General features: G+C 40.7%; 9 protein-coding genes, 1 long non-coding RNA gene, 1 other non-coding gene and 1 pseudogene across 26 annotated transcripts; 6 read left to right on the top strand and 6 right to left on the bottom strand.

Annotated features, from left to right (window-relative positions):
• Window positions 1-30,692: 30,692 nt before the first annotated feature.
• Window positions 30,693-140,001, bottom strand: TSGA10 (testis specific 10). 9 transcript variants are annotated; one of them, XM_036873724.1, is made up of 21 exons: window positions 139,564-139,597; window positions 131,004-131,023; window positions 127,675-127,803; window positions 117,875-118,090; window positions 110,209-110,274; window positions 109,025-109,192; window positions 108,292-108,447; window positions 102,355-102,525; window positions 102,188-102,265; window positions 101,093-101,244; window positions 74,775-74,890; window positions 71,930-72,084; window positions 67,910-67,965; window positions 66,621-66,789; window positions 63,076-63,186; window positions 59,319-59,504; window positions 51,319-51,528; window positions 38,832-39,034; window positions 36,961-37,065; window positions 36,634-36,783; window positions 30,693-31,301 (listed from the first exon to the last, which is right to left on the bottom strand). In XM_036873724.1, the coding sequence occupies exons 6-21, from the start codon at window positions 109,073-109,075 to the stop codon at window positions 31,277-31,279; spliced, it is 2,094 nt and encodes a 697-aa protein (XP_036729619.1). In that variant the 5' UTR covers window positions 109,076-109,192; window positions 110,209-110,274; window positions 117,875-118,090; window positions 127,675-127,803; window positions 131,004-131,023; window positions 139,564-139,597; the 3' UTR covers window positions 30,693-31,276. The 9 variants fall into 9 exon arrangements, 8 of the variants coding, with proteins under 8 accessions (XP_036729619.1, XP_036729615.1, XP_036729612.1 ...); XM_036873720.1 differs by lacking the exons at window positions 131,004-131,023; window positions 139,564-139,597 and adding an exon at window positions 139,824-139,948; XM_036873717.1 differs by lacking the exon at window positions 131,004-131,023 and having other exon boundaries at window positions 139,564-139,631.
• Window positions 132,975-133,586, top strand: LOC118906259 (annotated as a pseudogene).
• C13H2orf15 (chromosome 13 C2orf15 homolog) lies at window positions 139,851-157,208 on the top strand. Of its 2 annotated transcripts, none has more exons than XM_036873725.1 (3): window positions 139,851-139,972; window positions 140,992-141,110; window positions 155,873-157,208. In XM_036873725.1, the coding sequence occupies exon 3, from the start codon at window positions 155,943-155,945 to the stop codon at window positions 156,216-156,218; it is 276 nt and encodes a 91-aa protein (XP_036729620.1). In that variant the 5' UTR covers window positions 139,851-139,972; window positions 140,992-141,110; window positions 155,873-155,942; the 3' UTR covers window positions 156,219-157,208. The 2 variants fall into 2 exon arrangements, with proteins under 2 accessions (XP_036729620.1, XP_036729621.1); XM_036873726.1 differs by lacking the exon at window positions 139,851-139,972 and adding an exon at window positions 140,256-140,559.
• A 4,070-nt stretch (window positions 157,209-161,278) lies between these two features.
• On the top strand, window positions 161,279-172,214 carry LIPT1 (lipoyltransferase 1). Of its 2 annotated transcripts, XM_036874024.1 has the most exons (3): window positions 161,286-161,379; window positions 166,586-167,664; window positions 171,611-172,214. In XM_036874024.1, exons 2-3 carry the CDS (start codon window positions 166,587-166,589, stop codon window positions 171,637-171,639), a joined length of 1,107 nt encoding a protein of 368 aa, XP_036729919.1. In that variant the 5' UTR covers window positions 161,286-161,379; window position 166,586; the 3' UTR covers window positions 171,640-172,214. The 2 variants fall into 2 exon arrangements, with proteins under 2 accessions (XP_036729917.1, XP_036729919.1); XM_036874022.1 differs by lacking the exon at window positions 171,611-172,214 and having other exon boundaries at window positions 161,279-161,379; window positions 166,586-167,769.
• A 1,866-nt stretch (window positions 172,215-174,080) lies between these two features.
• Window positions 174,081-184,825, bottom strand: MITD1 (microtubule interacting and trafficking domain containing 1). Its single transcript, XM_036874025.1, has 7 exons — window positions 184,631-184,825; window positions 178,117-178,218; window positions 176,349-176,485; window positions 176,179-176,265; window positions 175,226-175,341; window positions 174,413-174,473; window positions 174,081-174,311 (listed from the first exon to the last, which is right to left on the bottom strand). Exons 1-7 carry the CDS (start codon window positions 184,779-184,781, stop codon window positions 174,216-174,218), a joined length of 750 nt encoding a protein of 249 aa, XP_036729920.1. The 5' UTR covers window positions 184,782-184,825; the 3' UTR covers window positions 174,081-174,215.
• An 83-nt stretch (window positions 184,826-184,908) lies between these two features.
• On the top strand, window positions 184,909-201,782 carry MRPL30 (mitochondrial ribosomal protein L30). Of its 2 annotated transcripts, none has more exons than XM_036874027.1 (6): window positions 184,909-185,038; window positions 189,694-189,771; window positions 191,196-191,276; window positions 201,025-201,171; window positions 201,404-201,477; window positions 201,556-201,782. In XM_036874027.1, the coding sequence occupies exons 2-6, from the start codon at window positions 189,721-189,723 to the stop codon at window positions 201,686-201,688; spliced, it is 486 nt and encodes a 161-aa protein (XP_036729922.1). In that variant the 5' UTR covers window positions 184,909-185,038; window positions 189,694-189,720; the 3' UTR covers window positions 201,689-201,782. The 2 variants fall into 2 exon arrangements, with proteins under 2 accessions (XP_036729922.1, XP_036729921.1); XM_036874026.1 differs by lacking the exon at window positions 184,909-185,038 and adding an exon at window positions 185,101-185,333.
• A 72,720-nt stretch (window positions 201,783-274,502) lies between these two features.
• On the bottom strand, window positions 274,503-285,687 carry TXNDC9 (thioredoxin domain containing 9). Of its 4 annotated transcripts, none has more exons than XM_036872656.1 (5): window positions 285,531-285,687; window positions 282,488-282,706; window positions 280,594-280,712; window positions 277,656-277,910; window positions 274,503-275,315 (listed from the first exon to the last, which is right to left on the bottom strand). In XM_036872656.1, the coding sequence occupies exons 2-5, from the start codon at window positions 282,674-282,676 to the stop codon at window positions 275,198-275,200; spliced, it is 681 nt and encodes a 226-aa protein (XP_036728551.1). In that variant the 5' UTR covers window positions 282,677-282,706; window positions 285,531-285,687; the 3' UTR covers window positions 274,503-275,197. The 4 variants fall into 4 exon arrangements, with proteins under 4 accessions (XP_036728551.1, XP_036728552.1, XP_036728553.1 ...); XM_036872657.1 differs by having other exon boundaries at window positions 274,721-275,315; window positions 285,549-285,679; XM_036872658.1 differs by lacking the exon at window positions 285,531-285,687 and adding an exon at window positions 285,258-285,403 and having other exon boundaries at window positions 274,721-275,315.
• A 913-nt stretch (window positions 285,688-286,600) lies between these two features.
• Window positions 286,601-358,187, top strand: EIF5B (eukaryotic translation initiation factor 5B). 2 transcript variants are annotated; one of them, XM_036872654.1, is made up of 24 exons: window positions 286,601-286,875; window positions 309,445-309,570; window positions 309,674-309,758; window positions 310,430-311,102; window positions 312,855-313,072; window positions 313,481-313,631; window positions 319,783-319,878; window positions 320,372-320,461; window positions 322,047-322,121; window positions 326,546-326,832; window positions 336,449-336,556; window positions 336,734-336,844; window positions 339,241-339,308; window positions 339,872-340,013; window positions 349,491-349,622; window positions 350,036-350,218; window positions 350,362-350,523; window positions 351,032-351,163; window positions 352,223-352,354; window positions 352,462-352,538; window positions 352,660-352,824; window positions 354,262-354,400; window positions 356,128-356,289; window positions 356,666-358,187. In XM_036872654.1, exons 1-24 carry the CDS (start codon window positions 286,841-286,843, stop codon window positions 356,771-356,773), a joined length of 3,657 nt encoding a protein of 1,218 aa, XP_036728549.1. In that variant the 5' UTR covers window positions 286,601-286,840; the 3' UTR covers window positions 356,774-358,187. The 2 variants fall into 2 exon arrangements, with proteins under 2 accessions (XP_036728549.1, XP_036728550.1); XM_036872655.1 differs by having other exon boundaries at window positions 286,602-286,875; window positions 326,549-326,832.
• A 195-nt stretch (window positions 358,188-358,382) lies between these two features.
• On the bottom strand, window positions 358,383-439,578 carry REV1 (REV1 DNA directed polymerase). Its single transcript, XM_036872653.1, is given in 25 exon segments — window positions 358,383-358,794; window positions 359,172-359,274; window positions 359,554-359,710; window positions 359,817-360,037; window positions 360,683-360,803; window positions 361,490-361,723; window positions 362,894-363,099; window positions 363,331-363,496; window positions 364,624-364,726; window positions 369,325-369,497; window positions 369,770-369,990; window positions 375,335-375,454; window positions 377,658-377,812; window positions 380,280-380,408; window positions 385,323-385,431; window positions 389,868-389,984; window positions 391,452-391,559; window positions 393,707-394,410; window positions 397,152-397,304; window positions 403,927-404,095; window positions 416,109-416,211; window positions 416,213-416,236; window positions 417,567-417,627; window positions 430,806-430,894; window positions 439,515-439,578. Coding segments are annotated over 23 exon segments (3,759 nt in total). The 5' UTR covers window positions 417,618-417,627; window positions 430,806-430,894; window positions 439,515-439,578; the 3' UTR covers window positions 358,383-358,682.
• TRNAE-UUC lies at window positions 363,754-363,826 on the bottom strand. The gene has a single exon. It is a non-coding gene; the product is annotated as a tRNA-Glu (tRNA).
• A 40,430-nt stretch (window positions 439,579-480,008) lies between the features above and the next one.
• AFF3 (AF4/FMR2 family member 3) lies at window positions 480,009-1,039,985 on the bottom strand. Its single transcript, XM_036873523.1, is given in 25 exon segments — window positions 480,009-483,444; window positions 486,381-486,604; window positions 486,744-486,793; window positions 488,912-489,005; window positions 491,064-491,135; window positions 495,979-496,115; window positions 498,660-498,723; window positions 509,804-509,928; window positions 512,663-512,864; window positions 516,214-516,338; window positions 521,236-522,324; window positions 529,067-529,253; window positions 579,896-579,936; window positions 605,573-605,624; window positions 661,414-661,465; window positions 673,945-673,981; window positions 682,309-682,340; window positions 682,343-682,388; window positions 773,184-773,231; window positions 944,721-945,106; window positions 945,236-945,548; window positions 946,574-946,694; window positions 948,982-949,068; window positions 1,039,666-1,039,788; window positions 1,039,941-1,039,985. Coding segments are annotated over 24 exon segments (3,759 nt in total). The 5' UTR covers window positions 1,039,719-1,039,788; window positions 1,039,941-1,039,985; the 3' UTR covers window positions 480,009-483,322.
• Window positions 623,130-643,417, top strand: LOC118906154. Its single transcript, XR_005022430.1, has 5 exons — window positions 623,130-623,192; window positions 635,129-635,135; window positions 635,395-635,403; window positions 639,234-639,238; window positions 643,406-643,417. It is a non-coding gene; the product is annotated as an uncharacterized LOC118906154 (long non-coding RNA).
• Window positions 1,039,986-1,101,448: the final 61,463 nt, after the last annotated feature.

Genomic DNA, 1,101,448 nt, shown 5'->3' with positions numbered 1-1,101,448 from the left:
GCTTTTTTCAGAACCCTCAGACTAAACTGAACAACTACAAACAAAGCTACACTCCCTTCTCTCCTCTCCCACCTTGAGCCTCTGTTCCTTGCTCTTCAAAATCACATTTATTTTTTGTTGTAACTAAATATTTATTGACTTCATAAATTCCCTTTCTAACTAAGGATTTCATTGGTTTTCAGAGTATCTTAAACCTCTGGCTTTATTTGTGTGTGCCGTGGGGGGCTTTTGAAGTTCCTGGAGGTTCTGAGGGGACAGAAACCAAAGTTCCTGGTGATTAGTTAAGGCTGAGAAAGAACATGGTGTCAACACCCAGAATAGAAAGTGGTGAGGAACTTTGTGAATAGGTTAGGAAAATGGGAAGTTACCCGCTTCTGGTAGAGCAAACACCTTCATGCTTTAAAAGTGTTGAAAGGAAGAATGTCCCTTCCCCACACCCAGTCCCCAGGGCTCCTTCACATGGCCTTCGAGGGAGCTCTTTCCCTCCATAATGCCTCTTGGACCAAACCTTGAAGCCAGGTTGAGAAATGGCTAAAGTGTCAGTAAAGTTTTGCCAAAGGTTCCAAGGAAATAGTCCCCATGTGGAGTTTCTGGAAGCCTGCACAGACAACCATAAAGCTATGAGCATAGGATTGGTTTTTGTTTTTGTTTGTTTTTTCTGGAACTCCAGAAAATCTCTCATCTATCCCTGATCACCTCCTTCCAGGGAAGGAGAACCTCACCGACAAGGCAAAAGGAAAAGTCTGTGCTACCTCTAAATACATTGCACCTCATCAGGGAACACATTTTTATCAAACTGCAGGTGCTGTTCTAAGCCATTTACAATTCATTGCTCATTTAAACCATTCAGTCCCCAGGAGAGCCCTGAGCTAAGACCTGCTATTATCCCATTTTACAAATAAGGCACTGCCATTGTCTCCCTGTTGTGGAGGAATGAGGCGCCCAAGGTCAGGCAGGAAGGAAGTGGCAGAGCCAGGGATTGAACCCACAGTCTGCGCTCTCGGCACTGAACAGGCTGCCTTTCTACAAGTGGCATCTAACGCTGCAAACTGAAAACACCTGTTAGCTTAAAAAGGGAAGGAACCGCGGCCCGCGCCTCCCCCCTCTGAGTCGGGGGAGGGTCCCGCCAGGCCGGCGTCCGGCGCGGGGCCGCGCGTGTGCGTGAAAAAAAAAAAAAAAAAAAGGGAAGGAGAATCACCCTTGCCCACTCAGGAAGAGGCAGCCTCTGGGATCTCAGAAAATTTAAGTCTAGTCTCCTCTCTCCTGAATCATCATTTAGTCAGACCAGAGGGCTGTCACTGATGGGTTGAAGAGGGGTTCGCCAAAGGTACCAGGCTCACTAGCCCAGGTTGGTACCCAGGAGACCCTTCTGCAGGACAGGCCTTCATCCCAGGCTTCTGCTCTTGGGTCTTCATAAGACACTCAGCCTGCCTGTCCTCCCTTGGGTTCCCAAAATACAGACCCCCATCAGGCACAGGTATCCCTACCTGGGCAGAGGATTTCAGCCAAGGACCAGCCAGGAACCAACTAGGAAAAAAAGATGTCAACCTTCTCATGACAGCAGGCCCGTTGCCCAGGTGAGCCTTAGTGACAGAGGTGGAATTGAGCCGCCTCACTGTCATAGAGGTCCTCCTTCCTTGCCTGTTGTTTACATGGCATCATCTGCCACCACACACCCAGGCAGGTCCATTTTTGTCCACACAATCAAGCAGCTGTGTGCATGTGTGCACTTTTGCTCTAACTAGTGATTAACTATTTTCAAGACCATCACAAGAGTCACGAAGCTCTGCATGGAGATCACACCTTTATTTCAGTGGTTCTGAATGTTTTCTCATAAATCTTCACAATCTTAATTTTTTTGTAAAAATAGATGTTGATTGAAAGACTGGACTTATGTCAGAACAACTTCAGGGCATTCTGTTTTCCTTGATGGAATGTTTTTTCCTAAGTTACATACTATTTATCCTTTTGGGCCAGTTTATTGATCTGTAGGAAGGTATTTCAGGTTTAGTGAGGTAGGGATATTCAGTAATCTGGCTTAGTGTTGGCTTCGGCTGGGAGGTCACAGTTCTGCTAGAAAGTATCATGGTTAATAAGTTTCATAAAATCTTAGGGTTTCAGGGTGGGCTAAATCTGGTAGTGTTTTTGTTGTTGATTGCAGGATTTGGTTTGGTTTTTGTTTTCTGAGGTATAACTGACCTAAAGGACACACATCTCTGTGTTCAGCTTGAATTTTCGGTTACATATCATTTCTCTCATGCAACCATCATCCACATCAAGATCTAGAACATTCTTAGCATCCCAGGAAGCTTTCTTGTGCCTTTTTGTAGTCAGTGCACACACCCAAGCTAACCACTATTCCACACTATTACCATAGATTAGTGATCTGTGTTGTTAAGGCTCATGAATAGGCATATGTAGACTGATACAGTATGTCTTCTTTTGTATCTGACTTCTGTTATTCAACACAGTGTCTGTGAGATTTATCCATGTTCTGTGTATCAGGTCATTCCTTTTGTATTGCTGTGTAGTATTCCACTGCATGGATATACCGCAACTTACCCCTTCTACTCCTTAGGCATTTGGATTCTTTCCAAGTTTGGGATATTATAATACATCTGCTATGAACATTTTCATATATGTTTTTTGGTGGGCATAAGCACTCAATTTTGCTGGTTATTATCCAAGAGTGGAATCCTGGGTCATAGGACATATATACGTAAGTTTAACTTTAGTACTTACTACCAAATACCATCTCTCTACTGCATTGTTTTCCTTTGAAAGTATGATACAAAATTCTTTGACAAATATCTGTGTCCATAGTTTGTCTGCATTCATAATTATATCTTTAGGAGAGATGCAGAGAGGAGTTCCTGAGTCAATGGCTGTGAATGAGTCAGAAGCTCTATTGAGTCACAGGGTATGAAGGCTTCTTAGGTTGTAAGGCCCTAATGACACAATTGGATAATACTTTCATTCATCTCTGGGCAGCTTCTTCTCCCATTCCTCACAGCAACTAGCCCTTACTGCTCTCATGCACCACGTGTTCTCAGTCCCCATCACACTCTTCCAAACAGATGGTCTGCTTCCTTTTTTCATAGAAAATTAAAGTTACTGGGCATGGAAATAAGTCGGCTAAGCAGCTGACCTTAAAATAGGGAGATTTTCCTGGATTATCTGGGTGGGCCCAGTGTAATCACAAGGGTGCTTAAAAGGGAAGAGGGAAGCAGCTGAAGACCAGAGACGGCATGAGATGGCATGAGATGGACTCAGCTCAATAGTGCTGACTATGAAGGTGGAGGGAGGGGCCACAAGCCACGGAAGGTGGGCAGATTCTAGAAGCTCGAAAAGGCAAGGAAATGGATTCTCCCCTCAAGGATCCAGAAGGGACATAATCCTTCCAACACCTTGATTTTTAGCTTAATGAGACATATAGCAGACTTCTGCCCTCCAGACCTGTGAGATCATTAAACTGTGTTGTTTAAACCACTAAGTTTGTGGTAATCTGTTACTGCAACAATAGGAAACGAATACGGAATTTATTTTAGAATTCCCTTGACTTATAGCTGGAAAGTCTATTTCTCCATGCCCACTCACTGGCACAGTCTATAGCAGAGACCCCATTAGACATGCCTTGGCTCAATCCTAGCTGAATAAGCTTAATATTTTAAATGGAGGTTATCATTCAAAGTAGGATTCAGACTCTTAACTAAGGCTCTCCCAGGCACTTTTTTTTTTTTTTTTTTTTTGGGCAAATGCCAGACACTGACAGTCTGAAATTTTGGAGCCTTGGGCAGCCATTTAAATACCCTTCAGCAATTTATAGACATTTCAGGAACATCCACAACAGTATCTTCTGATAACTCAAAAATGCTTTCAGTTTTATTTTAACCTGCCCCAATTTTATAAGATTTATTTTTAATTATTCCCTCTTTTTAAAAAAAGTGCATTCTCTTGTTACACCATCTAAAAATCATAGTTTTGTTCGTTTTCTTATCAGTAGTAATGTTATTTCCATAAAATCCTGCGCTTTCATACTTAACCCTTCCTCTAACCTAACAAGAATTTCTTATCCAAAATATCAGCTTCCTGACTGGGGATGAATCTGGAAGATTATTTTGGAGCAATACCCGTAACAATGCTGATTTTGTGTTTATAGGGAATAATATTTTCAGTAAGAGAAATGAGTATTTTAATTACACTTATAAGTCTAAACCTCTACTTTTCTTTTCTTTTGGTTTTATACCAGTGAGATAAAACAAGCATGGATCTGATTTATGGGCTGGCCCACATAGCTCCTTTTGCAAATGTGGCTTTAAACCAGCTAATCTTTTGAAAGTCTTTACACTGACTAATTTAGAAGCAAGGAGAACGAATGTGGGAGTATAAATGCAAGGCACTGAATAAGAGTGATCAGCTCTGCCAATGAACACACTGCTGTGTTTCTGAGTACCCAATGCAGTTCACGACTTTCATTTAGATGAAGCTTCCTGGGGCTTGTCTTGCCTTCCCAGCACAATGTGCTACGTGACTGGAATTCCAGTTTGGAAGGTGAGATCTGTCCAGGATCTTAAAGATCAGAGTCTTCAACCTCATGTTATGGGGGACTAGAGAGTGACTAGCCCAAGGTTACATGCTGTTGGCTGAGCTTTGCTAAAGGCAGGTGTGTTACAGCACCTGCTCACCTCTCACTGATTCTGTAGTCTCTCCAGTCTCTGAAAATCACCAGAAGATTCTGATGGAAAACTTATCTTCTTAGTAGAACAAATGAGCAACACTCCTATTCACTTGATAGGAGTGCAGCATCTTATTCATTTGATAGATTGTAAATAACAATACACTATAAATAAACAAACAGTAAAAAAGGAAATGTAGGGTTTTTTTAATCACAGAAAGGTTTCCTTATTGACACTGTTTGGGCAGCTCCTTATTTTTTGCCTGAGTTATGAACAAAAACATGTTCATAAGGCAGTTTGGTACCCGAAGCATACACCCTCTTCTGCTAACTGCTGGAGCAGCTCTTCCATGGCTCTGTCAGTGAAATGACATGACATTCAGGTGAAAGAATGAAGAGAATGTTTCAGTAGCAAATGGTAACACTAAAAATAGTGTTTGGAGTGAAAGTAGGATGAGGAATAATTTCTTCATTGTTTCCATGGAAAAGTAGGAAAGTGGGAATGATGTATGGCCTTTTGAGGCCTTAGGTAGATCTGGAGATGTACCCTTCAAAGAAATGGGAGGGCCTCTGCTGCCATGATAACTCTCTGAACAGCTGTTGCGCATTTCACTTTCATCTCTACGATCTCTTCCCATTCTAAATGTCTGTGAGTCTGATTTATTTCATGTATATATGAAAATTTTTATTGACTGTATTTTTATATCTAGTTGCCTATTGTTTGATCCGTGTTGCTTCTACAGAAAATGGCATAAGGGGTGCTGAAGTGCTGACCCATGCGAAGCTGTGACGTAGGTGAAGCTTGTTTTTTGTGCACTTCGAGTCCTCTTCCAGCTCAGAGACCTATCCTGCAGATGCCCCAGGCCTGCCTTCTGCAGACAAGGCCCAGTTTTACCCCACCCCCTTCAAAGGTGCCCCTTCTATAAACCTCAGCTGATAAACCAACATGCTCATAAACTAATCCCTTCAAAGATGTCAGTGGCAAGTATTGCTTACTGTTTTCCTGCCTCTATCACCATTTCACAGGGGTATGTGTAATTCTACAAAAATTCTCAATGAAATGCTAGCAAAATTAATCCAGCAACATATCAAAAGGATTACATACCATGACTAAGTGGGATTTACCCAGAAATGCAAGGTTGTGGTTGAACTTACAAAAATTGATCAATGCGATAAACCATATTAATGGAATAAAGGACAAATACCACATGAGCATCTCAGTAGAAAAAAAAGCATTTGACAAAATTCAGGACTTTTTCTTGATAAAAACACTTAACTAGGAATGGAAGGGAACTTTCTCAACCGGATAAAGGGCATCTGTAACAAACCTAAAGCTAACATCATACGACACGATTAAAGACTAAATGCTTTCCCCTTAAAATCAGGAACAAAAGTATCTATTCTTACCACTTCTACTCAACATTGTACTAGAAGTACTAGCCAGGGCAATTGGCAAATAAAAGAAATAAAAGACATCCAGATTTGAAAGGAAGAATAAAACAATCTCTGTTTGCAGATGACATGATCCTGTAGATAGAAAATCCTAAGGGATTCACTAAAAATTACTGTAACTAAAAAAAAATTCAGGAAATGTTGAACTATACAAGATCGATATACAAAAATCAATTGTATTTCTATACACTAGCAACAAACAATCTGAAATGACATTAAGAAAACAATTCATTTACAATAGCATCAAAAGTAATAAAATACATTGAAATAAATTTAACAAAAGAAGCATAGACTTGTACACTGAAAACTGAAAAACATCACTGGAAGAAATTAAGACCTAAGTAAATGGAGAGATAGCCCATGATCATGGATCAGAAGACTTAGTATCTTTAACATGGCAATACTCTCCAAATTGAGTTACAAATTTAATGCAGTGCCTATCAGAAACCCAGCTTGCTTTTTTTGCAGCAGCAGCAGGACAAGCTGATCCTAAAATTCATATGGAAATACAAGCAACCCAGGGCAGCCAAAACAATCTTGAAAAAGATGGAGGACTCACACTTCCCAGTTTCAAAAGTTACTGCAAAGCTACAGAAATCAAGACAGTGTGGTACTGGCAATGGACAGACATATATATTAAGGGAACAGAACTGATGATAGTACAGAAATAAATGCTCATACTTATGGTTAATTTATTTTTGACAACAACGCTGAGATGATTCAGTGGGAAAGAATTGTCTTTTCAAAAAATGTTGCTAAACAACTGGATATTCATATGCCAAAGAATGGATTTAGATCCTTTCCTTATGTCATACACAATAATTAACTCACATGAATGATAGACATAATGTAAGACTAAAACTATAAAACTCTTAGCAGAAAACACAGGGGTAAATCTTTGTGACCTTGGTTTTGGGATTGATTTCTTATATATGATACCTGAAGGCACAAGTGATAAAAGAAAAGTTGGAATTCATCAAAATTATAAACTTGAATGTTTCAGAGTACACCATCAAGAAAGTAAAAAGTGATAAATGTTACACTTTTAAGTAACTTTTACTTAAAAGTAAAATATGTAAAAATCTTTAAAAATATATTTTATTCTTTGTACCATATTGTACAGAAACCACTGTAGCAGATATGTTTTAATAGAACTGTATGAATGAATATAAAGTATGCTCCTTTAGTTCCTGGATACAAAAGGTTACATCAATATTGCATAAAAGGATTTTCTGGAAGTGTTGGCAGCTAAACAGCTAGACCACTGAATTTTGCTTCCAAAACTACCTCTTCATATCAGAATTTCATAGCATATCATAGATGTCACTAGACCTCTGTTCAGCAAACTGACATTAGAATCCCAATAAGTTAAAGAAAAGGAAAATAGAAAGGCAACCAAAATATTTGCAAATTATATATTTGGGAAATGCAAATCAAAGCCACTAGACACGCACAAGAATGTGTATAATAAAAAATCCCTAAATATTTGGTAATTAAGAAATATAATTAAAATAATCTGTGGGTCAAAGTGGAATCACAATGGAAATTAGAAAATATTTTTAACCAGTCATGAATGAAAATATGACATATCAAAACTTGTGAGATACACCTAAATACTTTGCCTTAGTGGAAAAGTATTACTTGTTCAAAACACATATGTTAGAAAAGAAGAAAGACTGAAAACCCAATTTGAGCATCCATCCTCAAGAATCTAGGCAAAATAGCAGCAAATTATACCCAAAATGGAAAATAGAAAAAAAGAGAAGAAATTAGTGACATAGAAAACAAAATGCACAGTAGAAAGGATCTACAAAGCCAGAAATTGAAAAGATTAATAAAATTGATATATTCCCAGTGAGACTGACTTTGAAAAAAATGAGAGAAAGAAGGCAAAAATAGTCAACATCAGGAATGAAAAAGGGGGTATGTAGATCCTGTTTCATGAAAGAGATAATTGCAGGATTTTATGAACAATATTATGTCTAAAAATTTGTTTAAGTTAAATGGACAAATTCCTAAAAAAAAGAATTCAAATAACTAAAACTGACTTAAGAAGAATGATATCTGCTGCCTGCTAATGCAGGGAACACGGGTTCAAGTCCTGGTCTGGGAAGATCCCACATGCCGCGGAGCAACTGGGCCCGTGAGCCACAATTACTGAGCCTGCGCGTCTGGAGCCTGTGCTCCGCAACAAGAGAGGCCACGATAACGAGAGGCCCGCGCACCGCGATGAAGAGTGGCCCCCACTTGCCGCAACTAGAGAAAGCCCTCGCACAGAAACGAAGACCCAACACAGCCATAAGTAAATAAATAAATAAATAACAAAAGTGATTGTTTAAAAAAAAGAAGAATGATATCTGAATAGTCCTATTACTATTAAAGAAGATGAATTTGTAATTGAAAACCTTCCCACAATGGAAACTACAGGCCCAGGGGCTTCACCAGTGTAATTCTACTAAACATTTAAGGAAGAAATCATTTCACTCTTATACTGCTCTTCCAGAAAATACAAAGTTCCTAATTTATTCTTTGAGGCTGACTTAATCTTAACACCAAAACCTGATAAGGCCATTATGAGGATGAAATTTTACACAACTCAATTTCATTCAGTTTTATTTTATCAAATAAAATATTAGCAAATCAAATCTAGCTGTATATAAAAAGGTTCCATGTGAAACCCAAGTTGACTTTATTCCAGGAGTACAAGGTTAAATTAATATTTGAAAATCAGTCAACATAATAAAGGAGAAAGTAATATGATAATCAAAATAGATGCAGAAAAACATTTGATAATGTTCAACGTCCATTCAAGGATTAAATCTCTCAAATTAGGAACTGCAGTTAACTTTGGTAATCTGATAAATAGTATCTTTGAAAAAAAAAGGACACTAACCCATAGCAAGTATCATACTTAACGGTGAAATGCTGAAAACTTTCCCTTTGTGATTATAAAGAAGACAAAAATATCCATTAACACCACTTCTGTTCAGCTTCATATAGGTGGTCTTAGCCAGTGCACTAAATCAAGAAAAAATTAGAAGTATAGGTATTGTGACAATAAAAATGTGTTTTTTCCACAAATGATATGATTGAATATGTAGGGTCCTAAAGAATTTACCACTAAATTATTAGAAGGAACAAGTGACTTATAGCAAGGTTGCTAAATACAGTACAAGGTCAAAATACAAAATTCAAATAAGTTTTATATGTCAGCAAGAATTTTAAAATGATACATATTGATGTATAAAAGCATCAAAAAATTCAAATACCTAGTGACAAATATTTTAAAATTAGTGTATCAACACCTTCACACAGAAAACTATGAAATATTACTGAGAAAAATTAAATAAATAGAAGAATATATGTTCATGGACAAGATGACTCAGTATTAGAAAGATGTCAGTTCTCCCCAAATGTATCCATAATTTGATGTAAATTGTATGTTAGAAATTATAACAAGTGTTATATGGAACTCCACTAAATGATTTTTAAATTATATGGAAATACAAAAGAAAAAGAGTCAAGATACTTTTGAAGAACAATAACATGATAGGATCTGCTAGAGTGGATAGCAAGACTTTATTGTAAAGATACAGTAATTAAAACAATGAGGTATTTGTCAGATAGAAAAATAGACCCATGAAATAGTATAGAGAGCCCAAAAACAAAGACACACATATTTTGGCACTTAATAGGACAAAGTAGTCATGCAAATCCATGGGGAAAAGATAGTCTTTTCATGTGTTTGTTGGCAATCTGTATATCTTCTTTGGAGAAATGTCTAGTTAGGTCTTCTGCCCATTTTTGGATTGGGTTTTTTGGTTTTTTTGATATTGAGCTGCATGAGCTGCTTGTAAGTTTTGAAGATTAATCCTTTGTCTGTTGCTTCATTGGCAAATATTTTCTCCCATTCTGAGGAATGCTCAACATCACTAATCATTAGAGAAATGTAAATCAAAACTACAATGAGGTATGACCTCACACCAGTCAGAATGGCCATCATCAGAAAAATCTATAAACAATAAATGCTGGAGAGGGTGTGGAGAAAAGGGAACAATCTTGCACTGTTGGTGGGAATGTAAATTGATACAGCCAGTATGGAGAACAGTATGGAGGTTCCTTAAAAAACTAAAAATAGAACTACCATGTGACCCAGCAATCCCACTACTGGGCATATACCCTGAGAAAACCATAGTTCAAAAAGAGTCATGTACCACATTGTTCATTGCAGTTCTATTTACAATAGCCAGGACATAGAAGCAACCTAAGTGTCCATTGACAGACGAATGGATAAAGAAGATGTGGCACATATATACAATGGAATATTACTCAGCCATAATAAGAAATGAAATTGAGTTATTTGTAGAGAGGTGGATGGACCTAGAGTCTGTCATACAGAGTGAAGTCAGAAAGAGAAAAACAAATACCGTATGCTAACACATATATATAGAATCTAAAAAAAAAAAAAAAAAAAAAAAAAGGTTTTGAAGAACCTAGGGGCAGGACAGGAATAAAGACGCAGATGTAGAGAATGGACTTGAGGACACAGGGAGGGGGAAGGGTAAGCTGGGACGAAGTGAGAGAGTGGCATGGACATATATACACTACCAAATGTAAAACAGATAGCTAGTGGGAAGCAGCTGCATAGCACAGGGAGATCAGCTCAGTGCTTTGTGACCACCTAGAGGGGTGAGATAGGGAGGGTGGGAGGGAGACACAATTGGGAGGAGATATGGGGATATACGTATATGTATAGCTGATTCACTTTGTTATACAGCAGAAACTAACACACCATTGTAAAGCAATTATACTCCAATAAAGGTCTTAAAAAAAAAGTCTTTTCAACACATAGTGCTGAGTTAATTGGAAATCTATATGAAATTTTAAAAATCTCAACACTTTCAATTCTACACAAAAATCAATTCCAGATGGACTGTTGTAAAATTAACAAGAAAATAATGTTTATAGATGAAAATATGAGACACCATTGCAAACTTCAGGTAGGAAAAATTTTCTTAAATAGGACAGAAAAAAATGCACATCCATAGAGGAAATTATTGATAAATTGGACGTTATTTTATTTTTTTATATTTATATTTTTCTTTTTTTTTTGGCTGCGTCAGGTCTTAGTTGCGGCGTGGGGTCTTCGTTGTGGCATGTGGGCTTCTCTCTAGTTGTGGTGCGTGGGCTTCAGAGCGTGTGGGCTCTGTAGTTTGCAGCATGTGGGCTCTCTCCTTGGGGTGTGCGAGCTCAGTAGTTGTGGCGCACAGGCTTATTTGCCCTGCGGCATGTGGGATCTTAGTTCCCCCACCAGGGATCAAACCTGCGTCCCCTGCATTGGAAGACGGATTCTTTACCACTGGACCACCAGGGAAGTCCCAAATTGGACATTATTAGAATTAAGAAATTGTTTATTAAAAGACACCATTAAGTGAGTGAAAAATCAAGCCTTAGTGGAAGGTTATTTGCGACACATATATGGGCTTGTATCAGAATATATAAAAAACTATAAATTAATAAGATAGAAAACCCAACAGAAAAGTAAGTAAAAGACTTGAATAGGAACATCACAAATATGTATACCATTGGGAAATAAGCATCTGAAAAGGTGTTCAACCATATTAGTCACTAGGGAAATGTAAATCACAGCCACAGTGAGACACCATTTTACACCCACCACCTGGTGGGTGTGTAAATTAGTGCAATTACCTTGGAAAACAGTTTGGCATTATTTACTAAGGTTAACATATTCATACTCTTTAACCCAGTAATTCCACTTCTAGATGTATCACATGTGCACCAAGAGACATGCACATAACTCTTCACAGCAGCATCATTCTTTTTTTTTAAGTTTTTTTTTCTAAATAAATTTATGTATTTATTTATTTTTGGCTGTGTTGGGTCTTCATTGCTGCATGCAGGCTTTCTCTAGTTGCAGCGAGCAGGGGATACTCTTCGTTGCGGTGCACGGGCTTATTGCGGTGGCTTCTCTTGTTGCGGAGCAGGGACTCTAGGAGTGCAGGCTTCAGGAGTTGTGGCACGTGGGCTCAGTAGTTGTGGCTCGCGGGCTCTAGAGCGCAGGCTCAGTAGTCGTGCTGCACGGGCTTAGTTGCTCCCCAGCCTGTGGGATCTTCCTGGACCAGGGCTCGAACCTATGTCCCCTACATTGGCAGGTGGATTCTTAACCACTGCGTCACCAGGGAAGCCCAGCAGCATCATTCCTTTTATTTATTTTTTAAATTTATTTATTTTATTTATTTATTTTTGGCTGCATTGGGTCTTCGTTGCTGTGCGTGGGCTTTCTCTAGTTGTAGTGAGTGGGGGCTCCTCTTTGTTGCATTGCGCGGGCTTCTCATTGTGGTGGCTTCTCTTGTTGCGGAGCATGGGCTCTAGGCACACGGGCTTCAGTAGTTGTGGTGCATGGGCTTCAGTAGTTGTGGCTCGTGGGCTCTAGAGCGCAGGCTCAGTAGCTGTGGTGCACGGGCTTAGTTGTTCCATGGCATGTGGGATCTTCCCGGACCAGGGCTCGAACCTGTGTCCCCTGCATTGGCAGGCAGATTCTTAACTGCTACGCCACCAGGGAAGTCCCAGCAGCATCATTCTTAACAGCCCAAATAATAAATAAATAGTGTCATATTTGTAAAATGGAATAATATACAACAATGAAAATGAAAAAACCCTGAAATTATTATTACATTTAGCAACATGGGTAAATTTCAGAAACAAAATATTGAGTGAAAAAAAAGGAAATAACAATACAAACCCTAGGATTCCACTTATAAAAAGTCTCCAAATAGGCAAAACTGAACTATTTGTCTTAGAAATCAGGACTCTGGTTATTTGGCAAGACAGGAAGAGTGACTGGGACGGGGTACCAGGGAAACTGCTGAGATGCTGGCGATGCCCTGGATCTTGACCCCGCCAGACAGTGGTTTTATGGGTATTTGTGATAATTCATTGTACTTTTCTAGGTGGTTACACTTTACCACCAAAAATGCACTCTATGAAGTACTGCTAAGATTTTATTTTTTTATTATTAGATTTTTCTAATAATGAAATACAGAAAATTGGGATCAAATACTTCTTCCCTTATCCCTATAGGTGACACTTTCTAGCCTTTCTCAGTGTATCTGGCATATCAGAATATCAGGTTTATGATCCTATAAGATCATGGTCACAAAGACATTGTTTGCCAGAAAAGAAAAAGTCCTACTTCTCATTGTAGAATCCAGAGATGTCTGCTCTATTTTACCCCAGAGAGCTCTGAAACAATGAACAACAGAGCACAAAGAGAGTAGCACAGAGAAACACACAGAGGGACAACAGTCTACCCTGTCTGGTTCTGATGATCTGTGGAAACTCCTCAAATGGACGATTCCTATTATTCTTTCTCATCAGAATTAACCTGTGTAAATCTGCCATTCCCTGCTATAAATGGAGATACTGTTCTATTGCTTCAGGTATGAATTAACCACTTGCCCCAGTGAAGGTGTTTATTTCAAAACCTTTAAAGGCTAACCTACTGCCAGATGGGAGCTTAGTGAAACCTGAAGTCATTTATCTTTGATCTACTTGCAGAAAATCCTTGTCTCTGAACAATTCAAACTTCACAAGTGAGTGAGGTTTGTAGGTAAGCAGAGGGCTTTGAAAGATGCTACAATGGGGGCTGCAATAATCAAATGTAGATCGGTTATGGTCAAAGGGACTTGTTTCATCATGGATTAACTTGATTATTGAATTTTACAACTCTGGGCTGCTAAGGAAGAGATCTTGAATTGTTTCCCACCTGTGACCATCTTCTTCAGATCTGCCTTTAACTCGCTTCTGCAAAGACCCACTGTCTGCTTTTTTCTGAGGAAATTATTATTATAAATAACTACATAAATGTATGAAAGCTATGTTTTGTTTAGCTAGAAATTTTTAGAAGGTGGAGAGAAGTGGGCCATGTTTCAAAAATGTAAATGCAGTTGAAGAGAATCCCTCAGCCGAGCAGAGTCTTCACCAGCCATTTGGCTGCAGTGAGGGAAACATATTAAGGCTGCCTGCACTGGAGCGCAGTTCCAGCGAGTTCTTGGAGCTACAGGGAAGTACTGAGGCAAACCTTTCATCCTGTTGAATATAAAAAGTAGGTTTCACTCATTTGTTCATTCAGCAAATACTTATTGAACATCTACTATATCAAAGTCACTGGTACTTGAGTGTGAATTGGCGAAAAATGCTGCAACAGTACAATGAAAGAAAAATAGGAAGAACTATATGAAAGTAAATATCAAATTAAGGTTACACTTAAATACAGATAAAAACACTTTCCTCTGAAAACAAGATGACTATGAGGCATATTCCTGATTCTCTCCATCACTCTCATTAGTAGTAAGCCAAACCATAGGTCTATTTGTCTAGAGGCTGTTATCCTGAAGGACAGACATGCACAGATGGAGTTAATTAGCTGCCCTTGAGCTAGGCTTACTTCCAATTGCCTTGACTTTGATGGAAACATCATTAAAGAAACTGATCCTTTAATAGCAATCCCTGAGATTCCATAGCCTGTTAAGAAAACTGAGGAAGCAGAAGAGATTTCTGTCATATCAAGGAGTCTGAAGTCTTCTCTTTCAGAATATTGCAGAATGGCCTCTCTATTATATCAGATGCTATAGCCTAAGAGATGATGCAAATGCATTAATAATTACTATAATGTCTGTTTCCTACTGAGATAAAACTGGTTTAAGTCCAGCTCAACAAAACACATATAAAGAGGCAGCAAGCAGAAGACAGATTTTTTCCCCTTAAACCTAAAACAGGACACTGTACTTGTCTTAATAGATAACAGCTCATGTTACCATACATGTAATTAACATTACCTCCAAAAGCAAAATAAACATAAGATAATAATTCTTCATTTCCTGAGGGACAAAATGGGATATTTTCTATATTTTATCTTCTCTTGTTTGTTGAGCCTTTATGAAATTTGGTCTTCATTTTACTAAATGTGTAAGTGTAAGATGCAAAATTTCCTGGAAGTACAGCAAGAAGAAATTTAGAACACAGAAAGCTTTTGCACAGCCAAGGAAACCATTAACAAAATGAAAAGGCAACCTACCAAATGGGAGAAAATATTTGCAGATCATATCTCTGATACGGGGTTAGTGTGCAAAATACATAAAGAACTCATACAACTCAATAGCAAAAACAAAAAATTGGATTAAAAAATGGGCAGAAGATTTGAATAGATATTTTTCCAAAGAAGACATACAGATGATGAACAAGTACATGAAAAGATACTTAACATCACTAATCATCAGGGAAATGCAAATCAAAACCACAATGAGACCACCTCATACCTGTTAGAATGGCTATTATCAAAAAGACAAGCGATAACAAGTGTTGGAGAGGGTGTGGACAAAAGGGAAGGAATGTGCGCTGCTGGTGGGAATGTAAATTGGTGCAGCTACTATGGAAAACAATATGGAGGTTCCTCAAAAAATTAAGAATAGAAGTACCATATGATCCAGCAATTCTACTTCTGGGTATTTATCCAAAGAAAATGAAATGAAAATGAACCCCCATGTTCATTTCAGCAATATTTACAGTAGCCAAGATATGGAAACAACCTAACTGTCCACTGATGGATGAATGGATAAAGATGTTGTGGCATGTATATACAATGGGATATTATTTAGCAATAAAAAAGAAGGAAATCTTGCCATTTTCAACAGTATGGATAGGTCTTGAGTGTATTATGTTAAGTGAAATAAGTCAGACAGAGAAAGACTGATACTGTATGATCTCACTAAAACAAAACAAAAACAAAAGAATGAGCTCATAGATACAGAGAACAGATTGGTGGTTGCCAGAGGCAGTGGGCTGGGGAGGAAGTAGGCAAAATAAATGAAGGGGGTCAAAGAGTACAAACTTCTAGTTGTAAAATAAATAAGTCATGGGGATGTAATGTACAGCATGGTGACTATAGTTAATAACACTGTATTGCATATTTGAAAATTGCTAAGAGTAAATCTTTAAAGTTCTCATCATAAGAAATTAGGTCTGGTGATGGATGTTAACTAGACTTACCGTGTTAATCATTTCACAATGTAGACAAATATTGAATCAGTATATTGTATACCTGAAACTAATATAACATTATATGTCAATTATACCTAAATTTTTTTAAAAAGGGAAGTGGGTTTCCCCCAACATTAAATCATAGACTTGTAGAAAGAGAAGGGGCTCAGAAAGGACACCAGGAGCATGTTTCCCAGCTGAAAAGCTGACCTTTCTCATAAGGAGAGCTTCCCTGTGCATCGGGGCCTCTAAAATTTCTCTCCTTGGCTTCATTGGCTCCTTGTTTGACTCTCTCTGCCACATCTCTGCCCACCTTAACTGAAAGTAATAAAGGTGAGCTCTCCAACCACAGTCCAAAGAAAGGAACTCTTATTATCCATGAATCTGGGTGCCCATCAAGTGCATGTTCTTTTCGAAGACCTAATCCTTTTCACTCCTCATCAATAGACTAAACTCACCATCATTTCATTCCTCTATTTTTATTAGTAGATACAGCAAAATATCCTTTTTTTAAAAAAGAGGAAATAAAAGAAAAATCTCCTTTGAAATACTCTGAAAGTTTATCGTTAAAAATAGAACTCCCATAAGATCCAGTGATTCTACTTCTGGGAATATATCCAAATGAAAACATTAACTCAAAAAGATCTGCACCATGTTCATAGCAGCATTATTTACAAAAGTCAAGACATGGAAACAACCTATGTGTCCATTAACGGATGAATGGATAAAGAAGTGTGGTACGTATGTACAATGGAATAACATTCAAACATAAAAAAAAATGAGCAAATTCTACCATTTTCGACAACATGGGTGGACCTTGAAGGTATTGTGCTAAGTGAAATGAGTCAGCCAGAGAAAGACAAATACTGAATGATCTCACTTATATGTGGAATATAAAAAACACCAAAACAAAAAACCCCAACCCCCCCCAACAAATTTACAGAAAAATTGATCAGATTTGTGGTTACCAGCGGTAAGGGTTAGGGGAGGGGGAATTGAAGAAAGGTAATCAAAAGGTATAAACTTCTAGTTATAAGATAAATAAACACTAAGGATGTAATGTACAACATGATGACTGTAGTTAACACTTCCACGTGATATATAGGAAAATTGCTAAGATAGTACATCTTAAGAGTTCTCCTCACAGGGAGATATTTTTTTTCTTTTTATTGTACCTATCTGAGATGAGGGATGTTAACTAAACCTATTTTGGTAATCGTTTCACAATATACGTAAATCAAACCATCATGCTGTACAACTTAAACTTATACAGTGATACATGTCAATTACTTCTCAATAAAACTGGAAAAAAAACTGGAATAAATTTATCAAAAGAGGTGCACTGAAAACCGCAAAACATTGTCAAAAGAAATTAAAGAATCCATATCACATATTCATGGATCAGAAGATTTAATATTGTTAAGATGGCCATACTCCCCAAAGTGACCTATAGATTCAATGCACTTCCTATCAAAACCAGGTACTCTCTTTTGCAGAGGTTGAGAAGCTGATCCTAAAATTCATATGGAAATAAAAGCAACTTAAAGTAACTAAAGCTATCTTGAAAAAGAAGAACTAAGTTGTAGGACTCACACTTCCTGGTTTCAGAATTGACTACAAAGTTACATTAATTGTGACAGGGTGGTACCAGCATAAAGAGAGACATATAGGTCAATAGAACAGAATTGAGAGTCCAAAAATAAACCTTCACATTTATGGTTAATTTATTTTCATCAGGATGCAAAGGGAATTTGATGGGGGAAAGAATGGTCTTTATAACAAATGTTGCCCAGACAACTGGATATCCACAAGCAAAAGAATGAACCCAAACCCCTTCCTCACACTGTACATAAAAGTGACTCAAACTGAATCATAGAATTAAACTTAAGAGCTAAAGCTATAAAACTCTTAGAAAAAAACATAGGAATCAATATTCATGACCTTGAGTTAGGCAACGTTTTCTTAGATACAACACCAAAAAGTACACCTAACAAAAGGAAACAATACATAAATTGGACTTGATCAATTAAAAACTAGTACTACAAGTGATACCATCAAGAGATTGAAAAGACAGCCTACAGAATGGAAGAAATATTTACAAACCATACATCTGATAAGGGTCTAATATCTAGAATAAAGAAAACTTACAACAATAATAAAAAGATAACACAATTAATAAATGGGAAGTGGATATGAATAGACACTTCTCCAAAGGAGACAGACAAATGGCAAATAAACACATGAAAAGATATTCAGTATCAGTAGCCCTTAGGGAAATGTAAGTCAAAACAATACCATTTCACAACCACTAGGATGGCTATTTTAAAAAAAAAGGCTGATAATAACAAGTGTTGGTGAGGATGTGGAGAAATTGAAACACTCATACATTGCTGATGGGAATGTAAAATTGTGCAGCTGCTTGGAAAACAGATTGGTAATTCCTTAATTACTATATGACCTAGAAAGTTCTCTCCTAGGTACCTACCCGTGAGGTTAGAAAACACATATCCACACAAAGACTTGTACATGAATGTTCATTGTATTATCATAATAGCCAAAAGGTGGAAACAATCAAAGTGTTCATTAATTCATGAATGGATAAATAAGATACAGTATATTCATGCAATGGAACATAATTCGGCAATAAAAATTAAAGAAGCACCAATACCTGCTATAACATAGAAAGCCCTTGAAAATATGCTATGTGAAAGAAGCCAGTCACAAAAGACCACATGTTTGTATGGTTCCTTTTATGTGAAATGTCTGGAACAGGCAAATCATAGAAGTGGAAAAATGTTTAGTGGTTGCCTAGGGCAGGGGGTTGAGTGTGTGGAGGAGAATGGGGGATGAATGATTGCTAATGGGAATGCTGTTTCTTTTTGGGTGACAAAAATGTTCTAAAATTAGATTGTGATGACGGTGACACAACTCTGTGAATATACTGAAAACCATCGAATTATATACTTTAAATAGGTGAATTGTATGGCATGTAAATGATATCTCAATAAAGCTATTAAAAGGAAGGATAAAGGGAGGGAGGGAGCAAGGGAAGAAGGGAGGGGGGATGGAGGAACTAGAGCTTTGACTCAAAGGAAATGTTTTGAGGGACTGGAACAAAATGTGTGTATTCTCAGCACCAGAAAACACCACAAACAAATAGATCCTCATGTGTACAAATAAAGGAAAGGACATTAAGTAAATGAAGATAATTAAATAGATTGTATAGAGGGTGTGCATTCTAGTTTATGTCTCTAGCACATTAGAACAATGTAGGTTGTTTTGGAAAATTAGTTTTGGCATACTGATCAATCTTACCTTGTTCAAAATCTAGAGATCTGATACTGCACCTGTGAATCATCCTAGCATTTATTAAGCACCCACTTACATTTTCAGCATGGTTAGAGATGGAAAAACCTAAAAACTGGATCCTAGTATTGTATTTGATGAAACAAAGCAAAAACACATGAAGTGGGAACCTAGCTAAATACACTTTAACCCATTCAACATATATTTAAAGACCACCTGTGATGTACAAAGGACTGTTTTGAGTAGGAGAAGGCTGGGGATAAAGATAAAAGTGGGTGAAACTATGTTCCCTTCCCTCAAAATATTCAAAGTCTATTATAAAACATCCTCTCAAATAGGTGTAATACAAGGCATTATGTGATACAGGCCTAAAAAAGGTAAACATTTTAAGGGGAGGTCAGAGAAGGGCAAACTAATTTAGGGCTGATGGGATTAGAGAAGACTTCAAAAGCCTTCTAGCTGTTGATCTGTTTCTCACCTTCTCTCTTAAAACAAAACAAAAACTTAATATTTATGCATTCTGTTTTAATTTTAATCAAAATTATAAAAGATTCAGATAGTTCCACAAGGTTATTAAGACAAAAGTCTCCAGCCAGCCTTATTTCCACCTGTGCATTTTCCCCTCCCAGAGGCCACCAGTTTTACCTCTTTTAGCTGATTGTTTTGGTATCCCTTTCTCTAAATAACAAACTTGTATCACTATTTCTTGACTTTTCAGTTTTAGGCATTAGCTATTGACTTACCACTACAAAAGAAGAGAATTTAGCTTTATTTCTTTCCAAGGCCTTCATGACCCATTGCTTCTTTCCCATTCCTTCATTCTCTCATTAATTCATTTTGTTTAGATTTATATTCAGTGTTTACATTATTATGTCTGCGAAGTACTATTTGCAATTGAGCCATCTGGTAAACCATGATTTATCTTTCCCTTCCTAAACTGCTTTTCATTTTCCCTATCTTGTTTTTCATTCGTTTGATCTCCTATCTCTTACCTGCTAAGGACTAACAAATCTCTTTCCCCAGGCAAGTTTTCTCTCTTGATACTGAAACCTATAGATTTCTTTATTAATTCAACAAATCATCAACTGACCACCTACCGTACATCTGGCATTGTACTGAAACTAAGCACTTTAGATATATTATCTCAGTTAAACCACATGATTCTATTTTGAGTTAGGTACTATTATAAATATACCTTTTACAGAGAAGGAAAATAAAAAGTTAGCACTTTAGAAAGTGCTAACTTGCCCAAGTACATAGCTATGTAGAAACATGATGTAAAGTCAAGCAGTGGGACTTAAGAACCTATGATCATAACCACCTATACTTTACACTCTTTCAGTAAATATATATCAACTGGAAGCCACCATGAGTCTGGCACGGTCTGTACCATGATAAATAAATCAGACTATTCTTGCCTTCATGGAGCTCACAGTCTAGCAGGTATGACACACAAACAAGATGATACAATAAGAATGCAATGGATACACCAATAAAGATGTTTAAAAAAAAAGAATGCAGTGGAGGACATGGGATAAGTGAAATTAATAGTGAATAGAAGAATACATAGAAATTAGCAAGAAATAAAAAGACTTTCATTTTTAGAAATAAATATTGAGCACACATCAGTGCCAGGCACCGTGCTAGGTGCTGCCGACACAATGTTAAAACAAACAAGAATTTTCCAGGCTGGGAGACGAATAGGAGAGAGGAAAAGGAGTGAGCCAGGCAGAGGAAACAGCATGTGCAAGGGCCAAGAGATAAAAGAGCATAAACTGTTCAAGGTACTGAAAGCAATTCGGAATAACTATAATATATAATTGTAAGGTGGGGGGTGAGGTATGAAGTTGAAGAGATAAAAAAAAAAACAAATCAGAGAGGTCTGTAAAGGCAATGTTGAAGAGCTTGGACTTTAATGACAAATTTGGTACTCACAGCGTGCATGTGCGGAGAGAGAGAAGTAAGCATATTTGTGTTTTAAAACTCTTTCTTGATTACAGTGTGGAGAATGGATTAGATGGAAGTATGAAAGCATACCTGTTTTTTGTTGTTGAGTTGTAAAAATTCTATATATATTCTGGATATGACATCCTTATCAGATATATGATTTGCAAATATTTTCTCAAATTACTTGGATTGCTTTTCACTTTCTTGATACTGTCCTTTGATGTACAAGGTTTCTTAATTCTGATGAAGCCCAATTTATCTATTTTTGTTGTTTGTCATTTAGCAATATTTAAGAAACTTTGTGAAATACAAGGTCATGAAGGTTTGTGTCTATGTTTCCTTCAAAGAGTTCTGTAGCTTTAGCACTTAAACCTAAGTATATGATCCGTATTGAGTTGATTTTTGCATGTGGTGTGTGGCAGGATCCAACTTCATCCTTTTGCATGTGGTCATCCAGTTGTCCCAGCACCACTTTTTTGCTTTTTTTTTAAAATTTATTTATTTTCTTTACATTTTATTTTTGGCTGCATTGGGTCTTCATTGCTGTGCGTGGGCACTCTAGTTGCGGCGAGCGGGGGCTACTCTTTGTTGTGGTGCGTGGGCTTCTCATTGTGGTGGCTTCTCTTGTTGCCGAGCACAGGCCCTAGGTGCACGGGCTTCAGTAGTTGTGGCATGTGGGCTCTAGAGCGCAGGCTCAGTAGTTGTGGTGCACAGGCTTAGTTGCTCCACGGCCTGTGGGATCTTCCTGGACCAGGGCTCTAACCCATGTCCCCTGCATTGGCAGGGGGATTCTTAACCACTGTGCCACCAGGGAAGCCCCCAGCACCACTTGTTGAAGAGACTGTTCTTTCCCCATTGAATGGTCTTGGAACCCCTGTCAAAAATCAATTGACCATAGATGTATGGGTTTATTTCTGCACTAACAGAATAAACCAATTCTATTCTATTGATCCTTATGTCTGTCTGTATGCCAGTACTACACTATTTTGATTACTGCAGCTTTGCAGTAAGATTTGAAATTGGGAAACATGAATCCTCTAACTTTGTTCTTCTGATTCAAGACTGCTTGGGCTATTCTGGGTCCCTGCAATTCCATAAGAATTTTAGGACTGGCTTTTCCATTTCTGCAAAAAATAAATAAATAAATAAATAAATAAATAAATAAATAATAAATAATAATAATAAACTCCATTGGGGTTTTGATAAGGACTGTATTTAATCACAAGACGGTTTGGGAGAATATTTCTTCTTAAGAATATTAAGCCTTCCAATCCATGAATGCAGGATGTCTTTCCACTTATTTAGGTCTTTAATTTTTTCAGCAATATTGCATAGTAGGAAGTGATATTTAAGTTGACAGAATGTGTGGAGTGAGAAGGGAAGGGAGTGACCTGGTGTGGCATCTGGGCTCGGGGTTCAGGTGTCTGACATAGTGGCTGGTGTGGGACTCCATGGTGGGAAACCAGGGCAGAGACTACAAGGAGGAAACATTGTTGAATTGAGTTCAGACATATCCAGACTCAGTGCCTATGAGATATTTAACTCAGAGGGTTAATAATCCTCTTTTAAAACACGCTTACTTCAGCAAGAGTGGATGTTTTGTACTAAACATGACTTTTTAAAACTGAGAGTTCTTTTTCAGGAGATTTCTTTGTCATCAAAGAAAGAATATGTTTGGTATAGTTTTTGCATTGTGTATTTTATTGCATTTTTTGTATTGTGTCTTTACTATATCAATAGGCTATTACACATTTACCTCAAGCAATTAGAATCTCATTTAAAACAATAAATGCGATGGGCCCCTGGCCTGAGGAGCAGGGGTGGGAGCTTTGAGACTAGGGTGGTGCAAAAGCCGTGTGGTTAACAGGCTCTTGGTGCTCCAGCCAGGCATCAGGGCTGTGCCTCTGAGGTGGGAGAGCCAACTTCAGGACATTGGTCCACAAGAGACCTCCCAGCTCCACGTAATATCAAACGGTGAAAATCTCCCAGAGATCTCCATCTAAACGCTAAGACCCAGCTCCACTCAACGACCAGTAAGCTCCAGTCCTGGACACCCTATGCCAAACAACTAGCAAGACAGGAACACAACCCCACCCATTAGCAGAGAGCCTGCCTCAAATCATAATAAGGCCACAGACACCCCAAAACACACCACCAGATGGGGACCTGCCCACCAGAAAGACAAGATCCAGCCTCATCCACCAGAACACAAGCACTAGTCCCCTCCACCAGGAAGCCTACACAACCCACTGAACCAACCTTAGCCACTGGGGCAGACACCAAAAACAATGGGAACTACGAACCTGCAGCCTGTGAAAAGGAGACCCCAAACACAGTAAGTTAAGCAAAACGAGAAGACAGAGAAACACACAGCAGATGAAGGAGCAAGGTAAAAACCCACCAGACCTAACAAATGAAGAAGAAATAGGCAGTCTACCTGAAAAAGAATTCAGAATAATGATAGTAAAGATGATCCAAAATCTTGGAAATAGAATGGAGAAAACACAAGAAACATTTAACAAGGACCTAGGAGAACTAAAGAGCAAACAAACAATGATGAACAACACAATAAATGAAATTAAAAATTCTCTAGAAGGAATCAATAGCAGAATAACTGAGGCAGAAGAACGGATAAGTGACCTGGAAGATAAAATAGTGGAAATAACTACTGCAGAGCAGAATAAAGAAAAAAAAAATGAAAAGAATTGAGGACAGTCTCAGAGACCTCTGGAACAACATTAAATGCACCAACATTTGAATTATAGGGGTCCCAGAAGAAGAAGAGAAAAAGAAAGGGTCTGAGAAAATATTTGAAGAGACTATAGTTGAAAACTTCCTTAATATGGAAAAGGCAATAGTTAATCAAGTCCAGAAGCACAGAGTCCGATACAGGATAAATCCAAGGAGAAACACGCCAAGACACATATTAATCAAACTATCAAAAGCTAAATACAAAGAAAAAATATTAAAAGCAGCAAGGGAGAAACAACAAATAACATACAAGGGAATCCCCATAAGGTTAATAGCTGATCTTTCAGCAGAAACTCTGCAAGCCAGAAGGGAGTGGCAGGACATATTTAAAGTGATGAAAGGGAAAAACCTACAACCAAGATTATTCTACCCAGCAAGGATCTCATTCAGATTCGACGGACAAATTAAAACCTTTACAGACAAGCAAAAGCTAAGAGAATTCAGCACCACCAAACCAGCTTCACAACAAATGCTAGAGGAACTTCTCTAGGCAGGAAACACAAGAGAAGAAAAAGACCTACGATAACAAACCCAAAACAATTAAGAAAATGGTCATAGGAACATACATATCGATAACTACCTTAAATGTAAATGGATTAAATGCTCCAACCAAAAGACACAGACTGGCTGAATGGATACAAAAACAAGACCCGTATATATGCTGTCTACAAGAGACCCACTGCAGACCTAGGGACACATACAGACTGAAAGTGAGGGGATGGAAAAAGATATTCCATGCAAATGGAAATCAAAAGAAAGCTGGAGTAGCAATTCTCATATCAGACAAAATAGACTTTAAAACAAAGACAATTACAAGAGACAAAGAAGGACACTACATAATGATGAAAGGATCAATCCAAGAAGAATATATAACAATTGTAAATATTTATGCACCCAACATAGGAGCACCTCAATACATAAGGCAAATACTAACAGCCATAAAAGGGGAAATCAACAGTAACACAATCATAGTAGGGGACTTTAACACCCCACTTTCACCAATGGACAGATCATCCAAAATGAAAATAAATAAGGAAACACAAGCTTTAAATGATACATTAAACAAGATGGACTTAATTGATATTTATAGGACATTCCATCCAAAAACAACAGAATACAATTTCTTATCAAGTGCTCATGGAACATTCTCCAGGATAGATCACATCTTGAGTCACAAATAAAGCCTTGGTAAATTTAAGAAAATTGAAATCATTTCAAGTACCTTTTCCGACCACAATGCTATGAGACTAGATATCAATTACAGGAAAAAATCTGTAAAAAATACAAACACATGGAGGCTAAACAATACACTACTTAATAACCAAGAGATCACTGAAGAAATCAAAAAATACCTAGAAACAAATGACAATGAAAACACGACGACCCAAAACCTATGGGATGCAGCAAAAGCAGTTCTAAGAGGGAAGTTGATAGCAAAACAATCCTACCTTAAGAAACAAGAAACATCTCAAAAAAACAACCTAACCTTAAACCTAAAGCAATTAGAGAAAGAAGAACAAAAAAAACCCAAAGTTAGCAGAAGGAAAGAAATCATAAACATCAGATCAGAAATGAAAAGAAATGAAGGAAACAATAGCAAAGATCAATAAAACTAAAAGCTGGTTCGTTGAGAAGATAAACAAAATTGATAAACCATTAGCCAGATTCATCAAGAAAAAAAGGGAGAAGACTCAAATAAATAGAATTAGAAATGAAAAAGGAGAAGTAACAACTGATATTGCAGAAATACAAAGGATCGGGAGAGATTACTACAAGCAACTATATGCCAATAAAATGGACAACCTGGAAGAAATGGACAAATTCTTAGAAATGCACAACCTTCTGAGAATGAACCAGGAAGAAATAGAAAATATGAACAGACCAATCACAAGCACTGAAATTGAAACTGTGATTAAAAATCTTCCAACAAACAAAAGCCCAGGACCAGATGGCTTCACAGGCTTATTCTATCAAACATTTAGAGAAGAGCTAACACCTATCCTTCTCAAACTCTTCCAAAATATAGCAGAGGGAGGAACACTCCCAAACTCATTCTACGAGGCCACCATCACCCTGATACCAAAACCAGACAAAGATGTCACAAAGAAAGAAAACTACAGGCCAATATCACTGATGAACATAGATGCAAAAATCTTCAACAAAATACTGGCAAACAGAATCCAACAGCACATTAAAAGGATCATACACCATGATCAAGTGGGGTTTATCCCAGGAATGAAAGGATTCTTCAATATATGCAAATCAATCAATGTGATACACCATATTAACAAATTGAAGGATAAAAACCATATGATCACCTCAATAGATGCAGAGAAAGCTTTTGACAAAATTCAACACCCATTTATGATAAAAACCCTCCAGAAAGTAGGCATAGAGGGAACTTACCTCAACATAATAAAGGCCATATATGACAAACCCACAGCCAACATCGTCCTCAATGGTGAAAAACTGAAACCATTTCCACTAAGATCAGGAACAAGACAAGGTTGCCCACTCTCACCACTATTATTCAACATAGATTTGGAAGTTTTAGCCACAGCAATCAGAGAAGAAAAAGAAATAAAAGGAATCCAAATTGGAAAAGAAGAAGTAAAACTGTCACTGTTTGCAGATGACATGATACTATACATAGAGAATCCTAAAGATGCTACCGGAAAACTACTAGAGCTAATCAATGAATTTGGTAAAGTAGCAGGATACAAAATTAATGCACAGAAATCTCTTGCATTCCTATATACTAATGATGAAAAATCTGCAAGTGAAATTAAGAAAATACTCACATTTACCACTGCAACAAAAAGAATAAAGTATCTAGGAATAAACCTACCTAAGGAGACAAAAGACCTGTATGCAGAAAACTATAAGACACTGATGAAAGAAATTAAAGATGATACAAATAGATGGAGAGATATACCATGTTCTTGGATTGGAAGAATCAGCATTGTGAAAATGACTATACTACCCAAAGCAATCTACAGATTCAATGCAATCCCTATCAAACTACCACTGGCATTTTTCACAGAACAACAACAAAAAAATCTCACAATTTGTATGGAAACACAAAAGACCCCGAATAGCCAAAGCAATCTTGAGAAAGAAAAACGGAGCTGGAGGAATCAGGCTCCCTGACTTCAGACTATACTACAAAGCTACAGTAATCAAGACAGTATGGTACTGGCACAAAAACAGAAATATAGATCAATGGAACAGGATAGAAAGCCCAGAGATAAACCCACGCACATATGGTCATCTTATCTTTGATAAAGGAGGTAAGAATATACAGTGGAGAAAAGACAGCCTCTTCAATAAGTGGTGCTGGGAAAACTGGACAGGTACATGTAAAAGAATGTAATTAGAACACTTCCTTACACCATACACAAAAATAAACTCAAAATGGATTAAAGACCTAAATGTAATGCCAGACACTATTAAACTCTTAGATGAAAACATAGGCAGAACACTCCATGACATAAATCACAGCAAGATCCTTTTTGACCCACCTCCTAGACAAATGGAAATAAAAACAAAAATAAACAAAAGCGACCTAATGAAACTTAAAAGCTTTTGCATAGCAAAGGAAACCATAAACAAGATGTGAAGACAACCCTCAGAATGGGAGAAAATATTTGCAAATGAAGCAACTGACAAAGGATTAATCTCCAAAATATACAAGCAGCTCATGCAGCTCAGTATCAAAAAAACAAACAACCCAATCAAAAATGGGCAGAAGACCTAAATAGACATTTCTCCAAAGAAGATATACAGACTGACAACAAACACATTAAAGAATGCTCAACATCATTAATCATTAGAGAAATGCAAATCAAAACTACAATGAGATATCATCTCACACCAGTCAGGATGGCCATCATCAAAAAATCTACAAACAATAAATGCTGGAGAGGGTGTGGAGAAAAGGGAACCATCTTGCACTGTTGGTGGGAATGTAAATTGATACAGCCACTGTGGAGAACAGTATGGAGGTTCCTTAAAAAACTAAAAATAGAGCTACCATACGACCCAGCAATCCCACTACTGGGCATATACCCTGAGAAAACCATAATTCAAAAAGAGTCATGTACCACAATGTTCATTGCAGCTCTATTTACAATAGCCAGGACATGGACGCAACCTAAGTGTCCATCAATAGGTGAATGGATAAAGAAGATGGGGCACATATATACAATGGAATATTACTCAGCCATAAAAAGAAATGAAAATGAGTTATTTGTAGTGAGGTGGATGGACCTAGAGTCTGTCATACAGAGTGAAGTAAGTCAGAAAGAGAAAAACAAATACCGTATGCTAACACATATATATGGAATCTAAGAAAAAAAAAAATGGTCATGAAGAACCTAGGGGGAAGACGGGAATAAAGACGCAGAACTACTAAAGAATGGACTTGAGGATATGGGGAGGGGGAAGGGTAAGCTGGGAGAAAGTGAGAGAGTGGCATGGACATATATACACTACCAAATGTAAAATAGATAGCTAGTGGGAAGCAGCCGCATAGCACACGGAGATCAGCTTGGTGCTTTGTGACCACCTAGAGGGGTAGGATAGGGAGGGTGGGAGGGAGGGAGATGCAAGAGGGAAGAGATATGGGGATATATGTATATGTATAACTGATTCACTTTGTTATAAAGCAGAAACTAACAAAAAAATAAAATTAAATTAAATTAAACAATAAATGCTCTTAAATATTACCATAAGGCTTCCCTGGTGGCACAGTGGTTAAGAATCCACCTTCCAATGCAGGGGACACAGGTTCGAGCCCTGGTCCAGGAAGATCCCACATGCCATGGAGCAACTAAGTCCGTGCACCACAACTACTGAGCCTGCGCTCTAGAGCTCCTGAGCCACAACTACTGAGCCTGTGTGCCACAACTACTGAAGCCCACATGCCTAGAGCCTGTGCTCCACAACAAGAGAAGCCACCGTAATGAGAAGCCCACGCACCACAACAAAGAGTAGCCCCCACTTGCCGCAGCTAGAGAAAGCCCACGCGCAGCAACGAAGACCCAATGCAGCCAAATTAATTAAATTAATTAAGTAAAAAATATATTACCATAAGAAATAATCTTTTCTTTGAATTTTAGCATAGAATACACTTAAGGGTTCTCTACCTTTGGATAATGTTGGCCCCTTTATACTTACCATATAATTTTCCTTTTAAGTATTCTGCGATTAATGGCACAAGTCAAGTACAGTATACTTTTAATCAAGTATGGAAATATTTTCTGACATACTTCATTCCTATTTCTGTCACACCCCTCTCCCTCATACTGCCCTCTCCACTTACAATATCACAGAGAGTCATACAGAGTGAAATAAGTCAGAAAGAGAAAAACAAATATTGTATATTAATGTATATATGTGGAATCTAGAGAATTGGCATAGATGACCTTATTTGCAAAGCAGAAATAGAGACACAGAGGTAGAGAACAAATGTATGGATACCAAGGGGGAAAGGGATGGGATGGGAGGAACTGGGAGATTGGGATTGACACATATGCACTATTGATACTATGTATAAAATAGACAATTGAGGGGAACATACTGTACAGCACAGGGAACTCTACTTAATGCACTGTGGTGTCCTAAATGGGAAGGAAATCCAAAAGGGAGGGGATATATGTATAATGTATGGCTGATTCATTTTGCTGTGCAGTAGAAGCTAACACAACATTGTAAAGCAACTATACTCCAATAAAAATTAGTTAAAAAAAACCCCAATATATGTTAAGTGCACACAACAGGTGACACTCAGCTCCTTATCAGCTCTTCTAGGAGGTGGAGAGACTAAAATAAATATTGTGATGCTTTGGTACCTAGCAGAGGTTAATTTTGCATATCTACTGGTATATTATTTAATACCAGCAAGAAAAACTTTTTGTGTATTATTCTGTAACATGTTTATTAAAAGATAACATCTTATTTTTAATTATTCAATTTTTAAAACCAATCTGTAATGACTGTCCTGAACTAGCTGTGTAAACCTCAAGGTTTTTAAAAATCAAAGTAAAGTGAATATAGAGCATAAATTTATGGTGAAAAACATTAGAGTGCTAATGCATAAACAAGACCTAAATCAGGGCACTATCCTACATTACTGTAGTCATAATGAATAGTGACTCTATAAAATGAGACACTGTCTGCATCATATGAATATTATCAATGACAGGGCTTTTTAAAAATTATTAAAATGGCAAGAGTACAAATAGCTTTTACCAGTAGTGTTCAGACTGTAATATCAACATTAAATCAAAGTCTATGGACAGAAAAGTTAAGAGATTTAGGAGAATTTAGGGGAAATGAGGAAACATCACTGAACTTGGTACTCTACATTATAGACAGCTGCCACAGGCAAAAAATAAATAAATAAAATGGCAATTAAGTTGATTGCAGTATTTTAATATTTTAAAGAAAAACATATTAAAAATACAGATTTTTTTAAAATTTTTACATTCTTGACAGATATAGCATTACCTACCTTTCTAAAAATAGTAGGAGTAAACAACTGCAGAAAATGTATGTTAATTAGTGGTACAACACTATGTATTTAAAAACCCTGACACGCTCGTACTATCTACTGCTTTGAAGTCAGATTATGGCCTAGAGTTAATGTCATGTTGGTTCCAAAATGGAATATGGGGTCCCAGGCCAGTATTGGTAAACTGTGCCTATTGTGGCACAACTTGTCCAGCCATGAAAGCATAAGTCACAAAGAAAAAATCAGTTTTGTAAAAACACTTTTCCCTCTTTTTATAATCTTCTTTATTTACTCTGGATAGTTAACATAACAGTGTTCAATAGTGAAGTAAGCAGATTTTATACTCACTATTACTGTATGGATAGAAAGAGCCATATGCATTTTTGTTTTTTATAAGTCATCTCAGATCACTGCGATATGGCACATGAAAAGAGAGATTCAGAGGCGCAACGTTAATAAATTCATTTAACATTGTCAAGCATTCAAAAGATAAATGCAATCATATAGCAAAAAAAAAAAAATCAGTTTGAAACTCTGACCTCTCCCAAGGATATGAAGAATCTTTTCACGTGTCAGAAATCTCTATAGCAAAGATTCCTATAAGAGAGAAAAAAATTATGTAGATTAATATTTTCAACTCAATGATTTCATGATGAATTAAAAAAATGTGTTCTAATATTACTTTGGTAAGACTTAGGATTTCTCCCTCAGCTTCTGTGAAAGAAAACAGATACAATGTATTTTTTCACTCAGTTTCACAAGCTGTGATACATCCATATCATGGAATACTATGGATTCAACAATAAAAAAGAATGAACTATTGACACACACAACTTGGATGGATCTCATGGGCACTTTGCTAAGAGAGAAAAACCAGTCTCAAAAACTGACATCCCATGTGTGATTCCATGTATACAACATTCTCAAAAGGACAGAATTATAGAGCTGGAGAAGAAATTAGTGTTTGCTCAGGGATAGGGAAGAGAACGAGAGGCCTGTGATTATAAAAGGGTATCATGAAGGAATGAGCTCCTCGGGGCTGATGGAACAATTCAGAACATTGACTGTGGTGGCGTCATATGTTCTCTGTGTAAAAAAACTGCGCACACACACAAGTGCGTTGTAAAAACTAGTGAAAACTGAATAAGGCCCATCGACTGGTTAATTATGCCAGTGTCAGTTTCCTGGTTTGTAAGATATTGCCATTGGGGAAGCTGGGGGAAGGATATGTGGGACTATCTGTACTATTTTTGCAACTACCTGTGAGACTGCTGTAATCATTTCAAAATAAAAAAAAGTAAAACAAAGCAAAACAAAACTGTGTTACAGTCACACAATGGAGTATTACTCAGCAGTTAAAAGGAATATCCAACAATATCTGATACATGCAACAAGCCGGATAAATCTCAAATATGTAGTGCTGAGTGAAAGTCAGCCACTACAGACTGCATACCACATGATTCCATTTATATGACAACCTGAAAAGGCAACACTATAGGAACAGGAAACAGATCAGTGGTTGGGGGAAAGTAAATTAAGTACACTGACTGTTGTCTGGATAATAGGTGGCAGCCAAAGGATACCATTTAAAACTAACAGCAAAAACTTAAAATTTAAAAAATAGGGTACTTTAAGGGTACTATTAAAAGTATTAATAGAAAGGTAACCATTATAATAAAACACAAAACTTCAATATCAAAAGAAATGTTCACAAGCAAAGAAGAATAACCAAATAGAGTAAATATCACATAGTAAACATGGTTATCACAACATAAGATGATATGACCGAGTTGAGGCCAAATTTAACAGTTATATCAATAATATGAAGGAGCTTAACTCACCTGTTTTAAAAAAATTTCAAAATGATTCATAAAGCAAAACTCAAATCCATACTATATAAAAGCAAGATACTTAAAATACAGTGATTCAAAAAAGTTAAAAATAAAGTGATGGGGCTTCCCGGGTGGCGCAGTGGTTGAGAGTCTGCCTGCCAATGCAGGGGACATGGGTTCGAGCCCTGGTCTGGGAGGATCCCACATGCCGCGGAGCGGCTGGGCCCGTGAGCCACAACTACTGAGCCTGCGCATCTGGAGCCTGTGCTCCGCAGCCAGAGAGGCCGCGATAGTGAGAGGCCCACACACCGCGATGAGGAGTGGCCCCCGCTTGCCGCAACTAGAGAAAGCCCTCGCACAGCAACGAAGACCCAACACAGCAAAAATAAATTAAAAAAAAATTAAAAAAAAAATTAAAAAAAAAAAAATAAAGTGATGGACAAAGATCTACCAGGCAAATGGAGACAATAAGGAAACAGGAGTTGTAACTCTAATACAAGACAAAGTAGGCATCAAGTCCTTCCTCCTTCCAAAAAAATTAAACGCATCAGAAAATAACACTTCATAAAAGCCACATTCACAATAAAGATATGACAGTTCAGAATATCTATGCCACAAATAAAACAGCAAACCACCTATATAAAACAAAATTTATAGGAGACATAAGAAAAAATAAAAACATACTAATAATAGATTTTAAAGCACCATTCTTAGTAAAACAAGTGAACAAAAATTAAACGACATTATAAAAGAACTAAATAAAATTAAAAAGGCAAATCTTTTAGATATATTACACTATACTCTGATAAGAAAGAATATATCTTCTCAAGTGCACATGAACTGTTCACAAAAATTGATCATGCAGTAAAGTACAAAGAAAACATCAGTAGTGTCCATAAAATAGAAATATTATAGACAATAGTCTCTGATCACAATGCAATAACATTAGGAATTAAAAATGAAACCAAAACAAACAAACAAAAAAGCTCTTCTCATTGAAAATTAAAAGATTTTCTATCAAATAACTCTTGGGTAAAAGTGAGAATACAAACAGAAATTACAGAATTTCTGAAAAATAATGATCACAAAAACACTATATATCAGAATCTATGGGATATATTTAAAGCAGTGATCACAGCAAAATTCATAGCTCTGAATATCTACATCAATAAAAGTGAAAGAATGGTAATAAATGCATTAAATTTCTAACTCAAAACTCTAGGGAAAAAAACCCAACAAAGTAAATGAAAAAGCACAAGGAAGGAAATAATATAAATAAAAACAGAAATTAATAAGAAAGACAAACAGATTAAATCAATAAATCAAAATGCTGGTTCTTTGAAGCAATGAACAAAGTAAACAAACCATAGGCTAAGGTAATCAACAAAAAAAGGGAGAAACATACATATACAAATGAGAAATGACAATAGGATATAACTATTGATACAGAAGAAATTTTTAAATTTATAAGATATTGCATTGGTTACTTCTGTGCAAATAAGTTTGAAAACCTAGATAACTGAAAACCTAGATAACTTTTAGACAAATAGAGATAGAAAGCTTAAAAAGACCAATTTCCAAAGAAGCAATAGAGGAGTTCCCTGGTGGCACAGTGGTTAAGAATCTGCCTGCCAATGCAGGGGACACGGGTTCAAGCCCTGGTCTGGAAAGATCCCACATGCAGTGGAGCAACTAAGCCTGTGCACCACAACTACTGAGCCTGCGCTCTAGAGCCCGCAAGCCACAACTACTGAGCCCGTGTGCCACAACTAGTGAAGCCCACACACCTAGTGCACATGATCTGCAACAAGAGAAGCCACAGCAATGAGAAGCCTGCGCACTGCAACGAAGTAGCCCCTTCTCACCGCAACTAGAGAAAGCCCGCGTGCAGCAATGAAGACCCAACGCAGCCAAAAATAAATAAATTAATTAATAAATTAAAAAAAAAGAAGTCGTGTCAAGGCTTTAAAAAAAAAAAGAAGCAATAGAAAAAGTTATTAAGGAAGTACACCCCACAAAAAAAAAGAACCAAGGCTACGTGGTTTGACAGGTAAACTCACCCAAATCTTTAGAGATCAAATAATCCCCAACTATATAAATTGTTTCAAAGCAAGGTAAACAAAAAATTCTCAAATTCTTTTTTTGAAACAAATATAACATTGATATCTAAACCTGATAGACATAGCACAGAGAGAAAATTACAGAGCAATATCACTTACGAATATTGATACACCACAGATCTAAAGTAAATGAAATAGTAGTGAACACCAAGAAAATAATACACTATGACCAAGTAGGGGCTATGCCAGAAATTCAAAGATGGTTCAATACTTGAAAATCTATTAATATAATTCACATATTAATAGTTCTAAAGAGAAAAACCATATCTTCATAGATGATAAAAAGGCCCTTGACAAAAACATCCTTTCCTAATAAAAAGTCTTGAAAAAATAGTAATGAGTAGTATTTCCTTAATATCATAAAACATATAAACCTCAATCCTAAAGCCAGTATCTTACTTAATGGGCAAACCCCATTGGCATTCTCACCACAGGTCAGAATTAAAACAAGAATGTCCACTTTTGCCACAGCTATTTATCATTATTCTGATGATACTGGCAAATGCAATCAACTAGAGAATACAATTCAAGAGATACATACAGGAAAAGAAGAAATAAAATTATCTCTTTTTGCAGATGACATGATAGTATATCTGGAAACCCCTAAAGAATCAATGACAAAACTTACTGAAACAGTAAAAGAGTTTAGCAAGGTAATGTGATAGAAAATTAACATGCAAAAATAGCATCTTTTGAAGATACAATGAATGGAGGAAACCCCGTTTACAATAGCAACAAAAAATAATAAAATCTTTAGGAATGAACTTAACAAGAAATGTTCAAAACCTATATAAAGAAAAAAACTACAAGCCATTCCTGAAAGACACAAAGCAAATTTAAACAAATGGAAAGACATCTCTTCTTCTTAGGATATCTCAACATAATCAACAAAAATGAAAAATGAAAGCAAATTGAAACAAATGAATCTAATGTATTTCAAATGTATACCATAAACACAGTGAAAGGGGGAAAAAAAGAATTACTTCAAGTAAGTTATGAACACAGTATTTGACTATATGCCTTCAAGACTTGGGAAAGGTAATGTATGGGGATAGAAAGGAAGAATTGCAAACAGATTCTGAACTTTTTTTACTGTAGTAACAGTAAACAGCCTGTTTACTGTAGTAACATAGATGAAGACATTTTGAAAGTATTTTAGATGCATTCTGGGGTTGAGCAAATGAATACCTGTGTTGCTGTGTTGCTGTTGTTGAGCAAATGTGCTGATGTTAAACCAGGGCTCTCACTGGAGAAGAAAGGATGTACAAATACAGAACGGAGGGAGGCAAGGGAGAAACCTGTGAGGATGGTTCAAACTGGAGGTATTAGTTATTGTAAAAAAAAAAAAAAAATGTCTGTTGGGGGCGGTGGGGAGAGGGCGAGAGAGAGAGAGAGGGAGGAACAAGTGCAAGAGTGTGAGTGCATGAGACAGCACGTGTTGTCTCATAAATACAGAAAAAGCAAATGTGGTAAAATTTTAATAATAGTGAGTATGGGTAAAAGGTTGCACAGATGTTCTTTGTATTATTTTATTTTTGTTAACTTCTTGTAAGTTGGAAATTATTTCTAAATAAAAATGTTTTTACGAAATTTGTGGCATACAGGAATATATCTAAAATATTTTCCTCTGAAAAATTAGCCTATTATTTTCCTGAAGTATATGTATTTTATGGTGCTGTAATAATTAGCCAATATTTTGTTAATGAAAGTATATGAAAAAACTGTATGTTGTAGAAGTAAAAAGAAAATCAGATTTTAAAAATATAATTTATGTAGACATTAGATAAAATAGACCTTTCTTTAACATATTTATATAAAACTAATTATCAAAATATTTTTATGTCTACATATCTAATTATGTAATGATGTTTAAATAGCACTATTAATGGTAGACTGTTAGGGAGTTTTCTTACCCCCTCAGATATTCAGTTTTTATTGCTATATGGTTCCCGAAGAATGGATCCTTAAACCACTTACTCTTCTAATGATCGATCCAGGCCTCGGTCAGGAGATCGACGGTGAGCACGTTCTGGTGAGTGACATTTTGCATTTGGCTTTATTGTGGAACTCAAATGATAAGCATTACTTGAGTAATTCTGGCGGCGAAGTTCTTGCACAGCTCTTTCCCTAAAGCAAAACAGTGAGACTTTTACTAAACTTTATATCCAGCGACATTATTAACACTGTCGTAGAACTATAGTTCAAATCATGCTTTAAAATCTAAGCATCATGAAATAACCAAAATCTGTGGTTATCCAAGGAACAGTGCTTTCCAGGCTGAACGTGGTATAGAGACACACTTACCTTTCAAAGCGCTCTGTCCCTAGTTGTCTCTTGGTAATGTCTAAATCAGCTTCCAACTGCGTTACGACGTTCCTGAACTGGGCCACGTCTCTACTCTGGATGGCCCTGTGTAAAAGAATGTGAGTGACAGTTAATTACAGGTAAAATATGGCTAGGACTCCTAGAGTACAAGAAACCATGTTGGCAATGGTTTCTCAGCTGGATCCAAGCAAAATTGTCATTTTCATAGATGTATTACTGCATCTAAAATATGTCAGCTTTAGATGCAGTAAATGTGCAAAGTAGCCTACTAAAAGCCTAAGCTGTCCCAGCCCCATTCAATTAGTTAAACCTTTTCTGTCTCAGTTTCCCTATGTTTAGAGGGGTAATATTATCTGTTATCTACCTATATTACTTATTTACTGCAGATCATTTTTACAAGTGTACTTTAAGGTATTAGGTGCGTATTCCAGTGCATATAATACTGGAATTCACTAGCACCATGATGAATGTGTGTGTATATATGTACATTTAATTGACCAAATGCCTTATATATACTTGTAATGAAATTTGATATATCTACTGTTAAAAACAAAACCTCTTCAATTTAACAGGATCTTCCTTAGGGCTAAACACTGCCTCAAAAACCCTGTGATAAGGCACACTACCATGAGGCAGATGACACAGGTGAATGCTGCTTGCACAGAACATTCTATCCTCTCTGCTGGCTTTCAGGACTGCATTACAGACTGCTGGAGTCTAAACTTTAGAGACTAAGAACACTCAACTTTATCAAGCTTACCTGATACTACTCACCAGCCAGTCTAAAACAGAATGTACCCCTTAAGGTGGGAGTGTCGGCACACTTCACTGAGGCAATTTCCACCTACGGCTTGAGGAAATGATCCTGCAGAACTGGTTGAAGGTACCCCAAAAGCCCAGCTGCAGTGATTGAAAAGAATGACTCAATCACAGCTGCCACAACCTAAAATCAGTTTCTGAAGGAAACGGGCCCTGGCTTTGCAGCCTTTGCTCAGTCGGGGGCTCCTACAAGTGGCTGATTTCTGAGACCGTGATTCCTGTCCTTCCCCACGTCCCCTGCTCAGATGGGAGGGCAGAGTTGAGGCTGGATGAAAAAGTGTTATAGGTGGGACAGATAAGAACAGAAGCTAAGGGTCCCCATGAAGTCTTGTGAGAGGTGAGTTTAATAATAAAATATTAAGTTTAATAATAAAATATTAAGTTTAATAATAAAATATTTTAATAATAAAATATTAGTTTAATATTTTAATAATAAAATATTCACTATGTTTAATAATAAAATATTCACTATGCAGGCAGGCATTTCCACCTAATCCTCCAGTCTTGTAAATAAGGTGCTAATGGTATTAGGGATTCTTGAAATTAAAAAAAGTCAAAATCAATGCTCTGGGGGAAGTCTTCAGCATTCTGTAAATGCAGTAGTTCTTCCAGATAACCAGTATACACTTACAGGTACATAGGTACATAGGGAAATATCATGTGGCAAATGGAAAGACTCGGTAGCACTACCAGGTGGGTCCATAAATAGAAAAATTCTTCTGGTTTCAGAAGTGCTTAATTTCTTCTAATCTGGTTATTTCCTAAAGGCAATATGTTAAATCAATAGGTGTTCATTTATACCCAAACAATCAACAAAGATGGTTAAACTTAAATTTAGATAAATTTAGATAAACATATAATAGAAATAAGTACTAAATCTTAGACAAATCACAATACTTGGGGTCCTCAGTTTAATTAATAGCAAATTATGGCACTAAATTGTCTAAATGCCAGCTTTAAAATTCTATTAATCTATAAAGTACCAAAAATTTAGAAATATGACTTTGTTATCATATTGTTAACCAACTCACATTTTGTTTTCTGCCAAACAAAGGTGTTCTTTAAGAAGCTGAATTTCAGATTCTTTTTCTTGAAGTGCTATCTGAGACTGATATTCTTTGTCTCGATTGGCCACCAGCAAAGCTTCTAGATTCTGCATGGAGATTCTCTCATTTGTCATCTGACTCCTGAGGAGTTCTATTTCAGAACGAGCAGAATCCAACTCATTCTCCATCTGTACAATAATAGGAAGATACCTGTACTTATTCCTATTCGTTCACTTAACTGATGTATTATCAGAGACTCATAAAATGTCTGTATTATGTTATAAACTGACAACCACTTTTAATTTCTTGATTAGAAATTGTGTCCTCCTTCTTACCAGATATGCACACACACTGAGTATCACTTTCCCCAACTCTCTGATAATATCAGAAAGTTCATTAATTTAAGTAAAGAGTTATTAATCTCAAACTTCAAACAATTTCCATTTGCAGCTTTGATATTTCTTAATTTATTTCTGCAAGACTGACATAGTAGTATCTGTAACTACTGCTTTGTCCTGAGTTGGGTGAATTATAAACACCTAACTTCCTGATGGAATGTCATCGCGCTCCATAGTTAAGAAAGATAAGGAGTAATTGCACATTCCCTCTCTTGCATGATCCTGTGGAAAACTTCACTTTTTGAAGGTTATCTTGAGCCTAAAATACGTTCTGTAAGCCAAATGTTTCTTCAAAAGGAGGAAAACCAGACATCATTATTTAGAAAAAAATGATTCCTTATCTCATAAGATACATTATAATAATTTATATATGCATTTAAAAAGTTCAATGTAAAAAGATAAAACCCTAAGAAAAAAAAGCTAAATAAAAATGAAATTATTAGGAAAGGGCCGGGCAGGTAGGGGAAGAACTTTTTAGACTAGATACAATTAAAAAATGATGTCTGACTGTAGAAAAAACAAACATATTTATACTCATTATAAATAAACAAAATTTACGAGGAAAAAAAACAGATGAGAATAAACTCAGTAAATAGTTAATATCTTATTAATGTAAGGAAGATGAACAAACTGATGAGAAATATGAACTAATGATGTGAACAGAAAATGTACAAAATACAGCTAATTAGTAAACATATAGAATAACTTACCCTTACTAATAATCAAAGAAATAGAAATTAAATCAAGACGGTATTTCTAGTCCAGGATTTCTTAACTTTGGCACTACTGATCTTTTGGGTTGGACACTTATTTGGTGTAGGGAGCTGCCCTATGCATTACAGGATGTCTAGCAGCATCCCTGGCCTCTACTTACCAGGGACCCATGGCATCCCCCCACCCTGGTTGTGACAGTCAAAAATGTCTATAGACATTGCTAAGTGTTTCCTGGGGAGCAAAATCTCTTTCAGGTGAACCAATGTTGTAGTTTATCAAACTGGCAAATTTCTTAGTTTTTGTGTTGATTAACATTAAAATGGGCAATGGCAATCTCATATACCTTGCTGGCAGGAATCTAAAGTGGAGCATCACTTTTTTGGTAACAGCTTTATTGGAATATAATTCACATACCATAAAACTTGCCCATTTAAATTGTACAAGTCAATGGTTTTTAGTATATTAACAGAGTTGTATGATCATACCACAATCTCACAATCTATTGTGAGAACTTTTTCATCATCCCAAAATGAAACCCAGCACACATCAGCAGTCATTCCCCCACCCCTACCCCAGCACTAGCCCTAGACAATCCCTAATCTATTTTCTGTCTCTATGATCTGCTTTATTTTGAACATTTCATATAAATGGAATCATACAATGTGTGTGTGGTCTTATGGGATTGCCTTCCTTCACTTAGTGTAATGTTTTCAAGAGTCATCCATGTTTTAGCAGGTATCAGTACTTCATTACTTCTATTGCCAAATAATATTCCCTTGCATAGATGTAGGAATATGAGTTATTTACACTTTTTGGCTATTATAAATAATGCTGCTAAGAACATTTGTATATGAGTTTTTACATGGACCTATGTTTTCATTCTCCTTTGATAAATAGCAGTGGGATTTCTGGACTTTATGGTAATCCTATTTTTTCACATTTTGAGGAACTGCCAAGATGTTTTCCAAAGAGGCCTATTTTACATTCCCACCAGCAATGTATGAAGGTTCCAAGTTTTCTACATCTTTGCCAACATTTGCTATTGTCTTTTTTAAATTATAGCCATCCTAGTGGTTATGAAATGGTATAGTTTTGTTTTGCATTTCTCTGATTGTTAATGATGTTGAGCATCTTTTCATGTGCTTTTTGCCCATTTATGTAGTGTCTATAGAGAAATGTCTATTGAATCCTTTCCCCATTTTTTGAGTTGGGTTATTGCTAAGTTGCAAGAGTCCTTTATATACTCTGGATACAAATCTCTTATTAGATATACGATTTGCAAATGTTTTCCCCATTCTGTGCATTGTCTTTTACTTTGTTGATATCATTTGCAGCACAAAAGTTTTTTATTTTGATGAAGTCCTTCTAATCTATTTTTTCTTCTGCTGTACTTGTGATGTGACTCTAAAAAAGCATTACCTAACCCAAGGTCACAAAGATTTATTTGTATGTTCTCTTCTTAAGAGTTTCATAATTTTAACTCTTACATATAGGCCTATAAAACATTTGAAGTTAATTTTTGTATATGGTATGTGATAGGAATCCAACTTCATTCTTTTCCATATAGATGTTCAGTTGTCCCAGTAGCATTTGTTGAAAAGACTATTCTTCCCCCATTAAATTGTATTGCTACCAATTTTTCAGACATCATTTCACTACAAATGTAAGAGTTTATTTCTGGACTCTCAATTCTGTTCCACTGACCTATATAACTTTCCTTATGCTAGTACTACACTGTCTTGATTACTATAGACAGTTTTGAAATTGGGAAGTGCTCTGATTTTGTTCTTTTTCAAGATTGTTTTGGCTATTCTGGGTCACTTGCGCTTCCATATTAATTTTATGTCATCTTGTCAGTTTCAATGAGGAAGCCAGCTGGGATTCTAATAGGCATTGTATTGAATCTGTAGACCAATTTGGGGTAGTACTGCCATTTTAACAGTGTTAAGTCTTCTGATCCATGGATGTGGGATGTCTTTCCTTTTATTTGGGTCTTTCATTTCTCTCTCTCTCTCTCTCTCTCTTTCTCTCCCTCTAGCTATCTCTCTCCAAACTGGAAATAACAGATGTCCTTCAAAGGATGAATGATTAAACAAACTGTGTTACAGGAATGAACCACTAATATATGCAACAACCTGGATGAATCTTCAGAGAATTATGCTGAGTGAAAAAATCCAATCCCAAAAGGTTACATATCGTATGATTCTATCTATATAACATTCTTGAAGTGACAAAATTTACAAGTGGAGAAGAGATTAGCTGTTTGTTTCCAGGGGTTAAGGAGAGGTTGTGGATAGGAGGGGAGTAGATATAGCGCTAAAAAAGGGCAACATGATGGGTCCTGTAATAGAAATGTTCCATATCTTGCCTGAAACAATGTCAAAAGCCTGGTTGAGATATTATACTATGGTTTTGCAAGATGTTACCATTGGGGGAGGCCAGGTAAAGGAGACACAACATTTCTTTGTATAGTTTCTTATAATTGCATGTGAATCTACAATTATCTCAAAATCAAAAGTTTAGCTTAGAAAAATTATTTGTCTGTCCCTTATATGCATAGTACAGCTGAAGAAATACAAAGATAAATAAGACAGTTCTTACACTTGAAATACAGCTTATTATGGGGATAAACATATATACATAAATAACTAAATTCTAAGGCAAAAAAATTTATGTCAGGAGTATTTAAAAATACTATGAGAATTAGCCTGATGACTTCACACCCATCAGGATAGTTATTAGCAAAAGAGAGAGAGAGGTGGGGGGAGGGAAGGAGACAGGGAGGTGGGTAGAGAGAGAGAGAGAAAGAAAGAAAGAAAAGAAAGAAAGAAAGAGAGAGAGAGAGAGAAAGAAGGAAAGAAAGAAAGAGAGAAAGAAAGAAAGAGAGAGAGAAAGAAAGAGAAAGAGAGAAAGAAAGGCTGAAAAACAACAAGTGTTGGCAAGGATGTAGAGAAACTGGAACACTTGTGCGATGTCAGTGGGAATGTAAAATGGTACAGCTGCTTTGGAAAACAGTATGGAGGTTCCTCAAAAAATTAAAAAGAGAATTACCATATGATTACCATATGATCCAGAAATCCAATTTCTGGGTAGAGACCCAAAGAAAATGAAAGCAGCATCTTGAAGAGAGATTTATACACCCATGTTTATAGCAGCATTATTCACAATAGCTAAAACATGGAAGCAACCCAAGTGTCCACAAACTGACAAATAAATAAGCAAATTGTGGTATATTCACACAATGGAATATTGTTCAGCCTTAAAAAGGAAAGAGAGGGTGGAGTCAAGATGGCAGTGTGGGAAGATGTGGAGTTAGCTTCTCCCCACAACTAGGGCGCCTGCTGGCCGCTGGTGGGGGACTCTGACGCCCAAAGAGATGAGACGAAACCCAAAGTGAACCAGTAGGATGTAGGGGGACTGAGGGGGGAGGAGAAGTGGAGGCCAGACAGGATCTGCACCCCCTAAGGCCGGGGAGATCAGGAGAGGCAGGTGGGAGGGACTCTCCCAGAAGAGAGGGAGAGGAGCGGAGGGCCATCGCCTGGCCCACTAGGGCCAGGGAGCCTGCTGAGCTCCCAAGCCAGTTACCCCTATCCAAAGCCCAATCCAGGCCACATGCGTCCTTGAGGGCATAGCAGGGAGGCAGGAGAGATCAGGAGATGCAGGTGGGAGGGGCCATCCAAGAGGAGCGGGAGAGGAGTGGAGGACGATTGCCCTGCCCACTCGGGCCCGGGGAGCCTGCTGAGCTCCCAGGCCGGTCCCCTGCCCTCCAAGGCCACCCACCCCTCATTGGTCCTGGGGGCATAGGAGGGAGGCCGGGGAGATCAGGAGAGGCAAGTGGGAGGGGTTCTCCCAGACCAGAGGAGCAGGAGAGGAGATTAGGGCGTTTTCCCCACCCACTCAAGCCCAGGAAGCCTGCTGGGCTCCCAGGTGAGGTTCACTGCCTTCTAAGACCAGGGGTGGGGGGGCATGCCTGGGCCCCTTCTGTTCCTAGAGCCTAAGCCCCACCCCCCCCACAACTCCCAGGGTCTTTTCCAGCCGTGTGGGTCCTAAGCATAGGCCCCGCCCACTGCCCAAACCTCGCCCTTGCTTAGGTCCTGCCCTCCACAGCCAAGGTCTCCCCCCCCCCCTTTTTTTAATCTTTTCCCTCCTCTTTTTTACTATTGGGGTACTGATGTACCTTCTGGTTGTTGATTCATCTATATTTTTATTTTTATATTCTTTCTAACATATCTGTTAGTTTCCTAGTCTAATTTTATTTTTTACTTTGTTATTGTTCTTTTTTTTTTTTTTTTTTTTTGCCGCCCCATGTGGCTTGAGGGATCTTGTTCACGAGCCCAGGGTAAGGCTGAAGCTCCTGTGGTGAGAGCTTCAAGTCTGAACCACTGGACTAACAGAGAACCTAAGACCGCAGGGAATATTCATCAGAATGAGGTCTCACAGAGTTCCTCATCTCAGCACCAAGACCCAGCCTACAAACCCCAGTGTTGGAAGCCTCAGGCCAAATAACCAGTAAGACAGGAACACAATCCCACTCATAAAAAAAAAAAAAAAATGAGACGGCAAAAAAATATGTCACAAATGAAGCAGCAAGGTAAAAACCTACAAGACCAAATAAATGAAGAGGAAATAGACAATCTACCTGAAAAAGAATTCAGAGTAATGATAGTAAAGATGATCCAGAATCTCAGAAGTAGAATGGATGCACGGATTGAGAAAATACAAGAAATGTTTAACAAAGATCTAGAAGAACTAAAGAACAAACAAACAGAGATGAACAACACAATAAGTGAAATGAAAAATACACTAGAAGGAATCAATAAAAGAATAACTAAGGCAGAAGAACGAATAAGTGAGCTGGATGACAAAATGGTGGAAATCACTGCAGAGGAGCAGAATAAAGAAAAAAGAATGAAAAGAATTGAGGACAGTCTCAGAGACCTCTGTGACAACACTAAACACACCAACATTTGAATTATAGGGGTCCCAGAAGAAGAAGACAAAAAGAAAGGGTCTGAGAAAATATTTGAAGAGATTATAGTCGAAAACTTCCCTAACATGGGAAAGGAAATAGTCACCAAAGTCCAGGAAGCACAGAGAGTCCCCTACAGGATAAACCCTAGGAAAAACACACCAAGACACATATTAATCAAACTAACAAAAATTAAATTCAAAGAAAAAATACTAAAAGCAGCAAGAGAAAAACAAAAAATAACATGCAAAGGAATCCCCATAAGGTTATCAGCTGATTTTTCAGCGGAAATTCTGCAGGCCAGAAGGGAGTGGCAGGATATAGTTAAAGTGATGAAAGAGAAAAACCTACAACCAAGATTACTCTACCCAGCAAGGATCTCATTCAGATTTGATGGAGAAGTCAAAAGCTTTTCAGACAAGCAAAAGCTAAGAGAATTCAGCACCACCAAACCAGCTTTAAAACGAATGCTAAAGAAACTTCTCTAGGCGGGAAACACAAGAGAAGAAAAAAACCCACAAAAACAAACCCCAAACAATTAAGAAAATGGTAATAGGAACATACATATCGATGATAACTTTGAATGTAAATGGATTAAATGCCCCAACTAAAAGACACAGACTGGCTGAATGGATACAAAAACAAGACCCATATATATGCCATCTACAAGAGACCCACTTCAAACCTAGGGACACATACAGACTGAAAGTGAGGGGATGGAAAAAGATATTCCATGCAAATGGAAATCAAAAGAAAGCTGGAGTAGCAATACTCATAGCAGATAAAGTAGACTTTAAAATAAGGACTGTTACAAGAGATAAGGAGGGGCACTACATAATGATCAAAGGATCAATCCAAGAAGAAGATATAACAAATATAAATGTTTATGCACCCAACAGAGGAGCACCTCAATACATAAGGCAAATGCAAACAACCATGAAAGGAGAAATCGACAGTAACACAGTAATAGTAGGAGACGTTAACACCCCATTTACACCCATGGACAGATCACCCAAAATGAAAATAAATAAGGAAATACAAGCTTTAAATAACACAATAGCCCAGATAGATCTAACTGATATTTATAGAACATTCCACCCCAAAGTGGCAGAATACACTTTCTTCTCAAGTGCACATGGAACATTCTCCAGGATAGATCACATCTTGAGTCACAAATCAAGCCTCGGAAAATTAAAGAAAATTGAAATTGTATCAAGCATCTTTTTCTGACCACAATGCTATGAGATTGGAAATCAATTACAGGAAAAAATCTGTAAAAAAACACAAATACATGAGGCTAAACAGTGCACTACTAAATAACCAAGAGATCACTGAAGAAATCGAAGAAGAAATAAAAAAATACCTAGAAACAAATGAGAATGCAAACATGACGACCCAAAACCTATGGGACGCAGCAAAAGCAGTTCTAAAAGGGAAGTTTATAGCAATTCAATCTCACCTCAAGAAACAAGAAAAATCTCAAATAAACAATCTAACCTTACACTTGAAACAACTAGAGAAAAAAGAACAAAGGGGCTTCCCCGGTGGCGCAGTGGTTGAGAGTCTGCCTGCTAGTACAGGAGACACGGGTTCGAGCCCTGGTCTGGGAAGATCCCACATGCCGCGGAGCAACTAGGCCCGTGAGCCACAACTACTGAGCCTGCGCGTCTGGAGCCTGTGCTCCGCAACAAGAGAGGCCACGACAGTGAGAGGCCCGCGCACCGCGATGAAGAGTGGCCCCCACATGCCACAACTAGAGAAAGCCCTCGCACAGAAATGAAGACCCAACACAGCCATAAATAAATAAATTTAAAAATAAAAAATAAGAAAATAAAGGCAGGAAAAAAAAAATTAAAAAAAAAAGAACAAAGAAAACCCAAAGTCAGTGGAAGGAAAGAAATCATAAAGATCAGAGCAGAAATAAATGAAATAGAAATGCAGAAAACAATAGCAAAGATCAATAAAACTAAAAGCTGGTTCTTTGAGAAGATAAACAAAATTGATAAACCCTTAGCCAGACTCATCAAGAAAAAAAGGGTGAGGATGCAAATAGATAAAATTAGAAATGAAAGAGGAGAAATCACAGCTGACACTGCAGAAGTACAAAGGATTATAAGAGACTACTACAAACAACTATATGCCAATAAAATGGACAACCATGAAGAAATGGACAAACTCTTGGAAAGGTACAATTTTCCAAGACTGAACCAGGAAGAACTAGAAAACAAAAACAGACCTATCACAAGTAATGAAATTGAAACCGTAATTAAAAATCTTCCAACAAATAAAAGTCCAGGACCAGATGGCTTCACAGGCAAATTCTATCAAACATTTAGAGAAGAGCTAACACCCATCCTTCTCAAACTCTTCCAAAAAATTGCAGAGGGAGAAACACTCCCAAATTCATTCTATGAAGCCACCATCACCCTGATACCAAAACCAGAAAAAGATATCACAAAAAAAGAAAATTATAGACCAATATCACTGATGAACATAGATGCAAAAATCTTGAACAAAACACTAGCAAACAAAATCCAACAGCACATTAAAAGGATCATATACCATGATCAAGTGGGATTTATCCCAGGGATGCAAGGATTCTTCAATATATGCAAATCAATCAATGTGATATACCACAATAACAAATTAAGGAATAAAAACCATATGATCATCTCAATAGATGCAGAAAAAGCTTTTGACAAAATTCAACACCCATTTATGATAAAAACTCTCCAGAAAATGGGCATAGAGGGAACATACCTCAACATAATAAAGGCCATATATGACAAACACACAGCAAGAATCATATTCAATGGTGAAAAACTGAAAGCATTTCCACTAAGATCAGGAAAAAGACAAGGATGTCCACTCTCACCACTCTTATTCAACATAGTTTTGGAAGTCCTAGCTACAGCAATCAGAGAAGAAAAAGAAATAAAAGGAATACAAATTGGAAAAGAAGAAGTAAAACTGTCACTGTTTGCCGATAACATGATACTATACATAGAAAATCCTAAAGATGCCACCAGAAAACTACTAGAAGTAATCAATGTATTTGGTAAGGTTGCAGGATACAAAATTAAGGCACAGAAATCTCTGGCATTCCTATACACCAACAATGAAAAATCAGAAAGAGAAATGAAGGAAACACTCCCATTTACCATTGCAACAAAAAGAATAAAATACCTAGGAGTAAACCTGCCTAAGGAGGCGAAAGACTTGTACTCAGAAAACTGTAAAACACTGATGAAGGCAATCAAAGATAACATAAACAGATGGAGAAATCTACCATGTTCTTGGATTGGAAGAATCAATATTGTGAAAATGACTACACTACCCAAAGCAATCTACAGATTCAATGCAATCCCTATCAAACTACCAATGGCATTCTTCACAGAATTAGAACAAAAAATTTTACAATTCATATGGAAACACAAAAGACCCTGAATAGCCAAAGCAATCTTGAGAAAGAAAAACGGAGTTGGAAGAATCAGGCTCCCCAACTTCAAACTATACCACAAAGCTACAGTAATCAAGACAGTATGGTACTGGCACAAAAACAGAAATATAGATCAATGGAACAGGATAGAATGCCCAGAGATAAACCCATGCACATATGGTCACCTAATTTACGACAAAGGAGGCAAGAACATACAATGGAGAAAAGACAGCCTCTTCAATAAGTGGTGCTGGGAAAACTGGACAGCTACATGTAAAAGAATGAAATTAGAACACTACCTAACACCATACACAAAACTAAACTCCAAATGGATTAAAGACTTAAATGTAAGACCAGACACTATAAAACTCTTAGAGGAAAACATAGGAAAAACACTCTTTGACATAAACCACAGCAAGATCTTTTTTACCCCACCTCCTAGAGTAACAGAAATAAAAACAAAAATAAACAAATGGGACTTAATTAAACTTAAAAGCTTTTGCACAGCAAAGGAAACCGTAAACAAGACAAAAAGACAACCCTCAGAATGGGAGAAAATATTTGCAAATGAAACAACTGACAAAGGATTAATCTCCAAAATATACAAATAGCTCATGGAGCTCAATATCAAAAAAACAAATAATCCAGTTAAAAAGTGGGTGGAAGACCTAAATAGACATTTCACCAAGGGAAACATACAGATGGCCAAGAGGCACATGAAAAGATGCTCAACATCACTAATTATTAGAGAAATGCAAATCAAAACTACAATGAGGTATCTCCTCACACAGGTCAGAATGACCATTATCAAAAAATCTAGAAACAATAAATGCTGGAAAGGTTGTGGTGAAAAGGGAACCCTCCTGCACTGTTGGTGGAAATGCAAACTGATACAACCACTATGGAGAACAATATGGAGGTTCCTTAAGAAACTAAAAATAGAACTACCATACGACCCAGCAATACCACTACTGGGCACATACCCTGAGAAAACCATAATTCAAAAAGAGACATGTACCACAATGTTCATTGCAGCACTATTTACAATAGCCAGGACATGGAAGCAACCTAAATGTCCATCGACAGATGAATGGATAAAGAAGATGTGACACATATATACAATGGAATATTACTCAGCCATAAAAAGAAATGAAAATGAGTTATTTGTAGTGAGGTGGATGGACCTAGAGTCTGTCATACAGAGTGAAGTAAGTCAGAAAGAGAAAAATGAATACCGTACGTTAACGCATCTATATGCAATCTAAAAAAATAAAATAAAATGGTACTGATGAACCTAGTTGCAGTGCAGGAAAAAAGAGGCAGACATAGAGAATGGACTTCAGGACATGGGGTGGGAGGGCAAAGCTGGGGCGAAGTGAGAGTAGCATCGACATATATACACTACTGAATGTAAAGCAGTTGGCTGGTGGGAAGCAGCAGCATAGCATAGGGAGATCGGCTCGGTGCTTTGCGATGACCTAGAAGGTTGGGATAGGGAGGATGGGAAGGAGGCTCAAGAGGGAGGGTATATGGGGACATGTGTATGCATATGGGTGATTTGCTTTGCTGTGCAACAGCAACTAACACAGTATTGTGAAGCAATTGTACTCCAATAAAGATCTATTTAAAAAAAAAAGGAAAGAAATTCTGCAATATGCTAGAACATAGATGAACCTTAAGGACATTATGCTAAGTGAAATAAGTCAGCCTCCCAAAGACAAATACGTATGATTCCAATTATGTGAGGTACTTAGGGTAGTCAGAATCATCAAGACAGAAAATATAATGGTGGTTGCCAGGGGCTGCAGGGAGGAGAGAATGGGGAGTTATCGTTTAATAGGTATAGAGTTTCAGATTTATAAGATGAAAGGAGTATGGACATGGACGGTGGTGATGGCTGCAAAACAATGTGAAAACCACTGAACTTTAAAATGGTTAAGATGGTAAAGGTTATATGTATTTTAACACAATAAGAGAAAAAATACTTAAAGACTAGTAAGTAAGCAACAAAACCTGTAGTAAAACATCCTTAAAAGATTAAAAAATAAATATAAATCATTATCAATTTTATATTTAGTTCTGCTAAGCGTAGTAATTTTAAAGCTTAAAGAAGGTTACTAATCCTTTTGATTATGGTGTGTTGGTGTATGTGTATCAACATATAACCAAAATGTGTTGATATTTCAATTATACTACGCAACTGGGATACATATCCCTTCAGGATTCAGGCTCCATCTATTTTTCCAGATGCATCTCAGCCACCTGGCCATTGCAAATGACTTACTACTCACTCAAGAGTTTACTTATAACTTCAGACCATTGCCTAAGCGGTTGTTCCCTCTGAATGGGATGCCTCATCACTTCTGAGTTCAGTAGTGTGCCCTTGTGAACTCCTCTCTGACACCCATAGGCCAAAAAGGAACTCCCTCTCTGAAAATTTGAGTATTTCTTACTAGTCTAATATTCACCCCAAATAATTTGTATGTCAATACCAGGAAGCCCTTGAGGGCAGGGGACTGTATCTTTTGAACATTATATTCACAGTGGCAAGCACAATGTCAGGCACATGGTAGATACAATCAAGTGAATTACAGTTTAAAAGAACTCAGCCAAATAGTAAATTTTGCTTAAAAGAATATCATTAAAGTTATTATTTTGCTAGATAAACCTCAGACTCATGGTTCTTTGCTGATTGATATGTCAATGTGTTTTATAATTCTTTTGGCTAAAAGTAAATGCAAATTACACACTCAAAGGAAGAGCTTCTGTTATGGTCTTGAATTGTTTGGAACACAGCATAAATTAATTTCTTGGACTTTAAAAATAAAATCTAAAGTTGAAAGACATGGCTTGATGTAATATTTTATTAAAAAATAGTTCATTTTTTGAAAATGGTGGTAATTTTATAGTAATAGTAATATTAAAAGAACCATTTAAAAACGTAATACATACCATTTCTATTTCTTGATCTTTAGCAACCAGCTGTCGATTAAGAAGTTCTTTGCTTGAGTCAAGTTTAATGCAAAGTTCCCTTGTGGAAGACAAATCTGCAAGGGCAGACACTTTTTCAAACTGAACCTTCTGAAGCTCCTCTTCCATCTTTACAACAGACTTATGTAAAGTAGCAATCTGGGACTTGTAAGACCGTTCTGCATTTAAGTGCTGCAAGGACAAAATTATTATATATATGTATTTTTTTAACTTGAAAAAAACCTACAGCATGGAAAACAAAGTGGGGCAAATATTTTAATGATAGTACTTTTAGATTATAAGGAACTTTAGATGATATAGGTGGCAATAGTATGCACAAAACATTCCGGGAAAGATAAATTTGGGCTTCAAATTTCTATATATAAAATCCAGGAGTAAAGTGGTCAACTGGTCGTTCTTTTTTTTTTTTTTAATAAATAAATTTATTTATTTATTTATTTATTTATTTTTGGCTGCATTGGGCCTTTGTTGCTGCGCGCGGGCTTTCTCTAGTTGCAGCGAGAGGGGGCTATTCTTCATTGCAGTGCGTGGGTTTCTCACTGCAGTGGCTTCTCTTGTTGCGGAGCACGGGCTCTAGGCACATGGGTTTCAGTAGTTGCAGCACGCCGGCTCAGTAGTTGTGGCGCACGGGCTTAGTTGCTCCGCGGCATGTGGGATCTTCCAGGACCAGGGATTGAACCTGTGTCCCCTGCATTGGCAGGCAGATTCTTAACCACTATGCCACCAGGGACGTCCCTGGTCATTCTTTTTAATGTATTTAGAAAACAATTTAAAAGTCTCATCCCCAAAGTTAGTTGAGATATACACGTTTGGCCTGTAGTTCTGTCTATATTTGCCACAGTTTCAATTATTCTATGGTATAAATTTATTATTGTTAAAGACAAAACATTATCTACCATTTCATTCACAATACCCATTTTCTAATTCTTGAATGGCATGCTGATATGGATCATAATATCATAAAATGAGAGCTGATAACTCTCTAGCACTTACTAATACCTCTGAGGGAAAAAGACTCCGGGCAAGTATAAATCAAGAACACATCCACATTATGGAAAATAAGAGCATGTCTTTAAAACTGTAATATGAGAGTCAAGTTATATAAATGCTTTCAAATGTTCAAGATAATTCCACACACCCCCCTTTACTTTCAGAAAAATGTCTTATGTAAGTGCACTGCCACCTACAGAGAAGTATTTGCTATTATGTGAGACTAACAGAACTGAAAGACAAATAAAGAAATGTTTCTGCTTTTACAAGCGTTTTTACAAGTACAATGCACAAAAAATTGCTCCTGGAATAAGTTATTTGGCCACAATTCACTCCTACCTTTCTGCCTCCCTTCCTTCCTCACTCACTCAATTTCTCACTCATTCTTCAAACAACCTTCTATCCATCCATCCACCCACCCGCCCATCCATTCCATACTTATTGAGTATATTCTATGTTCCAGTCAATGTGCCTAGATGCATATCCAATGGTAAGCAAAATGGTCTCTGCTCTCATGAAGTTTACAGACTATGGGGGAATCATGCATTAATAAAATAATCATACAGATGAATATGTAAATATATATTAAGCAAATATTTCTAGAGAAAAAAGTGTAGAACACAGGAAAGTGACCTAGACTGATGGGATCGGGGAAATCAGGAAAGGCTTCTCTAAGTAAATGACACTTGAACTGAGATCTGAAAAGTGAGTAGATATACAGTGTGTTGGGGAGGGTGGCTTTTCAAGTCAGAGGATGCTAAGTGCAAAGCAAGAGCAGAAAGAAGGCTAGTATGGCTACAGCTCAGAGACTACAGGGAAGAGTGATAGGAGGTGCAGTTGAAAAGGTATACAATTTACAAAATAGAGCCTAGTAAGCCATGTAAAATTTAGGTCTTTATTACAATTGACAGATCTTACAGAGTAGGTTATGTGATCGGTTTTGTGTTTTGAGAAGAATGTTTTGGACGTTTCAGGTTCTAGTAAAATAGCTGATTAAGCTAAGAGGAAAATCTTCTGGATAAAACAGAATAAAAAATTATTTTTGCAGTTCATACTTGAACTTGCAGGTAAGAAAGAGAAATTCTCACATGCCAAAACACAGAGAAAACAAAACCAGAGCACGGAGCAAATGAGCAGGTCTGAAGCTAAGAGTTGGGGATTGGAAGACCCAGTAATGGCGAATGGCTTAACACACTCAAGTAAGACTAGGAGACAAGAATTTAGGACTAATGGAGAGTTGGAATTGAGATCTCCACATAATCTGGGACCCTTGAAAGGAGGCTCCAGGAAAAAAAAATCCACCCAACCTCACAGAGAGACAACCAAAAGTTTATCTTGACCTAGTCTCTGGATAGAGAAAAAAAAATGTCTTCTGTAAGAAACTGAAAACTTTGGTCTGGCTTCACCCAATTTTGGAGTCTGACTTTACCCTAACATACCCAATTCTAAACTTTAACATAATGTTTGTTCCATGCCTATGATAACTCAGAGTCCTTTTGTAGAAGCAGATGCACCTCCCTGACCATTCATAGTGAAGCACAACATTTTCTGGCTGGGTTGTGGAGGTCTTGAGAGCTACTCTCTATCACAAAACGATCCTCTAGTCTCCATTCCTGGCAGATTTAGGACGTAATAGTTCCCATGAAATCCTTTCTCCCACATGTTCCACTTGCGTTTTTACAATAACTCCTGCTTTCTTGAACTAGCTGGAGTAGATCTCTTTTCCTTACATTTGAACAAGTTTTAATATATAAATGCATTTACTCAGACATGTGAACACATATTAAATGTCTTCAAAAATGTTTTCCTTTTAGAAAAAGAGAAAAATGTATCCTTAGGAAATCCCAAATTTCAGTAACATATATTCTGCTAAGTATATTTTGCCAAAGTTCTGCAGAGAACTGGATTTTTAGAATTGGGTTGAGCATGTTTTATACCAAACTCTTGGCCCTGATCACTATTGCCCTTAATATCACCTAAAGTCAACCCTCCTGGATTTGATCACAAGGTTTTAGGATCAAGGATAGCAATATTGTCATATTACAATGACAAAAACAAACAACACTGATATTGAAACAAGCATACCAATTATTTATAAGGGTCTTTGAGCAAGAGTTATTTACAGTGATTAAAGCAGATGATTTTTAATGTATTCATGACAAAAAAAGAAGCAACAATGAATGAAGAATTCTGTAAACATATGGGTAGATACAAATAAGGATTGCCTGAAAGAATAAGAACAATAGTAATGATTTATTTTTAAGAATATAAAAACAAGGTGGAACTAAAATAGTACACAACAGTATCATAAAAGATTGGTGTGTGTGTGTGTGTGAAAGAGAAAATAAGAGAGAGGGCACAAGATCTAGTAAGCAGTAGTTTTGTGCTCAGTATTCAAATTTTCTCAATACCATATATTATTGTTTAGGAGGAAGGTTGGAGATACTAACAACAGACTTTGTTAAGTATGCATATTACAATTTTAACTGCTAAAAGAATAGATTGAGAACATATAACTTCCAAACCAATCAGCAGTGGGGTAGGAAGTGTGTAAAGAAAACAAACACATAAAAGACGTGTAAAAAAAGGAGGTTCTTCAGAAATGAGGGTGAAATAAATACTTTTTAAAACAAACAATATGTGAGAGAATTCAATGCCAACATACTAGAAGAAACTTTTTTTTCCCCCTCAGTTGAAAATAACTTAGCTCTTACCACTTTATTTTATTTTACTTACTTTTTGTTAAATTTTTTGTTACTTTATTTAGAAGAAATGTTTAAAGGAAATTCTTCTAGCAAAAAGAAAATTATAGTAGATGAAAACTTGGATCTCCCCAAAGGAATGAAGAGCATGAGAAACAGTAAATATGTGGGTGAATAAAAAAGTCTTTCATTCACCTTATATTTGAATTTCTTTAAAGATAACTATTTAAAGTTAAAATAATAATGTACTATGGGGTTTACAATATATGTAGAAGAAAAATGGAGGAACAGCAGGATAAAGAATGGAAGGGGGAAGTAAAGGGGTACTAAGAAGTAATCTATTATTTGAAGGTAGACTGTGACAATTAAAAGATACATGGCCTATACTCCAGAATTATCAGCAGAAAAAAATAATGATGTACAGCTTATAAGGTCATAATAGAGATAGAATGGAATACTAAAAAAAAATACTCAAAAGAAGGCAGAAAAAGAGTAAAAAGGAAACAAAAAAATAAATGGGACAAATAGAAAACAATAACATGGTAGATTTACACACAACTATATTAATAATTCCATTAAATATAAATGGTCCAAAGACAACTAAAAGACAGATGTAAGACAGGATAAAAAAGCAAGATCCAACCATATGCTGTCTAAAGGAATACTATTTTAAACATAAAGACATAGAAAGATTAAAAACAAAAGCATGGAAAAAGATATACCATACAAACAATAATTAAAAGAAGTCTGAAGTGGCTATATTAATACCTTACAAAGTATACTACAGAATGAGAAGCATTACAATGGATAAAGAGATGAATTCATTAAGAAGTAATATAACACAGATTCAAATACATGAAGTGACATGACAGAACTGAAAGAAAAAATATACAAATGCACAAATATATTTGGAGATTTCAACACTCTTCTCTCAATAGTTGGTAGAACAAATAAACAGAAACTCAGTAATGATAGGAATTGAAAAACACTATTGATGAAATTGACCCAATAGACATTTATAGAACATTTTACCCAACAACAAAATAACACACGTTATTTTCAAGTGTACGTGGAAAACCCAGAAAGATGACCATATGCTAGCCATACAGTCTCAATAAATGTAAAAGACTGAAAAATCAGTAACTAGAAAGGTATTTTTTTTTAAATCTCCAAATACTGAAAATTAAACAATACCGCAAAATAACATAAGGGTAATCAGAAAATTATTTTGACATAAAATAAAATGAAAACATATCAACTGTGTAGAATAAGGTTCCATTTCTGGCATGGTAATGGGAGCAGCTCCATAGAACCAGTGAAAGTAGTGAAAACTATAAAAAAGCAACCTTAAATGGTCTTTAAATAGTCTCTGGAAATGGTCTTAAGAACATACATTAAATGAAGAAACACTTTTAAGAAAACCAACTAAAACTGGGAGGGAACAGGAAAAGTCCGTGGCATCTGAAGTATGACCCTCTCTCCCCCTACCCAGCTCAGCATGATGGAAATTCCACTCCAGGTGGGTGCAGCTAAAAACAATGCTCCCTCTCCCCTCAGTACTCAGTCAAGAACTATAGTGTATTCCCAGGAGAGGCAGGCTATCAGCAGTTCTCATGCCACTCCAAAAGCTACTTATTTCACAGGCCAAGTTTCTGGCAACAATGTCTGGGAGATGGGGGCTCCCTTCTTCTGCCCAGCCTCTCCACATGGGATGGAGGTTCTATCTTGTTTGTGGCATACTGAGAACACTGTGGCTCTGACTCTCCTTGACACAGGTTATTCATAAGGAAGAGGTTCCATACCTGGAGAGGCATGCTGAGAAGGCCAGAGGCTACAGCCATATACCCACCATCCCCTCCAAGTGCCCAGATCCTAAAGCGGACACGTCACTCATAGAGAACTGCACCACTGTCCCCACACCAGCTTTAGAGCCAGGGCTCAGAGATTTTGCCCAGGGAGAGAGAGAGGCCTTAAAGCAGGAAGCTCCTAAATTCTTCCAAAGGAACTTTACTTCATTTACAACTGACCATAGGAAAATTCAAGTCTAAGGCACTCTCAAGAACAATGGAAGGTATGGCGAAACTACTTCAAGGCTATGTTGAAAAGAAATTTTAAAAAGAATGGTAAACTCTTAAGAGATACAAGCTCGACCATAGGTCAGCTAGTTTACCAGCGAAAATTAGGGGAAGAGACTGCTAAGAAGAATGTTCTCGGGTTCAGAAAAAACTCAAACATTGACCTCAAAAGCTATCCCTGTAAAACAACCCAAATTTAACTGAATCAGTCTATGAAGCAATTTGTGCTTGAGGGCACTGTTGAAAACAATAAAGCAAATAGCCAGAAATTAGTTGGGCTTAACAGCTGAGTGGAGTAAAGGAAAAGAGTCAAAAAAGGCCCTGCCAAAACCACTGTCATTGCAGGGTAACTGTGGACGCATTCAAGGCTGCACCTCTGAGGAGAAACATCAGAGGCTTCACACTTCAAGGGGAAAGGGGAGAAAGAAATTTCACTAAATAATCCAGCCAGTCTCTAATCATATAAACAAGCAGCCTTCCAGTTTCTGTTCCAACATGCAAAGAGCTTAGAGATCATCACTCCCATGCTCACAGTACGAAAAAAGCAGAAAATATGACAATAAACAACTCTTCTTTGATCTATCAGAGAACTGAAGACATAAAACGAATCACTGCACCCAAAATATAGAGAAAGGTAAATACAGAGAATTGCAGCTTACCAGGAGGAGAAACTGCCGTTGGAGCTAGCAACCGGTAGCAACACTTAAAGGGTAATTGACCACCTGCTAGAGACTGAGCATGAACTAGCTTGAGAGATACATCCTCCTGGGCTCCCAGCCTGAGGAGAATCCCACATTTTTATTAGTTCCGAGCAACTTCAGGCAAGTTATTAGAACCCCTGGAGCCCACTGGGTTTTCAGGATTAACATCCGAGAAAAATCCCCTCATGCTTCTAGCAGGGTGAGGGGAAAAGTAACCATTTTGAATAATCCCACAGAATTCTGTCCTTCTTGACAAAGGTCTGCCCCCAAAGGAGATAATTTTGTGACAGCACAACCAACATGGTTGTAACAGAGCCTAACCAATGTGGAGGGATGGTAGTACCTAACGCAGATTCTCTCAAGCCTTTCTACCTCATCTAAGGGAGAAAAAAACTGAGAAACACTTGTGAAGGTCACATCCCAGGGGCACAGGCCCACTAAAAGACTAAGACCTAATCGTAGGATAACAGAACATGTCTCCTCCACCTACACTTCACTACCACATCAACAGGGCTCCTGTATAATAATAGGAGGTCACAGTTGAAAGAACTACAAGGTTCAGACTCTATTTAAGGAGTCTCCAAGTGAACCCAAAGACAACAGAGGAGACAAAGAAGGACACCAGAAGGAATTTTAGCCTCTCTGACATGCACGGCTACAGTAAACAGTAATCATAGCCTAACTCATAGACAGATAAACACAAAACTTCACAGTAAAGGCCTATTTACCTCAGTAACTTTTACCAAATGCTGTTGTTGCAGCATTTTATTATAGAAAAAGTGAAGACAGTTAAATGTCCTTTAGTATGGGAATGAATTTTAAAAATAAAGTATTTTATTCAATGACTATAGAAGCAACTGTTTAGATGTACACTATATGTATTAAAATAGATACATTTCAAAATTATAATATTGAGCAAAAAAGGCAAATTGCAAATAGATACCTACAGTATATTATCACTTAAAAAAACTTAAAGCACACAAAACATTATACATCATTTGTGGGTGATAGATATGTAGAAAAAGTACAAACATATGAAAAAGAGTTATACAACTGACATGAAAGTTCTACATACCAACCATTAGGGAGGGAGGAGAAGAAAGGATGAGGAGTTGTATCTGCAATGTTTTGTTTCTTTAAATAAAGAGAGACTTTATTTAAATAATAAATATATTCTTTATAAATATGGCAAAATGTTAGCATCCTTCAACGTTGGAGATGGGCATATGTGGGTCTTTTATATTACTTTTGGGGAGGGCACCGTTTTCTCATGCTTGAAATAGTTTCTAATTTTTGAAAATGCTAAAGATTATTCTAGTTGTAGAGTAGGTAAGAGATCAGAGAACCAGAGCGAAGAACAGTTAACAGACTACAATTCACAGTATATTTAAATAACTTAAGTGTTCGTTTATACACTTAATTTACGGAAAGCCAAACAAAACTCTTTTAAATATGATACAGGATGTACTACAAGCATATTTTACCAAACTTACCTGCTCGACCTCTCTATTGAGGGCATCTACTTTTTCTTTTAATCTGTTACCCTCTGCCTCAGCAGTGATAAGTTCTAATTTGAGGGTATTGTTATCTGCCTCTGCTTGACGGGCCTTATTTTCCCAGTTTTCAGCATCTTCATTGGCTTTTCGGAGTTGGTCCATCATTTGCCGGTTCTCAGATTCCTAAAAAGCAAATCTTAGGTATTACTTTAGGAGAGTAAAATGTTAAACATGTGATGCAAATTAAACATTATTTGCCAGGTCACTGGGAATTTACTTGCAACGATGACCAACGGTACCATAATCTCAAGGACTCCTATCTCTACTCTCAGTTTAGAAAATTGGTCATCCTGTAATTAACAAAAGGGAATGGGACCAGGATCTGCCCTGGCTCCTGAGTCACACTCACTCATCTAGTAAAGTTTCCACTCTTATCTTCAAGACCTCAATGAATATGTTCTTATATTTGCTTTTGTTCAAACAAAATCCTCATTGCCTCCATATAGCTTCTTACTGACTACTTGCTGGTCTGGTTTCTGAGCTTCTGCCTTGACCTGACCTTTTGTATCTGTGTATTCCCTTGTTCCTGACTGCTCTTCTGGGTTGTACTACGGCTACAGAGCTTCTGCCTGCTTGCATATCTTAAGCGTCAGCTTCTGATAATTCTCCTGGTTTGGCGTGTTTCCTATCCGGTTCCTGCCTCTCATTCATAACCCCAGCCTTAATTTCCTCGATCATGGACTGTTCTGTGATTCACTTTTGCTCACTGTTCTAATAACTTGCCTGAAGTTGCTCAGAAGTAAAATATGAAACCTATGCCAATAAACACTACTCATAAATATACATTCATGTATATACTGGGCATACAATATAGAACCACTGTTAGAATCTATCATGATAAAGTTCTATCATGATGGACTGACTAAAGTAGGATCTTATTTCTAAAGGAAAACAATCAGCTCCTCAAATAATATATTACACTGAGTAATAATTATGAAGCTACTTTTAAAAAATTATTTTAGTAGTATGGTTTGGCCAACTCATTCTAAAAAATCATTTATAATTTTGGTAATTAATTAAAAAGGCACTAGATCTCTTTCTCTCCTACCTGTTAATAAACAGTTCAGAAACACTGGAATAAGCAACATCTAATTGTATAAGGCAAATTATAATAAACAACATCTAATTGTATAAAGCTTTCAAATCAGATTTTTCTCATAAATATGATTAATCATGAGACTGGTTGAAATTCAGTTAATATTGCCACCTTGTGGTCTGGCTGTACCTTGACCAATATGAAGGATCTTTGCCAAGTCTATTGATTAACAAGTTAACATACTAAACTACTGTATTGGCTTTTAAGATTCAGATATTCCAAATGTGCCAGTAGGAATCTGATGTGTGTTTTCTATTATTGCACTAAAAATAACAGTTGTGTACAGAGTATGTACTTGGGAGTTACATGATATAATATACATAAACTGAATTTTACCCACGTTAATTTTTACCCTCTTTAACTTTCTGTAGCACTTATTGTGTGTGTCATTCTCTTAAAATTGCCTTATAGCTTTATGTAGTTAGCTGTGGATGTACCATCTCCCCAATAACCCCTCAGATTCCTCGAAGATAGGAACCATTTTTATGTTGAATTCAGTTTTCTTAGGAATCATTTTTATATTAAATTTGGCTTTGTGACTAGGTAATATATGGTTCCAAGTTTAAGCAGCGAAAAAGACTGCATTAAAACGTCTCTCTGCCCTCTAACCACTTAGTGCCCTCCCTCCCAGCAGCCAGCAACCACAGTTTACCCTTTTTTGTACCTGCCCAAAGCAGCCAGAGCAGTGTGGGGTGCAAGATGGGCAACATTATAAAGAAAGTGAAACTGATCTTTGGTATTCTCCAGTTCTCTCTTTGCAGATCTCTTTCCCTCTTTCTGGTGCTTCCCCACCAGTTCCCTCTGGTTGACCACTGGGCTCTTTAAACCCCTCCACCAGGGCAAAGGCAAAGCTGCTGCCTCAGCTGGAATCCTTTGCACTTCCTGTCTGAATCATGGATACAGCCTCTCCTAACTGCTCTTCCCTCTCCTTTGTTACCCTTCTGATTTATTCTTTTCCCAACATTTCCCGAACAATCTTTCTAAAAGGCAATTCTTCAAATAACTTCTGTGTGTATGCTGTGATGAAAGCTTCCTAAAAATACAGTTTACCACCCACCTTCACATTCCACTCTAGCTACAGGACCTACTTTCCCCCCCCCTACTTGTTGTCCCCACTGCCAGGGGTGCCATTCTGTTTCCTCGCAGTTTTTCAACTCTCTCACCTCAGCGCCCAGCATACTGCACACTGAATGGATGGGTGATGAATAAAGTACTCGACAATCCTTAATGGACCTCCCTACCAAAATGGACCCGTGATCCTTTCTCTCAGGGGAGTGCCTGGATCCACCCGGCTATGTTGTGAAACCGAGTCTCAAAAAAGAACTCACATGAGGATGCTAAAAGCTGAGAGGAGTTTGATGTGTGATGTTTGAAAATACAATTCCAGAATCTAAAAGCCCCATTCCCTAATGGTGGAATTTCAGGTAATGCGACAGGCTAGGGAGAAAAAGGGACGTGTCTAACATTGACTGAAAGCTTACTACGTTAAATGTTGTTCAGATAGTCTTTTATTTATATTCTGCCTTATTCCAGAAAAGACTTAGATGGCTCACTGTGCTAGGCTATCTTACTCACTTGGGTGTTCTTCCCAATTACCGATGGGACACTGAAACTGAGGGAGGTTGAGTGGCCTATAGAAGTCCACGGCATTAGTAAGAGGAAGAGTCAGACCTATCTGACTCCAAAGCTTCTGTCCATTTATGACATTACATTGCTAGCACCTTCAACTCAAGAAGGGTAGGAAATCACCTGCTTTGGCAACATGAGGCTGCTGCCTTACTGCCTGAAAACAAGGGTTGCAATTCACGAGTCCTTAGAATCTCTCATCTCTCAAAGTCCTGAATGGTCTTATGTACACCATAAATAAATGCTCAAGATATGTTTATGGACTGAAATTACATGATATGTTAAATACAAGGAGGAAAACTGTTTGGGGGGAGGAATTCGTATTAATGGTTTGATTGTTATGTAAGTAGGTAACACCACACTTATTACAGTAGTCAATCCAACACTATTTTATATAATAGCTTATCAAATGGACATACCCAACATCCTTGGTCTAGCTGTCTGTTTATTCCAGGGTTGTCACACATGTGCCCAAATTATCGGGAATCATCTGATATCAGACATGCCAGTCGACGTGCGCCTAGTCGACTGGTTACTAACAGAGAAATGGAGAAGAGAGCCATCTGCCCTCTGGTTCTGAGAAACAGGTGGCTCCACAACAGAGTGATCAATTCTGATCTGCTACACAATCAGGTGGAGCCTCTTTTGTCAAAGGTTTGTAACTGTAAACTACCATTTCCAAATATAAGTGAGCCCAACTTGATTCTGGCCCCTTGTTCTTCATCCAATTAGGAGGATTCTGCTTATCTAAAATGGCTAAGTGGCAAATAAAAGGGGTGTATCCTTGAGTTACCTTTCTGGACATTGGTGACATTCTAAATATATAGTTAACACGTAATTGTCAACATTAAAATAGGCTATGCCTTAAAGAAATGCACTTGATTCAGCTGTCCCTATGAGTACAATCAATCAACAGCTTTAGTGAAAACTCAAGTATCTCGAGCCAAGGTGAAAATATATATATATACATACTTCGGACTTTAATACATTCTTCAGTTTATTAACCTCCAAATTAGTGTCTTGAACCTTCTGTTTAATGTCACTAAGCTCATTATGAGTATCATTCAGTTTTTTAGACAGTGCCTATGAGAAAAAGACAGTTAGATCTGACTACAAAAAATTAAAAATTGCTCTATGTCAAAACCACAATAAAAATTTTTTAAAATATTTACAGTAAATATGATAAATAAAAATTAATATACCTAATATATAAAGCTCATATAAAGACAGTGAGAAAACACAAGAGTCTAAACAGTAAATGGGCAAAGAACCCAAACACAATTCACAAAAAGGAAGCATAAGTGGATAATACTTGAAAAAAGTTAAAATTTACTAGTAATCAACAATATGGTAAGGAATGGGCGTTTCCATGTATTATTAGAGTAAATGTAAATTTGAGAAAAGCAAATCTGTGGTCTGCTACCTGGTGATGACATAAGACACATTTTTAAAAGCTCATAAAAACAAGAAAGACAAATATGTTACTTTTTGTTAAAGGTGGGAGATGGATGCTTGGGTATTCACAATACCCATGTCCACTTAGAAGGTTTTTTAATTTAAAAAAGAAACCTCATAAGCGTCTGATTCAATTTGAAACTAAATCTATAAAATTTAATGAAAAAGAATGTTTATTAAGGCATTATTTGCTATGTGACAATATTTATTCACATTAGGTGAATGATGCAGTAAATAATAGTATCTACATAGTGGTAAAACCACACAGAATACTATGCATTCATGAGAAATGTTTGGAATAATTTTTAATAACAGAGAAAAATGTTAATGTATATTTGAAAAAAATCAGGACAAAACACTAAAAACAACTCAATTTGTTTAAAATCGTGGTATTGAGGAAGAAATTTTTTTTAAGGTTTCTGCTTTCCAAATCTTTTATGATACGGGTTTTTTCTTTTTTTTAACATCTTTATTGGAGTACAATTGCTTTACAATGGTGTGTTAGTTTCTGCTGTATAACAAAGTGAATCAGCTATACGTATACATATATCCCCATATCCCCTCCCTTTTGCATCTCCCTACCACCCTCCCAATCCCACCCTTCTAGGTGGTCACAAAGCACCGAGCTGATCTCCCTGTGCTATGTGGGTGCTTCCCACTAGCTATCTATTTTACATTTGGTAGTGCATATATGTCAATGCTACTCTCTCACTTCGTCCCAGCTTACCCTTCCCCCTCCCTGTGTCCTCAAGTCCATTCTCTACGTCTGCGTCTTTATTCCTGTCCTGCCCCTAGGTTCTGCAGAACCTTTTTTTTTTTAGATTCCATATATATGTGTTAGCATATGGTATTTGTTTTTCTCTTTCTGACTTACTTCACTCTGTATGACAGACTCTAGGTCCATCCACCTCATTACAAATAACTCAATTTTGTTTCTTTTTATGGCTGAGTAATATTCCATTGTATATATGTGCCACATCTTTTTTATCCATTCATCTGTCGATGGACACTGAGGTTGCTTCCATGTCCTGGCTATTGTAAGTAGAGCTGCAATGAACATTGTGGTACAGGACTCTTTTTGAATTATGGTTTTCTCAGGGTATGTGCCCAGTAGTGGGATTGCTGGGTCGTATGGTAGTTCTATTTTTGGTTTTTTAAGGAACCTCCATGCTGTTCTCCATAGTGGCTGTATCAATTTGCATTCCCACCAACAGTGCAAGAGGGTTCCCTTTACTCCACACCCTCTCCAGCATTTATTGTTTGTAGATTTTTTGATGATGGCCATTCTGACCGGTGTGAGGTGATGCCTCATTGTAGTTTTGATTTGCATTTCTCTAATGATTAGTGATGTTGAGCATCCTTTCATGTGTTTGTTGGCAATATGATATGAGTTTTTTAACAACCTGCAGTCCTCTGTAGGAGTTTTTTAACAACCTGCAGTCCTCTGTAGGAGTTTTTTAACAACCTGCAGTCCTCTGTAGATCCCTACAGAGGGATCCATCTTCTACTCTTGGGCCCTCTGACCCAAACAAAGGAAAAAACTATTCTTGAACATTTGTATATTGTTATGATACTAATTTTCTTCTGATTATAAAAGATGTTTATGAAGGTATAACAAACAACTATGATGTTATAGTAAGCTAATAACTGTTAAAAAATATTTATCTAGTGATTATGCTAGACACTCTACATTCTTGTTAGGCATATTCTCATCTACTCTCCATTTTTACAGTTGATAAACTGAGAGAAGTTAAATGATAGGATCACACAGCCAGGCAGGGGACTTGAACTCAGTGGGTCTTAAACACTCCACTCTATTGTCTTCTCATGTAGAACAAAGCATGATATAAAGTGCCATGTGGTTTTATCCCAGCTACATTAAAAAGTTCATGTAAAAGACAGTATAAAAATTTTTTAAGTACATTGAAAATCAGTAAAAAATACATTAACAGTGGGTAACTCTGGGTGGTAAATATGAGAGTTTTTAATCTAATTTTCATAAATATAACTTATATTTACCTTTAGCCTATTTGCTTTAGCTATAAATAGAGCACTATAGTAGATCCTATAAATTCACATCTCTTGTTTTTATTGCTATTAACTTTTAAAGGATAAACTTTCGTTTAAAATAGTTTAGACTTATAGAAGAGTTATTAAAATAGTATAGAGAGTGCCCATATACCCTACACTTAGCTTCCTCTATTATTAACATCTTATATTAGTATGGTAAATTTGTCACAATTCATGAACCAATATTGATACATTATTAACTAAAGTCCATATTTTATTCAGATTTCTTCCATTTTTACATAATGTCCCTTTTCTGTTCCAGGATCCCATTATTCATTAATTTTTGAACACAGTACTTTCACACCTCAGGCAACTTTTTAATAACTAACCAAGTTTTGCAACTTTATATCTGATTATATAAATTAAAATATTTAACAGTTAAAAAAATACAGACTTTTATGATGCAAACTGAACACATTGAGAGTGATAGCAAAGCAAGGGAAATTATGTGGACCAAAAATTTTACAGGGGAAAGAAAGTTTCCAAGTAGAATTTTTTAATGTTAAAATTAAAAGTGATATTGGTAATGAGAGCTCTGGATAAAGCTGAACTGTACTGGCTTAGAGAGGAAGTAATTAAAAGAGAAATTTTCCTAAAAAGAATCACAGTGCTAAGGAGGACCAAATAATGTATCACGGTCTGTATACTCATATTCAAACAGAATAACAGTCCATCAAATAAATCTACACTTTTCTTAAAAATTTCGGAAGGTTATCTTCATTTGTTGGTTTATTCAAATATTTATTCTTCACTAAGGAAGTACTTCCTAAGGTTTAATACAAATCTATTATACTCCCGTTCCCTCTTTTCTCTGATATTTAATACTATATGTCTGAAAATTTCATTTAGAAATTATGTGGCATATTCTGTGTAATAAAGGTAAAAAATGGCTAGTTCCAAAGCCTGAGCTTTTCTACAAAATGAAATGAGGGCTATGCCTCAGAAGAAATACCTATTTTTCTTGGAGAAAAAGATTGTAGGAACAAGTATACCTGGTTTTCTTGTTTAGCTTTAGAAAACTTTTCTTGGAGATTGTCATTCTCATGAGCCAAGATATCCCTTTCCCTGGCAATTTGAGACAGTTCATCATTTGTTTCATCCAATTGCCGACGCATTCTGGAAATGTCTTGTTCACACATAATTAGGGCTTCAGTAGACTGTCTATTCCACAAATCAAATAGTACATAAGAAGAGACATTTTACCGGAACAGAATAACAAATTTTCACAAGACAGAAGATAGACAGTTAGCATGAAAACATTTGAAGAAGTTTTAAATACATTTAAATTTGTAGGAATAAACACTGCAGAGATAGTGCACTGAAGTTCCTCTGTGTTGCCAACATTTCACTATAAAAAAGGATGCCAAATATACACGGTAGTCAGTGATTTGTTAAGCATTTCAAAACTTCTGATGTTCAAGTATAAGAAAGCCTTCATCCTACCTCTAGCTGCTATGGCTTAGTCTCCTCTACAGGCTCCTCTTCCTCTGCCCGCTTAAAAATGAATGGTTCTCCGAGCTTAACCCTTAGCCTCCTGATTCTTCTCACGCTACCCCTTCTCTCAGACAATTCCTATTCATATCCGTGGCTCCCAACCCTGTCTACACCCAGACGACTCTGAAATGATCACCCCAGCCTCAGCCTCTCCCTTACACTCTAGACCCTTATATTTAACTGCTTACTACACATACTTATAAGGACATCGCAAAGGCGTCAAAGAAAAATCTTTTCTCACGTAGGTTCATGTCCAGTATTCATCCCCAGCCAGAAACCTGGCATTTTTCTAGATTTTCTCCTTTACAAACACCACTCTCCTGTCCTCCAAACTCCCAACCCCAATTTATCATCACCTCTGCAGCCTAGCTGATCTTTCCGGCATAAAAATCTCAAAATTCTTTAATGATTTCTCATTGCCCACAGACTCATTTGTCTGTAACACAGGCCTCTGCCTGCCTACCTAGTCTCTCCTCCATTTCTCCCCTTACACTTTGGGTTCCAACACACTCACCTACTTGTCATTCAAGAGGCTCTTGGACATGATCTGTGGTTCTTTGGGGCTTTGTTATTCTTTCTACCTTGAATGCTTTCTCTTTCTTTTCCTTGGCAAACAGCGTATCCTCCCTTTACTTCCCTAAACAGACTTAGGCCTCCTTTTAACATTAGAGAGTTATCATCTTACATATAACACTAAGCTCCTTGTTTCTTACTATCTTTGTACAATACCTAACATAGTACTTTGCCCCCAATAAGTGCTCACATTTTTGTTGAATAAGTGACTTACCTTGATGCCTGTTCCATCTCAGCAATGATATTCTTCATGCCTGAAATGGTCTTTTCCTTGAAAAGTAATATAAGTATTAAAGAAAAAATTATCTTAAACTGTTATTTCTGTTAAAACTGAATAAACTAAAAGAATTTCCCCTCCCTTTTGGATTTCCATTTGGTTTTAAACATTTATGTTCTATTTTTCTTTGCTACACTTTAAAACTAAAGCCTAATATATCAGTGTGAGTATATGTACTGGATAAAAACAATAGATTATCTCATTTAAGCAAAGACTATACTTAGGTATATGATATTAGATCATTATATCAAATACCGTTAAAAGATGTTTTGTGCAGTTATCCAGCAACACAAGAACCCCTTAAGCACCCTGTTTTTGGAAGAAAACCAATGGTTTGGCATTGTAGTGTTCTATACTGGGAATAGGACTGATTTACTTCCTCAATTCTTCATGTTATAAAACCCAGGAAAGTGAATCATGTAAAACTGAATTTAGTTATTAAGAATAACTTCGACCAAGTATAATATATATATGTCATCAACATCATCTTCAAAAAGCTTTTCCAATGGAATTACTTATAAAAGTATATGATTAATTTTAGGTGTGAGTTAATAAGGAGGTAAGCATTAGGCCTAGAGCAAAGGTATAAAAAAATAAATTGCTATTCTTCCTTTTCAAGGGTATGGTGAGGAAGTAGAATTAATGGAGTCAATCAAGACTGAAATGAGGGGGAATATCTTAATGCCATCAATACCATTACCACACCTCCTCCTTTAAAAACTCGCTGATCCTGAACTAGTTACAGATACTTTACATAGGTTCTTAGCACTAACATTAGTCCTAAAAAAGTAGGAAAATTATTCTTTCACTAAATACCTAGATTTCACTTTGCCCTTTAAATTTTCAAATCCTTAGTAACCAAGTAGCAAGATGAAAAACTAAATCTGTATTTCCCAACTAGTGCTGTTCCTTTCATCAGAGAGACAGGTGTGTGTGTGAGTGTGTGTGTGTGTGTGTGTGTGTGTGTGTGTGTGTGATCTTCCTTTATTCACGTGCTCCTCTCTAGGGTATTTTTAGCTCTGGTTTTCCATTCTGCTTTCTGGTAGAATGGTACAGATTCCACATCTGGCAGTAATGGGTATCGAAGTATGGTTAAAATATCCATTAGCAAAACTGTTAAATCCCTTTAAGAAGCACAAGCCAATGGAAGAAAAACTCAAAGAGAAAATACCACTTAAAATGGAACATTTACACATGCTTTTGAAATATAACTTAATACACTTCTAAATAAATTCTGAAAAGCTAATTGAACTTCTAGTGTTTCCGACAGAAGTTCCTTGGTTAAAATTTAAACATGGTTTATAAGCCTAAAAAGGACTTTCCTTTATCAATAGAAATTCATCTTGAAAGACTCTCTAAGAACACTGTGAAGTATCCAGGGCAACAAAATTACTGTATAGAATCCAAAAATATATCCTCTTAGCCTATTTTTCTCTTAATATGACCCAAATAGTACTATTTCTTAAATTGTTGAAATTTATGCCATCATTTTCAATTTGATATTCCTTGTACAACCTCAATACGTTTGTCCAACCAGTGACATAGATTCAAGTTAATTGTTAAAAATTCAACTTGGACAGGATGGTCATAAATCTACTCAGAAAAAAGAAACAAACTAAAATTTTACACAAATAATTCTGGCTTTTATGATTCAAAAATCTGTGAACTGGCTATTTTCTAACTTTAGTTGGTAGCAAGTAGTAGAACATCTTTTAAAACTATGATTACCAGTAAAAATTCACCTTATTCACTATAATATAGACTTTTCCATAGTAATTTATTTCTGTAATCTCCAGATTAAACTATAAAACTACTGCTTTTCACTGAAAGGCATGATAAATTCAGCTCTGAAATATCACTCTAGAGAATATTTCCTCTTTTGAATGTCTAACACTGTTTTAAAAAGTTATTTTCCCTTCATAAGATGGATGCGTTTACATTCATAATCCTATACAAAACTCTTAATTTTGAAATGGACTTGCAACTCAATATTCTTTATGAAGGAAAAGATAATATTGGTACAGTTAGTAGAATGGAAGAAATGTGAAATACAAGATATAACAGAGGGTACAGATATTCAGAAAGAATTGAGTAATTTGTTTCTAAATATTAATGCTTTTAAAGAAAATCATGTTTAACTATTCAAAAAGTGGTTTGAATATAATGAGAAACAAAATCCCACCCCCCAAAATACCATAAAATTTCAAAAATATTAAAAGGTATTAACTATAAAGTAATGAGTCAGACTTTTCAACAAGTTAAAAGCCAAAATTTACTACCTCACGTATTTTGATAACTTCAGTTGTGCTCATGATTCCCAAATCTATTAACTTCAATTTTCTCTCCAAACCTTAAAATCCAAGAGCCTATGAATATTTCACTACATGTCCCAAAGGCATGTCAATAATCTTCCTCTCTAAGCTTGTTCTGTGTCCTGTGTTTCCTACTTCACGCATAGGAACTATTCATATGGTTCCTAAGTCAGAAAGCACATCTTGTCAGTCTTACTTCCTATATAGAGTTGTCTATTTCTCTCATGGATACTGCCACTCTCCTAATACAGTTCTTATCATTTTACTCCTAACTAGGGTCCTTGTCACTATTCTCATTTCCCTATAATCCACCTTTTATGTAGATTAACAAGGGCTAGGATAATGTTTTAAAGATCTAATTGTAACATTTCATTTTCATTATTTCAATGTTCCTCTATATCCATGATGATGGAACCTAAACTCAACATCATGTGTAGTTCTGATTTCTTGCTTATCTATCCCATCTCATCTTTTACCACCGCCCCCCCTTCATCCCCCCATACTCAACTCTTTGCACTCTATTCTCTGGACATATTAAACTATCAAGAAATCTCATGAAATTCTCTTATGAAAGCCACTGGGCTTTCATATAATCTGCTCTACTTGTTTGGATCACCCTTTCTCTAAAAGGTGTTCTACATGTCTGTATCACTCTTTCTCTCACTGTCCCCTTTCTCTAAATCTTTTCTTGGCTAATTCCTAGTCATCTTTCAGGGCAGTGCAGGCACCATCACTGTGTGGAAGGCTTCCTAGATCTTCTCCCTCCCCTAATCCAACCCCCAGGCTGAATCAGGTATGTTTCTGACAAACTTCACTCATACATTGTGCATACGTCATTATGGTACTTAGCACATTCTATCATAACAGCCTCTTTCTTTATCTTTCTCCGAATTATACCATAGGCCTTTGGAAGGTATGCCCACTCAACCTCAGTTTCTAACATAATTCCTGTTACATGTCAATAAATGTTTGTTGAATGGATGGATGGATGGATAAATGAATGAATTAGTTCCCTTGGAGAGGGGAAAGACCTTATGCCAGTGATGCTGCCTTTGCTTAAGACATCTGTGGAAAACAGTTTAGGAATTGCCTTCAGAATCAGTTTATGAGCTAGAAAAGGGGGTCAATATTTCCCTGCCTTTTTGAGAACACCTTTTTGTTGTTGTTGTTGTTGTTTGAACAACAGAAATGTGGGATGAAGCTTATCATCTAACTTTATTCACCAGTTCCATGTGATCCACTCTCAAGGCTAAGGATGATGTAACAACATGCCCCCAGTTCTGAACACAATTACAAAGGTGGTTTTAATGAAATATACATATTGCCTCCCAAGGTGGCTACCTGAAAACATAAGTTCTGCTGTGCTTTTAAAAAGAAATCAGTCTCACTGCTTTTTTTTTATTATGCTTTACATTTTGATATTTGAATTATTGTTAGTGAATGTTGATCATAAATTGATGACAGAAAAACCTATTTAAAAATATTAGCTAGTGAATTTGAACACATATTTCCTAAGACTATCTTGAAATATTTCAAAATCAGATTTTAAAGTTTTAGCTCTCTAGGAAAAAATTGAGAAAATCCTATTATTTTATTCAGATTCAAGTTCAAACATTTCTTTTAAACCACGGTTGTCAGAACATACTTTCATTGCCAAACTCTCTCCAAGAGATGCAATATTCTCAGATTTTTTATCCAAACATGCTTGCAGGCATTCCTTTTCTTTAGCCAGATCATTGAGGGTTGCACCAAGAATGCTGATTTCTTCTCGCTGGGCAATACTTTGTCTTGTAAAATTATCTAAATGTGTAATCATAAAGGCATTGTTTTAATCAAGATAAATTTTTTTCCAGTTCAAGCAGAGTGAAATACTTTTCAAAGTTAATTCTCCTATATTATATTCAATGACTAAATATAAAGTACTGTATCCCAAATAAATAATGGCTTTTGTTGTTAGTGATTAAAAATGAAGGTTAATCATGAAATTCTAAATGACATAAATGTAAAAGCACAATTAACACATTTGAATTAGAACAGCAAAGGATATATGTGGAATCTAGAAAAATGGTACAGATGAACCGGTTTGCAAGGAAGAAATAGAGACACAGATGTAAAGAACAAACATATGGACACCCATGGGGGAAAGAGGTGCGGGGGGAGGTGGTGGGATGAAGCGGGAGATTGGGATTGACATATACACACTAATATGTATAAAATAGATAACTAATAAGAATCTGCTGTATAAAAAAATAAATTAAATAAATTAAAAAAACATAACGGAAAAGAATATGATAAAGAATGTATATATATATGTATAACTGAATCACTTTGCTGTACAGCAGAAATTAACACAACATTGGAAATCAACTATACTTCAATAAAGTATATTTTTTAAAAAAAGAACAGCAAAGGAAAGTTCCTTATAACAAGTTCTCAAAGTAGAATGTGTGGTGGGGTAGGGGAGGGTGTGTGGATGAAGCACGTGGACTATCAATTTTCCCCCCTCTAATTTCACCTCCCTCTAGCTTAGAATCACTGTTGGATGTCAGCTGGTAACTAACAGATCTTAATAAAATATCCAATTAAGTCATCTTCAGAGTCAAATATCTTCTAGTATTTTGGTTTTTCTAAAGTAGTGTTATAAAAATTCCTAGAAAAAAAATCATCCCAGGAAGTCTGATTTGATTTGTAAGAACGCTGGCAAGCCAATGTCACTGTTGAAGGACTGAAAGATGGTGTAGAATAGTGGTTTCTAAATTGTGGTTTCTCAACCAGCACCATTGGCAGCACCTGGGAACTTGTAAGAAATACAAATTCTTAGGTCCCATCCTAGACCTACTGAATTAGAAATTCTGAGTGGGCAGACCAATTTATGTTTTAACAAGCACCCCTCCCAAGTGATTCTAATGCACAATAAAGTTTGAGAACCACTTTAGGAAATTGGTAAGGATACAAAAGCCCTGGCCGTATCCTACTTCGAGGAGCCTAGCTCAGTGAGCTTTAGCTCTCCAGGTAAAGACTGAAGTTTGAGAACCACTGGTCTAGAGCTCTACCAAGGAAGCTCTGTGTGACTAGACCTCTAAGTAAATGCCCGCCAAGGGCCACCCAGTGCAGCACTAAGAGACGTAATCCCATATGCCAAGAGGGTGATTTATATAATACATCACATCCCTTTTCCAGGCAAACCACATGTTTTGGATGTTCTGGTATCTGAGTTCATTCCCATTGGCATAAAATAAACTCTAAAACAGCTAGTATCTCCTAGCTTAAAAAAATCCTCAACCCCACATCCCACTTAAGCTACCACCCCATTTTTCTACTACTCTTAATAGCCAAACTTCTTAAGACTTCTATTCTCTCCTGTCTCTACCTCCTCACTTCCCAATCATTCATCAACCTACTCGATCTTCCACATCTAACACTATAATTCAAACTTTCTGGGGGGTCAGTGCTACCAAAACCTCCAATGTGCCAATCCAATCAATGTTTTTTCATTCTCATCTTATTTTGCTTCTTGAAAGTATCTGACAATTGATCATATCCACCTTTTAAAAACATGTTGCTCTCTTGCTTCCCAAAATGACACTCACTTCTGGGTTTCCTTCCTATGTCTTTGGCTTCTTCTTACTCAGTCCTGGAACCTCTTCTCCTCATTCTCTATATTTCCCCTAGGTGATTTCATGGTTTTAAAACATCATTTATATGCTGATGTGTCCCAAATGTATATCTTTAGCTTAAATTTCTCATCTGAGATACAAACTTATCTATTTACCTGCTTACCCTACATTTTACTTGAACTTAAAATATCCAGAAATGAGTTTTTCAATCTTCCCCTTTTATATTTTCTTTTAATACTTCCTGTCTCAATAAAAAGCACCTCCACCCACCTAACTGCTTATGTCAGATATTTTTGAACTGCATAATAGCAAATCTTAAAAATATTTATTCAGTTTTAAGATGGGCTCTTTTATAGTCCTGACAAAAATTTTACTTTAAAGTTATAAGAAGATTAAGTTATGACCATATTTTCATAAAGATCACTGGTAAGAAACAATAATAGGAGACTTTATAAAAATAATTTTCTCTATAAACGCAAGTGATACTATAGATATAGCCAAATATATGTACACTTTCCACCAAAAATAGTATATATGTAATATATTTCATTACAACAGCTATGGGCATGACATATACTACAAAAACTTATAAATTCAAAATTGATCATCATAAATTTACAAAGTATTGCTGCTTTGTTTAGCTATTTCTTCATTGAAAAATATGAAGCTATGTCTAAGTATTTATGGTCCTAAATTTAAGTAAAAATTTGTATTATCAAAGAAAAATATATTTTCCCATGATTTCTGACTAAAAAACTTTAATTTAAGGGCATATTTCTAAGTTTATCTATGTTATAACTGAAGAGAAGAAAACTGTTTTTTAAACCAGACTTTTAAAGAAAAGTAACATCAGGAAAAAAAAAAAAAACTCACCAAGTTTTTCATCCAAGCACATAATTTTCTCCTGAGTAAGCTGTAGCTCATATTTTTTCTTAGCAAGGTGTCGTTGAGTATCAGAAAGATCTTTTTCTGTGTTTTCATATAAAAGTCTGTAAACATTTTAATAATAAAACTAATTCTGAAATTTTGTTTTATCAACTTTTTATTGTATTTAAACCTAAAAACTTTTAAGAATACTAACGTACATTTTTTCCTTCTTAGTATTTTCATTATAAAAACACATTATAGGAGGTTTGAAATATAAAGGATAAAAAGGGATCCTCAATCCACCACTCCAACATAAGCAACTATTAGCATTTTGGTGTTCATCAGTTTATATTTTTTTGGCTACACATATTTTAAAGTTACCATATTCTAAATTCAAAACTGAATCCTGATTTTTTTTCCACCTACACTTAATCTTTAATATTTTTTAATCTTATTATTCAGCCCTCCAAATTATCATTTTCTGGCTGAAAAATCTTATATGAGCAGTAACCATTTAGTTAAGTACTCCCCTAATATTAGACATTTAGGTTCATTTCAGGTTTTCACTATTATAAATAAATCTGTAATGAATAGCATTTCACTGAGTCCACAAACATTTATTAAGTGTCTAGGATGTACCAGGCACTAGGTGTTGAGGAAGCTATAGAGAACTAGGTGGGCAGTGGCCCTGGTCTCATGGAGTTCACAGTCAATAAACAAATATTAATAAGTAAACAGACTATAATTTCTGGAAATATGGAAGCTAGAAAATCTGAAAGTCCTCTCACCACAAAACACTTACACAAACTAAATATGATGTAAGAAGCATCCTTTTAAATGTATAGCAAAACTTAGAAGGATTTGTAAGGGAAGTCCCCTGGAGCCAAATCAGAGCAATAAGACAATGAACTGATGTTATGTTGGATACAGTTGGGGTTTGCCTGTCTCTGTGGCCTAGAGTCTTGCCTTTTAACTCAGAAACAGAAGATGAGGCCACAGAGATGGCTGCAACACAAGTATTAGAACTAAGGTCCGGGAATTCCCTGGTGGTCCAGTGGTTAGGACTATGTGTTCTCACTGCTGAGGGCCCAGGTTTGATCCCTGGTTGGGGAATTAAGATCCCACAAGCCATGTGTCATGGCCAAAAAAGAAAAAAAAAAAAAAAGAAGAATTAAGATCCTCTACCATAAGGCCACTAAGGGCTACACTATTTTTTTTTTTCATATTATTTTACACGCTTGAAGACTTCATTTTTTTTAAAGAGCTCCTGACTTATTTATTTATTTACTTTATTATTATTTTTGGCTGTGTTGGGTCTTTGTTTCTATGCAAGGGCTTTCTCTAGTTGTGGCAAGTGGGGGCCACTCTTCATCGCGGTGCGCGGGCCTCTCACTGTTACGGCCTCTCTTGTTGTGGAGCATGGGCTCCAGACATGCAGGCTCAGTAGTTGTGGCTCATGGGCCTAGTTGCTCCGTGGCATGTGGGATCTTCCCAGACCAGGGCTCGAACCCGTGTCCCCTGCATTAGCAGGCAGATTCTCAACCACTGCACCACCAGGGAAGCCCATGGGCTACACTATTACTGGAGAGGACAGACTAGAAGAAATCAGCTTGCCAAACATTGCTAGGGCCAGGGTAATAAAAATAACTAAAAGTCTTCATTGGGAATTCTCAATCTCAAGATAAGAAATCAAAATAAAATCTGGTTCCAGGATGGTCATATAATCTAGAACACTCAGTGGAAATAAAAGTTCTCTGGAGGGACATGCCCTCAACTCAGGCACAAACTAAACCTCAGACAAAGGTCTGTTGAAAATGAGCTCACAATTCAATCTTAAAAACACATTAAGAAACAACCCAAACTTAGTGGGAGTCAAAAGACACACAAACTAAATTAAATCCCAAAGAACTTCAGATTATAGCATTATTAAATAGCAATTTAAAAATAGTTTTAAATACTAAGACATAACATGAGTAATAGAATACACAATGAAAAGAAAAAAGAACAAGCAGATTTTTAAAAGAACCAAAGAGAACTGCAGGAAATTAAACTAAAGTCACTGAAATAAAACTTTTAGAAGGACAACATCAAATGACAAGTTTAAGAACAAAATAGACACAGCTAAAGAGACAATTAGTAAGATAGAAAGAAAAATTTAAAAAAGCCAGATCAGAGGAAATTACCTATAATAGAGCACAGAAAAAAAGACAGAAAAAATACAAAAGAAAGTTTAAGAGACATAAAGAATAGAATGAGAGGATTAACCAACATGGCGGAGTAGAAGGACGTGCTCTCACTCCCTCTTGCGAGAGTACCAGAATCACAACTGGCTGCTGGACAATCATTGACAGGAAGACCCTGGACTTCACCAAGGAGGATAACCCACGTCCGAGGACAGAGGAGAAGCCACAGTGAGACGGTAGGAGGGGCGCAATCAGAGTAAAATCAAATCCCATAACTGCTGGGTGGGTGACTCACAGACTGGCGAACACTTATACCACAGAAGTCCACCCACTGGAGTGAAGGTTCTGAGCCCCACGACAGGCTTCCCAACCTGGGGGTCCGGCAACGGGAGGAGGAATTCCTAGAGAATCAGACTTTGAAGCCTAGTGGGAATTGATTGCAGGACTTCGACAGGACTGGGGGAAACAGAGACCCCACTCTTGGAGGGCACACACAAAGTAGTGTGCACATCGGGACCAAGGGGAAGGAGCAGTGACCCTGGGGGAGACTGAACCAGACCTACCTGCTGGTGTTGGGGGGTCTCCTGCAGAGGCGGGGGGTGGCTCTGTTTCACCATGGGGACAAGGACACTGGCAGCGGAGGTTCTGGGAAGTGCTCCTTGGCGTGAGCCCTCCCAGAGTCTGCCATTAACCCCACCAAAGAGCCCAGGTAGGCTCCAGTGTTGGGTTGCCTCAGGCCAAACAACCAACAGGGAGGGAACCCAGCCCCACCCATCAACAGTCAAGTGGATTAAAGTTTTACTGAGCTCTGACCGCCACAGCAACAGTCAGCTCTACCCACCACCAGAGCCTCCCATCAAGCCTCTTAGATAGCCTCAACCACCAGAGGGCAGACAGCAGAAGCAAGAAAAACTACAATCCTGCAGCCTGTGGACCAAAAACCACAGTTACAGAAAGATAGACAAGATGAAAAGGCAGAGGGCTATGTACCAGATGAAGGAACAAGAAAAAAACCCAGAAAAACAACTAAATGAAGTGGAGATAGGCAACCTTCCAGAAAAAGAATTCAGAATAATGATAGTGAAGATGTTCCAGGACCTCGGAATAAGAATGGAGGCAAAGATTGAGAAGATGCAAGAAGTGATTAACAAAGACCTAGAAGAATTAAAGAACAAACAAACAGAGATGACCAATACAATAACTGAAATGAAAACTACACTAGAAGGAATCAATAGCAGAATAACTGAGGCAGAAGAACGGATAAGTGACCTGGAAGACAGAATGGTGGAATTCACTGCTGAGGAACAGAATAAAGAAAAAAGAATGAAAAGAAATGAAGACAGCCTAAGAGACCTCTGGGAAAACATTAAACGCAACAACATTCGCATTATAGGGGTCCCAGAAGGAGAAGAGAGAGAGAAAGGACCAGAGAAAATATTTGAAGAGATTATAGTCGAAAACTTCTCTAACATGGGAAAGGAAATAGCCACCCAAGTCCAGGAAGTGCAGAGAGTCCCATACAGGATAAACCCAAGGAGAAACACGCCAAGACACATAGTAATCAAAGTGGCAAAAATTAAAGACAAAGAAAAATTATTGAAAGCAGCAAGGGAAAAATGACAAATAACATACAAGGGAACTCCCATAAGGTTAACAGCTGATTTCTCAGCAGAAACTCTGCAAGCCAGAAGGGAGTGGCATGATATACTTAAAGTGATGAAAGGGAAGAACCTACAACCAAGATTACTCTACCTGGCAAGGATCTCATTTAGATTTGATGGAGAAATCAAAAGCTTTAGAGACAAGCAAAAGCTAAGAGAATTCAGCACCACCAAACCAGCTCTACAACAAATGCTAAAGGAACTTCTCTAAGTGGGAAACACAAGAGAAGAAAAGGACCTACAAAAACAAACCCAAAACAATTAAGAAAATGGTCATAGGAACATACATATCGATAATTACCTTAAACGTGAATGGATTAAATGCCCCAACCAAAAGACATAGACTGGCTGAATGGATACAAAAACAAGACCCATATATATGCTGTCTACAAGAGACCCACTTTAGACCTAGGGACACATACAGACTGAAAGTGAGGGGATGGAAAAAGATATTCCATGCAAATGGAAATCACAAGAAAGCTGGAGTAGCTATACTCATATCAGATAAAATAGACTTTAAAATAAAGAATGTTACAAGAGACAAGGAAGGACACTACATAATGATCAAGGGATCAATCCAAGAAGAAGATATAACAATTATAAATATATATGCACCCAACATAGGAGCACCTCAATACATAAGGCAACTGCTAACAGCTATAAAAGAGGAAATTGACAGTAACACAATCATAGTGGGGGACTTTAACACCTCACTTACACCAATGGACACATCATCCAAAATGAAAATTAATAAGGAAACACAAGCTTTAAATGACACACTAGACCAGATAGATTTAATTGATATATATATAGGACATTCCATCCAAAAACAGCAGATTACACGTTCTTCTCAAGTGAGCACGGAACATTCTCCAGGATAGATCACATCTTGGGTCACAAATCAAGCCTCAGTAAATTTAAGAAAATTGAAATCATATCAAGCATCTTTTCTGACCACAACGCTATGAGATTAGAAATGAATTACAGGGAAAAAAACGTAAAAAAGACAAACACATGGAGGCTAAACAATACGTTACTAAATAACCAAGAGATCACTGAAGAAATCAAAGAGGAAATAAAAAAATACCTAGAGACAAATGACAATGAAAACACGATGAACCAAAACCTATGGGATGCAGCAAAAGCAGTTCTAAGAGGGAAGTTTATAGCTATACAAGCCTACCTAAAGAAACAAGAAAAATCTCAAATAAACAATCTAACCTTACACCTAAAGAAACTAGAGAAAGAAGAACAAACAAAACCAAAAGTTAGCAGAAGGAAAGAAATCATAAAGATCAGAGCAGAAATAAATGAAATAGAAACAAAGAAAACAATAGCAAAGATCAATAAAACTAAAAGTTGGTTCTTTGAGAAGATAAACAAAATTGATAAGCCATTAGCCAGACTCATCAAGAAAAATAGGGAGAGGACTCAAATCAATAAAATCAGAAATGAAAAAGGAGAAGTTACAACAGACACCGCAGAAATACAAAGCATCCTAAGAGACTACTACAAGCAACTTTATGCCAATAAAATGGACAACCTGGAAGAAATGGACAAATTTTTAGAAAGGTATAACCTTCCAAGACTGAACCAGGAAGAAACAGAAAATATGAACAGACCAATCACAAGCAATGAAATTGAAACTGTGATTAAAAATCTTCCAACAAACAAAAGTCCAGGACCAGATGGCTTCACAGGTGAATTCTATCAAACATTTAGAGAAGAGCTAACACCCATCCTTCTCAAACTCTTCCAAAAAATTGCAGAGGAAGCAACACTCCCAAACTCGTTCTATGAGGCCACCATCACCCTGATACCAAAACCAGACAAAGACACTACAAAAAAAGAAAATTACAGACCAATATCACTGATGAATATAGATGCAAAAATCCTCAACAAAATACTACCAAACAGAATCCAACAACACATTAAAAGGATCATACACCACGATCAAGTGGGATTTATCCCAGGGATGCAAGGATTCTTCAATATACGCAAATCAATCAATGTGATACACCATATTAACAAATTGAAGAATAAAAACCATATGATCATCTCAATAGATGCAGAAAAAGCTTTTGACAAAATTTGACACCGACTTATGATAAAAACTCTCCAGAAAGTGGGCATAGAGGGAACCTACCTCAACATAATAAAGGCCATATATGACAAACCCACAGCAAACATCATTCTCAATGGTGAAACACTGAAAGCATTTCCTCTAAGATCAGGAACGAGACAAGGATGTCCACTCTCACCACTATTATTCAACATAGTTCTGGAAGTCCTAGCCACGGCAATCAGAGAAGAAAAAGAAATAAAAGGAATACAAATTGGAAAAGAAGAAGTAAAACTGTCACTGTTTGCGGATGACATGATACTATACATAGAGAATCCTAAAACTGCCACCAGAAAACTGCTAGAGCTAATTAATGAATATGGTAAAGTTGCAGGATACAAAATGAATGCACAGAAATCTCTTGCATTCCTATACACTAATGATGAAAAATCTGAAAGAGAAATTATGGAAACACTCCCATTTACCATTGCAACAAAAAGAATAAAATACCTAGGAATAAACCTACCTAGGGAGACAAAAGACCTGTATGCAGAAAACTATAAGACACTGATGAAAGAAATTAAAGATGATACCAACAGATGGAGAGATATACCATGTTCTTGGACTGGAAGAATCAACATTGTGAAAATGAGTATACTACCCAAAGCAATCTACAGATTCAATGCAATCCCTATCAAATTACCAATGGCATTTTTTACGGAGCTAGAACAAATCATCTTAAAATTTGTATGGAGACACAAAAGACCCCGAATAGCCAAAGCAGTCTTGAGGGAAAAAAATGGAGCTGGAGGAATCAGACTCCCTGACTTCAGACTATACTACAAAGCTACAGTAATCAAGACAATATGGTACTGGCACAAAAACAGAAACATAGATCAATGGAACAAGATAGAAAGCCCAGAGATTAACCCATGCACCTATGGTCAACTAATCTATGACAAAGGAGGCAAAGATATACAATGGAGAAAAGACAGTCTCTTCAATAAGTGGTGCTGGGAAAACTGGACAGCTACATGTACAAGAATGAAATTAGAATACTCCCTAACACCATACACAAAAATAAACTCAAAATGGATTAGAGACCTAAATATAAGACTGGACACTATAAAACTCTTAGAGGAAAACATAGGAAGAACACTCTTTGACATAAATCACAGCAAGATCTTTTTTGATCCACCTCCTAGAGTAATGGAAATAAAAACAAAAATAAACAAATGGGACCTAATGAAATTTCAAAGCTTTTGCACAGCAAAGGAAACCATAAACAAGACGAAAAGACAACCCTCGGAATGGGAGAAAATATTTGCAAACGAATCAACAGACAAAGGATTAATCTCCAAAATATATAAACAGCTCATTCAGCTCAATATTAAAGAAACAAACACCCCAATCCAAAAATGGGCAGAAAACCTAAATAGACATTTCTCCAAAGAAGACATACAGATGGCCACGAAGCACATGAAAAGATGCTCAACATCACTAATTATTAGAGAAATGCAAATCAAAACTACAATGAGGTATCACCTCACTCCTGTTAGAATGGGCATCATCAGAAAATCTACAAACAACAAATGCTGGAGAGGGTGTGGAGAAAAGGGAACCCTCTTGCACTGTTGGTGGGAATGTAAATTGATACAGCCACTATGGAGAACAATATGGAGGTTCCTTAAAAAACTAAAAATAGAATTACCATATGACCCAGCAATCCCACTACTGGGCATATACCCAGAGAAAACCGTAATTCAAAAAGACACATGCACCCCAATGTTCATTGCAGCACTATTTACAATAGCCAGGTCATGGAAGCAACCTAAATGCCCATCAACAGACGAATGGATAAAGAAGTTGTGGTACGTATATACAATGGAATATTACTCAGCCATAAAAAGGAACGAAATTGAGTCATTTGTTGAGAAGTGGATGGATCTAGAGACTGTCATACAGAGTGAAGTAAGTCAGAAAGAGAAAAACAAATATCGTATATTAATGCATGTATGTGGAACCTAGAAAAATGGTACAGATGAGCCGGTTTGCAGGGCAGAAGTTGAGACACAGATGTAGAGAATGGACATATGGACACCAAGGGGGGAAAACTGCGGTGGGGTGGGGATGGTGGTGTGCTGAATTGGGGGATTGGGATTGACATGTATACACTGATGTGTATAAAATTGATGCCTAATAAGAACCTGCAGTATAAAAAAACAAACAAACAAAACAACTAATACTAAACTTTCATTGGGTTATTTGTATGGAAATATGTTAATATAAATGTTTCAGACATTACATGAAATTTCTAAAAATCTTATATTTGTATTTGTATGGAAATATGTATGGAAATATGTTAATATAAATGTTTCAGACATTACATGAAATTTGTAAAAATCTTATATTTGTATTTGTATGGAAATATGTATGGAAATATGTTAATATAAATGTTTCAGACATTACATGAAATTTCTAAAAATCTTATATGTTCTGGTATAATGTTATAAGTAATAATCCTAGTTATTACTTTAAAATATATATCTCAGAAATAACTAATTTTCTTGTCAACTGAATTATTATGAACTTTCATCAAAAAAAAAAAAAGAATCGAATGAGAAGGTCCAATATTCACCTAATAAAAATTCCACAAGAGAATAAACATAATATTCAAAAAAACAATGGCTCATATAATACATGAAATCTTAAACTAAAGAAACATCAATGAAAAACATAAACAGCAACTTTGAGGGAATGTAAATCATGGGTAGAGCCAAAAAAAAATCTGTATCTATTAAGAAAATTATAAATGGAGGAGGGTAAAAGTATTTAAAGGGACACAAGATTTCTACATTTAAACTGATAAAATGTGACACCAGTAGGCTGTGTTGAGTTATGTGTGTATAATGTAATACCTAGAGCAACCAATGAAAACATCTACATAGAGATAATCAAAAGTATTAAAGATAGATCCAAATGGAATTCTTAAAAATGTTCAAGTAACCCACAGAAAGGTAGGAAAAAGAAAACAGAGATAAGAAAAACAAAGGGAAGAAACAAACAAAAAAACAAATAAAACAGGAGACTTGAGCCCTAACATATAATAATTACAGTAAATACATAAGGTCTACCTTATTTATGTTAGCTAAACACTAGAAACAATCAAAATGTCCCTCAATAGATGAATGGTTAAACTGTGGTACATCCATACCATGGAATACAATGATAAAAGTACATAAAACTATACATACACATTGAACTAGTGACAATTTCTGCTTTTCATATTGTACTATAGTTATATAAAATGTAATAGCTGGGAGAAACTGGGTGAAGAAATCTCTCTGTATTTTTGCAACTTCCTTCCACCCTACATTATTTTAAATTTAAGAAGTAAAACAAATTCTCAAATCCAAGCTGCACAACTAAACTAAATAAATAAAAATCTCAGGGTGGGAATTAGGAATCACTATTTTTTTTAAAGTTCCTTATTTGATTCCAATATGCAGCCAAGGTTGTTAAGGAATGCCTCCTACTGCTGCTTCACCCAGGGGAGCAAAAGGTGAAAAACTGACAAAGCAGATGTTATGTAAGACAAAATGTTATTGCAATTTTATGGTGTCTCTCCCATCTTAGGACTCTTCCATCCCCCATAGTGTGAACTCAATGAGGCTGTTCCCCCCAAAGCACTGTATGACATAAGAACTTGTATCTCGATGGAAAAATGTGCTCACAGACCAAAATGACAAGACATTTGAAAAGACAAGTCATTTCAAAAGAAACAAAATATACTGATTACAGAATCCAGCAATACCAGATATATTAGAAGAAATAGATCAAAAATTTTTAATTAGACTAATAAACATATTAAAAGAAAGAGAAAGATATCAGCAATATGAAAAAAGAACCAAGGGGAAAAACAGATGTGACAAGTATGAGAAATGTAGTAGATGAAATTAAAAGAAAAAAAAAAAGATGGTGTAAAGAGCAGAATGAATATAGCTGATCAATGAGTTAGCAAACTGAAAGACCAAATTGAGGATATTTCTCAGAATGAAGTATAAAAGGACAAATAAATTGAAAACATGAGATGAAAAGTTAGAAGACTTACCAAACCTGACTTTAAGACTTACTATAGTAACCATAATAGAGAGCCCAGAAATAGGCTCACATTTATTCAGTCAATTAATTTTCAACGAAAAGCAATACAATGGGGAAAAGAAACAATTGGTATTGGAACAAGTGAATTGCCATGTGGGGAAAAAAATGAATCTTGACCACTACATCACACCACATACAAAAGACATAATATAAAAGCTAAAACTATCAATATAATGCTTTTGAGAGAAATCACAAACATATACATAAAAAGTTTTAACCAATTTTAGTAAATCAAATCCAAGAATATAGAAAAACTATAATACATCATGTCCAAGTGGAGTTAACTCAGGAATGCAAGGTTGGTTTACAATCTAAAATTATTTAATGTTATTCACCATATTAACACCCTAAAAAAAAAGAGAAAAAAGCCATATGACCAGATTAATAGATGCAAAATAGACATTTGACAAAATTCAATATCTACTCTTCATATGAACTCTCAGCAAATTAGGAATAGAACTTTTTCAATCTGATAATAGGCACCTACAAAGAGCCTTCAGCAAACATCACAATGGTGAACGGTTGAATGCTTTCCTACTAAGATTAAGAATAAAACAAGGATGACTGTTCTCATCCTTCTATTCAACATTATACTAGAGGTTCTAGCCAGAGAAATAAGGCAAGAAAAAGAAACAGGCATTCAGACTGGAAAAGAAGAAGCAAAACTCTCTATTCACAGACGACATGATAATCTATGTAGAAAACCCTACTGAATCTACCAAAAAAAAACTATCTTAACAAGTGAGTTTTAGCAAGATTGCAAAATACAAGAGCAGTACACAAAAATCAATTTTGTTTCTTACACAGGTATACCTCATTTTATTGCATTTTGCTTTACTGCACTTTGCAGATATTGCATTTTTTTTTTTTTTTACAAACTGAAGGTTTGTGCCAACCCTGCGTCATACAAATCTATTAACACCATTTTTCTAACAGTGTTTGCTCACTTCATGTCTCTGTGTCACATCTTGGTAATTTTCAAAATATTTCAAACCCTCCACCAGCAAAAAGATTGACTTGCTAAAGGCTCAAATGATAGTTAGCATTTTTTTAGCAATAAAGTCTTTTTATTTTATTTATTTATTTATTTTTGGCTGCGTTGGGTCTTCGTTGCTGTGCACGGGCTTTCTCTAGTTGCGGCGAGTGGGGGCTACTCTTTGTTGCAATGCATGGGCTTCTCATTGCAGTGGCTTCTCTTGTTGCGGAGCACGGGCTCTAGGCACACGGGCTTCAGTAGTTGCAGCACGCGGCTCAGTAGTTGTGGCTCACAGGCTCTAGAACGCAGGCTCAGTAGTTGTGGCGCATGGGCTTAGGTGCTCCACGGCATGTGGGCTCTTCCCGGACCAGGGCTTGAACCCATGTCCCCTGCATTGGCAGGCAGATTCTTAACCACTGTGCCACCAGGGAGGTCCAATAAAGTCTTTTTAAATTGAGGTGTGTACATTGCTTTTTAGACATAATGCTATTGCACACTTAAGAGACTACAGTACAGTGTAAACATAACTTTTATATGTACTAAGAAGCCAAACAATTTGTGTGACTTGCTTTATTGTGATATTTGTTTTATTGCAGTGGTCTGGAACAGAACATGCAATATTTCCAAGGTCTGCTTGTACTAGCAAAGAAACAATAGGAAACTGAAATTTAAAAAGCATTTATAGGGCTTCCCTGGTGGCGCAGTGGTTGAGAATCTGCCTGCCAATGCAGGGGACACGGATTCGAGCCCTGGCCTGGGAAGATCCCACATGCCGCAGAGCAACTAGGTTCGTGAGCCACAATTACTGAGCCTGCGCGTCTGGAGCCTGTGCTCTGCAACAAGAGAGGCCGCGATAGTGAGAGGCCCGTACACTGCAATGAAGAGTGGCCCCCGCTCGCCGCAACTAGAGAAAGCCCTCGCACAGAAATGAAGACCCAACACAGCTAAAAATAAAATAATTTATAAAAAAAAAAAAAGCATTTATAATAGCATAAAGAATGTGAAATACTTAGGTATAAATATGACAAAGGGTGTACAAGATTTGTACAGTGAAAAAATATAAAACACGAGAGAAATTTTAAAAGATCTAAATAAATGGAGAGAGATTTTCTGTTTATGGATCAAAGGCTCAATATTGTTCATAGTTAATTTTCCAAAATTGATCTGTAAATTCCACATAATTCTAAGCAAAATCCCAGTAATAATTTGTGTATGTTGACAAGATGATCCTAAAATTTATATGAAAATGTGAAGGACCTAGGACAGCCAAAACAACTTTGAAAACGAACTAAGTTGGAGGACTTAACAGTACTTGATTTCAAGACTAATTATGCAGCTTCAATTATCAAGACAGTGATACTAGCATAAAGATGGAAAAATGGATCGATGGAATAGAGTCCAGAAACAGACTCACATATATGGTCAACCAATTTTTTCACTAAGATACCAAGGCAATTCAGTGGGTGAATGGATAATCTTAACAAATAACCAATGGATACCCATATACAAAAAACAAACAAAAAAACTACCTCTACTTTTATCTCATACTTTACACAAAAATTAATTCAAAAAGGATTACAGACCTTACATTTATGTAAGAGCTAGAACTATAAAACTGTTAGAAGCAAATACAGTAAAAATTTTTAGTGACCTTAGGTTTGGCAAAGATTTCTTAAATAGAACACAAAAAGCATGATATAAATGAAAAATAATTTCAATTGTGCTTCATCAAAATTTAAAGTCTTTGGTCATCAAAAGACACTGATAACAAAATAAAAAGGCAAGCTCTATACTGGGGCAAGATATTTGCAAAACATGTATGTGACAAAAAATTTGTATCTAGACCCTATAAAGGACTTTTATAAGTTAATGATAAAGAGATAAACAAACCAATAAAAAATGGGCAAATACTTGAACAGATATTTCACTAAAGAAGATATATGAATGGCAAATAAGTAAATGAACAGATAATATCACTGATCATTAGGGAAAAGCAAATTAAAACTACACTAAGATACTACACATCCACTAGTATAACTAAAGTAAAAAGACAGATGATATCAAGTGTTGATCAGGATATAAAGCAACTGGCACTCTCATGCACGGCTGGTGGGAATATAAAATGGTAAAACAATTTTGGAAAACAGTTTGGCTGCTCTGGAAGCTATCAGGGGAACCACCACTGTGTCCTTGGGTTATAGGATCAGGGCAGCAAGGATTTACAGTGGTACTTATCTGGCTTTTGGTGGAGAGCTGCCCTTGACAATGGAGACCAACATTCTGTGCACTATACCTGACTGTTACAAGATCCTACCTGATAACCCTCATTCAGTATGCATCTGGGGAAAAAAAGCACCAACGCCTGCAGAATGGCATAGTAAATCAACAGTAATAAAATATTTTAAAATATAGTTAAATTCTACTGTAGTCCAAGAAGAATCCCTTCAAATGCCCTGACGGATTATTTTCTTAGGTTTCTTCTTGTAAAACACTTTTAAAATGCATGCTAATCATACTGCTCAATATCAAAAAAACAAACAACACAATCAAAAAATGGGAAGAAGATCTAAATAGACACTTCTCCAAAGACATACAGATGGCCAACAGGAACATTAAAAGATGCTCAACATCGCTAATTATTAAAGAAATGCAAATCAAAACTACAATGAGGTATCACCTCACACCAGTCAGAATGGCCATCATCAAAAAGTCTACAAATAATTAATGCTGGAGAGGGTGTGGAGAAAGAGGAACCCTCCTACACTGTTGGTGGGAATGTAAATTGGTATAGCCACTATGGAAAACAGCATGGAGGTTCCTTAAAAAACTAAAAATAGAGCTACAGTATGATACTGAAATCCTACTCCTGGACATATACCTGGAAAAAACCATACTTTGAAAAGATACATGTACCCCAATGATCACTGGCACACTCTTTACAATAGCCAAGACATGGAAGCAACCTAATTGTCCATCGACAGATGAATGGATAAAGAAGATGTGGTACATATATACAATGGAATATTACTCAGCCATAAAAAAGAATGAAATAATGCCATTTGCAGCAACATAGATGGACCCAGAGATCAGCATATTAAGTGAAGTAAGCCAGACAAAGACAAATATCATATGATGTCGCTTGTATGTGGAATCTAAAAAAAATGATACAAACGAACTTATTTACAAAACAGAAAGAGATTCACAGACATAGAAAACAAACTTATGGTTACCAAAGGGGAAAGAGGAGTGGGAGAAAGGATAAATTAGGAGGTTGGGATTAACATATACACGCTACTATGTATAAAATAGATAACCAACAAGGATGTACTGTATAGCACAGGGTACTATACTCAATATTTTGTAATAACCTATAAGGGAAAAGAATCTGAAAAGGAATATATATATGTATATGTATATAACTGAATCACTGTGCTTTACACCTGAAACTAACACAATACTGTAAATCAACTCCATTAAAAAATTCTTTAGGGGCTTCCCTGTTGGCGCAGTGGGTGAGAATCTGCCTGCCAATGCAGGGGACACGGGTTCGAGCCCTGGTCTGGGAAGATCCCACATGCCGCGGAGCAACTAGGCCCGCGAGCCACAACTACTGAGCCTGCGCGTCTGGAGCCTGTGCTCCACAATGGGAGAGGCCGTGACACTGAGAGGCCTGCACACCGCGATGAAGAGTGGCCCCCACCTGCCACAACTAGAGAAAGCCCTTGCACAGAAATGAAGACCCAACACAGCCAAAAATAAATATAATAATAATTTTTTTAAAAAAAACTGTTTATAAGTGTAGTAAAAATGTGTTTATTAAAAAAAAAAAAAAGATATGTTTAGGAGTTGCTTTTACCAAAGCCCAAAGGGGCTTTGGTTAAGCTATCTAACATGGTTTTTATCAAACGCCTATTTCGGGGCTTAAAACCAACCCTCTGTGCAGCCTTAGTAGGAGGTGTTAAAAATCAGGGTTCTGTCATGGGGTGCGATTCCCCTGATTTCTCTGTATGGTCTTATTCTCAAAACAAATTACTATTTGGTTCTCAAGTTGCACTCTCCATTAGAGCTCAGATGTATACACTTTTGTCCATTTCTAAGGGAGACACTCATTCAGAGACACTCAAAATAATGCTTTTACAGATAGTTGGTTATAATCAAGTAGACTCTCCAGAGAAACTCAAACCAGTGAAATAGAAAACTCTACAGATGACAGCACTGATAAACCAAGCTGTAATGTATGGTGATAGTTTTTTATAGTTTCCACTCAGCATTTTAACAAATAATATTACAAGCAACAGTTTGATTAGCAGAGGTTGAAATTCATGCTTTGTTACCTCAGAATGACTCTTAAGACTTAAAATTCAAGATGAGAAATCTGCACTTATTATAAACCTCACTGCACAGAACAGAATGCTTCCTTCACAAAATGACATAATCAGAACCAAATCATAGATTTTTAAAGCAATTTTGGAAAATGTCTTGTCAGGTGATTTGTCTGGCCAGAAATCAGATAGTGAAGGTTCTCAGTATGACATTAATATGGGATCTGACATACAGTTGCCATCTCCAGCTCAGAGTCCTAGAATAGATTTCGGTTGTTTCCAAATTTGGGCAATTATGGCTAAAGCTGCTATAAACACTGCATGTAGGTTTTTGTGTGGACATACATTTTCAACTCCTTTGGATAAATACCAACAAGCATGATTGCTGGATTATATGATAAGAGTATGTTTAGTTTTGTATGAAACTGCCAAGCAAAGTGACTGTACCATTTTGAATTCCCACCAGCAATGAATAAGAATTCCTGTTGAGGGCTTCCCTGGTGGCGCAGTGGTTGAGAATCTGCCTGCTAATGCAGGGGACACGGGTTCGAGCCCTGGTCTGGGAAGATCCCACATGCCGCAGGGCGACTAGGCCCGTGAGCCACAACTACTGAGCCTGCGCGTCTGGAGCCTGTGCTCCGCAACGGGAGAAGCCGCGATAGTGAGAGGCCCGCGCACCGCGATGAAGAGTGGCCCCCGCTCGCCGCAACTAGAGGAAGCCCTCGCACAGAAACGAAGACCCAACACAGCCATAAATAAATAAATAAATAAATAAATAAAATTTAAAGAATTCCTGTTGACCCACATCCTCACCAGCATTTGTTGTGTTTCCGATTTTAGCCATTCTAATAGATATGTATTGGTATCTCATTGTTGTTTTTAATTTGCATTTCCAGATGACATATGATGTGGCACATCTTTTTATATGCTTATTTGCCATCTGTATAACTTCTTTGGTGAGATGTCTGTAAAGGTCTTTGGCCCATTTTTTAAGTGGGTTATTTCTTATTGTTGAGTTTTTTAAAAGTTCTTTGTATATTTTAGAAAACCTATCTATCTATCTATCTATTCTTAAGGTACAGTTGATGTACAATATTATATAAGTTTCATGTGTATAACATAGTGATTCACAATTTTTAAAGGTTATATGCCATTTATAGTCTGATTTATTTCACTCAGCATAATACCCTCCACGTCCATCCATGTTGTTACAAAGGGCAAAATGGCAAAATTTCATACATTGTATATTCATATTCATGAATATATATATGTATATATTCCCATACATATATATATACACACACACATATATATACCACATCTTCTTTATCTATTCACCTGTTGATGGACACTTAGGTTTTCTCCATATCTTGGCAACTGTAAATAATGATTCTATGAACACTGGGCTGCATGTATCTTTTCAAATTAGTATTTTCATTTTCTTCAGATAAATACCCGGGAGTGGAATTGCTGGGTCATATGGTAGTTCTATTTTTATCAATAGTTTTTTGAGAAGCCTCTATACTGTTTTCCATAGTGGCTGCATCAATTTCCATTTCCAGTGCACGAGGGTTCCCTTTTCTCCACATCCTCCCCAACATTTGTTATTTGTGGTCTTTTGGATGATGACCATTCTGACAGGTATGAGCTGATATCTCATTGTGGTTTTAATTTGCATTTCTCTGATGATTAGTGATGTTGAGCATCTTTTCATGTGCCTGTTAGCCATCTATATGTCTTCTTTGGGAAAATGTCTATTCAGTTCTTCTGACCATTTTTAAATTGAGTTGTCTTTTTAAAATTGAGTTGTGGATAGCAGTTCTTTATCAGAGGTGTCTTTTGCAAATACTTTCTTCCAGTCTCTGGCTTATCTTCTCATCTACTTGACATTGTGTTGTGTGGAGTAGAAGTCTTTAATTTTAATGAAGTACAGTTTATCAATTATTTATTTCATGGATTGTGCTTAAGGGTTGTATCTAAAAAGTAATCACCATACCCAAGGTCATCTACATTTTCTCCTATGTTATCTTCTAGAGGTTTCATAGTTTTGCATTTTACATTTAGGCTTATGATTCATTTTGTGTTAATATGAAAGGTGTAATGTCTCTGTCTAGATTCTTTGTTTTTGTGTGTGTGGGTGGGGTTTTGTTTGTTTCAGGGTTTTTTTTTTTTTTTTTTGGTTTTTTGGTTTTGTTTTGTTTTTTTGCACGTGGATGTCCAGTTTTTCCAGTACCATTTGTTGAAAAGACTGTCTTTGCTCTATTGTATTGCCTTTGCCTTTATCAAAGATCACTTGACTATATTTATCTGGATCTATTTCTGGGCTCTCTATTCTGTTCCATTGGTCTGTCTGTTCTTTTGCCAATACCACACTGTCTTGATTACTGTAGCCTTATAGTAAGTCTTAAGTCAGGTAGTGTCAGTACTCCAATTGTGTTTCTTCAGTATCTTTTAATTCTTTACCTCTCCATATAAACTGTAGAATCCATTTGTTAATATACACAAAATAATTTGCTGCAATTTTGATCAGAATTGCACTGAATCTGTAGACCAAGCTGGGAAGAGCTGACATCTTGACAATATTGAGTTTTCCTTTCCATGAACATGGAATATCTCTTCATTTATTTAGTTCTTCTTTGATTTCATTCACCAGTTTTGTAGTTTTCCTCATATAAATTTTACACAAAGTTTATTAGATTTAACTTAAGTATTTCTTTTGGAGGGGGTGCTCACATAAATGTGTTTTTAATTTCAAATTCCACTTCTTCATTGCTAGTAAATAGGGAAGCAACTGACTTTGTATATTAACCTTGTATCCTGCAACCTTGTTATAAATGTTTATTAGTTCCAGATTTTTTTGTTGATTCTTTTGGATTTTCTAGGATATCATGTCATCTAGATTAGATTTTAATATTGAAATCTTTTTAGCTTCAAATATCCAAATTCAACCAAACCAGTTTTGGAATCACTGGACATGGAGACCCAAACTAACTTTTTATTAACAGATAGCTCTATCGATCATTCAACTCCATGGGATATTCTAACTTCTTGGGCCTAGAGATGTTTGATGCACAAATGCAGACACAGAGACCTTTTTTTTTTAATGATATGCTTCTAGGAAATATTCTGAAAACACTCCAGCTTTTTAGAAGTGTTGATTTATCTGACATAGAAATCCAAACAGAAGAACTTCTACTACTAAAATATACCTGTTTAGAAAGAAAAGTTCATGTAAGCAGTATAGAAACACAGAAAATGAGTATTGGTTTTGAAACCTGGGGATTTTTTTTTTTTTCACCAGCAATGAAACATAAACAGCAATAGATACATTTCTTTCTGGCTGGTTCAGCCTGAACACTATGGAACCTCAGTTTAGAGTTACAGAAACCTAAGCATGTGCTGAACTGTGCTCAGGACTTAACTTCTAATGAGTGGAGTTCACATGTAGGATAAACTTAAAATTTTTCTCATGAACTGACAAAATGGATAACAGAGACAATGGTATTTTAACTATGCATAGGTTCATTATAATTCTTTGCCTTTTATACACATACATATGAAATCTATGATAAATGTGAGTGCGTTATAAAGACATTAACCTATTAAAATACACGGACAGCTGACTTCTCAGCAGAAATAATTTAAGTCAGAAGACAGTAGGATATCATCAAAGTGTTAAAATAAAAATAATTCCCAAACTGTAGAATTCTCTACCTAGCAAAAATATCCTTCAGTACAGTAAGGTTGCAACAGAGGTAGCGAGAAACACTCAGCTTTTGGATACATTTTGAAGACAAAATCAACTGGATTGGATATGGGTAAATGAAAGAGAAATCATGGATCACTTCAAGGTTTCAGTATGAATGGAGTTTCCATTGACTGAGATGAGAAGACTGAAAGAGCGGGTTTGTGTGCGTCAGAGGGCGAAGGGTGGAGAAACTCAGGTTTGGAAATGTTAATTTTGAGAGGCCTATTAGACATCCTAGTGAAGATGACAAGAAGGTGGTTGGACATTCAAGTTTACAGTTCAAGAGAGAAGTCCAGGCTACAGATATACATTTGAGAGTCAAGAGTAAATACATGGGGGCTTCCCTGGTGGCGCAGTGGTTGAGAATCTGCCTGCCAATGCAGGAGACACGGGTTCGAGCCCTGGTCTGGGAAGATCCCACATGCCGCGGAGCAACTAGGCCTGTGAGCCACAATTACTGAGCCTGCGCGTCTGGAGCCTGTGCTCTGCAACAAGAGAGGCCGCGATAGTGAGAGGCCCGCGCACCGCGATGAAGAGTGGCCCCCGCTCGCCGCAACTAGAGAAAGCCCTCGCACAGAAACGAAGACCCAACACAGCCAAAATAAATAAATAAATAAAAATTTAAAAAAAAAAAAAAAAAAAAAGAGTAAATACATGAAAGTGAATGAGATCACCTAGGGATGAGTATAGATATAAAAAAGAAGTAGTCTAAGGACTGAACTCAGGGACACTTCCAACATTTGGAGGTAAGGAGATGAGGAAGAACTATCAGGAAAGACTGAATAGGACAGCCAAAGAGATAAAAAGAAAATCAAATGAGCATGGTATCTCAGAAGCCAAATGAACAAAGTGTTTAAAGGAGCAGAGAAAGAGAACGTAAGTAATCAACTTTGTCAAATGTTGCCGACAGGTCAAATAAAATGAAGACTGATAACTGACCACTGGATTGAGCAACATGAAAGTAAATATTACCTTGAAAAGAAGTTTTGATAGGATGGTGAGGGAGAAAGGCAGATTATAGTAGGTTCAAGAGAAAACAAGAAGTGAGACATCGGAGCCAGAAGTTCAGGCAACTCTTTCAGTGAAATTCCTGTAAATGAGACACAAGATTTAGTACAAATATAGGACATCTGAATAACGTGATTACAAATCTGATTACAAAGGGACAAATACAAAAACAATGCACCAACTATTTCAGAATTTATAATTTCTCAAGTATACACAGATCATTACCAAAAACTGACCATAAAAGTAGAGAACAACAAATTTCAGAAATTTTAAATCTAACAGTATGTTAACAAAACAATGTAATTAAGCAAGAAATCAATCATAAAGGGAAAATTCATTATGTTTTTTGGATATTTAAAATCACATTTATAAATAACCAATGGATCAAATAAAAAGTCATAATGGAAATTAGAAAATATTTTATAAAGAAAGAAGTACATAACAAAACTTGTAGCTTACATTAAAAGACGTATTTTGAGGAGAATTTATGGCCTTAAATGTTTATATGAGAAAAAAGACTTAAAAGTAATAAATGTAAGCATCCATCTTAAGAAATTAAAAAATAGAAAATAAATTTAAAGAAAATAGAAGAAAGGAAATAATAAAGAACAGAAGTTAATTAACTAATAAGACAAACAATAGGGAAATTGGTCCTTTGAAAAGACTAATAACAGACTAGAAAAAGAGCAAATCACTACTGATTCTGTGGACAGTAAAATGTTGATAGAATATTGTATACAACATTATTCTAAAAATGTTTTAAAATTTAGGGAAAATGGACCAATGCCACAAAAATATATATATTGAAAAGCATAAGAAGAAATTTCTGATTGTCCTTTTCCATTAAACAAATAAAAGCTTCCCTCAAAGAAAAATTGAGACCTAATTGGCTTCACTGGGAAGTAATAAATTATTCCAGATAATGAAAGAAGACAAAATGAATTGGAAAGATTTTTATAAAGTTTATATTACCTTGATACCAAAATCTGATTTAAAAAACCCCAAGACTGGCAAATAATTAGCCAATCTCATTTATAAAAATAGAGTTAAAAAATATTTTAAACAAAGTATTAGTTAACTGAGACCAGAAATTTATAAAAAGTATAATATACCCTGACCAATTTGATGAAGCACATCCATTCCTGAAAAAACACTCTCAGTAATCCACAAATAGAAGGAAACCTCTTCATTCTGATAGAAAACATCTGGGAAAAACATGTAGCTAACATCATACTAACTACTGAGAGTCAGAATGCTTCCCCTAATATGTGGAACAAGACAAGGATGTCCACTTCACCGATTCCATTCAACAAATCACTGGATGTTCTAGCCAGTGCAATGAGTCAAGAAAAATAAAGGGGGAAAAAAGCATGCAGATTGAACAAGTAAAAAGGTCTTTATTTGCAGATGATCTAATTATCTATGCAGAAAATTGAATGGAATCTATAAAAAGGCTACTAGAACTAAAAGGTATATTTAGCACGGTTGTAGAATACTGGATAAACAAATAAAAATAAATTGCAGGACTTTTGGCTTTAGCCCTGACATGTAAAGAGCTTAGGAGCCATCATTCCCACTGTTATAGGGGAAATAAAAAGAAAGATGAATAAGCTGAGAATCAAAGACTTTTCATGGACGTATCAGAGTAGTGAGTTGCAAGACAAATCACCACCCCAAAAACTGAAAAGTATGGCAAATTAGGAGACTTACAACTGAGATCTGCTTATCTAAAGCAGAAGTCACTGGAATTATAATTGGTTAAGAACATTTAAACAATAAACACCTCATCAAAGACATACAGATGGCAAATAGCAATATGAAAAGATGTTCCACATTACTTGTCATTAGAGAACTGCAAATTAAAACAATGAGATATCACTACACACTTATAATGGCTAAAATACAAAAATCTGACAATACCAAATGCCAACAAGGATGTGGAGCAACAGAAAGTCTCCTTCACTGCTGATGGGAATGCAAAATTTTACAGTCACTTTGGAAGAGAATTTGGCAGTTTCTTACAAAGCTAAATAAGTTTTTCTATATATGATTCAGCAATTGTGCTCCTAGGTATTTCCTGAACTGATCTGAAAACTTCTGTCCACACAAAAACCTGCACATGAAAGTTTATAGCAGCTTTATTCACAACTGCCAAAAACTGGAAGCAACTGAGATGACCTTCAATAGGTGCATGGGTAAACACAATGTGGTACATACATATGATAGAATATTATTCAATGGGAAGAAATGAGGTATCAAGGTATGAAAAGACATGGATGAACCTTAAATGCACATTACTAAGTGAAAGAAGCCAGTCTGAAAAGGCTATGTGCTGTATGATTTCAATTATATGACATTCTGGATAAGGCAAACATTACCTCAGCCAAGTGACCAAAGTCAAAATCAACAGTAATGAATCATATCAATAAGATGTACTCATGACACCCTGGGTATCTGTGTATACTAAAATGGCACTTTAATTCTGTGATCTTTCTCTCAAAAACATTACCCAACCTAATCATGAGAAAACCATCAGACAAACCCCAACTGAGAGATACTCTACAAAATACCTGATCAGTACTCCTCAAAACTGTCAAGGTCATCAAAAACAAGGAAAGTCTGAGACTGCCAAGAGAAGCCTAAGGAGACATGACAACTAAATGTAATGTGGTATCCTGGATGGGATCCTGGAACAGAAAAAGGACATTAGGGAAAAACTAAGGAAATCTGAATAAATTACAGACTTTAGTTAATTATAGTGTATCAATGTTGAGTCATTAATTTTAACAAATGTACCATACTAAGGTAAGATGTTATTAACAGAGGAAATTGGGTGTGAGGTATGTAGGAACTTTTCACTATCTTCACAATTTTTCTGTAAATCTAAAACTGTTATATAATACAAAGTTTATTTTTTAAAAACAATCGTATTGCTATTTTCGTATACAAGCAATAAACAATCAGAAAGTAAAATTCTAAAATTCCACTTACAACAGAATCAAAAAATGGAAAATACTTAGGGATAAATCTTACAAAAGAAATGAGAGATCTATATGTATAAAACATTGCAGAGGGAAATTAAAGACCTAAATAAAGAAATGGAAAGTGTTCATGAGTGGGAGTTTTTCCCCAATTCCAATCAAATCCCCAAGCAGGCTTTTGTGTTTATACTATGAAGCTAATTCTAAAATTAAAATAAAATGCAAAGGAACCAGAACAGCCAAAATAACTTTGAGAAAGAACAAAGTTGGAGGACTAACATTACCTAATTTGAGGATTTAAAAAAAAAAAAGACATCAGGAATGTTGTATTGGCATCAAGATATATATAGATCCACCAAACAAAATAGATGATCAAGAAACAGACTTACACATATATGGACAACTGACTTACTACAAAGGTACAAAACAATTCAGTGTAGACAAGTAAGGGAAGTTTTTCAACAAATGGTGCTGGAACAATTGGATATCCATATGCAAAAAAACTGAATTTTGAGCTACACCTTGTATTATATACAAAAATTAACTTGCATAGATTTAAATTTAAGAACTGAAACTATAAAACTGCTAGAAGAAAACACAGGAGAAAAATCTCATCTTAGGCTTGACAACAATTTCTTTAAAAGAACACAAAAGTTGGATATAAATTTTTAAAAATCAGTAAGTTTTACTTAATCAAAAATCAAAAACATTTCCTCTTTAAAAGACACTTAAGAAAATAAAAAGGCAGGCCATAGACTGGGAAAAAAATATTTGCCAAACATATATGTACCTAACAAAGGACTTTCATCTAGAATATAGAGAGGATTTTTATGACTTAATACTATAAAAAACTCAATAAAAGTGTGCAAAAGTTTGGAACAGACACTGAAGAAGATATATGTATGGCACATAAGGACATGAACAGATGCTCAAAATTACTAGTTATTAGAGAAGGCAAATCAAAACCATAATACATACCTATTAGGATGGCTAAAACTATAAAGATACTGCATACCAAGTGTTGGTGAGGATATGTAACAACTGGCACTCATACACTGCTGGTGCAAATGTAAAATAAAATAATACAACCACTCTGGAAAACAGTTTAATGGTTTCTTCAAAAGTTAAACATATATCCATCATAAGACTCAGTCTTAGGTATTTACCCAAGAGAAATAAAAGCATATGTCCATACAAAGACCCATATAAGAATACTCATAGCAGTTTTATTTGTTATAGTCCTAAACTGGAAGCAACTGAAATATTTACGTGGTATATTCATACAATGGAATACTACTCAGCAATAAAAAGGAATAAGCTATTGATTATATGTGACAACATGGATAAATCTCAGAATAATGATGCTGAGTGAAAGTAGCCCAACAAAAGAATATATACTGTATGATTTCACTTATATAACATTTTAGAAAATCCAAACAAATCTCTATGACAGAAGCCAAATCAGTGGTTGCCTGGGGAGGGCAGGGTAGGGGAGAGGTTAGAGGAGTATGAGAAGACTTTGTGGAGTGATGGATAGGGCCACTATCTTGAGGGTGGTGATGGTTTTACAGGTACATACACATGTCAAAACTTACCACACTGAACACTTTAAATATGTGTAGTTTACTGTACATATATCAATTAAACTTGAATAATACTGTTAAAAGAAAACAACTGTACACAAAAAACCTCTAAAGTATTGTACATTTATCTGTTAGAATATTTTAATAAACCACGATAATGCTTTCAAAGAATTTCTAATGACATGTGTAAATGCTTATGGTATACAATTAAGTGAAATTGGCCAAATATATAACTTAATATAGGATGATATCAATTACATAGAAAGCTTTTATACACACAGACAGATCTATTTCTGGTTAGAAAAATGATCTATATTAATAATAGTTTTCCCTGGGTTATGGAATCATGGATGATTTAAATTTCCTGTATGCTTTTCTCTATTTTCCAAAGTTTTCTTTGTTGTCCTTCTTATTTTATTATTATTTTTACTTTACCTGAGTTTGCAATATCCTTTTAAGCAGGAAAGTAAAAAATAAATGAAGGGAAAAAATTTAAGTGACTCTCTGTCCTGACAAGTGATTCCAATATATGTACCACAGACCCGTGAAAGACCAAAGAGGGGATTCTGGGAATTCACATGTGAACCAAGTATTATCTGTAGATTTAATAATATACTTCATACTCATATGAACTATTATATTTCATATGTTCATAGATGCACTGAAATTCAACCTTACTGAATCTGTAGAATGTCTATTTCTCACATAAATAGATACTACAAGTAAAACACTAACATGGAGGTCTTCAAAAACTTATTCCCCTACGTCATTGCCTGTAGGTTGCTTCAATTGGAATATCTTCTGCTACCTTTCTGCAATATGTAGAAAGTGCTAAGCACAGTACATGGCATTCAGTTAATAGAAGTTCTATTACATGTTCCTATTTCTCTCCTATGGCTTTTATTACATGCTAAACTACCCCTTTCCTAAGCTACTATCAAACCGGTGCTTTGTGCTTTCTTATATCGTTCAGATCCCAGAACATAACTAAAGTTATAAGGTAAATTAAACAGTGAGGGCTTCCCTGGTGGTGCAGTGGTTAGGAATCCACCTGCCAATGCAAGGGACATGGGTTCGAGCCCTGGTCTGGGAAGATCCCACATGCCGCAGAGCAACTAAGCCTGTGCCCCACGACTACTGAGCCCATGCGCCACAACTACTGAAGCCCGCACGCCCTAGAGCCCATGCTCCACGACAAGAGAAGCCACCGCAATGAGAAGCCCACGCACCGCAACGAAGAGTAGCTCCCGCTCACTGCAACTAGAGAAAGCCTGCGTGCAGCAACGAAGACCCAATGCAGCCAAAAATAAATAAATAAAATAAAAACCAAAAATAAATTAAACAGTGAAATACCAAAGTCAGATATGCTCTTTACACAGAAGGGCTTTGTAAAAGCTACTTCAGCTAAACATTGAGGCTTTCTGCAAATATAAGATTAGTTAAGTGTGGCATTCCCAGTCTGAGACTGACCTTCAAGAAACCACTTAATGTCTGCTAAGGTGTCTACGACTGCTTCATAATAATCCTCTCAGAAAATAAAGTCAACAAATAACTTAATTATCACTATAAAATACACTACAAAAAGCAGAGCTATTATTTATAGTTAAACTATTAGTTGTTTAATGGTAATTGAGTTTACCTCAAAGAATTATTCTCTGCTTTTTGTCTGCCAAGTTCACTTTCAGTATCCATTGCCTTTCTTGCTAGTGATTTCATTTCTTTTTCCACAGTGGTTATGGTTTCCTTCATCAAAGTCATATTTGACATTTGCTCCATACGTTCATCATCGAGCTATACAAGCAGAATGACAAAGTTACTGCCATCACTAAAAACGTTTCAGTAATCTTCCTAAAGAGACATCCTCTCTTTGTACAAACCGGTATATAAGATTCACACAATGAGATGATCAGATTAGACTTGAACGGTGCAGGAGGCTGTATGGACAAGGCGACCGTGGAACAGGAACTCAGACAAGCCACTGCACAGCTTTTCCATAAAGACTATCACAGTATACGCATCTATATTTTCAGTCTGGTTCAGCTGGACTATAGCACACACAGCTTATTTGCAAAAGGATTTCTTATTTGTTGCTCAGCATTAACAAATTACATATATAAAGTGGGATTATGACAAATAATGTTTTTCTCCTGTCTCCTGCTTTTTAAAAAACTCATTATAACAACATAAAACAGATGAATTCAGAAATATAATCAATTAAATTTGGTTAACAGAAAGTTGAATTCCCTTAATTCTGTTCATATAGTCAAAACATTTCAAATATATATTCATAGCATCTCAAATCCTTGATTAGTAAAAAGGTGATGCTTCACAGTTAAATTCAGTTTAAATACATTTCATTAATTGCTATTTTATTATAATTTTCTCTACCCTAGCTACTCTTTAGGTAGAATAAGCCAGTTTTTCTATCCCTGGCAATGTTATCGTTAATGGAACAGGGAGATGAAAAAGTTGCTAAAATCCCTTAGAATGCATCCCTAATGGTTTTTTTAAAAGAACACACTTTGCAACCTAGCACAAAAAAGGACTTAACTCACATTTTTTAGAAGGAAATAAATAATGAAAAAGTGACTATTTACACCATACATACTACTATAAATATCTTAGGATTACAAACACTATCATAAAAAACCAACTTCTCTGAACACAGAAAAAGGGGAAAAGGGGAAACCACTGAGAGTTTATAGCCGAAAGTGGAAAAGTGCTTTTTCTTTACGTTATGAACTGTACACTCCAGCTCCTCTATCCTTTGTTCCAAGTGAGCCTTCTCATTAAACGCTGTCTCTTGGGCAATCTGTTTAAAAAACAAAAACAAAACAGAGCGCTTTCAATGTCACTGCATTGTGTCTCACAAATGCTCGTATAGATAAAATTCTTTCAAACCTTTAGCCTTTCCCTTAGACTATCTCGTTCTGTGGTCATTCTTCGTAAATCAGTGAAGGCCACATCTCTCTCAGTCTCCACCCGCCGGAGGATGGCATGTGCTGTTGTTGATTTAGGAGATTTACAGCTTTTCATCATTTCTCGTCGAAGTCGGGCAATTTCTTCCTGTGCCTATTATTTAAATACACAGATAGACTTTTATTTAACAAGCTTTAGAACAGAAATAAATACAGCTATCTTATATCCAGCCAGTTAAAATGCAAATCTATATTAATATGCATATGGCAGGATAATGGTATAATTCTTTAATGAGTTTACACAAATAAATGCAAATGATGCCCCCATATGTAAGTGAATGTCTACAAATAGAAGCTTGGTTTACAATATCTTTGCCAAAAATTAAAAAAAAATTAATTTGGAAGCAGTCAATGAAAGAGACAGTGTTTCACTAAGAAATATATATGGTACTCCATCCATTTTTTTTTTTTAGACTTTTTTTTTTTAACATCTTTATTGGAGTATAATTGCTTTACAATGTTGTGTCAGTTTCTGCTGTATAACAAAGTGAATCAGCTATATGTATACATATATCCCCATATCCCCTCCCTCTTGCGTCTCCCTCCCACCCTCCCTATCCCACCCTTCTAGGTGGTCACAAAGCACCAAGCTGATCTCCCTGTGCTATGCGGCTGCTTCCCACTAGCTATCTATTTTACATTTTAGTGTATATATGTCCATGCCACTCTCTCACTTCATCCCAGCTTACCCTTCTGCCTCCCCATGTCCTCAAGTCCATTCTCTATGTCTGCATCTTTATTCTTGTCCTGCCCCTAGGTTCTTCAGAACCATTTTTTTTTTAGATTCCATATATATGTGTTAGCGTACGGTATTTGTTTTTCTCTTTCTAACTTACTTCACTCTGTATGACAGACTCTAGGTCCATCCACCTCACTACAAATAACTCAATTTCATTTCTTTCTATGGCTGAGTAACATTCCATTGTATATATGTGCCACGTCTTCTTTATCCATTCACCTGTCAATGGACACTTAAGATTGCTTCCATGTCCTGGCTATCGTAAATAGTGCTGCAATGAACCATGCCTCTTTTTGAATTATGGTTTTCTCAGTAGTGGGATTGCTGGGTCATATGGTAGTTCTACTTTTAGTTTTTTAAGGAACCTCCATACTGTTCTCCATAGTGGCTATATCAATTTACATTCCCACCAACAGTGCAAGAGGGTTTCCTTTTCTCCACACCCTCTCCAGCATTTATTGTTTGTACATTTTTTGATGATGGCCATTCTGACTGGTGTGAGGAGATACCTCATTGTAGTTTTGATTTGCATTTCTCAAATGATTAGTGATGTTGAGCATCCTTTCATGTGTTTGTTGGCAATCTGTATATCTTCTTTGGAGAAATGTCTATTTAGGTCTTCTGCCCATTTTTGGATTGGGTTGTTTGTTTTTTTTTGATATTGAGCTGCATGAGTTGCTTGTATATTTTGGAGATTAATCCTTTGTCAGCTGCTTCGTTTGCAAATATTCTCTCCCATTCTGAGAGTTGTCTTTTCGTCTTGTTTATGGTTTCCTTTGCTGTGCAAAACCTTCATTAGGTGCCATTTGCTTACTTTTATTTTATTTCCATTTCTCTAGGATGTGGGTCAAAAAGGATCTTGCTGTGATTTATGTCATAGAGTGTTCTGCCTATGTTTTCCTCTAAGAGTATTATAATGTCTCGAGTTACATTTAGGCCTTTAATCCATTTTGAGTTTATTTTTGTGTACAGTTTCAGGAATTGTTCTAATTTCATTCTTTTACATGTAGCTGTCCAGTTTTCCCAGCACCACTTATTGAAGAGGCAGTCTTTTCTCCACTGTATAGTCTTGTCTCCTTTATCAAAGATAAGGTGACCATATGTGCATGGGTTTATCTCTGGGCTTTCTATCCTGTTCCATTGATCTATATTTCTGTTTTGTGCCAGTACCATACTGTCTTGATTACTGTAGCTTTGTAGTATAGTCTGAAGTCTGGGAGCCTGATTCCTCCAGCTCCGTTTTTCTTTCTCAAGATTGCTTTAGCTATTGTCTTTTGTGTTTCCATACAAATTGTGAAATTTTTTGTTCTAGTTCTGTGAAAAATGCCATTGGTAGTTTGATAGGGATTGCACCAAATCTGTAGATTGCTTTGGGTAGTACAGTCATTTTCACAATGCTGATTCTTCCAATCCAAGAACATGGTATATCTCTCCATCTATTTGTATCATCTTTAATTTCTTTCATTAGTGTCTTATAGTTTTCTGCATACAGGTCTTTTGTCTCCTTAGGTAGGTTTATTCCTAGGTATTTTATCTTTTTGTTGCAATGGTAAATGGGAGTGTTTCCTTAATTTCTCTTTCAGATTTTTCATCTTTAATTTCTTTCATTAGTGTCTTATAGTTTTCTGCATACAGGTCTTTTGTCTCCTTAGGTAGGTTTATTCCTAGGTATTTTATCTTTTTGTTGCAATGGTAAATGGGAGTGTTTCCTTAATTTCTCTTTCAGATTTTTCATCATTAGTGTATAGGAATGCAAGAGATTTCTGTGTATTAATTGTGTATCCTGCTACTTTACCAAATTCATTGATTAGCTCTAGTAGTTTTCTGGTAGCATCTTTAGGATTCTCTACGTTTAGTATCATGTCATCTGCAAACAGTGACAGTTTTACTTCTTCTTTTCCAATTTGGATTCCTTTTATTTCTTTTTCTTCTCTGACTGCCGTGGCTAAAACTTCCAAAACTATGTTGAAAAATAGTGGTGGGGGTGGGCAACCTTGTCTTGTTCCTGATCTGAGAGGAAATGGTTTCAGTTTTTCACCACTGAGAACGATGTTGGCTGTGGGTTTACTCCATCCATTTTGTGATAAATTTGAATTCAGCACAATTCAGGTAGAATACTGGTTTAAAAAATATCATAGTGTTCCAGTCTTTCTGTCCAAAATGCATATGCCATTTCCATGTCCTGGCTACTTTTACCCTGACAGAAAGGCCCATCAATCCTTACTGACAACCCAACAAACTCTTTACACACTTGTTCAACAACCATCCTCAGGTTCCAAATCTATTCCATATCTACAGATGATTTCATATCCTACTTTTTGAATCCTACTTTTGTTTCACAACCTACTTTTTTTTTGAATACCACCCTCTCCACTGGCTCTTTCTCTGCTTCTTCAACCATGCACATGACTCCCATATCTTGAAAAACTGTCACTAAATCCTGCTGCCCCATTTACCATCAAATGTCTCTTTTTCCTTTGACAGGCTTTTTTTTTTTTTAAGTGCCATGGATTGTACATCTTGCTTGTTCCTTACCTCCCACTCTCTCTCCCCAATCTAACCTGGCTCCCACACCCACCACTCTGCAGAATTTAATGTAATGACCTCACCAAATCTAATGGCCTCTTCTCAGTTCCTGTTCTTGATATTTCGGCAACACTTGCCATTGCCTTCAACACTCTCCTTGAGATTCCTTCCTTCCTTGGGCGTATAACACTGTTCTGCCTTAGATTCCTGTCTTCTTTATCTCTTTCAAAGGTTCCTCTACCAATTGAATAAAACTTCCCAAGATTCCATCTTGACTTCTCTGTTCCTCTATTTATAGCTTTCTCATTCAGAAACTTCATCCATTCTGAAGGCTCAAAACAAATGACTTCTCAATCTACATACTCAGCTCTTGCCTCTCTCCCCACTCCAGTCCCACATTTCTTACTGCCTGATGGCAGTTACTACCTGATGTACCACCATCATCTTACTCTATCTCTCTGAAACCAAACACATCTTTTCCCTCAAATCACTGATGACTTTCCTGTTTCTTTTTCTATTACCACAATTCTTCAGTCATTCAAAACAGAACTTCAGTGATCTCCATTTGTCCCTCCTTTGTGCTAAAATCAAATCTTGTTAAGTCTTCCTTTTCAGTGTCTTTTGCATCTGTCCCTATATTTATTTCCACTGATAGCACCCTAGATTAGTCCCTTAATGCTTCATGCATGGACTACTGTTAACAGCCTTCTAAAGAGTCCATGGGGACTTCCCTGGTGGTGCAGTGGTTAAGAATCCGCCTGCCAATGCAGGCGACACGGGTTTGAGCCCTGGTCCGGGAAGATCCCACATGCCGCAGAGCAACTAAGCCCGTGGACCACAACTACTGAGCCTGCATGCCACAAGTACTGAAGCCCGCGTGCCTAGAGCCCGTGCTCAGCAACAAGAGAAGCCACAGCAATGAGAAGCCTGCACACTGCAATGAAGAGTAGCTCCTGCTCACCGCAACTAGAGAAAACCCATGCTCAGCAACAAAGACCCAATGCAGCCAAAAATATAAACAAATAAATTAATTAATTAAAAAAAAAAAGAGTCTATGGTTTCGGAAACCCCTCCTCCAATTCTCCTGAAGGAGAAATTGTTATATAAGATGATAACATAGAAAGATTACATAGAGATAATAAAGAATTGTTACCAGATTAAAATTGTAAAAATGTAGCTTTTATCATATTTCTTCCACTTTAAAAAAAAAACAAACAGAATGTCCATTGCTTATAAGAAAGCAAAGTATAAACCTCCTATAGGGCCCACTGAACAGCTTCTACCATGTAGTCTAGAAATTGGCAAACTATATATAGTTCACAGGCCAAATCCAGCCTGCTTCCTATTTTTGTAACTCTGTAAGCTGAAAATGTTTTTTATATTTTTAAATGGTTAAAAAAAATCAAAACAAGATGAATATTTCACAACAGGTAAAAAGAATATGAAACTCAAATTTCAGTGTTCATAAATAAATTATACTGGAACACAGCCAAACTCATTCATTTGTATATTATCTATAGCTGCTTTCACACTACAACAATAGAGTTGAATAGCTGTGTCAGAAGTCACATGGCCTGCAAAGCCCAAGCTATTTCTTATCTGGGCCTTTACAGAAAATGTTTTCAGACTCCTGCTCTAGTCTAGTCTACCTCTCAAGCCCTTACTCCACTGACATATACTTTTATTCTAGTCATAAACTGATCCATTTATGTACTGACTTTCCCACCTTTATCCTTTGCTTCATACCATTCCTTTAGTCTGGAATGTTCTTTCTTACCCCTTTCAAGATAAAAGAAACCCCATTCATCCTTCAGGACTCAAACTCCACATCGTCTAGCAAAGATCTTGATAACCATAACTAAAAGTACTCACCTCTTTTATTTCTTACAATATCTTCTAGACTACTTACGCTAAAGTAACAAAAAGTAAATACAAGACAATATATTTTATCTCCCCAACTAGATTGCAAACATAGAAAACAGTGTCTGGCTTATTTTTTCTATCTTTTAGAGTAGCAAGCCCAGAACCCTGCACTTAGTAGCTGTAATTCTTAATAAAATTTGATATTTTAAAAATAAATTATATTGGTGATATATGGGGTTTATTATTTGTTGAGTCAAGAAGCCATTTGATTAATAAGGGTTATATAATCTTAAGCTAAAAATAGAGATAAACTACAAACTGATTTTACTCTCTAAATTAAATTATACGGCAATTCCTAAAGTGATTGACGGTACATCAAAGTGATGTGTTTGTATTTTTTCACCCCCAAGTCCAAATTTTTTACCTTGAACTCACCACACCCTATCATTTAACACTTTCCCCATTTCTTATTCCAAAAATCAGACTATTTCTATGCATGTATATGAGCTTTTTCGGATATGGGGATAACGTGTGTGTGTGTGTGTGTGTGTGTGTGTACACATACACAAATTCATCACATTTCATTAAGAATATCATAAGAACAAAGGCAATTCCCAAATGTTAGATTAATTTGATTGACAGATTTAAGCATTCTCATAGAACTTAAAGAATTACCTATCTCTAGAATTGAATGTTAGTATTTACGTATTTTGTTCACTTATAAATGTTTACCTGCTCATACAGAAGAAAGGTCTTGTCTCTCTCAGATGTGAGAACCTTGACATTACCCTGAATTTCTGCCAAATGACGCTCATATTTTTCCAGCATGCATTTGAGTTCTTCACGGTCTCTTGTTGTCTTCAAAAGCTCTACATCACAGTTTGTACCCTACAATTATTACATAAGAAATCTGAATAAACAACAAGGTCCTTCTGTAGAGCACAGGGAACTATATTCAATATCCTGTGATAAACCAAAATGGAAAAGAATATGAAAAAGAATATACATATGTATAACTGAGTCACTTTGCTATACAGCAGAAATTAAACAGAACATTGTAAATCAACTATACTTCAATAAAATTTTTTAAAAAAGAAATCTGAAATTATTCTTTGACATGTGTTACTGATAGAAAGGTGCTACTGATGGGAGCGCACGATCTCTAGTTAAGCAAATATGACAATATAATGAAATGATGAAAAAAGTTTAAAAATCGCCTCTCTTTTAAACAACTTCATCCCAAATTGCTCCACATTTGTATGATTACCCCCAACCACTACTAATGCTGGGGATAAAGGCCAATTTCAATGGTCCACTGTGCAATCAAAGAGAGCTCTGTCTCTCATCCTCCTTGGTACACCAATTCATGCCAAATTAAAAGGAATTATTTCCAGATTAGATAAATCAAAGAATAAAAGTCACTGAGCAACAAACTCCAAAATATTTACAAGTTTCCAAAACCTACCCGGGAAGATGGAGAAGGGCGTCTTGGGCTTTTAGATCTACTTCTGATCATCTTTCTCAAATTTTGAGCTTCTCTCTTGTAGTATTCTCTGTCTGCTTCTAAAGTTTTGACAAAGGAATCAAGTCTGGAAGGAGATTTATTTTGTGCTTTTTCAGTCTCTAAAATTATCTTGCCAAGGAGGAAAAAATTAGGCCATTATTTCAAGCTAAACTATAGCATCATTTTCTAAATGAAAGCAAACAGGATCCTTAAAATAATAAATTTGGTATTTTGAAAATAATTCAAAAAATAATAATTCATCAATACTTTTTCAAAAGCAGTTAGATACCTTTCTTTTCCAGCATTTCTGAATGTAATGTATTTTTATTTCACTGAAAATGTCCCTACATTTACTCAATAACTTTGACGAAAAAATAGTAAAGAAATTTCAGAGAGGCCAGAATTGTTTCTTGTATCAGATCTAGTAACAAGTCCTAGAAATGGAATTAATTTGCTTAGAGAAACCTGTGTGCTACTATTAAAGCATCTGTTCATAGCATTCAAGTTTTGTTCAATAATCGTTCAATGAATGAATAAATTAAATGAATGCTGGATATTCTATATTTGTATACACTTTCAAGTGCATTTCCATTCACTTTAATATATTTAGAAACATTTGTTTTACAACACTTATTTTACCAATACTTTATTGGGAAAAAAGTACAGATATTTTAGAGAGGATGTTTCAAATATTTTAAACGATAACACTAAAATGTCTAATCAGAGCAATTTTCATTTCACATTGTTAAAGAGAACATATTACTCAGAACTAAGTAACATTTGACTTAAAAATATTTATTATTAAGAGGAATATATGTGTACACAAATACATCTTACATTTTGAGAATTAAATTACTCACAGCCGTCATTTTAATCAAGTAACAGCTAAGAGCATTAATAAAACCAACCAAAAGTTCTCTCCAGCTCTAGGAAAGAAAGGAGTAATGATGAAATAGAGCAAGAATAGCATCGCTCTTATGGATGGGAGTACCCCTGAGCAACAGGCAGAGTGCTGATTTTAGAAAACAAACATATTTTTATTGTTCACAAAATGCATGAGAGCCAAAACATATGAACAGTTTTTGCTGTCCTACTAACAGAATAAAAATGATTCCTTAATATATATTTATGAAAAATGTACTTACAGATCTGAGCCTTTTTATTGTATCTTCCAATACTATTATATTATTTTGCTGGCAAATGAGTTCAATCTGAAAAACAAGCCAGAAAAAATTGTTATTTAGGTGTAAAATGTTTAAACTGATTTCACTAGAAAGAGAGCATCAAAAACAGAAGCCGCTTAAAAATAAAAACATGCAGACAGTGAATACTTTATGAAAGAAAAGATAATCCACTCTGATGTTTACCTACTTTTGATGGTAAAAGAACCTAGAATGAAATGAAGCAGTTCCTTTAAATTATCTAATGTTTTGTATAAAATACTGATTGATTTTGTCAAATTACTCCTCATAAACTGGAACAAACTGTTAATACTAATTATAACTCTGAAGATGATAATAGGGAAGAGTCAAAAGAATGACTAGAATAAGTTTTCCCAAGTCACCATAGTCAGAAGTGATTGCTCTTTCCTCTGAATTCTTTTAATAGTTTAGTTCAATCCAACCCACAAAATACTTTTTGTATCAGTTTTATAACATTGTCTTAAAAGTCTTACAGTATAGCCACCTGCAATCATATATCTAGTCTGTGAATAGATTGTATGTTCCTGGAGGACAGTGACTATGTTTTCATGTAAAGCTGTAAATCTCTTTGTTAAAAGTTGGCATATTGGGGCTTCCCTGGTGGCGCAGTGGTTGAGAATCTGCCTGCTAATGCAGGGGACACGGGTTTGAGCCCTGGTCTGGGAAGATCCCACATGCCGCGGAGCAACTAGGCCCGTGAGCCACAATTACTGAGCCTGCGCGTCTGGAGCCTGTGCTCCGCAACAAGAGAGGCCGAGATAGTGAGAGGCCCGCGCACCGCAATGAAGAGTGGCCCCCGCTCGCCGCAACTGGAGAAAGCCCTCGCACAGAAACGAAGACCCAACACAGCCATAAATAAATAAATAAATAAAAGAACGTGAATTTCTAAAAAAAAAAAAAAAAAAAAGTTGGCATATTAGTTTAATGGATTTATTTCCCAATTCGTAAACCACCCCCTTGTTATTCTAATCAAAAATGTCTCCTGTTATATTTTAAATTTGAATTTTCTGCAATTACTGCTTCTCATTTGTTCTTTAGACCAAAGTTCTAAGATTTCTCTGGCAGTTATATTTTAGTTTATGAAATACTAAGGGGTGTTTGGTATGGAATATAACTTACATACAGTTTGGATAAGGTTATATATAGTTTTGGATAAGTTAGATAATTTTTCAATGCTTTAATGTGTACTACTATGTAGACACTAAAAAAAAAAAGGATCTATACTGAATTATGTGCAAAGATGTCCATATATATTAAGTATAAAAACTCACACTGCCGAAAATTTTATCTAGTACGACACATTCTTGTAAAAAATAAATTTATACACACATATTCTAGATACAGATGGAACATAACCAATAAGTAAATTGAGCAAGATAGATTATGTCTAGGTATAGCAAGGTGTGATTACAGTACATATTATTTTCTTCATTATACTCTTCTATTTAAAAAAATATGTATTACTTTTATAATGATGAAAAAATTAATGCTTATTCCACTCGGAAAAACAAACTTATAACTGGCCCAAATGAAAAGATGCCAGCCCAGTGTTTTCATTTATTTGACAATTGTTTAACGAGGGTCTACTATGTGTCTGACATTGTGTTATATGCTGGCTATAGCAGTGAATAAAACAGACAGAAACCTCTACCCTCATGGAGCTTACATTCTCGTTGAAAAGAGAAAAATAAAAGATAATAGGTAAAGTATATATCAGACAGTCATTGTGTCATTCAAAAATATATAATGAGCACTCACATCTGTTCTATACTTAAGATTTTTAAAAAGGGAATAAAATAGACAAAGATCCTTGCCTTTGGACACCTTACATTCCAGCTGGATAGACAACAAAAAATATACCTAACGAATAAATTACATACTACATTAGAAAAAAAAGAGCAATATCCTTAAGAATATTGGGAGTGTTTATGAAGGAATAGGCTGGAATTTTAAAGGGGGTGATCAGGGAAGTCCTCACTGAGGGAGTCAACTATGTAAAAATTCGGGAGAAGAATATTCCAGGCAGAACATTCAGCTATAGCAAAAGGCAAAAGATTGTCTGCTAAATTCCAAGGAATAGTAAGGAGGTCAGTGTGGCTCCAGCAGAGGGAAGGAGGAGGAAAGTAGTAGGAAAGTGCTAGAGAAAAATGAATCAGGGAGAGAGAGAGGGAATAAGCATGCGTGGTTGGGGGCATAGGTCAGAAACCGATACAGGTTTTATGCCTTGTCTTCCTCATGGTAGGTTCTGAAGCATTTTTGACCGAATCACATACAAAGTAACAGTAATGACAAGAGCTACCACAGATCCAGTCCAATAATGGTCCCATGTTAATTAAAAATATGAACTGTATAAAGAAACTAGTAATGGTAAAATTGCAATTCTGTTTCTTCATATTTCACAAACTTGTGTTCAGTAATCTGGGAAACACTGCATTAAGTCATGAATGATCACAACTCAAGAAGAAAAGATCAAAGAAGGCTTACGGTTGTGGGAGCTTTAAAATATGTCCCAAAATTCTGATACTCTTTCCTTCAAAAGATGGAGCTTAATTTCTCTCCCCCTTAAGTGTGGTCTATACTTAGTGACTCACTTCTAAAGAACAGGATGTGGTGGAAGTGACAGTATGTAACTCTTGAGACTGGATCATAACAGGCACTGGAAATTCTTCCTTGTTGTCTCTTTTGGATCATTGGCTCCAATGGGAAGCCAGCTGCCATAAAGAATATATCAAGGGACTTCCCTGGTGGCACAGTGGTTAAGAATCCGCCTGCCAATGCAGGGGACACAGGTTTGAGCCCTCGTCTGGCTCAAACTAAGCAACTAAGCCCGTGCGCCACAACTACTGAGCCTGCGTTCTACAGCCTGCGAGCCACAACTACTGAGCCCACGTGCCACAACTACTGAAGCCCGTGCACTACAACTACTGAGCCTGCACTCTAGAGCCCACGAGCTACAACTACTGAGCCTGCGTTCTACAGCCTGCGAGCCACAACTACTGAGCCCGCATGCCACAACTACTGAAGCCCACGTGCCTAGAGCCCGTGCTCCACAAGAGAAACCACCTCAATGAGAAGCCCATGCACCGCAATGAAGAGTAGCCCCCACTCACCACAACTAGAGAAAGCCCACGCGCAGCAATGAAGACCCAACGCAAACAAAAGTAAATAAATAAATAAATAAATAAATAAACTTATATTTTAAAAAAAAAGAATATATCAAACAACCTAGGGAGAGGTTCACATGTCAAGGAACTAAGCTTCCTGTCAAAAGCCAAGAGTCATCTGAATAAGTCATCTTAAAAGCAAATCCTCCAGTACCAATCAAGCCATGACTGCAGCCTGGCCATCACCTTGATTACAATTTCCTGAGAAACCATGAACTAGAACTACTTAGCTAAGCTGCACTTAAAACTGTGAGATATAAGTGTTTGTTGTCTGAAGTCATTAAGATTTAGGGGTAACTTGTTACATAGTGATAGATAATACAATAGTAAATGCTCAAAACATTTTCATGGAATGAATGATGGAAGAAGTTACTCAGTGGACTTTAAAAACATGACTAAAAGTAAACTCTTCTGAGTAAATAAATTTAATACTATCTCAATTCTAGACAAACAGTAGTTTTAGCCTCAGACTCTACCTCCACATATCTAAAGAATCATCTCAAATAGTACAGGGACCCAAACATTCTCAGCTCTCAAATTAGAAATTCTCTTGTTTCAAGTCTCATCTCACAAATCAGACAAGGAATCTCTCCCCAGTGACTGGATGCCTAAACCGTACATCCAATGACTTCATGATGACAACAACACGCGCTGGTATTCACATTCCCAGCACCTTTCATGCATCTTTCCAATCCCCATTCTACCTGGAACATTCCCTTATTGAGGTTGGTGTTTTCATTTCAGGGCATCTTACCAACACAAAGGACCTATTTCCATTTTGCCCTCTCTTTATTAACTTTCCAATGTTTTCCCTGCATCAGCAATGTTATCTCTACCCTAAGACTACAGTCCACCTCTTCCACAAATAGCTTTCCAATTCTCGAATACACCAAACATTCCACATCATACATATATGGATATCTATTTCCTAGAAACACTCTTTTCTGAGCTAGGCAGAATTTCCAACTATGAATTTAATATTTTCAGTTTTAGGTAAATCCTAGCTCTTTTATTTTAGATGTTCTGCATTCCTGAAATTCTTCCTTTTGATAGCAGAGGATTCACCCTCAAAGAGTACTCGCTCTCTCTCTAGAACACAGACCCTAACAACCCTTTAAAATTGATGACTTCTAAACCAGGCATTCTCTTTATGGGAATTTGGCCAACTAGGCTTCCCACAGTCTGGGAAGGAGTGCTGGTAATTTTAAATTTGAAGAAGAAAACAAGAAAGACATAATAAAACATCAATCCAGTGTTTTTTGACAATTTTTATAATTAAGGCTGAACTCAATTTACCATTAAACTGTGAATGAACGATAACTATTATTAAAAAAGAAACAATACAAACAAAAAAGTTTGTTGAGAATGTTTAAAATAGTTGTTACTTTTAAATATCCTTCAAACACTTTGGTAGCAACTATTACAAGATAAATAATTTGCAAGTTAAAAACAAATCATTCTTATCTACTCTCTCAAATAGTTCTCCTAAGGACCTCCTCCAGGCAACATCGTTCAAGAAGATTGTGCCCTTCTATTAAAGTAATAAACTTCAGGTATTTAAATATTCCATTATTCAGTATTTTCACTAATACAGACTTATCCTTTACACACTCTAAATAAGTGAGGCTACTGCATGTAAACAAATACCATCCTAGTGTTCATTAACTAGGCTCTTAGATTTCAAATTACTGTAACAAATAATGCCTTCAATAACACTTATGTTTACAGCCTGATCATTTATTTAATTAAGTGCTTTATCATATGCTACCAAGAGTACCATATGCTTTATTATATGCTACCAAGAGTATATTAAAAGGATGTGTATGAAATAACATGTAACAACAATTAGCTTTGGGAAACTACCGTCTTATAGACACAATTTACTAATTTGGTGATTAATAAAATCAAGATGAATAAGCACATGTTATCACTTAAAAATTCAACAGGTTGTTTTCTGGCTTTCAGATATACCACGTGTCTTGCCTGTAAGCCATTAGACAACAATGAGAAATCAAACTGTCTTCATGTTATAGTACTGTTTAAATTCCTAGTTTCTAAAGGTCATGGTAGGGTACTAAAATTTAATCAAGAAATAAAATGTTTATCAAAATATCATAAAGCTATAGTTATTAAAATAATATGGTAGTGGCATAGAAGATGGCAAATGAATCAATGAAACCAAATCGTCCAGAAACATATCCATGCACATATAAGAATTCAGTAGCTGTTAAAATGGCACTTTATATCGGTGACTGAAGAAAGGACTATTCAACCATACCTCATACTAGAACAAAAAGAAATTCCAGGATTAAAACTTTAAATATACATATTAAGAAGTCTTAAAAGAAAATTGTAGAAAATATTCTTGTAGTTCTTGAGGTGAGAAGGCCTTCCTAAACAAGGATCAAAACTAGGTGGAGATAGAGGGTTTTTAGGGCAGTGAAATTACTCTGTTTGATACTATAATGGTAGATACACGTCATTTTACATTTGTTCAAATCCATAGCAGGTACACCACCAAGAGTGAACCCTAAAGTAAACTATGGACTCTGGGTGATCATGATATGTCAATTCTTTATTTTTTTTAATAAATTTATTTATCTATTTATTTTTGGCTGCATTGGGTCTTCGTTGCTATGCACGGGCTTTCTCTAGTTGCGGCGAGTGGGGGCTACTCTTCGTTGTGGTGTGCGGGCTTCTCATTGTGGTGGCTTCTCTTTTTGTGGAGCACGGGCTCTAGGCACACAGGCTTCAGTAGTTGTGGCACATGGGCTCAGCAGTTGTAGCTTTCAGGCTCCAGAGTGCAGGCCCAGTAGCTGTGGCGCACGGGCTTAGTTGCTCCATGACATGTGGGATCTTCCCAGACCAGGGCTCGAACCCGTGTCCCCTGCATTGGCAGGCAGATTCTTAACCACTGTGCCACTGGAGAAGTCCCAATATGTCAATTTTTTTCTTTTTTTTTTTAAAGGTTTTTTTATTGATTGATTGATTGCTATGTTGGGTCTTTGTTTCTGCACTAGGGCTTTCTCTAGTTGCGGCAAGCGGGGGCCACTCTTCATCACAGTGCACGGGCCTCTCACTATCATGGCCTCTCTTGTTGTGGAGCACAGGCTCCAGACGTGCAGGCTCAGTAGTTGTGGCTCACAGGCCTAGTTGCTCCGCGGCATGTGGGATCTTCCCAGACCAGGGCTCAAACCCGTGTCCCCTGCATTAGCAGGCAGATTCTCAACCACTGCGCCACCAGGGAAGCCCCAATGTCAATTCTTTATCATAAAATGTAACAAATGTACCACTTTGGTGGGGGATTGCGGATAATGGGGGAGACTAGGCATGTGTGGGGGCAGGGAGTATATGGGAAATCTCTGTTACCTTCTGCTTCACATTGTTATGAACCTAAAACTGCTCTAAAATAATAAAGTCTATTCAAATATATCTTTTTAAATTTTTATTTATTTTATTTATTTTGGCTGCATTGGGTCTTTGTTGCTGCGCACGGGCTTTCTCTAGTCGTGGTGAGCAGGGGCTACTCTTGGTTGCGGTGCGTGGGTTTCTCATTGCGGTGGCTTCTCTTGTTGCAGAGCACGGGCTCTAGGCCTGAGGGCTTCAGTAGTTGTGGCACGCGGGCTCAGTAGTTGTGGCTCGCGGGCTCTAGAGCGCAGGATCAGTAGTTGTGGTGCATGGGATTAGTTGCTCCACGGCATGTGGGATCTTCCCGGACCAGGGATCGAACCTGTGTCCCCTGCACTGGCAGGCAGATTCTTAACCACTGCGCCACCAGGGAAGTCTCATTCAAATGTTTTAAAAAGGGGTGGGACCTCAAAAAAATAAAAGATCAAAACTCAGAATTCAGTAAAGATTGACAAATTTGACTACACAGAAATTTAAAATCTTCGGTTAAAAAAAAACACCTTTTTTTAAAGTGTGAAATAAATTGTGTATGTGTGAAAACAGAAAAGAAGAATGGAAATATATATATATATATATATATACTCGTTGGTAGATACCTCTGCAGCGGAAAAAAGGATTAGGGAGAAAGAGAAATGTTCTATATACAGAACATTCCCATTGCTTTGAGTTTTTACTATGACTACATATTACTTAGGAAAATTTTTGAGTAAAAATTTTTAAAAGAAATAAAATGTGAGACACAAAACAATTTAATCCTTAGAATAGACATTTAATTACAATGTCAAATCTAAAAAACTTTCAAATGATGTAAATGAGAATGCCACTTTTTCCACTGTATTAATAACTACGTGATGTTTAAAGTAGAATTAAAATCCTGATCAGTAGTTGGATGTTACCTAGACTTGCTGTGGTGATCATTTCACAATACATACAAATATTGAATCATTATGTTGTACACCTGAAACTAATATAATGTTATTTGTCAATTATACCTCAATTAAAAAAAAAAAAAACCTGATCAGTGATAAATCTAATACCTTTGCTTCTTCAAGTTCCTTGTCGGCAGTATCCACCACAAACTTTTTCTCTTTTTCTAGTTGCTCTGCTAGTTGGTCAATTTTAATCAATTCTTGACAAAGATGCTCATTGTGGCTGGTTAAATCCTCTACTTGACTGCTTACCACCTCCTTACTATCCAAGAGTTTCCTAACATATTCTTCCAAGCCATGATTTGTCTGTTTGAGATCTTCAATCTGTTATAAGTAGAAAGAAAATAATCACATTAAATTATTTCCTTAGCTTCCCTCTGAGGAGAAAAACTAGGTGACTGGAGTCAGGAAGGGAGGCTTGCTTCCCTGGCAAGGAGACTTAACTATATATCTTTTTTTACTTTCTGAATTTTGTACCATGTGACTGTATTACCTATCTGAAAAAAAATATACTAAGTGAAAATTTAAAGGTTTATAGCTATAATTCTCAAAACAATTTACAGCTTAATAACAAAAAAACCCCACTTAGTGTTGATATTTAACAAAACTATTAGAAAAATTGCCAAATATTTATATCTGCAGAAAAGAAACCAGTCTTGAAATTATTTAATTTTAATAATATCATCAATTAGGCATTCTTTAGAATTAAGTTTCTAACTACTGTCATCAAAATATGTTAACTCTTTAGAGAAGTCCTTTTGAACATATCGGTAACTTACTTGACTAAGCTAAACACCAAATCAATCAAGTATTTGCTGACTAATGTGAAGGACCACAGCTTTCTTTCCCAGCCCACTAATCAAACCATCAATGGATGAAGAAAAGGTCCTTTTCTATCACGAAGGTATCCAAATGCCTTTAAAGGAAAAAAAATATGTTAGACCCATTGAATAATGATAATATGTCAAGAACTATGTTAAATTCAAAAGATACAAAGATAGGTTAGCTATCTGCCTCAGAGAATGTATTGTTTACTTGTGAAAATACATATACAGTATGTTAAGTGCCGTAAGAGAAATATCTGAGATAAAGGGGTGGCACAAAGTCCTTTTCCACAGGATCTGTCTCTCACTGTATATTTAACAAATATTTATCGAGCACCTACTATATTCAAGGCACTGTGTGTGCAAGACGTGAAAAGACAGAAGGAAAAAACAGTCTTGGTCTTTAAAGAGCATCTAAAATTGCTAAATCCCTTATGTAACATTATTCTTAGTTCTAACATTATTTTTGCTGTAACCTTGCCCTTTTCAAGTAACTAGAGAGAGCTCTTTCCAAACCATCAAAATCAACAAAGTTTTCTTTAAAAATATAAACTTTATTATTTGTCACTGTATAAGGAAATATCCTAAAGGTCATGAATTATATATAACTAACTACACCACAATGACAAAAGGTCATGAATTATATATAACTAACTATACCACAATGACATTTATTATACTCAAGAAGCACAATAAAAGCCATTATTTTAATCCAACTCTCACTTTGGTATTTTGTAAGGCACACTAACTTGTGAGATTTACAGGAAAAGAGTTTAAATTGTCAAAACCAGGAGACAAAAAAAAACTTGAAGAATTTTTTAAAAAGCAAAAAGGCAAACTGTAAATGCACTTATTTCTTTAGTTGAGCCTTTTATCACAACCAGGCTGAATTTCAGCAATACCTCTTACTCTCTTCTTTTTTGGCATTCTCCCAACTACAGCTAAAAATTCTTTGAAAATGCAAATTTGAAGTAATTCCTGTAGCCTTATGGTGCTTCATTACACTGAGAATAAGATGAACAAATACCATTCGTGGTCCCAGGCCTACTGCCCTGTCCAAGCCCTCTCCACCATCTCCAATACACACCTAAGCTCTAGACATGCTGTAAGAAACAATCTTGCTAAACTCATTTTATTTACTCTGTTAGGGAATTTATTGAAAATGTTATATACTATATCACAGAACCCTCTCTATAAGAATCCTCAGGGAAAACTTCGCTCAGGTCTCAATTTCAGGAAAACATGTGCTTCTTTTGTACACCTGGTTTGTTTTTATTCTTTGGACCGTGAATTACTTAACTACAATTTCCTTGTTGCTTTTGCCTCTAGTAATTTTAAAGCAATCTGCAGCTCACCTCTAGCAACTAGTACAGAAACCGTGCAATGATTTCCTGTTTGCTCTTCTTACCCATGCTTCCACTAAGTTTCTTTACTTTCCCGCACTCTTATTACCTATTTTCATTACTAGCATTTTTTTTTTTAACTATAGGGATAAACAAACTTCAATTTATCTATCTTTTTGTCTTTGTTCATGGCTTCAACAGTGCCACGTCTCTGAGCAACAAGAACATGCTAAAAATGTTTCCTAACCTTCCACTGCCCCAGGAGAGGTTACATGCTTTTCCTCTCTGGGCTCCCATACAGCTTCTTATATATTTTTATCTTAGTATTTTATAAGATGTGTTATAATCATTTGTTTCCCTGTCCCTTCCACTAAGTTCTAAGCGACTTTAAAGGGATCATGTCTCTAATTTCTGTATCAACATACCTCTCATTTCTGTATCATTTATTATATATCTAGCACATGATGCTCAATTATTAAATGAATAAAATAAATACATTATAAATAAATAAATGAACACTTCCCTCACCTTGACATCAAGCCCCACTTTTACTTAATTCCAAGACACAAGTACTTTAGAAGAGGAGGTTACAAAGGATGTGGGCTTTGGACTGAGGCAGACAGGTTTAAATCCTGCTGCAGTTCCTCACCAGTCACTTAACCTCTGACAATTTACCATATTTTCTTGATCCTAAGAGATGCATTTGACTTCAGAAAAAAATAAATGGAAGCTTCTTGAGTTTCATCTGTTAAATGGAGAGAACACCTACAATTTTCAGGGTGTAGTTAGAGAGATATAAAAGTTCAAGTAAAATTTTTGGCAGATAATAGGTACTCAAAAAGTAGCTTTTATTAAAAAAAAACTTTTTATTTTGAAATAACTAAAGGTTCACAGGAAGTTGCAAACGTAGTACAGAGGTTCATGTGCCTTTAACCCGGTTTCCCCAAACAGTTACATCTTAAATAATTACAGTAAAATATCAAACCCAGAGATTTGACATTGGTACAACGTGTGCCTATTGTTCTATACCATTTTATCACGTGTAAATTGCTGTAACTACCACCTCAGTAAGACACAGAACTATTCCATCACCACAAAGATCACCCTCCCGTTACTCCTGTATAGTCACAGCCTTCCCTCCCCACCCTTAACTCTTAGCAACCACTGATCTCAATAATAATTTTGTCATTTTGAGAATGTTACATAAATAGAATCATGTGATAGAGATCACAGTATGTTATCTTTTGACAGTGGCTTTTTCACTCAGCACAGTGCCCCTGACATCTAAGTTGTTATGTGGATCAACAGTTCATTCCTTCTTATTGCTGAATAATATTTCATGGTATGGATTACCACGGTTTGTTTAATAATTCACCAATTAAGGGAAGTTTCAGATGTTTCCAGTTTGGGGCTATTACAAATAAAGCTGCTATGAACAACTGTATAACTGTATACAGGTTTTTGAGTGGACATAGTTTTCATTTCTCTGGAATAAATTCCCAAGAGTGCAATTGCTGGGTTGTATGGTAAATGTATGTTTAGTTTTTTAAGAACTAAACTATTTTCCAGAGTAGCTGTACCATTCCCCATCCCCACCAGGAATGTATGAGTGATCCAGTTTCTCCTCATCCTTGCCAGCATTTGGTATCATGACTATTTTTTTATTTTAACTGTTCTTAACGGTGTGCATTGTTATCTCATCATGGTCTTAATTTGTATTTCCCTGATGTTTAGAAAAGATGATCATCTTTTTATCTGTCAACAATACATCCTTCTGTGAAATATGTCTTTATATCCTTTGTTCATTTTCTAATTGGATTGTTTGCTTTTTACTGTTGAGTTGTGAGAGTTCTCCACATGTTCTAGATACGATTCCTTTGACAGAAACAGGGATTGTAGCTTATCTTTTCATCCTATTAACAGGGTCTTTCACAAAGCAAAAGACTTAAATCTTGATGAAATCCAAATTATCAATTTTTTCTTTTATGAATCACACTTTTGCTGTCATGTCTAAGAACTCTTCACCAAGCCCAAGGTCCTGAAGATTTGTTCCTATGTTACCTTTTAAAAGTTTCATAGTTTTATGTTTTACATTTAAATCTATGATCTATTCTGAGTTAATTTTTGTATAAGGTGTGAGGTTTAGGTCTAAGCTCATTTTTGTTCCTAAAAGATATCCAATTGCTCCAGCACATTTTGTTGAAAAGACTACCCTTCTTCATCAGATTGCATTTGCACCTCTGTCAAAAATCATTTGGCTGTATTCGTGTAAGGCTATTTCTGGATTCTCTATTCTGTATCACTGATCTATGTCTGTCCCTCTAGCAATACCATACAGTCGTGATTACTGTAGCTATATATTAAGTTTTTAAATCAAGGAGAATGACTCTTTCCACTTTGGTCTTTTTCAAAATTGTTCTTTGCTGGGATTTTGATGGGAATCGCATTAAACTTGGATACAGATTTGGAGAGAATTGATATCTTACTATGTTGAGGCTTCCAATCCCTGAATATTTGTCTAGATCTTCTTAGATTTCTCTTATTAGCATTTTGTAGTTTTCAGAATGTGAGTTCATACTTATTTTGTTAGATTTACATCTAAGGATTCCATTTTCTATTTGAGTGATTGTAAATGGTATGTAATTTTTAATTTAGATTTCCACAGGTTAATTGATAATATACAAAAACACAGGGCTTCCCTGGTGGTGCAGTGGTTAAGAATCTGCCTGCCAATGCAGGGGACACAGGTTTGAGCCCTGATCCGGGAAGATCCCACATGCCGCGGAGCAACTAAGCCCGTGTGCCACAACTACTGAGCCTGCGCTGCAGAGCCCCCGAGCCACAACTCCTGAAGCCCAGGCACCTAGAGCCCGTGCTCTGCAACAAGAGAAGCCACTGCAATGAGAAGCCCATGCACCGCAACGAAGAATAGCCCCCGCTTACCACAACTAGAGAAAGCCCGTGCACAGCAACAAAGACCCAACTCAGCCAAAAAATAAATAAATAAAATACATTAAAAAAAAAATACAGTATTTTTGTGTTGTATTCTGACCTTTTGAACTCATTTATTAGTTCTAGCTTTTACACTGTAGACTTTATGAGATTTTCCAGGAAGAAGATCATGTCATCTATAAACGGGATAGTTTTATTTCTTCATTTGGGTCTGAATGCCTTTCAACCTAGCTATATCATTATATTTGAAGTGAATTTCTTATAGACAGCATAAAGCTAGGTCATGTTTTTTTTTTTTTTTTGGTCATGTTTTTTTTAATCCACTCTGCCAATTTCTATCTTCTAATTGGTGGATTTATACATATATTTACATATAATTACATATAATTATAATTACATATATTTAATGTATTTACTTTTATGTTAAGATTCAAGTCTGATTTTCTGTTGTTTTCTCTGTTTTTTTCTTTTAATTTTTCTTTCTGTTTTGTTTTACCCACTTTCCTCTGGGTTACTTGAACATTTTTTAGAATTCCAGTTTGAGGTATCCATAGCAATTTTGAGTATATCTCTTTGTACAGATTTTTAGTGGTTGCTCTAGGTGTTTCATTACATGTTCATAAGTTATCACAGCCTACATTTTACCAGTTCAAGTGAAATGCAGAGACTTTACCTCCCTTTACGTCCCTCTACCCTCCTTTATTAATAAAATAATTCTTAAATATTTCCTCTACATGCACTGAGAACTACATTCGACAAACATAATTTAGAAAAGTAGAAAAGGAAATTCAATCACGTTTACCCATATTTTTGCTCTATATGTTGTTCTTCCTTCCTATTTTTCCAAGACTACTCCTTTTATCACTTTCTTCCTTGTTAGAGAAATTCCTTTAGATATTCTTTTAGGGTAGCTCTGCTGGCAACAAATTCTCAGTTTTCTTCATCTGAGAATATCTTAATTTTCCCTTCATACTTTTCTAAATACAGAATATGCACTGGGTTGACAGTTCTTTTCTTCCAACACTTGAAAAATGTTGTGCCACTTCCTTCTGACCTCCACGTTTTCAGACCTGCTGTCATTTGAATTGGTGCACCCCTATAAATAATGAATTGTTTCTCTCGTTTCTTTCAGGATTTTTTTTTGTCTTTAGTTTTCAGTTTGAATATGAAGTGTCTCAGTGTAGATTTCTTTGGGAGACTCCTGGTAGGTTTTCACTCACCTTCTTTCATTTGTATATGTCTTTTGCCAAATTTGGGGACTATTTAGCCATTATTTCTTTGAATATATTTTCAGCCCCACCCTCTCTTACCTCTCTTTCTGGGACTCCAACGATCCAAATGTAGATCTTTTGTTATACGCCCACCTGTCCCTGAGCTTCTGTTCACATATTTTCAATCTATTTTCTCTCTATTGTTCAGATTAGGTAATTTCTTTATTTCGACCTTCATGTTCACTGATTCATTCTTTTCTCCTCCTCTCCATGTTTTTGTTTGAGAACACTGAGTTTTTAATTTCAGTTACTGTATTTTTTTAAACTTTTTTATTGTGGTAAAATAGAACATCATAAAATTTACCACTCTAACCATTTTTAAATGTAAAATTCAATGGCATTAAGTACATTCACAACATTGTGCAACCATCCCATATCCATTTCCAGAACTTTTTCATCATCACAAACTGAAACTCTGTACCTATTAAATAATTATCTATGAATTTGCCTACCTCATATAAGTGGAATCATACAATATTTGTCCTTCTGTGCCTGACTTATTTCAATTACCACACTGTTTTCAGGGCTCTTCCATCTTGTAGTCTCCTTTCAGAATTAAGGTTGAATAATGTTCCATTGTTTGTAAATACCCCATTTTGTTTATCCATTCATCTGTCAATGGAATCTGAGTTGTTTCCACCTCTTGGCTATCATAAATAATGCTGTTATGAACACTGGTGTACAAGTATCTGTTTGAGTCCCTGCTTTTAATCTTTGGGGGATATTCCTAGGAGTGGAATAGCTGGATCACATGGTAATTCTATACTTAACTTTTTGAAGAATTGCCAAACTTTTTTTGTACTATGCTTAAACCATTTTACATTAGCAATGTACAAGAGCTCCAGATTCTCCACATCCTCACCGACACTTGTTATTTTCTGCTTTTTGATAATAGTGGTCCTAATTGGTGTGAAGTGATATCTCATTGTGGTTTTGATTTGCATTTCCTTAATGAATGGTGATGTTGAGCATCTTTTCATGTTTATTGGCCATCTGTATATCTTCTCTGGAGAAACATCTATTCAAGTCTTTTGCCCATTTTTGAATTGCGCTGTTTTGGGTTTTTTTGTTGTTGAGTTATAGGAGCTCTTTATATATTCTGGATATTAATCCCTTACTAGATACATAATTTGGAAGTATTTTCTCCCATGTATTTTTTTAATAGACCTTACTTTTTTTTAGAGCAGTTTTAGGTTTACAGAAAAATTGACTAGTAAGTACAGAGAGTTCCCACTTAGCCCTTCTCCCCTCTCCAACTCACCTCAGTTTCCCCTTATTTACATCTTGTTTTAGTGTGGTACATTGGTTACAATTGATGAACCAACATTATACATTATTATTAACTAAAATCCAGAGTTTAATTAGGGTTCACTCTTTGGGTTGTTGATTCTGAGGGTTTTTACAAATGTACAGTGACATGTATCCATCATTACTGTATACAGGATAGTTTCACTGCCCTAAAAATCCCCTGTGCTCCATTCACCCCTTCCTCCCTCCAAATCCCTGGCAACCAGTGATCTTCTAATGTCTCTATGTTTTGTCTTTCCCAGAAGGTCATATAGTTGGAATCACAGAGTATGTAACCTTTTCAGATTGGCTTTTTTCACCTCACAATATCCTTTCAAGGTTCCTTCATGTCTTTTTATGGCTTGATAGCTCATGTCTTTTTATCAGTGAATAATATTCTATTATGTACCACAGTTTGTTTATCTTTTCACCTACTGAAGAACAGCTTGTTTGCTACCAAAATTCCACTTGCCTCTACTTTATCTTTTATTTCGAACAGCTTGTTTGCTACCAAAATTCCACTTGGCTGTACTTTATATCTTTTATTTCTTTGATAAGATTTTCTGTTTGTTTCAAGCATGCTCAAAATTACTTGTTGAAGCATTTATATGATGGCTAATTTAAAATCCTTGTCAGATAATCGTCATATCTGATTCATCTCTGTGCTGGCATCTCTTGATTGTCTTTTCTCATAGAGGTTGAGATCTTCCTGATTTTTGGGATGAGGAGTGTTTGTTTGTTTTTCTTTTTATTGAGACCTCATAGTCTTGAGACACTGACTCTTACCTTTCAGTAGGCTTCCTGTGACACCGCTCCAGCAAGAAAAGGGGGACACTGCCTTGTTACTGTTGGATGGGAGTAAAAGTCCAATTTCTCCACTAGGCTTCCTTTGACACCTGGGAAGGGTGGGGCTCCTTGTTACTGCTAGGCAGGGATGGAAATTCAGGCTCCCCACCAGGCCTCTGCTGATACCACCAGAGCTGGAAAAATGAAGGCTCCTTATTACCGCTCCCACGTATCCTCCACTGCCACTGTGGGTGGGTGGACTTGTTACTGTTGGAGGGTGGTAAAGGTTCTGACTCTGCATTAGGCCTCTTCTGATATCATCCCAGCAAAGAGGAAATGGGGCACCTCTTACTACCAGGTGGCAGTGGACTCCTTGGCTCCCCATGTGGTCTCCACTGACAATATGGGGTTGGGGACTTCTTTACTTCCTGAATGACACAAAAGTCTTGGTTCCCCACTCAGTCTTCTTCTTTGATACCACCCTGGCGGGATGGGGGCCTTGTGGGGCAGGGTGGGGGGATGAGGCAAGGATGGGGTTCCTTGTTATAGCATGAGAAGGGTGGACGTCTGGGCTCTTAGCCTTTGCTGGCAGGAATGGAGCTAGCTTTTTTCCCTGGTGTCTGCTTAAAGTGGGCAGTTCTTGTCTAAGAGTAATCTGCCTTGCTAGATTGCCCATTTCCTAGTCCTTCAGCTAGAAAGGGATGGCTTTTCTGAGACCTTTATAAATCTGCACCCACTGCTTCTGGTTGCCAGTTTTTCCAGTACTCTGCCTGGGATATATGGAACAAAAAGAAAAACCAGGAACTCCCTAATATGTCCTAACATTCATTATGTGCTGAGATCTCTAGCCAGTCTTCCTTCTTCCCACCTTTCAGACAGAGTGTTCTTATGCTTGTTTTATACATAATAGTCAGGGTTTTTAGCTGTACTTAGTGGGAAGAGTAAGGAACAGTAAGTCTACTCCATTTTCCCAGAAGAGGAAGTTTCTTTTAATAGCCTTTATTAATAGCTATACCACAAGTCAGACACCAGGAGAACAGAAACAATAACGAACTTGGGAGTTCAGAGAACTGGATTCAAATTCTAGCTAACTTGGGAGTTCAGAGAAATCCTAGCTCTGTCACTCATTAGTCAAATATAATTCTTTAGCCTCTTGGAACTTTGGCTTCCACATCGGTAAAATGGAAATAACAACACAATTTCACAAAGTTGGGGTGATTAAGTAAGATTATGTACTTGAAAGCATCTGATACAACACCTGGCATATAGTTTGCACTCACTAACTCTGAATCTATGTGTTTCAAAATGGTTAAGATAAAAATAGAATGATTTTAGACCCATACAATTTAAATGAGCACTGAATTGGTATTTATTCTCTATCTTATTTTAATATAGGCCCCATCCCAAATTAATTTAGGGAAATATGCAGAGAAATTAAATGTAACCTGTAACTTCAGTGAAGAAATGAATTTGTCTTGATTTCTCACTTCTTGTTCTAGCTGGAGAATATTCTGGTATTTTTCAGCTTCAGAAACTGGAGCCCCTAGACCAAAATCATGTTCTTTGGTGGTAACCTAGTGGAAGGAATGGGAATAATATAGAGACAGTCAGGTTTAAAACAGCCTTGTGATTTCCCACAACAATCATAATTTTGAAAATTAACAACATTCAATTAAAAAATTGTTTTTAACCTGTTCCACCAGCTAAAAGGACTTCATCAACATTTACTTTCTTAAAACTTTATATTATAAAACTTCTTCTGTGTGTTTTCCAAATATGAAACTATAGTATTGAACATGCTTTTCAAAAAAGACATACTCCACCCTATCTAAGGGAATATGGGTCAGCTGCAAATTAAGTGGTCTACTTCCAGGGCTATGATGTTCACTAGCTACCTGTTTATTGTTATTTTTGTATATTAACAAAAAGGTTTGCTACCCATATCACAAAGGGCTAATTTCCCTAATATGTAAATAATTCCTATAATTAAAAAAAGGAAAAGAAATACCCTAATATAAAAATTGGCCAAGAATATGGATATTTCACAGAAATGACTTTTAAATAGATTTAAAGGTATTCAATCTCACCATTTAGAGGAATACAAATTAAAACAACACTGGGATACCATTTTTTAACCATCACATTGGCAAAATCATAAAGTTGGATATATAAATTAGCATTCTGTGGCAGTGTAAATTGACACAGTATTTATGGAGAACAACTGGGTAAAATCTAGCAACATTACAAATGCACATAGCTTCTGTACAAATAATTCCATTTCTCAGAATTTTTCTACATACATATTTGCACACGTGCAAAATAACAGTGTTAAAAGATTTCTCACTTCAGCATACTATACATACTACTCTGCACTGTGCTTTTTTTACTTGACTATGTATCTTAGAAACTGTATAATTTAAGGAAATAATTTGTTCTTTCTCTGAATCAAGGCTGCCATTATGTTAAGGGAGAATTTGCTACAAGCAAAGCAACACAGATGCTATGCTCCAAAATCTAGTGCCTGGGAAATTACAGGCTCAGGATTCCCCAGTCACTGACCTTGTGTTAATGCCCTGTAAAACCCAGCCTTTAGCAGTCTGACAGGTTTATTTCCCTTTTTCCCTTTCCCTAAACAAGACACAAATCTGCTTTTTCTGTTCTCCAGTCCAGCAGTTCCTGCCTCTCCTGGAACTTCAGCATTAGATCTCACAAAGCATTTCTAACTATGAATCATTTTAGGCCTTTATGGGTTAGGCTGAAATCCTAACTACCATTTCTTACATAGTTTCTGTTGAAAAATGTGTTCCTAGTTATAAACATGTGACTAAGTATAACTGAATCAAATGACTCCTCACTATAGCAGTACTTTTCAAATTTTAGTAAACATACGAATCATTTGGGAATCTTGTTAAAATGAGATAATTACTCACAGTAGGTCTGAAATACTGCATTTCTAAAAAGCTGCTCAGCGATCCCTATTTGGCTAGCACACAGACTACACCTTGAATAGCAAGGACCTAAACTCTAAACCTGCCTAGCACACAGAGTTCTTCATAATTTGGTCCCTTCCTACTTCTTCAAATTTATCTCCTACTTGACACCTCCAAGAACCCCTCTATTAAAGGCAAATTATTCTATACCTTCTTTATACATACATTCAGAAACATACTCTCTTTTGTTCATGAGCTTTGCCCTCACTCTTTTCTCCACTGAAGTAAAGACACTTCTAAGGCTCAGCTTGAATTCCATATTCTCTAGGAGGTTTTCTCTCTCTTCTCCATTGAATGGTGATCACCTCTTCATTGAGACATCCAAATATCTTGGTAATAGAACAATTTATGTAGCTATTTACTTTTTCTGGATATGTCTTCCTCACACAGTTACTAGAATCTTAACAAATAATATCCTAGAGCTCTCTGTATTCCCACCAATCTGCACAGAGTTCTTTGGATAACAGGAAAGTGTCAATACAAATTTGTAGAGGTTGATAATGAAGCAATGTACTAAAGCAGATAAAATGGAACCTTCCCTCTTCTTTTTGGTAAAATGAACAGTCAAGTTTACTATCAGTCTAGTCTAGAAATTAAAAGTATAAAGAGACCAAGAGTCTACCTGACAATTGTGAGCCATCATATTAGAGCTGCACTAGCTTTGGAGGCAGTAAAAAGGGAGAGAAATCAGTCTATCTGAAATGCCCATGCCTGGCATGCCAGGTTCTCCACCTCAGGCCCCTGAATATCTTCCACCTTCCAGTGATCTCTAGATGGAACTTTGAATGGAACTTGTGTTCCTGTACAGATCTCAGAGAACGCAAGTAAAGTACTTTGTAAGCAGCAAATTGTCATCATAAAGACCCAAGCTAGAATCACAATCATTCTCAATGGGGAAGCAACACAGCATAGTGGTTAAGAGCATGTTCTCTAGCCTCGACTGCTTCGGTTCATAATGCCTGTTCTGCCCCTTCTTAGCTGCATGACCACAGCCAAGTTACTTCTCTGGCCATGGCTTCCTCATCTCTAAAATAGGGATGATAACAGTACTTGCCTCATAGAGTTGTTGCGAGGATTAAATGAGTTATTATATGTAAAGCACTTAGAACAGTGCCTGGCAATAAATAATAACTGCTATATATATTATTATTATTTACAATTACTATTATTACTAATTCCTCTCACTGACTCAACTTATTTAATTGGCCGTCATGTCCTACTGATCTTTTCACTAAAATCTCTCTCAAACACATTTCTTCCATCGCTACTATCACTGTTTCAGTTCATACTATCAGACTGTAACATTTATTCACTTACCAAACAAATTTATAAACAGCTAGGGTAAGGATGAACCAATATTAGATGTGGGGGCTAGAAAGATGGAAAACAAATAAAAACTTACAATTTCAAGGGGCTTCCCTGGTGGCGCAGTGGTTAAGAATCCGCCTGCCAATGCAGGAGACACGGGTTCGAGCCCTGGTCCAGGAAGATCCCACATGCTGCGGAGCAACTAAGCCCGTGCGCCACAACTACTAAGCCTGCACTCTAGAGCCCGCGAGCCACAACTACTGAGCCCGTGTGCCACAACTACTGAAGCCCGCGCACTTAGAGCCCATGTTCCCAACAAGAGAAGCCACCACAACAAGAAGCCTGCGCACCGCAATGAAGAGTAGCCTCCGCTCGCCGCAACCAGAGAAAAGCCCGCGTGCAGCAACAAAGACCTGATGCAGCCAAAATAAAATAAATAAAATAAAATAAAAATAAAACAAAAACAGAAAACTTACAATTTCAAGCCTCAATGAATCTAGGGAAGTCCAAAACAAATCAGAAATTACAGTACAGTATGATTAGTGCCACATACATGTATGCTAAGGGAATAAAGGACTACAAAAAAGTATTTCTGACTTCTACTTCCGCCCCAAAGACTTAGCATATATTTTCCATGTTCCCTCTGAACTATGAACATATCCCTACTGGAGCATTTAACACATTATATTGTTTATTGGATGTCCATAGCCATCACAACTTCAACATGTTAAAACAGACCTCAATTTCCCCACCTGCACTTCTGCTCTCAACCCTGCCTCCACCATGTTCCTTCCCAGTCTTTCCATGTCAAATGGCACTGTCATTTGTGCAGTGATCAAGGTCAAAAACCAAGGCGTTGTCTTTGTTTCCTCTTTCCCTGAACCTCATCAAATCCATCAAAAAGCCCTTTGGATATACCTCCAAAATATATCCCCAATCCATCCACTTCTGTACACTTTTATTATCACCTACTTGGTTCAAGTCACCATCATCTCCCACGTGGATCACTGCAATTGTCTCCTAACTGGGCTTTTTGATTCTACTGTTGCTCCCTGCAACCTGTTTTCCAAACTGAAATCAGAACAATCATCTTAAAATAATGAGGTCCTGCTCAAAACACTTCAATGGCTTCCCACTGCAATCAGAATAAAAGTCAAACTTTTTTTTGGCTTTAATTTCTAGCCTACAAAGGTAGCTCACATTTTTTTTTTCTTTTTTCCTTTAACATCTTTATTGGAGTATAATTGCTTTACAGTGTTGTGTTAGTTTCTGCTGTATAACAAAGTGAATCAGCTATATGCATATGTATATCCTCATATCCCCTCCCTCTTGCGTCTCCCTCCCATCCTCCTTATCCCACCCCTCTAGGTGGTCGCAAAACACCGAGCTGATCTCCCTGTGCTATGCAGCTGCTTCCCATTAGCTACCTAATTTTACATTTGGTAGTGTATATATGTCAATGTTACTCTCTCACTTCATCCCAGCCTACCCTTCCCCCTCCCCATGTCCTCAAGTCCATTCTCTACATCTGTGTCTTTATTCCTGTCCTGCCCCTAGGTTCATCAGAACCATTTTATTTTATTTTTTTTAGACTCCATATATATGTGTTAGCATATGGTATCTGTTTTTCTCTTTCTGACTTACTTCACTCTGTATGACAGTCTCTAGGCCCATACACCTTACTACAAATAACTCAATTTCGTTTCTTTTTATGGCTGAGTAATATTCCACTGTATATATGTGCCACATCTTCTTTATCCATTCATCTGTCGATGGACACTTGGGTTGCTTCCATGTCCTGGCTATTGTAAGTAGTACTGTAATGAATGTTGTGGTACATGACTCTTTTTGAATTATGGTTTTCTCAGGGTATATGCCCAGTAGTGGGATTGTTGGGTCGTATGGTAGTTCTATTTTTAGTTTTCTAAGGAACCTCCATACTGTTCTCCATAGTGGCTGTATCAATTTAGATTCCCACCAACAGTGCAAGACGGTGGTTCCCTTTTCTCCACACCCTTTCCAGCATTTATTGTTTGTAGATTGTTTGATGATGGCCATTCTGACCAGTGTGAGGTGATACATCATTGTAGTTTTGATTTGCGTTTCTCAAATGATTAGTGATGTTGAGCATCCTTTCATGTGTTTGTTGGCAATCTGTATGTCTTCTTTGGAGAAATGTCTATTTAGGTCTTCTGCCCATTTTTGGATTGGGTTGTTTGTTTTTTTGATATTGCACTGCTTGTATATTTTGGAGATTAATCCTTTGTCAGCTGCTTCATTTGCAAATATTTTCTCCCATTCTGAGGGTTGTCTTCTCGTCTTGTTTTTGTTTTCCTTTGCTGTGCAAAAGCTTTTAGGCTTCATTAGGTCCCATTTGTTTATTTTTGTTTTTATTTCCATTTCTCGAGGAGGTGGGTCAAAAAGGGTCTTGGAGGCAGCTGCCGAAGATGGCGGAGGGGCAGGTCCTGGTTCTCGATGGCTGAGGCCATCTCCTGAGCCACCTGGTGGCCATCATGGCCAAGCAGGTGCTTCTGGGTCAAAAGGTGGTGGTTGTGCGCTGTGAGGGCATCAACATTTCTGGCAATTTCTATAGAAACAAGTTGAAGTACCTGGCATTCCTCTGCAAGCGGATGAACACCAACCCCTCCTGCAGCCCCTACCACTTCTGAGCCCCCAGCCACATCTTCTGGCAGACAGTGCAAGTCATACTGCCCCATAAGACCAAGCAAGGCCAGGCCGCTCTGGACAGCCTCAAGGTGTTTGATGGGATCCTGCCACCCTATGACAAGAAAAAGCAGATGGTGGTTCCTACCGCCCTCAAGGTTGTGCGTCTGAAGCCTATGCGGAAGTTTGCCTACCTAGGGTGCCTGGCTCATCAGGTTGGCTGGAAGTACCAGGCAGTAACAGCCACCCTGGAGGAGAAGAGAAAGGAGAAGGCCAAGATCCACTACTGGAAAAAGCAGCAGCTCACGAGGCTATGGAAGCAGGCTGAAAAGAACACAGAGAAGAAAACTGACAAATTCACAGAGGTCCTCAAAACCCACGGATTCTTAGTCTGAGCCCAATAAAATTGACTGTTTATTCTTAATTAAAAAAGAAAAAAAGAAAAGAAAATGGATCTTGCTGTGATTTATGTCATAGAGTGTTCTTCTTATGTTTTCCTCTAAGAGTTTTATACTGTCCAGTCTTACATTTATGTCTCTAATCCATTTTGAGTTTATCTTTGCCTATGGTGTTAGGGAGTGTTCTAATTTCATTCTTGTACATGTAGCTGTCCAGTTTTCCCAGCACCACTTATTGAAGAGACTGTCTTTTCTCCATTGTATATCCTTGCCTCCTTTGTCATAGATTAGTTGACCATAGGTGCAGGGGTTTATCTCTGGGCTTTCTATCCTGTTCCATTGATCTATATTTCTGTTTTTGTGCCAGTACCATATTGTCTTGATTACTGTAGCTTTGTAGTACAGTCTGAAGTCAGGGAGTTTGATTCCTCCAGCTCCGTTTTTTTCCCTCAAGACTGCCTGGGCTATTCGGGGTCTTTTGTGTCTCCATACAAATTTAAAAATTTTTTGTTTTAGTTCCATAAAAAATGCCATTGGTAATTTGATAGGGATTGCATTGAATCTGTAGATTAGTTTGGGTAGTATAGTCATTTTCACAATGTTGATTCTTCCAATCCAAAAACATGATATATCTCTCCATCTGTGTGTACCATCTTTAATTTCTTTCATCAGTGTCTTATAGCTTTCTGCATACAGGTCTTTTGTCTCCTTAGGTAGGTTTATTCCTAGGTATTTTATCTTTTTGTTGCAATGGTAAATGGGAGTGTTTCCTTATTTTCTCTTTCAGATTTTGCATCATTAGTGTATAGGAATGCAAGAGATTTCTGTGCATTAATTTTGTATCCTGCTACTTTACCAAATTCATTGATTAGCTCTAGTAGTTTTCTGGTAGCATCTTTAGGATTCTCTACGTATAGTATCATGTCATTTGCAAACAGTGACAGCTTTACTTCTTCTTTTCCAATTTGGATTCCATTTATTTCTTTTTCTTCTCTGATTGCTGTGGCCAAAACTTCCAAAACTATGTTGAATAACAGTGGTGAGAGTGGGCAACCTTGTCTTGTTCCTGATCTTAGAGGAAATGCTTTCAGTTTTTCACCATTGAGAATGATGTTGACTGTGGGTTTGTCATATATGGCCTTATTATATGTTGAGATAGGTTCCCTCTATGCCTACTTTCTGCAGAGTTTTTATCATAAATCGGTGTTGAATTTTGTCAAAAGCTTTTTCTGCATCTACTGAGATTATCATATGGTTTATTTTTTATTTATTTTATTTTTTTAATGATATTCTTGTCTGCTTACATTCTTTTTATTTATGTATGTATGTATGTATGTATGGCTGTGTTGGGTCTTCGTTTCTGTGCGAGGGCTTTCTCCAGCCGCGGCAAGCGGGGGCCACTCTTCATCGCGGTGCGCGGGCCTCTCACCATCACGGTCTCTCGGTGACAAGCACAGGCTCCAGACGCGCAGGCTCAGTAATCGTGGCTCACGGGCCGAGCTGCTCCGCGGCATGTGGGATCCTCCCAGACCAGGGCTCGAACCCGCGTCCCCTGCATTGGCAGGCAGACTCTCAACCACTGCGCCACCAGGGAAGCCCTATCATATGGTTTTTATCCTTCAATTTGTTAATATGGTGTATCACATTGAATGATTTGCATATACTGAAGAATCCTTGCATTCCTGGGATAAACCCCACTTGATCATGGTGTATGATACTTTTAATGTGCTGTTGGATTCTGTTTGCTAGTATTTTGTTGTGAATTTTTCCATCTATGTTCATCAGAGATATTGGCCTGTAGTTTTCTTTTTTTGGGACATCTTTGCCTGGCTTTGGTATCAGGGTGATGGTAGTCTTGTAGAATGAGTTTGGGAGTGTTCCTCTCTCTGCTATATTTTGGAAGAGTTTGAGAAGGATAGGTGTTAGCTCTTCTCTAAATGTTTGATAGAATTCACCTGTGAAGCCCACCTCCTGGGCTTTTGTTTGTTGGAAGATTTTTAATCACAGTTTCAATTTCAGTGCTTGGGATTGGTCTGTTCATATTTTCTATTTCTTCCTGGTTCAGTCTTGGAAGGTTGTGCTTTTCTAAGAATTTGTCCATTTCTTCCAGGTTGTCTGTTTTATTGGCATATAGTTGCTTGTAGCAATCTCTCATGATCCTTTGTATTTCTGTAGTGTCAGTTGTTACTTCTTTTTCATTTGTAATTCTGTTGATTTGAGTCTTCTCCCTTTTTTTCTTGATGAGTCTGGCTAATGGTTTATCAATTTTGTTTATCTTCTCAAAGAACCAGCTTTTATTGATCTTTGCTATTGTTTCCTTCATTTCTTTTTCATTTATTTCTGACCTGATCTTTATGATTTCTTTCCTTCTGTTAACTTTGGGGGTTTTTTTCTTCTTCTTTCTCTAATTGCTCAGGTGTAATGTTAGGTTGTTTATTTGAGATGTTTCTTGTTTCTTGAGGTAGGATTTTATTGCTATAAACTTCCCTGTTAGAACTGCTTTTGCTGCATCGCATAGGTTTTGGGTTGTTGTGTTTTCATTGTCATTTGTTTCTAGGTACTTTTTTGATTTCCTCTTTGGTTTCTGCAGTGATCTCTTGGTTATTTAGTAGTGTATTGTTTAGCCTCCATGCGTTTGTATTTTTTACAGTTTTTTTCCTGTAATTGATATGTAGTCTCATAGCATTGTGGTCAGAAGAGATACTTGATACGATTTCAATTTTCTTAAAAAAGTCAAACTTTTTAAGGTCCTACATGATTTGGGCCCTGCCTTCACTTCCCTAAATAGACCTACTACTCTATTCTTTTTTCACCCACCAGCTTTATTGGTTTTCTTTCTGTTCCTGTACTGTGCCAATCTCATTCCACTTTGAGGCCTCCTCCCTTGCTTTCCCTCTGTCAGGAACATTCTCACCCCTAAGTCCTTGACGTGAATGGCTCCTTCTTACCCTCGGCAATTTGGCTGAAATATCAGAGGGTCCTCCCCAACCTCTTACCTAAAGTAGCCTCTCTCCTACTCACTCACCCATTAGGTTATGGCACTTAACCCTATTTGAAATCACATCACTTATTTCTTCATTTGTTTATTGTTTGTCACCCCCTACCAAAGGTAAGCTCCAAGTGATCTAGGCTCTTATCCAGTCACTGTTATATCCCTAATGCCTAGAAGAGTGCCCAGCACAAAGTTGGTACTCAATAAAACATTTCCCAAATAATGAATTTTGATGATTCAAACAAGGTAGTTTCAATGGTAGGAGGACTAACAAATGAATGAGTAGCAAAGAAAAAGAAAATGTAGATTTCTTTTACAGAGCATGATTGTGAGAAGAAAGGTAGAACAAAATTTGGGAAAAGACCAGGGTTGTTGAAGGGCCAACAGAAGAGGAGAAAAACTTGCTTCTTAATTTCCTCTATATCAAGGACCCCTTTCAGAATTAAGCAAAAGCCCTAGGTCGTTACCCCAGGAAAAAGCAAACACATACAAAACTTTACAAACAATTCCAGGGGGTTCAAGAACTCCCCAAAGTTCTTGTACTCCAGGTTAAGAATTCTTACAGTATAAACACAATGACAATTCCTAAGACATGCGTTAATGTTAACTAAAGGACAAAGGCCAATAAGCTATTAAGAGGAAACCCAGGTAAAGGGTACGCACTGTCCTTTGAGACAAGACAGAAAAAAGCAAGGTCAGGTGACGATTTAGATGAGAAGGGGTAGAAATCTGAAGAAGTTCCTGCCTGGCAGAATTTTAATTTCTCAGTGAAACAGCAGTTAAGATCACATGCTAAAAAGTATCATCAGTGTTGAGCAAAATATAATATGTGCTCAACAAACGTCTATTGAATATTTTGATAGAATAATTGAAAATACTGGAGTATCTTATATAGGATTCTGAAATCTGGTTCCACAAAAGGTCAACTTGTTTTCTTTTTAGAAAATTGTCTCCAAAAGTTTAGACTGAAAGACACTTTGAAGTAGGAAGGAATAGCTTCACTAACAGAAGGATGTAGAAAACCACATAAAATTTTATGAATAATTTTGAGGTGGGTTCTGTATTTAGAAAAAATAAGTGAATAAATGTTTTGGGAATTCACTTCAAACAAAACAGTAAGGTCACTTGTTTAACCTTTCTTAAAAAGAAATAATCTCTCCAGTCATTCCATCCAAACCCAAGCTCCTCACTTCTCTTCACTCCAGACTGTACTGTGAAGAAATAACTTGCCCTTTTTAAGGAGCATAAAACAATGGCCTTAGGAGAAGAATCATTTATCACTTCCTCTTGGAAACATAAGAAGGGGGTCAAAGAGTTGTTGTCAAGAGGCTTTTCAGAACCAAAGGAATTTAATATAGACTGACATAAATAGCATAACTAAGACAAATAGAACTACCTTACTAACCAGCACACTTCAAGAGATTATATGGGGTGTGTGTACAAGAAAATTCACAGCAGTGTTCCTCATATTTACCAAAAACCATAGAAACCCTAGTGTCCACCAACAGTAGGTAAATTGTGGTATACTCTTACAATGGAACAACAAACAACTAACTACAAGCAATAAAAAGGATCAATCTTAAAGACAATGTTGAGTAACGAAGCAAAATACAAAGGAAAACTTAGTACAATCCCATCTACATAAAGTTCAAAAACAAGCCAAACTAGAAAGTGCACGGTCACATACAAAGATGGTGAAACTACAAGGAAAAGCAAGGAAGTGTCTATCAGAGAAGTCATGAAAGGGGACAAGGAGGAGCGTGTGATGGGAAAAGGGAATGAATAACAACACCTGCTCTAACTGCCTCTGTATGTGGAGTACTTTTAAAAGCAAATGATCCTAAAACAAACTGAAAAAGAAGCACCTGAAAAAGAAGACAGAGAGGCCAGAGAACGTCTACATCTGCTGGGCCATAAGCAGTGATTTTTTTCAGAAGGTAAACAAGATTTATTTTGGGAGCTGCCATTAAATAATGCTAAAGTGTATACTGTTTAAAATAAATATATCATTAATGTACCTTCCTAGTTATTACCCACTAATTAAGACTAAATGGCTTAGTTCAGTCATTAATTAACATACAAACAAAAATCACTTTTATCCTGGAGGCAGATGTGAATAATGTAACACTTTCCTTTCATAGTTATAACTAACGTATTTTCTTCTAGTTGCAACCCGATTATTCTATTTATTTCCTTACAGTTTGGAAAAAAAAAAAAGTGTGCTTGTAATTCTGAAAACCACTAGAGGAAATGTAAAACAACGAATATCGTGAGATACAATCGCCTGAAGTGGAAAAAGGAAAACAAACAGAGACCCTGTGTCATCTATGCAACGTTTCCTGAAATCGCTATCCTTGACTTTATTTAAAGAAAAAAAAAAAGTGTATTCCTATGCGTGTTTAGGTATCAGCTCCCTGATCGCCGCAGAGTTATTCAATTTAAACCTCAAGTACTTTTTCAAAGGAAAGCCAGCGTACCCTGCCTTTCTGGTGTATAATTTCTACTGTAATTATATGAGATTTTCATGCAATTGCCTACGTAATCTCGGCCCTTCACCTCGCAAAGTCTATAAAGTGGCTTAGAAGTGAGAGGCTGGGAGTGAGGAAGAGCCAGGTTAAACTCCCAAATCTCTAGCTTCCAAATTCCTCAGCTCCACTCCAGAGCGTTTCTAAACAGAACAGTCCCTGCAACGACCAAGCGGAGAGCCACGGTAGGAAGCAAAGCGGTCACCATAGGAACTGGGCTCAACCCTAAGCTCCCGAGAAACAACAACAGGGGCAAAGTTTGCTCCTGGCGGGCTTCCCTGGACCGCAACTCTGCCCGCTACCGCCCCTCAGAGCGGCTCCAGCAGCTAATACCCACCTTACGGGTCGCCCTCAGCCCCCAACACCCGCCACACCCGCCCCCTGCAGCTGCCCTCTCAGAGGCCTTCTGGCCCAGGAGATGTTTTTACCCGAACACGGCGCATCCCCGCGCTTCTACCTGGGGCTGCGGGTCCCTCCCCGGGCTTCTCGGCCCGCCGTCCTCTCCGGAGCTCATCCTGGCGACTGCCAGGACTCCGCCTCCGCCAGGGATCCAGGTCCCTCGAGGTCTCCATCCTCCGCCCCTTTCCTCTCCCTTCCCATCCCAAATCGACCTGGCCCCGCCCCGGGGCTCGGAGGGAGGCGGGACCCGGCGGGGAGGAGGCGGGGGCGGTTAGCGCCGGCCTGCGCCGCCGTCGGCCCCGCCCTCACGCTCTGTACCTGAGGGGGCTCGTCCTCCACCTCCCCGGCGCCTTCACTCCGCTTCCGTACAGCGCGCCCCAAGTCCCTGTGCGCACGCGTACCTGGCACGACCCTCCCTCTCGCGGGGACTACACGCCGCGCGCGCGCACCCACGCACGTAGCGACGCGTAAGTCATCCTGTCCGCCTTACAGGGCGCTTGAGGATAAGGCCTCTTCCTGGTCTATCCGCGCCGCGCAGGCGCACGCCCACGCAGCGTCTAGACCCCCCCCCGAGCGTCCCGTCTCCTAGTAACCAGCCGCTATCCCCTTTTCCAAGACTTTTTCCTTATTCCCTGGGGGCGACGACCGCACCTGAGTGGAATGCGCATGCGCATGGCTCTATTCCCGCCGGCTGCCTTCAGTTAGCTCTGGGACACCTGCTGCTTTGCTGCTGCTTTTTTGTGCTATTTTCCCCAGAGATCGGGTACCATTCTGGACCCGCGTTCAGTGAATTCGTTACTCCGCAGAGTTGCTCTTGGGCGCTGGGAGGGTGGTGCGCTCTCGGTCCGCAGTCAGGGGCCTGTTTGCGGGGAGCCTCCCGGGTCGGGTGCTGCTGCTTGCAGCCTCGGGGGAGAGACCGGCCTGTTGGGGTGAGCGCCCGCAGCCTGCAGTCTGGGGAGCCTGCGGACCCCGAGCCCTGTCCGCCCGGCACCATCCAGTCTGGGTTGAATCTGGGAGTGACAGAACTAATGGCGACAGAGCAGGTTCCTGACCGGTATGCCTTCTCCACAAGCCAGGCCTTCTCCAAGTCCCCTTTGAAGAAAAACTGATTATGGTTAACAAAAAAAAGAAATATCACTTGATATTTAATATTGTACAGATTCTGCTCCTGTTTAATACCGTTTAAACTTGTCCTCTCAATTAGGAGCCTTCAGTCTGGGAACACTCATTTAACTTAACCAGGTGTAATATTATTTTTGGCCATCCAACTATGTTAATATTGACCACATTACCTAAAAATGAAGAAATGAACTTTTTAGGGAAAAAGAATGAGAATTGCATTATTCTGCCAAATTTTTGGAGCTCAGCTGGAAAGGAAATATTGTCTTTTTAACATTTCTTAATGTTTAACATGTTCCACTTTCTTAAGTAACCCAAGGGCTTCTGAACTCTAATGGTGGCTTTATCCCCCTGTCTTTTCCTACAGATGAAATAGATAAACTAGGTTTTCATAGCTGTTCTCTGATGATCTTGGTATAGTATTCACCTGTGTATTTCAAAAGTAATCTCACATTTGAAGAGACTAACAGTTCCTGTTTTTACCAGGTGAGTACTCATTTTTCTCCCACAATGTATTTTTCCAATCTCTGCTGATTTTTTTATGCCAGTACATTTTATTTGTTATTTGTGCCAGTACATATTCTCATATTTTGTAGCAATATTTTCAGATATCATATACTTTGTAAGTATAGCTAGATACTAAAAAATTAAATCGTGTCCCTGTTATTTTAGATAAAGAAGTCAGAGGTCCCAAGAGATACATTTCCTGTGAAATATAATTATACCTAACTGATAAAATAAGTTACAAAGAAGCATGAGCTCTCAAAGACCATCCTGAAAAGTTGTTTTAGGGAAAACAAAGTGTAATCTCATTTCCTCTTAAAATACTAAGATTATTTTGAATAAAATGTTCTCATGATCTAGCATTATTGAAAAGAAATGGGGAAAAATGTACAAAACTCTTAAGATGGAGTTGAAGGCTTGTGGGGAGAAGGGGATTGTTAATATAGGAGGTAGGAAAGTACTTCCTTTAGGGAAAAAATTAGAAGAGTTTAAGCATTTATGTACGCCACCTAGATGTTACTAAACAGTCTTTGGAAAGAATGTAGCGAAAAGATCATTTTAAAGCCAGACCAGGGCGTGAAGAGTTTCCTTTCTTTTCCTATCAAGGACTGTTGACTTCCTCCTTCAGCCCAAGAAAGTGAAAATTTTCTTCCCTCTGTGGAAACCCAAAGAGTGCTGAGTGCCCCATCCTGCCCCACCTAATCCTTTTATAGCACCTGAGCTCTCTCCCTTGTAATAGATACTCCTGTGCAAGTCTAAGATCGGGTTTCTCCATCATTTCACAAGCTTCGCTACGAAAACCTCTCGCCTTTTTTCTTCCTCGGTACCTCCCTGGTCCCCTTAAAAAAAAATTATACACATGTTAAGCTGCTTTTTGCTGTTCTGCAGCTAACTGATGCTCTGTTCATTTTTTTTTTTAATTGGATAGTTTGTATTGATATATCTTAAAGCTCACTGTTCTTTCCTTTGGCAGTGTTACTCCCATCCACGATATTTTTCATGTCTGATTTGTATTTTTCATCTCTGGATTCCAGTTTGATTTTTTTTTTAATGTCTTTCATTTCTCACTTCATCATGCCCATGCTTTGGGAAATATGGAATATATTTAAAATAGCTGTTGTATACTAATTCTATCATCTGTCTCATTCTTGGCATTGTTTCTATTAACCGATTTTTTTTCCTCCTGGTTATGCATCACATTCTTCTGCTTGTTTTCATGCCTGGTGAGTTTTTATTGGCTGCCAGACGTTGCAGATTTGACATTGTTGGGTGCTGGAGGTTTTGGTTTTGGTTTTTCTTTAAATATATTTAGGCTTTGTTCTGAGATGCAGTAAGTTTACTTGGAAACAGTTTGATCCTTTAGAGCTGCCCTGTTGAAAATAGTAACCACTAGCTACATGTGGCTATTTGACTTTGTATTAATAAAATTAAATAAAATTTAAAATTTAGTTCCTCATTTGTATTCTGTATATTTCAAATTCCAACATCCAGCTTGCATCGGTCATTCAGTAGTAGAATTCTCGCCTGCCAACATCCACACGTGGCTAGTGGCTACTATATTAGACAGTCCATATAGGATATTTCCATCATTGCAAAAAGTCCTGTTGGACAGACCTGCTTTAGAAGCTTGCTTTTAAGCTTTGTTAGGTCCAAAATAGTCTTTATTTAGGGCTAATTTGACCCCATTACGGAGGCAATACCTTTCTGAGGAGTCTATTCAATGTCCAGTATATTAAGAGTTCTTTCTACTCTGACTGGTGAGAACTCTATTCTTGGCCCTGCGTAGGCTCTAAGTACTATTCTGCCTTCTCCTTTTTGCTGTTTTTTTCCCCAGGGCTCAATAGTTTTTTTACATACATACACTGATCAGTTATTCAGCCAAAGAATTGTGGGGAATCTTCTGCAGATCTCTGGAGCTCGCTCTCTCACTGCACCTTTCTCCTCTCTCCACAAATTCTAGCCATCTTGGCCTCTGCAAACTCTGAAGTCTGTCTTCTCAGTTCACTGAAGTGACCAGACTCAATTTTAGGGTTCCTAAAGCCTAAAATTTCCAGGCACTGAGCATTCATAGGACTTAACCTTATCTCCTTTCTCTTAGGGATCACTCTCCTGTACTACCTATTGTCCAGTATCTAAAAACCATTGTTTCATGTGTTTTGTCTGTTTTTAAGATGTTTAAGGCATGAGGATAAATCTGGTCCATGTTACTCCATCCTGGACAGAAGCAGAAGTCAGTTAGCTCCACTAATCATCCCCATCAGAAGTGGTTTGCAATTCAGAAATTGCTTCAGGCTGAGGGAACTGTCAGTGCCTGGGCCCTGAAGCAGAAGAGGGCCCTGAAGCATGTGCTGGAGGAACAGCAATGAGGTCATGGGGCGGGGGCAGAGTGGAGAGGAGAAGAGTTTGGGATGACAGAATGTTACTGGTGTATCTGTTTCCTATTGCTGCTGTAACAGTTTGGCACAAATGTGGTAGCTTTAAGCAACACCAATTTATTATCTTACAGTCCTGGAGGTTAGAATCCAAAATGGATCTCACTGGGCTAATAGTGAGATGTCAGCAGGGCTGCATTCCTTCTGGAGGTTCTAGGGGAGCATCTGTTTTCTTGCCTTTCCAGCTGCTACAGGCTGCCTGCTTTGCTTATTAGCTTGTGGTCCCCTTCTATCTTCAAAGCCAGCAATGGCCAGTCATCACTCTAACAGTGACATTCCTGTCTGTCCCTCACTTTTTCTTCTTTTTTCTTTTTTTGCTGCACTGAGCGGCTTCTGAGATCTTAGTTCCCCAACCAGGGATCGAACCCAGGCCCTTGGCAGTGAGAGTGCCAAGTCCTAACCACTGAACTGCCAGGGAATTCCCCTCCCCCTCACTTACAAAGACCCTTGTGATTATATTCGTAGCCACCAATTAGCCCAGGGTTATCTCCCCACCTCAAGGTAGGTTGATTGGCAACCTTAATTCCCCCTTGCCATGTAACAGAACATTCACAGGTTGTGGGGATTTGGATGTGGACTTCTTTGGGGACCATTCTTCTGCCTACCACAGCTGGAGACTTGTTAGGTAGAGAATTTGGCTTTACTCTGTGATGGGAAGTAACTAGAGCGTGTTGAGCAGGGGATGGATGTGATCTGGCTTATGTTTTAAAAGGCTCATTCCAGATACAGTTAGAAGAACAAACAGTGGGGAGGCATAGGCAAGGGTAGAAACAGGATTCATTGAAGGATTGGATGTGGAATGTGAGGTAGGAATTAAAAATTACTCCATCAGCAATGCACAAGGTTTCCTGCATTCTACTAAATACTCGGTGCTACCCACCTTTCTGCCATTCTGATGGTAGCAAACTTGCATTTCTCTGATTTCTAATAAGTTTGAACATCGCTTTATGCACACATTATCTTTTGAGGATTCTCCAATCTGTGAATTATGTCTCTGTATCCTTTGCCCATTTTTCTAATGGGTTTCCTTTTTCCTTGTTAATTCATAGTTGTTCTAGTTATATTTTAGCTATAAATCCCTTGTCAGCTTGGACAGCACATCTTCCAGTCCTTTCTCCATCTTCTGAACTTTGTTTACAGTTTCTTTTTCTTTTTTTTTGTATTTTATTTTATTTATTTTTTTATCCAGCAGGTTCTTATTAGTCATCAATTTTATACGCATCAGTGTATACATGTCAATCCCAATCGCCCAATTCATCACACCACCACCGCCACCCCCCCTGCCACTTTCCCCCTTGGTAACCATACATTTGTTCTCTACATCTGTGTCTCAATTTCTGCCCTGCAAACCGGTTCACCTGTACCATTTTTCTAGGTTCCACATATATGCGTTAATATACGATATTTGTTTTTCTCTTTCTGACTTACTTCACTCTGTATGACAGTCTCTAGATCCATCCACATCTCTACAAATGACCCAATTTCGTTCCTTTTTATGGCCGAATAATATTCCATTGTGTATATGTACCACATCTTCTTTATCCATTCATCTGTCGATGGGCATTTAGGTTGCTTCCATGACCTCGCTATTGTAAATAGTGCTGCAGTGAACATTGGGGTGCATGTGTCTTTTTGAATTATGGTTTTCTCTGGGTATATGCCCAGTAGTGGGATTGCTGGATCATATGGTAATTCTATTTTTAGTTTTTTAAGGAACCTCCATACTGTTCTCCATAGTGGCTGTATCGATTTACGTTCCCACCAACAGTGCAAGAGGGTTCCCTTTTCTCCACACCCTCTCCAGCTTTTGTTGTTTGTAGATTTTCTGATGATGGCCATTCTGACTGGTGTGAGGTGATACCTCATTGTAGTTTTGATTTGCATTTCTCTAATAATTAGTGATGTTGAGCAGCTTTTCATGTGCTTCTTGGCCATCTGTATGTCCTCTTTGGAGAAATGTCTATTTAGGTCTTCTGCCCATTTTTGGATTGGGTTGTTTGTTTTTTTAATATTGAGCTGAATGAGCTGTTTATATATTTTGGAGATTAATGCTTTGTCAGCTGCTTCATTTGCAAATATTTTCTCCCATTCTGAGGGTTGTCTTCTCGTCTTGTTTTTGTTTTCCTTTGCTGTGCAAAAGCTTTTAGGCTTCATTAGGTCCCATTTGTTTATTTGTGTTTCTATTTCCATTACTCTAGGAGGTGGATCAAAAAAGATCTTGCTGTGATTTATGTCAAAGAGTGTTCTTCTTATATTTTCCTCTAAGAGTTTTATACTGTCCAGTCTTACATTTACGTCTCTAATCCATTTTGAGTTTATCTTTGCCTATGGTGTTAGGGAGTGTTCTAATTTCATTCTTGTACATGTAGCTGTCCAGTTTTCCCAGCACCACTTATTGAAGAGACTGTCTTTTCTCCATTGTATATCCTTGCCTCCTTTGTCATAGATTAGTTGACCATAGGTGCAGGGGTTTATCTCTGGGCTTTCTATCCTGTTCCATTGATCTATATTTCTGTTTTTGTGCCAGTACTATATTGTCTTGATTACTGTAGCTTTGTAGTACAGTCTGAAGTCAGGGAGTTTGATTCCTCCAGCTCCGTTTTTTTCCCTCAAGACTGCTTGGGCTATTCAGGGTCTTTTGTGTCTCCATACAAATTAAAAAATTTTTTGTTTTAGTTCCATAAAAAATGCCATTGGTAATTTGATAGGGATTGCATTGAATCTGTAGATTAGTTTGGGTAGTATAGTCATTTTCACAATATTGATTCTTCCAATCCAAGAACATGGTATCTCTCTCCATCTGTTGGTATCATCTTTAATTTCTTTCATCAGTGTCTTATAGTTTTCTGCATACAGGTCTTTTGTCTCCTTAGGTAGGTTTATTCCTAGGTATTTTATTCTTTTTGTTGCAGTGGTAAATGGGAGTGTTTCCTTAATTTCTCTTTCAGATTTTTCATCATTAGTGTATAGGAATCCAAGAGATTTCTGTGCATTAATTTTGTATCCTGCAACTTTACCAAATTCATTGATTAGCTCTAGTAGCATCTGTAGGATTCTCTATGTATAGTATCATGTCATCTGCAAACAGTGACAGTTTTACTTCTTCTTTTCCAATTTGTATTCCTCTTATTTCTTTTTCTTCTCTGATTGCCATGGCTAGGACTTCCAGAACTATGTTGAATCATAGTGGCGAGAGTGGACATCCTTGTCTTGTTTCTGATCTTAGAGGAAATGCTTTCAGTTTTTCACCATTGAGAATGATGTTTGCTCTGGGTTTGTTGTATATGGCATTTATTATGTTGAGGTACGTTCCCTCTATGCCCACTTCATGGAGAGTTTTTATCATAAATGGGTGTTGAATTTTGTCAAAAGCTTTTTCTGCATCTATTGAGATGATCATATGGTTTTTATTCTTCAATTTGTTAATATGGTGTATCACATTGATTGATTTGCATATATTGAAGAATCCTTGCATCCCTGGGATAAATACCACTTGATCATGGTGTATGATCCTTTTAATGCGTTGTTGGATTCTGTTTGCTAGTATTTTGTTGAGGATTTTTGCATCTATATTCATCAGTGATATTCGTCTGTAATTTTCTTTTTTTGTAGTTTCTTTGTCTGGTTTTGGTATCAGGGTGATGGTGGCCTCATAGAATGAATTTGGGAATGTTCCTTCCTCCGCAATTTTTGGAAGAGTTTGAGAAGGATAGGTGTTAGCTCTTCTCTAAATGTTTGATAGAATTCACCTCTGAAGCCATCTGGTCCTGGACTTTTGTTTGTTGGAAGATTTTTAATCACAGTTTCAATTTCATTACTTGTGATTGGTCTGTTCATATTTTCTACTTCTTCCTGGTTCAGTCTTGGAAGGTTATACCTTGCTAAGAATTTGTCCATTTCTTCCAGGTTGTCCATTTTATTGGCATAGAGTTGCTTGTAGTAGTCTCTTAGGATGCTTTGTATTTTTGCAGTGTCTGTTGTAACTTCTCCTTTTTCGTTTCTAATTTTATTGATTTGAGTCCTCTCCCTGTTTTTCTTGAGGAGTCTGGCTAATGTTTTATCAATTTTGTTTATCTTTTCAAAGAACCAGCTTTTAGTTTTATTGATCTTTGCTATTGTTTTCTTTGTTTCTATTTCATTTCTTTCTGCTCTGACCTTTATGATTTCTTTCCTTCTGCTAACTTTGGGTTTTATTTGTTGTTCTTTCTCTAGTTGCTTTAGGTGTAAGGTTAGATTGTTTATTTGAGATTTTTCTAGTTTCTTGAGGTAGGCTTGTATAGCTATAAACTTCCCTCTTAGAACTGCTTTTGCTGCATCCCATAGGTTTTGGTTCATCGTGTTTTCATTGTCATTTGTCTCTAGGTATTTTTTGATTTCCTCTTTGATTTCTTCAGTGATCTCTTGATTATTTAGTAACGTATTGTTTAGCCTCCATGTGTTTGTGTTTTTTACTTTTTTTTCATTGTAATTCATTTCTAATCTCATAACGTTGTGGTCAGAAAAGATGCTTGATATGATTTCAATTTTCTTAAATTTACTGAGGCTTGATTTGTGACCAAAGATGTGATCTATCCTAGAGAATGTTCCATGCGCACTTGAGAAGAAAGTGTAATCTGTTGTTTTTGGATGGAATGTCCTATAAATATCAACTAAATCTATCTGGTCTATTGTGTCATTTAAAGCTTCTGTTTCCTTATTTATTTTCATTTTAGATGATCTGTCCATTGGTGTATGTGTGGTGTTAAAGTCCCCCACTATTATTGTGTTACTGTCGATTTCCTCTTTTATAGCTGTTAGCAGTTGCCTTATGTATTGAGGTGCTCCTGTGTTGGGTGCATATATATTTATAATTGTTATATCTTCTTCTTGGGTTGATCCCTTGATCATTATGTAGTGTCCTTCCTTGTCTCTTGGAACATTCTTTATTTTAAAGTCTATTTTATCTGCTATGAGTATTGCTACTCCAGCTTTCTTTTGATTTCCATTTGCATGGAATATCTGTTTCCATCCCCTCACTTTCAGTCTGTATGTGTCCCTAGGTCTGAAGTGGGTCTCTTGTAGGCAGCATATATATGGGTCTTGTTTTTGTATCCATTCAGCGAGCCTGTGTCTTTTGGTTGGAGCACTTAATGCATTCATATTTAAGGTAATTATCGATATGTATGTTCCTATGACCATTTTCTTAATTGTTTTGGGTTTGTTTTTGTAGGTCCTTTTCTTCTCTTGTGTTTCCCACTTAGAGAAGTTCCTTTAGCATTTGTTGTAGAGCTGGTTTGGTGGTGCTGAATTCTCTTAGCTTTTGCTTGTCTGTAAAGCTTTGATTTCTCCATCGAATCTGAATGAGATCCTTGCCAGGTAGAGTAATCTTGGTTGTAGGTTCTTCCCTTACATCACTTTAAGTATATCATGCCACTCCCTTGTGGCTTGTAGAGTTTCTGCTGAGAAATCACCTGTTAACCTTATGGGAGTTCCCTTGTATGTTATTTGTCGTTTTTCCCTCGCTGGTTTCAATAATTTTTCTTTGTCTTTAATTTTTGCCACTTTGATTACTATGTGTCTTGGCGTGTTTCTCCTTGGGTTTATCCTGTATGGGACTCTCTGCGCTTCCTGGACTTAGGTGGCTATTTCCTTTCCCATGTTAGGGAAGTTTTCGACTATAATCTCTTCAAATATTTTCTCTGGTCCTTTCTCTCTCTCTTCTCCTTCTGGGACCCCTATAATGCGAATGTTGTTGCATTTAGTGTTTTCCCAGAGGTCTCTTAGGCTGTCTTCATTTCTTTTCATTCTTTTTTCTTTATTCTGTTCCGCAGCAGTGAATTCCACCATTCTGTCTTCCAGGTCACTTATCAGTTCTGCCTCAGTTATTCTGCTATTGATTCCTTCTAGTGTAGTTTTCATTTCAGTTATTGTATTGTTCATCTCTGTTTGTTTGTTCTTTAATTTTTCTAGGTCTTTGTTAAACATTTCTTGCATCTTCTTGATCTTTGCCTCCATTCTTTTTCCGAGGTCCTGGATCATCTTCACTATCATTATTCTGAATTCTTTTTCTGGAAGGTTGCCTATCTCCACTTCATTTAGTTGTTTTTCTGGGGTTTTATCTTGTTCCTTCATCTGGTACATAGCCCTCTGCCTTTTCATCTTGTCTCTCTTTCTGTAAAGGTGGTTTTTGTTCCACAGCCTGCAGGATTGTAGTTCTTCTTGCTTCTGCTGTCTGCCCTCTGGTGGATGAGGCTGTCGAAGCGGCTTGTGTAAGTTTCCTGATGGGAGGGACTGGTGGTGGGTAGAGCTGACTGTTGCTCTGGTGGGCAGAGCTCAGTAAAACTTTAATACACTTGACTGCTGATGGGTGGGGCTGGGTTCCCTCCCTGTTGGTTGTTTGGCCTGAGGCAACCCAACACTGGAGCCTACCTGAGCTCTTTGGTGGGGCTAATGACAGACTCTGGAAGGGCTCACGCCAAGGAGTACTTCCCAGAACTTCTGCTGCCAGTGTCCTTGTCCTCCCGGTGGGACACGGCCACCTCCCGCCTCTTCAGGAGACCCTCCAACACTAGCAGGTAGGTCTGGTTCAGTCTCCCCTGGGGTCACTGCTCCTTCCCCTGGGTCCTGATGTGCACACTACTTTGTGTGTGCCCTCCAAGAGTGGAGTCTCTGTTTCCCCCAGTCCTGTCAAAGTCCTGCAATCAAATCCCGCTAGTCTTCAAAGTCTGATTCTCTAGGAATTCCTCCTCCCGTTGCCGGACCCCCAGGTTGGGAAGCGTGACGTGGGGCTCAGAACCTTCACTCCAGTGGGTGGACTTCTGTGGTATAAGTGTTCTCCAGTTTGTGAGTCACCCACCCAGCAGTTATGGGATTTGATTTTATTGTGATTGTGCCCCTTCTACCATCTCAGTGTGGCTTCTCCTTTGTCTTTGGATGTGGGGTATCTTTTTTGGTGAGTTCCAGTGTCTTCCTGCCAATGATTGTTCAGCAGTTAGTTGTGATTCTGGTGTTCTCGCAAGAGGGAGTGAGAGCACGTCCTTCTACTCCGCCATCTTGGTTCAGGGCCTCCTGTTTACAGTTTCTTTATTGAACAGAAGTTCTTAATTGTGAGTGGTCAGATCCATATGTTTTCTTACTTAGTGTTTAAACTTTCTAGTTCTTATTCAAGAAATCCTTCTCCACCCTATGGTGACAAATACATTGTCTTACATTTTAAAAACTGCATTTATGGTTCTACTATTCACATTTAGGTCTTTACTTCATTAGGAGTCCACTTTGGTATATGAGGTAGGGATCCTGCTTTGTTTTTGTCCACATAGTGAGCCAGCATTCACAGTACTATCATACTAAACTTAGTTTCTTCTATCCCCTTTGCTGTATGATGCCACCTTTATCATATGTGAAGCTCCTGCACATACCTATGCTGGAGCTCTGTCATGTTTTATTAGTCATTTATTTGTTCCTGCACCTGTACTACACTGTTTTTGTTACTTTGACTTTGTAGCATATCTTAAAATCTGGTAAGGCAAGTCTCTGTGCTTTTTGTGTGTGTATGTCCAAATTTATTTAGCTCTTTATAGATCTTTATTCTTCCATATGCATACAAGATTTCTTTTGAATGGCAACCGAAATACTAGGTCAAAGAGGCCCCCAATAGACTTCTTCTCCCTTCCTGTCCTCAAGATCCCAGAGAAGTTAAGGTGAGACTCAGAGGGCCAAATCTAACCTATTGCATTTCATTCCTTCTCAGTCCCTCTGTTAGAGTGAAGTTTAATGTGCCAGTTGGTAACTATATACATAACCATTATTTTACCCTCTGTCAATTTCAAATGTGGTATGTTTTATAGTTTTGTTAGTATTTTCTTTTTAATTTTTTTTTTAATTTGGTTGCACCAGGTCTTAGTTGATGCAGGCAGGCTCCTTAGTTGTGGCACATGGGCTCCTTAGTTGTGGCATGTGAACTGTTAGTTGTGGCATGCACGTGGGATCTAGTTCCCTGACCAGGGATCAAACCCGGGCCCCCTGCATTGGGAGCGTGGAGTCTTAACCATTGCACCACCAGGGAAGTCCCTTTAATTTTTTTTTAACTTTGTATTTTGAAAAAGTTTTAAACATATAGAAGTTTAGCAAAAATAATACACTGAACAATTTTTTATCCTTTCCCACCTAGAGTCATTAATGTTTTGCATATGTTACTTTCTCTCTGTATCTATCTCTTGCTAGATAATTTGAAAGCAAGTTGTAGATATGATCCTTTACCCCTATGTCAGCATGTTATCTCCTGAGACCAAGGACATTCACTAATATAACCACAATACAATTATCCCAATCAGGGGATTTAACAGTGATGCAACATTACTATCTAATAAACCATCCACATTCAAATTGTCCAGTTGTCCAAGAAGTGGCCTTTGTAGTACATTTCCTCCACGTTCCAGCCCACCCTACCTCCCAATTCAGAATCATTGACTACATTTGGAAATCATGTCTCTTTAGTATCCTTTAATCTGGAGCAGTTCCTCAACTTCTCTTTGTCTTTCATACATTGACATTTTTGAGTACAGGTTATTTATTTTATATAATGTCTCTCAATTTGGGTTTATCTGATTGTTTCCTCATGATTAGATTCAACTTATGCATTTTTGAGAGGAGTGTTTCCCTTTTAAGTAATCAAAGAGGAGGAACCAAAGAACAGAATAAACTCACTTTTACTCATTTGAAGGTAGTATTGGATATTCACTTGATGAGAAAAAAATTCATCTTCAATTTCCAAATCTAAGAAACAGGTATTTGTTATACTAACAATATTTGAGTAACTACTATGTTTAGGATACTACAGTAGACCCTGGACTCTGTTCTGTTACAGATTAAACACTGATATTCAATCACGAATATGGATAAACAAGGTTTCAAGATGATATCTTTAGAAATCTTCTGTCAGTAAATGATTAGGGCTTGATGGGGATGGAATTGTAAACTCATAAAAGATAACTCCAGTACCTAAATATTAAAGAAATACATTCTAAAAGGTGGGTAAGTGCTTTCATTCACAGCTGTGGAGTGGGTTCCAGATCTCAAGTTGCTGCTAGAGCTTCTTCAGTAGATCACTGTTCTCTAACAAGCTCTGGTCCCTTCTGCCATCCTGGTCAACTCTGCTTACCAAATTCCTGACCATCTTTCAAAGCCCAACCCTGACATAGGCTCCCTCCTTTCACAACCTTTCCAAGCCCCTCCCTCCATGTTGCATGCTCATCTCTCTAAGCAGATTGGGCATTGGTAATAAAAAGTACTGTATCTTTATTGGACATCTTTTTTTTTTCTTTAGTTTTTTGTATTGTGGTAAAATACATGTAACATAAAATGTAGCATCTTTGCCATTCTTAGGTGTATAGTTCAGTGTATTAAATATATTCACAATGTTGTGCTGTCATCACCACCATTTATCTCCAGAACTCTTTTCATCTTGTGAAACTGAAAGTCTATACCCCTTAAACAACAGCTCCCCATGGCAACCACCATTCTACTTTCTGTCTCTATGATTTTGACTTCTAGGTACCTCATGTAAGTAAAGTCATACAGTATTTGTCTTTATGAGTTATTTCACTTAGCATAATGTGCTCAAGGTTCATCACGTTGTAGCATATTGCAGAATTTCCTCCTTTTTAATGCTGAATATTTCATCATATTTATATACCACATTTTGCTTATCTATGATCCATCGAGGGACACTTGAGTTGCTTCCACATTTTAGCTATTGTGAATAATAGCTTATGTTATTTATACATGGGTGTACAAATATGTCTTCAAGACCCAGAAGTTGGTTTGCTGGATCGTATGGTAATTCTATTTTTAATTATTTGAGGAACTGCCACACTGTTTTCCACAGCAGCTGTACTATTGAACATTCCCACCAATAGTGCATAAAGGTTTGAATTTCGGGCTTCCCTGGTGGTGCAGTGGTTAAGAATCCGCCTGCTAATGCAGGGGACACGGGTTCGAGCCCTGGTCTGGGAAGATCCCACATGCCATGGAGCAAGTAAGCCCGTGCACCACAACTACTGAGGCTGTGCTCTAGAGCCCATGAGCCACAACTACTGAAGCCCACGTGCCACAACTACTTAAGGCTGCGTGCCTAGAGCCCATGCTCTGCAACAAGAGAAGCCACCACAATGAGAAGCCCGTGCACCGCAACAAAGAGTAGCCCCCACTCGCCGCAACTAGAGAAAGCCCGCGTGCAGCAACAAAGACCCAATGCAGCCAAAAATAATTAATTAATTAATTAATTAAAAAAAGGTTTGAATTTCTCCACATCCTCAACAACACTTGTTATTTTCTGTTTTGTTTTTTTTTAAATAGTAGCTATCCTAATGGTTGTGAGGCCGTATCTAATTGGTAGCTGTGATCTGAATTTCCCTAATTATTAGTGATGGTGAGCATTTTTTTCATGTAATTGTTGGCCATTCATATATCTTCTCTGGAGAAATGGCTGTTCAAGTCCTTTGCCAAATTTTGAATTGGATTATTTTGTTGTTGTTGAGTTTCAGTTCTCTGTATATTCTGGGTATTAGTCCCTTATCATATATATGGTTTGCAAATATTTTCTCCTTCTGTGGGTTGCCTTTATACTCTCAAGTGTCTATTAATGCACAAAATTTATATATTCTCATAAGTTCCAACTTGTCTATTTTTTCTTTTGTTGCCTCTGCCTTTGGTGGCGTATTCAAATCATTGCAAATCCATCAGGAAGCTTTTGCCTTATGTTTTCTTTTAAGAGTTAGAGCTTTAGGTCTTACATTTAGGTCTTTGATCCATCTTGCATTAGTTTTTGTATATGGTATTAGGTAAGGGTCCAACTTCATTTTTCTGCATGTGGATATCCAGTTTTCCCAGCACATTTTGTTGAAAAGGCTGCCCTTTCCCCCACTGAATGGTCTGAGCAGTCATAGGTCTATTCAGATTTTCATTTCTTATTGACTTAGTCTTGGTAGGTTTTGTGTTTCTAGGAATTTGTCCATTCAGCTAGGATATCCAATTTGTTGGCATACAGTTGTTCATAGCGCTCTCTTATAATACTTTTTATTTCTGTAGAGTCAGTAGTAATGTCCCCTTTCATTTCTGATTTAGTAATTTGAGTTTTCATAGTCCATCGAGGTAAAGTTTGTCAATTTTGTTGCTCTTTTCAAAAACTACTTTTGGTTTAATTGATTATACGTTATTGTTTTTCTGTTCTCTACTCCATTTATCTCTGCTCTAGTCTTTATTGTTTCCTTCCTTCTGCTAGTAATGGGTTTAGTTTCTTCTTCTTTTTCTAGTTCATTAAGCTGTAAAGTTTGTTGATTTGAGATCTTTCTTGTTTTTTTAATGCAAGTATTTATAACTATAAATTCCCCCCTTAGTACGGATTTTGCTTCATCCCATAAGTTTGATATGTTGTGTTTTTGTTTATCTTCATCTCTAAGTATTTTTTAAAATTTCCCTTGTGATTTCTTTGATCCATTGGTTGTTTAAGAGTATACTGTTTAATTTCCACAAATACGTGAATTTTCCTGTTTTACTTCTGTTGTTGATTTCTGACTTCATCCCATTGTGGTCAGAGAAGATACTTTGTATGATATCCATACTTTGTATGATATCCATCTTTTTAAATCTACTGAGACTTAATTTGTGGCCTAACATATGGTCTGTCCTGGAAAATGTCCCCTTGAGAAGAATATGTATCCTGTTGTTGTTGGGTGGAGTGTTCTATATGTGTTTGTTAGCTCTAGTCAGTTTATTGTGTTGTTTAAATCCTTTTTTTCCTTACTTGTGTCCTGTCTGGTTGTTCTCTCCATTATTGAGAGTTGAGTTTTGAAATCTCCAACTATTATTGTAGAACTGTCTATTTCTCCCTTCATTTCTGTCAGTTTTTCCTTCATTATTTTGATAGTGTATTATTAGGTGTGTAAATGTTTACAGTTGTTTGGGCAGCTTTTTTTTTTTTCAGAACACCTAGCAGAGTGTTTGGCCTTCAGTAATTATTTCTTTAATCCATTAATAATAAATTAAAAGTTTTTGATAATAAGAATGATAGACAGGACTAAGTAGAGAAGTTCTATTATTTTCTGCCAGGTGATGAAACGTAACATCTGGTAAATTCGTTTTAAAAAAAAGACTTCCGGAGAATCTGTAGAACCTGCAAACCCTTCCACAAAGAAAATGTAAACACTGAGAGGTGGAAGGCGATTTTACTTCATATTTTTGGCATCATCACCATGAAATTTCATTAAAACAAACATTGCCATGAAGTTAGTTGAAATTCCCACTGTATTCACTTGTAACAATTTTTTCCCCAAGCAATCAAGTTGAAGAAACATCTCCACTACTTAAAGAGGGACCTGCAAACTATTTTTATTTAGCTGTCCCAATGGGATTTTCTGTTAGTAAATCTGCTACTCAGGTATCTGCTCTGCGTATGGATTCAAAAGTGGATGATCACTTAATGCAAGGGACTGAGAAAAGCAAACTGGAACCAGTGACTCAGTTATTTCAAAACACCAAGAAAATAAGATTAGAAGACACAAACCAAGAAAACTTTACAAGGAGCAAAGATACTGGCACAGGATCTCTTTCGGAGAAAGCCTTGGGTTCAGTGGTGTATGTTAAAGAAAGTGATGGAATAGAAATGATAGACGTGGAATGAAGTTATTTGTGTATGTTACCAAAGAAACCAAAAATTGCTTTTGACTAAGACGGCCTGTTGAATGAGAACTTAACCTTATTACGAAAACCTAACAAAATGAACGAAGACGATTGCTTATTTTTCACTATTTATGAATCACTGTAGATTGCACTTTTTGATGATACATATTCAGAAAAGTTGCTTTAGAGAGAAGAAGCTTTCCAAAATTCAAAGAAGATTTCTCTGGTATTACATTCTGTCCTTGTCAAAAAATCAGAGTTTTTGTGTAACAGTATTTAAATGGCACCAAAACATTTTAATTATAATGTATTTCTCTAACAAATGATCAAAAACCCAAACACTGCCCAAACAATTTGACATCAGTATTTCACATGATTTCTGGTGTACTGATTTTGTATGTTGAAATTCCAGTTAGCGATTTTGCTTTAGAATACTTTATCTTCTTGCATTTTTGCATGTCTGTTCGGTTAAAGATCAGTGGCAGCTAAACTCAAAGACCAGTAAATTACGTACCTTGAGAAGCATTTCACATTTCAAATCATCTTTTTAAAACTTTTTTTTCACTCACGTGGAATTCATTTCAGAGTTCACAAAATAGTTTTTTCTAAGTGTAATAATTTATCTTGCAGATGTTACCATTTTATACCACCAATATTTAAGAAAACAATCTAGTTGTTAAAAACAATTCTTGTTTTGTATATATCAGTTTGCAATTCTTATTAAAACATCTAGTAGTTTGAAACAGCAGTATTGTCCCAAGTAATGTAAGCTGAAGTTAAAAACCATTTGTGTCTGGACATATAGTGACTTATAAATATTTCTATTATGTATGTTTTGAACATTTTCCTGTACTTTAATATTTACTGGTGATCTCTAATGCTCAACTGAGTAATCTCCTTAATATTCATAAAGGAAAAAGGCATATTCAAAGAGGAAAAGGCATCTTCTCTTAGGAGAAGAAATATTTTGTAAATCAGAAAAAAAGCCAAACAGATGTCATGTATTTGTAGAGTTAAAAAAAGAAAAAACAACATTGAATGGGATGTAAGCCACTAAGATAATGCTCTTTATCATTTATAGAACATAATTCTTTGGGAGAGAAAAAATACACAAATCATTCATTTGTTCACCTAGCCTGGTACTGTGCTTGGTGCTCAGGATACAGTGGTGAATAAATTACCACTACCTTCATAGTGCTTACTGTCTGTCTACCAGGGAAGGTAGAACATCAGACAGTAATTATGTAAGATACAAATTGTGATGTGCCATGAAGAAAAAGTTAAATTTCAGAGAGACAGAAGAGGAGACATAACACATAAACTTGACTTTTAATTGTGGGAACTAGGAAGGCTTCTCTGAAGACGTGACATGTATAGCTTTTGCAGGGACATGGTTGTCCAAGTGAGGTGATGGTGATGGTTGAGGTATATCGAGAAGGGGACAGAGTCCAGGTGAAGTTTGGCAGGACAGACTGATGGTCTTAAAGTGGGAAATGAGGAAAAAGAAAGGGTTTCTAGTAAAAAAAAAAAAAAACAGAAACAAAAAAGCTAGATGCATGGAGGTTCCCTGGGGGAAAGAGCTCGGGAGCATGGGTTTTGGGCGTACCTGTTTCTAAGGCAGACAGTTCTATGTATGGAATGAAAAAATACAAATTTTGAAGTTGTATACAGAAATGGTATCTAAAGCTAGGGGAGTGAAAGAGGTTGCTTATGGTGAATGTATAGTGTGAGATAAAGCAACTACAACATTTAGGAGCTGGTCAGCGCAGGGGGAGCTGGCTAAGGGGACTGAAGAGTTGGCAGAGTTGGTGGAAAACCAAGACAGGATAATGTCAAGATTGCCCACAAAAGTCTTTAAGGTGGAGGCAGTCAACTGAAAGGGTAGATGAGGACTTGAAAGGTCCACTGGATCTAGCAACATGAATGGCATTAGTGACCTTAGCAAAAACACTTTTTTCTTTAATAGGGACTTGGCTCAAATATTTACAGACTGGTTTTTCACCTCCATGAATGTCCAACAGGACATTTGATAGTGTGTTGGACGCTGAATTTGGGATGTCCTTCATTGTATGTGATGCCCCATGCATTGCAGGATGTCAAATGTCGTAGCACAATCCAGTCATTGAGATGATAACAAATGCAAACATTAATTACTCTGTTTGAGAACTATTGCTGCTAAGACATCAGAGAATTGGAATCCCCAAATCCAAGCCAAGCCATAGTTTTAGCAGCACACCTGGGAATGGAAATACACAAAGACTTCCTGCAAGGGGTGGAATGGAAAAAGTTTAATCAGGACAACAGCCTCACTTAGGTGTTTATTTGTTTTATGGAAGAATTCTACAAGCAGAATCCTAAAGTGAACATTCTTCAGAGTTCTACTATTGTTTCTGATGAGAAACTTTCCATATAAAAATAATATAGTTCAGGAGAAATAAGGATGTTAGGAGACCTTAGATTCAACATACCTATAAAATAAGACCTATAATACATGCATTGGTATTGCATCTAATGGTGTTGTCATTGATGCCACTAATAATAGTTATCATTTACTGAGCTGGTGTGTAACTGGCTTAGTAGAGATTCCCTAGAAGCTGCTTGAGACAAGGACCCAGAGGCACATGATTTTTGAGAGTGTGCTCTTTAAGGTAAGCCTGTAAGGGAGTCAGGGAAACAGAAGGAATCAACGAAGAATGAGCACTCAGATAAATTCATGGCCTGACCCACAGGGTGCTCTGGAGGGATCATACTGCAGAGTTGTCCCACTGTCCCACTTTGAGGCAGGGGGTGGGACTATTGTAGCCCTAGGCCAGTCAGGCATTGGTTGCCACCTCCAAGCCAAAGTGGGGAGGCTGGTGGGCAGGGAGGCAGGGTGAATCACTCTGGTGTGCCTGTGCCTGCTAGCTCCTTCATTCACACCAGCTGGAGAATGGATGATGAATTAAGGGTAAAGGGGACCTGGGTGGGGTGCTCACAGTCTTTATTACAATGTCAGACACCTAACATATATTATTTTCCTTTTATTTTGAAACAATCTCAAATTTACAGCAAAGTTGCAAGCATGGTACAAAGGCCTTTCCCTCTCCTCCCAACCATTTGAGAGTAAGTAGCTGACCTAATTCTCCATCATCCCTGAATACTTTTTTAATGATTTAAAGAATTTTATTATTTTTTAGATAAATTTTTAAAATTGAGATATAACATTATATTAGTTCCAGGTGTGCAACATAATGATTTCATATATATTGCAAAATGATCACTGTAAGAAGTTAACATCTATCAACACATAGTTATTTTTTTTCCTTGTGATGAGAACTTTTAAGATATATTCACTTAGCAACTTTCAAGTATACAGTACAGTATTTTTATAGTCACCATGCTGTACATTTACATCTCCAGAGCTTACTTATCTTATAACTGGAAGTTTGTACATTTTGATCATCTTCACCCATTTTGCTCACCCTGCCAAAAGCACTTTTGATGGAATAACAGGACAGAATCCATGTTGGAGTAGGTTGGAAAATGAATGGGAAGTGAGGAAGTGGATACTGGATGTGTAGTAACTCCACAAAGAAGCTCAACTCTGAAGGGGAGTAGACAGGATGAGAGATGGAAGATGAGATGGAGGTCGTGTTTGAGTGTCAGCAGAAGGATCCAGTGGAGAAGCTGAAGAAGTAGGAGAGGGGTTAAGGATAACCACAGGATGGAAGTCTAGGAGCAGGGAGGACGGATCCATTCTTGAAAAACACTTCGGTAGGAAATTAGGGGGGGGGGGAAATTGTACCACCTCAGATTCCAGAGAAATGGAATTTAGAAAGATGTAATATAAGCAAAGAGCAACAGAATTGCGTGGCTCTTTTTAATGATAACTTGGAAAACTCCTACTGGGACTAACTCTGCACAGAATCCATTCCCACCTGCATAATCCAAGAAAGACTAATTACTCAGAGTGACTTCAATCAAGAGGGTAATAGTAAATAAATAAGGAGCCACTGTGTCTTTATTGTAGCTTTATATGGAGCCCGGGTCATGGTATCGGCATCACCAAATTGTGAACACTGGATGCTTCTTACTCCAAGATGCAAGTCTTGATGGTTTCTATTCTAAGCCAAAGGAGAGATTGATTTCTGTCGAAGACTGAAAAAGATGACCACAAATTCTTTGGGCTCCTCTCATCAAGAGGTGGGGTCCATTTCTCCACCCCTTGACTCTGGGCTGCCTTTGCTGGTGCTTTGGACAACAGAATGTGGCCAAAGTGCTCCTTCCAAGGCTAGCCCTGAACGGAGGTGCCCCAGCAGCCAGCCAGAACCATCCGCCAAGGGCGTGAATAAGGCCGTCCTGGACCTCCCCGCTCAGCCAACCTGTGCTGAATGAAGGAAGCCACGTGAGCAAGACTTGACCATATAAATGTTAGAATAAATCGTTGTGTTAAGCCACTGGCGTTTGAGGCAGTTTGTTACGCAGCTATAGTTACCTGGAACTTTGCCTGCCGGGGGAATTTCCCATCTGGCTAAGCCACAAGGATTTTCTTGCCAGCTGCACCGAGGGACACCCCAAGTGGTAACGTTCATTGCCCTCGGTGTGTTGGTTCTCCGACCCACTCCTTCCTACCTGTTACCATCTCTGTATTGGGAATACCAGCGTTTATTCCTTTAAGTGCCATTTATCTTTTAAAACCGATTTTAGTTTCGTCCCCTTCCAAGTGGAGTTGCCTGCCCTTTGGACTATCAGACGTGCAAAAGCCCCGCGCAATGCCTGGATGTTCAGTAAAGAACATCCGACCCGACTGCTCTGGGTACCAGGCGGGCTCCCCTCCAGACTGACTCAACCCCGCTCCTACTTGTTCCCCGCTAACGCTCTGGGCTGTCACGCGGGGAACCTCCATCTGCCCTGGGGCTCTAGGACTTTCGATACTATTGATACTATTATTCGAACGTGGGCGGCGTCCCTGCCTCTTCTCTGGTTCGGCGCCGGCTCGGCCGGTCGGAAGGACCCTCCGGAACCCCCCGGCCCCGCCCCCACGCAGTGTTTCCGGTGCCCCGCCCCCCGCGGGCCGGGGCGGCGGGCGGGGCGGCAGCGTGCGCAGCCGGACGGGCTTCTGGGTCGCACGCGTCCTTCCCCCGCGGGACCGCGCGTGACTTGGCCGCGACCGGAAGCCTCAGGTGCGTGAAACCGGAGGCGGGGCAGGGCGGGGCGGGGCGGGGCCGGGCGGGGCGGGGCAGGCGGCGTGGGCCCCGAGGACAGGCAGCTGGCGGGGACCTGAGACCCTGGGGCAGGGCGCATGGCTGGCGCTGCAGGCCCTGAAGTGTCCGGTCAGAGCTTGGGAAGACCTAGCTCCACGGTTAAGAACGGATTATCCGCAACACAGGAGGGTCAAAAAATTAGACATGTTGGGTGCCAGCCCTGTGCGCGCCCACCGAGAACCAAAAAGGCGAAGTCAAACAGGCACACGGCCGTCCTGAGACTGGATAAGTTATGTACCAAGAGGTGGCAAGATGGCAAGATAAAACTTGGGGAGGATTTTTTTTTTAATTAATTAATTAATTAATTAATGGCTGTGTTGGGTCTTCGTCCCCGCTCAAGGGCCCTTTCTAGTTGCGGCAAGCGGGGGCCACTCCTCATCGCGGTGCGCGGGCCTCTCACTATCGCGGCCTCTCTTGTTGCGGAGCACTGGCTCCAGACGCGCAGGCTCAGTAATTGTGGCTCACGGGCCCAGTCGCTCCGCGGCGTGTGGGATCCTCCCAGACCAGGGCTCGAACCCGTGTCCCCTGCATTGGCAGGCAGACTCTCAACCACTGCGCCACCAGGGAAGCCCCGGGGAGGATTTTTTGAAGGAGCTGGGCCTGCCTAGGAGGGTAGGTGGGATCCTGTTATTTTTTGCTTTCTGTTCGATGATGGAGAAGCAGGTTTGGTAAATTCAAAGTGGTGGTAGCTAAGTGTCCCCCCCCAGAACATGGAAATATGATCGTCCTATGATTAAAAAACGATAAAAAATAATAATTAAAAGGTAAGAGTAGAGATATGCTAAGTTAAAGAGACAAAATTTTATCAGGCCTTCAGGACTTGTCAGTATCCTGACAACTAAAAAAAGACTGTACATCATGCAGCTGGAGGTCTGATCTGTTTTTGAAGCATGGAGTAAAAGAGAGGTGCGCCTGACGGGATGAATCCAGGCCTCCTCTGGGAGAGACAGGGTGTCCTGGCGTTAACAGTGGGATCTCTCCAGAGCCCAGGAGCTGAGAGGTGATTTCCTCAAGGCTCATTCCACCAGACATTGAAGTCGTATAACTCCATCCTTTTGTCCGGATTCTGTATTCACCAAGCAAACTTATGATAAGAGAGGGAGTAGTTGGACAGGCCGATCTGAATATCCGGTTGATAGCCTATAGTTCTCTTTGTAAATTAATAAATTGGCATTCAGATTTTCTCAGACATCCCTGTGTTCCCACTTTTTCTCACTCTTTGTGTGATTCTTTCTTGTCCTACGAGGCTCAGTGGAAATGTTACATCCTCACAGGGTCCTATTTGTTTATGTGTTCAGGTGCCTAGAACAGTTTCTGGCACGTAGTAGGCGCTCAGCCTAACTCCCTCGACTTTCAGTCTTTTCTTTTTTTTTTTTTTAATTGGAGTATAGTTGCTTTACAGTGTTGTGTTAGTCTATGCTGTGCAGAAAAGTGAATCAGCTATACGTATACATATATCCCCTCTTTTTTGGATTCCCTTCCCATTTAGGTCACCAAAGAGCATTGAGTAGAGTTCCCTGTGCTATACAGTCGGTTCTCATTAGTTATCTGTTTTATACATAGTAGTGTATATATGTCAGTCCCAATCTGTCCCACCCCCCCCTTTCCCCCTTGGTGTCCATACGTTTGTTCTCTACATCTCCGTTGCTATTTCTGCTTTGCAAATAAGGTCATCTGTACCATTTTTCTAGATTCCACATATATATGTTAATATACGATATTTGTTTTTCTCTTTCTGACTTACTCAGTCTGCTTTTCTGGTCACTTTTTTGATGAAGCCTAGCCTGACAACCCTATATGAAATTGCAGCCTGGGGACTTCCCTGGCAGTTCAGTGGTTAAGGCTTGGTGCTTCCACTGCAGGGGGCATGGGTTCGATTCCTGGTAGGGGAACAAAGATCCCGCATGCCTTGTGGCCAAAATAAATGAATGAATAAATAAATAAATAATAAATTAAATTAAATTAAATAGCAGCCTGGTTCCTCTCACATACACGTTTCCTATGTTCCCTTTCCTTTTTCATATGGTCCTCATCACCTTCCTTGATTTGGTTCACTGATGAATCCCAAGTGCCAAGAACAATGCCTGTCGTGTAGTAGATGCAAAATCTCTTGAATTAATATCTTTGCTGTGTTTCGCTCACACCGTATCCACAATGCCTGGATGAATACAGATATTTTTAGCACTATTAATACATTAATTGGATCAATTCTGGAGCCCTTAGTTAACATCTGTTCAGCTCTGTGCCATTGGCTGCTGGTAGCCAAAGACTCTTAAGTTCAATGCAGTCAAAATGGACCAGTTATCTTCACCCCATATCCCCTCTTCTTATGAAATCTGTCCTAGGAAATGTCACCTCTTTCCACCCATTTCCCAGGCCAGAAGTCAGGGTATGCATAAAATTAATAAAAGACCTAACATCCTGTGTACTTTCTATGTGCCAGGCACTCTTATACGCACTTTACATGTATTAGTTCATTTAATCCTGATATGAGACCCATCGTTACCCACATATTACAGATAAGGGATCTGCGGCACAGAAAAGTCAACTAATCTGCCTTAGCTGGGAAGAGACAGAGTTGGGATTTGAATGCTGCCTCGTAATCATTATACCATAAAGGACATGACCCTTGACTTCTTTCTCTCACCCTCACTGAACCAATTACCAAGTATCAGGATTTTCCCTGCTTAAATCTCTAGGCGATGTCTCTGAAGTATAAATCTGTAAAACTCTTCAGCACCTCCTCATCACCCTCAGGGTGAAGTTCAAGTATTTAACATGGATTTTTTTTTTTTTTTGGCCCGAGGCTTGTGGGATCTTAGTTCCCGGACCAGGGATCAAACCTGTGCCCCCTGCAGTGAAAGCACAGAGTCCTAACCACTAGACCGCCAGGGAAGTCCCTAACGTGGATTTTAAGTCTCTTCGTAATCTGATCTCTACTTCTGCCTCCTTATCTCTTGCAGCTCCCCATTCCTGCACTCTTAAATACCAGCCAATTGAATTAAATTCTTCGAATTCTTTGAATGGGTCTTCTTTTCCTCCAAGCTATTGTACTTTGTTGGAATACTTTTCCTTACCCCTTCTATGTCTCAACTTCAATGTCACTTCCAATGATAAGAGGGTTAAATGGCCTTCTAATGTACTTACCCTGTCATAGCACTTATGACACCCTATTTTAATTATCACCTTCCTTGCTTTTTAGTGTCTCCCACTAGATAGTGAGTTCCTTGAAGGCAAGGACCAGTCTGTGACCTTAATGTCCTCATGTCCATCCCTTCTCAGTGTCTGCTACCCTCGTTCAGGCCCTTGTTATCTCTAGCTGGGACAATTGCATGGGTCGGTGAAGCCGTCTCCCTGCCCCTAGTCTATCTGTTTTTAATCCATGCTCAACACTGCCAGCAGAAGCAGTTTTGTATAATGGCTGACTTAACACTTTCCTACTTAAAACACCTCACTAGATCCAGCTGCTTTTAGAAAAAGGCCAAATGCTTTAGAATTACATGAATCTGTCTCCTCCCCTTCTTTATTCTACCTTGTGCCTAGTAGGCACTCCATAAACATTTGTTCAATGAAGGAGGGACTATATCAAATTTGGTCAAACAGAACCAAGAACAAAGAGTTTAACCAAAGAAACGGCATCTGGCTGCAGAGGCTTCCTAGGACAGCACAGCCAAAGATTTCAGTGGAGCTGGAAGACTGGTAGTGGATCTTCTTTGAGGAGGGAGTCCCCAAGACATGCCTTACTGTTGGAGGACTCTCTGTCTTTGCGTTTGCCTGGAACATGCTACTCCCATCAACGTGGTAAAAACCATCAGATTTCGAGACTCGGTTCAAGTATCCCTTCCTCTGTTACACCTCTCCTGACCTTTCTAGATAGAAAGAGTGTAAATTGGTTCAGCTTTTCTGTAGCATAATTTATCAAGATATATCAAGAGTGATGAAAATATGAAGACTTGTTACCCTAGGAATTGTGCATCTAGGATGTAACTACAAAAGAATGTGGCCTAGTTCTGGGCTTTAATAACCCAGTCCTTGCCAGGTCTTTAACCTAAAGGAAAATTATGACCATTCTAAGAAACGAAATTGGAATAGAATGGTTTCTTTACAACCATAACTAGTCAAAATACTTCATATTACAGCTAGTATTTTCAGCCTTTTCATCAGCACTGCTAACACAAATAATGTGTAAAGTGTCAAAACATAATAAAATTGTTCCTAGCCTTTCTATTTAACCTTGCTACTCTGACCACCTCTCCCCTGACTTCAGGGGGTCCATCCTAATTTAATATTGATCTAAATAAAACAGTTAGGCTGCCAGTAAATATGTATCTGAAAGTTAAATAGGAATTATTTTTAAAGTACTACAAGGACATAATTAAAGCTTTCCAGACAGATGTTCATGAATACATTGTTGATAACATAGAAAAACTAGAGACAATCTAAACTTACAAACTAAGAGATTGGTTGAGTAAACGGTGGTGTATCTGACAGTGGAAGGTAACACGACATTAAAACTGATGTAAAAATAGGTTTAACATTGAATGAAATAAAGAGTATGGTGGGGAAATGGCCCACTTTTGGTGGGGCCAAAAGTGTGTGTGTGTATTTTACACATGCACATAAAAGAGTATGGTGGGGAAATGGCCCACTTTTGGTGGGGAAAAGTGTGTGTGTGTATTTTACACATGCACATAAAAAAATGGGTACACACTAAAGTGTTAATTGGGATTATCTCCAGGTGGTCATGTTATAGTTTCTTTTATTTTGTTCTTTTTGCTTGTCTATATTTTCTCATTTTTCTCAAATAATGTGTATTACCTGTGAATTCAAAATAATTTGTTTGTCTTTGAGATATATAATGTATTTTCAGCTTTATTATTTGAAAAATCTGTGCCCTTATTCCATTTCAACTAAAACAATTTGAGGTTTGTATCATTTATTTCCTTTGAGTACTCTGTTGTACAGTTTTTGCTGAAGACTAATGATAAGGCTAAAAGGCAAGAAAAGCAACCAAACTGGATACTTAAATAAGTTTGGATTAAATAACCAAGAACTGATAGCTACAAAATAGAATTTAATTTTCTTTTTCTCAATCATTAATTTGTTTGTCTTCCATTTTTAAAAGCATGCTGATCCCATTTTCAATGAAGAATTGCTTCCAGTTACTTTGTAACCTCAAGGTCCCAGCAGCTGGTTTTAAAGACACAGTTAAAAGTGGGCTCATTTTACAGTCAGTTTCCAATGATGTTTACCAAAACCTGGCTGTAGAAGACTGGATCCATGACCATATGAATCTAGAAGCCAAGCCGGTTCTTTTCTTTTGGAGGAATTCTCCCTCTGTTGTAATTGGTCGGCATCAGAACCCTTGGCAGGAATGTAACCTGAATCTGATGAGAGAAGAAGGTGTAAAACTAGCTCGGAGGAGAAGTGGAGGAGGAACAGTCTACCATGATATGGGTAACATCAACTTGACTTTTTTTACAACCAAAAAAAAGTACGATAGGATGGAAAATCTAAAATTAGTTGTTAAAGCTCTGAAGGCTGTCCAGCCGCAGCTGGATGTGCGGGCTACCAAAAGGTTCGACCTTTTACTTGATGGACAGTTTAAAATCTCAGGAACAGCTTCCAAGATTGGCAAGGCTGCTGCTTATCACCACTGCACTTTGCTATGCAGTACCGATGGGACCTTCTTGTCATCTTTGCTGAAGAGCCCTTACCAAGGGATCAGGAGCACCGCCACTGCGAGCACACCTGCCTTAGTAAAAAATCTTATGGAAAAAGATCCCACTCTGACCTGTGAAGCAGTGATAAATGCTATTGCCACAGAGTATGCTACATCTCATCAAATCGATAATCACATTCACCTAATAAACCCAACGGACGAGACACTGTTTCCTGGAATAAACAGCATAGCCAAAGAACTACAGACCTGGGAATGGATATATGGCAAAACTCCAAAGTTCAGTGTAAACACTTCCTTCAGTGTGTTATATGAACATTCACACTTGGAAGTTAAAGTATTCATAGACATAAAGAATGGAAGAATTGAAATCTGTAATATTGAAGCACCTGACCATTGGTTGCCGCTAGAAATACGTGACAAGTTAAATTCAGGTTTTATTGGTAGTAAATTTTGCCCAATTGAAACGACTATGCTTACAAGTATATTACATAGAACATGTCCAGAAGATGACGAACTACACAGTAAATGGAATATGCTCTGTGAAAAAATTAAGGGAATAATGTGATTCCAAGTAAATTTCTTAACATTGACAGTTTCAATGAGAAAATTAAAATGTTTACAGTACATTGTATGTCTCTTAAAATAAGAAAGACCTCGTCTCCTTCAGTAACTTCTCCCTATTTGAAATTGTCTATCACCTACCCTAGTCCATACTTCCCATTGACCTCTAAGATACTCTCTCTCTATCTTTATTGATTTTAATACCTGGCTGCATTTGTATTTCACTTCCTTCCTCTGTTACCGTCTTGGGGTTGTATACCATATTGGACACTCTGACCTCAGAGTTAGTTCTCTTTCTTACCGCTAGGGAATATAACCCCAGCTTCTTGCCACCTCTGAAACCTTAAACTCTAAAATTCTCCCATTTTCGTTGTTTCCTTATCCTTCCATCCTCTCCCATTAAACCCAGCTTATTGCACTTTTCTAAGCCAATAACTTTTCCTCAAGTCTCTTGCTTCAACTCCATTTCTTACCAGCATTCTCATTTGTTTCTCTTGACCTATCATAGCCACCCTTTTTTTTTTTTTCCAACAATTGATTTCCACTCCTATACCCAGATGGCAGGCAATGCTAGAAAAAAATTCACATAATCTATAGTTTTCAACTTGTATTTCTTTGTTCTGTTGGTGCCAGATTCAACTCACCTGTTGACTCCCCCTCATTCTTCAGAGGCCTTATTCGTAAATGTTCCCACTCTTCCTAAGCTCAGAATTCCATTACTCTTAATCTGGTCACAAACCTTGATTTATAATTTGAGAGTGGAGGCTTTCAGAAATGAGCTCCTTCAGTGCCCCCGTGTTCTCTACTTCAACTTTTCTCATTTCATTCAATCTCGAAGAATTGGCTTGAGAATTGGCTTGTGGCTTTTTCCTCTCCAGCCTGTTTGTCTGTGCTTTGTATTGTACTATCAGTTATTTATCTCCTTTATCTTGCCTAAGTCCCTCTCGACTTTTACTGGATCTTTAGCCTTAGTGAATAGACATGCTCATGTCTCCCCTTTCCCGAAGACTCCTGCTCAAGGCTTTACTCTGTTTATCTCCATCACTTCATTGCCAAACTTCTTCAAAGGGTACCACCACTGCCAACCATTTCCTGTCTCTACAGTTCACTCACATACTCCTCTTATTTCTACAGTAGTTCCTACATGTTTATTGAGTGCCTACTCTGTGCCAGGTACTTTGCTAGTTGTTGGATGTTCATGGTGAGTGAAAGTGACATGGTCACTGAGCTTAAGAACTGACAGTTTAGTGGTTTCAAACTTTTTAAAAACTGGAGTAAAAAATGTATTTTATATTGTGCACCAGCACACACATATATTGCCTATACCTAACAAGTTTCACAATACGATGCTTATCCTTTACTACTTATCTGATATTTTATATTCAATTTTATTTCTTATAAAAATTGACTTTATGACCCATTAATAGGTCAAGACTTGAGTTTTTTAAAACTAGGGAAAGAAATCAGTAAATGCTTACAAGATGAGAAAAGTATGAAAGAAAAGTCCAGGCAGTTAGACAATACGGGCTCCCTAGCTAGAGCGATCAGGGACCTGACGTTGAAGCTGAGCCCTGAGGAATGAGAAGTGGAGCAGGGAGGAGAATAATCCGGATTTACCGGTTATCTATTGCTACATAACAAACCACTCTAAAACTTGGTGGCTTAAAACAACAACAGTCATTTATTCAGTCCAAGATCAAGGTGACAGCAGGTTTGGTTTCTTCTTTTTTAAAAAAAATTATTATTTTTTAATTTGGCCACACCTGGCAGCTTGTGGGATCCTAGCTCCCTGACCAGGAATTGAACCCGGGCCCCAACAGTGAAAGCGCCAAGTCCTAACCACTGGACCGACGGAATTCCCAGGTTTGATTTCTTCTGAGGGCTGTCTCCTTGGCTTACAGGTGGCACCTTCTTGCTGTACCCTCACATAGTCTTTCCTCTGTGTGCGTATCTGTGTCCAGATGTCCATTTCTTATAAGGACACCAGTCATATTGGATTAGGGCCACCCTAAAGACATCATTTTAACTTATTTCTTTGAAGACCTTATTTCCAAACATGGTTACATTCTATGGTACCAGGGGCTGGGATTTCAACGTGTGAATTTCTTAGGGGGGTTGGGGGGGGGCTGCGGTTTGCATAATTCAACCCATAACAGGGGTTTCAGGACTCAGAGACCTTCAGACATCTTCACGTGAAACAACGTAACACAGTGTTTGGCTATCACATTAATTTCCGTCCTCTTAGGAGATCTTCTCCTTTCATGTATCTCAGTGGATCCAGATCCCATCCTTTTTTTTGAGGGGTTGTGGGGAGCAGGAGTGGACACACAGGGTTTTGCTGCAGCTGGTTATCTCAAAATGAGAGTAGAGTAAGGGAAGGGGATTTTTCAAGTTGCTCCTGGGACAAACACAGGTGCCAGGCTAGCTGTTCTTCATTTGAGGCAGGTTTAATGGGCAGGCCCCATGGTTCTTTGCAGTATTAAATACCAAGTAAACACAATTTTGAAGGGGTTGTTCATGGGCCCGTTTTTAAGCATTACATTTGTCACAACAACTGAAAATTATTTTCTAAGAAAGGTATAAAAATCCTGATATGATGTGTTTGGTGCAATAAAGCAGCCATGATTTTCTGATACCCTTTGTTTCTCGAGAGAGAGGATGACATCAGGTGAAGGCTGTTAAGGGCTTCAGGTTCCAAAAGGGAAATCTGATGAGCATTCCTGGAACACATGGATTAAAGGCATGTTTTGCAGGTAGATTCTGCAGAACTTTCTGTATGTCTGCATATGAGGATGAAGGGGAGGGAGGAATCAAGAATGACTCCTAGATTGCTTACTTAAGCAACGGGATGGATGGGGGTACACGGGAGCAGCGGGGGAGTGTGTATCCAAAGTTCAGTTGGGGCCTGTTATGTTTGAAATGCTTGTGTGTTTCTGAGATGCCAGGTGAAATGCCAAATAGGCAGCTGAATATGTGAGATTAGAATTCCAAGGAGAAGTCTTGGCTTAATAGGAGTCGACAGCATATAAATAGTATCGTATATCATGAAAATGGATAATTGTGGACTTTTGTAATTCATCTAAAGTTTAAAGTGTTTAGCATCCAAGTCCCCTATGTTTGGGGAATCCTCCAACTTACAAATCTTGGTGGGAGGTGGAGCCCACCTTTGGAGGAGGCCATCAAGAGGCTGTGACCGCCAGTTGCCCTTCAAACTGGACCCAGGCAATCAGAGGCTCCTAACCTCCTCCCCTGTCCTTGGAATGTATGTTCTGCCCACTGTTCCTGTACCAGGAGCCCACCGGGTCTGGCTTAACTCAAGCTTTCCCCTGTTGCCATGCAAAGCAGGCTGCCACCGTAAGGGCATTAGAGAAGCTGAGTACCATTTATGGATACCCTTGTCCAATAGACAGTGACTGGACAGTCACATTTTAAAGGTCATGATGTGCAAGTGTAAAACAAAGAATGTTGCCCACCATCCAGCTCTACAAGGATCAAGTCATTAGCCACTGCAGTCGCTGACTGACGGTGCACCCTGAAAGGGATTCAGGACGAAAAACAGGATGAGAACATATATGCTTTGGAAAAACGGGCCCCTTAGATAGTTAGATATATCTCAGGAAGATTTTTAGAGAACCCAGATTCTTGCATCTTCTCATACATAGAAAAAGCACTAACATCATTAACTAATATATCTGTTCCTCATGACCACTAACCTTTTACTGAGATGTATACTTGACTGCACGGTTTCCCTGACCAAAATCACATATACAGTGGCTTCTTCCCCTGTGTTTTGGGGAGCAGTCCCCTCTGGGCTACCAAGAGGCTGTTTCCCAGGCTATAGTCCTCACTAAGTTTTCCGAATAAAACTGAAACTAACAACTCTTATGTTGTACCTTTTTCTTTCAGTCAACATAAGATTGGGTGAAGGAACATGACACTGATGGAGGTTCTGTCTCTCCTACAAGCCACAACCAGCAGAGTTGGTAGAAAGGAAGAATGAAACATTAAAGCAGCAGATTGAATTACTAACAGGTAAAACCACCTTGGCCAGATGCACTGAAGTACTATCCCAGGCTTTAAGACATTTGAGTGATCAACCAGTAGAGCCTGCTGCCCCACAGGCCAGATGGGAGACCCTTGCTTAGACACACGATACCCACAGTAAGGTATGGAAATTGCAGGAGACAGCCATTTCCCTCTCACTGTGGATCTACATGCTATGCTGCTGAGAACACCAAGCCCCATCACACCTGGGAAGGGAGTTTGCAATGGGATTTGTAAAGGGATGTCCCACCAAGATGGGTGAGTTACTTTGCATCCCTGTATGAGGAGGAATGACTCATTCTCCACTGGGATGCTGATGTCCTGCTGCAAACCAGACCCATCCAGGTACTATACCTAGAACAGAACACACACCTTTGAAAAAGGGGAGAAGGTGGGAGTCCTGGTCTGGCAGATCCTGCCCCGTCCATCTCCTCACACCTGATAGTGCTTCCTCCCCCAGCAAACACGGAAGGTACACACAACTAGGTCAAGTTCCTAAAGCTGCAGCCACATTAACATCTAATTATCAGGCCACAAGTGTAATTCTTTTTCATTTATTTATTAATTATTTTTTTCCACAAGTGTAATTCTTATTGGGGAAGACCTCCCCATACAAGTTCCTACTAAAAAAAAGGTTACTACCTAGTACCTAGTTTAGGAGAACTCCAATATTTAAAAGGTAGGGTGGAGGAGAGAAGCAAAGTGTGTTACATGGAAGTTGAGATTCAAGAAGGGAGTGGCCAGGGACTTCCCTGGTGGTGCAGTGGTTAAGAATCCGCCTGCCAATGCAGGGGGACATGGGTTCGAGCCCTGGTCCGGGAAGATCCCACATGCCGCGGAGCAACTAAGCCTGTGTGTGCACCACAACTACTGAGCCTGCACTCTAGAGCCCGCGAGCCACAACTACTGAAGCCCATGTGCCTAGAGCCCGCGCTCCGCAACAAGAGAAGCCACCGCAATGAGAAGCCCGCTCGCCGCAACGAAGAGTAGCCCCCGCTCGCCATAACTAGAGAAAGCCCGTGTGCAGCAACGAAGACCCAATGCAGCCAAAAATAAATAAAATACAATATAAATAAATTTTAAAATGCTGTGAATGCAGAACACAATGATAAAAAAATTTACAAAAAAAAAAAAAAAAAAGAAGAAGGAAGTGGCCAGTTGGGTCTAATACTCCTGAAACAAGTAACATGAGGGTTAAAAAGTGTCCATTGGATATGGTGGTATGGAGGTCACTGCTGACCTTGATAAGAGCAATTTCAGTGGAGTGACTGGGTAGCCAGATAGAAGTGAATTGAAGTGTGAATAGGTGGTGAGGAAAGGGGAAAAAACTGTATAGAGAACTCAAAGAAATTTGTTCATGAAGAACAAAGAAACAGGGTGTATCTGGATGGGAATGTATGTACCGCAGGAACAACCCAGTAGAGAGAGATTGCTCAAAGGACCAAATCCTTGGTCAGGTTAAACCTACTGAAAATGTGGCAATCTTCCTTGTATGTTAGGACTATTAACCCTTTTCCTATATGTTGTAAATTTGATCTCATATGTTTTTAACTTTTTTATGGTTCCCTTTATTCAAGTTTTAAATATTTACATGATCATTTGCTCTTTACTTTCCTTGATAATTCCTGGGTTTTGTGTTATGCTTAGTACATTCAGTGGAGTTAAAAAAAAAAAAAGTGTTTGGATATTTCATTTCATTAGCTCTTTAACCCATTTAGAATAATTTCTCTATGTGGCATAAGGTAGAGATCTAATGTTACCTCTTGCAAACTTTTATTGGCTAGTCTACTTGTTTCCCACTAATTTGAAAGACCTTTATTATCTATTATGTGCCCATACACACATCCACTTTCTCTCAGGTGTGTTTCTGGATTCCTTATTCTGTCCCAGTGACTTATTTGTCCATTCTTATGCCCAAACATTAAAATATATATATATATATATATATATATATATATATATATATATATATAAATATATAGGTAAATGTAAATAGGTAAATGTCTGCTAAAGACACTTAATTGTAACAAAATTATCAGTGGTTATTTTTTTCTGGTTGTTAGACCCACAAGCCCATCTGTCTCTTAAGAGTACTCTAATTCATGATTTTTCTTCCTGGACTCTACATTCCCAGGGGCAAGATTAAAGCATCCAATTCATCTTCTTAATAGGTGCTCATTACGTGTTGATTCACTCTCCAACAGGCAAATAAGAGAAAATCTGGTAAAATGTTTAAATTAACCATATGACTTGAAACACTATAACTCTACTGAGTAATGTATTTATAAAAATACTTAGGATTGGTCACACAACTGAACAATGAATCTATAAATTAGTAGAAATGTAAAAGTTTATTGTTAAATTCATATGTTATAGGAATGATCTGTCCAGAGGTAAAAAAAAAAAAAAAAAAAATCCAATATTCATTTAAAATAGAAATATATAATATAAATTAGGCTACTACCCATCATATTTTTTTTGTGTGCTTATTATGAAAAATGTCCACTGTTGTTTCATGACATGGTCTTAAATCAAAATCACAATATCCAAGGGAAAAACGACTCTAAGAAGAGAAGAAAAGAATTTTTTTTAACAAAAAGGACCAAAGCCATTTTATTAAAATAAAAAGAGTGCTACACAGTCACTCATAAGACGATATCCTACCTGTGGTTTCTTAAAATAATCAAGTCCCCTTCCGATCTTAATCATCCATCCATTGTTGAACCTATTGAAATTAGTATATAGTATTACATTCCAGACACTTAAGTCAGACAATGACCAAAGCTATAATGTATTAAGTGTCAGCTAAATTTCCCCCTAACAAATAAAATCACTTCTTCCAGTGGCAAGGGTTGAACTAAACCTGGGTTTACCTATGGGCTGTGTCTACAGTGAAACAAAACATCCATTAGCTGATAAAGAGTTTAACAATTCAATTAAACTTTCCTCCTGAATTTCACCTTGCTGATAAAGCTTCCCTGTTCTGCTAACAAGTGGCTTCCAAGTGTACTCAGGCAGACTGTGGTGATGTTTCAGGGGTTCCCCTGCCTAGAGGTGGGGGACATAGGCAGGCGGAGCCCTGGCAGGCATGACACAACGTCCTGTCATGCCTACTAGAATATTTAAAAGACCATGAGAAGTAAAACCACATTAAATAAATATTAGTATCACTAGAAAAGGAAATTATCCCAATGCCATAACACTGTGTATAGCTGAATGACAGAAAAGTACTTCCTCTTCTCACATGACACAGAACACGTAAATTTTATTCCATTAGGAAATAGGAAACTCACATACAGGACAAAATAAGCCAGATTTTTTTTTTTCTTCAAAAGTGAAAAGATATGAAAATTGAGCTTTATTTAAATCTTTAGTATTTAAATTGAATATTGTATGTAATTATATATAACTTATTATGAGAAATAAAAATAAGTATTTTTCAACTGCATAAAAATTAAAATATTACTATACACTAACCTAATTTCCCGGTCGTGTATCAAAGAAGAGTATTCTAATTCCAACTGCACTCCATGATTCCTGAGTGACTCTCTTATTTCTTCCAGGCCACTACTTTGCTGTTCTTTCCCACTGCCCTGTTAATAGGAAAAATACAATTTTTTGCCTCAGTTATTAATATTTTAAATTATTCCTAAGCTATGCAATGTGTATCATAGGTGAATTAAAATGGAAAGATTCTATACTAGTTTCACTGTCCATTATTGCAAACAAGCAACCGAAGAAGATGAAGTAGTTTAAGAGCAACTGTTTTTATCAAAATAATTGTTTTTTTCTCTAACGTGAACATAACACAACTCTGTCCTATCTCCTAAAATGTATTTTATTACATTAGCATTCTGTGGCTTGGCAAATCTGTAAATATTTTTTATAATTTCTAGAGATGCATGTTTTTTCATAGTAAATTTCTCAGCATGGCACAGGACTCGTTTACTAATAAATCCAGATATCTTTAGTTTTTTTGTAAAAGGAAGTGAAAGTGAATAAACCTATATTCACTTAAAGAATAAATACAATGTATTTTAATGGTGCTGTTTCGTTATTCAGATGGGGCTTCCTTCTTCTCAAATTAATCCTAGAAATATGAATTCTTTAGAAGCATTCCTATTTAAATCAAAATCAAGAGGACAGAAATTGTCAATAATGCAGACAGTGTGATTGCCTCATAGAATATCCAAGAAACTGAGAAACTACTTGAACAAGAGAGTTTAGCAAAGTGGCCAAATACAAGATATGACATACTGAAATCAACAGCATTTTTCCCAAGGTGTTTTATGCCTGTTGTTAGAGAATAAGTTCATTCCCAGTGAAACAGCTCTAGCTGAAGCATGAGGTCCAGGTTTGCCTCGAACTATACCCTGCAACTGAGTAAAGTTCATTACGTTAAGAGAGAGTAAATGCCTTCAGATACCTACTTCATCCAGAGAGGTGAGGAGATGAATAGTTTTTACTTTACATTGTCCCTTAACCAGCATCTCACAAAATCGAAGGAAGTTATACAGCTGAAAGACATTAGGAGGGGTTATTACTAACTCGTACATTTAAAACAATAATGTTTCATCGTATGGGAGTACATTTCACCTACCTGATGAGTGTGTCTAATGTAAGGATCTTCTATCCAAACTTCCGTAACTGTTTCATTCAGGTATTCTTGAAAAAGTGACTCATAACTGAAACCTGTTGCGTTCTCTTCTATTTTAATTTGCTTGTGATATTTTCCAGCTATAAAACACAAGCTTCAATAATAAAACCAGGGACTACTTCCTTTCTTTTTATACATACTATATTTACATGCAGTAATAAATCAGCATCAGATACAAGTTAATTTTTTTTTAACTCGTGCACTCAGCAAACATTTTCAAATGCCTACTCCATGCCAGGCACATTGCAAGATGCTACACATACAAAGGTAAATAAGGCAAAGCATTCCATGTGGGACTTTTTTGCCTTCATGGAAGCCGGGCAAGTGGGAAAGTCCAGAGATTTCTTGGAACCGGTTCTTGAACTAAATCCTATAGACCAGGCAGTTTATTCAAGAGGGAACCATATGTATAAAGATACCTAATATTCCTGTCACCATGAGAAGAACCACAAGCTATGATTCAGTGGCCATCTGGTCCTTCTCTTCAGATTTAAGTCTTTTTATGTCTTGCAGCTGAATAGCTGAAGTATTAAATATATAAATGCAATATAATATGGAGTCTAGGAGTCTTTCTTAGAACTTGTAGAGACTGTGTTAAGCAGAAATTTATAGTACTTCTTAATAACCCAAGCCAAAGCCTAGAATGCCACAGTGTCAGCAGGGTAGTTCCATTGTTTTTGTTTATTCAAAATGGCTCATTATTGAATAAGTTATCGAAGACCTTTACAGTTTTTTTAAAATATGACCCTTAATGGTAGTTCCTAATTTATATGGTGGTTGCACTTTTAAACCTTGTTGGAAAACCAGTAGTTTGGATTCTGTTCCTAATATTTCCAGAGATAGAATGTTACCAACTGTGCATCGGTTTTCAAGCCAAGCTAGCCACACAGGTTAATTTAACCCACAGTATTCAAACCACAATGCTGATGGTACTATATTTCATCCAAGTTTTAGAGGGAAATTGCATTGTAGATTTCAACTGGGGGTGAAGGAAACAATTTTATTCCCACTCAACAGAGGACCTCAGTGGGGGTAGTCAGGGTGTGCGCTAGTACAGAACACCAGGAAGAGGTGGGGAGAGGCCTGGAGTAAAGAGCGGCTGAGGGCCGGGGGCACTGGGTTTTCTGAGGGCAGCAGTTCCACTGACTGTAGAAAGCAGCAGCCGTGCACTTCCAGGTGGCAATGGCCATTGCCATTGTATGTTTGTAAACTGGATCCTCATGAGTAGAGAACCAATTATAAATAGGGAACCATACCTCCTGCATCTCTAATCATTAGGAATACCTAACTCCTGAAATGTTTTGACTCACAACGAAAATCTCAAAGAAGTCCCAGGAGTTTCTTGAGCTACTTTAATATTTCGGTCATTTTATAAAGGGAAATACAAATAAAATACAGGATTTATATTCAGTATTCCTCTGCAGTATTATTTAAACTGGAGTCTACACATAAGCTTCACGGGGATCTATGAACTCCTTAAAATGGCATGCAAAGTTCTGCAGTACGTCGAGCTGTCCTCAGATTCTCAGGAGGGTATCTGACCCCCACCTTCCCCCAACCAGGGAAGAAAAAGGTTAGGAACAGCTCGTGTACAGATGAATGGAAATGCAGAGTAGACCTGCAAGCTCCAAAGGGCACAGCCAGAAACACTGGGTGAAATGGGCTTTATCACAATAGCACGTACACACACTCTCCAAAACAGCCTCTTTACCTTCTTTTTCTTGATCCAAGTATTTCTTTATGTTTTCTGCTCTATCCATGTAGTCAGAAATTCTTTTTCTGAGATTAGACTTCCTTGTTACATCTTTGGTGCCTACAAATTTAAAAAATACACTTTCAACTTTCAAAACAGGCTTCCTATTTGGTACAAGCAGTATTTCCCATTTCCCAAGTTTTCCACGATTTCCTGTCCTTTGGCATGGTCTGTCTTGGTCCTAAAATGCACAAATAATAGGCCCAAATTTAGCTTGATCATGTAGGGCCTTCATTTTTTTCACTAAGCATTTGAAGCAGCTTTATTTAGGAGTGGGGACTCAGACACCATGTCTCACTGCTGAGACTTCAAATCTGGTGAGGAAACAAAGGTGGCTTATTACATGTCACTGAGTCTGAGCACTATTTTGTCCTAATTACCCATAAGTTTGAAATCTAAGCATAATCAAAAGATAGCAGGGCTTCCCTGGTGGTGCAGTGGTTGAGAATCTGCCTGCTAATGCAGGGGACGCAGGTTCGAGCCCTGGTCTGGGAAGATCCCACATGCCGTGGAGCAACTAGGCCCGTGAGCCACAACTACTGAGCCTGCGCGTCTGGAGCTTGTGCTCCGCAACAAGAGAGGCCACGACAGTGAGAGGCCCGCGCACCGCGATGAAGAGTGGCCCCCACTTGCCGCAACTAGAGAAAGCCCTCGCACAGAAACGAAGACCCAACACAGCCAAAATTAAATAAATAAATAAATAAAAATAAAGGAATTCCTTTAAAAAAAAAAAAGATACCAAACAATATCTATCTTTCTTCCACAAAACCAGCTTCTATTCCAGACTTCCCCTTTATGGTTTATGCTGAATCATTTTCCCAGCCACCCCAAAAATGGAAGGTATTTTTTGAATATATGTTATCAATAAAGTCTTACTCCAAGCCCCACCCCCAATCAGTCACCAAATCAATTCCTGGCTCCTTCCTTCCTCCCTTTTAATATTGCTTTTATTTTCTATTATAATTTCATTTTTAAACTCTGAGTTTTAAAACATTTTGTTTTGAATTAACTATATATTTATGGAAAAGCTACAAAAATGGCACAGAATCCCTTCACCCAGATGCCCCTAGTATTAACATATCACACAACCATGGTACAATTATCAGAGTAAGTAACTTAACATTGACACGACACTATTAGCTCATATACAAACCTAAAGAAAGTTAGTGGAAAAGTTCGTTTTCTGGTCCAGGATCCCACATACCATGTAGTTGTAATGTCTCTTTAGCCTCCTACGATCTGTAACAGTTCCTTTAAGTGTGTCTCTGCCTTTTATGACCTTGACATTTAGGAAGAGTACGTGGTCAGTTATTTTGTAGAATGTCTCTCATTTTGGGCTGTTGTGTTTTCTCATGGTTAGACAGACTGAGGTTATGCATTTTTTTAGCAAGAAAATCACAGAATTGTTGCGCCCTTCTCAGTAGGTACACGATGTTGATGTGTCTTATTCCTGGTGACGCTGACTTTGATCACTTGGTTAAGGTGGAGTTCACAGATTTCTCCACTGGAAAAATCACTATTTTCTCTTTTGTATGGAATCGCTACCTTGTGGGAAGATATCCTGTCTCTCTCCACTCTTCATCCGCTAATTTTAGCATCCGTTGATGGTCTTTGCCTGCAACAATTATTACTGCAGTGTTTGCCAAATGGTGATTTTCTATTTCCATCATTCCTCTTTAATTTATTAATTGGAATTCCACTGTAAGGAAGAGCTGTCTCTTCTCTCCCATCTACTTACTTATTCAACTATGGATTTATATCAATATGGACTCATGGATATATCTTTTATTCTATGGGTTGTAATCCAATACTATCAATATTTTCTTGCTCATATTTTATCAGTGTTGGCTTTAAGAGTTCCATCATGTTGGCTCCTTTGTCCTTTTGACATAACCCCTCATTTTTTGAGCACTTCCTTACTTTTTGGTGCAAAATGTTTCATTTTCCCTGCCCCAGCCCTGGAATCAACCATTTCTCCAAGGAGCCCTGGTTCCTTTTATTGGAGAATGGTATCAAGAAATCATATTCTGGGAGCTAACTGTGCTCACTGCTACTCAGGGAGTCTTATCACTACCTCTAGACCCTTTCCGTCAATGCAGGTAGAAAGTACGTGGAGGTTTACTAACACACACATACAACTCTATTTCTATGTCTGCCCATCTGTATCTATATCAAAAACCATGAATTCATGCTGATAACTTTGATCCCACAGGGTTCATTCTAGCCTTCCTCCTTTCCTTACCTGTACCTTCTTTTATTATCCACAATATATTTACTGGCTTGTTCAAGCCTAGTATAGACATAAAATAGTTTCAGAATTCCTAACCCATACCGTTGTGAGAAAATAATTTACCAATTAAAATAATACAATGTTTGTACACTGTTCACTTTGTCTTTAACTTTACAGAATACAGCCAAAATACTATTTTCCAAAGATGCTTAGGTTACCTATTTCTTTCGTTCTCCCTTATGTATAACAACTGAATAACTTAGAGAAGTTATTCACTCCCTCCTCATCCTGCTACCCCACTCCCATTTCCCCCTTCTTTCCACCTCTTTCCCACCCACCGCATATGAATTAATTTCATTAGTTTCTGGTTTTATCCTTCCTGTGTTTCTTTTGAACAAATGAGTAGACACATGAAAATCTTCTTATATCTTTGTTTTTACATGCAGGTTACCATACTATAGCTACTCTTTGTCCTTTGCAGTTTTCACTAAACAATATATCCTGGGAATCACTCCGTATCACTTCACAAAGATCTTGCTCAACCCTCTTTACAGCAGTATAGTACTCCATTGTTTGGCTGTACCATGGTTTATGCAACCACTCTCCTACCCAGGGCATTTAAGTTGTTTCCAACACTTTGTTGATATCCATATAATTACTGAAATCTTTCCCTTTCAAGTTTTTCTACTGCCAAAATTAATATCATTTAGACCCCTACTTTCTCATGCCTATACTACAGTAGCATAAGAAAATCCTAATATACCCATATGTCATCCATAAATCTCTTGTGGGGAATCCTGTTTTTTTGTCCTAAGGTGATATGAGAACTCATACTCTTCCAGTACGTTGATATATGTTCCTCTAAACTCAAAAACTTTGAACTTTTTGTCAGGATTCAGCATTTTACAGACTCTTTACAAAGAGGCAGTATGAAAAGTGGTTAACAGTAAAGCATCTGGAGTCAGGCTGTTCTAGTTCAAAACTTGCTTTGTCACTTTTGGCTATGTGACCTTGGCCAGTTATTCAACCTCTCTGCATGTTCATCTGTAGCACAGAGAGAGTAACAGTACCTTAGAGAGTTGTGGAGATGATTAATTATGAAAGAGACTTGCATGTAGGAAATACTCAATAAATGTTGTCAATATGATTATCATCTACATAATTTTTTCCATACACCTCCCCCTCAGCTTCCTTTAGAACATTTTATCTAACATCTCTTTTCTTAAGCTCTACTGTTACTTTGCTCCTGCCTATAAATATACTCTATTTTCCCTGTCCTCTACAAATATAGTACTCCTTTCTTAATCATCATCCTTGATCAGAGTTTGACACTATAGACCCATTCTTCAAACATGCCTTGGTTTTCCAGGCTTGAAATCATACAGCCATCTTCAATTCCCATTCCAACAGCTAATCACGTGCCAGTGCCAGTCATTCAATGTCCAAACTGTCCCCTCCCTTTCCTAATACTGGTGTCGCCCTCCTGGTTCATTCAGGCCCTTATCACCTCTCATCTTGACTTCTGCAGGAGCTCCTTGATTGGTCTGCTTGACTTCAGTCTCTTCAGGTTAATGTCTCTCCTACGCTCTTGCCATATTCACTCGTTTATTCAAGAAATATTCACTGAGAACTTACCACATGCCAGGCATTGTTCTAAGCACTGGAGACATAGCAGTTAATAAAACAAACACAGTCCTCCCCTATCATTCAAATGAGAGGAAAGACAACAATAAAAATAAATTGGTAGGACTTCCCTGGTGGCGCAGTGGTTAAGAATCCGCCTGCCATGCAGGGGACATGGGTTCAATACCTGGCCCGGGAAGATCCCACATGCCACGGAGCAACTAAGCCCATGCGGCACAACTACCGAGCCTGCGCTCTAGAGCCCGCGAGTCACAACTACTGAGCCCGCGAGCCACAACTACTGAAGCCCACGCGCCTAGAGCCCGTGCTCCACAACAAGAGAAGCCACCACAATGAGAAGCCCGCGCGCTGTAACAAAGAGTAGCCCATTCGTCGCAACTAGAGAAAGCCCACGCGCAGTAACGAAGACCCAACGCAGCCAAATAAATAAATAAATAAATAAGCAATGGGAAATTCACAATAGTCAAAAGGTAGAAGCAATCTAAGTGTTCACTGACAGATGAATGGATTTTAAATAAATAAATAAATAAATTGGTAAAACACGTATGTTAGATTGTGGTAAGTGCTATTAAATAAAATAAAGCAAGGAAGAAGGATAAGGGAGTCCCGCGATGGCGGTTGTAATTTTACACTGGGGGTCAGAGAATGGCCTCACAAATAAGGTGATATTTGTGTAAAGACCTGGAAGAGGAGCGGGAGTAGGTCATGCAAATATTTGGGAGAAAAGCATATTCCTAAGAGAGCCGAGCCCTGAAATGCAACTTTAATTACGTCACTCCTTTGTAAAAACTTTAAATGGTTTCTCTTTGTCAATGGAATGAGTTAAAATCTCCCGGCAGTCAAGGCCATCCGCAGTGTGCTCCAAGCCCCAGTCTACCCTTAATCTTTACTTCTCACTCTTTCTCTACAGACCTATGCCAAAGCGAACTGAACCACTTATTTGGTAAAACAGCACAGACAGAATTGGAACACTTTCAGCTGAATTTCTGGAATTCTACTCATCCCTCCAAAACCCCTATCAAAAGCCACCCACCTTTCCATCCCCCAATGACTGTTAACTGTTTAAATCCGCATTGCACTTGTCCATAGGGCTCCTGGCACTTCTTCCCTGCATTAGAGTTATTTGCATTTACATCTTAACCGGCAAGATCATGTCACTGTCTCTGTAAGCCCCACAGGATCAGGGGAGCACACAGGAGCAGAACTCCTGTGATACCGCTGCTTCAGAGTCGGACAATGTACACCATCTCTCTTTCTGAGAGTCAGTATAGTACAGTCTTTAAAGCCTTGGGTTTCAACTGTGACTCTACCAATTGTGGCAGAACTGGAAAGCGAACTTTATTTTTTATGCTGTAAAATGAGGATAACATCACCTCCTACTTCATAAGGCAATTGTAAGAATGAATTGAGATCATGCTTTTAACGTGCTCTGCACACTGCCTGGCACTCAGCACTTACAAATGATGTTACTCTCATTATCATCACCATCATCACCGTCATCATCATCATCATCATATGGTCCCTACCCAAGGCAGAGTTTTACCATTCTGAGAAAAGTGCTGAACATTGAAAAGCAGCCTCTACTATCTCAAAGCTTCTGAAACAAATCGGAAACACTCAGGCTAAAAAGCACAGAGGGGAGATCTGAGGCCAGACTAAGAGCCCCAGGGGCTGGGGAGCAGGGGCTGGTCTTAAGTCAATTTAATACATAATTACTAGGTGTTTACTACCTGCCAGGGATTGTACTGGGTGTTAAGGGTTATCTGTGTACCTCTCAACATTGAATAACCATGTAACAGAAAGTCTTAACTGTTTCCTCTCACAGTCCTATACATTTCTCACACCGAATTTCAGTATACCCGTTTCTCATTAAAAAAAAATCGTTTTTTAAAACTTTTAATGAAGGGACTTCCCTGGCGGTCCAGTGGTTAAGACTCCGCGCTTCCAATACAGGGAGCGCGGGTTCGATCCCTGGTCCGGGAACTAAGATCCCACATGCTGCGGGTCACGGCCAAAAAAGAAAAAAAAAATTTTTTTTAATGAAAATGTTTAATGAGAAAAGTAAGGAAAAGAGTGTAATGAACACCCTTATTACCCACCACCTAGAGTTAAAAATTGTTAGCATTCTGCCATATTTGCTTCAACGTTCTTTTAAAGTAAAATCAGATTCAGACATCATGACAATTCTTCCCCAAACACTTCTTCAGGCTTTATCTCTAAAATTAAGAACAGATTTCGAAAAATACCATACTGCCTAACAAAGTTAATTTTAATGCTACCCAATCCATATTCAACCTTTCCAACTTGATCCCAAAATGTCTTTTACAGTTCATTCAAACCCAAGTCCTTTCAAGGCTTATCTATTACATTTGGTTATGTCTCTTAAAATTCTAGGATAGTAACCCCTCTTTTATTGACGACATCAATCTACTAAAGATATAAAAGAAATCAGTCCACCTGTCCTGTCGACTACCCTACGTTCTGTATTTTAAGGCTTTCTCGCTGTGCACAGTAAGCGTTTTAACTTTCACTCCCGCCCAGACACAGCAGATTGCAGCTCCTTTTCCTCTAATCCTCCCTCCGCGGCTCACTGCTCACCTTTCAGAACCTGCAGGAGCAGATCAATCCCCTCCTGGTAACACACCAGAGCCTGCGGGTACCGGGACTCTGACTCTAGTTCCAACGCCCGCTTTATCACAGTGACTGCAGCTGTGCTTCCAGAGTCCTGGCCCAGGAGTGACCCCGCCATAGTGCCGGAAACTCACTTCCGCCCCAACCTCCCCCTAGGCTGGCGGGTATGCAGCGCTCCCGGGAGCGGTCACGTGGCTCCAATGCGCCTGCGCTCTCTTTTTATGGTGCCTGAGTGGGAGGGACTCGGCCGGAACTAAAATGCCAGGGTGTGTGCACTGTGACGGCCGGGTTTGAGTGTGGCACTCTGGGTCCTTTCTCTGCTCCGGTTCCCCCGAGTGGTGAGCTTCAGGCTGAAAGGCATTTAGGAAATTGCCGGTGAGTGGGGAATGAGTGGCCGAAAGTAGTGCATTTTTGCCAGGAGTACATATATCTGGGAACCCTATGCAGATGCGGATTGATTTTCTCCATTCGATTCTGTGTTTACGGGTCACAGTAACCTGAATGGGCCTGCGTCCAGGTACTGTCCCTTGGGCTCCCGAAAAGCCACTGGCCGGCTGGATCCCATTTCCCAGTTTGTGGAATCCCGGGACGCGGCATGTGGAGCCCCGCCTCTTGGAGCTTGAGGGCAGAGCCGCCTCGGCTGGGCAGTCTGGCGGGAAAGGAAATTCAAGTATGTTTTAGCATTTTCTGTGCTTCTGCTTTATGCATAACTTCGGCTTTCCACTGGGGTCAGCCTAACTTGAATTGTTGATGGAGATACAAAATTGCCTAATTTAAAAATTGCCGCATTTTAGAACGTAAATCTTCTGAAGTTGGCAGTTAAAATATTTACCGTTTTACTAAAAGCCGTGATTTTGCAACCGCGTTTTGATCGCCACCTACCCAGAGCTGCTTGTTCCGCGGTTTTTTGTTTAGTTTTGTTTATTCCAAGAGGCACTTCGGACGCCTGCCTAGAAGGCATTAGGAGTTCAAAGAGATATTTCTTGCCTTCAGAGATGTCGATTTATTGAAAGGGAAATCCTATGTTCTGCATTTTCAGTAGTGCCCCCCCCATTTACCATTATGTCTCTTTAGAAAATGAATTAGTTTTTTATAAAGAACAGTTACACGCATGGTCATTGTAAAAGAGCAACAACAAACCTATCAGACATTACGGGGGTGTGGGACGTCGGGGAGAGGCGGAAATAGCCCTGGTAGCCAACCCTCCTCTCCCTGGGTATGCTAACGTTTCTGTGATAGCCTTCCAGAGTTTTTCTCTGTTTACACACACATTCACAGACACTTTTTTTTTTAATTAATGGAAATGGGATCGTACTTCTCATATGGTGCATTTATTTTCCTGCTTTTGTGTCTTTGCAAGAGAAAATTGTACAGTGAAAGACAGTATAATTGCTTCAAGGTCCAAGAGTTATGTGCCTAATTATTAAGAATAACCTTTATTGAAACTTACAACTTTTGACTGTCACACATTCTGAAGTATGTAAATGACACTTCATTGATTCAGCAAAAATTAATTGAGTGGCTTTTACATGGCAGTGCTGCTTTAGGTAGATGCTTGGGATACATCTGTGAATAGACAGAGCAAACCTAAAACAAAAGAAAATTTTAAAATCTTTGCTTGTGGAACTAACATGCTGTTGGGTGGGAACAGACAATAAACCACAAACCTAACAAAAAATTAAATTATGTTAGAAGACGTTAAATGCTATGGAAAGAAAATCAAGGAGAGTAAGAGAGATTGGGAGTGCTGACAATTGTAGTGTGCGTCAAAATGTTAAATAATGGAATCAGGGTAGAACTCATTGAGAACATGAGATTTAGGCCAGAAATTGAAGGACGTAAGGGAGTTAACTATGTGGATATCAGGGGCATTCCAGGAGAGGGAACAGCCAGGCAAGGGAGTATGCCTGCCTGGCAAGCTCCAGGACCTGCAACGGGGCCAGTGTGTGTAGCAATTGAGCAAGAGTATGGAGGTGAAGTCCTCAAGGCGGGGCTTTAGGACTGGCTGTTGCTCTGATTGAAATGGAGAGGCATTGGAGCTTTTTAGTCTTGTAATAAGTAAACTTTTAATTTTGGAGTAACTAGATTTATGGAAACGTTATGAAAATAGTATGGAGTTCCTACATACCCCCACACCAGTTTCCCCTTTTACTGACATCTTACATTAGTATGGTACATTCGTTGTAATTGATGAGCCAGTATTGATACGTTATCAACTAAAGGTCATACTTCATTCAGATTTTCTTAGTTTTTACCTGATGTCCTTTTACTGTTTCAGAATCCCATCCAAGATACCACATTATGTTTAGTTGTCAAATGCTCCTCTTGACTATGACACTTTGACTATGACTTGCCTTGGTTTTGATGACTTTGACAGTTTCGAGGCAGTCAGGTATTTGAGGAGGTACTGGTCAAGTATTTTGTACAATGTCCTTCAATTGGAGTTTGTCTGATGTTTTTCTGTTAGAGAAGTGTTAGGGGTTTTTGGAAGGAAGACATAGAGGTGAAGTGCCATTCTCATTCCATCATATCAAGGATACATGCTATCAACTTTACTTTTATCACAATTGATGTTAATCTTGATCACCTCGATGACATAGTGCTTGTTAAGTTCCTCTAATGTAACTGTATTTTCCCACCTTTCTATACTATACTCTGGTACCAAGTGTTTAAGCGTAGCCCATGCCTCAGGGTTGATAGCTTTACTCCACCTCTTTGAGAGGGGAGTATCTACATAAATTATTTGAAATTCTTCTGTAAGGGAGATTTGTTTCTTCTCTCTCATTAATTAATTTATTCATCTGTTTATATCAGTATGGACTCATGGTTAGTTTATGTTTTGGATTATAAGCCAATACTTTGTTACTTATTTTGTTGCTCATATTATTTCATCTGTAGCCACTGGGAGCTCTTTCAGTTGGCTTCTGGTCCCTTTGACATACCCCCATCATTTTGATTTTTTGAGTAGTTCCTTTCTAGCACTAGGTGCTCCAGACTCATCATTATATATTCCCTGCTACAGCCCTATAATCAGCCATTTCTCCAAGGAGTCCTAGTTCTTTTTTTTAGAGAATGCTATTAGAAACTAAGATCTGGGCACTGGGCATGCACATCGCTACTGGGATGCCATTGCCTTTAGGTCCTCTCAGCTAACAGAGCTAACCCATGTGTGTATATGTATCTAGAATTATTTCTATATCCATCATATCTATATTAAGCTAAACATGAGTTCCAACACTAATCCTCTGTCATTGGATCACATGGATCACTGTAACCTTCCTCTCTGACTTGTGTGTAACCTCCTACTCTGATAATGAGAAACCTGGCTCATTGGAAGGTTTTGAGCAGAGGAGTTGACATTATCTGATTTCGGACTTAATGAGATGATTGCTGCTGTGGAGAAAAGACCTTGGGGAAGTTAGAATTGAAGCAGGAAGGCCAGTTAGGAGGCTCCTGTTGAAATCTAAATGATAAGAGAAAGATTTAACAAAGAGTGAAGCTAAATAAGTTGGGTTAGTACATAACGCTTGACTTGGGAGGAATGAGTATGGTAGAGAAAATAATTTAGCATTGTCTATTTGATTGGAGGGACGGAGGATTAAGCATCTCTTCTAAAGAAGCCTTGATACAAAGGATCTAAACAACCAGCCAAGCAAACTGGATGATTTGAACTAGAAATTGCTCTGCTGTATTGTAATGTTTGAGGTCTGAAGTCCGAATGGCAGTATGAAATTCTGATGTACTTCTGAATTCTGAGTTGAGTGGACCATGGATCTAACCCATTAACTGATTCAGACATTCATCAACAAACACTGGGTGCCTACTGTCCATCAGATGGTGTGCCAGATGCTGAGAGTAGAAGATGAACAAGACAAAATTCTTGCTTTCAGGGCACTAAGGATATAGTAGTTAACTCTTCGAAAACTGATACGTAATTAGTTTTGAGAGACTGGTTCGGTTGCTGAGACTTTTTCTGAAGTCAGGCCCTTCTAATGGGACATCTTGCATTGATTCCAGTAGCTTCATTGCTTTGTCCACACCACAGGAAAGACCTGCAGAGCTTGAGTGAGCCAGAATCTGGTGGACACTGAAATACAACACTTGCCCTATTTTGGCATGTTAGGGTATTCTTATTATAGCTTTGTAATAATTCAATGATATTATAATAGTAAAAACTACCATTTATTGAGGGCTTCTATGTGCCAAGTACTGTTTCAGGTGTTTTCAGAGTAATTCATTTGCAAGATAGGTATTGTTTTCTTTCTGTTCTTTGGGGGAAAAAATTGAAACATACAAATTAAGTAACCTATCCAAAATATACATGTAGTTCATGAACTTAATCTTTCTGCATTCAGTTTAAGTCAGTATAGTAGGCTATAATTGTTTTGTGTCTAAATAAATATGACTTTTAGTTTATAAATGCCATGCATGTTCGTTAAGAATAGTTTAAAAATATAAATAAGCAAAAAAGAACATTCTGCTTTATTTAACAGAAAGGTGTTATGATTTAGTGAAAATGTGCTGGACTAGGTATTAGGAGGTTTGGGTTCCAGACCATATACTCTCTTGAAAGCTGGATGCCCTTCGGTAAATGACTGAACTCTCTGGGATTCATTTTCCTCATAAATAAAGTAAGTAAGAGGGTTGTCAGTTCTAATTAGGAGTTTGGATTTCTTCAGTCCCTTCCAGCTCTTTAATTTTTTTTTTTTTTGATTCTATAGCAAAGCATTCTTTATATCTGCCTTCGCTGTTGAAGATTTTTTAAATGATAGTAACCTCCATTGCCTAGTTTTGTTGAATCAGCCTAGGGTGTAATTTAACTCTTTGGTGAAAATGGGATATGGTTAATGTATAACTACTTCCTATGGTTTTCTTGAACTCTCAATGAAACATCTATTATAACTTAATTCTTGTCCTTAGTGTATTAAAACAATCAAGATTTTGCTGTTAAACTTCATCCAGTTTTTCAGTTTGAGCTATCCATTTCTAAGACATACCTGACCCACAGATCTGTTTTCTACTTCTCACAGCCCCTAAGGAGAACAGTCACCACACTCATGGCAGGGATTTTGCGCTCAATAGTTCAGAGGCCCCCAGGCAGACTACAAGTAAGTATTTCTTGTCAAGAATTATCTTTTTTTTTTCCTATTCCTTAAGAACTTTTTCTCTCTTTTCTAATTAACAAAACATACAGGCAAGTTAAAATTTTAAGTTTCTATATATATATATATATTTTTTTTTTTTTTTAATGTTGAGGGTTAATTTTTTTTGTGGTTTATCTGCTGTTTTATCCCTAAAGATCTGAAATCACAAAAGACCTTTTCCTGGAGAAAATGCTGGTAAAAAATGGCTAATGTTGATTCCCCATGGCCCACCTTAATCTTTTGAAAGTTTTAGATTTTTTTTTTCCTTCAGTTATGAAGAGTCCATTTTTAGTAATAGAAAATTAGAAAAGTGTAGAAAAGCAGAAAGAAGAGAAACAATTTCCCAGAGACCATTAATGTTTGTACTTTCATGTATTTCCTTCCAGTCTTTCTTCTAGAAATTTCAGTGTTGCAGCCTAATCTATTCATGAGGTCCAGAGTCTAGATAGGACCTGCTGCTGCCTTTAGATAATAATAATGCCAGGTGCTTTACCACTTACCTTAACCTCAGATTAATCCTGGGTGGTAAGTATTATTTCCTTCGTATAGCCGGGGAAACCGACCCTCTGAGAGGATAAGTATCTCATATGTCACAGCTGGTAAGTACAGAGCAGGATTAGAGGTCCAATGTTCCTGGTATGTCAAAGCCCACGTCCTTCACCAGTCTTCCCCTAACCCCCAATTCCCTCCTGCTTATTCTCCCATTGTTTATACCATCTCTGCAGTACAGGGAGGGCATGAAGGGAATGATTATTGCCCACCCAGAGGAGTTTCCTGGTATGAAGGATTAGCAGTGAATCCTTTTTCTTTGGCAGCCTGAGAGAAACACGACTGGAAGATTGTAGAAAGGGAACAAGAGACAGGAAACAGGAGTTGATGGCATTTTTGGGACTAGAAAGAAAACTGGAAACTCATTTTGGCTTTCTTTTACACTGTATTGCTGAAGCTGAATTATCGCATGTTGTCTAGAGCACACTGACAAACTACAACCTACAAGCCAAATTCAGCCCACCACCTATTTTTGTAAAAGTTTTATTGGAACGTAGCCACACCGATTTGTTTACATATTGTCAACAACTGCTTTTGCCCTGCTGTGGCAGAGCTGAGACTTGGCTGCAGAAACTGTGTAGCCCCAGAGCTGGAAATATTTACTGTCTGGTTCTTTACAGAAAAATATTGCCAACTGCTGGTCTAGAAGTTTATATTTAATGTGCTTTTTCTTTATGTTAGTGGTAAGATGAGATGTATTCATTCAGCTAGGGGGCCGAGATAAATGTTTAATAATTACAGGTTAGGTGAGAACAGATTTTGTCACCTAAAAATTGGTAGGTTATGATTTCTGCACTAGATAGAGTTCTAAAAAACAAATGTTTTATGGCATATTTTAGATGGTGACAAAAGGTGTGGAGCCCCTTGTTTGTACAGATTGGATTCGTCACAAATTTACGAAGTCAAGAATTCCAGATAAAGTAAGTTTTAACGTTACTGTTTTTGAAAAACACGTTACTGTTACCGAGTCCAAGCTCATTCTGCTTGCCGCAGGACAGGCCAATAAATCGGGAGATGAGGTGTTGAGGCAAGGAATAGCGACTCTTATTTGGAAAGCCAGCAGACTGAGAAGATGGTGGACTAGTGTACCCAAAAACCATCTTATTGGGGTCTGGATGCCAGTTTCTTTTATAGAACAGACGGGGAGGAGGTGAGGAAGTAAAGTAAAAAGGCCATTTATCTTACAAAATCTCCTCCCTTGACTTGCATGGGGAAGGGATGTGTTAATTTCTTCTTTTCTGCAGCCATTCACAGGTGGGCAGGGTCAGAATGTCTGTCTGTGAGCTGAACAAAGGCCTTTTACTTTAACAGGCAGAGGGGCAGGGTTCCTTGTGGCAGGCCATTATCTATGCTTACAGCTATAACAAACAAAAGCAACGAAAAGCAAAGGTTAAAGTAAAAGAAACAGAACCAACATGGAGTCAGAATTCTCTCTTCCCTGTTACATTATGTTTTGAAAGGTACCAATTTTTGTAATATTGAAAACTTTCACGTTAAATTATTTGTGGGTATAGGTAGAAGTGTAGAGTTTAAAACGTAGGATTTATGTGGGAGGGATAAATTGGAAGATTGGGGTTGACATATACACACTACTGTATATAAAATAGATAACTAATAAGAACCTACTGTATAATGCAGGGAACTCTACTTAATACTCTACAATGGCCTATATGGGAAAAGAATCTAAAAAAAGGGGTGGCTATACGTATATGTATAACTGATTCACTTTGCTGTGCACCTGATATTAACACAACATTGTAAATCAACTGTATTCCAATAAAAATTTTAAAAATAAAAAAAGTTTAAAAAAATTAAACAGTAGGATTTATGTAAATGATTATTAAAAATAAAGATGTGCCACTGACCTTTTAAGTACTGGGTTTTTGTCTCAGAATCTGTTTATTCCTGCTTATGGCTTTTTCCCTTGATATCTTGTGTTTTCATATCACCCTTGTCCTGAGAAAACAGCGTTTCTTCCTCCTGCTCAGACTGTCTGTGTGGCTCTTGGTTTTCACTTTCTCTATCAGCCATTGCTAATTTGGATCTTCTTCTCTGCTAGATTTGTGTCTACCTGTCATTCTTTTAGAAAACACTGACTAAGCCCTCAATAGATTTCTGTTTTGTTTTGATTTCTCCAATTTTTTTGTACTGTGGTAAAATACATGCAACATAAAATTTAACCATTTTTAAGTGTACAGTTCAGTGGTATTAAGTACATTCATATTGTCGTGTGACCATCACAGCCACCATCTCCAGAATGCTTCATCTTGCAAAACTGGAACTCTGTACTCATTAAACAGTAACTCCTCATACCTTCTCCCCCCAGTCCCTGGTAACCACCATTCTCCACTGATTTCTTTTTTTTTTTTTTTTTAAATTATTTATTTATTTATTTATTTATTTATTTTTAGCTGTGTTGGGTCTTCGTTTCTGTGCGAGGGCTTTCTCTAGTTGTGGCAAGTGGGGGCCACTCTTCATTGCGGTGCGCGGGCCTTTCACTGTCGCGGCCTCTCTTGTTGCGGAGCAGGGGCTCCAGACGCGCAGGCTCAGCAGCTGTGGCTCACGGGCCTAGTTGCTCCGCGGCATGTGGGATCTTCCCAGCCCACGGCTTGAACCTGTGTACCCTGCATTGGCAGGCAGATTCTCAACCACTGCGCCACCAGGGAAGCCCCTCCACTGATTTCTTTAAAAGCTAAAATAGTATTACCATTGACTATTTAGATACCTTTAATGTGCTTGATGTTCTTTTATCAGAAATCTCTTTTTTTTCAAGTCATGGTCCACAACTGCATTGTCTTATATGTTTTCATGTTCCTTAGACTGTAAACTTCTGGAAGAAATGATAGATACTGATGTTAGCATTTGTTTAAAATGTGGGGGGGAGTGATTTTGATCGCTGGCTGTAGTGAGCATGAAAACTTTTAAACTTCATAGAAATGACTCTGTGATGTGCATCTCCAGCCCTTTGCCTATCTTCTGAACTTACTCCTGTATTCTCCTGTAGTTTCTAGACCTTGCTGCTTAGATAACCTGTAGGTATTTCAAGTTATCCAAAATTAGACTCATTGTCTTACAAATGAGGTTGTCCTCCAACCAAACTAAAAGAGGGTGCTTGTCCTGTATTAGTGATGTCAGTTAATGCTACCATCCTCTACCTGATTTCCCAGACTAGAAACCTCTGAGTCAATATCAACCCTATCTTCTCCCTCACCCACCACAAATCCATCTATTTTACTACCTAAAGTCCCCACATCAGTCCCTTTCTGTTACAGCTGCTGTAATTCAGACTCTTAAACCATGGCTCTAAGTGCATCCTGAGTTTCCTTGTATCAGTCTCCACCTCCAGTTCATCTGAAAGAGTTTTCTTTCTGAATCTATTTTTGAAATGTCATTTTGCTTCAAACCTCCAGTAGCCTTATATCCATTCTGGAAATTTCTAAAGACTCAGCATAGTTAAGCTTAGTTTAACTTTCCCCCTGCATTGCTTTTCCTGTTTTTTTCTACCTTAGTCACACAGAACCACTTACTTTTCCTGAATATTTCATGCTTCTCACACCATTTCTTTAATTCTTCTCTCCTTTTCTTTGGCGCACCTACCCCATCAAAATCTCTAGAAAAATACCCTTCATCCTACCCACCTGGAGGCAAATACTGCTAACTTTTCTGTTAAATATTTTTGAAGATGTGCATACTTTTCTGCTAAATATTTACTTTTTGTTAAAAGTAAATACTTTTACTTTTTTGTTAAATATTTTTGAAGATGTGCATCATCTTGGCTATAACGCTTCTCCAGCTGCTTTCATCATTTAGCAATGTAATGTGAACCCTCTGTGGATAAGTTAATGATTGAATAATATCCTTTTTGATTAAAGTACTGTCTTTTTTTTTGGCCTTCCTCAGTCTGATTCCCCAGAGGTATGACTCTTGACCTAATGTTTTTGACAACTTTATACATATAAGGATAAATAAATAAATAAATAAATAAATAAATAAATAAATAAATATATATATATATATATATATATACACACATACACATATATATATAATTGTTAGAATCATATCTAGAATTTAAGGGAGAGACCTTCAAGATGGCAGAGGAGTAAGATGTGGAGATCACCTTCCTCCCCACAAATACATCAGAAATACATCTACATGTGGAACAACTCCTACAGAACACCTACTGAACGCTGGCAGAAGACCTCAGACTTCCCAAAAGGCAAGAAACTCCCCACGTAACTGGCTGTGTGGCTGACAGGGTCTTCATCCTCCGGCCACGTGTCAGGCCTGTACCTCTGAGTTGGGAGAGCCAAGTTCAGGACATGGGTCCACCAGAAACCTCCTGGCTCCACGTAATATCAAATGGCGAAAGCTTTCCCAGAGATCTCCATCTCAAACCTAACACCCAGCTCCACTCAACGACCAGCAAGCTCCAGTCCTGGACACCCTACGCCAAACAACTAGCAAGACAGGAACACAACCCCACCCATTAGTGGAGAGGCTACCTAAAATCATAATAAGGTCACAGACACCCCAAAACACACCACCAGACATGGTCCTGCCCACCAGAAAGACAAGATCCAGCCTCATCCACCAGAACACAGGCAACGGTCCCCTCCACCAGGAAGCCTACACAACCCACTGAACCAACCTTAGCCACTGGAGGCAGACACCAAAAACAACGGGAACTACGAACCTGCAGCCTGGGAAAAGGAGACCCCAAACACAGTAAGTTAAGCAAAACGAGAAGACAGAGAAACACACAGCAGATGAAGAAGCAAGGTGAAAACCCACCAGACCAAACAAATGAAGAGGAAATAGGCAGTCTGCCTGAAAAAGAATTCAGAGTAATGATAGTAAAGATGATCCAAAATCTTGGAAGTAGAATAGAGAAAATACAAGAAACGTTTAACAAGGACCTAGAAGAACTAAAGAGCAAACAAACAATGATGAACAACACAATAAATGAAATTTAAAATTCTCTAGAAGGAATCAATAGCAGAATAACTGAGGCAGAAGAACGGATAAGTGACCTGGAAGTTAAAATAGTGGAAATAACTACTGCAGAGCAGAATAAAGAAAAAAGAATGAAAAGAAATGAGGACAGTCTCAGAGACCTCTGGGACAACATTAAACTCACCAACATTCGAATTATAGGGGTCCCAGAAGAACAAGAGAAAGAGAAAGGGACTGAGAAAATATTTGAAGAGATTATAGTTGAAAACTTCCCTAATATGGGAAAGGAAATAGTCAATCAAGGCCAGGAAGGGCAAAGAGTCCCATACAGGATAAATCCAAGGAGAAACACTCCAAGACACATATTAATCAAGCTATCAAAAATTAAATACAAAGAAAAAATATTAAAGGCAGCAAGGGAAAAACAACAACTAACATACAAGGGAATCCCCATAAGGTTAACAGCTGATCTTTCAGCAGAAACTCTGCAAGCCAGAAGGGAGTAGCAGGACATATTTAAAGTGATGAAAGGGAAAAACCTACAACCAAGATTATTCTACCCAACAAGGATCTCATTCAGATTCGACGGACAAATTAAAACCTTTACAGACAAGCAAAAGCTAAGAGAATTCAGCACCACCAAACCAGCTTCACAACAAATGCTAAAGGAACTTCTCTAGGCAGGAAACACAAGAAAAGAAAAAGACCTACAATAACAAACCCAAAACAATTAAGAAAATGGTCATAGGAACATACATATCGATAACTACCTTAAATGTAAATGGATTAAATGCTCCAACCAAAAGACACAGACTGGCTGAATGGATACAAAAACAAGACCCGTATATATGCTGTCTACAAGAGACCCACTTCAGACCTAGGGACACATACAGACTGAAAGTGAGGGGATGGAAAAAGATATTCCATGCAAATGGAAATCAAAAGAAAGCTGGAGTAGCAATTCTCATATCAGACAAAATAGACTTTAAAATAAAGACTATTATAAGAGACAAAGAAGGACACTACATAATGATCAACAGATCAATCCAAGAAGAAGATATAACAATTGTAAATATTTATGCACCCAACATAGGAGCACCTCAATACATAAGGCAAATACTAACAGCAATAAAAGGGGAAGTCGACAGTTAAACAGTCATAGTAGGGGACTTTAACACCCCACTTTCACCAATGGACAGATGATCCAAAATGAAAATAAATAAGGAAACACAAGCTTTAAATGATACATTAAACAAGATGGACTTAATTGATATTTATAGGACATTCCATCCAAAAACAACAGAATACACTTTCTTCTCAAGTGCTCGGAACATTCTCCAGGATAGATCATATCTTGAGTCACAAATCAAGCCTTGGTAAATTTAAGAAAATTTAAATTGTATCAGTATCTTTTCCGACCACAAAACTATGAGACTGGGTATCAATTACAAGAAAAAATCTAAAAAATACAAACACATGGAGGCTATACCATACATTACTTAATAACCAAGAGATCACTGAAGAAATTAAAGAGAAAATCAAAAAATACCTAGAAACAAATGATAATGAAAACACGACCCAAAACCTATGGGATGCAGCAAAAGCAGTTCTAAGAGGGAACTTTATAGCAATACAATCCTACCTCAAGAAACAGGAAACATCTCAAATAAACAACCTAACCTTACACCTAAAGCAATTAGAGAAAGAAGAACAAAAAAACCCCAAAGTTAGCAGAAGGAAAGAAATCATAAAGATCAGATAAGAAATAAATAAAAAAGAAATGAAGGAAACAATAGCAAAGATCAATAAAACTAAAAGCTGGTTCTTTGAGAAGATAAAATTTATAAACCATTAGCCAGACTCATCAAGAAAAAAAGGGAAAAGACTCAAATCAATAGAATTAGAAATGAAAAAGGAGAAGTAACAACTGACACTGCAGAAATACAAAGGATCATGAGAGATTACTACAAGCAACTATATGCCAATAAAATGGACAACCTGGAAGAAATGGACAAATTCTTAGAAAAGTACAACCTTCCGAGACTGAACCAGGAAGAAATAGAAAATATAAACGGACCAATCACAAGCACTGAATTGAGACTGTGATTAAAAATCTTCCAACAAACAAAAGCCCAGGACTGGATGGCTTCACAGGTGAATTCTATCAAACATTTAGAGAAGAGCTAACACCTATCCTTCTCAAACTCTTCCAAAATATAGCAGAGGGAGGAACATTCCTAAATTCTACGAGGCCACCATCACCCTGATACCAAAACCAGACTAAGATGTCCCCAAAAAAGAAAACTACAGGCCAGTATCTCTGATGAACATAGACGCAAAAATCCTCAACAAAATACTAGCAAACAGAATCCAACAGCACATTAAAAGGATCATACACCATGATCAAGTGGGGTTTATCCCAGGGATGTAAGGGTTCTTCAGTATACGCAAATCAACCAGTGTGATACACCATATTAACAAATTGAAGGATAAAAACCATATGATCATCTCAATAGATGCAGAAAAAGCTTTTGACAAAATTCAACACCCGTTTATGATAAAAACCCTCCAGAAAGTAGGCATAGAGGGAACTTACCTCAACATAATAAAGGCCATATATGACAAGCCCACAGCCAACATCGTTCTCATTGGTGAAAAACTGAAACCGTTTCCTCTAAGATCAGGAACAAGACAAGGTTGTCCACTCTCACCACTATTATTCAACATAGTTTTGGAAGTTTTAGCCACAACAATCAGAGAAGAAAAAGCAATAAAAGGAATCCAAATTGGAAAAGAAGAAGTAAAGCTGTCACTGTTTGCAGATGACATGATACTATACACAGAGAATCCTAAAGATGCTCCCAGACAACTACTAGAGCTAATCAATGAATTTAGTAGAGTAGCAGGATACAAAATTAATGCACAGAAATTTCTGGCATTCCTGTACACTAATGATGAAAAATCTGAAAGAGAAATTAAGGAAACACTCCCATTTACCATTGCAACAAAAAGAATAAAATACCTAAGAATAAACCTACCTAAGGAGACAAAAGACTTGTACGCAGAAAACCATAAGACACTGTTGAAAGAAATTAAAGATGATACAAACAGATGGAGAGATATACCATGTTCTTGGATTGGAAGAATCAACATTGTGAAAATGACTGTTCTACTCAATGCAATCTACAGATTCAATGCAATCCCTATCAAATTACCAATGGCATTTTTCACAGAACTAGGACAAAAAATTTCACAATTTGTATGGAAACACCAAAGACCCCGAATAGCCAAAGCAATCTTGAGAAAGAAAAACGGAGCTGGAGGAATCAGGCTCCTGGGCCTCAGACTACACTACAAAGCTACAGTAATCAAGACAATATGGTACTGGCAGAAAAACAGAAATGCAGATCAATGGAACAGGATAGAAAGCCCAGAGATAAAATCACGCACATATGGTCACCTTATTTTTGAAAAAGGAGGCAAGCGTATACAATGGAGATAACACAGCCTCTTCAGTAAGTGGTGCTGGGAAAACTGGACAGCTACATGTAAAAGAATGAAATTAGAACACTCCCTAACACCATACAGAAAAATAAACTCAAAATGGATTAAAGGCCTAAATGTAAGGCCAGACACTATAAAACTCTTAGAGGAAAACATAGGCAGAACATTCTATGACATAAATCACAGCAAGATCCTTTTTGACCCAGCTCCTAGAGAAATGGACATAAAAACAAAAATAAATGGGACCTAATGAAATTTAAAAGCTTTTGCACAGCAAAGGAAAACATAAACAAGATGAAAAGGCAACCCTCGGAATGGGAGAAAATATTTGCAAACGAAGCAGCTGACAAAGGAATAATCTCCAAAATATACAAGCAGCTCATGCAGCACAATATCAAGAAAACAAGCAACCCAATCCAAAAATGGGCAGAAGACCTAAGTAGACATTTCTCCAAAGAAGGTATACAGATTGGCAACAAACACATGGAAGGTTGCTCAACATCACTAATCATTAGAGAAATGCAAATCAAAACTACAATGAGGTATCACCTCACACCAGTCAGAATGGCCATCATCTAAAAATCTACAAACAATAAATGCTGAAGAGGGTGTGGAGAAAAGGGAACCGTCTTGCGCTGTTGGTGGGAATGTAAATTGATACAGCCACTATGGAGAACAGTATGGAGGTTCCTTAAAAAACTGAAAATAGAACTACCATATGACCCAGCAATCCCACTACTGGGCATATACCCTGAGAAAACTATAATTCAAAAAGAGACATGTACCACAATGTTCTTTGCAGCTCTATTTACAATAGCCAGGACATGGATGCAACCTAAGTGTCCATCGATACGTGAATGGATAAAGATGTGGTACATATATACGATGGAATATTACTCAGCCATAAAAAGAAATGAAATTGAGTTATTTGTAGTGAGGTGGATGGACCTAGAGACTGTCATACAGAGTGAAGTAAGTCAGAAAGAGAAAAACAAATACCGTATGCTAACACATATATATGGAATCTGAAAAAAAAAAGGTTTTGAAGAACCTAGGGGCAGGACAGGAATAACTACGCAGACATAGAGAATGGACTTGAGGACTTGGGGAGGGGGAAGGGTAAGCTGAGATGAAGTGAGTGGCATGGACATATATACACTACCAAATGTAAAACAGATAGCTACTGGGAAGCAGCTGCATAGCACAGGGAGATCAGCTCGGTGGTTTGTGACCACCTAGAGGGGTGGGTTAGGGAGGATGGGAGGGAAATGCAAGAGGGAGGAGATACGGGGATGGGATATATGTATATGTATAGCTGATTCACTTTCTTATAAAGCAGAAACTAACACACCATTGTAAAGCAATTATACTCCAATAAAGATGTTAAAAACAATAAAAAATAGAAGTTAGGATCATATTCTTAGGATCAGTAGTTACAGAATACATCATATATACACACTCATCATGGTGTAGATGAAACAAATACAAGATCCTGTTACACAATGGTGTGGAAATTTGTTTTTTTTGCTCAAGAATATATTATGACCATCCTTCAATGTTAGTACTTACAAAGGTAGTAAACCTTATTTGTTTTAATGGTAGCATTATAGCCAGTAGGATTCATCATAATTTATTTGCATCATATCTTATTTAGTTATATTATTTTTAGTTTTATTTAGAATGTATGCATCATAATTTATTTAGCTATTCTCTTGAGGAATATAGATGTGGTCTTTAAAATTTTCAGTATTACAAATAGTGTTATACATATATCCTTATTCAGGGTTGCAACCAATACATACTTTTTTAATACTCATGTGTTATTGTCATTGTAAGTTTTTGTTTGTCCCCCTCCTTGAATGGGGGAGGGGATGCAGCCCAAGGCTCAGCTCATATAATGCAATATATTTTCTTGACATTTGAACTCTTCAGTGTCATCTGGTTGCTCCTGCTTTTCTCTTAATAAAAGCAAAACAAAACAAAACCTTGCCTGTGTGGTATTTTTCTTAGTGTATGAAATTCTTAGACTCCATCTATCTGAGTAATCAGACTGGTAGAAATGTTCAATTTGAGGGTGAGGATTATAGAACTATTAGGGATGAAATCATTATGTAGTTGTTTGAAGTTTTTTTAAGGAAAAAAAAATAAAGGAGGTTCATAGAAGCTGTGTAAATTGAAATTTTACCATTTATAATTCTTCCTTTCTAGGTTTTCCAGCCTTCACCTGAAGATCATGAAAAATATGGTGGGGATCCACAGCAACCTCATAAACTGCATATTGTTACCAGAATAAAAAGTACAAAAAGACGTCCATATTGGGAGAAAGATATAATAAAGATGCTTGGGTTACAAAAAGTATGTAACTATTTTAGTCATCTTTAGTGTTGTTTAAATTTGCTTTAAATTTTCCACTTTTAAAACTTTAAGGTGTATGTTTAATATTTCTTTTGTTTAAATGTATTATTTCATGTAATATGTTTGGAAGTTTGGTTTAGACAGAATGAGCCTACAGCTTAACCTTTCCCTGTAACATGCGACCATCTGTGCTTTTGAAATTGATCCATGACATTGTTTCCTTTGTTTGTAGGCACATACTCCTCAAGTTCACAAGAATATCCCTTCGGTGAATGCAAAACTGAAAGTGGTTAAACATTTGATAAGGTTTGTTGTTTGTTATTCCAGCAGTTTGTTAAAACGTGTTACCTAGTATAACTCTAAAAGCATTCTCTTATGTCACAGAATCAAGCCCCTGAAGCTGCCACAAGGTCTCCCAGCAGAGGAGGACATGTCCAACACATGCCTCAAGAGCACTGGAGAGCTGGTGGTGGGGTGGCTTCAGAACCCCACGGACCAGGAAGTGAATAAGTCCTGATGGCCTCTCAGCTTCAGAGTAAAAAGTGCAAGTCATTTCTATTTAAAGATGGTGAGAAAGTGTTCTCATTAAAATATGTTTTAAATTCTAGTCATTTTCACTGGCTAAACATGGTGTGATTCTTCCTTAGTGTAGGCTTGGAGGTTTTAGTGCTATTAATTGGTTTAATTCTGTCCCCTTTCCCTCCAGTAGTTTCACTGGAAAATGGGTAAGAATAGCAGTGTTTGAACATGTGGGTTCAGATGTCACCTTAGCAGTCGTCGTTAACTTTTTTTAAAAATTGTTCTCTCGTTTAATTGAATTCAACACATTCTATGAGTGGCCCTTTGAGTGGAGGGTGTGCATGTGTTGGAGAATCCAGAGCCGACCAGAATGTGGTCCCTGCCCTAAAGGAGCTTAGTCTGTTCCCCTGGAGAACAGAGATTCAGCCAGAAGCACCAGACACTGGGTGCAGGTGGACCGGCTGCTCTGTGCTGTGGTGTCTATAAATATGTTATGTGGACTTGGCTTCATTTTATCCTTAAATTTAATACCCAAAATAGTATCTGTTTTCTAATTATAAATCTCATTTGGCCTAAACTTTATTGATGTTCCTTGAACTCCTAGAAACCTCTGCCAACAGTTGAGGTTGCTATTTAAAAGAAAAAAGAGAAGGGAAAAATAATTTAGGGAAAGTTGTTTTATTTCCTTTTATTCTATTTCAGATACCTGGAGGGGTGGGGAGAAGTAAGAATGTTAAGAGAGGTTCAGTGCTGGGAAATTCCGTGGCAGCTAACTAAAGATGATGCCGAGGACTCAGAATTCTAGTTGCCCTTTATTTTCCTTGTCTCGTAAAATTTGGCTCAGACAGCAGTGACATTGGCATACTCACTGCTTGTGGTCCCAGCATCTGTTCTGTCATAGAGTTTTGGCATCAAGTAGAAGTACTGTGTGAAGTGAAGCCAGATATCATTAATTAATAAGCTTCAAGGCAATCACACTTTCAATTCCATTCCAATTATTGAATATCCAGTATATGTACGGCCTGGAGAGGATATAAAGCAGAAGGGCTGGGTCTAACTGGAGAGACACCTGTATGCCTCAACAGAAGCTGTCCTTGCTGGAGTTGGATTGAGGCCAGCTGTATGAATATTGATAAAAGCAGCCCCTGCTAATGTTTTGCTGCCTCTTTTACTAGGCTAATATTAATGTTTAAAACGGAGAAAAGACCATTGGTTAATTTTTACCCAAAGAGTCTAATAAAGTTTTGGTAAGTAATTTTAACCTCTGCTGCTCATGACTAGAGGAAAATATCTGAATGATGAGTTGGATATTTAGAAATGAAACTGCCCAGAAGAGGAAAAGCCTGTGGGGAGATGAGCATAGGCTAGAGCGTTTGTTTTCTGTTGTCACGTAACGTATTACCGCAGTCTCAGCCGCTTAGAACCACACGTGCTCATCACCCTGCCGTTGCTCCGGGTCAGGGCTCTTGGCACAGCTTAGCTCGCTGATCTGCTTAGGGTCTCACAAGGCTTCACAAAAAGCATCAGCCGAAGCTGGGTTCTCCTCAGATCCTTGACAGGGCAGGTATCTGCTTCCAAGCTCTCCCAGGTTGTTGGCAGAAGTCATTTCCTTGTGGTTATAAAATTCATGGCAAGTTGCTTCTTCAAAACCAACACTGGAGTGAGAGACTTTAGCAAGATGGGTGCTACCCTCTTAGGTAATCATATAAATGCAGTGGCCTAGAGTCCGTCTCCTTGGTTGCATTCCATTGGTTGGAAGCAAGTCACAGGTCCAGCCCACACTCAAGGAAGAGAGGAATTCCACAAAGGTGTGACCACCAGGGGCCAGGATCAGGGAGGCCTCCGCAAAGCCGACCTGCCAAGCCCGGTCAGTCCATCCTTAAGTTGGACCCAGGGGATTCCCCAGAATGGTACTCCTTTGCCTCCCGTCATTTCAAACCTTACAAGGACTTCTTCTGTCCTGTCTTTGTGTCTCAGAGAATTGCTTTATTTCAGAAGGTTTTTCTGGCCACTCCTTGGTGACCATTGGCCTTTGGTCAGGCTCAGGGGAGACAAAAAGTTACCCAAGCACTATTTTTAAGGGCCATTCCAGTTCTCAAGTTCTTCTCAATGTAAATGGTGCCTCTTTCAGGCCAAACACGTGTTTTCTTCATCTTGTTAACAATACTAACTAGTATGCTTATCATTCTAACTGTCACAGTTTCACCAAGGACAATTTGGAATTGCACTGGCCATTTTAGGGAGCTTTTGATAAGAGCAAGATTGTGTGTTTGGGAGGTACTTTAGAACAAAAAAGAACAAAAAGTGAAGAAACCTCCATGAAGACATTATTTGTCTTGTTTTTCTTTAAAAAAAAAAAAGACCATTTTATTTAATATGGAGGATATTTAATATCCTCTCCTTCCTTTCTATACTTTGAGGAGTATTAAGTACTGGCTTTTTGATCACACAGCTTGATAAAAATATCAAGGGTCCAAGTTACTGTCTAAACCATCTGTCGCTCTCTTTTTATGTATATGTGTCAAAATCTGTTTTATACATTTAAATTTTTCTCAGCTTTAAGACCTTGTTAAACAATTAATTAATTAAAACTGGAAGTCTGGACAGTTTCTAAATAAGAAACTGATACAAAACATTAGTCACTAAATAAAATTTTTACCCTTATTTCTCAGAATGGCAATCCATTAACAAACGATGAAAATGCCTTTGAATAATATTATTTATGTTTCTTTTTCCCTCAAAATTATTAAAATGATATGAAATGAGTGCTCATGGAGAAAAAAATAGCCAAACATTCATTTTCTGTTCTCTAATTTTCTTTATTTTCTGGAGAAAAGAAAAATAGTTGATCACTTTAGTCAAAGAGAATATAAACAGTTAATTATACCAGGCACAGTAATTACAGAGAAATACAAATATGTATTTGACATAATGGTTATGATTTTCTGCTTATTAACATGGTAAATTTAGTGATATGTACATTTTTTATTTAATATACTGATAAATTATGTTTTAAATCTATAGGTATTCAATATAAGCTTTAATTGTCTTAAATATATTTACACATGCCTAAATACTTGCATATAAAGGTATATTAGTAATTACTACAATCTGTGCATGAATAATGTAAAATAAAAGTAAAAATAGAATTTGGGTAAACTAAGGTATTTTTCATCAAATTATTTCCTATTTTGGGGTACTTATCACATATCTTGTCTTCTATAAAAACTATTCTTGATTTTGCCTTTCCCAAAATCATACCTAGATTCAAAATAATAAAATTGTTAGGATGAATTTTATGCCTACACTATCTGTAGATTTTCTAAAGTGGCCATTAGATGGCATAAATAAAGATTTGCTGTTAACCACATAAAAGTAAGGGCAATAAGGGGCTTCCCTGGTGGCGCAGTGGTTGAGAATCTGCCTGCTAATGCAGGGGACACGGGTTCGTGCCCTGGTCTGGGAGGATCCCACATGCCGTGGAGCAACTGGGCCCGTGAGCCACAACTACTGAGCCTGCGCGTCTGGAGCCTGTGCTCCTCAACAAGAGAGGCCGCGATAGTGAGAGGCCCGCGCACCGCGATGAAGAGTGGCCCCCGCTTGCCGCAACTGGAGAAAGCCCTCGCACAGAAACGAAGAACCAACACAGCCAAAAATAAATAAATAAATAAATAATTTATAAAAAAAAAAAAAAAAGTAAGGGCAATAAGAATGATTAAGTTTGTCCAAAGGTTCTCCAAATTTCAATTGTATTGCGAGAATTTTTGTCTACCAAGCTTATTTTCTTTTAATTAATTAATTAATTTATACTTTGGCTGCATTGGGTCTTCGTTGATGCACGCGGGCTTTCTCCAGGTGCGGCAAGCAGGGGCTTCTCTTCGTTGTGGTGCGTGGGCTTCTCATTGCGGTGGCTTCTCTTGTTGCGGAGCACGGGCTCTAGGCGCATGGACTTCAGTAGTTGTGGCACACGGGCTCAGTCGTTGTGGGTTCCGGGCTCTAGAGCGCAGGCTCAGTAGTTGTGGCACAAGGGCTCAGTTGCTCCGTGGCATGTGGGATCTTCCCGGACCAGGGCTCGAACTGTCCCCTGCATTGACAGGTGATTTCTTAACCACTGCGCCACCAGGGAAGTCTCTGTCCTCTGCAATTTAAGTAATGGTTTTCAAAGTGATGTGGATTATGAAGCTTTGCCCAAGTTGTGAGACTACAAATGAACATTTATTTGATACCCATCATCCATTAGGTTGCTGTGGACATTGTATCACTTGATCTTCCCAACAACCTTGTGAAGGAGGTATTATCCTTTATTTTAGAGATGTGGACACTGAGACTCAGAGAAGTTAAGCAACTTGTCAAAGATGGCACAGGTAGGACGTGGCAAAACTGGGATTTGACCCTGGACTGTGAGATTCCAAAATCCATGCTCTTCCACAACATCAGAGGTATTAGCACCATGGACCCATGACCCAGCAGAGTGATTACTGTAACAGGTTCAAATCAATTAATTTGCACACAAAACATTGTCTGTAGCCTGAATAAATAATTCCAGTCATAGATATTTACCGGTCATTCAGGTAGATGCTGTTGTAATTTTTAAATACAGATGAATATGAATCAACTGAATCCACAGTGGCTTTTTGTCACTTTATATCTTCTCCATCGATATCAGTGGTAGCTAACATGCATTGAGCTTGCACAGTAGGCCTGGTAGAATAGTAGTAAGGAGTACAGCCTGGGTCTGAACCCAGGTTGGTTGCACTCTAAAGCCTAGCTCTTTTTTAAAAATTTTATTTTATTGAAGTATAGTTGATTTACAATGTATTAATTTCTGCTGTACAGCAAAGTGACTCAGTTATACATGTATATATAGATATTCTTTTCCATTATGGTTTATCACAGGATATTGAATATAGTTCCCTGTGCTCTACAGTAGGACCTTGTTGTTTATCCATCATATGGATAAAAGCTGACATCTGCTAACCCCAACCATCCCTCCCCCAGCACCTTCCCCCCTTGGCAACCACCAGTCTGTTCTCTATGTCTGTCTGTTTCTGTTTCATAGATAAGTTCATTTGTGTCATATTTATTTATTTACTTACTTATTTTGGCAGCTTGCAGCTTCTTAGTTCCCCAAGCAGGGATTGGACCCCCAACTTTGGCAGTGAAAGCACAGAGTCCTAACCCCTGGACCACCAAGGAATTCCCTGTGTCACATTTTAGACTCCACATATAAGTGAATCTTTCACTTTCTGACTTACTTCACTTAGTATGATAATCTCTAGGTCCATCCATGTTGCTGCAAATGGCTTTATTTCATTCTTTTTTATGGCTGAGTAGTATTCCATTGTGTACCTGTACCAAAGCTTCTTTATCCATTCATCTGTCAGTGGACATTGAGGTTGTTTCCATGTCTTGGCTATTGCAAATAGTGCTGCAAGTGAACATTGGGGTGCATGTATCTTTTTGAATTTTAGTTTTCTCTGGCTATATGCCCAGGAGTCGGATTGCTGGATCTTATGGCAATTTTATTTTTAGTTTTTTGAGGAACCTCCATACTGTTTTCCATAGTGGCTGCACCAATTTACATTCCCTAAAACCTAATTCTTAATGACTACAATCTACTGACCCAATGAATGGTTAAGTACAAGTACTATCATATGAGGATCTTAGTAATTTTTGACATTTGAAAGTAATTTACTTAGTGATTCTCCATCTCTTCCTAGGGATGCCAAAAATGACTATGCATGTGAGTTGTGTTGATATTGCCAGGAGAGGCTTGAGGGGACCTTGTCACCTGCTATAATCTCCATCAGTCTCCAGGCTTCCCAAAATAAAAATACAATCTATATGCAAGCAATGTCCTTGCTGTACAAATGGAACTCTATGACCAGACCCCTGACCTCCTGCCCCTTCCAATCAGTTATCTGCCTTTCAGAATTTACAATATAGCAATTGTCTGGTAGCCTCTGGTGAGTCATGATACATTTGGGGCTCCTGGCACTAGAGGTGAGGACCCTAGTCACTCCTCACATCTAAATGGGCTCAGCAACAGACCTTAAGCCAAGATGTATGCCGGTTCCAGAGAGACAACTTGCTTCGGTCAGTCTTACCAAAAGCGGGGTATGGCAGGAAGATAGATCCCTGGCCTGGAAGTCTAGAGACCTGGCTCGCAGTCTCAGATCTGCCACTAACCAGCTGAGGGTAACCACCAGTGCAGACATCATTTTCCCACTTAGAGTCAAAAAGTTGGATGAGAGCAGATGATCGCTGAGGTCTCCTCCGGCTCCAACCATCTACTGAAGTTGGTGAGTCAAGTGCATCCTGATCCAGAAGAGGGAATAAATATGGGAGGTTGAGTGAAGAGGTGTGGAAACTTGCACTGCGTTTCTGTTCTCATCAAAACCACAAGGGAGGGACTTCCCTGGTGGCGCAGTTGTTAAGAATCTGCCTGCCAATGCAAGGGACACTGGTTCGATCCCTGGTCTAGGAAGATCCCACATGCCGCGGAGCAACTAGGCCCGCGCACCACAACTACTGAGCCTGCGCTCTAGAGCCCGCGAGCCACAGCTACTGAGCCCGTGTGCTGCAACTACTGAAGCCCGGATGCCTAGAGCCCATGCTCCGCAATGAGAAGCCCGCGTGCCGTAACAAAGAGTAGCCCCCGCTCGCCACAACTAGAGAAAGCCCTCGCGCAGCGATGAAGACCCCAAAATAAATAAAATTAATAAAATTTAAAAAAAAAAACCCACAAGTGCCATGCAAGTCATCCTGTGTTCAGGGTGGCTTTCAAAGTGAATTTTCTCTGGTTTTCCTCTCTATCTTGCAATTGGTGAAGAGTAGAAGACCTTTATCATATGTAAACCCAGGTCTTAAATTTAAGACCCCCATTCATCAACCATTTTCGTATTGACAAGGACAATAAAGAAAGAGGTGTCATTTGCTTGCTTGCTTGTTAGTCTCAGCCATAATTACAGATTTCCCTGTCAGGCTGGGTGACTCATGGCAGATATGAGTGCTGCCAATGAAATTTTTAAACTTTGCATGTGTCAAGAGTGGCCTCAAAATTTCCCCAAATAATGTAAATGGCTGGCAAATATAGTAAACTGAAAAATCAAGCTTCTTTTTTTTTTAAATCGTAATTGTCAGGAGACTCTCCGATCCAGGTTCCGGTCGCTGTCACTCATAGTTTGGGGCCCGGTGGGGGCCACAGTCGGGGGACGCATTATTGTGGCACAGTGCCTGTCACTGTGATGTCCAGGTCTGAGACAAGAGTCAAAGGCCTCTGGCAAGTCCACTGCATTTTCCAGTTTTCTTTCTGCTGCCTCTCTATTTCCTAACCCCAGTGTCCTCCTCCCCTTAGGCTGATCTGATAACAGAGTTGTAGTCATTGATGACAGAGACTTAAAGTCATATCCTTTTCAGGTACAATTTAATTAATTATTTATTTTATTTATTTATTTTTGGCTGTGTTGGGTCTTCGTTGCTGCGCACAGGCTTTCTCTAGTTGCTGTGAGCGGGGGCTACTCTTTGTTGTGGTGCACGGGCTTCTCATTGCGGTGGCTTCTCACCTCCCTCCCAGAACTAGTCTGTAGTTATAGACACGGGGTTGCCTCCACCATGTTGCCATGTGTGAAGGCTGGCCACAGCTCTCCATTCTCAAGAACAGCCAAGAATGATTTTCATGGGTAACTCCTTTAACTTCTCTGAGCCTTAGTTGGGCTCATCTGTAAAATGAGACCATGATAATGATGCCCTATGACTGTTTTGAAGATAAAAATAAATGATATATGTGAAAGCATGTTATAAACTGCTGTGCTTCCTACAGATACCAGTTATTATGATGGGGTTGCCCTCAGATCCTGATGGGTTAGCTGGTTGTTGATTTATTCATTTATTTATCTGCGGGGCTTCAGGAAAAATAATGAAGAGTTGACTTACATGATAGGAAGTAACAAGTAAAACCTCATTTCCTCCAGGAAGGAAATATGGCAGGACAAGCAAGGGCTATTGCTGCGACTCTGTAGCCTGCCTAGTGGGACAGGAGAAGAACAATATCAGAAATAGCCACACACAGCCCAGGCATCTACTGCACGGCCTATAGAATGAAGGGGCTGCCCGAGATTGCATGGCAAGGCACTTTGGTAACAATGGCTGGTGGAAGGGAGCCCTTCCACAACATTTCACTAAAAAGTTCAATTTAACCTCAAGATATTTTAATGCCTGGCTTGAACTGCTGTATGCTTTTATTGTTTGGGGTTTAATCTACTATACAGTAGGTAAAATAACATATCCTGCTGAAGACACCACTTACAGGGTTGTCCAGGGTCAAATATGTGACCAGCATTTCAGAAAAGAAGATATACAAATGGTCAAAAAGCTCATGAGGGGCTTCCCTGGTGGCGCAGTGGTTGAGAATCTGCCTGCTAATGCAGGGGACAGGGGTTCGAGCCCTGGTCTGGGAAGATCCCACACGCCGCGGAGCAACTAGGCCCGTGAGCCACAATTACTGAGCCTGCGCATCTGGAGCCTGTGCTCCGCAACAAGAGAGGCCGTGATAGTGAAGAGGCCCACGCACCGCGATGAAGAGTGGCCCCCGCTTGCCGCAACTGGAGAAGGCCCTCGCACAGAAACAAAGACCCAGCACAGCCAAGAATAAAATATAAATAAATAAATAAATAAATAAATAATAAAATTAAATTAAATTTAAAAGCTCATGAAAAGGTGCTCAACATGATTAGACATCAAGGAAATACAAATTAAAACCACAATGAGATAGCATTTCATACTCTCTTAAAAGACTAAAATCAAAGACTGGCTATGGCAAATGTTGGTGAGAATATAAAGCAAATAGAACTCTTGTACATTTCTGGTTGGACTGTAAAATGGTATAACTGCTTTGGAGAGTTATTTAGCAGTTTCTTGTGAAATTAAACATACATCTACCCTATGACCCAGCCATTCCATTTTGGGGCATTTATCCAAGAGAAGTGAAAACAAATGTCTCCCAAAGACTTGTACAAGAATGTTCATAGTAGTTTGATTCATAATAGGCCAGTACTGGAAACACTCCAAAAATTCATCAGCAGGGGAATGGATTAACAATTGTGGTATAGCCATATTATGGAGTAATACTCAGATTAACAAACAAATCAGAGAAGAACTCCCATCCCTAGGTTGGGTCAGGTGCCCACATTCAACTACATCTAGAAATAGATTTGTTTGAAGTTTCCTTGTGGTTTGAAAAGGAGAAAAGAGAAGTCTGAATTTTTAAGAAACGTGCCATAGTTGCTCACTCTGCCTGTGATGGAGAGAAAAGCTGGGGTGGCATCTGGAGAAAGACTTGGGTCAGGCCATTTTGTTAGGGTTTATGCTGGGAGTGACTCGGAATATTAAATCCTGTAGAAGGTATTGAGGATATTGGGAATGGAAGCATTATGTGATCAGGCATGAGTTCAAAATCATAGAGACTGGCCTGAGGCAGGAATGGGAACACCTCTTCCATTGTAGCAGGAAGAAGAGAGGAAAAAATTGGATAGCAATGCAGTTCAATTTATAGAGTCGATGAGAGAAAATTGAGTGTTCTCTAATGATTCCTAATCCCTCTGAAGCAGGAGGCCAAATCGTGTGCTGAGAGTAAAAATTATGTGGAATTAGAGGCTTAAGGAAATGGAGAAAATGTGGAAAAGTCACTCTGGTGGATCAGAACTGACAAGAGAGCCAAAAAGATTACTGGGGTCCAGATACAGAGTAGCTGAGGTTGGAGCCCATAGACGTTCAGAGACACTGAAATGCTAGGCTTTGGCTCAGCAACCTCGGCATCGACAGGGAGAAAGCAGGGGGACTTTCCTCTGTTCCACCTGGTCTCTCCTGACCACAGACTCCAGCCAGCAACGTGCAAGCCTCAACCTGCTTTGCCCTGGCCCTTCCCTGTTCCTGCTCACTCCCTGTTCCCTGCCTTCTGCAGTTTTCATTTCTAGGAGAACTGGAACTGCTTCTCAGTAACAGTGAAATCAAGGGCAGGATTATTTGGGGGTGGGGAGTGGTTGGTGAGAGGAATAAATCAGGCACACAGCCTCTTCACTGGCAGTGGGGGGCCTTCGGGTGTGTGCAACCCTGGGACGGCGTGTGCAAAGGGTTCCGGTTACTTTTAATCAGGCCAGAGGCCCCTCGAGGTGCAGAGAGAGGAAGCACATGTTAGGCCTCAGCTGGAGGCTTTTTAATAATAAGTTTTCTTGTTTAACAACAAGAAATGTTCATGACATATTGTTGTGCTCTTTATGTAAGCAGGTTATTAAAGGGCACTAGTGAATATTACCAATTTTGTTTTAAGCGTATGTATGTACAGTCATGGAAAATAAGCCGAATTGCATCTTCAGCTGCACCAGATCTTATAAAGTTGCTCTTCAAAGCAGCTACACCACATTTACCCTCTAGAGCAGGGAATGATGAGTGGAGCATCTCCACCAAAATTTCCTATTATCAGACTTCTAAACTGGGTGAGAAAAGTCTCATTTCCCCAATTGAGGTTGGTTGTTTTTTTCTCATTTTTAAAAATAGGAATCGTTATTACACTGTAGACTGGGTCCAAGTCTTTTGTTAATCATATGAAAACTAAAGAAAGGAATTGCTTCTCTGTAGAGATATAAGCACAAAGGCACTGATATGTTCAATGCCAAATTATCTAGAAAGTAACTGTCCACTTTGAAAATTATCAACAACTCTTGGTTGAGCTGGACTGAGCCAGGATTGTGATGTAGGCAATGTCTTTTTAATATCTTATATTTGTACAGTGCTTCAGAATTTTAAGTGGGCTTTTGAATAAGTTAAAATACCTGAAATAACCCTCTGAGAAAGGTCAAGCAGATTTTATCTCCCCCATTATACATACAAGAAAAGAGATTAAATGATTTGTCCAAGACCTCCTAGCTATGTAAATGGTGGAGCTGAGACTAGAACCCAAACATTCAGATGCTGAGTCCAGGGATTTCCTTCCCATCATTTACGGGACCAGATGAACCTGAAAGCATTGTTTAATCATGAAATTTCAGGATTCAGTGATTTACATGTTTTGTCATCTCCAACAGCCAGGCTTTAATGCCCTCACTTACCACCTGGCTGAACAAACCACCCCTTCAGGGTCACCTAGGCCCACTTTAATTTTGGCACTGCTCACTACCTGTTCACCATCTCCAATACACTCACTCCCAGTCCCGTTGGAAATTGTACCTGTTTGGAGTTCTGTGTTCAGAGGCTTTCTAGAACAATGCTGTCCAACAGAAATATAACATGAGCCACAACTTTGATTTAAAATGTTCTATTAGCCACATTGAAAAGGTAAAAAGAAAAAGGTGAGATTAATTTTTGTAGTATATTTTATTTAGCCCAATACATCTAAAATATTATTTCAATATGTAACCAGTAAAAAAATTGAGATATTTTACCACCTTCTTTTAATACTAAGTCTATGTATTTTAGAATCACAACACAGCTCACGTCAAACTAGCCACACTGCTCAACAGCCACATGGGGCCAGTGGCTACCATGTTGGACAACACAGTTCTAAATGATGACTATTAACATAGCCTTTGATGCCCTAAGGCAAAGGAGTGGCCTAACACGGGATTTTTTTGTATCTGTGGAGAAGGCATTTTTGGGTATTTCCAGCTGTGCTATATGCCAAGTCAGGTCAGCTCTAGGCTCCCTTGAGCTCTGCTCTTGTACTGACCTCAAAGTGGAGCTATCCACCCGCTCCCCTTCCACCCTGCTTCTGACCCAATATACATGACCTTTCTCTGGATCATCTTCACAAAATGGGCTCTCATTTTCAATTGACATCAGAATCACTTAAGGAGATTTTCAAAAATGCAAATTCTAGTTTGAACATGACTCCATGAAGTCACCAGTTCCCTTTTCCTCTTGGAAATCATCCAAAAGCACTAAGAACAGAAAAATAAACTTTTCTTCTACAGCCTTATGAATCACAAACGATATGGAAGGGCTATTGAAAGCAGTAGAAATAGAGAAGATACATGAAGATATGAAGAAGGTAAAAGAAGGTCTGGAGAGGACAAGTTGATGATTTTTAAAATAGGCAAAAAGCATACATCTCTAAGGTAAGGAGTACACCCTGAGGCGTACAGGGTAATTGTTGGGAGGAAAGCAGAGGATGGAATAGGAGAAGAACACACAGGTAGCTGTCAGTTATTGGTGATATTTGAGTTTGGTGTGGGTCCACAGTGTTCATTGTATTTTAAAAATAAATAATAGAGGAAGGCCACAAATGGACTAATGATGTGTTTCACAGACTAAGGTTTATGATTTATCTATTTTATGCATCTGATGTTAATGAAAAAATATATGTTAATTGCATTTGTAAACTGCAGCAACAACGAAATGTAATTTTAAAAAGCTATCAGGGCTTTTCGTTCTTACTCAAATGGCATAAGCCCACTACAGCCTGTCTCACCCTCAGATTACAAGGAAAAACTGGACAAAATGCTGCCAGACAGCATTTCCTTAATAACCGTTTCGATGGTTGTATTGTGGCTATGTAGGAGAATGTCCTTGTTTGTAAAAACCTCACACTAAAATATTCAAAAATAATGAAACATCATGTTGGCAACTTTCAAATGGTTTAGGGAAAAATGAGTTATTTGCAGCATTCTGTACATTTGAGGTTGCAACTTTTCTGTAAATTTGAGATTGCTTCAAAATCAAAAGTTTAGGGAGTTCGCTGGTGGTCTAGTGGTTAGTCTTCGGCACTTTCGCTACCATGGCCTGGGTTCAATCCCTGTTTGGGGAGCTGAGATTCTGTAAGCCGCGTGGCGCAGCCAAAAAAAAAAAAAAAAAAATCAAAAGTTTACATCAAAAAGAGTGAAAAAATGTTAGAAACAAAAAAAGATAATTGCATGACACAGAAATGATTAAGGATTAGTACCCAAAATAATTTCTATCAATCAAAAAGAAAAAGAGATGCACTGAAATAAAAAATGAAAAAGAGCCATGAAGAAAAGAGAAGAAAAACCATAAATGAACATGACAAAATGTTCCACATCTTCAGTGATCAGGGGAATGCATACGCAAACCACAATGTAATAACATTTCACACCCACCAGATTGGCAAAACATTTAAATCCTGACAAATGATGGAGTATGTGGCAAGAGAAGCATTCATACATCACCGGTGAAAGTGTAATGGTTAGAATTACTCTACAAAACACTTTGGCATCACCCAGTATTAAATCCAGCGATTTTACAACAAGATAAATACCCTAGTGATCAGCACTGTCTTGTAGAAATAGAATGCAAGCCATATATGTAATTTTAAATTGTCTAATAGCTCATTTAAAAAAGTAAAAAGAATCAGCTGAAATTAATTTTAATAACATTTTAATTCAGCCCAATATATCCAAATTTTTTTAATCATTTCAACATGTAATAGATATAAAAACATTATTAATGAAGTATTTAGAATTTTTTTCATACCAAGTCTTTAGTGAGTAGTCTTAGACTTGCAGCACTTGGACTTGCTGTATTTTAGGTGCCTAGCAGCCACATATGGCTAGTGGCTACTGTACTGGACAGCATAGCTCCAGAAACTTGACACGTGGAACAGGAGGCCTGTACAACAATGGCCGTAACAGCATTGCTCATAGTAGCAAAGTCTGGACAATCCAAATGTCCACCATCAGTGGAATTAATAAGTAAACTGTGTCACATACATACAAAATGGAATCCCACACAGCAGTGAAAATAAATACATTACAGCTATAGGCATCAAGCTGTTTGTTTCTCAAAAGCAATATTGAGTAAAAGGGACAACTTACTGAATGACAGATACAAAATGACTTCGTTGATATAAAGTTCAAAGGCAGGCCCAACTCAATGATGTATCATCTAGGGATACACACATGGTTGGTAAAAGTAAAAAGCAAAGCAGAAGAGTGGTTAATACAAAAATTCAGTCCACGATCCTCCTGGCGGTAATGGAGGAGAAGCTCCTTGGGGATTCCCCTAGTAGCAGTGAGGTGCTAGTTCTTTACCTGAGAGATAAGTGGATGGGTGTGCACTTTATTATTCTTTAAACTGTACATAAGCATTTTATGTAAATTATATTTAAATAGAAATAATTTACATTAAGGTGTGTATAGTGTACCTCTGGCTGTGGGGGAATTGTTAAAGCATGAGAATATTGTATGAATATTTATTCATATGTATAACATATCTCTGACAAAATAGACAAGAACCCGTAAAATTAGTTGCCTCTGGATAGAGGAGTTGAGTGGCTAGAGGACAGGAATGGGAAGAAAATTTTCATAATATACCCTCTTGTATCTTGAATTGTGAAGTTCATGAATATTACCTAATCCATCAATCGATACATTTCTCTAATGCAATTGCTTGGCTCCCATCCCTGGAAATTCTGACTTAATAGGCCAGGACTGAGGACCCAGAAATTGCATTTAAACAAGGGAGGGGATTGTGATACTGTAGGTCAAAGGACTACACTTTGAGAACCACCTCTACAGGCTTATTCATTCACAAACCCTCATTGCATGCTTATTGTGCGCTGGTCACTCTTCATCCATCATAAAAGGGAAAATAAACACAGGTATAGTTGCAGGTAAGAGCTCTTGGAAATTCTCTCTGATTGCTTCTCATATTCTCATAGAAAAGAGAAGCAGACATCCACTTAGATTGTCTGAGCACTAAGAAATAACGTATAAGATGGATGAGCCTTGAAAACACTACTGTTAAGTGAAAAGCCAGTCACAAAAGACCACAGGTTGTATGATCCCATTGATATGGAATGCAGAATAGGCAAATAGAGATAGAAAGTAGGTGGGTGTTTGCCAGGGGCCAGGGGAGTCAGTTAGGTAGTGGACGGTGACTGCTCATGTTTGCCAAGTTTCTTTTTAGGGTGTTAGAAATGTTCTGAAATTAGATGGTGGTATTGGTGACACAACTCTGTGAGTATACTAAAAAAACAAAACAAAACAAAACCCTGAATCATATACATTAAATGGGTGAATTTTATCATATTGGAAATATATCTGAGTAAAGGTGTTTTTAAAAGTAAGGAAAGAAATAACATAAAATACCAGGTACAAGTTGGAGCCTAAGACCCACGGTTATTATTTTTGGTGGTAACAGCAGTGGAATCGCTATGATATCACTATTATTAAGTCACGTGGTAATTACTTTTCAGATCCACCTCCTGGAGCAGACTGTATTTTCCCAGGATGGCCACACCATTGTATATCCCAACCCAAGTGCTCTTATCTTGTGACATTGACAATCTTGCATCAAGAGGTCAGGTCCATGTTTTCTCTCCTCAAACCTCAGTGGACCCCTGTAACTTCCTCAACCAATAGAATGAAGCAGAAATAACACTGTGTGTCTTCCAAGGCTAGGCTACAAATGGCAATATAGCTTCCTCCTGGCTCATCTCTTGGGATGCTTGTCCTTGGAACCCAGTCACCATGTTGTGAGGAAGCCCAGGCCACATGGAGAGGCCGCCTGTGGGCATTTCAGTGGACACCGGCAGGCCCTCAACCTAGAGCCAACAGCCAGCCTCAGGCACCAGACATCAGATGATTTCCACGTCCAGCCTTCAGAACATCCAACGGAGGCCCCAGACACTATGAAACAGAGACAGGACATCTCTACTGCACCCTGTCAGAATTTCCGACCTACAGAAATTGAGATATAATAATATGGTGACTTTGTCACACAGCTGTAGATAACTAACACATCCCCCTTACTAAACTTTGAGTTAATGGCAAGGATTATGACTTAGTTATCTTTGAATTTCCAGCATCAGGCTTAGTGACTGGCTCAATAACTAATAAAACAAAATTTGAAGAAAAGTAACACTTTCCCAGTCTGTGGAATTCAGGCGAGGCTCTTACTTCAGAGATGTGAAATCAGTTCTCACCACAACATAATTTTCAAAACATCCTGGAAACTTCCAGCCATTTTATCTTGATATTAATATACCAGGATCTCAATATTAATATATCAAATCTCAATGTATCAATGAGATTTGAAGTCAAATAGACCATCGTTCGAATCCCAGCTCTGCCACTTACTGGCTCTGTGACTTTGAACAAATTATTATCTTCGCTGAGCATAAATAATTTCTTTGTTTACATCCTTTTCAAACACCTAGGAATGTAGAGCAAATTTTAAAGTGCATTCGAATCATCTGGGGATTGTGTTAACCTGCGGCTCCGATTCAGTTGGCCTGGGGTGGGACCCAAGATTCGGTATTTCCAACAAGCTCCCCAGTGATGCTGGGGATGCTGCTGGTCTGCAGTGGGCTGTTTTGAATAGTGTATTAATCATGTTTTCTATTTTCTGTATTTTATGACGTTTTGATGTCTTAAAAAGCTTGCTGGCCAGAGAAAGACTGCTCCTCCCAGGGCTAGCAGTTCTTTGAGAAAGCAAACGGCTCAGCGGGGAGCATGCCTTTCACACACACAGCAACCAATCCAAGCCCTTATTCCTCAATCACCACCTTTACCTAATTCACGCACGTGGAGCCAATCTTTCCCCGGCCCTAAATTATCCCAAGGCCAGATTCCAGGCAACTAGAGACCACCTCTAAAAACCAAAGCCCACAGAAATTATGCAAACTAGCCAGTCCTACACTGTTTCCTCTGCCCTTCCTTGCCGCCTTTCCCGCAGAAACCCCCTTGGAGGCTCTGACTCAGGCCCTCCCTTCGCTCTTGTCTTCGGCCTCCTGACCAAAACCTGCCGTTTCTCCCGTGGCCCTGAGTGGCGTGGCCTGCCTCTTGTTTCTAGGGGAACGGTAAGTACCATTCAACTTTTCTTACGATGGCACTGACCTCTCTCTGTCATCACTCAGTCACCTTTAGAAATTAAGACCCGGACACAGAATAAATAACAGGTCTGACATTGTTCTCGCTTTGTAAGATATCCTCCTTTTAAACGTCTGTCTCATTCTACCTCTGTTTACATGTTAACGAAAATTTACATTGAGATCCGCATCAAATAAAAAGCACCTGGTCACCACCAGTGAGGCTGCACATAGAGACACTGAGAAAGCACCGGTCCCAGCATGGGCAGCGCCAGCAGGAAGAAGGATGCAGTGTCGGGGACACGCATGCACTGGGCGAGGAGCAGGGACATGGGAGGTGCCCAGTCCTCTTGGCAGCTCCCTAGCAGGTCCGGCCTGATCTGCGCCTCAGCAGCTGGCCAACTGTGACCAGTGACTTTGCTCTGGTGAACTGGCTCTTGGCTCCCCTGGGAACGTGAGGAGAGAATAAAACGCCACCTGCTTTCAAGATCGCAGAAAGTCACAACCCAGTCCCATCTAGTTTTTGTTTGTTGGGCCGCGCTGCACGGCTGGCGGGATCTCAGCTTCCCGACCAGGAATTGAACCCAGGCTGTGGCAGTGAAAGCGCAGAATCCTAACCACTGGACCACCAGGGAAGTCCCCCATCTAGTTTTATTCTCTAAAGTTTCATTTGTGTTTCCAACATAAAGTCATTCCTTTATGTGCCTATAAATATGTACTGGTTTTTTTTTTTTTTTCCCCCCAGAAGTAAGAACAAATCCTTCTTTTGAGTTATTCAGAGCTCCTAGGCTTTAGGGAGAAACAACACAAAAGAGTGCGTGATTATGCTCTCAAATGCCTGAGGTGAAGCCGTTAACCAAGTTGCTCTTATCAATTCCAGCAGTCTCCACTGTTTTCTGGGAGGATGGGAACTCATAGAGGAGCAGCCTGGCTCTTTGCAGCGCCCACGGGTTGAGCTGGTTTGTTAGTGCCCCGTGTGTTCAGGCCAGGGTTCATTCTGCTCTACACGACCTGATAACATGGGGATGCTGGGAGTTTTGCTTGTTTACTATCTCACACTCTGGAGCAAAAAATTTGAGGGATCTGATTCTTTTTGTCTTCTCAAAGAGCTTTTACTCAGGGTCTTAAGTATTCCCCTTTTTAATTTCCCCATCACAAGAAATAAAGTTATTGGAAGTATAAAATGTCTATTTGGTCTGTGCTAGGAAAACCGATTCAGGTCACATAAGGAAGTCAAACATAAGAGAAATGGAGTTGCTTTGATTGGGCACTGCTTCAATATCTTAAAAAAAAAAAAAAAAAAACCCCATGAGGTTGCTCTAAGGCAGCGTGGGGAAAGGGGTAGAGAAGGCTGCAGGGGAGGCTGACAGAGGGGGAAGCGGGATGGATTCACCCTGGCTGGATAGGCTGACTCAGCAAGTCAAAGGGGACTCAGCTCCATCTGCCCAGCTAAGCCGGAAGTGGTGCACACCTCAGTGAGGAATCTGGGTTTTGTTTTTTTTGTCTTTGTTTTGACTGCGCCATGCGCGGCATGTGGGATCGAACCTGTGCCCCCTGCATTGGGAGCACGGGGTCTTAACCCCTGGACTGCCAGGGAAGTCCCAGGAATCTGGGTTTTAAATAGTCCTGAAAAGCGAGAGGAGACTTCAGAGTCTTCAGATGGCTACACAAAACCACCTGTCAGCATCCTATTTCGTTCAGGTAATTCTGGAGAATCTGTGAGGCAATAATTCTCAGCCTTGGCTACACATTAGAATCACCTGGGAGTGGGACTGGGTTTTATTTTTTATTTTTTTTCTTCCAGTTTTATTGAGATCTAGTGGACATAGAGCACTGTATAAGTTTAAGGTGTACAGAATAATGATTTGTTTACATACGTCATGAAGTGATTCTCACAATAAGTTTAGTGAACATCCTTCATCTCATATAGGTACAGAATTAAAGAAATAGAAAAAAAAAATTTTTTCTTCTGATAAGAACTCTTAGAATTTACTCTCAGGAACTTTCATATATAACATACAGTGGTGTTAATTACGTTTATCATGCTGTGCATTACATCCCTAGTATTTATTTATCTTATACCTGGAAGTTTGTACCTTCTGACTGTCCTCATCCAGTTCCCCCTCCCCAGCCCGCCCCCTACCTCCACCTCTGGTAACCACAGGTCTGGAAATCTGGTTTCTTTTTCTATGAGTTTGTTTGCTTGTTTGTTTTTGAAGTATAATTGACCTAATTGAACTAACACTATGTTAGTTCTTGTTACACAATATAGTGATTTGATATTTCTATACATTTCATACTGATCACCAAAATAAATCTAGTTATGATATGTCACCATACAAAGATATTACATAGTTATTGACTGTATTCCCCACACTGTACACTTCATACCTGAGACTCGTTTATTTTGCAGCTGGAAGTTTGTACCTCTTAATCTCCCTCATCTATTTCTTTCCACCTCCTACCCCTCCCCCCTCTGGCAAACACATGTTTGTTCTCTGTTTCTATAACTCTGTTTTGTTATGTTTTTTTCATTTGTTTTGTTTTTTTTAGATTCCACATATAAGCAAAATAATACAGTATTTGTCTTTCTCTGTCTGACTTATTTCCCTTATAATACCCTCTAGGTCCATCCATGTTGTCGCAAATGGCAAGGTTGCATTCTTTTTTACGGCTAATATTCCATATATCAAAACCAGAATCTCACCAAAGCACATCATTGTGAAATGTCAAACATGTGACAAAGAGAAGATTCTACAAACTCTAGAGGGAAGAGGGGATATATCATATACAAAGGATTAAAATCAAAATGACCTCAGGCTTCTCAAGAGTACTCCTAGAAGCCAGAAGACCAAGGGATAAATGCCTTCAAAATTCTGAAAGAAAACTATTTCCAGACTAGAATTTTTTACCAGGCCAAATCACCAATTCATGTGAGAGTAGAAAAAAAGGTACTTTGGACAGGAAAGGCCTCAAAAAATTAACCTCCCACTCACTTTTCTCAGGAAGCTGTTGGAGGATGTGCTCCATAAAAACAAAGGAGTAAGCTAAAAATGTGAAAAATGGGGAGATGCAACATGGGGGAGCTGCAAAGGACTGATGGTGAAGCTGAAACTGCACAACTCGGATGGGACTCAAACCCACCAAAACTCAGATTGGGACTTGAACCCACAGGCTGGGACTCGAATGCACTGTCGCTTAATTGAGACCACACACCTGGTCTCAGGATTTAATGAAGCTCAGGTTCTTTATGTCTCATCCCAGAAGGAATTCAGCAAGAGGCAAAGTGATAGGTAAGAAGTGGATTTATTTAAAGAGATACACATTCCATAGACAGAATGCGGTCTGTCTCAGACGGTGAGAATGGCCCCGAAATATGGGGTGGTTAGTTTTTATGGGCTGGGTAACTTCATAGGCTAATGAGTGGGAGGGTTATTCCAACTATTTGAGGGAAGGGGTGGAGATTTCCAGGAATTGGGCCACCGCCCACTTTTTGGCCTTTTATGGTCAGCCTCAGAACTGTCATGGCACCTGTGGGTGTGTCATTTAGCTAGTGTATCAATATTGCAATGAGCGTATAATGAGGTTCAAGGTCTACTGGAAGTCAAATCTTCCACCATCTTGGACCTAGATGGTTCTAACCAGTTTATGTCGTATCCTCAAAGGCTATGCCAATAGCTTTATTGCTTTGCCAGGCAAAGGGGGACAGAACCGGCTATTGCCCTTGAAACTGTGTGTCCCAACCCAGGAGGGTTTGGTGAGGAGTTTTATAGCAATGGTTCAAGGGCAGGATTACTGATAAGGATCAGGGTGTGTGCAGGGCCTGTATTCCTTTAATCTGGTCTCAAGTGATCTCCTGTTGAGCTTCTGTGGTTGCTTTAATCTGGCCTCCATAGGTCTCCTGATCTTCTCTGAAGAATGCTTCATCAAGTAGTTAGCATTTTCCATTTTGGGGGGGTTTTAGTTATGCAGAAGAGCTCAAAGATAGTGTTATGTGTATCCCTTGAGACAGAACCAGGATCCTGTCCCAAGGCTGCACTGTTGTCTCTTGGCTGCTCCTCCCTTGTCTCTGCATCCCCTCCCTTCCCTGATTAGCAGCTGTTTGAAAGGGTTCCGTGCCCAGGAACCCCACAGGGTACTGCTTGGTTTCATGACTTGTTCAAGGGCAAGCACTGCAGCCAGGCTTAGATCACAAAATGACGTGAGCCAGAATGGTTTCTCTTATGTCAAAAAAAGAAAAGTGAAGTCTGGTTCTTTTCCTCCGGGGACCCCCTACCCTATCCGAATAGAGAAGCTGCGTGAGACTGCCCTGGTGATTGCAGGACTTTATTTACCCAACTGGTTCACACGTGGGCTCATAACCAGTGCCTCCCAGTCCATTTCCATTGTGCCAGGGAAATGGAACTCTCCATTTCCATTTCCATTCTCCAAAGGTGTATTCCTGAGGTCTTCTCAGTCATATTGTCCTTAATGAGGATCCCTTCACTGGATTCAGCCTTGAGAGTGGGTCTTGGAAGGCAGACGGTGGGGAGACAAGAAGGAAGCAGCCCAGGAGTTCAAGGACACTGATGGTCATGAGCAGGTTCCACAAGCCCCTGACACAGAAGGTAAGCACTTTACATGATCACCTGATGTCTGCCCTGCATCTGTACCTTGTGCACATGAGTGGCTGGCTGCTATTCCCAACTAAATTTTATGATTTAACAGTTCCTGAGGGCAGAGACTCTGATATAGTGCTTCATATATGGTGAGACAGTCATTTCCAAAACAAATTTTTGCTTGAAATGATGATAGTTGTTCTAGAATGACACTCTGTAAAGTGTTGATAGAATGGGGTATTAATTACTTTTATAGTATACAACCCCTAGAATTAAATAATTTGTCAGTATAGTGGTCAATGTCCTTGAGAGCAGCTCCAACTGAGGAATCACTCTCTGGTGGCCTGACTCTATTAGTCTTAATTAAGTGCCCCAAAGAAGGGGAGAGCTTAGCTGAGTTGGGGGAAATTGGGTGTAGGAGATTGTGGTTCAGGGAAGGAGAGGAAGAGGTAAACTTAGATGTCAGAGAGACCTACGGTTAAGATAATGCTGCAAAGTTTAAAAGTGACTCTCCTGAAACTGAAACCACACAACTCAGATTGGGACTCAAACCCACTGTCTTTTTTTTTTTCTTTTTAGGTGTATAGATGGTGCTTTTATTGTTATTTTTTAGTTTTTTAATAGATCTTCAGTGGAGTATAATTGCTTCACAATACTGTGTTAGTTTCTGTTGTACCACAAAGTGAATCAGCCATATGCATACATATGTCCCCATATCCCCTCCCTCTTGAGCCTCCCTCCCACCCTCCCTATCCCACCCCTCTAGGTCATCACAAAGCACTGAGCTGATCTCCCTGTGCTATGCTGCTGCTTCCCACTAGCTAACTATTTTACATTCGGTAGTGTATATATGTCCATGCTACTCTCATTTCACCCCAGCGTCCCCCCAGCCCGTGTCCTCAAGTCCATTATCTATGTCTACATCTTTATTCCTGCCCTGCCACTAGGTTCATCAGAACCTTTTTTTTTTTTTTTTTTAGATTCCATATATAACTGTTAGCATACGGTATTTGTTTTTCTCTTTCTGACTTACTTCACTCTGTATGACAGTCTCTAAGTCCACCCACCTCGCTACAAATAACTCAATTTCGTTTCTTTTTATGGCTGAGTAATATTCCATTGTATATATGTGCCATATCTTCTTTATCCATTCATCTGTCGATGAACGTTTAGGTTGGTTCCATGTCCTCACTATTGTAAATAATGCTGCAAAGAACATTGTGGTACATGTCTCTTTTTGAATTATGGTTTTCTCAGGGTATATGCCCAGTAGTGGGATTGCTGGGTCATATGGTAATTCTATTTTTAGTGTTTTAAGGAACCTCCATACTGTTCTCCATACTGGTTATATCAATTTACATTCCCACCAACAGTGCAGGAGGGTTCCCTTTTCACCACACCCTTTCCAGCATTTATTGTTTCTAGATTTTTTGATAATGGCCATTCTGACCAGTGTGAGGTGATACCTCATTGTAGTCTTGATTTGCATTTCTCTTATAATTAGTGATGTTGAGCATCTTTTCATGTGCCTCTTGGCCATCTGTATATCTTCTTTATTGAAATGTCTATTTAGGTTTTCCACCCATTTTTTAATTGAATTGTTTGTTTTTTTGATACTGAGCTGCATGAGCTGTTTCTATATTTTGGAGATTAATCCTTTGTCTGTTGTTTCATTTGCAAATATATTCTCCCATTCCGAGGGTTGTCTTTTCATCTTGTTTATGGTTTCTTTTGCTGTGTAAAAGCTCTGAAGTTTAATTAGCTCCCACTTGTTTATTTTTGTTTTCATTTCCATTATTCTAGGAGGTGGGTCAAAAAAGATCTTGCTGTTGTTTATGTCAAAGAGTGTTTCTCCTATGTTTTCCTCTATCAGTTTTATAGGGTCTGGTCTTACATTTAGGTCTTTAATCCATTTGGAGTTTATTTTTGTGTATGGTGTTAGGGAGTGTTCTAATTTCAGTCTTTTACATGTAGCTGTCCAGTTTTCCCAGCACCATTTATTGAAGAGGCTGTCTTTTCTCCATTGTATCTTCTTGCCTCCTTTGTCATAAATTAGGTGCGTGGGTTTATCTCTGGGCTTTCTATCCTGTACCATTGATCTATATTTCTGTTTTTGTGCCAGTACCATACTTTCTTGATTACTGTAGCTTTGTAGTATAGTTTGAAGTCAGGGAGCCTGATTCCTCCAGCTCCGTTTTTCTTTCTCAAGATTGCTTTGGCTATTTGGGGTCTTTTGTGTTTCCATATGAATTGTAAAAATTTTTTTTACAATTCTGTGAAGAATGCCATTGGTAGTTTGATTGGGATTGCATTGAATCTGTAGATTGCTTTGAGTAGTATAGTCATTTTCATGATATTAATTTTTCCAATTCAAGGACATGGTATATTTCTCCATCTGTTTATGTCATTTTTTATTTCTTTCATCAGTGTCTTATAGTTTTCTGAGTACAAGTCTTTCACCTCCTTAGGTAGGTTTATTCCCAGGTATTTTATTCTTTTTGTTGTGATGGTAAATGGGATTGTTTCCTTAATTTCTCCTTCAGATTTTTCATCATTAGTGTATAGGAAGGCCAGAGATTTCTGTGCATTAATTTTGTATCCTGCAACCTTATCAAATTCATTGATTAGTTCTAGTAGTTTTCTGGTGGCATCTTTAGGATTTTCTATGTATAGTATCATGTCATCGGCAAACAGTGACAGTTTTATTTCTTCTTTTCCAATTTGTATTCCTTTTATTTCTTTTTCTTCTCTTATTGCTGTGGCTAGGACTTCCAAAACTATGTTGAATAAGAGTGGTGAGAGTGGACATCCTTGTCTTGTTCCTGATCTTAGTGGAAATGCTTTCAATTTTTCACAATCCCACTGTCTTTTAGAGATCACACACCTGGTCTCAGGACTTAATGAAGCTCAGGTTCTTTATGTCTCATTGCAGAAAGAATTCAGTGAGAGGCAAAGTGTTAGGTTTTAAGTAGATTCATTTAGAGAGGTACACATTCCATAGACAGAATGTAGTCCGTCTCAAAAGGTGAGAGTAGCCACAGGGCATGGGGTTATCTCAGAAAGTGAGAGCAACCCTGGGAGAAACACACTCCACGGAGTGTGGGCCATCTCAGAAGACGAGAGATCCCAAAATATGGGGTGGTTAGGTTTTATGGGCTGGGTAATTTCCTAGGCTAATGAGTGAGATTATTCCGATTATTTTGGAGAAGAGGCAGAGATTTCCAGGAATTGGGCCACTGCCCACTTTTTGGCCTTTTATGGTTGGCCTCAGAACAGTCATGGCACCCCTGGGTGTGTCATTTAGCTAATGTATTACAATGAACGTATAATGAGGCTCAAAGTCTGCTGGAAGTTGAACCTTCTGCCATCTTGGACCTAGTTGGTTCTAACCAGTTTTTGTCGTGTCCTCAGTGGCTATGTCATTTTTATAAAGGTTGTGCCCTTCCCTCCTTTTGCAAATCTATTCCCCCCACCAGATGGGACTGGCTACCCTCTTACCCTTTTTCTCATCAAAAGTTTTCAATTAAAATTTGAAACTATGATTTTTATCAAAGAAATCAGTGATAGTTGCCAGATAAAATAACCATATGCCCAGTTATATTTGAATTTCAAATACTCAACACATACTATTTTAGTATAAATGTGTTCTAAATATTGCATGGGACTTACACTAAAAAAAAAAATCATTTTTTATCTGGAATTCAAATTTAACTGGGATTCCAGTATTTTTATTTGCTAAATCTGACAATGCAAGCCAATGAGACACAGGATTCATTTCACAGAAGTCCACATTACAGCTCACATCCGTGGAAATACCTTTAAAGAGACACAGCCTTTTATTTACACACACCAGACCACAAAATGCAGGTAATAATTCTTTAATGTGATTCATGTTATTTTGATGACATTTGGGTCAAACTCAGATTCAGAATTATTGGCCTCATTGGCTACTTTTATCTGTGTAACAGCTGAAGCTGCCCGCATGATAATGATCTTGGGTCTGAGCTGAAGCTTTAGAAGCCCTGTCTTTTGAAGTATTTGGCTCGTGCAAGGACATCATTGCAGAAGTCACAGCTCAGGTCCTGGCTGCTTCGGGTGTAGGCACAGAGTCCACCTGGAATTTGTGAGATGGGTTAATGCCAAGCCCACAGCCCCTCGCTGTGGCAGGGTGCTCAGCAGTTAACTCAGATTCTCTTTCCTAGTTGCTTTTTAGGAGGCAGCTGAGGTTTGGGGGGATCTGGTGCAATGAATTATGTTTGTACCTATTAACTCCATGCTGGGAAACCAACCCATGGGTTACACAAAGCTCTCAGGTGCTGGTCAGGGGTCCAGGTTGGAAACCTCCTCTGGATTTCTTTGATTCTAACAGTCAGGACCTCAGTCATCTGGGAAACCTGGGCCTTGCTGATCCAGGAGGTGGGGCATGAAGGCCAGGGTCCTGTGGGGAGAGAGGCAGAGGGTGATGCAGCTTCCTAAGATCAGGGCTACTTTTTCATTTCCCTTTTTCTCTCCTCACCTTTGGCAGAACCATTGCCACCTTCAACCTCCCTGAGGATAAATAGTAAATCTACAAGTTTAGGCAAAGGAAGGGACGAGCAGACATTTCATGGCTGTTTTCGGGGTAATGGTGAGAGGCAGAGTTGGAAACCAGAGGTGACAGATGTAGCGTAGGGACCAGTCTGATGCCCTCTTTCAGTGCTGTAAGCATAAACCTTCTAAACAGGTCAGAAAGGGGTTTTTCTATCTGGACTTGTAACTCTCCTTTCAGATAATCCGAATGTCTAAAGGTAACTTTTCTACACTTTCTTCTACACCATGTGGGTTTCACCATATGTAGGAGAAATGTCTGACTCTGGGGAGTTCTTTCTTCATCTTCAAAGGAGATGGACTCATCCTTTACAAAGGAAGCAGAATAGAGCAGGAGAAACGATGCCTGCCGTGACATCACCAATGATGTCCTTGATCCCAGTACTGCATTTTCCAGCTGCTGGGTGACTTTGCGGCAATGACTTTGTCCTCGCAAATTCTCACTTGTAAAGGACAGATGACTTGCCTCCCCCACCGACCTCATCTCATCAGTTTATTGGATGGGTCCCCACATCAAAATAAGATAAAGTATTTGATGGGGCTTCCCTGGTGGCGCAGTAGTTGAGAGTCTGCCTGCCAATGCAGGGGACGCGGGTTCGAGCCCTGGTCTGGGAGGATCCCACATGCCGCGGAGCAACTGGGCCCATGAGCCACAATTACTGAGCCTGCGCATCTGGAGCCTGTGCTCCGCAACAAGAGAGGCCACGATAGTGAGAGACCCGCGCACCGCGATGAAGAGTGGCCCCCACTTGCCGCAACTAGGGAAAGCCCTCGCACAGAAGCGAAGACCCAACACAGCCATAAAATAAAAAATAAATAAATAAAAAAAATGACGAGACTCCTGCTTAGCCCACAGGGACTCAACATACTGTCGAGTTATCAAATACAGGTTCTTTCAAGAAACCAAGATACTTTGATTCTCAACACTGAGAAAGATGGTGATCAGACTGCAGATCTTGAAAAGCCAATTTCTGATGCATGTGCCTTATCCCAATAGCCTCATCATTATCAAAAGATAATACCAAAAGTAGAATTTCTTATCAGTGCTTCTCTTACTTTGGGTTCTTTTTCCTTCAGTTAAGAGGAAAGGTTACGCTTTCCTTGGTGCCTTGCCATAGTCTTTGCTTTGGTTAGAAGAAGGAGCTGGAAGACATTCCCCACTGCTCTAAGCCCCCAGCCTGGGAATCTCAGACCCCTTTGGTCACCTTGAGCCATGTTTCCCGTTCTCCCTCTGTAGGACTCCTAGGCAGGAACAAACCTGGGCCAGAGCCTGGGGAGACCAATAAACAGGTTATTTCCACCAGCAAAGTCAAATCCTCATGAAGTCAGGTCATGATCAGGGGTCCAGGATTGAACTCATAAGTGGGTCAGCAGACAAGAGATCAGACAACTGGTCACCATCAAGCACTTGCTCTCAAATACTTTCTCATCCCAGCCATTCCTCTAATCACCTTCCTCGTGTACAAACAGCCCTGGTTCCCCCACTAGCTACCAAATGAATACACAAATGCCACCCAGAATAGCTTGCCGCTGACCCCAGGGGATGCCTGAGGAGCCAGCCACCTGCCCCCAAAGCCTCCACCTTCCACGAGCCCCTCCCACTCCCGGCTGCTCCCATGATCTCCCTTGGTCAGCTGAGATTGGCTACGATCCTTTTGAGTTATTACTATCATTACACGTAGGGTGTGTATATAAATATGTACTCGGCACTTTCATAATGCTTTTCTCATCTCTTTTGTTTGAAGGTTAGTATTGTGGGTGGTTCCTTCCAAACACCCAGGAAGAGAATATGTCAAGATAAAGAAGAGGTATTAAGGAAGTCATTTGAATTAACAAAAAGCCATGCTTTTTGTTTTCCTTCCCTACAACATTGAGATGGTCTATCTGATTTCCCTTAGTTGAGTAGAAAATGTCATGCCCAGTCCAGAACACCAGAAAGATACAGGAACTTGGAATTTTAGCTGTGTTTACAGGAACTCTCAGATTCAGTCACCTAACAGGAATCACCCACTGAGCCCCCAGCACTGAATGAGAGAGGACACTCTGTCCCAGGAAAAAGAGCAGAGAAAGAGCCATGTAGGTACAGGAAGAGCTCATAGTTTCATGAAAGTATATATTTACAGAGGCTTCTCACTGGCTTTATGGAAAGGACCCATCAGAAAAAAGGACTGCTTGCATCCAGATGCAAACCCCAGAGCATTTTACTCTTTGTACTGCTTTTCCAGGGACAAAAATACTTCTTGGAAACACAAGTGGAAAAACTTAGCTTTTATTGCAACATGAAAGCTCGTTTCATTTTCCAAGCATGGAACTAAATGTCTGTGTTGCGTAAGCACTTGAATGAAAAGAGTCTGTGTAAATACATGTGCCAATGACTTAGGAACACAGAGTTACTTTGGTTTTTTTTTTTCAATTACATCAGGAAAGAGCAAGAAGTGAAAATAAGACATCAACATAGCATATCGAAGGAACACAAACTCTGTGACCCAACTTTCCAGGTGCCAAAAAGGAGTCTATGTTCAGAAGGGTGTGTTGAGGTGTCACTGGAGTGTATGTGGGGAGAGTCCATCGGTCACCCAGGACCAATCCGGTCAAACCCCTGTGGCTCCAGACACTTGGAACCATTATCAAAACATCAGGTGAGTCCAGCACCGTGTTCATGATGCCAAGCACAGCATCCACTGCAGCAACCCTCTTCTCCCTTTCTGGAGAGCAAAACTGTGACAGACAGCATGGGGGTGTCAAGGTGGAGGGCACGCTGGAAACTGACAACCTGAACACCATTTGGGGCCAGTTCAGGTTCCTGGTGGCCTCCACTCACCCTTCCTCCACTGAGCACTTTGTAATTCTCAAAGCAGTGTTTAGATTTGTAAGGCGTCATGAACCATTTCCTCCTCAGTTAAACAGTGTTTCTGGAAAAGGTGGAAATAAAGGTCTTTGGTCTTTGTAGTTCTCTCACAAGAGAACCCCCATTCCTTTTCCATGAATGTTCTCCCAGATTTTCCCCACAAACCTTGAACCATAGGCATCCCAGGTCCTTAGGGTCCTCCAACCAGCCTGGAAAAGGTGCCGTGTTAACATCCTAAGGTGCTGGGAGATGGAGGTGGCCCTTCCCCATCGTGCCCCACCCCACTTGGTCCTGGAAGGATTGAGAACTGCTCTCTACACATGCACCAGGCAGGTCTCCTCTGCTCCACGTTGTACTGCCACCCTGACCCTGGTTTTATTGCTGACTCAGGTTTCTTGCTTGCTCCCTGTGGACTGAAAGGCCTTTCCAGTAGCATCACATCTTAGCCATATCCCCTCTTGCTCTCCCTCCTCACACACACCCTAGCATTGCCCCGCAGACTGCTGTGCACCAACAGGCCTTAAATGAAAATAACAGCAATGACAGTCACATACATAAAATGTTTCTGCCACTAGGACCACATTTTCTTGAGAAAAATCTAACTTTCTAGAGTCAAATATAAGGCTCCTTTTAAACTCACTTTTTGCAGAGTTGCATTTTCACATGGTCCATGAAAATACATATTTACTGAATTTGGATTGTGAGCAAGGATCGCCAGCCTGGAAGGTTCGATCTCTTCACTCTCTGCAGGTAAATCCTTTCCTGGTTGAGAGAAACCTGGGAAGGAGTTCCTTCTCTCCCTTCGGCCTCTGTGCCTGCTTTCCTCACTTTGCCCACCTGGGATTCCCGGAGTTGGGAACTCCAGGAAGGCTCCTCTCCCAGTGCGAAGGACTGTCCCAGGAATATCCCGTTCTGAACAAAGATCAAATCTAAGAGACTATGGTCTCTCTTCCATCCAAGACTCTTGAAGCCTGTCTAGCCTTTGACTCTGCCAAGTTTAAGCTGTTAGACTTGTTGGCCTTAGATCTTTCACAGCCTCCAGAGAAGATAGGAGTTTGTTATAGAAGCGTCATTTAAGGTGGGTGGGGTTAATGAAATAGGAGGGAGCCTGAGGGTGGGGGAGAGGTTACATCTGGAAAAACATAAACACCTCTGTCCTTTGGCTTTGAATTCACAAAGAACACATCTCATTTGGCCTGTAACAGTTCCCATTAAATGCACACGTTTCTGTTCTCCCATTCTTTCTTTTGCCCGTGCTCACAAATCCAAAAGTAACTATATACTTGAATTAAAAGAAATCTAAACATGTATAAGTATTGTAAAAAAAAAAAAAAATCATTCTATCATCTACATAATCTTTTATAACTTGCATTTTCCTTGCAAGGTTCTTGAGTTTTCTCTGACTCCAACTTTTCTTATTTACTTAGCAGCAGAGACACAGTCATTATCAGTTGATCACCACATCCTGGACTTTTCATGCTAAATAGGCCTGGGCAGAGTTCCACCGCTCACCTGTTTTCAGTGAGCTCTTGTCCTCAGAGACCATCAGCCCATCACCCCTTATATAGAGTCCCTGGCCTGCTGCCTCTTTCAAAAAGTGTTGACTTCACCCTCTTACTAAGAGATTTATGGCTAAGTCTTACAAATTATAAAGACTTTGAACTTATATAGGGCCCTTTATTCAAGAACGTCCTGACATTTTGCAAACATTAAGCAATATTATTTCCTGCCACACCTCAGAGGGCACATCATAGTTATATTCATTTTGACATTTTCTGGTCCTACACTTGTTTTTATTTGCACCAGTTTCCGGGAATGGGGCCAGGTAGGAAGGGAGGAAGGGAGGGAGGGCGGAAGGAACTGAATCTGGAGTGTTAGAAACTCTTATTCTTGGTGTGTATTTCAGGCAAGCAGAGCCACATCTTAGGCTGAATGATGCTCTTTTATACATCTAATACCTACAGTTTGTTCCTAAATGTCTACCCCAATAAATACTTCAAGAGGGTTTATATGAGATTTCCAGGAAGGACTCCTTGCCCCAGATTGCCCAAGGGATGAGTTCCATAACTAAAAGAAGGAGCCTCCTCCACCACCATGCCTGATGCCGCAGCTCTACTGAATGGCTTGATTTCCCCCAAGCAGCCCCATCATTTGCTCCGTGCCTATGGACAGGCTCATCCCTCTGGCAGAAATGCCCTTGGGGACAGGACTGTGTCTCATTTGTCTTTACAACCCTAGCACCTAACACCCTGCCCAGCACATATGAGATACTCAATAAAACCCGTGGAGTAAATGGGTTGTGCATTGGCTGACTTGTTGCTAATCTGTCTCCTCTGCATCCCCTGCCTTCTCCTGGGTCCCCTGCCCTGCCACACCTGGAATGTGTGAGAGCAGTGAACTTGGCGGCTTCATTCATGACTGAGTCCTCAGAGACCAGATCAGAGTCTGGCACGTTGTGTGTGTTTGGTAAATATTTGTTGAATCAGTCAATGCATGAAGAATCTTCAATCTCACCCAGAAAGGTTCAGATAGGGTCTCCAACCCCACGTCCCAGGTTGGTTTCCATGCTGCCTGGTAGGTATTTCAGCCGAAAACAACTTGAGAGCAAGGACTGGGTCTTTTCTCCTATATCTCCTAAATGGCACATAAGAGGTATTCGGTAGATGTTGATAGAATGAATAAATGAACCAAAGGATATTTATGACTTGGGGAAGTCACTGACTCCGTATTTGCAGCTCAGACTTTGGGGACTGGGATTTCCTAGTTCACTCCCCATGGCGGAGGTGGTGAGGCTACGAGAAGACAGGGCACTCTGAGCAAGGATCCAAACCCAGAGACCAGGAGTTCCTGAACTTTACATCTGGGGACAGGGTGTGAGAATGCTGGTCTCCTCTCTGTTGTTGGCAGAGTTGGGATTAAAAAGCAGATAAATAATGTACCCCACTAGAAGCCATATCCCTACCAAACAATGGAATCCTTTCTCTTTATTTTGTCTACCAAGGTCTAGCACACACCAACGACAACTCATTTATTAGAGCGTGTGAAAATTCGGGAGGGCCCTGGCCCCATCTGCAAAAACACCACGTCACCAGGGCCAATCAAACCCAGTGCCGAGGAAACACATCAGCATCCTGGAAGTTTCTCCCGTGGTTGGCAACCAGCATGTTGCCTGGCAACAGCTCCACGGAAATGATGCACACCAATGCCCTCAGGCTCATTCAGTCCTCAGCTACTCCGTATGAACAACCTCCCTTTCAAAGACCTGGCAGACACCCAGTGGGGAAGCTGGGGCGGAGTGGGGGTGAGGGCGGGTATTGAAAAGAAAGCTTGTTGCGCCTGTTCTTAAGTGAGACTAAATATTAGAAACAGCTGAAGATATTCCCTGCCATGCCCCCATACAATTCTGACACCAATTCTGAGGTGTGTGTGTTTTTCCATCCCAAGCAGTTCTGTGACACAAGCTGAGTCCTATAATTTAACTCAATTCTGACACTATCTACCTGGAAATCGTATCAGATCCCAAAGATTAAGGTCTCGTCCTATAAGACTGCCCTCCACCCCCACCTCCAACTTCAGAAGCCAATTGTAAGTCCAGGTTGCACCTGGGCTTCTGACCTACCAGCTGTAGATCAGAAGTTTCAACGACCTCTCCTTGGGTTCCGTTAATTTGCTAGAATGGGTCACAGAACTCAAGAGAACCTTATACTTACTAGATTACCTATTTATTTCAAAGGATATAACTCAAGAAGAGCCAGATGGAAGAGAGGCTGTAGGGCAAGGGATGGGGAAGGGGTGCAGAGCTCCCATGACCTCTCTGGGACCACTCTCCCCACATCCCCACATGTTCACCAACTCAGAAGCTCTCTGAACCCTCTCCTCTTGGGTTTTATGGAGGCTTCATTGCAGAGGCAGGATTGATTAAATCATTGGTTATTGGTGACTGAACTCAAGCTTCAGCCCCTCTCCCCTCCCAAGCAGAGGGGTGGGATTGAAAGTTCCAACCCTAAAATCACCAGATTGGCTCCACTGGCAACCAGCCCCCATCCTTAGGGGCTTTCATTAAAATAGCAAAAGACGACTTTATGGTTCTCACCACTTAGGAAATTCTGAGGGTTTTAGAAGCTCCGTGCAAGGAAGGGGACAAATGGAGAGACCAAGCTAGGAACCCAGGCTTAGGCTAAGAGCCAAACCTGTTTCCCCCTAGATGCTGCTCCAGGTGGCATTTGGTCCTGAAGTTCTGGACAGTCTCTTTTAGGCAGGGGCTTCCTGGACTCTTCTGTTCAGTCTCTGCCCTACTCAGTGTTTGACCTTTCCACCACTGTCAGTCCTGAGTGGAGCTCCTCTCTTTGGTTGCTATTCACGTCTCTGGGAAATGGCTTCTCACGGACCCTGCTGATTCTTCGATGACTTCTAACTCCTCCCACCCTAAGAATCCTCATGACCTAAGAGGGCATTTTCCAAAAAGCCTCCTGGACACTGCAGAAAAAAAATGACAGATATGTACTATTGTACACGTCAGAGTCCAGGAATGCTCCTTGTGGCATTTTATAAGAGGTGGCTGGCTGGATAGGGCAGATGCTGTGTTGTGCTCTGCTAATATTTCCCAGGGGAAAACTTGGCAGCTCTTCTTGCCCTCCCCTGAGGGAGGGCACACAGGCTGGTCCCAGACACAGGCTTGAGGTGCAGTCTAACAGAATGTACCCCATAGATACCGGGTGTGGCCTACACTCACTTGGTGGGCAAGCTGAAGAGGGCTTCCCTGTTTCCACATCCTGGAAAGCTCTTGTTAGTGTTTTTCTAAGAACAAAGGAAGGAACTGATCTGATCTGATGTGCACCTATAGAACCTTTATACTCATTTGAAGACACCCTACAGTCATATAAACCTTATCACTGCTCTTTATCATAGATTATTCAAAACACCAGGAACAATCAAATCTATGCGATTTTTTTTCATACATTGAACACAGAATTTGTGGATGATTTTTTCTATTTCTTTTCACAGTCTATGATGCCATCCTCAGAAACAGAAGTCTAGATGTAGTCAAGCATTCTCATTGCAAAAGACCATATCTTCTAGTTTTCATTAAGGTCAATGTGACAGTGGAAAGATACGATTGAATTTTCAGCATGGTAAAAGTTTGACTACCTAAAACTGTCAGATGGAAAAAGGTGCCATGTCTAAATATACTGCTGGTTGCTGAAAGGAAAACTCAAAACCTTGCTGCTTTTCTTGTCAGTGATCGCCAGAAGAAGAAGAGTATTTTGATCAATCTTGCTCACAAGACGCCTCCTGCCAGCTCTGGGGTTCAGAAAGAATTGACTTATTCTTAATAGTTAAACCCCAGTTCATTGAGAGGTTCTACCATGTTTGCTTTTTGGGGGGGAAAAATCTTCTATTTTGCATTCCTCCTTTTTAATCTTTGGCTTGGCACATCCCTAAGTTGTGAAATCTCCTTGTGTGTTAAGAGCAGTGTTTTAATACCAATTTATAAACATGCGAGTACTTATATAAATTTAGACATGTAAATGCATGTCTTTTATTGGCTTTCCTCTTACACCTAATAAAATCTCCAAGAGAAATACTTCTCAATTGTCAAAAACTTCTATTACATGGACCTGAAACTACTTTCGTCTGAAAGTATTAGGGAGATGATCTATGAATGAAGGCTGGATCTTTAATTTGTTTCAGATTATTTCTAGTTTACATGAAGAAAAAGAATAATTGGGGATTTGAATTATGAACCAGACATAGGTACTTTTGTACATTTTCTATTTATATTCATATGATGCCTTTTCTCCAGTAAGTGTGAAATAAAATATTGACCCAGTGTAACAAATACAATACAAAAACAAGGCAAATAATAAATGCCTAGGCTGGCTATGGAGAAAAGCAATTCCAGGAAGCAAGTAACAACCATATTCCTTTTAAAATATTTCTGTCCATCCATTACATAAGTATTTACTTAGTACCCACAATGTGCCAACCACTGGGTTTATGCCAGGAATAAAAAGTTGAATAAGACACAACCTCTGCCCTCAAGAAGCTCACTGCCAGGTATTTACTGATATTTTTCTGACTTCTGTTGGGCCAAGGGGCTAAATTCCTGGTTCCCCCTGGAGCAAACATCCAACCTCTCATGTACAGACCATAAAACTGCATAGGATCCATTAGCCACCCTGAAACAAACTGATGAAGTAACTCTAAGTAAAGTTCTTTATTGTCCACAGGCATAGAATTGTGAGACCAATAAAACTGTCTTATTCAGGAACCAATAAAATTCTTAGATGCTGTGACTCATGCAGTTTGTCTCAAATATCCCAAATGTGGAAAACCTGCCCAAGGGATCACTGGGTCAGACCTCACAGTGGTGGATCACTTCCCAGGGTATCAGATACTTTCACACATGCTATAATAGCACCCTTATGATGTATAAAGCAGGCATAATCATTACCCATATTTTACAGTTGAGGAAACTGTGATCCTCAACAATGAAATGACTTAGATGACCAAATCAGCAAGGAGCCAAAGGTCAGGTTAGGTAGACTTGTTTGCCTACAATTTTATGTCCTGTAACTCCCCAGAGAGGATAGAGTTCCTCTCTTTAATGGGATCTCTTGGGAGTACCGTGATTTGGGAATCAGCATCAGTCAAGGCCACAGAAGTTTGCCTATAATGTGGGGAACAATGGCCCACCATGGTTGTATAGAGGTGATTGTCCTCCGGTGGTGGCTGGGATCCCAGGGGTATGATGCTTCCCTAGCAAGGCTGAGGAGATTGCCATTGGTCAGGGAATGCCATTGGTCAGGTGAGGGAATGGAGCACTGTGTCCTGTGCCTTGGGGATCTGCATTCAGGAATGGAGGATGTTGGATGCTCTGTACAGTCTCTATGGAAGAGCATGGAGCTCCCAGGGGTTATTACCCAAAATCTGATCATGGGGGAAGCCCAGGTCATGGAGTCACCAATATCAGGTCCTGGGTGACCCTGGAAAATCTGAGATGGAGGCTTATCTAAGTAGTAGGATTTGTTGCCTTGAGAAGTGAAGACCTGAGTCTTGGGGCCTCCTCATTAGCAGCCAATAATTCCAAGCCATCTAGGGCTTCTGTAATAGTGGCCACATGAGTAACCAAAGGGAATAAGAAGGTCCTATGGTCTGTAGATAATCCCTTGAGAATAACTGCCTTGTGTCTGCATCAAAAGGAGCGTGCTCAGAGCTGGCTAGGGCTTCCCATCCACTGGTTCTGAATTAACTTTAACTTAGGCTGAGATGCACGAATTGGCTGTTCTATCTTGTGATTCCCCCAAATAATATATTATGGGATCCACTAGACTTGTGGAAATGAGTGTGTAATTGTGTTGTTCAATTCTAAAATTTCTATTTGATTCTTGGTATCTTTTAAATTTTTTTCTTTTGCTGAGACTTTCTATTTATCTGCTGAGACTCTAATTTTTTGTTTGTTTCAAATGTGTTTGTAATTGTTTGTTGAAGGATTTAGAAATCTTTGTCAGATAAATCTAACATCTGTCTTCTGGGTATGGGCATCTACTGATTGTCTTCTTTCATTCAGTTGGAGATCTTACTGGGTTTTGGTATGAGTGATTTTTAGTTGAAACCTGGACATTTGAGGTATTATGTTATGAGACTCTGGATCTTATTTAAACCTTCTATTTTAGCTAGCTCCCTCTGACACTGGTCCAACAGGGGAAGAGAGAGGTGCCATGTCTTTTTTTTTTTTTTTTTTTTTTTTTTTTGGCCATGCCGTGGCATTCGGGATCTTAGTTCCCCTGACCAGGGATCGAACCTGTGCCCCCTGCAGTGGAAGCTCGGAGTCTTAACCACTGGACTGCCAGGGAAGTCCCAGAGAGGTGCCATGTCTTTCCTGCTAGGTGGGAATGAAAGTTTAGGCTCTCCACTCAGTTCCATTGACACCCGGTGTGTGTCATTACTGCGGTGCAGGGGTGGGGGGGTTGGTTCCCAACCAGGCCTCCGTTGACATCTCCCCAGCTGGGCAGAGTAAGAGTGCCCTGCTGCTCCCCTGACACTGGGTGCGGGTGGCCTCATTACCTCTGGGTGGTAAAGTCCTGATTCTCCATTAGACCTGCTCAGAATCACCTCTATTGGAGAGAGGTGCTCATTACTGCCAGGTGGTAGTGGAAGTCCAGGTTCCTCACTTGGTCCCCAGTGACACTGTGGTGAGAGCAGGACATTCATTAGCCGCATTGGGATGAAAGTCCCAGCTCCCTTCCTGACACCACAGCATAGGGAGGAATTGGGGCCCCTTGTTACAGCCTGGCGAGGGGGGAAGTCTAAGCTCCCCGTTCAGCCTCTGCTGCTGGGGGTGGGGCCACAGTTTTGTCTCTGGTGTTTGGATAGACTAGAGCGGTGATTGTCTAAAGGTTGTCCGTCTTGCTAGGCTTCTCCTTTCCTGGTCCTTTGGTTGGACACAGCAGGCTTCTGTTGAGGTCTCTTGGGGCAGGGGAGGGAGTTTTTCCGGGCCCTTAGGTGTTTCCAGGTTAGTGGCTTCTTCAACTTCAAGTCTGTCATATATGAAGCAAAAAACAAACAAACAAAAGGAAAAAAAAACAAAGCAAGAGAAAACAAACAAAACCCAGGGAACTCACTGCCATGTCATTCTTCTGGTCCTGAGCCAGCCTGCCTTCTTCTCTCAACCTTACAGTTTTCTTATGGGTTTTTTTTTTTTTTTTTTTTTTTTTTTTTAATTGAAGTATAGTTGATTTACAATATTGTGTTAGTTTCAGGTGTACAGCAAAGTGATTCACACACACACATGCATATATATGTGTATGTATATGTATGTATATATATATATATATATATATAGCTGAATATATATAAAAGAATATATATAAAGATCCTTTTCCCTTAAAGGTTGTTAAGATATTGACTATAGTTCCCTGTGCTATACAGTAGGTTATTGTTGGTTATCTATTTTATATATAGTGGTGTATATATGTTAATCCTAACCTCCTAATTTATCCCTCTCCCCCAACTTTCTCCTTTGATAACCATAAGATTGTTTTCTATGTCTGTGAGTCTATCTCTGTTGTACAGATAATTTCATTTGTATCACTCTTTTTGGTTCCACATGTAAGTGATATCATATGATGGTTGTCTTTGTCTGGCTCACTTCACTTGGTATGATAATCTCTAGTTCCATCCATGTTGCTGCAAAATGTTTTTTAAAATATATAAGGTCCAGGGTTTTTAGTTGTACTTAGAGGGAAAAGTAGGGAGCAGAGTGTCTATTCTACCTTCCCTGAAGCAAAGTCCTTCATTCACTTGCTTTTGAAAGAAAGGAAATTTTTTTCACATTAATATATTTTCCAAAAGGTACTTTATTTATTTATTTATTATTTGGCCATGCCACAGGGCTTGCAGGATCTTAGTTCCTGACCAGGGATCAAACTCAGGCCCCGGCAGTGAAAGTACCGAGTTCTAACCACTGGACTGCCAGGGAATACCCAAAAGGTACTTTTTTAAAGCTTATTTTCACACTTAATATTATATTGCTAGGTCCCATCCACATTGTGTATAGCTGCATTCCAGGCTTGGATGACTTCCAGTGCAGACTCGTGGTCAGTGCCCTGCACTGCCAGTGTTAGGCTGCCAGGTTCAGTTACCTGGCCACCTTGCCCAGTCCTCGAAGCCATGGGCCCTGCAGAGATGATCCATGACCACACAGCACAAACCCCATCGGTGGTGTTTTCATGGTCACTCATTCCTCTTTTCCTTCAAAGATGGAGATCTGGGGAAACTTGGGCGCTCACAGATGCAATAAGCCATGAATGTGGTCACTGGGGCGTTTGGAAATGACTTAGAAGGGTCGGGCCTTCCCAGTAAGGCCTGGAGAATCTTCTGAATTCTCTAGAAGAAAACTGCCAAAAGCTGATCAGTGTTGCTTTACTGGGAAATTAAGCTACAATTTGGCTGATTTTATGATGTGGATCCCTAACAAAAATCAAGGAGGCTCTGTTTTTAAAGGAGTAATGAGATGTGTGTGTGTGTGTGTGTGTGTGTGTGTGTGTGTGTATATATATATATATATATATATAATGTTTTCTGTTTGATTTTAAATGCACAAAAAAGTAGTTAAGCTCAGTATTGACTTATACATCATGAAATGTAACCTGGCCCATCCACACTAAAGACCATTTAAAAGTACCTGGTTATGAACCTATTTCTACTTCTCTAAACACAGACCCACTGTATCAAGACTCCTCAGGTCATATCTATAGCTTCTAGAATTCATCACAGTTTATAGCCCTCCTGGAATTTAGATGTTAAATATCTGATTAACACCTTTTTGCTTGTGAGCCTAAATTCTAAATGCTCTTTTACCTCTATTATCCAGAAGCAAAATGATGCAGATGTTACAAGAAGTCAGACAGAACTGGGATTCACTCCTTGTTCTACTGCTTTCTACCGCATGATCTTGGGCAAATTTCTGAGTCTGTTTCCTTGTCTGTAAAATGGGAATAAAAACAGTACCTGTTTCCTAGGGTTGTTGTGGGGATTGCTTGAGAGAAAATATCTGTAAAACGTCAGCACAGTATTAGCACCATTAATTTATCACAATGCCTGACATATAGATGTTAGTTGTCATAAAGGAAATATCCAACCATCATAAATTTTGAGAGATCTAATCGGCTTTATTCAGCAATTCATGAAGCAATTCACGAATCGGGCAGTCTCCAGTCTAGCAGATAGAAAGGAGCTCCGAAGGACCATACAAGGTGAGAGATTTTTATAGACCAAAGTAAACAGGAACAAACAAGTTATCCTGGGCATTTGCTGATAGGTAAAAGCAGGGCTATTCCCTTATATGGAGCAAAGGAAAGTCTTGGAGCAGGTTGGCTAACTTGTGCTGAGCAGGCAAGCACTGATTGGGTGACCTGACCTTTCCTTTTATGGGAGAGCTGAACATAGAAAAGTAGCATGAACCACTCCATCTTGGGCCTAATGAGGTCACTTTAACAGTTGTTAAGTAAAAATAGGTTGTTGGGAAGGTTAAATGGTATATAAATAATAAAAACATCTAGGACAATGCTAGATGCATATGTATATTCTATTTCTTTAGAGCAGTGGCTTTCAATAGCAGGTCATTCGAGCCTCTTGGAGAGCTTTAAAAACATCAAGATGCCCGTGCCACATTCCAGGCCAATTACCTCAGAATCTCTGGGGGTTGGGCCCAGGCATCACTACTTTTTGAAGCTCCCCAGGTGTGGTGGGCAGAATAATGGCCTCCCAAAGAAGACCAGGTCTTAATCCTCGGAACCTGTGACCTGTTTTCTGGATGTATGTTACCCGGCAGAAGGGAATCAAGGCAGTAGATGGAATTAAGGTTGCTCATCAACTGACCTTAAAATAGGCAGAATATCCTGGCTTATCCAGGTGGATCCAGTATTCACAGGGGTCTTTAAATGTGACAGCGGCAGGCAGACGAGTTAGTGTCAGAGACTCTATCAGGCCTTGACACTCAGGAAGACAGAGACAAAAGGGCCCCGAGCCAAGGAATGAGGCAGCATCTAGAGGCTGGGAAAGACAAGAAAATGGATTCTCTATAGAGCGTCCAGAAAGACCACAGCCTTGCTGACACTTCAATTTGAGCGCAGTGAGAGCCCCGGACTTCTGACCTCCAGAACTGTAAGGTAATAAATTTCTGTTGTTTTAGGCCACCAAGTGTGTGGTAATTTTTACAACAGCAACAAGAAACTGATACATGCAACCAAAGTTAAGAACCACTGCAAAAAGCAAACAAACAAAAAGCCCCACTGCTGCAGAGTTTCTGTGGGCTCTCAGCCGTCATTGGCCAAAATCTTTTCTCGAAATCTTTCTAGGAGTGTGGCTTTGCCTGAGAGGAAGGGGCTTGTCTCAACTGTTTCGCTGTTTCTGGTTCTTCTTTTTTATTTCTAAATTTTAAAACTTGAGATATGATTTATGTATAATATGGGAATTCCCTGGTGGTCCAGTGGTTAGGACTTTGCGCTTTCCCTGCTGAGGGTGTGGGTTAGGGAACTAAGATCCCTCATGCTACATGGCCAAAACAAAACAAACAAACAAACAAAAAATTGTGTGTAATATCGTGTAAGTTTAAGGTGTATGTGTCGATTTGATACAATTATATAAGGCAATTTGATTACCACCATAGTTTTAGCTAAAATCTGTATCATGTCACATACTTAGCATCTCTTTTTTTGTGCTAAGAACAATTCAGATCTAGTCTCTTAGCAACTTTCATGTAATACGGAATTGTTGACTATAATCCCTGTACTGTGTGTTAGATCACCAGAGCTTATTCATCTTCTACTTCCAGGATTACACCCTTTAACATCTCCCAGATTCCCCTACCCACTAGCCCTTGGTAACCACCATTCTACTCTTTATTTTATAAGTTTGGCTTTTTTAGAGTGCACATGTAAGTGATATCATATATTATAATATTTGTCTTTGTCTGGCTTATCTCACTCAGCATAATGCCCTCAAGATCCATCCATGTTGTTGAAATGGCAGGATTTCCTTCTTTCTCTTGGCTGAATAATATTCCATTGTGTGTTTGTATACATACATATGTAAGGTATATGTGTATGTCTCACCTTCTTTATCTATTGACGGACACTTAGGTTGCTTTCATATCCTGGCTATTGTGAATAATGCTGCAAAAAGCATGAGATTACAGATATGTTTTTTTTTTTAAAGGAATTCCTTTTATTTTTATTTATTTATTTATTTTTGGCTGTGTTGGGTCTTCGTTTCTGTGCGAGGGCTTTCTCTAGTTGCGGCGAGCGGGGGCCACTCTTCATCGCAGTGTGCGGGCCTCTCGCTATCGCAGCCTCTCTTGTTGTGGAGCACAGGTTCCAGACGCGCAGGCTCAGTAGTTGTGGCTCACGGGCCTAGTTGCTCCGCGGCATGTGGGATCTTCCCAGACCAGGGCTCGAACCCGTGTCCCCTGCATTAGCAGGCAGATTCTCAACCACTGTGTCACCAGGGAAGCCCCCAGATATGTTTTTGATACCCTGTTTTCATTTCCTTTGGATCTATACCTAGAAGTGGGATTGCTGGATCATGTGGTAGTTCTATGTTTATTTTTTTGAGAAAACTCCATACTGTTTTCCATAGTGGCTGCACCAGTTTACATTCCTACCAAGAGTGTAAGAGCGTTCCCTTATCTCTACATCTTTGCCAACATTTGTTATCTCTTGTCTCCTTGGTGATAGCCATTTTAACAGGTAAAAGGTGATACCTCATTGTGATTTTGATTTGCATTTCCCTGATGATTAGTGATGAGCACCTTTTCATGTGCCTGTTGGCCACTCAGATGTCTTCTTTGGACATTTGGAAAAATGTCTATTCAGTTCCTCTGCCCATTTTTTAAATTGGATTGTTTTCTTGTTATTGAGTTGTATGATTTTTTAAATATATTTTGGATATTAACCCCTTATCTGATATACGGTTTGTAAATATTTTCTCCTATTCCATAGGTTGTTTTTTCATTTTGTTGAGGTTTCTTTTGCTGTGCAGAAGCTTTTTATTTTATTTTATTTTTAAATTTTTATTTATTTTTGGCTGCGTTGGGTCTTCGCTGCTGCGCACAGGCTTTTCTCTGGTTGCAGCGAGCGGGGGATACTCTTCGTTGTGGTGCACAGGCTTCTCATTGCAGCAGCTTCTCTTGTTGTGGAGCACAGGCTCTGGGCACGCAGGCTTCAGTAGTTGTGGCACACAGGCGCAGTAATTGTGACTCGTGGGCTCCAGAGCGCAGGCTCAGTAGTTGTGGTGCACGGGCTTAGCTGCTCTGCAGCATGTGGGATCTTCACGGACCAGGGCTCGAACCCGTGTCCCCTGCCTTGGCAGGCGGATTCTTAACCACTGCGCCACCAGGGAAGCCCCTATGCAGAAGCTTTTTAGTTTGATGTAGTCCCACTTCTTGATTTTTGCCTTTGTTTTTTGTGCTTTTGGTGTCCTATCCAAAAAAATCGTTGCCAAGACTAATGTCAAGGAGCTTCTGCCCTATGTTTTCTTCTAGGAGTTTTACAGTATCAGGTCTTATGTTTAAGTCTTTAATCCTACATACAAACAAGTTCCATTCCAAGATCACGTTCGTAAAGTCCAATTTGTAAGTCCAACAAAGTTAGCCAAAGGTACCCAACTAACACAATCAGCTATATAGTACTGTACTGTAATAGGTTTCTAATACTTTTCACACAAATAATACATAAAAAACAAACACAAAAAATAAAACATTTAAAATCTTACAATGCAGTACCTTGAAAAGTACAGTAGTCCAGTACAGCAGCTGGCATCCAGGGGCTGGCATCGAGGGAACAGACAAGAAGAGTTACTGACTGAAGGAGGGAGAGGAGGTGGGAGATGGTAGAGCTGAAGGATTGTCAGCAATAGGAGACGGAGGGCAAGCTGCAATTTCACTCACACCAGACGTGGATGGCACATGTTCTGGTTCCTTGCTGGATTCAAGTCCATCTACCCTCTTGAAAAAACAATCCAGTGATGTCTGAGTAGTAGCTTTTTTTTTCTCGTCATAGATGACATGGTAGCACTGGATTGCATTCTGAACGGCTGCTGCAACCTTCGTATACCGTTCTACATTGGGGTCCTGTGCCTCAAAAACTAACAGGGCCTCCTCAAATAAAGAAAATCCCCTTGCCATTTTCTGCATCATGAATCTCTTCAGTTCTTCAGTTACTTCTTCCTCTTGTCTCTCTTCGTCCTTTCTCTGAGCACATTCCCATCTTTGAAAGTTCACAACTTGAAGGTTCGTCTGTAGGGGACTTAACGGTATTTCAAGTTTATTTTGGTGAGTTGTGTAAGGTAAGGATCCAATTTCATTTTTTTGCATGTTTTCGAAACACCATTTGTTGAAGGGACTATCCTTTCCCCACTCAGTGTTCTGACCCCCTGTCAAGTAGTTGACCGTACATGCAGGGGTTTATTTCTGAGCTCTCTATTCAATTCCATTGGTCTATGTGTCTGTTTTTTATGCTAGCACCATACTGATATAATTCTTATAGCTTTGTAGTATAGTTTGAAATAAGGAAGCGTGATACCTCCAGTTTTCTTCTTTCTCAGGGTTGCTTTGGCTGTTCAGAGTCTTATGTGGTTCCATAAAAATTTTAAGATTGTTGTTTCTATTTTTGTGAAATATGCCATTGGAATTTTGATAGAATTGCATTAAATCTATAGATGGCTTTGGGTGGTATGGGCACTTTAACAATATTATTTCTTCTCATCCATGAACACAGTATCTCTTTCCATTTTTCACATTGTCTTCACTTTCTTTTATCAAAGTCTTGTGGTTTTCGCTGTCCAGCTCTTTCATTTCCTTGATTAAATTTATTCCTAGGTATTGTTTTTGATACTGTTGTAACTGGGATAATTTCCTTTATTTCTTATTCACATATTTCATTGTTAGTATATAGAAACATAACTGATTTTTTAATCTTATTTATTGAAGTATAGTTGATTTACAACATTGTGTTAGTTTCAGGTGTACAGCAAAGTGATTTTGTTTTATTTATATATACAGAGATAGAAACATATATGTGTGTGTATATTTTTTTCGATTCATTTCCATTCTAGGTTATTACAAGATATTGAATACAGTTCCCTGTGCTATACAGTAAATACTTGTTTATCTATTTATTTATGGTAGTGTGTATCTGTTAATCCCATCCTCCTAATTTTTCCCTCCCCCCCTTCCCCTTTGGTAACCATAAGTTTGTTTTCTATGTCTGTGAGTCTGTTTCTGCTTCATAAATAAGTTCATTTGTACTGTTTTTTTTTTTTAGATTCCACATATAAGCGATCTCATATAATATTTGTCTTTCTCTGTCTGACTTCACTTAGTATGATAATCTCTAGGTCCATCCATGTTGCTGCAAATGGCATTATTTCATTTTTTTATGTCTGAGTAATATTCCATTGTATATATATACACCACATCTTCTTTATTCATTCAACTGTTGATGGACATTTAGGTTGCCTCCTTGTCTTGGCTATTATAAATAGTGCTGCTATGAACACTGGGGTGCATGTACCTTTTCAAAGTATAGTTTTCTCTGGATTTATGCACAGAAGTGGGATTCCTGGATCATATGTTAACTCTATTTTTAGTTTTTTAAGGAACCTCCATACTGTTTTCCACAGTGGCTGCACCAATTTACATTCCCACCAACAATGTAGGAGGGTTCCCTTTTCTCTAGCATTTATTATTTGTAGACTTTCTGATGATGGCCATTCTGACTGGTGTGAGGTGATACCTCACTGTAGTTTTGATGTGCATTTCTCTAATAATTAGAGATATTAAACATCTTTTTATGTGCTTGTTGGCTATCTGTGTGTCTTCTTTGGAGAAATGTCTATTGAGGTCTTCTGCCCATTTTTTGATTTGTTCTTTGGTTTTTTTGATATTGAGTTGTGTGAGCTATTTGTGTATTTTGGAAATTAAGTCCTTGTCAGTTGCATTGTCGCAAATATTTTCTCCCAGTTTATAGATTGTCTTTTGTTTGTTTCTTTTGCTGTGCAAAAGCTTCTAAGTTTGATTAGGTCCCATTTGTTTATTTTTTCTTTTACTTCTTCTGCCTTGGGAGATTGATCTAAGAATATATTGCTATGATTTATGTCAAAGAATGTTTTGCATATGTTCTCGTCTAGGAGTTTTATGGTGTCATGTCTTAGATTTAAGCCATTTTGAGTTTATTTTTGTGTGTGGTGTGAGGGAATATTCTAACTTCGTTGATTTACATGTGACTGTCCAGCTTTCCCAACACCACTTGCTGAAGAGACTGTCTTTTCTCCATTGTATATTCTTGCCTCCTTTGTCGAAGATTAATTGACCATAGGTGTCTGGGTTTATTTCTGGGCTCTCCATTCTGTTCCATTGATCTGTATGTCTGTTCTTGTGCCAATACCATGCTGTCTTGATTACTCTGAAGTCTGGAAGGGTTATGCCTCCAGACTTTATTCTTTTTTCTTCAGGATTGCTTTGACAATCCTGGGTCTTTTGTGGTTTCATATAAATGCTAGGATTATTTGATCTAGTTCTGTGAAAAATGTCATGGGTAACTTGATAGGGATCACATTAACTCTGTAGATTACTTTGGGTAGTATGCCATTTTAACTATATTAATTCTCCAATCCAAGAGCATGGGATATCTTTCCATTCCTTTGAATAATCTTTGATTTCCTTTATCAATGGAAACATAACTGATCTCTGTATGTTGGGTTTTTTTGTTTTTGTTTCTTTGTTTCTTTGTTTGTTTTGTATCCTGCAACGTTACTGATTTCATATAGTTCCAACAGTTTTTTGGTTGACTCTTTAGGATTTTTTTTTTTGGCCACGCTGCAGCATACGGGATCTTGGTTCCCCAACCAGGGATCGAACCAGTGCCCCCAGCAGTGGAAGCATGAAGTCTTAACCACTGGACTGCCAGGGAAGTCCCAGGATTTTCTTTATAAGAGATCACACATATCATCTATAAATAATGACAATTTTACTTCTTCCTTTTTCTTTTTTTTTTTTTTTTGGAATTTTTGAATTTTATTTTATTTATTTTTTAAAAAAGCATGTTCTTATTAGTTATCCATTTTATACATGTTAGTGTATATATGTCAATCCCAATATCCCAATTCATACCACCATCACCACACCCCTGCCCCCGCTTTCCCTCCTTGGTGTCCATATGTTTGTTCTCTACATCTGTGTCTCAATTTCTGCCCTGCAAACCAGTTCATCTGTACCATTTTTCTAGGTTTCACCTATATACATTAATATACGATATTTGTTTTTCTCTTTCTGACTTACTTCACTCTGTATGACAGTCTCTAGATTCATCCACATCTCTACAAATGACCCAATTTCGTTCCTTTTTATGGCTGAGTAATATTCCATTGTATATATGTACCACATCTTCTATATCCATTCGTCTGTTGATGGGCATTTAGGTTGCTTCCATGACCTGGCTATTGGAAATAGTGCTGCAATGAACATTGGGGTGCATGTGTCTTTTTTTTTTTTTTTTAAAAAGGAAGCAAGTTTTGTTTTGTTTTGTTTTGTTTTTAATTTATTTATTTTTTATTTATTGTTATGGCTGTGTTGGGTCTTCATTTCTGTGTGAGGGCTTTCTCTAGTTGTGGCACGCGGGGGCCACTCTTCATTGCGGTGCGCAGGCCTCTCACTATCGCGGCCTCTCTTGTTGCGGAGCACAGGCTCCAGACGCGCAGGCTCAGTAATTGTGGCTCACGGGCCCAGTTGCTCCGCGGCATGTGGGATCTTCCAGACCAGGGCTCGAACCCATGTCCCCTGCATTGGCAGGCAGATTCTCAACCACTGCGCCACCAGAGAAGCCCGCATGTGTCTTTTTGAATTATGGTTTTCTCTGGGTATATGCCCAGTAGTGGGATTGCTGGATCATACGGTAATTCTACTTTTTAGTTTTTTTTGTTTTTTGTTTTTTTTAAAGCAGGAGCCCTTTTTTTTTTTTTTAATCTCCTTTTTAATTTTTATTTATTTATTTATGGCTGAGTTGGGTCTTTGTTTCTGTGTGAGGGCTTTCTCTAGTTGCGGCAAGTGGGGGCCCCTCTTCATCGCGATGTGTGGGCTTTCTCTAGTTGCGGCAAGTGGGGGCCCCTCTTCATCGCGATGCGCGGGCCTCTCACTATCGCGGCCTCTCTTGTTGCGCAGCACAGGCTGCAGATGCGCAGGCTCAGTAGTTGTGGCTCACGGGCCTAGCTGCTCCGCGGCATGTGGGATCTTCCCAAACCAGGGCTCGAACCCGTGTCCCCTGCATTGGCAGGCAGATTCTCAACCACTGCGCCACCAGGGAAACCCTATTTTTAGTTTTTTAAGGAACCTTCATACTGTTCTCCATAGTGGCTGTATCAATTTACATTCCCACCAACAGTGCAAGAGGGTTCCCTTTTCTCCACACCCTCTCCAGCATTTGTTGTTTGTAGATTTTCTGATGATTCTAACTGGTGTGAGGTGATACCTCATTGTAGTTTTGATTTACATTTCTCTAATAATTAGTGATGTTGAGCAGCTTTTCATGTGCTTCATGGCCATCTGTATTTCTTCTTTGGAGAAATGTCTATTTAGGTCTTCTGCCCATTTTTGGATTGGGTTGTTTGTTTTTTTAATATTGAGCTGCATGAGCTCAATATTAATTTTGGAGATTAATCCTTTGTCCGTTGATTTGTTTGCAAATATCTTTTCCCATTCTGAGGGTTGTCTTTTCGTCTTGTTTGTAGTTTCCTTTGCTTTGCAAAAGGTTTTAAGTTTCATTAGGTCCCATTTGTTTATTTTTGTTTTTATTTCCATTACTCTGGGAGGTGGTTCAAAAAAGATCTTGCTGTGATTTAAGTCAAAGAGTGTTCTTCCTATGTTTTCCTCTAAGAGTTTTATAGTGTCCGGTCTTACATTTAGGTATCTAATCCATTTTGAGTTTATTTTTGTGGATGGTGTTAGGGAGTGTTCTAATTTCATTCTTTTGCATGTAGCTGTCCAGTTTTCCCAGCACCACTTATTGAAGAGACTGTCTTCTCTCCATTGTTTATCCTTGCCTCCTTTGTCATACCTTAGTTGATCATAGGTGCATGGGTTTATCTCTGGGCTTTCTATCCTGTTCCATTGATCTATATTTCTGTTTTTGTGCCAGTACCATATTGTCTTGACTACTGTAGCTTTGTAGTATAGTCTGAAGTCAAGGAGTCTGATTCCTCCAGCTCCGTTTTTCTTTCTCAAAACTGCTTTGGCTATTCATGGTCTTTTGTGTCTCCATACAAATTTAAAAATTTTTTGTTCTAGTTCTGTGAAAAATGCCGTTGGTAATTTGATAGGGACTGCATTGAATCTGTAGATTACTTTGGGTAGTATAGTCATTTTCACAATATTGATTCTTCTAATCCAAGAACATGGTATATCTCTCCATCTGTTTGTAACATCTTTGATTTCTTTCATCAGTGTCTTTTCATTTTCTGCATACAGGTCTTTTGTCTCCCTAGGTAGGTTTATTCCTAGGTATTTTATTCTTGTTGTGGCAGTGGTAAATGGGGGTGTTTCCTTAATTTCTCTTCCAGATTTTTCATCATTGGTGTATAGTAATGCAAGAGATTTCTGGGCATTAATTTTGTATCCTGCAACTTTACCAAATTCATTGATTAGCTCTAGTAGCATCTTTAGGATTCTCTATGTATAGTATCATGTCATCTGCGAACAGTGACAGTTTTACTTCTTCTTTTCCAATATGTATTCCTTTTATTTCTTTTTCTTCTCTGATTGCCGTGGCTAGGACTTCCAAAACTATGTTGAATAACAGTGGTGAGAGTGGACATCCTCATCTTGTTCCTGATCTTAGAGAAAATGCTTTCAGTTTTTCACCATTGAGAACAATGTTGGCTGTGGGTTTGTTGTATATGGCCTTTATTATGTTGAGGTAGGTTCCCTCTATGCCCACTTTCTGGAGAGTTTTTATCATAAGTCGGTGTCGAATTTTGTCAAAAGCTTTTTCTGCATCTATTGAGATGATCATATAGTTTTTATTCTTCTATTTGTTAATATGGTGTATCACATTGATTGATTTGTGTATATTGAAGAATCCTTGCATCCCTAGAATAAATCCCACTTGATCATGGTGTATGATCCTTTTAATGTGTTGTTGGATTCTGTTTGCTAGTATTTTGTTGAGGATATTTGCATCTATATTCATCAGTGATATTGGTCTGTAATTTTCTTTTTTTTGTAGTATCTTTGTCTGGTTTTGGTATCAAGGTGACGGTGGCCTCATAGAACGAGTTTGGGAATGTTCCTTCCTCTGCAATTTTTTGGAAGAGTTTGAGAAGGATGGGTGTTAGCTCTTCTCTAAATGTTTGATAGAATTCACCTGTGAAGCCATCTGGTCCTGGACTTTTGTTTGTTGGAAGATTTTTAATCACAGTTTCAATTTCGTTACTTGTGATTGATCTGTTTATATTTTCTATTTCTTCCTGGTTCAGCCTTAAAAGGCTATACCTTTCTAAGAATTTGTCCATTTCTTCCAGGTTGTCCATTTTATTGGCATAGAGTTGTTTGTAGTAGTCTCTTAGGATGCTTTGTATTTCTGTGGTGTCTGTTGTAACTTCTCCTTTTTCATTTCTAATTTTATTGATTTGAGTCCTCTCCCTGTTTTTCTTGATGAGTCTGGCTAATGTTTTATCAATTTTGTTTATCTTCTCAAAGAACCAGCTTTTAGTTTTATTGATCTTTGCTATTGTTTTCTTTGTTTCTATTTCATTTATTTCTGCTCTGATCTTTATGATTTCTTTCCTTCTGCTAACTTTAGGTTTTGTTTGTTCTTCTTTCTCTAGTTGCTTTAGGTTTAAGGTTAGATTGTTTATTTGAGATTTTTCTTGTTTCTTGAGGTAGGCTTGTATTGCTATAAACTTCCCTCTTAGAACTGCTTTTGCTGCATCCCATAGGTTTTCGATCATTGTATTTTCATTGTCATTTGTCTCTAGGTATTTTTTGATTTCCTCTTTGATTTCTTCAGTGATCTCTTGGTTATTTAGTAATGTATTGTTTAGCCTCCATGTGTTTGTGTTTTTTTTCCCTGTAATTGATTTCTAATCTCATAATGTTGTGGTCAGAAAAGATGCTTGATATGATTTCAATTTTCTTAAATTTACTGAGGCTTGATTTTTGACCCAAGATGTAATCTATCCTGGAGAATGTTCCATGTGCACTTGAGAAGAAAGTGTAATCTGCTGTTTTTGGATGGAATGTCCTATAAATGTCAATTAAATCTATCTGGTCTATTGTGACATTTAAACCTTGTGTTTCCTTATTAATTTTATGTTTGGAGGATCTGTCCATTGGTGTGAGGTGTTAAAGTCCCCCACTATTACTGTGTTACTGTCGATTTCCTCTTTTATAGCTGTTAGCAGTTGCCTTATATATTGAGGTGCTCCTATGTTGGGTGCATATATATTTATAATTGTTATATCTTCTTCTTGGATTGATCCCTTGATCATTATGTAAAGTCCTTCCTTGTCTCTTGTAGCATCCTTTTTTTTAGTCTCCTTTATCTGATATGAGTATTACTGCTCTAGCTTTCTTTTGATTTCCACTTGCATGGAGTATCTTTTTCCATCCCCTCATTTTCAGTCTGTATGTGTGCCTAGGTCTGAAGTGGATCTCTTGTAGGCAGCATATATATGGGTCTTGATTTTGTATCCATTCAGCGAGCCTGTGTCTTTTGGTTGGAGCATTTAAGGCATTCACTTTTAAGGTAATTATCGATACGTATGTTCCTATTACCATTTTCTTAATTGTTTTGGGTTTGTTTTTGTAGGTCCTTTTCTTCTCTTGTGTTTCCCACTTAGAGAAGTTCCTTTTGCATTTGTTGTAAAGCTGGTTTGGTGGTGCTGAATTCTCTTAGCTTTTCTTGTCTGTAAAGCTTTTGATTTCTCCATCGAATCTGAATGAGATCCTTGCCAGGTAGAGTAATCTTGGTTGTAGGTTCTTCCCTTTCATCTCTTTAAATATGTCATACCACTCCCTTCTGGCTTGTAGAGTTTCTGCTGAGAAATCACCTGTTAACCTTATGGGAGTTCCCTTGTATATTATTTGTTGTTTTTCCCTGCTGCTTTCAATAATTTTTCTTTGTCTTTAATTTTTGCCAATTTGATTACTATGTGTCTTGGCATGTTTCTCTTTGGGCTTATCCTGTATGGGACTCGCTGCGCTTCCAGAACTTGGGTGGCTATTTCCTTTCCCATGTTAGGGAAGTTTTCGACTATAATCTCTTCAAATATTTTCTCAGGTCCTTTCTCTCTTCTCCTTCTGGGACCCCTATAATGCGACTGTTGTTGCGTTTAATGTTGTCCCAGAGGTCTCTTAGGCTGTCTTCATTTCTTTTCATTCTTTTTTCTTTATTCTGTTCCACAGCAGTGAATTCCACCATTCTGTCTTCCAGGTCACCTATCCATTCTTCTGTCTCAGTTATTCTGCTATTGATTCCTTCTAGTGTAGTTTTCATTTCAGTTACTGTATTGTTCATCTCTGTTTGTCTGTTCTTTAATTCTTCTAGGTCTTTGTTAAACATGTCTTGCATCTTCTCGATCTTTGCCTCCATTCTTTTTCCAAGGTCCTGAATCATCTTCACTATCATTATTCTGAATTATTTTTCTGGAAGGTTGCCTATCTCCACTTCATTTAGTTGTTTTTCTGGGGTTTTTTCTTTTTCCTTCATCTGGTACATAGCCCTCTGCCTTTTCATTTTGTCTGTCTTTCTGTGAATGTGGTTTTTGTTCCACAGCCTGCAGGATTGTAGTTCTTCTTGCTTCTGCTGTCTGCCCTCTGGTGGATGAGGCTATCTAAGAGGCTTGTGTAAGTTTCCTGATGGAAGGGACTGGTGGTGGGTAGAGCTGGCTGTTGCTCTGGTAGGCAGAGCTCAGTAAAACTTTAATCCACTTGTCTGTTGATGGGTGGGGCTGAGTTCCTTCCCTGTTGGTTATTTGGCCTGAGGTGACCCAACACTGGAGCCTACCCAGGCTGTTTGGTGGGGCTAATGGCAGACTCTGGGAGGGCTCATGCCAAGGAGTACTTCCCAGAACTTTTGCTGCCAGTGTCCTTGTCCTCACTGTGAGACAAAGCCACTCCCCGCCTCTGCAGGAGACCCTCCAACACTAGCAGGCAGGTCTGGCTCAGTTTCCTATGGCGTCACTGCTCCTTCCCCTGGGTCCTGATGTGCACACTACTTTGTGTGTGCCCCCCAAGAGTGGAGTCTCTGTTTCCCCCAGTCCTGTCAACGTCCTGCAATCAAATCCCGCTAGCCTTCAAAGTCTGATTCTCTATGAATTCCTCCTCCCGTTGCTGGACCCCCAGTTTGGGAAGCCTGATGTGGGGCTCAGAACCTTCACTCCAGTGGGTGGACTTCTGTGGTATAAGTGTTCTCCAGTTTGTGAGTCACCCACCCAGCAGTTATGGGATTTGATTTACTTGTGATTGTGCCCCTCCTACCGTCTCATTGTGGCTTCTCTTTTGTCTTTGGATGTGGGGTATCTTTTTTGGTGAGTTCCAGTGTCTTTCTGTTGGTGATCGTTCAGCAGTTAGTTGTGATTCCGATGCTCTTGCAAGAGGGAATGAGAGCACGTCCTTCTACTCCGCCATCTTGAACCAATCTCGGCACTTCCTTTTTCAATGAATGCCTTTTTATTTCTTGCATAATTGCTCTAGCTGGGACTTCTAGTACTATGTTGAATAAGAGTGGTGAGTGTGGGCATCCTTGTCTTATTCCTGATCTTACAGGAAAAACTTTCAATCTTCCACCACTGATTATGATGTTGGCTGTGGGCTTGTCATATATGGCCTTTATTATGTTGAGGTACATTCCTTCTATAAATAACTTGTTGAGATTTTATCTTGAAAAAATGTATTTTGTTGAATGCTTTTTCTGCATCAATTGAGATGATCATATGATTTTTATCTTTCATTCTTTTAATGTGGTGTATCACACTTATTGATTTACATATGTTGAACCATCCTTGCATCCCAGGGATAAATCCCACTTGGTCATGGTGTATGACCCTTTTAATGTGTTGTTGAATTAGATTTCTTAATACTTTGTTGAGAATTTCTGTATGTATATTTATAAGGGATATTGGTTTGTAGTTTTTTCTTGTAGTGTCCTTATCTGGCTTTGTTATCAGGGTAATGGTAGCTTCATAAAATGAATTTGGAAGTGATTCTTCTTTGATTTTATTTTTTGAAAAGTTTGAGAAGGATTGGCATTAATTCTCCTTTATATGTTTGGTAGAATTCACCAGTAGAGCTATTTGGTCCTAGATTTGTCTGTGTTGGACAGCTCTTGATTACTGATTCAATTGCCTTACTTGCATTATTGGTCTGTTCAGATTTTCTATTTCCTGATTGTCTTGGTCGGTTGTATGTTTCTAGAAACTTATCTGTTTCTTCTAGGTACCCAATTTGTTGGCATATAAGTATTCATAATAGTCTCTTAGTCTAGTTAAAAGTTTGTCAGTTTCATTTTTGTTATCAAAAACTGAGTTCTTAGTTTTGTTAATCTTTTCTCTACTTCATTATTTTCCACTCTGATCTTTATTTCCTTCCTGTGGGAGGCATGCAGTCTTAGCCAGAGGTAACTCCTGGAGGAGACAGTATGTCTCTCACAAAAAGCAAAGCCCTTACCTTGGAATGCACTCTTTTTCCCAGACCTGAGGAATGTAAAAGAGATTAGCAAAGCTATCTCAAGCCAGGAGACTTCAGGGAACTGGGAGTCCTGGTTGTTCCTTATGGCTGGGGGCTGTGTGTGAGCCTGGTTAAGGGAAGATAATGTTCAAGGATAGTTGTTGTAAACTTGTTGACCTCCGTAGTAGTGACTGAACTGAGACGATAAGCAATTCCATGGGATTATTGTCTAATAATGAGTTCCTCTTCTGTCTATATAAGATTCAGTAAATTCTAAATAAAGTACCTTGCAACCATCAGTTGTCTTGGTCCTTCTGACCACATACTCACGGTGCTATTCAGTCCCTTACCCCTCTCCGTTGGGACCTGGAAGACCCCCTGCGGTGGCTGGACCATCGCACCTTCCTTCTGCTAACTTTGGGCTTCCTTTGTTCTTTTTCTAGTTCCTTGAAGTGTGAAGTTAGGTTGTTTATTTGAGAGCTTTCTATCTTCTTAATATATGCATTTATTACTATAAAATTCTCTTTCAGAACTGCTTTTGTAGCATCCCATAGATTTTGATGTGTTGTGTTGTCATTTTCATTTGTTTTGAGTTTTTTTTTCTTTATGACCCATTTGTTGTTTAGGAATGTGTTGTTTCCACATGCTTATAAATATTCCAGTTGTCCTCTTGTTTTTTATTTCTAGTTTCATACCATTGTGCTTTGAAAAGATAGTTGGTAAATTTTAATCTTCGTACGTGTGCTAGTGTTTGTTTTGTAACCTATCATATGATCTATCCTGGAGAATATTTCTTGTGCCCTTTAGTAGAATGTGTATTCTGCTACTGTTGGATGGAATGTTTCTATAAATGTTTTGTAGGTCCATTTCGTCTAATATATGAGTCCAGTCCAATGTTTCTTTCTGTTTTCTGTCTGGATTATCTTTCCATTGCTGAGAGTGGGGTATTGAAGTCCACTGCTATTATTGTATTGTCTATTTCTCCTTTCTGATCTGTCAGTATTTGATTAATATATTTAGATGCTCCAATGTTGGGTACATATATATTTATGATCTTCCTGATGAATTGACCCCTTTATCATATATGATCACCTTCTTTATCTCTTATTACCTCTTTTGGCTTAAAGTCTATTTTGTGTGATAGACGGGTAGATAGCTACCCCTGCTTTCTTTTGGTTTCCACTTGCGTGGAATACTTTTTACTGTCTCTTCATTTTGATCCTATGTGTGTCCTTAAACCTGAAGTGAGTCTCTTATAGGCAGCTTATAGTTGGGTCATATATTTTTTTAAAATCCATCCAGCCACTCTGTACCTTTCTGATGGGTGAATTCAATCCATTTACACTTAGAGTAATTATTGATATGTAAGGACTTACTAATGCCATCTTAATAACTTCTCGCAGTTTTGTAGTTCCAATGTATTTTTTTTTTTCTTGTTTCTGCCTACTTTTGTGAACTGGTCATTCCATGGTGATATGCTCTGTTTCCCCTTTCTTTATCTTTTGTGAATCTCCTATAGGTTTTTGCTTTGTGGTTACCATGAGGCTTACGTAAAACATAAATAAAGCAGTTCATTTTAAGCTGATAGCAACTTAACTTCAATCACACACAGAAGTTCCAAAATTTTACTCCCTCCCTTTACATTTTTGACATCACAATTTACCTCTTTCTATATTTTATGTTCGTTAACAAATTATAGTAGATACAGCTACAAAAATATATAACTATATATTATAAAATAATCTTTTCCTATAATCTTTGTACTAAAAGTAACTGGTTAACATACCACCCTATTACAGAATTAGAGTTTTCTAAATATGACTGTATATCTACCAGTGTGCTGTATACTTTCATATGTTTTCATGTCACTAATTAGCATCTTTTCATTTCAGCTTGAATAATTCCTTTCGGCATTTCTTGCAAGGCAGGTCTAGTGGTGATGAACTTCCTCAGTTTTTGTTTATCTAGAAAAGCCTTTATTTTTTCCTTCACGTCTGAAGGGTTACTTTGGATAAATTATCTTGGTTGGAAATTTTTTCTTCCAACATTTTGAATATGCCGTTTCACTCTCTCCTGGTCTGTAGGGTTTCTTTTGAGAAATACACTGATAGCCTAATGCGGGGTTCCTTGTAGGTTATAATCTTTTTTCCCTCTGGCTGCTTTTAAGATTCTCTTTGATATTTGACATTTTCATTATAGTGTATCTTACAGAAGTTCTTTTTTTTTTTATTGAAAAAATAGGGTGACCTATCAGCTTCATGAATTGGATGCCCAAGTCTTTCCAAAGTTTGAGAATTTTTCAGCTATTAATTTAAATAAACTTTTTACCACTTTCTCCCTCTCTTCTCCTTCTGAAATACTAATTATTTTAATATTTGTACATTGGATGGATTCCCATGGATCATGTAGGCTTTCTTCATTCTTCTTCATTCCTCTTTCTTTGTTCTCCCCTAACTGCATTATTTCAAAATTCCTATCCTCTAGCTCACTTATTCTACCTTCCATTTGGTCTACTTTTCTGTAGATATTTTATATTGCATTTTTCATTTTATTCATTGAATTCTTCAGCTCCAGAATTTGTTTGGTCCTTTTTTATGATTTCTATCTCTTTGTTAAATCTCTCATTTTTTCATGTATTTTCCTCATTTCATTGAGTTGTCTTTCTGTGTTTTCTTGTAGTTCACTTGGTTTTCCTCAAAACGGCTATTTCAAACTCTTTATCAGCTAGATCTCAAAATTCCATGTCATTGAGTTCAGTTATTGGAGGATTGTTTTCTTTCGGTGATGATATTTCTCATGTTCCTTGGAGTTTTGCACTGTGGCTTTTGCACTGAAGTAGTGGAACCCCTCAAATCTGTACCAGTTGCCTTCAGGTGGGTTCATTGGTCCTGTTATATCTAGATTTTCTCTGACCTTGTATGGATACATCTGCTCCACACTCCTTACTCCCTCTTGTGGTGGAATTTTTAAGCTTTCATGCCTTCTCTTGTTCTTACAACTCATCAGGTTGACCTTTGGAAACCTCTTTGCCAGAAAGTGGCACTACCACTCAAGTTTGTGGTTTCTCTTTTGCCAACAGACCCTGGTCTGAATTTTCTGAGAACACTCTGGCCATTGCACTCAGAAACACACACAAAGAGTCACCTGCAGACTTGGGGGTGGGGGGAAGTATGGGTTTAGCACTCAGGGCTTTGGGGGGTGCCTGCGGGCCCAGTGGAAAGATCTTCAGGTGAGCCTCCCAGAGGCTCATGGGCAGACTTCCTGCTGAAGTCCTGAGTGCAGTCAGTGGGAATTTTCATTCCCAGCCTCTGACTTCTCAGTGGGAATGGTATATTCAGTAATGTTATTTTTCAGACAATTAAAAAGTTAAGATAGCTCTCAAGGCTATTTCATAATGTGTAATCTGTGCTTTACATTTTATGAGCTCACAAAACCTGGTACTTTGCCCAATATTGTTTGTTTTTACTTGGAGATCTCATTTAGAGATTTGGTTTCCTCTTCTTTTATGAAAGAGAAAAAAAAGAACATTGCTGAGGTTGCTGGCCCAGAGCAGTCCACATTTTATTTCTGTGGAACTGATGACACAGGGCAACTCTTTCATAAAATAAGGATTTGGGGGTGTGTTAAAAAGAAAGGGGAGTCCACGGGACTTCCCTGGTGGCACAGTGGTTAAGACTCTGTGCTCCCAATGCAGCGGGCCCAGGTTCAATCCTTGGTCAGGGAACTAGATCCCACATGCATGCTGCAACTAAGAGTTCACATGCCACAACTAAGGAGCCCACAAGCCACAACTGAGGAGCCCATCTGCTGCAACTAAGACCTGGTGCAACCAAATATATAAATAAATATTTTAAAAAAAGAAAAAAGAGAGGGGAGTCCAGAGGGTTTTCTCTTTCACATGTGCCTGATTAGGAAACATTTTCATATGAAACATCTGTACAATAGAATACTTTGCATTCATTAAAGAGAGAGGTAGCTCTGTACGTACTGATATGGGAAAATGTTCAAGCTATGTAGCTAAGTGGTGGGGAAAGCAGAGTCCATGTTAGAGACTGTCCTGACTTCTGCAGGGTACCTCAGATTCTCATCAACTAAAATAGTCCAGCCTGCTACTGACAACCTGAAGAGTGGCTTTCATGTCCCTTCTAAGTCTTTCTAAAATTATTCATATCCCTTACTTTTCCCCTTCTGTCTCATTTCATTCCTAAAATCCCCTAATATTCAGCTTCTGTCCCAATCACAATGGGTTTTCCAGTACAGTTCCTTTTTATTATATATATTTTTTGTTCAGTAATGATTCAATTTTTAAAAAGTAAAAAAAAAATTGTCAAAAAGGAGTCAACACAGAGTTTCAAAAGATACAAGAAAAAAAAAAGGAAAAACAAATGGTAGATAAGGGTCTCTCTTTCCACCACCTCACAACTACCAATCTGCTCTATGGATTTACCTATTCTGGATACTTCGTATAAATGGAATCATAAAATATGTAGCTTTGTGTTTGTCTTCTTTCACTTAGAATAATGCTTTTCAGGTTCATCCATGTTGTATCATGTGTAAGTACTTCATTCTTTTTTTTGTGGCTGAGTAATATTTCATTGTATGCATGTATCACAACTTGTTTATTCATTCATCCAGTGACGGACATTTGGGTGTTTCCACCTTTTGGCTGTTATGAATAATATTGCTATGAACATGTATTTACATTTGTTTGCATAGCTGTTTTAAATTATTTGGGGAATATACTTAAGAGTTCAATTGCTGGGCCATACGGTATTTCTATGTTTAATGCTTTGAGGAACCAACAAACTGTTTTCCATGGCAGCTACACCATTTTACATTTCACCAGTGATTTACAAGGGTTTCAATCCACACCCATCCTAGCACTTGTTCTCTTTTAATTTTAATTATAGTCATTCTAGTGGGTATGAAGTGGTATCTCATTGTGATTTTGATTTGCATTTCCCTAATGACTAATGATGGTGAACATATTTAATGTGCTTGTTGGCTATATGTGTATCTTCTTTGAGGAAATATCTATTCAAGTCCTTCGTCCATTTATAAATTGGTTGTTTGCCTTTTGTTGTTGAGTTGTAATTTCATGTGAATTTGAATTGGTTTTTCCATTTTTGCAAAAAAGGCCATTGGAATTTTTATAGGGATTATATTGAATCTCTAGATTGCTTTTGATGGTATTGCCATCTTAACAATGTTGTATATTATAATTCATGAACTCGAGATATATTTCAATTTTTTAAATATATATCAATTTACTTCAGTGACGTTGTATAGTTTTCAGTGTACAAGTATTTCATTTCCTTGGATAAATTTATTCCTGGTATTTTATTCTTTGGATGCTATTGTAAATGGCATTATTTTCTTAATTGCTTTACTGATTGTTCCTTGCTAGTATATTGTCAACACACAACTGAGTTTGTGTGTTTGTTTTGTACACTGCAACTTGGCTGGATTCATTTATTCTAGTAGTAGGTTTTTTCTGTCTATTTGTGTATTATTTGGGATATTCCATTTATAGGAGCATATCACCTGTAAAGAGAGGTAGATTGATTCCACATTTCCAGTTTGGATGCCTTTCCTTTTTCTTGCCAAATTGCTCTGGCAAGAACTTCCAGTACAATGTTGAATAGCAGTGATGAGAAAGTGGACTTCCTTGTCTTGTTCCTGCTATTAGGAGAGAAAATTTTACCATTGAATATGAAGTTAGATTTGAGGTTTTACATGAATCATAATGAGGAAGTTCCCTTCTATTCCTAGTTTTCTGAGTGTTATTATCCTGCAAGGATGTTAGATATTTTCAAAAGCTTTTTCAGCATCAAGATGATCATGTGAGTTTTTTCCTTTGTTCTATTACTGTGGTGTATTATATTGATTTTCTTATGTTGAACCATCCTTGCATCCTGGAATAAATCCTACTTGGTCATGGTGTATAATCCTTTTGATATGTGGTTCAATTCCATGTGCTAGTATTTTATTGAGGATTTTGCAACTATATTTATAAGTGATATTGGTCTGCAGTTTTTTTTGTACTTTAGGTACCTTTGTCTGGCTTTGTTATTAGGGTAATATGACCTCTAATAGAATACATTAGAAATTGTTTCCTCCTCTTCTTTTTTTGGAAGAGTTTGTGAAGGACTAGTGTTACTTCTTTAAACGTTTGGTAGAATTCACCAGCAAAGCCATATGGTCTTGGATTTTCTTTCCTGGAAGGCTTTTTATTACTAATTCAACCTCTTTACTCAATAAAGGTATGTTCAGATTTTCTATATCTTATTGAGGTGGTTTGGTAAGTTGTGCATTTTCTAGGAATTTGTCTATTTCTTCCAGGTTATCTAATTTGTTGGTGTATAATTGTTCATAATATTATCTTACAATCCTTTCTAATTCTGTAAGGTCAGTAGTAATATCCCCACTTTCATTTCTGATATTAGTTATTTTCATCTTTTCTCTCTTAATCTAGCTAACAGTTTGCCAAATTGGTTAATAGTCTCAAAGAACCATTTTTGGTATCATCAATTCTCTCTATTTTAAAAAAATTTCTATTTTATTTGTCTCTACTTTAATCTTTATTAGTTTCTTCTGCTAGATTTGGGTTTAGCTTGTCTTTCTTTCTGACTTCCTTAAGATGTAAAGTTAGCTTATTAATTTGAGACTTTCCCTTTTTAAAAAAATATATGTTTTTAAGAGCAGTTTTAGGTTCACAGGAAAATTGAGTGTAAAGTGCAGAGATTTCTCATATATTCCATGCTCCTACTCATGCATAGCCTCTCCCATTATCAGCATTCCCAACCAGAGTGGCATATTCGTTACAATTGATCACCTACCTGCCTTGACACATCATCATCACCCAAAGTCCATTTACATTAGGGTTCATTGTTACTGTTGCTCTTTCTATGGATGTGGACAAATGTATAATTTGTATAATGTATAATGTATACAGGTATAATGACATGTATCCACTATTACAGTATCATACAGAACACTGACGTCCCTGGCTTATGATGGTTCAACTTAATGATTTTTTGACTTTATAATAGTGCAAAAGCAAACAAGCATTCAGTAGGAACCGAACTTTGAATTTTGATCTTTTCCTGGGCTAGTGGTATGTTGGCCAGTACTCTCTGGTGTTGCTGGGCAGCAGGAGTGAGCCACAGCTCCAGTCAGCACATGATTACTAGGGTAAACAACTGATACATTTATAACCATCTGTACCCATACAATCATTCACTTTTTTTCACTTCCAGTACAGTATTCAATAAATTACATGAAAGAGTCAACACTTTATTATACAATAGGCTTTGTGTTGGATGACTTTGCCCAACTGCAGACTAATGTGCGTCCTGAGCACATTTAAGGTCGGCTAGGCTAAGCTATGGTGTTAGATAGGTTAGGTTCATTAAATGCATTTTCGACTTAAACCCACCATGAACTGAAAATATCTTATCTTATCAGGATGTAACCCTGTTGTTAAGTCTAGGAAGATTATAGTTTCATTGCCCTAAAAATCCTCTGTGGTTCACCTTTTCATACCTCCCTCCCCTTTAATCCCCGGCAACCACTCATCTTTTTATTGCCTCCATATTGCCTTTTCCAGAATGTCATAAAGTTGAAACCATACAGTATATAACATTTTCAGATTGGTTTCTTTCACTTTGTCTAACATGCATTTAAGTTTCCTCCATGTCTTTTCATGGCTTAATAGCTCATTTAATTTTACACTAAATACTATTCCATTGTCTGAATGTACCACAGTTTATTTATCCATTCACCTACTGAAGACATCTTGGTTGCTTCCAAGTTTAGCAATTATGAATAAAGGTGCTATAGACATTCATGTGTAGGTTTTTGTGTGGAAATAAGTTTTCAACTCATTTGGGTAGATACCAGGAGTGCAATTTCTGGATCATATGGTAAGAGTATGTTTAGTTTAGTAAGAAACTGCCAAACTGTCTTCCAAACTGGCTGTACCCTTTTGCATTATTACCAGCAATGAAAGAGAGTTCCTCTTGCTCTACATCCTTGCCAACTTTTGGTGCTGTGTTTTGGATTTTGGCCATTCTAATAGGTGTGTAATGGTATCTCATTGCTTTAGTTTGCATTTCCCTCATGCCATGTGATGTGGAACATATTTTTGTGTGCTTATTTACCATCTGTATATCTTCTTGGGTAAGGTGTCTGTTCAGGTGTTTGACCCATCTTTTCTCCATTGAATCTGAATGAGATCCTTGCCAGGTAGAGTAATCTTGGTTGTAGGTTCTTCCCTTTCGTCACTTTAAATATATCATGCCACTCCCTTCTGGCTTGTAGAGTTTCTGCTGAGAAATCAGCTGTTAACCTTATGGGAGTTTCCTTGTATGTTATTTGTCATTTTTCCCTTGCTGCTTTCAATCATTTGTCTTTGTCTTTAATTTTTGCCAGTTTGATTACTATGTATCTCGGTGTGTTTCTCCTTGGGTTTATCGTGTATGGGACTCTCTGCACTTCCTGGACTTGGGTGACTATTTCCTTTCCCATGTTAGGGAAGTTTTCGACTATAATCTCTTCAAATATTTTCTCTGGTCCTTTCTCTCTCTCTCCTCCTTCTGGGACCCCTATAATGCGAATGTTGTTGCGTTTAATGTTGTCCCAGAGGTCTCTTAGGCTGTCTTCATTTCTTTTCATTCTTTTTTCTTTATTCTGTTCTGCAGCAGTGAATTCCACCATTCTGTCTTCCAGGTCACTTATCCATTCTTCTGCCTCATTTATTCTGCTATTGATTCCTTCTAGTGTAGTTTTCATTTCAGTTATTGTATTGTTCATCTCTGTTTGTTTGTTCTTTAATTCTTCTAGGTCTTTGTTAAACATGTCTTGCATCTTCTCGATCTTTGCCTCCATTCTTTTTCTGAGGTCCTGGATCATCTTCAGTATCATTATTCTGAATTCTTTTTCTGGAAGGTTGCCTATCTCCACTTCATTTGGTTGTTTTTCTGGGGTTTTATCTTTTTCATTCATCTGGTATATAGCCCTCTGCCTTTTCATCTTGTCTATATTTCTGTGAATGTGGTTTTTGTTTCATAGGCTGCAGGATTGTAGTTCTTCTTGCTTCTGCTGTCTGCCCTCTGGTGGATCTGACCCATCTTTTAATTGGGTTGTTTGTTTTCTTTTTTTAAAAAATAAATTTATTTATTTTTATTTATTTATTTTTGGCTGCATTGGGTCTTCGTTGCTGCATGCGGGCTTTCTCTAGTTGCTGCGAGCAGGGGCTACTCTTTGTTGTGGTGCGTGGGCTTCTCATTGTGGTGGCTCCTCTTGTTGTGGAGCACAGGCTCTAGGCACGGGGGCTCAGTAGTTGCGGCTTGTGGGCTCTAGAGCACAGGCTCAGTAGTTGTGGCACACGGGCTTAGTTGCTCTGCAGCATGTGGGATCTTCCTGGACCAGGGATTGAACCCATGTCCCCTGCATTGGCAGGTGGATTCTTAACCACTGCGCCCAAGGAAGTCTCAAGTTTTTGGTTTTCTTATTATTGAGTTTTAAGAGTCATTTTTATATTTCAGATAAGTCTTTTATCAGTGTGTCTTTTGCAAATATTTTCTCTCATTCTATGACTTGTCTTCTCATTTTCTTGATATTTGTTTTCACAGAGCAAACATTTTTAATTTTAATGAAGGCCAGCTTATCAATTCTTTCACTTATGGATTGTGCTTTTGGTGTTGCATCTAAAACGTCATCACATACCCAAGGTCATCTAGGTTTTCTCCTATATTCTAGGAGTTTGAGTTTTGTGTTTTACATTTAGTTCTCAAATCCATTTGGAGGTAATTTTTTTTTTCCTTTTTAAAAAAGTTTTATTGAGATTTTTATATATCATAGAAGGTAATTTTTGTGAAAGGTATAAGGTCTGTGTCTGGATTTGCTTTTTTTGGGGGGGTGGCATGTGAATGTCTAGTTGTTCTAGCACCATTTGTTGAAAAGATTATCTTTGCTCCATTATATTGCCTCTGCTTTTTTCGTCAAAGATCAGTTAACTATATATATATATACACACACACACACACATACACACACACATACACATACATACATACATATACATATACATATATGGGCTTATATCTGGGCTCTCTATTCTATTCCATTGATTTGTCTATTCTTCCACCAACACCACACTGTTTTGATTACTGTAGCTTTATCATAAGTCTTGAAGTTGCGTATTATCAGTCTTCCAACTTTGTTCTCCTTCAATATTGTGTTGGCTATTCTGAGCCTTTTTCCTCTTCATATAAACTTGAGAATTAGTTTGTCAATATCCACAAAATAAGTTTTTGGGATTTTGATTTGGATTGTGTTGAATTTATGGATTAAATTCATGAATCCGTGAATCAAGTTGAACCTATAAATCTATATATCAACTAATATCTTAACAGTATTGAGTCTCCCTATCCTGAACATGGAATATCTCTTCATTTATTTAGTTCTTTTTGATATCTTTCATCCATTTTATAGTTTTCCTCAAATCTTGTACATATCTTATTAGCTTTGTCTATTTCATTGAGCGCTAATGTAAATGGTTATATGTCTTTAATTGCAAATTTTACTTGTTCATTGTTGGTATATAGGAAGGCAATAGACTTTTGTGTATTAACCTTGTATCCTGCACTTTGCTATAAACTTTTATTAGTTCCAGGAGGGTTTTTTATTTTGTTCATTTGCTTGTTTGTTTTTGTCAGTTCTTCCAGATTTTCTACACAGACAATTATGTCATCTACAAATAAACAATCTTCCTTCTCAATCTGTATATATTTTCTTTTCTTTCTGCATTTGCTAGGACTTCCAATATGATGTTGAAAAGCAAAGGTGAGAGGGGCAGACATCTTTGCCTTGTTCTTGATCTTAACGTGAAAACTTCAAACTTCTTCTCATTAGGTATGATATTAGCTGTAGGTTTTTGTAGATATTTTTTATCAAATTGAGGAAATTCCCCTCTAATCTCAGTTCCCTGAGAGTTTTTATCATGAATGGTGTTGGATTTTGTCAAATGCATTTTCTGCTATATCCATTGATATCATTATGTGATTATAATTCTTTAGCCTGTGATTACATTGATTTTTGAATATTGAAACAGTCTTGCATACCTGGGATAAATCTCACTTGGTTGTGCTGTATGATTATTTTAATACACTGCTGGATTGATTTGCTAATATTTTGTTGGGAATTTCTGTATCTATGTTCATGAGAGATATTGGTCTGTCGCTTTCTTGTACTGTCTTTTTTTTTGGTATTAAGGTAATGCTGGTCTCATAGTATGAGTTAGGAAATATTCTCTCTGATTCCATCCTCTGAAAAAGATTGTAGAGAATTAGTGTAACTTCTTCCTTAAATGTTTGCTGAAATTCTCCTGTGAACCCATCTGTGTCGGGTGCTTTCTGTTTTGGAAGATTAGTAGTTGTTGACTTTATAATACAATAGAAAGAGGCATTTTGAGATTTATCTATTTCTTGTGTGAGTTTTAGCAGATTGTGTCTTTCAAGGAATTGGTCCATTTCACCTAGGTTATCAAATTTGTAGGCACAGATTTGTTCATATTATTTCTTTATTATCCTTTTAATGTCCACGCTCTGTAGTGATGTTTCCTCTTTCATTTCTGTAAAATAGTTTGTGTCCTTTCTTTTTTTCTTAGCCTGACTAGAGGTTTATCAAATTTGTTGATATTTTCTAAGAGCCAGCTTTTGGTTTGGTTGATTTCTCTCTATTGATTACCTACTTCCAGTTTCACTGATTTCTGCTCTAATAATTATTATTCCTTTTTTTCCTGCTTGTTTGGATTTAATTTTCCCTTGTCCAACTTTCCTAAGGTGGATGATTTATTTAGACCTTCTTTTCTAATACATGCATTCAGTGCTATAAGTTTCCTTTTAAGCACTGTCTTTGCTGCATCCCATACATTTTTTTTTCCATACATTTTTTTAAATTAATTTTTATTGGCGTATAGTTGATTTAAAAAGTTGTGTTAGTTTCTGTTGTACAGCAAAGTGAATGATTTATACTTATACATATACCCTCTCTTTTTTAGATTCTTTTCCCATAGAGGTCATTACAGAGTATTGAGTAGAGTTCCCTGTGCTATACAGTAGGCTCTTATTGGTTACCTATTTTATATATAGTAGTGCATCCCATAAATTTTGATAAGTTGTATTTTCATTTTCATTTAGTGAAAATATTTAAACATTTCTCTTGAGACTTCTTTGACTCATGTGTTATTAAGAATGTGTTGTTTAATCTCTGTTTGGGGATTTTCCAGCTATCTTTTTGTTATTAAGTTCTAGTTTGATTCCACTGTAGTCTGAGAGCAGACATTTATATGATCTCTATTTTTTAAATTTGTTAAGGTGTATTTTATGGCCCAGAATGTGTTCTACCTTGGTGAATGTTCCATGTGAGAAGAGTGTGTAATCTGCTGTTGTTCAATCAAGTAGTTTATAGATATCAATGATACTTAATTGATTGATGGTGCTGTTGAGTTCAACTATGTCCTTACTGATTTTTCTGCCTGCTGGATCTTTCCATTTCTGATAGAGGAGTGTTAAAGTCGCCAATGATAATAGTGGATTCACTTATTTCTCCTTGCAGTTCTGTCTGATTTTTTGCCTCACATATTCTGATGTTTCAATGCACATGCAAATTATATTGTCATGTCTTAGATTATGTAAGTCTCCTTTTTATCTTTGACAACTTTCCTTGCTCTGAAGTCAGCTCTGCCTGAAATTAATATAGCTAGTCTCAGTTTCTTTATGATTAGTGTTAGAATGGTATATCTTTTTAAAGATTAACATTTAATCTATATGTGTCTTTATATTTAAAGTGGGTTTCTTGTAGACAACACAGTTGGGTCTTTTGTAAAACTCCAGTCTTACAATCTCTGTTAATCAGCATATGTATACCACTAATCTTTAAAGTGACTATTGATATAGTTGGGTTAATAAATATAATATTTGTTTTTCTATTTTTCTTGTTCTTTGTCCCTATTTTTGTCTTCCACATTTTTTCTGTCATTTGTGGCTTTAATTGAACATTTTATGATTCCATTTTCTCTTTCTTAGCATATTAGTTATACTTTTTTTTTTAAGAGTTTGCTGTAGAGTTTGCAATATATGTTTACAACTAATCCCAAATCCAATTTCAAATAACACTGTACTGCTTCACAAGTACTGTAAATACCTTATAATAACAAAATAATCCTAATTCCTCTCTTCTATCCCTTGCATCATTGCTGTCATTCGTTTCACTTACACACAAGCATACACAAGCATATGTGTGTACACACACAAGCATACATAGACGAATAAGGTATTGCTCTTATTATTATGAACAAACTGTCATCTTTAGATCAGTTAAGAAAAAAAAGTCTTTATTTTACATATTCCTTCTCTGATCTTCTTTCCTTATTTGGATCCAATTTTCTGTCCTACATTATTTTCTTTCACTCTAAAGAACTTTTAACATTTATTGCAAGGCAGGTCTACTGGCAACATATTTCCTCAATTCTGTTTGTCCAAAAAGGCCTTTATCTCTCCTTCACTTTTGAAGGGTAATGCCACAGGGTACAGCATTTTAGGTTTGTGGGCTTTTTTCTCTCAACATTTTCATTTCACTATGTTCTCTTCTTGTTCACATGGTTACTGAGGAGAAGTCTGTAATTCTTAACTTACCTACAGAAGAGTGAAAGGTATTTTTTCCTTCTGGTTTCCTTCAGGATTTTTTCTCTATCTTTGATTTTTCCGTAGTTTGAAAATGATAAGTCTCAGTGAAGGTTTTTGTGGGTTTTCTTGTCTGGCATTTTTCCTTCTTGGTGTTCTCTGAGATTTCCTGGATCCATGGTTTGGTATCTGATATCAATTTTTGGGAAAATTTCAGTCATTATTGTTTCAAATATTTCTTCTGTTCCTTTCTCTTTTCTCCTTCTGGTATTCCCACCATGCTTATGTTACACCTTTTATAGGTGTCCCACAGTTCTTGGATATTCTGCTTATTTTTTTTAGGCCCCCTCCCCTTTTTCCCCTCTTTTTCAGTTTTGGGGGTTTCTATTGCAATATCATTAAGCTCAGATATTCTTTCCTCATCCATGTCTACTAGTCTACTAATAAGTCCATCAGAGGTATTCTTTATCCGTGTTACAGTGTTTTTGATCTCTAGTATCTATTTTGTTCTTTCCTAAACTTTAGGTATCTCTGCTTACATTGCCCTCCTGTTCTTGTATGCTGTCTACTTTATCCATTAGAGCCCTTAGCATAATAATCATGGTTTTAAAAATCCTAGTTAATAATTCTGACACCCTGTGATATCTGAGTCTGGGTTTTATGCTTGCTCTGTCTCTTAAAATTGTGGGGGGTTTTTTGCTTTTTACTGTTGTCATTTAATTTTTTCTTGATAGTTGAGCATGGTGTACTGGGTAAGAGGAACTGTTGTAAACAGGCTTTAGTAGTGTTGTGATAAGGTTTGGGAGGAGCAAAACATTTTATTCCTATGATTATGTCTCTGACTTTCAGTGAGCCTGTGCTTCTGGACTGTGAACTTCACTCATGCTTTTTTTCTCCTCACCTCTTAGGTAGGACAGGATGGTAAATCAGGACTAGGTTTGGGTATTTCCCTTCCCCAGGGCAGTTAGGCTTTGGTCTGAAGGCCAGACCTTATTAAGGAGAACAGAATGCTCTGGCATATTTCAGAATGGTTCCTCTTCCCTTCCCCCTGACAGAACCATGAAGGGATTTTTCTTTGACATTCACTTTGGGAATCTGATAGAGATCCAGGAGGTTAACACTCACCAGTGTAGGGTCTCCCCTCCCCTGATGAATGAGTTCCCCTGGAGGTTTTAACTCTGACTTGTCCACACTGAGCCTCCAGAAATTCATCAAACTATAGTTGAGGTTTCCCTACCCTGGCACTGGTTCCCAAGGAGATTGCTGCTCCAGTAAACTGTAATTCTCTGTATTATCTGTTGGTCTAATTTTAGGAACAGTGGTTTTCCCTGTGACCTAACTTCTCTTATGGATATAAGAAGAGTTGTTGATTTTTCTGTTTGTTCAGCTTTTTACTTGTTAGGATGGAATGGTGACTTCCAAGCTTCTTACATGCTGGACCAGAAACTGGAAGTCTCCCTCTTTTTAAAATGTTTACTACTATAAATTTCCCATTTACCAGTATTTTAAGGTGGAAGGTCATTGACTTGAGATCTTTTTATCTTAATATAGGTGTTTACTGCTATTAATTTCCCTGTAAATGGTGCTTTAGTGGCAGCCCATAAGTTTTGTTATGTTGCATTTTTATTTTCATATAGCCCAAAGGATTTCCTAATTTATCTTGTGAACTTTCCCTTTGACCCATTGGTTATTTAAGAGTTCATTAAATTCTACATATTTTTGAATTTCTCAGTTTTGTCTTTATTTCATTCCATTGTGGTCAGAGAACATACCTTTTACGACTTTAATATTTCTTCAGTTTATTGAGGCTTTTTTATGGTCTGACATATGGTCTATCTTGGAGAATGTTCCATGTGATCTTGAGAATTGTCTATTGTGTGAAGGTTCTATAGATGTGTTAAGTGTAGTTGGTTTATAGTGCTGTTCAAGTCTTATTTCCCTGTGGATCTCCTAACTAGTTTTTCTATTCATTATTTAAAGGGGAGGCAGGGTCATGTCTCTGACTAGTATTGCTGAATAGTCTTATTTTCCCCTCAGTTCTATCAAGTTCTGCTTCAGAATTCTTGCAGCAAAATACAGAATTGTCAAGAACATGAGTTCTGTTGTGAGGTACACAGATGTTTACGTTGTTATAGTTTCTTGACAGGTTCTTTTCTATTATAAAATTACCCTCTTTATCTGTAATAAGCTTTTATCTTCAAGTCTTTTAGTTTAGCCACTCCTGTTCTCTGACTGGTGCTTGCATGGTATAGCTTTTTCATTGTAGTTTTACCTTTGATTTTAAAGTGTGTCTCCTGTGGACACAATATAGTTGTCTTGTTTTTGTTATCCAGTCTGACAACCTTGGCCTAATCATTGTTAGGCATGAGTAATAATTCACTCACATGTATTGTTACTATGTATATGGTTGGGTTTACATGTCCTTTTACCTTTTTGTCTTCTATATATGTTACATCTTCTTTGTTCCTTTGTTCTCCTTTTTCTGGTTTCTTTAAGTGAATATTTTCTAGTGTAATATTTTGTTCTTTAATAATATTTTTCTGTATATTTTGGGAATTATTTGCTTAGTGGATACTCTAGGACTTACAGTATGCATCTTGTCAGAAGCTACTTTAGCTGTATAGCAATTTAATTCTAATGAAATGTTACTCCTATAAAGCTCTATCACTTCTTCCCTTTGTTACACACATTGCCTCGCTATATGTTAAACATATAATACTTTCTATAATTTTGTTTTAAAGTAGCTGAATATATTATTTTAAAATTAACCTTTTAATTCACAATTTCTTATTAGCTTTCTGTTGTTTCATTACTGAAGTATGAAATATTTGCTCCCACCTGCTTTATGGTGTTATATGCAAATACACATTTCCATATGTTATAGGTGCAACACCACAATTACATATATATGTATATTGTTTTATACAATTGCTTTTATATCAGCTGAAAGAAGGGAAAATAAGTCGTTACAATGTCTTTTATAATTTACATTTTAATTGGCATTGTTTTTTGGTAAAGGTTTGAATAATTGTGGGATCTCACTTCCTTTCAGATGGAAAAACATCATTTGGCATTTCTTGTAAGGTGGGTTTCCTGGGAATGAATTCTTAAAATCTTGTGTGTCATTTTGCCTCCATTTCTGAAAGACTGTTTTGTTAGATATAAACTCTTTGGTTGAGTTTTTTCCTTTTAGCAGTTTGCATGTCCTTCCACTGCCTTAGGTCCTCATTGTTTCTGATAAGTCAACTGTTAATGTGGTTTCCTTGTACATGATGAGTGGTTTGTTTTCAAGATTCTTCTGTCTTTTAACATTTTTATTCTGGTATGTACGGGTGTGGATCCTTTTATTTTCAGAACCTGACCTTCTTGGATTAATGCTTTTCATCAAATTTGAGAGTTTTAGGCATTGTTTCTTCTAATAACTTTTCTACTCACTTGTTTCTCCTCTCCTTGTGGCACTTTCATGACATATATGTTGATGTTCCATGTTTCTCTGAAGCTGTTTTTCTTTTATTCCTTTTTCCTGTTCTTCTGATTGCATTATCTATATTGATTAATCCCCACATTGGCTTTCTTTCTACTGCAAAGCTACTGTTGAGTCCCTCTAATGAATCTTTCATTGCAGTTATTATACTTTTTAAGTCCAGAGATCTCCATTTGGGTCTTTAAAAATAATTTCTATCTCCATTAATATTCTTTGAGGGAATATTATCATACCTCCCTTTACCTTCAGCATGGTTTTAGTATGTGTATTTGTGTATGTATGTATATATATTTAGATGCTTTGAGGTTTTTGTCTGCTTCCAGTACCTGGACCCACTGAAAGGCAATTTTTTTTTTTTTTATTGCTTTTCCCCCCACCATGTATGAGTCACATTTTCCTGTTTATTTGTAGATCTTATTTTTCTGGTTCAAAACTGGACATTTTACGTAATACAGCAGTTCTGGAGACTCATAGTCCCTTCTCCTCCAGGGCTGGTTTGCTTTTATGGTTAGTGACTTAGCTGGACCATTTTGGCTAAGTCCACTTACCCTGAATTCTATGGCCTCTGATGTTGCAGTACGTCACCTGGGCATACGCAGTGTCCCTGATGCCTCCCTTCAACCCCGAGGATGGTAGTTTTAGCAGGGCTCTCTTGCTGTTTCTTTCCCTGCCGTCCCTGTAAGAGTTCTAGTTAGTCTGTCTCCATTGTTATCACCCTGTGCTATTAACATCCACTAATTGATGGCGGACCTCTCTATTATTTGACAGTGCCCTGGGACATAAATTGCCACACAGTTCAATCTAATTGAATTTAGGTTTTTGTAGTTGTTGAGGTTTGTTCCAACCGTAGGGCTACTCTGAACTGCCTCTTTCGTTCTGTGTTGAAATTCTCACTGGCCTTCCTTCCTGCTTGTTTTGCTATCCTGGAGATCCCAGGCTCCTCTTACTTCACCCCCAACCCCACCCAAAATCTCCTGTCTGCAGCAGCATCCTTATGCTTCAACTTCTCTCACTCTGTTCTAAATAAAGTCAGTCCCTTTAGGGAATGCTATGGAAGCTGTTTTTACAGCCTGCTTCTCCCACTGGGCAGAACCTCTGTGCTACTTCCCCAGCACTGGGGATGGGGAGAGTAGCTGGCTTTGCTAGGAATAGTCTGTAAGTAGAGCAGTGGGTGGTAGCCCCTGATCTTCTCTGCTTGCCCCTCCTTCCATGGAACCTCCACCCTAGTCACTATTGCTCTAGTTTATGAGTACGCCAGGGCAACAGTGATTAGAAAACAGTATTCCTGGGGTAGATATTCTGTGCTACAAGTGGGGACTGGGTGGAGGAAGGAAGCCTCAGACCTCTTTGCTACTGCTGCTTGGAACAGAGCTTCTGCAACACAGACGTTGGGGGAATGAGAGATGCTAGCAGTCTGCTCCTCCTAGGGATACATTGTAGGCCAAGACCGGGAGATGAGGGGAGGAAGGGTGCAGGGTCATGGTTCAAATACCACAGAGACTCACTATTCTTACCAAGATTCAGTATTTTCTTGGATAAATGTTTCTGTTTGCTGTATGCTCTTATGATAATTTCCAGAGACTTTAATTTCTAAAAAAATATTTCCCAGTTATGATTGTTTCACTGAGGGGTCTGTAGGTCTCATGTTGCCATTTCGAAAGTGCTTCTTGATTGTTTAATACATGTCTTAAAATACAAGCAATCAAGACCCTTTAAATAAGGCAGTATGTTCACAACCTGAAAAAGCTTTCTGTTGCCATCAGTTGATTCAACAACACCATGCAGCATACAGAATAAATACAGTTCTTTAATAGTTACTTAAATATATTCCAGAAGTAAAGAGTGTTTCTAATCATTTACAAGTGCTGTCTGTTACACCAGTAAATGTTACTTGACCTCTTTATAAAGTAAATAATGCTGGGTAAGAATTAGTCCTGGAATAGTGTGCTGAATTTCTATTTCCGATCCAGTAGATTAAAAACACAATTGTGAATGGTATAAAAATGTAAGAATCATATTGTGATAAAACCAATCTCAAAAATAGAGAATCCAGACCCTCCTCAGATAATTTTAGAACTCAGAAGTTTTCCTCAACTTAAACACGAGCTCCACAAAGAAAATATCACAGATGTTTTTCAATGTGATGCAACTGCATAAAACTCTAGAATGTGACCATTAGGAGACGAATGTACTGAAATCAACAGAATATAGAAAACACATCTAATTCTGAAGTCAGGAAAAATAAAAAGACGATTTACAAAGAATTAATCATCATCAGAGTCAGAATCATATTTCTTTCCTCGAATAGTTTTCTTTTCCAGCTTTGTGAAGTTTGTTCCAAATTTCCTTTGGCTCTGAAATGGTGGCTCCATTAAATTTCCACTAAAAAGAAAGCAAATTTAAAAAACACTTATTCTGTATGATTTAGTACAGCTGGTAGACTAAACTGCACAAAAATCTATCCTCACTATAACACAAGGAATAGAGTAAAACTTTCTTTAAAATGTTCGTGTCAAGGAAGACGTATATTATTTACACTGATAGTTAATAGTTTTAAAGCTTACTATGTACTACTAAATGCTTTAGATCAGCGTTTTATTTTCTTATCATTAATTACTGATTAACATTTCACGGGATGCACCAACAAAATTGACTGAAAAAGCATAGAAGGAAATCAGTTATTTTTATCTGTTTTGGGTATGCTGAATCTGTATTAGATTCTTTCCTGAGAATGACACAGGAAAACCATGCTCTATTTTTGATAGCCTGTTATGACTGATTTGATTCTATTTAACATCTTTTAATGCTTAGATCTCTATAGACATCAACAAAACTCATGGAATTCATTATCATTAACCCAGAATTAGTATGGAACTCTTTTCATGACGCCTGAAAAATATTTCGAAAATATCTGGAAATATTCCTAGCAGCTAGATCTTGGTTTTGAAATATCACTTGCCACTGAAAGGAACCATGGTGTCTCGGAGAAAAAGCCAATTCCTATGGAGAGTATAACACGGGGCCCCCTAAAAGACCTTACGTGACCAGAAAGAAAGTGCTCAAAGAATTATGGGGACGTGTCGAAAGGACACAGAAGCCAGTATGAAAGGCTCTCACTTGCCAAATCTGAGGCAATCTGAGCTTCAAAGTAAATAATAACAGCAACAGACTATAACCCACTGAATAAAAGAATCCACAGCCCATTCTAATACAGATAAATGAAGAAGTAAATTAATGTGGGGTCTGGAAAAGTTCTTCCTTAAATCACCAGTTGGCTTGGTGGACAACTGGTTAACCAGTGCACAGTTACCACCACCAGCAATGAGACAAACCATCACATATCTCCTGATATGGTACACTGAGAAGAAAGAATACAACATCACTTCCATAATTTACCTGTGGAAAACATGCAGAATCTGAATCTAATTTTGAAACAAACTGGGAGATGCTCTATAAAATAACTAGCTTGTACTCTTCAAAAATGTGAAAGTACTGAAAAACAAAGGAGGGGAACAAGTTGCTACAGGTTAATGGAAACTAAAAATACATAGTAAGTACACGGAACCCATTTTTCCAGTATGGAGGACATTATTGGGACAATGGTGAAATTTGAATAAGGTCTGTAAACTATGTATTTTATGTTTTAATAAGTTGTACTGTGGTTGTGTAAGAATGTTCCTGTTCTTAGGAAATGCACACAGAAATATTTAGGAGTAAAGGGACAATATATCTACAACGTCCAATCAAATGGTTCTGAAAAAAAGTTTATATATATATCTAGAAAGAGAACGATAAAGCAAATATAAAATGTTGAAAACTGAGGGACATGGGTGAATGATATACAAGAATTCAAGAATTCTTTGTACTAGTTTCCAACTTATTTAAAGTTTGAAATCACTTCAAAATAATTTTATTTAATATTAACATTTTACTTAATATTAAGAAAATAAAACCTAAAACTCCAAAATCAATCACTACAATGTAGGAATGATTTATGCATGTGGAGGAGAGATTCAGTGATAAAGGAGGAAGGGAAGTAAAAAGATGGGAGACCTTCCTACTTATCAAAAGGCACTCTGACTGGAATAACTGGAAAATTTTACCTGTTATTTTTGCAAATCAAACACAGGCACAAAAGATAAGATGATATGCTCTGATTTGTGGAATTAGATAAATTATTTGTCTAGAGAAGTGGACAAAGAGATAAGTGGAAAATGGAAGTTGGATTTTATCAACAGATCGTTTTCGGAGACTGTTTCCCAGAGTAAGTAATTTAAGCTAAGCATAGAGATGAAATTTTATACATTTTATCAGATCCTACAAGTGATACAGGAATATCTACTTTCAAACATTAGATTTTTAATGTAAGTCATTATCAATTTGATTAATCTCGTTTAAATCAGGAAGGAGTCAATTCTTCTGGAGTGTCATTTTGGGTTTCCAGATTAACAGAGAATTAGGTTCCATAGGATCTGTTAGTTTGAAAACTTTTATAGTTAGATGGACTCCAAGATCCAAGATCAATTTTATTTATAACTCTGATTTTGCTGTAAGATCATGCTAATGTACACTTTAAGAAATATGCCTTTCCTTTGTGAAAACTTTTCTACAACTCAGCTTAAAGATCTTAGTTCCATAAAATAAATGTTAACATAAAAAAATTCTCTAAAAAATCAACTGGATATGTGAATTAATATAAATTGATAGTTTACTAAAAGTTACCTGTAATTGAGAATATCAGAACAACCCAGCCTCCATTCTAAAGTTTCTGTGGTGAAGTCATCTGTATTTCCTAGGTCAGAAAATCCAACAATAAAATCTTGTGTTTTTCCATCTTTCACCAGTGCTAGCGTGGGAATGACTTTGATATGCAGTCTCTCACAAAGGAAAGGTGCTTTTTCCACATTCAGCTTCAAAAATTTGGTCTCAAGATGTTTCTTGGACAATATCACCAAATGTCTGTCTAGTATTTGACACCTATAAATAACAACACATAGAAAATCAAAAGCTAAAAACAACAGATTTCTTTTTCAAAATAAATATTAAGGCACATCTAAGTTTTCAGTTTTTCTGAATCTCATAATTTGGCAGCCAACCTATGCTTCTATCAGATAACCTCATTTCCATTTCATAGGTTAGGTATCTTTTTCTACATCTCATGATATCGTATTCTAGAAAGTCAGGTCTCCCTTAATGATACTTATAAAAAACAAAGTATTCAACTTATGCCTTAAGTGGTTCACAACGTTGTCATGTTCATGGTTAAGAATAAAAAATTGTCATTTCCCTTATGCATGTTTCCTGGCATCTCACAGGTGGCAAATCTGAACTTGACAGAACTCGGAAAACAGTTCTCAGAATTAGAAATGAACGTGTGGTGCCATATTCGGAAGTCACTAAGAAAAGACTGAATGGTGTCACTGAGAAGGATCCCTTCCAACTGTGCAACTCTGTTAGTGAGAAGCATATCAAGGTTAAGGGCTACAAATATGGTCATTACGGTTCTAAAGAAATGAAAATTACCAGCAGTAACCTTTATTAAGCCACCTGAATGAAAAGGAAAGTGGAAAGCGATATTTTCTTTAAATTATATTTTAAACTGGCCAACCCTCTAGTGTTTCTGAAAGACTACTGTAATAACCTTTTGAGAAGTAGTTCTTACCCAGAGGTGATTATTACAGTCAACTTTTAAAATATGCAAATGAATCAAAATTCTCTGGGCGTTGAGCTGAGAAACATGCAAGTGATTCTCACGCCCAGCAAAGTTTGAGAACTACTGCTTTCGATGACTAAGACCCGAATGCTTCGTAGCTGGTTTTACTAGCAGGCTTTTTGGGTACTTCTTGGTATAGTTTTTCCTGAGTTAGGTTTGGGTCCACGGAGTTTCTTATAACCTTGATGCATCATCACCTCTGAGTGATTCTTTTTATATATCATCCACGTAGTGCAGCAATGGGATTTTAGTGAAAAATGGTAGGGGAATAAGCCGTTTTTGAATGAAGTTCCAAACAAGTGACAAATCATTTTGAGAAATACGTTCTTGAAGATTTGTACAAAAATCAACTCCATTGTTTTACTGGAGTAATACGGAATCTATTTTAAATAGGTCTGTGTCCCACTTGTCAATTAGTCCATTTTTTAAAAATCCAGAAGTAGTAGTTATGGTGTAGTTAAAACAGCATTAGGCTTAAAACCTGGGTTCAAATCCTCTTTTATCATTTAGTAGCTGAGTGACATTAGGTAGGTCACTTAATCTCTCCAAGTCTTGGTGTCCATGCATGAAGCATAGGAATTATATGTACTTACCTCAAACGGTGATTGTGAATGCTCCAGGATTTTATACAACATGAAGTATCTAGCGTACTATGTGCTAGAAACTTTGATATCTACCTATCTATAGATCTCTCTCACCTCATCTCAATCTTGACTTTCCAGTTCTGTTTTAAGGTAAGTACTGCTGGTGCTGCATTGTTTATAAATCCATCAAGTATACTTACTGAGTACCTACTATGTGTAGTCAATGCTGCTCTATGGCTAGGAACCCAGAGCACAGTGGGCCACGACACAGAGGCAAACCCTCTGCCTTCACAAAACTAACAATCTAGTGGGCAGAGACATCTAATAAATAAGTGGACAAATAATACCAATCTTCTATTTACCTTCCTAATCCCTTTCCCACTTTCCCTTATAGGAGATTTCATCATCTCAGTTATTTTCTTTCATCTTTATTTTCTTAGTCAATAAATCCCAGGCAATCAGTCCCTGAAAGGTGTAAACTAATAGCCAGGTTGTTGGGTGATGAGGCAAAGACAAGGGCCAGGCAGGCTATGGAAATGAGAGAAGAGGGCGGGGCTGGGATCCCAGGGAATAACAGACTCTGCATTGGAGTGTGTGTCTAAGGGGGGCAGGAGCTACTCGGCATCAGTGAATTGCTTTCATACAATTCTAGGTCTGTTATCAAGTTATCTGATACTTAAAAAAAAAATTCTAAAATCTGATTAGTTGCCAACATTTAAATGTTGGCAAGTATTCAAATTTGGGGGCTAAAAAAAAAAAGGCTTGAGTCCTCTGGTTTAAGATATAACCTCTTCTGGGGCTATTTTCACTTTGAGGGATCTGCCTCCAAAAAGAGGTTGGCAGATCTGGGTTCGTCTAATAGAAATCACTTTATTCTCCTTCCCGCCATGCCTGGTAGCCCCAACTCTGCTTCAGGTGAAAGGCTTGGTCAAGCCACTGTCTCCCAGTGAATTGCAAGTTGAGAAGAAGTGACTGAATTCAAAGCTCATGTTCAGGTGTTGGCCCCATTTACAACACTGTGGCTGTATCATAATAGTAGGGAAAAAAGCAGAATTCTTTTGGCATTGATAAAAAAATTAAAGTGTTCATTTCTAAGATGTTTTAAAAATTAGCTAGTGAAAATATAGTTCAGGAAACAGCCATTTCTATGGAAATACTGATCTTCTATAATTTGTACTTTTGTATGTTACTGGTTTTTAAGTTAATCTTTAATGATTGCTTAACTTTAATATAATTCTAGTACAAAGAGACAACTTAGGAATTACTTCCTTTTATATTTTTCTTAATTTCTCTATTAAGTCAGTGCATCTCTATTCAACAATCTCATCATGTTCAAGAACAGTCACTGAGGGAAACAAATTACCTCAATGTGGAGTCTCTGTAGAAATGGCAAACCACTTTTTTACTCTCCTTGACTTCTTGAAAAAAGTCTCTCTCACTAGGGATTTCTCTGTATTCCCCATGACCTTTTGAAAGCCATTCCTGATTTGGAGAAAAGGGAAATATCACACATTTGAAATATCTTTTTCAATATCACTTTATATTTTATGTCCAAATCACTATAATATTTTGTAATCAACCTGATTTTATCTTAGAGAGAAATGAATTCCTTTCGGTGATGTACTTTCCTATGTTGCTAGTGTCAATGCAAATACAGTCTGTGGGCCATGACTATCTCCACAGCATGGCTCATATTTAAGATGATTACCTCTCTTGGTAACTTAAAACATACGTTTTCTTAGAACTTCGAAAGTAAAAATTTAGACTATAAAGAGACTTAGAATGTAACCGTCTACTTAATTTCTTTGCACTGAAACTATTAAAATCAGAAGCATTTGATCCAAGTTACTATGTAGCTTTAAAAAATAATGCTTGTGAGATAAAGCCAATCCGTCTTTGGGGAGGGGGCGGGTACTGCAGCTCTGAAGCTCAGGAGCCCTGTTTGCTTTTGATGACTAACTCAGAGACAGCAAACCTCCTCTGTACTGGCCACCAATGGGTAGTATCCTGGGAAGAGAAAGGTGTTTGTCTTCACGTGGTGTCCAGAAACAAAGATCCCGCAAGTCACTTAATCCAACTCCCCAAATCAATAAATCAACCCTTATCATCCATGTCGCACAGACATTTCAGCTTCTTGAACCTTTCCTGTGGCAGGAAGCTGGTCCCCTCAACTGGAAGCTTGTTTCCTTTCTCAGGAGCTGGTTTTAATAAAAGCGAGGACTGGACTTGCAGGCAGAAGGCATGGGCTTGAATCACTGCTCTACCACTTATCAGGCTGTGAATTGTAATAACCTTTCTGAGTCTCACTTTCCTCATTTGTAACGTGGAGATCATAAAGCAACTATCTCACTGAGTTACTGTGAATGGACAACGTGAAAATAACTACAACTGTGTCTGGCAGGTGTGCTTAAAAAGTATTTGTATATGTACTCTCTGTTCTTAGAAAAGTCTTCTCACACTGAATCACAGTATATCCAGAACAATGGGCTGTGGATCCCAGCTTGGACCTCAGATGAGAAAGAGAAATTCTAATCTCCTACACGTCAGCCCTTCAGATATCCTACGTCGCCTATGTCCTCCCTGCTTCACACTGAACATTTCCATTTGCTTTTGACTTCCTCATATGAAATGACTTCTAGACTTCTTCGTCTTCTGGCTGTCCTCCTCTGAACAGTCTTCCAGAAGTGGTCCAACTAGAAAGGGGCAGGAGTGCCATATCTGGACTTACACTAACACAGCCGAGACTGCGTCACTAGTTTTGGTATCTATACATTTCGTGTTGGCTTACACTGAGCTGAGACCTACTGGAGGCCCTGATATTTTTCTCCTTATTTCTTTGGTAAAGCTTCCACAGAGAGTTTAAACTCTCACATACACTCCTTAATGACGCGTTTGCTTTGAGCACAGCTAAGTTATGACAGGCTTTCTCATAACTCCACCTGGAAGGGAACCCACTGACCCCTCTTCCTCCCAGTGTTCTTCCTCGTCCACTCTCTCCTCAACCACACAAATCTGAGCTCGGAAGATTATCCTGGGCACGTGTTTCTTGTAATTGACTGTGGATTAATATACTGATAAGGCTAATTCTGAATGTGTCTTTAAAACTAATCTTTTTTCTGGGCAAATTTTTAATGGCATTAGGTACTTTGAGGTCAAACCACCCTACAAACTACAAGTGACTACTGCAGCACGGGTATAGATAAGTTGTTAGAAGCATACTGTTAGAGGAATTTCAGAAAGCAGGGCAGAGAGGTTACTTGTTTCTGCTGCTGAGCTTTCCTCAGGGCCTCGAGTCTCTTTTCTTTGAGGCGTTCCAATTCATCCTCATCCATCTGATCCAGTTTCTGAATTTCCGAATCCAGCTGTTCTTCCACTTGTTTGGTGGTCTGAAGCAACTGATTCTCTAGGACTTTTGAAAACATTCCAACAGATGCATTCGCTTCCATTTTTCTAAATGGTACAGTTCAGCCTTGATGCTGGGGAGAAGGTTTACAAAGTTAGAGAAAAAAATAAGACAGTTTTCTCTTAGTTTCAAAAATGTTAGCAAGGATATAATTTGTAGTCCACAAAGTGTTCTGCTGACAACCAAGCACGTCATGTTAAGAATTTTTATTTAAGTGGTTTAAAATTTAATTTTCAATGGATCATAGTCACACTACTCAAAAACGATTTAGACCAAAGTTTAGGTGCTTTTGATTTAGTCTGTGTTTTACTATCCTAAAGCAAAGACAAATCTGTAAGACCATCGCCAGACCAGAAAGAAATGAAAGATGAAATTAAATCTAGTGCTGTATACTGACAGTGTTCTTTACCAAAGGAAAAGGGAAGAAAAGCAGAAATGACTGTGAACATGATAAAGTTTAACTGCAGTGAGGTTTTACACACACATATACACACCAAACTTTGCTTCAACATAGAGCAGGATTGAGCAAAAAACATATCTTTCATCTCTGACTAAATGATTTTCGTTTAACTCTGAAGAGAGCTCATTTAAGAACTCTGCCTGATGTTCCCTAAGCTTTAGTTTCCATTTCTGTTCTCCCATTACCTAATAAAGTCTATGAGGCCACAAAGATTGATACTGGTATTGATTTACTGACACTCAGTGTTCTTAACTTTGAGGTCAAACAATATAACACTACAAATATTAAAAAGAATATTGATTTTTCCATCAATCCTCTATGTAAGATAAGAGTTTAAAAATAGAATCTAGGGACTTCCCTGGTGGTCCAGTGGTAAAGAAACCAACTCCCAATGCAGGGGACGCGGGTTCGATCCCTGGTCGAGGAACTAAGATTCCACATGCTGCGGGGCAACTAAGCCCTCGAGTCGCAACTACTGAGCCTACACGCCTCAACTAGACAGTCTGTGTGCCGCAAACTACAAAGCCCGCATGCTCTGGAGCCTGAGCGCCACAACTAGTGAGAAGCCTGTGCCGCAGTGAAGAGCCCACATGCCGCAACGAAAGATCCCGCATGTTGCAACTACTAAGACCTAACACAGCCATAAATAAATAAATAAATATTAAAAAAAATAGAATCTAATTCAGATTAGAAAAGAAGATCTCTCTCAATTACATATTTTATATTGGCACATAGTTGATTTATAATGGTAATTTCAGGTGTACAGCAAAGCTATTCATTTATACATATACATGTATCCTTTTTCAAATTCTTTTCCCATTTAAGTTACTACCAAATATTGAGTTCCCTGTGCTATACAGTAGGTCCTTGTTATCTATTTCAATTACATATTTTAAAAGAAATGTATTATTGTTGCTGGTAGAAAATCAAATGTTTTATGGGTACCCCTGAATTTCAATTTATATTTTGCCTATCAAAGCAGGAGGCTGTTGCATCTCAATTAGTTATGTGATACATCTGCAACCACTACTGAAGCACTTTCAAAAATCTGAATAAACTTGTGAGCTTATTCACCCAGCTTCAGACACGCAGCCTGGCCCACCAAACCCTCTATAAATGTTGAAGTGAAGAGAAATAGTCTTCTTGCAAACTTCGCTTCTGATCCCATTTTTTTACACATGAAAAGAAGCTGAAAAGCATACTCGGGACCTCCCTGGTGGCGCAGTGGTTAAGAATCCACCTGCCAATGCAGGGGACATGGTTGGACCCCTGGTCCGGGAAGATCCCACATGCCACGGAGCAACTAAGCCTGTGCGCCACAACTACTGAGCCTGCGCTCTGGAGCCCACGTACTACAACTACTGAAGCCTGCGTGCCTAGAGCCCGTGCTCCGCAACAAGAGAAGCCACCGCAGTGAGAAGCCCATGCCCCGCAACGAAGAGTAGCCCCCGCTCGCCGCGACTAGAGAAACCCTGCATGCAGCAACGAAGACCAAACGCAGCCAAAAATAAATAAATTAAAAAAAAGCATACTCGATTTCACCTTTGTATTCCTGGAGCTAGCAGTGCTGAGAACACTGCAGATGCACAAAAAATGTTTGTCAACTGTTGAAGGAACATGTGCGTAGCTTTTGTTCAAATTATCGTTAAGTTTCAAAAGTATTTCCGGGTTTAAAAAAAACCAAAATGTAACTTCCTCATAAACGCTATAAAATTTTAAAGGAGCTGTATTTCAAATGTAGCAAATGAATTTCACACTCCCTACCTCCCAAGAAAAACGTAACGCTGTGACTCTCAGGACTGGGGCCGGATGAGGCAGAAAACTCGACATTAAACATTGACTTGCATGTCAGACCCTGTTCTTTACCAGGGGCGTAGCGGTTGCTTATCCCTGGAGGTTTATAGGCTAAGCTCAGAATTCAATTCTTCGATAACTGGGAGGAGAAACGATTAACAAGGGCTGCTCTGGGGGCAGGTGGTGCTGGTCACCGCATTCAGAAAGGGGGAAAGGAGATGGTGCAGAGATCCTGAGAACTTCATTCTCCAAACAACAAGCTTCTTTTTTCCAGTTCAACTGAATGGTGGGCAGGGACTTGTCCTCAAATTACCTAACCATTTCCTTGATTCCCCGGCATGCACCCGCCAAAACAACCAGGGGGCCTCACCCTTAACTGCACGCCAGCCGCTTCCCAAAAGCACCCTCGCCACTCCCTGCGCCCCCGAAGACAAATGAGGGCAGAGTTGAGGTGGTCCCGGCTTCACCGCCTCCCGGGGCGCATGCGCCAATGCTTCCTCCGCAGCGCGGACACCCTCGCCCGAGCCGCGCCCACACTCGCCCGAGCCGCGCCCCTCCCCCGGCCAGGCAGGAGGCTGAGCAGCCGGGTGTCCATTAGCACCGAGATGCATGGCCGGCTTTTTCACACCACTCTCTGCCTCACCTGAGCTCTCGGTGATACCTGAGAAGTGAGGAACCAGCTTCTCCAGAAGAGCAATCCACTCCGGCGTCAGCCTCGTAGCAGCTGCGTAGGCCTGCGAAGCGGCCGTCACTTCCGGCTCCTCATTGGCCGCGGCTCTCACGCGATACAATCTGCGACGCCCCAGGAAGTGGAGGGGGGGAAGGGAGGGGACGTGCGTTCGGTGAGCGCTTCTGCGCGTGCGCTCCTCCCCCACCCTTCCCCCGCCCCACCGCCCGGAACCGAGGTGGCCCAACCTCTCCCTCCCTCCGTGTAAACAGCCCAGAGAGCGAGGGAGCGAAGTATTCTGGAGTTTGTAGTTTCTTAGTGCTCAGCCTGGAGTTGACGGTCTTAGCCTCTGACATAATGTTACATCAGAAATGAAATAGCTACTGTCTTGCTCAGGAGTGATACTCCAATTTCGTTTCCGTTCTGTTTATTGAACATTTCCCCCTTTTAAAAAAAAGTTGAAATATAACTTATACGCCATAGTTTTTACATAGTTAACACTCGTAGTGTCATCGTCCAGATCCGTATATAGAACACTTTCACAACCCTAGTAGGTTTCCTCGCGACTTCCCTGACACACATTTTTAGAACTTGCTCTCGCTTTGAATGTAAAGATTATGATCTATTTTGCAGAATTAATGGGTGTGTCCTTGTTTTATGATTTCTGGTTTGTTTGGTTTTTTTTTTTGGTAAGTCATGGACTCATGTGCTGGATTTCTCTATCTCCCTTGGGAACACCTAGACAGTTCACCAGGGGTTCATTGTGGTTCTTTACTGAACTTCACGCAGCTGCGAGTACAAAGGGACAGAGGTTAAAGGTGGAAGGGAAACCGAAAGTCTACTCCTGAACTGAGATCCGATTCCCCAAGTCTGCGTTCCCCACAGGGAGAAGGCTGACGGTGGAATTTCAGCCTCATTGTCCACCTCCGGGTTCTAGAATCTGGAAACCGCACGGGCGTCGGTGCACGGCTGACGCTTGCGGGAAGGGGGCGCTCGGGCTCCTGCCTGGCGGGCGGGTCAAGTGGAGACGCTCTACCCGAGGCGCAGCTCTCCATGAGCCGCGCCCTGCGTCCACACGCCGAGGCGGCGGGGCGATGCGCTTGCGCACTCGGAGCTCACACCATATGTGCCCTGTCCCAGTGCGCGGGTCTGTGGAGAGCCGGGTGCGAGAGGCGGCAGCGCGCGGCGGGGGACGGAGCCGAGCGGAGACCGAAGTCGGTCGGGGGACAGTGGGTCTGTGAGAGACCGAATAGAGGGCCTGGGGCTGCGAGCGCCGCTGACACACGATGGGAAAGAAGCAGAAAAACAAGAGCGAAGACAGGTAGCCAGTGTCGGGGTCCCAACGGCGGCGGCCGGCGCGGCTGAGGGGGTGGCGCGGGTCCCGTGGGCGCGCGGTGGACCGGGGTCGAGGCTCGAGAGCGGCCCCGCGGGGCACCGGCTGGGGCCCACAGTGGGTGGCGCGGGCCCGAGACCCCAGTTCCGGGCGGGCGCGGAGGGCCTCCGCGGCGGGCGGGTTCCCAGCCGAGACTCCGTCCCTTTGCCGCTCCTCGCCCGGCCCGGGAGAAGGGGTGTCCGGCCTGAGGAGCGGGGCAGTCGTTTGGGGTTCGAGGCCCCGCGGGGCAGGGCTCGCGGCCTCGCGGGGCCGGGGGCGGCTCAGCCAGCGTGGCCCGGAGGTTGGGAGTTGTTTTCGTGGCGCTACTCTTGCTGGGGGTCAGGAAGAGTTCTTTTTATGTCTTTGTACCTTTGAATTCTTGGCGAGAGAGGGAGTTGGGATCCGCTGTGTCTCCGGCCAGGTGTTCCCACCCTCGGAGCCGCTCAGGTGCGTTGGAGTTACCGGGAGGAGCGTAGCAGCAAGCTCTCTCTTAACTTCATTTAATTTAGGTACAGCTTTCAATTACTTAAGGGCTGATTGTCCAGACTCCATGCTTTTCGCGTTCCTTCTTCCGGCCTTTTGGTCATTTCTTTGCTCTCTAGCACCTCCCCTAAGAAAGGAGGAGGAGATGAAACAAACCAACCAGGGTCGGTCTTTTCTAACCACTGAAAAGACTTCTGGGGCGAGGGAGCGTAAGGGTGTATGTAGAGTTGCGTACCCCGAGATTATTGGAACATTTCTGGGTGTCATATTCGGTTGAGTTCTTTACCCCTTTTCATTGAAAGGGTTGTACTTCCTGGGAGTGAACAACATTTGTTACTTTTTGCCTTTCTGTACTACTTACCAAACTTAGTTCAAATACTGGGGATAGTAAGAGACATTCAAAAGCCAGAAACAACCTGTGATAGCTCATTTTCACTCAAAACGGATATGTGGTCTTGAAGTTAAAATCAGATTACCAGTTGTGAGTTGGAATCCTGGGTTGTGTCCTCACTGGCCTTCACCTTTCTGATGAATGGCGTTAAAAAGACACCAAGGTGAGTCTTGTATTTGAGTTACAGGTCTATTGGAGGAAGTTAATTGGTTTCAAGAATAGAACTTATTGTTAATCAAAGCAGATAAATAAGAAGAAAGAAGCAGAATTCTGGGGTGATTTAGTGGGAGAGAAATTTCTATGCTTTTGACAGGATGTTTTGGTGCCTAGGATACTTTTTTTCTTCGACCTTATACAAGAAATAGAGATGAGTGTAATAAAGCTTCCTGTACCAGTTACCCAGCTTCGACCATTGTTGTCACATGACTGGCCCTGTTTCATCTCTCTGCTAGATATGGTAAAGCAACTCTCAAAATCCTTTCATGTGTAAATCCTTCAGGTGTATCTGAAAGATAAATACTTGAGGGAAAAAAACCCCACAGGAACACAACATAAAACACAACCACAATGTCATCGTTAAGCCTAAGGAATGCTAGCAGTGATTTCTTTTTTTTTTTTTTTAATAAATTTTCTCTTTTTTTTTCTTTTTGATAAATTTATTTATTTATTTATTTTTGGCTGTGTTGGGTCTTCGTTTCTGTACGAGGGCTTTCTCTAGTTGTGGCAAGCGGGGGCCACTCTTTATCGCGGTTCGCGGGCCTCTCACTGTCGCGGCCTCTCTTGTTGCGGAGCACAGGCTCCAGACGCGCAGGCTCAGTAGTTGTGACTCACGGGCCTAGTTGCTCCGCGGCATGTGGGATCGTCCCAGACCAGAGCACGAACCCCACGAAGCCCCCAACATAAATATTTTTTAATCTAAAGAACAAACTTCTGTAATCCTGATCCAAACAAACCAATTGTAAAACACAAAACGAAAAAAAAAAAAACACAAAACCGAATTTTAATTAGAATCAGTGAAATTAGAAAATTGACTAGACAACTGATAATATTTAAGAAATCACTGGGCTTCCCTGGTGGCGCAGTGGTTGAGAATCTGCCTGCCAATGCAGGGGACACGGGTTCGAGCCCTGGTCTGGGAAGATCCCACATGCCGCGGAGCAACTGGGCCCGTGAGCCACAATTACTGAGCCTGCGCGTCTGGAGCCTGTGCTCCGCAACAAGAGAGGCCGCGATAGTGAGAGGCCCGCGCACCGCGATGAAGAGTGGCCCCCGCTTGCCGCAACTGGAGAAGGCCCTGGCACAGAAACGAAGACCCAACACAGCCATAAATAAATAAATAAATAATAAAATAAAAATTAAAAAAAAATTTATGTATATGTTATTTTAGCTACAGTTTTTATTTTTCAAGCTCTTTCACGTTGGAAAAAAGCTATTCAGAGGAGAGATTTATTTTTGTGCGTGTATTTTTAGAGAAAAGTGAACGTCTTTTGCTAATTCATAAAGATTTTCATGGATGACAGAGTTTAAATTGCAAACACTAGAGCCTGTTAAATGATTGGTTAGATAGTATAGAAGGAATGCTATTGGGTTTTTTCCCTCTCCGACTAAATCTGCAGTGTTTACTTTTCGGCTCGTGTTGAAGGAAAAATGGTGGCAGTGTAATGGAAAAACACATTTTCTCATAAGCCAGTATCAAGTTTTTTTGTTTGTTTTTTAATGCTTCGTGGACTCCTCCCACCTCTCCTTCCCTTCCGAGCTGTCCTCAGCCAGACGTGTTTCTGCTCAGGAAGAACTGGGTGAGAAATGAGCAGCTGCTTATTAGCTATCAAGTTAAGGCATTGAGCCACTTCTCAGTTATTGGAAAGAACATAAAATACTTGAGTGTTTTAATCCTTATATTGTTATTTTAAATTCTTAGCCACTCAGTGTTCATTTAAATTTAGATTTTACTATCTAATCTGAGTAATTTTATTCGGATTACATATGTTTTGTTTTATCAGTGACTGACCTTTGTTTAAACATTGAGTTCTAGAATCTTGTTTCAGCTTGTGAAATTCTGAGAATGAGATTTTGATAGGTGTTCGGCAAGTTTTCCTGCCTTTTTCAGTTGACTGGGGTAGGATTCAGTATTCACGGATCATATAGACAAAATATAAGGCCAATATTTTCATTTCTTCCTATAACCTTCCCAGTCATCAGCTTACATAATGGGACCATATCTTATGGGATCTTGTGTGCTCTAGCGATGTCTTACCATTTCCATTTATACAACACGATGAATGTTCTCTTATTGATGTGTGCAGAGAAAAAATGATCCTGCTTATCTAGTTTTTCACAGTTAGCCTCCAATTCTTCATTCTGATCCTTTTTTTTAATCCCCCAAGTGTGGTAGTTATATTTTTCAGGTTGTAAGGAATGTGGTATGTTACCTTAATAAATGGGATTACACCCCCTCACAAAGGATATAGAGGGAAGGAAGATCATTATTTCACCTATCTCACAGTCAGACATGAAGGTGGGGATGTCATTCAGGAATTCGGAGGTCTTTCAGGATTGAGTACAGGTATCTTCAGCTATGATTCTCTATGCTGGTGGTGAGCTAGTATAGTAGCTCTTTGTTTTTAACTACACATAATGCTCCTATCATTCCTGGCAAAATTCCTCCTTTTGGGGGAGTTCTGGCTATCTCTGAGACAGCTGCCTACGTTTTAGATTTTTGTCCTGGTGTCAGACATTCATCCTAGCCAGGTATGATCAGGGTATCGGGTCCCTCTCCTGTGATAGAAAGCATGGTGATCTGCTTAAGGAACCTGTCCAGAGGAGCTGTGAGCATAGCAGGTACTCTAAAGCGTCCCAGAGAGGAAGTAGTCCAAGTGGCAAATAGTTCAAATAGTCTAGTTCAACAAAGGAATTTATTTCTCATTTGAATATATTTGAATTAATAATAAACTATCTGCATACATTAGATCAAAAAAGAAAAAAAGATGTATAACCTGAGAGTTCTCTTGGCTTACCTTGTTCCTACATTGATACTTTAGGTAATCAATATGTGGAAGGACAGGAAGAAGTCCTAGTTTATAAATGAATAAGTCCTAGCTATGAATGAATAAGAAGTCCTAGCTATAAATGAATAAGAAAGCAGATGATAAACTTGTTAGCTTATAGAAACCTCTTCTGCCTTCTCTACTGGTGATCTCTGGGGAGCTGATGTAGCTACTTTTGATGTTACTTGCCCACTAGTTGTGCTTTACTTATTCTAAGTTTATTCCAATCTGGCGGTTGATCTATACGTTGGGCAAAGCATTGTTTAACTGAGGAACTGAGTGTCTGCTTAGGTTAGAAAAGCAGTTCTCAAACTTTTTGGTCCTAGGACCCCCTTACACTCTTAAATTACTAAGGAACCCAAAAGGCTTTTGTTTATGTGGGTTATGTCTATCAATACTTACCATATTACAAATTAAAACTGAAAAGTTCTTTAAATATATTGATTTAAAAGTAAAAATAACATCACATTAACATAAATAACACTTAAATAATCACTTTCAAAAATTTATGGAAAGAGTGGTGGTAAACATTTTGTAAACGTTTACTATCTGTCTTAGTAGAAGATATCTTGATTCTTGTCTGCTTGTGCATTCAATCTGTAGCAATATCACACATCGTGTGGCCTCTGGAAAACACCACTGTACAGTTGTGAGGAAATGAGAATGAAAACTAGGCTAATAGCCTCATAGTACTATGTTGAAAATAGTTTTGACCCCTTGAATTAGTTTAGACCCCCTGAATTGTGTTGGGGGGAACTACTCTGAGAACTGTTTATTTAGGGATTCCTAAACCAGATTTAGGCATTTGTGAGACATTTCCCAAGCCTTTCGACTTCCATTCATGTTTGTCCAACAGGTGCTTAGAATGTTTGAGAAGCACTCAGAGGACAACTTAAGACATTTGTGGGTATGTTCATGCTCTTGATATTTTACCCACTTATGATTTTTTTGATTTTTTTATGTAACGGGTGAGTTTATCAAGGTCTATTAAAAGTCTTTTGGGACTGATTTTAATTGGGAGTCCCATTAAGTTTTTAGATTATTTGGTACACTTACATCTTTATGGTATTGAATCATTCCCTTCAGGAAATATATTGTCTGTTTAAGCAGTTAAGTGCCAGCTGTTGTTCTAGGTGCTGAAATATAGTGATGAACAAATTAGTAACATGACATGCTTCTTTATTTGGTTAATTATCTGTAAAACTTTATTATTTTCTTCGGTTGAACCTTTAGGATATTTCTTGTTTGGTTTATTCCTAGGTATCTTATAGTTTTGGTTGCTGTTAATGTAGGAAAACTTTTTTTCAAGATGGTCTGACCAACTTAACTCTCTCTTATTATTAAAAGTAGGTGTTATTAAAGGATGAGGCCTTAATTGCGATTTGGTTATTAGTTTGTGATAATATATAACAGAGGGGGAGACCAGGGAGAAAAATTAAAGACATTACAGCAGCATTCAAATGTTTTAGTTAGTGACACACAAATGACTCCTTTTTCCCTCCCTTTCTAACTTATGCCTTGTGTCAAATATGTACTGTTAAGAAATTTCAAATCAGGTATTTTGAACTATTGAAATAATCGCATTATACTACTTGCTCTAGCAGTAATCACAGTATTTACATAACTTTAATAATGAAGACACTTAATGTAGAAGAAATAACTATGCTGTAACCAGTTTGAGAATCTGGAGGAAGGGAGAGGTATAAAGATAAAAGAACTACTTTATAACATATAGAAGAGGAAACAGATTTAGCATAATAATGTGCTTGAGGCTTAGAGCCTCTCAGCTGTTAAGCCAAACCAGACTCCAGAACCTGTGGTTTTGTTTTTTTTTTGTAACTGTGCTGTACTAGCTGATTTAAGAAATCCTGCTATTCCAAAATGTAGACTTTCCAAAGGATCTTTACTGGTGAAGCAACTGTTAAAGAGGAACAGTTTAACAAAGGAGGGAGAATAGAAGAATGACAGCCGTTGTCCATAGGTCAATCAGTGCCAGAATTTCTTTAAAAAAATGTTCTCACTTAACCTTAGTTGAATAACTGCCTGTCTCATAGCCTGTCTGTTTAAAGTGAAAACAGTGATGATTTAATGTTTCATTCCTTCCCATTTCAGACATGGTATATAAAATTTCAGGTATATTTTTTCAGAGGAATCCCTACTTTTCACCCAGGTAGCAGTCATTGTTTAGAATCATTGGTTTTCAAATCTCCCTTTGGTGATAGAAAGATACTTTATATTGAGATTTAAAATAGTGTTTGGTTTTTTTGTTTTTGAAACTTTCTTCATACTGTAAACTTATATAAACAGTCTCTGAAAATACAGTAAGTACTGTGTTAATTAAATTTGTGTCATTAGGTTTCAGGTACTGAGCTCTGGTGAAACTAATAGATGTGATTGATGATAATGTAGTAGTTGGAATTTTTTATAAGTCTAGAATCACATGTCCTAAGAATTCATTGTATGGGTGTGCCACATTTTATTTACCCGTCCATACATCAGTTTGTGGATTCAAGGTTGTTCCACTTTTTGGCTGTTATGAATAATACTGCTAAAAAAATCTGTGTATAAGTTTTTGTGTGGACTTGTGTTTTCAATTCTTTGGGGTATATACCTAGGAGTGAAATTGCTGGGTCGTAGAGTAACTCTATGTTTTAACTTTTTTAGGAACTGCCAAGTAGTTTAACTTTTTTTCCAGGAACTGCCAAAGCTGCTGCTCCATTTTATATTCCAACCAACAGTGTGTGAGTTTCAGTTTCTCTACATCCTCATCAACACTCGTTATCATCTGACTTTTTGATTATAGCCATTCTAGTAGGTGTGAAGTGGTATCTTATTGTGACTTTTGGTCTGCACTTCATGATGGCTTAAGATGTTGAGTATCTTTTCATGTGTTTATTGGACATTTGTATGTCTTGTTTGAAGAACTCTCTATTCAGATCCTTTGCCCATTTTAAAATTGAGTTCTTTATTATTGAGGAATAAGTTCTTTATATACTCTAGATACAAATCCTTTATCAGATATGATTTGCAAATATTTTCTCCCATTCTGTGGGCTGTCATTATTTTCTCCCATAGGAGGTTGTTGTTTCAGTTTCTTGGTGGTGTCGTTTGTAGAACAAAAGTTTCTAAAAAGTCTGATTTATCTATTTTTTCTTTGGTTGCTTGTGCTTTTGATGTCAGATCTAAGAAATCATCACCAAATCTAAAGTCATGAAGATTTACTATGTTTTCTTCTAGTAGCTTTACAGTTTTAATTCTTACATTTAGACCTTTGAGCCATTTAGGGTTAATTTTTTTATATTGTCTGAGGTAGGGGTCCAACTTCATTCTTCGCGTGTGGATATTCAATTGTCCCAGCACCATTTAAAAAAAAAAGACTATTACTCCTCTAATTCCTTGATCAAATCAATTGACCATATGTGTAGGATTTTATTTCTGGACTCTCAGTTCTGTTCCATTGATCTGTATGTCTATCCTGATGGCAGTATCACACTGTCTTGATTACTACAGCTTTGGTATTAAGTTTTGAAATTGTGAAGTGTGATTTCTCTTTGTTCTTTTTTGAGATTGTTTTGGCTATTTTGGGTTCCTTGCATTTCCATACAGATTTTACAATTAGATTCTCTCAGTTACTGCAAAAAAAAAAAAGAAAAAAGGGGCAGCTGGGATTTTGATTGAGATTGGATTTCTTCTGTAGATCAATTTTGGGAGTATTGTCAATGTTAGGCCTTGAGATCCATGAACATGGAATGTCTTTCCACTTATTTAGGTCTTCAGGTTTTCTTTCAATGATTTTTGTAGTTCTCAGAGTACAACATTTGCAACTCTTAAAAAATTATTCTGAGACATTTAATTTTTTTTATGCTATCATAAGTGGAATTATTTTTTAATTTCATTTTCAGATTGTTTATTGCTAGTGCACAGTTTAAATACAGTTGATTTTTATATATTGATCTTCTGTTCTGCAATCTTACTGAATTCGTATTAGCTTGAATGTTTTTTTGTTGTGTATGTGGATTCCTTAGGATTTTCTATGTACATGGTCCTGCCACTGCAAGTTCAGATAGTTTTCTCCTTCTTTTCCAATCTAAATGGTTTTTATTTCTTTATTTTACCTTAAGCTCTGGCTAGATCCTGCTGTACAGTGTTGTATTGAATGGGGTGAATGGACATTCTTGTCTTGTTTCTCATCATGGGGTGGGGGGGAAGCTTTCAGTTTTTCGCATTAAGTGTGTTAGGTGTGTTTCCCCCCGCCCCTCCCCACCGTGAATGGGTGTTGGATTTTGTTACATTGCTGTCTCTTCATCTGTGAGATGATTATGTGGTTTTTGTGTCTTATACTGTTTATACATGGTGGATTACATTAATCAATTTTCATATGTTGAACCAACTTTGCAATCCTGGGATATATCCCAGTTGGTCATGGTGTGCAATCCTTGTTATATGTTCTTGGATTTGGTTTGCTAGTGTTTTGTTGAGGATTTAATTTTTTTTTTTTTAACTTTTAACTTTTCTATGTACTTGTTTGAGGTCTTTGGATAAACTGCATAAAATTGAATTCTTACTAAATCAATTGGATAACATCTTTAAGAGTTTAAAGTTACTTACACATTGCTTGTGATTTATGATATATTTGATCTTATTTCAGCCATCCTGGTTTGTTTTTTATTTGTGCCAATTCTGCAATGCTTTGTTTCTATTTTTCCCCCTTCTTATCTTGGGTTAGAGTTTATACATGCTATTTCTATTTTTTTTTTAAGTGGTTTGACTTAAAATTTTACCTTGCATATACAAAGTCAATATTTAAAGCCCTGTAAAACAGTACAAGGACAGTAGTACTGGTGTCTGGTATTTTGTTTTATAATCCCCCACTTCAGGTCAGTGACCTTTTACTTAAGATTGGATGTTACTTAAAGGCATTACTTGTCAGGAATGAACCTGGGGGGGAAAAAGGCACATACTTACTGGATTATCCATTGTTCTCTTAAGAATTTAAGAGAATAAAATGACTATGAAAAGTGATTTTCTCTTTCAGACATGTTAGTAGCTAATAAGTCTTAAAAAATGAAATGTTGGGATTAAAGTTGAAAATTTTAATTTTTTATTATAAAAATTTCAAGCACACAGAAAAGTTGAAGGAATAGTATAATGAACTCATATACTCATCACCTAGATTTAATCATTACTAGTATTTTGTCCTCGTTTTTGCTTTATGTATTTTATTTTATAGACATCTTGACATTTTCTCTCTAAATGTTTCCTTATGTAACCATAATACCCTTATCCCACCTAGTGCAATTAACACAAATTCTCTTATATTTAATATCTAGTTCATATTTCAGATTTCCAACTCCACAATGGCTTTTCAAACCAGGTTGCAGAGGAGGTTCACCCTGCATTTCATTGTGGTGTAGCTCATAATGTTTAAAAGTCACACTTTCATTATAGGTATCTGGCTAAAGTTATTCTTTTTTTTTTTGTCTGTGTAAGTCTTCTTTTCACGTTCTCACTCTGAACTTAGAATTTTCAGGACTTGGTTATCTCAGACTATTGGTAATTAGAATGGAGGGGAATTATTAGAGAGACTTGTAAGTAGCAGTTGCATTCTGTGCTGTTGTTTGGTTTAAGAACAAAATGCTTTTGCAGGCCTACAAACTTGTCACTCCTGAATGATGACTGAAGTGCTAAATTATATTAGTTTACTCCCATTCAGGTTGGTATGAAACACGTAATCAGTTTTGTGAAATTTTTTTGAGACTAAATTCATATAACATAAAAGTAACCATTTTAAATGTACAATTCTGTGAGATTTAGTACATTCACAGTGTTGTGCAGTCTTCTCTGTCTAGTTCCAAAACATTTTCATCACCCCCAAAGGAGTTCCTGTATCCATTAAGCAGTTACTTTCCCTTTCTGTCCTCCTCTGAGCCCTTAGCAACCACTAATATACTGTGTCTTTTGATTTACCTATTCTGGATATTTCATATAAGTGGAATCATACCACGTATAACCTCTTGTGTGTGGGTTCTTTCATTTTGCACGTTTTCGAGGTTCATCTATGTGTAGAATATATCAGCACTTCATTTTGTTTTTATGGCTGAATAATATTCCACTGTGTATGTATACCTCATAATGTTTATCCATTCATCCGATGATGGATGTTTCAGTTGTTTCCACATTTTGGCTATTGTGAAAAGTGCTGCTATGAACATTTGTGTCTAGATGTTGAGTACCAGTTTTCAGTTCTTTTGAGTATAGTATATACCTAGGAGTGGAAGTGGTAGATCATCCTATGTTTAACTTTTTGAGGAACCACCAAGCTTTTTTACAGCGGCTGCACCATTTTACAGCACCACCAGCATGTACAAGGGTTCTGATTTCTTCATATCTTTGCCAACAATTCTGTTCCTTTTTTTTTTTTCCCTTAATAGTCATCCCAGCGATTGGTCTCATTGTTTTGATTGGCATTTCCCTGGTTACTAATGATGTTGAACATCTTTTTATGTACTCATTGGTCATTTGTATATCTTTGGACAAAGGTCTGTGCAAGTCCTTTACTCATTTTTAAATTAGCTTGTTTCGCTTGAGTTTTAAGAGTTCTTTATATATTCAGGATACTTGATCCTTACAAGGTACATGATTTGTAAATATTTTCTCCCATTATGTGGGTTGTCTTTTCACTGTCTTGACATAGTATCATTTTTACAAAAGTTTTAAAATTTTGATACAATCCAGCTCACTTAATTTTTGTTACTGTTGCTTGTGCTTTGGGTATTGTATCTAAAAATCTACTGTTAAGTCATGCCAGGCTGTGAAGATTCACCTATGTTTTCTTCTTAAGAGTTTTATTGTTTTAGCTCTAACATTTAGGTTATAACCCATTTTGAGTTAATTTTTGTATATAGTGTGGGGTAGGGGTCCAAAACTTCATTCTTTTACGTGTGGAGATATAGTCCCAGCACCATTTGTTGAAGAGACTATTTCTTCCCCTATTGATTGGTTTTGGCACCACTGTCAAATCAATTGACCATGGGTGAATGGATTTATTTCTGGACAGTTTTATTCTTTTGATGTTTATCCTTATACCAGTACCACATTGTTTTGGTTACTATAGTGTAAATTTTCTTAAATAAAAAATTTCAAACGTATACAGAAGCAGAATAGTTTAGTGAACACACCTGTCAATCACCTGGTTTCAGATATTACTGATTCACAGATAACCTTGTTTCATCTGCATCCTACCCACTCTCCTCTTCCCTCTCCCCATTATATTGAAACAACCCCAGACATTTGTAAATATTTCAGGAGGTTACATAATCAATTATAAGAAAGATTTACATTTTAAATATAAATTTAAAAGAATGATACGTTTCCATTCATTTGGAAAATTCACATACAAAGGATCCTTGTCTGTGTTAGGTAAATAAAATGTAGTTGTAGTTTTCTCTCAGTGGGATTTTTAAACTGGTGTTTGAATTTATTATTTCAGAAAATTTAATTTGGTAGTTTTACTACGATCAAAATATAGTAATTGTTATGGGGTAGACAAGGTTTTTATTAAGCCTCAGTGATGAAACTGGTGAGCCTTTCTAATTGTATGAAAATTGTGGTTGCCATTCTAAAATAGGGCTTTTTCTTTAATAGTGCCTGTTAAGAATGTGTTACATTCCCTGCTGGTTGTTAGTTGTAAAAGGTAGGGAGATGGGGACTTCCCTGGTGGTGCAGTCGTTGGGAATCTGCCTGCCAGTGTAGGGGACATGGGTTCAAACCCTGGTCTGGGAAGATCCCACATGCCGCAGAGCGACTGGGCCCGTGTGCCACAACTACTGAGCCCGTGTGCCACAACTACTGAGGCCCGTGTGCCTAGAGCTCGTGCTCCACAGCGGGAGAGGCCACCGCAATAAGAAGCCCGCGCGCACTGCAGTGAGGAGTAGCCTCCGCTCACCATAGCTAGAGAAAGCCTGTGTGCAGCAACGAGGGCCCAGTGCAGCCAAAAATAAATAAATAAATAAATAAATATTTTAAAAAGGGAGGTGAATTGAGCACACAAAAAGGAGTTTTCTGTTCTCAAAGGAGCTTACATTTTAATATAGCAAATTGGCATATGCACAGATAATACAGTGAGGAGATGAAGGGAGAATGTGAAGTTTAGGTTAAGTATGGGAATGCTACCCTTGAGATTTCAAATTTGCCTCCTAAAGTTATTACATATGTCTTCCAGATCCCTTTCTAATTAAATCTGCCATCAGGAGAGCAAGCCAGATTGGAAGGAATGGGAGTGTGCTGTATGTTTCTGTCTCTTGAGTAGCAAGGGTTGATGATAAAGAGTATCCAAGATCTTCAGTTGCCTAGCTATTGCCTGCACACAGGTGCAGCCAGACCATTCTAATGATGGTGTTGTTCAGCAAGTGAGAAGTACACTCTCCTGAGAGTAGTTACCTGCATCAAAATTTTATTAATATTTGTTTGGTTATGCCAGGTGTTACAAAAGGAAATTAGGTGGGAAGAATCCTTTAACAGTGTTAAGGACCAGAGTTACTTGTACGGAATACAAAGATTATGAGTTCACTATCTGTGAGTGCTGGAAGTGCTCAATTTAATCAATTAATTTAGAACATAACTTGTGTCCTTAAGGTGTTAATTGAGAATGTTGACTTAGGTTATCAATATTGCATATATATATATCTCTTCAGGCCCAAAACTAAGTATAAACTTACCTCTTATGCAGTTACGAAACCCTAAATACACTTATATCAAACAGTAACAAATATAAAAATTTTTGAAGTTCAAATTTGCAGCATTGATGTGAATGATAGTGTTTTATTGATTCTAAACCAGTGCTTCTCATATTTTAATGTGCGTGTGATTCACCTGTGGGTCTTGTTGAAATGGGGATTTTGATGTAGTAAGTCTTGGGTGGGACCTAAGATTTTTGCCTTTCTAACAAGGTGATACTGATGCTGCTTATCTTGGAATTATTCTTTTGAGTAGCAGGATCTAAATCACCATTTTATTGTGAAAGTATTGCCTCCTATAATGGACTTCTTTTGAGTTCAGCATGCATATACTAGTAAGAACTCAATTTTTCTAATCTTTTTCAGTATGAACTAATGATTATCACCTTTGTTTTATAGCACCTTCTCTTGGCTAAAATGTTTAATTTACATATTAAGTCTGCTTCTGATCTTTTTCGTCAATGTGAAACAACTTAGTGGAGGTTTGTAAACAAAAGCTTTGGTTGACATTCTATGACAGTGAACTGTGATAAAGTGTCTATCCATATGATTCATGGAATGTTCATCTTAAATCTATTATCATATTAAAATTAAAACAAATTAAACAGATAAAAGTTACTGGGGAGAATTTTCAGTCTTCTGAAATTACCCACAACCCTGCGTTTCCCCCTCCTAACCCATCTCACCTGCCCCCTTTGAGGGTACACGCTCTGGTTTGAAAAAGCTGCCCTAAACTGATTTTATAGTTAAACACATTGGAATCCATAAAAATGTGTGAACTTAGATTATGTATATTTGGAGGTCTATTAGATGATGCTTATACTTGCTTTTGTATTTTTACCGCTTCAACTATGAGGTATTTAGAAAGTGGAGAATTAGGCTGAATTTTGTGGAAGGTAATAAGATACGTTCTGTTTGCTTGCATTGTACAATGCAGTATGGTTTCACATCCCTTTTAAAGACGTCAAGACCCAGTTCATAAGGAAATTTTAAGCTTGGAGGGCTTTTTTTTTTTAAAGGCATGATTGGGTACCTCTGAATTTATTAATGGGTTGTGGTGCTTAAGATAGAACTCCATTGAGGGAGTGGGGAGTGAGAACTGTTGGGTTGTGCAAATGGTGAGAGCTAGTGAGGAGCAATGACTGCTGGGCTTTTCCCTCTTTTGTTTTTCCTGTTTGTATATGTAACTGTTGTCAAGGAGTGCTGGGTAAGAAGAGATGGAGGTTGGAGGAAAAGAGATGGTAAAAGGCATCTTATGACGAAGGCAGGACTAGATTTCCCTGTTTCCTTTATTGCTACTGGCACTGCTGGGATAGAGTTAGGAGTAAAGAATGGGATTCCTCCTTATGTTTTTCCTCTTGTTTGCTCTTATTGAGCCTGTTTCAGGGGAGGAGCAGAAACCAAAGTAATGTGAAAAGGGTTAGATATCACCATTTCTTCCCTCAGTACTTAGAGATTATGAAAAATTTTTTTGTTTTTTTTGGTCAAGTTGGGGGTGGGGAGAGAAGAAGGACTGGTGTGGTTTCTACTTCTGTAGGCCCTGGTATCCATTAGGAACAGAAAGAAATATGTGAGTGCTTCAGTTATTATTGTATCATAACAGGTCATCCCAAACTTAGTTGTTTAAGACAACAAAAATCATCCTCTCTCTTGGTTCTGAGGGTTGACTGAGCTCAAGATTGGTCTTGCTTGGAGGTCTCCATGTGGTTGCAGGTAAATGATGACTGTGATGGAGTCATCTTAAAGGCTACCTCGCTTGCACATCACTCACTTCTGGTGGTTGATAGTCGCTGTTGGTTGGCACGTCAGCTGGAACACCTATCCTTGGCCTCTCTATGTGGCCTGGACATCCTCATTAGCTTGGCAGTGAACGTCTCAAGAGCCCAGAAGTAGAAGGCCTGGGCTTAGAAACTGTAACATCACTTCTGCCATATATCCTGTTGAGTAAACAGTGACACGGTCTCATATTAAAGGGGAGGGACATAGACCCCTACCTCTCAGTGTCAGAGAAATTTTGAGCCAGGATATAAGACCTCCTCAGAGGGTAAAACTAAAGAGACATTGGAGAAGAGGGGTTGGTAGGAGAGAATCCTAGGAAGCTTGGAGATTTTGAATCGTGGAATAATTTGGGAAAGGGTTGGATTTCCTATGTTCTTGTAGAACTTAAATCAGACAACTTTTTAGTGGAAAATGTCTGTCATTAATAAATGAAATTTGCCAAGTTCAGAATTGAGAGGAGATTTGCAAACAAGTTAATTTTTCTTTTACTTCTTTACAGTGAACTTTTTTTTTGTTATGTATATTTAAAAGGCTTTAGTGTATTGATCTCAAAGTGAAGTGTCTCATTTTTTATTTTTATATATGATTTTTATTTGACTATTCCAAAAAGCCAAGCACCAAAGTTGATCACATGCCTTTTACATACAATTAAGAAATACCATGTTTTTAAAAGATTCCTTCACAGTAACGTCATTTTAGTTACATACTACATTGTGTTAATAAAAATTGAGGTATTATAAAAATATTATATGTTGATTCTTATTTTCATAACTTATAAAAATGGGTAAAATGACTTATATTAGGTATATATAATTTTAACCTTAACTGTTTTCAGTAAACTGATAAATCCATTCTGTAACTTCTCATCCATTTTTATAGTATCCCTAGAAATTTAAATTCTCTTCTTTGAGGTGTAATTGACATAAAATACACAAAGTTAAAGTGTGGAGTTAATAAGTTTTGATAAATTATACAGTTGTGCTTCTTTCACCACAATCATGATACTGAATATTTCCATTAACCCAAAAAGTTCCCTCATGACCCTTTGTAGGCAGTCCTTTCTGGCCAAAAATCACTGTAGCTTTTGTGTTTTGTGGCAGGTCACTGTAGTTTTCACTTTTCTAAAAATTCGTATAACTAGAATCATAGAGAATGTAGCCTCTATTGGCTGGCTGGGTTTCACTTAAAATAATCTCTTTTGAGATTCATCCATGTTGGTGTGTGTAACATTAGTTCTTTACTTTTATCATTGAGTAGTATCCTTTTGTGTGGGTAGATGACAATTTGTTTATGAATTATCTGGTAATTGGATATTTAGTGGTTTTTTTTTCCCAGCTTCTTGTGATTATGAATAAAGTTTCTGTGAACATTTGAGTACAAGTCTTTGTGTGGACATATGTTTTCATTTCTCTTAGGTAAATACCTGGGAGTGGGATTGCTGGGTCATATGGTAAGTGTGTATGTTTAACTTGAAGAAACTGCCAAACCGTCTCTTCCAAAGTGGCTGTGCCCGTTTTGCATTCCCTCTAGAGGTGTGTTCCAGTTGCTCCACATCCTCTCTCAACACTTAGTATTATCAGCCCTTCATTTTAGTCATTCTGGTGGCTGTGGAGTGGCATCTCATTGTGATTTTGTTTACATTTCCTTATTAGTTAGTGATACTGACCATCTTGTCATGTGTTTATTTCCCATCATTGTGTCTCATTTGGTTAAGTGTTGAAATCATTTGCCCATTTAAAAATTGTGTTCTTTAATGTTGGGTCACAGAGATTTTTTAATATATTAATAGACAAATCTTTCATCAGATATATGTATTGCAAAAATTTTTTTTTCTCAGTATGAGGTTTGCCTTCTCCTTTAAACAGTGTTCAGTTTTGTTAATTAAACTTTTAAGATTATTATAGATTCACACGCAGTTGTAAGAATTAATACAGAGGGATTTCTGTGTCTTTTATTTGGTTTCCTCTAATGATAACATCTTGTAAAACTGTACAGTATCACAACTTGGATATTGATGCCGATACAATTCACTGATCGTATTCAGATTTTCCCAGTTTCATTTGCACTAGCACACGTGTATATTTGTGATTAGTGTTATACAGTATTATCACGTGTGCAGATTTGGATATTTACTACCGCAGTCAAAATACAGACCATCATTGCAAGGATCTCTTATGTTGTTCATTTGTAACCATAATCATCTCCTTTCTGTGCGCCTCCCCTCACTAAACCCTAGTAACCATGAATCTTTTCTATACTTATATGAATTTTTGAAAATAAAAAATTTTATAAGTGGAATCATGTATGTATATAACCTCTGGGAATTGGCTTCTTTCCAGTCAGTCTGATTTTCTTGCGATCCATCCAAGTTGTTGCATGTATCAATAGTTCATTCCATTTTATTGCTGAATAGTATTCCATGGAATGGGGATGAACCACAGTTTATTTAACCATTCACCCATTGTGAAGGACATGTGGGTTGTTTCCAGTTTTTGGCTGTTGCAAATGAAGCTGCTACAAGCATTTGTCTACAAGTTTCTGCATGAGATAAATTTTTTGTTACCCTGGGATAAATGTGCATGAGTGCAATTGCTGAGTCATATGGTAAGTACATTTTTAGTTTTCCAGGAAAATGATAGACTGTTTTCCAGAGTGGCTGTACCAGCTTACATTTTCACTAGCAATGTGTGCGTGATCCAGGTCCTCTTCATCTGCAACAAACACTGGTTATTATCAGTGTTGTTTGGGGAGAGGACATTCTGATGGTGTAGTGATATCCCATTGTGATTTTAATTTGCATTTCCCAAATGGCTGTTGATGTGGAACATCCTTTATTTGCCATCTGTAAATACTCTTTAGTGAAATGTCTTTTCATGCCTTTTGTCCAGTTTCTAATTGGATTGTTTGGGTTTTTACTGATGTGTTTTGAGAGTTCTTTACATAGTCTAGATACTAGTTTTTTTTTTTTTCAGATATGTAGTTTGCAGATATTTTCTTCCACTTTGTGGCTTGTTTTTTTTAATTCCCTTCATATGGTCTTTTGCACAGCAAATATTCTAAATTTTGATGAAGTCTAGTTTTTTTGGGGGGGTGGGTTGTACTTTTAATTTCAAATCATAACTCCTTGCTTAGTGCAAAGAACTAATAAGTGGGTTCAACAAGGTTGCAGTATACCAGATCAACATAAAAAAATTCAGTCACATTTTTGTATATTAGGAATGAGTATGTAGAAACAGAAATTAAAAATACTACTTCAGATTACTTTAAAAATTAAATACGAATTTTGTGAAAATCGCAAAACACTGGTGAAAGAAATCAAAGATCTAAATAAATGGAGAAATATGGTGTTCATGGATTGGAAAACTCAATAAAGATGTTGGTTTTCTTTAAATTCACATACAGTTAATGCAATTGCTATTAAAATTACAGCAAGACGGACTTCCCTGGTTGCGCAGCGGTTAAGAATCCGCCTGCCAATGCAGGGGACACGGGTTCGAGCCCTGGTCTGGGAAGTTCCCACATGCCGTGGAGCAACTAAGCCCGTGTGCCACAGCTGCTGAACCCGTGCTCCACAACTACTGAAGCCCGCGCACCTAGAGCCCGTGCTCTGCAACAAGAGAAGCCACGGCAATGAGAAGCCCATGGACCACAACGAAGAGTAGCCCCCACTCACCGCAGCTAGAGAAAGCCCGTGCACAGCAACAAAGACCCAATGCAGCCAAAAATTTAAAAAAAAAGAATAAAAATTGAAAAAAATTACAGCAAGATTCTTTTTGTGAATTCACACAAGAATATTCTAAAATTTATTTGAAAAGTTTGAAGGAATTAATAATAGATAAAACAATTCTGATAATGAAGAATAAAAGGAATCACTTTGATTTCAAGACTTTTTGTATAGCTACCTTAATCATGACAGTTTATTAGTGTCAGAGGGAAAGACATAAATCAATAGAGCAGAATAGAGGACTTAGAAATAGCCCCATACAAGTATGGCCAAGTGGATTTTGACAAAGGTGCAAAAGCAATTTTATGTATATAGGATGGATAGTTGAAATGTTGCTGGAGCAGTTGGATAACCATAGGCAAAAGATCAAAATACAAAACATTAAAATACCCAACTTTTGTAATATAACATAGTTAAAAATCTGCAGGACCTATGAGTTGGTGCAAAGTTCTTTTTCATGACACCAAAAGCATAAAGAAAAAAACTTGATAAATGGTACCTCATGAAAATTCAAAATTTTTGCTCTGGTTAAAAAACCCTGTTAAGTGGATGAAAAGACAAGCTACAAATTGGAAGAAAGTATAGGTAAACCACATATCTGACTGATGACTCATATAAAGGGCATATAAAGAGTTCTCAAAACTCAACATTAAAAGAAAATCCAATTAGAAAAGGGTAAAAGATATGAAGACACATTTCACGGAATGTATATGAATGGCAAAGTACACGAAAAAATGTTTAACTTCACTAGCCTTTAAGGAAATGAAAAGGAAGACCTTGATATCACCACACATCTATTAGAACAGCTTAAAGGAAAAGTAGCCATAATGCTAAATACCAGCTGAATGTGGAAAAATACTAAATACTGGATGTGGAAAAAATACACATCTCCATTCATTGTTGGTGTGAATATTAAATGGTGAAGCCACTTTAGACAGTAGTTTGGCTGTTTCTTAAAAAAACTACCTATGCAATATTTTTAACAGCTTCATTTTAAAAAAATTAATTTTTATTTTTGGCTGCATTGGGTCTTTGTTGCTGCGCACGGGCTTTCTTTAGTTGCGGCGAGCAGGGGCTGCTCTTGGTTGCGGTGCACCGGCTTCTCACTGCGGTGGCTTCTCTTGCTGCGGAGCATGGGCTCTAGGCGTGTGGGCTTCAGTAGTTGTGATGTGCGGGCTCTAGAGCGCAGGCTCAGTAGTTGTGGCACACGGGCTTAGTTGCTCCGTGGCATGTGGGATCTTCTCGGACCAGGGATCAAACCCATGTCCCCTGCATTGGCAGGCAGATTTGTAACTACTGCGCCACCAGGGAAGTCCCAATAGCTTCATTTTTTAAAGGCCATTAAGTTATAACATTTTTTCTGTCCTGATGATGGAGGAATGTGGCCTATGAAAACACTGAGTTGAATACCATAGAAAATTGCCTTTTATTTCTGGAAGTCTGCAGTAAGTTTAGAATAAAGGATTGGGGCTGGAAGGGCAAATATTAGTAAGAATACTGTAGCTTTGATAAAGGGGAAATGATCTGCAGAAGGATGTACCTACATAAAAATACTCTTACACATTCCTTAAAGGTTTTAAAGCTTTCATTATCAGCATGACTGGATTGTAAATTTGACTCTTGGTTTACTGAAATCTTTAAGCTGTAGTATGTAATGGGTAGGTAGAAAAGTAGGGCTGAAATGTAGGTAGAGTATAGTTTAAAGTCTCAAGTTAAATAACTGATGTTATGTGTCACTTTCATGTCCTTTTGTAATATAGTTGACATTTTAGGACATTCTCTTGAATCAGGGGTAGGAAGTTCAGTACACATTGAAAGAACACTTTAGAAACCATGGTAGGTAAAGACTGTTAAGCATGTTGTTATATCATTGATATATTTTGTACCTGTGTCAATTTTCGGAAACTTGATTATTGTATTTCCCATTTTCTAGGAAGTCAGTACAATTTTGGTGTCAGATTTGGGCTTGAGTTCCTGGTACGTAACTTTCTAGCTGGATGCCTTTTATAAAGTATCATCATCTTTAAGCTTAATTTAATAGAGTTGTTATGAGGATTAAATGACATATAGTATGTCTGGTGATTGGTCAGCACAATGCCTGATGAACAGTAAGCACTCAGAAACTGTTAATATCTATTACTAGCCAGAAGAGCTTTTCAAACTCAGCAGCATACAGATGTAGTCCGATGTTTTGTTATTCTGGAAATGTTTGTTAATGAATACTGTGGCAGTATAGGCAATCACAAACTATTTTGATGAGATGAATATAGTCAGATGAGGGCTGGCAAGTTTTTGGAGGTAAGGTGCCAAGCATCGATCATTAACCACCTTCCCTTGTCACCCTATCTCGGAAGCTGCTGGAGTGTGGAATATTGGTAGAGCTGCCTTTGGAGATGGTACTGGTTGATCTCATGCTGCTGGGCCGGATGGTTGATGCTGGGCCAGACTTAGGTTTCTGTTACCTGATGAGACCTGAGAATCATCCTTGATTCTTCCCTCCCCCTTTCTATATACAACCAGTTGGTCATTTGTGTTGCTGATTGATCTCCTTAGTATTTATCTGACTCATATATCTTCATCTTGCCTGCCACTGCTGCAAGTCAGATGTATATTTGTCATCCCAATTAGCTAGAAAAGCTTCCTACCTTTTCCTGCTTCCTAACTAGTTGGGATTCTACCCTATCATTTATACCAGAGGTAGCTTTCTAAAATGCAAATTTGATTATGCCAGCAGGGTTACTATCTTTGACTTCGAAATCAGAACTTCCTGGGTTCAAATCCCATCTCTGCCTTGTGTGATCCTGGACAAGTTCTCTGTGCCTCAGTTTCTTCATTTATAAAAAAAGAAAAACCATTCAAATCTGACCTGGAAAGATTGCTAAAAATACACTGCCTAGCTTCCACCCCCAGTTTCTGGTTCCCTAGATCTTGAGTGGGCTCAAGAAATCAATAACCTACAAAAAGCTTCTCAGTTGATTCAGATACCTTTTTATGAGTCCTCCTGAGGCACCATGCATGTTATTACCTTTAGGTTTTTGTGCTCATTGTGTCTGATATATGCACCCTCTTTGCCTGGTTAACTTCTTTTTCTCCTTCAGTAACTTGGGTCTAGGTTTCTCCTTTGCTAGGAAGTGTCTGACTTTCTCATTCTGGATTTGGTGCTTTGGGAAGTCACCACCAGTACAGTGGTTCAGTGTTCTATGATCCCCCTCAAATACACTGTCAAAAATGTAGGACAAAAGCACATTTCAATTCTGGTCACCTATAAAAGCATTAAATTCCTTTAATTCATGGCACTTAGCATTTTGCAATTCCTGGTTTTTTACTCATTTGCTCTCTCTCTCTCTCTCTTCTGTGAAGCTCCTTGAGGATAAATTCTGTGTCCTCAGTGTCTTGTTACATAATCTTTATATTTATCATATTAGGAATTATCTTTACTGAAGTGAAGCATCTTCACAACAAGGCATCCACCAGTGGAGGCCATGTTGTGTGAGGTCTTTGTTTTCTGATTGTATCACTTATTTGAATTCATACACCTTTTCTACTTGTACATCTCAGACTGACCTCCTTTGTTTTCTGTAGGTTTTAACTGGAACTTAGTTTGGTTTATTATTCTAAGTAATATTGGTAGATGGAGAACATCGTGGGATGGAACCAGAAACGAAACCAGGAATGTAAAAGATTGTGAGCAGGTTTGGTTCTGGATTTTGGGGTGTTTTATTTACTGAATCATTCCTGATTTATTTAGATTTGGATGTGTGGTGATGTTTTGCTGAAAGCATTCAAACTTTGTGCATCTTGTTTTCCCTTTGGTAAAATGAGATAATAGACTAGATGAAAGTTCCTTTCAGCTCTAAAATTTTTGCTATTCCAAGTAAAAATGCACAGGTTTCCAAAGATTTAGGTGTTATTGATAATGAAATAATAAGAATCTTTTTCTCTTTTAACTTCTCTTCATTTTATAAATAATTCTATTCAGACACTCACAAAAAAAACTTTGGTATCAACAAAAGTGAATTTCCTTTTCTTTTCCTTTCTTTTTTTTTTCTTTTTCTTTTTTAGGGTTACTTGAATACAAGCATGAATTTCCTTTTCTTGATTACCTAGATTTTCTTCCTGGAGCTGTTCATTATAACTCTTTCTGGGTTTGAGTGTAACTCAAACTTTATTGAAGCAGATACGGAGAGGCTTATGAGTAGTTATAACTCAAGTGTTGTCATGACAGAACTTGCCAAGTGATTTTTCTCAGTGGGCTGCTAATGCATGAAAAAGGCTAAAGTGAAAAAAAAATTCTCTGTAAGTGAATGTGACAGATTATTTTGCTCTGGAATGACATTTAGGTCTTCTTTGTTTTCATTTAAGTGCCAAGGATGACATTGATCTTGATGCCTTGGCTGCAGAGATAGAAGGAGCTGGTGCTGCCAAGGAACAGGAACCTCAAAAGGCAAAGGGGAAAAAGAAAAAGGAGAAAAAAAAGCAAGATTTTGAGTAAGTATATTTTAAATATATTTGATTTTTATTAGCTTTGGTACTAGATTTACTTATTAAACTAATTCAGTACCTCAAAATATATATTTTAATCCATTTCTAGTGAAGATGATATCCTGAAAGAACTGGAAGAATTGTCTTGGGAAGCTCAAGGCATCAAAGCTGACAGAGAAACTGCTACAGCAAAGGTGAAACACAGATTGTTGTTACCTGTTTATGCTTCTTCCTAACTCCAGTTTTAGGGACTGCTTTTGGAAACTTCTGAGCAACATATATATGTTAGTTTAAAGTTTCCATAAAATTTGATGCCAAAGGGGGAAAACAGTTTTTAGGGAATCAATAATGCAGTTTAAAACCTTTCACAGATACAAAGATGCTTTATTTGGGAATCTAAAGGTATTTTGTGATATGTTGTCTGTTTATAAAATTGGTACATTAGGAAATATAACATTTCCCAACTCTACCTGCAGTTTTCTATATTATTGATACTTCCTTTCCATCCTTTGAAATTGGATAAGCCTCAGAGTAATGAGAGAGGGATGGATATTTTTTCTTTCAATTTTCCCCTTAGGCTTTTTATGCCATTTGAAGAAGGTAGTAAATGTGGACTGGTGATTAGTGTTTGCTTCAGAGCACCTGGATTCTGAAATTTACAGTGAATATGAGATGTGCCTGAGGCCTAGGCTAGCTTCTGGTACTTGCTTGAGTTTTATATTCTTGTGAAAACGACCTTATTTTAAAATTATTTTGATAATTTTTCCATGTGTACTTAACGAAGTACATGACTTTGAGGAGTTTCAATTATTAAAAAAAATAAAGTATAACTCTGTTAATATTTCTAACAATGGAAATTTTTTAGCCAACAGAAAGTAATGAAGATGAATCCACCTCAAAACAAGATAAAAAAAAGAAAGGACAGAAAGGCAAAAAACAAAGTTTTGAAGATAATGATAGTGAAGAATTGGAAGATAAAGATTCAAAATCAAAAAAGACTGCAAAACCCAAAGTGGAAATGGACTCTGGGAGTGATGATGATGATGATTTTAGTAAACTCTCCAAAAAAGCTAAAGGGAAAGCTCAAAAATCAAATAAGAAGCGGGATGGGTCAGAAGAGGATGAGGATAACAGTAAAAGAATTAAAGATTGTATGAGAGTACCTTCTTCTGGTGAAAGTAGTGATGAATCAGATGAATTTTTGCAGTCCAGGAAAGGACAGAAAAAAAATCAGAAAAATAAGCCAGGTCCTAATGTAGAGAGTGGGAATGAAGATGACGACTCCTTCAAAATTAAGACAATGGCTCAAAAGAAGGCAGAAAAGAAAGAGCGTGAGAGAAAAAAGCGGGATGAAGAAAAGGCAAAACTGCGGAAGCTGAAAGAAAAAGAAGAGCTAGAATCTGGTAAAAAGGATCAGAGTAAACCAAAAGAATCTCAAAGGAAATCTGAAGAGGAAGCTATAAAATCCAAAGTGACTCTTGATTCTGGAGCACCTCCTGCCTCTGAAGAGAAAGGAGAGGCTCGCACAGCTGCTGAAGGTTGGTAATAATATCGAGGAAAGGGCAAAAGGCTTGGATTCATAATCAGCCTAAGTTTTGATCATTATGCTCCAAAGTCATTTTGTTGTTTGTCCTTGGTTATAAAGGTACTAAATTGTAAGAAACTTAAAAAAATTAGGTCTAAGTACTCTTTTAATTGATTTTCATTGTTAAACATTTATGTATGTAGTATAAAATATCTTTCAAATGATTTGTGCACAAACTAGGATTTTTACAGAATTTCACTGTGGAAAACAATTTTTTGCTGCTGATGAAGACTGGAAGTTGCCTAATGAAAAATTTATTCTTCCTTTTGATACCTCAGTGTGAGATAATATCTGAATTCTTTCCTGTTTTTAAAAACCTAATTCGGGGCTTCCCTGGTGGCGCAGTGGTTGAGAATCTGCCTGCCAATGCAGGGGACCACGGGTTCGAGCCCTGGTCTGGGAAGACCCCACATGCCACAGAGCAACTGGGCCTGTGAGCCACAATTACTGAGCCTGCGCGTCTGGAGCCTGTGCTCCGCAACAAGAGAGGCCGCGATAGTGAGAGGCCCGCACACTGCGATGAAGAGTGGCCCCCGCTTGCCACAACTAGAGAAAGCCCTCGCACAGAAACGAAGACCCAACACAGCCATAAATAAATTAAAAAAAAAAAAAAAAAAAAAAGAGGTCTAACCTCATTAAAAAAAAAAAAACCTAATTCAATCTATGAAATGGAAAAGTAACATGCTGAAATTAGTTAACATCTTTTAACCAATACTGAGGCATGTTTTTGTACTAGAACCAATTAGCAAAAAAGAAGCTTTCTAGTTAAATTTCCCCCTTATTCAGAATGAAAACAAAGATCAAATGATTTATATAATTTTTCTTTAGACTAGAAAACTTTTAATGGGAAAATTGACATAGCTTTTTTTTTTTTTATTTATTTATTTAATTTATTTATTTTTTGGCTGTGTTGGGTCTTCGTTTCTATGCAGGGACTTTCTCCAGTTGCGGCTAGCAGGGACCACTCTTCATCGCGGTGCGCGGGCCTCTCACTGTCGCGGCCTCTCCCGTCGCGGAGCACAGGCTCCAGACGCACAGGCTCAGTAGTTGTGGCTCATGGGCCTAGCCGCTCTGCGGCATGTGGGATCTTCCCAGACCAGGGCATGAACCCATGTCCCCTGCATTGACAGGCAGATTTCTAATCACTGCGCCACCAGGGAAGCCCGACATAGCTTTTTAACCACTCAGATTTTTACTGTCTGGACATGTTTGAGGAGAACCATCAAGAAAGTAGCTTCATAATCTTTCATTCTTTAGCATAATGCTATAGAGTCCTTGGAATATATTTATATTTTTGTATGTTATTCTTCTAATGTCTATCCCCTTAAGGTAGGCATCATTCTTATCATCCTCATCTTACAGAAGCAAAACTAGCTACAGAATTTAGGAATTCAGACACCATGGATTGAGAAGATACATTAGGTACTGTATATCTTCTCCCTGATGATAGGGTCCTCCTGTCTTCTTGAATCCCTCAGGACAACTCAGAGTAGCACCAGCATTGTAAGCTTCTAAGGAGGCCAACTGGGTTGTTCGGAGCTCTTCTGGTTACTCAAGTGCTCAGGAGGCCTTGATACCCAAAGCCCTTAGCCTGCTGCTGGCATCAGCCCTGGCCCATTATGGTTCCTGCATTCTGGGGTTTGCTTACCATTGCCGTAGGAAACAACTTTTAAAAATATTCTTTGCCTCTCTTCTTTTTTGGTAGATGACAATGAAGGAGACAAAAAGAAAAAAGATAAGAAGAAAAAGAAAGGAGAAAAGGAAGAAAAAGAAAAAGAGAAGAAAAAAGGACCTAGCAAAGCCACAGTTAAGGCTATGCAAGAAGCTCTGGCTAAGCTTAAAGAAGAAGAGGAAAGACAGAAGAGAGAAGAGGAAGAACGGATAAAACGGCTTGAAGAATTGGAAGCCAAGCGTAAAGAAGAGGTATGTCATTGTGAAGTTGCTGACTTTGACTTTGTGTTTTACTTAAATCCTCTTCTCATAAAATATCTCTAGCTTTCTAATTCTAAAAATTTCTTAGTTGCATGGTAATTCAGTTACACTATTGTTCAGATATAAATAATAAGATGAAGAGGTAGAGAAAATCCTACCTTATTTCCTCAGGTACAGACAGGAGTTGCTTGTGCATCATTGCCAACACATAGTCTACTCTCATATGATACTAATTAATACTCATTATGTACAACATTTAAAGTACTTTCATTTGGAAGCTCCTAACATAATACTTTGCATGTATCTCAAGAGCTTTGTTAGAAATTTGGGTTGTTTATGTTTAAATTTTGTAATTCATTAAGCTAATACAATTTTTGTCTGATACATATTCTTTTATAGGAAAGATTGGAACAAGAAAAAAGAGAAAGGAAAAAGCAAAAAGAAAAGGAAAGAAAAGAACGCTTGAAAAAAGAAGGGAAACTTTTAACTAAATCCCAGAGAGAAGCCAGAGCCAGAGCCGAAGCTACCCTTAAACTTCTACAAGCTCAGGGTAGGTGGTGTTCTTAATTAACTGAATGCTCTAGAAACTTCTCTCATGCAGTTATATCTCTATAATGGTCAAAAGGAGAATTGAATCAGAAGGAGAATTCTATGAAAATGCTGTGAAAAAGTCCAATAATAATGTAAGGAATAGGTGAGATAATTTCATTATTTAGGGAGATGACGTCTATACTGTGATAAAAATTTGTGTGTAAATGATAGTACGTCTGTAAATGAAAATACAAAGTAGTAAAATGAGTCCCCATGTAGACATCACTCAGTTTCAACAGTTATCACCATTTACCATTCTTGTTTTGTCCCCCCTCCACCCAGTTTTTTCCCCTAGAGTATTTTAAAGTGAATTCCAGATGCCATTATTATTTTACTCACATTTTACTTTAGTATGTATCTCTAACAGATAAGGACATTTTACTTTTTAATATAAGTGTAGTATGTATTATTATATTAAGCAAAGTTCCTTGATATCTTGATTTTGTCCATGTCTGGTTTTTTCCACTTATCTCCAAAATGTCTTTTATAATTGATTTGTTCAAATCAGGATCCAGATTAGATTCATGTGTTGTATTTGGTTGATAATGTCTGTCTCTCATTGATACCAGTACCACCCCTATTTTTGGCATGGATTTATTTGTTGAAGATACTGGATTTTTTTCCTAGAATTTCTCCTATTCTGGATTTGTCTATTTGCATTCTCCTGGTGTTGGCTAACTTATTTCTCTATACCTTGTAATTTTTTAGATCTAGCAGTTTGGCTACTTCTTAGTGGTGCTTTACCACCTAGTGCCTCACGTGAGGAGGCATGTGATCTGCTTGCCTTCTGGTGATGTCAAGATTGATCAGTGAGTTTAGCTATTGGCAGCCTTGTCCATTAGAAAAGTTCTTCATTGACTTTTCATCTAATAATTTTAATTCCAATTGGTGATCATTGCCTATATCCAGTACTTCGTTAGGAATTGCAGAATTGTGATAGTCTGTCGTTCTTTCTGCATTTATTAGCTAGAATCTTTCTCTAAAGAAAAGCTTTCCCTGAAATACAGTTCATACAGGAAAACCAGGATATGTGCTTAATTCTTTCCCTTTCTTTACTAATTAGCAAAATAATAAATTGGTGTCCCCTTAACCTCCAAAGGTGACCAGTGAATTTAATTTTGTTTTGCATGTATATCATTTTATCTTAATGGAGTTTTATATAATTGATACATTTTCATCTCCTAAAGTCATTTATGTTTTTGATACTCAAATTATACCATCTTTGGCTAGCAGGAAGTCATTCACGTTGGTCCCTGTGACTTTTTCACTTGACTACAGTATTCTTGGACCTCTTCCTTGCTTTCTAACACCACGAGATATCTCAGGTTCATCTTGCACATTTTCTCCTCTAGACCTTGAAATCAACTGTTTACCCAAGGAACCTTGGTTCCTTTTAGTTCAGAGACCATAATCTGAACATTTAATCAATTATGTTTTTGACAGGTAAGATGATTTAAAATAGTGTCTTTGCTCCTTTGAGAAGAATATTTTGGGACCTCTCTTAATGTCCTGTCCCTACATTCCACAGATTTTTATATTATAGTAATTTTGGTGCTTATGGTGTAATTAAAGTAAGAGCTACCATCTATTATGTATTTAATATGTACCTGATGTTACCTTTGACATTATTTCCTCATAAATATCTTCATTCCCATCATATAGATGAAAAAATGGAGACTCAGAAAACTTTAACAGCTTGTCCAAGGTCCTAGAACTAAGATTTTTTTTTTTTTTTTTTTTTTATTTATTTTTGGCTGCGCTGGGTCTTCGTTTCTGTGCGAGGGCTTTCTTCATTTCTGTGCGAGGGCTTTCTCTAGTTGTGGCAAGTGGGGGCCACTCTTCATCACGGTGCGCGGGCCTCTCACTATCGCGGCCTCTCCTGTTGCGGAGCACAGGCTCCAGACGCGCAGGCTCAGTAATTGTGGCTCACGGGCCCAGCCGCTCCGCGGCATGTGGGATCTTCCCAGACCAGGGCTCGAACCCGCGTCCCCTGCACTGGCAGGCAGACTCTCAACCACTGCGCCACCAGGGAAGCCCCCTAGAACTAAGATTTAATTGATCTGTGTGACCAGCTCTTTGTTATGCATTATATGGTCAGCTGGAGCAGTAAATGTAGAGAAACACAGTACTTAGATTTCAGAAAGTCTTATTCTCAGTTGGGGATATAGCTTTTTAAAAAACAAAAGTAAAGAACAAATTTGAGTACAACTAGCACCCAAATATCAGATTTGACTGGTGGCTATCTGACAGGCTAGAAGAACTCTTGGAGAAATTGGGATCAGACCACATAGGGAGTAATTTGCCAATCTCAGAAATGCTGTTTTATGGAGTAGTTTGACTTGTATTTACAAGATTAGATGAAAATTATTTAAAATTGTGAACTTGGCATCAATCTTTAGGACAGGCTTGGAAGAGATGGTCTCTCAAGTAGCATCTCTGGCCCTAGTCTCTTTTCTTATTCTTCATAGTGTTGCCCAGTTTTTGCCCTCTTATGGGTTCCCTATTGTCTGTTAATAAAAATGTCCAAACTTCTTAGCCTGACATTAACGGCCCTCCACAAGTGCATTCATTGAAAAGATACTACATGCTACGTCTCACCATATCTTTAAAAGCCACCTTGTTAGGTAAATATTATTTACCACATTCATTACCTAGAATAATATAAAACTTATTCATTGAGCTCGAAAGGTGTTCTTAGAGAGGGTATCTGCAGATATTTTCAGATAATTACGCTGAATTGTGTAGCAGGTTACCTTTTCAGTCTGTTCCATAGTCTTTAGCCTGTAACTACTAAGCATATAGCAAGTACACATTCCCCTAAAAGACACAAACTACCAACATGCAAAGAAATACATAACCTGGGTAGTCCTATATCTATTTAAAAAATATACTGCTATATCTATTTACATTTTATCTAAGTTAAAAAAAATTTTCCAACAAAGAAAACTCCAGGCCTCTATGATTTCACTTGGGAATTCTAACAAATATTTAGGGAAGAAATATTGCTAGTTATGAACATTATCTTCCAGAACTACCCAACTCATTTTATGAGGACAGCATGCCCTTATATCATAGTGAGACAAAGACTTTACGAGAAAGGAAAACTGTAGACCAATATCCCTCATGAACAAAGATGCAGAATTTTTCCACAAAATATTAGCAATTTGATTCCATCAATACAATTGACCCTTGTACAATCTAGGGGTTAGGGGCAACTCCCCATGCAGGCACAAACCTGTGTATAATTTTCTAGTCGGCCCTCTGTATCCACGGTTCCACATCCACATATTGAACCAGCAGTGGATCTTCTAGTACTATAATACATATTTAGTGAAAAAAATCTGAGTATAAGTATCTGTGTAGTTCAAACCTGTGTTATTCAAGGGTCAACTATATAAATATTTATGTTCATGTGCGTATATTTATGTATATTTATATTTAGGGATAATCTATTATGACCAAGTGGGTTTTATCCTGGTAATGCAGGGTTGGTTCAGTATTTAAAAATCAATAAATAGCTCACCATATTAATAGACAAAAGAAGAAAATCTACATGATCATCTCAATAGATGGAGAAGAATCATTTGACAAAATTCACCATTTATATATAATAAAAATTCACAAACTGAGAGTAGAAGGGAACTTCCTTCCCTGATATAAGACATTTACAAAAAACATACAACAATTTGCAGTTACTGGTGAATGACTGAATACTAATAAACACTAATATTGTGATTAAGGCAAGGATATCCACTCTCATCACAATCATTCCACATTGCACTGGAATGTCCTAACTCAGGCAATTAGGCAAAAAGAGAAATAAAGGCATGCAGACTGGAAGGAAGAAGTAAACCTGTCTATTCACAGATGACAATTGTCTACATAGAAAATCCCATGGAATCTACCCCCCACAAAATCCTACAGCTTAATAAGTGAGGTTAACAAGATTATAGATAAGGCTAGTATGCAAATACCAACTGTATTTCTATATGCTTGCAATTAACAGTAAAAATAAAAAATTAATGGTACCATTTACAGTACCCCCCCATAAAAGTAATTGAAACACTTAGTATTTGTGGAATCTATATGCTGAAAACTATAAAACACTGACGAAAATAATCAAAGACCTGTGTAAATGGAGAGATGTTGCATTCATGGATTGGAAGATTTGATGTTGTTAAGATACCAGTTCTCCTAAACTGATTTGTAGATTCAGTACAATCTCAATCAAAATTGCAGCAGAATATTTTGTGGATATCTATAAGCTATTTCTAAAATGTGTATGAAAAGATAAAGGAGTTAGAATGGCCAAAGTATTTTTGAAAAAGAACAAACCTTGGAGGATTCACAATATCCGATTTCAAGACTAACTGTAAAAACAGTAATCAGTACAGTGTGATACTGGCAAAAGGATAGACAAATAGATCAATAGAACAGAATAGAGTCTACGTATGGTCAGGGTTTTTTTTCTGTCATAGGAAAAGACAATTCAGTAGATAAAAATATGATGTTTGCAACAAGTGATAGTGGAACAATTAGACATTTATTGTGTAAAAAAAAAACCTCAAAACAAAAAAACTTAGTCCTAAATCTCAATCGTTATATAAAATTTAACTCAAAATGGGTTGTAGATCTACATATAAAATATACAACTAAAAAACTTTTAGAGGAAAACATAGGAGAAAATCTTTGTGAGTTTGTGTTAGGCAGGGAGTGCTTAGTTACAACTTCAAAAGCATAATCCATAAAAGGAAAAAAATATAAAATTGAGGAAATCCAGTTAAAAACTTTTGCTGTGTGAAAGACACCATTGAGAGAATTCAAAGACAGTACTGAAAGTCACACGTGATAACTGTGTGTGTGTGTGTGTGTGTGTGTGTGTGTGTGTATAAAAATATATATAAAGATAACTCGAAACTCAACAATGAGAAAAACAATCCTATTTAAAAATGGGCAAAAGTTTGAAGAGACACTTCACCAAGAAACTATTCAATATAAGCACATGGAAAGAATGCTCGACATCATTAGGGAAATTCAAATTAAGACCACTATGGGATATCACTACACATTTATTAGAATATGTAAATTTAAAAGAACCCAGCATCTGTCTTTACCAAATGCTGGTAAGAGTAGTTGGAACTCTCATATATTACTGGTGGGAATGCAGAATTGTAAAGCCACTTTAGAAAACAGTTGGCAGTTTCTTACAAATTTAAATACAGTTGACCCTTGAACAACACGGGTTTGAACTGTGTGGGTTTACTTATAGGTGGATTTTTTTCCAATAATAAATACTACAGTAACTACACGATTTGTGATTGGTTGAATCCGAGGATGTGGAACCATGAATATGGAGGAAACATGTATACGGAGGGCTGACTATAAGGTATATGCAGATTTTCGGCTGCGAGGAGAGTTGGCAGCCCTGACCCCCATGTTGTTCAAGAGTCAACTGTACATATTTATCTTAATGTCCCATCATTCCCACTCCACAGTATTTACCCCAGAGAAATGTTCACAGAAAAATCTGCATGCAAATGTTCCTAACAGCTTTATTCATAATTGTCAAAAACTAGAACTCAAATGTCCTTCAGCTGTCTGTCGAATCAAGGAACTGTGGTACATCCATACAATGGAATACTATTCGGCAATAAAAAGAAATGAAGTACTGGTACATATAGCAACGAGGATGACTCAGATCCATTATGATGATAGCCAGACTGTAAAGTTTTATTTCTGTGACTTTCTGGAAAGAGCACATGTTTTGGGTTGGAGAACAGATCAGTAGCTGCCAGGGGCATAAGGATGTGAATAGGGTTTAACTTCCCAGAGCAGCACAGGGTGATGGAACTGTTCTGCATCTTCATTATGATGGTGGTTGTGTAACTACATGCATTTGTCAAAAGTCATAGAACTGGACACCAAAAAAATGGAATTTAAACGTATATAAATTTTAAAATACCTTACATTAAAAAAGAGGGTTTTCTATGAATGTTCGTTTATATTTTAGGGTATGTATCTCTGAGGTGAATAAAATGTTATCTTCTTAAGTAGTATTTCTTAGGTGACAAGTAGTATAAACCCTGAAATTTTCCATTTTTATCCCTCAGGTGTTGAAGTGCCATCAAAAGACTCTTTGCCAAAGAAAAGGCCAATTTATGAAGATAAAAAGAAGAAAAAAACACCACAGCAGCTGGAAAATAAAGGTTTGCATACAAAATAGCCTGTGATTTAGAAACAGTTTTGTTTGCCTTTTCCCCCATAACCTGCAAGACAGAAGTCTTAAAAAGAAATGAACAAATCAGAATTGTAACTGAAACTTACTTCCTATACCTTGTTTCTTGTTATTATCATTCTCAACTGATTCAAATGACAGGTTAGTGGGAAAGTGCTTTTGTTTGAAGAATCTGGATCCTATGCTATGAATAACTGTTCTTAACTCTGAAAAGCACAACTATCATTCTTATGTTTTCTGTTTCCTTCTCAACCTTCTGTAATTTTACATTCTATTCTTGAGCAGAAAGAAAAACTAGTTTCCTGTTTAAAAAAACAACAACGCATAGCTGATATTTAAATGTTTTCTAAACTTGCTAAAGAATTTAGGTTGTACTACTGGTTTTTATTCAGTACTTAACAGAGTATCCTAACAAATTATGCACTGAAAAGTATTGTTAACTTGGTTTCTGTTCCTGTTTTCAGTATGTGAACCAATGGAATTAAGTGCTGCTGTAGAAGTTGTGGAACAAGGAGTACCTGAAAAAGAAGAGACACCACCTCCTGTTGAACCAGGTCAGTAGTGTTGACTAATTAATTCCTATTAAATATCACTGATGTGTCATAAGTTGTCTTGGTTATTGTTAGTTTGGGGAAACCAAATGTCTGGCAAGATGACCTTCTTCATAGTTCTTTCTTTTCTCTAAATCATTTCATTTCCACTGAAAAAAGTGTAGAGGTGAGACTTGAATCACTTTTGTTCTTTACAATAGTGTTGGTAAAATGTTTTGTAGAGAGGATAGAGAGAGGTATTTGGATTTTCTCTGATGTTTTTATTTATGGGTCAGAATTCTTAAACGGTACCAAGAAGAACTAAAGTTCTTTATTTAATCCTTTGGAAGCAAATTGGAAGCATTTTTAATTAGAACTTTCATTAAGAGTCATAAAAATTGGCATTTTAAAATCTTCAGAGGTCAGCTTCTCTTTACTAAATTAGTAAGGGGATTCAACTTACTCATTTTGTATGTGTGTTTTGAGATTGGAGAAAATCTCTGTATTTTTTTTTCTTTAAGATAAACATTGTTCTAATTCATGAGATAGCTGTTGCTAGGAGAGCCAGAGGCTGGCTGAATGTATGTTTCATAAAATCAGGAGAATCTCCAGTGTTTAAAGACAGGAATGGGAGCAGCTTTAGAGAATGTTAAGACTGACCCACGCTGGTGAAAGGTATTACTGATCCTATTCTTCTTCCCCTCCTATTCTCAATATAAAAAGGATCATTTTCCTGGGCACACCTCAGCTTAACAGGATGAGATTAGAGAAATTCACATTGATAGACTTAACAGCAGTTCCCTATTTTAGGTGATATTTGTAGCACTAGAAAGAATTGCTAATTTAGGAGGAGTTAGGGGTATGTGTTTCTGACTCATTTCCTCCTCAAGAAGGCGTATCCAAACTTGTTGGGAAATAGTAATTATGACAGGGAAACAAATACTACAGTGTCCCAATCTCATCTTCCTTTCATTTGAGAATAATTTTGCTTGATTAGATTTCAGTAAAAAGAGTAATTTTTGTTAATGAGAGTTTAAAGTCTATAAATTCAAAATTATATCTTTCTGGCTATTTTTTGGGTTGTAAGCACAACGTACTGTTCTTATTTTCAACTGGAATAGAAGTGTAGATTTGTACCTCCAACTATGTAATTTAAGTTGTATTTATATATATTTGTAGAGGTTAAAGCAAAATAAACGGTACATTCTTACGTATAAAGTATAGGTTGAAGATCAGAAAGAAGATATATGTGAAATTTCTTTTATCCTCAAGAACTGAATGCCATCATTTACCCTTTTCAAGATCTAAAGGAACATTTCAATGAGTTGCCAATATTTTAATTACCTCAGATATGAAATGTGCGTTAAGTTTAATATAGTGTATTCAAAACACGAGGAAATTGTGAAGCATTTAGTAATAGTAGAGGATTTAACATGCTAGGTATATTGAAAACTAGTTCCAAAGGTAATGAAATTGTGTACGTACTTTTTGCATAACTAAAACATTTCTTTTTTTATGTCAGGATAATTTTCTACATAATTTTTTTTTCTAAAAGCAATCTTATGTGTCTAGATATATTCTGTGTCTTTAATGGAAATTTTATTTACAGAAGAGGAAGAAGAAACTGAGGATGCTGGATTGGATGATTGGGAAGCTATGGCTAGTGATGAGGAGAGAGAAACAGGTGAGTAGCTCATAAGCACACATTGATAAGTCCAGTGGTTATTGGAGGTGTGTATATATTTAAAGAAATAGTCTCCCGATGATGAACGCTGTATGAACATTCCTGGGGACAGAGACCAGTCTTGCTCTCTCCATTGCCATGGTTCCTAAGTCCTCATATGGATCCTGATTTTATTAATAAATGGTTTTTCAGAAAGTCATTTGTAAGATAGTTGCCTAGGCTTTAGAATACATTTTTTCCCAGAGTCATAATGTTAAAAATGGGGATAAGTTATTAAAGCTAACCTACCAAAAAAACCTCTTGAACTTAAAAGATAATACAAAGATAATACAAATGAATAGTTTAGTTCCTAATCACTATGAATAAAAAGTGTTTTTGTCACTTCTTCCTGTCTTCTTTTTTAGGGATTAATTTGCTGGCTTTTTGCTAACTTTTTGAAATGAATATTTGGCTCTGTTTTTTCAGTCGTTTTTCAAAACTACATATTTTTCTTTAAGCCTGGCTTTAGCCAAATTCTGTAAGGTCTGATATGTTGATATTTTAAAATCTCTATTTTGATATATTAACTTTTACCTGTGATTTATTTAGAAGTATATATATATTTTTTAAACATGAGAGATTTTCTATATATATATTTTTTAACTTATTTTATTTATTTATTTATTTATTTTTGGCTGTGTTGGGTCTTCGTTTCTGTGCGAGGGCTTTCTCTAGTTGCGGCGAGCGGGGGCCCCTCTTCATCGCGGTGCGTGGGCCTCTCACTATCGCGGCCTCTCTTGTTGCGGAGCACAGGCTCCAGACGCGCAGGCTCAGTAGTTGTGGCTCACGGGCCTAGTTGCTCCACGGCATGTGGGATCTTCCCAGACCAGGGCTCGAACCCGTGTCCCCTGCATTGGCAGGCAGATTCTCAACCACTGCGCCACCAAGGAAGCCCCAGAAGTATATTTCTTAATTTATGAAAGTGAGGACTTTACGTATCTTTGTTACTTCATTGTGATCAGAAAAATACATGGTTCTATCCTTTGAAATATGTTGACTTAACCAACCATTTGTTGGGTTGTAAATTATTATAAATGTTTCATATGTGATTGGAAAGAGTTTATATTCTGCATTCGTTGGGTGACTTGTTACCTATATTTAGTTAAGTTTGCTGATCATTTTGTTCACCTCTTATGTTCTGTTCTGAGTTTTTTTTCTGGTGTGCTTTTTCTCTCTCTCACTGAGAGTTGTGTGTTCAAATCTCCCATCGTGCTTGTAGATTGTCTAGTTATATTAATTTTTGCTTTATATATTTTGGTGCTATATTATTAGATGAGTGTAATCTTATATCTTTCTGATGAATTAACTGTTTTATCGTTTTATTTCTAGCGATGTCTTTTGCCTTAAAGTCTACCTTATCTGATATTAATAGCTATACCAGCTTTAATTTACATGATCTTCTTCTGTCTTTATTACACTTTCTACATCCTTAAACAGCATATAGTTGAGGTTTTAAATCTAGTTTGTCAATTTTTATATTCTACCTAGAGTACTTAGCCCATTACATCTAACATTTGATAGAGTTAATAAAGTATATTGATTTTATATTTATCATCTTATTAAGTTCCTCTTATTCTGTTTCTTTTTCTCTCCTTTCTAACCATCTTTTGGATTATTTGAATTTTTTTCTCCTTTCATGAGCTTGGAAGTTTTGTAATTTTCTGCTTACTTTTAGTGGTTACTCTAGAGAGTTTTAACGTGGATCTTTTTTTTTTTTTCCTTTTTCTCCATCTTCTCACCCAGTATTCCTCCTCCCAGTCCTTATCACCTCCTCTCATGTCAGCCCCCACTAGAAGATGAGGACTTGATTTCTCTGTTCCCTGCAATGCCTGTGGCAGTGCTTTGCACACTAGACACCCCAAACAAGGATTTGTGCAAGAATAAATGGATGGGTGGGCAACTGCTCTGTGTAAGTGCCCACCCCTTCCTGATAGATGCCTTTTAAATCCTCACAAAAGCTGAGAGGGGCTGAGGGGGTTAGGAAAGTTGTCAGAGGGTAGGCAGCTGTCCTTAAGTGGTGGAGCTGCATCTGGAGCCGCCTGGGCCTGATTCCAAAGCCTGCCTCTTCCCCTTTCCCTCTACGGATTCCATAATGACATGGCTCCTGCCCTCAAATCTGATGAGAGACAGAAACTAATGCAGAAATTAAAAAACAGTGCCTGGCAAATAACAGGCGCCAATAAACACGTTTTGTTGTTGAAGGAGCGAAGCCCTAACAGCGGTGTTCAGACATTTCTGTGGGGCCCAAAGGAGACACCTAAGTGTGTTGGATGAGGGGCGAGGAAGGGGCTGTAAAAGACTTCTAGAGGGAGACACTTGAGGGGGACCTTGAAAGGTAGGTCCTCTCCAGGGGTGCGGGAACAGCACGGAGGGATGAAAAGAAAGCAATCTGAGAAAATGGAAGACCTTTAAAAGCCACGATAGGGAATACCCTTAGTGTTAAACCTCCCCCAGGCACCCCCATGGTTCCAGCCCGAGATCAGCAGACAGTGCTGGGACCTGACAGGTCCGCTGTGACAGCTGCACAACGGCTGCACCCTGCCTTCCCCCTCTCTGCCCAACCCGGACCACCAATCCTCGGCCCTCCGACTGGGCCTAATGTGGATCTTTGAACTATCACTGTCTACTATTACCTTCTTTGCAGGCAGTGTGAAGACCAAAGAATACATAAACAACATTTAACCAATTCTCAATTTATATACCATTGTGCTCATTAATTTTAATTCTCTGTTTTAAACCCCATAATAGCTTTTTTTAAAAAGCAGTCAGTATATATTTAAGTTTACCCACATTCTTAGCTTTTGTTATGCTTCATTTTTTCCTGCACCTCTGACCTTTATTTGGGATCATTTCTTCCAGCCTAAAGAATACCTTTTAGAATTTCCTTCAGTATGAATCTGTTACTGAGACATTCCATTTTTGCTTTTCTGAAAATATCTTTCTCTCATCTTCATTCTTGAAGGTGACATACTGAATGAGGAATTCTTAGTCATAATTTTATTAATACTTTGAAGATATTAGTCCCTTGTCTTGGCTTTTATTGTTTCTGTTTAAAAGTCAGGTACCAGCCTAGGGCTTCTCTGGTGGCGCAGTGGTTGAGAATCTGCCTGCCAGTGCAGGGGACACGGGTTCGAGCCCTGGTCTGGGAAGATCCCACATGCCGCGGAGCAACTGGGTCCGTGAGCCACAACTACTGAGCCTGCGTGTCTGGAAGCCTGTGCTCCGCAACAAGAGAGGCAGCGACAGTGAGAGGCCCACACACCGCGATGAAGAGTGGCCCCCGCTTGCCGCAACTAGAGAAAGCCCTCGCACAGAAACGAAGACCCAACACAGCCAAAAATAAATAAATAAATAAATAAATAAATTTATTAAAAAAAAAAAAAAAAAGTCAGGTACCAGCCTAAATTTTTCATGTGTCTTTTGTTTTCATCAGTTTTATTACAATGTGGCTAGGTTTGTTTTCTTTTTATTTAATCTGCCTATATGTTTTTATCAGTTTTGCAGTGTTATGAGCCACTATTTCTTCTCAGGGATATTAGTTAAGCCTATGATAGACCTTCTTACTCTATCACTGTATCTTTTCCTCTTTTCTGTATTTTTTACCTATTGAGTCTCCATGGTTCATTGTAGATTGTTTCTTCTGATCTGTGTTCTGGTTCATTAATTTTCTCCTCAATTGTTTGCAACTGTAGAAATAATTTGATGTCAAGGTTGGTGTTTTCTTCCTCCAGAGAGAATTTATATGTACATCTACCAGGAGTCTGAGTGAACTAGCAACATAGAGTTATCTTATTCCACATGTGGAATTTAGAGAATCTGGAGGTGATATGCCAATAATGGGGAGGCCCTGTTTACTTCTCGTTTATCCTTACTGCTACGATACAGTTTTTCAGGATTTCACCCCACGATAAGGGTATTACCCAGTGTCCATCTCCCTCGCCCTGTGGAAATCCTTGGTAGGCCTGAACTCCCAGTGCCTGGACCCGTAAGCTTTGAGGAGCCACTACGAGCTTCATAGCTTTTCAGCTGCCTCCTCCAGGATCCGCAAATGACCCCACGGGGAAGAAAGTACTAGGCGTCGTGTCCACCTCCCCGGGTTTCTGTCCTCTCTTGTATCCTGGCTTAATAATGCTTTTCTTGTTTATTAGCTTAAGTATGGTTAATGCATTACGTTTTTACTGTTAAATGGCAGTCTTCATTGTAGCAATGTAGACAAACACTTTGCATTTATGATGTGTGAAAACATTAATTTGGAATTAATGCTGTATTAAAATGTTACTGCCTTACTTAGTACCTGTTCAGTATTATTTTTCCTTTAAGGTCTCTATCTTGATAGAAATCCCATTTTTAACTTTCATTTATTTCAAAATCTCTTTTCCTGAAAGTAGGAAACACGGTGCATATAGAAGTAAAAGAAAACCCTGAAGAGGAAGAGGAGGAAGAGGAGGAGGAGGAGGATGACGAAGAGAGTGAAGAAGAAGAGGAAGAAGAAGGAGACAGTGAAGGCAGTGAAGGCGATGAAGAAGATGAAAAGGTGTCAGATGAGAAGGATGTGGGGAAAACATTAGATAAAAAGCCAAGTAAAGAAGTGAGCTCAGAATCTGAGTATGACTCTGATGATGATCGAACTAAAGAAGAACGGGCTTATGACAAAGCAAAACGGAGGATCGAGGTATTTATTTTTCCTCTTCTCTTTCCTCCTTTCCTCCCCACTCCTCTGTGATCATTAAAACTATACAACTAAAGGCTTTTATTGAGGAGCACTTTTAAAAATACAGTCTCAGAGTGGTATCTTTGTCCAGTTTTTGTGGAGACATAATAGGTCTTTAACGGGGTCTAACCCAAGGACCTCACTCTTACCTAAGACAGAATGGTGACTGCTTCATCATTTTTTTCTTTGTTCCTCCAAATTTTAATGTGCTCTTTGAGTGATGGTTTATCGGTATACAGAGGTATTCTGAGCTTATGCCCTCTAGTTGAGTTTTTGCCTTATGTATTTAGGTTAGTCATTCTGAGGCATCTGATCCCTTTAGTTGTTTAAATCTGGTGGGTTAATGAGACTTCTATCAATATTTAGTCAAGTTCACATGCCTAGCTGGCTTACTGTTTGACCTACTTAATGAGGTAGACTTCTACTACTACTTGTACTAGGCTTCAAGAGAAAGTTTTCTTTAGTTATGTCAGCTTAGCATAAATAATACACTAAAAACTACTTTAGTTTGCTTTGAGGATGCTAAACTATTTTAAAGCTAAAAACTGTTCTTAGCTTTCTTTTTCTTAATCTTTTCATATGTAATTCTAGTTTTTAATTTTTGTTTTAATACCTATGTATCAGTATTTGCCTTTTCCTTCTGTAAAGTCTAGATAGGAATAGATTTTCTGAATCTCTAAAGGACTAACAAAGTCTGTTATTGTAAACTGGGGTTTCTCAACCCCAGCACTGTTGACATTTTTGGGCTGAATAATTCTCTGCTGTGGGGCACTGTCCTCTTCATTTTAGGATGTTGAGCAGTATCTCTGGCCTCCACCCACTAGATCCCCTCCCTTCTCCTGCATGTGTCTCTGCTTCTTCCCCACAGCACCTACTCAGGCCAACTCCCTTGTTGTATACCTATGTGTAAGAGAGACAGTTTGTGTACTGTGTTTGATGATTTAAAAACAAACAGAATGGGTGTAATCAGAAAGTAAAAGTTCCCGCATTATCTCACTCCCCAGTGAGATAACAAGAACTACCCTTGTTAATGAATCTGTTTATGAGCCTCATGTTAAAAAAAAAATTCATTAAAAATTAGATAATAAATTTTGTGGATGCATATTATTTTCCACGTAACAATATGCTATGGGCCTCTTTAGCTCAACAATTTTTAAACAGCTTGGTTGAGATATGATTTACGTACCATAAAATTGACCCATTTTAAGTGTACAATTCAGTGACATTTTGTAAATTTACAGAGTTGTGCAACCATCACCACAACTCAACTTTAGAATATTTTCATCACCCCAGAAAAACTCCTTGTGCCAGTTTGCAGTCATTCCCCATTCCTAGCCCTATGCAACTACTAATCTGTTTTTCTGTCTCTAGAGAGCTGTCTTCTCTGGAAACTTCATTATAAATGCAATCATATAATATGTAGTCTTTTGTGTCTGGCTTATTTCACTTAAGCCTATTCATCTGTGTTGTTGCTCTATCAGTACTTTGTTCCTTTTTACTGACAAATAGTGTTTTGTTGCATAAATATACCACATTTTATTACTGTCCGTTCACCAGTTGAAGGACATTTGAGTTTCCACTTTTTTGGCTATTATAAGTAGTACTGTTATAAACATTCTCATATGAATCTTTGCATGGAAGCATGTTTTTATGTCTTTTGGATATGTTCCTAGGAGTGAAATTGCTGAATCATATGGTAAATTTGTGTTTAACTTTTTCAGAAACTACTAAACTATTTTTCAGAGTGGCTTTGCAACTGAAGATTTTTATCAGTTGAGGGTTCTAGTTTCTCTACATCCTCACTAATACTTGTTATTGTCTGCTTTTCCATTATAACCGTTATAAAGGATGTGAAGTAGTATATCTTATTGCAGTTTTAATTTGCATTTCCATGATGTTGAGCATATCTTTGATGTTTATTGGCCATTCCTATAATCTTCATTGTTGAAACATCTATTCAAATTTTTGTCCGTTTTTAAATTTTGGAATTTGTCTTTTTATTATTGAGTTGTAAGAGTTCCTTTCATTTTTTAAGTTTCTTTTGAAGTGCATAAATTTTTAATTTTGGTAACATCCAGTTTATTAAATTTTTCTTTTACTAGAGCATGCTTCTGGTGTTATATTGAAGAAATCTTTGCCTAACCCAAGATCATGAATATTTTGCCCTGTGTTTTTGTCTTAAAAATTTATACTTTTTGTTCTTGTATCTTTAACTCTTTGTTAAGATAATTTTCTTGTATGGTGTGATGTAAGGGACTAACATCATTTTTTAATGAATTTAACCAGCATCATTTGTTTAAAAGACTACTCTTCCCCCATTGTGTTGTCTTGTCATTTTTGACAAATCAAGTGATCAGAAATGTGAGAGTTTATTTTTCGACTTTTGAGTTCTGTTTCATTCATTTGTATATCTGTTCTTATGTCAGTACCATACTGTTTTCAGTTACTGTAGTTTTATGGTAAGTTTTGAAATTGGGAAATGTAAGTCTTCCAACATTATTCTTGCTTTCAGATAGTTTTGACTATCCTAGGTCACTTGCTTTTCCATACAGATTTTAGGGTAAGCAGTTTCTGCAAAAAGTCTACTCAGACTTTGATAGAGATTGCATTGAATCTGTAGATCAATTTTATGGAGAATTACCATCTTATTAATATTAAATCTTCCAATCCATGGAAAAAGGCTGTCTCTCCATTTATTTATCTCTCTTAAAATTTCATCCAGCAGTGTTTTGTAGTTTTCAGAGTACAGGATTTATGATTCTTTTGTTAAATTTATTGCCAAGTATATTTATTGTTTTTGATGCTCTTGTGAATGGAGTCACTTTATTTAATCTTCCATTGTTAGTATAAAGGTGCAGTTGATTTTATAGATCTTGTGTCCTGCAACTATACTGAAATTTTTTTATTCCAGTAATTTTTCGTGGATTGCTTAGGACTTTCTGTAATCAGTGTCATGTCATCTATCAAAGACAATTTAATTCTTCCTTTCCATTCTTACTGCTGCTTATTTCTCTTTTTTTGCCCTATTTCCCTGGCTAGACCAATATATTGTTGAATAGAAGTGGTAAGAACAGACATACTTGCCTTGTTCCCAGTATTTTGGGGGAAAATGTTCAGATTTTCACCATTAACTATGATATTAGCAGTGGGTTTTTCACAGATGTCCTTGGTCAGTTTGGTGAAAATCCCTTCTTTTCCTAGTTTGTGGTGAGTTTCTGTTGGTGAGTGGATGATAGATGCTTTTTGTATATTTATTGAGATGGGTTTTTCCCTTTTTTTTAACTAATATATGATGTATTATGTTAATTGGTATTCAACCAGCCTTGCATTCCTGGAATAAATCCCACTTGATCATGGTATATAATCCTTTTTATATGGTACTGGATGTCATTTGTAATATTTTGTTGAGGAATTTGTGATCTATACCTATGAGGATATGGATCAGTAACTTTCTTTTCTTAAGATGTGTTTCTCTGGCTTTGATTTCAGATTAATGTTAACCTCGTAGGATTAGTTGGGAAGTGTTCCATCCTTCTCTACTTTCTGCAAGAGTTTGTGAAGGATTATATTATTTCCTGTTTTGAATGTTTGTTGGGATTCATCAATAAAGCATTTTTGGGGGGAGGATTTTAAAATTACTAATTCAGTTTATTATATTGTCATTTTCTTTTTCATCTTGAGTCATTATCAGTAATTTTTGAGTTTCTGATTATTGTTTTTCATCTAAGTTGTGAGCATAAAATTGTTCATAGCATCCTTTTACAGTCCTTTAAGTTTCTGTAAGGTCAGTAGTGGTGTCTCCTCTTTTGATTCTAATTTTGGTGATCTTTGTCTCCTCTTTGTTTTTTTTTTTCTTGGTCTGTCTGGCTAAAGGTTTTCCATCTTCTTGAGCATCTCAAACCAACTTTTGGTTTCATTGATTTTTCTTTATTTTTGTTTGTTCTCTTTTTAGTTGATTTTTTATTCTTTATTATTTTCTTTTTAGTTTGGGTTTAGTTTCCTCTTCTTTTGCTAATTTCTTAAGGTGACAACTTAGATAATTGATTTGAGACCATTCTTTTTTTCTCCACATCATATAGGCATTTACAGTTACAGATTTGCCTCTAAGGTACTGCTTTAGCTGCATCCCACAAATTTTGACGTTTTTTTGGTTTTCATTCAACTCAGATTTTCTAATCTCGCTTTTACTATTTCTTCTTTGATCATGAATTATTTAGAAGTGTATTGTTATAATTTGCAAATATTTGTGGATTTTCCTTATTTTCCTTCTGTTAATTCTAAATTCTGACCATTGTGGTCAGAGAACATACTTTGTATAGTTTCTGTCATTTTAAAATAATTGACCTGTTTTATCTTCTAGCATATGGTCTCTTCTGGAGAATTTCTTGTGTACTTAGGAAGAATGTGGATTCTGCTGTTAGTTAGGTTGGTTTTGTTGATACTTCTGTTCAAATTTTGTATACATTTGCTCATTTTATGTATAGTTTTTCTATCCATTATTGAGAGTGGGCTATTGAAGTTCCCAAATTTATTGTTGAATTTTATTTCTCCCCTCAATGTTTTCAGTTTTTTCTTCATGTATTTTGGGTCTCTGTTAGGTTTGTATGTGTTTATACTTGTTATACCTTCTTGAGGATATAGATATGTCTCTCTTGTCTCTAATAACATTTTTTGTCTGTTATTAACATAGCCATGAATCTCTCTTATAGTTACCATTTGCACGGTATGTTTTCAGTCTTAATGCTTTCAGTTTATGTCTGTGTCTTTGACTCTAAAGTGTCTCTTGCTGACAGCATGTGCTTTAATCTTGCTATTTCATCCAGTCAAACAATGTGCCTTTAAGGGCATTTAATTGATTCACATTTAAAGTTATTATGGGGAATTCCCCACCGGTCCAGTGGTTAGGACTCTGCACTTTCACTGCTGAGGGCCTGGGTTAAATCCCTGTTTGGGGGACTAAGATCTCACAAGCCACTTGGTGTGGCAAAAAAAAAAAAAAAGGAAAAGGAAAAAAAGAAAAAAAAAAGTTGTCATAGATGTGATTGAATTTTCTTCTCTCATTTTGCTATTTGTTTTCTACATATTGCATGTCTCTTGTGTCTTTTTCTCTTTTTTTAAGTTATTTTCTTCATAGTTACTCTAGGCATTACAATATGTATCTTAACTTCCTATTTTCTATTACTAGTAGCTTAATTCTAGTTAAAAAAAGATTTTGTTCCAATATAGATCCATTTCTTTCTTCTTCCTTTATGCTATTATTGTTACATATATTATGTATTATTGTTACATATATTATGTTTATAAATGTTACAAACCCAATAAAACAGTGGTGCTATTAATGTCTTATTTGATCTTATATCTTTTAAAGGAATTCAGAGAAGAAAGGAGAAAAATATATTGATAGTCTTTAATATTAGCCTAAATATTAACATTTCTAGTATTCCTTATTTCTTCCTATGAATTTGAGTTTCTGCTGGTGTCATTTCTTTGCTACAGTATAGCTCCAGTACCTCCTTCGCCTTGCCTTTGTTCTGTCTTTGTAATATTTGTTACATCTTTATCTGTTATAAGATCAAGCATACAACTTTAGAATTATTTTTGAAGTTATCTTTTAAATCAGCCTTTAAGAGAAGAAAATAGAAAAAGGTAATTTTTACTGTCTTTTATATTTACCTATATAATCATCTTTTACCATCACCCCTTTTTTCTTCATGTGGCTTTTAGTTACCATCTGGTGTCACTTCATTTCACCCTGATAAACTTTCTGTGATATTTCTCATCATGCTAATCTTCTAGCAGTGAATTCTCTTAGTCTTTTTAAGTCTGGGAATTCTTTATTTTACCTTCATTTTTAAAGATAATATTGCTGCATGCGGAATTCTTGCATGACAATTTTTTTCTCTTGTTTAGTCCTTTGAATATGTTACTTCATTGCCTCTGGTCTCCATTGCTTATGATTAAAATTAAGCTGTTACTCTTATTTGGGTTCCCTTCTACACAGTGAGTGATTTTTCTCTTGCTGTCAAGATTTTCTTTTTGATCTTGGCTTTTAACAATTTAACTAGGGTGTGTCTTGGTGTGGCTATCTTTTGTATTTATCCTACTTGGAGTTTTTTGAGTTTTTTAGTTGTGTAGATTGATGTTTTTTGTCAAATTTTGAACATTTTCTGCCATTATTTCTTCAAATATTCTTTCTGCCTATTTCTCTGTCTCCTCTCCTTCTGGAACTCCACTGGTGCACTTGAGGGTATCCTGCAGATCTCTCAGGGCTCTGTCCATTTTTCTTCATTCCTGTTTAGTTTCTGTTAATCTATCTTTAAGTTCTTTGATTCTTTCTTCTGCCAGGTTATAGCTACTGTTGAGCCCCTTCGGTGAATTTTTAAATTTGTTACTGAACTTTTTAACTCCAAAATGTTCAAGTTTTTTTTTTTTAATAATAATTTTTTTTTCTATTTATTGATGTCCTCTTTTGATGAGTCATCATCACACTTTTCTTTCAACATGGTTCCCTGTTTTTGAGTCTTTGTCTGCTAAGTCCAAAATCTGGGTCTCTCAGAGATGGATTCTGTTGGCTCCTACAAATGTGGTAGTTTGGGTTTGTTTTTTTTTTAAATTTATTTGCCTAGTGAATCAGGTGGACTAATTCTGTTATGTCTTTGGCTTCTATTGTATGCAACTGCTGATGCCTCTTCTCAGTTTTGTTTTCTTTGTTTTTGTTTGTTTGTTTGTTTTTGTTTTTTAAGTTCTTGTTTTTATTTTTAAGCCTGGCTTCCTAGGGCTTGCCCTGGGTCAGTGTCTTAGTATCAGCTGTGGTTTGTCAGTGGTTGTGCTCAAACACTTTGAGCCAGTAAGGCTTCCACCATTTGCCAGTGGATCTGGTAGTTTTCTAGTCCCCAGTGGTTTTCACAAGGCCTCTCATTGAGCCAGGAATGAGTAACTCACCAAGGACCTCTTTGGTCTCTTCTGACAACCTTGTAAGGGGCACAGCCTTCTGGACCACCGGAGATTAGTAGTATCTTATCAAAGCCTGGTTTGTCAGTCTTGTTCCACAAACCTCCCTGTTAAATGTCTGACTGATCTTCCTGGTTATCTCTTGTCTCACCAGTATCAAGACCTTAGTCTAGTTGTGATTTTAGTTTTATCTCTTTGTTTGCCATTGGGGTCACTCCTGGTTTTGGCAGTGCCCTACAGTGTGAAATCCCCTGTCCCTCTCTCATATCACTTCTGCCCCATGGAGCTGTGGGAGTGAGAGGAGTGTGATGGAGCAACTCCAGTCTGAAACTCCACAGTTGCTCTTACTGATGGTCAGTAGGTTTTCTTGAATTAAATGTTTCTCAATTTGTTATATGTTGTTGGCCGATTTCTAGAGTCTTTAAGTGGCTGTTTAGACTATTTTGTCTAGTTTTATCTTTTCTTTTTAGGGAGAGGACTTGATGAGCCTCCTCATTCCATCATTTAAGAAGTCCTGCCTCACAACACCTTTTAACAGCTCCATACTGTATTCCATTTTATAGAAGGATCCTAATTTAATTTTGTATCCAACTGCTTGGGCTGCCACAACAAAACACTGCAAACTGGTAGGCTTAAATGACAGAAATTTATTTTCTGACAGTTTTTGAGGATAGAAGTTCAAGATTCAAGAGCTAGCAGGGCTGTTTTCTGGTGAGGACTCTTTTCCTTACTTGCAGGTGACTACCTCATTACCGAGTCCTGACATGGCCTTTCCCCTGTAAGTGTTGAGAAAGATTTTTGATTTTCTTTTATAAGGACACCAGCTCTATTGGATTAGGGCCCCACCCTTAGGACCTCATTTAACCTTTCCATTACCTCCTTAAAGGCCTTATCTCCAAATAAGTCACATTGGGGGTTTGGACTTCAGTGTATAAATTTGGAAGAGATACAGTTCAGTCTATAACACACTTCACGGTTTTGAAACCTTGCTTATATACTGTAATTTTCTGACATTCACCACAGACTTCCTAAGTAAGACTCTCCATTGTGGATAGGATACCTATATGATTCTGTGCAACCAGATAGGTATCAGCCCTGGGGTTTTGGAAACACTCATTAAGAAATCCTCCACTGGGGCTTCCCGGGTGGCGCAGTGGTTGAGAATCTGCCTGCCAATGCAGGGGACACGGGTTCGAGCCCTGGTCTGGGAAGATCCCACATGCCGCAGAGTAACTAGGCCCGTGAGCCACAATTACTGAGCCTGTGCATCTGGAGCCTGTGCTCCACAACAAGAGAGGCCGCGATAATGAGAGGCCCGTGCACCGCGATGAAGAGTGGCCCCCACTTGCCACAACTAGAGAAAGCCCTTGCACAGAAACGAAGACCCAACACAGCCATAAATAAATAAATAAATAAACCCAAAGTTAAAAAAAAAAAAAAGAAGTCCTCCACTAAAGAAGATTAAGTAGTTACTGATTCTTGCTATGATGAATACTCCAGTGAGCAAACTGTTGTACACCTGCATCTCTGTATTCTTGTCATTGCTTCAGAGCAAATACTTAGAGGTAGAATTTCTGAGTCATGGTCTATATATACTACATTGCCCTCCAGAAAATTTCAGCACTTCATCAAGTATGGGAGAGAAAGGCAGTTTTCAACCATATCAAGTTCTAACTAAGGTCCCGTTTGCTTTTGAGTCGTACATGTTGTGAAGCTGTTGTGTACTACTCTTCGCTAGTAAATACTTGCGTCTCACTTTTGACATTCCAAAATGTTTTTTCATTACAGTTTCTATAGAAAGAATCAGTGTCTAGTGGTAGAAATGAAAGAGTTCTTACAAAAGTGGTTTTTTAGATGGAAAATAGTGATAGTTTTGTAAATGACATTGCTTCAGACTTTTTGTGAAAGTGGTATTTCATTTGAATGCCAGCTTTACTGTACTTCAAAGGCTGTCATTTTAAAGCGGAACTGCTAGCTTGTGTTTTGTTTGGTTCTCAGAAAGCTGAAGTATTTAGAAGTAAACGCTACAGTAAATACATGTAGTTCAAGGACAGGCTTTCTCATGCTTAGTGGTTACTTAGGAAGGTAGGAAGTGTCATTTGGATGTGTTAGGCTGAAGCTTGCAGTAACCATGTCCTAATTGAAAAGACATAGCATTTGTACACTGGATACAGTTTTGAAATATATTGCTTTAAAATTTTTAACAATTCTTAAATTCTAATGAAAGTGTTGGAATGCTAGCATATACCTCTTTTTATGTAAACCTCCACGTAAGTTAGAGGTTGTACTATATACTAAGTTTGACAAAACAATCAATTCCTTTTTCTGTTCATTATATTCCATTAAATTAACTATGTACAAAAGTGTTCAGAAAGTTTGAGCCAACACTTTACACCATTTTTATTCATAATTAGCAGTGCTGCTCAGAAATCTATTATAAACAGGTGTCTCCTTGTCCAAAGGTTGTAAAGTTCACATTGTAAAATGCAGTTACATGTAGTTAAAGCAGCAAAACAACTTGTATGCAGGTCGTGGCATTCCCTTGCAAAGGCAAAATAATTTAAAGGAAGATGGTTACTGAGGGTTTGAAATAGTATTTAATTTTGTGTTTTTTTTTTATTCCTAGAAACGGAGACTTGAACATAGTAAAAACATAAATACAGAGAAGCTAAGAGCTCCTGTTATTTGTGTACTTGGACATGTGGACACAGGGAAGACAAAAATTCTAGATAAAGTAAGAAAATTTGTGCATTGATATATAACTTTTTGAATAAGTGAATGATACCTTATAAAAAGCTAATAGAAACCATAGCACACATGGGCAGTTCTGTTTACAAGTTGCTGTTTTCTTATTGCTTTTGCTTCTTTTTGCATTTTGAAATTTGAATCTCAATCTGCCATCTTATCCCAGCTCCGTCACACGCATGTACAAGATGGTGAAGCAGGTGGTATTACGCAGCAAATTGGTGCCACCAATGTTCCTCTTGAAGCTATTAATGAACAAACGAAGATGATTAAAAATGTAAGTACACTGTGTTTCATGTGTTTTAATCTCTGACAAAAATTAAGGTATAAATTATTTCAAACACAGATAAAAGAACAGAATGGTACAACAGACCCATAATGCTCACCATTCATAATTAACACACGCCATCTTGCCCTTCAGATCTCTTTTTTAAAGACATGAAACATGAAATGTTGTAGGAGTCCTCCTTCCCTCTTGCTCCAAGAGGCAGTCACTATTATGAAGTTAAGTAATCTCTAAATGTTGATATTACAATCCCATTATCTGATTACTTCTATAGAGTCCTCATCTACTATTTGGTCATTGAGTGATGGGATGTGGAGGAAAGGCAGAATTAATGCCTGATCCTTCACCTTTATTTACCAGCTCTTAAAGAGTGATTGGTTTGGTTTGCTATTATATTATTATAAACTCATGGATTTCAACATATTTACTGTGTTTTTTCTTATTTTTCTATTTTTTTTAATTTTTGGCTGTGTTGGGTCTTCATTGCTACTCATGGGCTTTCTCTAGTTGTGGCGAGCTGGAGCTACTCTTCGTTGCGGTACCCGGGCTTCTCATTGCAGTGGCTTCTCTTGTTGTGGAGCATGGACTCTAGGCGTGCAGGCTTCAGTAGTTGTGGCTCGTGGGCTTTAGAGCACAAGCTCAGGAGTTGTGGTGCATGGGTTTAGTTGCTCCACGGCTTGTGGGATCTTCCTGGACCAGGGCTTGAACCTGTGCCCCCTGCATTGGCAGGCAGATTCTTAACCACTGCCCAACCAGGGAAGTCCCTATTTACCATGTTTTAATCCATTTCAGTTATTATTGTGCTGAGATAGTTCCATTTTTGCCCAGTGATTGGCTCCTGAGTCTTTTTGATACAGTTCTAGTAGTCTTATTTGTGTTTGGTTACATTGTGCTGTCTGATGTAACACATAGCACATTATTACATGCTGGTATCTCTCTTCATTCCTTATTTAGTCTCAGTTCTGTGTATAGAAAGGGTCTGTGAGCTTGTCACTCAGTTTTTGTTTTGTGTGTTTGAAATTGTTTTATGCAGCTTGTTTTCTGGTAGATTGCTGAAGAAGGAGTAATGGGAATAATATTACTTGAGTTTTTTGAATATTTAAGAGTTACTTTGTGGCCTTCATCCTGGAAAGTTAGCTGGCTACATGTAAAATCCTTGGTTCACATTTTCTTTCCTTAAGTATCTTGACTGTTACTCCAATTTCTTCTCACATAAAGCATTGCAAGTTTGATTACAAGCTGGTTTTCATCCTCGTATAAGTTATGTAGTCTTTTTGCATCTTGCTTTTGGTTGTTCTGGGTCAGTTTTCCAGTTACATGGTGTTCCATTTCAGTATGTAGTTTAAAATCTTTATTTTAGGACAGTTTTCTTGAATTACAGATTTCTGAATTTGTAATTTAAATTTTATTTTGGTGTTTCTATCTGTTACTTCTCTGTGTTAGTCACTGGAGAGTTTATAACAGCTTATTCCACCAGTTTCCCGGCTCTAAATCTGGTGTTATTTTAGCACATAGTTAAAAAGCATGATTTTTATTAGGCCTGTATGAAAGTTCTCAAGATAACCTTTATATGGCAATTGTAATTATATTGTTTGTATTCCAGACAGCGAAGTGGAAATAATTATGGTGAATTTTGATCTAAGACCACCAGAATACAAAATTGAAATGTTTTGCATTTGAATCATTTTGACCTAGATCACTGGATAAGATTTTGGAAAATCATTTGAAGATTGACAGAAGTATAGATAAGCACAGAAAAAAGTTTTGTGTGTGTGTATGTGTGAGAGAGATTTGTTGGTCAGTGCTACTCTTTAGATTAAAGGAGGATGTCCATATCTGGCTTCTTGCAATGTTGTTTCCATTCATTTGTGTGCTTTTGTCCAGAAAATCAAGTGTTGAGGTTAGTACTTGAATAAAGCAGGGTATGAACATATTCTTTAATATTTTAGGTTGATGTGGTAAATTTTCTTTAAAATATGCTTTGAGATATTTTTCAGAGTTTAGAATTGCTTTAAAATTGGACCAGATACATTTTCCAAATACGGAGAACCTCTTCTTCTGTGTCAGCTTTTTATAAATAATCACTCTCGGATGACTACTCTGTCATTTGTCACTTACTAATAATCTGTTCAGATTTAGACTACATCATAGTTATATAACTTTAACAAGGGGAATATTTTCTCATTTCAGTTTTTTTTCTGAAAAATTCCTTTTGATATTAATGAAAATATTAACTGTTGTGCTTTGCTGGTTGACACACTATTTTAAAACAGTTCATTTGGAAAAGGAAGTGATGTTGAAGTTTTCATGGCAGAATAATTGTTTTGTAAAGAAGCTTTCATTGTTTTGGCTTTGTTAAGCTCTCCACTTTCCCCCACCTTTTCTAGTTTGATAGAGAGAATGTACGGATTCCAGGAATGCTGATTATTGACACGCCGGGGCATGAGTCTTTCAGGTAAGAATGATTTGTGTCTTTTGTCATCAGGCAAACTGCTTGAAACCATTAAGTCTCAAAGTTCAGTGAGTGAGGAGTTCTAACTAGTCACTAGTCTTGGGGTACTGTTTTGAGATCTGTGGTCCCTGTAACTGCCAATCCTCATCTGTGCCTCACTGATTTAGTAGTACTTTATTTGGATACTTGTTTTTTGTAGAGAGAAGTCTTTTCCACTTTGAAAGAGCAAATCCTAATACATACCTGGTCTATCTCCTATGAAACCCATTACAGGTGGAATTTTGTCCTGTTACCTCTTGGCCATGTTCCTTAGCGCAAAAAACTTGGTCAGTAAAATTGGCAGAAATAATGGAGTAACTTCTGGAACTAAGTCATTCCAACTGATGTCAATTCACTGTCAGATAAGCATTTGGCAAGTTAAGGGCTAATGGCACTTGAATTTAATGCATGTACTTCATTTTGTTCTTTTTTGTTTAGGTTTTACAAAGAAATTAAAATTTTAAGTTTTTTAAAATAAAAGTATTAATTGCAATATTTTATTTATGCATCTTTTTCTTTTCCAACAGTAATCTGAGAAACAGAGGAAGCTCTCTTTGTGATATTGCCATTTTAGTTGTTGATATTATGCATGGTTTGGAGCCCCAGACAATTGAATCTATCAACCTTTTGAAATCTAAAAAATGTCCCTTCATTGTTGCACTCAATAAGGTAAGCTCTCCTTCTGAAGAATTAAGTTGTGAAAATATGCTTCTTTTTTGTGGTTAAAAAAATGTATAACTTTCATGTAAGAAAATGCACTTATGCTAAGTGTACAGTTCAATGTATGTTGACAAAATTATACGTACATTTAACCACCATCATTCAGAATATAGACTTACCTCCATAGTCCCAGAATGTTCCCTCATGTTCTTTTACAGTCAGCGTGCCCCTTCTGCACCCCCAAACACACCAGCCTTCTTTCTGCCGCCATAGACTAGTTTTGCCTGTTTTATAATTTCATATTAATGGAATTATACAGTGTATAATCTTTTGAGTCTGGCATTTTTCACTACTCATGTTAATATAGATTTATCCGTGTTGCATAGGTCATAGGTTGTTCCTTTTTATTGTTCAGTAATATTTCATCATCTGGCTAATACATCGTAACACTTGATCCATTTACCTGTTGAAGGATTCTTGGATTGATTACAATTTTAGGTTATTAGTGAAGCAGCTGGTAAACATTTTTACACGAGTCTTTGTGTAGACGTTTATTTTCCTTTACTTTTAGTAAATATTTAGGAATAGAATTGCTGGGTCATATGGTAGGTATATGTTCAACTTTATGAGAAAATGACACATTTTCCCAAAGAGATTGTACCATTTTACATTTTTTAACCCACAATTTGGAAGAGTTCCAGTTTCTGCACATTATTGCCAACACTTAACCCTACCTGTAAGCCATTCTAATGAGTGTGTAGTGCCAAAGTATACTGGTTTCATTTGCATTCCCATGATGACTGGCATCAAACATCTTTTCATGTACTTGTTCCATCTCTCTCTCTCTGTCTCTCTGAAGTATCTATTCAAAATCCTTTGCTCATTTTTATTCAATTGTTAGTTGTCTTAATTCAGTTTTAAGAGTTCTTTATATTGTCAGTAGAAGTCCTTTGTCGGTTATGTGTATTGCAGATATATTCTTATAGTCAAGGACTTAGTTTTTCATTTTCTTAATGAGGTTTTTGGAACAGCAGCAGAAATTTCTAATTTTAGCAAAATCAATTTATGAGAAGTTTTTTTTTTTTAATAATTTGTTGCTTGTGTTCTATATAAGTAATCTTTTCCCACCCCAAGGTCATGAAAAATTTCTCCAGTGTTTCTAGATATTCAACATTTAGATTTATGATGTTTTTAAGTTAGTTTTGTGCATGGTGCAAGGTAGGGTCAAGGTTAACTTTTTTCCAAATGTATATCTACTTCAAAAACCCCTTGTGAAAAGATTATTCTTTTCCCCATTGAATTACTTTGCAGTCTTTGTTGAAAATTAATTGACCATGTAGATACATGTTTGTTCTTAGTATTTCTCTTCTCTTCCATTGACCTATATGTCCATCCTTATGCCACTGCTACCCTGTCTTGATTATTGCAGTTTCATAGTAATGTCGTGAAAGCAGGTGGTGGTTAAGTTCTTCAACTTTTTATTTCTCAAAATTGTTTTGGTTATTTCAGGGTCCTTGAATTTCCATATAAAGTTTAGAATCAGCTTGTTAGTTTCTTCCTTCCGGGAAGCCTTCCGGGATTTTTATTGGGGTTGTATTTGTAGATAAATTATGGGAGAATGGACATTTTAACAAAATTGAGTCTTCTGATCAGTGAACATGATGTCTGTCTCTACATTTACTTTACTTTGTCTTGACAAAATGCTACAGTTTTATTATCTTGTGACGTTTTAAATTCACTGATTAGGCCTAGTAGCTTTTGTAGCTCATGCGGGAGTTTCTATATACATGATTATGTTATCTGCAAATAAAAACTGTTACACTTTTTCCCTTATCTGTATCCTTTATCAATTTATCAATTTATAAATTTTTTTCTTCCTTATTGCACTAACTAGACCTTCTAGAACAATGTCGAATAAAAGTGGTGACAGACATCCTTGTTTCTTCTCCATACTTACCATTAAGTATGATGTCAGATGTAAATGCACTTTATTAAGCTGAGGAATTTCCCTTCTATTCCTAGGTTGCTTAGTATTTTTCCTTTTAAGTCTTGAATGGTTGTTGATTTTTGTCAGATGCTCATTCTGCACCTCTTGATATGCTTATGTGGCTTTTCTCCTTTATTCAGTAACAGTGTGAATTGCTGTTGCAGTGGGGGTGAGGGGCTTTACTCTTTGTTATCAGGACTTTATTGTTTTTAGAGCACTTTAAGGTTCACAGCAAAACTGAGGGGAAGGTACAGAGATTTCCGGTATACCCTTGTCTTCACACATGCACAACCCCCTCCGTTCTCAACGTCCTCCACCAAAGAGGTACATTTGTTACAACTGATGAACCTCCTTTGGACACATCATTATCACCCAAAGTTCATCGTTTACACTGGGGTTCACTCTTGGTGTTGTATACTCTATGGGTTTGGACAAATCTAGAGGAGACTGACCATTAAGGCTTCTTCACAGCCACAGCTTCACTAGAAGACCTTTGTAAACTGAACCCTTTCTAAGTTTGTCACTTTTTTTTAAAGGAGAGATGACAATTCTCATTAAGCTCTGATCTGTACCAGTTGCAGAGATAGGGTTGTTTTCTCTCCATTCTAAGTCATGAATCCTGTTAAATAGCAATAACAAGAATTTACTGAGTGCCTAGTAGGTAATGGGCACTTGGCATATATTAGTTCCAACTATTGTATTAACTTTGGAGAGAGATTTCATGAGTTGCTCTAATTCAGTTTGAGCTTATAAGTTTCCGAGTCTTCTATTATACACACCTCGTAGATCATTTCCTTTCACTTCATTTTGTTAATTTTGTTTTCTTCTAGGAGTTTAACTGTTTGTGTTTAATCCAGTTTCTCTAATTTATGAAGGTCATTTTCGAATCTTCATTTATTTTCTAAAGTTATAGTTACTTTGTTCAAACACAGACAAGGTCCTCCCTTAGGAGTTTTCTACAAGCCTATGCTTTTGACCTCTGACTTGAGCGTGGATTTGCCAGTGGTGGGCAAATCTGGATTAAGCAAGCACGGTGACCCTGCCAGATTGCGGTCTTCGTTGTATCTTGGAAATCTCCATTTGCTCTTTATTCCTAGAACGTTTCTAGTGAAGATGACAGTCTAACAGGATCTCAGTCTGCTCTTCCTCTGCAGGCACTACCTTAGTCACTTGCTCTTTCTAGTTTCGTTATTGTCTCCAGAGAAACCACATCCTAGGAGCTCTGAGTTAGCAGAGTGGGATGGTGGTTAAGAGCTTGGCTTCCCGGGTTTGAATCTTGGGGTCATATCCTGGCTTTGGCACTTCAAACTGTATAAAGAGGGTCCTTAATTAGCCTCTTTTTGCCTGCAAAACAGAACATTACTGGATTTTTGTAAGAATTAGAGGCGATAAAACATGTCAAGTGGTAAGACTAGTATCTGATGAAAGTAAGGGTTCAAAACAGGTTAATTATTATTATCAGGTGGAAAAGCTGTGACATAAATATTTTTATTCTTTCTGTAAATTTGGTATATCCTTATTTTTAAAATTGAGGTAAAATTTATATACAGTGAAATGCACAGAACTTAAGTGTGAAATTGAGTTTTGATAAATGTATGTACATCCTTGTTACACAGCCCAAATTAAGATATCAAACTTTGCATCACCCAAGAAGTACCTGTATGCCCCATTCCAGTCAATCCGCAGCCCCTTATAGCAACCACTGTTCCAAATTTTGTGCCCATGGGTTAGTTTTGCCTGTTTCTTGAACTTCATGTAAATCAAATTTGACAGAATATGTTCTTCTGTGTCTGGCTTTTTACATTTAACATTATGTTTCTGTGATTTCATCCATGTTGTTGAGGGTGTGAGAAGTTTGTTGCTACTTAAAAAACATGTCTTCATTTTTTAGAGCAGTTTTAAATTCACAGAGAAATTAAGGGGAAAGTACAGAGATTTCTGATATACCCCCTGCCCTCACACATGCATAGCTTTTCCCATTATCAATATACCCCACCCAAGTGGTACATTTGCTACAGTTGATGAACCTATACTGACACACTCAAAGTCCGTAGTTTACCTTAGAATTTACTCCTGGTGTGGTGCATCCTGTGGGTTTGGACAAATGTATCATAATATGTATCCACCATTATAGAATTATACAGCCTTTTCACTGCCCTAAAAATCCTCTGTGCTCTGCCTATTCATCCCCCCACCTCCCACCCCCTGGCAACCACTGATTCTTCTACTGTCTCCATAGTTTTGCCCTTTCCAGAGTAGTCATATAGTTGGAATCCTACGGTATGTATGTAGCCTTTTCAGATTTTCTTCTTTCACTTAGTAATATGGATTAAAGTTTCTTCCATGTCTTTTTGTGGCTTGATAGTTCATTTCTTTTAGCACTGAATGATAATCCCATTGCCTAGATGAACCTGTTTATTTATCCATTCACCCACTGAAGGACATCTTAGTTGTTTCCAAGTCTTGACAATTATGAATAAAGCTGCTGTAGACATTTGTGTGCAGGTTTTTGTGTGCACATAAGTTTTCAACTCCTGGGTAAATAACAAGGAGCATGATGGCTGGGCCGTATGGTAAGAGTGTTTAGTTTTGTAAGGAACTGCCAAACTGTCTTCCAAAGTGGCTGTACCTTGTTGTATTTCCACCAGCACTGAATGAGAGTTCCCGTAGCTCCGCATCCTCACCAGCATTTGCTGTTGTAAGTGCTTTGGATTTTGGCCGTTCTGATAGGTGTATAGTGGTATCTTGTTTTAATTCGTATCTTCCTGGTAACATAAGATGCAAAACATCTTTTCATGTATGTATTTGCCATCTTTATATCTTTTTTGGTGAGGTGTTTTTTGTTAAGCGTTTTGGCCCATTTTCAAATTGGATTCTTAGTTTACTTACTGTTGAATTTTGAGAGTTATTTGTATATTTTAGATACCATTCCTTTATCCAGATGTGTTTTTTTGCCAGTATTTTCTTCTAGTCTGTGCTTTGTAATGTCACTCTCTTGACTCTCTTTCACAGAGCAAAAGGTTTTAATTTTAATTAAGTCCAGCTCATCAGTTCTTTCATGGATCATGCCTTTGGTGTTGTATCTAAGCAGTCATCACCGTGGCCAAGGTCATCTGGGTTTTCTCCTGTTATCTTCTAAGAGTTTTAGAGTTTGGTGTTTTACACTTAGGTGATCGATTCTGAGTTAATTTTTTTGTGAAGGGTGTAAGGTCTGTGTCTATATTCAGTGTTTTGCCTGTGGACGTCCAGTTGTTCCAGCACCATTTGTTCTTTACTATTGATTTCTTAAATGTTAAACCAACCTTGTGTTACTGGAACAAATCCCACTTGGTCATGATATATTTTTCATATATTGCTGGATTTGATTTGCAAATTTCTGGGGGGGAAGATTTTCATGAGTGATTTTGGTATGTAGATTTATTTTAATATCTTTTGTCTGGTTTTGCTATCAGAGTAATGGCCTCCTAAGATGAGTTGAGAAGTATTTCCTCTGTTTTCTGAAAGGGTTTGTGTAGAAATGATATTATTCTTTAAGTGTTTGATAGCATTCACTAGTAAAGCACCATCAGCATGGAATTTAAGTAAGTTTATTTAGGTTTTTTACTTTTGTCAGTATAGAAATTTATGTCTTTCAAAGAACCAGCTTTTGGTTTTATTGATATTCTCTGTTGTTTGTCTGTTTTGTATTTCATTGATTTCAGGGTTAATTTCTATCATTTCTTTCTACTTACATTTGTCTTCATTGTTCTTTTTCCAGTCTCTTAAGATGGAAGCTTAGATGATTGATTTCAGATATTTTTTTCTTTTCTAATATAAGCATTTAAAGGTATGCTTAAAAGCACTGCTTAGACATAACTGTTAAAAGCACTGCTTAGACATACTGTGTTTTTATTTACCATTTAGGTAGAAATATTTTCTGAATAGTTTTACTTGATATAGAATTCTAGGTTTATTTTTTTCCTTCATCATCTTCATTTTCTGGCTTTTATCGCTACTCATTCTTTGTTCCCCAGTATGTAATGGGGGATTTTTTGATTGCTTTTATTTATTTTTTTTTTTTTTTTTATTTTTTATTCACACACACACACACACTGTATTTTATTTTTACAAGACATAAATAGACTGACACCAAGCATTGTACATGGATGACCACAACAAAAGCAACAATGGTTGCAATTACCAAACATGAAACACACTCATACTATGTCATAATATTGACATTCAGTCCAGTAATCCTCCACTGTAACAGCTCCTTTACTTTGCAGTGAAAATTGATTTGTATATTCTTTGCCTCTGAGTCCTTGTGGGATTTTTTTTTTTTTTAAATTCAGACAGAAAGTCACAAAAATTATACTCATCCTCATCAGTTCACTCAGTCCCATGTAATTAATTTTTTTTTTCATCTTGATCTTTTGTTAGCACTTTTATGAGTTCATCAGTTTTTTCATTAGAGTTCTGAAAATGCTTATTCATTCAGTTCAGCAGTACAGTCAGTTACCAGAAACCTGTACTTGTCAGAGTCTTTTCCATGAATTTCTTGAAGATGAAACCCTTTTATAGGAACATATTTGCAAAATCATCAGAGTACACCCAGAACTGTCTGTAAATGACAAAAGACTTAAAAATGACCACGGTTAAAGATTTGATGAAAGTTCATAATAATGCAGTTGACAAGAAAATTAGTTATTTCTGAGATATACATTTTAAAGTAATAACTAGGATTATTACTTATAACATTATACCAGAACATATAAGATTTTTAGAAATTTCATGTAATGTCTGAAACATTTATATTAACATATTTCCATACATATTTCCATACAAATACAAATATAAGATTTTTAGAAATTTCATGTAATGTCTGAAACATTTATATTAACATATTTCCATACATATTTCCATACAAATACAAATATAAGATTTTTAGAAATTTCATGTAATGTCTGAAACATTTATATTAACATATTTCCATACAAATAACCCAATGAAAGTTTAGTATTAGTTGTTTTGTTTGTTTTTTTATACTGCAGGTTCTTATTAGGCATCAGTTTTATACACATCAGTGTATACATGTCAATCCCAATTGCCCAATTCAGCACACCACCATCCCCACCTCACCGCAGTTTTCCCCCCTTGGTGTCCATATGACCATTCTCTACATTTGTGTCTCAACTTCTGCCCTGCAAACTGGCTCATCTGTACCATTTTTCTAGGTTCCACATACATGCATTAATATACGATATTTGTTTTTCTCTTTCTGACTTACTTCACTCTGTATGACAGTCTCTAGATCCATCCATGTCTCAACAAATGACTCAATTTCGTTCCTTTTTATGGCTGAGTAATATTCCATTGTATATATGTACCACATCTTCTTTATCCATTCCTCTGTTGATGGGCATTTAGGTTGCTTCCATGACCTGGCTATTGTAAATAGTGCTGCAATGAACATTGGGGTGCATGTGTCTTTTTGAATTACGGTTTTCTCTGGGTATATGCCCAGTAGTGGGATTGCTGGGTCATATGGTAATTCTATTTTTAGTTTTTTAAGGAACCTCCATATTGTTCTCCATAGTGGCTGTATCAATTTACATTCCCACCAACAGTGCAAGAGGGTTCCCTTTTCTCCACACCCTCTCCAGCATTTGTTGTTTGTAGATTTTCTGATGATGCCCATTCTAACAGGAGTGAGGTGATACCTCATTGTAGTTTTGATTTGCATTTCTCTAATAATTAGTGATGTTGAGCATCTTTTCATGTGCTTCGTGGCCGTCTGTATGTCTTCTTTGGAGAAATGTCTATTTAGGTCTTCTGCCCATTTTTGGATTGGGGTGTTTGTTTCTTTAATATTGAGCTGAATGAGCTGTTTATATATTTTGGAGATTAATCCTTTGTCCGTTGATTCGTTTGCAAATATTTTCTCCCATTCTGAGGGTTGTCTTTTCGTCTTGTTTATGGTTTCCTTTGCTGTGCAAAAGCTTTGAAGTTTCATTAGGTCCCATTTGTTTATTTTTGTTTTTATTTCCATTACTCTAGGAGGTGGATCAAAAAAGATCTTGCTGTGATTTATGTCAAAGAGTGTTCTTCCTATGTTTTCCTCTAAGAGTTTTATAGTGTCCAGTCTTATATTTAGGTCTCTAATCCATTTTGAGTTTATTTTTGTGTATGGTGTTAGGGAGTATTCTAATTTCATTCTTGTACATGTAGCTGTCCAGTTTTCCCAGCACCACTTATTGAAGAGACTGTCTTTTCTCCATTGTATATCTTTGCCTCCTTTGTCATAGATTAGTTGACCATAGGTGCGTGGGTTAATCTCTGGGCTTTCTATCTTGTTCCATTGATCTATGTTTCTGTTTTTGTGCCAGTACCATATTGTCTTGATTACTGTAGCTTTGTAGTATAGTCTGAAGTCAGGGAGTCTGATTCCTCCAGCTCCATTTTTTTTGCTTTTAAAAAGACTTTTTCTTTAAGAGTTTTGTCAGTGAGATTATATAATAGTTTTCTTTATATTTATCCCACTTGAGTTTGACTTTCTTAGAAAGTTCTTGGTCATTACTTGTGCAGTTATTTTTCTGCTCTCTTTTCTTACTCTTTCCTTGTTTAAGTGTTTGATAGAATTCTAGGACTTTACTTCTCTTAATATTGTCTCATAGTGACTGAAGTTTTTTTCTTTTCTCCATCCTTTTTTCTCTACGTGCTTTGGTTGGGATAGTTTTTATTTGCTTTATCTTCAAGGTTGCTGGTCTTTGGCAATATGTAATTTGCTTCAGCTCATCCAGTGATTTTTTTTTTTCATTTCATGTTATATATATATATATATATATTTTTTAGCTCTACAAGTTACATGTTTTTCCTTTAAAGTCATTGAGTATATTTATAATAACTATTTTAAGGCCCTTGTATGCTAATTATATATCATCATTGTCATTTCTGGGTCTATTTCTACTTACTGATTTTCCTTTTTGATAGCATTCAGATTGGTCTACTTCTTTATATTATCACCCTAGACTGAGCCAACATATTATGCCTTTTTGTTTGTTTTTACTCTTAAATAATCTTCTTTATACCCATTTATCATCTTTTGAAAAGTAAAGGGAAATAGATTATTTTCTACTGTCTATATTTTTCATGTCATTTTCCTGGTGATGGTACTTGGCTGTAATTAATCCTTTTTCCTGCCTACTACTTAACATAACCATTTTGGAATTCCAACATATGTTAATGTTCCTAGGATAATTACAGTTTTTCGTCTTTTGCAAGAAATGGCAGCCTCTCATGAACTGGTTGGAGGCTGGTAGGCAGTATGGTACTTCACATTTAAGAGGGGATGCAGTTAAGCAGACTGTGAGGGGCTTTTGGTACAATGAAAGTAATACACACTCTTCCAGATATGTGTGATACACATTTGGAATTTCCTGGAGCTTTTAAATTAACCTTAATTAACTTCCTGAGTGTTGTGAATGCTTTAGAGATGTTTCTTATGAAAAATACTTTTCCAGATTGATAGGTTGTATGATTGGAAAAAGAGCCCCGACTCTGATGTGGCTGCTACTTTAAAGAAGCAGAAAAAGAACACAAAAGATGAATTTGAGGAGCGAGCAAAGGCTATTATTGTGGAATTTGCACAGCAGGTAAGAAAGCTTTCCCTTCTTTACGAAGAGACTATATCATAGAATATTTTTTCTTCTTTTACATTGTCTTTATAATTAAGTCACTATTTTCATTAATACTGGTTCTGTTCCCCTATTAATGGCAATTAGCATTTTCATTCTTTTCCCTTCTCCCTTTTCCTTTTAAAATCTTTATTTCAAGACCTCTCTTTGTAGTCTGAATGTTTAACTTTTAAAAACCAAATTGACTTGGAAAGAAACTGCTTTTCTGTGATATGGTTAATACCTCCAGGATATACATGATCTAAGTGTTTTTGAGGAATTTTCAGAATGAAGAGCCATTATTCATCCAGCTTCTAGTTAGTCATTTCTGTTCTGGAGACCTCCTTCCACCACTCGGCCTGTGGGAATGACTTTGCTTTTTATGTCTCTAGGGGTTGAACGCAGCTTTGTTTTATGAGAATAAAGATCCTCGCACTTTTGTGTCCTTGGTACCTACCTCTGCACATACTGGTGATGGCATGGGAAGTCTGATCTACCTTCTTGTCGAGTTAACTCAGACCATGTTGAGTAAGAGACTTGCACACTGTGAAGAGCTGAGAGCACAGGTGATGGAGGTACTGGTCAGCTTTTCAGTTTATTCCCCCCACCCCCACCCCCAAACAGGGTTCTTGGTTGGGGATGTTTACTAATTTAGATTTAATCTCAACATGGTGCATTGTAGCCTATATTTCACTCCCTTTGCAATAATGTCTCTTAGGTTAAGGCTCTTCCAGGAATGGGCACCACTATAGATGTAATATTGATCAACGGGCGTTTGAAGGAAGGAGATACAATTATTGTTCCCGGAGTAGAAGGGCCCATTGTCACTCAGATTCGAGGCCTCCTATTACCTCCTCCTATGAAGGAGTTAAGAGTAAAGGTAAGTCAGGGTGGTAAGTGTTGGCACGTGGGGACTTGCACAGTGTTTAAAAATTCTACTGAGGTGGTTTCTTCACTTCAAGAGCCACCTGGCTTAATACACAGCACACACCCTTCACTGGTTTTATTTTAGGTGTCTTCATACAGGAGGGACCATCCATCAGAGTAGAGATGTGTGAAAGTCCTTGTTTACCTACTAAGTTTCTCAGAAAAATCAAAATACATTGTTTTCGTCCTACACTGGTAGCTAGTTACTAGTATGTTCCTGGTTTGTATGCCCCTTCTGCTCTGTGACTTGTCTTTTTACTCATTCTGTAGTATCTTGAGAAACAGAATTATTTAACTTTAATGTTGAATTTATCAGTCTTTCATTCGCGCTTATTGCTTTTTGTATCCAGTTTAAAGAAATCTTTCCCTGTCCCAAGGTCATGACAGTATCATCTTACATCATCTTCTACCACTAACCACTTTTCAAATAAACGTGATAACAAATGTTTTGATCTCTGTAGAACCAATATGAAAAGCATAAAGAAGTAGAAGCAGCTCAGGGGGTAAAGATTCTTGGAAAAGACCTGGAAAAAACATTGGCTGGTTTACCCCTCCTCGTGGCTTATAAAGAAGATGAAATCCCAATTCTTAAAGTAAGTTATTTTATTTTTTCCTCCAAAGCTGTTTTGAGTTGTACCTTGTGTCAGTAGAGCACATGCTAAGAATGATGAATAAAATGGGCATATTTGTCTTTGTGAAGACTCATCTGGTGGTCTCTTAACAAACAGTTGATGCTTTTAAATTACTTCAGTTTGTATAATCATGAATTGGCGTAAATGATAATTTATATATATTCAAGTTAGAACATTTTATTTAAATAAAAAATGAAACAGAAGCTAGAAGTTTATTCCTTTTTTTTTTTTTTAAGATACTCAGCTATATAGATGGAACTAAAAAAATCTCTTACTAGGTTTTAGGAGTCATTTTAAAGCCTGTCTGCCTATTTTCAGGAACAGATGGGACACATGAGCCCAGCGGAGTTTCACAAAAGCAAACATTGAGACATATTTATTCTCTTGCCAAAGAGAAGATACCACTGTTGCCACCACATAGCTCTTCTGTGCTGGGACCATTATTCTTTAGGCAGCACCCAGTCCCTGTCGCCAGGGAATGGGCCCCCTTAGGGCCTGTGAAAACAGGACAGGCATCCCTGCGGCCAGTCTTGAGTATGGGTGGACTTGTGCATCTTTAATGGCATCGACATGGTTGTTTTACTTATTTCTGGTCAAAATCTCTTCACCTTCAAAGGAGCGATGATGGAGTAAAGGGCTGCTGAGATTAGGGTATTTCATCATTAAATACCTTTGGGCTACTGTAACATATTACATTCATGTAGTACTTTTTAACTTTTAGAAGATTCTTATTTATCATGTCATTTCATTCACCCATCTATCTACTCTGCCAAGTGGTGCAGAGGTTAAACATATTTTGACATTAGTAAACCTAACACAGAGGTGAAGTGGGATACAGCTTAGTTATGGCCCCCAAATCTCTCCTTCCTTTCCTGTACAGGTTCTGCTATGCCTTGCACGTCCTAAGCCTTGGTTTCTTACTTTCAGATGAACACCTAATCAAAAAGAGAAACAGTTTAATTCTAGGCTACTGAGATAGAGATGTATTTATAACCTTGTCAAATGTAATTTCTTTTCAAGGATGAACTGATCCATGAGTTAAAGCAGACACTAAATGCTATCAAATTAGAAGAGAAAGGAGTCTATGTCCAGGCATCTACACTGGGATCTCTGGAAGCTCTACTTGAATTTCTGAAAACATCAGAAGTGCCCGTAAGTAACGGTACCCAACTCCACGAGAGTCAGTGGTAGGCATTGTTTATGGTGCTGTTCCTGTTACCCAACACAGGCAGTTAAACTAGGAAACTCCCTTTTTACAGTATGCAGGAATTAACATTGGTCCCGTCCATAAGAAAGATGTTATGAAGGCTTCGGTGATGTTGGAACATGATCCTCAGTAAGTAATTTCTCTTCTGCTGTAAAGACTTTTCTGTTGCCTATCTATTTTATTTTAGTAGAACTGTTATGACATGGTTTGTATTTCATTGAATGATCTTTGATGTGTTTTAACCTTTTAGGTATGCAGTAATTTTGGCCTTTGATGTGAGAATTGAACGGGATGCGCAAGAAATGGCTGACAGTTTAGGAGTTAGAATTTTTAGTGCAGAAATTATTTATCATTTATTTGATGCCTTTACGAAATATAGACAAGACTACAAGAAACAGAAACAAGAAGAATTTAAGTAAGTCGGTGATTTTTACCTACTTTGGATCTTTGGTAATAAAGTTGATTATTTGAGGATTACCAAATACCAGCCAGGTGTGTAGACAACAGAAGCGTGGCACTCGCTCGTCTCCCGGAGGCTGCATCCTCAGGTGGTGTGTTATACGCCACAGATTTGGCCCACCTGAGACACTCTAGCAGTGTGTGAACCAATCCTCTCTGTAACATTTCTGCTTAGTTTTTAATTTTCAACTTGGCAGACCTAGGTTGCGTTAATGGGTGAGTAGTGGCTACCTCTGGGGACTTTATCTTGCTGGAGTTCCTCATCTGGGGTTGCATGGAATGGAGGTAACACCATGAGAGTGTGGAAAATTAGAAAACGAAAGGAGGCGAGGCATTCCCTGGCAGGTGTCATTCCTCGAGCAATGACAGAGCCCGTGGTGCTGGGGAGCCCCTGTCAGTGGACCTGACCAGGTCCCTGCCTCTCGGAGCTCAGGGGAAGACAAGCGAAGAACACGAGAAGTTGGGATAAGCGCAGGATGAAGCAGGGCAGGGCCTAGATAAGGCGAGGAGAGCTGTGGTTAATAGTGTGGCGGGGAGGCAGCTCAGCTGGGGAGAGTGAAGCGAGCCGCCCAGACACCCGGGAGGTGTCAGGTGGAAGGACAACACCGGCCAGCAGGGCCGCGTTCAGAGGTGGAGGCAGCCACAGTGACCCTCGGGGAGAGTGGCAGGAGCTGCGGTAGGAAAGTTGGCAGCACCCATGTCCTGTAGGACCCCGTAGGCCATGGGCGGGGTTTAGGGGGCTGCTGGTTGGAGCCTGTCAGGAGGCCCCCAGGACGTGGTGGGGGCAGGACATGGTGGAGGCTCAGACCAGCGTGACCAGAGGGAGGGACGGCTCAGTCTGAGGTACATTTTAAAAGTAGACTGTCTGGTAAATGCCGGGATTTAGATTGAGGTGTGCTCTATTTAGATCATGAAACCTGAAGGGGAAAGACTGAAGTTTGATTAAGAAAATGCTAGAAACTATTAAAGCATTCTAAGCATATGCTTGATAAGCAGAGAAATAGTGTCCTTTTGGATCAACTGATTTGGGAACACGGTAGAGAAAAGGAGGATGTGGTGTGATGCCTGTGTGGTCCTCAGAATAGGCCTCACACGGGCCCCAGGACACACCTGATGGTGGATTCCTCCGAGGCACCCAAGCGCCATCTTCAGGGGCGGGGCTCAGCCTTTGGTCTGGGCCCAGTGTGCTCCTGTGATGCAGCTGCTTTGAGGGGAGGGAAGAGAATGAAGAGCGGGTGCAGCACCGCAGGGACCTCTGAGCGCCGATGTGCGGCCTTCCTGCTGCTCTCAGCTGAGGGGAGAGGAAGCCTCGTATTCACCTGTATTTGCTTTTTGATGCTTCGAAGTGATTCTGTAAGCTTAAAAATTCTTGGGTTTTCTTTTTTCCTTTTAGACACATAGCAGTATTTCCCTGCAAGATAAAAATTCTCCCTCAGTTTATTTTCAATTCTCGAGATCCGATAGTGATGGGCGTGACTGTGGAAGCAGGCCAGGTGAAGCAGGGGACACCCATGTGCGTGCCTAGCAAAAATGTAAGTTCTGGTTGTACTTTTTAGAAAGTGTGTCATCTCTTAAAGCAGTTCTGGGAGTCCAAGAGTGATAAAAAACTGAAATCAAGCAGAGCTTGTCACCTCCTGTAATTTATACAAACTCGGTATCAGTGTTCCTTAATCAGTATTGATTCTCAAGCACCCGGTGTCAGTGCTTCAGGTAATGAAAGTTGCAGAATTATTGCCCTTCAAAAGTTTTTGATGTTTTGAGTCTGGGGGAAAGCTTAAAAAATAGTATAACGGACACTCACGTCTTTCCTCTAGATTAGCATCATAGCTAAGAAAAAATAACATTAATTCAATAAAATCCTGTAATTCACAGTTCACATTCACTTTTTACCAGTTGTCCCAAATGTCTTTAGCAATGCTGCTTGCTGACCTGGCCCAGGGTTCCTTTGAGGTGCACTGCATTTGGTTATTAGTGTTTTAGTCTCAATTATGAACAGTCTGCCATTCTTTTTAAAGAAGAGTCCAGAACAGTTTCACAGATGATTTCTCAGCTTGCATTTGTCTGCCTGTCCCCTTGTGACTAGATGCAAGTTAGAATGATTGGGAAGGGTACTGTGCACACAGGTGCTCCTGCGTGCCTCTGCACTGTCACACGGGTTGTCACTGTCGCAGCGCAGACTTGGGTGATCAGAGAAGGCGCTGTCGGCTCAGCATCGCCATCAGAGACAGTCTTCGCCCTTTGTAATGACTCAGTCACCTGGGGGCACTGAGAGTCCCTGTGAACTTCCCAGCGGCTTTAACCACCACTGACAGTCCTCGCCTGAGTAGTTATGACATGGATGGTGGCAGTATTGTGATCCCCCCTCCCACACGCTTCTCTAAAGAACCTTCTCCCCGCCAGCCTTTTCATTAGGTATCTTATACATGCCATTTTTTCTTGATACCCCAGTTATCCAGCGTTTGATCATTGGGAGCCCATTCAAGCTGCCTTGTGTCCTTGCACATAGCACTTGGGGCCCTTTCTTCCTCTGTGGTGCAGTAAGGTGCTCCAGGCTCATCTAGGACTTTCCCTGCCCCCGACTTGGTTCCTTTAGTGGGAGACGGCACCTGACGTCCTCCGAGTGCTGTGACTCACTGCTCCTAGGAGTCATGCTTCTCTGCCAGTGGCTAAGCTAGGACACTTTCTGGCAGCAGTGATCTCCTGTGTGGCTTCGGCCAAACCAGATTACCTGTCTTTACTCTCACTGCCCTGTGTCTCTTCACAAGACAGGCAGCAAGGGGGGATGATGATGTTGTTGCCTTCCCCAGACTGTGACTGAGGTGAGCAGCACGGCCGCCGGGGCCCACACGACGCGTCCCTGCCTCTCTGCCGCCGTCCCCATCACCCCAAGCTCATTTCTGACTTAGAACTTCTGTGCCTGCTGGTCTCTCTTACTCTGGCAGCTGTCACGTGGAAGGGCAGGGTGGAAACACGTCGGATGGACAGAACACTTTCCATGTGTCCCAAAGCACACGAGCGACCTCCTTTTGTCCTCACAGCCATCTTGTGAAGGCAGACGGGGTGGGGTGGTGTCACCCCCAGTTCTCCAGTGAGAAAAATCACACTGCGGAGAGACCCAGAGACCAAGGTGATAGAGGGGCCCAGGGCCCAGGCTTTGCAGCTGGCTCATTTGCTCCAGTGACGTCAGCTGTCCAGTTCGGGCGCCTGTGACTGCCACGATTCCTCTGCCCACGTTGTAGTTTCTGTTCTTACTTTACAGTTTGTTGACATTGGAATAGTAACAAGTATTGAAGTAAACCATAAACAAGTGGATGTTGCAAAAAAAGGACAGGAAGTCTGTGTCAAAATAGAACCCATCCCTGGTGAATCTCCCAAAATGTACGGAAGACATTTTGAAGCTACAGATATTATCGTCAGTAAGGTAAGTATCTCGCTCAGCAAAAGTGGCCCCTTTGAAGAAAGGGGGCCGTCGGCTCTTCTGATGGCCTTTTACTCAGGAGCTGAGAGGGCTTACGTTTAGAATCTGATGGGACTGGATTCTTCGTTAGGGCTTGGCCTGTAGCCTGGCCTCCTGACAGAGTGCCCGCTAGGACTTCTAGGTCAGATCCCCAACAAACAGATGTGGTGCTGGCATTCTGCTCCCAGAAAATGCAGGCAGGCAGGTTCTGCTTTGGCAGTTTCTGCCTGAGCTTTCTTTGTGCCGAGCAGCATCTGGTAACAAACTCTGGGGCCACGTGCTCTTCTTTGGCACTTGTTTGTTACATTGTGTTGTTCACTCTGTGCCTTGGGCCTTACAGATCAGCCGGCAGTCCATCGACGCCCTCAAAGACTGGTTCAGAGACGAAATGCAGAAGAGTGACTGGCAGTTAATTGTGGAGCTGAAGAAAGTGTTTGAGATCATCTGACTTTTCCACACGGGTCAGGAATTGGAGTAAACGCAAAATGGTGTTGTCATACTACCAAGAAAACAAGGCAGACAATGGAACGGACCTATCTGAAAACTGACGAGCTAAGCATAGAAGGAAGAAAATAGGTGTATAAGATGTTTTCCATGAGAAACCAAGAAACTTACACTGGTTTGACAGTGGTCGATTACACGTCCCCACAGCTCCGGCGTGCCTGCTCACTCGTCCACGCCTTGCCCAGTCCTCCTCTACTGGCTGCTGTTTTAAAGGTTGCCCTTCCCCAAATTTGGATTTTTATTACAGATCTAAAGCTCTTTCAATTTTATACTGATTAAATCAGTACTGCAGTATTTGATTAACCAAGCTTCTGCAGATTTTCTGATTCTTGGGACTTTTTTGAGGTAAGAAATACTTATTTATGTATATCCTTCCCACAGTGGTGGTTTTCTTTTTCTTTCCCCCATGCGTTCTTCTGCCATATGCCCTTAGGAATTTTTTAAACTAGAAAATTAGGCATTCTGGTATTTATCTGCTTTTGTGTGAAACCACGGTGTAAAGCATAACTGGCTGCTATTTACTGCTTGTGTGGTCATGAGAGTCCACTGTAATCAATCAATCAGCACAGTTCTGAACTCCAATAAAGAACCCAGACATTGACCCGCGAGCTCTGCTAGGCTTCATGTCAGTCAGTCAGTGTAGCTGCTCTTCTGTGAGTCTCCATCCCCGTGCAGCTCGTTCTCTCAAACTATTTTATTAACTAAACTCATACCTTGTGTACTAGCACATGTTAACATTAGGAATTCTTATACATCAATCAATCTTGGTCTATTTTGTCCTAGCAAATTCTATCATGCATACATTTTCTGATGAGACAATCAGTAGGGTGTTGATTACCTGTTCGGACTTAGTGTAAACACTAAATTGTTACAGAGACATCATAATGGTTTCTTCATATTAGTAATCTGATTGTAGCTAGTTTGTTATGGTTTTCCTGAAGAATGTGGGAAGTGGGTCCCTGAGGTAAGAGATCTATTAGCATCAGAGTAATTCTTCTGGCAGATCCCTAATATCTGACTACCTATTTATAGCACAGTGTTGAATGAAGTCAGTGTAGGGTGTTGGAAGAAAATGTTCCTGAGTATTCACTGGCATAAACTATATTTTTAAAGTGTTATGGCATAACATATAGCATAGAAAAATACTTTTATATACATTTGAAAATCTGGACCATTCTTCATTAATGATTATTGACGTTTCTCAAGGGCCAGCAGAGGCAAAGACAAAACCGCTAAACCATCTGGGGGACATAATTTTTCCCAGGAAAAACTTAAATCCTCAATTGTGTGTGTGTGTGTGCTAATTCAAAATATGTAAATTCCTCCACTTGAAAGAAGTAAAGAAGATTTTCTTAACATGTTCCTGTGTTCATGCTTTGGGTCAGGAGTGATCAGAGTGAGTATTTTTGGAAGCTTTCTTTACCCTTGCTTGGAAAAAGTAGAACACCAGTCTGGGCCCCCTCAGGCATTTCAAAGCTTAGCATGAAGTGTGTAACGGTCCAGCCATAATAGTTCAGGATCTGCTTCCTAAAGGATTCACAAAAAGGAGCCTGTACAAAATATACATACAGTTCTTTAATAAACAACTGTAAACACTTCACTGTAAAAATCCATAAAACTTTATAAACAAACATTTTGTAAATAGAATCTATGCTACAGTAAAAGAATTAACACAGTTATTTACATGCAATACAGACAAATTTGGCACTTATTGAAAAGAAATGTACAAAAACACTTGGCTTAAAAAGAAATTTAAAATTATAAAACTCAGAGCATTACTGTCATGCACTTTGCAAATGCCTCACAAGCACTTACGGCACAGCTAGCGGAGAGCAGCAGTCTCCTGGTAATGTTCATGGAACTTTTAACGTGCTTCCATAAGTCTGTTGTAAAACCACCTGAACGTTGTCGAGAATAAAGTCAAATGCCATATTCCAAACCGACTCCACCGACTGCTGCATCAACCTGCAGGTGAGGAGAGACAAGCGATCAGGAAAGACCGATTCCTTCAAGAATCTGTTGTTTAACATATATATTGAGATTTAGGGTTTAAGGGTTTTAACGTCTGTATATAAATACACTCAAAAACGTACTTCTGTGGTTTAAACTATATAAACCTTGGGAAACCTCGTTTTGACCCTTTTTTACTCCCCAGTGTTATGGTACTTCTTTCTCTGGCATTCAAAATACAGGGCTTCCCTTTTCAGTAATGCTGAAGAGCACAGTTAACGTAACTGATGGCCAGAAAGGGCACAACTCGCTCAGCGCCTCACCTCCCTCCAGTAGCTGTGGTGACAGACATGCCGTTTTTTCCCCTTTGGGTAAAAGCACTGAATAGTTACCTTTTCATGTATTTTATAACTAGGTCCAGTTTTTCCAAATCTTTTTCCTCTATTAGATCAGTACAGTATTTCACAACTTGCAGAATGTCTTCTTCCATTGGATCTAGAGAGGGGAGAAATCTCAAATGAGGACCACCTTATGCTTTTGAAGGAGAAAGGCAGAGGTCTGCAGGGATCAAGGAAACTACGTGCTACAGTAGTGACTCAGAGCTGCCACACGAGTGGGCTGTGGTAAGGAACCTTTCCAAGCCGCCCCCAGAGGTCAGAAGGTTGGGGGGTGGCTGGTTTACGCTCATTAGAGTTAGGAAAATAGTTCCTCTATAGAGCTGAGTTCATGTTCTGTAGTCAGAGGACATCACATCTCAGTACCAGCCAGGCCAACCTGAAATGGTAGTTATCCATTCTCTGAGCAAGGTCTTCACATCACTGAATTCCACAGCTCCAGCTAGGTTGGGCGCTGGGGGTCTAACACACCCAGACGGCTCAGGCTGCAAACCAGAAAGGCCAGCAACACCTGAAGTGGAAGCAGAGAGTTCTCCCTGTTAAGAAAACAAATGATAGAAAGTGCTATATTTACATAACATCGAGTACATAAACATCTGATGAAGGAGGAGGTCAAAGTTTAAAAAGGATGAAAGAAATTACCAGAGGTTTCTCAGAGGCAGGACCTTCATGTTTTAGAAACCCATCAATTAACTTCTGGGGACTGCCACAGGCCCCTGGCAGAGTTTTTGCAGGACTGTTAAGCAGCATGTTCTTCAAAGGGCTCTGAATCTTTTTGGGGGGACTGATGGAGCTTTTTTTCTTGTTTCTTTTCTTTTCTTTCACCGCTGCTGGTTTTAGCTGCAGTAGCGGGTTCTTTGGCACTAAAAGAAGATGGACATAAGATCCTCAACACAACATGCCTGGAGAGCAGGACGGGCCCCTTCCTCCTCCCAAGAGCAGCCCTGAACACACACACGCACGCACGCATGCATGCAGCACAGGCCTCCCTGAGGGAGGCGGCAAGTGACGGTGGCCCCGTGATTCCTAGGGTTGCTCAGCCACTTACTGGTGATGTTTGGGACCTACTAGTCTATACGGGGCTCGCAGCAGTCAATGAAAACTCAACAGGCGAATTACTTCCAGCAGTTCAGCAGGCAGTATTCTGTTTTCATTTTAAATGTGGTATTTGTGACGCATGTTCAGAAACCTTCAGATTCTGGGCTTTAAACCTACATCCTCTGAAGGATCTGTCTCAAAGGACAACTGGCTTGACAGATAATCAATTCAAAAGATTTCTGGGTAATAGCTTGTTCAGACTTTTAAGTCAAGAAGCTACAGATACAAATCCACCTAGGACTCTGACAGCACTTAACCTGTACTGCGTACTAGTTCTGTTCCCCTGATGTGAAGAGCACTGAACATGACTAACAGCTTAAAGACTTTGGCCATCATATATATACTACAACAATCAAACAATTTCGTTTCTCACATCTTCACTTCTGTTACGTGTCACTGGCAAAGCTTACCAGATGTGCTGGCCTGCTGCGGGTGAGGGGTGCTTTCTCCCTGCCTTTGTCTTTGATCGTAGGCTGCTTTCAGCTCCTTTTGAAGCTCTGCAGGAAGGGCCGCAAACACCTCAGGGTCCACCTGGTGGAAAAGAGAAAGTTCGAAGTCAAACCTGAGCTGACTCTATATATATAGGCAGCTGGTTTATATTTTTCACGAAATAGACTATTTCAAATCATACTTTTCTGATCTGTATGAATTAGGTCCTCAACATCAAAGCTCATTAAATCCTCACAAGGTTATAGGGTGAGAATAAGGAATACAGCATTGAATGTGAATTGACTTAATTAAAAAAAAAAAACAAAAACACTGTGCAGAACAACCAGGGCAAGAAGCACTAGTAGGAAATGAGAAGCACAACGCAAGAGAACAGGTGCATATGTGACGTTCTTCTTAAACATCAAACTGATTGTGTTACTGTCCCTAGTGTACGGTTACACATCTTCACCCTGGTACTCGAGTGTGGCCCAGGGTCGTCTCAGGCCAATGAAACAGCAGAGTGTTTCTGTCTTTGGGGTGGAAGCTGTAAGCACCCACCCCCCACAGCCTCCCTCTTCGCTGCCCCCTGTTGTCCATACTTGGCTGCTCTGTCAGTTTGTGTCCCGCAGGTAATGTGGAGACGGGCCATCCCTCCTCCCCCAAGGGACGGAGTCAGCCACTGGGAGGTTAAGGGGCAAAGGAGAAAAGGAAAAGAGAAGTGCCCTGAGCTGGAAGCCAGATGGCCGAGGATATTCACGCTATGGTAGAAGGGCCTCAATTCAACTCACCTGTGAAAATGCTGGAAGGGCTATTACATTAATTCCCCCATCGCTGTTAGATTCTTGAGGTTCTGGTATTTGTAACAAAACTGTCCCAACTGGCTGTGGCAACATTCCTGTGCTGTAGCCATTTGCTGGTTCTCTCCTCCTGTCGCCAGGTGGCTCTCCTTGCTGCACAGCACACACTTGCTCCACCTGCTCCCGGAGATCAGGTGGAAGCGCTTCCAAGACAGACTGGTCTAGCTGTAAGACACCCGACAGATGCTGGGACGATGCATTTCCAGAGTCAACGCACCACTTTCACTTCCACTGCAACATCATGGATGGTGAACGCAAGGTGCAGGTTATCAGGCTAGGAAAGCCACCCCCAAAGCAGCACGTTTTTGAAACATCTTGGTCTTTTGCCACTGATGTCTGGCTGGTCATGCGTGGACTCGAGATGACAAGGGCAGGCCCCTGGCCGGTACCCCAGGGTCAGCTCAGCCATGTCTCCTCAATGAACCAGACAGGTGGGCCCTTGTCAAGCTCAAATCTTAAACTTTGCCCAGGGGAAGTGGCCAGTGCCTAAGGCGCATGTCCATTTCTGGGATGAGGTAGAGTCCTGGGTCAGAGGTTTACCTTTCAGACAGGAGACTATCTGCCCCCAAATATAAATTATATTCGTCTGAGCAGCAAGCTAGGAAAAAGGGATTCTAGAAGCTCAACTCTCCAGCCTACACACTAGAATCCTCTGCCTATACATCCCTTTGAAAACAAGCAATTCCACATGCTGGTAGGCCAGTCTTACCTCGCTAGGAGCCACTATTTCGGGGTAACTCACCAGCACCAGGGACCCAGTGCGAGCATTTCCCAACCGCCCCTTTCCCTGGCCTCACAGCCAGTACATCCCACCACTTAGGGGAACAAAGAAAACTGATTTTCCCAACAGAGCTTAAAGTGCTATGTAAAGTTTCCAAAAAGCAAAAATGCCAACAGCATACCACATTTACAGACCACACCAATGGAATTAATAGCTTGTGTTAGGAAAATCAATCACCCTATAGAGAGAACTGTTTGCAAGTGCTGCAAGAGAAACCTCTGACAAAAGGCCTTTACTAATGAGCAGCAAAGCCGTGCTGTTGAACAGAGCTGTGTCCACGTGATCACAACCGTGAGGGAGGCCCAGAGGCTGCTGACCGTGGCAGTTCACAGAACAGGCTTTCTCATCCATGTTTTACAACCTGCCAGAGTTGCAAATCTCTGCAAAAGCACAATCTTGCCCTGAACTTGTTTCCCATTTGGAACTAACACCACGATCCACCCTGTCAAGCTGCCCTTTCTCCCTTTCTTGGCTGTACTGATAACTTAAAAACATCATTCCTACTGTAAAACTACTTTTACACTGACATCGTATTTACAACTATAAATACATACCTGGGAAGGTGATGGGACCTCTATACTCAGGTTAAGTCTTGATTTTAAACTGATGGGAGAATGTAGACCATTCCATTTCCCTGAGGACTCAGCTTTGCTAGTAGTAACAGGACTGATGCTTGATGTCAGATGTGAAGAAAGAGATGGCAAGAAAGTGCAAGTTCTAGAGGCAGATGAAATTTCCAGATCCATAGCAGCCAGAAATACTGAAAATACAGGAAATGACATAAAATAGCCTCTTCATTGCGGGGGGGGGGGGGGGGGGGGAGGAGCACTTTAATCCATTACAGATAAAGCTTTATTACTGATTCATCATAATTCAGAATGTCAGCGTGTTTCTGAGAGTCACAGGGAGCAAGGCTGGACGACCTGTACACTAACTTCACACTCCTGACGGTATAAGCTCCAAAACGAGAACCATGCTGACGACCACTGACCTTCCTTGTGCTCCTCTTCTGTGGGCTTCTTAGCTTTCTGAACTTGGAGGAGGTCAAGGACAGAGTGTGACCCACCAGGACAGAGGCTTGACTGAACTGCCGGGCGACTGGGACACGCAGAAGGGTTTGGATTAGTCGGAACCAACTGATTCACATGAATCCCAACCTAGAACCAGAATAAAATAGGTTTCTAGGAAAAAAAGTTAAATTCAAACAGCCTTTTATACAATTTATTACAAAAACGACTTCTATACTAGCTATACTAGCTACTCTCAATTTTACAGTATCTAATCTACCCAAACATAATCTCTTCAAAATCAGGAACTCCAAAAAAGTGGAATACTGTACCCACTTAAGTTCTCATCAATTGAGTTTTTGTGTTTATTTATTTTTGGCCACGCCGTGTGGCTTGTGGGATCTTAGTTCCCTGACCAGGGATCGAACCTGGGCCCACGGCAGTGAAAGCGCCGAGTCCTAACCACTGGACCACCAGGGAATTCCCAATTAAGTTTTTAAAATAAAACTTGAACAAAATTTAACTAGGGGACAGTCTACTTGCAACCTTACTTTACCTATCATTTTTGTCAATAAAAACCAGGCTTGGGGGTGGGGTGGGCAGTGGGTATGCGGCAGGCATCCGCACAGATAAGCACCACTCCCTGCCCATGACAGTACTCCAGGGAGGAGTTTCATCACTGTTGGCTTAGTGACTTTTTAATCCTTCCACAACACCCATACCAAGCGAGTAACTATCCTTTACTCACACACAACCTACAAAGGTTAATCTTTAAGAAAATGAAGGCTTTTACATTTTTGATGCCCTCTCACTGATCATGCATCCTCACGTGCCCGTGGTAAACTCTCCCTTCCAGATCATCATTTGTATCAGACATCAGAACAAACTTCTGATGAAAAAGAACCTTAAAGGTCAAGAAACATTTGCAGCTTCACACTCCCCCCAGCCCCGTCTCCTTCTGCGGGAACCAGAGCAGGAAGCAAATAACACACGTTAAGATAGGTCTTTGGTGGTTTAAAAGAAAGGCACTATAAAAATTCAAGATATGAAACTTACTATTCTAAGCAGAAAACAGATTTCAGAACAAATGTGAATTCTTAAATAAGGAGACCAGCTCAGATGAGAAAGTCGTTTTTCAGTTTCTCTTCTTATATTACATCAGTGGAGCTGAAAAAGCTGCATATAAACCCCCTAAACTGCACCATGACCACCCTCCAATCAACCCTCAAATAAGAAAAACATTCCAGAAAATCCTGCTTTAAAATGTTACTACTCACCCCTCTCATGTCCGATATGTTGAGTTTCATCGTATGAAACATGTTTAGTGCAGCCTTTGCAATTACTTTTGCTCTATCCGTTGCCTGGTCAAGAGTCACAGTCCTGTAAGTGACAGAACTAACTTTTTTAAAGGAACAAAAGTACATTCCGTATGTATTCCCTGGTACCTCAGTAGTATGGAACGGCTTAAAGAGTTAAAGTTGTAAAGCAAGTTATCAAAAAGTTTAAATAAGTATTAAATATGATCCTTAAAAAAGTAGGAGATAGTCTTCCTTCAAGGAAGCCAATAATGCTAAATTAATTACATTGGCAACAAGTGGGAAAAGAAAAATCATCAAGAACATTGGGACTTTCAGAGAGCTGGTCAACCAAAAATAAGTTGAGAAAAATGTTTTAAAGAAATGTACTTCAGTTAATGTATATTCAAATATAAGCTTATTATGTTGCAACTAAAGCCTGAGCAGTAAGTACAATGTTTTAGATTCCCAGAGATGTTTTAGGTTGCAAGATTATCTATGTTGAGGTACGGTTAATATTCAGAAGAGAAAGATGAATCTCCCAGATTCTCCTGACTCTATTTTCCACATGTGAATATGCCCAGTACACGGGCGTGCGGACACAGAAACGTGTGCACACCTCTGAGGAAGGAAGTATGGTGGCGCCGTTTCTAAAATCCAGAGAGACTACAATATGCAATTTTTACACCTGTAAGAACTCAAGGGGGACCAGAGTATGTGCCAGCAATATCAGGTGCCCAAGACTACATTTACTCTCTTTTTTCAGTACTATGAATACATTATGTATTTATCTATGGAAAGTACCTATTTCTTTAAGGAAATCATTTGCAAAAAATTTCCATTGGTTTGTTTCCTAATGATTACCTTAAATTTATTTCACACAGATAAATAGAGAGTAACTTAAAAGCAAGATTTGTAGTGGACCATAGTGGTTTAAACACGTGTTTATCTTCATTTCTTTCCAAAACAACACTAAATGGACTTGAAATTATTTTTGAAAGGTGTAAACTCTTAAAAGATAGAAAAGGGACAGAAGACAAGAGGAGAGGAAAAATGTCAGCCATAATTTAGAATACTCAAATGCCTGCTAAATGCCTAAAGCAAGGCACCAACTTTGAGATAAGCCAGTTTATGCTACAGAACCTCAGAAGAGCTCAGCAATTAGAGGCGTCAGGTGTGTCTGACAGGAAGGGGAGAGAATACATGGGAAGCAGGCTCTCACAGCTGGCCATCCTCCTTCCCGGACGGCTTCCCAGAGATGGGAATGTTGACACAGAGAAGCTATGGGGAGTCAGGCACAGCAGAGGAAGAGCGAGGCCCCTCGCCCGGAAGCAGCACAGTACACCCCTTCCCACCCAGACCCCTCTCCTCCCGAGTAACCAGAACACTAGCTGTCACCGGTCCATCTTCTCACCCAGCCCCTGAGTGGAACATCTCACAGGAAGAACCACAGATGCTGCCAGCTGGTTGAGGTAACCAAAGACCAAGCCCCTCCAGCCGCCCTCCCAGAGTGAAGCCCCCTGGTCTGCGTGTCCCACTAAGAGTGCAGAGGCTCCCACAACATTTCAGCAGTTCACGTATGAACAGCCAAGAACTATCAGATAGATAAATGCTTGAAGAAAATCTCTGATATAAAAGACAGCAACCAAAACAGGAAAAAAGGAACTCAGAGAAACAGACTGACACTGGGACTTGAAGAACATTTAAGAGGTTAGAGAGAACTCTATATCTGTGAAGTAAGAGATACTATAAATACTTAATGTCCAAAGAATAAATTTTAAAACTCCAATGTAAAATGTTAGTATTGATAGAAATGAAAAATTGAATACTGGCAAAGTACCTGGCACGAAGACAAACCAATACCATCCCAGAACACCTGTGATAAAGAGAAGATCCTGAAAGTTCCAGAAAGAGCAGATCTCCTATGAAGAACAGGCAATTAGAAGAGCAGTGAACTTCTCAATAGTAACCCCGAAAAAGATGACGACAATGGAGCCTTTAAATGTCTGAGGAAATATGATTTCTAAGATATGTTTATAACCTTTAAGTCAGCACACCACTGAGCGTGAGGACAGACAGGTTTACACCCATGAATTCCTTCTCAAGGTACGAGGAGATCAGGGATCTAGGAAAACAGGGATCCAACGCAGAGAAGGGGCACCCCACGACTCCAACTTTTCAGCAAGTCTTAAAATAAACGAATTCAGACCGGAGTAGCAGGTTGGGGGCCCCAAGAAAAAGGCCTCCAAGAAAAGAGATCAAACCAGTAACAGACTTGCTGATGTGTTAAAACACAGTCACAGTGGAAGGGAGTTTGGGGATAAACTCAGTGGCAAATTCACAAAAAAGCAAGCAAAACAAGATACTCAGTTAACTCCAGGAAAAACATATTCAAGAGGAAAGAAAATGTGATCCTAGTGGACACTATGGACCAGCTATGTACAGTATGTACAGGTCATAATAATGGGACAGTGGAGAGTGACTGAACCAAAACCCACCGAGCCGACTGGGGGCACAGGAAAGAAACGCATCTGGGGAGAAGAGCAACAGGCAGTGGAGGAGAGAAGGGAGAAAACCCTCTTCTACAGACGCAAGTCAGGCAAACGAGGCATATATCTAGAAATATGGATGTAAATATCAGAAGAAACCACAAAAAGGTTGAAAAGTGTGGTGCTCAGAGCTGGCGAGAGGTGCAAAGGACTGGAGGTTGTATTTGACCTTTTCAATTTCGTTTATCACATTTACATATATATATATATTTATATATATATACACACACACACACACACACACATATATTATATATATACACACACACAATTCAAATTAAAAACACATATACAGAAAAGAACTCCAAGAATTCTTTTCCCAAAAGGAAAACTGTTATAAGAAAAATTTTCCCAAGTGATTATCAAGCCACAGATCTCAATCTACACGTGGCTCTTTGACTGATCCAACTTAAATTTTGTCGTTTCGATGACAGTATCAAAATGTGCCTGTGAGTCACATGATTGCCATGCAGCTTTTGATTAAGGCCAATTACAAGAGATTACAGAATTATTACACACTTCTGAGTTTACTAAACCACACAGGACTTCAGTTTGACTACAGCACGGGTCCAAACTACTTCTGGGAAGGGCCAGATGGAAAATAGCTTGTACTCTGTTGTCTCTTTCACCTATTCTTCATTTTTTACAATCTTTTATATAAAAATCATTCTTAGCTCCCATGAATCATGTAAAAACAGGCCACAGGCTGGATTTGGCCCACAGGAAGTAGTTTGCCAACCCCTGAATTAGAGGAAATACAGGATCAGTATTATAATATTTCATAAGCTCTCACCTAAAGCATTTCTTATGCAGTTACAATACCACCAAAATGTTAGGCTTAAATTAATGGCTTACAATTGGTCTACATCTTATTACATTTATAAAATTACACTTGTTTCAATTAATCACGTGCTGTTTACGCCTTATCATGTCTCATCCAAAGATATTTATTTTAAGGGCATGGCAAAATGTATATTTTATTGCCAGCAATGCAGGCAGATTTTTGAACTGTCCTGTGTTTACCAAACAAAAGTCTTGTTAGAGATAAACACTGAAATATCTGTGGAAGAAATGATACTGTATCTGAGATTTGCTTCAAAATAACTGGGGGGAAGGAGAGGAAGGATGGTGCAGGTGCCCACCAGCAATTGTGGAGATCAGGTGATGGGTACATGGGGTTCATTACACTGTTTTCTCTACTTACATGTTTAAAATTTTCAAAATAAAACTTTTTTAAAAGTTTAGGACAAAAATGAACAAATACCAATAACAGCAAGCAGATATGTGCTTACCAAAAAAACCGAATGAATATTATCCTTGAATTGGGGGAAATAAAGTACAGTTAAAATCCCAGTTTTTCTTAATGCTGTAATTAGATTTTTGGAATATCTGGATTTTCCAAAAAGGATTAAATGAAGGCTGATTTTCTTATTCTGCTTAGACAGAGTGAGCCCCTAGGTACTGCTGAATGCATCACAATATACAGTTCTAAGAAACTATAAGATATTTAAAAATGCACAGGCAGCAAGAGGAAACTACTACACTGTATTTTAATTTATCTGTCAATCAACCAAAGCTTTAAGATACAGTGTACTGTGTAGTATAAAATGGCATACAAAATTAGGTATTTTCATATTGGTCACAAATCTTACATGAAGTTTTATATTAGTGGCCCTCACATTAAAAAAATAGGGTTTTAAAATGCCTTCTACCAGTTTCCAGAGACTACCATAATCTGATTAATCTTTTCACGAAAAGAAATTACACCTCCCTAAATGAAGTAAATGTCTCATTGAAATCGTTTTCTGAATTATTACACTGACGTTTCCCTGCAGGACCCTTCCGCCAAGTCCACAACCGCCTCCCTTTCTGTCCCTGCACTAAACTCCACAGCCTCAAGACCCCAAGAACAGTCTGCCCGGTCAGGGACACACAGACAGGCTGGCCTGGAACCTGGCAAGTCAGCGTAGTTCTGACAGCCTTGGGCTGAGACCTGGCTCCGCAGAATGTCCAGGAACATCAGCGTTTTGCAGATTTTTATTCATACTCTTCCTCAGTTTTTTTCATTTTCCATTAATTGTAATAACCTGCACTAAAACATCAATATCCAATATCCTTTTTAAGATAAGCTTACCTGGTGATGTTATCACAAATTCCATGGCCTCCAAATTTTGCAGTTTCTACAGGGGCCCCCGGCTTTCGTACCATGATTTTGAGAGTCAGGCGTTTACCCTTCACACCAGCAGCTTCAAGTCGCCGTTGGATTTCTTCTGAAAGACTCAGAAGAAAAGCTTCTGCTTCTTTTGGCTACAGAAAGGCAAACAAAAAAAAATACCCTCCATGTTATTTTCCTACATGCCTAACAATTCTTCTCAAGTAGATTAACTTTCAATATTAAACATGTGTATGATTTAGTGCCCTGCTCTTATCTACTTAAAAACAAACATTCTGCCAGTTCTGGGAAAGGCAAGAGTTTTAAGACTTAATTTCAAGCATCAAGAGTGTATGGTCTAGTTGGAGAGACAGGACTACGTGAAAATATAAAGAATATAAGGTAAAACCTGTGAAGAGAGCAGTACCTGGGTAAACCTTATTCCATAGTTGATCTCAGCTGAAACAGATTTTCTTTCCTTTTCAGTTCGAACTGGTCTATCGTCCAAACCACGGCAGAACCTATAAAGCATCTGACCTGTTTTGGGACCAAATTCTTTTTGGAGTTTTGCCATGGTCATATATTGCAAGTCTCCACAAGTTCTAATTCCCAAAGATGTCAACTTGGATTCCATTGAGCGTCCAACTCCTAGGAAAGGGACAGTTTGTTAATTCTGCATATAAGCTATTAAAAACAATTGAGCATTATGAAATAACTATTCATGCACAAACAACTAATTTAAAATAATCTCCCTTAAAATTCTGAAGTGACATAACTGAAGCATCTCATAGATTAAGAATTGTTTTTTTGGTTGGTGCAAATCATCCTAGTAAAGTTATTTCTAGAAGCTACTTCTCAATTTGGACTCTACCTATAGGTGAACCAGAACTTTTCAAATGTGTATGACTAAGTAAGTTCTCCAAAAAATGTGATTTTTATTTATTACTGATTAAAAAGTTTTCTATCTTATTTACAAAATCAACTAAGTTACAGACTCGTTTAAGCTAGTCTATAGTATGACTTACAGACATACTAGGAGACGCAGGAATGTTAGGGATTCTACTATGATTTTGGCAAGGACCAAACTTCTCAATGGTTCAGCCACATTTTCTCTGAATGGGAACTAGAACAAGAAGTCATGACAGAGGTCCAAGCCCACATGTCACTTGCTCTCATACTGGACAAAGTGGCACAAGTGACGTGGGGATGAAGTTTCCTGAGCAAAGCAGCAGCGAGGGGAAGACAGACAAATGTCTTTTACCAACAAAGATTATCTCCCTGGAAGGGCAGTCAGTGTCCCGCAGCTGGGCCAGCGTGCAGCAGCCCCTCGTCACCGTCTGCAAGATGCAAGGTTGGAGCCTCGCCCAAAGGATGCTCATGAGCTCTGTTGCTCTCCATGCTCTCCCAAAAGCTTAACGAAGGTGCATAAGTCTGGGAAAGCGATTTAAGAGTAACCTGGGGGAACTAAAACTCTTATTAAAATGGTCTCCACACCATGAGATCAGTATTGTCCATCAGTGAGGAAGACTGCGGTCTGGCCTTCTGTAGGATGTTACCAGGGAGCTCAGAGTGGAGTCTGGGGTCGCCTACCTGTCACCGTTATTGTCACTTCTGGCTCCAGTTCTCTGAGTGGCCCTGGTGGGGGGAGGAGCATTCTCGTCCAGGTTCTGCCAGGAGAACCTCTTGGAGCAGTTACGCAGACACACGGTTAGGAGGGAGGTGGTCAACTTTACAAAAGGTCTATGACCACAGAGGTGGGCAAGACAAGTTTAACCCAAGAAAATCTGTCCCCTAATGGAAGTCAGATGAAAGGTGTTAAGGGTGCTGTACCCCATTTGTGCCATTTTCAAGTTCAAGTCAGAACAGAGAACAAGCAAGAATAGCAGAGTCTGAGTTAACAACAAGAGAACCCTCCAGAGGAAGACCATTCACAAAAAGACAAAATTCTAAGTGAAACCTATTGGAGTATTTTTCAAGATGGGGAGGAGGAACCCAACGAAGGGACAAATCAGATACGAGGGTGGCCAAAGCCAGAGAGACACTCTATGCAGCTGTTCGTGTTCAGGGAAGGCTTTCTGTCTCTATTTTTTTCCGTCCCATCATTGCCCCAACTCCCCACCCTCAAGATGTGATCATGATCTTTCCCTGACACATCTGATCTGTTCTCCCTGATTTGCAAAATCAGCAAGAGGCAATAATCAGCAAGAGGCAATAATCCTGCATTAACTGTGTGTATTGGGATGGGCAGGGGGAAAACCTATAGTTTTTGAGAGTCTCTTGAGTATACCAGAACACAATTATTATTCACTAAGAGGTACAAAAGAAAGGCTATTACATTAAATATCACCAAGTTAACCACGATCAACCTAATCTAATTGAACTGTCCCTCTACGGAAGAAGAGAGGTTCCTCTCCATTACAAGCTCATCTAATGGAATGGAATGGCCTGAAGTTGAGTGGGGGAAGGAGGCATGGATGGTCTACCTCTAACCCCTATGACGTTTGCACAGGGGGGAAAAGTTAGCTTGGAATCAGCACCAAGACCCCGAATGGGTGCTAGTTTGATTGCTTCGTGTGAGCGTTTTTACGGGAAGGAGGCCCCTCTAAGGAGGAAGTAACAGGGTCTTGAGAGTCAAATTGAGTGCAGCCACCTAGAAAGGGAAACATGAAGGAAAATGTGCTAGCGTAGAACCAAGGTTCTGAGAAGGAGAGAAGAAAAATGCAGCTGTGGAAGCGGCCAGTCAAGCCACTGGACGAAGACGTGGCGTCTGTCCTTGAAGGGGAACCACGAGCCCAGGCTAAGAACAGCCAGGAACGCCTCCTCCCGGCACCCGGACCTTGACAGTCCAGAGACGCAGAAAAGTCAAGTTCCAAAGCATCAACCTTTGCCATCTAAGTTAGCACCGTTCAACAGAACTTTCTGTGGTGATGGAACCGTTCTCTTCTGTGCTGCCCAGTTCAGGAGGCACCCGCCCCATGTGGTTACTGAGCACTGACTGCAATGTGGGCAGTACAACGGGGAAGATGAATTTTAATTTTATTTAACTTTAATTAATTTAACCTAAAATTTTCTAGCTTCACTTGGCTAGTGGCTCCCGTATCAGGACAGTGTAGATGGTCATGTACACCTACACGGCCGCGGTGCTTATCTGACACGAGAAGAAAGAGACGGAAACCTCAGAGTGGGTGCACACACCCAGCAAAGGACGGACAAGGGGCAGAAGGTCCTACAAGCCAGGGTGGAAAGCCTTGCAAAGAGCCACAGAAACAGTGGAAAGAGTTACCGCATTTAAACAGTTGTTGGGGACAGTCCTTTCTTTCCTTAGCTAAACAGATCTCGCTGGGTAATTTATATGCTAGCACAACATGCAGTCATTACTCTGTGGCGCCTTCATAAACTTACTAGCGTGTGTTCCCCTTTTACGCGGCTGTAATGATCGTGTGCTGTGTGCCAGGCACGTCGTGTGCTCAGTCACCGGTCAGGGCACACAGGGACAGAGGGAGCTGGCGGGGGACAAGGGGGGAGGTGCGTTTAGCGTGGACCCGCTTCTGGTTATTGGTTACAGAGCAGGACTTACTCAAAGCATGTGCCACAAAGTGTTAATAGTCACCATGTATTCATCTTCAACTATCTCTGGGAGACGACGAATTTTTAACGAAGATGAACAAGTTTCCTTCTTGTAAGAATTCTCAGAACTTACTACTGGGTGGGCCCCTCCACCACACAGTGTTCCCGCATGCATGTGGAACCTTTTTTCAAAGGGACAGCTTGTACTTGAGACGGGTTACCATCTCAGGGCAGGAGTAACAACAGAAAAGGCTGACGTTTTACATACTGAAATGTTCTAAATCTTCCTGACAATAAATTTGGGGATTTTTATAAAAGTCAGTGGTCTTACACATGAAGATCTCTCGAACAATTCTGGGCGGCCACAGGCTACCAGCTGGTTCTGGCGGCGAGAGGAGCGGGTGGATCGCCAGAGGAAGCCGGTCCTGGCCGCCCCCGCCTCCCCCAGATTTCACGGTTCTCTTAGGAACTTCAAGGCTGTGCCTAAGAACTCAACCAGGACACGTAAATCCACACGTGCCCTTCAAAGAGTAAAGTCCTTCCAGCCAGGAAGCAAATGAAGGTGAAAGGTAAGATGACTAGGTCAAGGAACTAAAACTAAAACCTCTCTGTTTCTGTGTAAAAAAAACCAAACCAAACAAACAAAAAACACTTACAAAAATGATGCAGTATAAAGATGGCGCTGTGGACGGAACTGTGTCTCTTCAAGATACCTATGCTGAAATCTTAATTCCCAGTACCTCAGAATGTGACTAACTGGAGAAAGGTCCTTCGTAAAGGTAATTAAGGTAACAAGAGGTCATATAGGTGGGCCCTAATCCAATAGCACTGGTGTCCCTATAAGAAGAGATCAGGACACAGACACACAAAGAGAAAACACCATGTGAAGACACAGGGAGAAGACGGTCACCTACACGCCACGGAGAGAGACCTCAGAGGAAACCCAGCACACTGGCAGCTCACTCATGGACCTCGAGTCCCCAGGATCTCGAGGAAATAAACTGCTGTTGTTTAAGCCACGCAGTCTATGGTATTTTGTTATGGCAGCCTTAGCAAACTAATAAAGATGCCAAAGTAATGATAACTTTGAACTCAAATTTCACATGCACTTTAAATACACTGGTTCCTTCTTATATAAAGCTGCAATAAGACATGTTATTAAAACTCCAAAATTGTGTCGTCTAATAAGGTAATTTGCTAGCATGATTTTATAAGGTTAATTACTCTTCAAATTTAACCTCAAACTGACCATCAAAATGTCATATTTCACATTTCTGATACTACCACATTCTTGGACGTTATTTACTAGGGAGTCAGGAGGCTTCAGAACTAACCCATCATAAAATGGCATTTGGGTCATTTAATATTTTTGGCCTATAACAAAAATTGCTAAGTTAGTTCAGATATACTTTTCTTAGGTTTAATAACATGCATCTAAAAATACCACTAAATCCACTGTTAAAAGCGTTAAAACTTTTAACAACAAATGAATAAAAAAAAACCTTTCACCAAAAGTATACTCTCTTGAACTTTCCCACCACAAACACCTGGGAGCTTTGTGAAGCTAACGCAGGCTGCTTTACAAAAACAGGAGAGGATGATCTGAAATGGTATCCTGGATTACTATATGGCTTAGAGAAATTTCTTAAAAAGAGGTACCTACCATAGAAAGCAAGTCTAAATATTTAATAATTGTGAAATGAACTGCCCTACACATAAAAATTACATCTGTTCAAGGCCCCAAAGGGCAACCATTTTCCAGTTACAATGAATTATACTTGATTTCTCCAAGGAGAGATTTTTACATGCTGGGTTAGCTAGCCACGCTACACAAGAAAGTAAGATAACTAACCATCCTGCCCATTAGGTGAGAAAGGTATGCCTTTTTGGACATTTTACTTCAAACTGAGTTAACAAAATACAATACTTCATTTTAGGTTTTCTTCTTCCTAATATGGTTTATACATTTTCTACTTTTAAAACTATTTGTTTAGTAAACTCAGAAAAGTATCACTAGTTTGGAAGGACAATTTTGTAAATAGGGGAATCGATTTTCAAAACTTTATCTTGGGTCTAGAAGTACACTATTTCAATTTTGATTTATTTAAAGAACCAAAAGTCAATTTCATCATATTCTTTTAAATATGACTTCTTAGAATTCCTTGATCTTGGTACTTGAGAAATACTTAAATACTTAAAGTAAAACACATGAGAGGCAAAACTAAAATGTTATATTAAGGTTCTGACAAATCAACTGAAAGGATATTCATTGTGGAGTTCTAAATTTTGTTTCCCATGGCACTCAATAAAAGATTAAAAAATTTTAATTCATTTTTTAAAAAAGAAAGAAACGTTATACATCTATGAAAAGCACTAATGAATACTTACAATAAATAAAAGTTAAAAAGAAACGATCTGTATTTACCTGGTAGATTAGTAACTAGCTGACCTCTGATAAAATCATCTACTTCTTCTGGTTTTAAGTGGTACTGGCCATCTGGTTTTGCTTTCCTAGTTGCCATTCTAGCCAGGAGAATATTAGAACCTATAAATTTTTTTTAAAAAAAAGGAAAGAAAGAAAGAAGTCATTCAAGAAATATTCACAATTATTTTCAAAATTTCTTAACAAAGACATCTACAGACAGGTTACCTATCAAATTTCTAAAGAGAATGAAAATAATGTGCAACTTTGATCATTTCAAGCACAGTACACAACTGGCAGAATTCTGTTAAGTATTACAGATTATAACCAGCATGGTTCCTGGACAGATGTTACCTTCTGTTCCAAAGCACGTGACATTTCAACATCTCCTACCCAGGTAAAGGAATAGAGAAAACAGTCCTAATCTAAGATTGGAGGTTTATAGGAATTGTGGGCAATGATCGGCAATCAGTTCATTTTACCAACCAACGTTTATCTGTTTGTTTGTTTTTGGCCGTGCCACGTGGCTTGGGGGATCTTAGTTCCCTGACCAGGGATCAAACCCGGGCCCCCTGCAGTGGAAGCGCAAAGTCCTAACCACTGGACCACCCGGGAAGTCCCTCATTTTACCAACCAATGGATCCACGCTGGGTAGAAATAAGGCCAAAGAAATGCCATTGGACTTGGGGGGGAAAAGCCCAAAGAACCAGATGTCTCACTGTATGATCAGAACATGTGGAGGAGAAATTGAGGGTATGAGCCCCTTAAAAAAGAAGACAGACAGTGACAGCGAGGTCCAAGGTGTGTGAATGGACACAGACAACTAACGCAGAGCAGAGAGAAGGCTACTGGAGCCCGAGAAGGTATCAGGCATCTGAGAAATACCTAAATGGGGTCAGATGAACTTCTGTGTAAATAATAAAATCTCCACGAATTACAGAAGACTTCTATAAAGCACATATCTTAGTTTTACTTACATTAAAAACGGTGTGTTTTCCTAGGGTAAATGTATAGATATTCATGAAGAGAAAAAGTACTGGAAAGGCACACTAAAATGATAAAAGTGGTGAGTTCTGAAGAAAAGAGGGCTGAGAAGTGGAAACATCATTTGGGATTTTTGTCTTAATTATGTGCTTGAACTTAAAAGGACATATTCATATCATCCCACTTGTAAATTTAAAATAAATACAATTTACAACAAAGAACTAAACCTGTGCCTGACAGTGGACTCCAGAAGGCAAGTCCTAAACGAATGCTGAGAAGGGTGTGCAGGCCACACACCAGGGAGCCAAAGGGCGGCCTGCTCGTAACCGGAGGGATGCTGTTAACGTGTTCATCATGCTCTGTATGTTCTGCAGCTTATGACGTTCTGACATCTTAAAAATCCCTCTGACGGGGAGTGCCTGCCCTCCCAGGGCTGGTTAATTTCTAAAGAGAGCAAGCAAGTTCCTGGGAGTGCGGCTCTCACACCCACGCCAGACACCCCAACCATCTCCTAATCAAACTCACTCACAAACCCCAAGAGAGGCTCTGGCCTAGGATCTCCCCTCACTCCCGCTTCCGCCTCCAGACCTGCATGTGGTGCTCCGGCACGAGGCCCTGCGTGGGGCTGCACGCCCTGCCCTCCTCTCGGGACAGGTACGCAGTAAAGATCTCCTATGGGTAGAGGCACTGGGCTCGTTCAGACAGGAGGGACACGGGGAAGCTCAGCGTGACAGAGGGGGCTCCAGAGCACACAGCTGGGAGAGTCGACAAGAGGAGGACCAATAATGGGAAGGGCTGAGGAAGCAAACGCTGGGCTTAGAGACAAAACAGATCAGGGTTGGGGGGAGGGGATAACGGGGCGGGGGGGCAGTGGATGAGTCAATATCAGCAACTTCTGGCCCCGAGAGAGAGTGAAGACAGGGCTGGCTGAGCGGTCCAGGAAGCTTCAGAAAGTAACTGAGTTACCACAAGACGCAACAACACAGAACTCCAAACCCCACTCACACTGCACTGCCTTAAATACCGCCTCTGTTCACTTGAAAGAAATACTGTTGACATACACTGCATCCAATATTCCCCATTTTTTTTTGAAGAACAAGAAATATTCCAACTTGTTTACTCCAAAGATGTTATCAATCATTTACTTACGTTTCCAACACTTTCATCTCATGCTTTGCCTAACTGTGAGCCATGCTGAGAACTGTTTCAGAAGTGGGAGACCTATGCGGTACGGCGATAAAAACGAAACCTAAACATCACTCCTAAAAATCAAGTGGTATTCAACGATCCCAGAGCACTGCTTTGAGGAAAATAAGTAGTACAAGATACACTGGCTACTAACCGATTCCCACAGAGGCAGCGCATTTAGTCTGGTCTTTGATTTCCATGCGGACAGCATTTGCAAATTCGTCAGGAGTGAGTCTGGTCTCTGCGAGGATTTCAGTGATGTCTACCAGAGCTTCATCACAGCTGACAGCTTCGATGCTGTGTGTGTAGCTGCCAACACAGAGCAAAGGCAACGAATCACAGCCACAGCTTAACATCAAGCAGCCACATGTGGCAAAACAGGCTTCCTGTGGTATCTTTCTTTGACATCTCCTTACAAGACTTAAAATGCTAAAACTATTAGCATTTTAATTGAACTGGCCCAAGTGCCCCTATTTAGTCACTTAACTTTTAACTGCAAAGTTAATCAATGTTTTCTCTTTTTCCATATTAACTACCAAATATACAACAGAAATGACCATTTCAATTTCTCTATACTGAGAATACCGCTGTAAACCTCTGAATAGTTGAAAAGTAGTAAGTGAACTGGAATTGTCACAACATTTAATTTCAAAAATGTTCAAACACGATTCACCAGAATCCGTGAGGAACAGAAAGACCACACGAATCGAACAAGCAGCTGACAGTCCCCTAAACGGAAGCGCCCAGGATACAGTAGGGTACGATGGCCAGTCACCCAGACGCCTGTCCAGAAGGACACCAGCAGCACTCCCTGCACGTGGAAATGCTTTGAGTTTTGATTGTTGTTGTTGCTTGGTCATGGTCTACTCACACAAAGGACTGTTTCACTTCTCCACAGAAGAGGAAGAGGAAGAGAAGAATCACCATGTGGCTCTGATGCTCATTAAATATGTGGACCACAAGGCCAGCAGAGGCCTCAGGACCAGAAATGGGTCTTCAGTCATCCACCTGGTAAAGTACCAGGAGGGCCAGGCCTCGCCTCTCACTACACCTTACTGGAGGTTATGAATCAGATTAATTGCTATCAACAATCATTTAAGAAATGAGTGTTTTGTTAGGCTTAACTCCAGAGAGAAATCTGCAAGAGCAGAAGGGTATTCCTGATATGAAAGCTGCCCTGAGGCGTGGAGAATATGAAGCAGAGGCAGGATTTCCAAAGGTGGAAGGAGAACAAGGAATTTTTTTCCCCAAACAGCCACGTGCCACTAACAATGTCTCCACCCACTAAAATTATATGACAGCGTCCACCAAACCCCCTGATCTGAGGTTCAGGCTGGCTGCCCGCTCCAGGGCCTCCGTAACCAGAACACGGCAGCACCCAGCTCAGCCCACACGCGGTGCTGCTACTGACCGCAGCTTTGGGACAGGACTTGAAAAGCACGCTCTCCACTTGGTCACACTGACATTCCCACGCTGGGGTCTTCAGGACAGCTGTGATTGTAACTGGCTTATCATTCAGCCCTAAGTCCACAGACTGATGCCAGATAACTTCACCTGCCCCTCTGCGTTTCTCTCTCCTGCTGAAGTAAACTCCTCAAAGGCAGAGCCTGGATCTGACTCCACTCTCATAGGATTGGCAGCATCAACAGTGGTTTGCACTTGGTAGATACTCCATAAACAGGTGTTCAAAATAACGCGTAAGAAAGGAGAGGAAGAAGTGAAGATAGAGGCAAGAACCTCCCTTAGAACATCAACACAGCCCAAGGGTTGGCGGACCCTGGTCTGCTGTCTAGAGACCTGTTTTGGTGAATAAAGACTGAAGGGAGCAGAGCCAACCCCGCACCTCGTCTGTGACTGCTGCCACTGTCCACGGCAGGGCTGAGCAGCTGGGACGACGACCTTATCCGGCCTTTTATGGAGAAAATATGCCAACTCCAGCTGCAGGGCATACAGGGCCTGACATATACTTATTTAAAATTTTGAGTTTTGAATTAACATTCAATATATCTACACTGTAAATATTCTAAAAATTAATCTCTTTTTCTCAAGCCAACTAATGACCCACCTCGAAGCTACAGTTGACCCTTGAACAACACTGGCTTGGACTGCACGGGACCACGTATACCTGGATTTTGTCAGCAGTAAACACTGGAGCGCTACGCGATCGCGGACACGGAGGAGCCGCGGGCACAGAGGAGCCGCGGGCACAGAGGGCAGCTGCAGCGACACGTGGCCCTCCACCGCGTGGAGGACAGCACCTCACCACCCCAAGTTGTGCAAGCGCCAACTGCACTGCTAGAACCTTTTATAAAAACTATCTTCTGGCATCCCTAATGATTTTAGAGGACACAGGGTTTGACAGTCTCTACTTGTTAACGTATAGTTCTCATTTTAAACAAAACCATAATTCAAATGTAATAAAAGAGAATAACCAGGTTAAAAACTCCAATCCTTCAGCTGTCTGGTTCCACGGAGGGAAACCTGGAACCGCTGACGAGAAGTCCTGCAGGCAGAGAATCAGATTGACATCACCACCAGGGAGCAGCTGAACAAGCCCAGCCGTGCAAACACATCCCTGAGGCCTGAGCCATGTTCCTGGAGGTGCTCGTGGGAAGGAGAGGGGCCGTGACACCAGAAGCCAGAGGAGCGGGTTCCCGGAAGAGAGGAGCGTCCAGCAAAAGTGACCCCGACAGGCCTGGGCAAACTGTACTCTCTTCAACATTAGGTAAAAGCAGTAAAGGAACAGACAGGAGAGTGAGCGCAGCACACACTGTACCTGGCCAGTGTCTCATACATTGTTCGTGCAACTTCCTTATACGCGTGAAAATCATAGGGGACAGCCTGAAGATTGGGACAAAGTTGTTTCGCTTGCCCGAAAAACATTCCATTCCTAATGCCAACTTGTCTAGAGAAAGAACAAAATACAGTGGAGGTTAGACTAGGAATTTTTAAATGCCAAATCAAGTATCAAATACTGATAGTATCTCCCCAAGCCACTGATACACAATTTTCATTTAACTCCATTCTCATGAGGGGTAAAAAACAAGCATTAAGACAACTTACAGGTTTGTTTTCCCCCAAAAGGAAACTGACAAGATTGTCGGATGCGTGTAAGTGACATGTGCAGATGTGCCCAAGTACGTTATTCAAAGGCCAGGTTTGGCTCCTGCCTCTGTGAAGACGTCTCCTGAGACTCAGACCTCTGGCGCCTGTGCAGAGATGCCAGCATACCACACGCCGGTGATACCACAACCACCGCAGAGCAGGAGCGTGCTGTCAAAACGGTCTGCTTCCCCTCACACGTGGCCCGGTTCGGCCAGGGCTCAATCCCCCAAAGACAAAGAATATAAACAGCAGAACCACACAAAACAGCGCTATGCGACAGACAGACACAGTGTACTCATCCTATTACCACCCAATTCCCAATTGACCAATTCCAAGCTCCTGCGGTGGCTCCACAGTGGCTGAGATGCCAACAGCATTGGACATGGTGGGACATCACTCTGGGCAGGGGCCAGGGTTCCAGAACTTTGAGGGACCTAATTGAAAATGGTAAATTTCAAACCTTTTGCGTGTCTCCACGCCCCACTTACCTGTGGTAATTTGGAGCATTCAGCACAAAACTGTAATTATGGAATTATACATAATGAGTACAATTCCATGTTACTACTATGCAATGAATCGAAAAAGAATCTTACAGTAAAAACACAAGCAGATAATAATAAGCAATGTTTCCCCAGATTACATACTCATAGGTGTAAACACATCAAATGGTTACTTTATACATCCACCCAATAAAGATTTACTCAGTGCTCACTTAGTACGGAGGTGTGCCCTGTGGCACAGAGGCCTGTGGCGCCTGCCCATCCCAGACCACCAGTGAGAGCCAAGAAGGAAAAGACTCCGCCAAGCCATTCAGATGAAAGAAATGCAAAATGACATGCATTTTTAATGTATATAAAAACAATAATAGATCATCAGACTGCAAAGCCCAGAGTAGATGAGAAATATCTAATAAGACGGGAAAATGACAGTAAAGGAAGAGATGATTAACAAATCATGGTAAAGAAAACAATGCTTTCATTCATTTAACAAAAATTTATGTATCGGGCACTATGTGAATAAAGCGTATCCCATGACATCCATGAGGGTGACCTGCACTGGCCTAGGAGAGGACGGATTCAAGGTGACGGACCTGGTTCATAAGGCAGGGAAGTGTGTGCAAAGGAGTTTACAAGTCTACAGAAAAGTGCAGAAACACGCTAAAACGTTCCAGTAACGCTAGATACGTAGGTTCAGCATGTAAAAAAGCTAAACTTACAAATTAAAGGTAATTATTCATTTTTAAAGGAATGTCTTACATAATTCCTGTAAGCACAATACTCTTATATTTACAATAAATTCATTTTCAAATTTTTCACTTACACAAAAAATTTCAGGGACATATTACTTAGAAAAATATAATACATCAACTTATGTACTCATGCATACCTACATCTCACAGAGAAATGTTTAGGGATCACTAGACACTGTAAGGAAGTTAGGAACAAAAAAAGGGTAAACCTCAGAGGCTTCCCATAACTAAGGGAAGCAAAAGACCTGGTGGTTGGGAAATTAGACTTGTTTCATATAAAATAAATGAGTAGGAATTCCCTGGCAGTCCAGTGGTTAGGACTCATCACTCTCACTGCCAAGGGCCCGGGTTCAATCCCTGGTTGGGGAACTAAGGTCCCACAAGCCATGCAGCACAGCCAAAACAATAAAATAAGATAAATAAATAAAATAAAATAAGATAAATGAGTAAAGACAACTACAAAACAGCTTGAAATAACTTCACTACAGTGACATTTATTCCTCTCATATGAAGTCTCAGGCAGGAAAGACTACCAGTACTTCATAAGCTGCAGAAACAGTTTACTCCCAGGTTTGAAGTGAAGGCAGCACACTCCTTCTTCCACGTGCTATATGCTCAGACAACGGTATTTGGTGTTGCATTAGACAATATTAAAAAAAAGTAACCAGTAAATCACTGTCACTGTCAATTCAATATACCGAAGGACATCCATACCACTAATTAAGGATTGTAAAGTGTCCTTACAAAAGCACGTGAAAACAGAGGTTTAGAAATGATTTGCTCTTAAAAATTTATGATTCTAGGATATTTGTATATCATTACCTATCCGTCTACATTATCCACCGTCTAACTTAGATGCATAAAGCTAGTTCTCTATGGAAAGTGTGAATATATTCTGACCTACATATATACATTCTACCTTCCTGTGACTTCTACCATCTCATGTTCACGCTCCATCCTTTGCTGACCCCATTATTATAAAGTCTGTGTCTACTGAAAGCTCACCAGTGCCTAAAGCTGGGATGAACGCGCCCACAATACAGTCCCCATGCCAAGCCCAGAAACGTTTCTCTGATCCAACTGTGATACTTATTTTTAAAAAAACCTTCTCACTTAAGGAAAATATAACTATTAGGTAGCCACAAAAAAAAAAAAAAAAAAAAAAGGGGTATTCAAGAGACCTTCATTAGGAATAGCCTTCTAGAAAATGAAAAATTACAATTAAAGGACAAAAAACCCATTGCTGTGGGTTTCATGTTTTTCTTCGCCAACTAACACAAATTCATTTTCATCACTTTCTGCATCTCCTTAAAATAAACATTTACTCTCTAAGCAACACTTAAATGGCTTGCTACACAGCATTTGGCCCTCATATATCGTCACCCCAATTATTCTGTAGCACAATTCAGCTTGACAATCGCCATCTGTGGTACAATACAAAGGCACTACCCAAACACCAACAGAGGCCCGGAGCCCAGACACATCTGTGGCTACTGGACTCAAAAGCCACCAGGAGCTGGCAATGCTTCTAACTTTGAGGTGGCCTTGGTGCTCACTCTCCAGCCAGCGTCCAACCTGGGCCGCCGGGAGAGAAGGGAGATCCTGCAGAGGCAGTACAGAAAGGCGGCACTTCCGTTTCGCCAACAGCAAAACCCAAAGACTGAGCATGTGTTTCTGGGTTTCATCACACCCTCCAGATACGGGACACGATGCCCAGTCATCATAAGCACACTGCCTGTAACTCAGCAGGGGGAAAAGACTAGGCTACTGAGCACAGCGTAAAATCAGCTCTCAACTGCCTGTGCTAATAAAAACGTAATAATGCAAAATGTATTTAGATCTGACGTATCTTTTTCATTAAAGTAAGGTTCAATTCCTTGGCTACATTATCAACTAACAATGAAAAAGATTAAAACATAATTCTGTCAATGAGAAAGGCAAAGTTAGTTCAGGAGTAAAAGTCTGACAAGTCATAAACAGAAAATAATTTAAAATATTTTACGGACTTCCCTGGTGGCGCAGTGGTTAAGAATCCACCTGCTAATGCAGGGGACAAGGGTTCGAGCCCTGGTCCAGGAAGATTCCACATGCCACCGAGCAACTAAGCCTGTGTGCCACAACTACTGAGCCTGCGCTCCAGAGCCCGCGAGCCACAACTACTGAGCCAGTGTGCCACAACTACTGAAGCCCACCCACCTAGAGCCCATGCTCTGCAACAAGAGAAGCCACCGCAATGAGAAGCCCGTGCACCACAACAAAGAGTAGCCCCCGCTTGCCGCAACTAGAGAAAGCCTGCACACAGCAACAAAGACCCAACACAGCCAAAAATAAATAAATAAATTTATATTAAAAATTTTTAAAATAATTATGCATGTTTGAATATAATCCTTTTTTCTTAAATATCCTTTTTATAAAATAATTGGCAAGATTTAAGCAAACCACTCTGGTTAGATGATGTTGCGTTGAGATACTTTTTGTTCAGACTGGACTTGCTTGAATAACCCCAACTTTAAATCAAGACTGAAAAATGTTATATATATCAAGTTGTTGTATGCCATTAATGTTACATGTCAATTATATCTCAACGTTTTAAAAGTATGAATGACTAAGCCATAAAGACACTATCTAAAAGAAAAAAAGGCTGAAAAAATGTAGCTGATGTGACTTGACTCTGTAATTAGTAAATACTTTAACACTTGCCAACAATGTGTAAATAAATGCTTGCTGTGCTATAAAGGTAAAAATGTTTGTGTTCAGTTATCAAGAAAGAAAAAATAAAGAATACTCTTTTAAATTAATCACTTCATTATTACAACTATAATAATCGATTTTTAAAAAACGATTAATTTTTTTAAAGTATGAGGAACGTATGATATATATGTCTCTTTCTTCTAGTACTGAAACAGCTGGTTGTAATTAGGATTAGTGCTAACAGGTTGACAACACTGCAACTTTAAGCGAGGAGATGATTAGTCATGCCATTATGGAACTGTTTAGTTATAACTTAACAGGCAATCAAGTTTTAACATAACTTAAAGAAAAAATACCAAGTATTAGGAGGTTTAAATAACAAGGGATTTTTCCTGGTGCTAAAAGGGAACGATCAAAGTAGATGACATTAAGGCCCTCTCCTATCCATAAATATCTAATTCTTTAATTCTATACTTCAAAAGACAATGGTTTAAAAATGACAATGTCCAGCTTCTTTTGGTTTCCAACCATAGGACCCATTGGTTCATCAGGACACTAAGGTATTTATTTAAAGTTATCTAGCATTTGTGAAGGGAAAGAAAAGGAAACTGAAGGGATTAAGGCTAGAAAGATTTCTTTCCATAACATGTTTCTAACATTTAAGTCATAGGCTTGACCACCAGCATGTCTAAATCCACTTCAGAAGATTATATAAAAATGATTAAGTAAATTAATTATTCATTAAGTATTACAACACCCTTAATTTCTACATACCTGGCTTCATAACTACAAGATGCGATTTCAGCCTTTGACAAAACAGAATCAATTCCATTTGTCTGTGCGGAATCTTGATTCTCCCACGTTGATGAATCTGGTATTTCTGCTTTAAAAATAAAATTTAATGATTGTGTGTTAAAAACTGATTTTCCTTAACTTTCATTCAAGAAATCTGTTTACCATTCCTTTCATATATAAATGTTCAATAAATTCCAAATATAGTTATCTCCATTGACATTTATCCCCTTATTTAATAAAAGAAAATCTATAACTCTAAAATGGTTTGCTTCCAGTATATTCTTCACCAGCAGTCAGACAAAAACTTATAATAAATCGAAAGAGTTCTGTTTTAACAATAGTTTTAAAAAACATATACCAAAAGATAAGTATAAAATATCCCTTTAAGTCTGCTGAGATGGACAAGGATGAAGAGTGGTCAGGAAGATAAACCCCCTCCTACAGCCTCGAAAGGATGACACAGCTCTCTGGAACGGGAAACAGTTAGTGGGAAATATAATAAATTTCTCTGAATGTTCTTGCTGTTTCTTAAAAACTATCTGCAAAACTTAAAGCTGATTAACAACATTTTCAACAAACATCAAATTCCTACAAGTCATTTGATCAAAAAATAATTTAAAAGGTCATATGCCATAAAAAGTTCCATCCTAAATCTAAGCTTTTTCTTTTGAACACACATCAGGTAAAAGAGCTTCACAATATTATCCCCCCTTTCAGGAAATTCTACTTTTGGCTTAACAATGCATGTGCAATTAAAAACATTCAAGTGAGATGAGACTATCAATTGCTTTATAGACTACAACTCTAGCCTAAAGAGTAGAGCTCACAAATAAGTCTTAATATCCAAACCAAATTTACAGATTCACGCAAGAATATTAAGGCACTCAGTCTAGAAAGCCTACTGACTGCACGTCACGTAACATCACTAGCAAGTGAGAAACAGATTAAAACACAACTTCAGTTATATCTCTTGGGATACTACTGAGTTCCAAGAAGAATATGCTTTAAAAACATCTATTCTCAGTCATAGTTCTACTATTCTGAACAATCAGTAAAATAAGACTAAGATAGCACTTCAGCTAATTCTAGACAAATCTATTTAGAGTACAGTGTAACAACACGTAACTAACAAACCCAGTATTTATCTATTTATTTCAGAGACATAATGTTCCACAAAAAAAATCAGCCAAGTAAAGCACCAGCAGGTAAACATGGCAGAGTGTCCGGCTTTACGAGCTGTAACAACTCTTCCTGGTTTGACCTCAGTAATCATCATCTTTCACCCAACTATGAAACCCACACAAGCAATTCTGGATTCTGGCACCCATACACACGAAGTCTAAGTGCAAATCAAACTCTGAGGATTGGCGTATTAATGGGGTCAAATTCCACTTGCATCCAAAATAAAAACAGCAGTGTGTACAATCTGAGCCATGATTTCTGATACCTTGTGACTAACATATGCTGTCCCAGGACAAATTAAAGACAGAACACAGAGCAGACAGCCCAGTGTTCTGAAGGGTTTTGGAAGGCTAAATATCAGCTTTAATAGTCCATTATTCTAAGCTGAAAATCTGTAAGAATTTTGGGGCTGTCAGTATCACAGTTCAACAGGGGCTACTCCTAAACCAAAAAAGAAGAGCTGAAGCCTGAACAGCCACAACCAGCTGCCTTTCAAAGGGGCACCGTGAGTTATGCCTTGTGAGTTATGGGGAGTTAGGTGACTTATATTCGAAGGGCTAAACAACCTAAGAACTTGTTTTGAAAATGACGGAAAAGTCATGCTTGTGGTGAGAACAGTGCCTGTGGTCCCTGCTCCCAACGCCCTGCCTGGGGTGGCACCTCGTGTTCTCTCCTCTGGGCGGGCTGACCTGGTCCACAGCGCGGCAGGGTGCGTGGTCCCTCCACGAGCGGAGTGAGTTGCTTCATGGGAGATTCAGGGAAATGCAGGGACACACTGTCCTCACTGGAGGGCAAAGTAGAGAACTGCTCATCAAAGCTCGACAAACTAGACGGGCACATGGAGAATGTGGAGGGACGGTTGGAGAAATCAGAGGCCAGGACCCAAGTCTGTGAAAAAGAAATCGCTGAGAATAAATCTATGACTAACACGATTTTAAAAACTGTTGTTCTTTAGAAAGAAAACTGAAGTTGCTGAAGGGATAGGAGACGTCTGCATTCTGGAATTCAGGAAGGGAGAAAAGGTCCCAACCATGAAATTCTGAGTATAAATGGGTTCCAAATTCAAGATCGTCAATGAGAAGGCTCGCTGCTAAGTACCGCTCAGGAAGCAGCTGCCAAAGAAGCCAGGGATGGAGAGCCCTGGTTACGCCGGTCTGATTAGACAAAGAGTCTCTGAATATGACAAGTAAGAAACTAAGTTGCGATAAACGGCTAAAGATGCTATTTGTTCTAATACTTTGCCTAGACGTACAAGCCAAAACATTAGAACTGAATTTTTTTAAAAAGCTACTGTACAGAAGGCAAAGATTCTAATTCCTAAACTGATCCTCAATATTTTAAAATTTGGTGTCATATCTAATAATAGGAGCCAGAGGAAGAAAGATCAGAGAATAACAAGGAAAGAGGAACAAAAGCATGGAAAAAACAAGTTCCAAGTATAAGCCTAGCTGCAACCAAACTTTGTAATAAAGGACAATCTATTCATGTTATATGTAGCAAATAATTTGGTAAGATCCTAATGGGTCAAAAGGCTTAGGACGTACATAAAAGTGAATGATATCAAGTTAAAGAGAGAGTATAAAATACAAAGTATCATATTCACTTTTTCTAGTGACAGGACAATCTATTTTTGACAGTTTTCAATGGCAAATGAAATTTCAATACTTCTCCTAATATTAACCTTCTGGTTTACAACTCACACTTAGAGGCAGAGCAAATGTGAGTTATAAAAGGTCATTACAATGTTATGAAAACCCAGTGGCTACACTGATGAACACAATTAAGTAACCAATGCCAGAATTCTGTTTATAAACTGTTTATGGTCAGATCATTTGTGATGCGAGGAAAGACATAAGAGGACCAGCTCTCTGCTGCTCTAAGGAATGTGTAGACGTAGATTGTAAGGTAAGGACACGTGTGCAAACACAAGATTCTATCCATGGGAGGAGCTCTGAGCACCGAGTAACGAGAGATGCTATGAACGGTATACACAGGGTATTATTCTTCCCTCTTTAATGTTCATTCAATATTGTACTGAGTGCCCAATGCGTGACAAGTATTGTGCATTCCCTTAAGCTACTTATTTGTTTTCCAGAATTTTAGATTTCATCTTTAAAATAATACCACACAGAAAAGACAAAAAGAAAAACCAACCTACCACAAAACCAAACTACTAATACTTAAGAAACTACCCATATTGTCAAATACCATAATATAACTAAATCTCAACAAGCTCAGTATTCCCTAACCTCAACATCTACTCACTTCACACAAAACACTAGAATCCTAAAAATTCTCTTAAAAGATTTAATGGCCGGGAAAAGCTTTAGGAAATCTGCAGAATACAGGTACACATGAAGCATAAAGATGTATCGATAATTATTTTCCTTTGTACCTATAGCATGTAAACAGATGACCACAACCAGCAAGAGGAAAGTAATCCCGAAAAGGTTCTCAGAGATGTCCACTGGCTTTCCTTTTGTCTTAATTTCATTAAGAGCATTTCTAAAACAAGCCCAAAGTTTTATAACTGAAAACTAGAGACCTGAAATAATTGGGATGAAATTTAACTGCATGCCTTCCATTCTACTGCATATCTAATTTCTATTTCCTAATTAACATTTTTTTGAAAAACTAATTTAAAAAAATTTTGGCTTTCCAGATATCCATGAGGAAACTGATCAATGCCAAATAATTTCACTTCTAAGCAAATATTTCTCAGGGAATTTAATGGGGGGGGGAGAAACATGAAAATCTTAACAGCACTGTGATTAGTATAATTTATGATTTTTGTTTATTAATAGCCAAAATTTAAGAGCCAGAGAGGCAAGAAAAAAGTTTCTCATATGAAATAGGTTCAACAAAGATATGGGGAATGACTGCTGGCATTTATCTTCTTATTCCAGTAAATTAAAGCCTTACTGTTTCTCACTCCACTGGCTCATACACATCTTCAGCAACACAAACTTTAGTGCCCTTACTGGGATCCGTGACCAAACAAGTAATTAACTTTCAAGTCGAGAGGCTTCCCCAGAACGATGTCCATGATTTTCATCCCCAATCTAAGTTTATAAAAAGCAAACTAATCACACTTTTTAAAACATTCTTCACTCTTTCCCAGGAAAGTATCGTTATCCAATTCAACAAAGTGTAACTATAAACCACTCATTTGTACTGCATTCGGATTTTGCTTTAAGATGTCACTGACACCCTTAAAATCCTTGAATTTAAAAAGCTAATTATTTCAACTCTGCTTTTATTTCTGTAACAACAATACCAAAGCAAAATCCAGAAGTCTTCAACAGGAGCACTATGACTTCAAAGAGGGCTCATTATCTGTACCTGCTTTGCCTGTCAGGATTTTATTCTGGTACCACTGCCACTCCAACTGGGGGTTAGCGCCAGGGCGCAGAGGTGCCCTCCCAGTGCCTCTGTTACTTGTGACAGCCACCGGCCTTCCTGTAAGGAAAGAATAAAAGCTAAGTACAAGAACACTAACACTTAAGAAATATGACATCTCTCTTTAGCTTTACTTAGGCATTAATCCCTAAAAGAGCCAAAATCTTTGAAGATTATCAGTCGCTATGCAAAAGTCATCTATTGATAAGTTTCTCTGTATCCCCCAAAAGTAAACTATTTATGACAATTTTGATGCATTTATTCAACTTAAAAGCAACACTATCATAGCTTTCTATGGTTTTTGTCTGGTTTCTTACAGTAGAAAACAGGCAACTCAGATCCTAGATTCAGACTGGCAGGGTGGGGAGAGAAAGAAAAACTAACTGTATCTAGATTTTTAATATTTCTGGTATCAGAAAAGTAAGGTAACATCTAAACTAATCTTTATTTTTGCAGCAAGAAAAAAAACTAATTAAATGTATATGTAGAGGAATCACAATCTGACCTACTATATAATCAAAGGTGAGTATATATAGTCCCAAACTTTTTGGTTTAGTTATAAAATCTTTCATGCGTCATTTCCTTATATGTGTATGTGTTAAGTTACAAGATAACTCTAACTTTGTAAAGCAATAGCATGGATAATCCATGTATATATATATATATATATATACACGCATATATTTCACTGAATGCATTTGTTGTGAGGACAAAAAAAAAAAAAAAAAGCATTAAAAAGTCACTCATGGGCTAAAATCAACTCTTTACAGTCTAAACACTCCTATCAGAGCTGAAACAGCAACTGCCCGTGATAAAAATAAAGCCCTAGTATTAACCCCAGCAGTTTCTATGCTTTCCTTAAGGGAAAAATTCACTCTCAGAAGACAGTACTAATAGCTATCTCTTTCGGACATAGAGAGAACTCTCAAAAATCGAGAATAAATATTTTCAAAAGTATTGACTAGGTCACAAATACCTAAAATTTCCATTAAAACAAAGACTGCACAGATGACAACATATTTTAGCAATATTCAATACTACAAAATTATCCTACAACCAAAAAGTGGGAATGTTCCCTAGCATCAGGACAGTTAATCAAGTTATTCATTCAAGAGAAAGCATAGTGACCCAAGTTGCAAAGACGTATGCTACCATAAAATTTCCATTTATTGACAAAGTAATAATAAATATAGATAAAAATATAGAAAATGCCCAAAGCAGGTCCCTATCTACATTAGCCTTAGATGTTCAGCTGAAGAGGAATATTCTTCCCTAAAGGCCTGGTCTCTACAGGGAGGCAAAAACTTTTCTAATTTCCCTCTCTTTCTTGATAATGGAGTCCAGAAAATTTGGAAGTAGGAATTGATCTTGCTAAGGAAAATTAGAATAAATATTTCTTAAAGAATATTTTGTGATTTTGCCAAGGAAAATTAGAATAAATATTTCTTAAAAATTTTGTTTCCTTCCTTAGAATAAATGTTTATAACAGTATATCAGTTTTCTTAATACATAAACAAGAATACAGACCTTTGAGATCTGGTCTATTTCGTATACCCACTGATACAAAGAAGCAATCCATATCAACATGCATTATACAGCTCTGATGTCTGGGTGAACTCAATACTGACATATTTCCTAGAAGGAAAAAGAGAATGTTCAAACCCCAAACTAGTTTTTAATATTTAAAAAAAAATCAGGTCTAGTTAATTTTAGAAATTAATTTTTAAATACTTACAAGCAGAATAAAGTTTAAAAAAAAATACAGATTCTATAATAGATTACTTCTATCACCTCAAGAGAAATCAAATTTCAGTTTCTTTGGCTCTAAAAATAATTCAGAGATACAAATTTAGTTTCCAAACAGAATTTAAAATCAATTGTGAAGACATCATGTTTTCCTAGTCTATATTCTAACAAGTCTCTAGTTAAAAGTCTGTCTAAATGCTTATCTCCAAGTTATTCCTGTGGGCTGAATGGTTTATAAAAATGTATAAAGATGTTTTCATATATTTAGTTCCATGGACCTAAGTTACTTTAGATGATTACTATTCTATGCAGTAACAACATTCCTTGATAAGACAGCGGTAAAAACTGCTACTGTTATTGAGTGCTCTGTAAGTAGGTGTCAGGCACTGTTGTAAGAGGTTTACATGTATTAATTTATTTAAATTCTCACAACAATACTATGAAAGAAGTAAGCTTATTATCCCCATTTTGCAGATTAATAACTTGAGTCATACAGCCAGTAAGAGGCTGAGCTGGAATTCAATCCCAGGCAGTCTAATTTCAGAGCCCCATAAGCCACCACACTTGTAAAAAGTGATGATCTCATAAAGGAATTTTCCTCTGCTAGATTTAAGAATAACAGTACTGAGGTTAATCTTCATAATAGGCTTCCAAAAACTTACATTTACTCCCCAAAATGTTGAGACAACTCTATTTACCAAATTGTGACTGTGAAAGAGTTTACCTTGTTCTCACTAGGCGCAGGGCACCGGACCTTTGTTCCTATTATCTTCCTGTACTATCACTTGTGTGCCGACAGGAAACTGACACTCAGAGAGGTGAACTCACATGCTCTGCATCGTAAGAGTGGCAGAGCCAGGATGTGGACTCAGGCTATTACCTAACTCCAAAGCCAGCGACTTCCTTGCTACCCTCTATATTCCCTCGAGAAATCATCTATAAAATCAATCTTAACAATTATAAGTCTGCTGTATAAAAGTATTATACACACATAATGTAAACAACTCAAAATAATGGTTTTAAAGATTCAAGTCATACAGAATGCATATACTAAATGCCTACTGAATGCCTTCATACAATATAAAAATCTCTCATCTTATTCCCATTCATAAAACTGATTCATAATAGCTCTTTGAAGCTTTCAAAATTAAACGACCTTTAGGTAACAAGGCCAAGGCATGATAAAAGGAAAACCTAATACCTATAACATTATTTTGAAATATCTCATAAATAACAAAAAGCATTTGGAATACATCAAACACAGCAAAACATAACAGAAAAAACCCAGATGGAGAGGTTCTATCACATTGTGAGAGAACCACGAGCTTCTCTCTGCACCTCAGTTTCCACAGCTATAAATTAAAGGGTAATACTAGATAATCTCTGAGATCCCGCCCCAGGGGGAACCCATGTAATCCATAAAAAGCAACTAAAACCTCAAACCAGATACCAATTTATAATGACAGGCACAGAAATACAGCCTGTTATTGTTGGTTTTGTTTGTTTTTGATGACAAGAAAACTATTTAAAAAACAAAATACAATTAACCAACCTACTTATATGTGAAAATACTTTATCTCACTAAAAGCTCACCACTATAATTATAATAGCTATTATGTCAAAGTTATTTAATTACTGAAAAATCATTATGACGCAAGCTTTTAAAAATTAACAGTTACTCTTACCAAACCAATTCATTCTTACAGGAGTTTAAGCACTGAATATAAAATGTTATATTTTACAGTTCAAAACTTCAATAACTGATAAGGTCTACAGGAAGAATGAATGCTCAGAATCCCAACCTCATTACTATTTAAATTACCTAAAAAATGTTCACTTAGCCACACTCAAATCTAATTTTGTAGAAAATTTTTAGTAAGAAAGCTTTCTGTCATCTGTTACTTACATAAATTGCTATTCCTAAAGACTTCCATGTTACAAGACCTTAGTATTGACCAGAATACCAGTGACAGATTAAGAACAAAATGATCAAGCATGATTGTTTCTTAAGAAAACAATTTTTAGTAAGTATCTACCTGGGTCAGTTACAACAAATGCAGACCTGCCTGCTTTCATTTTTTTTAACTTTTCCCTTCCTGGAAAGATACCACTACTTTGTCTCTGCAGGGTATTGACAAACTCAGTCAATTCGCACTTCCACGTGGAAATGTGGTGCAGTCTCGAGCGAGAGTAGAAGTCCGAGATGAAGCTGCAAGGTCTGGGTGGCACAGAGGGTGCCGCCTTGCTCGGTGAAGGGACTGAAGAAGTGCTCTTTGTGCTTGAAGGCCCCTGAACAGTGGAGTGGTGAGCACCATTGACTCGAGTGTTGCTGTGTAAAGGTGACGGGGAGAAGGAATTAGTTCTGTGTGGATTCCGCAGAGCATCTGTGCTTCTGGTGCTTTGCTGGGACTGCTGCACAGCACAGTCTCTGAAGCCGCCACCGCTCCTCTCGGCTGCTTCCTCCTCATGGGCAGGGTCGGGGGACAGCCTGCTGGCAACACCGCTGCCCCTGGGCACCAAGCAGTCCTGTGTCTTTAAGGCACCGTTAGAGCTATGAGTGTGTCCGTTACAAACGGCACTGCCATCTCTGGGATGCGGAATTCCGTTCTGTTTCCTTCCTGGGAAGAAGGGCTCCGGCTCCACAAAACCCAAGTCATTATCTGCATCTTCTTCATTCCAACTGTTCACTCCATTGACTTTGACTTCATTTTCCGTCTCAATCTTCTTAATTATGTGATTTCTAAAGCAGGAAAAAAAAATTGTTTAAATGAATAATGTCTGACTTTCAGGCTAAAACAATTTTCCATTTAAACACTCTTAGTGGTACACACTTTAATATTCCCTCCACCAAATCTGAATGATTAAGCCACAAATTTTTTTTCATGATTGCTCTTCTAATAAAATATAATTCTTTGCTAAACTGAAGGAGCAAGGTAACTAGGAAAATTCTAGCCCATTAACAGCCTTTCAGGTTTTTGGGTTTTTTTTAAAATTTCAGACACAGAGAAGAAAATAGAATAGGATCTTTTTCAGATTGAAGAAAAATCCAAGAAACTGTTTTCAATTATTTTTCCCACTATAAATTAACTGTAATCTGTAAGCTTTAAATACCCAGTTTGCAGCACAGTGTCCGGCATTTACTAGGTGGTCAGTAAGTATTTGCTAAATTAATACAATATGAATAATTCCCGTAAAAACGGGTAAGAAACCTTATTTGAAATCTTATTCCTATTTTTACTTTCACTTTTATGTAAGGCACTGTTCAACACATTAAATCCAATACTGCTACAATCCTGAGGCTCGTTATTTTCCCCCAGAAAATGACTGACAGACTATATTCACTAATCCATTAATGGGGTCAAACTGTTGCACAAGTAGATAAAAAGTAAAAAAAGTCAGGTCAATGTGTATGGCTAATTCAATAAAATTCATACCTAGAAAAATGAGGATGTTTGCCCTATTGACAAGGGAATTATTACCATTTCATTTCTAAGAAAAGCATTATTTAGATGCCAGGGTGGTAGGTCCAAGGCAATCTGGACCAAGTGTCCTGATGACAGGTTTATAAATGCAGTAACTATGACAAATGTTATGTTAAATTCACATCCTGGCTCTTCTAGATGCCTGGTAATGCTCTGTAATAGAGACAAGATTCATTTGCATTCAAAAGAATCATCTAAGTAACAAAAACAAAAATCTGAATTACAAAGCAGTAATTCATTCTACTTAGAAAAGTCCACAGCATTAGTCCAATTACAGTTCAGGCTCCACATGAGGGTGCCACATGCAGCACCAAGGCACAGGTGAGATTACCACGGCATTACCAGGTTTAATCTAAAGTTCCTGCTCCTAATACCAACTGGGTATATTAGTCACGACAGCCTGACTGCACTGAGAACCACGTGTGAGCTGGATGCGAAACAGCACCACCCATTTCTGGCTTGGCTCTGGCTCTGGCTGACCATCTCATGGAATCTGACAGCCGAATCTGAGTAGGTCCTATCCTCACAGATGATCCCACCAGTGAAAGAGGAAAAGATGACCAACGGGAAACGATTAAGAGAGGAAGGAAAGAAAACCTCATTTGATACGTGTCAGAGAAAGTCTGGCCCTTGAGATAGAGAGCAAGGGAGCAAAAAGTCACATAAAGGAATTTCAAAGAAATTTATACAATGCACTGAACATGCCAAAAATAAAGAACACAGAAAGCAACAAAAGTGAAGTCAGAAAAGTCTTAAATCTAGTTTTCTGTGTCATAAATATTAAGGTTTTTTATTAGCAACACACGCAACAGAAATGCACACATTGGCAAGAAACACACTGCTCCTGCCCATCCTTTCTGCACTGCGGTGTTTCGGCCCAGACAAACGGCCATTTATAAAGTAGCTGTACTAGAAATATATCATGAGTGGATACACATTTACTAGGCAACAGCATAAATGGATCAATAATTTAAATCTAATAGGTAAATTCTTCCTAAAGTCAACACAAAGAAGAATTTCAAAAACACACACATATATATTTTCTTTTATTAGTGAAGTAAGAAAAAAATGAAGTTGTATATTCAGAAGGTTTTCTGATATTACTTGTACACCTTGACGGTAATAAAAAAAACAAAATTAAATGTTTTAGGTAATGTGAAAAACAACTGAATACACTTATAAGTGAACCTATAAGTTAAAGAACAAACGACAACAAAACTACAGAAGGTAGTGACACTGGATCATCCCAAGTTAATTCGACTCCTGGTCTTTTGGAAAAAATATTATCAAACTCCCAAAGCAAACAATTTAATAAATAAGGAGAAGGCTAATGATAATGAACCATGATAATGAACTACTACCTGATACACAAGTTAAGGCAACACACCAATTAACTGTGAAGCCAATTTACCCAGGATTACTGCAATTAAAGCTTAAGTCAAAATATTTTTTAAAATCAGACAAATGGAATAAAGTCTAGATTCACCTCTAACTCTATAACCTTGAGGGTCATCAACTAAATTTTAATTGATATAAAATATTTACCTATTTAGAATTGTTACTGATTTAGAATTTTTCAAAAATAGCCTAGAAATGTTAACATTTTCACTACCTATCTTTCTATGCAGTGGCACACAGCAAAAGTATAGCTGGAGTATTTAGTTCAGTTTTCGAGAAAGCAATATTCTATAGCAAATTACTTGTGTCAAAAATAATTACTGCCATGAAAATCCATGGAACATTTTACTTCTAATAATTTAAGATCCATTGGTTTAACACGGGAATCTAATCAGAGTGGAAAAGCTTTCTTGTTTACATTTTATTTATGAAACTGTCATGATAAAAATAATTTTTAGGTAAGACATGCACCCCTGTACTTCAACAGGATTAATACAGACGAATAGCCAGTTTTTATATTTGTTTCTCTCTTCAGCAGAGCAGGGGCCATTCTCACTGTGAAAAACCAGCTCTGTAGTCTCCCCAACCTAGACAAACTTACACCCTGTCGTTGAGCTGTTTGGTGATGCTGCTGGGACCTGATCCAGGGTCCTCAGGTTTGCACACAGGATTAAAGTTGAGACCTTTCTGCGTGGAGGACTGCTTGCTATACAGCTGATACGGAATGTAGGACAGGAGTCGTCCAGCTTTGATGCTAAAACAAAAAAGTAACACCAATTTAAGAGTTTAATACTTGGGGAAAAGGAGCTTCACAAAAAATGAATGTTCTCAATGACAGGAATATTTCACCAACAACATGCCATCTCTTTTTCTAGTTTATTCCTTCTCCCTTTGTTTTAGTGGTCCTAATACAATCTTACTTATTAAACACTTAAGAATGAGACCTGCCCATGAAAAGACACGTCTGAAATTTTAAAAACTAGTAGCCAACGGTCTCATGTTGAGGAAAAGAAAATAGACTACAGAGTAGGATGAGAAAAACTTCAAGCACGAAGTTGGACTACTCAATATTGTAATCGTCATGACTTTGATATTTAACCACAATCTTTCCCCCAAAAAATTCACACAGAATCATTAAGATTTTCTCAAATCCTATCTCGCATGTTAAATTTTTCCAGAATAAGGGAACTGGATGAGGATTCCCAGTTTCCAAGATTCATGTTAGTCTGTCTATTAAATGTGAAAAACTGTAAAATAAAAGGACAAAATAAAGAATCTCAACTTTAAGATTAACAAATAATTTACACTATCTTATGTGTGTAAGAGTGATAGAGACAAGGCCACTTGAAGACAGAACTCTGAGAGAGCAGAAGCTATCATATATATCTATATCGTCTTCCAAATGCTCACTATATATGCATCAAACACCACCTATAAAAACCAGGGGAACAGCAGTATTATAATACTAGATTAACTGACACTCCCCAATGCCTATTATACTTCAGAACTAAGACTGATTTGATTAAACTGAGTTTTGCTTTCTAATAAACTGAGTTACACATATGGTTACTGTATCTTTAAAAATACCATTTTCAACTCAAATTTTAAAACAGCCAACTAATATGCTTAGGCTAACATCCAAATTTTAAAACAGGCTCCTTAAGTATCAGGAAATATTTCAAAGCACATGTGTGCCTTTAAACCTAAAATATATATTAAGAAAGCCATACTTTAATTATTTAGAAAAAAAATAATACAGTAAAATACTTTTCTTATTATCTGACAAATCCAAGAGTTTTGACATTATTTTCTCAAAGCACACTCCACAGAACTTAAAAAAAAAAAAAGACTGAATTGGTTTAAAACAAACAAAACCAATTTAAAATATTAAGTCAACAATTGTGAATACAGAAAAACATACTGATGATATACCCTAAAAATGAAACTATACCATATTATAGACTATGTCCTTTATGTAATTATATCAATATACAATCCTACCTAAAGTACCTTCAACTTCAGGTGGAATTACTAAATATGCTAAACTACTAATTTATGACAGTTGAGAACATACTAGTGACAACACACTTCAATTTTCATTTACCTAAATAAATGTACCATCAGGCTAAAAGTTAGTTTTATCAAGATTACAGATTACATTCAAATACTAGAATTAAAATCCTAAAATTAGACTGTTTATTAATTTACTTTATTCTTTTAAAAAAATTTTTATTGGAGTGCAGTTGATTTACATACAATGTTGTGTTAGTTTCAGGTGTACAGCACAGTGAATTTTACTTTATTCTTTATCAAGCTAACTTCACTTCCTTTAGCAACTGGTCTTAACTGCCTGGCTATGGACCTTTGTCTTCTTAGTTATTACCTATCTCGCCTGCTCTCCCACCCTCAGAAGCAGAGGGACTTACCCCTAACCTTAGCCTTCTGCCTCCTTCACGACACACAGCACAGCTGTAACTAAGGGGTACGTGGAGACTGAAACTGTGCTCAATATGCCAGCTGCACATCTGAAGTAAGACCAACGTGCAATGAAGCCAGGACACGCCCCATTATCATGCTGGCTTCCCCCATCCTACTGACAGCTTGCTGGGTGACCCAGATGCTACAGGTGCTCTCTGTGGTCTACACTGATCGTACACGACTCCTAACAACAGCCATGTCACCCAGCAGAACTTAAGGCTTACATAACTAAGTCCGTGGAGACTGATATAAAATAAGAGCCAATTTAAATACTGCAGGTCTCTAATCAGACATCCTCAGAGATGCCCAGTAAAAGAAACTAAAGCCCAGTGCACTACAGTAACGTTAGACAAGAAATTCTTTTAATTTCAAGCCCAAACCACTACACATCTGTGTACATTCTTAACTATCCCTGCTTATCCATTTATCCATCTACAGATATATGGAGAGAAACATTATCTGAAGGTATATTTTTAAAAGATCTTCTTTTACAAAGTCTCTCAGGGATTCATTTCTAACATTTTCTAATTTCACTGCTTATCCTAAGCACAGAGGAGTTGTATTCTATATTTTCTACCATTCTTCTTACCAAAAAAACCCCCAAAAACAACAGAGCCAAATATCAAAGCCCATATTTCAAAACCAAATGGAGCTTCACTTTACCAAAAGCTATTACTACATGGCTTCTTTATATACTGAGCTTTCTTCCCATGTACACTGAAAATAGATTCTGATATATATGAAAGAGCTTACATTCTATACAATGCATCAGGCACATACTCACTGCATGTGAGATATTCACTTACTTTGAGAAGTTTTAACTCTTGGCTTGTCCTATAGCCCCAGTAAAGTTATCTAAAGCAGAACTTTGTTCTCTAAATCATTTCCTGTTTCCTATGCTGAAAATGAATTTACACTGTCAGTTGTAAACAGAGTCTGGGAGATTTTGCAAAAATTAAGATACAAGAAAAGTCACTACATTTCTATTCTGAACTTTTTATTGTAACTGTAGCAACAGCATCTTCTTTAGACGAAGCAATTCTGCACATCAAATGTCTGTATGGTTCCAGTCAACATCCCAGTCGTTCTCTATTAGAAAAACCACATCTGACACTGCATACCCATCTGCCCATCCATTCACGCATCTATCCTTCTTCCTCATTCAGAAGTGGATTTAAGGCAAGAAAGGATGTAATAATGTGCTAAGGACAAACTGAGCTGTTTTTGCCTATTATTCTACCATTAAGCAAACATTATTCTTTACGCATTCAAAATTAAAATTTCCTTTGCCACCACCTCTCCCATTACCCAAACTTACCAACCACTCACCAAGATCCCACAAGCTCAGAAAAGGAAATAACAGCTATGAACATATGTATATAACTTTTTGTCCTTTATCCTTCAGGGTCCAGATTGCTTTTTATTTTTTACTACAGATACTGAGAGAGTTAGGCTATTCATATTCATTCTTTAGCTCGTGAAGACCAAGACTCTATTTTCTAATAAATATTACCTACAACAAATCATGGGGTGGCGGGGAGACTGAAATGTGTACTGGTTAGTTGGCCAAGTAAAAATAATTTGAGAAGAATTCTGTAGTGCTGTGAGAGAAAAAAGTAAACGACTCAAGATTAATTTTTTTTAAGTCAAATCTATACCAGAAACTAGAATCACACACATTTTCTACAAGGAATAAACTGAGGCAAGACACAAAAAAAAACATAAGGGGGATGAAATAAATCATGAGATAAACTTGCAACCAACTTTTATTTGAGTTGAATAAGCACTCTAATATTGACACTGAGTGTAATTAGGAACAAAGTTTTAGTCCATACCAAGTATGAGATCTTCAGAGCATCACAAGTACGTGACAAACGTGCTGACATTACAGGTGGGAGCTTAGAAAGAAAGGACACACTGACTGGGAGCCAGTCACCCCCCACGAGAAGACCCGAGTTGGCAACAACTGGACCCTCTCATCTCACAGCAGAGCCCGTGAGAATCCAACCAGAGGAGGCAGGTTCCCACGCCACAGAAGACTCAACACAAAATGAACAACGAGAACAAAATGGACTCGGAATAACTTAGGACCATGTTTTCAACTGTGCTCGGGCCCGATGAGGCAGTGAGGTGAGCCACAGCAGCTTCTATAACTACTTCACACTTCAAATTTCAACATAAAATTGTCTGAAGAAAAGGATTAAGAGAAAAATTTGAAAATCACTTATACTATACTGTACTATATACAAACATAAGATTTACAAAGCAAAGCCTTCAGTGACATAATCTCAGACCTTAAACTAACGCACACAGGCTTCTCATTAAAGGACTCCCCTGCCTCTCGGAAGTCATGACCCCATAATCATGCCTATATTAACTCGGGTTTAATGGCACCTACACAGACACCAGGGAATTCTAATCAAAGCAAAGTAATCATCCTGCACACTTATGAGTGGTAGTCGCTTTTCAAACTGCTCAAGCTAAAAACAGGAAAACTAATTATAGAAGAGAATATCATGTATCATCCATTAAACAGCTAATATGATGTTCAAATTTTTAAATATAATAAAATCTCATTAAAACACTGCTGAGAAGGAGAAAAGATGAACAAGGCTGGGATTAGAGTGTGAAAGAAAACAGCACTGTGATCTAACGTGGAGGAGCCCATGCTTATGACATCGTAGACACTGGGCACTTTTTTCATATATTAGGGTATAGCCCAGACTGAACCATTTCCACATGGGCCAACTCACCCATAACAACTTAATTAAATGGCAAAGAGCAGACCCAAATATGAGTCAGAAAATCTGGGTTCTGAATTCTGTCATTCTTGAGCAAATCAGTTAACTGTCTTAGCCCTGCCTTCTCATATATAACATAAAGCAACTACGCCATATAACCATGATTCCAAAGTCACTTCAGTTATTTAAAAACAGATAATTAAGCCTGACTTCAAACTAAAATAAAATTCATTAAGGTGTATTTTATAACTTGTAACTGTCTCAGGTGCATTTTTTATTGTATTATCTCTCTAGCAGCATTCAGCACAAAAAAGAAGAGCAGGTATAAAGAAACAGCTGTAAAGAAGACCACCATTTTCTAAGCAAGTCAAGTCCCACCCAGCAAGAGCTCTTTTCACCACCACTTTCCTTGCCCATGGATCTCCCCCATCCCCTCCAAAGCCAAACTAATATCCCCAGATCAAAATTCTTGCCCCGGCACAATGAAAGGATTGTCTTTAAGTGACAACACACAGTTAAACTCTGGAATGATACTAACTTCTGATACGGAAAACCTCACAATTTATTTTTAAGAAGACACACAGCTAAAAGCTAGGTTCATTAATCCTATATAATGAATGGACAGTGGCTGGGTCCTGGGAACATAGCACAAAGAAGTTCTAGGGATGGACCTTCAACTTAATCTGCCAAGGCTTAAAAAACCCTAATCTATAAGAATAATTTGGCTTTCCGGAAGACAAATGCACTTTTGACCTTTTGGAATTTATTTTCTGATACTCGGTGATGTTTATAGAATAAAAATAAAATAACAACGGTAGCTTCTTACATATTATGCCTCTACAACGCACAAGGCATTGTGCTAGGTAGTTTGCACGAATTATTTCTAGTTGTCACATAACCATAGCGGGTAGACAGCAGCCATCTTTTACAAATGAGGAAACAAGGTTCAGAATGGCTGCGTAACTATTCCCATTACACAAGATCACAGGGACCCTGAATTGCTGAGTTGGGATGTGAACCCAGGTATGTCTCCAGAGCCCAAGCCCAGCCTTTCCACTATAATACACTGACTCTTATGAATCTATGCTGCTGTTCTATTCACTTATTTTTTAAAAATATTTTCGGTCACGCCACGTGGCATGTGGGTTCTTAGTTCCCCAACCAGGGATCGGAACCACACCCCCTGCACTGGGAGCACGGAATCTTAACCACTGGACCACCCGGGAAGTCCCGAAACCTAACAATTCGAAATCTACTGAATAAATTAATGGAAGGTGTCAGAATTAATGAAATATAGGATAAGAAAAAAGCTCGGCAGCTGACTTAAAAAAAAATAATTTCTAAGTTTGTTTCATTAACACTCCATTATACAATCTGACCATTCTCTCATATACTGATTACACTCTAGTCATAAAATTATGATTTTAATACTTTCACTTTTAACTTTCATAAATCTAGCAATCACTCATATATATTATATATGAATCACTCAAGTTCTGGCTCATCACCAAGGTTCTAGACGACATATTTAACCTTAGGAAGTTAGTATGAATGGCCAGCACTGATTTACAACACACCAATTCCAAACCAACAGCCAAGGAGCCATACTAACCGAAAAACAGGTACTAATAATACTGCAAACTGCCGCCCACTCCTAGTGTTCCGGGTCCACGTTATCCTCATCTTCTTTTTTCCCCCACAGCACGTACTGACTTTTAACACATGACATAAATTTACTCATATACTGTTTATTATCTGTTTCCCCTTATAAAATGTAAGCTCCAAGAGGTAGGAGAGGGACTCTGCTTAGCTCACTGATGTATTTCCCAAGTACACAGAACACTGCCTACTCGGAACAGGTGCACAAATATTTGCTCAGTGAACAGCATGCTTTGTCAACCCCTCCCATCGCTGCTTCCTGCCGCTCATTTGAGTCATCTCCCCTAATTCCTGGGAGCTGAGGTTGCAAGAACACTAATGTCAAACCCCAGGCCACCTGAATCATCACGCGAGGCTAAGGAGCACAGTGGTGTTTTTTAAGACCTGGATTACTCTTCACCCTTACGTTAAGAGGCAATGCAAGTTAGATAAGCGTTTATAATAGAAAAAGTATTCCAATTTTTAAAACTCATTAATTTAATTAAAAATTAAACTTACCTTTCCACAATCCATTCTGGTCGAATTACTTTTTCTCCCTTTAACTCTTTAATTTTGGCATTAGGAAGATTTGTGGCAATGATGTGTGTTGTTTTGGATCTGGAATAATACACATGATATTGGCCTCCATGCAACATCATTAGCTTTCTCAATTCCTCAGCAGATGGATCTGTAAAATTAATAATAAAACATGTTAAAAGTTTTACATTAAGAAAGTAGAGCCCTAGCTGAACAATCCCTTAAACAGGATGATTTAAAGAACGTATCACTGGTATACTTTCTCCTTGGCTGTGTTGCCAGTAAACAAAGTTGGGAGGAAAATCACAAAGTGATAGAGCTATTTTGCCTTAGCACATCTGACTCTCCTGGCTGCTAAAGGCACAGTCAACCAACACAAAAACATCTACTGCCAAGCAATGCCCAGAAAAGCAGACAGACACCTCGAGTAATGAATTAAATACTGATAATAGAGCAAATATTTTAAAAATTTTGACATTTAGCTATATTGACCTTGACATTTTTATCTTATATTTAAAAATACTTACTATGAGCAGACTTACTGTAGAGCTTATTAGACTTTACTCCTGTGAAGCTTAATAATTTAAACTTTTATTTAAAAAATATAAGGGTTTCCCTGGTGGCACAGTGGTTAAGAATCCGCCTGCCAATGCAGGGGACATGGGTTCAAGCCCTGGTCCGGGAAGATCCCACATGCCGTGGAGCAACTAAGCCCGTGTGCCACAACTACTGAGCCTGCGCTCTAGAGCTCGCGAGCCACAACTACTGAGCCCACAAACCTAGAGCCCGTGCTCCACACAAGAGAAGCCACCTCAATGAGAAGCCTGCGCACCACAACGAAGAGTAGCCCCCGCTCGCTGCAACTAGAGAAAGCCCGCGTGCAGCAACGAAGACCCAACACAGCCATAAATAAATAAATAAATGTTTCTTTCAAAATGTGTAAAAAGATGATTGCCTTAAAAAAATTTTTTTTAATAAATAAAGAAAAGAAAAGAAAAGAAAAGTTAAAATAATCTTATTCAGTTTCCTAATACAAATTTGCATCAAAGCCAAAAAATAAAGTTAACCAAAACAAAATAAGAATTGCAGACCAAGAAGCACTCTTTTTTTTCCCCAATTTTGTTTCAAATTATTTTATTCTTAATAAAACTATAGAAAAATATCTTAAACAAGAATCAATGTGGTTTATGCTTTCCCATAAAAAAATGTCTGACTCACTAAAGTTATGTTATGACAGGCATTACTAGTATCACATGAAACTAATTATTTTCAACAGCTTCCCTATTTCTTTCACCTATTAACCTAAGGGAAACTCTGTACCACACTTCTCCTAGCAACAGCTGTACCTGGGGGTGAGGCTGGGGATGGCCTCCACAGGAGGCTTGTGTATCTACTTTGTTATTCAAGCAACAGATTTTCTTTAAACACAAATAATACAGGTCCAAGTATTTAAATAAGTACTTTTATTATAATAACTATCTAATTCAGTGAGTTTTGGTCTTTAGAAGAAGAAATATGTTCCCTCTATACCGATTTTGGTAAGAGTTCTTATCATGAACAGATGTTGAATTTTATCGAATGCTTTTTCTGCATCTGTTGAGATGATCATGTGGTTTTTGACTTTTCTTTTGTTAATGGGGTGTATCACATCGACTGACTGATTTGTGTATGGTGAACCATCCTTGTGACCCTGTGATGAATCCAACTTGGTCATGGTATTTGATCTGCTGTGCTGTTGGATTCGGTTTGCTAATATTTTGTTGAGAATTTTTGCATCTATATTCATTAAAGATATTGGCCTGTAGTTTTCATTTCTCCAAAGAAGACAAAGAGATGGCCAACAGGCACATGAAAAGATGCTCATCATCACTAATTATTAGAGAAATGAAAATCAAAACTACCATGAGGTACCACCTAACACCAGTCAGAATGGCCATCATTAAAAAGTCTACAAACAATAAATGCCAGAGAGGATGTGGAGAAAAGAGAACCCTCTTACATTGTTGGTGGGAATGTAAATTGGTGCAGCCACTATGGAGAACAGTATGGAGGTTCCTCAAAAAACTAAACATAGAGTTGCCATATGATCCAGCAATCCTACTCCTGGCACATACCCAGACAAAACTATAATTCAAAAAGATACATGCACCTCTATGTTCAGAGCAGCACTATTTACAAAGCCAAGACATGGAAACAACCTAAATGTCCATCAACTGATGAACGGATAAAGAAGATGTGGTATACACACACACACACACACACACACACACACACACACACAGGAATATTACTCAATCATAAAAAAGAACGAAATAATGCCATTTGTAGCAACATGGATGGACCTAGAGATTATCATACTAAGCAAAGTAAATCAGAAAGAGAAAGAAAAATATCATATAATATCGCTTTATGTGGAATTTAAAACACGACACAAATGAACATATCTTAAAAACAAACAAACTCACAGACATAGAGAACAGACTTGTTGTTGCCAAGGGGGAGGGGGGATGGGGAAGGAAAGATTGGGAGCTTGCAATTGCAAACTAGTATATACAGGATGAATAAACAACAAGGTCCCACTATATAGCATAGGAAACTGTATTCAATATCCTGTGATAAACCAAAATGGAAAAGAATATATACAACTGAGTCACTTTGCTGTATAGGAAAAATTAAAACAACATTGTAAATCAACTATACTTCAATAAAATATATTTAAAAAATGAAGAAGAAAGAAAGCTAACAAAGCACATACAGACATGCCAGGTTTGATTACTTCTTGTTAAATTCTTACGTGTAGAATTCATCTGTTGTTACTGACTGCACCTACTGGAGCTGCTCAGTAAAAGTATGTTAACTACATATGCAAGTCACATATATAAATTTTTCTAATTGCCTCATTAAAAATAGTAAAAAATTAATTTTAATGTTTTTATTTAACTCAATAAATCCAAAATATTATCATTTCAGCATGTAATCAATATATAAAATTGGGATATCTCACACTCTTTTTCTCAAACTAAGTCTCCAGAATACAGTATATATTTTGCATTTACAACACACCTCTATTTAGACTAGTCACATTTCAAACGCTTATTAACACATGTGGCTAGTGGCTACTAAACTGGATAGCACACTGGAAAGAGAAATGAAAACAACTTTCAAATAAAAGTAATTCAAAATTCATAATTGAAGGTTTTCAGGGGCTAGGGATCACAGAAACTAAACTAGAGCATCATAATGACTTCACATAGAATAGTGGAAACTGAACATCTGGCCAGTCAGGAATCTACAGTTTACTTACTTTCTCTCCCTAAGATTAAAGCATTTGCTGATAAACAAAACTGATAAACCTCTAACCAGACTCATCAAGAAAAAAAGGGAGAGGGCCCAAATCGATAAAATCAGAAATGAAAAGGAGAAGTTACAACCAACACCACAGAAATACAAAGGATCCTAAGAGACTACTACGAGCAACTATATACCAATAAATGAACAACCTAGAAGAAATGGACAAATTCTTAGAAAGGAACAATCTCCCAAGACTGAACCAGGAAGAAATAGAAAATACGAACAGACCAATTACCAGTATTGAAATTGAATCAGTAATTTAAAAACTCCCCACAAGCAAAAGTCCAGGACCAGATGGCTTCACAGGTGAATTCTACCAAACAATTAAAGAAGAGTTAACACCTATCCTTCTGAAACCATTCCAAAAAGTTGCAGAGGAAAAACCACTTCTGAACTCATTTTATGAGGCCACCATCATCCTGATACCAAAACCAGACAAAGGGGACTCCCCCGGTGGCTCAGTGGTTAAGAATCCACCTGCCAATGCAGGGGACACGGGGGGTTCAATCCCTGTCCGGGAAGATCCCACATGCCGAAGAGCAACTAAGCCCGCACACCACAACTACTGAGCCCGTGTGCCACAACTACTGAAGCCCGTGCACCTAGAGCCTGTGCTCTGCAACAAGAGAAGCCACCGCAAGGAGAAGCCCGCACACGGCGACGAAGGGTAGCCCCCGCTCGCCGCAACTAGAGAAAGCCCGCACGCAGCAACGAAGGCCCAACGCAGCCAAAAAAATAGTCAGTAGACACTGTCATTCTAGTAGCACCAATATATATATCAATTTTATTAAAAAACATCCACCTCTTTGTAGAACAAAATAAAACTGTCATTTACTGTTTTATAATCATAAGCAGGTAAGAAGAACTGAGGAAAGAAAATTAACATTAATTTAGCACCTATTGCACTCATGTACTTTCCATACTTTATCTCACTTAATGCTCACCACTGGTGATTCCAAGATTGGAATTCAACAACAGAGTCTTGGCATCACAAGTTCTCTGTGAGATGATTATTGTCATTTCAATGTTATTCTTACCAAAAACAAAAAACAAGCATATTCTGGATAATTTGGATAACCGTGATTTCATTGCGCAGGTTTTGTTTATGAAGGTACTGGTGCTGTCAGGGACTGCTTTAAATGTCATGTGCTAATGAAAAGAACAGAAACCAACTTAAGGTGCAAATGATGCATCTTCACCAAATGAAGACCAAAAATGTCATGGTACAATGTTCAAATGTTGATTATGTAGTGACAGAACAGACAACATCAGTGGGGGGAAAAGGTCATTAAAAAACACATTTGCTGGATATCCACATGCAAAAGAATGAAGTTGGACCCTTATCTTATACCATACACAAAAATTAACTCAATGGACTAAAGACCTAAATGTAAGACCTAAAACTATAAAACTCTTAAAAGAAAACACAGGGGAAAAGCTTCATGACATTGGATTTGGAAATGATTTCTTAGATATGACACCAAAAGCACAGGCAACAAAAAGAAAAACAGATTAAGTTAGACTACATTAAAATTCAAAACTTCTGTGCATCAAAGGACACAATCAACAGAAGTAAAAAAGCAACCTGTGGAACTGGAGACAATATTTGCAAATCATCTATCTAATAAGGGGTTAATAGTTAGAATATATAAAGAAGTATTTCAACTCAACAACAACAAAATAACCCAATTTAAAAATGGGCAAAGGACCTGAAAACACATTTCTTTAAAGATGATATACATATGGCCAACCAACAGATGAAAAGATGCTCAACATCACTAATCATTAGAGACATGCAAATCAAAATCCCAATGAAACATCCTTTTAAACCAAAATTCTTAGCTCCTCAGCATCCTGAATGAGGTTTTTATAAAGGAGACCAACTTCAGATAAAAGAGGACTGTAACACGGCAACGTTTTCAAGTTTTAATAAATCTAAGAACAGGTTCTAAAATGCATCTTATAGGTTGAACAACGTATACACCTTTCTTTTCTATGTTACATGTATCCTTTCTTGACAAAGCACAAGATACATCAAAGAACATCTGATCAACAAGAGAATAATTTTTACTTAAACTGTGTTTCTCGCTGAATAGGACTGTGCAGTTTTAAAAACTTAACAGATATCTTGGAAAGAAAGCTTTGCAAATCTGTAACACTCACAGTCCATAACACTCCTACTGTTAATTTTACAGAACATTCTTTGAGAATATTCTGTATGCAATCAAATTTTAGCATTAACTAAAACCAACCACAGAAAGTGAGAGACAGGTGAGCACAGAAAAGGTAAAAGGCACATATTAAACACTGGACCAAGATTTAGGCCTAAAGCTCCACATGTGAAATTCCACCACAGCAAACGCCATCACATAACATCAGAACAGCCACTGAAGACCACTGTGACGTCTCTGGGCACAGCTTATAAAAGTTTTGCTCATCTGGTTAAAACACATTCTATAAACAAAGTTTTAAAATCTTGTGCAAAAGCTTTCCTTGATAGATCTCTATTGAGAAAACAGTCATCCTGTGTACCGTTTCATCCTGCATGTCCAAAGAACTTGATTAAATCTTGGCTGTGTCACATATATGCTAGAAAGAAGTAAGCCAATGGCTGCTTATACCTCCTTTGGTCTTACAGTAGTTAATATCTTTAATTATTTCATTTGAGTCTCACAATCCTATAAATTATAAAGATAATTTAGCATAGTTTACTGATGAGGAAATAGAGGAAAATTAGAAGACTTGTGCACAATCACCTAGCTATTGTGCAGACCCCTTTGTCTTCTGACCCCTGGACAATAATACTCTTTCTCCAGTAGCCATGCTTACTCTCTTTTCCTCTCTCCTCCCTAAGTACATCAGACTTACAAAATTCAACTAAAAGCCACATACACTCAACCAAGTAAAAACCAAAGAAAAGTCTCAAAAGCCTAAAGAACACATTTTTGAGTACCTAATAGGTGCAAATACCTATCAGACACTGGCAAAATTACAGGGGGTGGTAGAAATTAATACAGTAAGTCTCTCCCATGTAGGAGGTTAAATTCCTACATCCCTGGATTCACACCATCAGTCTCGCAGGAAACAGGAGGAGATACTGTGTATCTATCCATAGAAAATAATTCCTGGAAGGTATCCATTTCAAAAAATTAGACTAGAGCATTAAATGGACTCTTTTCCTAAATCACCATATTCACATGCTCAGAAAATTATCAATGTTAAGGTTAAGTTTTCAAACAAATCCCTACCACTTCAGATATAAGTCTGTTATACTTGTATATTCCCTTGATTCATTTTGCGAATCATACCCAGGCCTGCCCTGCTTTTCCACAAACTTCAGCAGTGCCTAAGTCACCAGACCTGGTCTCTTATCCACCTACTGAAAAAAGCAGAAAATTACCAGAACGCCTCTTTCCATATTCACTGTCCTGATCCAACTCCACAGAAGAGCAATTACAGCTCCCTAGATTTGAAGCACTAGCTCACCCGGAGAGCTTTCACCAAAATAAACATGCCCAGGGCCTATTTCCCAGAGATTACAATTCAGTAAGCCTAGAGTGTGGCCCATTTCTTATTTAAAAACTACCCATTTAAGAAAACTGAGTTGAATTAGCATATGAGTGAACACATTTTAACATTCTGATGTACAAACACAAAACTCTGCTATTCATTCGTAGGCTCAACTAATATTTATTGAGAATCTTACAATGTGCCTGGGCAGGCTTCTTTCTAGGCCCTGGTACTCTCAGCTGTGCTCCACAGCACTCTTATTTCACTGGGCAGACAGAAAGTAAGTCAGATAAGTACCAGTTCAGGAGCAAATAAATTCTATGAAGAGAAATGAAGCTGGATAAGGGATTAGAAAGCAACTGGGGGGCAAGATACATGTATTTTACATAAGGCTGGTCAGGGAAAGTCTCCTGGAGAAGGCAACATCTGACAGAGCTCTGAGGGGTGAAGACCTGGAGGAGGAGGAGCCAACTGGAGGCCCCGCAGTGTTCTCTCTGATCCACATCTGGCCAGGGTCACCACACAGAACGGGCTTTCTGACTCCCCAAAACTCAGTACATAAATAAGACCTGGCAATACAAGACAAAACTCAGGTGTCAAAAGTAAATGTTTCTAGCAATAAAGCTATGAAATGTATATCCTGTGGACCGGTTTAAGGAAGGAGGCAAATCTAATTTAACTGGGTCTTAAGGGATGAACATGATTCCAGTTCGCAGAAGTGAGGGAAGGAGCTTTTCATCAGAGCGAGAGCACGAACAGCAGCACAGGAAAGAGAAAGTACAAAGATGAATCTAAAACATCAGAACAATCCTGTTGACCTGAATTAGAGGATATAAAGGTGAAAACGGAGGTTACGGTTAGGACAAGAATGCCTTTCCCCATTCTCGTCTAAAAAACACCTTACTTATCCAAGACCAGTTCAAAAAGTCAGTTCTTCTATGAAGTAATCACGCTAACCCTCAAAGGCAATTACTTCTATGTTGCCACCCACTTGGCTCTGTTCATGTCTAATGCCCACAGATTACTTTTTTGTCACAAAATCCACATTCTCCATCACTGTCATCTCTGTTCAAACATAGTACCTAACACACAAGCAGCATACAAATATATTCGTTGAATTAATTAACGTAGGGTAAAATGGGATGAAAGGTCCAAAGATTGGAAAACTTACCAGAGTAAAGATGTTTACAATTCTCCCTAAATTGAGCTATAGGATAATGTAATTCCTATCAAAATCTCAGCAAGGTATCTATTTTGTAGACACAGAAAAGCTTCTTCTAAAATTATGTGGAAAAGCACAGGCCGTAGAAAATAGCTAAAACAACCTTTCCAAAGAAGAATAAAATGGCAATGATCACTCTACTCAGTATTATGGCTTACTATATAGTGCAGAGGTACAGTAATCAAGACCATGTGGTACTGGTGAAAAGACACGTAGTCAATGGAATAGAACATGGAACCCAGAAACATACCCACCCAAATATGCCCAACTGACTTTTGAGCAAAGTACACAAGTAATCCAATGGAGGAAGAATGGCCTTCTCAACAAATGGTGCTAGCAAGTGGATATCCACAGGCCACAAACAAACAAAAATATTCAAATGGACCATGAACTTAAATATTAAACATAAACTTAGAAAATTTTTAGAAAAAACAGGAGAAAATCTTTGGGATCTAGTACTAAGCAAAGATTTTTGACTTGAAAGCACAATCCATAAAAGGAAAGATTGATAAACTGGACCCAACAAAATTAAAAACTTTTGTTCTGCAAAAGACCATGTGAAGAGGGTGAAAGACAAACCACAGACTGGGAGATAATATTTGCCAAACCACATATCTGACAAGGAGTAGTATCTAGAATTATATAAAGAACTCTCGAAATTCAACAGTAAAAAACCAAACAATCCAATTGGAAAAGAGGCAAAGGACATGTACAGACGTTTCACTGAAGAGGATCTACAGGTGGCAGATAAATACAGGAAAGGATGTTCAACATCTTTAGCCATCAGGCAAATACAAATTAAAACCACCACGAGATACCACTACACATGTATTAGAATACCGAAATTAAAACAAACAAAAAAACCAACCTGTCTGTACAAAATGCTGGTGAGGATGTGGAGCAACTGGAATACAAATTAAAACCGATATTACTACATACCTATTAAATTTTTAAAATAAAAATCACTAAATGCTGGCAAGGACACAGAAACTGGATCACTCATAAATTGCTAGTGGGAATGTAAGTAATACAGCCACTTGGGAAACAGTTTTTGCAGTTTCTTAGAAAAAAACGAAACATGCAACTACTATATAAACCCAGCAATTGCACTCTTTATGTTCACACAAAACCTGTACACAAGGGTTCAGAGCCAAAAAGAGGAAATAACCCAGAAGTTCTTAAATGGGTGAATGGTTCAACTGTGGAACACCCATACCATGGGATAAAAAGGAAAAAACTACTGATAGACACAACAACTTGGACGACTCTCCAGCGTATTATACTGAGTAAAAAGCCAGTCCCAGAAGGTTATATACTGTATGTTCTATTTATGTAACATTCTTGAAATGAAAAAAGTACAGGAACGGAGGCCAGACTAGTAGCTGCCAGGCTGAGAGCGAAGGAGAGTCGGTATGGCTCCACAAGGGAGGCAGGAAGGATCTTGTGTGAAAACGCTGTGTCTTGACCGTATCAATGCCGGTTTCCTGGTTGACACAGCACCATCTTCTAGAGCGGCGGTCCCCAACCTTTCCGGCACCAGGGACTGGTTTGTGGAAGACAGTTTTTCCATGGAGGGGTGGGGGGGGGGGACTAGGGGGTGGTCCAGGCGGTAACGCGAGCGATGGGGAGTGGCAGACGCAGCTTCACTCGCACACCGGCCGCTCACCTCCTGCTGTGCGGCCCGGTTCCTAACAGGCTGTGGACAGGTATCGGTCTGGGGCCCCGGAAGTTGGGGACCCCCGCTCTATAAGATGTTACATTGGGGGAAACTGGGCAAAGGTTCATGGTCTCTATTTTTTCTGCATGTGATTCTACAGTCAAATTTTTTTTTAATTAAAAAAATGAGATGGAAGGCAAAGAAGTTATTAACCTTCGAAAGGAAAAGATGCTGTTTGGGAGAAAAAGAGAGATGAGAGAATGGGTTAACAGAGGCAGAGTATCCAGAAATGGGGGAATCTTATCTCTAAACTCAAGTTCAAAGCTAACTGTGTTGGAAGGGATGTGGGTTACCAAAGAGAAGTTCAGATGGCAGAACTAGGAGCTTTAAAGGAATTAAGAAAACTTGGAACATCAGTTAAAGTCTATGAGGAGCATGAGTAAGAACCAACAACAACACAGTATTCCCTACTTGTCTCACTGCATCTAAAGCACTATCCTTTTCTTGCTGATTTATCACAGAGACTGTTAGATTCTGTTTTATCTATAAAGCTTCAAAAGTAGTCACGAAAAATGAAAATTTTTCTAAAAAATTGTATCACCACAACTTGCATGTCCTTATGAAATTCAACATAAAGGAACTTTACTTAAAGAATTATAATGTAATCCTAACAATAACAAGAATAAAAATTAATATTATCTCTATCTTAAAGAAAAGGATAGGGATAATAATAGGTCCAAAAGAGAAAATGTCTTACAGTCACATAAAAATTAGTGATGAAAGTAAATTAGAATTCCAGATTCTCAACCATGTAATGATTACTACAATATTCATTTTCTCTCCCTCACACAAAGAATCTTTTTTTCTTCCTCTTACGTAAATAAGGGTGCCCTTGTAAATTGGGGACTTCCAAAACTTGCTGATGTAACGAGCAATGTTTATTTCTTTTTATTAACATCTTTAATCTTTTATAATGCATCTCAGGAGGTCTGTGGAGCCTGAACGTTCTAAGATGCCTAAGTAGAAAAGGTGCATGTGAATTTTCCCAAAGTCGCACCATCATTCGTTTTGAGATAACATTCTTAGACTAAATTGTCGATCACGCCTCCTAAAACTCAACCAGGCAACTGTATCAGCTAAATTAAAACTTAACTTTAATCAAGAAGTAGCCCCTGAGTGGTTATACCCATCACTGTAGAGGCACCAAGGACACAATGGTAATGAAAATGTGGAAATGAAGCTCTTGCTCTTGTCTAGTAAACAGGCAACTACAATAAGATCTAATAAATGCCAAGATGTGAATAAATACAAGGAGCCGAAGCCCCACAGAACCTTGAGAAGTCACCCCCACCAGTAGCAAGACAATCAGACAACCGAGGGGGAGTGCTAAACGGAGACCCTAAAAACGAGCGGGTTATCAGCTAACTGAGAAGTGGGGAGGAAAAACGTAACCAACCAACACAAATATTTATAGCCATTCACCTCAAAAATCACAAGAAAATGATCTTAAGAGGAGAGGAATCCTCAAGAGAATAAAAAGAAACTCTGGCAGTAAAATCTGACAGCCAACAGACAAGTGATAACTGACGGGGCAGATCAGAGAAAGATAAGATCTGCAAGATGGGCTGGCTGTGTGGAGACCCAGAAGACACTGCTTGGTGCCAGTGAAACCAAGAGAAACTCATGAAACAGAGGCACTGGGCACCTCCAAGAGTGGGTTTGTGAACAGGATGTAAAACAGGAAGCCCACGGCTGAAAACTGTGAATTAGAATTCCAGAACTCCTCTCCAACTCACAGTGAAAAAACTATCCTGTCCCTTCCAGATACTGGACTCGATGACAACAGGCACAGCAGGAGGCGAGAAGGGATGAGAGGAGCAAAGAACACAGCAGGGAGATTACATGGCACTCTACTCCCTGAACGGTGAGATTCCTGGCCCTCTCCTTCCCTCCTGGCCACCAGGATGCCGGCAGCTGGGTTTGCACCCTTCTCTAGCAAGAGTCTGGGAAATCTGACACAACACACTCCACCCCCTCCTCCACCAGCCCAAAAGGACCTCCGGATAATTACAGGTGAAGATTCGCCAATGAAGTGGCCCTACCAGATGCCCCTCTACTGAAGCCCCCAGTTTACAAGCCCCACATGTGTGATGAGTTGTTTCAGCAGGAGGATCGTAATTTTCCATTTTAAACCTCACTTGACTTTAAAAAACTATGTGCTTTGGTAAAATTTAAAATAAGACATGGCAGGCACAGGAGGAGGGAAAGGAAACCTGAAGGAGGGGTATCTAAGCAGAGGGTTTTACTTTCACCTTTTTTATATACAAGATAAATAATTAAAAACAGAATTAAAACAAATCGCTCCCAATCCTAATAAAAATACATGCCAAAATGGGGGTACCTAAAAAATAAAAAGTACTCAACCTGTATATCCATTAACATAGATGGCGACTCCACTAAAAATTGTAGATGAAGCTCCATCCTTCTGTATAGCAGCATCTGATCGAAACTGTTGCTCCAATTTCTGGGACCTTGGCAGCCATATACCCACCCTAGGATTAAAGGAAAGGTTAAACTAATCACAAAAGTTTTATTTTTCTTCCCACCCTCCCCTTTTTAGAAAGAAATTTATATTTTAAAAAAAATAATAAAAGACCTTATTCTGTGCTAGTAACCAAGGTATAAGGATGACATAAGATATAATGATAAACATGAACCATAATGCAAGGCAATAAAACAGGCAGGTCAAGGGAGACTTTTCCCTCTGTCAACTCAATGTTTAAGAATTCTATCACACTGTTACAATGGTAAAAGTTACGTTTAAAAGAGGGAAAGGTAAGTCAAGGTAATAAGTGTAATGCCACAAAATATTGTTCTTATCTACAAATCAAGCAAAAGTTATACCAAAGCTTAAATCAATTAAAAATTTGACAAGTGGTCAGTAAGAATATATTTTGACTGGCTTCCACTATCTTCTGTGTATGGGAAGCTTAATATTAATAAATTCAAGTAAAATGAAGCGTTTGACAAACCAGTAAAGTCTTCCATACATGTAGATAAGAATACAATAAATGATTCAGTGGCTAAACTCTGGATCTAATCAATCTATTTGGTAGTACTACTAATATTCATAACACCAACCTCAAAGAGAAATAAAAACATTATTATTTTTGCTAAAGACCTTTACAACTCTATGAATTCAGCCACACCTTCCTGAACATCGAAATAATTAAGGTTAATCGATTAAGACTCTATCAATTTTACTTTATCAATAAGGTCTTTAAAATAAAGCTGTAGGTGTCCTAAAGTGGTATATATTTTTTTCCAAAATGGAAATGACTTGTTTTTGATTGTTCAAATATTACATGTTGTCAAAAAATTTTTTAAGAAAATTTAAATTAGCTGTGATCCCATTCATTGCTAACATTTTGGGATCTTACTTTCAAAGTTATTTCTGTGTCTCAGAACACAGAGGTTTTACACAAATAGGATCATATGTAGTAACAGTACTTTATAATACACCCTTTCAGTTAAGGCCATCTTGCCAGGTTAAGAAGTATACAGCTAAATGATGGGTGTATACTGTTCCACGGTATAGAGATAATCCCCTATTACTGGATATCTATGTTTTTACTGTTTTTCAGTATTATTAGCAATGTTGCAATAAAATTATCATACAATAAATTCTGTGCACCAGAACATTTACTGCCTCAGGACAAAATTTCTCAAAGTTTAAGCTTTCAATACATTGTGAAAACACAAGAGTTGGTGTCTAAGTGATTTACAATTTAGAAAACGCCTTCAACCACATTATAAACTAAAAGAAGAATGAAAACTACCTAGACAGTTCAATATAATTATTTTTATTCTTTTAAAACACACCCATTTTTCCCAGTCATCCTCAGCTCGCTTCCTCCATCCACCTCGTCTCATGGTGGAGCTTCTGTATTAGGGGAAGAAAGAAATACATCAATTCATAACAAAAGGTACTACTAATTGATATCTTATTTCAATATCAAGAAAAATGAGAAATTAAAATAAATTCAAATGTTCAATTCATAACAGTTCAAATATCATACTGAGGAAACTTTTTCCAAAGTATATCATTCTCTGGCTTCACAAGTGAAATTTGTTCCCCCCAAAACTCCTTACAGGTAAGTATCAGGTTTTAATTATAACTATTTAAATTTTAATTTTAACAGGAAAAACTTTTATGCATTCTGAGCATCAATTCTAACACCTTCCTACATAAAACATCACCAAATCCAACTAACATACTGTGCTTACTTGTTAACATTAATTAGTGTTAATGGAACCTAAGAAAACATTTTCCTTCATGCACTGCCCTATAATATGGCTCTTAAATTCTGTCTTTGCTATTACATACTGCACACTTAAGAGTACAGCATAGTGTAATTCATCTATATGCAAAAATCCTAAAAGAAGTCAGTCAAAGCAACTAGGGGACATGATGCAGAAAAGACTATCACCAATAATAAATTAGTAAATATGGCATTCTCCTTAAGGCAACGCATGACCAACTATATACCATGAAGCCACCAAAAATGGCTCATCTCAAGCGTCAGCTCGCTTACTGGTGAGCAAGGTATAAATCAAAGTAGGCATTATATGAAATTCCTTGTAAAGTCAAATTCTTCTAACCCAAATGGCTACATATTGGGACATGACTGCATTATTCTTCACAAAATTAATATGATCTCCATTTAAGTATTTTTCTTCTAGTAATTATATAGGTTAATATCAAAGGGTTATCATACACACTGGAGAAGCATTATACATTATCCAAGATAAACTGGCTTTGATATGCTTTAAAAAAAATCTTTTATTGAATAACACCTTAAGATAGCCACACTTCATCCACACACATCAGCAGATATTTTCTTTCAAATATTTCTATTCTTAGTATATACAGGATTTATAATTTCTTCCTGCTGACTTTATATTAATTATGAATTTTTACCTGTCTACTCTTAATAGGTGACTGAAAGACATGCAGAGAGAGAGTCAGAGTTGAGTCCAACAGAGAGACAAGGGGCAGGTGGAAAGGGTTGAGAGCAGGAGGCAAAGTGATTAACCCTGATCAGGCGCTGTGGATGCTGGAGGAGAGAAGGGCTGCTTTGCTTTGTTTTGCCTTTTTTAAGTTTGACGAAGGTAAGGGCATGGCCACCCAATGTGTTTCACCCTGAGTCACAGGACTGCCATCAGTGCTGTTCAATACTTCTTCTGATTTCAAGAGGCTCAATTTGTCCAGTCCCTCAAGACTTCTCCCTTATCTTAAAGGAGTCTGGGAAATGTGTTAACACACAGTTCTTGACTTCATATAAACTCTGACTCCACACATCTGCTCTTACAAGTAAAGAGTGTGGGAGTTCTGGCCACTGTACATTAAGAATGCATACTCACAGGGGCTTCCCTGGTGGCACAGTGGTTGAGAATCTGGCCTGCCAATGCAGGGGACACGGGTTCGAGCCCTGGTCTGGGAAGATCCCACATGCCACGGAGCAAGTGGGCCCGTGAGCCAGAACTACTGAGCCTGCGCGTTCTGGAGCCTGTGCTCCGCAACAAGAGAGGCCATGATAGTGAGAGGCCCGCGCACCGCGATGAAGAGTGGCCCCCGCTCGCCGCAACTAGAGAAAGGCCTCGCACAGAAACGAAGACCCAACACAGCCAAAAATAAAATAAATTTATAAAAAAAAAAGAACTTAAAAAAAAAAAAGAATGCATACTCACAAAAATTATCTGCAGCTATTAATCTGCTAAATGACATAAATTAAAGAACAAAATACATTTAAAAAGTTTAATTCATCTGGCCATCTACTTAAAAGCCTCATTTATTTAAGATCTACCAGGTACCTGTTGCAAAAGGCCAATATGAAAATCTTTATCGACAGTTTAATGAGGGTAAACCAGTATGAAACAAAATCATTTTTTAAAAAAAGTTTTAAAGGTCCTTCCCCCATTCCAAAGTAAAACAGCTATCCCAGACAAATGTTTAAAGTTTTGAGAAGTGAAAGGAATGAAGGACTGAAGATGTAATTTCATCAAATTTCAAAGAATATAATTTGACCTATGTACAGCAAACTCCTATTGGTCCAGGATTCAATTAACATCAAGAAGAGGAAAAAGAAATGAACATATTTCATTCTACACATTCAAATTCTACTTTGAGAACACCCCATAACAAACAGTGAACTGGGTAACTTGGACCTACCCTCCCGCTGAGGAGGAGGAAAGCCAGACAAAACACAGACCCAGAAAGGCCTAGCGAATAATGAAAAATCACTGAGCCAAGATTCAGCAGATGACAGAGGAGACCGGCCACCCTCACATCACCTCCCCTAACTGGGAGACCCTTTTCCCTCTGAGGCATCTGGCAATTCTCAAGGAGTGGCTGAGAACAAACACAGAGCTAAGGCAACAACAGCTAGGGCTCTCTTCCTAGGACAGAGCTCTCACACCTGGGCGTAGGACCCCAGGATCAGAGTAAACTGGAGGCAGGCCAACCAGAGTATCCTGCCCCAGGTCATCTCAGTCTCCGAAAGCAGATGCAGGTGACCCCAGGCTGCCCCATGAGTGCCCCACGGCACCTAGCAGAAGGAAATGTGGATCCTCTGAGGATGAGACAACTTCCTAAACTTCATATATTTCTACAGATGAGTTTGCAAATATAGTATCTGGTACACAAATAAAAATCACCAGGCACACAAAGAAATGATCACATGAACCAACAGAAAAAAAAAAACACCAACAAACAGACCTACAGAGACTCCAGATACAGAATTTAAGGTAGACTTTATATTAATCAAGCTTACCCTGCTCAAAGAGGGAAAAGACAAATTTCAGAATATCAGTAAAAAACTGGAAAATATTAGAAGTAACTAAATGGTAACTCTAGAATTGAAAAGATACAATATTAGAAATTAAGAACTTAATAAATAGATAAAACCAAATAAAAGCATAACTGGAATAAGTCAGAAGAAAATGTCCAGATAAAGCACAAAAGGATGGAGAATATGGATGGGAGGAGAAGAGACACAGGGGATACTCGAGAAAGTCTAATTTAAATAAATTGGAGGGAAAAAGAAGAAAAATAGAAGTTATATTAAAGAAATAATGACTAAAACAGTCTAAAACTGATTAAAGATATCAAGCCACAAATTCAAGAAGCCCAATGAGCCCCAAACAGGAAAAAATAGAATCTATATCTAAACATATAATAGTAAAACTATGAAAAACTGAAGACAGAAAAAAAAAAATCTTAAAAGCTGCCATGGGTAGGAAAATCAGAGATTCCATTCAAAATACTCAAAGGAGCAGCAATTAAACAGACAGCTGTCTTTTCAACAGAAACAACAGAGCCAGAAGACAACAGTGCTGAAAGAAGATGATTACTAACTTAGAATTCTAAACCCAGAGAAATAGTCAGTCAAGAAAGATGAAATAAAGGCACTTCCAGGCAAATAAAAAGAGGTTAATGCCACCAGCAAACTTGTCTAAAGGAAATTCTAAAGGATATCCCTTAGATAGAAGGAAAATTCTCTTGGATGAACGATCAAAAACACAGAAAAAAACCCACAAGGAGAACAATAAATATCTGGATAAATCAATGTTAAAAACGGACTGAATAAGACTACAATGACAATCAATCTGTTATTGTTTGTAGCATAATACACAGCATACGTGAATCAAAAGATTATGAATAAAAGACTAGGGGTGAGGGACTTATTTCTAATCCAGGCTCTGCCTCTAACTGGCTTCATTGATCTCTGGTAAATCTCCATCTCTCTTGAGTCTCAATTACTATCTTATCCGGGTCTCTCAGTATCAGACGTTTGGGTAGTTGATTACTAGAGTTCCCCTTGGTGCTCTACACAAGGCACACTGAAGAACTATTTTCAGAAACTAAACATAAAAAACGAAAACTACTATATTCACATACTTTAGTAATGTACTTCAATTTCAGAAATTTGATTATGTAACAACTTTGATGTTCTACATGTTTGTTTTATTTATTTATACTTTTTAAAAAATGTATCCCAGAGAAGATTTAAGGCAGCTTGTCCTATCAAATTCATTTAAATAATCTATATATAGATTAAGATGGCCTATGACAATGGATTAGGGGTAAAAACCTAACTGTAAAACTGGTCTTCGCTGAATATTAGGAGTAGCAATTAATCAGCCTGTCATTGTTGGATGAGATCAGTTGTGTAACTTTCTTCTGTCCAACAGCAGATGCTAGGTAGTTCAGTTAGGGTTAGGGTTGTAACCCTAACCCTACACAACGTTCTGAATTACAATGTATCCTCTTGACTAACCCTGCTCACAAAGAAGAGAATGCCCTTTAACAAGCCATCCAATTATCAAGCCAGACTTGCAAATAAAAATTGCCTTCTAGTTTTCAGATGAAACTCTTGCAGACTGGGTTCCCAGTCTAGTTCCACAGTGCATGATGGCCTTGAGGAAAGTGATAAACATTTCAGAGACTGTAATTCACAACCTAAAATAACCTACTAACCTCGTCTTATCCAAGCATTAATGTAGAAGCCAATTTCTGGGTTTTAAAAAATTAGTTTTAAAAAAATGGATAAAGAATGAATTCATGTATGCAAAGTACCCTGATTCCTAGCATTTAGGGTAGTCCCTGAATAAACATTAGCTACTATTATACTAATCTACCCTGCTAGGCCACAGAGTGAAAATCAAATGAGACCGCCTATGTGGAAACCCTTTGAAGACTATAAAATACAAACCTTGTTATTTAAATAAGCTATCTGTGGTCTACAACACAATAGATTCAGTGACTCAAGACCTGGCCTCTAATGCCAGCCCACCACGCTGCTTGGCTACATGACCTGGGATGAGTCCAACAGCACCGTGGACTCCTCAGCTATAAAACAAAGTCTGGTTAGTGCTCCTCGGAATCCCACGGGGCCGTGAACTGTAGTCAGGGTGGATGTGCGGGAGGAAACAAGAGTTGGGGGTAAAAACAGCAAGCAGGGACGGTTCCACTCCCTAAACCCACTGCAACTTTAGCAACCCTGCTTTTATAAGTTTCAGATTACTTGGGTCTGATTAAGATAGTCTTAAAAGAAAAAGCTCAAGTTGAAAAGACTGAGGGACTTCCCAGGCAGTCCAGTGGTTAAGAATCATCTTGCAGGGCTTCCCTGGTGGCGCAGTGGTTGAGAATCTGCCTGCCAATGCAGGGGACACGGGTTCGAGCCCTGGTCTGGGAAGATCCACATGCCGTGGAGCAACTAGGCCCGTGAGCCACAACTACTGAGCCTGCGCATCTGGAGCCTGTGCTCCGCAAAAGAGAGGCCGCGATAGTGAAGGGGCCACGCACCGCGATGAAGAGGGGCCCCCGCTTGCCGCAACTAGAGAAAGCCCTCACACAGAAACGAAGACCCAACACAGCCAAAAATAAATATAAAAATAAATAAATAAATAAAAGAGCCTTCTCTAAATTAAAAAAAAAAAAAAGAATCATCTTGCAATGCAGGGGACGCCGGTTCGATCCCTGGTCAGGGAACTAAGATCCCACATGCCGTGGGGCAACTAGAGAGCCCGTGCAACGCAACTACTGAGCCCACGCGCTCTGGAGCCCGCGCACGGCAACAAAGAGCCTGCGCGCTGCAACTAAAGATGCTGTGTGCTGCAACTAAAGATGCTGTGTGCTGCAACTAAAGATGCTGTGTGCTGCAACTAAAGATGCTTGTGTGCTGCAACTAAGACCCGATTGCAGCCATAAATTAATTAATTAAAAAAAAAAAAGATTGAAACCAAAACTAAGTCTAAAGACTTCGGCTCTGTTCTCTGTTCCTATATGTGACTCTACAAAATGGGCTGGATATGTCCCAGCCCTTGAAAGGTTCTAAGCTAAACGCACCTATTAGGCCTCAAGTAATGAATTGGAAAGGACACCACGTGAGAGGCATCAGTGCAGTCCCACCCCCGCCCCCCATGTCCACACAGAACAGCAGCTGCCAGAGGAGGCAAGTGCAAGGCAAACAGGAGAGCAGCCCTGTGAGCCCAGGGGCCCTGGTGTGCCCACAATGCAAAAGACTTCCTGACTCTCTCATGCTCTCCACAGGCATGTTCAAAACGCTATGAAGAGTGTCAGGAAGATCCTGCCTACTAAAAACTATATGGAAATTACTGATGCACACTTTCCCCCAACTCAATTTCATATTTGCTGGCGCGCACTGTCACCAGCTCACTCTGGACTTCCAATGTGCATCTAAGAGGCTAGTCAAATCCCACTAAAAAGAACTTCATTCTGTCTTCTGTACTATGATTACTGGTGGATTTTAATATCTCCCCACAGAATGATACTAGTCACCAAGAGAAATCATTTTCATGCAAAAGTGCTATTTATCTATTTGTTATAGAATTATTAACACTGTAAGGTTCTAAACAGTTCACCACACACCAGAAAAATTCCCACTACATACACAAAAGTGCCCAAATACATATTCGCCAGTGTTAATCTGTTGCTTTCATATTCATAACTCTCAAGTATATTGACTACTACTTCAGTAATGAAACAGAGGCTTTTATTCAGTCTCATTCATCTAGCTGTATGTACATGTATGGGTTTATCTTATCTTCATTTAACAGTTACTTAAGAACTAGTTGCTGACTGTTGGTGGGAATGTAAATTGATACAGCCACTATGGAGAACAGTATGGAGGTTCCTTAAAAAACTGAAAATAGAACTACCATGTGACCCAGCAATCGCACTCCTGGGCATATACCCTGAGAAAACCATAATTCAAAAAGATACATGCACCCCAATGTTCATTGCAGCTCTATTTACAATAGCCAGGACATGGAAGCAACCTAAGTGTCCATCGACAGATGAATGGATAAAGAAGATGCAGCACATATATACAATGGAATATCACTCAGCCATAAAAAGAAACGAAATTGAATTATTTGTAGTGAGGTGGGTGGACCTAGAGTCTGTCATACAGAGTGAAGTAAGTCAGAAAGAGAAAAACAAATACTGTATGCAAACACCTATAGATGGAAACTAAAAAAAAAAAAAAAAAGTTTCTGAAGAACCTAGGAGCAGGACAGGAATAAAGACGCAGATGTAGAGAATGGACTTGAGGACACAGGGATGGGGAAGGGGAAGCTGGGGACGAAGTGAGAGAGTGGCATGGACATATATACACTACCAAACGTAAATAGATAGCTAGTGGGAAGCAGCCGCATAGCACAGGGAGATCAGCTCGGTGCTTTGTGACCACCTAGAGGGGTGGGATAGGCAGGGTGGGGAGGGAGGAGACGCAAGAGGGAGGACGATATGGGGAGGTATGTATATGTATAATCTGATTCACTTTGTTTATAAAGCAGAACTAACACACCATTGTAAAGCGATTATACTCCAACAAAGATGTTAAAAAATAAATAAATAAATAAATAAAATGGGCCACACTCTTCAAAATGTTAAAAAAATAAAAGTAAACAAGAAAAAAAAATTATGAGAAAAAAAGAAATAGTTGCTGAATGAACTGGAATACAGAAATGAATACACACTGGAAGAACAAATGTGCATTATCATGGTAGCATACTCATCCACGATGCGACACAAATGCAGAGAAATCAGCGCGCAGCCACGCAGACCATCACCAGGCAAGGCCACAATACAGCAAGTTTACTTGCAGCTCCCACCACATCGCTGCTCAACACCTCTTTTTTTCCTTCTTCAGGGCCTCCTTCTCTACCTTAGTTAGCTGTCAATTCTCTGCTAACAATTAAGAAACTGCTTACTAACTGGCTTAAGGTATGACCCATCCCAGGGACCTGTGTATTTAAAAGGACTTCTCTAGGACCATTCAATGGGGGAAACCACCGTCTTTTTGACAAATGAAGTTGGGAATACTGGATATCCACAGGCAAAAGAATAAAGTTGGACCCTTATCGTACACCATATACAAAAATTAACTGAAAACGGATCAAAGACCTAATGTAAGACCTAAAACTATGAAGCTCTTAGAAAAAAACATAGGAGAAAGCTTCATGACTTTGGATTTGGCAATGATTTCTTGGATGACACCAAAGCACAGGCAACAAAAGAAAAAAATAAATTGGACTATACCAAAATTTTAAAATGTGCATCAAGAAGGCACAATCAACTGAGCAAAAGGCAACTCACAGAATGAGAGAAAATATTTTAAAACATCTACCTGAAAAGGGACTAATATCCAGAATATATAAAGAAGTGCTACAGCTTAACAATAAAAAATATACTGATTAAAAAATGGACAAAAAATTTAAATAGACATCTCTTTAAAGAAAATATACAAATGGCCATTAAGCATATGAAAAAGATGCTTAACATCACTAAGCATCAGAGTGCAAATTGAAACCACAATGAGATACCATCTCATACCTATTAGGATGGCTACAATCAAAAAAAAAAAAAAAAAAAAAAAACAGAAAATAAGTGTTAACGTGCATGTGAAAAAACTGAACTCTTGTGCACTGTTGGTGGGAATGTAAATGGTGTAGTCATTATGGAAAATGCTATGGTGGTTCCTCAAAAAATTAGAAATAGCACTGCCATATGATCCAGCAATTTCACTTCTGGGTACATACCCAAAAGGCTTGAAAGCAAGGTCTCAAGATATTTGTACACCCATGTTCACAGCAGCATTATTCTCAAAAGCCAAAAGATAGAAGCAACCCAAGTGTCCACTGATGGATGAATGGATAGACAAAGTGTGGTATATACATAAAGTGGAACATTATTCAGCCTTAAAAAGGAAGGTAGTATTAAAAAAATAAATAAAATAAAATTCAAAAATTCAAAAAAAAAAAAAAGTAAGGTAATTCCAACAAATGCTGCAACGTGGATGGACCTTGAGGGCATTATGCTAAGTGAAATAAGCCAGTCACAAAAAGACAAATGCCATATTATTCCACCTATACAAGGTATCTAGAGTGGTCAGATTCATAGAGACAGAAAGCAGAATGGTGGCTGCCAGGGGCTGGGAGGACAGGGAGCTACTGTTTAATGGGTACAGTTTCAGTTATGCAAGGTGAAAAGCATTCTGGGAAGACAGATGGTGGGGATGGTTACACAACAATGTGAACGTACTTAATGCCACTGAGTGGCACACTTAAAATGGTTAAGATGGTAAATTGTATGTTATATGTATTTTACCACAATTAAACTTTTTTAAAATATATTTTTAAAAACAAGCAAAGAAAGTTTAAAAAAAGGACTCTGACACTGGCAACTGGGTTCACAGGGACTGGCCAGCTGCAAGGAAGGGGGTAACCGGGATGTCCACTTAGGATACAAAGCTCAGAAGGAGGCGTTCTTCTCCAGGACACTTGTATAGCACATCTCGGATTTTTTCCTGGGGAGGGCAGTTGGGAGGCCATGCGCAAAACTGATTTACTAGGGCCAAGTATCGTCCTCACGAGTGACTGACAAAGTAAACGAAGTGCTAGGACACAGTCACTGACAAAGTTTAACAAAGCTGCTCCACTGGGCTCTCATCTGTCCTTAAATGCTAAAGCTTTCAACACAGATAAACAGCTGTTTGAGGTTTTGTTTTGGTTCAACCTTAAGAGACCATCATTGTCTACGGCTATAGTTCTCAGACCACTGAAGTTATTAGAGCACATGGAGATTCTTGAATTTCAAAACCCAGGGAAGCAGAACCTTCTTCTAGACCCACCTACATACTAGTCAGGTTTTGACTTTGAAGAGACTTTTCACCAAGGTATTAAAAACAACAGTCAGACACCTGTGTAAAGGGCAATATTATGCCTTTGTAACAATCTTTTGTCTTCACCATATACTGGCTTTTAGACATTCTAAACCGCTCTACAGTTTATATCGTAATACAGCATGTATTTCATGTATTTAAAATACCTTTGAAAACATATAAAAATAAATGTCAAGATATTTAGACCAAATAGTATTCCTAGTCTAACAGAACCCTTAAAAAAAATTTTTTTTAACCTGGTCTCTTCACCTTCAGTATACTGAAGCATTTTCCTACTATCAATTTTTTTATGCACAGTTAAACAATTCCTGTACTATATAATACCATTTTGATCAACACCAAACAAACACAGACTTCAAAGAACTTTAACCCACCAAATAAAAGGGGCTACAATATACACAGCACTCTCTAAACAACAACTTATATGTGTGGGTACATAAGCCTTTTCTAGAACTGAGTCTGATCTATCTTTTCTTGAGGCATTCTCTATTATCCTCCAAATTTATGATTTGTGTTTATACACTGCTTTGTCGTGTTTTCAGTATTCAGTCTTGCTAAGTGTTCCTTTTCAAAAATAGTTTTTCCTTCTCGATTTATAAAAGCACTGTATGTTTACCGCAGAAAACTGAGAAAATACAGGAAACAGAAAAGGGAAGGGAAAATAACCATATTCCCACCTTTTTTTAAAAAATTCACCTGTTGACTGACACTTTACATTTCCTTTTTTTCAGTACTCCTTAAATTTTTAACATTTAAATTTTAAAAATTTCAACACACCACTGTATCTTACATTTCCCATAGTGCTTTTATTTTTCCAAGGGGTCCTTACATATCCTATTTATCTTGACAACACATCCATGGAGTAGGCAGGCCAAATACTAGCTATTTTGCACACAGGCGCCTTCTAGGGTAGAAGAGCTAAGATAAAATATCTGATAAGGCAGCACGGCCGGTTTGTGGTACAAAATCACACTTATCTTGTACAAACCTATGTCTCCAAATCTTCAGTGGAGAAACGAACAATGCTATCAGTATAATAAACTTCTGAAAAGAACACTCCTACTGAATTGAACTAGCTAATACAATTCAACAAAACAGATGCTTCGACCCTCGCACCTGTCTGGGTCAGAAACAGTAGCTGCCATACATGTGACAGAAGGACTAAGGAGGAAAACAGGTCCAACAAACAGCTTGCATCTAGACCCCAACTGTACATGTCCATATTCATGAGAAGTAGAGACCCAGAGACACTACCAGCTTTAACTGACCTTTTAAGCAGTCAAACCTTAGTTCTTTCATTTGTGGACAGAGGTGGAACCTGACAAACTCTAGTCTCTTGCAGTTTTTTAAATGTATGATTCTATATATCTATCCATTTTTTAAAAAGGCTTTTAAGATAAAAGTACACGTATTATGCTACTCTGTCAAAAAAATCAAAGGCTATGCACAGACATGGCTATACAGTAAAGAATTAACCCTGCTCCAAGAGGGGTCTGGCCTTTGCTCTTGGAATGCCCTGCCTGACAAATGTCTGTTATCTAGGGGCTAAGAGTCACTCCAGATAGTCTAACAACATGATTTGTGATTTACGGTGGAGGCTTCGGACCATGCACTACCAACCTTCTGAGAGGCTGGAGACGGAAGGTCAACCTCATCTATTTAACCAAACACTCCAATAAAAACCCTGGACACTAAGGCTTAGGTGAGCTCCCCTGGTTGGCAATACTTCATGGGCATTGTCAGTTGTCATTAACAGAAGTCACCTTCATCCCAGATTCCTGTGGTGAGGACAACTCAAAGTTCCACACGTGGACCTCTCCTGTGTGCCCCATTCCTTTGGCTGCTTTTAACCTGTAACCTTTCACTGTAATAAATCATAACCACGAGCACAACAGCTTTCAAGAGTTCTGAGTCCTTCTAGTGAATACTGAACGTTGAGGTGGTCTTGGGGATCCCCAAACTCTGGAGTGGCAGAATGACAACTGTCCCCCAGCGTTCAGTCTCCCTTCTTTTAGTAAAAGAACCACTCTTCCACCCCTCTTAGTGGGGAGCAGGGTTGCCAAGAGGTTACATTTCCTCAGCTCCTTTACATCAGGAGTGGCCACGTGATTAAGTTCTGGCCAATGAGATGCGAGCAGAGTACGTATACAAAATCTGTGCCATCTATCCTTAGAGGAAGTTGTTTACTTTTTTTGGAATGCAAGCTGTGAGGTAACTTGGCTTCAACCAAGAAAATAAGGACAATACGCTAGCAGATGGCTAAGCAAACAGAAGGAACCTGGGCCCCGAATGACCTAAAACAAGCAGTAGTTCATCAGCTGTGAACCGCCCACCCCCATCACAGGGGAGAGAACTACTTCATCACTCTCTGCATCACTGCGCTCTCAAGTCTCTGTCCACAGCCTTGCACCCTGGTACCTGGTTAGCCTGCACCCTAATGAACGTTAAGTGCATTTCATTGTGTTCATATTATGACTTAGAGACAGTTATTTCAATAAACAACACAGAAATAAAAGGAGAGACAAGCAATAAGATACTTAAGAAAAATGTCTGGATACCAGGCATCCCCCACTTTTCAAAAGCTTACTTTGCACCACTTCGCTCTTACGAAAGACCTACGTTAGTACCTGTTTCCGCTAACCAAAAGAAACCCCAAGAAGATTTTCACTTTTACAAAACAAAAAGGGCAAAGCAAAAACAGCACTCAGCCTGTCTTACAGCAGCCTGCGCAGAGGGAGCGTGCACCCCGGGCACCTTGGTACCGCCCAGTCCTTGCCCGGGAACCTTGCTCAGCATCTCAGCATCAAGCCCCCATGGTTTGGGACTGTGGTCACTGTCTGTGAGCATCTGTGCTTTATCTTGGTTTATTCTGTGCATCCGTTAGCTAGATGCAGCCCCTGCGGTAATGGTTTCTTTGCTTTTGGCCATTTCGGCTTAAGAAAGGTTTTCACAGGAACACTCTACTTTCAGGTAGCCAGGGAAACCTGTATTAAACTGAAAGGCATAACAAACATCTATAATGTCCCAGTTTGAAGCTGATCTTATTAAAGCAAATGTTTATCCCAAACAATTTAATATAACAAATTTTCTCTCTTATTCTCTGGTTATTCATAACAATGAAAATACGCACCCCTCCCCAGCTGCAAATGACTGATCTAACAAAATCAGTCATTTGAAAACAAGCGGAAGGAGGCGTTCTAAAAGAATCACTAATAATTTTTCTTCCCTGTAATTATAGATTTCCATAGATGGGAAAGAAAATGAGACACCGTTTTAATAAAGTACAAAGAACCTCCTTCTCTGGCTTTCAGGGTGCGGCAAGATGAACTGGCTTCCCAACACTTCCCCTCACCTTCATGAAACTCCTATTGCTCATTAAGTATCTCCACCAGGATGTCCCACATGCATTCAAAGTCAGCATGCCCAAAAGTAGGGATCAGGCTACAGAGAAAAAGAAAAGAATATTCTGGAGATGATAGATACAAAAAGAGTCTACAAGAAGGAGTAAGAAGCCAGTGATCTTCACTAAGGAGAGACAGCACAGTCTCATAGGAAAGCCAAAGGGTTATCTGTAGAAAGTTCAAGGTTGCAATAAATCAAAGATTCCAAAGGCCACAGCAGAAGTAAACAGGGACAGAACTCAGCTGGAGAATAAAGGAGGGTGGTAAACATCAAAGAAGAGGGGGCTGTATCCTGAGCAGCGGTTCTCACTTCATGGGATGGCTGCACACAGGTGGAAAGGTTCTGGCTCCCGAGCCTCATCTGCACAAGATTTATTAACCTGTCTCGGCAGGATGTCCTCATCTCATGTATTCCATCCACACAAGCATTAGATTTCCAAACTCACAAGTGTAAAACCGGCATTACATGGTGGCATACAACTAAAAACAACTCCTTCTTGAGTAACTGCATTCCAAAAAATATGGCCAAACTCACTCTTCTCTAGATCTGCTATCAGTTCCATCTGTCACGAATCTCTTTTCTCACAAATCCTTATGGTAAATGTAACTGCAAGTGAAAATAGAGTAGAATGTTGAAGAAACTGCCACTGCATTACCTTCTGGCCTCTCTTCCCTGCTTCATGCAAGAACCCCCTATCATATATTAAAAACACAACAATAAAAAAAAACCCCACTACTTTTTTAGGATGCTATGACATTTTAAGGAGATGCTACATTCTTCAACACTTAGAAGTCATCCTTATTTAGCACTCTATGCCTGAATTAATAGACGCTATTTCTGAGAAACATTCAGTGAGCTCCAAGAGAATGTAATAACCTTTAAGTGACAATCAGAAGTAAGATTTTCTACCGGGCATAAACATATGCAAAAAACATTATTAAACTGTGAACAGCTAGTAACTTCAACTCAAGATCTAAAATTCAAAGTGGCAACTAAGTTACTACAACATTTTTACAGCTCTGACAACAACTACATTATCAACACCTCCACCTTCATTAAGTTTAGATTTTCCTTTCAGTTAACAGTAGTAATAAACCTAAGCCTAAAATTACAAGCTCAAAAAGAAACACCAAAATCAAACTTTTTGAGCCAAAATTATTGTGCTTTTAAAAAATACCAAAAAGTATGTAGTTTATAACCCTACCTACAACACAATTATGTAAAATAAGATATTTCACTCAAATGAACATCAAACCCACGTTTCAAATACTATTATACCGATAAAAAAATGCTATAATTTTCAACAGAAGGCAATCTTTCTACTTACATAACATATATTCAAATGCAACTTGCTCTAATTTTTAGTATACTGGAGATCCTCCGAAGCTACTACTACAGAGGTGTGTTATAGTTTGAACTGTAACAATGTGCATCTGTTCTCACCTCTTCAAGCTACTGTTCTCTAATGAACAGTGTGGCTGGCCTTTGTCCCTGGTTCCTGGGAGACTCTAAACCCTTGGAATTTCACAACTGATAGGAGTCTCCTGTTATCCATGGTGGGACCCCCTAGGACACATCTTTTATTAACAGGTTGACTCCCAGTAGGCTCCTCATTTCAAGATGGGGCTAGCCATGCTGGAAAGGCCAACCAAGTGATCAGAGGGCTGGCTTTGAGCCACATGGCTATCAGCCTGACCTCCTAGAAAAGAAGGGGTCTGGAGATGAAATTCGACACTTGTGGCCCATGACTCAATCAAATCGTAGCCAATGTAATAAAAACCCTGGACCCTGAGGCTTGGGTGGAACTTCCCTGGTTGGTAATCATAAACCGATGCAGGAGGATGATGTGTCCTGAGCACACGGAAGCATCATGTTTGGGACCCTCCCAGACCTCTCTTTGCGTATCTCTTCCTTTGGCAGGTTCTGGTTTGTATCCCTTATAATAAAATGATAATTCTAAGTACAGCCCATTCCTGAGTTCTGTGAGTCCATTCTAACGAATTATCCAAATCTGAGGGGGCTGTGGGAACTCCCAGTTATGTGGCCAGTTGGTGAGAAGTGCAGGTGGCCGGAAGCCCTGGAGCCAGCACCTGAAGTAAGGGGAGTCTGGTGGACTGTGCCCTTAACCTGTGACGTCTGTCCTAGCATCTGGGTGGTTAATGCCAGAATCACACTGTGCCTATAAAATAGGAGATACTGGCCCTACCTCTCTTCTCAGGACTCTATGGCAGCTGAATGATAAAAAAGTCAAGCGAAAGCACTTTTAAGGCATAAAGCATTAGAAAAAGTAAGGGACTTTCTGGTTATGCTCTCAAAAACGTTAAAGAAGAAACTGTTAAAATATTTTTTAAATTCAGGATCGTCCAGCTTAAATTTTTAAAAAGGCTTAAAATAGGGACTTTCCTGGTGGCGCAGTGGTTAAGAATCTGCCAATTCAGGGGACATGGGTTTGATCCCTGGTCTCAGAAGATCCCACATGCCTTGGAGTAGTTAAGCCTGCGAGCCACAACTACTGAGCCTGTGTGCCACAACTACTGAAGCCCGCATGCCTAGAGCCCGTGCTCCACAACGAGAAGCCACTGCAACGAGAAGCCCCACGCACCGCAACAAAGAGTAGTCCCCGCTCACCACAACTATAGAAGACTGCGTGCAGTAACAAAGACCCAACGCAGCCAAAATAAACAAACAAATAATTTAAAAATTTATATAAAAAAGGCTTAAAATAGCCAGTAAAGTCATCTAGAAATACAGCCTTATTATAAGATAAAATTGAGAAATTTGATGAAAAGCATTTAAGAGTAAGAATCTAAATCATAATTTCAATTACATAACTAAGAGTAGTGCCTAAATGATAAAAACATATTAGCAACCTCAAGTGTAGAAATGATGGAGTTTAGAAAATGTAAAGTTCAGCTACTATTTTCTGACTAAACTTCCCAAGAGCTCACTTTAGTCTTGGTTCTGATCAGGCATGATTGAAAGCAATAGATAACATTTTGGTTACTCAGATACTGGGCTCAAGTAAAAACGGTTCACATCACAACCAACTTTTTTGCCCATCCCTAACTAATCTTTTAATTTAAGGATAAAGCCACAAGATCTGATCTTTAAAGATCAGGTCTTTAAAAAGCTTGTCAAACCATCTTATGTGCATAAGACAGTTACTTGCCTACATGAATGAAAAAGCTTAATTTCTAACTACATTATAGAATCGTTTCTATTACTTTAAAGCCAATGATTAAAAAAAAAAACCCTCATGACTTTAAATCACAAGTTTACATGAATATATTGCTCAATTCTCTAATCTCTTGAACATAAGATACTAAGCATACACTGGTCTTACCCTGAAGGATGAAGGGGGCAGTTTAGTGTAGCAGAGAAAAAAATGGCTTTAAAGTATTAAAACAAACAAACCCACCCCACAAAACCCTAGATTCTGGTCCTGTTTCTCCTCCATCATCAGATGATTCTCTGGGTCTCATTTTTCCTCCAGGAAAATACAGGGGCATGGCCTACAGAATCTATAGGGTTCATCCTAGCACTGGCATTCTGAATCTACTTAAGTGTTGAGAAGTCAACAACTCATAATTTAGATATTCTTCAAATTTTTAAAGTGTCACAAGTAGATGTCAAAAATCATTAAAACTTACCATTGTGTAAAAAAGCTCCACACCAATGAGTCCTTCCTTACTTACTAAAAACAAAAATAATAAAGATTGGCTCCATGATCAGCAGAAACACATGTATGCTACCTGAAATTTCTTTTAGCCTTAAGCAAATTTAAAGACATTCATGTTTTCCTAAATCTGAGGCATCACATCTATTTTATGCAAAACCTTTTCAAACTAATTACAAAGCTGACCTACCACGACACACATGATGCTGACTTATTTTAATGATTTAATAAGGAAAAAATGATTTTGCATGTCATCAACCTATTAAAATGTTTCACACTCATAAAAAATACAGACATTTAAGTATAGTAGAGATGGTCCCTAACTTATGATGCTTCGATTTACAGTTTTTCGGCTTTATGGTGGTGCCAAAGTTATACACGTTCAACAGAAACCACGCTTTGACTTTTGATCTTTTCTGGAGCCAGAGATACCGGTACAGTACTCTCTTGTGATGCTGGGAAGGGGCAGCGCCACAGCTCCCAGTCAGCCACGCGATCCGGAGGAGGAACCACTGATACACTTACAACCATTCTGGTTTTCACTTTCAGTAGAGTATTAAATAAGTTACACGAGATGTTCAACACTTTATTATAAAATAGGTTTTGTCTCACTTGATTTTGCCCAACTATAGGCTAATGTAAGTGTTCTGAGCACGTTTAAGGTAGGCTAGTCTAACCTATGATGTCCAGTAGGTTAGGTGTATTAAATGCATTTTTACTTACATTTTTAACTTATGATGGGTTTACTGGAAAGTAATCCCATTGTAAGTTGTGGAAGATCTGTAGTAGTTAGAGCCAAAAAAACAAATAAAACAAGAAAGAAAAAGAAAAGAAAAAAACAGCCATAAAACGATAAAACTGCCAGTAGTCAAGAAGAACAACACACACAAATAACCTGATGAAACACAACGCAAGTTTCCAAACAGAAACCTTGTTTCTACCTGCCTCATAGCAAAGTGGTTGTGACCTTGGGTTATGGGATCAGGTGGAAGCAGACTGAAATCCTGGCTTCCTTCTCACCTGTGTGACCTGCCCAAGTAGCATCATCTCTCTAAATTTGTTCCTTTAAAACTGTGTCCACCTGACCCGGTGGTTGTGAAGATTAAATGAGACCCTGCACTAAGCAAAGAGCCTGACACACAGTAAATATTAATGATTTAGCAATTATTATTAAACTTTGTAACAAATGTTACACAGAGCAGTATTCTGATTTTTTTTTTTTTAGGTTTAAGGCCCAAAGTTTAGGATCCTATTGACTAAAGTTCAGACTGAGAAATGAAATAAAACAATGTTCCTACAAAGAGGCATTTTACTAAGGACAAGTGGACTAAGTAAAAATAACTGGTATTACGCAAGGGCAATCGCCACAAGCAGCTTAGTTTCTACGAATACAGTTTGGGGGTGGGGAACCCATAATGAAAGAAGGCAGCAATTGAACACACTAAAGATGGTAAAATATCTTTCCTTTCCCGACTACTACAGGGCTCATACTTCAACTGTATCTCAAGGATTTTCCTGTCTTCAGCCTCCAGCAAGTCCTTTCATCAGCACAATTACATCTCTAGCTGAACTTCAAAGGGAAATATATAAAAGCCACTCCAGTGGGCGGCTGTTGAGATAATCACTCTTAGCATCTTCCACAGATCTAAGAATAAAAAAGCTGACTTACACATTAAGACCAAATACCAGTCACCATTCTTAGCAGTTTATTTTTTAATCCGTTCTAGACATCCACAAAATGTATTTATTTTAAAAAGGAGTTCCATAAATATAACTTTGGTAGCCAGAAAAATTCAGTGAAAGTAATAAAGATAAAATTCAATGCTTGCATTTTTAATCTCACACAAAAACACAAAGTCCTAAGTGAATACTCCAAGCTAATTTCAAGTACTGGTTTTCAAAACTGTGAAATAACCCTGTTCTAAGAACTTTATATACATTAACTCAATTATTTCTTACCATAATTGTATAAAGTAGGTATTATTGTCCCATCTTACAGATGAGCAAACTAAGGCACCAAAAGATATTAACTAGCCCAAGGCCACACAATCAGTAAATGGCAGGAGCCAGGATTCTGACCCTGGCTGTCTGACTCCAGAACTAATGTTTAAATCAACTATACCACTCGTTCACTTAATTCACTTAACAAATTTTATTGAGAACCTACTATGTGCCAAGCACCCTTCTAAGCACCAGAGACAGAGCCATGAACAAGTCAGACAAGGCCTCTGCCCTCCAGTGGGGGAGAGGCTTTGGAACAAACAAGTCTTATGGGAGAAACGGGTAAGTAAGTGAAGAGTGTATCTCTGCCTCATAATAAATGCTATGAAGAGAAATAAAGCAAAATGAATCAAAAGTGACAAAGAGAGGGGCTGGCTTCTATTGTAGGGATCAGAGAAGAGATCACTCTGACGTGATGACATCTGAGCAAGATAACCACCAGGAGGAAGAGGTGACCCAACTAAAAGAACAACAAGCATAACACCCCTGACAGAAGAACAGTTTGGTTTGTTCGAGAAACGGCAAAAAGTTCTGATTCAATTCTAAGGCTAACAGGAAGCTTTTGGAGGGTTTTCACCAAGAGAGTGACAATATGATTTATGTCTTTAAAAAGATCACTCTGTTATGTGGGGATCAGTCGGGAAGGGAGCGACAGAAATAGGGACACCGGGGAAGGCACTGCTGCAACAGTCTAAGGGAGACATACTTGAACTCAGACTAGGATTCACGTACTGTTTATAAGTAGATGAGATACTAAAAGGACAGCATGCAACCTAATTGCCCCTGAAAAAGACTTAATATTCCTCCTTCCTCATCTCCCATAGATTCTTTTTAATATCCACGTTAATGCTTTAGTGGGAGCTGTTATAGGAGGAAAGTAAGATTAAAAGGTATTTCCTTCATTTATAAATGTTCTATTTAATATACTCCAGGATTTATTATGTCACATACACTCATACATTCTTGAGAAGCAAAAAGAGCTTTACTGCTCTTTAGATTAGGGCTTGTTCATTTATTTGGAGACAAGAAGAGGTACCTATCAGCTCTTGTGATTAGCTTTCTTCTCACGCTTTGTCTCAGCACATCTCAGCTCATTCTAGACTGTGAACTGCAATAAAAAGGTATACCAAAGGGAATTTGTATTTACGGAGCACCATTGCATACCAGGGACTCACTAGATGCCTTACATTTAAGAGCTCATTTAATCCTCAGTTACCCAAGGTAGGAAATATCTTCGTTATACAAATGAGAAAAAAATCAGAGATATTAGTAACTTAAATTGTCCAAGGACACACAGTTAATAATGGGTAGAGCTAGAATTTTAATCTACATCTAACTCTTAAGTTCTTATCTTTCTACTACAGCAGCTATCAAAGAAAGGACTATAAAATATACATTACATGTAGTCTCTCTTATTAGTGACTAGCTTGTTGCTGGTGGGGACGGGTTTCTTTCTCTTACACAGAATCAGAGTTTTGCAGTTGGGGTTGGAGAAAATGGAGTGATCCTACATATTCAAACACATTATTTTGAAAACGTATTTACTACTTGAGGTTTCAAAGAAATTAATCCCAAAAGAGTGATTCCTGCCTTTAAAAAGAAAAAGAAAAACTTAAATACGTATTGTTGACCATGAAATAGGAGTAATGTTCTATGACAAGTTTGGCACAGATTCTGCCCACAAAAGACCTGGAGATAGAGAAAAAGAGGATACGGATAAAAAGATAATCATCATAACACGTGAGAAGTGGCAAATAAACAGCCTAAGAACTGAATGGAGAGCCTTCTAGACCAGGGAAGGATCACTGGAAAAAGAGGGACGCTAGGTGCGCTTCCAAGAGTCTAGAAGTTCAGGGAGGGAACTACACGCCCGCAGCATCTGCTCCGGCTAAGACAAGGCTACGTAGGAAAGCTGAGATGGAAGTGTGGAAAGCAGGTAAACGGTACCCCACAGGACGGGTTACCGCGAAGTCCACAGGAAGAACCAAGGTTATCCTATGTCCTACCCTAAAGAGGAAATGGCTAATTCTGGAAGACGATAGTGGAGAGGCCGGGGAGACAGACAGAATTAAGAATCGTTACATCAAGTCCTTACCAGTTAGTTACAAGCCCTTTGATGCTATGTGCTAGTCTCGTTATTTTCACTTAAATGATACCATTTCTATGCTGGACGTGACCTGAAAAGATGTAGAAGATAGAAACAGCAGGCTTACACCACCTGCAATTTTTTTTTTTTAAATCAGGGGGGTGGGGGGTGTCAACTAATGAGTGATACACTAAGGTATTTCTTTACAAACCGGGTTTCGGTAGAAAGAGCAGGGAAACATATAAGGAAATGCCCCTTTCCGTCTGCACAGGTGCTGAATCATTTTCACAAGGAGTGAAGTGGGAAAGGGGCACTTGCCAGGACAGTTGGGGAAAGGAGCTCTGCCTATCAAGGCAACAGATAAGTAACAAGGAAAAAATAAGTGAGTAAAAATTGCCTTCGGATAGTCCGACACCGATGCCGGGATCCTACGCGGGGCAAGGTTGTGGGGGGGGGGGGATGCGGGGTCACGGGGAAGACGCCGCGGCGGGAGGACGGGCGGAGCATCCAGCGCGTGGCCCCGGCCGGCAGCCCGCGCACACGAATGAATGGCGCGGTTCGAGCGAGGCCGGCGAGGCGTCCGCCGGCGGGGCGCGGCGGGCAGGGCCGCGGGCGGGAGTCGTCGGCGCGGCGCCTCAGCGGGCGGCCGAGAGCGGGCGGCGGGCCGGCCGCGCCATGGCGGAGGGGGAAGGGGAGGTCACGCGTTACATAACCCGGCAGCGGCCGCGCTCCGGGCGCCGCGGGCCGCCCAGGCCGCGAGACCAAGGGCCGCGGGGGCCGGGCCGGCGCGCCGCCCCCGCCCGCCTCAGGCCGCCCGCGCGCTGGGCCGCCGCCCGGCGACGCGGGGCCAGTCCCACCCCGCCCCCACCCCCACCGCCGGCCCGGGGGTCGCTCACCTTCCGCGTTGCCCCAGACACCATGCCCGGGCACAGCCGCCTCCTCCGGCCTCGCTGGCCCCGCCGCCGCCACACGGTGCCCTCGCCTGGGGCGGGGAGAAGGGCCGGGAAAGGAGTCGCACCGCCGCGCCGCGGTCCACGCTCGCCCCACGCTCGCAGCGGCCGCCCTGAGCGCGCCCAGTGGCTGCTCTGTCCCTCCCCCTCCGACGGGCGCGCGCGCCGCGGCTCCGCCCCGCCCCTCCCCCTGCGGCGGCCGGCGCGCCCCCAGGCTCCTCCCCGCCCTTCCCCCCCCGCGGCGGTCCCGGCCCCGGCTCGCACTCCGCCCCGCGCTGCGCAAGCACCCGCCTCGCGCCTAGCCTCGGGCGACCCTGAACCGTCGGCGCGGCGCCCCTCCCAGGCCCGCCCGCGGGGGTCAGCCCCTCCGCTGCACGTGACCGTCTCGCTCGCAGGGGCGGAGAGGAGCGCGGCGCCCGCCCTGGACCCCGAGACCTGCGCGCCTCCCGCTGGGGTTGATGCGCTGTCCCCGTCTCTGCGAGTCCCCGCCCCGCGCTGCACTCCCCAGTCCGGGAGGACACTAGTTCAGGGACTGACCATGCTTAGTAACCCTGGAAGATCCGTAAAACGCCCAGGTCCCCCGCCACGAGAGGTTGATTTACAGTGACATCTAGTGGAGGAAGGGACACACGTGAACTGACACTTTGCTGTGTCAGGGAGCGACCGGGAATCAAGGCCCACAGAGGTTAGTGGAAATGAACGCTGCGCCGCGGGGTTTAAGCGTTGCCAGCTCCCGCTGGGGCGCGAACACCATTCCCTGCGCGATGAGTCCCGCCCTGCATTTAACCTGGATATTCGTAAACCTGCGGCAGGTGTCCCATCCCACATGCAGCACTGGGATAACACGCGAAAGCAATTTGCTACTACTGTAAAAACAAACAAAAAACCATCATTATGTGTGCTTAAATGCAATTTTAATTGAGGGCCTTCTGGCTAAAGACAGTTGTTCCTTAAGGACCATTTTCCCCCTCTTGGCAATGTCGGTTTGCCCGGAGATCCCACATCGCTATTATAATAGTCTTTATTGTTGTAATGCACAAACATGAAGCGAACCTCCCTGCAAAGGTTCGACACTTTTCCCCCTTTTTCCCTTACCTGAGAGACTTTAAGAGTTTTCAAGTGCTTAGGAAACAATTAGTACTCTTTTCAAAACTGATTTTGCAGAGCTGAGGCTTGTTTACTGGTAATTCAGAGAATATTCAAATGACTTTGTTTCTTTTTTCGAGCCCCTTCGTTTTTGCCACTTTAGAAACTTCTATAAATGCACTTCAACCTCAGTATTCTTGTCTCTAACCCTACAAAATCACGTTGCATGCTTTTCTGAAACGTCGTAATTTAATACAAACGGCGTCATTTCAATAGACTCACAAACAGTTGCCAGCTGCAACATCAGGGTATCATCTGCTGAGATGCCACAGAAAAACAGTGGCAGCCCCTTATTAATTATGTTTTTTTAATCCATCTCTCTAAATGTCAGTATTCCACTAACATGAAATGGCAAAACTCGATTTTCAAATTGAAGAACGATCTGTGGACTCTACTGGAAAAAATACCGTTGTATTTCAATTTTTTCGCACTCTCTCCTATTTGAGTCAAAGGTTCTTGTTGTTGTTATTGTTGTTTTCTGTATTTTCTCAAGAAAGAAACACAGACGCTGAGCTAACTGACCTTGGCAACACCTTTACAGAATATAGTAAGACGGTATTAACTGCGTTTTAGTGCAAATTAGTAGGCAGGCTCCGATAAGGGAAAAAAAAAAAATTAGGTTGCTCTCTAGATACAATAGGATAAAAAGAGAGATAAAGAATACATAAATAGGGCTTCCCTGGTGGCGCAGTGGTTGAGAATCTGCCTGCCAATGCAGGGGACACGGGTTCGAGCCCTGGTCTGGGCTGGTCTGGGAAGATCCCACATGCCGCGGAGCGACTGGGCCCGTGAGCCACAATTACTGAGCCTGCGCGTCTGGAGCCTGTGCTCCGCAACAAGAGAGGCCGCGATAGTGAGAGGCCCGCACACCGCGATGAAGAGTGGCCCCCGCTTGCCGCAACTAGAGAAAGCCCTCGCACAGAAACGAAGACCCAACACAGCCAAAATAAATAAATAAATAAATAAAATATTAAAAAAAAAAAGAATACATAAATAAAATGTATACAAACCCCAGAATCTTTGCTAAAGTTTTCTTTTCGCCCATTCTAGAATATTCTGTTATGCTATCCCATAATATATTCCACAATGCCTGAAGACCCTTCTATTTCAATTTTATCCAGTCACCTACATTCATTCATTCATTTATTTACTTCCATTTATTCTCATGAGGACTGTCTTTCCCAGTCTAAGGGGAGTTGGCCTGACCTTTGGGTAAAGCAGCTGAGATGTCTACTCTGGACTCCCACACATGGGGAGAACTTTGGTGGCACTGCACCTTATTCCTCTTTTCTGAACTTTATTACAAATCATTTTTGAAACGTCTAATATTACTGACATCTCAAGATCCTATGAAAGTGCAGCCCCGTGACCCTTGCAGGGACAGCCCTGGGTAAGGACATGGATCTGTTATCTTTTAACCTCCGTATCCAGCAGTAAACTTTTGTCAGAAAGATCCACATCTAGTCTCTCAAATACCAAAAACAGAAAAAAAAGGAACATGAAACCACTAAAAAACAAAGATTTGTACTCAAGTCCCTTGGGTGAAATACACACTGTAACTCGTGCTTTGCTCTTAGGAAAGAGTGATCTTGATGACTGTTACAAGGCAATATATGCTTTTATGTTATAAGGCAATTTATGCTGAAAGACGAAATAATAACAAGAATGAGCACAAGCCCACAGAAACTTAGAAAGGAAATTGGAACCAGCATTGGCTTACCAAGACTTAATTCTTCTAAAAACAGTATCTGTCTTTCCAGAGTAAAGAAAGTCCACGGACAGGTATATATACTGTCGGCCCTCCATAAGGGCAGGATTCCATCTGTAATTGGCTGAATCCGCTGATGCAGAGCCCTGGATACATTAGCCTGACTGTACCACACTATTTTATATAAGGGACTTGAGCATCTGGGGATTTGGGTATCCATAGGGGTCCTGGAACAAATCCAACATATTTCAACAACATAGTTCCCATAATTCAGGATGATTCAATAATTAGTTATGATGAGCATTCTGCAATGCCAGTCACTGTCACGTCAACAGTGAACAAAATGCACATCCCACCCTCAAAAAGTTTCCAGTGTAGTGAGGGAAGCAAATAAATACCACGCGCCTGCCATATAGGCTCAGGGCTGCTTCCAGAGAGTGTTCTATGGAGCACACAGGAAGGGTGTCCGGGAGGCTTCCTAGAGAGAATGACATCTCAGTAAGGACTAGGAGACTAGTGGGGTACCACTGCCCATGGAAGGAGCAACATCTGTAAAGGCAGAAAAGGGATGGAGAACAGGGAACATTCCAGAAACTTCGAAGTGTGAAGTACAGAGGGGCATGGGCAGGGGGTGGGGGGTGTGCTGAAAAAGGAGGTTGGAGAGGTAAGAAAGGGTCAGAGCATGAAGGGCCCCAGAAAGTATATGAATGGGTTTTGACTCTATCCTAAAGGCAGTGAACAATTAAAGGGTTTTAAGGGATAAGGTGACTTTAGAAAGTTACTCTGCTGCATGGAAAATAGTTTTGGGAAGCAGTCAGGAGGACTTGTAATCGTCCAGGTGCCCAGGGGCAGGCCAAGAGGAGGCAGGGGGTTGGATTTGAGCAGGGTAGGGGTTTTACAAAGCAAGTATAATGAAAGAAGAAAAGGGCAAAGAAGTCAAAGACATATGCAAGGGAGGAATCACACTGATGGATCATGGAACTTAGTGATTTTTTTTTTTTCACAGCATGAAACACCTAGTAGTTTTGTTTATTAAGTATGTAGAGCCAAACAACTTAGTATTTGTGACATAACAACTTAGTAGCCATCTGAAAAAAATAATACACATAAAGTGAAAGCAAAAATAGTGTTTTGATTCCATTCTTAAATAACCATTGTTACTTACTAATGGGAACTTGGTGCCCACTGGGCAGTGTAAAACTTCTCAAACTGTGGGATCGGATTGGGTACTGCCACCCTCATTTCCCATTCCACATTGGCAAGAACCATTCATACATATTGCTATGTACCTCATATTCCATTATACCAAGAGGTAGAGGTTGTCCCACTACTAGTGATACTAAGTTAAATCACTTGGCTGGGTGGTGACAGCCAGATCTCTATGTTGTAAAACTACATTTTCCCCTATGCATGCCACAGAGTAGTACCTTTTACCAAGTGAGTATTCTCTTCAACAATCTTTTCACCTAGTGGTTTCAGCATCCGTTGATGATCCTGAACTGAATCAACTTTTTCACTGGGTTGCAAAGGAGTGACTTTGACTTTGGTTTCAGTAACTTACAGCCAAGGATACTTAAAAAAGATTAAAGATCTGTGTTTCACTGATCTGCAAGGTTGATCCAACTTTCCTGGGAGAGATAAAGCATCATCATAAAGAACCAAGGCCAGGGCTTAGGACCAACTTAGCTCTCAACTCAACTTTCCTGGGAGGCCAGCAAATTCCCATGACCTCAGACTATTCGTGGGACTTTAGCAGAACTTGATCTCAGGGACTCACCATGTCCCACCATACGGAGAAAGCAGCATAAGAACATAGGCTCAATTTATCAGCACTCCCCTTTTCCCTTCATTAGAATAGTCAGCAAACCCAAGGAACATTATAAATTGCTGTGGATCTTGGGCTTCGTGGGAGAGGATGAGAAATGTACTCTTAACTAGCATGAGAGACAGGAGGGTCACATTTCTGGATTAAAAGTAAGCGCACTTCCCCAAAGTTAATGTCCTAAATGATGCTATATATCTCGTTTTTGGACTGTCTTAGACGAGGTCTTTCTTAGGGTCTGTCTATAACTAGAATCCAACATATTAGGAAAGCCCAAGGGGAAAATACAACCAAAGTTACATACCAAATCAGCAGGAAAACTGAAAATAAAGCACAGGGACTTTTCCTGCCGGCTCTTGTCAACAATGAGTCCAGGGACCTGCAGGGACCTTGAAGGATGGAGTCTGTTTCTTGATTTTATTGGAAGATTTCCCTTTTGTAGATGTTCCAAATACAAATACTGAAGGAAAAACGATTAATCCACATGTGAAAATGATGACCTAGGCTGATGGTATTCAAACGCAAATGCCACTTTACATGGAGACGCGGTTCTGTTGTAGAAACATCACTGGGCAAGCAGTCAGGGACCAGGTTTCACCTGCGTTAGTGAGCTGCTTAATTTGGACAAATAGTTTAACTTCTCTAAACCTCAAATTCCTGGTCTGTACAATGAGAGGTCTGTAATAAACAATGTTCTCCCTAGTTCTAACATCCTATAAAAACCTTAATTTTTTGAAAAGTTTTATTATATGGTGGAGTATAGTTGATTTACAATGTTGTGTTAGTTTCAGGTGTATAGCAAAGTGATTTAGTTATACATATACACATATCCATTCTTTTTCAGATTCTTTTCCCATATAGGTTATTACAGAATATTGAGTAGAGTTCCCTGTGCTATCCAGTAGGTTTTTGTTGATTATTTTAAATATAGTAGTGTGTGTATGTTCATCCCTAACTCCCAATTTATCCTTCCCCTCCACCCTTTGGTAACCATAAGTTTGGAAAACCTTAATTTTAAAGGTTTAAAAATTGAATAAAATGAATTGGAATGATGGTTGTATTATGCAGTCCAAAATATTCAGAATAATTCATTTAATTTTAAAAAGCTAAAATGGTTAAGAAATATATTCAATTAAGGATAGAAAGAACAATAGAGAGGGCTTTTGTTTCTGTCTTTTTTTTTAAGACACGAGGAAGTCAGAATAAAGATAAGGGGATTATAAAAGACAAGCAGAATTAATCATTATATGAATTTAATCAGGGAAAGATTAAAAAATCAAGAGGCTCACTATTGCAAGCAGCATTCATAATCATCAGCTTTTAAACCACATATACAAGACATCAAATATTTTCACATAGGGGGAAAAGGGGGCTCAGAGTACAAAAGGAATAAAGAAAGACTAGATTTTTGAAAAGACAATTTCATTACTCACAGTGGGAGAGAGTGAAGAATTGCCAAAATCTAGGAACCACAGCTGATACTCAGGAGACTGAGTGAAAGGGTGGTGATGGTAGAAATGATTAACAGGCAGAATGCGTTTCAGCTAAGCAAAGCACCAAGCTCAGATATTATTGTCTCAAAGGTGTTCAGCAAAGAAGCAGAGATACAGATAAAACTTGAAAAAAAATTATGGGAAAAAAAAACCCCAATCAATATGAAGAAAGATTCCAAAGTAGGGAGAAGCACAGTTACCTTGAAGGGAAAACAATCAACAACTGAAAGATGAAATCAGAATATACAGTAGTCTAGGCAAATACAAAATCTATTGTGGGGAAATGGCCGAGCAGGAAGCTATGGAAAAGTAATTGGAATTTTGAAAAGCGCAATTTGGTCTCATTTTTAGACACAAGCTTAGTCATCCGTCACCAAACTTTGGGCATTTCTGGAGGTTTATTGCTGTAATGATGATGTAAAGCTGATGCCTGGGCTGTTCTATACACAGTGATTTTTAGTAAGGAGTATTCGAAAATTCCTGCAGGGGAGATAATTTCAAATGCTGAGTCAGAGGCTAGGAATTTGCCCCACTTACGAGCCAGGAAGAGGTAGGAAGGTGGCTCATCAATGCCCTGGGACTAGAACACTACTGCTCAGAAAGCCCAGATGCCCAGAAGGAAACTCAGGAAGGGCAGCAGGAAGAAGAAAATTGCGAGGAAAGGGGCTTCTGGGGTGAACAGCATCTGTGCAATTTGCTTCCCCCTCTTTAGCAAAATTCTTATTTTGGCCTCCAAGACCCTGTGCTCACTGGCCCTGCTTCCTCGCCAATGTCACTTTGTCACACTCTGTCCTTTGCCCACCACTCTGCAACCAAACTTTGTGCCTTTTCCTCAACTTCACCTCTGGCTCTTTCCCTTATCTGTTCCTCTGCCCGAAATGCTCCTTGTACGCTCTCTGTTTGACCAGCTCCTGCTTGCCGTTCAGGTCCCAGCTCATCACTTACCACCGCAGAGTGACCTTCCATCAACAGCCTGCCCGAGTTGCCGCCACCACTCCTTCTGTCCACTTTCCATCACATCCCCTACTCTGTTGTGTGTCTCCTTTCTTATCACAAGCCCAAACGGTCTCCATCATGCCGCCCTCACTGGAGTATGATCTCTCTGAGAAGAGGGATTTGGTTGTCTGTGTCCTGCAGGCATTGGTTGCCTGCATAAATGAATGATAATTACTCAGTTCCCACCAACTCTTCTCCCAAGTATCCCTTGTCTCTCCATCTTTAGTCCCATGACTGTAGTCTTAGGACAATCCCTCATCCCTTCCCTCTTAGACAAGCACGACTGCTTCCTAAATAATTACCCCATCCCTTTCTCTGGCCCTTCCCACATGTTAGTTTCAGATGATTCTTCCTAAGACATCACCTTTGTTATGACTCACCCTATGATGAATTTGTCAATGCTCTCCAGCCAAAGACCACTGGGGACACACCTGTAGTTAGCAAGCTGGGTTTTATTACTCACTGTGGAGAACACACAGTATGGGGGTGGGGGGACTCTCTGTCAGAGTGTGAGGAAGAATCTACTATAAGACCTGGCTTTAGGTGGGTGATTTGGAAGAGGGTTTAAGGAATTGGGGGTCTACTCTAGATTGGATGTCAGAAGCAGGGGTAATTCTATGACTGCTTGTCTCAATAAATCTTACCTGTGGGGAGAGGAGACCAGAAGGAAGATAAAGTTGTAATTGGTAAAGAAGCAGCTGCCACTTGTTTGGCTGAGAAAGATGGTGTTTGGTACTTCTTGAGTGGCAGAGTAGGCTTATTTTTTCCATACTTAAGCAAAATTATGAAGTGGCCTTGCTTTGTCTCATTTCATCATGGTCTCAGAGTGACCTTGTCTGAGAACGGGATTCTGTGAGATTGTTTATATCTACTAGAAGACTAATACTCCTCGCTGTGTCAGGCCAGCTTCTGAATGTCACGGACTGCTCTTTTTTATTTCTCATTCCCTTTTGGCCAAGGGCGGATGAAGTCAGGCCACCGGACATCAATCATGACATCCACATTTCTACCATTGCCCAGATTTTGTTGATTATGATCAGAAAAGTGTGCTTCGAATGTAGTCTGTGGTTGATCAAAGGTTACTCTTTCCTTCTCTTTCTGTTGTAGGATGAGTTGTTGAAATTCTGATGTGACAGTGGTTTCCCAGATGTATTTAGGATTCTGGACAGAATACATCAGCCAATTGCAACACAGGCAATTATCAGAAGCAGAATGACTATTAGTCTTTGTCATTGGGCTTGAAGCCAAGGGCCTAGATTATGAAACCCAGTCAATGAAAGTGTGTCCTGTAATCCACCAGAGTCTGTTCAAGAGAGCCAGGTGCCTTTTTCCTTTAGCTTACTCAAAACTGTTCTATTTACCCTGCAGTGTTTATATAGGTGCAGTCAAAGTATATGCTAGGGCACAAACTCCCCCTTGGTTGGTTAGGAGGAAATCAAGGGCTGTATGATTTTCCAAGATAACTCTAGATACTGAGTTTAGACTAGCTCTTTGGGTTTCTGGATCAGAAGTAGTGTCATTTATGACTTCTGCTAAAGGTAGAAACAAGTTTCAAACCACTTTTCTAACTGTATTATCCCCATTATGGTAATCCCTCTGGAAGTTCTCCCCAGTCATTTGTGCTTGCTTCATTTTGAAGGTTTCTGGGTATCCTTCTCAAGGAAATAGGATCCAGTAGAAGGATGGTGTTCTAAATACCTGGGCATCTCCATCAACTACTCTGAATAGACAGGATTGGTGAGTGTGTGGTACAGAGGGATAAGCTTGATGTCCATTTAAGAAGTTGTATCCTAGTGGAGCACAGAGAGAATTGGGAGTCTAAGTATCACTCATTATACTAGGATTGAGCCGCTACTGTGTACCTTAACATGGACACATTTCTTGAGTGAAATTAAATAGTTCCTGTAAGGCAGGCTGAAGTATCTCTGAAAAGAACAAACTCTCGTGATCAGTATAGCCCTAATATTAGTGCCTATTCCTGGTTGACTAGGCTTTGCTAATAGGACTGTAATGATCTCAGCAGAAACATTTCATGGATGGAAGGTCAAAGTTCAATTTTTGCAAGATTGGAGGTTGGGATTAATGATGCAAGGGAAACTCAAGTGCCAGAAGGGATCTGTTAAAGGGAATTTTCCTTCTGAAAAATGTAAAGGAATAGCTATTACATGTTTGTCAACAGGTCAGTTAAGGGCTTACAGATCCACTAACCCACTGGATTCAGAGTAGCAGCTATGGTCTGGGAAAAACATATAAGAGAGTTTTGCTTTTCTGTAAGGGGTAGGAGAACACAGGGAGTTAGAAATAAAAGAGTGAAGATAAAAGGGATTAAATCAGTGTTTTGGAAGGTGTTAAAGTGGATAACGGGCCACATTGTATAGTAGCGTGAAAGGAAATCAGAAAATTGTTGAAGAATATGAAAATTCACCTTGTTCCATCATCTTGAGTGGAAGCTGTCCATTTCTGAGGTCTATTATTTGTCCCGTCCTCTTGAGTGGACACCATCCATCTCTGAAGTTGGCAACTTCTGGATGATTCCCAAGAATCCTCAGTATAAGGTCTCAGATGGAATGGAGATCCAGCATTCAGGAGGAAGTGATGTATATCTCTGGATCTGGGAAACATGAATCCAAGAGCCAATACCTTGGAGTTTTACTGCTGTGTTGTAAACGGTAACTGACATGGTCCTTTCCACTGAGGCTCAAGGGCGGTTTTTCTCTGGTGCCTTTTCCAGACAAATCTCCAGGTCACAGACCTTGCAGAGGCTTTTTGGGTGGGGGGGTGGGGGGTGTTTTGGAAATGCAGCTCTTACTTGTTGATGTTAAATCTGGAAGTACCTATGAGTCCTTTGCAATAATTAATCATATCTGCTTGTAAGAATACTAGTATATTAGTTTCCTAGGGCCGCCATAACAAGTACCACAAAATGGGTGGCCAAAACCAACTGAAATTTATTCTCTACAGTTCTTGAAACTAGAAGCCTGAAATCAAGTTGTAGGTAGAGCCATGCTCTTTCTGAAGGCTCTAGGGAAGACTCTTTCCTTGCCTCTTCCTAGCTTCTGGTGATTGCTGACAATCCTTGGTGTTCCTTAGCTTGTAGAAGCATCGCTCCAATCTCTGTCTCTATATCATATGACCTTCTCCCTGTGTGTCTCTATGTCCAATTTTTCCTCTTTATATAAGGACACCTGTGCTTGGATTAGGGCTCACTATAATCTAGTGTGACCTCATCTTAATTTGATTGCATCTATGAAGATTCTTTTTCCAAATAAGGTCACATTTATAGTAGGTATTGGGGGTTAGGACTTGAAGATATATTTTTAGGGGACATAGTTCAATGCACAACAGATAGAATCTAAGATTGGGGGTGAAATTCCCAGGCATATGAGGCAATCTGTTATTCATAAAGAGAGAATCTGTAGGTTTCATTTTCTAGACACTAAATCACCAACAAAGGGTGGACAGGGCATTAGAAGTGATATCAGGAGCTAAACCAGGATATTGTCTAAATGTGCTGATTAGTCTGCTGATGAAGACTCTGGATTTTTTCTTTTGCTATTTGCAAGATTGAATCAAAGTCCAGTTTTTTTGTTTTGTTTTGTTTTGTTTTAGCATGAAAGTCTTGTGTTATAGTTTCCAAAATGTTCTCATCCATTTGCTGTACTTTAAGATGTCCTGATTGAGTAAAATGTATCCCATTATTTTCATTAAAGTTTTTTTTTTAATTGAGGAAAGAGTAGATTCCCATGCTCTTGTAAGAAGTCATACAGAGAGATCCCATGTATCCTTTATCCAGTTTCCCCCAATGGTAGCACCTTGGAAATTGAGGTATAATTCCACAAGGATATTGACGATCCACCAATTTGTTCAGATATCTCCCCGGTATTACTTGTACTCATTTGAGTGGATGTGTGTACAATTTTATACTTTGTGTAGGTTCATGTATTCATCACCAACAGTCAAGGTACAGAACAGTTCCATCATTGCAACAACCCCTCCTGTTGTCCCTTAAACACCACATCCACCTCCCTCCACTCCCTTTCCCCCAAGCTCCTACCCCCTGCAACCAATAATCTGTTCTCTGCTTCTAAAATTGTTTTAGGTGTTAGAGAAATGTTATATAAACGGAATCATGCAACCTTTTGAGATTGGTTTTTTTCACTTAGCACGATCCTCTGGAGATTCATTTAGTTGTAGCAGGTATCGATAATTCGTTCATTTTTTATTGTTGAATAGTATTCCTTTTTAACTCATTCACCCACTGAAGGAAAGGTTGGGCTTCCAGTTTTTTGGCTATTACAAACAAAGTTGGTATGAGCATTCATGTACAGGTTTTTAAAAATTAATTAATCTTTATTTATTTATTTATTGGGCTGTGTTGGGTCTCTGCTTCTGTGCTCAGGCTTTCTCTAGTTGCAGCGAGTGGGGGCTACTCTTCATTGAGGTGCATGGGCTTCTCACTGTAGTGGCTTCTCTTGTTGTGGAACACAGGATCTAGGCACGTGGGCTTCACTAGTTGCTCCACGGCATGTGGGATCCTCCTGGACCAGGGATTGAACCTGTGTCTCCTGAATTGGCAGGCGGATTCTTAACCACTGCGCCACCAGGGAAGTCCCTTTGTACAGGTTTTTGTATAAACGTAAGTTTTCATTTATCTGGAATAAACACCCGAGTGCAATTGCTGAGATGTATGGTAGTTGCATGTTTAGTTTTATAAGAAACTGCCAAACATTTTGCAGAGTGACTGCACCATCTTACATCACCACAAACAATGCATGAGTGATGCACTTTCTCCACATCCTTGCCCACATTTGGTGCTGTCATTATTTAGGTGCTTCTGTGTTGGGTACGATTTTAGCCATTCTGATAGGTGTGTAGTGGTATATTGTTGTGGTTTTAATCTGCCTTTCTTTGATGGCTAATGATAAACTTCTTTTCATGGTCTTATTTGCTACATATTTCCCTTCAGTGAAATGTATTTGTGTCTTTTGCCCATTGTTTGACTGGATTTTTTTAACTGTCAAGTTTCAAGATCTTTATATATTCTAGATACTAATCCATTGTCAGATGTGTCATTTGCAAATATCTTCTCCCATCTTGTAGCTTGTCCTTTTATTCCTCTTAACAGAGGCTTTTGCAGAGCAAAAGTTTTAAATTTGATGAGGTCCAATTTATCAGTTTTTCCTCTTAGGGACTGTATTTTTGGTGTCAAATATAAGAACTCTTTACAAAGCTCTAGATCCCAAAGATTTTCTCCAATGTTTGCTCCAGAAAGATTTCTAGTTTTTCATTTTACAGTTAAGTCCATAATTCATTTCAAATTAATTTTTGTATAAAGAGTAAGGTTTAGGTTGAAGTTTATTTTCTTTATTTTGCCTGTGGATAGCCAATTGCTCCAGGGCTGTTGGTTGAAAAGGCTATCCTTCCTCTATGGAATTGCTTTTTCATCTTTGTTAAAAATCAGTTGAGTAGGGCCTCCCTGGTGGCGCAGTGGTTGAGAATCCACCTGCCAATGCAGGGGACACGGGTTCGAGCCCTGGTCCGGGAAGATCCCACATGCTGCGGAGCAACTAAGCTCGGGCGCCACAGCTACTGAGTCTGCACTCTAGAGCCCGCAAGCCACAACTACTGAAGCCCGCGTGCCTACAGCCCATGCTGCACAACAAGAGAAGCCACCGCAATGAGAAGCTCGTGCACCAGAATGAAGAGCAGCCCCCGCTCGCCGCAACTAAAGAAAGCCTGTGCGCAGCAACAAAGACCCAACACAGCCAAAAATAAATAAATAAATAAATAAATTTTAAAACATCAGTTGAGTGTATTTGTATGGGTATATTTCCAGGCTCTAAATTTTGATCCATTGTTCCATATGTCTCTCCCTTGCTAGTACCACACTGTGTTGATTGCTCTAGCTATAAAGTAAGCCTTCATATTAGATATAATGATTCCTCCCACTGCATTCTTCTCTGTCAAGATGATTTTAGCTACTCTATAGTCTGTGCCTTTTCATGTAGATTTTAGAAAACTTGTTTATGTCTACAAAAATCCTTGCTGGGATTTTTGTTGTTGCTTTTTTGGAATCACATGAAACCTATATAGATCAATATGGGGGAAACTAACATCTTTACTATGTTGAGTCTTCTAGTCCATGAACATAGTATGTTCTTCCATGTATTTAGATTGTCCAAGAAGCTTGCTGCAGTGGAATTCTCCCCTATGGGGTCACTGGGATCTCTGGGTAAGTCTCAGGCTAAACAAAGAAGTTTAGCAGGCTGGGTGCTTCCTGTGGTAGGATTTTTTTAGTGGGTAGCTCCATATATGGTGGTTTCCTGTCTTTTGGTGGGGAGTGGAGTCTCAGGACCACAGGGAAGGAGAGCACCACCAGGTTAGGCACTTGTGGCAGGACCCCTTGCCATTATTGTGGGTTTATTTGGTGTTGGTGAAGGGATTGCTGTTTCATCATGGAGGAATGAGCCTACTTGAGTCACCATCTGTTGTTAGGTTCAGAGTCGGGAGAGACCAGGCCTGAGTGGCCTTCTGTTGGGTGGTTAGTTGGGAGACACCCTACTGCTATGTTGGTCATCCATTCCTGGGTCTCTAAAAAGCTCTCCTTCCTCTTTCCACCTTCCAGACCTCTCCTTTGGTTGCATCTCACATCATCTCCAGGGTTTATAGTTGTACTTAGGCGGGGAAGCAAGGAGAGATGAGTCTATGGCATCTTGTCCAAACTGGAAGACTCTGTTTTAACTTAATTTTAAGACAATTAGAGAGTTAAAATAGAGAAGCCACAATATACATATCACATTAAAAGAAAACACAACTTTCAGTCAAACGACTGGAAAAATGGAATTATTTCCATTAAGAATTAATGTAAAATAACTGGATATGTTTCAGACTTCCATCATCCAACATTTTATCCATTTACGCTGTTCCCAAATGCAATGAAATAAAACCTTAAATGTATACATACATAATAATAAGAAGTAATAAAGATTTCGTGTGATCACTCATATATCAAAAATGTTGGTTTTGAGCTTAAGAATATGGGACACATGCAGATGAAGGAGGACGCTGCTGCTGGCTGAACATCTGAAGGTCCTTGCCTTTATCCTTTTCTCGAGGATAGCACTGTCCAGAGGAAATATAATGCAAGCCACATGTATAATTTTTTATGGTGATGGATTTTTTTTTAATTAATTAATTTATTTTTGACTGCTTGGGTCCCCGTTGATGCGTGCGGGCCCTCTCTAGTTGTAGCGAGCGGGGGCTACTCTTCATTGCGGTGCACGGGCCTCTCACCATGGCGGCCTCCCCTGTTGTGGAGCATGGGCTCTAAGCCACACAGGCTCAGCAGTTGTGGCTCGCGGGCTCCAGAGCGCAAGGCCCAGTAGCTGTGGCACATGGGCTTAGTCGCTCACGGTATGTGGGATCCTCCCGGACCAGGGCTCGAACCCGTGTCCCCTGGACTGGCAGGCAGATTCCCAACTGCCGCGCCACCAAGGAAGCCCATGGTGATGGATTTTAAAAAATTATTTTAATTGAAGTATGGTTGATTTACAATGTTGTGATAATTTCCGCTGTACAGCAAAGTGCTCAGCTATACACATACATACATTCTTTTTAAAAATTCTTTTCTATTGTGATTTATCACAGGAGATTGGATATAGTTCCCTTTGCTATACAGTAGGAGCTTGTTATTTATCAATTCTAAATGTAATAGTTTGCATCTACTAACTCCAAACTCCCAGTCCACCCCTCTCCCTCCCCTCTTCCCCTTGGCAACCACAAGTCTGTTCTCTATGCCTGTGAGTCTGTTTCCGTTTTTTAGATAGGTTCATTTGTGACATATTTTAGTTTCCACATATAAGTGATATGGTATGGTATTTGTCTTTCTCTTTCTGACTTTCTCTTCACTTAGTATAATCATCTCTAGTTGCATCCATGTTGTTGCAAGTGGCATTATTTTGTTCCTTTTTATGGCTGAGTAGTATTCCATTGTATATAAAGTACCACATCTTCTTTAACCATTCATCTGTCGATGGACATTTAGGTTGTTTCCATGTCTTGGCTATTGTGAATAGTGCTGCTATGAACATAGGGGTGCATGTGTCTTTTTGAATTACAGTTTTGTCCAGGTATATGCCCAGGAGTGGGATTGCTGGATCATATAGTAGTTCTATTTTTAGTTTTTGAACGAACCTCCATACTGTTTTACATAATGGCTGTACCAACTTACATTCCCACCAACAGTGCAGGATGGTTCCTTTTCTCCACATCCTCTCCAGCATTTGTTATTTGTAGACTTTTCAGGACATTACATTAAAAAAAAACCAGAATACACATTCTTTTCAAGTGCACACAGAACATTCTCTAGGATTGACCACATACTAGGGCATAAAACTAACGTCAACAAATTTAAGAGCACAGAAATTATTCAAGCATCTTCTCTGACCACAATGGCATGAAACTAGAAATCAACCACAGGAAAAGAAATGAGAAAAAAAAAAGATTACACTGAGACTAAACAAAGACTAGCAGGCTTTTCTGCTAAAAAGCCAATGGGTCAACGAGGAAATCAAAAAGGAAATTTCAAAATACCTTGAGACAAACGTCAATGAAACCACAATGATACAAAATCTATGGGATGCATCTAAAGCAGTTCTTAGAGGGAAGTTCATAGTGATACAGGCCATCCTCAAAAAACAAGAAAAATCTCAAGTAAACAACCTAACATACCACCTAAAAGGATTAGAAAAAGAAGAACAAACAACACCTAAAGTCAGCAGAAGGAAGGAAATAATAAGGATCAAGGAGGAAATAAATAAAATAGAGATTAAAAAAACAGTAGAAAAAAATCAGTAAAACCAAGAGCTGGTTCTTTGAAAGGGTAACAAAATTGACAAACCTCTGGGCAGGCTCACCAAGAAGAAAACAGAGAGAACCCAAATAAACAAAATAAGAAATGAAAAAGGAGAAATCTCAACAGATACCGCAGAAATACAAAAAAACATAAGAGAATACAATGAACAATTATAGGCAACAATTTGACAACCTAGAAGAAAACAGAAAACTTTCTAGAAATATACAGCCCACCAAAACTGAATCATGAAGAAATAGATAATTGAACAGACCAATCACTAGAAGTGAAATAGAATCTGTAGTAAAAAAACTCCCTACAAACAAAAGTCCAGGACCAGATGGCTTCACAGGCAATTTCTACCTAATATACAAAAAAGAACTTATACTGATCCTTCTCAAACTCTTCCAAAAGATTGAAGAGGAGGGAACACTCCCAAAGACATTCTATGAAGCCACCATCACCCTGGTACCAAAACCAAAGACACCACCAAAAGAGAAAATTACAGGCCAATACCTTTGATGAATATAGATGCAAAAATACTCAACGAAATATTAGCAAACTGAATCCAACAACACATTAAAAGATCATACACCACGACCAAGTGGGATTCATCCCAAGTTCACAAGGATGGTTCAACACATGCAAATCAATCAGTGTAATACACCCCATTGACAAAAGAAAAGTCAAAAAACCGCATGATCATCTCAATAGATGCAGAAAAAAGCATTTGACAAATTCAACATCCATTCATGATAAAACTCTCACATATAATTTAAATTTTTCTAGAAGCCACATTTAAAAAGTAAAAAGAAGCAGGTCAAATTAGTTTTAATAATATTTTAACCCAATGTATCAAAAATATTATCATTTCAACATATAATCAATAAAACATTGTTCATGGGATAGGTTTTTTTTTTAATGTTAAATCTTCAAAATCTTGAGGGTATGTTTTACTTACACACATCTCAATCCAGACTAGCCTCATTTCAAGTATTCATTTCCACACCTTTCCCCTTCCCACCCTTTTTTGCTTGACAAATTCTTCCCATAAGACAATGAGCACAGAATAGCCTTGAATGCTTGAATTCTTTTTTTAATTTTTTATACAACAGGTTCTTATTAGTTATCTATTTTATACATATTAGTGTATATATGTCAATCCCAATCTCCAATTCATCTCACCACCACCACCCGCCCCCCCCCCCCAACCCCACTTTCCCCCCTTGGTGTCCATATGTTTCTTCTCTACATCTGTGTCTCTATTTCTGCCTTGCAAACCCATTCATCTGTACCATTTTTCTAGATTCCACATATATGCGTTAATATATGATAATTTGTTTTTCTCTTTCTGACTTACTTCACTCTGTAAGACAGTCTCTAGGTCCATCCACGTCTCTACAAATGACCCAATTTCATTCCTTTTTATGGCTGAGTAATATTCCATTGTATATATGTACCACAACTTCTTTATCCATTCATCTGTTGATGGGCATTTAGGTTGCTTCCATGACCTGGCTATTGTAAATAGTGCTGCAATGAACACTGGGGTGCATGTGTCTTTTTGAATTATGGTTTTCTCTGGGTATATGCCCAGTAGTGGGATTTCTGGGTCATATGGTAATTCTATTTTTAGTTTTTTCAAGGAACCTCATACTGTTCTCCATAGTGGCTGTATCAATTTACATTCCCACCAACAGTGCAAGAGGGTTCCCTTTTCTCCACACCCTCTCCAGCATTTGTTGTTTGTATATTTTCTGATAATGCCCATTCTAGCCGGTGTGAGGTGATACCTCACTGTAGTTTTGATTTGAACTTCTCTAATAATTAGTGACATTGAGCAGCTTTTCATGTGCCTCTTGGCCAACTGTGTATCTTCTTTGGAGAAATGTCTATTTAGGTCTTCTGCCCATTTTTTGATTGGTTTGTTTGTTTTTTTAATATTGAGCTGCATGAGCTGTTTATATATTTTGGAGATTAATCCTTTGTCTATTGATTTGTTTGCAAATATTTCCTTCCATTCTGAGGGTTGTCTTTTCGTCTTGTTTATAGTTTCCTTTGCTGTGCAGAAGCTTTTAAGTTTCATTAGGTCTCATTTTTTTACTTTTGGTTTTACTTCCATTACTCTAGGAGGTGGATCAAAAAAGATCTTGCTGTGATTTATGTCAAAGAGTGTTCTTCCTATATTTTCCTCTAAGAGTTTTATAGTGTCCAGTCTTACATTTAGGTCTTTAATCCAGTTTGAGTTTATTTTTGTGAATGGAGTTAGGGAGTGTTCTAATTTCATTCTTTTACATGTAGCTTTTACATGTCCAGTTTTCCCAGCACTTATTGCAGAGGCTGTCTTTTCTCCATTGTATATCCTTGCCTCCTTTGTCATAGATTACTTGACCATAGGTGTGTGGGTTTATCTCTGGGCTTTCTGTCCTGTTCCAATGATCTATATTTCTGTTTTTGTGCCAGTACCATATTGTCTTGATTCCTGTAGCTTTGTAGTATAGTCTGAAGTCAGGGAGTCTGATTCCTCCATCTCCGTTTTTTTTTCCCTCAAGACTGCTTTGGCTATTCGGGGTCTTTTGTGTCTCCATACACATTTTAAGATTTTTTGTTCTAGTTCTGTAAAAAATGCCATTGGTAATTTGATAGGGATTGCACTGAATCTGTAGATTGCTTTGGTAGTATAGTCATTTTCACAACATTGATTCTTCCAATCCAAGAACATGGTATACCTCTCCATCTGTTGTGTCATCTTTGATTTCTCTCATCAGTGTCTTATAGTTTTCTCCATACAGGTCTTTTACCTCCTTAGGTAGGTTTATTCCTAGGTATTTTATTTTATTTTTGTTGCAATGGTGAATGGGGTTGTTCCTTAATTTCTCTTTCTGATCCTTCGTTGTTAGTGTATAGGAATGCAAGAGATTTCCACGCATTAATTTTGAATCCTGCAACTATACCAGATTCATTGATTAGCTCTAGCAGTTTTCTGTGGCATCTTTAGGATTCTCTATGTATAGTATCATGTCATCTGCAAAACAGTGACAGTTTTACTTCTTCTTTCCAATTTGGATTCCTTTTTTTTTTTTTTCTTCTCTAATTGCCATGGCTAGGGCTTCCAAAACTATGTTGAATAACAGTGGTGAGAGTAGACATCCTTGTCTGTCCCTGATCTTGGAGGAAATGCTTTCAATTTTTTTCCACTGAGAATGATGTTTGCTGTGGGTTTGTTGTATATGGCCTTTATTATGTTGAGGCAGGTTCCCTCTATGCCCACTTTCTGGAGAGTTTTTTATCATAAATTGGTGTTGAATTTTGTCAAAAGCTTTTTCTGCATCTATTGAGATGATTATATGGTTTTTATTCTTCAATTTGTTAATATGGTGTATCACATTGATTTGCATATATTGAAGAATCCTTGCATCCCTGGGATAAATCCCACTTGATCGTGGTGTGTGATCCTTTTAATGTGTTGTTGGATTCTGTTTGCTAGTATTTTGTTGAGGATCTTTGCATCTATATTCATCAGTGATATTGGTCTGTAATTTTCTTTTCTTGTAGTGTCTTTGTCTGGTTTTGGTATCAGGGTGATGGTGGTCTCATAGAATGAATTTGGGAGTATTCTTTCCTCTGCAATTTTTTGGAAGAGTTTGAGAAGGATGGGTGTTGGCTCTTCTCTAAATGTTTGCTAGAATTCACCTGTGAAGCCATCTGGTCCTGGACTTTTGTTTGTTGGAAGATTTTTAATCACAGTTTCAATTTCATTACTTGTTATTGGTCTGTTCATATTTTCTATTTCTTCCTGGATCAGTCTTGGAAGGTAATACCTTTCTAAGAATGTGTCCACTTTTTCCAGGTTGTCCATTTTACTGGCATAGAGTTGCTTGTAGTAGTCTCTTATGATGCTTTCTCTTTCTGTGGTGTCTGTTGTAACTTCTCCTTTTTTATTTCTAATTTTATTGATTTGAGTGTTATCCCTCTTTTTTTGGATGAGTCTGGCTAAAGGTTTATCCATTTTATCTTCTCAAAGAACCAGCTTTTACTTTTATTGATATTTGCTATTGTTTTCTTTGTTTCTATTTATTTCTGCTTTGATCTTTATGATTTCTTTCCTTCTACTAGCTTTGGGTTTTGTTTGTTCGTCTTTCTCTACTTCCTTTAGGTGTAAGGTTAGATTGCTTATTTGAGATTTTTGTTTCTTGAGGTAGGATTATATTGCTATAAACTTCCCTCTTAGAACTGCTTTTGCTGCATCCCATAGGTTTTGGATCATCGTGTTTTTGTTGTCATTTGTCTCTAGGTATTTTTTGATTTCCTCTTTGATTTCTTCTGTGATCTCTTGGTTATTTAGTAATGTATTGTTTAGCCTCCATGTGTTTGTGTTTTTTACCTTTTTTTCCCCTGTAATTTATTTCTAATCTCATAGCTTTGTGGTCAGAAAAGATGCTTGATATGATCTCAATTTTCTTAAATTTACCAAGGCTTGATTTGTGACCCAAGATATGATCCATCCTGGAGAATGTTCCGTGTGCACCTGAGAAGAAAGAGTAATCTGCTGTTTTCTGATGGAATGTCCTATAAATATCAATTAAATCTATCTGATCTCTTGTGTCATTTAAAGCTTGTGTTTCCTTATTAATTTTCTCTCTGGATGATCTGTCCATTGGTGTAACTGAGGGGTTAAAGTTCCCCACTATTATTGTGTTACTGTCGATTTCCTCTTTCATAGCTGTTAGCAGTTGCCTTATGTAATGAGGTGCTCCTATGTTTGGTGCATATATATTTATCATTGTTATATCTTCTTCTTGGATTGATCATTATGTAGTGTCCTTCCTTGTCTCTTGTAACATTCTTTATTTTAAAGTCTATTTTATCTGATATGAGTATTGCTACTCCACCTTTCTTTTGATTTCCATTTGCATGGAATATCTTTTTCCATCCCCTCACTTTCAGTCTGTATGTCTCCCTAGGTCTGAAGTGGGTCTCTTGTAGACAGCATGTATATAGGTCTTGTTTTTGTATCCATTCAGCGAGCCTGTGCCTTTTGGTTGGAGCATTTAATCCATTCACGTTTAAGGTAATTATCGATATGTGTGTTCCTATTACCATTTTCTTAATTGTTTTGAGTTTGTTTTTGTAGGTCCTTTTCTTCTCTTGTGTTTCCCACTTAGAGAAGTTCCTTTAGCATTTGTTGTAGAGCTGGTTTGGTGGTGCTGAATTCTCTTAGCTTTTGCTTGTCTGTAAAGCTTTTGATTTCTCTGTTGAATCTGAATGAGATCTTTAGCGGGTAATCTTGATTGTAGCTTCTTCCCTTTCATCACTTTAAATATATCATGCCACTCCCTTCTGGCTTGTAGAGTTTCTGCTGAGAAATGAGCTGTTAACTTTATGGGACTTCCTCTGTATGTTATTTGTCATTTTTCCCTTGCTGCTTTTAATAATTTTTCTTCATCTTTAATTTTTATCAATTTGATTACTATGCGTCTCAGTGCGTTTCTCCTTGGGTTTATCCTGCCTGGGACTCTCTGCGCTTCCTGGACTTGGGTGGCTATTTCCTTTCCCATGTTAGGGAAGTTTTTGACTATGATCTCTTCAAATATTTTCTCGGGTCCTTTCTCTCTCTCTCTTCCCCTTCTGGGACCCCTATAATGCTAATGTTGGTCCGTTTAATGTTGTTCCAGAGGTCTCTTAGGCTGTCTTCATTTCTTTTCATTCTTTTTTCTTTATTCTGTTCCGTGGCAGTGAATTCCACCATTGTGTCTTCCAGGTCACTTATTCGTTCTTCTGCCTCAGTTATTCTGCTATTGATTCCTTCTAGTGTATTCTTCATTTCAGTTATTGTATTGTTCATCTCTGTTTGTTTGTTCTTTAATTCTTCTAGGTGTTTGTTCTTTAATTCTTCTAGGTGTTTGTTAAACATTTCTTGCATCTTCTTGATCTTTGCCTCCATTCTTTTTCCGAGGTCCTGGATCATCTTCACTATCATTATTCTGAATTCTTTTTCTGGAAGGTTGCCTATCTCCACTTCATGTAGTTGTTTTTCTGGGGTTTTATCTTGTTCCTTCATCTGGTATGTAGTCCTCTGCCTTTTCATATTGTCTAGCTTTCTGTGAATGTGGTTTTCGTTCCACAGGCTGCAGGATTGTAGTTCTTCTTGCTTCTGTTGTCTGCCCTCTGGTGGATGAGGCTATCTCAAATGCTTGAATTCTAAGGCACAGGAGGTGATAATTTAGAAAGTGGGAAAACAACTGGCAAATATCTCAAGAAGTATTATTCCAGCAGAAGAGGAAATATTTCATTCATCTGAGGCCCTCAGCTGATTTTCTATATATCCTTTGCTTAATTTTTTAAAAATTGGCTTATTCATGGTGTCTTTTCCATCCAAAATATAGGGCCTGAACATATTTTCATATTATTTTGTACTACACTTCCAATAGGAAGATGACCCCCAGCTTCAAGGAAGCTAGGGGATTAAGTGCCTGTTTTCTGCTCAGAAATGCATCAGCTCAGCCACTTCTAGGAGCTTCCTGGGTACTTTCTCCTTCATGATCTGGCGGGCAGGATAGAGGAAGGGGAACTCTGTTTGCAGCCTTCACAGGGATGTCAATCCCTTCATTGATGGAGCCAGCAGAGGGCTAGAGCAGCTTAGAATGGAATGAGTAAACTTGAATGGTGTGAGAGCAAAGGGTGAATCTACGCGCAGAGCGAACTCAACACAGCCAGCAAGGAGGGACCCCCGAGAAAGGCCAGTGTTTGAACAAGGATGATCTGGAATAAGTAGTAATGATCAGAGAAAGGGTAAAGTACTTTGCCTGAGATTAAAAAGAAATAATAGCCCAGCAACTGATGTACGTGCTAAGGGCCTCGCTTTATTGATATATATATATATACATATATATATATGGTTTTAATGAGGGACCAGCATTTACTTTTATGGCTGAGTTAATGGGCTTCTAGAAATAAAAACTGAACACAGAGAGCAACATTTACTACTCCTGTAACATTAGAAAAATCTCTAACAGCCTTTCTCCTTTCTCTCCTTCCTTCTCCCCCCTTCCCTGCTTCCCTTCATCTCCCCCTCCAGCTCTCCCTCCTCTCACGCTCATTTACTCAGCTAGCATCTACTCTGTGCTAGGAATTGTGCCAGGTACTGCAGACAAAGAGAGAAAAGACAGAGTCCCATCCTGACCTCGCAGACCAGCTCACACTCTGATGCCGTAAAAGTCTGCACAGAGCTTTCTACTAGGGAGTGCAGGAAACGGGGGTGGGGGGGGTGGTGGGGGTGGAGCTCTGAACAAGGTGCTTCCAGGGTCCAAGGCAGGAGGGAGAGAAGTAAAGGAACGTTGTATTTGGGGGTGGTGGCGGGTGGTCTGGATGATGCCTATCTGAGTTTTGAAAGGTAATAAGGGACTGGCTGAGTGAATTTGGAGAAAGGTGGTCTAGGAAGTGGGAAGAAAGTGTACAAAGGCATGGAAGCACTATTGTGGGGCTTAGTCCAAAGACCTCAAGTAGGTTCAGCATGACTGGAGCCCTCTATGGGGACAAGGGAGTAGGCTGAGATAAGATAGGAAAAGACCAGATCACTAAGGGTCTTTATATATCAAAGACTTTGGATTTTCTTCCAAAGCAGTAGTTCTCAGTGTGGGGAGACTGTGCCCCTCAGGAGACACCTGGTAACATCTGGAGACAGTTTTCATTGTCACCACTTGGAGAGGGGTGCTACTGGCATCATCTAGTGGGTAGAGGTCAAGGATATCACTAAACATCCTATAATTCACAAGACAGCTCCCCAGGGCTGACTCTTTACTTTGCAAGGTCCAAACAAGAAGACAGCTTTTGACCTAATGTACACTGATCAGGGTTCCCTTTGACCATAGTATACCAATGCTCAATCATTTGTGTCTTGGTTTGCTTCCCCCCTTTTAATGTTTGTAGCGAATACACTCTGTTGGAAAGTCTTATTTTTTGTGTGCTGGGTTCATGAATTAACAAACCACGAACAGCTCATCACAGTAAGAAAGAAATACTATTTTTCTAGATATTAAGAATGTGGAGGGTAGGAATTATCTCCAAATTCATTCATTCATTCACTCAACAATGAAAGCCAGACTCTCTGCACACTTTGCAGGCCACCTGCACAGCTCACCACAGCCCTTCACATTGGTTTTGGAGGTCAGGACGGTCCACGGGATTTCCCAAAGTCTGGGAGGGTCCTGGATCACCATTCCTCATGCAAAAGCCCACATCTGTGAGTTTGTGTTCCTGTGACTTCTCTTCCTGTTCAGAGTCCTCCCTGCATCATAACTTATACACATTCTGGGTTACAGATATCACCTCTTCTACTTCCCAGTTGTTGACCTCAGATGCAGAATTTTCCATCCACAGCAAATATCTGGAGATTTTCAGACCAAATATGTACATTTTCAGAATGGGTCTCTCATAGAAAGATAGATATAAAGTGTCAATTCAGTGAGAAAGGATGAATGGGCAAAGATTCAGACCCTGCTCCCTGTCAGACTGTCAGACTGTAAGGCTAGTATAACCTATGGGAGGGGTTTCCTTGAAAGTGGGAAAGGTTTTTTGACCTCTGACAGACATTTATCTGAGTACAGCCTATGGCCCACTCCCCCTAACCGTAATGAATCCATATGAATTAAAAGAAATTAGACAGATATATAGATTATTCAACTCTGGTTCTCTCTTCTTCCCTTCCTCCCACCCTCCCCTGCCTCCCTTTCCTTTCCCTCCTTCCTTGCCTTCCCCTCCCCACCTCCCTTCCCCTCCCGCTAGGAATCAGGTGTGTATGACAGTCAGCAGGTCTCTCCTATTACCCTAAGTAGGAGGGAAGGAGGCTGGGACCACAAAGAGAAGGAAATGGGAATAGAACTGATGAAATCCTCTAGCCCCTCCTATTTCCTGACCAGTTTGAGGTTGGGTTATGTGGCTATAGAAAAGAGAATGAGTAGAACCCATAATTGCTTTCCTGCTTTTTCTTTGTGTTCTGGAACCATGTGAAGCACTGTGAGCAGAGGGGAGGAGAGTGGCTGACAGCACTTCCCCTTAGCTGTGTGGCCATGGAGAAGTTGACAGCTCTGGTTTCAGACAAGGTATGGAGCCCTTAGCACCGTGTCCCACATGTTGGGAGGGCTCAGTCAATGGCAGACATGTGTGCATAGATGTATTACACAAAATGCCAACAAAGGAAGAGAGAAAAAGCAATCATCTCGTCCAACTGGTCGACCTCTCAGATGTGGACACCATGGCCCAGAGAAGTTAGTGCACTTTTTCAAGGTCACAGGCCGTATGATCCCTGGAACCATCCCCTGGACATCAGATTATTTGGCTGGAATTCTTAAAGCCTCCCACACCCTTGGAGTGAATAAATCAAAACCATTGAAAAACCTGTATTCTGTCTTGCATGTGTTCTTTGGCATGTGTTTTGGCCATCGCTGAACTTAGGGTTTGAAGCTATCATTTTCATACAAAAGCAAAACAGAATAAAACAAAACAACCCATTCAAGATGACTTACAAATCGAAGGCACCTAATAGTAATACCTCGCATTCCCAGAGAGCTTTTTATCTACAGAGCACTTCCTAGACAATAAGTAATGAATTCTCCAACTCCCCTTGGGAATAGAGACACACACATTCCCACATACACCGGCAACTTAATTTACATGAAATGAAGGCAAAGACATTCTAAAGCCGTGTTCCACTAAATCATAATATCAACCTCAAGCCCAAGATGAACATATTGAACTCTCCCAGGAAGGCAGTGACGCTCACCCACTGGGGAGTTTCCTCTTAGATCCCAGCACTGCCTGCATGGGGAGGACAGATCACGAGTGTTCACACAGAGTCAGTCTTCCCTGGGATCACGGTCCCCCTGTAAAGGCAAATGACCTCAGGTAAATGACCTGTTAGGCGGCAAGTGCTGGTGCAGTGATCGGATTGGACTGCGGGCCTTCCCCCTCCGCTGGGCATCTCCCCTCCTCTCCACTGGGCCTCTCTGGACCTCCCTGGCACCCCTATCTCTCCATAGTCTCCTCCTGCTAATTAAGGGGAAACAGTGTGATGAGGTGTCATGGATGTGTCAGGGACTTCCTGTGAGACGCCTCGCGGGGATATGGGCATTTTACAAAGAAGAGCCTGGAGATGGACATCCAGGAGTTGTCAGTCACCTAGGGAGGTGGAGCAGTCTTCCGAATGCTCCGTGAATCACGCTACCTGGCTGTCGCCTGCCTCCACCTCCCCAAGGGGAAGGTCCCCTGTCCAGGCTCACGTGTCCACCTGTGCATTCAACACCCTGGACCCTTTCCGTGGTCTTGCCTTACTTACCTTGCTTACTTACCTGCTTTGAGATGACATCAGCTACCACTGAGATGTCTCCAAGTCCCGCATTAGAAATGTCCTGGGCTAAATGATGGCTCCATAGGGGCACAGTGGCTGAAGGTGGAACTGCCCTCCAGGTCAGCAGGCTCTGTAAGAATCATTCTGGTGGAAAGGATGGAACCACTTTACTTGCCTCTACCCCTCACCCTCTTCCTTCCCATGGCTGCGGCCATGTGACCTCCACCTGCAGGCCACCCATCCCAGGCTCTAGACTCTGAGCTACCCTGAGTCAGAAGCCACATCTCAGTGTCTGGGCAACTCATGGTCAAGTCCCCTTGGTGCAGGTCCAGCTCTTCCATCTCAGCACTGATACCTGTTATGTTATTTTTCCTGGGCTAGGTCCCTGATTTACACCCAGGCTGGGAAGTGCTGTTTTCACCAGCAGTGGATTAAAACTGCCTGGCTTCTGAGTGTGGCTCTCTGAAGGCCAGAGTAGAAATGGTCTCAACATGGTCTGTGATGGAGAAGACATTCCTACCTCCAGGGAGCATTTTTAAGGTGAAATTAGGGGTGGGTTCCAAGAAGCCACCTTATACTAGCTTACGAGTGTGGCAGAAGCAACAAAAGCCAAAAAGAGGGCTTCCCTGGTGGCGCAGTGGTTGAGAATCCGCCTGCCGATGCAGGGGACACGGGTTTGAGCCCTGGTCTGGGAAGATCCCACATGCCGCGGAGCAACTAGGCCCATGTGCCACAACTACTGAGCCTGCGCGTCTGGAGCCTGTGCTCCGCAACAAGAGAGGCCGCGACAGTGAGAGGCCCGCGCACCACGATGAAGAGTGGCCCCCGCTCGCTGCAACTAGAGAAAGCCCTCGCACAGAAACGAAGACCCAACACAGCCAAAAAAAAAAAAAAAAGCCAAAAAGAGCCAGTAGGGAGGAGAGACCTGCCAGGGGTCCCACTGGATATACTGCCCAGAGGCATGGAGAGGCAGCAGCAGGACTGAACAGCAAAGGGGTTCTTCAAAGGGCAGAGCAGCAATGGAACAAGAAAGGCCAGGATAACTAGAGCTGGCTTGCTAAGGACATGGCCGCCAGTGGGGCTGCAGCCTCAGTGAGATCCCAGCAACGTGGAGTCCAGAAGTCCAAGGCAATCTCAGAAAAACAAGTTAGATAGAAGAGGAAGGAATGCAGACCACCAACATACAGAACCACCAGTAAGGAAGCCTGAGCTGCATCAAGCCCAATCCCAGTATGGAAATGCTCCTGCCACTGGGAAACATTAGAACTTGATTTTACGAAGAAGAGAGGATCAAGATGGTCAAAGATATAATCACCACCATCACCATCACCACCATCACCACCATCACCATCACCATCACCACCATCACCACCATCACCATCACCATCACCACCATCACCACCATCACCACCATCACCATCACCACCACCATCATCATCAACATCAACATCATCACAGTCATCACCATCATCACCATCATCATCCACAAACTGCACTGAAAAACTAGAAGCAGTGCCTTAAAAGGTCCAGGAACTTTGAGGCAACTGTGAAGGATGGAAGGATCACCATGAAGAGAATACCACAGTTCTTAGGTTGTGCAAAACTGAAAAAGATAGAGGCCTGCTCCGGATGCGATGAGCTTGGAGGTCAAGAACACTGGGAGTGATGCTGGGAGGGTAATCACTTGGGTCACACGGAGGCGGCTGCCACCTCTCTACCCTGAAGGTCGAGAAGCAGGCAGTAGTGCTAGTGGTCTCAGTTCCCCAGTATGGAGCCTGGGTTCAGATGGTCATGATGGGGAGGCCAGGTGGGGCCCTGGCAACACCCAGGAGGGATGGGGTGCTCTCTAAATTCAGGAGACCAGATGCAGTAAATAGGAAGAGCACTGGCGGAAAGGCTGAAAACTCAAATGTGAAGTTCAGCAGGCAGCCAATGACCCCTAACCGTTTGAAAAAGCCATGAAAGAGCGGTTCCAATCTCAATGAGTGGAAAAGTTTACATCCAAAGAAGCAGAGGTAATAGACCAAACAGAACAAAAAATTGTCACATATATAATTAGAATCCTCAGAGTGAAATAAAATGATATTGCACCCATAAAAGAGGACGTTTTAGAGAGCTTAGAAATGAAAAATTTGATGATTGAAATAAAATTCTCGGTAAATGGTCCAGAGCACTGAAGCTGATAAGAGAGTCAGCTGAAAGTCTGAGCCGAGGAATTCTCTCCGAAGAGCAAAAATGGACAAGGAGACAGAAAGGATAGACACTGGTCAAAAGAATGGGAAGACAAACCCCAAAGTTACCAACAGCCACCTAACAGATCTTCAGAAGATGAGAACAGAGAGCACCAAGGGGAAAGGACATTCAGGCAGGAATGGAAGACAGTGTCCCAGACTGAGGACAGGTAGGGGCCCCAGAGACAGCTGAGCAGCACGAAGGACAAACAGAAGGAAAGACTCTTACCAGTAATGCCACAGTGCAATTTCTGACATCATGCATAAGAGAAAACTCTAAATGCTTCTGAGAGTAGGAGGGGAGGGAGAGGATGGACTATATAACTACAAAGGTAACACTGGATACAAGAAGAAACTGGAGAAATAGCTTCAAACTACTGAGGAAAATCCTTTGGAATCAGCATTCCACAAGTGAAACTATGACACAAGTGTGAGGGCTCAAAGTGAGATATTTTCAGACATGCAAGGATCCCAAACTTTAACATCTCAGATCTGATCTGAAAGAAGAATTAACTCAAGGAGTCTGATACAAGAAGCAACAAAACAAATGGAAGTCAATATTTTAAACTCTGAGCTGTAAGTCACATACCACAAAGTTCACTCTTTGAAAGTGTACGATTCAGTGGATTTTAGTGTTTTCAGAGTGTTGTGCAACCATCCCCAGGATCTAATTCCAGGACATTTTCATCACCCAAAAAGAACTCCTGTGCCCATCAGCAGTCACGCCCCAGGTCTTCATTCTAATTTAACAGGATGTTAAAATGGGATTCCTTTTCTCTCTTTTCTGAGGAGTCCTCAAGACAATAGGAAAAGGCAGAATAAATAAAACTTGATCCATCCAACAAAAGATAGAAAAGAGAAGAGAAAGAAACTACATCAAAGTGTGGCAAATGAGCACATGGTGAGATGGCAGGAAAATCCAAGCATATCAGTAACCACATCCAGTCTGGCTCTGTTAAATTCATCCATTAAAATAAGGAGATGCTCATAGTGGGTAAACCCTAAGTTCAGCTATATGCTGGTTGTAACCATAAGTGAGAGACAATCTAAAGCAAAACCACATAGGGTAATAAAAGATCCTGGCTGGAAAAAGATACAGGCAAGCTAACATAAATTATTATATTTGCCTATAAATATATTGTGCTTTAGAAATATAACATGGGACAAAAAAGAATTTGAGGCAGAAGCTTAAGAGGGCAATGAAGGATATTTCATATAGATAAAAGGAATAAACTGTCAAGAAGATATATCAGCCATGAGTGTTTTAAACATCTAAAATATAGCTTCAAAACACGTAAGACAAAAATGTAGGACAAAAAAGGAGAGAATGAACCAATATGTGTGGGAGGTTTCATACAGCCCTGAAATGGAAAGATCAAAGAGACAAAACTAGGAGTTTTATCAACGGAGGTAGGGCTCTAGGAGTATTTGTTGGTGAAAGAGCAGTTCTGGCAAAAGGATTCCCCCTCCTGGCCCCCTGCTCAGCACCTCCCCCAGACCCCTTTTCCTAGAAGTCTGTCCCCCACCCCCTGCCTTCCTTGGATGCCTGTCTCCGTGCTTCAGATAAGGAAGTATTAGAAGCCCACGGTTCATGCCATTGCCATTAGGTTCTCATTCTGATGTAGGCAGGGTGGCTGTCCCCACAGGTGTTTGGGTTCAGAAGCGCCTCCCTCTCCCCTCTCAGGTGGCTTAGGCTTATCATAACCAGTCCTCTGTTAGTTGTGAGGCTGAGGAGGCTGGGCCTGGTGGGACCCAGGGGTCTGGAGAAAAAGTGGGCAGTGGGTACAGGTCCGGGCTGGAGAAGGCTCAGGAAGTGCAGGTGGTCGAAACCCAGCCACATATTCCTGGGCTCATCATCATCATCACCCACAAATGGCACTAAAAGACTAGAAGCGCTGCCTTAAAAGGTCCAGGACCTTTGAGGCATCTGTGAAGGATGGAAGGATCACCATGAAGAGAAAACCACAGTTCGGAGGTTGTGCAAAACTGAAAAGATAGAGGCCTGCTCTAGGATGCGATGAGCTTGGAGGTCAAGAACACTGGGAGGATCCTGGGAGGGTAATCACTTGGCTCACACAAGAAGCGCTGCCACCTCTCTACCCTGAAGGTCGAGAAGCAGGCAGTAGGTACCCCCCCTGGGAGGGCAGAGGTGTGAAAGGCAGGGACCTGGGCTCAGGAGCTAGAAAGTAATGCCACACCTGGGAAGTTAAAAAGCAACATGGCCGATTTCCACCCCAGGCCCTCAGCCTGCGGAGACCAAGGGAAAGGCACCCCCCCATGCCGGCGGTGGCTGGGGCCTCCCCAAGGGAGGTGACCAAGGGGAGCTGAAGGGCTGCCAGCCCACGTGAGTGCCCCCGGCTGGGCCCTGGCTCTGCTCTCTGCCTCGGGGTTGCCTGAAGCAACCCCCAAGGTCTCATTAGACCCTGATCCAAACCACCCAGGTCTTCATTGTAGTCTAACAGGATGTTAAGATACAACTCATTTTCTCTCTTTTTTGAGGAGTCCCCAAGACAATAGATGCCAACTACTCCCACATCCCAAAGTGAGGTGAGACCCACTACGCAGGGCTTCCAGTGCAGACGTCAGAGACCCGCGGTCAGACCCACTGCAGGCCCATAAAAGAAGGTGGAGAGGCCACGGGAAGGACTGGGAATTTGGGAGAGAAAGAGTCGCCAGTGTGCTGTGAGCCCCACCCTGATTCCAGGCACCTCTCCATCACCTCGGGTTCAATGAGAGGGCCTCGTGGAAGGCTGAACCCACCTGCCTGCAGTCTGGGGAGTACCGTGACTTCTCACACTCACAGGTGTGCCGGTCAAAGCTGCCCACGGCAGCAGGGAAGGTGCCACGCGTGGACGTGGCCGCTGTCACACTGGGGTCAAAGGGGATGGCACGGATCCATCTGCACAAGAGGTCTGCTCCGGGCTTGTCTGAGAGCCTGACCACAGTCCTGCCAAGACCTGTCCGAGAGGGATGAGGAGGCCTCAGCAGGAGAGGCTGGGGGTCTTGCCAGGCGCCCACGCATGAGGAAAGGCCATTTACTAGTCTCCCAGAGTGGCCTTAACAACATGCCACAGTCTGAGTGGCTTGAACAACAGAAATCCATTTCCTCACAGTTCTGGAGGCTGGAAGTCCAAGGTCAAGGTGCAGGCAGGGTTGCGGCTGGTGGTAGATCTCCGTAATGGGAGTGAGGGAGTGGAAAGAACAGAGGGGTTTCCTTCCAAAGACCCCTCAAGGACGCCCAAGACAGAGTCAGCACCAGGCAAGGAAACCAGCGTAAGGTACATCCGGGCCAGTGAAAGAAGAGCCTCCCTCCCCCTGCTTCAGGCTGGAGGAGCTGGAATCGCGAAGGAACAACAGGCAAGGACAGTGAAGAGGCCAACCATATCCCTTTGCTAACTGCCCACTTTCCACCAGAAGCTGGGGAGGGAAAAGCTTCAGCTTCAGATGGAGTCTGAATAATGCACAGGCCAGGCCCTTTAAGGTCGAAAATGAGATAACTTTTGGATGAGATGACCACAGGACTTCTTCTTATCTGAGGGTGCCTGGCAAAGTTATGGGCTCAACCCTAGGTTTCATGCAAGGGTCTCAGAAGAACTGACCCTCTAGAGGGGGCTGGGGCAGGCAATGGTGGGTGGGTGTTGCAGGTAGGAAGTATAAAGTCACTTTCTGAGTGTTCCTTCTGCATTAATTCATTCTGTCTGTTCTATGTTCCCATATACTAGCAATGAAGTAAAATCTACATCCTTGACGATCACAGGAGAATCTGTTCAACTCCAGAAAGATCAGCAAAAGTGGCCAGAAAGACTTGAAACATGGTGAGACGAAAGTCCCAAAGAGGTGCAGGGGTCAAGGCTGCCTGTCAAGCGCTGGGAAATCTGGTGACCTCAGGCAGACTGACCCAGGTGTTGTCTTTTGAATGGGACAGAATGGCCAAGGTGCCAGGTCCACACTGGGCGCTGGAGCATCTGAACACGGAGCACTGGGGCAGAAAGAGGCTGCTGGACTCGGGAAGCACAGACTAACTGGACCAACTTTATATTTCTATCGTACCTACAGAAACACATATTACATATATCACATGCTCCAGCTTGGTGGGGGACACCCAAATACTAGCCCAAGAACCCTGGAATGGGCGGTGTCTCTTGGAGAACAGGGACTGAGAATGTGCAGGGACATTGGCTGGTTCATGAACCCATTCTGCACTTCCCATACAGTTCTTTCAGCCATGCTACTAAGGCACACATTATTTGTTTATAAACTGGGCTAGATGTCACCTGCTTGAAACAAGTTCATTTATAGGAAATCTAATACATAATTGATGGTTAATTAAAAAACCACTTTAAGCCCAAAACAACTTGCAAAAGAAGAACAAAGTTGGAGGACCCACACTTTCTCGTTTTAAAAATCACTACAAAGTTACAGTAATTAAGACAGTGTGGTGCTGCCATAGGGCACAGTCAATTGTTTTTGGACAAGGGTGACAAGACAATTCAATGGGGGGTGAGAATAGTCTTTTTAACGAAGGGTGATGAGACAGTTGTATATCCACATGCAAAAGAATGAAGCTGGACCCCTTTCTCATGCTATACACAAAAATCATCGTAAAGTGGATCCTGCATCTAAATTTTAGAGCTAAAACTTTAAAACTATTTGAGGAAAATATAGGAGGAACTAAATCTTCATGACCTTGGGTTAGGCAAACACTTCTTATATAAGACACGATGAAGGTGCAAGAGACAAATTTCAAATAGATAAATTGGACCTCATCAAAATTAAAAACTTTTGTACTCAAAAGGACACTATCAAGAAAATGAAAAAATGACCACAGAATGGAAGAAAATATTTGCAAATCCTATATCTGATAAGGGACTCGTATCCAGTACACACACACAAAAAAACCCCTTACAACTCAACAGGCAAAAGACAAATAACCTTTTAAAAATGGGTAAATGATTCAATAGACGTTTCTCCAAGGAAGATTTTAAAGTGGCCAATAAGCACCTCAATATCATTAGTCATTAGGGAAATGCAAATCAAAACCACAATCTAATACCACTCACACTCAGTAGAATAGTTAGCAATAAAAAAAGACAATAACAAGTGTTGATGAGGACGTGGAGAAATTTGAACTCACATACGTTGCTGGTGGGAACGTATAACAGTGCCGCTCCTGTGGAGAACAGTTTGAAAGTTCCTCAAAAAGTTAAACACAAAAAAGATAAGGGGAAAAGACATGCAGGCTTACATCAGTCTTAGCATGGACTGTTTTCAATGTTCATCGGCCGTTTGTGTTCGAACTATGTCATTTAACAGCTTCCATTTATGCACTGCTTTATAATAAACAAAGCTCTGACATGCAAACAAACAATAAACAACAATCAAAAACTCTCTTAGCAAGAAAATTCCAGGTTCTATCACAGATTGCTTTATTTCTTTTTCACTCCAAAGTGACACTTAACCTCTCCTGCCAAAAGCATTCTGAGATCGGTGCCCCTTTCCTTAAAATGCTGTCATCCATCCTCCTAGCTCAGAGGGATTCAGACTTTTGTAGAGGAAAAGATAGTTTGTGACTAGTGGATTATATTTAAAACAAAATCGTGTAACCCAAGAGAAAGAACATTTTACGCATAAGAAGTTCTAGGAAGAGACAGTAGGATGTTTTTGAGACACAGTGATGTGGATTTCAAGGTTTATTAAGACATTAAAAAAGTAATTTCACTGATGTGTTAGCATTTACCTTCAAATATAAAAGTGCTTATTCTTATAAACCCTTAAGGTTCATTCTGTTACAGTACAGTAAGACACTCCCCCAGTCCAGAACTGTGTGGCACGAGTTTCATGTGACTTACAGACACAGCAAAATCTCCAAACAGTCAAATAAATGGTCGATGATTCCATCATCCTTGTACATGTCAATTTAAACTCAGACAAAATACAAGATCCCCCTAGACAAATCCTTAATATTAGTTGTACTTCTCCACTCCTTCCTAATATCTTGCCCAAATAATTCACTATTGAATTATTCACGATTTGAACGTGGACTTCTGTTTATTTGTAATATGATAAATACAGCTGTGTGGGAGTAATTTCTTTTTTTTCTTAATACAAGAGGGAGACAGAGAAAGGGGAGTTAACATTTGCACTTCCTTAAGCAGATCTGAGCAACCAGCAAAGTAGAGCAACTTTAGGCTCCAGGTAGGCAGACATCGTAGAAGCAGCCTGGGAGTTGAGGCCCCTCTTCGGGAAGAAGAGCTCTGGGGTACTTAGTGAGAGTCCACTGGAATTTCCTTGGAAAAAGCGTTCACGAATTTTGAGAAGGAAAGCTGGAGGAAATGTTCCTTACTAAAGCCACTGTTCTTTATTAATTCCTTGGGTTAAGATTTTGATCACATTCTTAAAGACGCAGGTAAGAGCACACGATTTCATCAGGAGTAGGGTTTGTCACGGTGACGCTTAACAGACCATTACGACTACTTGGATTAAAATAGTGACGATCCACACAGATCCTGGACTTTCTCACCATATCAAATGTTCTCACAAGAAGCCCCAAATGAGGGTGGCGCACAACAAAAATGAACTTAAACTCTTTTAATAGTGAACAACTAGACAAAAATGGGAATGGTATTGGACCTTGGTAAATACAGCACTTTATAATCAATGTTACAATATGTACATTTTTTACAGCATAAATTACTGTACAGAATTGTCTGACTTAAAATCCTCTTCAATTGTTGAAACAACGGTAAGACCAATTCCTGTAAGAGGAGAAGTGAAGGCCCTTTAATTTGGTGCAGTGGCTGCTTCAACCGGATTGCTGGCAACGTCTCGAGGGGGATGAGCAGGATTCTAATTTGCTGGCAGCTTTCACAAGACCGAGATGCAGAATTTGAAATGGTGTTTGATGTGACACACTAGGCCATTCATATCAGAATATTGAATTAGACTTGCCAGCTCCATGAATAAACATCCAAGATGACACAGCAAAAGGAAAATGGTGGAATTAAAATTCCTGCTCCAACTGAGGCAAACTATGTGGGAGTGACTTTGAACTTGATTCCACAGAACCTCAGCAGTAAGCAGCTATTGTGCTGTAGTAGGCGTGTCTGTTCCTTAATATCCTGCCTGAGATAAGGTGAAATCTGAGTATCTAGCTGGAGTATCTCCACCTCCTCATGCTAATACACCTTCTGTTGCCACCCTAGAATTTTTAACCTAAATACCCAGAGTTTACCCCATAAGGTGTTGTGCTCCCGTGGAAAGGGTATTGGTATTGATTCGGGCTTAAATCAGGCTGGATCTTTCAGGACCTTCAGCTGTGGTCCTAAAGGAAAGGGGGTTTCCAGTGAATATGAAAAGAGGCCCTTTTGAATGAGTGTTTCATGATTATTTTGGTTAAGCTCAAAGCACTGATTTAGGGACACAAGGAAGCCCCTGTGTCTAAATAATATAAATATTAAGTAAAAGCTAAAAAACTTTGATCCAACATTTAGGTCGTGACCTCAGTGGTGTGAAACACTCAGGTCAATGGTCAGATTTCGTCTCTGTCCTGATGTTTGGGGCTAGAACGGTCACCCTCTAGCTCGGCATCACAAAATCACTCAGTTCTCAGGTTGATTTTCTTTCTCCTGGGACCCTAAGGTTTAGCCTACAATTAAGCGATCATGTTGAGGCAATTATCTAACCCACTACAGAAAAAAAATCCATCCCTTCCTCAGGAGGGGTTTCCTCTTTCCTGAAGCTCATGACATACCCAAGTCCCTTATGACAGATCTCCTTTCTCAGGGACAGACCTCCCAGAGCAGCTGTCCTCTGTCCCCCGGCCCCAAACAAACAAAAAACTACCATCAGAGGCACAGGATTCACAGGAAGAGAAGTCAGCTTCCCGGCATTCAAAGGAAATCCAGGAGAGCACAGGTAATGTGACCGTGCTATGGGCATCTGGCTTGACAAGGATGTTTGAAGCCCGGTGTTCTCGAGGCTGGCTATGTTCTCATGGAAGAGGCACCCACTGGAAGCTTGGACCCAGTGTTCCCTCTTCCGCTTTCCATCTGGATACCCACTGCTTCCGTAAGACCAGGACGGGACGAGGAAGCGGAGGGTGCGACTGTACCACTGACTGCAGGGTACCTGGCGGCCCTGCTGCTCCTGGCCAGGCCAGGACACCCTGCCCCAGCTCCCTCACTGCTGGCAGGATGGACTCAAAGTGGTAACAGCGAAGCCTGAGGGGTCCCATGGAGGGGTCTGCGGCGACCCCGTTGTCATCCTCTTGGTCCCCTAGAAACGGGTCAGAGCAGGGACAAAGTGTCATCTCCCCCATCACCCACCTTTGCACCGTGGTGCCTGCAGAGGCAGTGGGTTTCCGGAGCCTCTGTTCTGACAGTGATGCTTAACTCCAGCTGCGGGTGACAACTGGGGATCTCAAAATGCTGCCCCAACTGGGTGATCCTCCCACTCTCTCCGGGGGGAGAGGGGGTGGTCAGGTGATGCTCTGCGTTACATTTCAGATGGACGAAAAGCAAGCGTGGAGAGGGGCTTTATTTAAGAACCGGGGGCAGGGCTTCCCTGGTGGCGCAGTGGTTGAGAATCTGCCTGCCAATGCAGGGGATGTGGGTTCGAGCCCTGGTCTGGGAAGATCCCACATGCCGCGGAGCAACTAGGCCCGTGAGCCACAACTACTGATCCTGTGCTCTAGAGCCCGTGCTCCGCAACAAGAGAGGCCGCGACAGTGAGAGGCCCGCGCACCGCGATGAAGAGCGGCCCCCGCTCGCCGCAACTAGAGAAAGCCCTCGCACAGAAATGAAGACCCAACACAGCCAAAAAAAAAGAACCGGGGGGAGCAGGCAAAGGAGGAGAGAGTCCAGGCAGCCCGCTTACTTCCCAGACTTCTCATCCCCAATGTCGGCGAGATCTAATATTGAATCTTTGTCTCCTGAAAGCCCCCACTGTCTCTAGTAACTGTTCTTCGAAATAGTCAAGATACAGAATCTGACTTATAGAACTTAGAAGGAAAAACCCCAAAGGAACAAAAAAATCAAGCCAGCTCTCAGAGAAGGACATTTTGGGTTGAGCTGGCAGCCCTGGGAACTTCAGGGGATCAATAGTCAGTTTGCAAATTATTCAAAGGAAAAGTGTTAATGCTGCCATTTCACCCCACAAATAGGCCCCAGAGAGAGCTGGTCATGCTAGGAAAGCATTCTATCCCTAAAGATGGGTGTGTTAGGTGCTTAGGATTTTTGACACCTCAACTACGTGGCTCTATTTCAGGCTTCGTGATCACTCACGCTGTAGATGAAGGTAACAGAGGAGACTCAAAGAATGTTCTTTAAAACAGGGGTCCCCAACCCTCAGGTCGCGGACCAGTACTGGTCTGTGGCCCGTTAGGAACCGGGCCGCACAGCAGGAGGTGAGCGGCGGGCGAGCGAGGGAAGCTGCATCTGCCGCTCTCCATCGCTCGCGTTACCGCCTGGACCATCTCCCCGCATCCCGCCACCATCCGTGGAAACACCATCTTCCACGAAACCGGTCCCTCCTGCCAAAAAGGTTGGGGACCGCTGCTTTAAAAAGAATACATACATTTGGCTACTGTGGGTAGATGCTGTACAGTCAAGTAATACACATTCTTCAGGGGTAAGTATTTTCTTTGCTCATTTGGGCATCTAGAAATAAAGACATGATAAATACTGGGGGAAAAAATCAGTTCTGTTTTACGAAAAACTGAAAAAGCACTGGAAAACAATACGGAAACTAGAAAATGGTGATTATTTTTATAACCAAAGAGCACTGTTTGAAAATCCTAAACATTGGTACTATCTTACATCATAGTTGGATATAAATATTTTCTGATGAGCTTTTCCTGTGTTAGAAACGAGTGGAAAAACAAGTCCTTGATTCAGCTTTTCAGGTCTCATGGTTACTTCCTGGTGCTTAAAGACAAATGCTGATCCTTGTGTTGACTGGCAATTAGTAATTCATCCCTTAGATCAATGTGTTTAAAATTGGCTATACGAGGTGGATTTTCAAAGTAACACAGAGGGATTTAATCCCTTGATTCCCATTACTTGAGTCAAGAGCTGTGAGTCTAAATCCCCTTGTAGCCGACCCCAAATTCACACCCTGCTGCCTCAGAGTGCCAATTAAACAAAATAAAAACCAAAACCGTGGTCAGATGTAATTCGTTTGAGAACAGAGTTTTATCATTTTCCTCATGCCAAGCAAACAAATGGACCCGTCTGATGACATATACAGAAGAATGCAGTTTGGACAAAGAGAACACAAATCTCAAGTCTGAGCATTTCTTGTGCTATCTGTCAGGAAGCTGTAATATTGAAAAACTGTGCTCTTCTGGGAATGGGAAGACAAGGAAATAAACTCTGGCTCCAATTTGTTGGAAATGCAGTTTATGTTGCTGGTTTTTTTTTCTTTTTTCACTTTCATTTTAAAAAAAAGTATGTCAAGACTCCACTTGATCCAGGTTTCATCGAAAATGGGTTACTTCTTAAAAATAGGATTCTGATGGGAACAGACTTCAGCTGAGTAGTAGGCAAAACTGCATAAGGGAAAGACAGTTCTTGAAAGACTATTGGGCGTTTCTTAGCCCAAACCACCTCTGAAAGAGTATTAAGCTCAGTGGTCTCTGGAGCAAGCAAAGCCAAGGACCCTGTCCAGGTCATCTTTGGGATGAGGAGGTCTCCATGGTGACCGGAGCTAGGGTTCTGCTGTCGTATTTGAATCTAAGGATATAGGCTGGGTAAAGTGAAGTAACTGTTTTGTTTCTGTGGCTGTTTCTGCTTCTTGTTTAGTTTAGTTTGGGGAGAAGGGGAATGAAAAAGGAGGGAGGGAAGAGTAAAAAAATGAGGTTAACAAAAAACCCTCCCACATCGGGGGGGGATACATCATGGAAAGCCACTGGTCTAATATTTCTGTCTTCGTTAGTTCAAAATTCTCTCATTTCACTCAACCAAATATTGCCAACATTATTCCACCATGTTGGTTAGAGATGGAAAAACCAGGTAGACACAAGTCAGGGAATTAACTTCTGTCATTATGGAATGTTGAGTCAAACACTGTCCCAGGGCTACTGGTTGGACAGGCATCAGTAAAATCATCAAAATAAACCCCTCAAGCTTCCTATGCAGTGTTTTCTGGGACACTGGGGGGTGTGTTCTCACACATGCGTGTGCGTTTGTGTTCTCACACATGCATGTGCGTGTGTAAATATGCTGGGAAATGGGAAAGACAAATAGTAAACTATACGTACAATAAAGGAAAACATACTTTTTACCCCCATGAAAAATATCAGACTTAGTGATGATAATTTGTGGAAGCTCCATTTAAAAATTTTATGGGGAATTCCCTGGCAGTCCAGCGGTTAGGACTCTGCTCTTCCACTGCAGGAGACACAGGTTCGATCCCTGGTCAGGGAGCTAAGATCCCGCATGCTGCACGGTGCAGCCAAAAAAAAAAAAAAAATTTTGTGAAACAACAAGGTCCATTCTAAAGAGATTATGAACTGGGGACCAGAATGCTTATTTGAATATATTTTTGATTCTGAAGTTTCCTTGTAAAAATATTCACAGAAATTGGTGGACATTTTTTTTTTTTTTACGTACAACTCGATGCCTCTCATTTACAACATAAATCATTTAATGTAACATTTGCAACCTTAGAAAGGCAGACATAGTTAATCCAAGTCAGTTTATAAATTCCAATTTCACATGGATTAAAAACTGCAGATAAATTAAGTCACAATAATATCCTGTACATGCATTAAGGCTGGTGACTGCTAGAGTGTCTTGGGTATCTACAGACAGGAAATCACACACAGATTACTGGGTCTGAAGAGTGTCTACATCATTTAAAAAAATCTTGCTTTTTTTTTTTTTTTTTTTTGGTGATACAGATTTCAACAGTAACTCTGGAAAACTGTGAAAAATGTTATTTAAAAATATATATGTATATACTACTGCACAGTTTCAAAGATGTGGTTCATAAATAAGGTTGGCTGCACTGATTAATTTGATAACAATTACTGCACTTCTGAGGTGATTTGAACACGTAGTGACTTATACTCAATATTAGGCACTAGTCATATCCTTCAGGCGTACTACAGTTTTATGTTAGCTGTATTGTACATATATATTTTTAAACGTATGCATTTATACAAACTGTGTATTATGTATGGGATGTCAGAAATGTACACATCACTGTTATATAATACACACATCATTGTTGCAGATACGAGGGTACGTTTTAGTGCAGAAGGCTCATTGCATTGATTCCATGTGTTCAATCTAGTACACAATTTGTCAACTCTTCAGATTTTTTTTTTCCAGTACATTCCTCTTTAGACAGTGGGTCCGAGTTTCCCTTTGTGATTTGAAAGTTTCCAGAAATGTGTTTTAACCAAACCTCTCTTTCCAAGCACAATTCTCCACATTAGTCTGATCTGTGTCGAATGGTAACAAATCCCACATTTTGATCAGGAATATATTTGGGTTCCTCTCTTTCAAAGATAACTCTAACAATTGTGACCCAGGTCCGTTCAGGTCATGGAGGGATAAGGCCAGTTGAACTTGTACTGAACTTCTGATGAAATAATGTCTTCAAATAGAAAAAAATGATGATAGACATTCTACGTTCAAATGGGAGACTCTCTAGAAGGATATACAGGAAAAGGATGAGCAGTGTTGTCTCTGGGGAATGGGACTGAATACTTCCTACTTTATACTTCTCTGTATTGTTCAAATTTCTACCATGAGCATGTATGACTTTCATAACCAGAAAACACAAGAAAGATATTTCTACTTTGAACAAAGCTAACTAAAAGAAACCAGCAACAATCAGAAGATGCTTCCTTATCAAAAGCATCAATGCCAAAGCAAGGAAAAACCACTGCCACCACTGCCCCCCCAACATGCTCTACCAATGAAACAAAAGACACTGAGAATGGCGTGCTGTGACGGCCCCCAAATGACCAGTTTCACGTTTTGTTGGAAACGCGGCTCACCGAGTGCTGATGTGGTGCTGCTGGCACAACTAGCCAGAGGCCACCTGTGTGTTTAAATGGGTTTCACAGGTGAGCGCATCACGTGAACACCACCACGAGGCCTGAGACTGAAAGGTGGGCAAGACCAGAAAAGCACCCCAGGGATGCACCATGGACCCTGGGGGCCATCCCTTTATGTGAGAGTCTGAACATTTCATCAGAATTCAGCAGGAGTGAGTACAACTAAGCCTCAGTCTTCCAAAAAAAAAAAAAAATTCAAAATTTCTTAAGTTAGACTCCAGTGGGATTGGGAACTCTAGCAACAATTAGTGAAAGGAATGTCAGAAGCACCTCAGTTGAATAAATGTAAAAAAGAAGTACTGTTAATATTTCCAGATGCTTGAAGGCCAACATCAAATGCAAATTGCACAAAGCCTTCACTTGTTCATTTAAATGAATTTCAAATCACCAAAGCTATTCAATCATTTGTAAGGTTTTAAATCAGTGCTTAGAGCTAGGGAATGACAGCAATCTTATTTCCCACCTACAGATCAGGCTGACAAAGATATTAACATTGCAACCAAACCAATAAGACCATCAGTATCTGTTATAAACGTTTTGTGTTACCATCACCTTGAAAAATGGATTGTTCCACACATCACATCACCTTTCTCAGGCCATCTTGGGGCAATTTTGTCAAGTGAGAGGCCTCAAGGTCATTATTTTTGTTTTTAAAGTATAGGGAGTATATCCTCTTTTCCAGGAGTTTTTCTTTTTTTTTTTAACCAATATTTTTATATCCAAATATATTTAATAAGAAGACCAAATCTAGGGTATGACGAGAGACAATAAAAGAAATAAATTTCAGACAAAAACTGTAAACAAAGATGTCAAAAAAACTAAAATGTAAACTTAATTTAAAAAAAAAAAAAGAAAAGAATCAAGGGCAAGACGGAAACATACCAGACTGGTCGTTGCTACCCCAGACAGAACCGCGATCCTTGCAGGAATAACTTATTCTGTAGAGTAAGCAGCTTGCTAATCAAAGCCTGAAACACATCGCCCAGATCAAAATGCATTCAAGGCCCGCAGTGGCACTTTCTCCAAGAGTGAGAGGATTAGATAGAATCATGATAGCAAATAGTTCTTGACCTGATAAGCAACAGAAACAGATCCGAGTGAAGGGACATCCTAGGTAATGTCCTCATCAGGCCAAGAAAACTGGTAAGAAAGCTATCATGGAAAGAAAAGACTAGAAAAATATCGGCCAACAGACACCATGTGGCTCCACAGCCCCTGGGTCACAGTGGCAGGAAGAAGAAGCACATGTGCCGGGCGGGCTCCTGGCGTGTGCAGAAGATTTCAGTTACTCACTGAGCCCCCAGAAGCAGTTGTTGCTGCTTTCATGTTGGTGAAGTTTCAAAGACACTGAGGTTTTACCAGCTCTCAGCGTCATGGTCATACTGTTTTGGGGGGCAGGGCAGGGAAGGCCCGTGGGAGTCAATTCACTTGTTTTCTAACACGTTTAGTTGACGGTAAAGTTGGCTGGAAGGGGCAGGTACTAGACAAAAGGCAGGGTATTTGGTAACATGCAATCTAGTAAACGTCCAGCACAAAAATAACTGACTTATTTTCATTATTCAATTACCCATTAATACACACAATCAAAAAAATAATAATTGGGGGAGAGTATATTAATACTGAAAGTAATCAAAAGTATAAGAACTAAGATCATCTTAACTGGCAGTCAAGCTTTTGGTGTGCTGTATTGCACCTGGTTCACTAACCCATGAGATTTTCGTTGAATGTTCTAAGAAGTCACGGTTTAGCTTTGAACTAGAAAGTGTGTGTGTGTGTGTATGTGTGTGTGTGTGTGTGTAAGTGTGTTTTCTCTAATCAGAAACGTCTGATCACTTTGTCTAGCCTGGGAGTATGGAAACTAGACAAAGAAAACGTGTTCTAAAGAGCTGTGTATCTTACACACTTACACAGGCAGCTTTTCTACACCCACACATACAAACGCACATGCCCTGGGAGAAAAGACCATTGTTCAATGCTGAGAAAATATTCACCGCCGTTTGAGAAATGCTGTGGCTGGGAACTTCAGGAGCACAGTGTCCAGAAATGTTGAGCCGTCCGTGAAGACAAGAGTGCCCTCCAGCCCGAAGGCGGGGTCCCTATGTCAGGTGGGTGCTGTTCCGCAGCCAGTGCAGGCCCTGCTGGGAGTACTGGACCAGGTGCTCCATGCTGCTGTGCAGGGTGACTGGCCCCATGAGCAGGTCCAGGTCATTGAAGAATTCTAGGGGACAGAGAGGGTCGTTAGAGGGACACACACTTGGTCCTCTTTATAAACCAAGCCTTCGCTGTCCCATCACTTGACATGCGCTCAACCTAACAAAATAAAGCCCCCGAGAGCTCACCTATATCCCAATAATCCCTCAACTGGTGACTTCTAATTCAAACGAATGACATTTACAACATTGAATTTAATGGATGCTGTGTGTTTTACATGTCATTTTTTTCACTGTTGTGTAAGTACATTGATTTTAATAGATTTAACCTTCATGTTTAAAATATATACATGTATATAGACAGAGAGAAAAAATATGTATGTATTTTACTGAAGTAATTCTGATAAACAAAAGAAACATGGCATGGCAAAACCCAACCCAACCCAAATGAATGGCATTTATTTAGCCAAAGAGCGAAGAAAATGTACTTCCTCAGGCTGCATTCTCCTTGTGCAGTTAATGCGTCCCACCCTGAACTTGGCCTGCAGCTCTCTCATCCCTTATACTGTCCTCAGCTGTGCTACGTGCTGAGCCCCTGTGGGGGGAGGGTGGGAGTCCAATGGAGGAGGCTCCAGGCTCCTGGAGACAAATCAGAGATGGGTTTTTCTTTCCTTTTTTTAAAAAAATTTAATATTTATTTATTTGGCCACACCATGCGGCATGCGGGATCTTAGTTCCCTGACCAGGGATTAAACCCGGGCCCCCTGCAGTGGAAGCACGGAGTCTTAACCGCTGGACCGCCAGGGAAGTCCCTCTTTTTTTTTTTTTTGGAGCATCCAGCTTGTTTGGATTGTCTTTTATTTTTATTTTACTGAAGTGTAGTTGATTTACAATGTCGTGTTAGCTTCAGGATTCAGTTATATATATTCAGTTATACATCTATTCTTTTTCAGATTCTTTCCCCTTATGGGTTATTACAAAATATTGAGTACAGTGAGTTCCCTGTGCTATGCTGTAGGTCCTTGTTCACAGATGGGTTCTGAAACACCTCTACTGAGGTCACCTTCTAGTCCTTGGACATTCTCTGGGTTTGTCCTTGCTTAAACATTTATTACTGCCGAGGCACTACGCTAGGTGCAGGAGGGCAGAGGCAGGGAGTACACCGAGATGAAGAATGTGCAGGCTCTCCCATCGCAGAGATCACGGTTTGGTGGCTCATAGAGACGAATCAATTCACGTGGCTGCCAGGCTGCCCTAACTGGACCACTGAACAGCACTCCTTGAAAGTAAGAAGCTGGGAGTATTCTTTCAAAGGTGCTCTTGTACGTGCTGAATGAGGTCCTGCTGGGGAGGCTCCGAGAAGAGCCAGGGTCCAGGTGGCCGGGAGGACAGTGCGGCAGGAGGTCAGGAGAAGAACAGGGGAGGAGGGGCAGGTCTGGGGAAGCCATGCGGACTTTGCACTGGATGTGCAGCTCTGCTGAGGGACGTCTGGCAGCAGCTGGCAGTACCATCTGGAGCCTGGCCTGCTCGGGCTCTCCCAAACTGGCCGCGGACATTTGTACCTTTGTCCCTTCTGTTTCATCCACTTGTGACATCCACCCCACTCCATCTCAGCCACTCAGCTACTATTTGCTTTTCAAAACCCTGTTCCGGGCCAGCTCCTTTGGCGAGCCTGCTGGCCTCAGCCCCTGGCACTGACCTCCTTGGCACCCCAATGGATTTTCAGGGTGCATCACCGCTGCACTACTGTTATGTCCTGTCTGGTTTCATTACCAATTTCACGTACTCAGGCCTATCTGTGCCATTGGTTCCTTATCTCATCATGGACATCCTGATCTTAGCCTCAGAGGCACATGTTACCATGGGAACAAAATTTGCATTTAATGGTTTGATAGCTCAGATTTACACTCTCACAAAGCACTGGAGAAAGAGTAGTAAATTGGTATAATCTTATGGGAGAAAGTTAATAACATATACCAATACATATCTTAAAAGAATCTATACCTGTTGACCTCCACATTCTATAACTCCCTCCTATGACAGTAATCAGAAATATGAACAACAATTGACATGAGGATATTTATCGTAATGTTATTTGTAACAGTGGGAAAAAATTGGAAGTAACACAAATGTCCAACAACAGGGGAATGGTTTGAGAAATCATGATACTTATGATTGCATACCTCTATTTTGAAAGTATTATAGAGTCATCATAAAAGGTGTTTCTGAACGAGTTAGTGACATGAGAAAATGCCTGATATAATGTAAAATGAAGAAAAGACGGGATGTAAAACTGTATATATACTATGATCTTATTTTGGTAAAAATCATGCATATATGGAGAAAACGAGAAGAAATTTCAAAAGGTTTTTTTTTCAATAGAATGTTAATAGCAGTTATTTCTTAGTGACAAGATTACGGATGATTAAAAAATTTTTGCTCTATAGTTTTTTTGTACTTTACAAATTTAGCCACAGTAAACACGCATTCCTTTTGTAATCAGTAAAAACAAACATTATTTAAAAAGTAATGCAGCTTACCCATAAAACACGTTTGTTTTCAGTTGTAAGCAGCTATCACTTCAATAGCTAGTAACACTCCTACTCATCAGTTAATTAATTCATCCAGTATTTCAGACCCCCAACTGTGTTCTAGGCACTACGCAGGTCTTAGGAATACAGAGTTGAATAAAATGGAATCCCTACCTTTAAGGAGCTCACTGTCCGAAGGAAAAAAACGTGCGTGTGTGTATCTATATAATTTGTATCTGTATCATTGGTACCTATATCATCTCTATCTCCATCTCTATCTCTGATCTTTCCCACAGGAAAGATAAAGGTAGGTAAAGGCACGGGAGGCCCTGAGTGAGGGCGAGAAGTCAGGCAAATTCACACAGTAGGTGACAGCTTCTACTATTTCTTCTTCGCCCGCTGATGCCCAAGGATCAGGGTGGCTCCCTGAGCTGTGGCTGAACTACGCACGTGCTCCCCAGAGGCGCACACACCTCTGTTCTCCTTGGCCAGGTTGTCCGCCATCTCCCAGTAGTCATAGCTGTGCAGAATGCTGTTGGTGATGCTGACGTGGTTGGCTGCCATCTGGTGGATGCGCTGTGGGATGCTGACGATGGTTGACGGGGACAGGGCGTTCCCATTGGAGAGGCTCCCCTGAGAGCCCACGGAGCTGGTGGGGGAGGGGTTGGGAGACATGGGGGATGGGGTGCCAGTGCTCCTGGAAGGGGGAGAGCATAGGAAAACAAGGGGGAGAGGTTGGTAGGGCAGCCCCTCAGGGCACTGCAAGCAGAGGAGCACCTTACCCAGCGTCATGCAACATCTCATTTATCACCTTCACTTTGGAAAAATGAACTTACTTTCCACTGGCCCCCCACGGAGATGGGGCTTGGGCAGCTTTAGATGAATTCTGCAGGAAAATAAAAACATTGACAGTGAGTACCATCTGCTTGAGCTTAAACAGCCCACAGTAACATGTTCTCAGGTGACCGCTGACAGAAGTAATGGCTGACATTGTAGATAAAATGCAGATTCACAGAAATTGGATCTGGGGAGTTTTTAATTACTAGGCTATTGGCTTCCTCTCTGGAAGATAGTGGGAGGCAGCTGCCCCCTCCCACTGACACAATGAGAATATCTTATTTTTAAATGTAGGGCATATTTGCAGAAACTGTCGACATATATTTAATGCCTGAAAATATATGAGACATCAGCTGTTACCATTTTAACTTATGAAGCTTAAAAGTATTTCTCTTAAAGGAAGTTGCTCTTGAATGTTTCTAAAAGAACAGATTAAAACGTATTTCCTTAACAATAGTGAATTCAAAAATTCTGATTTATTTAAAAGTCTGATATAGGGTATGTTGCATGACCAGTTGTTTGCATCAGGCATTTAAAAGACATTTTTGCCTTTGGCAAGGAAAGCTTCTAAATGTACAGATAGATTTCCTCCCTGAGAGCCCAATAATGCTTTCTTGGACATAAGTCTATGAGACTGTTAAGGAGAAAATGGACTTTATAATATTGAATTTTCCCTTCCAGAGACAAGAAAATAGCCTCAGCCTGGTTCCCCAGAGACAGTGTTTCTTTTGGTTAAAAAGAACTTTATGAAGTGGTGACTGATTTTTAGTTTTTAGTGGAGGTGTTATCAAAATGGTAAGAAATGGCCTTACACGTGAGAATTTTGCAAAATCGCCTTCAGGCCTCTTCCACTACCACTAAAGTCTTGTGACTATAAAAAAAAACATGGGTGGGGACAAAGGCCTTTTATTCAGAGCCAGCTATACTGATAAAACTCATTTTTTATGGACCAATTATCCTTGTTTCCTAAAGGTTTCATAATCTCTGAACTTGAAGTAGTATTTAAATAGCCTTTGATTTAGGGTATCTACCAATACCTTCTAGGGGAGAAGCTCTGATATTTAAGCTGTATTCTCTATTCATTCTGTACAGTTTCATGGACTGCTTACAGACATTAAGAACATCTTGGATCCCTTAAAAGTTCTGCTGTAACCTCTGTGGCTTACCGAGTTCAGATTCCTTCTTTATTCAAGCGTTTTGCTTGACTGTAATAACTCTCTTTAGTATTAGCTCGTGGATTCTAAATTTTTGAAAACTACTTATCTTGACCTTAGGCGCCCAAAGTAAAGGGAAAGGCTTAGCGTCAGTACTTGTCATTATGACTGACGACCGTCAGTGGACCAAGACAATGGCTTAGCACCTGGTCACTGCATGCATGACCAGGAAGGAGACAGCACGCTGGGTGGACATCGCCCGCGGAATGCCCAGCACAGCCAGCTCATCTGAGATCATCTCCAAGAAGTGGAGCTTGGGGATTAAAGATCGAAAATGATGGTTGTGTATCTGACAAACAGCTGGTGGAGGTAGAAATGGCGTAATTTCTTGTTTCCACAGTCAAATGGGCAGTGAAGAGCCCCAGAAATCTCAGATGAATTATTCACAACAGTACATCAGAGGTTTTCTGGTCTTTTTTTCCCGCTTTTTTTCATTCTCCCAGTGAAAATGACTTCATTCCCTGAGATAGGTAAAAGTTACTAGCACGGTTTGCAATTCTATCCTTATACGTGCACATTGCTACTGTTCTAGCGCCTCTGGGTTCTAACAAGCCATTTCTTACCATTTAAAATAACACCTTTATGAAAAATTAAATTAGCTACTGGAGATAGCTAAGAGGAAGTTCTAAGGAGTTACTTCTCAGAGGAAGAAGTTCTAAGTGAACATGAGCAATTTATGTTAGCTATAAAGATGGATTTGCTAGGACACTGGGATAGGTAACGGGATCTTCCTTCTCTAGAGGCTATAAAAATACTTGGACACAGGCAGAGGGATAAATTAGATGGGCCCTCAAGGCCATCCTCTGAGCCCTGAACACCACGAGTATGTCATAAATGGGGTTCGTGTGGATATCAGCTCCTGTATTATCCCCAAAGCAATGGATTCCACCTTGAAAATGTCCTTGACAGGGAGACAACTGGGTACAACATGTTGCCTGTTAGCCAGACAGTACCTTGAAATAGTCGATAAGTGCTTTTGAATACTTTACAGCGTGATCCCTTTTGAGTCGAAACATCCGCCAGTACAGGAGAGCCAGGCATCGGTAACTGCAGCAGAAAAAGAGAAATAGGCCCCGAAAGTATGAGTGGGCCCTGTGCTAACAAGACTTAAAAACAATCTTGCTGTTCCAGATGCACTCAAGGTCTATAGCACAGTAGGCATCTGACCTTCCTATTTGTTCAATGTTAACTCAAAATTTCAAGGAGTTACTCATAAGTATATCACTTCATATAAAGAAATATGAATACATGAAGAATATATATAACTAAAGAATATAAATATGAAGACATAAAGCAGCTTTATTGCTTCTTTGTTGGGACTGAGGGGCTTGTCATTTTCTTCTTCCACCACTAGGAGACAGTCTCTCTCCATGAGAGGAGGGAGGAAGCTCTAGCACACAGCTCTCACTGCTTACTGGGTGCATTTCAGGGCACAACTACCTTATTCTGATTTGCCTTGACACCCTGGACTTCCGGCAGCGGCTTTGCTAAAAGAATAGCCAGCCCTTTCACCTGTTTTTATTCCCTTCACTACCACTGTACTAGACTATAATTAGTTCAAATAAAGTAACGGATATGAATGTATTTTATAAAAACAATACTGGGAGTAGTCACTATTTTATGTTACAGTTTATATATTTGTTATTTACATACTAGTATTCTATTTTATATAATATTAACTAATCATTGTTAATTTATTAATCCTAATAAGGAACTTAAAGTTTGAAAAGAGCACAGAAAGCATTTCCTGAGCCATACCCACTTTTTTTTTTTTTTAACATCTTTATTGGAGTATAATTGCTTTACAATATTGTGTTAGTTTCTGCTTTATAACAAAGTGAATCAGCTACACGTATACATATATCCCCATATCTCCTCCCTCTTGCGTCTCCCTCCCACCTTCCCTATCCCACCCATCTAGGTGGTCACAAAGCACCGAGCTGATCTCCCTGTGCTATGCGGCTGCTTCCCACTAGCTATCTATTTTACATTTGGTAGTATATATAAGTCAGTGTTACTCTCTCACTTCGTCCCAGTTTACCCTTCTCCCTCCCCCTGTCCTCACCATATCCACTTTTCCTTGGTGCTTTCCACTCTTAATTATTTGCTAACTCAGATCTGGTGTTGACATACTAGAATACCAACATACCAAATACAACATAGTAGTCTCTTAAAAATTTTTTTTCAATTTTAATTTTTCAATTTATTTTTTATTTTAATACAAGTTTTAAAGGTTACTTTCCATTTACATTAATTACAAAATATTGGCTGTATTCCCTGTGTTGTACAATACACCCTTGACCAAGAGTCTCTCTTAGCAAACCAAACTCCAGAGGATGTGATGATGCAAAACTACTGCAGACCCTCTCTTTTGTGTATGTTGCTGTTGTTGTTGTTATATTATTTTGAGATTCGATTCTCCAACTTGCAGATCAGGTTCTAAAGTGGAGTATGAACCATCAGAGAAAAAGACATTTTGGCTCCCCATCACAGGAGGAACCAACAGAGAGGTGTCCTGTGATTTGAGGGAGTGCTAAGGAGATATCATGGGGAAAATTATTATTATAATCATTATCATTGTCATCATTATAGAAAAAAAAAACCCTATTATGTGTTGATTAACATTTAAATATTGCTTTTATTATCAAAGTGGAATGAACTGCTCCTCAGTTTAATGTGTTGAGAACTTGAGTGCATCATCTTGATTCAGTTCTACTAATCCCACATGTAAAGAGACAGATGAATTATTTTGATTGCCTCTAAAATGTTAAACACAAGAGATTACATTTGGCACAATTCACATTCAAATGATTAAAACACAGACTTACCTGATTTTAAGACACACACACACACACACACACACACACACACACACACACACAGAAAAATGGGTCCTTGTGCCATGGACCTGTTGGTTTTCAATCACTGTGAATTCACCTCATGCACAGGACAGCAGGGTGCAGGCTCTCCCTGGCCACCATGAGAACTGCCTTTGGTTTGGTGGGTCAGAAGCGCTAGGAAACCATCATGCGTTTCAGCACCTGGTTTGCCAGTGAAGATGTACGAGGCTGGGGAGGCTATTTTAAGCTGATGTGATGCACTTACCATAATGCAGCCAGCTGTTTATCCTCTGGTGTGGCATTGGGGCCTGAGTGGGTTTTTAGTCTCATAGCATATCTTAAAAAAAAAAGAAAAGAAAAACAAAAAATTAAAGCTTTCTTATTAACAATGGAACATCTTCTAGGATGGAAGGTCTCTCTGCCCAATACTTAGTTTTTCATAGTGCTTGCTGACAGTTCTTTCTTAGAAGCCAGCTGAGGCTGCCCCATTTTCTCTAAGCACGACATGACTGTCATGACTAGAAAATGGCTTTTATGACCATCTAGCAACTTTCTGCTCTTTAACAATACCAGTCCAAACGCTACAGATGGTCAAGAGTGGTATCAGTTCAAGCATTATCCACGTATATGGTGACACATCCATTTTTACAAATTCTGATTTATGGCTGAGTGGCTGACAAGATGGGAGCAAAGGTCAATCCTTCCAGGCCAATCTCCAGAAAAATTTTTATTCCTTGTACTCAGATGAATGCTTGGATTTATTCCTTTTTTTATTGTTATGGAACTCTTACTTTGACAGTAGTATAACTGTCCTGGATGCATAAGTAGTAGATTTTATGAACTTTACTCAATTTCACTTATTTCTCTGAACCAGAGGTCTATGGCCGTTCCTTTCTCCAATAATATACCAAGTTACTTGCAGACTCTTGGACAGAGCTGAGGCAGTATATGGAATGGTCAGGGAGTCCTGGGTTCAAGTCCTTATAGTTGTGAGAACTTAGACAAATTAACAGCTTTAAGCCTCCATTTCCTTATTTATAAAGTAAGATGAGTACTGCTGATCCCATAGCATTGCTGTGAGGATTAAGTGAGAGAGTGTTTGTAAAGTTCTTGGCATAGTGGGCTGGCTTATTGCAAATTGCTCAAGAAATGATACTGTTATTACACTATCTCCACAGCATGCAGACTTGTAGTGTTTTTTTTTTAAATTTATTTATTTTTGGCTGCGTTGGGTCTTCGCTGCAGTGCGTGGGCTTCTCACTGCAGTGGCTTCTCTTGTTGTGGAGCACGGGCTCTAGGCGTGCGGGCTTCAGTAGTTGTGGCACACAGGCTCAGTAGTTGTGGCTCACGGGCTCTAGAGCGCAGGCTCAGTAGCTGTGGCGCACGGGCTTAGTTGCTCTGCTGCATGTGGGATCTTCCCAGACCAGGGCTTGAAGCTGTGTCCCCTGCATTGGCAGGTGGATTCTTAATTACCACGCCACCAGGGAAGTCCCTTGTAGTGTTTTTGAGTGTATCTCTTTGCTTAGTTTTCATAGTGGTTTCTCCGGGTATTACAAGATACATATGTGACTCATCACAATTTATTGGTATCAATATTTTCTACTTTGCTTGAAGAGCTGAAACCTTACTTCCATGTCACCGCTTTTTTTTTTTTAAATAAATAAATTTATTTATTTATTTATTTATTTTATTTTTGGCTGTATTGGGTCTTCGTTTCTGTGCGAGGGCTTTCTCTAGTTGCGGCAAGCGGGGGCCACTCTTCATCGCGGTGTGCGGGCCTCTCACTATCGTGGCCTCTCTTGTTGCGGAGCACAGGCTCCAGATGCACAGGCTCAGTAGTTGTGGCTCATGGGCCTAGTTGCTCCGCGGCATGTGGGATCTTCCCAGACCAGGGCTCGAACCCGTGTCGCCTGCATTGGCAGGCGGATTCTCAACCACTGTGCCACCAGGGAAGCCCCATGTCACTGCTTTTAAGTAACACTGTCTTGAGCATCACATGGTGGTATACTTTTTGTTTCAATCATCGACTATGATTTATAAAACTCTTGAGGAGGATAGTTTATTGCATGTACCCATAGTTCTGCTCTTACATTGTTTTTCCTTCCCTCCTGTTGGTCCAAGATTCCTTCTTTTGTCACTTCCTTTCTGTTTGAGAAACTTCCTTTAGCCAACCTTTAAAGGCAGGTCTGTTAGAAACAAAGACTTTTTGTTTTCCTTAGTCTGAGAATGTTTTTATTTCCCCTTTATTCCTGAAGAATGAAGTCTCACTGAATCTAGAGTTCACAGTTTGACAGTTTTTTTCTTCCAGCATTTAAAAAATGTTGTGCCACTCCCTTCCGGCTTCCATGGTTTCAGATAAGAAGTCAGCTGTTATCTGAATTGGTGTCCCCCTATGGGTAATGTGTCATTCCTCTCTCGTTGCTTTCAGGATTTTTTTTTTCCTTTGTTTTTAGTTTTCAGAAATGTAGTTTTGACATGTCTTGGCATACATTGCTTTGGCTGTTTATGCTGTTTGGGTTTTTCTCCACTTCTTGAATCTGTAGGTTTATGCCTTTTGCCAAATTTGGCAAGTTTCAGCCATTACTTCTTCAAAATATCTTTCAGTTCCATTCTCTCCCTCTCCTTCTGGGACTCCAATAATGACATGGAGGTTCTACTGTCATTGTGCTTTAAGCTCTATCCTTTTTTTTTTTTTTTTTTTTCAGTCTGTTTTCTTTCTTTTGCTCTGATTGGGGGGTAAATTCTATTTTCTGTTCTCAAGTTCATTGATTCTATCCCCTGTCATCTCTACTCTACTACTGAGCCCCTCCAGTGAGATTTTTAGTTGTATATTTCTCAGTTCTTTAATTTCCATTTGGTTCTTTTTCAAAACAACTTCTATTTCTTTGCTGAGACTTTAATTTTTTGTTTGTTTCAAGAGAATTTGTAATTATTTGTTGAAGCATTTTTATGATGGCTGCTTTAAAATCCTTGTCAGATAATTCCAACATCTGATTCATCCTGGTTATTGGTGTCAACTGATTGTCTTTTCTCATCTCAGTTGTGGTTTTCTTGTTTCTTGGTATGATGAGTGAGTTTCTATTGTATCTTGGACATCTTGGCTATTATGTTAGGAGACCCTGGGTCCTGTTTAAATCTTTTCTTTTAAAAGGAAGTCACCCTGTTTAGGTTTAGCAGGCAAGTCATAACCTACTTCTGTGGGCTGTGGTTCCATTTACAATTTAATTTTCAGAGGCTTTGTGGTGCAATTTTGATTTGTGGTGGCAGGGTTCCACCGGCCAGTATCCCCCAGTCACTTGGCGTCCTTTGGTGGAGAAAGGAATTCTCTTGCCTACTGGGACGAAGAGCACATCCTAAGCTGGATACCTGTGGCATGATCCCCCTTGGGAGTGCTCCCAGCTCCCGAGTGTCTCTCAGTGGGGGAGGGGAGTCTCAAACCTGGTGGGCAACATGCAGATTCAAGTGGTATATTAATGCTGTTTTCTAACTCAGATAAGAAAAACTCTTTTTTATCTTAGTTTTTGGAGTAGTTTAAGGGATTCTATTCAATCATTTAGAAAATGGATTGTGTTTTCCACCCACGCAAGGTCCCATCTCTGGTGTAGAGCGGGTGTGCACATCAGGACCTCCAGTTTATTTGACATCAGGCTTTTATCGTTGTTTGGATTTATTTGTTTGTTTTTTTAAAGTTTGAATGCCTTTAGGCAGGCTATGCAGTTCACCAGAGGCCCTGTGACTTGCTTATTTGTTCATTCCTCAAATATTCACTGAGTACATACTATGTTCTAAGATCTTTCCCAGGGATTATGACCACATTAATGAACAGATCAAACAAAAACCAAAAACATCCCTCTGTCTGAGGCACTCACATTCTAGAACACACTATGGCTTTGTGCCTGTCCACTTCCACCCATATTCTTCCATGCCTGCCTGTGGGCATCTGAGTCTGTGCCTTATTCTGAGGAAGAAATGTGAGAATCTAGGATCTCTTAAAGTAATTTTTTTTTTTTTTTTACTATGGCAATTTCTTTTCTTCACTGCCCAAAATGCTGTACCATGTAAGAAAACAGTATGAAGGAATCACCAGTACATTGGTGTAATAGAAATATTTTAATGAGAAAAATGGTTGGACAGTGTTAACTTTCAAAACATTCTTGAGAAGTGCTTTTTGAAGATGATGTGTTCTTGATACTGGGATGACAAAGTCAAAGGCTGTCATCCTTTCCTATTTCCTCAAGGAGAGTAGTGTAAAATACCAAGGAGCAAACCTGGGCCAAAGCATACCAAGAAGGTTAAATTTAGGATGACTAGAAATCTTCCATCTGGAATGGTGAGACATGGTAAACCATATTTACTCTTAGGTTGCCTAGAATTCCAGAATTAGAAAAGTCTCTTAAAGTTAGTTTTGGGAAGGATTATTTCATATAATGGGTATTAGACATTATCCCAAGCAGCTGAACCAGCTAAAGACATAAAACATATGATGAAGGTTCTCAGTAGTGTTAATGGATGAAATTCCCTTAATGGTTCATTAAAGAGACATTAAGGATGTGCCTTTCCATGTTGCCATCATGGAAGACAAAGAGTCTCCCACCCAGGTCCTTGCTGTGCCCCTGTAAGAAACCCTGCTTCTGTTCACACTACAGGTCTTAACCCAGGCCGGGGATGGTGCTCACGTCCAAGTCTTAGACCAGAACAACGCCAGCACCTTTTCAGATAGTGCGTCGTAGGATGGATTTCCTTTCCTAAAATCCCCCTGAATCTTCTTTCATTTCATTAAATACTCCTGAATCATTTACTGATGAAGTTAGGATTTAGATTATATGAATCTGGATCAGATTAACAAAAAAAAAGCAGCATGGAGATGAAGTGAATTCAAATTCTGCCACCTCCCAGCTGGGTGAAGTAGACATCTCACATCTCCCTCAGATTCAGCTTAATTTCTGCAGCCAGTGGGGTTAGAGGAGCTGCCGCCACCCCCCAGCACTCACACAGAGAGCGAAGGAGGCAGGCTCTGCAAAAACGTCTTGCAAGATTGTCCGTTCTTATCTGGGGGATGAACACTGGTTCTTGGTAGCTGACAGTGCAGGCTGACATTCTTTTCTGTGTTCACAGCACTTACATACATTCCTCCCTCCACCCCCAACCCCTGCCCCTAAGCAAGAAAACGCAGCGCTTACCTGATGAGCTCAACTGTTTCTGAATACATTGTATAAGGAGATTTGGATTCCATTGGGCCCTGCTCCATTGCATTTCCACACTCAATGAATGACAAGGCTGCTTCGGCATAGTTCAGAGCCTTTCCAAACTTTTCCACCTGATCAAGAGAGTTAATACAGTGTCTTCCTTAGGAATAGTTTTTCAAACAGCGTTGTCACATAATCTATACACTTTGAGAAACCCGACTTTGAAGTTCCAAACGCCTGTGAATGGAGCTGAGAGAAGACAGAAACAGGGTAATACCTTCTCTAGGTATTCTCGCAAATTGCTACTGGTTTAGGGTAAGTGAGTAAAAAGGTTATACAGAATTATACCAAATCCACATCACAACTGCCAATCAGAATTGTGCAGAACTTCACGGTTGCTTTAATTTCTGTTGCCCTCTTTCCAACTCCTAATGGTTTGTCAACTTCGCTCCTTGGTCCTCACTGCCATGCTAAATATATATCTACGTTCACAGGCCTGACTCCATGTAAGGGTTTTCACACTTTTGGGGTATATTCTCACTTTGATGGTTTAAGGCCTTCGTTATTATCTTTTACACTATTTCTGACATTTACATCTCCATGCCTTCCTTTAAGTATGTATTTTTTAGTTGTTTCGTTAGCAGGTAGAACGTCACCCTAAGGGTGAGGGTGAGGAGAGAAAGGGAGAGGAGGTAAAGCTCAAGGCATGATTTCAGCTTGAAGGACACAACGTTGAAAATTAATAAAAAATGACCTTCTGGGATTATAGGAGGTACCTACATTTATGTTAATCTTTACCCATATCAGTGAGGATAACGAAGCATCAGCTTTACGTTCTTAGGTTCTCATACATCTAAACGTACACATCAGGTGCGTGCATGGTTCCGTGCGTTCTTCCTCTCGGTGCATGATGGCACACTCTAAATTTGAATTGCATCATCTCCCCAGTTTTCAAACATTCATTCATCAATCAAAACAGAATCACACAGATACTCTTAACTACTGATCTAAGTCTTGCCTCTAAAAAAACCTCTCATTATTCACGACACCTCAGGAAAGGGAAATGTAGAGCAGAATTCTCCCGCATTAGCAAGTCAAAATTTTAAACAGCTTATAACCCTAAGAGGCTATAGAGCAATATTTCTTGGCAGTGCTTTCAGATTAAGGAAGTCATTTCTTTCAATAAGTATTTGCTAAAGCACCTGATTCTGTGTGGTCTGCACTTGACACACAAAAGCTCCTTCCAGGAACATATACGTGGAGAGAAAAAATGTGCACTCACAAGAGAGCTCAAAGTGCAAGGCAGTCTGTGATTAACTAACCGAATGCAAAGCAAGCAGTCCAATGCCAAAGACAGGGCAGGAAGGGAGCAAGTGATGGGGCTACAGGGAGGCTGGGGAGGAAACTGGGAAGGAACAGTATGATTTGGCTGAATTTGTTAGGAGGACACTGAAGGTGTGGGTGTGCGTGCGAGTGCGAGTGTGTATGTGTGAGATGTTGTGAGTGTGTGAGTGTGAGGTTCCGCAGGTGCAAAGACCTGCCAGCTGGCACGAGTCAGGTGTGCTTAGAGGCGGCAGGGGGCCAACATGGCTGGAGCAGAGTATCGCTGGGAAAGGCCAGGTTGGGCAAGATGACACTGACTGAGGAAGCCTGGTAAACCTTGGATGATTCAGGCAGGAAATTTCATTCTGCTTTAAAATTCAATGTGACCATGCATCGGTTTCTTCGGGTGACCAGAACTCTCCATCAGACTGTGGGATAGTGAGGACAAAACTCTACCTCCTATTTCCCTTCTGTATTTTCTGATACTCTGTGGTTATTTCTCTGTACACCAGTGGACCTAGGCAGTGAGCTTCATATAAAGAAATGCTTGGTGGGTAACATCAGTAGCGTTGGGGGGTGGGGTACAGTTATGGTTTAGGCATCTGCAACCCTGGAATAATACTCTGAAGGTCATCTGAAATGCCTTATTCACCTCCAGCGCCCTGATTTCACTTATGAGCACTGGAGGGGAGCAGAACTAGAATTACTAGACAGGAAAGACTCCCTTTGGATGAGATCTTCTGACAGAACAACCATATGATCTCTCTTAGAAAACACCAGAAGTTTTCTAACTCTTGCCTGAAGGCTTTAAGCTTTCTCAAATAGATTATCCAAGTCAGAAAAGTTACTCTCTGAAAACATCAAATCATACAACTTCAGGGTCTTACGTGCAGTGTAATAGTTTCTGGGTTGTCTAGATTCATAGGAAACATTCATTTTGGCAGGTACATATGAAGAACACAAGTCTTTTTGAAAAGGGATTTGATCCTGGGACCAAGCCAAGCGTTGGCCAGGCCAACAAGGGAGAAATATGCAAACTTGGGTGTTTTTTTTTTTTTTTTAAGGAAAAAAACTATTACCACCCACTGACTCCATTGCCTCTGGTTCCTATTCAAACTTTAGGTCTAAACTGAAATCTTAGTTTATCCAGGCCTTCCTCCCAGTCAGACATTATTGGTCGAGGTCATAATTTACTGGGCGATGAGCACTGGATTATATAAACATTTTTGCCTTGAACAGACCCAGCCATCCTTGTAATAGATTTTGTAATGACCCCAGCTATGCTGCCCCAGTGATGAAGCTGCGGTACAAACGTCATTTGGAGGAACGGATCTGGAGAGAAAAGGTCTTACCATTGCATCTGCTTTATGCTTCATTCGCTTAGCTTCTTGCATAAAATAATCTGCACTGCGTGGCCTACGAGGAGAGAGTGATACGAAACGTCATTACTGGGCACGTGCAAGATCTTTTGAAAATATTCTTTCCTTTGCTCACACTTGAAGCACAATTTCAAGACTCTTCTTACGATGGAATCAAGTTTTTTTTTTTTTTTTTTGCATTTCCGAACTACTATAGCCTATATGTAAAAGACTACGATTATATTTCTCTTAAGTTAACAATTCAAAACGCACTCAATATATGCAGATAAATATATACATTTACAGTGATTTTTAACATGGATCCCCAGTACCTAATTTGTGAATCAGATTTTTTATTGCACGGTTAAGAAAACAAGTGCAAAATCTTATTTCACAGGTTATTTACACAAAACAATCCCTCTTTAATGTAAAGATGGCAGAGATACCTCATAATAATTGTATGGATATGTACAGGTGAGTATATTTCTGTACCCTTATGAAAATCAGTGTTGTTTGTATGCATAAATGGTACCTAAAATTGCTTGTATCTCTGTATCTAGTTATTTTAAAGCTTTGCAATGAAAAATGAAAAGAGGTAATGCTGTATGATTACATTCCAGTTGTAATAAAGTTAATTGTAAAATGATATCTTCCTTGTCACAATGCAAACATGGCATGTATTCTCTCTAATTCTGGTAAACATTAACACCAGACATGGGCATTATTAAAACAATAACCCTGGGGCTTCCCTGGTGGCGCAGTGGTTGAGAGTCTGCCTGCTAATGCAGGGGACATGGGTTCGAGCCCTGGTCTGGGAAGATCCCACATGCCGCGGAGAAACTGGGCCCGTGAGCCACAACTACTGAGCCTGCATGTCTGGAGCCTGTGCTCCGCAACAAGAGGGGCCGCAATAGTGAGAGGCCCGCGCACCGCGATGAAGAGTGGCCCCCGCTTGCCGCAACTGGAGAAAGCCCTCGCACAGAAACGAAGACCCAACACAGCCAATAAATAAATAAATAAATAAAAAGATTACTAAAAAAAAAAAAAAACAATAACCCTGGCCAGCGCTGACTCTGCTGGAGATGAAGGGAATTCATCCAGAGATGGATCTGAGTGTGTGACATGACCCCAAGTTACACTGAACTACTCAGCAGACAGTAACTTTAAATGCTTCATTGGATAGATTTTTTTTAAATCTACATACTTTAGGTACCATCAGCATAAACTTGTTTTGCATTGTGGGTCTTTATATAATCAATAAACTTGACCTATTCATGTACCCACCATAAGCCAGGACCCCCTGAATGGGAGATAAGATGTAAGCAGTAATATTAATCATGAACTGTTTAACCTATTTAACACACTTATTTTGGACTGCCTTCTTTCAGCTGAGGGGTCTTTTCCCCAATGCAATATTAGGTAGTCAGAGCATCCTTTTATCCTAAGGGGTCAAAAGGCTTAGAAAAATCACACATACCATGTCAATGACATTACCATCTAAAACTATAATCCTCAGTTGAATGGTCTTAATCAATCAATCAAACAAATAAACAAACCAGGATCAAAGCAAATACTTAATTTTGGGTCACAAATCACAGAAGCAAGAAAAAGACCTTGGTTTTCTGTCTCTCCTTCCGCATAAAATATTGTCAGTACTGTGGTAACATACTGGGAATTTTTAACTTTTCCAACAAAGAAATGAGGAACATGGCTGCAGGATTTCCCTAATGTGCATAATGAAACTCTGTCTCTCGATCATGAGCCCTTCACCATTTTTCCTGCCACGCAGGCCTGGACTCTTTCATTCATCATGATGGGTCTTCATTGGTAGGTGAGGCCTGAGGTTTCCTTCAAAGGAAGGCCCTGCTCTGACCGGCTCTTCTTGCTCTAGTTTATTTCCTCAATGTTCACGCTTCTTCCATTTGAATGGCGTTTTCGTTGACTTTCACGATGGTTTATTCTTCTTGGTCCACATATTGACCTTTGAACACATACTAGCTATCTATGGGGTCTCCGATGCCGACTGTGGCTATTTACATTATTTTTGTTCTTGTTTTTGTTGTTTAATGGACTGACTTAATTTTTCTGAGCAGTTGCAGGCTCAGAGCAAAATGAAGTGGAAAGTACGAAAAGTTCCTGTGTACCTCGCGCTTCTGCATGTGCAAAGCCTCCCTCACTACCAACATTCCCACCAGAGCAGCACATTTGTTACAATCGATAAACCTAAACTGACATATCATCATCACCCAAAGTCCACAGTTTACATTTGGGTTCACTCTTGGCGTTGCACATTCTGTGGATTTTGAGAAATGTATAGTGACACGTATCCACCATTATAGTATCATACAGAAGAGTTTCATGCCTTAAAAATCCTCTGCAATACCTTTCGTTTGTCCTTTTGCTGAATGCCCCAAAGCCGAAGACCAGACCTACCTCTGCCCAAACCCAGATCTGACTCCTGAGCTTCAGATGGGGTCCTGGAGCCTATTTGTTCAGGACACGAGTTCAGGCATCTCCATCCATCTCTCCCCCACTGTTATCACGTGCTATGAATGCTCCCTTGTAAACATCCCTTTCTTTCCCCCATGACCATAGCCACCAAGTCTAGGCTTTCATCACCTCTCCAGGCCTCTAGTTTCACACCCATCCAATCTATTCTGAGCTTTAACCCTTGACCAATGTTTGTAAAACGTGGCTTTCATTATATCACCATCCTACTCACAGACCTAAAATCCATCTCCAGGGCCTATGAGATCCAATCGCAGTTCAGGTCTCCAATAATCTTGCCTAACCCTCTCAACCGTACCACTCACCCACCAAGTCCCTCAACCGCAGCCAGAGCGGCGTCCTCACTGTCTGGCTGGCATGCCATCGCTGTCTCAGAAGCTCTGCTCATCCTTTCCGTCCTTCCTGGAACACTCACCCCTCTGCTCATTCATTAAGTGCTTATGATGAGCCAGACGTTACCTGTCCCTCAAATTCTTAGGCCATAAGGCCTTCTTGGTAATTTTGGTCCATGCTCAGCTATGTCTTTCCTGATCTCAGATACCACTTCTTGTTTACACTTCACTTCCAGGCATTTGATTACCTTCTGAGCTGTCCTGGGCTACAGTCATTGCATGTATGCAATTTTGCAGCTGGACCATTTTCAGCAGGGGCCCTGTTGTAGACCTCTTTGATCTTCCCCACCCTGTAGTTTTAGGTACATGGCAGAAGAGAAATGAACCCCCCCTTGCATTCATATTTTGAGTTTCGAAGAGAGAGAGAGAGAGTTGACTTCTGATGGGGTGCAGCCTCGAAGCCAATGAGCCAGAGAACATCTCCATGGCAACCTGAAATTCTCCACATCATTATCTGTCCCACACTCCAGTATAGGAATTTGGTCATTTTTCTCTTGCCCTGTTTTTTGTAGACCTTGTCACTAACGGATCGCCATTTTTTCAAATGCATTTCGTTTTCATGAAAGAATTACTTTGGTAATAAGCAAAGGCATCTGCTAGCCTCCTTAGTTACTCCTGGGGTGGCAGTGGCACCTAATTCCTAATACGGGTACCTTAATCAATGCTGTCTTTACCTGCAGCATGTAAATGTATTCTTTAAACCTGAGATGGAGACTGAGTCACAAACTCTCACAATAGTGTAGGTGGATAAGTAACACATCTATTTTCTGACTATATCACAGCAGCTAAAACATTAACCTGAGATGCTGAAGAAATGTACTATCAGGGCCTGTTTAGGATCACATGAGAATCCTCATCTTTGCCTCTAATGGAGGGCTTATTACACTGAGTCACTGAAGATTGCCTGATGATTGGTCCGTTTTTTTTTCCTTTCAGGTGATTTCTAGAGCCACACTCCTAGATCAGATCATTATCAAGGCAATGGGATGATGGGATGTCACCCAGATTGTCCGGCAAGGCAGTGGACACGTGCTGTCATGAAGGCATCACTCCGATGGTGACCTTCAAGTCAGCAGGAGAGTAAAATTGCTCTCACCATTGTGGCAGTTACAGAATATAACATGGCACAGGCACTAAAATGAATCTAATGATCGCAGCGTTCAAACTGATTTTTCATCGAATGTTCTTTCTTTTCTTTCACATGGAAAACTTAGAGTTTTGCTTTTCATTGTGATCATAACATTCTTCACATCGTTTCTCACAGCGATGGTATTTGATGATGATACATGAGCAACCCTAAGAAAAGTACAGTTCAACATCATGCATGTAACTAACCGTGTCTCTGGGGCTCTTCAGAAACTGGGCTTGAGCGATCCAAAAGCCAAAGCCGAGCGACGTGTATCTTTGTTATAAGAGCTCTCAGCAGCAAAAAAAAATGGGAGCACTTGATCCAGAGGGAATGCGTCCTCGTCACCTCCCACTGCCCCCACCTACACACGGAGCCACCTTAGTTCTAGGCAGCGGCGGGGGCTGAGCTACCCTAAAATTTCTTCTGGCACCGGCGTATTAGAGCAACCTCGCTCTCTGTTCTCCTTTGTGGCTGAGATGGCGTTGAACGCTCTCCCACGGAGAGGCTGGCAGGCTGCTTTCTGTGATTCCTACCTCTGTGAAATGCACCTCCTCAGCAGAACCAGACTGTTTTGTGAAAACTGGCAGAGATGGCGAACTCAACGTGTCTGAACAAACGGGTTCCTTGGCATAGCAGAAGTGGGGATCATTTTCTTAGGGAAGTTGAAATCCAAATCAGACAACTAGGCAACTGCACACCAAATGAATTTGTCATCTGATAGCCTGTCAGCTTGTCATTTAATAAGTCCCCGAGGTGTTACTGTGGCCCAAGCTGTGAGGTACTTTCTTTACCAAGAAGAACGTGTAAGAAGTGAGGTAATTGTTTTTCACGCACTGAGTAAGTGAATGCTGTTGATGAGGGCACTGCACAGCCAGGGACCCCGGTGCTGCCGTTGGCTTTATGAGCGCTTCCCGAAGGAAGCAGGAAGACTGCTTTTCGGCAGCAAGGATTCGAATGTAGCTTTTGTTTCTACACCCTTGATGTTGGCTGGGACCCCCGAGTCCCTGGCTTCTCAGAAACATAAGCAATCACTCATTGTGTCTCCTACAGGCCACAGGCTAAATGGCAGGTTTTTGTCACGTGATCATAAGCAACTTTCTATTGAAATGGAGATGCATCAATTTGATTGTTGTTCTTCTCTGGGTGTGATATTTAACAAATGAACTTATTTACAAAACAGAAACAGACTCACAGACTTAGGAAACAAACTTATGGTTACCAAGGGGGAAAGGGGGTGGGGGAGGGATAAATTAGGAGCTTGGGATTAGCAGATACACACTCCTATATATACAATAGATAATCGATAAGGACCTACTGTAGAGCACAGGGGACTCTACTCATTACTCTGTAATAACCTACATGGGAAAAGAATCTGAAAAAGGATATATGAATATGTATAACTAAATCACTTTGCTGTACACCTGAAACTAACACACCATTGTAAACCAACTATACTCCAATATAAAATCAAAAATTAAAAAAGGGCTTCCCTGGTGGTGCAGTGGTTAAGAATCCACCTGCCGATGCAGGGGACACGGGTTCGAGCCCTGGTCCGGGAAGATCCCACATGCCGTGGAGCAACTAAGCCCGTGCGCCACAACTACTGAGCCTGTGCTCTAGAGCCCGCGAGCCACAACTACTGAGCCTGAGCGCCACAACTACTGAAGCCCGTGCACCGCAACAAGACAAGCCACTACATTGAGAAGCCCATGCACCACAAGGAAGAGTAGCCCCCACTCACCGCAACTAGAGAAAGCCCACGTGCAGCAACGAAGACCCAACGCAGCCAAAAATAAGTAAATAAAATAAAATAAACCATGATAACTGTAGAAAAAATGACTGATAAAAAAGAAAATTAAACAAAAAAGATAAAATCATTTTACAAGCCCTTAAAATGATCAGAGAGCTCAGATTTCAATCAGGGAGATCTAAAAGGCCTTGTCCCCAACTCCTGCCCTCCCAACACCCCCAGCCAAGTCCTTTTTTTTTTTCCTTTCTTTCTGTTTTGGTTAGAAAAAATAAAAACCTGGCTGAGAGGGGTTTCATAAGGGAAAAAATTCCATATGAAGAACAGAAAGGCACATGAATGGTATATCAGGAAAGGTGGGGTCCAGCTTTGAAGCGACTGGGAAGGAGAGCCCCTCGGGAGAGGAAGCAGGGCCACAGCAGGCCCTCCGTGGGCGCGCCTTGCCTTGATGTAACATCACCTACTCAGGGATTTCAGTTGGTGTCCTCTCACTCAGTCATCTGGCCTTTCACATACAGGAATCTTCCACCCTCTATAAAATTAAAACCCTTTTTATGAGGGTTTTAATTTTTTAAAGGGTTTTAACCCTTTTTATGCGGCTGCTGAGCACCCTTATATCACAAATGCCGACTCCCTCTTCCTGCCCCGCCAGCCACATCTCACAGGCCAGGGCTTCAGCACCGCCTGGCGAGGGGGTCTTTTCTCAGCGTAGGGAGGTTTAAGTAGTTGGGCTCCTGGTATTGGTGCCACGGGGACAGATGGGACGTCTGGTGGTGTGGCTGAATGTGATGATCGTGACTGACTCTTCCTTGTGAAATGTGGGCAAGAGACAGCACATCCTTCTGGAAACAGCAGGCAGGGCTGGCCCCCGGGGTTCTCTGGCTCCCCGGCACAGCAATATGGCACGTGGGAAGAGGGGCCAAGCATTTCACCACTCAGCTCTGCTCCGACGCCTGTACTGAGGACTTCGTGACACAGTTGTTCAATGGATTTTCCACCGCCAAGAACTCCCCTGTCACTAATTATGACACCAAGTAATTTACAGCTCACGGCTCTGCACTAATAAGATCCGTTTCTAGGCTTTGAGCTGAATTAAGTGCTGTCACTCATGGACATAAATCCTTACAGATTTTTTTTTTAAACAAAAGTTTGGTAATTACACCAGTGTCACCTTAAAATCAGGGCTCTCGAGGAGAGAAAGCGGTGCACGGCTAAACGTCAGGGGTGAGCGTGCAGGACAGGCTGACCTGGATCACAGTTTTAAAACAAATTATTCGGTTCAGTTCCATCTACATCCTGAAGGCACCAACTGGTGCCTGTTGAACGGGCAAGTAACCTAGGAAAAGGGCCTGGAAGCCCGTGAATTTAAATTGACTTGCACGTAGTAGATTCCTTACATTCACAGAAAGAGAAAGAAAAAAAGATGCAGGCATTACCCCCTGGGAATGTTATTCTAATTCAGCTGGGGTCATTCAACAGTTGTTATTCGAGTGCCCACTGGACTCCCGTGGCTGTTGTCTGAATCGCATGTTTATTCAACCGTTATCGAGTATTTATAATACAAAAGGATGAGTTTACTTTATAAACAAAAGCTACGTGATGTGGCTTTAAAAGTTACATGACAGGATGGCATCTGTTACTCATTGGAGCGCTATAACTGGATTTCCATCAACTCTAAATCATTCCACTGCTAATTCTCTAGTTCTTTCTTTCCTTCTGGTGGCCTCTCTTTGGTCATGTCACTGCCTGTTGACACTCTAGTGAGGAGAAGTCAAGGAAAATGACAGGAGCCAGGTCATGGTCCTTGAAGCTGGTGCAGAGCAGAGAGGGAGCAGGAGGCAGCTAAGTTTGTGGTCCCAGGGAAGCTTCCTGGAGAGGCCACCCTTGTGCCTCCATCTTCCCTCAATTAATAACTGAGAATGAATCAGTCATATACCCTTGCTCCTACCCCTGGACCTCAGGACACACCAACTGAACCTGGGAGACACTTTACATACTTTTAGGTGACTTCCTAGCCCAGTGATCTCTTTTTCACTATTATCATTATTTTTTAAAGTATTTATTTATTTATTTGGTTGCACCGGTCTTAGTTGTGGCAGGCGGGCTCCTCAGTTGTGGCATGTGAACTCAAAGTTGCGGCATGCATGTGGGATCTAGTTCCCTGACCAGGGATCAAACCTGGCCCCTCTGCATTGGGCGCGTGGAGTCTTAACCACTGTGCCACCAGGGAAGTCCCCCCAGTGATCTCTTAACGGACATATTTTTATTGTTCCAATGAAGAGACAATGCCTGTTTTTGCTTTTCAAGCTTGAAGAATCTTCCCACGACTTTCTCAGTTCAGCGGTTAAGCGGTTGTTTGAGTTGCATGTTTCTCTTACTGTCGTGGATTTCAAATCAATTGGGACACGTGGCAACTGGAAGATGTCTCTCTCTCTATGATGGATATGAAAGAGTGCTTTTTTATTCTATTGTATCTTTATCCATAAAGGGAGAAGCATTGTATTGTAGCTGTCAGCCAGAAAAATTACACACATTGCTAATGGGAAGAACGAATGATAACAGCCTCTTGGTTGATACAGATAGGGACAAAATTATATTAGTTGCAGTCTCAGCAGATTGAGAAACACTTCCTCTTGTAAACAGTCCAAGACACTGCAGGTAGAAGTATGACCATTTAGTTGTTGCTGTTTCAGACTTAGCTTTCTGGTCCATACACTGGAAAATTCCTTACATTTTAATTTCCCATACATGTGTGTGTTTGAACACCATGCCCTTGATACATCTGACGCTTTGGGTACCTTACTGTCAAATGCGTGTGCTTGATCATGTTGTAGATTATGACTGCTTCTCCTTCTTTTTTTTTTTTTTTTTTTTGCTCCCTGAGTCCAGATCTTCTATAATACCTGCAACTTTCTTTTTCCTTTTAAATTTATTTTTTATTGAAGTATAGTTGATTTACAATGTTGTGTTAATTTCTGCTGTACAGCAAAGTGACACAGTTATACATATATATATTTACATTCTTATTTATATTCTTTTCCATTATGGTTTATCTCAGGACATTGAATCTAGTCCCCTTTGCTATACAGTAGGACCTTGTTGTTTATCCATTCTATACATAACAGTTTGCATCTACTAACCCCAAACTCCCACTCCATCCCTCCCCCTCTGCAAGCTTCTTGAGATGAATAAGGGCAGTTTTGGGACTGGTAAAAATGACAGGTGGGCTTTGAGTGATGTCTAAAGCCCCGTTTCCATTCTTATAAAGACTTGATTTGTAAGACAAGTATAATTGTTTTTTTTTTTTTTTTTTTTTTTTTGAAGAAGGGTATTTATTTTACTTTTTTTTTTTTTTAAAGGAATTCCTTTATTTTTATTATTTATTTATTTATTTATTTTTGGCTGTGTTGGGTCTTCGTTTCTGTGCGAGGGCTTTCTCTAGTTGCGGCAAGCGGGGGCCACTCTTCATCGCGGTGCGCGGACCTCACTATCGCGGCCTCTCTTGTTGGGGAGCACAGGCTCCAGACGCGCAGGCTCAGTAGTTGTGGCTCACGGGCCTAGTTGCTCCGCGGCATGTGGGATCTTCCCAGACCAGGGCTCGAACCCGTGTCCCCTGCATTGGCAGGCAGATTCCCAACCACTGCGCCACCAGGGAAGCCCCCAGACAAGTATAATTGTTTTTAATTCCTCAAAGAACTGGGCTGCAGCCTGAACGATATGGAGGCTGACCCATCCATATAACTACTTTGTCTTCAATTTGCTTCTTAATATTAGGAAGAGCATCTTTAATTAAGATGAAAATCAAAAGATTGCTATATCTTCTGAATGCAAATTTCCACACTGTCATTAAACACAATTCTAATCTCCTGTTTTTGCAAACAGTTAAAGCTCCCTGGAACAATTTACACCACCAGACCCTAACTATATATGGAGTTGACCGCCTGATTGTACTCCCATTACACGCCCCCCACCCCGGGGATTAATTACCACCTCCCTTGATGCCCAGGGCAGCGGCAAGGAGGGGAAGGGGAGATGCTGAGGGTCAGGAGAGAGCGTGCTTGGGGTTGAGTGCAGCTGCGGCAGCCACGGGAAGAGGAGAAAAACACACGTCCTCCTGGGCCACCCTTACACTTTCGTAAATCCAATGATCTGGGAACGTGTTCAATAAAGAAACAAAAAAATGTGGATTTGGCTTTCAACCCTCAAAGTCTGTGCCCTAAGTAGCTTAATGAAGTCCAAGCAGGGCTTGAGGACTACAATTCGGTATTCTTGTTTCTCGGAGGTGAATCAACTGATGGTGTCTATACTCTGGGTGAAGTTAGGATTGGAAAGTAGGACGGGAGGGAGATGAGGGTGGAAAAGTCATCACCACTGTGCCGAGCTTTCAATTCTCCAGGTGATCACGCTCAGGAGAGACCATCTCACTGGATCTCGGAAGAGCCTGTCATGACAATCACTTTTTCTGATTAGGAAGCTGGGACTCAGACACATTCAGCAGCATTTTATTTTCTGACTTTGGGTGAGGTTCGTGGCTTACAGTCTGTCCCCTCAGCCAGACTGTCAACAGTCAGAGAGCAGGGTGTTCTCTCACTGGTGCCCGCTTCTCCAGGGATTTAAGGGCGTGCCTCAAACAGACACACACTGCACGCTTGGTGAACAGCTAAAATTGAAAGGAGGATTCAAGCCGAACTCTTGAAACCATCCCTGCCGCCTTCCAGGCTTGTCCTTGACACATATTTTTTCCCCAAGAGCCTAAATAATTTTCAGTATCATGTTATCATTTCTCATTTGTCATTTTCAGCATCTCCAGAGCATTCCAGGATGTTACATTTATTCATTTTCTTTTGTTTCTCCTCCTCTTAAATTGATGCCAGGAACGGAACTAATACTTGGGTTTCAGTGTTAGGATTGGGAGATGGATGACAGGATATTTTCTCCTGTATAAGAACTGTTTACACTTTTATAAAGACTACAGCATTTTAGAGAAAAAAAAAGCTTTCAGGAGTGAATCACTATTATTCTTTGCCTGTTATAAGGTACAAAAACAAAAAATGCTTCTCTTTCTGGTAGCATACAACCCCAAATGCAGGGGCTTAGAAATATGACTCATTGATGCCATTTAGCTTAGTTTTCTGACATCCTGGATGCAACCCTGTTAGCACTGGTTGTTCCATTCACCCAGAAGCCCCCTAGGACTCAGGGGTACGCTTGGAGTGAAGCTGCAATTCCCTTCGAGAGGGTGACATTTAACAGATCAGATCACATGACAGGAATGGCCACGCCGTGAATGAGACGCACATTAAACCATCTCCCTGCTCCCACTGATCTGGGCTCACGATATCAACCAAGAGTCCACACTTACATGTCATCGAAGATGAGTTTCTGCCTCTTGCAGTCCCTGTGGCCGTTGGCGCCTGGAGACCATGGCTCTGTCTGTGGCCGTGACTTGTGGAGAACGTTGTTTTCAGAATTGTTGTGAGCCGCTTTCTAAACAACAAACAAACACACCTGTATTTGAGAAACTGGCCACCTGGCTGAAGGAGCAACCTGTTAGAATCGCTTGTGTTCTGTGTCCTAGGTTAGAGCTGATGGTGCTTTCTTTGTTGAAATAAAGAAGAAGAAATACTTGCATTACAGGTCTCACGCTGGAGGCTTTTACGTACGTCGTCGAATGTCATCCCCACGACATGAAAAGGGAACTCTCAGTGTACCCACTCAGGCAGATCCAGATCCTGAACTCGCCCAAGCTCAGATGGCTCTTGTGCGTGGAGGCCGGGGGCTTAGGATTCAGGCTCCTACTCTTCCCAGTTGGCTAGACCCATGGTTCTCCGAATGGACTGCATCAGAGTCACCATTAACACACAGCCAGCTGGGCCTCACCGCCAGCATCTTTGACTCAGTACGTCTGGGGAAGAGCCTGAGAACATGCATTCCTAACAAGTTCCAGGTGATGCCGGTCCAGGACCCAAGCTCTCAGAACCGCTGAGCTATAATCATCCCTCACAAAAGAGGTCACTCAGGTCACAAGTGACTGGTTCTCATCAGCTGTCTGTGAAGAACAGGAAGAGCCAAAGGCAATCACTAGAAATGATTTAAAATGTGTTTTAAGAAGGAACGCTCTTGATCTGGGGAAAAACTGAAACATCCTTTTTCCTGGAGATAACAGACATTATAGAGAGCACCTATGGTGTGTTGAAGGTCTGGATCATAAAACACCCCTTTTTTAGTTCGGAAATTCAAATGGATTCCTCTGAAATAATTAAAGTGGAGTGTATATCAATGCTTCTTTAAATATGGACCGATTTTATGCGTAGATCAAGCCTCCTTTTTACGAGAGCCTCCAGGACTCTGGGCGTTTCCTTTCTGGCATGCAGGGTAGTAAATTACGGATGTGTGTGAGCCCTGCTCTAAGTGGCTCTCCCCAGCCAGACTGTAAGCTATTCTGCAGGCAGAGACTGAACCCGTTAGATCATCAATGCATCTCTGTTATGTAGCAAAGTGCCTGGGACACAATAAATACTTTCTTGATAAACACCTGTTCAGTGAAAGAATGCCTCAATAAAGTCTATAATTGGTTTACGATTCTCTGCACATCATAGCTGCTTGTGATTGAAGGATCTGGAGGCAAAGAAAAGTTGTGTTTGGTTTAAAATTGGAATTGTTAGCTTTTTATTTGTTTTTTCTAATATGGTCTTCTCAGATTCGTGTATCCTAGAACTAAAGATAATTGCTCCCAAATGAGGGTGCATAAAGGGGTTAATTTCCTGATGGTTCAGTAAGATTTAGGCTCTTGCCGGACCATCTACCAACTTCTTTTGCCTCTTTAATTCATGGGATAAAGCATGAAATGCTGCCTTCCCGCACTTTCTTTGCAGAAAGAAATTTGCCAAGTCTCATTTCTCCCTGCCTCACAAAGCCCCACTGGTTTTGAGAGGCACAGCGGGGAGAGTTTGGCATTAAATAACGTATCTAGAGGATGCACGGTCCAGGGCCGCCCGCTGTTAGATGGAGGGTGGCAGGAAAGAGGAACTTACATGCAGTGTTAGCTGCACAGGGGTCCATAGGGGTTGGGTTCTTTAGACGGTTCTGCCTCATTTAAATCTTACACCACCGTCTTGCAAATGAAACAGGCTCAAGAGATTAAGCAACTGACCCAAGGTCACATGGTGACTAAGCTATGAGGCTAGAGGTGAACCCAGGTTCCCAGGGGAATACAGGGTGTTGGAATCACCCTTGACAAAGTCACTGGAAGGGGGGGTGGTGGCAGCTGTCCCACATTGGCCACTGAGGGCAGCGGGGAGCCCTGCAACTTTGGCCTTGGGCTCCAATCCCAGCTTTAGCTCTGCCCCAGGGCAAGAAATCTTTTCAAATATAAAGATTGGTTGGTCCAAAACTCCCAATTTACTTTGTCCTGGGAGAGTTACATTAGGGCTAATTCTTTTCAGGATGGGAAATGAAGTCCTCCAAAGAGTGTTCCTAAGCAGAAGAGGCTTAAAATGCCTCCTCCGTTTCTTCGGCAGCTGCCTGTGCAAGAGGCGAAGAGCAGCTGCTTTGCCAGGTCTTCCCAGACCAGCATTTAGGGCTGCTTTGCGGGACCTCGCTGGTCACCACGTATCAATGTAATCTTCCTCGACCAGGACAGGATCCCACTGGTAATCCACCCGTTGGACCAAATGGAGGTATGATGCCTCCGCAGCCAGGCATCCCACAGCAACAAGGAATGAGACCCCCAATGCCGCCTCACGGTCAGTACGGTGGTCTTCCTCAAGGCACGCCAGGTTACCTTCCTGCTGCTACGCCGCCATGTGGGCAGGGACCGCCAATGGGGCCCCCTTACCAAGGTGGGCCTCCTCGACCTCCGATGGGAATGAGACCTCCTGCAATGTCGCAAGGTGGCTGTTACTGATCTTACGTCACCCAGTCTAATAGGTTTGGAGATTAAACCTGTTCTCAACTTGTGCTGTTTATACAGCCAAGCTTTCTGTCAATAAGGCCTCCTTGGGACTTTAACAAACATTATCTTCCCACATACCAGAAACTATCGGACATTTATTTTACCTGGGAAAATTTATTTGGAATAATAAAGCAAGAGCTTTTCCTGAAGTTGCAATTAAAAAAAAAAAAAAAGCTTGTGTTCGGACTGTGCTGGGCTAGAGGCAGAGTAGAGGGGTGTGCTCATTTTCACTCGTGTTTTAATTGGGGCAGAAGAGTGTCAGCATACCGTGAGGTCTCCACCATGGGTCTGCAGCTGGTTCTCAGCCTTATGCTTTTTGTTGGAGGAGGCGGAAGTGAACAAACCATTGCTGTTGGATCTGCTGGGGGAAGTCAGGTCCTCGCCGGAGTATTTGTGTTTAGATGCGTCGGAGAGGGGTGAGGTGGGTGACCGGAGCATTTTTTCATTTTTATTTATTGGGATGGCCAAGCTGTAAAAGGAAATCACAGTAATGGAATGTCACACACTCAGCACATGGCAAGGTAAATGTTTTATATGTGACCCTCCCACTTAAAACCTGCTGGTAGGAAGACGTTTATTGGCATTATTATGCCAGGAAACGATTTTATGGCATTAGGACCATAACAAACAATAAACAAATTTCGTTCATTGTTTCTTTACTCGTCCTCCCAGAAAAAAATAGTAATTCTGGAGTTAAATGACTAAGCATAATAATAACTTCATTTCCCAAGTTTTTCATCCAAGGATCTCAAAATACACGACAAACAACTTACTGTTTTCCTAACAAGTGTAAACAGCAGGTAACGGGAAACTCAAATTATACACGAGATCTCCACTTCCAAAAGGACTTTTGCTAACACCTGAGCTTGTACTAATTATTATATGGAGAATAACAGAATCACAGAATAACCAAGCATGAACCCACCTTCTAATTGTTAGGTAGCCAGGCACTGATCAGAATAAACAAAGAATAGAAAACTGTCATTAGAAATGACATTTTCTGATTCCTAGCTCCTTATTTTACCTTCCAAACTATTGTCTATGCCTGAATATAAATCCCCCCGCTGCCAAAGACCATCAGAGAAGGGAGTCATATTTGAGTCTTTGCAATGTATATTATGTTGATAGGGCTCTCTCTGTTACTTTACTTTGAAACAAAAATTGGGGGAAGACACATTAGCCTCAAATAAACTCAATCATTGCTAATTTGGGATGCTTCTAGAAGTCACCTGGTAGAGTCAGTTAAAATAAATTCATTTAACAAAGATTTAGTCATTATTCCCGTAGTTGTGACTTCTTAATTGCATGTGTTGACTACCACTGCAAACAAGCCATTAAAGTCACTTTTTATTTTTAAGCAATTTCCTTAGTTGGTGGTCACAGCGTAGAAATTACAAACACAGGCCTCTAGAACAAATGAGAAGCCAAGGTTCTTAATGTTATGCAAACAGATCTGTGTAGGGAGAGAATTTCTGATGACAGCTTTCTGGTTCAAAAAGTACTGTGCATCCAACAACTTAGCAGTGAGAAGGTGTGTCCTCGAAAACTGGCTTGGACGAGTCAAAAGTGGCTCAGCCAGTGAAGATGAAAACACTGATGTTGAAGACGGATATGAACCATCTGAATATAATTGTTTCTTGACATGTGAGTGAAAAAGTCTTATTTCTAAGTCTCAATTATTTTACATACTACATGATTTTAAATGTTTGCAGAAAACTAAATTATTACATTAAATATTGTCATGAACGTATGATTATTTCTTCTTCATCATTATAAGTTTATCTATTCAAGTTGACCAAAGTAACTTTGAAACGTTCTTGGGGTCGCATCTTTGGGATGGGCAATCACCATATATGTAGGATTGTCTTATTACACAGGTAAAGCTTAACAGTGGTAATCACAATTCCAGAGGTACACAGGCCACCTTTCCAAGAAAAACTCAAAGCACTTTCATATGCATCGAGTCCTTACTTAACATAAGTGAAACTATCAGGGCCAGGAGGCTCTGCCAGCCAAAGCTCTAGAGCGAGAGCTTGTATCCTGGGGTCCCTGCACTTGCATGGAAGAGAAGTCGCATCTTCACTTTCCTTAACCTCTCACTGAAACTGAGCATTTCCTTTAATTATGAACGAAGGCAAGAAACCAGAGTAGTGGTTTAGCAGGAGTACTGCTAGTAATACCTGTGATTGTGTCGCCAGTGGAAATCACAGATATTTTCATGCCTTATCAGTTGTTGCAGACACCTTGAAATATGGTTTACACTCATCACTACTAGAAATTAGGGTCATTACTAGATCTGCTAGAAAGGTTATTTAAGGCATTAACAAAGAAGCACATATATAACTCTATCACACATTTAAAGAGACATTTTTGAACCGTATTTTCCCCATTCACGTTTCCTCAATATTTTGGGATACCATCTGCTTGGCACAGAGGACTGTGGGCTCGGCCAGCTTGTGTGTACTGCTCTGTCTCACTCAGACCTTCAAGGGCTCTCGCCCTTCTTCCCAAGGTGATTCTAACACTGCAGTGGGCCTGTGCTCAGGCACCCTCGCTCTCCAATTTCCTCTCCGGGTTTTAGTACCACTCTACATCTTCTCCTAACCTTTCAGTTTACATTTTTATGTGTTGCGCTGAAACATTAATCTCCCCTTAAAAATTCTATGTACACAGTCAGGGAGAGTGAGGAGTGTCTTAGCAGAGGATAAAGTGGTTTCTGAGCTGTGCTATTTCTAAATGGAAAGGACTTCTCTATGACTGATGATAAGCTGCTCACTTATAATAAATATCTGGGACCTTGCTTTGCTAGGAAGCCTTTGTCACAGAGGGGATTCAGTGCCACGTGGGTCTCTCTGGAACCCCTTGACAGGAGGGACTTGGTGGCCGTTTTGCCTCGGAGACCCGGATCCTGTCTATCACCGCAAATTCAGTCTACACCCAACGCCTTTAGGTGTGTCATATGGAGATTCTGCTCAAGTTTATATTTTTCATTTGTGTAACTAGCTTAGTGTTCTCACGGGTTTACTGGCTATTAATTCAGTTTGTAAGTTTTCAGAGTGGAGGGTGTGTTTTTGAAAGGCTAGAACTGTGTGCAACTAGTAACTGGTCTTTTGTTATAAAGAAGTACTTCCAGCGCACCTGGAGCTGTGACAAGAAGCACACGTCCAGGCACACTGGTTAGTCTTGGGTTAAACCAAGGGAAGCGAGTCTGCATGAGACAGGCTGGGACCTGGGACCCTCTGCTGCAGTGCTTGCACCTGGACAAACATCTCCTTGAGCCACAAAATACAAAGAAACTACAAGGGACTAAAAATAACTGCATGCATGGGGCAGTTGGAACAAATTATGAACAAGATACAAAAAGACCAAAAACCCAACTGCCACTTCTGAGGAGTCGGGAGCAAAAAAGCAGGGTGTCAGGAGCAAAAGTAGGTTACTGCACATGCACCCTGCACTCAACGCCACCAAGGGGGTGAGCAGACCTCCTAAGCCACCCCTCCAGCCTGACCCCTGGCCCCACCCCACCCTCACCCCATTTAAGGAATCAGCTTGCCCCCCATCAGACAGCGAGCAAGGGAATCTGTTACTTGTCTTTGTCCCCTCGTGCTACAGCATGAGCCCCAGTAAAGCCTTGTCTGAATTTCTTGTCTGGCCTCTTATCAATTTCTATTGATGAAGGAGCCCAAGAGGCTTGGTAGGTAACATGGAGACCCAGAGCAGAGCAGTCATTCAAAAATCCGACTCTCCCCCAGTAGGCATGTGCCTCTCAGACCCAGACACGCCTCCAGCTGCCTCTGCCTTCCTGGGAGCGTGAGTACCTGTTGACATTCACGTTGCAATGGTTTGCGGACAAAGTACTGTTGGCAGAGGCAGTGAGTCGTGAAGAGCTCTCCTTCTCTCCCTGAGCCTTCTTGATCTCCCTGTAGTCTTCTTCGTTGTCACACTGCACGGAAAGAAGCAAAAACCAATCAGCTTCTGATTTCAAGGGATCACAGCGAACTCCCATCACCAACCAGCTCACTGGGCTTCTCCGGACAACATCCTGAGCACCAATGTGGCTGCAGCACTCTCAGCCCTGGCCTGGGTTCCCCATCAGCTACCCCGTGAACAAGGAAGAAATCTGTCAGCTTACTGAGAGGAAACAGCATGACACGAAGATCAAAATTCGGGAGGGACCATTGTGACCGATGAACGCTTCTTTACCAACAGGCAGATTCCACCCTCCAGAGAAGACCTGTTCTGGGGTCCCACCGGAGCTTCAGCGTCCCTCCCTTTGGCTCTTCTTGGTACCCAAACAAGGCATAGCGACCTATCCTGGGCTTAATATTGTAAGGGCAGTGACAAGCTCGGACCTTTCTTTAGAAATTCATGGCCTCAAAGGACATTTTTATAAAACAGTAGTTTGACTGGATTCTTGTTTTCCACGATTGTATTTAACCTAGGCGTGTACTAGGGTGTGATGCACAGGCACTCAACCAAATTCCATTTTTGGTGAGATCGCAGCAACACAGTACAGGCACATTCAGGGCTCTCAGCAGAGCTTTCCAGGAGACAAGCACCGGCACTAAAGATAGAGAAATTTTGACCTTCTCTCTCTAGCTGGGATTGTTACACAGCCTCTATTGCAAGGACCTCAGCAGCTCACACTGAAACTGTGCCCCCAATGAGGGTCCAAGCCAAAGCTCTGAACCCCCAGTTCTGGCCTCCAGGGCTCGGGCAGGGCTAGACTCTGCACCCTGGGCAGCCAGGTCTGTGGTGTCCCATCTCCAGCACCCAAAACTGAGGGCTTCACACCCCAGATACTGAGTAAAGAGTGCTGTGAAAATGTTCTTTCACTTCTCTGTGCGAGTTTAATGATGATTCAGTAGATTTCATGAGGAGAGCTGAGTGTCAGGCTTAGTGTAAATGAAGTTTTGTAAGTTAAAATTAAAAAGCCCATGAATAATAAAATTATTTAAATACAGAATATTATGGAATATACATGTATATGTTTTTGCACATCTCTCTATCTACATATACCTATACAGCTATATATATTTCCATTCTATCTGTATGTTTATGAATTTCTATCTCTGAAATACCTCTCTCTCTCTCTTTCCATCAGCCTGTCCATTTATCCATCCATCTCCAGATGACTGACTGATTCACTCATTAATCAATTAATCACCTGGGGACTGATGGACAAATCAATCCAACGAGTAAGGGGGAGGGCAGAGTATGTAGAGGAAAACAGAAGGAAAGAGGGGTAGGTATGTAGTGAGCTAACCCGCATTACTGCATTATATCATCTGAATCTGACAACACCCCTGCAAAGATGTCACCATTTTACAAACAAAGAAACTGAAGTCCACAGAAGGGAAGGTCACCCAGGAGGCCAGGGCTGACTGCGTGATTTGCGGGGTTCAGTGCAAAATGAAAATGCTGGGAGCCTTGTTCAAAAAGCAGGAAAAGATGCTTGATGTCAGTCTTGGTGATGATTTTTTTGGATTTAACACCAAAAACAAAGGCAACAAAGGCAAAAAATAAACAAGTGGGACTACATTAAACTAAACGGTTTCTGCACAGCAAAGGGAACCATCAACAAAATGAAAAAGCAACCTACTGAATCGGAGAAAATATTTCTAAATCGTATATCTGAGAAGGGATTAATACCCAAAATATATAAAGAACTCATACAATTCAACAGCAAAGAAACAAACAAAAAAAATCCAGTTGAAAAATGGGCAGAGGATCTGATTAGACATTTTCTAAAGAAGACATATGGATGGCCAACAGGTATATGAAAAGATGCTCAACATCACTAATCATCAGAGAAATGCAAATCAAAACCACCATGAGATATCACCTCATACCTTTCAGGATGGCTATTATCAAAAAAACTAAAACTAATAAGTCTGTGAGGATGTGGAGCAAAGGGAACCCTTGTGCACTGTTGGTGGGAATGTAAATTGCTGCAGCCACTGTGGAAACAGGATGCAGGTTGCTCAAAAAATTAAAATAGAACTACCACATGATCCAGCAATCCCACTTCTGGGTATTTATCCAAAGAAAACGAAAACACTCATTTGAAAAGATATCTGCACCCTCATGTTCACTGCAGCGTTATTTACAATGGCCCAGACAAGGAAACAAATGTCCATGGCTAGACAGATGGATAAGGGTACTGCGGCATATATGTACGTACAACAGAAGAAGGAAGTCTGCCATTTGCAACAACATGGATGGACCTAGAGGGGATTATGAAAAGTTAAATAAGTCGGACAGAGAAAGACAAATACCTTACGACCTCACTTACATGCGGAAACTAAAAACAAAAACCAAACCTCCTCCCAGCTTATGTTGTCAGGCTGCTGATTGCTTGGGGTTGGGGGGAGTACAAAATGGATGAAGGAGGTCAAAAGGTACAAATTCCTGGTTATAAAATGAATAAGTCATGGGGATGTAATGTAATATACAGCATGGTGACTATAGTTAATAATACTGTAGTGCATATTTGACAGTAGCTAGGAGAGGAGATCTTGAAAGTTCTCACCAGGAGGAAAAGAAATTTGTAACTATGGATAGCGATGGATGTCAACTGGACTTATTGTGGTCATCATTTTGCAATACTTATAAACCAATATCAAATCATTACATTATACCTCAAAAAAAAAAAAGCAGCTAAAGAGTAACATTATAAAGTACTAAAGTCGGAAACATTTTCTTGTCTTTCAAAGTCTCTCTCTTGAGCTGTCATGGTGCGTTTATTTGCCATTTCATATTGTGCTCCTTGAGGCCTGGGGATACCTGGGGGGCATGCGTAGACACTCCCAAGTACCGGGGGGCCTGGGCCTGCGACAGGGCGCTTGTGCGCAGCCCACCCGTGAAGGGTTTCCCCAGCCAGCCAGTTGTGGAACCCATGGGTCAAGGGGTGAGGAAGTCCAGTTAGGCATTCCCCCTTCCCCAAGGCCAACTGGCAACCCCTTGTGGATTGCAATCTCCCCTGGAGGACCCCTCAGTACTGGGATTGGGGGTGGGGAGATGCCCATCCTGACCCCGACCCTCGTTATGCCTGTGCCTTGGCCCCTGGATGGGGATGCGGGTGGGGAGGCTGCACAGGGCTAGGAGTGCAAAGGGGCCACGGGGCAGGCAGAACCTGTCCTGGGAAATGGGCAGGAGGTGGAACTGCGCAGGCTCTATTGCCCCGTCGCACTTCACTTACTAAACACAAATTCAAAGATAAAATGAAGAATTCCAAGATGGCAACTGCAAGCATTAAACTCCAAGTACAGAGCCCTCTGAGCAGGGGCCCTGTGGGGAAAATACTGCACAAACCGCAAGTTGACTTCTCATTGGGAGACCCTGGAGCCACAGACCCGGGCTTCATTCCTGGCTCTGCCCTTTCTCACCTATGTGAACCTGGGGCAAGTCCCTTTAGGCACTCTGAGCCTCAGTTTCCTCATCTGTAAAATGGGCATGACGATAATATTTGCCTCATAAAGTTGTAAGGACTTTATAAACGATTTAATATGTACAAAAACAGCATCCCTCATGGGACATATATACGTGTTAACTGTTGTGAATGATTTGGTCCTAAATTTGGGACCATCCACGATGACTACAATCTTTGGTTTGTCACGCACTGTGATTTCCACTGTGGTCCAAGTTACTTTTGAAGATGTAGTAACAGGAAGGGATAAAAATCCTCAAAATTGGCTTTGGGCTTCCCTGGTGGCGCAGTGGTTGAGAGTCTGCCTGCCAGTGCAGGGGACACGGGTTCGAGCCCTGGTCGGGGAGGATCCTGCATGCCGCGGAGCGGCTGGGTCCGTGAGCCACAACTACTGAGCCTGCGCGTCTGGAGCCTGTGCTCTGCAACAAGAGAGGCCGCGATAGTGACAGGCCCGCACACCGCGATGAGGAGTGGCCCCCACTTGCCGCAACTAGGGAAAGCCCTCGCACAGAGACGAAGACCCAGCACAGCCATAAATAAATAAATTAATTAATTTTTTTTAAAAAAAGAGAAGAGCCTCTTATTAAAAAAAAAAAGTTGGCTTTAAATTATGATTAAATTATTCCTGTGCTCAAAAATCTTCAAAAACGGCCAAACAGCCGAGCATTTGGGTCTGCCTCCTGACAAACGTCCTGCTCTCTGAGTACCTGAGCTGCCTGTCTCACTTTGTTCAACCCGCCTTTGTTCAGCTTGCTTCCCTCCTTTGGCACCACCTCATCCCTGACCCTCTGATTACTCAAAAGTCCCTCCTCCTGAGGGCCCTGTTCCCAGCCCGTCTCCACCACAAAGTTCTCCTGATCAATGCCACGGGAGCACAGCCACTGGCTCTGATGCACCAGGCTGGTGTCCCCTCCCGGGGCCCCGTCATCCACGGTACCCACTAGGCACTTCCAGATTCACGCCTCACCCCAGTCACAGCCTTACTAAACTCTATGAGGCTGCTGGCTTCTAAAGTCAATGAATGATCCCACCCCTTCCAGCAAAGAATGGGGTTCACCCGTGTTTAGCTTTTGTCATAGGCCCAGCCTCCAGCTTGCCTCTGCATACACACTCAGGGAAGATTTCCTGTTCGTCTACTTCCACATGCAGTGAGACAGGCCTTAATTATCTATAACATGGGAATAATAAGGATACTTCCCTCATTGGGCAGGTCTAAGGATTTAAGTGAGTTAATGCATGTCAAGTACTTACAAAGGTATCTGGCATATATAAAGTGCTCTATGAACGTCTGTTGAGGACACATAAAACTCCTGCTCCGCGAACATTCTAGACCAGCAGACCTGCTGCCCACAAGTTCAGGGAGAGCCCTCCCTCCCGCCCTGCCCTCAGCCCCTCGGGTTTCCACGCCTACCTTGCGTTTCCTCTTGGATTTTGGCAAAGCCTTTTCTGCGGGCGCATCGGATGCGTGGCTCGGGGGCGCGCTTTCAGTGTCCTTGGCCGCGGGAGCGCTCAAGACCCCCGGCTCCTGGGGCAGGTGTTCTGGGATCCTGGACAGAAGGGTCAGGTCAATCTTGACCCAGAGTGACCTGACCTCGTCACTGTCCTTCAACGGGGAGAGAAGTTCATTGCGGCCGAAGGGGACCAGTGTGTAGAACTGCTCCTCCAGCTCCTTGGCGATGTCGCTGGTGGTCCTGGCATTGATAGAGCCCACAGAGGCCCGGGGGCCGCCCCCGCTGATGCTGTTGGCAGCCTCCTTCAGCCTCGGGTCGTTCCCGGAGGCGGCAGTGGCCTTGGACAGAGGGAAGTCCTCCTGTTCCGACTCCAGGTCCGAGTCCGAGGAGGAGGACGACGAGGACGACTCCGTCTCGATGAACTCCTTGGATTTGGGGACGATCCGGCTCAGCCCCCGCGTGCGGCGCTTCTCGCAGGTTACGGCCGAGCGCAGCTCCTTCCGGTGGCTGGTCCTACTGTTGCCGCAGGGCCGGGGCTTGGGGGGCTCCGGGGGGATCCCCGCGCTCGCCCCCAGCGCGTCCGCGGCTGCGGGCTCCTCGGGCCGGTGGCCATTGTCGCCGGCCGAGGTCCTCTCGGTGCGCCGGGTGGGTTTCTTGCCCGCGGACCTCCGGGCAGGCGCAGGCGCGCTCTCGGCGGGCGCACCTGCCACCGTGGGCGGCGGGGCGTTGGCGGCGGTCACGGCCACGGCCACGGCCACGGCCGCGGGCGGGGACTTCTGCTTCACCCCTTTGTTCCCCGGGGCCTTGTTCGCGGTCCTCGGCCTCTGCTCCTCCTTGCAGGCGCTCTTGATGTCCTTGTCTCTCAGGCTGGTCGGGCAGACGTTGTCGGGAAGCTTCCCGCAGTCTGGCGCTTCGTCCTTCACCGGGGTGTAGTATTGATTGCTCTCCGGCCCGTGGCTTTCATTTTGGATCAGGATAGGAGGCTTGTGGGGATTAACTTTGTTTAGCCATTTATCCAGCTGCCACTTGTTAGAGGACGCTGGTTCGGCCTAAAAGCAGAAAACCGGCAACAAACACATATCTTTTATGACGGGCTCACTTAAAAGGGGCCTGGCCGTTCTCCTCTGGACTTAGGGCAGAAAATGGATGGGCTGGAAACACAAGGAGCGTGGAAGCTGTAGGGGTGTGTGGCATCCATGGGCACACAAGGTGCAGAGATGCTGCCCGCTTCCTGGGCCCCGGCACCGAAATGCCAGTGCAGCAGTTTGAGGCCTATTTGGAAAATAAGGGGATGCACTGTGCTTCATTAGGACCCATTTCCAACATTTCTGAGGGTTATACAATGTATATTTTTTTATATCTATACAGACATACATAAACTTGAGAGTCCACAAACGTTAACTGGGGTGTAGTTTGGAGACCCTGAGTGTTAAAGCACTCATTTTTTGTGAGACTTAAAATATGGGGGGAGGGGGGGAATTAGAAAAGGGGACTCAGTGGAAACTAAACTCCCAAAGAACTACCTGTGTGTGCCCTGTGCACTTTGATGGCTGGACTTGGTTCTTCCATCCTCAACCTACATCCATCACACTTTGCCCGAAATATTTCAGATGAGAAGGTGACAATGGAAACCTTTCCGGCAAGCAGTGTTGCTACCTTAAAGCAAATCCTGGACATTTCAGGTTTTAAACTCTGGCCCATAGATTGGCTCCGGGGGGGCAGGGGCGGTGGTGGGGAGTTGTTGGGGGGGGGAGGTCAGTGAATGCCCTATAACAGAATGTGAAATGTTATGTAGACGCATTTTTCAGGGAGAGGGACATAGCTTTCATTCGCATCTCTAGGCAGCTATGTCTTATTCAAAGGTTAAGAACTGATGCTTTTACAGGGAGTAAATGTTGATTTCTAATAAAAGTCCATTTATCCAGCATCTGTGATTATTAATAGAAAAGAGGTATATTGATAAGTATAGAACTTTAGCTAGAGTATTATCAATTTGTGAATATATGTGAAATGGGGAAAATTTTTGAAGTGATTAAGGTGATGTATTTTTCCTTCCCTATGGTCTCTACCCTACGAATTCATGGCTTCTGATGATCCAGGGGAAGACTAGATACCAGCCTAAAATAAAGAATCGGCTTAGCTTTGCATTTCAAACTTGGTTGGTTAAAGCCCAGAGCAAGTCAGGCGCCCTTGTAGGAGAAAACCACTGTTTTTTAACATAGTAATTCCCCAAAGCTTGCTTTCATGTATCAAGATTTGGTTTTCAACAGTGAGGTCGGTATTAAGAGCAGAACTTGGGGCATAGCCACATGCAGCAAGGCTCTTGGGGGAGGGGAGAGGGGGGGAGGGCAGTATATTAGACCCAAGGGTCCTGGCTGAGTCTGGAGGCGTCTGGGGCACAGCTTAGGGAGATGGGAAGCCTTTAATGGGCCAGCAGGGCCTGGGGCCAAGATGAAGTGGCCACAGAGTGTGGGCACCAGGCACTGGAGCTGTGGCAGGGACCGTGGACATCCTGCTGGTTCCCCCAAAACAGATGAGACTGTCTACACTTCAGGGAACCACGGCGCAGGGTGTCCAGGGACTGGGAATGACTAGAGACATTTCAGTGGAGGCCAGCATGGGGATTCCAGGCCCTTTCCTTGGCACCCTGAGGATGGGGAGCCTTCCCCTGGGATACAGGTGTGGAGGGGGAATCTCTCATGACCCTGATAGAGAGTCTGGTCTCTGACTTAACTTTCTGCTTTGTTTGCTTTCATGCCACCCAAAGGACCAGGGCTCCCAAGCAAGAGGCAAAAGAACAAAATGATACATCTTTTTTTGCACCTCTGAGTCGTCCTGTGTAAACTCTGACCTCGCTTTAATTCGGCTTCTCCAGAGACAGGGAACAATGGAACCTGCAGAGCACACCTGACCTGGTCCATCCCGCAACAGTGATGGAAGAGAGCAAGCAGGGCAGCAGGACCTCTTCTTCGCCAAGGGGAAGCTCTCGCCTGCCCTGAGATTAGCTGGGTGTGGTTGAAGCCTACTTTGGTGGTAAACACATCCATGGCTCCGAGGCTGTCTCCTCCCCACCCCATTTCTCTCGGACCACCGGCGAGTCAGTGACTTCTGTGCCTCAGCTTCCCCAGATAAATGGGGCCCAGTAATATGAATGGATGCTGATGCGGCCTTGCAGAAGGCGACACACACGGGGAGAGGGTGGACCATTTATGGCAGAGCCTGCCACTCACACTGGCCCCCCCACCACGTCTCACACTAGCTCGCCCTCACCCCCAGCATCCTGAGCCCCCCACAGCTCACATCTCTTATGTGGGAGAACACAGACGCGTGCCTGGAGCCAAAACACAGCGGCTCACAGGGAGGCGCCCACTAAAACTCCCTGGAGGGAGCCTTCACAGTGAAGGGAGAACTGAAGAACTTGGGTGTGGGCCCACTGCCTGATGTGCTCTAGGGTCATTTTTTTCTGCTCTTCACAGCTGGAGAAATGAGGCTGAAGGACCATTTTCAACACATCACTAAATCACATTCTCTTTCTCAAAGGATCTACAAGGACCGCCTCTTGCCCCTCAAACAAAAATCCAAATTCCTCGGGCATCCATCATCTAACAGCCATCTTTCCTTGCCAGAACACGTACAATGTGCTTCCACTTTATATGTATCATCTAACTGAATCCATACAGGTAAGAAATACTGTCGCCCCTAGTTTGCAGGTGGGGCTCAGAGAGGTTAAGTGAAATATCCAAAGCTGCAGAGCTACCAGGCACCACCAAGGCTAAACCCACATTTGTCTGGGCTTAAAGACCAGATTCTCTCCCCTGCTGCTCTGCCAGTCTCCCACTACTCTCTGGTGGAGCCTCACAAAAGAGGGACCTCGTTTCTTTTGAGAAATGTCAGTCTTCAACCTAAAATGATAGAATTAGATTGATTTTTGGAGACACCACTAACTCTCCAAATAATACCTGTGGCCTTCTGTTATCCTTAACTGCAGCATCTTTTGATGTCCACAGCCGTTTCATGTATATAAATCTTGTGTCTTCAACAAAGCCAAACACTGCTTTCCAGCAGGGGCCAGGTCTCTGCTTCTTTGTATCCCTCGCAGGACCCGTAATAGGTTAGGGGGAGAGCATGCTATGACTCTGCTCCTAGTAATAATGACTCACAATGAGCTGTCACTCCATTTGTATCACTTATTCCTCAGAACAACAGTCACAGATTAGACGGCATGGGATTATCCGCCATTTCGGGGATGAAACAACTGTGGCCAAGGAAGCTCAAACAGCCAAGAATTAGGTGGCAGGGGAGGCGGGTGAACTCAGGGCTTGGGGTCCCTTTCCTGCCACGCTGCTGGCTCTGGTCCACTTCCTAAGCTGTCCATCAGGGTTTCTGCCCAGTGCATTTGATTGTTTCCTGGCTTGCTGCTTTGTATTTCCATCCAGGACTCTCCTCTCTGATCAGTCTTCCCTCTGATTAGTGTATAAGCTCTCCACCGTGTACTTTAGTCTCCACTTCATCTATACCCTTCCGAGCACCCACTGCCACATACCCCACAGATGCCTAATTAAGGAGAAGCCTGCTGAATCAGTGAATAACTTGTACCGTGTACCTGCTGATTTTCAAGAACAATCTAGGGCAGCATTTTCCAAAATGTGCTTTGAGTTCATATATCCCGTAAAGAAAGGTTTCCATGGTCAGATACATTTGGAAAATGCCACAATGGAGAACACCGTTTACATGAGCAAAATTAAGTGATGAATGATGCCCTACGGTAAAGAAACAGGTGAAACCTACTTTATTCTGGATCTCCTCAAATCTGTGACCAGGCTCTTGTCCCTGCAGCATCCTTTACTTGGGGAACACCGGTCTAAGGAGCTCTGTGTGCTGGTGTAAACGTGCTAACTGAAGGGCAAGGCGCTCCCCACTGTGAAGCTCGGGCGTGAAAGGGAAGATACAACTCAAATGAAAACAATTAGGCTGAGGACAAGCAAGCAAACGTCAGGCCATAGAGAGGGGGTCTGCAGTGATGGAAATACTGTTTTCGGGGTCTCTTCCGTGCTAGCTTGCAGACAAGGGGTTATACTATGGTGATTCTATGTGAAATGGCAGTGGCTTTCTATAGCCACGGGCGTAAACAACAGCTCGATGAAACTCAGGAGAGCCAAGTGGGTGGTCCAGTGCTGGACGTTGAGGGGGGAGAATGCAGGTGTCTTTGGGATATCCTGAGGGTCTCCTGCTTTCACATCAGGTATTTCCAGGAAGGAAAGGAGGGCCACAATGTTCTGCTGCAAAGCAGCGTAAACAGGTCTTCACAACAGAATGTGAGGTGTGTGGCTATAAAGAGCTGGATTGTCCTGTGGGGGAAAGGAAAGGGGTCTCACTGCTCTCTTTAAGGGGTCCTGGGCCAGCTCGGCCAGAAGAAAGCAGAGATGCCTTGGAGACTCGGCAGGTAATGCTTCCCCTCTTTGCGACTTTCACTCTGCAAACTCACTGTATTTCTTTTCTAATTTTTTTTTTTTTTTTTAATTTTTGGCCATGCCACACGGCTTCTGGGATCTTAGCTCCCTGACCAGGGATCACACCCACGCCTTTGGCAGTGAAAATGCGGAGTCCTAACCACTGGATCACCAGGGAATTCCCTCATTGTATTTCTGAAGGGCGTGTGTCTCTAGTCACCTTGGGAAAAATGTTAAAAGAAGCCTTACTTTTATTCCAAGGAATACATTCCTTTCCAGCAGAAAGAAGTCACCTGCAGTGTGGCTACATCTCTTGTCACTCCTGCACTCCCCCTGCATAGAGAAGCCAGGAGTTGAAAGCTACACGTGGCCTCAGGCAACTTAAACTTTGAGGCCTGTGTTAGCTGACTCCCCTCCTCCTCCTCAGCTAGGGGCCTCTGGTAGCTGCTGGAAGAAACAAGAAACGGCAAGTGCTTCCTTTCATCACCAAAGAGCTCAAGTCTTTGTAATTATCTCAGTGACATTTAGAGAGAATCTGCTTAAAGCCCTTTATAGCTGTACTTCTCCGAGGCTGCTTTCAGCCTCACCTAGAACTCCAGGAGTCACATTCAGCATGCAAATGAGACTCAACTTTCCTGAATTAACCTTCAAAGTCACAAAGAGCCTGGGGTAGAGGTAACATTCACAGACCCTAACGCTTTTAATCCACCGCCACTGTCCCCCTTGGCTCTTGCGATGTCCCTGGAACCCAGTTCTTTCTACTAAATATTCTGGAGTTTTTCAACAAATTAGAGCATAAAGCTGGCTCTGAAGAAGCCCGGTTAACACCTCTGTTTTATTTAACTCCTGTATTTTTGTTTGTTTCAAATTATTCCTATTAGAATATCAGCTCCGTGAAGACAGGAACCTTCTCTGTCAGATCACTGCTGTCTCTCAGGGCCAAGCATCGTATCTGTGGCAGAGACTCAATAGATCTTCGTTGAAAGAACACTAAATGAGTGAACGAATGGATGAATGAATGAAATGATGAAGAAGGAAAAATAATTTAGCTTCTGGGAAAAGTCAGGATTATATCAACATATGGCTTTTATAGGTTAATGTTGCTAAGGGCCTTCCCCGTAAATAGGGAGATAGGGATAGAAAGATAGACAGGGAAAGGGAGAGAGACAGAGAGAGACAGAGACACAGGTACACAAGCTGGAAACGTGGGTCTTGCTGGCCTTTAAAGGTGCTCCTGGGGACTTCCCTGGGGGTCCAGTGGTTAAGACTCCACACTTCCACTGCAGGGGTCACAGGTTCGATCCCTGGTCAGGGAACTAAGATCCACACGCATTGTGGTGCGGCAAAAAAAAAAAAAAAAAAAAAAAAAAAACCTCTTACCACCAAGGTTTGCATATGTGGGTTTGGTTTCATTTTAGAGCATATTTAGAAATTTGGGCCCAGAGTGGTACAGAAGGTTGTAGGTAAAAAGTTAAATCCTATGAGCCACAGTAACATCAAATGTTTATACACTCAAGAAGAAGCATATTTTATTCCCTCTTTAGAAATCAAAGTCTACCCTTACAGATCCAGGGACTAGAGAAGTGTGCTCTCAGCCGTCTCTCAAGAATCCATGCTCTGAATTACTATTAAATTTCCCCCTTTTTCCCCTTTAAAGTAGAAGTACCAATGGCTTTTATTGGGACCTTATAATATTTTTATACGAGGCACCTAAATCTTCCACACAGATACTCATCATAGCTATAAAAGTTTTCATTAGTATTTGTAAGTTGATGCTAATTTTCCTTTTCATATTTTCACAAAGAAAACAAAGGAGGTTTTATTCATATTTATAGTCCTTGTTCTCCTAATCTGTGATGAACTGAAAAAAGGTAAGATTCTAACCATGTCTAATCCACAAAACTCCTTTCCCCGTGATTTATGGGGGCTCACACTTCCAGGCGGGGAGCTGCCCTGTCTGCTTATTGCCTCGGCTGACCCTTAGGGAGACCCGATCCTCAGGTTATTTCCAGTCAGTGATGTTTACAGCATACTTGGAAAGTTCTGGAAGTCAAGATAGAGAATTTTGGACCATAAGAGATGAAGTTTCTAGACTTCAAAGGAAGCTCTGTGATTAGGAGCACTGTGAGGAGGGGCTGGGGGAAATGAGCCTAAACCAACCCTGGCAGGCTGCCAGGAGGTGGTGGCCTAGAGAGGTCACGGCGGCTCGCAGGCCAGCGTCATAGCACTGAGGCTGGAGGAGCAGAAGGTGTGAGAACCACACTGGGAGGAAGACTGACTTCGCTCACCGGGTTGGGGAGAAGCAGGCAGGGGAGGCGCTCAGAGGCCAGCGTGTCCTTACCTCCGGGCTGGAGTAGTGGGGAGGCTTGCTGCCCTCACTCTCGCTGGAGCTGCTCTCGCTCTCTGAGTCAGATCCCGAGCTGCTCTCCGAGTCGCTGGAGGAACTGCTCCCGCTGCTGCTGCTACCGCTGCTGCTGCCCTTGCTGGAGGGCACGGAGGGCCTGCAGTTGGCCTGCGGGAGCCCGGCACTGCCAGCCCACGGGGCCCCGGGAAGGAGAGGGAAGGAAAGCCGAGTGAGCAAACACGCATACACCACCGAGCGAGCTGTTGTTCCACCAGCCTGCGCATCTGTCAGCGTCACCTGCAGCTCCAGAGCCACCGTCAAGGTCAAAGCAGCCTCACAGTTAAAACAATGGATGCACAGAAATTAAACTGGGAGTGAAAGTCGGTGCCACTTGGTAATCAGGCACTCGTCAGTGTGACTAGTTTGTGTGATCATTTTAGAGGGGAAGGTGGTGTAATTGCAGAAGGACTGTTTCTCTTTTGCTCCTATTTCTGGGAATGGCTTTTCAAATGCATTCCCGATTCCAATCACTGACAAAAAGGCAAGGAAATCTAAAATGCTTGAAATATTTTGTAAAGAACGAAAATGTCTGTTTGCTTTATTTTAGGAAGTGGGCTGTGAGGAAGGGCACAGTGTCCTGCTCTGTGCTCTCACGGCCTGCTGGAAGGTTCCGGAGACGGCGGGACCGACAAAGTTGTCTTGCTTCCCACCTCTTCCTGCCCACAGAGTCGAGTCCTGTAGTCTTTACAGGAGCCGGCTTGCTGTATAAACAGTAATTTTCCTTTGAGCCCTTTATTAAAGAACTGAAGATCCCTCACTCACACATTTTTAAATATTCTAGACTTTAAAATTCAACCCCAGTACAGTGGCTAATAGCAATACTATTTTGAATTATACTCGATGTCCATATCCCTGCTGAAATTTGCCAGAAAGTTACATACTCAAATTATAGACTCAAAGACAATAGGAAACATGGACACTTCTCATGGTAATTAATTAACCACAAAAATGCAAATCACACACATCCACCCAAACAGTGAGCCAAAAAGAAAGTTTCAATACTCACATAATAGTCAACATCTTCAAAGTCTTTTATTAATTGCATTGAAACACACCTGACTGTTTTTTCGAGGTCAAACTCTAAACCCAGAAAATGCAGTGACCATTTTTTAAATGTTGAGTCAGCAAATATCTGCTTGCCCCTTCCAGCTGGGACCACTGCTTCAACAGGATGAATGCGAGTGAAGGCCCAGGGCTGAGGGAGCTTGTCAGAGTTTATGGTCTCAAGTGCAAAGCAGCCAGGACAAGGTAAAGGACCCTTTTCACCCGCCCGTTAAATCTTTGACAAATGCTTTGCTCAAGGACAGAGTCTCATAAATCCTCAGTGTTGGGACAGGGAGGGGGGGGCGGTGTTTAAAACTCACTGGAACCTTGCTTCTCCCAGAGGAATGATAAGACAAGAAACTATCTTACAGGATGTACCTGAAAGTCAAAGCACTGTTTTGAACTGCAGGCTTAGGGAAAAATGGAGTTTGAACATAACCTTCCCTAGTGGTTTTTATTTCTTCTGCCAATGTCATGGTCCATACCTACTGTCTGACAAAATTCTTCAACGTCAGACAACATCTGCACCTTTACGCCTTGCCTGAGCTGCAACAATTCCTATTCCAGCCTGCTGTGTGTTCTGGTGTTGAGTGAGGGATCCTGGATCTTTTTACAGATGCTGGGAAGGGACGGTTAGTGATCAAAGTGTTGTAATATTTCTTTCTTCCCTTATGAACTAAAATCCATCTTTCCTGGCAGCTGAGTCGAAATGGCTACTATCAATGGAGTCATTAAAAAAAAAAAAAGGCTATTAGATTGTGACTGAACACGAATGGCTGGGATCCATGTTAACAGTCTGCCAGTAAGTCCCCCAAACACTGGGGAAAAACTCCAAAAACAAACAGACAAAAAACCCACCCCAACCCAAACAAACCAACCAAAACGTAAAAACTCCCCAGAGCCAAACAACACATGGTGGAGGAAAGAGATCTGTCTCCCTGCCACACTCTGGAATGACATTTGCTGAAGACTAGGAAATTAAGAGAAATAAAGAGCATTTTGATTGGTTTTATATGATGGTCAAAGGCTTCGAGCACCAAGCGGTACATTCTCCCGCTTTCATTCCGACAACAAAGGACACTGAGGCCGCTGCTGTGTGCACCTGGTTGCTGTGTTTGCGGCAGAGGGAGCAACGTGTGTGCGGTTCCCTGGGGCTTGCATCGCAAAGTGACTGTCTTTTGAAAAGCTGCACTTTAATTTCTGGGAAAATGTCCATTAAACAGTTCCTGTGCCGCCTTCCTTTTCTGACTGCTGTCCTATCGTAATGAGACCCACCAGCCCAGCGAGACAGAGTCTCTGATCTGAATTAGATTGGCAGAAAAGCCTTAGAGTTTTATGTTTTCCTTCCTTAAATTAGGAAATTGACTTAAAACGACAGTTTTACTGGCGTAATTATTATTTGTTTTTGAAACCGTGGGGAGAGCCAAGAATTTCAGGTTTTCTTCCTGCTTTGCTTTGAAGCGCTGTGAGGCCCCAGTCCTCTGGAGTCAGGGCCGAATACATTCATGTTTCAATGGTCCCGGTGGAGACAGTGTCGCTGGAAGCAATCCACGTCAAGGATGGGGGGCAGGCTCGTGTGCAAGGGCTCTGGTGGCTCCAGTCGTGGGATCGAGAGAACTAGCCCTACCTCCAGAAAGCCTGCTCCATTAACTAGCCTTTTTGTGGGTCTCTGGGGGACAGCTGGTCATTCAGGACTCAGCACAATGACTGCTCTTGCCATGAACGCGTGCAGTTGCTTTGCCTCTGCTGGGGGAGCTGTAGCAGCCAGGGTGGCAGAACAAAGAAGCCGGGGATGGTCATTACTGCAGATAAGAACTAAGAGAAGGATGGGCTCAGTTAAGCCAGGGAGGCTCTTTGGAGTCATGGAATCAAGAAGATGGAAGAAGACACATCAGACAGACCCTCCTGAAAGAAGACTTTAAGCTTTATATATTTAAAATTGCAAACTGCAAAGTTTGGTGTGCTTACTAGCTGTCATGTTTCCGTACCAAAGACGCTAACAATTCTTTCAACTTAATTAAAAAAGCAACTTTATTCTGAAATGATAACATGGATTGATTGACATGATGACACAGCATTGGCCAATTTTTAGGAGAGTTCTTGGACCCTCTGCTATTTCAGGAACATGGTGCCACTGAAAACATGTGGGCATGAAAACATTATTGAGGTCATGGAATAAAAGCCTTTGTGTCACCAAACTTAGCACAGTGCCTGGGGCATAATAGGTATTCACCTGTGATTACTAAATGAAAGAATCAATAGAAAAAAGTCTATCACTAGGTTAATGAGTTAAAGGAAAAAGGATTTAACCTTTCAAAAAGGTTACAATCTCTCTTTTCTAATAAAAAAAAACACTTAAGGGGGTTTCAGCCCCTCTTGTGCTTTTCCAATGTTAACACCTCTTCCTTGCACAGAATGTCTTTAAATGTACCCTAAATTTCATCTGCTATATAATATAAGCCCAGTTCTCCCCTGGATGGTTTATTTACTTTTGGTATTTTGATTTCATGAAATGTTTTGCTGGTTTTGTGAGTGGCCAAGACCAAATACACGTTTGGGAGAGTCCCAGCTTTATTCTAAATGATCTGCTTGCTGTGTCCCCTCCTTTGGCTGCAGTGACACATTCTTTTCCGAATCTGGCCTGGGCTGAATCTGAATACAGACAGTAAAAGAAGAGATCTGGAACCTACATGCCTGGATCTTACAGCCATGGGTGCTCCTGCCAAGTATATTGTGGGGTCTGGGTAAATATCCAAAGTTGTTCACGAGCTTTGAACTAACAAGGAACTTGGTGGCAGGCTCTGTGCCTGGTGGGCACCGTGTGGATGGTCGTGATGCCCAACAGCCTGTGGGCACGCCACTGGGATGGACGAAAGGTTAATAATTTAGAAGAGGTCCCAGCTCCTTCTCATTCATCTCCGGATGAACTCAACACATGCTTGATTTCTAAACTGTAATCGGTGCCCTGGCAATGGTGTTCCTTTATTGTTGGCATCTCTATTGATATTAACTGATCTAAAATTATAATCACATAATGAGACATGAAAATGGAAAGCTGGCACAAGGAGGTTCGCTGATAGGACTGTTGGTCTTGTACTAAAAGTTTTTGTTAGCCCTGTGATACCTCCAGGAACAAGTCTTCTATTAAACATAGTTTTGGAAGCTCTTCATGGTCTGGCCTCAATCAAATCTTCAGCCACACCTCATAGGGTGCACCCCCAAACCTTGTCTATAATAAATTTCTCACCGTTTTGACAATCTGCGTGCCTTTGCGTGCGCTATTTTCTATGCTACGAAGCCCTCTCTCCCTTTCTTCTTCTGGGTACCTCCAACTCACTCTTCAGGACTTGGTTGCAATATTACCCTATTCTGTAAAGTTTCTCCCAATTCCCTCAGGCATAGTTAATATTTCCTCCCCTGAGCCCCTTAGCACATAACCTATTTTTCTTTTGTAGCCCTTACCATACTAAGGATAGGAATTATCTACTTTATCCTTGAATCCCCAGTGCTAGCAGGGGGTGCGGCATGAATAGGTTCTCAACAACTATCAACTGAATGAATGAAAGAAAAATGATTCTTGACATAGTAAGTCAATGCATTTTATTATACTATGAAATAGCCTATGAGATGTTTATATATTCACATATGTATTTTTTCTGTCGCCTTGGGGCTGCCAAAGATTTCATAAAACAGATGACTTAGAGAGCTACCATCTACATCACTGGTTGAAAATCCAAAACCTATAGGGGTCAGGCAAGTAGCATAAATGAGTGAAGTGTCCAGTTAGAAGAGAAACAAATGCCTAACACACGATGATCAAGACAGTGGACCCTTGGCTCCCCAGTGGGAAAGTGTCAAGCTGGATAGTCCTGACTGGTCTACTGCTTCCCCAGGCCAGCAGATCTCTGCCACATGGAAATGAGAGCCAGTGTTACCAAATCCTTCAATTTTTTTTTCAGAGGAAGCCCCAGATCCTGATGTTTATATCAAATCTCCTGATTTTAAAACGCTACTAACTAACTTGAGAATTTTTAACAATGAAAAGTTTCATTTTATTTTTTGCAATGAGACACGTCTGTAGGTCAGACGAGGCCTGTGGGGTACCAGTTTGAGACTCGCTCATCTATGTCTTACTCTTACACTTTCTGAAAGCCTAAGATGGTTCCATTTAGAAGAGACACAAAGAGACCACAACCAGGAGTTTCGCCTCTCTCAGGGATTCAGGTCAGCAGAGACAAACAAGAGGTTAGCCAAATACACTTATTCTCTCAGCCCACTTATTTAAACATCTAAAATTTTTAAAAAAATTACTGATTCAACAAGAAAAATCTCAAATAAACAACCTAACCTTACACTTAAAGCAACTAGAGAAAGAAGAACAAACAAAACCCAAAGTTAGTAGAAGGAAAGGAATCATAAAGATCAGAGCAGAAATAACTGAAATAGAGACAAAGAAAACAATAGCAAAGATCAATGAAACTAAAAGCTGGTTCTCTGAGAAGATAAACAAAATTGATAAGCCTTTAGTCAGACTCACTAAGAAAAAAAGGAAGAGGACTCAAATCAATAAAATTAGAAATTACAAAGGAGAAGCTACAACGGACACCTCAGAAATACAAAGGAACATCAGAGACTACTACAAGCAACTATATATGCCAATAAAATGAACAACCTAGAAGGAATGGACAAATTCTTAGAAAGGTACAACCTTCCAAGACTGAACCAGGAAGAAAGAGAAAATATGAACAAACCAATCACAAGTATTGAAATTGAACTGTGATTAAAACTCTTCCAACTAACAAAAGCCTAGGACCAAATGGCTTCACAGGCAAATTCTATTAAACATTTAGAGAAGAGTTAACACCTACCCTTCGGAAACGCTTCCAAAAAAATTGCAGAGGAAGGAACACTCCCAAGCTCATTCTATGAGGCCACTATTGCCCTGATACCAAAACCAGACAAAGATATAACAAAAAAAGAAAATTACAGGCCAATATCACTGATGAACATAGATGCAAAAATCCTCAACAAAATACTAGCAAACTGAATCCAACAACACATTAAAAAGAATCATACAACATGATCAAGGGGGATTTATCCCAGGGATGCAAGGATTCTTCAATATACGCAAGTCAACCGATGTGATACACCACATCAACAAATTGAAGAATAAAAACCATATGATCATCTCAATAGATGCAGAAAACGCTTTTGACAAAATTCAACACCGATTTATGATAAAAACTCTCCAGAGAGTGGGCATAGAGGGAACCTACCTAAACCCAATAAAGCCCATATACTATAAACCCACAGCAAACATCATTCTCAATGGTGAAAAACTGAAAGCTTTTCCTCTAAGATCAGGAACAAGACAAGGATGTCCACTCTCACCACTATTATTCAACATAGTTTTGGAATTCCCGACCTTGGCAATCAGAGAAGAAAAAGAAATAAAAGGAACCCAAATTGGAAAAGAAGAAGTAAAGCTGTCACTGTTCGCAGATGACATGACACTACACATAGAAAATCCTAAAGATGCTACCAGAAAACTGCTAGAGCTCATCAATGAACTTGGTAAAGGTGCAGGATATAAAATTAATACACAGAAATCTCTTGCATTCCTATACACTAACAGTGAAATATCAGAAAGAGAAATTAAGGAAACAATCCATTTACCATTGCATCAAAAAGAATAAAATACCCAGAAATAAACCTACCTAAGGAGGCAAAAGACCTGTACTCATAAAACTGTAAGATAATGATGAAAGAAATCAAAAATGTCACAAACAGATGGAGAGATATACCATGTTCTTGGATTGGAAAAATCAATATTGTAAAAATGACTATACTACCCAAAGCAATCTACAGAGTCAATGCAATCCCTATCAAATTACCAATGGCATTTTTCACAGAATTAGAACAAAAAATTTTACAATTTGTGTGGAAACACAAAAGACCACGAATAGCCATAGTAATCTTGAGAAAGAAAAACGGAGCTGATTTTAGACTATACAACAAAGCTACAGTAATCAAAACAGTATGGTACGGGCACAAAAACAGAAATATGGAACAATGGAACAGGATAGAAAGCCCAGAGATAAACCCACGCTCCTATGGTCACCTAATCTATAACAAAGGAGGCAAGGATATACAATGGAGAAAAGACAGTCTCTTCAATAAGCAGTGCTGGGAAAACTGGATAGCTACATGTAAACAAATGAAATTAGAACACTCCCGAACACCAAACACAAAAATAAACTCAAAATGGATTAAAGGCCTAAATGTAAGGCCAGATACTATAAAACTATTAGAGGGAAACATAGGCAGAACACTCTTTGACATAAATCACAGCAACATCTTTTTGATCCACCTCCTAGAGTAATGAGAATAAAAACAAAAATAAACAAATGGGACCTAATTAAACTTAAAAGCTTTTGCACAGCAAAGGAAACTATAAACAAAACAAAAAGACAACACTCAGAATGGGAGAAAATATTTGCAAATGAAGCAACTGACAAGGGATTAATCTCCAAAATATACAAATAGCTCATGCAGCTGAATATCAACCAACCAAACAACCCATTCGAAAAAATGGGTGGAAGATCTAAATAGACATTTCTCCAAAGAAGACATACAGATGGCCAAAAAGCACATGAAAAGATGCTCAACATCACTAATTACTAGAGAAATACAAATGAAAGCTACAATGAGGTTTCACCTCACACCAGTCAGAATGGCCATCATCAAAAAATCTACAGACAATAAATTCTGGAGAGGGTGTGGAGAAAAAGGAACCCTCCTACACTGTTGGTGGGAATGTAAATGGGTACAGCCACTGTGGAGAACAGTATAAAGGTTCCTTAAAAAACTAAAAATAGAGCTACCATATGATCCAGCAATCCCACTCCTGGGAATATATCTGGAGAAAACCATAATTCGAAAAGACACATGCACCCCAATGTTCATTGCAGCACTATTTACAATTGTCAGGACATGGAAGCAAGCTAAATGTCCATCAACAGAGGAATGGATAAAGAAGATGAGGTACATATATATAATAGAATATTACTCAGCCATAAAAAAGAATGAAATAATGCCATTTGCAGCAACATGGATGGACCTAGAGATTTTCATACTGAGTGAAGTAAGTTAGACAGAGAAAGACAAATATCATATGATATTGCTTATATATGGAATCTAAAAAAAATGATACAGTGAACTTATTTACAAAACAGAAACAGAGTCACAGAGGTAGAAAACAAACCTATGGTTACCAGGGGATAAGGGGGAGGAGGGATAAATTGGGAGACTGGGATGGACATATACACACTACTGTATATAAAATAGATAACTAATAAGGACCTATCGTATAGCACAGGAAACTCTACCCAATACTCTGTAATGACCTATATGGGAAAAGAATCTAAAAAAGAGGGGATATATGTATATGTATAACTGAATCGATTTACTGTACACCAGAAACTAACACAACATTGTAAAGGAACTATACTCCACTAAAAATCTTTTAAAAATTTATCAAGTGGAAAGGAACCCTCTCTCAGTACTTCCAACCTCCAGCTCTGATTAACTGTATCAAAAGCTGATGAATGAAACAACCAAGCAGGTCTCTTCTATAGTCACTGCCCATTTTATCACCCAGTCAAATTAGGCATTGCTTAATTTAGTTAAAAACCATTATTGTGGAAATTAAGCTCTGATTTTAAAAGTCTGTGTACCAAAGCTAGAAAGAACATGTATATAGATAGCCTTGTGAGAAAAATGACTCAAATAAGTGCGGTTCTAAAAATGTTAAGGATAAAAAGGTGGGCGGTTCTTTAAATTTATGTTCAGAGTAAATGGCATGGGGGTAAGGGATGATACTGGTGTGACCTTTGCTGAGAATTCAGTTGGTGCCAGGTACCGCAGAGCCATAGCTTGTGTGTGTGTCTGTGTGTGTGTGTGTGTGTGTGTGTGTGTGTGTGAGAGAGAGAGAGAGAGAGAGAGAGAGAGAGAGAGAGAGAGAGAGAGAGAGAGAGAGAGAGAGAGAGAGGAGGGACTTGATAGACACTCAGCCAGGCAGAGAGCTTGGGACAGAGGAGTCAGCTTCTCCCAGGAGAAAAGTGTAACTGTCAGAAACCATACAGAATCATAAAAAGTAGATGAAATCAGCTATGAGAAACTGTAATGCAAGTTACAGTACCACTTGTTGACAATGTAAAAACTGCACATTTTTCATTAATCTACAAAATCAAACAAAGAAAAGTTCTACAAATAAATCAGAATGGAGCACTCAGACCCCAGGGGAGGACAACAGTCATATCCCAACACAAAATAGCAACTCAGGACAACAGACAATACCTCCCTCAAGACCAGAGACCCTCAGGATTTTTGTAGTTGTTACTTTATGCCTTGGTCTCCTTCTTATAGGGTAGGTATTATTCTGTCTCCTTCTAGGTAGGGACAATAAGGATCCTAATAAGGGACAGAGCTGAGATTCTACTTCTAGAAATTTACCCTATGAAAATAATCAGGTATGTTTGAAAACATTTATCTACAAGGATATAGGCTCTTATGTTATTTGCAATAGGAAAGGATTTGTAAACAACCAAAATGCCCAACACTAGGGGATTATACACCCTTATGAGAATACTTTTCAGTACTATGTAGTCATTATAAACATATTAGCCCAGAATATTTACTCTTGTGAAAAATTCTCACTCTGTATTTGAGAAGCAATGGGCTTTCCAGTATGCCAGTCCTCCGAGGGCAGAGAAATGGATCAGGACTACCTAAGTGTTAAACCCTGCTTTTTCCCTGGCACAGAGGATGGGGTTTCGCTGACTCAGGGTTTTGCTTAAGAATCAGAGGGTCCCACTGTCTGTAAACAGGCTCTGACATGGGATTATTAAGAACACAGACTGTGTAAGTCTTCTTGAGTGGATATGTGAGGTCCAAGCATAAAAGGATTGAGGTGTAAGTACTCTGTTACAACCTCCAAGGGCACCTGGGGTACACCCGTTCCAGCTCTGTCTCAGCTGTGTTTCTGAATTCTTTGCCAAATTAGTGGAGGACCTAATCTAACCTCACAGGATATCTGTACATGGTCTTTCCCTGACAGTCTGCTGGCTACAAAGTAGCATGATTGTAATTACATAAAAAATTTATTCAGAGAAAAAAACACTGTAAGGATATATACTCAAATGTTAACTGCGGATATTTTCTGATGGTGGACTTACAAGGATAAATATTTTTTGAACTTTCCTATTTTTTCCAGTTCTTCATTTTTTCACCGACAGAACATATGTTACCTTTTAAATGTCTATTTCATTGTGGAAGATGATTCTACTACTATATTATTGAATTTAGCTCACTACTATTTTAGTTAGCATTTTGGGAAGATCTATGTTTATAGGTGAACTTGACATATATTTACATTGATCTATTTTATATTTGGGGGCAATTTTTGGCAGGCTTTGCATCATGGTGGTTTTAGCTTAAAAGAATATATTGGATAGTGTTTTACCTTTCATAGTGTTCTATCTATAAGAAAAGCTTATATAGTATGAGAATTATCTGTTCCTTGAAAGTTTAGAACTTATCACCAGTAATAACACCTAGTCATAAAGTCTTTTAGAATGGCAGTTCTTCGGTTTATTTTACAATTTACTTCTTGGTTTGTCCATTTCTTCTCTTGTCAATTTTGTTAATTTTTTAAAAAAAAATTCTATTTAATTTATATTTTCTAGTTTATTTTACAAAATTTATATAATAGTCTCTTAAAATAAAAAATTGTATTTACTCTAAATTTTCTCTTCCCCTTTTCTTTATTATATTTGCCAAGGGTTTGTCTATTTTATTTTATTTTCCAAGAAACAGCTCTTGATCTATATAATAATCTGACTATTTTCTGGCCTTGCTTCCTTCTACATTTTTCAGGATTATAATACTTTTATAAACTTCTTGAACTTCTTGAGTTGTTCATCTTGGCTATTTAAAAAAAATATTTATCTATTTATTTGGCTGCGCTGGGTATTAGTTGCGGCACATGGGATCTTTTAGTTGCGGCATACGAACTCTTAGTGTGGCATGTGGGATCTAGTTCCCTGACCAGGGATCAAACGTGGGCCCCCTGCATTGGGAGCATGGAGTCTTAGCCACTGGACCACCAGGGAAGTCCCTATCTTGGCTATTTTTATTCTTTCTTAATAACGGAAGCTCTGGGAACTATCATTTTGCCTTTGAACATTCCTGTGGTTGCAGGTGATCATCCTCAAATGCTGTGTTTTTCATTTCTTTACTTTCTAAATAGATTGTTGTAGGAGTTTTAAATCTTCCTTTAATCAAATGTTATTTAGAAGATTGCTCTTCAGTACAAGATGACAATTAAGAAGGATAAACATGATGTTTAGGTCCAAAAATAAGCATGGGGGATATAGTTTAGCCTATGTAAACACATCAGGCAGGATGGTGGCTTCAGCCTGAAGGGGGAATCCAAGGGCTCAGGTAAGACAACCTGTTAAAGGTGAGAAGAAAGGGGCAGGGAACTAGGATGGGAGTAGGGAATGGCTTGGGGAAGGGATTAAGGTCATAAAGAAGACTTACTCAGCATGGCACATATCCTAAGGTCTCAGAAAATTTCTGCCGCTCTTAGGGGAGGATAAAAGTCAACAGAACTTGCCACATTTAGCAGGAGAGAAATTCAGTAATATAGGAGGTCTATAAGCTTGGACATAAATCATGCCTCATATTTCAAAGCTGATCCTGTGGTAGCATACAGAATACTTTGTGTTACAAGCCAAAGAAACCAGAAATCCTCCTGATCGGTCAATGGGGCCATTTACATAGTTCTATCAAGGAATGAAGAACTAATGCCCAAATTCCAATTTTATGAAAGGCTTTGGAACATAAGGCTTGATCGTCAATTTCAAACACCAGAGAGCACAGATGTCACCTCATGGGGCCCTTGTCATGTTCCAGATTTCTGACCTTTATGACATCAAATGTTACAAATGACAGTAAGCCATTCTTTTTTTTTTAATTTTATTTATTTTTGGCTGCATTGGGTCTTCGTTGCTGCATGCAGGCCTTCTGTAGTTGTGGCGAGCGGGGGCTCCTCTTCGTTGCGATGCACGGGCTTCTCATTGCGGTGGCTTCTCTTGTTACGGAGCACAAGCTCTAGGCGCATGGGCTTCAGTAGTTGCGGTGCACTCAGTAGTTGTGGCTCGCAGGCTCTAGAGCTCAGGCTCAGTAGTTGTGGTGCACGGGCTTGATTACTCCACTGCATGTGGGATCTTCCCGGACCAGGGATTGAATCTGTGTCCCCTGCACTGGCAGACAGATTCTTAATCATTGCACCACCAGGGAAGTCCCGCCATTAATTTTTAACCAGCTGTCTGGTGCTCTGCTTCCTTAGCTTAGATGGGTGCCATGGTTTGGGAACTCTGTTTGAACAGCACCAAAACATTCTTTTAGGATTCCTGAGGTTACAGCATTACTGCCCAACTAATAATACTTGCTAAGGAATGTCAGTTCTTCTGCTCTGGGGTCAGCCCTGCTTTTGGATTTACCTGATTTTCTTTTTAGGGATGGGTGAAGAATTTTCTCTTGCAGATGAACCAAGAGAAAAAAAAGTTATTGCTTGGAGTTCTGGGTCATATTTGGAACAAAGTTTTACTTTCAATTGACTAAAGACCCACATGTGACCCAAGCAAAGAGGAAGACATATCACAAATAAAGGAAAAATACAATAATGTACAAATATTCATTGGTTTCCAAATAGTCCTGGACCTGTTGATATTTTTTTGTTTCTAAAATAATATCTAATTAACTTATTTTAAAATAAAGGCCTGTCGGAGAACATTCTCCACCCAGCTATCTTCTCTGGACTGAAGGCTTTGAATGATCAAACCCGGGCCCCCTGCACCGGGAGCATGGAGCCTTACCCACTGGACCACCAGGGAAGTCCCATCTATGTTTAATCTTCTGAGGAACTGTCAGACGGCTTTCCAAAGCAGTTGTTCCATTCTGCATTCCCACCAGGCGTGTATGAGGGTTCTAATTTCTCTACATGCCTGCCAACACCTGTTACTGTCTATCTTTATGATTCTAGCCATAGTGGTAGGTGTGGAGTAGGAGCTCATTGTGACTTTGATGTGCATTTGTCTCAAGATATTGAACATCTTTTCATGTACTTATTGGCCATATGTGTGTCTTCTTTGGACGATGTCTATTTAAGTCCTTTTCCCTTCAGAAATTTTTCATTAATGAATTATAATAGTTCTTTATTAATCTAAATACAAGTCCCTTGTCAGATATACAATTTGAAAATATTTTCTCCTGTGTGTGGGCTGTCTTTTCCCTTTCTTGATGATATTGTTTGCAGCAAAAACACTTTAATTTGGATGTAGTCCAATTAATCTAATTTCTTGTCCTTACTTGACTACTTTTAATAGTAGTAAGTGTTTGAATTTACATGGTTCATTAACATTTTTCAAAGCATTTTCTTTTCAAGTCCTTCCTCTGAGCCTCACAATAAACCTATAAAGTAGCAAAGTCATTATGTCTACTTTACAGAAGGCAAAACAGAGAGATTAAGTGACCTACTCAAGGCTGCACACCTAGTTAGTGGAGGAGAGAGGCTGCAACCCAGATCTTAGGCTCCTAACGCTAACCTGTACTCTCTGAAGAGCCAGACTTTCCCAGCAAGTGAGATAAATTATCAGCCTTTCTGGCCTCAGTGACGTTTAGAGAATTTTTACCACGTGAGGCAGAGTGTTGGGTAGGCTTTAGAATCAGATGGACAGACCCAGATGGACATTTGACCTCCTCTGCTTGCTGGCTGTGTGACCTTGGGGAAGTTACTTAACCTCTCTGAGACTCAGCTGCCTCACTGGATTAACGAGGTCATAACAGTGCTGACCTCACAGGGCTGCTAGGTGGACCAAATGAGAACATGCTTGTAATGTTCTTAGCACAGTGCCAAGCATATCGCAAGTGCTCAATACATAAGGTTAATACTGGTCTTTAATTTTTAAGAACTCTAATACTTCTTCCAACATGGCAGCCCAAACAAACAGGAATTCCTCCAGTTTACTGGCGTTCTTAACTTACTTCACCCATCCGGTCATTCCATGGGATTATAAAATGTCTGATCAGGAAAAAACCTGGGAGATTAGCTACTCTGTCTCCCCAGAAAAGGAATGTCCAAAATGACTCAGCCAATGAGCTTTCCAACACTACTTCTTAGAAGTCTCCTATTTCCATAAACCTGGCTGTTTTAGTGCAGAGCTCCAGACGGCTATGGCCTTGAATGAGGTCAAAGGCAGCTCCCAAGGGAGGCTGGTGGGGCTCAGAGAGACTGGTGGCACCCGGAATTGTGTCTGGCTCTTGAAAACACTCCTCCTAACCTCATCTCCATCGGAATAAACCAATTCCATTTCGCTCCTGTGTTTAAAGCAAGTAAAGTGAGCTTCTGAATGTCGGCACGATGTGGTGTTTAATTGGCATCTCACCAAGGAATACAAGACTTGTACTCAGGATGATGAGTACAAGTTTACGGAAACCAAATGACAGCATCTGAGACACAGACCTGCGGCCGTACCCGCTCAAGCTGCGATCCTGCGAGCTGCCGTAACCAGGCTGGGTTCGCTCCTCAGATAAGGACTCTTAGGGCAAATGTGTGAAGTATCATTCAGGTGTTTCTGCGGGAAGCGCTGTGCAGAAGGGCCTTCTGAAAGGCTATGTGATAGAGCATAGCTGACAGACTGTGTGCAGTGACCGGGAACAGGGATGACAACTAAAATAAGTGAAAACATAGTAAGGAAGGACACGCAGGCCTCATAGGAGAAGCCCCAGGGAGGGGCGTTTCCAGGATTGTCTAATTCACAGGCTCCGAGGCCGCATCAAGGACCCAGGTTCTTTCCATCTTCCCTCACTGCCATCCTTGGCTTGCCTGCAGGCTGACGCTCCTCACGGTCCTCAGAGAGCTGCCACGGTCATCACTCACAGCTGACCATGTCCAGAGAAAGCAATGGTCCTGTCTTATTTCCCTCATTACACAGACTACCCCTCATGTCTCGCTGGGCTTCCACTGTGTCACAGGACCACGACTAAACCAATTCCATAGCAAGGGTAATAAGACCACGAAGATTGGCTTGGACCAATCAACAGCCCTTTCTTAGGACTGAAGCCTAACCAACCTCCCCTGAAGAACCTGAAGCTCAGGGTAGGGTGAACCGAATAGGGGATCCTCTCTGTAAGGAAGTGAAGGGTGCCTCTTGGACAGGCCATCATACAGCCTGCTGCATCGGGGAGATCCTGGACACACGCCACAAACCCAACTTCCCAGCTACCTGCTATACGACCATCGAGGTGAGCTTGATGGGTCATCCCGGCTGAGGTTCAAGGAGAGTGAGGCAGCCTGGAAACCTTCACACCTGGGTTGTAGTCATTCCCTGAAGGTCTCCACCTCCCCATCTATTAAGACATGGGCTTGGACCAGATGACTGCTGAGGTCCCTCTCACTACTAATATTCTTTGTAATTAAAAACCCAGTGACCCTCCTTTTAGTTACTTATCCCTAGAAATGCCTAATACCAAAATTTCTAACTAGGAGGTATGTTCATTTCTATGCAATTCATTTCCTTTCCCCCATTCAGGGTGATGAGCCGTGGGGAAGCCAAGAGAAAACCAGAGAACATTGGAGCCAAAAGTCACGATGACTTGTTACTGCTAGTTAGTCCCGATTGGGCTATAACATGCTGTCCTGTGTTTTCTTCCTGGCTGTGCACAGAGGTTACTGTGTAACAGCGGAGCATATGCCAAATGCTTAGCTCTGCTCCCTCTACAAGCCCAGGTAATCGCAGACATTCTTTTGACAACCACGCACTGAGCCTCTGATTCGTCGGGCGCTGTGCTGGGAGCTGAGATTTCTTATCTTGCCAGGTGTTGACTTCATGGATGAGCTGGAGGCACTGTCTGCCTGAAGCCAGTCACATCCAGAGCATCTTCACGTAGTTTTAGGTCAGTGGGGGTTTCTCTGCCATTTAGAATTTGCCCGGCTCCTTCCTTGCACTGTAGCTTTGCACTTCACCTGCCCGGCACTCTTCCGAGCGTCCTGGGGGCAAGAAGCGCCGTGCCAATCCACGCCCTCAAATTTGGAGGGCCTAGAACAAAGTTCCAAAGAAGACAGTGTACGTTAAGTGCTAAATTCTGCGATAAAATTCTTAGTCCTAAGAATTTAGAGACCAGGAGAATAAGGAGGGCTAGCGTTTTCAGGTAGGAGTCCACGGAGGAAGTAAGAGCTAAGCTGGGCCCTGACCACAGGTAGGATTTCTCTGGGAGATGAGAGGCGAAGCAAGCCTCAGGGCAAGGGGGTGGAATAACGGCGCGAAGCCAAGGCCGACCAGGAGATGGAGACCCACCAGGGCGGGTGTGTACAGTGAAGCAAAACAGGCTCAGACCAGGGGGTGGAATCATTTATCCTTCCTTCTAGTTTACAGAGTCCAGTACCAAGTAGCCCTTTAATTAATTTATTTATTTAGGTCCCAGGAGCCCGCGCCTGTGATCCAGCCTCTTCCTCGATAGTCTGGACAGCGAACCATGTCCCGGGAACCCTGGAGCCTGAGGCCTGCGGGCTCGCGCATGCGCAGTTCACGCCCAGCACCTGCCCTCAGGTACCCTCGTTCTCCAGAACCACGTGGACACGATGGCCCCTCCCACGAAGCTGGGTTCCGCGGATCTCCGCAGTCTAGCCCTTCTATTTAGGCACACGGGTGATGATGAAAAGAGCTGGAAAAATAGACTGGGATTGACTGATTTCCTGGACCAAGTGAAGTGAAGATCTATAAGCCAACATCCTATGTAATTTAAAAGAGTAAAGACTATTCTGAGTGGGACACTCTTGAGAAAAACACTGGACCAGGAGTCTCGGTGCGGGCGCAGCTAGAGAGGGGGGCAAATGAGCCGGGGGGGGGTCCCCTCCAACCAGTGTGGCCCCTGCGAACACACCCTTCAGAGGCTGCGCCCCCAAGAGAACACTTGGTGAGACCTCATGGTTGAAAGCAACCCCCATGCAGACGCCGGGAATAGCTGAACCTGTGAGAGGGAAATGACCATGAGGACATTCTAGTCAAGGAAAGACACGTTCGGGTCAGGCCTTTGTTTCTTTACGGTTTGCCGCACATGGAAAGGTGCTTTATGGGCAGGCTGAGCAAAGAGGGAGACCAGAAGAGCGGAGGGAGGTAAGAAAGGGGAGGGGGAGCAAATAAACTAGAATGTGGGCAATATAATTTTATTTGCTTTATTATTCCTGAGTATGGTGCCAAGTTAGACTGGGTCCTGTGACTCCCCAGCTCCACCATCGTGGAGAATGTGAGCAATCCTGCTTCACAAATGAGCCGCCTGCTAAAAGGAAAAGAATCACCAAGCATCGTGCCACAGGCCAAACTTTCAGCCCAGGCCCAGCCTGATGTGATGATTTCTCCCGGGAGGGTCTGAATGGTCCTGTGCATCAGCGGTGGACGAGCCAGGCCTGCAGAGCTGCAGCTTGTTCTTTCACTGGACACCAGGATGGAGTCAGGAAATGCAGTCAAGGCCCCAGCAGGCTCTGGGCAAAGGCAGGGGGACTGCACCTTGTCCCGGGGGGACAGTCCCTGCCTGCAGGGAGCTCCCGCTTCAAACCGGTTTGTCTCCTTGATCAGAATCACTCTGCTTCAAAGGTAGTCTCACTTTTCTTTTCCCAATGAGGAAAAACAGAGCGAGGGGATTCACAGGAGAGTTTTGATAACAGGAGGAAGAGAGGGCAGGGGGAAGGTCTGTAGCCAGATGTCAGAGCACAGCTGGCAGTGTCTGCCTCGCATGATTCCAAGGAGCAAAATGCCTTTGGGACCTCAGAGTGTCACCTGAGAGAATGCACTCCATGGGGATCTTAAGACCTTAAAAGACAGGCCTTTCCTGATGCTAAATAAGGGCAATGGCCCGGCTTCCCTAAGCCCTGGAGCCAGGACCTGACACATAATTTGCAGGGCTCACTGCAAAATGAGTATGCGAACCTCTTATTCAGAAGGCAGGGAAACAAGTGTCATTACAAGCACTAAGATATAGAGCCCTTCTTTCTTCCGTGGTCTCTCAGTGTGCTACCGCATTTTTTATTTGCTATTTCATGCCATGCTCTCTGAACCCTAGGATACTTGTGGGGTGAGTATAATCCCTCACAGGCATTGGGGGTCTTATCAGGTGGTGCCCTGGCCGGGGGATTGTGAAATTGAGCCAGACGTCTTCCCTTCCCATAGGCCCACTGACCCAAACCAACATGGGCATGGGGTAACCTCCGAGGGTATTGTGACCTTTGCACCAGGACGCATGAGGCACCTGGATCAGGTTGGGGGAGGAGGCTTGCCCCCGAAGAGCTGCCCACTGAAGACCCCGATGCTGCCAGCTTGGAGCAGAAAGGGCTTTGCGGTGCCCTGGGCGTGCTACCCTACCCCGACCGCAGGTGTGTCCATGCCCTGCTGGGGGTGCAGGATGGCAGCAGTTACCATGCAGGTTGGAAAGGAGAGCACTAGATGGGACCAAGGCACCAGGCAGGGATGCAGACGTCTGAGAACCCGGCGCAGGAAGGAGTGTCTACCCACGAGCCAAGGCTCCAAGCCCCTGCCGCATGCTCTGTCGTCCCATTGGACTTCGCTTACAAAACACAGATTCAAGGATCAAACTCTTGAGAATTTCAAGAGGACAACTGCGGAGCATTAAACCAAGTGTGGACCCTCTGAGCATGGGGCTGTATGACCACATGGGTCAGCGGCCCATGAAGCTGGTCCTGCCCAGAGCAGCTTTCTTCTACCAGCTTTCTTCTACCTTTGTCCTCCTCTGAAACAAAATGCCCAACACACAGGCTGTCTTCCTGGCTCCTGGGGTGGGTGGAGGTCCAGTTACTGCTTATAATCTACCCAGTTACCTATCTGCTCGAATGCCCCTACTTGCTCGCTACTGTAAAGGTGGAAGAAAATTTTGCAGACTATCTTCAGGTAACCAAGGTGGTGACAGCTTTGGAAGCTCAAAGGAGGCTCTGTGGAGACAGGATTTTCAATAAGTTGGAGTCCCATGTAATTAAAATAATCTCGAATTAAAATTGCCACTTCAGTAATTGCTTTTATGTTATAATATTTACTACCATTGCCATTGTGTAACTTATCTCATTAATTACATCTGGAAAAAAGTTAGGCAATGAATAATTAATGTGATGTGATAACTGAGGGAATAATAGTGCTTAAGACACAGAGCTTGAAAGAAAGTGTCACCCACACGCAGTCCCGTTAATGAGAACCTTGCAGCCTGACGGCCACGTGCTGGGAGGTGATGCTCCGCGACCACCACCGGCTGTTTTTAGAGGTCAACACACAAATCTCCTTGGTCTCCTCGCAGATGTGGAAACAGGTCAGGAATTCTCCTCAGTGGCAGCAAAAAAAAAAAGCTTCCACTTTATCGAAACAGACATTCCTTGGCACAAATAACTCAGCAAAATATAGATTAGAAATGGCACCAAAAGGTCAGCATGGTGCTGAGGCCGTGGCCTGTGCCTCGTAGAAAGTGAAGCCTGATGTTTTCCATCGGGACATGGATGGTGGGTGGGGACGGGGGTGGAGGGGCAAGAGTTCAGCCAGATGGCTTTGACCTGTAAATGGTACCAACCCTCACTTGAATTTCCAAACAGGCCAACGCTCGCTACAAGGAAGACACACACTCCACATGCACAAAGATACATAATAGGATGAAAAATCAAAAAGGATCCTTGAGCACTGTCCTATTGGGAGTGAGATGCTTATGCTATTATTGTCGGAAAAGAGAGAAAATTCGTTTTCAAGGAAGCTCTCTAGGAGAGTGAGAAAGAATTTTGATTTAAGCTGCATTGACAGTTTATATACAGATGGCCCTCTAAGATCTTGACACTTTCTGATGTAATTTCCAAAGATCAAATACTTTCACAGAATACTTTTTAAATGGTCTTTCAATCAAAATATGGCATCTGTAGGTTTGCCAGATAAAATACAAGGCAACCTGTGAAATTTGAATTTCAGATAAACAATGAATAATTTGCAATATTAGGGACATACTTATACCAAAGTCATTTCTGTATTTTTATTTGCTAAATCTGGCAATCTTAGGTTTGTGATCTTTCTTATCCATCCAATGTAGAAATGTTTGGTGCCAAGCACCGAAGAGACGCTCCTGGAATGTTTGTGGATGAATTACTGAAGGAAGATGCATGACATCTGGCAAACAGCATCACCATTAAATAACGTGCAGGGATTTCCTGCTTGAAGTTTTGCAAAGTGCCTTCTGGGTTACTTGACAGGATCCAAGATGGAATGCCATGTGAGAGGATTAATTACAACTAATCACAGATTGGGAAGTTTGGGGACCTGGGAGTTCATATTTCAGGTTGCCAAAGCTGTATTTTAAGAGGAATGTAATACAACAGACATTTTGATGGAGGAACAGTCAGAAGATAAAAGGATGATAAGATATGGTCTATTTCAAAGTCACAAAATTCAGGGATAGAATGGTGCCTTTTAAAGCTTTTGAATGAGCTGAAAGGGATGAAAAGTGAGCCTTATGTAATCACTTTCCCAGTGAAACAAAACTTGTTTACAACTGCAACACTGCCAGCTAATTTAGAATCTTAAGGTGGCCATACGAATAGATTAGAACTTCTATAAAAAGAAATGTACCAGAGCAGGTGGAGAGACGGCCCATATCAAAGGGCCTTTAGTGCATCCCCATGGCCAGGAACCACCTGCCCTGAGCTGTGTGCTGCTGCATTTGGACAACAGACATTGGAAAATGTTATTTTATTCAACAGAACAGGCTTGGTGATAATGCTGGAGTTAATAAAGACATGCCTTCTACTACATACCCATTAAGGCATTGTTTTATCTCATGTTGGACCCACTCCCATCCAGAGGCCTACTCTTTGCTAGCTGCCATACTTTCTGGAAACCCTGTTACGGCCAGGTCTGGATTTTGTTGTGCTCCCACCCAAAGCCTGTATCTTTTAGCAAGCTGGAACTATAAGACCAACATAGATTTTCTAGTTTCTGATAGATTTATGTCACAATTTGTACGTTGTCATGTCTATAGATATTTGTATCATTTGTACTTTTTGGCCATTACATGCCTATTGGATATTTTTCATAAATTGCAAAAGAATATTTTATGATTTAGCACCAAATTGAATGTGCCTAATTGTAAGTTTGTAAACTATGTTGTGCTAACTTGTATCTTTTCTTTATCCAAATAGTAATTTACTAATATTGTCCCATTTTTAGTTATGTGGAAGTTTTCAGAATTGTAAATAAATGCTTGTGGATTTAAACTTGAAAAAAATAAAAAATAAAAGATAAAGACATGCCCTCTTTGGGGTGTTTCACCGAAAGAAAGTGGGATCTGTAAACCTAGAGCCGACTTCCCAAGCTCAGGCTTGGGAAATTTTCATTCTCATACTACAGACAAGGTAGAAACTTTCCTTGGAAAGCAATTCTATTCCTTTAGACCCTATTAGACCTTCCTACTGCCCTGGACGCAGCTTACCCTTTTTAGAATAGGTAGGGAGGATGGAGAGGTAGGTGAGGTTGATGGCACACACCAAGTTTTACTCCAGACTCCTCTTTGGGGTCTGCTCATGGGGGCAAGCCACCCAGCTCCTCAGAAACATGACCACTGCAAGGGGCGAGCTCATCAAGATCCAAGTTTCCTGGAGAAGCTCTGCCTCGACAAGGGTTCTAGACTTCCAACAGATGATCTTCCTCAGAAAGCTCAGAGATAAAAATAACACCATAGCTACCATGGGGATGCATCGCACGAAGCTCGCAAAGGGGAAGGTTAACACGCCGACGCGTTAAACAGTAACTGAAGTCACGACAATGGTGATAGCAAATGGGAAATGGTCTACAGTAGCTATCCACTGCTGGTGTTCAAACACCTGTCATGGAACCAAAGAGAAGACTTTAAGACACCATCTTCATACTTCCCTCCAGAAGTTTATCAGCTAATGAAGGATGTGAGGCCAGTGGAAGAAGGATGACAGTCCTGGGGAGAATGGATGGGGGTGCTTTAACACAGTGATGACACAGCAGAAGGGCCCGTACCGTGGAGGAAAGGGAGAAGCCTGGTGGGTCCTGGGCTCACCTCGTGGAGGGGCTGACCTGTTAGCGGACCCAGGGTTTCAAAAGGGACAGTGGAGCTGAGATGGAGGAGGGCATTTCAGGAGGAAGCAGCCACGAGCTAAGTCTGGAAGACGAGTAAGGCATGCGAGCTGTTGCAGGCCGTGGTGGAAGGCTCAGTCCAGGAGTGAAGGCTCCTGGGAGGGGCCTGGACGTGGGAGCCTCTCCCGCGGCCCTCCTACCAGCATTCTAGAAACGCAGGGAGCCTTCTTTCTCAAAGAACTGCAGCCCTGAGTCAGTAAAAGGATTCAGTTGGGTTCCCCCTCACTGGGGGCCTGATTCTTGTGTGAACTCTTGCCTATCACGCCACCCACTCCAAACAAATGTCCTTTAAACTCTTCCCCATCTGCCTTCGTAACAGGAGCTTTTTATTCCATAGTTAGAAATGAATGGCTTAGATTGAAAATGTTTCCTAACACTGACTGACACATATTCAAAATTAGTTATAATTAGGGTGGACATATAATTTATGGTCTAAACCAGGACATTTTGCTTTTTTAAAAAAAATTGTGGTAATATACACATAAAATAAAATTCGCTATCTCAGCCAATTTTAATCGTACAGTTCAGTAGCATTAAGTATATTCACGTTGCTCTGCGACCATCACCACCCTCTATCTCCAAAACTCTTTCCATCTTACAAACCAGAAACTCCATACCCATTACACACTAACTCCCCAATCTCCCCTCCTGCAGCCCCTGACGCCCACCATTCTACTTTCTGTCTGGATTTGCCGGCTCTACATACTTCATACAAGGGGAATTACACAGTTTTTATCTTTTTGGAACTGGGTTATTTCACTTAGCATAATGTTCTCAAAGTATATTATGTAGCACATGTCAGAATTTCCTTCTCTTTTTAAGGCTGAATAATATCCCACTGCATGTAGAGACCACTTTTTTTTAATCCATTCATCCATCTATGGACGCCTGGGTTGCTTCTACTGCTTGGCTATTGTGAATAACGCTGCTATGAAAGTGGGTCTGCAAATCATCTCTTGGAGATCCTCCTTTCAATTCTTTGGGATATATATCCAAAAGTGGAAGTGCTGGATCATGCGGTAATTCTATTTTTCATTTTTTGAGGAACTGTCATATTTTTTTCCTATAATGGCCGCATCATTTTACATTCCCACCAACAGTGCACACGTTGTTCCAGTTTCTCCACATCCTCGCCAAAACTTGATGTTTTCTGTTTTTTCTTTTTTTTAAAAAATAAATTTATTTATTTATTTATTTATGGCTGTGTTGGGTCTTCGTTTCTGTGTGAGGGCTTTCTCCAGTTGCGGAGAGCGGGGGCCACTCTTCATCGCGGTGCGCGGGCCTCTCACTAGCGCGGCCTCTCTTGTTGCGGAGCACAGGCTCCAGACGCGCAGGCTCAGTAATTGTGGCTCACGGGCTTAGTTGCTCCGCGGCATGTGGGATCCTCCCAGACCAGGGCCCGAACCCCTGTGCCCTGCATTGGCAGGCAGATTCTCAACCACTGCGCCACCAGGGAAGCCCTGTTTTTTCTTTTGATAGTAGCCATCCTAATGGGTGTGAGGTGGTAACTCCTGGTAGTTTAAATTGGGACACTTTTAAGAGCGAGGGAGGCACTGCCTGTCATTACGCTGGGGCAGAGGCACCTGCTGGGCCCCACGGTGACTGCCGCTATACTCAGCCTGGGGAGTCACGCCGCAAGTGCTGCTCCTGTGCCCTCACATCTACGGGGCCTGGGGGCGCAGAAGCCCAGCGTGCAGGGCTTTGCAGCAGGGCAGCCTGACAGTCTTTGGAGGGGGCACAGTTCTTCCCTGTCATCTACCTGCTACCTAGCTGCTGGCATTCCTGAGTTTCAAAGGTGGAAGAAAATTTTGCAGATTATCTCCAGGTAATCAAGGTGGTGACAGCTTTGGAAGCTCAAGGAGGCTCTGTAGAGACAGGATTTTAAATAAGTTGGCGTCTCCAAGCACTGCTATTTACGGCATAGTAAACACAAAGAAAATTTAGGCTTGTCGAAATTCACATTCTGGTTAGGAGAAGAGTGGGCATTTGAACCTGGCTGGGCTGATAACAAAGGCAGTGCAGTTAACTACTGTGCTATACTCGTACAGCTAGTTAGCTGTGTGCTTCAAATAATCCACATCTCTAACTGGATCTATTTTTATACCTGTCATTTTATTTTGGATTGGGGTATTTTATATGATAATTTTTGGTTGTGACAAACATTCTCCATTTACATGTAAAGATTTATTATGTAGGCCAATATGGATTATGAGTAAAGCTTTAGAGACCCAAACAAAAGGTAGATGCATAGAATAGCGAACAAATTAGTGGCTACCAGTGGGGACAGGGAATGGGGGAAGGGTAATGTAGGGGCAGGGGGAAGAAAAAAAGGGTTATTATGGGATTATATGAAATCATGTGTGTGAAACTTTTGAAAACTGTAAAGCATTATAGAACTGAAAATAATCTTTCATTCAATAAAAAGTTAAAAACAATAAAGGAGGGCTTCCCTGGTGGCGCAGTGGTTGAGAACCTGCCTGCCAATGCAGGGGACACGGGTTCGGGCCCTGGTCTGGGAAGATCCCGCGTGCCGCGGAGCGGCTGGGCCCGTGACCCACAACTACTGAGCCTGCGCGTCTGGAGCCTGTGCTCCGCAACAAGAGAGGCCGCGATAGTGAGAGGCCCGCGCACTGCGATGAGGAGTGGCCCCCACTTGCCACAACTGGAGAAAGCCCTTGCACAGAAACGAAGACCCAACACAGCCAAAAATAAATAAATAAAAGACTTTCTCTAAAAAAAAAAATAATAATAATAAAGGACAGATACTAATGCAGTTACTGAGAAATTAAACAGATGAATCAGTTCTTAATCCTGATAAACTCTTTAACAACAACAACAAAAATACAGATGCACAGACTGCAGTATGATGATACAGGAAACTACCTCATGGGAAAGTTGGATTTAATGAACATAAGAATGGCTCAAGATTAGGATGGCAACACAGAAACTCAGTTGTTTTTATGCTTGGTGATCCAGGATATTTACGGGAAGAGAGATTATATCAAAGATTGTATAGGGGCTTCCCTGGTGGTGCAGTGGTTGAGAATCCGCCTGCCAAAGCAGGGGACACGGGTTCGAGCCCTGGTCTGGGAAGATCCCACATGCCGCGGAGCAACTGGGCCCGTGAGCCGCAGCTACTGAGCCTGCATGTCTGGAGCCTGTGCTCCGCAACAAGAGAGGCCGCGATAGTGAGTGGCCCCCGCTCGCCGCAACTGAAGAAAGCCCTTGCACAGAAACGAAGACCCAACCCAGCCATAAATAAATGGATAAATAAATTAAAAAAAAAAAAGATTGTATAAAGACTGTTCTTTATCCTAAGTATCTAATATTCCAAGCATCCCATGTCCAGTCTACTAGGTGCCCCAAATAAAGAAATAAAATTACCAATTATACTGTTTTAATGTTTCCTAATTTACAGATTTTTTTTTTTTTTTTTGGTTGCGTTGGGTCTTCGTTGCTGTGTGCGGGCTTTCTCTAGTTGTGGTGAATGGGGGCTACTCTTTGTTATGGTGCGTGGGCTTCTCATTGTGGTGGCTTCTTTTGTTGCAGAGCACGGGCTCTAGGTGCACGGGCTTCAGTAGTTGCAGCACGCAGGTTCAGTAGTTGTGGCTCGCGGGCTCTAGAGCACAGGCTCAGTAGTTGTGGCGCATGGGCTTAGTTGCTCCGCGGCATGTGGGATCTTCCCGGACCAGGGCTTGAACCTGTATCCTCTGCATTGGCAGGCGGATTCTTAACCACTGCGCCACCAGGGAAGTCCCTACAGATTTATTGTTTTAGAACTTTGACCAAATCTACACAAACTAAAACATTCTCAAGGCTTTACAGTGGGTATTATTCAGGTTCTATTCCAAGTATAGAAAAAGAGGAAACCACTGATAAGGTATTCTTCAGCCAACACCATCCTACTGTTAAGAGGCAGTGCTATGAGGAAGGATTCTAGTTGTGAAATATCTAATGGTATCTTAATAACAGATTATAATATAACTATTACTATAATGACTCTGTGATTTTAGTAATTGGGACATCTCAATTAACCTTTCCAGAAAAGCAACTGGATGTCAACAGCATCTCTATATTGATTTTGGATATATTCAATTTATGATACAACTTTAAAATCATTATATTTAATGTCGTGTTTGCTGTAAACCACTTGAAGTAATTCTGTCTTTAGTTCACATTATAGATTCAACAAACAAGAAAAAAATAAGTTGGAGTCCTGTGTAAAGTAATTTTGAATTAAGATTGCCACTTCAGTGATTGCTTTTATATTATAATATTTACCACCACTGCCATTGTGTAACTTATTAATTACTATTGGAGAAAAGCCACAGCCATCCCTAGGTTGGGGTATAAAGGGTTAAGAGTAAAGGAGGGAATGGGGTGTTTTGAAGTTACCCTCTATTCCTCGTCAAAGGTAAGAGCTATTCAAGTTGCTTTTTCTTTTTTTGCAGCAACTCTACTACTAAAAAGTGGGCCATCTGTAATCAGCCTTTTTAAACATAGCTCTCTTGCAAAAATAATCTCCCAAAGCCTGACAACAATGGCTTGAGATGGACAGAGCAAGCATTACTCTCTCCACTTTACAGAGGAGAAATTAAGCCCTTGTCGGTGTGACATCCCTTCTGATGCCCAGAAGGAGCCTGTGTGGTCTCCACTACCAAGGGTCTTCCTCTCACTTGACTAAGGCAAGGAGCTCAGGAATGATGGATGACCCGTGCCCAAAGGAACAATATACGGGCAGGGTGAGGCAGGCAATTCAGTAGCTCATTACCATAGTGATGAGGGCCACACAAGAGGCAAGTGCTCTGGGGGCGGACGGCAAAGGCAGGAAGGCCTAATGGGGGACCGGCTGTTTCAGCTGTGACTTGAAGCATGGATAGGGGTGGCCAGGCATGTTGGAGGGGAGGACAGGGGAGGAAAGACCCTGTTCCAGGCAGAAGGAGTAGCATGTGTGCAGGGGTAGGGGAACTAAAACTCCTGTGCCTCCACTCACAAAATGAGTCTGCAACAGCGCCTGGGCTTGAAGGGGACCCGAGGAGTGCTGTTAGTTGAGCTCCTGCTGTGACATCTCTTCTTCTCTTTTATTCTTTTCCATTATAGTTTATTACAAGATATTGAATATAGTTCCCTGTGCTATATAAGTAGGACCTTGTGGTTAATCTATTTTATATACAGTACCTTGCATTTGCCAATCCTAAACTCTTAATTTATCCCTCCCCCACCCACTTTCCTCTTTGGTAACCACAAGTCTGTTCTGTCTGTGAGTCTGTTTCTGTTCTGTATGTAAGTTCATTTGTGTCATATTTTAGACTCCACATATAAATGATATCATATGGTACTTGTCTTTCTCTGACTTACTTCACTTAGTATGATAATCTCTAGGTCCATCCATGTTGCTGCAAATAGCATTATTTCGTTCTTTTTTATGGCTGAGTAATATTCCAGTGTGTATATACATACCATATCTTCTTCATCCATTCATCTGTTGATGGACATTTAGGTTGCTTCCATGTCTTGGCTATTGTAAATAGTGCTGCTGTGAACATAGGGGTGCATGTGTCTTTTCGAATTAAGACTTTTCTCCGGATATATGCTGAGGAGTAGGATTGCAAGATCATATGGTATGCAAGATCATACTATTTTTATAGTTTTTAAAGGAACTTCCATATTGTTCTCTTTAGTGGCTGCACCAGTTTACATTCCCACCAAGAGTGTAGGAGGGTTCCCTTTTCTCCTCACCCTCTACAGCATTTATTATTTGTAAACTTTTATTTTATTTATTTATTTTTCTGTTGGCTGAGCCACATGGTTTGTGGGATCTTAGTTCCCCCACCAGGGATTGAACCTGCGTCCTCGGCAGTGAAAGCGCCAAGTCCTAACCACTGGATGGCCAAGGAATTCCTGTGTAGACTTTTTTAATTTATTTATTTTTAAAATTTATTTATTTGTTTGTATTTTTGGCTGCATTGGGTCTTTGTTGCTGTGCACAGGCTTTCTCTAGTTGTGGCGAGTGGGGGCTGCTCTTCGTTGCAGCGCATGGGCTTCTCACTGCGGTGGCTTCTCTTGTTGCGGAGCACAGGCTCCAGGTGCGTGGGCTTCAGTAGCTGCGGCATGCAGGCTCAGTAGTTGTGGCTCGCGGGCTCTAGAGCACAGGCTCAGTAGTTGTGGCGCACGGGCTTAGCTGCTCCACAGCATGTGGGATCTTCCCAGACCAGGGCTCGAACCCATGTCCCCTGCATTGGCAGGCCGATTCTTAACCACTGTGCCACCAGAAAAGCCCCCTGTGTAGACTTTTAAATGATGGCCATTCTGACCAGTGTGAGGTGATGCCTCATTGTAGTTTTAAACTTTTTTTTTTTTTGAAAGGAAGGTTTTTTTGGTTTTTTTAAAATTATTATTTATTTATTTATTATTTATGGCTGTGTTGGGTCTTCGTTTCTGTGCGAGGGCTTTCTCTAGTTGCGGCAAGTGGGGGCCACTCTACATCGCGGTGCACGGGCCTCTCACTATCGCGGCCTCTCTTGTTGCGGAGCACAGGCTCCAGACGTGCAGGCTCAGTAACTGTGGCTCACGGGCCCAGTTGCTCCGCGGCATGTGGGATCTTCCCAGACCAGGGCTCGAACCCGTGTCCCCTGCATTGGCAGGCGGATTCTCAACCACTGTGCCACCAGGGAAGCCCCCTCATTGTAGTTTTGATTTGCATTTCTCTAATAATTAGTGATGTTGAGCATCTTTTCATGTGGCTGTTAGCCATCTGTATGTCTTCCTTGGAGAATTGTCTATTTAGATCTTCTGCCCATTTTTTGATTGGACTGTTTGTTTTTTTTGTTATTTAGTTGTATGCACTGTTTGTATATTTTGCAAATTAAGCCCTTGTGGGTGTGACATCCCTTCTGACACCCAGAGAGAGCTCCTGTGGTCTCCACTATCCAGAGGCTTCACCTCACTTGACTGAGGCAAGGAAGTCAGGATGACCGGTGAGCAAAGGAACAACATACGGGCAGGTTCACATTTTAAAGACTCACAGGGGCACAGAGTTGCTGTAGGGATGTGAGCAAAAGGTGGCCTTCATTTTGAAATGTTAGTGAATAGCTAATATTTCTCCAGCCAGTTGGAAGGAAAAAAAATCTTCAAGAAATATAAGTCTTAGGCAATCACGCTGGCTTGGCTCTCCTTTCCTCATCGTATAAATCCATCTAAGCACGACCATAGCGCTTTTCAAGTTTTCTGCCATCTTCTATTTTAAGCACAGAGCACAGAAGGAAGGCTGAGAGCCCTAGAAGTACTTCCTTGGAGAGAACAGAACTGGATGAGGTCTGTCCTAACACACAAGCCCCCAGCAGGATCCTTCATGGGCGTGTGGTCATTCCTGTTTTACATTCAAACGTGAAGCGGACAAAGATGAAACGTGATTAAACGTGCCTCCGCTCTGACACACGGGCAAGGGCAGCTCATGGCCCTGCACGTGGCGCTCAGGCCTGTGTCGTGAGTGCAAGGCCGCGGCAGGCTGGGTTTTGTCCTGTTTCAAGGGGATTCCGTAGGCAGAGCAAGGATGAGGCCCTTCACCACCTGCTCTGTCTGCAAGGCCACACTGCCACCCCCAAACCTGGGCTCCCGCCACCTTGGGCACATGACTCCATCCTCCAGGCCTCAATTTCCCAGTGTGGAAAGTAGAGACAGTGACACCTACCCCAGAGGGCAGGTGGGGGGATGAAGTGGGATTATGACATCAAGTCCCAGCACAGGACAGGGTGTGGTGGCCATGGGACTCTTGGAGGCCTGGGGGTGACCCTGAAGACCACGGGCCCCTGTCAGAGGGCTGGGGTATCATTCAGCTTTGTGCTCGTCTTCCAACCACACCAAAGGCCCACTTGGCTGTCCTTTCAGAATTCTATTAGACAGTTCAGTGGCTGAGCAATGACTCAAAGAAAACGGGACCTCCTTCACACAGCCCTGCAAAAACTAATACATACCCCAGTTCTCTGTGCCTGTGTAGCGTCCACGGCTGACAGGGCCTTCACGCATTCTATCCGCCTTCCCGCCCCCTGGCACCAGGACTGGGCTGGCTGAACAGGGGTTACATCTTCATTTTAAGATGAGGAACCATGGCCTAAAGAGGCTCCCTGGCCATGAGCAGGGCAAATGGGGCCACAGGGAGGTCAAGCGGGGCCTCTGGACTCCAGGCCTGGGCTGGGCTTCTGGGGGCCCCATCCAGTTAGCGGAGCGGGGCCAGCAAGCAGGCGGACCTGGTCTGTGAGATGGGAAAAGGGGCCATGGCCTTTCCCTTCCCAAGGAGTTGGTGTGGTTTCAACATCTAACCCAACTGACCTGTAATTAATTAATGAGCGTTGACATACCGAACGCTGTCTCTCAGGACGGGAGGAGCAATGGGTACCGGGCAGCGTGAATAGTGAAACTCAAGGCCACGGAGAATTACAGGGAGGGGAGGCAAGGTTCAGGAATCTGCTCAGGTTAGGTGGTAGACCCCGAACAACAGGGATGCAGATGGCCGGGCTCCGATGCCGGCTGATGAGGGCAGAGGTGGGCACCGTGTTCTGCCGGCCAACGGGAGGATCCGGTATGGCAGCTGGCCCGGTAGCCAGCACGGGAAAGGTCAGCTTGCTCCCCTCCAGGGGGGGTACGTTAACCTTTCAACACCAGCAGGGGAGCTCATCAGGCTCCAAAACGCAGTCAGTAGAGCCAGCGGGCAAGCCGGCCAATGCTGGCCCAAGGCTGCCTCTGGGGGACGCCAGAGGCCTGAGTCACAGGAGGCGAGCGGTGAGGGGTCGGAGGCGGAGGGGCAGGCCCCGTGCCCAGAGTTAGCAGCAGGATGGGCAGCTCGCTCCAGCTGGCTCAGCATCCCGAGCGAACCGGCCTGGGTGGGACTGTCTGGGAGGGAATAAGGGGGATGGAGAGGTGCTGGCCTGAAAGGCTCTTAAAGCAGAGAAAGAAGGCTCCAGGGCTTTGGCTAGTTTTCCCCACTAAAAGGAGATTAAAAACAAAACAAAACAAAAAACAGTTGTGGTGTCACGATTTAAATAAACTTTCATCAAAAGCAGCTAAGTAGTTTGGTTTTAAACAAAACAAAACAAAACAAAACACACCACTAATCTATTCGTTTTAAAACTACCCACCCCACTACAAATGTTTCTCCAGCTGCCCTCCATTTATTAAAGGCACAGACACCAGTGAAAGAGCTGCAGACAGTGGCCTCAGAGTGTTAAGAAGTATACGTGGGTATCAAATATGCACCTTTTGTGAATTTTTTCCTGTAAAATATATGATTGGTTGCTCTTGGGTTTCTTTTACGTTCAGTTCAATTCCCCAGATCTGAGTCAGTGTGAATGCAAAGTTTAAAAAGGGGGGAGGCAGGGGAGACTGCATTATATCTTCATGTGTAATCACTTTAAATATTTGAATAGAACTGACCACTAATAACCAATCATCAACACATTCAGTGCAGGACAGCAAGTGCTTAATTCAATCTAAGTAGTTATTCAAGAAAGTACAGGCATAATTCCACTTCAGCTATATATACAAATATGTTTATATATATATATATATATAAATACGTGTGTGTGTGTATATATATATATTTCTTTTTAAGAAAAGGAAAGATTTACTACTTGTAGCAAGTAAGGAGAACACCAGGGATCTTTTCCAAAGTAGTGTCTCCAGCAATATATATTTTTAAAAAGGAATAGGCAGTATTGAGAAATATTGAAAACTATGCTCATTACACAGTCTTTTATTTCTCTTAATTTTAACTTGGAGATGTCTCATGTATTGGATACATTAAAAATTTGGGGGGGGGGGCATCCCTGGTGGTGCAGTGGTTTACAGTCCGCCTGCCAATGTGGGGGACTTGGGTTCGAGCCCTGATCTGGGAGGATCCCACATGCCGCGGAGCAACTGGGTCCGTGAGCCACAACTACTGAGCCTGCGCGTCTGGAGCCTGTGCTCCGCAACAAGAGAGGCCGCAATAGTGAGAGGCCCGCGCACCGTGATGAAGAGTGGCCCCTGCTCGCCGCAACTAGAGAAAGCCCTCCCACACAAATGAAGACCCAACACAGCCAAAAATAAATAAATAAATAAATAAATTAAAAAAAAAAATTGGGGGGGATGCATTAAAACTTAAGTGAACAACAAACATCAGACATACATGGTACCATTGTCCTTCGTCTAGAAGTGATGCAACACAGTGTTCAAAAGGGGTAACACACAGAGACAAAGCCTTCCAGCAAAAACAACTTCCAGTTCTGTTATTTAAATATTTTACCACCAGCAGCACTATCAACTTAGTCTGAAGGAATGAGTCCAGAAGAGAGGAACACCGTGTGGATGGCAACGGGTCCAAGCTAGTAACCTAAGGGATGGTCCTAACTGTTAGGTCACTCCATCCATGGGGTGTCTTGTTCCTCTGGTCCCTTTCCTGAGGCTGGTTAAACCAGGCGGTGTGGACGATGAGCTTAGTTCTTCTGCAGCCACAGATCCCTGGCGATAGGAGGGAGGTGGGCTGGGACCTGGGACCCTTGGCTGCAGTGCTTGCACCTGGACAAACATCTCCTCCAGAACAGAATACAAAGGAACTTTAAGGGACGAAAAATAACTGCACGCATGCACAGTCAGGGCAGTTATGAACAGTAAGATACCAAAAGGCCACAAACCAAGTGCCACTTCTGAGCTGTCGGGAGCAAAAGCAGGGTCCTGCGCATGATCCCTGTACGTGACACCACCAAGGGGGTGGGCAGGCCACCTAAGCCACTCCTCCAGCCCCACCCACAGATCCACCTCTACTTTCACCCCACTTAACAGACCAGCTCGTCCCCTCTCCTCGGGGAGCGAGCAAGGGCACCTGTTACTTGTTTTCGCTCCCTTGTGCTGCAGCACGAGTCCCAGTGAAGCCCTGCCTGAATTTCCTGTCTGTCATCTTATCAACTTCTATTGATTAAAGAGTCCAAGGATCTGAGTCAGTAACAAGAGCAGGGGAGGGACGGTGGGTCTGCCCAGGCCAGGATACCAGAGGCACCTCTGCTAGGAGAGAAGGAAGGAAGGAAGAAATCTCCAGGCTGGAATCTAGCACCTCAGTCCTGGGAGAGAGACGCCTGCTTCCCACTCTAGACAAATTTGAGAGAAGGGACCATCCTGAAGACCTGGGGATAGTAGTACGTGCAGAGATGTACTCATTTTTTCTTTTTTATTGTGGCAAATATACATACAAAATTTATGATTTTACCCATTTTTAAGTGAAAAATTCGGTGGCATTAAATATATTCACATCATTGTGCAGCTGTCACCACTACCATTCCTTAAATTATTTTTCCTTTTTAGTGAATGAAAGATTCTTTACATTCAATAGTGCTTTACACTTTTCAAAAGTCTCACACAGATGATTTCACATAATCCCATAGTAAACCGTTTATTTTCATTCTTTTTGAAAGAGGTTAAACCCCGCTAAGTATGTCCAGCTCACATCACCCCATCTGCTCCTTTAGGTTCCTGGCAACTGTGGGCATTGACTAAAAGGGTTAACACTTCCTTTCACCCAGAGGTCCCTCAGGGCTGCATCCTCCTCACCCAGACCTCAGGCAGCGGGTCCACAAGAACCTGCAGGCATCCCCACCCCACTAAACCATCTTAACAGGTAATTAGTGGCTTCATGCAACTTGTTATTCATTTACTCAAAAGACTGTTAACAGTTTCTTCCAGGCTGCTCTGTTCTATTGTGTAAAATACATGTTTGGGACCTTTTAAAATGTGTGTTATTTACCTGATAGAATTCAATGTCTTCTCTGGAGCCATTAAGTTTTATGGTGGGAATTAGTACTTAGGGGGACTTTTTTTTTTTAAATAAATTTATTTATTTTATTTATTTATTTTAGGCTGCGTTGGGTCTTCGTTGTGGTGAGCAGGCTTCTCATTGTGGTGGCTTCTCTTGTTGCAGAGCGCGGGCTCTAGGCACGTGTGCTTCAGTAGTTGTGTCATGCGGGCTCAGTAGTTGTGGCTCGCAGGCTCAGTAGTTGTGGCGCACGGGCTTAGTTGCTCCGTGGCATGTGGGATCTTCTGGGACCAGGGATCGAACCCGTGTCCCCTGCATTGGCAGGTGGATTCTCAACCACTGCGCCACCAGGGAAGCCCAGTACTTAGGGGAACTTTTTAAAAGCTGAGTTTTAGATTTGACAGCCTACGTTTGTTTACGACGCTAATGCAGTCAGCTGGGCTAACAGTCACCGAAGGGCGGTCGGGGACACTTAGGTGGCAGCTAAGAAGAAGCAGTAAGGAGAGTGTGTCCACTTTTGTAAATGTCCATGGGTACCGCTGGCCCCGTGAGAGAAGAGAGCTCACACAGAGGCTCAGTTAGCGTTCTTCTCTCTTTACAGGGCCCCCAAACAGATCTCTTACCAGGGATCCCCCATGTTATTTGAGAGTCACTGTTTGCTTTTGAAATAAGGATGATTTACTTTGAAAATAATAAGATGAATCCAATTCTTCAGGGATCAGCTGGAAAAGGTGTCCGGAAATGACCCAGGATGACTTTTCCAGGTGAGTGAAGTAGGATGCTGATGTAGGAGACACGGGTTGCTGCCTCCTCAGGGGTCGAGGTGAACTTACCCAGGACCCAGAGACCCACAGTTAGGGCTTTGATGGGAGAACAGGCTAGATTAGAACCTATTACAAAGTAGGGATGGAACGAGCAATAGTAAGGGATAGTTCTTGGGCTTTGTTGATATTTATTTTTCTATAATGTCAAGGTAAAAACACGCTCCATACTATTAGTTATTCATGGTTTCATAAATTAAATCCACTCTGCCATATTTTCCTCTTTGTTTTTAAGCTTTCTGGCAGGACTTAAAGAGTACCTCATGGTACCTTGATGAGTGGATTTTCTTAGTGATGCAATAGAGTAATTACTATCGTATGGATAGATTAACAAAGCACTTTTTCTATTTATCGCCTCATTTAATCTGTCCATAAGCCTAACAAGGAGGACATTATCACCATCCTGTTTATGCAATTGTGAGAGTTCAGACTCAGATGGATAAATACTTTGCCCAAAGTAAGTTCCAGCCCAAGCTCAAGGATTCAAAATCCCATGCTTGCTTCATGACGTCTTGTAAAAAAGAGAAGAGATTAGGGAAAGCTGGGCCAGAGGTTTGGTATTTTTTCCCCCTCCTTATCATGGCAGTAGAGATGAGTGGCATAATTTGAATTCTTGGTCTTTCATGTTTGAAAGGCATTGAGTAAGTAAGTCATCACTGAGCATTCTTTCTTTTTTTTTTTTTTTTAAGTATAGGTGATTTATAATGTTGTTAATTTCTCCTGTACAGCAAAGTGATTCAGTTATACATATACACATGCTTTTTTTTTAAAAACATCTTTATTGGAGTATAATTGCTTTACAATGGTGTGTTAGTTTCTGCTTTATAACAAACTGAATCAGCTATATGTATACATATATCCCCATATCCCCTCCCTCTTGCATCTCCCTCCCACCCTCCCTATCCCACCACTCTAGGTGGTCACAAAGCACTGAGCTGATCTCCCTGTGGTATGCGGCTGCTTCCCACTAGCTATCTATTTTACATTTGGTAGCGTATATATGTCCATGCCACTCTCTCACTTCGTCCCAGCTTACCCTTCCCCCTCCTCGTGTCCTCAAGTCCATTCTCTACGTCTGTGTCTTTATTCTTGTCCTGCCCCTAGGTTCATCATATTCCATATATATTACACATGCTTTTTTTATACTCTTTTCCATTATGGTTTATAATAGGATATTGAATATATTTCCCTGTGCTATACAGTAGGACCTTGTTTATCTGTCCTATATACAATAGCTTACATCTGAGCAGTCATTCTGTATACAGAATTACCTAATATTCACGATGTGGCTCCTGTTCTCCACCCGTTGTTGAGAACACACATAAACACATAAAGTGAGCCGAGGGCAGAAGCAGGCCTATGTCAGCAATTCCATGAGGTACTGATGGAACAGGATTGTAGGACTCAGGGTAGTTGGTTAGTTAAGGTTTCCGTGGAAGGTGAGGCTTGATCCCACGTTTGAGGGAAGTCCGGCTCCCCTGCCTCCTGCATTGGGGGGGGTGTGTGTGTGGAAAGCTGGCTCCCAGACCCCTATCCCTCTGGATGCCCACACCCCAGAGGAACGAAGGGCCTGCTGCCCCCTGTTGACCCCCCCAGCCTTGCCTTGCTCAGGGCGCTCGTTCTGTCTGCAGAGAAAGCCGTTCTTTCCCTTTCCACTCTTGGGTCCCCTGATGCTCCCCTCCTTCACACGCTACTTCAAATGCCCCCTCCCCGCGCCCCTTGCTCTGCTCTGAGAGGGCTTCGGTTCTACCTGCATCCCCCCGGGGACAATGATCTCTTTATGACTTGATGGGGTGGGAGGATGTTACTGAAGCTGCTAAGAGCATCAGCTAGAGCCAGACAGGCCACGCGGCAGCTTTACAGACATAAGACTGTGGGTCACTTACGTGTCTCTGTAAACCCAGATTCACTAGGATTCTAGGGAGGGTATTTGGAAAATGAAATGAAATAAATGTCCATCTCTTTAAGGCCCTAATATTGAATTCCTCCTTCCTGGCTGAGTGGGTTATCGTGAGGATTAATGATAAGTGATGCATGTGAAATGCTTGGTGGTGTACCTACACGCGACTGCTGTACTAACAAGGCCCAGGACCACACAAGCACACGTTGACGTTTAATACACGCAGTAGATCTGCGCATGTTTCCGCTACCACCCGTAAACTCCTGGAGAGTGGGATGCATGGGGAAAGCATTTTCGTGTCTACCACAGAGACTGACGTGATGCCTTACCCATTGTAGGGGGTCCGTACTATAAATGTGCATCAAATGAAGGAAGGATAAAAAGAAGCATGAATAATTGGTGGAGATAATATGAGAGAGCATCTTAAATCGTGTCCACGGTGGGAAGCACAGCAATGAGGAGTGGGGAGGGGGAGCAAAGGAGCAGCCAGGGATCATCTCCGGGCTGGAAACTTCTCTAAGGCATCCTACAGTTCTCTCTGGTTACTGATTTCTAAGAATTTAATTTCACTCTAATTGAATCGCACTGGATGCTTTCAATCTTTTGAAGGGTTTTTTTTTTTTTTTTCTTTTAAGTCCCTGACCATCAAACTCTGCCTCCTGAGACGGTCTGCTGCAATGGCGGACAGCCATAGTTTCAGAAAACTATTTTCTATTTTAAGCCCAAATTTGCCATTGCTTAACCACAAAACATGGGTTCTGATTCACTCATTCATTTGTTCATTGTTTTCTTTCATTCATCAAATAACTTATTGTGCCTCCCAACTGCCAGGAACTGTGCTAGGTGCTAGGGATAAAAAGACAGCTAGGCAAGAAATGTACGGATTATTATAATTATTAGTAGAAACAAAGTAGTAGTGCAGACTAAGCTATTTGTTACAATATAAAACGTGGCCTGAGCCACCTGCCTCTGACCCCATCCAAGCCTGTTTCCTTTCTGCGTGATGGGGATGAGAGAATTCTACTCCACACGAGTCAGAGGACCTGGAGTCTAGTCCCAGCTCTGCCACTTGCTACCTTGTGACCTGCGGTGAGTCCATCACCTGTCACAGGCTCAGTTTTCTTATCTGTAAAATGGGTCCTTTCTATCTCATAGGGTTATTGTGGGATCACAAAATGAGATAGCCAGTGAGGTGGGGCTTCTAAACTCTAAAGCTCTTTAAAAAAGTTTTACCAAAAAGACTTCATCATCAGAAGCCCCTGCACTGGAGAGACTGGAGACCACTGTGGGTCTCGAAGGTGGGGCTGATACATGTCCTCCTGCTACCTTGTCATCTTCCAAGTGGGAAATGTGAAACTTTCTTAAAAGTCCCCCAAGCCCCCTTTCTGGACCCTTAGAGACGAGGCCAACCGTTACCAGTGCCTGGCAATTGTGACTTTCTTCTTCAGACTTCAGGGACAGTGTGTAAAATGTGACCTGGAAAGACACCCTTCGGTGCTGGTGGCCACTCCCAGCACGTTCCCTTGGTTTGGCTGAAGCTGGTCCACTTGGCGACAGGTCAGGAAGATGAGACTGAATGCAAAGCCCCCCCCCTGCCATCAGATGCCTACCCTGCCCTCCCCGTGGGTCGTGGGACCACTCATTACCAGCCCCGCTTCCAGACACAGATCACACTCACATGGAGGTGACCACTTCATTTTACATGATTCCTCACTTACTTAATTTCATTATATTCTCCCTAATGGGAAGAGGAGATTTGATGGGTGAGGTTTATTTGAGGAAGGGCAAAACTGTGGTGAGCATGGGCTTCCCTGCTGGCGCAGTGGTTGAGAGTCTGCCTGCCAATGCAGGGGACACGGGTTCGAGCCCTGGTCTGGGAACATCCCACATGCCGCGGAGCAACTGGGCCCGTGAGCCACAACTGCTGAGCCTGCGCGTCTGGAGCCTGTGCTCCGCAACAAGAGAGGCTGCGATAATGAGAGGCCCACGCACCGCGATGAAGAGTGGCCCCCACTTGCCGCAACTGGAGAGGGCCCTTGCACAGAAACGAAGACCCAACACAGCCATAAATAAATAAACAAATAAATAAATAAATAAAATTAAAAAAAAAAAATTGAGGTGAGCAGATGCATGCAGCTAACAAGGCCTTTCTCTTTGCAAAGCCGCGGTCGGGGAGGCCACGAGCAGAGGGCTGGCTGCTTCTTACCACCGTCCACCTGCCCCAGCCCAGCGCCCGCTGTGCACACAGGACACGATCAATAAAGCCTCGTGGCACAAATGAATAAATCAATGGCAGTTGTTTGGATTCCAATATAAATGGATCTTGGACCTGAGATATTGCCAGATGGGCAGACAGGTTACAATCTGGTGATGCATCTCCAAGGCTGTAAAAACGTAGCCATTTCTGGAGTCATAGGCTGACATTTCAGAAGATGATTATATGTACAATTTAACCACATGGCCATTTGCACCCTCCCAGTGCCATGGCTTCAACAACTGTTTTCATGTTGGCTTTCTTGCTCGTTCCTTTTTTTTTTTTTTTCTTTTAAAGTCAAGCACAATTTTTTTTCCCCAGCTTCTCATCTTCCTAGCCGAATGTGATTTATTCATATGAAATTATGCTCCATTTTTATAAAACCCAAGTTACTGAAAACGATGCTGGAGGTTTCACAGAAAATATTAATTCCTGATCTCTGGCTATAAAGCATCCCTGCTCGCTCTGCAGCAGTTCCGTCGCTCTGAGACAGATGGAAGCGGTCCAAGGGGATGATTAACTTCTTAGTCCTGGCAATTGCCTAGTGCTCCTCTTGCCCTGGATTTCAAGATTGACCTCCAGCTCTTCTGCAGATGCACAGTCGCTCAGCTTGATAAATCACATGAACCCTTTTTTTGATCACAGTTATCTACTATTTACTACTTGGGAAGGGAAGTTAATGGTTTTCAGAGGCACTTCACATGCTGCACACATATCCTGCCTTCTCCTAACAGCACTTTGCATATTCTCCACATTACTTGTGATGCGGCAGTGTCGATACCAAAGACACACCCTTAGAAACGACCCTCAAAGCCCATTTATCCCAATTCTTCTCTGCCTCTCTCTATCCCATCTAGTACAATAATATGTACAAAGAAGAGACACTTGAGAGGCACATCCTAAGGAGTGAATAAGAAGGAGAATGGGAGAGATTGCTTCAAGATGGCGGAGTAGAAGGACGTGCCCTCACTCCCTCTTGCGAGAGCACCGGAACCACAACTAACTGCTGAACAATCATCAACAGGAAGGCGCTGGAACTCACCAAAAAAGATACCCCACATCCAAAGGCAAAGGAGAAGACGCAATGAGACGGTAGGAGGGGCGCAATCACAATAAAATCAACTCCCATAACCACTGGGTGGGTGACTCACAAACTGGAGAACACTTATACCACAGAAGTCCACCCACTGGAGTGAAGGTTCTGAGCCCCACGTCACGCTTCCCAACCTGGGGGTCCAGCAATGGGAGAAGGAATTCCTAGAGAATCAGACTTTGAAGGCTAGCGGGATTTGACTGCAGGACTTCAACAGGACTGGGGGAAACAGAGACCCCACTCTTGGAGGGCACACACAAAGTAGTGTGCGCATCAGGACCCAGGGGAAGGAGCAGTGACTCCACAGGACACTGAACCAGACCTACCTGCTAGTGTTGGAGGGTCTCCTGCAGAGGCGGGAGGTGACTGTGTCTCACCATGAGGACAAGGACACTGACAGCAGAAGTTCTGGGAAGTACTCCTTGGCATGAGCCCTCCCAGTGTCTGCCATTAGCCCCACCAAAGAGCTCGGGTGGGCTCCAGTGTTGGGTTGCCTCAGGCCAACCAACAGGGAGGGAACACAGCCCCACCCATCAGCAGTCAAGCGGATTAAAGTTTTACTGAGCTCTGCCCACCAGAGCAACAGCCAGCTCTACCCACCACCAGTCCCTCCCATCAGGAAACTTGCACAAGCCTCTTAGACAGCCTCATCCACCAGAGGGCAGACAGCAGAAGCAAGAAGAACTACAATCCTGCAGCCTGTGGAACGAAAACCACATTCATAGAAAGATAGACATGATAAAAAGGCAGAGGGCTATGTACCAGATGAAGGAACAAGATAAAACCCCAGAAAAACAACTAAATGAAGTGGAGATAGGCAACCTTCCAGAAAAAGAATTCAGAATAATGATAGTGAAGATGATCCAGGACCTCGGAAAAAGAATGGAGGCAAAGATCGAGAAGATGCAAGAAATGTTTAACAAAGACCTAGAAGAATTAAAGAACAAACAAACAGAGATGAACAATACAATAACTGAAATGAAAAATACACTGGAAGGAATCAACAGCAGAATAACTGAGGCAGAAAAACGGATAAGTGACCTGGAAGACAGAATGGTGGAATTCACTGCTGCGGAGCAGAATAAAGAAAAAAGCATGATAAGAAATGAAGACAGCCTAAGAGTCCTCTGGGACAACATTAAACGCAACAACGTTTGCATTATAGAGATCCCAGAAGGAGAAGAGAGAGAGAAAGGACCAGAGAAAATATTTGAAGAGATTATAGTCAAAAACTCCTGTAACATGGGAAAGGAAATAGCCACCCAAGTCCAGGAAGTACAGAGAGTCCCATACAGGATAAACCCAAGGAGAAACACGCTGAGACACATAGTAATCAAATTGGCAAAAATTAAAGACAAAGAAAAATTACTGAAAGCAGCAAGGGAAAATGACAAATAACATACAAGGGAACTTCCATAAGGTTAACAGCTGATTTCTCAGCAGAAACTCTACAAGCCAGAAGGGAGTGGCATGACATATTTAAAGTGATGAAAGGGGAAGAACCTACAACCAAGATTACTCTACCCGCTAAGGATCTCATTCAGATTCGACGGAGAAATCAAAAGCTTTACAGACAAGCAAAAGCTAAGAGAATTCAGCACCACCAAACCAGCTCTACAACAAATGCTAAAGGAACTTCTCTAAGTGGGAAACACAAGAGAAGAAAAGGACCTACAAAAACAAACCCAAAACAATTAAGAAAATGGTCATAGGAACATACATATCAATAATTACCTTAAATATGAATGCATTAACTGCTCCAACCAAAAGACACAGGCTCGCTGAATGGATACAAAAACAGGACTCATATATATGTTGTCTACAAGAGACCCACTTCAGACCTAGGGACACATACAGACTGGAAGTGAGGGGATGGAAAAAGATATTCCATGCAAATGGAAATCAAAAGAAAGCTGGAGTAGCAATACTCATATCAGATAAAATAGACTTTAAAATAAAGAATGTTCCAAGAGACAAGGAAGGACACTACATAATGATCAAGGGATCAATCCAAGAAGAAGATCTAACAGTGTTAAATATATATGCACCCAACATAGGAGCACCTCAATACATAAGGCAACTGCTAACAGCTATAAAAGAGGAAATTGACAGTAACACAATAATAGTGGGGGACTTTAACACCTCACTTACACCAATGGACAGATCATCCAAACAGAAAATTAATAAGGCAACACAAGCTTTAAATGTCACAATAGACCAGATAGATTTAATTGACATTTATAGGACATTCCACCCAAAAACAGCAGATTACACTTTCTTCTCAAGTGCACATGAAACATTCTCAAGGATAGACCACATCTTGGGTCACAAATCAAGCGTCAGTACATTTAAGAAAATTGAAATCATATCAAGCATCTTTTCTGACCACTACGCTATGAGATAAGAAATCAATTACAGGGAAAAAAATGTAAAAAACACAAACACATGGAGGCTAAACAATACATTACTAAATAACCAAGAGAGCACTGAAGAAATCAAAGAGGAAATCAAAAAATACCTAGAGACAAATGACAATGAAAACATGATGATCCAAAACCTATGGGGTGCAGCAAAAGCAGGTCAAAGAGGGAAGTTTATAACAATACAAGCCTACCTCAAGAAACAACAAACATCTCAAATAAATAATCTAACCTTACACCTACAGGAACTAGAGAAAGAAGAACAAACAAAACCCAAAGTTAGCAGAAGGATAGAAATCATAAAGATCAGAGCAGAAATCAAGGAAATAGAAATAAAGAAAACAATAGCAAAGATCAATAAAACTAAAAGCTGGTTCTTTGAGAAGATAAACAATATTGATAAACCTTTAGCTAGACTCATCAAGAAAAAGAGAGAGAGGACTCAAATCAATAAAATTAGAAATGAAAAAGGAGAAGTTACAACAGACACTGCAGAAACACAAAGCATCCTAAGAGACTACTACAAGCAACTCTATGCCAATAAAATGGACAACCTGGAAGAAATGGACAAATTCTTAGAAAGGTATAACCTTCCAAGACTGAACCAGGAAAAAATAGAAAATATGAACAGACCAATCACAAGTAATGAAATTGAAACTGTGATTAAAAATCTTCCAACAGGGCTTCCCTGGTGGTGCAGTGGTTGAAAGTCTGCCTGCCAATGCAGGGGACATGGGTTCGAGCCCTGGTCTGGGAGGATCCCACATGCCTCGGAGCAACTGAGCCCGTGAGCCACAATTGCTGAGCCTGCGCCTCTGGAGCCTGTGCTCCGTAACAAGAGAGGATGCGATAGTGAGAGGCCCACGCACCGCGATGAAGACTGGCCCCCGCTTGCCGCAACTAGAGGGAGCCCTTGCACAGAAACGAAGACCCAACACAGCCATAAATAAGTAAGTAAAGAAAAAGAAAAAAAAAAAAAATCTTCCAACAAACAAAAGCCCAGGACCAGATGGCTTCACAGGTAAATTCTATCAAACATTTAGAGAAGAGCTAACACCCATCCTTCTCAAACTCTTCCAAAAAACTGCAGAGGAAGGAACACTCCCAAACTCATTCTATGAGGCCACCATCACCCTGATACCAAAACCAGACAAAGATACTACAAAAAAAGCAAATTACAGACCAATATGACTGATGAATATAGATGCAAAAATCCTCAACAAAATACTAGCAAACAGAAGCCAACAACACATTAAAAGGATCATACACCATGATCAAGTGGGATTTATCCCAGGGATGCAAGGATTCTTCAATATACACAAATCAATCAATGTGATAAACCATATTAACAAATTGAAGAATAAGAACCATATGATCATCTCAATAGGTGCAGAAAAAGCTTTTGACAAAATTCAACACCCATTATGATAAAAACTCTCCAGAAAGTGGGCATAGAGGGAACCTATCTCAACATAATAAAGGCCGCATATGACAAACCCACAGCAAACATCATTCTCAATGGTGAAAAACTGAAAGCATTTCCTCTTAGATTAGGAACAGACAAGGATGTCCACTCTCACCACTACTATTCAACATAGTTTTGGAAGTCCTAGACATGACAATCAGAGAAGAAAAAAGAAATAAAAGGAATACAAATTGGAAAAGAAGAAGTAAAACTGTCACTGTTTGCAGATGACATGATAGTATACATAGAGAATCCTAAAGATGCTACCAGAAAACTACTAGAGCTAATCAGTGAATTTGGTAACGTAGCAGGATGCAAAATTAATGCACAGAAATCTCTTGCATTCCTATACACTAATTATGAAAAATCTGAAACAGAAATTAAGGAAACACTCCCATTTACCGTTGCAACAAAAAGAATAAAATACCTAGGAATAAACCTACCTAGGGAGACAAAAGACCTGTATGCAGAACACTACAAGACATTGATGAAAGAAATTAAAGATGATACAAACAGATGGAGAGATATACCATGTTCTTGGATTGGAAGAATAAATATTGTAAAAATGACTATACAACCCAAAGCAATCTACAGATTCAATGCAATCCCTATCAAATTACCAATGGCAGTTTTTACAGAACTAGAACAAAAGAATCTTAAAATTTGTATGGAGACACAGAAGACCCCGAATAGCCAAAGCAGTCTTGAGGGAAAAAAACGGAGATGGAGGAATCAGACTCCCTGACTTCAGACTATACTACAAAGCTACAGGAATCAAGACAATATGGTACTGGCACAAAAACAGAAATATAGATCAATGGAACAGGATAGAAAGCCCAGAGATAAACCCACGTACCCATGGTCAACTAATGTATGACAAAGGAGGCAAGGATATACAATGGAGAAAAGACAGCCTCTGCAATAAGTGGTGCTGGGAAAACTGGACAGCTACACGTAAAAGAATGAAATTAGAACGCTCCTTAACACCATACACAAAAATAAACTCAAAATGGATTCGAGACCTAAATGTAAGACTGGAAACTATAAAACTCTTAGAGGAAAACATAGGAAGAACACTCTTTGACATAAATCACAGCAAGATCTTTTTTGATCCACCTCCTAGAGTAATGGAAATAGAACCAGAAATAAACAAATGGGACCTAATGAAACTTAAAACCTTTTGCAAAGCAAAGGAAACTACAAACAAGACAAAAAGACAACCCTCAGAATGGGAGAAAGTATTTGCAAACAAATCAATGGACAAAGGATTAATCTCCAAAATATATAAACAGCTCATGCAGCTCAATATTAAAAAAACAAACAACCCAATCAAAAAATGGGCAGAATACCTAAATAGACATTTCTCCACAGAAGACATACAGATGGCCAAAAAGCACATGGAAAGCTGCTCAACATCACTAATTATTAGAGAAATGCAAATCAAAACTACAATGAGAAAAAAAAAAAAACTACAATGAGGTATCACCTCACACCAGTTAGAATGGGCATCATCAGAAAATCTACAAACAACAAATGCTGGAGAGGGTGTGGAGAAAACGGAACCCTCTTGCACTGCTGGTGGGAATGTAAATTGATATAGTCACTATGGAGAACAGCATGGAGGTTCCTTAAAAAAGTAAAAATAGAATTACCATATGACCCAGAAATCCCACTACTGGGCATACACCCAGAGAAAACCATAATTCAAAAAGACACACGCACCCCAATGTTCATTGCAGCACTATTTACAATAGCCACGTCAGGGAAGCAACCTAAATGCCCATCGACAGACGAATGGATAAAGATGTGGTACATATACACAATGGAATATTACTCAGCCATAAAAAGGGATGAAATTGGGTCATTTGTAGAGACGTGGATGAATCTAGAGACTGTCATACAGAGTGAAGTTAAGTCAGAAAGAGAAAAACAAATAACGTATATTAACACATATATGTGGAACCTAGAAAAATGGTACAGATGAACTGGTTTGCAGGGCAGAAATTGAGACACAGATGTGGAGAACAAATGTATGGTCACCAAGGGGGAAAGTGGCGGCGGGGGGGGGGGGGCGTGATGGTGGGATGAATTGGGAGATTGGGATTGACATGTAAACACTAATATGTATAAAATGGATAACTAATAAGAACCTGCTGTATAAAAAAATAAAATAAAATTCCAAAAAAAAATTACACTGGCAATTTAGAATAAATTAATTTGACAATTGATAAGACATCCCCCCCCCAAAAAAAGGAATGAAGTACTAATACATGCTACAACACAGATAAACCTTGAAAACATGCTCAGTGAAAGAAGCCAAACACAAGAGTGTATTTCGTAGGATTCCATTTACATGAAATACCCCAAAGAGGCAAATTCACAGAGAGAAAGTGGTTTGGCATTTGCAAGGGGAGAGGGCAATGGGGAGTGAAATGAAACAGGACCCTATGGTCCTTCCCCCACCCCCATATCCTCCTGTCTTTTGTCTGCGTAAAAACTTCAGCCAAAGAATAAGTTTAATCAGAGCCGTGAGAAAATGTAGAAGCAAAGAAAAGCAGTCAAACAGGACAAAACGATAACAGTTTAGTCAGTAAGCAAAGTCAAGGACATTTATTTCCCTCTCAAGGGCTCTGGATAATATTCTGAGCCATATCCTGTGAGCTGTCTTACACATACTGAAACCCTCACCAGGTGGAAGAAGTTAACTACATGATGACCAAGCTGTAGCCATGACATAAGCTGCCACAATTCCGAGAATTGGCCTCAAGGAAATGGGAACAAACCGACCCGGGAACTGAAGGTTAACTGTACCTAAAACAATCAAGATGGTGCTGGTCAGACCACCAATGACCAATTTCTCGATGACGGTCAGAGCTGCCTGTGCTGTTTCTGCGTGTAGCACCCTCCCTCCGCCTATGAAAGCTCTTGCCCGCTGGTTGTCAGGGGGGGTGAGTCGGCCTTTGGACACGCGTCTGCACCTCCCCCCAGTTGCCGGCATCCAAAATAAAGCAAATTTTACTTTCCACCAAAAAAAAAAAAAAAAAAAAGGAGTATGCCCTTCTGCAAAGGGAGGTTTTCTTGTAATTGATTGGTTTACCTTGCTGAGAATTTTGCCACCTCTTCCTGCCCTGGTGTCCTGCTTTTTCATTACTTGGGGCACTGGCAGGCCTCTGGTAGGCCAGCTGCCTCTCAATGGCATAAAACAGATGGATGAAAAATTCTACAGGCAGCAGTAGCAAAGAATAAAACCCAAGCCACCATCCTACCTTCACACATCCTTCCCATTGCTGCAGGTGGCACGGGTGAGTTGGGCCAAAGCCCACATTTGCCTCGCTGTTGAGATACTGTTTGGATTTGTGGAGCGTTTGGGCTATTTTGGCTGAACCATCAACTAAGCCCATCACTCAGACAAAGTCAAAGAAGCAAAAGGTTTTCTATGGGAGTGACCACAGATGCTTTTTATATTTTAGTAATGGCAGTATCAGAGTTTTAATTGATCAAGGTTGTGTATTGACTACTGAGGACTCACTGAACTTGAAAGCATTACAATCTCAACTGTCAGATGCTGGATTTCTGCTGGAACGCCCCTGGAAACCAGGAAGCTGGAGCAATGAAAAGATAGACAAGACTGACCTTCAGAAGATGTCTGGATATCCTCTACCCTCTGACACTCCACGGGGATGAGATTTCTATGTGCCCTCATAGAGGGAAACGACACCCCTTTTCCCTGTATCTAGTCCCATCAGGCCAGGTCCCCAAGCCTCGAAGGTAGGCTTTCTTACGGGGAAGCAGAGGACAACTGGCTTCCTACAGTGTAAACTCACATCCCCCCTACCATCCCAGTCAAGTGAATCCCATTTCATCATCAAGCTGTACATCTTGAGACAAAACAGCTCTCCTCCTGGATCACACGTCCTGTGTTCACCAGGTACATAGGCAGTTATAAGGCTAAATGGAAGTGACACGGGCCCAGAGAGGAGCAAGCCAGTGGGACACCTCAGCGTCACATGGTAGCCTGACTCAAGCCAGCATGGGCTTTCTGTCCAACTCCAGAATCGCAGAACTCAGGAAGCAACTTTGAAGGCCTGAAAAGTGCTCCTTCTTTTTCTCAGACAGAAACAAAATTGCTGCCTAATCATTATGGAATTTTATATCAAGAGGTGATAACGGGCTGAAAAAAGAGATTAGGAAACCAGAAGAGTATGCGTTAATGAATGTATAATAGATCACCACCAGGCTGTAAGTAGCCAGAGATACTGGGGTTAGATCTCTACCTTGGGAAGGGCACAACCTGGAGGGGAATTTTTACTCAATTCCCTCCCCAACCTGAGGTGGTTCTTGGGACAGACAGAATTTTAGGCAAGTCATATGGTGGTTGGACCCAAAGCCACATCCCTCATTTTCTAGAAAAGACTAGTTTATTCAACAGAATAGATAATGTGATAGAAAATGACATCTGTCATGTGTTAAGTTAGCATTCTCTAATTTAAGAAACTAGAAAACATGAATCCAATTAATTCAGTAGGTGTTACAAGTCCTTATTTTGAAGAAGGGTTCTTAATTGTATCGCCCAACAATTACAGAGACTTCTCACTCATGGAAGTACTCATGTGGTCCTGAATTAATGGAAAACATAAAACAGGAAAAGCACAGAGAAGTAGCTTTACACAAATGCATTGCTAGAATAGTAGGCAAAGTCAGCCCATTACTTTGAAAGGCACTGAGTTCCTCCCATTGTGAACAGAAAAACTGTTAGAGTTAGAGGGAAATGCTCAGTTACGTCTGAAGACAGGGAAATTCGTTAGAAGAGCAGTGACAATGGGAACCTCTGTTTTTCTGTTTCTAGGGAATGAACTTTTTTTTCCTCACAGTATCTGCATTAAGTGGTTATATAAGAACAAGGGCTAAGATACTAACTTACTAGTCAATTAATAATTGGGCTTCAGGAGGGGTTTTTGAGAGGAGATCAGAAAATGTCAAAGGTAATAGCGTTGCTCATCATGAAAATCTATGCACATTTTCTACCCAGGACAAAGTCATGTATCTTTTGGGGAGAAGCCTTAGAATATACCAGTCCTAGTTTCTGATGACTTGTCTTTGTACCTACAATCATGTCTTCAAGGGGAGTCCATGTTTTTAAAAATGGTTCTTGATTCATTCTACCAAAGGCTATAAAGATATTTTGTGTCTAGATATGTAGCACTGAAATGTAATTTATATTACATTTACACACACGTTGTGTATAGTACACACACACATTGAAATGTAATTTATATACCATAAAGCTCACCCATTTAAAGCATGCAATTCAATTGTTTTTAGTATATTTACTGGGTTGTGAAGTCTTCACCATAATCTAATTTTACACCATTTTTATCACCCCCAAAAGAAACCTCGTCGCCACTGGCAGAGGCATAATATTGTCAACTGAGGGCTTTCTCTTGCTTCTCAATGCATTTTGTTGAAGGAATCACGGAAGAAGAAAAGTCAAAGGGAAAGAAGAAATATGTAGAGGAAAAGAATTAATGTGTCAGATTTTAAGTGTGTTTTGATCCGGAGTCTCTCTTCTTTCTACCAACAGACTCAGAAGCAGTACAGTTATCAGCTTTTGCGAAAATCCCAGAAGCAACCCCAGAAGATCACGTGGCAGCCACTCTTAGAGTCCACAGGCTTGTGTGGTTGTCATGGGGAAGGCTTTTCAATTGGAATCAAAACACTTGGGCTCAGCCTGCCACCACGGAGAAAACGCTTCTCACCCATGAGCACAGATGATTCGCCTAAGTGACAGGTTTTACCTTGGAGAAGCATTGAACTGAGCTGGTTTACACAGTCAATTATTGCTCATTCCACAGAAAAGAACTGGGAAGGAAGGGAGGGGGGTGGTGGTAGCTAGACAATGCCGAGAGGCCTGCCAGCCCCGCTGAGGCGAACAGCTCCTTCGGCTGTTTCCAGCCCTGTGAGAACCTCACTTGTGGAGAGAAAACAAAGCTTCATCTTTACCTCCTGATGGTTCTTCAAAACACACACACACACACACACACACACACACTTTTTGGCAAATGAGAAATCAAAAACCAACCCAAACCAAGAGATGGTCTGGTCTATTCTAGAAAGTAACTTTATATATCCCCATTCAAATATTTTCCAACAGTCTTATAGGCAAAGGAAGACGTGAAATACAGCTGGAGTACGTTTACTGATTAGCTTTACATATCTCATTCAATAACACAAGTTAGAAAAAACAAGCCAGAGCAAGGAGTAAAAAGTCAGGCATGCAGCACCATGAACTGGGTTCCGTGCATAAAGTAAATTTCGAGAGAGAATCTCATCAGAAGACAGATAGCTCTCGGGGAAATGACGTGGGAAAAAAGTCTGAAGAAAACATCCCAGAATAAATGAAGTACTTATTGTTGGAAAATGAGCTTAGATCTCAACCAGTTCCAAAGTTCAGAATTTACTGCACCATTCAGGACTTTCCCTCCAAGTTTCTTGTCTCCTGTTTCATTGTACAACAAGGGATTCTTCATACTTTCTATGAAATACAACACGGCGATTTTTGCAGTAATAAACTCCACACATGCATGACAAATTGAAGCATGCAAAATGTTTAACATCCCAGTTCACAGATACTTTAGGGACAAAATCCGATTATGAATTATATGCCACAGTAAATAGGGCTCAATGTTTCATAAAGCAATTTATAGTTCATAAAAATGACAAAATGTACCTGTCAGACAGAGCGTGGAGAGCCGTTCTCTGGGCTGCCTGCTGGAAGAAAGGGCAGAGATGTTTATTTAATATTCTGACTTTAAAATTACGTGCTCGATCAATACTTAAAAAGAAACCCTGTGTCACCCACACTTCTGCCAGGTGGCCAAATATGAAACTACTAGTAACACAGTAGAGAATCCTCTCGTGTTAGGAAACGAACATTTCTGAAGAGTTACGGGAAGCCCCCATGGGTCACACCTGCCACCAGGGGGCGAGCTTGAGGAGACTGGACATACTCCACAGGTGAGGTTGGACACGTCTCAGGAGACGTGGTACTGATCGGACCTATGTCATTTTTACTTCCGGAATTCACTTTTACCATTGCTTTATTCTACTTTTCTGTAAGGAAAAGATCTGTTTTGGTTCCTTTGCAGCTTCTTTTCTTATGAAGGTATAATTTTGGACCTGGTGTTCAGATTTATTGATAAAAGCATCACAATTGGATATTGGAACACTGACTGGCTATGTGATGATATTAGGAGATCGTTGCTATGTTTTAGACACAGTAACATAACTGTGGCAATGTTTTTATAGAGAGTCTTTTAGAGATTCATATTGAAATATTTATGAATACAATTACACGATGCTGGGATTTAAAATAATACAATTGGAGGGAAGAGAGGGTAGGTAGGCACATAAATGAAATGAGATGGCCTTGGGTTGATAACTGTTGAAGCTAGGTGACAAGAACACTGGGGGAATAGTACAGTATTCTGGGAATTTTTGTGTGTTTGAAATTTTCCATAATATAAAAATTAAAAGAAAAAAGGAAATAAGAAGGCCTCCCTCAGATTCTCCCAGTTTTGCACTCACTTTCCTTTCATCTGTCTGTCCTATTTTTTTTGTCTGTTTGCCTTATGCCGCCGAGGACTCTGAATCTACGGAAGGCAGAAAAAGACTTCTCTGACTGAGAAGTCATAATTGGGAGGGGATCAAAGCATGGCCTCGAAGAGCAAGGCTTCCTCAGGGTGCATGCAGCAAATAAGGAGTGTCCACAGTCCATCTTCACCTTGGACACGACGTATGTCAAATTTACTGTTTACCAGGGACACCAATGTTTCCCACGCTATTCCTCATCACAAGTGGGTGGCGGACAAAATAGAATCTTCAGATTAGAAAAAAATGACACATCAGAACCATTATCTCTATTACAGAAAAGAAATACACCCTTGGTGATAGTTGCATATCCTTGGATCAGGCAGTCAGACCAACACTTACTGAATTCCTACTACATGAAGATGATTGCTCTGGGGTCTCAGGGGGAAAAAAGCAAAAGCAGAAGTGGTCATTGTCCTGGACAAGCTGAGTCCCCAGGGAGGGAGTCAGAATAGAGATCCAGGGATGACTGGCAGACATTTGCATAACATGCAAATAAAAAGATGAAGGTAGGACAGAGCTAGGAAGGGGCAGACATGAGTGGTGACTAATGGCTGGTGGATCTACAGCCCCTCAAACAGGGTGTGGAGCTGTTAGCAGGTGCTCTGGAAATATCTGCAGAGTAAACATCAACGAATGAATCACTTAGGGGATCCTTCCCACTGAAATGTGGTCAGGCGAGAAGAGGCACCGGTGGTCCTGCACTAGACAGTGGAGAAAGGGCCTGTCCAAGCCCCTGGCAGTGGTTCTCACCTGGGCTACCCTCCCCCCAACCCCAGGAGCGTCTGGAATTGAGTCGGGGTGTTTCTGCATGTCACACTCATGAGGGGATCACTACTGGCATTTAGTGCCTGGCCCCAGGGATGCTAACACTTTTCAAACGTCCGGAAGGTCCCCTTTTCCAATCAGGAACTGTCCCCTTCAAATGACAAGGGTGTCTCTGTGGAGATGCTGCAGCAAAGTAGCAATGAAAGGCAGATCTGAAAGAAAGAACCCAGGGAACATGAGCTCCTGGGCCTGGCACCAGGAATGGAAAATAAATTAGTAAGAGAAACTTAGATAATTCCACAAGAGACGCAACCACAGTGAGTTAGGAAAAAGCATAAAATCTGTTGAACAGGGAATTGAGAGTCTTACATTCTGGGACAGGTTCTGCCTTTCATTTATATTATGGACCTGGAGTCTGGTCCTCGACCCAGGCCTCAGTTTCCAAACTACCCTTTCCTTCCCCAAATGGAGGCTGAGGGAGCCAGTCAAGGTCCAGGCTACTGTGGACAATCCAAGGGACAGGGGTCCCCTCCCTCCTGCCTGGATTCCAGGGAATGACAGCCCAAGTGACCTGGCATTCTAGTGTCACATTATTCGTTCAAGATAGAAAAGAAGAATAACTACAGTGCTTTCTCTTTGCGGGGACACCTGAGGGAGTTGAATGTGGCAGGGGGAAGAGGTGAGAAGCCGAGGAGGGCCTGGACAGCACTCCCTGCCCTCTCCTCTGTCTCCTTTGTCTGCGCTCTCCCGAGGGCCACCCCAGGAGCACGTTCACAAAAAGCACCCAGCAGGTGACAGGCAGCTGTCGTTGTTCCCAGGTTCATCTCCTAAAGCGTTCTCCCTCCCTCAGCAAGATGGCTTTCCATTTTCCGCAGTTATCCTTGAAAAGAACTTCACTCTCTAGTAAATATACAATATGTTTGGCTAAATATACAAAAAGTATTTGGAACTCCCCAAAGGAAAGATGGCACGTATTATCAGCACAGTCTCTTATCATCTCAGCAGGAGGCACTGGAGACAGACTCCTGGAATGACAAAAATCAGGAGATGTGACCAAAAGGTCAACAGGAATCTCTCACATGGCATCTGAATTTTCGCCCAGCCCTGGATGTCAATGTTTTTTAAAGTCTATTGATTCTCTTCTCTCCTGCCTGCAAATACTTCCCGCTGACTTTTCTGATAAGGAAACACAGCGCTTGTTGATGTGCAGTCTATAAGAAGATGATTTAAGAAGCAAAAGCAAAGCAAAACAAATCCAAAACAAGAAACTGAGATGCCCAACCGTCACTAGAATGCCTGCGAATTGATGCATCCCAGGGGGTGGTACCTGCTGAGAATAACTCCATAGGACTGACGTTGGTGAGTCCTCTAACGTAAGCTGAGTTGGAAGCTGGGAACAGGGGCTGCTTTCCTTTAGCAGATGGACATGATGCTGGGACCAAAAGGTCCTTCCGGGCTTAGACATCATGCATCTAGCCAGTCACCAAGCAATGTCTTTCTGTGACCCTCACTCTTCAATCTGCCACACGACTGCCTGCACTACTATTTTTAATGCCTGCTTTTGATTGTTCTATTTAATTTGTTGTTATTCTACATCATTCAAAACTTTACAGAGGAGGACTTATCCATCAAAAAGGAGACGAGAATATATTAAATGTTTTAAATAACTCCTTGAGGAAAAAAAAAAAAAACTTACGGCATTAAAACTGTATGTTATATACCAAAGCAAAGACCACCAACTTTTTCTTACTGGCTCCTCTCTTAAAATAAACTTTGGCTGTTGCACACTATTTTATTTTACTGTTGGAAAATAATAAAATAAATAAACACTGGAATTAAATAGCAGAGAAAAAAATTACTTAGGTGACTCATGATTGAAACCTGAAAAACTACTCATAGAAAACTAGATGAATTGCCCAATTTCCTTCTTTCAAGACTTGTACGTTACAGCAACCATATTTCTCTTTCTAAATCATCTCCTCACGTAACTTTCTTTTTATTCAGTTCTCAGCAAAATAGATTGAGAGCCTTAAGACAATGCGTCACTGATCTTTCCTGAGTTCATTACTCATTCATGAATGACTCTGAAGGGTAAGTCTGTGAGACAAAACAAGTTTTCTGCCAGAAATAATTATTTTCCAGGTTCTCTTTGAGAGATGACATCTTTTCTCTGTCTTTATTACAGCAAGCTGGGTGCTTGGGAACCTAATCAGTAGACTTGCAGGTTTCAACATACGCTAAATGAATTACCAGTCACAATCTGTTATTGAGGGGAAATCAAAGAGGAAATTAAGTGCCCTTACTGTAACTGGGTCGAGCGTAGAACAAGTTCATGGATATTGGAGGGGGAGAAAGCAAAGGGAAGAGGCTAGAATTCAGAGGGGTCTTAGCATAATCCAGTTTCTTTCTTACTTGATAGAAACAGAAACACCACGTTGACAGCTCCATAAAGCCATCTGCTGTACCTATCAAGTGCAGGGGCTGGGCTCTGCTTGGGTGACAGTCAAAACGGACAAAGCGGGCTTCCCTGGTGGCGCAGTGGTTGAGAGTCTGCCTGCCAATGCAGGGGACACGGGTTCGAGCCCTGGTCTGGGAGGATCCCACATGCCGCGGAGCAACTAGGCCCGTGAGCCACAACTACTGAGCCTGCGCGTCTGGAGCCTGTGCTCCGCAACAAGAGAGGCCACGACAGTGAGAGGCCCGCGCACCGCGATGAAGAGTGGCCCCTGCTCGCCACAACTAGAGAAAAGCCCTCGCACAGAAACGAAGACCCAACACAGCCATAAATAAATAAATAAATACTTAAAAAAAAAACAACAAAAAACGGACAAAGCTTTTGCCACATTGTACCTGGAGTTTACACGTGAGCCAGACATGAAAAGTTAAACACACACAAGCATTCTAGATCCTGGATCTAGACAAGGGCTATGACCAAAGAGGACAAGCGCTGTGAACCAGAATGTGAAGGGACCTCATTTGGAATGAGTGCTCAAGGAAGGTTCTCTAAGGAAGGGATAACAAAGCTGCCACAAGGAGGGCAAAGAAGAGCTACTGAATGAGAGAAGTAGGAATGCGGAAGGAAGGAAGGGAAAAGTGTTTGGGAGCAGAGGCCCGAGGCAGGCCTAGATCTTTGGTCAGTGGAGGAACTACAGGAAGGTTGCTCTCGGGGAGGTCAGTGAGCAGTGGGGACAGCGGCAGGTCCCAAGGGCTTTGGAGGTCAAGTTAAGGATTTTGGACATTATCCACAGCAATAAGAAGTCACTGAAAAGTTTACATGAGGGGAAGCTGGGCGAAGGATATATGGCAGAGGTCCCCAACCTTTTTGGCACCAGGGACTGGTTTCATGGAAGACAATTTTGCCAAGGACCGGGGGTGGGGGGGATGGTTCAGGCGGTAATATGAGCAACGGGCAGTGATGGGGAGCGGCAGATGAAGGTGTGCTCGCTTGCCCGCCGCTCACCTCCTGCTGTGCGGCCTGGTTCATAACAGGCCGTGGACCCCTGATATATGGGACCTGCCTGTACATTCTTTGCAACTTCTGGTGACTCTATATAATTAAAAAAAAAAGAGTAGGGAGTGAGGCAATATGACTCACACTTTTCTTTTATTTATTTATTTATTTATTCATTCATTCATTTATTTATTTATGGCTACATTGGGTCTTCCTTGCTGCGCGTGGGCTTTAGCTGCGGCGAGCAGGGGCTACTCTTTATTGCGGTGCAAGGACTTCTCATTGTGGGGGCTTCTCTTGTTGTAGAGCACAGGCTCTAGGTATGCGGGCTTCAGTAGTTGTAGCATGGGGGCTCAGCAGTAGTGGCTCTTGGGCTCTATAGCGCAGGCTCTGCAGCTGTGGTGCACGGGCCCAGCTGCTCCACGGCATGTGGGATCCTCCTGGACCAGGGCTCGAACCCGTGTCCCCTGCATTGGCAGGTGGATTCTTAACCACTGTGCCACCAGCAAAGCCCTGACTTACACTTTTCAAATTCCCTTCTGGCCTTTGTGTGTTGAATGGATTGCGGCAGGAAGGGACAAAGTTGAAGGTCACTTGCAGTGATCCAGGCGAGAGAAGTGCACGGCAGCAGTGGAGATGGAGAAAGTTCGTGCTACATTTTGGAGGTAGGGTTGAAGGAACTGGTGATTGATTGAACGTGGGAAGTGGGGGAGGCGTCAGGAATGAGTCCCAGGTTCCTGGCTTGAGCACCTTGTACAGATCGAGAGCCACTGATGGGCAAGACGGGTGCAGGAGAAGACAAAGGCAGAGTTTAGGTTTGGGTGTGTACAAAACTCTAATTTGAAAAGACACATACACCCCAGTGTTCACAGGTGCATTATTTACAACAGCCGAGACATGGAAACAACCTAAGTGGCCATCAACAGAGGAATGGATAAAGAAGATGTGTTATGTAGATACAATGGAATACTACTCAGCCATAAAAAAGAGAAGAATTTTGCCATTTGCAGCAACATGGATGGACTTGGAGGGCATTAATGCTTAGTGAAGTAAGCCAGACAGAGAAAGACAAATACTGTATGATCTCACTTATATGTGGAATCTAAAAAATACAAGAAACTAGTGAATATAACAAAAAAGAAACAGACTCACAGATATAGAACAAACTAGTGGTTACCAGAGGGGGGGGGCAGGGAGGGGCATTACAGGGGTGGGGAAGTGCGAGGTACAAAGTACTGGGTATAAGATAGGCTCAAGGATTTATTGTATAACATGGGGGGGGAATATAGCCAATATTTTGTAATAACTGTAAGTGGAAAGTAACCTTTAAAAACTGTATTTCCAAAATGCTATGATCTCTCCCTTGCCCCCCAAAAAAGTTTGGGTGTGTGAAGTTCAAGTTGTTTATGGGAAGTCAAGTGCAGATGTTAAACAGATGGTTGGATTTATGAGATTAAAGCTGTTAAATGACAATTAAGTACACAACATCCATGTGTTTTTTTGGTTTTGTTTTTGTGTTTTTTTAAAAATCTGGCCACTGATTGGCTTAGTTGGTTCAGGTTCCTGGGCACAGAGCCCAGGTTTTTTTTTTTTTTTTTAATAAGTTTTATTTTTATTTATTTATTTATGGCTGTGTTGGGTCTTCGTTTCTGTGTGAGGGCTTCCTCTAATTGCGGCAAGCGAGGGCCACTCTTCATCGCGGTGCGCGGGCCTCTCACTATCGCGGCCTCTCTCGTTGCGGAGCACAGGCTCCAGTCGCGCAGGCTCAGTAGTTGTGGCTCACGGGCCCAGTCGCTCCGCGGCATGTGGGATCTTCCCAGACCAGGGCTCGAACCCGTGTCCCCTGCATTGGCAGGCAGATTCTCAACCACTGCGCCACCAGGGAAGCCCCCATCCATATGTTTTTGACAAACGACAGTCATAAGAAGAAGATAGATGGCTTGATTTTCTGGATCTACATTTTGCTATTGTTCTAAGAGAAGAAGATCCAGGGTACAGCTGGTTAGAACACACCTTTGTTTCTGCACTCCATGTGGGACTGACCTCCATCTCTGCTACACACAGTATCAGGTTTATGACACTGACAGTCAAGGAGGTATCACTGCAGCAGTGATTGTAATCACATTGCTTCACCTGTGTTAGGACACTGTCTCCACATTTAATTACCTGAATAAATACTATCACAGCTAATCTTACTTCATTTGTGTTTTGCTGTTATTGGAAGAAGCCTGTGAAATTTATATGGACACGCCTGTCTTTCTAGGAATTCTGGCTGGTAAGGCCTTACTTTTTTCTTGTCATTCTTCTTCAAGTTAAGACTTGTTATTTATTAACTTATTTCCCTGTTTAATTTCCTTCTACCTCTATTAGCATATTTTATGTTTCGTTAACTTTTATGCTGTTGTTTTTCATTTTGGTCCCAGTTGATGAGTGTCTTAACTTTTTATGTTGTGAGCTTCCATTTGGTGCTTTACAACCCATTTAGCAACATTTGTAAGACAAAGGAAAGAGTCTATTTCTGGTCTTTTTTTTTTTTTTTTCTCAATCATGAGTACTTTGCGTTTTCGGATTCCTAGAAATGCTGTCTAGGAAGCATTTTGTTCAGTGGACTTTGACCTTATCCAGTACTCTACAGGGGTCAGGCAGAGTCAGGGAGGACAATATAATTTATCATCCAAATAAGAACAGTTCTGAGAGTGAAAGGGGGTGCTAACCAGGTGGGAGTCAGGGACAAGGGGAGAAAACCCTGCTTTTTTAGGGCACAATGTATGGTCATTCTAATAAAGATGACTCTACAAGTATAAACAAGATCAGGATGAGAGGACAGAAATTCAGGGGCTGAGGAACCTGCCAATAATGAAAGCAAACAGCTGAACAGGGGTCAGCTGTGGACAAATCACCGCGACTCTTGGTGTCTCCTTATTTTTTTAATTTTTTAAATTTTATTTACTTTTTTAAAATAAATGTTTTAGTTTTTTTCTTTAAACATACTTTTCCAGTATTTTTCTTTATTAAAAAAAATTCATTTATTTATTTATTTTTGCTGTGTCGGGTCTTCGTTTCTGTGCGAGGGCTTTCTCTAGCTGTGGCAAGCGGGGGCCACTCTTCATCGCGGTGCGCGGGCCTCTCACTATCGCGGCCTCTCTTGTTGCGGAGCACAAGCTCCAGACGCGCAGGCTCAGTAGTTGTGGCTCACGGGCCTAGCTGCTCCGTGGCATGTGGGATCTTCCCAGACCAGGGCTCGAACCCGTGTCCCCTGCATTGGCAGGCAGATTCTTAACCACTGCGCCACCAGGGAAGCCCTTGGTGTCCCTTTAAATCAAGCCAGCGCTTCTCCTGTTCTCTCTCCAGTTCGTCCTCTTTCTCTTTAGAGTCTGCCTACAACCCAAGGTCCTTTTCATGAAGCTTGCCTCGACCACTCAAGCTCTTGCTGACCCTCTGCTCTCAGAGCTCCTGGTCTAGAACATGGCTTAGCGCTGGGTTCTATTCTTTCCTGGGGAGCTTGCCATCTGCTTCACGGAAATTTTAGTCTTGGCTGAAAATTCAAGTTTCTTGAAGATCACTGAAGGCAGAGATCCCAGCTCATCCTCCTTCCACCGGAAAGAGCTTCCTGCTGACGGACAGCACCTGCCGTGTGATGCGCCAGTAGGATGTGAGTAGGTAACTTCCGGTGATAACAAATGTTACTATCTGCCATGGCTCCAATTTCAGAGCTTTGTTGAAATACATTTTTTCCCCCTTAGCTGTATATTCTTTCTCTATTTTACTATCTTGAAAAACTAGGGTACACATTTCTCTTTAGAGAAATTTTGACTGGTTGTTTTATTTTAACTGTGTGGCTTAGATTTGCATATGTCTACCAGAAATTTGATAAAGACAATAACAGACATTTATTAGTACCTAGTATATCCTATGGGAAGCGCATTAAGGTCAATGACACCAGATGGTTTGCTGGATAACATTATCTCATAATTCGGATTCCGGTTCCAATTGACTGATTTGGGGGCATTATTTGAGGTTGGGGGCTGACCAAATTTGGCAACTCAAATCTTCTGAGAGGGATTATTAAGGGAGGCACTCTTGTCTTCACTGGGCATTTCCAGGACATTTTATTCTAGAGATAACACTATGAATAATTGGTGACATCTACCATGTGGCCCCTTCTGCTTCCAGGCCCTGGAGGCTTTTGCCATCAAAACAGAAAACTTGGGGGCAGCTGCTATGAGCTAGGAGAAAGAAGGGAAGGTGTGGGGATGGTGTGAGTACATGCCCCGGGGGCTGTCCCTCACCCACAGTGACTGATGTCAGAGTCCTCCCAGCAGGCGGGGGCCCCACTGAGGGTCTGGATGGTATGAGGCACCCTGAGTGACGGGCCATACTGACTGCCATGAGGGCAACACGATGGGTCAGAGGATCCCCGTGGATTCCTGGAGGCTGTCTGTGCACCAGGGGTGGCTGGCGTGGAGGTGGTCAGAGGTCAGTCTGAAGTGGGCGGGTGGTGGCAGGAAGATCCATGGCCGTGCATGAGGCTATTAGTGTGGGTGCTGGGAGGGAGAAGTGAGCTGGGTGACATTCAGCCCCAGGCCAGGTCCTGGGGAGCAACTTGTGCTTCAAGAGCTGTGGCATCACTGTCCCATGGCAAGTAGCTTCTTCTACCTGGTCATCTGGATATTTACCCCATAAAGGACTGGACTTAGGGAGGCTAGATACCAGCTCCTTGAGAATAGGGAAGTGGGTACCAGTTACATGACGGAACAATGTTTGGTACAAGGTCTAACCAATAGCACAAGGCACATAAATGCTTGACGAATATAATGTCACTAGGTGACCAAGCCATAAATGGTGCCCTTCCTGAATCCCTGAGGGATGATGGATTAGCTTTTATCTCATTCATTCATTCAATTTGGTCTCATTCCACAAACGATTTGTGTCAGAGGGTGGGACAACCGGGCTTTAGTCTTTAACAGATTCTAAAGTTTATTCAAGCTTCTGTTAGTACAATTACAATTTTTTTTAAAAGAATATTTTTTTAAAATAAATGAACAAGGCAGTCTTTTGCTTTTAAACAGGCATCACCCTTCAATTGCCAATTACCCTTTTAGATAAGAGGATCTGACAAATCTTTGCTGAACTATTATTTTGTTAAAAATCAAAATGGCACTCTCTATGTACTGGCTTCCTTCTAAGAAATTCACCTTTTTCCTTGTGGCATTTTTCAGTAAAAGCTTCTATCGAGGTACTATATAAGGAACTATTTTACTCTATGTGACCCCTGCTGGGCAGGTGGTAAATTACTAATCTTTCTTCTCCTCTCTCTGCCTCCTTCCCCCCTCCTTACTCTCTCCCCTAAATTGCCAGCTCACCATCCTCACTTCCTCCTCCGACTTCTAGCTCTATTCTTCTATCATTAGCTCCTTGCCTTTGCTTAGATAAATCAATTTTCTGGCTTCTTCCTGTACTCCTCTCCTTTTATTACCTATAAGCCTAAAAAAAGTTCCAGCAATGTAAATAAAGAACATTTCTGGGGAGAAGGGGAAGAGGAGGGAGGGAGGGGGGAAGATGTTAAAATGTACAGTTTAATGGTTTTACACTAATATCTATTTATTGTAATATAAAATACTTTCTTTTTTAAATTGAAGTATAGGTGATTTACAACATTGTGTTAGTTTCAGGCGTACAGCAAAGTGATTCAGCCGTATATGTATATATAAACATATACACACATATGTATATATATTTTTTTCAGATTCCTTTTCATTATAGGTTATTACAAGATATTGAATATAGTTCCCTGTGCTATACAGTATATCCTTGTTGTTCATCTATTTAATTTTATTTTTTTAAATTTATTTATTTTATTTTTGGCTGCGTTGGGTCTTCGTTGCTGCGTGCGGGCTTTCTCTAGTTGCAGCGAGCGGGGGCTCCTCTTCGTTGTGGTGCGTGGGCTTCTCACTGCAGTGGCTTCTCGTTGCGGAGCACAGGCTCTAGGCACGCGGGCTTCACTAGTTGTGGCACGTGGGCTCTAGAGTGCAGGCTCAGTAGTTGTGGCACGTGGGCTTAGTTGCTCCGTGGCATGTGGGATCTTCCTGGACCAGGGCTCGAACCTGTGTCCCCTGCATTGGCAGGCGGATTCTTAACCACTGTGCCACCAGGGAAGCCCATCTATTTTACACATAGTGGCGAGTATCTGTTAATCCCATACTACTAATTTCTCTTTCCCCCCTTACTCTTTGGTAACCACAGGATTGTTTCCTATGTTTGTGAGTCTGTTTCTGTTTTGTAAATAACTCATTTGTATTATTTTTTAGATTCCACATATAAATGATATCATATAATATTTGTCTTTGTCTGATTTACTTCACTCAGTATGATAATCTCTAGGTCCATTCATGTTGCTGCAAATGGCGTTATTTCAGTATTTTTTATGTCTGAGTAGTATTCCATTGTATTTATGTACCACATCGTCTTTATCCATTCATCTACTGATGGACACTTAGGTTGCTTCCATGTCTTGGCTGTTGTAAATAGTGCTGCTATGAACATTGGGGAGAATATATCTTTTCGAATTAAGAGTTTTCACCTTTTCCAGATATATGTTCAGGAGTGGGATTGCTGGATATATGGTAACTCTATTTTTAGTTTTTTAAGGAACCTCCATATTGTTCTCCATAGTGGTTACACCAATGTACATTCCCACCAACAGTGTAGGATGGTTCCCTTTTCTCCACACCCTCTTCAGCATTTATTATTTGTAGATTTTTTAACGATGGTCATTCTGACCAGGGTAAGGTGAGCTGATACCTCATTGTAGTTTTGACTTTCATTTCTCTAATAATGAGCGACGATGAGCATCTTTTCATGGGCCTCTTGGCCATCTGTATGTGTTCTTTGGAGAAATGTCTATTTAGATCTTCTGCCCATGTTTTGATTGGGTGGTTTGTTTTTAAAATATTTTCTATTAATCTACTTTAGCATTTTTGTCTACTGACATTAAGATATTGGAACAGAGGTTTAGTGAAGTTGGCTTGCTCATGGTCAGAGTCGGTAAGTAAGCAACCAGGCCAGTGAAGTACCACAGAGCACCCCGGTCCTGCCTCTGCCGGGTTGTGGACTATTCAGGGCAGAGACTGAAGGGAAGGGGACCAGATACATTTTGGATTCTGCCAATGCCAGCCAAGACGACTGATGGGATACTGAGCAGATGTAAACAGACACGGGGGCAAGCTTCCTCTGGGTATGCTAATGCAGAAGCAGCAAGGAGTCGTCTCTTAGATGTCTGCAAAGAAGACAGGACGGCTTTAGGTTTTTGAGACTAATCTTGATTCCTCAAGCGGTTTATAGGCAGAAGCATATGGGTCATTTAGAGCTTGCCCGAAACTCCCGGGGAAGAATTCTTTTTACCTCCAGGGCTCACTATGACGGGACTACACATGTAAAGGAAGTGCCTGCCTGAGTCAGGTCTGGTGCTGTTGGATGAAGGTGAAAGATCCAAGCTCGGCTGTCAACTCTCAGATCTGTGAGAATGGCAGCAGCTTTTGGATTCTGGGACAGAGCGCTGGCAAGGCAGTAACACCTTCCATGTGAATGAGTCCGTGTGTGTGCGTGCGCGCCCGTGCGTGTGTGTGCGTGCACGTGCTTGTCAACTTCACGTTGAAAGCAAGCAAGAAGAACCAACTAATGATAGCTGAGCTGCCTGGAGACACGCTACAGGTAGTGCATGGATTGCAATTCCTGGTTCTTGGGAATGGGAGGCTAAAGTTGGAGCGTGCAGGGTGATGCAATCCAGGCCCCGCAGCTTCTACGTGGCTGCCTGGCTTTCTGGCCTGCTCCTCAGGGCTTTGGTCAGCCATACACTCCTGCAACTCTTCTCACAGTGCTATTTCAGTACAGGCCAGACTCTGAGCACAGCCAAGATGATGATGGCCCAGTAATAACTCTCATCTTTGGCAGAGCAGGTGGACACGGGGATTGCTCACTCCCCACTTTGGTGGGTTTGCCGAATGCCTTTTGGAGCTTTTAACAGAATCCTTACTTTACCTTCATACGATGCTTTGGTGGAGTCCCATTTACTTTTTCTTTCTTTCTTTTTTTTTTTAATTCCAGCAGTTTATTAGGTTAGCGGTTGGTTTAATTCAGCAGCTAAATAGATGTTATCCAGAGACCCGCTTTGTTCTGTGTTTACATTGTCAACGTCACTGCCTCAGTAGGTGGTTGGTTCTTACTAATGCAACCACAGCCCAGGTTGTGGAATACAAATGTTACTTTGTTTTTGCTTAAAGACAAGATGCAAGTAACATAACTATTTTGATAGTTTTGTTAAAATAATGCAACCTGTGCATGAAGAACCAAAATCTAAGTCTGGCTTTCTGTTTTCGCAAAACATCTCTTTTAGTCAGACAAAGTAGCAATATTTGAAGGTAAAAATAGGTTTGTCATGGTTAGGTAAGAGTCTCATAATTGCACTTTGCAAACCAATTATATAACATAAGAGAAAAGCTGAAGCAATACTGATTGTTTTATTATTGGTATTAGGATTTTCACCTCTCAAGTGACCACTGCTTGATGGTTTATACCTGAAAATGTTTTCACATATAACATGTAATCACACCCTCTTCCTTCAACTGCCTTGGACTTCTAAGAATGAAGTCCAGGTAGAAAGGAGAGGTACCCAGAAACATATTGCTGAATCAGATCTCCACAGAGAGAGATTCTGGCTAACCCACACTCTAGCACTTTTCTATGTGAAGAGGACCATGTCTGGTGACATTTCAGAAACCGTCTGGTCTACTTCTTTGTTTTTTTTTCTTCTTGGCTGCACTGCGTGGCATGCAAGATCTTAGTTCTGTGACCAGGGATCGAACCCATGCCCCTTGTGGTGGAAGCGCGGAGTCTTAACCACTGGACCACCAGGAAAGTCCCTGGTCTGCTTCTTGTTTCACTCGGCACAACTTGCTGGCTAAAGATCTGGTCAGCATGGAACTGCAAGTGCCCAGGGGCACTGAATTCCTGCAAATGATTTTGCTCCAGTAGAAACAAGAGGTTAAGATAGTCTCCTGAGAAAATCTGTGCTTCTGAGATAACCGGCCCCACTTGGAGAAGATTTGGAAAAACACAAACACAAACAAAACTTTCCGAGTGCATATCTGGACCAGACACCTGAATGACTGCAGGTAAATCCTTTCCTATATGAAAGCCCCCAAGCCTGGATATGAGTGATAGCACAGACTCCAAGGAGCATCCAGTCTTGAATGGTTACAATTCTGCAAAAGCTATTGAAGAAAAAACCCCCATAAAAGTCACAGGACAAAGGGCTATTCCTCTGAGTTAAATAGCAGTGTCCTCCGGAGGGAGATTTCCACTTCCTCTGCCAACCAGCAACCCGGCTGGCAGTTGTATTTGAGAAGAGCATGCCTATCCAATAATGGTACATGGCCCTTCTTCTGTTTTCTGAATGGAGTCTATTTTGGTGGTACTGATATGCACCGTTAAAAAAGCTTGGCTTAGTTTCCAGAATGTAGCTTCCTCTGAATTCTTCAACTTAACAAAGCCATGATTCTCCGTTTTTGTGTTAATTGCATGTTTGCCCAAATTTAGTGGATCATCTCTTAATTTTTATATAATATTGTCATTTTCCAGATATCCACTGAGGGTCCTCAGATTGAAATTAGTCACATCCTATGATCCAAGCTGGGTGGACACAACTAAACCTCCATCAATCTCAGGTCCCCAGAGGAGGTCTGAGAAAAAAAGTGAGGAGATGTGGTTGTGAGCCGTTGTATATCTGTGCTCTGTGACATTTAGGTTTGCTGACCATTTCAATTTTGGAAATGACAGTTGATTAACATAAAAAAAGACAACTACTTTTTTGTGTATCTCCACGAATGCTTGTGCTTCTCACAAATGTTTATAAAGAGTGGCATGATGTAATAAAACTGGCCTTCTTAAAAGAGTTTTGCATTTGCCTCTGGTGACAGTAAAATTTTATTTATAAAATATTACTTAAGTAAGCTTTAGGGCTGTTAAACAAACAAATAAACAAAGAGACAAAAACCTCCTGTTGAACATTCGTGTTTCACTGACTGTGCCTGAAGGTTTGAATTATGATTACTTCACATACAGATGACAAAGATCTGATAGTTTTCAATGAGCGTTACTGTGCTGTTTCCATATTAGAAAGAAACCAACTTGTCAGTATAATTAAACTGGATAGGTAGCTTAGGTTCAACATTAATGCAGGACTAAAAATTAAAAAAAACATAAACTACTCTTTTTTTTTCTATTTTTGCTGTTAGGTTTAATATATGTAATATATACTTTTTTGTATAGTCATTGAGAACAGGGCATTTCCCAGCATTTAAAAAGTTCTTTAGATTTTTGAGGTTAAATTATCATAATGAATATTACGAATGTGTAATTCATCAAGACCAACAAAGCCAGCGTCTTGCACAATATTTTACATTTAGTAGGCACACAAGATTCTGCTCAGAATGACTCCTTTGGAAAAATGTTTTAGCTCTTGTTGGCTACAAATCCCATCTACGATATAGTTCATTTCTAATGTAGGAGAAACTTGATTTTGGAGCTCACCCCTCAAACCTGGTCCTGATTACTGCTTCAACTCCTGTTTATATAATTCTACACAATTTTGGCAGGATTCAAGAGCACATACCAGGGTGTTGGCTTTTATGAATCTCCTGGGATGTGAATGTCAAGCTGACTGGATGAACTCTGGCCACAAATCCCAGACAAGCACAATGACTCTATTTATTCAGACTTGGCCGCCTGAATGCAGATTGACTCTGTGGGTAATAAATTTTCACAGGCCAAGAACTTCAGCATCAACCAAGCTGATTCCGAGAAGAAAAATACACCCAGGGAAGTGGAGCTGGGCTGCAAAAATCTCCTATATTTTTATTTCACATCTGCATATCATTCAGCTAATACATCTGGTGACGGATGGACACGCACTGCTGATGGCTTCAGAGGTTCTTCTGAAAAGCTCTGCTTTCTGTTATGCAATTGTCATATTCAAAAGGAACAAGGAAAAAAATGAACAGCGGCCATTACAATTGGCAATCTGCTTTTAATATTACACCCAGAGCTGATGTTACTTATGCAGTGACCTCTACGGTCAACAGCAGAAAACTGAGATGGGAATGTTCCTTGTGCTTCTTAAGAAACCAACGTTAACAAAAGGCAGTTAAGAACTGCAATTCAGTGCTCAGAGCAATCTCACCACCTATAATCCTGACACCTTGATGAGCGAAGCTTTAGAGTCACTCTGAGAGGACCCAGATTCTTTTTGAGAGACATGATTAGTACTCCATGCATTAAGAATAAGAAAAGAAGTGGCTCTTTAACTTGCAGATTTATGCTAATTACCTGGATATCTATTAAATGAATTGTGTGCTCTCCAAATATTGATTGGGGATTAAAAGGTAACTTTTCTTCATTGTGAGGAGTAAATGATGCCAGTAGGAAAATTTCCCTCTACAGATTATATCCCATGATCACTGCCTGTAAAATTAAAACTGTCAGTTTAAGTGGATAAACCATGCTCATTTAAAGAGAAAAATGTAGTTATATAATTAAAATGAAAAGACTGCCTAACATGTGTGGATAATGTAATTACTGGAAGCTGCAGGCACATACACAGACATTCAGTTTGGATCCCTGCTCCTTACTTCCCGGTGCTTATGTATCTGTCATCTCTGCAAGACTGTGTGCAGTTGACACGATCTTAGCTGCTCCTTGTTGAGTGTCTTATTCACGTGGCCCTGTCCTCATGCCTTAGCTGTAATCATTTCATCTAGATATTTGCTGTGTCCAACCTCCCAAGCTTACCCTCCTCACTTGAGAGGCAGAACTCATTTTTTTTTTTAATAACCTGAAATCTGCCTTTTATTTATTTATTTATTTATTTAATTTTTTTTGGCTGTGCCAGGTGGCATGCGGGATCTTAGTACCCCGACCAGGGATCCAACCTGTGCCCCCTGCAGTGGAAGCATGGGGACTTACCACTGGGCCGCCAGGGAAGTCCCAGAACTCTGTTTTTTTTTTTTTCTTTTTTTCACTAAATGGGAAGATAGGCAATATAATTCATTTCTCCCTTCCAAATCCATTTAAAAAATGGCTTGAGTACTTAGTACCTTCAGGAATTATTTTGTCTTAAATCTTCTAACTCCTTCACTTTCTTCCAAAGAAACACCGGCGTCTAGAATTGTCAAAACCAAGAGCCACGGGTTTTAACCGGAGATCAAACAAACTGCCACACATATCTTGTGTCCTTCCTTCATTTACTCAGACACAAAATCTGATTCTCAAATCATTTGTTCTGTTTCTAGTTTGAACCTCATCAAGTATGAAAATTATAGGAGCAAACATGAGAATACGACTCCATTTCCATTAAACCTCCACATTTTCTAAACCTAGTCACAATCCTAGCTCTAGAGGTGACAGTCAAAATGCTACAGTTTTTGAAAGGGAAGGATGTGAAGAAATGCACTCTCTTGGTTTTGGAAGCTTCTGTTTGAGATTACTTCTGGAAAGTTATAACCTCAATATGGCTTGGCATGAAGCATATTTAAGTAGTGACTATTGACATTTCTACAGAGATTGGATAAATGCTTTTCTCCTAAATAGGTAGGTGATTTGTGTATTTATCTAAAGACAATTTTTGTCCTTGGGTCTATGTTTTTTTCTTCTTTGTCAACACTTTTGATCTTTGGATAGGACTAATTTGAAAAAAAATCACAGTGTTTAATAAAAAAAAAAAAAAAAAAAAAGGGAGACCCAAAGTCATCTTTGATACTGGACAACAGACAGCAGGAAATACTCTCAATTCAACAACATTATGCATCATTCATGCATCCATTCAGCAAGTATCCAGCACCTCTGCTGTGCCAGATACAGTTCCTGCCCTCAGGAAATTTCCAGTCTGGTTGGTTGAGATACTTAAAAAAGTAAACGCGGGGCTTCCCTGGTGGCGCAGTGGTTGAGAGTCTGCCTGCCAGTGCAGGGGACACGGGTTCGAGCCCTGGTCTGGGAGGATCCCACATGCCACGGAGCGGCTGGGCCCGTGGGCCACAATTACTGAGCACGCGCGTCTGGAGCCTGTGCTCCGCAACAAGAGAGGCCGCGATAGTGAGGGGCCCACGCACCGTGATGAAGAGTGGCCCCCGCTTGCCACAACTAGAGAAAGCCCTTGCACAGAAACGAAGACAAAACACAGCCATAAATAAATAAATTAAAAAAGTAAACGTACTACACAACTAAAATTATGATGAGACCTAAGAAGAAAGGTTAGGTTATTGTGACACGGACTAACCGGGGGTCCAAGTTAGATAACTGGAGACTCCCTGATGAAGTGAAATTTATGCTGCACCTCCAAGATGAGTAGGTATTAATGGGGCAAAAATCAGGGGAGAGAGGCCTATGGAGGCCCTGAGGCAGCTGAGTTTGGCTTGTTGGAGGAGCTGAAAGAAGACCCATGGGGTGGAAGTACCATGAACCATGTCAGTGTGAAGTGAAGGGGAAGCCTTGAGTGAAGCCAGCTGTGTAGGGTACTGTCGGCCACACTACAGGCTCTGGATTGTACCCCAAGTGAAATGGGAACCCATTTAAGATTTTAGACCAAGGAATGACTTGATCTGATTTTGATGCTCTGACTTGATCTTTTTCAAAAGATCCCTGTGAGGAAGTTGTATTATAGAGGGGGGAGAAGAGAAATATGTTGATTTCTACTGGACTGGTTTAGACTAGCCAGGATGGAAAGAGGTGGATAGACTAATATTTGTGAATTTATAGGGCTTAGAGATAAAATTAACATTTGAGTGAGGAATAGGGAGTCGTCAAGGATAAGCCCGATGTTTCTAGACTTAAACAACTGGGCGCCTGGCAGTTCTAGGTTTAGAAATGGTAACAGTCACAAGAGGAACATATTTGTGTGTGGATAGGTAGAGGGGTGGCAAGGACCAGAACTCCAGTTTGGCACAAATTGGATTTGAAATGCTTGTGAGACATCCAAGTGGAAAAGTCAAACAGGTCTGTGGTTAAGAAGAGAGTTCTGAGCTGAGGATATAATTTTAGAAATTGTAAGTATATAGAAATTGAAGGTCATGGGAATTGATGAGATCATCCAGAGAGAGACAGAGAGACAGAGAGGACGTGGAGAAGAAAAATCAGAAATGCGAAAAGATTCCAACATTCAAGATTGGCTGCAGGAGGAGCAGTCAGCAAAGGAGTCTGAGAAGACACAGCCAGAGGGGCAAGAAACAAACCAGGAGGGTAATGGTATTAGACAACTCAATAAAAGTGGGGTAATTAACAGTTTTCAATGCTGTAACTCTTCTGGTGAGACAAAGGACTGAAAAGAGCCTGGTGCATGTGCTCTGCAGACCCACTGCGGTCACTGGTGACCCAGTGAGTGGTTCTGGTGGAGAGGAGGGGCAGAAAAGAGTCAAAGGAGTAAGTCCCCAAGTAACTGAGAGGAAATGGGACAAACTTTTGATAAGAGGAAGGCAGTGTCCTCTTGTAATAGGGGGAACGGGAGACGATGAGTGAAGACAAAGGTAGTTGCGTGCATCTGGTTACAGGAAGATGAGGCTTCCCTGTTGGATGCCAGTCAGCATGGTACGCAATAGAGAAGTAAAGATGAATAAGACACAGCATCAGATTCAGGTCACTCACTCAAGAAATCAGGAAGACAGATAACTAAATCTCATATTATCCACATATTATCAATTCTGTGATGGAGGTAGTTATAGGATACTCAGGGAGAAAACTCATAAAATGCCATCACCAGTGAACTGCTGTGAGTTATGTATATATAATGCAATACCAGAAATGCCACTAAAAAAAGCTATACAAAGAGATACACTCAAAAATACTATAGATAAACAGAAATGAAATTCTATAAAATGTTCAAGGAAGCTACAGGAATTCAGGAAAAAGAAAACAGAAAAATGAAAAAACAAAGAGAACAAACAGAAGATGAAAAATAAAGTGGTTGACTTAAGCCCTAACATAATTATCATTAATGTAACATTACATTAATATTAGTTAATCAGTTTAATTATCAACTAATAATTACATTAAATGTAAATGGTCCAAATACATCAATTAAAAGATAGAAATTGGCAAAGTGGATATGCTGTCTGTAAGAAACTCACTTCCAATATAGGTAGGGTGAAAGTAAAAGAATGTGGAAAAAGTTATATTATGCAAACATTAATCAAAAGAAACTAACAGTGGCTACACTGATATAGGATAAAGTAGACTTCAGAGCAAAGAAGATTACCAGAGTGGAACATACATAATTATAAAAGGTCAATCCACCAAGAAGATGTAGCAATCCCAAATGTGTGTGCACAAAATAACAGCTGTAAAATATGTGAAGCAAAAACTGATAGAATGGAAAGGACAAATAGACAAATCCACAATTACAGTTGGAGACTTCAACACTCCTCTCCCAACAATTGATAGAGCAACTAGACAGAAAGTCAGCAAGGATATAGAGTATCTCAACAACAACATCAACCAACAGGTTCTAACTGACATTTATAGAACACTCCACTCAAAATCAGCAGAATACACATAAAACATATACCAACATAGATCATATCTTGGGCCATAAAAAATACTCAATGCATTTATAAAAACTGAAATCATACAGGATGTGTACTTAGACCACAATGGAACCAAACTAGAAATCAATACAAGTAAAATCACAGGGAATCTTGAAACACTTGGAAATAAAACAACACACTTCTAAAAGCATCAGAGGATGACGTCTCACTGAACTGAATGACAATGAAAATACAACATACAAAAATTTGTGAGATGTGGCTACAGCAGTGATGAGAGTGAAATGTATAGCACTAAATGCTTATATTATAAAAGAGGAATGGGCACATACCCTGAGAAAACCATAATTCAAAAAGATTCATGTACCACAATGTTCACTGCAGCTCTATTTACAATAGCCAGGACATGGAAGCAACCTAAGTGTCCATCGACAGATGAATGGATAAAGAAGATGTGGCACATATATACAATGGAATATTACTCAGCCATAAAAGGAAACAAAATTGAGTTATTTGTAGTGAGGTGGATGGACCTAGAGTCTGTCATACAGAGTGAAGTAAGTCAGAAAGAGAAAAATAAATACCGTATGCTAACACATATATATGGAATCTAAAAAAAAAAAAAAAATGTCATGAAGAACCTAGGGGCAGGACAGGAATAAAGACGCAGACCTACTAGAGAATGGACTTGAGGACACGGGGAGGGGGAAGGGTAAGCTGGGACAAAGTGAGAGAGTGGCATGGACATATATACACTACCAAATGTAAAATAGATAGCTAGTGGGAAGCAGCCGCATAGCACAGGGAGATCAGCTCAGTGCTTTGTGACCACCTAGAGGGGTGGGATAGGGAGGGTGGGAGGGAGGGAGACACAAGAGGGAAGAGATATGGGGATATATGTATATGTATAGCTGATTCACTTTGTTATAAAGCAGAAACTAACACACCATTGTAAAGCAATTATACTCCAATAAAGATGTTAAAAAAAATCAAAATAAATCAGTTTTCAAAAGTAAAAAAAAAAATAAAAGAGGACAAATCTCAAATCAATAATCTAAGCTCCCTCAAGAAACTAGAAAAAAAAAGAACAAAATGAACCCAAAGCAAGCAGGAGGAGGGAAATAATAAAGATAAGATATCAATGAAATTGAAAAAAGAAAAACTGACAGAGACTATCAATGAAACAAAAAGCTAGTTCTTTGAAAAGAGCAATAAAATTGATAAACCTCTAGTAAGACTGACAAAGAAAAAAAGAAGATCTGTATCAAGAATGAAACAGGGGCTATCACTATAGATCCAGACATCAAAAGGGCAATGAAGGAACACAACTCTACACAACATAAATATGACAACGTAAATGACATGATGGATTAATTACTTGAAGAGCACGTACTACCATAACCTACCCAATGTGAAATAATCTGAATAGTCCTTTAACAATTAAGGAAATAGAATTTGTAAGTTTCTAAAAAGTCTCCAGGCCCACATGGCTTCCCTGGAAATTCTGACAAACATTTAAACAAGAATTAACATTAATGTTATACAATCTCTTCAAGAAAGAGAAGAGCAAGGAACACTTCGCAATTCACATAATAATAATAATAATAATGTGAATAATAATAATATAATAATATTATATATAATAATAATAATATGAATAATAATTCACATTATTTGTCCTAATATCAAAACCAGACAAAGACAATAAAAAAAAGAAATCTTAGGAACAATATTCCTCAGGAATATAAAAAGACAAGCATGTGAGGAAAATGTAGAGCAATGGGAATTCTCTTATATTGCTGGTGGGAGTGTCAGAAGGTACAACCATTTTGGGGAAATGGTTTGGGATAGTCTACTCAAATTGAACATCCTATAGCACTTCTACTCTTGGGGACAGACCAATAGGAATGTTCCCATACACTCCCCAAAGACCTGTACAAGAATGTTAGTAACAGCACTATTCCAATAGCCCTAAACACCCTCGTGTCCGTCAGCAGTAGGACAGGTAAGCAAATTACAGTATATGCACATAATGGAATAGGATCCAGCAATGGAAATGAATAAACTTCACTTACATGCAATATCATGCATGAGTCTCACAAACAAAATGCTGAGCGACAGAAGCCAGACACAGCAGCGTGCAGTCATGATCCTGTTGATGTAACTGTGCTTCAAAGACAAGCACAATTACCCTACGGTGTTAGAAATCAGGGGAGTGGTTATTCTTTTGGAGGAGGCTGCCCCGAAGGGGATGTGGGAGACCCAAGAGGCTGGTCATGTCTGTGTCTTGATCTGGGTGCTGGCTACGTGGGTGAGTGTGGCTTATGAATATTCATCCAGTTGTATTCTTAGGTAACGTGTAACTTTTCTCTATGCCTGGTGTATTCCATTGTAAGTTGACTAATAAAGAAGAAAAAAGCCCACTGGATCTGGTGACATGAAGATTGTGGGTGAGCACAAGTTGTGAGGAAGTGGCAGGCTGCAGGGATCTAACGTTAATTCCAATTTTACAAATGGCGACACCAGAGCACAGAGCAGTTCAGTGACTGGGTCAAGGTTGCAGAGCTACTGGGTAGCAGAGCAGGGATTTGAACCCATGGGGCAGGGCTGCTGAGCTGGTGCTCACTCACTAAACTAGCCTGTCTCTTATTTTGAGAGCACAAAGGCAATGATAAAGGAACATCAAGACAGGAATATGCAAGTGCATGAGTGTATGAGGCTACTTTAGGAAGAGCAAACAGGTGTAGCAACTCGATGCTCTTGTGGATGTTCCTTTATCACAGTGGCTACACAGGCTGGTGACCGACAGTCACAAAGACAACCAGGTGTCATGTTAGAAAAGGACAAGGATTTTAGTACACTACATTTATTGAGGCAGGGAAATATACAGTACATTTTTGAAAGATTTTGGGTTAAGGGACAGACTCTGATTAGATCTGAAAAAATAATTTTTGTTAGATGCTTAATTATCTCTCAATGCCAGAGAAATGCAGAGCGTGTATATGTGCTGTGTATATGCACAGGCTCCGCTCTTTTGGGGTGCAATCATATTTTGGTCTTGAAGAGAAAAAAAATTCTATGTCATTAGTGTTTTTTAAAAGCATGGGATTTACAATTTTGTGATTAGGTCAGGGTATATATAGGATATATAAAGGATAACTTAATATAATCAGTGTTAGAGCAATCACTAAACTGCCACATACAAAACCACTCTCTGGAGTCTTAATTACAAGGGAGGATTAGGGTATGAAAGTCACTCATTCTGTCAGCTGCTTTCATTGTAAAAGACAGGAAGGTGTACATACGTGCGGACCGAAAGCAAGAAGGATGTGACTGGTAGATTCACAGTACAATATTTTCCACAGCTACAGACTGAAAAGGAGTAGTTAATGAAGCAAAATGAGTAAACTAAAGGTTCTCACTGCCTTAGAGAATGCGTCTAGTTCATCCTTGATAACTAATTTTTTTAAATTGTGTTTTCAGTGGAAACATTTCCTGGAGATAATTCAGGAAATTCTTTCCAAATTAAGAAAGTCTCGCTGAATGAAACAGTCTGTAAATCCCTTTTCCAGTATCAAGTATACACACTCTACATGTTTGCTGTGACTTAATCCACAGCAAACATAGGTCCAATCCTATCTGGACCTCCACTGGGGAAAAAAAACACAAGAGATGAAATCATTTGCTTGTAGACACAAAGACGAGGAACCAACATGAGGGGTGAAATTGTTCCCCAGATCTGCCAAGATTGCTGGGTTGTGGATGTCTGACGGGCCTGCTTCATGCACCTAGAAACAGATCAATCAATCTCTAAAAAAGCCCGAGTGGCCCTCCTTGCTCAAACTTTCTTCACTTGGGCTTTTCTCAGCTGGCCAATCTAGTTTCAAACTGCATTGAGTTCTGTCTCATACCCAGTCCCTTCTTTGATGCCTCACCTTCTCTTACAAGGTGAGCAAGCTTTTCTGTGATCTCACAGTCATATCTGGCTCAGATGCTCTTCCCGGAAATTTCCTTTGATCTCACCTCTGCACGCTCTCTTGGTACATTATGTGCATTTGCATGTCTAGACAGCTGCAACACCTGCATGGCATTCCATGATACCTCTGTATAAAATTCACTATTCCAAGATCAACTGAACAGTATACATGTCGTGTATCACGTGTAAAAATGACACAGAAAACCTCTCTGAATTGTCTTTATACCTATCACGTTTATCCCACCTTGACACGATACAAAACAGGTGATGAGACAAAGGAAACAGAAGTGGAGGAAAATCTGTCTTTTCATGTTTTCAAACTTGTTTTAAAATACAAACATTTCCTGCAATGCAGAAGTGAGAGTGATGAATGTTAATTGGGTATTTTTTCACCTTAACGGACTGATCAGAAGAGTATTTATAAACCCCTGACTGATGTCTTGAGCTGATAAATCAACACCAGGGGAGAACATTTCAAGCACATTTATCACTTAAGACAAACAGGCTATTCCGAGCGCGATTATTTTTTATTCATCGTTTTAGCTCACCTCTACCTTTGCTTCCGCTCGATGTTAATAATATCTGTATAAGACTTCTCAATAATTAATGCTAAAGCATGCTTGTTGCATGCTGATGAGGTGAAGCTCACACATTTGATCTCCAGAAAGCCAGTAACCTTTCCAAAAAGAAAGCTCTATCTCACATTGAAGCCTGATCCCAGGCGGCGTCCTTATAAATAGCTGCTGTTGGCTTCGATGCCATGAAGATCACAGAATTACAGTTTTAAGGGAAATTAAAGCCAAGATATTTGAACAGACTGGCCCAATGGCACAGAATCTCGTAATCAGCAGAGGATACCCAGCGTCCTAGAGCATCACAATTGAGCATTTGTATGACTCAGTTAATACCCAGGACAGTCTACCAGATTGGCATCATCATATCACATTCAGAGAACCGCAACATCAAGGAAAATCTTACCTGTTCATTCTCCTCTTCATCGCTACTTAGCTTAAGGTCATCTTCTAGCATTCTGAAAGAGGGAACAAAGAGGGTACAGATACTTAGCAAATTCAAGAGAATTTAGCACCAAAATACCTGTATTAGAGCAATGTTTCAGTAATGAGCATATTAGATTTCCTAATTTAAAAAAAAATGTTTCCTTTTGAGCCCTTTTCCTCTGATGCACTTAGGAAATTACAAACTGCCACATCATAAAAATAAACCCTCACAACAGCCAAAGGACGTTTGATGAGCTACTTCAAGAATATGAGGTTTTAAACGAACAGAGTCAAATAGGTGCTTTTGCTTGTGAAGTTGTAATTCCACAATTATTTGTCCAGTGTTTTCCATGTGGCGGGGGCTGAGCTACATCTCCATCACCGTTCGTGGGAAGCAGAAGGAGAGAGCAGGCAGAACCCTGCCGAGAGCTAGAAAACCACAAACTCAAGTTCTCAGAGCAGCTGCTGGGTCTTCCCCCATCAAAGACCTGGAAAAGACAGCTGCCTGAACATCCTACCGGATGAGGAAAACCAAATAGAAGGAAACTTTCTGCAAAGACTCTGGGGAGGAACTCCCCAGCGCCCCCTGGGTCCCTCAGCTGCGTCATGACAGCCGCAGTGGGGTAGCTTACTTTTGGGTCCGTAAGAGTTAAAAGTTAAAATAAAAAAAAAAAAAAGAATTTGAAAAAGAATGAATATATGGGTATGTATAACTGAATCACTTTGCTGTACACCTGAAACTAACACAACACTGTAAATCAACTATACTCCAATATGAAAAAAAATTAAATTAAAAAAAGAAAGAAAATTTCAAACAGTATTTCTGACGATGATGAAATTGTATTCTTATCAGCATTGCTGATTTATTTCTTTGTAGAATAATAGTTTTCAGATGAAGTCATTTCAAAAGAAGTCTCACTCAGAAGCGTGTTCTACACGCAGATGAATGCAGAGCTCTTCTGTCTGGAGTGAGGGGAAGAGTCCGTCTTTGGATGGACCCTGGGGCTCCAGGGATCAGTCTGGAGGCCACTGAGGTCCCTGTGTTTGAAGGCCTCGTTGTCTTCTCTGAAATCACCTTCCAAGTCCAAAGACTGACCCCTAAAATGTGTTGTTTCCTACAAAAGCCAATTATAGGCCTACTGTAGATACATTCCTCTGAATATTTTTATAAGTAATTTCAGTGACTTTTGGGGTGAGCTTGGGGTAAAGATCTGCCAGGGCAGGGCGTGGGCCCACTTCTGCCTCTCACGGCTGTGTGTTTGGGGCAAATCAGTAAACGGCCCCGCCCCCAGCCCCATTTCCCTCTTTGTAAAATGAAGGGTTGTGCTGGACCTCTCCAAGGTCCAGTCCTCCTTTAGCGTCCGAGAGTCTGCAAAATAAATTTGCCCCCTATTTCCTAAAGTAAAGCAACTCCTGTATTTGTTCTAAAGAGCACAGTTGTGAAATTTTAAAGCAATTCTTGGTGTACCATTTAAGCCGTAACCATTAGGACACCAAATCCCCCCTGGCTACAGCTATTCTACCAGTAGCAAGTGGTATCCTTCTTTTATTATTCAAACCAGAAGCAAACAAGCCAAACACTGGCAAAGACTGCACAGCTGCACCTCGACCGCCCTTTACGTCTGTGTGGCACGTCACTCATTTCCCTTGACCTCACAAACTTGAACCTGGGCTTCGAAGAGAAGAGATACTGGTGATTTATTATATTAGAGTGCTGTTGGGGGAGAATCTAGGAGAGGACGGTGTTTCCTTTGTCCTGGGACACTACTGACCAGCATGGTGACGGCACAGAGTACAGTACCAGTTGGTTGGCTGGTCTGGGCAGCTACCCCAAGACAATTTTATTTTGTTTTTTTGTTTGGCTGCATTGGGTCTTTGTTGCAGTGCATGGGCTTTCTCTAGTTGTGGCGAGCGGGGGCTACTCTTCGTTGCAGTGCGCGGGCTTCTCATTGCGGTGGCTCCTCTTGTTGTGGAGCACAGGCTCTAAGCGCACGGGCTTCAGTAGTTGTGGCACGTGGGCTCAGTAGTTGTGGCTCGTGGGCTTAGCTGCTCCGCGGCATGTGGGATCCTCCCGGACCAGGGCTCGAACCCGTGTCCTCTGCATTGGCAGGCAGATTCTTAACCACTGCGCCACCAGGGAAGTCCCCCCAAGATGATTTTCCTACCCAAAGGCACAAATACGTTTCTGATGAAAAGGACCAGAGAAGTCAGGACAGTTTCCTACCCGCACTCCTCACTCCCTCTTTTGGGGTCAGCTGCCAACTGAGATTCGGTTTACTCTCAAGGACTGCCCTGTACACACTGGGTGTTCAAAGTGTGGGTGGTCCCGTCGGGGGATGGGAAGGGGGAGGGAAGGACACACAATCGTTGTTAATGAGCCCCAGTTAGATGGAAGTCACGTCAAGGGTGACTGAGGAGTTTCCTCTGCGTATGGGCGACAGTGTGGACAGATTTGAAGGCCATGGCCAACCAGAGCAAGATGCCCCTAAATGCCCCAAAGCAAGGGACCTTAGCTTGGCTGCACACCCGTCTTGTGACTCGGTTACCACATGAAGCTGGCACAGTAAAAGCCGTGTGTGGGATTCCTTTTAAGGTAGGGAGTGGAACTTGTTTTGTTTATTCTAGGTGCACGCTAAATGCGTCACACATGAACATGTGTCTGGTTGACTCTCAGGCTGCCTTTCACACCCCTGATCCTGGGAGAGTCACACCTCTGGCCCAAGGTTTTGTCACTTCTATAGTGAGACTCAGCTCCCTTGTCATCCTTTCCAGAAGAAAAGCAGTCAGAGATCCACCTCGCTTTGGGAATAGAAATTATCACTGAATTTACCTCTCTTATGTTAAAAAAAAAAAAAAAGATTAAGTGTGTTTCTGGTCTGAGATCCAAAAACAAAGGATCAAATGTAAAAATATTCTATATTCAAGAGAGGCTTCAAGAGAAGTTAGACTCCAATAAACTTCAGAATGTCTTGGAAAAATGGGAACACCGAGAGTCTGACAGCTCATTCACATCGCACAGTAATGCCTGCTGCTACCAGCACGAGGGACCGCATTCCTGGAACAGACGGTCACCACCGCCCGGCGTCCCAGACCCCAACAGGCATGCGCTGAGACGACTCAGTCTCAAGGCCACCGAAGAACACGCCCGGCCCTTCTGCATCCTTCTGGTCACAGCGGAGTCCCTGTGACTCAACCTCCAAAGCACAGCGCTTGCCCCTTTTAATGCTGGGAAAACCAGAGTGGCTTCTTAGAGAGCCTGAGGAGGAGCTGAAGAAGATGTGAAGTTAGAGAAGAACACGGAAGAGCTGGGACCACTGAAGAGCCCGAGAGGGCTTCCCTGGTGGCGCAGTGGTTGAGGGTCTGCCTGCCAATGCGGGGGACGCGGGTTCGAGCCCTGGTCTGGGAAGATCCCACATGCCGCGGAGCAACTGGGCCCGTGAGCCACAGTTGCTGAGCCTGCGCGTCTGGAGCCTGTGCTCCGCAACAAGAGAGGCCACGATAGTGAGAGGCCCGCGCACCGCGATGAAGAGTGGCCCCCGCTTGCCACAACTAGAGAAAGCCCTCGCACGGAAACGAAGACCCAACACAGCCATAAATGAATAAATAAATTAATAAATTAAAAAAAAAAAAAGGGCCTGAGAGCTGTCCTCATTTGGTGAAGGCCATGTCTGCCGCCATCGAAGCACACAAATGGCACCATCGGCGCAGTCTGCCCCCAAATCTGATCCCACCTGCTTGACAACATGTTTGTCATCTGTCTATTTTCAAAAGGAATCACACTGGCGTAAGTAAATTGAACAAGAATAATAATAACAAAAGTTTTAAACCAAGAGTGAAAGAAAATGCAAAGTAAGTGTTGGTTAGGACACAGGGCAGAGATGGAGGATACCACACCAGTCAGGATACCATCCCTGACTCTGTTTCTGAAAAAGGAAGGAAGGCCACGGCTCTGAGGCTCCGAAGCGCTGAGGATGCAGACTGGGATGGGACATCAGCACATAAGTGCAGGGCCCGTGCTTCCGCATCACACTGACTCGCAGGGTGCCCTGACGCACCTCTGCATCCCTACACACCCCCCATCTGAGCACCACCAGGCCTTCCTCCCGACGGTGACGCCCATCCAACCAGAGCCATGCTCCTTCCATGTCCCTCGGCCCCCCCGCCCCCTCGTGTCCCCGCAGCACCCTCCTAGGTGTCCCAGCTCCTGTCCAACCTGACCTCATTCAACCCTACCTCGAGGTGGGCACTGCCGGGGCAGCAGACCTCGGGGGTCTGAGCACAGACTCTGGAGTCAGACTGCCTAGGAGGAATCCTGGCTGTGCCACTCAGCTAGCCCTGCCTCAATGGGTTTTCCAGGGAAATCATTACACAGTCCTTGGAAAGTGCTTAGCATAGAACCTTGTGCGGAAGCAACGTTCAACACATGTTCATTTTTCATTAGTATTCCTCTTTTACCTCTGAGGGCCATGCCTTGGAGCATTTAAGAAACTTGCATGCGTAAACAGTTTGGGACAGAAGATGTTTCGGTAACGATGCCTTAAAACTAAGCCATTTGCTCTAGTTTCAAGCCATCTTGAGAAGAAAAGATGACGTTTTCTAGAGGCTGTGGAGGGGGATATATTTTACGATATAACTGCTGCCATGGTTGATTGATCTGATGTGAGTTCATGCGTGCAGAGGACAGAAAACATGCCCACCAGCCTGAGTGCACAGGGGACGTATCCTGGGAGCCTGTGGTCGGCCACACAGCCTGGAGTACCCACAGCCTGAAGACAACAGGGGACACTGAAATAAAATAGATAATAAAATCAAACTCTGCGAATGAAGGCCAGAGAGCAGAGGTGCAGCCAGAGGTACAGAGAAACCTGGACTTCGTGCCCTGAGCACCTGAGTTGTTGTTACATTGTGTCCAGAGCACTTCTGGTCAGTGCCTGGTGGCAACTTCACAGTGGGGTCTGACCAGACAGCTGACTTCACAGTGGGACCCTGACAGGACCGAGGCAGGATTTTTTTTTTTTAAACATGCAATAAGGTGATTCAGATTCTATCCATTTCTCACTGGTGAACTGTGTAGACAACAGTTTCTTAAAATTATTGTCCCAGGAAAATTACAACATGCCCCCTGAACACCTGGTACAAAGGGTCAAAAGTTCTGAGCCACGGGCTGAAGGCTCTTATGCTTTCACGCAGGGACAGAGGGTCCCATGGGAACTGTGTAGACGAAAGGGTGTGTGGAGGTTTGCCTCTGAGCTCAGATCGGGGAACCCAGTACAAACATTTCCATCTGTGGTTTGCCAAGGGCCACCTCAGATGAACCTCTCTGTTTCCGGAAGTGAAGGATGAATTAAAACACGGCCTCACCACCAACAGTAGAACTGGCATTCAAACTCCCAATCACCTACACAGTCAATTTTCTACTGTGTTCTTTCAGTGGTGGGCACCTATCTTCGGAAAGCATACTGTCTCCCAGGGCTGGTTCTTCTCACACATTACATTCAAATCAGCATTGCCACTTAGCCATTTTTAAGTGCCTTAAAATTTTCAAGGTCTGGCCTAACGAACTCTCACGGAACCCAGTCGCCTCATCTGAAGGTAAGGCCCTCAGAAAAGGGAGGAATTCAATACAACCCTTGCAACTTTAATATTTGATGATGGTAGCTTCCCTGTGTGTACTATTTTTTAATTGAGCAGTAGACAACTTTATGTTGTAGCTAGTGCTTTTATATATATATATATTTTTTTAAATAAATTTATTTATTTATTTTTGGCTGCGTTGCGTCTTCGTTGCTGTGCACAGGCTTTCTCTAGTTGTGGCGAGCAGGGGCTACTCTTCGCCGCGGTGCACGGGCTTCTCACTGCAGTGGTTTCTCTTGTTGTGGAGCATGGGCTCTTGGCACGCGGGCTTCAGTAGTTGTGGCACGCGGGCTCAGTAGCTGTGGCATGTGGGCTGTAGAGCACAGGCTCGGTAGTTGTGGCGCACGGGCTTAGTTGCTCTGCAGCATGTGAGATCTTCCCGGACCAGGGCTCGAACCCATGTCCCCTGCATTGGCAGGCAAATTCTTAGCCACTGCACCACCAGGGAAGTCCCTGGTGCTTATATTTTTGAGTTCCACAATTTCTCAGGAAGCAGAAATAGTAGCCTACCCATAACAGATGGCCAGCTGCTTCTAGGGCTCATCTGTATCTTACACAGGTATTGCAAACTGGCACATTAAATACCTTCAAATGTAATGGCAGTCATTTCACAGAGCAGCAGTTTTTAATTAATAGGGTTTCCCTGGAATTACTTGTCATTTGGGGCCCTTATCAGATCTGAATCCTTTAGTCCTTTAAAGTTCATTTCATTTTGCTATGTCTTAATGGCTTCTTGAAAATCTGACTTTTAACTGGGCTGTTTGGTTTGCAGATTTGTTTCTATAGCCGGTGCTTCTACGATCTCCACCTATTTGAGATTTAAAGCCAAAGGCAAATGTTTACGAATCCCCATCAAACATATTCATATATGCAGAATGGATAAAGAAGATGTGGCACATATATACAATGGAATATTACTCAGCCATAAAAAGAAATGAAATTGAGTTATTTGTAGTGAGGTGGATGGATCTAGAATCTGTCATACAGAGTGAAGTAAGTCAGAAAGAGAAAAACAAATACCGTATGCTAACACATATATATGGAATCTAAAAAAAAAAAAAAAGGTCTGAAGAACCGAGGGGCAGGACAGGAATAAAGATGCAGACATAGAGAATGGACTTAAGGACACGAAGAGGGGGCAGCGTAAGCTGGGATGAAGTGAGAGAGTGGCATCGACGTGTATACACTACCAAATGTAAAACAGATAGCTAGTGGGAAGCAGCCGCATAGCACAGGGAGATCAGCTCGGTGCTTTGTGACCACCTACAGGGGTAGGATAGGGAGGGTGGGAGGGAGACTCAACAGGGAGGGGATATGGGGGATATAAGTATATGTATAGCTGATTCACTTTGATATACAGCAGAAACTAACACAATGATGTAAAGCAATTATACTCCAATAAAGATGTTAAAAAAAAAAGACATTTTCTATAGTGCATCTCATTTAAACCTCAAAACAACCCAATGATAAATGATAGTACTACTAAAAAAAAACCCGTATTCATATACGCAAATATCTATTCTAACAATAGCCGCGCATGATAAACCTATTCGTTATGCAAGTCCACCCTTCTGAAGGAATCCCCAAGCCATCCTCCCCACTGCTTGGAACACAGGAGGAGAAGTCATAAACTCATTTCATTGTTTTTGAAGTCCACTGCTCTGTCAGGGTCAGTGCTACCATCTGCCTGGGCTTATTTTCAAAAACAGTTGACCACCTTCCTCTCCACATTCGTTCAGAAGAATTTAGCTCACGCCATTCCCCAGTTAACTGGGAACCAGCACGGCTAGGACAGGCTCAGCCTGGGGTTGGTGATGTAGTGCATCCAAGGCACAAATGAAGGAACTTAGTCTGGAAGCCAATGTAGAAATCAGGAACGAGACAAAGGGTGGTCTAGATGACCTCAGGGTTTCCAGCTCTGATGCTTTCCTACCCGGATTCCTATCTACATCTTTTGAGGCAATGTGGAGCATAGGGAGATAGTTTCTGTTCACACACATCTTCTTCCTGGACCCCCTCTTCCTAGGATTGGTTCTAGCTGTCAATGAAACCACAAGTGATCTTCTGATTCTGCCATGTTCACCCTGGGGCGAAGGTGTCCTGTAGCTCTTCTGTTTAAGGACAATAGGTTCCAATGGTCCTTTTCTTCCACTTATACGATGAGCCCACCTGCGACCTTGACACAGGCCTGTTTTCCCTGGGGGACAGCATCTCATTTCCTGCTACTCAAGACTCTCGCAAAAGCCAACCTCATTCAGGAAACCTGTCAAACCTTGGTGAGATACGGGATGAACATGTGTCTTCAAAATCTCAATCAAGCAACTGCCTTTCCAAATAGTCCCATATCTAGTATATTAATATAGAATAAATGGATATCAAAGGAAAGTGAAAATCAACACTAATAAAAGGACACGGGGGCTTCCCTGGTGGTGCAGTGGTTAAGAATCTGCCTGCCAGTGTAAGGGACATGGGTTCGAGCCCTGGTCTGGGAAGATCCCACATGCCACGGAGCAACTAAGCCCGTGTGCCACAACTACTGAACTCTGCGCTCTAGAGCCCGTGAGCCACAACTACTGAGCCAACGTGCCACAACTACTGAAGCCCACGCATCTAGAGCCCGTGCTCTGCAACAAGAGAAGCCACTGCAATGAGAAGCCCGCGCACCACAATGAAGAGTAGCCTCTGCTCACTGCAACTAGAGAAAGCCTGCGCACAGCAATGAAGACCCAACACAGCCAAAAATAAATAAATAAAATAAATTTATTTAAAAAAAAAAAAAAAAAAAAAGGACACAGTCCGTGGTACTAGAGTGTGGAGTGGTGGAATGAGGCTGGCCAGCATTGAGTCTGAGTTCAGTCCATAACCAGCTCTGTAAACTTGGGCAAACTGTTCACTCACTCTGGATATTATTTCACATCTCTAAATGAAGCTGGGATAAAATGACCTCTACAGCCTCTTGTGGCTCTGAATCTGACTCTCTGCCTTTACCAATGGGTGGAAAGTCCAGTTAGATTGTTGGAGATTTAGAGGGTTCCCATGGATCTGAGCTGATACGACTCATAAAAGTAAAACTGACAGGTTGGATCTGAGTCAAGATCCACACTGGGGTCAGGAGCCTGGGGTGAAGTCCGGTTACTTCTTTGAGCACTTACTTCCTCGTATGTCAGGTAAGACATTTCCCATCGCTGTTCTAAAAATTCAACAGAAAATGGACATGGCAGTGCTTTTAGATGGTAAAGTGCTACATAGAGTGTTTGACTACATCTGGAGACATTTCGCATGTGATATGGTGTGTAGGACAGAGCCTCGCCCTCAGGCAACAGCCTGTGAATCTATAGTAACAGAGCAGCTTCCCGTGGACCAGGAACAAAGGCAATAATCAGACTGGACCCCGGTGCTCCTGCACCAGGTGGCCACGAGGACTGGACTGGGAGATGGTGCCAGTTCTCCAACTGGGCTTGAGACCAGGGAAGTGTTCTTTCCTCTGTTACAAACTAATCAATTGTCTCTAAGGTATTTTCTAGACGCTTCCTTATTACAGTGAAATGTGACCCCAAACCCACATCCAACAGCTTTTGGGTAGTTAAAAAAACTAGATTCATCTTTTTCTTTTCTCCTAACAGCATCTGCAAATAAAGTCAGATGACACATATGCTAAATGATGAGCAGAGCAACAGAGCAATTTGCTGAGCCCCCAACAAGCCTTCGTCGAGTCCTCTAGGCTCTGGTCCACACACACCAGAAGTATACATCCTCTCAAACGCTCTGTGTCTGCAGGATCCTTCATTCTGTCTAAGGAACAATGTGTCCCCGAGCTCCACCACGAAGGCACATTTAGAAAAGCATGAAGTCACAAAACATTCTTCCAAGTAACTGAAAACGAGACGCTAGCGGCCAAGTGTACCGAGGAGTTCCTCATCAGATCAGTCCTCTGGGGCAGGTGGACTGCCCCAGGACTCGGAGGTGTGGTGGGAGAACGTTTACAGAGAAAAGCGGCCTTAGCAGGCCACCTGCCCTGACCTCCAGCCCCCGGGGAAGCAGGAAGCTCCCTCCACAGGCACCCTGGGAGTCAAAGCTGGGCCAGTGGTTCTCAGACTACAGCAGAAGCACCATCGCCTGAGGGCTTGTTAAGACACCGGTGGCCGGGCCCGCCTCCAGGGGTGGGAAGGGGCCCCCAAATTTGCATTTATAGTAGGTCCCCAGGTGATGCAGAGGCTGCCGGCCAGAGGCCACATTTTGAGAAGCACTGGGCTAGGCCATCACCTCCTGCCCGCAGAGGTTTATTGCATCTCTAGTCAGCTACTGAAAGCCGAGAGCCTGTGGTATGGTCCCTTGAGCCACCTCTGAGGGCATATTGGGGCCTGCGGTCTGGGTGGATGGGTGGGGGGCCTGGGGCCCTGAGGATGTGTACTCCTCCCCAGATCTCTCCCAGTTTGCCCTGGCCCACAGGGTAGGACCCCAGAGAGGACCAGGGACCCCCTCCTCTCACCCCCAAATCTGCTAAGGAAAAGAGCTCGTTCATTCAACCAACTGAGCCTGACTCACTGAATACAAGCTCCAAAGGCTCTGTGCCTGCCCTCAGAGCGTCGGGTTAGCAGGGGACAGAGACAAGTAACCCAGTGATTGTTATGCGGTGGGATGGGCCCTCGAGCAGAGGAGGAGGAAGGACCCGTGCCGGCTTCAGACTCCTAAAGAAGTCAGATGGAGTCGGGGAAGGTGACCCCCGAGCATGGCATGCCCGGGCATTGGAGGTAGGTTATATCCTGCACTCCCATGATGTTCTTTTCTTTTGGAAAAGTGATACACACACAGGGTTCCAATGCCACCCCCCGACCAAAGAAAAAAATCCAGGGACATGTCTACCTGCCGTCCTGTCTCTACCTGCTCACTTCCCACTCTTCCCCACAAAGTCACCACTGTCTGTAGTTTCTTACAGATGATGTCCGAGTTTCTGTATGCATTAAGCAGCAAATGGGAACACAGCACTGCGGACCCCTTACAGTCAGTACACGGCATTGGTGGATGGATGTAAGGTTAACGGGACCCTTGTTTTCTGTCTGCAGCAGGTAGCTCTAGGACACTCCCAACGATCCCAGCCTCCTGGCACCGTGTCCTCCCCACCCTGAGTGTGGCTGGACCTAGTGACCTCCTTCCAGTGAACAGAGCAGGGCAAGGTGATGGGGTGTCACTCGTGAGAGTGGGTGACGTCCACCTGCTGGCATGCATACTCTTTGGCTGCTTTGCTTGGATGATGAAAGCTGCCACGTTGGGAGCTGCTGTACGGAGAAATCCCCATGGCCGGGAGCTCAGGGGACCTCTGGCCAATGGCCAAGGAGGGAATGAGGCTCTCAGACCAATCACTGGAAGGAACTGAGTCTGGCCAACAATCACGCGATGTGAGCTTGGAAATGGATCTTTCCCTAGTCAGGCTTTGAAGTGACTGCAGCCCCGGCTGACGCCTTCATGGCAGCCTCTCCAGAGGCCCTTAGCCGGGGGACCCAGCGAAGCCATGCTCAGATTCCTGACCTATAGAAACCAGGAGATAACAAATGCCACTAAGTTTGGGGATAATTTGTTGGCATCGATAAGTAACTGGTATGCCACTGGATATTAGTAAATATTTAGTGTGTCCCTTTTCAAGGTCACTCCCAATTGCTTGAGCTAAAAGCATGAACAGCCATCATTCAAACTGTCTCACAGAGGTATAACGCAAGCCTAACAGGTCATTAAAATGTTCTAATAGCCACATTAAGAAAAAGTAAAAGCAGGTAAAATTACAATATATTCAATATATTTAAGCCAACATAGCATTTCAAGGTGAAAACATACACATTTCAAGGGCTCAGTAGCCACGTGCGGCCAGTGGCTGCTGGACTAGACAACACGGGCTCAGAGCTTCTGCAGAAGGTGAGGGGTGTTCCCAACTCCAGAAGCTGTCATGTCCCCGCCTCCCTCCCTGCCTCCCCGCAGCTCTCCTTTGCCTCTTGCAGGGGTCAGTCTTCTCTACAATGCCTGCCTCACAGGGTGCACTGGACAAGCCTGTGAAGGTAAAGGCCCTGGTAACTTAGAGTGTGGAGGAGCTGAGCGGGAAAAAGGGAAGGCTGGTCAGAACTGATTGCAACCGCACACCCCCAATGACGATTCCTGGTGGAGACAGGGATTCCAGAGGCCTGTTTCTGAGCCAGTTGAACGTGTCAATGACCCATCTTGCTCCCAATTCTGATGATGCTATCTGCTCATGGCATGGCACGCCATGATGTCTTACAAAACAGCTGTAAGGCAGAAACCAGTGCACAGCTGCAGTTGGCCCACAGAGGGGTAGGCTCAGGGCCATGCGTTTAGGAGCCATGGCCTCGGAAAACAGAACAGGGGCAGCCTTGCAAATACACCTTGTAAAACGCTGACCACTTGGCAAGGGAAGTCTGTCCACTTTTTGCTCTCATTTATCGCGTCCCCACTTCTGTTGGATGTAGTAAAGACACATCTCACTAAAGTTATTTGAAATATCCCAGGTTTTTTTTTTTTGGTTTTGTTTTTTGCTTTTTTTTTTTTTAGTTGTCTATTTTAAAAAGTGTGCTCGTTGTTCTTTTTACTTGGAATTACAATTCCAAGGGGACTAGATAGGGGATCTGAGCAGCCTGGAGGGAACTCTTTGTCTGGGAGAAATGGAATGCTGGGCCCAGTTTCCCTGAACATCTCAGGACTCTTTCCACCCAGAAAGCTGTAAGCACCACACACAGTTGGTGTGATTGTGAAAATATGAAGATGCTCCATCTTTTTCATTCAGGGCACTGCAGGCCACGGTTGTAAAGTAGCTTTCTCTGAACTGACTTGAAAATTGCTTCCTCCTAAAAGAATTACAGGGAAAGAGGGCTGGATGGACTTGATCATTTCTATCAAAAAACAAGCTGGACTCTAGAAAGAGTACTTTAATAGGGAAGGCTCGCTCCTCAAAGATGGTTTTAAAATTCCTCTCTTTGTTCGTTACAAGGACTTTAAGAAAATTAGCTTCTGAACTAATGTTCTTGGTATTAGAGGATTCCGTTTCTAAGGCGTAATGAATTCAAGTACAGAGTGTGAAAGAACATGGTCCTTTTTCGGCAGAACTGGAAGAGAGGTTGGGGGACCTTGACTGGGAACCTTTGCACAGACTTGACCATGGGCATTTCTTTACATGAACCTCTCTGAAGGGAACTGTGTACCTCCCCTGAGGGGAATGAGAAACGAGACCTGCAGAGATTAGGCTCCAGTCTGTGAGGTCAAATGTTAACGGCCAGTAAACTAGTAAAGCGGTTGCCAATTCTGTTGGCTAACTAATGCTTTGCTTATTTCATTCATAACTTTTGACAGGAAGAATGTATTGAACCTAGAAGGGTCATACATACGGCGGGCACAATACCAGTTTCTGCATGTCTGTGGCTATCATTATTGACAAGTTGATTCCTGAGACAGCCCCTAATTAAGAGATTTAATTGAACAGATAGACTGTTAGGGTTAGGAAAGAGAACCAAGCATAATCTCCAAATAAGCAAATGCGCACATGTTGAGCTACGCCCATGTCACACGTTTCCTGAGTATGGCCCTAACATGGTGCTTTCTAAACTTTACTGCACACTGGAATAACTTGGGAACTTTGAAAAATATTGATGCCCGGCTCCTACCCCACCCCCATATTCTGATGGAATAGATTTGGGGTGTGATCTGGGCATCCAGAGTTTTAAAAGCTCCCTAGGGGATTCTGATTGACAGCAAAGCGTAGGAACCGCTATACAACAGAGTGAACTGGGTAGTCTGCAGAGCTGAATATCTTGAATAGCTCTGTTCCCTGGATCAAGTCCCGAACTCTGAGTTTTAGTTTGTCCGCTAATAAAATGGTATGACAGTTGAGACACAAACGAGACAATAAAAGTGAAAGCACACTGGAAACCGTAAAGCCTCTGAGGGGTTTCTCAATGATGAGGTCAGCATTACCCGTGGTGTTTAAACACTGATTCGTGGGCCTCCTTCCCAGAGACGCTAATTTAATTGGTCCTAGATTGGGCATAGGCATCGGTATTTTTGACAAGCATCCCAGACGAATCTACTATTCAGCCAGGGTTGAAAACCACTGCCTGATTCCAAGTGAACTTTCGCCTTCTCATTAAAACCATCTGCAATCCACAGAATAGAATTCTCCACATCTTATCTGCCTTTGTACAGAACTAGTGCGTTGTATTAAGATTGTGTAACAACTCAACAGCCTCCACCTTTCCCCCGCCTTCCATTTGAATATGAATGCTTCCAGGGGAGGGGCGTTATTTCCTGAGTACCTAGGGTAAGGCACAAACCCATCCTTACTAATGAGTTAAGGAGTTATCATTCCGTGTTTCAGAATTCTTCAGTGATTGTTTTCAGAAATCATAGGCAGTGCTAGGGCATCTGAGATCATTTTCTGGCCTGTTCTTTAGCCTCTGGGAGGAAACACAAAAGATACCATAGGTTATCCTGCCTTCCAAGTTCTCTGGAGAAGTCCCCAAGGTTTCTTCAAGACAGTACAGCACAGTATGCAAGGTTATCTGTGGACATCTCAGCATCATTTCTCCCTTGGAGCACTGCCTTGTTTCACAGGGGCTAGAGGACTGGGAACTACATTTCCTACGTGCCTGTCTGCAGGGTTCTGAGTTAGATGTTGCCAATGAGAGGCACCCACATAGGGTTTGGAAGGCTGAAGGGTAACAGAAGCCATCGTTGTACCGGGGCAGTGGAAGCAGGTGTATAAGCTTCAGCAGGTGGCAGATGTGAGGTTCTGCCAGAGGCTTCCAGACATCCTTCTGGGAATAAAACCTGTAGATGCTGAGATGTCTGTTAGCAGTTCTCTGCAATTCTGGCATTTACTGATTTCCTGAACTAATCACTGATTTCCTGTTGGCCCCCTGACCTTAGATTCCCTAGCCCTCCTGAAGGACTTGGAAGGCATTCATGCCCTATGTTAAGTGCCCTCCTATTAAAACACCTAGAGTGGTTTCTCTTTTCCAGATTGAATTCTGACTGGTATGTATAGTAATTACGAGCCTGAGCTCTGCAGTCAGAAAGCCTGACTGATGGATTCATATCCTGGCTCTGCCACATACTAGCTGTGTGTCCTTGTGCAAAGAACTCAGAGTTGCTCTCTCCGTTTCCTCATCTTTAAAATAGACAAATAAGAGTGTTTACTCCCAAGGAATGTGGGAATTATATGGGGGAAAATGCATAAAACATTTTATACAGTGGCTGATACATAGGAATTACTCAATATTCAACATTAGTATTGGAATTTTACTACCCATTCCATCTCGTAACAATCACCAGGCTATAACTTAAGTCCATTTAGTTTTTTCTAACAGAGAACATAAACTTCTTAATTTATTGACCACCACCAGTGAACCAGGTACATTCTAGATGCTCGAGATAGAAGGTTGAAAAGTCTTTGCCTTCACATGGCTCACTGTTTATTGAAGGGAAAGACAGATAAGTAAGCCTAGTGAAGTGATAAAAAGTGGGAGTACAGACCCCCATCTTCTTTCCTTGTCAGACAATCCTGGCCCCTTTTTTTCTTTCCTCATAGGTTTTATTCTCCAGTCTTTGAAACACCTGTATAGTCTTCAATATTAGTTCCCCAATGTCCTTCGCAGGGTACAGAGTCATGTGAAGGACAAAGTCCACTATCCAAGCTAACTCAGTACTAACTGGAGGGGGAGAAGTACCTGTTCCACCTTGGAAGTCAACAGTTCCTAAGTTTCTCTAATTAAAGCTTTCTCCACTTTAGTTCATTGAGTTGTTCCTGCCCCATTAAGTCTTTTTTTTCCTTTTCTTTCTTAAACATCTTTATTGGAGTATAATTGCTTCACAATGGTGTGTTAGTTTCTACTTTATAACAAAGTGAATCAGCTATACATATACATACATCCCCATATCCCCTCCCTTTTGCGTCTCCCTCCCACCCTCCCTATCCCATCCCTCTAGGTGGTCACAAAGCACCGAGCTGATCTCCCTGTGCTATGCGGCTGCTTCCCACTAGCTATCTATTTTACATTCGGTAGTGTATATATGTCCATGCCGCTCTCTCACTTCGTCCCAGCTTACCCTTCCCCCTCCCCGTGTCCTCAAGTCCATTCTCTACGCCTGCGTCTTTATTCCTGTCCTGCCCCTAGGTTCTTCATAACATTTTTTGTTTTTTTTTAGATTCCATATATGTGTTAGCATACGGTATTTGTTTTTCTCTTTCTGACTTACTTCACTCTGTATGACTCTAGGTCCATCCACCTCACTACAAATAACTCAATTTCGTTTCTTTTTAAGGCTGAGTAATATTCCATTCCCATTAAGTCTTGGAGGGAAAGAAGCCACTGCCTCTCTGTTCAGGGTATCCATAGGTCATTTGAGACTTATGGAATGTTAACCTCCTATGCTGTGTGGACCAAGATGACCATTCTGGCTCCTGTGATTATGGGCAGAACCAAGCCGGAACCGGATACTGCAGGGATCCAGCCAGCACTCCACCTCCATGCTGTCCATCTCTGGAACATATGCCCTCAGGACTTTCGGCTGCCTATGCCTAGACGCAGGCTTCTATATGAATCCACTCACCCTCTCTGCCACAAACATAATAAGCGGATCACTTAAATGTAAAGAGAAGGAAAAGCCATTTATGTTCCATGTTAAAGAAAAAGCATCCTATTAGCTATTCATTGAACTGGGAGATTGGTATTTGATCCTCAAACCGAGGCATTTCCATGAATTCACCTTTAATGCTACCATTTTTGTAGTACTTTGCATGTTATCTCTGATGCTTCTAGAACTATTCACTATAAAACTAATCCAGATGGTCTGAATAGGTAAGTCAGATAACCTCAATTAAAAAAGAAATCTCAGAGGGGATATATGTGTATGTATAGCTGATTCACTTTGCTGTACAGCAGAAACAAAACATTGTAAAGCAACCATACTCCAATAAAAATTTTTTAAAGATCTCATATATATATGTATATATGTATATATACACATACACACACACACACACACACACATATATATATATATATACACACACACACACCACCAAGACTAATTCACTACTTTTTCTTTTTTACAGTGAATAGGTTTGAAAATTAGGTCAATATATGAAATGTTCTAATTTTCAGGTGGCATAGTCAAAAAAAACCAAAAGAGAATGAAATAATGCCACTTACAGCAACACAGACGGACCTAGAGATGATCATACTAAGTGAAGTAAGTCAGAAAGAGAAAGACAAATACCATATGATATCACTTATATGTAGAATCTAAAATATGACACAAATGAACTTATTTACAAAACAGAAACAGACTCACAGACAGAGAGAACAGACTTGTAGTTGCCAAGGGGACGGAGGTGAGGGAGGGATAAATTAGGAGTTTGGGATTAGCAGATACAAACTATTATATATGGAATGGATAAACAACAAGGTCCTACTGTATAGCACAGGGAACTATATTCAATTTCCTGTAATAAACCATAATGGGAAAGAATAAGAAAGAGAATATATATATGTATAACCGAATCACTTTGCTTTATACCACAAACCAACACCAGCATTGGTCAAGGCCACTCTGCCAGAAAGCTTTAGCATTTCCTCATGGTTTTAGATCAGGTGTATTTTGGGTTTAAGTAAAGAAGAGTAAACTTGCAGAGTCAAGTTGTTTGCTGCCTATCCAACTTTTTATGTATTCAGCTACAGCAGACCTCGTTTTACTGCACTTCACTTTACTGCGCTTTGCAGATAATCGTGATTTTTACAAATTGAATGTTTGTGGCAACCCTGCGTTAAGCAAATCTATCGGTGCCATTTTTCCAACAGCATTTTCTCACTTCATGTTTCTGTGTCACATTTTGGTAATTCCTGTAATATTTCAAACTTTTTCATTATTATTATATTTATTATGGTGACCTGTGATTAGTAATCTTTGATGTTTTACCGCTCTGATTCACTGAAGGCTCAGATGATGGTTAGCATTTTTTAGCAATAAAGTATTTTTAAATTAAGGTATGTACATTGTTTTTTAGACATAATGCTATTGCACACTTAATAGACTACAGCATAGTGCAAACATAATTTTTATATGTACTGTAAAACTAAAAAATTTGTGTGACTTGCTTTACTACGTATTTGCTTTAATGCTGCGGTCTGGAACCCAACCTAGAGTATCTCCGAGGTCCACCTATGCTTGCTTTTCAGTTGGCAGAAGGGAATCTCAAGTGCAAAGAAAAATAATTCAATGAAAAATTTAAGTGCGAGTGCATACTTTTGAGACGGAATTTGACTTCAAAAGAGTGCATTTCTACTTGCTGCTTAAGGAAATAATCAGTACTAATCATGATAAATTTAGTTACTATACTGGAACTCATGGCTAAATCCTGCCTAATTGGGTCTATTCATTGATGGAGGACAGGAGAGGAGGGCTGAAAAGAGATGGGATCCATGACCAATGCAGACTTCTTGATTTTCCGATTTTAGGTGAGTCAAGACTCTTGGTACATAGTTTTTCATTAAAATGGCAGAAAATCAATTGATCTCTGGATCAACACTAGGCAACACTGTGAAGTAGGTGACACTTATCTTTGAAAACCCCTCCCTTTTCAGAGGTGCTCCCCCCACTCCAGGGCTATGCTTTCATCCAGATTCCTTTCTTACACGGGCACTGGAGCACCCCCTGCCCCTGCCTGGCCCCTAACCATGGTCTAGAATGGGTCTCCTTTCCTGCTTACCTGCTAAAATAATCTTCCTCTGTAGCCCACACCCTTGGAACTGGCTGTGAGCTAGACACACTGCATGGTGCAGGTTGGCCAGAATGCACCCCTTCTAACAGTTTCCCAGGCACTTGTGATCTGTGATGACTTCTCACAGTTAAAAAGAGAAGAAACAGAAAAATAGAAAACAACAAAAACCTACCCAAATAACATCAAAAAAGATCCTGAAGGTGTGAAAGTAATGGTAGAAGTTTTCAGGTACAGTATCAGGTCCTTGGATGGACCATTTTACTTTCAACCAGCCTTACTGCACAGTTAACGCAGAAAACAGTGGGCATTCTTGACCAGGAGCCCTGGTGAAGGCCCGACAGAGATGAGACAGTGTCTAACCTGGTCCAGGCAGCACTGCCCTTAATGTGCCCCTATAACCGGGAGCCCATCTTGTTCTGGAATAACAGCATAGCGGCAGCCTACATCGCCTGTAGTGATATTAATTATTTAAGTAAAATTTTATTGGTAGCCTACATGTGTCAGGCACTGTGCTAGCAGATGGGCAGACCAGGACAAATAAGAAATGGTCCCCAACCTCACAGAGCTCCAGTCTGATAAAGGAGCTCAGGCTTACAGGATTTTCTTATCCAGACAACAAACTGTCCCGGGATCTCTGAAAGATTGCTCCTAGATTCCCCTGATGTAGTAAGGATGTGACATGAAACTCAGAACAAACAGAAGGAATGCCACTTTCTATATGGCCCAAAGATATCTTCCTACCAGAAATTCACCCCTGGCTTCTGCTGCATTTTCATCACTACGACTCACATGGCCGTTTTTAATAGTAAGCAGCTAAATGGGCCACAGGAGGTACTTTGTGAGTATTTGTTGATTTGAATCGGCTAGTCTCAGGCCGGGGAACACCTTGCTCCCGTACAGCAAGGGGCCGGGTGCGGTAGGAGGAGTACTGGATCCTCGGATTAACTAGGTGGGTGATGGGAGAGACACGTAACTTCAAGTCAAGAAGAACAGAGGCAGCGTTCTGTGAATTCAGCGGGGACGAACTTCAAGCCACGAGGCCGGCTCTCACCGGCCTGCAGAAGGGAGAGGTGGTGGTCTCTCCTGGGTGAGGTCCAGCCAACAGTGCATGAGAGCACGGGGCTCAGCGGGAAAACTCAGGCCAGTGATACTCAGCCACTGTTATTTTTAAACAAACTTTTATACTAGTTTTAGATTTACAGAAATGGTACCAAGATAATACAGGGAGTTCTTGGAAGCTCAGGACCCAGTTTTCCCCGCTGTTAAGATCTTCCATCAGTGTGATCCATTTATCACAACGAATAAACCGGTATCGAGATGTTATTATTAACCAAAGTCCACACTTCGTCCCAATTTCTTTAGTTTTCGCCTGACCTTCTTCTGTCCAGGATGGGATCACTCGGTTGTCACGTCTCCTAGGCTCCTATGTGCAGCTGTGAGTTCTCAGACGTGCCTTGTTTTTGATGACCTTGACCATTTTGCAGAGTGTTGGCAATGTATTTTGTGGAAGGATCCTTCATGGAGCTGTTTGATGTTTTTCTCATGATGAGACTGAGGTTATGGTTTGGGGGAGGAGGTGAAGGGCCCCAGAGCTGAAGGGGCCTTCTCATCCCATCATCGCGGGTGCTTGTTACGCACGTGACTTATCACCGGGCTGAGGCTGTACTGGTCTGGCTCCTGTGCTGAGACCTTACTCTTCTTGCCCCTTCCAGGCTGCACGTGGAAGGCATTAAGACAGCCCACACTTAAGGATGGGGAGTTATGTTCCACCTCCTTGAGGGGGCAGCACGTACATGAATTATTTGGAAAATTCTGTACGGGACATTTGGGGGGACTATGTACGGGGGACATAGTTGCCCCCATTTATTTATTTACTCATTTATTTATATCAGTAGGGACTCTTGTATATTTACTTTCTACATTAGAATCCAATAGTAGTCAGCTGTTTCTTAGTCACCTACAAACTCTTAGGTATAAAATAAGCTACACGAATACATTGTACAACATGGGGAATATAGCAAATATTTTATAAGTGTAAATGGAATATAACCTTTCAAAATTGTGAATCACTATATTGTACACCTGTAACTTATATAATATTGTACATCAACTATACTTCAATCAAAATAAAGTAACAGAAGCAAAGCCCATAAAGGAAGGGGAAAAGTATGTAAAGATTAAAAAAAAAGTACTAGACTGAAGTCTATAGATACAGCTAAGGGGTGGAGTTGCAATGTGTTGCCAGTGGTAGCAACAGGCACAAATCAAAGGCTTGTCATTACCTGTGCAAAGGGGTTAAATTCTGGCCAGACACTGCAAGTCTTAACACAGCATTCACATTCTTGACCAGCAAGAGTAGAATTTTTTTCCAAATGGCAGATAACTGCATATTGCACACATACCGACTAAGGGTACTGGGGACGTTGAATTGCCGAATCAAATGGACATCTTTGTTTCTTTGTCTTTCTTGGTCACTGATTTATGTGACATTTATGTGACACTCCTTCCTTGCAATGTTCCTTGCACAGCTCTCTGGCCTCTGAAGGGTCTCTTTATCTTTGACTTCAAACTACCTTGGATGAATCCACCTCTTCTGGTCACTGCTCAGAAGCTGATGCTATCCTAGGATCCTGCCCTCAGTTCTCTGGTCTTCTGCACCCTCTCATCTCTTCATCTGCTCCCAAGGAGACCACCGTGACTTTGTCCTCCTACTGCCAGCTCTAAAGGGCCAAGTGCATCTCTGTACTGTGGTTCCCGGAGGCTAGAGCCCACATTTTATGTCAATGGGCATCTTGAGAATCTAGTCAAATGCCTGGCATAGAATAACCACACAGTAAATGTTTGTTGAGCAAATAAGTTCATCTCCACTTGGACGTGCCTCCACCTTGATGTGCCCCAAACCAGGTCCCACTACCTCCCCACCTAAAATCCAACACTCACTGCTGAATTCTGTATCCACCTGGTCACCTGCACATGGTTTCTGACTTCCCTTCTCTCCTCCTTACGGACAACAAAACTCCTAGAGGTGTCTGTCCAATTTCTTCAGCTTTCTCTTGAACCCATCTTTCTTTATCCCTTATCATACCCTCACCCCTTCCCACACTCCAGTTCTCACTGTGATAGCTTATTCACTCCCTCCTCTCTCCAGTCCTTCCTCCAGATTCTATTTCCCACCTTGCTTCTGCCCATCTAAAATCTAAGTTCATGGTGCCTGCTGCTTCCTAAGGCACACAAGCCTCCCCACGGCCTGGCCTCAGCTCACTGCAGTTGCCCCCGTCCTAGCCCTTGAACTCAGTTCTGGAACAGCGCAAACTATTTATGGTTCTGCTTCTCTGAATGTCAGCCAGGGCTTCTCCTCCTGCCTTAAGTGCCCTTCTTTCTGCTCCCTGTTCTCATCTATTACCTTTCAAAGGCCACCCCAGAGGGCACACCTTGACGCTCAGTGACCTTAACTAATTACCCTCTTCTGTACACATGTCTATCAGTGCATTTGCCACCCTATATTGTAAGTATTTGTCTTCAAGTCTGTCTCACCTACCTGAATCATGGGCTCCTTGAGGGAAATGTCTGGCCTCACTCCTTTCTGTGTCACCAGTGCCTGGGGGCACAGGTATGTGCATAACTGAAAAAACATAAGCACCCACCCCTTCAAAATAAGAGACAAGACCTGTAACTGTGCACAGAAAAACTTGATCCTTGTCCCCAAATGGGGTGGAATACACTTACAGTATACCTATATACCTTTAGTGAGCTGAAAGACAATGAGCTCCAATTAAGTTATATAAAAGCTTATTAAAAAAAAAAACACTGGATAACAATTATACATTTTAAAGCTCACTGCCTTTTACTTCAAAAAGTGCACATCTGTCTGCTCTAGAGTCAGACCAACAATGGGAAGAGCTCACACAGAAACTGCTGAGAACCCCGGGCCTCCTCCGGCTGTGTCGCCGCTTATGCAATAAAAGTTGCAAGACTGGACGCCCACATGCTGCTGTCGGAGCTCCTGTAGGAGATGACGAGATAGCGTATGCTACTTTTTATCCAGATCTTTTCCAAGTAAGAGTTTGGCATTTGACAAATATATTTTTGTTGAGGTATCCTACTACAATATCCTTTTTTTTTTAAAAAAAAAAAGGAAAATTCATTTGTGTTTTGAAGGGTTTCTCCGCAGGTGTGGTGCACTTCCTTTCGGTTTTCTTGGTGGAGAGGCAGGAGCTGGGAGGGCCAGGAGGGTTGATCGGGGAAAGATGCGGACGCTGGCCGCTGTGCGGTGTCAGCAAACTGGGTGTGTTTCCAGCTGAATGTCCAGGCTGTGGTGCCCAGGAGGCAGGCACAAAGGCAGGTGTTAACAGGACTCACCCCTACTTTGCCCTGACCTTGTCTGCGGCCCAGAGGACCAGGCCCTCAGAAAGCTGAGGCCAAGCAGGTGCTAGCGAGCCCTGTGAGAGCCCCCTCACTGCCCTTTCTCCCTCCTCACCAGACCATCTTAACCAGATTTTCCTCCCTCTCACCTGCACTGCACTCCCTGTTTCAGAGAAATCTCAACCTGCTGGATTCCCAAGGCTGATCTCCAACCCAGACTGTGACCCGTCACTGCTCCGTCCTCCCAGCTGAGTCTGGGTTCCCGGGAGATTTAGTCTCACGGGTACTCTGAGAGCTCCGTGTGGGATCTTTCAATATATCTGCACCCAAATGATCTTCATGAAAGATACAGACACCATCACAAAGCTCCACCTGAGACGCGTGTGCCCTCGGAACTCCTGCGGCCTGTGGTCCGGGGCAGGGTGTCATTTTGGAGCATCTGGTGATGCAACACTCTTGTGCCCTTGCCCCCAGTCCCCCCACCGTGTCCAAACCAGAGCGTTTCCCTGCTTCCTCTGAGCTGCCTTCCCCAAAGACCTTCACCCAAAACCACAGTCAAAAGGACTCAGGCCGTGAATGAGCTCGTGCACCAGAGAAATCCTCTGGAAAGGGATTTGAGAGGCTTTGGTGACGATGGAGGCCGGTGGTTGATAAACTGCGATTGCTGCTGGCATCCCAACCCTCTCTGCAGAGGAGAGCCTGTGCAGGAGGGCAGGGGCCTCAGACGTCTCACCAGCCACTCTGTCCTCCACAGGGAAACAGCACTGTGACCGCGCCCGCGGGACAGTCCTGCAAGGTTCGGAGAAAACAGAACTTAAGGGAAACGCTCCCCAGAACAAGGGCTGTTAGATAAAAGGTAGAAATTCATTCTGAGAGAGGTCATGTTTCAGGAGGATATTGTCTTAGGGATCAGGGTCCAAGGAAGGGCTAAGTTCATGAAATTAACTTAGTAATTAACATGGAATTAATGTTATCTAAACTTCAGACTCCTTTAAGGATGTTTCAGAAGAGCCTTCTCGCCTTCTCCTTGGGAGCAGTGACTGGTGATCATCCCCCAAGGCTCTGGCTGAGCTGGCCGGAGTGGCAAGGTCAGAACAGCTTTGCTGAAGGCCACGGAGGGTGCAGCTGCTGCTTCCCTGGCCCATGTCCTCCCAGTCTGGGCTGAGGCCGCCTCCCGCCAAATCCAGAGCACTGTTAACTCTTTCCCCGGCAGGACTGAGGCCCAAGGCACAAAAAAGCTCCAGCTGCTACATCTGGTGTTGGCCTCTGCAGAGGTCGCCCATCAGCCCGGGTGGCCCCTGTGGTCAGGGGAACAGGACAGTGACTTCTGCTGGTCCCTTGGTCCTGGTCCCTTCTTCAGCAGCACTGTTCTTTATTCTTGCTCAACTGTCTTGTTAACAGCAGCAAGGGTTGGGCAAAGGTTATCAGCTTCTGGTGGTTGGAGGTGAGGGCTGTGCCTGGGAGGCGCAGGTAGCAGCAGGAGGGTGGGCTGATGAAGGCCCGGGAGGAGTTTTCGAAGAGAGGAGAGGAGAAGCAGCAAGCCAGATCCTGCAGTGCCGGGCGCTGCGTCCTCACCTGCAGCCTGGCCTCCTTCCTCTGCAATTTGAATCATACACACCTTGGAGTATGTCCATCCCCAGAACCGCTCCTCTAGGAAGCCCACCAGAAAATCCACCTTCTCTGATCTCCGCTCTTCTCTGAGCCCCATCATGGACCCAATGCCTTGGCTGGGCGCCAGGGGTCTCCTTCCTCCTCTAGACTCTGAAGGACCGAGATGATGCATGAAACTCCTCTGGCGTCCTTTGGACCAGTCAGGTGGTTGGGTACCAGGTTAAATGCAGCGTGAGGAGACTCAACGTCAAAGCTTCCTGAGGCTGGAGCTGCTGCTCTCACGTGGGGCTCTGAGCCCCTCTGGATACACCCCTCTCCGTTCCACCCCACTCCCGCAGGGTCAATGTCATTTGAGCAGGGGCCGTGCCATTTTCCCAGATTTATTTTGTCACGTCCAGTGCTGAGGGTGGGGCCCTCAGCAGAGGAGGAACTTAACAAATGAACAGATTCCCAACTGAACCAAATGGAAAGGAACAGACTGCTGTGTGGTTACAGAGGAAAGAGCCGGGTGATGGAATAAGAGAAGGGGGATAAAATGATGTCGAGATGAGCATTCCATTCTAACTTCAACTCAAGTCAGTATTAATTGATAGGAACGTTAAGATTATTACCCCAAATGGGTATCTTTAACTGTGATTCTGGAAGAAAATTTTATTTTTCTCTGTGTATATTTCAGTCAGATTCTTGGAAATAAACCTTCCTTCTACTCTCAGATATTGCGAAAACCAGCTGTGCCCAAATCTAATTTTCATATGGAAAGAGTTTAGGATTTCTTACCTGGGAATTATGGTAATCCTAAATTTTTTCTATTAAAGGAAAACACTTATGCTTTTTTTTTTTTTTTTTTAGAAGCCAGGGCGACTTCAACCAAAGAAAAATTAAAGAGTGAGTGGATATTACAGAAATGGCATTGCCTCCTGGATCCTGCACTTTCGAAGTCCTAGGTTTATTGCTCGTTCCTTGATAACAGGGAAATGACTTTTTTTTTTATACTGTGACACCAAGTACTTCCTTCTACCTTTCCCTTATTACTCAAAAATAAAGCCACTATTTTTTTTTTAAAGAATGAACATGAAAGCCAGTGATTTTTGGTGCCTTATTTATATTCAGGTTGGTAATAAGTAAAGCACTCAAAACACTTCTTTCTTTTCCCATCATTATTTCCAGTGTTAAGGTATCCTACATAAAATCTCTAGCCTTTTCACTGTGTAAATACATGCCTTTCAGAACTCTCCAGCCAAGAAATGAGAGATGGGTACTTTAGGCTTTCAAAGGATTTTGTGGCCTCAAGGTCAAGTTCTGAAGGATGACCCATTTGGCTGCTCTTACCACACTGGTCAGGCAGCAGGTGTAAAGAGAGGGGTGCCTGTGGCGTCAGTGTGGGCCCTGGGCAGACAGTCACATTGGCAGCCCAGAGGAAGTCAGGGGCTCTGAGTCTGAGTGGGTGAGTTTCCAGCTCTACCTGCTAGTGTTCTTTACCAGCTGGGTGATCTGGTGGTGATACTGACTGTTCATTTCCTCCTCTGTAAAGGAGAAAATAAAATACTCTCTCAGGATGGTGTATTTGAAAAACGCTATGTTGAACTAAGGCTTCTGTACTCCCAGAAATAAAACATCATCAAGCCGTAAAAAGGAACGAAATAGTGCCATTTGCAGAGATGTGGATGGACCTAGAGACTGTCGAGTGAAGTAAGTCAGAAAGAGAAAAACAAATATTGTATAATATCGCTTATTGGCAAAGCAGAAATAGAGTCACAGATGTAGAAAACAAACTTACGGTTGCCAAGGTTGGGGGGTGGGATGAATTGGGAGATTGGGACTAACGTATATACACTATTGATACTATGTATAAAATAGATAAGGAGAACCTACTGTGTAGCACAGGGAACTCTATTCAGTGCTCTCTGGTGACCTAAATGGGAAGGAGATCTAAAAAAGAGGGGATATATGTATATGTATAACTGATTCACTTTGCTGTACAGCAGAAGCTAACACAACATTGTAAAGCAACTATACTCCAATAAAAACTAATTTAAAAAAGTCTGTCACTTCGTTATGAGATATACTGCAATTTCATATCTCGGGGATTTATCTACCAAAGCCTTGCATCCCCCTTTCATATCCCTACAAGACAGCAGCTCTTTTCACTGAGCCAGCACCCTGGGTCGTTTCTGCTACCGCTTCTCATAATTTATTTGCTGCTCCCCCCCCCGCCCCCGGCTCCATTCTGCCATTTCGCATGGTTGGGTCAATCTTTCCTTCACAAGTCTGGGGTATCGTTTAGATTTTTAGCCTAACTGTCAAGATGCATTAGGGAAAGAGGCTGAATGTTGCCAACGTTGCTTCGGCAAATAATAAGAAAAGTCACATTTCTGGGCTAGCAGAGGGCAGGCCTCCATACCTCCTCAATGACCTTCAAACGTCCAACACGCGTACTCACAATATGTACGGCACGAACAGGAAGTGGCTGACACCTGTATGGGAAAAAGTGCTGGGTCTGGAGTTAATTTTTGACTTCTAACTTTGTCACTAACTAGCGCTATGGCCCTGAGTAAATTATTCAGCCTTTTCAGGTCTCCACTTCTCAATGTAAATTGAGAATGAATAGTAACATATCCTCTCAACTTTAAAGGATTACTGGGGAATTGAATAAGAGAATGTAGACAGAAGTATTCTGCAAATTTTACAGCACAAAATAAATATGAGGGCTTGTATCAGTGTAGGCTCAGAGCCCTGTATACAGCAGGGCTTCAATAAATAGGAACCGAATTGCAGGGTACGAAAGAGCCACCGCTAACTCTTCTGGCAACTTGACATGTAAACCAGGAGTGAGGGAGGGCAGGAAATCTAGTTGGCAGATTAACTTGGGCTCAGTACGCTCCAATCAGCTTTCTTAACTGACACAGGGATGGAAGTAACGAACTTCAACGTCTGGTGATGTGGCTCTAAGGAATCAGTTCAAATGACAAAACACAGGGAACTCATTTAATTCTAGAAGGCGGCATCCTTAGGGTGTCCCCTGGGCCTCCTGAAAGGCAGGCAACAGGCCAAGCCTCATTAGGTATCTGGAGAGGACAGACATCCAGGTGAGGGACCGGGAAACTGCACCCCCCTTCCTTCCCTCTCCTGCCCCCTCACCTCCTTCCTGCACCTGCCCAGCCCCGCCTGCCTCTTCCGCAAGCCCCGGACCCGGGAGCCTGTGCTAGCTGCTCTGCCCTCTTGCTTCTCTTATCCTGCCTGCACGTGGAGCCAGTTTCATTCACCTGTGCACTTAATCCTCTGCTGTTCACCGTGGTTCTGGGGCTTCACCTCCCTGCTTTGAGGTCACAGACTGTATTTCAAGTGTCTTGTGAGTCCCCTCAGTCCCTGTCTGAGGACCAAGCCTGTAGCAGGTGATAAATACCAGCTGATGAGGAGCCTGGACACCTGTGAAGGCGCTGGAACCTGGTCCTGGAGGCTGTGGGCATCCTTCAGAGGACTAAAAGCAGGACAATGACCTGCTTAGATCCATCTTTCAGGAAGATGATCTTTAAGGTAGACTTGATGGAAGACAGGGAGAGCCAAGCCAGGTTTCAAGGGAGGGAAAAATTGCTTCAGGTCCACAGTCCTTACCTGAAACCCTCAGGTCTGGATGTGTTTTGGGATTCAGAACTTTTGTATTTTAGGAAGGCAAACTGATGCCTACACCACACACCATACACCACGCCAGGCAGGGTCTGGGCAGTCTAATGAATAGACAATCACAGGAAGTGGCATCAGAGCTATATATCACTTTCAGTCAGTTCTACCAAATGAGTTCTTAAAAACTTCAGGCGTTCAGAGCTTTCACAATTTATGAATTGAGGGAGAGAGACTGTGGGTTGATATTTTAAGGAAAGCCTTCTAAGGAGGATGGGTCTTGCTGACCAAAGACTCTTAGGTTTTGCTGATCGCCTGGAGAGGAGTCCGGGGAGGGGTCAGACAGAGGAACTGCTCAGCTCCATGGAAGGCAGGGTGTCTGGACTGTGGGGCAATCCCAGAGACGGGTAGAGGGCGAGGAGGGGGCCCAGCAGGCTGGTGCGGGACGGATGCTGAAGCTACGCCACGAAGCCGGGGGGAAGAAGCCGGTGGGGCAGCCAAGGGCCTGCAAGAACAGGAACGCCAGCCACCCAGTCTGAAACTGTCTGCACTGTTTTCCGTAAGTCCCCCGCCTTGGCCACCCCACATGCCGGCCCGTTCTCTATCTATAACAGCGCTGGCTAATAGAAATATCATGCGAGCCACCTAGGTAATTAAAAGATTTCTAGCAGTTGTGCTGAAAAAGTAAAAAGAAATGGTGTGATTTTAATAATATGTTTTATTTGAGCCAATACACCCTAAATATTGTCATGTAATCACTAAAAAGTTGCTAATGAGACCTTTTACTTTTTTTCCCCTTGGTATGAAGCGGTTGAAATCCGGTGTGTATCTTACACTAACAGCCATCTCGGTCCAGACTCTCCACACCTCCACAGCCGCCTGTGCCTGGTGGCTCCTGGACTGGGCAGTGCAGCCCTAGATTCCCCAGTGGGGCCTTGGGGGGGCTCAGGTCCCACCCTCAGCTCTTTGTTGGGTGAGTCTCCCAGGTGGGACCCTCGTAGACTGAATGCTTACAGCTCTGGACAAACTGACTCAGGTGATTCATTAGCCTCCCAACAACGAGGGGATTTAGACCAGGTGCCTGCATCTATGAGCATAAACATGTTCTTCTCCAGCTAGATCTTTTGAGAGAGGCTGGAAGCCTGTCCTGAGACTGCAAGGGAAAATCTGGGATGCGGGTTTTCCTGTAAAAACTCTGATTTTACATGCCTGCCTGTAGCTACACAGGATGGAGTAGGTAGGGTTATCTCTGCCCCCACTTTTTTTCACTATAAATGAACATGTTTAGTTCCAACAACCGTAATAAACAGATTTCTCAAACTAACAACACAGCCCTACATTTTCACTTTTTTTTATTGGTAAGAGATGGGATTTCATTTGTAATGATTAATCCTGAGACTTGGTGAGCACTTATAAGCGCTTGAATGCCATAAAATAAGGGAGCTGATGGAGAAGTTGAAATAAAGTATCTGCAAAAATAAAGATCCATCAGAGTCGTTTTATCTGGCTAAAGAACTCTCCAGAATCTATGAAAAGATTACTCGTGTGTGTGGAGACACCCCAAACCATGCCCACAGGGCACTTACCAAACATGAGTCATCCTAATACTTGCTCAGCTTTCCCAAGGAGGCACCCACTCCTCACGGACTGATGGCCCCCAAAGCAGCTAGCCATCCAAACCCATTCAAACAAAACTGACTTTTTTTTTTTTTTTGGTGAGGGGTGTAGATAAAATTCTCAGATGAATTGCCTGAGAAGTCAATTTGACATACGATCACCTAAAATCTGGCTGTTCGGAAAAGCTATAAAAAGTTTCACTGATATCCCTTCATTTCCTCCAACGCCCTCTCACCGGCATCCCATCATCTTATAGAATCAAGGCTCGGGTGGTTTACATGCAGGAAGCTAAAATCACTGCATCTCAGCCAAAGACTATGCAATTTCAAGCCAAGTTTATCCTGTGCTGTTGTTATTTAAACTTTTAGTTGCACTTCATAGAAAAGGTCTAAGAATCCAGAGTGTCAGCAACCTGCACAGTTATATCTACCTCCACTTTGTTTTCTACAAGAGAAAGAGAATCAAGTCATGCTTATTACTGTTCCATATTGTTCTTCCTTCTTCTGCACTGGACACACAGTCTCTGGAAGCCCAGAACTTGGACTAACGAAAAGTCTGCACATCTTATGACACAGCATGTGATTTCTATGTTCTGGTGGGATTACTGACGGCCGTGGAGAAGGAGCTGGTCAGCCTCTCTGCTACCTTTGTTCTCCTCTTCCACCATCTATTTCTTCCGAGATCCCTGCCATGCCATGAAGATTTGAAAGCATCAGGTCTCTCAACTCAACTTTTCTTCCCATCCCAAGGAAATAAAGCCCACCTGGCTCTTCCTAAGCAGAAACTATTTAGAAGAAGGAACGGAAAGCTGGTGAGAGAGGGCATTTCACAAGAGTTCAGATCAGGTTCCTGCAGATTTGAGAATTCTCAGTGCCATGTGGGGTCCTGCCACCTACTTAGCTAGGTGGCCCTGCCTGTGGTATGAGATGGCCTTCTGCCATTCCTGACCTGGATGTGGGGAGTGGTGCGTTGCATGTGTGTGTGTGTTTGGGATTGTGGATATTTACCTTGAAAAAGACTTTCCAACTCAAAGACCAACTGTTAAGGGCTCAGAGGTTTTTTTTCAGAGAAATAAAATATGCAAGTTTCAGGTCTACAGAGAAAATGTAGTAAGAAAGCAGTGACTAAGATGACAAGTTAGGTTTCTGGACATACTTCTACTGTAAAGGCTATTTTTGTTTTAAATAAGCAAGGCATTCTCTTCTGGAAGAAAGGCCCTTGGGATGAAAAGAAGAGAAAATAGGTCCTAGTAAGGACCCAGGTCCCAGTAACTGTTTTCAGGGTCTGACAGCTCTGCCAGGTGTTCAGAGCTGAGGACCGGAAGATCCGAGGATCTGACTTCTCCTGGTTCTGATGTTAACTATTTAGCCATAAACTTCCGGTGGCTTCTTTATAATGGGAATAAGAACCCAATTCTGCCTTCTTTATAAGTTGTTGTTGAAGACAATGTGATATAGTAGAATCGAAAGTGCTTTGAAAAACATTTTTTTTAATGTACATAAATACAGTAGTAAACAAATACCTGACTGAATTTGCATGCTGCTAATATATCTACTGCCTGTATCACAAACTCTCATCTATAATGTTCTATATCTGGGTTGTTTTTTTTTTTTCTCTAAAACTTCTCTGTATATTCCCAGCCTGTTCAAAATAGAATTCCAAGTGTGTATCATCTGCAGGATTGGGCAATGGCAGAGCGCTATGCTGTTCCTGTACCTAATCCAAAGTTCCAAGAACCAGACAATCTTTAAACTTCTTCCAGCTTGAAAACTCATCTAATCTAAGCAACAACAATCTCTAGCCAGGCATCTCTCCTCCTTGCCTTTGGACTACTATTTTAGCAGCTTATTATTTTTTTTTAGCTCATTTCCCCACCCCATGGCTACGTGTCTTCTGACACCGCTAACGATGGAGTGCTGGGGCCAAGCTGGGCATCTCTTCATTGCTGACTGTCCAAGAATCTGCCTGTGGACTCATGCCTTGGACTGCCCAGCGTTCGGATGCTGGGTGGCTGTCACCATAATGTTGTAGGATTTGGAAATTCTACCTCAAGCTCTACTCCAAGGGTGTTGATCCTGGCTAGCTGCATTCATGCAAAACAATCCAAGCACTCTGACTCACTTTGGGAATCTGGCATTCTTGGGCTTTTGATATTGAGACAGTGGAAAACTTTTATATCAGTATCCATGCTGCCAATAATTTTTATCCATTTAAGCACTTAATCTTTTACATATTTACCCAGCAATTTCCAAGGCTCACTATAGATCAGAGTTAGCACTCTTCTGCTAGGACAGACTTCCCCATGGTGCTGATAGAGACATATTTGTAGATATCTCATGGGAACATTTTAGGCATTTAGGCATCAGCATTTTATAATTTTCATCATAGAGCCCCTGTACATGTTTTGTTAGATTTACACCTCAGTATTTCATTTTCTTTGAAGCAACTGTATTGAATTTTTAAATTTGGTTTCCACTTGTCAGCCTATAGAAATCCAACTGATTTTTGTGTGTTGATCTTCTATCCTATAATACTTCAGAACTTGTTTATTAGTTCTATTTGGTAGATTCTTTGGGATTTTCTATATAGTCAAGTATGTTGTCTTCAATTAGAGACAGTTTTATTTCTTCTTTTCCAACATGTATGCCTTATATTTCTTTTTCTTGCCATGTTGCAGTGGCTAGAACTTCCAGTACGACACTGAATCAGAGTGGTGACAGTGAACATCCTTATCTTGCTTTCAATCTTAGAGGGAAAGCATCCACTCTTTCACTATTAAGTATGATGTTAGCTGTTAGCTGTGTTTTGCAGATGTTCTTTACAAGGTTGAGGAAGTTCCCCTCTATTCCTAGTGTACTGAGAGTTTTTATAATGCATGTGTGTTAAATTTTGTCAAATGCCTTTACTGCATCAATTGATATGATCATATGCCTTTTCTTCTTTAGCCTGTTGCTATAGTAGATTACAATGGTTGATTTTCAAATACTGAACCAGCCATGCACACCTGGAATAAATGGTCTTTTTATACATTGTAAGATTCAACTTGAACTTTCTTGAACTTTTTTTTTAATGTCTAAGTTCATGGGGGGATATTGGTCTGTTATTTTCTTTTTTGTTTTGTCTTTGTCTGGTTTTGGCACCAGGAAAATGGTCTCATATGATTTGGGAAGTGTTCCCTCCTTTTTTTTCTGTAAGAGATTGTATAAAATTAATGTTAATTCTTCTTTAAATATATGGTAAAATTCTGCAGTGAAACCATCAGTGCCTAGAGATTTTTTTTTGGTGGGGGAAGGAACTTTTAAACTACAAAGTAAATTTCTTTAATAATTACAGGGCTATTCAGGTTAAGTATTTCAACTTGGCTGAGTTTTGGTAATTTGTTGTTTTAAAGGAATTGGTCCATTTCACATAAGTCATCAACTTTATGTATGTACAGTTGTTCATAGCATTACCTTATCCTTTTGACATCTGCAGGGTCTATAGTGTTATCCCTCGATTCACTCTTGATTTGTGTTTTCTCTCTTGTTATCTTCAACTTTGCTAGAACTTTATTAATTTCTTCAAAGAATCAGCTTTTTGTTTATTAATTTCTCTATTGTTTTCATGTTTTCGATTTCACTGATTTCTGCTCTTAGCTGTATTATTTCCTTTCTTCTGTTTGCCTTGGCTTTATTTTGCTGTGTTTTTCTAGTTTCTTGAAGTAGGATTTAGCTAACTGATTTCAGATCTTTACTCAAGTATAATGTAAGCATTTAGTGCTGTAAATTTCCATCTTGGTGCTGTTAGCTGTATCCCACAAATTTTGATATGCAGTGCTGTCTCTTTTTTTTTTTGCTGTGTTGTCATTTCTTTCTACGTATATTAAAAATTTCCTTTTTGACCTATGGGTTATTTAGAAGTGTGCTGTTTAATTTCCAAGTGTTTGGAAATTTTCCTGTTATCTTTCCATTACTGATTTTTAGTTTGATTCTGTTATGGTGAGAGAACATACTGTATATGATTTCAATTCTTTTAAATTTGTTAGGGTTTGTTTTATGTCCCACAATAAGGCTCATCTTGGTGAATGTTTCATGGGAGATTGAAAAGAATGTGTATTCTACTGTTGTTGGGTTAAGTGTTCTATTAATATCAATTAGATCCTGTTTGATGGTATTTTCAGTTCATCTATATCCTTGCTGATTTCCTGTCTAGTAGTCTATTAATTGCTGAAAGTAGGGTTTTGAAGTCCCTAACTATAATTGTGGATTTCTCTATTTATCTTTTCAGGTCTATCAGTTTTTGATTCATTTATTTTTAAGCGCTGTTGTTTCTCCACACACGTTTCTGATTGGTATATCTTCTTGCTGGGTTGATCCTTTTATCTTTATGTAATTTCCCTCTTTGTCCCTAGTAATTTTATTTGCTGTAAAATCTACTTTTTAATATTAATATAGCCACTCTTGATTTTTTAATTACTTTTTGCATGATTATTTTCTGACATTTTTACTTTTAACCTACCCATGTCATTATGTTTGAAGTGAGTTTCTTGTAGACAGTAAATAGTTGGGTCATTAAAAAAAAATCCACTCTACCAATTTCTATCTTTTAGTTGCTGTATTTAGACCATTTACGTTGAATGTAATTATTGATAATATTAGGGTATAAGTCTGCCATATTATCCATTGTATACTTTTTTTTTCCTTCTGCTTCTTATTCCTCTTTTTTTTTGGCCTTCATATGGCTTACTAGTACCTTTCTCAGAGCTCTGTTTTAATTTATTTATAGTGTTTTTGAGTATGTTGCTTTGTATAGATTCCTTAGGGGTTGCTTTAGGTAATGCCATACACATAGATAACTTATCACAGCCTAATGGTATCCACTTTGAAGTATAGAAAAGTTACCTCCATTTAAGTCCCTTTATCCTCTCCATTATGAAAACTGCAACAGTTCACCTGGGATTAGAATAGAGTTTTAGAAGGTCGGGTCCAAAATATAAAGCCCTGTGGTTCCGGAACTTCAGGTATGACCTTGAGGTCTCAAGCCATTCTTGTACTAGTAATACCCTATTTGTACAGGCAACGGGCTTGCAGGTACCCCACATAACATACCCTCCCTTATGCCCATGAATGCAGTTTAAAGAAACATAAGAATATAACCATCCACTATAGTTCAGACCTCAGATGTCTGAACATCTGTCTAAAAGCCCTAGGCAGATGGTCAGTATCAATAATATAGTATCGTATCTGTGGCTGTAATTGGGTAAAATGAAGTACTTGTCTCAGAAGGTGTGGATCCCACCATGGACAGCCACTCCACTTTCAGAATTTGGTTCCTATACTATCTCTGAATTCTGGAAATTAAAACTAACAAGCAACTAATCATGTTTCTTGCCCTTTATTGCTTTTCTAACCCTGGGATCATCCAGTTAGTGGATTAAAGCATACAGTTCTGTATCATGGAATGTATTATGTTCCTAGGTCAGTGTGCTAATACCTGGCTCACTCACATTTTGGCATGATCAGAACTGTACTCTAGATACATTAATCATATAGTTGGAATGAAGAAACGGGTAACAGGGAGATCAGGCTTCTATAGAGGGCTGGGAATGAAGCAGGGAAGGCCTGAACAAAGGTGTGGCCATGGAGATGTAAAGGAACAGAATTATGTAGGAGAGGCTGCAAAAATAGAATGTGATAGGATACAGCAAGTGATTGGGCTCTGGAGCTAAGGAAGGAGAGAAAGTCCATGGTTTTGAGTCTGTGAGGCAGCACTAAAAAAAGTAGGTGAATAAGAGAAAGAGCTGGGGGGAGGGTGGAGAGGAATGTGAGATTCTGAACATGTAGGATCTAAGGCCTCAGTGGCTGGCTGTAAAGACTGGTTAGGAGCTCAAGGAAGACATCACACCTAGGGATCTCAATTTGGTAGGCTCCTGGACAGAGATGAGAGTGAAAGCTGCAGGAGTGGATGAGCTCACCATGAGGAGGATGCAGAGAAAAAGAAACAGACCAAAGATTGAACCCTGGTAAAAAACAAAACAAAACAACCAAGGAGTGCTGTCAGATGGCAGACAAAGAGTAGACGGTTCAAAGAGGGCATGACTGACAGGTCACAGGCCGCCAAGGCGTCAAGGAAGTTAGGACTGGGAGAGGGCCACTGGTTTGGCCCGATGACAAATAGATCATGGTGGCCCACATGTACAGATGCCCGAAACCAGATGCAGTGGACAGGTGGCCAGAAAGCCTGGCCCACAAGAGTTCAAGGACTGGGAGAGAGAACGAGCTCAAGAGCTCAGCAGATACAATGGTTGACGGGTTGTGGGTATTTTGTTTAGTTTGGGAAAATAGGAGTATGTTGTAGGAGGAAGAGTACCTAAGGAAAGAACAAGCCAGGCCTGGAGAAGGATGGAGGGAGGAGATGAGGTCAGGGAACCAGAGGGGAAAAAGAGCAGGCGTTTCTTCCTCCGTGATGGGAGAGATCAGGGAGGCACGAAGCTAGGGAAAATTTAAGGTGAAAAGAATGAAATGTGTAGGATGCTGCTCCAAAGGCTCTGTACACATGAATTAATTTCTTTTTAACCCAAAATGCTTTTCTCAATGAAATTTATGTATTCGGTTGGGGCAAAGGGGGTTTCCAAATCTGACTAATCAGCAACACTAATTGGAAACTTAAAAAAATACAGATTCCTAGGCCTCAACCCAGCCACACTGAATAAGAATTTCTGGCGGAGGGAGCCCAGGAACCTGAATTTTAAAGCCTCCTCAGTGATTCTGATGGTTAGCTGGGTTTGAGACCTCCTAGTATGTTTTCAACCAAAGACGTGTATCAAAATCATGGGGGGCAGACGTTGACTCTGCAGAGCACAGCTATTAATATTTTTTAAAAGCTCCCCAGGTGATCTGATGTGCACCCGGGTTAAGAAACACAGTGAAGAAATGGGACTGAAAAAGCAACCTGGTGGAAAGGATACTGAAGTCGCCATACAGATGGGTTCTCTGTTGTTGATATCACCTGGCAATTTCCTTTGGACATTTTTCCTATCGAAACAGCACCTGCTCCTCGCCTGGCTGTCACAGGTGGACTGATATGATTCCCTGTGGCTTCTCAGTGCATTTCCACAGGCAGCCAGGTTGGTGGGGAGGTCATCTCTGCTCTTTGGAGAGACACTGAAATTTTTTGAAGTCTCTTTAAGGGAAAGCATATAGAATAACATTGTTCTTTCTCTGAACTAACGACACACTGTACCTTATGAAAGAAACGGTAAGATGCAGAATGGAGGAGACAAGGTGGTAGAAAGAGCAATGATGGTTCATGTTTCATTCATTTGAAAGAAGATCTGATCAAGCAGATTCATAATTAATTTGGTCTGAAACATTCCTTGCCCTCTTCTGTCGATTTTTCTTTTTTTTTTTTTAAGCAGCAGCAACAATACAACAACAACTACAGAAACGAGAGCCTGACACATAATTGTTTGGCTCTGAGGGAGGTTGCAAGCCCAGGTCTTTTAATGCCTCCCAGAGAAATACAACATTTTCTTTTATCCAAAATGGTGGTGTGATCCAATTCCTGCTCCAGCAACCCCAGTACCTCATCTGTTGGAGTCTTTAAGTTTACGGCACAGACGGAAGCAGTTTCTCTCTCTTTTTATAGGACATTCACATTTGCATTCTCAACAGACAGTACAAGCCTCAAAGGCCATATTCCCCCCAATGTAATAATCCTACACTTGAAATACGAACGATATAATAGCAGCATGAAATATTCTTACCCCGATGAAGGCTGGCTCCAGCTGTGGCTTAGTAAGTCAAAACTAGTCAACTTTCTTGTAATAACATCCTAAAAATTCCAAAGGTTATTTTCCCTCATCCACAGTTAAAAGCCATCTCCTACAGAACACTGTCACATCTGTGACGTGTCCAGGATTAAGGCAAGAGGGTTCTTGCTTATAGTAATTTGTCTGGTTAGAGATCAAAGAAAAAAACCTGTCTTGAGCTGTCAGTTAATATTTTTTTCACTTAAAAAAAAAAAATCCATCTTCATGCTTCACAGCAGAACTGTGTGATTTTTAACAGAGGTAAATTCTCCTCCTATCAGGCATCTGATAGTTTTTTGCATGTCAGCACAAGGCAAGCAAACAAAATACGACCCGCGAAGTTTCAAATACATCTTAGTAACATAAACGGAAATTAGTTAGCTTTCTTTGATATCGAATTACCGAAGCATCTCACTGAAAAACAAAATCCTCCTTGCAATTAATAAAGAATTGGGGTATTCTAACCAAGCTGAAAGCTAAGAACCTTCAAATTCCAAATCTTTCCATTCCTGGATGAGCTTTGGTATTCAGATGTTAATAGGATGCCTTTTTTTTTTTTTTTTTTTTTGGCCAATGTTCAGGCCAAAGAGTCTGTAAACAGACTTTTTCCATCCTATGACCTGTTTAGAATTTCTTTCTTGCAAAATGTTAGTTATTTTGCTTGGCGGATTGCCCGAATTCATTCTTACTTTCTTTCTCCTCCTATTACTTTATCTCCTCTCCCTTCTCTTTTCTCTCCCTTCTTCACCCCGTCTCTCTTCTATTCTTTGATAAATCATGGATTTAAAAGATAGTCCACTTGGACCTACAGTCTATGTGAGATTTGGCAGGGTTGCTGGAGTTAGCAAATAAAAATACAGAATCCCGGGGCTCCCTGGTGGCGCAGTGGTTAAGAACCCGCCTGCCAGTGCAGGGGACACAGGTTCAAGCCTTGGTCTGGTAAGATCCCACATGCAACAGAGCAACTAAGCCCATGCGCCACAACTACTGAGCCTGCACTCTAGAGCCCGCAAGCCACAGCTACTGAGCCCACATGCCCCAACTACTGAAGCCCGCGTGCCTGGAGCCTGTGCTCCGCAACAAGAGAAGCCACCGCAATGAGAAGCCCGCGCACCGCGACGAAGAGTAGCCCCCGCTCGCCGCAACTAGAGAAAGCCCGAGCGCAGCAACAAAGACCCAACGCAGCCAAAAATAAATAAAATTAATTAATTAATAATAATTTAAAAAAAATACAGGATCGCCAGTGAAATTCAAATTTCGGGTAAAAAACGTTTTTTTTAGTGTATGTCCCAAATACTGCATGAGACATACTTACACTCAAAAACTATTCCTTGTTCATCTGAAATTCAAATGGAACTGGGTGTCTGGTATTTAATCTGGCAGTCCTACTTTGGAGGTTAAACAGAGGGACATGAAACAACAAAGACATCTATTTACAACAACTGGAAGAAGAGACATTTCCATTCCCGTCCTCCTGAATGCTTTTGGTCTAGGTGTAACATTTTCTGTGGCATTACTTCAATTTATTTTTGATCAATCAAGTTTTACTAAAAGCTCCACAGAGGATATCACATCTTGATACTGAAGAAGTCCAGCCAGGGTTTCAGGGCTAACCCAGCACCACCCGAATCCAGAACTTGCAAAATCGGTCCTCAGGAAACATGGGATTTTAGTCCAAGCCACAAAAACCGTACAAATATTGAAGTTTTAATGGCTCACTTTTCTTCAAAATTTGAGTCTCAAATTTAGTACTTTCAAAGGCACTGAACTCTCTGCCATTCTTACTCTGAGGCTGTGTAGCATGATTGGTAACAGTATTATTAAAAAAACAACAGAATTCAAACATACTTCAAATGTAATGAAATGATCACCTCTTGGACATTTTAAGGGGAAGATAAAAATAATGATATGCTACAGACATCTAAAGATAAGATTAAAATCTTAATTATGCTAATTATTAATTCAAGTGTATTTTTCAACATCTTGAATATACCCAGGGGTATCACACAATTCAGAAATGCTGTTCTCTTGTTCAGAGACACATTAATATTCAGTATTTGGAAGTAATTTGAAGTCTAATAGCTGAAATGCAGGCTGTATAGAAGCGTAGTTAAAAGCATGGGCTCAGGAGGCAAAATGAGTTCAAATCCCAGCTCTGTCACACACTAGCTGTGTGACTCTGGGCCAGTTACTTACCCTCTCAGTGCATCATTTCCTTATCAGTAAATGGGGATAACCATCCCAGAGAGCTGTGAGAATAATATGAGTAAAATGCTTAGAATAGTGCCTAGCACATAATAAATGCTCAGTAAATTTAAGGAGCGAGAGTCATACGACCTAGTCAAAACTGTCAATAGGAAAACAAAACTCACAAAATTAGAGAATGTCTCCATTTTTACAATTGGCTCATGAGAAAAAAGATTTTTTTTTCTTGTGGTCAAATGGATAATATCTATTTTTTTTCAAAATTAAAAACAATGCTATTTTACGTATTTAACCATTAAAAATCCTCTGTTTTCAGAGTAATCTGCTTCTGTGGTTAAGTGAAAGTAACATCATCCTGTTTCAAGAAGTGAGGCTATACGATTACCAGTTCTTCCCAACTAGTGCTTGATTTTCTTGTCTCACCCTGCTTGTTATTTTCCTTACTTGCCAAAACTCCAAAAGCAAATTAATAATACTCTCTCCCCCATTCTACAAGCCAATTCATCTAACTCAATCCTCTAGCTTTAGTGTTAAACAGACTTTCAATGAAATAGTCTCCAGTCGCTGGGTTTCCTGCCATCTGGCCACTCGGAACTTTATTGTCTGTGTTTTGAGCCCAGCACTGCTTAGATCCACAGGACGGTGCAGCGCACGTGTCTGCAGTTTAAGGCGGCATTGAAGAAAGGGGGCTTTCGAGTCAGACACCTGTAGGGGAATATCCTGGCTGGGCCACACCACCTGTGTGAGCTCTTGGAGCCTCGGTTTCTTTATCTATAAAAAGGGAGGTTCTAATGCTGTTGACGTTTCCCAGTTGCTATGAGGATTCAAAGAATTGATTCATCTGCAGGGTGATCCTGTGTTCCGTTTACACTGGCTGTCCCTGCATTACTGTTATATTATACAGCTCTCCTATTTTTAGAAAGCATTTAGTACACAGTCTGGCTTAGAGTTAGTATTTGCTACCTCTTCATCATGATATACCGACACTGGTGCTATTCGGAAGAAATGCTTTAAATCCCACAGAGCCCTCATTTTTAAAGCAGGAATGGCCTTCTTAACACAGAAGGGTGAGTGCGTGCATGTGTGTGAATGTTTGGTCATCTGCCTGTTATTCCTACAGCCTCTGCCCTTTTGTATATTTCAGTCACTTAAGAAGCTCAGAGTGGACATGGAATTCTCTGTGGCAGAACCCTGAGGGCAGAGGCTTAAATATTTTACATGCTTTTGGGGGGATCATGTGAGCACTGCTTTACCAAAATACACTCTGCCAACAGCAGAAGGCCCTTTGAGGTGAGCAGGTGGGCCGGGGCTGGGGAGCTGCTCTTTGACTGCTGCCAGCTACTCGGACTGTCAGATCAATTCCCGACTCCAGCCTCTGCTACTTCCAAGACCTCCATCACCGGGCAGAAATACCACCCTGACTCATCGCCTGTAACCAGCCTTCCTCCTGTCTCCTTCCGCAAGCTTCCTCACAGGCTCTGTGGGCTGCAATTCTCTCGACACTATGGAAGGAGAGCAGATATTCAGGGCTTGAAGGGAGATGCCCGCCCTCTGCTCAGAAACAGGATTTCTTCCTTAGTGTCTCTTCTAGTTCGTGCGCCCTCCGCACCAGACCTAAGGCAGCGCCTCCAAGTGGCTCTGACCCAGCTGGGATCTCAGCTCTGCCACTGCCAACTGTGAGGTCTCACTCACTGAGACCTCCATGATCCCTTCTGTAATATGAGGCGTAGTAATGTCACCTCACTGGATTGTTGTGAGACTGAAATAAGACAACGTGTCCGGCAGAGCGCCTGGCACAAGATAGACATTGAATGTGTGGGGAGTATCATTTTGGTACCAGGCTGCCTGAGAAGGGACCAGCATTAGAGGCATAGGGGTGCAAAGAGAATCTGTGATCTGGGGGTGGGAGGGACGGGGGAGAACTCAGTTTGTAAATATACAAGCTCTGCATTTTGCAGATTTATATCTAATTAAAATCCATAGAAAAGAAAGCACAGATCAAGCTAACGGTATTTCTGAAAGAAGATACACGAAATGCACAGCGGATATATTCCAACCATCCTCTGTGTTATCCTGCATTCATTCATTTACTCATATTAATAATCTTTTACTGAATAAGTATTATGTTCTAAATGCTGGGCCAGGCTTCAACACAAGAGTGTGAAGCAGCTTTATGAAAGAATACACTTGGAGGAAGCATAATCAGCCTGTTAATGTCAGGCAATATTTATTGATTACACACTGCAATCAATACATATGGTAATATTTATTGATTTACCACAGTCTCCCTTGGCCAGAGTGACTCAGAAAAACACTGCCATCTGCTACAGTCACACTGAATACAGAGGAGCTCCAGTTTATTAGTGAATGTCTCTTTGGACTGAAAGAGCTCTTTGCAAAGGTGCCAAACTCACTTTCAGATACTGTCCACCTGAATCATTAAGTGAAGGAAGCAGTTGCTTCTGTGGTCTAGTTAGGGGTTGGTGAAAACTAACCCTTCCTGCATGGCATACACCCCAAATACCTACTTCTTGAGCCTGTGAATGGGTCCTGAAATTTTCTGAGTTGTCACTCCCTTGAGCTAAAGCTTTCCTTGGCCCTAATAGAATGCCTTGGGTTCTCTGAGGGGAGTCCTGCCAGGCGCCCTATAAACTAGCCTGTCAGGCAGTGTAGGCCAGAGAGATGGCCCATGGCAGATGGGAGAGGCGACAGACTCAATGGAGGCAAATCTTTGGACAAGCTTCTTATACTCTTTCAGCCGTGATTTCCTCATCTGTAAAATAGGAAAGAAGAACTTCCTTTCCAGGCTATTGGGAGGACAGAAGAAATCAACTCCATCAGGTGACCAAGCTGGGGTTAGAAACACTGCAGGGCCCCTACAGGTGGTTTCCTTTTCGTTCCTCACTCCCATGGCACAAACTATCTCGTTAGTTGGTCAGTAACCTCTAGTGTGTTTCGTGAACATGGGTTGACCAAAAATGAATTTGTGTAGTTTGACCTGCATTTAAAAAATATTAACAAAAAAAAGAAAATGTCAGCGTCATGGTGGGTCCTGTTTTGTGACACTGTTGTTTGAAACATACACTCTCATAGGATGTGACATATGGCTGACTGGGTAGGTTATGTTTGAAAATTTGAGATGGGTGTGTACTCCAAAGAATGAAAGCTGGAACTTGAAGGGATATTTGTATACTCATGTTCATAGCAGTGTAATTCACAACAGCCAAAAGGTAGAAGCAACTCAAATGTCCATTGATGGATGAATGGATAAAGAAAACGTCTATACACACAATGGAATATTATTCAGTTTTAAAAAGAAAGAAAATGCCTTTTTAAAGAGGAAGGAAATTCTGACACCTGCTACGACATGGATGAACCTTGAAAACATAATGCTAAGTGAAATAAGCCAGACACGAAAGGACAAATACTGTCTGATTCCACTTATATGAGGTTCCTAGAGTAGTCAAAATTAGAGAGACAGAAAGCAGAGTAGTGGTTGCCAGGGGCTGGAGAGAGGAGGAAATGGAGAGTTACTAGCTATGGCAATTTATTAATTTGGCCTATTAATGGGGACAGAGTTTCAGTTTGAGAAGATCAAGAGTTCTGGGAATACTTCATGGTGATGGTAGCCACAACAATGTGAATGTACTTAATGCCCCTGAACTGCATACTTAGAGATGGTTAAGACTATACATTTTATGCTATGCATATTTTATCACAATTAAAATTAAAACCCTTAAATTACCCCCAAAAAAAGCTTGAGAAACGCTGACCTAGATGACACCTTGAGGAGAGGTATGTTTGGATGGAGTCCAGGTGTAGAGGAAAGGGAAAGCATCAGTCTAGGGAAACAAAACAAGAGAGGGGAACAGACTTCCTAGTTTTGCTGAAGAATTTCTTCTATGGGACCTCTGGGACCATGGGCCTTCCAGTCTGGTGTACGAACATGGAAGATAAGGTTTGCAGTCTTGTTCTGTGATGGCATAATTTCCAATCTACATTCCTGGATTTGTTTGCTGTTTTAATCTGACGGTATAACCAACACAACAGCAACATCTAATTTCCTTTTCAGGTAAAACTGACAGCCTCCTCACCTCTCTTTTCCTTCAGCAATGGTGCCCAGCCCCAGCTGGACTTGTTGGTCTTTGAAGACTGGGTCAAGGCCTTCCCTCCTTATCCACTGGACAAGCCATACCTCTCAAAGGCCTTCGGTCTAATTTATTCATCTACATAACAAGGGGGTCCAAGGAGCCCTAGAGACCCTTCCTACGTTATTTTTTATTCTTAGTGTCTAAGAGTTGGAGAAATGGGATCTGGCCAATTCTCTCTAGGCCAAGTGTCTATACTAGATTTCTCATTTTCCTAGCAGACAGGAGCCTGGCAAATTACTTAAACAGATACGGAAAGGAAGTCTCTGGGAAGGTACCCTCGTGGGCTAAAGAACAGTCAGAGTTCATCGTTTTAGACACGCATCGCTATGGCCAAAATAAATATCAGGAAGGTTTTAAACTTCTCTGAAAAAAAAAAATCTTTTGGTAACAGTTCTCAAGTCGACTTTGATCTCTCAAATTCCAAAACCTATTATATGATCAGTTTGTATAATCTTATTATTAAAAGCACATGCATAAGTGATAGATTTCTTTATATGTTTAGCACATTATTGTTCCTCTGTATATTCTTCCTCCATATTTAACATTTTCTAAGATAATTCTACAATGGGCATAAGATATTTTTAATAAATAACTATGGACTGAATGTTTGTGTTCCCCTCCCCCCAAACTTATATGTTGAAATTCTAACCCCCCATCGTGATGGTATTAGGAGCTGGGTCTTTGGGAGGTAATTAGTCATGAGGGTAGAACCGTCACGAATGGGATTAATGCCCTTATAAGAAGAGACACGAAAGAACTTGCTTCTCCCCTCTCCACTCTTTGCCATGTGAGGACACAGCGAGAAGATGGCCATCTGCAAACCAGGAAGTGGGCCAGACACTGAATCTGCCAGCACCTTGATCCGAGACTTCCTAGGCTCCAAAACTATGAAAGAGAAATTTCTGCTGTTTATAAGCCACCTAGTCCTATAGTGGTTTGTTACAGCAGCCTGAACTGATGGAGGTAATACTTTCATTGATATAAACACGCTTCACCTTTCACCTTTGTAAATGACTCACAGGTGCACATCAGACACCTGGAAAGGAGCTTTGGGCATCACCTAGACCCACTCTGTTCCATCAGTCAGTGATATCCAAGTCTTCCAAGACATTTAAAATTAGAAGTCAGTGGTGGAGGTGAATTCTCCAGCCACCTCCTGGCTATGCATTCTCCTTTGGGGAGAGGTAAAGCCATGCACTGCTGGCCTCTGGTCCTATTGTCTGAAGGCTGGGAGAAGAGCTCATTCCGACTGACATTTCTGGAGAAGACTGACCACTCTGCCTTCTTCTTCACAGCTCCGGCTTCACTAGAAGACCTTGGTAAACTTAACCCTTTCTAAGCATGTCACCTTTTTAAAGGAGAGATGAAATTCTCATTAAGCTCTGATCTGTACCAACTGCAGAGATAGGGTTGTTTTCTATCTTTTCTAAATCATGAATCCTATTAAATAGCAGTAATAAGTATTTACTGAGTGCCTACTAGGTAATGGGCACTTCCATATATTACTTCCAACTACTACATTAACTTGGGAGAAATAAGATTCATGGGTTGCTCTAATTCAGTTTGAGCTTATAGCAGTTTCCAAGTCTTTTACTGCACAATGTGCACACCTGGTAGACCATTTCCTTCTGCTTCATTTTGTTAATTTCTTTTTCTTCTGGAAGTTTAAACTATTTGTGTTTAATCCAATTTCCTTAATTTATGAAGGTCATTTTTGAATCTTCATTTATTCTTTAAAAGTAATAGTTACTTTGTTCAAATGCGGACAGGTCCTCTGTTAGGAGTTTTCTACAAGCCTATGCTTTTGACCTCTGACTTGAGCGTGGATTTTGCCAGTGGTGGGCAAACCTGGATTAAGCAAGCACAGTGACCCTGCGAAATTGCGGTCTTCGTTGTATCTTGGAAATCTCCATTTGCTCCTTATTCCTAGAACTTTCCTAGTGAAGATGACAATCTAACAGGATCTCAGTCTGCTCTTCCTCTGCAGGCACTACCTTAGTCACTTGCTCTAAAAGTCATCACCATAGTCAAGGTCATGTAGGTTTCTTCTACATTATCTTTTAGGAGTTTTATAGTTTTGTGTTTTACATTTAGGTCTGTGATCCATTTTGGTTAATTTTAGTGAGGGGTGTAAGGTCTGTGTCTAGATTCATTTTTTGCATGTGGATATGCAGTGTTCTACCACCATTTGTTGAAAAAGACCATCTTGTCCATTGTATTGTCCCTTGATCCTTTGTCAAAGATCAGTTGACTATATTTATGTGGGTCTATTTCCTGGGCTCTCTATTCTGTTCCACTGATCTACTTATCTATTCTTTCACCAACCACCGTAGCTTTATAGTAAGTCTTGAAGTCGGGTAGAGTCAGTCCTCCAACTTTGTTCTTCTCCTTCAATACTGTATTGGCTATTCTATGTCTTTTGTTTTTTCCACTGAGACTTTAAAATCAGTTTGTTGATATCCACAAAATACCTTGCTGGAATTTTGATTCAGATTGCATTGAATCTATAGATCAAGTTGGGGAATTTGTTTTTTATTAAAAGTATTCCATTATGTTTCCAATATATTGGAAAGTATTCCAGTATACCAAGATTGTTTATCCATTTACCAGCTGATGTATATTGGGGTTGTTTCCAGTTTCGACTATCAAGAATAAAGCCGCTATTAAAATTCTTGTACTAATCTTTTAAAGGACATATGTTTCTCTTTTTTCCCATGCTAATAATTACAAATGGAATTGCTGGATCTAGTAATAAGTGTGTGCCTAATTGCTGGGGAATGCAATAAATGTGTGTAAAAGGAACAGTTTTTAAAAATGGTTATGCAATTTTATGCTCCCATCAGCAATGCACTAGGGTTCCAATTGCTTCATATCTCCTGACTATTTGGTGGTGTTGGTCTTTTCAATTTTAGTCATTCTAGTGGGTGTATAGTGGTATCTCATTGCGGCTTTAATCTGCATTTCCCTGAAGATGAATATTATTAGTAAAATGCACGTTTTCAATTCCTTACTGGACATTTGTATATCTTCTTTGTCTTTTCGAGGCTTTGCCCATTTAAAAAATTTGTGTCTTTATCATTTTGTTATGGAATTGTCAGAGTTCCTTAAACATTCTGGATACAAAGTATTTGTCAGATATATGTATGCAAGTATATTCTCCCAGTTTGTGTCTTGCCTTGTCATTTTGATGACCAGATGTTGTGAATTTTGATGAAATCCAGTTCATTGGGGTTTTCTTTTCTTTTCTGTGGTTTTGTGATCTCTGTAAGAAATCACTGCAGGTTGTGAAGATATTGTCCAATGTTTTCCTTTAGAAGCTTTATAGTTTTGGCCTTTATATGGAGGTCTGTGATCCATCTCAATTGTGGCTTGAGTGAGATTCAGATTTTCCCCCAGGAGTTCCTCCAGCACCATTGTTGAAGACTTGTCTTTGTCAAAAATCAGTTGACCATACATGTGTGGGTCTATTTCTAGACTCTGTTTTGTTCCACTGATTTCTTTGTCTGTCCATGTCAATGCCACACTACCTTAATTACTTTAGTTTTAACAGTAAGTCTTGAAATCAGGTACTGTAAGGCCTCCAACTCTGCTCTTCTTCAAGACTGTTTTGGTGACCTCGGACCCTTGCTTTTCTATAAAAATTTTAGAATCAACTTGTCATTTTCTAGAAAAGTGCCCTATTGGCCTTCTGATCAACACTGTGTTGTATCTGTATGTCATTATGAGAAGAACTGACATATTAACATTATGAGCCTTCCAATTTATGAACATCTCTCCATTTAAGTCAAAAATTTCTCTCATCAAGGTTTAATAGCTTTCAGTGTACAAGTTTATATGTCTTTTGCTAATTTATTAAGTATTTTATATCATTGTAAATGGGACTGCTTTTTAAATTTCATTTTGCAATTGTTTAGTGCTATTAGAAACACAACTGATTTTTGCAAACTGACCCTGATAAATTCATTTACTGGTTCTATTAGTTGTTTATTAAATTTCTTAGGATTTTCTCTATAAAAGATCATTCATAAAGATTTTTCCCAAAGATTTTTCAATCTTTATGCCTATTATTTCTTTTTCTTGCCTTATTGTACTGACTAGAACTACAACACTGAATAGAAGTGATAAATGCAGACATTACTACTATGTTCTTGATCTTAGGAGGAAAGTGTTTGGTATTTCACCATTAAATATGACGTTAGCAGTAGGTTTGGGGGTAGATGCCCTTTGTCAGATTAAATAAGTTCCCTTCTTGTACTAGTTTGCTGAGAGTTTTAAAAATCATGGATGGGTGTTGAATCATGTCAAACACTTTGCCTTCATTTATTTAGAGGATCATATGGTTTTTCTCTTTCATTCTATTAATACGGTGGATTACATTAATTTTTCTTCTAACATTAAGCCAACCATTCATTCCTGTGATAAACCCTACTTAGTTATAATGAATAATGTCTTTTTCATATATCACTGGAACATATATGCTAATGTTTTGTTAAGGATTTTTTAGTGTTTATAAGAGATATTGGATTACAATTTTCTTTTCTTATAAGGTTTATGTCAGATTTTGGTATCAAGGTTATACTGGCCTTATACAATGAATTGGGTAGTTTTTCTTCCTCTTCTATTTTCTGAAGGAGTTTGTATAAGACTAGCAGTTCATTTATCGGTGTTTCATTGGTAAAAATATTTCTTATTTAAGTTTTGATGGAATTTACCAGTGAAACCACCTGGCTCGGGAGGAATTTTCTTTGTGGAAAAGTTTTGATTACAAATTCAATTTCTTTAATAGCAATAGGGTCATTCAGATATTCTATTTCTTCATGTGGCAGTTACGGTAAGTTACTTATGGTAACTGTATTTTTCAAGGAAATTGACTGTTTCATCTAAGTTGTCAAATTAATTAGCAGAAAGTAGTTCATAATATCCAGTTACTATTGTTTAAACTTCTGTAGGCTATATAGTGATACCCACTCTTTCTTTGCTAATGTTGGTGATTTATGTTTCCCTCCTCTCTTCCGTGATTAGACTTGTTAGTGTTTTGTTAATTTTACTAAATTTTTAAAAGAACTAAATTTTGGCTTTATTAATTTTCTCTATTGTTTAAAAATTTGTATTCCTATCTTTATTATGTACTTCTTCCTAATGATTTGGGTTTAATTTATTCTTCCTTTCTAGTTTCGTAAAGTGGAAACATAAATTACTGATGTTCAACTTTGTTCTTTTCTAGTCATGTAAAGCTATACATTTCTTTTTTGTTGTGTGTATTGTTTTAGCAAAGCCTATAAATTTTCATAAACTGTACATGCATTTTCATTCAGTTAAAATTATTTTCTAATTTCCTTTGTGATTTATTTTAACTCAAAAACTATTTAGAAATGTTATTTAACTTTCAAGTATTAGGCATTTTCTAGAATTTCATTGCTATTGACTTATAATATAACCATGCTGTGATCACAGAACACATTCTGCAAGATTTTAATCATATGGAATTTATCGATATGTCTTTTATTGTGCACAGTAAGGTCTTGCTTCATGTGTACTTGATAAGATTGCATATCTTGCACCAGTCGGGTGTAGTGTTTTATAAATGTCAATTAGGTCAAAGTGGTTGATAATGTTCAAATATTCTATATACTTCCTAATATTTTGTTTAATTTTTCTACTGATTACTGAAGAAATGGATGTTAAAAATCTCTATTATTGTTGTTCTGTCAGTTTTTGTTTCACGTATTTTGATGATCTCTTAGTAAATAAGTACGTATTAATGACTGGTCTGTTTTCCTCATTAACTGACCTTTTTAGCATGATAAAATGTTCTTTTTACCTTTTCTAATACTCTTTGTCTAGAAGTCTGTTTGGGGCTTCCCTGGTGGCGCAGCGGTTGAGAGTCTGCCTGCCAATGCAGGGGACACGGGTTCGAGCCCTGGTCTGGGAAGATCCCACATGTCGTGGAGCAGCTGGGCCCGTGAGCCACAATTACTGAGCCTGCACGTCTGGAGCCTGTGCTCTGCAACAAGAGAGGTCACGATAGTGAGAGGCCCACGCACCGCGATGAAGAGTGGCCCCTGCTCGCCGCAACTAGAGAAAGCCCTCGCACAGAAACGAAGACCCAACACAGCCATAAATAAATTAATTAATTAATTAATTAAAAAAAAATACATATATAGAAGTCTGTTTGGTAGTTTAATAGTGTCACACTAGCTTTCTTATGCTTACTGTTTATACAGTCTATCTTTTCCTCTTCTGGCTTCAACCTATTGTGTTTTTATACTTAAATTGTATATCTTATAGACAGTAGGCAGTCTTTCAAATCTAATTTATTTTGGTATTTTATTTTAATCCCTCCAATGACATTTATGTTTTTGGTTTTTTTTTTGTGGTTTTTCTGGTTATTATACTATGCATCCTTAACTTATTGCCAGTCTACTTGGATTTAATATTATATCACTTCACATAAAATGTTAAGAATCTTAGAGTCATGCAATTCCATTTGCCCTCTCTTATCCTTTGTGGTATCTTTGTCATACATTTTACATCTACATACATCATAAGTCCCATAAAAGAGCATCTTGTTTTTTACATTACATAATCTTTTATATTTACATATATATTTATCATTTCCTGTAAATACTTCCTTCGTGTAGGTCTGAACTTCCTCCTGATACTATTCCCCTTCAGCTTGACAAATTTCCTTTATCACTGATTGTAGTGCAGGCCTTCTGGAAATAAATTCTCTCAGATTTTGAAAAACCAAAAATGTCTTTATTTCACCTTGTTTTGAAGGATATTTTTGCTAGATTTCGAATTCTAGCTTGATAAAGTTCTTTATTTTTTTTTTAATTTATTGTTTTTATTTTGTCTTCCAGCACTTTAAAGATGTCTTTGCATTATATTCTAGCCTCCGTAGTTGGTGGTGGGAATCCTTTGATTAACTGCGTCACTGTTACCTTTTACATAATATGTCATTTATCTCTGGCAATGTTCAAGATTTTTCTCTTTATCTTTAATATAGGTTTTAGCAATTTTACTGTAATGTTTCAAGGTGTGGTTTTATTTTTATTTATCCTGCTTAGGATTTGTTGAGCTTCTTGCATTTTTAAGTTAATGTGTTCAGCCAGTTTGGGATGCTTTCAGCCATTATTTCTTTGAATATTTTTTTCTGATCTGTTTTTTCTGTCCTCTCGTTCTCAGACCCCAATTACATGTATATTATACTACTTGATATTGTCCTATAATTCACTGAGGTTCTGTTTATTGTTTTTAATCTTCATTCTCACTGTTCTTCATATTGGATAATGCTTATTGATCTGACTTTAAGTTTACTTACCCTTTATTTGGTCATTTCCATTCTTCACTAAGGCTATCCAGTGAAATTTTCGTTTCAGATATTTCACTTTTCAGTTCCAGAATTTTCACTTGGTTCTTCTTAATCATTTCCATTTCCCTGCTGAGAGTCTTCTTCTTTCAATTATTATGACCATGTTTTCCTTTATATTCTTGAATATATTTTAATACCTGCTTTAAAGTTATTATCTGAAAATTCCAACATTTAGGTTACTTCAAGTTCTATTATAGCAATTACTTTTTTTCTTGATTATGGATAACAATTTCCTATTTCTATACATATCTGTTAATTTTTGATTAGATAATAAATATTATGAATGACATGTAATAGAGGCTCTAGATCTGTTTTATTCCTTTAAAGAGTGTTAATATTTTTTGTTTCAGACAAATTACTAGCTGAACTTGTGAATGCTTAGGATTACACTTTGTTATCATCTACTTTGGTTTTGTCCTTAGTTTTAGGATGAATCCTTTATTCTTAAGGCGAGGCCTTTCTGAGGGTTCAGACAAAAACCTAAGTGTTTGCCAAGTCCCTATAACTTGGGTGAGATTCAAATTCCAAACTCTACAGGCAATCTTTGTAGGCAGTAGGCAGCTATTGAAAGCTCTGCTCAGCTTTTCAGCTCTCTAGCTATTGTTTTCCACTGGGCTCATTGGCCTTTCTCCCATACCTATGCAGTTTAGAAGTCACCCAAGCATGGAGGAGAATTTATATACAGAAGTGGAACTCTCTTCTCTATGGCTGCCTCCTTTCTGGAATTTCTTCCCTTAAATCCCAGCCACTCTGGCAGCCTTCAACTCCATCCTCATACACTTCAAGAATATATGACTGTGGCCTTGAGTTGTAGTTACTCTTTGTGGAATGGGGAGTGCCCTCAGGAGAGAAGCTGTATAAATGTAGGTCTCATGCATTCCAATTCTTCCTCTCAAGGATCAAATTGCCAACATTTCTGCCTTCTTTTGATCAGCCTCTAGTGTCTTCAAATAGTTTTGCTTTTTAGAAAATATTTCATCCAGAGTTTTTAATAGTTATCTGCAGGAGATTTAATCCAATATAAGCTTCTCTATCATTGAGACAACTGGAACTCTATCACAAAATTTTTAATTTATGTGTGGGTGTGTGTGTGTGTGTGTATGTGTGTGTGTGTGAAGAATAAATTGCACCTCTCATCTTTATGAATACTCATAGGACCATTAAATAATATATCCTGAAGGGATCCTCAGGTGTTACCCAGACTACTCTTTCTTACCAGGCAATTGCTATCTAAAATGTATCATGATTAACCTCCTGCTTTTATTTATTTATTTATTAGCATCAGGTGTACAACATAATGATTCCATATATGTATATATTGCAAAACATAAGTCTGGTTGACTTCTATCACCACACATAGTTACAAATTTTTTTTCTCGTGATGAGAACTTTTAAGATTTACTCTTAGCAACCTCATGTTTAATACAGTATTATTAAATATAGTCACCATGATGTATATTTCATCCCCAGGACTTATTTATTTATAACTAGAAGTCTGTACATTTTGACCACCTTCACCCACTTTGCCCACTCCCCACCCCAGCCTCTGGAGGCTACCAATCTGTTCTCTGTATCTATGAGCTCTCTTTTTTTTTTTTTTAAGATGTTACATACAAATGAGGTCATATGGTATTTGTTTTTCTCTGTCTGACTTATTTCACTTAGGATGATGCCCTCAAGGTCAATCCATGTTGTCACAAGTAGCAGGATTTCCCTCTATGGCTGAATAATATTCCACTGCGTACAGATACCACATTTTCTTTATCCATTCATCCATCAGTGAACCCTTAGGTGCTTCCATGTCTTGGCCATTGCAAATAATGTAATCTCTCGTTTTTAAAAGAGGCTAGTGAGGAAAGATGCTTTTTCAGAAAATGAGCTGTCTGGATACTCTCAATTTTATACTACAATTTAAAACCAAAAAATGGCTTTAAATGACTCACAGATCATGGAACTATACAGACAGAGGGATGAATAGGCATTACTGAAGCCAAGTCTGTCCCACCAAACCACAAATGTGGAAGAGGTATCTTTCCTAGTGCCTGTGTGTATGTTATTTACAGTTTTCAGCTCCCCTTCACCTCTTTGGTTTCCATGGAGCTCATAATTTTGGTCTGTTTTATCACCTTGTTCCATCTTCTGGCATCTGTATATTCCTGATTCTCCTGACCTGGCTTCTAAATCATTTTGATTGCTCTGACCCTTAATGTTGAGTGTCCTCTCAAAATCCATATGTTGAAGTCCTAACCTCCAGTACTTCAGAATGTGATTTTATTTTGAGATAGCATCTTCACGGGGTAATCAAGTTAAAATGAGAACATTAGGGTGGGCCATAATCCGACATAACTAGTATTTTTATAAAAAGGGGAAATTTGGACACAGAGACATGCAGAGAAGGAAGATGATGTGAAGAAACACAGGGAGAAGATGTTTATCTACAAAACAACGAACAAGGTCTGGAATTGATCCTTCTTTCACAGAAGAAACAAACCCTAATGACTGATCTTGGGCTTCTAGCCTCCAGAACTGAGACAATAAATTTCTGTTGTTTAAGGGACCCAGTCTATGCTACTTTGTTACAGCAGCCCTAGCAAACTAATACACTTACCACTTAACAAATAAATGGGTCCCCATTTTTCTCCTTGGTTCTGACTCATGACTTTGTTTTGTCTCCTAAGATCCACTGACCCCTCAGTATGGTAAACGGCCAAAAAAGCTCAATATCAAAGATGTGTGTCCCAATTTTTTCACTTAAGCTGAATGACTTTTCTGATCCTTAGATTCCTTATATGTGAAATAAGGATATTGTCTTACCTATCTGTCTGCATAGATAGAGCTCAGATAGGATACCAGAGACTGTAAAATGCCACCCAAGTCTAAGGCATCCTGAGGCCCTGCCCTTTATTCATAATGAGCTGCTCCTCTTGCCTAATTATAACAGACCACGGTTAGAAGGTTCTTTGGGAGGATCAAGTTTAGAATTCTCCACTTTTAAGAGGGATACTTGCAGCCTCAGGCTTTATTTCTGCTATTTCTAGTTCAAGAGGCAGGATATGAGATGGATGACTAAGTCTGCTTTGCTCAAAGAGACAAGAATGTGGGGTGATGCTTCAAACTTTCACTGTTTGCAAATCTCCAGAGGGTTTAAAAATAATTCCTCGGACAACATATTTATTTTGATAAGGTAATGAGTTATGGAAACCAGTTCTTTTAGAGAATGGACTTTTCGGAGATGTATAAGGGGAGGAGAACTTTAGCGGCACATCAAACTGTATTAACAAAATCGGAGGCCACTGAATGTGATTTTAAATTTGAAAAAAGTAAATGCAGGATGCTAGCAGCTTTCCAAAAATATTTTGTACGCTCCTTTGCCTGTTTTAAGATGATCTGTTAATGAGAATTTGAAAAATTGTTGTTTCTACAGTAATTAACACTTTTATAAAATTATTTATAAAAAATATAACTTACTCCCAAATAGTTGACATTCTAGTTGCATAAATTCTTATCTAGTCTCAAACACTGCTCAAAAGAACTACATATTTAAATGATTCTACCCTTTTCAGTTCTCTAGAATGCCTCCAGATGGCATTAAAACCCTTCTCCTACTATATTTTACAATCAAAAATTTAAAAATTAGTAATATTTTAACCATTTAAAACCAGTCACATTCATTATATCATTAGAAATCATGATAATGGAACTATTTGAACTTTTAGGGTAACATCTTAAGAAACATGTAATCATAACCTTTATGAAACAAATAGCCATCCTATGTAAGCCAAAGGCTCTTCCTAGATTGAGAAACAGATCTTGGACAAATACACTCAATAATGTTATGTTGTAAGCTGTCATTTCTAATGAATAGCACTTTAAATGCTTAGTAATAAGACCACTGGTCCAAATATAGATACATGCACAAAACTGTCTTATAATAAGAAAACACATTTAACTCCTCAGAAATGACAAAAAATAATGATTTTTAAGGAGTAAACCTGTTACTAATTCCTATGGAGCGGAAATAATTTGTTAGCTTGTGAATTATGTAAACTTTGGCGTATAAATTTGGCATCGAATTAATCGTCAAAACATTTTTTTGGATTGCTTGAGTATTGAGAGGAAAAAGACAAAACGTAGAGTGAAGAACATGTTTTAAAAGAGCCTTTTCTTATCTTTTTAAAACTGCATTTGTTAACTCAAAAATATGAACCAACCCTTGAGGGTCCAGAGATATCTATAATTGTATATTTCACATAATTCAGAGGTGTGGTTGCAAAGGGCAGGCTTTAAAATGACACTGGTACTTCCCAGGTGTGCAGGACAGACTATCTCCTAGTATGTGTGAAAAGTTCTCTAATTATTTATGACGGTGATGGAAGTTGCCAAGCAAATTCCAAAAGCTTTCCTCCCCTCCCCCTGCCAAAGTAATACCATCAAATCTCATTACATTTGTACTTTCTGAAGAGGAGCCTTGTGTTTTCAAGATGACTCTTACTGGGCTAAAGCATAAGAAAGACCTCAAAATGCATCTGCACCCAAAAGCATTTAAAAACGCATTATCATGAGAAAGAGAACCACAGGCTTCTTTCCATTATTATTGTTACTATAACAAGATATTTGCGCTGTTTCATATTATAAGCATATTAAAGAACAGTCATCTCGGGATAGAAACAGGAAACAGACTTACGATGTATTCGATGTGCCATTGTCTGGACTTCCTGTCTCAGCATCACCTTTCTCTTAAAAAGGAAGAAAATACCAACATGTGAGTGTTACAGCCTGTAAGATTTAAGAGAGATTCAATATATTTCCACACTCCTACTAACAATCATTCAAAATGTGCAGCAGGAGGTTTTTAAAACATCTTTTTTATTGTCCAAGAACTGGATTTGCAAAATAATTTCTTCTTTGTAATACAATGGTCCAGGCAAGGATCTGTGAATAGGTACTAAGGAGCTGTTTGCAAACAACCAGAGGTTCAGAGTGGAGACCCTGCCAAAAGATGAATACCTTACAGATGGAACCTGTTTCCTTCTACTTCTTTTACAGAAAACTTAAGGAAATTAACCCCATTAGCATTCTAGATGCAAGGCGTTTTGAATTCTGATCTCTTCTGCTAACACAAGCTAAACCAGGTCAGGTGGCAAAAGAACTTGGAGAGAATTTTACACAACACTGAGGTTGCACCCTAGCTTACAAGATTCCCAAGAATTACACCCCACAGAGAGCCCCAGCAGCAGGTTCTGGGGTCACCCTGTTAATGCAGAATAAGATATAAATCAGAAATCCTTCCTGGCCATCTGAGAGACTAGTTAAAGAAATGTTTCTGCCGTCTGTGGTCACCGAGGATTGAATGGGTTTTAATGAAGGGAGCCTGGAACCAGTTTGTTTTTTGTAGTTTTAAAGGGCAAATTCCTCTTGCAATTGACATAATGTAATTCTTAGATCCTCGACCATTGACGGTTTGAAACCATACATCCTTGTATTGTAAGGCACTTCTTTTTATTTTCTTGAGGCTAGGGGATGGAGGAAGGATCATGACTGCCATTGTGAGTTAGCTGTGGTTAGTTAGGCTGGTTATGTAGTGCTAATAGTTTAACATACCCCAGAGAAGGTTATGAGTTGCAAGAGATGGGCCTGATGGTGGCAACTTGCTTTGCTTTGCTCTTTCAAGTCAGGCCTGGAGACCTCACAGAATCCCCCAGTCTGCTGTTTAGGGCTTCAGGCCTATGTCCTGTACCAAGCCCCTTCTGTCAGCTGTAGCCATTAGCTTATTGACACCGAGGCTTGGGAATGACCCCCTAAATTACATGATGAACACATTCTGAACATATTGTCCAAACTGAACTCAAAAGTAAACTTTATAATTTCTTTTCCTTTTTATTCTTTCAAACAAAACGGTTGTGAGAGAAAGAAGACAGTGATATATAGTGCATACATCTATCTCAGATGTCACTCTGTGCTAATGTGTGTCTACACACTGCCGGGCATCCGTGAGGGACAGTCACCTTGTGAAAAAGTCACAACACCTATTTTAACTGCCTCAATAGCAAACACTGACGGAGTCCCAGTACGTGGGAAACCATGCTGAAGTAAAAATAGAGGCAGAGAATTAATAAACTTGCTTTAAAGCTTGTATGTTCATAATATATTTTGTCTTCCAGGCCAGGTTTGTTGTAAACTCACTTAGGAGACATGCAAGACCTTGTCAACTGGCTTTTGTGCTAGAAAATAAGCTTAGTACTTTCCAAAATCACTTTTCCAATGAGAAACCACAATTCCTGCCAGAATCCTAAAGTACAGAGTTGTAACACCTGCATTACCTAAGATAAAACTAAATGGAGGTTTAATTTTTCTCAAACATAGCAATCTTTTTTTTCCCCTTTACTTCGGAGAAATTGGTTACGTTCCCTGGTCTGTAGCTGCCAGAAGTTACCCCACATCCAATCACCATCAGCAATGTAAGCAGCAGGCTCAGAAGCCCAGGCAACAGTAAACATTTCTAAACAACTTACATCATTAAAAAAGAGGAAATCAATATGATACATGAAGACATTGTTTGGATGTCTGAATAAATATGTTTTACCTTGACCAACAATGCTGCCAGATAACCCGTGGGCTGAGAGGACAGAGGCCTTATTGCACATGGGATCTGGGGGCTGCAGGAATCGGGAGCCGGATCGGCACAGGGGCAAAGCTGCAGCTGATTATCTCTGCTCTTAGCAGTACTTATGTTGTGGCAACAGGGAAAACAGAACAGGTTCTGGCAAACAGGAAGGATTCAATGGAGCCAAACTGGGCATTTATGAACAGTCGGGGAATGAGTGCTCTCAGCTGATCATGAATTAACCTTTTTGGGGAAAAGTAAACGCAGGATGGAGTCAGGAAGTAAAACTATGTTTGCCCTTCAGAAAGAACGAAACACAAAATTCTCCCCGATATCTGGAAATTTTAGGTGATGTAATTTCTGACATTAACTTGAAGTGTCTATGCGCACAAGCCATGGAGAATCACAGGCTCTTTATCAGGACCCGAGGGAAAATGATGAATGAGAGCTGGAAGAAATTCTCAGTAAGGGATTTTTCAGTTGGGTGCTCAGGAGATGTTTCCTTTCTGCCGCCAATGAGGAGTGTTGGGGGTTCGTCCTGATTATTCCAGCTGTTTTCATGATAGATTCAACACCGCTCTCCTAGGGAAGGAACCTGCACTGATCTTTAAGACAATGGGCATAAGAGATAGGCTCAGGTGCAGTGTGGTCATTTTGCAGGTGGAAATATAATTAAAGAGAGAAAGAGAGAAAAAATGAGCCATAGAAAGAAAATGTATATATTCATACTCACATATAAATACATATGTATGTATATATGTATATTACATGTATACTTTCAACCTGACACTCCATATTTGTCTACCTGAGTCTTCCACAGTACCAAACATATATTACATGCTCAGTATATGTCTTCTGTCTGATGACCTATCATTAATGCAGTGTCCCACGCTACAGTGGGAAAAGAGGAGAAAGGTACACATACCACTGAGATGGTATACAAGTTAAGGTATGAAACAGCTTGATGCCTCCAATAGGTCACTTAAAAAATTACAGTAGCTACACGTTTAATCCTATAAATCTACCAAGGACTTTTATGTCGAGTAGTCTGTCTGGAAACATAGATAATATCTAATTCACACCCCTTCAACTGAAAATGACTGCACTGCTGGAGTACCATAAGTAGCGCTATGAAAAGGAAATCAAAATAGACCTAGGCTGTATTCTGCTTCGAAGGCAAGTTTCGCTGTGCTACCACTTTATAATAAAAGTAATCTGTGCTCACGGTAAAGAAAAAAAAACTGAACAGTAGAGAAAAGGTAACGACTCTGCTTACTTTCGTCATTCGTCCTTTTAGCCCTGCAACTATTACGCTAAGTAATATGCTTATTTCTAGATGATTCAACTTCAGACAGTATGTAATAATTTCTGATATGAAAAATGAGAGATAAGATATTTAATATACTTATACTACCACCTCCCTTCTGCTTAAAATTTTTGTTAGTTCTATTATACTTTAGGGTCTAGTGGGTATTTTAACTTTGAATAAATTTAACCTATTTTTTGATAAAACAACTTCTGACAGTACCTTTTCTTTTATACTATGCAAAGTGAGGCAACTCACATCCCACTATGCACAGCTATACCTTTCCTCCTGCATAGCCAAGATTTAAAATATTTATATTCTGTTCAGTAACTATTAATGAGTCATCCTCTCATCCTCATTAATATTAATTTAATCAATAATTTAATTTTGGGAATTGCCCGTAGGCCATGAGAAAAATTATACATGAATAACGGAATTTACAATATTATAACAACATAAATATTAGTCTCTAAGGAACAGAAGAGGGACTGGACCTGTACAGAGGGACCGCCACTACACTTGAGTGAAGGCAAGGGTTCCCAGTATTTATGTCAAGTGGATTCTCATTCTTATATCTCATCATGGCCCAGGTTCATTTGTCTCAAGTAAAGGCTATGCTTTTCCTAAAGAGAAATTCAATAGAGCATGCATGTAATGTGTACAAAAATGTTTACACACAGTTTTTAAAAAGTAAAATGAGTTAACTGTAAAAACACCTTCCAGGCCCAGAAATGGGACATTGACAAGAAATAACCCAGAAGCCTCCTGAGCTTGTGTCCTATTCAAGCCCAGCTAGCCAGCAATGGATTTTTGTGTTAATCATTCTCCTTTTCTTGACAGTTTTTTTGCCACCATGAATTTGTAAATAAAAGTCTTTAGTTTTTCCTGATTTTGAATTTCATATGAATGCAATCCTAGTGTAGGCATTCTTCTGGGATTACTTCTGTCATTCAATGATATGACTTTTAGGTTCAGCCAGTGTGATGTGCACAGCTTTGGTTCATTCACCCTCACTGCTGTGCAGCATCTCCTCATAAAAATCTGCCATTTTCCTTTATTTGACACTTTTTCGGTGTTCTACTTAAGAAATACATCAGAAAGATGTTCTCTATTACCTTTTGAAAGTGTATAATTTTACTGTTCACATTTAGGTCTTCTACAAATACCTGGAACAGTTTCTGTATATGATGTCAGGTAGGAGTTAGTTTCCTTTTTTTCCCCTGTAGATAACCAATTATTCTGGTACTATCTATTAAGAAGCCCATTCTTTCCCCATTGATCTACATTGTTAGCTCTGACATGAATCTAGTTTTCATAAATCTGTGGTGTTTCTGGGTCCTTTATATCTGTTTCATTGCTCAATTTATTATTATCTTCATTATTTAGCTAAAACATTTATTCATTCATTCACTCATTCATTCATTCATATAATAATATTAGTAAGGCAAGGCTCCAACCTGGTTCTTCTTAAGGAGTGTCTGAGTTATTTTTGGTCCCTTGTTCTATCAAATAAATTTGAGAATCACCTTGTCAATTTCCAGATACACGGCTGCTGTTGAGAAGTCAACTGGAAGTTTAATTGTTACTTCTTTGAAATTATTAAGGGTATTTTAAGAATTTTTTCTTTACCTGTGTGGCTTGCAGTTTAACTATAATACGTCTAGGGTGGACTTCTTTTTATTTATCCTGCTTAAGATTCATTGGGTTTCTTGAATCTATGGGTTAGTGTCTTTCAATTCTGGAATATTTTCAGCCATCATCTCCTTTAATATTCCCTCTGTTCCCTTATCTTTTTCTGGAATTCTAGTTAAATATATGTTAGGCCTTCTCACTTTATACTCCAGGTTTGTTAACTTCCTTTTCATATTTTCCATTTCTATCTCTCTAGGCTGCATTCTAGATAATTTCTTAAGTTCAGTTTCCTGATTCATTACTTTTTCTTCACCTATGTGTAATCTGCTGTTAAACCTGACCAAAGAAATTTTAATTTCCATTATTATTTTCTAACTTCTAGAGGTTCTGATTAGTACATTTTCAAATGTTTTTGTTGTTTATCATATTTTCAATTCTCTCATTTCTGTAAATTAAAGTAAGCACTCTTAACGTTATATTCTGGGCTTGGTAATTCCAATATCTGAAGTCCTTGCAGGTCTCTCTAATTCTCTGCTGTCTGTTCTTTTTCCTTGCTCTTGTTTCATTGTACATAAGTGTTTTTGACAATGAGTGCTCATTTCCTTAGGAATTCTATTTCTATTATTATTAATTCTTATCCATTTTCTTTTTCTGGTATTCCTACTAGCTGGATTTGACCTTTCCACCCTAACTAATCTTCCATGTAACTTAACTTCCTTTCATATTTTCCATCTGACTTTTGCTTTATATTCAGAAAAAAAGTTTTCAACCTTATATTCCAGACTTCAGACTTCAGCTATTATCTATTAAGTTTTTAAATTGTGTCAACCCTATTTTTAATTCCAGAGTGCTCATTTGTTCTGTAACTGCTTCTTTTTCATGCCAATCTGGTCTTTTTATTTGATGCAAATAATTTCAAACCCTTCTGAAGACTGTAATTACGTTTGAAATTTTTTCCTTCTGTTCCTTGAATTAAGTAGATTTCCTCTGGGTCAGTCCTTCTCTTTGGTGCTCCTGGGTTATGTATTCACATCTTTGAATGACAACAGGCTGGTTAACAAAGGTGCCAGCGTGAATTCCCCATATTAGTATATTGATCCATTTTGCTAACATATGTCTCCCCTGTAGGGAAGGGCTGATTTAGGGCTCTTTCTAAGTGGACAGGGTTTGTTAACTGGAAGGCTTCATTTAGGGTTCAGGAGAAAAGAGGCCTCAAGACAAGCTGACTGCTCTCTCACTCCCCAACAAAAATAGGAAGTACTTTACTCTGGGTGTATATATAGCATTTCGGTTTATTTCCTTCTTGAGAAAAGTTGGCTCTCCCTCCGCCCATCAGAGATATCTATGTTTAAGGTGTGGTATTATCTCAGAATCTATTCTGCTTCTCTCTTAGGTACTAGCTCCCAGCTAGAAGTTCTAGTTAGCTGTCCATTTTCTTAGCAAATATTACTATTTTTTTTTTTTTTTGTAGTTTGGTTTTTTGAGGGAGGAAAGCCAGACTGAAAGCTCTGTATGAAAACCCGCTAGGATAGCGGTGGAGGAGTAATGCGTGGAAGAATGGCCATGTTCCCATCACTATGCACAGCCCACGCGCCTCTTCTCTGTTGGGGTTGAGAGGAAATCAAGTCTCTCCTGGAGCTCCCAAGGACATTCCCTCTACCACCACAGCTTGTTCCTGTTTGGTTCATTATCTTCCTTTTTTCTTTTTCTGGGTCATGACCTTCCCTGCCCAGGATTATCTATCTAACAGTAGGGTCCTATCCAGTCTCCATTTTCCAGACACTCAGCTGAATTTCTGGTTCTCAGGGATGTTACGGATTTATTTCCATCACTATTGCTTTATGGTAAGTTCAATGGAGATTCTGAAGGGAGGGAAAGAAGTGCTTACGCTCAGGCTGTCACCTGAACAGCACAGTCTCACACTTTTAAAAAACTGTAGACATACGTCACCTGTTTTAATATTTAAGTTTCTCAATACTTAATTAGCTTCTATTTTATAATATTAAATTAAATTAATTGGTAATCAGCAAACTGGCTAAAGTAGCTCTCTTTAAAAAGATTTGAATTAAAAAATAATTTTCTGTTTAATTTATACACTCTTTTCTCTTAGTACCTATTCAATTTAGTTTTTCTTTTTCTTTTTTTTTTTTTTTAAACATCTTTATTGAAGTATAATTGCCTTACAATGGTGTGTTAGCTTCTGCTTTATAACAAAGTTAATCAGTTATACATATACAATATGTTCCCATATCTCTTCCCTCTTGCATCTCCCTCCCTCCCACCCTCCCCATCCCACCCCTCTAGGTGGTCACAAAGCACCGAGCTGATCTCCCTGTGCTATGCGGCTGCTTCCCACTAGCTATCTATTTTACATTTGGTAGTGTATATATGTCCATGACACTCTCTCACCCTGTCACATCTCACCCCACCCCCCTCCCCATATCCTCAAGTCCATTCTCTAGTAGGTCTGTGTCTTTATTCCCGTCTTGCCACTAGGTTCTTCATGGCTTTTTTTTTCCCTTAGATTCCGTATATATGTGTTAGCATACTGTATTTGTTTTTCTCTTTCTGACTTACTTCACTCTGTATGACAGACTCTAACTCCATCCACCTCATTATAAATATCTCCATTCATTTCTTTTTATGGCTGAGTAATATTCCATTGTATATATGTGCCACATCTTCTTTATCCATTCATCTGTCGATGGACATTTAGGTGCTTCCATGTCCTGGCTATTGTAAATAGAGCTGCAATGAACATTTTGGTACATGACTCTTTTTGAACTATGGTTTTCTCAGGGTATATGCCCAGTAGTGGGATTGCTGGGTCGTATGGTAGTTCTATTTGTAGTTTTTTAAGGAACCTCCATACTGTTCTCCATAGTGGCTGTATCAATTTACATTCCCACCAACAGTGCAAGAGAGTTCCCTTTCCTCCACACCCTCTCCAGCATTTATTGTTTCTGGATTTTTTGATGATGGCCATTCTGACCGGTGTGAGATGATATCTCATTGTAGTTTTGATTTGCATTTCTCTAATGATTAATGATGTTGAGCATTCTTTCATGTGTCTGTAGGCCATCTGTATATCTTCTTTGGAGAAATGTCTATTTAGGTCTTCTGCCCATTTTGGATTGGGTTGTTCGTTTTTTTGTTATGAGCTGCATGAGCTGCTTGTAAATCTTGGAGATTAATCCTTTGTCAGTTGCTTCATTGCAAATATTTTCTCCCATTCTGATGGTTGTCTTTTGGTCTGTTTATGGTTTCCTTTGCTGTGCAAAAGCTTTTTAAGTTTCATTAGGTCCCATTTGTTTATTGTGTTCTTATTTCCATTTCTCTGGGAGCGGGTCAAAAAGAATCTTGCTGTGATGTATGTCATAGAGTGTTCTGCCTATGTTTTCCTCTAAGAGTTTGATAGTGTCTGGTCTTACACTTAGGTCTTTAATCCATTTTGAGTTTATTTTTGTGCAGTGGTGTCAGGGAGTGTTCTAATTTCATACTTTACATGTATCTGTCCAATTTTCCCAGCACCACTTATTGAAGAGGCTGTCTTTTCTCCACTGTATATGCTTGCCTCCTTTATCAAAGATAAGGTGACCATATGTGCGTGGGTTTATCTCTGGCTTTCTATCCTGTTCCATTGATCAATATTTCTGTTTTTGTTGCCAGTACCAAACTGTCTTGATTACTGTAGCTTTGTAATATAGTCTGAAGTCAGGGAGCCTGATTCCCCCAGCTCCATTTTCGTTCTCAAGATTGCTTTGGCTATTCGGGGTCTTTTGTGTTCCATACAAATTGTGAAATTTTTTGTTCTAGTTCTGTGAAAAATGCCAGTGGTAGTTTGATAGGGATTGCATTGAATCTGTAGATTGCTTTGGGTAGTAGAGTCATTTTCACAATGTTGATTCTTCCAATCCAGGAACATGGTATATCTTTCCATCTATTTGTATCATCTTTAATTTCTTTCATCAGTGTCTTATAATTTCTGCATACAGGTCTTTTGTCTCCTTAGGTAGGTTTATTCCTAGATATTTTATTCTTTTTGTTGCAATGGTAAACGGGAGTGTTTTCTTAATTTCACTTTCAGATTTTTCGTCATTAGTGTATAGAAATGCAAGAGATTTCTGTGCATTAATTTTGTATCCTGCTACTTTACCAAATTCGTTGATTAGCTCTAGGAGTTTTCTGGTAGCATCTTTAGGATTCTCTATGTATAGTATCATGTCATCTGCAAACAGTGACAGCTTTACTTCTTCTTCTCCGATTTGGATTCCTTTTATTCTTTTTCTTCTCTGATTGCTGTGGCTAACACTTCCAAAACTATGTTGAATAATAGTGGTGAGAGTGGGGCAACCTTGTCTTGTTCCTGATCTTAGTGGAAATGGTTTCAGTTTTTCACCATTGAGGACAATGTTGGCTGTGGGTTTGTCATATATGGCCTTTATTATGTTGAGGAAAGTTCCCTCTATGCCTACTTTCTGCAGGGCTTTTATCATAAATGGGTGTTGAATTTTGTCGAAAGCTTTCTCTGCATCTATTGAGATGATCATATGGTTTTTCTCCTTCAATTGTTAATATGGTGTATCACATTGATTGATTTACGTATATTGAAGAATCCTTGCATTCCTGGGATAAACCCCACTTGATCATGGTGTATGATCCTTTTAATGTGCTGTTGGATTCTGTTTGCGCGTATTTTGTTGAGGATTTTTGCATCTATGTTCATCAGTGATATGGCCTGTAGTTTTCTTTCTTTGTGACATCTTTGTCTGGTTTTGGTATCAGGGTGATGGTGGCCTCGTAGAATGAGTTTGGAGTGTTCCTCCCTCTGAAATATTTTGGAAGAGTTTGAGAAGGATAGGTGTTAGCTCTTCTCTAAATGTTTTGATAGAATTCACCTGTAAAGCCATCTGGTCCTGGGCTTTTGTTTGTTGGAAGGTTTTTAATCACAGTTTCAATTTCAGTGCTTTGTGATTGGTCTGTTCATATTTTCTATTTCTTCCTGGTTCAGTCTCGGCAGTTTGTGCATTTCTAAGAATCTGTCCATTTCTTCAAAAGATAAAAATGACTGACCTAGGGCTTCCCTGGTGGCGCCAGTGGTGAGAGGTCTGCCTGCCAATGCAGGGCGCACGGGTTCGAGCCCTGGTCTGGGAGGATCCCGCGTGCCGCGGAGCGACTGGGCCCGTGAGCACAATTGCTGGGCCTGCGCATCTGGAGCCTGTGCTCCGCAGCGGGAGAGGCCGCGATGGTGAGAGGCCCGCGCACCGCGATGAAGAGTGGCCCCCGCTTGCCACAGCTGGAGAGAGCCCTCGCACAGAAACGAAGACCCAACACAGCCATAAATAAATAAATAAATAAATAATAAAATAAAAGGAATTCCTTTAAAAAAAAAAAAATGACTGACCTAAGTGGAGAGGTCAGTCCATCACTACACATTTTGTTTCTCTGAAAGTACAGTTTTTTCCTATTTCTACATATTTACTGGAGTCATGATTCCCAAAACTGTAATGATTCCAAACCAATACAAGAAACAGCACGGGAAATGCTGGTGGGACCAGCTCTCCTAAAATTTCCAATGTGCTATAATCTACAGAGGACACTCCGATTTTTATTTTTATTTTTTTATTTTCCATTATGGTTTATTACAAGATATTGAATATAGTTCCCTGTGCTATATACAGTAGGACCTAGCTGTTTAACTATTTTATATATAGTAGTTTGTATGTGCTAATCCCAAACTCCTAATTTATCCCCCCTTCCCCTTTGGTAACTGTAAGTTTGTTTTCTATGTCTGTGAGTCTGTTTCTGTTTTGTAAGTAAGTTCATTTGTGTCATATTTTAGATTCCACACGTAAGTGATATCATATGATATTTGTCTGACTTATTTCACTTTGTATGATAATCTCTAGGTCCATCCATGTTGCTGCAAATGGCATTATTTCATTCTTTTTTATGGCTGAGTAGTATTCCATTGTATATATATACCACATCACTACGATTTTTAAATAGTGATATTACCTTTTTATAGATGTGCTTGGTTTTGAGGGGGGGGATTTATTTGAAAAAAAAATCTCCTTACCCCTAGAAAAGAGAAAACCAATTACAAATGTCCTTAGATGATGAAATGCCAGAGGGATTTATACCACACCATGCAAGTGCCGCTCACAATTCCACAGAAGATAGGTCTGCTTTTACATAATCTCAATTGTAGTATCAGCGAGTGAAAGTTATGGCATGCTGTAAAAATATGCCAGATGCAAACAGAAATCTTGGACAAGAATTCAATCTCACACTGAAGGGACAGAAGCAACATTTTGGGGGTCAAGGTAATGGGTTAGTTATTAACCGCAGAATCTCATTTTCATCATGTGCAGAATGGAGATGTAATGCCTACTTCACACAGCTATGGTTAGGATTAAATAAAATAGCATACATAAAGAAGAGACTGAACACAGACGGGACTGAACAGCTGTTTCCTTTGTTCTTCTTTATGTCAAAGACTCCAAGCTGAGAGAAGGTACATTTATTCTATTATATCTATTTTCTCCTCCCTTTACCCTGAACGGTTTAAATTCAAATGGAAAGAAATGGTGAGGAAAGCAATGGCAATTCTTCCGTACGCTCTAGCCTTTGGCATATGATGCTGATGCCTGCACACCTCGTGGACCTAACCATGCATCTCCTGATTCCTTTCCTTACTATTACATTTATTAGTTTCTATAGATTTCAAGTCCCTTGGCATTTCACCTCTTCCCTGGTGCTAATGCTCACAGCAAATTCCAACGGAGGGTGGGATAACTAAGGGATATTGCCTATGACCTTTCTCTAGCTATGCATTAAAAGTCTGGGGCTTCCCAATGCATCTGTCTGGATGTCTTTTCTCCATAATCCTCCTGCCCTCACAGATGCTCAGTAGGTGAGCCTCAGTTCCTAAGACACATCTACTGGCTCAGAGTGATTTTCATGTTCCAACAGAGCTTTGAAATTTGCAAGGGATGCTCTCAGCCGACCGGATGGTCAGGAGACTAACAAAGCCCAGTCTTCGTGGGTGTGCTTTCATGACATGAATGGGGTTGCTTATGCATATTTAATGCTCAAGAAAACATTAATACCAATTAACAGTGCCAAAGAAGAGAATTAAAACAATACTTCATGGAATGATATTCTCTCTTCGATGATGAAGCCCACATGTTTTATTAGACACTGGGTTCAGTAACGAAATTCCTTCCTGGACCCTTTAGTCTGTTTCTCCCTGGAAGAGGGCATGGTTTCTTCATGGATTCTAAGGACATTTATCATGAGGTCTTCTGATCTCTTTACCCACCTATTTTCTTTCAATTTAGGTAACTCATTAGTTGCCTTTAAAAATTTTTCCCCTCACACATACCAGAGGCCAACTATAAGAAAGGATGGTGTTCCTTCCTCCTAGGGTTGGTTTGAAATTCACCATGTTATGTTTTGGCCCTCCTTCCCTTGAATAAAAAGAGAGAGGAGCATTCAAGGTCACCACGCATCTTATCCGTTTTGGGTAGCACTTAAACAAATGGCCCTCCTTTCCCCACTTGATTTTGTCTTTTAGTGAAATTCTTTTAAACCTACTATCTATTGCATGCATCTCCCCTCCTCACCCACTCCACCCCACATATGAAGCTATAGTGAGAAACTTTTCTTACTTGGATTACTGTGTCCCGAGGAAGTGAGCTGAGAGTCCTAAAAAAAAAAAAGAAAAGAAAAAAGAAAAACAAGAAATATCAATTAATTTTCTTATTTTGACTTTCAAAATGTAAGTTGAACATGAGATGTATTACTGGTCATTCAGAACCTAATCACGGATCATAATCTCTACCAGCTACCGTAATGAGAAACATTTACATGTTTGTTAAGCAGTTCTGGTAATAGAGCTCACAATCACTTCTATGTTGTATTACAGACTTTTTGTTTTGTTTATTGAGGTGAAACTCACATAACATAAAATTAACCACTTTGAATTGAACAATTCAGTGGCATTTCATACAGTCACAATGTACTAAACCACCACCTCTATCAGGTTGCAAAACATTTCTATCATTCCAAAGTAAAATTCCTTACCCTTTCGACAGTGTTTCCCCATTTCCCCCTCTCCTCAGTATCTGGTAACCATGCACACATGCACATGTACTTGTTTGAGTCCTTCTTTTCAATCCTTTTTTAAAAAATTAATTAATTAATCTATTTTTGGTTGCACTGGGTCTTCGTTGCTACACATGGGCTTTCTCTAGTTGAGGCGAGCGGGGGCTACTCTTCGTTGCGGTGCGTGGGCTTCTCATTGCAGTGGCTTCTCTCGCTGTGGAGCACGGGCTCTAGGCACGTGGGCTTCAGGAGTTGTGGCATGTGGGCTTCCGCAGTTGTGGCACGTGGGCTCAGTAGTTGTGGCACGTGGGCTTCAGTAGTTGTGGCATGTGGGCTCAGTAGTTGGGACGAGCGCAGGCTCAGTAGTTGTGGCGCACGGGCTTAGTTGCTCTGCGGCATGTGGGATCTTCCCAGACCAGGGATTGAACCCGTGTGCCCTGCACTGGCAGGCGGATTCTTAACCTCTGCACCACCAGGGAAGTGTCCTATATTATTGACTTTTAATCTAACCCACTTCCCTTTGAATGTACCTTCACTCTCACCACCTTTCTGCAGACGAGGCTGGCAACCATCCCATCAGGGACACGCCACTGAACAACTGCTGTCAATCTCACATTGGTGGATAGAAAGATTATTACAGATTTCCACTTATCTGAAATGGCAGAAAGCCAGTACCATGTGGTATTTGAGTTCAGTTACTGATCAGGTAAACAGTGATTGAACCTGATTTTATTTCCATTAAAGTGAAATGCTAAATTTTGTCTTGGGAATTCACATCCTCTTTCCTTGCAAAAGTCGTATTTAATATGAAATATACAGGAGAGTTATAAAAGAATGAATGGAGACAGGGCCCACGAAGGACTACTGCCCTGCCCAGCTGGCTGCAAAAACCCTGGGAGCCGCACAGAGTGTGCAGAGCCTTCATCCTTCCACCGAGCCAGAGCCAGGCTGGGTTCAGAGCAGAGGGCCACAAGCCCCAGGCACTGAAGCCCTTTCCGCTTCTGTGTCTCCTGCTGCCCCATCCAGACAGACACCCTTACACCTACAGCTTCTGTCTCAAAGGCCTTCTCTCCCTTTGTGAACATCGCCCCTGAGTAGATGCCTGGGGGGCGTGGCTCAACACATCTGCGCACTGTCATTTCAGCCTCCTCTGGGAGCATTCAAGGAGGCCTGCTAGGTTCTCTGTTGGGTCCTCAAGGGTTACAGAAGTGAGGGTACAAAGCCCTTGCCTTCCGGGCCTGGGAGCCCAGTGAGTCAGCAGAGGAGGTGATGTGTATGCAAATTATGAGAACCCAGGGCTGAAAGGCATTTCACCACTGCTGTGTGGGAGTGCTTCAAGCCTCGATAGCCTGTCCTCATCCCTGGGATGTGTGTCCTGCCATTTTCTGTTTTCTGCCTGGCAAACTTCATTCTTCCTTCCAGGCTCAGAACAAAAAAGCTCAAGGGTTACCTGTTCTTTGAAATATTCCTGAATCTCAGAAGGACTTATTTGCTTTCTTTATGTTTACACCACACTGTGTCAAATTTCCATTACAGGAATTGTCTTTTCAACTACGACTCCTTAAAAAAAAGCTTTATCAAGGTATACATGATGTAACATAAACTGTACATATTAAAGTATACAACTAGATAATAAATATAATAAAAAGAACGCTACTATGATTAATTGTCTTGACCCAAGGATGGCTCCATCCTGTTAAGTAGCATTTGCTATTTAAACAACAAAAAGTAAACATTTATTTATAAAAAAAAAAATTCAGAAAAATAGGAAAGTATAAGAAAAAGTTGCCTGTAATCCCTAACAGGGCATTTCTGAGGTTACTCTACTGCTTTTAGTTTCCCACATTCACTCAGCAAGTGTGTGTCATTCTGACGGTTACATGCACAAAGAGGAGAACCACTTCTTAGTTACTTAGAAGAATATCTGCAGTTGGAAACTTGTTCTTCTCCTTTTTTAAATCCTGCGTTCCCAACACCTAAACTATTGTTGGGTACACAGGAATCCCAAAACTTCTTCAAAGGTGGTATTTAGCTGGGAAGTAAAGTTTTACAAATCATTGTACTGAAGGCAGAAACAACCAAGCACACTGGTAGCTGAGACAGCCATTCAAGGAAGCACTATAATAAATACCATATTTCATCAAACGTAACGAAACTGTATAAGGCTGCATTACTTCACGTATTACTATGGAAGAAAATGGCTGCCAATTAATTGTAAAATGCTATCAGCTGTAAAACGAATCCTGATTTGGGGGATCTTAAAATGTGAAAAAAATATGCACCTTAAACCAATAAAATATAGTTGTTCTTAAGCCATGTTGCTGATGGAGGGCAGTCTTTATCCTGTGAGAACACTCCTTAAAAATGGCTTTTTGGGGCTTCCCTGGTGGCGCAGTGGTTGAGAATCTGCCTGCCAGGGCAGGGGACACGGGTTCGAGCCCTGGTCTGGGAAGATCCCACATGCCGCGGAGCAACTAGGCCCGTGAGCCACAACTACTGAGCCTGCGCGTCTGGAGCTTGTGCTCCGCAACAAGAGAGGCCGTGATAGTGAGAGGCCCGTGCAACGCGATGAAGAGTGGTCCCCGCTTGCCGCAACTAGAGAAAGCCCTTGCACAGAATCGAAGACCCAACACAGCCAAAAATAAATAAATAAATAAAAAATAATAATAAAAATAAAGGAATTCCTTTAAAAAAAAAAGGCTTTTCGGAACCATCTGAGGACTGCTGTACTCATATCTCCTCTTGCTTGTCTGTCAATACATCATTAGAATTACAAAAGGCAAGAAATGGAAATATATCTTCTTTGATTTTCAGACCTCCACATAAAGCTAATTACTCTAGGAAAAAGCACCACTTGATGTGGTTTGGTCTTCCTTCTTCCCACCTATCACTTTCTTTTCTCTAAAGCTCAAAACAATTGAAATAATATAAATGACAGTAAATTTAAATGTTTACTTTGAGGTAATGAAGTAAACATAAAGTTTTAGCCCAAGCATTTTGTGGTCATTTCTGAAGCACGCTAGGAACCCAAAGAGGGAGACATATCATAAACTTCCCACTTCAAGCACTTTCCTTCACACTTGCTGGCTTTCATTCTCCTTGTACCATATAAAGAGGAAGGCAATAGGATTCTCATTTCTGTAATCATGCTAGAACTCTTCTGCCTAATGCTTTAGAAACTGATCAGCAAGAATAGTTTCAAACCAGGTCTGATCCCATCAGATCTGGCATTCATTGCTACGTGAAATGCTTGTGAAACGCCATTAGATCCGCACAGATGCCTTCTGAGTATGGAAAAAGTTCTACAATTTTAGTTCTCTATTTGCATTTCAGAACTTATGAGACTGCTACAGAAATCGAGGGAAAAGGACAAAGCAAATTCATTTTTTTTTCTTGGTTGAAATACCTCATAATGGCATGCATTCTTTTCTTTACCAAATTCAATAACTTTTGAGATTTGAAGAATAAGGCAGGCACGTCTGGTAGTGTTTGTCTAGGAAATTGTGACTCTAAATTAAGCCTTCAGAGAATAGAAAAAAAATACAAGTTCAGTATCAACTGACTTTATTATATATTATGTCCTTCAAAACCCGGACAAATTGGGGAAATTCTCGGAAGTATGTAGCTAATTAATATTAGTGGTACTGGTAACTCAGAAAGCACATTTAAATTGACTTTGTGAGGTCAAACTGCCCCTTTAATCTCAGTAAGGGCTTAATTTCATTACTTATTAGTCATTTTGGAGATTCTGCCCTGCAAATTCCATAAACAATTCTAGCTCCTACATACTAGCAACTGTGATCATCTCAAACATTAATAGTCTAATTAATGAACTGCAAGCCTCCAGCTGTCAGAATACTAAATAGTTGAGACACAGGTTAAAAGAGGTGCACTATGGGTGAGAAATAGTGATGTCTTTGCAGTACGCACAATCAGGGCTCCTCCAAAGATGTCTGTATCTTAATTCCCAGGCCCTGTGAATATGTTACCTCTCGTGGCAAAAGGGACTTTGCAGAATGTGATTCAATTAACTATTTGAGATGAGAGATTATCCTGGATTATCCAGGTGGGCCCAGTATCATCACAAAGTTCCTTATAAGGGAAAGGAGGAGGCAGGAGAGTCAGAGAAGATGTGACAAGGAGGTCAGAGGTCAGCATGATGAGGGCCACAAGCTAAGTAAGAAGGGCAGCCTCTAGAAGCCAAGAAAGACAAGAGAACAAATTCTTCCCTAAAACATCAGAAGAAACGTAGCCCTGACGACACCTCAATTTTAGCTCCGTGAAACTGATTTCAGACTTCTGTCTTCCAGAGTTGTAAGATAATAAATTTATGTTGTCGTGAGTCACCTAAGTTTATGGTGATTCGTTAAAGTAGAAATGACACTAATGAAGTCTTATTTCATTGATACAAGATAAATTTTTTTTAAAAATATTTATTTATTTATTTGTCTGTGCCAGGTCTTAGTTGTGGGATCTTTTAGTTGCAGCTTGTGAACTCTTAGTTGCGGCATGTGGGATCTAGTTCCCCGACCAGGGATCAAACCTGGGCCCCCTGCATTGGGAGCACAGAGTCTCAGCCACTGGACTGCCAGGGAAGTCTGATACAAGATAAATTACCAGCACTTATTGTGAACTTTTTGAAAGAAAAACAGTATTAAAATCATGTAATGTTCCCACACTCTGTAAAGTCACCTATTTTTTTTTTTTTTTTTGGCCGCATTGGGTCTTCATTGCTGTGTGCAGGCTTTCTCTAGTTGTGGCGAGTGGTGGTACTCTTCGTTGCGGTGTGCAGGCTTCTCATTGCGGTGGCTTTCTTGTTGTTCATCACAGGCTCTAGGCATTCAGGCTTCGGTAGTTGTGGTGCGTGGGCTCAGTAGTTGTGGCTCGTGGGCTCCAGAGCACCGGCTCAGTAGTTGTGGCACACGGGCTTAGTTGCTCCGAGGCATGTGGGATCTTCCTGGACCAGGGCTTGAACCCATGTCCCCTGCATTGGCAGGTGGATTCTTAACCACTGTGCCACCAGGGAAGTGCCTGTTTGTAAATTATACCTTAATTTTTTAAATGGAAAGAAAATTCAAACCTTTAAAATATTCAGAAAGCTAGAAAAATAGAAGGAAGTACCCTCAGCTGGACACAGAATAAGAAATTATTATATTTAATAATAATACATTGGACTCATTCTTATTAAGGGACTTTGGGACATTTTCATCACTTCAAAAGAAAGCTTTTATCCTTTAGCTGTCACTCCACCCTCTCTCCCTACCCCTAAGCTGTAAGCAACCACTAATCTATTTTCTGTCTCTCTGTATTTGCCTCTTCTGGACATTTCAATATACGAAATCATATAAAATGTTGTCATTGTGACTGGTCTTTCACCTTGCTCAGCATATTTTCAAGGTTCATCCATGTTGAATCATGTATCAGTGCTTCATTCCTTTTTATGCCTGCATAATATTCATTATAAAGATAAATCACTTTTGTTTATCTATTCATCAGTTGATGGACATTTGTATTGCTTCTACTTTTTGGCTGTTATGAACAATGCTGCTGTGAACATGCGTGTAAAAGATTTTTTTGCAGATGTGTGTTTTCAGTTTTCTTGGGGATATACCTAGGCGTGGAATTGCTGGGTCATACTATAATGCAATGTTTAAACCTTTGAGGAAATGTTGAAAACTTTTTCAAAGAGGCTGCACCATTTAAGATCCCACCAGCAACTGACATCAGGGTTCCAACTTTTCCACACTCTTGCAACACTGGGTATTGTCTGTCTTTGATTTTAGCCCTTTAAGTAGGTGTGAAGGAGTATCTCATAGTAGTTCTGATCTGCATTCCTAAATGATAGCAATAGTGGTCTTTCATATGCTTATTAGCTATCTGTAGGATCACCTTTGGAGAAATGTCTATTTTAAATCCTTTGCCTATTATTCTTAAAACGAGTTCTCTTTCTATTATGAGTTGTAAGACTTCTTTACTAATTGTGCTTCTATAAATAAAGTTTTTATTTGAACATAGTCACATTCATTCATTCGGATATTGTCTGCAAAGCCTAAACCATTTACTACCTGATCCTTTAAATAAAAGTTATTTGCCCTCTGACTTAAACAATGAGTTATTGGGAAAGAATGAGATGAATATATCAAAAGAATAGAATAGACAGTCCTGAAAGAAAACTGTGTATTTATGAGACTTTCAGTTGTTGACGTACGTGGTATTTCAAACCAGTGGGGGGAAGATGGGCTAATTTGTTGATAGTGTTATCATAATTTACTCACCAATGAAAGGCTAGAATCCTATGACACACCAATGCAAACAAAATTTTTTTTAACCTAAAAACAAAATTATAAAAGAATTACAATAAAATAGAGAACGTTGTTAGAATGTTGGTCCAGGAAAGATCTTTTTTCTCTGACATGAAAATTAAACACTTTGCTAGTATAAAAGGTACATAAGTAAGGTTGCAAGAAAATAGTTGCGTCATATAGAACGGGCAAATGAGTAAGATATAAGGAATTCCTACAAATCATTTTTTTTAAGTGGCAATGGACATGAATGGGCAATTTGCAAAGGAAAAACAGTCAATGCTCAAACTCAGAAATTACTGGAGAAGTGCAAATTAACGAAATAACAGTTTTCATCCATACTACAGACACAATGAGAAAAAACCAGATGATATTAAACATTGGCAAAGATTCATAAAAAAATACTCTTGAAACATAGTCAAGGGTAAATAAGGCTTCTGATGCCTCCAGCACCCCAGTTCCTGTTCTAGGTGTCTGGACAAGAGACATTGAATAAAAAGGGACACACAGAGGCACTTACAAAACTGTGTATTGTAATAGTGTTTGTGTTAACAGCAAACCATTAACAGTCTCAATGTCCATTAAAGGAGCTTGAGCAAATAAATTACAGCAAATTCATACTATGAGATATTTTGGGCGGCTGTTAAGAAAAAGTAAGAAAATCTCTACATATTCACTTGGGAAGATCTCTAAATACACCTTGTTAAGGGAAATAAAAACCGACTCTTAGAATGGAATTTACCATTGTGATAATAATGAACAATAATTTCAATAATTTAGAACGTTGCGATGTTAATATTTAGCAATGCTATTTACGTACTTGTGTATCTGGAAAAAAGTCAACTCTTAGAAAAAGTACTTTTAGTACTATACCATTTTAGGATTTTAAAAAACTGCATAGCACATATGTGTATGTAACGCACGGGAAAATGACTGAATGTATACACCAAACTCTTGATAGTAATCAGTGGGTAGGGAAGTAAAATCTGGACAAGGGCATGAGAAACTTTCATATTTTACTTCTTCTATGTGCATAATTTCATCTTTATAATGAATATGTAATTACGTGTTGGTTGGATGGTTAAGAAAAATCAAAACTTATTAGACTCATGTATAATTTAAATATATTTTGTAGCTAATATTTTGTGTATGCTGGTTCTTAGAAAATATGGAAATCATTTTTTTTAAAGTCCTAGAAAATATTTTCAGCTTTATAAAAGATAACCGAGAAATTATATACTTAATGTCCTCAGTTCTAAGACATTGATTTTAAAATACAACATTAATTTAATAACAGCTTTTCAGGAAAAAACAAGACATACAATCACTCTGGATGTATAAAATGATTGTAAGATGCATTTCAACTTCACAAGTGTTTTTAGATAACATGATAATTGTAATATTCATCATATTTTGCAGGAAGTATGGAAGTGGAGGTAGGTAGGACTGCAAGTTTGATTTCCTCCCTTGGAATGAACGACCTATGCTTGCAAACTGTTGAAATCAGATCCATGTGCCTGTAGCAGGAATATTACAGAGGAAAAGACAATCAAGGGAAAACCCACTGTCCACTAAAAATCTCTGTGTGAGTAAAGCCTATTCAACCTGGGCGACGCAGGATCTCACCTTATTTGGAAATGGAAATTTGCTAGGTTCACTTTTCCAGGTGCTGGAATAGCTGAAAGTGGTGGAAGCCAGGTCATCTCCTAAAGGGAGGGAAAAAGAAACAACACTGTAATACAGAGAGTATTTAAACTCAGTAGCATACAAAGCAGTTTCACAAGTCTGCCTAATAAGGCATAGACAGGATAAGGAATGACAAAAGATGAATAGAAATGAAAGCGATTTTTTTAAAAAAGGATTTAAACCCACTTTTATAATTTCTTTCCCTATATTACCATTCTTGGTTCAATGGCTATTGCCATCAACCCTTTATACCTTAAAAGATCTACAAGCCTGTCCTATTTTCATTTCATTTACACTCCTAAGTAAAGGGACTACACAGTAGTAAAGTTCTATGGAAAATTGCCATACAAAGGGAGCTGCTTCCCACAAAATTTACAGGAAGTTTCTGAAGTAATGAACAAAGTACTATTAACATTAGGGATCATTATTAGAGGAACTATTTATTTTATTAGAAACTCCTATCAGTGTAAGTTTCCAATAGGTCCCACACATCATTTTGGTCTTCATAAAAATGTCATTCATGGAGAAGTGAAAAAACTAATTATACGTATGAAATAAAGAGAGAGTGCTGTGATTTTTAAAACAGTATTAAGAACACAACTTAGGCTCAGCATGTAATACTTCATATGCTTTTTGACATACACTCTCACTAAACTGTGAGAGAGAGCAAGGTGGGGAGGGGTTTGTTGCATTCACGTCCAGTATTTTTCTCCAGTTCCTTCTCCTGGAAGATACCTGCATTCACTAAATAAGTGTGGAATTAAATCAAATCCATTTCTGATTACCAGGAAAGTGACTTGGAATTTACGAATCAGTTCTGAAGCCTATTTCTTGATTCTTTCCACTTCCAAATCTAAGCAAGTACAGAGGCAGGAGTTGATCCACTTTGAGAAAAGTAAGAAATTCTCTCGTTAGGTGAAGACAATTTCTGACTTCCCTTGGTTGTGGGGCGAGAGGTTGAAAAGGGATTCTGTGAGGTGTCTGAAGGGAGAGTTTCTTGAGGCTGCTCTTGTGCCTTCTTTTCTTGAGTAACTCTTCCCCCAGCACCAGAGAGAGCCTGGACCCACACGGAGAGCAAGGACAGTGTGTGTTCAAACCCAACGGGGAAGGATTTACTGACCCTATGTCACCTCTCACCTACCGTGACACATGTGCCATTGGGTGGTCAAACTCCTAGGCACTCGAGGTGTCCCTTCTCCATCCTGATGTTACCAAGGTTTCTCCAATGGAAAGCAAAGGAAGATCCAGTGTCCCTTTATGACCCTCGCTCCTCTGCTCCCCAAGTACCTGCCTGTTCTGTCCTGTATCTGTCCCTGTTATCTTGTTCCTTCATCTGGTACATAGTCCTTAGAAGGATGCTAAGCAGCACTGCTGAATTTGTGTCCAGGAAGACAGGTGGTGCTCAGTACGTTTTTGAATTAGTATCTCTGCAATGTCTCTACCTTTCTTTCTGGTTACCTGAACTACCACCCTAATCACACCTTCATTATTTTTAACCGGAGGACATTAATGGTTTCTTTTCTCTATATGTTAAATTTTATTTAATTTATTTATTGTTTTATACAGCAGGTTCTTATTAGTTATCTATTTTATACATATTAGTGTATATATGTCAATCCCAATTTCCCAATTCTTCTTACCACACCCCACCGCCACTTTCCACCCTTGGTGTCCATATGCTTTGTTCTCTACATCTGTGTCTCTATTTCTGCCTTGCAAACCGGTTCACATCTGTACCATTTTTCTAGATTCTACATATATGTGTTAATATACGATATTTGTTTCTCTCTTTCTGACTTACTTCACTCTATAGTACAGTCCCTAGGTCCATCCGCGACTCTACAAAAGACCCAATTTCATCCCTTTTTATGGCTGAGTAATATTCCATTGTATATATGTACCACACCTTCTTTATCCATTCATCTGTTGATGGGCATTTAGGTTGCTTCCATGACCTGGCTATTGTAAATAGTGCTGCAATGAACATTGGGGTGCATGTGTCTTTTTGAATTATGGTTTTCTCTGGGTGTATGCCCAATAGTGGGACTGCTGGGTCATATGGTAATTCTATTTTTTGTTTAAGGAACATCCATACTGTTCTCCATAGTGGCTGCATCAATTTACATTCCCACCAACAGTGCAAGAGGGTTCCCTCTTCTCCACACCCACTCCAGTATTTGTTGTTTGTAGATTTTCTTATGATGCCCATTCTAGCCAGTGTGAGGTGATACTTCACTGTAGTTTTGATTGGCACTTCTCTATTAATTAGTGATGTTGAGCAGCTTTTCATGTGCCTCTTGGCCATCTGTATGTCTCCTTTGCAGAAATGTCTATTTAGGTCGTAGGCCCATTTTTTGATTGGGTTGTTTTTTTTAATATTGAGCTGCATAAGCCGTTTACATATTTTGGAGATTAACCCTTTCTTGATTTGTTTGCAAACATTTTCTCTCATTCTGAGGGTTGTCTTTTCGTCTTGTTTATAGTTTCCTTTGCTGTGCAAAAGCTTTTAAGTTTCATTAGGTCCCATTTGTTTATTTTTGTTTTTATTTCCATTACTCTAGGAGCTGGGTCAAAAAAGATCTTGGTGTGACTTAGGTCAAAGAGTGTTCTTCCTTTGTTTTCTTCTAAGAGTTTTATAGTATTCCGTCTTACATTTAGGTCTTTAATCCATTTTGAGTTTATTTTTGTGTATGGTGTTAGGGAGTGTTCTAATTTCATTCTTTTACACGTAGCTGACCAGTTTTCCCAGCACCACTTATTGAAGAGACTGTCTTTTCTCCATTGTGTATCCTTGCCTCCTTTGTCATAGATTACTTGACCACAGGTGCGTGGGTTTATCTCTGGGCTTTCTATCCTGTTCCATTGATCTATATTTCTATTTTTGTGCCAGTACCATACTGTCTTGATTACTGTAGCTTTGTAGTATAGTCTGAAGGCAGGGAGTCTGACTCTTCCAGCTCCATTTTTTTCCCTCAAGATTGCTTTGGCTATTCGGGGTCCTCTGTGTCTCCATACAAATTTTAAGATCTTTTGTTCTAGTTCTGTAAAAAATGCCATTGGTAATTTGATAGGGATTACACTGAATCTGTAGATTGCTTTGGGCAGTATAGTCATTTTCACAACATTGATTCTTCCAATCCAAGAACATGGTATATCTCTCCAGCTGTTTGTGTCATCTTTGATTTCTCTCATCAGTGTCGTATAGTTTTCTGAGTACAGGTCTTTTACCTCCTTAGGTAGGGTTATTCCTAAGTATTTTATTCCTTTTGTTGCAATGGGGAATGGGATTGTTTTCTTAATTTCTCTTTCTGATCTTTCGTTGTTAGTGCATAGGAATGCAAGAGATTTCTGTGCATTAATTTTGTATCCTGCAACTTTACCAAATTCATTGATTAGTTCTAGTAGTTTCTGGTGGAATCTTTAGGATTATCAATGTATAGTACCATGTCATCTGCAAACAGTGACAGTTTCACTTCTTCTTTTCCAATTTGTATTCCTTTTATTTCTTTTTCTTCTCTGATTGCCATGGTTAGGATTTGCAAAACTATGTTGAATAACAGTGGTGAAAGTGGACATCCTTGTCTTCTTCCTGATCTGAGAGGAAATGTTTTCAGTTTTCCACCACTGAGAATGATGTTTGCTGTGGGTTCGTCATATACGGCCTTTATTATGTGGAGGTAGGTTCTCTCTATGCCCACTTTCTGGAGAGTTTTTTATCATAAATGGGTGTTGAATTTTGTTAAAATCTTTTTCTGCATCTATTGAGATGACCACATGGTTTTTATTCTTCTATTTGTTATTATGATGTATCACATTGATTGATTTGCATATATTGAAGAATCCTTGCATCCCTGGGATAAATCCCATTTGATCATGGTGTGTGATCCTTTTAATGTGTTGTTGGATTCTGTCTGCTAGTATTTTGTTGAGGATTTTTGCATCTATATTGATCAGTGATATTGGTCTGTAATTTTCTTTTTTTTGTACTATCTTTTTCTGGTTTTGGTATCAGGGTGATGGTGGTCTCATAGAATGAGCTTGGGAGTGTTCCTTCCTCTGCAAGTTTTTGGAAGAGTTTGAGAAGGATGGGTGTTAGCTCTTCTCTAAATGTTTGATAGAATTCACTTGTGAAGCCATCTGGTTCTGGACTTTTGTTTGTTGGAAGATTTTTAATCACTGTTTCAACTTCATTAATTGTGATTGGTCTGTTCATATTTTCTATTTCTTCCTGGTTCAGTCTTAGAAGGTAATACCTTTCTAGGAATGTGTCCACTTTTTCCAGGTTGTCCATTTTACTGGCATAGAGTTGCTTGTAGTAGTCTCTTACGATGCTTTGTATTTCTGTGGTGTCTGTTGTAACTTCTCCTTTTTCATTTCTAATTTTATTGATTTGAGTCCTCTCCCTCTTTTTTTTGATGAGTCTAGCTAAAGGTTTATCAATTTTGTTTATTCTCTCAAAGAACTAGCTTGTAGTTTTATTGATCTTTGCTATTGTTTTCTTTGTTTCTATTTCATTTATTTCTACTCGGATCTTTATGATTTCTTTCCTTCTACTAACTTTGGGTTTTGTTTGTTCTTCTTTCTCTAGTTCCTTTAGGTGTAAGGTTAGAATGTTTATTTGAGATTTCACTTGTTTCTTGAGGTAGGATTGTATTGCTATAAACTTTGCTCTCAGAACTGCTTTTGCTGCATCCCATAGGTTTTGGATCGTCGTGTTTTCATTGTCACTTATCTCTACATATTTTTTTACTTCCTCTGATTTCTTCAGTGGTCTCTTGGTTATTTAGTAACATATTGTTTAGCCTCCGTGTATTTATGTTTTTTACATTTTTCCCCTGTAACTGATTTCTAATCTCACAGTGCTGTGGATGGAAAAGATGCTTGATGTGATTTCAATTTTCTTAAATTTACCGAGGCTTGATTTGTGACCCAAGATGTGATCTATCCTGGAGAATGTTCTGTGTGCACTTGAGAAGAAAGTGTAATCTGCTGTTTTCGGACGGAATGTCCTATAAATATTAATTAAAGATATCTGATCTATTGTGTCATTTAAAGCTTGTGTTTCCTGATTAATTTTCTGTCTGCATGATCTGACCAGTGGTGTAAGTGAGGTGTTAAAGTCCCCCACTATTATTGTGTTACTGTCGATTTCCTCTTTTATAGCTGTTAGCATTTGCCTTATGTACTGAGGTGCTCCTATGTTGGGTGCAGATATATTTAACATTGTTATATCTTCTTCTTGGATTGATCCATTGATCATATGTAGTGTCCTTCCTTGTCTCTTGTAACATTCTTTACTTTAAAGTCTATTTTATCTGATATGAGTATTGCTTCTCCAGCTTCCATTGATTTCCACTGGCATGGAATATCTTTTTCAATCCCCTCACTTTCAGTCTGTATGTGTCCCTAGGTCTGAAATGGGTGTCTTGTAGACAGCATATATACGGGTCTTGTTTCTGTATCCACTCACAGTGAGCCTGTGTCTTTTGGTTGGAGCAGTTAATCCATTCATATTTAAGGTAATTATCGATATGTATGTTCCTATGACCAATTTCTTAATTGTTTTGGGTTTGTTTTTGTAGGTCCTTTTCTTCTCTTGTGTTTCCCACTTAGAGAAGTTCCTTTAGCATTTGTTGTAGAGCTGGTTTGGTGGTGCTGAATTCTCTTAGCTTTTGCTTGTCTGTTAAGCTTTTGATTTCTCCGTTGAATCTGAATGAGATCCTTACTGGGTAGAGTAATCTTGGTTGTAGATTTTTCCCTTTCATCACTTTAAATATATCGTGCCACTCCCTTCTGGCTTGTAGAGTTTCTGCTGAGAAATCAGCTGTTAATCTTATGGGACTTCCCTTGTATGTTATTTGTCGTTTCCCCTTGCTGCTTTTAATAATTTTCCTTTGTCTTTAATTTTTGTCAGTTTGATTACTATGTGTGTCTGTCTGTTTCTCTTTGGGTTTATCCTGCCTGGGACTCTCTGCACTTCCTGGACTTGGGTGGCTATTTCCTTTCCCATGTTAGGGAAGTTTTCAACTATAATCTCTTCAAATATTTTCTCAGGTCCTTTCTCTCTCTCTTCTCCTTCTGGGACCCCTATATGAGAATGTTGGTGAGTTTAATGTTGTCCCAGAGGTCTCATAGGCTGTCTTCATTTTTTTTCATTCTTTTTTTCTTTATTCTGTCCCACGGCAGTGAATTCCACCATTCTTTCTTCCAGATCGCTTATCCGTTCTTCTGCCTCAGTTATTCTGCTATTGATTACTTTTAGTGTATTTTTCATTTCAGTTATTATATTGTTCATCTCTGTTTGTTTGTTCTTTAATTCTTCTAGGTGTTTGTTCTTTAATTCTTCCAGGTGTTTGTTCTTTAATTCTTCTACATCCTTGTTAAACATTTCTTTTTTTTTTAAATAAATTATTTATTTATTTATTTATTTATTTTTGGCTGCATTGGGTCTTCATTGCTGTGCGCGGGCTTTCTCTAGTTGTGTTGAGCGGAGGATACTCTTTGCTGCGGTGCACAGGCTTCTCATTGCAGTGGCTTTTCTTGTTGTGGAGCACGGGCTCTAGGCATGTGGGCTTCAGTCATTGTGGCATTCAGGCTCAGTAGTTGTGGTTTGCGGGCTCTAGAGTGCAGGCTCAGTAGTTGTGGTGCACGAGCTTAGTTGCCCCGTGGCATGTGGGATCTTCCCAGACCAGGGATCGAACCCATGTCCCCTGCATTGGCAGGTGGATTATTAACCCTTGCACCACCAGATAAGTCCGTGTTAAACATTTCTTGCATCTTCTCGATCGCCTCCATTCTTTTTCTGAGGTCCTGGATCATCTTCACTATCATTATTCTAAATTCTTTTTCTGGAAGGTTGCCCATCTCCACTTCATTTAGTTGTTTTTCTGGGGTTTTATCTTGTTCCTTTATCTGGTACATAGTCCTCTGCCTTTTCATTTTGTCTATTTTTCTGTGAATGTGGTTTTCGTTCCACAGGCTGTAGCACTGTAGTTCTTCTTGCTTCTGCTGTCTACCCTCTGGTGGATGAGGCTATCTAAGACGTTTGTGCAAGCTTCCTGATGGGAGGACTGGTGGTGCATAGAGCTGGGTGTTGTTCCGGTGGGCAGAGCTCAGTAAAACTTTAATCCGCTTGTCTGCAGATTGGTGGGGCTGGGTTCCCTCCCTGTTGGTTTGGCTTGAGGCGACCCAGCACTGGTGCCTCCAGGCTCTTTGGTGGGGCTAATGGCAGACTCTGGGAGGGCTCACGCCAAGGAGTACTTCCCAGAACTTCTGCTCCCAGTGTCCTTGTCCCTGCGGTGAGCCACAGCAGCCCCCTGCCTCTGCACCAGTCCCTCCAACACTAGCAGGTATGGGGTCACTGCTCCTACCCCTGGGACCTGATGTGCACACTACTTTGTGTGTGCCCTCCAAGAATGGAGTCTCTGTTTCCCCCAGTCCTGTCGATGTCCTGCAATAAAATCCCGCTAGCCTTCAAAGTCTGATTCTCTAGGAATTCCTCCTCCTGTTGCCGGACCCCCAGGTTGGGAAGCCTGACGTGGGGCTCAGAACCTTCACTCCAGTGGGTGGACTTCTGTGGTATAAGTGTTCTCCAGTTTGTGAGTCACCCACCCAACAGTCATGGGATTTGATTTGATTGTGATTGTGCCCCTCCTACCATCTCACTGTGGCTTCTCCTTTGTCTTTGGATGTGGGGTATCTCTTTTGGTGAGTTCCAGTGTCTTCCTGTCAATGATTGTTCAGCAGTTAGTTGTGATTCCAGTGCTCTCACAAGCGGGAGTGAGCACACGTCCTTGTACTCCCCCATCTTGAACCCATCTCCTCACGTTAATGGTTTCTGATGGTTCTCTTTTTTCCATTATTAATAAATCCTACACATCCCTGCCAACTTAATTCTCCTTAAGTGCAGATCCAAACAAAAAGCTCCCCTGCTCTACAATCTTCATATACCATCACGTACACAGCAATAACAATGGTGATGATGCCACTGGTTGTGTTTTATGGTTTTCAGAGTACTAGTTCCACACAAGTTTTCTCATTGACACCCAACCCTTAATGTGATTATTATCATCTCCATATTGCAGGTGAGGAAGTCAAAACTCAAAAAGATTAACTGCCACCACTGATACTTGCACAGTCTATCGTGTTAGTACCAGTCGGGTATTCGTTTTTTACTCTACTGCATTCAAGACCTTCTACAACAAGGTCCTAGTTTTCAGCCTTGTGCCTTTTTGTTAAACTACACACACTACATGTAAGACAAACTACCGTCTCTGCTTTTACTTACAGCATCCCCTTTGTGTGTGAATGCCCTATCGCCATGTGCCTTTTGGATTTCTAGCCATCCATGAAGGCTCATCTCAAATATCACATCTGTCTTGAAGCCTCTGCTGATCCCCCTTCTATTCCAATATGATATGAGAGCTCCCTTTTCATCCTCCTCCAAGGCACTTTCTTTTCCTTTCTTTTTCACAGTAACTGTTACATTCCTTTTTGTGTTGTAGTTTTATGAGTATATACCTCAATCTGCATTCAACCATTTCCTCCTCTTCTGATACCCTTCCCCCAATGTAGAATAAAAATCATGCTTAGGAATCCTAATAATCTCTTTCAAGAACAGTCCTCTAAAGAAGGACTGAACATTTCTTCCAAGAGGGATACTGTCTACTCATCTTTGTGTAGACTAAATAAAGCACCTTGCCCAAAATTAACTTGTTGAATTGAACTGAATGCCTATATTTCAATGCAAAATTGCTTGCTAACATTACTTTAATTATAGCTAAGTATTTCCCGGTGATTTTTCCATCTAATGAGTACTATTAAATACACAAAGGAATAGTAAAGACAGCTCGCTTAAAACAATTAAATCTATTAAAATTTCCCAAAACATAAGAATTATTTACAGCAACCGTTTAAATATATTTGTTTTTATTTACTGTGCAATGAGTTTTTAAGACTGATTATTCATCGTATTAAAATTCTCTATTAGGGTTACATGGGAAAATTAAGGGAAAATAGACAATTTTTATTTCCTCTTCCATCACTTACTAGCTCAGTGAGCTTAGGTAAGTCATGTCTTCAGCCAATTGTAGTGATTTCAAACCAAAGACTCCGGAATCAATCAGATCTCAGTTTGTGGCATCATCTCTGAACCAGAGGAAATGTAGGTGTTAACTATATCATGGTTTAATCATGAGGACTAAATGATTAAATGAGAGCTCATATATATGAGCATGGTTCCCTTGTGTTTAATCATTCAATAAAAACCAGCTGATTAATACCAAGCTGATTTTCAGAATTCTCTCTAAAATGAGAAATAGAATTTCTCTCTGTGTTTCAGATGTTGGGAATCTGAGATGACAGAGTATCTGGGAAAGTGTTTTTATAAAAGAATGAAGTATTGTGCAAATGTAATCTGTAATTAAGCTAGTAATAATTAATACAAACTATATATTACTAAAACTGAAAGTTATTTAAAGAGACTATTATGATTCTTAAGTATGATTTGTACTTTATCCTGGAAAAGACGTCCTTAAGTTTTCTCATCAGAGCAGATCTCTGACATAATAATAGCAGTCAGTGAGGGAAGATCTGATTTTTAAAAACGTATTTAATTTGTACCTTATTTCTGGCAGTGATTTAAAATAAAAGCAAAGGTAAAATTTTTCATAGCTGCTAAAACTTCACTTAGTTTGCTTCGGATTATTTTCTTCACAGGAAAGGATGCTATGTCATTGCTAGGCCATGGATCCCACACCACCGCATCCACTGGTCCCCACCCCCGTCAGTGCTCCTGACCACCTAACCTCAACCATCCCCCTCATCACTGCTTTGCTCCTCTTCCCTCCACTCGGCTGTCCTTTACCCACTTCCTGGACCACAGGTAAGACAGGAAGAGAAATATAATGTTTGAAGCTAATTACTCCAAAGTCTGGGTAGCTACCTTCTGATCGTGTAAACTCCCTGCCACTGCTTGGATCTGTCTGCCTTTCTTTCTTTTTGATTTTCTTGTCACTAGAAACGAGGGCACATTCCTATTTCCCAGCACTGGAGGTCCTCAGTTTTGAGTCTACATTCCTTAGAGCCAACTGACAGGATTAAGAATCTAAAAAATGATACAAATGAACTTATTTACAAAACAGAAACAGGACTCACAGACATAGAAAACAAACTTATTGTTACCAAAGGGAAGAGAGGGGGAGAGGGACAAATCAGGAGCTTGGGATTAGCAGATACACACTCCTATATATGTATCAATAAAATAAACAACAGGGACCTACGTATAGCACAGGGAACTGTATTTCAATATTTTGTAATAACCTGTAATGGAAAAGACTCTGAAAAAGGATATATATATATATGTATGTACAACTGAATCACTTTGTAAATCACACCTGAAACACAACATTGTAATCAACTATAATTCAGTAAAAAAAAAAAAAAAAAAAAATCCATACATCTGTCTTAACACAGCCTTACTGTGTTAAGCTCCCTAAGCAAATGTCTAAGTTACTCAAGGGACATATTTCAGAGTATCTTCTTATTCTTAAATAGACTTAAAATGCCAAGTCTTTTTATAGCAAATACACTCACTTTTGTCCTAAATGAAAGAACAGATAAGGTTAAATGATAGGGGTATAGAATACTGCCTTTCATTAACTGTCCAGCTTTCTCTCTCCTCCATATACCATCTTCAGAAGGCCACGGGGGTACACGAGCTGTTTCCATTTTCCTGTCTATTGAGCAGCAAGACTGACCACAAGCCCCAAGAATCCACAGCTTCAAGGTGAGCAGACTCTCGTGTCCTCATTTTGCACCCCACCTCCACCCCCGTGTAGCTACCCACTTGCTCTGATGTCACCTGCATCAGCCTGTCTCAGGAGAAACGGCCGGAGGATTATGGTATCCATTCACTGAAGCACCGTAGCTCTTTGTTAACAAAAAAGAGAGAAACAAAAATTGAATTTTAGCCTGAAATCTAATCTTAGAGTTCAAACATGCAGTTATGAAGAGCTGCAAAGTATATTGAGTTTGCAAAAAGATGAAACCAGAACAAATTTAAACTGTATGCTAACTTTCCTATTAGATTCAGTGAATAGAAAAACACTTCCCCGGGTCTCTCTCCCTGGCTACCGTTTCCCCAGTGCATTCTACCTTGGTCACAGCCACAGAGGTGTTTTATCTGAAATAGCTACCATGCCACGTGGCTTCCAGTGATCCTGCTCCAAACACTAAGGATTGCTCTGTCATAGGGCGCCATCAAGGACCACTGCAGTGTTACTGGTCTGTTACGTTCCTATTACATTCCTCCTCCAAAACCAATGGGTTTGCTTCCCTGCCCTGCCCGAGATTTTCCTGTCCTGACATCGTTCAGTTTTCCTTTCATGGGATTCCCAACTTCACTTACTTCTTCATTTTTTCTCACCCCTGGCCTCTCTCTGAATCAGGTCACTGACCAGTGCTGTCCTCAGCGAAGGGTGCCCACCCCCCTTCTCCCTTTCCCACGATTTGTGTCACTTTAATGTTTACAGGCTACCCTGGGGCTGTGAGTTTTCATTTTATGGGTTACTGGTATTAGATTATAAATTTTTTGACCCCTACTAGATGATAACCTCTTTGAGGGAAGGGATCGTGTCTTATAACTCTCTCGTAACTCCTCAAAGGCCTACACAATGGGTAAATAATAGGATCATTTAATCATTCATTTAATCTCTCTGGGATTCTCTTTTCTCGCCTGTAAAATGATGGCGACAATAAAATTATACTTGTCCCACCAAACCACATACGACTGCTGCCAGGATGGAGAGAGATTAAATTACTTCCTTCTCTCTCTCAGCAATGTCTCCACAAACCACTGCCAACTCGGGGTCCACCTCCACTGGCCTGGCCCATGACCACAGTAAACTCCAGAATGCTCTGTGCTCAGAAACTCTTTTCAAAATAAAACACTGAATTAATCCTGTCAAGTGCAAAACGCCAGAGTTGATTATTATGTGTGGCAGTGGCGACTGCAGATCAGAGCATTATTTTATTTTCGGTTTCCATCTCAGAACCATCACTCAGCACTGTAGTTCTTTCACACGTATTGTTCATGTTATGACACTCCTATCAGATAAATGTCGCCAACAACAGAACGTGGTAATTTTTATTACACTGCATATCCTTTCAAGGCTGGAAGCTAACAGGAGCACCGTATCTGGCAAAAGGAAAACACTCCTGCAGGCCTGTACCTGGGAGGCAGAGTACCGGCTCTCGGGCGAGATAAAGTGGGAGAAAAATACTCCTCCCCTGACAGAACCAGAAAGTACATTCTAACTGTCAATCCGCTCCCGGACTATAAACACGGACTCCAGGTCAGACTTGAAGCCTAGGCAGACTTGGGCTTAGAACAAGGAGGTCACAGTCAAAATGTCTAATTTGGCCCCTAAATCCACAAAAAATGTAAAAAACATCCTCATTCTGTTACTACAGTAGAGGGACCTACACTTTGAAAATAATAGTAAGTATAGTGCATTCACAACCATTGATGGAAAGCTTTTGGAAAAACAAGTAGCTGCTGAAAAATAAAAATATTTCTTCACTAAGATTTTTAAAAAACCTATTTTTCCTTTTTTAAAAAAAATTATTTAATTGAAGTATAGTTGATTACAGTGTTATGTTAATTTCTGCCATGCAGCGAAGTGATTCAGTTACACATATACATACATTCTTTTTCATATACTTTTCCACTATGGTTTATCACAGGATATGAATGTAGTCCCTGTGCTCTACATAGGGACCCCTGTTGTTTATCCATTCTCATATATATAGTGCGGCATCTGCTAATCCCAAACTCCCAATCCATCTCTCCCCCTACTCTCCCTTCCCCTTTGGCAACCACAAGTCTGTTCTCTATGTCTGTGACTCCGTAAAACCTATTTTTCTTAGTAACGCTTAGGCTGCTATAATTAAAAACATGCAAATAACCAATGGAATCTGTAAAAATAGGGTTACCCAAATCACAATGAAATCTGTTTCTTTAACTGAAAACCCAGGCATATGTCCAATCTGAACTAAAATTGGCCTGAGAAGGGGATTCCCAGTTGCTGTATGTTGTATTTTCTGGTCGCACGCATCCCGCTGGGTGAGAGGAATCTCTGATTGGAACACTGACTACTCTAATTCACTGCAACACCCCAAGCTGTTTAACTTGTCGCTCTCCTCCCCCTGCTCTCAATGAGGTTAATCACCAATGGATACAATGGAGGGTGCATCACATAGGTAAAGATTGACTGGAAATCAACCGAGAAGCAGCTTTCAAATCAGGTTTTGCAGACTGGAGAAACACACGCATGAGACAACAATACGACTCCAGGGGCCTTACGGCAGGAAGGCAAGCATTGGTGCTGACAAATACAAAGCAAACCTTCAAACCAGAAACTCCAAGGTCACCTTAAGACCTGTGCTGCCCATTCGCTCCTACAAAATCGTCCATACGATTTCCAGTTCTCACAAAGCTGAGGCCGTGCTGTGTCTGGCCTTTCCTTATTTCCCTCACGTTGTAAAGAGTGTGATTCATTGTAAGGAAATCAGTCCATTTGCTGGAGACCCGGACCTCTCACTCCTCCCTGACTTCAGTGGTCCCTGCAAACTCTGGACTCTTCATGGAAAGGATAAGATCCTTGACTGAAGTCGATATAACTGTCACTCTTAAAAAAATTATCTCATGCTGGATTTCTTCATTTTGGACTTTTCTGAAGACTTCTTGTTCTGGATCAGTGTTGTTGTTTTCTAGTTTTCTTTTTAGGAGAAGGAAGATGGACGTGATCTGTCTTATTCTCTTGTCCCTCTGTGTTAAGTGCTTTCCCTCTTCTATCTATGTACTTGGGACCTTTTGGAACAATAAAAACCACACATTTCTAAGATTCATTTTAAATGAAGCTTATTCATTTAAAATGAATATATTTAAAGGTGTACTATCATTCCCATGCTTTAATTTGGGGATTTTTTTCTAGAACAGAACGTGTATTAAAATGTTAAAAGTAGTGGAATCTACACTGGGTTCTTCAGAAACGTAAAGCAGATGGTTTTGATGTTGAGGGTACAGCTGCAGGGACTTAATGACTCTTGTTAAACCCAGGTGCACAACTTCACCCCTGAATTCCTTCTGCAACACACAGGCACCTGCTAGTTTCCTACACTCCTACAAACCCCGTGCTCCCGATAAGAAGCACTCATTGGTCTATCTTAAATTTTAAAAAGATGCTTTAAAGAAAAGACTAAAGCATTTGAGGGGCATTAAGAGGTTTTCCCCAAATTCTGAATCTTGGGCTGGGTATTTTCCCATATCATTTCTGAGAATAAATCATGCTAAGTCTACATTTACAAGAAGTGAGTCAAATTTCTGACCAGCTTGTAAAAAAGGTCATGTTATTAATGATGCCACTGTCACCCTTATTTCTGATCTACACAAACACCTCTTAGTGGTAGTGCAAAACACTCAGAAATTTGCCCTGGTAAAGACATAAAGGTTGTAATTAATCTTTGAACTAGCTGTGGTTTGCAATAATCACTGCTCTTTCATAGGCATCTAAGGGGAAAGATGCTATAATTTGGGACAGAAAGGAAGACTATGGAGGCTAGAAGGAGTGGAGGTCATAATTACAATTCTTGGCCATGCTTTTCCACTTAACACATTACTGAAACTGCTTTCCACACACAGACAACCTGGAAATGTGCATTTGATGAAACCCATGTTTCAATTACAGGGAAGCAGAATGGTGGAACAGAACAGGCTTGGAGTTGGAGTTTAATACTGGCCAACTTTGCCTAATACTGGCCCTGCCATGAACCAAGCAGAATGACCTTGGGCAAGTTTCCTTTCTGACTATTGGTGTCCTCATCTGTAAACTGGTGTTAATATCCTATCTCGCAGGATTACTGAAAGGGTTAGCGATAAATACACAAGGTACCTAGCATAGGGTCTGGCACAAAGTAGGTGCTCCATAGAAGGTGATTATTGCTGTGTCACTACCTTTATAATTAGTGTTCCAGCTTTGTGGCTTGGACCCTTGTGAAAAGAGGGGATGAATACAGAAGACATTTATGAGTTTGTTTTTTAATCTGTTTCACTCAGTGAATTACTTAATATTTAACTGGTTAATTATTCATAGTCAAATAGAAGGCATAATGAAAGTGTGCTTATTAAACAATAATGTGCTTCCCTAATGCCCTTTGCCACTAAAGCATCATGCATGCAGAGGGAAGGGGGGATGCTATCTCAGTGTCTGGTATTTTTCCTAAATGGAACAATTACGAGTAAGGCAGGATGCATCCTCTTTCCAAAAGCGGGTTTTGGTCCCAAAGAGTTAGATGCTTTGCCTTTGTGCCTATAGACTTCTCCCGGGGCAACAGCGAGGGCTGTCTAGCTGGTACGCTGGCCTGAGAGCTCATCTCAGATGAGCTGAAGGAGGCAATGGGGAAATGGGACGTAAAGGAGGAAAAGCTACTGTGCTAGCATCCAGGCAGGTGCACACAGCAAGGTAGGCCAGCCTGACATAAACAGACCCTGAAAGCCACTGGGGCCTGAGACAAAAGTCCCTGGTGTGGCGGGATTTTCTGGTTCACCAGAAAGGAATGGAAGTCTCAGCTTCTGTGCTGCTGTGGACCCAACTCTGCTGAAGGCACACATCTTTCTCTCCTTCAAGCCCTTTGCCAGCTAACTTCCTTCTGGATACAAGGTTTCTGTCTATTAAGTTTACCCAAATATTTCTTCTCAGTTTTGAGAGGTGATTTATAAATCACTGGATGGCATTGCCCAAGTCCAGCCAGATGTTTCCCAGTCTTAAGGATGAATATGAAAGCAGGATGACTTTATAGGAGACAGAAAATGTCTACTGAAGTACTCGAGATATGGACAGCCAAATCCAGAGGCTGGAGGAAAGCTGGTTAGCCCTGGAGAAATTTTTTTTTTTTTTAACCATGAGGTTAAAATATCCTTAAAGAGGAGAAGCAAAAGATTAAAATGTTTTCCCTCAGAACTTCACAGGTCTTCAAGAAAAGAGGAGTTAGGGTCAAAATAATATATACTGCCCACAGGAAGGAGGCTCGTGCATCCCCCTTGCAGTCTGCTCAGGTGTCTGACCTCTGCCATCATACCCCCGACCACATGCTACCCTCCCATCACATCTTAGTTCATGACCCAAATGGTTCAGGAATGTCTGCTCACGGCCTCCTTTGCTTAACCTTTCCTTTCTTTGGCTGTCTAGAGCGCTAACCGTTTATAACACTCAATCAACACCAACTGAGACCGCCGTTAAGCCTTCTGAAGGCAGAGACCCCTCTTTTGTTCCCCAGGGTCTATCTTAGTGCAGTGCCCGTGGCAGGTACTCAGAGAACGGTTACTTAAGCAAACGAGGTGCGATGCGGTCCTGAGGCTGTTGCTATGACCTTTGCCAGGAGAGACATCTTGTGTTTGTCACTGTTGGGCAGATGAGTCTTTCTTTCCAACGGTGAAAAGCTCAAGATCTTTCTGAAATTCCTCTTTGGGAACTAACTGCTCTACATCACAGGCCTTTGAATTCCCGGGGGATGAAGGGTGGGGAGTTTCAGTGTTAAGAGTGATCTGAATTCAGAGACAGTCAGAAGTCATTCAGAGTCAAACCTCAATAAAGCGAGTGAGTAAGCTAAGGAGAGCTGTTGTGAGTCAAAACTCAACTCAGGATGTTGGTCCTCAGAGCTCATCCACTTCATCCTCAGAAACAAAGTACAGCTCTAGGGAGCTTCAGAGGTGACATCACTAGAATGAGTATTTGGCTTCTCAAAATAACTCTGTGAGGAACAATGAGTGATCCCTTTGAATGCATTAAAAATACACCAAGTGGGACTATTTCTTTTAAAAATGAACCTAGCAACTAAACACAAAATAGGAACTAAATAGACACTGACTGATCTCGTCTTACTTACGGTTGTGGTAGAATACTAGCTTGGTTCTGTGCAAATACGGACTTTGAAATCAATTTGATGCCTAACAAATTCCAAGCATCTCTAGTAGAACAATAAATAATGTAACGGTAGGAGACACACGAAACTGAATATGACCTCTCAGGAGGAAGGAAGTGTGGGGAACTTGCAAATTACAATTCTCAGAGGGGTTTCAGATAACACTGGGCAAAAAAGGAATGCACTAGATGTTTCTGGAGTTCCTTATAATTGTGTCTTTTTGGCTCCTAACAAAGAATCAACAGCAGAGTCAGGATTATTTGGACAAATTTCAAGAAATTAAAACAAAAGTTAAAAAAAAGGAGAATAGAGGTCAGTCTGTTTACCTAGTACGGACAGATGGTTGTATTTATGTATGAGTAGGCAGAGAGACTTCCAGAGTTCCACGAAGTACGTTTTGCCAAGAAAATGCTTCAGGTTGGCAGAAGGTAGAAACCTAGTATCGGGTAAATATTTAGCAACACTGACGAATTTTAACACTAATATCTCATGTGCAGCAGAATATGCTTTATGGTCTGAAATCTCTCCATTCTGTTTTATAAGTGATGATACAAATCAAAACATAATAATCACCTGTCGAGGATGAATCCTGCACCTGTGAAGCTATGCTTCAAAACAAGCCAACTTCCTAATTACAGTGGAGAGGAACTTGGCCCGAGGAAGTGTGCTCTCTCCCTGTTCAGCAGTGGGTTCCAGGCTCTCGGACGGAGGGCTGCTGGTACGACCACGAAAAAAACCCGCTGAAACATCTTTTATTATTCCTGTCGGCACAGCCAGCAGCTCTGTGTGGGGCTCCACGGCAGACTCGGACCAAACTGGAGAGGCTCAGCTCTGAGGCATCCACAGCAGCCCTGCCTCGGGTAGAAACAAGACTTCCAGGCGCATCATGAACACCGTCTCTGGAAGTCAAGGGACAGGTGGCCTCGGGGGCCGCGGGGGGAATGGGCTGAGCGTGTCAAGGGGCACAGAGAACAGGAATCATGGACTTCTGCCGTAAGGGAGCTTACAGGGCAGCTGCGGAGACAGGAATCCATCAAACACATGCTAGGCAGGAGCAGGATGGTCTCCCAGGCATGGCTGTCAAACTCCCAGTTTAGGGCCTGGCATGATGCAGTGCTCACCGTAAGCCGGCGTGGTCAGGGCTGCATGGATCTATTACCCATAATTTATAGCAGAAGGTGAGATTTGGGGGACCCCAGGAACAGGCTGGAGGGACAGTCTGAGGCCGGGGTGAGGGGATGAGTAGAGAGCTGAGGAGGGTAATGGGTGTGGTCCACAGGGGCTTTGAATGCCACATCGAGACGTGGAGGGTAGGGGCTGGCAGTGGGTGGGGCAGTGAGGGTTTGAACATGGAGGGTCACCACGTGCCAGGTGCTGCTTTAGGCGGAGCAACTTGGCAACCGTGTACCAGACAGTCTGGATGGGGAGACAGTGGAAAAGAAGGTGGCCTTTTAAAGTGATGAGAAGTAAAATTACAATTGGCTAGGAAGGAGGAAGTGGCAGGCTCTAGGAAACATCAGATGTTTCGGCCTCAGAGTGAGGAATTGCTTTTAGAGGACAGAGTCTGCTGGGCCCACTTCTGATCTCAGAACAGGTTTCTTCGAAGGCAGTTTGAAGAGCACGTGGTGCCCCAGGCCCGGAACGATGACTTGATGGGGCGCTCCCACCCTAACTCCTGGATCCCTGCCCTGCACCACCAGGACACAGAGAGCCCCCTTCACTCTCCTGGATTCTCCTTTGGCTACTGCAGGGAGGCGTGGACCTGGTCAGTCTGCATGTGAGTGAATCAAACAAAAACTGCATATCATCCTGCCTGATTTATTCAAATGCACGCGGGGGCTTCATATCATCTTTCCCCGGCTTCTGACCGTACAGAAGAAATCCAAACCGCAGTCCTTCCCCTCAGGACAATCGCGGTTAGAAGTGGAGACATGATAAATACACATCAGTTAGTGAACAGCACAAAATGGCATGTAGTTTAGGGCAACATTATGTATTTTAGATCACAGGGGCTAGAGGACTTGAGAGATGTTTAGAATCAATGACCAAATAATTTCAAAAAAGCGCAAGAGCCTAAAAATGAGCAGAGCAGCCTTGCTTAAAGGACACTTGCTCTTTCCTTACTGAGGATAAGACTTTAAGACAGAGGATATGTTGGGCTTCGAGGAAGAGGGAAAATATCTGAGTTGATGTGTGAAGATTAAACAATAAGGGGGACGACCAGTGTAATCACCAAGTCACCTTTAACTGGAAATTTCACATTTAAAATCACAATTCAAAAAAAAAAAAATCACAATTCAAAAAAAAAAAAAATCACAATTCAAGTGTGAGACTAGCTGATTCAGTTCCTTGGGCTACCACTGATCAGAGCACGGACACCTAATATGTTTTCAAAGGCCCAGAGTACTAGACGCTCGCGCAGGGCTCCCTCTTCACGGCTCCGGCAATCCTCAGAACAACCGCGAGGTAAGCACCACTGTCCAATTTACAGATGAGGAAACTGAGGACTTGAGAGGTCAAAGGACTTTCCCAAGGTCACACAACCAGGAAGTGAAGGTGCGACACCTCCACCCACCTCTGAGCCACCCTGGCTCTGTGCCCACCTCCGTGGGAAGGCGCAGCCCGGTTCCCACCCGGTGGGACCAGCTGCTGACACTGCCCCCACCGCCCTTAGCAGATGCCTTCTGCTACTGACCAAGCCCTGGACGCAGCTGCAGAGCAGAATGAGGGTCTCCCAGGTTCCACGATGAACACTTCCAGACGGGACGCAGGCCCCGCGTTGCTGCGCACTCTCTGAAACATGGAGAATCTGACTCTTCAGGGGGATCTACTTTGCACTAGTACAACTTTATAGGCATAGCTACTTGCAGAGAACTAGGTATTTCCAGAGAGACTGTTGGTAAGGCTGGGGGTGTGATGGTAAAGGGGGAGTCCTGGCCCTAAAATAACCTCTGGCCCCAAGCAAGGGGCCTCTGATAAGGGGTCTATGTGTTTTCTGGAAAAAAAAAAAAATTCAGGCTTTCGAGTCAGTTGTGGCTTAGGTGCTTGGTTTTAAACTAGCATCTACTGAGAGCCTCCTGCTTCCGTGCTGAGTTCCTACACAGGTCCTCTCATTTGCCTGCTTCCTTCCCAGGCATGTCTGGGGAAAGTGCCACCAGGCATCTGCAGTGCTTTCTGCACTGAGGAAATCTCTATTCCTCCAAAAGCCTTGTCCTGACGCCAGGCCCAAACCCCTGCAACTCCTCTCTGTGGGCCTTAAACCAGCTGACAGCAGACAGCGGCTGGGGGTGAGTCCGAGGCCGGCTGTGCAGAGCAGCGAGCCCTGGACCGTGGGCGTCTGCAGACTGACCACGCTGGGTCCCCGGCTCAAACGCTGAGTCCTGGGAGTGGTCTGCCAGGGGAGACACTGCCCTGGATGGCCGTGCCCTTGCTTTGCAGTGCTGGGTTAGGCATCCCACTGCCTGGCCTTCTACGCTTCTCTCCCAGATGTAAGTACAAGGCTCCTCATTACAGCTCTCTTAAACTGCCTCATTGTAACTCCTAAGGATGCTAGCTCAACACCTCCAGCACCTGGCAGGCCTTCTACTCTGTTCCTTTCCTTTCTGCGGACACAAAAATGCCCCGGAGAGCCGGTCTCTGCCAGGGAGAAGTCAGCCACCTTCAGCGGCTCCCCGGGCTGCCCAGAGGAGAGGTCCAGCGTTCCCGAAGCAGGCCCCAGGGTTACTTTACAAAACCCAAACCCCAAACCTGGGAAAATTAGTGCCGGCACTGGCAGTTCAAATGGGCAGCCTGCATGTGCCTACGGCCTGGTCCCTGCAGGTCTGACTGTGTAGTAAAGACCGGTTTCAGTTGGCTTGTCCCAGGCCTGAGGGCCCGAGGCAGAGCAGTCTCTGCAGCACCAAAAGCAGAGGGATGCCGGTACCTGCTTCATGGGTCAGAGCCGCCAGACGCTCCCTCTGCTTGATGCTCGGGGCACGCTTCCCCTTCCCCGGCCTCTGGTCTCCTCCTCTCCTTCCTCCCACAGGTCCAAGGCCGTTCCCTGTGGCTCACCACAGTACTGGCACTGAGCTCGCCTGTATTTGTTCGGGGATTGAAGGGATGGGACCGTTGATCTAAGGAAGGGGTGAAGCAGTGGGTATCTGAGACAGGCAGTTGCTGGGATGGAAGGTGGAGGAGACGGGGTGAAGAGCAGGTGTAGAAAGCGGCAGAGGTGTCACGTACACATATATACTCCAGCACGGCTCCCCCAGCTCTCAGCAATAACCAGCTGGGGCAGGACCGCAGCCTGTCTCTCTCCTGCTCCCACGTCCATCTCGCCTTTTACGTGAACATCCGTGGGATCCATACGGATGCCCATCTGTCTATGTGTCTACGTATCCATCTATCAAGCGTGTTTTGTGAGGGCATCTCTGTGTGTATTAAACATGGGTGTGTCCTCTGCCGCCACCTCCCCCTACGTAGAAATATAGAAATAAGGAGCTTAGAAGAGTCATCTCTATTTAAGTGGTTCCTCCTCAAACATTTCAATACAAGGATACCTTTCTGAAGTCAAAATTTTGTGGGCTTGTGGTTCTTAGGATATGTTGACTGTGAAATGACTAAAAAAATTATTCTAAATTCAGTAGCACCTTTAAATGAACACAACACATCTCATAATTGGGAGAAAAATGACATTTAAAAAAGTATAGTCCCTCCTTTGGGATCATCTTAAATTTAGTGATGAGAAAAAGGGGCTCTGAGAAAAATGCTCATTGGACTCTCGTTGATGGAAGGGTACAGGTGGACCTCCAGATGTTCAGCTGTGACAATGTTAAGATCCTCAGTCACTTTCAATTCCAATGGCCACAGACAAACATGTTCATTCATGACTCCCAGAACTTGAAATTTAGATAGGCTTTGGGGAAAGAAAAAGATAATGGGAGGGGCTTCCCTGGTGGCGCAGTGGTTGAGAATCTGCCTGCCAATGCAGGGCACACGGGTTCGAGCCCTGGTCTGGGAAGATCCCACATGCCGCGGAGCAAATGGGCCCGTGAGCCACAACTACTGAGCCTGCGCGTCTGGAGCCTGTGCTCCGCAACAAGAGAGGCCGCGATAGTGAGAGCCCCGCGCACCGCGATGAAGAGTGGCCCCCGCTTGCCGCAACTGGAGAAAGCCCTCGCACAGAAACGAAGACCCAACACAGCCAAAAAAAAAAAAAAAAAGACTACATTGGCCACATATGTTAGGGTAATAGGCCTGCATCACAGAACTTCACTATATTTCCTATGTGAAAGCTCTTTTTGTTATTTTTGATCCAAACGGTCTACCTTCACAATGAAGAGAATAGCAGGAAAGGAAAGACCCTTGGGCCTGTGTGTGTGAACGTGTGTGGATGAGTGGGTATGTGCTAAGGAGATGCCTATCATGGAGGACCTGGCCACTTCCCAATAAAGCAGCGGTCCCCACCCTTTTTGGTACCAGGGACCGGGTTCGTGGAAGACAGTTCTGCCACGCACGGTGGGTGGGGTGGGGGGGATGGTGGGGGATGGTTCAGGCGGTAATGGGAGCGATGGGGAGTGATGGGGAGCGGCAGATGAAGCTTCGCTCACTCGCCCACCACTCACCTCCTGCCGTGCGGCCCGGGGGTTGGGGACCCCTGCAAGAAAGCATATTCTACAGTTGGATTTTTCTGGCACCTCAGAGCCTAAAATGGCCATTGTGTTATTTTTACGAGGAACTACAAAACAACTTTCTAAAAATTGAGGTAAAATTCACATACTATAAACGTCATCATTTTACCCATTTTAAAATGCACAACTCAGGGGGTTTTTAGTTATTCACCATGTTGTACAATCTTCATCCATCTCTAATTCTAGAACATTTCCATCATCCTCAAAAGAAACCCTGTACCTTCCAGTTTCACTCTCCTCCTATCCCTTGGCAACTACTGTCTACTTTCTGTCTCTATGGATTTACCTATTCTGGACATTTCATAGAAATGGAATCATACAGTGTTTGGCCTTTTGTGTCTGGCTTCTTTCACTTAGCATAATGTTTCCAAGGTTCATCCATGTTGTAGCCTATGTCAGTCAGTACTTCATTCCTATTTATGGCCTAAAAATACTTCACTGTACCACAATTTGTTTATCTACTCATCAGTTGATAAACATTTGGGTTGTTTCAACTTTTTGGCTATTATGGATAATGCTGCTATAAACATTCATGTACAAGTTTTTGTGTGAACATACGTTTTTAATTTTCTTGGATATATACCTCAGAGTGGAACTGCTGGGTCGCTGGTTACTTTGTGTTTAACTTTTTGAGGAACTGCCAACAGTTCTCCACAGCCCCTGCACCATTTTATAGTCCCACCAGCGAACGTATAAAGGTTCCAATTTCTATACATCGCCAATACTTGTTTTATTTTTAGTTACCCTAGTGGTGTGAAGTGGTATCTCATTGGAGTTTTGATCTGCATTCTCCTAATGACTAACGATAAGCACCTTTTCATGTGCTTATTGACCAATCATTTGTAATCTTCTTTGGAGAAATGTCTATTTAAATCCTTTGCCCATTTTTTTTTTAGTTGTTTTTGTATTGTTGAATTCTAAGAGTTCTTTATAAATTCTGGATAATAGATCCTTTTTAGACATACAATTTGCAAATATTTTCTTCCATTCTGTGGGTTGTTTTTTCACTTTCTTGATAGTGTCCTTTGAATTACAAAACGTTTAGATTTCGATAAGGGCTAATATAGCTATTTTTCCTTTTTGTTGCTTGTACTTTTCATGTAATATTTAAGAAGTAATTGCCTAATCAGAGATCACAAATATTCAGACCTACGTTTTCTTCTAAGATTTTTATAGTTTTAGCTCTAAAATTCAGGTCTTTAATCCATCGTGAGTTAATTTTTATATATGGGGTGAGGTAACTGACTTCAGTCTTTTGCATGTGGTCATCCAGTTGTCCCAGCATCATTTATTGAAAAGACTCCTCTCTTCCCATTGAATGGGCTTGGCATCCTTGTCAAAGATCAACTGACCATAAAATGATGGGTTTAATTTTGAACTCTTAATTCTATTCCATTAATCTGTATGTCTATCCTAATCCCAGTGCCACAACACCTTGATTACTGTTGCTTTGTAGTAAGTTTTGAAATCATGAAGTGTGAGTCCTTCAACTTTGTTCTTTTCAAGGTATTTTTTGGGCTTTGGAGGTCTGTTATATCTCCATATGAATTTTAAGATCAGCTTGTCCACTTCTGCAAAAAAGGCAGTTGGAATTTTGATGGGGATTGCACTGAATCTGTAGGTCAACTTGGAGGAGTACTGCCATCTTAATATTATTCTTCCAATCCATGAACACAGGATATCTTTATATTTATTTAGGCCTTGAATTTCTTTCAACATTGTCTTCTAGTTTTCAGTGTACAAGTATTGCACTTCCTTGGTTAAATTTATTCCTAATTTTATTTTTTTGATTGCAAATGGACTTTTTTTCTTAATTTCACTTTCAGATTGTCCAATTATTTTTGTATATTGATCTTGTATCCTGCAATGCTGCTCCTTGTTTATTAGTTATAATAGTTTTGTGTATGTGTGTGGGGGGGGTTCTTTAGGGCTTTCTATATAAAACATGATGTTTTCAGTGAATAGAAATAGTTTTACTTATTCCTTTCCAATCTGGATGTCTTTTCTTTTCTTTTTTCTTTCCTAATTGCCCTAGATAGTACTTCTAGTACAATGTTGAATGGAGCAGTGAAAGCAGACATTCTTGTCTAGTTCTTGACCTTAGGGAAAAGTTTTCAGTCTCTCACCATTAAATATGATGTTAGCTGTAGGTTTTCCATAGATGTATTTTTACTGGTTGAAGAAGTTCACCTCTGTTCCTAGTTTGTTGAGTGTTTTTATCATGAAAGGGTGTTAGTTTTGTCAAGTGCTTTATTTTTGTATCTACCGAGATAATCACAGGCTTTTAAAAATCATTTATTCTATTAGTTATGGTGTATTACTTGATTTTCATATGTTGAATCAATTTTGAATTCTTGGGATAAATGCCTAAACAATAATTCTTAATAACAGCAGGAAGATGATCATTATGCTTATAGCATGATATACCAGTGTGGTAATTCCATTTTCATGGAATTTTCACAAACAAAAAACCCTGGTCAAGTGATCACACAGTTATTATTATTAATCTTCATTTTACATGTGAAGAAACTGAAACTTAGAAACTTGCCCAAGGATACAACAAAGGCAAATGGTGGAGCTGGGTCCAGGATTCGGATCTTCTCATTTCCAGTCAATATATTCAACCACCAATAAATAGAAAGTTTTTAAAATTCTACTGAAAAGATTGCCGCAGTATCATTATAAGAAAAGGTAAGGAACACATCTCATTAAAACTAGAATCCCAACATGCGAAGCTGCTGAAGCATTTAAAGGTCATCTGCTCATAATTCCTCTCTATGTATCATCCTATCACTATAGCAACAGCAGGATTTATCTCCCATCTCCAAACACTCTCCCTTGACCTCACAGCACACTTGAACAACGATCCCGTTTTCTGCTCCCTTTATAACAAAACTCCTTGGAGTTAACTCCTACTCTCTGGCTCCATGCCCTCTCCTTAATCTCCTAATTCCAGTCATACTGAGCTGACACAGTATCTAGCTCTGATTCTCAATCTCCATCTTACTGGACCTCTCAGCAGTCTTTATTTCAGGTGAGAATTCTCTCCTCCACAAATCGCACTGCACTTGGCCAAGGAATCACCTTCTCTTAGTTTTTCTTCCTTAACAGCCACTCCTTCTGGTTTCCTTTGCAAGAGGATTGTGTGACCCTGGGCTCAGCCCTCAACCACTACTCTTCCAAACAGACTTATGTTCTAGGCGATCTCATCTCAGCCGAGTTTATCCTGATAACCTACATCTTTACCCAGAATTCCAAATTCATGTATCTAACTGCTTCCCATTTGCCTCCACTTTGATATCTGAAGAGTACCCCAGACTTAGTACATTTAAAACTGAGCTCTTGATTTCTACCACAGGTCTAACCGTAACCCCAAGCCTAAGAACACAAAACCAATCATGTCACTCCTCTGCTGAAAACCTTCCAACGGCGCACTGTCTTACAGAGAATAAAACCCAAGAGCCTTATGAAAGTCTGAAAGGTCCCATACAATCTGGCCTCTGGTTCCCTCTCTGACTCAGTTCCCATTATCCTCGTGTTACTCCCTGTAGTTTACCTGCAATGGTCTCCTTGCTATTTCTCCAAACAAGCTCCTGCCTCAGGATCTTTGTACTTGCTGTTCCCTTAGCCCATCCGCTCCACTCCATGACAGCAACACCACTCACCCCCTCCTCGGTGAGGTCTCTGCTCAACTGTCACTTCAATAGAGAGGCCCTCCTGCCCGCGCCCTGTCTCAAATAACACTTGCCCACTCACTCTCCATACTCTCACGCTGCCTAATTTTCCCTCTTAGCATCTATGACCACTTGACATTTATATATTCACTGGTTCATTTGTTTCTTGTTTCCCTCCACTAATATGTAAACTTCGGGAAAACAGAGATCTTTCTCTGTTTAGTTCATTGTTCTATCACGGAGCAGGGGTCAGTATACAACGGCCTTCAGATCAACGTGTCCTGTCACTTGATTTTGTAAATAAAAGTTTTATTGGGACACGGCTATACCCCATTATTCACTATGGTTCTCTCTGGCTGCTTTTGTGCTACGAGAGCAGAGCTGAGTAGTTGCAACAGAGACCATACGACCCACAAAGCCTAAAATATTTACCACCTGGCCCTTGATGGAGAAAGTTTGCTGACTCCTGTTTTGAGGCCTAGAAGACCGTGCTGGCATATGAAAGAGGCACTGAACACACTTGTTCAATGAATGAATGGATGAAAGGGAAAAAGAAAAAAAGCAAAGAAGTGGGGTGAAGAAATATCATATCAAAAGGGCATTTGCATTTGTTAGCAGCTTAACTAAGTATAGCAGAATATAGAGAGTGATTTGAACTTAATAAAATCCAAACATATGTAAAAGATATTTTATAATTCTCTTTTCTGTAAACTGGAAATACAATGCGTTGTCTTTGATGCGAGGACAGAGAAACGCTGAGATGGATACTGTGAGCCGACGTGTCACTTAAGCTCATGGTGAGCTTTATTATCTGGGAGGCTTCATTCCAGATAATCAAACACACAAACACACCCCCAAAAAACTCCTGCTTCAGAAACCTAAAAGGAAAGTTTTTTTTTCTTTCTCTTCTTTAAATTATTCTGGCCAATGTTTTGACTTTCCGTTTCCCCTTGGGCATGAATGAAGACTGTTGTCTTTGGGATTTAGGGTCCTCACATTGTAATAACTGTAAACAGAGTGCACTTGAAATGCTTAATGCAGACATTACCAAAAGCCCTGTAGCCCAAACATCTGTAAATGCTAGTGAACATTATAAAATAAAGAAGCAGGATTCCAGGTTTATGATGCTATTCTTTTCAAAGGCACTAATTCTGCCAGCGAAAGGGAGAGAGACAGAAGGAAGGAGGGGGGGAGAGAGAGAGAGAGAGAGAGGAAGAAACAGAACTCAGAAAGGGTAAGGTCAGCATTAGAATATTAAAAGGCAGTACAATGTCCCCACCGAACACTCAGGGGACATCCTGCCTGAGCCACGACCTTTGCTGTCGCCGTAGCATGAGGGGCCCACACTGACCCCGCCAAGGTTTTCCGAGTTAATCCATTTGAAGCTGCTCCTGAAACTTTTTAAACCTTGACCTGCAGTGATTGTTCTCAAGAGATCCAGCTTCAAATGCAGCCGCTCAATTCCTTCTGGGGTTTACTTTTGGTGTAACATCCAAGGCCTGATCAGGCCTCTCCCGATGTTTGACCGTTCAAACTGGTAGTTAGGTGTGTGGACAAATACTCCTGCCCCAATGTGCACACACATACACACACACATATGCACACACACCCCACTCACGGCGAACTCAGAGACGAGGCTTCTGAAGATAAAATTAGTGCTCCAAAGCCCTATAAAAAGACCCAAAATATCAATACTTTAAACTAATGACATTTAGAGATCCAGAAGCAAAAAAGACACAAATGCTTATTCTGGCCCACGAGTGTGTAGAGGGTCTATTTTCTTAAATTTGAATATTTGCCAGACAAATCATTTTCAACATCCAAAAGTCTGTCTTGCTTTGCTGTTTTTAGGCAAGTGCCTCGGGTTTCAGGGAGTTAAGTGGGGGACAGAGAGAGTGAATGGCTGCGTGGAGCCTTGAGCCCAGGTTGGCCTTCTCTTCTCTTGGTATCTCTTTTACAGAAGACAGTGGTGGAGGGACTTCCCTGGTGGCGCAGTGGTTAAGAATCTGCCTGCCAATGCAGGGGAGCCGGGTTCGAGCCCTGGTCCGGGAAGATCCCACATGCCACAGAGCAACTAAGCCTGTGTGCCACAACTACTGAAGCCTGCGCGCCTACAGCCCATGCTCCACAGAAAGAGAAGCCACCGCAATGAGAAGCCCGCGCACTACAATGAAGAGTAGCCCCTGCTCGACGCAACTAGAGAAAGCCCGTGCGCAGCAACGAAGACTCAATGCAGCCAAAAATAAATAAATAAATACAAGGGGAAAAAAAAAAGAGAGACAGTGGTGGATAAAATCCGTCCCTCACAGGAGGAAAACAGACAATGAGCAGAGATTTCAATGAGAAAACTTCACTATTTACCCAACTTCAAACCAGCAGGAAAGGGTCATCACCATGCGTTGCCAACCCACACCTCCTAAATACTCTTAATATCTTCCTCCAAACTTGAGGGGATGGAAATTCCCTCCACCCTTGGCCCCAACCGTGGAGATCCTGAAATACTGTTTGTTGCATACCACTGCCTCCCCTGGAGTCCGTGCGCTCTGAGGGGGCTTACGTGTCGTCCATGCCCAGGGATGCTGGGCGGGCTATAAATGTCAACCCTGCAGTTTTGTGCCAGGAGCCAAGCTGCCCTGCGTTGTGAGAGAATCCACCTAACCTCAGGCCTCACGTGTCACGCAGGCCTCTGTTTCTCGAGGGCACTCAGTATCTACTAAGGAAAGACGCCATGTGACAGCAAGGATTAGACAACCTAAGAGGGTTCACTTCAACCCCACGTGGTCCTAAGGACTAAGTCCATCTTGGTCACTGACAAAATGTGTGCTCTTTTCTCAAACAAACAACATCTTCATTCAAATCATCTGTAACAAAGCGTTTAGCCTATCTTTCTAGAATCCAGGCCCACTTTATGATGTGGAAGCTGTCATTTGCAGAACCTTTCCTCCAGAAAAGGAAAGAATGGTCAAGAGACCACTCTGAAGCTCTAACACCAACCACTTTTCTAAGATATTCTATTCTTGCTCTGATAGACACGGCACCCTCGTGGAAAGGGAAAGTGAGTCGGGAGGGTCTTCTGTGCCTGACTAGAGCAGCCAATCAGAGCTCTCTTTGGAGCACCCACTCTGTGCTAAGCTCAGAGACTGTACTTTGTCAGTCAGACATCACCCATTGCAAGTACCTTGGGCATCTGCATTCACTCTGATCTACTTTTTAGATGCACCCAGGCGTCCCCCATAGCACCAAAGCAAACACTCAAGGAAACCTCCTCCTATGCCTGGCTGAGAAGCATGGACTTACCTCGCCAGCTGCTCTGGCCTGAATGATTAGCGAGGGACTTATTTAAGCCCCAGGCCCCTCAGAGAACTGGATCTAGTCCAGAGAAACTGGAGGCGGCATCTTGATCAGAACCAGGCCCACAGAGCCTAAGTTCCCAGGACTTCGTCCTCTCCGACGCCTCACCGCCTGGAAATAAGACTTCATCACGGAGCTGCCTCAGGTCTGTAGTCAGGGGTGCTCTTTGGGCTTAGTGTGTGCACGTGCACATCAGTGTAGTAATACCCTGTCCAGCCTCAGCAGGCTCCAAGTCTGACAGATGCAGGACTCACACCAAGATCCATGATGCACATCACAGAACAGGAATGACAGATGCAAGGCCTGGGACTTCCATCCCTACAGGGGCCACGAACAGACTCAGAGCAAAGGCTGGACGGAAGGCAAATGGGCCGGCCAATAGAGCTGCACACACTAGGAAATTCTATTTGTGCACATGACATACGAGTATGATACTAGGACAGTAGAAAGCTTTGTGCAGGACTAAGATATTCTGTTTCTCAACTTTAAAATCTTAGGCTGTCAGCATGTGGCGAGCAGGCTCTACATGGCATTAAACATGACAGCAGTTTTCTTCTATTGAATAACGTGAACTTCAATCCTCTTAGCCGCTTTTTATTTTGGGATCTGAAGTGAGACTATGCCCATGTAATTGTACTGCCCTAAAATTTAGTCCATACTCTTTCAATTACCTTTAGAGGCTGTTTCTATCATGAGTACATGCTAAGTTATTAGAGTATAAAAATTCATAATGATCCTATAAGACAGTTGTATTAGTTTTCCTCTTTGCAAATGTGCTTTCCGTACTCTCTTTTGAGTGTTTCCTCAATCTTTAACTTTAGCTCTGAAGTTGTTGAGGGAATCCTAACTACAGTATCTTAAACTGTTTGTGTCTTGTTTGGTGTGTATGCATAGAGGTGATGCTGGGACCCTCTGAGGTTTTCTTTACTTTATCCTCATTTATATCCTTGCTTGTGTCCTGGCAGCCAAGAGGACACACAGGGGGAAAGAAGCAGAAGAGTGAGTTAGAGGTGCTGCAGGTCAGCCTGAATCGGCTTGTCTGTTCCTAATCAAACTCTGACTAAGCCACCCCAAGCTCTAATCTATGTGGACCTGTATAATAGGAAGAGAGGAAAACAGAGAATAGAGAATTACAGTAATGGAGTCTATGAGTAATGAAATTATATATCACTACCTTAGCGCTCACTCATAGTAAGGGGTCATTTCTAAATCTCAAATAATAGCACGGAGGTGGATTCTACCCGCCTTTCAAAGGATAGCACTAGTTCAAAAATTATATCCAAATCTCCAACAATTACCTGGAAAGGTTACAACTGCCAAAGACAGAAAGACTAACTTAAAAAGAATAAAGCTTTACTCTCTCCTTATTCCTTTTCTCTCTTTACAACTGATTCTTATCAGAAGTTCTCTAAGGGCAATAAAAGGGGGACTTCTCTTTCACTTTGGGTTTCTGATAGATACTTAAGCTAAAAGTTGTAAAAAATATTGTAGATGAAAGGTTTCTCTGCTCTACCTTCTTCCATGATATGGAAGAGTTTAGAACGCTTCAGAAAACTTTCAACTATTTCCATACACTCAAGAAATTCTGGGAGTTGGAGTCAAGTACAAACTTTTCAGTTATTTAAGAAGCTATTTAAGATGTGGAGTTCACCTAGGGCAATACACCTGTCTACATATTCTCTTCTCTCCATTCCACAGATATTCATTGAGTTCCTGTTCTTTGAATTCCATTGAGTGACATGTGACATTCACCCAGCACAATGCCTGGTGTGTTTTGCATACGAACTGCAGGAGGGGAAGAGTCTGAGCTCTATAACATGACCATGGGTGGGTGTGAATCTTAGCTCTGCTGCGTTTGCTCTGTGCCCTTTGGAAAGTTATCTAACCTCTCAGGTCCAATTTCCTCATCTGTAAATAGGGATTGATGACAGTACTTGACTCAAGGGGCCAATGGGAGACTCAAAAAGACACGAGCACTAAAGCCACTATTAGCATAAGAGCTCCTTGTATGTCTTTAAATATTATAGTTGTGGCCATTGAAAATTTTTTTTTTCAGGGTGGATGCTCTCTTTTTAAAAAATTTTTTTAAAATTTGTTGATATATAGTTGATTTACAATGCTGTGTTAGTTTCAGGTGTACAGCAAAGTGATTCAGTTATACATACATGTACATATGTGTACATATATATATTCTTTTTTAGATTCTTTTCCATTATAGGTTATTACAAGATATTGAGTATAGTTTCCTGGGCTCTGCAGTAGGTCCTTGTTATCTATTTTATATATAGTAGTATGTATATGTTAATCCCAAACTCCTAATTTATCCCTCCCCCGCCTTTCCTCTTTGATAACCATAAGTTTGTTTTCTTTGTCTGTGAGTCTATTTGTTTTGTAAACAAGTTCATTTGTATCATTTTTTTAGATTCCACATGTAAGCGATATCATATGATATTTGTCTTTCTCTGTCTTACTTCACTTAGTATGATCATCTCTAGGTCCATCCACGTTGCTGCAAATAGCATTATTTCAGTCTTTTTTATGGCTGAGTAATATTTCATTGTATATATGTACCACATCTTCTTTATCCATTGAAATTATTATTAAAGATTAAAGTAGTCATAAAGTGAAGGATATAATATTGGATAGTCAGATAAAAAAATAACGTTTCACCTTCAAAACCACAAATGTTTAAAAAAAAAAATCAAGATTTCCCACACTCTGTTTCTTGGTCCTGTGTGATAAGAACATGAGTGTAACTCTGTAATGTGGAAAAGAATCAGGCAGGTGAGTCTCTGACGCTGCCAAGAAATCAGGGGTGCTGGAGTCAGTAAATAGAACAGATACTGGAAAGCATCTGTGGTTTTGATGCCGTAGCGCTATAAAGTAAGATAGTAAAAATATAAATGATAACTCCAAATTAATCCTTTTATGCCAACTTGCTATGAAATATTTAGAGGACTCAGGCTGACTTTAGTGATAGATTCAACGTGCCGTGGAGCTTTGTCCTCTCCTGTACTTTTAGCTCCAACGGCTGGATTCCCACCATGACATCTGTTCCTGACACTTGGTCTCATTAGCACGACTATTTTTATTGATACACACAACAATGCTTCTCATACCATCTTAGCTAAGCATTATTTATTGTATCTATATATACAACAATATTAACACAGTCAAGCAGCAGGATCGGCCCTTGAGGGTATCATTAAAATCAGCCAGTGTTCAGCGAGAGATTTAATGACGGATTTAATAGTATTAAATGGAAAAAAATGCCCTTGGCCTTTACATCCTCATTTAAAAACATATAAAAGAGCAGTAATTCAGGCAGTTATACTTCCCTCAAAGATTTTGCTCTAAATCACAAATGGCCATGGGAGGCCATGGCGGCGGCTGGCTCTCACCCACCCACTCCAAGAGGAGCCAGAAGGGCCTCGTTGAGTCATAATTAGCAAACTGCCTGCAAACTCAACTCTTTAAATCAGAGGCCAGTGAGTGCCAGGCTAAAGCACAGAGGGTAGAAAATAGGCAAAAATGGCAATCTAGGTATTCTCTGGAAGCTGTTTTCTCTGGATACCTGCAACCCCTTCATTTCAAACTCATGCAAGTGCAAAGTGGTGTGTTTTGCTTTCTAAGAAAACCTCATGGTTTGGCTCTTTGCTTTATAGGGCTTCAAGGCAACACGCTTCCCCTGACTAGCTCCGGCCCACCCCCTCCCCCAGACAGGTCACCAATTTATGTTTCAGAATCACATCACTTGGCCAACTAATTATGAATCTCCCTGGAGAGTTCTGATCGGTGCTGCTGCTCTGAACGTCTAAACATTTCTGATTGGAGACCATTAGTCTGGGTTTCTAATTTGGATGGAGATAGTTTTGGCAGAGCAGGAAAAAAAAAATCCTGGGTTTTACTCAGAGGATGGGCTTTGAATTCGCTCGGTTCTGAACCAGCTCTGTGACCTGGGGCTAGCCATCCTCTGAGTCTGTTCTAGTCTCTGTAAGATGCCTCCCAGATTTGGTATGATACTTCTCATAGAAGACAACTCTAGATTAAAAAAAATTAGATAACACCTATGAAATGCTCTGTATAAAGCTTAACGTCCGTAGTTTGAGTAAGAAATTGTTGAGGACTCAAGCCATGGGTACTGTGCTCTTTTCTAGACCCTGGAAATCATGGAAGTGTGACCATGACTGCCCTCTCCTGGAACTTCCATCAGGCCTCTCTGATAACAGCTGGGATTACCAAGCAGTGGGTGGCAGCATGCCTTTTCTTGCCTCTGGCATCAGGGAAGACTCATTTTGGAAATGCTGCAAATCGGCACTGAGAATGGGTCATGGGAGAGAAGCTGGAGAGGAACTGCCCAAGGACTCAGGCTGCCTCTATGGGAAAGTGACAGTGCTGAGTCCTGCCCACACGTTTTAAAGTCTTGTCAGGAAAAATAAACATCAGTGGCAGAAGCACAAGCTCTGCAAATTAAGATATAGCTACAGAATGATCTTCTTTGCATTTTAAAGCCAATTACAGAATCATTCAACTAATTTCGACAATGAGAGGAACGTAGATCCTGTCAAAATCACACACACATGGACCCTAGTGATGATACCTAAAATTAGACTCTTGGTGGCAGCTCCTGCAAAAATAAGTGCAAAGCGATTGCTCATCAGAAAATACATACATTCCCATGCGAAACTCTCTCGCCTGTGATGAATTCTTCCAACAAAATGATTACTCAAGCATTTACCAACCTGCTTCGGAAAATACTGCAAGCTAACGTTTCTTGTCCAAAAATGTGTACACAGCACAGATAAGAGAAGAAATGTGACAGCAACATCAGAATCTTGAACTGTGTGAAAAGCCAATACAGTAAATGAAGTGTCACAAGAACTGGCTGAAATTGACTAAGAGTCAGGTAAACATGGTAACCACGGTGTCCAACAGTGGTGCCCGAAACAAAACGGCTGAAAACCTATTAATAAGCACATTACCATATGCTTTTCAATATCCAGACACAATGGGCCTAATGCTTTGGAATTTTTGAATGAAATGCACTAAACAGAATCTTCTGTGACAGAATGAGACACCTAAGATCTGCTTCTCCCTGGTAAAGGAACTCTGAGAAATACTCATGCATCTGAGGATAAAATGTTCCCTTCACTGGGCTTCCCTGGTGGCGCAGTGGTTGAGAGTCTGCCTGCCAATGCAGGGCACACGGGTTCGAGCCCTGGTCTGGGAAGATCCCACATGCCGCGGAGCAAATGGGCCTGTGAGCCACAACTACTGAGCCTGCACGTCTGGAGCCTGTGCTCCGCAACAAGAGAGGCCGCGATAGTGAGAGGCCCGCGCACCACGATGAAGAGTGGCCCCCGCTTGCCGCAACTAGAGAAAGCCCTTGCACAGAAACGAAGACCCAACACAGCCAAAAATAAATAAATTTTAAAAAATTAAAAAAAAAATGTTTCCTTCACTGAGCACTGTTTGCTTGCAGAAGTTTATTATCCATCTCCACTAAGTGGCTACCAAATTCTAGAGTGGTTTTCAACCTGGGGCAAGGTCTGGAGGTATTTTTTGGTTGTCACAACTAAGGGGATGTTACTGGCATCTAGTGGGTAGAGGCCAGGGGTGCTTCTAAACATCCTACAAGGCACAGAACAGGCCCCCACAACAAAGAATTCTCTGGTCCCAAATGTCAAGAGTGCCAAGGCTGATAAACACACAACCCAGCAATTCTACTCCTAGGTATTTACCGAAGATAAATGAAAACATGTCTACGAATCAAGAGCCACAAATGAATGGATACAAATGAATAGCCAGATGAAGATACATAGGGAGAGGTCCAGAAGATCCTGAAGAGGAGTTTGCTCTCCCAGCACAGGAATGAGTTCTTGTTCACCAACCTGGAAGCTCCCTGAACCCCATCCTTTTGGGGTTTTCTGGAGGCTTCATTCTGTAGGCATGATTGATTAAATCATTGGCCATTGGTGATTAATTCAACTTTTAGCCCTTTGCCCCTCCCTGGTGGTCAGGAGGTAAGGCTGAAAGTTCCAACCTTCTAATCACATGGTTGGTTCTACTGGCAACTAGCCTCCACCTTTAGATTATTTAGGGGCTTCAGCAAAAATCACCTCATTAACATAAGCTCGGGCGTGGTTGAAAGAGGTCTGTTATGAAAAACAAAAGAAATCTTTCTCTCTCTTATCACCCAGGAAATCCTAAGGGTTTGAGGAGTGGTAGGCCAGCAACAGGGACAAAGACCCAATATATATTTCTTATTATAAATCACAATATCATAGTGGTCTTTCATGGACTTGCCCAGAAGGATGAACAACTGAAATGCTTAATGTGCATGTTCCCGCTGAGGTCCAACAAGGCAACGATGCTCTGCCGTCTTCTTTCAGCTCTCATACTATAAACAAGTGTCCTTATTACATTATATGCAGTGCCATAGTGTTCGCATTTCTGTACTTTTTGTCGGTGATTTCACTGTTTATAGCCCCCAAGCATAGTGCTGAACTGCTGTCTAGTGCTCCTAAGAAAAGTACATCACAAGAAAGCTGTGATGTGTCTTATGGAGATGAGCTTCATTCAGGTCTGAGTTAGAGTGTTGACCATGCGTTCAATGCTAATGAACCAACAATATATATTAAATAAGGTGCCTTTAAACAGAAACACACATAAATCAAGGTTGTGTATTGATGGGTTGATGAAAATGTTGTGACCGGAGAGGCTTGCGGGAACCTTTTATTGTTATTCCCCCTAGGTTTATATTTTGGAATTCAGAATTCATGGCAACATAGAACATAAATACCATGAGTACTGAGAACTGACTGTATATGTGGGTCTTCTACTAGACTCTGTTATGCTTGCATTTCTGTCTATGTCAATGTCTGCTTCCCTAAACACTATGGTTTAGCTCCCCATTTAGGCTTTCTTTAATTTCCCTTAGTAATTTTCTATAACTTTCAGAGTATAATTTTGCATGTATTCTGCTAAATTTATCAATAACTACTTTACAATTTTGATGCTATTGTGAATGGACTATTTTATTTCATTTTTGTATTGGTCATTACTTGTATAAAGACACTGGCAAGAGTGTATATGCTTGCCTTATTCATTATCTTAGAAGGGACACATCTGTTCCTTTATCATTAAGTATAATGTTTCTATACGCTTTTTGAGAATGCCCTTTATCAAGCTGAAGTTCTCTTATATCTCTACTTTGCTGAGAGTTTATATTCAATTTTGTTCAATGCTTTTTTTGCATCTGAAATGATATGGTTTTCTCCTTTGTTAATGTGGAAAGTTACATTTATTGATTTTTGTAAGTTAAACCCTTCTTACATTCCTGGGATAATTTACTTGGTAATAGAATAAACTTTCTTATGTATTTCTGGATTTAATTTACTAAAATTCTGTGAAGGATTTTTGAGTCTATATAAATGAAGGGTGCTAGTCTATAGTTTTCTTTGTCTTGTTCTGATATCAGGTAATACTGGTCTCACATAAGTATTTGGGCAAAGTTTCCTCCTCTTTTGTTTTCTGAGTAATTTTGGACATGATTAATATTATTTCTTCTGCAGTGGATTAGTAAAATTTATGAGCAAAGACTGGAATTTTCTTGGGGGAATTATAAATTGAATTTCTATAACAAAGATTGGACTACGCAGATTTCTATTTTTTTTTTTCTGGTGTCTGATTTGGTAATTTTTATCTTTAAATAAATTTGAACATCTCATATATCAGCATGAAGTGGCTCATAATAGCCCCTTATTATTCTTTTAGTGACTGTAAATTCTGTGCTGATGTCCTCTTTGACGGCTGATGTAATTTGTGTTTTCTCTTTTTACTTACTAGCCCGCTTAGAACTTTATTAATTTTATTGATCTTTTCAAACAAGCAGCTTTAGATTTCATAAATTTTCTTTGTCCATTTTCTATTTAAATGAATTATACTTTCATCTTTATTACTTCCTTCTACTTCTCTGGGGTGTAATTTGCTCCTTGTACTCTAAATTCTTAAGTTGGAAACATTAATTTTTTTCTTTTCTAATATAAACATTGAAAGCTATGAAGCTTCCTGTAACACTGCTCTAGCTGCATCCCACAGATTTTTATATGTTACATCTTCATTAGACTCAACATACATTCTGATTTCTCTTGTGAATTTATTCTTTGGCGCATAGGTTATTCAGAATGTGTTGCTTAACATTCTAACATTTGGGAATTTTCCAGATATCTTTTTGTTTTTGGTTTCTGAATTAAGTTCATTTTAGCCAGAGAATATACTCTATATTATTCAATGCTTCTAAATTTATTGAGATTTGTTTTACAGACAAGAATATGTTTTATTTTACCAAATGCTCCGTGTACGCTGACAAAGACAACTGAGTGTAGAACTCCTGGGTGTAGTATTCTACAAGGTTAACTAATTAATCTATTGGGTGTAGTACTACTGGACACAGTGTCAATTAGGTTAAGCTGGTTGTTCATGTTTTGAGGTCTTCTATAATCATACTAATTTTCTGTCTACTTGTTCTATCAAATAATGAGAAAAAAGTTTTGAAATTTACAACTAAAATTGTGAATTTGTCAGTTTCTCATGGCAATTCTACCAGTTTTTGCATCATGTAATGTAAGCTCTTTTATTAAATAGATACATGTTTGAGGTTGTTATGCACTTTTGATAACTTATTATGCAATCTTTATCACTTTAAAACATACACTACATTCCTGGCAATATTATCTCTTCTGAATTCTACTTTGGCTGATATTAATATAGACCCTCAGTCTTTCCTTAGATTAATATTTGAATATATTTTTCATCCTTTCACTTTGTCTATCTCTGTCTTTATATTTAAAGCATGCGGACAGAATATAGTTGATTTCTGCCTTGATTATATCCATTTAAAAAATCTTGGTCTTTTCATTAGAGTATTTAGACCATTTCATTTAATGTAATTATGAAACTACATTAATTTAATGTTAAGTGTATGTTACATTGGGCTTTGGTTTAAGTTTACTATCTTGGTAGTTGTTTTCTATGTGCCCTGTCTGTTCTTTGTTCTTTTTCTGCTCTTTTCCTGCCTTCTTTTGTGTTAATTGAATCTTTCTTGTATTTTTTTTCTCCATTATTGGCTTATTTGCTATACTTCTGTTTACTTTTAAGATGCTGCTCTTCAGTTTACAATGTGTATTTTTATTATGGTCTGTCGTAAAGTAGTATACCACTCATTTCCAATGTAAGAGCTTTACAACGGTAACCTCTATTTCCCTCTTCAGTTCTTTGTACTGTTGTTATCATTCATTCTACTTTTACATATGCTATAAACACTTGAATAAATGTCTATCTTTGGTTTTATTTTTATTTTTTGAATTTTATTTTATTTATTTTTTATACAGCAGGTTCTTAGTAGTTATCTATTTTATACATATTAGTATATATATGTCAATCCCAATCTCCCAGTTCATCCTACCCTCCCACCCCCTCCACTTTCCCCCTTGGTGTCCATACGTTTGTTGTCTACATCTATGTCTCTATTTCTGCCTTGCAAACTGCTTCATATGTACCATTTATCTAGATTCCACGTTTATGCGTTAATATACGATATTTGTTTTTCTCTTTCAGACTTACTTCACTCTGCATGACAGTCTCTAGGTCCATCCACGTCTCTACAAATGACCCAATTTCGTTCCATTTTATGGCTGAATAATACCACATTGTATATATGTAACACACCTTCTTTATCCATTTGTTTGTCAGTGGGCATTTAGGTTGCTTCCATGACCTGGTTATTGTAAATAGTGCAACAATGAACATTGGGGGTGCATGTGTCTTTTTGAATTATGGTTTTCTCTGGGTATATGCCCAGTAGTGGGATTTCTGGGTCATATGGTAATTCTATTTTTCGTTTAAGGAACATCCATACTGTTCTCCATAGTGGCTGCATCAATTTACATTCCCACCAACAGTGCAAGAGGGTTCCCTTTCCTCCACACCCACTCCTGCATTTGTTGTTTGTAGATTTTCTGATGATGCCCATTCTAGCCATTGTGAGGTGATACCTCATTGAAGTTTTGATTGGCACTACTCTAATAATTAGTGATGTTGAGCAGCCTTGCATGTGCCTCTTGGCCATCTGGTATGTATTCTGCACATTTTTCGATTGGATTGTTTATTCTTCTTAATATTGAGCTGCATGAGCTGTTTCTAGATTTTGGAGATTAATCCTTTGTTCGTTGATTCGTTTGCAAATATTTTCTCCCATTCTGAGGGTTGTCTTCTTGTCTTGTTTACAGTTTCCTTTGCTGTGCAAAAGCTTTTAAGTTTCATTAGGTCCCATTTGTTTATTTTTGTTTTTATTTCCATTACTCTAGGAGGTGGGTCAAAAAAGATCTTGCTGTGATTTATGTCATGGAGTGTTCTTTCCATGTTTTCCTCTAAGAGTTTTATAGTGTCCAGTCTTACATTTAGGTCTCTAATTCATTTTGAGTTTATTTTTGTGTATGGTGTTAGGGAGTGTTCTAGTTTCATTCTTTTACATGTACCTGTCCAGTTTTCCCAGCACCACTTACTGAAGAGACTGTCTTTTCTCCATTGTGTATCCTTGCCTCCTTTGTCGTAGATTACTTGACCACAAGTGCGTGGGTTTCTCTTTGGGCTTTCTATCCTGTTCCATTGATCTGTATTTCTGCTTTTGTGCCAGTACTATACTGTCTTGATTACTGTAGCTTTGTAGTATAGTCTGAAGTCAGGGAGTCTGATTCCTCCAGCTCCATTTTTTTCCCTCCAGATTGCTTTGGCTATTCGGGGTCCTCTGTGTCTCCATACAAATTTTAAGATCTTTTGTTCTAGTTTGTAAAAAATGCCATTGGTAATTTGATAGGAATTGCAGTGTATCTGTAGATTGCTTTGGGTAGTATAGTCATTTTCACAATATTGATTCTTCCAATCCAAGAACATGGTATATCTCTCCATCTGTTTGTGTCATCTTTGATTTCTTTCATCAGTGTCTTATAGTTTTCTGAGTACAGGTCTTTTACCTCCTTAGGTAGGTTTACTCCTAGGTATTTTATTCTTTTTGTTGCAATGGTGAATGGGATTGTTTTCTTAATTTCTCTTTCTGATCTTTCGTTGTTAGTGTATAGGAATGCAAGAGATTTCTGTGCATTAATTTTGTATCCTGCTACTTTACCAAATTCATTGATTAGCTCTAGTAGTTTTCTGGTGGCACCTTTAGCATTATCCATGTATAGAATCATGTAATCTGCAAACAGTGACAGTTTTATTTCTTCTTTTCCAATTTGTATTACTTTTATTTTTTTTCTTCTCTGATTGCCATGGTTAGGACTTCCAAAACTATGCTGAATTACAGTGGCAAAAGTGGACATCCTTGTCTTGTTCCTGATCTTAGAGGAAATGCTTTCAGTTTTTCACCACTGAGAATTATGTTTGCTGTGGGTTTGTCATAAATGGCCTTTATTATGTTGAGGCAGGTTCCCTCTATGCCCACTTTCTGGAGAGTTTTTATCATAAATGGGTGTTGAATTTTGTCGAAAGCTTTTTCTGCATCTATTGAGATGATCATATGGTTTTTATTCTTCAATTTGTTAATATGGTGTATCACATTGATTGATTTGCATATATTGAAGAAATCTTGCATCCCTGGGATAAATCCCACTTGATCATGGTGTATGATCCTTTTAATGTGTTCCTGGATTCTGTTTCCTAGTATTTTTTTGGAGCACTTTTGCATCTATATTCATCAGTGATATTGGTCTGTAATTTGCTTTTTTTGTACTATCTTTGTCTGCTTTTGGTATCAGGGTGATGGTGGCCTCACAGAATGAGTTTGGGAGTGTTCCTTCCTCTGCAAGTTTTTGTAAGAGTTTGAGAAGGATGAATGTTAGCTCTTCTCTAAATGTTTGATAGAATTCACCTGTGAAGCCATCTGGTCCTGGGATTTTGTTTGTTGGAAGATTTTTAATCACAGTTTTAATTTCATTACTTGTGATTGGTCTGTTCATATTTTCTATTTCTTGCTGGTTCAGTCTTCAAAGGCTATACCTTTCTAAGAATTTGTCTATTTCTTCCAGGTTGTCCATTTTATTGGCACAGAGTTGCTTGTAGTAGACTCTTATGATGCTTTTTATTTCTGTGGTGTCCGTTTTAACTTCTCCTTTTTCATTTCTAATTTTATTGATTTGAGTCCTCTCCCTCTTTTTCTTGATAACTCTGGCTAAAGGTTTATCAATTTTGTTTATCTTCACAAAGAACCAGCTTTTAGTTTTATTGATATTTGCTATTGTTTTCTTTGTTTCTATTTCATTTATTTCTGCTCTGATCTTTATGATTTCTTTCCTTCTACTAACTTTGGGTTTGTTTGTTCTTCTTTCTCTAGTTCCTTTAGGTGTAAGGTTAGATTGTTTGAGATTTCTCTTGTTTCTTGAGGTAGGATTGTATTGCTATAAACTTTGCTCTCAGAACTGCTTTTGCTGCATCCCGTAGGTTTTGGATTGTCATCTTTTCGTTGTCATCTGTCTCTAGGTATTTTTTGATTTCCACTTTGATTTCTTCAGTGATCTCTTGGTTATTTAGTAACGTATTGTTTAGCTTCCATGTGTTTGTGCTTTTTACGTTTTTTTCCCCTGTAACTGATTTCTAATCTCATAGCGTTGTGGTCAGAAAAGATGCTTGATATGACTTCAGTTTTCTTAAATTTACCGAGGCTTGCTTTGTGACCCAAGATGTGATCTATCCTGGAGAATGTTCCATGTGCACTTGAGAAGAAAGTGTAATCTGCTGTTTTCGGATGGAATGTCCTATAAATATCAATTAAATCTATCTGGTCTATTGTGTCATTTAAAGCTTGTGTTTCCTTATTAATTTTCTGTCTGGATGATCTGTCCATTGGTGTAAGTGAGGTGTTAAACGTTCCCCACTATTACTGTGTTACCATCGATTTCTTCTTTTATAGCTGTTAGCATTTGCCTTATGTATTGAGGTGCTGCTACACTGGATACATATATATTTATAATTGTTATATCTTCTTCTTGGATTGATCCCTTGATCATTATGTAGCACTTTCTTTGTCTCTTGTAACATTCTTTATTTTAAAGTCTGTTTTATATGGTATGAGTATTGCTACTCCAGTTTTCTTTTGATTTCCATTTGCATGAAATATCTTTTTCCATCCCCCATTTTCAGTCTGTATGTGTCCCTAGGTCTGAAGTGGGTCTCTTGTATACAGCAAATATATGGGTCTTGTTCCTGTATCCATTCAGTGAGCCTGTGTCTTTTGGTTGGAGTAGTTAACTCATTCACATTTAAGGTAATTATCGATATGTATGTTCTTATTACCATTTTCTTAATTGTTTTGCATTTGTTTTTGTAGGTTCTTTTCTCCTCTTGTGTTTCCCACTTAGAGAAGTTCCTTTAGCATTTGTTGTAGAGCTGGTTTGGTGGCGCTGAATTCTCTTAGCTTTTGCTTGTCTGTTAAGCTTTTGATTTCTCCATCAAATCTGAAAGAGATCCTTACCGGGTAGACTAATCTTGGTTGTAGGTTCTTCCCTTTCATCACTCTAAATGTATCGTGCCACTCCCTTCTGGCTTGCAGAGTTTCTGCTGAGAAACCAGCTGTTAACCTTATGGGACTTCTCTTGTATGTTATTTGTCATTTTTCCCTTGTTGCTTTTAATAAATTTTCTTTGTCTTTAATTTTTGTCAATTTGATCACTATGTTTCTTGGTGTGTCTCTCCTTAGGTTTATCCTGCCTGGGACTCTCTGTGCTTCCTGGACTTGGGTGACTATTTCCTTTCCCATGTTCGGGAAGTTTTCGACTATAATCTCTTCAAATATTTTCTCGGGTCCTTTCTCTCTCTCTTCTCCTTCTGGGACCCCTATAATGAGAATGTTGGTGCGTTTAATGTTGTCCTAGAGGTTTCTTAGGCTGTCTTCATTTCTTTTCATTCTTCTTCTCTTTATTCTGTCCCAAGGCAGTAAATTCCACCATTCTTTCTTCCAGGGTGTTTATCCGTTCTTCTGCCTCTGTTATTCTGCTATTGATGCCTTCTAGTGTATTTTTCATTTCAGTTATTGTATTGTTCATTTGTTTGTTTATTCTTTAATTCTTCTGGTCTTTGTTAAACATTTCTTGCATCTTCTTGATCTTTGCCTCCATTTTTTTTCTGAGGTTCTGGATCATCTTCACTATCATTATTCTGAATTCTTTTTCTGGAAGGTTGCCTATCTCAACTTCATTTAGTTGTTTTTCTCCGGTTTTATCGTGTTCCTTCATCTGTTACATAGTCCTCTGCCTTTTCATTTTGTCTGTTTTTCTGTGAATGTGGTTTTCTTTCCACAGGCTGCAGGACTGTAGTTCTTCTTGCTTCTGCTGTCTACCCTCTGGTGGATGAGGCTATCTAAGAGGTTTGTGCAAGCTTCCTGATGGGAGGGACTGGTGGTGCGTAGAGCTGGGTGTTGTTCCGGTGGGCAGAGCTCAGTAAAACTTTAATCCGCTTGTCTGCAGATTGGTGGGGCTGGGTTCCCTCCCTGTTGGTTGTTTGGCTTGAGGCGACCCAGCACTGGTGCCTCCAGGCTCTTTGGTGGGGCTAATGGCAGACTCTGCGGGGGCTCACGCCAAGGAGTACTTCCCAGAACTTCTGCTGCCAGAGTCCTTGTCCCTACATTGAGCCACAGCCAGCCCCCGCCTCTGCTGGAGACCCTCCAACACTAGCAGGTAGGTCTGGTTCATTCTTCTATGGGGTCACTGCTCCTTCCCCTGGGACCTGATGCGCACACTAGTTTGTGTGGGGCCTCAAAGAGTACAATCTCAGTTTCCCCCAGTCCTGTCGAAGTCCTGCAATTCAAATCCCGCTAGACTTCAAAGTCTGATTCTCAGGGAATTCCTCCTTCCATTGCTGGACCCCCAGGTTGGGAAGCCTGACGTGGGGCTCAGAACCTTCACTCCAGTGGGTGGACTTCTGTGGTATACCTGTTCTGCAGTATGTGAGCCACCCACACAGCAGTTATGGGATTTGATTTTACTGTGATTGCATCTCTCTTACCATCTCATCGCACCTTCTCCTTTGCCTTTGGATGTGGGGTATTTTTTTGGTGAGTTCTAATGTCTTCCTGTCGATGACTGTTCAGCAGTTAGTTGTGATTCCAGGGCTCTCGCAAAAGGGAGTGAGTGCACGTCCTTCTACTCTGCCATTTTGAACAAATCTCCTCTATCTTTCGTTTTAGATTGCCAGTTATCTTTAACATGAAAGTAAATTAGGAAAAATATTTTATATTTTGTATTCAATTATGTATTTACCATTCATGGAGCTCTTCATTCTTTCACATAGCTCCAAGTTTCCCTCTGGCGTTATTTTTCTTAAGCCTGAAGAAATTTGTTTAAAATTTCTTTAGTCCAACATGTTGGCAATGAATTCTCTCACCTTTTGTTTATTTGAAAAAGTCTTCCTTGTCTGCATTTCTGAAAGATATTTTCATTAGGTATTTATTTCTAGGTTGATTTTTTTCTTTCAACACTTAAAAAATGCCATCGTGTTGTTGTTTGTATTATTTCTGACAGTAAGACTGTAGTCATGTTTTTGTTTGTTCCCCTTTGTATAGTGTTCCTTTTTATTCTCTATCTGTTTAAAAATTTTCCGTTACTCATTTTTAGCATTTTGAGTATGATCTACTTTGATTGTGTGTTCTTTGTATGTATCCTACTTAGGGTTTCTTGAACTTCCTGGATCTGCAGGTTTATAGTTTTCATCAAATATGGAAGACTTTAAGCCATTATTTCTTCAAAATATTTTTTCTGCATCTTTCTCCTCTTCTCTCCTTCTGGGATTGCCAGGTACACCTACAATAGCCACGTAGATACTGTGACACAGAGCACCGAGGCTCTGTTCTTTTGCTTTTGCAATCCTTTTTCCCCCTTATGCTTCATTTTGGATAGTTTCCATGGTGATGTCTTCAGCTTAATTGATTTTTATTTTCTGAAGCCTCAATTTAATGGTTAAGTCCATTCAGTGAATTTTAAACTTCAAATAGTATACTTTTAGCTTTAGAAGTTCCATTTTCATATCATCAATTTCTTTCCTTATTGTGTTAGTCTTTCCTTTAAATCTTCAAGAGCATTTATATTAGCTGTTGGAAAGCCTTTATCTGATCATTTCAAAATTTTTTTCATTTCTGGGGATGATCATTTTCTGGGGATTGAACAATTTTCCTATTATTATAGGTCACATTTTGCTGCTTCTTTTTATGTCTAAAAAATTGGAATGAATGCTTAACATCATGAATGTTATAATGATAATTGTTTTAACCTTTTTTCTTTCTTCAAAGATTGGTGAAATTTGTTACTAGTGAATAAGGTTTATCTTTACAAGGCTTAATTTTAAAGTCTGTTAGGGTGTGTCCAAAGTAGCCTTTACTCTGCAGATATTTTATCCTTATTACTAAGGCATGACTCTTCTCGTGTCTCTACTAATGGTCTGTTTTTTTTTTTTTACCCTCCATTATGGCTTGTGAGAATTCAAATATATCTCTGCCTTATGTGAGCCCTGGGAACTGTTCAGTTTACAGCTCCATGGAAATCTTTATTTGCATGGCCTGTGGAGTTTCACATTATATATGCAAGGATTAGTATTCAGCCAAAGACTCAAGGGGCTTTCCAGGCAGATTTCTGAAACTCCTTCTCTGAATGCCTCCATTTTTGTATTCTGCCTTGCAAATTCCAGTTTCCTAGGCCTCTCCAAACATTATTCTCTCCTCTCATCTTGGCGAGACTTCTAGGTTCTGCTTGAAGCCACCTCTCCATACTGCAGACTGGAAAGCACTTCTGAGTATAAGTCTGAAGTGGTTTCAGTAGGCACCTAATTTGTTTTTCCTTCTTATAGAATCACAAATCTGTACTGACTGTTTTCCAATGTCTGAAAATAGTTATTTCATGTATTTTGTGCAGTTTTCTAGTTATTTCTGATGGAAAGACAAATTTTATGCCATTATTACTTCATCAGAGGAAACAGAGTAATCATTCAAAAATACAAGCGTGATGATGCTACTCTCGAGCTTAACACCTTTCAAAGCTGACGATATAACTTATTGTCTACACTGGGATATTTTGGTAGTGCTAAAATGCTAATCAAAAGTGAGTACTGGGCTTCCCTGGTGGCGCAGTGGTTGAGAATCTGCCTGCTAATGCAGGGGACACGGGTTCGAGCCCTGGTCTGGGAGGATCCCACATGCCGCGGAGCAGCTGGGCCCGTGAGCCACAGCTACTGAGCCTGCGCGTCTGGAGCCTGTGCTCCGCAACAAGAGAGGCCACGACAGTGAGAGGCCCGCGCGCCGCGATGAAGTGGCCCCCGTTCGCCGCAACTAGAGAAAGCCCTCGTACAGAAACGAAGACCCAACACAAGCAAAAAATAAAATAAATAAATAAAATAAAAATTAAAAAAAAGAAAAAGTGAGTACTGTAATAATAGAAATAAAGGAGCATGATCACAGGAAAACTGTAACCCTCCGCCAATGTCATATATCTTGGCTTAGCTTCTGGGCTTTCATTACATTTACCCACCTCTTTTTCCAACAACTTTTATTCCTTAAGCTTTAATATCTTCACAATGCTCTTTCCTTTGCTTCTGACACCTCTCTTCTCTTGTCCACCTAGTAAACTCCTCTTCTGCCCTCCAGGTGGCTGAAACACTATCTTCCTCTATATCTACATAGGACTCAACCTTATTTGGCATGTACTTCATGGTACTGCATTAATTTGTTTACATGTTGCCTCCTCTTATGAGGCAGGCTTTTGAGGAAGTGAGTGCAAAATCAAGAAATATGACTTAGAAAAATTAATCTAGAAGCACTATTTGTGAAAAACTGGATAGAGGAAAAGTGGTCAAGGCAACTTAGGAGACTGTTGAATACCTACAGTTTTATTTCATATTACCCTTTGAAGCTAAAGAAACTCAAAGGCCTCAACACAAATCATTCTACTTAATCTTAGACTCTCAACAATAGTCAAAATCTGTTCAGAAAATCAGGATTTTAAAATCTGCAAGTCTCAGTATAGAGGTTCGTCGTAGTTTATGATCTAAGCAAACCTGCCGAGGTTTGATAAGTTTCAAAGTTGGGAAAATACCAGCAATTTTCCCACTGAGCTATATTTAATATCCTACTGTAGTACCCACTGCAACTGACATATATAAACACATTGTGCCCGCAATCGCATTACTTGATATAAAACTCTCCAGCTTAGGGGGCTTCCCTGGCAGTGTAGTCGTTAAGAATCTGCCTGCCAATGCAGGGGACAAGGGTTCGACCTCTGGTCCGGGAAGATCCCACATGCCACGGAGCAACTAAGCCCATGCACCACAACTACTGAGACTGCGCTCTAGAGCCCGTGAGCCACAATTACTGAGCCCACATGCCACAACTACTAAAGCCCATGCAACTAGAGCCTGTGCTCCACAAGAGAAGGGACCACAATGAGAAGCCCGTGCACCGCAACTAAGAGGAGGCCCCGCTCGCCTCAACTAGAGAAAGCCTGCGCGCAGCAACGAAGACCCAACGCAGCTAAACAAAACAAAACAAAACAGAACAATAACAAAAAAACTCTACAGTTTAACACTGTCATGATTTTTTTTTCCTTTTATGAAAATTTGTTATAATTCAGAGTTTCCCAACTGGGACAAATACATAAAACAAAGATTTTCAAGAACATAAAACAAAGATTTTCAAGATACTCGACATTAGGCAATCAACAACACTGATTCCTGGGAGATTGAAAAGAAGTGAGGTAGAGCTGTTCATTACCCCAGCTTCCTACATTAAGAGAGTTTCCAGACTATGGTATCTAGAGGATAGCCCAGGTAGAGCCCAGTGACCATCCTGAGATGAGTCTGGGAGGACAAAGTGACTAGAGTTTGTAGGACAGGGTGCCAGAGAGGAGACTGTTGCAATAGAGAGAACCCTGAGATCTGCAGAAGGTCTCCCTAGAGTGCTCGGCACAATCCTGAGTAGCCCAAGTGTGTGAGGAAACAACTTGAGGCTGGGGAAAGAATCATCTGAAAGGAGTAGAAAGAAAACACCAGGTGCTCACACAAAGCCAGAAACAGTCATTGTTTTCACTAGCTAGAGTGGAAAACCTCATCATTAATGGGGCACTGGATACAGCACTCAAAAGAATCTTGTCTCAGCTGTGGGCAATAATTAGCCATAGACTCAATGCTACTCTGTTCTCACCTAACAAATTGCAAAAGCAAGACCCAGAATGATCACATTGTTTCCAAGTAACTTAACTGCACCCTAGAAGAAAGCTCAAGAAGATTCATAGAAATACAAAAAGGCAGAATTCTCACCATCTGATATCCAACTGAAGATTACTAGACCTACAAGGAAGCAAGAAAATGCAGCCCATAAGGAGGAGAACACATGTCAAAATCAACTCAGAACTGACACAGGTGTTAAAGTTAGCAGATAAGGATATTAGTTATTATAAATGTAATCTATATGTCCCCAAAGTTAGAGACACAGAAGACATAGAGAAGACACAAATCAAACTTCTGCAGATAAAAACTACAGTGTGTGATGAAAATATACAGTGAATGCAAATAATGGCAGACTAGAGATTCCAGAAGAAAAGATTCATGAACTTGAAGACATAGCAATAGAAACTACACAAAATGAAACACAGAGGGAAAAAATGGTAAAAAAAAAAAAAAAGATTATCAGTGAACTGTAGGATACCTTCATGTGTGTCCTAATGTACATGAAATTGGAGTCCCTAAGGAAGAAAGGGATGAGGGGGATAGAAAATATGTTTGAAGAAATAATGAAAAAAATTCAAATTTGATCAAAATTATAAATTCATACATTCAAGAAACTCAATGAACTCTAAGCACAGGAAACATGAAGAAAGCTATACCAGGACACAGTATAGTCAAATTGCTCAAAAATCAGTGATAAGGAGAAAATATTAAAAGCAGCCAGAATAAAATGAAATTCAGATAAGGATTACAGCAGATTTTTTTTGTTGCTGTTGGAAACAATGCCAGTGAGACAATGGTAGAGGCACATCTTTAAAATGTGGAAAGAAAATAAATACTAACTTAGTAATACATAACCAGCAAAAATACCTGTGAAAAACTAAGGTAAAATAAAGACATTTTAAGACATACAGAAGCTGAAAGAATTCATAACCAGCAGATCTTCACTACAAGAAATGTTAAAGAACTCCTGTAGGCAGAAGGAAGATAACAGATGGAAATACGGACATACCCAAAGGACTAAAGAGAACTGGAAATGGTAACTTCAGAGGTAATAATATAAAAATATATTTTATTATTAAATGTGTTGTAAATATAATTGATTGCTTAAACAAAAATAATAATTGATGTGGAGTCTATAACATGTATCAGGAAAACATGTAACAACAATAGCATAAAGGTGACTGGGAAATGAAAGTATCCTGTTGAAAAGTTCTTATACTGTACATGAAGTGCCATAATATCACTTGAAAGTAGACTGTGGTAAGTTAAAGAATTCTGCTACAAACCCTAAAGCAACCACTGAAATAACTAAGCAGAGTTATAGTTAGTAAGACAACAAACAAGATAAAATACAATAATGAAACAATACAAAAGAAGGCAGAAAAAGAGGGAAGCAAAACAAACAAAAAAGAAAGAATGAGTAGAAAACAGATAGCAAGACAATAGACTCAGTCCTATGCATATCAATAATAACAAGTAATGAAAACATCCTCAAATCCCAATTGAGAGACAGAAATGGTGAGAGTGCATAAAAAATCAAGACCTATTATATGCTGCTTATAAGAAACATACTTTAAATATAAAAAAAATAGATTAAAACAAAATGATGGAAATAGATATTACATGCTAACATTAGTCAAAAGAAAGCTAGAGAGGTTATATTAATATCAAAGTATATCTCAGAGCAACCAGGGAAAAGAGGGTTATATCATAATGTTTAAGGAATCCATCCATCCATAGGACATTACAACCTAAATGACTACACACCTAATAACAGAGTTTCAAAATGCATGAAGAAAAAATGGATACAATGGCCAGAAGAAATAGACAAACCCATAATTATAGCCATATTTCAATATCCCTCACTTAGTAACAGACAGAGTAAGTAGGAAGAAAATCAGAATGCAGCCTTAAACCACTCTATGACATGATGGTCTATATAGAAAATCCAGTGGAATCTACAAAAATTAATAAGTTAGTTTTACAATGTTGCAGGATATAAGATCAATAAACAAAGATCAATATGTACCTACATGCTAGCAACTAATAAACAGAAATTGAAATTAAAAAACAAATGCCATTTACAATAGCAAAATACTTAGGGACAAATCTGATAAAAAATGTTCAAGTCCTATACACTAAAAACTGCAAAACACTGCAGACAGAAATTAAAAGAGATTTAAATAAATGGAGATGAATACTGTCATCATCGTTTGGAAGAATCAATACTGTCAAGATGTGAATTCTCTCCAACTTGATCAGTAGATTCAATACAATCCCAATAAAAATCCCAGCAAGCATTTTATTTTTTATTTTTTTGGTAGAAATTGACAAGCTCATTCTAAAATTGACAAGGAAATGCAACGGTGTTAAAATAACAAAACTTTGAAAAACAAGAACAAAATTGAAGAACTAACACTATGTGATAGAAAATCTCATTATAAAGCTACAGTGACGAAGACAGTGTGATATTGGTGTAAAGACTGAGAGATAGGAACAAAATAGAGAATCCAGAAATACACATAGATGGACAACTGATTTTTAGCAAAAGTGCAAAGGCAATTCAATAGAGAAAGGAAAGAATTTTCAATAATTGGGTGTTAGAATAATTGTATACACGTGCAAAAACTGAACTTCCATCCATACTTTAAAGTGGACCTTTAAACCCAAATGTAAAACTGTAAAGCTGCAAAACGTTTCAAAGAAAACATAGGGAAAAAAATCTTTTGACCTTGGATTAGGGAAAGATTTTGTAACTATGACACCGAAAACATGATGCATAAAGAAAAAACTGATAAATTGAACTTCATCAAAATTATTCTTAAAAAACTAACAACGTCGGGGAGACCTTCAAGATGGCAGAGGAGTAAGACGTGGAGATCACCTTCCTCCCCACAAATACATCAGAAATACCTCTACATGTGGAACAACTCCTACAGAACACCTACTGAACGTTGGCAGAAGACCTTATACTTCCCAAAAGGCAAGAAACTCCCCACGTACCTGCGTAGGGCAAAAGAAAAAAGAAAAAACAGAGACAAAAGAAAAGGGATGGGACCTGCACCTCAGGGAGGGAGCTCTGAAGGAGGAAAAGTTTCCACATGCTAGGAAGCCCTTCACTGGCAGAGACAGGGGGTGGCGGGGAGAAGCTTCGGATCCACGGAGGAGAGCACAGCAACAGGGGTGCAGAGGGCAAACTGGAGAGATTCCCGGACAGAGGATCGGTGCCGATCAGCACTCACCAGCCCAAGAGGCTTGTCTGCTCACCCGCTGGGGCGGGCGGGGGCTGGGAGCTGAGGCTCTAGCTTCGGAGGTCAGATCCCAGGGGGAGGACTGGGGTTGGCTGTGTGGACACAGCCTGAAGGGGGCTAGTGCACCACAGCTAGCCAGGAGGGAGTCCGGGAAAAAGTCTGGAACTGCCTAAGAGGCAAGAGACCATTGTTTCGGGGTGCGCGAGGAGAGGGGCTTCAGACCACTGCCTAAACGAACTCCAGAGACAGGCGTGAGCCGCAGCTATCAGTGTGGACCCCAGATATGGGCATGAGATGCTAAGGATGCTGCTGCAGCCACCAAGAAGCGTGTGTGCAAGAACAGGTCAGTCTCCACACCACCCGCCCTGGGAACCTGTGCAGCCCGCCACTGCCAGGGCCCCGTGATCCAGAGACAACTTCCCGGGAGAACACATGGTGCGCCTCAGGCTGTTGCAAAGTCACACCGGCCTCTACTGCCGCAGGCTCGCCCCGCATTCTGTACTCCTCCCTCCCCCCGGCCTGAGTGAGCCAGAGACCCCGAATCAGCTGCTCCTTTAACCCCATCCTGTCTGAGCGGGAACAGACGCCCTCAGGCGACCTACATGCAGAGGCGGTGCCAAATCCAAAGCTGAACCCCAGGAGCTGTGCGAACAAAGAAGAGAAAGGAAATCTCTCCCAGCAGCCTCAGGAGCAGCGGATTAAATCTCCACAATCAACTTGATGTACCCTGTGTCTGTGGAGTACCTGAATAGACAACCAATCATCCCAAAACTGAGGTGGCGGACACTGGAAGCAACTGTAGACTTGGGATTTACTTTCTGCATCTAATTTGTTTCTGGTTTTATGTTTATCTTAGTTTAGTATTTAGAGTGTATTATCATTGGTAGATTTATTGATTTGGTTGCTCTCTTCCTTTTTTTTTATATAGAGATATACATATATTTTTCCTTTTTCTCTTTTTGTTAGTGTCTCTGTGTATGCTTCTTTGTGGGATTTTGTCTGTATAGCTTTGCTTTTACCATTTGTTCTAGGCTTCTGTCTGTCTGTTTTTTTCTTTTTGTTTTTTATAGTTTTTGGTGCTTGTTATCATTGGTGGATTTGTTTTTTGGTTTGGTTGCTCACTTCTTTCTTTCTTTTTCTTTTTTTTTATTACTTTTAAATTTTTTATATTTTTAATAATTTAAAAAATTTTTTTATTTTAATAACTTTATTTCTTTTTCTTTTCTTTCTTTCTCTCTTTCTTTTTCTCCCTTTTCTTCTGAGCCGTGTGGCTGACAGGGTCGTGGTGCTCTGGCTGGGTGTCAGGCCTGTGTCTCTGAGGTGGGAGAGAGCCGAGTTCAGGACACTGGTCCACCAGAGACCTCCTGGCTCCGCATAATATCAAATGGCAAAAGCTCTCCCAGAGATCTCCATCTCAATGCCAAGACTGAGCTCCACTCAATGACCAGCAAGCTCCAGTGCTGGACACCCCATGCCAAACAACTAGCAAGACAGGAACACAACCCCACTCATTAGCAGAGAGGCTACCTAAAATCATAATAAGGTCAGAGACACCCCAAAACACACCACCATACACGGCCCTGCCCACCAGAAAGACAAGACCCAGCCTCATACACCAGAACACAGGCACTACTCCCCTCCACCAGGAGGCCTACACAACCCAATGAACCACCCTTAGCCACTGGGGGCAGACACCAAAAACAATGGGAAGTATGAACCCTCAGCCTGCAAAAAGCAAACCCCAAACACAGTAAGTTAAGCAAAATGAGAAGACAGAGAAACACACAGCAGATGAAGGAGCAAGGTAAAAACGCACCAGATAAAACAAATGAAGAGGAAATAGGCAGTCTACCTGAAAAAGAATTCAGAGTAATGATAGTAAAGATGATCCAAAATCTTGCAAATAGAATGGGGAAAACACAAGAAACGTTTAACAAGGACCTAGAAGAACTAAAGAGCAAACAATGATGAACGAAACAATAAATTAAATTAAAAATTCTCTAGAAGGAATCAACAGCAGAATAACTGAAGCAGAAGAACGGATAAGTGACCTGGAAGATAAAATAGTGGAAATAACTACTACAGAGCAGAATAAACAAAAAGGAATGAAAAGAATAGAGGACAGTCTTAGAGACCTCTGGGACAACATTAAATGCACCAACATTCAAATTATAGGGGTCCCAGAAGAAGAAGAGAAAAATAAAGGGACTGAGAAAATATTAGAAGAGATTATAGTTGAAAACTTCCCTAATATGGGTAAGGAAAGAGTCAATAAACTCCAGGAAGCACAGAGTCCCATACAGGATAAATCCAAGGAGAAACACATGAAGACACATATTAATCAAACTATCAAAAATTAAATACAAAGAAAAAAATTTAAAAGCAGCAAGGGAAAAACAACAAATAACATACAAGGGAATCCCCATAAGATTAACAGCTGATCTTTCAGCAGAAACTCTGCAAGACAGAAGGGATGGCAGGACATACTTAAAGTCATGAAAGGGAAAAACCTACAACCAAGATTACTCTACCCAGCAAGAATCTCATTCAGATTCAATGAAGAAATTAAAACTTTACAGACAAGCAAAAGCTAAGAGAATTCAGCACCACCAAACCAGCTTTACAACAAATGCTAAAGGAACTTCTCTAGGCAGGAAACACAAGAGAAGGAAAAGACCTACAATAACAAACCCAAAACATTTAAGAAAATGGTAATAGGAACACACATATCGATACTTACCTTAAATGTAAATGGATTAAACGCTCCCCGAAAAGACAGAGACTGGCTGAATGGATACAAAAACAAGACCCATATATATGCTGTCTACAAGAGACCCACTTCAGACCTAGGGACACATACAGGCTGAAAGTGAGGGGATGGAAAAAGATATTCCATGCAAATGGAAATCAAAAGAAAGCTGGAGTAGCAATTCTCATATCAGACAAAATAGACTTTAAAATAAAGACTATTATAAGAGACAAAGAAGGACACTACATAATGATCAACAGATCAATCCAAGAAGAAGATATAACAATTTTAAATATTTATGCACCCAACATAGGAGCACCTCAATACATAAGGTAAATACTAAAAGCCATAAAAGGGGAAGTCGACAGTTAAACAGTCATAGTAGGGGACTTTAACACCCCACTTTCACCAATGGACAGATGATCCAAAATGAAAATAAATAAGGAAACACAAGCTTTAAATGATATATTAAACAAGATGGACTTAATTGATATTTATAGGACATTCCATCCAAAAACAACAGAATACACTTTCTTCTCAATTGCTCATGGAACATTCTCCAGGATAGATCATATCTTGGGTCACAAATCAAGCCTAGGGAAATTTAAGAAAATTGAAGTCATATCAAGTATCTTTTCCGACCACAATGCTATGAGACTAGATATCAATTACAGGAAAAAAATCTGTAAAAAATATAAACACATGGAGGCTAAACAATACACTACTTAATAACCAAGAGATCACTGAAGAAATCAAAGAGGAAATCAAAAAAGTCCTAGAAACAAATGACAATGAAAACACGACCCAAAACCTATGGGATGCAGCAAAAGCAGTTCTAAGAGGGAAGTTTATGGAAATACAATCCTATCTCAAGAAACAAGAAACATCTCAAGTAAACAACTTAACCTTACACCTAAAGCAATCAGAGAAAGAAGAACAGAAAAACCTCAAAGTTAGCAGAAGGAAAGACAACATAAAGATCAGATCAGCAATAAATGAAAAAGAAATGAAGGAAATGATAGCAAAGATCAATAAAACTAAAAGCTGGTTCTTTGAGAAGACAAACAAAATTGATAAACCATTAGCCAGACTCATCAAGAAAAAAAGGGAGAAGACACAAATCAATAGAATTACAAATGAAAAAGGAGAAGTAACAACTGACACTGCAGAAATAGAAAGGATCATGAGAGATTACTACAAGCAACTATATGCCAATAAAATGGACAACCTGGAAGAAATGGACAAATTCTTAGATATGCACAACCTTCCGAGACTGAACCAGGAAGAAATAGAAAATATAAACAGACCAATCACAAGCAATGAAATTGAAACTGTGATTAAATATCTTCCAAGAAACAAAAGCCCAGGACCAGATGGCTTCACAGGCAAATTCTATCAAACATTTACAGAAGAGCTAACACATTTACAGAAGAGTTAACACCTATCCTTCTCAAACTCTTCCAAAATATAGCAGAGGGAGGAACACTCCAAAACTCATTCTACGAGGCCACCATCATCCTGATACCAAAACCAGACAAAGATGTCACAAAAAAAGAAAACTACAGGCCAATATCACTGATGAACATAGATGCAAAAATCCTCAACAGAATACTAGAAAACAGAATCCAACAGCACATTAAAAGGATCATACACCATCATCAAGTGGGGTTTTTCCCAGGAATGCAAGGATTCTTCAATATATGCAAATCAATCCATGTGATAAACCATATTAACAAATTGAAGGATAAAAACCATATGATCATCTCAATAGATGCAGAAAAAGCTTTTGACAAAATTCAACACCCATTTATTATAAAAACTCTCCAGAAACTAGGCATAGAGGGAACTTACCGCAACATAATAAAGGCCATATATGGCAAATCCACAGCCAGCATTGTTCTCAGTGGTGAAAAACTGAAACCATTTCCACTAAGATCAGGAACAAGACAAGGTTGTCCACTCTCACCACTATTATTCAACATAGTTTTGGAAGTTTTAGCCACAGCAATCAGAGAAGAAAAAGAAATAAAAGGAATCCAAATCGGAAAAGAAGAAGTAAAGCTGTCACTGTTTGCAGATGACATGATACTATACATAGAGAATGCTAAAGATGCTACCAGAAAACTACTAGAACTAATTAGTAAATGTGGTAAAGTAGCAGGATACAAAATTAATGCAGAGAAATCTCTTGCACTCCTATACACTAATGATGAAAAATCTGAAAGAGAAATTTAGGAAACACTCCTACTTACTACCACAACAAAAAGAATAAAATACCTAGGAATAAACCTACCTAAGGAGACAAAAGACCTGTATGCAGAAAACTATAAGACACTGATGAAAGAAATTAAAGATGATACAAACAGATGGAGACATATACCATGTTCTTGGATTGGAAGAATCAACACTGTGAAAATGACTATACTACCCAAAGCAATCTACAGATTCAATGCAGTCCCTATCAAACTACCAATGGCATTTTTCACAGAACTAGATTAAAAAATTTCACAATTTATATGGAAACACAAAAGACCCTGAATAGCCAAAGCAATCTTGAGAAAGAAAAACGGAGCTGGAGGAATCAGGCTCCCTGGCTTCAGACTATACTACAAAGCTACAGTAATCAAGACAGTATGGTACTGACACAAAAACAGAAATGCAGATCAATGGAACAGGATAGAAAGCCCAGATATAAACCCACGCACATACGGTCACCTTATTTTTGATAAAGGACGCAAGAATATACAATGGAGAAAAGACAGCCTCTTCAATAAGTGGTGCTGGGAAAATGCGACAGCTACATGTAAAAGAATGAAATTAGAACACTCCCTAACACCATACACAAAAAGAAACTCAAAATGGATTAAAAACCTAAATGTAAGGCCAGACACTATAAAACTCTTAGTTGAAAAAATAGGCAGAACACTCTATGACATAAATCACAGCAAGATCCTTTTGAACCCACCTCCTAGAGAAATGGAAATAAAAACAAAAATAAACAAATGGGACCTAATGAAACTTAAAAGCTTTTGCACAGCAAAGGAAACCATAAACAATACGAAAAGACAACCCTCAGAATGGGAGAAAATATTTGCAAATGAAGCAACTGACAAAGGATTAATCTCCAAAATTTACAAGCAGCTCATGCAGCTCAATATCAAAAAAAGAAACAACCCAGTCCAAAAATGGGCAGAAGACGTAAATAGAGATTTCTCCAAAGAAGATATACAGATTGCTAACAAACACATGAAAGGATGCTCAACATCACTAATCATTAGAGAAATGCAAATCAAAACTACAATGACATATCACCTCACACCAGTCACAATGGCCATCATCAAAAAATCTACAAACGATAAATGCTGGAGAAGGTGTGGAGAAAAGGGAACCCTCTTGCACTGTTGATGGGAATGTAAACTGATATAGCCACTATGGAGAACAGTATGGAGGTTCCTTAAAAAACTAAAAATAGAACTACCATACAACCCAGCAATCCCACTACTGGGCATATACTGTGAGAAAACCATAATTCAAAAAGAGACATGTACCACAATGTTCACTGCAGCTCTATTTACAATAGCCAGGACATGGAAGCAACCTAAGTGTCCATCGACAGATGAATGGGTAAAGAAGATGTGGCACATATATACAATGGAATGTTACTCAGCCATAGAAAGAAATGAAATTGAGTTGTTTGTAGTGAGGTGGATGGACCTAGAGTCTGTCATACAGAGTGAAGTAAGTCAGAAAGAGAAAAACAAATACCGTATGCTAACACATATATATGGAATCTAAAAAAAGAAAAATGGTTCTGAAGAACCTAGGGACAGGACAGGAATAAAGATGCAGATGTAGAGAATGGACTTGAGGACATGGGGGTGGGAAGGGTAAGCTGGGACGAAGTGAGAGAGTGGCATGGACTTATATACACTACCAAATGTAAAATAGACAGCTAGTGGGAAGCAGCTGCATAGCACAGGGAGATCAGCTCGGTGCTTTGTGACCAGCTAGAGGGGTGGGATAGGGAGGGTGGGAGGGAGACGCAAGAGGGAGGAGATATGGGGATATACGTATATATACAGCTGATCCACTTTGTTATAAAGCAGAAACTAACACACCATTGTAAAGCAATTATACTCCAATAAAGATGTAAAAAAAATAAAATAAAATGAAAAAAAAACCTAACAATGTGAATCTTCGAAAGACACTGTTAAAGAGAATGTAAAGACAAGCCCCATACTGACAGAAAATATTTGCAAAGTATGTATCTTCAAAATATACAAGACTTGTATGTATATAAAATATATATAAGGAACTTTCAGGCTTCCCTGGTGGCGCAGTGGTTACGAATCCGCCTGCAAATGCAGGGGACAAGGGTTCGATCCCTGGTCCGGGAAGATCCCACTTGCCGCGGAGCAACTAAGCCCATGCACCACAACTACTGAGCCTGTGCTCCAGAGCCCGCAAGCCACAACTCCAGAAGCCCGGGCGCCTAGAGCCCGTGCTCTGCAACAAGAGAAGCCACCGCAGTGAAAAGCCCACGCACCACAACGACGAATAGCCCCTGCTCACTGCAACTAGAGAAAGCCCACGCACAGCAACAAAGACCCAACGCAGCCAAAATAAATAAATAAATAAAATAAATTTAAAAAAAAAAGAACTTTCAAAAAATTAATAGTAAGAAAAAACCCAGTGCAATAGAAAAGGGCAAAAGTTTTAAATACTTCAGCAAAGAAGATATATAGATGGAAAATAAGTACCTGAAAAGATGCTCAATATAATTAGTCATTAAGGCAACATAAAGTAAGACCACAATGAGATACCATTACACACATCAGAATGTTTAGAATTAAAAAAAAAGCATAATTCTACAAAAAGACATTTTGTGTGTTGTAAACATGTGCACAAATGTTTACAACAGGTTCATTTGTAACAGCCAAGAAACAGAAACAACTCAAATGTCCTTTGAAAGTCAATGAATAAATACAGTACATCCATACACTGGAATACTGCTCAACAATAAAAAAAAAAAAAGAATGAATTATTGATACAAGCAAAAAGATGGTTGAATCTCAAAATAATTATGTAGAGTAAAAGAAGCCAAACAAGAAAGAGTACATACTGTATGATTCCACTTATATAAAACTCTAAAAAGAATGCAAACTCTCCCATAATGACAGAAAGCAGATCAGTGGTGACCCGGGGATAGGCAGGGCATGTGGAGAAGAGTAAGAGGAATGAATGACGAAGGGGTCTGAGAAAAATATGGGGAGTGATAGATGTGCTCATTACCTTGATTGTGGTGATGCTTTCACAGGTATAAACTGACATGAAAACTTATCAAGCTGCCATTCTAAACACGTGCAGATTATCGTATAACAATTATACCTCAGTGAAGGAATGCGAAAATAATATTTCCTATTTCCTCCCAGTTCTAAGCAATTTAGACTTCATACATGTCATCCTTTCTGTAAGCTCCAAGCAGGATCTCTTTCATCAAAACAAGCCAAATAATTTTTGAGAAATTTTTCAGAAAATTTTAAAGTAATTTTCAATTACTTCTTGTCATTTTATAAGCTAACTTTCTTCTCCAACCTTCTTCCAAATGTGCTAAAAGGTATTTTCTCATGTTTTCATTAACCTGGTCTTCAGTGTCATAGATTCTGGTGATTGTGGATATTTCAGGTCAGGATAATGAAGCCAATGGCTGCTAAGTAAGGCAGCCACGGACCCAGCAGGAGACTCCCACCCCTCCCACTGGAGCACAGAACCTGTGCTTCTTTCCTTCAGGACCCCCTGGATGGAGAAGGTCGCTCTGTTGAAAAGTTTTCACCAACTATGTCCCTATCTTCACACCTCGTTGTGGGATCTCTCATCTTACTCATACCCCTGAGTTCCAGCTCTTCAGTTCATGCATTCCCTCTGACCATAAACGTAGACCTTGTGAACACACACGCTGGAGCGTCAATACTCTCTATAGAGAATACTTTATTTCTGTACTTTATTTTCTGTAAGTCAATCGTTTTGTGGCTCTTCGCATGACTACCTCCCTCAGAACTATTTCCTTTGTTAAATAAATGCTTATACAGGTTTTTGCATGTGTATTATGTATCAATTATATAATTACATAATTACTGTAATCGGATTTAACTGCATAATTAGAATGTGTAATTACGTAATTAAAACATGTAATTACCAAGTTTAAAAAGTTATGGAAATTATTTTTTTAAATGAATAATGCATGTATGAGTAGGCGACTCTCGAAGTTCACCACTTAAGCCTTCTAAAAATCATTTTAACTGCAAACACAATTTAGAATCCAGTAACCAGTTATTTCACTTGACGGGTTGACTACTTTCAAAAACGTTAATAGATTTTAATTTTATTAAATGGTAAAAACCTTCAAGAGTTCAGCATTTGGATGCAAGAGAAAGACAAAAAGGCAGTTCTAGAGGTCTGACTGCATTATTAACCTATTCCCCTAGACAAACTGAAAGTTTCCCTAATGCAACTAACTGCAAATAATAAGTAGTGATGACTAAGTATGAAAGTCATTACCCAGCTGGTGTTCTGGTGAATCCAAGAAACAGTGTTACCGATTCTGCCAAGAAAGTCTACGCTTGGTCTCAAAGGTACAACGTTACTTTTTAAAATAAATGTTGATTATATATATGCTTCTTAATAAGAAAAAATCTACCTCTATTCATTTAATTTCAACTTGAATAAAAATTTTTTAAAAGTTAGAAGTGTACTGTATCAGTGGTATTATGATGGTAATTCAACTATGCTAGATGCTGGAGATGAAAAGAGGGATCAGATGTGTTCTCCAGATTTATGTTGTTCAGACAGACACATAAGCCAATAAATAAAACACAGAGAGAATATGGGCAGTAAGAGCTTCAATAAAAACTTTTAAAAAATCTAATAAGTCGTTATTTGGTGCCTAAGGAAATAATCCTCATAATCTAAACCAGCAATCAATTACTGATTTTTCTGATCCAAATCAACACAGCAGTTGATTACTTTCTGTGCAGGAAAAAATCCCTAGTCCTCTTCAGGCCCATAACACTTTGTACATACTTAATAATACAGCGCTATCCCGTTATCTCATAATTATGTTTATGTCTGCCACTTCTTCAGAATGTGAGTTCTAGGAAGGCAATCATTCAGTGCAGGAAACATTTCTCACACGCACTGAATGCCTGCAGAAGTCTTCTACACACACGTACACACAAACGCACACACGATGAAGGAACATTTGCCTGCCCTTTTCACGGGAACACAGAATGTGTGTCTCTTGACAACACACGTAACCAGCACGTCTTTCAAAGCCCAACAGTTTAACTTGCAAATATTCCTAAAGATCATTCTCAAATGACAACTTGTTCTTGGGCAAAAAAGGAAACACAAGTACGAAATACAAGAATATGCCGCAGAGAGATGGCAGAAAAACATTAGCAGAATGGTTACAGTAAACCATAGGCTAAACCTTGATATTTTGCATCACATCACATATATGGCCATAATAAATAAGGTCTGCATCTGTCAGATCTGATCAGCCTTGTCTCCAGAGTGTCCCTGTTTCAGCAGACTGTTCCATCACTGCTCATCTTGTGAATTCATTGGCAGCAGGTTAATGTTCAATTCATTAGTTAATTACTCCCATCAACATTTCTTGAGCTTCTGTTTACTCTATGAGAAGCACGTGCTGGGCACGAAAGACGCAACAAACAGCAGGAAACAACAGCCCCTGCCCTCATGGAGTTCATGCTCCAGGAACAGGGCAGACACAAGCAAACAGCAGTGCATGTGCTCAGCTCTGTGAAGAGAGTGTGTGTCAAGACCCAGGGTGTGTGGAGGAGGACAGGCCTCCCCGTGACAAATTCAGCGCACTGCACGAGGGACCCAGCTCCCTAGGCTATAACCACTGCAGGTTTGATGCAGGTAATCCAAGTTGAACTTCATCTGATAGAGCAAGTAACTCAGAACAATTCCACTGTCCCAGAACCTAAAATATCAGATCCACTAACCTCAGGAATTCCATTCCCTCTACACACACCCATCCCTAAGCACCCACGCTTATTCCAGGGTAAAAATTTGCAAGCATTGTTCTTAGTGTGTTTTCGTTGGGAAACAAATTAGTAGGTTGGGACCCAGCATACTGTCTGGCAAATAGTAACAAGCATTCCATGTTGAATGCTGAACCCTTACATGGCTGTCTTTTATAATCTGTGGTACAATACGTTTGAGTGGGTTTCTTTTTTTTAATAATCTTTCATCATTTCTGAAGAAAGGGACATGTTGACGGGATGTGATAGTCCATGGAAACCTCCTGGTTTATCACAGATCATGGAGTTGATCATAACTTCAGGAATTTACCAAAGTCACGTGTAAGGGCTCAAAGCTCAGCTGAGGCTTTTGGAGAAGGACTGAGAAGGTGGCATAAATCTTAGCCTAACCCCCAACCATGCCTTGCTTTGTTTGGGTGGGGCTACCGGTACCTCTAGGGCTATTTCTTGCACCATCATCAGTCATAGAAGGAATTAAGATCCTGGGTGGAAGGGGATAGAGCACAGAACAGGTGAGAGCAAATGGCTTGGTGTATGGGTTGCTACCTGGTCTGTTGGTTCTTTCCTAGAAGTTCACAGAATCCCAGGTCTTGGAAGGACTACCCATGAACCCAAGGCAGGAATCCCTGCCAACACACCCAGTTTCTGTTCTTCCTAGGATGGGAAGCTGTGACCTCCCCAAACAGACCCTTTAGTTTTCTGGTATCTCAGCTGGTAGAAAGGTCTTCCTGATCAACCCCAAACTGTAAATTCAACTCCTTGGTCCTGTTTTTTTGTTTTGTTTTGGTTTGGGGTTTTTTTGCCCTGAAGTCTGAAGAACCAATCTGATCATCTGTCTCTGTGATGGAAGCACTAAGGTTGAGATTCAGTACTATGTGCTTCCCTTGACACCTGGTGAAACCAGGAGGGCCTCGCCTGGCCTAACCACAAGCCCCCACCCACTCCGTCCCCGTGGCTGAGGTCTCCTAGCCAACAACCCTCCTTAGCCAGGGACCAGGTGCAGCTCCTGCTCATCCCTGAGGAAGGCGTCTAGCTCCCTGCCAGCCTGCCGAATTAGCTGAACAAGCCAAGCTCACCCCTGTGGGGTCGCCCATCCCCTTGTTACTCCAGAGCCTGCCTCCTACAGCCCCTGCTGCTTCACTCTGTGCTCTGGGTGCCCCTCCCCAGGCTGAGGATGAATGTGACCAATAACCTGCTGTCCATCGCCTCTGCCCAGCGTCGGGAGGACCGCGCTCCGCATCCCCGTCACCGTAGGGCAGGAATCCCTCCCTTACCGACAGGGTGAAGAGGAGGCAATCACAGCAGCTGCCAGTTAGCAGGAACCTGGGACGAGTGGGTAAAGAGAGGCCAGAAGAACTATTTCATGGGAAATCAACAGTCACACTTCCTTACACTCTCCACCTCCTCTAAATACCACTCCCGAGTTCTGATATAGCCCATCAGCAGGAAACAAGACCAAGTAAACAGAGGCAGAAACAAGAGTCACACTTCAGGAGGAAGAAAACAAAGAAATATTCTGGCGCCTCAGGACCACAGGTGACACAGGAAGCTTATTCTAGAAAATATCTGTAATTATTTCATTCACTGGCAGATTCTGTCCCCGTCTTACTCCCGTTCTTTGAATACCGCATCCCTGGGTACCAGAACTCTACCTGTCTCTGTATGAAAACAAAGAGTGATGAACAAGAGAACTAATGATTAGTATTAATGTATGTGTTCTAGTTACAAACTCAAACCTGCCTCTCCCTCCCCCCTCCCACCCCGAGCTAATGGATGAACCTCAGTCAATAAACTCAGGAAAGACCACAGAATCAATAATGGGTCTAATTTAACAGAATTAAGAAGTGGATTTTTTTTTTAAACAACAAAGTGGACACATTTGCAATAACCACATTCTTGTATGTTGCCTAGCAACAAGATATAAAAGATATACAATGTCAGTAACTTATTTTCACGTACAAAAACAGCCCCCTGCCTTGGCAAGGTTATAATGTACTTTTCCCCAACTAGAACACCACGGAGACTATTAACACTGCCATTTTCCATAATATACTCTGTTAAACAATCATGTGTTTTTGTTAGTACATTAAAACACTGAATTTACTTAATGACTACTGGTGAAGGAGCAGCTACAGAAAAGGCAGGAGTTTTTCTGTTTCCATTTTAAGCTCATGGGTTCATTGCCTGGGCTGGAGAACTCAACAGATAGCAAAGGTAATGAATCAAAACACTGGAGTTCACCTATAAAAGGTAAGAGAACAGGGCAAGAAGTGGTCTCGTGGGGTTTTTTTGTTTTTTTTAAAATTTATTTTATTTATTTTTGGCTGCTTGGGTCTTCATTGTTGCGTGCGGGCTTTCTCTAGTTGCAGCGAGCGGGGGCTGCTCTTCGTTGCGGTGCACGGGCTTCTCACTGCGGTGGCTTCTCTTGTTGTGGAGCACGGGCTTCAGTACTTACGGCACATGGGCTCAGTAGTTGTGGCTCGCAGGCTCAGTAGTTGTGACACACGGGCTTAGTTGCTCCACGGCATGTGGGATCTTCCCGGACCAGGGCTCGAACCTGTGTCCCCTGCATTTGCAGGCAGATTCTCAACCACTGTGCCACCAGGGAAGCCCTCTAGTGTGGGTTTTAAAGGGAAAATAGACAGTGAAGTGAAGTATTGGTGTTTCTTGATGCGTTTTAGAATTTTTCTTTGGAATATGAAGTTTCTGGAAGGTGTAAAACTTTTGAGGTTCCAAGGTCTGTCCTTGGGTGTGGGAGTGAAGGTGTGACAGGAAGGGAATGTGACAGCAGAGCTTCAGCTGAGGGGCTGGTGGAGAAGAAGAGGCAGCTCCTGAGGTACCGAGCTCTTCGTGGCCACCTGGGATTGCACTCCTAATGCAGCTGCTCCCGCCGGTGGGAAGGGGGGACAGGTCTGCCCCGAGCTGGGGCTTTGCATATATTGTCTCCTTTCATCCTCCTATGATGTTGAGTCCATTTAATAGAAGCAGACAATCGGCTCAATGAGATTAGGTAATTTACCCAGAATCACTCAGCTAGTCGGTCGTAAAGCTGGAATTCAAACCAGGATCTAACTTCAGAGCCCCCAGGCACCTTTGCCTCAGTTGGCAGTGACTGATGTCCAGCTGTGGGGAATGTTCTGGGATTGCTGCTACTTAGTACCAGGGAGCTAAGGAGGAACCTATTTCCTCAAAAGGAGCAAACAAACAAAACCCAAACCCTCCTGATAAGCCTCACATCACGGTGCAGTGTATTTGTGTGCACATTTGTCAACTTGCATGCTTCCGTGATTTTTGCCAGTTTCCTATTCACTGTTACGTGGGATCATTCACTCCTTAGTTTAGGGCCATGTGTTACATTAAAAAAATATTTTCTGCTGAACAGGGCATTTTATTCAGGAGACCTCCAGTAGGCACTGATGGACAACTTGTGGGACAAAGGACACTCCGTTTCATGAAATCTTTGGGGGAATGAATCTGTCTGATTCACAGTGCTAGCTTCAACACTTGTGCTGGAATACAGTAAGTGCTCAATAACTATGTATAAGATGAACTTTATGCACTCATGAGTTTCAAGGCTTCCCAAACAGGCCGATTGACCAGTGATTTTTTACTCATGATCCTCTGGAGATTGACTCACCACTGGTAACTATAAAAAAGCCCAAGATGAGCAAAAAGGTCTGTTATCCCTGGAGCTAATCTGGAGTGGAATGAGTTGTTTAGTGGGAAGGGCAGTTGTTTAGTGGTGAAGACTACTTACTCGAAGGCAGCTGGGCATCCTCTGGTTACTATGCAATCCCAGACAATTCCCTCCTCTTACCTGGCCTTTCTCACCTCACCTCCTTCCTCGTCTAGGAAATAATTACAACACTTAACACTGTCAGGCAGTCAAGAAGTATTTATGGAATACCCACAGGGCACATAGCAATAAACTTATTGCTTACTTAAGCCAGGAAATAAAGCTAAAGTGAAGGACAGGATTAGTACAAATACCTGGGCAAACCAGGCTCAAGTACAAAGCATTAGACTCTTAACTTCCTCCAGGCAATTGTGGTCATATGCAGTCTTGGCCTTGGGGTACTTTAAGATGAGTATTTGAAAAATCGCATCTACCTACTTTCGTCAAAATTGGCGCACATGTATGTGTTGGTTTTTATTATTTATTTTATTGCTGCTGTAACAAATCACCTCAAACTTAGTGGCTTAAAACCACACACATTTATGATCTTACAGGTCAGAAACCCAGAAGTCCAGAATTGGCTAAAATCAAGATGTCTGCAGGGCTGTGTTCTGTTCTGGACGCTCCAGTGGAGAATCTGTTCCTTGCCCCTCCCAGCTTCTAGAGGCTCCCAGCTTTTCTTGGTTCACGGCCCCTCCCTCCATCTTCACAGCCAGCAAGGTCGGGCAAGTCCTCATTCCCCCAGCTCTCTGGTTCTCTCTCTTTGGCCGCTCTCTTCCACTTATAAGGACCTTTGTAATTATGTTGGACCCACTCAGATAGTCCAAAATAATCTCCACCCCGCCCCCCTCACAAGGTCAGCTGCCTAGCAACCTAATTCCATTTGTACCCTTAATTCCCCTTTGCCATGTAACCTAACATAGTCACATGTTCTGGGGATTAGGACATGGACATCCTTGGGGGAGGGAATTACTCTGCCTACTACAGTGTGCATCTGCATATAATTAATTTTTTGTTTATCATCATTTTTTGTCTATCAATGATGGGGTATGAATTCTATGGGTACAGTCCGGCGACCTGTGTAAGACTGTCTTTCGCCTTGAGAACTTTGTGTTCTAAGGAAGGTAATACATAACTATTAACTACAATCAGAAACAACCCTGGCCGTTTACAACACGATTTATAGCTTGTAAAGCACTTGGACATATATATTTCTTATTAGATCCTCACTACTTCGTGGGACAGGTAAGGAAAGTATTGTTATTTCTGATTTATAGATGAGTAAACTGAGGCACAGAGGGATTTTTTTTTTTTCTTAAAGCCACAGAAACAGCAGATTCAAACCCAGGTAGGCAGAGCTCCACTCCAGTGTTTTCTCTCCCACTCACACCGCAGAACCCTGATGTTATGTGTCATGTCAACATCTACCACCCAAAGAAGCAGTGAGAGACCTTACTTGTATTCTGCGAAAGGAAACCCAGGTGTGGGGTTGTTCAGAAACTTTATAAGGAACACAAAGTATGCCTCTTGCTGAGCTGAGAGTCTCTCCCCCTCACCCCGGGGCTAATCCCTGGTCCTCGCGGTGGACACTGGCATTAGTGATGGGGCAAGAGGACAGCAAGGGCTGCTTCAACAGCCAGCGTCACCGCAGGGCTGAGGAGCCGCAGAGCGATGTGTGCACTTCACACCCAGAGTCGAAAGGAACCGCTTGCTTCATGGTGCAGTGTTCCGTGTGTTAATAAGAGAATGCAGCTGTAGGACGGCTTCAGCCTGCTGTGCCCCCTAACACCCGCGCACATGGACACAGACAACCAGGGAGGTGGAGGAGTTCTGTTGAAATCTGGCACTCCTGCTTGCCATTCTGGGTTATTTTATTCTCCAAAAAGGCACATCGTTTGCATGGAGAATCCAAGATCAGAAACCTGTTCATTCTAACCACGATCTCACAGATCGGTTCTGATGTCATACCTTAAAAAAATAAATAAAGGGACTGATTCTTGCATCCCACCAAAGAAATATGCTGCTTATCTGTGAAATGTGGCCGCTCCAGGGTCCCACGATCTCCCACTCTCCCTATTTGGAGGCCACCTACAGTGGCCACTAGAAATGAGGCATTTTTCCAGGGATCTTTATTTTTATTTTTAATTTTATTTATTTATTTATTTATTTATGGCTGTGTTGGGTCTTCGTTTCTGTGCGAGGGCTTTCTCTAGTTGTGGCAAGCGGGGGCCACTCTTCATTGGGGTGCGTGGGCCTCTCACTGTTGCAGCCTCTCTTGTTGCGGAGCACAGGCTCCAGACGTGCAGGCTCAGTAGTTGTGGCTCACGGGCTTAGCTGCTCCGCGGCATGTGGGATCTTCCCAGACCAGGGCTCGAACCCGTGTCCCCTGCATTGGCAGGCAGACTCTCAACCACTGCGCCACCAGGGAAGCCCTATTTTATTTTTTAAAATAAATAAATAAATAAATCTATTTATTTTTGGCTGCGTTGGGTCTTCACTGCTGCACGCGGGCTTTCTCTAGTTGCAGCGAGCGGGGGCTACTCTTCCTTGTGGTGCATGGGCTTCTCATTGTGGTGGCTTCTCTTGTTGCAGAGCATGGGCTCTAGGCGCGTGGGCTTCAGTAGTTGTGGCACACGGGCTCGGGAGTTGTGGCACGTGGGCTCAGTAGTTGTGGCACATGGGCTTAGTTGCTCTGTGACATGTGGGATCTTCCCGGACCAGGGCTCGAACCCGTGTGACCTGCATTGGCAGGCGGATCTTTAACCACTGTGCCACCAGAGAACTCCCTTCCAGGGATCTTTAAAGAAACCTCTGAAGGTAGAAAACTAACAGAAGCTTAAAAGTCATGCTTGCCTGCTGGTGATGCCCAACAAAGGCTCAGGGGACACGATGACTGAGCGGTGTCCCAATGCAGCATCCCCTGGAGGTAAGACCTGCCAGGCCCCAGAACCCCCAAATGCTCACTGGTCACCACAAGACATGACTCTGACGGTTAAGTTGGTGGAGGATGAGAAAAACGAGAGTCACTGGTATAAGAAGATACATAAATGTGAATGCATAAAGGAAGCCTAGTGTGACTCCCTTTCTTAATTACCTAATACAATTCCCACTAGATGCATAAATTCCAGTTCCTATTAACAGCCCTATGAATAATAATCAGTTTACTTTCTGACTTGTATCTAAATATACTTTCTATATGATTTCATCTTTTATTCAGCTGTTTAAAAGCAGAACATCTAATTACAATTCCTATTAGTCAACATTAATTTTTTTTTCCTTTTTGCCATGGAACATGTGTGATGACTGATTTTCTAAAAACAGAATTCCTTAGCATATGGAACAAATCGTGTTATTATTAATGCATCCCCAAATGACTCTGCATTTCAATTCCCTTAATTATTTAGTCATTGCTGATTATGTCTTTTTACAATTCATTATCCCATTTCTTGCAACGTGGGCATTTTATTTATTAAGTGTCAAAATGAAGGGTTTGACCTCATAAAAAAAGACATATTTTTTAAAGTCTGTGCTTCCCTTCTTTAACATTTTCAGGCTATGTGATAACAGAGCTCTTAACAGCAAGTTTTTCAAGGACACCGTTAGGTACATGCTAATCTGTCTATAGTGACAGCCGTTGCTGGCAGGCTTTGTAAAGGAGTGGAGAAGTGGGCTGTGGAGTTGCCCCCAAGATATCACTAAAGATCAGCCCAGGATAAATCAGGAGTTTGGGATTAACATATACACATTACCATATATAAAACATATAACCAACAAGGACCTACTGTATAGCACAGAGAACTCTACTCAATATTTTGTACAACATATATGGGAAAATAATCTGAAAAAGAATAGATATATGTACATGTATAACTGAATCACTTTGCTGTACACCTGAAACTAACACAAAACTGTAAATCAACTATACCGCAATATAAAATAAAATTAAAAAAAAAAAAGATCGGGCTTCCCTGGTGGCGCAGTGGTTGAGAATCTGCCTGCTAATGCAGGGGACACGGGTTCGAGCCCTGGTCTCGGAAGACCCCACATGCCACGGAGTGGCTGGGCCCGTGAGCCACAACTACTGAGCCTGCGCGTGTGGAGCCTGTGCCCCACAATGGGAGGGGCCGCGATAGTGAAAGGCCCGCGCACCGCGATGAAGAGCGGTCCCCGCACCGCGATGAAGAGTGGCCCCCGCTTGCCGCAACTGGAGAAAGCCCTCGCACGAACCGAAGACCCAACACAGCCAAAATAATTAAATAAATAAATAAATAAATAAATAAACAAAGTAGCTGTAAAAGAAAAAAAAAAAAAAAAAAAAAGATCAGCTGCACTACTTCCAATCCCAATTCAATCACACTGAAATGTGCTCATTTTAAACAAAGATACTGTTTGTGTAAGTAGATTGTTGTACTACTTTTATCCACAAGCTAAACTGGTCTTTTAAAAATAGCTCTTCAAGTAGTACTGGGAAACACAGGATAAGAAACGTTTACTAAATTAAAAGAGAACTGACTCGATAAGAATTCTGTCCTCTGGCTGATCCTCTTGAAGTCAGGAAACCAGATTCTGACCTGCGCTATTTAAAAAGGCCTGGGCAGTGGGACCATCATGCAGAGGTTGGCTCAGGGAGTTCTTGTCTGAGGTCAAATTCATTGTAAAAATTTTTTAAAAGGCAAAGGGAAAACAGGAAAGGATTAAGAAGGCGGAGAATGTGAGGAAATTAAAGGAAAATAAACATATTTACTTATTTCTACCCAGCGAAAGCCTTGTCTCTGAGATGTGAGGTTTTCTTAACTGTGTTTTTTGTTTTTGTTTTTATATTTGTATTTATTTATTTATTTATTAACATCTTTACTGGAGTATAATTGCTTTACAGTGTTGTGTTAGTTTCTGCTGTATAACAAAGTGAATCAGCTATATGCACACATATATCCCCATATACACTCCCTCTTGCGTCTCCCTCCCACCCTCCCTATCCCACCCCTCTAGGTGGTCACAAAGCACGGAGCTGATCTCCCTGTGCTATGCAGCTGCTTCCCACTAGCTATCTATTTCACATTTGGTAGTGTATATATGTCAATGCTACTCTCTCACTTCGTCCCAGCTTACCCTTCCCCCCTCCCCGTGTCCTCAAGTCCATTCTCTACGTCTTCAGTCCTGTCCTGCCCCTAGGTTCATCAGAACCATGGTTTTTTTTTAGATTCTATATATATGTGTTAGCATACAGTATTTGTTTTTCTCTTTCTGACTTACTTCACTCTGTATGACAGACTCTAGGTCCATCCACCTCGCTACAAATAACTCAATTCCGTTTCTTTTATGGCTGAGTAATATTCCATTGTATATATGTGCCACATCTTCTTTATCCATTCATCTGTTGATGGACACTTAGGTTGCTTCCATGTCCTGGCTATTGTAAATAGTGCTGCAATGAACACTGTGGCGCATGTATCTTTTTGAATTATGGTTTTCTCAGGGTATATGCCCAGTAGTGGGATTGCTAGGTCATATGGTAGTCCTATTTTTATTTTTTAAGGAACCTCCATACTGTTCTCCATAGTGGCTGTATCAATTTACATTCCCACTAACAGTGCAAGAGGGTTCCCTTTTCTCCACACCGTCTCCAGCATTTATTGTTTGTAGATTTTTTGATCATGGCCATTCTGACTGGTGCGAGGTGATACCTCATTGTAGTTTTGATTTGCATTTCTCTAATGATTAGTGATGTTGAGCATCTTTTCATGTGTTTGTTGGCAATCTGTATATTCTCGTTGGAGAAATGTCTATTTAGGTCTTCTGCCCATTTTTGGATTGGGTTGTTTGTTTTTTTGATATTGAGCTGCATGAGCTGCTTGTATATTTTGGAGATTAATCCTTTGTCAGTTGCTTCGTTTGCAAATATTTTCTCCCATTCTGAGGGTTGTCTTTTCGTCTTTTTTATGGTTTCCTTTGCTGTGCAAAAGCTTTTCAGTTTCATTAGGTCCCATTTGTTTATTTTTGTTTTTATTTCCATTTCTCTAGGAGGTGGGTCAAAAAGGATCTTGCTGTGATTTATGTCACAGAGTGTTCTGCCTATGTTTTCCTCGAAGAGTTTTATTTGTAACCTAGATGGTATATACTACGGTAACACAGAACAAAGTGGCAAACCTTCTACTAAGTGTACCTTCTATTTAAGCATGTACCTCCTGATCATGCTAAAGCTGAGTACTACTGAACGGGATGTGACAACGGAACTTGTTCTTTGTCTTTTGATTTAGAACAAACAACAGATGCCATATAATCAAAGGGAGGCGCACCTAGGCAGGGCAGAGCTCGCATCCAGAGGCTCAAAAAAGCCTTTTATGACCTTTTGCTCGATACTCATCCGAGGCCCTGAAAGAGAATTTCGTTGAAGAAAGTAGCTGTAATACTGATACATTTGCCTCCCCCATCTGAAGTGAGGGAGGGGAAGGGAGATGGTTTTTCCTCCCCTCAAGCTCAAGTAAGAGGGTTTTTAAACAGCCCCCATCCCACACCCACACATACCCCAATCGCCCTCAGGGGACTTTACATTTGCTCTGGGAGTTTGGGAATACCTAACACAAGCCTGAGAAACTCCACAGGGGCGTTGGCTGACTTGAGGGGCCAGGGTGGCAGCACAGAGGGCTGTGTCGGCTATGGACTCCATTCCCATCTACAGAGACTAACTATACCACTGGATGCAGAAGCCAGGTTGGGGCAAGAACAGGCAAAGAAGCGAGGTCGTTTAGACTAGAAGAAGGGCATCACCCTCATCAAAGCAGCTACAGGTGGACGTTTACAGTCAGGAAAATCTATTTGGAACCATTAAAGAACCCTGTGAGAGAAAGAATATTCTTTCTCTCCTAGAGAGAGAGAGAGAGAGAGACCCACCAACCCAAAAAAGCACCAGTGCCAGCTCACAAGGACCAGCAAGTGTGACTTCTTTTGCCCCTCACCCCTCTTCTGTCACCCTAGCTCTAGTGGAACCAGAAACCTCAACTGAAAAAAAGAAAAGCACAAGCCAGTGAAATAGAGAAGGAACAGCCATACGCCTCCTTCCTTCCTAGGATTCCAGCTTGTAGGAAACCCAAGTTGGGAGAAAGAAATCTTTAACTTTAAATGAAGTTCAGAGCTTTGATGATGCCTTGTGACTGGGCATTTTAATTATTGAAGTGAAACATTTTGTCACTAAGAGTGACTAGAGAACTTTAAAATCATCGAGTAGTATCTGGAAAAGCCATGGGAGCTACTGAGATTTCATTCAGCAGCAGGGAGAGAAGTAGCTCGTGAAAAGGGTTTCAAGAGAAAATGAGGGACTTCCCTGGGGGCGCAGTGGTTAAGAATCTGCCTGCCAATGCAGGGGACACAGGTTCGAGCCCTGGTCCGGGAAGACCTCACATGCCGTAGAGCAACTAAGCACGTGCACCACAACTACTGAGCCTGCGCTCTAGAGCCCGCGAGCCACAACTACTGAAGCCCACGTGCCTAGAGCCTGAGCTCCGCAACAAGAGAAGCCATTGCCGTGAGAAGCCCGTGCACCACAACGAAGACCAGCCCCCGCTCGCCGCAACTGGAGAAAGCCCACGTGCCCAACACAGCCAAGAATAAATAAATAAATAAAATTAAATTTAAAAAGAGAGAAGATGAGAGGGAAAACATTGCTGTATGTTTGCATGCTATGGAGCACTTCTTGGATATAACAGTTGCTTACTGAGGTAAAACACACGATGTAAAATTTACCATTTTTACGTACATGGTTCAGTGGCCTTAAGTATATTTGCATTCTTGTACAACCCTAACCACCATAACTTTCCAAGCTCAAGCTCCCTACCTGTTAAATAGTACGTAATGGTTGCCTCTTAATCAGTAAATAAAGGAACTCGGTGTAAGGCCAGGCTTTAGCATTTACTACATGCTGTTGGGCCTGTTTTACTTTATCTATTCCATTTCTGATACTCTTATTTTTGTGTGTGAAGATCTGAGTTTTTGACTACATCATATTCCTTCTGCCTAAAGAACTTCCTTTACCATTTCTTGTCCAGTTGATCTGATAATGAATTCCCACGGTTTTTATTTGCCTGGAAAACTATTTCTCTTTAGCTTTTGAAGAATATTTTTGTTGAGAATTCTGCGTAGAGGGTTTTTTTTGTTTTGTTTTGTTTTTTGTTTTTTCTCCCGTTTCACACTTTAAAGATTTATTCTGTTGTCTTATTGCTTGCCCGGTTACCAGTGAAAAGTCTGTCATTCTTATCCTGGTCCCTCTGTTGGTAAAGTGTCTTTTTTTCCTCTGGTTGACTTCAAGATTGTCTCTTTGTCTTTGGTTTTCAGCAGTTTGAATATGATATACATTAGGGTGTGTGTGTGATTGTGTGCATGTGTGTGTGTTGGTATTTATCTTGCTAAGTATTCTCTGAGCTTGAGTTTCTGGGATATATGGTTTGGTGTCTGTCACTAATTTTGGAAAATTCTTGGCCATTATTTCTTCTGCCTTGTTCTCTTTGTTTTTCCTCCTTCTGGAATTTCAGTTACATGTGCTTGACCATTTAATATTATCCAACCAGTCTTGGATGCTCTGTTCTGTTTTTTTTTTGTTGTTGTTGTTGTTGTTTTTACACTGTTATCTCTTTGTTTTCAGTTTGAGTAATTTCTGTTGACTTATCTTCATGCTCTGGATTCTTTCTTCAACTGTGCCCAGCCTACTGATGAGCCCATTACAGACATTCTTCATCTCTTTTTCATTTATCAATTTTTTTCATGTGGTCATCTCTTATAGTTTCCATCACCCTAGTGAAATTATCTGTGTGATCTTGCATGCTGTCTGCCTTTTCCTTAAGAGCCATTAATATGTTAATTGTAGCCAGTTAAGTTCCATGTCTGATTGTTCTAATATCTGTGTCTGGTTCTGATGATTGCTTTGTCCCTTCAGATTGTGCTTTTTCTTGCCTTTTTATAGGTCTCCTAATTTTCTGTTGAACACCAAACATGTGGTATAAGACAGTAGATTCTGAGGGAAGTATGTTCTATTCTTGGAGATGAGAATGCCTTTCCTTCTGTTAGGTCTTCAGTGTGGAGGTTTGTGTTAATCTAATGAGGGGTCGGGCTGGATGTGAATTTGCTCTCTGCTGGGCTATGAGTCTCCCCACTTGGCTTTGGGTCTTCTCTTTGCATAGCTCTCCCAGTTGCATCCCACTGTTCTTTTTACTCAGTGCTAGTCTGTGCAGTGGTTGGAGAGCTGGGGAGAGAAGATGGTCTCTGATGTTTTTATTAAGCCTTGGTGTTAGCTGGGCACTGTGAACATGAGTCTTGGTGGTGTAGCTTTCCTCCAGATGTAATGTAATGTTAGGGAGTACATTATTCCTGACCCTTCCCTAGGGGTAGAGCTTTTTGTTTTTTCTAAAAAAAAAAAACCCCAGACTCTGCCGATATAGTGGGTTTCCCACAGGGACTTCAGGATGCATTCTGGTTGCCCTTCCCCCTGAAGATTAAGGAATGACAGGAGAGAAGGGTGTGCGTTGTTTGGGTGATGGTTGCCATTCCTCTCCTCCAGCTAGAGGGGGACCCACCAGGGCTCTCAGGCTGCAGTTGTGTGCCCTTCTTCCTACAGATTAAGGTTTCTGATCAGTAGGAGAGATAGAGGAGATGGGTCTGGGTGGAGGTTCGGCAGTGGCTGCAATTCCCTTCCCCTAGCCAACACCACAGGTGAGGCTTCCCAGCCTGCTCCCAGGTCTTCCCTATGAGCACCTGGGGGAAGAAAAGCCTGCAAAAGAGTGCAAACTCCCCTGTGCTTGTGGTGCCCTCCTGTGAGCCCATGTTCACCTTTGCCAATCATACAAGCTTCCTCTAACTGGTTTACATGGCCTTGGGTGGTGTCCCTTACAAACAAATGCTCAAGTCCTGTTTCTCCCTGAAGGTGCCTGTCTCCCTTCATATTTCAGGTTGTTTGCCTTGTGACCTCAGTTCTTTCATGGGTTTAATAAAAGTAGCTGATTTGCTCTTTCTCTGGCTTTTTTCTCCTCTTGTAAGAGTGGAAGTGGTGCTCTCTCCAGCTCTCTACCTTCTGTAGCTCTGAGCTGAAACACTGCTGTTTTCAATAGCACTTTACCAAGCTGTGTGCAGTTCTTTATCTCCTTTGAGCCATACAACCAGCCTGGGTCAACCACATGTTACTGCTGCCACAGGAGGAGAAGAAAATCCGTTAAAGGAGACTGGGATTGAATATATATATATACACATACATACACACTACTATGTATAAAATAGATAACTAATGAGAACCTGCTGTATAGCACAGGGAACTCTACTCAGTGCTCTGGGGTGACCTAAATGGGAAGGAAATCCAAAAAAGAGGGGACACATGTATACATATGGCTGACTCACTTCGCTGTACAGTAGAAACTAACACAAGATTGTAAAACAACTATACCCCAATTAAAAAAAAAAAAAGAAAACTCACTACTGACTAAGCTGAATATGCATGCCCAATTCTTCATTTTCAAGTAACCACAGGTGTCATTATAAACTCCTAATTCACTCAAGAGTGGATTCCTAACAGATGTAAAAGCAGTTTATAATTTTAGATGCCTTTGAGTTCCCATGAAGACATGAATTTTCTACACGTAAAATTCCAGCTCTTACTCATTGTTGGATGCTAGGGTTCACTGACTTTTTTATAGTAATAACTCAAGGTGTTGAATATAAATAATTAACAAGTAATAAGTCCCATACTTGAAAGGATATATAAGATGTCTGTAAAAATTGAATGAGTCAGTTTTTTCATGAAGTTAGATTTTCAATAAATCATTCAAGTACTTACTGAGAATACTGCTGGGTGCTACAAAATCATACAGAAATGTAGGCAATCTCATTCTATTTGAAATTAAATCTGTATGTCAATGAAAAACACAATATTGAAAAGATATAATCCTTCATGCATGGTACAGGAATATCAACCCATTTCCCTTCTTGTGTCTTCTTTTAAGGCTCTATGTGGAAGCTGGGGATTTTCTCAACCTACCTCTCTGAAGACTTCCACTATTTTAATTCACTGTCCTTCCAAGCCCAAGCAGATTTCTGAGTCTTACTCTGCTCTCCTCAGTTGGATAAGTCTTAACGTGGGAAGGATTTATATTTAAGTAGGAGGGTTCTATGTCATTTGCCAATAAGCAAGACAGCTGTTCCAAGCAATCTACCAAGTTTATTTCAATGTGAAAATACTCCTATAAGTTAGAAGCTATGCATAATTTTTAATCCTTTGTGAGCTCTCAAAGGGAGTCTTGAGAAACATAGTAGACCAGAACATATATTATAAAAACTACTTTGCCTGGGTAATCTGATTCATAATTAGGCATACTTGGTATAACCATACACTTGTAAAAGCGACTAACAGGCATAAATTGACATAAATGAACGTAGTTTACAATAATTAAGAAGGCAAGGAAATTTAAATAAGCACTTCAACTGTACTTAAAGAGATAAAACGCCATCAACCACCTATCAAACAATGTTCCACCAGGGGGTGTAGTCTGCACTTATTCCCTTTGCAGCTGCTTTGCTTAGTGTGCGCACCTGAACAGTTGTACAAAAAAAAAAAAAATACATTTTTGTAAAGTGATTTATAATGTCCCACTGGCTTTCATTTTTATTCCAAGGAAGCATTGTCTTTATATTTTATCGTTTGTCAAATCAAATTCAAAGTGATTCCAACACTCTTGTTTTCTAGTAATGCTAAGTTGTAAAAAAGCTGTAAGCAGATATCTAGATTCTAGATATTTAGATATCTAGGGGAATTTGCTATTAATCCTAGGTTAATCCTTTCCTGTAGGCAGGAGTCCTTTAGCAAAACAATGATTTCTTAGCAATAAAGAGCTAATCTCGCAAATATTCTACAACCGGATTTTACAGACTGAGATTTCCTTAAGTGAACCTCATCTCCAACGAGTTTGAAAATACTTGATTATCCTAATGAGAATAATGGCAGCTAACAGTCATCAGCTCCAAAATAAAAGGTTGATTTCAATCACAGATTTGCAAGATTGGTTTACCTCCAGAACTGCGTTTGATGAATGAAAACATTTGGTTAGGCACGTTGACTCACGAAGATGTTTGTATCCACAAATTTATCTGGCAACAGATGTTACAGCCATATCAAATAATGAGCAAGAACAATAGCTTTCTTCTTTGCAAACTGTGCACTGTATTGAAATCTCTATTGACTCAATGCTACCAAGCTGGTCAGCGGCAGAGCCGTTGCCGAACAGAGTGTCTGATGCAAGAACTCCAGCTGCAGTGAAAATTCACACCTGTGCAGTCAGGGGTGCGGGTTGCGGCCACCTGGACCTCTCGGTGCCTCTGGCTCTACATTTGCACCCACCCCTCTCCTGGGCAGGAGGACAGTGTTGACTCTTGGGGCTCTTACGAAGGGTAATATGAGCAGGTGGTGTCAGTAATATGGAGCTTTCTGGAAGGCAGCAAAACACAGGCTGATGCAGAAGAAGCTGGCACTTCAAGATGTACTGCCAGTAACTAGGTTACACGTGAATACACGCTCAAGACCGATTTGTAAGGAACTATCAACGGTACTTCTGTGTTCACCGTGCACCCCTTATGCCACACCGCAGGCATCAACGCTCCATCTAACTCCTCAGAAACGCTGTGCGGCTTCTAAAGCAACAACTGCAGCCATGAGCATCCTTTCCTATCCTCGAGGCCATGAGAAAGAGGTGGTACAAACACAAGAGTCCTGATGCATCCCCACAAGAAGAATTTGCCTAGTCTTATGTACTGAAAATATTCAGCCTTTTAAGAAAATCACTCTATCTGGTTTATGAACTTAGGCTCTGGACTCTGGAGTTTAAACCTTAACCACGTCTCTTATTTACTATGTGTTCCCCTCCCCTTATCTCAGTTTCCTGCTCTGGAAGATGAGGATGACATCATCTAGAGTTAGAGTGAGGATTAAAGGAGGTAACAGACATCGAGGGCACAGAAAGCCATCAATGCGTGTTAAGCCATGCTATCATTATTGCTTCTGTTGCTTTAATTCATGGAGTTTGCTCTAGTCCAAGGAGACTATTCAGATACCCCTGCACCTCAAAGAAAGGGGGGCTATCACACAATATTGCTTTGATGGGCTCGTTATCGTTTTTAGTGATAAAAGGTCCAGCACACATCCTTCTAGAGACTGTGAATTTTCCCAGTGCTGCTAAGACCCTGGGGGTGGGAGGTTGGGTGGGGCGGAAGAATGCATTTAAAAACTGCTCCAATCAAAATTATTGCCCATCTGATCTCGGAAACATTTGTTCTAATGCACTAAGTATTCTGCCCACTGCTTTTTCTTTCCATTTTCCTCCATTTGCACGTGCTTGGCTTTTGATGTGGCATACACTTTAAAAATACATTATTAAGCAGACAGGCCTGTCACCCCTGGAGGTAGCACTCTGTCCCCCGCTTATTCTTAACAAATCTCCTTTTGTGCTCTTTTGTGCTGAAGTGATTAATCATTTCAACTATCCAAGGGTTGCTGATGATCTTTCTAGATGACTCCAGTTACCATGAGTCCCCCCCCTCTCCCCCATCACCATCTACACTGTTTTGAACCTGTTGGGAATCTGCTCTTGAGTCTGTATTCATGTCACAGTGATCTCCTGATTTCATACAACAATAACCAGCGAACGTCCAAAAGAACTCAGTGTTCATTTCTTGCCTCTTTCCAGAGTCTGCGGTTGGGGTGCGGGGTGGAGGGCTGAGTGAGAGACTTCATTGAAAAAACCAAGGAAATACAAAGTGAAAAAGTCAGAATGATCAACGCTCATTTTGCAGCCCAGAGGGGAGGTTTTACTCTCACTGGAGGGAACCTCTCGCGACACCATCTTCTTCATGTATCATGGCTGGATTTTCTTTCTCCCTTTTCCTCTTTCTCTCTAGTTTATCTGCAGCTGAGTTTTCAAATGGCTTTCCTGTTTGAAGCTGGGTAAAAGACTGTCATTTGGTTTCCAGAGAAGCAGCCTGGGTAGGTTTTGGGAGATTCGGTCATTTTTCAGAAGCTGTACCAACATTTTTAGCTAACTTGAAAGGTTCTATTTTTAAAAGCCTGTCCTGTCAGCAATATGCTCAAGGACTTTCATTTTTATAATATTACTTTTAAAAAATACTTTACATATTCAAACTCAGATATTAATATATCTTGAATATATTAACTTTTCTCTTGGGCTTATCGTACTAAACTGTTGCCAAGTTGGAAAATAAAAAGTAACCACTTATAATAATCTATATTCTACAAAGGAAACAGTAGGATTTACTTTAATCATTATTTTATCATATCCTTAATTCATGTTTGCCCTTATAGATTATATTTTATTAAAAATAGTATGTTTACGAAAAAAAGTACTCTTTAATTATATAAAATAAAATATCTTCCAAAATTGCAAAAAAATAAGAAAAATAAATAAAAGCCTATCATTCCCTCTCCCCCACCCAGATAGACACTGTTAAACTGAATTCAAAAATATGTTTAAAAACTGACCAAAAATACTGTGAGATCACAAGTTATTGCCAGAGAAGGGAAGGCTAAAATGATTCGTAAAGTAAGTATGCAGATATAAATATATCGATACTGTTAAATTAATATAGAATCCCAGGGTGATTTTTAGAAAATATGTACTTTATATGCAAAAATAAATCTGTATTTGAGATTACTAAAAAGATATTTACAAGTAGCTGAGGCATAGAGTTTTAAATTAATGCATAATATGTCAATAATAAGCATGCTGATCTTAGGATTTTTAATCACGTTTCAGAAGCCTAATCAATGTTCATAGAAAAATACTTTCTTTTTAAAAAAAGGTGTAGAATATAAAATTTTTAGTATTTTTAATTCTACAGAACCACAGACCTCTCATTATTTAGGATTACAATAAAAAATAAGGCATTAAAATGAAAACATTGTAATGAAAAAGTTGTAATAATAAACAGGAAACTGTCCATGGGTTACAACGCCTGTAACTTTTTAGGAAATTCAGGGGAGAGAGAAAGATATACTTTTGCATAAATAGGTACACCTTTTTAGTGGGAGGAAAGAGAGAGGGAGAAGCTGTAATAAATAAATCAGCTAGTGTCAGGATATGACATTATTTTCCAGCCCAATACTGCAATCCCCCCTTATCCATGGGGTATATGTTCTAAGACCCCCAGTGGGTGCCTGAAACCACAAGTAGCACCAAACCCTATACACATTGTTTTTTCCTATATATACATGCCTAGGATAAAGTTTAGTTTATAAATTAGGCACAGTCAGAGAATAGCAGAACTGCCAGCATCACTACTCTTGCACTTTGGGGCCATTATTAAGTAAAATAAGAGCCACTTGAACACAGTACCGAGATAGATACCGAGATGCATGGGATACGCTGGACAAAGAGATGGTTCACATCCCAGGTGGGATGGAGCAAGATGGCACAAGATTTCATCACTCTGCTCAGAATAGCATATGATTTAAAACTTATGAATTATTTCTGGAATTTTCTATTTAACATTTTCAGACCTCAGTTGACCATGGGTAACTGCAACTTTGGATAAAAGAGGACTACTGTATCTGGAGAGACAGGAAGAGGTGTACATTTCCTAATTTATCAGCAGAACTAAAGGTGTTCAGGAAGCAGGCCAAGCATAGCGATTCTCCAGAACTTCTGGGCTACACGTGGGCCCAGGAATGGAGCCATGTGCAAATGGGGAAATGCCTCATGTGCAAAAAACAGTTAATTTAGGAGCCTAAAGAATGCCAAAACTGGATTACCCATTCTGAAATTGCGGGCTTTGTGTGTGGACAGCTTTCAAAATCAGAACAAAACCACCTGTAGATAAATACGGGCACATGTTCTAAAAGTCATAAAAAATGTCCTGAGTTTCAACCCCTACATTTTTAAAATACTTACATCTCATTGCATCCAACAACCATTAAAAACATACAAACTGCATAACTATAAACCAAATATATCAGAATTTATAAAACAGCATATAAATGAAATGGCAAAAGAATAATCAGGTTTCTAAGTTTTTTCCATTATAATGATCTAAATAATTATAAGTGTAAGAACTACAGGTAATTATGTCTTACTTAAAAGATATGATTAATATCTAGATAGATGTTCTAATTTTTCAAGGCCTGTATCTTGTCAATCCTCAAATTATCATTTTTGATCTTAGAAATTATTTTTAACTTTCCTGTATGTGTACAATAGTAATTTGCAGCAAATCTGTGTAATTTCACAACCCTCCATTTGAAAAAAGAGAACACCGTGTGTGGTTTTCATGATAATAAGTACAATTTAAAAATGTATGTCTTGAGTTGATAACTTTGGGTAATTGTTCCAAGAACTACTTTACATGGAGCATATTAGCAGTGGAAATAGCTTTGACTTCCCTCCCTCGATTACACGAGCAGCAATATGGTGATTAACCAAATTATCCCTGCAAATTTATTATCTTGATTTCTTCAACTTGTACATCACATTCATTAGCTATCAAAATGGAAAACTCAGTTTCGTGAAAGATAATCAGACTACAAGTGGCAGATACAAAAGGTCTGAGCTTTTCTGGCGTGGATACCAGCAGTAGCTGGGAATGCCTTTTCACTTCCAACCCTCAGGAGTTATTAGGTGAACTCTCATCTCTCTTGAATTTGTGCGAAATGTAGAATGTTCTAGTGCTCCCAGGTAACCCAACAATCTTGGCCGTCCTTGGAGAGCTTATGTTTCAGGGGGACAGCACCTCAATCTTTTTTTGTTGGAGGATTGGAAGGACAACAAGGTAGAGAGGAAAAACAGACACTGAGCAAAAGGTCAAAGGCATTCATTCATTATTCCTCATCCATTTATTCAGCATTAGTTAAACACCCATTACATGCCAGGCAGTTTGATAGCTCCTGGAGATGGATGGTAAGAGCCTAATGGGGCTTAAGAAAGACAATTATGACTCAGTACAATAAGTGCTATGATAAAAGTAAAGGGTACTTGGGGGGGGGGGAATACAGAACAAGAGCATCTAACTCAGACTCTGGCAATCAGGAAGGCTTCCTGGAGGGAGTGACATCTTAAGTGAGGCTTGTAAGATATGCAAGAAACAGTCGGGTGTTCGGGGTCAGGGGCAGACAGAGCGTGCTCTGGGGTTAGGGAAGAGCATGAGTGAAGCCCGGAGGTGAGGGAGAGAGCTGTGGTGCCGCTCCTGCAGAAGCCATGTACAGAGTGAGAGGTGGGCAGGGGTGAGAGATGAGGCTGGAACACCACTGGGGCCAGAGCACGTGTGGCTCTGCAGAGGACCTCCAAGAATCTGACTCTGTCTTGAGCCCAGTCTCACTATCTCTTTGCTCGGTGGATGTGCCTTGCAAGGCTAGAGCAACAGAAAACTTTAAAAATCAAGTATACTTAATGCCTCAGTCCTCTAATGTAGTGCTGAAGTTCTCCAAGTTTCTTCACGAGAAATGGGGAAGGTGTGCCTTTGACCTTGCTGGAAACCCCGGCCATGGTGCAGTCTGGCTACTGACATGCTTCCCTTGTCCCAGCCTGGGCACAGCAGGAGGTACATGGCACCGTGAGCTCCGTGACGGCCTGTGGCATCCAGCTGTTGTTAACACTATGTGTGGACCTCCTCTTGTCTTCCAGTCCCCACCTTCACAGTAAGATATTGACAAACACCCATGCAAAGATATTGACTGCGGTATCAGAACTCACCCTTGACTATGAGGGCAGAGAGTATATTCCCACAGAATATATGCTGCTTGGGCTGCTAACATCCCCTTGGTCTTCCACACCCCTGGTTCTGTAAATGCCTCTGTGATGTCTAACCGTGTGCATCAGAAGGAGACAGGTAAAAACAGAAAGGCAAAGCCATTCACTCCCAATGGGAACTTCCAGACCTTCACGGTCCCTTTGGCCATCACCCCAAATCCTCTGGGCTCGGAACAGATTCTGAATTAGAGTATTCTCGTCCCACCTCTGTTAGAAACTGGACACCTCCAGAGTCATCACAAAGCCTACAAAGTGTAGCCAAATGGCCCTGAAACAAGCAGCAAGCTGCTGCATACCCCTTACAGGCACCAGGATGCCCCTGGCAGAGAAATGGAGTCACTTAAGTAGGGCTTTTGGTTTCAGCCAAAAGGACAAATATAATAACATCTAGTAAAAATGCACCTACAGATGTAAAATAAGATATAAATTGTGTTACTGCTGTCTCTATCCATCCAAGTGGCCAACTGCAAAAAGAAAAATCAAAACAAAACACTACCAAGTGAAACTCATTTATCTTGGATAAAACATGTAGCTTTTGCTTGGTGAATTTCTCTAGACCTCCAGGAGGTTTACTTTTGCTTTGATTCGATTTTATTATGACAAGTAATGGGATATATAAACGGGCTCCTCTACATTTATACGCGGATTGATTTTGCCATTTGTGGGCTTCATTTTGTCATGAATAAAATCTTTACTACTTGAAACAAATGAGATAATTTATAAAAAAAAAAACAAAAAAAAACACACAACATGAGGCAGGAAACGCCTGTCTGGTCTGAAACGGGAGATTTGACCTAGGTCCAGCTCTGCGAACGACCCAAACAGATCACTTAAAACAAGTTGTCCCTTTGTTCTCTATTTTCTCCGAGTGGCTAATATATTTTCATGTGGGTTACGGAGCATGTAGACATTTAAGCACAAGGCTTCTCTTGGCTCACCATCCAGGGTCTGAACACGTGAGGGGGCCATGATGATGTGCGTTGCATGTGATGGGAATCTCAACTCTTTCCTCGCTCACAGATCTCCCAGCATCACAACTGGAAATCTTGCCTAGGAGGCTCCTTAGTTTCTAGAAAACCAAGGAAAAGGAGTTCCCTCTGTCTGCTGGAAATCTGTTCAGTTATAGCGTCAGGAAATTGGTTTGGGTCTCCAGAATTTAAACAAGTCCCAGGTACTCCTTTCATGTCAACAGAAGGGCAACTCTACGTAAATATTCGCCATGAATATCTCACAGGAAATTGGAATTAAATTAGTGACTAAAGATGAAAGCCAAGAAGATAATCTGCTCAGATGTTGCACTGAGATTGTCTCTAAATTCATCCTTTAAATCCAAACCAGATCTCAAACACTGGTCTCTTATGACAAAGGCTCCCTACGTTATGAGGAATGCCCGGCAATAAACGCCATCTAGAGCCGTGTGGCATAAAGTCTGTGCATTCTAGATTCCAGCCCTGTACAACCCCATTAAGTTGTAAACAGATTTTATTTGCTGAACAAATGTTAATGCCATTCTACGTTAATGGATAATGCTAGGAAAAGCACCTAAGTATTACAGCACTGGAGCCTTTAGGGATGAAATACAGTGTAACTTAGAAAACTGTGTTACAAACATATGTCAGCGATGAGGGCTCCCAGCCCTTGGTGCCCATCTCCTAAATGAATTTTGCAGTAATACACAGATTTACTAGGTCCCAGGATTGAAATTCTCTGAGTGAGGATAAAAAATAATTATACTGGAGAACATAATGTAATATTCAAATGACTTGAAAACAGTCACCTCGGCAAAAATGAGAGGGGGGAGGAGAAAGAAGTTCAAAGGTGGTGAGATTGCTGACGGCCATAAAACCTCCGTGAGTTCAAGTGCACACACGTGTGATCGGGCACTTTCAGATCATACACACATGGGAACCGGAAACCTCCCTTTCACAGCAAAATGCCTGAGTGGTTTCATGAATGAGCTGGTGGGGGGGCTTCTTCCTTTAATAAGACAGCACAGCAGGTAAGAGAGAGGGGGTGCTGGTCCCAGACGGTGCTGGTTAAAATCCCAGCTCTACCATGTGGTAGCTGTGTGCCCTTGGCCAGTTGTGTTTAACCTCCCCTCGCCTCAGTTTCTTCCTCTGTAAAATGGGGATGATAATAGTTCCCAACTACACAGAAGGCAGTTGTGATGGTCCAATAAGAAAACACATGCAAGAAGCTTGGAAGAGTGTCCCAGATATAGTAAGTGCTCAATAAATGTTAGCCTATCCTCACTGGTGGTCGTGACTGTGTAGGAAATAAATGGAATGGAAATAAATGGAATGGAAATAAATGGAATGAAAACCACAGCCTCTCCTCACAAGGGGTCTCTAAACTCAGGGACTCCATCCTCTCAGTTTTCTCCAGTCTGGACCCTGCCCCCCTCTCCTCCACAGAAACAGCTCTCCATAAGGTCACCAATGACCTTTTTGTTGTCCAATCCACTGGGTGGCTTTAGATCCTCATCTTTTCGTGTCCTCTCAGGAATTCTGCGCCCTGTTGAATGGAAACTCTCTTTCCTTGGATTCTGTGACTTTTCACGGTCACAATTTTCTCTAGTCACTCCCTCTCATGTTCGTTTGCCAGTGGATATTCCTCCCTTCCCTGCCCCTGAAATGGTGGAATTTAGGCTCTCATTGCTTCTTGGCCTCAAGTCCCTCTCCAGGCAAATGTACCCATTTCCATGGTTTTACTACCAATGTGCTAATTCATCCAAAATGCTGGCCTGCAGCTCAGACCTCTGTTCTGAGTTTCTCTACATTCCCCTCGTCTACCTGAACATCACAAAGGCACCTCAAACTCAGCACGTCTAAAAATTAACAGAGGATGTCCTCTTCTCCCCCACCCAACACAGCATCTCCCTCCATCTTCCCACGTCTCCACCAAGCATCCCTCACTTGGAACCTGCATCAGCCTCCCATTCCTCTTCCTTCTTCCCCTCAAGCCACTCCTCACAGCAGCCAGAACGGTGCATCTACACTGCCAATCTGATCACATCACTCCCAGCTCCAATCCTTCACCGGCTCCCCTGTGCTTAGAGCCTCTTGAATGTGGCTGGGAAAGCACAGCACGACTGGCCTCTCCTGCCTGGCTTTTCCCACCTGCTCTCCAGCCACGCGGGCCTTCTCTTTCCTTCCTGGGTCTTTAACAAGCCGAGCTCTTCATTCCCTCTGCTTGGAATCTTCACCATTTTCCTTAGGTTGCTTTCCTACTCACCCTCCAGCTCTTAGTTCAAAGGCTGCTTCCTCAGGGAAGTAGTTCTTGACCCCAAATTCAGTAATGTAACCCTACAGTAAGCGCTCATAAAACCCTGAGTATTTACCACAATTCACATTATACATTTATTTATGAGATTAAAAAAAAAAAACTTAGTATCTATCTCTTCCAGCACATTGTCGGTTCCCAAAGGGCCAGAGGTCATGTTTCCAGTACCTCCCACATGGAAAGGGCATACAAACACTTGTCCAATGACCATCTCCATTTTCATTATTTTAAGGTATTTTTCATGACCCTGATCTTCCTCCACAACAAGAGAGAGCCTTTTTAAAACGAGATGGCTGCAAGCAGTAAGTACCTCTGGTGACCTTGACGACATCAGGTTTACCTGAGCTGATTCCAAGGGGAGAGACCACTGGTAAGGAAAATTGGGCTCCACAAAGATGATTCACAGGAACCGAGCACTAAAAAAGCCAATACATCTTGTCCGTGATTTATAGCAAAGGGAATCTGTGAGCCATCACAATGATACTCATCATTCTCCTTTGCAGGATTCTTTTACTCACTCACTCATTTATTTATTCGTTCCACAAAATCGTGAATTCTAAAATTCCAAACATTAGGGCCACCGTGTGGGAAGAATACTGATGTGTGACAGATACACAACAAATCCAACAGGCTGTAACTGAGAAGGCGCCCTGCGCTTGTGTTTGCAGGAGAGGAGATACTTAGGATAAGAGGGGAAGACGATCCTGGGGCTGCCTGGTGTGAGAGGCAGGTGACAGCCAGAAAAACATTCCAGGCAAAACTGGGAAACAGACATGATCCTCTAGGAGCTCCTGAAGTTAGACCACTACTAACACCTGAGATTGCCAGGTGAGGGGAGAGAAAGATGCTCACACGACAGCACCAGCACCACCATCACTTCCCAGTCTATACCATCTCCTCTTTGGAACACTCCTCACAAGCTCTGGGAAGTGTGGAACTCAGAGCTCAGCTGTCTTCCGATGAAGGCAGCATCCCCCCTACCCTTGACCCCGCACATACACATAAATCAATTCTCTCATTGGTCCAGGCTTTCCCTCTTGCTCCACGCCTGATTCAAGGCGGGCAGGGGCGGCACCCGTGGTGTGATGGATTAGGGGTCAGTATCGTGGGAAGGTAGGAGAGTGGGGCCGGGGTGCCAGGCTCTCATCAGCTCTCTTAAGAAAAAAATAAATAATGCTTTAAACTCTTGACTACACCATTCAGTTTTATTTGAAGTGAATTTTTCACTATCTAAAGCAGGGGTCCCCAACCCCCGGGCCACAGACTGGCACCGCTCCGTGGCTGTTAGGAACCGGGCCACACAGCAGGAGGTGAGCGGCGGGTGAGCGAGCGAAGCTTCATCTGTATTTACAGCCGCTCCCCATCGCCCGCGTTACCGCCTGAGCTCCGCCTCCTGTCAGCATTATGGTGAGTTGTATAATTATTTCATTATATATTACTATGTAATAATAATAAAGTGCACAGTAAATGTAATGCGCTTGAATTATCCTGAAACCATCCTCCCCACCCCCGTGGAAAAATGTCTTCCACAAAACCAGTCCCTGGTGCCGAAAAAGTTGTGGACTGCTTCTCTAAAGTATATCGTTTTGGTATGAGAAATACTCAAACTCTTTATAAACGTCAAGCCCTGCATAGAATAGAGAACAGAAAGGTCAAATAACAGAGTTCTTCCATATCCTCAGAAAAGATAAGAAAGGATGAGAAGGGGTAGGATTTTTTAAACATAAACAGAGAAACCAAAGAGGGGATTGGTGTGTTGTGGTATTATCATTTTGCAGATATAAACACCAAAACCAATCAAAGGAAGATGGCTTGAACATTGAGTACTGGGACCCCAAACATCAAAGTATGTTAAAAGAGAAAAATAGGAAAAGTACATCTGCATTTTACACTATCTGTGTTTAACCTGAAACAAGGCCCCAAGATAGAGATCATTTAGATGTAAAATACAACACGTATTTTATTCAACATATACTTAAATGCCAGAAATGAAGCTACCACACTTTGACAACTGTTTTCTATATAAATCTCTGCCAGAAAAACAAAAATCATTATGAATTCATCAAATCAAACTTCAATGAATTATTTTAATCAATTTGAGAGTGAAAAAATTTGTTTATGAAATAATGCTTTCCAGGAAGAAATAAAAATCCTTCCGCTGAAAACAATTTGATGGTTAATGTAAAATTTTAAACCACATAACCATATTACTGTAATTCACTAGCAATTCAAGAAGAACTGTGTAGGATGCCCAAAAGTTAAGAACATATTAAAATAAAGTTTCTCTTTTTCTTTATAGAGAATTGCCACACCATCTGGTCTGATTCGCCTTGGTGTTTTGCCCAGTGTAATATCAGCTTTCTGAGAGCTATAAATTATTAGGTTATTCCGATGAAAAATATGATTGAAGACAAAATATAGGTTGAAGAGGACATCCTGATTATAAGTTTGGATACTCAGGAGAACACTAATATGGCAGAACAGCCCAGCCTAAGTGCATCTGCGCATGAAACTAGTTCACGGAGGCCGTGCACGTGAGATGATGGTGATGAAAAGGACAGGCTTACAGAGAGTAACAGGCAAAATAATAACACGCATAACAATATGGAAATAAATTTTCAACGCTGAGCATCACCTCTTCGTCAGAGTGCTTCTGATTCTAATTAAGTTTGGGAGAAAAATAACCAGGCGACCCCTGCCTGACTGGAAAGCACAGACTATTGAAAGATGCTTTTAAATAGTAGGGTGATAAATGGGGGCGTCCAAATGTGAACACAATCATATTTTTCATCTCAACTCTGTTGTTCTGTCTTCCAGCTGATCCCTCTAATACAGTGTCACCTCAGCCTGTGCAAAGGGACCAGATTAAGGTGTAGCTCCTAGGTTTCTAAAGGAAGCTTTAGAAGTTGTTTTGTAAAGTACTGTTGTTTAGGCAACTTAGGTGATTACCCCCAGAAAGGGTAAAGATCAAACAACACATGAACAATGGGCTCGCTTTGACACTGCAGCTGCACCTCCTTCCATTTGGAATCTATGTCAACCAGTTGGTAAGATTTGTAAAAGAATATCCTTACCCGAATTATTTCTTCAACACAGCTGTTGGTTTCTCCAGATCTACTCTCCTGCAAGCAAAGGGGAAAAAACATTAAGCCAGATAGAACAGACTTACGGTTACAGAGAAGAAATGACACATAAGCTTCCAAATTTAACAGAGTTTGGACAGGGGGCCTTGCCTAAAGTAGGACTTACAGATAAGCTCCTTTCCTTTTTTTTTTTTCACACACACACACACACACACACACACACACACACACACACACTGTATTTTATTTTTACAAGAGATAGACTGACACCAAGCATTGTACATGGATGACCACAACAAAAGCAACAATGATTGCAATTACCAAACACGAAACACACTCATACTATGTCATAATATTGACATTCAGTCCAGGAATCCTCCACTGTAACAAGCTCCTTTCCTTAATAGGACAACTCCAATCAAGCCTGTGACCACCCTCCCTTCCCGCACTGCTGCACTGTGGACGGGGCGGCCGGGTCCTGAGTTGCAGTGCTGGGCCCCAGAGTTGCAGCGCTGGGCCCTCCAACCACGTCAACTCTAAGCAGGGAAGGCTCCCAGGAGTACAGCCCATGACTGGCAGGTATGAGCTCCATTCAGCTTGGGTTCCATCAAAGTGTGGAAGGAAATGTGGCCTACACCACAAAGATGGATCCGGTCCACCCCCCAAATACATGCAATGGTCCTGCCGAATACAAGTGAAACTCTTGGTAGTTCTACCATCCTCAGAGCCTAGGTTTACTGGGTGATGGGCCAAAACCCAGAAGACCAAAAGGAGACACATTCTCCCAACACTCCCAGGATAGGCTGGGTGTCACACTCCAGAGCCACTGGTTCTGTAACCCACGCTGCCCTGTGCTGGGGAGATGGTATAGGCTCTGAGGAATGGTGGCTTCGGGTCACAGCCAACTCTGGGGACCATTTTAAGTTTCAGAGATGCTGTGTGGTTACTGCTGGTAACACACTCCCAGAGCACAGGAAGTAGTTTTGTGGGGACGTGAAAGCAGCATTTGCTGGTAGAAGTGCCTACTGTGGTCTCAGCAAAATACTTCCCTGGCCTTTTAATTCAATGACATTGACCACGACTCAGCACGACCTCCCAGCATGAGGCTTTCTTCGCGATGTCTTCCCCAAGCCCACTCTGCTCTCCTTCCTCCTCACGGTTCTCTCTCCCCCAGGAATGCTGATCTGCACCGTCCTGGTTTTCCTGGTTCATTCCAAGTCACCCTTCAGAGGCAGGTCAACCGTGACTTCCTCAAAGCACCATCCCTAGCCCTGGAATACTCATCCACGCAGCATTTACTTTCCTCTTCAGCACACTCACCACAACTGCCGTTCACAGACGGACTCTGGAACGATCTCTCCTCCCTCGAGGGCAGACCCTCCACCCACTCAGGGGCTCTGTGCCTTTCAGTGTGAATATCTGCCAGTGGGCGGCACAGGAAGGAATGAATGAATCTACCTCCTGCCCTTCCCAGGAATGTGAGCGCTATCACAACCAGCTCCAGGACTTCTCAGTATTACAAAGGCTCCACCAGAAAGTGTACTTTCACACTCCCAGACCCCTGTGTGTGTCCCCCACCCGCTCTTCCTGGGAGTAGAGCATTCCATCAGAAATATTCCACCCTTCACACGGGGTAAGAGGCCAAGGTGAATGCAAGTGCGTGAGGCTTGAAAATGTCCCACAAGTGATTGAGATTTTTCCTACCCAGAAACAGAAGGTTTGTCCAAGGCTCCCAACTGAGGCTCAGAGAGTTTACATGACTTGCCCCAGGCCACAGAACAGTGAGTCTGGACCAGGAAACAGGACTCATCCTCGGTCATGTACATTTTCTCTTCCAGAAGCTTTCCCCAGTCCCAAAGGCTGTGCCGGAAATATATGCATTTCCTCAGCAAACCTGAGCTCATTTGTTTGTCATACTACCAGAGTTTCTATGATGTTTATATAGTTTGGAAACTTTTTTTTTTTATTGTGGTAAAATACACAAAACATAATCTTTACTATTTTAACCATTTTAAAGTGTATAATTTACTGGCCTTAAATACATTCACAATGTCACCACTATCTAGTTCAAGAACATTTTCGCCACCCTGAATGGAGACCCCATGCCCCTTAAGCAGGAAGTCCCCATTCCTCCCTCTCCCCAGCTCCTGGTAACCACTAATCTACTTTCTGTTACTATGGATTTTTCTATTCTAAATATTTCATATAAATGAATCATATAACATGTGGCCTTTTGTGTCTGGCTGGTTTCACTTAGGATAATGTTTTCAAGGTTCATCCACGTTGTAACCTATGTCAGTACTCTATTCCTTTTTGTGGCTGAGTAACAGTCTATTGTTATGGACAGACCACATTTGTTTATCCAGTTGATGGACATTTTGGTTTTTCCACTTTGGCTGTTGTGATAGCACTTCTATAAACATCTGTACACAAGTTTTTGTTTGAATACCTGTTTTCACGTCTTTTGGGTATAGAACTACACGTTGAATTGGTGGATCATATGGCAATTCTATGCTTAGCTTTTTGAAGAACTGCCAAATTGTTTTCCATACTGGCTGTACCATTTTATATTCCTACTAGCAACGTATGAAGGTTCTACTTTCTCCACATCTTAACCAACACTTGTTATTTTCTGGTTTTGTTGTGTTTTGTATAATAGCCATCCTAAAGGGTGTAAAATGGTATCGTGTTGAGACTTTAATCTGCATCTTCCTAAGGACTAATGATGTTGAGCAACTTTTCACGTGCATTTTGGCCATTTGTGTATCTTCTTTGGAGAAATGTCTTTTGCCCACTTTTAAATTGGGTTTGTTAACTTTTTATTGTTTTGTTAAGAGTTCTTTATATATTTTGGATACTAGGACCTTATCAGATACATGATTTGCACATATTTTTACCCATTCTTTGGAATGTATTCTCACCCTCTTGATAGTGTTCATGGATGCACAAAATTTTTAATTTGATGAAGTCCAATTTACCTATTTTTCTCTTTATTGCTTTGCTCTTGGTGTCGTGTCTAAGAAGTCATTGCCAAATCCAAGGTTATAAAGATTTACCCATGTGTTCTTTTACGAGTTTTATAGTTTTGGTTTTTATAGTTAGGACTTTAATTCAACAGTTTGAGAACTTTTAGGTGAAGTTTATTTCCTTATGGATTATTTGATGTTTTAGTTAAAACAGGAACATTATCTTTGCATAAATTACTCCTTTCTAGTCTCATCATTAAAAAAGTCAATAACGAAATGTGTAAAGCACAACCGTCGCTAACAGTGCATGAACATAACATATATGTCTATCCTTATAAAACAAGAAAAACAGTGTTAAATATCATGATAAGATTAGAAGACCCAAAGCTTTTTACTAATATTTCATTCCTCTTTCCTATATTTATCCCTTCTCTTGTTTTCCCAAAAGTTCAGTTTGGCAACATACATCTAACACACCCCCAACTTCTGTTCCCAATGCCTTATCCCGGGACTGCTCTGGAAATTTCACCATTCTGCTACTCCAATCAAATTAGATCAGAGAGCTCTTTTTGGAACCAGCCCAAACCCTGTTTCCTTTCCAGGGCAGCCAGAGGCAACCATCACAAAGGCTGTGTGGTGAAGCCTCAGCCAGGCCAGGGCTCAATGGTTCTTTGAAATGACCTCCTTCAGAGCTCAGGTGGGAATCAGTGGTCGAATTGGAAAACGCATCTTCATACCCACAACCATTTCTCTTACCCTACTTCCAAATCCCAACCCCTTTCCTACCATGTAATATATTGGGAGAGCAAATGCTAAATTCTCAATGTACTTTTTATTTTCCACCTTAAAACAATCAATCAAGGAAAACTTGACTTCATGCTCTCTGTGGACTCACCCAGGTTCACAACCTACTACAAAGACTCTTGATATATTTGGTTCCTTGAAACTAAGCTTCCCCTGAATACCGCACTATAATTTCATTTGAAATGATTTATATCAATGACAGGTGGCCCTTAGTATCTCTCCCCATAATCCTATAAATTTCCACTACCCTACTCTGAAAAGGGAACACACTGAGAGAGGAACAGAATATAAAAGCCCTGCTAAATACTTCCCTCATCAATGTAGATGAAATATGCAGAATTATTACACTGGGTCATCTCTATGGCAACTCCAACCGTGAACTTTGATGGTCTGGCCAGACATCAGGTCATTCCCTCCTGGGAGGGCCCCTTGCCCAGCTGAGCATGTGCAGAACTGAGGCCAGGACAAAAGACTTCCTACAAAAGTCTCAGGGAGTCCTGGCTTTAAATTACAGAGTGGAGGAGCTTTGGCAGAGGAAAATCTTGGCCCTCGTCTGGAACATTTCTGACTCCTGGGGCCACCTGGGGAAGGGTACCACATTGGGGTTGAATTTCCCAGGCCCCATTTAGATTGGAGTGGATCCGTGAGGCACAATATTACAGAAAGGTTGAAATGGAAGGAACCTTAGAGCTCATTTTACCCAATTCAATGACTTCAACAGATGGAGAAACTGTGGCCCAGTGAAGTGAAGAGTCTTGTCCAAAATCATTTTTGGCAGCAAAGGACAGTCAAGGTAGAACCCACACACATTTCTTCAACACCACTGCAGTCAATTTTCTACTATCTAATGCTATTTCTCCAAGCTCAACCTTTAGAACGGGCTCTACTTGAGGTCACTCTCGGGCTTAAAGTATGGAAATAGAAGAATCTGGATAGTGTTTGGATAAATTTCCTCCTTCGTTCCCATGCTGCAAATTATCCAATGCTTAGTCACTCTGGATCATACTCATTAACCTCAAACACCACACGCATAGACCAAAAGGGTTAAGGCAGGAGAGGAAGTGGAGAGAAAAGGTTAATACTAACCATCTCTTCTGTGATGTTGACAAATTAGAGACAAGGATTTGTGTCCTCAGAAACTGGAGGGCAGAATTCTACCTCTTCTTTTCCGAATCCACAAAGGTGGGGTGGGGGGGAGATGGGTAGGTAGGGTTGGGATGGGCAGGGTGTGAGGGTCGGGAAGACTGCAGGGCCTTTCACCTTCTTTCTTTCTCAAAATCCTTCTCAAATCTGGTTTCAGCTGCAGTTGTGCACTTTGATTATATTTACATTTTAAAAGCTTTCAGTGTTTATGAACAAGATTAAAACATGCATGTAATTTACATCTCCAAATTTGTGTTTATATTTTTTCACAATAAAGTCATTGCTTTCCTTGGAAAGGTACCCACTGAGGAGGGCTGTGCAACGCCAATTTTAATTACTGTGCATTTTGTGAGGGTTCGTAGCTGTTGCTTCACGCTGGGTTACTGAGCTGTATTTACTCCGACTTGGATGAACCCACCCCCTTTCCCTATCATTACATTTTGAAATCTGTCATAACAGCCTCACCTCATTGAACCTCCAACTAAACTTCAATTAAAAGCGAGCAACCCCAGCTGATTCTCCTTCTCTACAAGCCTTGTCGATCACGTTCCTTTCTCCATGGAACTGCTTTCCTCAAATCTTACCACTTAAAAATACACACCACACGCTCTGCCAGCGCAGTGTGAGGAACGGAGCTGTGGGTAAGTATAGCTCAAGAAATAGCCAGGAGCAACCTATCACTGAGAACCTAAGCCCCTAATTACCATGCCACGCACACAGCACTGGAAGAAGCCAGCCAAGCTTAAGGAGAAAAGGCTCGATCCAATCAGTGGGAAATGTCATTTCACTACGGAGGAGATGAAGCTGCACATATCCTATTTTCAAAAATAGTTTAACTCTTCATCGGACACATTGAGGGCGGAACTTTCATTCTAAAATAATACTGTTTTAAAGTCACAGTACCCTTGTTTGTCTGCAAGCACTCGAAAGGTCCTCAAACATTTAGACATTGTTTATCACATGCACACTCTTGAATACTTCCACAGAAGTATTTTTAAATAAGTCTTACTATTTCTGATATAGAGAAAAATTGAGGTACAAAGAAATTAGGTGTCCCATCAGTGCCACCAAAGCACTGGGCGAGGATCTAAGCTTGAATCCAGGGATTATCGCAAGTCTACGTGAAGCTCCATCCACTGACTGTGGCGCCAGCCTCACCTGAGGCCAGGGTCACCTGAGGTCAGGAGAGTGCCAGCCAGTTCTCTCTTCAGCAAGTCTTATGACCACCTAACTCTTCCCCCTTCTTTTCTTTTCTTTCTTTCTTTTTTTTTTTTTTTTTAACAAGTGCTGTTTGTTTTAGGAATGATCATGCCTACATGGCTTTTTTTTTTTTTTTGCGCCACACTCACCAGCATGTGGGATCTTAGCTCCCCAACCAGGGATTGAACCAGTGCCCCCTGCATTGGAAGTGCAGAGTCTTAACCCCTGGACCGCCAGGGAAGTGCCCACTTCCCCTTTAGAGGCTACACGCTGCTCCCGATCGCCGGAGCTGGAGACTGGCCTCATCCCTGCTGGGTCCCCCCGCCTGATCTCCCGAATGTGCTCAGCCAACTGGTTCACCTGTTGCTCTGTTGCTCACATCCAGTTTTTTCCCTCAGAATTACTGTCACCATCGCTTAGACATTTATACACTGAGAAAAATAAATAAATAAATAAATAAATAAGGAAAGGTGTATAAAAGTATATCATAAGAATGCAAACAAAATGACAGCAGAGAGTGGTGATATTATTTTCAACTAAAGGACAGTTCATAGCAAAAAAAAAAAAAAATGAATTGGAGAGCACAACACAGAATGAGGAAAAAATAGGGCATTAATAGAGCATCAAAATAAGGTATGCTAAGAAAAAGGAAAAAAATAGAATTATTATGGTTGAACATCTTTAATCCACCCCTATTTTTCATAATAGACAAAGGATACCAAAACAAGATCCCAACTAAATAAGAGGGATAGAGGACTTGAAAATAAAATTAAATAAGGACAAACTGAAAGATATAACGAACTTAGACTATTATGAGGAAACCCCAATTTTTCAAGCACACATGAAATAGCTACTGAAGTGGTTATATACTGAGCTACAAAAGAGCTTCAAAAAATTCCAAAAAGCAGTTGTTTTATAGCCCAGACTCTTTGGCTACAAGTTATCAAAACACTTAAGCTATGAATTAAAACAAGGTAGACATAAAATCTCCTAGAACTCTTAGAATAAAAAAAACACTATAAAAATCAACTATAAATAACTCTTCATATTTACAGGAAAATAATATAAAAATACTTCAAAACAAAATTATGGGATGCTCCCAAAGATATTCTTAGAGGTAAATTCATACACTAAAAACTTTCATTATTTTTTTTTAAAAAATGAATGTGCTAAGCAATTGAAAATTTAAAATCAGAGGCATACCAAAGAAAGAAAATAACAAAGAGAGAAAACCAATGAAATATTTATAAAGCAAAAAGTCAGAATTTATAAAGCTACAATATAATTTCTTAGAAACAAAAATAAAACACATTACCCAAAACAATAATGGAAAGTCACTTAAAAATCTGTTCAATAAAAAGATAAACATAAAATAATTTGATATATGAAGGGGATAAAACATATGGAAGCCCTTATAATCATAAGAAAGTATTGAGGTTAACATTAATATAGAACACAATACTAATAAATGAAAAATTTTGATGAAGTTGGCAACTTTCTGGAAAAAACTGACATAAGATATAAAGAAAAATGAAATTAGGCCTATAAATCTGAGAATGCAGATTAAATTAAAAATTATCTTCAAATAAGGCTTTAAGCCGAATAGTTTTACAGTGAAGTATTTCAAACTTTCAAGGAAGAACTAACTCTCACATATTTTCTCTTCCAGAGTAGAAGGTAATGGGAAGCTATATGATTTATTTTCTTAAATTAATATAAAAACCTCACATAAGAGACTAAATCAATCTCCTTATGAAAATAAATGTAAAATCCTCAAAAGATTATTAGTAAATATGATTCAATAAAATGTTATAAGAATTAGTGGGAACTTAGTGGGATTTGTCCCAGGAATGCAAAAATAGTTTAATATTTAATATTAGGGCCTCTTTGAAGTATTGTATCACTAGGGAAATTACGTAAAACTGTGATCATCTCAGTGTTTTTTTGATCTCAGCAGATTTTTTTGATCATATACCTAGAAAAATCCAAAAGACTCCATTGTTACTGTATTAAAAGGGAGGTTTAAAAAGTGGTTGGCTATGAACAGTCAAAGCTCAATAGCTCTTCTGTGCAGCAGCAATAAACACTTTAAAAATATGAAAAAAATCCCACCCACAATATCAAGAAAAATAAATGAGGAATAACATTAACAAGACATGTTTAAGACCTATAAGAAAAATCTTCAGAATTCTACTGAAAGATACCAAACAATGCCTGAAAGGGACAGAGCCAGGCTTCTCAAATACCTTCCAACTCTAATATAGAATACAAAGTCAAATAAATGTATCAAGAGGAAAAAACTGCAAAGTATATTAAAAAAAATTGAGGTGAATGTCATGTAACAGAAAACCAACCATTTTAAAAGTGTACAATTTAGTGGCATTTAGTACATTCACAGTGTTGTGAGTCATAATCACCTCTATCTAGTTCCAAAACATTTCCATCATCCCAAAGTAAAACACTGTACCCGTTAAGTGGTTTCTCCCTACTTCCCTTCACATTAACTTTATGATTTTACTCTAGTAATAAATACCATACTGAACTGAAAAGAACAAAATGAGAAAAATGTTGATGAGTATCATTTACTTGTATTAGTAGATTTTACAGTGGATATGGTATTTCTCATTTATGACCACTTCCTAGCAGAGTACTGGTACAACATAGTAAGCGCTTGAAGATGTTTGTTGAATGAATAGTAAATGGCCAATATACTAAAAAAAATTAAAAGACTATTTAAAAAATTAATGTCTTACACTTGAATATGGCTGGTCGTACAAATGTCTTTGCCTTATCAAAAGAAATTACCAGAGTTACCTTAAAAACAAATTCTTAAAATACCAACATTTATTTACTCCATTGAAGTTAAGCACATACCCATTAATACAGAAACCATTAGAAAATCATTTGGCTTCCCTAATCTGCACATTGGTATTTGTAAATTAGGGAACAAGTATTAGCCTTCTATCAACAGGCAATATTATTAAAGAGTTAGTAATCGATTTTTTGTCAGATTCCTAGCCATAGGACAAGATCTTTTAATCATGTTATTATTTTTAGAATGAAAATTAGTGATCTCAATCAGAGCTTGCAGTTAAAAGTACACTTGCTTTTCAGAAAGTTAAGTGGTCTGTCAGTGCACTGACCTTGTCAAACATCTATTGATGGCATAAAGAGATTAAAACCAGAGAGACAGTGTTTTTACATCCTGAGCACTAATTGATACTGAGTGCTTTTCCAGGGGGTCATGTCTCAATAGAGTACCCAGTGCTGTATACCGGGGCCACCTTCCACACTGTCCTGTCAAAGCTGGGTACAGAATCCACATAACAGGAACCACAAACATGCACATCCCACTTGTAGTCTGAAATTGACAAGAACACTTCAAGATTTCTGTGTTCTTTACTCTGTGTTCTCTCATCTAAAACTGCGGTCATTACTTTTAACACAGGCTCAGGCAAGAGTGACAATGCTGAAGTTACTTAACCCTCACATGTCAGGCAGACTTCAGTGAGACTTCTAAAATGTACCATTTCCTTTTTAACATTTTCCTGAATCTCATCCTGCAGCCCACCTACATGTCGCTGACCCTTGAATAACATGGGTTTGAACCACTTACATGTCCATTTTTTCCAACAAATATAGTACCTGTATTTTCATTTCACAGATCTTTAAATTAACCAAGTATGGGGGAAAGTGTGTGTTTAATTAGAGATCACCATATGTGAATCAAAAGAACTAGGATCTGAGTCTTGATTCTATCCAAACTGTTTCCTGCGCTTGGGTGAGTCATTTATCAATTCATTTGTTTTTGAGGCAGAGATAGCAGTATGTGGATTTTTGACTGTTCAAGGGTCAACCTAATCTAACAACACATAATATGTTATTTGTAGGCAGCAGAAGGCTTACTGATAGGGCATCCCTATAATATATCGTTTTTTTCCCCCTTAAATGATGGAGCGAAATGTACAAGAAAAACACGTTTGATTATTATTTATAGTCAGAACATGGTTTTCTTTTCTAATCATGAAATTCTGAACACAAAAACTTGCAAGATGGAGAGAGTAATCCAATGGGCCTGAAGAAATTAACCAATTAAAGGTACTTAGGGCTGCTCTGATTTATGCCCTATAGTAAGACAGAAAATCAATTCTCTTTTAGCCATGATTTGAAATGACTGTTGGAAATGGCAAAAGTGGGGCTACATATTCGACAATATTCTATTTGGCACATTCTGTTATTTTTATTTAAGCATTTTGCTAAAAGAAAGAAAGCAGCAATTCACAAGTAACCCTTAATATGTTATGTCCTTCATGAGTCATTTCTCCCTATTATCATCTCACCTTTCCGAAAAGGTCTCAGGTCATCTGGCCCCCAGAATAGAGTGCATTCTGTGTATGCCTGACATCAACTGTTTCTATGTATGCTCTAGTAGGAGCTATGCTATAAATACATGCTGAATAAAGAAATCCAGCTGAAATCAGCTGGGGTGCAGGGGAGAAGGATCACCTGAGAGGTGGGAGCAGGTAGCATAGGAAAACATGAGAAATAGGTACGCATTTTGATTGGCTGGTGAGTTTTTAATACTCGAAGTTTCATATTTTAAAATAAATCTATCTACAACGCCATACTTGAAGATTTTCTTCTTTTTTCCTTTTTTTTAATTTGTGCACACATTTACAGCATTTTCATTCTTGAGTCTGCTGGTGTAGCTTTACTGTTAGTCTTGGAAGACCTTTGCAGTCTATTGGGAGGAAAGCTGTCATAATGCATTTTATCTTTTCCCTTCCACTGCCACAAAATGCTCAGTTGCTTCAAAACCTGTATGTGTGTCATGGTGTAAAGCAGAGTGAGTCCATTGGCCTGTGGAACCAGGGTACTTGGGGCCGAACAGGGATATGAATCCACACATTTTCCCTTTTCTCTATCAGGGTAGGTCTCGGAAGGCCCCTGGGAGTGCTGGCTGACCCTTGGGTTTCCATGAAAAACATCACCAGACAAAGCCATCCTCTGGCAACTCTTGCTGGGCCACCCAGGAAGAGGACAGACATATCAGCTCCTGTGTCCCTGCTACAGAGGGGGCTGAGCTGCTTTCTATCCCTACTCCAAGGCCTGTGAGGGGCCCAATGAGAAGACAACCTCTCTATGTCTTCATTCCCTCACTAGATCACAAAACCCCTTGCCGTTATAAGCCAAAGGGAGAAAAACAAAATCTTTAGAAAGCAAAAAGTTTAATAATAAATAAACACCCCATTTTAACTATGCTGCAATTATTATGGCAAGATGCCATCTGCACAGAATGCAGGCATCCCCTCTTCAATGCCACCTAGCACCATGTGTAAGACCTTCCAAGTACAAAGAAGAGTTGGAGGGCTTCCCTGGTGACGCAGTGGTTAAGAATCCGCCTGCCAATGCAGGGGACATGGGTTCAGGCCCTGGTCCGGGAAGATCCCACATGCTGCGGAGCAACTAAGCCCGTGTGCCACAACTACTGAGCCTGCACTGTAGAGCCCACAAGCCACAATTACTGAGCCCACGTGCCACAACTACTGAAGCCCGCGCGCCTAGAGCCCATGCTCCGCAACAAGAGAAGCCACCACAATGAGAAGCCCACGCACCGCAATGAAGAGTAGCCCCGACTCGCCGCAACTAGAGAAAGCCCGCACGCAGCAACAAAGACCCAACGCAGCCAAAAATAAATAAATTAATGAATAAAAAGAAAAAAGAAAAGGTTGGTGACCACTGGGGTAGATGGTGGGGTGAGAAATGGTACAACATGAGCGATGACAGAAAAAGGCATGACTCGACTTCTACTGTGCTCTGACTTCCCACCAAGAACCATCCTCAAAGTGAGGAGTAGACAGATTAAGAGGGTTTCACACCCTGGTTAGGCGGAAACACTAAGAGAATGCTAAAAGCATTTTATGTTACTTTACATGGCAGCCCCAGAAAAAAAAAAATGCACTAAGAGCACTGAAGGAAATTACATCAGGAAAAGGCTAAAGCTCTAGCTCTTCCTAAGGCAGGATCCCCAAACTACAGACTTCTAGGTTTGCCCAAGGTTCCAACAGTCACGCCAGAGGCTATACGGGGCAGTATCCAGAAACATGGACTTTTGAAAATCCAGTTCTGCTTTTGTCACATGTGTCCCCCAGGGGAAGTTACCTAACTTCTCTAGACATCATCTTTCTCATCCATAAAACAGGATAATGATAGTACCTAATAAATGTGAGGACGAAATGGGGCAACGTGTAAGAGGTGTTCAGGAGGGTGCCTTCCACATGACAGCTGATCAGTAAATAGGCACAATGATTTTATTTTAGAGTTACATAGAGAACATTTTAGTACTTAGAAAAGAAAGCAATGATTACTAGGGTCCACCATGAGTTCCCAAAGACCAGATGATGTTCTGTCTCCAATTTCCTCTGGTCCTTTTTTTTTTTTTTGGCCGCACTGCACGGCATGCAGGATCTTAGTTCCCTGATGAGGGATCAAACCCCCAGCCCCTGCCGTGGAAGTCTTAACCACTGGACCAACAGGGAAGTCCCTCCTCTGGTCTTAAACATAATGTATCTGGATTTCTGTAAGGTATCTGTCAAGGACTTATAAGATCTCCCAGTAGGTGATCTGGAAATGTATGAACTGGTTGTTAATATGGTTAGATGGACTCGTAGCTAAGTCTGAATAGTTGTATCTAAGGGTAAGTGTTGTTCAATAAGTACTTATTGAGCTTACTCTGTGTCCAGCACGTTCTAGATGCTAGGGATTCACAACTGAATATAACAGACAAAAATTCCTGCCCTTGTGGAGTTTAGATTCTACTGAAAGGAGGCAGTAAAATGATAACCAAATAAATCATACAGTATCTTAGAAGGTAGAATGTTAAGGGGAGAAACTCGAACAGAGCAAGGGCACTGGGACTGTGGGATGGGGCATCACATGCGAAATCCGTTCATCTCACCGGCACGCTATCTCTGCAACCAACAGAGAGTTTACTGCTTGGGCTGGGTTAGCTCCCTCTCCAACCTCCCTCTCTATCATTATACCTGCAGCACTTCTTCCTTCCACTACGAGAACCTCATTACTCTTAGTAATACTTGTGTGTTTAGCGTTTCCCTTTGTTGCTGAGCTGAAAGCTCCTGGAGTCTAGAAAAGGATGACAGGACTGACGAAGCATCAGAGCACTTGAGGAAGAGTTGAAGAAAGTGGAGATACACTGTCAGGGGAAGGAGAAGAGTGGAATGGGCCACACTGGACATCTGCCATATTTCAAGGCCAATGTCATGGAAAAGGGTTTAAAGTAATTCTGGGTCACTCCAGACACTGGAGTTTGGACCAAAGGGGTCAAGTACAGGAGTCATTTTAGCGTTCTGAAAGTTCTTTTTCGAAGAACCATTCAAACAGAGAATGGGTATGATTAACTACGTGTTCAACCAGAAATTAAGTGACTCTCCGTGTGGAAGTTAGTTATTAACTCACACTTCTAAGGGTGAGATTCTTGCTAACTTTAAGGCTATAATTTTGGTCGTTGCCAACCAATTTTCAATTAATAAAATGTTGCAAGGTAAATTTTTTTTCACTTCAAAAAAATTTTATTGAAGTATAGTTGATTTATAATGTGTTAATTTCTGCTGTACAGCAAAGTGATTCGGTTATACATATATATATATGTATATTCTTTTTCATATTCTTTTCCATTATGGTTTATCACAGGATATTGAATATAGTTTCCTGTGCTATATAGTAGGACCTTGTGTTTGTTTTTTTTTTTACTGTTTTTGTAATGCACGGTAAATTTCTATATCTTCTAGTTTAGTTATAGTACTGTAAGTCTATATGAGTTATTTGTGAAGAAAGCCCGCAAAGAGAACAAAAAGAATATTTTTAAAGTACTAATCTATGAGTATGGAATAAGAATTATTACAGTATCCAATAAATTAAGTAGATTAATTGGGTAGAGATTTTAATGAACAATTAATCAATAAAAGTATTCAACATGAAAATCTATTACAACCCTGTTGACATTATTTAACTTGAAGCACTTGAGTTCTGCATGCTTCTAATTAGCAAGCTATAAAAGATGCCATCCATAGGAACATAATGAGAAGAACTGTTTATAATGATAATTAGTATTCATCTTCACAGAGAGGAAGGTTACATGGTTACAGGTTGCAGCAAACAAAGGGTTAAACTCATTACTGAGGAAAATACTACACTTAGGTAGCATTTATTATACACTTAACCCTATAATGCAAAGCCGTGCCTTAGAAAATACATCATAAATAAAGCTTCATGCTAAGACAGGTGAGATTGTTTTCCAAAGTGAGAAAGGAAGTATAGCGAATCCATATACCTTCACTGGACATAACGAATCCTACTGTTGTTGGTAAAGACTCAAATCTAGCAGCTGACTTTTATATTCTCTTCTTAGTTCTCAAAGCTTACCTGCATAAATGTTCCACGAAAAAATACTGTGTATATTGTGAAGGCCAGGAAAAAAAAATTTTTTTTAATTTTTACTTTATATTGGAGTATAGTTGATTTACAATATTGTGTTAGTTTCAGGTGTACAGCAAAATGACTCAGTTACACATATACTATTCTTTTTCAAGTTCTTTTCCCATGCAGGTTATTTCCTGCATTTGGGCTGGAGCTGACCTCCAACAGAACTTTATCTTCTACTCTGAGCACCGTTGGAGGCTTCCAGTGGCAAAATCTAGGCTCAGAAGTGGGAAACATAAACCCACGGTACAAAGACCCTCACTTTTGTAATTCCGGCTTTAGATAAATCAAAGCTTTCATTCAGCAGAGATGAAGCTCCTGCCCCTTTTCACAGAAACTTTAATATCTATAAAGACCTACTTGGTGAAGCCAAAATCACTTTATAGACACATGGTTGAAGCCATCAAAGCGTCTCTTCACCTCTCACTGTACCTCTGAGCTGACAGACAGAATCTGTTACTGTACTGACAAAGAACCCGCCAACACCTGGCAATAATTAGAGCTGACGGCCCTTTTCTAGACCCAGCACTGTGTAACTGTCAATATTAAATGTTTCTTCTATTTGTTCTATGTGCAAGGCTCAGACTGAACAAATCTTAGACAGGTTCCTAGCCTGAAGTCACGGAGGCATTTAGTGCAGGTCATGGGCCGGGCACAGCAATGATCAGGGCAAACCCAGATCCCCGTGCACAGTAAGCCAGTGGTCAGACAGTACGGCCCGCTGCATGAACCCCCTCTGAGCTGCACAGGTGCCCTAGCAAACCTCATTTAGATTTTTTCCATTTTTCTTTTTTGGGCTGCGCCGCACAGCTTGCAAGATCTTAGTTCCCCGACCAGGGATTGAACCTGGGCCCCGGCAGTGAAAGCGCCGAGTCCTAACCACTGGACCCGCCAGGGAATTCCCACCAGACCTCATTTAAAAAGAGAAAAATCAAAGGACCTTAATAGAGATATTGGGGGGGCTTACTTTTCATCATCACATGCCTTTAAAAGGAACCAGCTCTGATCAATACAGCCTCTCCTGCATCCTGTGTCTTTTCAATCTGTGAAGCAGGAAGATAGATGTCTTGATGTTGGCACTAATCCCACTATGCCCTCCAATTAAAAAAAAAAAAAGTCTCTTGAGGGACTGTCTATTTATATCCACACAGTCATTTTTATTAAAAAGTCATTTATTATTTTTTTAAAAAATCATAAAAAACAAGGAAGACTATGAAGACATCACTCCTGGACAAACCCTTTTGCAAACAGATCTGAGTAAAATAAAGGTAAAAAGATGAGAAGAGCAATTATGTTCAGGGAATTCATGTTCTGCTGGTGAAAGAATTCTAGTACCTAGAAGGTCCTTTATTTTATTATTATTATTTGTTTTTATTTAAGACCTTATTTTTTAGAGCAATTTTAGGTTAAAATAAAATTGAGAGAAAGGTAAAAAGATTTCCCATATACCCCCTTACCCCACACATGGATAGCTTCCACCATTATCAATATCATTCACTAGAATGGTATATTTTTTACCAAGTATGAACCTACATTGACCCGCCATAATCACCCTAAGTCGATAGTTTACCTTATGGTTCACACTTGGTGTTGTACATTCTATGGGTTTGGACAAATGTATAATGATGTATATTCATAATTATAATATCATATAGAGTATTTTCATTGCCCTAAAAAATACTCTGTACTCTGCCTATTCACCCCTCAACATGAACCACTGATCTTTTTACTATCTCCATAGTTGTTTTTTTCTAGAATGTCACAGAGTTGGAATCATACTGTATATTGCCTAGAAGGTCCCTTACTAATGACTTCATTCACTCATTCATTCGTTCACAGGTGATCATTGGGGACCAACGAAACAGACAGGGTCCAAGCTCTCACGGAGCTTATTCCATCCTTTGGCAAAACCAGACAACAAACAAACAGGACAATTTCAGGTAGCAACTAGAAAAGTCAACAGGGCGACGTGAAAGGGTGTCATGTGATCATTAAGGTTCCTCTCAGCACTAATACCACCCGATTTTTATTCATATCATAAAGGTATAATGAGGACTATTAGTCCTTTGGATGAAAGGGCCAGTTTGAAATGACAGAATGTACTAGTAACAGTAGGTATAAAACCCCAAAAATATAATCACATAAAATTAAAAAGAAGAAGCAATACACGATCCCAATTTCCACCATATCCTCGATGCTCTGGGGAAGAATGTATTTACCATTTTATTGCAGCCATACTGAAAAGGTAGAGAAAGAATCACAGGTTTGTGCTAAGAAAATTTGCAAATAACATGGCAGGACTGCAGAATGCAAATGTACATGCCGCCGCGCCATCTGTTCAATATGATGGCAACACTGGGAAAAGGCCCTGAAAGAAATGATGTTTGAAATCATTAAAAAAATAACATGTCAAGTTTAAAATACTCAGGAATCTTAAACCCAGCATCAACACATTCAGCAACCATATGGCCCTACAGCAGGTTACAGAAAAAAAAAAAATCACCCTGCCTGCATTTTCTACTTCAACCCAATGGTTTCTAAAACAGGTTTCTTTTTTTCTGTTGAATTCCTTGGTGTTTACAGCTTCTTGAATTATAACTAGAATAATAATATGCATTTCACCCTTTCTGAAACAGTAGATAATGTAGTGAGGAAGATTAAAGTCAGCTGTTCCAGAAAAAGGGACGTGGAGGTGACTACATGTAACTTGACAAACACATCTTGTTTCAGGTCTATTGGTCTATCCATATTGACCTCACAGTCTCAGTAATAATTGCCAACTTCACTGAGTACCTTAACTTTCCAGGCGCTGTGCTGAGTGCTTTATAGTCATCATATAATCCAATCATCACAATTTTACAAAGTGGATACCATTTTACCACATTTTGAAAAAGAAAACTTCCTCAATATCATATGGCTAGCCTGGGGCAGGGCCGTAGTTCAAACCCAACTTTGCAGGCCAAGTCTGCGTTCTCAACTACCGTTCCATGCAATACATCAGTATTCAGATGTTGGTGTGGAGCAACCTGAGTTGACTTTGCAAGCTTAAAAAATGAGCAATGTATGTTTAGGGTAGAGCTAGCTCCCTTGTCTCATCAAAAAGAGATTCCTGGAGAAGTGCCTTAAATTAAACTCTAAGGAACAGAGATAGTGGTCTACAGGAAAATTCTTCCAGAGGCAGAAGACAGAATGACAGTCACAGAGCTGGGAAAACCAGGAGCAAATGGTGGACACTGAGTGAATACTGCCAGTGACGTTCTTGAGAAAGGAGTTAGAAGATTACCATCAACAAAACCTAACCTGCCCCCCACAATAAGTCAGAGACTTAAATTTCAACCTAACTTTTAAAATGACATCTACAAAACCATCATTTACACTGTCAGTAATAGATGATATGTCCTACTACATAACCCAAAGCAGCCACCACCAGATAAGTGACTTTATCTCAATCAGAGAAGCGGAGTTTTAGTTAGAGAAAGCTTTCCAGCACCTGCCCAAGGATACGCCAGTTGCACATAATACAGTGGTTGACCAGCACTGCAGAGATGTGTGTCGATCAAATCAAGCAAAGGGTTTGTGATAAGTAGTTCAACCTGTGAGATGGAAAAGCAGCCTTAAGTCCACATTGGTTAGATTATAGTTCATAATTCATCTCACAAGCCAATTCCAATGGTTGGTAAAAATTACAAAATTTATAAAGGCCTAGAGAATTATAAATTTATAACAGAAATCCTTGGGGCTTCAAATGAATTAAAAAACGAGTTTCATTCAACTTAATAGTTTCACACAGCATCTTGGGGATACAGTGGGAGCCCAATTCTTGATGACTGGATAGCAGCGTTAATTCATATGTAAAAATCAGTATAGGCATACCTCGTTTTACCGCACTTCACTTTACTGCACTTTACAGATATTGTGGTTTTTTACAAATTGAAGGTTTGTGGTAACCCTGAGTCGAGCAAATGGACACCATTTTTTTATGGACCCCATTTTTCCAACAGCATTTGCGCACTTCATGTCTCTGTGTCATATTTTGGTAATTCTCACAATATTTCAAACTTTTTCATTATTATATTTGTTATGTTGATCAGTGATCTTTGATGTTACCATTGCAAAAGATTACAACTTGCTAAAGGCTCAGATGATGATTAGTATTCTTTAGCAAAAAAGTATTTTTAAATTAAGGTATATACTGTTTTTTTATTTTAGAAATAACGCTATCACAAACTTAACAGACTACTGAATAGTGTAACAACTTTTATACACACTGGTAAACCAAAAAAATCGTATGACTCGCTTTATTGTGATATTTGCTTCATTGCAGTGGTCTGGAACTGAACCTGCAATATCTCTGAGATATGCCTATATTACCTCAAAAGGTCAGGGTCTGGTGCATACATTTTATTTTATTCATTTATTTATTTTTAACATCTTTATTGGAGCATAATTGCTTTACAATGGTGTGTTAGTTTCTGCTGTATAACAAAGTGAATCAGCTATACATATACATATATCCCCATATCTCCTCCCTCTTGCGTCTCCCTCCCACCCTCCCTATCCCACCACTCTAGGTGGACACAAAGCACCGAGCTGATCTCCCTGTGCTATGCGGCTGCTTCCCACTAGCTATCTATTTGACATTTGGTAGTGTATATATGTCAATGCTACTCTCTCACTTCGTCCCAGCTTACCCTTCCCCATTCCCGTGTCCTCAAGTCCGTTCTCTACATCTGTATCTTTATTCCTGTCCTGCCCCTAGGTTCTTCAGAACCTTTTTTTTTTTTAGATTCCATATATATGTGTTAGCATACTGTATTTGTTTTTCTCTCTCTGACTTACTTCATTCACTCTGTATGACAGTCTCTAGGTCCATCCACCTCACTACAAATAACTCAATTTCGTTTCTTCTTATGGCTGAGTAATATTCCATTGTATACACGTGCCACATCTTCTTTATCCATTCATCTGTCGATGGACACTTAGGTTGCTTCCAGGTCCTGGCTATTGTAAATAGAGCTACAATGAACATTGTGGTACATGACTCTTTTTGAACTATGGTTTTCTCAGGGTATATGCCCAGTAGTGGAATTGCTGGGTGGTGCATACACTTTAAATGCTAAAGTTGTTTTTGTATCTACAAGACTTCTAAAAAAAAATAACAAAGCATATTTAAACAAGTTGATGAATAATTTAGGAAGAACTCAAAGGAAGTCAGACAGTAGGAACATCTGACACTTAAGTTCTCTAAATGTAGTGACAGAAATGAAGTTGTAACTGTAACCTCACCAAATGCAAAAACTGTACAAGAAATAGATGTGCATGTAGTCAGTGATTTCCAAAAATCTGCAAAGGTACATTGCTCTTTAGTTATGTCTACAAGTCAGCCAGCAAAGGAGTTATTGATACATATGGCCACAGGCATTAGTGTTAGTACAGAAAGCCATGTGGTCTCATAAAACTCTTTCCCAAAACTTTTATTTCACATTCATCTGTCTTTTGCTTTTGTCTGATGATTTTATTTCCTGACTTATTAGCAGTCTTGACTGTCTTTAGTAACTCTTTAAATCTCATGTAGCCAAAGGGTAATAAAATAAAGAGAATACATAACCACAACAACAACTTGGGCAAAACAAGTCAATGATAAGCAGTTGTAGTTACAAACTTATCACAGAAAAAATCCATACACCAAATTCACATAAACACGTATACATTAGTTACAGCTCACAACCTCCTACCACTTTTGCCTTTTGTTCCCTAATTCAGGACACTTGGTAAACCTCTGGCCTAGAGTGGTATTTTATTTTTGCAACAGTTAAAGATTTATGAGTAGAATATAGTTGCTTGTAGATAGAACTTGCCCTCTTTCCTCTCTACTCAGCAGGGGATCCTTACAATAAGGATGGCAAGGTTTTGCATGCCAGAATTGGAAATATATTTCTTTTTCTTGCCTAACTGCTCTGGTTAAGACTTCCTGTACTACACTGAATAGAAGTGATCTTGTTCCTGATCTTAGAGGAAAAAAGGTCAGCTTTCTACCACGGAGTATGATATTAGCAGTGGGCTAGTCCTATATGGCCTTCATTACCTTGAGGTACAGTCCTTATATACCCAAATTGTTGAAAGCTTTTTTATCATAAAAGGATGTTGAATTTTGTCAAATGCTTTTTTCTACATCTATTGAGATATTATTTTTATCCTTCATTTGTTAATGTGGTATATTGTATATATTGATCTGTGTATGCTGAACCAGGGATAAATCCCAGTTGATCATGGTATTTGATCCTTTTAATGTACTGTTGAATTTGGTTTGCTAATATTTTGTTGAGGACTTGCTTATCATGGGTACTGGTCGGTAATTTCCTTTTCTTGTAGTATCTTTGTCTGGCTTTGGTATTAGGGAAATGTTGCCTTATAAAATGAGTTTGAAAGTGTGCCTCCCTCTTCAATTTGCAGAATTGGAGAAGGATTGGTATTAATTCCTCTTTAATGTTTGGTAGAAGTCAAGCCATCTTTTCTTTGTTGGGAGATTTTTGATTACTGATTCAATCTCCCTACTAGTAATTGGTCTGTTCAGACTTATTTCTTCATGATTCAGTCTTGGTAGGTTGTATGTTTCTAGGCATTTTATAATTTTAACAAAAATTTTTAATGAAGTTTAAGAAACAGACTTGAATATAAATGGTTAATTTGTTTTTGACGAAGGTAATTTGTCAAAACATAATTCAATAAGGAAAAGATAATCTTTTCAAAAATGGTGCTAGAACAATGAAAGCAGGTGAACCTTGAACCTTGCCTCATACCACATAATTAAGTTGTCTCAAAATGGATCTTAGACCTAAATATAAGCACTAAAATACAAAATTTCTAGAAGAGAACACAGGTGAAAATCGTAATGACCTTGGGTTAGGCAAATATTTCTTAAATAATACACAAAAATCACAAACCACAAGAGAGAAAAATAAATGTGACTAAGTTTTTCTTCTTCAAGACATTGTAAAAAATGAAGAGATAAAGGGTAGAGGGTTTCTTTTGGGGGTGATGAAATGTTAAAAAAATTGACTGTGATAATGGTTGTATAACTCTGTGAATATACTAAAAATTACTGAAGGCTTTTAATGAGTGAATTGTATGGTGTCTGAGTTATATCTCCATAAAGCTGTTACCAAGGGAAAAAAAAAAAGAGAATCCACAGTCTGGGAAAACAGTATTTGCAAAACATATATACAATAGAAGACTCATAACCAGAATAAAGAACTCCTACAGCTCAATAATAAGAAGACACACAACTCAATAAAACATAGGCAAAAACACAATGATGGGGTATGTCAAAGGGACACAGGAGCCACGTGAAAGAGTTACCAATGACCAAAGCTGAAACGATAAAATATAGTAGTACTGGCCTATAACTCAAAGTGTAAAATGAATATCCATGATTCCATACTGGTATAAACAAATGACTGAACCAGCAAGAGCCACCACTGTCCCTTACCTCACTGGAACGGATTCCATGCATGCCAGGTAGAGTTGCAGGAACACGTAACTGAGTGAGATAAAATCACAGATTTCTGGCAGGATGTGTAAAAAGAGGAGACCCAGGGAACTAGAAAGTTCTAGGGAGAGCACAGAGAGGGAAAAGGTTGAAAAATCAACCTCATAAAGTTTTTTTATGATCTCCTGGGCTCACCTCCAAGTGGAACATTACATTAGTATTATCTTGGCAATAGGGCGCGATAAATTTAGACCACAGGAGTGGTCTAACCAGCACACAAATGATCTGAAAACAGAACTGATGTTGAAACTAAAACTCACAGAAGGTGCATCAGAGCTTAAAGCCTGAATCTTCCCAGGGTGACTGCCCACTAAGACAAAATATCAACATTCTCCACACAATTTAAACGAGAATAGGAGTCTTACGGCATAATGTTCAAAATGTTCAAGATGCCATCCAAAATTACGGCACATACAAAGAACTAGGAAAATCCCAACTCACATGGGAAAAGATCACAAATGTCAATGGTGAGATGACACAGATGTTGAAATTATCAAAATTCATTGAATTTTCCATTTAAAAGTGGTGGATTTTATCATATATAAATTATGCCTCAAAAATCAGCAAAATGAGAATAAGTTTTAACAAGAGGATAGAAATATTACATTAGTATTATTTTCGCAATAGTGCACAATAAATTGATTCTTGTGGACTATTCTGAAACTAAACCACTATTCACAACGTTATTTCTTTGAGAAATTACGTTTTAAGTTTCAAACATCAAAAAGTCTTCTGGCACCCAGTCCTTTCTTAAGTTAGTGACTTTAGAAAATGTGGTACCATACAGATCTCATCTTAAGCCCAGGAACATGAGACTTTTGATTAATTGGGTATTAAATTATACATAAGCATGCCTTAATGCGATTAATATTTTTCAAAGGATTTTGGAGATAGTACACTGGAGGAAGGGTAGGCTTTTAGGCAAGCCTCAAACGATGACTCAGCTGTTGTGCCAACATGAACATGAAGGACAGAACTATTAAACTCTTTCTTCCTCTCGTATTGAAATTCTACTAGAAATTAATGCATTCTGCTTTTGTAGAGTCCCTCTCTTTAAATTCATCAGCCTTTTCCTAGAAAGAACCACAGAGACTAATAGGACTCTAATTTTTATCTTTACTTATTATTAAATTATTTGGAGAGGGACGTATGTACATAGATTTCAAGAAGATTGCCCAAATGAATATTTATTTTCTCAAAGGGGAAAATCTGTGAAACTCATCTTCTTTGATTCTAAATAAGTGAATAATCATAATTGGTATCTATGTTTGGGAGCTCATTTGCAAACTGTTCCTGTAATTGTGTCACTCATTTACAGGCACAACTGAGCGAATCAGTACATAATACTGCATCTTACTTATTTGCATTAATTGTGATCAATTGTCACAGTTTGTTTATAAGATTGAATAATTTTTAATCCAAAATAACTATGCTGATTATCAAATGATTCTGTATTATTTAGGGTTTTTTTAACATTTGGAAAATGTTTAATATAATCATTGCATTCTTGGATTTTGAACTACGGAACTTTTTAATTTTACTGTGCTTGCTTTATTTCCAAGAATTTACAGGTTTTTCCAAGTCATTCTATCAACCGCTCATTAGCAAAGTAAACTAAGGTGATATTTATATGTTGTGATTTTTAAGTACGATAAACATTAAGATATAGAAATGTAACATTAGAACATATACACACATGAATCCCAGCTTGGATCATATCGACTTTGTTTCTGATGGTGTAAGATCCCATCCATCCTACAAACCCTATTCAATACAACCTTCCTGGATGATCCTAAAAATAATTAATCATTCTTTTTTATGTTCCTCTCAAAGCCCTTGCATCTATTGTCATATTTCTGCCAGCACATCTTTAATTTGGGTGAGTTTTCTTCATAACTCGACCTTGACCCTGTGGGGATCTCAATAATAGCATTTTTTCCCCTGATTTTAAACTAAAGAATAATATCTCCACTGCACTATTTTGGATTGTCGTTCAGAAAATATTCACTTCCCTTCCCCTTCCACTGTGGGTGGAATATTCTTCCCTACCCCTTGATTTTGGCTGGCCAAGTGACTTGCTTTGGCCAGTGGACGTGAGGCAAACCAAGGCTAAAAATGTGCTCGGTCAGCGTGCCTTGCCCTTCCCCATGAAAAGACACATCCCAGGTAGTATGTGGCTGAAGGAAGATTAATTTGTAGAACAGATCTGAACCCAACTTTCAACATAAAGCTCAGTGCAGCCAGTTGTAGCCTAGGCTGGATATAGGAGCAAGAATAAGTGATTATTGCTTTAAGTCACTGAATTTTGGGGTGGTTTGTTCCTCAGCAGGATCTGACTGATACACTTGTTCATGTGAGGTGCCATAACACCAACAGGGAACCGTAATGTAAACTATGGGCTTTGGGTTTATGGGATTACGATGTGTTCATGTAGGGTTACCAACCGTAACAAATGTCCCACTCTGGTGGGGGATGTTGATAACGGGGTACGTTTTGAATGTGTAGGTGCTGGGATTATATGGTAAATCTCTGTGCTTTCCCCTCAATTTTCCTGTAAACTTTAAAACAGCTCTGAAAAAATAAAGTCAATAAAAATGTTTTAAAATAAAAAAAAATGTGAGGTTTCATCCTTTACGAATATGTCTATGTTAAATTGCATTCTGGAATAATCTCCAGAATAAAATAGCTCTGAGTTTCCCACGTTCTAAGTACAGTGTTAAATCAAGATTGGGTTGCTTTCCTCTACTGGCATGACCTTACACTTGCCTACGGTAATGCTAATGTTTCTCTTTTCTGCCCACTCAGTCTTTGAAGATTTTCCTGTGATTTTTCCTTACCACACTGTTCTTCAGAAGAGTTGGGAGTTATCTGCAAACATGCCACTCTGCACCTTGTCTTCTAGAATCACATCATTTTTAGTACGGGCTTTTTTTTTTTTTTTTTTTTTTTTTTGAGCCTGGTCAGGACCCATCCACAGCACGATCGTCTAGAACTTTTGCTGAAATTACCAGTTACCGGGCCAGCTCCAGACTTACTGACTCAGAGTCTCTAGGGTAGGATCCAGGAATTTACATTTTTAACAAGCTCCCTGGGAAATTCTTATATTACAGCCAAGTTTGTGAAACACTTGAATACCATGAATATGGTAACTAACCAGATCCCCAGCTAATACCTAGGCTAGTCCTAGAGGATTTAAATGATTATCTATCATCATCCAGAAATATATCTGCTTACCCTTTATTTTTGTTTCCTATATGTTCATTTTCTACCTACTTCAAAATATTGCTTTTTCTTCCCTCCACTTTTAATCACATGAAAGCTCAGTTTTCTTTTTTTTTTTAGTAACCTTGGTAGAGAGTATTTTTAAAGGCCTTTTGATAATCTAAATTCATTTTTCTTTCTTTTTCTTAAAATAAATTTATTTATTTATTCATTTAATTATTTTTGGCTGCATTGGGTGTTCGTTGCTGTGCACGGGCTTTTCTCTAGTTGTGGTGAGCAGGGGCTACTCTTCATTGCGGTGCACGGGTTTCTCATTGCAGTGGCTTCTCTTTTTGCGGAGCAGAGGCTCTAGGTGTGCGGGCTCAGTAGTTGTGGCTCATGGGCTCTAGAGCGCAGGCTCAGTAGTTGTGGCCCACGGGCTTAGTTGCTCCGCGGCATGTGGGATCTTCCTGGACCAGGGCTCGAACCCGTGTCCCCTGCAATGGCAGGCAGATTCTTAACCACTGCGCCACCAGGGAAGTCCTAAATTAATTTTTCAATGGCTTCTCTCTATTAACAAATTTATATCTTCTCTCAAAACTGTGGTTTTTGGGTTAGTCAGATACTTTCCCTACAGAAACCACACTCCCCACCCCTCAAAGTGTATTTTGCACTCAGTGACTCTCTCCTTTAATGGAGTGAGTTCACTGGCTGGTCTCGTATGGAAATGACTCACAAATGTTAATTCACTGAGTTTCTGATGGAAAGAACTCAACTGGTAGCCAACCAGGTTTTCAGCAATTTGCCAGTTAAACGATGGATTTTGGTCAACTGCTCCCAAATCAATGTTGCCGCTGATTTGTTTCATCTGTAGCTTCGAACCAAAAGACAATTTGAGACATACAGATAAAAAGTTGCTCATCGTCACTAATTATTAGAGAAATGCAAACCAAAACTACAATGAGGTACTGCCTCACACCGGTCAGAATGACCATCATTTTAAAATTTTTTAAATTAATTTTTATTGGAGTATAGTTGCTTTATAATGTTGTATTAGTTTCTGCTGTACAGCAAAGTGAATCAGCTATAGAATGACCATTGTTTAAAAGTTTACAAATTATAAATGTTGGAGAGGGTGTGGAGAAAAGAGAATCCTCTTATATTGTTGGTGGGAATGTAAATTGATACAGCCACTATGGAGAACAGTATGGAGGTTCCTCAAAAAACTAAAAATAGAACTACCATATGATCCAGCAATCCCTCTCCTGGGCATATACTCAGACAAAATTATAAATTGAAAAGATACATGCACCCCTATGTTCATAGCAGCACTATTTACAATAGCCAAGACATGGAAACAACCTAAATGTCCATCAATGGATGAATAAAGAAGATGTAGTACATACAATGGAATATTACTCAGCCATAAAAAAGAATGAAATAATGCCATTTGCAGCAACATGGATGGACCTAGAGATTATCATACTAAGTGAAGTCAGAAACAGAAAGATAAATACCATATGATATCACTTATATGTGGAGTCTAAAATATGACACAAATGACCATACCTACGAAACAGAAACAGACTCACAGACATAGAGAACAGACTTGTGGTTGTCAAGGGGGAGAGTGGGTGGGGGGAGGGATGGATTGGGAGTTTGGGATTAGCAGATGCAAACTACTACATATAGAATGGGTAAACAACAAGGTCCTACTGTATAGCACAGGGAACTATATTCAACATCCTGTGATAAACCATAATGGAAAAGAATATGAAAAGAATATATGGTTGTTAACTGAGTCGCTTTGCTGTACAGCAGAAATTAAACACAACATTGTAAATCAACTACACGTCAATAAACTTTTTTAAAAAGACAATTTGATCTTTTCTATCTAACAGCTAATGCAAATTTTATTTAGGCTCTTTATTACTATGTAGGTGGTACAGAAAAGAGGCCAAGAGCCTGGGCTTGGGAGCCAAAGTGCCTGGATTTGCACCCAGTCACCCTGTGTGGTCTCAGTTTCTCTCACTGTATAAGTGGCCATGGTAATAACATATTACAGAGACCTGTGAACAACATGAATTATTACATTTAAAAGTGCTTGAACAGAGCCTGGTTCATCCAAAGTCAAGATGTGAAGTCGTTATTATTACTTCCAAATCCTCAAGTGTATTCTTGGCACTGTTAGAAATCTTTAGTTGGGCTCCTTTGTACTTAACCACTCCTCGTTCTGTTTTCTTAAATGTTTTACTTCAAAATGTATCATACATACAAAAGTGTGTCCATAATGCATATGCACGTTTTAAAGAATAATAGTAAAATACACATTTGTGTAGCCAAACAGCTCCAGATACAGAATTATAATACATTTTTCGGTCCACTGTGCTTCTCACTTACCTCATAACCCTCCCTCACCATCCCAAATGGTGTGCTTCTCATTCCCTTGCTTTTCCTTAGAGTTTTACTACCTGTTTATTACAATTTTCAAGGAAACTTTGCAAGTTGCTCATAAATTCTTCTATGACTTATTTTCTTGTCCACACTTCCCATCTGCCACCTTTTTTTTTAAGCTCCCCTGTTCTCTTAAAGTGAGGGACTGTCACAGATTCTGAAAGATGTTTTGTTCCTCACAATGGTCCATTTTTTTTCTTCACTGCCTAGTTTCTGAAGGTTTCCTCTGTCCTCCCCAGGACTCCCTCAGCTAACGTTTCGGCATCGCCAGTCGTGTTTACGGTTAACACCCAGCATCATGAGTCTGGACCAGGGTACCATGGTGCGGTCCTGACACTGGCCTGAAGTACTTAGGCTGGGAATGTCCACAGTCTCAAATCATTCTTTATGCTCTTTGCCTGGTGTAAGAGCCGAGTAAAAAACTGCATTTTGCAAGCATAAAAGGAATCTTTGAAACCTATCTGGTGTGTCAGTGTGCAAAAGGCTAAGGCATCACAAAAGGAACTAAATGAGATTGTGATAAAACTTACTCAGTTTTCTGTTCTAAATTAAATTTCTGTGCCAGATACCAAAGGTTTCCTCTTTCTGTCCTTCTTTTAAGTAGTTCTGATGGCAATTAAAAAGGGCCCTGTAGTCATTACACTGTGCTCTATTCTAACCACTTCTATCATCTAACGATGCTATTTTGGCCAATGAATATTACAAGGATTTTTTTAATTAAAATATAGTTTTAAATGGAAACACTCAATAAAATATCTCAACAGATGTTTTTCCTACAAAGGAAATGGAACCACAGAAATTCAAAACTAATCCATCCACCTTGCTCAATAAAGACTCTGCTGTTCATTTGCTGTGGTCATTGATTTTTGGAGGTAATAACAGAGGTTGAGAAGAAGTAAGGTCTTTAAAAGGTGGATGTTTTTGTCATTCACAAAGGAGCTTCTGCTCCTTTTTCAGACAAAAAGGTAAAATTGCCTATTTCAGACAAAAAAGGTAAAAATTTATCTTGTGTTAAAGGGATAACTATTTCAGAGTAAAAGTAACACTTTTGTGCTATGAAGATGACTATTTCAGTGTTAATATACTACTTTCTCATGGGCTATGAAGTCAGCTGATGACTGATTTAAACTATATAAACATCAGAGTCAGACTGTTCTATTTATTTTGTCTCCACTTTAAAAAAATTTCAGAAAAGAATTCACATCGCCCCAACCCTAATCCGTTAGCTACCAAATAAAGTATCTTAAATAAATATAAGTATGATTTAGAGACACTGGAAAATATCTGAATTCCTCCACTGATTTATGTTTCTTACATGCAATGTTATAGAGATCACTTCTAAAACTCAGCTATTAATGTATGTTATTATGCTTTGATCCCAAGATACAAAAATATTATTTAGTGGAGACTAATTTATCCACACAGCAGACCCTTTCTTAACAAGGTGATCCAGAAGTTATTGGGACCAGTGTGGCCAGAGCATATGAGTCAGCTGACAGCATCCTAACTGAGCAGCTCCAAGCCAGATGAACATGGAAGTGCTATATGAAAAAAACATGACAGGTTCATGATCAACTTCCACCTGAAATCCACATGCCACAAAGATGTTGCTTCTTTCACAAGGTTGGAGCAAACTCTCTGCATTGGAAATAACAGAGAAGGGGATAAAAGAGAGACACCATGAAGAACTTCCAAACCATGAGGGTACCAGGAAGATGCAGTAGACATCACCTATCTACCTGGTACTTCAATTCCTCCAAATCACCTTCCTAAGGCAAGCTGAGGAAGGCGGTTGTTGCCATGGTCCCGACAGACAGTTCACTACTACTGTAACATCTGACTAGTCTAGCTACTTCCTAATCTCACCCACTAGCTTTTCCTTGATTGATGATACAAAGAATCTGATGATGGTTGCATAACCCAGACAGAAAAAAGGGGATAAGATCAAGGTCTCTACTCTGGGTCTGTCACTTTTACCCAAGACGTGTGATATCATTTGGAGTTGGATTCTGGGGTCTTGACAAGTTTGCCCACTGAAAGAAATCTGCACATGTCTTTAAAAGTCCCCTTAGCGTTTTCCATGATGATGAGGCCAGGACGGGCAAAACTGTCTGAAAAATATTGTCTCCACTGTGGCTGGAGTAAAGCAGAGTTCCATGATAGCGTCTGTTTTGATCAATCTACTTTACACATTTTTAAAAGCACAAACACAGATCTGTAGACTGGTATAACTATGAATCCAGTCCTTTGAAAGAGCCTCTCAAGTTAATAGGCTACGAATGTCATGAAAACTCCTTATGATCAGTCATTCGATTAGCTATGTGACCAGCTATCCAAAGGCTGCCCACTTTCCAGACACCACGACCGCTCTGCTGGTAACGGACCTCCAAGGGGCAAGGAGAAGCCTGAGTCCCCATGCTGGGCAATGCCAGGGAGACCTGCAAGCAACCAGAGCTTCATCAAGGAAAGGCAACTAGGAAGTTTGCCTGAATTCTGCTTCACGACCCAATGTGTTCACGGAACATGAACCTGAACATGAGTCAGTGCTGACACGTTCTTCGGGAGCGTGACAGACAGAATTCAGCACCATCAACACCCCACAAAACCCCAAACAAAAGGGCAAAGAGTTATGCCTTCTTTGCAGCTGGAGACATGGAGGTGACATGAAGGTCACATGTTGCTTCTTAGGCATTTTAATTAGTGTCCTCTAGGAAACTTCTTGGCATTAAATAGAAAGAAGAGATTCTGAGAGTCAATCTGACAACACTGCTGAGAACACAAGGGGGCTGAAGGGGAACCAGACCTCAAGCAACAGCTATGTGACATGCTGAACAGTAGTGACCATGAGCTATGGGTAGATAAAATGCTCTAAGGACACAGTGTCAGAGCTCCGATTGCCGTCGCCTAGCCCCCAGGTACCAAGAGAGAGAGCAACGGGGACCATGCTAACCAGTGGAAAAGGGAGAGCTTCTCTGGGTAGACTCTTTGGAAGCCTTCAAGGGAAAAAAGTGGGCAGCTTTGGCCCATGAGCAATGAACTCTGGAAACAAAGAGTGACTAAAGAGTAAACCAAAGAATTATTTACATGAGCACAGAAGGTCCTGGCTGTCACACTGCTTATTTTAGCCACACATACTCCATATGTTTGATGACAGAATTAGATTCAGAAAGATCTCATTAAGCTGGATGGGCCATTCCAACAGAATGGAATTTAGCAGAGATAAATGAGTATTATATTTAGGCCCAAAGATACAACTCCAAGAACATATGAGCTGGAGCTTAAGCAGCCTCATGTGTATATGACTTAGGAGTTACAGGTGGGAATCAAAAACGAAGCAAATAGCACAGGGAGATCAGCTCGGTGCTTTGTGACCACCTAGAGGGGTGGGATAGGGAGGGTGGGAGGGAGGGAGATGCAAGAGGGAAGAGATATGGGAACATTATATGTATAACTGATTCACTTTGTTATAAAGCAGAAACTAACACACCATTGTAAAGCAATTATACTCCAATAAAGATGTTTAAAAAAAAAAAAACGAAGCAAAGTTGACCAAAAAATAATTTCATTAATTATGCAGGAAAAAAAAGGACAACCCTATTACGGACCAAATATAATGCACTGTGCCACGTTCTGGATGCCATTCATGAGGAAGGTGCCCAAAGAAGAGGAACACATGAAGTCACGGAAAATGCTCACTCAGGGGATGTGAAAAGTCAAGGATATTATAATGCCCTCACATTTTTGAAGGGTTATGACATAAATAAGAGACTGGAGTTATTCTATGGGGCTATTATGGGTGAAATTAGAGCCAATGATGGGCATTACAGTTTAATCATTCACTCAACAAATAGTTGCTGAGCTTCTACTATGTGTCAGGCATTGTGCTAGGTAGCAGAATTGCAAGATAAGGGAAATTTTCCCAATACTTGGATCTTTATAGAAATAACCTAGGCTCTACAGTGAGTGCAGAGTCCCTGAAGATCTTAAGGCCAAACCTGGAGGCTACATTTCAGCCTTAGACTGTTTGGACACAGGATAGATGAATTGTAAGCTCCCTAATTCAGAGTGTTTTACGATCAACTATGAGTTACACTATATATTTCTCTTTTTCAGTTCTTCCACATTCTAAGAGACAGGCTAACTAATTCAACATAGTTCTCAGTAGAAAGCAACAGAAACCAACACTGGCAAGCTTAATTCGAAATGGCATTTATTAAAGAGAATATTGGGTTTCTCATAGACACTCCAGGAGCCCTGCAAAGCTAGGCTTGAAGACCTTACAGTCAGAGAAGCTGCCCAGCGTGCATGATGGGGCTGGTCTGGGGAAGACGCCGCTCTGTGAGTGACAGACGCCATCCCTATCAGGGGGCACTGGATGGTGGGTACTGGACGGTGCAGCCAGAAACCAGCAGCCTGGAAACCAGAGGGAACTGTCACCATTGTCCTCAACCTCACTGGTATGGATTCCATACATTCCCTACATCCCTGGACCACAATTCCAAGTTTGAATCAAACCGGCAGAGCCTGGATCACGAACGAGCCTACGCCCCAGCTTCAAGGGAGGCTGGAGTATCTGGCATTTTCAGCTTCTAGAGATGGGCTCTGCCTCAGGAGGCAGGGGGTTCTATCAGGACGTTCAGATGCTGAGAGCCCCCCAAGACTAACACAGATGTAAAAACACTTAGTGGAAGTTACAGCGATTCTTCTCCCAATACTACTTTAACCAAGCCCGATAACTAAAACAGAAGGCCGAAAGGTGAGAAAATGAAAGCTGACGAAGTAGCTTCCCTAATATTAGAGGGAGTACCTGCTTCTCTGAATCCCTTTTTAGGAAGAATTCTGACAGTCACGGTCACTCCCAAAAGTGGGTCACATTGATTGGAAATTGTCATGGTAGGTCTGAAAGGAACTGATAACAGGAGAAAAACCAAAGAGAAAGCAGGGAGTTCCAAGCTATGTTACAGCAGATGAGGTTGAAGTCAGCCTATAGGAAAATTCATCACCACAGCAAGACTAGAGTAACTTACTAGTATCACAGGACTGGGAGAAGCCGCCAGCAGCTAAAGAATCCATCACACAAGGTCCCTGGGGCCTGCATTTCCAAAAAGATGGCTGGCAGCCCCCTTTTTCAAAGGGCCTCTAGGGAAGGTCATTTGATAACCTCCCTAGATAAGGCAGAATTGCAGATGACTTATATCTCATGCTCAGAATGTCCTTTGATAATGCCTTGCTCTTTCCAACAAAGTGCCCGGCCCCCTCCAACCCCCAGGAGTGAAAACAGAGATGAGGGGCTCACCATCCCTTCCATCAATTTCACTGTGGTTTCCAACAGGACAGTGCTGGGGGCAGGGCAGAGCAACCTCACACACAACACTGAGATACATCCGCTGGGGTGACACCTCCGAATGCTAGACTGCCCCCCAGGAAGTGTGAGTTTGCTAATCATGCCCCTGGGACAGGTGGGCACGTGGAGAGAGAGATTAGCTATCCCAACAGCTGTCAAGCTGGGGCCCGCTCATTAACACCCACGTTTCTCTTTCTTTCTTTCTTTCTTTTTTTTTTTTTAGGTCTTTTGACTGCAGCTTGTGTACTTGAAGCATGTCACCAAAAAACGCACAGATGGGATCTACCAGATCATGAGAAGGCTTTCGCAGCTTCTGAAAGGATGCTGGGTTTCTTTCCTTAGGAAGAAAAAAAAAATCCTGTATTCTGATGTCTACACATTTCCCACTCTCTTCCTGCTTCAGAGATAGACTATCACAAAAGCCAACATTCCTCCAAGTAGTAATAACAGGGCATTAATTAAAATCGAGTCCTTGTGAATTTTTTTTTTTTTTTTTTGCTCTTAAAGCAGCTGATTGTATCTGCTAATCTTGTCTTCATAGTTCACAGAGAGGGCACAGCATCGGAAATAGACTTGACATTAGCTGGAACCTACTGAAATTCAATGTCAGGCCAGAAGGGGAGACAGCAGGGCAGGCGGGGAGGGGGGGGGGGTGGAGGTCTGACAGGTGGTACCCTGAGGGTGTGTGCGTCCTGAAGCAGGAGGGTCTTGGAGGAGGGGTCTTTTATCTTGTTAGGAAAGTTCTGGAGAGGGGCTGGGAGTTTCAGTATGGAAGCAGGAAGGCAATGAGCGACGGAGGAAGAGTTCTGAGGACAATGAGTCTGTCTGGGATGACCCTGTGACTTGAGCATTTTAATCAGTAGCATCTCTGATCCTCTGAACAACATCAAAGAGGCAAAGAGGATAAAGTTACTATTCTCTGGGTGGACGCTGTGTTCTCTTTGTAGGAAGAAGAAAGGGAGCTATCACAAGATCCAACAGTCTGATCCTGAATACAAATTCCTCCTTCTGGACTTAGAGGTGGCCCAGCTACCCACCCCTGGCCCCAACCAGCTCAGGAGTCTCACCAAACAGATCCCCAGCAAAGTGCCCCCCATCCCTGTGGGAGCCAGTACAGAGAGGGCTGTAGTCAATACCTTTAACAAATGCCCAGGATTTGGAATGGATGAGATCAGCAATCTCCCCAGAAAATACCCAACAGAATTTATTTGGCTAATAAAATTATAGGACTTCTTCAGTCTCAGCAAAGCCATTCCATAAAAAGAAGGCACTGGCTCAATAAACATTTACTCAGCACCCACTATGCCCATGTGTCAGGTGCAGGGCTAGAGCGTGGGTGTGGGCAGACGGGAGGGAATTAAATACGACTGGGATAGGCTTTCTACTGCAGAGAACCCACAGTTTAAAATATCACTAATACAATCTTGGAAATGATGACATCTGTCCCCAGGAAGTGTTGGGACTGACTTTACTGAATCATAAGAAATGCTGAAAAAGAAGTATTCAAATGTGCCCGTAATCCCCAGCCTAGCAGGTCCACCACCGTGTGTCCTTTCAAGGGATATCAGAGTTACACAGCTTACCCTGTGCTACCCAGGGGGGCACCACAGTGCAGACACTGATGTGCCAGACAGCAGTTGAAGCCAACGCATAACGACAGAACCCTGTCGCGAAGGGTCACTTCTATGGGAAGATTCAGAAGGGAGAGTTATACGCTCTTAAAAATTCTGTCACTAGTGGATGAACTCAAAATTCTGCTCTTATCTGTGAGTTACTTTCATGCTGTTCCTGAAAACTCAGAAAGAGCAGGAATGTGTACGTTCAGCGAGAGATTGGCTGGATAACAGGGAACCTGCACTAGGGGATTCACTGCGTGCAAGTGAGCCAGGCACAGAGGAGCTAGTGGAGGTGACATCAGCCGGGACCGTGCACTGGTGATGTCTCAGCATCACAGGGATCCGCAGGGACCCCGCTGGAAAGCTTTTAGAAAATGAATTAGACTGTGAGCCCAGTGGTTCTGCAGGTGTCTCTCACTTCAGTACCACTGTCTGTACCTAACAGAGCCGACCAGCCTCCAAAACCCCTCCAAGCTCCTCCCCAGCCTCAGCCTCCGGACCACCTTCTTGGGCATCCTCTGCTTCTGGTTGGTATCTTGTCATTGACCAGCCATGAGCTCCCAGATCCAACAGAACTACTCCTCCCAGGGTGAGGTCATGCCAAGTCACCTGGTCGATCTGCCTTCATCTCCTATATTATATCTCCTCCCTCTGAACCTAGACTTCCACCCTGATGGCGTGGCCCGAGGGGTGTGGGCACTTCCCCAGCTGCCAGAGGGGAGCGGGAGGTGCCTACTCTCCCCGCGCACACAGAGCTGGCCACGATGAGGGGGGCGGCACCCTGGCATCCTGGCCCTTCCAAGAACCTGCACCAGCCCTGCTGGATCTGCCCACACAGAGCCCATCCCTGTGACTTCCGGGAGAGCCACTTCCTAGACGAGGAGAGGGTGACCACCTGACTATCCTCCGCAGCTGGCAGGCCCCCAGGTGGGCCGGGCTAGGACCCCCGAGAAAGGCTGGCCCTCCATGACTAGGAGCCTCCTGGGCCTTTGAGGGAGCTTTTTAACCACCCTGCAAGCCTTCTCCCCTAAGTGGTGGGAAGAGTGGGAACAATAAAGCTTTTTGCAGGAAAAAACATCAATTAGCAACTATAGGAAGCAGTATGTGAAAAATTATCAATTACATAAAGAAGCCACTCTGTCCCTCCAATTGGGTTATATTCCATAACATGTAATTAAAAATGTGGCCTCAGGAAGCCCGTGGTCTGAGTTTGAATGCTGGCTCTGTCACTTGATAGTTAGGTAACCACTTTGTGTCTGTTTCTTCACCTATAAAACGAGGAACGTAAGACTACCTGCCTCACGGAGAATCTGTCAGTCTCAGGTGCACAGCAAAGTGCCTGGCACATGGTGCCCGCTCATTCTCAATAAACATTAGCTATTATTACTATTATTGTTTATTTACATCATGACACTATGCTCTGTTCTACTTCTCACCTCAATGAGTTCTCTGCGACCCGCCATGAAAACAGATTAAAAACCTGGATAAGTTGAATAAAATTACTGTTTACCTTAAGGATAAGGAAAGGCTCCGAAAATTGACTTATTTTGCAGATGTTTCTCTTTTTTTTTTTTAATATATTTACTTATTTATTTTTGGCTGCATTGGGTCTTCGTTGCTACGTGCGGGCTTTCTCTAGTTGCGGCGAGTGGGCGCTACTCTTTGTTGCGGTGCGCGGGCTTCTCATTGCGGTGGCTTCTCTTGTTGCAGAGCATGGGATCTAGGCGCGTGGGCTTCAGTAGTTGTGGCGCACGGGCTTAGTTGCTCCGCGGCATGTGGGATCTTCCCGGACCATGGTTCAAACCCGTGTCCCCTGCATTGGCAGGCGGATTCTTCACCACTGCGCCACCAGGGAAGTCCCTGCAGATTTTTCTTCAAGGTTGACTCTCACTCAACAATTAATTGAAGGCAATGTTGTGAATATTTTTATTACACATGGCAACAATGTTTTGAGAAATGATAAAGGTTAGTTGTTAGGTGAACTCTGAAATCATAGCAATGAAGTTTTCATTGCAACTCTGCTGCATTCAAATCCATTGGTCTACCTGGCACTTTGAACAATCTCCTAGACATGCATTATTATGGAACATGATGCATTGGTAATTTGGAAAATATTGGTTGGTTGAGTTACACACATCTTCCATATGCTAACACATTTCATTATAGTACATCAAAAAATCATATTTGTTTCCATCACCACCAGTCTCATCAAAAAAGCCTTTTAAGTGTTTAAGTTAACGTAGTTGTCAAGCTCTTAAGTGGGAGATACAAGTTTCCGAAAATTCTAATTTTTACTCACAAGCTCAAATTTTATCATTAGCAACAAAACACTGTCAATTGTTTTCCTTGAAGTGACAATTTCACTTCATTCACTTTCAAGAAGGTGTCTGCCAAATACCCAAGTCTGAGAATCATCGCGTGTCTCTCGGCCATTCTCTAAAGTAAAATCGTGTCACATTTTACTTTTGTGCCACTAAGTGGTTTTTCTCGCCAACCATCCTACCCGGAGAGGCACAAGTGTCTTACACATATTTCTCACTTATAGAGTATTAGAAAGACATGCCATCAGCTGTTGAAATCTAACAAAACTAATAATTTTTGCTTTTTCATCAAGGACATTCTTAAGTGAAACTGGCAGGGTTTTTTGTTTGTTTTTTAACCGTGAGTTCGTGGCTGTGGAGAATGCAGGGGCACTGCTTTGATTCATGCTAAGGACACGCAATTTTGCTCTCCACTGTTTTTACACCAAGTGAAAAGTCAACACAGTGGAAAAAAAAAACAACCAAATAACAGTTCTATATTAGTATAAAGAGAGTTTTGACCTTGGGGACCCACTGTAAGGGTCTCGGCACCTTCAGAGACCACATGGTAAGAACTTCACCTCTCTCTGACTCAGTTTTCCTATCTATAGAATGGGGACAATTCATAGGCCCTATCCACAAGGTTGTTGTGACAACTACACGGAATAAACCACCTAAAGACCAAAGAACAAAGCTGTCCAATGGTAGATGCCATGTAAGGATTGGCTAAAAGGGGAGTAGGGATCACTTGAGAGCCCTGACTCATGCAGGTACGATCAAAATAACCATCTCAGTGATTTAATAAAACGGAGAACATTCATCAGTCATTTGCACTGAAAAAGTTCTCGGTTGAGTATTTCCCGGAGATCGTTTTAAAAAGATCAGCGGGGGCTTCCCTGGTGGCGCAGTGGTTGAGAATCTGCCTGCCAATGCAGGGGACACGGGTTCGAGCCCTGGTCTGGGAAGATCCCACATGCCGTGGAGCAACTAGGCCCGTAAGCCACAACTACCGAGCCTGCGCGTCTGGAGCCTGTGCTCCGCAACGAGAGAGGCCGCGATAGTGAGAGGCCCGCGCACCGCGATGAAGAGTGGCCCCCGCTTGCCGCAACTAGAGAGAGCCCTCACACAGAAACGAAGACCCAACACAGCCATAAATAAATAAACGAATAAATAAATAAATTTAAAAAAAGATCAGCGGGTCAGGGAGTCCTTCAAACGCCCCAACGATGAGATCTCTTTTTAAAAAGCTCTAATTGCTGCCTTTCCCCTGTGTGGCCTGAGCACATCCACGGCCCCGCCTCTGCGTGTCCCGAGCACCTCGCTCAGGGGTTGCCTGTGAATCCCTCACAGCACGGGGGAAAAATAGCTGATGTTTACATTCATGTCTTTGCGTGTGTCCGGGTTCTCAAAATATTGTGACTGCAAGAGAGATGAGGGATTGCCTGGAACCTGGACCTGATGGGCCATGTCAGCTCTTGCACCTCAGCTTTCAAAATGTGACACACACGGGACAAACACATCTGTCCCTGCAGCAAACAAGATAGGAAAATGATTTGGGTTTTTTTTTTTTTCTTCATTGTACTAATGTGATTTTCTTTAAATTAAGGCAGACACAGACACACGACGGAGTAAAATACACACCTGTATGAATTTTTACGACAATACATTTGTGCTTCTGCTGTGAGCGCTTACTGATGCCCTTGCTCCCAGGCCGCGTGCTCCGTGCGTACCTCCTTGGCCTCATCCTGAACCACCACCCTCCTGTCCTGCTCAGAGCACTGCGGCCAGAGCACCTCTTCCCCGACCCTCAAACAGGCCCAGATCTGTCCTGTCTGCGGCCTTTCGCCAGGACGTTCTCCAGGCCTCAAACGGTGCTCCCCTGGGCTGTGCTCCCCAGGCCGTGCTCCCCCAGGGCTGGTCCTCTGAGAGGCAGGTCTCCGCTCAGACATCACAGCCCCAGGGGCCTTGTCTGACCACCTGATTTAAATGAGCTCCCTCTCTCCCAACGCAACTCACTCCCTAAACCCATTCCCCTGTTTTATTTTCTAAGTACAATTATTATTACTATTATTGACTGAATGATACTATATGCATGAATGAATGAATGGGAGAGTTTCTGAATCTAAAGAGGTCTAGAATCTGGAAGGCTGAGGACCTCCCTGATCACACCCAGATACTCTCTGCAGCCTGGTGGGATACTTGGTGGATACAGTCTCCCAGGCGCTCTGTGACATTAACTCTTCTCAAATGACTTCAGTCCAGCTCCTGCCCCATCACTGCACAAAAATGGCTAACGCTAAAGCCACTCATGATCTCTACATTGCCAAATCCAATAGGCTTTTTCAGTCTTTATCTTTCTTGTCATTCTAAGCAGGGCAGGCCCCGCCTCCTTCATTGACTCTATTCTCTGGGCTTCCACGGCTTTGGTGACTTCCGGTTTCTCCCGGACTCTCACTTTCCTTTGCCAGCTCCTCCCCCATCACCTAATTTTCCTGATGGTTACAAAGGGCTCACCGGCGCCTTCTTCACCTCCCAATCACACCCATGCCCTTGGTCATGCCCTGCACCCCTGTGGCTTCAAACATCATTTGTAAGTTAATTCCCAAACGCGTATCTCCAGCCTGGATCTATTGTTGAATTCCAGGCTCACTTATCCAACTGTCTACCTGGCACATCCCCTGGACTATCTCACGGAAATCTCAAAATGTCTAAAACTGAACTCTTGATCTTTGTTCCTAAACTTCTTCCATCCGCCTCACCGCCTATGTCCACCCTATAAAGCCACTTGCTGTCTTACTGTCACATCTACTTCAACAATGTCAAGTCTACTCCATCTCCAGGAGGTATTTTCTTTTTTTTTTTTTCTTTAATTAATTAATTTTTGGCTGCACTGGGTCTTCATTGCTGCGCGGGCTTTCTCTAGTTGCGGCGAGCAGGGGCTACTCTTTGTTGCGGTGCACGGGCTTCTCATTGCGGTAGCCTCTCAGCCTGGTACTCTTTTTCTCCAACTTCTCTGCCATCTGAATCAGTTACAATGGGAACCTCAGTTATAATGGGCATTTACTGAAAATTTTTTAGCAGGAAATAAAATCAAATTTAGATTTTATAGCGGCAAAAGAATGAAAGATGAATTGGAGTGGTCAGGATAGAACAGTGATGGCACTGAGATGGGGGTGTTTAGGAGGAGATGAAATTGGTACACAGGGTGGAAGGAAGACAATGAGCTCTGTTTGGGATATCAGTGAACATCAGGTAGAAATGTCCGTCACCTGCCGTGACGTGGGCATAGGGCAGTCCTAACAGGTGGGAACTACCGCTATGAGAAATGAGAAAGGGAACTACTGGAAATGTGAAGAAAGACACTGAGAGCCCACGGGTGGTGGAAGCCATTACAATTGTTGGCACTACAGACAGGGGACCTCCTTTATGATAAGACTGTCCTAGGCACTTTATTAAAGACCAATATTGTATGTTCATGGCATGTTCATGAAACACATGAAGCCCACATGACTATATTTGGAACGCAATGAAAATATTAAGTGACATAGAAAACTTTTTTTTACAAGCACAATATACTACTTTGTTTAGAAGCCAACTGTAACTTTTGTTTGCCACTAGCATAAACATTGCTAACACAGACACTAGACACCATCATCCATATTAGGTATTAATTTCCTTCTATGCAAAAACAGTGTAATTCACAAAAGAGTGTGCTCTTCATTCATTCAACAAATATTCACTGAGTCTTACTGTGTGCCAGACACTATCTAGATGCTGGAGATAAAGTGGTAAGAAAGACATAAAGAAGGTGCTTCCAAGGTGTGTGCTGAATGAATGGATGAGTCACATCAAACCACACTATTATTCTACCACAGCCTCAACACTGCTCAGTTCCACAGACATGATGCTGTTAGTCAGCTTACCTCGATTATTTAGCAGTAAGCATTGCAAAAGTACCTAACAGTTAAGTTCTATGTTGAAACAGACATCCAATAGAATGCCATTTTGTAGTAATATGTAGGAGAAAACAGAAAGCAGGAAGAGGAAGTCTGTGTAACCTCTATGGCAATATTCTCCAGGTCAACAGGAGCTTAGCTTAAGCTGAGAAGAAAAAGCAAGGCAGGGCAATTTGACCTTGGAACAAAATTCTTTTGGTTGAATTTTAAGTGGCTTAAGTGGCTTTTAATGATAACTTCTAGGAGGAAGAGTTCTTGCCATGGAATGTTCTTCCCTTTGTGATTAGACGATCTCAATTTTTTTATGCAAATATATTCTTATTTTTTAACTGAAGTATTGTTGACTTACAATATTAGTTTCATGTATACAACAGAAGGGGCAAAATAGGTGAAAGGGATTAAGATATACAAAGTACTAGGTATACAATAAATAAATTATAAGGATGCAATGTACAGCACTGGGAATATAGCCAATTTTTTATAATAACTTTATATGGAGTATAATCTATAAAAATCTCAATTGTTATTTATTTACCTTTTTGTACTTCAGAGTCAGGGAAAATGCCATCCTGTAATCATCTATTTACTGGGACACTAAGAGTGCTTTACCCATTCATGATGGATCTTTAATCACTCAGAGCCTTCCAAATCAATTCAAAGTCTCATGATTTCTTCCTTTAATATGTTACTTTGTAACAGAGAAGAACAAACGGGACTCCAAATTGAATCTCTTCCATTAAACCTCTGTTGCCTGTGCTTAGTCATGCTGGCTCTGCACCTTTTGCAGAATAATGTTGTCTAGATCCTGAAATATACAGGATAACCGGTTCTCAATGCTCTGACCTTTAGAGGTGCAACACTTTTGCATTCATATAGAGATAAAAAGTTACAGAACAGAGAATAACAATTGGCTTATTGGAGGTTTACAGGAACACCATGACCAGACAGCCAGGGTGGACAGCTGCAAGAATGAAGGATTCCCGCACCAAGAAGTCTGCAGCCACCAACCACACCCCCGCTGCCCTTTTAGTATGAAAGAAGCCTGAATTCTAACTCGGGTAAGGTGGTCCTTTGGGACACTAGTCCACCATCTTCACAGTCTGCTGGCTTTCCGAATAAAGTCACTATGCTTTGCCCGATCACCTCATCTCTCGATTTACTATGGTGCCGCGAGCAGTCCGAGCTTGGATTCGGTAACAACTTTGTAATAAGTAGATTTTAGTAGAAACGAAACAAATTTCTGTTCTGTCAGTAAACACTATTTCTTCCGATTCTCATGTTCTCTGGGGTCATCCTTTTATGAAAATTGATACAATCTAAAAATAGTCAACAGTAAGTGTAAATTTAAGAGCATGTAAGACATTTCAATCAATTACGAAAGCTATCACTAAACTCTTGATTTGGTAATGTCAAGTCTCGCAAGTAAAAGATGGGTGATTCCTGATGCCTGCTAACGGGTTTTGTTTTTGTACTCCTTTTTTAATAGCATCCTGTCAATATACCAGTTTTAAGCAGTAATCCTTTTTACACATCTTGATTCTTTAAGTCTATGGAATATCTTGCAAATATCTGAATTAAACATGGGCAGAGGAAGAAAAAAAACTAGACAACTTGAAGTCCAAAAAACCAGCTCACTTTAGAGAAGATACCAGGTTTTCTTTGTTTGCATGAAGTCTGCACTCAGGGCAGCCCAGGAATCTTCTGGGTAGAAGCAATGAAATAATAACTCATAGGGCTGAAAAAAATAATCCCAGAGCTGGTCATGGTGAGGGAAACACAGAGCATGCAGTTCTAAAACTGTTTTCCAGATTGTGTTCTTTAACAAAGATACTTACTATTTACGCTTTTGAAAAAAAGTCAGTGACTTCCCTATGCAGTCGGTAATGAGTTCTGCAGATTCATGGAATTCCTTTCTTGAAATTGTTTCCTTTACCTAAATTTTTATGTTTATACCATCCACCCCACCTCCAAGCTATTTAAATTCAGCTTTGTGAACAGGGGCCATGTTTATATCTTCTGAGCCATGCTCACCAACCTCCTAGTAACTCCATAAATGTCTAGATAACAACAATATTAACAATACCAATGAAGCATTACATAGAAACTACAGAGTGCGTATCAGTTTTTCTTCCATTTCCTAGAGGTGCACAGAGCCCCCTCTGTAAAATTTCTCTATTATTATTACCCCATGTTAGGAAAACAGTCAGAGGTTCTCTGTGAAGGCAATTCTAGCTTCTGGAAAGTTTGCTCAGAGTCAACTGGGAATAAACAACTGATGTTTATTTTGCAAAAAGAAGCAAAAGAAATTGGTCATTATTTCATATGTGGCCAGGTTCACAAGCAATCTGGTCTTGCCAATGTGCCCAAGGCCACATCTGTGTGTTCCTGTCCCAAATATGAAAATGCTGATCTTAAGTTTTCTTGAGTTTTTAGTGCCCTTTTTGATTATTATTAGTGTCAATGGGAATAGATAAAATAGCTACCCTTTTAGGTATTAGCTGTCATCAATTATCATTTTAGCTTTCATTAAAAAAATTAAAGTATTTAAGGACCAAAGAGAAGTAGTTTCCCTTATTAATATCATTTAAAAATAACAATGACAGTGGTAAGATGGTTGTATGTTCATTAAATTGCTAATGAAGCCAGTTCCATAACTCAAAGCTGGATTCCCTGCAGAATATCGATTTGAAGTATCTCAACAGCCAAGATAATTTGATAAGAGAGATTTAAAATTAGTATCAGGATTTTACTTTCCAAGAAGTCATCTTTGAGCTTTTGTTGCTGGTTGTTTTATTTCCAGTCGACTGGAAAACGTAAGGTCACCTGAAGCAGGCAGGTGTGAGTCTAGATGGAGGAATGAGATTATGATGAAGCCCTTGCACATCATATGAAAGTGGGTGGGAGCGCGCTGCACACAGCCTGGTTCTGTGTCACGCGCCCTGGGAGGGCCCCGCGGGGGCTGCCGAGCCACCTCCCAGGACACGGCTCCCTCCGAGGCTCTGACTCACTGCGTCAGGGCTGTTTTTCCTCTTGGGAAAGACCAGACACTTGCCCTTTATAAAAACCTCCAAGATGAGTCACAAGGAAAAATGAGTTGGCATTCCGGGGTGGTGTGTGGCAATCAAGGCTTGAAGCGAGGCTGTGCGCGGGTGGAAGGATGCTGCGGCCGCATCCCACGCAGTGGGGGAGGGTTCGTGGCCGCGCCGCATGGAGAATCCCTCGCTCCAGGGTTCCTGGCGGGGATCTCATCATGCATCTAGGACTCCCACTCAATCTCCAAAGGGTGCTACCCACCCTGGAAACAAACCTAGCCCATGGAGGAGATGGGAAGATACACAGCCCGGGAAACAGATGGCTCGGGAAGAAGCAATCTGGAAGAAGAGTGAGGGTGTGGGAGTCGACGTGGAGGCTGGGAGAGGAGAGAAGAGGCATCAGTATGTGGCAACAGATGACAAGAGTGTCGTTGGTGGGGGGAAGCAGTTGGAGGAGGCAAGGGAAATGGAAGTAACGCATTTATGCAGAAGGGCTGCAGCATAATTAGGAAAATTCCCCTTCTGTCGACTCAGCCACTCCTGCTTGGTTCAGACGGAGGGAGCATTTGCCTCCTCAAGGAAGCAAAGGTTACAAGCTATCCCAACAGGCTTTCTATTTCTGATCGAAACAAATCCAAACTGAGCTAATTTGTGTACAGCTGCAGGCAACAGAAACATGGCTGTGTAGAATTCTTTATAGAGTAGAGGCCTTTGTACTCCATACTTCACTGAAGTTAATAAGTAGGTGTCAAACTCTGAATTAAAATTCCCCGAAGAGGACACAGAACAAAGGACAATAAAAATGATTTTAAAATAATCATAGGGATAAATAGCATCCACTTCTGACAAATGTAAGTGCTGGCATAAAATGTTATTAGGCTACAGAGATTGTCTTTTGTTCAGGAAGTGTGTTTTATTCTCCAGCCGTGTCATTCATCATCCTAATGACCCCTCAAAATGTAAATTAAATAGCAAAGACGGATTCATTTGAAAGGCATCTCTGTGCTCGGTGTTAAACCATTTTTCTACTTTTATTCTTATATACTGATTCATTTTTTCATCGGGGGAAAAAAAACCCTCAATACTTGAACACTTTATGGGGTAAGTTCATGTAATTCATATTTTCAGTAAACAGTTCATTCATTCTCCAGTACTTTGGAATCTGTGATTTCAAAAAAACCACAAAAATCCCAAATCTCATTTTAAAATGCTGTGCCCTGTAAATTAGGTCTGATCTGGAAAAATCTTAAGAAACCTGTGCAAGCATTTGCTTTATTGTTTTATTCATAAGTGATTTGGTCTAGGGAAGCACTCAATGGGCAAGGATTAGTGAAAATTTCAAACAGCTTGAGTTTACTGAACCGAATGCATTAATGGCTAGGCAAACACCATTTCAACCATTAATGATAAAAGAATAAGGTCATGAGCCAAATTAGTTGCAATTTCTTGTTACGTATTGATAAGAACGTTACCCGTTCCTATGATGAATAGAGAAATCAGGGTTTTTTGTACTTGACCTGAATTTATGCATGAGCACACACACAACAGGAGTGACGGAACAGCACTGCTCGGGAGGCATCCAGGAAAAAATACACTGGGAAAGGAAAACAGCAGCGAATCATGTCTCATTTTGGCATGATTGGTCCCCATTTGCCTCTCTCTGTCTCTCCCTGTCTGTCTGTCTCTCTCTCCCTGGCTACCCCGCACCCCCCCCAGCCTATCCTCTCTTTCTGCAACTTATAAATCATTCTTTGGCTGTCCCTGCTTACTGGAGAGCTCAGCTCGGTTTATCCAGCTCTCAGCTCTGTGTGCGTGAGTGAACGTATATAAAACGAAGATACAGATAATTGCCCTGCTGAGGTTTACCTGATGTCCAGGGAACAGCCATTAATCTGTGCAAGGGGGTTTCTACAGCCCCAATCTGCAGAATAAATTATCGTTAACCAAGCTAGGTATTCTAGAGACTTTCTATTTTATGAGGTCAGAATGCTGAAGAGATAGCCCAGGGGGACGGCTTGAAGCCATCCAGCTGGGAAAGAAGTAAGCTGGTAAGCAGCGTCATAGGAAAGCCTGGGCTCTTGCAGTGGCGAGGAACCAACTGCTGGCCTGGCTTGAGGGACACCCCCAAAGCCTGTCTGGTTCATGGAGATTGTTGCATCTGAGAAGCTTCCATACCTAGTGGCCATGCCCAGTGATGGCACCCCTCTGGCTGAGCGCTATCCCCTTCTGAAGGTTTGGCTGATGAAAGAGCGCATCATGACAAATAGGGGCTCACAGTAAGGTCCGCATATTCCACTGAACAACCTGTGGGTTATTCTTAATGGAGAATTTTCTTTCTTTCTTTTTTTTTTTGATGCACTGGGTCTTCGTTGCTGTGTGCGGGCTTTCTCTAGTTGCGGCAAGCGGGGGTTACTCTTCATTGCGGTGCGCGTGCTTCTCATTGCAGTGGCTTCTCTTGTTGTGGAGCATGGGCTCTAGGTGTGTGGGCTCAGTAGTTGTGGCACGCGGGCTCAGTAGCTGTGGCTCGCAGGCTTAGTTGCTCTGCGGCATGTTGGATCCTCCCAGACCAGGGATCGAACCTGTGTCCCCTGCATTGGCAGGTGGACTCCCAACCACTGCGCCACCAGGGAAGTCCCAGAGAATTTTCTTTATAACGTGATGGAGCTGAATTCAACGCAAGGCTCAAGACTGTCAACACGACAGTTGGCCACATAAAGAGACTGTCGTCTGAGCTCAAGCCGTGGCCATTTCACTTTTGCCCATCAATTTCCTAATAATGCACGTTTTGATGGGCCTATGGATTGGTTTATGATCTAAGAACTGCACTAATGAGGGAGGGGGAAGTTAATGCCATGTGTCCATGGGGCCTTAACAAGTCCTGGTGGAAAAGGGACAAGATGGGGAAGGGATACAGTTTGAGCGATAAAGTGAACGTTCATTACTCCTGACAAAGAAAAACAAGGTATGATTCTACACAGACATTTAAGTCTAAGAAAGTATACATCGACAGACGTATTTTAAAGTGGGATTTAAGCCTTATCTACAGTCTGGGAAGATAATTGGTTAGGATATCAATAAATTAGTTTATTTTTGACCCCAGGCAGGAAAAACAATGTCCAATCCAGGAACGGGAAGGTTCCCTACTGTGGAGAATGTGCCTTTTAACCTTTGCAACCTGTCAATAACATAAATTCACACCAATATGGTACCTTCTTAAAAACACAGAACGCGCACACACAAAACCTTTCAAGTATAAAAGAAATAAGCTCCTCTGTAAATGTTTTCTGAGAAAATTCCCAGTGAAGAAGGATCTCACAGCCTGAATGCATAGAGTTTTAACCAGATCTAAAATTCCTGCAAACAGGCCCCTTTATAAATGACTGACAGTCCCACTAGGAACTCCACAAAATAAAATACATGCTTCATTAGTCCCCCAGCTGAACTCAGAATCCTCTGGCTCAGAATAAATCCAGCTTTTAAAAATAAATTCTCCTCTGAATTAACATCTCAGAATCATTAATCTTTGGAGTGACCCTTCAATTTCATTTGGAAGAGAACTACCACATTTCACAAAAGGTCTTTTTTCTTTTGGCAAACCATGATTTCATGGAGAGAAGGAAAATAGCATGCCCTTTCTTTTATCAGGTGCCCATTCTCACCCTCAAGGTGGCTGCTTTTTCCTTCTCAACCGAAACATCCTAAATCTAAAATCAAAAGACAGCCATCGACTGAGTCAGGAAGGGACTAAAATTTCGTTTTAGGCATATGGAAAAATAAAAACAGGCTAGAGGGAATGATTATACATTTCAGGAAGAAAGAAGCACTGCAGTTAATAAAAGTTTGCTACATTCACAATGGTTGGGATTTTACTCTTCATTGAAGGGGTCTGGTTTATCAAGAAGACACAACTCAGCTTGATTATTCCGCGAGGTAATCACCACACAGGGATTATATTGATTTATTTAACAAGCCCAATGAGGAGATGAGGTCTGTGTGTAGTCAGGATAAATGTTCCTTTTTTTAACCCAATGTGTGGGATATCAGAGGAACAGAGGTCAAGTTTTAAACACATGTGGAGGGCTTGGTCTACAAAGTAATTCTTACTACAGTTCCTCCCGAAGCAGGGAACCATCTTGAAAAGCAAATAATTGTTCCTTTATTTGCTTGTTCACTAATCTAGATTTTCAAAGTCAGATGTTTACTGAAAGCAGAGTATGCTATACCGTCTGCCAACTTTCACCGTGAGGACCACAAGCCAGGGCCCAGAGGCGAGCCATTCTGGTGTAAGGACCGCTGGGTTCACCGTATTTGCTTCTCTCACCGTCCTCCAACCCCAGTTCTTCCCTCTATCAAGGGTATTCCCTGGAACAATCCATGTGTCTTCCCACATTTGGGGATTCTTTAGCCAGAAATGATGCCCTACAAGCTTGTCTGTCACCCACCCCTTCCAAACAACTCTATCCTCTACTATTAGGATAATCTGAAAACACAGCACTCACCACTTAGCTCTTCATGCTTACCAACTTTGAACGGCTCCCTGTCACCCAGAGGATAAATCTATAGCCCACAGAGCCCAGGGCAGCCCCACACTAAGCTTTCCTGTCTGGCTCATTTGGGCATTTCCTTCTGAACAATCTCTCTAATGGCAGGAATTGTGACTGGTACTGAAATGCATATAGCCTACCTATAACCTAGTGCCTTACCCAGAGTAAGGACTAAATGAAAATGTAATCATCTCCAAACTATTTTCCTGTTCCCATCTTCAATTTGAGGAAAAATGAGTCTCAGAGAGATACTCTATGTTCTAAATTTGTGTTTGTGCCTAGTAGTTGCTGGTTTCCGGGATGAGGGTGCAGGGGCCTTTTAAGCCCTGAAAATTTCATCCTTGGCTCCTTGTAATTTTCAGAGGCAGTAAAAGGTACGGAACACTTTGGGGTCCTTTTTCAGTGATCACTGACTTGGTGGTGGTGGATCTGCCCTTCCTGGCTGCGAGAGAAATTCACCTAACTCACTGGGGCCATTTAGCAAGGTCATTTGGAGGGCAGATCTCACTTCTGGGCAGATCATACTGACAGGGCCAGCCTTGGAATCTGGGTTTCTCCGTATCCCTTCTGTTGCTACAGTATAAGTAAGGGAGGCTCACCTGTTATTAACTAGTTTTACTTCATTCCCCTACTGTCTGGAGACGTGCCAGGAGATACTGGAACAGGGGACATGTAGACAGCGAAAGTTTATTGATCCAGTTTACTCTTGGTGATGAATCCGGGTGAGGGGGAACGAGGCCTGAACCAGGTGGGCAGTTCTTTTTTAAATCCTCAAAATACATTAAAAAATCTCCTTTAAACATGCCTCTCTGCCTGATATCCAACCCTGTTGATGTTTTGTTCAGTTATATTGTGCCTTTCAGATTTATTACCTCTTTCCCACTTCAAAAAGGTTTACATGACGCTAAGATGGGTGCTCAGCCACATGCTAGCTCGGTCTTATCGTTAACTTTCCACCCACACATTCCCAAATTGGGGGAATGCTCATCTGACCCCGGGCCAGGTCTTGCTAGGGAATCCTTTCTTCAGATTGGTCTCATCCTACCCTGACACATGGATGCTCCAAGATCCCCACGGCTAAATGAAAATTAATACACTGGAGTCATTAAAGAAAAATGTTTTTTCCGGAACAAAGGAGGGACATGCAAGGTCAGACAGCCTCCTTAACACAGGAGGGACATGTTCCTACGATGTCAGGCCTGCGGTCCCCTCCCTGCCAGGCAAACGCAAAGCATGCAAGTTTGCCATCAGGAGAATTTCTAATTGCTTTTGGACTATTTTAACTTCAAGTCCATTGGATTAAGGTCCTTTAAAAAAGGGTCTGTATACCACACTCCATGGAAGAAATTTTATTAGCCAAACTGAAAAAAACCTCAGTGACAATAAGGCAGACATATATTACATCAAGATGATGCTGCAGAAGAAATTCCATTATATTATAACATGTGATTTGTAGATTTCTTGACGGGAAAAAGAGCAACAGTGTTCATGAAGAAATTTTACTATATTAATTTGGGCTGTTTTCTTAAAGATTTTCTTTTTAAAAGGACTTCAATTTAGAAAAATAATCTTTAAAATATAGGGACTTCAACTTTAGGAAATAGTAAATTTCTCTCAATTAAATTTCAAGTCCTAATTTGTAAAATGTTGTCACTCATTGTCTCTCAACTTCCTTTAATGGGATGGTTGAACTAGCTCATCTACTGAAACCCTTATCACCTGTTGGTGTTTGAAAGAGTGGAACACGTTATCCCTGCTCACAAACTATCATAGTGTGTATTAACAACAACTCGGTTATTATATTATATTACAATTAGTAATAAAGCATTAAATATATGTGCTTTCCCCAAAAATATAATCGCTTCAATGTTAGGAATTATTCTGTCATTTTTTTAAAAGTCCCTGTTCATAATACAGTATCTGGAACATGGGTAGCATTCGCTAAGTATACAATTTTTATTACTGTTGTCCTTATTATTAAAGCTATTATACAGCTGTCAAGTATTGAGTAGTAGTAAAAGACACTGTGCTGAACTCTTTCCATACATCATGGGGTTAATCGTTCATCACATCCCTATGAGATAGGTATTATTTCCCCCCATTCACAGGTGAGTTAATGAGGCCTGACAGGGCAGGTAACTTGGTCCAGATCACCCCACCACGAGGGATGGAGACAGGCTTCAGCCTGGGTCTGTCCAACTCCAAACAGGCAAGTTACTGAATATCCATGAGCACACATGATTCTAAGAGCTACCTCTCTGCACTTACTATTTGTAACCAAATTCAGCAATTGTTATATAATAACTTCACAAACACTGTGATACACAGTCAAAACCCTGCACGGAATGTTTTAGTAATGAACCTAATGTGAATACGTTAGATAATTCCAAAGTAAGGGATGAAAAAGTATATCCCCAATAACGCATTGGGACGGGAACTCAAAAATTAAATACAGTAAAACATCACTGATGTTTTGAGAACGAATAAGAGAGTAGATAATGGAAGTATTGGGATAAATTAAAGAGATCTTGTCTATTAAGCACAGACATCGAGGACATTATATAAAATTTCAAGTGAATAAAAACTGTCAATTAAATAGAAGCTTTAGCATATGTATAATGCTTGAACTTTGCCATTTTAAATAGCATTTCATTTTCTGTATCATATTCAAAATGACATTCAGGATTTCACAGTTACAAGACTAGGAATGTTTATTTAAATTAAATGTTATAATTACTCTAGTGCTTGTAGATAAATTTATTAGCTTTTCCGTTATTGCTTCCTACTTTGCCAATTTCTTTTTAAAAATTGTATAAGTGGTGTGAATTTTGAAAATCGCCATCCTGCAATGACTTTTATTCTTGAGTATTTCAGATGGACTTTTAACCCGATATAACTTCAAGACATCTCTTTTGTGTATTGTAATCCATCACTTGTAACTTCTGAAAAGACTAAAGCATGTACATCCAAACTGTATCTTTTCTGAAGCTGTGCAGCTGTCTTTGTCAAAGCATTGCATCTTTTCAAGGAAATGTCAGCAATGCTATTGTTGGGCCTCCCTCTGCCCAAGAGGCCAATGAGGGCTGAACAACGAAGCCAACAAGACAGTTAAATCAATAGCAGTCTCCGCACCAGTTAACCATCCAGAATCTTCATTTTCAATGAGGTTCACATCATTAAAGCAAGAAAATAGGACTGTCAATCTCTACTGGTTTCAAGTGCTAGATGAAAGAATTAATTTGACTGTCATAAAAATTATAATGCAACTGTGTGCCTCGTGCCTTTAAAAATTCATGTTTAGGTTTAAAACCTAGAAGAAGGACAGATGTATTGCCTAGAATTAAAAACACTGATTTATCAATTCTTTCCTTTTTTTTTTATAGTCTACAAAGATTTCAAACAGATCTGAATCTTGCAAAGAAAAGCAAAAGGTTTTAATACAAGTCCTTTAAGATGTTATGAATAACATATTTGAAGTACATTTATTAGCAGCAGTACCGGTGCCATTATTTATGAATGATGTTGACACTTGTCTTAACATGTGCTCTAATCATGACAGATTTATATGAAAGGAGTGAAAACAACACATAACACCCACATACCCTTTTCTCAGGGGCAGACGTGGGTTTTGGGGGCCCTAGAAGCCATCTCTTAAAAAAAAAATGCAAAGTTAAGAATACAAAATTAGGTACAGGGCCTTGTAAGAGGACAATGCAATCCAGAAGCCCTGAAATTTAAGCATGATTAATTTAATGGTAAATTCACCCCTGCCTCATCCACCGAAAAACACAAGTATCCTTCTGCTTGTCCACTGGCAAGTTCCGAATGAGCTGGGCTTCTAGTTTGGACTTATTCTCAGAGTGGCCTCCCTGGACCCCTACTAGATATTCTGTGTTAGTGTGAGGAGAAAAGGCATGGGAACACGGGCTCAGACCCCAGTGTCCCGTGAACATCCTGGAAAACTGCTGGGGCCACTCCCACCCAAAAAGGCAGCACCCAGGTAGTACTTTCCGAGTTTTACACAATTTAGGGGACTGATAGGTTTGCCATTACGTATATGCTCACGGTTTTCCTAACTAGCTTTATACATTTACATGTTTTGCTTCTAATCATTTATTTTTAGTATTGATTTTCAATGGAAAATTAATCCGAAATGCAAAAAAAGAATAGAGAGGAAGCAGAAAAGATAAACTTTTAACACTTGATTAAGTTACTTGCATGGGCGCCTCATTTTTAATTGAGACCCAAACAAAGCAAGCCCTGTCTTCGGGCTGTCACGATGCCTGGCCAGGAAGATGAATGTTCACGGTCAGTCAGAGTGGGCGGCAGACCTGAAGCTGGAGGGCGCATGTGACTGCTATGAATCTGGCACTTTCTTACAACCACCATGTCCTCACAAGCTGATGCTTGCTGCCCCTCCCTCGCACATCCTTCAAGCAGCAGGGGTGTCCGAGACAGGCTTTGGTGTGCTCCGATTCTGTCTGGGTAGAAGGGACCTCTGCATGCCCTGGGCCTACCAGGTGCAGGATCAAGGGCCTGTTGGCTGGATCTTCCCCACCTCCATCATGGGACCCATGCAGACTGGGAGTTCATTTCCTTGCTCACTGGGGCCTGCCTTCCCCAGGGCTGGTGTCTTTCCAATGTAGGTTTTATTATTATTCAGGTAAGGTGACGGGAGACAACAGATCAGAAGACAACTGCCATTGAAAATGTAGTTTGTTACTCACAGATCCCAAGAGGAGGGGACACATCACACCATGGGGGCCACACAGGGACTCACCAGGGCTGGTCAGGAGACAGAGAGAGCGAGGGGGAAATGTGGGCAAGAGCCTTCAGTGTGGTTTCCAAGGCAAGGAATGGGCGAGGCAGGATAGTCAGGTTTAGGATTAGCTAATTTGAGTAATCTCAGTGGGCTCTGGGGCACAGAGGCTGTCCCTAATTGTCTGGTACCTGGGGTGACTAGGGCCGGGGGACCGTAGCCTGAAAAAGGAGGCAGCTGAGGGTGTGGACCCGGGATTAGTTTGTATATGAAAGGTGCATTCCCAGGAATCAGCCAGCCCTGGGAGGGGCACAGTCCCTCCAGGGTCAGCCAGGCCCCAAGATGTCAAAGCATCAGAAACGGAGAATAAAAAGATGTAACTAATCCAGGAGGGAAGGAGCAGCAGACAGGCAAGAATGTCACAGCCTGCAGCAAAGGCAGCCAAAGTCCCACCCAGCTTTTGGGATGCTGAGGCTGGGGAAGAAAGACCTCTCTCACTCCTGCTTCAGGTGTGGGCTGGGAGAGCTACTGAACCTCCCACCCTGATCCCTGGGACAAATGGAGGACAGTAGGAAGTGAATGTCTCACCCAACACCAAGAAAGCATATGTGATCTCATTGGGGGAGGCATATTAGCCCCGTTTTACAGACGAAGACACTGAGGTTCAGAGTTTGAAAGTACCTTTCCCAATGTCACACAGCTTGCAGGTGGTGGAGCCAGGAGGATTCCTATCCAGGTCTGGGACCATTCTCTCTCTCAGGCACTGGGCTTAATAAAGTCAACCAGATTTTAAGGTCCCACACAAATATTTGGGACCTGAAGAAGGAAAATATATGGGCTCCAAAATAAAAAGAGAAAGCTATCATGTCAAAATTAATAAATGCTTAATTAAATGTCCAGAAACATGAGGTCATTTTTATTGTTATACGTATTTAGTATTCATTTAAAAAAATCCATTACACTTGAAAATAACTGTATAGCTTAGTGTTTTTTCACTTCCCATGAATTCCTGAGTTTGCCTGATGATTACACAGAAAGCAATTGTAAATTAAATGAATTATATTCAAACTTCAAAAGCAAAATTACAAAGGCTCTTTCAAAATGTTTAAAATATTAAAATAAAAAAAACAAAACGTCATATTCAGTGTAGGATGTGGGTGTATTTTAATAGGTTCGATAGGACGGGGTTGGGGGGACCTCCAAAAGAAGCAGGCCTGATGGCCTGGAGTTCTAAAAGGCCCTGCCTGAGTTGGCCTGCTCCCAAATCCGGGCTCCCTCATCTCATATTCCCACGTCCATCACACCAGCCTGGAGGGTGGCTTCAGAGGTCCCTGAAGGAACGGGCCAAGGGCTCTGCTCACTGCCTGTGCAGGATTTGATACCTTCAGTGCTGTAGGAGACGCTGCCAACTATTACACAGGAGGAGAGAGTATTCAAAATACAGGGAGGTGCCAAATGCAGTTTCTGGAATGTCTGTCGAGAGCACCGACCAGATCTAGGAGTCAGGAGACCAAGTTCTCCTTTTAGTGCCGTCATTCCCTGGCTACCTGGGCAGGCCCTTATTCTCCTTACTTCTGAATTCTGTGACTTGAATTATAGCAGAGCGAAAGGTCTCTGACCTTTCAAGTCTTTTACTCTATACTAAAAACATACATATCTCTTTGTGAAAGGGCGTGATTCTCAGAATGGAAGAGTCTACTTTAATAAGCTGCTAATAATAGTATTTATAGGCTCAATTTAAACGGAGGTGATCAGGGCAGCCATTGAGACAGACAGGCTCTGGGGCCAGGCTGCCAGATTTGAATCTTGGTAACAGAGACATTGGGTGATTTACTTAACCTCAGTTTTCCCATATGTAAAATGAAGATTACCTCTCCTAACATATAGGGTTGCTGCTATAACTAAATTTAAACATTTACAATAATGCCTGGCACACGGTAAACGCTCAGTAATTGTTGATGTTGTTTTTAACTTTTAAAATCTGTTTTTAACTATCAGAACTTCAGTTCCCTAGCAAGAAGGGCTGTACCTGTAAAAGTGACTGAAAACAAGATACAATATAAAGTTTAAACACAAAGACCCTTGGAATCTGCAAGTTTTGTATGTGTACTGGTTGCTAGATTTCAAAAACTATACATTAGGGCTTCCCTGGTAGCGCAGTGGTTGAGAATCTGCCTGCTAAGGCAGGGGACACGGGTTCGAGCCCTGGTCTGGGAAGATCCCACATGCCGCGGAGCAACTGGGCCCATGAGCCACAATTACCGAGCCTGCGCGTCTGGAGCCTGTGCTCCGCAACAAGAGAGGCCACGATAGTGAGGGGCCCGCGCACCACGATGAAGAGTGGCCCCCACTTGCCACAACTAGAGAAAGCCCTCGCACAGAAACGAAGACCCAACACAGCCAAAAATAAATAAATAAATATAAATAAAAATAAAAACAAAAAAACTATACATTAAAAACTCCGTGGACAGGTTCAGCACTAAATCAGTGCCTCCAAAATGCAATCAGATTCTCATAAGTTTCAGAACATCATCTACTGGGAGTCAGAAAAATAAATGTACAGTTATGGGACAAATCTTACTGTACAGTATACATTATGATGTCTAGCGTGGTTTTAAAGTTATGAGACTAAGAGATTGAAAACACAATATAACTTCATTCTTTTTTTTTTTTTTAACTTCACTCTTTTAACTGGTCTTCTGTATCACAAACTATGATTCATAGGTCAAATCCGGCCCACCACCTGTTTGTACAAATAAAGTTTTACTGGAACACAAGCATACTCATTCATTTATGTACTGTTCATGGCTGCTTTCATGCTACTCTACCATGGCAGAGTTGAGTGTCTGCAGCAAAGACCAGATGATCCACAAAGCCTTAAATATTATCTGGCCCTTCACAGAAAAAAGTTTGCCAACTTCTGTTCTGTATTGTTCCCCCTTTTTTTTTTTTTAATTGTTTTTTTGTGGGGTTTAGGCATTGAGATTTTTTTTTAATTAATTAATTAATTAATTAATTTTTGGCTGTGTTGGGTCTTCGTTTCTGTGCGAGGGCTTCCTCTAGTTGTGGCAAGTGGGGGCCACTCTTCATCGCGGTGCGCGGACCTCTCACTATCGTGGCCTCTCTTGTTGCGGAGCACAGGCTCCAGACGCGCAGGCTCAGTAGTTGTGGCTCACGGGCCTAGTTGCTCCGTGGCATGTGGGATCTTCCCAGACCAGGGCTCGAACCCATGTCCCCTGCATTAGCAGGCAGATTCTCAACCACCGCGCCACCAGGGAAGCCCCTTGTTCCCCTTTTATTTATAGAATTACCTGAAGAACATTAGAGGTTGACATTCACACTTAGTGATTTTCATACAGTAATTATCTTAATTCGATGATCTAGGTTCTTTGGGATCACTTTTCTTAAGCCACTCTCCTCTGTTTGGAATTTTCTTTCAACATCGTCTGCCTGAAGAAAATGGTTCCTGCCTTCTCCCTGAGAAGGCTTCTCTAAAGCCATGTCTTGATAACTCGAAAACATTTTAAATTACTTGCCTATTTCTTATTTCTCTAAGGATCTGGTGTAACTACCAATGTTTTATCACACCTCAGATGTTCATTGCAGCACTTGATACCTATACTGTTGCAGTGTATGATCCCATGGTTATAAAGAAGGTGAGAATATTCAAATACAGGGCAGATTTCACATGGAGTTTCAGGAGTATCTGTCAAGAGCACCAACAAGGTCTGGAAGTCAATTCTCCTAAGACTCAGAACAAGTTCTCCTTTTAGGGCTACCTGGGCAATTTAACACAAATTTAGGGTATATAATACATTAGTCTAGACAACTTAAAACTAGGATTCTATTATCAAAGTAGACACATTCTCAAATATAAATTGTTTTAGAATGTGGAAAAGGAAATTCTATATTATTTGATGTTATTCATGTAATAAGTCTCCTTGGAGGAACTCCTGGACTCACAGGTCCTAATAAAACATTATTCGGATGTCACAATAAGGAGACAACAGAGCCCAAGTGCCATGATCTGTTCCCCGTTAGTTTAGTCAGCATTTGTCATCCTCCTTTCCTACCCAATTCTTCCTAAAGCCTGTGTGTTCCTTCCATCTGAGACAGGCTGGGACCTGGGACCCGGGACCCTTTGCTGCAGTGCTTGCACCTGGACAAACATCTCCTTGAGGAACAAAACACAAAGAAACTATAAGGGACTAAAAATAACTGCACGCCTGCACAGTTGGGGCAAATTATGAACAACAAGATACAAAAAGACCAAAAACCCAACTGCCACTTCTGAGTTGTTGGGAGCAAAAGCAGGGTCCTGCACATGATTCCTGCACACAGCTCCACCAAGGGGGTGGGCAGACCACCTAAGCCACCCCTCCGGCCTGACCCCTGGACCCACCCTAACCCTCACCCCATATAACGGACCAGCTTTCCCTCCCCTCCTCAGGGAGCGAGCAAGGGAATCTGTTACTCGTTTTCATTCCCTCCTGCTGCAGCATGAGTTCCAATAAAGCCTTGCCTGAATTTCTTATCTGGCCTCTTATCAATTACTATTGATTAAGGAGTCCAAGAACCCTGGTCGGTAACACATCCACATCAACAAACTGAGCACGGAAGAGAATCTGTGAGATCAATAACATGGAGAATAACTGTCGGATTACCTCCAATGCTGTGGGGCTCAGCATTCAACACTACGACCTCTCATCCTAGAGCAGCACAGAGGGAAGGTGTGGATTTGGGGGGAGGGCAGGAGGGAGTGATGTTCCATCATGGGCAAGAAAAAGGACATGGTCACCTAATTCTCATCACCCTGAGGCTTACACAGACCGTTCTGTGAACCATGAAGAAGAGAAATGCCACTGTCACCATCTGGACAGACATCATAGAGTGAACCAGCTTTGGCCCTCCCCCTCAATTTTTTTTTTAAATCCGAGTAAACCATTTTGTTATCCATGGCTGGGCCTGTCTGCTCCCTGGTACGGTCTAGCTTTCTTTTCAGGATGAAGATGATCAGACCTTCTCAACACCTCTCACAACAGGACAAATTTCTCTTAAGAATATATCTGAAGCACTTCAGAGTATGCTACACAAAGCAAGTATTTAATAAATGTTACTGACTGACTGGACTTTGACAGTCTCTTTTTGGACGGTGCTATGGACTGAATGTTTGTCTCCCCCCAAGTTTATATTTCAAAGCCCTAACCCCTGATGTGATGATATTTGGAAGTAGGGCCTTTGGGAGGTAATTAGGGTTAGATGAGGTCATGAGGGTGGGGCCCTCATCATAGGATTAGTGCCCTTTTAAGAAGGGACAACAGAGAGCTTGCTTGCCCTCCCTTCACCACGTGAGGACACAGTGAGAAGGAGACAGTCTACAAGCCAGGAAGAGGGCCGTCACCAAAACCCAACCATGCAAACAAACACCCTAGTCTAGGTCTTCCAGCCTCCAGAAACTTGTGGATATAAATGTCTGTGGTTTAAACCACCTGTCTATGTCTCTGGCATTTTGTCACAGCAGCCTGAGCAGAGGAACACTGACAGCTTTATGGGCTGAGGAAGAGCATCGATGAACACTATTTGATTTCATAAATTAAGACAGAGGAATGAGGCAGAAAGATCTAGAAACCGCTAATTACTTTTATCATTATCTTCAGATTTTGACTTGAACTTTTTTTATCTATTAGTATTTAAGGGACTCAAAACTAAATCTAGGTTTAGACTATCTGAGTTTATACCCTGTTCTGCCACTTTCTCATTTGTAAGCCTCTTCCTCTCTGAACTACAGAGGGTCCTTATCTATAAAAAGGGCTAATAACAGGACTAATTGAGATGTTCCATATAAAGTGCTGAGAAAAGTCATAACCCACCCATACAATGAAACGCCATGCAGCTGCATAAGGGGATGAAGAAACTTCTAGAGAGAGATGACCAAGTCAAATTGGTGAGTGAGAAAAAAAGAAAAACAAGGAAGGGAAAATGCACACTGATATGGCATCTTTTGTAAAAAAAAAAAAAAAAAAAAGAGAGGGAAAAAAAGGAGGACAAAAACAAATAAGTAGAATATTTATTCCTATGTGATTGCATCTGCTTAAAGAAAACTTTAGAAGGAGACACAAGATAATAAATACAGCTATCAGAGTGCTGGGGGATGGAACAGGAGAAATAAGGACAAAGGTGGGAGTGGAATTTTATTGTATAGTTTTTTTTTAATATTATTTAAACTTGGAAAATTACTTATTTAAGAAGGAAGGAACATAAAAAGGAAAGAAAGAAGGACCATGTCTGGTACTTAGCATTTCGATTGTTTGGCAATTTTTCTGATGAATGCCATGAAAATATTTTTTCAAAGCTTAATTGCATAATACATAAAAGCACATGCTTTTAAAAAACTTCATAACGCACGAAAGTACTTAGATTTAAAAATGTAAATCCCCTTTACTTTTGCACCAGTCTGCACCTCTCTCCCCAAATAACCAATTATTAATAGTGTTGTGTGTCACTATTTAAAAATAAAAGTAGGATCAGGCTATATATTGGTTTTACAACTGCTTTTTAACATTTCTGAAGTTCTTTCGTCAATTACAGATAGATACATAGATTTGCTATATTCAGCATATGTAGATTTGTATCATTTTTGTGTAACTGACATATGATAATCCACAATATTTTTATACCACAATTTAACTTCTTCCCTACAGGAGGAAGGCATTCAGGTTGTTGACAGTTTTTTCTCGATTACTAGTTCTTGATGCCCATGTCTGGGTATTTCTGCTGGAAATGTTCTTAGGAATGAAACTGCCAGCCTAAAGGGCTTGTACTTTCAAATTCTGGCAGATATTGCCAAACTGCACTCTGAAAAGACAATGCCAGTTTACAATTCCACCAACAGAGTACTTCCCCACACTTGAGAAGAAAACTGATATAAAAATAAATTTAAAAAATTTAAATGTGTTTTTGAAGCTGAACTGTATTTCAAGAACACAGTGTAGAAACATGTCTTTGATTTTAAAAGTATGACATGTTGAAATTCAGATAGGCTAAAGCACAAAGATATTCTTGTGGAATAAGGATCATAGCCTTCACTTATATATTATTTAATTGCACCTATTCACATAACCCTTGAAGTCAGTTTTACAGAGGACACTCAGCTCACTGCTGAGAGGACCCTCATCCCCAGTAAAGCCTGACTTCTGACACTGGCATGAAGAACCCACTCGCCTTGGTGCCCCCTCCAGTAAAGGTCTGGGCTGTGTTCTCTGTCTGTGCTGATGAAAAAGAAAGAGCAGCACATCAGGGACTTGGTGGAAATGATTTAAAGCAAATTGATTAAAATAATAAACCATACCTGTACACCCTTAGTAGCTGTTTCTATACTGTAAAAAGGCTGTCTCTTTTCTTTCTCTTTTTTCTCCACCTCTCCCTCCTCTTCTTCCTCCTCATCCTTCCCTTCTTTTTTTTTTAAAAAACTAAATCTAAATTGAGAAATCATCTGGCCACAGAACACTCAAGAAAACTGTTCACCTTAAGTTTCTTGAATAAACAGGTAGGAAGGCCCAAGTTGGTTATATAATAAATACAGCACGTATATGATATTATAAGTTTATATGAAACTGCTATTATCAGTTCAGGGAACTTCCCATCAACATCATCTAAAGTGCTCACCTATTATCCCCAAATTTCAGAAACAGACAAAAGCCCATGCTGACCTACTTCCTGCTGTAGCCACCTTCCCACAATGCCACTCCTGCTACTTTTGCAGGCATCTCTGGTTCTAGAATAATTTTCCTGGGTCAGTACTTGATGCTTTTTGCACAAAGCTTGACCCAAGAACCTGCCAGAAGTTTCCACCTGAAGTGAATCAGAATTAAGTCAAGGTGCTTTAAATTTGCTAGTCAAGATGTTTCATTTGGTCATATTTTTCCCTGTCAAAAATACATTCTTATTCAATAGTTCTCTACCGCAGGTGTAAATGAACTGTTTTACAAGTACAACCCAAAAATTTTAAAGAAATGATTTACTTATATATATATATATATATATATATATATATATATATATATATTTATTTATTTATTTATTTATTTATTTGTTTTTGGCTGCATTGCTTCATTGCTGCATGCGGGCTTTCTCTATTTGTGTCGAGCAGGGACTACTCTTCGTTGAGGTGCGCGGGCTTCTCATTGCGGTGATTTCTCTGTTGCAGAGCACAGGCTCCAGTAGTTGTGGCACGCGGGCTCAGTAGTTGTGGCACGTGGGCTCTAGAGCGCAGGTTCAGTAGTTGTGGAACACGGGCTTAGTTGCTCCACGGCATGTGGGATCTTCCCGGACCAGGGCTCGTACCCGTGTCCACCGCATTGGCAGGCGGATTCTTAACCACTGCGCCACCAGGGAAGTCCCAGAAATGATTTACTTTGCTTTTTTATTTCTTTTCATTATTTTTTCAATTGTACTGTGAAGGTTTATTCAAAAATGGAAAAGTGGTTGGTCACTTTATCTGCCAAAGTTAAATAGAAAGGTGAGTTCAACTAATTTACCATAGGTATGATCACCATTTTAGGACAACAAAGACCAGCATTTAAACTGCATTTCAGAATTTTTATTTCAGCAACGAATAAAAGACAAATTGGACTGTAAGCATGCATACTTAATATAATTTTTAGTCACGTGCAACTGATTTACTGTGTCTTAAAAAGCAAACTCCACCCCTGTTCCTGCCTCCCTCCCTGCCCGCCCACCCCCACAAGCCATTCCAACAGATTCTCATGAGAAACTCCGGGATGAATTTGAGTCCCGCTGTCCACACTCACCTGCCTCCTCAGAGCCCACCTTCTTTCCCTTTGTGAAGCCTTTTCTGATGATTCAGGGCCCATTTCTAAGTTCCTTCCACGTCTGGAGTGCTGACTGTCTATACCATTCCTTTAGTCTTTACTCATTTACTTTGTTATATCACCATTTTATAGTTTTACACATCTTATGCCTTTTTATTTGTCCAGACTAGGGATGAACACATAGTTGGCAAGTGTCAGTAAACACTGAATTGAAATATTTAGTTGAAAAAAAGAGTAATATAGACGTAGCAAATGAATATGACTCATTTAAGAGCCCCTGAACCGCAAAGCAGAATGATGATCTGCCAGTTTGATAAAAACACATCAATCGTGAAATGATAAGAAGAAAACAAAGCCTCTCAAATGAATAACTTGTGAAATATCCTGGAGAACTTATCTGATAAGCTGGGTCAACAAGTCTTAAGACTTTTCTATTTCCAACCCTCTCTGCAATTCCCACTGAGGACATTATAAAGTTATAAGCAGAATCCAGACAAAAGTGGATTCTCTCCCATCCTGTTAACTAAGAAATGTGGTTGCAGAGAGAAATCTGTGCTGTCATCCCCATGTAAAATGTTGATCTCTGTTGTCCTAAAATGGTGGTCATACCTATTATAGTAAATCAGCTGAATTCACCTTTCTATTGATTTTTTAAGAAATATCTGTTTCATTTAACTTTGGCAGATAAAGTGACCAACCATTTTTCCATTTTTGAATAAAACTTCACAGTACAATTGAAAAAACAGTGACAAATAACAAACAAAAGTAAATCATTTCTTTAAAAATTATAGGTTGTACTTGCAAAACAGTTCATCTACACGTGGGGTAGAGAACTACTGAATAAGAATGTATTTCAGCAACGAATAAACGACTAATTAGACTGTAAGCATATATACTTGATTTAATTTTTAGTCATTTATTTTGTCTTAAAAAGCAAACTCCACCCCCTGTTCCCGCCTCCCCTCCCCCCTTAGCTTTTTTTTCTTTTTAACATCTTTATTGGAGTATAATTGCTTTAAAATGGTGTGTTAGTTTCTGCTTTATAACAAAGTGAATCAGCTATACATATACATATATCCCCGTAGCTCCTCCCTCTTGTGTCTCCCTCCCACCCTCCCTATCCCACCCCTCTAGGTGGTCACAAAGCACCGAGCTGATCTCCCTGTGCTATGCAGCTGCTTCCCACTAGCTATCCCCCTTAGCTTTTGTTTCAGCTTGCCTGAGACGTAATAGTTTCCCATATGTAACTTCAAAGTAACAACTATTCACATGTATCGAGCATCTACCCTGTGCCCAGCATGGTGCTCAGTGCTGCCACTGAATCATCTCATTTAATCTTCACGCATACGAGGACACGGAGGCACAGAGGGCGGCTCTAGGCCGGCATTCTCGCACCACGCTCAGATTCCAAAGCCCTGGCTTGCGACACACCACAGGGCTCCATGACCCCACACGGGAGAAACTGTCATCTCCAACCTCAAGAGCAAGCTGATGATCGGGAAGAGCACTTCCGCAAGCAACTGCATCTTGGACACCTTCTCTTTTACCGTCTCCTCTTCTCCCCGGGGGAATCCTATCACTTGTCTTACCCTCAGTCCTGCGCTTGCGCTTGCTCGTGCCAACACTTTCAACCCCCAAACGCTGCCTCGGACCTGCAGCTTCATTCCCTTGACGCCTCTTCCATGTCTACGCTGCCCATCTCCTACTCCCAGACCAAGCTTTCAATAATACATTTTTGGAATATTAAAAGCAGGGAAAATGCATTAATTACCACTACACGTGACAACATGATGAATCTTACATACCTAATGTCAGCTAAAGACGCAAGATAAAAAGAGAGCACAGTCTGTATTTCCAAATTAGAAAAATAATTAATGGTGACAGAACAATGGTTACCTTTGGGGAGGGCATGAAGGCAGTGTCGAGGTTATAGGTTCTGTCCTATTTTTAGATCTGGGTGCTGATTACACGGGTTTGTTTACTTAGTAAAATTTTAGCAAGCTATACAGTCATGATTTGTATATTTTTCTGAATTTGCTATATCTATTAAACATGTGGGCCCTCCAAATCATAGTTTTACTTTTAGGAAATAGAAATGACTTCATTTTATTTTGAATCCTGGAACAGAGTGTGCAAATTTTTCACGTTTCTTTCCCCAATCTTAATAATAAACAACACGTGTGATGGGGAAAAAAATACATTTTCATCTCAGCTTAAAGTTCTACAACAGCTCCCACTGCCTCCAGGCCTAAAACCCAAGGTCCTGCTGACGGGCACCCTCCTGTTGGCCAATGTCAAGTCCATTGCTGCCCCTGCTCCGGCAGGGCTGCACCCCTCCCTTCTCGTCCCTAACTCTTCCTTCACCGGCATCCCAGCCCCCTTCCTGCTTCCTGTTCTCAGCTCCTCCTCTTCTCTCATGTCTCTGAGTAGGCTAACCTCACACCTTCAAATCCAAGGCCAGTTCAAATACCTCTAGAATGGGTTCCTCTAGAACCCGTCTCACAGGGCTGGGCACGAGGTTGTCTTTAAGAAGTCCTGTGGCTTTGGAATGTCTGGGTTGGGCAACACAAAAAAGAACGCAGAAGGTTGAGTACTGAAAACAAAAAAAGCCCTCTTAATGGTTTCTTTTCTGTGTTTCACCCCACATTCACTAATATACACATGTCCTTCCAACTCCCCTAATCTTGGCAAATTGAAACTGCAGTTTTCTGAAACAAAGGTCACTTGCTCAGCTACAGATAAATAAAAATTCACAAGCGTTGCCAGGAAAATCAATACTGGTACTAAAAAATCTAAGTTGATAGTAAATTTTAGTTCCCCTTGCACATTGCTCAGGAATGTCACTATTTACTGGAACCGCTGTAATATCAAATATTTCAGAAGGTTATTGATTTTGCCACTGAAGTGTGACTAAAGGGATAAATAAACTGCTGCTGGGGTCAATCGATCCATTTATCTTCACTGGTATTTTATAAAAAGTCAAAGTAGCATAAACTTTGATAAATAAATGTTATCATGAAAGAAATATTGCTGACATAAGGAGTGGAAGGAAGAAAGAACAGACAATTCTGCTTTCTGAAAGACACACAATTGGCTTAACATTTTAGCAGTTTTAATAATGGCTCCCTACATAGAAACATCCGTTTTCATCTGCTCTCCAACACCCACGTGGGCCCAAGTGAAATTCTGAGCCACAGGGCCAGGAAGAATAGGGGCCACAAGTCAAGTCCTCATGAAATAGAAATGCAAGGAAAACAAAGTTTTGTTTGGTTTTGTTTTCCCATTTAATCAGAAAGTAACTACTAGAGTCTCTAAGGTAGAGAAATGTCTCTGGATATTCTGAAGGTATGTTTGGAAACGGCAGAGCTTATTTATATATTAAAAGAAAAAAAACAGAATGGGGCACACTCTGAGGGCTTTTTAGGGCTTTACTGTTAAACCAGGCTGTACCAGTAACCACTTAACAGCACCACAATGATCCCATGAAGATTTCAATGCAAGGCCATGGGGAAACCACACCACGGTGGCTTTAAGAGGATATTAAGGCTCCTAAGGAATTTTAATTCAAGTGCAGGAAAAGTGGGAACCCTGTGAAGAGGCTATAGCTTACCATGAGAACTTACACTGGCCAGAAGATTTTACTGCAATTGTGTGAAGACAGCATTACCATCTTGTGATGGAACAAAATGATGATGATGAAAGTACACGTTGATACAGTCATTTCAGCCCAATCATGACTTCAGTCAAATCCCCATTCCCCCAGGGAGACGCACGGCTCTCAGGACGCATAGGCTGCTAAATGATCATGAACTTGGTTTAGGTGATCTCGGAAAGGGCTCTCCAACTTTAAAATTTTTCCAATCCAAATCTCTCAGATTCAAGCCTGCTCTGGTTCTCTCCTCATTAACTACCGAGACCCCTTCAGCAATGCCTGATTTTTCTCCTTTCCTTCACACAGACCATGGTTGCCTTTAAAGACCCCTGCCTAAAAAGATACTTTTCATGGTCCTGTTGGAGAAAAGCCTGTTCAGCATTTGGTGAGGCGGCTAAAAGGAGCATCTCTCCCGGGGGGCTGCTGCAATGCCCAGCACGACACAGTGGGCACCGCATACAATGCTATTTACTGACAGCAAGTGTCTGGGTGGCCAGACCAGGCCTGGGGTTCTCTAAGGGTCACAGGATGTTGGCAGTGTGGTTCTAACAGCTGCGAAAGCTACCCCGGGCAGGAACAGAGTGGTAGCCATGGGTACAGTCAAAGGGGGAAAGGCCCTCGATGAGAGGCTGTCTGGAAGCCTTGGACGCTCTCCACGAAATAGGTCTGGCACATTCTCGTGATGGCAGGTCACTAGAAAGAGTCCGCAGAGTGTACAATGCTCTTCAGTTTCCATCTCCTAACGAGCTGAAAGTAGAGGATTAGCCCCAGGCTTACAGAAATGCACGCCCCCGTCCAATGGCAGCATCCCTCCTTGTCATTTGAAGGAAGAGGATGCGTGTGTGCATGCATGTGTGAGTACACACGCATGTGTGTGTATGCATGGGTGTGTATGCATGGGTGTGTGCACGCATGCCATCCAGCTATGAATTTACTGTAGTAAATCTCCCTGGTGTGATGGCACTAAAGAAATAGGGAAGGTTTTCTTGGATGGGGGCTTTCTTCTCTCTTCTCCGCCCTCCCAACTCTGCCCTCCCAAGTCCTTGTGAGGCATCCTGGACTTGCCTTCCCAATGCATTACGACAAATCAGTGGAGGCTTCTCTTCCTCTCCCAGGACACCATCTACACATGAGTTATGTAGCCCAGCTGGAGAAAATCTAAACGTAATCCAGCAGAATGGGCTCTGTCCTGGTGCATGGGCCGTGAAGCCACCAGTGTTTCTCCATCCAGACTCCTCCCACTCTCCAACAGGTGCTACAAAACCCTGCTGACTCTATGGCCAATGGAACATCTCCACTTGGTCCATCTTGGTCCCCTGCCCTAACCTGCTTTCCTTCATGTATTCACTTCCTCAAGGAATGGCACTGCCATCCTTCTGGCTGCCCAATCTGGAGACACGGGAGTCAGCCTCAATTTCTGCCCTCATTTTACCCCACAACTGATGCATTACAAACTCTTCCTGAAGACCTCTGATCTCTGCACACTCCTCTCCATCCCTGCAGTATCTAGTCTGCTCCGGCTTCCATTCCTTCTAATCTGACTGCAGCAGTCGCCTCCCGGCACGTGTCCCAGCATCCTGTCCGACTCCAGTGGGTTCTCTCACTGCAGCCGTAGTTATGTTTCCAAAGCACCATCTCATCACGTCTTTCCCCTACTGGAGACACTCTGATGGTTGTGCCCTTAGAAGCAAAGGCCAACTGCTCCTCACAGCTAAGAGGGCATTTCATGATCTGGCCCAGATGTACCTGATCAATTCCTTTCACAATTCCTCCTTCCAGCCTCGTTCAGTCTCACCTACACATCTAGGTTTTGCAAATGTGTTTCCCCCTGTCCCTGGGCATCACCTACGTCTCTGCTTGGAGGAAATTTTCTCCTGAAATTTGAAAGGGAGGTCCCTCCTGGGTGCTCCTACAAAACTCTGTATGTGGTGGCCGTTAGTACTGTTCATGAAATAAAGACTTTACGTGTATCTGGAAGTGTATTTGCTCATGACTGTTTAAACTATAAAGTCATGCACTTAAAAGAGTATAAACTTTAATAAACAGTATAAATAATTTACAGCCCTATAAATTCTTAAAATCTTGAAGTCCCATGCTACAATTAGTACTGACTTGTTCTGCATATACAATGGAGGAAATATTTCTCTTTTTACAGTCAGAGAAATAGAATATTTATTTAAAATCAATAAGTGATAAATTCTAATTCCCAGGGGGTGACTTTTCTGAATAATGTTTAAATATACACATATGCAGCATACTATGTGTTTGAGTAGAGTTAGCTGAATTCTGTTGACTCAGCTCAACAATGCAGGTGTACCTCATCAATGCAGGTGTACCTCATTTTACATGACAAGCATCCTTTGAAAACTGCATGCAACCTGAATTTCTGTGAATCAAAGTTGATTTTAAATGTCCCATTTGAGCAAATTCTATGGTAATTCCATGTTCAAAGGGAAGAATCACCTTCTAATTTAACTTTCATGAATAATCCAGACTTTCATAATTGGATTTACTTATAGCAATATTACAAAGTAACTAAATCGATTTTTGTCACAGAATAAAACATGAAAGAAAAAACCAGTAATGTAAGATATTTAGATATCCATTACCAACATCCTATATAATACAAACACTGAGATGATTAAGCTATCTTAAAAGCCTCTCATGCATAATGAAGGAAGAAATATAGGAAAGTTTAGTATTTACATCCTTCTGAATCCTATTTTATCTACTAATTAAAAAAAATTTTTTTTCTCTCAATTTACAACTACCAAGAACACACAGAGCATTCTAGAGTGAAGGCATTTTTTTCCCCCCAGAGGCACAAAAATGAGTTTCTTGGAAGAATTATCTCAATTTTCTTCATAAATAAATATGAAATAGCTTCTTAGGCACACCAACATATATATGTATAATTGTAATTGTATCATTACACTCTATTTCGACAATTGTAAGATGCTGTCAGTTGTGAGATGGACCACAATGCTGTGTTCCATTGAGAAAGAAAAACTTCTGTCAACCATATTATGACACATAATAGATTGTGAGACACACGCTAATTTCAGAGATGTTAAAATGTGAGAAAATGTGCATTTTGAAATCAAAGATATACAGGAATCAAGTCCTTTCTGCTTTATCTCCAGCATTTGGAATACTGCCTGGCAATAGTAAACATTCTATAAATATTTGAGTGAAGGAAAAAGTAATAATATTTAAAACATAGAGAAATAAATATCTTGCATATAGGAAAATTATAGAAATGATGGGCACTGATCAAAGGTTTTAAAGGTCTTAAAGAGTAACAGTTGTTTTATTGTCTCTTCTTTTAAATTGTAGCTCAGGAAATTAGAATGATAACTCTTTATAAACTTCCATAAATAGATAACAATCAGGTTTAAAATATGCAAATAAAATCATCTACAAATTTGATGAGATTTTTTTTAACTAGATTTTAAAATGATCACCTTGCTATGCCATCTGACATAGTTTGCAGCAGACTGTCCTCTGAATTTTACTTTAAGCTCATTACTTATATCAGACTTATCTCAAAGGTCTGGGTTATCTTAATGTGACCAAACACACCTTAGATTATGTCTTTTTTTAATATATAAATTCATTTATTTATACTTCTGGCTGCGTTGGGTCTTCGTTGCTGCGCACAGGCTTTCTCTAGTTGCGGCGAGCGGGGGCTACTCTTCGTTGCGGTGAGCAGGCTTCTCATTGCGGTGGCTTCTCTTGTTGCGGAGCACGGGCTCTAGGTGCACAGGCTTCAGTAATTGTGGCTCGCAGGCTCTAGAGCGCGGGCTCAGTAGCTGTGGCGCACGGGCTTAGTTGCTCCGTGGCATGTGGGATCTTCCCGGACCAGGGCTCGAACCCGTGTCCCCTACACTGGCAGGCGGATTCTTAACTACTGCACCACCAGGGAAGTCCCTTAGATTATGTCTTGAATCCTGTCAATAAGAATGGGAAAATGCCCTATTTCACAACTGCTGACGACTTGCTGACGCTGCCGATCACAAACCTCCTCAATGTATTTCATGAACAGTTCTTCCTCTAGTATATTTCTTTTATGTTAGCTGACATCCTTTTAAGATATTCCCAGCAGAGAGCACTTTTATAAATGAAGAGAGTTCCATAACTTCTCATTTGTTGCTTAAATTGGCAAAGTTTTAGTTAATCACTTTACACATCTTCTTTACGAATTTCATCCTTCATCTGAAAACTTCCCTTTTCCTCCCACTTGTTCTGCCTTCATGGGCTCACGAGTATGAAACCAGACATTGGTAATGTCATCTCTGATAGTTTTGCCATCTGATGGTCCACTGGCAATGGAAGCTACGGCTTTCCCAAGCCTTGATCTTCATGTGTAAATGCCAGGTCCACTAGGTCTGAAGTAACTCTGTCTCCTCTGTACTCAATACACAATGCAAAACAGGGTCTGGACTCTGGAGAATAACGGAGCAAGGTCACCATGTTCTATCTTCACAATAAAATGCACATCTCCCATTAAATGTCAAATCCTTCATTTCTAAAGGTTGAATAGGACAGTATTTATAAAAGAATTCTACTTGGTAAAATTGAGAGGACAGGAAAAAAGTCCTATCCAAAAATACACTCTGGCTTGGGGCCCTTTTCGTTTGATTTTGAATTAATTTATTTTACACCCTTTTCTCTCAATATCTTGGCAGGCAAACACTGGTTGATACAGCAGTCTCAGGCCCTGAAATCTGAAATATTGGGTTGGCCAAAAAGTTCATTTGGGGTTTTCCATACGCTGTTACGGAAAAACCCAAATGAACTTTTTGGCCAACCCAATTCTTTCATGCTCTGTTTAGGTGGCCTTGTAGAGTTTTCAGTTACGAGAGGGCTTTCTTTTTTATTGATACATTTTCAATGCAAGCAATACCAGTAGCAATGTTTCCCTATCTTTTTCACCATTTTGTTTCTTCAGCAATCAACTTTGCCTTGGCCTCCTCCGCTGGACTCCCCAGGTATCCCTCTTTCCGCTTTGGAGGGGGAAAGAAGGTCCCAAATGACCGTGGCCAGTTCTACAAGACTGTCTGGATCACTAACATAATCTGGTTGGTCCTCTCTCCTAGGTGCCTTTTAGGGTCTAGAATTCCAGGCCTCCCCACACCCCTAGTACCTGCATCCCTGCCTGCGGCCATGCTGGTCGGCTGCTCCAGCATGATGCCCAGGTAGCTGGTGCCCCACCGGCCTGCCTTCCCTTTCCTCCACTCTCCTCTTTGCTGCTGCCTCCTCTGGCTTCTTCCCTTTCCCTCCACGCCCCCTGGCTTCCCCCTCTGGGCTGTCACTCTCCTGCATTTGCTCCTCCCACTCTCTCTACCACTTTGGTCTCCACACTGGGGCAGCCCATAAACCACGCTCCCCCGTGGCCCACGTTCGAGGGATGGAACTGTGCTGCCTAGGACTCTGCAGGGCATCTGACGATGGCGTGCCATCCAGCAAGTTCTGCCGTTCCTTCTCCCTGCTGGCACCCAAGTCTTCAAGGAGTTGCCCTGAAGATGCTTGTTCAAGTTCCTGCCGGCCTAACTCTGCTCCTTTAGGGGAAAGCTGCCACTGAAACTTACATAAGAGCCCTCTTAGTCTTGGAAACCCTCCACACGTTAAGGGCAAAGTCAGTGCTCGGCACGCCTGCCTCACATTCATGCACAAAATGCTTCATGCCTGCCCCTCTGCCCTCCCGCCCTCCCTCCCTCCGTCCCTCCCTCTCTCCCTCTCAGAAATCAAGATCCTCTCGTCAGTTACTGCTTCTTCTCTTACCATCTCAGGTGTCGATTATTGTAAAGTGCCAAGGAGGAACGGCCCCAGTGAATTGTTCCCTTTGCTCTCGGCGTGTTTATTCCTGGCTTCAGACCCACAAGAGAGAGATGCTTCATGTATTCCACGGCATTGACACAAACAGCAGTATAAGGCTTTTGTTGCCATTTTACAGTTTAAAAACTGTAACAGATATTCATGAGTTTAATGTAACTGTCTACTTCCTACCAGCCATGCTTGTTAAGGGCTGCAATGAACCAACAGAAAAATTAAGCGCTCTACTTCCTCACATCCCAAGTAACGGATTATGTGAAGAGGTCCCTGTTACAGATCCAGTCGGTACTCACACCAGTGGCGTAGACCCTAGCAACTGCATCCGGTATTCCTACAGATGTTCTCATGTATCATGCCTTCCACTGCCATCAGAGAAGCAGGCCCAGTCACTGTTTTTTTTTTTTTTTATTCCCAATTCTCTGTGTTGGATAAATAAGCTGATAATCTTTGTGGTGCACAATAAAAAAATGTTAAAACCAGGCCTGACTAATGTGTGTCTGGAGACATAAGAAGAAAAACTTTGTAAAGTCCCAGCCCCAAAATACTCCGACTTCTTCCCTACTACTCCACCCAGTTGATTTTTAGGCATTCTTACATTGCTGGATGCCATTCCAAACGATGTGAATATAAAATGCTCTAATTTGCATCTGAAGCCTTTAACTGTGTTCTTGTATCACACCATTTATTCATGTGATTGGCCTAAGAACGCCACAAACCCCATGTTATAGGTGAGGAAACTAAAGCCAAGAGACGTTAAGAAGCATCCTTGGCGGGCACAGAACCAGGAGGACACAGTGGAGCTGGGCTTCAGACCTACACTCTGCGACTACCAAGTGGGTGCTTTATGTCGGCCCCAAACATAACCCTACTCTTGTCTATTTGGGATGGTCAGCTGTATGCATCAGCTCGGCTAGGCTGCGGGTCCCAGTTTCTCAATCAAACAGTCATCTAGGTGTGAAGGTATTCTGTAGCTGCTGTTAACATCCACAGTCAGCCGACTTTATACAAAGAACATTTAGCCTGGATAATCTAGGTGGGCCTGATCTAAATAGTTGAAACGCCTTAAGAGCAGAAGTGAGGTTTCCCTGAAGAAGAACAAATGCCACCAGTTCCACTGGGGGGTTACAGCATTAGCATCTGCCCAAGAGTTCCCAGCCTGCTCTTCCTGACGGCCTGTCCTATGAATTTTGTACTTGCCTAGCCATTCCCCAAAACTGCATAAGCCAACTCTTTGCAATACTTACTAATGGTTACGGGGCTGTTATGTGCCAATACTGTGCAGGGCCCTCAAGTCATATACTACATGCCAGGCAAATATTTGATGCACCATATTCTTGAATATCAACCTCCCTAACCCCTTAATTGCAAGCATTTAATTCTATTTCTCCTTTTGTAACTTAGGGCTCCTTTTTCCTTAATGGAAGCATATCCTTCAAGGATATCCTACTCATATACTTGAAGTCACTCATGTGTTTATCATGTCGTTGATAAAAAGATGTTAAAATTAGGTAAAATCTGTATAATCTGCCTAACACTAGCCCAGTTCTGTTGCACTGTGTACAATTTTACTATTTTACGTAATTAACAAGTTCATGCAAAACTCAGTCATTCTTTGTGCAAGATTATAGTGAAGTATTTCTAGTAGTACCAAAATATTACTCCTTAGACACTGGTTTAGAAAAGCCTATTCTTCTCTTCAGGTTAAGTAACCCACACTCCCTGAATGCTTCACTGTGAATCATGCACCCAGTCTGGCAATTACTTCATCTGCTTGCCTGTGGAGCTTTTACTATTCATTCTTTCTCATCCTAAGTAGCTAACATTGGATTCAGCCTTCTAATAAGAGATTCTGAATTGTTGAGGAATGCTGCTTTTAATAGGAAACAAATATTTACCAACCACCTTCAGCCTTGGGTTTACTATATCCATCCTTACACTACTACAGCTCAACCGTTCATTCTCCTCCTTCTACGCAGAGAGGGACCTGATTCCTTCCTCTCCATCTTAAGTCAAACGAATGAGGACTGGACTTCTGACCACGTGATGCTTACAGCTTATCTGTCTGCCTACCTGACCCTTGTTTCTATTCATGTGGCCTGTACTTGCCCATTTTCTCCCATTTCCCATAATAATTTTGAATCTGTGTTGGCCATTGTACCTCCTGCTTACCAGTCTAAAACCAATAAGAAGTCATCTATGCGCCACTGGACTTAACTCTCAACCCTTCACTTATGTCACTGATCAAAAGATGTTTAAAAATGATCTTTTCATTTACAGCAGCAGCAATATGTTCAATCTGAGATGAACTTCAGAATATAAAATGTGCTGATCTGGATTAAAAGGAACACAACAGCAATGCTATGCTCTGCCACAGAGACTACCCGCTAAATATTAATTGCATTAAGATGATTATTCAGGAGAAAAGCACTCAATGCTTGATGTGGAAATAAACATACTTCTGTTCAGGCAATGATAAAAAAACTATCCTCTCATTATTTATTCACTAAGTATTGTTAGTTAACAATTTTATTGTTCATTTGCTTTCATTCCCAAGCATATTTTTTAAAACTATACTTGATTAATCATTTAAAATACTGTATTATGTAGTAGCATTTGGATACTGTATTAAAGCATTAAAGGAAGATCTAGACAGGGAAGAGGTAAAACAGCAATAACTCATCCCCTACCACCACGGTACCATATTTTAGCATTTGGGTCACTATATGCACAAAGGGGTGACACAAAAACATCTAGATGAAAATTTATAGTTATTGCAAGGATGCTGTAAACAATCTTGTCGTCTGTATCACTGTCTACAAGAATATATAGGAATAACGTCTCTTGGACCACAATGTGAGGAAAGTCTCTGCTTCTCCTAAGTGACTGAGTTCATATTTAAGGTCAAATGACCCTTGAAGCCCCTCAAGTTTCCCTTTTCACTTTGGTTGCTAGAAATCTCAGAGTCAATTTAGAGGCTACTTTTACTTACTAATAATTGTATGAATTTTGGTAAGTTACCTTATACCCATCTCTGAATAAGAGACCTATGAGTAGCATTGTGGTTTGGCAGACTAAGTTAAATATGATCATTTCAGGAGCTCTGAATGACTTTGCTGTTTGGCAGAGCAAACCACTTAATTAGAGCTAACATCACATATGTCTCCAAATAATGATTAGGGACTCTACAATTCCTTCCTCTTTATCCAAGGCTACTCTGATGATTGGTGAAGTTTAACTGAAAAATCTTAAAAAGAATGCTTTTACATAAATGTTAAGAAAGGGATTTTTTAAAAGCTTTTGATTTGTGTGCACAGTATAATAACCCAGTGCAGCGTCTGAGTCAGAGCTGCTGGGCTCTGGGCTTCCTGGAGTGGAGCGTATTAGTCCATTTATTCTGCCAGCAGTCTGATGCTTTGTCTTTGACAGTGGATTGCAGGAGGTGTGGCATCAAGGGTGTAGGTGATTTTGTGTGTGGCTATCACATGCCAATCTCCTTCAACCATTGATCTATCATTTCTACCTGTTACTTTTTATAAGCCTGAGAACGTACCAAGATTTAGTACAAAAAAAATTTTTTATAAGAAAAAGAATACTCTCAAAAACTCAGTAGAAATTGGAAATTACAGACTACCTCAAGAGAGGAAACTGTTTTCGTCAAATGTTTATGCCCATTTCAAGACTTGCTCTTTTTATGTTCACTCAGACAGGCAGGACAAAGGATTTGGGTCTGGCAGCTAGTACTGACATGGCAAAATTCCAAGCAGGAAGGTTGAGTAGTCATTAGGGGTTTCCTGTGCCCCAAGATTCATACTGAAATTTACAGATCAACACTTAAACTACATATAAAAACAGATCGTAAGTGATGTATTATGTATTAATGCAAAATGTTCCTTAAAAAAAAATAAGCTGCTATACCTGGCAGCAGCTATCATACCTGCCATCATCCACCTGAAAGGATGCTGAGTGGTACCCGAATGGGGTGAACTGAGTTACGGCAGACAAGGGGCTGGAAGAGGAGACCTGTGTGCCTGGGAAATGTGCACCACGAAGGCAAAACCCAACACCTGGGCTAGGCGGTGAAGAACCCCACATTGTCAGGGCTGGGATGTGAAATTCCAAGAAGCACTGGGTACTTGAAAACAATTGAACACGTTTAAAAGCTCTGGATGGTAAAGGTTAACTTCTCTGTTGATTCACCAGGACTGTCTTGTTGAGTTGCCAGAATTTACAAGCACAAAATAATGACTGGCAAGGGAATGCGCCCCAATGAAAGAGAGGAACAGGGGCTTCCCTGGTGGCGCAGTGGTTGAGAGTCTGCCTGCTAATGCAGGGGACACGGGTTCAAGCCCTGGTCTGGGAAGATCCCACATGTCGCAGAGCAACTAGGCCCATGAGCCACAGCTACTGAGCCTGCGTGTCTGGAGCCCCTGCTCCGCAACAAGAGAGGCCGCGATAGTGAGAGGCCCGCGCACCACGATGAAGAGTGGCCCCCGCTTGCCACAACTAGAGAAAAAAAGCCCTCACACAGAAACGAAGACCCAACACAGCCAAAAAAAAAAAAAAAAGAGAGAGGAACAGTTCACCTGCATCAAGGATAGGAGCCTCAGACACACCAATCCGTGGCACGTGGAAGTAACTCAGAGATCAGTGGGATAATATATTGCTCTTCAGCACCAAAGAGGGCTAAGGCTACATTCACGTTACTAAGGAATAGGGAACCCTGGTTTCTCCACGTGATTAGCCTGTAAAAGGAAGGCTGCTCTATTTATTAACATAAGAACCTAGCATTATGACAGGCTTACGGCAGAAACCTACCGTGACCCACGGGAGAATGTTTGCCCAGGAAACTAACGATCAATAGTTCTGTACTGTATTTAACTACAGTTTTATGCTTGATGACAAACACGGTCCATAAATGTCGCTTGCTAATTTGCATGGGCAAAAATTATTAGCCAAAAGTCACACATGAGGCATGCATGCTTGCAAATACCACGTGACTGATTACAACATGTCTTCATATTTATAACTCTGCTGTATGTTCCCATTAAGACCCTGTAAATTACTTCTCTGCACCACTGATTATGAAGACTTTTCTTCATTAGGGTAGCTTCCAATCACACAGACTTTCAAAAGGTCATATTTTTAACCTGAATAAATGTAGTTGAGTTTCTCACCAAATGATCCCTTGAAAATCAGAAATCACTAGGGTACGGAAGAGACCTGGGGCTATGCATTTAATCAGGAAACCATACATTTACTGAAGGGCAAATACTCACAGGGTCATACATCCCCAAATGATAACACAGGGAAACAAATTCCTAGCTTATGGTTTCTGTACTAGGGATTGATTTTTGCTCTGCCAACATCACACATCCATGCGCAAAATAAATCATGATGGGTATTTTAAGCCACTAAGAAGTTTCAAGGTGCTACTTAAATAATTATGTTAAACAAATACTGAACTCTTGGTAGTCTTTTTTTCTCACAGGTGTATGTGTTATCTATGTGAATCTTTATGTGGATATGTGTGTGTGTGTGTGCATTCTAATACTGAACAAAAAAGTAAATATATTGTGGATAATAAGAACAAGGTTTCTCCCTGTCAGAAAAGGGAGCTATGAATACAGAAAGAGAGAAGACTAGAATTATCTTTGTGGAATTGGATTGGAATTAGAGGTATCAGTATGAACCCTAATTTTTGTTAGATAGAAAGGTAGATAAATAAGATGGATGACAGATGTTAGATAATGAAGTAGTTACAGATGTGTGTATGTATATGTATATATGTATTTTATATCTGTTTTAATATAGTATTATTATACAGATAGACAGATATATCATCTAGTAGCTTTGTCGAAGGGTCTAGTAGCAATGAGTACACACAGTGCCCAGATCTTGGTTTCTAAAAACCATTTCTGCAATAAACAAAACCAGGGCTGCCTGGAGAAATGGCTGATTCCAGTTCTGGGGTTGGGGAATTACAAAATGATCCTTGAACATTGTGCTGTACCAGAAAAAGTAATAATGAGGAATAATGAGGATATGTCAGATGTAAAAAAGTCAGCTTGAAGGGAATCCCACTGCCCAAATCTAGGATAATTTGAGCACTGAAATAATACGAATAATCAGTTATAAACCACTGAATAAAAGAAAAATCCATGAATTCATATTGGTTAAGTAAAGTAGAAAGGAAGCTCTTCCTTACAGAGGAATGCCAACTAATAAATGTAGTGGTAATGATGCAATTAGAAAACCACCATCTGGCAAGCACCACTATAATAACTGATTCAGGCAAGAATTATCAATGGACGCTAAAAGTACTGAGTGAAAGCTTGATGATAAATAAGGTGTTGACATGGTCTCAAAGATACTTACTGATACTACTCATTAATAATTCCAGTGGAGAAACCTGATAGATACCACCTTAACCAAGTGGTGATGTTCACACCACCAGTAACAGGAGAAATTGACATCAAGGACCTCTGGACGTGATGTTTTGAGGATGAACAGCACCCCTACGATGGCATTCCTACCAAAAACGCAAAACTTGAATCTAATCATTAGAAAACATTAAACAAACCTAAACTGACGAACAGTCTATAAAAGACTGGCCTCTGGTCCTCAAAAATGTCAAGGTCAGGAAAGACAAAAGGAACTGAGGAACTGATGCCTATTAAAGGAACCTAAAAAGACATGTCAACTAAATGATCTTAAAGTGGATCATGGACCAGAAAAAGAAAGAGAGACATCATTAGGACAATTTGAGAAATTAAAAATAAGGTCTGGAGATTATAGCATTGTATTAATTTTAAATCCCTAATTTTGATCACTGTACTGTGGTTATAATAAGAGAATGTTCTTTCTTTTGGGGGAAATATACACCAAAGTATTTAGGAATAAATAAGCATCATGTCTGCAACTTATTATCAAATGGTTCCAAAAAAATTGTATGTACATATGCCAATGTATTTTATATTATACACACATACAGGAAGCAAAGTGAGAAGAAGCAAAGGGAAGGGAAGAGGAGGGGAGGGAAGGGAAAGGGAGGAGAGGAGAGAAAAAGAGAAAAATAAAGAACTGTGGTTAATGTTTGGGGAATCTGAGTGAAAGGCGTAAGGGAATTCCTTGACTCTTCTTGCAACTTTTAAGGATGAAATTATTTCAAAGTGAGTGTCTTAAAATTATAGATATGGAAAGATGAAAAATATTCACTTAATAATGGAACAGGTTAATTAAAATGCTATATATTAACTTCTAACAGTAGTTAAAATGAAAAAAAATATGGAACCACATGGACCAATAGGGATAGATGTTGAAATCATGTCAAGCGAAAAAGGCAAGTTAGACAATGTCATGGACAGTTCAGTATTATTTATGCAATTTAAAACACATATGGGAAATCTGACCGTTAAGTTATTTAGTGAAATTCTTAATAATTTTTTTAACATGGGGTCCTACATTTTCATTTTTCCCTTTCTCAAATTATGTAGCCCCATAAATTATTATAATATTTTATTTCTTTCATAAAGAATAACCAAAATGAATTAGTTATTTCTGGATAGCATGTATCCAGGTGTTTACTATATTATTCTATGTACTTTTCAGTATTTCAATTTTTTTTTCAAGTTAAAAAGTATCTTACGCTCATCTTAAGATGCTAATATAGCCTGTGGTGATAAAACTAGAAAAAAGCAGCAAAAGCAACCTGATATTCAACATTTCAAAGTTTTTTTTAAGGTCTGTTATATTTATTTTTCTATAATTTACATTTAAGGAAAAATAATGTCACTCATATAAAAACATACTATCATGATAAATCCCTTGATTTTCTCTTCCAACCAAACTGCTCCTCCTACTTTCCTATAAATAAGATCTAGAACCACACTGATAAGAGAATCCTGCTAACTTAGTGTTTTGTATATTTCAGATATATCATAGGCTAAAAACTGGGTAGTGTGGTATATACATGGCTCCATGGATTTGTGTCTCATCCCAGAAGCAGAACCATTAACATCTCTATCCAGTCACTTCCCTCTACATAAACAGCAATTTCACAGCTGGCCTTTCCTGTTTTCCCTGTTCATTTTCCCTGCAACTTTAGCCCTGTCTTTGGCATTCTTCCTTGTTTTTCTTATTGCCAGATGTCTTTGCTACTCAGGATTTAGTTTAATTTGCCTCTTACCTCACACTTTCACCTGATTTCACTTCTACAGCATCTACTTTTGCTTCATATTTGCAGCCATTCCTGATGTGGTCACCAAACCATCTCTCTCTCTTGACAACAGTTTTTCAAAGTTGAGTTGCCCTAAACTCGAGTTTAGTTTATAAGAAAAATTCTCTGCTTAAGTATGCTCTTCCCTTATCTGAATCCTCTGCATACACTTCTCTGCTGAAACATTACCTCTTCAAAAGTCTTCTTTAACCACCCCAACCACGATCCCTCCCTTCCTTCCTAGCCCATCACTCCATCATCTCACTTTATTTTTATCACAGTACCCACTACTCTGAAACTCTCTCATTTATTTATGTAGTTAGGCATATTATACTCTCCTTCATTAGAAATAAGCCCTGGGAGGTAAGGGGCTCTACATTCCTTGTCCTCTGCTATATACCCAGCACCTAAAATGGGACTTGGCACACAGCAGGCATCTAATGTCTATTGAAAAAATGAACTTAGAATGAGAGGTAGAGAGAAAGAGAGAAGGATTTGCAGAGACAGAGAAGGGAGGTCCAAAAATGTCCATGCTTTTGGAACAAGCTCAGAGCAAGACTTTTGCAAGAGCCTGCAGGATGCCCAGAACAGCTTAAGCACAGACTTGGGGGAAGCTAGTGACACCTCGGTCCTTGGAAATCCCACTCTCCAATCGTGCCCTTAGCAAACTCACCCTGGCAAGGCTCCCTCAGGGAATGATGAGCTCCACTTCAAATGCAGCAACTCCCTGGGTCATCAATTCCAGTCACCTCAAATCTGCACTTCAGGGGGAGACTGTGAGAGGACCTCGTCCTTCAAGGCCAGAAGGCAAAGATACCTGCACAAGTGAGCGCCTGACCCTTAATACCAGGGATTCCCTGATGCCACCTCCTGAAGACCAGAACTGCCAGAGATTTCTAGAAGATCTGCACCTCTGCATGTCTCTTCTCTGTTCATCCTGCTCCCTGTTTCTCAGACCCCTGACCTCCAAGGCCTGGCATGAGCTTACCTTCATACAACCTGCCCTAACTCCTGGAGCCCACCGTATAGGCAGGGTGCTGGCAGACTGGGTAAGTTAGGACCAGGCAGATGAGAGTTTAACAGAGGGACTACTGCCTGCCCCATTGTAGTGGACAGGGAACCACAGGCCTGAGGTTAGGAACACAAGGGAGTAGTGACTACTCCTTGGCCTGAAGGGCCGGAGCCCCCTTAGGAAAGAGGAGGTGGACGGGGAGGGGAGGAGATGGGACCTCACTCTCCTCCCTCCCTCTGATCTCCCTATTGGCTGAGCTCAACTGGAAGCCAAAGGGCAGGAGAGCCTGATGCAGTTCTCAGAGGTGAGCTTCCTTGGCAATAAGTGGTTGGGGGCAGAGGAGTGGATTTGGGAGAAGCAAACACAAGACCCTCCGAATACTCACAATCCTTGCCCTGCTCGACACGCTTACAAGGAGCACACAATTATACCCTGTCTTGCTTGAGTTCTACCCTTGTTTCCTGTGTTCCAGCCTTGTCTCTCTTGGCTAGAAGCTAAGGTCTTCAGAGGAAGGGACCATATATTACTTTTCCTGTACCTCCTAAAGAGTTTTTCATATAATCATATATCATAAAAATTCAGTGATTATATGACAAATTACTAAATATACCGTCAGATTTTCTGATATTAAAAAATAACCAAAAAGTATCAGAATTTACAAGACTCTGATTATATGTGATAGCAATGGGTATCTATCTCATTAATGGTAGCCAGAATTCTGTACCAGCTAATATATATTTCTACACAAGACACAACATTACCTAGTAAGGAAAGTAAATGATGACAGTAGTTTGCTATGTACAAAGAAACTGCATTATCTGCTCCACAAAAAGCACGAAAAAATTTCTGTTGGGTATTTATTACTTGGCCATTATATGAAAATACTACAGAAATAAAAAGTCTAGGAAGAGAAAAAATCCTAACAAATTCTTACAGAACTGAGTAGTAATATGCTAGTGCAAATCAATTCTGATACAAAAAAGGAGGGAAGAAGAAAACACAGCTTTTCTCTCTTTCAGTGTAGTTTTCAAAAGGGAATAAGTAATTTACTGTTCCTTCAACCAAGCAATTCTCTCCTATTATTTGAAAAGTATATTCTAATTGCAGTTAACAAAATAAGATAGAGTCCTGTTCTTTCTTTTTTTTTTCTGGCTTGCCCTTTACATTGCTGGGTATCTTCTGATGATGAGCATGGTGATTCACAAGGCATAAAGTTTTCAGAGCATCTTCATCTAGCTTTGGAGACAATGAGGAAAAGGCAAAGTTTGAAACATTCCGGGAATATCCTGGGCCATTTAACAAAATTTAAATTAGACTACTACTACATCGCATTTCATGCTCTTAAAAATCTACTGAGGGAGGGCTTCCCTGGTGGTGCAGTGGTTGAGAGTCTGCCTGCCAGTGCAGGGGACACGGGTTCGATCCCTGGTCTGGGAAGATCCCACATGCCGCGGAGCGGCTGGGCCCGTGAGCCACAACTACTGAGCCTGTGCGTCTGGAGCCTGTGCTCCGCAACAAGAGAGGCTGCAATAATGAGAGGCCCGTGCACCGCGATGAAGAGTGGCCCCCACTTGCCGCAACTAGAGAAAGCCCTCACACAGAAACGAAGACCCAACACAGCCATAAATAAATAAATTTAAAAAAAAAAAAAAAAAAAAAAACGATGAGAGGCAGCAGAGGAGAAAAAAGGAGAGAGGATAGGGAGAGAATCTAGAGAAAATCTCTAAAAAAAAAAAAAAAAATCTACTGAGGGAGAGACCTTCAAGATGGCGGAAGGAATAAGACGTGGAGATCACCTTCCTCCCCACAAGTACATCAGAAATACATCTACATGTGGAACAGCTCCTACAGAACACCTACTGAACATTGGCAGAAGACCTCAGACTTCCCAAAAGGCAAGAAACTCCCCATGTACCCGGGTAGGGCAAAAGAAAAAAGAAAAAACAGAGACAACAGAATAGGGACGGGACCTGCTCTGGGAGGGAGCTGTGAAGGAGGAAAGGTTTCCACACACTAGGAAGCCCCTTCGCGGGCGGAGACTGCGGGTGGCGGAGGGGGGAAGCTTCGGAGCCACGGAGGAGAGCGCAGCCACAGGGGTGCGGAGGGCAAAGCGGAGAGATTCCCGCACGGAGGCTCGGCGCCGAGCAGCACTCACCAGCCCGAGAGGCTTGTCTGCTCACCCGCCGGGGCGGGCGGGGGCTGGGAACTGAGGCTCGGGCTTCAGAGGTCAGATCCCAGGGAGAGGACTGGGGTTGTCTGCATGAACACAGCTGGAAGGTGCCTAGTGCACCACAGCTAGCGGGGAAGAAGTCCAGGAAAAAGTCTGGAACTGCCTAAGAGGCAAGAGACCATTGTTCCGGGGTGCGTGAGGAGAGGGCATTCAGAGCACCGCCTAAATGAGCTCCAGAGACAGGGGCGAGCCGCGGCTATCAGCGCGGACCCCAGAGACGGGCATGAGATGCTAAGGCTGCTGCTGCAGCCACCAGGAAGCCTGTGTGCGAGCACAGGTCACTCTCCACACCGCCCCTCCCGGGAGCCTGTGCAGCCCGCCACTGCCAGGGTCCCGTGATCCAGGGACAACTTCCCCGGGAGAACGCACAGCGCGCTTCAGGCTGTTGCAACGTCACACTGGCCTCTGCCACCGCAGGCTCACCCTGCCTCCTCCGTACCGCTCCCTCCCCCCGCCTGAGTGAGCCAGAGCCCCCAAAGCAGCTGCTCCTTTAAACCCGTCCTGTCTGAGCGAAGAACAGACGCCCTCAAGCGACCTACACGCAGAGGCGGGTCCAAATCCAAAGCTGAACCCCAGGAGCTGTGCGAACAAAGAAGAGAAAGGGAAATCTCTCCCAGCAGCCTCAGGAGCAGCAGATTAAATCCCCACAATCAACCTCATGTACCCTGCATCTGTGGAATACCTGAACAGACAACAAATCATCGCAAAATTGAGGTGGTGGACTTAGGAAGCAACTGTAGACTTGGGATTTACTTTCTGCATCTAATTTGTTTCTGGTTTTATGTTTATCTTAGTTTAGTATTTAGAGCATATTATCACTGGTAGCTTTGTTTATTGATTTGGTTGCTGCCTTCCTTTTTATATATATATATTTGTGTGTGTGTGTGTGTGTGTGTGAGTGTGTATGTGTATGCTTCTTTGGGTGATTTTGTCTGTACAGCTTTGCTTTTACCATTTGTCCTAGGGTTGTCTGTACGTTTTTTGTTATTTGTTTTTTTAGTATAGTTGTTAGCACTTGTTATCATTGGTGGATTTGTTTTTTGGTTTGGTTGCTCTCTTCTTTCTTTTTTTTTATTACTTTTTAATATAAAATTTTTTAATGACAGTTTTTTATTTTTTATTTTAATAACTTAATTTTTCTCTTTCTTTCCTTCTTTTTTTTCCTCCCTTTTCTTCTGAGTCATGTGGCTGACAGGGTCTTGGTGCTCCAGCCGGGTGTCAATCCTGAGCCTCTGAGGTGGGAGAACCAAGTTCAGGACATTGGACCACCAGAGACTTCCTGGCCCCACATAATATCAAACGGCGAAAGCTCTCCCAGAGATCAGCATCCCAACGCTAAGACCCAGCTCTATTCAACTACCAGCAAGCTACAGTGCTGGACACCCTATGCCAAACAACTAGCAAGACAGGAACACAACCCCACCCATTAGCATAGAGGCTGCCTAAAATTAGAATAAGGTCTCAGACACCCCAAAGCACACCACCAGATGCGGTCCTGCCTGCCAGAAAGACAAGATCCATCCTCATCCACCAAAAAACAGGCACCAGTCCCCTCCATCAGGAAACCTACACAACCCACTGAACCAACCTTACCCACTGGGGTAGACACCAAAAACAATGGGAACTACAAACCTGCAGCCTGTGAAAAGGAGACCCCAAACACAGTAAGTTAGGCAAAATAAGCAGACAGAGAAATACACAGCAGATGAAGAAGCAAGGTAAAAACCCACCAGACAAAACAAATGAAGAGGAAATAGGCAGTCTACCCAAAAAAGAATAGAGAGTAATGACAGTAAAGATGATCCAAAACCTTGGAAATAGAATAGAAAAAAATACAAGAAACGTTTAACAAGGACCTAGAAGAAATAAACGGCAAACAATGATGAACAACACAATAAATGAAATTAAAAATTCTCTAGAAGGAATCAATCAATAGCAGAATAACTGAGGCAGAAGAACGGATAAGTGACCTGGAAGATAAAATAGTGGAAATAACTACCACAGAACAGAATAAAGAAAAAAGAATGAAAAGAATTGAGGACAGTCTCAGACACCTCTGGGACAACATTAAACGCACCAACATTCGAATTACAGAAGAAGAGAAAACAAAAAGGGACTGAGAAAATATTTGAAGAGATTATAGTTGAAAACTTCCCCAATATGGGAAAGGAAATAGTTAATCAAGTCCAGGAAGCACAGAGAGTCCCATACAGGATAAATCCAAGGAGAAACACGCCAAGACACATATTAATCAAACTATCAAAAAGTATATACAAAGAAAAAAATATTAAAATATTAAAAGCAGCAAGGGAAAAGCAACAAATAACATACAAGGGAATCCCCGTAAGGCTAACAGTTGATCTTTCAGCAGAAACTCTGCAAGCCAGAAGGGAGCAGCAGGACATTTTTAAAGTGATGAAAGGGAAAAACCTACAATCAAGATTACTCTACCCAGCAAGGATCTCATTCAGATTCGACGGAGAAATTAAAACCTTTACAGACAAGCAAAAGCTAAGAGAATTCAGCACCACCAAACCAGCTTTACAACAAATGTTAAAGGAACTTCTCTAGGCAGTAAACACAAGAGAAGGAAAAGACCTACAATAACAAACCCAAAACAATTAAGAAAATAGTAATAGGAACATACATATCATTAACTACCTTAAATGTAAATGGATTAAATGCTCCAACCAAAAGACACAGACTGGCTGAATGGATACAAAAACAAGACCTGTATATATTCTGTCTACAAGAGACCTACTTCAGACCTAGGGACACATACAGACTGAAAGTGAGGGGATGGAAAAAGATATTCCATGCAAATGGAAATCAAAAGAAAGCTGGAGTAGCAATTCTCATATCAGACAATATAGACTTTAAAATAAAGACTATTACAAGATACAAAAAGGACACTACATAATGATCAAGGGATCAATCCAAGACGAAGATACAACAATTGTAAATATTTATGCACCCAACATAGGAGTACCTCAATACATAAGGCAAATGCTAACAGCCATAAAAGGGGAAACTGACAGTAACACACATATAATAGGGGACTTTAACACCCCACTTTCACCAATGGACAGATCAGCCAAAATGAAAATGAAAAAAGGAAACACAACCTTTAAATGATACATTAAACAAGGTGGACTTAATTGATATTTATAGGACATTCCATCCCAAAACAACAGAGTACACTTGAGAATTCTTCTCAAGTGCTCATGGAACATTCTCCAGGATAGATCATATCCTGGGTCACAAATCAAGCCTTGGGAAATTTAAGAAAATTGCAATTGTATCTAGTATCTTTTCCAACCACAACGCTATGAGACTAGATATCAATTACAGGAAAAAATCTGTAAAAAATACAAACACATGGAGACTAAACAACATGTTACTTACTAACCAAGAGATCACTGAAGATATTCAAGAGGAAATCAAAAAATACCTAGAAACAAATGACAATGAAAACTTGATGACCCAATACCTATGGGATGCAGCAAAAGCAGTTCTAAGAGAGAAGTTTATAGCAATACAATCCTACCTCAACAAACAAGAAACATCTCAAATAAACAACCTAACCTTACACCTAAAGCAAATAGAGAAAGAAGAACAGAAAAACCTCAAAGTTAGCAGAAGGAAAGACATCATAAAGATTAGATCAGAAATAAATGAATAAGAAATGAAGGAAACAATAGCAAAGATCAATAAAACTAAAAGCTGGTTCTTTGAGAAGATAAACAAAATTGATAAACCATTAGCCAGACACATCAAGAAAAAAAGGGAGAAGACGCAAATCAACAGAATTAGAAATGAAAAAGGAGAAGTAACAACTAACACTGCAGAAATCCAAAGGATCATGAGAGATTACTACAAGCAACTATATACCAATAAAATGGACAACCTGGAAGAAATGGACAAATTCTTAGAAAAGCACAACCTTCTGAGACTGAACCAGGAAGAAATAGAAAATATAAGCAGACCAATCACAAGCACTGAAATTGAAACTGTGATTAAAAATCTTCCAACAAACAAAAGCCCTGGACCAGATGGCTTCACAGGTGAATTCTATCAAACATTTACAGAAGAGCTAACATCTATCCTTCTCAAACTCTTCCAAATATAGCTGAGGGAGGAACACTCCCAAACTCATTCTACAAGGCCACCATCACCCTGATACCAAACCAGACTAAGATGTCACAAAAAAAGAAAACTACAGGCCAATATCTCTGGTGGACATAGATGTAAAAATCCTCAATGAAATACTAGCAAACAGAATCCAGCAGCACATTAAAAGGATCATACACCATGATCAAGTGGGGTTTATCCCAGGAATGCAAGGATTCTTCAATATACGCAAATCAATCAATGTGATACACCATATTAACAAACTGAAGGAGAAAAACCATATGATCATCTCAATAGATACAGAAAAAGCTTCTGACAAAATTCAACACCCATTTATGATAAAAAACTCTCCAGAAAGTAGGCATAGAGGGAACTTACCTCAACATAATAAAGGCCATATATGACAAACCCACATCCAACATCGTTCTCAATGGTGAAAAACTGAAACTGTTTCCACTAAGATCAGGAACAAGACAAGGTTGCCCACTCTCACCACTATTACTCAACATAGTTCTGGAAGTTTTCACCACAGCAGAGAAGAAAAAGAAATAAAAGGAATCCAAATCGGAAAAGAAGAAGTAAAGCTGTCACTGTTTGCAGATGACATGATACTATATGGAGAGAATCCGAAAGATGCTATCAGAAAACTACTAGAGCTTATCAATGAATTTGGTAAAGTAGCAGGATACAAAATTAATGCACAGAAATCTCTTGCATTCCTATACACTAATGATGAAAAATCTGAAAGAGAAATTAAGGAAGCTCTCCCATTTACCACTGCAACAAAAAGAATAAACTACCTAGGAATAAACCTACCTAAGGAGACAAAAACCTGTATGCAGAAAATTATAAGACACTGATGAGAGAAATTAAAGATGATACAAACAGATGGAGAGATATACCACATTCCTGGATTGGAAGAATCAACATAGTGAAAATGACTATACTACCCAAAGCAATCTACAGAGTCAATGCAATCCATATCAAACTACCAATGGCATTTTTCACAGAACTAGAACAAAAAATTTCACACTTTGTATGGAAACACAAAAGACCCCGAATAGCCAAAGCAATCTTGAGAAAGAAAAATGGAGCTGGAGGAATCAGGCTCCCGGACTTCCGACTATACTACAAAGCTACAGTAATCAAGACAGTATGGTACTAGCACAAAAACAGAAATATAGATCAATGGAACAGGATAGAAAGCCCAGAGATAAACCCACGCACATATGGTCACCTTATCTTTGATAAAGGAGGCAAGAATATACAATGGAGAAAGGACAGCCTCTTCAATAAGTGGTGCTGGGAAAACTGGACAGCTACATGTAAAAGAATGAAATTAGAACACTCCTTAACACCATACACAAAAAGAAACTCAAAATGGATTAAAGACCTAAATGTAAGGCCAGACACTACAAAACTCTTAGAGGAAAACATAGACAGAACACTCTGTGACATAAATCACAGCAAGATCCTTTTTGACCCTCCTCTTAGAGAAATGGAAATAAAAACAAAAATAAACAAGTAGGAACTAATGAAACTTAAAAGCTTTTGCACAGCAAAGGAAACTATAAACAAGGCAAAAGACAACCCTAAGAATGGGAGAAAATATTTGCAAATGAAGCAACTGACAAAGGATTAATCTCCAAAATATACATGCAGCTCATGTAGCTCAATATCAAAAAACAACACAATCCAAAAATGGGCAGAAGACCTAAATAGACATTTCTCCAATGAAGATATACAGTTTGCCAACAAACCCATGAAAGTATGCTCAACATCACTATTCATTAGAGAAATGCAAATCAAAACTACAATGAGGTATCACCTCACACCAGTCAAAATGGCCATCATCAAAAAATCTACAAACAATAAATGCTGGAGAGGGTGTGGAGAAAAGGGAACCCTCTCGCACTGTTGGTGGGAATGTAAATTGATACAGCCACTATGGAGAATAGTATGGAGGTTTCTTAAAAAACTAAAAATAGAACTACCACACAACCCAGCAATCCCACTACTGGGCCTATACCCTGAGAAAACCATAATTCAAAAAGAGTCATGTACCACGATGTTCACTGCAGCACTATTTACAATGGCCAGGACATGGAAGCAACCTAAGTGTCCATCAACAGATGAATGGATAAAGAAGATGTGGCACATATATACAATGGAATATTACTCAGCCATAAAAAGAAACGAAAGTGAGTTATGTGTAGTGAGGTGGATGGACCTAGAGTCTGTCATAGTGAAGTAAGTCAGAAAGAGAATAACAAATACCGTACGCTAACACATATATATGGAATCTAAAAAAAAAGGTTCTTATGAACCTAGGCACAGGTTAGGAATAAAGACGCAGACATAGAGAATGGACTTGAGGATACAGGAAGGGGGAAGGGTAAGCTGGGACGAAGTGAGAGAGCGGCATGGACATATATACACTACCAAATGTAAAACAGATAGCTAGTGGGAAGCAGCCGCATAGCACAGGGAGGTCAGTTTGGTGCTTTGTGATCACCTTGGCGTGGCGGGGGTGGGGGGGGGTGGGATAGGGAATGTGGGAGGGAGATGGAAGAGGAAGGAGACATGGAGATATATGTATATGTATAGCTGATTCACTTTGTTATACAGCAGAAACTAACACACCACTGTAAAGCAATTATACTAAAAAAAACTCTACTAACGAACATCTTCATTAACCAATTCCTAGTTCTTTAGACACACACTGGGGATCAGGACTACTGACTAAGTCACCACACACCGTGTTCCACTCCTGCCTTCCACAAAGATGGTGCCACTATCAGAAAAGCATCTGTGCGAGCATCAGTGCTTGTAATATTAAATGCTCCTATCTTTAATTCTTTAACAACTTTGGATTGCTGCATTCATTCTTTCTGACCAGAAATATTTATGAGGTGAGATGAACACACATATCCCAAATAAGCATTAAACAACGGCCATAGAAAATGCTGACCTAAAGGCTACCTTATAGAAGTGATGTGTTAGTGTGGAATGAAGGATAAGTACAAGCATCACTTGAAACCAAAACCTAAGAGAAGCAGCCTCCAAGGGCCAACTTTATATACATTTCAGTCTTGTTTTCAATGCTTATTATGAAAAAGAACAGCAGCAATAACATTTAGTAGCAAAGTTCCATATGAAGTCTAAACTTGGAGGTCTTAGTCCCTTCTTTGTCATCCAAAACCACTTTTGCACAAAACTTCTATATCCCCCCTATGGCCCCATAAAAAAGGTACTTTTCATCTGGGGCATGAAAAAGCCTGGTTATCACGCTTTGAAAAGCAGGAAGTGTTATTAATCCTTATCATTATTGTTATTGCTTTATGGTATACCTTAAGTTACCATCTGATTTTTATGAATATAGACAATAATCATTCATTCTTAGTGGTAGTCTAGAATCATTTCCCTCCACTGTTAATGTTCTCCCCCATAAAGGGCACGGATGAAAAACACTGGGGGCACCTAATCCTTTTATGGATGATTCATGAGCATAAAACTATTAATGTTTATCTCTTAAGTGTAATTACCATATTTCTCACATCAATGCCCACAGTTGAACACATCAATTAAAACTAGATGTATAATGTTCATGTTTCAAATGAATTTAATTGTGTGAAGAAAATCTGTTGTATGCCCTCTTGTATATATCTTTCAGGAGGCATTACTTTGCCAATTCTAGAAAGGGTTGTGGTTCAGTCTATGAACTAATCCAATCCTGTGGGCAGCTGCCATAAAGACCAGGGCAGCCATGCTTGTTCAGAGTATTTTAGTAGACATCTAATAGGTGAACTTTGCTAATATTTAGAAAACTCATATTAAGTTCAACTTAACTGTAATACTTTTCATAAAAAAAGTATTCCCTATTAAAAAATTTTCATACTAATTAATCTCTTTTTTCTCCTTACTAATTAGTAATTCCATTAAGGAGAATGTTAAAAGTAATACAGTTTCCCAAATTAAACCTGAAGCAAAAGACAGAAAATAATAAAAATAAGAGGAAATTAATGAAATGGAAAACTGACAAACAGAAAAACAATCAACAAAGCCAGAAGTCAGTTCTTTAAAAAGATTGATAAAATTGATAACCACCTAGCAATACTGATCAAGATGAAGAAAAGACAGAGAAAACAGAAATTATCAATATTAAGAATAAAACAGTGACCATAACTACAAATTATAGAAAAATTAAGAGCCTAATGAGGGTGTATCATTAATAACTTTATGCCAATAAATTTGACAACCTGGATGAAATAGAAAAATTCCTTGAAAGATACAACTTACCAAAAGTGACATAAAAGGACATAGAAAATCTGAATAATGTTGTATCTGTTAAAGAAATTGAATTTGTAATTAAACAACTTCCCAGAATGAAACTCTAGGACTAAATGTTTCTAGTGTTAAATTCTTTCAAAAATTAATCATAGATAATACCTGTCACACACAATCTTTTAGAAAATAAGGAAGAGAATATTTCCCAACTCATCTTATGAAGTCATTATAATCTTGGTATCAAAACCAAAGATAAGGAAAGAACATTACAGATCAAAATCCCTCATGAACAACAATATAAAAAATCTTTAACCAAATATTATCAAACCATCTGGAAATATACAAAGAAGGATAATATACTATAACCATGTAGAGTTTAATCCAGGGATTAAAGGTTGGAAATCAATTAATGTAGTTCACTGTATTAACAAATTAAAGGGGAAAATTCATATGGCCATTTCAGTAGATGCTGAGAAAGCACATGACACATCCACTTATGTCCAAAACATAACCCATTTGTGTTACAACACCCATTTACGTGAAAAACTTTCAGCAAACTAGAAAGAGGAGAACTTCCTCAGCCTGTAATGGACACCAAAAAAACAAAACAAAACACAAAAACAAACAAACAAACAGAACTACAGCTAACAACACTAAACAGGGAAATATTAAATGTTTCCCCCTCAGGTTGGGAATAAGAAAAAATGTCGACTCTTTCCACCTCTATTCAACATTTTACGGAGGTCCTAGCCAGTGCAATCAGACAAGCAAGAGAAATAAAGTCATACAGATTGGAAAGGAAGAAGCAAAAGTTTCTTTATTCAGTGATGACATACTGTGTACATAAGTCTGAATAAATCTACAAGAAAACTACTAGACCTGACAAATGAACTCAGCAATGTCACAGGATATAAAGTCAATATATTAGCAATAAAAATCGCTAAAAGTGTTACTTATAAAAGTATAAAAAGTACCAAATACCTAGGAATAAATGTAACAAAAGACATGTCAGATCTTTATACCAAAACTCTAAAACATCGCTGAGAGAAACTAAGGATGACCTAAATAAATGGAAAGACACACCATGAATGCATGAATTGAAAAACTTAATATTGTTAAGATGTCAATTCTTCTCAAGTTGATCTAAAGACTCAAAACAATTCCAGCCAAGATCCCAGCAGGGTTCTCTCAAAAGAATATACACAAAAATAAAATTTGAGACAATCATAGACCTAAACATAAGAGCTAAAACGACAGCAATAAAAACTATTGGAAACAATGAGAAGGGTACATCACCTCTGTAGCGTTCATTGTCCCAAGTCATCCAAAACCTCAGCCTAATCATGAGAAAAATTTCAGATAAACCCAAATTGAGGGGTATTTACAAAACTTCTGGAGTAGTCTCCAAAATGTCAAGGTCATAAAATATAAGGAAAGACTGAGGAATTGTCACAAACTAGAGAACATTAAGGAGTCATGACAACTAAATGCAACATGGTGTCCCGGATGGGATCCTGGAACACCACAAGGACCTTTTACTTAAATTTCCTAAATATATTGTACTGATGCCAATTTCTTGGTTTTGATCATTGTACCATGCTCATGTAAGATGTTAACATCAGGGACAGCTGGGTGAAGGGTATGCAGGCACTCAGTGTACTCTCTTTTGCAACTCCTCTGTAAATCTAAAATGATTTCAAAATTAGTTTTTCAAAAGCCATTAGAACAAAGTATAGACTAATAATTCATGATGTTGAAGTAAGCAAAGATTTTTAGAGAGAGTACAGAAAAGAATAAAACATAAAAGAAAAAAATCAGATTTCATCAAAATTTAAAATGTCTGTTCATAAAAAAGTACCATCGAGAGAATGAACAGGTAAGCTGCAGAATGGGAGAAAACATCTGCAATGCAGATATCCAAAAATTGATTTGTATCTAGTACATAAAAATACTTTGATCCCTAATAAACAATAATAATAACAACACACTAGAAGACAGGCAAAAGACCTGAGGAGGTACTTAATAAATGAAGATAAGCGAATGGCCAATAAGCATATGAAAAAGTGTTCATTATTATTTCCATCTGGGAAATGCAAATTAAAAACACAATGAGATACCAACTCACCCACTAGAGTGATTAAATGAAAAAGTCTACCACCACCAAATGTTGAAGAGGATGTGGAATACCAAAACTCTTCAATATCGCTGATCAAGTATAAAAAGGTACAGTCACTTTGGAAATCTCTTGCAGTTTAAAAAGTTAAACACAATCTTTTCTACAACCCAACAAGTCTATTACTAGGTATTTATACAAAAGAAATCAAACCATATGCCTACAAAAAGCTCTGAACTACAGTGTCCATAGCTGCTTTATTCATAGTAACCCAAGCCTAGAAATAGCTCAGATTTCCATCAAGAGATCAATCTACTGTGATACATTCATACAGTGGATTTTTCATTATCAATGGAAAAAAAAAAACAACAAACAACTACTGATATAGGCAACAATATGGATGACTCTCAGAAACATTATGCTGGGTAAAAAGCAGCCAGAAATAAAAGGTACATACTGTACGATCCCATTTCTACAAAATTCTAAAGTGGGTCAGAGTCAACCTATGGTGATAGAAATCAAATCAAGAATCAAGGCTTGCTTCTGGGGACCAGGGAACTGATCGGACAGACGCATGAGGAAGATGCCCTTAGCCTTTGCATTTACCTTGACTGATTGAAAGGCACACTTAATAACTGAACATTTCACTGTGTGCAAATTATATCCCGATTAAGAGAATGGTAACACAGTTCCTAAGAAGTTAAGAGCCATTGTTAAGTTCTCAATTTAACATGCTTTTTCCCTTTATGCCTGGACTCCTTCCTACCTCTGGGGCTGAAATAAGCCTATTTCATAGTTCCCGTCCTTTGGCCACTTCTCATGGAATGGTGGTATATATATATATTTTTTTTGCTCAGCCTTTTGGAGCTTTCAGCGAGGGCTCTGCCGAGCGTCCCTGAAAGGCTTCTCTGATCTTACCATATTGATGGATGTGCCATGCATTCCCAATATGCCCATCCAGAGCATCAGCCTCATAAAGGCTTCACATTTTACAAACGTTGGAAAAGAACAGAGAGCTCCGCCTCCGCAACCCTACCTTTGGGAGAGTTTGAAACCACCACGCCAGACACAACGTATTTTAAGCAAACTCTGTTCCTCACCCCATGGGAGTTACACATGGCAGTAACTTCGCTTCACGCTAGATGCGGTAACACAGGGGAAGTTTGAAGATAAGGCGGAATTGGGTTCTGTTTAACTTTGATCCACCCGTATCTTCTCACGGTTGCCCTCTCTTCAGACCAAATGCCGCACTGCTCCAAGTTCAACGGCTTCTTAAGGAGTTACTGGATTGTGTGTACAAAGTATCAGTAAGGACTCTGGTCTGAACTGTATTTGTGATGCTTACCAGAGTTCAGATGGTCAAGTTCTAGATGTAAGCTTTCAATACTGAAAAGCATATAGAATAGCAGGAAAGAAATATGCTTTGGGCTTAAGAATCAAGAAGTACTTTATTTCACATTCTACCCAAGTATTCTCAAGAGCCATAATTACAAGTTCTATAAACTTAGGAGCTGATTTGTATTTTTGCAAAAGGAACAATTAAAGATGACGAGGATCTCCTGAATTCTAGCTGAGTGGAGAGTGAGGTCCAACGAATCCATTCAAAAGAGATAAAGCACAAAGTGACAACAGCAGTTCAATGGTGTAAAACATACCTACGATGCCGTCTGCGTACATCATTTGAATCAGATGTATTTTGAAAGGACGTGTCCCACAGCTCTTTTCCAATAAAAATTCAATTTTGCTTTGGGAAAAATACACTCCCCAAATAGAAAATTTCTGCCTCCTTGGTTTCTGAGATTTACATAGCTAAAAAAAAAAAAAAAAAAAGGAAAAAGAAGATGTTCTGATCTACCCCAGTATACATGTACTGTACTAAATATGTTAAATGTGTGTGTGTTGTGTCTCTGCATTCACAACATAGAATACATTTTTAATGCTGCAACTCTTACCATGACAATTAAACCAAGGTCAAGAATAAAAATCATATGTAAAGGGTAGGAAAGTTCCACTTTAAGAAACCTCTCTGCTTTCTGACTGTGGAATGAGGAGGAGAGGATTAGCACAGGTGGCGGAGGTGAGGTCTGTGGGGAAGGGGCTCCTGTGTTAATCAGCCTGCCAGAGAGGGTCCTCAAAAGAAGGAGTGTCTTTCATTTATCCAACTCAAGCCACTCCTCCTAGTTTGCTGTAACGTCCCTCCCCCCTCCCCGCAAGCTTCCCGGCCCTGGCCCTCCCATAAGTACTACTGAACAAACTTTTGTGCCCTACATCAGATCGGGGATTGAGGGAATTTCTTTAGGGGACTGAGACCTGGTCCCTGCCTCAGGGGGTTAAGTGCTTTAGGAAAGAACACACTCATGCACGCACCCACATACACACACACAGATACACACACACACAGTCAACAATGCATTTCCTCCCTCTTCAGCTAACACCATCCCACACAGCCTTCAAGGTTCTACTTGCAGGTCACCTCCTGTGAGTTGCTTTCCTAGAGCCCCCAAAGAAACGGACCTTCCTACTCCCATCCCAGCCTGCATCCCTGTCACGGCTCGCCCGTGACCCTGCGATGATCTACGGTTTACGTCTAAGGCGCGTGTGGTCTCCGTCTATTCCTCTGTCTATTCTTCCCACAATGCTCAGCACAGCAACCTGCGAGCATCAGTGCTCACTCAACAAGAGCTGTACCCCTGACCTTCTCATTTCAGTCTAGAACACGTGAGAGGACTACGGTTATCAGGAAAGGGAGGGAGTGAAAATCCCACTCCTCATGACTATCACCGCTCTTCCATCTGTCACATTACATGTAAACTCAAACCTCACTTCATCTTTGCTTTTGCTAGAAACTCAGCACTGATCTGGCAAAAACAGCAACATTATGAGGACACTCTATCACATGCTATGTTTCAGATTTAGAAACTATTAAGATGACACATAAAACCTAAATGTCATTTCATCAACTTAATTTTTTCCATGCCGCACACTCCAAAAGGGAATTTCTATTTTAGAACTACAGCATCAAATGCAAATGACTAAGGTTTTTATTACGATTTTCGTTATTATTATTATAATCATCATTATTATTATTACAACAATTTTTTTTTCCTTTTGCTCCTACTGACTCATTAACATTTACTTCAGTCTTGGCATGGATGATCAATCTTTATTTTTTCAAGCTCAGCAGTGAGATTTTCCTACAGAATGTGCTTATTATTATTGATGAATGCAATCCCTTCCAAGGAATAAATTTCATTGCCACAGAGCAGATCTTGGAATTTACGTCTATTGCTTTGGACCTCCTTGAGGTCAAGGACCACACATTAATGTCAAACGTGTTCTCAGCAGACGGCACAGTGCCTGGCACACAGTAGGTACGCAATCAAAGTCTGTGGAATGGATGCCCTGCGATTAGTCTTGGGCAGATGAAAAGATGACTCAAAAATGAAGAAAGAGCGTGCTGAGATCTCAGCCTTCCACTACCTATGACCTTCCTTTTTGGGCTTCCCCAGGGTGCCTGCCTTTGCTGAGACTGTCCTGGTAGATGGAGCAGGTCAGAGGTCAAGTGCAGGTAGAGGGCACACACAGAACATGGTGGAAGACCCTGACATCAGCTCAGCACACAAAAGGACACAGTAAATGTTTGTTCAGTTCAACAGCCCATATTGTTCTCAGACCCAGCAGCTGAGCTTCCATTCCCAGGAAGCTGTTTATTAACAGGGTATCATCCAAGATCTCACAACCATGGATCAGGAACTGATAACGCTGGTGGGTAAGCTGATGTCCCTTTTATGCTATAGGCAGCTGTGCAGTCTATGCAGACATTTTAATTAATATCTGCAAAGGCTGCTCACAGGAAAATGAAGTTATCATACACACATTTTGGTAACATTTATTGAGCCCCAATTCAGCTGTGTGAGGAGTTGAGGATACAGAAATGAATAATTCACAGCCCTTCATCCTCATGGGGCACCCCAACGTGGGGTCCCAGTTGTAACATAAACCAGTAAGTTCAATACCAGAATCCAAATATCTACACCTGGAAAAGAAACGGACAGAGCTAGTAAGAGCCAAGGAGGAAAGTGCAAACGCATGGGTGCAAGAGCACGACAGTCACTGAAGCATCTACTGATTCCACTGGCCGTGTCTCTACAATGAGCACGCGTGCCCAGAGCACGTCTGAAGTGAGAACAGGGACCTACTGGTCCACGTTCAGGTGCAAGTTCTTTATGCTTCTCATTTCCCCGCACTGAGTTGGGTTCTACTGTTTAAAGATCCATATTTTTCATACAACAAAGTCCCTACACCCCAACCACCCACTTCCCACATGACTACTTTATGCACACCTGTTACCCATGCACAGGGGGAGGTCTGGGTATGTTAGAACAGGCATAAACTCATCTTCAGGGGAGGTTGAGCGTGTCTCAAGGACAGTTTTGATTAAGTACAATGTTCATCCCATAGACCGACTTTGAGTCTAACGGCTCCAGAGGATGTGCAAAGCGCTTCAGACATGCAGGACCTGCACGAAGGGGCAAGCCTGACGCCCCTACAGGGTTGCAGAGGATGAAAAACGGCCTGTGCTTTTATTATACAACAACTTGCTTCAAACACACCATACACACTGAACCATGCTTCCATCGATCTCCTGCTCGAAACCTGATTTCTCTCCTCTGCTTATATTAACAGGTTAAATACTTTTTCAAATAAAATAAAAGCTCTGAAGTCAAACCAATCAGGATGTTGCCCACAAATGTAAATCTCCAAAACCTCTAGAAAAAAGCATCTTAGCAGATATGCCGACCTAGGTCAATTTCTACCGAGTCTCCGACCAGCTCCTGGGGGCTCCCACACTCGGGGTGTAAAGTGATGTGCAAGGTGGTACTGGACTCTCTTGAACGCGGTGGACGCCTGCTGCCTTGAAGGAAAGGGGCTGAAAACTGCACCTCTCATCTCCCTACTTCTCATTATGCCTCTTCTTGTGCAGACGGACACTGGCTTAGAAGTGAGTAAACGATTTTCCAAAGTTTCCAAATTAGAAACTTTTGAGTTGGATTGAGCTGGAAGCAATCCAGCCCCAGAGCCTCTCCAGGTTCCAAACCTTCAAAATATGAAATGTCCTGATCAGAGAACCATGAATGTACATGGAGGTAGCACAGAGCACATGAGAGGCTATTTCATGCTTCAGGGTCCATTAGGCTATTGTGGGACAGATGTACTAATACGGGAAAGGAAATGAAAGTTTCAGGCTAAGCAACTTCACAAAAACCTCAAAACGGTGGCAGAACAGCATTATGTCAATCTTTTTAATACACACAACATGAAGCCGGGGATTCTTCCTTAAACACAAGTTCCCTAAAGCTCTTTGTCCACATAGATGTTTGCAAGTGATATTTATAGGTCATCTTCATAGAATGTATTCACCTAATTATATTTACAAAACTAGAACAAACAGACTTTGTTTGCCAGTATCCAGAGGAACTTTATTAAAAGCCACTGACTGATAAAAGAAACTTGCTTCAAAAGCTTAGTGTATCTGTATAAACTAAGTGAGGTCACTCTTTTTATCATATCACTTCAGGTAAATAAGGCCAGTTCTAAGCGTTCTTCAATAGGAAACATAGAAAGAAGCCAGAAAACAAGACACGGGTCCTCTGGCAGGACTTGGCGATTTGCTTATTAATAAAGTAATACCCCTCTGTGGCTTGTGATGGTCCAACCTCAATTCACCTGAAGAAAGAATTTTATCATCTCACCACTAAGGGATCTGTCAAATCAGTTGGGAGTGAGTTCAGACCAACTCTCTCAGGTGCAACAGCCTCTGACTATAAAACTCAGATCACAAAACACATGGCACAGCAGTGTGCTACGTACAAATCATATAAACACCGCAGAAACCAAACCTTCCTGACTTGGATTAAATGCTATAGATTAAAGCCACCTTTTTAAAAAAATACAAAATATATTTTAGATCAGTTTAAGATATTTTGGGCTTTCTGACTTACTTCACTCTGTATGACAGACTCTAGGTCCATCCACCTCACTACAAAGAACTCAACTTCGTTTCTTTTTATGAGAGAAAAACAAATACCGTATGTTAACACATATACATGGAATCTAAAAAAAAAAATGGTCATGAAGAACCTAGGGGCAAGATGGGAATAAAGACACAGACCTACTAGAGAATGGACTTGAGGATATGGGGAGGGGGAGGGGTAAGATGTGACAAAGTGAGAGAGTGGCATGGACATATATACACTACCAAATGTAAAATAGATAGCTAGTGGGAAGCAGCCGCATAGCACAGGGAGATCAGCTCGGTGCTTTGTGACCATCTAGAGGGGTGGGATAGGGAGGGTGGGAGGGAAGGAGACGCAAGAGGGAAGAGATGTGGGGATATATGTATAGGTACAGCTGATTCACTTTGTTATAAAGCAGAAACTAACACATCACTGTAAAGCAATTATACTCCAATAAAGATGTTAAAAAAAAAAAGATATTTTGGCCTATGTTTAAGAAATGGCATGGGTAAATGGAAGTAAAAACTCTGCTAAGTATGAGAAAACTCACAACCGATTATGTCACATAATTGAAATTAATTAAGTCCATGGACAGACTCAGTTCAAGAAGAAAGTATATATTCCTTCATTGTATCATTAAGTCTGACTGCCTACCTCCTTTGATATAACTTTAACTTTATGTTGACCTCAGTTATTTTTTTTTAAATGAATCTAGTTTCTTGTTCCCTAGAACTTGTATTAATCATCTGAAAAACCACTTTAATCAAAAGCATGCCTTCTTACAGTAAAATGCCCTCTTTGAACAAAGCACTTTCTGATATCACAAGGCACTGCCCTCACTTGATTTCGATTCAAGTACACAGTGCAATAAAATAAAAAGCAATTCAAAACTTTTAAAATAAATGTGCTTTCAGTATAACATTTTACAACCAAAATAGCTTTAAAATAGCATTTCTAAACAACTGAAGAGGCTGGAATGCCAACAAATATCTGAGAATGAGAATCACTTCAATACAGACTTTGACATGTTCAGTGAAGGAGAACCAGAGGGAAATGTACTATCATACACAGAGAATTTTTATTTTTTTTTAATGAGCATCTGACTGACTTCTTCATATGTTTCAAATTCAAGAAAAGCAGAAAATCCTGGGATATTTACGCAGATAAACTATTTTCAGGATTCTACAATGACTGCCACAGACCTACACACCAGCATCTATCTAAACTTAAAGGAAATGCTGACTCTGGGCTGAGAGAGTGTTCAACGCACAGTTGAGGTTGACAGGATGAGCTCAGTTTACCCAAACCCTGCCAGGAAAGGATAAAAGAAGAATTCATATCTGAAGAATGAAATAAAAATCATTCTTCTTCCAAGGACTGCAATCTGTTAACAAGGCGGACAAGCAGAGGTAAACAAACAGCTGGTCCCCAGGAAGCACACTCAGTAATGTGGGTTCAAAGTTCAAGGTCAGCTGCGCTGTCAGCTGTGTCTTCAACAGGGCCCCTGCATGCCAGTCCCCAGTCTCAGGGTCCAAACTGAGCCCTGACCCCAGCCATGGATACCATGCGGTCACCTGAATGTGCCAGGAACTTGTTTTGAGACAGGAGAAGAAAATTCTGTGGCAGGTGAGCTAGGCTCCCCACCTCCTTCCATCCCTTCACCTGGCTTTCTCTCCCCTCCTTCCCTCCCTCTCTCCCGCTTTCTCTCTTTTACTTAACTCCTACATTTCCACACGCTAGGACCAACAAGGCTTCTGATCAAAGGTGATCTGTGACCGGGGTTCAAAAGTGTTGATTAATGCTTGTACCTGCTACATAGATCCATGGGCAGATCCATGGGGGGAGGGGAAGACTAGCTGAGGGGCTTCTATGTTTCTTTAAAGCACCAGCCATTAATGGGCTAAGTTTCCCACTGGGACCCTGGAAGTTAGCTTCAAAACACAAGCTCAAACGTATGTATTTTCCAATCTACGTTTCTCAGTCTGCGTTCTCCGATCTACGTTTCTCAATCTATGTTCTCTCTAGCCTCATGTCTGGGAGGCCTTCATGAGACCTGAGAGGTGCGTGCTTACAATTGCCCTCACAGCACATCTGGGTGGGATTTAGTAACTTGCCTACACTTTCGCATACTCAAGTTCTAACCACCGTGAGTTTAAGACTTGGAATTGAAATTCATATAAAAGAGGGTTTAAAGTCACTGAATGAGTCTGCTTTTTTTTCTCCTTAAGTTTCATAATCTTGTCAATGGTTCATAGTTTTAAGACACTGAATAAGCAAGGATTATCATGACCCCAGGATCGGTGTGCTTTATAACAAGTCAACAAAATGATGAAATAAATACAGTGGCGTCCTCCCATCTCATTACTTTTGCTGGCTTCATGCCCTGAGTGTGATGGGTCAGGTGCTCAGAGTCTCCATTCACTGAATAGCTGTTGAGCTCAAGCCACTCGCTGGGATGTCAAGCAAAGCAGTCTGCATGCTCTGTCCACAAAGAACTCTCAGGGTGGCCACCAAGGGAAGCCACAGGGTACAGTTCCTTTTGAAGGGAGGGCAAGGTATTGAATTCACAGCCAAGAACAGACTGGACCTTTCTGGGTACCAGCCCAGAAGGACCCCAGCTTTGAGGGCTGGTTGAGGTGCTGGAAGACCTCCCATGGATTCTTTGCTTTTTTCATTTCACTGAGTGCGTAATTAAAGCCACTGTTATTTATGGGCACTGTTTAGAGATCACTGTGATACTTTTGTCGTTGTTTGATTTATAGAAACACACTATAAGTAATTTGCATCGTGAGGTTTGCTATGTACCCTCTTCAGTCCATGGGAAACGAGATGTTAAACAGCGCAGTCTTTGTAACTATAAATTAGGTGCATTTATCTTCCCTAATTTAGCACTACAATCAGTGCATAGATGATACAGCTGACTCTGCTCATTTTTCTCTTTGAGAAAGAGCATTTCAGAAGATATTTCTCCTCATTCCGGATTTTATGCTGATTAAAAAAAAGATCTGGTAACAGAGCACTCTCCAGTTTTGTGGGGCAAGTAGCAGCCACTGCTAAGAGAATGTTGCGCTCCACAGGCATCCCGTGTATTAACAGCCTTTCCCACACCACGTGCGCCAGAGCACTGCCTGCAAACTGTGCAAGGGGCCCGTCGAATGGCGCTGACTTCCCCTGCTCACAGACAGTACTGTACATGGGACACTGTGCCACCTTACAAACTCTGTCTGCCCGGCTGAACTGGAAGAACTAGGAGGGCAGGGACGGCTTCTCGAATTCATCCATGTCTGGCATGTACAAAACACTCTTCAATGTCAGTTGCATATCTTAGGATCAGAGAATGCATCTTCAAGAGTTTAAAGGGCTACACAGAGAGGCAGCAAGGGAAACAGTCTCCATGGGACCCTGTGGACTTCTGAGTTAATCATATTTTCCAATTAACTTTTCCATCGTGCTACACAGATCTTCTTGTTCTATTCGTGATCATAATATACAGGTTCAATAATGTGGGTTTTTTTTTCTTATTGACGTTAAATATGCTCCTAAGAGTTGCACTGCAACGAAGTAATTTCATAGAAAGGCAAACCAGATTTGCTTGTCAGATAATAAATATATATGTTCACAATCAGAACAGATGTATATTTCCAGAAAGGAGTGTAATGGAAAGAAGAAGGTGGTGTGGAAATTATCAGTCCTGCACCACTGGTGATGCGTTTCACCTGAGATCTCTTTTAAACAAACACAACATTCTAAAAACTAAAGGCTTGGGGATGAGTTGGAGAAAGTTCCTTTGAGGACCCATCAAGAAAGCAATGAGCTTAAACTAGAGGTGGTGGTATTTAGGGTAAGCATTTGAAAGACTCTTAAACATGAGCCTTGAGAGCTGGTAGAGCAGACAACTAAAGATGGCTGGAGGTGTTAGGAATAGGATAGTCCCAGGAGGGAGACAGGCTTTAATACTAGTGTCAACCCAGCTGAGCATCACGACCTTCCTTGAATCTGTGACCTATGCACAATGCCCCGTGGGTACTCCAGGCTTGGGAAGGAAGCACCAGCATCTCTAGGGTAGCCAATCATGCCTCTGGAATGGTTTAGAATGACAGCACGCGGAATTGAAAGGGGCCTTACATATGACACAACAGAGTGAGGAGCGGAAGCCTTGCATGAAGTCTCCCCGTCAGAAGCTGGGCTTCTGGTTCCTGATGCTTCTCCCCACCACTTCACTGGAGGGGACAGTGAGGTCTAGATGAAGCCTACGGTTCTCTTTTAGTCCCATGGTTGGACATTTTGACACTGACCTATCAACTGCACATTTCCAGGTCTAGAAGGTGAACAGAAGTTATGTGAGTTTTCATAAAGTGCTGAACGTCAAAAACATTTCTGAGAAGGCTCCTCTGTGACCCAGCACATAAAGAGCTACAAAGGCAATTCCCTAAAACAACAGAGGGACCTAAAGGACCTCAGAGGTGCTGCACATGTGTCCATAAGGGCCTCAGTGGCAGCCCAAGACCATGGAAGCAGATCACCTCTCAGCGGGGCAGAGCAGCAGGGGAAGGTCAGAGGAGGAAAGTCCTGACAAACCTCCGCCCGCGGGATGGGGCAGGGATGCCGTGAGCTTAGCCCAACAGTGAGGGCTGCGCTGGTCCAGGGACAGCGAGGGAGTAGATCCTGTTGACTTTCTAGACAACTTGTGTTAACAACAGACATTTACATACCAATGGTTACCCTGTTAGAGTTCCCCTCTTCTCTCTGACCCACAGGGGAGCAAGCTTGCACTCCAGTGCTCAGAAGGGACCAGCTGGGAAGCAGCACTTCCAGCCTCAGGCAGGGGAACCTCTTCCTATTACTGCCTAAGGGAGAGGGAGCAGCGCCAGGTCCTTCTGGTGCATTCGTTCTGCTCTCGCACCAGGCAGGAAGCTTCACCCGGCCTCTCAGGAGAAGCTGCGGTTTCCAGCATCACCTGAGCCCACTGGGATTGGAATGTTTAATTCCGAGGAGAAGAGAGACATATCAAAGACCACCTTCTCTTATCCGCCCTATCAGCTGAGATTTCCACCTACATCTGCTGCTTATGTTTTATTCCTCAATTAGTTCTGAATCCAGGACAGGAAGAGAGAGGTGTGTTTACACCCCTCTTAAAAACCTGACATCTTTATGTCTGAAAAAGGGAGGTCACCTAATGTTTAGCGTTGGCACAGGGAAGGCAAACGCCCCCTCCAGCACGGGTGGCATTCTTTCCTCCAGAACCTTGGAGACACCTCAGAATCCCTCTCAACACAGTGTTCCTGGCACCCACCACCACCAATAAGCTGCCACTGCAACACGAAATATAACCTATTTGTCATCCCCGACCTTGCATATTAGAGGCGGGCTGTGCTTTCTGGAAAACTCCTTCTTACTGTACTTAGCCAGACAGACTTCTCCCCCTCGGTCATTCATTCATTCACCGTACAAATATTGAATAAGCAGTTTGTAACTCAAATGGGAGAGAAGGAAGCAGACATTTTCTTTAAGGAACTTCTTTAAAAGAATTAAGTACTGAGGATAATAAAGTACCATGAGCCCGACTGAGAAGAGACACATATTCTCACTACCCTCGTGGCTACAATTTAGAAAGAAGGAAACTCAAACATTTCCAGAGATGTTTGGAAATGAGAGAATGGCAGGCCATCCCGCCCGCACGAGGGTGGTGATCTTATGTTCCATTTGATGGCTGAGAACTTTCAGAGGTGTTAGCACCACCACATGGGTGTTTCCAGGACCCTACAAACAGCCCCATATGGAAAAGCCTACAGTCTGTCCCCAAACTCTCCCACCACTCTATTTTGAAAACACTCACGATTTGAATACACTTCAATTTTTTCCATTCCTCTGAAGGTTATCAGAAAGTAAGGTATCAGAGTGTTGAACAACATGGAGGAAGGAGCTGAGAACATTTGCTTGAAACAATCCGACTTCGAATTAACAGCCTTCCTGGTAAATAATCCAGTTACTCATTCTCCATCAACAGAAGCAAAAGGAAGAAAGGGAAGGAGGTGGGAAGTAAAAAAGTGAATTCAAACAAAAAGTAAAAATGGCCTCCAAAATCAGAAGAGGAAAAACACACATACTCATTGGCTGATCTTGGCGCATATATAGATAGATAGGTTGATCGATAGATGGGTAAACTGACAGATCGATAGATATATAGATGAATGTCCAGGGAGAGAGCTAGAGAGAAAGAGAATTTTCCAAGATGCTTGGAAGGAAAAGGAAGTGTAACCCAACACTCCTGTGTTTTTCTTTTTTTTCCCCCCCTTCTACTTCTTCCTTGCTATTATCGTTCAGAGACTACAGCCTTTTGGGAAACGAAGTTGGGTATTAGCTGGGTATTAATTAGAGGATGTAAGTTCGCTGGTACAGAAGGATTAGCATGAGCTCACCACACGAGGCTCAGCTAATCCCTCACCTGAAGCACCGCAGCTACCATGGCCTGGTGTTGCTATGTGGGCAGGAGTCCCCAGGAAATCTAGAGGATCACTTCCTGACGGCTTCATATGCTGAGTGCCAGCACCTGGCCTGCTTTGATGATGGGTTTTACCCTAAAGAGACCACCCAGGAACTGAAGTGACAAGGAAGCCAGCTGAGTTTCTGAGAGATGTTCAAGCAGCTACCAGGAGGATTACAGAATCAAGGCATTCCTGTTATCTGTCAAATCCACGAACATTCCTACACAGACGGGAGGAAATGCCATTTGGGCCTGTGCTTACGCAGTTTATAGCCTGTAACTACATGTTCTAATTTTTTTAGAACACTAAGGAGAAGTTCCACAATATTAAAGGAACCAAATCTAACCTCAAATTCAGAAGTCCCAGAGAAGGGAAAAGGAATCAGGGTGCATTCGTTTTGTTTTAAGATGCTGGCTCATGGGGTGAAATCACTGGACTTACGAAATGCAAACACACTTGTCGGAAAGGCAAACACTATTTAAGGTACTAATGACCTTCATCAAGAAAAGAGTTTCTTCCTTCAACAATTATTGGCGCACACTTTCTGCCCTCAGTCCAGACACGAGCCCGAGTTGCATCTGTGTGTGGCATCCTCTGCAATCAGAACATCTCAGTAAGTGGAGCCCTCAGACACTCAGGTATGATCCAAGGACATCTATGACTATTTTATGGGCCGCAAACTCCGAAAGTTACATTCTAAAAGGATTATTTACATTCAGGAAGAAAAGAGGAGGAAAGAGCAATGTATTTCATGGTGGACAGACATAAGAACCACGAAGTGCGGGTCTGACAGGCAGGGAGACAAAGGAAAAAGGTAATTCACAAAGATACACAGGAGCATAAAAAGGAGATACAGGTATAAAGGACATATAATTTAAGTGAAGAGAAGGGTTCTTAACAGAAAAGATTTGAGAACAGTAAGCCTTTATTTAAGGATCCGAAGTCTAGTGACACGTGGTCTAACAAACATGAGAGTATTTATGAGAGTGCGGTCATAACTGGGGAGACTGTCCTAGAATACCCAGAACACATGGCCCCTGGATTAGATGGAAAAGGTTACAAAAAGAAAGTATCAGTCACTTAGGTACTTCCAGCATCATCTATACTTTAATACTGGCTTTAGCCTTTCCATACCTGATGAATATTAATAGATGTTTTAGGATCAAAACCACCAGAGTGTGGATCCTGATTCCATCATCCAGAGCTCCCTTTGTTCACGTTCCCAGCTTCTAAGAGCCTCAGTGTCACCATCAGTTAAAATACCGACCTACTTTAATTATCTTGAAGCTTCGAGTGTTTTCCCAATACACAGTAACTGCTCCCCAAATGGTCACCATTATCATTCATTCAGTAAACAGTTACTGAGCCCTTACAAAAGGAGAACAATATCTGCCGTGTCTTCAAGGAAAATTTATAGGCAAGACAGATGTGCACAACCAAGTTGGATTAGCTGTAGAACTGTGGGCATGTTATCTGGCCTCACTGATTGCAATTCTGTCATCTGTAAAATGGGTACAGTAAGAGTATGTATCTGATGTGGCTGCAATGAGGATCCAGTGAGTTAATACATGTAAAGTGCTTAAAATAGCAAATGGCAAATAGTAAATAATGATGATAGTGATGATGATGATGCTAATTTTATGTGTCAACTTGGCTCGGCCATGGGGTACCTAGATATTTGGTCAAACACCAAATGGAGCTAGATATTGCTGTGAAGGTACTTTTAGATAAGATTGGCACTTAAATCCAAAGACTCTGAGTAAAGCAAATGACCCTCCATAGTGTGGGTGGGCCTCGTTCAATCAGTTGAAGGCCTTAAAAAGACTGAGATCCCTGAGGAAGAAGGAATTCTGCCTCCAGACTGCCTTTAGAGTCAGACAGACTGCAACACCCACTCTTCTCTGGGTCTCCAGCCTGCCCTGCAAATTTTAGCCTGGTCGTCAGTTCCCACAATCATGGCGTCAATCCCTTAATATGAATCTCAATCTCTCTCTCTCTGTATATATACTGTGCATTACTTTGCACAGTATGTGTGTGTGTATGTGTGTATACATTCTTATATATATACTCTTACTCTTTATATATGTATGCATATGTATGTCTATGTATATGTACATATACACAAACACATACGCACACACCCTATTGGTTCTGTGTCTCTGGAGGACCCTAATACAAATGTTATTCTTTTATTATTACTTTATGGCCAAGGAAGGTGAGACATGCAAGGGATCAATATCACAAGCAAGATTCCATCCTGATTAACTTTTTCTGCAAGGATCGTCCTGTTTGTCTTGGTTCCCTTAAAACACCGGCAGAATGTCAAGACGACGATTTATTTAACCCACACCTGGTTGTTTCTGTTCTGTCAGAAAATAAATACAAATGTTTAATTAAGATGCCCTTCAGTAACATTTAACGTTCCTGATCACATCATGCGCAAAGGTCTTTATAATTAACTCACCTACCCACATAAACACAATGACTAAATTCTTTGATTTAGAAGAGAAGAAGGCCTCTGTTGGCCCTCATTTTCACTTGGTTAAAGAACACCTAAGCCCCTTTCCTACACAGTAGTTCCTTCCTGTTTAGATCGACACTGCATCTAAGGAGCATTTAAGTATTTGCAACAAATTGGAATGAATTACCCAGAAACATCCAACTACATGCAGCTTTGGAAAGGCTATGATATATTAAAGTAGAAACTAATAATTTTCTTTAATATTTCTTAACTCCAGACAGGGACAAATATAGCTATTTGTTAAAACTAAGCTTCCAGAAACATTTGATATTCTGCCTACTTCTGCTAGATTAATGAAACACTTGAAATAGAAAAAAGTGAAATCTACATGTCTTTCATTATCTGTTTATGGCATTAATAAGAACAACTTTGCTAATTACTCTATTGTCAATTTTCTATTGAGATAAATTTAAGTTGTTAAGAGTACATAAAAGCTTTATATTTAGGACTTGTACATTGACTATGTTGTGCTGAGGGGGACTGTAGCACTGAGATTACAGTCAGATGTGCTCCACTGTACTGAACTAAAAGCTAGTTTAGGGAAAAAATACCCCTCCACAAACACTGAGATCTCAGATTTCTCATTAAAGTTTACCTCCAAATGTATATACGTCTGACGTGCCAAAGGACTCGTGCTATAATCTTAAATCAGGAGACCTGATGCACCAGAGTTTCTGTGTACGTTTGCACTGACTGCTCACAGGGTATGTGTATGCTATTCCATTTAATCTGTCATATGGGCTTTCCTCTGTGATTATAAAATATTTTTTTACCAATTAAGTAATTAGAAAACTATCTCTCTGAAGTTGATAGAATTTTCCAGTTTTCCAAATTAGCTTCCCAGATAATTTGCTTTCAGAAAGCAAACTAGAACTAAAACCAGGAGGTAATTCCATTTTGTTATGCTTTCTGTCTGTCATATTCCCACCTATGTTTCCTGACCACCCGCTTCTCACTCCCTCTTCATTTTCCAGATTGCTAGGTCCATCGTAAAGGGAATCAGAAAAGGTCTGCAGAGGCTGAAGACCCGGTGTTGGAGAATAAGCATTTCCAGGATGTCACTCTGAAGCCCTGGATGGGGAAATGAGCTTCTGCTGCTATCGAGAGCAAACCAGGACAGGCAAGCCCCGCCAAGAAGGAGGGTCCTGCTGAGGGCCGGTCATCAGGGTACGGACGCAACCATCAGGGGAGTTTCTCCAGCAGTCAGAGCAAAAGAAACCTGCTCAGTGCTGCTCTAAATTCACAGGGACTGCCAGGAATTCCTTAGAAGACTAAGCAGCCATTCCTGCTATGAGAGGCTCTGCCCAAAAGATTTCCGTGGGTAGACGTCTTATGGGCAGTCTAACAAGTTACTATGCTGTTGTTATGTTACATGAGCCGCCTAGCATGCTATGTGCAGTAAACCTCTCGATTGTACATAATTTCAATTATACATGGTGGCAGAGACTGCTAGCTGCATGTCACTATCCATTCTCCCCTTCCTCTTTACTAACAGCACCCAAATTTCGTTGGACAAGGCAATGTACCCACTTTACAAACCGCATTTCCCAATTTCTGCCGAGACTATTCATGTGACTAAATTCCTTTCAATGACATGTAAGAAGTTATCTGTTAGGGACTCTGAGAAAGTTTCTTAAGTGGAGGCTTGCTCAGCTGGTAGCCTCCCTTCTGTTCATCCCCCTTCTTCCTCCTTCCTATCAAGAACAGTGACGTGATGGCTGGAGCTGCAGTAATAACTACATTGTGACAATGAAGTAACTTGGAGGAAAGAAGCTACACACTAAGGACAGTAACACAAAGAATGAGCCTCAGGCACTGATGACATCATGGCTAAACAGCCTGTTGAGATCAATCAACCGATCAATCTTTTAAAGATCCACATAGTTTATCTCCCAGGTACCTGTGGTCACTCGTTTTCCTCTAGTCAATCATTCAGCACTTACTGAGTGCCTATGGTGTGCCAAGTGCTAAAGATACAAAGATGGGTGAGATGCAGTCCATGCCCTCAGGAGCTAATAGTCTACTGGGGGAAACATTCAGGTAAGCAGTGGAGTACATGTTATATTACAGTAAGATGCTCATTATTCATCTATTCAGAAGATGTCTTTTAAACACTTGCTAAGCGTTAGTTGCTCTCCTAGCATCACATGACAATGAGTTTATATTCCAGATGGCATGGGGAAGAGCAAGGGAGGAAAACAAAAATAATAAAGAGAAAAAATTAATGAACAAGGCAGTTTCAGAAAATAAGGGTGATGTGATAGAGGGACTGCTGGGGGGCTATTTTAGATATGGTGGCCAGAAGGAGCCTCTCTATAAAGGTAACATATAAACTGAGATCCTGAACAAAGAGGAAAAGAACAAAAACAAAAACAAAGAACAGCCCTGTGAAGAGGTAGGGGAGGAACATTCCTGGCAGAGGCAGAGCAAATGCAAAGGTCCTGGGGCAGGTATAAGCTTAGCATGCTGGAGGATGGTGCTATTAACTCGCAGAGAAACCCTGAGCCCTGACTGGGGGGAAGGGAGAAGCCAAGGAAGTTTTCCAAGTTGGCCTTGGCTGCAACCACCACCCCCTCCTCTCTACAGCAAAGGGATTCCCAGCAGAGAAGGGGCACAGCGACTGAATCCCTGCTCCACACCACCCTCCCCGTCCCGTCCCACTGCTCACCTGGCTCAGTGACACCACCATCTGTGTCTCACTCCCAACATATATTCCTTCCCTGGGAAACAGTCACATGAGACTTGGAGGAAAAAACAGAAGAAACCCATCCTTCCCCTTCTGTGTTGGAGGACAATATTTTTTGGCAGCATCTCCATCACAAAAGTGATTGTCATGACTAAGACCCAGCCTGTTCCCAATTCAACAGCCATTTAAAAGTTCACTAAAGTCCCATCCCTGTTCAAAGTTTGCCAGGGACCGCTGATCAAAAGGGTCAACTGCATCTTCCTTGACCATATGCCACACCTGTGTGGAAGAGAAACAGCCCCCAGGACCTCAAAGCTGCAGACAGCACACAGCAAGGGAAATGAATACAACTCAGGCCCCTTACTCCAAAACCTTGACCGAGTCCTGGGGGAGGACCCAGGAACAGTCTGCAGTCCCGAGGACCCTTCCGTGGCTCCAGGACAAATACCAAGAAGAGGGTGATAGCCTGATGCTTCTGGTTTAGTTCACCATTATTTGAACCTTGGGAAATGTAAGAAACACACTAGTCCACTGACTTGGGAAGATTCACAGGTGATATATCCGATTTTCACTGGATGATGATGTTATTATACGTACAATGATTCTTTGATCATTAAGAGAAAATGTGACACTGCCCTCTTCTCAAGCCCAAAAGAGCTCTTTTCCTCTGGAAAAAAATGAGAGATTATCGAGTGAAAGGGTTTTTCTTCATTTTAGTGAAGATCCTTTCTTTCCTTTCACAGATTTACTGCCCTCAATAACTGCCAGATTATTACCTGGTGATCTATTTCTAATGAATTCAACTTGGGTAAAAAAGAAGCCCAACGTGGAATAATAATTTCTCATCAGTTTCCTATTACCCCTCCGCTGACTGTTCACAGCCTCCCATGTAATAATGGAGCTAATGACCGTCTTGCGGAGTCTTCTGGTGCTTGCTTTCTTGTTTGTTTCTCTCAGATTAGTACTTTATTTAAAACTGGGACCAGTAGATCATTTTTCCCACTTAAGTCTCTATTTGCAATTTTTGCCTACATGTTCATCAACATTAGACTGAACGCTAGCTTTCAACCTAACCCGCGTTAACTTTTTGTTCTAATGGCCAAAACTAGCATTGGGGTTGATTATCTTGAGTTGGAGTTGATTATATTCTTTGCATGTTGTCACAATGTGAATATTTCTCATTGAAAATCAAAGCTATTAAATGTATTAGCTGTTGCCCTAATCAGGAATAACATCCATATTTAGGGATCTCCTAATAACTGAAGTAGGACTGATTAGACAAAAACTCAACTTAAGGCCAAGCAGACTCATTGGTGGTGGAGAATCTGAATTCCTGCTTCTTCAGAAATGCAGAGGTTGGTGAAAGCTTCCCATCCCCATCAAATTACGCCATCTGCCAGGGGCTCTAGCACCGAAGAAAACATAGCAAGAACTAGCCCTTCTTTCACTGCAGGTCAAGAAGTTGACATTCTAGGGAAAAGTCAACATGCTCTATCTACTACTTTTGCTTTTTGCATTTTGCAGTACTAACGTGCTACGAACCACACTTGGCCCTGGTGGTTCAAAGGAGGATAAGACAAGGCAGTGAGCGACAGAACTCCCAAGGAGCTCCGCTCTATCTGGGGTGACATATAGTCAATGGCTCACAGGACCCAAATCCAGAAAGAGATTTCTTTTTCAAGCTAAAATGCAATAATCACAGCTTTAAATATATGTTATTTTACATTCAACTAAGAAAAGAAATGGACCTTAAGAGGTTACCTGTTGGGTTATTTTAGACAGACTTAGAGAAAATTGGGTCCTAAGGAGTTTGTGAATCTGTGACATATGCTCATTAATGTGGTTCACCCATTTAGGCATCCCACAGATAACAGACACCCACTACGTGCAGGCACTGCACCAATGCCAGAGGAACAAAGGCAAGACGTGACCCCTCCTCCCAAGAGGACCTCGTCCTCAGAGATGAGTGAATATACAGAGGTAACTCAGAATACAGAACGATGAGGGTTGATGCAGAGATACAAACCAAGCACAGAGGAACCAGCGATCAAAGAATGGCCTTTAGCTGGTTCTGGGAGACAAATGTGATTTCTAAGAGCTGGTATCCTTTTACTGAAAATTCCTTTGGCATTTCTACTCTTCCAAATCAAGTGTCTCTTTCTCCCTCTGTTCAGACATCATCAGGATCACGTTAATATATGGATGCAGAAGACACAAATGTGGAAGTCTATCTACATGTCTAGTTAGCAAAACAAGCAGCAAGAAAACAGTTCTTTGACCAGATAAAACCACTATGTTAGTGGAACTCTGAGGAAAGTGTCTACATTCTCCTTGAAGACTGGTGGCAGATATGACCCCCTCTCCGTTTCCCGAGATGGGTGAAGAGCCGAGGTCAGAAAACACAAGTCTTCTTGGTTCCCATCACACCTTCTCACCTGTGAGGTGAGACCGCCCACCCAAGCATCCCAGTGGTCCTCATCACGGGGGGTCAGGTCCAGCCCTTCCTCCTCTTCATGAAGGCTACTGGGAATGGTTTCTGTTTTCCATTTGCTCAATTTCTGTCCTATGCTGTCTAGCCGGGAAAAATGAGGCCCACGCCATCAGTCTCACCCTCACCGGGGAAACTACTTGTGACCCGGATTATGCAAACAACGATTCCTTCAATCAGCTTCTTGCTGACTCTAAAGCCTAGTTCACAGGTATATTACAGATGGCTCAGTTCTAAACTCTGGGATAAGTAATCACTAGAGAAGCCATGTCCCCTGAAAGTAACCCCTGCATTTGGAAGATGCCTGGGGTTCGAAAGCAAAGGCTGTAAACAAAAATCTTACCAACCACTCAGCGCTTCTCAGGAAAAGTGTGAGGGATATGATAGAGGGCTCTGCCCCACATCGGCACAGGCCTGGATAGCATTCAAAATACACGTGCTGGAGGCAAACTATTATATATAGGATGGATAAACAAGGTCCAACTGTAGAACACAGGGAACTATATTCAATATCCTGTGATAAACCATAATGGAAAAGAATATGAAAAAGAATGTGTGTATATGTATAACTGAATCACTTTGCTGTACAGCAGAAATTAATACAGCATTGTAAATCAACTATACTTCAATAAAAGTAAAAAAAAAAATACACGTGCTGAATGATTAGTATAAATGACTATGTTTGTGCAAAGCCAGTTAACCAAATTTTGGACAGAGAGAAATTCTTCAGTTACCTATTTCAGTGATTTTCTAAATGCGTCACATGTGTGCCCTGTGAAGCCTTCTAGGCGCTGAGAGACACAGCCCTTACCACGAAGAGGCGTTTCTCTCCTGCCATACAACAGAGGGAAGGACAGTGAACCCAAAATACAGTGATGGTCCAGAGGGAGGCTCTGACATCCTGCTGAGGGTTCAAGAGGCACCAATGTCTCCAGAATTTCTCCCTAACATGCCTCAAACTCAGACATGACACTTCCCTTGCAGATTGATAGTTATCCAGAATTAATGTGGGCAGCCCTATTTAGAAATCAGTAATAGATGAATAGGAATTAGGTCAAAGTTTACATTTTTTGATACTTGGGTAAAATAGTTTGTTAAAGAAATGACAATACCAAGATTGCGTGTGTGGAAGGGTCATTCATAACCTATTTAGGAGACGGGAGAATCTCACGCAGCTTTAATCCCTAATTATAATCAAATGAGTAACTGATCGCCAACCTGTAAGCAGTGACTATGCCTTTTCATTTGTGTATCACCCACAGGGCCTTGCCTGCATCCTAGAGAAAAGGATCCTTATTAAGACATGTCACTGATGGGCTTCTATTTGGCAACATTTTGTTCCCCTCGTGTAAATGAATGTCTTATTTGATTTATTCAGTCATTAGATAAATATTTATTCAATACCTATTATGTGCCAAGCCCTGTATTAAGTACTATAACAGACTGGAAAAATAAGCAGCACGTCTAAGCAAGTTCATGGAATATAAATGAAAAAAAAATAGGTATATGTCGGCACACTGTGTGGAGCTTTCACTGGAAGTGGAGGTTGCGTCTGACCAGGGAGATCAAGAGGAAAGCCTTTAGGAGCAGCTGGGCGATGGGAGGTTGGAAAGCAGCTCCAGAGAGGTGAGAAGCGTGGCCTGGGGGTGCGCGGGGAATACTGAGACATTCAGTTTTTTCAGTGCATGGAATCAGTGAAGGGGCTGGTGGAGAATAAACCCGGGAAGGGTGAGCAGGGAGTCGGCATGGCGTATCCTTCAGCCAAGAGCAGGCATCCAGATTGAGGCCATACACAGCGAGCGGCGGAACTCCTTTACGCAAAGAAGGTCACGATGCTCGACATAAGAGCAATAAAACCAAATTACTTTTCCAGTCCTCTGCGATGCAGGGGCCTCTCACTCGGGCTGGCTGACCTCCCTCCCCCGCGCTGGTCGGCACGAAGGAGATGTCACCGTACAGGTCCTCAGCCTGGGGCCCTCGGAGCTCCGAGCTCTCTGGGTGAGGTTGTGACTGGCCGTGTCTACCTCCTCCCTTGAGGAAGGCCTGATGGCTTCCTGCCTGCGGCGTTCAGATCCTACAGCACTCACCCCTTTGCACCTCCAGGTCTCAGAGACTCTCTCACTTAAATCCTGCAACAACTCCCCCCCGGTGCCCCGGTCCCATCTATCAATACTTGCTCCCTTACATGTCTCAGCTTCTGCAGCCCAATCTGAGGGCCTTGCTGGGCTTTGTATGCAAATAGCATGCATTTTTCTTGCTGTTCTATTCAATCGTGTTTCAGGTGGAAGAGAAAAACTCAAAGGGAGAAGGATGATGAACGACAACAGTGGAGAACAAGGGCCTTGTTGAAAGAACACATACCCCCGCAAATGAGCTTCTCCTGCTGTCTCCAAAGGGGCCTCCCTGCCTAATCCTGAGAAAGAATGAAAGTCCTAAAGACACAGCCCAGGAAATCCAGGGCAGAGCTACCATCCCCTTATCCCAAACCAGCAGTCCACGTAGGAAAACATCTGAGAACGAAAACCACTGGGTCAAAAACAAACAAACAAACAAACAAAACAAAAAAAGAGACATACCAAAAACCCCCTCAAAACAGTGTTTTCCTACCGTTAACTCATGACAACATCTAATCCTCTCAACTAGAGGGAGATGAATTCTGGGGGGAAAAAATGGGTGGGAAACCTCTGGATGTGTCCTCAATTTAATTGCTCCAAATAAAGTTTTAGTTGGAAAAAAATAGAGGTCCCTTTCAAGGTGACCTTGACCAGGTTACTTGGGTTTCAGATTTCTCATCTGTAAAATGGGAAAATAATATGACCAAACCAATAGAGCTATAAAGAATTAAGTGAAATAATGCATGTAAAAGTACTTAACATACCCACTTTGGATACCTTATTGCTGCCACATTCATGTATCGAAACGGTTTTATTTATTTAACTGTTTGCATTGCAAGTAAAAGATGTTTCCTTCTAGTTCCCCTAAAGACAGGAGAAAAGATGAACTTTGGGGAAAGGATGTAAACTCCACTTGGTGTATGAACGTCCTAGAACACTCATAGACGTCTAGGTATGTCTTCTACAGCTCTTAAAATAACACTTCAATTACCAAAAAATGGAATAAAATGTCTTTTTACACAATAACCATGAAGCGATATTTTTCACTCTTCCCAAGTACTTTAAAAAACACTCCCCTTTTTATATTTTCCCTAGACATTACAGAGAAACTTTAACAATCAAATCTCTAATATTAGTAATTTGATTTTATAAGAGACAAAGAAAGCATTACTAACAAGGTGATTATATAGCTAAATCTTAATTACATGTGCAACTGCATCAATTCAGTTTGGACAAAGAACTACACGACTAATTGTGCAGTAACATCAAATGTACCCTAACAGTAAGAGTAAGTGAATTCTCTCTCCATTCCTTCTGTCGCCAAGTGTTTCTACATTTGTGGTTAGGTTTCTAGGTTTTTGTTTTTGCTTTTTAACCCATCAAAAAGTAAGAGGGAAACAAGTTAAAGGAAAGTGGGTGTGGGGTGAATATGTGACAGATATTCCAGGAAGGAAAGAATGGAAATGTGTTGAATCTGAATATTCTCTTTGGTAAAAGAGATATAAAGTCACAGTATTCTGTACTCCAGTGCCTAGAGTATGGGAGACAACTAATTGTTTCTTCTTTGAATGAATGATCACAGTCATTCATTACTACTAGTAATAATGAAAATAATATGGCCAAATAAAAATTTAGTGGGTTTTTATCAGTGTGTGTTTTCACTGAATTGTCATATCCACGAAATCATTTTCTCTTACAAAATTAAAAGAGATTAAGGTTAAAAAATTTAATCATTTTAAACTCATAATGGAGAATGTATCCATCCATTTAGCAAACATTTCTTAAACACCAAATGCATAATCACAACAGGAGAATCTAACTCACATATCAGCCTGCTAACTTAAAATTGTGTCTCATTTATATGTTTCTTGCCCTCCCAGTTCTATGGTACTCCTGAGAAATTAGAGACATACTTCCTGTTGGGACAGCAAATAAAATCTAATTTGCAGATAGAGAACTAACGCTCAAGAAATTAGATAATAATAAGAATATATATACCTACATTCAAACATATGTGCCTGTGTGCACAGGCATCCTTATTATCCAACTTTGTGCCAAAAAGGTGCTAAGTAAAATTAAGCCACCAACAATAGATGCTAAGGGTCTACACTAAGTGGTGAAATAAGTTTTTATTTAGTCTAAAAACTAAGAGATAAAATTTATTTTATAGTTCAACATTTTAATATTCTAATTGTAATACCCACTCTGTCTTGAGCAAAGCATGAATCAAGGCATAATTATTCTTCAAAATAATTTTTCTGACAAAAATGGAATGCCTGTCCTTGAGAACATCCTTCTGAGTTTTGAGCCATAAAGAGGATTCTTTTGCAAAAATAATTGAGAGTGTCTGTGGTTCTTCCAAGGATTTCTCTCCTTTTCAAAATACCTACCAGGCCATCCCCTTGGTTGGTTTCTCTCATTACTAAACTTCTCTAACTCTGCCAAATGCTCATTTGCCCACGGTTCTGCCTATTATCTGAGTAGTTCTCCATCACTTTCACTGACATGATGAAATCCCATATTTTGGTAAGATGTGCACATCCCATTTCCAAACTGCCCTGTATGTGCAATTTACTGTCAGGTGTTTACAACCTCTTAGTGACAGACAGATAGGACGGACAGACACAAGGTCAGTAAAGAGATATTTGAGGAGGAATTAAGGTTATAAATGGTCAGTTCCTTTGTAAATATTGTCATATTACAATGACTTGATTTTCTCTGCACACCTGGAATGACTGAATTCTCTGAGAATGACTGTCCAGAGGAATTAAAGTGAGATGCTAACTTGCCCTGTTTAGAGACAAGAGGTACCAGCAGAGTTCAGTTTCTCCTCTTCCACTTCAGAAAAGTCCTGGGCTTTCTAAGCACCCAAACCCTCACCTGGTTCCCTCTGTCCCATTGCCCCCATCCTGAAGATGCTCATCTTGACCTGTCCTCCAATGTCTTGCTTTTCCTCCTTCTCTCATTTTCCAATCCTGTATGTTATTATTTCTAAGCTTTATTAGGAAAATAGCTACCTAACATAAAAACCTTATCTGGACTGTATTATTTATGATTGGAAAGGGTGCAAAGACAGAAGTCCTCTCCTTCGACACACTTCCCTTTGGCAGGGCCCTTCTGTTTCTCACTCAAAGGACTGACTAATCCAAGGCCCATGGACCCTAGTGGCTGGGAATGTGGGTGTTGAGAACAGCCAGCTCGGTGCAAATCCTGGTTCTCTAACTTACTATGTGACCTCGGGTGACTTGTTTAACCTCTTTGGGCTTCAGTTTCCTTACCTGTAAAATGGAGGTAATAACGGTGCTGAACTCCGTAGAGTCAGTAAGAGGACTAAGTAAGAAAATGTAGGAAACGTGCTGAACACAGTGTCCAGTACCCAGGAAGCACGAGTGTTAGTCATTACCGGGAACTTCAAGCACCCTCTAGGGCTAAATTAACAGCAGGCCTTAGGATACAGAGATCATCGGTATTGCCTGGGCCCTGAAATCTGAAACGGGGTCTGTATTGTGGGAACTACAAAGGTGCCCTCACATTGACAGGCTGTATGATTTGGTGACAGAGTAGTAGGGACACATTCAATGCCACCTGTGCCTTCTGGCGGCTCTATGACTCTGGATTGATTGACTAATATCTTTAGCCTTTCCTCCACTGTAAAAAATGGACACAATACTCCCTAACTCACAACATTTTTGGAATAATTATAGGCAAGATACCTTTCAGAAAGCATCTAAAACAGATTCCTACAGCTACTTCTCTTTCCTTCTTCAGAAAAATGACCATCTGTTCAATTTGCAAATACCTAGAAGAGGACATGCCATTTAAATAAAAACACACTGTGGTTCATTTTAAATCCTTCCACGTCCAAACTACAAACCTTCGAAGACTGAGAATCAGGAATAGCTGTAACTTCTCAACTTCACCAAAATGTACTATGCCATCCTGTACAGAAGTGGCTAACCAGTGAACTGAGAAAGTTATTTTATAATACCCTTTCTGGGGCTGTGTTTCATATGGAAGGGAGGGGGAATGCCAGTTGTTGCAAATAGGCAGGAAATTGTGAAAGTGAGAGACAAAGTGAGGGATGGCAACAACTGCAGAACCAACACAGTGAGATGAATGCACGCGAGAGAGGGGGACAGAACGGCGTGGGAAGGACCCAAGTAAGGAGTCGGCACCTCTCCCGCAGCGCCTGCTCCCACGATCCTGGCTGCCTCTGAAAATGGTCCACAGCGGGAGAGATGCAGCTCTCACCCACATGACCGACGGGGACGTCGGAGGGATGTAACAAACAATTTGTAAGAACCCAGACTGTGTCTTGTGGGTTTGACTGCATGCCCAAGGTCATGGCTTAACTTGCCTTGTATATTAATTCCAGGGACTTTTTGTGAATGTGCATGAATGGAGTGATGAAGTGATACAGATTCTTTACCTCTATTGCACACAAACCAAAACCCTCAAAGAAAAAGTCCTTCTGACAGAGGGTGAGTGACATCTTTTCATATACATTTAGCATTATACAAATGCAGGGAAATTAAAATCCCGTGGTACAAAAAAAAAAAAAAAAAAGAAAAGAAAATCTACTTAATTAACAATTTGCCATTCTGACAATTACACACAGAAGGTATTGCTTAAGGTTTTTTTCCTATCTTTATTCACATTTTAGGGCTTTTCCAATTTGTAAGTATAGAGAAGATGGATTCCAAGTATTTTCTAGTAAATGGTGAGATATCTATCTATCTATCTCTATCTAGATAAATACCTCCTAAAACTTTTGGACATGTTAACAAGGTAATAGTATACATACATAAAACACTCTAAGGAACTACAGTGTTTAGAAATGCTTTGATTATCACCAAGGTGATATAGTAAGGTGAGGATGATAAAATATAATTAAACATTAATTACAGAAACTATCAAAAAATAATTGACTTGTACAAAGCACAGAACTCCCATTAAAAAAGAAACTGATGGATAATAAAATATATACAGTATTCTGTCCTCTAGACATAATTACTTCAAGGCAGCAATTAGAAAGTTATTAAAGTTATAGAAAGCTGTTAAGTTTCTTCTGTGACACTTTACTACTGTGAATTCAAGACATTTTCATTGAGAATTGCCTCCAAAAAATACTTACGATGGTGGACCATGTTAATAGGAAACACTGCCATAAATGCAAAGATGTGTGTTATAAACAAGTAGAAACGAATTTTGACACAGTTAGGACTCTGCTGCGCTTGTCATATTTCTGGTGCCCCCAAGACAGACTTCTGCCCTCATTAGAAATGTCTAATGCTCTGAGAGCCAAGGCTGAGCCTAGTTTAATATTAAGAAAAAATTAAATTTTAATGCAAAAACAATATTCTGAAAGAAGACTGGCAGAAGAATGTATTTTTACTAACGATTATCATGCTAACATTTTTATACATTTGTTTCTTTATTATTTAAGGAAGTAGGACAGAATTTCATAAAACCATTCCAGTGTCCTTGTGGGAAGCATTCAGTTTTTAAAAGGGTATAAAGATGCCCCTTTTTGGTCTTTTTTACAGCATATTCAGAGAGTCCAGAGAATTCTCCCTATATATAGGCAGCTGTAAACATAAACTTCTCTACATTATTGCAGGGGATGGTGGGGGGAGGCTAGGATTTCAAATGTTTTTATACTGACAGATTTTGTAACCACTCAAAAATGAAGATGGTTTTAGTAAAAATAGACACAGCAAATTTGAGAATTCTATATGCGTATGTATGTGTACATAAAACAGCCTTTAAGAATCCAATTGCATTTAAGTTTTCCTCTTCATATACTTTGTTTTTTTTGGGGGGGGGCACAAAAGATGCTTTTAAAATATATACTGTATTAGTCCAAAGATACCCTTGGCACAAGTGAAGATAATACTACAGGGACACTAAAGCAGTGGTCCCCAACCTTTTTGGCACCAGGGATTGGTTTTGTGGAAGACAATTTTTCCACGGACGCGGGGCCAGGGTGCGAGGGAAGGCTGGGGAGCGGTAGATGAGGCTTCGCTCACTCGCCCGCTGCTCACCTCCTGCTGTGCGGCCGGGGGGCCGGGGACCCCTTCATTAAAGGAAGAATTGAATGATGTGTCTCTGTTGAGAGAAGAGCTGAGTGTGAGGCCAGGGCCAGAGCAGGAAGACCAGGAAGACAGCGTTAGCAAGTGCCAGGGCCCTCCTGCACTAATGTTAAGAAGAAGCTGGAGCCTGGAAATGAACGTTTCCTGAAGCAAAACTGAAATGGAAGCACGACAGACCTGGAATGTAAACCACTGTATCGGAAGCCACTCAACCGGGGGTTGTTTGTTACTGCTGCAGAGTTTAGCTTAAGCTGATTGACATGGAGACTGCATCTAGTTTTCATAAGCAAGTTATGGTTTGAGGACCTGTTTTTACATGAACACAAAAAGTTATCCCTCTCCTGCAATGCCTTGTTTTTACATGAAAATAAACTGAAATGATTTGGCAACAGTCCTTAAAGATGCCTAATTTTGACCACTCATTATTATGCCACTAAAGAAATTTCAGGAGCACTTGTGCCCATTATCCATCCCTATTCATGACAACACTTCAGCATCACTGAACAATAGGTGATAGATTATACCCGGAGTGTGGTGATAGGCAATCTCCGCAAGGACTTTCTGAGAGAGGAATAGAAAGTAGCATAGGAATAAGGAACTCATTGATATTATATGATAATTCACCGCCTGTTGCCTTTGAATGAAGAGGAAATAGGAGCTCCGTGCCCTAAGAACCACAATGTAAAAGTAGCTTAAGTATAAAGCAAAATATTGTAAGCACCTACCCACCAAAGTTACAACTTATGGAAAGTTCAGCAGAAAGGGCTGAGCATGGTGCTCGTTAATACCAGGCCCCATGTTCGAGCCCTGGGACCAAAAGACAACACGTCTTCCCTTGCCCGAGAGATCTGAACAGGGGTCTCCAATGCACGAACTGCACAGGCCCCTCAGGTTCACGGTCCGTGTGTGTGTGTGCGTGTGTTCGTATGCGTCCCTGCATCACTGGGTAGAGACCTGCTGGATACCTTACTTAATTAAAGGTTGACTTCTAAGAATTTGGGAGGGCATTCCAGAGTTATTTTTTAAATGCGTCACTCCTTTACAGGAAGGGAGTCGTGCTAAGCACCTCCGAGTGGCCGGCAGAAAGAGATGAAAATCAAAGGACAACAATCCAGCGTGATAGTTCCCTTAAATGTATCTCCGCAGCCTGTCACATCAGAAAATTCATTTATGTATGTGTGTGGGATGTGCAAGGAGGGAGAGAGGAGAAAACAGAAGTGAGCCAGTGTTTCTTTACAGAGTGCAAAAGATACAGCCCAGGGTCGCAGAAACACCAGCTTCCTGGTTGTCGGCCCCAACCATGTGTTCACAAGGCAACACTGTCTCCAAGGATGGAGTGTTAGCAGGACGGACTGGATCCTCCAGGTCCGAGAGGTCTTTCAGAGGAAGCATACGTAAGGAGCAAAAAAGAAGCAAACTCTTAAGATTCCTGGAAGATAAAGTGCACATTCAATCTGTTTCAGAGGGAGGAAAGTCCGCTCAGTGTATGGAAACAACGGGCTGTGATGCTCTGTTTGCTGTATTCTCAATGTCTAAAGCAAGGGAGGCGGGTGATCCTTCCAAAGGTGAATGGCAGCAGGTTAGACGCAGACCTGGGCTGGCCTGGCCACAGGCCCAGGAGCATGGTTCACGGCCATTAGGCGCTCAAAGAATTCCTGGTTGACTTGATTTGCCCACGATAATTAAAGCAAGATGTCTCTCAGACTGGTGGGTGGTTTCTTCCCCCAGAAAGAGGAAATTGGTTGTCACGCTGTACTTGGCCACAGGAAGAACAGTTTTCAGTTCTAGACACGCTATAAGGACAATATCCAAACAAGAGCAAACAGAAAGGCAAAGGCTTTGGAAATGAGTCTTAAGAACAACTGCAGATGGAGGGCCTGGAAAATTGGTGGAACAGAATAATTATCTTCAAAATATTTGAAGGTTTGCTCTACAATACAATTCAATAAATATTTACTGAGGAACTTCCATGTGGATGATCCCGGGAGGAATGCATGAATACTGGTCAGAAACAGTCTCTGTCCTCTGGGACAGGGACTTGCAATGCAATGCAGGTCGGGGAGGTTACAAATAACTAGTAACAACACAAGGCAGGTGTGAGGAAGCACCAAGTGCCCTTGTAGGGGGGAAAGATGGTGTTTCACTAGAGGATGTTTTGGAGGGATGGATGAAGCTGACAGCCCAATTTTCTGAGAAGAAGGTAAGAAATAAGGACATTATCAGGAATAGGACGAACAAAGGTTGGACGTGGAGAATAAAATGTATGAGGGTGGAGGGAAGAGTCCATTTTTGCCTGGAAAATATAGTATGATGAGGAAAGTAATGGAAGATTGATGTGTAAATACATATTTCCCAGGCATATTTGTATTTAAAGAGAATTTTTAATCACATTACAAAAATATTCTTATTTGAGAGTTAGGAAAATGGAGAACAAACATTCTTCCTCACAAGCCCTCGGTTCTAGGTAATACTTTTTAGCCCAGCACTTTGTAAATACTCAATAGTGGACTGCTGAATTGAACAGAAAAATGAAATTATGTTTTTAAAAACAGTGTCCAGGATAAAGACAAATGAGCTCATTGGCATTTTTCCTCCTAAAATCAGTCCTAGATTTTTTCCCCTTTCTGTTTGCCAACACAGCCCACTCTTGTTGAACACATGCTTATACTATGGGCCCCGTTTTAAATTCCTAAATTCCGTATTAGCCTCCTGTCGACACACAGAGTTCATGGCCTCTCCCTCCCACACCTCATCGCGTCCACACCCCATCACAAGACCACAGATATTTTCCAAGGACGTAGATGGAACAAACACGGCCAGGGGTTCTTGTGTGCTTTGTTCACTAGAACAGTCCCTGGCACATGGTTTGTGATTAACAGTTTATTGTTGAACAAAGTAAACAGATCTTAAACTTATGCAGAGTAAGCCAAAATAAAATTATGCGTTTAGTTGTTTATTTGCTTCTTAAAATTATCCATGATACCAATGGAGTGGCACAATACAGATTTTGCACTAAATGAAATGTGAACATGCAGGCTTTAAAAGGGCAAACCCTTTTCTTTCCTTGATGGACACCAGAGTGATCATTCCCCCCAGGACCCACGTTTAAATGTCTAACTGCATATAAACAACAACAATAATAATAGTGCAGATTTCTCAGCTGTGATTTTCAGACTCAACTAGAAATTGCTGACCATATATATTTTCACACGTTCTTAACTATTACAAGGTAACTACAAGGTCATTCTAATGTGGCATCTAATATCACTATTTACAATCATTTTTTATGTTTACTGAAAAAAACCCTTAGCACCATACGGACTAACTCAGAGATATCCTACTGGAATGTGGCACTTTATTAACAATATGCTAAATGTTATCACCCTTATAATAACCCCCCCAGTATTTTTCCTTCTATCAAGCGCTGAGCTTCATATTGCAAATCTTTTATTAAAAAAAAAAAATCAGGCTTGCCATCTACGTCAAATTATTTTTTTTAATCTCTTCCTTATCTCTCTCCTCTCCTTTGTGCCTACACCCTACCTAGTCTGGGGACCCTGCAAACAGGACCAGGTGCTTGCAGCACCTGGGGAAGGGACACCGGCAGGTTCCAAAGTGGAGTGGGTACCAGCAGCAGCACACATCAAAGCGGTGGGCCTTCCAGGTGCCCCCCTGGGCACTCGGATAGGCTAATTCGGGATCTCGCCTCCACCTTCTGCCAGCCACCATCACGCCGTGCTGTGTGCTCTGAGCTGCACTGATAATAGCTGCCAAGCCCATGACCTACTTTCACACAGCCCTGTGCTTCTGGCTTTCCCCACCGTCACATGCCTGTGCACATGGTGGGCTTGCTACCTGTTTTCTCAAAACTGCAGATCCCACTGAGTCAGCCAGACACCTTTTGAGCCTTTCAATCACTGCCTTCAGGGTTCTGGTCACCACGTGCAGGCATTATAAAAGCCATTCTCTGGAAGTTTTCCCAAATGCCCATCTCCCACTGACCTCTCCCTGCCCTGCTTCCCACTCCCTCAGTATATGGTAAATCAGGGACTGGATGATTCCGGGGGGAGGTGTCTTGTATTAAGATGTTACTTTCTAGCTGCTGTTTTCACATTACCAGCTAGAAACCTCTTTCATCGGAAGATCATATCCTATGGGCATCGTGACCACTGAACAACCATGGTTATTAATTGTTCAGATCAGATCAGGAGATATATTTATCTTCCCCCCCTCGGAGCCCCCAGGGTTTCTGGTCCATATCACTCACTTGGCAATTAATCATGTCTTGCTTTGAGACGTCTGTGGTTTCACCTTTGCCATTTTCTTTAGTTCTTTATTCCCAACTGGCCAGTCCATTTGATGCACAGAGCTTAGGTGGATTATATGTCTCTGGGTTTTTCACAGACTATTCAAACTGGGTCTCAGACATTTGTGTGGACTAACCTGTGGACCTCAGTTCTGAACAGGGATGGTGTCAACTCATTTCTCCCTGTTCCTGCTAAGCACAGCAATGAACCCTGGAAATAACACAAAGGGCAGCCAAAGGAAACGTCTAAACGGTGTCCAGGGTAAGGTGAATTGGCTGGGATCCTAGGTCCTGCAGTCCACAGACTGACAGCATCTTAGGACTGAACAGAAGAAGGTGTCCCAGACCTGGTGTTTCCTAACTCACAACCTGTACGAACAGAAGGCCGCCCAGGTAGACTCATTCCTTTTGCAAATTGAATAAGAGTCTTAACCTACAACACCAGATAAGGCAGAACTGGTAAGGGGGAATGGATCACATGCCCCACCCACAAAAACTGGCCAGGAGAAGTGTTCTACCTGCCAGGCCTGAGACTGCCCTCCTTACCCAGGCACACCATGAAAGGGGGAATCCACCACAATGAGCACCTGACCAGGGAAACATTCTCCATCCCTGTCCTCCCCACAGGCCAGATACTCCCTTCCCCAACCTAAAGGCATCAGGAGACCCAGCCTGGAGAAACTCCTTCCTTCTCCTCAAGGAGCACCAGGGAGCAAGATAAACCAAGCTGACCAAAATAGCACTGCAAAGGCTCGGAACATCAAATGTCCTTGTAACACAGTCCACAAAAGTAGCCTGGGTGCTAAACCTCAAAAAAGAGACTCTTAATACAATAATCAGAATGTCCAGGATAAAATTTTTAAATTACCCATCATACCAAGAACCAGGAAAAGCACAAGTTGAATGAGAAAAATCAACTGAGGCCAACACTGAGATGATCAGATGCTAGAAGTATCTGACAAGGACTTTAGAGCAGTTATCAAGAAACTGCTTCAACAATCTTATAAACATGCAATAAAATCTCTTGAGATAAATGAAAAACAAAATCTCAACAAAAAATTAAAAGTTATAAAAAAGTTATAAAAATGAAATTGTATAATAAATACTTTTTTGGATATAAACTCACTGAATAAGCTCAGTAGTCAAGTGGGGTTGACAGAGGATAAAATCAAGGAACTTGAAGACATATGAATAGAATTTACTCAATATGAACAATAGAGAGAAAATAGGCTGAAAAAAAAATGAACAGAGCCTCACAGACCTGAGAGCCATAACAAAAGACCTCATATTCTTTAACATCAGAATGCCAGAAGGTGAGGGAAGAATATGGATTTTAAAAAGTATTAAAAAATAATGGCTGAAAACTTTTTGAATTTGGTAAAAGATATAGCTCGCAGATTCAAGAAACTGAGAGAATTCTAAATAAGATGAAATCAAAGAAATCCACAAGACACATCATAATTAAATTTCTGAAAACTAAAGACAAAGAAAAACTCTTGAAAGTGCACAGAGGAAAAGGGTACCCTATTTATAAGGGAATAATAATTCATATGAAAATAGATTTCTCATCTGAAACCTTGGTGACCAGGAGGAAAAAGCACAACATTTTTCAAATATTGGAAGAAAAAACTGTCAACTATGAATTCCATATCTGGTGACAATATCCTTCAGAATGAAAGGGGAAATAAAAACATTCTCAATGAAGGAAAAACTAAGAAATCTGTGCCAGTAAATCTAGCCTTAAAATGGCTTAAGGTATATCTATACGTATAGCTGATTCATTTTGTTGTACAGCAGAAACTAACACAACATTGTAAAGTAACTATACTCCAATAAAAATTAATTTTTAAAAAATGGCTTAAGGAAGTTCTCTAAACAGAGAAGGAAACAAAAGAAGAAAGTTTGGAACTTCAGAAAAAAAAGAACATCAGAATGGGCAAAATTAATGGTTGAAGCAAAAATTATTACACCATCTGTCATGGTGTGAGACACATATAGAGGAAATACCTAAAACTATATTTAGGGTTGGCCAAAAAGTTCGTTCAGGTTTTTCCGTAAGATATTACAGAAAAACCCAAAAGACCTTTTTGGCCAACCCAATATTTAAAGAGCAGGAAGGCCAAAGATACCCAAATGTAGCATGGTTTCTACATTTCCATCAAAATGGTGTACCACTGATGCCGGTAGTTTATTGACACTGGTAGACTATAAGTTTTGTATGCGTATTGTAATACCTAGAGCTATCACAAAGAAAACTATACAAAGAGGTATACTCCAAAAAAATTATAAATAAATCAACAGAGAATACTTTAAAAATTCTTCACATAACCCACAGAAAAGATAAGAGAAACAGAGAAACAGTCAGCGAAAACAAATCAGAAAGCAAATAATAAAACGGAAGACTTAAGCCCAAATGTGTCAATAATTACTTAAATGTATATAGTCTAAATAAACCAATTAAAAGAGATTGTCAGAGTGGATAAAGTAACATGAGCTAACAATATGCTCTCTACAAAAAACTTCATATACAACACCATAGGTAAACTGAAATAAGAGGATGGAAAAAGATATACCATACAAACATCAATCAAAAAAAAAAGGGCAGAAGTGGCTATATTAAACATCAGATAAGGCAGACATAAGACAAAGGATAAAAAACCAGAAACAAAGAGAAATGTTATATAACTATAAAACAAACACTCCACTGGGAAGGCATAACAATCCGGAAAGTATATGCAACAAACAACCTCAAAATGCATGAAACAAAAACTGATTGAGCTAAAAAGAGAAACAGATGAAAACACAACTGCAGCTGAGAATTTAAACACCCCACTTCCAGCAATAGTTAGAACTACTAAACAGAACATCAAGAAGAATTTGGAAGAAATGAACAACACAGATCTCATTGACATATATAGAAAACTCCACTCAGTGACAGCAGAACTCACTTTTTTTCATGCCCATGGAATATTCATCAAGGTAGAGCATTTCCTGTGCCATAAAACAAACCTCAACCAATTTAAGAGAACTGAAAACATACACAGACCATAATGAAATCATACTAGAAATCAGTAACAAAAAGACAAGAGGATAATCTCCAAACCCTTGGAAATTACACAACATAGTTCTCAACAATTCATGGGTCAAAGAAGAAATCTTAAAGGAAATAACAAATCCACAGAACTGAATATATATGAAAATATAACATATCAAGAGACAGGACATGCAGCTAAGGCAGTGCTGAGAGGGAAATTTATAGTACTAAAATGCCTACATTAGAAAAGAGGAAAGATCTCAAGTATTAGATACAAAAAACCTCAATAAAATTTCAGCAAATCAAATCTAGTAGTGTATAAAAAGCATTAAGCACCATGACCAAGTGGGCTTTATTTCTGGGATGCAAGACCAACATGAAGGATCTTTGTGGTGGATGGAATTCCTCTGATCTTGACTGTGCCAATGTCAATATCCTGCCTGTGATATTTTACCAGTGTTGCAAGACGTTACCACCTGGAGGCAATAGGTGAAGGGTACATGGGGTCTTTCTGTATTATTTCTGAAAACTGCATGCGAATCTACAATGATCTCTAAATAAAATGTGTAATTAAAACTTCTGTGGGTGCTGAATGTAATTCAACTCAATCATTCATCTCTAAGTGATCCCATATTACGGAAGACTGAGTGCCATGGTTGTTGGTTCTTAGGGGTTAGATTCCTCCAAAACTAGGGTTGGAGATTGTCCTTTGAGACTTCAACTTCTATTAATGACACAAAGTGAATGCAAGATGGAACAGAAAAATACATTTTCAAAAAATTACTAGGAACGCTAGACCTACAAGACTAGACTAGAATCTGACTGAAGCTATCTACCTAAAGAAATGCCATATGGCTCAGGAGCGTGGTTGAAGTGACCATCCCAGCCCTTTCCAGGGAAGAAGCAGCCTTGGTCAAATCTATCACTAATATCCTTGTCAGTAAGGCATTCACACCATTGGGATGGAAGCCCAGAATTGTACTTATTGGACTTCAAATATTCCAGTCCTATTCTCCTTCCTAGGGTGCATGGCAGATAAATCACAATATTTAGAGATCCACAGTAAACCTGTACTTGATGACAACTAGCTGGAAGTTATTGTTGCACACACACGTCTACGTTTTGCTTTTTTTCTTCTAAGCCAGCCAGATCTCAATCCTATATTCCTTCCCAAATCTGTAGTCCTTTTCCCACTTTAGTGACTAAACTGACATTCTAGTTTCACACGTCCTGTTCGTTTACTTTATGTGAGTGCGGGCTTAACAGTCTGGTGGTGCAATCAGCTTTCTGCGCCCAAGACGCAGCCCATGGGCTGTGGTAACTTCACCACTGAAATGGCACCAACCACGAACAGCCTCTTAGAAGCTGGGCTGACTTTCACAGCCATGGTCATTCCCTCTGTTTGTCTTGGGGTCCAGTCTGATCTTTTTGAACTTACTAGTCATCCTTCTGCCAACAAAACCAAATTCGATACAGTGCTTTGTTCTTTGACTATATTAACACACTTGTCACATGGCAAACAGAAATGTACGTGAGATTTTTATCATTGTTTTGACTAGCAAGTGAAATAATTTGGTGTTTTTGATTATTTTAAAGCACTATGATTTAAGATTTTACAACTGTTATAATACTAGAGGCAATGAAATCACTATCTGCCAATATCAGACTTTAAGACTTTTATTAATTACCTCTATTGCGTTTATGATATGGAAGACTAAACAAAGACCTTTCCAAACCACTTCATCTTTCTCCATTAGGCTTCCACCTGGTCTCCTAAGGCCCGGGGCCCAGGTGAACTGGTAAGAGAAAGCAGCTTTTTTAGATGGGCTTACTGGGTTTGTATTTAAAGACAAAGTAAAACATACACGGCTATAATGGGCTATAATGGCCAGAGACTAAAATTTATACTGATGAAATACTGCTTAACAGATCATCTGTTATTAATGGAAAAAAAAAAAAAAAAAAGATCAGGAACTGACTCAGAAATCATGGCCTCAGAAGAAATAAGCGACCAAAGGATATCTCAGTAAAATTCAATCGAGATTTTTTTAAAGTTATGATAAATCTTTATAATGTTATTTATGAGGAAAAATCATTGATCCTGATTTAAATAATTCATTAAGATAAATATGAAAATGAGAAAAATTGGAAACAGATTAACAGCGCTCTATGGAAAATTGATTATGGGAAGGAATTAAATTGGCTTAATGATGTTCCCTCAGGAACTTCATGAAAATTAATTCATGCTGGGCTGATTCTGATTAAAATGTTATGTTCATAAATTGGAGTCAAAACATCCTACCCTCCTGATGACATCATTCTGCTGCTTGGACCCTTTGCTGTCTTGGATGCCGCTATGCTGTCGTCTCCTGATTCTCCCCCCCTCCGCCCCCACCCCTACTTTCTCTTTTCCAGCCCCTCACTTCCGTTTATTTTTTTCCACATCTCACCCCTTACACACAGGTGTCCCTGGGCTCAGTTCTAAGTCCGCTTCATAAATCCTCCCTTCCTCCCCCCTGTGATGCTGTTGACTTCAATCTCCATCCCTCCCCTGCCCTTTCTCCTGAGTGCCAGCTATAAGTTTCCAATGCCTGCGAGACTCTTTCCACATGGATGGCCCACTGATGCATGACATTTGAACCATTCCAAACCGGACCTAGTATCTTCTCCACAACCCACTGGACACAGCAGTGTGCTGAAGCCGGCTCCAACCGGCTCGTGCTCTGATTGGTACCCCTCTTCTCAACTCCACATAGTGAGTGACACCATCCTGGTAGGCCCAAATCAGCTTCGGTGGGAGTGTCTACAATGCAGAAATTGGCAAACTGGATCTCTCTGGATTATTCCTCCGCATTCCATTCGATGACACTGCCTAGTTCAAGCCATCACCGGTGTGCGCCTGGACTATTGCAATCCTTTTCTAACTGGTCCCGTTGACTTCTGTATTTGATTATACAATCTGTCCCTCACACAGACGCAGGACTCTATCCCTTATAACAGAGCTTGATACATTCAATGCTGCTTCAGTATCTCACCATTTTCTAAGGAATGAAGTCCAAAACACAGTAGATCATTCCGTGTTCCCTGAACACAACACTATGTGCCTGCACTTTGCATCTGTGAATTTCCCTCGTATTCCCTTAACTTCACATGTCCTTGCCCTCGTCATCTTCTCAAGGCCCACTCAGCTGAGAAGCCCCCATCCTGATCCCCCCAATAAGAACTAAGTCTTCCTTCCTTTGTGCCTACATAACCTTGGTTTGATCACGATTTCTTCTTCCCTCCTAAGTTTCAGTGTCTTGCGCGTGAAACTTGGCAAGCAATCAACTTCATTTCCATCCGTTTTTAAAACCTCCTTTTTCCCTTAACTGATGGAGATTCCATTTTCCTTTCAACCACGGATTTCCTTCATTTTGCTTTTCTAACCCAATTTAATTATCCCCAAACCATAAGCATTTACGGAATTAAGAATGCCTGCTCTGTCTCTCACAATCATGCAAGATGAAAGGATATTTAACCCCAGGCTGGGCATTCCAAGTGCCTGCAATTAAGTGAATCTTTTTTTTCCCCCTTTGGTTGACTCTATGATTAAAAAAAGCAAATGATTTCATTAAAGATAATTTAGTTGACATTTCTGCTTTGGTAACAAACTTGGAGATGCGATGGCTTCCATGGGCCTGGCATGATTAGCATGCGGTGACACCCGAGAAACAAGGAGTGGGAATGCCTCAACGTATCTGAGTGATGGGTAAAACGTGGAGGAGCAGTGAGAGACAAGAGGCCTAGAGGAGGTTTGGTTTGTCATAAATACCCATGGGGAGCCCCGCTAGCTTCTGGCAGGCTGGAGAGTTTGTACCATTCCCATTACCCTTCCTTTTTCAACTTTACTTCCCTTTACCTCTTTGTTGCCCACTCCTAAGGCAGCTGACGCAATATCCTCTTAATTATGTACCAGAATTTAGCACTGCGCTATTGCAAAAGAAGAGACGCATAGACGTAGGGTCATACGTGAGATGAGGTAAAATGAAGCAAAAGGTAGGTGACACAGGGTCCTGGAGTCAGACGGAGTAAACTTGCTGTCTTCCTGAGGCCCACAGAAGGAAGGAAGTGCGGTGGCAGCTTTCTGATTTCTGCTCTCCCCTTTGCTGGGGTACGGAGGTCAGGAGCTGGCACTCCTCAGGTACAAAGGTGAGAAGATGGGCTCCTCAGGCGTGCAGGTGGCATCTCCCCTCCAGACTCCCAGGGAGGTCAGGCCACGGTGGTCACTCCAACTCCCCTTCAACACGCTCACTATGTGGTACTGACATCCAATTTTCTCTTTTGGTGACTAGTTACCTCAGTCTACCTTGAACGAAATATACTACTTGGTGGAAAGATCCACGTTGGACAGCTCCACCTTTTATGGGGAGGGTCCAGCTTAAACTCTAAACGTGAAAAATCCGTACCATTTCTACCAGGTCACCTAGATCATGTTTAAAAATTAATAAATCCCTACCAAATAAAATAACGTTAGTATTTTTAAGCCTGAATATCTATTTGTTGTCATCTTTTATAATTGGGACCTTTGAAATTTTACACAGAATTATCACAATAGCACTATAACATTTATATAACATTTTCCTCCCAAGAAATACAGAACATTCACAGGTACTATCTACCTCGCTCCTCAGTTTTTGTTACTGCCCTTTGGACCGAGAAGAAACACATTACTACCTAATAGCCTATAAATGGTGCCTCTTCTCTATGAGAGGTAAGAACATTTCAATAAGGGCTGAAAAGGAAAAAAGTGGCAAAGGCACAGACATGAAAAGATGTGTCCATAGTTTTTCTCTGGGGCATTTACTCTTAACTGACAATCCTCTGCAGTCACCTTCTCGCAGTCCTGAAGGAAGAAGGGTTTCCACCTTCTCTCAAGTAACCCTCCACCTGTGACCCAGAGAGCATTCCTCCTTGTCTCCTGTCCGTCACCTTGACTCTCTCCTCCGCCAACACTTCCTCCTCTCCCCTTCCAACAGCAGTCTTCTACAGCCTGAAAACCCACTGACTGATCCTGTTGCTTTTCTAGAAACTACCCCCCCTCGCCAGTCTTCATAACTAAACCTGGCTTAGAATCAAAATCTCTATTTCATCATCGCCCATCCACTCACTTTGAAACCTTTCACCACCTGGCTTAGCTTCTTACCAAACTATCTTCCTATGTTTACTACTCTCACAAAAGTCAACAAGGACCTTCTTCTGCCACGGAAATGAGCCCTCTTCCTAGCCTCTCAAGGCATCTACACTGGTGACCCCTGTCCCTCCCCTCACCCTCCTGACACGCTACCCTTCCTCCACCTCCAAGACACTCCACATGCTTCTTCTCGGGCTCCTCCAGCTATTCCCTTCAGGGTCGTCGGCTGCGCCCGAACGATGCAGGGTTCCCAAGGCTGACTTCTGAGCCTTCAACTCTTCTTTCTCTAAATCTCCTTCCCCGAGAGACTCAATTACTGTTTCATCGATTGAATTATCATTTCTCAGACTTCTGTCTCAAGCACCAACCTGACATCTCCAAATGCTTTCTCAGAATTCCAGTTGGATTTTCTGCCATGAACTCAAATTCAACATCTTCAGATGAGAATTTATCACATTCTGGACCAGGTCCCAGAGAACTGAGGCTCCATGCCAGCATCTCCACTTTTATTACCCATGTGCCTTGCATGGTCTAAGCTTTCTGAACATCTACATCGACAACAGGAGAGACAAAATATCTTTCCTGCCTGGTCCCGGGGGTTGTTGCAATGGTCCAATGGTTTTTACACCGACAGGATGCTATAAATCCCTAAAGTAGCATCCTATCAATTCTTCTACCTCCCCCACTGCTCTAAGCAGCCCTTTCTGTTGTTAAGTCACAGGATCAACACCTTCTCTCCTGGGTCCTCCCTTCACCGCATCTCCAGGTGCATCTCTAGGTCCTGCAGCTCCCCTTCGAGGCATCTCGCAGCTTCATTTTTCCCATCCATGTCCCTCCTTCTCACCCTCTCAGCCCAGACCTGCATCCTCTAGCACTTGCTTCCTCCAACAGTTTCCTAATTAACACTCCCCCTTTCTCCCCCTCCCTCCATTCTGATGCCCCCACAATAACCTCCCTAAGGTTTAACTCCCACAATATTTCTTCCCATTTCCTATACTGATAATGGTCCCCATGCTGCTCAGGAAAATATCCAAACTCTTCCGGCTGACTTTCAATCCCTCCACTACCTAACCTTTTCTCTCCAATCAAAATTATCTCCAACGAATCCAAAACCACAACCCACCACTCCTAAATGTAAAGGCCATGTCTCCCCTCGAGGCTGAAAGCTCCATGAAAATATACATACATTTAAAAAAAAAAATGTCTGAAATTTATTTTGTGTAACCCACACTGCGGAGTCCACTGGTGACCGAGCACGTGGTGCTGGACCCATCTTGTGCTGAAAACTCTAAGCAGGGTAATATGATCACAAAATCATACTGAAATGAAGGCCATTTCGGTTTCAATAATAACTCATCATCCAGCCCTACACTGGGGAGCCAGGCCCAGGGCCAAACCAAAAAATGAGCAACAAAAGTCAGTGTATTAGTTGGAGGTTTCAGCTCAGTATGATTGATCTGGAAACATATCTTAAGGCCCAGTTAACAAAACTTTATGGTGGAAAAAAAAAAACAATTTGGATGATTTCCAGTGTCTAAATCATGAGCAGGAAAACCAAAAAAATTTGACATGTCTATGCATTGTAAAGACAGAAGAATCCTAGATCCATTAGCAGGTGAAACAAGTCATATCCACTTCAAGCCAATGTCTTTCCCAGGGGGCGCAGAAATCTTCCTGTTTAGGGCCAGCTGACCATCTGCCAGAGGACAGTGGTTCTCATAAATCCACTGTGCACTGACAGCATGGAACTCTGATACTGGATATCAACCAGCACAGATCTCCAACCCTGGAGCAGGGGCCAGTGAGGGTCTAGTGCAAAGGCCACAGGAGTGTGCCAGGCTCAGGAGACACGGGCTGGCTTCCCAGTCACCCAAGTGTCCTTCCTCAGTTCCTAGAGGCCTCAGGGAGGCCATAAGATCTGTTCAGCAAGAAGATCTGGGCAGGAGCAGGTCCAAGAGAAGGTTTACATCCATAGCTGCTATAGTTGGTTAATTCTGGAGTCAGGGAAGCCTCAGGCCAAGTCCTTTCCTATCATTTCATAGAAATCACGTGGGGGAAGGGGGCTCAGATAAAGACGAACAGGGACACCAGGCAAGTTTCATGGAATATTCTGGTTAACTTTCTTTTCATGATGGATGGTATTTTCATTAACTCAACGACTAGTTAGGGGGCCTTTCCGGATGCGAGGCCCTGCTATAGGAGCCCGCGATAGGGCAGTAAACAAGACAGACAGGGTCCTTAATAGATTGAGGAGGTGGGCAATGAACCGGAAAGTGATGAAGGTAACTGCAGACCCTGAGAAGTGAAAGGAAGAATTCCTAACAGGCTGGAAAGAATGCAGAGTAAGTGCATGTGGTTGGGGACCTGAAGGAGGCAGTCAGTGGAGGCCAGCAGGCAAGGGTGTGTTCCCAACTCCTTCTCACCACCCTCCCCCAGCTCCCCGAGGTGGAGGCCACCTTTCAGCCTTAGCTCTGTCTTCACTTCTGCTCAGGAGAAATACTGCATTGCTTCTTCATTCCTTTGTGAAGCCTGGCATCTTCATAACAAAGCAATGCCTCCACACCTATTAAGGGTTAAGTACAGGGACTTCCCTGGTGGTCCAGTGGTTAAGATGCCATGCTCCCACTGCAGGGGACGTGGCTTCATCCCTGGTAGGGGAACTAAGATCCCGCAAGCCACACAATGAGGCCCCCCCCCCAAAAAAAAAGAAAGGGTTAAGTACATACGGACACATGAGCTCTTTTCTGCCGATTTCATTTCGTGGAAAAGCACTCTTTCTGACACACTTAACCCGATCAGAAATGGACCCTAAAACAACACACGATCCCTTTCATTTTTTTCCTGAAGACCTTGTATAATTTCCAAACACTTACACTCCCATGAGCCTTAGCAGCTCTGTACGGAGTGTTCACTGTAGACATGGCTGTGCTTCTTAGCATTCGCTGCTAGCACTTGGCTCTTGCTGACCTGTGCATGATCATGGCGCACACGCAGCCACAGAGCAGCCCACCTGCCCACCAGAAAAATACCTGTTTGTTAAGATCTGATAAGAGGAGGGGGAAACATACGCCCTCAGGGCCTGTGTCTATTGAAACTGCTTTAAGCAAGGTGGAAAATGGGGGCCAACGAGCTCGTCGTTCTCCTGGCCTCACTTTCCCATGACCTACGTCAATTCAGAAGAGTTCCTGAATAATTTTTACCCATAGATTCAGACTAACACCTAGGACAGAGGGTTTTCTCTTATTCAATTTTATGCACAGAGGGGGAAAGATCACTTAAAATGGACCCACATATCTGCTAAGTTTGATACCCCAAGCCTGCGCTGCACAGAATGAGAATCACGCATTCGGGTCCATCAAAATAACTCTCACTGTTTGGAAGTGGGTGTACAAAACCGCACTGTCTCAGCCCTAATTGCCTAACTCTAATCCTCAATGTTTTCCCCTATCTAGGTGGAGTTTTTAAAAAAATGACACCTTTGGATTTCCCTGGTGGCGCAGTGGTTAAGAATCCACCTGCCAATGCAGAAGACACAGGTTTGATCCCTGGTCCAGGAAGATCCCACATGCCGTGGAGCAACTAAGCCCATGCGCCACAACTACTGAGCCTGTGTGTTGCAATTACTGAAGCCCGCGTGCCTAGAGCCCGTGCTCCGCAACAAGAGAAGCCACTGCAATGAGAAGCCCACACACCGCAACGAAGAGTAGCCCCCGCTCGCTGCAACTAGAGAAAGCCCATGCACAGCAATGAAGACCCAACGCAGCCAAAAAAATAATAAATAAAAATTTTTTTTAAAAATGAGACCTTTAATGGAAAACTATTGCTACAGGTACAGGTCTTCTATTCCCAGTCTGTCTCTGCAGCTATTGTTTTAATTACCTTGCCCTTTGGCTCTTGAGCTGGCCCTTTGCTGTGGCCTGCTTGTGGCGGAGGGGGGGGGTGTCGGTGGCAGGGGAGCTTCCTCTTCTGGAATGCAGGCCTTAATGAGCCATTTCAGAAAGACAAGCCCTACTGAGCCAGGAGCCAGAGCACCAAGAGGCCCCAGGGAGCAGAAAGGCTCATGAATTTCTGAGGCTGCCTTTCTAATTTGCATTTAAACGTAACTCCTGAAGAACAATTTCACCTGTGATTTTCTAAGCTGGGGCTTAAGGGAGTTTAGATGTTGAATATGTACAAATTATGTTAATACGACAGAGGTAAATGAAAGTCAAGTGCATTGTCATGTAAAATGTATACGTGTTATCTAAACGCCTACTTTCTACCAAAGGTTGTTTTTTTTCCCCCCTCTTAGGTGAAATGTGATGGAAATTTTTAAAATTAAGTGAATCTTTAAAATTCCTATTTGATTAACACTGTCTGATGATTCCTCATCTTCCTGTAACCCAGACTTCAGAAACCTTAGCAAGAGGAGGATTAGTTGGTGCCTGGCGACTTGGTACAATGCCTTGAAACCAATCTAATTTAACACCTGTGTGCGCGTCAATAAGTGTACTCAAGCACAAAAGTGAGCACGGTGTTGAGAGATTCTGACACTGACTGCATGACAACCACTGATTCTGTATTGAAACACTCGCAGACAAGAAACTAATTGCAGTGATGAAAGGCACTCGGCTAAAAGCAGGAGTAATCGCAGCCCTGATCCAAAGACAACCTGCTCGCCTTCACTGCCAGGGCGCTGGGACATTTATCTAAAACCTGCCTCTACCAGGTCTGACCACCTTTTGTCTCTGACCAATGAAAAAGGAAAATGATTTGCCGTCACTGCCCCCGCAACAGTGAAGGGTCTCTTGTTGAGCATAAAATGATGCAAAGGCGGACACCGGTCATCACACTGCACAGCTGAAAAGCTAATGAAGGGCATCTGTTTGAACCCCTTCTCCCCATCCACCCTTTGGTGCCGATGGAGACTATGGACACATTACCTTCCAAGCTGTGATACGACACACATAAGAAACTGTACCAGGGCCAGCGATGGTGCGGGAAATGTATACCACGATGCAGCCCTGTGATGCTGTGGTGACACGAAGCAGTCCTGTCAGCAGGTTGCAATTCAAGGTCATTAATTATGTGCTTCCTGAAATACACAGCTTCAACCACTAAGGGGATGTGAAGATTGTCTGCTTCGTTTGGAACTTAAAATAACCAGCAGTATGTGAGCCAACCAAGAAGCCTGCCAACCTGGAAGGCATCCTTAATCTGGGACTCACATTCACCTACTTGATTTTCAGTTTTACCAAACTCTTCGGGTCTTTTCTCTCGACAGCAATTAGGCTAGGAAGCACGCACAACATGTGGGGTTTGAAGTCCGAACCCACCCAGACCCACTGAATCATTGATTTCTCATTTTAACTCCCATGAATTGGGGGTAGAATTGGGTATTCTTCAGTATCACTCAAAGGAGAAAAAAATCAACAATCTATCTAAATTACCCAACTATCTGGACTGAACAATCTTACTTGGATAAGATAAACCTGCTTCTAAAATACGAAAGATGACAGCAGAGAAGTCTTCTGATTTCAAATCTATGGGTGCCAACATTGATCGTGGAAATATACGTGTAAACTAGTTATCTGTAAACCAAGTCATTTATTTTGGCATTTTGCTAATTAGTGAGACTGAAATGGAGAAAATCGTTTAGGAAATCTGGATTCTTATATACTCTGTGTCCTTAAAGTACGCTCCTGGGCTGAGAGTGAGAAGCATATGAGTTTCCATTTTACTGCACAAAGTTTGGAGCCCAGTTGGCTGAGGTGGGATGAGTGACACACGTGCTTTGATGAGCATTTGTGGCCACAGCCCTTTGTGCCAACATCTCATTATACCTTTTCCTTCACTCTTTTTTGCCAAGCCGCCCTACTTGATTATAAAAGTGTTGTGTCAAGGAACATCTCACTGAATTCAGGAAAAGCACAGCCAGGGAGATGGAAAACTAAAATATAGAAAAATGAGGCCAAGAAACAGATTTTGAAAGCAGTATTTTACAGGTAAGAAGACCCAAGAAGATGACTGATAGACCCATGTCCATACAACCAGCCAAGGGCAGAAGCAGGAGAAGAACCTATTATCCTGGTGCCCACCCAGGGCTTCTGTACACAGCCCACACTGCACTGTAAGGAAGAGGTTAACATCGACTCTTATTCAAAATCAAATTCTATTAGGTATTATGGATTTCTGGTGGGAATACCTTAGAAATGAAAAAAGCATTTTCAATTTAAATTAAATTAAATATCCAATTATGTCCCCGAGAACTCATACCTCAATAGGAATCTGTTTTACTTTACCGTTTTATAAAAAGAAACATTCACTTTTTTCTTTCTGGTCATAAATGAAGAGTTTTATGCAAAATGATTCATTTTCACCTCTGATTAAAATGCAGCCTATTAAAATAGGTTTGGTGATTACAATTTGAGGTCCAGGGACTCAACAAAATTGTACGGAATAGTTCCTGTATGTACATACACATATTTTTCTAGGAAAGGGTTCTCAGCTTTTATCAGATTTTCACATGGATCTATGACTTTCCCCAAAGATGAATAACTTCTGTTCCAGAGAGAGCTGAGGTTTTGGCAAAAGTAAGGAATCCTTACTCTGGAATCTTGTTTCTCTCAATAGCTCCTAAATCTCTTTGATTCGCCCAACTGCTTTTAAATTCGCAAAGGAAATCCCTAAGACCTACAAAGAAAAGTCAACTCCAGCTCTCCTTGGAAGGGGAACGGGAAGGAATTGATTAATTCTGCAGTGATGAAAATGTAATATACAACTTTTTACTTCATTCCAGGTAGGCTGAATTTCAGATTGGATATTGTCAGCAGAGAAACCATTTCTTTTCCTTTTTGCTCCCCTCTCTATCCTAGTTTTTTACCTTTAAAAGAAGGGCTTATATTTACTTGACTTGAATTTTCCTAGCAAGCTTTTTCTTCTGAATTCAAGTGACTGGAACTGAAATTATTCCACTTGGGGAGAAGAGAAAGCTGAAAGCCAATTTAATACTGGTTTTCAAATACATGAAGGGTACTCAGAGGGAGGACGACAGTCGCAGGAAATGGTCTTTGAACTAAACTATGAGGAATCTGAGTTTCACTCTAAAGTTAAATTTCCTGACATAAAGAGTTCATAACATTAAACTGAGAGATTGAAGGATTGTTTTTGCAGACTTTATAAATAGGACTGATTCTTAAAAGTCTGGGATGGCTTGGATGTGGTCCTGCCTGAAGTCAGGAGGATGAATTTCGCCACCAGTGGTCCCTTCTTGGCCTGTAAATCTAAGGCTATGGCTGGTGTACCAGAAGTTCGAACACTAGCCCTGGATGTCCAGAGGCACCTCTCTAACCAGGGCTGAGCAGCAGCCAATCAATAAATCCCACACACCGGCCATCTCTCAGCTAGCCACCACTGCCACAATGTAACTTGAGGCCTGCTTCTGTCTGAGGCTGGGAAGGGGGTATCCAACAGTGGGGAGAGCTCTGCTCCCTAATTTCACCCCTAGTCCCCCACCAAACACTTGGAGACCCTAAGTTTTCAAGAAAAACAGAAGTAGATCTCAGGTATTGTAGTAGAAATTTGCATGAATGCCAGTTTTGTTTACATCCGTATTTTAACTTTGCAGCACATATTTTTTCTTCTCTTGGCAAGAGGTAATAGCCTAGCTCTACTTCTGAAACAACCGTCTCTAAGACTGGGCTGGTCTCTGCCTTCCTTTTTGCTGGACAATCCTGTCCCCACTTAGAATGGAGGAGACGTCTACAGCCTTAAACCTTCAGATTGGCCTCAAAAGTCTTCATGTGGATCCCAAAGGGGACACCAAGGGGACGCTTAAAGATCTGGAAGCTCAGCTCCCTCCACCTCCGATCGGCCCATCCTCATAGGCTCAGAGATGCTGAGTTGTTCAGGGATCCTGGGAAACATCTGGTCAACCCTTGTCTGCAATGCTTGCCCCTCGATCACAGCTCCCAGCTGGTCACCCAGCTCCAGCCAGAGCGCCTACAGAAGAGGGAACCACTAACTCCAATCAAACCATCCAAAAGCTGTCTTGCTCTAAACAAGAGAAAGAGTTGAACTGAAATCTGCCTCTTCCTCTTGTCCGTATGTGCCCCTTCACACAAGTCTGTGAAACGTCACACAAAGATCTAAATGCAGGACATTCACCTGGGCAGTAAAGTCCAAAGACAGCTATAGTGCATGTGTCTTCAGGTTTAGGGTTGGGGATGGCGACGGAGGTTGTTGGAGTTTTTTTGTTTTTTTTGTTTTTTACATTTTGTATGTTTTTTTATTTGCTTCAGGTGAGGTGTGAACTGTCACTTGCCCGCACTCTGGATTTTTTCTGATCCCACAGCAAGGAGCCCTCAAATCAGCTAACGTGCGAAACTGGGAATGAAGACCCCACATCCTGCCACCTTGCCGACAGAGTCTCCTTTTCTAAAAAAAAAAATCAGAAGGTTACTGCGTGAGCCTGGATAGATCCCACTCTCAGCTTTCCACGGTCCCGACCGCCGAATCTCAGGTTCAGGAGAAGCATTCCTAGAAGGCTAGTGCCATCTCCCCTTTTTCAGCAACAGAATAATCTGAAAAACATGTCTGAGGACACTTTACAAGTGAAGAATCCCCACCGAGCTCTGATCCATGGGAAAATATCCATAGGGTAAATGCGTGGACTTGTGTGGTTGACTATGGTAGAGCTAAATACCCAGCAGAAACCAAAGGAGGCTGACACGCTCAATATGGAAAACTATTTAGAAAATGCTCACATTATGATTTTATTAATATTGGTAATATGGTGATGTTAACCAACACTACTTATTGTAACCAACATTACTTATTGGTTAATAAAAAAGTCAAAGCATGGATGAGAATAATATGAAGGTGAAAGTGACTGACTTCTCCCCGAGCACACAGGCCCAGCAGCCAACACGGCAGATGGAAATCATCATCCAGACTATGGGGGCACCCTCCTCCTTCTCCTAGAGGGGGCCACTGCACCATGTGCACCCACGACATGGCAGGAAAGAGATGAACCGCTAATGGGATCAAGAGTGGGCGTGTAAGGACCAAGCAAGCGTGCCCCAACTGCAAGAGATGAACTCAGGGAGGGAAGGAAGAGGGTTTAAGTCTGTCCAAAATCTGGAAGGGTGTAAGTAGGGAACATTTTATTAACAAACACATTTGTCTACCTCACTCGTGTCCTCCAAGACAAAGACTCGGACTAAGTTATCTTCGAGTCACCCCGAGGCCCTGCAGGGCCCTGCACACACTAGGTGTTCTGCACGCATGTACACTGAATTGGACTGCATTTTCTCAAGGCCAAAGTCTGTGCCTGAGAACCAGCTCCTTCTAGTAAGCGGTGTTGTGTAGGAGGAGTCTCTGTAGAAAAGGACTATGCTGGCTGGTCACATGCTCAGAGCAGCTGTGGAGCTGAGGCTGCGTGAGAACAGATTCCGAGGGCAGTCTCATCAGCCGTGAAAAGGGACCATTCAGAGTATGACAGAGAAAAAAAAGTCAGTATTTTTTTAGGTTTCTTTTTTCTGTTCTTTACTTACAAAAATAAATCACTCCCTAGTTCTGCTATCTCTATATTAAACATTTTCTTTCCTGCTGCAAATCCACTATTTGAACTCTGAGCATCACTTGGAATTTGAATTCTGTAAAGCAAAGCAATGCAGATATGCAAACGCTGTTCTGAGTATCTTACTGTCCACGTTTCTCACTATCTGCGGTTTTCAACTACACTTCTTACCATAATCAGGTGCTCTTAATTACATGTTTCTGGCCTATTTTTTTCTAATATAAAAACTCATGACAATCTCCTTGGGCTTATGGCCCCATTATGGTTACAGCACGCTATTCAACCCTAGCAACTGCTTAACTTAATGGAGGATTGTGAGTTTCATATTCATGGTTGTAATGTCACTTATGGAACTACATATTGTGCTGTTTGCGTTCCCCTGCTGTTCTGCAATCTCGTTTCAGCCTCGAGGGCTGTCAGGCACACTTGGCCCTTGTGCCAGGACAGAAGACACAAGATAAGCCCTACCAGACATAATGTCAATGTTTTCTTTCCTCTAACTGCAGATATAATGATCTTCAGGCACAAACGTGCATGAGGTGGCAATTAGAGACAGGGCACATCTCGGAAACAACTGTACCGGAAGGACACGAAGAAAGGCAATAATTTCTCTTTCCTAATATGTGGCAACTTTTAGATATCAAAGGAATAATAGACACAATCTATGAAAGGATTTGATTTGTGACAATTGCTTTTCTTTTCCTGATTCCATTAAAGCCAGGTTTGTTGACCCATGGGACCAGCTGTTTTCTTATTTAATACTCCCTGGGCAGCAATTACTTGTATCAATTTCCTTTTATCCAGATCATTTCTATAAAAAATGTCTTTCGGTCATGGTATTTTATTTACCAAAATATGCGCTGGCACAACATGCTTTTATAGTCAGTCTAATTATAGTCAGTTTAAGTAACACAGTTATTTTAAAATTCTATGAATTGTTTCTAATTGTAAAAGTAATTTGTATTCATTGTGAGAACAAAGTGGAAAAGGGTAAAAAAAAAAAAATCTATAATGCCACCAACCAAAATGATCTCTAGTAATAGACTGTATTTATAAAATTGAGATCATCCCCTGTATGCTGTTTCATACACTTATTTTTCGGTTCACATATCATAAAATTTTCTCATGATATAAGTGATCTTCAAAATCATATTTTAATGCCACATAAGACATAGGAATTTTTTCCTATTCCTTGACGTGTTAAATGAAACTATGACACACATTCCTGTGGGTAATATCCTAAATTTCTTCACTCATGCTCCAAATCGCTCTGCAGAAAATTAACAATTTAAACCTCTATAAGGATATGACAAGAACGTCTGCTCCCAATCCTTCACAGTCTTTAAATTATTGCCAATTTGATAGGTAACATGCTATGGTACTGATATTTTCATTTGCGTTTTTCCATATGGTTTTTTGGACAGCTGCGCACCTTCTTTTGTGAACGGCTGCTCAGGACCTTTGCCCATTTTTCTTTTACAGCACTGTTTTGTTTCTAATTGGCATTTAAGAGTCCTTTATATGCTAGGGATATTAACAGATTGCAAAATTTTCCCAGGTTTGTCATTTGCCTTTAAATCTGAGATCATGTTTTAAAAACTCAAAGGAATAGGAATTTGTATCTGTGTCATTTCTCGTATGAACTTCAAGGTGTCATTGGAAATGACTCCATTGATAATAATCAGATGCATTTGATGTTCTGGACTTGTCCACTGGCTGTTAACCACCTAAAATATAAAACCACTTGAGGGGCTTGCCTGGTGGCGCAGTGGTTAAGAATCCGCCTGCCAATGCAGGGGACATGGGTTCGAGCCCTGGTCCGGGAAGGTCCCACATGCTGCAGAGCAACTAAGCCCGTGCGCCACAACTACTGAACCTGCGCTCTAGAGCCCACGAGCCACAACTACTGAAGCCCACATGCCACAACTACTGAAGCCTGCATGCCTAGAGCCCGTACTCTGCAACAAAAGAAGCCACTGCAATGAGAAGCCCATGCACCGTAAAGAAGAGTAGCCCCCGCTCACCACAACTAGAGACAGCCCACGCACAGTAACAAAGACACAACACAGCCAAAAATAAATAAATTAAATTAATTAATTAAAAAAAGAAAAAAACCACTTGAACCTTTTGAAAAAGAGAGCTTTCAATTGACAACCATCCGAAGACAAAAAATGCCAGTAATCTCCATTGCTCTTTTGCCGTTCATGACATCAGGACCCAAAATGCCCAAAGGTTTTATCCCTACACAATGCTCTCCCTCAAGCCACAGGAACCACACACCAGCAAGCAAAGGCTGTCTAGGACAAAACTCTCATCCTTCAGAATGCAGGCTAGAGTTCTAAGGAAGCCGAGGAACATAAACAGAACAGAAAGAAGCACCCCAGCTTGAGCAACCACACTCACTGAGCTACCTGAATTCCTGAGTCTCATCCTGGCAAGTTAACGACGGGAAATATTCCTTAGGACTCTCTGGGTCTGATGTGTGGACCCAGGATACTAAATTCACTAGAAATGTGCAGAAAACGTTAAACACAGAGCATTTAACTCAAAATGCAACTGAAAGCCAGGCAATCAAGAAGAGAGCTAAAATCAAATATAATATAGAAAATCAGAAAGGACAGAAAAAAATACTTCCTAATTAAAGCACGGGAGGATTTAACAGTGGAGGAAACAGAACAGACTGGGCTTTATGAGATAGGTTCACTCACCCACAGTTACTCAGGTAATTGCCACATACAGGTAATCTCCCTGACGGACAGGACATTGTCTTTGTCACAATATGTTAAGTACTCATTCATACATGGGACAATCCACAAATCCTTAATAAAGACAGAAGTCTCAGCCCCTTAAAGCATTATTCATACGCCTGTGGCTGATTAGAGTTCAACCATAAGAGATTAGAAATATATTAGAGGAAATCTAAGCTCTGCTTAATCAGATGAGCCTGGTGCAGGTGTGAGATTAATTCGCAGTGTTCCTTGAACAGGACGCCAAGCCATCCATCCCAATGGCGGACAATGCGCAGCGTGAATGGAACCTGCTGTTCACCTGGCCCATTTCCTCCATTCTGCTTTGAATGGTTTGTAACTTTTCAATCGTTCATACAGAGGACGATCCCCACAGCTCTGCATCACCTCTCTGTTTTTGCCTTCGTCCAAGATGATGCAATGCATTTTTTTGTGGATTACTCGTGAATTATTTTCAAATGTCTCTGTTGTTACTATAATATTATTAATATATCCTGAAATAGTACCAAATGCTTGACAAAATCAAGTGTTTTGACCTTCAAGGGTCTGGTGTGGTTGGCCAGCTGAGGGGAGAGGCTGCAGAGAACCAGGACCAGAATCTTTTTATCTAATTGACCTCAGAAGGGCCAGAAGGCAGAAACATAATTATCTGGACAATGTGGGTGAGAAAAACTCACTTCTCCCTGAATCCCTTGTTTAAAGAGGCTTTAATGGACTGAATTACAGATAATTGTTCTGCACTGGTTTGTGTTTAATTAAAATCAGAAAGGGAATAACACTGCCAGGCAAGCAGCTTCCTCTGGGTTAGAATACTGAGCACTCACTCCAAAGGTTTATGCAATGGTTGTACTACACGGCTCCAGAAAGCGCCAACTGGGCAGGAAAATTCATCTAAACAACATTAGTTTTACTTTCACTAATTTCAGAAAAAATCCACTTCACAGAGCTTATAAAACCCTGGTTTTCAAGCATGAGAAAGAAAAATTCTTTCTCCTTTTACATAAAATAATCCTATTTATAAAAGCATTTTCCTCCCAGTTTGTCAAGGCTTAGCTCTGTTTTTTGCACTTTCGTAATTGGCTTTTTTTTTTTAACTTTATCATGTATTATAAGTTGCCTTTATTTTTTAAAACGTCAGGCTTCAAGTGATTGTGGCAAGAGTTGAAATAATGTGGATAGTGAACAAAGCCACATTGTACCGAAGATGCACATAGGGGATCAATCACTTCCAACTAAACAATTCACTGATTTCTGTACACAAAAGAGATGTATGAAGCTTTTGAATTCAGCCCTGCGTAGAAACTTTTCACAATGAAAGATCCCCTTCACACAGCTTCCATATCCTGTTTCATCCAAAGTCCTTATTTCAGTATGCCATGAAATACCTAGAAAAATTAAATATCGGCCCCTCCTGTGAAGGCCTGGGCCAAGAATTAAGATTGCTTAGAAATAACCTGAAAGATTATCTGAATCTGTTTTTGCTTTGTTTTGGTAACCCACACGATCAGAAATATGCTTTAGCCCTATGGATGTAAAAATTAACTGACTAGAAATGGAAAAGGGTATGTTAATAAATCTACAAACCTAAAAACAAAATAGTTTCTTAACACCGTATGTTCTAGTTCGGTATCTTCCAGCCCTACCACCACCCCGCCCCATCAGAAGGACCCAGTTAATTCACAAGAACTGCTTGCTGCCTGAGATTCTTGCCAGAGCACTTAACAGGCCCCTCATTTGTTGGGTGGTTTTATGGGTCTCTGGTGCTGAGCAGAGGTAAGGACAGCTTGCAGGGCATGAGCAAGACAGATAAAACCACCCTGCTGTGCACATTGAGTCCATTCGCACTGGCTCTCATACAGAAAACAAATTGCAACCTCTCACAAAGGGGCTCTTTTCTGCACTAGCAACCCTGAAAAGTGCAGGCAAAAATGAGTAAATCAGGCAACTTCACATCAGGAGGAGGAAAAAAAAAAATGGCTACCACTGCAACAGCTGCTCTCATAATTAAGAACAGATTTCATCACTAAACTCTTGCTGGTTCTGTCTACAGCAAAACAAATACACAGATGTGAGGCATTTACATACTGGAAATTTTGTACTGGGTAACCAAACCGAATTCACCTTTTCTGCTTTAAAATAGTCTGTTAAAAATATCATCCAAAGAGAAAGCGTAAGCCAATGTTCAAACCTTAAGTACAACTATATTTCTGTCATCATCTTGCAACTAAATTTATTTTGGCATTCTCCCAAATTCACTTTCTTTTTACATATTCAGCATTGCAATGGACTGCCATGGACATGACCTCTTTCAAATAATGAAAATGTGCTACCAGCTTCTTTTACTCATAAAATTGGCTCAATTTATGGCTGCCTCATTTATCCATGTTTTAAAAGACTGCACAGCACATGCAGTAAAACAAATAGCATTTGACCTTTTTAAAGGTAAACTGGTGTGCTGTTAAATCAGATAAATAAAATTAATGAAATGATAAAATTGTAATAAAAATGGGTAGGTAAGGACAAATTAATGGAATGCCACGCTGCTGCAAAGAGAAATCTACAATTCGCACAACATGAATGACTCACACACAAAAGGCTGAACAAAAGCAGCCAATCATATAATGTACAAAAATGGGCAAAAATCATTTTGCTGTTAAAGTCAGGATAGTGGTCAACCACGGGTGGGTAGGGTAGGTCCTGTGAGGGGGCATAAGAGGGCTTCTAAGGGCCTGGTAATGCTCCATTTCTTAATCTGGGTGAGGGTTACACAGACGTGTGCAATTTGTAAAACTTCTTCAAGCTGTATACTTAGGATCACTTTTCCATTGTATAAATGGTACTTCCATAAGAAGTAAAAAAATAATAATAAGATTAAATGAAAAAGATAGTCAAGGCATGCACTAAAGTTCATGATTCTCAATGAGCTGCTCACCAATTTGAGCCAGGACCTCTTCACATGACCCAGTCTATCCAGTGATCACAAACTTCCTGACGCTGTTACAATAGTATCCTGATTAACAATCTTAATCAAGTCGTAAGTTTTACTTCCTGAGTGACTAAGTTGGCCATACTTGGTCACTTAAATGTCCTCGGACAGCTTCTTATTTAATAGGTTAAACTGATTACCAGCCCCCTACAAAAGGTGTGGATGTTAAATAACTTTCTATTGTGTATTTCATTAGCACCGCTACAATTTAAAGCAAAGAAGCAGTTCTAAACGTGTCATTTTCAGTAAAATGTGGTTCTAAGCGCATTTTTTCAATGACGTGTTATCACACTATTTTGCCCAAGGAACAATAATCCTTACAGAGAGCCACAGACGTAAAGAAGCTAAGAGAAAGGTAGAAAAGATAAGATAATGCCAACACAAGTTGACTTATTTCTAAGAGTCCGAATACTTAAAATTAGATTTAAAACACTACCACTGCCAAAATATCCAGTAGTTCAGTAACAGTTCAAAATATCGTGCAGTTCAGTAATGTTTGGTGGGTTAAAGAGTGGTTGAGTTTTCATTTGGAATTGCAATTTCGGAAGCTAACGTTAATGCTGTAAATAAGCGTTAAGACAGGAGCAGACCTGGGGAAGCTTACTAAATAAGTCGTGGTGCTGATAGGGTGGTTGTTTTGCACGTTCTCTCCTCCCAGTTGGGTCTTTGATGAACAAAAAGGCTTATGGTTACAAACATAATCACACACACTTTAAGTGGCTTCACAGCTGCACTTCTCAAATGGTGACCATCAATGCATGAACCAGGGGTCAAAGGCATAAAGAAGCTTTCTTTACCCTGAGAGGAGGGTCTCACTGACCCCTCTCATTATGTTTGTTCATCTATTTCAACATTGTTGCAAAGGCTGACTTCTCTTCTGATAGCTTGATCCTACCCCGTAATTCATGTCAAACCATTAAACCTAAAAGAAAGGGATATGGGACACTTCATCCATAATCTCTGCGCGAATCTCTCTGGGGTCCACATTGATTAGGGAAAACCCAAGAGAACTTGTACCCAGCACAACAAGCTCTCCACACACTCGTGTCTGTTGCAATGAACTGAAATAACCCAGCATTTGGTTTTGCCTTCACGTGCAATGATCCCACAGACAGGGATATCTCGGAGCTAATGTTAGTTTAGGTCCATCCACAGACCCTCCCGTGTTCATGCCATTGTGAGATACAGCCGGGGACCCAGGACAAGGACAAGGTTTCATTTTAATTTATTCTCAACTTTAGCTGGGATAAGCGACATTACTTGGACTTTGGCTTATACCAGACTATGGGCACTTACTTGCTTTAAAGAACTCTTTTGTAGCCAAAATTTAAGAAAACTAGATCTGTATCCTTAATGAAATTATAGATTTCAAATTCCTATTTACTCTTAGAGTGGGGACACTTTCCTGCTAACTGTCTGCTACCCCAAACGGAGGTTTTATACACACGCTTTTAATCCTGAGCTACCCATAGCTTTTGAAAATGTATTCTCTGGTGTTTAAGAATTTAATGTCTGGCCAGAATTCTGACAAGAAGTAAGATATAAAGTATATTATTTTCTCAATCTCCAGCCTGGGATAACGCTTGCTTACAAAACACTATGAGTCCTTTGTGGGGAAAAAAAATCACTATGTTTTTAAGCTTCTTTTTTAACTGGACATTAATTTGTGGAGCACCTGCAATGGTAAGCACCGTACTCAGTGCCCAGGACACAAAGATGTATAAGACAGGGTGCCAGCCTGACTGGGAGCTCACAGATTAGTAAAAGCGACAGCTACATAAATGGATGGGTGGATGGATGGATGGATAAAAATGGAGGGACGAGAAGTGCTGTGAAGTAACAAAGAAAGTAGCTCATTCCATGAGGAGTAGAGGTTTCACAGAGGAGATGGTAGAGAGGTTTAGTGACGGGTGCCCAATGGGGTAAGGGTGAGTGGATGCAGCAGATTTCAGGTAGGGAACAATTCACCGTAAAACACAGAGGCATGAGAGCACGTGGTGTGTTGGGGGACAGAGTCAAGTTCTGAGTGGCTAAAGAAGAGTGGACCTGGCTCAGGGTCCTGAGGTGTGAGCCAGAGGGGCGGGTGAGGTGAGATGGTGAAGGTCCAAGTATCTGGATTTTTATCTTCTAGGTTAGTATTTTCTAGCGTATGTTTCTCAGAATACGAATTCTGTAAGTTGCTCTGCAAAAAACAAAAACAAAACAACAACCAAACTAGTGTTGTGGTCAAGGGAGCTTAGAAAATGCTGCTTCGAATAGTCTCCTTTCAGAGATTCACAATCCACATTTGGAATAAGAGGCTGAGAAATATGGGAGTAAAAACCAGTGTAACTTAAACATCATTTTCGCAGAACTACTGATAACCCTCCCAACGTGGAAGACACCTGTGGGATGCTGAAAGCTGCTCTAGAACAGTGAGGAACAAAAGGAGCTGCTGGAGCCAGAATGTAACATGATCAGACTCGTGTTTTCCTTTTCATTTCCTCTTCATTAGAAAAAAAAAAAATTTTTTTTTTTTTTTTTAATCAGTACACGTCTGGTAGTGATGTGGAGGCTAAACTACACTTGGAAGAGATTAATGGCAAAAAACCAAGAGGTGATAAAACCCAAGGATGAGGGATCCCACTCAAGAGCCTTTCTTACATAAAATTAAAAGGAATTAATGACGGAGTAGAGGTGAATGATGGAAACAGCAAATGACAATGGCTTCAAAGGTTCTAGCTTAGAGCCCAGAGGAAAGGCCCTCTTTTAACCAAGACACAGAATTTCGGATGAAAAGCCCTCTGCGGAAGGCAGTATGAGCAGCGCTGGTCATTTTAAATCGGGGGTGTCTACAAAAACATCCATAAGGGCACATCAAGAAGCAGTTAGAAATATGGCTCTTCAGTGTAGAAGGAAGGTCGAGACTAGAGATACATGTTATAATCGTACAGATGATATATGAAGTCATCGGACAGATAAACTCCTTCCCCTACCCTCATGGGAAAACTTGTAGGGCGAAAATAGTACAGAATCCAGAATACCAACACTGCAATGTATAAAATACAAAATTAATTAATCAGCTTTATGCAACTTTTTTTTGATATTTTAATCCTAGGGGGTTTTATTGTCATTTATTGTAATCTTAAAGTTTTATTGCAATGTAAAAGGTTCTATTTTACATTATCCAAAACAGAAATATAGTGCAGAGGCAGACAAGGTTGTATATTATATTTTATTATACCATGTCATTGGTATATCATGAAAAGGAACCAAAATAGGTTTGGAACAGAACAGGGTCTAATTTAATACACCTGAAGCCCAGAGCAATTAAGAGAACTGACCAAAGTCTTGCCGCTGGTTAGTCTCGTTGGCGACTAACCCAATAATGATTTTAAAAAGGAAAAAGAATGAATCTGGGGCCTAGGTCTGGAAAGGAGACTGAGAAGTCCATCTGTGAATTTTAATCAAAACCATGTATTTTTTAATCCTATGAAATGAGAAGGTTGAAAATCAGTTCAAAATATGATGTTCTCTTTCATTTTACTTACTTCTAAGGCATGTGAGAAAGCAAGTAAAATCAAATAATTCACTTGAATAAGATTATTCACAGATATTAGAAAGGCATTTTGCTGCTTTCACATGTTCTCCTTTTAGTTTTAATTGCTGATCTTAGAGTGTTAACAATATTAACGAGTTTTTTTCTTGATGTAGCTGAATTGTGTTTCATCATAACATCATGGCATTAGCCTGACTTCTTGGGAGGGCAGTGAAAAAAAAGCAATATCCTACATCAACAGGGGTCTTACCATCCCACACAGCCGCTCAACAAACAGTTCCCAAGTACCTAACACGAGTGAGGCACAGTCCTTACTCACCGAGGAAACACCAGGGAAAGGAAGAGGGAGCAGCACGATCATAACTGAGCTCCAGGAAGATTCCAGTAGCCACCACTTAATTGCGTACAATGATTTCAACGGACTAGCATTAAGTTCTTAAGCATTTAAGTACAGAATACTTTAAAACCTGTGTGAGGGCTTCCCTGGTGGTGCAGTGGTTGAGAATCTGCCTGCCAATGCAGGGCACACGGGTTCGAGCCCTGGTCCGGGAAGATCCCACATGCCGCGGAGCAACTGGGCCCGTGAGCCACGATTACTGAGCCTGCGCGTCTGGAGCCTGTGCTCCGCAACAAGAGAGGCCGCGGCAGTGAGAGGCCCACGCACCGCGATGAAGAGTGGTCCCCGCTCGCCGGAACTGGAGAAAGCCCTCGCACAGAAACGAAGACCCAACACAGCCATAAATAGATAAATAAAATTAAAAAAAAAAAAAGAAAGATGGAGAACATTCAATGCATTTGTTTAAAAAAAAAAAACAAAAAAAAACCTGTGTGAGATATAACAAGATTTACAACTCTCTTCAGAGAGAGGGGGATAAAACCCCTCAAGAGTTATGAAATACTGTTGCACTGCAATGGGAATGCACTTAACACAACTGAGCTGTACACCTAAAGATGGTTAAGATGGTAAATTTTATGCTATGTGGTTTTTTTTACCACAATTTTCTAAATTTTTAAAGGAATTATGGAATTAAATTATCTTAAACAACTTAAATTTGTCCATGAAATGCCTGTTCTATAACCCACAGGGAAGAGGGGAGCTTGCCAAGATTTTGAGGTGGGGAAGAAAGAGGTGAAATTGGATCTTTAGGAGATTAATCAGATAATGCTGTTCAGGGCTTATTAAAGAGAGGTTGACCAGATGAATATTCAAAAGCTGGAAAAGCTAGTATGAAAGTGAAGTAAATAGGAAGGTAGCACAAAGATTTGGAAGAATATGAGAGTTTTTTGGAAAGATCAACCAACAAGATATGGTATAAATAAAGAAGAACCCTAGATGATTCCAAGACATCAAGTTCCAGTGAGAACACGATACATGTTGGATGCTGTTTAACCACCAAGGCCCCTGAGATACATGCCAGAAACTCGAACCAAGAACTCAGATGAACCCAACTCACCGCAGCCCTCACAACTCAGCTGAGCCATCACTTTTTCTCCCAGGGAGGTTACCCTAACTCACCTATCCCTACATAGTCTTCACTTGAAGTTTACTGGGGAGGAGAGGGATTAACAGAGAAAGGAAACAGTCATTTCATTTCCAATTTGATGGAACTGAAGAAATTTCTGGAGGGTGAAAGAGTCTCTTCTAAAACTTCACTGTGCTCTAGGAAACAGAACTGAGAAAAATTAATCCCTTTACAGACTTTATGCCTTTAGGCAATCTGACAATTGGTGATCTTCCTTCGGTTTTGGATCTTAGTTCTGCAGGCAACTCAGAAACTCTCTTGCTCTGATCTGTACAAAAGGTCATCTGGTGTTTCCAGATCCATCTCTGTGGTGTTCCATTCACTAAAACAGCGGATTAAATTAATCTTGGCTGTTCAACATTCACAAGGCCTGCAAGGCTCTCCTCTCCATTCCAACGCTTGGGCAGAGGGGAAAAAGCTGAGTCAGAATGTCAGTATATTTGAGTTGAAGAATCTTACCACGGCATGTGGTATTGAAAAAATAAAAAAATAAAACTCAAGTTTTTAATTAAAACCTTCACAACCTTATCACAAAATGTTTCAGCCTTTACAGATTAAATGGAATTTTCCACTTAAAAGAAGCATACTCAATTTCTAGGGGAAAAAACAGTACCTGGAAAAGCAAAATGAATTTTTTTCCCACTGGAATGTACATATTTAGACTATCTTACCTACTTCTATTCTTTAAATTTAAGCTTAAATATTTATTTTCCATTTTAAAAGTAGGCATATTTTAATTTCTAATCTAAGGATATTGTGGTCTACTAAATATTTTATGTTATTTTTTTTTACTTCTGCTAGCTACCTAATCTATGAAATACAGCTCAGGAAAAAAATGCAGTCATAAAACCTGTTGGTATAAAGATAAGCAGTTTATTTAATATCTAATTAAATGTGGTCACCAGAGAAATCACAGCTTATGAAACTTTATCAGAAAAAGATTAATCCATTTCAGGCTTAACCCAAATGTCATAAGAGAACTCATGAATTTAGATAGGAATCCACTTATTATTCCAAGAAATTTTCATATTGAATAAGAAGAACCTATATTACTGGCTATATTTATACTTACTTCAATCAAACTTATATACTTTGTAATATCATTGATTTCAGGGGTAATCATCACATATAATAATATAATAGGGAGCCTTTCTCTATTTGTCAAAAATTTCTGTAATGTCCTAAAACACTTTATGAATTTATAGATCCCATTCTTCCAGAAATTCAACAAATTACATAGGCTGTGTCATTTTAATTCAAAAACAACAATTCAACAAAAACTACTGAACGAACACCTATTATACGTTGGACTCAGGCACTGGGGAAGTCAGAATGGGGAAATAATTCTTTCCTTTGAAGGGCTCATGGAAACCATGAGAGACAAACCTTTAAACAAGCAACCACTGATATACAGTAATAAGTACTATACGGCACAGACTGCTTGTTTTTCTCCAAATCTATTCGTGTCCTCTTCCGTAATGATAAAAATTTTCTCTGGGCACATGGTGACCCGCATAAAGACTGGATGCTTTCCTCAGCCTTCTCTGAAACTAAGAGAGCCGGGTGACTAATTCTGCCCAATGGGATATGAAAGAAAGTGGTTTGCGCTCCTTCCAAGTTGAACCGTGAAAGGGCAGGATGCACTCCGCTTTCCCTTCTCTCTTCCCAGGCTGGAAAGGAACATGGACCATCTTGGATCACGTGGATGAGCCTAACACTCCTACTGGTCATAGAACAACAGGAGAAAAGGAGCCCGAGTCCATAACAGGATATCACAGAACAGAAGCCCCACACCGTCTCAGATTTAAAATGAAAGAAAAATTAACTTCTGTCTTGTTTTCTAAGCCACTGTTTTTGGAATCTATCATGTGAAGCAGCACTCTGCTCTAATTAATTTATAATAGAAATGCTTCTTTTCCTGAGGATTGTGTAACTAGAAAATGCCCATTAAAAGGAAAAATGAAAATTTAATAGTCTAAGTGAAGGAGAGTTTGATTTATAACTTTTTCATGAAAAAATAAAACCCAGAATTATAACAATAAATTAATCTTACAATTAATACAACAGAAATGAGAATTAAAATTTTGTAAATTCTTAGAAAAAAATGACAAATAATCATTGGGGTATATATATATATATATATATATATTTTTTTTTTTTTTACAAAAATAAATGATCACGTGATACAACTATGGAAAAAAAATCGGAGGCAGTAAGAAACAGAAGGTACACCCCAAACTGAATCACTGACATGAAGAAGAGGCTTAGGAAAATAATAGTGAGTGCAGGTGAAAAAATACAGATCAAAGCAATTAGAAAGGAACTAAAAGATCTGAAAAAAAAAAGACCAATATGACTCAACATAAGGATAATTCAATTCAAAGGCAAATCAAAACCAGTATGTGTGAAAAATATGTGCAAACACTTAATATATTAAAAAAAAAATTCCCTGAACTAGAAGAGTGAACTAATCTTGAAAGACTGAAAGAGCACTCCATGTTTCAGGAAATGCTCAGTACTGAAACATTTTCATTAAGCTGCAGAATTTTAAAGAAGAAATTATTCAGGTATTTAAGCAGAAAGAATGAAACATCTACATGAAATAACAGGATGGGTATACCAGAATGTACATCAAAGCTCAAGAGCAGCTCCACGTTTGATGAATCCAAAGAAATATAAAGACAGGAAGAAAGAGAAAGAATGTTATCTGGAGTGAAGTTCATCTTATGTTTGTGATTTTTTTTCTGGATGGTAGGATTTGAGTTGGCTTTTATTTCTTTTTAAGATTTTTTTATTTACTTATTTATTTTATTTTTCGCTGCGTCGGGTCCTAGCCGCGGCACACGGGATCATCACTGAGGCATGCAGGATCTTCATTGGGGTGTGCGGGCTCTTTGTCGTGGTGTGCAGGCTTCTCTCTAGTTGTGGTGTGGGCTCCAGAGCGCATGGGCTCTGTAGTTTGTGGCACTCGGGCTCTAGTTGAGGCATGCAAGTTCAGTAGTTGTGGAGCGGGGGCTTAGTTGCCCCACGGCATGTGGGATCTTAGTTCCCTGACCAGGGATCGAACCCGTGGCCCCTGCATTATAAGGCGAATTCTTTACCACTGGACCACCAGGGAAGTCCCCTAATTTGGTTTTTAAATTTCATTGTTCTTCATTATTTAAATTGTTTAAATGAGCATGTAACTTATTAATAAAAACAGTAAGTAATGAAACAGAAAAATATCAAGAATAAGATGGAAAGTAAATATGCCAATATGTCAACACTTCTCAATTCTAGGTGGTGACTTTCTAATTTCCAAGTATTATTGTTGTATTTTATAAGAGGAACTGGCCTTGAAAAAAGGAATTTGGGGGCTTCCCTGGTGGCGCAGTGGTTAAGAATCTGCCTACCAATGCAGGGGACACGGGTTCGAGCCCTGGTCTGGGAGGATCCCACGTGCCGCGGAGCAACTAGGCCTGTGTGCCACAACTACTGAGCCTGCGCTCTAGAGCCCGCGAGCCACAACTACTGAAGCCCGTGCACTTGGAGCCCGTGCTCCGCAGTGCATGGGGTCACCGCGGTGAGACGCCCGCGCACCGCAACAAAGAGGGGCCCCTGCTCACTGCAACTAGGGAGAGCCCGTGCGCAGCAATGTGGAACCCAACGCAACCAAAAATAAATTAAATAAATAAATTTAAAAAAAAAAAAAAGGAATTTGGCAGGCAGACTAGGAAAGGATAACACTCCAAGCATAAGCAAAGAGAGAAAAGTGTGATAGAAAATGACATGCTTATTAGGACACAGCAAGATCACTGGTAAGCAGATGGAGATAAAGGCTGGGTCGGATTATATGCTATGTTTGAACTTCATTCTAGTCTTTATTTCTGTCACTGAGTCACCAAACATCATAAACCAATGAAAGTAGGTGTGTCTCTATCAGGTGCAGAAACAAACTCAATGTCTAGAACTCAGGGACAAAATAATTCTGTACTAGATGAAACAGAATCCTATTCTAGATGTTGAGGCAAAGATAAACAGGAAGGAAGCCTGACCTCAAGGTACTTAACAAGATATTTTTGAGATCAGATGGACACAAAGAAAAGTAAATAATAATATATGGTAATACAACACATGTGGACATGATAGGAATTTAGAAGAAAGTAAGTTCTTTGATGGTTGAAGCAGACTGTCAAAGTGGTAGGACTTGAGAAAGGCTGGACATGTTGACGTAAAATTTCCAGTTTCATAAGAAATTGTATCATAAGATCCCTACCTATAGCTATATCACAATTCCATAAAGATGGACCATTTATCTCTTTTCTTACTGAAATTATAAAGAAAAGATATACTAATTCATCAGTTATACTGGAATTTGACTATTTGAAAAAAGTAAAGCCTTACCTTATAGCAAAATAAGTTCCAGATAGGTAACTTTTCATCTAGTTCTTTCATGGTTTCATAGGTTAGATTTAACTCTTCAATATACCTATGGAAATAGCCTTTAAAACATGGGTTGGCCAAAAAGTTCGTTCGGGTTTTTCTAACCCAATACAAAGGAAGCCATCACAGGAAGAAAGATACAAAATGTAATTTCACTACTATAAACAATGTTAATCAAAAGACTAAAAATTGCTTACAATATATTTAGGAAAGGTCAACTTTAAAGAACTCTTTCTCAGTAAGAAAAAATACAAATACTTCAACAGGAAAATGGGTAAAGGACATGAACAGAAAATTTACAAAGATTATATATGATAAGGTTTTGTTCATTTAGAATTATAAATTAGGGCTTCCCTGGTGGCGCAGTGGTTGAGAATCTGCCTGCCAATGCTGGGGACACGGGTTCCAGCCCTGGTCTGGGAAGATCCCACATGCCGCGGAGCAACTAGGCCCGTGAGCCACAGCTACTGAGCCTGCGCATCTGGAGCCTGTGCTCCGCAACAAGAGAGGCCGCGATAGTAAGAGGCCCGCGCACCGCGATGAAGAGTGGCCCCCACTCGCCGCAACTAAAGAAAGCCCTCGCACATAAACGAAGACCCAACACAGCCATAAATTAATTAATTAATTAATTAATTAATTTTAAAAAAAAGAATTATAAATTAGATGTCTAAGAATTTTTTCTTGGGAAATATTATATCAACACAAAATTTATTTATAAGGCCATTCATTGCAGAAAAATTTACAATAGTGAAAATTAAAAAAACTGAAAACAGCTTAAATGCCCAACAAAAGGATTATGTAAGTAAATTATGGTACCTCCACAGGATAAAATCACTGAAATCTCTCAACTAAATAAGATGCAAAAAACAGCACTGAATGTTGCCAAAGACTGTTCAATGACATGATAAAGTGGTTATGGTATGTTAGAAAAATGAATGGGATAATGACCATATATAATAGATTCATTCCAATTCCATAAAGACGCTGGAAGTATAGGAAAAGACCAGAAAGATCTATACCAAAATGTTAATTATGATCATTTCCAGATTGTAGGATTACAAGTGATTTTTTTTCTCCTTTATGTTTTCAATTTCATCCAAATTTTTACAGTGAAGACATGCTACTTTCAAAATCTCTGCTGACCTCTGCAGCAAAACTTCTGGAGACAGTTGTCTATATGTAATGTGTCAATTCCTCTGCTTGATTCTCTCTTCAACCCAAACAGGCTTTGGCCCCAAAACATTTCCTCCATGTTACTAAATACAACATCAGCAAAATTTACACTGGTGATCATTCCCTCCTTGTCTTGACACCCTCTTTCCTTGTGGCTTCTGGACACTGCACTCTGTTTTCTTCCTGCCTACTGATCCCTTTTTCTCCGTCTCCTTTGCGGGTTCCCTCTACCCATCAACCCCTTGACGTAAGACTGCACCAGGGCTCAGCCCTCTTCTTGAGCCACACTCACGCCCTGGGAGACCTCATCCAGCCTCAAGGCGTTAGATACCACGTGTATGTGGGAAACTCCCAAATCTCCATCTCTGGCCCAGATATAGATTTCCTTCCCTACCAAACTCCAGAATTGTCACTGCAATTTGTGTGCCCACTTACCACCTCCACTTGGATGACTAAGAGACACCCCAAACTCAATAAGCCCAGTAAACTCCTGCTCTTCCCCCCCAAACCCTGCTTCCCATACAGCTTTTCCCATCTCAGGTGACAGCAACTTCCTTTCAGTTGCTCAGGTCAAAATCTGACCTCAGTTCCTCTCCATCTGTCATCCGAGCCGTCAGAAAACCTTACCGGCTCTCCTTCAATGTAGATCCAGAATCCAATCTTCTCATTATCTTTGCTACCACCTTGGTCCTAACCACTATCAGCTCTCCCCTAGATCAGGGCAGCAATCTGCCGACTGAGCTCCCGCTTCTACCCCTGTCCGGTTACAATCTGCTCTTAATATGACCACCAGACTGATCCTTGTAACACCTAAGTCAGATCACAACACTTGTGCTCAGAACCCGCCAATGGCTCCCCATTCTCACTCACGGTAAAGCCCAAGCAAGTCCTTATTGGGCCAAAAAGGCTCAGATGGTGGGGCTTCTCCTCCCGTCCCCGTCCTCGCCGCAAACTCCACTTCAGCGCACGCCTCGCTGCTATTCCAGGGCAAGGGGCTTGTTCCCACCTGGGCCTTGGCTCAAAACGCCCACCCTACTCTACCTGACACTTCCTCCATCTGTCTTCCTGGCGAACTCCCTCATCTTCTTGCTCAAATCTCACTCGCTCAGTGAGGATTACGCTAACCACCCTTTCTAACCCTGCAACCCAATCCCTACCCTCTGACCCCATGTGCATCCCCGGCCCCCTTTACTCTGCTCTGCTTTTTCCTTTTCCTCTAATACTTATCACCACTTACAAAAGGTTATACAGAAGTGATTTAGATGGGATATGATGAAGCAAGGAAGGCTACTCTGAAAACTCACGCTTAAATGGACTTGAATGTCTATCGGGAAAGGGTGGCATGACCCCGCGTGGTGTACTGTCCAGAGGGGCACGGCGAGGACTTAACCTACAGGAGTTAATAGTAAAACACAACAGAAATAGACAGCGATTTGAAATCCCAGTGGGCACAACTAAAGCTAAGAAGCATGAGGGAATTCCCTGGTGGTCCAGTGGTTAGGACTCTGTGCTTTCGCTGCCAAGGGCGCGGGTTCAATCCCTGGTTGGGCAACTAAGACCCCACAGGCCACCGTGCAACCAGCATGGAGCGGCAAAAGAAACAAACAAGCAAACAAAAAAAACTAAGAAGCATACGTTACAGAGAGGTGGATTTGCAGGTCAACATAGGAAAGGTGAGAGCATCCAAACATGGGAAGGCCCCCCAGGAGGCTGTGAGCTGCCTCTTGGCTGTGGAGTTTGGACACAGACAGGATGCGCCTGTATGGGGCTGACACAGAGAGGAATCAGACATGCCACTGGGATTTGGGGGAGACCTTCCGTCACCAACGCTCTCCCTCTGAGATTTTCAAGACGTCCGAGAATCAAAGGGAAGGGGAGCCGAAGGGCTGGTAAATAGGTGAATGTGTACACTTTTCTGTTTTCCACTGTTTATCCTTCTGTCACACATTTAAACAGGTCAACCATTTACTGCACTGACCAAGGGCTACGTGGACCTGAACGCTACGTAACCGGCAATATTTCCGAAGGATGTGTCTGGAAGACGACAAATAAACAGAGCTCTGGATAACTATGTGTATTACGTGTGTGTAAATTATGAACCAGTGCCTTACCACGAGTAACTGGAATAGCGATCGTGACAGAAACAGGATCAGCGAAGCACAGAGAGACACATAGAGGGAAAGGGCCAAGGGACATTCTGGGAATCAGCGCCCACTGGAATCAAGGGGGCCTCCAAGAAGCCCAAGTATTCCAGGCTCTTTCAAGTCCATGAAAACTTAATTCATGGGGCAGAAAGTTTGAAGATGCAGGCTCTTCCCTACAGCCCCCCATAGCCCTGCTCATTCCCACGTCTTTTCGCCACAGCTCACATCACGTGGCCGGAAACCAGAAGCATCGCGTACACGGCCCGCCACACGTGTTGCCCCCCAGCCAGGGCTTCTGCTCACGGAAACCAAACAAAGGAGAACAGGGAGAAAGAGGCCCAGCCTGCTTCAGCTTTTGTTTCCGAGGCCAGCATATAGCTCTGTGGTTTATTTCACTTGGGCTGTGTTTACATACATCAGTAAGTATGGTTCCCATTTCCCTTCGGAACAGCGGCTATAAATTACTTGTTGGAAGTGGCGGCCTCCTCTCTTCCCATAAAAGGTTGGGCAGAAATTACTGAGGCCCCAGCGAGAGGAGGTCAGGGGTTGGAAGGGAGTGACTTCCTTCACCCACGTCCTTAAATTAATCGACTGATTCAACAAATACCTAACTAAGCACAAACTATGCGCCAGGCATAGTCAGGGATGCTTTCCTAAGCAAAGCAGTCAAAACAAAACAGAAATCCTTGCCCTCACAAGACACTCCAATTCTAGTGAACTTCATCCACCTCACCTCAATTCCCGGATTCTGAGCTCTCAGACCATCTAGGGCTGAGCATATCAGAAGGGAAATGTGAGGCAGCCAGAGCTACTATAAATAAGTATAATAATAATTATAGTTGTTACCATTAGTGTGGATGTCTTGAGTGTCTACTATGTGCCCGCCACTGTTCTAAGCACTGTACATTATTAACTTATCAAATAGTCATAAAAATGCCATCAATGGGCACTGTTGCATTGAACTGTGATCCCCCCAATTTTAAATTCTAAATGGAAATAGGGTCTTTACAAAGGTAACTGAGTTAAAAGGAGGTCCTTAGAGTGGGCTCTAATCCAATATAACTGATGACCTTACCAAAAGGGGAAAATGGGACAGACACAGGTAGAGGTTTCACACCCTGAACACACAAGGAGAAGATTACCATCTACAAGCCAAGGAAAGAGGCCTGGACTAGATCCTTCCTCATGACCCTCAAAGGAAACCAAGTCTGCTGACACCTTGATTTTGGGCTTCTAGCCTCCAGAACTGTGAGACAATTCATTTCTGCTGTACTAAGCCAACCAATCTGTGAAAGTGTCTGCTAGCCCTGAAGGCTGACCTTGGGTCAAAATAGAAAACTGCCACGTCCAGGGGTGGCCAGCAGGCCGCTGGTCCCCTGGTGCAGCCCCGGATGGAGCATGTGAAGAGCAGGACAGGGCTTCCCTGGTGGCGCAGTGGTTGAGAATCTGCCTGCCAATGCAGGGGACACGGGTTCGAGCCCTGGTCTGGGAAGATCCCACATGCCGCGGAGCAACTGGGCCCGTGAGCCACAACTACTGAGCCTGCGCGTCTGGAGCCTGTGCTCCGCAACAAGAGAGGCCGCGATAGTGAGAGGCCTGCGCACCGCGATGAGGAGTGGCCCCCGCTTGCCGCAACTAGAAAGGGCCCTTGAGCGGGGACGAAGACCCAACACAGCCATAAATAAATAAATGAATGAATGAATGAATGAATGAATAAATAAATAAATAAGTAAATAAATTTTTTAAAAAAAGAGCAGGGCACCCCATTTACTACAGAGGTATCACTAACGCAGCTTCCTCATGTGGGTAAGCGATGTTGCCGCTCAGCCCAATTAAACATGCTATTTAATACTCTGTGCCTTCAAAGAGATCTATTTCAATGAGTCATTCTAAATACTTGGTACCTGAAAATGTTAATGTTTTCTTCTCAGCCCCAGTCTTGTTCATTTTCTATTTCATTTAACTGGAAATAAAGCTCAAGTATGATGTGGTCCATGGCAGATAATAATAGCTCAGCAAAGCCGAATACACAGAATGAGAAATTCCATCCCAGACTCGGCAATAAAATCTCAGGAGGAGGCTAACTGTTAAATAAGGGAGAGTCGTGTCACTCAGGCTTTGCTGTATTAATCCAGGATAATCTCAGTCTTCAGGACCGCAGTTACTTTTAACAAAATAAACACAAAAGAACTTGCAGAATTTTATTTTCCTTTCTCCTCCCACCTCTCGTCATGGGGCCTCTGTCTCTCCAACTCACACATACACACACACACACACACACACGCAAAACCACTGCTAATAATACCCTCATTTGTATATCTTGTTTGCTTTTGTCGTTTCAGGGGCATTTCAAGTAAGAATAATGTAGCCAGTATTTTTTGAATGCTTACCATGATATCACTGTGCTAAGCACATTACATACTTTATCTCATCTACTCCTCCCTCCGGTAACTCTGTCAAGCAGATATTATCATTCTCTCCACTTCACAAGGAAGGAAACGGAGACGAAGTTCAACCCCTGGCTCCCGGCCACACAGCTAACAAATGACAGAACCAGGATGGGAACCCAGTCTTTGCAGGCGTCCAGAGCCCTGGCCATTCCACGGAGCTCCGCGCCAGCCTGCATGTGCCTTCTGACCAAGAAAGGATGAAACTCAACAGAAGAGGCTTTCCTCACTGGGCTGTGGAGTGACCCTTTCTCTAGGGCGGGGGAGATGCTGGACCACACATCGTCTTTTCAAGTGGCTCCAAACTCACAAGCCTCAAGCTCTCAATTAGCCCCAGGTCTGGAATAACCCCCACAAGGTTGCAGTTTAAGGGAAAACAGCCCTGTCATCCATCTACATGCTTTCTGGGACAGGAAGCTTTATGGGAACACAAAAAATACACGGGGAAAGTGAAGTGGGGCTTGCCAACCACCTCCATCTGGGTCCCGCCCACAACGCCTCCACTGCTGGGAGCAGCTTCCCACCTCAAGGCTGGAAGACTCAGCTTTATAATGTGACTGTAAAGGAGCCAGTGGGGAAAGAGGGACGGAAAAAACCACCCGCACCTTCTCACCACAGGACAAATTTTAATATGCTTTCTTCAGCATTTTCAATAAAAGATCATAGCAACCGAAGTTACTTTTAAGTGATTGAGTGCTTTACATTTTAGGGCCCCAATGACCAAACGTAAGAGTACCAACAACTACGGAAACATTTCCACTTGCCGGCCTTCACTCTGGCCTACAGCATGACCCATGTATAAGATGGAAAACAGGGCTTCCCTGGTGGCGCAGTGGTTGAGAATCTGCCTGCCAATGCAGGGCACATGGGCTTGAGCCCTGGTCTGGGAGGGTCCCACGTGCCGCGGAGCAACTGGGCCCGTGAGCCACAACTACTGAGCCTGCGCGTCTGGAGCCTGTGCTCCGCAACAAGAGAGGCCGCGATAGTGAGAGGCCCGCGCACTGCGATGAAGAGTGGCCCCCGCTTGCCACAACTAGAGAGAGCCCTCGCACAGAAACGAAGACCCAACACAGCCAAAAATAAATAAATAAATAAATTTTTTTAAAAAAGTAAAATTAAGATGGAAAACAAGTGCTTTCATCCCATATCTGAGATCAAAATTGTGAGTCTTCACTTCTAAGTCCAAGTGGTACCAGTTCTCCGCATCCTGGCTGAGTGCATGGAACATGCTCATTTTGTGGAGAGGAAGACACACTGAGAGTAACCATCGATGCCACTGCTAAGCCACACTGTGAAGGAGGCCACGGTGATGGTGACGATGAGACCAGAACAGACAGGGACCCTCATTCCATCAGGGAGCAATCAGAGAGCATCCTTGGATTTGAAAACAACAGCTCAAACGTAATTAAGAAATTTAGACTGGCATGCATATGTAATGTACACATTTCTTTGCAGATGCCTTTTTCCTCTGACAGGCTGGTGCCAACTTTCATTTGGAAGAAATCCATTTTCATACAAAGGTAACCGAGAGTGACAGGACATAGGAAGCCTACCTCATTTCTCTTCTGTGAACTTTAAAAAAATCAGTTAATTGCTTTTCTAGAAAAGCTATTTTATGAAATCACAGTGCTTCACCTTTCTGCTCTTTACTCGTGGTATAAATGGTGATTTTAAAATGCCCATCATGAAAATGCTATGATTAATCAATACATCTTAAACAATATAACGACTTCTTTTAACAAACAGAAATTTGATCAACCAAAAATGGTCACTGTGTTCTTGTGGATGGATTGTCAACCCCTACGAAAACTCCTAACATACAGTCTATTAATTGATATTCAAATGTAGGTGCCTCTTTCCCCTTCACTGACTAAGCCAAAGGGAGGGGCGGCAGTCACTGGTTTCCTTCCTTCCCCAGCTTTGCAAAGGCCTACTTTTCCCAGCTCTTCAAGTGCTCTGCAAGAGCAGTTTAAGTCACTGCCGTTTATTAAATTAATAGCAAACAGGAACTAAAACACGTGTGTTTCAGAATGCCACTGCTGAAGCTGTAATGTGCCAAACGAACTGATTTCATAGGCTGAGACCCATATTTTATCTCCACGGCACTGCATTATTAGGCTCTTTGTATAGCATTACCCCATTTCTGCCTTGCCTATAGCACCTAGCATATAAGTATGTATTTTTTATTTCTAACAAATTTGAGACTCATATAAAGCACTCTTTTCCAATCTAAAATTACCATTTTAGATAATTTCTTATCCTATTTCAAATAACAACGTCTTACTAGTCCATGAGCCAAAGACAGGCACTGTGAAACTAATGATGCGTAAGCTTCAGGGGCTCTGGAGCCAAGGTTCCTCCAAGGTCCCAAGAGGGGCCCTAAAAATGTGTTTACATATGTTTTTGTAAATATTTCAAGTGTGGGGACTTCCCCGGTGGCGCAGTGGTTGAGAATCCGCCTGCCAATGTAGGGGACACAGGTTCGAGCCCTGGTCCAGGAAGATCCCACATGCCATGGAGCAACTCGGCCCATGCGCCACAACTACTGAGCCTGCGCTCTAGAGCCTGTGAGCCGCAACTACTGAGCCCACATGCCACAACTACTGAAGCCCACGCGCCTAGAGCCCGTGCTCCGCAACAAGAGAAGCCACCGCAATGAGAAGCCCGTGCAATGCAACGAAGAGTAGCCCCCGCTCGCCGCAACTAGAGAAAGCCCATGCGCAGCAACGAAGACCCAACGCAGCCAAAAATAAATAAATTTACACATATTAAAAAAAATATTTCAAGTGTAAAATATTTCCGTATTCTTTATTTCCTAAACAGGACCCCCAAGACGGTATAAATGTTGGGTCCCACAACCTATATCTGCCCCTCTAGGTTAACAGTAAATTACATGCCACACGTTAAGGGCAAAATATTAATTGTGTGTGTGTGAGACAAAAAACAATTCACTTCAACTGGAAATAAGATTCAGTGTGCCCTGCCCTGGAACGTTCTAGAATGCCTGCTTCAGCCATTCCTTAAGGCCCCTCTCTGCTACCTAACAGGAGTCACCCTTCCAAGTGGCAGGCCAGGGAAGGCTCACTTAATGAGGGGTGATGTCAGGAATGAAAGACTCAGCTACAAAAACAAAATTATGTTTTTCATTAACACAAAACTGAGCTGGGGAAAGCCAGCCAAGAGGCAGGTGTATCAGTTAAGGAATTCCCTTGAGGGCCTTCACTTCCACATCAAATTGCACTGAATTTCTCTACACTAATTACCTATTATTGAAGATGAAAGAATGATAACAAATGATTCGCCACAGCAGCTGACAGAGTGCACGTGTCGGAAAGAATGAAGGATTTACCAAGTGCAAAATCAGACGAGAGATTCACAAATTCTCAATTTAAAAAAATAGCATAGACTCTTTCTCTACTATAAGGACTATGAAGGTGAGGGAATTTTCTCAGGCCTAGAAGCCCAATTTTATTTATTTTTATTTTTTTATTTTTATTTTTTAGAAGCCCAATTTTAAATTTTGTCTGGACTGTGAGAGAAATTGCAAATTAAAAGTGAAGTGCTGGAGTCTAATTTATTCAATTCACGTAAATTTCTTGGAGGCAGAGATCACATCTTCAATTTTTTTTTTTTTAATTTCTCACACCACATTACACCGAGCCATTGATTTGATTTTCTTATGGGGAACATCCCTATCCAGTGTCATACAGCTATATTTTCACTTCCCTTGTCTTCATATCATTTTTACCCAATGCTTCCTTTTAGCCCCCAAATTCTTCACACTGTCTTAAGTCTTGCTCTCCAGCTAACATCCTGAAAAAGTGTAGTCAGGTAATGTAAGTTCCCTTCAGGTCATCTCCTCTGTCAATTTTCCTAAAACACACATTCCCTCTCTCAGTGGAAATCAATGTCAGTACTAATGAAAGGACATTTTCATAGAGGTGGTATCTGTTTAAAAAATATATAGGCATTAACTTTTTTAAACGGTTTGCCACACTGTTTTAAACCCTCCAAAAAATAAAAGCAAATATTCCCTCAAATCAAATTAGTTGATAAAATTCTTCCATTTTCATTATGATTGTGGCTTTAAGAAACGCCCTATAAATACTGAATGATACATCTGCAAAAGGTTATTTCTTAATCCTTTGGGTACTGTAAAGAAACCAACCCACCAACCAACAAACCCTTTGAGTCTGAAGGCTAGGAAGCATAACTTTCAAACTTCCAGGTAGCACCCTGTTGCCCACTGGGAAAGAGGCATGTTATTATAATTGTGGACTGTTTGAACACACAAGATTTACAAGATTCAAATTACCAGAGTGTCCATAATATGCAAAGCTTTTGGCTAAAATAAGGACTGTATACCCTCCCCCACCAAAAAAAAAAAAAAACCACCACCACCACCCCACCAACTATAACTTTGTTCCACAAACAACACTTCTTCTTACTTCTTTTCTATCAATGTATGATTGGCCTCTTTGAAATATACCTCGTATTGACAGAATGTTAGGAGAGTTCAATGTCATGGAGGGAAATGAAACACTTCCTGTATAAAACCTCTAATTCCTCTCGGCATGACCCTCTATCTCAGGCATTTCCCTCTTTCTGTGATTACCCAACACCTGTACAGGGTATCATTTGCAATCGAGGGTCCTGAAAGGGCATCCTGGAAGTGTCCATGTGATCAATGACATACCCAAAAGCCTAATGAAACTGTAGAGTTAACCACATAAGGCTGCCCTGGTTGTCAAAAACGGGCTTTCCACCAGAGCTTTATCAACTCATCAGGTTCCAAAGTAAATAAATTGTTACCTAATAAACTTGGAGTTTCTTTGGTACATAAAAATCATTTTAACAAGGAATCACTGGGGATTAAAATTATAAAGGGAATCCTGGTGGTTACAAGTCACCTCTGTTCAAAAATGAGTCATGCTTTATTGGCTGGTACAGGCTATTTGATGAGGAAAACAAAAATCAAAGAGCTTGACGAATTCAGTTCTGTCAGAGGGTAACTACATGTGTTTCCTACAAACTTCTAAAAACATAAATGCTTGCAGAACTTACGTTTTGCTCCCATTAATTCCTAATTAACACTTTTTGGGATCCATCATAAATGAATAATCAAAAGAAGTTACCGGTATACACGTCACTTAATTTCCTCATGAGAACCTGTGTAAACATCTCAGAGTAATAAATGTGTCTTCTCTAAGGGGAATACATTGATCTCCCAATGGGTGCCGGGCGCTTTCTGAGATGAGAGCTCAGAAATGGGTAAAGCTCAGCCTTATTGGACAGGCAATGAGAAATGTCAAATCATTTGTTTCGTTTGGTTACTAGACCAAATTAAGATACAAAGAATATTCTGGCCACACTGTTATTCCATCTTTAGAAAAGAATATATCAAAAAAAAAAAAAGTGAACAGTTCCTAAGTACAATGTTCTGGAGCTCACGTTGTATTTTAGTTGGTATACCATATCACAGCAAAACAAAACAAAACAAATGTGCAGTCATATTTTTTCTTCACGTGCTCTGGACAACTGTCATCAATTTGGAATAGAGTACGAGATGTGCTTTTCTCAAACAAAACCTCATTTTCCATCCAGATGTACTGTTCAAGTGACCGCAGCCTCTTTGCTACCTCTGTGATTGTAATTTACTTGTTTTGAAGTCTAACAGTCCATACATCCATCCTATGTATTTTGTAATGCAGTGAAAAAACACTTTAGAATAAACTCAAAATGTAAACCAGAAGATTCTGAACTAAAATATTTCACTCTCTTCGTATAACCTAAGATCATTTTTACAGGACAAGGAGAATTCTCACTTGATTAGCAACAACCAACCCGGATCTCAAATATTTTAATATGGATGGGACACCTGAAACATCTGAATAATCACCATATTCAATATTGAATCATTTAACAATTACTTTAAAACTCATGATGAGGTCTACCTTGTGATGTTTGTCCTGAAACATTTCAAAACTGACAAAAACGTTGAATTTCTGAACTCTTTTACACAAAAATTAACCTCTTTACATACTAAAAGCTTTGACATGCTTTTATTCCAGTGTATAAAATCTCTGACAACATTGGCTTGTGCACAAAAAAAAAAAAAAAAAAAAAACCCTTGAACTATACTGACGGAGGCATTCCTTCCTGAACTAACACAGACACACCACAACAGCATTTGTTGGTACTTAAAAATATTCTGATTATAATCAATTTGAGATTTTAAGAAATCATGATGGATGTGTCCATCCTTCCATATTGATGGCTACAAATCCCACATGACATCAGTCACACACTGAAATAAAGATGCATGGGAATGGAATTTACAACTAGTCAGGTCGTCCCCTGAAACTACTCAGATGCGTGTAAGTGGTGTTGAGAAGAGACTCACCTCTCCTTGTTTGGGGATGCTGAACTTGGAAAGCTTGGCCTTGGCTCTGGCGGACTCTGGCTTGGTGCCCGAGGCTCCCCTGTATGACGCACAGTGCACGCTGGTCTCTGTGGACGACTTCAGCTTCGGAGACTCATCGGGAGCCTGATCTTGGCCGTCCATCGGTCGCACATAGGCAGTCGGTTTCTGCTGGACGAGGCTAGGTTTTGAAGCCAGGGATGGAGGAAAGTTCTGAACACAGTGGCCACTGCCGCTGTGCTTGGCTCCCATAGCAGGTGGCCTGTCCTGGGTCTGAAGACCCACCTCGACGTTGCACACCTGTTTGGTCCGCGGCTGCTGTCTGCCAACACCATCTCCAAGCAAGGTCCTGAGAGAGCCCTGTTGCGCTGATTTGGAAGAAGAAGAAGAAGAGGAAGATGAGGATGAGGGGCTCGAGACACAGGGGTTAGGGTTTTTATTATGGTTCTCTGGGTGAGCAGATCTGTTCAAATCAAGCGTCCTGTGTCCGTGCTTACTTGCTCTCTGTTGGCCATCGGACGGTGGGTGCCCGGCCTTCTGCCAGCCCACGGTGCCCCTCTTACTCTGCTGCCCAGGGACCACTGCTGGGGTGGAGGACGTGGTGCTGCAGACGGATGCAGGCTGGGTCTGGGCTCTCGAATCTGCAACAAAATGCTCGTCAATCTTGTTCACGGGAGCCTGAGGAACCCCAGGTTTGGGAACGCCAACGAGATGACTCTGATTCGATCTATCCGTTAAAAAGTCTTTCATTTCATCGTAATTGCCTAAAGTGTTCTGGAGCCGGTTGGAGAGCTCATCCCCCTTGTTAGTCTGGAAAAAGAAGAACATGACATCCATACTCCTGTTACAGACAATGGAAACACGGGAAGTGATGGAGAGGCGCCTTTACTGCTAGAAGAGCCAGGGTTGCCACATTCAGAATGAGAGCTCAGAGATTCCATCAAAATGGTCAGCGTCTCTGAAGACGTCTGTCAACACTCTGTATCTCACTAGGACTGGACTGCAGCTAATGGCCTCAGAGGGCATGAATGAAGCATCTCTCCTTGGTACTGTGCCACAGCCAAGGAAATCAGGAAATTTACGATTGCAACTTCACAACCTGGTCTGGATTAAGTCTTTCCAAGACTAGATTTCCTTTTCCTTTTTCTTTTTCATCCCACTGCAAGCTTTCCTTGAAAATTCAGATTTGCCTCAAATTATTTTGCTTCCAATTTCTAAATATAGAATTATTCTTGTTAGAAACCCAGAGGGACGGGCAAAAGAAATCAGAGAGAAGCTTACAGTGAGTGTGGGGTTCAGTCTGCAGGAAGCCTTCGGCCTGAACCACCCCCAGTTCCAAGCAGCCTGAAGTAGGAATGAAATCTGGGGAGCTACTTCATTTTGCAAGCAAAGTTATATTTCTGGCCTTTGGTATAAATGAGAAACAATCCAACATTTCCTTTCTTATGAGCCCTATCAAGTACCCTGCTCCTAGCATGATCTGTGTGTGACAAATACGTAACCCAACCTCTTTTTAGTGGTTGTTTCCTAATAGCTTAGAAAACACAACAAATGGCATTGACTTTGCAAACTCAATGTTTGCAAAGATGCAGAGATGAAGTCAATTATTGATAAAAGTCATAGCACGCAGCTCTCCATCTTAAACAAAAGTTATATTTCATTGAGGGACTAGCCAGTAAAGACATGTGAAAGAGGCACCAAAATTTGTGGGAGAAGACCCCATCCTTAGGGGCTGAGCTGTCTGAAGTTTGGTTGGCCAATTCCCGTAGTCAAGACTGCCGTCGGGGTTAGAGGGAGGGATGAGGGGTGGAGATGAACAAGTGAAAACCATCTACCTTGTAGGGTTCACTAAAGAGGGAGTAACTTGAACTAAACGCGCCATCATCCTGCTGAGTTTCCTGATTTCTTCTTTCTCGTTCTTTCCTCCGTAACACGTTTCTATCTGGTTCATAGACACTGCATCAGGGAGAAAGAAGAGAGAACAACCACACACGAAAAAGTTAAAAGGTAGTGCTCAATGCAACATTCACCTAAATGCAGAGGTCTGATTCACGGGCAAATGGCAATGGTAACGGGGACATGGATCAGATGAAAGCCAGTCTAATCAAGCAGTATGGCTCGGGTGTCTGAGAATTCCATTCTTCGGGAGGAAAAAAAAGTCCTTAGGACAAGCTGCAACCAGTACTAGACCTCTCTGCCTGATGTGTGAAAGAGGAAATAGCTAAGCAACTTTGACAGGAGAAGACTGAAAATAGTCTTCAAGCAGAAGGTAATTACAGAGATGTGTAAATAGAAATTATGAGCGTATTTCCTCTTATGACATGGCCCCAGAGTGTTATATGGAAATGCTCCTTCTCTTTTTTCTTTCTTTTTTTTTTTTTTGCATGGCTGTGTTTCTGTAGTGATTCTTTCATTAACTAGGTCCCAAAAGAGCTGTTAAAACTCCATGCTGCAGTGGTTTTCACGGTGAAGAGCCTCCTTCTGATTTCTGCTAATCAGTCAAGTCGTCAAACTCCTACTGAATCCATCCTTCCTTCTGATATATTTCACACGATCCCTCTTCCTCACTATGAAAAATGTGCTAAGAGGAAGGGGGGTAGGCAACAAGAGGGAGGACGGAAATTGAAACATGGCATGCCATCAAGGAACTCAGCCTTTTTGTGCCAGAAAATTAATATCCAGTCTCCCAAGATATAACGACAAAGTGACCAGAAACCAGATAACTAGAAGGACTTGAGGAAAAAACAGTGTTCCTTTCTCCTAGTAAGGAAAAAACAAAAAGGCTAATTCAACTAATAATAAGGAAGTGACTTAAGTGACAGAAGGAGATAGACTTGTCTTTTCAGCTCAGTAGACAGAGAAATCTGGCCCCAGTGTAGACAACAGAACTAACACTACCCCTTGTAAGGAACTGCCATGTCCTCCAAATGAGCACCGTGTGCATTTCAAGCAGACGCATTTAGTTTAAGCGAGCTTGTCATCGCTTTGCTTAGAGCTCAAGCTTGATCTACTGGGCAGAGGCTGGAGCTGGGAGCCAGGACAGCCACGTCCTGCCCGTGGTCCTGCCATAACCAGTGATATGATGACGAAAACGCCATGCAATCTCTCTGCAGCCCAATGTCTTCATGGTGTTGTCACAAGGTTTAAATGCGAAGGAAATGTACAAAAGGGCTTTGGGATAGCTTCAGGTGCCCCAAATCCAATGTACTGCTATTAAATGTTGTTGATAAGGAGAGAATCTGCAGGTTCAAAGAAACTTAAAAAATAGTGACGTTTGGGGTTTTGTTTTGTTATGTTTCAGCTAAATTGCTATCTCGAGTAAAAGAGCATACTTGTGTCATGTTGCTGTAGAGGACGCAAATAAAATGATCATAAAATAAATATTGCGTATCTTCCTAGCTCTGCCCGCGTGGCCAGGGTATATTTTAAATTCACTGTCTAAGGGGTGATGCTAAATATGCTTCTGGCAAGACTCTGAGAGCACCTAAGGCATTTCATTTAAATTTCAGATCAGGGAAGGTTAAAATACCCAGAACATGTAGCCTATTAGCATTTTAATTCAGCCTTAGGACATTACCCAAAGTTATTCGATTTGGGAGTCCAAGCAGTGACCTTCATGTAAAGGGAGGCTGCAGCCCCAGCCTCCCAACGGCGAGGCTCACCGCTCCAACCCCACAGTCACTGGAAACTCTCCGGGGTGGCCGTGGTGACAGTGACTGGCATAAGGGAGGCACGAGATGGGAATGACACTCAATCACAGAGCCAGGCTTCAGGTTCAAAGGACAGGGCACAACTGTCCTGCCCTGCTTGCAGACATCTGCAATATGAAACCCCAGCTTTCGTGAACATTCCATGGATTTCAAATGGAGACTGTTCTGAGGATACACAACTCATGCTGTGGATGGGCATGAAGTGGGCTGTAGCCAAGAGAGGCACTGCGGGTTTTCTATGAACTGGCTAATTTCTGGACCAAAACCAGCATTTGCAATCAGAAAAACAAGCTTGCATTGCATGCATCGTACTTCTCCTCCTCTCCGATAGGTACAGCACCTACTGTACCTATCGTGAAGCACCTACTGTGTGCAACTCCATGCACAGATGCTCCCACAGACATGCTTGCTGTCCTCAGCCAGGTCAAGCCAACCAAACGCACAAGACTGGTGTGATGCACGAAGTGGCCTGATGTAACATGGAGCAGGTGGTCATTTAGGATGATTTCCAGGCTTCCGAGAAGCCCCCATACCCAACATAATACCTCCTGCATCTGCTGGCTGACGACTGAAATTCCACAACTAGAGAGTCACTCCTCTGGTTTAAGATGTCTTCACCCCTGTAAGAAATGTAGACACCACAAGAAGGGAAAACACTTTACACCTGACCAGCCCTCAGCACCTTAGTGCGCATGAGTTTGTCAGCTTTTTCCCAAAGGCCAGGGAGAAAGGGCACAAGACATCAGGGTCCAAAGGGCACGGGACATGTGAAGAAAAGGTCAGGAACAATGCAGAGTGTAGCAATGAAGATACATTTCGAAACCCTACCTACTTTGCAACGTGACTTGGATGTTTAAGACAGAGGCATCAGGATACAAACCCAAATCAATGAGGCAGGTATCCGACTCACTGCATTTCCAAGGTCAAGGATCACTTCCAAATATGGAGAAGACGGAGGTGAGGGGGAAGCACTCCTTAAGTAAACCTGCCTCATCTCCCAACTCCTTTAAGCTGGAAGATAACCAAAAGCGCTCCCAGATGCAGACCACCGCTGGGTAAAGTTCCCTAATGAGGTCCCGCTGGCACGCCCAGCCTACGGACTCTGATACGAGGAGGACTGAACACCCTCAGGACCCACCTCCACGTGAGCTACTAACAGAAGCGCACTGGCCACCTCTCATGGGACCGCCACGATGCCTGTGCCAGGCCGTGCCCTCCACACCATCAGCTGAAACCGGAATGACCGAAGATGACGACCGTCCCCCTTCTCCAGAGGAGGGCAAAGGAAACCCTGCACAAGAGGCAAGACTTCTTGACTGCCTTTCCTCGGGTTTCTCAGCTCTGCCGCTTCCACTGAGCATTCAGCACCTCCTAACAGGAACCCACCCACTCCTTATCCTGAACTAGAGCCACAACCCCCTCCTGTCATGTCAGGCCCAGGAAGCTAAAATGTCACCTGCACAAAGCAAATGTCACTGGAAGAGAAAGCCTGGACTTGCCAGCCGTCATCTCTCCCCAAGCGTCTGAACTTTTACCTCTTCTGACTCATAAAGACAGTACCTTCTCGACAGCGAGTCCGCCGTTCCACTGATCACAAGTGAGGTGTGGGCAGGTTGTCACAATCCTGGAGCACGCCTACACCATTAAAACTCAGCCCTCTTCCCTCTTCTGCCATCCCAGCAATATGAGCGCCAGGCCATTTGCTCTACAAGCAAAGGAACCTTCTCCCTGACGTGCTGCAAAGTCAGGTCAGCTTCCCTGGGGATGGTTGTAGCAGAGAATTCCAATTCCTGGCATGCTAATACATCCATTAAACTCAGTAAGAGCCTCGTGTTATGAGTTATGTTCCTTTGTTACTAGCAGACGGTAAAATCTCTATCGTCTGTGAGGTGGTTCCTTCTTTCTGTGACAATTACAAGAATCACACTCTTCAGATGGATGTCACCAAATGTATTCATTTGTTTTGCATGAAAGTAGAGGCAGACAACTGCTACGAGACTATTTATTATTTATTGCAGATGTATAGCATTCCCAGAAAATGTGATTCCACATTCTGAAACCGGGGATTCTGCCGTTTGGTAAAAAAGAAACAAATGGACTCTCGCCCACTGCAGGCGCCCTGGCCATTTTACGCGGGAAAGCTGAGCTGTGAGCAGGTTTTTGTTTTTTTTTTTTTTTCTCTCAAAGGTAGGACAGCCACTTCCTCCCTGTCACAACGACAGTGCGGCCCGATGGGACTGGTCAGAACCATTCCTGTGAACGAGTCTGGCGCTGGGGGAAGGGGGCACAGCAGTACTTCAATGTTAAGATGTGTAAAAAAAAAACTCAAATTTTTTTAAAGTGGGGGAAAAACATCCAAGCACTTTAACTCCACTGCACCAGGTGAACTGATACAGCTCAGAAGTTTTCCTTTACACCAACTGTCAATGCCGGAATTTTGTATTCTGTTTTGTAAGGATTTAATAAGAGTCATAAAAACTAAAAAAAAAAAAAAGGAAAGAAAAGGAAAGAAAATGAGGAGCCTTCCCTGACCCCCTGCCCTCCTCGGACTGTTGCTCTTTATGAGACACAGATTTCTGCAGAGCTGCTCTCTCTCCAATGCCGGGTTCTCCGAAACCCATGTGATCTGCGTTCACAGCAAGGTCCCCCCCTCCTCGCGGGGCCTCCACGGACACTCCTCACTGCCCAGCCCCCCGCACGGCCAACGCCACCTCCACGAGCTCTCTCCCCAGTCTGTGGGGCTGCGAGCTTGTTTTCCTCCTGCCTCTCGGGCTACTCCCGAGCGTGCCTGCCTGTTTCTCTTCCTGTGCCGCTCCTGCAAAATGTGCTGTCACTCCAGGCTCTAGGCCTGGCCTCTTCCTGGGTGACACTGTGCATTCCTTGCCTGCAGGTGCCGTTTTCATGTTGATGACGTGTGAAGTATTTTGTAGGGCAGTGGCCAAAGCCAACTATGCTGGTTAAGGAGGAAAAGATATCCAAATATGATACTATCATCATTTCCAAAATCACATGATAACAGCATGGAACTAAATAACAGTAATACCTTTGAGCCTCAAGTCTTCTCCCTTCCACTGAGCTCAAAACATTTCACATATATGTCTCTTCGTTATCCTTACAATGTCCCTTGAAGAAAGACAAAGCTGGTAGATACTCCTAGGTTAACTTTTTTAAAGATCGAGGAACTTAGGATAAGAGTTTGATCATCAAAACAATGTCGTGAAGAAGACATCATGTGGAAGGAACAGCAATGTCCAAAGTACTTTCTTCAGGTCCATCCAGGAGACAGGACCTACCTAAGAGCCAAGAAGTGGCCACACTTCCTAAACCCTGGTGTCTACAAGCCCAGCGTCCATCAGTTGTGAATGTGAGCCACAGCAAAGCTAAGCAGGGCGAGCGAAACAAAGGGAAGTCCTCTCTCCTTCAGACAGAAGTAAAAGAAGAATTCTGGAACAAAGGCTGGGCTGTTATTTTTATACTCCCAAAACAACGAAAAACAAAAATCAGTCTCTTTCCACAGCACCCATACGAAAAGGATATCCATGTACTACAGAATAGAGGAATGGAGGACGGGTGAGTGAATAAAGAAATTACAGATTGTATAGAGTAAGCCTGCTAGGGCTGACAGTGTCATCACTTTCACTGGATCCGACCCAGACATCAGCCAACTCCAATCTGTGCCCAAGCCGCCCTCCTGGAGGGAAGGCACTGGAGTTGGCACAGCGGCCTCTGCAACTGAGCCCCAGATCTGACCCAGCAGACCCACTGGCCAGAGAGAGACTCTGCCGTCCTCCTTCCTGCACTGAATCACGTGCAGCCCGTTCAAATCTGACCACTCGCTTCAAACAAACTGCATTTCCCATGACAAAGGCTTTCAGCCAAGGGTATATGTGGTTCATTGCACCCCTTGACTGGAATCATCAAAGTGTTTCATCCTTACAAAAACAAACCAAAAACAAACAAACAAACCAAAAAAACCCCATTATTCTACCTACTGGTGTATCTCCAGGGTTGGGATCTAGGAAACGAGTGAATTCAAGGAGAAGAGAATGAGATGAACCTATTTACGGGGCAGGAATAGAGACAGAGATGCAGAGAATGGACGTGTGGACACAACGGGGGAAGGGGAGGGTGGGATGAATTGGGAGGTTAGGTTTGACATAAATACACTACCATGTGTAAAATAGCTAGCTAGTGGGAACCTGCTGTACAGCACAGGGAGCTCAGCTCCGTGCTCCGTGGTGACCTAGATGGGTGGGATTGGGGGGGAGGTCCAAGAGGGAGGGGACATATGTACACATATAGCTGACTCACTTCACTGTACAGCAGAAACTAACACAACATTGTAAAACAACTATACTCCAATAAAAAAAAAAAACAGAATGAGAAACCTTTCACCTATCTTTTGGATAAAGTTATCATGTTCTCCATGTTTAAAAAATACTGTCTTCCTCAAATAGCAGAACTACAATTCACTTTAGTCCAAAAGCATTTCTGAATGCCTCCCGAATGCCCTTGTGTCAGATACTGGGAAGATCGTTAGGGCTGCAACCAGCCTATCCTGCTGCTGAGAAGTTAACAGTCTAGGGGACCAGGGCGAGGAGAGGAAGGGGCCCTTCTAAGCAGAGAATGTTAACATCCTGTGGTCCGGCATGCAGAAGGAGCCAGGATTGCGTCCTGCAAGAGAGCTCCTTTGAGCTGGGTCTTGAGAAAGGGGCAGGTGGAGGAGAGGGAAGGGAAGAGGGAGGACTCAGAAGCACAAGATGCACAAATTACTATTAAGTGGCCTTTGAGAGTATTCGGAGGAGGTGACCTTTGCCCTCACCACACCACCTTACTTCTTTAGCCACTTGGAATTCCACATTCAAAGCTTCATTTCTTTGGTTTGCTCCACTGCTAAACTACCTCGCCCTAAATAAGTTTACCTGATCCCTTCCTGAAAGCAGGCTCGGCTGGGAGTGCATAAGTGAAGGATGGACGCAGGGGAGAATGAAAGGAGACTCCCAGACTCGCTCATCCTTTCCTTGCAGTTTGCATCAGGGCGGGCCGCGATCAGCTGGACCACAGAGGAGACAATCTGCTGACAGTCCTGGGATGCTGACAGTCCTGGGATGGATGCCGTGCTCACCCGCCCCCGGGGTGAGGGCTGAGGTCACAAGGGCCAACAGGAAGAAGAGGAGGCACCCAGCGAAGAGGGGAAGAATGTTCCGCAGACACGCTCCTGTTCTTCCGGGCGGTAACATCAGCAACTGTGCATCATTAAGGAAACGTGATCACACGCTCCAAAATAACGACAACTGCTTTAGATTTAATGGGTCAAGCTAATTAACGTCTCCTGTTATTTATGAAGCAAGTACTAAAAGATCAGTGATCCTTCCTTAAATCGGGGAAAAGCAAGGTTGCTGAAGTTTACTCGCAAATTCCTTCCTTGGTCTGCAATCAGAGCCAGTGGACTGGGGGGCAGAAGGGTGGTCAGGGAGGGAGCGGGTGATAGAGGCAAGTCAGGCTGAGAGGATGGGGCTGGAGACAGAGACTGGGGAGGAAGCAAGGACGCTCCCAACTGGGGTCCATCAAGCCCCCGAGCTGTGGTAGCTATGGTGCTGGTGATGATGGTGGTGATGGTGGTGATGGTGACGGTGGTGCTGGTGATTGATGGTGATGGTGATGGCAGTGATGATGACGGTGGTGACGATGGTGACTGTGGTCGTGGTGGCGGTGGCGGTGGTGGTGAGGCTGGTGGTTAAAGACCTGCTGGGGAGTGAGGACTGGCCAGCAGCGCACACGACGAACCCTTACATCCTAAAGAACATTACTAGGACCCTGCTCACTTACACCAGGCTTTTCGCTTTGAGTCACCGAATTCCAGTTCCCATGCCTGTTCACTCGGTTTTCCCCCAACAGCTTTATGCCTCTGGCTCACCACCAGCTTTGGAAGCATCGCCCCCTTGATTACTTCCACCATCTTGAAAAGGTCAGCCCAACCTTATTCGTTTGTCTCTGACCGCAAAGGCTGTCGCAATCTTAATTCAATCTTGAAACTCAGAGCATTTACAGATCTCTGCCTTAGGGCTGCCGATCTGTTCTACAAGAATGGGAACAGAATTGAGCCTGGTTTGTGCCATAATCACTTCTCCTGTACCACAGCTTTTGTGAAACTAGGAAATTGAAGGGAGTCATAAAGTAACAGACGCCCACAGAAAAATTTAGCCGGTAAATATTCCAATGAAAACTAGCCTTTTTGGATGATCTATACCATCATCTCAGACCCATCAGGCCCATATTAAATTTTGCTAATACCAATTTCCCTTTATTACTATATGCAGCCACTGTACGAAGGACTTCACGTGCATTATTTCATTTAAGAGTCTTTAAAACCCCAAGAGACATTTCCCCGTGCACCCATGAAGAAACGAGAGGCTCTGAGGTTAACTAACTTGTCCAATGCCCACAGCCAGTGAGAGACAATGCCTGGGTCTGAAGCCAGGCAGTCTGGCACCGGAGACTGAATTCTTCGACTCTGCTGGCCTGGCTCCCTGGGGAACCTGCTCACTGACGGGCCTTGACAAATGGTACCCCCATCCTTTGTTTGTAAATGCCAGGCAGAAGGGTGTTAATTTTCAGATCGTGACAATTTCAGTTCATTCTTCCAAGGTCTGCTAAGCCTCCTCGGTGGATATACATGAACCTTAACAATTCTTCTAAAGCCTATAAAATAGAACTGGGATAAGCAATTCAAATGAGTCAGCACTAGCAATTAACTAATACTCCAGTCGCTGAATTCTGTTCAGTGAGCTCCTTCAGAATTATGGAATACCATGGTAAGTGCATTTTATAATGGAACTAGCAGAGCCAGGCCACTTCCGCAGTATGGGCCTGGACACTTTACTGTTCCTTGACTATTTACTGAAGCCCAAATCTATTTCTAATTCAGTGAAAATGATGACGGCTCCAAATCTCTCTCGTAAACATGCTCCAGTGAGTTTTTAGAGAGATGACAGATAAATGACAGCTTTGCATTGCCAAGGGTTAAATGCTTTTCCTGAGGGATCCTAAGTCTTGGTGCCTTGAGAACAAGTGTCAGGTTCTAATGGAATTGTTCCGTGATAAACCGCCAGGCTGTATGACAAGCAGCTTTCAAAGAGGCTCTCCATATAGTATCAACAGCCGAAGTTAATTTGAGTTTCTTAACAGGACCTCTTTGCTTTACAATATAAAAGTGCCTTGGGATGAAGCAATTACCCTGATTTACCATCTTCTCCTTGGTAGAATATAAAGACACAGCAGAGCCTCACAAAAGCAGTAACATGACTAAATGAGACCCACCTGCGAAGTCCCTACTATGCTATTCCAAAGAGCCCACTTGCAGCCCGCAGCACAGAGCCGGCACCCATCACTGGCGTCCAGGGTGAGAAGGACGCCTACTCCCAGGGCTTTTCATGGTAGAGCCAATAAATTACTTTTCCTCCACTAAATGCTCAGTTAAATTTCATTTTCACTTTACCGCGTCAGTTGCTAAACTTCAGCTCCTAGGGTTTTAAAGCCGTACACAGGATGGGTCCTATTTTCCAGCGTGCCTATGTTGTAACCAGGATGCTCTCCCAAAGCACCCCTGCGCGGCCCCTCAGGGTCATGCGCGTGGTGCCCACGTTGGGGGGCAGAAGGATGGCCGAGGCCCCTCGTATAACTTCCTGACGTTTCCGATGGGTCAGGCTCCTCGACGAGGAAAGCCCTGCGACCCCAAACACCAGCCATGAACTCATGGCTCCGGCTCTTCCTGAGCCCGACTCCTCGACTTCGTTTCCTCCCAGAACCATGACCTGCTGAAGGGGAATCTCCGAAGGCAGGTAAGAGTCAGCTTGGGCTCCTTAGGTACAAAACGAGCCCCAGGCTAGGCTGAAAGCAAAGAGAGCTCCCCTTACGGAGAGGGCGTTAAAGGGACAGGCACGGCCTCAAACACCTTCCCACGTCTGAGCAGGCGGGCCAACCGTGAGGATCTTCCATGTGGACAGCACAGGTAGAAACTACCAAAACGGACTCAACCATCATCTGGGAGGCAAGGAGGCCCTGCTTTGAAGATGAGAATGGCTTCTTTTGGTACAAGGCACTTTATCCAGCTCAGCCAGAAGTCTCGGTGGGCAAAGCATGCAGGAAAGAGGGAAATAAGACAGAAGTGATCCTCAGGACTGAAAGGGAATGCAGACTCCGCCCCCCCCCCCACCCCGAGGATGGCGCCTCCATGGTCCCCAGGGAAGCAGGACTGGAGTGTGAGGCCCAGGGCTCTCTTCCTCGGTCACAGAGAAACAGAAGCCCCCAGGCAGAGGCCCCCTCAACGTCCTGTCCTCCGCCCGCCTCACCTGGACCCCAGGCCTCCCCTTCTCCTCCCTCAGGGCCAATCCTTCCGCCCCCTGGGCTCTGAAGCCCCTTCCGTTTACTCCCCACCTTCCATCCACCCTCCACCTCCCCACAGATGCGCTTCCCCCTATTTGGTCACCATCTGGGTCTCCACTGGCTTTTTCTCCACAGCAAATAAACCCCTTCAAGTCCGTCAGCTTTAAAAAAGAAAAAAGGAAGGAAAGAAAATGAGGCGCCTTCCCTGACCCCCTGCCCTCCTCGGGCTGTTGCTCTTTATGAGACACAGATTTCTGCAGAGCTGCTCTCTCACCAATGCCTCGTTTTCCGAAACCCATGTGATCTGCGTTCACAGCAAGGTCCCCGCCTCCTCGCGGGGCCTCCACGGACACTCCTCACTGCCCAGCCCCCCGCACGGCCAACGCCACCTCCACGAGCTCTCTCCCCAGGCTGTGGGGCTGCGAGCTTGTTTTCCTCCTGCCTCTCGGGCTACTCCCGAGCGTGCCTGCCTGTTTCTCTTCCTGCGCCGCTCCTGCAAAATGTGCTGTCACTCCAGGCTCCAGGCCTGGCCTCTTCCTGGGTGGTGTCGTGCATTCCTTGCCTGCAGGTGCCATTTTCACATTGATGCCGCGTGCAAGGCTCCAAGGGGCACCCACGTCTCTCTTCTCCGCTCCAGACCCAACTATCCAACCATCCACATGGTCTCCCCAAGTCAGGTTTCCCACAGACACACAGAGTCGGTCTTCCAAGCGCACCTCCGCCTCCCACCCCGGCCTCGGCCTCCATTCTGTTTGCCCACATCAGCACCACTAGCCACCTCGTTGCTCGGGCCAGAAAGGCGGGAATCAGCTTGTCTCCATCGTTTCCCATGCCACGGCCCCTCATCTCCAATCGGTCCCCAGCACTGTCAAGGTCTCTCAGATTGGTCCAGCTCTCTCCTCCACCGCCCGCTCCTCAGTCCAGGCCGCCCTGGGCTCTCTCCAGACCCTGGCAGTGCCTCCCAAAGGGTCCCCCAGCTGTTCTTCCTGCCCCAGTCCAACGGCTCCTCCAGAGTCAAGCCAGAGTGGGGTTTCTGAAACAGAGATTTGATCATGTCACCGCTCGGGTCCCACCCTGCCCTTGGACAGAATCCAACTCTGGCATCCACAGCCTGGCAGGACCCGGCCCCTGTTCTCTCCCCACTGTCAGCCCTCAATTCCCCCAATCTCTGAGCCCAGGTGTGTGCTATTCTCTGTGCCTTCAGCACCTCTGCTCTCCACCTGGCCCCCTCCTCCCGACCCCTGGAGGTCTCAGCTTAGCGGGGTTTCCCTCTCAGAAACATTCCCTGACGCCCCCAACAGACCCAGGGGGCCCTTCATAACTCCTACATAGAAACCTACGGTCTCCTCCACATCACATTTCTTGTACTAATCATCTGAATCCTCCATTAAATGGTTAGTTCCACAAGCAGAGGGCCTATGTGTACTTTCTGTATTTCCAGCACCTAGAATACTGCCTAGCACAGAGGTGGCAATGAGCACAATGCTTTAAAAACAGATGCTCAGTGGTTGTTTAATCTTCTTTCTCCTTCCTTATCAAAATGTGGCCTATACATATTCCACGATTTGAACAAACAGAATGAAAATCCACTCAGATCCTGGATCCTAAAATATTCTTTATGGTTGTAGAATACAATAATGAGAATCATAATAATGCCAATATTGGGCAACTGTCTGGTGCTGGAGAGTTTATAAAGAAAGTTGTATTTGTTTTCATATTTATCCCTCTCTACAAACCTGTTATGTACCCCTTATTTATGCAAAACACAACATTTTAGTAAATGAATATATATAATGAAATAAAATCGTGTGTCATGAACAGATCCTATGCTCATTTTACAGATAAAGACCCTTCTTCAACGAAAAAGTAGGACTTAGAAAATTGAAACGTTATTCTAAACAATAACTGTTAGAATCAAAATTCTAAGTTCTGCATAAGTTCTGAATATTAAAGACAATTTAAGTTTTAAAAACAATATATTTTTATTCAAAAAATGTTCCGTTAATGCTCACTATATACAAAGTGCCAGCTAGTCTGTGGCCCACAGCTTGACACAGACTCCTGAGGACGTTTCTCCATCTTCCCAGGGTGAAAATTCTGTAGTCAATTACGCTTGACTTAGAGGAAGATGTTGAGATTATGAATTATTGAACTCTACATTTCTATAATTCATTCTGTGCTAGTGACACTAAAGATGATTGATTCTAAATATCCATATAACACAGTGTCAGAAAACCAAGGGGTCCTCCCATGGCTGCTGTATCACTTACACGTTTCCCCATTCCAACTAGACATGCAATCTATCATAAAACTATTTTATTTGATTCCCTAGAACTTTCAGAATATTATATATTACGGGGCTGCTTACACATGATAACTCTCACAATTCTTTAAGAAACGCTTCAAAGAGGACACTCACTAAGTCTGTTCTGACAACACGTTTGCTTCATGTCCTCTTAAACGTCACGTCCTCCTCCTCCTCTGCTTTCCTCTTCCCTCAGCTCTTGCTCTTTCTGTCTCTTTTTATGTTTCCCACATATGCCCGTACACAACAGAGGAAGCCCAATGTCACCGGTAACGTAAGTAGCTCTGTGATATTAGGATAAATTTACGAATGTCCGCACCCCTCAGAATTAGCTGAGAACAAAGCCTGGCTCACGGGAGACATTCAATGACCGTTTGTTGAACGAATAGAGGAACAGATGGATGCATGAATCACCAACTTTCTTCTTCACTAACCCCACCTTCACTGAAGCCGGGGAGGAAAAGCAATACTGGGAGTGGATTTGTCTGGTCTTCCCGGGACGGTAAAGCGCGTGCTTGTACACACAAATGCCTTTCAGGTACATCCTGAAAGCAGGAGCCTCAAGGCGCTGATGAAGCTAGGCTTTACCAGTACATAATTTTTTCTTTAAGATTTGCACAGAGAGACGTGAAGTGTCATGATGTCCTTTTGCAATGAAAAATCTACATGCATTTATAGAAGATGCTGTAACATCTCAGCGGGAAACATCCTAGAAAATTACTGAACTTGAAGCTTTCTTAAATAAGAAGAAAATGACTCAGAGTTGGCTTGGAATTATAGAAAAGACATAGCAAAGCCTCCCGTTAGACAAGACTATCTCCTCCCACTGGGCCCATAACTTCCAAGGATTCTCCTCTACATTCAAAGGCATCACCACTGGGCCAGGAGGGAGAAGACCCAGGGGCGGTAGTTGGGAGCTAATCCGAGCTGCAGGCCTTCAGCTCAGGCACGGTAAACAAAACCAATCCGCACACTGATCAGTAAGAAGTGAACGGGGTGTTTGGAAATGTGAACGTGTTCTGCCAACGTGAAGTACCACGAATAGCTGGATGGAAGGTGATTAAAATACCCATAATGCAGAAAGAAATACCACCCCTCATCCATCTCAGGTAGGTGGCCTGAGCAGGCCGTCACTAAATGCTGACTTTGACCCAGGCATCTCCTACTAAGGAATATACTATTCATATTTAGGATATCACTGCAAAACAAATTATTAATTACAAAACAAATACAAATTTAAAACCAGTGGAATATCATTCCTAGGAGACTGGTTAACCAATTACAGTACTTCATACAATGGAAGAGTATGTAGCTACCGGATGATGTGGATCTAAATGTACAGACATGGAAAACATCCAAGACATATAAAGTGAAAAGAATAAGTTGTAGAGGGAAGGATGATATAATCTCTTTGACATAAAATAACGTGTGTGTGTTTATGGATACATAAAAATGTTTAAATAGTTATCTCTGAGATGAATGATGGAGTGGTGAGGATGGGAAAGAATTTATACTCTTCTGTCTTTCTTGGATATTTTATAGCCACATATTACTTTTTGAATAAAAAGCATTATATTTTAGAAATATTAAGTTTTAATTTGTTCTTCCCCTTCTGAAGTATCTATAAACATGCAAAATGTAAAATTAAGGCAATGATTAGTAAGTCACGTGCTACACTACACCAGGATCCTGGCTCTCCCTAACAGGCCAGGCCTATTTTCTCCACTCTCCTTCTCTCCTACCTACCCCCTCCCCAAGGATGAACTAAACCAACTCTCCACACCTCAGCTACAGACTTTAATCCAACCGAACTCTACATCGAGCAGGAACTTTCTGAATCTCTCAGTATTTCCCCTGTACTTAGGCATGCCAGGAAAAAAAAAAAAAAAAAAAAAAAATCACTGTATTCACCCAGAGAGCATCTAATTTCTCACTGCACCTGCTCCAGTATCATCTGGGCCTCAGACAAATTACCTGCATGATTCCCAAGGATAATTCAGAAGACACCAGGTCATCTGATAGCAGCTCTGGGAACTTCCCTTTAGGGAACTCAACTTGTCTGCTTCTTCCAAGACATACAGAACCTCAAGACTATGAACCCGAGTGCAGGGGCATATGGGACTTTGGATTTACAATGGGATAACAATTTACATCAAAAAGGGTTTGTTGAACTGCCAACATCCCCCAGGAACTCTGAACCCTACTCTCCTGCCTACAGATTTATTAACTGTCCATTGCCCTCCAACTCTCTCCTACCTTATAATTTCCCCAGTACTCTTTCCAGTTTTTGTGTGAAACTGTCTCCTTATCTTTCATCTAATCAAACTTTGTTTGCTATTTGAGAAATATTATTTATGATATTAATTTTTCAAGTTAGAATTTTAGATAAAAATGAATGTTTCTTCAGATTATGTGCGTTTCCTTTGTTTCCAATATTTATGTTTCAAGCAGTTTGTCTCTGACTAGTTTTTACAAGTCTTATAGAGCAACAAAATTATCATCAATAAATGCGACACCATCTCTTAATATTAATATTAGACATATCACATTTTCTTAAACATTAAAGGCTGTGACTAATCGCATCTCTAACAGCATCTATAAAAATATTGATAATTCTGCAAATCCAATGTGCCATTTCCTAGCCATGTCAATTATTTACCAGGCATATTAAATTCACAAAAGAAAAGATAAATATGTGAAAACTGCACATCTTCGCTAATAATTAAAGAAGTGCAAACTAAATCAAAGTGAAATCATTTTTTTAATGTACTCAATTGGAAAAGATTTTAAAAAACAAGTTGGAAAGATAATATTCCATCCCGGTAAGTGTTGGGTGACTGTGGTGTCCCCCACATGGCTGGAAACAATTGTGCATTTTGTAGTATATATTCAGAAACTTTAAAGAGAACTGTTTACCTTGCTAACCCCCTTCTAGGAATCTGGCCAAACAAAATTGTCAGAAATGCAGAGATACATGAAGATGAAATTTTCATCAGAGAATTGTACATAACAGGGGGAACAAGAAGCAACCTTGTGAGCAATAATCAGAAAATAATGAAACTATTTTGTATGTTGTAGCCATTAAACTCATGTGTTTCAATAATATTTAATGACATAGGAAATGCTCATAATGTAATATTAAATGAAAAACAGGATAAAAATTATATAAGCAATGTGATTAAAGTTTTGTTAAATTTATACATAAGCATATGTGTGTATGTGTGTGTGTGCGCATATACACGCATACATATATAAAAAAATCTAAGAGAATACCAAGACATTAACACTGGTTATTTCTGAGAAACAGAAAAAATAAAATTTTCTTTTTCCTTTGCTTTTACTTAGTATGTTTGATGCTGTATATTAAATATGTTATTCTTCATACATATCAGGATGGGTATTCTCAAAAAAACCCCAAAATAACAAGTGTTGGCAAGGATATGGAAAAACTGGAACCCTGTACACACTGTTGGTGGGAATATAAAACGGTACAACTGCCATAGAAAAGAGTATGGCGCTTCCTCAAAAAATTAAAACTAGAATTACAATATGATCCAACAGTTCTACTTCTGGGTATATACCTATAAGATTTGAAAGACGGTCTCCAAGAGATATCTGTACATCCGTGTTCACAGCAGCACTACTCACAACACCCAAGAGGTGGAAATAACCCAAACAGTGAGTTACTGGATAAACAAACTGTAGTCTATACGTACAGTGGAATATTACTCAGCCTTAACAGGAAGGAAATTCTGACACGTGCTACAACATTATGGGCTGAACTGTGTCCCCCCAAAATTCACATATTGAAGCGTTATCCCCTAGTACCTCAGAATGTGACTGTGTTTGGAGATCAGGCCTTTAAAGAGGTGATTAAGTTAAAATGAGGTCATTAGAATGGGTCCTAATCCAATCTGACTGGTATCCTTATTATAGAAAGAGGAAATTTGGACACACAAAGGAGAAATCAGGAAGGCCTGTACATGAAAAGACCACAGGAAAAGCTAGCAAGAGCTTGTCTTCTGCAAGCCAAGGAGAGAGGCCTCAGAAGAAACCAAACCTGCAGACACTTTAACCTTGACTTCCAGCCTCCAGGACTGTGAGAAACTAAATTTCTGTCGTTTCAGCCCCTCAGTCCATGATACTTTGTCATGCAAACCTAGCAAACTAACACATACAACACGGATGGACCTTGAAGACATTATACTGAGGGAAATAGGCCAGATCTTGGTTTCTAACACCATTCTCCAATAAAGGAAACCAGGGCTTCCGGGAGAAACAGCTGATTCTCGGACTGAGGCATGAAATATACAAGACAGGTGTGAAGCAACGTGTAGTACCAGAAAGCAAGAAAAGTGCTCAAAACAGTAACTACAACAACACAATGATGGGCATATGTCAAAAGGATACAGAAGTCAACTGAAAGGGTTTCCAACAGCCGAAGCTGGAGCAATTTCAGCAAAAAAATATAGTACTGGATTATAGCCCAAAGTATAAAAGAGATATCTGTGAGTCCATATTTATATAAACAAATAACTGAATGAATAAATAAATAAATCTCCCATGCAGAATGACTACAAATAATTTACGTAGCTACCCTACCTTTAGGGAGGTGACGCATAACTCTACACTCCTTAAGAACTACAGGTATACGCAACAACATAAATAAATCTCACAAACATAATACTGAGTGAAAGCAGCAATACAGAGAAGATGTACTATATAATTCACTTGTATGATGTACAAAAAACAAGTAAACTGTAGTGTTGGGAGTTCAAAATAATGGTTATCCCTGGGGAGAAAGGAAAAGATAATGACTAGAAAGATGCCCGAGAGCGATTTCTGATGCTCTGGAGACGTAGACGTTCTACTAAACTTAATCAACAGATATACGCTCTGTCCATGATCTAATCAACTCAATGAACTGAACTTGAGCCCTATCTCATACTATGTGTGAAACCAAGTTCAGTTCAGAAAACAAACAAAAAACCTGAAATTGATGTTGATGAAATGTATGGATCAAGTTTAATTTTTTTTCATATGGTGATCCAAATGACCCAGTGCTATTAGTTGAAAGGACCATTATTTTCCCAATGCTCTGCAGTCCGTTCCTGGGTTCTCATTTCAATTTCATCTGTCCATCTGCCCACCCCTGTGCCAACAAAATATGTCTTAATTATTACAGCTTTACAATAAAATCTTACTATCCAGTAGAGTTAGTCCTACAATCTTTTTCTTCTTCAAGACTGTCTTGGTATATGAACCCTTTGTATTTTTCGTACATATTTGGAATCGGCTTGCTAATTTCCACACAATTCCACACGCAATTGTTTGGGAGCTAGTTTGGGAATAAGTATGTATATCCTTGTATATGTCACGTCTGTTATTTCCTCCGTTGCCAAATATGGAAGCATAAAAATGGAGTTTCCTTGGGACTTCCCTGCTGGTACAGTGGTTAAGAATCCGCCTGCCAATGCAGGGGACACAGTTTCGATCCCTGGTCTAGGGAGATCCCACATGCCATGGAGCAACTAAGCCCGTGCGCCATAACTACTGAGCCTGCGCGTCTGGAGCCCGCGAGCCACAACTACTGAGCCCATGTGCCACAACTACTGAAGCCCACACGCCTAGAGCCTGTGCTCCGCAACAAGAGAAGCCACCGTCATGAGAAGCCCGCACACCGCAACGAAGAGTAGCCCCCGCTCCCTGCAACTAGAGAAAGCCCGTGCGCAGCAACGAAGACCCAACGCAGCCCCCCCAAAACAAAGAAAAAGGAGTTTCCCTTCACCTGGGTCCCTGAGTGAGGTCAATGTCACCGAGAGCAGACACTCACACTGACACGTTATGAACATCTAGCATGAGCAAGAAATAAAACTTCATTATTAAAAAAATTTTTTTCCATGGCCCTAAAACTCCTCTTCTACGAGGAGAGGTTAGAAGAAAAAGATTTAAGATTAAATGGATTTATTTTAAACATCTGAGCTATGACAAGCTTACCGCATACACACTCACACACACAAATGTGGGCTACATGAATCGTCAAATCCATATGAAACATCTCAGTTACTTGCAACTCTCTAAAATTAACTCAAACCATTTACCAGATGGTAAATTCTGGAAATAAATTTAAAATATGCAAAAAAATACTATCTGACTTTTATATGAAACACAGAGTACCTAATTATAACTTCATATTTTAATTTTGAGAAGAAGAAACAATATAGAATTCTGTTTCTAATATCAGCTTTGAATGATAATCAATTCTGACTTGCAAAACGGTCTATGTTTTGTAAGCAACAGTATTTCCCACTTGCGATTTTTATTGGACAATAAAGGCCATATGGCTAAGAATTCGTCTGGATTAATAAAAAAAAGATGCAAATTTTTATAACACAATGTGCCTCTAAAATTTTTTAAGAACCTCTACAACAGCTTTTTGTGTATCCCAAATTAAGATTTACTATATAATAAAATTATGTAGTAATAACATACAACCTTTATCTAGAGTCGTATGACTCTTCATTATTTATTCTTGCTACACTGCAGCACGTAAATCATGCACGGGAATTCTCGAGATACATATTATTTAGAGCACAGAATTATTTTGATTCAATTCTCAATAAGAAGTGAAGCAGTAACCTGTTACTTGAGACTAGCAAATCAATATCAAATGCTTGTCCTAAGACTGTTTATCACTCTAGTCATGCAAGTAGCTTGAAAAACTGAAATATTCACATTGACAAAGGGATTGTTCTATTTGTTTTCCAAAAGCTTTCCGGTATGACTCTATACTTAGTTTTACGACCAAGAAAAAAAATCAATTTCCTTCTTCAACTTGTCAATCAGAAAACACATATAGAAACAATGATTTTATTAGAACACATAAAAGTACACTGAATAACAATGTAAGAAGAAATGGAAATATAAAATGGCATTACATATAAAATATACACATATAAAATAGAATTAACATACACAGAAAACAAAAGAATTAACATACATATAAATATAGACTTAAATGCAAAAAAAAGAACTAAATACAGAAATTAAAGCTAAAGCGACAAAAATCAGTCCAACAGACTTACTCTCATCTTCAGTTTTCAAATACACCCTTCTCTTTTCAGTTCAGAATTCAAAACAATAAATAAATAAAATCATTAGAACAACTAGCTTTTTCCATTACCGTGAAAGTCCACTGAATCCTAATTTTCCTTTTTGTTTTTATCTGTGGACACTAAACTTTCCAGAGGGGTGATCATGCTGTCCCATTTATATCAGAGCATCAATGAAAAAAACATTTCTCTTTAAAACAAAGAGTCTGAGTGACTCTAAATTACACTTTACACGACAAAGAACCAAGAAATACAGGTGTCTGGCTTTTGATCTAGTGCCTACAAAGAATCCTAAAGAGGTATATATGGGCAACTAAGGTAGACAGCAACATAATATACTGATCTAATTATTACCCAAGTTCCCTCATTTCATCAAGGTCACTCAAGTTCACCACGCATGACGTATTAAATGTCACCCATACTAATTGCCTCATGTGATTTTTTTTTTTTAATTTTAATGGATGGTTATTGTCAAGTACCAAGGCCTGGCTCTAAAAAGTGAAGTCTGATCCAGGAAAGGAGTCAGTGCCTTCCTTGTCCCAGTGTCCATTCCCCGGGGGGATCACCACGTGCCCCACCTGGGCATCCTCAAGGTCACCAACAAGGCAGCACACTGTTCCAAGGCGTCAAATCATGAGCAATACATGCCTCAGGGCCAACCATGGCTCTCTTCACTACGGCCAAGGTCAACTTCCTCTATTCAGCTTCCTCCATTCAAACTTTAGTCTTTGGGCACCCACGGAACCACATGCCTATACAAAGTGGAACCTGCTTTGAGGATGCGCACGCCAAGAGCCACCCTTACTTTATACCAACTCTGTCAAAACAATGATGCTTAAGAGGCATATTTCACCCAAGTACCAGCACCTACATCAAGCTATGCTAAAGAAATCCTCACTGAATTAGTCAACCTTCTTCAATCCAATGCTGCTGGTGTGGTAGGAGCCTCCAAGTATGAATCACATTTAGTCAAAGCAGTAACCAGACATACCAATTATGAATGAAATGACTGCTGCAGAGGACGATGGCTCTTCAGTCAACTAAGGATGACCACCAAGTCCCGACAAATGAAGTGAACTAAGCACTTTTTTGGCCAGTCTCAGCCACAGAGCTTATGGGTCCATGTACCAGAAAATAAGGTGCAGCAGGAAGACCACAGCTTAGAGTCACAGGATCTGGGTTTTAGTTCCAGTGCTGCCTTTTCCTTTTCTTAAGTACTTGAAGAGCAAGACCTCCCTTTCTGAAAGAAATAAATGCCATTTGCAGCAACATGGATGGACCTAGAGATGATCATACTAAGTGAAGTAAGTCAGACAGAGAAAGACACATATCATAGGATATCACCTATATGTGGAATCTAAAATATGACACAGGTAAACTTATCTACAAAACAGAAACAGAATCACAGACATAGAGCACAGACTTGTGGCTGCCAAGAGGGAGGGGAGTAAGGGAGGGATGGATTGGGAGTTTGGGATTAGCATATGCAAACTATTACATATAGGATGGATAAACCACAAGGTCCTACTGTATAGCACAGGGAACTCAATTCAATATCCTTGATAAACCATAATGGAAGAGTATATGAACAAGAATGTATATATATGTATAACTGAATCACTTTTCTGTACAGCAGCAATTAACACAACATTGTAAATCAATTATACTTGAATAAAATCAATTTTTTATAAAAAGACCTCCCTTTCATCTATGTATCCTCAGTATCTAACAGTGCCCAGCATACGATGGGCCCCCAATGAGTGTTTGTTCAATGAAAGAACAAGAGAACATATCTTCTTTGTGTGATCTTAAGCCCCTAATGTCCTTGGGCACAAGTTTCCAAATCTTTAAAAACAAGGACATCAAAACGCCTGCAGGCCTTCTACATTGGATTGTCGTGAGGCCAGGTGAACCAATAGGTACAAAAGTAATCTGTTAACCATAAAGGTAAGTTGTGCAAAGGTGATGAAGTTTATATAGGTAAGTTCTAAGTAAAGAAGTGTTCTTGGAAGGGGTATGGTGGCAGCAGGGAGGGCACTTCAAGGAGGGAACAATTATGAATAAAAATAAAATGGCCTCCAAAAGCCCAGATTTCTCCTCCGTCCCTTGAAACACGTAATCCACCTCTTGGCTTGCAAAGACGTTCAACCTACCGAGAAAGACCACTGATACGGTTCTAACCAAAACTGAAAGCGTGTGCCAGGCTCTGAGAAAATAAGGTGCTGAAGAAAACGTGCAAACTCTTTGCTGACAAGCGTCTCCCCTCATGAATTCCCCACTTAACACAGATGGTATCACCATCCTCATGATGCCCTAGGTTTAAAGTGCTTGCCGTTTACCTATCACATTCAGTTCGTTTTATTTAATAACCCTAGGATTGGCCCACACACGGCCAAGGTCATTATTATCTTACCGACTTTTTAAAAACTCAACTTCGTATCATTACAAATCCTTGAAGAAAAGAGGATTTTTCAGTACACCCGCTTCTGGGATTTGGGATAATAGGTAAAGCATTTGGGGAAAAAAATTTTAGCCTACCTCGTAACATATTCAAAAATAAATCCCAACAGATTAAAGAATAATTTTTTAATGAAGCTATAAAACAAGAAGAAAATATAGGTAAATACTTAACTGATGTTGGAAGGGGCTGGCATTCTTCATCATTAAAGCAATGAAAGAAAAAAACACTTGACCATGTAAAAATTATACATTTATATACATCATAAAAGTCCCACAAAATTAAAAGACTGAAGATAAATTGGGGAAAGGATATAAAACATGTAAGAAAAGGGGTAATAGTATTATTACATATATACACAAAGAGATGTTAGAAATGAAGAAAATGGTTTAAAAATATCAGATAACGTGCGTTAAGGACATGAACAGGAAATTGCAAAAATAAAAAATAAAGACAGAGAAATAAAAATAACTGAACATGTTAAAAATGCAGATCACCAGTAATTTTTTAAAAAAGGGAAAAAGAAAAAAATAATGAAGAAATACCATTTTTCCCTACCAAATAGGCAAAGAACTAAAAGTATAATCCTCAATCCAGACAATGGTACAGGGCAGCAGGAGGTCTCACTCGCTCCTGCTGGTAGCTAAACAGGTCAAGCATTTCTGAAGGGAAGTTTGGCAATATATCAAAAACTGTATCAAAGCTCATATCCTCCAAACAGGAATTCCATTTTTAAGAATTTTTACTAGAGGAATTATCAGTGATATTTGCAATGACTTCTGTACAAGAATGTTCACCACAGCTGATGTTCATGTAACAGCTAAAATATTAAGAGAAAAAATTCTCAATGTCTAACAGAAGAAGGGTTAAATAAGTTATGGTGCCTTCACGTAACTGAGTATTATGAATGTTTTCAAGCAAAATATCATAATATTTAATGATAAATCCTCACAATATTAGTGAAAATGCAAGGTTCAAAACTATACGGGGTATGATCCAAACATGGGGGGAAGCGGCCAATAGGAATACACATTATATACATTTGGCTCTGTGAGAAAATCATGGATGGTAGTCTCAACTTGAACCTTGAGAGTCTTTGCGTTTTTTTGTTTGGTTTTTGTAATTGTTTGATTTGCGTCTCTGTTGACTCTGAAATGGCATGGATAAAAGAAAGACTTTCAAAATCAATATTTCAAATTATAAAACTCTTAGCTTTATTTCTTCTCACCTAAAAAATCCCTATCAAGCCATTAAAGGAAGAGAAAAAAAAAGGAGAAAAAGGTAAAGACAATCCAGGAATCATTCCTCTGCAATGAAGTCCAAGACAGAAGGCTCACCAGGCCCCCGGGTGGTCCTCCAGAGGACACAGGACACAACAGAGGCACCCATGGACACTTCCAGTGAGCAAGTGTGTCTGTACCCTGCCTGCGTTCCCACCATGCTAAGGGCACTGCATGGTCTTACTCCCCCAGATCTCAGCCTGAAGACCACCTCGCCCTTTATCGCATCCTCTCCAGGATTCCAGCCTTCCAGAAGTCGACTTAAATTTTCCTCAAATTAAAAAACAACCTGGAGATATCAATGAGTCCCCAAAACAATGAGCAAGTGTGTATGTATCAAAAAGAAAAGGTCTGCAGAGAACAAAAAATGTTTCACAGAAAGACACAGAAAAGTGAAGCATCTCAACCATTTTGTGAACTAATAATACAAAGAGAGCTCTATTTCTCACATATTTCATAAACACTGGAGAGACAGAGTGAAAGACATCATGCAGCTTGCAGTTGCAGGGGAAACATGCTGGGCACCAGTCCAAATCTTCCCCTGATTTTACCTCTGAAACACATGCACAGAAAAAAGGCAATGTAACAAAGCACTCAAATGACAGAATTTTTATCTACAGGTCGTGGGACTATGCAACACGTTTATTTTCTTCTTTATACTTCTTCTACTTTTGAATTTTCCTGAAGTTAGTCCATCTTACTTTTATAATGAGGAAAGACAGTACTTAAAACTGTAATTAATTAAATGAAATACTACCTTTGTTATATCAGTTTCCGGCTCAAAATCTACAATGGCTTCTTAGGAGCTAGTAGCTACCCAATCAAATTCACACTATTTCCAGTATTTTCTATCAGACTTGATGATATCCAGACACCTTCGCATGACGTAAAAGCTCTCCCCAACCCCCTGCCCTGCCCATTGACCTACGTGCCTCCTGACCTCTAGCCAAGTTACTCTGCTGCATGTGTCCATGTCCTAGAAAGACCAGATTGCTCCCCCATGCATTGGGTTCCTTTAGGTGCACACGCCTCTGTTACTTAGCTTGAAATTCCTCTTCTGTGTCTCCTCCCCACGTCCCACTCACGGTGGGCTCTGCCGGAAGTTCCTCCTCTCCTCTAGGGGCCAGTCTCTCCCATAACTAACTGCCTGCTACAGGTGCCTGGGGCTCACATCCAGTACAGATCGCTTTCATCCTCCTCTCCCCGGCCAGACTGAGTTCTGGGGCAGGCACTCATCTTTGCTCTCCCAGAACCCAACTCAATGGCTAGTTCAAAAGGGCACTGAATACATGTTGTGAAATTGAGTTTTCCTCTTAACTGTTCTATGTCTTCAAAATCTCCAATACAGCAAGCATCTGCCTCAACACCACTGGCCACTTCAAACCCAACAACCCTACACCTGCCATGCTTTCTACCTGGAATTGCACCCACCCTCATCACCCATAACCTTCCTCCTTCCTCATGACCCTCGTCGCTCCTTCACAGGGAGCTTCCACCCCTCTGACCCCACTCTGCTGACCTCCTCCGTAGGCTCTTCCATCCTCATCTTCTCTGGGGGACCTTTCTAAACTTGTAGTCATCTGGACCCTGTTTGCCCAGTGCTATGAAGGACTATGGTAATTATTGCTCATAGCCTCCCCATTGGTCTGTAATCTACCTAAAGAAAGAAAACATGACAAATTACTTGGAATTCCATTTCTCCCGAGTCCCTGGTAAGTGCTCCACACAAAGAAGGAGTTCCACCCCAATGACTAATGTTCCTTTGCTCCAAGAAAGAGTCCAATCCGGCTGAGATGCAATCATTTTACTAATGCAGCCCGTATACAGCATTGAGTTTTTTCAAAGGGTCCAAATGCTGCTGGAGACCTCCCTCCTGTCAGTAAGGGCAGAGGGAAAACAAGGGAAGGGACCCCTTTTCTAGCCATCCTTTTACATCCTTATCAATCCCATCAGAGGCCCACCATGAACCCCTGATATGAGCAGATGATGAGGTAGTAACAAAAACTGGCATTAGCATCGCCAGGTCTGTGGCCCCTGCCTGGTGACAGCATGCAGAGCTGGGGCACCTGCCCCCCTTCACCTGATGCTTGCAGGCCTGCCTTTTCTTTAAAGCATTCTCTCATGGACCATCACAAGTGAAAGCAGTGTTTGAAAACACGGTTTCAGGGCTTACGGAAGTGTTGTTTTGTCAGACTGGCTGGGAAGTCCACTGAACAATGATGGGAAGATGTCCCTGAGCGGACAGAGCCCTCCTTGGCTAAACCCTCGAAGGAAAAAAACAAGGATGTGAGACTAAAGGATGAAAACCTCCATCAATTGGGAGATGTACCTTTGACAACAATCAAGAAGACCCGTGTTCTGGCAGCAGTCTGTCGCATCCTGCGGCAAGGTTCCTAACCTCGTGATTTTCCCCTTTTATTAGGATTTTTTAAGTAAAAGGAAAAGTGAGAGCGTTTTCAGTACAAAATAAGAAAAACAGTCATATAAAAAAACTTGTAACTGTCTCTTCACGTTTCCTCTATTACGACCATATTTCCATGTGTCCTTGAGTCAACAGAACACAGAAAGAACTAAATCTTACCAAATTCTAGTCTACGAATTCTAAAAAAAGATATACTTCAATGTCAACACAAACAGCTCTTAATCCTGAAGAGGACAGTCTCCTTCTTGATCACCCTGACCTTCCTACTAAACCAGTGCAAAAGGAATCTTGAAATGCTCTAGATGAATATTTACTATTCCACATCTCCTTCTACCCTGGAAAGAGTTACACTTTCTTGATTTTGAAGAAATTTAGCAATTTCTTCTCAAAAACTGAAAGGTGGCGTAGAAAGGCAGGAGAAGCACAGAACTTAAGGTCTGCACATCTGGGGGGGGGTGGGTGGGTGGGGACTCAGCTCTACAACTTGCCAGACATCTACCTTAGAGAAACAATCAGTGTCTTTATCGACAAGGCAAGCTAATAATGCTGACACTCCACATACTCTTTACATTTTTGGAAAGACAAAATGAGAAATTGCTCACGCCCTATAAAAGAGTAATTCAAGTAGAAAAGTAGTGTAATAGTTATCAGTGAAAGAAAAACTGGTGCTAATAGCACAACATTAAAATCTGTAACACAGGTTCTTTTGGGAGTTGAAATTTGTCTCCACTACCATTAAATTTTATTATTGAGCTTCTTGAAAAATCAGTGGGACTTCCCTGGTGGTGCAGTGGTTAAGAATCCGCCTGCCAACTCAGGGCTCACGGCTTCGATCCCTGGTCCGGGAAGATCCCACACGCTGCGGAGCAACTAAGCCCGTGCACCACAACTACTGAGCCTGTGCGCCTAGAGCCCATGCTCCGCAACAAGAGAATGAGAAGCCCACGCACCGCAAGAAGAGTAGCCCCCGCTCGCTGCAACTAGAGGAAGCCCGCCTACAGCAACGAAGACCCAACGCAGCCAAAAATAACTACTTAATTAAAAAAAATAAAGTCAGCAACTTTAAGAATTTGAAAGCACATCTGAATTAAATCTGAACGTGTTAGGAGTGTTTGTTTATGTAGTGGATTCTCTGAATGGTGGTGAAAGGGTCTGGATGACCAGTTGAGTCTTCATTTCTTTTACTCCCCAGAGGTGAGGAGTGTATAGACCCAACACCAGCTCTTCAGGCCAAGGGCCCCATCATCCCGGTAGGTCAGCCCTGTCGTCCGGGTGACAGCCTCCCTCTTCGTCACCTGGAAAGTTGAGCCAACCCAGGTCTCTGTGTCTTCCAAACACAGCCACACTGAGCTAAAAATATATGCAAATGCACTGTCTCAGGACGATGAAAGTCACGTGGGACTGATGGTTTCACCAATATCATGTCCACAGAAAAGTTCCGTACAAGCCTCCTAAGCCTGTGGCAACCTCCAGTTCCACCAGAGCAGCAGACAGGTCCATACAGAAGCTATGAAACAGGCCTTATTGCACATGTATGGCTTATTGCACATGTATGGCTTATTGCACATGTATGGCTTACTGCACATGTATGGCTTATTGCACATGTATGGCTTACTGCACATGTACGGCTTACTGCACATGTACGGCTTACTGCACATGTACGGCTTACTGCACACGTATGGCTTACTGCACACGTATGGCTTATTGCACACGTATGGCTTATTTGCACACGTATGGCTTACTGCACACGTATGGCTTACTGCACACGTATGGCTTACTGCACACGTATGGCTTACTGCACACGTATGGCTTATTGCACATGTATGGCTTACGGCACATGTATGGCTTACTGCACATGTATGGCTTACTGCACATGTATGGCTTATTGCACATGTATGGCTTATTTGCACATGTATGGCTTACTGCACATGTATGGCTTATTGCACATGTATGGCTTATTGCACATGTATGGCTTATTGCACATGTATGGCTTATTTGCACATGTATGGCTTACTGCACATGTATGGCTTACTGCACATGTATGGCTTATTGCACATGTATGGCTTATTGCACATGTATGGCTTATTGGCACACGTATGGCTTACTGCACATGTATGGCTTATTGCACATGTATGGCTTATTGGCACATGTATGGCTTACTGCACATGTATGGCTTATTGGCACATGTATGGCTTATTGGCACATGTATGGCTTATTGCACATGTATGGCTTATTGCACATGTATGGCTTATTGCACATGTATGGCTTATTGGCACATGTATGGCTTACTGCACATGTATGGCTTACTGCACATGTATGGCTTACTGCACATGTATGGCTTATTGCACATGTATGGCTTACTGCACATGTATGGCTTATTGGACATGTATGGCTTATTGGACATGTATGGCTTATTGGACATGTATGGCTTCAACCACACCTGGACTTCAGGAAGGAGAGTGTTTTTGAAACACATCTTGGAAAACACCTCACTCGTAAGTAAGGATTATATATGCCAGGCACTGTCAATGCTTATCTACAAGACAGTGTAATGCTAAGCAAAATATTCTGCTAACAGTAAAAGAAGTGTTGCAATTTTAATTATGGAGTGCCAAGTCAACTCACCTTCGATGTTCTGTGTTCAGATGACAGGCAGGCAGCTGAAGCCGGAGTTGAGGCTTCTCCAATTAATCCAATAACCTCCATGCCACTTACCCTTGGAATTGGCATTAGGAAAGCCCCATGTGCCCCCAAATCATATAAATTCCATAGTTTCCTGTTCATTAGGTCCAGGTTGGCCTACGCTGGTATGTCATATTTTGACATGTAGCCACAAGGGATATACAATCACAATTAAGGGGAGACTTTAGCTAAAATTGGCATGCCCCACTCAAATGAACAATTTATGCCCACACAGGGGTAAAAACGCATATAGCTTCTCCAAGTGATGAATACTAAACTGTTAGAAACACAGAGATATAATTCATTTATTAAGTTTGCATAAGGTATCTTTTCACTTCCAACCAAACACACAGAAGGGGTGCTCGCATCATAGCAAGGACACAGGATGTTATTACATGTAATTGCATACAGACTGTCAATACTACAATCATCATGATGTTTACGGAATAAACCTGCAATGTTAATAAAATCCTCTTTTTTTTCTCCCGCATTTAACCCTCCCCTGGCTTCCCTCTGCATTTAGAATAAACGCCACACTCCTCATCATTGCTTGCAAAGCTCCAGCCTGTGGTCGCTCTCGGATTCCATCTCACGCCACCCCCCTCCCCATTCCACCACCTCTCCAGGCCCCTGGCCCAGCCCTACCGTGGCTCATTCTGCCCCTGGGTGGCTGGACTTCTCTGCTTGTTCTTTGTCCTGTGGTGAGCGAAGAGAAAGGCCGCTGTCCTTGTTGCTTCCCTTGTTTGAAAAGCTTTTCCCCAAACCTTCGTGGGGTTAACTTCTCAGATCTCGGGTCAAATGTCACCTCACGAGTAGGGCTTCCCCGGCCACCCTAATGAGCAATGCCCTACACCTGCAATCACTACCATGTCTCCTATCACCCATTTTGTTTTCTCTGTAGTATAAATCTATTTCAAGCTGAAATTTGCTGTCTGTTGATTATCTGGCCCACTTAAATGGAGGCTCCAACAGGAAAGCTGTTTGCTCTCCGTGCAATTTCTAAAACAGTGCCTGGCACGCAGTAGGTTCAAAATAGGTGTTTGTTACATAAATAAATGCTGTGCTAGAAGATGGATAAAGCAAGTTACAGACATGACGATCCACACCCCTGAAGCTATCCAATGATGAAGAAACAAATGGACCAAGAACAAAAAACATTTTTAAAAAAGTTAGCAGTTGCATACGAAACTGTGATTAAACCATCAGAGTGAGCTGAATGTATCCAACTGGAACAAATTATTTAATAAAAATAAGGACGGTCACACAGAAATGTGAGTGGCCTGGGCTGGGAAGGTGTTCTGAGGTTTGATGATGAAGAACCTGGTGAACTTTCTAACACAGTGTTATGGACTGAATATTTGTGTCTCCCCCCCAGATTTGGGCTTTGAAGTCCAGAACCTCCTTTGATGTGATGTATTTGGAGGTGGAGGCCTTGGGAAGGTAATTAGGTTTAGGTGAGGTCATGAGCGTAGGGCCCCCTGACGGGATGAGTGTCCTGATAAGAAGAGGAAGAGAAACCAACATCTCTCTCCCTCTCTCTGCCACATGAGGACACAACCAGAGGCAAGCTTCTGCAAGCCAGGAAGAGGGCTTGTATCAGAAACCAAATCTGCTGACACCTTCATCTTGGACTTCCAGCCTCCATAACTGTGGGAAATAAATGTCTGTTGCTCAAGCCACCCGGACTCTGGTGTATTTGTCATGACAGCCTGAGCTAACACACGTGGTGCCTGGTATGGTACCTACGGCCTGGAACATCAGAGTTGCTCAATAAATATCACTGAATTTTGAAATACGTAAACTAAGAACACCCTGAAATGTTACTGTAGCCTTCTCAGCGAAGATGTAAAGACCACTTCTCTATAATCCCTACTGCTCTTTCTCTCTAGCATAAATATGGGACGTGCGGATGTTGAAATTAAGCAGGAGAAAAATCGTCTATGAACGCAGGGATGACAAAACCCGAAAGAATTTTTTTTTAAGTAGGGAGGACTTTTTTCATTTAGCCTCACAAATTTCAAAGAGGCTTCGCACATGCAAACAGACTCCAGCTTTTTCACGTTCCTCGTGCCCAGAAACTGGGACATTAGGATGCCAGGAACCCTTTCAAAATCTAAACCATGTGATAAGTGCAGGAGAAGCTCTCAAACAACCACGAGAACTTCTGTGGAGCTGCCAAAGAAAGAAAGCCAGATGCTTCTTTCAAAAGAATAAATGGATTTGGCTTGGAAGAAAACCTGTGGCCTCAGCCTCCAATGAGAAGGGCAGGTGGCACGGCGTGGTGTGTCGTGCGTGTTCCCGGTCCCCTGGGCCGGCATCTCCTCCAAGAGCAACACCGTGTCATCACCGGGCTCGGTGACCCGTGCAGGACACGGGGTTCTCCTGCACGGGATGACAGGGATGGGAAGGCTTTGGTCTGGGGCCGTGCAAAATGAATCCCATACAATTATGGGGAGAACGTGATATTGAAAAAGATGTAAAATTGCTTCACTGCACTTGAGGTTTTTATTTTCAGAGAAATGGAACAGAGATGAAGGAAAAAAAAAAAAAATCTGTGTTCAAAAAGGGTTTCACGATGCAGGATACCAGAAAATAAAACATTTTTTTTAACCAATACGTACAACAAAGAGCGGTTGTTTTTACTATTGCCATCTACCAAACCATAAGGTGTGTGATCTTTTGCCTTAAGTATGAGCTTTTAAAAGATTCTCTTCATGTGCATTCATTGTCACACCCTCTTGTGAAACTAGCATGATGATCTGGCTTGAAATAATGATTCCAAAGGGCTTTTGTAGTAGTTATTGAGGGGTTTTGTGTTGTAATTTTTTAAGAAAGCCTAGACTCCCTTTTCTACACTTGCAGCTCCTGATGGAGCTCACGCGAGTTTAAATTTGCTGCCAAGATTATTTTTCCAGTATCTGTAACACTGGCGGGCCCCTGGAAAGCCTGTGTGCCCTGGGCTTTCATAACTAGACAGCTCACACCTGAGCATCTCGCCTCTGGTAATGACATCTCGTGGCACCGCTTCCTTCCCATCCGGCCACGAGGCCACACGAACCCAGCCAGGAGCCGTGACCGTGGGCACATGGCCGCCCTGCCCTTCCTCTCCACCTTACTGAGCCTTGAGACGGCTGGGCTCTCCCTCACTCGGTCAGCGCCTGGAGGGCAGGAACGCATCTTCCACGTCTGCCCTCTCCCCGCACCTCGAAGAACCCTCTCTCATGGAAGACGCCTCATAAACATTCATTTCCTGGCAGGAACAATATCTGTATATTCATAGACAGTGACACGTTTCCAGTGAAACAGCTTTCTGTTTTCATTTGCCACTGTCCTCCAAGACACAAATATTGGGGATGGTACAAAGAAAATCTCGAGGAAAATACTGAATTTATGCAGAATTACCGCTTCTCTCTCCTCCTTTACATCTATCTATATGAGTCACAGAGTGCAGTGAATCTCAATGTCATCTTTCAAGATTTTTTTTCATTCTCAACACACCACAGCAGTTCCCTGTCCTGAGTCGATGCGGTAGCCAACCGCGAAAAGAGTCAAATCCCCAAAGCAATAAATAGAAAGCCATACTATCTCATTTTTCCCGCTGTGGGTTGGCCGGCTGTTTGCTGGTTCACTGGCCGATGGATGTTTATCACAGCATTCAATTTTGGTTGATCCCTGAGATTTAGTTTGGGGGAAGTTGATATGTTTATATTCCTTCAAAAATAACCCATAAATGTGCCAAAGAGGAAAAAGATCACAGTACCGTCCATTCAGAGGCCCGCAGACCCTATTCCGCTGCTGCTTCACTGTCCGGCAGGTCCCATTACATTAAGCCGTGAAGCAGATCTGAAGAGACTGGTAGGAAGGGTCTGGAGGGAAGGGGGACAAGTACAGGGTGACCATCTGCTTTGGGAGAAAGAGCCTCGGCCCAGAGACTCCCAAGCACCTCCCCAGCCTAACCAGCCATCCTCCCTCCTAAAACTGAGGGCTGTCAGAGAGCGGGTCTCAAAGGAAGGGGAAGAAACCAGCCAGGGCAATGGGTGGGGGGCGAGCATGGGGGGAGGTGGAGGAATTGGCTCTTTCCTTTAATCAAGTGGCCGGTGGCCAGAAAAGATGTGAAATGCCCTCAGAAAAGCTGCCCACTGATGAGCTATGCAGCAGCTGAACGGCAGCAGCTCCCATCCACCGGCAGCTCCCATCCACCAGCAGCAGTCACGTTTTCACCAGTGTTTTTGTTCTGCCTCTAAGACAAACAGAGAACAGCCCAGCAACTGCAGACAAACTTACTTCCCAATAAGAAGTACAGAGATCATTATGGAGTTCTCACTATATGTCAGGTATTCTGCTAAGAACTGCCTGAAATCTTCCCCTCAAGGGTACCGATATTTATTATTCTGGGTATATGTGTGTGTGTATGTATATATATTCAAATATAATTTCTAACCTACTCTACAATCCTATATATGTGTGTGTGTGTATGTATATATCTTCATATGTATTGATAATTTCTAACCTACTCTACAATCCTGCTTTGTTGGTGTATTAGGTTCCTCCAAAGAAACAGAACTAACAGGGTATGTGTATGTGTATGTGTATGTGTGTGTGTATAAAGAGACTATAATGAATTGGCGCGTGCAATTACGGAGGCCAACAAGTCCTAAGATCTGCAGGGTGAGCTGGCCAGCTGGAGCTCCAGAAGATCTGAGGATGTAGAGCAATTCCACCTCCCAACAAGACTGTAAGCTCCAGAACTTAGTAGAGACTGAGTCTAGAATTCTCCAGGTATTACTGAGTACCTGCTACGTGCCAGGCTTAACAAGGACACAGCACAGATCCCGTCCTTATAAACCCTTCCATCCTCTACCTCTAGGATAAACCCCAAAACCACCTAAATGAAATAAACTGAGAATTTAAAAAACAACTCAAAAATAATCCACGGTACACAACCTTGACAATTTTTTTAAAATTCAGAATGATGAAAATCTTGAGTTAAAAAAAATCAACTGTAAGATCTAAGCCCATGTTTATCAGGGCCATAACACTTAAGTTCTTCATTCTATCATTAGTGTACTGATGAAATTCTCTGTAAGGAGTAAAACCTCATGTCCTTTGTGACAAATTAAGCTGCAAAGCTGTTTCCTCTTGTGCTCTGGTTTCCCGCTTATATTAACAAGCGGCATAAAAGAAAGCCTTTAAGATAATATTTATTTGCAGAAACAAACATTGATTTGGAGCACTTGGAGGCACGTATGTGCCTGGAGGGGAAACACTTGAGGGAATCTGAATATTTTATCATGCCGTGGATATTATTACCCTCATACCTGCATATCTCCCCCTTCAACCTGCTCTCAATCTTTCACGTCTGTCTCTACCCCCGACCAGAGCCCTGCCAGGGCACACCTGCCCATTACCCACAGTAATGACACCAGTAAATATCACATTTCACCATTTGTCAAAACTAAGATTACATAAACGTGACATATTTTAAGAAGCAACTCGTCTCTGTTGTTTACAATTTAATAAAGATAAAGCCATGATAAATACCGTAAGCTGTAAATCAAGACATCTACCGTTGTACTGTTCTTATTCCTCTCAGGGCTGAACAAATGTTAATTATAGAGGATTTGAAAATGAGACTTGTTAATGTCATTTTTAATTTAGCATGTTACAGTGTAAATGTTTTCCATTGTGTTAATTTACACCTGTTATCACAAGCTTCATTATTAGGTTTACAGTGGAGCAGCTCTCTGTGACTCTGGAATTTGCTTAAAATGGCAGAAACAATTACTAATTAGAAGGGCATGTTTACTTTAATGATATTTATTTCCTAGTCTAGTTTTGTATGTAATGTACTATGGAAGTGTATGATTTAATTAGTGAAACCCATTTATCACAAGCAATTTCTCAAAAGAGAACTGCTTAAAAAATACAACAGATTCACTCAGAGTTTGATAAATTCCTTGGATGATACGCCTACAGAGTGACATGTCTCTACAGAGGTCTTTCACTCATGAACTCAGGGCATTTTCCCACTTCTGTTCCAAACACTGCAATAATTACCAATAGCAAGACTTCGACTCTAAAATTTTTAATGCAAATTTTAAGATGCGGTGTCCAAAATTTTGAAATTTATAGGCTCAAAAGTTTAAAACCTGCATTCAACATTAACATAGGCTTCTACTTACTGATATCCACACTCACAAATTTCATCTGTATATTTTAAGTATACAAAAAGCAAATTCCTTTTGTTTTTAATAAAAAGGACATGGCTTTCTCTCCCTAGAGTCATTTCTCTGGCACCCGAAGTATAATTGACATTTCTCCTTCCAAATATTGGGGCACAGTTACTACCAACGGAATAACTGATTCACAAAAAGACCGTCCGTAGATATTAAAACTCCTGGGAAAGATTGTTGGAGAATAGGATATTCACCTGGTCTCAAAAGACCACCCCAAAGGCTCTTAATCACAGAAGGAATTGCTTTTAGAGTGGAGAAATATGTTCAGGAAGCAGCTCTCCCCAGGTGGCTTTCTTCAATCTTGTAACAGGAAACAATTGAACAGATACAGACTGCAGGACACTCCACAAGAACTAGCCTGGACTTTTCCAAATGGTCAACACCACAAAAGACTTTGAAAAAGCCGAGGGAGTAGTCTAGATTTAAAAGAGACTAAAGAAATGGGACAACTAAATACAATATGTGATCCTTGACTGGATCATGGATTTAAAAAAACCCAAAAAACAGCCGTATAGAAAATTACTGGGACAACTAGGGCCACCCGAATGCAGACTGTGCACTAGATAATATTATCATATCAAGGTTAAATTTCCCTGATGTTTTAATGGTAATAGATTGTGTAACAGAATAAACCAATTCTTCAGAGACACACCTGAAGTGGTTCAGGATGAATTGTCATGATGGGCAACCTTCTTGGAAATACACAGAAACCAAAGTGAGAGCTGGGAAGGAAATGTAGCAAAATGGCAGGGGGCGGATCAGGGGGTAAAGCTCATCGCAACATCTTTTCGCTTTTCTATAAACCTGAAATCAAAGGTTGGGAAAGTATAGCTAACCCAATGGGCTGAGTGGGAGGCCAAATTAGAAATATTCTACCTACAACTTCTTACATGCAGACTTTATTCAAGAACTATTATTGCACTTCTTTGAGTGTAAGCTTTTCAGCATGATTATTAGACCCATTAAAGTAGCAGGTACCCTTGGAAGTGGCTTCACAGTCATGTTTCAATATATAGACTCACAACTATCCTATGAAACACAGTCTAATCACCTTACATTTTCGGATCCCAGAAAGAATCCATGCTACAAAGCAGCCGAGACATTTCCCATGAAGATTCATGCATCCATCCTGAGTGAAGTAAGTCAGACAGACAAAGACAAATATCATAGGATATCGCTTATATGTGGAATCTAAAAAAAAAGGGTACAAATGAACTTATCTACAAAACAGAAATAGAGTCACAGATGTAGAAAACAAACTTATGGTTATCAGGGGGTAAGGGGCGGGGTAGGGATAAATTGGGAGTTTGGGACTGACATACACACACTACTATATATAAAATAGGTAACTAATAAGGACCTACTGTATAGCACAGGGAACTCTATTCAATACTCTGTAATGACTTATATAGGAAAAAAATCTAAAAAAGAGTAGATATATATATGTATAACTGATTCACTTTGCTGTACACCTGAAACTAATACATCATTGTAAATCAACTATACTCCAATAAAATTTAAAAAAAAAGAAGAATCATGCATCCCACAGCCCAAGGAGAGATCCGGTATTTGATTCTGTTAGAAAAGCTGTATCTAAAGAGGGTGTGTTGTCTAATTTCAAGACACTCACTCTAAGTTCCGTGACACCATATTCTACACTTGTATTCTTAATAAGCAAAAGTAAACATTGGTACATGGAGATCTTGCCCAACCAAGAGAAACCCCTCAGAACACTAAAGGGTAGAGTGTTGCCCACTCATCCCCAAGCAGTGCCGGATGAATATCCCCAACCTGCTCTGGACCACACCCACTAAGCCCCGTACAGCTGGTGACGCTGACCATCTCCTCTGGGGGATGCCCGGGGCACTTGGACTGATGTGGATTCACGGCCAGCGGGCGCCGGTCCCTCTGTCGCAGGGCCCACAAGAAGACGCGTCAGTCCTCCAGTCCTCCCCGCCCAGACAAAAGAGCACACACACGCTGTTACTCCCTGAGAACAGGGAAGTCAAAAGGTGTTTCGAAAGAGAGTGGGAAAACCCAAGCTGAGCCCCTGTGATGTTTCTGAGGAAGGTGCACCTGCTGGTAAAGAGCGAATTAAGTCATGATGCCTGGGTAAATCTGCAGCTCTGCAGCCTTTCACCACAGTCTCCAAACCTACGGCACTGGCACATTCCAAAACTGAAAAGTTGCTGGACTCTCCCACCTCCAGAAAAGGAAAGAACTGGAATGAGGCAACGCTTGTAGGAGAGATAAGGGAAGCCAAGAGTGAACCTGATGGGGCGGCAGCATCTTCCCACCCCTCTTTGCCAGGCTGTACAAAGTTAAGAGGAAACAACTAACCTGGATCCCATTTTTGACCTGTTTATACAGAGTCAAAGTTAAAACCCAGGGTGCTTGACAGGCATACACTGTGTATGTGTCTGCATGTGTGTTCACCTCCTGGTTCACATATGTACAACACACACTGGCATGCGTGCTTCAGGAAGGAACAACCCCTTAAGGAGAGGCTGCTGAAGCAGGTAAGTTTCAGCCAAATGTAACCTTCACCTTAGAAACCAGGAACTGGAGTAACTAGATTATAATCTTTCCAACACTGTGGGAGAGATTTGATCAACTGCAGCCAAGATCAGTTACATTATTTGGTTTACCTAAGTAATGGACCCTTAAATGCAATCAACACTTCTCCAGGCTGTGAGTCTTCAAGACCTGAAATGCATTCAACAAAAATGCAAATGCATCTTCAAAGGGCCTTAGGATGTTCAATCAGGGGGGAGGGGGCCTGCAGAGGCGGCAGGTAAACAGACATCTAACATCATCGCTGCATAGAGTCTGCCTTTCCTTCCCTCATTCCTGCGCTATTTTCATGTTTGTTTGTGTAGTTCCCATATGAATTACATGTGTTTTACTGAAGATCCTTAATCCTGGGATAAGCAGCCATGCCACTCTGTTTCTTTTTAAAATTTCAGTATTAAAACTTCTTTACAGGGTAAAGAATAAGACCAAGATTGCTATGGATGTTCAAGGAAATTCACAAAACTTAAGTAACCTGTGAAGGTCTGAAGAAAAATGGCAGAAGGAGCTCCACATCTTCTCTCTCCCCTCCACGAATGGATCTAGGGAAGGGCAGTGGGGGAGTCATGCCCAGCTTGTGTGGTGAGCACCCAGAGCTCTGTCCTGCCTTCCGGGACTACACTTGTTTGGCCTGGATCCATAAGGTCCCTGTGGTAACACCAAACTTCCCGACTGTCTCCACTTCCTGCCCCACTCTAGTCCAAGTGCAGGAGCTGGGTCTAGTGATTGTCATTCAACTCGGTGGGTCCATTTACCAATTCTTATGGCTTAAAACCGACAAATAACGTACTTGTACATCCAGACAGAACACTCCTCAAAGCGTGCTAGGTCTACTCACCATCATGCTCGACTCCGTCTCCTGCGGGGGCTGGAGAGGGATGGTGGCACCTGCTCCCGCTCCCTCGGGTACCTGGGCACCTGCAACGCGCAAGCCTCTCACCCGTGATTTGTTTAACACACTCGCCATAACGAGAAAGTTTAAGCCACGAATTCCTGACTTCCCCAAGAGGAGGGCTTCCATTAAAAGGGGTGGGGCAATGTGACAAGAGGGGAAATTTATACCAAGAGGCTTCTTTGCATCGCTTTTAAGTCTCCTGAGTAAGGATGAAGAGAAGCTGCCGTAATTTACAACAACAGGTAATCACTCATGTTTACCTGTTTTCATCAATTATCTTCCTCTTGCTGGCAGTTGAAAAATTACATTTCACTCAAAAGTCAGCCTGTTGACTTTATTTCGACAACGCCTGATCAGTGCTCGGTGGCGGCATGTTTGTGGAGTTCCACATTTTGCTGTTGGACAGTCACTGAGAGCTGACTCTGTGCGCAGTCTTCTGAATAACTGTATTAATGGTCCTAAAACCAGATGGGCTCAGGGCCAGCGGAGTGGATGCACGCAGGGGCATTCCATTACAAACGCAGCTAGGCTTTTGGTTCAAATAACTTTCCTCCAAAATGAAGAAGCATGGACCTCCCTGGTGGTGCAGTGGTTAAGAATCCGCCTGCCAATGCAGGGGATGTGGGTTCGAGCCCTGGTCCGGGAAGATCTCACATGCCGTGGAGCAACTAAGCCCATGCGCCACAACTCCTGAGCCTGTGCTCTAGAGCCCGCGAGCCACAACTACTGAGCCCACATGCCACAACTACTGAAGCCCGCGTGCCTAGAGCCCGTGGTCCACAACAAGAGAAGCCACTGCAATGAGAAGCCCGCGTGCCACAACGAAGGGTAGCCCCCGCGCGCCTCAACTAGAGAAAGCCCACCCTCAGCAACAAAGACCCAACACAGCCATAAATAAATAAATTTATTAAAAAAAAAAAAAAAATGAAGCAGCAGTACCTGGAGCTCTGTGCTCTGTCTCCTCGTCTGTGGGATGGGAATAACAATGTGGAGCCCGCACAGCTGGTTTGGGACTAGGAAAAAATAATGCATGTGAAGCACCTAGAAGCGTCTCAGACACAAGGTAAGTGCCTAGCCTTTATGACGGCTGTCAGGAGCAGTACCCTACAGCAAGTTCCCCTTTGAGGGTCTTGCACATTTCTGGCCATATCATCTACTGATTCAACAAGAAGAGGCCATGCGCCCAGAACACACAGGGAAGCCCCCAGTGGAGCTCCTGCTGGCGGCCTTGCACTCACCTAATTCCGCATGCCGGCATGAGTCCTGCCCGAAGATCCCTCTTCCTCATGCTCGTGACAGCATTAAAGGATTAACTAGCACTTGCAGCTCCGTGAAGAGGCCTGAAGGGTGTTTATGTATGAAATCCAAGTACATGAGCCCATGGCTGTCACCTGGGTGTACACTGACTGCCTCTGTATCTAGTGGATGGATTGGTTCCTCAAAGCAAGCGCTGTGCTTTCCAGTGGCTGCAGTGCTTTGTCCTGCTGAAGGCCTCTCCTTCCTGGGCACTACTGCTTCCGTGTCTAACAGAGTCAGTCTAACCCTGAGGACTGGAGAGGACCCTCCAGCGGTCACGCGGTCATCGGCGTGCCCTCTCCATCCCCTGGACGGTCTGGCAGGAAGAGTGCAGGGCTCCCTTGGCCACTGGGGCACCTTGGGCACCTCACATCCTCTGAGACTGTCTTCTCATCCATGAAGTGAGGATGGTGCACTAGGTGGTCATTGTGACGGCTGGTTTTATGTGTCAACCTGATGAGGCCATTGGGCGTCCAGACACGTGGGCAAACATTATGCTGGGCGTGTCTGGGAGGTGTTTCTGGATTGGACCAACATTTGAGCTAATAGCCTGAGTAAAGCAGACTGTTCTCCCCAATGTGGGTGGGCTTCATCCGATCCAACGAAGGCCCGGATACGACAAAGCAAAGCCTGACCTCCCCAGAGGAAAAGAGAATTCTTTCTGCCTGACTACCGTCAAGCTGGCACAGGGGCTTCTTCCTGCCTTCGGACTTGAAATGAAATATGGACCCTTCCTGGGTCTTGAACCTGCAGGCCTTCAGACTGGAACTTATACCATCGGCCCCTCTTGCTCACTGGCCTTAGGACTCAAACTAGAAACCACTGTCTCCTCTGGGTCTCCGGTTTGCTGACTGACCCTGCAGAGCTTGGGACTTGCTGGCCCCTGTAATCACGTGAGCCAATCCCTTACAATAAATCTCTTCATATATGTAAACACACACACATCCTCTTGGTTCTGTTTCTCTGCAGAACCCTGCCTATTACAATCACCAAGGGTATCTGCGTTTCTAAACCATGCCTAATGGTCATCCAATCTCTGCTTGCACACCTCCCAGGGAGGAGACTGCCTTGCCTCTCACAGCAGCTCGCCCTGCTTAAGAAGGGTGGTACTTGGGAAGTTCCACCCCTGAGTGAGAATGCAAAGCTGAATCAGCCTTATTCTCAGCATAAGGACCTTGTATCTAACAGGTGTGATCTGACCTGAGCAAAGCACATATAGGGAACCTTTTATCCTTGTTTTCCATTACGACTATGTTAACACAGGCTGAGATTGCCTTGGTTGTTACTGTTAGTTTTGTTTCATTTTGATTTTCCTGGTTATATCATAATGTTAGTAACATTGAGTCTGTAGTGAACCCTTAGCCCATTTTCACATGAATCACAGTGAGGTGAAATCACCACCCAATATTCTGTTCTGCAGGGGAGAGTTAGTGCGGAAGGGCAGGACTTCACATTGATTATGATAACCAACATCATTTTGTTACCTTAGGAGCACAAATTGTGGAATTATTACCTTGTCGTCTAGAGGACCAGCTCAGCCCCTCCCCTCCCTGTCATCCAGAGACTGGATTAACATCTTTAGCTCCAACAGGAAACAGGAGGTGGCTTCAGGCCTCCACAGCACTCCCCATTCCGTCCCGCCTCCTGGCCAGAGGCCACAAGCCCCGACAGCACATTACAGTCACCTGGGACTCTTCAACATAAATGCCAGGCTCAACCTCAGAGATTCTTATTCAGCTGGGAGGGGAGGAGTTCAGGCATTAATCAGAACTTCTTCAGTGATTCTGATGTGCAGCTGGCCTGAAAACCAGGGTTCTGTCCAGGCCAGGGGTCAGCAATCTTTTTCCGTAAACAGCCAGATAACAAATATCTTAGGCTGTGTGGGCCATCTGGTCCCTGAGGCAGCTGCTCAGCTCTGCTCTTGCAGCATGAAAGCAGCCGTAGACAACACATAAATGAGTGTTTTGACTGTGTTCCAATAAAACTTTATTTACAAAAACAAGCAGTGAGCTGTATTTGGCCCACAGGCCACAGTATGTCAATTAATCCATTCCTCACCCAGTTTTAAAAGGGTTCTTGCACCAAATATAAACTCATCAAATTGTGTTGTCACCCAGCTCACATTTCTCTGACTTGCCATGTCACGAGGGACTCTCAAATGGCTTGGTGAGATCAATATTCACTCTTCACCTGACATTCCCTTCCTGTATCAAACTAATAATCCCATCAGGAACAAACTTGTTCTTCGACAATCCTTTTTCTCTGCCAGTAATCACTGCTGCTTTTTTAGATGTTCACCAACATCTGTTTAAGATTGCTTCTAGAATTTCATCAGAAACTGACTTAAGCTTACCCATCTGTAGTTTCTAAACTATACTTTTCCTCCATTGAAAACCGGGACATGTTCACTGAAATCATTTGCAATCTCCAAGCAATCTCCAGGCATCCCTATTCTCCTTGATTCACAAAATATTATCTAAAGTGTCTCCATAATCATATCTGCAGGTTCTTTCAGTGCCCAGGAGACCTAAATGCATTTTTAGCAACTCTCATTATCTCTTCTATCCTGGGCTTTAATTTCTCCAAACCATGTTTATTCTACCCTTTCCATTTCAAGATCATTTTTCCTGATAAATATGATAAAGTCAAAATAGGAGTCAAGCAGTTCTGCTCTCTCTGTGACATCTGTTTGCACCACACTATCTGTTCTAAATAAGGCTGTGTGTTCTCTCTCTTGGCTCCAAATACAATTGTTCTAAAACCTCTCTGTCCAGGTGGCCATGCCTCCTGGGCTGCCTAGGGCAGTCAGGTATCTATCTTTGGCCCTGAGGTAAATGGTAATACAGTCTCTTCACTCTGAAAAGTATCCAGTCTGAACAGCCGGTTCCCGGGAAAAAAGCAGAAGAAATGGAGGCAGACAGCATTTCATAGACTTGCTGGCTTCCCAGGTCTCTCACCCACTCAAGAAAAAGAGTGTGAAGTCTCTATAGCCAAGCTGGGTTCACTTCCTGGATCTGCCATTTACTAGCTGTGTGACCTTAGCCTAAGCCACTCAGTCTCTAACTCTCAACTCAATGGAATCTTCGTACCTATTAAATGCCTACCCACCTGATTTCAGCACTTAGCACCGCACTCATGTCACAGAGTAAATGCTCAGTGTGACCTACTATTAAGAGCATCATTATCAAAGATATTCATTCCCTCAACTCTACCTCCCCACGATCTTGTAAAGTCTCTCCCATCTCCTTGAAGAAGTCTATGTCTTCCCTGGAAAGCTGGGCTCCTCAGAGGAAGTTCCTCCCCTGGCAAAGAAGCAACCTGCATTATAAGCTACCTGACATGAGCTGCTCTGGCAGGAATGCAAACGTATATTCCACGAATCCCTCAGCATCACTATTCCCTGGAATCAGGATAAATGACTCTCCTGCATGGTTCCCTTGGGAACACACCCCCAAAACTTGGGAGATTTCAACTCCCAAGTATGGAGAGTAAATCACACCAACTAGAAAACACAATGACTACATTGCAACAAAAATGCAACAACACATGTACAAGAGACCAGAGAAGAAGACTGTCTGAAGGCATATTCGAGTAAGGGTATTAGAAAAAGGCCCACACAGGAAAAAAATGAGTGATACCTGGGGTTTCAGCATCAACTACAAAACTAGCAACCCCTTACTGAGTGAACTACCGTATGCCAGGAAATGACATACTAGGCATTTCGTAAATGTTATCTCATGTATCCCTCTCAACAATTCTGCTGGAGAGAGAGGCTCAGAGGACTCGATGGGTGCAGAATTGGTAAATGGCAGGAAGAGAGTTCACCCCAGTTCTCCTGTACCCAAAGTTCATGCTCTTTCAGACGTACGATGCTATTTTCTTATGAAGACAATCCAAGCCTGGTTTTAGACGCAGTTGAAAAACAAAAAGCCTCCATGAAAAAAGCAAAAGAGTAAGATTTACTTGCATTTTAGAGAAATCTATAAGCCTTGTTGATTAAGTGGATAGCTGACCTTTAACCAGCAATTTGGATGATGAAAGTCAGATATCCAAGGCTGCTTTTTACACAAGACGTACAAAACAGACACAAGGCAGGTAGCCTGAAGCAGGGAATTACAAGGAATTATATACATCCAGCAAACTCAGGAAATGTATCATTTTGACACATCCTGTGTACCAGAGAGAAAGTGAGTAAACACCATGAAGTGGCCCAGAGTTGGTCCTGAATTTAGAAGATGGGGTCCTGCTATGGACTGCATGTTTGTGCCCCACCACCCCTCCAAATGCATATGGTGAAACTCTAATCCCCAGTGGGATAGTATTTGGAGGCGGGCCCTTTGGGAGGTGATAAGGATTAGCTGAGGTCATGAGGGTGGGGCTTCTATGACGGGATTAGAGCCCTTATAAGAAGAGGAAGAGACCAGAGTCCTCTCTCTCCCCACCAAGTGAGGATACAGCAAGAAGACACCCATCCACAAACCAGGAAGAGGAATCAGCTGGCACCTGATCTTGGACTTCCCAACCTTCAGAATTGTGAGGGATAAACGTCTCTTGTTTAAGCCACTCAGTCTATGGTACTTCTGTTATAGCAGGCTGAACTGACAAACAGGCTACCCTAGTCCACATACTTGTTACATGTATGACCTTGTATTAAGACATTTGGTGTCCTTGAGCTTGAGCTTTCAGAAGTTAAATTTCTCTTTGAAACTATATGTCTTCTTTCAACAAATGACACTAGAACAGCTGGATATCCACGTGCAAGAGAATGAAACTGGACCCTGTGTTGGGGAGCCCTAGGACCACCACCACGTTCAGATATTTGCTGAAAGGACATGGACTCAGTAGAGTTACACTCATAACTAGATGTATTACAGCCATGCAGTAAGGGTACAAAGCTGGATCACAAGGGAAAGATAGAGGGGAGTCTGGAGGAATCCACGCCAAGGCTTCCTATCCTCTCTCATACAGAACACACTTTTCTCCCAACAACAAAAATGCAACAACACATGTACAATGTTTCTGCCCACAGAAGCTCATTATAGACTCAGCACCCCAGGCTTTTTATCGAAGCTGGTCTTGTAACTCAAACCAAAACTACAGACAGTCCCCACCCCCATCCAGAGGGAAAGCAAGAGATCTCTTCCTCATGCCAAAATTAACTCAAAATAGATCACAGACCTAAATGTAAGAGCTACAACTATTTTTAAAATCTTAGAAAATACAGGAGTAAATCTTCATGACCTTGATTAGCAAAGCTTTCTTAGATATGACACCAAAAGTATAAGTAACAACAACAAAAAACAAAGTAGATTTCATCAACATTAAAACCTTGTGTGTTTCAAAGACACGCTGAATGAGAGAAATTATTTGCAAATCATATGTCTGATTAAGGGACTTATATCCAGAATTACAAAGAATTCTTGCAACTCACAAAAAGAAAAATAACCTATTTTAAAATGGGGAAAGAATCTGTACAGACTTTTCTCCAAAGAAGATATTTAAATGGCCAATAAGCACATGGAAAAAGTGTTCAACATCCTTAGTCATTAGGGAAATGCCAATCACAACACAGTGAGCTACCACTTCACAAGCACTAGGACACCTATAATCAAAAAGACAGATCATAACAATAGTTGGCGAGCATATGGAGGAATTAGAGCCCTCATACACTACTGGCGGGATATACAATGATGCAGCCACTTTGGAAAACAGTCTGGCAGCTCCTCAACCAGTCAAACATAGCGTTACAACATCTGGACCACTAATTCCCCTTTTAGAAACACACCCAAGAAAACTGAGAATACATATGTACACAAAAACCTGTATACAAATGCTCAAAGCAGCATTTCTGTAACAGTCAAAAAGTGCGAACAACTCAAATGTTCATCAGTAGATGAAGGGATAAATAAAATGTGGTCTATACATTCAATGGAATACTACTCAGCAATAAAAAGGAATTAAGTACTGATAAGTGCTACAACTTGCATAAACCCTAAAAATGTTATGCTAAGCAAAATAAATCAAACACAAATGGCCACACATTATGTAATTCCATTTATATGAAAGGGATAGAACAGGCAAAGCTGTAGAGACAAGAAGTAGATTCGTGATTTTTCTAGGGGTGGGGGTAGTGGGGAATTTGGGGGGCGACAGCTACAGGGTACAGGATTTCTTCTGGGGGTCATGAAAATGGTCCAAAATTGACTGTGGTGAGGACTGCACAGTGTGAATACACTTTATGTGGATGAGTTGTATGGTATGTGAGTTATATCTCAATAAAGCTATTTTTTTTTTTTTGAAGTGTATGTCCGTTCTTCTAAACCAAGGCACGTTAACAGAAGGGCAATGAGAAAACAAGAGCTAATTTTGATCCAGAGGCCACATCAAGGCTCCCCTCTGGCTGAAGAGTCAGCCAACAAGCCAGATGTCAGGACTGCAAGGAGATGGCCCCGGATCTGGCCCTGATGCCCTGCAAGTGTCTTTGAAGAGGACAATGAAAGCTTTTCTGGCATGAAACACAGCAGCATCCACAGGACATGCTTTATGACCCCAGCCATACGATGTGTTTCCTTAAAATCATAAATAAATTAAGTTCTGCATGACCACAAACACAAAACACACACAACTAAATGTATTCATCTGATCCATTCATCAATATTTAAAGAGCACCCGGAGGGTCCAGGAGACACAGCTGATGATGTTATTACCGAACAAAGTGGGAAACACACGCTCCATCCTTGTTCACTTCAACGCTGGCCTCTGAGAACAGATAATGTCATTCTAACCTGCCTGCCATCCTGTTACTCACCCACTTGTCACCGTTATCGTCATTTGATAGGTAGTAAAAAGGTTGGATGAAACAGTGAAAGTCCTGGTGTCACGCAGGGGCGTGGTACCCACCGGGTAAGCTTTCTGTGTGTTTCCTCATTAGTCCTCACAATCTCCCAGTGTGGGATAGAAATCTTACAGATGGGGATACTGAGGCACAGGAGTGTTCATTTGCCTGAGGTCACACAGCTACAAGGAATGAAACTGGGCTTCAAACCCAGTTGGTTTGGCTCCAAAGACTGTGCCCTTAACCGCGGCACTAAATGCTGTCCACGTAAGGGTGCCACATTTCCTCCACAATTTCCCATCTCTTCTAGAAGGTGGTCAAAGGTTTGGTTGAAGTACAGATAAACCACACATAGAATATTTCTCAGAGCTATTAGGAAAATTGTTAAAATACCTATGTTTGTTTAATTATATTTATTTTAAATTTTTGATTGAAATACACTTGTTTTACAATAGTTTTAGATGTAAAAAAAAAAACCTAGACAGCTAGTACAGAGAGTCGCTTGTATTCTCCATCACCCAGCTGACCCTACTGTTCACATCTTACATTACTGTGTACACCTGTCACAACAAAGGAACCAACACTGGTACACTGCTATTACCTAAATGCCACACTTTTAATTTCATGACTTTTCCCCCCGACATCTTTTTTCTCTTCCAGGATCCCATCACACTACAGTTTGTAGTCACAGCTCCTTCACTGCCTCTGGTCTGGGACAGTTTCTCAGACTTTCCTTGTTTTTGATGATCTTGACAGTTTTGAGGCATACCAGTCAGGCATTTTGTAGAATGTCCCTCAATTTGGGTTTTACTGATGCCTTTCTCATCCTCAGACTGACATGACGGGTTTTTAGGAGAAGACCACAGACGTGAAGTGGCCTTCTTCTCACGTCTCATCAAGCACATGTGCTATCGCCATCACATGACTTACCACTGCTGACACTGACCCTGACGGCCTGGCTGAGGAAGCAACCACCAGGTTTCCCCACCGCAAACTTATTCCCCCCACCCTCACCATAAACTGCTCTTTGGAGTAAAGTCACAGAAAGCAGCCCACACTCCAGGGATGGGGAGCTAAACTCCACTTCCTTGGTGGGCGGAGCTATATAAACATAATCGTAGTTTTTAATGGGGTTAATCTGTCACGACATTTAAAAAAAATAAAACATGCCAAATGAGCATGTACTGCTCTGTCCTGTTTGGTAGTGACCCTGTAGGGGTTCTGAGGGCTCACTGCTCATTCTTCTTGGGTCTCAGAATCTCAGTGGGTAAGAGGTACTTTCTACAAGGTAATAAAAAAGTGAACCAACCGGCTTGCGGAAAAAAGTCGGAAATCCGTTCCATTCTAGAGGATGCTTAACAAACAATGGGAGGTGAGAGGAAGTAGAAAAGCTATCCTGTGAGAGAGGAGGTGACACAGTCTGTATATGTTCATATGGACAGTTATTAAACTGCAAGTTTCCAACGAGCTCCCAAGTCACAACAGGTATATACATAGTTCCAAAGTGAGGTGTCAAGGCTTCTCAGAGGAACTTTTCAAGGTTAATGTATCACAACTATTTCATGAGTTTTTATACCCTCTGCCCACTCTAAGTAAAAAAAAAAAAAAAAAAAAAAAAAAGGCGGTCAGGAGAGAATTTCCTATTTCTTTTGAGGAAAGAAAGCTGTGCTGTGATTATCACCACTGCCGCCACTGGGGTTCGGTTGGGGTAGCGAGGTCGGGTGGAGCGTCCACTCTCACTTCAAGTCTCATCAGAGAAGCTCCAAGCAGAAAAGCACAGCCGTTGATGGGGTTTCCCTAGAGCCGGGGGGCCTACTGCATGGGAAGCTGACCCCCACCTGAAGGCCAGCTCGAACTGCTCAGCAATACCTGCACCCTCATACCCACTCCAAAGTGGAACAAAGGGGCCTCAACCTGGGGAGCCAAACATAGAATTTATGGTGGGCATGATGGCCAGAGGTCACCCTGAGGCTTTTTCCAGGGGATGAAGTGACCCCCAACAGGGTCTGGACGGAGCAGACCTCTGTAAAAATCAGAATCCGTGAGAGACTTGGGCGCAGCTGAAGGAAAAGGCTGTCCCAGCAAGGATGCTGGCCCAGCAGGGGAGCCAAAAGAACACGCAAGTCAAAGCGGCTTTAAAATCAGCTAAGGCTTCCCAAAGTAGGTAGACTAGCTACTCTGGGAGTCTACCAGTAAAACAATCAGATCCTGAATAAATAACAATTATAGTCTGTTGGGCTCAGAAGAAGCAAGAAAAATTGCCAAGGGGCACAAAGGTAAAAGCAAACAAATGAACAAAAAACCCTGGGCAGTGAGCACAAAAAAGGGGAAGGTCCTATGAGGTACAGCGTTGCTTTCTAGGCAGCCTTAGGGAGGGCGTTAAGTCTGGGCTCGGTAGGAAAGCTAAAGGGAAACGGCTGGGTTCCACTGGGGCACTGAGAAGGGGGTGAAATTGGTCTCAGGACAGCAGCACCCATGGCTACCTGCAGAAGCAAAAGCAAACACCCTCCTAGGAAAGCATGCTTTAGGCCCCATGGGCTTTTCTATAGATGAAGATCAACCAAATATAAGCTAGCAATCAAGGCTTCCTAAATACACGTGGAAACAAAGCAACACCATGAGCGAGAGGCAGAAGAAATGACAAACAACAGATTTAGATGACCATGCACTTCAGATGTTTCAACTGCCGGGCACAGACTAGAAAGTAACTACCTATGAAGTATTACAGAAGCAAAAGACAGAATCGCAAAAATAAGCAAGTGACAAGTTACTATCAAAAATGACTGGGCAGTTCCAGTTTTGAAAGATGGAAAGAATTCAGGAGACGGGCTGCACAACAACATGAATATACTTAGCACTAAATGAACTGTACACTTAGCACATGTTAAGATGGTACATTTTATGTGTATTTTATCACAGTTTTTAAAAATGATGAGATGGATTTTAAAAGAACCAAGTAAAACATTTAAAAATAAAAACAGTAATTACGGGCTTTCCTGGTGGCGCAGTGGTTGAGAGTCTGCCTGCCAGTGCAGGGGACACGGGTTCGAGCCCTGGTCTGGGAGGATCCCACATGCCGCGGAGCAACTGGGCCCGTGAGCCACAATTGCTGAGCCTGCGCGTCTGGAGCCTGTGCTCCACAGCAAGAGAGGCCGTGATGGTGAGAGGCCCGCGCACCGCGATGAAGAGTGGTCCCCACTTGCCGCGGCTGGAGAAGGCCCTCGCACAGAGGCGAGGACCCAATACAGTCATAAATAAATAAATAAATAAAAAGAACGTGAATTTCTAAAAAAAACAGTAATTACTGAAATTTTTTAAATCACTAGCAAGATTATACAGCATACTAGTCAAAGGTGAAAAGAATCAATGAGGAAGGAAGAGCTGAAAAAGATGACCTGAAAGGCGATTCAGAGAGACCAGGAGGTGAAAATACAAGAGAGACATCAGCTGATATGGTTATACGATGAGAAGGGTCTAAAATAAGCCTAATCACAGTCCTGAAGAAAAGAACGAAAGGATGGAGGAAAGGGAATACGTATCCAAGGAGATAATAACTGAGACTTTCCCAGAGGTGATAAGACATGAATCCACAGATACACTAATCGGGGTAAATAAAAAGAAATCCAACCTAGACATATTGTACTAAAATTGAAAAGCACCCAAGATAAAGAGAAGATGGCAGCTTAGCCCAGAAAATACAGAACCAGCTTTTGACCAGACCGGTCAGGTAAGAAATCCTCTGTATTTCTCACAATTAAATTACCTTCCTTTCCTCAACTCCTTTTCTTTCCCAACACAAACCCAATGAGAAAGGGCAGTTAGAACACGGGGAAAATGAAAAAGGCACCAAACACACCTCCTCTCCCATAACAAGGATGGTTGCCCACAACCATGCCTCGGGCAGGAAAAGTCTTACCTCTGGATGAACGAAGTTTCTCAAGTGTTTATTAACCTATTTTTTTTTATTGGAGTATAATTGTTTTACAATGTTGTGTTAGTTTCTGCTGTACAACGAAGTGAATCAGCTATACGTATACTTGATCATCCATTCCAACTGCTACCAATTTGAGACAGCGTGTTTTCTACTAACCCAAATGCCCAGTGTAAAAGCGTATAAAATCAGACTCGTGAGTTAGCCTTCCTCAATGCAAAGTGTGTGTTAAATTCTTGTTACTTCTATAGTGCAAGCTGCAGAAGAAATCAAGACTATCTCCCACCATTTGTTTTCCCACGGATGGAAACCACAGGTGGCTTGATACATGTGGCCTGTGTAAATACAAAAATAATCATTGTGCAGGATAATTTTGATGCCTGCACTCACCTCCACTTCTACTTCTAATAAGCAACGTATTCACCTGCCAACTCGTTGTGAATAGCGTCTACTCTTTGATAAATCCTATTGCGACGAGATGCTCTCTTTATACATCAGCTAGCCAGAAAAGAGGATGAGATAATGAAAAATACCCAAGGGAAGGAAAATCCCCTTTTCAGCTGGTTTAAGTCTTGCCGATAATGTGCACACAGCATTTCGCATCTACCATAAAGCTCCTCAATTAGTTCATAGACAAGTTAACCTCTTAACTCCCAGAAAATATAATTCATGCACATTTCATACCATGTGGCATCCTGCTGGCTATTATCCATCATTTACAAGTGTTATTTGTCCATAAAAGTGACACTAAATTTTTGAAAAATGACACCGCTCCGCCTGCTTCTGGCTGTGTTTTAACAAATGGCACCCCTGCAAAAGGCTTTAAGCTGGATAAGAAGCAATTAGTCAAAGATGCAATAAATATTTTTTAAAAGGATATAAATGATTGCTTGTCCAGATAGCCAAATGTCTAAAGGCTGATACACAATAAAATAAGGGTTAATGTAAAAGAGTCCACTTCATTATTTATGGTTAATAGAGTTAATCAAATTCACTGCTTCTTACTCATGCATGCGTTTAAACAGAAACACGAGTATGATATGCATATTTATGGAAAGCAGCCCAAAAGATCATTATCTCTAAAAGAAAATCCAGCAAAAAAAGAGACGCCTAAAATGTTGTTGTTTCCTCTTACAACATAAACTGTTTTTGCCTCAAACACAAACATTTATTTTAATTAAAACTATTAAGCCAGGCTTCCCTGGTGGCGCAGTGGTTAAGAATCCGCCTGCCAATGCAGGGGACACAGGTTCAAGGCCTGGTCCAGGAAGATCCCACAGGCCGCGGAGCAACTAAGCCCGTGTGCCACAACTACTGAGCCTGCGCTCTAGAGCCCGCGAGCCACAACTACTGAGCCCACGTGCCACAACTACTGAAGCCCACGTGCCTAGAGCCCATGCTCCACAACAAGAGAAGTCACCGCAATGAGAAGCCCGCGCACCTCAACGAAGAGTAGCCCCCACTCACCGCAACTAGAGAAAGCCCGTGCACGGCAGCAAAGACCCAATGCAGCCAAAAATAAATAAAATTTAAAAACAAACCAAAAAAAACCCTATTAATCTAAATAATATTTTCCACAACTGACAACCATGACTAAAACATGAATTCCAGGATTAAATATTAAAATAATTTTTGGGGAGAGAACATATAGTCAGAGCCCTTCAATTTTCCTTTTTCTGGTATCTTATCCACCTATCCTAGAGTATTTTTGTTCTTCCACTCAAAAATCTAGTCTCAAAAGATATATTGAGATCTTTTTAAAACAAAATTAGATAAGCATAAGCTCATCAATCAGCAATTTCTTAATGTGTTATCTTCAAGTGACTTGGTCTTTTATGTCACTTATCTGCTTAAAATTAAGTGTAAAAGAGTTCCCAAGAAAAGAAGATAGAAAATTAACTTCATTTCATAATAAGTTCTCCAATCATGTCAGCAGACAGCTGACATTATTACAGCTCACACTTATAAATCAGTGATTATATACACTGGTTAAGCAAGAGAAGAATGACGAAGGGCATTATACAGCGGTGAAATTCCCATGCAGCACATTTGTAGTCAGTATTGTTAAACAGGAGTTCACTTGTAGTTTAAAAAAAAACAAAAAAAAAACACACCTACAGATATTTTGGGGGTTAGTCACTTTTGAGGGGAAGGAAGCAGGAAATCAATGCAATTTGTCTTACAAGAAAAAAAGCCAGCAAGAAATCAATGAATTATAATTATAATTCATTTATTATTTATTCTGAGAGTGAATTCTGAAATTTCCACATATCATAAAATGACAAAATAGTACTGACTCAAACTGAGAGTAGAATATTTGGGGGGAAGGGGTGCTATCCAAATATGTACAGACGTTTAGTAACGAATGAGCCAGTGGCAAATAGACACAGGAAATGAGCCCAACTTGGTTTCCACACCCTTTTCTGTCCCATGCCACTGAATAAGGTCTAAAATGCCACTTCTAATCTTATTTTCCATTTCTTAGACGTATTTTATTAACTCTTATTGCACAGTTAAATATTCTAATCAGCACCTTGTACATACAGTTACTAGATGTTGATTAGACTGAAATGTGTTTGTAATGGTCTGTAGTAGAAAGTTCTAGCAGACCCAGTGAGGGCTCATTTATTTCTCCACTTATAATGACTACATGTTAATACATGATGACCTAAGCAGTGCATCACTGCAAGAGGAAGAACATTCCCTCTTCCATCTTCTTAAAATTACTTGGAAGAAATGAGAGATTTTCTACTCACTCCAAATGAGGACCAAAAAATGTTTATCATGTCTGAAGTACCATTTGATTCTCAAAGCATTTGCTAGTGATCTATTAACTAATCCCCACAGCACCTCTGCAAAGAAAGCTGTCTGAGAAAATACTGTCTGATATGGATGTTTTACAGAGGGGGAAAACAGGGGACAGGTCTTCAGAAAACCTGATGACAGTCGGAGAGCTTCGACAAATGGAACCTGGAGAAAGATAACACTTTTATTCATATCTTCAACTCCAGGGGGACATATTCCCTGAAGGCAATACTGCTCATGATCACGGGCAACTGCAGTTCGTTGACTTGTATCTTCACCTAAACCCTCCTACCCGTAATTCTTTCCCTCTCAACCAGGAAACTTGAAGATCTGTTCATACTTTCGCTTAGTTAAAAGTGGCGCTGCTCAAAAAGCCAGACGGATAATCATAAATCCCCCGCCCTCTGGGAGATGTATAAAGAGTTTACTTCTTAGAGTCCAGTCTACAGCCAAGGAAAGAGCTGGATAATCTGCAGGGGAAGCAGTCTCTTATCTGTTTCCTTCCTGAGTACAAATGGAACCAGCACACAGACCCGAGTATGCGTGTATGCGTGCACACACGCCCTTCTCCAAGCGCATCTGAGATCAATTAAGAGAGTTGTTTCTGAGTGATCTGTCTGTTCCCTGCAAGGTCAGAATTTTCTGGTAAATATTTCTGACAACTCCACCCTGTTTAAACTAAGAGCCACAGCAAAATAAGAAACAAAATAGCCCGCTAGAAAAAGAGTCTAAACTCCATGGATTAGCCAACAGTGGCATTAAGAACAATGGCAACTAAATATGCACAACAGCATTACACTGTTTTATGTAACCCATGTCTCTAGATATCTCAAGACTCTGGGTAGACGATATTTTTAGCACCCCTCCTCACAAGGTAGGGCAAGGATACTTATTAACCCTATTTAGCAAAAGAACTTTGGCCCGGAGAATTAAAAGACTTGTCTAAACTCTAAATTGGTAACAAGGTAGAGAGCCATGAATTCAGGTCTCCCAACTCCCAGCTAACTAAATGACAGACAGCTCAGAAGAGTTAGAGAAAAGTCAACACAAACAGAGTGTTAGCTGTTATTTACATGGCCTACAATAAATGTTTGTTCCAAAAAAAAAAAATAGTTCAAACAAGATGGGAAAGAGTTTAAACACAAAGGGCTGAAGGGTTTAATGTAGGAGAAAAATATGTTTGCTTTTCCTCCAATGGAGGAGCTGGTCAGGAACAGTCTGTTCTTCTGGAACGGTTGGCCTGGTGCTGCAGAGGCCATGAGACCGCAGGCCACGTGGACCTGAGACGCCTGCTGCTTCGGCACAGCTAACTTCTCTCTTAACACCCCCAGTTTCGTTCTTTTAAATCCTGCCTATCTCTGCCCTGGAATGTGAGTGATCGCTTTTGACAAGCCAGATTCAGATTTGTGTTATAAACAACGACCAAGTGTCCAAATTCTGATACAGAGCTGAGTGATAAAGAAGAAAAGAAAATTAACTGTGGGTCTGGGAAAGCTAAGAGATGAGTGATGTTAAGTCAGACAGAGAAAGACAAATATCAGATGATATCGCTTATATGTGGAATCTAAACAAAAATGGTATAAATGAACCTATTTACAAAAGAGAAATAGGGTCACAGATGTAGAAAACAAACTTATGGTTACCAAGGGGGAAAGAGGGGGGAGGGATAAATTGGGAGATTGGGATTGACATATACACACTACTATATATAAAACAGATAACTAATAAGGACCTACTGTACAGCACAGGGAACTCTACTCAATACTCTGTGATGACCTATATGGGAACAGAATCTAAAAAAGAGTGGATGTATGTAAAACTGATTCACTTTACTGCACACCTGAAAGTAACACAACATTGTAAATCAACTATACTCCAATAAAAATTAATTTAAAAAAAAAAAGAGAGAGAGATGATCCCATCCTGGGGAGAAAGAGACACACCACACACCCTTCCCATCAAGCTGGGGAGCTTCTGTGGTTGATACCTTGGTTGTTTGCGGGGGTTGTGGTGGGATTTCTTTGGCGGGGGTTTCAGACCTGGCACCGGACACACTTAGCCCAGAGTAGGAAAGCCTCAGAAGGAAGAAGCTGGGATGCTTTGAATAGCACAAAGGCTGTCGTGCCGAAGGAGGACTGGATTTACCCTGGATAGCTCTAGAAGGCAAACCCAGTAACTGACAGATAGGAATATGCATGCCCAGGGCCGAGCGAGTTTGCTAACAATCAGAAGCTCTTCCCCACAGCAAGGGCCACCAGCAAACTGGAGGCTCAGACGCCCACCATCAAGGGTGTCTGGAGGACACTCCCACAGGGAGAAAGACGCCAGACACGATCAAAGCACGGATTCCTTCAAATGCTAGGATTTGATGGTGGTTTTCAAATGTCTCTGCTCAGGCCCCACGACGGTCACCTCCAGAGGATGAGCCCTGCGGTCACAGAGGCCCGAGTCCAGTCTTGGTGCTACCATCTCGTAACTGTGTGACACGAGGTGGCTCTTCCAACCACGTGTGGCCTCCAAACCTGGGTGTTCAGCAGAACGAACTGGGGAAACGACTTAACCATAAAGATACTCCCATCTATACTCTAGAACTTCTAAATCCTGCTCTCCAGAAGTAGGTCCAAGAATCTCTGTTTTTAAAAAGCGTCCCAATTTGGAGAGCCAGGGATAAACTTTTTTAGCCTACACCTTCATTTGTGAAATAGGATTAATGTTAGTTTTTGCCTACATGAGTCATAAAGATATTTAAAAAGGATGACAAATGTAAAACACTTAGCATAGCGCCTATATCTAGTCAACATGCACAGTCCCTTAAAAAAATGTGTTCTCTGTAGTACAAGATCAAGCTTAAGAGCATTCATTGACTAAAAATGAGGACAGTATGGCTTACGTAGAGTGAATGTTTAGCCATCTCCTTTTTTTAGCCCGTTTCCCCATCCTTCAGGCAACATGGATGAAATCTGATGCAAGAGTATTTGAATCAGTTGAAAAAAATGCTTTACCCGTGAGTATTACCTTAAATTAATTTCACATAGAGATGCATGTAAAAGTCGAATGCAGTACTACATAAAGCCTGTGAATTTTTGCTCTTTTATAACAATTAGAAGCTTAAGCTATAAATTCTGTACAAAGTTGAAAACTCTTATTTATTCCCACATAGGTAAAAGATAAAAGACCCCATTTCTCTTCTTCCCTTTATGAGGCAGTCACACTCACTCCTTTAAAATCCTGCAAGGCGTTGAAGTGGAAGAATCATGCCGTTCTGACGTTTCTATTGCCGCAAATGGCTCCCATTCTTTAATTGTAAAGTTGCCTCTAGACTCTAGGGTGAAAGTTAAAATACCCCCAGACAGAAAGGAAGAAAGGAGGTAATTGGAGCAATTTATATCGAGTGAAAAAATGTCTCCTGGATTTCTGCATCCCTCGTTGCAAGTTATTAGACTGTCTCTGTTTGGGTGGTTTTATACAAAAAAAAAAAAAAAGTGGTAAAGCATGGTCATTTAAGCACACCTAAAGGTTAAACTCCAAGCAGCTGATCTGTACATGAGAACAAGAAACTGTCAATCACTTCACCTTCTGCAGATTAAAACCGGCTGACTAACAGATGTGAAATCATAGTTGCTGGAACTGTTGTTAAGCAGAAATCTGAGCATTTTCAGAAGATACACCACTTTTTAGAGCAGTCGTTTGATGCCCTGGGTCCACTTTCCTGTTCGTGACTGAGATAGAATCCCTGCCTTTCATTTATGTTTGTCCTCTGCTTCCCCTGAATGACTACACAGTTCATCACTCTACAGCTGTGTTCTTGAAAAGTGATATATTGACTTCTAATCAGCAGTTATATTTTCACCTTGTTCCATACATGGTAATTTTAGAAACGCATTATCTTCATTTCTGCCTGATCCTAATTGGCCGTGGCCCCTGAGAATCTCTGTGCCCACTTCTGTCACAGCATTGAAAGCGTCCGACTCAGTGTAGATGCTCAGTCAAGATTTGTTGAATGAAGTAATTATCTTTAATGCCCTGAGGACGGTTTTTGGCAAAGTCCTTTTGTATCGCAAATCACAATCTCTAGTGTACCCGTTTGATCGTTTTTAATTTTAATAAATGAGGTTTTCCTTAAAATTGAATATGTTGTTTCTGACTTTCTGTCTTAAAGTTACTGATAGAAATGAACATTTTATAACATACAAGAGTACATAATAAAATTATAGATATACTCTTGCCCAGCAGAGTGTAGGTGCTCCAATATTTGTTTAAAAGGACTTCACATTTTAGAAGTTATAGCATTGAAACACTGGACTTGAAACATACTGCAATTTACTAATGTAAATTCATTCTTATTGATGGTGGTCTAATAGTATATGACCTTTTTCTAAAAAGAAACAGAATGTGTGCAAAAGCTTTTAAATTCCAGAACTGTCATCACATAAAATTGAAAACGTTTTTAAAAACAAAAATGACTGACAGGAGAAAAGTCTGAGATATCTTTCAATGAAAGTATAAAAGATATAGGAGGGGTTCAAAGCCCTACATTCCAAGTTTTTATGTGAACAGTGTACAAAACATGTACTGTGAGATGTACACTAGACCATCTATGAATGAAAGGACTCCATAAGGCCACACTCTACAAATATGGACTTAGGTTTGAAGGAACAGTCCCAGTGCAATAGAGAACACACTTATCGACCCTTGAAACATAGGTGGAGGGAGGGAGTATGATTCTGTGAGGCCCCTCCTCTAAAGAAAGAAAGCTCCAAGCTTTGGCTCCAGCCTAAACTGGATCAATGATGTGGTTCCATATCAGGGTCTTCTTTCAAGGGGGCTGGCGTTTGCATGGGTGTCAGAAGGCTTTCAGCAGAACTTTCCATAAATACCCAACGACGCAGTAAATGGGCTGGGCCTTTTTCTAAGACACCGTGGCTGTGACATGATTTTCCTTTTTCTCTCTGCAAATCAGCTGCCTGTTTCCTGTGGAGACACTCTCCCCGTCTCAGAGCCTCGATGAGTACAGATTCAAGGCACCCACTGCCCAGCAGGTGTGGTTGTCTGCAGGTAGGACAGTCTGTAAATCCAGTTTGCTCAACTAAACAGCATTTATCATGTATTTTTATGCCTTCTGATGCCTGTTACTAAGTACAGACCAGAGAAGAGTTGCTAAAAATTGGAGCTTTCTAGTCTACGAGATGGGATGGCTAAAAAATCACTTCTATTTTAACCACAGAATGAGACGTTTTGGCCTCCCTGTGTCCATGTGCAGGGGATGTCCTCCAAGTGACCCGCTGGCCTTCAAGGGAACACGCTGTGGACCCGTGGGGAGCAGGAGCCGTGGAGGGGGCAGTCCTGAGCAGGGCTGGGGCAGGCTGCTGGCTGGGCCACACTGTGAGGGGCCCCTCCTGCCGACAAAGGCTGCAATCCCTGGGACGGTGCCCTTCTCAGACCAGGAGAGGAGGTGTTAACAACGAACTGAAACACCTCCAAAGTCATCCTGAGAGTTGCACCTTTGTTTTTCTTAAGCGTGGGATTAATGCCATGAATGCTAAGAATCCTCCATATCACAAATATTGACCTGTTGGGTCTTATTACAATAAAGTGTGTTTGGAACACTTCACAGATTTTCCGCACCCAGAAAATTCCACCTGAAACATGTTCCCCAAATAAACTATCATGGCTGTCTCATATTTGTGTTTTCTTTATCTTTGCCATTTGATCTTCATTTTCTTCTTTCCTGCCACCACTCTTACTTTAACTGAGTCCTTTTGTTCCTTCTGTCTGTTCCCATATTAAATGACTTGGCTGATTTAAATATGAATAACGTATTGCTGGACTTCAGTGAAATGTCATTTTTCAATGAAGTACAAGATAACGTCCAACACTTTAAGTCTGAATGTTGAAGACAGAATCCCCAGTCTTGGAGAATCTTACTCTGCTGTAGTCTGTTATGGATTGTACTGTGTCCCCCAAAATTCATACATTGAAGCCCTAACCCCAAGGACCTCAGAACATGACCTTATCTGGAAACAGGGTCTTTGCAAATATAATCAGTCAAGATGAGGTCATGCCAGAGTAGGGTGGGCCCCTACTTCATTATGACTGATGTCCTTACAACAAGGGGAAATTTGGACACAGACCTACACACAGGGAGAACTCCAGGTCAATATGAAAGTAGAGATGGGGGTGAGGCGTCCACAAGCCAAGGACACTAAGTGTTGCCAGCAAACCAGGAGAAACTAGGAGAGAGGCATGAACAGACTGTCCCTCTCAGCCCTAAGAAGCCCTGCCCACAAGGTGAGGCCATAAATTTCTGTGGTTAAAGCCTTCCGGTCTGCAGCACTTTGTCACAGCAGCTCTAGCCGTGCGCTGTCTCTGTTCACCCATAAGGTCAACAAAACGTGTTATTTGGTCAAATACTATACAACATAGAGCCAGATACGCAAGACACTAACCTCTTCTACAATAAAGGCAAGTTCATGTATCACAGGAGTTAAAAATTAAAAGAATCATAGTGGCCGTCTGCAATTCAAAGGCTGCTGTCAAGAGCTTTCAGGTGGCCGCTTCACGGAAATCAGGGTTTTTCGGGTTTTTTTTTTAACACTTAAAGTGTTATATCTAAATTTAAACTTGTAAGTAACCAGCTTAATGTGCAGAAGGCAGCATTTTACTCCACCTATGATATATATCTAATAAAGAGACAAATGAAATGAGAAATATTTAAATTATATAAAATGAGAACATATATACAATGGGGTACTGTGAACAAGTCGTATCTGAGGAGCCAGTCTTCATGAATACGAAGGAGACTGAGCGGAAAATTCCAGAAGGAGGACCACTACCAGGACCCTCCTGGCTCGGCCACGGATCAGACACTGAATGGCTCCGAGCCCCGGTTTCCTCGTGTGGCTCTGTCAGTGTCTCAGGCATGGCCGCCCAATCCAACACCCGCTTTTCCAGATCTGAGTAAGCTGATGAACGCTGCTGCCCCTCACCCTGGAAACTTCCCACCTCCTGGGCTTCTGGACTTTTCTGCCTCCCGGCTCTCCTCCTGCACCTGTCAAAGCCCCACCCCACCCCACCCCCGACCCAGCGCGCTCTCACCCTTTACGCTCCCCATCCTCTCCCCACGGCAGAGGCCCAGCAAGGCCAAGCCTGAATTTCCTATCCCACCGTCTGGCCTCCCGAGCAGCAGTCTCTAGGAAGGCAGCTATGTTAATATTATCATGATAACATGCCTGGCGCTTACATGTACGTATAAGGATAGTTTTGCTAAACAATATTTTTACAGTTGATCCGCAGCGGGGTCAACCCCACATGAAGACAAAGATGACTTGAAAAGTGGCTGGTTAGTAGATTTGTCTCTTGAAGGAGGTCAACACATCCCAGCAACTTGTTCACAGTGTTCTCTGCTTTAGCAGATGCTTTTATCTCATTTTACCTGGTGAGAAGTTAAAGCCCGATTCGTCTCTGACTTCTCAATCGGAGGGGTACCAAAGAGGCGACGTGCTTTTAACAGCATCCAATATGAGGCTACAGAGGTCCTTCCCAAGGCTAAACGACCAGGAAGAACTAAAGGACAAAGGCCCGGGAGACTGCCTACTGACCTTGTTTACCCTGATCACACCAACTCTGCCCTCAGAGAATGAAGGAATATTTTGGAAACAGTCACTGCCACTCGGAGGCACACTGAAACCCCCCTGTAAGCGCTGGTAGAGAAAAAGGTAAGCAGAGGCAGCAGGATGCCTGAATAGGTTAAAACATTTCTAATTTAAATGTTCAAAAGGACCATTATAGGATCTTAACTCCCGCCAGTAAATAGAGCACTTAATTATATGACAATGAGCTATAAATATAACCCCTCTAGAAAGGAAACGCAGGGCAGAGCTCTCGGCTCTAGGGAGTATACTTTGCTTTCACAAGAATGACCTGAGCTAACTCCTCATGTTCTTGGCGGGGGATGAGACTAGTTCAGAGAAGACCCATTTGGCAGGCACACAGAAGCTGGCCTTGGATGAAGTTCAATGTCAAGGCTCCCAGGTAAACCATGGCAACCAACCCTGTCTCCCCACCCACCTCTTCCAAAACCCTCTTCGGAAACACCACGATCACTTAGGAAACAAGTCCTCAAGAAGCACAACAACCAAGTCTGGGACCACAGTCATGCCCCTCCAGTGAGGGGGGGGCACTTCTTCTTTATATTAGAGCCCTGAGACCTGAAGGGAAGCGACACACAGTAAGAGCAGCAGAGGACTGTCTGGGCTGTTCGTCTCTCTGTCTCAGGACACCCTGTCAAGATGCTTTGCTGGAAACACCCTTCCATGGAGCACAGCCAAGACAGAGCTTGGAGAACAAGCAGCTACATTTCCTAGAAATTGTTAGACCAGAATAATCCTATTTCTAGACATAGCAACAACAGTAGCAAAAAAACAAAAAACAAAAAAAACCCCTGTTAATTGGGAAAATAACTAAGGAAGTTTCCCTTTAATTAGGGAAAATCTCAAATTCGGGTATTTTATAAATGTTTCCAGCTTTCACTTTTGCTTATCGGTTCTGGCCAAATTCCCAGCGTGCATCTGTCTGATGATGTTTCAGATGACAGCAAACACAGAAGACCATGTTCTAGCTGACCCACCGCTAGCTTCTCTGGGCATCCCTCTTCCGTAAGACGTTTCGGGCCTGGGAGGCGCTGGGCTATCAGAATGCCTTGGGGTCCGGGTCATGGAGCCCCAGTACCACCTGGCTAACTGGATACACCCACACCGCCCAGAATCTTTCTTAAGACCCCAGTTGGTGCTTCCCCACCACTTAAGGGGTGGGGGGGCATTAATCTGGTCTGGAGGCCTGTTGGCATGCCTCCATCAAAGCAAATGAGAAAGTAAGAATGGACTGAAGAAACAGAATTTCTTCTGGAACCAACTGAGTTTCTTCTGACTGACACAGATGCAAAGTGGCTGGAGTTTATGGGGAAAAAGGTGTGGCTTCAGGGTCGCTAGTTTGTTCTCCGAACTCTGCCTCATCCTCAATTACACCTCTAACTACAAATGGAGATAAGTTCTTATCTAATGCGGTGACAATTAAAATGTCACCCCCGAGACATGAAGAACACAAATTCGCCATGGCTTCTGCTGCAGGGAACTATCAACACTGTCGGTGTCACCTTCGGACTGAATACAGGAATTTCTTTCCCATAGAGGATTCGATAATTTCCCAGTGCTTTAAAAAGAAAAAAAAAAAAGCCTCGCCACCAGAAAGTAAATACATGTGACCTCAACATGAAGTGCAAGGTGGCCACTGCAGCTGAACTCCCAGAGAACCTAAAAGCTCCTATCTCACATCAAATTTCCTAGGAGACAAGCCTCAAAGTACCTGTGGTCCTGGCCCTCGGAACTCATTTGTCCTTTTCTCTGCATGACTGAATCAGAGTATGCAGCAGACGCTCCTTCTGGAGGCCTTGCCTTTGACGCCATTGGAGTTGCTATAACTGCCTCCCGACAGTGTAATTCTCTTCCCATTTTCTCCCCTTTTTCCTTTTAATAAACTTCCTGCCGTGGCCCAAGAGGCTGGAACAGTGCAGCTGTAGCTCCCTCATGACCGCTAAAGATGATTTAATCTACTAGCAATATTTCCTTCGCGGGAGGGAAGCCTGGTCTCCTGGGCCAGTGCAAGCTTATCAACATCAGGGATGTGTGGGAGGGGCCCCAAAATGCCCACCTCCTAACCCCAGGAACCTGTGAATATGTTACCTCCTGTGGCAAAATGGGCTTTGCAGAAGGGATTAAAAAAGGATCTCGAGCTGGGGAGATTTTCCTGGATTATCTCAGTGGACCCAACCTAAACACAAAGGTCCTTAGAAGGAGGAAGAAGGGGGGGTCGGAGAAGCAGGGGTCGGCATGGGGCGGCTGCTGGCTTTTAAATGTTTATTTATTTATTTTTTTGGCTGCATCGGGTCTTAGTTGTGGCAGGCAGGCTTCTCTAGCTGCAGCGCCCGGGCTTCCCTCTAGCTGTGGCATGTGGGTTTTCTCTCTCTAGTTGTGGCGCATGGACTCTCTAGTTTGCGGCACATGGGCTCTCTCGTTGAGGCGCGTGAGCTCAGTAGTTGTGGCGCGCGGGCTTAGTTGCCCCGTGGCATGTGGGATCTTAGTTCCCCGACCAGGGATCAAACCCGCGTCCCCTGCACTGGAAGGCAGATTCTCTACCACTGGACCACCAGGGAAGCCCCCCAGCTGCTGGCTTTGAAGGTGAAGTAAGACACCACGAGTCAAGGACTGTGAAAAGCCTCAAGCAGCTGGAAAAAGCAAGGTGACAGATTCTCCCTGAGCCTCCAGAAGCAAGGCCTGCCGACACCTTGATCTTAGCCCTGTGAAACCTGTTTCAGCCCTCTGACCTTCAGAACTGTAAACAGATGTGTGCTGTTTCAAGTTGCTCGGTTTGTGGGAATTTGCTCCCGACGCAATAGGGAAACTAATTCAGCGTGTTACCGCCTCCCTCCTGATCTAATCTGACCTAGGATTTTTGGGAAGCAAGGGGTTAGTCTCCCAACTCTATTCTCAACCACCTCTACTGCTGAGATTATCTGTTCCATTAACAGAAACCAACGAGGAAACATTTCCTTTCCTTGAAGACTACCCAGCATTGCAGAATTCTTAAGGCTGGATAGACAATTTAAGCCAAACCTCCAATTTTATCCAAGAGGAAAATAAGAACTAGAGAGGTTCAAGGAGTGCCCATGGACACCCAGTCAGTTGGTGACTCTGGCTGATATTCTAACCCAGTTCTCCAAATTTCCTGGCTCCTGCTTGTACTGTCAACAACTCTGTCCCTCAGAAACACAGTCTTCCTTCCCTAAGTTATTCCCTTGGCAAATTTCTCTGAAATAACCATTTCAATTAGTAAAATGTACATGTTTTGCACATTCTCACTAGGAAATAGCATAGACTGGCTCAGAGAACTTCAGTGCACATCACAGTGTCAGGTCACAGGCTAGGACGAGGTGTACTAAGTCACCAAAGCCTTCATCTTAAAGCCAAGTGCATTCAGCTTCTGTTGGCACGTAGAAGATATGGTAAATCAATGTACAGGTTTGTCAAGCTGTATGTAGGTTCTACAAATACCATCCAAAATACTCGAAAGAACTTATATGTGGAACCTAAAATATGATACAAATGAACTTATCTACGAAACAGAAATAGACTCAAACATAGAGAACAGAACTGTGGTTGCCATGGGGGAGGAGAGAAGGGGGAGGGATGGATTGGGAGTCTGGGATTAGCAGATGCAAAATATTATATATAAAATGGATAAACAACAAGGTCCTACTGTATAGCAAAGGGAACTTTACGTAATATCCTGTGATAAACCATAATGGAAAAGAATATGAAAAAGAATATATATGTATAATGGAATCACCTTGCTGTACAGCAAAACATTAATACAACATTGTAAACCAACTACACGTCAATAAAATAAATTTTAAAAAACATACTGGATAGAGTTTTTAGCACCTCAAACTCACAGCTTTTACAAGGCTTGTTTTTATTATTTTGAACCAAACTCATCTGTTTAGAGCTGGAAGAGACTTAGAGACCATTAGTTCCATCTTTCATTGAGTCAGAGAATTCTCTCGACAGGAGTATGTACATATGACGTGGTCTTGACCCAGAAGCGCAAACCAAACAATGTCTCAGAGGGCCCTGCTCCCGGCTGCAGCATCAAGTCTTGTTTTTAATCAGTGGCGTAAATGATGACACAGGGCACAGGCTCACTGTGCTGCAGACTGAACTGGGTTAAGTGGACTTGCAAACATCTCCCAGTGAAAAGATTAAACAATCAAATTAAGAATAATATTATGTCAAATGAAGTTAACTGTTAGGTACAGAGAGTATACTTAAATCTCCTGAGCATATATCTGGAGAAAACCATAATTTGAAAAGGTACATGCACCCCAATGTTCACTGCAGCATTATTTAATACAATAGCCAAGACATGGAAGCAACCTAAGTGTCCGTCGAAAGAGGAATGGGTAAAGAAGATGTGGTACATATATACAATGGAATATTACTCAGCCATTAAAAAAAAGAACGAAATAATGCCATTTGCAGCAACATGGATGGACATAGAGATTACCATACTAAGTGAAGTCAGTCAGATAGAGAAAGACAAATATCACATGATATCACTCACATGTGGAATCTAATTTTTAAAATGATATAAATGAACTTATTTACAAAACAGAGACAGACTCACAGATTTCAAAAACAAACTTATGGTTACCAAAGGGGAAACATGGAGGGAGGGATAAATTAGGAGCGTGGGATTAACATATACACACCACTATATATAAAACAGACAACCAACAAGGACCTACTGTATAGCACAGAGAACTCTACTCAATATTCTGTAATAACCTATAAGGGAAAAGAATCTGAAAAAGAGGGGATAGATGGATATGTATAACTGATTCACTTTGCTGAAAACCTGAAACTAGCACAACACTGTAAATCAACTATATTCCAATAAATTTTTTTTAAGTAACCAACTAGAAACTAGCAAACTAGCAGATTTCAACTTTTTCAACTACATTGCTGACTCCTCAGGGCAGACACTGTCTGCCACACTCTTCTTGTCTGCCGCCCCTTATTTTGTAACAGGTGCACCATCGGTACAAATTGAATTCCACGGGCATGCATGGTCCCTGCTCAGCCCTCAGAGATGGGGAGACCCTCCAGAACACAAGAGTTTGCAATACAAACTGTGCCTTCCTCTAGCCCTTCAACAGAACTCGAAGTCCCCAGCTTCATAAACACTTGCAGATATAATCTAAACTTTTCCTGCTGGTCTAGTTCCTGTACCAGTGTTTGCTCCTTGGTTTGAAGCTTATTTGCAGCTGGGACCGCAGCTTATTTGCCGACGCTGTGTCTGAGCGCTGGGTGGACGGGGTGTTACCAGATTCATCGTAAGAAGAGATTAAGAAGTCAGCCTCCCTGAAGTTGGGTGTTCCTTGAGCTCCTGGCTGTGAACACAGGACATCCTGGTCTCACTTCTCCTTGCTCTTAACTAACCACGCGCTTGCTGATGCTACTCACGCAGTATATAAAATACCATGCCCCTCTCCTCCCAGTCCTCCAGCACTCAGACACAGCAGACTGACCAAGAATAAGAACCACAATTTACAAAAAAAAAAAAAAAAAAAAAAAAAAAAGTTTCAGAGCTGTGATATCCTCTAAAAGATAGAGACAGAGAGAGAACATGCTTTGCTTTAAAATCGGAATGGCATTATGTCCAACGTCATAACTGGGCTTCGACCCAACCGTGTCTTGGTTTCCTCATCTGCTGGCTGGGGTAGGTTACTGTGAAGACTAGAGAGAATATGGATGAGATGCTGTTAGTGATGAGTAGCTCTTATTTTTTTATTGCTATTTGCATAGTATTACACGGATGTTTACTACAAGTTTGTTCAGCTCTGTCAAAGAATATGTTACTTCTAATTAAAACATGACTGTAGTTCATATTGAAGGTTTTCCTTTCCTTTACATTTTTATACAGGCCCTTAGCTTTAAAAAGCTCTATGTAAAAAAAAAAAAAAAAAAAAAAAAAGCTCTATGTAGATGGGCCACCCTTCTTGTACATCATTGCCCTGAAACCCGGAGACCAGAGGCCAACCATCCCAGCTCATAAAGAAGGGGAGGTAGGGGAGGGAGGAGGAAAGAAATGAGAGAGGGAAGGTTATATAAGAAAAAAAAGGAGAGAGAGAGAGAGGTAAGACTCTGGGGAAAAAAAGCACAGGCATGCACCAAGTACTAACCAGTTGGCCTCAGATCTTCTTGAAGGAAAAAAAAAAACGTTTGGGCTACATGATCAATTATAGATAAAGATTAAGAATCTGTACATTTTGGAGGTTTCTCAGCCAGATCTCTACTTCAGGGCCAAAGGGCACTGTTGTCCTCTTCTGGGGACAAACGGAAGCAAAGCCGAAAGAGAATGCCTCTGGAGGGGGTGGAAACTGGGGATGATGGTCAAGGTAAGGCTGGAAACCAGAGGTGGGACCTTTGCTGGGTCAGGAGCAGAGGTGGGTGGGGAGGTACCCAGAAGCTTGTCATCAAGATTAAGGAGGTGGCTAAAAAGCCACATAACAGTAGGACCTGGGAGCCACACGGAGGTCATGGAAAAATGGGGCTCCCAAACCAGCAAAACGGCCTGAAGAGCAATCAGACAGCAACACCAGCAAGACCTCATGCTCCTGAGTGTTTCTCTGGGGGAGGAGCCAAGCCCACCATCCTCAAGGGCAACCAGGTAAACGATCCTCAGGAAGTAGGGTGATTACAGTGAAATGTAAGAAAACATCCTGATACAGACGAAAACAGAGAACTGTCTTCTCTCTAACCATGAGGTGGTTTCCAAACTTCAGCAAGTGGATTCTTAAAAGTAATTCTCTCCCCTTCATTCAGATCTGACAACAAGAAAGAAAGTCCCTGGGAGCCCTGTCAAACAGAGCTGGAAGTGCAAGAAACCCCCCACCTGCTCACCCAGTGAGCTCCCCACACAGACAGGTTCTGCGGAATCCATGCTTTGCTCTGCCTCTCAGACTCTCCACTGCCCTCACTCTCCTCCCTCACCTGGCCTAGGAGCTGCGTGCCCACACCCACCCACGTTCTAGATGCCCAGAGGAAAGGAGGGCAGGGGGAACTCTGAAGAGGATACAGGGCCACAGCAACCGACTGTGACTCACCCTCTGTTCCTCTGGATGCACTGAATCTTTGGGGGAAAAGTTATGATGTACTGAGTGCTGAGTATAAGGTTCTTTCCTGGGTTAACTGTCAGCATTCACTCATTTAATTCTCATAAGACAGGACAGTATTAGGATCCCCACTTTATAGATACAGAAATAAAAAATCAGATGCTAACCAGAGGCATGGCCAGACGTAAGCCCACATTTGGCCTCTCATGGACCAAAAGCTCTCCCGTAACACTCAACAGGCAACCTCTGTAAAGAAATTATTTCTACTGGGGGTAAAACTGAGATGGAATCACACAGAAAACTCTTGTGTATATGTGGGTTGTTTTTTTTTTTAAATTACTTTAAAATTCCTATTGACATTTCTTTCCTTAATTCGGTAATTTTTAATATCTGCTTCCTTGAAAAGCTCTTTAGGAAGGTTTAGCCAAAGTATAAAAGCTCTAATGTTTTCTTTAATTTTTCATTATGAGTTTTTCTCATCAAAAATTATTCAGATCCTTCTAAAAATGTCCTGTAAGTAAACACAATGTCAGGAAAAATTGAGACATGTTGAAATATGAACCAATGAATGAGTGAACAAACACACTTCAGAAGAGACAGGGCACCACTGTCCTAGAAGCCTAAATTATGTCACTTTATCAGGGCTGTGACTGGACGCCGGCTGGCACAATGACCGCCCCATGGTGGTTTCGGGATTCTAAATACAGACCGTGTCCGAATTCCCGAAGTCTGACCCTGGCTTTATCACACATACTTGGCAAAAGAATGTCATCCTGATAAGGCCCTCCATACTTAACTCAACGCCCCCAACATGAACTGTCTTCCACCCAACTGCCGGGGGGAGAAATGGATCGCTTCTGTACGCTTGGTGTCCAGCCAGACTATATTAAAAAGTCCTTGATCTCACCACGGCAACAAAGAGTGCATCGCCATCAGTTATGTTAAAGCTGTTGTGTGACAAATCTGAATACTGAATCGTGGAGGAAAAAATCGAGGGCCACATTATAGATCTCAAGGTGACACGGGAAGCTATTTGGTCATGACTTTAAGTAAGTGACCTTCAGGATAACTCAGGCTACAATTAATACTTGAAAAGCCCTTAGGAAACAGTGTAATATGCAATCTTATAAAATGGCTCTTATAACAATGCATTTGAATTCCTGAGTCCTTAGACACAGCATTGGTCCCCTTAATTTTCTTTTAATCACAGAACATCAGCATTTTTCTTTAAGGAGTTAGGCCTCACTATGAAAAAGTCTACGTAATCAGCCCCTTTGCAATTACGGCAAATCGAAGGCACCTGACTCCCACTGTGCCCTAAGGAAACGATGGATGACGCAAGGGCCCCATAGGCGCCGAGTTCTTTCTGGCTTACTTCCTATGGCCCGCGTTGTCCCTGTGCCCCAGCTGTGTAACTCCAAGCCTCCGGCTTGTTTAGACAGTTCAGAAGAGATTCGGCCATGTCTTCACGATACAATCACTCTCACCCAGCAGGACAGCTTGGCCAAGCCTCCCCCTTAGCGCTCACCCTCTCCTCTGCAGCTGGAACCACTAACAGGAAGGTAGTTCCTCTACTTCTCCGAGCGCCACTCACTCAGCTTCTGCTCACGACGGAAAAGGGCTGCTGCAGAGCCACACCCACCCTCAGGGAAGGGGGGTCACGGATGCCTTTGGGAGTCTGATGAAAGCTGTAGGCGCTCTTCTCAGAGAAAAGAAAAGAAAGAAAAATGCACATAAGATAGGAGGGGGTTCCCTAACCTCCAGGTTACAAGGCTAAGAGAGGAAGAATGGGATTGGTGAGAGAGATGGGGGGAGAGGGGGACAAGCATGCAGAGAGAGAGATGGGGCAGGGGAGAGATAGAGAGAGAGATGGGGCAGGGGAGAGATAGAGAGAGAGATGGGGCAGGGGAGAGATAGAGAGAGAGATGGGGCAGGGGAGAGATAGAGAGAGAGATGGGGCAGGGGAGATAGAGAGAGAGAGAGATGGGGCAGGGGAGAGATAGAGAGATGGGGCAGGGGAGAGATAGAGAGAGAGAGATGGGGCAGGGGAGAGATAGAGAGAGAGAGATGGGGCAGGGGGAGAGATAGAGAGAGAGATGGGGCAGGGGAGAGATAGAGAGAGAGATGGGGCAGGGGAGAGATAGAGAGAGAGATGGGGCAGGGGAGAGATAGAGAGAGAGATGGGGCAGGGGAGAGATAGAGAGAGAGATGGGGCAGGGGAGATAGAGAGAGAGAGAGATGGGGCAGGGGAGAGATAGAGAGATGGGGCAGGGGAGAGATAGAGAGAGAGAGATGGGGCAGGGGAGAGATAGAGAGAGAGAGATGGGGCAGGGGAGAGATAGAGAGAGATGGGGCAGGGGAGAGATAGAGAGAGAGATGGGGCAGGGGAGAGATAGAGAGAGAGATGGGGCAGGGGAGAGATAGAGAGAGAGAGATGGGGCAGGGGAGAGATAGAGAGATGGGGCAGGGGAGAGATAGAGAGATGGGGCAGGGGAGAGATAGAGAGAGAGATGGGGCAGGGGAGAGATAGAGAGAGAGATGGGGCAGGGGAGATAGAGAGAGAGAGAGATGGGGCAGGGGAGAGATAGAGAGAGAGAGATGGGGCAGGGGAGAGATAGAGAGAGAGATGGGGCAGGGGAGAGATAGAGAGAGAGATGGGGCAGGGGAGAGAGAGAGAGAGAGAGATGGGGCAGGGGAGAGACAGAGAGAGAGATGGGGCAGGGGAGAGATAGAGAGAGAGAGAGATGGGGCAGGGGAGAGATAGAGAGAGAGATGGGGCAGGGGAGAGATAGAGAGAGAGATGGGGCAGGGGAGAGATAGAGAGAGAGATGGGGCAGGGGAGAGATAGAGAGAGAGATTGGGCAGGGGAGAGATAGAGAGAGATGGGGCAGGGGAGAGATAGAGAGAGATGGGGCAGGGGAGAGATAGAGAGAGAGATGGGGCAGGGGAGAGATAGAGAGAGATGGGGCAGGGGAGAGATAGAGAGAGATGGGGCAGGGGAGAGATAGAGAGAGAGAGATGGGGCAGGGGAGAGATAGAGAGAGATGGGGCAGGGGAGAGATAGAGAGAGAGAGATGGGGCAGGGGAGATATAGAGAGAGAGAGATGGGGCAGGGGAGAGATAGAGAGAGATGGGGCAGGGGAGAGATAGAGAGAGAGAGATGGGGCAGGGGAGAGATAGAGAGAGATGGGGCAGGGGAGAGATAGAGAGAGAGAGATGGGGGTGGAGGAGAGGAGGGAGGGAGGGAGGGAGGGAGGGAGGGAGTCAGACCAAGTGACAGACAATGAAGAGAGTGCTGCAGAGAGAAGTGACTTTTTTTTTAAACATCTTTATCGGAGTACAATTGCTTTACAATGGTGTGTTAGTTTCTGCTTTATAACAAAGTGAATCAGCTATACGTATACATATATCCCCGTATCTCTTCCCTCTGCGTCTCCCTCCCTCCCTCCCTCCCTCCCACCCTCCCTATTGACTCTTTTCTTTTCTCTCCTCACCTGGGAATCAGGTGGTCTGGGTTCTGGTCCAGGTTCTCACTGCCTAGCGACCTTGAACAAGCTCTTAGAATAAGCCCCAGATTCTTCGATGTGTACAGTGAGGGGCCTTAACTGGATAACCTCAAAGCACTTTACGCGTATTAACTCATTTAACCCTGACAGCAATCCGTTGCGGTGGGTATAATTCTTTTTAAGAGTTCACGGTTGACAAAACAGTCCTTCATGGCCAGCAAGCAGCAGCACGGGGTGGGGGGGGGGGGGGGGCGGGCAGAACTCAGACCACCTGGTCTGGAGCTGTGCTCTCCAGCATCACTATGGGATTCCTGCCCTCCACCAACTCACGCACCAGGGGGAATTGTTTCAGTACGAAACATATATATATATGCTCAACATTTTGACAGTGAAATGAACATGGCTATAAAATACACATAAATATAAAGTGGACAGATTTTCTACAAAAGAAGGAAATTGGTTCTTACTATACACACTGGTTAGATACATTAATTTATTATGAAGGATTTGTATAGATATTGTCCGATATCATGTATCTTAGTTAATATTTAAAATGTCATCAAGATGTCTCACTTTGAGGAAATAAAATGATTTTCAACAAAGGACAGTTTATAAATGCTCATGTTTTCACTGTCCATAGTACACTTCTTTATGCAGACGTTTATTAGCACACTGCATATCAATTACTTTATTGCCAAGAAATACAGCAACTAAGCACACAAAATTATCAGTGTCAGTCTAAAACCAATTTGGGGAAGGCATCGAAGATACAGGCCACCTTCTGTATCTACGGGTTCCGCAGACACACATTCAACCAACCTGGGATCCGTGGACATGGAACTCACAGATATGGAGGCCGACCCACTATGCCATTTTATAGAAGGATTTGAGCATCCGTGGATTTTGGCACCCTCAGGGGTCCTGGAACCAATCCCCCACGGATACCAAAGGACAACTGTATTAACCATGACACTAATGATAACTAGAAAAAAATTATGCTTAGTCAAATACAATGAATTCAGGTTTGCAGAATTACTTGTAATGCAATCAAATACTTTCTTAAAACCTTACACACACAAGGTTAAAGTGACATCAGAATGTCTTGAGGATATCACAGCTCTTTGTCAAAGCAAATCCCCTTCAGCCCCTTGCTATCCCAGAGGCTCACGTGATGTAAACATCTTTCTCACCACCTTATTCAGGCCACTCCCAATCTCCACGCCCTCCCCCCTTATAGCTCCCCTATCCCAGAAGATCCCAGCCCACCCTTCACAAACATGCAAGTCCTCCATCAGGCTCTTTGGCGTTTCACTGAGATTGCTATACCCTAAACTCCAAAACCACTCACGGCCTGACTGTTCCCATTCCCAAATCCATTAAGCAAACTGGCTACGCCAGAATCGCCCAAGACTGTGGGTCTTTTGTACCCCAGTATAAATCTCTGGTCACCCACCCCAGAGACTCTGAATCCCTACGTGATTCTGGGAGGCAGCAAGACTTGAGAATCCCTGGACTACACCACAGATGTGAACATTTTGTTACAGGCACTGTTTTCTCCGCTGTAAAAAGAGGGAACTGGGCTAGAGAGATGATCTCCAAGTCTCAAGTCAGACAGAGCTCACAGTCTGAGTCCAGCTTCTAGAGCTACATCGTGGATACCGGTTTCTCTCCAACCAGACTTCATGCTTCTTCAGAGCAGAGGCCCCATTACCTCTTCTGAGTGCCCCATGCATAGTAGGAGCTTAATAAACACAACCACGAGTCCCTATGACTATGCCCTGCCGACTGAAGAGACAGACACTGCCGTGGCCGGGCTACTTGGCAAAGCTTGTGCAGATGCTGATCTACAAGTTACATCTTTTGCTCCAAAAGAGCCTCCTACAGAAGCTTCAAGATGTCAGCACTTGATTCACTGCTGTCATAAAACTGTGGAACTCTCTCAAATACTAGAATACTAAGAAACCATAAGTTCTGACTTTCTGTTTATTTGTTAAGGAAACCACAGAAAATCCTTACAGATACCATCTCTACTTTGTGAGAATTATGAACCATACTGCTGTACTGTCAAAAGAATCCACATGTCTAAGAGAAAGTAATGGTGAGAAAAACAAGACCATGGTTCTTTTTACTGCAATGACAACACGATAATGCAGGTAAGTCCAGTAAATATATCAAATGGGCTTTGCATCTATTACACCAAGCTCATTCTATTGAAAGGGGACTTTTCTACCGGGCCTTTTGGAGTTTTCCAATGTCTGGTTGTGGATTCTCCTTAACAAGAAAAGTATCTTCATTGGAAAGCTAAGATTTATAGAAGCAGAGAATCAACAGTATTCCTCACATTTATATAGGCTTGATAGTTTTCAGGTCATTTTCACACGTTATGCCGTTTCAGCCTCTCACAACAGCCCTTGGAGCGGGCAAGGCGCACGTTATCTGCATTTTTATAAATGAGCAAATGAAACGGAGAGGTTACGAACTTTCTCCATGGTGGGGCTGAAACCAGATGCCCAGGATTCACACTCTGTCGCTGACTCCCTACATCAGGGGTCCCACAGAGGAGGAAGATGTGTGATGTCTGGCCATGTCGGTGGGGGGTTGGTTTGTTTTCTTCACGTTATCTTGTTTGTTTTACTTTGAATCTGAAGGCACTGAAACAAGGTGGCAGAGCTTCCAGCTAGCCACAGGCCCCATCACATCCAACTGTGTGACTGTTTCAGACAATTACTGGGTCTTCCTGGTCCTTAAAGGTATTTGAGTTTGTGAACCCTGTGCTAAATAATTATATTTACATACTTATATGAATATAAATAATTCTATCTTAGCATCACATAATATCTTAAGAGCACATTCACATACCATGTTTCACTTGCTCCTCGTATTCCTGTTTCCTGATTAGAAAACTAAGCTTAAAAAAAAACTGAGTGGGCTTCCCTGGTGGCACAGTGGTTGAGAATCTGCCTGCCGATGCAGGGGACATGGGTTCGAGCCCTGGTCTGGGAAGGTCCCACATGCCGCGGAGCACCTAGACCCGTGAACCACAATTACTGAGCCTGCGCGTCTGGAGCCTGTGCTCCGCAACAAGAGAGGCTGCAGTAGTGAGAGGCCTGCGCACCGCGATGAATAGTGGCCCCCGCTTGCCATAACTAGAGAAAGCCCTCGCACAGAAACGAAGACCCAACGCAGCCATAAATAAATAAATTAATTAATTTTTTTAAAAAAAAGAAAAAGAAAACTCACTTGCTTAGAGCTGGATTCTTTAAAAATAAAATAAAATAAAATTGAGTGATGATTTTCACAAGGTCAGGACCTAAAATTTGAATGTGTCATGTAAGAAATAACATTATGTGGGAATTTCTTAAGCAAGTTTCAAGGTAAAGTTCTTTAGATAACCGTCACGTCAAAGTTTCTGAACTTGAGTCCTCAGGTAGGCATATTTTGAAATCTGATTATCACTTAAAGGACAGTCATCATGAGTATGAGCAGAAAGGAAGCTTCCATATTTCCATTAGGAAGTCATGTACCTTCATTTTTCTCCCCAGTATTCATGAGCTTCTAATAATAAAGAATAAACAGAAAATTTGTTTTTTTTTTTAAATCATTCAACAAAATACTAGCAAAATGAATCCAGCAATGTACAAAAGAATTATACACTGTAACCAAGTGAGATATTCTGGGAATGCAAGGTTGGTTCAACATACAAAAACCAGTCAATGCAATAAATCACATTAACAGAATAAAGGACAAAATTCACAGGATCAGCTCAATAGACGCAGAAAAAGCCTCTGACAAAATCAAACACTCTTTCATGATACTAACACTCAGCAAACTAGGAATAGAAAGGAACCTCCTCAACCTGACAAAAGGCATCTATGAAAACCCACAGACAACATCATACTTATAGTATATGACTGAAAGCTTTCCCCTTAAGATCGGGAACAAGTCAAGGATATCCACTCTCACCACTGCTATTCAACATTGCACTGGGGGTTCCAACAGACCAATCAAGCAAGAAAAAGAAATAAAAGGCATCCAGATTGGAAAGAAAAAAGCAAAACTATCTCTATCTGCAGGTGAGCTGAGCTTGCATATACAAACTCTGAAGGAACACACACACACGCATGTACACACCGCTACACAACTATTAGGATTAATGAATACATTCAGCAAGGTTGCAGGAAAAATATCAACATACAAAAAAAAAATAAAGTAAAAATATCAGTGATCCATGTTTCCATCACTAAATAATTTTTAGCAACTAAAAAGGTTGCTCTTTTATTTTCATTCATCTCAGCCTGAGATGTAGACATATAAAGTTCAGGATTTACTTTGGCTTTTTAAACGATCTATGATACTTAAGAGAAATGTTTCCTGGTATACACACACTTCTAGAAAATGTGAAGGGATAGATACTTTTGCTCATATAGCCAAGAAGGTTAAGTGATGAGAATTAGAAAAGATTTTGAAGCAACAAAAGATCATCTGCTAGGCCCGTTACAGAGCACTAATGGGCTTAAGTTTTAATTCTCTTCTAGTGGGTCTTCTTCAAAGTACTACAGAGCAGTTGTAATCAGTTCAAAATATTGCATCTTGATGCTCATACAAAGTAATGACTACATTTTCACTTATTAAGTTTATATTTTCACTTTGGCCCAGTCTCCCAGAGATTTTAAATACCATTAAGCACTTCACAATATTGGTGTGGACTCTTTCTTTCTTCAATTTCATTAGAATTAACATAGAAGGGGTATCTTATTCCAATAATATTGAGCATGCTCCTTATGTAACATAAACCAAACACACACAGAAAGGAAAACCGTCCTATGTTTCAGAAAGCTCTTTTCTGAAGATCTGAATACAGACCCTGCCTACTCCAAAATCTGTGAGGAATAAAGTGGGCTCGGGGTAAGACCAAGCTCTGAGAGGTCCTGCTAAGTTCCAGGAAATTCCTTTCACACCATCTACCCTAGGACCTCAATAAACACACATTCATTAATTCACATCAATGGTTAATTATCGTTCCCTATGTATTTGTAGGTTCACTCATCTTCTTTTGTTGCTTAAATTTTTTTCAACCATCAAAACCAGGCTCAAGTTATACGTAAAGCTTCAGCTAAAGAAAACATTAACGAGACTTTTTTTTCTGTAAAGCAGATAGTTTACTGCCTGATTCCCTTCCAATGTATATGGATTTTGCTCCTCATTCACAATTTGCTTCTAATCAGTGATAAGCAAAGTCAAGTTATTAATTTAAGAATCAGGACATAATAACTGAATAATAGTATTCTTTTCTACATGGTGAAGGCAAATTATTTATATATGAAATGTTAAATAAACACATACTTTTAAAAACAATTTCTCTAATCTTGTAAGCCTATCACACAGAAGCTTTGGTCCTTTGGATGAAAACATTTCACCAAGGTTCTTCATCTGTCCCTTTTTTTGCAGTGAAAATTCAAGAGGTGATAAATTCCAGTAAAAAGAAAACCACAGGCCAAAAGACAGAAATCTTCTATAATATATATTATAAAAGAATATGCGACCAGACAGTTCTGTAAGCTTTTTTAAATCTTATTTTTCTTTAACCTAAAAACACTGATTATATGTGTGTGTGTGCGTATGTGTGTGTGTATATATATATATATATATATATATACATACACACACATATACATACACACACACACACATACACACACTAGTTAAGTACACGGCAGACTGTATCACTGTTTTCAATTTTTCATTGACCTCCCTTTAAGAGGATACGCATCCCTGCTGGTTGGCATGTGACTTGCAGTACTGCTTTGGAAAAGGATAGTTTCCCTCCCTACTAATATAAGTCTTGAGCTTATGACTTATTAAGCCAGTGAAATGGGAGCCATATGACATATGCCACACCCAGCAAAAGCTCTTTTGTCCCCTCCACCAAGAGGATGGCATATTTCAAAATAGTGCCCTCTGTCAGCCTGGGTCTGAGAATGAAAAAGACACTAGAGCACAGCTGACCTTCCACTGCCACATAACATGGACAACTACACTTTGCAACTGTAAGCCACTGAGATCTGGGGGGTGTTTTGTTACTACAGCATCACCTGACAAAAGCTGGCTGATACAAACTGCAACCATAACATTTTAACCCACTTCACCATTTTAACTTATCTGTAGGTAGATAAACCTAACAGATGTCATAAACAACCCCTAGGGGAGGCTGATTTCACATTTCAGTATGAAAGAAATATGTAATGACTCAGCTCCAGGTTTGCCAGAATCAAGCAATTTGAGGCAAAGCTATCCTATGTTCTGTATCAGCAATTAATGCATAGATGAGAGAAGAAGGGAATCAAGAGAACAGAAAGCAGACAAATCGGAAGTCTATAAATACGATAACTACATGACGTAGGGTCACTGCACCAAGACCACAAGGAGCTGTCAATCCCACTGGAGAATCTGGGGTCATTCCATGTCCAGAGACTGGGGAGCAAGCATATGGGTATGGACCGAAGTACAGACATGAGGTCAAGGTATAGTCATCCGTCTGAAATAATATAATGACCTCAGTTTGGTTCTGACGGAAAAGAAGGAATAGAAATTTTGCCATTTGGGCTATCAAAACTCACTGCTCCTATGTCTAATTGCTTCACCAATTTTGAAGTTCTGGTTTTAACTGTTTTCTATTTTAATTAAAACACACAGAATAAATTTTAAAAACAGGTAATTCTTCACAGCTACAATGCACAGGGCTCATTATGTTAGCCCTGTGGAGTCACAAGAAGGAATCCATCTTCTATACCTGTGTTCTGCAGTCATTAAATAAACACAAGCCCACACCTTTGGGGAAAAAAAGATATCAGCTAAAAAAAATTTTTTTAAAGGTACAAACTGAAACACTGACTCATACATGCTTCTAAATATCTTTTCAGCCACAGAATGGATACAGTCATTGAATACAACTGCTAATCAAAACATTAAGTAACCATGAGAAGGGAAAAAAGAATTAATAATAAAGTTACCACTTTTTGAGGACCTACTATGTGCTGGGCTATTTATGCATATTACCTCATTTAATCTGCATAGCAAGTCAGTGGCACAGGCATTATTACCTCCATTTTATACATGAAGAAACTGAGGTTAGGAAACAGAGAGGTTAGGCTACTAGTCTAAGGTAGCGCCCCTAGTATACAGCAGTCAGGACCCATTGCATGCTGGCTCCAAACCCCCTGCCCTTCCCGGTATCAAATGGCATCGTTCTAGAATTTCGTCAGCCAGGCAGATTTTTTTCCTTAATATTTAAATTGTCTTATTCAAGGATTTTTAAAGAAGACATTTAAAGTTATTTTTGTCATCTGTTTCAACATGTCACAATTCCTTAAGCCAAGAATCTATTACTGTTACTTCACCCAAATATCTCGTGACACAAATTAAGCCTCTTTACTCCTTCCATGTCATCCAAGTAACACTTCTTATAGAAGTAGTCACATAGCTAGAAGAGACAGTTTGTCTTTATGTAGAAACTAAGAAGAAACTGCAAGAAAATCTGTATGAAAAAGAATCACCTCGCAAACAATTTCAGATTATTTTCATATGGTAGTTTTACTAATTTGAGTGCTGCACCATCACTGTTGTTATTAATAAAGTTACATTTAGCTGTTGGGGTAGACTGGACCAGCTGTGGTTAACAGTTGCAACCATTTTCTTCATCCATAAAACTTGTCAAATTAGTGGTTTTATGAGGATACAAAATTTTTATACATTTGAAATACTGACAAAAAGAGTAGTACCTATAATGACAATGAATTGCAGACAATCCTTCCACAGGAAAGCCTGTTCGATTAGAATTCCACTAGTCTGGAATACACAATAACTTGGACACAGTGTATTATTCATTCCGAATTAAAAAGCTGACAGTAAACATTGTACTCGTTGCACCTGTTGGAGACCACACACACACACACACATATATGCATATATGTATAAATCACAAATATTTTAAGATTGGAAGGGACCTCAGAACCCATGCCCTGTAATTCTGTTACTGAGAGACACCAAGATACTTCTCATAGGATGGTGGCCACAGGGAAGGACTCTGGAGCCAGACCGCCTGGGCTAAAACCCCAGCTCTGCCTGCACTGGCTGTGGGACTTTGGGCAAGGTACTCTATACCTTTGTTTCCTTCTCTATAAAATGGGGAATAACAGAACCCGCCTCACAGGTTAGGAAGATTAAATGAGATATAGTACATGTAAAGGACTCACTAGACTTTGTGATATACAAGAAACTCTGAGGCCAAATGGGCTGAGTGCCCTTCTAAGGAGATCCTGCCGTTAAATGTCAGAGCAACATCCCAGGGCACCTGACTCTGTCAGTCTTGTGTGTTTGAAAACATTTTTAAAAATCCATTTTCAACAGTCCACAATGAGAAAAGGCCACTAATTTTTTCCTGACAACGTAGCCTCATCCAATTCCTTCTGAATCAAAATTACTTCTAAAAACACTCTAATTAAATTACAGACAGACGATCTGACACAGGTCTATGCTAACATGGCTTAGTCAGTTTTTCAAAAATACCTATGAAACACTTATAATTTACTGTTTCGAGTCTAATATTTGATACTATCCTCTTCTCAGTGGTTCCATTCTCCGAAACTCCCATTTCTCATCGGGATTTTTTAAGTCTCCGCTGCCCCCCACGTTTGGACATCTGGAACCACCTTGCGTTCTTCCTCTCCTCCTGGGCCTGGCCGGCCCACGCCCTTCTCTGAGACCTTCCTCCCTGAGCTCACCCCCTCCCTCCCCTCCGCAGTGAGAGCATTCAGTCTCTTTCACTGCCACTGCCCTGTCCCCACACCTCCTCAACCAGAGTCCTCTAAAGCAGCTGACCATGGTGGGGAGTGGGTGGGGAGGGACAGACTGGGAGTCTGGGGTCAGCAGACGCAAACTAGTATATACACAGTGGGGAAAAAAAGGAGGTCTTACTGCATAGCCCAGAGAACTATATTCAACATCCTGTAATAAACCAGAAGGAAAAAGTGTATATATAGATACACACACACACACATATATATATACACATATATATGTGTATTGATGTAACTGAATCCCTTTGCTGTACGGCAGAAATTAACACAACACTGGAAATCAACTATACTTCAATAAAATAAAAAATAAAGCAGTCGACTGTGGCCCCCACTCTCTTCTGGCTCCCACCTCTCTGCACGGGCTGGGCTGCCTTCCCTCCCACTGCCCCTGTGGCTCCTCAGCCTATGTGCTCCCTCCTCACTCTTCCTGGATCATCTTGTCCAATCTCATGGCTGTCACTACGTATGCTGACAACTCCCAAATCTTTATTTCTGTCCCTTCCTTCTTCCTAAAGGTCACTACCATACAGCAAACTTCCTGCCGGCAATTCCACCTGCACGGCCCACAGGCGTTCCAAATGGAACGCTGTAAAATCTAAACACTCCACCCTTCCCCAGTCGGCTTGCTCCTCCTCCTATACTCCCCACCTCATCACACAACCTAAACAGCCTGAAAGCACCTTTGGCCCCTCACCCTCCATCATTCCCCCAACCAGTCAGCAAGTTTTCCAATGTAATCTCCTACACCAGGGGTCCCCAAGCCCGGCGACGCAGACCCCTGTTAGGAACCGGGCCGCACAGCAGGAGGTGAGCGAGCGAAGCTTCATCTGTATTTACAGCTGCTCCCCATCGCTCGCATTACCGCCTGAGCTCCACCTCCTGTCAGCATTACGGTGAGTCGTATACTTATTTCATTATATACTACAATGTAATAGTAATAGAAATAAAGTGCACAATAAATGTAATGCGCTTGAATCATCCCGAAACCATCCCCCCGCCTCCCCAGTCCGTGAAAAAATTGTCTTCCATGAAACCGGTCCCTGGGGCCCAAAAGGTTGGGGACCTCTGCCCTACACACTTTTCTAGTCATCCCTTACCCTCCATCCTCCCTGCCTGACCTGATCCTCCAGACGTGGCCCATCACAGCCATCAGACTCACCCGTGTCAAATGCCTTCTAGAAGTAATAAAATGAAAGTGTGGGGGGCTTCCCTGGTGGCGCAGTGGTTGAGAATCTGCCTGCCAATGCAGGGGACACGGGTTCGAGCCCTGGTCTGGGAAGATCCCACATGCCGCGGAGCAACTGGGTCCGTGAGCCACAACTACTGAGCCTGTGCATCTGGAGCCTGTGCTCCGCAACAGGAGAGGCCGCGACAGTGAGAGGCCCGTGCACCGTGATGAAGAGTGGCCCCCGCTCGCCGCAACTAGAGAGAGCCCTCGCACAGAAACGAAGACCCAACACAGCCAAAAATAAATAAATAAATAATAAAATGCAAGTGTGACCATTTTGTTCCCCTGCTCAAACGGCAGGCCATCACCTAAGGGAAAATGTCCAAACTCCTCGGAATGCCACGTGAGGCCCTCCACACCCCAAACGCCTCTCCTGCTGCTGCCTACCCGGAATGCTTCAGACCCACAACCTACCTGTGTTTGTCGCTGCTACTGTCACAACATGCTATTTTGCACCTCTTTGCCCTTGCTTACATTGTCGCACCTGGCACACAACCTGCTCCCCGACTCCTAGCCTAACTCCTGCTCACCCTTTGAAACTCAAATCGAATGTCACGTTCCCCAGGAAATCTTCCCTAAAACTCCACAATGGATAGGGTACCCTTTTATGTACTCCACAGGATTCCCTATTAGAGCAGGTAAAAAACCTACTGAGATTATTTGAAAGAATCTGAGGCTTACATACACAGACACCGAAGGCTAAAAATGTGGCACTGACTTCCGCATCTGGCTTAATAAGTAGTTGCTCACCTCAACCCAAAAACCTATAAATCTAGAGAAGGAGGGTTATGAAGAGCAGCTTAAGGCATCCATACAGTGTTACATTATTGTACATAATATTTCAGGACACTAAAATATTATTTTTGTCCTGCTGAGGGGTAACAGTAAAGGAAAGAATAGAAATTAATTTACGTAACTAATTTTCTACCTAAATATTAGAAACGAAAATACCATACTTCCTCCCTTTTTTGATGATAAATATTTAATTTCCATACTCAGAACTTGTTAACTCAGCCTTGGAGTTTTAATTCAAGTTGCAGCGGTTGCGGGGAGGGCCAGGTGGTAGGTAAAATTCACCGCTTTCCCATAAGATACTTTTCTCAGGTATCACTGAGAATAATAAGTTTACATACTTATTATTTATATATATTATATATAAATTATAATATTAAATATATTATCTATAAGTAATTATTATATATATAAGTATAGATATACATTTATGCTTTTCTCAGGTATCAATGAGAATAATAAGTTTAATACTCTACTCATTGAAAAACAAACACACACTCTAAAGGAAAGTCACCCAAAAGATTTAGCTCTCAGAAGCCCCAAGCCATATTCTAGGGAAGGATCTATCTTTAGTGGAAAAAACACAAATGGGAGAGTCCACGTGGTTCCAGCTGAGCGGCAACCCCCCCCCCCCCGGGCCCCGGCACACGGACATTCTTCTGAGAAGGACTCAGCCCTGCAAGCAACACCTGTCCTGAGCTCCAAATGATCGGGGCGCTCAGGGATAGCATGGGCCTTCCTGCCTCACCCCAACCTGAGCCCACACAACGGGAGCCAGGTGAAGGCTTCATCCTGGACCTACACAGCCAGCCTTACAACTGGTACACCAGAGTAATACAGTATAAACCACTGGATTTTCCACCCAAGAGGGAAGGCTGCAGCAAACGGATGTTAGCTGAAGTAGTGCGCTTCCCCCGTCACCGCGGATGCTGCAGCCTGCTTCCTCAGGACGGCAGACGGCTTAACATACTTTGTTCCGAGGGTCTCTAAAGCTACACCCTCTCATCCAGGGAATCCTCGTTTCCACCACTGCTACGGACCAGGAGAGTGGCTAAACAGCGCATTTCACAAGGTGGAGGGACCAACCCATTCCGGACCCAGAGCCTCTATTTCAGTGAACTGCAGAGTCCATGGCCAGTGGAGACACCTGCCCCTCAGCCTGAGGTAAAGCCCTCCACCTCCAACAGCACTTTCCTCCTCAGCAACTCTGAGAAATGACACCAATGGGCTATGAGAGGGAGCAAGCTGGGCCACATTGACAGCCTATCTCCTTAGTCAAGCCCCAATTCTGAATAACGAAGTTTAGAATTTAGCTGATGGCCAGCAGTTGCTTTTTTGTTCTGAAGGAACTCTTGGGTGTGCCTTCTTAGGACCCAACAGAGAAAACCACTAACTCTGAGAGACCCCTTTGGGGGGAAGTTGTGCAAATCACCTGACTATTCCGTTATTTGTATCATTACTGAGAGTCAATAGATAGTGTTTTCTCCAGTGTGAGAGAAAATACATTAATTTGATGATACGAGTACAAACCAAAGCAATAACCAAACACATGCTTTCCTTACAATGGGTCTGATCTATCTCCATGCTTGAGGGCAAGAGTTTCCCTCTCACCTGTTCCCAGATAGAAAAGTTACATGGAATGCAACATCACCTATTTCACGAAATGGTTAAACACAATTAGTCAGATAACATAATGGATTATAAGGTAGAAGGCAATATCACAGCCACTAAAAGCACAAATGCAAAGTACTGCACCAAACAACAGGCTAAAAAGCTATTGCGAACACTTCCTCTGTGGGTTCACATGTGTCCTAAGACTGCAAGATTTAAAGGAGTCACTAGCATTCCTTAAAAGTCAGCTCTGTTTTCCCAATCTGAAATGGTCACAATTGTGTAAGCCCAACCTATCTTGCTCTTATCAGCCACAGTCTTCCATGCCTATCTGAGAGAATGGAAATGTGTGTGTGTGCGTGTGTGTGCGCACACACACACACAAACCCTCATTAAGAAGATAAATAAACTTCCCGCCAATCTCACAGCACAAAGTCAACCGTGCTGTATTTACTCACACAATCAGTCCCATCTGCACTTATTCTTCTAATGAAGTAGAAATGGAAATTAAACGTGGAAACTGCAGCTAAATCTGACCACCTGAGGGACTCGGGGCACTCTGTGGTGGGGAAGAGGGAGAGGTGGCCGGCAGTGCTGGGAGAGAAGGTCCCCATCGGAGGCTCTGAGCCCACCATGGGTTCCACCAGGGGCTGAGCTGCAATTTCTTTTAGGACACTGGGAAAGTTGCAATTTGCAGCTATGGCCACAGGGTAGTGCAGTAATTCTGCAAAATAGTTACCCCCCTCTCCCATCACTGCCACCTCCCTGCCCCACCCTACCCCCAGTTCCCTGCCAAAGAGAACGGGAACTTTTGGTCTGAGTCCTGGGCACCTACAGGAGCGCTTGTGAGATTCCCGACAAATCCAGAGTGTTTCTAAGACTCTGAATCCAGTTACTCTCAGCATTGGCTCCTGAAGAAGAAGGACTCCGTCTCTGAAGGGCTGACAAGAACTGTAAAGCTATAAAAAGTGATTAGCCTATTTATTACAAACTTTGTTTACTTAGGTTTTTATGTTTATTTCCCACTATATCCCCACTAGGATACAATTAACCACCCCCTCACTCATCAAAATTGTATTAGAAAGACTCACAAAAATAAAATAAATGCTGCATCTAAATGTAACCTCCTGGCACTGTGGAATTGTAACGTTATTATACAAAGCCTCCTCAAAATAAAAAGAAGATGATGCAGAATTTTTAAAGAGCTTCTTCTCAAAGGAATTTTTATCCTTTTAATTCTTGCTACTCAAGGTTTGGCCTATGGACCAGCAGTTATACCTGGGAGCTGGTTAAAAATGCAGAATCATAGCCCTACCCTGCACCTATTAAATCAGAATCTATATTTTATCAAGATCCCTAAGTTACCTGGATGCACGTTAAAGTTTGAGAAACGCTGGCCTGAGTGCTAGGTAAGCATATGGACCTTTGTTTTCAAAACTGTTTTCTAAGCCCTAAGTCTTTTCTTCCTCTCAAGATACATTTTAAAGAAAAACAAATATATTTTGACATTTGAAAACAAAACAGACAGATTATTTCCCAGAATTGGTGATGATCCACTAGAGTAAAGCCTTTTTCTATCTAAACTGCCAGGTAACTCATTAACATTTCAATGAACATTGCCGGAAAATTTGGTCTGTCACCTCGTAACTCAGGTAAAAAATGCAGGTATGACAAGAAAAATTTAAGACTAACAGACTCCTATTGCAGCACTCCAGAGGATTTTTGGAAACTAATTTCCTGTCATAAAAAAAAAAGGAAAAATAAAATTATTTCAGCTCAAGTTAAGCATGTAACTCTAAACTGAGTTGCTATGATAGCGTGGTCTCCAAATTACAGTCACCGTTGTTTACCTCGGCTAACAAGGAGCCTCCTGAGAAGAAATTACGTGAAGAAGCCTAAGTACCCTCCACGCCTTTCTCCACATGTGAGTGGAGAAACTGCAGAGGGGAAAAATACACAAGTGAATACAATTAATGACTTTGGCTCTCTTTGATTCCTGCTCCCCTGTGATGGGGATGATCATAGAATCCTGAAGCTGGAAGGACTCAGAGATCACTTCTTGCTGTTGGTCCACTTACTCTGGAAAGCTCTTTCTACAAAGTCCCCGGCAGGGGGTCTACAGCCTCCTACAGACAGGTCATTGTTACCCTCTGAGACAGCCTTGTCACACCACTGTTAGATAACCTCACACCCACTGATTTACTTATATCCTTGGACAAACCCAGCGAAACACCTGGAAACACTCTGGGGGCCTCCATCACATCCCCAGGTGTTAGTTTCCATAGACTAAACCCATTAAGTTTCTTGGATAGTGTGGTATCCTCTCATCCTGGTATAACTGTGTTATTTTGTTTCTGTTGAAGCTAAATTATGATTAGCCTGACATAATTTAATGAGACCCACAGAGCCAAATGAAGTCATTTGATGTAATGGGTGGTAATTCAATACATTCTTGGTGAAACATCAAAGATTATGTAATGGTTAATATATCTACATTTGTTACTAGTACAACCATAAGTAAGGACGTATTTGTCTGCTCAACTATGACGTACAACTAAGAAAAACTACCAGCCTCTACTCAAGAATGTCCCTGGGTCCCATTACCAGGAACAGAACTCCACACCAGATGGATGACCTGACCCAACGTGACCTTTCTGTATCCTTCCTTGTTTATGATAAAGAGACGTTTTGAAGGAAGCAAAGGGTATAAAAGAACTGCATTTGGCATTCACAAAGCAATTGACACTTTCATTACTTAACATCACAACCTCATGAGGTAGGCCAGTATAAGTGCTGTTGTTTTATAAGTGATTAAGCCAAGACTGAGAATAGGAAATGAGAAAGATGGTGAGCTGCCCAGGGCCAAACAGAAAGAGAGGCTGGAGCCAACTGAATTCAGAAACCTCAATTCAATTCCCAAACAAATGAAAACAGGCAACACTGAAAGTAAGTTTTATGGATTTCACTTTGAAACAAAACAAGGAAACATTATGTTACCATTAAATGATATTTAAAATCGTCTTTTATGTCCTTGATTTTGCCCCCCAAGGCTTTATTCCCGAAATAAAGAAAATTTAAACAGGCAAACTTATTCCAGGTTGAAAATTCCACTTACACAGGAAAAAAAAAAATCTTGCATTTCATTTTCAGAGGTTTTTTTTTCTTAATTTGACTGTTACTTTAACCAATATTATGCCAAAGGGCCTTGTTCAAGTTGCTAAATTTAAAGTGGCATAGATTAGACCCATTCTGGTTCACAGGGACATTCTCCCGAAATAGATTTTCAGCATTTTATAAGCCTCCTACATTTTCACAAAACAGACTCTGGAACACAGGAAAGAATTATTTCCCCACACACAATACTCATGTTCATCGTCATCAAAAGGCACTTGGTTAAAACTCATCTGCACAGCCAGCGCCCATCCTCCGTTATCCTGACACCGAGCTTGAGAGCTTGAGCCCTCAACTTCGAGGCCCTGAATTAACAAATCCCCCGCCAGCTTTTTCCAAAACACACCACCCACAGTACCACAGGTGGATGCACCCCTCAGCTCCCGGCCCCCAGCACTCCACTGCTTCCCATCCACACCTCCCTACCTCTTCCACGACGGCCATCAACCCCTTCACGGAGGCAACCCTCCAGCCCCGGCCCTGGAAGCCACTCTGCTGGAAACTTTCTCACCCCTGCACCTGGGGAAGCCCTTCGCCACGCCCTGGGCGTGTTCTGGGGCTCTCGGCCAATGATGGCCGCCGCAGCCAACCAGTCCACCACTTCGGGCCAATGAGAACGAGCGGGGCCAACGGGGCTAGACCTATGGGCTCCAGGACGCCCGGCGCTCAGGCCACGCCCAGCGAAGGTGATGGGTCCCAGGTGCGTCTCTCCTGTGCTCCGTGTTCTGGGAAACTGCTTTCACCCCTATGGGCTGACGAAAGGGATAGGGGTAGGCCTTAAAATGTTTGCTTTGTTGGGGCTGGAGGGAAGGGCTAATAAGGGTCAAGATCAGGGATCCGGGTAGTTGTCTGACTCTACCCCGGGGAGCCTAAGGAGGTCTGGAAGAAGGCGATTGACTTGCAGAGAACCAAGTGGGGTCAGCAGGCACTACTGGAGACGAAGTTGTTAGTGCCTCCACCTGGCTCCCCTTCCCCCCACAGGAGTGCAGTACATCTTCCCCCTGAGTTAGTTAATAACTTCATCTTCACCCAACGAGCTCCACGCTTTATTTCCTCCTTATTTCTAGTCACGGCCTTCGCTCCACATGGACTTTCCTCCTTTTTATTTTCTCTTTCTGAAAGTCCACTTCTCCAAGAGGCGTTCCACAGGCCCCTCAGCCCTAAAGGTCTCTTCCCCTCCCAACAGGATGCGCCCTCCTCCCCCTCAAATGGGCAGCGTCAGCTTTGTACAGCAGATATGGATGTGGACGGCTTATTCTCCTACAAGTTCCTCGCAAACGCTCCGTTTCCTATGCATCGCTACAGTAAGTTTCTTTTTTCCCCTAAACTACAGGTTTCAATCTATGGATGGGGAAGTTTTTAAAAAAATAGAATAGAAGATATCAAAGTACATTTCCCATAATATGGATAAGTGTTATTTCATGACACTTGTTTCAGTTATGAGTATGTGTGCACACAAATGATGTGGTGGGTTGCAATGTTAAACATACTTGTTACTGTGAGTCATGGTATAAAACGTTTGAAAGCTACTGCTCTCTGGTACCTAAGCTAGAGAGATGCCTAATGCTCTATGAATGCTTACTGAATTGAACAAATTGGTGAGTATGATACAATCCACTTATTACAACTTCAAAGGTTCCACTTTGAAAGAATATAAAGTATAATGCCTCCTGGAACAACAGTAAATGGATTCTGGGCTATGTGAAGCTATGGGGCGATGGGGCGGGGGAGTAGTAGAGAGGGATCTGAATATTTACTATTTTATTTCAACAGACTTTCTCCCCAGTAACTAACATGTGTCTATATTTAAGGGAGATTAAATACAATTTTGACCAAGTTCACTGTGGAAAGCTTTTCTCATTCACTGAAACCACCTCATGATTACAAAGTTCTGCATCTTTAAAATATTTGGTATAGGTAATTCCACCATGATTCATAAAAGGATCTTTCAGAGACACCATGAAAGCCTTTGTTCCAGTTCTTTCTTTGCCCAAGATGCCGCTATGTCCTCTCAATACCCCACCCCCACCGTCTGTAAAAAATCCCATTCATCTTCCAAGGCTTAGTTCAAAGGCCACCTTTTCCACGGAAGCCTTTTTTTTTTTAAACTCGATTTTTCCACTTTCCCTCCTCCACCACCCACCCCAGTCCCAAATATGGTCTTTTTCACTTCCGAATTACCAGTGCCGAAACGTTTTTATACTTGTGTCCTTGTCTTATCCCCACTAGACGATAACACGCACAACCTATGGTTTACTCTTCTCTGTATCCCCTGTGGCAACCAGCATGAGGTCTTGTATTTAAGAGATGATCAATAAAATTTGTTAAGTGAATAAATGAAAGCAACTGTTACCCTGTTCAAAGGGATGGTCATTATTTTAAAGGCCCTGAGGAAGGGCGCACATGCCCAGCAGCTGATCAAAAGCTGGTGGAGAACAGGAAGAGGAGCCAAGGGGATAGAGGAGGAGTCTGAGAAGGGGTTCTGCTCCTCTGGTCACCCGCCCCTGTAAACTTACCGAATCCCCCCAGCTCTTCAGGGATTCGGCTCTACCGAATGAAACTAGGGAGCCGGGTATAGAATGAATGCCTCCACCTTGGTCCAAATTCTTCCTTCGTACTTCAAACCAGAAATGGGAAGTGGAACTAGAGGTGGGAATTAGGGCAACCCCTCTCAATTTTAAAGCGTGGCTGAAAAGAAAAGTTGAAACAGCCATCTGGATAATTCAGGCTCAAAATCTCCCCCTCCACCTTGAAAAATAAGTATGGGAGTTTCTGGAGGGCAAGGAAGGAGGGGTAAGGGTGTGTGCAAGGAAGCAGAGAAGATTAAATTCAATAGTACTGAGCTTTTCTCTTCATATTGTCTATACAGTCATTTGGGGACACTTCCAGTGACCACTAGACTAAGCTAGCTCAGATTCAAAGCCACAGTCACAACTAACAAACTGCAATTTGTTTTTTTGGAAAACGATGCCCACCAATGAGAAAAAATTGTTAAAATACCATTTTCCTTTGCCATTCATCTGTACCTTCCCCCCCTCAAAGAAAAGTGTTTTTCTAAAAGGGATTAAAGAAAGAAGTTTTTAGTAGTCTCTATTTTAAATTTATATACATTTTAGAAGTTAATTCAAGTAGGGCAGCAGACGTAATTTCCTAAATCGTGGTATTGTTTTCAAATCTTTAATTTTAAATTAATATAATTAAGGGCTCTGACCTTCTCTTTCTTTTATATTTTAGCAGAACCTTAATTTCCAGTCCATCAAGGTTTTGTTTTGTAATTAATTTCAGAGCTGCTCTCATAAACTGGGAATACATCTGCAATACTATAGAAAATACGCTGGATTTGAAGTCAGAAAACTGAGTTTTGAAATTAATGCTAGGTTCGAATATGGCTTCTCCACTTCTAGATGTGTGACCTTGGGCAGGTCACCTGATCTTCCCCACCCTCAATTTCCCAATCTGTAAAATGGGAATAACAATAGTTATTGTTTCCTAAGGTTGCTCTGAAGATTAAATGAACTAAGACATGTAATGTACTAGAACAGTGTTAAAACATTCTAAAGTACATGCATTGTACTTAGAACAGTGTCTGGCTAAATGTTTGGTAAATGTTAGTTTAAAAATTCCGCTGTCATTTGTTTTATGGTCGCAGTAAAGCCATTTTACAGTTCCAAGCCTCCATTTCCTTGTCTGTAAAATGGGACTACTACCACTTACCACTTCTGGGATTGTTATGAGATTCAAATAAGAAAACAATGGATATGAAAATGTTTGACCCACAGAAAGCACTCAAATGTTAGTTATTTGGGGTCACCTATAAGCTTAAAAACAAGCCATAAACTTAAAAACGTATAAAGTCAACCATAAAATTGAGTTAGAAAATACCATCCAAAAAATTCATCCATGACTGAGAAAATGTCCGGGTTAGAAATGCATACTCAAAGAGTTTGGGTTATCTTTAACTGATGAGACATATATAAGCTCTTAGAAGATATAAATTCTACATCTGCAAACTAGAAACACTCCCTCAGTCAAGCCAAACTGTCCTACTATATTGTAAGCAAGAAATCCTGCACAGTTTCATAAGCCAAAGACAAATTGATGGATTGATTAAAATCTGACTGCACGTACAGTAGCTTTTTAAAAACGCTTTTTTAAAATTTTTTTTTAAATAATAAAAGTACGTAGCTAATGTAAATTTCAAGTCAATTCAACAGGCATTTATTATGTAACTGTGCTCCAGGTAACTCAGCTGGGAACTAAAGATGCAGAGGGAAAGACAGCTCAGGCCTGTGCTGGAAAAGCCACAGATTACGGCTGAAAATTTCAAAATATCACTCGTAAAAGTCATGAGGGCTTCAGTTTTGAGTCAGCAAGCAGACAAGCAGCCTAAAAACCTGCCAAAACAAAAAGTTCTTCCTTTTGACTGAAAATGTGACTTTTAAAAGCAAAAGTCAATTTTAAAGCACAGTTTCTACCTGCAAACCTACTGAATTTGTGCCAGAAACCAACATTTCTAAGTGTAAACCTGTAAAGTCATAGGTATCTGTAAATGAAAGGCTGAAATAACCCCAGCAGCAACAACACAGTAATTAGCGACTTTTATAGAGTAATAACATGTTTCATATTCTTTCTACACTGGCTCTTTGAAGTTTCCAGTGTAATATATAAAAGTTTTATTACATTAGGGCCCATCCTTGTGTATTTTATAGGCACCAGCATTATGCAGAGCAAGCTGTACTTACTCATCCTGGGATCTTTTATAAGAAACTGCTCGATAATGCACTAGCTTTGTGTCCAGTTTAGTTAGTTACACCTGGCTTTAGACAGATCAGTCACTGGAAGCCTGCAGCATGGAAAATATACACATTTCCACATATTATATACGATCTGTAAATCAAAAGGCAGTTTAGCTTTAAAACTGCCCGCTGCATATTCATGTGCACACCACTTGCAGTTTTAGACACATGTGAACTCTTTACTGAATTCAAGAAAAGGTGGGGGGGGGGGGGGAACCAAACCTCAGCTCTACAATAAGCGATTACCAGGGGCAGAACAGAATGCAGTTAATATGCTTGTTCCACAGATGTTCATTCCCGTAAATATTAAACATAACACAAGTTCCTCCAGGAATATGCAGGCGGTAATTTTACCACCTGAATAGGGCTGGTTGGAAACATTTAGGAGATTGGGGCGGGGGGGGGGGGCGGGGGGTGGATAAGAGGGATGTGGAAACAGCCAATGGGATTTTTAACACACCCGCAACTAGAATTAAACTGCTTCCAGCGGCGCTTTACCTACAGTAGCTCCTCAATATGGGAACCCCGGCCCACAGAACCCCGAGGGCTCTTCCACAGCCTCCCGCTCCCCAGGCTGCGAGCTTTGAGCGCGGAATAAAGGGATACACGGGGCGCCGGTGGGCTGGAGCGGGGACAGGAGTGTAACCGTGGCCAGGCGGGCTGTGAAGAAAGGGCTCAAAGGGATCGCGAACCTCGAGGAAATGCGTCTCCCAGGGCCAGGGCCTCACAATTCCCGCACGGAGAAGCACTCGCCCCCTGCCCTCGGGTTCACTTTCCATCTCGAGTGGGAGAGACAGAAAGGATGCGGCCGCCAAGACCCGGCGCAGACAGGCAGGAGGCTGGAGCATCCTCTAAGGGCACTTCGCAGCGGCCACAACTCCAGAGGGTCGCTGGTGTGAACCGGCGGCCCTCGGAGAAGAGGGGGGGGCGCGAATGGAGAGAAGGGAGGTGAGAGGGGCCGGGGGGCCGACGGGTGGATCCCCCGGCACTAGTGACACGTTCTAGAAATCGGTTCCTTTTCTCCCCACGGCTGCGCTCTGCCCCCGGCTCTCCAGATCACCGGCCCCCGGGCTAGGGCGGGCAGCACCGGGGGGAGGGGACGGGAAAGGGGGGCGAGAAGACGGGCGGGCGGCCGGACCACCCCCCGGGGGAGGCGGGAAGGAGCCGGCGCGGCGGGCGCCCCCGACCCACCCCGCCCCCACGGCGGCCGGTCGCCCGAGCCCCCCGCCCAGGTGAGGGCGCGCGGGCCGCCGCGGTCGCCCCCCGCTGCTCTCTCGCTCGCTGGCTCGCGCCCGCCCGGCCGGCACGGGGACTCACCACAGCGACTCGAGGTCCCATTCCTGGAGCAGGGCTAAGTCGAAGCTGTCCATGGTGGGAGGTGTCAGCGCCGCCGCCGCCGCCGTCGTCGCCGCCGCCGCCGAGGCTCGGGCCGCCCGCGCGCTGCAACGAAAGGCGCCGCTCAAGGTGCATCCCGGCCGCTCCGGAGCGGCCGCCGCCCGCCCGCCCGCTGCCCGCTCCCGGCTCGGGGCTCCCGGCGCCCCCCTCCCCGCCTCTGGGCCGGCCGGGCTGCTGGCGGCGACCGGCGCACTCACCCGCTCGCCGGCTCGCGCAGGCACACTCCGCAGAGAGCGGCGAGATCGCCGCCGCCGCCGCCGCCTCGCCCCCCCCACCCCCCGCGCCCGCCCCTCCTCCCGCCCTCGCGGCGGCACGGCCCGCTGCAGCCGCCGCCGCCGCCGCCGCGCCGCTCCGCGCCCGCCCGCCTTTCTCCTCGGGGAGGCGCGTGTGCGCGGGCGAGGCCGAGACGCGCGCGCGCCGTGAGCCCCGCGCCGCGCCCGCCCCGCGCGCCCCTGCGCTGCTCCCCGGGTCCCGGCCGCTCGCAGGCCTCGGCGCCCCGCCCGCCGCGACCCCCGCGTCCCCCCTCCGCCGCCCCTGGCCTCCCGGGGGCGCCCAGCGCGGTCGGGCGAGCGGGGGCGAGGGTTGGGCGGCGGCGCAGAGGGCCGGGATGCGGAGCCCGCCCGGCCTGCCGCATCTTCTGCCCCGGCCCCGCCCGGCCTCTCCCGGGTGCACGCACTTCTTGGGGGCCCCGGGCTTCTCCTGAGCGGCCAGGCGCCCCCGCGGGACGGGCGGTGAGGCGGCTGCCGACCTGGGTGGGTGCTGGGAGATGCCCCTGTCGCCTCCGGCGCGAGGAGAGTTGGCGGTGCAGCCTGCAGCAGCGCCGTAAACAAACCGTTTAAAATATCTGGAGCCAGTAAGTTAAGTGAAATCAAGGGGATCAGGGACGAAACCTCTTCTGACGGGACCTCCAGTTTGGCCTGCAGTGGGGGTTCCCCCCCCGCTCCTGTCCTCCAGCTGGCCGGACCCTGGAAACCCACCTCCTTTCTGTTTCTTTCAGGAAAGGGTGACAGGCCTCTGGGGGTAGAATGCAAACTTCCAGCCCTATCTGGAAGTCTAGAGAGCGGCGTATTGTCTGCCAGAAGGATGAAAGAGTGTCACTGTGGCTCCTAAAAATTAAGTTCTTATTATGACTACTTCCGTGAGTTTAAAGATCATTTCCCCCTCCCTTGCTTGTGTAAGTGCTGAGCCAAAACCCAGAACCCCTCTTTTGTCCCCTGACTCCCTTGTCCTCTTGGCCACAGCTCTGGCAGCGTGGCTCAGGATACCAAGGACTTCCTGGAGAGAGCAGTACAGGGCAGTGTAATATCCCATCCCTTGCACCCAACCCCAAGTCCCTGCCATAGGGAGGCCTTTCTGGTGCTCTCCCCTTTGTTCATTCTAGGCAGGAAGAACCACTGCCTGGGGCTGCCAGAAATCTAGATCCTTGGGTAGAAGTCACAGGATTCCTCCATCTGGGGCTAGCCTACGAATTACCCTCCTCACCTCCCTGACCTCTGAATGAGGATTAACAAACTAAGTCTGGAGCACATGTAGGAGAAGAAAAGACCAACAAGAATTCTTTCCTATTTGGGGTTGGATTACAAAACACTCAGTCCCCCCCCCCCTTTCTTCCCCCAGCTCTGAAGCAGTCCTTCCTTTATTAGCATCCATAACTAATGTGCAAAAGATAAAACAGTAAATTAAGGCAGAGTTTGACGGAAGGGAATTTGCCTCAACACCGTCTGAGGGAATGGAGTTGTTGTTTTACAAGCTGGCAACTCCCAGCCCCTAAAAACCTCCCTCATTAGTTGAAGGTAGTAACAAGGCTACAGAAGAACAAAGGGAATGTTGATACAGGAGAAAGCACAGGTGTGAAGGACTGTCTTCCCAAATCCCAGTCTATGGTGTATTTGGAGAGACTTGGGGGTGGGGAGGAAATCTGTCTTAACGTCTCCTTAGCATAAGCCTTGCTGCAAATATTTGCTCCAGCAAAAGTGAGACGGCTGAGGCATCCAGTGTTCCCAGGAGCAAAGGATGGGGGGGTGGAGGGTGAAGGAGAGCTAGAGGAACAGCCCCTCTCCGGAAGAACTGCAAGTTCCACTCCCCCAACAAGACAGGCGTCCTGGCCCTGTGCTCAGGGCTGCGGGCTGGGAAGCCTCTCCAGAAAGGAGACCTCCCACCCCCTCACAGAGATCTGGCTTTCCTTCCCTTTCCACCACATCTGTTTATACAACGCGGGAAGGCTGAAGAACAAACAGAACCATGTTTACCGGGACTCCCATCCTGGGCCTAAGCTCAGGATACAGGTTTGCCCTCACCGTGGAGGCTGAGGATAAATAGATCATCCTGGAAAAGGAAAGGGAGAAAGCCCTGGGGCTACAGAGCTGGCAGAGTGGTTGGCTCATAAGAGGCCTCACCCCCAAAGCCATGTAGGAATGGGTAGATTTCTATTTGAATGTAAACACGGTGCCTCTTGTTAATGCATGAGTACACTCGAGCCTAAAGCAATTTCACTGTGCGTAATAAACATTTTTTTCTTCAGGAATAGCTCATATTTTCAGTTCGGGGCCTCTAACGTAGGGGAAGTTACATGAATACTTTTATTTTCAGTTTTTGTGTATAGTCTCCAGTTGGAGAATAAGGCCTTTTGAAGAAATCCAAATAATAATGTAGATACCATTTTTGCTAAGTTGTCATGGGAAGAAATTTAAACTAATACCAGTTACAGGTAAAATGTAGAATAATTAATGAGAGCTTTTATAGGGTGATCTTTTTATTATTATTATTTATCTGGTTTATTAAGATGTTCCCATTATCCTCCAGCCCCTACACATACCAAAACAAGCAGTTAATCTAGATGTAGAAATTTTAAATCCTTAATAAAAAGCACCACAAAAAAAAAAAAGAGGACTGGACTTCCTGGGATTCAAAGGCCAGAACTAAAAGAGAGGATTTTTCTTTTTCTTGCTAAAGGAGTAAGAGACAACCTGAGTTAAAAATGAAAATAAAAACTGGTGTTTCCTGTGAAACTGATGTAGCTTCTGTGCATAGTAAAGGCCTTCAGGCTGGAGGGACTTGTCTCCCTCCGGGGATAAATAAGGCAATACTACAGAAAGCTGAACGAAAGTGCCCAGCTCTGGAGAGCCTCTGGGGGAGTCAGCTAAACCAGAGGGGCTGCTGGGCTTCCTAGGTCAGCTTTGTTTGTTTAGGCTACATCTATGAAGGAAAGGGACTAAGAAATGAATCCTACTCAGTCTGAGGCAGATATACAAGTGCACTTAGCTAGGGCCCCACTCACATTCTGCCAGCCTGGAATTGGAAACCTCCTAAATAGACCCAGAAGCAAATCTGTGGCATCCAGCTAAGATCTCCCTGTGGATAGGAATTGAGAGAAGAGAGACCTTACATGGCTTTATTAATTCAGGCCTTATTCTGAAGACCTGGCTGCAACTCAGAGGTCTTTTGTGACCAAGTGGGAATTTTCCTTTTACAATCCCACCATTCCCCTGGAAGGATATGCCTGGCCAAAAGACAGCTGTGCAGGTGGTCCTGCTGGAAGGTGATGCGAGCCCCGCTCCACCTCCGCCAGCACTGTGTGTCACCACAGCCTCCCTCCTGTTCCAGCAAGACTGCGGGCAGCATGCAGTCTGCTTCTCCTTCCTGAGGCTTCTTGGGAGTTCATAATTGTATCTAGGGATTGCAGGATCAGCCCTCTAGGCTTCCTGCTTGCAAATGACATGCTAATATGTCAAGCCCCAGGACAGCACGGGTTTTAATCCACCTAGGAGTTCAAGAGTCTTCAGCCCTTTCCTCTCCACTGCTCTCTGAGAGTGGTTCTAGCCCGCGATCTAAGGTGCCTTTCTTTTTCTATTTTTTTCATCATTCACCAGGTCCTGAGCAGATGGTGTGGCTGTGCTGGCTGTCATCACTCCTCCTATGTTTCCATGGAAACGTGGGGCATAGGGACCATCTCTGCCTTGGGCTCTCTGGCAGTATCCTCTGGCAGAGAACTTCAGCACTCTGGCCCCTCCCCCTTGCCTGCCCACATTCTGGAGAGTTTGAGACTGTTCCGCCAGGGTCATCTGTGAGATCATCCAAGGACATAACTCCCCAAGCGTGGTTGTGAACTGGCTTGAAAAGGGAGGGGAGAAGGAGGGGTGCCCATACCCCAGTTGTATGGCTGAGGCCAATTTGCAATGGTGGCATATTTGGACTATCTGTCCTCTGTCCCCTCAGCTGGATTCCATAATCACTGATTATTGTCCAGATGTCAAAAGAGACACTCCTAAGGTTGTATCTGTTCATCAGGCAACAGATATTTAGTGAGTATAACAATGTTACTGATGGTTTATGTTTTACTGGCATTCCACCCCCTCTGTGAGGAGTCTTTTTTTTTTTTTTTTTTTTTTTTTTACAAAACCATGTTTTCCCTAAGGAATGTACCTTCCTCAAAGTTTCCAACATCCTCCTGCCTACATAATTCACTTATATAGCTACTAAGACATTAATTAGATTCAGAAGTCTGTAGAAACAGCAGAGCTGGGCAGGTCAGAGGCCAGGCAGGGCAGAGAAAAGAGTGGGGAAAATGACCCTTGGGAGAGGGTAAGGAAGCAGAGGGAAATTTTTCATGCCACTCAACTACCAAACAAGACAAAGATAATTTCAAAATGTGGTCAACGACCATAACATTGTTTAGAGAATTAAAGTATTGTCCAATTAAAGAGTCCTTTTTTTAAAAAATAGTTGATTTGGTAGAAGAATTCTATGCATATATGTCTTTGATGTTAGTTGCTCCTTATACATCTGCTACAAAAGACTAGTGTGTGAAGCTCACCACATTTTTAAAAAGGAAAGAAACAAAGCACTTGTACTGAAAATGAAAAAGCAGGCAGAAAAGGCATAGGCGATTCATAAAAGTGGATCAGAAAAGTAATTCCTATCACAGATCATGTATTTCGTGCCATGCTGACCTACTTGGGGGATAATCCCATTATTTGTGATATGAGAAGAGCCCTTGGTGCTAGTAACAAGAACCAACCATCCTGACTTAAAACTTAATATTCTCACTGGCTCTTTGCTGTGCTTCTTGAGATGTACACTGGCCATCATGCAAGACGCAAGGACTCTAAACCTTTAAGAACAGGAGATAACTAATCATAATGATAGCCAACATTTCTACATTATGATGTACTGGGTACTGTTCTAACTATCAACTTTGTTTATTCCTCGTAAAACCACATGAGGTATGTTACCATTGCTTTTCTTTTATAGATGAGTAAACTAAAGAAAAGATATGTGTCACAAACCAAAGAAGGACAGATCAGAGATTGGATCTAGCCACCAAGGCTGTGTTGGATATTTTTGTCTCTGTCAGTTTCGGTCTCTGGCAGTTCTAAAATGTTGGAGTTCAGTCTTCAGTTGTTCTTTCCTGAGCACTGCCAGACAGGAATCTCTGGAGGACGTCAGGAGAACCATAAATCTGTTCTTGTTTAAAGGTATGACCTCCTCCTTGGCTTAAACAAATCTCAAGGTGTTGGTCTGTTCCAAACAGGAGCTTGCTGTTATGTTAGGTGTTTTTTTTTTTTAATTTTTATTTTATATTGGAGTATAGTTGATTAACAATGTTGTGATAGTTTCAGGTGTACAGCAAAGTGATTCAGTTAGGTGTTAACAGACAGCAAGACCAACGCATCCAGTAGGAGGAGATGCAGCGTAGGTCTGAGGGGAAATGAGGGAAGGAAGTCACGACGTGACTGGCATGTCAGACTCTTTTCTCTGTGGCATCAGAGAGATTTCACGCATGGAGCTAATGATCCCCACAGAGCCCCTGAAGGACACTGAGGTTGCAAGTGGACCAGTTCTGGCTCACTTCCTGAAGACAGAGAAATTTCCAAATTATATCCTGATGGTTAAACACTGATGGGCCAAGGACAGCAGTATAAGTTCCTCCCAAAGTCTATCAGGTAACAGCATCTCCAAACCTCAGAGTTCATGGTGGAGGTGCTCCCATCTAGAAATAGAAGACGCAGAGAGAGCAGGGTACCTCATCGGGAGCTTGGGACAAACACATTATGTCAGTCACTGCTGGTTGCCTACCCAATATCTATCTGCCCTCTTCTCTACTAACAAAACCTAAGTTTGGGGATGTGATGAGCCCAGCTGAAATAATTATATTTTCTAGTCTCCATTTCAGCAAGAACTGGGCATGGAACACAGCTCAGGCCAATGAGACATAAGCTTAAGTCAGCTGGAATTTCTTGGAAAGTTTCACTTTCCTGGAATGGGCAACATTTTTTCCTCTAGGTTACTTCTTTCTTCTTTTTTTCCGGAATGCAACTGAAGGCCTGAGGTGGAGCAGCCATCTGGGACCCTGAGGGCAAAACCCACAAAATAAAATCGGCAGATGTGAAGTTAAAGGGAGGCTACGTCTTTGATGGTTTCTTCACACAGTCGTACCATCTTTGAACCACCTACCTAGCTCAGGACTTTTGGGGGCAAAGCAAGACCCTATTTGGCTGAGCCACTATAATCATGTTTTGATTATTACACCTAACTCATAATGAAGTCATGTTCCCTCCAGTGTGCCCTGCACGTGGCCACATACGGTGAGGTCTATCAGATGTCCCAGACTATGTGCCCCATAGGCAAAGCCTATGTTTTCTCTCTTAAATATAATCTTGCCTTCTGGGTTCACTCCAGTTGCAAGAAGAGCAATTAACAAGAAACCCATGCTCAATTGTCTGAAGGCTGATTAATCCAGCTCCAGCATTTTTTTAATATTCCATATTAATAATTGTTTCTTTATTTTCATGTTATTTATTAACCTGGTTAAGTTACTGTTACATCCTCACAGGGATACTAGAAGATCTCATTTCTGGAAAATAGTGCAGGAACAATAAGAGTCAGGCTTTCTTTTGTCCTTGCCACATATACAAAAAAATATGCATGTTTCAGGCTCTGCCATTGTTTCTACCAATAAGCTAATTACCACTGTATGAAGCTGATTCACTTCAGAAGGAGTTTAAAAAAACAACTAATTAAGAACAGTATTTTGAAATATAAACTGTATTACAAGGTTAGAACCCTATAATGAAATAGTAGAAGCTTGAAAGTCGGGAGAAACCATGGAGGCTCTCTCTCGCCAACCTCCTCCCCAGGCAGGAATTCCCTCTATATTAGCCCTGGTATGTTCAGCCCATTCATGAACACTTCTAATGATAGGTAGAGCACTCTCTCAAAAGGCTTCCTACTCCATTTTTAATGGAGCTTAGCTCTGCCTGGAACAACATCCTTCTTTATATTTATGAATCCCAAATTGATTTCCCTGTAACTTCCTAGCATATCACTAGCTTACAGTAAACACTCAATTACAGCTCAGTTCCCCTGAACTTCTCTTGGTCCTCAATACATTGAGATTTAACGAGCTCAAGTAATCTCCTTGACACCATTGGCAGAGAGAATTCCTTGCTGGGTGGGGAATCCTTTACAGAGAAGGGGAGCCAGTCTCTTAAAAGGAGGGCGTGGACGGGGGTGAGAGAAACCCCATCTTCTTCCAACTGATGGTTGGTTTCTTGGAAGCAGGGAGCTTCAAAAAGCAGGTGGAGCCACAAGAAGGAAAATGCCCAGCACAAGATACGGAGGCAGGAACCTCCTCAAAAGAAAGCGACCTCCCTGCTGGTTTTCCAGGAAGTCGGTACACAATGAGAGGTGCAAAATGGGGCCCAAGATCATGGGAGATGGGTAAGAATGAGGCCAGGAAGGAGGCCTGATGAAAGCACCAAGGCCTCAGGGCCAGGCCCACCTGACGTCAAGACAGCAGCCCTTGCAAGAGCTAGTTCCCACCCTGACGTCAAGACAGCAGCTCTTGCGAGAGCTAGTTCCCAGTGTTTTTCCAAAGTTCCAACTCTCCTGTGATGCTTAATATAATTCTATACACTTGGCACAGACAGTTACATTTTCATGAATTTAGCACTACTTTCTGTCACTCTCTAGACACCAGATGAGGTTTATTACAACAGAAAGGGAGATTCGTCATCTTGGGCCCGAGCGAGTGGCAGCCCAGATCCCCACACCCTGTCACCCTCCCCTGAAGAACGCAACCTCAAGTCAAGGATGGGGTTACTTAACCAAGCCCAGGGCTTGGGCTCAGGACCCAAGACAATACTCTCAATGAGCACATAAATCATTTCAGACTTTTTTTTTAACTGAACAAACATTATTGAGCATCTAGTACATGCCAAGAAGCGGGTTAAGAAATAAGGAGAGATTGTGTTATAATATGATTAGTGCTATGACTAGGGAAGAGCAAGTACTCAGGGAGATCTTTCTAGAAAGAATGACTGACTTGTATTCTAAGTCAAGAACTGACTTATCCAGAATAAGGTGGGTGGGAGAGGATGGAAGAGGTCTGTATGCCATGCCGTGTCACCTGCTATGACAGAGGGGTGTCTTCAAAGCTACAGGAGCAAGAGGGAGCGGATGATGACTTCTGTCTCAGGCTCTCTTAACGCAGAAGCTAACATTTGCGCTGGACCTAAGGGAATGAAAGCCAAAGTGACTATGGGTGGCAGTGATGGAAGAGCATTCCAGGCAGAAGGAAAAGCACACGATGGGGCACAAAGGCAAGAAGCACATCCTGTTGTGCTGACAGAGCAGGTTCTGTGTGGTCAAAGTGTTGCCTCGGGGAGGAGGGCTGAAGCAGTCAGTGAGTCATGTTCAGGGTGGGAGCAGAGGCAGGAGGGGGGGGGGAAGAAAAAGGCACAAGGCCAGGGCAAGGGATTGGGCCCAGGTGGTGAAGAGCCCCGTTCGGCTGCTGTGAAAACATGGGAAGTGGGCAGGAAATGAACATCAGCGATTCAGTAAGGCAGCAAGTGTAGACCCAGCTGCTAAACCCAGGGGGATAGCCGAGAGTCGAAAAGAGGAAATGGTTTCTGAGAAGCCAGAGAAAGTATTGCACAGAGCACTTGGCCCAGAGGTTTTTCTTTTCTTTTTTTTTTTTTTTTTGCTGTAAAATTGAGCAAGCCCTTTCCTCGGCACAGGGCTGACCGCATTGTCTGCAGGGCCCAGAGCAAACTCAGAATGTGGAGCCCCTCGTTCACAAATGATTAAGAATTTCAAGACGATGACAGCAGAGCATTAACCCAAGTGCAGACCCTTCTCCATGTGGGGCCCTGTGTGACTGCCGAGGTCACAGCCCACGAAGCCGGGGCTGCTGAGCTATTGGTGCTATGGGGCACACCTTCACTCACAGGGTGCGTGTCAGGCAGCCCGCATCGCAGGGGCTGCTTGAGCAGCACGTGGGGAGCGCAGCCCCGTGTTCACACAGTCTGCGCCACTACTGAAAATACACACAGAGGAAGACGATGCAAGCCACGCACAGCAATATGCGATGGCGAAAACCTTAAATTAAAAGTACCTTCAATTTCTAAGAGTGAGTCCTCACAAAGGCCTTTGCTTGCTAGGCAAGGTGATGATAGAGATGTAGGTTAGGGAAACTGAGGGAAGGGAGAAATGGTTCTCCAAAATAAAATAATAATAATAACAGGAGCACAGGAAGGCATAAAGAGTGTGGCTAGAGGGGGAAGGGGTCGCAGCTTAAGGGAGTAGAATTTGGGGGAAAGACAGAAAATCTAAATGGATTTCAAAATTTTGGGGATATGACATAATCGCGTTCTCCATCCTCCTAATGAGTTTTAAATAAAAACTGCCTTGCTCATCCAAGCTTAGGGAGAAAGAGGTGTGTGTCTGTGTGTGTCTGTGTGCGCATGCATGTGTTGGGAGAGGTGGTTTTCAAACCCATCTGCAGATTAGAGTGAACTGGGGGAAAAGTTCCAGTCGCCTACCTGCACCGCCTGCCCCCCTCCCCCAAGCAAGATACTGATGTGATTGGTGTGAAGTGAGTTTGAAGAGCCTCTGACTCAGGGGAAGCCATCAGACAAGTGGCCAAGGTTAGGTGTCTCTTCTGGCCCTGGTCCAAGTCTTTTTCTTTGGTAACCCTGTCATTTTCATTGGTCTCTTTGTCTCTTCTTGGGTCAGTTTCACACTTTGAATGACTGTAGCTCTATAATAAACTTTGATGGCTGGTAGAGGCAGTTACTCCTACCTTGTTCTTCCTTCAGATAATCTTCTATTCCTAGTCCTTTGTTTTTCATTATTGCTTTAGAATCAGCTTGTCAAATTACACACACACACACACACACACGTGCACAAAGAAAACCTCTTAGTTTCAATTTCAACAGAAATTGCTTTGAATATATAGATCAGTTTGGAGAACTAATACATCAAAGATATTGTCTTCTGATACCTGAACACGCTATGTTCCCCTGATTATTTAGATTTCCCTTTACTTATACCAATAACGTTTCATATTCATCTGCATACAGATCTTGCATATCATTTGCTAGATTTTTCCCCCTCTAGGTGTTTGATTAAACTAACCTATTCATTCTAATAATTTGTCTGTAGCTTTATTTTTATTTCCTATGTACACAATAATTCAACAACATCATCGTGTGATTAAGGGCTGCTTTTTCCCAGCCTCTGCGATCCTTACACCTTTATTTCTTTTCTTAAATTACCAGCTAGAACTTTAACTACAATGTTGAGTAGAAGCAGTAATGGTGGGCATCCTTGTCTCATTCCTTATTTCAAAACTAGGGATTTTTGGTAGATCCTTTATCAGATTAAGGAATTTTCCATCTCTTCCTAGTTTGTTAACCTTATAGCTATTAATTTTTGTTGTTGTTTGTTGAAATCGTGAATTGTAGCTGAATTTTATAAAATGTTTTCTGTGGCCTGTTGAGCTGATTCTATTATCTGTTTTTTTTTCTGTTAATGGTTAATGTAGTGAATTAGATTGATTGATTTTCAAAACTCAAACCAGCCTTGTATCCATGGAATAAACACAACTCAGTTGTAATGCATTACTTGCTATAGATTCACTATGCTATTTTTTTGCGGGGGAGGGGAATTTCTGCACCAATGGTCATGAATAAGTGAGTAGAATTTTCCTATTTTGAAGTAATCTTGTTAGCTTTCGCTAAGAAAGCCCTTGAAAATGAATTGGGGACATTTACCTCTTTTTCTTTTTATTTTCTGGGAGAGTTTGTGTAATCTTGGAATGATTTCTTCTTTAAGAATATAGTGGCATTCACCAGTAAAGTCATCTGAGCCTAGACTTTTCTTTGAAGGAAAAATTTTAAGTATGGACTTGATTTTTAATAGTTTTAAGTCGATTTTCTGACAATTTTGGTAAGTTGATGGCTTCTACAACGATATCCAAGTCATGAAAAATATCAAGTTGAGTGGCATAAGTCATGATGTTTACTTACTTACTATCTTCTTAGTAGCTGCAGGATCCATAGTTATTCCCCTTTTCATTCCTTACATTGCATATTTATAGCTTCTCTCCCTCTCTCTCTCTTTTTAAACCAATATCACCAGCACTTTATCAATTTTATTAGTATTTTCAAAGAACTACCTTTTGTCTTTTTTGGTTCCTTCTATTGTCTGTTTTCTGCTTCATTCATTTCTGCTCTCATCCTCGTCATTTCCTTCATTCTAATTTATTTTATTTTGATTTGTTGTTTTCTTCCTAATTTCTTGAGCTGGGTGCTTGGTTCTGATATTTGGCCTCTCTTCTTTTCTAATATATGCATTTAGTGCTACACTTTTTCACGTAAGCACAACTTTAGCTGCATTCTATAAGTTTTGATGTATAGAATTTTCATTATCATTTAGTTCAGAGTATTTTCTAATTTCCATTGTGATTCCTTCTTTAACATAGTAGTCATTTAGAAGCATATTTCTTTATTTCCAAACATGTAGGATTATCTAGTTATCCTTTTGAAGTTGGCTTGTAGTTCAATTGCACTGTGACTGCAGAAAATACTCTATCATTTTGATCTTTTGAAATTTTTGAGACTTACTCTCTGGTCCTACATATGCTCAATTTCGTAAATACTTCCCGTGTGCTAGAAAAATATGTGTACTCTGCTACTGTTGCTATGGTATTATATATATATGTATACACACACACACACACACACACACATACGTGTATATATATATGTGTGTGTATATATATACATATATGTCATGTTTTCTAATATTATTGTTCAAAGCTCTTTATCCTTACTGATATTTTGTCTGTCATTCAGTCATATCTAAGAGATATGTTAACATTTCCCACTATAATTAAGAATTTACTTATTTCTTATAATTCCAGTTTTGCTTTACATATTTTGAGGTCATGTTTATTAAGTGCATAAAAATTTAGAATAGTTATATCATCCTGGTGAATTGAGCTTATTAAAAGGATGATGTGTCCCTCTTAATTTCTAATGATGATTTTTGCCTGAGGAGACATAGATAGAAAAATATTGCTAAGGCCAGTGTCAAAGAGCATACCACCTATGTTTTCTTCTAGGAGTTCTGTGGTTTCAGGTCTTACATTCAAGTCTTTAATACATGTTCAGTTGATTTTTGTGTATGGTGTGAGATAGTGGTCTAGTTTCTTCTTTTTGCATGTGGCTATCCAGTTTTCCCAAACATCATTTATTGAAGAAACTATCTCTAATAGAGAATATCTCTATATGCTCTATATTCTTTGCTTCCTTGTCATAAATTAATTGTCCATATATGTGTGGATTTATTTCTAGGCTCTAATTTCTGTTCTATTTTTCTGTTTTTCTGTTAATACCATGCTGTTTTGATTACAGTGGCTTTGTAATATAGTTTGAAATCAGGGAGTGTGATATCTCCAGATTTTTTTTTTTTCCTCAGGATTGCTTTGGCTATTCAGGGTCTTCTGTGATTCCCTATAAATTCTAGAATTTTTTATTCTATTTCTTTGAAAAAACGTACTTGGGATTTTGATAGAGATTACATTAAGTCTGTAGATTACTTTAGGTAATATGGACATTTTAACAATGTTAATTCTTCTAATCCATGAGCAAGTATATCTTTCCATTTATTGTGTCTTCTTTAATTTCTTTCAACAATGTCTTATAGTTTTCAGTGTATAAGACTTTCAACTCCTTGGTTAAATTTATTCCTAGGTATTTTATTCTTCTGGTTGTGATTCTAAGGGGAATTATTTTCTTAATTTCTCTTTCTGCTAGCTCATGGTTAGCATAGAGAAATGCAAAAGAATTTTGTATGTTGATTTTGTACCCTGCAACTTTTCTACGTTTGTTTTTTATTTATAATAGTTTTTTTTTGTAGTCCTTAGGGTTATCTGCATATAGGATCATGCCATCTGCAAACAGAGACTGTTTTACTTCTTTCTTTCCAATTTATATGTCTTTTATTTCTTTCTCTCACCTAATTGCTCTGGCTAGGACTTCCAGTTGAATAAAAGTGGTAAGAGTGGGCATTCTTGTCTTATTCCTGATCTTAGAGGAAAAAGCTTCAGCAGACGGACCCCTTCAGGCAAAGACTGGTAGATGGGTGATTTTCCCTGCTCCATCTGTGCTGAGTCCTTGGGTGATTAGCTACAGTGAGTGCTTGTGTGCCCATTAATAACCTCTTCATTTGCCATATTCATTTGGGTTCCATGGACACAACATCAATTGGTTTTCAGAGCTAGGTGTTTGAGGGATCTGTCCCTTGGGTGGGAGTCTTAAAAGTTGGGGTGCTAAATTTGGGGTTCAAACCACTTGCTCCTTAGCGAGAAGCCAAGAGTTTGGAGTTCCCACCAGACTGTATGATGCTGTGCCAGGGGTGGGGTTTACAGAAAGAGTGTGTCTTGGCATTTCCTACCCACTTCAATGTGGGTATTTCCTCATTTGCCTGATATGTAGGAGTCTCTCAGACAGTTTCTACATTTCCTTCAGAGGTAATTGCTCTGTGTATAGCTGTACATTTGGTGGAGAAGAGTAGCCTCCTATATCACCATCTTGATCAACCTTTATTACTGAAGGATATTTTGCTAGGTTTACAATTCTAGGTTCACAGGTTTTTCCCCATCAATTTAAAGATATTATATCATTATCTTCTGGCTTCTATCTTGTCTGTTTAAAAGTCAGCTGTCAATTATATTGTTATTCCTTTGAAGATAAAGCCCGTTTTTCCTCTGGCTGTCTTTAAGATTTTCTTTTTTGCTTTTGCTTTCAGCAGTTTTACTATGATGTGCCTAGGATGCAGGTTCCTTTTTCTTTACCCTACTTGAGGTTCTTAGGGCTTCTCATCTGAGTTTGATATCTTTTAGCAGTTTTGGTAAGTTCTTAGCCTTTATCTCAATAGCCTTTAGTTATTGATTTTGACTCATTCTCTCTTTCCTTTTCTTCTGAGATTCCAATTTCATGCACATTAGAATTTCTCACTGTCTTCTGTTTTACTCTATCTTTTAAAATTTTAATTTTTTGTCTTTTAAATCTTCTTTCTGAATATTTTCTTCTAATATACTTTCCAGCTAACCAATTCTTTCTTGAGCTGTATGTAATCTGTTAAAGCCATTTACTGAGCTCTTAATTTGGAATATCATGTTTTTTGATTCTAGAGTTTCCATCTGATTCATTTTTGTAGTTTCTCATCTTCTAAAATTCTCAATCTTATCTTTTTTTCAATTTAGACATGTAAGCATAGTTATCTTAAAGTTTGTATCTAACGACTTCTTTATCTGGAGCCCCTATGAGTATACTTCTACTGTCTATTTTTTCTGCTGACAGCATGTCATTCATATTGTCTTACCTCCTTCTATCACATTTTTTTTTTTTATGTGATGGACACTGTATTTGCAAAATAATTTCCAGAACTAATTTGAGGCCTAGGGTGATATTATCTTTCTCCAGAGAAGTACATCCATTTCTGCCAGGTTCTTAGGCTCATTCACAATTCATGATTACGTTTATATAATTTCACAGGTTAGGGAAATTTTAAACAATAATGAAAAACCTTTAGGGGCATATCTACTTTCAAGTCCCCATTTCTTTTGGGGTGCACTCCTCAAGATTCCAATCCAAATAATGTGGATTACTTATGCTTAGTCTTTCCTTTGTGGACTTTTGTCATCACCTGAGCCCCAGAGGGCTGCCAACAGCTTGTGTTGGCCTCTTGACCACTGCCTTCAAAATTGATCCCCAGACAAAAGTAGTCCTAGACACCAAACTCACTTCCTTTAATTTCTGTTCTCTTCTGGAGCTTGGCTCTGCAATTCTTCACTTAACTTTTAGATCTCCTAATTATTCAAAAACTTCTTTAGATGCACTGAATAGATGCATATGTGCTATGAAAAACAAAGTTTTGCTTGGATTTGGGTAATTTGCTCTGACAATGACCTTCACAGGGTGGCTGTGAACTATCCTGTGTATTAGTTAAGAGCACAGGATTTGGATCCAGCAAATCTGGTTCAAATCTTTGTTTTGCTTCTATTAGCAATGGGATTTTCAGCAATGTAATTAAACTTTCTGATTCTCACTCCTCTCATGGGTAAAATGTGAATGACGATTACAGCTCCTTTGTTGACAAATAAATAGAATAATACTGCAAAGATATAACACAGAGTTGGCATCTACTGTAAGGACCCATCAAATGGCAACTAGTCTTATTCAATATGAATTATTTAAATATTTAATAACATGAGCCAAATGTAACTATTTTAGATTTAAGATGGTTATAGTTATGGGATTTTTTTTTTCTGGTGTTGTATTTCAGAAAGGAACTCTTAGGTCATGTCTCTGGGGTCCTGGCAATACTTGCTTTGTAATTCTTCCATACTCAAATCTCAGCAATGTTTATGCTGTAGAACTCAGGGACCCGGTGGAATACTTCCTTGCACTCTGGGGTCAATTACAAACTCCAATTAAGGCAAATCTGGCTTTGCCTACATGTAGCGTTAAAGCATACCTCCATGCAGAGATGTGTGAGATTCCTGGTTATGTGTCTAATTTTCTACAATTGCTCCAGTTGTTTTAATGTCTCTACTAGCTCCCTCTTCACCCACAGGTAAGACCAAAGGTACATTAGCAAAAGTCCCTATGATTACCCTCAGGGACCCCATTGTTCTAGCCCCACTTTAAACCACTTGGCCCTGTTTTATACGTCGAGAGATTATCCACTCTTCAGGAGACTATTCCTGCCAATTCTGCCTGTTGGGCACTTGAAAGCAGGTTCATTTAAACATCAATAACTAGGAGTCTTCATTGACCTCATGCTGCTTAATTCCTAACCTATTCTTAACCCCAGAACAAAATCTTGTGAAAAAGTCAATAAAAGTAGCAAACAGTGTTATGTTATTCTTGGCAGACTTTGAAAAACAATGAGAGTGTTTAACAATAGTTCATCACATGCTTGATAGTTGCTGACAAGTAATGAGTGTTTACAATGCAGCAGGCAACGTGCACACATGCTCTCATTGGATGCACAGAACAACTGAATGAGGTAGGCATTGTCATTACCCCTGTTTTACGGGGGAGGAAATGTGGTTTACAGGGGGGCAGAGTATTTAACCCGAGGCCACAAACCAGCAACGGGGCTCCTGTCAAAAACTCCTGGAGGGGCTTCCCTGGTGGCGCAGTGGTTGAGAATCTGCCTGCTAATGCAGGGGACACGGGTTCGAGCCCTGGTCTGGGAAGATCCCACATGCCGCGGAGCGACTAGGCCCGTGAGCCACAATTACTGAGCCTGCGCGTCTGGAGCCTGTGCTCCGCAACAAGAGAGGCCGCGATAGTGAGAGGCCCGAGCACTGCGATGAAGAATGGCCCGCACTTGCCACAACTAGAGAAAGCCCTCGCACAGAAATGAAGACCCAACACAGCCAAAAATAAATAAATAAATTAATTAATTAATTTGAAAAAAAACCAAAAAAAAAAACTCCTGGAGTCTGTGTGCTATCCGTGTAGAATATTAGACTGAGAAACTCAGACTCAGTTTATCATAGAGGAAGCTGTTGTGAAGTTTAGAAGAAATGACCAGAAGATTAATAGGTCTGTAGTTATTCTTCAGAATTGCTCTGTTAGAATGGGGTAGATGGTGTTTTTATTTTTGGAGAATAAACCTTTATTTTTCAAGTACATATGGAATGTTTCAAACTGTGACTATGAACTTCACCAATGGAATAAAGTTACACACCAATAACAAGGAGATAAGCAGAAAGAAAGCATAGGATGCCCTTGGGGAGAGGACCTTCAAGATGGCGGAGGAATAAGATGTGGAGATCACCTTCCTCCCCACAAATACATCGAAAACACATCTACATGTGGAACAACTCCTACAGAACACCTACTGAACGCTGGCAGAAGACATCAGACTTCCCAAAAGGCAAGAAACTCACCACGTACCTGGGTAGGGTAAAAGAAAAAAGAAAAAACAGAGACAAAAGAACAGGGACAGGACCTGCCACTCTGGGAGGGAGTTGTGAAGGAGGAAAAGTTCCCACACACTAGGAAGCCCCTTCACTGGCGGAGATGGGGGGTGGCGGGGGGAAGCTTCAGAGCCACGGAGGAGAGCGCAGCAACAGGTGTGCAGAGGGCAAAACGGAGAGATTCCCGCACAGAGGATCAGTGCCGACCAGCAATCACCAGCCCGAGAGGCTTGTCTGCTCACCCACCACAATGGGTGGGGGCTGGGAGCTGAGGCTCAGGCTTCAGAGGTCAGATCCCAGGGAGAGGTCTGGGGTTGGCTGCGTGAACACAGCTGGAAGGGGGCTAGGGCACCACAGCTAGCCGGGAGGGAGTCCGGGAAAAAGTCTGGACCTGCTTAAGAGGCAAGAGACCTCATTGTTTTGGGGTGCACAAGGAGAGGGGATTCAGAGCACGTCCTAAACGAGCTCCAGAGATGGGCACAAGCCACGGCTAACAGCGCAGACACCGGAGACGGGCATGAAATACTAAGGCTGCTGCTGCAGCCACCAAGAAGCCTGTGTGCAAGCCCAGGTCACTATCCACACCTCCCCTCCCGGAAGCCTGTGCAGCCCACCACTGCCAGGGTCCCGAGATCCAGGGACAACTTCCCTGGGAGAACACACGGTGCCTCAAGCTGTTGCAACGTCATGCCAGCCTCTGTCACCACAGGCTCGCCCCACATTCCGAACCCCTACCTCCCCCCGGCCTGAGTGAGCCAGAGCCCCTGAATCAGCTGCTCCTTTAACCCTGTCCTGTCTGGGCAAAGAACAGATGCCCTCGGGCGACCTACACGCAGAGGTGGGTCCAAATCCAAAGCTGAACCCCAGGAGCTGTGTGAACAAAGAAGAGAAAGGGAAATCTCTCCCAGCAGCCTCAGAAGCAGCGGATTAAATCTCCACAATCAATTTGATGTACCCTGCATCTGTGGAATATGTGAATAGACAACGAATCATCCCAAAATTGAGGCGGTGGACGTTGGGAGCAACTGTAGACTTGGGGTTTGCTTTCTGCATCTGATTTGTTTCTGGTTTTATGTTTATCTTAGTTTAGATTTTAGTGCTTGTTATCATTGGTGGATTTGTTTATTGGTTTGGTTGCTTGCTTCTTTTTTTATTACTTTTTTATTTTAATAACATTTTTGAAAATTTTCTATTGTAATAACTTTATTTTATTTATTTATTTTTCTTTCTTTTTTTTTTTTCTCCCTTTTGTTCTGAGCCGTTTGGCTGACATGGCTTGGTGCTCCAGCCAGCTGTCAGACCAGAGCCTCTGAGGTGGGAGAGCCGAGTTCAGGACATTGGACCACCAGAGACCACCCAGCCCCACAAAATATCAATCAGCAAGAGCTGTCCCAGAGATCTCCATCTCAATGCTAAGACCCAGCTCCACTCAATGACCAGCAAGCTCCAGTGCTGAACACCCCATGCCAAACAACTAGCAAGATGGGACCACAACCCCACCCATTAGCAGAGAGGCTGCCTAAAATCATAAGAAGTTCACAGACACCCCAAAACACACCACCGGACGTGGCCCTGCCCACCAGAAAGACAAAATCCAGCCTCATCCACCAGAACACAGTCACCAGTCCCCTCCACCACGAAGCCTACACAACCCACTGAACCAACTTTACCCACTGGGGACAGACACCAAAAACAATGGGAACTACAAACCTGCAGCCTGCGAAAAGGAGACCCCAAACACAGTAAGTTAAGCAAAATGAAAAGACAGAGAAGCACAGAGCAGATGAAGGAGCAAGGTAAAAACCCACCAGACCAAACAAATGAAGAGGAAATAGGCAGTCTACCTGAAAAAGAATTCAGAGTAATGATATTAAAGATGATTGAAAATCTCAGAAATAGAATGGAGAAAATAAAAGAAACGTTAAACAAGGAATTAGAAGATCTAAAGAGCAAACAATGATGAACAACACAATAAATGAAATTTTAAATTCTCTAGAAGAAATCAATAGCAGAATAACTGAGGCAGAAGAACAGATAAGTGACCTGGAAGATAAAATAGTGGAAATAACTACCACAGAGAAGAATAAAGAAAAAAGAATGAAAAAAATTGAGGACAGTCTCAGAGACCTCTGAGACAATATTAACTGCAACAACATTCGAATTATAGGGGTCCAAGAAGAAGAAGAGAAAAGAAAGGGACTGAGAAAATATTTGAAGAGATTATAGTTGAAAACTTCCCTAATATGGGAAAGGAAATAGTCAATCAAGTCCAGGAAACACAGAGAGTCCCATACAGAATAAATCCAAGGAGAAACACACCAAGACACATATTAATCAAACTATCAAAAATTGACTACAAAGAAAAAATATTAAAAGCAACAAATAACATACAAGGGAATCCCCATAAGGCTAAGAGCTGATCTTTCAGCAGAAACTCTACAAGCCAGAAGGGGGTAGCAGGATATATTTAAAGTGATGAAAGGGAAAAACCTACAACCAAGATTACTCTACCAAGCAAGGATCTCATTCAGATTCAACGGAGAAATTAAAAGCTTTACAGACAAGTAAAAGCTAAGAGAATTCAGCAACACCAAACCAGCTTTACAACAAATGCTAAAGGAACTTCTTTAGGCAGGAAGCACAAGAGAAGGAAAAGACCTACAATAACAAACCCAAAACAATTAAGAAAATAGTAATTGGAACATACATATCGATAACCACCTTAAATGTAAATGGATTAAATGCTCCAACCAAAAAACATAGACTGGCTGAATGGATACAAAAACAAGACCCGTATATATGCTGTCTACAAGAGACCCACTTCAGACCTAGGGACACATACAGACTGAAAGTGAGGGGATGGAAAAAGATATTCCATACAAATGGAAATCAAAAGAAAGCTAGAGTAGCAATCCTCATATCAGACAAAAGAGACTTTAAAATAAAGACTATTACAAGAGACAAAGAAGGACACTACATAATGATCAAGGGATCAATCCAAGAAGATATAACAATTGTAAATATTTATGCAACCAACATAGGAGCAACTCAATACATAAGGCAAATGCTAACAGCCATAAAAGGGGAAATCGACAGTAACACAATAATAGTAGGGGACTTTAACACCCCGCTTTCACCAATGGACAGATCAAAATGAAAATAAATAAAGAAACACAGCTTTAAATGACACATTAAACAAGATGGAGTTAATTGATATTTATAAGACATTCCATCCAAAAACAACAGAATACACTTTCTTCTCAAGTGCTCATGGAACATTCTCCAGGATAGACCATATCTTGGGTCACAAATCAAGCCTTGGTAAATTTAAGAAAATTGAAATCGTATCAAGTATCTTTTCTGACCACAATGCAATGAGGCTAGATATCAATTACAGAAAAAAAACTATAAAAAATACAAACACATGGCGGCTAAACAATATGCTACTAACTAACCAAGAGATCACTGAAGAAATTAAAAAGGAAATCAAAAAATACCTAGAAACAAATATCAATGAGAGCACGATGACCCAAAACCTATGGGATGCAGCAAAAGCAATTCTAAGACGGAAGTTTATAGCAATACAATCCTACCTCAAGAAACAAGAAACATCTCAAATAAACAACCCAACCTTACATCTAAAGCAATTAGAGAAAGAAGAACAAAATACCCCAAAGTTAGCAGAAGGAAAGAAATCATAAAGATCAAATCAGAAATAAATGAAAAAGAAATGAAGGAAATGATAGCAAAGATCAATAAAACTAAAAGCTGGTTCTTTGAGAAGATAAACAACCATTAGCCAGACTCATCAAGAAAAAAGGGGAGAAGACTCAAATCAATAGAATTAGAAATGAAAAAGGAGAAGTAACAACTGACACTGCAGAAATACAAAGGATCATGAGAGATTACAAGTAAATATATGCCAATAAAAAGGACAACCTGGAAGAAATGGACAACTTCTTAGAAAAGGACAACCTTCCGAGACTGAACCAGGAAGAAATAGAAAATATAAACAGACCAATCACAGGCACTGAAATTGAAACTGTGATTAAAAATCTTCCAACAAACAAAAGCCCAGGACCAGATGGCTTCAGAGGCAAATTCTATCAAACATTTAGAGATGAGCTAACACCTATCCTTCTCAAACTCTTCCAAAATATAGCAGAGGGAGGAACACTCCCAAACTCATTCTACGAGGCCACCACCACCCTGATACCAAAACCAGACAAAGATGTCACAAAGAAAGAAAACTAGAGGCCAATATCACTGATGAACATAGATGCAAAAATCATCAACAAAATACTAGCAAACAGAATCCAACAGCACATTAGAAGGATCATACACCATGACCAAGTGGGGTTTATCCCAGGAATGCAAGGATTCTTCAGTATACACAAATCAATCGATGTGATACACCATATTAACAAATTGAAGGATAAAAACCATATGATCATCTCAATAGATACAGAAAAAGCTTTTGACAAAATTCAACACCAATTTGTGATAAAACCACTCCAGAAAGTAGGCATAGAGGGAACTTACCTCAACATAATAAAGGCCATATATGACAAACCCACAGCCAACATCATTCTCAATACTGAAAAACTGAAACCATTTCCACTAAGATCAGGATCAAGACAACGTTGTCCACTCTCACCACTATAATTCAACATAGTTTTGGAAGTTTTAGCCACAGCAATCAGAGAAGAAAAAGAAATAAAAGGAACCCAAATTGGAAAAGAAGAAGTAAAACTCACTGTTTGCAGATGACGTGATACTATATGTGGAGAATCCTAAAGATGCTACCAGAAAACTACTAGAGCTAATCAGTGAATTTGGTAAAGTAGCAGGATACAAAATTAATGCACAGAAATCTCTTGCATTCCTATACACTAATGATGAAAAATCTGTAAGAAAAATTAAGGAAACACTCCTATTCACCATTGCAACAAAAAGAATAAAATACCTAGAAATAAACCTACCTAAGGAGACAAAAGACCTGTATGCAGAAAACTATAAGACACTGATGAAAGAAATTAAAGATAATACAAACAGATGGAGAGATATACCATGTTCTTGGATTGGAAGAATCAACATTGTGAAAATGACTATACTACCCAAAGCTATCTACAGAGTCAATGCAAACCCTATCAAACTACCAATGGCATTTTTCACAGAACTAGAACAAAAAATTTCACAATGTGTATGGAAACACAAAAGACCCTGAATAGCTAAAGGAATCTTGAGAAAGAAAAATGGAGCTAGAGGAATCAGGCTCCCAGACTTCAGACTATACTACAAAGCTACAGTAATGAAGACAGTATGGTAGTGGCACAAAAATAGAAATATAGATCAATGGAACAGGATAAAAAGCCCAGAGATAAACCCACGCATATATGGTTACCTTATCTTTGATAAAGGAGGCAGGAATATACAATGGAGAAAAGACAGCCTCTTCAATAAGTGGTGCTGGGAAAACTGGACAGCTGCATGTAAAAGAATGAAATTAGAACACTTCCTAACACCATACACAAAAATAAACTCAAAATGGATTAAAGACCTAAATGTAAGGCCAGACACTATGAAACTCTTAGAGGAAAACATAGGCAGAACACTCTGTGACATAAATCACAGCAAGATCCTTTTTGACCCACTTCCTAGAGAAATGGAAATACAAACAAAAATAAACAAATGGGTCCTAATGAAACTTAAAAGCTTTTGCACAGCAAAGGAAACCATAAACAAGATGAAAAGACAACCCTCAGAATGAGAGAAAATATTTGCAAACAAAACAACTGACAAAGGATTAATCTCCAAAATATACAAGCAGCTCATGAAGCTCAATATCAAAAAAACAAACAACCCAATCCAAAAATGGGAAGAAGACCTAAATGGACATTTCTCCAAAGAAGATATACAGATTGCCAACAAACACATGAAAGGATGCTCAACATCACTAATCATTAGAGAAATGCTAATCAAAACTACAATGAATTATCACCTCACACCAGTCAGAATGGCCATCATCACAAAATCTACAAACGATAAATGTTGGAGAGGGTGTGGAGAAAAGGGAACCCTCTTGCACTGTTGGTGGGAATGTAAATTGATACAGCCACTGTGGAGAACAGTATGGAGGTTCCTTAAAAAATGAAAACTAGACCTACCATGTGACCCAGCAATCCCACTCCTGGGCATATACCCTGAGAAAACCATAACTCACAAATAGTCATGTACCACAATGTTCATTGCAGCACTATTTACAATAGTCAGGACATGGAAGCAACCTAAGGGTCCATCAACAGATGAATGGATGAAGAAGATGTGGCACATATATACAAAGAATATTACTCAGCCATAAAAAGAAATGAAATTGAGTTATTTGTAGTGAGGTGGATGGACCTAAAATCTGTCATACAGAGTGAAGTAAGTCAGAAAGAGAAAAACAAATACTGTATGCTAACACATATATATGGAATCTTAAAAAAAATGGTTCTGAAGAACCTATGAGCAGGACAGGAATAAAGACGCAGATGTAGAGAATGGACTTGAAGACATGGGGAGGGGGGATGGTAAGCTGGGACGAAGGAAGAGAGTGGCATGGACATATATACACTACCAAATGTAAAATAGCTAGTGGGAAGCAGCTGCATAGCACAGGGAGATCAGCTCGGTGCTTTGTGACCACCTAGAGGGGTGCAATAGGGAGAGTGGGAGGGAAACGCAGAGGGAGGGGATATGGGGATATAAGTATACGTATAGCTGATTCACTTTGTTATGCAGCAGAAACTAACACAACAATGTAAACCAATTATACTCCAATAAAGATGTTAAAAAAAAAAAAAAGAAAGCATAGGAGTACTTTCTAATCAGTGAGGAAATGAGAAAAAAATCACAATGATATTAGAATGTGTTTACACTGAATGATAATATAAGTGTCATGTATTAAAACATGAGGAATATAGTAGTACTTAAGAGGAATGCATACCCTTAAATACTTACATTAGGAAAAATGAAATCTCGTAATTTTTTTTATTGAAGCATAGTTGATTTACAATATTGTGTTAGTTTCAGGTGTAGAGCAAAGTGGTTCAGTTATACATACATATATATGTATGTATAATATATTGTATATATGTATGTATATGATATATATATTTTCTTTTTCAGATTCTTTTCCCTTATAGGTCATTACAACCATATTGAGTATGGTTCCCTGTACTATAGTGTAGGTCCACTTTGGTAGATTGTGCTTTTAAAGACTATCCTGATGAGAACAGAGACTGAGGATCTAATTAAAACAAATAGGTTAGCAAACGTCCAAACCAATCCATCAGAACAGTGTGAGAGGAGTCTGGCAGCAAAGGGAGAGCATCTGGTCATGTAAGTGGTCATGTTCAATAAATAATCCATAAGAGGAGACATTAGCAGATCCTGGGACAAAGCTTCTTAGAGAAGCCTCCAATGTGCAAAATGAGAGGTAACACTCCTGAAAGTACTGTTGACCCTTGAACAACATGGGTTTGAATTGGTGTGTCCACTTAAACGTAGATTTTTTTTCAATAGTGGATACTCCAGTAGTACATGATGGGTGGTTGGCTGACGCAGAACTGTGGATATGGAGCACCAATGATAAGTTAAACATGGATTTTTGACTCCATGGAAGTTGGTACCCCTAACCCTTGCATTGTTCAAGGATCAACTGTATAAGCCTGTGAAACATTAACCCTCTCGGCCCAACTGGAAATTGTGTTTCCACAAGACGTCTGACTAGAAACATTTAGTGGGTAACCAGGTTACAGAATTTACCCTCATTAAGGATTCTAACAGCCCAGCCCAAGGCTTTCCACAGAAATCACTGCACCTGAGGATCCTTTACAGAGGTGAAATGAAATTATGGTAAGAATAAAATTGTTTAGTGGTCCTGCTGCCTTGCCTACTTATACAAGGTTTTGTATTTGCCCTGTGAATACTTATCCAACCAGAAGCCTGAAGCCTGAAGGGTGAGGACCCCATCTACCCAAATAGTTCTGGCTACCCCCACTTATCTGCAGGGAGGAGATAAACTTCCCCCTTAACTTCTTGAGACAATTAAAATGTAGCTTCAGAAGATTCTCATGAGATTGAAGAGTCCTTTACTTCACCTCAGCCTTTTAACCTAATCCGACAAGTCTAAGTATGGATAGAAATAGACTCAGGAACTGCTAATATCAAGGTGCAGGTGTGAAGGTGAAATGGTCTATGACACGTGTTCCAAAGATGGTGGAGATGAGGGAAGGGTGATCATACAGGCTATAACACTGGCTTCCCAAGTGAAGATAAATAAATGAAGTTCCCATAGGTTTGCTCTGTATCCTGCCAGTCATCCATCCTGGATAAGGCCTGGACCACTAAGTCCTCAAAGAATGCTGGTTGGGTGGATACCTTTGTTTAGAAAGTGCCAGAGCTGGTCCAGGCTTTGAGCTAGATCTTAAAGGATGGATTTGGCCAGTGGAAAAGTGGTTCCTTCAACTCAGAGAGGAAAGTCAAGGGGCGAGGATGACTTTGAAGTTCTCACTCAGACAGAAGGTGGGCAGTGCTGCCAAGAGGACAGTTGGAGGAGGAGATGTCAGTCAAAGTCATAACAGACATGGCATCTGGCCACGAACTGGGGAAATCCTTGTTCAAGAGACTGGTGGACCTTGATGAGAGTTACTGGCACACACTGCCCTTCTCCGTATTACACAACTGCAATCCTCCTCTAACCTTCCTTGTTGGTACATGTGTGGCTATCCCAGAGCTTGAGTCTTTGTTTATTTTTGATCTTGTTATTTATCACAATGGGATTTCATCTACTAAAGGCTGAGATGATCCATCCTGAGAGAACTCTCCACAAGCAGGAACTTTATTTCAAATGCTTTACTATCACCTTCAGGTCATAGGTAGGCTGTAATCTTTCTTTTTCCTGTCTCACTAACGCCTAATGTGTTTGTGGGTTAATATTTTGCAGATGAGGAAATTAAGGCATTAACATACGGCATCTTCAAGGATGTGGGGTTGCGAAACTAAGAGGTGGTCATAGCCCAAATGCAAAGAATGAAGGTGAATGTAGGAGCAAGGTTACCCAACCCAAATAAAGACGGAATATGCCTTGGGAATGAAAAGCTACATGGCCAGAGATGTGGCCCAAGATGGAATAATTGAGAACATGTCTCTGCAGAGGAAAGCAAAGCAAAATGGCTCTTTAATAAATTAAGTAAATGTCTCTCAAATTGTGTGTTTTCTAAATTAAGCGTTTCCCAAAAATGTGCTTTTCCCAATGCCTATTAGCAATGAAAGGCTCTGAGAAGAACAGCAACAAAGGAAAATTAACTTCATTTAACCCAGAGTTGATCAAACTTTTTTGACCTGGGAATGCATTTTTCATGGAACATCTATTACCACCACCCAGGAAGGTGTGGGGAATGTTGAATTAAAAAACCAATTCATGGGGCTTCCCTGGTGGTGCAGTGGTTGAGAATCTGCCTGCCAATGCAGGGGACACGGGTTTGGGCCCTGGTTTGGGAAGATCCCACATGCCGCGGAGCAACTAAGCCCGTGAGCCACAACTACTGAGCCTGCGCGTCTGGAGCTTGTGCTCCACAACAAGAGAGGCCGCGACAGTGAGAGGCCTGCGCACCGCGATGAAGAGTGGCCCCCGCTCGCCGCAACTAGAGAAAGCCCTCACACAGAAATGAAGACCCAACACAGCCAAAAATAAATAAATAAAAAACAAAACAAAACAAAACAAAACAAACCAATTCATGTGGTGCAGCCACTATGGAGAACAATATGGAGGTTCCTCAAAAAACTAAAAATAGAGTTTCCATATGATCCAGCAATCCCACTCCTGGACATATATCCAGACAAAACTATAATTCTAAAAGATACATGCACCCTTATGTTTATTGCAGCACTATTTACAATAGCCAAGACATGAAAGCAACCTAAATGTCCATCAACAGATGAATGGATAAAGAAGAGGTGGTACATGTATACAATGAAATACTACTCAGCCCTAAAAAAGAATGAAATAATTCCATTTGCAGCAACATGGATGCAACTAGAGATTATCATACTAAGTGAAGTAAGTCAGAGAAAGACAAATACCATATGATATCACTTCTATGTGGAATCTAAAATATGACACAAATGAACTTATCAACAAATCAGAAACAGACTCACAGCCATAGAGAACAGACTTGTGGTTGCCAAGGGGGAGGGTGTGTGGGGGAGGGATGGATTGAGAGTTTGGGATTAGCAGATGCAAACTAGTATATATAGAATGGATAAACAACAAGATCCTACTGTATAGCACAGGGAACTATATTCAGTATCCTGGGATAAGCCATGATGGAAAAGAATGAAAAAGAATATATATATGTACAATGGAATCACTTTGCTGTACAGCTGAAATAACACAGCATTGTAAATCAACTATACTTCAACAAATTTTTTTGAAAAAGCATAGGGTGACATATGTTGTGATTGTCCTCACCCAACATGAGAATCTCTGATGTTTAATAGAAGGATTTTATCTATTAAAAAAATAGAAACAAATTCATGGTTTAATTTCAGGGTGTCTGGTATATCTAGGTGATCCATACATGTTTATTTTTGAATTTTTAGAGTAATTTTTAAAATAACTAAGTCATTATTTGTTGTCAACATATTTTTCCAAAAAGTGGATTTTTAAAAAGTGAAGTAGTAGTGACCTTCAGAATCAGGACAAAACCTTAGAATTAGGAAGCATGTGGCTTTCTTAACATCCACTAAAAATAATTTAAGAAATTTCTACTGTCTCATGGCCTGCCCAACCCAGGAATAAATTATTCCCTCTAGTTCCTCAGCTCATAGCTCCTCTGAAACTGTTAATTCTGCTTAGATGCCTTCTGAGTGTGAGTGAAATTTAATTATCTCATTTTCTTTAATAGCAGAGTGTAGATTAATTGCTTAAGAGGAAAAGATGGCTTTTTACATGAGTGGAAAGGTACAGTGTCCCCTGTGCTCAAGATATGACCATCAAGGCGGAAGCTTTAACTATAGAGCATGTGAAAGAGTATACTTACAGAAAAGATAGAGCTTTTAGTCATATAACATGATTTTTCCATTTACATTGAAATTTATTTGGTTTTGTGGAATGAGAATAAAAGTGTTTATCTAGCAAACGGCAGTTCAGATTTTGGCTTTATCACTTACTAGCTATTTAACCACAGGCATGTCTCTGAGCTTCAGTTTCCTCTTTGTAAAATGGCATTAATAGCTTGGTGTACTAGAAGAAAGCCTTCATCATTTCAGCATTTAGAAATTTTCAGGAGGATTGTTGCTCACCATCTTGCTATCCTCAAGCAAAGCTTCCTAGCAGACGCACCCCTTCCATCCCACTCACAGTTTTAAAGGAGAGAGATCCAGACAGAAAATAGACCTGCTGACAATAAACACATGAAATACACACACTTTTTCCTTCTCCCTGAAATGGAAATGCAAAACTAAGAATCAACAGGAATACAAGGAGGACTGTGATATAAAAAAGAAAGACCAAAGGAAACAAAAACTGACCCAGAAAAGTTAAAAAAAGGAAAGACAATTAGGGAACAGAAGAAAACATTAAAAACACTCTAATTAATATGCCAAGAAGATTTTGGAGAAAACATAATAATATCCTTAAAACGAGAACAAAACGCTAAGAAAAAGAAACAATTAGAGAATAAAAGACAGTATTTGCAGATTAAAAAGATAATACTGGTTGAAAAAAATTTTAACTAAAGAAAGACTAGAAAATAAGCCCAAAGACTCTCTCCTACTCTCTTAGAATGTAGGGAGAAAAAGACAAAAACTTAAAAACTATGAGAGAGAAGATCAGTCTAGAAGATTTCACATACAGGGTTGGAGATGAAAAAATTATTAAAAAAATAGTTGAAGAAAATTGTCCAAAGCTTAAGGACAAAATTCTTCAGAATTAAAAGAACTTTCTGAATGCCGAGAACAATTAAAGAAAAGAGAGCTATACCTAGATACACCTTTGATGTGTCAGAGTACCAAAGATACAAAGAAACTTTACCTAAAGTCTTCTATGCCCAGCCAGGTATCAGTCAAGCATGAAGGCAAAGCAATGATACTTTCAGACAAAAACATCTCAGAAAGTTTATCTCCTATACATCCTTTCCTTTAAAGGAATTTGGAGATATACCTAGAAAAACACAGGGTAGAATAAGAAGGATATTGTGTGGTCTAGGAGTCTGTGGTTCTAATCCAGACCCCTGGTAGCAGTGGAAAAAATTTGCAACATGGCAATTGCATGGCAGGCTTAGAGGGAGGGTAAACAGTACAGATTTGAGCAGGAGGATGGTGGGGAGATCAGGGATGGAGTTCTCCAGGAGAAAAGGGGGACTGAATAGAAAAGACAGGCTTGGGAATATTAACCACAAGGGCAAATAATGCAAGAAAAACAATAGCAGCCAGGGATCAGTGGAAACTCCAGGGATCGGTGGTAGGGTGAGGAATGTATAATACAGCTGAATGTATAATAAAACCATAATTCACACATGAAGCAAACTAAAGTGTGGCTATATTGGAGGATAAAAACAAAGAGAGAGAAGATCCATTGACCCTTGATTCTGGGAACATCCTCTCTTGACTGGCCCAGGGGTTATGATGTTAGACTTATTAAGTGACTTGGTCAGTGGATGGATGAGCCATGGAGACTTGGCTGCAACTACAGGACCAGGGGTACAGTCAATGTTTATCTCACAAAGTGGGACGTGGAAGGTGGAGAAAAGGGCAGGAGCACCTTCATTTTCTAAAGTGAGGAATCAGAGAGATAATATTATCAAAAGTTGATGAAATGGCCACGATGAAGAGTGGCCCCCACTCGCTGCAACTAGAGAAAGCCCTCGCACAGAAACGAAGACCTAACACAGCCAAAAACAAACAAACAAATAAATAAATAAATAAAATTTAAAAAGAAAAGTTGATGAAATGAGAAATACAGATTTAGTATAATACTTCAAATTACAAATATAAACACAGGAAGAATAAACATAATAATATAAATGTCAAACACTGGATATGTCCAGGGTTCTGGGAGGAGAGGGGTGGTGGTATTGAGATAAATCCTCTCCTTTCACATTGAGGAGCCTGTAAATAATATCTTTTATTAATAAGTTTTAACCATAGAGGGAACTATACTCAATGTTTTGTAATAACCTGTAAGGGAAAAGAATCTGAAATATATATATGTATATATAACTGAATCACTTTGCTGTACACCTGAAACTAACACAACATTGTAAATCAGCTATACTTCAACTAAAAAATATAGGGTGATAATCATGTTGTTTATATGGAGGCAAAACCAGAAGAATTGAAAATGGAAACAACCTCTTAGAATCGGGTCCTTGTCTGTCTCATTTGTCTGATGTCGTATCCATGGTACCTAGTACCTGGCACACCTGTTTGATAAATGGTGAAGGAAAAGAAATTGACTCTGGGAAATGGTGCTGGAAGTGGGGAGAGGAAGAGCCAGAGGCTGTCCCTTCCCAACAGTGAATGGTTAGCAGATATTTGATGAACAAAACGATAAATGTAAAAATAATTATCAGAAGAATGGAGCAGGCCGTGCATAGTGGTGGTTTCCTGGGGGACGTGACCAATAAGAGGAACCTGAGCAAGATCCCGTCGGGTGAGGGAAGAGAGCTCCAGGCTGGGAAACACATGTGAGGTTTCAGGCAGAAGGAAGACCCCAGTGGCTGGGGCAGAGTGGGGTGTGGTAGGGAAGTTCCCTGTGAGTCTGGGGAAGAGAAGGGCCCAAGTCTAAGAGGGCTTTGTCGGCCACATTTAGGATGCTGGGATTTACTCAAGAAATGACATGTGACTTGTCTGTATTTCATTATCACCGTGAGGCTGGGAACTTCTGGCTCTGGGCATGCACTTGGGACCAGAGTTTCCAAATAGCTCTGTTCTTGACCTATCAGAAAGGGACCCGGCTTGCGGATTTGCTTTTCAGTAGTATCTGATAACTTTGAGCTACCAAAGAAGAAGAAAGTGTTTTCTCTTTTAGATAACTGAATTGAATATGGTCCACTTATTCCATACATTGTGTGCTTATTGCAGACATCCAACCAGATGACCTGAGAACGCTGAGGGAAATGGCTATATGTCCTCATCACCAAGGTGACGGTACTTGTCAGGACACTGAGAAACCATTTCAGCAGGGAGGCAGAGGAGCTGTCTCAGGGCCGTCAAGGCATTGATCAGCAGCAAAGGGCACTCCATTCAAGAAGCTGGAGGCGTGTTTACTGGGCTCTCCGGAGCCTGGGGCTGGGCCAGATGCCAAGGAGCGCTGTGCAGATGTGAGCTCTACCGTAAAGAAGTGCCTATTCTTGGAAGACAGAAATAGATGTGGATGAACAGAGATCCAGATTCTCACAGAGCACAAATGCTGCCCAGGGATTAGGCTTGGTGCTCTGGGAAGCTGAATGAACTCTTCCAATCCACCAGCGTCCTCGTTAGTGCACTGAAGCCGTAATTCACTCAGTGACAAGGCTCCTCGGTGCTTTCTAAGGCACTTAACTTACTCCCAGGATGTTGGTTGCACGTCGGGGGAATCTGGCTCACTAATCTTTAACACTTGTCATAATTATTTCTCCTTCCATAATACTATTTTCCCCCCGAGAAACTCAAAATTATTACATAAGAAATGTAGAAATATAAGTCTGTGATTTTTTTTTTTTTAAATAAGATGTAGTCAGTGGCCCCAGGGAATTTTTGTAGCAAAAGCCTCTCAAATCAATTATATTTTCTCATTTTGGGTTCCAATAATTGAATATTTTATTTTGATATTTATTTAATTTCTCTGCAAACGAAAAGGTGGAGTTCTGTTGACACACTGAGAAAGGAGAGTATTATTAATTAAGGTTGTTTAAAGTCAAAGATGAAAACAGTGCTGGTGCATATAAATTTGCTTCAATGAGCTGTCAGGCTGCTCTGGGAGATTATATGGATATTGCTGGCGATCCTGGTGGTGCAGGATCTCCACCCTCTGTAGGAGGTAAGTCTGCAATCACAGTTCATCAAGCCAGAGAAAAGGTACCTGATGCACCCAGCCAGGTGTTTAGTGATGATGGGTAAGGAATACCAGGTTCAGAAAGGTTGAGGACACTTGCCCAGGGCCACACGCCTGGTTGGTGTCCAGAGCCAGAACCACACTGGGGGTGGGGGGTCTTTGATTCCTGGTGGGCACTTCTTTCTGACTCCCTGACCCCAGGACCCACTTGGCCTGACTCTTGAGCTTCAACCGTTGCACTACACTCCCGCTGCACAAATGTTCTGAACGTCTGAATAAACAAGGCCGGACAGGAGCAGCCCCAAGGCGGTCCCTGCTCCCAACTTGACGCTGGTGAGTTACCCAGAGGTGTAGAGAACTTTCAGGATGGGGTGCAGCTCAGGCAGGAGTCAGCATTAGTCGGCAAACAGTCACGGAGCAGGTAGATCTTTGACCCTCTCTTGCTAGCTCACTTTCTCAGCTGGGAACTCCTTTATCACAGGTATGAACAATACCACCCCTAGTTCTCTCTCTCACTCATTCTCTCTCTCTCTCCCCTCCCCTTGCCCACTCTCATGGGAAAAACTCTCCAGAGGCTTCCTATGTTTTTAGTGGTTAGTTAAGGACAACTGGAGTGACCCACTTATGAAAGGTTAATTTCGGAGTTCAAGCAATGAGTTTTCCAGAGCCTGCCTCTTCCAACCCATGCCACTGGAGATGAATAAACGATGGTTATTGTTATTGGGCCCAAAGGATGCTTTGAATACAGAGAACTATGATCTGTCTGCCTAAGTCAATCTCATATTCTTTTCTCTATTCCCTGTGACACCAGAAGGCAAAATGGGAAACAAGGGCCAAAATTACAAAGAGGCTGATTTTGCTTTGAAAGGAAGGATTTTCAAGTAATTGAAACTCTTTGGGAAAAAAGGAATGGCCGTATCAAGGGGCTGTGAGGTTTCCATTGTCAGAGGTAGTTAAAGAGGATGAATGGCTACTTATCAAAATGTGTTGGAAAAGGAGAGTATGGTTAGAAGAGATGACCTCTAAGGTCTCAACACTGAGATATTTAATTTGTTTATCCTTCCTATGGACACATTTCTGGAGTTGGGTCAGAGGTCAGGGGTCAATGGTCAGGCACCTCCAGTCTATCTGTCGCCTGGGCTAACCCAAGCTGCTCGTCTGCTTGGTCCAGCCAGGAATGTGTGGGCTGTGGCAGCAAAGAGAACAGCTGAACGGAAGACAAGCTAAGGGGCCAGAGCTCCCCGATTCCAGCTACAGTGTCACTATGGACAAACTGAGCAGTGGCAACCACTTAAAAAAAAAATAGATCCTTCGGTTTAGTTAACATCTTTATTGGAGTATAACTGCTTTACAATGGTGTGCTAGTTTCTGCTGTATAACAAAGTGAATCAGTTATACATATACATACATCCCCATATCCCCTCCCTCTTGTGTCTCCCTCCCACCCTCCCTCTCCCACCCCTCTAGGTGGTCACAAAGCCCTGAGCTGATCTCCTTGTGCTATGCAGCTACTCAAAGGATCTATTTTGATGAGATTCTAAAACAAGAATCCCTAATGATTTTCTCCCCTCGAATCACAGGAAAATGTGGCAGGGATATCATCATATCATTTGAATGTGTACCCACTTGCCAATTACTCTGGATTGATGCTTTCTGATGTAAACAATCAGCTGAACATAAAATCTAAATCATATATTTGACACTTTATTCAAGACCAAAAAAGATTGGCTATTTAGGCAAAAACATCAGCTTCGTAGTTTTCCTGGCAAATGTGCTATCACTAAGTGGATGTGTATATTAAAACAGTTGACATTATGAGCAAGTAATGGTCAGGCCATTCCAATGGGCAATTTACTCTCCGGGAAACCAACAAGGCCTGTGCTAGATGCATGCTCTTTTCCAGGTTACTCAGAGCCATTAAGAAAATTACCATTGTTATTCACAAAATGCTCCACCAACCTGAGGAATGAATCCTCTTCCCAACATGTCTCGTTTACTTGTTCTTCAAGTAATAGACATGTTAAAGCTGATGTGGGTCCAGTGTCTAAATAATAAAAACGCTGCTTTTTACTGAGTGCTTGATGTGTTGCATACAACCTCATTAAGTCCTCACAAAAACCCAGATGTGTTATCATCCCTATTTTAACTGAAGCATAGACTGAGGCTCAGAAAGGAAAGTCATTTGCCGGTCAGAATGGCCACCATCAAAAAGTCTACAAAAAATAAATGCTGGAGAGGGTGTGGAGAAAAGGGACCCTCCTACACTGTTGGTGGGAATTTAAACTGGTACAACCACTATGGAGAACAGTATGGAGGTTCCTTAAAAAACTAAAAACAGAACTATCATATGATACAGCAATCCCACTCCTGGACATATATCTGGAGAAAACCATAATCTGAAAAGATACATGCACCCCAATGTTCATTGCAGCACTACTTACAATATCCAAGACATGGAAGCAACCTAAATGTCCATTGACAGAGGAATGGATAAAGAAGATGTGGTACATATACACAATGGAATATTACTCAGCCATAAAAAGGAACGAAATTGGGTCATTTGTAGAGATGTGGATGGACCTAGAGACTGTCATACAGAGTGAAGTAAGTCAGAGAGAAAAACAAATATCACATGATATCACACATATGTGCAATCTAATTTTTTAAAATGATACAAATGAGCTTATTTACAAAACAGAAACAGACTTACAGATGTCAAAAACAAACTTATGGTTACAAAAGGGGAAATGTGGGCAGGAGGGATAAATCAGGAGCTTGGGATGAACATACACACACTACTATATATGAGATAGATAATCAACAAGCACCTACTGTATAGCAAAGGGAACTCTACTCAATACTCTGTGATAATCTATATGGGAAAAGAATCTATAAATAAGAATGAATATATGTATATGTATAACTGAATCACTTTTTTGTACACCTGAAACTTACACAACGTTGTAAATCAACTATATTCCAATGAAATTAGAAAGAAAAAAAAGAAAGTAATTTGCCCACGGTCATACAGCAAAGTGTGAGATGAGTGATCATTAATATCCTTTTATATTGGGAGGTACAGCTGGGATTTGAGTCGAGATTGTACACTCATCAAAGCCTTTACACTTGGCCTCTTTGTGGTTCTGCCTCTTATGACTTGTGCTGTCCCTGAGGAGGAGGTGGGTCATGGCCATGTGTCACTGGCCGGAATCTGTGTCCTAAGGGAGCCGTATTGTGGACGTTACACTTTCAGGAGCTCCCTGTCAGTTAAGAGCATGTAGCACGAATGATTAAGATGTAGTCTCCTGACTTGGATAGGGCGCACAAAGAAGTTTCTAGAAGCTCACCGATACATTCAGTGTTAATGGAATCCATGGTCAGATCCTCAGTTTGCAGATGTCATCCTTCCTAAAACTGCTGTGCCCAAGCCTGCTGTGTGGGCAAGGCTCCATGCCAGCTCTCTGTTCCCACCTCCCTGGCACCACTGACTGCTGCCACCCCAAACACTGCCCTCACCCAGGCCTGGCCTGGGTACATGCGTGAGAGACACCTGCTCCTAAGGGTCCAGCCCCACGGGCGCAGGGCTTGGTGAGATGCTGGTGCCACTGTGAGAACTGAAGGAAAGGTGTCCCTTCCTCCGGGCGAACGGAGCGTAGGCTGGATTTAGCCCCTAATCACACACTCGGCTACGTGCCCCTGCGCAGATGGCCGCCCACACAAACCTTCCTACAGCGAGTGGCATGTTCATCGCCTCGGAAATAAAAGCCTTGCCCGTCAATAGTTTCAAATAGTGATTTCTAGGAAGCCTCAGAGTACAGAGTTTTCTGGAGCTCTTTTAGGAGGCGTGTAAGAAAAATCACTGATGCAGTTGGGGTGATGAGATTGCTGGGCTGCTGGCAGCTTCCTCAAGCGTGTGCTGCCCCATAGGACAACCTGACCGAGGCGCCGTCAGGACCGCAAAAGTGCCAAGTGGAGAGGGCAGAAGGGCGTCTGCCAGTCAGGAAGGCTACGCGCTCACTCTTTATTGCCAAACAAAGATTGTCTAGCATCTCCTGAAGTACAAAAATATAACCGCAGGCCAGACGACAAGAAAGATTGACTAACAAGCTCATACCATCAATGGCCAGCCATTCCACAGCAACGTTCTCAGTCCAGAGTTTCTCAGACCCCAGATGGTAAACATGCTATTTAAAAAACAAAAAGATGGACTCGACAACTCTGTTCCCCAACATCCCTGTTCCTTTAAGAAGAGGGCAGCCCACCACTCCTGTGAAACTCAGACCCCACGGCCACACTTCATTACACTGTTCACCAAACTGAGGAAGTGTCCTTTCAGTGTGTCCCTGAGTGCTTTCTCAGCCCTTAAACTACTCAGATGAGTATGATTTTCAGGTTGGTATTATTGATGTGATGTAAGAGAAGTTTTTCTGGGAAAGGCTGCCTTTTTAAATAGATTTCTCAAGAATTAAAGGGCTCCTGCAGCACCTTCTCTTCATTATATTTATGAGTCAATGTGGGAAGAAGGCAGAGTGCAGCCTGTGAAGTGGTGCAACACTTGCACCCCAGGGAATTAATGGATGGATGGATGGATGGATGGATAGATGAATGGATGGATGAACAAATGGATGAATGCATGAATGGATGAATGGGTAGATGAATGGATGGATGAATGGATGGATGGATGGATGGATAGATGGACGGATGAAATAATGAATAAACATTTAAAACCCCATCTGTGTGTCATGCATGGCATTAGGAGATAATAATATTAAAAGCTAATGTTTATTAAGCACCGTTATATGCCAGACACTTTTCTAAGAAAGGTACATATATTTGCTCATTGAATCCACATGGCTTCCCCTTTTACAGAACTGGGTAGCTTGCCTGCAACCACACAGCTGGTGGAATTTTTATTCTGAAATGCTTATTAGGCTTTTATATATTTTCCTTTTCTGAATTTATTTGACAGAGCTCTCTCTATATTAAGGATTGTCTGTGCTCATTTTTATATTGAAGTATTTGTCCAAGTTTGCTGTTCATCTTTTCATTGTTTGTGTGGTGTTTTTGACAGAGTCAAATCTGTGTTTTTATTTATACTTCATTTATTTAGTATCAGGCTTACAGAAACCTTTCTCACCCCAAGATTATTTAATCTTCACCTGAATTTTCAAGGTTTATTATAATACATTAAAATCTTTCTAGAACTTATTTTGGTTTAATGTATTAGGTATGCATCTAACTTTCCTCTCCTCCCCACCACCCCAGCTGTTAGACAGTGTCCCAATACCATTTAATGAAAAGTTACTTGTCCAATCATTCATTTATTCAACAAATATTTATCCAGAACCTTCAATGAATAGACATTTTTCTAGGTCCTCGTGATACATTACATTCTAATGGGAAGCGGCAGATAATGACAACTAAGCAATTAATAGTAAGATGGTGCTAAATACAACGGACAAGAAGGGGTTGGAATGGCTTTCTTAGTCAAGGGTTGTCAAGAAAGGTCTCTCTGAAATGGTAACATTTGGGTAGAGACCTGAAGGAGGTGAGAGGTGACCCGTGCACCCCGGGAAGGGCATGCCAGGCAGAGGGAACCACAGGCACTAGACCATGAGGTGGGGTTACACTTGGTTTGTTCAAATTATAGCAAAGAGGCCATGCTAGGTGAAGTCGTACCACTAATGAGGGGAAAGGGTACTAGAAGTGAGGGGTGGCAGGAGTCAGACCCTGTAGGACCTGACAGGTCATGGTAAGCACTTTGGATTTTGCTAATGGTTGAATATAGCGGACTGCGTTTCCCAAAGATGGCCACAGGAACATCCCGTGTGTTTTTCTGCATCACGACATTGCCCTGCCCCCGTCAGGAGACTCTCAACCTCTTCGAATCTGGGCAGGCCTGCTGATTGCTTTGGCCAACAAAATGTAGCAGAAAGGATGCTGTCCCAGCCCCTGCCTCTTGTGGCAGCTTCCTCTTCCTGCCTCCTAGAGACAATCACAATGGAAGAAGTGCACAAACCTCAAGACCAGCATTCTGTCCAAGCCACATGGAGAGCCCTGGAAGATGAGCAGTCACAAGATGCCAGGATGTGAGGGAAGAAGCCACCTTAGAAGGGGTCCTCCAGCCCCGCCAAAACTAAACTGACCCATGGGATCTTGAGCAAAACTGAAAGTTTGTTTTAAGCCACCATATTTTGGGGTACTTGGTTATGCAGCAATAAATAACTGGAATACTGAGGTAAGGAGGCCATTGGAGGGATTTGAGCAATGATATGATTTGACTTCAGTTTTACAAGAATGCCTCTGGGTCTGTGCCGAGAACAGGATGAAGAAGGAGCATGTGGGAAGGAGACCAGTTTGCAGAGCAGGTGAGAGACCCAGGAGGTTGAGTGCTGAGAAGGGATTCAACTCTGGATATATTTCAAATGACATGTGAATGGGATCTACTGATGGATTAGATGTGGGCTGTGAAAGAAAGAAGTGAAGGATGGCTTCAGGGGGCTGGCCTGACCCTGGAAGTATGAAGGGATCTTGTGCTGACATGTGAGGAAACCACAGGAGGAGCAGAACTGGAGTTGGAGAAATCAGGAATTCTGTTTTGGACGTGCTAAGACTGTGAGGCTGAACACACATTCAAGTGGAGATGCCGAGTGGGGTTGGACAGCGGGGTGTCTGGTCAGAAAACAGGTCGGGGCTAGGAGAAGTCATTTTGCACATCGTTAGTGTTTCAGTGGTCATACTGGACCAGATCACCTGGGCAGTGAATGCAGATAGAGCAGAGATGTTGGCGGACTGAGCCCTGGGCACTCTAGCATCTAGACACAGGGAAGAGTTGGAAAAGGAGCCTGAACAGAAGACCAGTGAGATAGGATGAGAAGGAAGAGAAGCATGTTCTGGAGGTAGAAAAGAAGGTATTTCAAGAAGGAAGGAAGAGTTTAATGTGTCAAAGCTGCTGAAGAATCAAGCTAAATGAGGACTGACCATTCATTCTCGATATGACTGCCCTCATTCTTGCTATTACTGATTCCAAAAGGTGCTTTTTTCACACACTACATTTGCATGTGCATGAATGCGTGTGTGTGTGTACTTTCTCTTCTCTCCCATTGATCTATTTATCCATCTGGAACGATATGACCACTGAAACTTTCATAGTTGAAAAGGCAAGCACCATGTCTGCCTCCACCTTTTCTTCAAAAATATCCTTGTTATTCTTTAGAATTTTCGATTGGAATTTTATCAAGTTCCCCTCCGCCCAATGCATTGGAAATTTTATTTTACACACTTTTTGCATACAAATTAGGTTGGTGAGAATTCATATTTACTTATCTAGTTTCCATATGCCATGTGTTTCCATTTAAAAAAAATTTTTTAATTTAATTTTTATGGGAGTATAGTTGCTTTACATTGTTGTGTTGGTTTCTACTGTATAGCAAAATGAACCAGCTATACATATACATATTTCTCCTCTTTTTTGGTGTGTTTCCATTTACATGCTTTACATCCCTAAGTAGATTTTTTTTTTCGTAAAGGTCTCATGTGTTTCCTCTTAAGTTCTTTTCTAGATATTTACATCGCAGTGGCTTTTGTGAATTATATCCCTTCTTACCGGCTATTTTTGCTGTAAGAAATCTATTCATTTTTGTATGAAGAATTCTCTTATTATTTCTAATGATTTTACAGGTGATGCAAACAGATTTCAACACGTTTGCTATTGTCATGGGCATGAGGCCTCCCAGCTTTGGAATCATAGAGCCAATGTATAAGACTGTCCCAATTTCTGTTGATAAAATCATCCCTAGTTTGGAGAATGGGATTTAATGTTTTAGTATTTCAAAGTGTTTCCCAAAGAACTCCATGATTCCCAGGTGCTCTGGGAATGATTGTAGCCATACATCTCAAATTGTCCCAGAGAGTCCCAATTTCAAATATTTTTCCCTTTGTTAACCCTTGAGTCAGACCATATGTCCTTTGATCTTTGCTTCAAAAAATATTGTCACGGTCTTTAGAAACAGGGACAGCCCAGGCAAAGTTATAACATATGGGATGCTTTCCCTCTGAACCCCTAACTTTCCTCTTAGAATTCTTACTGGTTATGTGTGTGTGGGGCACCCACACACACACACAGACACACAGACACACACAGTGGTGTCCTGGAAGAAAATGATTTCATTCAAATATTAGCACATGTGCTGCTTCTGTTTAGCCTAGACTCAGGGTCGCCCTAAGGCCGGCTGGAGTGGAAGGTTTCAGAGCTGGGGAGCCTGGGTTTGAGCCCCATGTCTAACTGTATGAACTAGGCGAGCAGGTCACTTAACCTCTTGGAGTCTCTGTCCTCCGTATGTAAAAGGAGTGTGTAATATCTACACTGGGGGACTCAAAAAATGACCCTGAAATGCTCGACATGGGTAGGAGCTACGGAGACAGCACCGATTCCTCTGATTTGCAAGGAGGGTCCGTCTTCTTGCTCAGGTCCTTAGGAAAATCCCTTGGTCTCCTACTCTACTCCCAGCTGTAGAAGCAAAGCGACCAGGACAAGGATTCAGGAAGCAGCGGGGGCTCAGTTTCCTGATTCTCCCTTGTGTGCATCTATCTGTACAAACAACCATCAAAGGCTGATCTCTCCCAGTGATAACCAACCAGCCTCCACTCAGAGACTGCTGGGCAGGAACCATGTGGAAGACACGCGTCGCTTTTCGCCGTCACCTTCCAACCGTCTGCCCCTTCCTATCACCGCTCCAGTCTTCCTTTGGGGGAGGCCTCCCTAGGCGTAGCTTGAAGTCACATGGATGGATCTGACCCTTCCCTGGGGACAGGCACGTGACCTAGACGCAGCTCTTCACTCTCTCCCTTCTTTCTGGGATCCTGTATTTTACATAAGTGATGCCCCAATGTGGGAACAATTGAGGTCATATCTGTTACAGTGGTGGCCACATTACGTGGCCCAGCCTGTGCCCCCATTTCCACTGCTGTGGTGCTTAATGGTGTTCTTACTGGTTCTGGCTGCCTGGACTTCATATCTCCTTGCTTGCTGCTCATTAAGCCTGGTCAGCCCCCCAGATTGTTCCAAAAGTTGGTCTTTTTGTTCAGCACAGCTCCATGTGGTTTCTTTCCCTTGCAACACGAGCACGGTCTGATGAGGCCAAATTCCCAGAGAAAAATAAGAAAACGAGGCTCATTCCACTTCACAAGAATTCTCTCTTACTGTGGTCAACATCCAGGGCTTGGGAGGAAGGTGAAATCTTAAAACACATCACTAAACGGGACAGGACCACTGAGCTGAAGTTAGGCATCACCATGTTAGGATTAGGGAGTAGAATGCCTTTTTATCATCAAAGGGGGCAGCAGAATGGAGGGGCAGAATAGGGGTAGCAAATAGCAATTGATGTAACTATCAACTCAAACACAAACTTGTACGTTTTTAGGAGAACTTGAAACACTTTCTTTTTTCGGGATGGGGGACAGAAAATGCTCTATTTGCCCTTTCTCTCTTATTATCCATTGTCTCAGCATTGCTCCTTGACCATGAGAAAGCTGCCACAAAGTGTCTTACTAGTTATCTGACTGTCATCCCACTTAACGCGTTCCATGGTCTGCCAGCTGATGGTAGTTTAAGCAGAATCTAATTGGTAACATATTGTAGATGGAATTAAGTGCCATATGATAGAGCTTTAAATCCTGGTAATTTTTCCAGAAAGGAAAAAAATCTGTCAATGGGCTACAGTAGAGGAACAGTGATAAATCAAATTGTCATGTTTATTAGTTATTACAGGAGTCTGGTTGTCTTGTATTCATGATAACCCCCCATTTTAGCACCGATAAAAGCTATAAAGAGAAATATTTGTGCAAGGTGCTTTTTAATAGGTTTATGTTTGTGCACAAATACCTGCTCGTATTTTAATCATGAGAAAAATGGGACTATTTCACTTTAAAAGGAACACGTATTTTGACTGTTTGCTAGACGAGGGATAATGTGTTTAGTCTTTTACAAAGCTATGTCTTAAAACATTGGGAATCAACTCACTAATAATCAAGAAAAGAAAACCAATGGGGTAACACCATTTGCTTATCAGGTCTGTGAAAATTTAAAACACTGACAAAATGATGGCACTAAAGGATTTGTAGAACAATCACTGCAGTTTAATTTAGACTATTTAAAAATGGAAATAAATTAATTTTCCATATATGAGACTGGTTAAACGAATTATAGAATATCAGTACCAGGCAGTGCAAAGCAGTCATTTGAAAGAATAAGTTAAGTCATACTTAATGACATGCCATGAAGAACCAACATCATTTGTACTTTTCCTTTCCTTTTTAACTTGCCTTTACTGAGAGTCACTTTCAACATTTTTTCTTACATATTTCTTACAATCAGAAATATATAATAGCTATAGAATTACCATATGATCCAGCAATCGCACTCCTGGGCATATATCCAGAAAAGATGAAAACTCTAATATGAAAAGATACATGCACTCCAATGTTCATAGCTTCACTATTTACAATAGCCAAGGCATGGAAGCAACTTAAGTGTCCATCAACAGATGCATGGATAAAGAAGATGTGGTACATATATACAATGGAATATTACTCAGCCATAAAGAAAATGAAATAATGTCATTTGCAGCAACATGGATGGACCTAGAGGTTATCATACTAAGTGAAGTAAGTCAGACAGAGAAAGACAAATATCATGATAAGACTTATATGTGGAATCTAAAAAAATGATACAAATGAACTTATTTCCAAAACAGAAACAGACTCACGTACATAGAAAACCACTTATGGTTACCAGAGAGGAAAGGGGGGAGGGATAAATTAGAAGTTTGGGATTAACAGATACACATCACTATATATAAAATAGATAAACAACAAAGGTCTACCGTATAGCACAGTGAACTATATTCAGTATCTTGTGATTAGCTATAATAGAAAAGAATCCGAAAAAGAATATAGATAGATAGATAACTGAATTACTTTGCCATATACCTGAAACACCGTAAGTCAACTGGACTTCAATATAATAGCATTTTACATATGTAGCTTCACTGAAATCTCATAAAACCTTGTAAACTACGTAGGGCAGTTCATTTTACCCACTTGACAGATAAAGAAACCAAAGCGTGGAAGATAAAGTGACTTATTAAAGGAGTCCCGCGGCTGTCAACCTCAGGAGGCAGAGTGCAAGCCTAGGGGTTCTTCCTCTGAACTGCAGAGCAGAATAGAGGCTCTGGAAATCAGGGGTCAGCATCCAGCTCCCCACCACACCTTTAACTCTCAGTGTGACTTTGAACTTGTTTCTTAATTTCCTGAAACTCAGCTTCCTCATCTGGCACATTCCATCATCACTTAGCTCAGATTGTAGAGGCGACGCAAGGGGCTAGGAGCAGAGTCTGGAGATAGTTAGACCCCAGCTCCGCACGCTTAGACCAGCTCTCAGCTTTCTTCTAAAATAGGCACCATCACACAAGGGATCTGATGCAAGACACGAGAGAAGGCATGTAACACGCGAGCACATGCTTTCCACATGAGAGGCACTAAACACAGGCCATTTACCATCACTCGGATGTCACGGTTACACGTATCTGCCTTTGATTGCTGTGCACATGGACGTACAACATGTGTAAGAGCTCAGGGGCACCCCTGCTCCTTTCCCATCTCCTGTTCACGACACCTCTGCAGCGTAAAGGACTGCATGTTGGTGTCATGGCTCTGCCCTCTTATGTGTCTCCCCAACACCCATCTACGTAGCCCCACTTCCCACCTTTAATCTTTGCCTCCTACCATTTCCCTTCAAATCTGACAGCTTAATTGCACAAAAAATGATGACAACAATAACAATAATAATGGCCGCTAACACTTATGGGGCCCTTTCAATGTACCACTCTTCTAAGCACTTTACATGTATTAGCTCATCTAACCCCAATTTAAGAGGTAGAGACTATTGTTGTACCCATTTTACAGATACCGGAACCCCAGATGCAGGTGTAGTGACTTGCCCAAAGTCACAGGAAGTGTTAGAGTTGGGACTTGAACCTAGAGGTCTAGCCAATAAGCAATGGACATGTTTTCCATTTTCCAAATGCAAAATAAATAAAAATATGCATGGCATATCTGAACACGAAGCGCAGGTAACGTCCAGAGCAAGGGAACAGCAGTGACAGAAACAAAACCAAAACCTCAGAATGTTGAGTCTTTGTGCTACTTTTACTCTAATAATCTCACTTCAGTGAGATGGGAAACCTTGACAGCCTTAAGTAAGGGAGGGCGCTCTTCCTTAACTTTGCACCAAGAGCCCAATACTTTGGGCAAAAGCGGAGACCATAATTTTTGTTTTTTTTTTTAATTGAGGATTCAGTGTGTACACTCAAGACTCAAAGAATAAGCGTACTGCTACCTCTTTGCTGATGTGGGTGTGAGTTAACATCTGGCCTTTAGTTAATTCTTGCTGCAATATCAGGTCCCGGACTACCTGAACAGTTCCCATCCCCTGGGACTTTCACCCCTTTGAATAAAAGGGGTTATAAAATACATATCCAAATATGATTTCACTTTTATATTTGTAAAACTTGAATAGCAAGGAATTCCCATTTTAGGAAAAAAAAAATCTCTTGTCATACCATTAACTCTCTAGTTTCAAAAATATGGTCACTATTGCTATTTTGTATTATATATGGGTCTTTATGTACCACGTGTGCATGCCTGTCTGTACACATAATGTAGCATGTATATGTGCATGATTGTGCACACATGCACACACACATACGGACATAATGTGCTGTGCAAGGAATACGAATAGTGCTGTCAGCCCCTGCCGACGAGGAGGCCGTGTGTCCTAAGCCACTTCTGCAGGAGCGGCGGTGGCCTCAGGGTGAGCCCTGCATACTCTCTCCTTCCGGTGCCCAGGCCTCTGAGATCGCTCACCGGAGCCATGCACTGGGGTCCAGTCTGTGACCATATATATCATGGGCTCTTTATGTGCGGTGTAGCCAATGGCCTAAATGGAGTTCAGACACACTCTTCCGGAGGCCTACAGGGCCAGCCACCATCGCAACTGTGTGTGCACATGCTCAGACCCAGGTTGTGCATTCTTTACAAGTTATTCCCACGTGAATGCTGTGAACTTTCGGGACCACCTTCCAAATCTGCCTCCCCAATTGGTCCGGCCGCTCACCCGAGCCTGGGTTCTCTCTGTGGAGCAGATTGAGAGTCCCCGCTGCCCGGCCCCGAGGAGCTTGGGTCAGGCTCCTCTGAGTCACCCCCTGAAGGGTACAAAGGAAGAGTCACTTCTTTTCCACCCAAGGCAGCCCGGAGGGCCCAGATGATCTTTGGCTTGACCTTACCTCTCAACTCACAGGCTCCTTTTCTTCCTCTCCCAAATAAGTTGTGCAACGTCTTTCTTTGGAGGCTGAGGGTGCAGCTCCCTTCTCCCTGGCAAGCTTTCTGAATGGCACTTTCCGTATAAACAGGAAGAGCGCGTGTGGTCACCACTGAAGTGTGCAGGTGTTGATAGAGGATGTGAAAGTGTGGAGGCGAGTGACTAACCCAGCCAATGGCGTTTCCCCACCAGGCACCCAGCTTGCCGCCTCTCACCCGCAGCAGGGCGAGGTCTACCAGAAGGCTGGAGGCAGCGGCCTTCACTCCACTCTGGGGGACCACCTGACACAAACCAGAAGAATGCGGTCAGGGAGGCCAAAGAGAAGTTTTCTGTTGCTCTGCTTCTCTCCCTAACTCTGTGCAAACTCTTTAAAAGAATCCCAGGAAAGTTTCTGAATCCCTTAAATATATTCTTATCATCAGGTACACTGACTTTGATGGGCTACTTGACTTGTCCGAAACTCTGCTGGTTCTCCCAAACTGCCTGGAAATCCAAGAGATCAGAACCAAAAGGCTCATCCTGCCTCTGGACTGTAATAAGACTTCTAGAACTTTCTAGGGCCAAGCTGCACTGGGAGGGGAGAAAGAGCCTTAGATGAGAAGTCAGACAACCCAAGCCTGCTCTGCTTGAAGGGTTTTTACCTTCTCATCTCCATCCACCAGTAGGGCTCCCTGCTCCATGCCCTTGCCTCCCCCCTGCCCCTCCCCACCCCACTCATCTCCAGAATTACTTTCACTAACGTCACCAGGGAGCTTAGCCAATGGACACTTTTTCAGTTCCTGTCTTACTTGTCCCCCTGTAGTGTTTGACACCTGTGACCACTTCTTTCCTTCTGGAAATTTCCCCTTGGCCCTGTGACTCCGAACTCTCCTGGTTTTGGTCAGGTGATTTCTCTCATTGTCAGGCTTCCACTCCTCTGCCGGCATCTTAAATGTTGATCTTCCCCAGGGCTCTGTTCTCAGCCCAGTGGCTCATGTTCTCCCGAGCAGCCTCTTCTGCACTCCAGATGCTGCTACCCAAGCCCACATCCATCTATTCCCAAGTGTCTGCTGCTTCCCCCCGGGCATCTCCTGGGTATCAGGTTCCATGGTCCAGAATGAAACCCTGGTCGGGAAGACCCCCCCCCCTCCCCTGGCCTGCATCACTTTCCATGTGGCCTGTGAAACCCTTCCTGCCTTGTTCCCAGCTTGCCCCTTGATTCCCACTCCTGAGTTTGCCTCCTTCTGACCTCTTGTATGGCCCTTGGCTAATAAGGCTTTTTCAGACTAGACTCTCAGTTTCCTCATCTAAACAGGACCATCCATCCATACCCTCAGGCTGGATTCACTTCTGGACATGCCTAGAAACTCCCCACCCAATCCTATGCCAACCCCTGGGAAATGATCCCAGGACTGGCCACACCAAGTCCCCAAAAAAGGGAAAACTTTTTTTTTTCCTATATCCAAACCAGAAATGGGGCATCTTTCTGCCTTCTTCTCTTTCCCACACACTCCTCAACCTCCAAACATCGAGCTCTATCAATTCTACCTCTTAAACCACACCTCAAATCCTCTCTCTCTTTTCCTTTTCCACAGCCATGCTCTTTCTCCAGACCTCGACATCAAAGGGACACGTGCACCCCATGTGCAAGCAATTCGCTGTGGTGTAGAAGGGGAAGACTAGAATATCTACTCACACTTACTTGTTTGTTTGTTTTTATGAGGTTAAGCCTCACATAACATGAAATTTACCATTAACCATTTTGACGGGTACCACCCAGTGGCATTGACCACAGTCATGTTTTAATGCACATAATGCAAGAATACCATTGTACTGTGATCATTTGTGAATAATCACACACCTACTGGGAATATGTTGTGATGATTTCTTCACCAAGGAAGGTGTATGATCAGACAGGTGGACACACCTGGCTGCCTGACACATCTCCCAGGGGACAGGCTCCAGAGTATATTCCCAACTGCTTCCACATTTTCTTTGTCAAGACTGCAAAAATGATAACAGGATACTCTCCTCACCCCCCTCCCAGACCTCACACCCTTCAATGGCTCCCCATCCCTTCCAGGAAAATCCCCAAGTCCCATTGCTGGGTGGGAAAGGTGCTTGATGCAGTAGTCTCTGCTCTTTCTGGCACCATCTCTGCCACTCTCATGACTTACCTCCTTCTTCACTACCCAAGACCATCAAATCACTGGTGATTTTCTGAGGACCCAGGCTACGCTAGACCACTCTGTCCTTTCCCACATCATTTCCTCTTTGGGGGATGTCTTTCTTTCCAATGGCTATCTGACGAGACCCCATGGATGCTAAAAACCCTTCCTTGTTACTCCTCTCTGAGGCAGAATTCATTATGCCTGTGCACTGCCACTGTAGCATTTGCCTCTGTGCTGGATGGTACGATGGGCGATTTGGTGGTTAAGAGGGTGGGATCTGACATCAGAAGGACTTGGGTTTGAATCCTGCCTCTGCCATTTACTGGCTCTGGCCCCTTGGGCACGTAACTTAACTTCAGCTTCCTCATCTATGCAACACCCACGACACAGAGTGATGGTATAAATTCAACCACATCGTGTCTGAACAGGATGTAAAGAGTATTCGGTAAGTGGTGGGGATTATCGTTATGGCTATTTTGTTTGTTTACCTTACTATTCAGAAAACTCCTTATAAAATGCATCAATTTCATACCAAGGAGACCTACTCCTGATAAGGCAGAATCCCTTCATTAAAAACAAAAAACACAAAAAACAGGTTAATCCTTTAGTGTACACTTGCAGCAGGTCAGAGAACGCATTTTCTGCCAGCTGTTGAGGGTGGGTCTGTGCGAACATCCCCAGCCAGGCCTCCTTCATTCCCTTTTCCGTTCACTTCCCACTGCTCGCCCACCCAGCAATAACCCACCACCGGCAGGGTGCTGAACGCTCAGGGCTGCATCTTGTCACCATGCTTTTGTATGAGCTCCCCAAGTGCCAGCCCTGGCAGGGGGCACCCGGGGGGAGACTGCCTGCCCCTCTCGGCCAGCATCCCTGTGTTCCCCGTACAGACATCCCCACCCCGTGTCTGGGATGTGAGCAGCAACAAGTCCAAACTACTATATATAAAATAGACCAACAACAAGGACCTACTGTAGAGCACAGGGAACTATATTCACTGCCTTGTAATAAACTATAATGGAAAAGAATATGAAAAAGAATACCCATATATGTATAACTGCATCACTTTGCCATACACCAGAAACTAACACAGCATTGTAAATTAACTAGAAGGAAAAAATAATAAAATGATAAATAATAAAATAAAAAATCGATAACTATCAATAAAAATAATAATTATGATTATTTTTTAAAAAACACAAAAAACAGGTCCCTGGAGGTGGGGCTAGTCACAGATGCCTTCATTCAGATTTATTTCCATCCTCTGGTAAAACATCTGGCACGATGTTTGTTTGTTTGTTTTTCCAGCTGTGCTGTACGGCTTGCGGGATCTTAGTTCCCCCACCAGAGATTGAACCCAGGCCCTCAGCAGTGAAAGGGCAGAGTCCTAATTGCTGGACGGCCAGGGAGGTCCCTGGCACCATGTTTAACGAAAGTACTTCTTCTGCTACAACACCCGTTACACTCAGTTACAGTCAGTTACTTCGTTGTGCATCTTCTCCTGGAGGCTGGAGGCTTTGCAAGGTCGGGGTGGCGCCAGCCCTGTCCACGCCTGTCTCTGCGTGACCTGGGCACATCGTAGGTCCTCCATAAGGATTTGTTGAGGGAGTCCATGAATGAAAAGTCATTACGCTGCAGCTGGGTGAAACCAATTACGAGCCCAAGTTCTGTCATGTGTTAACCTTGCCCTCCTGTGCAACCTGGAGCAAGTTATAATATCTCAGAGCTGCAGTTTCCTCATCTATAAATTGGGAAGCACAGGGCACATCCTCCCATAGGTACGGGGCAGTTTCCAAAGCAGGCTGCAAACTGCAAAGCCCTTTGTGAAAGTGATACTGCCGGGTGTGTTTGGAGCTGGGAGCAGGAAGTGATGAGCGAGGATGACGGAAGAGATGGGGCAAATGCTCTGCACCCAGCGGGTCAGCGGCAGGATGCCCGACCTCAAACACCACCACCCCACCCCCGCTTCTCCAGGAGGAGAAAGTTAGGGCTTTACCTCTACCCCGGGGAAGGGCTGTGTTTGTGGAGCTGTTGTTCCCCTGAGCCAATTTGCTGTGTACTTGGCAAAGTTCTCGAGCCCTCCCTGCAGGGAAGTGATGCATCCTACATCCTCATGCCCTACAGTGGGGAACGAGAGCACAGGAAACACGCCTGGTCCTGTCTGCCGGGACCAGGAAACAAGCCCATGAGGGCAGCACGCGCTGGACCATGAGGGGCTGCATGAGGAAGCCTCTCCGTGAAGGTGGGATGGGAAGGTGTGTCTGGGAATCCTGCAATTCCCTGCTGGGCAAACGGAACAGCTCAGGTGGTAAATGGGTGAGGATGGGCTGGTTAGTGCCAGCTGGAGCTTTACCATCATTCCCAACCACACAGTGGGTGTGGGCAGCCTCCTTTGCCAGGTTGCCAGATTAGGTATGGAGGCTAGGTACAGAGGGAGGAGGCTCGTCTCGGTCCTCACCCAGGAGGACTGTGCAGGATCACAGATGCACAGGTGAGAGTTTCCCCATCTCCACACCCCTCTGAGCACTCTAGCGAGGCCTCTTGCACTCAGCAGGTGCTGTGAATTTTGGTTGAGTGACTAGAAGGATCTAATCTAATTGATACCTCTTTGTGTATGTCTATATCTATTGTTTGTCCTGTGTGATAATGAAAAATAGCTGACATTTATTGCATTTATGCTTACAATGCCCCGAGAAGCACTTTGTATGTATTTATTTATTTAATCCTCCAAAAACCCTGTGAAATAGATACTACTCTTATCCTTGTTTTTACCAGTGTGGCACATGAAGTAGAGAAGTTTAAGAAATTGCCCAAGGTCGCACAAATAATCAGTGATAGATCTAGGGGTCAAACACAAGTATTACTGTTCCAGGGCACATGTAGACTCTCCACACACACACATACACACTTTATTCACATACCTTTGTACGTATGTGTAAAAACAAGTCTACACATTGTGTTTATATTTATATGTAAATCTGTAAGCATAATGTTTATTCCTGGCATGACCATCCCACATGAAATTTTCCTGAGCAGCCCCAAACACACACACGTATATAAAATCATTTTACTGGTAGTAGTAAATTTCAGTAGCGCATAAAGCACACTGAGGGAGGAGAGGGAAGGGGCCAAGATAGTGGAACGACTCATCTCTATTAGAACCAAAGACTTCCAGATTAAAAGGAAATAACAAAGAAAACAATCAAAAGGAAGAAGGGACAAGTCTCAGGCACTGGGTTTAGAAAGTACAGGTAAATGGGTAACAGATCAAGGGGAGGGAGGTATGCAGCCCATCACACACAAGAAAAATTGCTGCGGGAGCTGCTCAGTAATTCATGACTGGAACACGAAGCAGGGCCTGTGGCAGGGAGAAAATAAGAAACAAATAGTGTAGATGGGGATGGAACGTAATTACGGAGCCACTCAATCCACTGGCACCGTTTACCAGAGAATAAGTTGCATACACGAGAATTTGCATATAAATGAGATGCTGAAAGCACAGGAATGGGACAGTGAGAAGACTTCATACATGTTACTAAAGCATGCCAGTGGGGAAAAAAATCGTTCAATTGATACCATGTAGGTTTAACTACATTGCATGACCAAAATAAATTTTAAATGGTGTCCCTGGCTTCAAAACAGGCATGTGGCTTTCAATTCAGAATGCTAACTGATATTCTGTGTAGGTCTATCTCATTCATTTTATTCTTTTTTCTCTTCTTTAAAAAATTTTATTTATTTACTTTTTTTTTTTTTAAAGAAATTCACGTTCTTTTATTTATTTATTTATTTATTTATGACTGTGTTGGGTCTTAGTTTCTGTGTGAGGGCTTTCTCTAGTTGCGGCAAGTGGGGACCACTCTTCATCGCGGTGCGCGGGCCTCTCACCATCGCGGCCTCTCTTGTTGCGGAGCACAGGCTCCAGACGCGCAGGCTCAGTAATTGTGGCTCACGGGCCCAGTTGCTCCGCGGCACGTGGGATCCTCCCAGACCAGGGCTCGAACCCGTGTCCCCTGCATCGGCAGGCAGATTCTCAACCACTGCGCCACCAGGGAAGCCCATATTTACTTATTTTTTAAATTGAAGTATAGTTGGTTTACAATGTCATGTCAGTTTCAGGTGTACAGCACAGTGATTCAGTTATACATACATATATGTGTGTATATATATAAATATGTATACATATATATGTATATATATTCTTGGCTTCATATATTTTAAGTATTACTTTAGGAACAAATATTTTAGAATAAATACTGAAGTATCAGTTCTCCCACTGGTTAAGTGTAATCATTGCATTTTTTTTAACTTTCATGAAACACTCTTTTTTATTCTCTTGTTCTATGCGGCATATAATTCCTAAACGAGACTTTTAAAGAATAATTTCTGTCAGTCTTTCATTGTTGCTATTGACACAAGTTTCCTTTATAGGTAAGACAAATTTAAACTTTATAAATAACCACAAAAACTTCTACAACAGTGAAAATGGTATTTAAAGCATCTGACACCTTACATCTGAAAGTTGTATTGGTGAAATAAATTGTGAAATGCAAATGGATTTTTGTATCAAATGAAACTTTATAGGAATATTTTTAAATAGTGAGGAAACTCTCATTTTCAGTTCGCACATACATTGTCAGACGAGTCACGGTGCTGCTAGCATTGAAAGGCATATCCAAAAGGTGGCGGGGAGTTGGGGAGAGGGATAAATTAGGAGTTTGGGATATAAACACACTACTATATACAAAATACATAACCAACAAGGACCTGCTGTAGAGCACAGGGAACTCTACTCAATATTTTGTAAAAACCTATAAGGGAAAAAAAAATCGGAAAAAATATAGATATATATGTATGTATAACTGAATCACTTTGCAGTACACCTGAAATGAACACAACATTGTAAATCAACTCTACTCCAATAAAAAATTTTAAAAAAGAAAGGCACAGCCACCTGACACAAAGCATCCAAATCACACGACAGAGATGTAGGCCTGAGGCTTGGCCAGGTACCAGCTCAACCTCCCTAACTCCCAGCCACGTGCTTGCTGTGTAACTTGCCCCTCTGTCCCCCTACCTGGACTTACCTGCCCCAGGACAGGAACCTCTCTGCAGGTGGCTACCAAATCAGATGCCCAGGTGGCAGACACTTCCTTGCCAAGCTCAGTGTACTGGGCGGCAGTGGCAGAGAGGGATGTCACTTATCCTACTCTCTCTCTCTGGTCTCAGGGACTGCAGGCCATGCGGTCAGACAGACTGTTTAAGCAGTTCTCTGAGAAGTACCAGGAAAAGCTGCGCAAGGCTGGGGGTGACCAAACTGAAGTTTTCATTATCCCTAAGCTCCTTATACAACTTAAGGACTTACGAGGTCCTATGGCCCAAGAGTGCTTATTGGTTGGTTGGGAAACTCTGTTCTAAGGTATGGAAGCTAAGAGGGGGTTACTATTTTCATACTCCGTAGGCCCTTGGCTGATACACATGTGTTGCTATATCCCTGCATTTGGGGTTTGTTAGTTACTCTTTAATTGTCTTAAAATTTTGCTTTCTATATTTTGACGCTATGTTTGGGGGCACATAAATGTTCCTGCTTGCTTTCATTTTGTTATTGATTATACTTTATACTAATTTATAAAATTATTCCATTTCTCATTATAATTACAATGCATTTTACAGTGAATTTAACTTTGTATGACTATAAATACTGTCCCCCCTGCATCCTTTACGTTTTGCATATTCCTGAGAGTCTTTATTTATTCTTTTAATTTTTATATTTCTTTGTCATTTTGATTTATCTATTAGGAGTCTAATAGCTTAGTTAGAGTTTATGTCATCTTGATTTATCTATTAGGAGTCTAGTAGCTTAGTTAGAGTTTATGTTTCAGCTGGTATTTGCCCTTTAGAAAAGGATTTTCCCCCTATTTACTTTTATTGTCTTAATTAATTTAATTGCCTTTTCTTCTGTTATTTTTCAGGCTTCTCTTTTTTGATATTTCTTGCTACTTCTCTTGTTTTGATATTTCTATATAAATTATGGATTCTTTTCTTTGAAAGGTAGAGATCCTGTTTCAATTCCATTGCCTTTTATTCTCTAAACCTCTTCGTTTTGAAACTGGTGGAAACATAAGCAATATTTACTGTTTTAATTTTAGTAAACGGATATAATGTTTAACAGAGCAGCCTATTAAATAGAACTACTAACTGCACAATAATTTCAGTAATTCTGCTGGGAGTTGATGGTAACTGAGTGTTTACCCCATGCTAGAAACCTGGGCTAAGTGCTTCAACGATGTGACTGGGGATGGGATTCCCAAGACTGAGGGCCTGGCCAAGGCCAAAGGGCTAGCAGAGTTGAAGCTGGAATCTGAACCCCAAGCTGTGTGATTCCGGAGGCCAACCCCAAATCCAAAGGGATGCCCTCAGAAATCTCCTAAGGAACAGACAGTCTCTTCTCCCCCAATGGCCTTCGGCAGCTCCTCCAAGGACGTTCAGAAGGTCCTCTTGGCCAAAGGTCATTGGAAAAAAGCCACTTTGAGTGAATCCACTTCAACTGGGGACCAAAACTTGATACTCAATAGAGAAATAAGAAGTTTGACTATGACTTAATCTTTAAAAATAAAGTGAAAAATTATGAAACTAAGTTTATCTTACATTTATTAAAGTGTAGGTTATAATTGTAATTACATGCTAATTCTTAAGACAAGCAAGAAATAAACTGAGTATTCTTTAGGTGGCTTTTGGGTGCAATATTCCTAAAATAAGAGTAGGATGGCATATAAGGACATCCTTCACGTCAGATAGTTTTATGACACAAGCATAAAGAAAGTGTCTCAAAAAAAAAAAAAGAAGCAACAGCAGCAGCAGCAAAGGATTTATGTTTGCCTAATGCCTCTCTTTATTAATTTTATTTAATTTATTTTTTTACTGTGTTGGGTCTTCGTTTCTGTGCGAGGGCTTTCTCTAGTTGTGGCAAGTGGGGGCCACTCTTCATCGCAGTGCGCGGGCCTCTCACTATCGCGGCCTCTCTTGTTGCGGAGCACAGGCTCCAGATGCGCAGGCTCAGTAATTGTGGCTCACGGGCCTAGTTGCTCCACGGCATGTGGGATCTTCCCAGACCAGGGCTCGAACCTGTGTCCCCTGCATCGGCAGGCAGATTCTCAACCACTGCGCCACCAGGGAAGCCCCTAATGCCTCTCTTAATCCTTGACATTAAAATCATTCTCTTTTGAAATGCCTAAGCGTGGATTTTCTCTTCAATTTTTAACTAGAGAAATTCTGCTAAACTGCATTAGATAATAGTTTTACATGTGATTCGAAGAGCTCTCCAACACCATTTTGATCTGCTTCATGAAATCTTACCGTCTTTTGCAAAATGTGTAATTTCACTTTGCAATTGACTTGCATCGCAAATCCACGGCATTGCATTGTCTTGTTCTGCTTAACGTCTGACAAACGAGGAGGGACAAACTGTATCAGTCTTGGTCCCTGCAGGAAACAGATGGCATACTCACTCAGACGCTATAATTGAGGAGAGTTTAATAAAAAAAAAAGTTTTAAAATGTTGTTGGACAGGGTTAGGGGAAACCAGTAAAGGATGCTGAAGGATATCTGGGTTAGCAACATCAGGAAGCCGTTACCAGCCTCCTCCATTCCTCTAACCGCCTCCTGTGACCCAGGGAGCGTATCTGTAGCTGGCAGGCAGGGATGCTTCGAAGGAGCGGTGATTTACGTAGAAGGACACAAGCCATTTGCAGTGACCCAGCTGAGAGGGACCTGGAGATTAATTACCCTGACATCACTCTTCTACCGTCTTCTGGTCTCCTACCAGTGACACCCACTAGCCAAACCCAAATGGAATCCCGAGAGCAAGGGAGCCCACTGATTACCTTTATAGAATTCAGCTTCTCAGGACACAGAGTGGGAAGAGAGAAATTGGACATAGAGGGACCAATAAAAATATCTGTCTTGCTGACCAAAAACATGTCGATTTCTTGACTCTAGATTCTGATGTTAAGTGAAGAGGAATGTTTGACTGATAACAAGCTTTAAAGGTGCTCAATTTGTTATGGATCTTCTAGTTGTTCAACTTGTGTTTCCTGTATTATGTCATAACTGGAGTGATTTGGATGATTAGTACTGGGTTACTGTGATCTCCTGCCATTTCCCTTCTAAAGGAATGCCGAAGAAAGTCTCCTTCTACTTTGAAGAGAGAAGAAATGGAGTGAGGAGTAAACTGAACACGTGTGTGTATTGGGGACAAATTTGTGTATACATACACACACGCAGAAAAATGCCACCTATACAGCCTGAGTGAATGTATTGAGTCAGCTGGCAATCATGAACATTTCAATTGCTAGGAAATGTTTTCTGGTATTTCGAAGCCAAGAAGCCATATCTAAGTTTTCAAGCCTTAACTGAATCACCAGTTTCATAATCTCACTGGATTGACAGTGTTTAATGAGCAAAATGGAAGTTTTAGACAGGGAATTAAGAGGGAAATCACTCCATTTTGTATCAGACTTTGAATGACTTAAGACAAATCTGAAAAACAGAATTACTTCTGGCTCCTCTTTGAAAACTTTCAGAAGATCTGAGATGAATGGCATCTAGAATAATCATTAAAATCCATTTGCTTCTATACATTCAGAATAATTTCCCTGTTTTTGAACATTCTGATGGTTGATACGGGGCAAATAAGGGCAAAAGGAACAGAACATTTCATCCTGATAAAAAGCTTAGGCCAGGCTACCCTTGCAAACAAAAGTACTTGTTTTTAGCTGGTGAGTCATTTACTTAACTTTCAAAACGTAGCTTACCACTATCTACCCAACTAGGAAACAGACCACTCACTAGTGCAGAAGATTCTTCTTAATTTAATGCTCCTTCAACAAACATTCTGCGAGGCTGACCATGCCTCACGGCCCACAGCCCCCCTGAATACTTGGCCTTTCATCTCTGGAGTCCTGTTGTCCCCTCTGGCTACTGTCTGGGAACCAGGTCCTGGAGCATCTGCACCAGTCTAAGCCCTGTCTTAGCTAGAGTCCCCCAGAAGTAGGCTCTCGAGATAAGGATTCTAGTGCAAATGGTTTCTTTGGGAGATGAAGAAAACACCAGTAGGAGAGTTGGGGAGAGAGACAGGGAAGGGAAGCAGCCAGAAGAAGGAATTATCAAGCCACTGTGGTTAACTGGGACTTAACCTTCTGGGGAAATGACATAGCAACCCATGTAGAACACACAAGTCAGGTTGGGGACTGGAGTATTTATATACCGACTCCTATCTGTCGTTGGTTGAAAGTTGTTTGCTGGAGATACTAGTCATTGGATACTTTCAGTCTGCCAAAGATGAAGGCAAAATGAGATTTGGGAGCCAGAGAAAATCCTCAGGCATAGAAGTGTAGGCCGTGGCAGTTGGATGACAGACGGGCATATTCTAAGGTGGTTAGTTGGGGCCAGAGGGTTGGGGCAGGGCACCAATGGCATCTGCTATACCACGGCTCTCTGTCTCCCATCACTTTCTATCACCATCAACTGTGGGGAATTATGTTCTTGTCTTGGAGCAGTGAGACCTCTACTCTCTCCACCCTGTTTCTCTCAAGAGTTTTGTTGAGGCCTCACATTCTCTAAGTTGTCCTAAAGGCCTAGGCTTTTGGAACACCAAAGTCAGAGATTCATAGGCCTCTTCACTCTCCATTCTGTCATATTTTCACATGGGACAATGGACACAGAACAAACTCTCTGTAAAAGTGGTAAAAGCAAAAGGTGGAAATATTGGAAAGTTTCACATCTCAAAACTTTACTCTTCCATAGACACCACCACTGTTATTACTACCGCAATTAGTTATTTCATTACTATGAGCACAACAGAAAATATCATGAGAAGACTCATGAACACTAGTACTAGTAAGCGTGACCAACTAGAGTCAAATGAAAAATAGTATAGAATCTTTGGCATCTGCATGTGCACAATTCAAACTTGTTTTTTATTAAAATCCCAGAGAGTATTTCTCTCTAGGCTATGATGGAGTGATTTGTAGTAGATGAATGCTTCAGCTGAAAAGAAGTAGAAAAGTAAATATACAGTAAATTTGTTTGAGGGCACTAGGGAGATGCTGGGACAAATGCCAGCATCTGAGGGGCCAAAGCTTTCAAGAAAATGGAAACCCATTGAGAATGCAACCATCTTCATTCCATTCTTCCTCTTAGGACATTTGCTGATACCTGATACAGAGAGAGTAAGGTTGAACTGGGCAGAAGAAGCTTATCAAGAATCAGATAAGCAAAAAAAAAAAAAAAAAAGAATCAGATAAGCCAGAAGAGCTTTTGCTAATCTCACAGGGATGCAAAGGCAAAAGAGGAGTTTGGGGTTGCCAAGGCGGCCAAGACTTGAAGGGCCCAGTATGTAGAAGGAAGAGAAGTTCAGGAAAGTGAGCCTGACACTCCATAGCAGTTTTCCCCTTGAGGCACTTCCTGATTCTTAATTTGTGCAATACAAAAGGCTCAGAAACCGCTACAAAACCAGCTGGAAAATAATGCAGAGGTTTTAGTGGTCTTGTATATCTGCAAAGATAAACATTGTGAGTCTGGCACCCTCTAAGCTCTAGTAAACACCCATGCTCTCAGCTGAGGGTCTGGAGTACATACTAAATGTAGTCTTGAATTAAATATAGATTCAGTCTTGCAAAGTCTATAACATAGCTTTGAACCAAGGATTAAGGTAAACTGCCCATATTTGAGCTATCTATCAGAGATAACATTAATCCTCTCTGAAGGAAGAAAAAAAATCCTCAGTCTCCTCAGTTTTCATACATGATGTTTGACATTTAATTAAAACATGAAGTATATATAAAAGAAGGTCAAGAGAAAAATAGGCAATAAAAATAGAAACAAAGGTGATCAAGATATTTCAGTTACTATACACATTCACATATAGGATGAATGAGTTTGTAAGAGTAGATGATATGGTGAAGAATTTCAATAGAAAATTCTAATATATTAAAGGGAAATTCTAGAAATTAAAAATATAACTGAAATTTTAGGTAGAACACTCTTTGACAAAAATAACAGCAATTAAAAAAAATCTATCTCCTAAAGTAAAAGAAAAAAAAAGGAAAACCAAACAAATGGGACCTAATTAAACTAAAAGGCTTTTGCATAGCAAAGGAAATCATCAATAAAATGAAAAGACAACCTACTGAATGGGAGAAAATATCAATATTTGCAAATGATATGACCAATAAGGGATTAATATCCAACATATATAAATAGCTCATACAACTCAGCACCAAAAAAACAAAGAACTCAATTAAAAAATGGGCAGAAGAACAGAACAGACTTTTTTCCAGGAAAGGCAGATGGCCAACATTGCTAATCAGCAAGGAAATGCAAATCAAAATCACAGTGAGATATCGCCTCACATCTGTGATAGAATGTCTATCATCAAAAAGAAAACAAACAACAAATGTTGGCGAGGATGTGGAAAAAAGGGAACCCTCCTACACTGTTGGTGGGAATGGAAATTAGTGCAGCCACTGTGGAAAACAGTATGGAGGGTTCTCAAAAAACTAATAATAGAGCTACCATATGACCCATCAATTCCACTGCTAGGTACTTATCCAAAAAAAATCCCCACTAATTTGAACCCAGTGTTCCTAGCAGCATTATTTACAACTGCCAAGATATGGAGGCAACCCAAGTGTCCATCAACAGATGAATGGATAAAGAAGATGTATGTATACCACCTAAACACCTCAATTAAAAAGGCAAAGATTGTCAAATGGGATTAAAAAAAATCAAGACCCAAGTATATGTTGCTTACAAGAATCTAATTGAAATGTAAAGACACAAAGAGGTTAAAAGTAAAAGAACAGAAAAAGATAAACCATGCTAATACTAGCCAAAAGAAAGCTTGGATTGGTATATTAAAATCAGATGGAGTCAATTTCAGAGCAAAAACACTACCAAGGACCAAGAGGGTCACTTATAATGATAAACAGATAAACTAATCAAAAGGACATACAATTCTAATATTTATGTTTCTAAAACAGACCTTCAAAATATATAAAGTAAAAATTGAAAGAACTGCAAGGAGAAACAGAGAAATCCACAATTATGGAAGATGATTTCACCACCCATCTATTCACAATTGAGAAAACAAGTATACAGAGAATCAGAATTAATACAGAAGATTTGAACAACCCTATCAATGTAGCTGACCTAATTTACATCAAAGAACACTCCACCCAAAAACAGCAGAATGCATATTTTTTTCAAGAGCACATGGAATGTTTACCAAGATAAGCCATGTTCCAGGTCATAAAACTATTCTCAGTAATGTAAAAAGGGATGAAGTCATCCAAAGTATGCTCTCTAGAATGGCATTAAATTAGAAATAAGTAATAAAAATCCCTAGGAAATCCTCAAATATTTGGAAATTAATAAGAGATTTCCAAATAACCTACGGATCTCAGAAAAAATACACAAAATGAGAAAGTATTTTGCACTGAATGAAAATGAAAACATAACCTATCAAAAATGTTTGAGATGCAGCTAAAGCTATATTTAAAAGGAAATTTATAGCACTGAACACCTATATTAGAAAAGAAAAAATTTTCAAAGACAAAACCTTAAGAAACAAAAATAAGAGGAGCTAATGAAACCTAAAGTAATCAGAAGAAAGGAAATAATAAAGATCAAAGCAGAAATCAGTGAAATAGAAAAACAATAGGGAAATATTAATGAAACAAAAAACTAGTTTTTTGAGAATATCAATAAAACTGACGACGTTCTAGTTAAATTTTTAAGAAAAAATTTTCCCAGGTTATCATCCTTTATTATCTGCGTGTTACGTACACTGCTTCCTTTCTCACTCTACTGTCCTCATTTTTGTCCAAATTCTCAATGCCTTTACTAAAAAAGCTTAACTAGTGTTTTGTAAAGATCATAGCTGAGAAATTGACACTGATACAATCTACTGATCTTATTAAGATTTCTTAAGTTTTACAGGCACTTGTTTGTGTGTATGTGTGCATGTGTGTGTGTGTTGAGTTCTATGGGATTTCATCACATGGGTGGATTTCCATGACCACCACCACAATCAAGATACAGAACAGTTCAATTGCAAAGAGCCCTCATGCTACCCTTACATACCCACAGCTGCCGCCTCCTTACTACTAACCCCTGTTCCTATCTCTAACCTCTGGCAACAGCTATTCCCTTCTACTGTATAATTTTGTCATTTCAACAGTGCAAAATCTGCATATAACATATAGTCGGCCCCCTATATCAGCAGTTGCTCCAAATCTGCGGTTCTGCATGAGAGGATTCAACCAACCTCAGACCAAGCAGCACTGTAGTATTTACTATTGAAAAGAATCTGCAAATAAGTAGACCCATGCAGTTCAAACCTGTGTTGTTCAAGGGTCAACTGTAATTCTTCTGCAGTGAAAATTACAACATAGCATACAGAGAAGTTAAAGAGGACCTAAATAAATGGAGGGATATATCATATTTGCTTTTTACACTATAAAAATCTCATTTTTCCTCTTCAATTCAATGAATTTATATGGGAACAGAAAGGGCCAAGAAGTGTCAAGACACTCTTAAAGGAGAAAGCTGAAGTTCTTACTCATCCATAGATGAATTCCTACGAAACACCTTCATAAGTCCAAACCAGATCTGCACATATACTGCAACTGATTCATGATGAAGGTGACACTGTAGTAGAGTAGAGAAATCATCCTTTTTTTTTCCAAAAGCAGTGCTGGACCAATTAGATACTATAGGAGACAAAAATGAATCTTGACATCTACCTCACACCATAC

Source organism: Balaenoptera musculus, chromosome 13 (genome assembly GCF_009873245.2).
Source record: "Balaenoptera musculus isolate JJ_BM4_2016_0621 chromosome 13, mBalMus1.pri.v3, whole genome shotgun sequence".
Taxonomy (NCBI): domain Eukaryota; kingdom Metazoa; phylum Chordata; class Mammalia; order Artiodactyla; family Balaenopteridae; genus Balaenoptera; species Balaenoptera musculus.
This window is presented reverse-complemented; position numbering and strand designations above follow the sequence as displayed.

Coding starts and splice junctions, on each gene's coding strand:
- EIF5B (XM_036872654.1), top strand. CDS start 286,841: ATGGGAAAGAAGCAGAAAAACAAGAGCGAAGACAG. Junction 309,571..309,673: donor AAAAAAAAGCAAGATTTTGA/GTAAGTATATTT, acceptor ATCCATTTCTAG/TGAAGATGATATCCTGAAAG. Junction 322,122..326,545: donor TGATGAGGAGAGAGAAACAG/GTGAGTAGCTCA, acceptor TTTTCCTGAAAG/TAGGAAACACGGTGCATATA.
- MRPL30 (XM_036874026.1), top strand. CDS start 185,259: ATGTGGAGCCCCGCCTCTTGGAGCTTGAGGGCAGAGCCGCCTCGGCTG. Junction 185,334..189,693: donor TGGCGGGAAAGGAAATTCAA/GTATGTTTTAGC, acceptor TACTTCTCACAG/CCCCTAAGGAGAACAGTCAC. Junction 201,478..201,555: donor GTGGTTAAACATTTGATAAG/GTTTGTTGTTTG, acceptor CTTATGTCACAG/AATCAAGCCCCTGAAGCTGC.
- LIPT1 (XM_036874022.1), top strand. CDS start 166,587: ATGCTGATCCCATTTTCAATGAAGAATTGCTTCCAGTTACTTTGTAAC.
- TXNDC9 (XM_036872656.1), bottom strand. CDS start 282,676: ATGGAAGCGAATGCATCTGTTGGAATGTTTTCAAAAGTCCTAGAGAAT. Junction 280,713..282,487: donor AAGCTCAGCAGCAGAAACAA/GTAACCTCTCTG, acceptor TCTCCAAATCAG/GAATGGCTTTCAAAAGGTCA. Junction 275,316..277,655: donor TCTGATATTCTCAATTACAG/GTAACTTTTAGT, acceptor CTTTCTTTTTAG/TGGAAATTTAATGGAGCCAC.
- TSGA10 (XM_036873717.1), bottom strand. CDS start 139,620: ATGAGCTCCGGAGAGGACGGCGGGCCGAGAAGCCCGGGGAGGGACCCG. Junction 74,891..101,092: donor GCAGAGAATAATTCTTTGAG/GTAAACTCAATT, acceptor AAATGTTTACAG/ACTTTTATATGAAAACACAG. Junction 51,529..59,318: donor TCAATAGAGAGGTCGAGCAG/GTAAGTTTGGTA, acceptor TTGTCCTTGCAG/CACTTAAATGCAGAACGGTC.
- MITD1 (XM_036874025.1), bottom strand. CDS start 184,781: ATGGCGGGGTCACTCCTGGGCCAGGACTCTGGAAGCACAGCTGCAGTC. Junction 175,342..176,178: donor TCCTCACCTCTCTGGATGAA/GTAGGTATCTGA, acceptor TCCTATTAACAG/GGCAGTGGGAAAGAACAGCA. Junction 174,474..175,225: donor ATACACGACCGGGAAATTAG/GTTAGTGTATAG, acceptor TAATTTCAATAG/GTTCAACAATGGATGGATGA.
- C13H2orf15 (XM_036873725.1), top strand. CDS start 155,943: ATGGGATTTTCTGTTAGTAAATCTGCTACTCAGGTATCTGCTCTGCGT.